The sequence below is a fragment of the Lynx rufus genome, unplaced genomic scaffold (assembly GCF_022079265.1).
Source record: "Lynx rufus isolate CCGP_SWC_20201006 ecotype Redwood Valley unplaced genomic scaffold, mLynRuf1.p SCAF_2, whole genome shotgun sequence".
Lineage (NCBI taxonomy): Eukaryota > Metazoa > Chordata > Mammalia > Carnivora > Felidae > Lynx > Lynx rufus.
In genome coordinates, this window is record NW_025814834.1 from 181,573,365 (window position 1) to 182,726,797 (window position 1,153,433).

Consider the following 1,153,433-nt stretch of genomic DNA (forward strand, 5'->3'; position numbering starts at 1 on the left):
CTATAGTCAAAAGGATGCTGAGGGTGGGGTCACCTAGTACAGTCATGGACACCTAATCCCTACAGCAAGAGTTGAAGCTGGGGGGATGGTGATTTCAAAGAAAGGGCAAAGGTCTTGGCAGTCACGTAGAAATACATTTACTATATCTGCATTTCTTCTCATTTGAGCAGGGGAATTTTTCATCTCCCTTTCCAGGTACGTCCCCCCTGCAGCATTAGAACAGGAGAAACTAGAACAGTACAATCCAAGTCTTCTTCATTTCCCAACCCCTGCAGAACTCCTGCCCTCCTCACCTTCCCAAATGCACAGAAGGGATAGTCCTGGAAGTTCTTACCTGAGGCAAAGGAGAATTACAAAATGAAAGGAGCACCTCCTTCAGTCTTTGTGATGGAGGACAGTGACTGACTTTCTGGAAATTCAACAGGAGCTGATTCTTCTCTGTGTTTGAGTGTCCCTTTCTTCTCAGGGTCCCAGCAGCAGGTTTTTGCAGAAGATTCTGAAAACCTGACATTGTTTGTTACATAATTCAAACTTCCCATCCAAGACACTATTTTAACCTTCTGAAAAATAAAAAATTGCAAAATTTCTCTCAAAAGTTGTTGAATAAAGAAAAAAGGATTATTATCCTTCTTTAAAAATATTCAAAATATAAAATTAATGCTGCAGTTCTCTAACAAATGTTCCTTTCTTTTATTAATGTAGACACACACCTCTCATGAAGACCAGCTACGGAAGTTTCAATTATGCCAAAAAGCATAAGACTAAATAAATCAAAAGGTTAAAAAAACATATGGAATTTTTAAATAGCTAAATCCTTTTTGGACAAATCACAGTGCTTTCATCTACATCCTTTGTTTCCTTCCCACTGCTGAGGAAGATCGACAGTTTCCTTGATTAAAAGAACAGTCTGAAGTGCTTTTCAAAGAATACTTTTAAGATTTTTTTCTGTTATTTTCAACATTCTTAAAAGTTTTAGAGTCTTCCTCTCTTTAATATGGCAAAATAAAGAACAATTTTTGACCTGTCTTAAAAATAGACTTAATAATGTTTACATCTAATTAAACTCTAAAATTTTATTAAAATGAAAATAATACCCAAATCCTAACTCAACAAGTATTTTCCTTGTCTTCCTATTCCCTCCAAATTTTTATATGCTGTGTTTGTAGAAGGATAATCCTGAGGAATATAAAAAGTGTACTTTTTCCCCTTGATAGCAACCTCAACAAAATAGTGCTTTCTTTTGAGAAGTATATTTGCCTGTGCACAATCATTATAAATATTATTTCTATGTCTCTTAGGTATTGCAATCATGTCTCATATTCTTTCATCTGGAAGCACTTTGGTGTGTATTATTTGATGTGTATTAATTGAGTATTATTTTAACAAACATTCATTTGTTCATTATTATTTATATTTACCTGAATGAAGACTTCATCTACATCCCACCAGAGTCATGCCAAGTCAACCCAATGAGCATCTAAAAAATAAATACATTTCCAGTTCCAACCAACAAGCACTTTACATAATACTGCTTTTGCTTTAATAAATGAATACTGCAATTTCTCTTTAAAAAATAATGCCTTAGGAAATAAATATTTTACCAAAAACATATTAACACATTAAATGAAAACTCTTAGGAAAGAAGAAGTAAAGATACAATTAAATTGTATCTTAATGGTGGTTGGGGAGAGGGAATAATTGTATTTAAAGGAAGTTCTAAGCCAAAAATTGGATGTACTAAAAATTACCCTTTAAAATGCTAAATTAGGAGGGGCCAAGATGGCGGAACAGCATGGAAGTTTTTTTGCATCTCTTGTCCCTGAAATACAGCCAGATCAACACTAAACCATCCTGCATACAAAAAAAAAAAAAAAAACAAAAAAAAAAACTGATTTGAGGATTAACACAACAATCTGCACAACCTGAACCACAGAACTCCACAGGTACATGGTGCGGAGAGGTGAACTGGGGAAGACAGAAATCGCAAAAGGCAGGGAGCTGTTTTTGCTTGCAGAGAGAGGATGGAGATGGAGGTGGGGAGAGTACGGGAAAGCTTCCCCCCACCCCTGACACCTGAAAGCAGCTGATGAGAAAAGAAAGAGTATGCAAGGGACTGAACAAAAAAAGAGAAAGGAGAAAGGAGAGGATTTAAATTCCATTCCAGATATCAAGCTGTGGAGTTTCAGACTCTGAAGACTCTATAAATAGGGGGAGCACAGAGTCTGAAACTCTACAGCTCGATACCTGGCAGTCCTCTGGTGGGAAGGGCGAATTCCTAGGAATAGTTAGCAAGGTCCAAGGGGTCCTCAGGCCACATGGGGAGAGGCAGTTCCCTTGCTGGGAGGACATTTGGTAGAGGCTGTGTGGCCACCCACAGACAAAGGTTCCAGCAGACCCTGGAGAACAACCACATTCACTGGTGCTGGAACAAGGACATTAAGTGAAAAGCCTGGTGCCAGATATGTGTTGTGGCTTCCATAATCCCTGAAACGCTGTTGCTACAGAATCACGTGAACTTTTCCTGGAGCAGGCTGGCACCCAGCCGCAGTCTCTGGGGATCGGCAACAGCACAGTCTCGCAAACGTTCCTGGGAGCAGGCAGGCACCTGTACATTGCTTGGTGAGACTCTCCCTCAGAGGGTTAGAATGGGTGAAAGCTGCAGTCCCTCAGAAGTGAGGAGTTAAAACACAGCCACATCTGAGATAAAACCCAGGAGGGAGGTGCTGCCTCGCAACGTGATGGCTTGGTCACTGACAGTGTAAAAGCGAGGAGTGGACAAAAGCTGGAGACAAAGGATGGGTGTGCAATTGCTGATCAGGGAGAACAGAGTTCCCATACTATAGACACGGTAGCTGGGTGACGCTATTTTCACCCCTCCCACACATGCGCACACACCCCTACAAGTGCCACAACAATCTACCCCAGTAAGCCAAGCAGCGCCATCTAGTGGGGAATAGAGCCATTACACTAAGCCCCGCCCAACTGGGCCCACCTCGATCTTCAGGAAGTCTCTGCATGCTTAGTTTATGGACTATAAAGTGCTTCACAGTTTGAGGGGGAACCGATGTAATTTCAATCGTACTTCAGCTGTTTGCTGGTCCAATTCTTTTTCTTTTTTCTTTTTCTTTTCTTTTCTTATTCTTGAATACAGAAAGAAAATTTTGTTATTTTTGATTTTTATTAAAAATATTTTTCTTTAGTTTTTTCCACTATATTTTTAAATTTTCTGTAAATTTTCAAAATTCTATTTTACTTCCATCATTTCATTTTATTCTATTTCATTGTATTCATTTTTTCAAATTTTCAAACATATTCCTTTTTTCCCCTCTTTTCTCTCTCTCTTTTTTTCTTATCTTTCCTTTTTTTCTCTAATCTATCAAGCTCCTTTCAACAACCAGACGAAAACACAACTAGGATATAGCATCATTTATTTGATTTGTGTGTGTGTGTTGTTTTCAATTTTTAAATTTTAATGTTTTTTACCTTATTAATTCCTTTTCTTCCTTCAAAGTGGCAAAATGAAGGAATTCACCCCCAAAAAAGAACAGGAACAAATGACAGCCAGGGACTTAATCAACACAGATACAAGCAAGATGTCTGAAGCAGAATTTAGAATCACGATAATAAGAATACTAGCTAGGGTTGAAAATAGATTAGAATCACTTCTGTGGATGCATAGGGGCACTTGTACCCCAATGTTCATAGCAGCACTCTCAACAATAGCCAAATTATGGAAAGAGCCTAAATGTCCATCAACTGATGAATGGATAAAGAAATTGTGGTTTATATACACAATGGAATACTACGTGGCAATGAGAAAAAATGAAATATGGCCTTTTGTAGCAACGTGGATGGAACTGGAGAGTGTGATGCTAAGTGAAATAAGCCATACAGAGAAAGACAGATACCATATGGTTTCACTCTTATGTGGATCCTGAGAAACTTAACAGGAACCCATGGGGGAGGGGAAGGAAAAAAAAAAAAAAAAAAAGGACGTTAGAGTGGGAGAGAGCCAAAGCATAAGAGACTGTTAAAAACTGAGAACAAACTGAGGGTTGATGGGGGGTGGGAGGGAGGGGCGGGTGGGTGATGGGTATTGAGGAGGGCACCTTTTGGGATGAGCACTGGGTGTTGTATGGAAACCAATTTGTCAATAAACTTCATATAAAAAAAAAAATCACTTCTGTGGAGATAAAAGAAGTAAAGCTAGTCAGGATGAAATAAAAAATGCTATAACTCAGCTGCAATCTCTAATCGATGGCATGGTGGCAAGGATGGATGAGGCAGAGCAGCAAATCAGCGATATAGAAGACAAACTTATGGAGAAAAATGAAGCAGAAAAAAAGAGGGACACTAAGTTAAAAGAGCACGATTTAAGAATTAGAGAAATCAGTGACTCATTAAAAAGGAACAACATTACAATCATAGGGGTCCCAGAAGAGGAAGAGAGAGAAAGAGGGGTAGAAGGGTTATGTGAGCAAATCATAGCAGAAAACTTGCCTGACCTGGGGAAAGACACAGACATCAAAATCCAGGAAGTACAGAGGACTCCCATTCGATTCAACAAAAACTGACCATTAACAAGACATATCATAGTCAAATTCACAAAATACCTAGGCAAGGAGAGAATCATGAAAGCAGCAAGGGAAAAAAAGTCCCTAACCTACAAGGGAAGACACATCAGGTTTGCAGCAGACCTAGCCACGGAAACTTGGCAGGCCAGAAAGGAGTGGCAGGATATATTCAATGTGCTGAATCAGAAAAATATGCAGTCAAGGATTCTTTATCCAGCAAGGCTGTCATTCAAAATAGAAGGAGAAAGAGAAAGTTTCCCAGAAAAACAAAAATTAAAGGAATTCGTGACCACTAAGACATTTTAAGGGCCCTGTTTGAGTGGAGAGAAGACAAGAAAAAAAAAGAGACCAAAAGGAACAGGGACTAGAAAGGACCAGAGAATACCACCAGAAACTCCAACTCTACAGGCAACATAATGGCAATAAAGTCATATCTTTCAGTGTTCACTGTAAACATCAATGGACTAAATGTTCCAATCTAAAGACATAGGGTAACAGAATGGATAAAAAAACAAGACCCATCTATATGCTGTTTACAAGAGACCAATTTTAGACCTAAAGACACCTTCAGATTGGAAGTAAGGGGATGGAGAACCATCTATCATGCTGATGGTTGCCAAAAGAAAGCTGGAGTAGGCATACTTACATCAGACAATCTAGACTTTAAAATAAGGACTATAACAAGAGATGAAAAAAGGCATTATATCATAATCAAGGGGTCTATCCACCAAGAAGACCTAACAGTTGTAAACATTTATGCTCCAAATGTGGGAGAACCCAAATATATATTAGTTGGGAGAACCCAACTAATCACAAACATAAAGAAAGTCATTGATAATAATACTACAATAGTAGGGAACTTCAACACCCCACTTACAACAATGGACAGATCATCTAAACAGAAAATAAACAAGGAAACAATGGTTCTGAATGACACACTGGACTGGATGGACTTAACAGATAGAACATTTCATCCCAAAGCAGCGGAATATACATTCTTCTCCAGTGCACATGGAACGTTCTCCAGAAGAGATCACATACAGGGACCAAAAAAAGCCCTCAACAAGTACAAAAAGATTGAGATCATAACGTGCATATTTTCAGACCACACACTATGAAACTCGAAATCAACCACCCGAAAAAAATGTGGACCAATAACAAACACTTGGAGACTAAAGAACATCCTACTAAAGAATGAATGGGCTAACCAAGAAGTTAAAGAGGAAATTGAAAAGTACATTGCAGCCAATAAAAGTGATAATACTACAGCCCCAAACCTCTGGGATGCAGCAAAGGCAGTCATAAGAGGGAAGTATATAGCAATCTAGGCCTTCCTAAGGAAGAAAGGTCTCAGATACACAACCTAACCTTACACCTTAAGGAGCTGTGAAAAGAACAGCAAATAAAACCCAAAACCAGCAGAATACAGGAAATAATAAAGATTAGAGCAGAAATCAATGCTATCAAAACCAAAAAAAAAAAACAAAAACAAAAACAAAAAACCAACCAGTGGAACAGATCAATGAAACCAGAAGCTGGTTCTTTGAAAGAATTAACAAAATTGGTAAATCCCTAGCCAGTTTGATTAAAAAGAAAAAGGAAAGGACCCAAATAAATAAAATCAAGAATGAAAGAGGAGAAACCACAAACAACAGAGTAGAAGCACAAACAATAACCAGAGAATATTATGAGCAATTATACATCAATAAAATGGGCAATCTGACAGAAATGGACAAATTCCTAAAAACATATAAATACCAAAACTGAAATAGGAAGAAATAGACAATTTGAACAGACCCATAACCAGTAAAGAAATTGAATTAGTAATCAAAAATCTGCCAAAAGACAAGAGTCCAGGGCCAGATGGCTTTCCAGGAGAATTCTACCAAACATTTAAAGAAGAGTTAATACCTATTCTCTTGAAGCTGTTCCAAAAAACAGAAATGGCAGGAAAACTTCAAAATGCTTGCTATGAAGCCAGCATTACCTTGATTCCAAAACCAAAGAACCCACTAAAAAGGGAATGATAGACCAATTTCCCTGATGCACATGGATGCAAAAATACTCAACAAGAACCAGCTAACCAGATCCAACAATACATTAATAAAATAATTCACCACAACCAAGTGGGATTTATACCTGGGATGCAGGGCTGGTTCAATATCCACAAATCAATGTGATTCATCACATCAATAAAAGAAAGGACAAGAACCATATGATCATATCAATAGATGCAGAGAAAGCATTTGACAGACTACAGCATCCTTTCTTGATAAAAACCCTCCAGAAAGTAGGGATAGAAGGATCATACATTGAGATCATAAAAGCCATATATGACAGACCCAATTTTAATATCATCCTCAATGGGTAAAACTGACAGCTTTCTCCCCAAGGTCAGGAACAAGACAGGATGCTCACTCTTGCCACTGTTTTTCAACATAGAATTGGAAGTCTGAGCCTCTGCAATCAGACAACACAAAGAAATAAAAGACATCCAACTTGGTCAGGAGGAGATCAAACATTCATTCTTTGCAGATGACATGATACTCTATGTGGAAAACCCAAAGTTTTCACCAAAAAACCCTGCTATAACTGATCCATGAATTCCACAAAGTTGCAGGATATTAAATCAATGCACAGAAATTGGTTGCCTTCCTATACACCAATAATGAAGCAACAGAAAGAGCAATCAAGGAATCGATTCCATTTACAATTGCACCAAAACCCATAAAATACCCAGGAAATCCTAACCAAAGGGGTGAAAAATCTATACACTGAAAAGTATAGAACACTTATGAAAGAAATTGAAGACACACACACAAAAAAATGGAAAAAATATTCCACGCTCCTGGATAGGAAGAACAAATATTGTTAAAATGTCAATACTACCCAAAGCAATCTACATATTCAATGCAATCTCTATGAAAATAACACCAGCATTCTTCACAGAGCTAGAACAAACAATCCTAAAATTTGTATGGAACCACAAAAGACTCCAAATAGCCAAAGCAATCTTGAAAAAGAAAACCAAAGCAGGAGGCATCACAATCCCGGACTTCAAGCTGTATTACAAAGCTATAATCATCAAGACAGTGTGGTACTGCCACAAAAACAGACACTCAGATCAATGGAACAGAATAGAGAACCCAGAAATGGACCCACAAACGTATGGCCAACTAATCTTTGACAAAGAAGGAAATACTATCCAATGGAATAAAGACAGTCTCTTCAACAAATGGTGCTGGGAAAACTGGACAGTGACATGCAGAAGAATGAACCTGGGTCACTTTCTTACACCATACACAACAATAAACTCAAAATGGATTAAAGACCTAAATGTAAGACAAGAAGCCATCAAAATCCTCAAGGAGAAAGCAGGCAAAAACCTCTTTGACCTTAGCCGCAGCAACTTCTTACTCAACACGTCTCTGGAGGCAAGGGAAACAAAAGCAAAAATGAACTACTGGGACCTCATCAAAGTAAAAATCTCTGCACAGTGAAAGAACAATCAACAAAGCTAAAAGGCAACTGACGGAATGTGAGAAGATATATGCAAATGACATATCAGATAAAGGGTTAGTATCCAAAATCTATAAAGAACTTATTAAACTCAACACCCAAAAAACAAATAATCCAGTGAAGAAATGGGCAAAAGTCATGAATAGACACTTCTCCAAGGAAGACATCCAGATGGCCAACCAACACATGAAAAAATGCTCATCACTCATCATTAGGGACATACAAATCAAAACCATAATGAGATACCACTTCACACCTGTCAGAATGGTTAACATTAAAAACTCAGGCAACAACAGACGCTGGCAAGGATGTGGAGAAAGAGGATCTCTTTTGCACTGCTGTTGGGAATGCAAACTGGTGCAGCTACTCTGGAAAACAGTATGGAAGTTCCTCAAAAAATTAAAAGTAGAACTACCCTACGACCCAGAAATTGCACTACTAGGTATTTATCCAAGGGATACAGGTATGCTGTTTCAAAGGGACACGTGCACCCCCATGTTTGTAGCAGCACTATCAACAATAGCCAAAGTATGGAAAGAGCCTAAATGTTCACCGATGGATGAATGGATAAAGAAGATGTGGTATATCTATACAATGGAGTATTACTCAACAATCAAAAAGAATGAAATCTTGCCGTTTGCAACTACGTGGATGGAACTGGAGGGTATTATGCTAAGCGAAATTTGTCAGTCAGAGAAAGACAAATATATGACTTCACTCATATGAGGACTTTAAGACACAAAACAGACAAACATCAGGGAAGGGAAGCAAAAATAATATAAAAACAGGGAGGGGGACAAAACATTAGAGACCCTTAAATACAGAGAACAAACTGGGGTTGCTGGAGGGGTTATGTGTGGGGGTATGGGCTAAATGGGTAAGGGGCATTAAGGAATCTACTCCTGAAATCATTGTTGCACTATATGCCAACTAACATGGATGTAAATTTTAAAATAAATAAATTATTAATAAAATAAAATGCTAAATTAAAGGGTGCCTGGGTGGCTCTGTTGGTTGAGCATCCAACTTCACTTCAGGTCATGAGCTGGCAGTTCGTGAGTTCCAGACCTACATCAGGCTCAGTGCTTTCAGTGCAGATCCCACTTCAGATCCTCTGTCCTTCTCTCTCTCTGTCCCTCCCCTGCTCATGCTCTCTCTATCTCTCTCTCTCAAAAATAAATAAATATTTAAAATGCTAAATCAGAGAGGAGGGAGGCCATAATGGCTGAGTATGAGGAACCTAAACTCACCTTGTCCCATGGATACAACTAGATAGCACTCACGTCAGTGGAAATAGCCCAGAAAATAACCTGAAGACTGGCAGAACAAACTCCACAACTAAAGAGAGTGAAGAGGCTACATCAAAGAGGGTAAGAAGGGCAGAAACTCAGTCAGTAATGAAATGGATGGAGAGCAAAATGGACCCACAGTTGGCAGGGAGCTGTAAACATGGAGAAGGAAGAGAAACACATTATCACACTGAGAAGAGGGGAAGACAGACCCCCAAAGCATTTGGCTTTGAAAAGTAGAGGGGTCTAATTCCATAAGCTCTTACAACCAGGGAGTGTTAAAGCCTGGAATTTTAAAAATCAGAGGGCTTGGCTCTAGGATAACCCAGAGAGTGATAGGAAGCCAAGTCTCTGCTCTTAAAGAGATAGTATGACATATAGCCCTTGGAGATACAACATAGAAACAGATACAACACATGGTGTACGTGGAAGGGAGAGTTATTGACACATCTCAGAGCTCAGCTTGAGGAGCAGGGCTCCAGAGGGACTTCCTCAGGAACAGGCACCATATCCCTTCTCCAGCCCCCAGCATAAACACACAGCCACCTGCAGAGACCAGCAAAATGCCAACATTCACTACCTAACTTGCTTACAACAAACTCCCACCTGCCCCTCCATGCTGTGGTGGACTGCCCTTCCCAGTCACATTTGTTTCAGGTGCTACAGGTCACCTCCCCCAGAAGATTGGAAGAAACCTTGCTAAAGCTGTGGTTCCCAGGTCGGTGGGCCCTGTGGAAGACTAAGGAATACCTTTGTAAAATTGTGTGCCCTGCCCACACTGTCCTGATCCCATGGGCTGCAGAAAGTCTCATTTCAAAAGCAGACCTGAGTGCACCATGTTAAAATGGCACACTCCTCCCCAGCTGGGCACCAAACACTTCCCACAACCGGCAAAGAGAGCCTCTGCAGATGAATGGCCTGAAGGAAAAAGTGGCCAAGACTCAACAGCAGGGCACATGGAACACACATAGAAAACACCCTGAAGAGCCAGGTTATGGTGAACAGGGAACACTGCACTGCAGGGTGCTACAGGACCTCTTCTTCATAAGACCATTACTTTCAACAGCAGGAGATGCACCTGACTTTCCTAACACACAGAAACAGACACAAGAGTTAGACAAAATGAGGAGACAGAGGAATATGTCCCAAGTAAATGCAATTTTTTTCTTTTTAGATTTCACATATAAATAATACCACATAGTATTTGTCTTTCTCTTTTTGGCTTATCTCACTTAGCATAATGCCTTTCAGGTTCATCCATGTTGTCACAAATGGCAGGGTTTCTTTTTTGTGGCTGAATGACATTCCATTGCGTGTGTGTGTGCGTGTATTATTTTCTTTATCCACTCATTCATTGATGGATATTTAGGTTGTTCCCATATCTTAGCTATTGTAAATAATGCTGCAAGGAACACAGGGGTATAGATACCTCTTCAAGATACTGAAGATACTATTTCCTTCAGATATATATCCAGAAGTAGAATTGCTGGACAGTATGGTAGTTCTGTTCATCTTTTAAGGAAACTCCATAATATTTTCCATGATGGCTGTAATAATTTACATTCCCATCAACACCTTCACTGTTTTACTGCAGAGTTATATTATCTCCCTAACTCTGTCATAATCTAGTCTAAATGGGCCTTAATCTTCATTCAACACAAATGGACAGCACAGGACATTTATGATATCATGCTGACTGACAAGGTGAGCAAGAATTAGTAACTACCCTAGATAATTGGGTAAAATATATGCATGCCAGAGGGTGGAGATAAATTCCACAAAATTCCAGGGCCTGTTGCCTCAGTGAAATTACTAAGCATCCAGTGGTCTGGAGCATGTCCAGATATCCCTTCCAAGGTGAAAGACTAGTTGCTGCATCTGATACCTGCAACCCCTAAGAAAGAGGCACAATGCATAGTGGTCTCCTTTGAATATTGGAGGTAACATATACTCCATTCGGATGTGCTACTCTGACCCACTTATTGAGTAATATGACGGAGTCTATCGGATTTTCCATGTATAATATCATGTCATCTGCAAAAAGCGAAAGCTTGACTTCATCTTTGCCAATTTTGATGCCTTTGATTTCCTTTTGTTGTCTGATTGCTGATGCTAGAACTTCCAGCACTATGTTAAACAACAGCGGTGAGAGTGGGCATCCCTGTCGTGTTCCTGATCTCAGGGAAAAAGCTCTCAGTTTTTCCCCATTGAGGATGATGTTAGCTGTGGGCTTTTCATAAATGGCTTTTATGATGTGTAAGTATGTTCCTTCTATCCCGACTTTCTCAAGGGTTTTTATTAAGAAAGCGTGCTGGATTTTGTCAAAGGCCTTTTCTGCATCGATTGACAGGATCATATGGTTCTTCTCTTTTTTTTTATTAATGTGATGTATCACGTTGATTGATTTGCGAATGTTGAACCAGCCCTGCATCCCAGGAATGAATCCCACTTGATCATGGTGAATAATTCTTTTTATATGCTGTTGAATTCGATTTGCTAGTATCTTATTGAGAATTTTTGCATCCGTATTCATCAGGGATATTGGCCTGTAGTTCTCTTTTTTTACTGGGTCTCTGTCTGGTTTAGGAATCAAAGTAATACTGGCTTCATAGAATGAGTCTGGAAGTTTTCCTTCCCTTTCTATTTCTTGGAATAGCTTGAGAAGGATAGGTATCATCTCTGCTTTAAACGTCTGGTAGAACTCCCCTGGGAAGCCATCTGGTCCTGGACTCTTATTTGTTGGGAGATTTTTGATAACTGATTCAATTTCTTCGCTAGTTATGAGTCTGTTCAAGCTTTCTATTTCCTCCTGATTGAGTTTTGGAAGAGTGTGGGTGTTTAGGAATTTGTCCATTCCTTCCAGGTTGTCCAATTTGTTGCATATAATTTTTCATAGTATTCCCTGATAATTGTTTGTATCTCTGAGGGATTGGTTGTAATAATTCCATTTTCATTCATGATTTTATCTATTTGGGTCATCTCCCTTTTCTTTTTGGGAAGCCTGGCTAGAGGTTTGTCAATTTTGTTAATTTTTTCAAAAAACCAACTCTTGGTTTCGTTGATCTGCTCTACCATTTTTTTAGATTCTATATTGTTTATTTCTGCTCTGATCTTTATTATTTCTCTTCTTCTGCTGGGTTTAGGCTGCCTTTGCTGTTCTGCTTCTATTTCCTTTAGGTGTGCTGTTAGATTTTGTATTTGGGATTTTTCTTGTTTCTTGAGATAGGCCTGGATTGCGATGTATTTTCCTCTCAGGATTGCCTTCACTGCATCCCAAAGCGTCTGGATTGTTGTATTTTCATTTTCGTTTGTTTCCATATATTTTTTAATTTCTTCTCTAATTGCCTGGTTGACCCACTCATCTTATTGAGTAATATGAAAGAGATTCTAGTTTGGAGCGTGGAAGAATAGAAATCTCTGCGACAGATCCAGGCGGCTAAGTTAGTTGTTATGCCACTTGGGGTTTATGGCCCAGTAGATTCATGCTATGTGAAGTGTTTGTAGCAGAGATACTCTATGGAGACTTTAGCAGGCAACTCTAGGTTAATGAGAGTCTGTAGGATTCTAAAGAAAGCTATGTTATCACCTGCCAATAATTATTCTTTTGGAAGTATCCTCTGGCTTACTATTAGATGTAGGGACTTAACATGTGACACCAATTTACCTTTGAGTTGGTCTGTTCACCATGAACTGGTGTTTTATGATTTGCTAAGACATAAAGTTAGGCATGTAGATCTGCACTCAATTACAAATGGCATTAGGACGTATAAAACTGGATGTGAGCAGATTCTGAAGACACAAAGAAATTGCATGAGGAGATGGTTAAGATGCCCATGGCTCTTATACCTGCTACCTGGTCTTCTCTCTCTCACCACATAACCTATTGTATCAAGTAGAGTTCCTTATCATCAGTTCACTGAGAAAGAAGATACTTGATCCTGATTTATCAAACAGTGCTGCATGATATGCTAGCATTATCTCAAAGTTCACAGCTGGAATACCAGAGTACCACTTATGTATGGCCTTGGTGAAAATTTCAGTAGGCATAACTGAGCAGTGACCTAGTTGTATAGCCTCTAAAGATAAACTTTCAGAGTTATATATTTGTACTGATTTACTGGAAGTGGGTACTTAATGGTTTGGCTGAATGGTTGGGGACTTGTAAAGAGTACCTTTGGAAAATTAGTGATAAGGAGTCTAAGAAAAATAGATGTCAGTAAGTTTCTCTGAATGGACACAGAATAGGAATATAAATGAGTCTCAAGTAATTGCTCCCCAAAGAGCAATATCAGAAGAAATGTTAATAATTAAATGGACAAAATGATCCATTTCATGGATGTCAGCCTCTTTTAAAAGCCACCCTTGCTATTGCTATGAATAATAAACTGTCCTTCGTCACTGACCCATGAGACATGAAATTATTGAAGGCTAACTTGTCAGAGGGCATGAATGGTGAAATCTCAGATCTTCACAATTCTTGAAAATATTATTTTAGACCATTGTAATTTCATATGTACTGTTCATTAGTCTTTTCAAAGAGAAAAATGTATATACCTATGATATAGAATAACATTTTAATCAACATGTAAATGTGTTAGGTTTTGAGAAACAAAATTCAATCTATTCTATCATAATATAACAATTACTGTATATGCATACATATAGTTATTTTTCACTTATAATGACAGGAATTTGGTTAGGATGCTTTGGTCATAGTAACAGAAACAAAGCTCTTTCTGCTTTATGCAAAAACAATAATTTATTATAAAATTACAAGGTACTTTGCCAAAGCCCAGAACAATAGTTAAAAACAGGACACTAATAAATGTCAGATCTTGCTAGCTTAAGAAAATAGGTTAATTTATTATTAGGATAACGTGTGCCATACCAAGCCAAGGGCAGGCTTCATGAAGAGCTGGAACAAGGAAATGGAGGACTGTTAGAAAGCCAGGAATTACATTCTCCTGACCTCTCATGTCTGCTTTTCACTTTGCAAGTGCTTCACTACTCTCTCACAGCAGATTTACTGTTTTTTTCTTCCCAAACCACAAGGTAGGACATGGCAGCCCACAGCTCCCCAGTTTGTTTCCTCTATTCCAAAGACTAATGAGATCAAAGCTAGAATCTCTTATCTCCAACCCCAAATTCGTAGGAAAGTTATAGCATCTCACCAAAATTAGAGATGACTTTTCTGGGATAGGCAGTAAGATATGAGTTGGTAGGACACCAAGGGACAGAGAACAATTTATATATATGCTATTCCTTACAGACATTGAGCTGAAATAGCTTATTTAGATGTAGGGGTGGATATTAGATAGATGTTCTCACAACCGATAACTTGTAGAAATGACAAGGTGCTTTAGAAGACAGAGGTGTTTTAATCCTTTTTACTATTTCCCCTGGGACAGAAAGGGGTAATGGGACAGCCTGAGTAATGCTACTATCTTAACTGAGACAAGTTTATTTTCATTTAATAGGTATGATTTATCTCTTGGGAAGATATGCACAAGTGTCAGTATGAGTAAATTAAGCACAAAAGCTAATATTATATTTAGCAATTTTTCCCCAAAGAAAGAAAAAGGGGACTAAGTACATGGACAGTATTTAGGATAAAGAGGAAAAAAAAGATTAATTACAGAGTGGGTGCCAGAAATCCCTCAGGACCAAACACAGAACTCTGACCAAGGGTCTCTGATTAGAGAGGACCTCTGATTCATCTAGCTTGAATCAGAGGCTTAAGAACATAGATGCCCACATTTTCATCACAGTGGGGTAAGGATTAGGAAACCATTCTGAGAAGCAGACATAGGAGAGGGCAAAGAAAAATTATATTCTGGATTCTTCACAGTGTTCCAGGCTCCCCTAGAAGAGCAACAGATATTGAGTATATTGTTTACCAAAATCGTGACAAAATAAAAATTGAATTGTAGGTGATTGATGCATTTAAAATTCAGAAAAGCTGATGAAAGTATTCTGCCCAGCCCTACCCACATTGAAATAAAATTAAAAATGTCAAAAGTATAAGGAATGTTGTGAATGTTTTATTCAAAACTCTATTTGTGCTGAAGATTTCTTATTTTCCTGCATGTTGAAATACATTTGTATTATTTGTTATATCTTTTGATGAGATACAAGGAGTTAAGCTTAATGTTCATGATGTCACTCTAATTCTTCCTGTAATTATTTCTAGAAATAAGAATCAGCAAGGGAAGTAGGACCACTATATGGCAAGGAATAAGAAAAGTCATATTAGTATGGACATTTTAAGAGACTCAGAAGCTGGTAATTTGGTTTTAACTTTCCATGATTTCAGTGTACACAAAGTTTCAAAAGAAAAAAGTCATTCAATATTATGTTGAAATTTTTGTATTTCAACTTCTGCATTTCTTCGTGAAAATATTTCCTTAATGCTGTCATCTTTCTGATCATCATAAAGTGTCATATTCAGTACATTTTCAGTACATTCTTCTAATGAAATTGTTGACAGGTATGAAAATACTTTTTCCATTTGAGGTTCTCTGAGAAAAGGCATTGGAGAGCTCTTTTTTGCTAGAGTATCGTCAGAAAACCAGTCATCACCTGCGTCTATACTTTGGCTGTAATGAGAATCAGATTGTAGTGTCGATAAGCTTAAAGTAACACTGCTGGGAGGCGTTGTCGAGCTAGTCTCTGAAGGGTCACAAATGACCTTTTTTGTTGCAAGGCAGAATTCATCTTTAGAGTGATCTCTATTTGCTGTAAAAGAAAAATTAGACTTACTATTAATATTACATAATTCATGAGCCAAATCTTACTTATAAAGACAATGTTTCTTTTTAAAATTCAGACTCTTTTAAGGGTTATAATGGACAGTAGGATGAAATAGTGAAATTCTAAGTTGCTATCACCATCTGTACAATGTTGAATATGTAATTAGGAATTAACAATTTCATGATAATCAAGAATAGAAAAGGCTATTCTAGATAAAATCAACCTGTTTTCACAGGAGAAGATTCTAAACAGGCTAGAAAGCTCAGTTCTGGAATGTCCCTTAAATCAGAAAATGTAGATAGTTTCTTCAGTATTTATAGCCAAGTAAGGCCTGATTTTTTAAAATAAATTTTAAAAATGCATGCTTCTGGGGGTGCCTGGGTGGTTCAGTTCGTTAAGCACCTGACTTTGGCTCAGGTCATGATCTCATGGTCCGTGAGTTCATGCCCGACATCCAGCTCTGCCTGACAGTTCAGAGTTGGAGCCTGCTTCTTCAGATTCTGTGTCTCCCTCTCTCTCTCTCTCCCTCCCCCGCTCATGCTCTGCCTCTCCCAAAAATAAATAAACATTAAAAAATAAAACAGTAAAAAAACATGCTTCTGTAAGATAACAAAATGTTTGGTCCACAGTGGGAAGGGCCTATGGGCTGGTTTTACACCAATTAAAGTAACATCTAACATTCCTAGAGTGCCTTACAATGTGCAAAGCGATTTGATGTACTTACATATCTCATTTATCAATAATTTCTCAAGGTAGTTACTATTAGCACCACTTCACAAAGGAAAAGACATGTTTAGAGACTGAAGACTTACCACAAATCTAGACTTCATCTGGACTTCTACTACTCTAAGACTAATGCTTCTCCCATTACATTATTTATGCTGCACAGTTGGTATTTTAAAATTTAAGTTTTAGAAAATATCATATGATATAATATCCTAAGCATATGTTATAATATTTTTACATATTGGCTTTTGATATTAATGTACAACATTAATTATTTATTTTTTAAATTTTTTAAATGTTTATTTATTTTGAGAGAGACAGTGTGTGAGCAGGGGTGAGGCAGAGAGAGAGAGGGACACAGAATCTGAGGCAGTCTCCAGGCTCTGAGCTGCCTGCACAGAGCCCGGTGCAGGGCTGGAACTCACAAGCCATGAGATCATGACCTGAGCAGAAGTCGGGCGCTTAACTGACTGAGCCACCCAGGCACCCCTATAACATTAATTTTTAAAGCTGTTTTGGATACTTTATTACATTTTGTATATCCAACTTTTCTTTTATTTTCCTTTTTTTTTTTAAAAGTAGGCTTCATGCTCAGTGTGGAGCCCAAGGCAGGGCTTGAACTCACCACCCTGAGATCAAGACTTGAGCTGAAACCAAGAGTTGGACACTTAACTGACTGATCCACCCAGGCGCCCTTATTTCCAACATTTCTTAAATTACATAGGAGGATAACATTTTGAGGTACTAGGGACTATGCAATACGCATAATCTAAAGGATTATAAAACACTCATGTCTTTTGATCCTCCAGGATTACTATATGACACTAGCTATGATACCTTTAGATATAAATAAGGAACAAAAATTTAAATTACACATTTTAATTTAAGATATGACATTGCAAGTTTCGTTTTCTAAGAAATATATGCCTACTCACATACTAATCCATTAACATTTCCCTTGAATTTCCATGGTTTTAAAAACAATATTTAGGTATCATTTAGGTCAGCTTCTTGATTCTTTAAGATGTGAATTGTTTTAAGTTGGTTATGATTTCTTTTAATAAATTGTTGAGAAAAATTACCTTTTATACATGCTGTTTCCTTTTTTCTTTGTTCCTCCTGCAAAAAAAAAGTTATTTGTATTTAAAAAACTGAATGGTTTCTATGTGATTTTTAAAATATATTTAACATATATTTATATAAGAATAATATATTTTAATTTCATAATTAATGTACTATGGAATGTTCTTTTTCTATGATATGAATTTATTTCATCAAAAATATGTTGTCAGAAAAGAAAAAGTGTTGGGGTATCATCTGGAAAGAATATGAATTGGTTCAAGAAGGCAGTCTCAGGATAGGGAATGAAAGGGTGAAATAGAGTTCATCAGGATTATTTCTCTCCCTCCTCACTAACTCAGAGTCACTTGGTTAGAACTAGAGAGGGCTAAAAAAGTAATTAGAATTCCTAGACTTACTCATTTCACTAACCAACAACAACAAAAAAATGAATTTTATAAAAATGTGTCTATTGTTTTGAAGCAAATAAAACAGTTACTCAAACAATACATTCCAGATGTGTTCTGCGAAGTGTCATGGGATAGTAGTTGTTGAACTCCAGGGCATCAGAATCACTTGTTGTGCTTATTAAAATGCTAATACTTGGGCATAATATCAGACCCTACTAAAACATTCTCTGGGAGGTGTTTGGGAGTATGCATTCTAACACGTTCTGCAAGTGGTTCTGATTCAAGTTTTCCTTAGACCACAAGACAAATAATCGGCTAGTACATAGGGTGTTTGGAATTGGCTGGAGAGATAATAACACTGTTTCTTGTGTTTTGGGGGAACTGTGTTAGTACTCTGTTCTGATCTGCATTGTCCTGTCCCCCAAAATGGTTTGCTTAGGATACACCGTACATATATATACGATATGTGTGTGTGTATGTGTGTGTGTATATATATAAGTCTTATACATATATATAGGATAACATTAAGCCCTTTTTTCACAATCTTTTACTTATTTGTCACTTTTACCTTTTATTAGTCACTTTTTTTATTTGTCACTTTACTTATTTGTCACTTTTACCTTTTATTAAGATAAATGCCAGTATAGGCTCCTGATTTACCTTGCCGGATTTAAGACCAATTCAATTTGTGACTCCTGTATACATTATATTAGAATGCTGCTTCTCAGAGTTTTATGTGCCTATGTCTTACCTGGGAGTTTGTTCAAATGCAGATTATGATCCAGTAGGTCTGGGGCCAGGAGGGGGGTGGTCTGAGATTCTGCAATTCTAATAGACACTCCCAGGTAATGACGATATTGCTGGTCTGGGGACCACAGAATAAGGCCCTAGAATGATTGAAATTCCACCCAAACTAAGGGAATAACAAAATGAACATTCTTACATATTGCTGACTATAATTAGGTAGAATTTTTATGGAGGGCAATATAACAAATCTACTTTTAGAAATGTATTTTTTCCAAGTTAATAATTTTGGATTTGTATAAATATACAGTTAGCAGAATGTTCTTTACAATACTGTTAAGCATTTTTAAAACTCTAAATTTCTAAAAGTAAAGAAATACTTAAATGTATTATGATAACCAGACAGACAGCCAGTAAAAAAAAGAGAACTACAGGCCAATATCCCTGATGAATATGGATGCAAAAATTCTCAACAAGATACTAGCAAATCGAATTCAACAGCACATAAAAAGAATTATTCACCATGATCAAGTGGGATTCATTCCTGGGATGCAGGGCTGGTTCAACATTCACCAATGTGATATGTCATATTAATAAAAGAAAAGATAAGAACCATATGATCCTATCAATTGATGCAGAAAAAGCATTTGACAAAATTCAGCATCCTTTCTTAATAAAAACCCTTGAGAAAGTCGGGGTAGGAGGAACATACTTACACATCATAAAAGCCATTTATGAAAAGCCCACAGCTAACATCATCCTCAATGGGGAAAAACTGACAGCTTTCCCCCCGAGATCAGGAACACGACAGGGATGTCCACTCTCACTGCTGTTGTTTAACATAGTGTTGGAAGTTCTAGCATCAGCAATCAGACAACAAAAGGAAATCAAAGGCATCAAAATTGGCAAAGATGAAGTCAAGCTTTCACTTTTTGCAAATGACATGATATTACACATGGAAAATCTGATAGACTCCACGAAAAATCTGCTAGAACTGATACATAAATTCAGCAGAGTTGCAGGATACAAAATCAATGTACAGAAATCAGTTGCATCCTTATACACTAATAGTGAAGCAACAGAAAGACAAATAAAGAAACTGATCCCATTTACAATTGCACCAAGAAGCATAAAATACCTAGGAATAAATCTAACCAAAGATGTAAAAGATCTGTATGCTGAAAACTATAGAAAGCTTATGAAGGAAATTGAAGAAGATATAAAGAAATGGAAAAACATTCCGTGCTCATGGGTTGGAAGAATAAATATTGTCAAAATGTCAATACTACCCAAAGCTATCTACACATTCAATGCCATCCCAATCAAAATTGCACCAGCATTCTTCTCAAATCTAGAACAAGCAATCCTAAAATTCATATGGAACCACAAAAGGCCCTGAATAACCAAAGTAATTTTGAAGAAGAAGACCAAAGCAGGAGGCATCACAATCCCAGACTTTAGCCTCTACTACAAAGCTGTAATCATCAAGACAGTATGGTATTGGCACAAAAACAGACACATAGACCAATGGAATAGAATAGAAACCCCAGAACTAGACCCACAAACGTATGGCCAACTAACCTTTGACAAAGCAGGAAAGAATATCCAATGGAAAAAAGACTGTCTCTTTAACAAATGGTGCTGGGAGAACTGGACCGCAACATGCAGAAGAATGAAACTAGACCACTTTCTTACACCATTCACAAAAATTAACTCAAAAATGGATAAAGGACTTGAATGTGAGACAGGAAACCATCAAAACCTTAGAGGAGAAAGCAGGAAAAGACCTCTCTGACCTCAGCCGTAGCAATTTCTTACTTGACACATCCCCAAAGGCAAGGGAATTAAAAGCAAAAATGAACTATTGGGACCTCGTGAAGATAAAAAGCTTCTGCACAGAAAAGGAAACAATCAACAAAACTAAAAGGCAACCAACAGAATGGGAAAAGATATTTGCAAATGACATATTGGACAAAGGGCTAGTATTCAAAATCTATAAAGAGCTCACCAAACTCCACACCCAAAAAAACAAATAATCCAGTGAAGAAATGGGCAGAAAACATGAATAGACACTTCTCTAAACAAGACATCCGGATGGCCAACAGGCACATGAAAAAATGCTCAACGTCGCTCCTCATCAGGGAAATACAAATCAAAACCACACTCAGATGTCACCTCACGCCAGTCAGAGTGGCTAAAATGAACAAATCAGGAGACTATAGATGCTGGAGAGGATGTGGAGAAACAGGAACCCTCTTGCACTGTTGGTGGGAATGCAAACTGGTGCAGCCGCTCTGGAAAACAGTGTGGAGGTTCCTCAAAAAATTAAAAATAGATCTACCCTATGACCCAGCAGTAGCACTGCTAGGAATTTACCCAAGGGATACAGGAGTGCTGATGCATAGGGGCACTTGTACCCCAATGTTTATAGCAGCACTCTCAACAATAGCCAAATGATGGAAAGAGCCTAAATGTCCATCAACTGATGAATGGATAAAGAAATTGTGGTTTATATACACAATGGAGTACTACGTGGCAATGAGAAAGAATGAAATATGGCCTTTTGTAGCAACGTGGATGGAACTGGAGAGTGTTATGTTAAGTGAAATAAGCCATACAGAGAAAGACAGACACCATATGTTTTCACTCTTATGTGGATCCTGAGAAACTTAACAGAAACCCATGGGGGAGGGGAAGGAAAAAAAAAGAAAAAAAAAAAGATGTTAGAGTGGGAGAGAGCCAAAGCATAAGAGACTGTTAAAAACTGAGAACAAACTGAGGGTTTATGGGGGGTGGGAGGGAGGGTAGGGTAGGTGATGGGCATTGAAGAGGGCATATTTTGGGATGAGCACTGGGTGTTGTATGGAAACTAATTTGACAATAAATTTCATATAATAAAAAATAAAAATAAAATAAAATAAAAATAAATGTATTATGATACATAAATATTAATACAATGGATATTCTTCCAACTATTAAAAATGATGCTATAGTATCAGAAGTAAGGAATCAAAAAATGATGAGGACATATCAAAAAAAACAGAGAAACAACCTTGAAGGGGTTCCCACTGGCCAAATTTTGAAAAATCTGACAATCAAAATAATTATAGTAATGGATTATCATCTGCTGAATAACACAGAAACCTATTAGTCTATACAGATAATAAATAAATACATAAAGTAATAAAGACGGGGACCTTTTTTCTTACAGTAGAAAGACACATGACAAATATAGATGGAAGTGGTAGAATTAGAAAAACATCATTTTGCTACAGTTTTGTAAAGATTGGCTCAGGCAAGAATAATTTATATAGCTAGTAAGTAGAGTTTGATGAAGGATATTTACATGATTACAAAATGTCATCACACAAATTATTTAATTGCTAGGGCAAAAACTGGAATATTACAGTAGGTGAAGAACAGACGCCATCCTGATTGTGTGATCAACTAAAATCACTAGTGAAAAGTAGACAAATATTGTATGTCTTCAGAGCTGATAAAATGAATCTGATCATAAGGAAAGTCAAACTGAATCTATGATCTATAAAATAACTGGCTTGTATTCTTCAAAATGTCAATATCAGGAAAGACAATGAAAGGGCATTCTAAAATATATTTAACTGAATAATGATGAAAAGAAAACATAAAAATTTGTGGGATGCAGCAAAAGGAGTGCTTAGAGGAAAATATAAACATTAAATGTTTATATTATAAAGGGAGGGAAGTCTAAGAATAATAAAATTGAAACTTCTAGCAAGACTGATTTAGAAAAGAGAAATATAATCAGGAATAAAAAGAGTGCCACCACTAAAGATTCTACAGATATTAGAAGGATAATAAATGGATACTATTAAAAACTTTATGCCAATAAATAACAACTTATATAAAATGGACAAATTCATTGAAAAAACATAAATTTCTAAAGCATACAAAATAGAACATTTAAATAGCCCCATATCTATTAGTTACTACATTTATAGGCAAAACTCTCTTGAAGAAAACTCCAGATGGTAAATTCTAGAAAAACTTTGAGAAAGCAGTATTTTTCAAAAAGTAGAAGAGCAGGAAACATTTCACAATTGTTTTATGACCAGAATAACTGTGATATTAAAATCTAACAAAGATATTACAAGAATAATACCTCTTATGAACATAGATGCCAAAATGATTTAAAATATATTAGTAAATCAAATCCAGGGGGGTTTATTCTAGGAATACAAGGTTGGTGTAATATTTGGAATTAAATGTAATTCACATTAACAAAAGAGAAAATCCATGTGAATTATGTCAAAAGACACAGAAAAACTATTTGGCAAAATTCAGCAAACTTCATGACTAAAAAAAAAAAAAAAAAAAAAAAAAAAAAGCAACTCTCAGTAGACTAAGAATAGAAGGGAATTTCCTTGACCTGACAATATGCATCTGTAAATTCCATAACTAACCTCCCACTTACTGGTGAAGAGTTGAATGTATTATGCATTCTAAGATCAGGAATATAAAAATAATAACTGTTCTCACTTCTATTCATCATTATACTGGGGGCCTTACCCAGTACAATAAGATGAGAAAATAAAATAAAAGCATAAAGATTGGAAAAGAAGTAAAATTGATGTTTTTCACAAATGATGTGACTGTATTGAAGAAAACCCTATGGATTCTACAACAAACATTACTCGAAGTAATAAATAAATATATTTACAAATGTCACAGAGCACAGGTGAATATAAATATCAATTGTAGTAAAGATGCCAATTTACTATAGACTAATTTGTAAACTAAATGCAATTCCCATCACAACAATCTTAACAAGATATTTTGTAGCTAGAGATAAGTTTATCTTAAAATTTTATAAACGGGCAAAAGCTTTAAAAAAGTTGAAAAGAAGAATGAAATTGGAGGAACCAAACTGCTCAATTTTATGACTTACTACGTAGCTAGAGTGTGGTATTGGTAGCAATAGACAGGTGAATAGTACAGATAGAGAATCCAGAAATAGACCCACACATACATGCCCAATAGATTTTTGACAAAAGTTGCAAAAGCAACAGTGTAGAAAGGATACCTTTCCAATAAATAGACATCAGTAGCCCCAAAATGCGCATTGATCTAAACCTCACACCTTATTAAAAAATTAAAAGCAGATCAAAGATAGAAATATAGAATGTAAAATTTCATACCAAAAAAAATCTTGAAAAAGAAGAACAAAGTTGGAAAACTTCCTGATATTAAAACTTACTTCAAAGCTATAATAATTAAATGTGGTACTGATAGGGGTGCCTGGGTGGCTCAGTTGGTTAAGCCTTCGACTTTGGCTCAGGTCACGATTTCATGGTTTGTGAGTTCGAGTCCCACATTAAGCTCTGTGCTGACAGTTCCAGAGCCTGGAGCCCGCTTCAGATTCTGTGTCTCCCTCTCCCTTTGCCCCTCCTCCACTTGCATGCTGGCTCTGTCTGTCTCTCTCTCAAAAATAAATAAACATTAAAAAAAAATTTTTTTAACGTGGTACTGATGTAAGGGATAAATATATAGATCAATGGAATACAATTGAGATTCCAGAAATAAATGCTCACATTTGTAGTCAACTAACTGACTTTCAACAAGTGTGCCAAGACAATCAATGGGAAAATAATAGTCTTTTCAACAAATGGTGTTGGGACAACCAGATATCTACATGCAAATGAGTGAAATTGGGCCCATACCTCAAACCACATTTGAAAACTCACTCAAAATAGATCCAACACTTAAATACAAAAGCTAAGACTACTAAAACTCTTAGAAGAAAACATACGCATAAATCTTTACCACCTTCAGTTGGAGAAAAGTTTTAGATATGACACTAAAGCTTTTATCTTGATGAGGTCCCAATAGTTAATTTTTGCTTTTGTTTCCCTTGTCTCTGGGCTACAGCCGATGTTAAAGAGGTTGCTGCCTGTGTTCTAGGATTTTGCTGGTTTCCTGTCTTACATTTGTCTTTCATCTATTTTGAATCTATTTTTGTGTATGGTGTAAGAAAGTGTTTCAGTTTCATTCTTTTGCATATTGTTGTCCAGTTTTCCCAACACCATTTGTTGAAGAGACTGTCTTTTTCCCCATTGGATATTCTCTCCTGCTTTGTCAAAGATTAGTTGACCATATTGCTGTGGGACCATTTCCATGTTTTCTATTCTGTTCCATTGATCTGTGTATCTGTTTTTGTGCCAGTACCAGACTGTTTTGATTACTACGGCTTTATAGTTTATCTTGAAATCTGGGATTGTGATAACTCCAGTTTTGTTCTTCTTTCTCAAGATTGCTTTGGCTATTCAAGGTCTTTTAATTTTAGAATTATTTTCAAAACTTAAAATTTGATCTATTCATAAAATGGAATACTGTATAACAGCCCATAATGAGCTATGAGTATATGCACCAACCTGGATGAATCTCAGAAACATAATGTTGCATAAAAAGGTAAGAATGTATTAGACATGAAGTCTAAAAACATATAAAATTTAACAGCAGATTGCTCAAGGATCTATAGTATTTGTGGTAAAACCATAAAGAAAAGCAAATAAATGGTTAACTGCAATTACAGGATAATGGGTCCACAGGAGGGTGAGGATTAGACTGTAAGAGATAAATGAAGACTCAGGACACCTCAAAGTTACTGGTAATATTCTATTTCTTATTCTGGGTGATAGGCATAAATAATTACACTTACTAGTCTTTAAATTGTTTGTGGGTACTCTTTTGTATATATGCTGTATTTCACAATAAAAGCTTTTTTTAAATAAACCAAGCTCTAGTTCTATATATTAAGCCATATCTTTTGTTATAACTTTCATCCTCCTGCCTGCCTGTCTCTAGTAGGTGAGGAAGGGGCCAATACACAGGTAGAAATTGAGATGAGAAAAAGAGGTACAATAAGAAAAAGAATCCTTTTGTACTGAAAGTGATTATGGCTGAGGTCAGCACTACCTTATTCTTTTCATACCATGTTTTTATTCTATGTTTTATACTACTTTTCTTCTAAATTAGGTTCCTATCACTGACTATCAAGAGTCCAGAATAATATTTTATATTTACTTGTGCATTATTTATCTCTCCCACTAGGCTATAAATGTCAGGGGAGCAGGGACTCTTATCTTCCTTGTTCACTACCAAATTTCCAGTTGCCTAGAACAGTGCCTGGCACATAAGCCTTTATTAGATATTTGTTGAATGAACAATAAACAGTTAAAATTCGGGGCTACTATATATGTATTTCTTCCATTATAACACTCAAGATATTTTTGTAACTGTCTGTCTGTATCCATCATTAGGTATGAAGACATCATTATACCAATAGAACCTAGCAAAATGCCTAGCATGTGATGGGTACTGAGTAAATTCAATTAATATTAAATGTATACATAGAAACATTTTTTTTCTCTGCAATGCAATCTCAGTTTCAAACAATCTTTCATTTGAAAGTCAGAGCTATTAATCTTTAGAATTAACTTGATCATTAAACCCACCTGCTTAAAACCCTCCAGTAATCATAATGGTATACTTATATGTTGCTCACTATGTGGCCAGGCATGATTCTGAGTGCTTTTTACATACCGATTCATTTACTTCCCATAACAATTCTATGGAGATGAAATCATCCTCATTTTGCAGAAGAGGAAACAGACACACAGAAGTTAAGTAATTTGCCTAAGATTACACAGCTAGTAGTGGAAGAGCCAGGATTCCAAACTGCATCAACTGGCTCTACAGTCTATGCCCTTGACCATAATCCCATAATGCCTCCAGTGGATCTGTGAAGCCTATGGGGCAAAATCCAAAATGCTTAGACTGCAAATGATCCTCACAGCCTCGTCTCCAGGATCTTTTCCTACCACTTCCTCCTATTAACCCTAGGCTCTAAACATTATAGCATTTTTACCGAACATGTTACTTACTTTCATACCTGTAAGCCTTTAAACATAGAATATCTTTTGTTCTCTTTCCGTCTGGCTAATTATTTCTCCAAATCCAGCTAAAAATTTCTTCTCTGTGAAGCCTTCCTCAATTTATGCTCCTTTGCCTGCATTTCGTCAATTTTGTGGCTCTTACCATGTTATGTTGTAATAATTTTAGTTTATATGATTTTCTTTGCTACTAACTTGGGGCTACTAACTAGGTCTGAACTCATATCTTATTTGTTTATGTAGCCTCAGTGCCAAAACTACTGTTGTCAAAAAATATTTGTTAAACAAATGAAAACTGAGTTTAACTTGAGTTCAATATTCAATATGTAAAATGAAACTGATATCCTACCAATTTGTCGCTATTTATTTATTGCTATAATAATAATGTTATCAACCACTAACACTTATTTTGTTTAGTTATATCATAGATTTAAATTTCTACTGGTATCTCCCTTGTTTTACTTTGAGCATATAACACTGTTTTTGATATCACATAACAGAAAGTTAACTATGTGTGTTTTTCCCACTTGTACTACACTAGCATCTCTAAGGTAAGATTCATATCTTAACCATCCTTAATAGGGGGCTCCCAGAGCTTAGAATACAATGAAGTCTTTTAAAATTTTTTTCAACATTTATTCATTTTTGAAAGTAAGAGAGACAGAGCATGGTGGGGGAGGGACAGAGAGAGTGGGAGACACAGAATCAAAAGCAGGCTCCAGGTTCTGAGTGGTCAGCACAGAGCCCCACATGGGGCTTGAACTCACAGACCATAAGATTATGACCTGAGCTGAAGTCGGATGCTTCCCAGGTGCCCCAGAGTACAATGAAGTCTTAATAGATTCTTGTTAATTGTACTTAATTTCAATTAGTTAGTTTTGTTAGATTATTTGGTTACCCAAGTATCCTCTTATTTCTAAATCGCTTTCTTCTGACAGGCCTGGCAATTTTGCTTTTTCTTATTCCATGTATCCTCAATAACAATCCCACTATGAGGAGTATAGGCTCTCAGGTTAGAAATACAGAGAAGCTGGGTGCCTGGGTGGCTCAGTTCATTAAGCATCCAACATCTGCTCAGGTCATGATCTCACAGTTGGTGAGTTCCAGCGACGGGCTCTGTGCTGATGGCTCAGAGCCTGGGGTCTGCTTCAGATTTTGTGTGTCTCCCTTTCTCTCTGTCCCTCCCCGCTTGCACTCTGTTTCTCTCTCTCAAAAATAAATAAGCTTCAAAAAAATTAAAAAAAAAAAGAAATATAGAGAAGCAACTATAAAAGCAGACATTTTCGTTTAGTTTTCAATTTCTCATAAAAACTAACCAGTTTGGATAATTTAAATTAAGGTCCATGTTATTGTCTCTCAAATTTAAAAATAACAATGGATACTCTTTCAAATTTAAAGACAACAATGCTAATGACATGGTAGCAAATAAATTATTTGAAAATATTTATATAAAATATTATACATTACCTGTAATTGGTATCCTCCAGTATGAAAGTTTCGAGAAATAAAAACACACTGAGAATGAGATTTAATCTTTGCCTTTGATGATCTTTGCCTGCATCTCTCATCAGTTGCTTTAAATTTGGAATTTTGAAATATTTCTCTGAAAAATATTTTATAGAAAATATTATTAAACATATGTTCCATTATAAACCAATTAAATTGTTTCCAATAGTTATACATAAAGGTTTAAAAATCAGAACATATTATTATATATTAATTTTTAAAACACAAATCAATATATATAGTTTCTTCTCATCTATTACTGATTTCATTACACCTATTTTATTTGTAGTATGTAAATTAAGCTACTTGTTATGCAGGGTTAATATTTCCAGTTTGAAATTAACCATGATTTTTTTTATATCCTTCTTTCTGGTTGTGAGATAATCAATCTACTTTAATATTAGTCTTTTCATAAATTTGCTTTCAATGGCAAATGAAATGAAATTAAATGAAACTCATTCATCAGCTTTATATTTAATAATATACCTGGCAAAAGTAAGAGGAAGGAAACTGAATTGAAACTCATACTTACAATGCAAGAGTAGTTGTGGTCTTTATCCATGCAACACAAATAATTTTGAGAGACTGTTAAAAATAATCAATCAGCAAGTAAAACTCCAACTGATCAAAGATAGTTAAGTATGAGGAAATGTAGTTTCCTCATTCCAGTCATTCTAAAGTAACAATTTAAAAAATAATGCTGATTTCCATTTGTTCTTACAGAGGTACTAGAAAATTCCTAAATTAATTCAAGAGATTGCATTATGTTACTTAATGAGGTATAGGCAATTAGGATTCATTCATTCATTGAATTCAATTCCCTTAAATATTTATTGAATACTTACTATATGTCAGGCATTATGCTGGGTGTTGTAGCAAGGGAAAAAAAAAGCACAGCCACTAGCTTCATAGAACTGTTATTGCTCTTATGGAGCTTAAATACTATTAAGGAAGACAGACATTAATAAAATACTGATAAGAAAATGAAAAATTACAACTTTGGAAAGTGTTATCAAGGAAAGGTACCTGGTGTACCATGTAAATACATAACAAAGGGAATTTAATCTGATTAGAGAGGTCAGGGAAGGCTTTTCTGAGGGAGAGATGATTGAATTGGGTATCTGAAGAAATAGTAAGATATTAGGTAGGTGTGATGGAGGAAGAAAGATGTAGAAGAAAGAATAGCCTAAGAAAAAAGAAGAGTCTTTTTTCAGAAAGAAAAGCAAGTATAAAGACCTAGGGACCAGATTAGGACACTGTATCAGAAGCAGTGAAAGCAAGAGGGAAAGTGGGAGACAAACTGGGGGAGTATGCATGGGCAAACTATGTAGGGTCTTAAATGTTGTGTTGTTTGTCTTTATCCCAAAAGCAATGGGAAGTCTTTTATAATATAGTGGGTATGGGATGGAATGGTTGGGTGACTTGATTAGATATGTATTTGGAAAATGTCTGGCTGAAGCATGGAGAAGAGATTTAATGGGGATAATACTGAAGGTAGTGGGTCAGTCATAACTCCTACTGCAGTAATCTCTGTGATGGGTGAGGGATAAGGATTACTTAAATAAAAAGTTGGCAGTGGTAATTGAAAGAAATAAACAGATTTTAGTGATTTATGAGGTAAAATAAATAGAACCTGGTGATGGTTCAAATTTGGGGGAGGTGTGAAAAAGAGGAAGATACCAAGCATATTTTCAATCTTCAGAGAGAGAAAAAACAACCCTTCCCTCACCTCACATTCTCTTCCAGCTACTGGCCCATTTATCAACTCCCTCCTCACCAAAAACACAAAACAAACAAAACAAAACAAAACAAAAACCTTCCTTAAAGAGAGGTCCATGCTTGTTTCAATTTTCTTACCTCCTGTGTCTTATTCAAACATAAGCTTCTGAACCCATCCCTCCACAAAATTGTTAAAGGTCATCAATAACTTACATGTTGCCAAATCCAAAAATTAGTTCTCTATCCTCATCTTTCTCAACTTCATAAGCAATATCTTCTCAATATCATCATCTCCTCCTTCCTGAAACATTTTCTAATTTTTTCTTCTATTTCTTTCTTTAATTTTAAATCCCAGTATATTTAATATAGTGTTATCTTAGTTTCAGATATAAATACAGTGATTCAACAATTCCATACATCACCCAGTGCTCATCACAACAAGTTCACTGCTTAATCCACATGATTTATTTTACCATCCCCCCCTTACTTCCTTTCTGGTAACCATCAGTTTGCTTTCTATGGTTAAGAGTCTATTTCTTGGTTTCCCTCTCTCTCTCTTTTTCCCCTTTGCTCATTTTTTTGATTGTTCCCTAATTCCACATATGAGTGACATAATATGACATTTGTCTTTCTCTGACTGACTTATTGCAGTTAGCATTATACTCCTAGCTCCATCCATATCATTACAAGTGGCAAAATTTTATTCTTTTTCTTGGCCAAATAATATTCCATTGTGTATATATACCACATCTTTTTTTTAAGTTTATTTATTTATCTTGAGAGAAAGACAGCATGAGCAGGGCACAGGAGAGAGAGAGAGGTTGAGAGGTTGAGAGAGGGAGAATCTCAAGCAGGCTCCACACTGTCAACACAGTTTCCAAATACATATCTAATCAATGCAGGGCTACAACTCACAAACTGAGAGATCATGACCTGAGCTGAAACCAAGAGTCAGATGCTTAACTGACTGAGCCACCCAGGTTCCCCAGTATACCACATCTTCTTTATCCATTCATTGATTGATGGATAGGTGGGCTGCTTCCATAATTTGGCTACTGTAAATAATACTGCAATAAACATAGGGGTGATATATCCCTCTGAACTAGCGTTTTTGTCTCTTGGGAGTAAATACCCAGTAGTGCAATTACTGGATCATAGAGTAGTTCTATTTTTAACTTTTTGAGGAACTGCCATACTGTTTTCCACAGTGGTTGCACAAGTTTGCATTCCCACAAACAGTGCAAGAGGGTTCCTTTTTCTTCACATCCTTGCCAACACCTTTTGTTTCTTGTGTTTTTTATTTTAGCCATTCTGACAGGTGTGAAATGATATATCATTGTGGTTTTGATTTGTATTTCCTTGATGATGAGTGGTGTTGAGGATCCTTCCATGTGTCTCTTGGCCATCTGGATGTCTTCTTTGGAGAAATGTCTGTTCGTGTCTTCTGCCCATTTTTAATTGGATTATTTGGTTTTGGGGTGTCTAGTTGTATAAATTCTCTATATATTTTGGATACTAACCCTTTATCAGATATGTCATTTGCAATATCATCTCCCATTTGGTAGGTTGCCATTTAGTTTTGTTGATTATTTCCTTTGCTGTGCAGAAGCTCTTCATTTTGAGGTAGTCCCAATACCTTATTTTTTCTTTTATTTTCCTTGCCTCAGGAGACATATCTAGAAAAATGTTGCTATGGCCAATGTCAGAGAAATTACTGTTTGTCCTCTCTCCTAGGATTTTTATGGCTTAAAGTCTCACATTTATGTCTTTAATCCATTTTGAATTTATTTTGGTGTATGGTATCACAAAGTGGTCTAGTTTCATTCTTTTTCATGTGGCTGTCCAGTTTTCCCAACACTATTTTTTTTAATGGTTTTTTTTAACGTTTATTTATTTTTGAGACAGAGAGAGACAGAGTATGAACGGGGGAGGGTCAAAGAGAGGGAGACAGAATCCGAAACAGGCTCCAGGCTCTGAGCTGTCAGCACAGAGCCCGACGCGAGGCTCAAACTCACGGACCGTGAGATCATGACCTGAGTGAAGTCGGCCGCTCAACCAACTGAGCCATCCAGGCGCCCCCCAACACAATTTATTGAACAGACTGTCTTGTTCCCATTGGATATTCTTTACTGCTTTGTCGGAGATTAATTGACCACAAAATTGTAGGTTTATTTCTGTGTTTTCTATTCTGTTCCATTAATCTATGTGTCTATTTTTGTGCTAATACCATACCATTTTGATTACTGCATTTTGGTAATATAAGTTGAATTCTAGAATTGTGATACCTCCAGCTTTGCTTTTCTTTTTCTAAAATTTTTTTTCAACATTTATTATTTATTTTTGGGACAGAGAGAGACAGAGCATGAACGGGGGAGGGGCAGAGAGAGAGGGAGACACAGAATCGGAAACAGGCTCCAGGCTCTGAGCCATCAGCCCAGAGCCTGACGCGGGGCTCGAACTCACGGACCGCGAGATCGTGACCTGGCTGAAGTCGGACGCTTAACCGACTGTGCCACCCAGGCCTCCCTGCTTTTCTTTTTCAAAATTGCTTTGGCTATTCAGGGTCTTTCATGGTTCCATATAAATTTTATGATTTTTTGTTCTAGTTCTGTGAAAAATGTTGTTGGTATTTTGATAGGAATTGAATTAAGTCTGTAGATTGCTTTGGGTAGTATTGGCATTTTAACAATTGTTCTTCCAATCGATGAGCATGGAATGTCTTTCCATTTTTGTGTCATCTTTAATTTTTTTTTATTTTTCTAAATGTTTATTTTTAAGAGATAGACAGAATGCTAGCGGGGGAGGGACAGGAAGAGAGGGAGACACAGAATCCAAAGTAGGCTCTAGGCTCCACGCTGTCAGCACAGAGCCTGATGCAGGGCTCAAACTCAGGAACCATGAGATCACGACCTGAGCTGGAGTTAGACACTTAATTTACTGAGCCACCCAAGTACCCCTTTGTCATCTTTAATTTAATCTTTAATTCCATCAATGATTTATAGTTTTCAGAGTACAAGTGTTTCATTTCCTTGGTTAAGTTTATTCCTAGGTATCTTTTTTTAATGTTTATTTATTTTTGAGAGAGGGACAGAGTACGAGTGGGGAGAGAAGAGGGAGACACAGAATCCAAAGTAGGCTCAAGGCTCCGAGCTGTTAGCACAGAGCCTGATGCGGGCTCAAACTCACGAACTGTGAGATCATGACCTGTGCCAAAGTTGGACACTTAACTAACTGAGCCACCCAGGCACCCCTAGGTATCTTATGATTTTTGATGTAATGATAAACGGGATTGTTTTCTTAATTTGACTTTCTGCTGCTTCATTCCTAGTGTATAAAAATGCAACAGGGGCGCCTGGATGGCTCAATTGGTTAAGCATCCAACTTCGGCTCAGGTCATGATCTCATAGTTCATGAGTTCAACCCCGCATTGGGCTCTCTGCTGTTAGTGCAGAGCCCACTTCAGATCCTCTGTCCCCCTGTCTCTCAGCCTCTCCCCCACTTGCGCGTTCTGTCTCCCAAAAATAAACATTTAAAAAATGCAACAGATTTCTGTACATTGATTTTGTATCCTGTGACTTTACTAAATTCATTTATCAGTTTTTGTAGTTGTTTTTTGCAAAGTCTTTAGGGTTTTCTATATATAGTATCATGTCATCTGAAAATACTTACAGTTTTACTTCTTTCTTACCAATCTGGATGCCTTTTATTTCTTTTTGTTGTCTAATTACCAAGGCGAGGACTTCCAATACCATGTTGAATAAAAGAGATGAGAATGGAATCCTTATCTTGTTCCTGATCTTAGAAGGAAAGCTCTGTTTTCCCCCATTGAGGATGATGTTAGCTGTGTATTTTTCATATATGGTCTTTATTAGGTTGAGGTATGTTCCCTCTAAACATATTTTTTTGAGGGTTTTTATCATGTTGTTTGTCAAGTGCTTTTTCTGTGTCTATTGAGATGATCACACAGTTTTTATCCTTTCTTTTGTTGATGGGATGTATCGTGTTGATTATTTTGCAAATAGTGAACAACATTTGCATCCCAGGAATAAATCCCACTTGGTCGTGGTGTGAATGACTGTTTTAATGTATTGTTGGATTCTGTTTGTTGAGGATTTTTACATTTATGTTCATTAAGGAGATTGGCCTGTAGTTCTCCTTTTTTTTTTTTTTTTTTTTTTTTTTTGGTGGTGTCTTTATTTGGTTTTGGTATTAGGATAATGCTGGCTTCATAGAATGAATGTGGAAGTTTTCTTTCTTCTATGTTTTAGAATAGTTTGAGTAGAACAGGTTATTAACTCTTCTTTCAGTGTTTGGTAGAATTCACCTGTGAACTAGTCTGGTCCTGGACTATTGTGTTTGGGAGTTTTTTGATTACTGATTCAATCACCTTACTGGTAATAGATCTGTTCAAATTTTCTGTTTCTTTGTGCTTCAGTTTTGGTGGGTTATGTTTCTAGGAATTTATCCATTTCTTCTAGGTTGTCTAATTTGTTGGCATATGGTTTTTCATAATATTCTCAGAATTTTTAAAATTTTTAAATGTATATTTTATTTTTGAGAGAGAGAGAGAGAGAGAGAGAGAGAGACAGAGCGTGAGTAGGGGAGGGGTAGAGAGAGAGGGACACACAGAATCCAAAGTAGGTTTCAGGCTCTGAGCTGTCAGCACAGAGCCCAATGCAGAGCTCAAACCCACAAACTGCAAGATCATGACCTGAGCCAAAGTAAGACACTTAACCAACTGAGCCACCCAGGTGCCCCAATACTCTCTTAAAATTATTTGTGTTTCTGGGGTGTTGGTTATTATTTCTCCTCTTTCATTGGTGATTTTGAGTCCTTTCTTTCTTTTATTTCTTTATATTTTAGATGAGTCTCACTAAGGGTTCATCAATTTTATTGAACTTTTCAAAGAACCAGCTCCTCGTTTCATTGATCTGTTCTATTGTTCTGTTTTGTTTTTTTGTTTGTTTTTGTTTCTATACCATTTACCTTTGTTCTAATCTTTATTATTATTTCCTTCCTTCTATTGGTTTTAGTTTTGTTTGTTGTTCTTTTTCTAGCCTTTTACGTGTGGGCTAGGTTGTTTATTTGGGATTTTTCTTGCCTCATAATGTAGGCCTATATTGCTCTAAACTTCCCTCTTACAATCACTTTTGCTGCATCCCAAAGATCTAGGAATTCTGTGTTTTCATTTTCATTTGTTTCTGTGTACTTTTTATTTCTTTGATTTGTTGACCCATTCATTGTTTAGTAGCATGTTATTTAATCTCCATGTATTTGTGGTCTTTCCAGACTTTTTTTCTTTGTGGTTTATTTCTAATTTCATGGTGTTGTGGTCAGAAAAGATGCATGGTGTGACTTCAATCTTTTTGAATTTGTTGAGGCTTGTTTTATGTCTTAATATGTGATCTATTCTAGAGAATGTTCCATGTGCACTTAAAAAGAATGTTTATTCTGCTGTTTTAGGATGGAATGTTCTGAATATACCTGTTAAATCCAACTGGTCCAGTGTATCATTCTGTCAGTTTCCTTATTGATTTTCTGTTTGGATGATCTGTCCATTGATGAAAGTCATGTGTCAAAGTCTCCTAATATTATTATATTACTATTGATCATTTCCTTTATGTTTGTTATTAACTGTTTTATGTATTTGGATGTTTCCATGTTGGGTGCGTAAATATTTACAATTGTTCTACCTTCTTGTTGGATTTTCCCTCTCTTAGTATATAGTGTCTTTCTTTGTTTCTTATTACAGACTTTGTTTTAAAGTCATTTTGTCTAATATAAGTATTGCTACTCTGGCTTTCTTTTGACATCCATTTGCATGATGACTGTTTCTCCATCCCCTCACTTTCAACCTTCAGGTGTCTTTCAGTCTGAAATGAGTCTTGGTAGGCAGCCTATAGATGGGTCTTGTTTTTTTATCCATTCTTTCACCATATGTATTTTGATTGGAAGTTTTATATTCAAAGTAATCACTTATAGATATGTATTTATTGCCATTTTGTTACTTGTTTTGTGGTTGTTTTGTAGTTTTTATCTGATCCTTTCTTTTTTTCTCTCCTTCATGGTTTGCTGGGCTTTTTTTAGTGATATACTTAGGTTCCTTACTCTTCATTTATTGTGTTTCTATTACTGTTTTTTGACTTTTGGTTACCATTAGATTTATATATAACATCTTTTGCATATAGCAGTCCATATTTAGCTGATTTTCACTTATTTTTTAACTCATTCTTTACTCCTCTCCCCTCCATGCTTCAGATATTTGGTATCATTTTTACACCCTTTTATTTTGTGATTCCTATGTTTCTTATTCTTACTTATGCTTTTCGCTTTTCCATTCTTTTAACATTTCTTGTAGGGCTGGTATAGTGATCATGAGTTCTTTTGACTTTTGTTTGTCTGGGAAACTATCTCTCCTATTCTGAGTGATAGCCATGCTGGATAGAGTATTCTTGGCTGCAAATTTTTCCCTTTGAGCACTTTGAATACATCATGTCAATCCCTTCTGGCCTGCAAAGTTTCTGCTGAAAAATCAGCTTATAGCTTAATGGGGTTTCCTTTGTAAGTAGCTATCTTCTTTTCTCTTGCAACTTTAACATTCTTTATCACTTTTTTTTTTGACATTTTAATTACTATGTGTCTTGGTGTGGACCTTCTTGGGTTGAATTTGTTAGGGGATCTCTGTGCCTCCTGTATTTGGATCTCTGTTTCCCTCCCCAGATTTAGGAAGTTTTCAGATATTATTTCTTCAAATACATTTTTTGTCCCCCCCCCCCTCCCCTTTCTCTTTCTTCTTCTGGGATCCTTCTAATATGAATGTAATTATGCTTGATGGAGCCACTGAGTTATATAAGTCTGTTCTTCACTTTATCTTAGCCCAAAGGCTGGGAGGCAATGTCTATTCTCATCATGCACTATTTGTCTCTCACCTGTTCAGCTTGATTACTTTCCTTTATTCTATCCTCCACATCACTGATATGTTCCTCTGCTTCCTGTAGCCTACTATTTATTCCATCTATTGTATTTTTAGTTTCATTTATTCTGTTCTTCATCTCTGATATATTATTTTTTATCCTTTTTTCAAGGTTTTCACTGGTGTCTTCACCATTTTCTGAAGTCCAGTGACTATCTTAAGTTCATTACTTTAAATTTTGTATCAGGCATATGATTTATTTCTCTTTCACTTAAACTTCCTGCTGTGATTTTGTTTTGTTTTTTCATTTGAGACATATTTCTCTGTCTCCTCATTTTGTCTAACCTTCTGTGTCTGTTTCTTATGTGTTAGGAGTCATCTGTGTCTTCTGCTCTTGAAAGTAGTGGCTTTATGAAGAAGAGGTCCTGTAGTGTCCCACAGTGCAGTATTCCCTGTTCACCAGAACCTGGCTCTTCAGAGGAGTCTCCTATGTGTGTTGCCTGCATCCTGCTATTGTGTCTGAGTCACTTTTCATTTCAGTCCAGATGTCTGCCCTGACTTTTTGCCTATTGTGGGCTGTGCTTGCTCTCTGCAATGTTAGTGAGGTCCAGGTAGGCCAGCTCTGGGGGTGTGACAGCAGAAGGACGCGAGGCAGGGCAGTGGTGTTAGCAAAATTTGTACCCAACCCTTAGTCCTAGGCTGAACCTCACACAGCCTAGTGGGAAGGTGTAGTGGTGGCAGCCAAAGCGAGGGTGGGGAGTGCTTGGCAGCTGGGTGGGGCACATATGATGTTAGCAAAATTTGCACTGAGCTACTGGTCCTAAGTTGGACCCTCCAAAGTGTGGTGGCTGCAGGAGCACAGCATGTACAGGCAGTGGGTGGGTGCAGTGTGCATAGCATTAACAAAAGCTGCACTGGGTCCAGAGCTGAGACAGCAAGCTTGGAGTTGGTGAGTCCTCAGAAGAACTTGGGCAGGGCACAGTACTAGCAGGTTAGGTAGCAAGTGCCTGTGCAGTGCCACCCCTCCCAGATGGCTCTGTGTTTATGTTTGGGGGCAGGGGAGGAAAATGGCACCTGCCAACTCCTTTGTTCCCAGAGAAATCCCCCAATAAGCTCTGAAATCAGTAGAAACAGATCTCCCTCCCATTCTTCAAGCTGTTGCTTCTATGTTGCCTCTCCTCAGGCTGTTGTTGCTTTGAGGGCAGACACCCAGCTATCACTTGCCCTCTGACGTTGAAAACTCCAGGCTCCAAGTTGTGCTGGTTATACAATCTCACAGAATTCAGCCCTGTTGGTTTTCAAAGCCAGACTTATGGGGATTTGCTTTCCCTGTGTGGGCTTCCTGGTATTTTCCCCTCTCCATGACCACAGCTCTCTCCCTCCTGTGGGCAACTCTTGACCACAGTTTCTGCATTTCCTAGTTTCTCTCATACAGCTTCTCCACATTTAGTTGGGGAGGTTGTTCTGCCAGTCTTTGGATCTCTTTCTGGTTTATTGACTTAGATATGAGTGATATCTAGCTGTAAATATGGGATGGGGGTATGCTTAGAATCTTCCTACTCTGCCATCTTCCCAGCACCCTTGAAACATTTCCTAATTTTGACTTCCTTGACAGTGTACCTTTCTGTTTTTTCTGGTTAAATATTGATTCTTCTATTGTTTTGCTAGATTTCTAAATGTTGGTGGGCTGAAGGGCACAGTCCAAAGTTCTTCTCTTCCCTTCCAGCAATCACTCCCTGGTTAGTCTCACCCAGTTCTATAAACTTAGATACCCTCTATTGATACCCTATATATTCAGGCTTGACTTCTCTCCTAAAGTTCCTACATGTATATCTGAGGATTTGACATTTCTAATGGATGTCCAATAGACTTTCAAACTTATATCCAAGATGTAATTCCTAGTTTATCACTATTCCCTCATCCTGCTCCTCTTTCTAATCATCTTTTCATTTCAGTAAATGACATGATCAACTACTCAGTTCCTCATGGTAAAAATGTAGATGTTAGCATTAATTCTGTCATTTCACTTATCTTTCCTTACCTCATCCAACCTATCAGCAAGCCCTGCTAACTTTACCTGCAAAACACATCCCCAATCCAACCCCTTCTTTCCATATCCTTTACTTCCATATTAGTCCAAGACACTATCATCTCTGACCTGAACTATGAAATAGCCTCCTAAAGCTCTCTGCTTTCACTCTTGCTCAATTAAAATTTAGGCTTCACAGAGAAGTAAGAAAAATCTTTTAAAAATATGAATCAGAACTCTCATACATTGCTGGTTGGAGTAAGTACCCACTTTGGAAAACTCTTTAGCAATTTGCTATAAAGTTAACTATATGATCCAGCAATTCCACTCTTAGGTATTTACCCAAGAGAAGTGAAAACACATGTACAAAAATATTTATACAAGAATGTTCATAGCAGCCTTATTCCTAATAACTAAAAACTGGAAATGACCCAAATGTCCATTAACAGAATAAGTAAACTGAGGTATATTTATACACTCAAATACTACTCATTAGTAAAAAGAATGGAATACACATAAATACAACAACATGCATGAATCTCAAAAATATGTTAAATGAAAAAAAAGTAGACATAAAAAAGTCCATATGATTCTATGATTCTATTTGAATGAAATTCAAGACTAGACAAAATTAATCTATGGTAATAAAAATCAGGATAATGATTGCTTTTGGGTGGGAGGTGGGGAGTGATGCCTGGAAAGGAGCATGAGGGAAATTTACAGGGTGATGGAAATTTGTATATTTTGACTGAGGCTGTGAATACATGGGAATATATTTGCTGAAATTCATCATCATACATTTAAAATCTATGTACTTTATTTTATGTAAATTATATCTAAAATTTTAAAGAGTGTTACAAAAATGTAAATCATCTATAGGTGACATTATAGTGTCCTTAAAAGGGGGATGATATTACTGCTACCTCATGGAGTGGTTATGAAGTCTAAATGAGATCACATACAAAGCACTTAGAACAGTGCCTAGTATGTAGTAAGCACTCAGTGTTAGCCATTATTATGCTGATAATATTATCCCCCTGCTTAAAAGCTTATGATGGCACAATAAATAAAATCAAACTCCATTTCTAGCCTACAACATCCTATTTGATCTGACCCTTATCTACATCTTCAATCTCATCATTATTTCCCTCACTCAGTATAGTCTATTCACACTAGCCTTCTTTCCCTTTACTGAACAATACCAAGAACATTACCATTTGGGGTTTGTGTACTTGCTATCCCTTCAGCTTAGAAAGCTCTCTGACAAAGTCTTCAAATGTCTGGCTCTTTCTTTTGACTCAGATCTCAGATTAAATACCACTCACTTGAAGAGACATTCCTTGACCGCTTTATTTTTCATTATCTGTCTCCTCCCAATGGCACTGCTAGTCTATGAAACAGGAATCCTGTCTGACTTGTTCACAGTTGTATCCTCAGTCCCTAGAACAATGGCAGGCACCCAATAAATATTTGTTAAAAGAATGAATAAGTGAAGATTTTCTAGTTTTCTGACCTGTGCAAGTAAACAGATAATATGCATTAATTTTCTGAAATAGGGAATATTGGAAGAGTATGTGCAAGAACATGTTAAAATTTACATTTTTAAGCATCAAACAAAGCAAATACTGAACTAAATATTCAAAACCACCAAATTTTAGGGTTTTCTGTCTCTGGAAAAAGACTATATTTAGACTATACCAGGGCATTCTGTCAGCTCTTATCTTAAATATCTCCTAAAGAAAGAGAGTTTTTCCATGTTGATAATGTTTTTAACATTAGAAATGTTAAATGTTTCTAAATTAGAAATCAAAAAATTTTTTAGTGTCAAGCTTTATAATTTGAACCCATGTCTTCCAAAGAATAAAATATATCTCATTATTCCTTAAAATTTTAATGCATGAAGACTGCTATGATAGTACTTATACTATTATTCTAGTAGGACTTTTCTTTCCAGGCTATTTTAAACATGTAAAGATTTTCCTCCCCAATCAAAGAGTCTGTAACCAAACCTCAAATTATAGAATCTATACTATTATAGTTATTTAATACCATTTGAAAAAGTCTTTCATTGGATTTTTAAGGGGAAAGAAGTTAAATATTTTATAAACCTTACCTTCGTTTGCAAATCAGGAACCACAAAGCTGATGCCAAAGCAAAGAAACCAATTCCCAAAGTAACAGCACCAGCAGCCAGAAAATAGGTTAAGGGGTTTAAAAAACCTATACAAATAAATGATAAAAGATTATTTCATACATATATCTTCATTCTCCAGGTAAAATTATGTAACAAAGTATTTCAAAAGATATTACATAGCGTAGTATTAAGACATTAACCAGGAAGTTGGGAGACTTGAATTTTAGGGTCCTGTGCAATTCTAACAAATTTCAAGACTCTGAATTTGAGATTTACACAGGGCCTTATGATGATTAGGGTCAGGGCACATGTCTTTGACTCTGCTTGGATTTGATACCTAAATTTTGTTTGTTTTTGTACAGCCATCACCTCTTTTTTTTCTTATCTAGCTTTCTCCTTTCCCAGTCCAGTTGTGAATCTTTTGTTATCTTTTCAGTATCATCCTTTGCAGTCCTCTAAATAAGACACTTTTCATTTTTAAAATTTGTATTATCTGGGGCACCTGGGTGGCTCAGTAGGTTGAGCACCCAACTCTTGGATTCGGCTCAGGTCATGATCCCAGGGTTGTGGGATTAAGCCCTGTGTCAGGCTCCATTCTGAGCATGGAGACTGCTTGAGATTCTTTCTCTCTCTCCCTCTGCCCCTCCCCCCCTGCTCACACACACACACTCTCTCTCAAATAAAAAAATAAAATAAAATTTGTATTATCAATCACTACAAGAAAGTAGATGGGGGTAATAAAGAACAAATGTGAGAAACTTCAAATTATTTTAGAAATCTTTGTCTTATCTCCATTTTATCCTAGGAACAATAAAAGATGATGGCCAAAAGTTAAATAAAAGCAATATAAAATAATAGCAATGTAAATCAATATATAAAAAACAATATAAAATAATAATAATAAAATAACAAATAGGTTAAGGGGTTTAAAAAACCTATACAAATAAATTATAAAAGATTATTTCATGCCTATATCTTCATTCTCCACGTAAAATTAAATGACATAGTATTTCAAAAGATAGTACACAGTGTAGTGTTAAGACATTAATCAGGAGGTCAGGAGACAAACTTGCAAGTTTATAATTGGAAAACCCTATTGGAATTATATGGTATAACTCTCTCATTTTACAGATGATAAAATTGAGGTCCACGTAAGAGAAGGACCTGAATTGAGATTAGGCAGCAGATTAAAGCCAATCCTCTGTTTTTGTTTTTATTTTGTTTTTTTCCTATTATCCCTACTACCAATCATCTTGATACTGGTATATATTGAAAAGAATTAAAACTAAAGAATACAAGATGTAATTATAGTCAAGTTGGTCAAGTATTTATTAAGATTCTGGTATCTGATACCTAAAAATAAAGCAAGTTGTGGGAAACTTTCACAGAAAGCTGTATACAACATGAAGGGCCTTAAAACAATTTAAAAGTAAAGTTGACCCTTGAACTACATGAGGTTCAGGGGCACCAACCTCTGCATAGTCACAAATCCATATATAACTTTTGACTCCCTCAAAACTTAACTACTTACATATATAAATATATAAACAACAGCTTACTATTGACAGGAAGCCTTACCAATGTATAGTCAATTAACACATATTTTGTATGTTGTATGTATTACATACTGTAGTCTTACAATAAATAAGCTAGAGAAAAGAAAATAATAAGAAAATCATGAGGAGAAAATACACTGATAGTCCTATACTATATCAAAAATCATCAACTTATAAGTGGACCTGCACAGTTCAACCCATGTTGCTCAAAGGTTGACTGCATGTTACCTGGGAAAAAAGGCTTTAAAAATGTAAAACTATAGAATACAAACTGATGGTTACCAGAAGAGAGGTGAGTAAGGTGATGGGTTAAATAGGTGATGGGGATTAAGGAGTGCGCTTGTGATGAGCACTGGGTGTTGGATGAAAGTTTTGAATCACTAAATTATATGCCTGAAACTAATATTACACTGTATGTTAACTAACTGGAATTTAAATAAAAATTTTAAAAAGTAAAATAAAACTTATGAAGATCTTTATATGAGAACACATCATAAATTCCACTAAAAATATGACATGATAAAAACTTTGTTGTTCCCATACTTTTGTTATTTCCTAAGTAATTTCCAGTTTCCAAGATGGTGCCTCTCAAGTCTTAGTTTTCTTTGGGTTCAAAAAATGTCTAAATTTGGGAATTAATGGTACCAAAAAGTTATACCAAAAAGTGATACTTATAATACAAAAAAAAAACCCTTTTAGGTGCACATTAGGAAGTCACTTAAATATGTTATGATGATGTTACATATGAAAAATATCATATTCTTTAATTATTTAGTGCAGGGTTTCTCAACCTCAATACTAATTATCTTTTGGACCAGATAATGTGTTGTAAGGATTGTCCTGTGCATTGTACTAAAGATGTCTCCAGGCAAATGTATTCTGGGGGCAAAACTGCCCCCAGTTGAGAATCATTGACACAGTGGTATGAGGAAATATCAGATAGCATTCAATGATAAAAGCAAGACAGATAAAATGCATATTTTTTAAAAATTGAAAAAGAAATAGTTGTACTCAAATATAAGATAAAGATTTCTAGAGGTGCCTGGCTGGCTCAGTTGGAAGAGCATGCAACTCTTTATTTCAGGGTCATGAATTTGAGCCCTATGAGGGGTGTAGCGATTACTTAAAGAAATAAAACTTTGAAAAAAAAAGATAAAAATTTCTATAGACAAAAAAAAAAAGAAAGAAAAGCAACACAGAGACATAAGTAGAGGCTAAAACCACAAGCATGTGAAGCACTGAGATCTGGAAGCAAGAATTAGCTAGAAGAAACAGAAAATCATTGAGACAAGACCTAGATCAAACCATCCTTTGGTACTGTGAATGACCCTATAGTAACAAAATCTCTGTGGGAAGCACACATAAACCACCAATAAAAGACCTAAGAAGGGGGTGCCTGGGTGGCTCAGTCGGTTAAGCTTCTGACTTTGGCTTAGGTCATGATCTGGCGATTCATGAGTTGGAGCTCACATTGGGCTCTGAGCTGACAGCATGGAACCTGGAGCCTGCTTTGGATTCTGTGTCTCCCTCTCTCTCTGCCCCTAACCCCTCGAGCACGCTTGCTCCCTCTCTCTCAGAAATAAATAAACATTAAAAAATTTTTTAAAAGACCAAGAAGGAATCTTGGAAAATGAAAAATTAAAAAATCTCATGATAAAGTCTTCTTTGAACACAATTAATGAAATGAAAGATAAGACTGAGAAACTTGCCAAGTTACATAAAGAAACGAAAAATATAAAGAAATTATGAGACTTGGAAAAGATTAGGAGTGTATATTTAAAAGTAATATGGGTTCCAAAAAAAAAAAAAAAAGACTAGAAGAGTAGCAGAGAAGAGGTATCTGGAGCAACAACCTAAGAAGGATTTTACTTTAAAAATTTTTTTTTAATTTATTGGTGTGTATGTGTAGTTCCCATACGTTTTGACAAATACAAAGAGTGTTTAATCACATCACCATAACCAAGTTACATGACACTTTCATCACCTCCCCAAATTTCCTCATACTGCCTCTTAGTGGTCAAGCACCCATTGCTGGCAACCATTGTTTATTTTCAATCCCCATTCTCTATTCTTATACTTTTGCCTTTTCCAGAATTTCATATAAATGGAATCATACAGCATGTGGCCTTTTGAGTCTGGCTTTTTTCACTTAGCATAATGCATCTGAGATTCACCCACGTTGCTGCATGTATCAATAGTTCATTTCTTTTTATTGCTGAGTAACATCCCATTTTACGGATGTACCAGGTTTGTTTATTCCCCAGCTGAGAGACAGTTGGTTGTTTCCAGTTTGGGGTTGTTAGATTAAAGCTACTATACATTTGCATAAAAGTGTTTGTTTGAACATAAGTTTTTATTTCAGTAGGGTCATGTAGCATGTATATATTTAAATGTATTGGGGTCCCTTGAGGGGCTCAGTCGGTTAAGTGTCCAACTTCCAATTAGGTCACGATGTCACAGTTTGTGAGTTTGAGCCCAGTGTCAGGTTCTATGCTGACAGCTTGGAGTCTGGAGGCTGCTTCAGATTCTGTCTCCCTCTCTCTGCCCCTACCCTGCTCACACTCTGTCTGCCTGTCTCTCTTTCTCAAAAATAACATTTAAAAAATATATATAAATCCATATATTTAAATGTATAAAAAACTGCCAAACTGCTGTCCAAAGTGTCGGTACCATCTTGCTTCCCCAACAGCATTATATGACAGTTCTACTTGCTCTGATTCATTGCCACCACTTGGTGTTAGTTTTATTTCAAGTATTCTAATAGATGTACAGTGGTATCTCCCTGTGGTTTTAATTTGCATTTCCTTAGTGAATAATGATGTTGAGCATCTTTGCACACATTTATTTGTCATCCATATATCTTCCTTAGTGAATAATTGACTCAAATCTTTGCTGATTTTTTACAATTCTTCAAGTCCTTGGTCAGCTATGTGATTTGGAAATATTTTCTCCAAGTCTATGGCTTATCTTTTCAATTATTTTAAGAGTCTCTTTCTCAGAGCAAAACTTTTACATTTTGGTGATGTCTAATTTATTAACTTTTTGCTTGTGTGGCTTATACTATGGGTCCTATCTAAGAGCTCTTTGCCTAAGAGGCCACAAAGATTTTCTCCTATATTTTCCTATAAAGGAGTTATAGTTTTATGTTTTACATTTAATTTATTCTTCATTTTGAATTACTTTTTGCATAAAGTATATGTCAATTTCTTCCCCCCCCCCCTTTGGATATGTTTACTGAAAAGACTATCCTTTTTTCACTGAGTTGTCTTTGTACCATTGTCAAAAATCAAATAGCTATATTAGTGTCAATTTGCAGACTCTCTATTCTCTCCCCTTGATGTATGTTGTCTATCCTTTTGTCAATAACAACAACAATAGTAATATCTAATATTCATATAGTAAATACTACATGCCAGGCATTGTTCAATGTATTATATATTTAAATTCATTTAATTCTCACAAACAACTCTGAATTAAGTATAGTTATTTCTTCGTTTTATAGATGAGGAAGCAGATGAGGCACAATAAGGTTAAGGGACTTGCTTAAATGCACACAACCGCTAAGCAAGGGAACAATAGTAATTTAAAAATTGCTAAGGTCCTTTATTATCTAGATCAGGTGGAGAAGAGACATGGAATATCTTTAGATTTTGTCAGAAAAAAACCCCAGTTAAGTATGGATGCTAATATTCTATAACAGTGGGAAAGAAAAAACTACAACTATGCACAACAAAGTAGATAAATTTCATAAATAATATTGGGCAAAAGAAGACCAACATAAAATTCAAACACAGTTATCTGAGGAGTTCAAGAATGCTGATAATATTCTGTTTCTTGAGCTAGGTGCTGGTCATATAGGTGTGTTCAATGAAAATTCATCAAGGCTAACACTTATAACTTTGAATAGATATATAGGTATCAGCATGAATAGAACTGAAAAACATAATGTTCAATGAAAAAGCAATTTCCATAAATTTGGATTCAATTATTCCAGTTATGTACTGATTCCATGTACACACATTAAAAGAAAACATAAAATAATGCTATTTTTAAAGCACATTAATATAAGTATTAAAATACATTAAATTCATGATATTTACTGTTTCTGGAGAGGGAATGAGGGGAATGGGACTGTGGATCGAACATAGACTTTATCTGTAATGTTTTATTTCTTTAAAACATGAAATATCTGAAGCTTATATGACCAAAAAAATATGCATTGAGTAGATTACATGGGTGCTTGTCATCCCTTGTCCTTTTCCTTTTTCTTTTCACTTTCCTGGTGTGTGTGTGTGTGTGTGTATAATTATAATTAATTATATATTTATAATTATATATATATATATAATACACATACATATATGTAGTCTCAATTTTGTAAAAAAAAAAAAAAAAAAAGGAAAACAATCAACATTGGTTATCCCTGGAGTAAGGGCTTATAGTTACAATTTTCCACTCTAGACCTGTGTGTGTATATTTTCTACCATGAGTATCTTAGAAAAATCAGGAAAAATAATTTGAAGCTTCCTATGTAATTCTTGACACCTATGTAATTCCTGATATTACACATCTCCTTGTAGAACCTTCTCTATTGTTATCACTGTGATGATAGCCCAACTGTCAGAGGAGATAGTTAACTGTCTTCTCTTGCAGATCTCTGCCCTCTTCTTTACTCCACCCCCCCACCCCAAATCTCCATTAGGGAAGAAAATAGGTGTGATTGGTACACCATCATACTCCCTAATTTAAACAGGTCATTTACATCTCAGGGAAATCCTAATGAGGTATAAAGAATCCAAAAGTTTCCAAGCCACTTTACCAAGAGAAAGACACATTACATATTTGTTAATACTTTCAACAAGTCACACTTTCTCTCTAAATCCATCCGTAAAACAAAAATCCTGGACTCTGTGATCGTTAAGATCTCCTTCTCACTTTAAAGTTTTAATCAATATATATTTTAAAGAAACATTATATACAAACATAGTATTTTTACTTTCTTGATTCTGCTCTTAAGTATCCTGTCTAAAGTAAGGAATCCTCACTTTAAGCAGTTACTGTATCGCATCACCTTGTTTGTCTTTAATAATAACTATTATAAATAATTTTCTTTACTTACTGGTTTATCGTCTATTGTCTCTCTTCCTCTACCAGAAGATAAGTCTTTCTTACTATGGTATTCTTAGAGTTTAGGATAATGACTGGTTACTCAGAAATGATTGAATATTCAATGAATGAATGAAAGTCACCGTGCTAAATGCTAGTATTACAAAAATGGATAAAATAAGTATGTTGTTTAGTAGGAAGACCATACATGTGAAAAGGAATACTTGCAATTAAAAACTATCTAGGTATTGTAATGGAAGAAATAAGTACAAAATGTGGATGCAGGTAGATTTATAAAAAAGTAGGGTAAATTTTAAAAAGCTCTGTAGTTTAGTTAAACATTACTTGAGAACTTTCTATTGCCAAACCTTTGCCAAGAATTGGTGATTCAAAGATAAATAACACATGATAATGGAGTTTATAATCTGGAGAAGACAAGACGTTTAAATGGGTATGTTCATTAAAATATTCCCAGTGCTATGATAATGACGTTTTGGCAGTGCTAAGACAACAGAAGCAGTTTGACCAAGTGCAGAAACTGTTCTAGAGATAACACCTGAGCTGAATCTTACAGAACAAGTAAGAGATAGCTAGGCAAGAACATTAAGTCTTAAATCAGGTTATGATTCTTCTATCTTAAAATAAATAAAACTCTCTCCCAGCAGACCCTCCAGCATACAATTGATCCTTTCCTTACCATTTGCAGCCTAAACTCTTAAAATGAGAATTTCTACTTCTTCACATCTATTTCCAAGGCATTAATAACTCCATTAACACAAAAAATCAAAAGGCCACTAGTGGCCATTTTCTCCCTTTTGCCTTGGCATCAGTAAAGTAAATCCACTTGGTTTTCCTCCCCTTTATGTGTCTAAACCTTTATTTCCTTTATAGGTCTCTCTTCTTTAGCCCATCTATCCTTTAACATATCTGTCTATATCTAAATACATCTAAATATATTGATATAAAGGATATATCTTTATATATCTATAAATCTGCATATATAGGTATATATATGTATATCCTTTAACTGCATATATATATGTGCATATATATATATATATATATATCCTTTAACATATCTATTTAGATTTAGATTCTGTCTTGAGGTATTTAAGGGATATAGATAGATATAGATGTTACCTATATATACTTATATCTATATCTTTTCCCAAAACTACTAGGTATTTGTACCAAGAGTGTTTTCAGATTACTTTTTGCAATCATTCCAGAACTAAAAATGCTGTTTTATTTTTTGAGTTATTCCCAAATTACCTGTTTATTATACTCTTTTAGGGTTTTGCCAGCTTTCAGTCTCTTTTGAACACCATTTATATGTAGAATACTGTTTCATACACCAAGTGAGGGATAAAAAGTCATTTAAATAAGAATGAATCCTTGCCCTGAAATTTTAAAAATCTATAATAAGATATAAGCAAGGCTCATATGCAACCAGTATAAAAAACTGACCATACTGACTTTTTTAGTTGGTGTCTGCTCTGAGTGGTTAGAAAACTAACCAGACCTGTCTGTGAATATGGAAAAATTACTCATTTTGCTGATTGGCTTTTAATGTTCTTATCTGAAAAATGGGAGTCATACTATCTATCTCACATGATTAGAATTAGAAGTAAATGAGATAATGTTGCAAGGAATTAATAACATAAAAAACAGGAAGACATCTCAAGCTTCACATGCATACACCAGGCCATGAAGCAAGACTCAACAAGTTTTATAGAATCATTATTACATATACCACATTCTCTGAAAATAATGCAATTAATTTTGAAATTAATAACCTAATATATACCCTGAGAAAAGCTCCCATACTTCTGGAAACTTAAAATCACACTGTAAATAACTCATGCATTAAAAAAAAATCAGTGGAAGTTTGAAAATAAATACAAATAACCAATAATGATATGTACAAATACTTGTAGCAACAAAGCTAGAACCAAATTCAAGGGAAATGTATGGCCCTAAATGCATATATTAGAAAAGAAAGCTGAAAAATAATGAGCTTATTCCTCAAATTACAAGTTGAAAAAGACCAGCAAAATAAGCCCAAATAACACAGAGGAAGGAAATAAATAAAGAACAAAAATTAATGAAATAAAAATTAAGATTTTTGGTAAAGATTAATAAGATTAATGAATCTCTAGCTAGATTAATAACCAAATAAAAGGGCATAAGTAAACAATATTTAAAATGAAGAAAGAACATAATTATAAGTATAGCTGAGATTAAAATAAGAAAATACTTTCAACAAATTATTTTTAAACTTATAAAAATTATATATACCTAAAAGTGACTTACAAAAAGTGACTCAAGAAGTAATAGAAAACCTAAATGAACATGTATCCATTAAACCGAATCAGCAGTTACAAAATTTCCCCCAAAGAAAACAGCAGGCCCCAATAACTTTACAATTTCTACTGTATACCCATGATTCAAGTATTTCTTATCTTATACAAGCTCTTCCAGAAAATAGAAAGAGATTGCTTGTTGTTTGTCCAAATACATTTTCCTCTTTTTCCCAGGCAAAAAGCTAGACTATGTGTCCTAGCTTCCCATACCATTAGGTGAAGCCATATGATGGAGTTCTAACCAATGGAATTTGAATGGAAGTGATGTCATAAAAACCTCTCAAGCACCTTTCTCCATGCTCCTTCTCCTTTTAGGCTTGACTGGGATGGAGCTTATCCCCAGGGAACTTTGGAGCCATGTGTTACCATGGATCTAATTAACATTTATAGGACACTCAACACAAATAAAATCAAAACACAACATATCAGGATTTGGGGGATGCCATGAAAAAAGCACTTAGGGAAAAATTTACACCAAAAAACTGCAATATTAAAAAAAATGTGTGAAAAAACTCAAAAACTAAAGTAGAGTTGATTAAGCCTAATGTGAATAGAAGAAAAAATATTAAAAACTAAAGTGAAAACCAATGAAATAGAAAACAGAAAACAATACAGATGGTAACCCAAAATCAAAAGCTAGTAATAGATATGCAAAAGAGAGAGAGAGAGAGAGAGAGAAGGAGGGGGAGAGAGAGAGAAAGGAATCCAAGCATATCACTAAAGAAAGCCAACAAAACATGGAAGATAGCAAGAGAAGAAAAGATAAATGTATAGAAACAATCATAAAACAAAAAACAAAATGGCAATAAATACATATCTACCAAAAATTTAAATGGTCCAATCAAAAGACATAGGGTGAAAGAGTGTATAAAAAAAAACAAGACCCATCTACAGGCTGCGTACAAGACTCATTTCAGACAGGAAGACACCTGAAAATTGAAAGTGAGGGGGTGGAGAAACAGTCATCATGCAAATGGATGTCAAAAGAAAGCCAGAGTAGCAATACTTATATTGGACAAAATAGACCTTAAAACAAAGAATATAACAAGAGACAAAGAAAGACACTATATAATAATAAATGGAACAACCCAACAAGAAGATATAACAATTACAAATATTTACCCATCCAACATGAAAACACCCAAATACATAAAAACAGTTAATAACAAACATAAAGGAAATAATTTATAGTAATACAGTAATGGTAGGGGGCTTTACTACCCCACTTACATAGATGGACAGATTATCCAACAGAGAATAAACAAGGAAACAGTGGCTTTGAATGACACACTAGATCAGATTTAACAGATATTTTCAGAACATTCCATCCTACAGCAACAGAATACACATGAACTTTTCAAGTTCACATGGAACATTCTCCAGAATAGATCACTTATTAAGACACAAAACGTCTCAAAATTCAAAAAATCAAACTTATACCATGCATCTTTTCTGACCACAATGCTATGAAACCAAAAATCAACCACAAGAAAAATCTGGAAAGACCACAAATACATGGATGTTAAATAACATGCTACTAAATAATGAATGGGCCAACCATAAAATAAAAGAAGAAATAAAAAGTTACATGGAAACAAATGAAAGTGAAAACACAACAATCCAAAATCTTTTTGGGATGCAGCAAAAGCTGTTCTAAGAGGGACGTTTAGAGCAACACAGGTCTACCTCAAGAGGAAAGAAAAATATCAAATAAACAACCTAACCTTATACCTAAAGGAGCTAGAAAAAGAAGAATAAACAAAACCCAAACACAGCAAAAGGAAAGACATAATATTACAGCAAAAATAAATGATATAGTAACTAAAACATCAATAGAACAGATCAATGAAATCAATAACTGGCTCTTTGAGAAGATCAACAAAATCAATAAACCTTTAGCCAGACTCATAAAAGAGAGAGAGAGAGAGAGAGAGAGAGAGAAGGAAAGAACTCAAATAAAATCACTAATGAAAGAGGAGAAATAACCACCAAAACCACAGAAAGACAAACAATTGTAACAGAATATTATGAAAACCCGTATGCCAACAAATTGAACTTAGATGAAATGGATAAATTCCTAGAAACATATAACCTACCAAAACTAAAATATGAAGAAACAGAAAATTTGAACAGATCAATGAAATTAAATCAGTAATCAAAAAATTCCCAAAAGATAAAGGTCCAGGATCAGACAGCTTCACAGGTGAATTCTACCAAACATTTAAAGAGGAGCTAATACCTATTCTCAAACTATTCCAAAAAATAAAAGAGGAAGGAAAACTTACAAATTCTTTCTATGAGACCAGCACTATCCTGATACCAAAACCAGAAAAAGACACTCCAAAAAAAGGAAAAAAGAGAGAGAGAGAGGACTACAGGCTAATATCTCTGACATACATGAAAAAAAATATCAACAAAATGAGCAAACTGAATCCAATAATGCATTAAAAAAATCATTCTGTGGAATGATCAAGTGGAATTCATTCTGGAGATGCAAGGATGGTTCAATATTGACAAAACAATGTGATATGTCACATGAATAAGAGAAAGGATAAAAACATAGGGTCATTTCTTTTTTTTTAAGTTTTTATTTATATTTATTTTATTTATATTAGTTAACATACAGTGTAAAATTAGTTTCAGGTGTAAAATATAGTGATTCAGCACTTCCATACAACACACGACCTCATCACAACAAATTCACTCTTTAATCCCCATCACCCATTTAAACCATCCCTCCACCCACCCTCCATTCTGGTAACCATCACTTTGTTCTTTATGGCTACACTCTTTTTCTTGGTTTGCTGCTCTTTCTCTCTCTTTCTTTTTTCCCTTTGCTCATTTGCTTTGTTCCTTAAATTCCACATATATGTGAAATCATATTGTATTTGTCTTTCTCTAATTGCCTTATTTCACTTAGTATAATACTCTTTAGCTCCATCCATGTTGTCGCAAATGGCAAGATTTCATTCTTTTTTATGACTAAGTATTATTCCATCACACACACACACACACACACACACCACATCTTCTGTATCCATTCATTAGTTTATGGGCACTTGGGCTCTTTCCATAATTTGGCTATTGTAGATAATGCTGCTATAAATATTGAGGTGCATGTATACTTTTGAACACATTTAATGCAATCCCTATCAAAATACCAATAGCATTTTTCACACGGCTAGAATAAACAGTCCTAAATTTGTATGGAGCCACAGAAAATCTCAAATAGCCAAAGCATTTTTGAAAAAGAAAAGCAAAGCTCGGATGCATGGGTGGCTCATTCAGTTAAGTGTCCAACTCTTGGTTTCGACTCAAGTCATGGTCTCATGGTTTGTGAGATCAAGCCCAGTGTCAGACTCCATGCTGACAGCATAGGGCCTGCTTGGGATTCTCTCTCTTCCTCTCTGTCTCTCTCTCTGCCCCTCCCCACTTACATACATGCTCTCTCTGTCCCTCAAAATAAATAAATAAATTTTAAAAAATAATTAAAGCTGGAGGCATCACAATTCTGGACTTCCAGTTATATTATAAAGCTATAGTGATAAAAACAGTATGGTACTGGCATAAAAACAGACACATGGATCAATAGAACAGACCGGAAAACCCAGAAATAAGTTCACAACTTTATGGTCAATTAATCTTCAACAAAGAAGGAATGAGTATACAGTGGGTTAAAGACAGTCTTTTAAAAAAATGATGTTGGGGAAACTAGATAGCCACTTGCAAAAGAATGAAACTAGACCACTTTCTTTCACCATACACAAAAATAAATTCAAAATGGATTAAAGACCCAAATGTGAGACCTGAAACCATAAAATTTCTAGGAGAGAGAACAGGCAGCAATCTCTCTGACATTGGCCATAGCAACATTGTTCTGTATATGTCTCCTGAGGCAAGGGAAATAGAAGCAAAAATAAACTATTGGGATTATACAAAAATAAAAAACTTTTTCTTTTGATTGCAAAGGAAGCAATCAACAAAACTAAAAGGCAACCTACTGAATAGAAGATATTTGCAAATGATAAAGGGTAAGTATCTAAAGTATATAACATACTTATACAACTCAACACCTCAAACCCAAATAACCTGATTAAAAATGGGCAGAAGACATGAACAGACATTTCTTCAAAGAAGACACCCAGATAGCCAAGAGATACATGAAAAGATCCTCAACACCACTCATCAGGGAAATGAGATATCACCTCACACTTGTCATAATGGCTAAAATCAAAAATACAAGAAACAACAAGTGTTTGTGAGGATGTGGAGAAAAAAGAACCCTCTTGCACTGTTGATGGGAATGCAAACTGGTGCAACCACTGTGGAAAACAGTGTGGCAGTTCCTCAAAAAGGTAAAAATAGAACTACCCTATGATCCAGTAATTGCACTACTGGGTATTTACTCCTAAAAGACAAAAACACTAATTCAGAGGGATATATCACCTATATGTTTATTGCAACATTATTTACAGTAGCCAAACTATGGAAACAGCCCATGTTTTCATCAATAGATGCATGGATGAAGAAGATTTGGTATACCAATAGACACATGAAAAAATGCTTAACGTCACTCATCATCAGGGAAATGCATCTGATGCATCTGATGCATCTGATTCTAACAGGTGTGAGGTGGTATCTCATTATAGTTTTGATACTATCAAAACTATAATGAGATACCACCTCACACCTGTTAGAATGGCTAAAATCAAGAAGACAAGAAATGAATGCTGGCAAGCATGTGGAGAAAAAGGGACCCTTGTGCACTGTTGGTGGGAATGTCTCACCCATCAACTCACCCACCCACCCACTCACCCACCCACCAACTCACCCACCCACTCTCTCTCAACAATAAATAAACATTAAAAAAAAACTTTTGCTCTTCGAAAGACACTACTCAGAAAATGAAAAAGCAAGTCACAGACTGGGAGAAAATATTAATAAAGCACATGTCTGATTAAGGACTTGCATCCAGAATATATGCAGAGCTCTCAGACTCACCAATAAGAAAACAAACTGCCCAATTAAAAGTGAGCAAATGATATGAACAGATCCTTCACCAAACAAGAGAAACAAATGGCAAATAAGCATATGAAAAGATTCTCCACATCATTATGCATTAGAGAAAGACAAATTAAAATCATATTGAAAAACCACTTCACATCCACTAGGAAGGCTAAAATGAGATTAAACATACCAAAGATTGGCAAGAATGGGGAAGAACTGGAATTCTTTTACTATGCTGGTGGGAATGTACAATGTTACAATCACTTTGGAAATAGTTTGATAGTTTCATGAAACATTAAACATATACCCACCATGTGATTCAGCCATTCTATTCCTATGTATTTATCCAATAAAAAAGAAAATATATGTCTATAAAATTTTTATAGCAGCTTATCTGTTTTTTTTTATGTTTATTTATTTATCCTGAGAGAGCATGAGCAGGGGAGGGGCAGGGAGAGAGGTAAAGAGAGAATCCCAAGCAGGCTCTGCACCATCAGCACAGAGCCTGATGCAGGGCTCAATCCCACCAACAATGAGATCATGACCTGAGCTGAAATCAAGAGTCAGACGCTTAACCCACTGAACCACCCAGGTACTCTTACAGCAGCTTATTTGTAATAGTCAAAAACTGGGTGGTAGGCAGAGTTCTAAGATCGCCCTCAGACTCCCAGCCTCTAGTATACATACACCTTTTCCCAGTTATTCATGAAGCACTAATCTACATACTACTATAAACGGATTTTTCAGGTGTTATTAAGGCCCCAAAGTAATTGAGTTTAAGATAGAGAGATGATCTCAGTAGGCCTGGCATAATCACATGAGGCCTTTAAATCTGGGTCTAGAGGTCCTCAAAAAGTTCAAAATAGAAGTGCCCTGCCATCCAGCAATTGCACTACTAGGTATTTATCCAAAGGATAAAAAAAAAAAATGGATTCGAAGGGGCACATGAACCCTGATGTTTATAGCAGCATTATCAACAATAGCCAAACTACAGAAAAAGCCCAAATATCCACTGACTGATGAATAAAGAAAAATGTGGTGTATATATCTATACACATACATATATATATGCATGTGTATATATATATAATGGAATGTTACTCAGCCCTCAAAAGAATGAAATCTTGCCATTTGCAATGATGTGGATGGAGTTAGAATGTATTATACTAAGTGAAATAAGTCAGTCAGAGAAAGACAAATACCATACGATTTCACCCATGTGTGGAATTTAACAAACAAAACAGATGGGGCACCTGGGTGGCTGAGTTGGTTAAGAGTCTGACTTCATCTCAGGTCATGATCTCATGGTTTGTGAATTCAAGCCCCACGTTAGGCTCTGCACTGGTGCTGCAGAACCTGCTTGGGATTCTCTCCCCCCACGCCTTTCTCTCCCTGCCCCTTCACCACTTGCACTCTCTCTCTCTCAAAATAAATAACCTTAAAAAAAAAAGAAACAAAACAGATGAACATAGGGGAAAGAAAAGAGAGAGAGAGAGAGAGAGAGAGAGAGAGAGGGAAACCATAAACAACTCTTAAGTATAAAGAACAAATTGAGGGTTGGGGTGCCTGGGTGGCTGAGTCTGACTCTTGGTTTCAACTCAGATCATGATCTCACAGTTTGTGAGTTCTAGCCCTGCGTCAGGCTCCTCACTGACAGGGCAGAACCTGCTCAGGATTTTTCTCTCCTTCTCTCTCTCTGCCCCTCCCCAGCTTGCTCTCTCTCTCTCTCCCTCTCAAAAAATAAATAAAAAAACAGAATATTAAAAAAAAAAAAAACAGAACAAACTGAGTGCTGCTGAACAGGAGGTGGGTGCGGGGATGGGGTAAATGGGTGATGGGTATTAAGGAGGGCACTTGTTGCGATGAGCACTGGGTGTTAAATGTAAATGATGAATCACTAAATCCTACTTCTGAAACCAATACTACACTATATGTTAACTAACTAGAATTTAAATAAAAACTTGAAACATGAAAACAAATAAAATAAATAAATGAATAAATAAATAATAAATGCTTGAAACATGAGAAAAATCTGGGCCTAGAGCTCAGACACTGGGAAAGTCAGAGATTTGAAGCTTCAGGGGGATTTGTATATGGTAAGTTCTCTATTATTAGCTTGAACATAGAGGGAGCCATTTGGCAAGGAATGAGGGTATCCTCTAGCAGCTGAGAGAAGCCCAGCAAGAAAATGAGAACCTCAGCCCTACAGCTACAAGGAACAAAATTCATTTAACAACCTGAATGAACTCGGAAGCAGATTTTTCCCTCCAGAACCACCAAGAAGGAATACAGCCTGGTTGATGCCTTGACTTCAAGCCTTATAATACCAGAAGCAGAGAAATCTGGCCATACTGTACCTAGACTTCTGTTCTACATAACTAAAAACCAACACATGGGTGTTATTCTATGTAGCTACTACAAAAGATTGTAATTTGTTAATCAGCAAGAGAAAACTACTACAAACTGGAAAGAACTCAAGTGCCCATCAACAGATAAACAGATAAACAAATTGTAGTCTATTCATACTCTTCGCAATAAAGAGAAATAAACTATTGCCATACACAACAATAGGGATTAATTTTAAAATAATTCTGCTGAGTGAAAGAAGCCAAAAAATATAGACTATATATAATATGATCTCATTTATATAAAACTCTAGAATATGCAAACTAATCTACAGTGACAGAAAGCAAACTAATGGTTGCTTAGAGATGAGAGACAGGGAAGGATGGGAAGGAGGAATTACAAAAGGGTATACAAAACCTTTTGGGGAATGGGGTGCCTGGAGCTCAGTTAGTTGAACTTCTGACTTCAGCTCAGGCCATGATCTCGCAGTCCGTGGGTTCTAGCCCCACATCAGACTCTGTGCTGACAGCTCAGAGCCTGGAGCATACTTCAGATTCTGTGTCTCCCTCTCTCTCTGCCCTTACCCTGCTCATGCTCTCTCTCTCTCTCTCTCTCTCTCTCTCTCTCTCTCTCAAAAATAAATAAACATTAAAAAAAAACCTTTTGGGGGTAATAAATAATACATTATCTTGAGTATGGTGATGTATATGCGTGCGCATGTCAAAACTTTGTTCAAAATGTCATAAAGGTGTATTCAATTATTCTTCAATAAAGCAGTTTTTCAAAGTAAAAAATTTTTAATTATAATATTTTAAAAGAAGACATGGAAAAGAAAAATTTGAACACAATGAAAATGAAATTAAACACTATATATTAAAAAATAAATAAATTCTATAAAAGAGTCTGGGAGATTTTTTTTTGTTTTCAGAATCATTTAAATCTTGCAATGAAAGATGGATCTGAAACCTTGCTAAAGTAATTTTGGTTGATCCTCATTATTTGTGGATTCCATATTTGTGAATTCATTTACTCAGTGAAATGTATTTGTAACCTCAAAATCAATACTCACAGTGTTTTTATAGTTATTTACAGACATATGTATGGGCAGAGTGGTAAAAAATTTTAGTCAATGTACATGTTTTTTTTTCTTTTTTCTTTTTTTTAACTTTCTTTTTTATTTTTAAAAATTTACATCCAAATTAGTTAGCATATAGTGCAACAATGATTTCAGGAGTAGATTCCTTAGTGCCCCTTACCCATTTGGCCCATCCCCCCTCCCACAACCCTTGCAGGAACCCTCAGTTTGTTCTCCGTATTTATGAGTCTCTTCTGTTTTGTCCCCCTCCCTATTTTTGTATTATTTTTGTTTCCCTTCCCTTATGTTTATCTGTTTTGTCTCTTAAAGTCCTCATATGAGTGAAGTCATATGATTTTTGTCTTTCTCTGACTAATTTCACTTAACATAATACCTTCCAGTTCCAGCCACGTAGTTGCAAATGGCAAGATTTCATTCTTTTTGATTGCCGAGTAATATTCCGTTGTGTATATATATATATATATATATATATATATATATATATACCACATCTTCTTTATCCGTTCATTCATCGATGGACATTTGGGCTCTTTCCATACTTTAGCTATTGTTTAGTGCTGCTATAAACATAGGGGTGCATGTGTCCCTTCAAAACAGCACACCTGTATCCCGTGGATAAATGCCTAGTAGTGCAATTTCTGGGTCGTAGGGTAGTTCTATTTTGAGTTTTTGAGGAACCTCCATACTGTTTTCCAGAGTGGCTGCACCAGCTTGCATTCCCATCCATGTACATGTTTTTAGCTGAAGTCAAACAAGGCGACATTCTGTCTTCTTATTGTAGATCTCATACTGTAGACAATTATCCTTTTCTAAGTTTTTTAAAAAATGTTTTATTTATTTTTGAAAAAAAGAGGGCCAGTGGGGGGGGGACAGAGAGACAGGGACAGAAGATCTGAAGTGGGCTATGTGTTGAGAGTAGCAAGCCCAAAGTGGGGCTCGAACTCACCAACCAAAAGATCATGACCTGAGCCAAAGTGGGACACTCAACCAACTGGGCCACCCAGGTGCCCCAATAATTATCCTTTTTGTGATCTATTTAGTGTTATGGTTTTTGCAGCTTTGTACTTTTTGTTGGTGATTACACTGTTTAAAATGGCCCCCAAACATAATGTAAAACACCATCTAGTGTTCCTAAGTGCAAGAAGGCTGTGATGTGCCTTACAGAGAAAAAGTGTGTGGTAGATAAGCTTCACTCAGCTTTGAGTTATAGTGCTGCTGTCAACTGAGTTCAATGTTAATGAATCAACTAACTATACCATATAAAGTGTCTTTACATAAAAGCACACATAAAACACAACTATATTGACTGGTTAACAAAAATGTTGTAATGAGAAGTTGCAGGGATCTAACCCTATATTTTTCCTTAAGAGGAATAGTTGAGTATTTGTTAATTCAGTGTTCAAAGCAACTTTATAGAACATAACTACCATTAATAATATATATTTTTATTCTCAACGATAAATAAAAATAATGGAGGTTCTACAATCAAATAGCTTATGTGAGTAGTCAGAGGCTTCAGAAACAATTATTTCTCTCATGACTTCTGCTTCACCTATTTGTTATTGAAGTAAATTAAATCAATGAATTATGTAGATTTTTAGTTGTTTATTCTCCACTGAAGATATTCTGATCTTTCTCAATTTTGCTCAGCTTTTCAACTCCATTTACCACTATCCTCAATTTCAGATGACCTCTGTCCATTTGATATTTTAAGTCTCACTTCCAGTCAGAATGGCTCACTTCCAATCAGAATGCCTGTTCTTTTTTTTTAATGTTCATTTATTCATTTAGAGAGAGAGAGATAGTGCATGCAGGGAAGGGACAGAGAGAGAGAGAGGGAGAGAGAGAGAATCCCAAGCAGGCTCCACGCCACTAGCACAGAGCCCAACACAGGGATTAATCACATGAACCGTGAGATCATGACCTGAGCTAAGAGTCAGACGCTTAACCAACTGAGCCACCCAGGTGCCCCTGAGATGCCAATTCTTAAGCTCCTTTCCTTTTTCTTTAAGGAGCTCCCATTGCTTGGAAATCATCTCTTCCACTAGATTGTAAACTCTTTTAGAGCTAGGTGCAGAATGTCCTTTCTTCACTCCCTATTTGCTGCACTCAAGGAAAAATAATAAAACCCCACAAGAATCAGAAAGAAGCAACTGGGCATGGCACCTGCAAAGGCAAAGTTAACAGAACAAGGCTTTAAAACATATTTTAAGGTCAGTAGAGACAGATGCTCTTTTACCATAAAAATATCTAAAAATTATGCTAGTAAGAATATGAATATGATTGCTTTCCCCTGGTATACATGTCCTGCATAATCCTCTCTCCTTGAATGCAGAAAAGAAAGATCTTTATGGGATATTTTTTCAAAAGTAGAAGGAAGGTCCAAGAGAAGCAATGTTGCTCCAGATACATACTTTGTGGAAGGGAAGCTGGATTTAGGGATACCATGCTCAACTTTTCATTTTTCACATGTATATTCTGTGTGATTTGAATTTTATCATTGTAAAACTGGAGCACAGAACTAATTGAACCTTATTTGGGCTTCCTTATATGTTCAATCAGAAGAAAGGGGAGCATTTTCATTCCCTTTTCCAATTAGTGTAAGGCCCCTTTAGAGTAGGTGACAGGGAAAAAAAGAAAATCTCTCCTGTAACTCATCTGGTCTGCTAAACAGAACTACTTAATCTTCCATTCTGTCAAATGTACACGGGTAAGGAGGGGATTGTCAGCTTATTTGTGGTGGGAACTATATTATGCTTAGTGTAATGAAAGAGAAATGGTCATAAGCATTTCAAAATTATTTCAAATATTTTTTCAAGAGAGAAATAATTTGTTGCTAGAAAGAAGTCTTGTTACAACTTCACTACAATATACCCTTAAACTCTGTGTAACCCAGTTGGGGCACCTAGGTGGCTCAGTCAGTTGAGCATCTAACTTTTGGTTTCGGCTCAGGTCATGATCCCAGGGTCATGGGAGGAAGCCCCCACGCTCACTGCCGAGCCCACCTGGGATTCTCTCTTTCTCTCCCTCTGTCCCTCTCCCCAACTTGCATCTTTCTCTCTAAATAAAAAAATAATTTAAAAAATAATAAAGAGGTCCCTGTTATGTGCAGTACCATCACACATAAAATTGACAGAAGTTTTGGGGATAGAGGAAAAGTACTATGATCCTTCATTTCTCACTCAAGATATGTATGGAAGTCTAAGGTGTCCATATTCCTTATGACAATTCTTTTATATTACTGCCAGAGAAATTGTGTCTTCAGAAACTTTTCTCTAACAACCTGGGGTATATTTCAATGCAATGACATAAGCCTAAATAATGAAAATTGTAGAACTGCTTAACTGTCAAAAGTATAGCCTATGAAATTTCTGGACAAATATATAGCCTATAGACTACTTGTTCAAACCTTAGAATATTAATAAATAACATAATAAAATACTAACAACATCATGATCTAAAGCTTACCAACAGTTATTGTGACAGTTTCATCATCTGTGGAGCACTTCTTCCTTTTACTTAAGGTGCTCGAAGGACCATGCTTATAAAAGCTCAATTGTGGGGCACCTGGGTGGCTCAGTTGGTTAAATGTCAGACTCTTGGTTTTGGCTCAGGTCATGATCTCACGGTTCATGAGTTTGAGCCCCACTTCAGGTTTTACGCTGACAGCATGGAGCCTGCTTGGGATTCTCTCTCTCTCCCTCTCTCTCTGCCCCTCCCCTGCCTGCTTTCTTTGTCTCTCACAAAGTAAATAAATAAACTTAAAAAAAAATTTTGAGTATATAAAATTCATTCCATTCATTAAAGAGTATATAAAATTACTAGTTTTCTCATCTTGTTCATCTGGTATGACTCTTTGGCTTTCAAGTTTTAAATCCATCAGAATAAAACTTTACATTTGTGAAAAATGTTCCTGTGCTTCCCTCTGATGCTTCATTTCTGTAGTTAAAAAAAAGAAGATATTTATAAGAAGACTATAGTTTTTCTAGCTTTTAATAATATATTCAATTTGTTAGGAGACTGTCATGAATTTTCCAATAAATGTAGTGGTTACTCTTTTTGATATATTTGCATTATTTGACTATGATTTATAACTCAAATGTGATGATGACTATAGATCACATTTCTATATTTATATTTTGCTTCTTCTTCAAAATACTTTTTACTTTAGATACCTGTCTCTTTTGTGATTCATTTCTGCCACTTACTAATTTAAATACATCATATACAACTTTTGATTCTTTTGTGACATCTTCCATTTGGCCTTAGAAACTTATTATTTTGAAAATCTGAGTGAAATTTTTTCAAGATGTTCTGAAAGATCATATTTAAATATCGTATTTTTTGCAATTTAAATGAACATAGGAATTTCAGCTTTTCTTGAATAAATTCTAAAGCTGCTATTCTATTTTTGTTTTTTAAAATAAATTCAATAACTATCCCAAATCTGTTATTCACTATATCCCAAAACTTTCTTGAGTTACCTTTTGAATGCTTATTCTATTACAGTCAAACATACATTTTCTGTACTTGGTGACTCTTTTGAACTTTAGTTGATTTTTGTTTTATAGAGGTTAGGAAGGATCAAGGACTTTTACTTTCCCTTTTGAGCAAATTTTGGTAAATGATTTTTCTGAGAACACTTGCCAAGTGTTTCTACCATTTACTAAACTACTTAAAAATTATAATCCTCCATGACATGCTTTAAATAAAACACTGTGGTTCTTTTTTTTCTTTATTTTTCTGTTTAACACATAAACATTTAAAAAATGCATTGATTTAAACAAACCATATGGTTTCTATGTTCTGAAACTCTGATAAATTAACTTTGAGTTAAGAGATGTTAGCAATGTACTAAAAACATAATATCTGTTTCAATTTTAGTTTGAAATGATTGTTTTTGTCACCCGGAAGTGCATTGGTTAAATTGAATACTGAGAAACTTACTAAGTCTTTTTTATTCCCATGTGTTCTGCTCAATGTATGTACCAATCATGTGTCAGATCATATTGTTAAGATTTATGAAAGTATGTCAAATTAGTATTCTTTTCAATTGCCTTCTTTCTTAAAGTTATTTAAAATTCCTTTATAATATGTAACCTTATACCTTTGTGTTTCTACAAATTTACAATATTGTTTTTGCTGTTTAAGTAGAGCTGAGTTTCTTTTTTCTTGTTTATCTTTTTAAAATAGATGTTTTTATGATTTCACTAATATGCTTTTTGTTTACTTTATAAAATGATTCTTAAAATATTTCCAGATAAAAGGTTTTGCAAATTCTTGCCTTTATTTAAAATCATTTTTTCCCCAACACTTTAATAAATTAAATTCTTTGAAATATGGCCTGCTCTGAATTAAAGGTGGTAGTTGCCTAATATAAGTAGTTTTGTTCAGCACTAATATTGATTCTCTTTTATTTGATCTGAAAAGCATAATAAAATATAATCACAACATAATAAAGTAGATGTTTTAAATCACTTTGTTATTCAATATTAAATCATTAATTACTATGATTAAAGTTATTTCATAAAATTCTAAGAATTAGTCAAAAATGCCATTGGAAAAAAATCTGCTAAAGAATGTAGTAAGAGAAAAAATAAGTAGGGGGTGTCACAATTCCAGATTTCAAGTTATATTACAAATGGTAGTAATTAAAACAGTATGGTACTGGCATAAAAATAGATACATTGATCAATGGAATAGAAAAAAAAACAGAAATAGACCCACAATTACTTGGTAAATTAATCTTCAACAAAGGACAAATGAATCTACAGTGGGAAAAAGTCTTTAAAAAAATGGTGGGAAAACAGGACGGCCACATGCAAAAGAATGAAGCTGGACTACTTTCCTTCACCATACACAAAAATAAACTCAAAAGATTAAAGACCTAAATGTGAGACCTGAAACCATAAAAATCCTAGAAAGAGTACAAGCAGTAATTTCTCTGACACTGGCTGTAGCAACATTTTTCTAGATATGTGTCCCAAGGCAAGGGAAATTAAACAAAACAAAACAAAACAAAAAACTATTGAGACTACATCAAAATAAAAAGCTTCTGCACAGCAAAGGAAATAATCAACAAAACTAAATGGCAACCTACTGAATAGGAGAAGATATTTGCAAATGACATATCTGATAAAGGGTTAGTATCCAAAATATATAGAGAATTCATACAATTCAACACCTCAAAACCAAATAATACAATTAAAAATGGGCAGAAGACACGAACAGACACTTCTCCAAAGAAGACATCCAGATGGCCAAGAGACACATGAAAGGATCCTCAACACCACTCATCATCAAAGAAATACAAATCAAAATCACAATGAGATATCACCTCACACCTGTCAGAATGGCTAAAATAAAAAACACAAGAAACAAAAGGTGTTGGCAAGGATGTGAAGAAAAAGGAACCCTCTTGCACTGTTGATGGGAATGCAAACTTGTGCAACCACTGTGGAAAACAGTATGGCAGTTCCTCAAAAAGTTAAAAATAGAACTACCCTATGATCCAGTAATTGCACTACTGGGTATTTACTCCTAAAAGACAAAAACACTAATTCAGAGGGATGCATCACCCCTATGTTTATTGCAGTATTATTTACAGTAGCCAAAGTGTGGAAGCAGCCCAAATGTCCACGGACTGATAAATGGATAAAGAGGTGGTGTACGTACGCATACACACACACACACACACACACACACACACACACACAGAGGAATATTATACAGCCACAAAAAAGAATGAAATCTTGCCATTTGCAACAAAGTGGATAGAGATAGAGAGTATAATGCTAAACAAAATCAGTCAGAGAATGACAAATACCATGTGATCTCATTCATATATAGATTTTAAGAAATAAAACAAACAAGGAAAGGAAGAAAAGAGAGAGACCAAACAAGAAACAGATTCTTAACTACAGAGAATAAACTAATGGTTACCAGAGAGAAGGTGGGGGGAAGAATGTAGTAAGAAAATTAACCATAAAATGAAGCTGCCTTATGAAAATCTGATTCCATTAGTTTAATTTAGGAAAGTAACAGCCAAAACCACTAGCAAATGTGAATACTGATAGTATCTACCTTATTAAGGATTGTGAGGATTAAATGACATAATGCATATAAAGTGCTTAGTATAGTATCTAGTACTCTAAAAGCTTAAAAAATACTAGCCATAATCACTCTCCCCTACTTTTCATGCCCTCTCCTACCCTGACCCCACCTCAGTCCCAATCTGCTTCAACTCTAAAATTTTAACTCCTATATTCTTTTCTTTACCATAATATGCTTTTCTCTGATCATTATTCCAGCTTTATTACCTTAATTCTACCATAATTTTAATTTTACCTCCTTGATGTTTCTAAACCCTTGACCCTCCTATTTCCCCCCAATTTATTATTACTCTCTGGCTTTACTTCCAGCCCTACTTTTTTTCCTATCCATCACAAAACCTCATAGTCCACAAATTTAATTTTACTCCCTTGGGTTTGTTAAAGTTGTGTCAGTCATAGGATCTGAAGCCAGAAAAACTCTGGGTTCAAATTCTGGCTGTTACTTACTAGCTGTGAGAAATGAGCAAGATATTTATCTTTTTAAATACACACACACACACACACACACACACACACACACATATATATACACACAGAGAGAGAGAGAGAGAATGATGATTGTTAGAATTAAATGCAATAGTGTATACCAAGCTTTTACCATACAAGCTATTATATGTTAGACTTTAAGTAAATCTTAGTTTCTTTGTCTTCCTCTCATTCCCTTCAGCAACTATTACAAAATTTCATCTTTTTAAATTTAATACATATATTTTTAATTTACCTCCAACTTAGTTAGCATATAGTGTGCAACAATGATTTCAGGAGTAGATTCCTTAATGCCCCTTACCCATTTAGCCCATCCTCCCCTCCCACAAACCCTCAAGTAACCCTTTGTTTGTTCTCCATATTTAAGAGTCTTTTATGTTTTTTCCCCTCCCCGCGTTTATATTATTTTGCTTCCTTTCCCTTATGTTCATTTATTTTGTGTCTTAAATTCCTCAATGAGTGAAGTCATATGATATTTGTCTTTCTCTGACTAATTTTGCTCAGCATAATGCACTTTAGTTCCATCCACGTAATTGCAAATGGCAAGATTTCATTCTTTTTTGATTGCTGAGTAATACTCCACTGTGTATATATACCACAACTTCCTTAACCATTCATCCATCAATGGACATTTGGGCTCTTTCCATACTTTGGCTATTGTTGATACTGCTGCTATAAACATTGGGGTGCATGTGTACCTTTGAAACAGCGTACCTGTATCTCTTGGATAAATACCTAGTAGTGCAATTGCTGGGTTGTAAGCTAGTTCTATTTTTAATTTTTTGAGGAAACTCCATACTGTTTTCCAGAATGGCTGCACCAGTTTTCATTCCCAACAGCAGTGCAAAAAAGATCCTTATCTCCACCTCCTCCACAACATCTGTTATTGCCTGTGTTAGCCATTCTGACAGGTGTGAGGTGGTATCTCATTGTGGTTGTGATTTGTATATCCCTGATGAGGAGTGATGTTGAGCATTTTTAATGTGTTGATTGGCCATCTGGATCACTTCTTTGGAGAAGTGTCTATTCATGTCTTTTGTCCATTTCTTCACTGGATTATTTGTTTTTTGGGTGTTGAGTTTGATAAGTTTTCTATAGATTTTGGATACTAACCTTTTATCTGATATGTCGTTTACAAATATCTTCTCTCATTCCGTCAGTTGCCTTTCAGTTTTATTGATTATTTCCTTCGCTGTGCAGAACATTTTTATTTTGATGAGGTCCCAACAGTTCATTTTTGCTTTTGTTTCCCTTGCCTCCAGAGACATGTTGAGTAAGAAGTTGCTGCGGCCAAGGTCAAAGAGATTCTTGCCTGCTTTCTCCTTGAGGATTTTGATAGCTTCCTGTCTTAACTTGGGTCTTTCATCCATTTTGCTTATTTTTGTGTATGGTGTAAGAAAGTGGTCTAGGTTCATTTTTCTGCATGTCACTGTCCAGTTTTCCCAGCACCACTTGCTGAAGAGACTGTCTTTATTCCATTGGATATTCTTTCCTGCTTTGTCAGAGACTAGTTGGCCATACGTTTGTGGGTCCATTTCTGGGTTCTCTATTCTGTTCCATTGATCTGAGTGTCTGCTTTTGTGCCAGTACCATACTGTCTTGATGATTACAGCATTGTAAAATCTTCAAGTCTAGGATTGTGACGCCTCCAGCTTTGGTTTTCTTTTTCAAGATTGCTTTAGCTATTCAGGGTCTTTTCTGGTTCCATACAAATTTTAGGATTGTTCGTTCTAACTCTGTGAAGAATGCTGGTGTTATTTTGATAGGGATTGCATTGAATATGTAGATTGCTTTGGGTAGTATTGACATTTTAACACTATTTGTTCTTCCTACCCAGGAGCATGGAATCTTTTTCCATTTTTTTGTGTCTTCTTCAATTTCTTTCATAAGCTTCCTATAGTTTTCAGTGTACAGATTTTTCACCTCTTTGGATAGATTTATTCCTAGGTATTGTATGGCTTTTGGTGCAATTGTGAATGGGATCGATTCCCTGATTGCTCTTTCTGTTGCTTCATTATTGGTGTATAGGAATGCAACTGATTTCTGTGCATTGATTTTATATCCTGAAACTTTGCTGAATTCACGGATCAGTTCTAGCAGTTTTTGGTGGAATCTTTTGGTTTTTCCACATAGAGTAACATGTCATCTGCAAAGAGTGAAAGTTTGACCTCCTCCTGGCCGATTTGGATACCTTTTACTTCTTTGTGTTGTCTGATTGCAGCTGCTAAGACTTCCAATACTATGTTGAATAACAGTGGCAAGAGTGGACATCCCTGTCTTGTTCCTCACCTTAGGGGAAAAGCTCTCAGTTTTTCCCCATTGAGGATAATGTTAACATTGGGTCTTTCATATATGGGTTTTATGATCTCAAGGTATGATCCTTCTATCCCTACTTTCTTGAGGGTTTTTATCAAGAAAGATGCTGTATTTTGTCAAATGCTTTCCACATCTGTTGAGAGGATCATGTGGTTCTTGTCCTTTTTTTCATTGATGTGATGAATCACAGTGATTATTTTGTAGACATTGAACCAGCCCTGCATCCCAGGTATAAATCCCACCTGGTCCTGGTGAATAATTTTTTTAATGTATTGTTGGATCTGGTTGGCTAATACCTTGTTGAGGATTTTTGCATCCCAGTTCATCAGGGAAATTGGTCTATAGTTCTCCTTTTTAGTGGGGTCTCTGGTTTTGGAATCAAGGTAATGCTGGCTTCATAGAAAGAGTTTGGAAGTTTTCCTTCCATTTCTATTTTTTGGAACAGCTTCAAGAGAATAGGTGTTAACTCTTCTTTAAATGTTTGGTAGAATTCCCCCTGGAAAGCCATCTGGCCCTGGATTCTTGTTTTGGGGGAGATTTTTGATTACTAATTCAATTTCTTTACTGGTTATGGGTCTGTTCAAATTTTCTATTTCTTCCTGTTTCAGTTTTGGTAGTTTATATGTTTGCAGGAATCTGTCCATGTCTTCCAGGTTGCCTATTTTATTGGTGTATAATTGCTCATAATATTCCCTTACTGTTTTCATTTCTGCTGTGTTGGTTGTGATCTCTCCTCTTTCGTTCTTGATTTTATTTGGGTCTTTTCTTTTTTCTTTTTGATTAAAATGGCTAGTGGTTTATCAATTTTGTTAATTCTTTCAAAGAATCAGCTTCTGGTTTCATTGATCTGTTCTACTGTTTTTTGTTTGTTTGGTTGGTTGGGTTTTGTTTTTTGTTTTTTGTTTTTTTGGTGTTTTTTTTTTTTTTTGGCTTCAATAGCATTGATTTCTGCTCTAATCTTTATTATTTCCTGTCCTCTGCTGGTTTTGGGTTTTATTTGCTGTTCTTTTTCCAGTCCCTTAAGGTGTAAGGGTATGTTGTGTATCTGAGATCTTTCTTCCTTCTTTAGGAAGGCCTGGATTGCTATATACTTTCCTCTTATGACCACCTTTCCCGCGTCCCAGAGATTTGGGGTTGTGGTGTTATCATTTTCATTGGCTTCCATGTACTTTTTAATTTCCTCTTTAACTTCTTGCTTAGCCCATTCATTCTTTAGAATGTTAGTTAGTCTCCAAGTATTTGTTACTTTCCAAATTTTTTCTTGTGGTTGATTTTGAGTTTCCTAGCATTGTGGTCTCAAAATGTGCACAGTATGATATTGATCTTTTCATGCTTGTTGAGGGCTGATTTGTGTCTCTGTATGTGGTCTATTCTGGAGAATGTTCCATGTGCACTGGAGAAGAATGTATATTTTGCTGCTTTAGGATGAAATGTTCTGAATATATCTGTTAAGTCCATCTGGTCCAGTGTGTCATTCAAAGACATTGTTTCCTTGTTTTTCTTTCTGTTTAGATGATCTGTCCACTGCTGTAAGTGGGATGTTGAAGCCCCCTACTATTATGGTATTACTACCGATGAGTTTCTTTATGTTTGTGATTAATTGATTTATATATTTGGGTGCTCACACATTTGGCGCATAAATGTTTACAATTGTTAGGTTTTCTTGGTGGATAGACCCCTTAATTATGATATAATGCCCTTCTTCATCTCTTGATACAGTCTCTATTTTAAAGTCTAGATTGTATGATATAAGTATGGCTACTCTGGCTTTCTTTTGTTGACCATTAGCATGATAGATGGTTCTCCATCCCCTTATTTTCAGTCTGAAGGTGGTTTAGGTCTAAAGTGGGTCTCTTGTAAACAGCATATAGATGGATCTTGTTTTCTTATCCATTCTGTTACCCTATGTCTTTTGATTGGAGCATTGAGTCCATTGACGTTTAGAGTGAGTACTGAAAGATGAATTGATTGCCATTATGTTGCTTGTAGAGTTGGAGTTTCTGGTGGTGTTCTATGGTCCTTTCTAGTCTTTGTTGCTTTTAGTCTTTATTTATTTGTGGTTTTTTTTCATCTGGTCTCCCCTCAGAGAGTTCCCCCTTAACATTTCTTGCAGGGCTGGTTTAGTGGTTACACTCCTTTAATTTTTGTTTGTCTGGGAAACTTTTAATCTCTCCTTCTATTTTGAATGACAGCCTTGCTGGATAAAGAATTCTTGGCTGCATATTTTTCTGAAGAATCTCCTTTCTGCCTAAGGCTTAATGTTACACTTGAGCTCAGAAACCATTATCACTTCTCTCTTCCTTCTGTACTATTTATTCCTCCTCTCTCCCTATTGACCTTTTCCCTTCACATTTAAACATTCAAAAGCCTCTTCTTTCCTCAAGACAAATAAACCCTTTATTATTCCTCATGGTCAAGCCTCTTGGAACAGTTGTTTACTCTCACTATCTCTACTTTCTCACCTCCTTTTCACTTTTCAACTCACTCTAATATTCCTTTTGCCCATATTCTTCCAAAGCTGCTCTCACTAAGATCCCATATTACTAAGATCGCACATTGATCTCCATATTATCATGGCCAATGGACACTTTTCTATGGTAATGACACAGTTGATCCCTCCTTCATTCTTGTAATTCTTTTCTTCCTTGCCCACTATGCCATAAGTTTCTCCAGGTTTCCATTTCTTGCTTTAGACTTCTTATCAGGCTCATCATCTAATGCCCATTCCCAATGTCATAGTTCCCTCAGACTCTATTTTAAATCTTTGGGTTTTTTTTTCCCTTACAGAAGTTGGTTGATCCATCTAAATATATGTCTTTAATTACAACACCTATATGCTGATGACTCATTAAACTTTATTTCCAGTATAGATCTCCAGTATAAGCTCCATAATCCTTTATTCAACTAGCTATCCCATCTCTCCTCCTATATGTCCCATAAATACCTCAAATTCAATATACTGAGAACTAAACTCAAATTTGCTTCTACACATATAGGACATGTTTTAGCCAACAATAAACAACCATCTTCCACAGAATTACCAAGGCCTTTCTCAATCCAGGACCTATATTTGAACACAAAAAAATCATTATTACTCAATTTTTCCAAGAATCAGTGGACAATACTATTCCAGATACATACGAAAATAATCCATTACATATAATAGATGCTTTAGGGCACTAGGGTTTAATTATTTTGCAGAACTCAGTTGATACATGTGCTCATTTACCTTCTATATCTATGCGCCAAGTTAGTAGCTTTTGCCTCTTGTCTCTGGTATCCTCCATGCCTCCCTCCTTCAGCTTTTCTGGCTAATGCTCTCGTGCTTTTGTCTTGCCTACTGTAATAGCCTACAGAATTGAGTTGGCCCAAATTCAACTCTCTAATTTGATTTCATGACACTTGTCTTTAAGCTTATTATGGATCAGCCATACTATGCTACATGTACCTTCCTGAATATAATGCATTCTTCTGAGCTAAAGTGTCTGTGCCTTTGCTGTTTCCTCTCTTTGGTATCCCTTCAACCTCTTCATTACACTTTTTTTTCTTTATACAAGGAAGTGATAAGTACACATTCTTTTTAAAGGATTCACACAACAGAGTAAAAAGTTAACTATTCCTTTATCCAATCTCTCTCTGCCAAATGTCAACATATACACACATACACTTTTCTCTCCACAGATAACTGCTATTAACAGTCTGGTTTGTATCCTTCCAGACTAAATTCTGGAGTTAACTCCTCACATTTGCTGCTATAAAACTTTTGATTTACCATTATCAGAGTATCATAATATATTTTAGTTGTTTAAGTTTTGGTTTATATCCAGCCTAAACTGGAAAATCCTGAGAATGGAGCTTTCTTTTTTAATATTTATGATCCCCCCATTTGTCACAATGCTTCATACATTTTTTTGTTGAAGGATAAATTACACTGTATTTGTTCTCATTATGGTCTAGTGGGGAGACATAAATAATTCTAGGGGAAGGAGCAGGGTATTAAAGAATCAGGTTTAGGAACTCTTCTAGATAATGTGACAGCTAAGTACCCAAATAAGTGAATATAAATAGATTAGAGGAAACAGAAATGTGTTCTACAAACAAAGTGGAACCACAATTAAATATCAATGTATCCTAAAAATTGTTTAAAGAGAACTGGTGGGTGGCTGAGTGAGGGGTGAGGGATGAGCAAAATGGGTGAAGGGGAGTGAGAGGTACAGGATTCCATTTATGGAATGAATAAGTCATGGGGATGAAAGGTACAGCAAGGGAATATACTCAATGGTATTGTAATAGCATTGTATGGTTATAAATGGTAGCTACACTTGTGAACATAGCATAATGTATAGAGTTATAGAATCACTATATTGTACACCTGAAGCTAATGTAACATAGTATGTCAACTACACTTCAATTAAAAAAAAAGAGGTTCTTAACTATTTTTATACAACATTATTACATATATGAGGATTTTTTTTAGTTTTTTTATGGGCTAGGAACTTAATATCACTCTAGCTATAATCTCTAATTATTATCTCCAGCTTACAGAGAAATAAGCTAAGGCTTAATTGAATGTATCAGACATCCTCAGTGGCATGCCCATATCCCCCTGGCCCACCATGGAGGCTACCTCCAGCTTCAATGGCAATTCCCATTAATGATATGCCAATGGCTTCCTATCTCAACCATCTGTCTTTCTGCCTGAAGGTTTTCTCTAGCAATAGGAGCATGCTACTTAAGGGAAGTACCAGAGAGTTAACACTCCCAAGAATAACCCTTAACCACTGAGGGAGGGGAATTAGTAGATAAATGTCTCAGTTTTCTTGTCCCTCAGTGAAACAATTCTGGGTTTTATTCTATAGTCTCTCAGAGGATCACCAGTAGAATTGAATTCCAATTTCCCTCAGTGGTAACCTGCTCATTTACACACTTTATTGGCTTTCCTTTCTTCTTTGTGTCACTTCCTCATCAGGCTTCTGAAAGTTCTTTGAATCCCAATCCTTGTCTCAGAGTCTTGTTGTGGGGAAACCCAATTTAAGATAGAAGTTGCTTAAACGGGCACCTGGGTGGCTCCGTCTGTTAAGCATTTGATTCTTGATTTCCATTCAGGTCTTGATCTCACAGTTGGTGTGACTGATCTCCATGCCTGTCAGCACAGAGCCTGCTTGGGATTTTCTCTCTCCCTCTGCCCCTTCCCTGCTCTCACACATGCTCACCTCCCCCCACCCCCATATAAACATACATTAAAAAAAAAAGAAGTTGTTTAAAGTCATAAATAGCTAATAAATAGTGAGCTTAGGTCCATCTGATTTTACATAACCTACATTCTATATTTATACCAACTTCTAACTTGTTTTTAACTTTCTTTTTCCCATTCACTAGGCACATTAGGTAGGCCTACAATTAAATGTATGTGTGGCATAAACTTAGAGAGAAGTGGGAACATAAAGGTTCAAGAGTCAAGTACGAACTTTGAGTACACATTCTTGACAGTGAGGAAAATAAATTGCATTTGGAAAAACATATTTGATGGACTATAATAATGGAAAATATATTCAAGTATAAATGGTTACTTTTTCATGTTCTATACTTTATTTGTTCATAAGGTTTAGCAAATCTTAATTATTGAACAAGTTAGCCATAGATACTACTGTGTACAGTGAAAGTGCTTACACTTTGTTAGCATTACAGCCCCTGCAAAAGTAAGCTCATACATGAAGGAGAAGCTCTTGAATTTTACCTTAATTTGCATGTGGTAGGAAAGTTGGTTTCTTTCCAGAAAGTATTCAGATGTAAGGAAGGGTAAACCGAGTTATCTCATTATTCCAAAGATCATTGTGGAAGGGCCAGAATAGGGCAACATTTTTAGTTTAGATTTTGCACTTGCATCATCCTTTTAAGAAGATTCAGACCTTTCCCTTACAAACAGGGCAAAGGGCTCCTCATGGCAAGCCAGAGGATTTAACTAAAATAGGGTCTTCCAGGAACTCTAGGTCAGGAAATGGTCATCAACTCCAAAACTCCAAAACTCCAAAGCCCAGTGGGTGCCAAAGAAATGGAGCAAAAGAAACTTGAGGGCTAAAATGGGTGCCACTTCTCAGGTCTGCAGTAGAGACTCCACTGAAGCCAATCTTCACAGGAGTGAGAGGAGCAGAGGCATTTTTTCAGCGGTTTTGAAGCTTGTTGGGGTCAGCTAGGGAGAGTAACAAGATAAGGCTGAGCAAGTGAGAAGCAGCACGACCAAGACCAACTGCCACTTAGGTCGCTGCTCTTCCTACATCCTGGAGGCAAGGTGCCCACTCAGCCTTTTCTGGACTGGAAGGTGCCTTTCGAGGAAGCTGGAGTCCCGCCACGAGAAGCTGGAACCTCACAGGCAGAAGTGTGGTGTGAAGCTAAACCCTGGAGGGTGGTAAACCTGGGGCAGGGGGTCCAGAAGCTGTAGCCTCACTCTGAATGGTTGGCTGAAGTTAGCTCCAACTCCTGAGTTGATGTAATCTGAGGAAAGAGGAGCAAGCCTTCCAGTGTGCTCCCAGTGGGCTCTTTCGAATCAATTCTCGCAGTCCCCATTTTGTCCTCTGGTTCTTTTGAGGTAACCCGCTAATGCAGTCCACCCAGTGGTGTGCCAAGCCCTTCCACGTCCCTGTCCCCGGGAGCTTCTCCTTTGCTCTGCCCCCTCTCCTGGTGATGAGAATGAAGAGCCTTAAGCTGGGTCTCCCCAAGGCTCACGGTATATTCTAGTCACTTGCTATCAGGTTTAATTCAGCAGCGAATAGTAGATTTATTTGTGCATCAAAGTCCTGAGAGAAATTAAATGTTAAAAGTCTGATTTGGGTTTTTACCAACTTTAGTATATTGATTTCAGTAATTTTTTCAACCAACACGTGGCACTGAGCATTTGTGTGTCAAATCCTGTGGAAATGAAATACTTTTTGCTATCAAGGAGCATCCAAGATAGGTAAAAATACTTAATTCAAGCATTTCAATACTTCTTCATTATATTAAATTCAATGAGAATTTATTAAACATTTTTGTAGATTAAGCTCTGTGCTAGGTATTGGTCATAGCAAGTTGAATCAGCTTTGGCCTACAGATCTGAGCTCACCGTCTTGTTGGAGGGAAGGGACAGAACACCAAACAATTGTATTTAAAGGTGTAAGATGAACCCTGGTAAATGCTACCACAAAAGATTCAGGACAAGGGAATAGAAGGAATAGAGAGAATAGAAAAGTCTTTGTAGAGGAACAACATGTGTAGTAAGCCCTGGAAGAAGAGAGGTTATGTTTACAAGTAGAGTTCTGACTTAAGGTTTGTATTTTCCAACAGAACTAACTTGAGGTTTCTCTGTTTTTCTCTAATTTTCTCTTGCTTTCTAGTCCATTTTGCCTCCCACCCACCCACAACCCAGTTCTGTTTTCTTGGAAGTAGCCTTGGCCAGGGTATATCACTTACAAATGATAATTACCTCTTATTAAAATACTTATTTCTGCACAAACAGTACTTGTAAAGAAAGAATTTTCATTTTTTTTAGAATTTGTTTTAGCCAAGTTAACAAAGCACAGTTCCTGTGGCCCATCTGCTAGAACACAAAAATAGCCTCAGTATGTAAAAAACAGATGTTTAAAATGGTATTCATTAAAATGAGATTCCACCTGTAATAGAAAACAGAAAGTGGATGCAAAAGGAATGTTGTAAGCTGGCAGTGCTTGCTACTGCCTTCCATTCCCTTCAAAATGTATATTTGTGGGTAAAATCTTGCTAATAGGAATATGCTTCTGGTTTTAATCTCTAGTGATATGGGTTAATAGTAATATTGAAACACAATCACCCTAGACTCACTTGGAAGGTAGCAGTCATTAAAAAACAAAACAAAACAAAAAAATCCTCCAAGGTAGATGCCTTCTTACTAGTGAACAAAATTGTTTTGGGCAGAAAATTAATGACTATCCTATATTAGCAACAGAAATGAACATTTACTGGTTACCTTCTGTGTCAGGTGCTTTAGCGTATATTTTTACAAGAACCCTATGAAGGAGATATTATCTTCACTCTATAGATGAGAAAATTGAATTATATATTAAATAACTGCCCAAAGCCACAACTACATTGGAATCTAAGACTCTTAGATTCTGAAGCCAATATACTTTTTCTACTATTTCATACTGTCTTTGCAACAATGAAGGCATGTAGAGGTTAAAAACCCTACACTATCAGATGTAGTGTCTGGGATGTAAATCCAGGTTTATCTGAGTCCAAAGCCTATGCCTGTGTACTTCTACATATTTTTGGCCTTTGCCTCCAAGTTCATTTAGCCGCATCTATGGAGTGGAGGAAAAGAAGAGAGCATCTAGTGAGATAGGCAGAGCTCTAAGTGATCATTAAGCAAACCCAGACTAGCATTTAGTAACTGTGAGCAATTCAGGAAAACATTAGGCTCGTAAAAATACATTAATCATTTTTTAATGTATGTAAAATGTAGATTACCTTTATTACTTCTTAAACCATATTCTTTCATTCATTAATCCAACAGGTATTTGTTGATCTCTTACCTGTGTGAAACAGGCTTAATCAGACAAAAGTCCCTGTCTTCAAGGACTTACATTCTGGTTGGAGATTAAGACAGTAAACAAGATAAATATAAATCAGTGAAATATGTTGCACATTTGAATGATAAACGTTGAACAGAAAGGTAAATCAAAGATTGGGGATAGGAAGTGTGTGGAGGTGATTTTTGCAGTTTTAAGCAGGATGGCCAAGGAGGACTTTACCTGAAGGAAAAAAGAGAAAAGAGCCAAGTCAATATCTGTGGAGAGTGCATTCCAATAGATGGAATATTAAATGCAGAGGCCCTGAGGCCAGTGTGATAGGAAAAGAATATAGAAAAGATAGATAGTAAGATGAGGTCAGAGTGATAAAGAGAGGGAATTCAGATCATGTAGGGTCTTATGGGTCATAATAAAGACTTTGATTTTTATTCTGAATAAGATGGAAATTGTTGAAGGATACTGAACCAATGAATAACCTGATCCACATTTTTTTAATTATGATGAAACACACATAATATAAAATTTATTATCTTAACCATTTTTAAGTATACAGTTCATTAGTATTAAATACATTCACATTGCTGTGCAGCTATCACCATGATCCATCTCCATAACTGTTTTCATCTTATAGAACTGAAACTCTATGGCTATTAAACACTGACTCCCCATTCTCCCCTCCCCCAAGGCCCTGGAAACCACCATTATACTTTCTATCTTTATAATTTTGATTAATTACCTTATATAAGTGGAATCATACAATATTTCTCTTTTTGTGACTGGCTTATTTCACTTACTATAATGTCTCCAAGGTTCATCCATGTTACAACATATTACAGAAATTCCTTCCTTTTTAAGGCTGAATAATAGTCTATTGTATGTATATACCACATTTTCCTTATTCATTTGTTGGTAGACATTTAGGTTGTTTCTAAATCTTGGCTATTGTGAATAATGCTGCCATGAACAAGAGTGTATAGTTATCTCTTTGAGATGCTGATTTTATTTCATCTTAGGTTATCCGAATTTTTGTCATTTATACATAATACTCTCATTTCTGTAAAATCAGTAATCCCTCACTTTAATTTCAGATTTTAGTAATTCGAGTTGTCTCTCTTTTTTCATAGTCTATCTACCTGAAGGTTTTCAACTTTGTTGATTTTTTTGAAGAACCAACTTTTGGTTTCTTTGATTTTTCTATTGCTTTTCTATTCTCTATTTTGTTTCACTCTGTTGGCATCTTTACAATTTCCTTCTGCTAGCTTTGAGTTTAGTTTGTTCTTATTCTAATTTCTTTCTTTTTTTTAAGTCTTACAGTTTATTTATTTATTTAGAGACAGCACAAATAATATAAAAACAGGGAGGGAGACAAACCATAAGAGACTCTTAAATACAAAGAAGAAACTGAGGATTGCTGGAGGGTTTTGGGGGAGGGGGATAGGCTAAATGGGCAAGGGGCATTAAGGAGGACACTTGTTGGAATGAGCACTGGGTGTTATGTGTAAGTGATGAATCACTAAATTCTATTCCTGAAACCATTATTACACTATATGTTAACTAACTTGGAAGTGAATTAAAAATAATAATAATAAAATAATAAATAAATAAATAAATAAATAAATAAATAAATAAAGTGTATTTAGTCTGATATTAGTATAGCCACTTCTTCTTTCTTAGGTTAGTATTTTTTTCTATACTTTCACTTTCAACCAGTTTGTGTCTTGAGATATCAAGCGAGTCTCTTGAAAATAGCATATAATTAGGTCATGTGTTTTGTTTTGTTTTTATTTTATTTATTTTTGAGAAGGAGAGAGAGAAAGAGTGGGGAGAAGCACAAAGAGAAGGAGAGAGGGAATCCCAAATAGGCTCTACACTTAGCATGGAGCCCAATGCAGGGTTCCATCTCAGGATCATGAGATCATGACCTGAATGGAAATCAAGAGTCGGGAGCAGCTTAGCTGATTGAGCCACCCAGTGCCCCAAGGTCCTATGTTTTTAATACATTTTGACAATCTCTGTCTTTTGATTGGGAGTTTAACCATTTACATTTAAACTAACTGCTGATAAGGAGGGATTTGCTTCTGTCATTGCATTCTTTTTTTCTACATGCCTATAGTGTCTTTGTCCCTCATTTCCTGCATTCCTGTCTTCTTTTTTTGTGTAGTTGACTTTTTGCAATGTAGAGTTAAAATTCTTAATTTCTTTTTGTATATAATCTATGGCTATTTGTGGTTACCATGGGGATTATATTTAACATTCTAAAGTTATAACAGTTTAAATTAATTTATAGCTGCTTAACTTAAATAACAAACAAAAACTCTGCTCCTTTACATTTCCATTTCCGTCCCTTTTGGTTATTGTGTCACAAAATTTCATCTTTATACATTGTGTGCCTAAAACATAAACAATTTTTTAATGCATTGGTCTTCTTAATTATATAGAAAACTAGATTAGAGATACAAACCAAATTTACAGTAATAGTAGCTTTTACATGAATAGTTTTAATTTTTTTAATTTTTTTTAATGTTTATTTTTGACAGAGAGACAGAGCATGAGTGGGGAGGGGCAGAGAGAGAGGGAGACAGAATCCAAAGCAGGCTCCAGGCTCTGAGCTGTCAGCACAGAGCCCGATGCAGGGCTTGAACTCACAGACTGTGAGATCATGACCTGAGCCAAAGTCGGACGCTTAACTGACAGCCACCCAGGCGCCCCAATTTTTTTTTAATTTTTAAAGTTTATTTATTTTGAGAGAGAGCGAGCAAGCAGGGGAGGGGCAGAGAGAGGGGGAGAGAGAGAGAATCCAAGCAGGCTCCGCACTGTCAGCACAGAGCCTGATGCAGGGCTCAAACTCAAGAACCATGAGATCATGACCTGAGCCAAAACCAAGAGTCAGTTGCTTAACTAACTGAGCCACCCAGGCACCCTTCCGTGAATATTTTTTTTAATCTTTAAATGCATTAGTCTCTTAAATTATGTAGAAAACAAAAAGTTATATGCCATTGTTACAATAACAGTAGATTTTATACTTATCCATGTGTTTACCTTTATTGAGATCTTTATTTCTCCTTAGAGCTTCAAGTTACTGACTAGTGTCCTTTCATTTTACCTTGCAGGATTACCTTGAGCATTTCTTGCAAGGCAGGTCTAGTGGTTATGAACTCTCTCAACTTTTATCTGGGAGTGTCTTGATTTCTCCCTCACTTTTGAAGGACAGTTTTGTCAGATATAGGATTATTGGTTGACTTTTTTTCCTTTTAGCACTTTGCTTCTTTTTTCAAAGAATTTATTTATTTATTTTGAATGAGAGAATGGGGGGGGGCAGAGAGAGAGAGAGAGAGAGAGAGAGAGAATCCCAAGTAGGATCCCCACTGTCAGCACAGAGCCAGATTTGGGACTCAATCTCACAAATCATGAGATCACAACCTGAGCCAAAATCAAGAGTTGGCTACTTAACTAACTAAGAAACCCAGGCACCCCTAGCACTTTGAATGTATTGGTCCACTGCCTTCTGGTCTCAAAAGTTTCTAATGAGAAATTTGCTAATAATTTCATTGAGGATCCCTTGTATGTGATGATTTGCCTATCTCTTGCTGCTTTCAAGTTTCACTCTTTGGGTTTGGCTTTTGAAAGTTTGATTATAATGTGTAATGGGTTCCTTTGAGTTCATCTTGGAGTTTGTTGAGATTCTTGACTATTTATATTCATGTCTTTCCTCAAATTTGGGAAGTTTTCAGCCATTATTTATTTCAATATTCTCTCTGCCCCTTTGTCTCTGTCTTATCCTTCCGGACTTCCACAATGAGTATCAGTGTTCCACAGGTTCCCTGAGGCTCTGTTCATTTATTTTCAATCTTTTTTCTTTCTGTTCCTCAGCCTTGATAATTTCTATTGTCCTGTTTTCAAGTTCACTGATTGTTTCTTCTGTCTGCTCAATCAAATCTGCCTTTGAATCCCTCTAGTGAACTTTTCATTTCAATTACTGGTCTTTCAGCTTTGTAATTTTAGTTTCATTTCAGTTTTTTAATCTCGTTACTGATATTTCCATTTTGTTCATCCATCACTTTTTTGACTCTACACATGTTCCTTTAGTTCTTTAAGCATCTTTAAGATAAGAGTTTTCACATCTTTGTCTAATATATTTGCTATTTAGTCTTTCAGGGACAGATTCTGTTAATTTACCTTTTTCCCTTTAATAGGCCATACTTTTCTATTTCTTTGTACACCTTGTGGGGTTTTTTAATTGTTATTGAACATTGGACATTGAACTGAATAATGTGGTAATTCTGGCAATCAGATTCTCTCCTTTCCCCAGGGTTTGCTGTTTTTTATTATTTTAAAAATAATATTTCTACTTTTTTGATTATTTTTGTCTGTGCTGTTTCTGTGCTGAAGATCAGCCTGATAACAAAGTAAGCTTAATGTCTTCTTGAGTTTTTTCGGGGCATGCACAGTCGCTTTGTGATTTTTCTCCATATATTCAATTATTTTTGGATGTACTTGTCTTTAATGTCTGGCTACTGAAAGGAGAAAAGGAAAACATGAGGGTGGGAAAAAAGGGCACTAGCCCTAATTTAATCTCCTGCAAGTCACTTCAGCTGGAGGGGGAGGGGTTTTCAACTCTTGGAGGAGATGTAACAACAATGGCTGCCAGGCTCTTTGTACGGTTGTGATCAGATGCAGCAATCAATACTCAGAGCACAAATCACCAATATTTGGAGGACAGCGTCCTTTTTACCCACCCTAGCTCCCACAAGCTGCGCAAGCTGCTCCAGGAACACGTATACAGCTGCCTGCCATGTGTCTGGGGGTTGGGGGAAGATAGCTGCTACTGTGCTAAGAGCTGAAATTGACTAAAATTAACTACAATTTACCTGTCCAGACCTTATACTGCAAGTTGGAAACCTTCAACAGACTCCAGAGTTTCAAAATTAGTTACATCAGACAGATTCTGACGGTGCAATTGTTGTCTATGTGGGGAGACAGATTCATGGTGCTTCCTACTCTGCCATCTTCCCCAAATTCTCTATTATGTTTTAACAGGATCATTTTGGCTGCTGTGCTGAGGATATACTGAAGGAGAGCAAGGGAGGAAGCATTGAACAGTTTATGAAGTTGTTTCAATAAGTAATCTAGGTGAAATATTCCCCAACAGGAGATTGGAAGGAAGAATAAGACAAAGGTCAGGGTAATTATTCCCCTGTAAGGTGATTACTTCCTTCAAGGTCACTTGGCTGTATCTGTTGCCTAATAGCTATTGTTCTTTTTAAGATACCTAATTCAGTGCCACTCTTTCCTTCGAAATTATAACTTCCTTTTTCTCTTTGGGGTAGTGATAGCCTGGCTACTATTAAATTCAGGGTTAATGAACTATCCCTCATGGTTTCCTTGTACCTATATCTTACAAATATTCCTTTGTAAATAAACCTTCACTGAATTATCCTTTTTCAAATGTGCCATGTATTTACTGTTGAGACCCTAACTGGTACATGAATTCTTCAGTTTGAGATTCAATGTCTTTAGTTCTAATTAATCAAGCTTGTGAATTAATGTTCACATATTCTATATTACTATTTTTTGAAAATCTATATGATATATCAGTTACTGAAAGATGTATGTTAAAATCTGTCATTATTACTGTCATACTCTATGTCTTTGAAAGCCAAGATTCTCAGTATGGAAGAGGGGAAATAAAGTAATATAGAAGACAGAAGAGATCATATGCTAACACTGTAGTATTAAATTTGAATTGGGAGTGTTAGTATGAATGTGTGAGGTATCATACAGATGTGTGTATGCGTGTGTACATGTACATATATATGTGTATGCGTAGTGTGTCCACTAAAAAAGAATAGAAAAATGACTAACCCAGCAATCTTAGCACTTATATTCCCAGATTGTAGTCTAGAATGAACATTTTCCATTAGAGCTTCTTAGAAAAATGGTTTAGTCCAGGAAATATGCAAGATGAGCCTAGAACATCTTGTCATACTATATAGCAAGGAAGCTATCAAAGACTGCTAGGATCAAATCAAAAGGACACATTATTAAACTTGAAGAAGTTCCCACTGGCCACATATGGAACAAATTGAATTTCAAGAAGGATAATAATTATAATAGATTGAAACTCATAGAATCCATGAGTTCAAAGTGACAAAAAAAAATTGATCACATTCAGAAATTGATAAGAAACAAATTTGTTACTTGAAGTCTGACGAAGGAAAGTGTCAAGAATTTATCCTGTCTTTTCTACATGACTATGTCATTCGGTACTCAAATAATAGACAAAGAGAAATATCACTTTAATGAAGTATTTCATCTAATAAAAAATAAAGCTCAGCATTAGAATATCAGCATTTTGGAAGTCTCAGTAAATTAATAGCTGTAAGCATTTGACAGCAATGGTTGTTAAATCACAACTAGACATGATATGCCTCTTAACAAACAACCACAACATTTCCTATGGTCTTGCAAATGTGAATGAACCCGAATCTGTTCTAGCCACTGGATCTGACTATCAACTTGTAGGAAATAACAGGAATCAGAGGAACACAATGAATTGTTCCCAGTTTCAAGAATATTCACTTTATAGTTTATAAACTATATGTTCATATATTACTCTTTTTAAAAAATGTTTATTTTGAGAAAGAGAGAGTACGCATGCACACACACACACACACACACACACACGTGGTGGAGGGCTGGCAGAGAGAGAGAGAGGGAGAGAGAGAATCTCAAGTAGGTTCCATGCTGCCAGCACAGCGCTAGATGTGGGGCTTAATTCCATGAACTGTGAGATCATGACCTGAGCTGAAATCAATGGTAGAACACTTAACCAACTGAGCCACCCAGGCGCTCCTCATGTATTACTCTTAATCAGTGTTTTATTTTACAATAAAAAAAGAATAAAAACCTCCCACCAAGCTTGGGAATTGCTTATTTTTTTTGTAGTTCTATTTTTGTCATGTATAAATGCATGCCATATATATATAAATGGTGAGAAATTATATTTATATGTATGACAGTTCATATATGAATTTATATGTATGACAGTTTTTTAGGTACATGCAACAATTATTTAGAATTATTAAACTTTTAACTTTTGGTAAATTATGCTGTTATCCTTTATGTTGTTAATATTCTTTTCCTTGAGGGGCACCTGGGTGGCTCAGTAGGTTAAGCATCCAACTCTTGATTTCAGCTCAGGTTGTGATCAGTTTGTGAGATTGAGCCCTGTGTTGAGGTCCATGCTGTCAGCTTGGGATTCTCTCTCCTCTCTCTCAGCTTCTCTCCCCACTTTCCTCTCTTTCTCTCTTTCAAAATAAATAACCTTTAAAAAATATATTTTCCTTTGAATCCTATATTTATATTAGTATAATGATACTAACTTTCTTGTGGTTCATATTTTCCTGGTATATCTTTGACCATCTATTTAGTTTTTAATTTTACTCTATTCTTTGGTTTTACATTTGTCTCTAGTAAACCAGATATTGCTAGATTTTTTTTCACCCAGTGTATCAGTGTTTGTCTTCTACCTGAGCTTTTATATACCTTAATGTACTCCAATTATTGATATACTTGGATTTATATTATTATCTTACTTTATGTTATCTCTTATTCCGTTTTTTCTTTTTTCTGTTTTCTTTGCAACTTCTGAATTTTTTTCATTTTACTTTTTTACCCACTACTATTTCAGAAAGTCTCTCTAATGTATTAGTAGTTACCTTTTATATTTTTATGTTTATACTTAACATCAAAGATGAAAATTAGGAACTCCTGGGTGGCTCAGTTGGTTAAGCATTGAACACTTGATTTTGGCTCAGGTCATGATCTCACATTTTCTGAGATCGAGCCTTGCATGGAGCTCTGTGCTGACAGCATGGAGCCTGACTGAGATTCTCTCTCTCTCTCTGCCCCTTCTCTGCTCATGCTCTCTTTCTCTCTCTCAAAATAAATAAATAAACTTTAAAAAAAGATGAAAATGATTTAATATGTTTATCCTTTTCCAAATAACATAGTCTGAATACTTCAATTAATTAATTATTTTTGCTGTTATCATTATTTAATCTAAATATTTGAGTGAAAGACATTTGATTTTATTCCATTAGTAATACAAACATAAAGACAAAATACAAACAAGCTTTTTTGGAACAACTGAGTCAGTACAATAATTTAGATCAAACCTTCCTGACTTAATGTTATTTTTTCATGTACTTCTGCTTTTTTAAACCCTCATGATATTGTTATTATTGTTAAAAATGTTTGCCAACACCATTTGTCAAAGAGACTGTCTTTTTTTTCATTAAGTTTTCTTTCCTGCTTTGTTGAAGATTAATTGCCCATATACTTGTGGGTTCATTTCTGTTTTCTAATTTGTTTCATTGATCCATGTATCTGTTTTTGTGCCAGTATCATGCTGTCTTGATCACCACAGCTTTGTAATATAACTGAACAGCAGCATGCAAAAAAATGAAATTGGACCACTTTCTTACACCATATACAAAAATAAATTCACAATGGATTAACAACCTAAATGTGAGACAGGAAACTATTAAAATCCAGGAGGAGAACACAGGCAGTAACCTCTTTGACATCAGCCATAGCAACTTCCTACTAGAGATGTCTCCTGAGGCAAGGGAAACAAAAGCAAAAATAAACTATTGGGACTTCATCAAGATAAAATGCATTTGTACAGCAAAAGAAACAATCAACAAAACTAAAAGGCAACCTTTGGAATGAGAGAAGAAATTTGGAATAACATATCTGATAAAGGGTTAGTATCCAAAATATACAAATAACTTAAAACTCAATACCCAAAAAACAAACAATCCTGTTAAAAAATGGGCAGAAGACATGAACAAACATTTGTCCAAAGAAGATATCCACATGGCCAACAAACACATGAAAAGATGCTCAGCGCCACTCATTATCAGGGAAATATAAATCAAAACTACAATGAGATATTACCTCACACCTGTCAGAATGGCTAAAATTAACAACACAGGAAATGACAGGATTGGCAAGGATACAGAAGAAGGGGAACCCTCTTATACTGTTGGTGGAAATGCAAACTGGTACAGCCACTCTGGAAAACAGTTAAAAATAGAACTACCTTATGACCCAGCAATTACACTGCTAGGTATTTACCCAAAGGATACAAAAATACTAATTCGAAGGGATAGTGCACCCCAATGTTTGTAGCAGCATTTTCAACAATAGTTAAATTATGGAAAAAGTCCAAATGTCCATCGACTGATGAGTGGATAAAGAAGATGTGGTATATAATCCCCAAACGCAAGGGAATTAAAAGCAAAAGTGAATGACTGGGACCTTATGAAGATAAAAAGCTTCTGCACAGCAAAGGAAACAACCAACAAAACTAAAAGGCAACCAACGGAATGGGAAAAGATATTTGCAAATGACATATGAGACAAAGGGCTAGTATCTAAAATCTATAAAGAGCTCACCAAACTCCACACCCGAAAAACAAATAACCCAGTGAAGAAATGGGCAGAAAACATGAATAGACACTTCTCTAAAGAAGACATCCAGATGGCCAACAGGCACATGAAAAGATGTTCAGCGTCGCTCCTTATCAGGGAAATACAAATCAAAGCCACACTCAGATATCACCTGACGCCAGTCAGAGTGGCCAAAATGAACAAATCAGGAGACTATAGATGCTGGAGAGGATGTGGAGAAACGGGAACCCTCTTGCACTGTTGGTGGGAATGCAAATTGGTGCAGCCGCTCTGGAAAGCAGTGTGGAGGTTCCTCAGAAAATTAAAAATAGACCTACCCTATGACCCAGCAATAGCACTGCTAGGAATTTACCCAAGGGATACAGGAGTACGGATGCATAGGGGCACTTGTACCCCAATGTTCATAGCAGCACTCTCAACAATAGCCAAATTATGGAAAGAGCCTAAATGTCCATCAACTGATGAATGGATAAAGAAATTGTGGTTTATATACACAATGGAATACTACGTAGCAATGAGAAAAAATGAAATATGGCCTTTTGTAGCAACGTGGATGGAACTGGAGAGTGTAATGCTAAGTGAAATAAGCCACACAGAGAAAGACAGATACCATATGGTTTCACTCTTATGTGGATCCTGAGAAACTCAACAGAAACCCATGGGGGAGGGGAAGGAAATAAAAAAAAAAAAAAAAGAGGTTAGAGTGGGAGAGAGCCAAAGCATAAGAGACTGTTAAAAACTGAGAACAAACTGAGGGTTGATGGGGGGTGGGAGGGAGGGGAGGGTGGGTGATGGGTATTGAGGAGGGCACCTTTTGGGATGAGCACTGGGTGTTGTATGGAAACCAATTTGTCAATAAATTTCATATATATATATAAAAAAAAAAGAAGATGTGGTATATAAATACAATGGAATATTACTCAGCCATCAAAAAGAATGAAATCTTGCCATTTGCAGTGACATGGTTGGAGTTGGAGAATATTATGCAAAGCAAAATAAGTTATTCAAACAAAGACAAATACCATGATTTCACTCCTGGAATTTAAGAAACAAAACAAATGGACATAGTGGGGGGAAAGAGAGCAAAACCAAGAAATAGACTCTTAACTATAGAGAACACACTGAGGGTTACTGGAGGGGAGGCAGGTGGGAGAGGGGGATGGGTTAAATAGGTGATGGGTATTAAGGAGGACCCTTGTGATGAGCACTGGGTGTTAATATGTAAGTGATGAGTTACTAAATTCTACACCTGAAACTAACATTACATTGCATGTTAACTAAAAACTTGGAAAGAATAAAAAATCAATATTTGGCTAGAATTACCTTTTTGGATAAGAATTGCTTATTGTTCTTTTTAGGTTTAGGATTATTTATCCCTTGCATATTCATCTCACATTTCACAGAACTTCTATCTGTGATTACTTCCTACTTGAAAATTTTCTTTCAGAATTTTTTTTTACTGGAGATTTGTTTGTAACAAATTCTTTCAATTATTGTATGTTTAAAATTATCTTTAGTTCAGATTTGTTCTTAAGTGATATTTTCAACAAAATGGCAATTTTGGTTGAAGCTTACTCTCTGTATTCTCATTCAGCTTTTATTGCTAGCGTTAATAAGTCAGCTATCAGTCTAATAGCATTCTTTTCATAGGCATATGTTTTTTCTCTCTGGCTAATTTTTAAGATTTTCTTGGTCTTATATTCTATTTCACTATAAGATATGAAAGTAAAGATTTTCTATTGATAGTACTTGGTGTGTGTTGGGATTCCTGAACTTGTAGGTTCGTGTCTTTTATAAGTTCTGAATAATTCTAAGGCATTATTTTTTAAAATATTGCTGCTTCTCCACTCACTCTATCCTCTCCTTCTAACACTAATTAGTCCTTTTCTAATCTATCCTCCATGTGTCTTAATCACTATCATTTTTTCCTGTAGTAAGTGTAAAATAATTCCCTGAAATTCATCTTTCTAATCTTCATTTTGAGTATAACATTTCCATTTCTATGAATTCAGGTTTTTTTCCATATTATGTTTGTTGTTTTAAAAAAATAATCTCTTGGGGCGCCTGGGTGGCTCAGTCGGATGGGCGTCTGACTTCAGCTCAGGTCACGATCTCACGGTCCGTGGGTTCGAGCCCCACGTCGGGCTCTGGGCTGATGATGGCCCAGAGCCTGGAGCCTGCTTCGGATTCTGTGTCTCCCTCTCTCTCTGACCCTCCCCCATTCATGCTCTTTCTCTCTCTGTCTCAAAAATAAATACATGTTAAAAAAAATTTAAAAAAATCTCTTTCTCAACTATCTTCTTGATTCCTTCTTTTTAAAAAATATATTGAGCATGGATGTTTTATGTTATGTTTGTAATGATTCTGAAGTCTGTGGATCTGATTCTGCTACCTGTTTTTATGCTGCCTCTTATAAATGATATTTTGTTTCCTTGGGTGTTTTATGTTTCTTTGTTTTTTTATGATAAGGTTATATATTTTTGAATTTTATCCATAAGAATTCTTTGAGGGCATTCCAAGGAATGTGTATTTACTTTGGTGAGACATGCAGCAGTAGTAACAGATGGGAATGCCTTATTTATTTAACTTATTCTTGTATTTTGCTTTGAAATAATATTAACTTACAAAAAGACTGCAAGCACAGTACAAAGAACTCCTAGAAATCCCACTAAAGCTTTACTGACTGTCCCAGTAATGTCTTTTATAGCAAAAGGATTCTTGAGGTCAGATTTCTTTTATTCTCTTTCAATATAGAAGAGTTCCTTAGTCCTTCTTTACTTTCAGGATCTCAACAGTTTTGAACATTGCAGGAGACTTATTTTGTAGAATGTCTTTTTACATGTTCCTGATGTTTCTTTATAATTAGATTTCTTTATAATTAGATTCGGGTTATGCATTTTTGGCAGGAACATAAAAAAATCATTCTTGGATTTTTAAATTACCTCCCATTAGGTAGTACACAATGCTGATTTGTTCCATTATTGGCGATGGTAACTAATATCATTTGAATTAGGGATCATGTTTTTCACCATTATGATTAATAAGTAGTTTGTTCAGAGATATTTTGAGTACCTTTCAGCTTCAGGTCCACATTTCATTACCTGCTCTGTAAGATGGAACTTGAGCCTGTAAACATTTCTCTTTTGCCTGATGATACAATGTTAATCTTTGTCAGGACAGGGTGCTGGAGGACACTAAAGAAAAAAAATACTGGTTTTTCTTCCTGGTTTTAGTATGCTTTCCTCAGCAGTCTTCTGTAGTAAGTAGCTTCTGCAGTGTGTGGTAGCCACTGCATATAGTGACCATCAGCATTTGATATCTTACCATTAATGGCTTCCCTTGGCCCCCTAGAAGGCAACTTTCTGCACAGTGTGAGTTCTACCACTGAGGCACTTTCCTAAATGACTCCCCCTGGTACCTCAGTGGGCCACAGCACCACTGCACCCTTTCCAATGAGGGCTAGATCAGAGCATGGATGGAGAGCTTTTTCAGATTTGCTCCTTCTGCTTAGTCCTGGAGGTAGTTCTGCTCCCTGTATCTACTATTCTAGTAATCCTTAGAGTTCTGTTTTGCTTTTGTTAATTAATTCCTTGTTAGGAGGAGCCAAGATGGTGGAACAGCATGGAAGCTTTTTGTGTGTCTCATGTCCATGAAATACAGCCAGACCAACACTAAACCATCCTACACACCTAGAAAACTGATTGGAGGATTAACACAACAATCTGCACAACCTGAACCACAGAATTCAGCAAGTACGCGGCTCAGAGAGGTGAATTTGGGGAGTGAGAAGCTGCAAAAGGTAGGGAACCACTTTTGAGGGTGGAGAGAGGATGGAGACTGGGGAGGGGAGGAGAATATGGGAAAAGCACCCCTCCCCAAAAGCAGCTGGAGGGAAAGTGGAAAATTGGAAACAGTCACAGGGACTAAACTAAAAAGGGAGAAATGAGAAAGGGAAGGTTTAAATTCCATTAAGACTGTCAACAAAGGGAGCGCAAAGGCTGCAACTCCTCAGCTCAATACCTGGCAGTGCTCTGGTGGGAAGGGCAAATCCCTAGGAACAGAGTGGGGTCCGGGAGGCTCTTGGGCCACATGGGGAAAAAAAGTTCCACTGCTTGAAGGACATTTGGTAGAGACTGTTGAAGCCACCTGGTCCCAGCAGACCCCAGAAGGTGGCCACAATTGCTGGTGCAGGCAAGGTCATTAAGGGTGAAGCCGGGTGCCAGAGGTGTGTTGTGATTTTCCATAACCCCTGAAACGGTGCTGCTACACTGTCTCACGAACTTTTTCTGGGGCGGGCTGGCACCACGCCACAGTCTCCGGGCACCAGGAGCAGCAGGGTCCAGCGGACGTTCCTGGGTACAGCCAACATTTGGCCATTGCTCATTCATCCATAGCTCAGTGAGACCCTCCCGCAGAGGCACAGAACGGGTCAAAGCCGCACTCCTTCGGAAGTAAGGGGCCAGGCAAAACAGCTGCATCTGAGACAAAACTTGCGAGAGAGGTACTGCCTGGGGCCTGGTCACAGAGAGTGAAAAAGCAGGGAGTGGACGAGAGCTGAAGACAGAGGACGGGTGCGCGGTTGCTGATCCTGGAGAACAAACTGGGTAGCTGGGTGGGACCATTTAAATGCTCCTGCATAAGCGCATATGCACCTACGAGCGCCACAACAATCCACCCCAGTAGGCTAGTAGCGCCATCTAGTGGAGACCGAGGCTGTTGCACTGAGCCCCACCCAACTGGACCAACTTCATTCTTCAAGAACACAAGTCTCACCACCGGTTAATTTATGGACTATAAAGAGCTATATAGACTGACTTCTAGGGGAAAACGAAGCAATTTCAGTCCTACTTCAATCAGTTAGCAGGTTCATCTATTCAATTTTCTTCTTTTTTTTCTTTTTTGTTTTTCTCTTTTACAATTCTTCCTTTTTCTTGAATATAGAAAGAGAAAAAAATTCATTTTTATTTTAAATTTTTATTAAAAATGTTTTTCTTTAATTTTTATTACTATATTTTTTACTTTTGTGTAAATTTTTTCAAATTCTACTTACTTCCATCATTTTATTTTAGTCTTCAGTGTATTCACCTTTTCAAATTTTCAAACAATTTCCTTTCTTTTCTCTTTTTCATTTCTTTTCTTTTTCTTGAATGCAGAAAGAGAAAAACTTCATTTTTACTTTCAATTTCTATTAAAAATATTTTTATTTAATTTTTAATTACTATATTTTTTCTTTTATGTAAATTTTTTTCATTCTATTTTACTTCCATCATTTTATTTTAGTCTACTATAGTGTATTCACTTTTTCAAATTTTCAAACGATTTCTTTTTCCTTTTTTATCGTTTTTCTCTTTTCCTTTCTTTCCTTTTTTCTTAAATACAGAAAAAGGAAAAAATCGTATTTATTTTTAATTTTCATTAAAAATATTTTCCTTTAATTTTTTTCTACTATATTATTTACTTTTGGGTATATTTTTTCAAATTCTATTTTACCCCCATCATCTCATTTTAGTCTACTTCACTATATTCATTTTTCATGTTCTCAAATGATTTCCTTTTTTTCCCTCCCTTCCCCTTTTTGTCCCTATAATCTGTCAAACCGCTTTCAACACCCAGACCAAAACACACCTAGGATTTGGCATCACTATTAGATTTGTGTGTGTGTGTCTGTGTGTTTTTAATTTTTAATTTTAATATTTCTTTTAATTTTAAGTTTTTTAACTTTAATTTTTCTACTTCATTAATTCCTTTTCTCCCTTCAAAATAACAAAACGAAGGAATTCACCCCAAAAGAAAAAGCACAAAGAAATGACAGCCAGGGATTTAACTAACACAGATACAAGCAAGATGTTTGAACCAGAATTTAGAATCATGATAATAAGAATACTAGCTGGAGTTGAAAATAGATTAGAATCCCTTTCTGCAGAGATAAAAGAAGTAAAAAATAGCCAGAATGAAATTAAAAATGCTATAACTGAGATGCAATCACGGATTGATGCAGCGGTGCAAGGATGGATGAGGCAGAACAGAGAATCAGCAATATAGAGGACAAACTTATAGAGAATAATGAAGCAGAAAAAAAGAGGGAGATTAAGGCAAAAGAGCACAATTTAAGAATTAGAGAAATCAATGACTCATTAAAAAGGAACAACATCAGAATCATAGGGGTCCCAGAAGAGGAAGAGAGAGAAATAGGGGTACAAGGGTTACATGAGCAAATTATAGCGGGAAACTTTCCTAACCTGGGGAAAGACACAGACATCAAAATCCAGGAAGCACAGAGGACCCCCATAGATTCAACAAAAACCGACTATCAACAAGGCATATCATAGTCAAATTCACAAACTACTCAGGCAAGGAGAGAATCATGAAAGCAGCAAGGGAAAAAAAGTCCTTAACCTACAAGGGAAGACAGATCAGGTTTGCAGCAGACCTATCCACAGAAACTTGGCAGGCCAGAAAGGAGTGGCGGGATATATTCAATGTGCTGAATCAGAAAAACATGCAGCCAAGAATTCTTTATCCAGCAAGGCTGTCATTCAAAATGGAAGGAGAGATTAAAAGATTCCCAGACAAACCAAAATTAAAGGAGTTTGTGACCACTAAACCAGCTCTGCATGAAATTTTAAGGGGGACTCTCTGAGGAGAGAAAAGATGAAAAATATATACAAAATAAATGAATACCAACAGCAACAAGGATTAGAAAGAACCAGAGAATACCACCAGAAACTCCAACTCAATAACCATCATAATGGCCATTAATTCATATCTTTCAAGACTCACTCTAAACGTCAATGGACTCAATGCTCCAATCAAAAGACATAGGGTAACAGAATGGATAAGAAAACAAGATCCATCTATATGCTGTTTACAAGACACCCACTTTAGACCTAAAGACACCTTCATATTGAAAGTAAGGGGATGGAGAACCACCTATCATGCTAATGGTCAATGAAAGAAAGCCGGAGTAGCTGTACTTATATCAGACAATCCAGACTTTAAAATAAAGACTGTATCAGGACATGCAGAAGGGCATTATATCATAATCAAGGGGTCTATAGACCAAGAAGACCTAACAATTGTAAACATTTATGTGTCAAATGTGGCAGCACCCAAATATATAAATCAATTAATCACAAACATAAAGAAACTCATTGATAGTAATACCATGATAGTAGGAGACTTCAACACCCCACTCACAGCAATGGACAGATCATCTAATCAAAAAATCAAAACAAGGAAACAAGGAAACAATGGCTTTGAATGACACATTGGACCAGATGGACTTAACAGATATATTCAGAACATTTCATCCTAAAGCAGCAGAATATACATTCTTCTCCAGTGCACATGGAACGTTCTCCAGAATAGACCATATACTGGGACACAAATCACCCCTAAGTAAGTACAAAAAGATCAAGATCATATCGTGCATATTTTCAGACCACAATGCTATGAAGCTCGAAATCAACCACAAGAAAAAAATTGGATAGGTAACAAATACTTGGAGACTGAAGAATATCCTACTAAAGAATGAATGGGCTAGGGGCGCCTGGGTGGCTCAGTCGGTTAAGCGGCCAACTTCGGCTCAGGTCATGATCTCACAGTCCGTGAGTTCGAGCCCCGCGTCGGGCTCTGTGCTGACAGCTCAGAGCCTGGAGCCTCTTTCAGATTCTGTGTCTTCCTCTCTCTCTCTGACCCTCCCCCATTCATGTTCTGTCTCTCCCTGTCTCAAAAATAAATAAAACGTTAAAAAAAATTAAAAAAAAAAAGAATGAATGGGCTAACCAAGCAGTTAAAGAGGACATTAAAAAGTATATGGAAGCCAATGAAAATGATAACACCACAACCCAAAACCTCTAGGACGCAGCAAATGCGGTCATAAGAGGAAAGTATATAGCAATCCAGGCCTTCCTAAAGAAGGAAGAAAGATCTCAGATACACAACCTAAACTTATGCCCTAAGGAGCTGGAAAAAGAACAAATAAAACCCAAGACCAGCAGAAGACAGGAAATAATAAAGATTAGAGCAGAAATTAATGCTATCGAAACCAAAAACACAGTAGAACAGATCAATGAAACCAGAAGCTGGTTCTTCGAAAGAATTAACAAAATTGATAAACCCCTAGACAGTTTCATCAAGAAGAAAAAGGAAAGGACCCAAATAAATAAAAGCAAGAATCAAAGAGGAGAGCTCACAACCAACACAACAAAAAATAAAAACAATAATAAGAGAATATTATGAGCAATTATATGCCAATAAAATGAGTAAACTGAAAGAAATGGACAAATTCCTAGAAACATACATACTACAAAAACTGAAACAGGAAGAAATAGAAAATTTGAACAGACTAATAACCAGTAAGGAAATTGAATTAGTAATCAAAACTCTGCCAAAAAACAAGAGCCCAGGGCCAGATGGCTTTCCAGGAGAATTCTACCAAACATTTAAAGAAGAGTTAACACCTACTCTCTTGAAACTGTTCCAAAAAATAGAAATGGAAGGAAAACTTCCAAACTATTTCTATGAAGCCAGCATTACCTTGATCCCAAAACCAGACAGAGACTCCACTAAAAGGGGAACCATAGACCAATTTCCCTGATGAACAGGGATGCAAAAATCCTCAACAAGGTATTAACCAACCAGATCCAACAATACATTAAAAAATTATTCACATGACCAAGTGGGATTTATACCTGGGATGCAGGGCTGGTTCAATATCTGCAAAACAATTAACATGATTAATCACGTCAATAAAAGAAAGGACAAGGACCATATGATCATATCAATAGATGCAGAGAAAGCATTTGACAGACTACAGCATCCTTTCTTGATAAAAACCCTCAAGAAAGTAGGGATAGAAGGAGCATACCTCGAGATCATATAAGCCATATATGAATGAGTCAACGCTAATATCATCCACAATGGAGAAAAACTGAGAGCTTTCCCTCTGAGGTGAGGAACAAGACAGGGATGTCCACTCTCGCCACTGTTATTCCACATAGTATTGGAGGGCTTAGCCTCTGCAATCAGACAACACAAAGAAGTAAAAGGCATCCAAATTGGCCAGGAGGAGGTCAAACTTTCACTCTTCGCAGATATGATCCTCTATATGGAAAACCCAAAGATTCCACCAAAAAACTGCTAGAACTGATCCATGAATTCTGCAAAGTTGCAGGATATAAAATCAATGCACAGAAATCGGTTGCATTCCTATACACAAACAATGAAGCAACAGAAAGAGAAATCAAGGAATCGATCCCATTCACAATTGCACCAAAAACCATAAAGTACCTGGGAATACATTTAACCAAAGAGGTGAAAAATCTATACACTGAAAACTATAGGAAGCTTATGAAAAAAACTGAAGAAGTCACAAAAAAATGGAAGAAGATTCCATGCACCTGGATAGGAAGAACAAATAGTGTTAAAATGTCGATACTACCCAAAACAATCTACACATTCAATGCAATCCCTATCAAAGCAACACCAGCATTCTTCACAGAGCTAGAACAAATAATCCTAAACTTTGTATGGAACCAGAAAAGACCCCAAATAGCCAAAGCAATCTTGAAAAAGAAAACCAAAGCAGGAGGCATCACAATCCCAGACTTCAAGCTATACTACAAAGCTATAATCATCAAGACAGTATGGTACCGGCACAAGAACAGACACTCAGATCAATGGAACAGAATAGAGAACCCAGAAATGGACCCACAAATGTATGGCCAACTAATCTTTGACAAAGCAGGAAAGAATATCCAATGGAATAAAGACAGTCTTTTCAGCAAGTGGTGCTGGGAAAACTGGACAGCGACATGCAGAAGAATGAACCTGGATCACTTTCTTACACCATACACAAAAATAAGCTCAAAATGGATGAAATACCTAATGTAAGACAAGAAGCCGTCAAAATCCTCAAGGAGAAAGCAGGCAAAAACCTCTTTGATCTTGCCCACAGCAGCTTCTTATTCAACATGTCTCCAGAGGCAAGGGAAACAAAAGCAAAAATGAACTACTGGGACCTCATCAAAATAAAAAGCTTTTGCACAGTGAAGGAAACAATCAACAAAACTAAAAGGCAACTGACAGAATGGGAGAAGATATTTGCAAATGACATATCAGATAAAGGGTTACTATCCAAAATCTATAAAGAACTTAGCAAACTCCGCCCCCAAAAAACAAATAATCCAGTGAAGGAATGGGCAAAAGACATGAATAGACACTTTTCCAAGGAAGACATCCAGATGGCCAACCTACACATGAAAAAATGCTCAACATCACTCATCATCAGGGAAATACAAATCAAAACCACAATGAGATACCACCTCACACCTGTCAGAATGGCTAACATTAACAACTCAGGCAACAAAGATGTTGGCGAGGATGCAGAGAAAGAGGATATCTTTTGCATTGTTGGTGGGAATGCAAGCTGGTGTAGCCACTCTGGAAAACAGTACAGAGGTTCCTCAAAAAACTCAAAATAGAACTACCCTACCACCCAGAAATTGCACTACTAGGCATTTATCCAAAAGATACAGGTGTGCTGTTTCGAAGGGACACATGTACCCCCATGTTTATAGCAGCGCTATCAACAATAACCAAACTATGGAAAGAGCCCAAATGTCCATCGATGGATGAATGGATAAAGATGTGGTATATATATATATATATATATATATATATATATATACACACACACACACAATGGAGTATTACTCGGCAACCAAAAAGAATGAAATCTTGCCATTTACAACTATGTGGATGGAACTGGAGGGTATTATGCTAAGCGAAATTAGTCAGTCAGAGAAAAATAAATATATGACTTCACTCATATGAGGACTTTAACACACAGAACAAATGAATATAAGGGAAGGGAAGCAAAAATAATATAAAAACAGGGAGTGAAACAAAACATAAGAAACTCTTAAATATGGGGAGCAAACAGAGGGTTACTAGAGGGTTTGTGGGAGGGGGGATGGGTTAAATGGGTAAGGGGTACTAAGAAATCTACTCCTGAAATCATTGTTGCACTATATGCTAACTAAATTGGATGTAAGTGTTAAAAAATAAAAAATTAAATTAAAAAATAATAATAATTCCTTGTTACAATTTGTGATCCTTTATACTTAACTTCCTCTGTTCAAATTATTGTGTAGTTTATTTCTGCTAAGTGGACCCCAATTAATCCAGATTTAGTACAGGGAGTGGTCCCAAAAGATAGACCAGAAAAGACTGAATTTGGGACTTTGTTTAATCATGCCCTTGGGCTTGAATGCAGTGCTGAGATCCTTGCCAATAGGAAGTGGGATGCTAGTAGCTCATGTCATGAAATATCACCACAAATAATCATGCTATTACCTGCAGATAATTGTCAACAAGTAACAACTGAAACGACTCACTTGTGAGCCCAAGTGACTACTGCATTTGAACATTATGACAATGATGACTAAAAGAATTAGTATGGAATGTATTCTACTGAGTGAATTGAGTATTTACAGAAAGTAAATGACAAGTTCAAATCTTTTTCTCTCAGCTAAAGTCATGAGCTAAGAACGAAAGTGTGACCTTGACAATCATAATGTCTTATGTCTTATGGTCACAGAACTGATAGTGCTAGAAAGAAAATATAAAATTTAATTGCATATATTGTTGAATTCCACTGTCAGTTGAATTCATAGTTCCACCAAGTTCCTGAGGAAAACTTAGAAAATTGATTCATATATTAGTCTGTTCAGGCTGCTATAACAAAATATCACAGACTGAGTAGTTTATAAAAAAAAAAAAAACAGAAATTTTAAGATTGTTTGTTCTATCTCTGTGAAGAATGCAGGTATTAATTTGATAAGGATTGCATTGAATGTATACATTGCTTTGGGTAGTATCGTAATTTTTTTAAAGTTTTTTAAATGTTTATTTTTGAGACAGAGCACGAGCAGGGGAGGGGCAGAGAAAGAGACACACAGAATCTGAAGCAGGCTTCAGGCTCTGAGACATCAGCACAGAGCCCAACGTGGGGCTCGAACTCATGAAGCAAGAGATCATGACCTGAGCTGAAGCTGGACGCTTAACTGACTGAGCCACACAGGCGCCCAGGTAGTATCGACATTTCAACAATATTTGCTCTTCCAGTCAATGAGTATGGAACGTTTTTCCATTTCTTTGTGTTCTTCAATTCATTTCTTTAGCTTTCTCTAGTTTTCAATGTACAGATCTTTGACCTCTTTGGTTAGGTTTATTTCTAGGGATTTTGTAGGTTTTGGTGCAATTATAAATGGGATCGATTCCTTGATTTCTCTTCATTATTGAATGAATGCTGCTTCGTTATTGATATATAGAAATGTAACTGATTTCTGTACATTGATTTTATATCCTGCAACTTTGCTGAATTCACATATCAGTTCTAGCAGTTTTTTGGTAGTCTTTTGGGTTTTCCATGTAGAGTATCATGTCGTCTGCAAAGAGTGAAAGACTTCTTCCTTGCCAATTTGGATGCCTTTTATTTCCTTTTGTTGTCTGATTGCTGAGGTTAGGACTTCCAGTACTATGTTGAACAACAATGGTGAGAGTGGACATCCCTGTTGTGTTCCTGACCTTAGGGGGAAAGCTCTCAGTTTTTCCCCATTGAGGATGATATAACTGTGGACCTTCCATATATGGCCTTTATGATAAGGTATGTTCTTTCTATCCCTACTTTCTTGAGTGTTTTTATCAAGAAAAGGTGCTTAAAAATAGACACATAGATCAATGGAATAGAATAGAGAACCCAGAAATGGACCCACAAATATTGGCCAACTAATCTTCGACAAAGCAGGAAAACAGTATCCAGTGGAAAAAAGACAGTCTCTTCAGCAAATGGTCCTGGAAGAACTAGAGAGTGACATGCAGAAAAATGAAACTGGACCAGTTTCTTACACCATACACAAAAATAAGTTCAAAATGGATGAAAGACCTAAATGTGAGACAGGAAACCATCAAAATCCTAGAGGAGTAAACAGGCAGCAACCTCTTTAGCCTCGGTCAAAGCAACTTCTTACTAGACATGTCTCTGAAGGCAAGGGAAATAAAAACAAAAATAAACTATTAGGACCTCATCAAGATAAAAATCTGCACAGAGAAGGAAACAATCAACAAAACTAAAAGGCAACTGATGGAATGGGAGAAGATATTTGCAAATGACATATCAGATAAAGGGTTACTATCCAAAATCTATAAAGAACTTAGCAAACTCCACACCCAAAAAACAAATAATCCAGTGAAGAAATGGGCAGAAGACATGAATAGACACTTTTCCAAAGAAGACATCCAGATGGCCAACAGACACATGAAAAGATGCTCAACATCACTGATTGTCAGGTAAATACAAATCAAAACCACAATAAGATATCACCTCACACTGGTCAGAGTGACTAAAATGAACAACTCAGGAAACAACAGATGTCAGTGATGATGTGGAGAAAGGGGAATCCTCTTGCACTGCTGGTGGGAATGCAAACTGGTGCAGCCACTCTGGAGAACAGTATGGAGGTTCCTCAAAAAATGAAAAATAGGGCTACCCTACGAGCCAGCAATTGCACTACTAGGAATTTATCCAAAGGATACAAAAATGCTGATTTGAAGGGGCACATGCACCCTAATGTTTATAGAGGCATTATCAACAATAGCTAAATTATGAAAAGAGCCCAAATGTCCATCAACTAATGAATGGATTAAGATTTGGTATATATATATGAATATTATTCAGCAATCACAAAGAATGAAATCTTGCAAGTTGCAACAACATGGATGGAACTGGAGGGTATTATGCTAAGTGAAATAAGTCACTCAGAGAAAGACTGATATACGATTTCATCCATATGTGGAATTTGAGAAACTTAACAGATGAACATAGGGGAAGGGAAGGAAAAATAAGAGAAACAAAGAGGGAGGCAAACCGTAAGAGACTGTTAAATACAGAGAACAAACTGAGAGTTGATGAGGTTTGGGAGTTCAAGGGGTGGGTGAAATGGGTGATGGGCATTAAACAGGGCACTTTTCGGGATGAGCACTGGGTGTCATATGTAAGAGATGCATCACTGAGTTCTATTCCTGAAGCCAAGACTACACTGTATGTTAACTAACTTGGGAATAATAATAATAATAATAATAATAATAATGAAAAAGAAAGGATGCTGTATTTTGCCAGATGCTTTTTCTGTATCTACTAAGAGGATCATGTGGTTATTATCCTTTGTTTCATTAATGTGATGTATCATGTTGATTGATTTGCAGATATTAAACCACCCCTGCAGCCCAGGAATAAATCCCATTTTACTGTTGTAAATAATTCTTTTACGTATTGTTCAATTTGATTTGCTAGTATCTTGTTGAGAATTTTTGCATTCACGTTTATCAGCGATATTGGTCTGTAATTCTTCTTTCTAGTGGGTTCTTTGCCTGGTTTTGGAATCAAGGTAATGCTGGCCTAAAAGAAGAGTTTGGAAAATTTCCTTCCATTTCTGTTTTTACAAGCAATTTCAAAAGAATAGGTATTAACTCTTCTTTAAAGCTTTGGTAGAATTCCCCTGGGAAGACATCTGGCCCTGGTCTCCTGTTTGTTGGGATATTTTTGATTACTGATTCAATTTCTTTACTGGTTATGGGCCTGTTCAAATTTTCTATTTCTTTCTGTTTCAGTTTTGGTAGTTTATATTTATAGGAATTTATTCATTTCTTTCAGATTGCCCAATTTTTTGGCATATAATTACTCATAATATTCTCTTATTATTATTTATATTTCTGCAGTGTTGGTTGTGATCTATCCTCTTTCATTTGTGATTTTATTTATTTGTGTCCTTTCCTTTTTCTTTTTGATAAATCTGGCTAAGGGTTTATCAATTTTGCTAATTATTTCAAAACCCAGCTCCAAGTTTCATTGATCTGTTCTACTGTTTTTTTGATATTGATATCATTGATTTCTGCTCTAATCTTTATTATTCCCCTTCTTCTTCTGGCTTTGGGCTTTATTTGCTATTCTTTTTCCAACTCCATCAGGTGTAAGGTTAGGTTATGTATTTTGAAATATTTCTCCCTTCTTTAGGAAGGCTTGGATTGCTACATACTTCCCTCTTACGACTGCATTTCCTGCATCCCAAAGTTTTTGGACTGTTCACTCTAAGATTAAGAACAAGGCAAGGATACTCATTTTCATTACTTCTGTTAAGCATTTCACTGGAAGTTTTATTCAATTCAATATGATACTTAAGACAAATTGAAAAAAGGCATACGTATTGGAAAGGAAAAATTTAAACTATTTTTTAAACTATTTTTATTTATAGACAAAGTTATTATCTATGAAGAAGATTCCAAAGGATCTACAAAAAGTGACTAAACTAATAATAGTGACTCTGGTAAGGTCACAGGACACAAGATAAATATATAAAACCAAATTGCATTTCTATATATCATCAATGAAAAATTATAAATTGAAATTTTAAAAACACTATAATACCATAAAAATAAATACTTAGGGATAGATATAGCAAAAATATGTACAATATTTGTAAGCTAAAAAGTGCAAAATATTGATAATAGATAATTTAAAAGACCTAAATAAATTGAGAAAGATGCCATTTTAATGAATATAAGACTCAATATTGTTAAAATTCCAGTTTCTCTCAAATTGCAGTATAGATTCAAAGTAATCTCAACCAAAATTTCAGTAGGCCTGTAAAAAAAAGTTACTGACATGCTCATTCTAAAATTTGTATGGACGAGAAATGAAAACATGTATTTAAATAGAGATCTATATGTGAGTATATACAACAGCTTCGTTCATTATAGTTAAAAGTTGGAAACAACCCCAATGTCCATCAACTAGTGAAGAGATACATTATAGCATATCATGGAATACTACCCACATATAAATAGGAACAGACCACTAAATTTGTAACAATATAGATGAATCTCTAAAACATCATGCTAAGTAAAGTAAGAGAAAGAATCCAGATATTAAAGTTTACATACTGTATGATTTTAAAAAAGAAGAACAAAGTGGAGGACTCACAGTCTCTGATTTCAGGCCTTACTATAAAGCTATAGTAATTAAAACAGTTTAGTATTAACCTAAGAATATACATGTAGATCAATGAAACAGAATGAATATTCTATTTCTATTTGTAACATGTTTGGTTAATTATCATCAATAAAAGTGCCAAGTTAATTCAATGGGGGGGAGGGGAGAAGATAATCTCTTCAATAAGTGTCATTGGCACAATTGAACATCAGTGTGCAAAGGCATTAATTTCAACCTTTAACTCATTCTATATACAAAAATTTACTTGAATTATAGACTGAAATGTAAGCACTAAAACTATTAAAAATTCTAGAAGGAGACTTTTGTGAATTTAGATTAGGCAAATATTTCTTTTTTTTATTTTTCTTTTAGCATTTATTTATTTTTGAGACAGAGAGAGACAGAGCATGAACGGAGGAGGGTCAGAGAGAGGGAGAATCTGAAACAGGCTCCAGGCTCTGAGCTGTCAGCACAGAGCCTGACGTGGGGCTTGAGCTCACAGACCACGAAATCATGACCTGAGTGGAAGTTGGATGCTTAACTGACTGAGCAACCCAGGCGCCCCAAGATTAGGCAAATATTTCTTAGGAAACAAAAAACATGAACCATTAAAAAAAGAGATGAATCTGACTCCTTCAAAATTAAAAGCTTTTGCTCATTGAAAAATAATATTAAGAAAATGAAAAAACAAACCATAAATAGTGAGAAAAATATTTGCAAAATAATTCTGGTATATGACTCATGTCTAGGGGCGCCTGGGTGGCTCAGTCGGTGAAGCGTCTGACTTCGGCTCAGGTCATGATCTCACCGTCTGTGAGTTCGAGCCCCGCATCGGGCTCTGTGCTGACAGCTCAGAGCCTGGAGCCTGCTTCCGATTCTGTGTCTCCCTCTCTCTCTGACCCTCCGCTGTTCATGCTCTGTCTCTCTCTGTCTCAAAAATAAATAAACATTAAAAAAATTTTTTTAAATGACTCATGTCTAGAATATTAATAACTCTTTCAATTCAATAAGGTACAAAATTCAATTTTCAAATATGGGCAAAATGTTTACACAGATATTACAGAGGATATGTACATGGCAAATGAGCATATAGAATTTTTGAAATCATTAGGGAAATGCAAATTGAAGTCTCAATGAGATACCCCTGTCTACCTACAATAAAATTGTTAAATATTAAAAAGAAATGCAACTAAATTAAAAACACTAAGTAATGGCAAAGACACAGAATTCTACTTTCCAATGGCAAGAGAATAGTACATAAACTTTGGAAAATAATTTGACAGTTTCTTACAGAGTTAAGCATATGCTTATTAGCAACCCTGCTCATAGGCGTTTACTTAAGAGAAACACATATATAGATCTACCCAAATACCTGTCCATGTGGCAGTTTTACTCATTATAGTGAAACCTAAAAACAACCTAATGTCCATCAATGGTGAATATATAATCAAATCATGCTGCATCCATATTCTGGAATTCTGTCCTGCGATAAAAAGGAATGAATGACTAATTTATGCAACAATATGGATGAATCTCTAAAACATCATGTTAACAGAAAGAATCCAGATGTAAAGGCTACATACTGTATGATTTTATGTGTATGACATTCTGGAAAGGGATGTAACCAATCTCCCATTCTTGCTGCTCTCCTCTGTGATGACCCTTCTTCATTCCACTCAGGTTCCAACATCCTGAGTCGAGCTTCCATACAAATGCCTTTCTCACCTCACTCAGGATCTAACTTCAATCTTAGAGCTATCTTTCTGCAGGGATACCCTTGTCACCCTGCTTGGACTCTAACATCCTGTTGGGGTCACCTCTCTGCAGAGATTCTCCTCTCACTATGCTCGGACTCATACCTCACACTGGTCCCCTCTCCCTCATGAAAGTCCTCATCCTGACTTCCTTGCCAGGCTGTCCTTCTGTCTTCCTTGTTATCCTGCTCAAGTTCTGACATTCTACATATAACACACCTCCTACAATAATACCCTCCTCACCCCACATTGTCCCACTTTAATTTTTTTTTTAATGTTTGTTTATTTTTGAGAAAGAGAGAGACAGAGTGCGAGCGGGGAAGGGGCAGAGAGAGAGGAAGATACAGAATCAGAAGCAGGCTCCAAGCTTTGAGCTGTCAGCACAGAGTCCAATACGGGGCTCAAACCCACAAACCATTGAGATCATGACCTGAGCTGAAGTCAGACACTTAACAAACTGTACGACCCAGATGCCCTCAACATTGTCCCACTTTAGGATCCTCCCCCCACATGTTCACCAGAATTTTCTTCTCTTTGGAATATAAAAAACAAGTATCATTGTAGAACTACAACAAACAGGTAACTTATCCAAGATATCACAAGGCAAAATCAATAACCCTGATTTTTTGAGTCTGATCATCTTTCTGAAAGTTGTTTCAAGTATCAGATATGGTAGGAATTTATACTAAGGATATACAGGAAAATAAGGAAGCATTTTCAGCAGCCATAGAGAAAGGGCTTGTGAGAACTGGAAAAATGTTCAGCAATCCTGATATCTCAACTGGGATATGTTTGTGGAATACAGTGGGATGGAGATAAGACTACAGAAATAGGTTGCAGCCTTTATACACCCTATAAGCAGGTGGAGCCATTGAAAATTTTGAAGAGAAGTGACATAATCTCATTATTTAAACATATAACTGATCGCAGGGGTGCCTGGGTGGCTCAGTTGGTTGTGACCAGCTCTTGATTTCAGCTCAGGTCATGATCACACGGTTTGTGGGTTCTAGCCCCGTATCAGGCTGTGCTCTGCCTATGCAGAGCCTGCTTGGGATTCTCTGTCTCCCTCTCTCTCTGACCCTCCCATAGGCTCTCTTGCTCTCTCTCTCTCTCTCAAAAATAAATAAATAAAACTTTTAAAAAAGATAAAACTGATGGCAAAATTGAGGATATTGAATTAAAGTAATGACAGAAAAATCAGTTAAGAAGCTCTTGTAATTGGTGAAACTAAAATGAGCACCAAAACTAAAGGTGGTAGCAGTGGTGCAACAGAAGTGTCAGATTTGAGAGAAATTTTTGAGTTAGTATTCATATATATTGAGTTCAGTAGTTTTGAGGTACCTGGAGGATTTTCAGGATGCACTGTCCATGAGTCGGGTGTATTTATTTTGGTATTTATTACGGGCAATCATCAGGTCATGGTTGAAGCCACTGGTATGGATGATATTACCCAGGGGGAGAAGACTGACAATAGAACTGTATTAGTTTCTTATTGCTGCTGTAACAAATTACCACAAAACTTAGTGGCTTATAAAAGGAAAAAGAGAGACAGACAGACATACCAAGAAACAGACTCTTAACTATAGAGAACAAACGGTTACCATGTTGTGGGGGGATGGGTGAAACAGGTAAAGGGGATTAAGGAAAGTAATTGTGATAAACACTGGGTGATGTATGGAAGTGTTGAATCACTATATTGTATACCTGAAACTAATATAATGCTGTATGTTAACTATACTGGAATTAAAATAAAAATTTAACCAAAGGAAATTACTATTAATTTTTCCTGACACCTAGGTCTCTTTTTTAATTGTTTTTTTTTTTTTTATTTTTCAGAGAGAGAGAGAGAGCACAAGTGAGTGAGGGGCAGGGAGAGAGGGAGAGAGTGCGGAGTGCAGAGCCCAGAGTGGGGCTAGAGCTCACCTGATGTGAGGATCAAACTCACAAACCGTGAGATTATGACCTGAGCTGAAGTTGGAGGCTTAACCGACTGAGCCACAGGCACCCCCCCCTGTTTTTTTAAATTTACATCCAAGTTAGTTAGCATATACTGCAATAATGATTTCAGGGGTAGAATCCAGTGATTCATCTGCTACATATAACACCCAGTGCTCATCCCAACAAGTGTCCTCCCTAATGCCCCTTACCCATTTAGCCCATCCCTCCATCCACAACCCCTCCAGCAACCCTCAGTTTGTTCTCTGTATTTAATAGTCTCTTATGGTTTGTCCCTCTCCTTGTTTTTGTATTATTTGTGCTTCCCTTCCCTTGTGTTCATCTGTTTTGTACCTTAAATTCCACCTATGAGGGAAGTCATGATATTTGTCTTTCTCAGACTCATTGTGCTTAGCATAATACACTCTAGTTCCATCCCATTGTTGCAAATGGTATTTTTTGTTTTTTTAAGGTAAGATTTCTGATACAAGGAAGTAAATAATCCAGAATGATACATTATTTACAATAACATATATTTTATATGTTTTATATTAAATTAACAATTCACATGTAAATTTCCTTATTCTATATTATGTTAGCTGGGAGTTTTGTTTTGCTTTGTTTTGTTTTTGGTTGTTTTGCTTTACTGGGTAGTGTTGTGTCTTGGGTTTACTCTCTAAAAAGCTTTTCACCATAAATGTAGATCAAGATTTAGACTTAAGTGAGCCTATTTTACATCATGCATTTTTTTTAAATAAAAAGAAAATGACTAATAAAAAAAACTTTAGTGATTTGTAGTAATATAAATTTATTATTTTATAGTTCAAGAGGTCAGATGCTGTAAAGTGAACGCCGGTGAGGCTGTGGTTACTTTTATTTCATTTATTTATTTATTTATTTATTTATTTATTTATTTATTGTTTAATATGAAATTTATTCTCAAATTGGTTTCCATACAACACCCAGTGCTCATCCCAAAAGGTGCCCTCCTCAATACCCATCACCCACCCTCCCCTTCCTCCCACCCCCCATCAACCCTCAGTTTGTTCTCAGTTTTTAAGAGTCTCTTATGCTTTGGCTCCCTCCTTAACTTTTTTTTTTCCCCTTCCCCTACCCCATGGTCTTCTGTTAAGTTTCTCAGGATCCACATAAGAGTGAAAACATATGGTATCTGTCTTTCTCTCTATGACTTATTTCACTTAGCATAACACTCTCCAGTTCCATCCACGTTGCTACAAAACGCCATATTTCATTCTTTCTCATTGCCACGTAGTACTCCATTGTGTATATAAACCACAATTTCTTTATCCATTCATCAGTTGATGAACATTTAGGCTCTTTCCATCATTTGGCTATTGTTGAGAGTGCTGCTATAAACATTGGGGTACAAGTTCCCCTGTGCATCAGTACTCCTGTATCCCTTGGGTAAATTCTTAGCAGTGCTACTGCTGGGTCATAGGGTAGATCTATTTTTAATTTTTTGAGGAACTTCCACACTATTTTCCAGAGCGGCTGCACCAGTTTGCATTCCCACCAACAGTGCAAGAGGGTTCCCGTTTCTCCACATCCTTGCCAGCATCTATAGTCTCCTGATTTGTTCATTTTGGCCACTCTGACTGGCGTGAGGTGGTATCTGAGTGTGGTTTTGATTTGTATTTCCCTGATGAGGAGCGATGTTGAACATCTTTTCATGTGCCTGTTGGCCATCTGGATGACTTCTTTCGAGAAGTGTTTATTCAAGTTTTCTGCCCATATCTTCACTGGATTCTTTGTTTTTCGGGTGTGAAGTTTGGTGAGTTCCTTATAGATTTTGGATACTAGCCCTTTGTCCAAAACGTCATTTGCAAATATCTTTTCCCATTCTGTTGGTTGCCTTTTAGTTTTGTTGACTGTTTCCTTTGCAGTGCAGAAGCTTTTTATCTTCATGAGGTCCTAATAGTTCACTTTTGCTTTTCATTCCCTTGCCTTTGGGGATGTGTCAGGTAAGAAATTGCTAAGGCTGAGGTCAGAGAGGTTTTTCCCTGCTTTCTCCTCTAAGGTTTTGATGGTTTCCTGTCTCACATTCAGGTCCTTTATCCATTTTGAGTTTTTCTTTTTCTCTCTTTCTTTCTTTCTTTTTTTTTTGTGAATGGTGTAAGAAAGCAGTCTAGTTTCATTTTTCTGCGTGCATCTGTCCAGTTCTCCCAGCACCAATTGTTAAAGAGACTGTCTTTTTTCCCATTGATATTCTTTCCTACTTTGTCAAAGATGAGTTGGCCATACTTTTGTGGGTCTAATTCTGGAGTCTCTATTCTATTCCATTGGTCTATGTGTCTGTTTTTGTGCCAATACCATGCTGTCTTGATGATTATAGCTTTGTAGTATAGCTTGAAGTCTGGGATTGTGATGCCTCCCGCTTTGGTCTTCTTCTTCAAAATTACTTTGGCTCTTCAGAGTCTTTTGTGGTTCCATACAAATTTTAGGATTGCTTGTTCTAGCTTCGAGAAGAATGCTGGTGCAATTTTGATTGGGATTGCTTTGAATGTGTAGATAGCTTTGGGTAGTATTGACATTTTAACAGTATTTATTCTTCCAATCCATGAGCATGGAATGTTTTTCCATTTTTTTATATCTTCTTCAATTTCCTTCATAAGCTTTCTATAGTTTTCAGCATACAGATCTTTTACACCTTTGGTTAGATTTATCCCTAGGTATTTATGCTTCTTGGTGAAATTGTGAATGGGATCAGTTTCTTCATTTGTCTTTCTGTTGCTTCATTATTAGTGTATAAGAATGCAATTAATTTCTGTACATTGATTTTGTACCTACGACCTTGCTGAATTCATGTATCAGTTCTAGTAGATTTTGTTGGAGTCTATCGGGTTTTCCATGTATAATATCATGTCATCTGAAAAAGTGAAAGCTTGACTTCATCTTTGCCAGTCTTGGTGTCTTTGATTTCTTTGGCTGTCTGATTGCTGACGCTAGCACTTCCAACACTATGTTAAACAACAGCAGTGAGAGTGGACATCCCTGTTGTCTTCCTGATCTCAGGGGGAAAGCTGTCAGTTTTTCCCCATTGAGGATGATGTTAGCTGTGGGCTTTTCATAAACGGCTTTTATGATGTTTAAGTATGTTCCTTCTATCCCGACTTTCTTGAGGGTTTTTATTAAGAAAGGACACTGAATTTTGTGAAATGCTTTTTCTGCATCGATTGACAGGATCATATGGTTCTTATCTTTTCTTTTATTAATGTGATATATCACATTGATTGATTTGCGAATGTTGAACCAGCCCTGCAGCCCAGGAATGAATCTGTGGTTACTTTTAGACTCTAGAAAAGAATTTGTTTCCTTGCTTCCAGAAGCTTTTAGTTTCCAAGGGCTACCATTATTGTTTGGCTCCTGGACTTGCATTACATAGCCTTGTGTCCCTCTGCTTTTGTCATCTCATTGTAATTTCTCTGACCTTTCCCTCTTGCTTCACTCTTATACAGGCTTTTGTGGTTACATTGGGCCCACCTAGATAATCCAGCATAATGTCTCCATTGCAATATCCCTAACTTAATCATGTTTTCAAAGTCCCTTTGCCATCCAAGGTCAATAACATATTAATAGGTTCTAGGGGTTAGCACATTAACATTTGGGGGGGGCAATTTCCCTGTATATCATAAGAACTCTGAGGAAAACTTAAAGGAACGCACAAAAGCTTCTTTGTGTTAATTCTACCAATTAGCTAGATATAAATCTTAATAATTTTTTACTCTATTCTTCACCTTATCTTCTACTTCTAGTTCATTCAGTTTTTTTTTCATTATTTCTTAGTGATGTATTTGGAGTCCACTCCTTTTGCATTCTAAATGTCACTATGCTTACTTGTTCAGATCCTCAGCACCTTATGTCTAAAATACTGTGAAGTGTTATTGTTCTATGTGTGTTTTTTCTTTTCCCCCTTTTGATTCATTCTAACCACCAATATCAGATTAATTTTCATGAAATACTTCTTTGGCAATTTAACCTTAAAAATATTCCATAATAGGGGTGCTTGGGTGGCTCAGTCAGTTAAGTGTCCAACTTCAGCTCAGGTCATGATCTCATGGTTTGTGAATTTTAGCCCTGTGTCAGGCTCTGTGCTGATGTCAGAGTCTGGAGCCTGCTTCAGATTCTGTGTCTCCCTCTCTCTGCCCCTCCCCCACTTGTGTGCATGCTCTCTCTCTCCCCCTCTCTCTCAAAACTAAATAAACATTAAAAAATATTCCATAATATTCAAAGCCCTCTGTTGTCTGGCCTCTACAAACATTCCACTTGACTTCAGTTAAATTTGTCTCCCAACACATGATGTGCATATACACATCCCATCTTGATTTTCCTATTTATACTCTTGTCTATCTCTTCCTTGCTTTTTAAATTTACCTTTAAAACTGAGCTGTTTTCCCTCATAATCACAATCCATCATTATGCAGCTGTCTTCTGAACTTCTGTACCATTTAGAATATACATGCCACTACTTGACACTTAGTATACACATTATATTATAAACTTGATTTCTATGTATTTTACTTGGTAGTATGAGATGCCATTTTTCTGAATTAACTTTGCCCAAACTATGTTTCCCTCCCACCTTTAACTTGGGAGCTGGAGATTATGTTGTTTGAAAATTGCTGAACCACTCAAGTAGTTGAGATCTTGATTGTCCCACAGCCTGGTGAAGCTAAGAAGTGGAGAAAGGACCAAGAGAAGGATGGTGGATCTGAAAAAGAACATCAGGGTAGTCTGCACCACACTATTTAGTATGATAAAGAAATGCAATTTTCATGTATGTTGAATGTATCTGTAGATAGCTGAGGCTTCAATCACTCTGCTGAAACCCCCTTCCTTGAGGGCTACCCATTGAATAGGAGTACTCTAGTCTCAAGAGGTTTCAGGTTGGAGTGCTGATAATGGAGCCTATGGGTATAAAAAGAAATGGATAATACATAAATTAACTGAGGACACTATGCTACTATTGAGGAAAATTCTAAGAAACGATATTGTGGTCATAGCTCCTATTTAGAAGTGAAGAAAGTTGTGTGTCTTAGGGCCTTTGACACCAAAAAGAGGAAGCACCTAGGATGTTAATTTGGTTTTGACAAGGAGACTCCAAACTAAAAGACCTGTAAAAATGTAATCATATTTGGCCTATTCATTTTTTAAAAAATATTTATTTATTTTTGGGAGAGCACAAGTGGGGGAGGGGAGCAGAGAAGGGGACAGAGGATTTGAAGAGGGCTCTGCACTGACAGTCTGACAGCAGTAAGCCTGATGTGGGGTTCAAACTCACAAACCGTGAGTTCATGACCTGAGCCAAAGTAGGACACTCAACCGATTGAACCACCCAAGTGTCCCATTGCCTATTCATTTTTAAAATTTTTATTTTTTAAAAAAATTTTTGATGTTTATTTACTTCTTTTTGAGAGAAAGAGACAGAGGTGTGAGCGAGGGAAGGGCAGAGAGAGGGAGACACAGAATCTGAAGCAAGCTCCAGGCTCTGAGCTGTCAGCACAGAGCCCAAAGTGGGGCTCGAACCCACAGACTGCGAGATTATGACCTGAGCTGAAGTCCAACATTTAACTGACTGAGCCACCCAGGCACCCCTATTTTTAAATTTTTTGAAGTTTTTAATTGAAGTAAGGTTGACATATAATATTATTTTAGTTTCAAGTGTACAACATAGTGATTTGACAATTACAAACATTATGAAATGCTCATCATGAGAAGTGTATCGCTTTTTCTTTTCTATACATTTTCTGTTATTGTTGTTAGAGTTGTTGGTAATTACACTGAACTAATCATTGTCAGTAGAGTCTTAGTATTCGTCACTCATTTAGAAATGAAGATGTCATATTTGCCACATGATGTATCATGAGAAGAATCAGACAATCTAAGGAGTCTATAAAGTTAGTCTTTATTTAGCTTGAGATTAAAAATTGGGAGACAATAGTGCTACTGGTCAATGGAGCTCTTTTTGGTATTTGCCTGCTACTCTGATGAATATGTCAGAAGGAAAAAAAAATACCACACATTTGTGACCACATGGGACAAATAACTACATGGGATAAGTGATAAAATTTCTGGATGGTCTTATAATAAGACTATTTTGATGTGAAACAAGTAGGTTTCAAAATTTTTAATTACATAAAATACAAGGTCATAATATTGTGAGATTTAGGAAGTGAAATGGAGGTAAGTCTGTGCAGCTAGTGGCCTGTAGATATGGGTCTGCTTACACAGTTCAAATCCATTCAAATACTAGCTGTAGTGCTGGCAGTTGTTTACTTCGGCTGAAACATTGACAGAAATGATTCTGGGTTTTGTGTTAAGTTGGGACTTCTGGAGAGCTGCAGTGATTTCAGGAATCTCCTTTGTAGTAGCACCCAATTTGTTGGCTGATCTAGGGAGACAGGGACTGGGGGAATATGGAGCTATGGGGGTCCACTCTCTGCCCTACTGATCTCTTTGATGATGTTGAATGTTGTTTCCTTGTATGACTTCTGCCTTTTTCTGTATTCCTTTCTTCTTTCTCCCCCACCACCCCTCCCACACATACACAAAGATAAGAACTTCAGCTCATCCATGTTTGAGAAAGTGGCTGTGTTAAGACCAGAGCCAACTGCCAGTTGTGTTATATTCAAATTCACCTTATTGTGGGGCTCATTATCATTGGACTTTACTGTATTTGAAACTAGGTTTCCAAGAAAAGAACTGAAATTCTATAAAAATGAACAATTATTGAACTGGTAGTTCTAAAATGTTTTGCCTGAAAATCTAACACTTTCTTTGCAAACGTTCGAATTCTGGAAAGTGATGTGATATAGTGGAAAGACTACCAATCTATAAGTCAGAAGATCTACTGCTATTCCCAGTTCAACAAGTGTTTACTGAGTATTTATGATAAGCCACACACTGTATTAAATATTGGCCTGCTACTCACAACTAAGATATCTGACCTTAGGTTCACGCATGAATGTGGATTTCATTCATATGTGATTTCACTCCTTGTGGAATAAAAGAAACACAACAGATGAACATAGGGGAAGAGAAGGAAAAACAAGATAAAAAAGAAAGGGAGGCAAACCATAGGAAACTCTTAAATACAAAGAACAAACTGAGGGTTGATGGGGATGTGGGTTAAATGGATGACAGGCACTTTTCAGGATGAGCATTAGGTGTCATACGTAAGAGATGAATCACTGGGTTCTACTCCTAAAGCCAAGACTACACAATATGTTAATTAACTAGGGAATTAAAAAAATTTTTTAAGCAGGTAGATCTTAAGTGTTCTTAGCATAATAATTTTAAAAGATTTATAAAGAATTTTAAGCTATAGTATGTAATAAAAGAAAATAATGGTTAAAAGGATATTGATGCTTAAGAGTTACCATTAAGAAAATTTGCTCTTGATTCATTAGGGGAAGATGGCGGTGTAGGAGGACACTGGGCTCACCGCGTCCTGCTGATCACTTAGATTCCACCTACACCTGCCTAAATAACCCAGAAAACCGCCAGAAGACTAGCAGAACAGATTCTCTGGAGCCAAGTGCAGATGAGAGGCCCACGGAAGAGGGTAGGAAGGGCAGAGAGGCAGTGTGCGCTACACGGACTGGTGGGAGGGAGCTGGAGCGGAGGGACAGCCCACCGGCCAAGCAGAGACCCTGAGTCTGGCTTGCAAAAGCAGAGGGGCTGGAAAGAGTGTGTTCTGAAAGCAAGCGGGACTTAACATCTGGAAGGTTATAAGTTAACAGCCCTGCTCAGAGAGCGGAAGGCTGGAGGACAACAGGAGCGAGAGTTGTTGAGCCCTGGACGACAGAGCTCAGTTTGGCGGGGAACAAAGGCGCTCACCAGCACCATCTCCCCCGCCCATCCCCAACCAAAATCCCAAAGGGAACCAATTCCTGCCAGGGAACTTGCTTGTACTGCACAAACACCCAACACCGTGCTTCTGCGGATCCATCCCTCCGGCGGTGGGTCTGACTCCCTCCCGCTGCCACAGGGCCCCTCCCAAAGCGGATCACTGAAGGATAAGCAATCTGAGCCTGCTGCTCCCACCCCTGTGCACCTTGCTGATCCACCCCAGCTAATACACCAGATCCCCAGCACCACAAGCCTGGCAGTGTGCACGTAGCCCAGACGGGCCACACTACCCCACAGCGAATCCCGCCCCTTGAAGAGGGGAACAGAAGGTACACACCAGTCTGACTGTGGCCCCACCGGTGGGCTGGGGACAGACATCAGGTCTGACTGCAGCCCCACCCACCAATGCAAGTTATTCAAGACAACACAGGGGAAGTGCCCTGCAGTTCCGCACCACTGCAGGGACTATCCAAAATGACGAAATGGAAGAATTCCCCTCAAAAGAATCTCGAGGAAAAAACAACAGCTAATGAACTGATCAAAAAGGATTTAAACAATATAACAGAAAGTGAATTTAGAATAATAGTCATAAAATTAATCGCTGGGCTTGAAAACAGTATAGAGGACAACAGAGAATCTATTGCTACAGAGATCAAGGGACTAAGGAACAGTCAAGAGGAGCTAAAAATGCTATAAACGAGCTGCAAAATAAAATGGAAATGACCACGGCTCGGATTGAAGAGGCAGAGGAGAGAATAGGTGAACTAGAAGATAAAATTATGGAAAAAGAGGAAATTGAGAAAAAGAGAGATAAAAAAAATCCAGGAATATGACGGGAAAATTAGAGAACTAAGTGATGCACTAAAGAGAAATAATCTACGCATAATTGGTATTCCAGAGGAGGAAGAGAGAGGGAAAGGTGCTGAAGGTGTACTTGAAGAAATAATAGCTGAGAACTTCCCTAATCTGGGGAAGGAAAAAGGCACTGAAATCCAAGAGGCACAGAGAACTCCCTTCAGACGTAACTTGAATCGATCTTCTGCATGACATATCATAGTGAAACTGGCAAAATACAAGGATAAAGAGAAAATTCTGAAAGCAGCTAGGGATAAACGTGCTCTAACATATAAAGGGAGACCTATAAGACTCGTGACCGGTCTCTCTACTGAAACTTGGCAGGCCAGAAAGGAATGGCAGGAAATCTTCCATGTGATGAACAGAAAAAATTTGCAGCCAAGAATCCTTTATCCAGCAAGTCTGTCATTTAGAATAGAAGGAGAGATAAAGGTCTTCCCAAACAAACAAAAGCTGAAGGAATTCGTCACCACTAAACCAGCCCTACAAGAGATCCTAAGAGGGATCCTGTGAGACAAAGTACCAGAGACATCGCTACAAGCATGAAACCTACAGATATCACAATGACTCTAAACACATATCTTTCTATAATAACACTGAATGTAAATGGACTAAATGCGCCAACAAAAAGACACAGGGTATCAGAATGGATAAAAAAATAAGACCCATCTATTTGCTGTCTACAAGAGACTCATTTTAGACCTGAGGACACCTTCAGATTGAGAGTGAGGGGATGGAGAACTATTTATCATGCTACTGGAAGTCAAAAGAAAGCTGGGGTAGCCATGCTTATATCAGACAAACTAGACTTCAAATTAAAATCTGTAACAAGTGATGAAGAAGGGCATTATATAATCATTACACAGTCTATCCATCAGGAAGAGCTAACAATTATAAATGTCTATGTGCCGAATACGGGAGCCCCCAAATATATAAAACAATTACTCACAAACATAAGCAACCTTATTGGTAAGAATGTGGTAATTGCAGGGGACTTTAACACTCCACTTACAGAAATGGATAGATCATCTAGACACATGGTCAATAAAGAAACAAGGGCCCTGAATGATACATCGGATCAGATGGACTTGACAGATATATTTAGAACTCTCCATCCCAAAGCAACAGAATATACTTTCTTCTCGAGTGCACATGGAACATCTTCCAAGATAGATCACATACTGGGTCACAAAACAGCCCTTCATAAGTATACAAGAATTGAGATCATACCATGCATACTTTCAGACCACAATGCTATGAAGCTTGAAATCAACCACAGGAAAAAGTCTGAAAAACCTCCAAAAGCATGGAGGTTAAAGAACACCCTACTAAAGAATGAATGGGTCAACCAGGCAATTAGAGAAGAAATTAAAAAATATATGGAAACAAACGAAAATGAAAATACAACAATCCAAACGCTTTGGGACGCAGCGAAGGCAGTTCTGAGAGGAAAATACATTGCAATCCAGGCCTATCTCAAGAAACAAGAAAAATCCCAAATGCAAAATCTAACAGCACACCCAAAGGAAATAGAAGCAGAACAGCAAAGACAGCCTAAACCCAGCAGAAGAAGAGAAATAATAAAGATCAGAGCAGAAATAAACAATATAGAATCTAAAAAAACTGTAGAGCAGGTCAATGAAACCAAGAGTTGGTTTTTTGAAAAAAATAAACAAAATTGATAAACCTCTAGCCAGGCTTCTCAAAAAGAAAAGGGAGATGACCCAAATAAAATCGTGAATGAAAATGGAATTATTACAACCAATCCCTCAGAAATACAAGCAATGATTAGGGAATACTATGTAAAATTATATGCCAACAACCTGGACAACCTGGAAGAAATGGACAAATTCCTAAACACCCACATGCTTCCAAAATTCAATCAGGAGGAAATAGAAAGCTTGAACAGACCCATAACTAGCGAAGACATTGAATCAGTTATCAAAAATCTCCCAACAAATAAGAGTCCAGGACCAGATGGCTTCCCAGGGGAGTTCTACCAGACATTTAAAGTAGAGATAATACCTATCCTTCTCAAGCTATTCCAAAAAATAGAAAGGGAAGGAAAACTTCCAGACTCATTCTATGAAGCCAGCATTACTTTGATTCCTAAACCAGACAAGACCCAGTAAAAAAAGAGAACTACAGGCCAATATCCCTGATGAATATGGATGCAAAAATTCTCAATAAGATACTAGCAAATCGAATTCAACAGCATATAAAAAGAATTATTCACCATGATCAAGTGGGATTCATTCCTGGGATGCAGGGCTGGTTCAACATTCACAAATCAATCAACGTGATACATCACATTAATAACAGAAAAGATAAGAAACATATGATCCTGTCAATTGATGCAGAAAAGGCATTTGACAAAATACAGCAAACTTTCTTAATAAAAACCTTCAAGAGAGTCGGGATAGAAGGAACATACTTAAACATCATAAAAGCCATTTATGAAAAGCCCACAGCTAACATCATCCTCAATGGGGAAAAACTGAGAGCTTTTTCCCTAAGATCAGGAACACGACAGGGATGTCCACTCTCACCGCTGTTGTTTAACATAGTGTTGGAAGTGCTAGCATCAGTAATCAGACAACAAAAGGAAATCAAAGGCATCGAAATCGGCAAAGATGAAGTTAAGCTTTCACTTTTTGCAGATGACATGATATTATACATGGAAAACCCGATAGACTCCACCAAAAGTCTGCTAGAACTGATACATGAATTAAGCAAAGTTGCAGGATACAAAATCAAAGTAAAGAAATCAGTTGCATTCTTATACACTAATAATGAAACAACAGAAAGAGAAATAAAGAAACTGATCCCATTCACAATTTCACCAAGAAGCATAAAATACCTAGGGATAAATCTAACCAAAGGTGTAAAAGATCTGTATGCTGAAAACTATAGAAAGCTTATGAAGGAAATTGAAGAAGATATAAAGAAATGGAAAAACATTCCATGCTTATGGATTGGAAGAATAAATATTGTCAGAATGTCAATACTACCCAAAGCTATCTACACATTCAATACAATCCCAATCAAAATTGCACCAGCATTCTTCTCGAAGCTAGAACAAGCAATCCTAAAATTTGTATGGAACCACAAAAGGCCCCGAATAGCCAAAGTAATTTTGAAGAAGAAGACCAAAGCAGGAGGCATCACAATCCCAGACTTTAGCCTCTACTACAAAGCTGTCATCATCAAGACAGCATGGTATTGGCACAAAAACAGACACATAGACCAATGGAATAGAATAGAAACCCCAGAACTAGACCCACAAACGTATGGCCAACTCATCTTTGACAAAGCAGGAAAGAACATCCAATGGAAAAAAGACAGTCTCTTTAACAAATGGTGCTGGGAGAACTGGACAGCAACATGCAGAAGACTGAAACTATACCACTTTCTCACACCATTCACAAAAATAAACTCAAAATGGATAAAGGACCTGAATGTGAGACAGGAAACCATCAAAACCCTAGAGGAGAAAGCAGGGAAAAACCTCTCTGACCTCAGCCGGAGCAATTTCTTACTGGACACATCCACAAAGGCAAGGGAATGAAAAGCAAAAATGAACTACTGGGGCCTTATGAAGATAAAAAGCTTCTGCACAGCAAAGGAAACAATCAACAAAATAAAAGGCAACCAACAGAATGGGAAAAGATACTTGCAAATGACATATCAGACAAAGGGCTAGTATCCAAAATCTATAAAGAGCTCACCAAACTCCATACCCAAAAAACAAATAACCCAGTGAAGAAATGGGCAGAAAACATGAATAGACACTTCTCTAAAGAAGACATCCGGATGGCCAACAGGCACATGAAAAGATGCTCAACGTCGCTCCTCATCAGGGAAATACAAATCAAAACCACACTCAGATGTCACCTCACGCCAGTCAGAGTGGCCAAAATGAACAAATCAGGAGACTATAGATGCTGGCAAGGATGTGGAGAAACAGGAACCCTCTTGCACTGTTGGTGGGAATGCAAACTGGTGCAGCCATTCTGGAAAACAGTGTGGAGGTTCCTCAAAAAATTAAAAATAGATCTACCCTATGACCCAGCAGTAGCACTGCTAGGAATTTACCCAAGGGATACAGGAGTGCTGATGCATAGGGGCACTTATACCCCAATGTTTATAGCAGCACTCTCAACAATAGCCAAAGAGCCTAAATGTCCATCAACTGACGAATGGATAAAGAAATTGTGGTTTATATACACAATGGAGTACTACGTGGCAATGAGAAAGAATGAAATATGGCGTTTTGTAGCAACGTGGATGGAACTGGAGAGTGTTATGCTAAGTGAAATAAGTCATAGAGAGAAAGACAGATACCATATGTTTTCACTCTTATGTGGATCCTGAGAAACTTAACAGAAGACCATGGGGTAGGGGAAGGGGAAAAAAAAAGTTAGGGAGGGAGCCAAAGCATAAGAGACTCTTAAAAACTGAGAACAAACTGAGGGTTGATGGGGGGTGGGAGGGAGGGGAGGGTGGGTGATGGGTATTGAGGAGGGCACCTTTTGGGATGAGCACTGGGTGTTGTATGGAAACCAATTTGACAATAAATTTCATATATTGAAAAAAAACAAAAAAAAATAAATAAAAGCAAGTGTCAGATGAAAAAAAAACTGAGAACAAGCTGGGGGTTGATGGGGGGGTGGGAGGGAGGGGAAGGTGGGTGATGGGTATTAAGGAGGGCACCTTTTGGGATGAGCACTGGGTGTTGTATGGAAACCAATTTGACAATAAATTTCATATATTGGAAAAAATAAAATAAAATAAAGCTATGCTATTGATTTAAAAAAAATTTTTGCTCTCAGGGTGCCTGGCTAGCTCAATCAGTGGAACATGTGACTCCTGATCTCGGGGTTGTGGGTTCGAGTCCCATGTTAGGTGTAGAGATTACTTAAAAATAAAATCTTAATCGCTTCTTGGCCTTTTGGCTAAGATCAAATGTAAAAATAAAATCTTAAAAAAAAGAAAATTTGCTATTTATGTTTTATTCTTATTTATAGCTATCTAGAATGTTATAATAATATAACTGGCATTCCTATACTTTCATAGTGTGGTATTATTGGAAGAGTTTTGTCTCAAAATGCAATAATATTAGGTTTCATACATTTAAACTTTTGCATATGAAAAATTAAACAACTTTAATTTGGCATAAATATAGGACTTTGAGTAAATATCTTTTTAAATTCTATTTTAATTTGGACTAAAATCTCTGATATCTTTCTGAACTTCTAAGGAAGCAGTGTTGTGTTGTGACAAGAACTTGGGCTTTGAAGACTTAAGTTATAATTATGACTGCTTACTAGATATATGACCTTGATGAGTTATATAACTATTCAGAGTCTCAATTTTCCTCAACTGAAAAATAGAGATAATTATACCAACTCAAAAGGTTTTTGGAAGGATTGTATTGGATAATGTATCTAAATGCTTGACATATAGTAGGGTTTACAAGAGAGGCTATTCTATTTTGTGTAAATATAGTAATGAAAAGTTTTAAATGTGATTGTAAACCCTAAATTCTGAAACTTTACAATGAAATTGTTACAGAAAACCACTTTCAACAATTTTTTTTGGAAAATCACATCAGTTACACCAATGATTTTTCCACATACTCTGTGATGAAGTCATCAAAATGTTACGTGGTTAATACTTTTCTAAGTAAAATATTTTTAGTATACTTCCCTATCATAGTCAATACATATTTAAATCCTTCACATTAAAATAATATATAGTTTTGATGTCAGAATTTGATGTGTTTTGGTAAATCTTTAATATTTGCTAATTGTCAGTATGTTTCATACTACCTCATAAAATTAGATTCAAAATAGTAGTTCATAAGTGATTAAACTTTAATTTTGTAAACATTTTTTTCCTTTTTAAAAACATTTTTAAAAAATTTATTTGAGGGGCGCCTGGGTGGCGCAGTCGGTTAAGCGTCCGACTTCAGCCAGGTCACGATCTCGCGGTCCGTGAGTTCGAGCCCCGCGTCGGGCTCTGGGCTGATGGCTCAGAGCCTGGAGCCTGTTTCCGATTCTGTGTCTCCCTCTCTCTCTGCCCCTCCCCCGCTCATGCTCTGTGTCTCTCTGTCCCAAAAATAAATAAAAAACGTTGAAAAAAAAATTTAAAAAAAAAATTTATTTGAGAGAGAGCATTAGCAGGGGACGGGGGCAGAGGGAGAGAGAGAGAGAAAGAGAGAAAAAAAAGAGAGAGAGAATCCCAAGCAGGTTCCACGCTTAGTGCAGAGTCCAATGCAGGATTCAATCCCACCATCCTGGGATCATGAACTAAGCTGAAATTAAGAGTCAGAGGCTCAGCTGACAGCTCACCCAAGCACCCCAAACATTTTTCCTTTTTTTAAACCTATTCTATCAATTCCCATCTTTTAACATAACCTAAAACTAGATCAGCATAAAATTACAGTAGCATACACACACACACACACACACACACACACACACACACACACGCACTTTTTTTTAACTTTATCAAGTAATCTCTATACCCAATGTGGGGCTTGAACTCACAACTCCAGAATGAGTACATGCCCCTCTAACTTGAGCCAGCTAGGTCCCCCTATATTTATATATGTAAACAAATGTATACATACACCATAAACACTAAAGCACAATCTATATCATGTATTCAGAAGCAATTGGCCAGTTTGAAACTCAATATAAGCAGTTAGTGTAGAAAATGCCTTAAAAAGAAAAAATAACCACGCTGGAGTTGGTACAAGAGTTCACTTTTATATTAAAGCCCTTTGAAAGAAAAGAGACTGAGGAAATGCCAACATTTTACTTTACTAACTTAAACTTTGTTTTAAAACTTCCTATTTTTTCTTTTTAGATGCGCTCATTTTCAGTGTTTCCATTTAAATGTTTGCACAGCTATTTGATAAAATATCCACAAGATGGTGCCATGGTTAACATGTTAACATGGGAATCTGAGAACTAGAAAGAAGTGTTTGACATGCCATTGTATATGACAAAATTACCGTCAAATTTTCATTCGTTATAATACTAATTGTGCACTTCAAGTGTTCAAATTATTACATTTTAGTATCAAGTTTTTTATTTTTTGTAAACATATATTTTCAAAGAGAATATTCAATAATGAAATGATATTCAAAGTTGGTAACAGGGACATTAATTTGATCTTTTATACGTTACAACTTAATGGATATGTTTTTTAATGATCTCTTCCTCCATCTTTACTGCCAGGATTAAGAATAACATCCTAGTGGCATCCCATTAACTAGCATAAGTTAAACTTATATAAAGGCCAGGTTTTTTGCTATGAACTGAATTGTGTCCACCCCCCCTCCAATTCATATGTTAAAAATCTTAGTTCCAGTGTGAAGGTATTTAGAGATGGTGCCTTTGGAGGGTAATTAATTTAGATGATACCATGATATGGGGCCCTCATGATGGGAGGGGGCAGAAACATCAGAGAGCTTGCTCTTTATCTCTCTACCATGTAAGGACACAGCCAGATGGTTTTCTGCACTCCAGGAAGAGTTTTCCACTAACATCCTGATTTTGGACTTCCAGGCTTTAGAATTTTGGGAAAAGAAGTGTCTGTTGTTTAACCCACTTGTATCTGGTACTTTGTTATAGCAGCCTGAACAAATTGTGATAGTCTTTAACGTAAAGAAAATGACCAAAATTGCAGGAAAAAATTATTAAAAAATAAGCCTTTTGCATGGTAGATGGAAATTGGTATAGTTAATAATAATTATTATTTATAGTTAACTATATATGATCGTTAATAATATTTAAGGCTGTTGCAATTTGAGTTCACCATAGCTGTAGTAATAATGGTTACACTGATGAAACATCTAATATAATCAAATTAAAGGAGTATTCTAAAGGAAAAATTTAGAAGAAAATTTGATGAGTGGGTGGGGAGAATTTCCAAAAACAGCCAAAGATGTACAGCAGGAATGTATTGAAATTTAAGAAAGCAGACAGAGGGGTACCTGAGTGGCTCAATTGGCTGAGCTTCCGACTTCAGCTTTGGTCGTGATCTCACGGTTTGTGAGTTCGAGCTCCTCATCCGGCTCTGTGCTGACAGCTCAGAGCCTGGAGCTGTTTCGGATTCTGCGTCTGCCTCTCTCTCTGCCCCTCCCCCGCTCGTGCTCTGTCCCTGTCTCTGTCTCTCAAAAATAAATAAACATTTTTAAAAAGCGGCTGCAGAAGGAAGCCAGAAATGGGTAAAAGTGAAGTGAAAACCTAGCTGTGGAAAAGAGGAACTGTGAAATGTCTCTGATTGGTTTTCCTAAAAACATCTAAAGTCATTTTTTTCTTTTTTAAAAATATTTATTTATCGCTTCTTGGCCTTTTGGCTAAGACCAAGTGTAAAATATATTTATTTAAGTTCAAGTTAATTAGGGACGCCTGGGTGGCTCAGTCAGTTAAGTATCCAACTTCCACTCAGGTCATGATCTCACAGTTGGTGGGTTTGAGCCCACGTGCGGCTCTGTGCTGACAGCTCAGAGCCTGGAGCCTGCTTCAGATTCTGTGTCTCCCTCTCTCTCTGCCCCTCCCCTGCTCATTCTCTGTTGCTCTTTGTCTCTCAAAAATAAAAAAAATTTTTTTTTAATTTAAATTCAAGTTAATTAACATACAGTGTAGTACTGGTTTCAGGAGTAGAACCCTGTGATTCATCACTAACATATAACACCCAGTGCTCATCCCAACAAGTACCCTCCTTAATGTCCAGGACCTGGTTAGCCCATCTTCCCACCCAAATACCCTCAGCAACCCTCAATTTATTCTCTGTATTTAAGAGTCTCTTACGATTTGCCTCCCTTTCTGTTTTTATCTTATTTTTCCTTCCCTTCCCCTATGTTCATCTGTTGTGTTTCTTAAATTCCACATATGAGTGAAATCATATGATATTTTTCTTTCTCTGACTTAATTCACTTAATATAATACAGTTGGGTCCATCCACATTGCTGCAAATGGCAACATTTCATTCTTTTTGATTGCCAAGTAGTATTCCATTGTATATATATACCACATCTTCTTAATCCATTCATCAGTTGATGAACATTTGGGGTCTTTTCATAATTGAGCTATTGTCAATAATGCCTCTATAAACATTAGGGTGCATGTGCCCCTTCAAATCAGCATTTTTGTATCCTTTGGATAAATTCCTAGTAGTGCAATTGCTGGCTCGTAGGGTAGCTCTGTTTTTAATTTTTTGAGGAATCTCCATACTGTTCTCCAGAGTGGCTGCATCAGTTTGCATTCCTACCAACAGTGCAAAAGTCTTCTCCTTTCTCCACATCCTTGCCAACATCTGTTGTTTCCTGAGTTGTTAATGTTAGCCATTCTGACAAGTGTGAAGTGGTATCTCCTTGTGGTTTTGATTTGTATTTCTCTGATGATGAATGATGTTGAGCTTCCTTTCGTGAGTCTGTTAGCCATCTGGATGTCTTCTTTGGAAAAGGGTCTATTCATGTTTCCTGCCCATTACTTCACTGGATTATTTGCTTTTTGTGTGTTGAGTGTGATAAGTTCTTTATAGATTTTGGATACTAATCCTTTATCTGATGTCATTTGCAAATATCTTCTCCCATTCCGTCAGTTGCATAGTAGCAGATAAAAAAGCAGAAGCTTTTTATCGTGATGAGTTCCCAATAGTTCATTTTTGCTTTTATTTCCCTTGCCTCTGGAGACATGGCTAATAAGAAGCTGCTGTGGTCAAGGTCAAAGAACTTGCTGCTTGTTTTCTCCTGTAGGATTTTGATGGTTTCCAGACTTACCTTTAGGTCTTCTATCCATTTTGAGTTTATTTTTGTGTATGGTGTAAGAAAGTGGTCCAGGTTCATTCTTCTGCATGTCACTGTCCAGTTTTCCCAGCACCACTTGAAGAGATTATTTTTATACCATTGGATATTCTTTCCTGCTTTGTCAAAGATTAGTTTGCCATACGTTTGTGGGTCCATTTCTGGGTTCTCTATTTTGTTCCATTGATCTATGTGTCTGTTTTTTTGTGCTAATACCATACTATTTTGATGTTTACAGCTTTGTAATATGGATTAAAGTCCAGAATTGCAATCGTTCCAGCTTTGGTTTTCTTTTTCAACATTACTTTGGCTATTTGGGGTCTTTTGTGGTTCCATAAAAATTTTAGGATTGTTTGTTCTAGCTCTGTGAAGCATGCTGGTGTTGTTTTGATAGGGATTGCACTGAATGTGTAGATTGCTTTGGGTAGTATTGACATTTTAACAATATTTGTTCTTCCAATCCATGAGCATGGAACGTTTTTCCATTTCTTTGTGTCTTCAATTTCTTTCATAAGCTCTCTATAGATCTTTGATATCTTTAGTTAGGTTTATTCCTAGGTATTTTATGGTTTTTGGTGTACTTGTAGATGGGGTGGATTCCTTGATTTCTCTTTCTGCTGCTTCATTATTGTTGTATAGAAATGCAACTGATTTCTGTATGTTGATTTTATATCCTGCAACTTTGCTGAATCCATGTATCAGCTTTGGCAGTTTTTTGGTGGAGTCTTTTGTGTTTTCCACGTATAGTATCATGTCATCTGCGAAGAGTGAAAGTTTGACTTCTTTACCAATTTGGATGCCTTTTTTTTTTTTTATCATTGTCTTATCGCTGAGGCTAGGCCTTCTAGTACTATGGTGGACAACAGTGGTGAGAGTGGATGTATCTGTAGTGTTCCTGACCTTAGGGGGAAAGCTCTCAGTTTTTCCCCATTGAGGATGATATTAGCTGGGGGCCTTTCATATATGGCTTTTATGGTGTTGAAGTATGTTCCTTCTATCCCTACTTTCTTGAGGGTTTTTATCAAGAAAGGATGCTGTATTTTGTCAGATGCTTTATCTGCATCTATTACAAGGCTCATATGGTTCTTATCCTTTAAGGTTTTTTTTCTAATGTTTATTCATCTTTGAGAGAGAAAGAGATAGAGTGGGAGCAGGTGAGGGGCAGAGAGAGAGGGAAACACAGAATCTGAAGCAGGCTCCAGGCTCTGAGCTGTCAGCACAGAGTGTGATGCAAGACTCAAACTCATGAACCGTGAGATCATGACCTAAGCCAAAGTCGGACACTTAACCAACTGAGCCACCCAAGTATCTCTATCCTTTTTTTAATTATTATTAATGTGGTATATATGTTGATTGATTTGTGGATATTAAACCAGCCCTGTAGCCCAGGAATAAATACCACTTGATCATGGTGAATAATTCCTTTAATGTACTGTTGGATTTTATTTACTAGTATCTTGTTGAGAATTTTTGCATCCATGTTCATCAAAGACATTGGCCTGTAATTCTCCTTTTTTAGTGGGGTTTTTGTCTGGTTTGGGAATCAAGGTAATGCTGGTTTCATAGAATAAGTTTGGAAGCTTTCTTTTCTTTTCTATTTTTTGGAACAGTTTGAGAAGAATATATATTAACTATCCTTTAAATATCTGATAGAATTCACCTGAGAAGCCATCTGGCCCAAGACTCTTATTTGTTGGGAGAGGTTTGATAACAGATTTAATTTCTTTGCTGGTTATGGACCGTTCAAATTTTCTATTTCTTCCTGTTTGAGTTTTAGTAGTGTGTGAGTGTCTAAGAATTTGTCCATTTCTTCCAGACTGTCCAGTTTGTTGGTATTTAATATTTCATAGTATTCCGTTATAATTGTTTGTATTTCTGTGGTGTTGGTTGTGATCTCTACTCATTCGCTTGTCATTTTATCTATTTGGGTCCTGGCTAGGGGGTCATCAATTTTGTTTATTTTTTCAAAAAACCATCTATAGTTTCATTGATTGTTTTACTGGGTTTGTTTGTTTGTTTGTTTCTGTATCATTGATTTCTGCTCTAATCTGTATTATTTCCCTTCTTCTGGATTCTATTATGCTACTTGCATATTGATATGGTTTTTTTAAATCAAATTTGGAAAGATTTTGGCCATTATTTCTTCAAATAGTCTTTCTGACCTTTCTCTCCCCTTTCTTCTGGGACTCACCTTATGCATGTGTCAATATGTTTGAAAGTGTTTCACAGGTTTTGGAGACCATGTTCATTTTTGCTTATTCTTTTTTTCTTTCTGTTCTCAGACTGGATAATCTCAAATATGCATTCTCATATGCAGAATTTTATGCACACATAATGCATAATCTTAGCAGACTCTTAACTGTAGAAAACAAACTGATGGTTACCAGAAAGCAGGTGGGTGGGGGATGGGTTAAATAGGTGATGAGAATTATGACAGTGCACTTGTGATGAGAACAGGGTGATGTATGGAAGTGTTGAATCACTATATTGTACACCTGAAAATAATATTACCCTGTATGTTAACTGGAATTTAAATAAAAACTTTAAAATATAGAAGCTGCTGCCACAACAGTCTTTTACACCAAAGATAGCAAATGAGTATCTAACACAGCAAACAGGAGATTGCAAAGCATGAATTCAGATGAAGAAGCAGTGCCATGACCATTGTTTCTTTACTCACAGGAAACTGAGACTATTTCAGCTTCTTTGGCAACAGCTCCTTGTATCAAACTGTCTTAATAGGCATCAGTTTCCAAATATGATTGCAATAAACAAAGAATGTGGCTGGTTATCCTTACCTTTGGACAGTTGAATACCTTTGCAGAAAGCTGCATGTTTACAAAACTTGCTTGCTAGCAGCAATAGACCATAACTACAGCTGAACACCATCCAACTCATTTTCACCTTCTAAATCTCACTTGTGTGTATTCTGTTGGTAGAACCTGATTCTTATCCAGAACCCTAGCTGCAAAGATCTAGAAAGATATATTTTTTTAAGTTTTGCAAACTCTTTAAATATTTGGAGAAATGGAGATTGAGAAAACTATCCAAAATATCTACTATAGCCCATTAACATGACTAATTTCAATGTTTCTTCACATTACTATGCTAAATCCCATTTGATCATGTTGCAATTTTTAAGTACACTGTTGGATTCAATTAGATAATATTCAGGATTTTTACATGTATTTTCATAAGTGGAATTGGTTTGTAATTTTCTTGTATTATCTTTGTGTGGATGCTCTGTTAAGATTATTCTTGTCTCATAAATAGAATTAGTGCTACTTCTTTTTCTATGTTCTATGAAAATTTCTTAGAACTCTACTGCTTGACACTAGCATTTGGAAAGGAGAAATAGGGAAGGGAAGAGGTAATTGATCCCCATTTTATCTTCTTTAATGTTGTTTCTTTCTGAAAGTCTACTGGATGTTGTGTTATTTTCTCCGTTTAAAACAATCTTTCCAGGAATTTGTCTATGTACCTAAGTTTTCAGATATTTTGGCATATAGTTTTTCATCATTTCTTACATTAGTTTGAAATCTTGGATATATCTGTGATTGTTCTCTGATTTTAATTCTATATTTTTCTCTCTCCCTTTGTTTCTCTCTCTCTCTCCCTCCCTCTTCCTCTCTCCCTCCCTCTCCCTCTCTCCCTCCCCCCACCCCTATTTTATTGATCTCTCTTTTTTCTCTTGATCAGCTCTCCCTGGGTGTGCTATTTTATTTGTGTTTTCATTGTAGTAAAGCAATAGGAGTCACCATACAGTATAAAACCAATCTTCCCAACTTAGATCACACTTTTGTTATTGTTATCAGACTTGTATGATGCAATATAGTAAAGAGAAAAGAGCGCAATTAGAAATCTCTCTCCATCTGTGGTCCCTAACACTCTCTGGGTCCAGGACACTCTTTATCCTAAACTTTGTCCCAGAAACCCTCAATCTCCCTAAAGTTTTATCACAGTTCTTGAATTAGTTGATGAGAATGGATCTGAGATCTGAACTTCCCCTTCCTGTGGTATCTCCAGTAAAGCATTCAGTGGAGGGAGCCAGTGGATCAGAGTCTGTCATGGAGCAGCAACCATACTAATTATGTGTATATAAAGAATTTGATATAAACATTTTTACCTAGATAACTGAAAGGGTAAACAGAGAACTGGAAGGTACCCCAGAAATAGCAACTGCAGAAAGCAGCTAAAATCCCTATGGCTGAGAAGAGGTGAAGATATTGGAATTACTAAAATTTGGAAACTTAAGGGATGACAGAGATGAAACTCAGACATTTCAGTAGGCTGTGTTGCTCAACTGTTACTGGTGGCACTAAGTTTGAATAGAGGTTGTGGGCCTGGGCCTGGGACTAACTCATTAGGAGCAGGTACCCAAGCTGAAGCTAGTACCTTTGGAGGGAACAGGGAACAATGAAGCTGGGAACAAGTATTGGAATAACTGCATGCTGGATTTAGTTGAAGTGATAGGAAGGAACTCTTGCCATGGTGAAGAATTGTTGGGAGGCCACTTATAGGAACTGCAAATAGATAGGAAGCCGACACAAGCCCAAATGGAACAAACAGAAAAGAGCAAGTTTCTTCTTTCTTCTCAAGCCTTGTAGTGTCTCTCAATTGCCACCTTTTGGCAAAGCCATTTTCAATCTCCTAGAAATTTTCCCACAGCCTCTCTCTGTGCTAGTTGCTGAGAATTGTCCTGAAATATATCAGCTACCCAAAGTTTGCAGGGTCCAAGCAATAGCTTCACAAAGCAGAGTATAGAATGGTGGATTTGGAGCTCAGGAACAGCAACATAATTAACTGAGACAGCCAGTAACTACTGCTAGTTCACCAACCTGTATGAAATCACTAATCCAGAGTTTGAATGTAATGTTAATACCATTGTTATGAGTCAATACAAAGAAGGATAATACTAAAAGAATGAGAATATTTCAATTCCTTTGGCAACAGCTCCTTCTATAAATCTGTCTTAATAGGCATGGCTTTGCAAATATGATAGAAATAAATAATGTGGCCACCTACCCTTACCCTTGGACATTGCTTAGATGGGCATTGCTAATATTTGTGCTTTCATTTATCCTTTTCTATGCTCTTGGATGAACAACCCCCTTTTCTAATTTTCTTCTTTTGGGTTAATACATTTAAAAAGTAGTGTCTGGGGCTGGCTGATTTTATAGGCTTTATTTTATAGTACTGGCTCTATCTGTTGAATAGAAACTTTAGAATCTGCAGAAGTGTTTCCAGACTCTCTATACAGGTAGAGATCCTGGACAGCAAACTAGTCAAGAGCAGCACTTTTCAAATTCCCTCTAGGGAATGATCAGGGGTTTTTGTTTTTTGGTTTTTTTTTTTAATTCCAAGCTATCCAATAATAATACTTTTGAAAAAATAAAAATGCATCACTTTAAAACATGAAATAGTTTTTTAAAGACATACAAGCAAGTCAGATTTCTTATTTTAGATTCAACAGACATAAAATCGTATTTCAATAAATGTGATCAGTATAAACATTAACTAGGAATAAGGAAATAAATTGTAAATCTTTAGACCTTTAATTTTTTTCTTGTCATATTGCACTGGCTAGAATTTGGTGTAAATGTTAAATAGAAAGTGGTGAGAGAGGACTTCTTTGACTTGATCCTGATATTAGGAGAAAATATTTCGTCTTGTACCATTAAAATATGATTTTATGGGGCGCCTGGGTGGCGCAGTCGGTTAAGCGTCCGACTTCAGCCAGGTCACGATCTCGCGGTCCGTGAGTTCGAGCCCCGCGTAGGGCTCTGGGCTGATGGCTCGGAGCCTGGAGCCTGTTTCCGATTCTGTGTCTCCCTCTCTCTCTGCCCCTACCCCGTTCATGCTCTGTCTCTCTCTGTCCCAAAAAAAATAAATAAACGTTGAAAAAAAAATTTTTTTTTAAAAATATGATTTTATATGTGTAAGCCTTTTTAAAATTTTTTTAAAAACTTTTATTTCAATTCCAATATAATTAACACACAGTGTTTTATTAGTTTCAGGTGTACAATATAGTGATTCAACAGTTCTATACATTACCCAGTGCTTACCACATCAAGTATACTCATTAATCCCCATCACCTATTTAACCCATCCCCCCCACACACCTGCCCTCTGGTAACCATCATGTTGTCCTCTGTAGTTAAGACTGTTTCTTGGTTTGTCTCTCTCTCTCTTTTTCCTATGCTCATTTGTTTTGTTTCTTAAATTCCACACATGAGTTAAATTGTATGAAATTTGTCTCTAACTTAAATAAATAAAGTACCATTAGATTATAACTCAAAGTCTAAAATAAATATCCATAAGCCAGCCCATACTAATATAATAATAATAATAATAACAAATGATTAAATAAATGAATTCATAGGAGAGAATAGACAAGTATTGCATGCAGAATTCCAAATAACTTACATAGTTAATATACTGTTAAAGAGACGAATCATAGGGGTGCCTGGGTGGCTCAGTTGGTTAAGTGTCCAACTTTTGATTTCGTCTCAGGTCATGATCTCATGGTTCATGAGTTCAAACCCCACATTGAGCTTTGCACTGACAGTGCGGAGCCTGCTTGGGGTTCTTTGTCTTCTTTCTCTCTGTTCCTCCCCTGTTCATCTCTCTCTCTCTCTCTCTCTCTCTCTCTGTCCAAATAAATAAATAAATAAACAATAAAATAAATAAATAAATAAAGCATAAACCCTCACTTCACAAGTGTGAATTGCGCATAGTGACTTTCTTTCAAAAAATAGATTATGGAAAGAGTTTTTTTTTTTTAAGGTTTTTAGTCAAGAGAGAGAAAGAGTTGGAGAGGAGCAGAGGTGGAGAGAGAGAGATGGAGAGAAGAGAATCAAGTAGACTCAACACCGTCAGAGCAGAGCCTCACATGGCACTCGAACCCACGAACTGTGAGACTGTAACCTGAGCTGAGATCAAGTCAGATGCTCAACCAACTGAGCCACCCAGGTGCCCCAAAAGAGAATTAAAAAAAAAAAAAGAATGTGATTTTATAGTGGAGAATCCTGCAAACACTCTCTCAAGCCAGGTGACCAAGGCTAGCATCAGCAGTCATAAATCATCTCAATAGTATTGATAGCAGTCATATTGATAAGATTTGATGAGAACAGTATTTTACCTCTGTGGTCTTCCTCCCCCAAACCCATAACCTCAGTCTGTTCATGAGAAAAACAGTGGGTAAATTTCACAAGAATGCCTGGCCAGTATTCTTCAAAACTATCAAGGTCATAAAAAACAAGCAATGTCTGAGAAGCTGTCATGGCCAAGAGCAGCCTAAGGAGATGTGAGTACTAAATATAATGTAGTTTCCTGGATGAGATCCTGAAACAGAAAGAGTACGTCAGGGGGAAATTGGGGAAAACTTAATAAACTATGGACTTTACTTAATAGTAATGTAACAATATTGTTTCATTAATTTTGACAATATACCATGCTAACAATGTAAGATGTTAATAATAGGAAAACTGGGTATGTGATATATGTCTGTATACTATCTTTGTAATAACTCCATACCTCTCCAACTGTTACAAAGTAAACAGTTAATTTAATAAATAAATTATTTTATTTTTGAAAGAGAGATAGAGAACGTAAGTGGAGGAGGGGCGGAGAGGGAGGGAGACGGAGAATCCCAAGCAGACTCCACACTGTCAGCACAGAGCTGGATTCCAGGTTCAATCTCATGAAACAAACTGAGATCATGACCTGAGCCGAAATCAAGTCTGAAGCTCAACTGACCGAGCCACCCAGATGCCCTTAATAAATACATTAAAAAATTTTTTAATGTTTATTTATTTTTGAGAGAGAGAGAAAATACATTAAAAAAATTTTTTAATGTTTATTTATTTTTGAGAGAGAGAGAGAGAGAGAGCGTGAGCGCTCCAGCGGGGGAGGGGCTGAGGGAGAGGGAGAGGGAGAGGGAGACACAGAATCCTAAACAGGGCTCCAGGCTCTAAGCTCTCAGCACAGAACTCGGTAACCACGAGATCATGACCTGAGCCAAACTTTTTAAAAGTTAGTAGTAGGGCTTTGTTTCTTTCATGTTTGGTATTTAAATGACTACCTTGGATAAATATTGACAGTGTCCCAATCAAGTTTGATGGTGCAAAACGAGAGGTGATGCTAATTTGTTAAATAAGACTACTGGGATTTTAAAAGATCTCAATAGACTGGAATGATAGGCTGATATACACTAAGATTCAATTTCATAAGGTTAAATTTGAATTTATGTTCAAAAATCAATTGCATGAGTACATTATGTTTGCTAGCTGCAACATATGTATGTAAAAATCTTAGAGGCTTTTATGATAAACTTGATGCAAGTCTGTAAGTTTTTGCTGTCTAAAAATATCAAGAGGTGCCTGGGTGACTCAGTTGGTTAAGCCTCTGACTCTTCATCTCAGCTCAGGTCTTGATCTCAGGGTTGAGAGTTCAAGCCCCATGTTGGGCTCCATATTGGGCTTCCCGCTGGGCATGAAACTTACTTAAAAAAATTTTTTTATGTTTATTTATTTTTGAGAGAGAGGGAGAGACAGAGCATGAGCAGGGGAGGGGCAGAGAGGGAGAGAGACACAGAATCCGAAGCAGGCTCCAGGCTCTGAGCTGTCAGCACAGCGCTGGACGCCAGGCTGGAACTCACAAACTGCAACATCATGACCTGAGCCAAAGTCGGATGCTCCGCCGACTGAGCCACCCAGGTGCCCTGAAACTTACTTTTAAAAAAAGCGAATATTCATCTACATCAATAGTATTTAGAACGAATGGTAATGTTGCTACTCTATTATAGTCAAAATACTCCTCGAATATGGAATTCAGTTTAGGACTGGTACACTTTAAAAGATACATGACAGATTGGAGCAGATCCAGAGGAGAAAAAGTAGAAATGAGGAACACATTTTAGAACACAGTCTGTTTCTTCACATATTTGAAGAGCAGTAGTACAAGAACAATAAGGTTAATTTTATGTGACTTTAGAAGATAAGATAGAAGGTAAAAGCTTGAAGGAAGCAGAGTTCAGGAAAAAAATTAATTTATGAAAATAAAATTGTCTACCTCAATATGAGTTCCCTCTCATTGGAGGTGTTCATGTAAAATCTCTATGGTACGTTGTTGAAGATCTTCTCAAGGAATTCAAATGTTTATGGGGAGTTTTAGTAGAATGAAATGCCCTTAGCTTTTATATTCTTTGACATTTTGTTCAATTAAAAAGTTTCAAAATACATTATTATTTCCTGTGTCAAAAGCCAAACTCTGCATACTGAATAAAGCAAAGCAGAAAGATGAGTTCATTGCAAGCCTGGAACTCAATGATACAGAAGCAATGAATTCAAAGTTGCTCATAGACTAAGGGATTTTTTTATGAGATAAATGCAGAACTTATTTGGCTTTTTCAGTTGATTGGCTGCCTAGTGGTTTTCTTACTTGGATCAGGCTAGCTGAGTCAGGGGAACTAGGAAGTCCAGAGATGGCATAAACAGATTTGGAGTTAGGTATTGACTGGTATCCTCTGCTGATCTCCAAGAGGAGCTATAAATTCCTATAAAGTTAGGTTCTTTCCTTTATGCACCTGCATTGACCCTTTCCATTTTGCCCTTGATATAACTGACTCCATTTAGTTTAGTTCTATACCTGATACTAGTTAATCTTCTGAAGACGAAATAGTAGGCTTTGGAGAAGCAGCACAGCATATAGTGAATAAAATCATAGTCTTTGGAGCGATTGTCTAGGTTCAAGTCCAGTCATGCCACTTATTAACTTTGTGACCTTGGGCAAGTTACTTAACTTCAATGTGTTGTAGGTTTTATCCAGGCAAAAGCAATTTATTTCCTCATTTGTAAAATGAGAATAGTAGTACCTACCTCATGAGTTTATTATAAGGATTTAATGATTTCATATTTATAAAATGCTTAGAACAGTAACTGATATTTTGTAAGCATTATAAATGCTAAAAAATAATTAAGATTTTTAGTAAGTTTTAAGGGGATCTAAGGTTAAGGCTGAACTCTGTATTTCATATGGTGCATTTAAATGTTTAAATATATAATTTTTCTTCTAGTTTACAACTTTTGGTGCTGTTTTGTTACATTTTTGTTTTTGTTTTTTAATATTTACTTATTTTGAGGGAGAGAGAGAGAGAGAGAGTAATGGTGGAGGGGCAGAAAAGGAGGGAGAGAGAATCCCAAGCAGGCTCTGCATTGTCAACACAGAACCTGATGCAGGGCTCAAACTCACAAACCATGAGATGATGACTTGAGCCAAAATCAAGAGTAGAACGCTTAACCAACAGAGCCACTCAGCGCCTGTGTTTTGTTATGTTTTTAAATAAAAGGGAATCTGTTCACAATTATAAAATCATCTAGTGATAACAGTAAATTAATGATCCTCTGCTATGTAGATAATACATTCAATTCTTAATTACTTTATTTTCCCCCACATTTTACTCTATATCAAGTGTAAATTCCAAAGTATTTATCCCCCAAATTATTTTAAGGCCTGTCTTTCATCACTTTTTTTTGCTCACCCAAATGCAACAATACCCTTGCTTAATCAACTTATGTATCTGGAATTGCAGCATAAATGTCCCAAAACAGCACTTGAGAAACTATGATTTATACTTAATGTGTGACAGGTGGCTTCTTAGGAGAAATACTTATTTCTTGTGTCATTAAAATGATAAATTTCTAAATCCTCAAGTTGCATTTCTGTTAAAAGTTTACTGAAGTTGATTTACTTCCAAATTTGGTTTTGCATACACATTCCCAAATAACACTTTTGACCTTATGTTTACAAAAGCAAAATTACCATTAAAATCCTAGTATAAGTAGATGATATTAACAAATTCAGCAACAGGATTTCCTGCTATTAAAACATCATAAGTTATTTATACTAAACTGTACTAGATTTTAGAATATGTTCAAGTCTGGTAATAAATAAATAAATAAATAAATAATTACATCAGATACATTGTATTGTCAAAACCAATACAATGGTGTGTGGGGGGGAGATGGGTTAAATAGGTGATGGGGATTAAGGAGTGCACTTGTGATGAGCACAGGGTGATATATGGAAGCACTAAATTACTATATTGTACACCTGAAACTAATATAACACTGTATGTTAACTAACTGGAATTAAAACAAGAACTTAAATAAAACAGTAAGAATGTAATGGATGAGGCAATCTCAAATATAATTTACACCAAAATAAGCAACTCTATATATTTTAACATTTGATCAGTTACATTGATTTTTAAGAGGCTTTAACTTCAATTTCCAATTAAAAAAACTTATAATGAAATAAGTGCAATAATTATGTCTTGAAAACACATTTGACTATACCTTTGCTAAGTTAATGTTTTACAAATCTACCTTAAAAATAATATAATAACCAAACACATGGTTTTAATAAGCTTTGATGTGATACTGCAAGCATTTTTTTGTTGGTTTAAAGATAAAGAGTGTATTATACTACAGTAATAAAGATAGGCTGAATTTGAGGTACACCTGCACAGATTGTCAATCAAATGCCCATCATTTTGGCACAAGATAATTAACCCTATATACTCTGTATGTAATATTTTAGGAAAATATTTGTAACTATATTTGTATCTGTTTGTAACTATTTTTCCCCTTCCCTTCCCCCATGGTCTTCTGTTAAATTTCTTAAGTTCCACACATGAGTGAAAACATATGATATCTGCCTTTCTCTGACTGACTTATTTCACTTAGCACAATACCCTCCAGTTCCATCCACGTTGCTGCAAATGGCAGGATTTCATTCTTTCTCATTGCCAAGTAGTATTCCATTGTATACATAAATCATACCTTCTTTATCCATTCATCAGTTGATGGACATGTAGGCTCTTTCCATAATTTGGCTATTGTTGAGAGTTATGGTATAAACATTGGGGTACATGTGCCCCTGTGAATCAGCACTCATGTATCCTTTGGATAAATTCCTAGTAGTGCTATTGCTGGGTCAATAGGGTTGTTCTATTTTTAATTTTTTGAGGAGCTTCCATACTGTTTTCCAGAGCGGCTGCACCGATTTGCATTCTCACCAACAGTGCAAGAGGGTTCCCATTTCTTCACATCCTCACTGATATCTGCTGTTTCCTGAGTTGTTCATTTTAGCCACTCTGACTAGTGTGAGGTGGTATCTCAGTGTGGTTTTGATTTGTATTTCCCTGATGATGAGTAATGTTGAACACCTTTTCATGTGTCTGTTGGCCATCTGGATGTCTTCTCTGGAAAAGTGTCTATTCATGTCTTCTGCCCATTTCTTCACTGGATTATTTATTTTTTGGGTGTTGAGTTTGGTAAGTTCTTTATAGATTTTGGATACTAACCCTTTATCTGATATGTCATTTGCAAATATCTTTTCCCATTCCGTTGTTTGCCTTTTAGTTTTGGTGATTGTTTCCTTTGCAATGCAGAAGCTTTTTATCTTGATAAGGTCCCAATAGTTTATTTTTGCTTTTAGTTCCCTTTCCTTTGGAGATGTGTTGAGCAAGAAATTGCTGCGGCTGAGGTCAAAGAGATTGTTGCCAGTTTCCTCCTCTAAGGTTTTAAAGGTTTCCTGTCTCACATTTAGGTCTTTCATCCATTTTGAGTTTATTTTTGTGAATGGTGTAAGAAAGCGGTCTAGTTTCATTCTTCTGCATGTTGCTGTCCAGTTCTCCTAGCACCATTTGCTAAGGAGACTGTTTTCCATTGGATACTCTTTTCTTGCTTTGTCAAAGATTAGTTGGCCATACATATATATGAATAATATTATATATATATATATATATATATATATATATATATATATATGCCATATCTTCTTTATCCATTCATCTGTCAATGGACACTTGGGCTGTTTCCATATAATGGCTATTGAAAATAATGCTGCAATAAACATAGGAGTGCATGTATCCCTTTGAATTAGTATGTTTATGTTCTTTGGGTATATGTATTTTTTGAATTTCTGTTTTTGTTTTCTTTGGGTGAATACCTAGTAGTGGAATTACTGGATCATATGGAAGTTCTATTTTTAATTTTTTAAAGTCTCCATACTGTTTTCGACAGTGGCTGCACTAATTTCCATTCTAATAGTGCACGAACCTTCCCTTTTCTCCACATCATCACCAACTCTTGTTATTTCTGTCTTTGATTCTAGCCATTCTAACAGGTGTGAGGTGATATCTCATAGTTTTGATTTTCATGTCCCTGATAATGAGTGATGTTGAGCATCTTTTTATAAGTCTGTTGCCCATTTGTATGTCTTCTTTGGAAAAATATCTATTCAGGTCTTCTGCCAATTTTATTAGGATTATCTTTTTGTGTTGAGTTGTGCAAGTTATTTATATATTTTGGATATTAACACTTTATTAGATATATCATTTGCAAATATCTTCACCTATTCAGTAGATTCCCTTGTCATTTTGTTGATGATTTCCTTCACTGTGCAAAAGCTTTTTATTGTGATGTCCCAATAGTTTATTTTTGTTTTTGTTTCCCTCTCCTGAGGAGGCATATCTAGAAACATGTTTCTATGGCTAATGTCAAAGAAATTATTATGTTTTCTTCTAGGAGTTTTATGGTTTCAAGTCTCACATTACGTCCAGTTTGAATTTATTTTTGTGTATGGTATAAGAAAGTGGCCCAGTTTTATTCTTTGGCCTATAGCTGTACCATTTTCCCAGCATCATTTGTTGAAGATACTGTCTTTTCCCTCTTGTATATTCTTGCCTCTTTTGTCATAGATCAATTGACGATATAACTGTGGGTTTACCTCACGGTCTCTATTTTGTTCTGTTGATCTTTCTGTCTGTTCTTGTGCTAGGACCATACCATTTTAATTACTACAGTTTTGTAGTATATCTTGAAATTTGGGATTGTTATATCTCCAGCTTTGTTCTTTCCAAAAATTGCTTTGGCTATTTGGATTCTTTTGTGGTTCCATACAAATTTTAGTATTATTTGTTATGGTTCTATTAAAAATGTTGTTAGTTGGGGTGCTTGGGTGGCTCAGTCGGCTAGGCATCTGACTTCGGCTCAGGTCATGATCTCTCGGTCCGTGAGTTCAAGCCCCGCATCGGGCTCTGTGCTGACTGCTCAGAGCCTGGAGCCTGTTTCGGATTCTGTGTCTCCCTCTCTCTCTGACCATCCCCCATTCATGCTCTGTCTCTCTCTGTCTCAAAAATAAATAAACGTTAAAAAAAATTTAAGAAAAAATGTTGTTAGCATTCTGATAGGGATTGCACCAAATTTGTATGTTGCTTTGGGTAGTATGGACATTTTAACAATATTGGTTCTTCCAATCCATGATTATGGACTATTTTTCCATTTCTTTGTGTCAATTTATTTCATCAGTGATTTATAGTTTTCAGAGTATAGATCTTTTACCTCCTTATTTAAGTTTATTCCTAGATATTGTATTCTTTTGGTGCAACTGTAAATGGGATTGTTTTCTTAATTTCTCTTTCTGCTACTTTATTATCAGTGTATAGAAATGCAACAGATTTCTGTATATTAATTTTGTATGCTGCGACTTTACTGAATTCTTTTATCAGTTCTAGTAGTCTTTTTGATAGAATCCTTAGGGTTTTAACATATAAACACCTTTTTAACTATCACCCAGATTGAGATATACAACATTTCCCACACTCCAGATTTTCTCATATCCCTTCCCTATCTATAACCACCCATAACCCAGGTAACCACTATTCTAACTTATATTACCATGGATTAGTTTTGTCTGTTCTTGTACTTTTTTAAGACTCTTTTCTTTCATGCAACACAAGATTTGTGAGATTCACCCACATTAATGCATGGAGTAGTAGTATATTTTTTATTTTTTTGTTATTTCAAATTTTAATTAAATGTATTAGTTAACATACAGAATATTGGTTTCAGAAGTAGAATTTAGTAATTCATCACTTGCATATAACACCCAGTGCTCATCACAAGCTTAATACCCATCACCCATCCCACACCCATTTCCACTCTATCAACCCTCAGTTGTTCTCTATACTTAAGAGACTTTTATGGTTTGTTTCCCTCTCTTTCTTTTTTACCCCTTCTCCTATGTTCATCTGTTATGTTGTTTTAAATTCCACATATGAGTAAAATCATATGGTATTTGTCTTTCTCTGACTGACTTATTTTGCTTAACATAATACACTCTAGCTCCATCCATGTCATTGCAAATGGCAAGATTTCATTCTTTTTGATGGCTGATTAATATTCCATTGCATATATATATTGCATGTGTATATACATATATGTATATACACACACTACATCTTTATCCATTCATCTGAAAATGGGCATTTGATTTGGGCTCTTTCAATAATTTGGCTATTGTGGGGTGGGGTGCCTGGGTGGTTCAGTCAATTGAGCATCCAACTTCAGCTCAGGTCATGATCTCACAGTTCGTGGGTTCAAGTCCCTCTAAGGGCTTTGTGCTGACAGCTCAGAACCTGGAGCCTGCTTCAGATTCTGTGTCTCCCTCTCTCTCTGTGTCTCCCCTCTCATGCTCATGCTCCATCTCTCAAAAATAAATACACGTTAAAAAATACATTAAGAAATAATTTGGCTATTGCTGATAATGTCCCTACAAACATAAGGGTGCATGTGTGCCTTCAAATCAGTATTTTTGTATCCTTTGGGTAAATACCTAATAGTGCTATTGCTGGGCCATAGGGTAGTTCTATTTTTAACTTTTTGAGGAACCTCCATACTGTTTCCCAGAGTGACTGCACGAGTTTGCATTCCTAGCACTGTGCGATGGTTTCCCTTTCTCTACCTTCTCGCCAACATCTGTTTTTCTGTGTTGTTAAATTTAGCCATTCTGTCAGGAGTGAGATGGTATCTCATTGTGGTTGTATTTCCCTGACGATGAGTGGTGCTGAGTATCTTTTCATGTGTCTGTTGGCCATCTGGATGTCTTCTTTGGGAAAATGTGTATTCATGTCTTCTGCTCATTTCTTGACTGGATTGTTTTTTGGGTGTTGAGTTTGAGAAGTTCTTTATAGATTTTGTATACTAACCCTTTATCCAATATGTCATTTGACAGGAAACCATGAAAATCCTAGAGAATCCAGAATCCTACAGGCAGCAATCTCTTTGACCTCGCCCTAGCAACTTCTTACTAGGCACATGTCCAGAGGCATGGGAAACAAAAGTAAAAATGAACTATTGGGACTTCATCAAGATAGTGGTTTTTTTCTTATTGCTATGCAGTCTCTCATATGATTTTATCACAACTGTGTATCCATTCTACTGTTAACTAATATTACATCGTTTCTAATTTTTTGTTACAATAAAACTATAAACATTCTTCAGATATGTTGATATGTTGTTTGCATTCTTTGTCAGATCTGTTGGGTGGATTCTCTTTGAGTGAAATTGCATGTATAGGTTTAATAGTTACTGCCAAAAAGTTTTATAAACTGGTTATGCCAATTTACACCCTAACCAGCAATGTATAAGAATTTTATTTGATCCATATCTTCATCAATATTTGACAGTTTTGTTTTCATTACTAGATATTCTGGTGGCAGCAAACTGGTATTTCATTGTAATTTTAAATTGTGTTTCCCTGATGATAGTGATGTTGATTTTTATTGGTCATTTGTACATCTTCTTTCAGAAGTACTTGTTAAATTATTTTGTTATTTTGTAAATTATTTTTTTTCCTATATTATTTGTAGGAAATCTTTGTAAACTCAGGATACAAGTCCTGTGTTAGATGTCTGTATTGTGAATATATTCTCTGGACTACAGCCTTCCTTTGTACTGCTTTACTGGTATTTTTGGTGAACCGAAGTTCTTAATTAAGTTTAATTTATTGATTTTTATTTTAGAGTTAGTGTTTGTGTCCTGTTTAAATCCTTGCCTACCACAAGATCATAAAAATGGTCTCCTATGTTTGCCTCTCTAAACTTAATTGTTTTAGCCTTCACATTTAGCATCATGATTCATCTCAACTAATTCTTAACAGATGGTATGAATAGGGGTTAAGTTTCATTGTTTCTCAAACAGGTGTCCACTTTATCTAGTGCTATTTAAAAAAAAAATCCTGGGGCGCCTGGGTAACTGGGTGATATTTCCGACTTTGGTTTAGGTCATGATCTTATGATTCATGGGTTCCAGCCTTGCATGGGGCTCTGTGCTGACAGCCCAGAGCCTGGAGCATGCTTCAGATTCTGTTCCCCTCTCTTTCTGCTCTTTCCCCACTCACGCTTTGTCTCTGTCTCTCTCAAAAATAAACATTAAAAACAAAATATTTTTTAAAAAGGTCCTTCCCCCACTTAATTGAAGTTTCAGCTTCATTGTAAGTCAAATGACTATATATGTGTGAATCTATTTCTGAACTCTATTCTGTACCAGTATTGGTCTATATCTATTGTCTTAGTTCAAACTGCTATAACAAATTACCATAGACTGGTTGGTGTAAACAACAAACATTTGTTTCCCACAGTTCTGGAGGCTGTGAAGTCCGAGATTAAGATGCCTACAGATCCAGCTTTTGGTGAGAGCCTGCCTCCTGGTTTGCAGATGGCCATCTTCTTGTATCCTTACATGGTAAAGAGCAGAAAAATAGATAGGAGCAATAGACAGGAGCAAGCTATCCTGTCTCTTCTTATAAGGGCACAAATCCCATTTATGTTGGCTCCATTCAAGACCTAATTATATTCTAAAGGCCCTACCTCCTAATATTATCATATTGGAAGTTAGAATTTTAACATATGAATGGGGGGAGGACACAAATGTCTATTCTTTTGCCAATACCACAGTCTATTATCTGTACCTTTATAGTAAATCTTCAAAACTTGTTTTTATTCAAGATTATGTTCGCTATCCTAAGTCCTTTGCATTTCCATATAAACTTTATTTTATTTCATTTGTTTATTTGTTAAGTAGGCTCCACTCCCAGTGTGGAGCCCGACATGGGCCTCGAACTTACAACCCTGAGATCAGGACTGAGCTGAGATGAAGAGTTGGATGCTGGGGCGCCTGGGTGGCTCAGTCAGTTGAGCGACCAATTTTGGCTCAGGTCATGATCTCACGGTTTGTGAGTTCAAGCCCCGCGTCGGGCTCTGTGCTGACTGTTCAAAGCCTGGAGCCTGCTTCTGACTCTGTGTGTGACTCTCTCTGCCCCTCCCTCACTCATGCTCTTTCTCTCTCTGTCTCAGAAACATTAAAAAAAAAAAAAAAAAAGTTGGATGCTCAACTGACTGAGCCACCCAGGCACCCCTCCATATAAATTTTAGAATCAGCTTGTCAATTACCACAAAACTCAAACCTTCTGGGATTTTGATTGGAACTGTATTTGATATATAAATAAAATTGCGAGGAATTGACATCTTAATGACATTGAAGGTTTTTTCTCTGTGAACATGAATTATCTGTCTATATGAAGGGCTTTAATTTCTCTAAGCAATGTTTTATAATTATCAGCGTAGAGGTCTTTCACATCTTTTGTTAGATATATTCCTAGGTACCTGTACTTACTTTGTTCATGTTATTGTCAATGGTGTAGCTTTATAAATTTTACTTTCCACTATTTGTACCTAACATATAGAAATACAATTAATTATTATATAATAACTTTGCATCTATCTACCTTGCCCAAATCACTATTTTTTTGTAGATTGTCTTGGGTTTGCTATATACTTAATCATATTATCTGTAAATACAACTTTTACTTTCTTTCCAATCTTCAAACGTTGCAAACTTTTTCCTCACTGCACTGCCTAAGATCTCTAGTGTAATGCTGAATAAATGGTAGTAAACATTGATGTCATCTTCCCAAATTTAGAGGAGATAACCTAGGTGTAGGTTTTGTGTAGATAACTTTTATTAGATTTTAAAGTTCTTTTTCTTCCTTTTTATCATGAATTCATGTTGAACTTCATTAAATATTTTTGCTATAGCTATTGAAATGATTATTTCCTTCTTATTCAGTTATGTGGTAAATTAATTGATCTTTCTTTTTAAAAATGTTTACTTATTTATTTTGAGAGAAAGAGCGTCTACAAGTGGGGGAGGGTCATAGAGAGAGGGAGAGAGGGAGAAAGAAAATCCCGGGGCGCCTGGGTGGCTCAGTCGGTTGAGTGTCCGACTTCGGCTCAGGTCATGATCTCACGGTCTGTGAGTTCGAGCCCCACGTCGGGCTCTGTGCCGACAGCTCAGAGCCTGGAGCCTGCTTCGGATTCTGTGTCTCCCTCTCTCTCTGACCCTCCCCCATTCATGCTCTGTCTCTCTCTGTCTCAAAAATAAATAAACATTAAAAAAAATTAAAAAAATAAAATAAAATAAAATAAAATAAAATAAAATAAAATAAAAAAAAAAAAAGAAAATCCCAAGCAGTCTCCACACTGTGCAGTGCAGAGCCTGATACAGGGCTCGATTTCATGAACCATGGAGATCATGACCTGAGCAAAAATCAAGAGTCAGACACAACCAACTGAACCACCCAGGCACTCCTGGGTGTTGAACTTTATAAGTTCTTTACATATTTTGGATACCAACCCTTTATTAGATATGTCATTTGCAATATTTTCTCCCATTCTGCAGGTTGCCTTTTAGTTTTGCTAATTGTTTCCCTCAGTGTACAGAAGTTTTTATTTTGATGAAGTCCCAATAGTTTATTTTTGCTTTTGTTTCCCTTGCCTTAGGAGACATAATTAGTAAGAAGTTGCTATGGCCAATGTCAAAGAGGCTACTGCCTGTGTTCTTCTCTAGGATTTTTATGGATTCATGTCTCACATTTAGGTCTTTCATTCATTTTGAATTTATTTTTGTGTATGGTATAAGAAAATGGTCCAGTTTCAGTCTTTTGCATGTTGCTCTTCAGTTTTCCCAACACTATTTGTTGAAGAGACTACCTTTTTTCCATTGGATATTCTTTTCTGCTTTGTTGAAGATTAGTTGACCATATAGTTGTGGGTTCATTTCTGGGTTTTCTATTTTGTTTCATTGATCCAAGAACATGCAACTCTTAATCTTGGAGTTGTAAATTTGAGTCCCACATTGGGCGTAGAGTTTACTTAAAAATACAATCTGTATATTTTTTATTTGAGAGAGTCAACATGCAAGCAGGGGAGAGGGGCAGAGGGAGAGAGAGAGAATCCCAAGCAGTACCCACACTCAGCCCAGAGCCTGACTCAGAGCTTGATCCCACAACCCTGGGATCATGACCTGAGCTGAAATCAAGAATCAACCAACTGAGCCACCCAGGTGTCCCCAAAATAAAAACTTAAAAATAAAATAAAATAAAATAAAATAAAATAAAATAAAATAAAATAAAATAAAAATCTTCTTAAGTTTTAAAACCATATTTGATAATAGGGATTTTAAAGTCCTTGTCTGCTATTTCCAACATATGTATCATCTGTGGCTCTGTTTTTTATCTTGATTATTGGTGTCATTTTTCCTCTTTATGTGTATTGTAATTTTTAATTATATGCAGACATTGTGTATGATATGACCACAGAGAGTATTGGTGATGTTATTTTCCCCCACAGTTTACACTTTTCTCTGTTAAATAAATGAAATAAGGTAAAGATCACCTCAGTACAATCTGGAATCTGAACTAGTCCAAAGTTGAATTACAGTTTTAGTGAGACTCAGTCCACCTCTGATTTGTCCCTGTTCCTTAGAAGTAGCCCTTCCAAGCTTTTAATTGGAATTTTGGTAAGTCTACAGTACTGACCTACTGTGGGAGAAGACTAAAACATTATTGGACATTCATTCACATGTTTGAACACTATGAAACCACAAGAGATTTCATTCTAATTTTTCAGTCCAGCCCCATCCTTCAGTGTGACTATCCCAGGTTTTTGATTGAAAGCTTGATGAGTCTCTTGTCTCCTCAGCTCTGAAATTTCTTTGAAAACTTTTAAGTTTTAAACTTAATTCTTTTGCATCTCTTCTCATGCAGATATAACATCTGGCGAATTTACTGGGAGGGAGACCTGCTGTGTGTTTTTTACAGGCTCATTTACTTTAGCAAGATTCTTTGTCTCCTAAGCACTATGCAATTTCACTCTACCTCCCTGACCCAGGCCCTCCAGCTTCCTGCGCCACTCAGTCAGAAAATGTCCCATGTGATTAAGTGGCTGCTTATTGGGGGTACCTCTAAATTCCAACCCATTATGCCAGGCAATTTGGCTGTCAAATGCTTTTTTGTTTCCTTTTTCTCCCAACGAAGTCCCTCTGACTAGGCCAGCTCAATTCCTCAGTGCCTAGAATTAGCAAATATAATGAGGAAAGGAAACTGTTGACTGTTGTCAACTTACCTGGAGAGGGCTTTTCTCATTGAAAGTTTAATTCATCTAAATGAACACTGATGTGTTTATTTATTTTAAAACATTTTTTTAATGTTTATTTATTTTTGAGAGAGACACAGAGTGTGAGTGGGGAAGGGTCAGAGAGAGAGGGAGACACAGAATTGGAAGCAGGCTCCAAGCTCTGAACTGCCAGCACAGAGCCCAGCGTGGGGCTCGGACTCACCAAAGGTGAGATCAGACCTGAGCCGAAGTCAGATGCTCAACCAACTGAGCCACCCAGGCGCCCCAACACTGATGTATTTAAAAATATTTTTGGAATTTATCCATTTATCTATTTGTTACAGTAGAACATTGTATCTGTATCCTATCCACAAATGGAATTATCATGATTTAAAAAGAATTTTCCAGATTACTAATTAAGATGAGATGTTTTCATGTATTTATGGGCATTGGATTTTCCTTTTTGTGAAATTTATGTTGCATCTTTTGCCTCTTTTTTTCTACTGAGTTGTCTACTTTTTCATGATTTAAAAGATATTTTTACATATTCTTCTAGAATGAGTCCTTTGTAAGTTTTATGTATTGCAAATATATTCTCCCCTTCTGTGACCTTTTTTTCAGTTTTCTGTGGATATGTAATATATCATAATAAAAAAGGTTTGAACATATTTTAGATATTTTGAGACTGAAATGCCTGTAGACAAACCAAGTGGGAATATGTAAGCCATAGTTACAGATTTGGGATATATTTGACATTTTCTATGCATTGCCTCAGTTTTTCCACTAGTTTTCCTGGACCTCAGCCGCTTGCTCAAGCCCAGCTACTGCCTCCTTGGCCAATTATACAGACTGCAATGGATCCAAGTTGTTTCACAACTGAATTTTGAAGTCTCAGGCTCTACCCACAAATTCCAGGCTCAAGTGAAGGATCATGCCATAGAGTGTGATTTTGCTTATCCAGAAAGTATAGCAGAGGCCAAATGACTGGAAAGTATAGGGTAATTAACTCTGTAAGGGGCAAACTTTGACAATGGGGAGAGGGCACAGGAGTGGCCAACCAATAGATTATCTTTTCATTCTTCTCAAATAGACTTTACTGGGTCTGGTGTTTCTGTATAACCTGCCTGGAGATGTCCTGTTTGGTATATTTCTGGTTGTCTAACTTTGAGAAATAATGGCCAGTTTAGCAATCCATCACATTGCATTTGCACTGCCCTTCTTCCTCACTCTTACATTAATACTTCAGCTTTGCTTCAGGATTTGTTTTCCAGAAAACTCAGGATAATATGACTTGTTAGTTACTAGTCTTTTCTTCTCACCTTTAAATTCTATCCACTCTGAAGTATCCAATGTTATTTTGAAGTCCAACTCAAATGCTGCTGCTTCCATTTTACTTCCTGGGTTCTTTTTTTCACTCAATTCTCAAAGAATTTTTCTTCTTTTCCTATGTTACTTATTATGTTCTAATTTATAGTTATAGCCTCTTTACTAACAACCTGGACCTGGCCTGCTACCAGAAAGTTACTTTATTACTTTCCAGTGATTCCTTCAAGACTGCTCTCAACTTTTCATTTTCCATCCTTGGATGATGTCTAAGGAGGTTCCATAGATTTGTGGGTTACTCTTAGTAATTTTTTTAATGTTTATTTTTGAGAGAGAGAGAGAGAGAGAGCCCACACACAAGTGGGGGAGGGGCAGGGAGAGAGGGAGACAGAGAATCTGAACCAGGGTACAGGCTCCAACCTGTCAGCACAGAGCCTGATGTGGGGCTCGAGCTCATGAGCTGTGAGATCATGACCTGAGCTGAAGTCAGATGTGTAACCGACAGAGCCACCCAGGCACCCCTACTTTTAGTAATTTTTAAAAAATCCTCCTAGTCAAGGGCGCCTGGGTGGCTCAGTCAGTTAAGTGTCTGACTTTGGCTCAGGTCATGACCTCACAGTTCACGAGTTCGAGCCCTGCGTCAGGCTCTGTGCTGGCAAGCTCAGAGCCTGGGGCCTGCTTCAGATTCTATGTCTCCCTCTCTCTCTGCCCCTCCCCCACTCATGCTCTCTCTGTGTCTCTCTCAAAAATAAATAAAAATTTTAAAAAATTTTTAAAAAATCCCCCCAGTCAAATAAATAAAGTCTTTTATTTGAGACTAAAAAACGTCTAGTCCAAAGTCTCCTATGTGTGGCAGATGTAAAACCCTGTGTTGGGGAGAGTAATATAATTAACTTCTGTTCTACTTTACCACCTTGTTCTTTCACTCCTCCTTCCCCATTCATCAGGGTGTATCTGGATTGGAACAAGGGAGAGGGAGGAGAGATAAGAGGCAGAAAAATCTCACTTAACTGATACAGATATAATTTCCCTGAAGGGTCTTCTTTATGGCAGTGGCACAATTAGTGACTCTTTTTTCATAGAGTACTTTTGTGGGCTTTTTCAAAGACCATTTTTTTCAATTCCTAGGGAATCTTACTGCAGTACCCAATGACTCTCCCAGCTTATTGATTACAACTCCCCTCAAACTTAGTTTCTGGAAGTTCACCCATTTATCGAGGTCACCTCACCCTCCAAGCAGTCTTGTATATAGAGTCCTCCTCAAGAAAACCCAATCAGGATCACTGACATTCTTCAGAACAGTGGTAGGGATTGAAGCCAGACTTTAGTGAGTTGACCACAAGATTTTCTTACACTTATTCTGAGTTCAGTGCTTTGACATTCAATAATTGTTAAATTTTGTTATTCAGAGACCTCTGAATACTTTAATACCTCTACCAGAATTTAATGTGTGGCACAAAACTCTCAGCTTTTGGCAAGATTTTTTCTTTTTTGCAATATTCACTACTTTACCACAAACATCTTTCTTTGGATGATGAAACAATCTGGTGATGCTATTTGTCCCTGTTTATATCAATTGCTACAAAGAACCTAGATCTCATAAGTCATCTCTCATACCTGAGACTGTAATTTCCATTGGACCATGTATATTTCATCACCTGACTCCTTTTCCAACCTACCTTTGCCACTTACTACTATAACAGCACTCTAGATCTTGTCTTACCTGTAACTACAAACTTCCTATCATTTCAATTTCAAGTGTCCTATTCTCCAACCATCATTTAACTTTCCACTCACTCCCTCTAAGATTCTAACTCTATTAAGTCTCAAATTCCCCTGAGACTTATAACCTATTAGTCCTATGGCCTTTTAATTGTCCTTCATCCCACTTATGACCTCATACTTTTCTTATCAAATTTAAACTCCATGGCCAATGATTATAATTTTTCCCTTCCACAACCCATTTGCTTCTCTCTCACTTTGTCATATTCCTATGGCAAAACTTGTTAAATTGAACTGTCTTCATACCTTTTCATTACTCTCATAAGGCTAAATGTGACTAGAGAAAAATACACAATTATACTGACTATTCTTATTTTAAATTCTAACTATTGGGGCACCTGGGTGGCTCAGTCATTTGAGCGTCTGACTTCAGCTCAGGTCATGATCTCATGGTCTGTGAGTTCGAGCCCCGCATCAGGCTCTGTGCTGACAGCTTGGAGCCTGGAGTCTGCTTCATATTCTGTGTCTCCCTCTCTCTGACCCTCCCCTGTTCATGCTCTGTCTCTCTCTGTCTCAAAAATAAATAAACGTTAAAAAAATTATATAAAATTCTAACTATTATTTTAAATTCACAATCAGAAATCAATAACCTTAATGGTACTCAGAAATCATGCTGTATTGCCCTACAGTTTTTACTCTTCCACTCTCCTAGAAAACGATTTGTACCTTCTGCTTCCTTAGATCTCATACTCCTCCTCCTGCTTCAACACTTTCAGTTAATAACTTTACTTCCTATTTTACTTTAACAATTGAAGCAATCAGAAGAGAACTTCTATAGCTCCCTCCACAGTCTCCTGGTTTCTCTGTGGCAATATCTTCTCAGTCCCCTTTGTTGGTTTCTCTTCACTGCTCTGACCTGTAAATATTGGAAAGTCCCAAGGCTCAAACCTTTTACTTCTTCTTTTTTTCCATCTAACCTTACACTTTCAGATCTCATTCAGTCTAGTGGCCTTAAAAATAATCTATGTGCTGATAATTTCCAAATTTATATGTCCAGCTAAGTTAAGTTGTCTTCTCTAAACTCCAAAATTCTGTATATTCAACTGCCTACTCATCATTTCCATTTGGATATACAATAGACCTCTCATATTTGATGTCTATCCCCCCAACCAATCTCCTACAGTTTTTCCAATCTCAGTTCTATTTATTCAAACTTAAAACCTTGGAGGCAACTCCTACTGAATCTTTCTTTTAAACATATTCAGGAGGGAGGAGCCAAGATGGCGGAACAGCATGGAAGTTTCTTGTGTGTCTCGAGACCATGAAATACAGCCAGACCAACACTAAACCATCCTGCACACCTAGAAAACTGATTAGAGGATTAACACAACAATCTGCACAACATGAAGCAAAGAATTCATCAGGTACACGGTGTGGAGACGTGAACTTGGGGAGTGAGAAGGGAGGTGCTTTTGCGGGCAGAGAGAGGATGGAGACAGGGGGGAGAATATGGGAAAAGAAGCACCTCTCCCCAAAAACAGCTGGAAAGAAAGTAGAAAATTGGAAACAGCCACAGGGACTAAACTAAAAAGGGAGAAATGAGAAAGGAGAAAGGAGAGGGTTTAAATTCCATTAAGACTGTACACAAGGGGAGGGCAAAGTCTGCAACTCCACAGATCGATATCTGGTGGTGCTCTGGTGAGAAGGGCGAATCCCCAGGAGCAGAGTGGGGTCCAGGAGGTTCTTGGGCCACATGGGGAAAAGCAGTTCCACTGCTGGAAGGATATTTGGTAGAGACTGTTGAAACTACCTGGTCCCAGCAGACCCCAGAAGGTGGCCACATTCGCTGGTGCTAAGACAAGGTCATTAGGGGTGAAGCCTGGTGCCAGATATGTGTTGTGATTTTCCATAATCCCTGAAAAGCTGCTGCTACACTATCTTGCAAACTTTTTCTGGGGTGGACTGGCACCTGGCCGCAGTCTCGGGGCACTGGCAACAGCAGGGTCCAGCAAGCATTCCTGGATGCAGCCGACATTCAGCCATTGCTCAGTGAGACCCTCCCACAGAGGGGTGGAACGAGTCAAAGCCACAGTCCTTCGGAAGTAAGGGGCCGGAGAAAACAGCCGTATCTGAGACAAAACTAGGGAGAGAGGTACTGCCTGGGGCTTGGTCAAGGACAGTGAAAAAGCAGCGAGTGGATGAAAACTGAAGGCAGAGGATGGATGCATGATTGCTGATCGGGTACAACAGAGTTCCCATATTAGAGACTGGGTACCTGAGTGACACCATTTTCACCGCTCCCACGCATGCATATACGCGACTACGAGCACCACAACACTCCACCCCAGTAAGCTAGCAGCGCCATCTAGTGGAGAATGGGCCATTACACTGAGCCCTGCCCAACTGGGCCAACCTTGCTCTTCAAGAACACAAGTCTAACCGCCTGCTTAGTTTATGGACTATAAAGCGCTTCATAGTCGGACTTCTAGGGGAAAACGTAATTTCAGTCCTATTTCAATCTGTTAGAAGATCCATCTATTCAATTTTCTTTCTTTTTTTTCCTCTTTTTCACTTCTTTTCTTTTTCTTGAACGCAGAAAGAGAAAAACTTCATTTTTACTTTCAATTTATGTTAAAAATATTTTTCTTTAATTCTTTTTTACTACGTTTTTCACATTTATGTAAATTGTTTCAAATTCTATTTTACTTCCATCATTTTATTTTAGACTACTACAGTGTATTCACTTTTTCAAATCTTCAAGCAATTTCCTCCCCCCCCCCTTTTTTCCTCCAATCTGTCAAACCGCTTTCAACACCCAGACCAAAATACACCTAGGATCTAGCATCATCTATTTGATTTGTGGGTCTGTGTGGTTAATTTTTTTAATTTCAATATTTTCTTAATTTTAGTTTATTTTAATTTTAATTTTTCTACTTCATTAATTCCTTTTCTCCCTTCAAAATGACAAAAGAAGGAACTCACCCCAAAAGAAAGAACACAAAGAAACAACAGCCAGGGATTTAACCAACACAGATACAAGCAAGATGTCTGAACCAGAATTTAGAAGCATGATAATAAGAATACTAGCTGGAGTCGAAAATAGATTAGAATGCCTTTCTATAGAGATAAAAGAAGTAAAAACCAGTCAGAATGAAATAAAAAATGCTATAACTGAGCTGCAATCACGGATGGATGCAGCGGCGACAAGGATGGATGAGGCAGAACAGAGAATCAGTGATATAGAGGACAAACTTATAGAGAATAATGAAGCAGAAAAAAAGAGGGAGATTAAGGCAAAATACCACGATTTAGAAATTAGAGAAATCAGTAACTCATTAAAAAGGAACAACATTAGAATCATAGGGGTCCCAGAAGAGGAAGAGAGAGAAATAGGGGTAGAAGGGTTATGTGAGCAAATCATAGCGGAAAACTTTCCTAACCTGGGGAAAGGCAGAGACATCAAAATCCAGGAAGCACAGAGGACCGCCAGTAGATTCAACACAAACCGACCATCAACAAGGCATATCATAGTCAAATTCACAAACTACTCAGGCAAGGAGAGAATCATGAAAGCAGCAAAGGAAAAAAGGCCCTAACATACAAGGGAAGAGAGATCAGGTTTGTAGCAGACCTATCCACAGAAATTTGGCAGGCCAGAAAGGAGGGGTAAGACATATTCAAGGTACTGAATCAGAAAAATACGCAGCCAAGAATTCTTTATCCAGCAAGGCTGTCATTCAAAATGGAAGGAGAGATTAAAAGCTTCCCAGACAAACAAAAATTAAAGGAGTTTGTAACCACTAAACATCCCTGCATGATTTTAAGGGGGACTCTCTGAGGGGAGAAAAGAATAAAAAATGTATACAAAATAAATGAGTACCAACAGCAACAAGGATTAGAAGGGACCAGAGAACACCACCAGAAACTCCACCTCGACAAGCATCATAATGGCAATCAGTTCATATCTTTCAGTACTCACTCTAAATGTCAATGGACTCAATGCTCCAATCAAAAGACATAGGGTAACAGAATGGATAAGAAAACAAGATTCATCTATATGCTGTTTACAAGACACCCACTTTAGACCTAAAGACACCTTCATATTGAAAGTAAGTGGATGGAGAACCATCTATCATGCTAATGGTCAACAAAAGAAGCCAGAGTAGCCATACTTATATCAGACAATCCAGACTTTATTTATTTTTTTTTTATTAATTTTTTTTTCAATGTTTATTTATTTTCGGGACAGAGAGAGACAGAGCATGAACGGGGGAGGGGCAGAGAGAGAGGGAGACACAGAATCGGAAACAGGCTCCAGGCTCTGAGCCATCAGCCCAGAGCCCGACGCGGGGCTCGAACTCACGGACCGCGAGATCGTGACCTGGCTGAAGTCGGACGCTTAACCGACTGCGCCACCCAGGCGCCCCCAGACAATCCAGACTTTAAAATAAAGACTGTATCGAGAGATGCAGAAGGGCATTATATCATAATCAAAGGGTCTATAGACCAAGAAGACCTAACAATTGTAAACATTTATGCGCCAAATGTAGCAACACCCAAATATATAAATCAATTAATCACAAACATAAAGAAACTCATTGATAGTAATACCATAATAGTAAGAGACTTCAACACCTCACTCACAGCAATGGACAGATCATCTAATCAAAACATCAACAAGGAAACAATGGCTTTGAACGACACACTGGACCAGATGGACTTAACAGATATATTCAGAACATTTCAGCCTAAAGCAGCAGAATATACATTCTTCTCCAGTGCACATGGAACGTTCTCCACAAGAGACCATATACTGGGACACAAATCGGCCCTCAGCAAGTACAAAAAGATCAAGATCATATCCTGCATATTTTCAGACCACAACACTATGACACTCGAAATCAACCACAAGAAAAAAATTGGAAAGGTAACAAATACTTGGAGACTGAAGAACATCCTACTAAAGAATGAATGGGCTAACCAAGCAGTTAAAGAGGACATTAAAAAGTATATGGAAGCCAATGAAAATGATAACACCACAACCCAAAACCTCTGGGTCGCAGCAAATGCGGTCATAAGAGGAAAGTATATAGCAATCCAGGCCTTCCTAAAGAAGGAAGAAAGATCTCAGATACACAACCTAAACTGACGCCTTAAGGAGCTGGAAAAAGAACAGCAAATAAAACCCAAAACCAGCAGAAGACAGGAAATAATAAAGATGAGAGCAGAAATTAATGCTATCAAAACCAAAAACACAGTAGAACAGATCAATAAAACCAGAAGCTGGTTCTTTGAAAGAATTAACAAAATTGATAAACCACTAGTGAGTTTGATCAAAAAGAAAAAGGAAAGGACCCAAATAAATAAAATCAAGAATGAAAGAGGAGAGATCACAAACACAACAGAAATAAAAACAATAATAAGAGAATACTATGAACAATTATATGCCAATAAAATGGGTAATCTGAAAGAAATGGACAAATTCCTAGAAACATACACACTACAAAAACTGACACAGGAAGAAATAGAAAATTTGAACATACCAACAACCAGTAAGGAAAATGAATTAGTAATCAAAAATCTGCCAAAAAACAAGATCCCAGGGCCAGATGGCTTTCCAGGGGAATTTACCAAACATTTAAGGAAGAGTTAACACCTATTCTCTTGAAGGTGTTCCAAAAATAGAAATGGAAGGAACACTTCCAAATTCTTTCTATGAAGCCAGCATTACCCTGATTCCAAAATCAGACAGAGACCCCAATAAAAAGGGGAACTATAGACCAATTTCCCTGAATGAACGTGGATGCAAAAATCCTCAACAAGGTATTAGGCAACCGGCTCCAACAATACATTAAAAAAATTATTCACCACGTCCAAGTGGGATTTATACCTGGGATGCAGGTCTGGTTCAATATCTGCAAAACAATTAACATGATTCAGCACGTCAATAAAAGAAAGGACAAGAACCACATGATCCTCTCAATAGATGCAGAGAAAGCATTTGACAAAATACAGCATCCTTTCTTGATAAAAACCCTCAAGAAGTAGGGATAGAAGGAGCATACCTTGAGATCATAAAAGCCATATATGAATGAGCCAACGCTAATATCATCCACAATGGGGAAAAACTGAGAGCTTTCCCCCTAAGGTCAGGAAGAAGACAAGGATGTCCACTCTCACCACTGTTATTCAACATAATATTGGAGGACTTAGCCTCTGCAATCAGACAACACAAAGAAGTAAAAGGCATCCAAATTGGCCAGGTGGAGGTCAACATTTCACTCTTCGCAGATATGACCCTCTATATGGAAAACCCAAAGATTCCACCAAAAAACTGCTAGAACTGATCCATGAATTCTGCAAAGTTGCAGGATATAAAATCAATGCACAGAAATCGGTTGCATTCCTATACACCAACAATGAAGCAACAGAAAGAGAAATCAAGGAATCGATCCCACTTACAGTTGCACAAAAAACCATAAAATACCTAGGAATACATCTAACCAAAGAGGTGAAAAATCTATACACTGAAAACTATAGGAAGCTTATGAAAGAAATTGAAGAAGACACAAAAAAATGGAAAAAGATTCATGCACCTGGGTAGGAAGAACAAATAGTGTTAAAATGTCGATATTACCCAAAGCAATCTACATATTTAATGCAATCCCTATCAAAGCAACACCAGCATTTTTCACAGAGCTAGAACAAATAATCCTAAACTTTGTATGGAACCAGAAAAGACCCCAAATAGCCAAAGCAATCTTGAAAAAGAAAACCAAAGCAGGAGGCATCACAATCCCAGACTTCAAGCTATACTACAAAGCTATAATCATCAAGACAGTATGGTACCGGCACAAGAACAGACACTCAGATCAATGGAACAGAATAGAGAATCCAGAAATGGACCCACAAACGTATGGCCAACTAATCTTTGACAAAGCAGGAAAGAATATCCAATGGAATAAAGACAGTCTCTTCAGCAAGTGGTGCTGGGAAAACTGGACAGCGACATGCAGAAGAATGAACCTGGATCACTTTCTTACACCATACACAAAAATAAGCTCAAAATGGATGAAAGACCTCAATGTAAGACAAGAAGCCATCAAAATCCTCAAGGAGAAAGCAGGAAAAAACCTCTTTGATCTTGGCTGCAGCAACTTCTTACTTAACATGTCTCTGAAGGCAAGGGAAACAAAAGCAAAAATGAACTACTGGGACCTCATCAAACTAAAAAGCTTCTGCACAGCGAAGGAAACAATCAGCAAAACTAAAAGGCAACTTTTAGCAAACTAAAACTAAAAGGGAGAAGATATTTGCAAATGACATAGCAGATAAAGGGTTACTATCCAAAATCTATAGAGAACTTATTAAACTCAACACCCAAAATCCAGTGAAGAAATCGGCAAAAGTCATGAATAGACACTTCTCCAAGGAAGACATCCAGATGGCCAACCGACACATGAAAAAATGCTCAACTTCACTCATCATCAGAGAAATACAAATCAAAACCACAATGAGATACCACTTCAAACCTGCCAGAATGACTAACATTAACAACTCAGGGAACAACAGATGTTGGCGAGGATGTGGAGAAAGTGGATCTCTTTTGCATTGACGGTGGGAATGCAAGCTGGTGCAGCCACTCTGGAAAACAGTACGGAGGTTCTTAAAAAACTAAAAATAGAACCACCCTACGACCCAGCAATTGCATTACTAGGCATTTATCCAAGGGATAACGGTGTGCTGTTTCAAAGCGACACATGCACCCCCATGTTTATAGCAGCACTATCAACAATAGCTAAAGTATGGAAAGAGCCCAAATGTCCATCAATGGATGAATACACACACACACACACACACACACACACACACACACAATGGAGTGTTACTCAGCCATCAAAAAAGAATGAGATCTTGCCATTTGCAACTACATAGATGGAACTGGAGGGTATTATGCTAAGTGAAATTAGTCAGTCAGAGAAAGACAAATATCATATGACTTCACTCACAGGAGGACTTTAAGAGACAAAACAGATGATCATAAGGGAAGGGAAACAAAAATAATATAAAACAGGGAGGGGGACAAAGCATAAGAGACTCATAAATATGGAAGACAAAATGAGGGTTACTGGAGGGGTTGTGGTAGGGGGGTGGGCTACATGGGTAAGGGGCACTAAGGAATCTACTCCTGAAATCATTGTTGCTCTATATGCTAACTAATTTGGATGCAAATTTAAAAAAAATAAATAAAATTAAAAAAAACATATTCAGAATCAAACTGTTTATCACTATCCTCACTGCTACCAGTCTGGTTGAAGTTATCTTAATCTCCTGCCCAGATTATTGCAACAGCATCCAAACCGGTCCCTCTGTTTCTATCTTTGTCTTTGCCCTACTTCTCAACGTAACAACCACTATCATAGCATTAAAATGGAATTCAGAGCATAGTATTTCCCTGCTTGAAAGCCTTAATAACTTCTTCTCATTTCATGCAGGGTAAAAGTAAGGGTCCTGACAGTAGTTTCCGAGATCATACATCATCTGCCTCACTATCACCAGGTACTTTGATGTCATCTCTTTCTATTTTCCTTTTCACTCACTCTACTAATTCTACAATATTGGGTTCATTGTTGTTCTTTGAATGTGCTAATGACAGGCATGCTCCTGCCTGAGGGTCTTTCCACTTATTTTTCCCTCTGCCTAGACACTCTTAACCCAGATAGCAATATGGCTCATACCTTTTAGATGTTTTCTCAAATTTTACCTCTTTTATGCCTTCCATGATCATTCTATTTAAAATTTCAACTCCTTCAATTCTTTCTTTTTCCTTTGCTATTTTCCTCATAGCATTTAGCATCTTCTAGCATAGCACAGATTTCATTTGTATATTTTGGTTTCTCCCTCATAGAATGTAAGATCCATGAGGGTACAATTTTTGTGTGGTGTGTCCTTTACTATACCCCTGGAGTCTGGAAAAGTGCTCGATAAATAATAGGCACTAAGTACATATTTGTTGACTACCCACAGGATTCCAGACTTACTGTAAACAGACATCATCCTTGCTCTCATGGAGCTTATAGTCTAACTCATAAAAACAACCTTAAACATAAAATTATACAAATAAATACTCAACTACAGTTAAAACACCCACTGAGGAAAAGTATTGGTTAATAAGAGCATTAAGCAAGGGAACATCCAACCTGCTTTATGGAGTCAGGGAAGGTTTTCCTTATAACGTGCTACTTAAGTTGATACCTAATTGATGAGGTGGGGAAATGCACAAAAAGTAGAAGGAATAGCATATACAAAAACCCTGAGGCAAGAAAGAGCTTGCCGTTTTCACAGAATTACAAAATCCCTAATGTTATTGGAATATAGTGGTTGAGTATATTTTCAATTTGTATTTCTCTGAAAGCAGAGTCATAGACATGGTCTTGGATGCAGGCAGTTTATTTAGGAGGCAGGTAGTTTATTTAGGAGGTCATCCCAGGAACCAGCAGGGAGGGAGTGAGTAAAGTGAAATAGCAAAAGAGGAAATCAAATATAAAGACATGCTATTGCGTTTTTTTTAATCCATTTTAAAGAGGCTGGAGCATTTATCGACAAACCCTACATCTTATCAACTGCAAGTTGCAGAAGAAGTTAAATCCCTCAATCATCTGGGCTGTGCTGGCCACATGGACTGAGCAAGCTCTAAAGATGTCAGAAGGCCCTAGGGCAGAATACAGACTAATTTGAGTAAGACAAGGGCAATGTGAAGTGAATTGGAATGACCTAACAGATAGGGCTAAAATCAGAGATGGGCTGTGGGTATGTGATGTGGGTGGTGCTAGAGATATCTGCTACAGAAGGGGAGAGTGCCATTGTTATAATTATTTTTTTTCTAATTAAGAATGGTGTCAAAAAAAAAAAAAAAAAAAGAATAGTGTTGCCTCAGAACATGAACATCTAAATTTTGAATAATTACAGGGCACCTGGGTGGCTCAGTCGGTTAAGCATCCACTTCGGCTCAGGCCACGATCTCATAATTTTTGGGTTTGAGTCATACGTCGGGCTCTGTGCTAACAGCTCAGAGCCTGGAGCCTGCTTTGGATTCTGTGTCTCCCTCCCTCTCTGCCTCTCCCTTGTTCGTGCTCTGTCTGTATCTCTCAAAAATAAATAAATGTTAAGATAAATAAAAATAAATAAATAAACAAACAAACAACTTTTGAATAATTACATTTCAGTGTCTAACTTTTTTCTATCTCAAAGTCAAATTCAGTTTTTGGTCTAGTTAGGATGCAGTGAGAATATTTTTTACATTGATATTTATTTATTGATTTCCTATTCCATGAACTGCTATCATGGAATGTAGTCTATTTGGAGAGACAAGGCAATTTGTAATTTTTTTAGATATACAAACTGGTGAATGATTCAGTAAAATATGAAAACTAAAGTGCCATATATAGAGACATGGAGTATTCAGGAAAGAAGAATATTCTTAATCTCATTCTTAAAATATTAACTTATTATTACTATAGGCAGTTCTTAGTGTATTTGACAAAAGAATTGGGTCATTTTATTAACACATTCCTCCTCTACATGACAAAAGTATTTTTAGTAAAAATCAGAAAATGAAATGAATAATCATAATAGCCAGAAAATAAAAATAGACAGTAAAAACCTTTTATTATTGAAATATAGTTCACATATAACATTAGTTTCATGTGTACAATGATTTTATATTTGTATATATTACAAAATGATTACTGCAAGAGTATAATTAGCATCCATCACCACACAGTTATAATTTTTTTTCTTGTGATGAGAACTTTTAAGATCTACTCTCTTAGCAACTTTCAAATATACAATGAAGTATTGTGAACTATAGTCACCATGCTGCATATCACATCCCCAGGACTTATTTATTTTGTAACTGAAAAGTTTATATCTTTTGACCACCTACACCCATTTTCCCCACCCCCACGTCTGGCAACCACCAGTCTGTTCTCTGTATCTATGAGCTTGGTTTTTGTTTATTTGTTTATTTAGATTACACATATGAGTGAGATTGTATGGTACTTGTCTTTGTCTGATTTATTTCAATTACCAAAATGTCCTAAATTTTCATCCATATTGTTTTAAGTGGAAAATTTCCCTTTTTATGGCTGAATAATATTCCATTTTGTATATATACCACATTTTCTTTATCCACTAATCATCGATGGACACTAGGGTTGTTTCCATATCTTGGCTATTGTAAATAATGCTGCAGTGAACATGGGGGTGCATATGTCTTTTCAAGTTAGTGTTTTCATTTCCTTTGGATAAATACCCAGAAGTGGAATTGCTGGATCATATGGTAATTCTCTTTTAAATTTTTTTGAAGAACCTCTATATTGTTTTACATAGTGGCTGCCCTGACTTTGCATTCCCACCAATAGTACACAGAGTTTCCTTTTCTCCACATCTGCAAGCACTTGCCATATTTTGTCTTTTTGATAGTAGTCTTTCTAAGAGGAGTGCTTGGGTGGCTCAGTTGGTTGAGTGTCCAACTCTTGACTTGGGCTCAGGTCACGATCCCAGGGTCGTGGGATCAAGCGCACACTCATGCTCTGTGCTGAGCATGGAGCCTGCTTAAGATTCTCTGTCTCTCTCTCTCTCTCTCTCTCTCTCTCTCTCCCCCTCTGTACCCCTCCCCTGCTCACATGCTCTAAAATTTTTAAAAAATGAGATAAACAAATAATCATTCTAACAGCTGTGAGGTGATATCTCATTGTGGTTTTGATTTGCATTTCCTTGATGATTAGTGATCTTGAGCACATTTTCAAGTATGTTTGGCCATCTGTATGTCTTTGCTGTAAAAATGTCTGCTCAGATCCTCTGCCCATTTTTAAATCACATCTTTTTTGTTATTGTTAGTGAGTTGTATGAATTCCTTATGTATTTTGGATATTAATACCTTATCAGATATATTAATAGCAAATATTCTCTCACCTTTGGTAGGTTGCCTTTTAATTTTGTTGATGGTTTCCTTCACTGTGCAGAAGCTTTCTGGTTTGATGTCATTTCACTTGTTTTGTTTTTGTTTTTTGCTTTTGTTGCCTTTGCTTTTGGTGTCAGATCCAAAAAATCATTGCCAAGAACAATGTCAAGGAATTTACTAACTATGCTTTCTCTAGGAGTTTTATGGCTTTGATTCTTACATTCAAATCTCTACTCCATTTTGAGTTGATTTTTGTGTATGGTGTAGTGGTCCAGTTTCATTATTTTGCACATGGCTGTCCAGTTTCTCAACACCATTTACTGAAGAGATTCTCCTTTACCCATTGTGTGTGCTTGGCTCCTTTGTCATAAATTAATTGACAATATATGCATGGGTTGAAAATCTTTTGTTGATAACAACAAAAAATTGTAAATTAAAAAAAAATCAAGAACCATATGATCATTTCCATATAGAAAAGGCATTGACAAAGTACAACATCCATTCATGATATAAAAAAAAATCAACAAAGTAGGTTTAGAGGGAACCCAACATAATAAAGGCCATATATGAAAAACCCACAGGTAATAGCATCCTCAATGGGAAAAACTGTGAGCTTTTCCTCTATGGCCAGGAACAAGACAAGGATGTCCAATCTCACTACTGTTATTTAACATAGTATTGGAACACCAAGCCACAGCAATCAGACAACAAAAAGAAATAAAAGGCATCCAAATTAGCAAGGAAGAAGTAAAATTTTCACTATTTGCAGATGACATGATACCCTGTGTTGAAAACCCGAAGACTCCTCCAAAAAAAGTGCTACAACTGATACACGAGTTCCATAAAGTCACAGGATACAAAATCAATGTACAGAAATCTGTTGCAGGGGCACATGGGTGGCTCAATTGGTTAAGTATCTGACTTTGGCTCAGGTCATGATCTCATGGTTTATGAGTTTGAGTCCCACATTAGGCCTCTCTGCTGTCTGAGGCACAGAGTGTGCTTCAGATCCTCTGTCCCCATCACTTTCTGCCCCTTACCCACTTGTTCTCTCTCTTTCACAAATAAACATTAAAAAAATTAGAAGAAATCTGTTGCATTTTATACACCAATAATTAAGCAGCATAAAGGGAAATTAAGGAATCAATACAATTTACAATTGTACCAAAAACAATAAGATACCTAGAAATAAACCTAATCAAAGAGGTGAAAGACCTGTACTCTGAAAACTATAAAACACTGATTAAAGAAACTGAAGATAACACAAAGAAATGGAAAGATATTCCATGCTCATGGATTGGAAGAAAAACTATTATTAAAATGTCTGTACTACCCATAACAATCCACACATTTAATGCAATCCCTATCAAAATAACATAAGCATTTTTTCACAGAGCTAGAACAAACTATCCTATATATACAATGGAATACTACTCAGAGATTAAAAAGAATGAAATCCAGGGGCACCTGGGTGGCTCAATCGGTTAAGTGTCTGTCTTCAGCTCAGGTCATGATCTCACGGTTCATGGGTTTGGGCCCCACGTCAGGCTCTGTGCTAACAGCTCAGAGTCTGGAGCCTGCTTCAGATTTTGTGTCTCCCTCTCTTTCTGCCCTCCTCCACTTACACTCTGTGTGTGTGTCTCTCTCTCTCAAAAATAAACATTAAAAAATTTTTCTTAAAAAGAATGAAATCTTGCCATTTGCAACAATGTGGATGGAGCTAGAATGTATTATGCTAAATGAAATAAATCAGAGAAACACAAATATATGATTTAACTCATTTGTGGAATTTAAGAAATACAACAAATGAACACAGTGGAAGGGAAGGAAAAATAAGATAAAAACACAGAGGGAGGCAAACCATAAGAGACACTTAAATACAGAGAACAAACTGAGGGTTGCTGGAGGAGAGGGTAACTGGGTGATGGGCATTAAGGAGGGTACTTTTGGGGATGAGCACTGGGTGCTCATGAATCATTGAGTTCTATTACTAAAGCCAAGACCACACTGTACAGTAACTGACTTCAATTTTAAAAAGAAAAAAGAAATAAAAGAAAGGAAAAGAAAAGAAAAGCTGAAGTCATCACAATTCCGGACTTCAAGTTATATTGCAAAACCCTAGTAATTAAAACAATATGACATTGACACAAAAACATGCACAGATCAAAACCCACAACTACATGGTCAACTAATCTTTGATAAAGCAGAAAGAATATCCAACAGGAAAAAGATACTCTCTTCAACAAATGGTGTGGGGAAACCGGGCAGCAACATGCAAAGGAATAAAAGTGGACCACAATACAAAATGGATGGAAGACGCAAATGTGAGATGTAAAAACATAAATATCTTAGAGAACACAGGCAGTGATATTGGCCATAGCAAATTCTTTCTATATGTCTCCTGAGGCAAGAGAAACTTGCCTGGGTGGCTCAGTTGGTTAAGTGTCCAACTTCGGCTCAGGTCATGATCTCACAGTTTGTGAGTTCGAGCCCGCATCAGGCTCTGCGCTGACAGTTCAGAGCCTGGAGCCTGTTTTGGATTCTGTGTCTCCCTCTCTCTCTGCCCCTCCCCTGCTTGTGCTTTCTCTCTCAAAATAAATAAACATAAAAAAAAAAAAACCTCAAGAAAGTAGGGATAGAAGGAGCATACCTCAAGATCATAAAAGCCATAGATGAATGACCCAACACTAATATCATCCACAATGGGGAAAAACTGAGAGCTTTCCCTCTAAGGTCAGGAACAAGACAGGGATGTCCACTCTCGCCACTGTTATTCAACATAGTATTGGAGGGCTTATCCTCTGCAATCAAACAGAAAGTAATAAAAGGCATCCAAATCGGCCACGAGGAGGTCAAACTTTCACTTTTCGCAGATGACATGATAGTCTATATGGAAAAACCAAAAGACTCCACCAAAAAAGTGCCAGAACTGATCCATGAATTCTGCAAAGTTGCAGGATATAAAATCAATGCACAGAAATCGGTTGCATTCCTATACACCAACAATGAAGCAACAGAAAGAGAAATCAAAGAATCGATCCCATTTATAGTTGCACAAAACCCATAAAGTACCTGGGAATACATCTAACCCATCTAACCTGGGAATACATCTAACTTGAAAAATCTGTACACTGAAAACTACAGGAAGCTTATGAAAGAAATTGAAGAACACACAAAAAAATGGAAAAAGATTCCATGCACCTGGATAGGAAGAACAAATAGTGTTAAAATGTTGATACTACCCAAAGCAATCTACATACTCAATGCAATCCCTATCAAAGTAACACCAGCACTCTTCACAGAGCTAGAACAAATAATCCTAAACTTTGTATGGAACCAGAAATACCCCGAATAGCCAAAGCAATCTTGAAAAAGAAAACCAAAGCAGGAGGCATCACAATCCCGGATTTTAAGCTGTACTACAAAGCTATAATCATCAAGACAGTATGGTACCGGCACAAGAACAGACACTCAGATCAATGGAACAGAATAGAGAATCCAGAAATGGACCCACAAACGTATGGCCAACTAATCTTTGACAAAGCAGGAAAGAATATCCAATGGAATAAAGACAGTCTCTTCAGCAAGTAGTGCTGGGAAAACTGGACAGTGACATGCAGAAGAATGAACCTGGATCACTTTCTTACACCATACACAAAAATAAGCTCAAAATGGATGAAAGACCTCAATGTAAGACAAGAAGCCATCAAAATCCTCAAGGAGAAAGCAGGAAAAAACCTCTTTGATCTTGGCTGCAGCAACTTCTTACTCAACACGTCTCTGGAGGCAAGGGAAACAAAAGCAAAAATGAATTACTAGGACCTCCTCAAAATAAAAAGTCTGCAAAGCAAAGGAAACAATCAGCAGAACTAAAAGGCAACTGACAGAATGGGAGAAGATATTTGCAAATGACATAGCAGATAAAGGGTTACTATCCAAAATCTATAGAGAACTTATTAAACTCAACACCCAAAAAACAAATAATCCAGTGAAGAAATGGGCAAAAGTCATGAATAGACACTTCTCCAAGGAAGACATCTAGATGGCCAACTGACACATGAAAAAATGCTCAACATCACTCATCATCAGGGAAATACAAATCAAAACCTCACACCTGCCAGAATGGTTAACATTAACAACTCAGGGAACAACAGATGTTGGCAAGGATGTGGAAAAAGAGGATCTCTTTTGCATTGATGGTGGGAATGCAAGCTGGTGAAGCCATTCTGGAAAACAGTATGGAGGTTCTTAAAAAACTAAAAATAGAACCACCCTACGACCCAGGAATTGCACTACTAGGTATTTATCCAAGGGATTACAGGTATGCTGTTTCGAAGGGGCACATGCACCCCAATGTTTAAAACTAGCAGCACTATCAACAATAACCAAAGTATGGAAAGAGCCCAAATGTCCATCCACAGATGAACGGATAAAGAATATGTGGTATATATACACAATGGAGTATTACTCAACAATCAAAAAGAATGAAATCTTGCCATTTACAACTACGTGGATGGAACTAGAGGGTATTATGCTATGCAAAATTAGTCAGAGAAAGACAAATATCCTATGACTTCACCCATATGATGACTTTAAGACACAGAACAGATGAACATAAGGGAAGAGAAGCAAAAATAATATAAAAACAGGAAGGGAGACAAAACATAAGCGACTCTTAAATATGGAGAGCAAACAGAGAGTTACTGGAGGGTTTGTGGGAGGGGGGATGGGCTAAATGGGTAAGGGCCACTGGGGAATCTACTCCTGAAATCATTGTTGCACTATATGCTAACTAATTTGGATGTAAATTAAAAGAAAATGGGCTGAACACATGAATAGACATTTTTCCAAAGATGACATACAGACACATGAAAAGATGTTCAACATCACTGATCATTAGGGAAATGCAAATCAAAACCACAATGAGACATCATCTCACACCTGTCAGAATGGCCAAAATCAACAACACAAGTAACAACAGGTGTTCGTGAGGATGTGGAGAAAGGGGAACCCTCTTGCACTGTTGGTAGGAATGCAAACTGGTGCAGCCACTCTGAAAAACAGTATGGAGGTTCCTCAAAAAGTTAAAAACAGAAGTATTCTATGATCCAGCAATTGCACTACTAGGTATTTACCCAAAGAATACGAAATTACTAATTCCAAGGGATATATGCCCCCCAATGTTTATAACAGCATTATCTACAATAGTAAAATTACAGAAATAGGCCAAGTGTCCACCAACTGATGAATGGATAAAGAAGATGTGGTATATATACACAATGGAATATTACTCAGCCATCAAAAAGAATGAAATCTTGCCATTTGCAACAACTGTGGATGGAGCTAGAGAGTATTATCCTAAGTTGAATAAATCAGAGAAAGATAAATGACTTATGATTTCACCCATATGTGAAATTTAAGAAACAAAGCAAATGAGCAAAGGGAAAAAAGAGAGACACACACCAAGAAACAGATTCTTAACTATAGAGAACAACCGATGGTTACCAGAGGGGAGGTGGATGGAGGGCTGGGTCAAATAGGTGATGGGGATTAAGGAGTGCACTTGTTGTGATGAGTACCAGGTGTTGTATGGAAGTGTTGAATGACTATATTGTACACCTGAAACTAATATTATACTATATATTAACTAACTGGAATTTAAATAAAAACTTAAAAAATAATTAAAAATAAAACCAAAGTGTTATACACCTAAAACTTACAAATATTTTGTCAATTATATCTTGATAAAAATTAAAAATAGCAAAAAAATTAAATAATAATTACAGTACAGAAAAATTAAAAAACAAAGGATTAATAAATGTTTAATGTTTACTTATTTATTTTGAGAGAGAGGGAGAGCAGGGGAGGGGCAAAGAGAGAGAGAGAGAGAGAGAGAGAATCCCAAGCAAGCTCCATGTTGTCTGTGTATAACTTCACGTGGGGCTCAATCTCACAAACCGTGAGATCATGACCTGAGCCAAAACCAAGAGTTGGACTCTTAACCAACTGAACCACCCAGGCACCCCTTAATAATTTTTAATTAATTTGGGGCACCTGGGTGGGTCAGTTGGTTAAGCACCTGACTTTGGCTCAGGTCATGATTTCACGGTTTTTGAGTTTGAGCCCCGTGTCGGGCTCTGTGCTGACAGCTCAGAGCCTGGAGCCTGCTTCAAATTCTGTGTCTCCCTCTCTCTCTGCTCTTCCCCCACGCATGCTCTGTCTCTCTCTGTCTCAAAAATAAATAAACATTTAAAAAATAATAATTTTTAAATAATTGATTTTTTAAAAGGGAAAGAAACATTTATAAATTGTTGTGGTAATGAGTACCATTTTGCTTTTGAGCCTTACCTTTTGCATATTTGTCAATGACTTCACCAAAACCTGCCTTCTTCATATATTCATATTTAATAGAGAATATAGCAGGATTTGTCAATCTCTTTACTCATTGTTGATTGAAAAACTCTTTATTGACTTTAATTTTGAAAAGTTTCTTTCAAATGAAGCAACATATCTACAAATAGGAAAAGTCTTAAGCAAAAAGGAAAAGTTTGGCAGAGATTCACAAAATCCCATTTCACAATAAATTTTAAAAATTACATGTCTTTGTTTCTTTAGTATTGATTTTAACCACTTTCAAATGTCTACATTTTAAATTCAAAATTTTAAACACAAATAAGAACTCCATATAGTTATGTAAAATGACAGAATTAAAGGAACTGCAGTTTTGTTTCTTCATCTTTACAATCTCTGTGTCATCATTTTTGTATCAAATTTACTCTTTAAATGCAGAAATATATAATATCACAGGGGCTGAAGACAAGAACAGCATCTGTAGTGAACGCAAGCAATTCTGAACCATTATGAACTTACTCTACAACAAATATGTAGCCGAGTTTGAGTGTGTTGGATGCTGATTCCAAATTGATGTCCAGGTAGCATACAATGTTTCAGTGATAAAAAATAAATAAATAAATGACAAATGATTTTTTTTAAAACATTTATTTATTATTGAGAGACACGGAGCATGAGCAGGGGAGGGGGAGAGAGAGGGGAAGACACAGAATCCGAAGCAGGCTCCAGGCTCCGAGCTGTCAGCACAGAGCCCGACGCGGGACCTGAACTCACAAACTGCGAGATCATGACCTGAGCCGAAGTCGGTCGCCTAACCGACTGAGCCACCCAGGCGCCCGACAAATGATTTTTTTAAAGTAGTCTCCACCCCCAGCACGGAGCCCAATACAGGGCTTGAACTCATGACCCTGAGATCAAGACCTGAGCTGAGATCAAGAGTTGGATGCTTAACTGACCAACCCACCCAGGTGCCCCAATGATACATGATTTTTAAGATGATTAAAAATATGCTAAGTGAGGTATGTACATATTAATATTTTGTTATTTGTTATTGCTTATTATGTTAATTTTAGGTTCACAGCAAAATTGAGAGGAAAGTACAGAGATTTCCCATATACTCCCTATCCCCCACATGCATGGTCTCATTATCCCATTATCAATATCTCCCACCCAATTGGTACATTTGTTACAATTGTTGAACCTAAACTGACACACCATAATCACTCCCAAATCCATACTTTACCTTAGAGTTAACTCTTGGTCTTGTACATTCCATGGATTTGGGCAAATATATAATGGTATGTATCCCTCATTATAGTGTCATACAGAGTATTTCCCTGGCCTAAAAATTTTCTGGGCCTATTCATCCCTCCAAATGCTCAACCTCTGGTAACCACTGATGTTTTTACTCTTTCCAGAGTTTTGCCTTTTCCATGTCATACAGTTGGAATCATACAATATGTAGCTTTTTCAGACTGGCTTCTTTTACTTAGTTACATACATTTAAGGTTCCTCTATGTCTTTTCATGGCTTTATCACTTTGTTTTAGCGCTAAATAATATTCCCTTGTCTGGATGTACCACAGTTTATCCATTCACCTACTGAAGGGTATCTTGGTTGCTTCTAAGCTCCAGCAATTATGAATAGAGGTGCTACAAATATCTGTGTGAAGGTTTTTCAGTAAACATTACTTTTCAGCTCCTTTGTGTAAATACCAAGGGATGCAGTCACTGGATTAAATGGTAAGAGCATGTTTAGTTTTGTAAGAAACTGCCAAACTTCTAAGGTGGCTGTACCATTTTGCATTCACACCAGCAATGAATGAGAGTCCCTGTTGACCTACATTATTAAGCAAATTTGATATTGTCAATGATCTAGAGTTTAGCCATTTGAATAGGTGTGTAATGGTATGAATTACTGGTTTTTTGGAGGAAGATTATAAAGGTAAAGTGCCATTTTCATCATATGATATCAAGGTTACATACCACCAACATGACATAGGACTGTTGATGTTGATCTCCTGACTGAAGTAGTATTCATAGTATACTATGAAGTAGTATTCATAGTATACTATGAAGATTTTCCTCACCCACAACTTTCCGTATTGTACTTTTAGGAAGGAAGGCAGCCTACATTTAAGGAGTAGAAACTTATGCTCCCCTTCTTTTAGGTTTGAGTATCTATATACTGTATTTGGAAATTTTATGCATAGGAAATTTGCCTATTCTCACCCATTAATTAATTAATTTAGTCATTTATTTATACCATTATAGACTCATGGATATTTATTTTATATTTTTGGTTACAATTTGATGCTTCTTTCTTTCTTTCTTTCTTTCTTTCTATATTTATTTATTTTGGGGAGAGCACAAGAGGGGGAGGGACAGACAGAGGTGGACAGAGGCCCCAAAGTGGGCTCTGCACTGACAGGCTGATAGCAGCAAGCCTGATGTGGGGTTCAAACTCAAGAGCCACGAGATCATGACCTGAGCCGAAGTTGGACGCTCAACCGACTGAGCCACCCAGGTCCCCTGATGCCACTTTTATTGTGTTGCTCAACTTATTCCATTTTTGGAATTGAGAGTTCTTTCAGCTGGCTCTTATGCCTCTCTGACATAGCCCCCCAGTGTGTGTGTGTGTGTGTGTGTGTGTGTATGTGTTGAACAATCCCTTACTTTCTGACACCACAAGATGATCCAGGTTCATTTTGTAAATGCCTGCCCAAGTCCAGAATCAGCCATTTTCCAAGGAACCCTGGTTCTGTTTCATGGATAATGGTATTAGAAGCCAAGATCTAGGCCCTAAGTGTGTTTATTATGTTTGGGGTGTCATTTCTTCTAAGCTGAGTGGACAGAATGAAGAAGTATGTGTGCACATACTAACCCATCTGTATACACATATCTATAAATATTTCTATATTTAACCATCTGTACCTATGAATTAAATGTGAATTCTTTTTTTTTAAGTTTATTTTTGAGAGAGACAGATTGTGAGTGGGGGAGGGAGATAGAGAATCTGAAGCAGGCTCCAGTCTGTGAGCTGTCAGCACAGAGCCTGACATGAGGCTCAAACCCACAAACCAGAGAATCATGACCTGAGCTAAAGGTGAATGCTTAACTGACTGAGCCACCCAGGTGGCTAAACACGCATTCTTACTGATGTCTCCAACTTTAATACATTACCACATTTTTTATTCTGTCTATCCTGTTCCCCTGGCTTGTCTGTAACCTCCCACTCATGAGAAGAATTATATATACGTGATATTAGTTAATCCTGTGAGCTAGGAATTAGTATGTCATTTAATAGTGGAGGAAACTGAGGCTCAGAGATAATACATTTTTTCAAAGACACAGTGATTAAGAGGTGGAAACCAAACTTCTTCTGGGAGAAAAAGAATATTTAAGGCAAAAAAATTAAAAGGTATGTGGTTTGTGTAGTAGACCATTCTGATGAATTGGTAAAATGCATTTAAGCTATGTTGATATGGTCCAGAATTAAACACAGATGAATTTGACATTATACCAGTTGTTTCAATGTTGTGTGCACATCTTTGAGGACCAAACTATTACAATGAAGATCTGTTGTTAATTGTACATCACCCTGTGAGTCAACTGTAAAACTTCAAATTTGTTTTATATCTTCTAAAAGAGGCATAACTTGTTCTTAAATCATAAAGATCATTTTATGTTGTATATTTTAAGTCAATTGATTGAAGAATAATAAATAGTAATGGATTAGATAGGGAAATTGCACCTCTAGTCATATTTTTCCTGACCCACTTAAAAAACCCAAAACAGCAGGGTGCCTGGGTGGCTCAGTTGGTTAAGTGTCTGACTTCAGTTCAGGTCATGATCTCACGGTTCATGAGTTCTAGCCCCGTGTCAGGATCTGTGCTGACAGCTCAGAGCCTGGAATCTGCTTCGGATTCTGTCTCTCCCTCACCCTCTACCCCTCCCCTGCTCACACTCTGTCTCTCTTTCTTTCTCAAAAATAAATAATTTAAAAAAATCCAAAACAACAACCATGCCCCCCAATTATGGCCTATTTTGAAATATTAATTTTGACTTGTTCTTGAAAATGGAACTCTGTGATAAAAGAGTGTGGGAAACACTGCATCTATCGATCCCCTTTTGTAAATTCACACTTGCCTATTAAGGCAGTTGAGAACACCTGCAACAAAAAATCAGTTCAACTTTTGAATCACTGTTTCCCTTTGTCTATAGAATGCTGTTTTCATGTAAAGGCTATTAACATCCCATATATCTATATCTATATCTATATCTATATCTATATCTATATCTATATCTCCCTTATATTTGGAACACAATTGCTTCTTCATTTCACAAGCGAGGGGACTTGGTTTACTTCTTCTATTTTCAAAATCTGAAACAGGGCTTGGCACATAGTAGTTACTCAATATTTGTCAAATGAATGAACAAATATTTATTGAGCATCTACTGTATGTCAGTCACAAGGAATATTATGAAAAAACAAACATGCTCTCTAGGCAACTTACACTCTAATGGAAAAGATTATAAATAAGCAAGCAAAAAGTAAAATTTTTGATAAGAGTTAGGGAAACAAACACAATATTGAGATGAAGCATAAAAGAGGTGATGGCAATGGTACTTTTGAAGATAAGTAGCTAGATACTAAAATACTTTTTTTTTTAATTTAAGAGAGAGAGAGAGCACAGGGGAGGGGCAGAGGGAGAGAGAGACTCTTAAGCAGGATCCATGCTCAGGATGGAACCCAACATGGGGCTCGATCTCGAATGAGCCACCCAAGTGCTCCCAAACAGTTAGCTCTTTAAAGCATTTACCCAAACAAGTCAATAGTTAACCAGAACTTGAATATTTCTTTTTTAAAGATTTTATTTATTTATTTATTTATTTATTTATTTATTTAGAGAGCAGAGGAGGGGCAGACAAAGAGAGGGAGACAGAGGATCCCAAGCAAGCTCCGCACTGTCAGCGCAGAGCCCTATGTGGGGCTTGAACCCATAAAGTGTGAGATCAGGACCTGAGCTGAAATCAAGGGTTGGCCGCTTAACCGACTGAGCCACCCAGGCACCCCTGAATATTTCTAACATCAGCTTTCAGTCAGAATGCATGTTGAAATAGGTTATATTAATTTAAGTACTTGCATTAAATGGATAGCATGCTCAAAAGAACTTAAATTAAAAGAATTTCATAAAGGAACTATCTACAGAAATACGGACAAGTTTAAAGGAAGAAACAAGGAAAGAAGAGGATCTCAAGAACCAAAGACAGCCAGAAGTCATTAGCACCTTTAGACCTGAAAAACAAGGAAGTTAGTGGGAGCAAGGATTTGGGGGTTGACTGAAAAAAAATTATATTAAGCATCTAGGTCATATGCAAGTAATACAAACATCATCTATATAAATAGGCCAAAACTGTGATTCCATTTAGACAAAAATCAAATTTGTCTTCTTGACTGCCTCAGTACTTAATCACAATCCTCACATGCAATGGCACTCAAACGTGTATTGAACATACAGATTGCATCCAGCTCAGTCTTTCACACATGGTTTCCTATGAACCATCAAATAGTTATATAGATTAGTAGCTACCAGCAGCAGGGATGCACTGCAAAAGTACTTATCTGTCTGCCCAAGTACTAAAAGTATCAAGTAAGCATGAGCTGGGGAAGGCAAAGCCAACAGTTGAAAATACTGGTAAACAATGTCCTCTTTTACTAATTTTCTCACTGTTATTAACCCTCAAATACTGCCTCATCCCTTGTTGGTTTCCTTAAATTCTGCTTATGCCTTTGTAAATATATTCCCTTTATTAAATTCTACCCCCCCACACAAAAATTGCACCTAACAGATGCAAATTTCTTGAATAGCGATAATCATATGAGTTAATGATTGTTTTGAAAATTTGAATACAAAGTAGTAACTGCAGCTAAAAAGCCAGGGTACCTTTTATAAGAGTCATAACATTCCAAATTTAAAACTATGTTCTATTTGGCAATTATATGCTTCAAATGAAGAAAATTATTTTCTTGTGGGTCCAGTGAAGAAACCAGAGAAATCAGCAATAAGCTGAACAGAGGTTTAAAAGGGTCCTGGCCCAAAGGTGCAAAACAGGTTTTCTTTCATGTTTACTTTTAAGTGTGTGAGCAGTGAATTAAAGAGCACCTTAGAAAACTATGTTTTCCATAGAGAAGAATTTGCCATGAATTTTCATATTTATTCCATTCTATGTGGAAAAAGATTAAACATTGACCTTTTTAAAAGAACAAAATGGCTCTAGGTAATTTTAAATATCTGTTTAAAAACAGGATTTTGGGGGGTGTCTGGGTGGCTCAGTCAGTTAAGCATCTGACTTCGGCTCAGGTCATAATCTAGCAATTCATGAGTTCGAGCCCCGTGTGAGGCTCTGAGTGGACAGTGTGGAGCCTGCTTGGGATTCTCTCTCTCTCCTCTCTCTCTGCCCCTCCTCTGCTCATGCTTTCTCTCTAAATAAATAAACACCCCAAAAGAAGAAGCACTTTATTTTTTTATTAAATTTTTTAATGTTTATTTATTATTGAGAGACAGAGAGACACAGAACGTGAGCAGGGGAGGGGCACAGAGAGGGGGAGACACAGAATCTGAAGCAGGGTCCAGGGTCTAAGCTGTCAGCAGAGAGCCCGATGAGGGGCTTGAACTCAAAAACTGCGAGATAATGACCCAAGCCAAAGTTGGATGCTTAACCGACTGAGCCACCCAGGCGCCCCAAAAGAAGAAGCACTTTAAAAACGAAAGGATTTGTTTAGGTCATGTGAGTTAATTAACATTCAAAAACATGCTACTGAAAATATAATGGATTATAAGCACTAAATTCGGTATTTATTTTTCTTTTCTTTTTTCCTACTTAATCTACTATATATGTATAGAATTATGTGATGTTTATAACAGAGAACATAAGCAATTAAATGACCATGTTGCAACATTAGAACCAAAATTGCCTTTTTTGCCAGAATCCATTTATGCAAGTGCTTAGGTGGGACTGGCTCAATACTCTCAGAGACAGGTAAACTTAGGTTTGGCCAGACAAAGCCACAGTGATTACTTCAGAAACTGGTTACTTAGAACCAATGGGGCTCAATGACAAAGAAGGTAAGAAGTCATCAGATTCATAACATATTTTGATGATGCAGTCAGCAGGATTTGCAAATAGTTTAGATGGTATAAAAGAAAGAGAAGAGTCAAGACTGATTAACTTGAGCATTTGGGTGATGGTAGCCACATACTGAGATGGGAAACACAGGAGAAAAAAGTTTTAATAGAATAAAAATTAAAGGTTTGGTTCTGGACATAATAAATTTGAGATGTCTTATTAGACATACATGGGTATAAGACATGCCCAGCAAACAGTTGCACAGGTGAATTTAAGATAAATTTAGAATTCCTTAGGGTAGATTCCTAGCAGTAGAGTTGTTGTATCAAAGGTTATGTGCGTTTTTACTGAGTTGTGCTGGAGCTAGCTTCTGCTGGCTCATAAGAGTTGATTGTTAAATTTTCAAGAATTTTTTGAGCCAATTGTTAGAGATATCCATTTAAAAAATTAAATTACATAACCTTACAATTAAATACATTATTTTTAAAAAGAAGGAAAATGGGGGAGGGGGAGGTTGGTCAGAGGAGGTCTAGTGGAGAGCTAGGATATTCACCACTGCCCAGCAATAATGGGCATAAATGAGGCACTCCTGTCTTTCCCAGGCAGAATGGTATCATTTGAAGCACTAGTGGGGAGTCAGAAATTCCATTCCTGCACAGCAGTAATGAATAACCCCCACCTTGCATGTAAACAGAGTCCAAACTGGAAATCTAGACTTGTACCCTGACTTCTACCCCAACTTGTCAGTGATGAGGTGGTGGGCATTTCCTTTCCCCTGCCATATAAATGTCAGGGAAAGCTAGCTAAAACAGGAGATTTAAATCATATGCATAGTCTTATAACACAAAACCCCCAAATATCAAAATTTCAATAAAAAATCATACACCCCACCTGGAACCAGGAAAATCTCAAACTAAATTACAACCTGAGATGATAGAGATATTAGATCTATCCGACAAAGTTTAAAGTAGACATCATAAAAAAAATACTTCTAGCAAATGTAAAACGAGCAAATGTAAAACCATGTTTGAATCATAGAAAAATAAAAATTCTTGGCAAAAAAATAGAAAATGTAAAGATGGACTAAATGAGAATTTTAGATATGAAAAATATAATAACCAAAATAAAAACTCAGTGGATGGGCTCAACAGCAGAACAGAGGGATCAGAGGAAAGAACTAATGAACTGCAAGATAGAACAATAGAAATTACTCTATCTGAACAACAAAGAGAAAATAGACCAAAAAGGAAAAAAAAAAAGAAAAAAAGAACAGAGCCTTAGGAATCTGTGGAATCATAACAAAAGATCTAATGTTTATGTCAGCAGAATCCAAGAAGAAGAGAAAGAGGGAGTGGTTAAAAAAGTATTTGAAGAAATAATGGCTGAAAACTTTCTAAACATGGGAAAAGACACATACCTACATATTCAATAATCTGAGTGAACCACAGACAGGATAAACCCAAAGACATCTAAACCAAAACATAGAGTTAAACTTTTGGAAACTAAAGACAAATTAAAAATCTTGAAAACAGGGGGAGAGAAACAGTACCTTGCCTATCAGAGAAAAACAATTCAAATGACAATGGATTTCTCATTGAAAGTCATGGGAGTCAGAAAGTAGTGACACACCACTTTTAAAATACTAAAAGAAACAAACTCTGAACCCAGAATTATATATCTGGTAAAAACACCCTTTAGGAATGAAGGGAAAATCAAGACATCCTCAGATACAGGAAAACTAAGAAGTTGTCACCAACTGTAAGAATGGTTAAAAGAGTTCTCTAAACAGAAAGGAAGGGACTAAAAAAAGCAAGGTTGGAGCATTAAAAAGGATGAAGAAATATGGTAAAGAAAAATAAAATTAATTAGCTTTTCTTCTTTTTTTGAGGTTTCTAAAACATGCTTGACAACTGAAGCAAAATGTTTAACAGTGACGTGGTTATACATGTATGTACAAGAAATATTTAAGACATTATAAAGGGGGGAGTGTAAAGGAAAACAAAGGACAATATGGTTTCTATACTCCCTTCAAACTAATAAATTGACATCAGTAGACTGTGATAAGTTATGTATGTATGATGTAATACTTTGAACAATCCCTAAAAAAACTACACAAAGAGATGCATGATAAATAAATAAAAATGGAATTCTAAAAATATTCAAGCAATCCATAGGAAGGCAGGAAAGGAAAATACAAAGACAAAAAACAGGACAAACAGAAAATAAAAAATAAAACGACAACTTACACTCTAAAATATCAATAATTACCTTAAATGTAAATGGTCTAAATACAAATCAATAGACAGAAATGGTCACAGGCACCTGGGTGGCTCAGTCAGTTAAACGTCCATCTTCAGCTCAGGTCATGATCTCACAGTTTGTGAGTTTGAGCCCTATACAGGACTCTGTGTTATCAGCTCAGAGCCTGGAACCTGCCTGGGATCCTGGGTCTCCCTTTCTCTCTGTGCCCCTCCCACGCTCGTGCTCTGTCTCTGTGTCTCTCAAAAATGAATAAACATTAAAATTTTTTTTAATAGATATAAATGGTCAGAGTGAATTAAAAACACAACCCAACTATTTTATAAGAAACTCACTTCAAATATAATGATATAGTCAGGTTGACAGTAAAAGAACAGGGGAAAAAGACATCATACAAACATCAATTAAAAGTAGTAAGTAGTAGGGTTCCCAGCCACTACAGTGACCACAGTGACTTGCTCACACCAGTGCCACCTATAGTTTGCTGAGCTCCAGCCTAAGAGGGGTAAGTAAGGAGGTTTCTACACCATGACTCCTACAAAGCCAACTGCAAATCCACTAGTGGTAAAGTACCGAGGAAGCAACTGGATACAAAAGCTGCTCTCAAGAGTGGACCCTCTACTGGAGAAGTGAAGAAACCTGTTACAGGCCTGGTACTGTGGCACTCTGTGAAATTAGCCATTATCAGAAGTCTACTGAACACTTCTGATAACCAAACTTCCTTTCCAGCGGTTAGTACAAGAAATTGCTCAGGACTTCAAAACAGATACGTGTTTCCAGAATGCAGCTATTGGTGCATTTCAGGAAGCAAGTGACGCCTATCTGGTGGGCCGTTTTGAAGAAACCACCATTTGTACTATCCATGCCAAACAAGTAACAATCATACCACAATAAATCCAGCTAGCACATAGCATAAGTGGAGCACATGCTTAAGAATCCACTATGATAGAGAGGAAGAGCCAAGATGGCGGAACAGCATGGAAGTTTCTCGTGTGTCTCGAGACCATGAAATACAGCCAGACCAACATAAAACCATCCTACACACCTAGAACACTGATTGGAGGATTAACACAACAATCTGCACAACCTGAACCACAGAATTCAGCAGGTACGCGCCGCAGAGAGGTGAATTTGGGGAGCAAGAAGCCGTGAAAAGTAGGGAACCGCTTTTGAGGGTGGAGAGAGGATGGAGACGGGGGACAGGGGGAGCATACTGCATACACCCCTCCCCAAAAGGGGTGCTTTTCCTGTATGCTCCCCCACTCCCCAAAAGCAGCTGGCGAGAAAGTAGAAAACTGGAAACAGCCACAGGGACTAAACTAAAAAGGGAGAAAATAGAAAGGAGAAAGGAGAGGGTTTAAATTCCATTAAGACTGTAAACAAAGAGAGCACAAAGGCTGCAACTCCGCAGCCCGATACTTGGTGGTGCTCTGGTGGGAAAGGCGAATCCTCAGGAACAGAGTGGGGTCCGGGAGGTTCTTGGGCCACACAGGGAAATGAGGTTCCACTGATGGAAGGACATTTGGTAGAGACTGTTGAAGCCACCTGGTCCCAGCAGACCCTGGAAGGCGGCCACATTTGCTGGTGCTGGGGCAAGTTCGTTGAGGGTGAAGCCTGGTGCCAGATGTGTGTTGTGATTTTCCATAATCCCTGAAACGCTGCTGCTACACTACCTCGCGATCTTTTTCTGGGGCGGGCTGGCACCTAGCCATAGTCTCGGGACACCGCCAGCAGCAGGGTCCAGAGGACATTCCTGGATGCAGCCGACATTTGGCCATTGCTCATTCGGCCATTGCCCGGTGAGACCCTTGGTGAGATCCGTTTGCAGAACGGATCAAAGCCGCAGTCCTTCCAAAGTAAGGGGCCAGGGAAAACAGCCGCATCTGAGACAAAACTTGCGAGGGAGGTACTGCCTGGGGCCTGGTCACGGAGAGTGAAAAAGCAGGGAGTGGATGAGAGCTGAAGACCGGATGGGGGCACGGTTGCTGATCCTGGAGAACAAACTGGGTAGCTGGGTGGGGCCATGTAAATGCTCCCGCGCATGCGCATATGCACCTACATGCACTGCAACAATCCACCCCAGTAGGCCAGCAGCACCATCTAGTGGACAGCAGAGCTGTTACACTGAGCCCTGCCCAACTGGGCCAACTTAGCTCTTAAGAACACAAGTCTCACCACCGCTTAATTTATGGAGTATAAAGAGCTACATAGACTGACTTCCAGGGGAAAATGAAGCAATTTCAGTCCAACTTTAATCTGTTAGCAGGTTCATCTATACAATTCTCCTTCTTGATTTTTCTTTTCTTTCTTTTTCTTTTATCTTTTTCTCTTTTACAATTCTCTTTTTCTTGAATTCAGAAAGAGAAAAAAATCATTTTTATTTTAAATTTTTACTAAAAATATTTTTCTTTAATTTTTATTACTATATTTTTTACTTTTGTGTAATTTTTTTCAAATTCTACTTTACTTCCATCATTTTATTTGTCTACTTCAGTGTATTCAACGTTTCAAATTTTCAAACAATTTCCTTTTTCTTTCTTTTTCTTTTACTCTTTTTTGTTTCTTTTCTTTTTCTTGAATGCAGAAAGAGAAAAACTTATTTTTACTTTCAATTTCTATTAAGAATATTTTAATTTAATTTTATTACTATTTTTTATTTTTATATAAATTTTTTCAAATTCTATTTTACTTCCATCATTTTATTTTAGTCTACTACAGTGTATTCACTTTCTCAAATTTTTGAACGATTTCTTTTTTTTCCACTTTTATCTTTTTCTCCTTTTCGTTTATTTTCTTTTTTCTTAATACAGAAAAAGAAAAAAATCATATTCTTTTTAATTATTAAAGATATTTTTATTTAATTTTTTCTTACTATATTCTTTACTTTTGTGTATATTTTTTCAAATTCTATTTTACCCCTATCATCTCACACTAGTCTACTTCAGTGTATTCATTTTTTCAAATTCACAAACGATTTCCTTTTTTTTTTTCTCACGCCCCCCCCCCTTTATTTCTTCTCTAATCTTTCAAACCACTTTCAACACCCAGACCAAAATACACCTAGGATCTAGCATCATCTATTTGATTTGTGTGTGTGTGTGTGTGTGTGTGTGTGTTTAATTTTTAATTTTAATATTTTTCAATTTTAATTTTTTTAATTTCAATTTTTCTACTTCATTAATTCATTTTCTCCATTCAAAATGACAAAATGAAGGAATTCACCCCAAAAGAAAGAGCACAAAGAAACGACAGCCAGGGATTTAATCAACACAGATACAAGCAAGATGTCTGAACCAGAATTTAGAAGCATGATAATAAGAATACCAGCTGGAGTCGAAAATAGATTAGAATTCCTCTCTGCAGAGATAAAAGAAGTAAAAACTAGTCAGAATGAAATAAAAAATGCTATAACTGAGCTGCAATCACGGATGGATGCAGCAGCGACAAGGATAGATGAGGCAGAACAGAGAATCAGTGATATAGAGGACAAACTTATAGAGAATAATGAAGCAGAAAAAAAGAGGGAGATTAAGGTAAAAGAGCATGACTTAAGAATTAGAGAAATCAGTGACTCATTAAAAAGGAACAACATCAGAATCATAGGGATCCCAAGGGGGAAGAGAGAGAAATAGGGGTAGAAGGGTTATGTGAGCAAATCATAGCAGAAAACGTTCCTAACCTGGGAAAGACAGAGACATCAAAATCCAGGAAGCACAGAGGACTGCCAGTGGATTCAACACAAAGTGACCATCAACAAGGCATATCATAGTCAAATTCACAAACTACTCAGGCAAGGAGAGAATCATGAAAACAGCAAGGGAAAAAAAGGCCCTAACATACAAGGGAAGAGAGATCAGGTTTGTAGCAGAACTATTCACAGAAACTTGGCAAGCCAGAAAGGAGTGGTGGGATATATTCAATGTGCTGAATCAGAAAAATAAGCAGCCAAGAATTCTTTATCCAGCAAGGCTGTCATTCAAAATGGAAGGAGAGATTAAAAGGTTCCCAGACAAACCAAAATTAAAGGAGTTTGTGACCACTAAACCAGCCCTGCAAGAAATTTTAAGAGGGACTCTCCGAGGGGAGAAAAGATGGAAATATATATATAAAATAAATGAATACTAAAAGCAACAAAGATTAGAAAGGACCAGAGAACACCACCAGAAACTCCAATTTGACAAGCGTCATAATGGCCATCAATTCGTATCTTTCAGTACTCACTCTAAATGTCAATGGACTCAATGCTCCAATCAAAAGACATAGAGTAACAGAATGGATAAGAAAACAAGATCCATCTATATGCTGTTTACAAGACACCCACTTTAGACCTAAAGACACCTTCATATTGAAAGTAAGGGGATGGAGAACCATCTATCATGCTAATGGTCAACAAAAGAAGCCAGAGTAGCCATACTTATATCAGACAATCTAGACGTTAAAATAAAGACTGTATCACGACATGCAGAAGGGCATTATATCATAATCAAGGGGTCTATACCAAGAAAACATAACAATTGTAAACATTTATGCGCCAATTGTGGCAGCACCCAAATATATAAATCAATTAATCACAAACATAAAGAAACTCATCGGGGGCGCCGGGGTGGCTCAGTCGATTAAGCGTCTGACTTTAGCTCAGGTCACAGTCTCGCGGTCCGTGGGTTTGAGCCCCACGTCGGGCTCTGGGCTGATGGCTCAGAACCTGGAACCTGCTTCCGATTCTGTGTCGCCCTCTCTCTCTGTCCCTCCCCTGTTCATGCTCTGTCTCTCTCTGTCTCAAAAATAAATAAACGTTAAAAAATTAAAAAAAAAAGAAACTTATCGATAGTAATACCATAATAGTAAGAGACTTCAACACCTCACTCACAGCAATGGACAGATCATCTAATCAAAACATCAACAAGGAAACAATGGCTTTGAATGACACATTGGACCAGATATATTCAGAACATTTCAGCCTAAAGCAGCAGAATATACATTCTTCTCCAGTGCACATGGAACATTCTCCAGAAGAGACCATATACTGGGACACAAATCGGCCCTCAGCAAGTACAAAAAGATCAAGATCATATCCTGCATATTTTCAGACCACAACACTATGACACTCGAAATCAACCACAAGAAAAAAATTGGAAAGGTAACAAATACTTGGAGATTGAAGAACATCCTACTAAAGAATGAATGGACTAACCAAGCAGTTAAAGAGGACATTAAAAAGTATATGGAAGCCAATGAAAATGATAACACCACAACCCAAAACCTCTGGGACGCAGCAAATGCGGTCATAAGAGGAAAGTATATAGCAATCCAGGCCTTCCTAAAGAAGGAAGAAAGATCTCAGATACACAACCTAAACTGACGCCTTAAGGAGCTGGAAAAAGAACAGCAAATAAAACCCAAAACCAGCAGAAGACAGGAAATAATAAAGATGAGAGCAGAAATTAATGCTATCGAAACCAAAAACACAGTAGAACAGATCAATAAAACCAGAAACTGGTTCTTTGAAAGAATTAACAAAATTGATAAACCACTAGTGAGTTTGATCAAAAAGAAAAAGGAAAGGACCCAAATAAATAAAATCAAGAATGAAAGAGGAGAGATCACAAACAACACAACAGAAATAAAAACAATAATAAGAGAATACTATGAACAATTATATGCCAATAAAATGGGTAATCTGAAAGAAATGGACAAATTCCTAGAAACATACACACTACAAAAACTGACACAGGAAGAAATAGAAAATTTGAACAGACCAACAACCAGTAAGGAAAATGAATTAGTAATCAAAACTCTGCCAAAAAACAAGAGCCCAGGGCCAGATGGCTTTCCAGGGGAATTCTATCCAAACATTTAAAGAAGAGTTAACACCTATTCTCTTGAAACTGTTCCAAAAAATAGAAATGGAAGGAAAACTTCCAAACTCTTTCTATGAAGCCAGCATTACCTTGATTCCAAAACCAGACAGAGACCCCACTAAAAAGGAGAACTATAGACCAATTTCCCTGAATGAACGTGGATGCAAAAATCCTCAACAAGGTATTAGGCAACCAGATCCAACAATACATTAAAAAAATTATTCACCACGTCCAAGTGGGATTTATACCTGGGATGCAGGTCTGGTTCAATATCTGCAAAACAATTAACATGATTCAGCACGTCAATAAAAGAAAGGACAAGAACCACATGATCCTCTCAATAGATGCAGAGAAAGCATTTGACAAAATACAGCATCCTTTCTTGATAAAAACCCTCAAGAAAGTAGGGATAGAAGGAGCATACCTCAAGATCATATAAGCCATATATGAATGAGCCAACGCTAATATCATCCACAATGGGGAAAAACTGAGAGCTTTCCCCCTAAGGTCAGGAAGAAGACAGGGATGTCCACTCTCACCACTGTTATTCAACACAATATTTGAAGTCTTAGCCTCTGCAATCAGACAACACAAAGAAATAAACAGCATCCAAATCAGCCACGAGGCGGTCAAACTTTCACTTTTTGCAGATACGATACTCTATACGAAAGACCCAAAGATTCCACCAAAAAACTGCTAGAACTGATCCATGAATTCTACAAAGTTGCAGGATATAAAATTAATGCACAGAAATCGGTTGCCTTCCTATACACCAACAATGAAGCAACAGAAAGAGAAATCAAGGAATCGATCCCACTTACAGTTGCACAAAAAACCATAAAATACCTAGGAATACATCTAACCAAAAAGGTGAAAAATCTATGCACTGAAAACTATAGAAAGCTTATGAAAGAAATTGAAGAAGACACAAAAAATGGAAAAAGATTCCATGCACCTGGATAGGAAGAACAAATAGTGTTAAAATGTCGATACTACCCAAAGCAATCTACATATTCAATGCAATCCCTATCAAAGCAACACCAGCATTCTTCACAGAGCTAGAACAAATAATCCTAAACTTTGTATGGGACCAGAAAAGACCCCAAATAGCCAAAGCAATCTTGAAAAAGAAAACCAAAGCAGGAGGCATCACAATCCCAGACTTCAAGCTATACTACAAAGCTGTAATCACCAAGACAGTATGGTACTGGCACAAGAACAGACACTCAGATCAATGGAACAGAATAGAGAATCCAGAAATGGACCCACAAACATATGGCCAACTAATCTTTGACAAAGCAGGAAAGAATATCCAATGGAATAAAAACAGTCTCTTCAGCAAGTAGTGCTGGGAAAACTGGACAGTGACATGCAGAAGAATGAACCTGGATCACTTTCTTACACCATACACAAAAATAAGCTGAAAATGGATGAAAGACCTCAATGTAAGATAGGAAGTCATCAAAATCCTCGAGGAGAAAGCAGGTAAAAACCTCTTTGATCTTGCCCGCAGCAACTTCTTACTCAACAAGTCTCCAGAGGCAAGGGAAACAAAAGCAAAAATGAACTATTGGGACCTCATTAAAATGAAAAGCTTCTGCACACCAGAGGAAATAATCAGCAAAACTAAAAGGCAACTGACAGAATGGGAGAAGATATTTGCAAATGACATATCAGATAAAGGGTTAGTATCCAAAATCTATAAAGAACTTATTAAACTCAACACCCAAAAAACAAATAATCCAGTGAAGAAATGGGCAAAAGACATGAATAGACACTTCTCCAAGGAAGACATCCAGATGGCCAACCAACACATGAAAAAATGCTCAACATCACTCATCATCAGGGAAATACAAATCAAAACCACAATGAGATACCACCTTCACCTATTAGAATGGCTAACATTAACAACTCAGGGAACAACAGATGTTGGCGAGGATGTGGAGAAAGAGGATCTCTTTTGCACTGTTGGTGGCAATACAAGCTGGTGCAGCCACTTTGGAAAACAGTATGGTGGTTCCTCAAAAGACTCAAAATAGAACTACCCTATGACCCAGCAATTACAGTACTAGGCATTTATCCATGGGATACAGGTGTGCTGTTTCGAAGGGACACACGCACCCCCATGTTTATAGCAGCACTATCAACAATAGCCAAAGTATGGAAAGAGCCCAAATGTCCACTGATGGATGAATGGATAAAGAAGATGTAGTATATACATATATACCATATATATATAATGGAGTATTACTCGACAGTCAAAAAGAATGAAATCTTGTCATTTACAACTACGTGGGTGGAACTGGAGAGTATTATACTAAGTGAAATTAGTCAGTCAGAGAAAGACAAAAATCATATGATTTCACTCCTATGAAGACTTTAAGAGACAAAACAGATGAACATAGGGAAGGGAAACAAAAATAATATAAAAACAGGGAGGGGGACAAAACAGAAGAGACTCATAAATATGGAGAACAAACTGAGGGTTACTGGAAGGGTTGTGGGGGGGGGATGGGCTAAATGGGTAAGGGGCATTAAGGAATCTACTCCTGAAATCATTGTTGCACTATATGCTAACTAAATTGGATGTAAATTTTAAAAAATTAAACATAAAATTTAAAAAATGAATAAAAAAGAAACAAAAAGAAAAATTAACAGAACCCCCCCGTAAAAAAAAAAGAATCCACTATGATGGGGTCGCCTGAATGGCTCAGCCAGTTGAGTGTGGGACTCTTAATTTTGGCTCAGGTCATGATCCCACAGTTGTGGAATCGAGCTCTGCATAGGGCTCTGTGCTGAGCATGGAACCTGTTTAAGATTCTCTTTCTCCCTCTCTCTGTCCCTCCCTTGCTTTTCTTCTCTCTCTCTCAAAATAAACATTTTTTTAAAAAGAGTCTTTCTCTCTCTCTCTCCCTCTGCCCCTCTCCCCCACCCATCCTCGCTCTTTGTCTAAAATAACAAAAGTAAAAAATATTTTGAAAAAAATAAAAAAGAATCCACCATAATGGGAAACATTTCATTCTTTAAAAAAAATTCTCTGGTCAACTAATATTCAAAGCAGAAAAGAATATCTAATGGAAAAAGACAGTCTCTTCAACAAATGGTGTTGAGAAAACTGGATGGCAACATGCAAAAGAATGAAACTGGACCACTTTCTTAAACCATACACAAAAATAAATTCAAAATGGATGAAAGCCCTAAATGTGAGAAAAGAAACCATAAAAATCCTAGAGGAGAATACAGGCAACAACTTCTTTGACCTAAGCCTGAGGAATTTCTTAATTAAACGTGTTGCTAAAGGCAAGGGAAACAAAAGCAAACATGAACTATTGAGACCTCATCAAAATAAAAAGCTTCTGCACAGCAAGGAAACAATTAACAAAACTAAAAGGCAGCCTATGGAATGGGAGAAGATATTTGCAAATGACATATCTAATAAAGGGTTAGTATCCAAAATCGATAAAGAATTTATAAAACACAACATCCCCCAAAACCATTAAACCCAGTTAAGATAAGGGCAGAAGACATGAATAGACATGTTCCAACGAAGACATCCAGATGGCTAACAGACACATGAAAAGATACTCAACATCACTCATCATCAGGGAAATACAAATCAAAACCATGAGGAGATACCACCTCACACCTGTCAGAATGGCTACATTTAAAACCCAAGAAACAACAGGTGTTGGCAAGGATGTGGAGAAAGGGGAACCTTCTTGCACTGTTGGTGGGAATGCAAACTGGTGCAACTACTCTGGAGAACAGTGTGGAAGTTCCCTCAAAGAACTAAAAATAGAACTACCCTACCATCCAGCAATTGCAGTATTAGGTATTTACCCAAAGGATACAAAAATACAGATTCAAAGGGGTATATGCACCTCAATGTTTATAGCAGCATTATCAACAATAGCCAAACTATAAAGAGAGCCTGGGGTGCCTGGGTGTCTGTCAGTTAAGTGTCTGACTTTAGCTCAGGTCATGATCTCATAGTTCATGAGTTTGAGCCCGCATCAGGCTCTCTACTGTCAACATGGAGCCCACTTTGGATCCTCTGTCCCCCATCTCCCTCTGCCTCTCCCCTGCTAGTTCTCTCTCTCTCTCAAAAATAAACATTTAAAAAACCCCACAAATGTCCATCAATGGATGAATGGCAAGAAGAACTCATGGTTTGTAAGTTTGAGCCCTGCATTGGGCTTGCTGCTGTCAATGCAGAGCCCACTTTGGATCCTCTGTCTCCCTGTCTGTCCGCCCCTCCCCACTCACACCCTCTCTCTCAAAAATAAATATTTTTTTAAAAAAGATAATGAAATCTTTCCATTTACAATGATGCAGCAGAGCTAGAATGTATTATACTAAGTGAAATAAGTCAATCAGAGAAAAACAAATACCACATGATTTCACTCACATGTGGAATTTAAAAAACAAAACAGATGAATAGAAGGGAAGGTGGGTAGAAAAGAAAGGTAAACAAACCACAAGAGACTCTTAACAATAGAGAACAAACTGAAGGTTAATGAGATGGGCTAGATGGGTGATGGGAGCTAAGGAGAATACTTGTGATGAGCACTAGGTGCATGTAAGTGTTGAATCACTGAATTCTACTCCTAAAACCAATATTGATATGTTAACTGACTAAAATTAAAATTAAAAGAAAAATTAAAAAAAATTCTCTTCTTACTGTTATTGGTAGTTCTGAACATTAGGTTTATTTTTCAATAGCGTCAAAAGGTACCTAAGTATATGACTGCAAGTGGAAAAATAGGGGACAGAAATCAGGTACTGGCAGTTTTTTCATTTTCATTTGTATGTGAATTTTTAATATAAATGTGAAGACATTAATGTAAGTCAAAATGAATCAGTGAACAAGTTTCAATATTTCAACTCTGTAACAATTATAAATAAGCCTGTTAAATTTTTTTTATAAAAGTAAATAGTAATGGCTATTTACTTTTTAAAGTATACCTCAGAGCAAAGAAAATAACCAGAAACAGAGGAATACATTATATAATGAGTGATGAATCCACCAAGAAGATATAGCAATCCTAAATACATATGCACCAAACAATAGGTCTGCAAAACATGTGAAGTAAAAACTGATAGAACTGAAAGAATAAATAGACAAATCCACTATTGTAGTTGGAGGCTTAAATACCCATCTGTCAACAACTGATAGGTTGGGTAACAGATCTAAATATAAAAGTTAAAGCTATTAGAAGAAAAAATAAAGAATATCTTCATGATCGGGAATTAGGCAGAGTTTTTGCAGACAAGACCCAGAAAACCCAGAAGGAAAGACTGACAAAATGGGCTTCATAAAAATTTAAGAGACTGATGTGCTACTGACTGCACTAACAAGGCACCTGGGCTTCATCAAAATTTAAAACATGCTTAGTGTATGGATATACCACATTTTGTTTATTCATTTATCATTTAATGGAAATTTGAGTTGTATTCACTTTTTTTGGCTATTATGAATAATGCTAATATGAACATTTGTGTGCAATTTTTATGGAATATGTTTTCATTTTTCTTTGATATATACACTGAGAATTCTGGACCATATGGTAACTTTGTATAACGATTTGAGGAATTCCACACTGTTTTCTGAGGTGGCTGTACTATTTAGTATTCTCACTGGCAGTGAATGAGGATTTCAATTTCTCCACATCCTTGTCAACACTTACTATATATAGTCTTTTAGATTACAGCTATACTACTGGGTCTCAGTGGTATCTCCTTCTGGGTTTGATTTGCTAATGATATTGAGCATCTTTTCATATGCTTATTAACCATCAGTATATCTCCTTTAGAGAAATATCTATTCAAATTTTACACTCATTTTTAAATTGGGTTGTCTTTAATTTTTTTTTTGTAATGATTTTTTTAAATTCCAGTATAATTAACATACAGTGTTATATTCATTTCAAATGTACAATATAGTGATTCAACAACAATTCTATACATTACTCATTGCTCATCATGATAAGTGTACTCTTAATCCCCTTCACGTATTTCACCCATCCACCCAGCCACCTTCCCTCTGGCAACCACCTGTTTGTTCCCTATATTTGAGTCTATTTTTTTGTTTCACTCTTTTTACCTTTGTTCATTTGTTTTGTTTCTTAACTTACACAAATGAGTGAAATCATATGGCATTTGTCTTTGTCTAACTTATTTTACTTAGCATTATGCCCTCTAGGTCCATCCACGTTGTTGTAAATGACAAGATTTCATCCTTTTTTATGGCTGAGTAATATTTCATAATATGAATAAATATGCCACATCTTCTTTATCAGTTCATCTATCAATGGTCACTTGTGTTGCTTCCATATCTTGGCTATTGTAAATAATGCTGCAATAAACATAGGGGTGCATACATCTTTTCAAATTAGTGTTTTGGTTTTTGGGGGTAAATACCCAGTGTTGGAATTACTGGATCAAATGGCAATTCAATTTTTAACTTTCTGAGGAAACTTTGTACTGTTTTGTACTGTTTCCTTCAGTGGATGTAGCAATTTGTATTCCCACCAACAGTGCACAAGAGTTCCAAAAGCTGTAGTAATCAAAACAGTATGGTACTGGCACAAAAACAGACACATAGATTAATGAAACAGAATGGAGTCCAGAAATAAACTCATGCTTTTACGATCAATTAATCTATGACAAAGGAGGCAAGGATATACCATGGGGAAAAGATTCTCTCTTTAACAAATGGTATTGGGGAAACAGGACAGCTCCATGCAAAAGAATGAAACTGGACCACTGGACACAAAAATTAATTCAAAATGAATTAAAGATCTAAATGTGAAACCTGAAAAAACTAAAACTCCTAGAAGAAAACATAGGCAGTAATTTCTTTGACATCAGCCATAGAAACATTTTTCTAGATATGTCTCCTCTGGCTATGGAAAAAAAACCAAAATTAAGTTATTACATTTATTAAAATAAAACTATTGGAACCAAAATAAAAAGCCTCTGGGGTACCTGGGTGACTCAGTCAGTTGAGCGTCAGACTCTTCATTTCAGCTCAGGTCATGATCTCATAGTTGTGGAATCAAGCCCTGTTTTGGGCTCTGCACTGATTCTCTGCACTTAAGATTCTCTCTCTTTCTCGCTGTCTCTCCCTCTGCCCCTCCTCCACTTGCATGCTCTATCAAAAAAATTTATTAATTAACTTTTAAAAATAATAAACAATTAAAAAGCTCTGCAGAGCAAATCAGCAAGACCAAAAGACAGCCTACTGAATGAGAGGAAATATATGCAAGTGATATATCTGATATGCGGTTAATATCCAAAATATATAAAGAATTATACAACTCAACACAAAAAAACAAACAATCCTACTAAAAATGGACAGAGGACCTGAATAGACATTTTTCCAAAGAAGACATACAGATGGTCAAGAAACAATCCATCACTAGTTATCAGGGAAATGCAAATTAAAACCACAATTAGATACCACTCTGCTTTTTTTTCTTCGATAATATTGATTTTCTTTAGATATTTATTTTGAGGGAGAGAGCGCATGTGAGCTGAAGAGGGGCAGAGAGGGGGAGAGAGAGAATTCCAAGCAGGCTCCACCCTGTGAGTGCAGAGCCCAACATGGGGCTCAATCTCATGAACTGTGAGATCATGACCTGAGCTGAATGAAATCAAGAGTCAGTTGCTTAACCAACTGAGCCATCCAGGTGCCGCGATTAATACTCATATTTTTAAACAACCTAGACAGTTGTCTCATAGATGTCTCACCATTTTTGTCTGATTGCCTCTTCAAAATTAGATTCAGGTTAAATAATCTTGGTAAGAAATTTCATATATAGTGTTGTGTGCTCCCATCTGTATCACATCAGGAAGTACATAATGTCAGTTAATTCCCTTATGGTCATGCTAAGTTTGATAACTTGATTAAAGTGGTGTCCAAAACATCTCTCCATTGTAACAATACCTTTCCCTTTGTGATTAAATAATCTTAGGGGTTGATACTTTGAGATCATGTAAATATCTTCCTACCTATCAAACTTTCATACAATAATTTCTAAGTATTGCACTGGTAATTACAAGATAGGATTTCTTAACTCTATAATTCATTCTACTTTTCTTTTTTTAAGATTTTAACAAAACATTTATTTATTTATTTTGAGGCAGAGAGAGAGAGAGAGAGAGAGAGCGAGCAGGAGAGGGGCAGAGAAAGAGGGAGGGAGAATCCCAAACAAGCTCTGAGCTGTGAGTACACATGAGCCTGACAAGAGACTTGATCTTACGAACCATGAGATATTGACCTGAACTGAAATCAAGAGTTGGATACTTAACCTACTGAGCCACCCAGGTGCCCCTCTACTTTTCTTTTTCAATCAACACTTATTTACTGGGTGTCAATCATATGCCAGATAACATGCTAGAAAGAATAAGTCCTACTTTTAGAGGTCATCATCTTTGTATTGAGCAGGGCAATAGACACAAGTCTGGGTTTTTTTGTTGTTTTTGCCTCTCTCTTCCTCTTTAAACAAACCTGATAGATAATTTACACACTACAAAATTTACTCTTTCAATAAGGTGTACAATTCAGTGATTTTTTTTTAGTATCTTTACAAAATCATGCAGTGATCACCACTTTCTAGTTCCAGAACATTTTTATCACCCCTAAAAGGAACTTTGTACCCATTAGCAGTCATTCCCTATTTCCACCCTCCAGGAACCCCTTGCAACACTTAATCTACTTTCTGTCTCTGCAGCCTATTCTGGACATTTTATATAAATGGAATTATACAATATGTAGTCTTTTGTGTCAGGCTTATTTCACTTAGTATAATTTTCACCCATGTGGTACCATTTATTAGTACTTCATTCCTTTTTATGACTAAAAATATTCCATAGTATGAATATATTTTTGTTTATCCATTCATCACTCTGTATCAGTTTATACAGCTCTTCCTACATTATTTTATATTTATTTTGTTAATTTTTTAAGTGTTTATTTTTATTTTTGAGAGAGAGAGAGAGAGAGTGGGAGACAGAGTGTGAGTGGGGGAGGGGCAGAGAGAGAGGGAGACACAGGATCCCAAGCAGGCTCCAGGCTAGGAGCTGTCAGCACAGAGCCCGGAACCGCAAGATCATGACCTGAGCCAAAGTCAGACTCTTACCTGACTGAGCCACCCAGACACCCCTATTTTTATTTTTTTAAGAAGATTTTTAAGAAAAAAAATTTTTAATGTGTATTTATTCTTGAGAGGCGGCAGGGGGAGGGGTGCAGAGAGAGAGGAGGATACAAAATCTGAAACAGGCTCCAGGCTCTCAGCTATCAGCACAGAGCCCAATGCGGGGCTCGAATTTGGGAATGGCGAGATCATGACCTAGGCTGAAGTCAGACACTTAACCGACTGAGCCACCCAGGCGTCCCTCTTCCTAACTTCTTAAATGGCTGCATAGTTTTTCACTGTGTAAATATGTCACAGTTTATTATAATCAGTCCCTGTAGTTGGATAGTTAGGATATTTACAGTATTTTACTATTACAAATCATGTTTATTTGTAATGCTATTTCAAATACACAAAATGAAATACTTGTGCATGTATTTTTTCCTATTTTGAAAGTGTATTTTCAGGTTAAATTCCTAAAATTAAAATTGTAGGGTTAAAACATGAATGCATACGTAATTTTGTTATGTGTTGCCAAATTCACTTCAAAGAGGCTGTACCATTATTTTATTCCTGCCAACGATGAATTGAGTGCCTGTTTCAGAGTCCACACCACATTTTTAAAAATTTAAATCCAAGTTAGTTAACACATAGTGTAATAATGATTTCAGGAATAGAATTTAGTGATTCATCACTTACATATTACACCCAGTGCTCATCCCAACAAGTGCCCTTCTTAATGCCCATCTCCCATTTAGCCCATCCCCCCACCCAATAATCCGCCAGCAACCCTAAGTTTGTTCTCTGTATTTAAGCGTCTCTTATGGTTTGTCTCCCTGTCTGTTTTTATCTTATTTTTGCTTCCCTTCGCTATATTAATCTGTTGTGTTCCCAAAATTCCACATGAGTGAAATCATATATTTGTCTTTCTCTGACTGACTTATTTCGCTTAGCATAATATACTCCATCCAGTTCCATCCATGTTGTTGCAAATAGCAAGATTTCATTCTTTTTGATCACCGAATAATATTCCTGTGTGTGTGTGTGTGTGTGTGTGTGTGTGTGTGTGTGTGTGTCTGTGTGTGTGTGTGTGTGTGTGTGTGTGCATACTAAATCTGCTTTATCCATTTATCAGTCAATGGATGTTTGGGCTCTTCCCATACTTCAACTATTGTCGATATGCACTGTACATTTTTTACTAAATTTTAATTTTTTTAACCCAATTTATCAGTGAGAATTATATTTTTTACTTTGAAGTTATCTAATTTTGAATCAAGTTGAGCATTCTTTGAAATATTTAAAGATCATCCTAGAGTATCCAGCATCATCTGAACTGACCCAGATGAGAACCCTCTAGCTAACCCACAGAACCATATTGAATAATAAATCTTGTTGCTTTAAGCCACTAAGTTTTGAGGTGGTTGGTTATACAGCTAAATCAAATAGTCCCATTTGCCAACACAAATCATATGACTGAGCTTAAATACAAGGGGCCGTGAAGTACAATCTCCTATGCCTCTTATGGGAGGAACAGCAAGTTGACCTGGTAAAGAATATAGATAGGGAACAGTGAGTAATTGGTCCTATAATTCAATCTACCACAGTATTTTTCTTTTTTCCTATCTTCATCAAAATTAACATTTGAAAGTTTTCCTTCTTTTATGATGCTCTACAATAATTTAAGTAGCACTGGAATCATTTGTATATGAGAGGTTGTATGATTCACCTGTCAAAACATCTGACCTGATCCTTTTTTGAGAGATATTTCTTTGATAATTTTCTCTATTTCTTCTATGCAAATTGGTCCTTTTAAGCTTTCTATATACATTGGGGTTAATGTGAGTAAATTTTATTTTACTAGAAGTTATGCTTTTTTTTGAGAGAGAGAGCGTGCATGTGCAGGGGCAAGGGGCAGAGGAAAAGAGACAGAATCTTAAGCAGGTTCCATGCTCAGTGCAGAGCCTGACATGGGGCTTAGTCCCATGACCCTGGGATCATGACCTGAGCTGAATTCAGGAGTTGGGAGCTTAAGCAACTCAGCCAGCCAGGCACCACAGAAAGTACGCATTTTTACTATAAATGTGTTTTCATAGAGTTGTGCAAAGTAGTCTCCAATAATTCAATATTCTCTATATCAGTATTTATTTCTCATTTGTCGTTTCTTTTTTTTTAATTTTTAACTTTTTTTAAAATTTTCTTTTTTGAGAGACAGAGACAGAGTGTGAGCAGAGGAGGGGCAGAGAGAGAAGACACAGAATCCAAAGCAGGCTCCAGGCTCTGAATTGTCAGCACAGAGCCCGACGCAGAGCTTGAACCCACAAACCCAAGATCACGACCTGAGCCGAAGTCAGGTGTTCAACCAACTGAGCCACCCAGGCACCCTTCCCATTTGTCATTTCTTATTTTGTATATGTGTGCTTTCTTCCACTTCACCAAGCTAGTGGTTTTCTATTTTACTGACTTTCTCCAAAGAAACAGAAATTTTCTTTTTAAAATTTTTTTAATGTTTATTTTTGAGTAAGAGAGAGAGATGGGGCGTGAGTGGGGGGATGGGCACAGAGCGAAAGGGAGGCACAAAATCTGAAGCAGACTCCAGGCTCTGAGCTGTCACACAGAGCCCGAAAAGGGGCTCAAACTCACCAACCTCACCAACAGTGAGATGATGACCTAGGCTGAAGTCTTGACACTTAACCGACTGAGCCACCCAGGTGCTCTAAGGAACAGAAATTTTAATTACTAGTTATATAATTTCTCTGCATTATACCTCAATAGCATCTGCTTTAATATGTATCATGCCTTTCCTCTGCTTTCATTTATTTTCTTTTTCTAGCTACTTGAATTGTAAAATTAATTCATATTTTTAATAGGTTCTCCTCTCATTATTTTATTTTTTAATATCACTACACTGAATGTGGGTCTCGAAGTCACAACCCAGAGATCAAGAGTTCTATGTTCCACCCACTGAGCCAGCCAGGTGCCCCTGATCACTACTTTAATTGTGTCACTTAGATTCTGACATCCAGACATTACTGTTATTTTTTTTAGAAATTCTGGACTTTTCATTTGTTTTTCTCTTTTCAGCCAAGAGTTATTTGCTAGAGAGTGTTTTAATTTGTAGCTGGGAGAAAATTTTTTAAAAAACTGTTACTCTTAAAATAAAAAGTAAAATTAAGATTCACATATTATACATTAAGAATCACATATTATACATTCATACAATTTGTGTATTTCTATTTCTCCTCATACCTCTCTCTTTTTTTTTTTTTTTAAGTAAGCTCTAGGCCCAACATGGGGCTGGAACTCCCCATGACCCCAAGATCAGGGTTGCATGCTCCACTGACTGAGCCAGCAGCCACCCTTCTCCTTGTGCCTCATATAGGTACTAATTCAAAAAGGTGTATTATTTATGAAGTTGCTGTGTGATTTGGTTTATATAATTCTAACTTTTATATCATCATTGTGAATTGTAATTTTTTTAATTTTATTTTTTATTTTTTAAAATTTACATCCAAATTAGTTAGCATATAGTGCAACAATGATTTCAGGAGTAGATTCCTTAATGCCCCTTACCCATTTAGCCCACCCCCCTTCCACAAACCCTCCAGCAACCCTGTTTGTTCTCTATATTTATGAGTCTCTTCTGTTTTGTTCCCCTCCCTGTTTTTATATTATTTTTGCTTCCCTTCCCTTATGTTCATCTGTTTTGTCTCTTAAAGTCCTCTTATAAGTGAAGTTATATGATTTTTGTCTTTCTCTGACTAATTTCACCTAGCATAATACCCTCCAGTTCCATCCATGGAGTTGCAAATGGCAAGATTTCATTCTTTTTGATTGCTGAGTAACACTCCATTGTATATATATACCACATCTTCTTTATCCATTCATCCATCAATGGACATTTGGGCTCTTTCCAGGAATTGTAATTTTTAGTAATATAAAGTATCCTTCTTTGTTTCACTTAATGCTTTTTTTGGCATGAATTCTACCTTATCTGATATTGGGATCATAAGCCTTGCTTTTTTAATTTTTTGTATTTACCTGGTATATCTTTTTTTATTCCATTTTTTTTGGATTTGTGGTTCACTTAACTTTAGGTATGTCTCTTAAGTAAAGCATAGGTTGACTTTTGTTTTCTCCTGAAATGTGAATCTTTTTAATAGGTGAATCAAATCCATTTACATTTGTTGATATGACCTATGTATTTGATCTCAACTGAAATAATACAAAGTATATTTTTGTGACCACAGACAGCAGAAATAGTCCAGGAAGTAACAAGGGAAGTTAGAAATATTTTTAATTGACTGAAAATGAAAACATAACATATCAAAATTTGTGGGATGCAGGAATATTTGAGGGACTATTTCTTTTAGAAAACAATAAATGTCTTGAATCAGTAATCTAAGCTTTCACTTTAAGAAAAAAAAGGAGCTAATTAAACTGAAAGCAAGCAAGCAGAAAGAAATAATAAAGGTAAGAACAGAAACCAGTGAAAACAGAGAAAAAATAGACAAAATCAGTGAAGCCAAAAGATGGTTCCTTGGAAAGTTCAATACAATTTATATATTCAACTGATCAAAATAAATAAATAAGAGAGAGAGAAGATATTAATTGCCAATATTAAGAATGTAAAGGAGACATAACTACATATACTACAGACATTTAAAAAATAAGGCAACATTATGACAAACTTATTTTCAAAAAATTTGACTATAAAAATAAAATGGACAAATTCCTTGAGAGACACAAACTACCAAAGTTTACTAAATAAAATAGATTGCCTGAATAACCCTATATACATTTTAAAATTTGAATGTGTAGATAAAAACTTTGCCATGTAGAAGACTCCAATTCCAGAGGGCTTCACTGGTGAATTCCACCAAACACTTAAGGAAGTTATAATATCGGGGTGCCCAAGTGGCTCAGTTGATTAAGCATCTGACTTCACTCAGGTCATGATCTCGGTCTATGAGTTCGAGCTCCACATCAGGTTCTGTGCTGACAGTTCAGAGCCTGGAGTCTGCTTTGGATTCTGTCTGTCCCTCCCCCACTCATGCTCTGTCTCTCTGTGTTTCAAAAATGAATAAACATTAAAAATTTTTAAAAAAAGAAGTTATAACATCAATTCTATATAAACTCTTTCTGAAAATAGAAGAAAAGAGAGCACTTCCCAATTCATGAGGTCAGCATTACTCTAGTACCAAAAAAACAAGAAAAAGATGTGTTTTATTCCATTTGGGCTGCTTTAACAAAGTACCATAGACTGGGTGACTTATAAACAACAGAAATTTACTTCTCACAGTTCTGGAAGCTGAGAAGTCCAAGATCAAGGCTCTGACAGATTCAGTGTCTGGTAAAGGCCTGCTTTCTTGTTCACAGGTGGAAGGGGCTAGGGAACTCTGTGGGATCTTTTTTATAAGAACACTAATCCCATTCAAGAGGGTTCCACCCTCATGACCTAAGTAGCTCCCACATCTACTCATTCCATCACATTGAGCATTAAGTTTCAACATAATAATTTTAAGGAGATACAAATATTCCATCTATAGCAAGATATTAATATGAAAGAAAGCTATAAATCAATACCACTCATGAACATACTCATAAAAATCTTTAACAACATATTAGCATATCAAATCCAGCAATGTATAAGAAGTATGATACATCAAAACAAAGTGAGGTTTCTCCTGGGAACACAAAGGTAATTCAATATTTGAAAATCAACATAACCCTCTTAACAGGCTAAAAAAAACAACAACAAATAATCACCTCAATAGAAGCAGAAAAAAAAATTAAGAAATTCCACATCCATTTATGATTTTAAAATAAAAAATGTAAGCATACTAGGAATAGAAACTTCCTTAACCTAATAAAGGGCATCTATGAAAAATCTAGAGCTAACATGGTGAAAGATTAAATGCTTTACCCCTAACATCAGAAATAAAGCAAGGATGTCCACTCTTATCACTTCTATTAAACATTGTATTGCAGGCGATAGCCAGTGCAGTAAGGCAAGAAAAAGAAATAAAAGGCATACAAATTGGAAAGAAAAAAAAAAAACCAACTGTCTTTACTTATAGACAATATGGCTGTCCATGAAAATCTCCAAACAAACAAACAAACAAACAAAAAACAAAAAAAAACCCACACCAAATCTAGAATAATTAGTAAGTTTAGTAAGGTTGCAGGATATAAGGCCCGTATATAAAAGTCACTGTCAGGGTGCCTGGGTGGCTCAGTTGGTTAAGCGTCTGACTTTGGCTCAGGTCATGATCTCACAGTTTGTGGGTTGGAGCCCCGTGTCGGGCTCTGTGCTGACAGCTCAGAGCCTGGAGCCTGTTTTGGATTCTGTGTCTCCCTCTCTCTCTGCCCTTCCCCTGCTCACACTCTGTCTCTGTCTCAAAAATAAATAAACATTAAAAAAAATTAAAAGTCACTGTATTTATCCCTACTATCCAGTAATTGTACCACTGGGTATTTACCCAAAGAATAAAAAATACTAATTCAAAGGGATACATTCACCGCTATGTTTATAGCAGCATTATTTACAATAGGCAAATTATAGAAGCAGCCCAAGTGTCCATCCATGGATGAATGGATAAAGAAGATGTGGTATAATAGACAATGGAATATTATTCAGCCATAAAAAAAGAATGCAATTGCCATTTGCAATAACATGAATGGAGCTTGAGAGTATAATGCCAAGTGAAATAAGTCAGTCAGAGAAAGACAAACACCATAAGGTTTCACTCATATGTGGAATTTAAGATATAAAACAAATGAACAAAGCAAAAAACAAAAAACAAAAAAAAAAGGAAAGAGACAAACCAAGAAAGAGACTCTTTAAACTATAGAGAAATTGATGGTTATCCAGCGGAGGTGGGTGGGGTATGGTGAAATAGGTGATGGCAATTAAGGAGTGTACTTGTCATGATGAGCACTGGGTGGTGTACAGAATTGTTGAATCACTGTATTGTATACCTGTAAGGAAAGTAACACTGTATGTTAACTATACGGAATTTTAAAAGTCACTGTATTTCTGTATACTGGCAATGAACTGCAAATTAAAATGAAAACAGCTTAAAATATGAAATGTTTAGGAGCAAGTTTGACAGATTTTATGCAAGATCTGTATATTGAAAGTGGCAAAATATTAATGAAAGAAAAAGAAAATTTTAAACCTGAATAAGTAGAGAGACATTCATGGTTAAAAGACTCAAAGTTGTTGACATGTCAGTTCTCCCCAAATTGATTTATACATTCAACATAATTTCAGCCATTTTTTGAGAATATTACATGCTAATTCTAAAATCTGAAAATGTATACAGAAATCAAAGGACCTGGAATATCAAAATTAAATTTAAATAAATACAGTTGGATTGGTTTCAAGGCTACTTGATTTCAAGATTTATTATAAAGGTATGGCAATCAAGACAGTGTTACATCTGCATAATGATAAACATGTAGATCAATGGTACAGAAAGTCATAATTAAACCTACATATATGTGGTCAATTGATTTTTCCACAAAGATGTCAAGATAATTCAATGGTTAAGGATAGTGTTTTCAATAAATGATCCTAGAACAACATAGGTACCTATGCATAGGTACACATATGCAATGAAAAAAAGCCTTCAACCCTTACCCCACACTATATATAAAAAATTATTTGAAATGTATCATAGATCTAAAATTAAATTATAAAACTATGAAGTTTCTAGGAGAAAAACTTTTTCCCCTGGCTTAGGCAAAGATTTCTTGGATAACACAAAGCATGAACCAGAAAATTTTAAAAATGATAAATTGTACTTCAGTAAATTAAATCTTCTCTTCAAAAGACAAGATTAAATGAAAAGACAAACCACAGACTGAGACAATATTTACAAACACATACTGATAAAGATCTTGTATCCAGAATACACAAAGGACTCTCAAAACTCAATAAGAAAATAAACAAACAAGAAACAATAAAAATGGGCAAAATATTTGTATAGACAGTTTAACTTTTCCTTGAGCATAAGCATATTATCATTTGGGGTGGGGGTTCTAGCTTTATAAAGGGGCTTTCTGTCAGTCTTCCTATTTCATGATTGCCCTAACCATTGTATTTTATCCTCTCCTTGAGCCTCTTTAAAATCAAAACTTTAGGTTACCAGGTGTTATGGGCTGAATGGGTCTCTCCCAAAAGATACTTAAGTTCTAACCCCCAGCACCTGTGAATATTATCTTATTTGGCAATAGTCTGAGCAGATGATCAAGATGAGGTTATTAGGGTGGGCCCTAATTCATCACGACTGGTGTTCTTATAAATAGGGGGAAATTGGACACACATAGAAGGACAACAGTGCCAGACCCAGGGAGAACACCATCTATGAGTCAAGAAATGCCTGAAGTTCCCAGAAGCTAGGAGAAAGGAATAGAAAAGATTCTTCTTCAGCCCCCAGAAGGAATCAATGTGATTTTAGACTTATAGCCTTTAGAAATATTAGACAATATATTTCTGTTGTTTTAGCCACCCAGTTAGTGGTACTTTGTTATGGCAGCCTCAGGAAACTAACTATTAGAGATTAGTGAATGCCCCCCAGAGCAGCTGGCATCAGGACACACTTTCCCTCATTTTTTGTCTCTGTAGATTTCCCTTACTTTCTTGCCAGTGCACTCTGCATTCCAAAATATGTTTTAAAAAATATTTTATCCAGCAATTTATTTGTTTTGTTTTGGGATCTTTATTTTTAGAAAATCTAGTCTTCATTTTGTTGGAAATGAAAGTCTACTTGACTCTTCTAGAGTAACTTTCTGAAAATGGAGTTTGGTTTCTCTCAGGTACTTTATTACTTTCCAAGTTTAATTTATTATTTCTTTTAGATTTCATTATGCCTAATATCCTATTATACTCTGTATATGGTATTTGTTTTTCTCACTAAATTGCTACTCACCTTTGTATACTCAGCATATAGAAAAATAGCTCACATATAATAGGTATTAATAAGTGGTTACTGGGGTGCCTGGCTGGCTCAGTCTGAAGAGCATGTGACTCGGTCTTGGGGTCATGAGTTCAAGTCCCACTTTGGGGGCAGAGATTACTTACATAAAAAAATTAAAAAATAACTGGTTATTAAACGGAACATATGTGCATATTGATCACAAGCATAGATGTGTATAGTTGCTTGGAACAAGGACTTCAAGTCTTAATTCAAAGTTTTTATTCTTAGTCCACAAATACCTGCAATATTTGAGGTTATGGTCACCTAAGAGGGATTTTCTTTTCATTTTGATTAATATAACTAAATATAAGTCTCAGGAAGTCTGCTGGTTTATGTCAAAGCAAGTTTCCTATATTAGACTACAAAATGACTTATTAATAAATATTATTCTTAATTGTTACAACACTGTAATGTAAATAAAATTATACCATTTTACAAATGTGGATGTGAGAATCAGAAAGGATCACTGCCCATTCCACGATGAGATACATATCATGTACCAGAGTTATAAATAAAGTTTATTTGGCTCTAAAACCATTCACTCACTAGCCTACACTGACCACTTATTATATAATGATCATGAAACTCCTAGGTATCTTTCTATTCCCATTTGAATCAGAGTATCATAGTCACTTAGTCCAAAGTAATGAAAGATACCTTTCAAAATACCTACTTATTTATGCTTTTAATAATACATTTTATGTCTTTGCAGTTGCTTTCTGTTATTCACCTGATGTATTTGTTAGATGTAGACACCCTCAGAGAGTGCAAAATGGGACAACAGTCAATTATTTTGAGGTGGCTTTCCCTTTTTCTTCTCAATAAGGGAAGTTGCCCACTATAGGATATTTAAATCTATATCATAAGTCTTCTAATAAGATTTGCCCTAATAAAACTGCTTTTTGTGTGTGAAATCTACACCACATACTCCCATGCACTTACTTAGACCTTGTTTGCTTTCCAGTTGTTACATGTATGCCATATGTATACTTTATGTACCCAAATAGCTTTTAAGTCCCCCAAGGTCAATTTTCTGTTGCTTTGTATTCCTCATAATGATAATTGCCATTTATTAAAGGCTTACTGAGTACCAGGAGATTTACACACATTCCATTTATTATTTATAATAACATGGCAAATTAGGTATTATTACCCCCATTTTACAGATGTGAGAAGCCTCTGATATAATTAGTCCCAAGGTCGTAAATCTATTAAATGACTATAATGATGAGTACTTAATATGTGGTTGTTGAATCGACTGATATGTGGTAATTCTCCTGAAAGATCTTTCATCTGGCCATAATGAAGTTATGTATCATTATGCTATAAATTACTAGCCTATGATTATGGGCAAGTTACTCAGCATCACTAAATCTGAGTTTCCTAATTTGTAAAATGTGAGAATAAAGCCCAATCTATGAGGAGGGTTATGAATATTAAATTAGGTAATACAGATACAAAATAATAAATATTGATTTATTATCTTGCTTGATTTTGTTCCTTCTCCCTCTCCTTTTACTGAAATGTAAATTGAATTAGTATATGTATAAATTAAGAAGTTCCAAAAAGAAAAGACATTTATTAAACTATCTCCTATTTTCTTTGTATACATACAATAGCTTACTAAATGACAAAATTCAATATAATTCAGTACTTTTATATGCTAATATATTCATTACTACATTAAAATAACTTCAGAGAACACTCTCAGATCAATTACTATTACACTTCCTAAGCAGAGAGGCATTTGTTTTTTAGGATGCTCATATTTCTTTTATAAATATTTAGGATTTTAGTCCCTACAATATTGGATAAGAAGGCAGCAATCTTTTAATCTAATGAAAAGGGATTTAAATGTTTTTTACATTCCTTTCTCCAAATTAACAGATTATCATGAGACAATTTCTGTCTTAGTTGGTTTAATATCATTGTTGTTCTGTAACTTGAATTTTATGTCTGAATTTTATATTTTGATCTGATTTCTCTTTATTCTGTTGCTGAACAAAAAAATCTCACAATGGCCATACAGAGTCCTACTGTTTAAGTTCTACATATTTAAACTTAAAACAATGATATAAAATATTACTTTGTTCTAGAAATGTCAAATTAATCTTACATTGATCGTAAGTATAATATGGGGTTTTTTTTGTATAAGACAAAATGTGCTACTAAAAATTCCCATATCATCCTAACAACTCAGGACAACATTTTCCTTAGAAAGTACTGTTATTTAAAACTATTTTACATTGATAAGCCACAAAATTTACTTCCTGATCTTAGGGATAGTGCATGATATTTCAATAGGATCTGATGAACTCAAAGGTACTTCGGAGTCCTTTTTTGTGGAAATTTTAAAAATTAGAATATCAATAAGCTTGTGTTGTGTATTTTATAGATAGTAGTTATATGTTTGAAGAACATTTTAAATCTTTAAAAGATAAGCCTTTTTTAAGAAACTGAAACCAATCATTTATCTTTAGCTGATATTACTATGTACAGTTTTCTTTTATGTTGCTACATTAATATCTTCCCTGTGACGTCTGTGATGTCCTTCTGGATGCAAAATCTATATATTCCTTCCTTTAAGTGCTTTATATAAAGTTATTTGCTTTCCCAATAGGTATATTGTGTATTTAAGCAACTATAGACAATGTAACCCAGCTCAGAGCCATTTTGATTACTCTTAAGCAAATTAGGCAGCATTCAGTCAATTCAATGCTCTCTCGCATGTGGCTCTACTCGGGCTTCACATTAAACAGTCCCTCCGTCTAGTCCAGATGTCCAACTGCATCCACTTGCCCTTTTAGAATGGTGCTGAACTTGCTCTTTTGGAACAGAATATGTGACTGTCATATTTAAGTAAAACATAATATATATATATATATCTCTAATTCTAAAATACAACCATAAATAGCAAGTGGTAACTTCTAGCTAATATGTTTTAAGAGCATTATCCAAGTGAGATGATAGAAAACTTACTAGAAACTGTAAAATTATCCATACCACTTGTTTCTGTTTCCTATGGTGGTATAATGAAAAAAAATTTTTTTTGGTCTTGTTTGCCCTGCTTTTGAATTCCTGGGCAGATACATCTTTTACTGGTCTTGTTTTATCCTTGCTTTTGGATTATTTAGCAAATTGCCCATCATATAATTGAAATTAAATTAACCTACAACCATAGCCATCTAAAACATTTTAAATGTCCGTTCTTCCTCTTGTCACAATTGTATTTCTATTATTTCAAATTTGATTATATTGATTGTGGATGTTAAGTTCCTTTCATACATGTATATTTGCCTCATGACAAGAATTTGAAACAGTAAGTTAGGTAGAACTAGGACCTGCATCAGTGTTTTCAGTTCTCAGATTTTAATTTATATCATCTGGATCATTAATGAAAATGATCTCACCTATATCTAAAAAATTATCAGCTTACATTTCCATAGCAGGTCATGATTTTACATCTTAAAAATAGTAATATGAAGTGAATTGATGGTATTTGTTCAAAATATCTACTTGCTCAGTAGTGAACTTCAGTAAAAAATACCTAAACATGCACACATGTACATAAAAATACCAATATAGGACAGGGCCACGAAGTGTAATTTTGAATACCTGCATGAGAACAACTACATGCTTTTAGATAAACATAGAAAACTCTGATCCATGTGCCAAGTGCAAAATTTAACTGTAAAATAATAATCACTATAAATAAAATGTACAATTTACCAGTAAGAATAATTTATTTTAAAAGGTCATTGCATTAGATTTGATATCATAGTCCTCCCTTCATATTTTTCTGTATCAACATTTTAACTTTTTATTAGTTAAAACAATTGGCCTTATCTTAATACGGCAAATTAAAATATATTAAATTATTTTTTGAACACTAGAAATTCAAGATTTTTTAGATCTTGATCCTACACTAAAAGTCTTAGCATGTGTCAAAATATTAAATAGGTTTTAAGACTCCAGCAAATTTACATTCAAAACATAAATATACACTTGCTACAACCTAATGTCTACACTTTTTTTTTGCTAACTTTATTTTAAATAAAATACAGATTGATAGGCCTATTATTAATTTAAATTAATGGGAATAAGAGTTACTTTTTAGTACCACAATATATGATTTTTAAAGTTGAAGTAATGTTTGTGAGTAGAGGAATAGATGGCTGAGGAAACAGGAATAAAGGAGAACTGGAAACCTCTTTCTACATGCTACTGTTTTCATCACCTAAAACGTGGAGGCACAAAAATACAAAAAGTAAAAAAAAAAGAAAAAAAGGGGGGGCAGCCAAAAAATAGGTGATGATGGAAAAGAGACTTTGGAGCAATCAATTACTTCTATATCTAATGATTATTATATATTATTTTCTTCACAGTTAAAAATCATACCAGAATACACATTATTGCTTATTTGAATACTGAGATAGGGGATACTGTACTATTAATCATCATCAAATGCTGCTTAATTTAATAATTTGATCCCACTTATTCTTCTAATAAATGAAGTTTTAAAAATTTCATCTTGAATCATCACCACACTATGGTGATGGATTTGCAAATTAGTTATTCTAGGATTTTCAAATGTTAACATTCATTCATATCTGTTCTAAACTTTGACATAAGAAGAAATGCATGTTCCTTTTAAAATGGTCTGTATAGGTTTGGTCTGAAGTTTTTGGTTAGCAGAATGGACATCAGAATGCTGCTGCATCATTGAGGACACTTTTTAGTAAAAATATCTGAAGAAGAAAACTATGGAACAAGAATTATTTGGGCCATAATGGCTTTTACAATAGTTCCAAAATGTAAGACAAGGAGATGCTGTTACATTAGCTGTGCACAGAATAGCTAAATTATTGAATAGTTATTTTTAAAGACCAGTGAGCTATTTTTTATTTTAGGAAATCATGTTTCCAAGGTATAGATTTTAAAGTCAGGGCAGACTTCTTCACCAGCAAGTTGTGCACATTGCACACTTAGAAGAAATAGGGGAGAAGAGTGTATTTTAATGTGATTGTGATAATTTAGTTGCATTTCCAAGTTAAAAATTTAGCATTAAAAGATGTCACTTTTGCTTTATATGTGAACTTTCACTGTATATAACTAATCTGAGAAACTAAGGCATATAAAATAAAATTAGTCAGCATGATACTGCTTTATATGGTCAAGATAAAGGATCTATTTTTTTCTAAGTAACTACTGTAATGATTAAATATAAAGAAGAGCAGAAGCTTACGTCTCCAAACATGTTGGTGGAGATTTTTTTAAGCTTTTCACTTATCAAGTGCAGAAACTGTCTCATTATTTTATGTTAAGACCATTAATATCACTTTATACCAGTTAAGCGCGTTTAAGGTCCTAGTAAATTATTTCTTCTTTCATAGTATTGGTTATATGTAGGATTTCTTCTTAGTACTCAAAAGAAATAACGGGTAGTTTGGATAAGGATTGGTGGTTTTTTTACTTCCTCCGCAAAAGAGCTGAGGTTTTTGGCCGACTTTTGTGTGGAGGGGGGAGGCTGAGAGCAGAGAAAAAGGCTGTATATAGAATTATAGAATAGGCCTACACTAAAATTGTCCCTTGACCAAAGAGGATGGGGGCTGGGAGAAAGAGAGGTGAGGTGGATTAATTGAAGGGTAATAATGTCTGTGTAGTTTTTTTTTTTTTTTTGTAGTGTACAAACCCTTTTCTCGTCCCCCCCCCCCCCGGCCCGTCCCCCTCCTTGTATGTGCTGGTACCTCTGGACCGTTCAGAAGCCATTTTAGAACTCAGGAAGCAAAATATGAGTTTCCACTTGTGCTTTTGCAGGTGTTGTGGTGGCAAGGATAACCTTTGCTCACTTGCCGGTGTGTTACCGTCCTGTTACTTAATGTCTTTGAGAATTAAAGACAGTACAGAAAATTCCAAACCCACATCCTAACACCTGAAGCTTGCACAATGTTTCTATGAGCAGATGGCAAAACATTTCACTGGAACCTTAATTTACCAAGTCAATATCCAGATCTGGAGAGTTTTTATTCTTTTGAGACACCGCTGAAGATCCATAATCGATTTTTTAAAAATCTATTCCGGGTAAAAACAAAGCAAAACAAAACAGAAGACCCCTTCTAGGTGCTTCTGCACGCCGCGGTCCCACCCAAAGGGCCGGCGGGCCTGCAATCTTTGTATTTCACGCCGAGGGTCTTTCCAATTGAACGTGCGTTTTCAGTCCCGGACTACTAGCAGTTTATAGGGGGAAGGTAACACCATAGGGCAACTTCCCGAATAGTCTAAGGGGCTGAGAAGCCTGAGGTGCATTCGCCTCCTCGCAGTTGGACGCGAGGCTCTGAGCCCGGCTGTCCTCAGCTGTCACGGGGGGAGGAGGGAGTGCTGGCATTGGCATTGGGCGTGGAGCTGCTCCAGCCGCCGCGCCGCGTCCCGCTGCCAGCTCACCTCTGCGGAGAGCTAGGCACTCACCGGCCAGCTTGCCCCTGCTCCCACGTCGCCCTCCGGCCCCAGTCCTCAGGCATAGGTCGCTGGAACCATCCAGTGGGATGGCCGCCTCCTCCGCGGGGACCGCTGCCTGAAGGCCAGGGCCGGGGACCCTAGCCGTCCCGGTAGCCCGCAGCTCCCGGGGCGCTGTGGCAGCGGCCGGCAGGCGCTGGAGCCCGCTCCCCCTCCCCTCCCCCAGCTCCCGCCTCCAGCCCGCTGCGCGGTGCGCCCGCTCGCCCCAGCCGGCTGGCGCAGCAACGCACACACTCACTCCGAGGGCGCCTCCAAGGTTACCCGCGGGGTGGGGGCTGGGGCAGGCTCCGGCCACTGGCCTCCTCCGCTGCTTTCCTATTCCTGCGGCCCTTCCGCCGCTTCAGGGCGACCGGGATCCAAATCCCGAAGCAGAAAAGGCTCCAAAGTCCGGGGAGGGAAGTCGAGCTGGGAGGTAGACAGGCGTCCGGGTGGGGGGCGGCCTTAGTTGGCTGTGGGTGCCCAAAGAGCCGGGTCAAACGAGGTCGCGGCAAGAGGGGGCTGTGGCTCCGGCGGGCGCGCTCTGGGCCACGCAGCCTGGGCCGGGGGCAGCGCGCAGGGGGTTGAGGCAGCACCGAGGCGCCTGAGACGCCCCGGGCCCGCCGGGGGGCAGAGACAAGAGGGCGGCCAAACCTGCCGAGGAAACTAACTAAATAAAAGGAGACTGTTATTTAAGGCGCGGAAATTTGAAATATTTGGACAGGAAGAGAAAAGAAAAGAAACCTTAGCGAGGGAGGGGAAAAAAAAAAAACAACGCGAGCTAACGGTTTTGAAACTCCCCCACCCCCACGCCGGGCTTTTCTGCGCGCCCTGAGGGAGCTCTGGGCTCCAGCTTCCTCACTGGGGAGCCGGGAGCTGCCGTTTGGAGTCTGGAGAGTTTGTAAAGGACAGAAAGGATGTCTTCGCAGCCACTGCATAGACGGCTTGGGTTAGGTTGGCAATGGGCATAGCTTTACCCTGGGTCTCAGGCTGGAAGATTGTCTCCTGCCTCTCGGTAGGACCCTCCGTGGATCTGCTTTTTTTTTTTTTTTTTTGGCGGGTGGGGCGGGGGGGATCTGCCGTGTAAAATCAAAACAGTCTCGAGATAGCAAGACCGGAGCTTTACCCCCCCCCCCCAGCCTCCCACCCCCGGAGCCTTTTGATGAAGGTAGCTTAGGGCAGTGTGGAAGGCTGCGAGTACGACCCTTTCTCTCTCCAGCACTGATCTTCCAGCGCTTCTGGACTCTTAACTTCTGCCCCCGGCAAAAGCCGAAAGCACCTTTTTGGGAACTGAGATTTCGAAACCAGTCCTGGGCTACGGATTCCACAGCGTTCGTTTGATCAACAGGATAGGAAATTTTGTAATATTACCAATTGAATTGTTTTCCCGGGATGGAATACTTTTGTCTATTATTAGTCAACCAGTGTAATGCGTGTGCAGGAGGAGCTCATCACACCATTGTGAAATGCGCAATGTTGATCAGAAAAGTATTGATTCTCTACCGAAATATGGCAAAATGCAGTTTGCTCAGTGGCTCAAGGACTAGAACGTGGCCTGAGATCTGGCTAGTGTCCCCTCTTCTCCCAGGTGTAAGCCTGAATTCAGCTTTTCTGAGCAAAGGCTGAGCCCAAGTTTCCAAAAGTGGATGCGGGCACAGTGAAGAACTGAATCTGAGGGCGCATCCCTGCTCAAGTACCCTCCATCCTTTATATTGCGTTGTCTCTTGGGGGTCTGATCATCCTATCAATTTGCGCTTGTCTCTCCACTCCGCATATGAATTAAGTTCAGACCCTTCTCCACCTCAGCTCGATGTAAATTAGGTCCCATTAAACTCAGCAGCACCTTTTCTTCCCATCCTATACAATTCGCATGTCCAAAGTCTTGCTGACTATTGTCGACGTTTTTGAGAGATTGAATAATGGTTTTTCATATTTCCTAGAGAGGACCACAAAACTCATTTCTAAAATACTTAGATTAGTAAAGCTACTTCCTGCGAAGAGCCAGAGAGATATGGTGATGTTTTAATGCTTAGTAAATTTAGGCTAATGAAGAGAGAGAGGACGCTCCCGCTCCCCTTACTGTGCTCCAACCACCTAAGAACAAAGCAACTGTAGAAGTACTTCTGTTTAGCTTAATAGACACCCTATGCCTTTATATTTGAAATTTCTAAAGAGCGATTTTAGTGCTGGGTCTTGCAAGTTTACGAAACTCCACTTTAAATTCAGAAACGTCCATCTTTACAGTTGAAACTTATAAGAAGTGTTTTTATTTTTTTTAGGAATAGCCTTTTGTTTTGAAAGTATTCAGCTTTCCCAAGCAGTGTATTTTGTATGCTGATTCTGGTTTTAAAATCCAAAACACAACACTTTTTTCTTCAAAACATCTCAATTTCTACTTTAAAAAAAACTTTAAAATAAGTGTTTGAAGTTTAATATCATGTTGGTGTCAAAAATATATTCATTCAGTAATTTGTGGTTAGAGGGGGCAGAAGTTGAAGTCTTACTGCACTTAAGAAAGGTGAACTTCAGTGCTAAAGGGATTAAACATTTTCTTTTATATTCTTTTATATCATAGAAAATAAATTATTGAAAACCACTTGCCTGCGACCATTCCAATCCTTGTTAGGGCAGGCATCAGAAACATGTCCTTCAATAAACCTTGAAGTATTTTGTTCTTTTTGGACCCAGGGCAGGGAGCTTATAAAGCAGAGGGGGGAGCTTTCACATAAAACATCTTTGTTCATGTCGGAGATGATGAATAATGTATTTATAAATTTATAAATGGTAACTGCATTGAAATCCTTTGGCGAAATCTTTAATTAAAATTAGAGTAAGTAGTAGATACTGAACAATTATCTTTGAAATTTTATATTTCTATTTCATTCAAAATTTTTAATTTTTAGCTAAATGTATTCTTAAAAAGATTTTATGAGCCTTTACTAAAAAATTTTGTGCGAATCAAGTACCATATATAGAAGTGGCCTATTTACTTATTGTAAAAGTTTCTATGTTTATTATACTGCAGTTAAGACCCTTACATGTATACATAATTAGTTATGACCCTTACATAATTTATATATTTTTTTCTTGTTGTATTTTTTATCCCCTAAAAATTTGTATTTGCATTATATTTTAGGACTTCACATTTTGTAATTTTACGTTTCTGACATTCAGGGAGAAAAAGCTTGACAGTATACTTATAGTATAAATTTTGAGAAATATATTATTTAGCCAATTGTTTGACTTCGTGATTTTAAAAAATCAAACTAGTGGAAAGCACTTTCAGGGTGGCATTTTCTTTTAAAAAAGACTTTAAAAGTTAACATATATTTGTTTTCAGATCGCTACCTCTGAAACCTGTTTTTCAACTATTTAACTTGACTTTGAGAAAAGAGGAAGACTGAACATTAGGATAAATTCATAATGAAATAACTTCAGGTATGGTCTTCAAAAATGTTGTCCTTATTTTGTTGTATAGCAGAAATACTAGTCACCAAGTAAAATCTTTGGAGGGGAGGCATGAAGAAAGAAAGAAAAGAATAACTGAATCATCAATGGAATACGTCTAGTTTTTCAATTGGTCTATTTTCTCCAATGTCAGGATTTAATGCATCGTGATCTTTCAGTACACTTCTCCTTAGCGAGTGGCAAACTGTGTGGGAGTAATAGAGGAAATAACAGAAAAACATTGTCCTGTTTTGAAAAAGTGTTTAATTAGGCAAAAGAAGAGTCAGGACAAACCATTTTAAAAACAAAGTCTCTTAAGTTGGGTTTTGAGACTGGCAAAGGGAGAAGCAAGGAAAAAGTCAAGGAAAGATAGCATATTCAGGAGAAAACCAAAGCTATTTGCAATTACATGTTAGAACTCAGGATTTTGCAGGTGAAAAAGATGTTGCTTAAATATATTCATAAACCTGTAATAAGATTTCCACTTAGCAGTTTGAGAAGATTTAACTAGTTGCTTAAAGTATGACAAAACTGAATTTTAACAAGTGATAGTAAAATAGGACAGCCAACCAGTTAACTGACAAAATAGAAGGCACTGTGGGAGAGCCCTCCCCATATTCATTGCAAATTCGAAGCTCCCTCTGCCTGGTTTCCCTCCATCAGGCTAACGACCTCGTTCCTCCGGTAGAGCCTGGCCAAGTCACAGGCGGTGTCCCCCTTATGGTTCCGATGCCCCACTTTGGTGGCCGTGTGCTTCACAAGGAACTCCACCACAGGGAGGTGGCCTTCTTTGGCAGCCAAGTGCAAGGGCAGGTTCCCTTCATTATCCTCGATGTTAACATCAGCTTGAAACTCCAGCAAAGTCTGTAAAGTGTCCAGGAAACCTGCTCTGGCTGCATCGTGAATGACAGCGAAACCAGTTCGGTCTTTCAAATCGGGATTAGCACCTCTAAGTAGTAGTCTCCTGGCAATCTCGGGATTTCCAAGTTTCATAACCTAGGAGAGAAGAGAAAATGGGAGAATCCTTCAAGTGCTCCTACAGGAATATTTTAAAATAGCCATCTCTCTTTCTATTTATGTAAGCATTTATTTTAGGTGAAAGAGTGCTTGGGGAAGACCCACATGATGGGGTTTGAAGGGCTCAATTGCAGGAAAGAAGGTACTAGTAGGTAAAAGTAAAAGAGGGCTTCTAAAAATTGAGCTTCTATGATGTAATATCTTAAACAGGTCCAAAAATAGGATAAATTGATCAATAAAATAGAACCAGTCCATCTTGTGTAAAATTCACCCACAACTCAGTTTTCTATCTCCCATAAAGAACTGTGTAATTCCATGAATTTATGAAAAGAAAAGAAATGGAATTTGGGAGTCTTCTGTTTGCTTGCTTATGCTCATAAAATACAAAACCTGGGGTATTAGTTATGAAAAATCAAATGTAGGTAAAATTTATTTTCTAAATAGCTACCCAAAAGAAATGAGAGTGAGATTCTTAAAATCCCCACAGAAGTGTTTCTACACACTAGACTCTATAACCCAGTATAAAAATGATCTATTAAAATACCAGATCTGATATTTTCTTAAATTATTAATTTTCACAAGTTCTCTCCAAATAGATATAGCTCAAATTTCCAAGTGTTTTTTTTTTAATTTTTTTCTTTGCAAGTTATTTCATATTGGCTAGTAGGTGTATTCAGTGCTTAGAATCCTTCACTCAAAATTTTCAAATGTTCCTGATTATTAAGGTGTTAAATAAGCAACGGTTTTCTACATTGCTGGTGATGCTGATTTATCTAAAACTAAGTTCATGATACACCATGCATTAGATAGGAGATGACTATATGGCAACTGTTCTTAAAAAGAATACAACGGTCATCCTACTACATTACTTACTTTTTCTTAAAGTTCTGACTAGTGATTTTCAAGTGAGCAAGAAAGGAGAAAATAAGATATTTAATGTGTATTTTGGGACAGACAATTTTGTCTTGGGTTTGGGTGCATTTAATAATCAACTGGTGATGCCATCTTATTTCCTTTTGCAGTGATTATCAGATATTTAGGAGTAGCTATTTGTAAACTGCCAACATTTTAAAAGTCAGAATGTGGTATTAAAATTTGCTATCAACATACAAATAATTCACATGATAAAGACTTATCTACTATTGTTTGAATACATTTCACCCTAATAGGGATCTCTGTTAGGCTCTCATAATTATAAAATGTCTTGTAGAGCAGCATGCAATTATACAACACATATAATTTAGTTGTGAAAAAAAGTGTAGTCTCATTAACATGCCAGAAAATAGTTCAGCATTTTAACTGGTTTCATTTATATTTAGGTATATTCATAATAATCTAATTTATAATAAATAGATACATAGTAGACACTGAAATGTTTGTGAAATTAAATATAATACACCGGGAGATACATACAAAGATGATCCACCTCTTTAAATTGTGTGTTTGAAAAATAATTACAAATTAAGTAATAAAATATATTTAGAATGAATAATATTTTATAAATGCAAGCTATATAGATGGCCAAGATATTAAACTTCCCTGTTGATAAAACCCTGCTGACTTAGCCCTTCCTTTGGGGTAATGGTAAAAATTATACATAATTTTTTTTGAGAATTAAAAAAATATATACTTTTGGTTAAATATTAGCACAATCTAATTTTTGCCACAACTACCTCTAAAGATTTAGTCACATTTAAGGACCTGCACTGGGAAGAATAAGGGCAGATACCTTGGATCTTTGTAAAGCAAATGTGCGATTAAGGCCTTTGATATTACCCTGATTGAAAAGCTTACACCCTTGGGGGGGGGGAAGCTTTTGCAATGGAGTTAAGTGAACATAACTGTAGAAGAAAATTTGCCATCTTTTACAGAAAATAATAGTAACATTGGAAATTGTTTTGAAAGAAAGTCCTTTCTTGAGTTATGACACAACTTCAGAGTCAGGATTATACATACTGAAAATAAACCTTGAGACTCCTGTTTGTGTGTGTTTCATTATATGTACTAGGATTAAGCCACAATAAGTGGGTGTTGGTATCTTGATAAGTGTACTTAATATAAACAAGATTGCAAAGTTGTATTAAAAATGTCAAAACTTTTTTTTGTCAGTATTAATCTCTCAGCCTTCCTGTTCGTCAAAAGTCCTGTAAGATCTTATTCTGAACATGGGTTAAGTTGCTCATTCCTTGTGAGATTTATAAAATCTTGGATTTTTCAATAGGAAACTTTTCAATATATTAAATTCGTAGCATTGCTGTCATCATCAAACCTATTAAAAACTACTAGGTGGACAAAGAAAAAAAATCCTTATCTCACAGAATCTACCTGAAATAACAAGATAAATAATTTAGTATCTATGCATAAGCCTCTTTAATACTGACATTTTTGCAAGGTCAGTATATTCTGATTTAAAATGTACAGACTGAACTTCGTCTGTTAATAGTGTATCTCCTGCCACTTAAATTTCTAATTCTTGTAACTAAAACAAAGCACTCTAAAACCTTCTCCCCAAAGGATTTTCAAAAACAGCTTCAAATGTTGCATTTCCAAACAAGCATAGTTCAGAAGAGTACCATCAGGAGTCTGATAAAGCAACTATTTAAGACTACTTTGCCATTTTTCTGTTTCTAACCATTCCAACTAAGTTACATGATAACTAACATACATAGGAGGAAAAAATTATCAGGTACAATACTTGGTAGCTGGACATATTTCATTTCTTGCTTGTAATCTAATTAACTGAAAATTAGAACATACCACCGCATGACCGCAGAGACAAAAATACTACAAACTGAGCTCTGATTAGAAAATTCAACTTTTTATTCCTCCTTAATCCTGAATGGGTGGATGGTATTACATTAACTATGAAATGTACATCCTGTCCCCGTGTCCAGGCCACCTAGTCCAAACGAGGAAAGGTCGTTTGTCAAAACTTGAAGCATTTGAAGGAAAAACACCCTCACCAGTAGTCAAGAAAATTAACGTTAAAGTCAATTATTGGAGCAAAGTACGGAAACCACTAATAGCAGTGTATTTACTTCAAATAATAATCATAATAGTGTGTTTACAGAGCTGTCTTACACACACACACACACACACACACACACACACACACACACACACCCCTCGGCGCTTCTGGGACTCCTTTTAAATCCTTACCGTCACAAAAACATTCCAAAAATTAAGACCAAACCTAGAACCCACTTGATATCGAGGATGTTATTGAATTTGACGAGTTCGTTCAAAGTACGTCATTTTGGAGAGTTGGATCCACTTAAAGATATAAAATATGGCAACCAACTAGGCTTAAAAACAGTGAAATTTTGTACCCCCGAAAGCTTTAAAGCCGTTATTCCAGAAACCCGGGTCACGTAGGCAACATTGTTGACCTGTTTTCCCCACCTCTCTTGATACCAACCTGCAGCGCAGTCCTTCCAAATCCATTTTGTGCATTGACGTTTACATTATTTTGCAACAAACTAGTAAGTTGCTCTAGGTCCCCCCTGGCAGCTGCGGACGCCAACTCGTTCCCCCAAGGCTCGGCCATTCTTTAGGGTCCTGACGATCGGGAAAAGATGAATTAGTTGTTTTTCTTTTTTCCCCTTTCCTTTGCTCCTAACCAGGCTGCATGATGGCATCGGAGACTGACAGAAGGACTGGGATGGTTAATCTGGAGTAGAGCTTGGTAGTAAATACTAGTAAGATCTGCCTGCCAAAAGCCCGCCCCTCGATTCACACGTGATTATTCAGCAAAACTGAGCCATTGGAGAGGGGCTCCGCTCCTTGCTTTTTAGCTTAACCCCTGTGAAGAATTCTGGTGACTCAACAGAAAGACACACAGACACACATATATTCCTGGCAAATTACTCTGGACGTAAAATGTAAGCAGATCTGTCACGTACCTACACTAAAGATCTCTGGGAGAAATGTGTGCGGAGACTTAAGGGACTAGATCAGGGCAAAAAACACCGCGGAAGAAAAGACATTTCGGGGGAAAGAAAAGGCACTAACCCACCCTTGTTCACGGTGGTGACTTGAGCCGCGCGAGCCAGAACCGCTGGGGCAAGTCCTCGGAGGGGCTCGGTCTCCATCCGTCTCACGCAAGGGGTAGTCCTGAGTCCTCCTCTGCAGGGAGAGCGCCGCGGCGGCTGGATGCTGACGTGCTCCGGAGGGTTAAAGACGATCGCCAAAGGCAAACGGGAGTAGCAGTTCCGTGGCCCTCAAGTTACAGGTCGTAATGACTCGTCAGTGGCCACGGCTTCTCAGGAGGATTCCTTATTCGCGTTCGCGCCGAACTGCAAGCTAACGCCGTGTGGGAATGCTTCGTAGCCCGCCCGCCGAGCTGCCGCAGCCCCGCGGAGCCTCAGAGGCCGTGGGAGCCAGGCTCGGAGCGCGTCTCCGGAGGCGGCCGGGCGCGCGGCGGGCCCCGGGCAAGTCGGTCATGCCGGCCCCACCAGGTCCTGGGACTCCCAGCAGCGTGAGGAAGGGAGCTAGCGTTGCGGGAAGCTTCTATGGGGCTCGGGCTGCTAGGGCAGCGCGCTGCAGCATCGCGACTGCACAGGGCAGCCCACCGGTAACTTCCCGCCTACGACCGAACCAGTTCAGACTTCCCACTGTAGAGGCTCATTGAGCTGCCGCCGTCGTCTTTTTCTTCCTTTCCCAGTTTTCTGGGGGGGTCTCCGGAGATTGGGAGCGTCCAGGGAAGCGCAGGCCAAGGTCTGAGTATGGGGAGTCGCCACAATGCTAGAGGACAGCCAGTCTTGCCGCCGTGTCGGCGAGAGCCCAGCGGCTCCGACACCCGGTGCCACTTCGCCAACCTCTCGCGGTCCCCTGGCCTGTGCCCCCAGCCCGTGCCGCCGACAGGGCAGCAGCCGCCAGCTAGCTGTGCCCTGGAGCCGAGCCGGGGAGCTCTGCTTCCTCCTGAGCCGCAGCGCTCCCAGTGACAGTTTCTTTTGTAGCTGGTCCCCCCCAAATCGCCGGTCCCTGCTCTCTTCACCCCTAGAGACACTTGAGCGTTGTCCCCCTTTCAGCTCTTTTCCTTTCCTCCCTCCCTGGCTTCTTTTTTCGCTCAAACAATTGCTGCTTCTGTTGCCGCTGCAGAGACGGTGCCGGTTTCTTCTCTCTTTTTTCCGATCTCATCAGCTTTTTTTGAAAAGAAAAAAATTGAGCGCTTTTTGAGTTGAAAAACCCGCCCCCATTTTAACGGCAGAGTTTTAAGGAGGCTCCGCGGAGTTGCCGCGCCGCGGGAGCGGGAAGGCCGGGCACCGCCCACTCCCCGCCCACTGCCCAGGAGGCGCTCGCGCTAGCAGCTCGCCTGGCTCCGCCCCCAACCCGCGCCCTTCCTCCAGCCGCCTTGCTCCCCACCTCCCTCCCAGCGTCTCCTGCGCTGGTTCCCACCCGCCAGCCCCGCGGCCAGTCCCCAGCTGGAAAGGAGTTCTGCTTGGTGTAGCCGGGTTTGGCCTCCTCCCGCTGGCGGGCGGGATGGAGTCTGCGACACTAAACCTCGGACTCCCGGGGCCCGGCGGGGGCGGCTGAGGGGGGAGAGGCTTGTTAATTAAGACGGCTGCAGAGAGCCGCAGGGCCTTAGAGGCTCGGCGGTGCTGGCTGCTGGAAGGCGGAGAGCGAGCTGGCGCGAACCAAGTCTTTCCCGGCCCTGGCGGGGCAGGCCGGCTCGCCTTCGTGCTCCCCCGCTAGGCTCTCGAAGTTCGGGCGGCCAGGCCCAGGGCTGCCGCCGCCTCCTCTGGGGCGCGCACGGTGTAAACTCCGCAGCCTTCTCAGTACCGGGCCTTGGTCTCGCACCTGCCAGACCGACTCCCGTGGTCCTGGTGGGCAGAGGTGTCCGTGGAGGGGTGGAGGAAGAGACCCAGACTGACAGCGAGAACAGTGTTCAGAAAAACCAAAAGCCTTCACACACTGATTTTTACGAAAACTGAAGACATGGTGTAAGGAGGAAATCATGACGAACTCGGAGGACTTAATGTTCCAAGGGAAGAGAACCAATGAAATATTGCGTTTCTTCGGGGAAAGGGAGAAAAACAATTAACTTTAAAGGCAAATTTACACTAATTCTTGGGAAGGGTTTTCTATCAAGGCCATTTCTTTATTGCCTAGGTTCTCTTTTACTACTTAGATGGGGGCTTGGGGTTTTTTTGGGGGGTGGTTAGGGTGTCTGAATGTAAAGGAGTAAATAGTCTCTTCCCCAATGGTTTATTTCAGTCATGTGAGACACCAGTTGTCTGTACTTTTAACTTCCTCTTTAAGCTATGTAAGATGAATTTACTACTGGTTTCTATATATATTTTTTGCCCTTAAAAACATGCAACACGGTTACATGGTGCACCCAGTGGTCAAAATGAAACCAAGCAAAAAATGACAAGTGGTCTAATTACAGCCGGCCTCTAGCAAGCATATCCTCAAGCAACATCTGTACCCAGTTCCTTGAAGAATAATGAGAGTATTAGCAACAAAACACACCAGAAACATCTATGTGATCTCTAGCAAGAGACTGGCTAGGACGTAGATTAGCAGTCTTTTCTTTAACAGAATTGTTGAGAAAAAAAATAACTACAGCTCTTTTCTTAGGCAACTAAACTTGAATTGTGGGTCAAGTATGTACTACAACACCAGAAATTAACTCCTCTCATTTCTTACGTACATTTAGATATTTCAAATTTATAGTTGCTTTTTAGTATTTATTTTGGTTTCTTGCTAAGAAAAGATATTGCAATGAGGAAGAATCTTAAAGTGCACTCATTATGTATAGATATATATGTGTTATTTCTGTGAAATACTTTTGGCTAAATAACAGTAAATAAAATTTATGATAATTTAAGATGCATACAGAGTTGGATTAAGATTTTTGGGGGTCGTAAGCACTGGAAAGATTTTGATGTCCCATCCCACCCCACCTCATATGTAAATAAAAACAAAGCCAAAAAATAAGAGTAAAGAAGTCCAATAAAATTCTGATTTTTCCCCTGATGACTATTTCAGTGCTTTTGCTGAAATACTAAATTCTTTAAGGAAGTCTTTGTTATTTTTTTACTCTGGCTTTGCTGGTGTCCTAAAGCATATACTCAGTCTGCTTATTGTATAAACCACAACTGGCATCACAGAGGTTCCAGCCTTAGTTCAGAGAGCATAGGTAAGCACTACAAAGTAACTCCAATGAGAATCTAGTTTTTATTAAGTGCTAGTTCATTGAAGTATATAGAAAGGTGAGTATCTCTGCCTTTAATAATTTGACATTCTAACATGGTATATGAGAAAGATCCACAGTTAAGCATCTATTATATTGAAACCAGTGGTTTCACTTTTAGCATAATAATGACATGTCTTTCAAATACTGGAAAAGAGCCTTTATAGTTGGATATTAAATACTAACAGTTATGGAAATCTTTTTTCCCAGCAGTTCATACTCATTTTAAAGAGCTTATAGAAATATAATTTATCAAATTATTTTGTTCTTTTCCTCATTGACTCAATTATGTGGTTTCTGAATGATTAGCTTATGGAAATGTGTATGTGGTATCTATAATTTCTTTACTAGTATCAAAGTCTTTGTTGTGTTCATAGACCCAACAGAGGTGGAAAACAGACTGCTACCCTCAGGGATCTTTTTATCATTTCATAATTGGGACTTTGCCATTTTATTTCTGAGTTTCAGTAGGCTTTCTTATATGGGTACTCCAACCCACTTATGAAAGTCAATTTGTAAAGTAAGAAAATAAATGCCCAGTAAGAAACTCAAAAGCTTAAATATAATAGCAATAATTAATATATGTATATTGTTTCATGGTTATGATACATGATGCACAGATTATTTAATCTTCACAACTCTTAATTAAATATGGTAATTATCCCCATTTTTTTCTGAGTTAAATATGGTAATTATCCCCATTTTGCAGGTGAAGGAATTGAGGCTTGTTAGAGTTTGTGACTTAAAGCCAGTAAGTAGTGGGATATAGGATTTGGACTCAGATCTTGAGCCCAAATCTTATGCCTTTCCTGTTAGTTAAGAGTCCAGGATCAGACACTAGCCTCCTAAAGAACATCAAATCATTAGATGAAATATATTTTTGATTACTCAACTGTGGATCTAACTCTGTAGTAATCTTCTTGTGAATTACATTAGAAGTGAGTAGTATGGTTAAAAAGCTTGATTAACTTAGCCAAAGGGTTAAGGTTAACACCACCAGTAATAAGTTATGTTGATATCATGTGCCCTGATAATACTTGATGAGGGCATATCACTTCTGTGGTATTCTTCCTCCCAAATCCATAAACAGTATAATTCTGACAAAATTTTAGACAAACCCAATTTGTGGGATTCTAAAATTCCTGACCACTACTCTTCAAAAGTCAAGATTGAGAAACTATCAGATTGGAAGTGGCTAAAGAAACTTAGGAAATAAATTTAATATGGAAATAAATGGCTATATATAATGTATTCTGGATTGGACCCTGAAACAGAAAAAGGACATTAATGTAAAAATCCAAAGAGCCTCTAGAATTTGATTAATAGTATTATACCAATGTTAATTTCTTAGTTTTGATAGCTGTACCATGATTATGTAAGGTGGTAACATTAGAGGAAGCTGGTAATAAGGTAAGGAAGGTAAATAAATATAAATCTAAAATTATTTCAAATGAAAATTCAGCAAAATAACTACAAATAACCTTTATCACATATATTTGAAAGGAAGATAAAATAAAAATTCCTTTTAAAAAAGTAATGGTAAGATCAAAGAACATGGAGATTCTAGAAAAAGATCTATGTTTGAATTAGGCCGCTCCATGAGTTAATGCAGTAGATCAACTATGAGAATGGATAGATTAAAATTATTTTCCTTTGCTCATGCTTACATACAATCACTATATATTTTTATTGTCTCAGTTTGTGACAGTGAAATGAAATTGTTTCTAAGAAAAGAATTCTGGAGAAATGAAAAATGAACTATTTTTAATTCAATATTTTTCTTTCATTTTGTTTTCTGCAGTGGACCATTACTCTGGATGCTATGTACCAAATCATGAATAGGTAGGTCATAGGGAAATGTACAAACTTTGCTACATGGAGGGTGAATTGCAGGGATGTAACCAGGTTAAGTGGAAAGAGCACTAGTTTTGACCTAGCCTTGAATACTAAGTATGTCACTTTGTAGCATGACTTTGGGCAAATTCTTAACTTCTCAGAGCAGTTTTTTACTCTGTAAGATGGTTGTTGTGAGAATTAAATGAGATAAGATGTGTAAAATATGTGTACATACTAGATATTCAATTCAAAAGTATTGGTTGTTATTATGTACTCAATACTTTGCTATATATGAATTATGGTAGATATAAAAACACACTGGATGAAATGGCTTGTAATCTCAAGGAACTTTCAGCCTCTGGGGAGAGATTAAAACATTAATATATGAAACAATTAGAGAAAAAAGTTACAGAATTTACCAGACCATTATATTCTGTTGTAAAGACAGTAAAAGCAGTGATTAGAAAGCAGAATTCTTGTTGGCCTGTTTTATGAAAGAGGTGGGCTTCAGAAAAACATTTAGGAATTGGTATACAGAGTAATAGCATCTAATATGTTTGGAGAGCTTTACAATTTCTGAAAAGTTTTCACAAGCATTATATCACTCAATATCCACAATTACTCTATAAGTTTTATAAGCCTCATTTTAGACATAAAGACATGGAGACTTGGAGAATTTTTTTTTTTTTTTTTTGTTAAGGGGAAGAATTAGATCTGAAGCCTAGTAATGCTGTGAAATCTATGCTCATTTTGTAAAAATATTTTCCATTCATTCTCATGATTGTTTTCTTATCCCATGCAACAGTCATGTCAGAAAATTAAGTCAGAGAGTCTAAGTGACCCATCCAAGTTCTCCCAGCTAATTAGCTGGGAAGGCAGTACTAGAACCCATATACCTGCATGTGTAGGGTATTCTTTCCATCTTTCTACATTACCACATCATTTTAATTCCCAGATGGAGAAAAGGGAGGGAGAAAGGGACGAGCACTGGATTTGAATGGGTTCTGCAGTATATACACATGCCATCACAGAGGAAAAACCTCCAACTTTTCAGGGCTGCATTATTCTTGGCCATGTAACTAGAGACAATTATTTACCTACCCTGTGCTGAGAATGAGGTATATGAATGGGACAACTGAATTGCCACACTTAAATTGCTGGTTCTGTGTTTCACCTCATGATTCACATTTGTGCTTTATTTTGAAATTACTTCCAATGGGATGGCAATTAAACAAGATGTTTCAATTCATGTGACTATGGAGGGTTCTATTCCTTATCTAGCTAATTCTGGTCTAAATACAGATTATTGCATGAGAGTTGTAGGCCAGACTATTTTCACTTAAGGGAAACACAGGATAAACCTAGATCTTTAGAACACCATAGTGCTCTTCTTTGTGTTCAGGGAATACAAAGAGCTAGGCCTTGTTCTAAATGGTGATTTCACTAGTATCTACTTTACAGCACAAAATCAGCAATCTTACTTCACTCTTTCAGGGCTTTATGCACTTTCCAAGGCAAGTCATGCTCTACCATAGTCTAGAAGATGATACTTATTCAAATCAAATATATCCCACTGTCACTTTTCCTACAGCCATGATGACAATTACAAATGGTCACACTTCATTACATAGCCTTTGAGTATTCTTGTCTCAAAGCCTGTCAACTTCTGACCATAAACTGAAACTTTTAGTAATTGGTAAGTATTTTAATATAATTTCTTCACTTACGGAATTATTTTAAATGGACTATTCAAAGCTGGACTCAAGGTTTCCCCATTTGTAAGATGTTGCTTCAGGTCCAAAAAATAAATGTTATGCTGTAGGAATAGAAAAGTTTTTATTTCTCATAACTAACAAAAATGCTCATCTTTTTCTTGGGGTCGATAGTCTCACCTTTCTCAGCTTCCATGTTTCCCCCATATCTATCTTGGGAGTCTGGTTACCTCTGTGTTACTGAGAATCTGAGGATGCAGGTGTCAGGGGACTTGGGTTTGAGTGTGACAGTGTGTAAGCAGGTTTTGACAGTGAGGTTGAGCCTAAAAGACTGTATATGAAATTGTATTTTGGTGAGACTTTGTTAGAGAAAATGAAATTTATGAAATGCTGTTTGTAAAACGGGTTGTGAGAGTGTCGAATTGGTTTGTGGGGCTTGATGTGTATTTATGTAACTATGTAACCTCGTAAGGCTCAGAATCTCATCCCCGCCCCAGCCAGCGGGGGGCAGTATCCCGAGGCCTTTGCTTAATTCCAAACCGGAATAACCTGTTGCGGGACTTCAATCTCCCGCAGTTGCTAGTTGGCGTCGCCGCCTGCGGCGCGCGGATCCCCGTCTGGTAGTCGCGCGCCCAGAGCTTGACAGGAAAGCAGTCACGTGGCAGCCGCAAAGCAGTGCTTTGCGACCTCGATGACAGGCAAAATGTGCGACAGCTGTGGCGCCGGCCAACCAGGGGCGGAGGCGGCGGCCAGGGAGGAAGCGGAGGAGGTGGAGGCGGCCGTGGGGTTCGCCCGCCTGCTCGTTCGCGTGGTTTCCCCGCCCCCGCCGGTTTCACGGCCGCTGAAGAGAGCCGGGTGCGCGCTGTCGTAACCTGTCCTCATCCTGGCCAGCGACAGGAAGACCAGACCGGCATCTAGACCAGCCTCCCTGTCAGGACAACTGCGGCGCGGGCTCCAAGGGGCTCAGGCAGGCGGCCCGGGCGCCTGAAGGTTACTGAGTGCATGAGCGCCTAGCCTCCCGCGCTGCCCCGCCCGCCGGCCCGCCGGCCCGCCCGCCGGCTCGCCTGCCAGCCCCTCGGCGCCCGGCGGCGGCGGCGGCGGCGGCGGCGACGGCCGCAGGAGGCGCCGTTTCCCTGCCAGGTGCGCGCTTCGCTCCCGGAGCCGCGGAACTCGGCGGCCGCCATGGCGTCCAACATGGACCGGGAGATGATCCTGGCGGATTTTCAGGTGAAGTATCTGGCCCTGTTCCTCTTCCACCTCCAACTTCGTGGGTTCCTGGTGCCAGAAGGGTTGCCTCTTCTCAGGGTTTGTTTGAGCACTGCAGTGGTGTGTGGTTTGGGCTTTTGTATGGTACGTGGCGCGCGCGCGCGTGTGGGGTGTGTGTGTGTATGTGTGTGTGTGTGTGTGTGTGTGTGTGTGTGTGTGTGTGTGGTACCATCCGGGAACGTGTCGGGGGTGGGGGGAGGTGAACCATCCGGGAACGTGCAATTCATATGCTGGGTTGGGTGTTATATACGGATTTGTAGGGTGAGGGGTGTTAATAATAGTTTAGAGTATGTGTGTGGACTGTGTGTAATGTTTTCTGTATTATGTAGAGAACAGGTAGAATTTGGGAGTATTCAGTGTGGGGCTTTTAAGTATGGGGTATTTTGGGTCAGGAGTTTTGGGTTGTTACTTGAGAGTGTGCTGTATGGAGTGTGGGTGTGGAGAGCGTGGTGGTGTGGGTGTGGTGTATTGAGGAGAGTAAGAAAAAGGAGAAGGGGGTGGTGGTGAAGGTAATGGTGAGGGTATGGTCTTTTTCAAGGAGAAATAAAAATTTGAGACTTTGATGCCATGTTGGAATCTTTGGAGGGTATGAAGATAAGGAGGAGGCAAATAGCATATACCATAGTATCTTTGCAGTGAATTCATAAGCTTAATAAATTACCAATTCATATTTGCGGATTCCCCTCTCCTCCAGATTTGAATTGTTTGGTTGGTGTCTTAATTCCAGGAATAATTTAAAGGATAAGCAAAGGTTATTCCTTTACTTAGCCCAACTGTAGTTACACTAATATATAAGTATCTTAGGGAGGCCCTTTGAAAGTAGAGTTGTACCTCATGAAAGACCTGGAGTTAGAGCTAATATCCTGTGAACTCCATCTTTGCCTTTTGATGTATGATGAAAAAATTATTGTAGTGAGATATTTTTAACCAATCATTTTGGGATTAATTTAGAAACTACTGTTATGTATAGATAGACTTTTCATTCTATAATACTGTCATCGCACACCATGGTTTAACACTAGCACAGCAGGTGGCATTTTTTCTTAATGAGATTTTGTTGGGTTTCTCTTCTCCCTCTTTCTCTGATTTTTTAAAATTTCCTTATTTTTACAACTTAATATTGTGATAGTCATTTCCAGAGTTTGTTCTTTATCTTACCCGGTTACCAGATTTATTGGGAATATGGATGTATCTGTATTTGATTATACTGTAACTTCCAAACTCAGACAGAAAGAAGTGTTCTGAAAATAAAAGTTGACCACAAGATTTTGGTGTTTTGTATGATTAGCATGGCCTAGGATTTTTTTTTTTTGCCTAAGTCTTTTATTTTCTTAATTCTTTTTTTCATTCTCTAGTCTTTTATCTAATGTGGAATATGGTTGTATGAAAAAGGACTCTATTTCTAGGAGTAGTTTATCTTGTTATAAAATTGTTATGTTCTGGGGTGCCTTGGTGGCCCAGTGGATTAGGCATCCGACTCTTGATTTCGGCTCAGGTCATGATCTTATGCTTCATAAGATCAACCCCCGTGTGGCCTCTGTGTTGACAGCTTGGAGCCTGCTTGGGATTCTCTGTCTCCCTCTCTCTCTGCCCCTCTGCTGGCTGCTCTCGTCCCCTCTCCCTGCCCCCTGCCTCAGAATAAATAAATAAACATTAAAAAAATAAAATTGGCATATTCTGGTAAGAATGGATTTAGACAATTTAGAGTAGTGTACCTCATTAAAAGCTTTAAGGTAAGTGTAACTTTGTTGAGATTTCACCGAACTTTTTATACTTCCTGTGACAACTTGTAACTGCTTGTTCTCATTATTTATGACAGTTATTGTGCTTACTATGAACCTTATATTGGCCCAAAATAGGAAATTTAGGATTCTTGTACTCAGAGTAAGATTTTCTGACAAGCATTTGGGGTTTAATTTTGATCACATTAGTATATTCTACTAAGTTTTTCTCTTCAAACCAGTGGCACTGATGTGAACAGCTGTTTACAAAATGTGAAAAAGCTATGGCATTCTCATGTTTGCCAAATGATGAAGGTTTCTTTTATATTGTCAAGTAGGTAGGAATATTATTGGTAGAATAAAAAATTACTTAGAAACTATATACATATTGAGCACATTCGCCTTTTGTGTTTTTAGGAACCTCATATCCTTCTCACAAATGATGATTCCAGATCAGTTTGCTCTTGTGGACTTAGCTTTAAGATCAATTATTCTTCCTTTTTTTTTATATTACATAAACTTTTCATAGGATTAACTTTAAAAAATTAGCATTGATCCAGTTATCAGAAACTGGGTAATTTTATTTTATATTTTTAATTTTTTTTTCAACGTTTATTTATTTTATTTTTTTTGGGACAGAGAGAGACAGAGCATGAACGGGGTAGGGGCAGAGAGAGAGGGAGACACAGAATCGGAAACAGGCTCCAGGCTCCGAGCCATCAGCCCAGAGCCCGACGCGGGGCTCGAACTCACGGACCGCGAGATCGTGACCTGGCTGAAGTCGGACGCTTAACCGACTGCGCCACCCAGGCGCCCCTAAAAACTGGGTAATTTTAAAGATTGCAGTTCAAGTCTTGGAGTGTAGACATTTGGAAGATGCTGGATTCTTCTGTAACTGTGCAAATCAATTTCTCCACCCAAAAGTGAACATATGACCATGAAATTAATAGTAACTTAGCTCAGTGCTGCCTTTGTAGAAAGGGACGTGATTTTTTAAAAAAAAGTTTGTTTATTTAGAGAGCAGCACATGTACCTGAGTGTCTGGGACATGAGAGAGAGGGAGAGAAAGAATATCAAGCAGTCTCTAATGCTGTCAGCGCAGAGCCCAACATGGCTCGATCCTAGAACCATTAGCTCCAAAATCAAGAGTTGGGCACTTAATGGACTGAGCCACCCAGGTGCCCCCTCAGGTGTACTCCTTAATCCCCATTACCTATTTAACCCATCCTCCTTACTGGCAACCATCAGCCTGTTTTCTATAGTTCAATGTCTTCTAATTGGTTTGCCCCCCTTTTTCTCCTTTTTTGAGAAAGGTACAGGATTTTCATTTACTTTTTAACTTTTATTTATTTATTTTATTTTAGAGAGAGCAGGGGAGAGGGGCAGAGGGAGAGAGAGAGAGAGAATCTCAAGTAGGGGGAGGCTCGATCCCATGACCGTGGGATCATGATCTCAGCTGAGACCAAGAGTTGGACGCTCAACCAACTGAGCCACCCAGGTACCCCTCAATTAAAAATTTTTAAAAATTGTGGTGAAATACACATAACATAAAATTTGCCATCTTAATTTGCCACTTTAAGTGTCCAGTTCAGTGGCATCAAATATATTCACATTGTTGTGCAACCATCACCACCATCCATCTCCAGAAATCTTTTTATCTTGCAAAACTGTGACATTAACCATTAAACAGTAACTTCCCATTTTTTTTGAACTCCATCCCCTGGCAACCACCATTCTATTTTCTGTCTATGAATGTGAGTTTTCTAGGTACCTAATAAGTGGAATCTTGCAGTATTTATCCTTTTGCAGCTGGCTTATTTTACTTAGCATGAGGTTTCCAGTGTTCATTCAGTTAGTAGTAAGTGCCAGAATTCCCTTCATTTTTAAAAAGGCTGACTACTGTTCCACTGTATGTGTATACAATAGTCCTCCATCATCTGTGGTTTTGCTTTCCATGGTTTCACTTACCCTTGGTCAGCTGTTGTCTGGAAGTAGATGATCCTCCTGATGTATAATCAGAAGGTCAGTAGTAGCCTAATACTACACACAATGCCTGGGTCATTTACCTCACTTTATCTCATCATGTAGGCATTTTTCATATCACATCATCAAGAAGGGTGAGTACAGTAAGATTTTGAGAGACCACATTCAGATAACTTTCATTACAGTATACAGTATTGCTAAGATTATTCTGTTATAGTTATTAATCTTTTACTGTGCTGAATTTATAAATTAAGCTTTCTCATAGGTATGTATGTATAGGAAAAAACATATAGGGTTTAGTACTGTCTTTGGTTTCATGCATCCATTGGGAGTCCTTGGGACATAACCCTTGTGGATTATGGGGGACTGCTGAACCATATTTTGTTTACCCATTTATTTGTCAATGGACACTTTTTCCCCCGTGTTTTGACTATTGTGAATCATTAGTGCTGTTGTGAACATGGGTGTACAATTATTTGTTTGACTCCTTCCTTTCGATTCCTATAGGTATATATCCAGAAGTAGAATTACTGGATCATATGGCATTTCTATTTCTAATTTTTTTTGAGGAACTGCCATACTGTTATCCATAGTGACTCACCACCAAAAGCTTGAATGGAGAGAATGGCAGTATCATGTTTAATGAATTATTTGTAAATTCAACTCTGGGCAAGTGAGTTTAGAATTTGGAATAGTCCAAAAAAAAAAAAATCAATTTTAAATGTAAATAGTGTTAGCATGGTATGATACTGGTAAAGGAATGAATAGAGTAGTACACCTACAGTTTTGGCTGGCTAGAGCTAGGAGGAGATGTAGAGGAATTTCCTGGGTTTAAAAACAGGCAGGCATTAATAAATGAGGACAGTTTTCTTTTCTTCCTTAATGTCTTTTTTATAACAAAGAGATGCATTCAGGTGAAAATTCCAGATCTTGTTCTTTTTGTAATTGTAGAATTCTTTGCCTTTTTTTTTTTAAAGGTTGAGGTGTAGAGCAAATATCATTTGCTCAAACAAACTTTTGAGATATATTTGGTTTACTTGCAGATGTGAAAAGAGCTATCCAAATAGAATTGCTGTTGCTATCAAATAATTTTAGTAATGTTAGTTATGTTTTATTTTAGGTCTATCTGAACAAAAAAAATTTTCCCTTTCCCACTTAACCTTTTAATTAATGCAATGCTAGTTTCTTTTTCCTCTAAGATACATTTTTATAACAATTTTGGGGGGGGGGGAACAAAATGGGTGCTATAGCTACTTAGGTTAGTGTCACATGTTGATTTCATATATTTTTCTACTTATATTTTTCTGTTACTGTCTAATATAGAGATGTAGATTATAGCTTCACTCAAGTCAAGGAAAAAAAAAGGAACAACTTTCATAATAGTAATATATTTTTTTAAGGAAACAAATCTTATCAGGATGCCTGGGTGGCTTAGTCCATTAAGTGTCTGATTCTTGATTTCTGCTCAGGTCATGATCTCACAGTTTGTGAGATTGGGTCCCACATGGGGCTCTGCGCTGATGGCATAGAGCCTGCTTGGGATTCTCCTCCCTTCCCCCCCTCCCCCCACTCATGCATGCTGATGCTCCCACTTAAAATAAATAAACATAAAAAAGAAAGCAAAACCTTATCTGCCATGCTAAGAAAATATGTTTTCTGAACCTAGTTCCAGTGGTCACAGAGTGAGTCTGTTTCTTCTCTAATTTGGCTTTGATTTTGATGTTACTTTCAGTTGTTTCCTGGATGACATAGTTGTGCTTTTATTTTCCTCTCCTGGTCTTTCAAACTAGTGAAACCTTTGCTGCCTAAATTGCTTTATGCATTTTCATACTGGACTGTCACTATGGACTTTTACATTTTTATTTGTCTGTCAGCTTCTCTTGGTAGCATGAACTCTTCCATGACACTATCAGTAAGTCACTTGAAATTAGTTTCTGCCCCTTCATAACATTTTTTCCTTTTAAATGAAGCTGTGAATCTTCTACAAAAGGAGATGCCAGACTGTGCAAGTAGAAATGGTATTAATCCACATGGATAGGTGTCCTTTGTGATGTTGTGGATTAGGGACCAAACTATGTATCGGTGGAACATCATATGTATTTCCTGGGAGGTTGCCTTAGGCAGGAGACTGAGTACTGTGGCAGAAAGTAGTCTTGTTATTGTCCTTTCTTTCTTTTCTCCACTATCCTCTTTATTCATTAGAGAGACAAAGCATGTTGTGTTTGTGTTTGGATTGTTGGTCATTGGGAAAATAAGGTTTTGGCATGTAGAATAAAGTTTAGTAGTTAAGAGCATGGACTCTGAGGTCAGATTGTTTGGATTTGAATCACAGCTCTGCAACTCACTTATCTTGTGATCTTTGACTAATCACTTCACACTTCTGCCTCAGTTTCCTCATATGAAAACTGAGTTAATGCTTGTAAAGTGATTAGAATAGATGTCTAGTGTAGAAAGAGTTCATTAAGTTTTAGTTGTTACTTTCATTTTATTTTTAAATTTTTATTTATTTATTTTGAGAGAGAGAGAAGAAAGAGCATGCATGGCGGAGGAGCAGAGAGAGGGGAGAGAGAATCTCAGGCAGGCTCCACGGGCATTGAGTCCAATGCAGGGCTTGATCTCACAACTGTGAGATCGTGACCTGAGCCAAAATCAAGAGTCAGATGCTTAACTGACTGAGACACCCAAGTGCCTTGTTATTTTCTTTTTTGACAATTTTAAAGTATATGCTTGTTCTCTGCAGGAGACTTCAGAGATCATCTATTTCCAGCTTCTCATTTTTCCTTTTGTGGAAATTGAGATCAGAAAAAGGAAGTGACTTGTCCAAGTTCATGGGTTGGTTTGAAATAAAGGTTTTGTCCAGGTGCACATTAGAGTGTTTATTTTCTAGCTTAATGTGTCACATGGCTTGGAGTTCTAGAGGAAAACAAGACCCACCATTCAGAAATTTCTCCAAATGATAAAATTTACATACAAAATGAATTAATAGTATCTGGCATATAATAGACATGCCAGAAGGGCGGAAGTGAGGGTGGGTCTGGCACTTTGGTTGTTCCTAGACTAGCACTCATTCCAGTCTAGTGCCATGCCTCTAAGTTTACAGGTGGTCAGAAGCCATGGAATAAAAAGCCTTTAGATTTGTTGAGCGGGGTTGGGTTGATGCCTGTTGTTTTCCAGACTGGGTTTATGAACTTTGTAGATCAGGGGTCAGGAAACTATAGCCTGTAAGTTGGCTGCCTGTTTTTATACATAAAGATTTATTGGAATACAGCCATAGCTATTCACTTATTGTGTGTGACTGCTTTCTTGCTGCAGTGACAGAGGTGACTAGTTGAGTCAGACATTATGGCCCACAGGCCTAAAATATTTACTATTCGGACCTTTAAGATAAAGTTATTTCACTCCCCTCCTCCCACCGTGAAACCAATACTATTCTTGCCAGGTTTTAGTAACTGCAAAGTGCTAGAATATTTGAATGCTTCACAAACAGCATTATATGGTTATATACCTCTGTAGGAAGCATTTGTTAGAACATTGCACTTAGGCAGACTAGAGCTCTAGTTTATTGCTGTTTATTTTGTTGTTGTTGTTGTCGTTTGTTGTTGTTTGGGCTCTGATTCTCTGAGCAAGTCATTTATCCTTTCTCGGTTTGAGTTACTCAGTCTATGAAATGAAGATTTGTCTAGAGCAATATCTACCTGAAAACAGGACTGGACTAGATTAGGTATTCATATAGAGTCAGGACAATCAGTTGCCAGCAGCTGGGGTTGAAGACATTCAGTTATAATTTAGGTAATTGATCTGGATTAGGGATCAGCAAACTACATCCTGAGTGCCAAACTACCACCTGATTTTTGTCAGTAAAGTTTTATTGAAAGGCTGTCATGCATATCTGTGTACGTACTGTCTCTGGCCACTTTTGCCCTCAATAGCAAAGTTGAATAGTTGATTGCTTGGCCTGCAAAGCCTAAAATATTAACCCTGCCCCTTACAGGAAAGTTTGCTGATCCTTATCTAGATTAGTGGTGTTCAGTTGTGGATAATTTCCCCACAGGGGACACTAGGCTATGTCTAGAGACATTTCTGATTGTCACATCTAGGGGGTGCTCCTGGCATTTAGTGGGTAGAGACCAGGAATGCTGCTAATCATTCTGCACAAGACATCCCTTCACAATGAAGAATTATCCACCTTAAAATGTCTTTAGTGCTGAAAAACCCTGATCTAAACTATTGATTCTCAGACTTTGAATTTGCATAAGAATAACCTGGAAGGCTTGTTAAACCTTAGGTTGTTGGATCCCACCCCAAGTTTCTGATTGAGTGCATTCTAGGTAGGGCTTGAAAATTTGTGTTTCAGTCAGGTTCGCAGGTTATGTTGATGATCCAAGATCTACACTTGGGAACAACTGATCTAGATGACTTTAGAAGTTACATCCATTCTTGGGACTTTTTTGATTTTGTTGTCTTAAGTACTGTTGCATTTTTATGGCATAGGAAAATTGAGTATTTTATATATATTTGATGCTCACAGTAGAATGTGTTTTATGGCTTCATATCCTCCCCACCCACCCCCCGCAAGAGAGCTCTACATCCACTGTGGGGATGATCTCATGACCCTGAGATTAAGAGTTGCATGCTCCACCAACTGAGCCAGGTGCCCCAAAGCTCCGTGCCTTTATACCCTTATTTTTTGTGGCCCTTTGGAAAACTTCTATTTATCTCTTAAAACCTATTGGCTGCCTTGTGCTTATAACATCAGTACCCTCTACCCAGTTTTAGGGTTAATCATTTTGTCTTACATATGTTGTATATCTTTTGTATGTTTCTCTTCTTTTGAGTCTTATGCCAGATTGTTGGTAATCACTTGTTTTTTTCTGCTACTGTCAGCTCTTTGAACAACTGCCTTGGTCTTAACCGTCTTTTCCTTCAATATCTATAAGAGGCACTCAGTGAATATATTTTGAAGGAATATTATGAATGTTAGCTGTTATGGTACAAATAGAGTAGAATTGTAAGTTTGTATGTATAGTTGACCCTTGAACAATGCAGGGGTTTGGGGCACCAACCTGCCATGCAGTTGAAAATCCACATGTAATTTTGACTCCCCCCAAATTTAATTGCTAATAGCCTTTAAACTGGAAGCCTTATTGATAATATAAACGGTTAACACATTTTATATGTTCTATGTATTATATGTTGTATTTTTACGATAAAGCAAGCTAGAGAAGATGTTATTAGGAAAATCATAAGGAAGAGAAAATACACAGTACTGTACTGGATTGAAAAAAAAAATCCAGGTATAAGTGGACCCATATAGTTAAAACACGTGGTTTTCAAGGGTCAGCTGTATTTTTAAGTATCTACCATGTATTGACATGATTTTGAATAATAAAAATTTGTCATTGAGAGAATGAAAATCAGCCTATTTTATCGAATTGAGGATTATAACTTTAAAGTGACCCATTTATAGAGAAATACAAAGCATCTCCCTTCTGGTGCTTTCTCCTTTTTATAGAGGGCTCAGTAAGGTAATGTGGCAAAATATAGGGCTTGAGGTCAATAACTTCTGGAAATTTGAATGCTGTTATTGAACTATGTGTCAGTCACTCTTTTTTTTTTTAAAGATTGTTTTTTTCTTTTTAAGTGATTTCTATACCCAGTGTGGGGCTTGAACTCATGGCCTGGAGATCAAGAGTTGCATGCTCCACCGACTGAGCCAGCCAGGTGCCCCAATCACTCTTCTTCATTATGGTTTCACTTTCAAACTGTTTTTTAAGGCAGAGATTTAAATTTCAAACCAAAATTGTTGGCCCTTTTAAATCATTAGTCATTGGCTTTAAGGTGAGTTTGAGGTAATTTCAAGAAGCAGTTTGGTGACATTAACAGAATAATTGTAGCTGTCTTATTTGTGGTTATAGAGGAATAATTGAGGTAGGAAGGATGAGATGTCAAGTTGTGGTAAAGAAAAGCAGAAATTTTTTTTCAGGTTTTGTGCACCTTAATGGTTTTAGAGTTAGGTTTCAGCCACCTGTTTTTTTTCCGCCTGTAGTTACCCTGGTTCCCTGGACTCTTTAATGATTGAGCTGTAGTAGTAGTATAATGTTAATGAGAGGAAAGCTTTGTTTCTTGTGCCCTTCTGGCTCCCTGCCTTCTTTCTCCCAAGGGAAAAGTAGTGGTTGAACTTATGTTGTTTTTTTTTTTTTTATTTTTTATTAGTTTTTAAAAATTTTAAATGTTTATTTATTTTTGAGAGAGCATGAATGGGGGAGGGGCAGAGAGAGAGGGAGACACAGAATCCAAAGCAGGTTCCAGGCTCTGAGCTGTCAGCACAGACCCCAATGAGGGGCTTGAACTCAGCAACTGTGAGATCATGACTTAAGTTGAAGTCAGATGCTTAGCCAGCTGAGCCATCCACCCAGGCGCCCTGAACTTGTGTTTTTAAATATAATTTTAGGAGGAGGCCTGACTGGATTGGTCAGTAGAGCACGTGACTCTTGACCTCAGGAGTTTGAGCCCCATGTTGGGTGTGGAGCATACTTAAAAAAAATTATTTTTAATTTAGTTTATTTTATTATAAATTTGTAATTTACATATATACACACACATATATATATACACGTACATATATATATATATATATATATACACACATATGTATATAGATAAAATCTTAGTTATATCCTTTGGCATGTAATAAAAGTGAGGTGGAGACACAATTGAACATTCTTATTTTAGGTTTAATGGGGGAGGAATAAGAACATTAGTATCTAGCTGTTTGTTGCTTTGTATGTACCAGATACTGTGCTAGGCTCTTAATAGCTAAACTCTGCGGTGGCCTTTTTGGGATCCACTGATACAATTCTCCATGATTTCTGTATGTCTTGTGATCAGAGACATTGACTGCTTTTGTTTCTGCTCTTTTGTTTCTGCTGTTTTCTTTGTATAGTGAGCTACCTTGGAAGATAGAGATAGTGTCTCCCTCTGGAGTAAAGGGTAGGCATGTATACCCTTTGCATTTTGAAAGGTTTGGGTTGTCTAGGCTCTGAGTTCCTCCTCTAGTGCAATCTATTGCGTGTGCAGGTATGACTTGGCCTACTTTGTGTTGCACTGTGGAAAATGGGCCTGGGACTGCCTAAGAAAATGGTGATATTCTGGCTATGAATATTGTCATGAGTCATAAAGTTCATTGTCTCCAACCCAGGAGTCTAGGTCTTCTGCCCGCATCAATGAAATTGTCAGGGTAACTTGTTAGCTTGCAAGTAGGGTAAAAAATACCAGATCTTTCACTGTTCTGACAGTTTTGGCAACCAGGATGGTATATCAACAGACACATGGCTTTCTGGAAGAGGAAGGGTGAGGGCCTCATGGGCTGGTTAACAGAATTTGAGAGAAGTCTATGGGAATTGTTGTTGAACATGTTGTCCAAATTGTTAAGTGGTTCTCTACTTTATTGCCTGTTAATGAGGAAGAATTGGGGAGGTGGTTGCAGGCTGAGCACCAGGAAGTAGGATCAAAGACAGCTGTCTGAACATTCTGGTTGTTGTTAACTCTTAACCACCCTCAGGTATCTTCTTTGGTGGAGGGAATTTTTTTCACTAGTCTATTAGATTCAGAGTCAGACTCCCCCCACTCCCCACAATGTAACCACTAGTACTAAGATTTGTCCTGGCTGGGCAGAAGTTTCTGCCTCCTTTTAGACAACATTTATAGACCTGTGTACACCTATACTGGAATGTGAAAGGAGACAAATTTGCAACTTCTATGGGCACAAAGCAAAGTTGTTAGAATTTTCACTGGTTTGTTTGAGAGATGAGAGGATGGGGGTGCATAATGTCTTATGGCTCAGCCTTTCCTTTGGAGGAATCTTTATTCCCCACTTCACTGGCTAAGGCAAAGCCACCGCCTCATTGGGGTCCTCAATTCATAGAGGTTTCCTTAAACCTAGGCCTAGTTTACCAGTGGTTCAGCCAAGCTGAAACTCGTTGTGTCTGCTTGTTTCCTGGGGCTGTTCAGCCTCTGTACCAGCTATGCAGATTGATAGTGGATGTGATTGTTCAGTGGATAGAGCTCAAGGCTGTTCTTTTTTTTAATTTTAATTTTTTAATTTTAGAGAAAGAGCGTGAGTTGGGGAGAGGGACACACACACACACACACACACACACACACACACAGAGAGAGAGAGAGAGAGAGAGAGAGAGAGAGAGAGAGAGAGAGAGAGAAAATCTTAAGCAGGCTCCATGCTCAGTGTGGAGTCTGATGCGGGGATCATAACCTGAGCGAAACCAAGATGCTCAACTGATTGAGCCACCCAGGTGCCCCAAGGCTGTTTTTATAGCTCTGGCCAGTACTTTCCTTCATGAAACTTGTATTTCTCCTGCCCCTTTGGCCTATTGCCAATGGTCTAGCTATTTGGTCTGCCACTTGGAAACTATAGACTGGCAGATTAAAGACAGCTCTCTTTGAAGCTGTGAACTATGGAAACAAATTATAGCTGCTGATTAAACTGTCTGGATCACTCATGTAGATGCCCACAATAAGGGCCTGTTCTCTAATGAAGCCCACTGGAATCAAACTTCTGATTGAGACTGCACTGCCCAGAGCCATCATTGTTGTCTGGATCCACCCATCATATTAGATGTGATAACGCATCAGCTATCATAAACTGGGTGTAGGCTTAAGGACTGTGTATTTCTGATGCAGAGAGTAGCATTGCATACTATACTTGTGTCTTCTGCCAAAAATTGACCTACTTGTCACATAATAAAAGAAGCCACATTTCATGGAATGTGGCTCCTGCTTGTTTTTGGCAGATTTAATACATTGGAACTTTGACCTCCCACTCAGAAGTATCAGTGCTGCTTCACTGCTGTTGATACTTTTTCTGGTTATGGTGTTGTTGTTCTAGTCCAATTGGCTGACTGGCCACACAATTTTGGCTTGTGAAACTAATCTGTGTTATGCTTTTGGGCTTTCTGGGCCATTTGCAGTTGACAGTGGTGTACTTTTTATCTCAGAAACCCCTCAACAGTGAGCTTGATAGTCAAGATATTTGAGGGACCTTTCATGCTCCCTACCATCTACAGGCATCTGGTATGTGGATAAATGTTGAAGACTGAAACATCTTTTTACTTACTAAGTCAGTTAGGCCAGTGAATACAGCTATGCCCAGAAAGGGATCATCTCAACTTGGGTCACTTCATGGGTAATGATCGGGGTGGAAGGGGTGAGAGGTTATATAGTCCTGTTTTGAAAATTCACATTCTATCCTATTTCTGGGCAAGGAGCTTTTTTTCTCCTAGCTGCAGTGCAGTGCCAGCTTGTCGTTATACCTTTTATATGGCAGCTTGCCAAAAGGTGGTGTCCTGAGGGATTCAAACTTAATTCTTGTTCACCACCTGGATTTTCATGTTGGGTTGACATGGAACCCATGCAACCCATGCTGGTTGACATGGTCCTAGATCATAAGGATAATGACTACTGGTTGAGTACCCTGCTTGCTGAGTTCCCCTACAGTGGTCCATGTGGGTCAGTAGAGACCGTAAATGGGTTTCTGTAGGTTTAATAAAAATTCCCTTGACTGTTTCATACCTGACATTTCTAGGGGGAAGGCCTGAGTATGAGTAGGAGATGATTGGAAAAATGAAATTATAGCTACTGGAGTGGAACATACTGATTTTGTGGCAGTGGAGGGAAAACAACAATCTTGACACCCAGGGAAGGAACACCTTAGACTCCAGAAGCTTTGGGGAAGGGAGACACCTTCAGAACCACACTTAAAGCTTTCCTTATGAAGGAAAATGTCCTGGTGCAGCTTTTCCAAACTTTTGCAGGCACATTAAATTTAATTGACTGCTGAGTGTTGTGCCATCCTCCATTAGACTGCTCAGCTCTGATCACCATTTGATGGCCATTCTCTTTAATCTTACTGAGAAATCTATTGGAAAAAGCAAGGGTTGCCCCAGCTCCTATACCTTCCATGCACAACACCTGTCAGTACCACCTCATGTCTACCCACTCCCATTCCATAGCCTTCTCTCAGAGATTCTATGGGGCAGATTACTGGTGGCCTGGATAATTGGGACAGTTTGGATTGACTGCTCTCATTCAGTCCTTTCAAAAACAAGGACTAGACTCAGTTGTTCAAACTGAATTTGGGAACTCTAGGCCTGACACCTGGCTGGGAGGCCATGTTGGGACACAGGTTGACTGTGTCTCTCAGACTAATGTAGGTCCCATTTGGAAGGACCCAATAATTGTAAACAACCCACGTTTTCTAGGTATACTATATCTGCCCTCAGGATCTTATTTCTTGTGTGGAAGCCAGGCATTAACATACCTCCCTCCTAAAAATATGGACTCTTGCACCTTTGAGTGTTTAACAGAATACCACCAGTAGATCTTATAGCCTTCAGTTAACTATGGAGATCTCTCTAAAATGACACTATCCTTATTTTCTTGGGGAAGCTTCCCAGAGTCATAACCAGTTTGTTATTTATGCACATCCTGTAGACAGTTATCTCTATGAGGGAATTTATTTAATTAGAATTGGTGGTTCAGAATTTGTTCCTGACTTTTTAGCTAACATAATCAGTGACATACCCTGGCCCTGGAAAGCATTCAGATTAGCCTCAACTCACCAGCATTGTTATGGATGATAAAATTGCCCTAGACTTCTTCCTTGTAGGCTGAAGCAGAGTCTGTATAATTGTTAATACATTCTCTTGTTCCTGGATTAATGCCTTGGGCCAAGTGGAAAAGTTCATACAGAACTTTGGGGACAGAACTGCCAGACTTTCTGAGGTAGACCCTGATGTTTTATGGGATTTCTTCAACTTAATTCTCAGAGTCCTTATTTAGGACTCGGAGAAACATGGTTGAAATCAATTCTGAAGGTTAATCTTACCCTGCTGCCTGTTGATAGCTACTTTAATTAAATGCTGTATGAAACAGATTGAATGGATTTAGTCCCAGCCCTTTGTCAGTCAGAATAATCAGAGTAGTGGTTAGAATCATATACTCATGAGAAACTTTGTCAGCAGCCAAGATAGTTAGAAGTGAGAGAGACAAGTCTCTGTGCCTCATATTTCGGCACATCTTATGAATAGAGACAGATTGTTCCAAACTGTCTTTCAGGGGTATTGTATTGTGACCAGCTTAGATAATGTCTCCTTCTGGACCAAAGGGCAGGTTTGCTTACAGCTTGGGAGATAAAGATACTTTCTCCCTCCAAAGCAAAGGTGTCCATGCTCACTGTCTATTATAAAAGATTCCCTAAGCTCAGGGTTCCTCTCCTCTACTGCATGTGCAGCTGTCACCTGGCCCACTCTGTATCACCATGTGAGAAATGGGTCTTGGGAACCCATGTAAGAAAATGCTGATACTCTGGCTACTGTTATTATTGTGAGTAATAAAGTACTTTATTCTTGATCTAGGAGTCTTGTGTCTTCCTCTAGCGTCTTTGAAATTGTAACATGCTAAATTGTTGGTTTGCAAGTGAGTAAAATAATAGATCCTTCACAGTTCTTACCACCCTGTAAACTAGGCAGTCCTTCATTGTACAGATTGATTTTTAGAGATGGTAATTATAATAACTACTACTAACGTTTACTCAGCATTACTTTGGCCGATGTGATAAGTGTTTTATCTGCATTATCCAATCTAATTGGTATATACCTTTCAATTTGTGATAGCCGTCATTACTATTCCCATTTTAAAGATGAGAAAGTGGAGGCGTAAAGAAGTTAAGTAATTATCTAATGACAGGTAGTCATAACAAGGCTGTGTTTGGGACTCAGGTTTGTTCTACTCCAAAGTCAAGTCTGTGATTCGTATATGCACATTTCTCAAATGGGTATGCTAGGAAGTACTCAAAGCTACAGAATAAATATCAATGTCTTCTTCTAGGACCGATTTACTAGAATAATTTATAAATATGTGTTTTTTAAAAATTAAAAACAGTTACTATGAAGTAAATATGAAATTTACTATGAAGTAAATATGAAATTTGCACGAATTTTAAATTGAAAATGAAATTTCAAAGAAATTGTAAGGATGTGACTTGTTTTTCTTTGGGTTGTCTCCTCCTCTCCCGTGTTTCCTTTCCTCTATCATTGTGACTACAACAGTGGAAAAAATTAGTAAGTGCTGCACTTTACAAGCTTGCCTTTAAAAAAAAACAAACAAAGCTGCATCCAGTTATTTTTTGATTCCTTCATCCTTTTGTAGCTTTGTGAAACACAAAAAGAAAATGAAGTTTTTCTGCTGTCCCTGGATTTACTGAGACTAATAGAGTGATCAAAAGATGAAAAACTGGGTTTAATTTAATTGACTTCTATTTTGAAGCTGTATGTGGCAGTAGTTGCTATTAGGATTATTTAGGTACTATTAGGATTGCTGTTAGGTTGCTGTTATGATTACTTTAGCAAGAGATTATCCTTTTTCTGCTTTTTTTCTTGTAAACTTCACTTTTACATTTACCAGTGTCTGTATTGTGTTGGTATGTGTCTGTATTTGTGCTGTCTGTATATAAAATGCATAGTATACATAATAAAAATGTAAAAATATATTTTGGCTTCACTTTTCTGGGAGTACTATCAGTTATGGGTATTTCCTAAGGTTCCAGTAGTGGGACTTGAAACAAAGATAATGATGTTGAGGCAAAAATAATAGAATTGATTCCAGCCAGGGCAGGCTGGCTCCAGGTTGAAACACAAGAACTTTGTTTTATCTTTTTATTTTATTATTTTTTATTTTAAATTCCAGTATACATAATCAAGAACTTTGTTTTATACTACATTTTTGTTGACTAACTTGGACTTCAATAAACAAACAAAAAATAAAGTACATTGTATTTTAGAAGAGGAAAGCATTATTTAGTGATTACTTTGGAATAAAGTAGTAAATATTCTGCCAAAACTGAGTGGAACAGAGAAATACTGCCTGGGTTATTAGTCTTTCCACTTACACACGCATGAAGAGTATGTAAAGTTACAATGTGGATTATGCCAAAGTGAAGTATGTTCTTATTGTTAAGATTACAGATTTAAAAAAAAATTTATTTTTGAGAGAGAGAGAGAGAGAGAAAGAACAAGCGGGGGAGGGGCAGAGAGACAGGGAAACAGAATCTGAAAGCAGGCCCCAGGCTCTGAGCTGTCAGCACAGAGCCCATTGTGGGGCTCCAACCCATGAACTGTGAGATCGTAACTTGAGCCAAGTCAGATGCTTAGAAGTTGGATGCTTAACTGACTGAGCCACCCAGGTGCCCCAAGATTAGAGATTTTTTTATATCATAAATCCTAACGAATAATCTGGGAGTAATTTAATATGCCAAGATAAAAGTATTGATATACCAGGAAACAGCCACATGGTTTCATGCATGCGAGTGGGAGAGAGACAGAAGGAGACAGAGGATCCAAAGTGGGCGAGTTCATGACCTAAGCCAAAGTTGGACGCTTAACCGACTGAGCCACTCAAGTGCCCCTCTCTGTTGGCTTTTTAACTATAGTTCTTCTATTTATTAGTGGTTGTTCTACAAATTATAATATGCATCTATAACTTCTTAGTCTACCTTGAGTTAATATTATTACTACATTCTATATAAGAGCCTTATAAGAAAGTCCATTTACTTATTTTCTTTCACTACTGTTGTCATATATTTTACTTCTACATGAAATATAAAACTCCACAGTATATTTTTGTGCTAGTAGAATGTTCTTTAAGAAATAATAAAAAGGCGGGGCACCTGGGTGGCTTAGTTCGTTGAGTGTTCGACTTCAGCTTGGGTCATGATCCTGCTGCTCGTGGGTTTGAGCCCCTCATCGGACTCTGTGCTGACAGCTCGCAGCTCAGAGCCTGGAGCGTGCTTCAGATTCTGTCTCTGTCTCTCTGACCCTCCCCCACTCAAGCTCTGTCTCTCTCTCTCTCTCTCTCTCTCTCAAATATAAATGAGAACATTAAAAATTAATAAAAAGGCAAGCATAGTTGTTTATGTTTATTCGCATATATATTCCATATGCAGTGCTCTTCACTTCTTCCATAGATCCATATTTCTGTCTGGTGTCACTTTTCTTCAGCCTAAAGAACTGCCATTAGCATTTCTTTTTTAAATTTTTTTTTCAACGTTTATTTATTTTTGGGACAGAGAGAGAGCATGAACGGGGGAGGAGCAGAGAGAGAGGGAGACACAGAATCGGAAACAGGCTCCAGGCTCTGAGCCATCAGCCCAGAGCCTGACGCGGGGCTCGAACTCCCGGACCGCGAGATCGTGACCTGGCTGAAGTCGGACGCTTAACCGACTGCGCCACCCAGGCGCCCCAGCATTTCTTATAATGTGCAGGTCTGTTGGCAACAAACTCTCTCATGTTTTCTTTTCTGAAAATGTCTTCATTCTCACTTTTGAAGGATAATTTTGCTACGTATAAAATTCTAGTTTGATAATTTTTCTTTCAGCACTGAAAGATATTATTCCGTTGTCCCCTGTATTTATTCCATTTTTCCTAATGGGAAGTTAATTACCATTCTTGTCATTGTTCTCTTCATGGGATGTGTTTTAAGACTTTTCTTTTTATCTTTGGTTTTCAGCAATGTGACTACTACGGTGTGCCTTTGTATGGCTTCCTTAGTATTAATCCTCTTTGGTGTCCCACAGAGCTTCTTGAATCTGTAAATTTATGTCTCATACCTGCAAAGGTACTGAAAAATCTTGCCAATGATATCCACACAAACAACAGGACATCTTTGGGGACATTTTTTGTTTAATAGAAGGAATGCTAGGAGCACTTCAAAAGAGGAAAAAAGATAGAAACATTAAGACAATTACCATTATTACCTTGCCATCAATTCATGCCAAATTTTAAAACAAATCCTGAAGAGTTGCTGCTGCCTTATAAATCCTTAGAAAGGAGCGTATGGTCATTATAATAAATGATGCCCAAAGATTTTTTTTAATAATTTGACATACATGTCAGTAATTTAAAATATATCCCTAAATCTGGATTTCAATAAGGCAACTGACAAAACTTTTTCTTATTTATTCTTAAAGATAACATACAGAAATAAAGATGAATGCTACTAGTCATATAGTATCTTGCAGCATGAATGCCCTCATCTAATTTCAGTTTAATTTGCTTCAGTTCAATAAACACTGGTAACCTGATATTTGGCAGACAGTTAGATACTAGCAATACAGAGATGAATATGACATAATTCCAAGCCTTGGGACACTCAGGGTTAATGGAATGATGTTCCTTTACATATGCAAATGACACAAAGCTAAAACAACTAGTATTCTGATGACAAAATCAGGATCCAAAAACTCAATCATATCCTTTTCATGTTCATCTTATTTCAGTAGTTTACTATTCAGTGAGAACACACTATGTGCCAGAATGTGTGCTAGGCACTAGGAATACTAAAATGAATAAGATCTAGTTCCTGGCTGTAAGGAACTCACACATTACTAAGGAAGACAAGTAAATATTTACATAGTAAGGTGATAGCTGCAATAACAGATGCATGCATAAGAATGAAAAATATAGAGGGAATAGGTACTGTTAGAGAAGCCTTCACAGGAAATAATGCCTGTAAATAGTAAATATGCCTGTAAAATATGCCTGTAGTAAAAAAAAAAAAAAACAAAAAAAAAACAAAAAAACAGTAAAAATGCCTGTAAAGGTAAATAGAAGACTGAGGGGTAGGCATTGGGAGAACTGCAAAGGCAAAGAGACATGAAATAAATTCAAGAAAATTGCATGCATCAAAGTGTCACTACAGAACAAGGCAATGGGAAAAGTATAGTCTACAAAAGGACAAAAAACAAAGAGCTTTGTTAGCATGCCAATGAACTTGACCTTCATCCTATATAAGCAAATGACTATGGAGTTCAAGAGAAGTTAGGAGTGAGGCTTGAGAAATGCAAATGATTAAATTTAGGATGAGGGAGATATGTCTTACCTATTCATGTAGCATTTTAAATTTCTAGCCATTAAAAATGTATCAAAGCTGTAAGGTGACTGCATTAATAGTAATGTAATATACAAATTAAGGGAGAGGCCATTCTGCTCTACTCCTACTCCTTTTTGGAATATTGTATTCACCCCCAAGCTTCTCCATTGAAGTGTGCCATTAATAAATAAAAACATCCAGAGGAAAGCAAGCAAGTGATAAAAAGTAGTGGAAAGAACTAGAAAATTAGGACCCAGATAGTAGGAGTTAATGATAACATAGTTGCCTTTATGTGACAGGAAAAGAAATTTTGTACAGGTCTAGAGTAAATAAATAAGCTATAAAGAGATAAACTTTTATTAGCTATTTTAACTGACTTAAGTAGCAATCACTAATATAATTACCTAGTATAATGCCAATTACCTAGTATAATGCCTGGCACAGAGCAGGTATTCAGTAAATTTTTGTCAAGTGAGTGAAAATATGAATCAAAGAAAAAAGAAAACATGAATCAAGACAGCGTCAGGTAATACATATTTCTCTTTCTAACATCCTCACATCACAATACATGTGGAATCATTCAAGTATGTGTTGAACAAATGAGTGTCTGGTATACCCTCAGTAACATGCTTACAGATTTACAGCACTAAGAATTAAAGATGCTGTTCATTTATCAAGCACTATCACTAACACCACCCAAATTCATGATATTCCCATCTCTTTTATCTTAATCTTGACTACAACAGCAACCGGAAGAGAGGTATTTCTGAGTAAATGCCTTGTCGAACAAATCCAGAGCATCCTATTTGGGATTACTAAAGCAATGATAGAAAACCAATCAAGATCCATGACTACAATTTCAGACTTGCCCCATGGGTAACATGCAGCATCTGCAACTGTGAGATGTGTCCTAGCCAGCAGGGAATTCCTTGCAGCTATCTTCATGAAGGTCTCCCAAAAACTCAGGAGGAATGCATGTAGAACTGAGTCCCAGGGCCAACTATGTATGTCACTATTGCCCTTTCATCAAAGGATGACTCTATCCATGTCAACATACTTTCAGAATCCATCCCCTGGAAATGCCAAGGCTCTGCTATAATCTCTCTCTCTCTCTCTCTCTCTCTCTCTCTCTCTCACACACACACACACACACACACACACACACACACACAGACACACAGTACCTGAGGGCCGCCTGGGTGGCTCAGTTGATTGAGTGACTGACTTCGGCTTGGGTCGTGATCTCACGGTTCTGTTGGTTTGAGTCCTGCATTGGGCTTGCTGCTGTCAGCATGCTCTATCTATCTCAAAAATAAACATTAAAAAAAAAGCACCAATAGAGGAGATAAAATAGAATACTAAAAAGCAGGTTCAACCTTAAAGAATGTAGGTAAAAACAATTGGGACAGATGACAAAAAAAAATGGTAGACAAACTCGTCATATTAATGATTATGTTAAATGTAAACAGACTAAGCAGTAATCAGAAGGTAGAGACTGTTACTAGCAAAGGTTCCGGAACCCACCCCCACCTCACCCACTGATATTTTCTTTTTTTAAACTTTATTTTTTTTTTCCAACGTTTATTTATTTTTGGGACAGAGAGAGACAGAGCATGAACGGGGGAGGGGCAGAGAGAGAGGGAGACACAGAATCTGAAACAGGCTCCAGGCTCTGAGCCATCAGCCCAGAGCCTGAAGCGGGGCTCAAACTCACGGACCGCGAGATCGTGACCTGGCTGAAGTCGGACGCCCAACCAACTGCGCCACCCAGGCGCCCCACCCACTGATATTTTCAAGAGTGTGGCATGAACTCAGTTGCCACTTTCTAGAAGCCAGCCTGTACTCTCTTTACCTGCCTCCCTTACCCCTTTCACCCTCCCTCCCATTTGTAATTAAAATTGTTTAAGGAAAGGCAAAAAAAAAAAAAAAAAAGTGGAGACAGATTGGATAAGAAAGAAAAACTGATCTATATTGTTTACAAGAGGGGCATTTGAAGCATAAAGATCCAGTTAGGTTGGAAATGTTAAGGTGAGAAAACCTATACCATGCAGGTACTAATCATAACAAAGCTATTGTGATTAACAACATCAGGCCAAGTAAACTTTAAGGAGTATTACTAGAAATAAAGAAGTTCTGGCTTACTAGTTTTCTACTTTCTAATCCTGGGTAAATCATGTGGCCTTGTTCTGTTTTCTCATCTATAAATTGCAGTTAATATTTGAACTCTTATGTTAGTTATTTTACCTGTGTAATTATCAATCCTTGTAATAGCCTTGTAAGATGATTACTGTTCTTCCTAAAGTTGCAGGGCTAATAGTTGGCAAAGCTCAGATTTGAAGCCAGTTCAGCTTTAATTCAGACTTTTTTTTTTTTTTAACTACACATTGTTTTCTGTCAACATGCCTTCCTGTGAAGGAATATCCCCAATACTTTGCTTCTATAAAGATTTATGTCTATAAAGATAATACTAATCAGCAGAGCTCTCCTCAGGTCACCTATCTATTCATCATGCCCTTTTGAAATCCATTCTTCTTTAAATCATATAAAAATGGCTTTATTCAAATGTTATTAATAGGCTGTTATTGAGAATTTTCAGTGTTGGCATTATGATTTTATTGTTCATCAGTGCATTTAAAAAAAAATGTTTATTCAGTTTTGAGACAGAGCGTGAGTGCAGGAGGGCAGAGAGAGGAGGGGACAGAGGATATGAAGCAGGCTCTGTGCTGACAGCAGTGAGCCCGATTCGGGGCTCAAACTCACAAACCATGAGATCATGACCTCAGCTGAAGTCAGACGATCAACTAATTGAGTCACCCAGTGCCCCAGTAGGTTTTATTTTTAAGTAATCTCTACACCCAACATGGGGCACAAACCTACAACCCTGAGATTAAGAGTTGCATGCTCTACCTACTGAGCCAGCCAGGTGCCCTCATTGTACATTTTGTTTATTTGTTCATTTGGTTATTTTTTAAAAAAATTTTTAACGTTTATTTTTGAGAGAGAGCACGCGTGCGTGCAAGCAGGCTCTAGGCTCTGAGCTCTGACCTGTCAGCATGGAGCCCAACATGGGGCTCAAATCCACAAACTGCGAGATCATGACCTGAGCTGCAGTTGGATACTTAAATGACTGAGCTACCCAGGCGCCCGTCATTGTACATTTTAAAGATGCCCCTCTCCTAAAATGCTTTGTTAAAACTACGGCCTCAAATTACCCTAAATCAGTGTTAGCTTACTTATATTTTGATTAAGCTAAATGCAAAAAGATGAAGTGGCTTAGATTATTGGAGTCCATTCAGAAAAAGATACTGGTATTGTAGAGCCTACTGTGAACTCTTTATATAATAAACTGACTGCAATAATGCATGTTATTTGCCTCTTAGAGTTGTAGAATATAAATTAGTGATATTTGTGTAGTCTTTTTCCATCATATTTGTAGTTTCTAGTTAGACTGAATACTTACAAATTACAGTTTATAGTAATGCTATAAAAAGCCAAGTATTATTCACGTTTATTAAAGAATCGTACAAAACTCTAGATGTACTTTGTTGTGTGAAGTAGTATGAAGCCTGGGAACAGGAGCTATATTACCCACAGTATTTCCAGACACTATTTAGCCCATGTAAACAGTCAAATACTTTTTGGTAGTTGTTTTTTTCCAATTATTGTCTCCTAAAAGTCATGTAAAAATTAGTATGTAATGAAATTCCCATAAAGATGTGTTAGATGTTTGCTCCCTCTTGTGGCTATAAAGGAGAATGTAAGCTCTTACAATGAATCTATTCTCTAGTTTTTTTGTTTTTTGTTTTTTTTTATTTAAAGATGTACTGTAAATAGGGTATAAAATTTATCAATATTTTTGTCTTTTTGGAGAGATAGTAATCCATATACCTTTGTCAGCCCATAAAGTTTTTTAGTGCACGTACACTCATAAACATGCAGAATTCATGCTCAAGAAGTATAATGTTTTAATGTCCAGGATAAAGTTTATATATTGTTAAGTCAGAACTTAAGAGCACTTTTTGAGCATACCCTTTCTGCTTTCCCTCATATAAATTACATGAATGATGAAATAACTTTTTTCTGTTTTAGTTCTAAAACTCTATTAGTTTTAGTTATGTATGAGGGTACTACTGACAGTATTATTTCCTAATCGTGTTAAACATTCCTTGTTTTGATCAAAGTAAAAACAAAAGCCTAATTTTGTTTTGTCTTCACAGATTTTATTTTATTTTATTTTATTTTATTTTATTTTATTTCATTTCATTTCATTTCATTTCATTTCATTTCATTTCATTTCATTTCATTTCATTTCGGAGAGTGTGAGCAGGGAAGACAGGCAGAGGGAGAGAGAGAGAGAATCCCAAGCAGGCTGCATGTTCAGTGAGAAACTTGATGTAGGGCTTGATACCAGACCCTGGGATCATGACCTGATCTAAAATGAAGAGTCAGACACTCAACTGAGTCACCTAGGCACCCCGCCTTCACAGCTTTTAAATTCAGAACATCTGTCTAGTTTTTTTTTTTTTTTTAATTTATTTATTTTTGAGAAACAGAGTGAGACAAAGCGTGAATGGGGGAGGGGCAGAGAGAGTAGGAGACACAGAATCCAAAGCAGGCTCCAGGCTCTGAGCAAGCGGTCAGCACAGAGCCTGATGCGGGGCTCGAACCCACGAACTGTGAGATCATGACCTGAGTCGAAGTCGGACACTCAACTGACTGAGCCACCTAGGCGCCCCTAGTTTTTTTTTTTTTTTAAGTCATAATATTTTTATTCTAAATAATTAATGCAACTGAGACTATGAGCAGTTGGGCCTTATGAATGCTTTAGTGTGTAGAAAAATCTTTTTAACACACATGTATATATATCCTTCATGTTCTTTTCTCTGTATGCTTAGAGAGCTTCAAATTATTTTGTTAGACCTCTTCATTTTCTGTATACTTCTGTCATTAATAGAAGTTGACTTTCATTTTGAGACTAGTTTTGGAATAGAAACAATATTTTCACCATTGCAGAAGAATTATACTTTATGTGTCAAAGACAAATAGCATGCAATAAATGTGCACTGTAATGTGGATGTTGGACTCTCAGTAGGGCTCGCTTACTAGACAGGTGACTTGCTCCTGAAACCAGTCTAGCTGTAAGCATGATCCAGATCCTCACCTCACCAAAATCACAATGTGTCTGTCATTAATTAAAGCAAGCAAACAAATAACAAAATGTTGTGGTATAATATTCATAGAGCAAAGAACACAAATCATAAAAGTTCATGAACTTGCACATAATGAATACACCCATTAAACCAACACTCAGGTTAAGAAAACAATATAACTTCAGTAGCCTTCTTCTAGTTATTATCTCCTCATGCTCTAGGATAACCCAGTACTTTGAATCTAACCTATATTTTTGCCTGTTTTTAAACATTACGTGCAGGAAACCATACAGTAGGCTTAAAAAAAAATGTTTATTTTTGAGAGAGTGTGTACATGTGTGGGGGAGGGGTAGAGAGAGAGGGAGACAGAGGATCCAAAGCTGGCTCTGCTCAGTGAGCAGCCCAACATGGGCTTGAGCCCAGAACTGTGATATGACCTGAGCTGAAGTTGGATGCTTAACCAACTGAGCCACCCAGGTGCCCTTGGTAGGCTTTCAAAAAAAATTGTGGTTAAATATATATAACATAAGATTTATTTTTTTTTAGTCATTTGTAAGTGTAGAATTCAGTGGCATTAAGTACATTCACATTGTGCACCATCACTGCCATCTATCTCTAGAATTTTTTCATTTTCTTGAACTAAAACTCCCTACCAATTAAACATTAACTCTTCATACCCCTCTTCCTCCAGTCCTTGGCAACCATCATTCTACTTTCTATCTCTGTGGATTTGACTGTTCTAGCTACCTCATATAAGTATAATCCTATAATAGTCCCTTTGTGTCTGGTTTATATTAGCATAATGACTTCAAGGTTTATCCATGTTACAGTGTGTGTCAGAATTTCCTGCCTTCTTAAGACTGAATAAATTGTTGTTTGCATATACCATCTTCTGTTTATTTATCCGTCAGTGGACATTTGGGTTGTTTCCACCTTTTGGCTGTTGTGAATGGTGTAGCTGTGAACATGAATATACAAATGTCTGTTCAAGTTCCTGCTTTCAGTTCTTTTGGGTATACATCCAAAAGTACAATTGCTGGATCAAATAGCAATTTTATTTTTAATTTTTTGAGGATGTGGTAGGCTTTTGTCATATGTATTTTGTGACCTTATAAATTTCCTTACCACTGTAGGAGGTTTTTCTTTTTAAAGAATGGAGAGGATCTTCTATATACGGTCATTTGTCTGTGATAAAAGATATCTTACCTACTAACTTAGGACTTTTTTCTTGCTTTCTCACATTGGCTAGGATCTCCCATGCAGTGTTGAATAGAACTGGTGATGATAAACATTTTTGCTTTGTTCTCAATCTTAGGAAGAAAGTACTTGCTCTTTCACTATTAAGTGTAGTGTTAGTGTAGGTTTTTTAAATAGATTTCTTTCATCAAATTATGGAATTTTCTTTTTTCCTAGTGTGGTAAAATTTTGTTTTGTCACAGGTGTTAAATATTGTCAGCTACTTTTTTTTTTTTTTAACGTTTTATTTTTATTTTTGAGACAGAGCATGAACGGGGGAGGGTCAGAGAGAGAGAGGGAGATACAGAATCCGAAACAGGCTCCAGGCTCTGAGCAGTCAGCACAGAGCCCCACGCGGGGCTGGAACCCACGGACCGCGAGATCGTGACCTGAGCCGAAGTTGGACGCCCAACCGATTGAGCCACCCAGGCGCCCCTGTCAGCTACTTTTTTTTAAATGTTTATTTATTTTGAGAGAGAGTGTGCATGAGTGACTGGGTGAGGGGCATAGAGAGAGAGGGAGGAAGAGAATCCCAAGGAGGCTCTGTACTGTCAACGCAGAGTCCAACGTGAACAGATCTCACGAACTGTGAGATTGTGACCTGAGCTGAGATCAAGAGTCGGCTGCTTAACTGATTGAGCCACCAAGGTGCCTCAGATACTTTGTTTTGAAGTTTGTTTGTTTGTTTGTTTATTTATTTAGTAATGTCTACAACAAATGTGGGGCTTGAACTTAGAATCCTGAGATCAAGAGTTCTATGCTTTTCCAACTGAGCCAGCCAGGCACCCCATCAGATATGTTTTTTATTTAAGTGAGATGATCATATAGATTCTCTCCATTATTTTGTTGTTATGGTAAATTACACTGATTTCTTGATGTTAAATCACCATTGCTGGAAAAAACCTCACTTGGTCATGATGTGTTATCTTTTTTATAATATGTATATATGTGTATATATATGTGTATACATACACACATACAAACACACATGCACATATATACATATATTCCTGGACTTGATTTTGTTAAGGACTTTTGCATCCATATTTATGAGGAAAATTAGTTCAGATCTGGAGAAATTGTGGACCTATCTTTTCCATGTCAGTGAGGTGAGTCAGCAGATCAGTGACAATGTATATGAGCTACAATAGCACCTTGTGCCATACTTAGACTTTTTGAGGGCAATAATGCCTGCTGCTTTTCATCTGCCTTCTTTTTTTTCTTATGGCCACTCTTGACCTGAAACCCTTCAGGGAAGAAATTTTCAGAAATGTAGTTTCAGCTTAGGTAAATCTGAGTCATCTTGGCCATACTTTCTATATTCTTTTTTTCTTGTTGTTCTAGGGATTATAATATATTTGGCTTACTTAGCGCAGTCTGTCTTGAATTCTACCACTTTATGTATAGTAGTGTAAAAACTTTATAAGGTATTTCCATTTATTCTGTCCTAGTCTTTGTTTTATTCTTGTCACGTATTTTACTTCTACATGTTATAAACCTCACAATTCATTGCTCTTGTTTTAGTTAGCTTTAAAGAATTAATTGTTTTTTAAAGAACATAAGAAACAAGAAGTGTCTTGTATTTACCCACATACTTACTATTTTTGGCACTCTATACATTAAAGGTTCTATCTGGTATCACTTCCCTTCAGCATGAAAAACTTTTTACTGTTAACAGTAAATTTGATTCTTCTTTTCCCTACATTTGGTGTACCCTTCTGTTAGAAATTTAAGTTATACTAATGTGATTAGCTTGATTGATACTTATCTTTTGCTGCTGATAGTTTACTCTTTTTTTAAAAAAAATATTTATTTTGAGAGGAGGAGAGAGCTCACTCGGGTGGGGGTGGGAGGGGAGTGGCAGAGAGAAAGATTCCCAAGCAGGCTCTTGGGCTGAGCTCTAAGCCAACATGGGGCAGGCTTGATCTCACCAACCATGATATCGTGACCTGACCTGAATTCAAGAGTTCAAGCCCCACGTTTGGCATGGAGTCTACTTAAAAACAAAAAACAAAAAAACCAGAAAACAAACTGGGTTGATGATTGATAGTATTTCCCAATAGCAAACTGCTGTTTGGCAAAATGTGTACACATCTGCACTGTGGGACTGTTTGGCATTTATTTGCATTTACCAACTTGTGAGTAGATTACATCAGTACAGAATTATAGGCAGCTTATTTTGGGAAATGGTAGAGACATGCTTTATTTTTCTTAGTACACACATATTGTCAATAAAAGCGTCTATGTAGGTTGTTAGAATAGACTAATGATGTTAAGAAGAACAATAACACAGCAACCAGGCTTAGTAAAATTTAAAATAGTATATAATTCAGTAGCCCTGATTTTTGTTTTTATTTATTTGTGTGTGTATGTGTATATGTAAGTAAGTAAGCAATCCTCTATGCCCAATGTGGGGCTTAAACTCACAACCCTGAGATCAAGAAGTGCATGCTCTATCAACTGAGCCAGCCAGGTGCCCCAGTAGTTCTTTCTAACAACAGTAAAACTTTTGCAGAATTAAAGTGGTTTACCTGAAAATATCCAGCAGGGAGTTAGGAGGTGGGCAAAGCTCTCTTACCATTGTATTGGTGGTTCTGAATACACTTTAGTAAGTGTAAGAATCACCTGGGATTGTTGGTAAACTAGAGCCCTACTTCCAGAAAGTTTGATTCAGTAGTATGAGGCAGGATCTAAAAACCTGTATCTTTAAATTTCTTTTTTAATGTTTATTTGAGAGAGAGAGCGGGCGAGAGAGAGTGTGCAAGCAGGGGAGGGGTAGAGAGAGGGAGACACAGATTCTGAAGCAGGCTACAGAAAGCCTGATGGAGGGCTCAAACTCATGAGCCACGAGATCATGACCTGAGCCGAAGTCACACACTTAACCGACTGAGCCATCCAGGCGCCCCTAAAAACCTGTATTTCTAATAAGCATCCCAAGTAAACCTGATGCAGGAAGAATAAGGGCCATACTGTAAACAACTGTTTAGTCTACCATGCTGCCTCCTATGCTCTCTGTGATAGTGACTTGTCATGTTGCTGCTCAAGCCCTTCTCTTTTCTTTCTGAAGAGACCTTCTGGAAATGATAGATACTGTCTTACATTTGTAGTACTGACAATAATAGTCTATTCTGTGTTGTGCTCTAGTCCTCTAACCATTCTGCTTTTGAGTATCCCTTGGATATTTCTGAATTTTCTCATAGTATGGAAGATGACTCATGTATTACTCTTTTCTTTCATTTTTGACAATTCTTAATTTAAAATTTTTTCTCTGACATATATGTATGTTTTAATAAAAATGAATTATATTTAGTTTCCTAACGTGACTGCTCTTTTGTCTTTATCTTTTCTTTCCACGTTTTCTTCTCTACCTATTCCTTCCTCCCATCACCCCTATTATGTTTCTTTTACCAAACTATGAGCTTCTTAAGCCTAGAATAGAATCGGTGCCCAATAAATGTAATGAATAAGTGAATAATGAGTCTTGTATTTTCTAAATATTATTAGTCATATGTAAGTTTCATGGCCATTGTACCCATTCATGGAAAGACATTTTTCTTAAAAACAAGATAATAATAAGGCAAAATTCAGGGTAAGAGTCAACTTAGTGGAAAAAGGAAGGTAATTAGGAAGTAGCCCTCTGAAAGCCTCAAAGATACTAATAATGATGTAATTTTCTAGTTGGTTGGTGGGTATATTATTATCAGTAGGTGTTTGGAAACTGGCTGTTCATCTTTGCTCAAATAGGGAAAAGTGAAATATAAACTACTAGGACTATTTGTAATGTAAGTGGGATGGCCTCTGAACTTGGTTGGGATGATAGACTCTACAATGAAATCCACTAGATTTGAAAATTTGACTTAATGGAGATTGGTAGGAAATCTCAACACAACTAAGCATTACAAAGAGCTTAATTAAATGAGTTTTTTCACATGTTTATTTATTTTGGGGGGGAGGGGCAGAGAGAGAGGGAGAAAGAAAATCCCAAGCAGGCTCTGTGCTAACAGTACAATGGGGCTCAATCCCACAAACTGTGAGATCATGACTTGAGCCTAAATCAAGAGTTGGATGCTTAACTGACCGAGCCACCCAGGTGCCCCTTAACTAAGTAAGTTTTTAAAAGTTGTAATAAAATATACATACCATTAAATTTTTCATTTCACCACGTTTAGATTTACAATGCTGTGGCATTAAGTACATTGACATTGCTGTGTAACCATCATACCATTCATCTCCAGAACTTTTTAATCTTCCCAAACTGAAACCCTATACCTATTAAATAATAGCTCCTCACTCCCTCATTTCCCCAGCCTCTGGTAATAACCATTCTACTTTTTGTCTCTATGAATTTGACTACTCTAGGTACCTCTTATAAATGGAATCATACAATATTTTTCCTTTTGTGTCTGACTTATTTTACTTAGCATAATGTCTTGAGTTCATCCATGTTGTAGCATGTGGTACAGTTTCCAACTCTTCCAGGGCTGAATATGTTCTGTTATATGTATATACTCCATTTGTTCATCTGTCAGTGGATACTTAAGTTACTTCCATGTCTTGGTTATTGTGAATAATGGTGGTATAGAAATGAATGTATGAAGATCTGTTTGAGTTTCTGCTTTCAGTCCTTTGGGTATACACCCAGAATTAGAATTGCAGGATCAAATGGTAAGTCTGTGTCTGATTTTTTGAGGACTGCCATACTTAAACAGAAATTTTACACAGTTTTGTATAAAACATGTATAAAACATAATTTATACAACTAATTTTGTGAGGTTCCAGGGGAGAAAGTTGCAGGAAATAGCCTATATCTACAGTTTTTTAAGAGAGCAAGCTGGAAGCCAAGCCAGACTATATAGAATGGAGTGGAGACTATTCCTTTGTCTTTCTTTGTTCTAGAAAGCCAGGGAGACTTAAACTCTGTAGTAGTTATTATCTGTTGCTGCTACTGGATTTATCAGTGGAGATATATTACCACATAACTAACATGGTTGTTTGACAAATGGAGTCCTTCCTATTCTATCCCCTCCTCCCTTTAAATGCTCTGTTACACCTACAGTTCTCTACTTATTGCAATTTCTTTTTTCTTTTAAAAACTTTTAGTATTTATTTGTTTTTTGAGACAGAGAGAGCATGAGTATGGGAGTGGTAGAGAGAGAGAGGGGGGAAGACACAGAATCCGAAACAGGTTCCAGGCTCCGAGCTGTCAGCCAGCACAGAGCCCGACGTGGGTTCAAACTCAGTAACTGTGAGATCATGACCTGAGCTGAAGTCAAGAGCTTAACAGACTGAGCCACCCAGACACCCCTGCAATTTTTTATTTATTTGTTTGTTTGTTTATTGTAATTTCTATTGGGTATCCAAATATTCCAACAATTTTTTCTTACAAGACCAGAATTTTTGCTAGTGCATGCACAGTGATACAATTCCTGAATATGCAAAAGATGTGTTATTTAATTCCTTTGAAGGGCATTTATTATGACGAATTATACTAGAGTTAGTTACAGGGACTAGAGCTACAAAAATGAGCAAATGTTTACTCATATCTTTGAGAAGACAATATATAAGCAAATGATTAGGATATAGTATGCTAATTATTATATATGTATATATATCTCAGGAATTTTGAGATACGCATACAGTTCTAAGAAAACATAAGTAATTTTTTTAGGGGTTAAGGCTAAGGATGGTTAGGGAAGGGAAAGCTTTACAGAATGAGGTGTCTTGAGTAATAGAAAAGATGTGAAAGGCACTTTAAACATAGGAACTAACTTGAATAAAAGGTGGGAGTAGTTAGAAAATGCATTAGATATGAGCAAATATTATTTGGCTGTGTGCTTGGGCTAAAAAGATGTCTAAGACATGGTTCCTATATTTCAGAAATCTAGTAGGATAGAAGAGAGATTTATAAACAAATGATTATATAATCATTCTATATAGTCTAATAAATGCCCAGATTTCATTGGAAAGTAGAGAGAAAAGGACCTAAAGTATCAGAAATAATTGCCAAAGTTTAGTTTACTTGGATACCTGAGTTGACTGGATCTCTGTGTCACATATTTTGTTTGATTTTTAAATTTGTTTCATCAGACAAGAGGATAAATCCAGTCACTGTTACTCAATCTTTGAGAATCCTTTAAACATCTTTTGTCATTGTAGTTAAATAATAATGTAAGATATTTACATGGTTACACTGAAATCTATGCATCAAAGTATATTCAAAGCATTCTAGCTTATTTTCTTTTCCCTTTTGTCTTTCTCTCCCTTTTTTTAAACATTAAAAAAGTCCTCTATTTTTCCATTGAAAAAATAAAAGTGAATATGTTTATATTTTTATATTATGAGGCTTTTTTTTAATTAAAAAACTTTTTTTAAAATTTATTTTTGAGAGCATGTGAGCAGGGGAGGGGCAGAAAGAGAGGGACAGAAGATTTAAAACTGGCTTTGTGCTGACAGCAGTGAGCCCAGTGTGGGGCTTGAACTCACCAACTGCAAGATCATGACCTAAGCCAAAGTTGGACACTCAACCGACAGCCACCTGAGTGTCCCTGTATTCTTTTCAGTCTTAAGTGATAGTGTAGTCTTAATTATACAGTGTAGTCTTGGCTTCAGGAGTAGAATCCAGTGATTCATCACTTACATATAACACCCAGAGCTCATTCCAACAAGTGTCCCCCTTTTTTTTAATTAAAAAAATTTTTTTAATGTTTATTTTTGAGAGAGAGAGCACGAGGGAGGGGCAGAGAGAGAGAGGGAGACACAGAATCTGAAGCGGGCTCCAGACTCTGAGCTGTCAGCACAGAGCCCATGTGGGGCTCGAACTTACAAACCACGAGATCATGACCTGAGCTGAAGTCGGATGGTTAATTGACTGAGCCACCTAGGCACCCCCAACAGGTACCCTTCTTAATGCCCATTTTCTCCACCCCCATCAACTCTCAGTTTGTTCTCTGTATTTAAGAGTCTTTTATGGTTTGCCCCCTTCTCTGTTTTTATCTTATTTTTCCTACCCTTCCCCTATGATCATCTCTTAAGTTCCTCAGATTACACATATGAATGAAATCATGTGATATTTATCTTTCTCTGACTGACTTAATTTTGCTTAGCTTAATACCCTCCAGTTCCATGACGTTATTGCAAATGGCAGGATTTCATTCTTTTTGATCACCAAGTAATATTCCATTGTATATATATGCCATACCTTCTTAATCCATTCATCAGTTGATGGACATTTGGACTCTTTCCATAATTTGGCTATTGTTGATAGCGTTGTTATAAACATTGGGGCGCATGTACCCCTTTGAATCAGCATTTTTGTATCCTTTGGATAAATTGAAAGTAGTGCAGTTGCTGGGTCCTAGGGTAGTTCTGTTTTTAATTTTTTGAGGAACCTCCACATTGTTTTCCATAGCGGCTGCACCAGTTTGCATTCCCACCAACAGTGCAAGAGGGTTCTCCTTTCTCCACATCCTTGCCAACATTTCTTGTTGCCTGAGTTGTTAATTTTAGCCTTTCTGACAGGTGTAAGGTGGGTATCTCATTGTGGTTTTGATATGTATTTCCCTGATGATGAGCAGTGTTGAACGTTTTTTCATGTGTCTGTTAGCTGTCTGAATATCTCATTTGAGAAAGTGTTTATTCATGTCTTCTGCCCATTTCTTCACTAGATTATCTGTTTTTTGGAAGTTGAGCTTAGTAAGTTTTTTTATTTTTTTATTTTTTATAGATTTTGGATACTAACCCTTTATTAGACATGTCATTTGTAAATATCTTTTCCCTTTCCATCAGTTACCTTTTAGTTTTGCTGTTTCCTTCAATGTACAGAAGCTTTTTATCTTGATGAGGTCCCAGTAGTTCATTTTTGCTTTTATTTCCCTTGCTGCTGGAGACATGTCTAGTAAGAAGTTGCTGTAGCCGAGGTCAAAGAGGTTTCTGCCTGCATTCTCCTGTAGGATTTTCATGGTTTCCTGTCTCATATTTAGGTCTTTCCTCCATTTTGAGTTTATTTTTGTTATGGTGTAAGAAGGTGGTCCAGGTTCATTCTTCTGCATGTTGCTGTCCAGTTCTCCCAGCACCATTTGCTAAAGAGACCTTTTTTTCTACTGGATGCTCTTTCCTGCTTTGTCAAAGATTAGTTGGCCATATATTTGTGGGTCCATTTCTGGATTCTCTATACTATTCCATTGATCTGTGTGTCTGTTTTTGTGCCAAGACTGTACCGTTTCGATGATTACAGCTTTGTAATACGGGCAAAAGTCTGGGATTGTGATGCCTCCAACTTTGGTTTTCTTTTTCAACATTCCTTTGGCTATTTGGGGTCTTTTGTGGTTCCATACAAATTTTAGGATTGTTCTAGCTCTGTGAAGAATGCTGGTGTTATTTTTATTGGGATTTCCTTGAACATGTAGATTGCTTTGGGTAGAATTGACATTTTCAACATTTATTTATTTTTGGGACAGAGAGAGACAGAGCATGAACGGGGGAGGGTCAGAGAGAGAGGGAGACACAGAATCGGAAACAGGCTCCAGGCTCTGAGCCATCAGCCCAGAGCCTGACGCGGGGCTCGAACTCACAGACCGCGAGATCGTGACCTGGCTGAAGTCGGACGCTTAACCGACTGCGCCACCCAGGCGCCCCTAGAATTGACATTTTAATAATATTTGTTCTTTTGATCTATGAGCATGGAATGTTTTTCTATTTCTTTGTATGTTGTTCAGTGTCTTTCTTAAGGTTTCTATAATTTTCAGCATACAGATATTTTACATCTTTGGCTAGGTTTATTCCTAGATATTTTATGTTTTTTGATGCAATTGTAAATGGGATCGATTCCTTGATATTGTTTTCTGTTGTTTCATGATTGGTGTATAGAAATGCGACTGATTTCTGTACATTGATTTTATTTATTTATTTATTTATTTTTATATATATATGAAATTTATTGACAAATTGGTTTCCATACAACACCCAGTGCTCATCCCAAAAGGTGCCCTCCTCAATACCCATCACCCGCCCTCCCCTCCCTCCCACCCCCCATCAACCCTCAGTTTGTTCTCAGTTTTTAACGGCGGAGGGGAAGGAAAAAAAAAAAAAAAAAGAAAAGAGGTTAGAGTGGGAGAGAGCCAAAACATAAGAGACTGTACATTGATTTTATATCCTCCTACTTTGCTGAGTTCATGTATCAGCAGTGGCAGTCTTTTGGTGGAGGCTTTGGAGTTTTCCATGTAGAGTATCATGTCATCTGCAAAGAGTGTAAGTTTGACTTCTTTGCCAGTTTGGATGCCTTTTTTTTTTTGTCATTATTGTCTTATTGCTGAGACTAGGACTTCTAGTACTATGTTGAACAACAGTGGTGAGAGTGGACATCCGTGTTGTGTTCCTGATCTCAGTGGGTAAAGCTCTCAGTTTTTTCTCTAATAAAGTTAATTTGAGCATGAATTCCATGTGCATATGAGAGTGGAAAAATTGAAAAAAGAAGAAACCTTAAATATTGAGGTAAGCTTATCAGTTTCATTTTTCGCATATGCTTTCCTCTCTCTTCTCTCCCCAATTGTTTTATATTATCTGCAATTTTCTCTCCCTAGATTTTATTTCTCAGTGCTTTTTATTTTATTTATCCTATAATTCTCCTTTTTAGTGGGGTCTTTGTCTGGTTTTAGAATCAAGGTAATGCTGGCTTCATAGAATGTTCCTAACGTTTCATATCCCCCTTCCCTGCTTTAGTCCTTAATTTATCACAGTCTTTATTTTTTTTTTTTTTAATTTTTTTTTTTCAACGTTTATTTATTTTTGGGACAGAGAGAGACAGAGCATGAACGGGCGAAGGGCAGAGAGAGAGGGAGACACAGAATCAGAAACAGGCTCCAGGCTCTGAGCCATCAGCCCAGAGCCCGACGCGGAGCTCGAACTCACGGACCGCGAGATCGTGACCTGGCTGAAGTCGGACGCTTAACCGACTGCGCCACCCAGGCGCCCCGTATCACAGTCTTTAAATATGTGTATTTAAAATACTTACCTTGTTTGTTGTTTGTATTGCCCTTTTACAATGCGTGTGTAATGAGAGCAGAGTTTTCCGTATTTTTATTCACTGTGTCTCTTGGATCAAGAACACAGTTGATGCTCAATAAATATTTGTTGAATGAATAAATGGAGGCATGAAGTGAAATAAGGTTGGGGAGACCAGTCACTCGTTAATGTTTTTACATACCTGTTTTTGTTGTTGTTGAGGTATACTTTTTATAAAATAAAATGCACAGATTTTAAGAGTACAGTTTTAAAAATTTCAACAAAAGTATATTCATGAAATCATAACTCCAATTAAGATAGAGAACATTCCTGGGGCACCTGGGTGGCTCAGTTGGTTGAGTGTCCAACTCTTAATTTTGGCTCAGGTCATGATCCCAGGGTCGTGGGATTAAGCCCAAGAGAGAGATTCTCTCTCTCTCGCTCTCTCTCTCTCTCTCTCTCTCTCTCTTCCCCTGCCTCTGTCCCCTGCTTGCTCACTCTCTCTCTCTCTCTCTCTCTCTAAGAAGAAAAAAGATACAGAACATTCCTATCACCCTAAAATTTTCCTCATGTCTTTTCCTGTCATTTCCCCAACCTCTAGAGAAGCAACTGCTGTTTTCATTTCTGTCACCATAGATTAGTTTTTTCTGCTTTTGAATATCATGTATATGGAATCATATAGCATATATTTTCTTATTTCCTTTTTGTACTCAACATAGCGTTTAAGAGATTTATCCATGTTGATGCATGAATCAGAAATGCATTCCTTTTTACTACTGAGGTAGTATTCTGTTGTACAAATATATCACAATTCATTTATTCATTTGTTGCTGGATATTTGGGTTGGTTACTTTTTGACTCTTGTGGATAAAGCTGATATTAACATTCTTATATAAATCTGTGGATATTTCATTTTATGAAAATTTTTACTTCTCTTGAATAAATATTTAGGAGTGGCATTGCTAGGGGGCGCCTGGGTGGCTCAGTCAGGTTAAGTATCCAACTTCGGCTCAGGTCATGATCTTGCAGTTTGTGAGTTCGAGCTCCGTGTCGGGCTCTGTGCTGACAGCTTGGAGCCTGGAGCCTGCTTCAGATTCTATGTCTCCCTCTCTCTCTGTTCCTACCCCACTTGCACTCAATGTCTCTCTCTCTCAAAAATAAATAAAGATTAAAAAAAAAAGTGGCATTTCTAGGTCATAAGGTAACATATTACCTATTTAGGAAAGTTCCCAGTGGTTATTCAAAGTGGTTTACCATTTTAAAATTCCCCCCAATAGTGTATGAAACTTACTAGTTATAAAGTGTTTTGTTTTATTTTATTTTTTTGTTTGTTTGAAAGTTTGTTGACTTGTAAGTGTTCTTTCTAAGAGGCACTGTGGTAGGGAGAAAGAATGAGGAATTAGGTCAAGGTTGGAAAAATGTTCTAAGTGTTAAAGCAATCTTGTTCTCTGACAACCATTCTCCGAACTAGGGATGGGGGGAATATGTATATATCTTCTCAATATCTTGGATAGAACTATAGATGGAGTTTTTCCCTCTGTGCAATATTTATCTACTTCATGAAGATTAGAATTGGTATGTAGTTTGCCAGTGAGACGGTGTCATAGGAAGCTCAAATCATCTATTCTCATGGACACACCAAATCTACAGCCACATATGGAAAAATTTCCTTTGAAAGAAATCCATAAATGAGCTGAGTGACTCCTACTCATTCGGCAAATGAGATAAAATTCATCAAAAAGGTTAGGAGAGCCTGAGACACAATCTAACCATAAAACCTGCCGTTGGTTAGCAACACACCTGGGGGGGGCGGGGACGAAGAAGTCCCAGCTTTTCCCTGACAAGAAAAGGGTTTTGGAGCCCATATCTGGTGCCTCAGTTTTTAAGACTTCCACCTGAGGGATGTGCCCCTAAAACATACTGCTTTGAGAAAATGGGTTTGTGTCCATGAGACCCACAAGGCTATAGTGAACTCAGAGACAGTTTTTGAAGGGCTTTTGTTGACTCACTGTGGCTAACCCCCCAGGGCCAAAAACACAGGTAGCAGACTGAAACATACTCAGGCCTTCCACGAAAGAGCCCTATTTCCTTATCTTAGAAGCTTCAGTCTGAGGGGTAGGTTTCTAATTTAAGACCTATCTAGGGACTAACTGCCTCCCTAGGGGTCTCTCCAGAGACCACAGAGGCTAGCAGGCACCATCTTCCTGCTCTTCCTCTGCCCCACTCCAGGTCCTTGGTGTTTTAGAAAGGAGCTCATGCACACATCTGGCACCATGGTTTTTGCAGCTGCAAATCAGGGGATGCCCCTTGATTGCCTGGCTCTCGTAGCCAGCATGGCTTGCATTCATGAGTCACATCAGACAGTAACAAACAAAAACAGTTTTCAGCCAGCATTCCTCCAGGTCACAGTGCTGAGGCAGCAGATAGAAATGCCTAGACTTTCTGTGAAGGAGACCTATTTGCTTATCATACATAATACTACAGCCTGAGGGGCAGGCTTTTATTTTAACACACATCAAGGAGCCAGCTGCATTACTCTTTAGAGAATAGGGAAGCCAGTGAGTGCCATCTTCATGCTTACCCCTCTGCCTTGTACCAGATCACTGGTGGATCCATGCAAGGAGCTTGTGTGCTCATCTGGCACCCAGCTTTTGTGGCTGTTGTCCAGAGACACCTATGATGATAGCCTGGCTCTTGTGGCCAGCAGAGCTTGTGTTCATGGGTCACGTGGGATGGTAGCAAAGAAACAGTTCTTAACTGGGTATCACCCCAGTGCAGACACATATACCTATCCTCTAGTCTTTTCCTAAAAGAGATATATTTACTGGGTATATTTATATATCCTGAAGGGGATATATTTAACAGCTGCTGCCTGAGGATCTGGTTTCTAATCAGCCTCCATGTGGCTGCTGAGATCCTCCCCTTTGGGATACTGACAGTTCTTCACACACCTTCAGCTACTGGGAGCCACTAAGAACAAAGAAGTCTCCTTAGATGATCCTAAAGGTTTGAGAGACAACCAAGAGCTAGGGCAGGATTGAAACATAAAGCTTATCTTCTATGTGAGACCACTATGTCAAGACTGGAAAGGGTGACTGTTTCATTAAATGCACAGAAACCAATCCAGAGAGGCAAGGAAAATGAACCAAAGAGTATATTCCAAGTGAAAGAAAAGGATATAACCTCAGGAACAGATCTTAATGAAACAAAGATAAGTGCTTTACCTGATAAGGAATTCAAAATAATGGTCATAGAGATGCTTACTGAGGTCAGGAAAACAACACATGACAAAGGGGGGATTTCAACAAAGAGAAAATAAAAGGAAGTACCAAAGAGAAATCAAAGAGCTGAAGAATACAACAATGGAATGAAAAATTCGATAGAGGGATTCAGAAATACATGAAGTGGAAGAAAGCAAGCAGCAAATTTGAAGACACGGTGGTGGATTCATCCAGTCAGGGGGTCAAAAAGAATAAAGAATGAAAAAGAGTGATGATAACTTAAGAAACTTAAGGGACAACATAAAATCAATATTTACATTATGAGGGTCTCAGAAAGAGAAGAGAGGGAGACAAAGAAGCAGAAAACTTATGGGAAAGCAATCAGGCATCCAGATGCAGTAATCCCAGAGAGTTTTAAGTAAGATCATCCAAAGAGACACCAAGACACATAATAATTTAACACAAAGTTAAAGGTAAGGAGAGAAAAGTAAAAGGAGAAAAACAACTTGTTATATACATTCCCCATTGGACTGTAAGCAGATTTTTCAGCACTTTTTAGTCCAAAAGGGAGTGGCATGATGTAGTCAAAGTGGTGAAAGAAAAACTGCCAACTAGTAAAACACTCCCTGGCACAGCCGTTCTTCAGAATTGTAGAGATAAAAGAGTTTCTCAGATCACAAGAGTTGGAGGAATTCTTCAGCAGTAGATAGGCCTTTCAAGAAATGTTAAAGGAACTTCTTTAAGTGAAAAGACAGCCAGTTAGTAACAGGAAAACATATTAAAGTATAAATCTCACTGGTGAAGGTAAATAGATGGTTAAATTCAGGCTAATGTAATGGTGGAGGGTTAATCATTTATAAATCTTGCATGAAGATTAAAAGACAAAAATAGTAAAAAGGAACTATACCTACAGTAGTTTTTTAATGGAAATACAAGATGAAAAGATATAAATTGTGACATTAGAAACATAAAATGTGGGAGGGGGAAAGAGTAAGAATGTAGAGCTTTATAATGCATTCAGACTTAAGTTATCAACTTAAAATAGACTGTTACAAATATGTTTTATGAAAGCCTCCTGGTAAACAGAAAGCAAAAACCTGAAGTAGTTACAAAGAAATAGGTATCTAAGCATACCACTTGAGAAGATAGTCAAATCATAAAGGAAGAGAGCAATAGAAGAAGAAAGAAACAAAAGAATTACAAAATAGCCAGAAAACAACAAAATGGCAGTAAGTCTGTACCTGAATAATTACTTTAAATGTAAATAGACTAAATTCTCCAGTCAAAAGACATAGAGTCACTGAATGGATGCAAAAACAAGATCCAACTATATGCTGCCTACAGGAGACTTATTCAGCTTTAGGGACACATACTAAAAGTGAAGGGATAGGAAAAGATATTGCATGCAAGTGGAGACAGAAAGCCAGGGTTGCTATACTTAGATAAGGTAGACTCTAAGGCAAAGACTTTAATAAGACACAAAGAAGGTCATTAATATAACGATAAAAGCATCAGTCCAATAGGAACAAAGATATAAGTATAAATATGTAAATATAAAAATATAAATATAAAGACATAAAGCAAAGATTAACAGATTTAACAGGAGAAATAGCAATACAGTAATAGTAGGGGATTTTAATATTCTACTTCATCAGTGGATGGACTAGACAAAATCAATTAAGAAACATTGGCCTTAATATGTTAGACTAGATGGACCTAAGAGACAAGTACAGAACATTCCATCCAAAAGCAACAAAATATACATTCTTTTCAAGTGGACCGTGGAACATTTTCTAGGATAAATTACTTGGTTACAAATGTGTAATAATTTTTTTTTTTTTTTGGTCTTCGACACTCATCAGTAGTAGGAAAAACCAAAAAGAGCTCCATTCACAAGTGGCAGGCACCATTATTTCCTAATTCTAAATCACTAGGTAAATAAAGACTAACTTTATAGGCTTCTCTCCTTGTCACATTCTTTCTACAGCACATCATGTGGCAAATGTAATAGCCTCATTTCTGTATGACTGAGAAATATTAGTTTTTGACTAATATTGACTATTAAATATTAGATTTTGACCTACTTTTACTTGTTCCAAACATACCATAATTTCATGCATCATTGTCTTTGGCCATGTTGCTTTCTCTGTACAGAATATTCGCCACCATTTTTTTCTGCCTGGAAACTTCATCTTTCAAAAGCCTGTTCAAGGACTACTTTCTGTGGAAAGTAGTTCTTTAATTCTCTCTGAATCACTCTTTTTTGAAAATTCTTTTATCTATCCTGCATTATAGCACATATCCTGTTACAGTTTTTTTTTTTAACATTTTTATTTAAATTCCAGTTGGTTAACATACAGTGTACTGTTAGTTTCAGATATACAATATAGTGATTCAACACTTCTATACAACACTAGTGCTCATCACAATAAGTGCACTCTTTAATCCCCTATTTAACTTGTCCTCTCAACTACCTCCCTTCTGGTTCTTGGTTTGTCTCTCTTTTTTCCCTTTGCTCATTTGTTTTGTTTCCTAAATTCCACATATGAGTAAAATCATATGGTATTTGTCTTTCTCTGATGGACTTATTTTGCTTAGTATTGTACTGTCTAGCTCCATCTGTGTCATTGCAAATGGCTTAGATTTCATTTTTTTTTAATGGCTGGGTAATACTCCATTGTATATATATGCCACATCTTCTGTATCCATTCTTCAGTTGATGGACACTTGGGGCTGTTTCCATAGTTTGGCTATTGTAGATATTGCTGCTATAAACACTGAAGTGCATGTATCCCTTTGAATTAGTATTTTTGTATTCTTCGGGTAAATACCTAGTAGAGTGATTGTTGGATTGTATATCATGTTATAGTTCTGTTTGCTTACATATGTATTTGCCCTGCCAGACATTGGGCTTCTTCACAGCAGTGGTTGGGGCATTCTCATTTGTGTAAAAAAGTCATACAAAACAAAAGAAAAACATTTGCTTTTGAGAGGAAAAGAAGTAGTGGTAGTGATAGTTAAAGGGAGATTTGGGTGAATGATTTTACCAAAACTAGGGTCTGAAAGACTGCTCTACTACTGTACTTAATATCTTGGTTTTCATACAACTATCACTCAATGGAGGTCATTTGAAAAGGAAGACCATTTTGTATCAATCAGAAGCAGCACTGTTGACAATAGCCAAAGTAAGAAAAGAGCTCAGACGTCTGTCGATTGATGAATGGATAAAGAAGATGTGGTATATATATACACAGTGAAGTATTACTTGGTGTTCAAAAAGAACGAAATCTTGCCATTTGCAACAATGTGGATGGAACTGGACTGTATTATGCTAAGTGAAATAAGCCAGTCTGAGAAAGACACTTATATGATTTCACTCATATGTGGAATTTAAGAAATATAACAGATGAACATAGGAGAAGGGAAGGAAAAATAAGATTAAAAACAGGGAGGCAAACCATAAGGGACTCTTAAATACAGAGAACAAACTAAGGTTTGCTGGCAGGATGTTAGGTGGGGGGCGGGGATGGACTAAATGGGTGATGGGCGTTAAGAAGGGCGCTTGTTGGGGTGGGCACTGGGTGTTATATGTAAGTGATGAATCACTAAATTCTATTCATGAGATCATTATTACACTATATGTTCACTAACTTGGATTTAAATAAGTAAAAAATAAAAATAAAAATATGGTTTAGAAGAACTGTCTGATCAGTTTTATCAAAATAAAATAAAAATAAAATTCCTAAATTTAAAAAAATGGCAACAATGTTAAAAAAAACCCCAAAGATAATAGACCTTTAGACATTTTAACCTGGAAGGGGTTTCATACAGAGAATTAGATGCTAATGAAATCTTTGGCTGGATTAGAGAAGGAAGGCCTTTGCTTTCAGGAAGTAAGTGATTGTAGGTATAGCTTACAACCTCTGCCTGTGATCTTAACTATTTGCAGTTCTGAAGTCAGTGATTTGTAAGAGCTCACTTGGAGGCCATGGCAAACTTCATGTCTTCAGTCTGCTCAAGGTTTTATCTTTTGCTGCAAAAAAGGATTGATTTTATTTTATTTTTTTGGTCCTTACCTAGAATTAACTGTGAATCTAGAGGATTTTTTTCATGACAACCCATGTGACTGCCTTTCTCTAAAGAGGACTTACTTTAATCTCAAAAATATTTTTTTTTAATGCTTATTTATTTTTGAGAGAAGAGAGTGTGAGTGGGGCAGAGAGAGAAGGGGACAGAGGATCCGAAGCGGGCTCTGTGCTGATAGCAGAGAGCTTGATGTGGGACTTCAAACTCAAGAATTGTGAGATCATGACCTGATCCAAAGTCAGACACTTAACTGTCTGAGCCTCCTGGGTGCCCCTATCATTTTTTGTTTAAAGCCGTGGTTAATGCTAACCAGGGATGGGTGCTGTTGTTAAAGAAGTTGGTTGAGTGGGAGATAATGAATTAAATAAACAGAAATATGTGTACATGACAGTGTATACTTTATGTGTTTATATATGTTGTTCACTTTGACATCTTGTTAAACTTCTGCTGTTTAGTTACTTCTAAAAAATGTACAGAGTTGTTTATATTCCTGTTACTTGTGTTCTTGGCAAATAGTGCTTATTAAATATTGGTTTGAATTTTTACCTCTTTGTGGTATTTGCAACATTGTTGGAAAATCAGGGAGTCTAGGTTTCACATTTTGAATTTCTCTGAAGAATCCCTACCATATTTAAATAGTATTTCCTTGTAAACTAAAGTTTTGAGTTAGGAATTCTAACTTTGTGTGACCTTCTATAGATAGCTCAGTCTTGCTCAATATTTGTCTAACTATATGCCTACTGTATTAGATCCTATTGCTGCTGTAACAAATTGCCATAAATTTAATGACTTAAAACAACAGATTTTTTTTCTCTCATTGTTTCTGATACCTGAAGTCCAAATTATGATGTCACTAGGGCCATACTCTCTCTGTCAGCATTTCTTGGTTTATAGGCACATAACTCTCTAATCTCTGCATTGGTATTCATATCTTCTTTTGTGAGTGTGTTTATCTCAAAAACTCCTTCTGCCTCTGTCTTGTAAGAATCACATATTGGGTCCACTTAGATAGTCCAGGATAAACTTCTCTCAAGACCCTTAATTTAATCACATCTTTTGCTCTATAAAGTAATATCTATAGATTTGAGGCCATTTTTTTTCAGCCTGCCATACCTATAGTTTAGTCAACATTCTTTACCACAGTGCTAAAGTGTGCTTCTGAAAGCTTGCATGTAGTGGTGGTGCTTGTCCTTGAGAGTGGGCACTCATTGCTTTGTAAATAATACCTAGCTATAGGCTCCAAGTCTTGAAGGGCTTGAGATAGTTGTTACACTCACTTTTTGGCTGATTTCATGGCCAAGTTGGTGACTTTGTTAGCTATTAGGTATTATTTTTCCATGGCCTTGATGATCCTATAGTTATTGTTTGCCTCATGTCGTGCACAGCAAAGTGACTAAGGGACAGGTACTTTGAGAAGCTTTCCATCTGAGTCCCTGGACTTCAAAGCTTTTTTTTTTTTTCTTAATTTTTAAAAAAAATGTTTATTTTTGAGAGAGAGAGACTCGAGAGAGAGAGAGAGAGCGAGAGTGAGAGCATGAGCAGGGGAGGGGCAGAGAGAGGGAGACACAGAATCCGAGGCAGGCACCAGGCTCTGAGCTGTCAGCACAGAGCCTGAAGTGGGGCTCGAACTCACAAGCCACAGGATCACCACCTGCGCCAAAGTCAGACGCTCACCCAACTGAACCACCCAGGTGCCCCTGGACTTCAAAGCTTTAAGTTGTCTTCAGCCTTCGTGCCTGAACTGCAGTTAGTTGTCTTCTATAACTCAGCAAACTTGTAGGTGATATGGGCCATATGGCAGTACTGGTGACTAGCTGGTTGGGATTTGACAGGAGTGTTGAGAGTGATTATCTGAGAGACAAAGCTACTCGCCTCTGAAAGCAGGCTGTTCTTTTTGCCTGTTGTCTCACCTGATGTCCTTCACTGACATGTTTTTCATATTGATGCCCATGCTGTAGTTGGGCAGGGCCTTGTGTTGCATGCATCTCTAGAGACTTGACCTGTGTGGTGATGTCGTAGGGGGCAAAGGTCACTACTAATCTATGCCTGACAAAGGCTTATTCCACTCAGCCCATGGGCTTGGGGCTGATGCCCCCAATCTTGTAGATGACCTTGAAGGGCTTGTTGGTAGGGCAGGCTTGAGGGGTAGAAGGAAGAGGTAATGGAATCCAGCACATCTAGCAGTGTCATGCTTGCCACATTCCCTTTTTTTCTAGTGGTCTTGCAGTCTTTGAACCCATGTGTCTTGCTGTTGCTGGTCAGCATATTGTCCCTGTGCCAGCCTGAGATGGTCACAAAGACCATAGTCTCAGAATCATAATCTTCTTGATGTAAGCCATCACCTCCTTTGTGAGCTCCTCAAAGCACTCATATGAACAAGGTAATTAAAACTATAATTTTAATATAAAATACATTAAGATGAGAGAAAGATATGGGGAGAGAGTTGTTTCAATATCTTTTTTTAAAATTTTTTTTTTCAACGTTTATTTTTGGGACAGAGAGGAGTTGTTTCAATATCTTAACGCAGTCTGTTTCAATATGTTGTGTTAGGAATTTATCTCTAGCTGGTTGCTAAGAAAACTTTTGACCTTCGTTTGACATTATTTCTTCACAAGAAAAATTAACCCTTGAGATTAAATAGAAATATATCTTAGTTAATAATGTTTAAAATCTCTCCATAGCACTTTTTTTTAATTGACTTTAATTTTCTGAAAGCTTAGAGCTATATAAAATTTGAAGATTTTCCTCTCACCCAGTCACTTAATGGAGAGACAGGAAAGCAATTGAAAGGCAGTAGGGCAAGTGCATTTGCAAACTTAGAATTTTAAAAACTAAAAAAATCAATATTTCAAAATTTAAAATGCAAGGGTGTACTCATTTTATACGTGTATTTTCTGAAATAGACCTCGTGTGTCAAATCAGACCTAAAGTAGTGGTATAGTTATAATGACAGTACATGCACTGAAAAGATATATGAAACCAAAAAGGTGATATTTCATGTAGCCATACAGTAGTCAGGTTTTCTTCTCTTCATTAATTTATTCATTTATTTAACATCTATGTGCTAGGCACCATGTGGACCAGTTGAGGTTACATTCTCATTGAAATCTGATAGACATATAAATTAATATGAAGATTTGGAAGAAAAATCTGATAAATCAGGAAAAATTGAAGATGTGAATATCTTATAAACTCATTAAGCCATATATTCAAAATGTGTACCAGAAAACATACTATTGGTTTTATAAAATGTACTAAAGAATTGATTCAGATTGGTAAGATTTATCTAAGACCTTAAAAACACAAAACGATATTCTTTTATGTCTGAATTCGTATGTGTAATGTAAAAATATAAAACATGCTGCTGTAACTCTCAGATTCTTCAGGAGGGAAGAAGGAAAGGATATCAAATAGAGAAGGATTAGGGACTTAAACTCTCTGTAAATTTTTCTCACATAAAAAATGGATTTGAAATACATGACAAATAATAAAATTGTTAAATAAGGGTGGGAGTTATACCAGGGTATGTTTAAGAAATTTTATTATAAAAAGGAAAGAAAAATAGTGGATGATAGATTTTCAATGTGTGGAAGACTGGGCTAAAGACCCTCTGTTAATGCTAAATAAAATCAGCCAACAAAATAAAACAGTAACAACAAAAAAATTAAATGTTTTCAAACTAGAAATCAAGAAAGGAGAGTTCTCAGATGCTAGAACTCAAAAAGGAAATCACTGCTATTGGAATGGCCAGTTGCTGAAGGCAAAAATGCCCTTTTAAACTGCATATAGATATAATGTTGCTAGACACTGATCTTATGCCTGGGGATGAAGGATAAGACATTAGGCCTGTATAAGCAAGGAGCTCTAAAAGCCTGGTGCCTATCTCCAAAATAATACCTGGTAAAATTCTACCCATTAGTTCAGGGCCATGGTACACAAAGTGAGCATTCACATAGGAATATAGGTAGAAAAGGCATTATCCTCAAAAAACTGTAACTACAAGATTGTATCAAAAGATTGAGACTCTGAATTTAAATAAGAAATCAGAATAAGATGAATAAGAACTGGTCCAGAAGTATTGAAATGCCTGACGTTTCAGCCAAGGTAAATGTAAGAAACACTTTATAAGGACACAGCTGAACCCAAAGTGTGAAAATCATGCTGAAGATGAACTTAATGTCAGAAGTTATATGCCACAGAGAAGCCACAGTTATAGTCAGCAGATGCTAAAACTGAAGAACTAACAACTTGAGAATTGATGACAATCTCAAATTTTAAAATACATATGTTTAAAATGTGTAAAGCAACAGAGAATAGAACTAAGACGGGAACACATTATAGTGACAAATAGCATAGAATGGATTTTAAAAAGAATCTGAAAGAAAGTCATTAAAAAAAATGAATGGATGAGTAAATTAGAAAGCTACATAGTTAAAAAAATGAAATAGATAATGGGAGCATATCATCACAATACAGAGAGAGCATTGAAAATGTGACATAGAGGCTAGAATGAGATGCAGCTACATGACAAATAGGAAAAAAAGCGGAGCATAGATTATGTGGGAAAGATAACATTCATAAGTGGGGGATGTCCCAGACTTCTAAAAATACCCCCGGACAGTCAAACATATGCCTGAATAGCAAAGTCAAAAATAACTACTAAAAGCTACCAGACTGGAGCAATTAGAAAACAAATAGGAAGGTAGTAGACTTAAGCCCAGTCATATTTTATTAAACATAAATGTTTTAAATACACCATTTAAAAGGCCAGTGATTGTCAGACTGTGAAAAAAATGTTTTAAATACACCATTTAAAAGGCCAGAGATTGTCAGACTGTGAAAAAGGCCACACTAGGCTAAGAGAAATGCACTGTCTAAATAAACATTTATGTTAAAAGTGCGGTAAAAACTATGTTATGAAATTATCATTGAAAAGCTTAAGTGGCTGTTTGAATATCAAACTAGACATTGGGACAAGGGATATTACCAAAGATAAAAGGAACATATTACAATGATAAGAGAATCAATTCTTCCAGAAGATAATACTCCAAATTTGTGTACATTAAAAATAAGCAAAAATGAGCAGAACTGAAGGCAGAAATAGACAAATTCAAAATTATAACTGGAGATTTCTACAGTCTTCTCTTAATGATTAATAGAACAAATAGGATCAGTGAAGATAGAAAAGATTTGAAGAAAACTATCAACAACTAGACATAATTGGTTTAATTGAGAACTGATAATAATCTCAATTTGTTATAAATTCATGAAGTACTCCACAACAATGGAAGAGTACAGGTTTTATTTTAGTGCATATGAAACATTTAGCAATAATATACACCATTGGCTGGGTTATTAAAGAAGTTTTGATTGTATGATGTTTTGATTGTATGATGACTGATATACAGAAATGATCAGTAATGGGATAATTGTTCATCTTCATGAATAATTCTTTTATTCTCCAACAAGAATGAAGGAGAGGTAATTACTATAGATCCTCCAGACTTAAAAGCACATTAGGAGAGAATTATGAATAGCTTTTGCTACATTCAATAACTAGGAAGATACATACTACCAATATTAAGAAATACACTTGGGGCGCCTGGGTGGCGCAGTCGGTTAAGCGTCCGACTTCAGCCAGGTCACGATCTCGCGGTCCGGGAGTTCGAGCCCCGCGTCAGGCTCTGGGCTGACAGCTCAGAGCCTGGAGCCTGTTTCAGATTCTGTGTCTCCCTCTCTCTCTGCTCCTCCCCCGTTCATGCTCTGTCTCTCTCTGTCCCAAAAATAAATAAATGTTGAAAAAAAAAATTAAAAAAAAAAAAAAAAGAAATACACTTGAATATTTTATAACAACTAAAAGGTTTTTTTTTTAAGTATTTATTTTGAGAGAGAGAGAGAGAGAGTGAGTGGGGAAGGGGAAAAAAGAGATGTGGGGAGAGAGAATCCCAAGCAGGCTCTGCACTGAAGCATAGAGCCCTTTGCGGGGCTCAATCCCTTGAACCGTGAGATCATGACCTGAGTCAAAATCAAGAGTCAGAAGCTTAACCGACTGAGCCACCCAGGTGCCCTTACAACAATTTTTAAAAGTAAATTGATGATTAAAAACTTTCCTTGAGAAAACTTTAGGCACAAATCACTGGTGGATTTTGTCAAACAGTTTAAGGATGAAAAAATACCATTTTTTTTTAGTTTTGTTTATTTATTTTGAGAAAGAAAAAGAGCATAAACAGGGAGGGGCAGAGAGCGGGAGAGAAAGAATCCCAAGAAGGTTCTGTGCTGTCAGCATGGAACCTGATGTGCATCTCAAACTTATGAACTGTGAGATCATGACCTGAGCCGAAATCAAGAGTCAGTCACTTAACCAACTAAGCCACCCAGGTGCTCTGAAAAAATACCAATTCTATTTCAGAAAGTAGATGAGAACAGTGTTACCCTTGTACTCAAATCAAAGACATAGGAAAAGAACATTATAGACCAAAATCCTCATGAACATAGAGGTGACAATCTTTAAAATATTAGCTGTTGAATCCAGGGACATAGAAAGAAGATAATATATCCTGACTGAATGGGGCTTATCTGAAAAATATAAGATTGATTTATCATTTTAAAGTCCGTCAGTGGAATTCACCATATTAATAGGTTTAAGGCAGAAATTCATATGATCACCTCAATAAATACAGGAAGATATTTGGCAAAATACAGCACCGAGTAATGGTAAAAATTCTTAGGAAACTGTGAATAGAAGGGAATCTCAACCTGATGAAGAGTATATGTAAAATCAACAGCTAATATCATAGTTAGATTGAATGCTTTCTCCCAAGACAAGGGCAAGAATGTTTGCTCTAATCATGTTTAGTTAGCATTTTACTGGAAATTCTGTCCAGTGCAATAAGTCAAAGAAAAGAAGTGAAAGACTTCAAGTTTTAAACTGAAAAGGAAGAAGTATCTTTATTATATGACATGGTTTCGTGCAGTTAAAATAAGAAATCTACAGGAAAAACTAAAGTAAATCAATACATGCTTTATAAAAGAATTTTTAAAAAATTAAAAACACCACTTAGAGTAGCACTAAAAAAACATTAGAAATAAATTAAGACATGTATGAGGTAAGTAGTTCTGAGAAAATAAAACCTAAATTAAATGGATAGATGTGGGGTACCTGGGTGGCTCAATCGGCTCAGGTCATGATCTCATGGTTTGTGGGATTGAGCCCTAAATTGGGCTGTGTGCTGACAATGTGGATCCTGCTTGGGATTCTCCCTCTCCTTCTCACTGCCCCCTACTGTGCATGTTCTCTCTCTCTCAAAATAAATACATAAACTTTAAAATTTTTTTTAAATGGATAGATTTTTATGCATCAGAAGTCTCTGTATTGTTAAGATACCTGGTCTCCTCAAATTAATTATAGAGTCTCTGCAATCCTAGTCAAAATCCTACATGACTATTTGGGCAGCAATTGACAAACTGATCCTAAATTTATATGGAGAAGAAGAGCCCTAAAATAGTCAAAAAAAAACAAAACAAAAAAACTGAACCAAAAAAACAGCAAAGGTGAAGTACTTATACTATCCTTTTTAAAGATTTAATGTAAATATAGTATCCTTATTGGCAGAAGAGTAGACATTTAGATGAATATAACACAATAGAGTCCATAAATGGATTCACACATGTAATTGAGTTGCAATAAAGTTATTAAAGTAATTCAAGGAGGAAAGAGCTTTATCTTTTTTCTTTCTCTTTTTTTAAATTGTGGCAAATTATACATTACATAAAATTTACCACTTTAGCTAATCTTGAATGTACAATTCAGGGGGCATTTAGTGCATTCACAGTATTGGCCATCACCAGTATTTAATTCTAGAATTTTTGTTATCATTGCAAACAGAAATACTGTACCCATTAAACAACCATGTCTACTTTTCTCCCCCTAGTCCCTAGAAATGTCTGTTCTATTTCCTGGCTCTGTGAATTTACCTATTCTGACTACCTCATACAAGTGGAATCATACAGTATATTTCCCTTTGTGTCTGGCTGATCCTCACGTAATATTTTCCTGGTTTATGTATGTTGTAGCATGTGTTATTCCTTTTTTTTTTGTAATTTAGCTTAATTTTTTATTTTTTAAAATTTACATTTAAATTAGTATATAGTGAAGCAATGATTTCAGGAGTAGATTCCTTAATGCCCCTTACCCAATTAGCCCATCCCCCCTCCCACAAAACCTCCAGCAACCCTCAGTTTGTTCTCTATATTTATGAGTGTCTTCTGTTTTGTCCTCCTCTCTGTTTTTATATTATTTTTGTTTCCCTTCCCATATGTTCATCTGTTTTCTCTCTTAAAGTCCTCATATGAGTGAAATCATATGATGTTTGTCTCTCTGACTAATTTCACTTAGCATAATACCCTCCAGTTCCATCCACATAGTTGCAAATGGCAAGATTTCATTCTTTTTGATTGCCGAGTAAGACTTCATTATATATATATACCACATCTTTTTTATCCATTCATCCATCGATGGACATTTGGGCTCTTTCCATACTTAGAAACAGCACACCTGTATCCCTTGGATAAATGCCTAGTAGTGCAATTGTGGGTCATAGGGTAGTTCTATTTTTAGTTTTTTAAGGAACCTCCATACTGTTTTCCAGAGTGGCTGCACCATTGCATTGCCACCAACAATGCAAAAGAGATCCTCTTTCTCTGGATCCTTGCCAACATCTGTTGTTGCCTGAGTTGTTAATGTTAGCCATTCTGACAGGTGTAAGGTGGTATCTCATTGCGGTTTTGATGTGTATTTCTCTGATGATGAGTGATGTTGACCATTTTTTCATGTGTCGGTTGGCCATCTGTATGTCCTTCCTTGGAAAAGTGTCTATTCATGTCTTTTGCCCATTTCTTCACTGGATTATTTGTTTTTTGAGTGTTGAGTGTGATAAGTTCTTTATAGATTTTGGATACTAACCCTTTATCTGATATGTCATTTGCAAATATCTTCTCCCATTCTGTCAGTTGCCCTTTAGTTTTGTTGATTGTTTCCTTTGCTGTGCAGAAGCTTTTTAGTTTGAGGAGGTTCCAGAGTTCATATTTGCTTTTGTTTCCCTTGCCTCCGGAGACTTGTTGAGTAAGAAGTTGCTGCGGCCAACATCAAAGAGGTCTTTGCCTGCTTTCTCCTCGAGGGTTTTGATGGCTTCCTGTATTACATTGAGGTCTTTCATCCGTTTTGAGTTTATTTTTGTGTATGGTGTAAGAAAGTGATCCAGGTTCATTTTTCTGCATATCACTGTCCTGTTTTCCCAGCACCACTTGCTGAAGAGACTGTCTTTATTCCATTGGATATTCTTTCCTGCTTTGTCAAAGATTAGTTGGCCATACGTTTGTGGGTCCATTTCTGGGTTCTCTATTCTGTTCCACTGATTTGAATGTCTGTTCTTGTGCCAGTGCCATACTGTCTTGATGATTACAGCTTTGTAGTATAGCTTGAAGTCTGGAATTGTGATGCCTCCTGCTTTGGTTTTCTTTTTCAAGATTGCTTTGGCTATTCGGGGTATTTCTGGTTCCATACAAAGTTTAGGATTATTTGTTCTAGCTCTGTGAAGAATGCTGGTGTTACTTTGATAGGGATTGCATTGAATGTGTAGATTGCTTTGGGTAGTATCGACATTTTAACACTATTTGTTCTTCCTATCCAGGTGCATGGAATCTTTTTCCATTTTTTTGTGACTTCTTCAATTTCTTTCATAAGCTTCCTATAGTTTTCAGTGCATAGATTTTTCACCTCTTTGGTTAGATGTATTCCTAGGTATTTTATGGTTTTTTGTGCAACTGTAAGTGGGATCGATTCCTTGATTTCTCTTTCTGTTGCTTCATTTTCATTGTTGGTGTATAGGAATGCAACCAATTTCTGTGCATTGATTTTATATCCTGCAACTTTGCAGAATTCATGAATCAGTTCTAGCAGTTTTTTGGTGGAATCTTTTGGGTTTTCCATATCGAGTATCATGTCATCTGCGAAGAATGAAAGTTTGCCCTTCTTGTGGCCGATTTGGATGCCTTTTATTTCTTTGTGTTGTTTGATTGCACAGGCTAAGACCTCCAATACTATGTTGAATAACATTGGTGAGGGTGGGCATCCCTGCCTTGTTCCTGACCTTAGGGGGAAGGCTCTCAGTTTTTCCCCATTGAGGATGATATTAGCATTGGGTCGTTTATATATGGCTTTTATGATCTCAAGGTATGCTCCTTCTATCCCTACTTTCTTGAGGGTTTTTATCAAGAAAGGATGCTGTATTTTGTCAAATGCTTTTTCTGCATCTATTGAGAGGATCATATGGTTCTTGTCCTTTCTTTTATTGATGTGATGAATCACGTTAATTGTTTTGCAGATATTGAACGAGCCCTGCATCCCAGGTATAAACCCCACTTGCTCGTGGTGAATAATTTTTTTAATGTATTGTTGGAGCCAGTTGGCTAATACCTTGTTGAGGATTTTTGCATCCCTGTTCATCAGGGAAATTGGTCTGTAGTTCTCCTTTTTAGTGGAGTCTCTGTCTGGTTTTGGAATCAAGGTAATGCTGGCTTCATAGAAAGAGTTTGGAAGTTTTCCTTCCATTTCTATTTTTTGGAACAGTTTCAAGAGAATAGGTGTTAACTCTTCTTTAAATGTTTGGATAGAATTCCCCTGGAAAGCCATCTGGACCTGGACTCTGGTTTTTTGGCAAATTTTTTATTGCTAATTGGATTTCCTTACTGGTTGTTGGTCTGTTCAAATTTTCTATTTCCTCCTGTGTCAGTTTTGTAGTATGTATATTTCTAGGAGTTTGTCCTTTTCTTTCAGATTACCTGTTTCATTGACATATCGTTGTTCATAGTATTCTCTTATTATTGTTTTTATTTCTGTTGTGTTGTTTTTGATCTCCTCTTTCATTCTTGATTTTATTTATTTAGGTCCTTTCCTTTTTCTTTTTGATCACACTGGCTAGGGGTTTATCAATTTTGTTAATTCTTTCAAAGAACCAGCTTCTGGTTTAATTGATCTGTTCTACTGTGTTTTTGGTTTCGATAGCATTAATTGCTGCTCTCATCTTTATTATTTCCTGTCTTCTTCCGGTTTTGGGTTTTATTTGCTGTTCTTTTTCCAGCTCCTTAAGGCATAAGGTTAGGTTGTATCTGAGATCTTTCTTCCTTCTTTAGGAAGGCCTAGATTGCTATATACTTTCCTCTTATGACCTCCTTTGCTGCGTCCCAGAGGTTTTGGGTTGTGGTGTTAACATTTTCATTGGCTTCCATATACTTTTTAATGTCCTCTTTAACTGCTTGGTTAGCCTATTTATTCTTTAGTAGGATGTTCTTCAGTCTCCAAGTATTTGTTACCTTTCCAATTTTTTTCTTGTGGTTGATTTCGAGTTTCATAGTGTTGTGGTCTGAAAATATGCAGGATATGATCTTGATCTTTTTGTACTTGCTGAGGGCCGATTTGTGTCCCAGTACATGGTCTCTTCTGGAGAACGTTCCATGTGCACTGGAGAAGAATGTATATTCTGCTGCTTTAGGCTGAAATGTTCTGAATATATCTGTTAAGTCCATCTGGTCCAGTGTGTCGTTCAAAGCCATTGTTTCCTTGTTGATGTTTTGATTAGATGATCTGTCCATTGCTGTGAGTGGGGTGTTGAAGTCTCCTACTATCATGGTATTACTGTCGATGAGTTTCTTTATGTTTGTGATTAATTGATTTATATATTTGGGTGTTGCCACATTTGGCGCATAAATGTTTACAATTGTTAGGTCTTCTTGGTCTATAGATCCCTTGATTATGATATAATGCCCTTCTGCATCTCTCGATACAGTCTTTATTTTAAAGTCTGGATTGTCTGATATAAGTATGGCTACTCTGGCTTCTTTTGTTGACCATTAGCATGATAGGTGGTTCTCCATCCCCTTACTTTCAATATGAAGGTGTCTTTAGGTCTAAAGTGGGTGTCTTGTAAACAGCATATAGATGGATCTTGTTTTCTTATCCATTCTGTTACCCTATGTCTTTTGATTGGAGCATTGAGTCCATTGACGTTTAGAGTGAGTACTGAAAGATATGAATTGATTGCCATTATGATCCTTGTCGAGTTGGAGTTTCTGGTGGTGTTGTCTGGTCCTTTCTAATTCTTGTTGCTGTTGGTATTCATTTATTTTGTATATATTTTTTATTCTTTTCTCCCCTCAGAGAGTCCCCCTTAAAATTTCATGCAGGGATGTTTAGTGGTTACAAACTCCTTTAATTTTGGTTTGTCTGGGAACCTTTTAATCTCTCCTTCCATTTTGAATGACAGCCTTGCTGGATAAAGAATTCTTGGCTGCATATTTTTCTGATTCAGCACACTGAATATATCCCGCCACTCCTTTCTGGCCTGCCAAGTTTCTGTGGATAGTTCTGCTGCAAACCTGATCTGTCTTCCCTTGTATGTTAGGGCCTTTTTTTCCCTTGCTGTTTTCATGATTCTCTCCTTGCCTGAGTATTTTGTGAATTTGATTATGATATGCCTTGTTGATGGTTGGTTTTTGTTGAATCTATGGGGGTCCTCTGTGCTTCCTGGATTTTGATGTCTCTGTTTTTCCCCAGGTTAAGAAAGTTTTCTGCTATGATTTGCTCACATAACCCTTCTACCCCAATTTCTCTCTCTTCCTCCTCTGGGACCTCTATGATTCTGATGTTGTTCCTTTTTAATGAGTCACTGATGTCTCTAATTCTTAAATCATGCTCTTTTGCCTTAATCTCCCTCTTTTTTTCTGCTTTGTTATTCTCTATAAGTTTGTCCTCTATATCGCTGATTCTCTGTTCTGCCTCATCCATCCTTGCCGCCGCTGCATCCATCCATGATTGCAGCTCAGTTATAGCATTTTGTATTTCATTCTGACTAGTTTTTACTTCTTTTATCTCTGTAGAAAGGCATTCTAATCTATTTTTGACTCCAGCTAGTATTCTTATTATCATGCTTCTAAATTCTGGTTCAGACATCTTGCTTCTATCTGTGTTGATTAAGTCCCTGGCTGTCATTTATTCATGCGTTTTCTTTTGGGGTGAATTCCTTCGTTTTGTCATTTTGAAGGGAGAAAAGGAACTAATGAGGTAGAAAAATTGAAATTAAAAAAAGAATTAAAATTAAAAATTAAAAAGATACACACACAAAAATCGAATAGATGATGCTAGGTCCTAGGTGTGTTTTGGTCTGGGTGTTGAAAGTGGTTTGACAAATTAGAGAAAAAAAAGTGGGGGGAGAGGAAAAAAAGGAAATCGTTTGTGAATTTGAAAAAATGAATACACTGAAGTAGACTAGTGTGAGATGATGGGGGTAAAATAGAATTTGAAAATAGAATTTAAAAATATATTCACAAAAGTAAAGAATATAGTAGAAAAAAATTAAAGAAAAATATTTTGAATAAAAATTAAAAAGATAAACATGAATTTTTTCATTTTCTATATAAGAAACGGAAAAGGAATGAAAAAGAGAAAAAAGATTAAAAAACGAAAAAAAAATCGTTTGATAATTTGAGAAACTGAGTATACTGTAATAGACTAGAATAAAATGATGGAGGTAAAATAGATTTTGAAAAAATTTACATAGAAGCAAAAAATATAGTAAAAAAACTTAAATAAAAATATTTTCTATAGAAGTTGAAAGTAAAAATGAAGTTTTTCTCTTTCTGCATTTGAGAAAAAGGAAAGAAACAAGAAAGAAAAAGAAAAGAAAATGAGAAATTGTTTGAAAATTTGAGAAGGTGAGTACACTGAAGTAGACTAAAACAATGATGGAAGTAAAGTAGAATTTGAAAAAATTTACACAAAAGTAAAAAATATAGTAATAAAAATAGAGAAAGTTAGTTTTAATAAAAATTTTTAAAAAATGAATTTTTTTGTTTCTATATTCAAGAAAAAGAATTGTAAAAGAGAAAAAGGAAAATGAAAGAAAAAAGAAAGAAAATTGAATAGATGAACCCGCTAACAGATTGAAGTAGGACGGAAATTGTCTCGTTTTCCCCTAGAAGTCAGTCTGTGTAGCTCTTTATATTCCATAAATTAAGCCAGTGGTGAGACTTGTGTTCTTGAAGAGCGTGGTTGGCCCAGTTGGGCGGGGCTCAGTGCAACAGCTCCACTCTCCACTAGATGGAGCTGCTAGCCTACTGGGTGGAATGTTGTGGTGCTTGTAGGTGTGTATGCGCATGTGCAGGAGCGGTGAAAATGGTCCACCCAGCTACCCAGTCTGTTCTCCTGGATCAGCAATCGCGCACCCATCCTGTCTTTAGCTCTTGTCCACTCCCTGCTTTTTCACTCTCTGTGACCAGGCCCCAGGCAGTACGTCTCTCCTGAGTTTTGTCTCTGATGGGGCTGTTTTCCCTGGCCCCTTACTTCTGTAGGGCTGTGGCTTTGATACGTTCCGCCCCTCTGCGGGAGGGTCTCACCAAGCAATGGCTGAATGAGGAATGGCCGAGTGTCGGCTGCACCCAGGAATACCCACTGGACCCTGCTGTTACTGGTGCCCTGAGACTGCGGCCAGGTGCCAGCCCACCCCAGAAAAAGTTCACGAGACAGCGTAGCAGCAGCGTTTCAGGGATTATGGAAAATCACAACACACATCTGGCACCAGGCTTTGCCCTGAATGACCTTGTCCCAGCACCAGTGAATGTGGCCGCCTTCTGGGGTCTACTGGGACCAGGTGGCTTCAACAGTCTCTACCAAATGTCCTTCCAGCAGTGGAACCTCTTTTCCCTGTGTGGCCCGAGAACCTCCCGGACCCCACTCTGTTCCTGAGGATTCGCCTTTCCCACCAGAGCACCACCAGGTATCGATCTGAGGAGTTGCAGCCTTTGCGCTCCCCTTGTTGACAGTCTTAATGGAATTTAAGCCCTCTCCTTTCTCATTTCTCCCTTTGTAGTTTAGTCCCTGTGGCTATTTCCAATTTTCCACTTTCTCTTCAACTGCTTTTGGTGAGGGGGGGAGCATACTGGAAAAGCACCCTCCCCAAAAGGGGTGCTTTTCCAGTATGCTCCCCCCCAGTCTCCATCCTCTCTCCACCTTCAAAAGTGGTTCCCTACTTTTCGCGGCTTCTTGCACCCCAAATTCACCTCTCCACCCCACGTACTTGCTGAATTCTGTGGTTCAGGTTTTGCAGATTGTTGTGTTAATCCTCCAATCAGTTTTTTAGGTGTGTAGAATGGTTTAGTGTTGGTGGCTGTATTTCATGGATGCGAGACACACAAAAAGCTTCCATGCTGTTCCGCCATCTTGGCTCCTCCTTTGTTTAAGTTTCTAAGGAGCCACCAAACTCTTCTCTGCAGCAGAACCATTTTACTGTGTCATTAGCAGTGTGTGAGGCATCCAGTTTCTCCATGTCTTTCCAAACATTTGTTATTTTCTGTTTTTAAAATTTTATTTATTTATTTATTTTAATTTTTGTAACATTTATTTATTCCTGAGAGAGAGAGAGACACACACAGAGCATGAGTGGGGGAGGGGCAGAGCGAGGGATGAACACAGAATCCGAAGCAGGCTCCAGGCTCTTAGCTGTCAGCACAGAGCCTGATGTCGGGCTTGAACTCATGAGCCTTTGTGCTGTGAGGTCATGTCCAGAGCCAAAGTTCAACGCTTAACTGATTGAGCCACCCAGGTGCCCCTATATTTATTTATTTTTAATTACAACCATGTTGGGAGGTGTGAAGTGGTGCTCATTGCGCTTTTGATTTCAATTTCCCTAATGGTTGGTGATATTGAGCATCTTTTTTTGTGCTTGTTGGTTATCTGTGTACCTTTGGAGAAATATGTTAAGTTCTTAGCCCATTTTAAGATCAAATTGTGTTCATGTGTTTGAGTTTTTAAGTGTTCTTTATATAATCTGGATAACTAAACCCTTATTAGACCTACGATTTGCAGATATTCCCTCCCATTATGTAGATTGCTGTTTTTTTTTTCTCAGCAATGCCCTTTGATGCACACATATTTTTAATTTTGATGAAATGCAGTATATGCGTTTTCTCTTGTTGCTCATGCTTTTGATGTCACATTTAAGAATCCATTACCAAACACAAGGTCATGGATATTTACCCTTACAGTTTTTTCTAAGACTTAAAATTTAACTCTTCTATTTTGAGTAATTTAATCAATTTTGAGTTCATTGTTGTACATATGGTGTGAAGCAGAGGTCCAAATTTATTATTTTGCATGTGGGTATCCAGTTGTCTCAGCACTGTTTTTTGTTTTTTGGAAGAAACATATATTTTTTTTAATTTTAGAGAGAAAGCATGAGTGGGGGAGAGGGTCAGATAGAGAAAGAGAGAGAAAGAGAGAGAGAGGAAGAATCTTAAGCAGGCTCCATGTTCAGTGCAGAGCCCAATGTGAAGCTTGATCCCACGACCCTGAGATTACTATCTGAGCCAAAGTCAAGAGTTGGATGCTCAACCAGTTGAGCCACCCAGGCATCCTGTCTCAGCACTGTTTGATGAATGGAGTGTTCTTTTCCTATTGAATTGTTTGGCACCCTTTTCAAAAATCAGGTGGCTATAGGGGTGCCTGGGTGGCTCAGTCAGTTAAATGTCCAGCTTCAGCCTAGGTCATGATCTCACGTTCATGAGTTGAAGCCCCGCGTCGGGGTCTGTGCTGACAGCTCAGAGCCTGGAACTTGCTTCAGATTCTGTGTGTCCCTCTCTCACTCTGCCCCTTCCTTGCTTGTACTCTCTCTTTCTCAAAAATAAATAAACATTAAAAAAAGTCAATTGGCTATATATGTATATAGGTTTATTTCTGGACTCTCAGTTACATTATATTGTTCTGTATGCCTGTCTTATATCAGTATCACAATGGATACTGTAGCTTTATAGTAAGCTTTGAAATCAGGAATTGTCTTTTGACTTTGATTCCCCCCTCCCTTCCCCCAAGATTTTTTTCACTCTTATTGGTCCCTTGCAGTTCTCTTTGAAATTGAGGATCAGCTTTTCCGTTTTACAAAAAAGGCTGTTGGAATTTTGATAGAGATTGCATTGAATCTGTACATTTCTTTGGGTAGTATGGTCCTCTTAATGATAGTAAGTCTTCCAATCCATGAATATTGGATGTCTTTTCACTGATTTAGGTATTTTAAAATTTCTTTGAGCAGTTGTCAGTGTTTCCTTCGTTAAATTTATTTCTATATATTTTATTCATTTAGTCTATATCACAAATGGAATTATTTTCTTAATATTCTTTCCCAATTATTCATTGCTAGTGTATAGAAATACAACTAAATTTTGTGTGTTGATTTTTTATCCTACAACTTTGTGTGTGTGTGTGTGTGTGTGTGAAGCCCTGAGGATTTTCTATGTTTAAGATCATATTATTTGGGAATAGGGATAGTTTTACTTCTTCTGTTCCAGTTCTGATGTGTTTTATTATTTTTCTTGCCTAATCTGGCTAGGATTTCAAATATAATGTTACATAGAAGTGGCAAAAGTGGGCTTTCTTATCCTGTTCTTAATCTTAGGGTAAAGGTTTTTAGTGTTTCATCGAGTATGCTGTTAGTTTTGGGTTCTGCATAAATATATTTTATGTTGAAGAAGTTCCCCTCAAGAGGTGCTTGGGTGGCTCATTCGGTTAAGCGTTCAACTTTGGCTCAGGTCCTGATCTTACGCCTCTGGGTTCGAGTCCTGTGTCAGGCTGTGCGTTGATAGCTTACAGCCTGGAGCCTGCTTCAGATTCTATGTCGCGCGCTCTCTCTCTCAAAAAATAAATAAACTTAAAAAAAAAAGTTTCCCAAAAGTTCATAATTTATGTGTTTTTATCATGAAAAGGTTGTTGGATTTTTCAAATACTTTTCCTGCATCATTTGAGCTGATATTTTTGTTTTGTTTTGTTTTGCTCTTCCTTCAGTCTGTATATGTGGTATAATGATTCCTCTGTGTTGAATCACTTTTGCAATCCTGGGATAAATCCTCTCTTAATATGTAGCTGGTTCTGGTTTGCTGTTATTTTGTTGAGAATTTTTTTCATTTATATCCACAATGGATGTTGGTCTGTGTTTTTCTTTTTTAGTGCTCTGTTTATCTGACGTCATTATTAGGATGCTTCTGACCTCACAGAATGACTTAGGAAGTGTCCCCTCTTTGGTTTTTGGGGGATGATTTAAAAAAAATGTTTTTTTTAACATTTACTCATTTTGGGGAGACAGAGAGCAGAAGTGAGGGAGGGGCAGAGAGAGAGGGAGACACAGAATCTGAAGCGGGCTCCAGGCTCCGAGCTGTCAGCACAGAGCCCGACGTGGGGCTGGAACTCACAAACTGCGAGATCATGACCTAAGCTAAAGTCGGACGCCCAACCGACTGAGCCACCCAGGTGCCCCTTTGGGGATGATTTATAGGATTGGTGTTAATTCTTTTTTTATATAATTGGTAGAATCTAGCAGTGAAGCCATCAGGTCCTTGGCTTTTCTTTATAGGAGACTTTTGATTACTGATACAATCTCTTTATTTGTTATAAGTCCATTTGAATTCTGTTTTTTCTTGAGTCGAGTTTTGGTAGATAGTATGTTTCTAGGAATTTCTTTCATTTCATGTAGGTTATCTAATTTGGTGACATATAATTATTCATAGTATTATTTTCATACTTTTACTTTTGTAAGGTCAGTAGTAACATCCCTGCTTTCACTTCTGGTTTTAGTAATTTGAGTCTTCTCTCTTTTTTTTCTTGGCCAGTCTAAACATTTGTCAATTTTGTTAATCTTTTTGAACAGTCTTTGATTTTGTTGATTTTCCTTATTGTTTTTTCTGCTATTAGTCTCATATTTTTATTACTTTCTTCCTTTTAGTGGCTTTGGGTTTAGTTCTTTTTCTGTTCCTTAAGGTGTGATGTTAAGTTATTTATTTTAATCTTCTTTTTAATAAGATATTTACAGGTGTAAGTTCCCTTTTGGTCATAGAAAGATACTTTTTATGGTTTCTATCTTCCAGAATTCATTGAAACTTGTTTTTATATATTCTTTCCTAGAGAATGTTCCATTTGCACTTAAGAAAATATGTATTTGTGTTGTTTTGGGTAGAGTGTCCTATAAATGTTAAATCTAGTCACTTAATAACTATATTTCAATTCCTCTATTTCCTTATTGATGTTCTGTTTATTTCTGTCCTTTATTGAAAGTATGGTATTGATATCTCCAAGTGTTTCTGTAGAATTGCATTTCTCCTTTCAATTTTGTCAATTTTTTCTTCATGTATTTTGGAGACTCTGTTATTAGGTATGTATGTATTTCTTATTTTTATATCTTCTTGATGTATTGTTCTTTTATCAGTTCTTTCTCTTATGAAAATTTTTGACTTAAAGTCTGCTTTATCTGATATTAATATCGTGAGCCAGCCTTTCTTTTGGTTACTAATTGCACATATATTTTTCTGTCCTTTCACTTTTCACCTTTTTATATCTTTGGATTTTGAAGTGAGTCTTTTATAGATAGCCTATAGTTGGATCATGTCTTTTTTATCCATTCTGCCTATCTCTGACTTCTAATTGGAGAGTTTAATCAATAATTACTGATAAGGGTGCATTTAGTTTGGCTAGTTTGCTGTTTGTTTTCTGTGTGTCATTCTTTTTTTCTCAGTTTCCTGAATTCCTTCATTATTGTCTCCTTTTTGGTTACTTGACTTTTTGGTACTGTACTGTTTTGTTTCCTTTCTCATCCCTTTTTCTGTGTGTTTTTTAGTTATTTTCTTAGTGGCTACTCTAGGGATTATAAATAGCCTCTCCATATTATAACAATCTGTTTTGAATTAATACCAGCTTAACTTCAGTAGCATACAAAAACTCTGCTCCTATACAGCTCCATCGCTCCCTCTTCATGTTGTTATTCCACCTTACATCTTTATACATTCTGTGCTCATTAGTGTCAATTTATACATTTTGTGTTCATTAATGTCAATTTATAATCTTGTTTTATGCATTTGTTTCTTAAGTAATGTAGAAAAAAGTTATAAACCAAACATATAATAATACTGGCTTTTGCCTATATAATTACATTTATTATTTATTTATTTATATTAAATTTTTTAAATGTTCATTTTTGAGAGAGAGAGACAGGAGCATAAGTGGGGGAGGCACAGAGAGCGAGGGAGACACAGAATCCAAATTAGGCTCCAGGCTCTGAGCTGTTAGCACAGAGCCCGATGTGGAGTTGTAACTCACGAACTGTGAAATCATGACCTGAGCTGAAGTCGTCCTCTTAACTGACTGAGCCACACTAGGTGCCCCTTTCGTTTAATGTTAAAGGATGGTTTTTTCTTGTTTTTGTTTTTGTTTTGCTTTAAATAAGTCATCCTACTGCTTTTTGGCATTTATAATTTCTGTTGAGAAATTAGCTGTTGATCTTATTGGGGGTCCCTTGTAGATGAAGTTCTCTCTCCTTTCATGATTCTTTTTGAGTTGTTTTTTTTTTTAATTTTTTTAATGTTTATTTTTGAGACAGAGGGAGACAGAGTGCGAGTGGGGGAGGGGCAGAGAGCGAGGCATACACAGAGTCTGAAACAGGCTCCAGCCTCTGAGCTGTCAGCACAGAGCCTGGTGCGGGGCTTGAACCCACGAACCATGAGATCATGATCTGAGCCGAAGTCAGATGCTCAACCGACTAAGCCACCCAGGTACCCCTCTTTTTGAGTTTTGATAGCTTGATTGTAATGTGTTTTGGTATGGATGTCTTTGCGTTTATCCTTTTAGGAATCTCTGGAACATTTTGAATGTGTAGTTTATTAAGTCTTTTACCAAATTTTTTTTTTTATTTAAAAAAAAATTTTTTTTAACGTTTATTTATTTTTGAGACAGAGAGAGACACAGCATGAACAGGGGAGGGGCAGAGAGAGAGGGAGACACAGAATCGGAAGCAGGCTCCAGGCTCTGAGCCATCAGCCCAGAGCCCGACATGGGGCTCGAACTCACGGACCGCGAATTTGTGACCTGAGCTGAAGTCGGACGCTTAACCGACTGAGCCACCCAGGCGCCCCAAGTCTTTTACCAAATTTAATTAAGTTTTTAGCCATTATTAAAATATTCTTTCTGCCTCTTTATTTCTTCTCCTTCTGGAACTTCCTGTTATGCATGTGTTCGTGTATTTGGTGGGTCTCACTTATCTCTTCAGCTCTGTTCATTTTTCTTCGTGCTTCCCAGATTGGATAATTGCATTTGAACTACCTTCCAGTTCTCTATTCTTTCTTCTGCCTCCTCAAGAGTTGCTATCAAAACCCTGTAGTTAACTTTTCGTTTCAGTTATTGTACTTTTCAGCCCAAGATTTTTTTTCCTTGGGTTCTTTTAAAGTGATTTGTATGTCTTTATTGATAGTCTCTGTTTGTTGACACATTGTCATTTTGGTTCCCATTAGCTCTTTGTTTATGGATTCTTTGAGCTCTTTGAGGATGTTTAATATGATGATTGAAAATCTTTGTACAGTAAATCTGATGTCTCTTTTCCCTCACAGACCATTTCTGTTAGTTTCTCCTTTGAATGGGTCATACTTTCCTGTTGCTCTGTATAAATCGCAATTTCTTTTTTCACAAGTGATTATTTTAAATATATAATGTGATAACTCTGGAATTCAAGTTTTTACCTCTCCTTATGGTTCATTTCTGTTGCTTTCTGTGGGTTATTTGTTCACTGACTTTTCTAAACAATTTTTATAATTTTTTTTGGTGATGAGTTGTCTCTGTCTTAATCTGCTTGGGCTCCAGTGACAAAATACCATAGAACAGAGATATTTTTTCATAGTTCTGAAGACTGAAAGTCTCAGATCAGTGGTGCCAGTGTGGTTAGTTTTTGGTGAGAACTCTTCCTGACTTGCAGATGGCCACTTTCTCTCTTGGTTCTCATGTGGCAGGGACACACACACACACACACACACACACAGCACTCTCTGGTGTGTCTTCTTATAAGAGACGTTAATTCCATTATGAGTGCCCCACCTTCATGATCTCATCTAAACCTGATAATTTCCCGTGTGCCCCCATTACTGAGTGCCATCACAGTGGCGCTTAGGACTTCAACATCTGAATTTGGTGGGCAGTGGGAGTGGGGTACAAACATATGGTATATAACAGTCTCTGAAATCTTTTCTTTAGTTGTGATCTGCTAATGGTATGAGAGAGATTTTTTTTTTTAATTTTTTTTTTCAACGTTTTTATTTATTTTTGGGACAGAGAGAGACAGAGCATGAACGGGGGAGGGGCAGAGAGAGAGGGAGACACAGAATCGGAAACAGGCTCCAGGCTCTGAGCCATCAGCCCAGAGCCCGACGCGGGGCTCGAACTCACGGACCGCGAGATCGTGACCTGGCTGAAGTCGGACGCTTAACCGACTGCGCCACCCAGGCGCCCCGAGAGAGATTTTTTTAAATATCTGTAGTAAAAAAGAAAATAAAAAGAAAAGAGAAAAAAAAAGAAGAAAGAATGCAGGCTGTCTCTGTACTGGAGCACTCTAACACTTAGGCTGTTTACTACTCTCTCTTTTTTTGTGCTGAGCCTAGAGATGAGTCGGTAGTTTTTTCAGGTTTTCTCTGAGTAGGTGTCTTGCCTTGGACATGTGCATGGCTTTCTAAACTCCCAGTATTTTTTAGTGCCATACTTTCCCAAAGAAATTGTCTTGCCATCTTTTTCTTGCAGGTTTTTGGCTTGCCTGTTATTTGCCTCCATTGGAATATTTTGTCCCAAGTGGCAGTGAGTTTTTCATTTGCCTTAAAATTTTTATGAAGAATGTCCTCTTCAGAGTATAGCTGCTCTTTCTGTACTAGGAGAATTTTGAGTTGGTAAAACAAAGGCGAGAGCCTTGAGTCAGTCCTTCACGTAGCCTTGCACAGGTCACAGCAGACAAATTCTTTGAGAACAGTGTCTGCTCTGCTCTCTAGAACCAGGGACTAGGGTTCAACTGTAGGAATGTGGGTTAGTATATTCAAGACTTTCACAGAGCCAAGAGTGGAGAAAGGGAAATAAAAACATTGCAAAGCTTTCACACTGTTTTGAAGTCACCTTTTTCATGTTTCAGCATTTGTTTGGTTTGTACAAACCTTTGACCAATTTCCAGAGTTCTGAGAAATTTGATTCTGACGGTTTTTGTTCAATTTTTTGTGTTTCTGTGGAGGGATTGGCTCTTGGAACTACCACCTACATGTTTTTCTGAGGGAAAAAAGGATGATGTCTTTGAGGAAATGTATTTTGCTTGTGCTTTCCGATGTTTGTTGCTGTTGGGCTCACTATGTACCTCTTACAGTTTTTCTCTCCACTTCTTCCTGTGCAGCTTCTGCCCTATCTTAACTGCTCTTAGCTGCTTTTGTTACTATTTTGGAGCCTTTGGATTATCCCTGGTGTTTCATTCAGCTTAAAGTGAAGATTGCCTTTTTTACTTGTTTCCTTTGTTACATTTTTATGGTGTCCAGGAATCAAATTATTCCCTTACTCCCCAAATTTCCCTCTTAAAAATTTTTTTTTCATTTTATTTATTTTCATTTTTTTTTAAACATTTATTCATTTTTGAGAGTGAGAGAGAGTATGAGTAGGGGAGGGGCAGAGAGAGTGAGAGACACAGACTCAGAAGCAGGCTCCAGACTCTGAGCTGTCAGCACAGGGCCCTATGTGGTGCTTGAACTCACAGACCGTGAGTTCATGACCTGAGCTGAAGCCAGATGCTTAACCAACTGAGCCACCCAGATACCCCCCCAATTTTTTTTAATGTTTATTTATTTTTGAGAGAGAGAGGGAGGGAGGGAGAATCTGAAGCAGGCTCTAGGCTCTGAGCTGTCAGCACAGAGCTCTGTGTGGGGCTCGAACCTACAAACTGTGAGATCATGACCTGAGCCAACTGGAGTGCTTAACCGACTGAGTCACCCAGGTGTTCCCTGCAAATTTCCCCTTTGGTCCTTGTAGTCAACCCTTCTTCCTATCCTAAGCCTCTGATAATTAATATGTTTTCTGTTCTTATAACTTTGCATTTTCTAAAATGTTATGTAATTGGAATTATACAGTATGTAAGCTTTTGAGCCTGGCTCAAAACACATTGCATAGTAATGTACAATAGCACATTGTACAATGTACAGTTGTACATTGTACATATGTACAATAGCATAATACATTTGAAGATTTATTGCCGTTGTTTTGAGTCATCAGTAATGTGTTCATTTTTGTTGCTGTGTAATTTTCTATTGCATGAATGTACAGTTGAAGGAAATTTGGGATGTCTTCTGTTTTTAGTGATGATGAATAAAGCTGTTATAAACATTCATGTATAATTTTCATGTGAACATAAATTTTAATTTCTTAGATAAATAATACCTAAGAAGTGGGATTACTATATCATAACTTTCTAAGAAAATTGCTAACTAACTTTGCAAAGTGGCCATATAATTTTGAGATTCTTATGTAATACATATATCAGTGTATGAGAGTTGTGGTTCTTCTGGTTCTTCTGCATCCTTACCATCACTTGATGTTAGTGTTTTGGATTTTAGACACTCTAATGTATCGAAGTGACATCTCTGTTTGTTTTACATATTCCTATTAACTAATGCTGTTGAACATTTTTTCATGTGTATTTATTTGTGTATCTTCTTTGGGGAAGTTTCTGTTGAAATCTTTTGCCATCCATCCATCCATCCATCCATCCATCCATCCATCCATTTGTTTATTAATTATGTTCATTTATTTGGAGAGAGAGAGACAGAGCATGAGCAGGAGAGGGGCAGACAGAGAGGGAGAGACCATCCCAAGCTGGCTCTGCAGTGTCAGCACAGAGCCCAGTGTGGGGCTTGAACCCCCGAACCCTAAAATCATGACCTGAACTGAAATCAAGAGTCGGTTGCTCAGCCGACTGAGCCACCAGGTGCCTCTTTATTATTTATTTTAATTGAGTTTTGAGACTTCTTCTTATATTTTGGTTATTAATCTTTTATTAGGTGTGTTTTGCCGATATTTTCTCCCAGTGTGTGGCCTGGCTTTTCATAACCTTAACAGTGTCTTTCAAAGTGCAGTCATTCTTAATTTTAATGAAGTCCATTTTATCAGTATTTTTGGGCTTTACTTTAGCTGTTGTGTCTAAAGCTCCTGAAGATTTCTTAGATTCTTCATATGTTTTCAGCACTAAAATTAGAATGGAATTAATAAATGTAACTAGAAAGGTTTTAGTATCCTTTCTTTAGTATTAAGAAAGTAAAATGGGGCACCTGGTTGGCTCAATTGGTTAAGTGTCTTACTCTTGATTTTGGTTCAAGTCATGCTCTCGTGGTTCATGAGTTCAAGCTCCACATTGGGCTCTGTGCTGACCTTGTGGAGCCTGTTTGGGATTCTCTGTCTCCTTCTCTGCTCCATGCTGTGCAAGCTCTCTCCCAAATAAATAAACCTAAAAAAATTATGTTTTAATTAAGCCAGTATGTTCAAAATGGTCATCTCAACACACATTTAATAGAAACATTATTATTTTTAAAGGTTTTGATTTTAAGTAGTCTCTCTACACCCACTGTGGGGCTCGAACTTACAACCCTGAGATGAAGAGTTGCATGCTTTACCAACTGAGCCAGCCAAGCGCTCTGAAAAATTATTATTAATTCTTTTAATAATTTTTTTAAAAGCTTCTTTATTTTTTAGAGATAAAGTGAGGGCCTGTGGTGCAGTTGGGGAGGAATAGAGAGGGAGAGAGAGAATCCCAAGTAGGCTCTGCACTGTCAGTGTAGAACCTGATGTGGGCCTAGTGGGCCTTGAACTCATGAACTGTGAAATTACAGCCTGAGCCAAAGTTGGGCCCTTAACTGACTGAGCCACCCAGGCGCCCCTTAAAAATAAAGAAGTTACGTTTTAATTTTTGTTCTAACTCCCACCCTCACGTGTATTTCACACAGCATATCTTAACTCAGTTGAGGCACATTTCAGGGACTCCCTATCCATGTATGTCTAGTAGCTACGATATCAGAAAGCACAGATCTAGAAGTTTTAATAGTTTTAGGTTTTACTTTAAATCTGTTATTTATTTTGAGTTACATTTTGTATAGGTATGGGTTGAAGTTCTTTTTACATGGTTGTCATCAGAAATGTTTTAATAAAAGCTCTGGGCAGTTAGAAATCTAGAGATTATTCTAGGCTCTAAAGCTCAAGATTTAAACATAACTTTCTGTTACTGCTTCATTGTCTTTTATTTCAGTGCAGTGTAAATTTACTTTGTAATTAATTTTCAAACCATATTTGTAAAATGCTAAGATGTGTTAGGCATTTAGTGTCTTGGCTTTATTCACATACGTTTTCAAACTTAAATTACACATTATGCTCTTTACCTTTTTAAGATTAACCTCTCCATTCGCAAACTCATATCTAAAATTCTTACTTTGTTTCCAGGCATGTACTGGCATTGAAAACATTGATGAAGCTATTACATTGCTTGAACAAAATAATTGGGACTTAGTGGTAAGTACTTCTTTTTTTTTCTTTTTTGCAGCTTTGTTGAGATATAATTGGCATATAGCATATAAATTTAAGGTGTATAACCTGATGATTTGATATACATATATATTGACATGATCAACACAATAAGGTTAGTCTGTCATCTCACAGTTACTTTTCTGTGTGTGATAAAAACTTTTAAGATTTACTCTTTTAGCAATTTTGAAGTATACAGTGTGGTTTTGTTAACTCTAATTGCCTTGCTGTACATTAGATACCCATTTATTCATTTTATACCTGGAAATTTGTATTTTTTGACCACCTTCATTCTGCCCTACCCCTGATAACCACCAATCTAATCTGTTTCTGTGAATTCCATTTTCTTTTAGATTCCACATAAAAGTGAGATCATACAGTATTTGTTTCCTCAGAATTATTTCAAGAATTTTTTCTTTCCCTGACCAGTAATCAAATTTTATTAATTTTTCAGTGTCCTTAACATTCCTTATAGATGATTCAGCATACCATAGCCATTAATAATTTTAATCTCAGTGCACAAAATCTAAATGTCTTATCTTTAATATGAAGTTCATATTTAGTTCAGTATTAAATTACTAAATTATTATGAATTCTTAGATAATTATATGGTTCTTAAAGTTGTTCTCTTCTCACTGTGTATTAAGGTTCCTCTTCCCCTGTAATATTTTGATTGAGATGCTTGGTAGGAGAGAAAAGTCAGACATGTCTAAATGTCAGAATAATTCTATTTGATGTTTCCTCCTCACTTCCTGGAGCTCTCACTGTTGATCACCCCTTTCTAAAGCTATTAAAGAAGTGACATTCTTGTGTGGTTAAAAAAATTTTTTTTAGTGAACTTCAGACAGTTTATTATAGAAGTGGTTTAATGTTTTGAATGGTGGGAGGCAGTAACTCATAAATCAAGTCCGGACACAGCACTACAGAATTGTAATTTATTTACAATTGAGAAGCAAACTATACATGAGTTGTTTAAAAAAAATTTTTTTTAACGTTGATTTTTGAGAGACCGAGACAGAGCATGAGTGGGGGAGGGGCAAAGAGAGAGGGAGACCCAGAATCCAAAGCAGGCTCCAGGCTCTGAGCTGTCAGCACAGAGCCCGATGTGGGACTTGAACCCATCAACTGTGAGATTATGACCTGAGCCGAAGTCAGATGCTTAACCAATTGAACCACCCAAGTGCCTCATAAACATGAATTGTTTAACAGTATTGGAATAATACTGGTTGTGTTGGGATGACACAGGTGTCCCTCAGTGCCTTTGAAATCCTAAAAAAGTCCAAATTACAATTTTGAAGAAGTGTTAATTTTCAGAGGTAAAAACTTGAGATGTGGGCTTAGAGAGCTGAGATTAGATATCCAGCTATGTTCAAGTCCATGCATGCATTTATATAATCAACCATTAATTATCTATGTGTTTTGTGAAGATTTACTACTTTTAATTTTTATACTCAAAATATGAAAAATCTTTATTTTCAGCTTGTACAACTAATTGTTTAACATTTTCTAGTATATTATGCAAGGGTGTTTTCTTTTAATTGTGTGATTAAATTTTTCTAAATACAGATGAGTTAGTTCTAGTCCTCCTGTTTTGTAATCTGCATTTTTCACAACAGCGTATCACGAATGTCTTTATCTAAATAAATGTGACTGCTTATTCTTTTTAATGTTCTTCTAATGTTTGCATGGTATTTCAAGGGATGGTTGTAGCATAATTTTACCAATCAGTCCTATGCTGTTAGACATTTAGGATTTTTGCAGTGTTTTGCTAATATACACATTACTGTAGAGAATATTGTTGAACATCGTGGTGTCTGTAACCTATTATTTTCCTAGAAGATACTGAATAAATTCAAATCATAAGTGAATTTCTGGGTCAAATTATATATATATTTAAGTTTTTGGATATTTATAGTCAGTTGCCTTCCAGGATGGTTGCATTAATATGTACATTTTTGAGATTGTCTATTTCATTAAACCAGAGCTTCCTTATTTTTCATATAAGAAAAATGTTCAAAGAACACCTTTGGTACTTGTCAAAGTTTACAAATGCTTGAAATTATGGTCTGACTTGAAATCCATGCTTTTACAATGATACAATCTTCTTTTAAACGTATTTTTATTCTTTCCTTCTTTTTTTCTTTTAAGTTTTTCTGTTAATCACCCTCTGCTCATCATGACACATGCACTCCTTAATCTCCATCACATATTTCACACTTCCTCCCTGCTCACTTCCCTTCTGATGACCCTTATTAGTTTGTTCTCTATGATTAAGAATCTGTTTCTTGGTGTGTGTCTTTTTTTCCCCCCCTTTGCTTATTTGTTTTGTTTCTTAAATTCCACATATGAGTGAAATCATATGGTATTTGTTTTTTTTCTGACTTAATTACTCTTGGCATTATACTCTGTAGCTCCATCCATGTCATTGCAAATGGTAAGATTTTATTCTTTTTTATGGCTGAATAATATTTCATTGTATATATATATACACCATGTCTGCTTTATCCATTCATCAGTCAATGGACAGTTAGGCTGCTTCCATAATTTGGCTATTGTAAGCAATGCTGCTGTAAATATTGGAGTGTATATATCCCTTTGAATTAGTGTTTTTGTATCCTTTGGTTAAACAGTTGTGCCATTGCTAGATTGATTATAGGTAGTTCTATTTTTAACTTAAAAATTTTTTTAATGTTTAATTTATTTTGAAAGAGAGAGCAAGCTTGAGTGGGGGAGGGGCAGAGAGGGAGAGAGAGAGAAAGAGAGAGAGAGAGAGACTCAGAATCCAAAGCAAGCACCAGGCTCTGAGCTGTCAGCAAAGAGCCCCATGTGGGGCTCAAACTCACAAGCCGCAAGCAAGATCAAGACCTGAGCCGAAATCTGACAGTCAACGACTGAGCCACCCAGGTGCCCCTCTACTTTTAACTTGTTGAGAAATCTCCATGCTGTTTTCCAGAGTGGCTGTACCAGTTTGCATTCCTACCATGAATGCAAGAGGGTTCCCTTTCTTGGCATCCTTGCCAACACCTGTTGTTTCCTGTTTTGTTAATTTTAGCCATTATTACAGGCATGAGGTGATATCTGGTTGTAGTTTTGATTTGCATTTCCCTGAATTGAGTGATGTTGTGCATCTTTTCATGTGTCTGTTGACCATCTGGATGTCTTCTCTGGAGAAATGTTTGTTCATGTTTTCTGCCCATTTTTAGATTGGATTATTTGTTTCTTGGGCATGGAATTGTATCAATTTTTTATGTATTATGGATACTAACTCTTATCAGATATGTCATTTGCAAATATATTCTCCCATTCCATAGGTTGCCTGTAGTTATATCAATTGTTTCCTTTGCTGTGCAGAGGCTTTTTATTTTGATGAAGGCCCAGTAGTTTAATTCTGCTTTTGTTTCCCTTTGCCTCAAGGAATCTGTCTAGAAAAAAATCGGTCTGGCTGATGTGAGACAGATTATTGCTTGTACTCTCTTCTATGATTTTTATAGTTTCAGGTCTTACATTTAGGGCTTTAATCCATTTTGAATTTATTTTTGTGTATGGTGAAAGAAAGTGGTCCAGTTTTATGCTTTTTGCATGTAGCTGTCCAGTTTTCTCAACATAATTTGTTGAAGAGACTTTTTCCCATTGGATATTCTCTTCTGCTTTGTCAAAAATTAATTGACCATATAATTGTGGGTTTATTTCTGGACTTTTATTCTGTTCCATTGATCTACGTTTCTATTTTTGTGTCAGTACCATACTGTTTTGATTACTACAGCTTTGTAATATAAGTTGAAGTCTGGAACTGGGATGCAGCTAGCCTTTTGTTTTCAGAATTGCTCTATTTGGGGTATTTTGTTACCCCAAATTAATATTAATATTAAGTATTAGTATTAAAATATTAATATTAAAATATTAAAATTAATATTAATTTTAGGATTGTTTGTTGCAGTTCTGTGAAAAGTGCTTATAGTATTTTGATAAGGATTGCACTAAATATGTAGATTGCTTTGGGTGTAGACATTTTAACAGTATTAGTTCTTCTAGCCCGTGAACATGGAATGCCTTTCCCTTTGTTTATGTCATATTCAGTTTCTTTCATCAGTGTTTTATAGTTTTCAGAGTACAGGTCTTTTACCTCTTTGGTTAGGTTTATTCCTAGTTATCTTATTATTTTTGGTGCAATTGTAAGTGGGATTGTTTTCTTAATTTCTCTTTCTGCTGCTTCATTATTGTTGTATGGAAATGCAACAGATTTCTGTAGATTGATTTTGTATCCCGGTGACTTCACTGAATGAGTGTATCAGTTCTAGCGGTTTTTTTTGGTGGAATCTTGAGGGTTTTCTGTGTACAGTATCATGTCATCTGCAAATAATGAGAGTTTTACTTCTTCCTTACCTATTTGAATACCTTTTATTTCTTTTTGTTGTGAGATTGCTGTGGCTAGGACTTCCAGTACTATATTGAATGAAAGTGGTGAGAGTGGACATCCTTGTGTTGCTCCTGACCTGAAGGGAAAGGCTCTCAGTTTTTCTCCATTAAGGATGATGTTAACTGTGGGTTTGTCATATATGGCCTTTATTATGTTGATGTATGTTCCCTCTAAACCTACTTTGTTAAGGGTTTTTATCATAAATGGATGTTGTACTTTGTCAAATGCTTTTTCTGCATCTATTGAGATGATCATAGTTTTTATTTTTTCTCTTACTAACACGATGTATCACATTGATTGTTGAGCCATTGAACCATCCTTGCATCCCAGGAGTAAATCCCACTTGATTATGGTGAATGATATTTTTAATGTATTGTAGGATTCTATTTGCTAATATTTTGTTGAGGATTTTTGCATCTGTGTTTTTCAGAGATAATGGCCTCTAGGTCTCTTTTCTTGTGGTGTCTTTGGTTTTGGTATCAGTAATACTGGCCTCATAGAATGAATGAAGTTTTCCTTCCTTTTCTATCTTTTGGAATAGTTTGCGAAGAATAGGCATTAATTCTTCTTTAAATGTTTGGTAGAATTTGCCTGTGAAGCCATTTGGTCTTAACCTTTGTTTTTTGGGAGTTTAAAAAATTTTTTTAATGTTTTTATTTATTTTTTTATTCTAGAGAGAGAGGGAGAGAGAGAGAGCATGCATGCGAGAGCAGGGGAGAGAGGGGCAAAGGGAGAGAAAGAATCTTAAGCAGGCTCCATGCTCAGTGTAGAGCTTGATGTGGGGCTTGATCCCACAACCCTAGATCATGACATGAGCCAAAATTAAGAGTTGGATGCTCCACTAATTGAGCTACCCAGGCAGCCCTGTTGGGAGTTTTTTGATTTCTGATTCGGTGTTTTTGCTGGTAATTAGTCTGTTCAAATTTCTATGTATTTTTGTTTCCATTTTGTTTCTGTTTATTCATTTCTTCTAGGTTGTCCAATTTGTTGGTATATTGTTTTTCATAATGTTCTCTTATAATTGTATTTCTGTGATATCTATTGTTATTTGTCCTCTCTTATTTGTGATTTTATTTATTTGGGTCCTTTCCTTTTTTTTCTTGTTAAATCTGGCTAGAGGTCTATCAATTTTATTGATTTTTTTTTCAAAGAACCAACTCCTAGTTTCATTGATTTATTATATTTTAAGTTTCTACATCATTTATTTCTGCTCTAATCTTTATTATTTCCTGCCTTTTGCTCGTTTTAGGTTTTGTTCTTTTTTTGGCTTCTTTAGGTGCATCATTAGGTTATTTATTTGAGATTTTTCTTGGTTCTTGAGGTAAGCCTGTATTGTTATAAACTTCTCTCTTAGAACCACATTTGCTGCCTCCCAAGGTTTTGAATTGTGTTTTCATTTGTTTCCATGTACTTTTTAATTTCTTCTTTTATTTATTTGTTGACCCATTCACTATTAAGTAGCATGTTATGTAACCTCTCTGTATTTCTGCTCTTTCCAGATTTTTTTCTTGTGGTTGGTTTCTAGTTTCATAGCTTTGTGGTCAGAAAAGATGCATGGTATGACTTCACTCTTTGTAAGTTTGATGAGGCCTGTTTTGCGGCCTAATATGTGATGTATTTTGGAGAATGTTCCTTGTGTACTTGAAAAGAATGTGTATTTGTTTTTAGGATTGAATGTTCTGAATATATCTGTTAAATCCATCTGGCCCAGTGTTTCATTCAAAGCCGTTGTTTCTTTGTTGATTTTCTGTTTAAATGACCTATTTGATGTTGGTGGGATATTAATGTCCCCTACTACTATTGTTATTATTATTATTATTATTATTATTATTTATCAATTATGTTTGTTATTAACTGTTTTATGTATTTGGGTGCTTTCATGTTGGGTACATAAATATTTACAATTATAATATCTTGTTGGATTGTCCCCTTTCTTATTATATATTGTCCTTCTTTGTCTTTTTATAGACTTTGTTTTGTTTTTAAACTTTACTTATTTATGCTTATTACTTTCATTTTTTATTTTTAGCCAAACTTTTTAAAGTTTATTTATTTAGTTTGAGAGAGACAGAAACAGCATGAATGGGGGAGGGGCAGAGACAGAGGGAGAAAGAGAATCCCAAGCAGGCTCTGGACTGTCAGCACAGAGCCTGACATGGGGCCTGGTCTCATAAACTGTGAGATCATGACCTGAGCTGAAATCAAGAGTTATATGCTTAACCTACGGAGCCACCCAGGTACCCCCAGACTTTGTTTTAGTCTATTTTGTCTGATATAAGTATTGCTACTCTGGCTTTCTTTTGGCATCTTCATTCTCTCACTTTTTATCTGCAGGTGTCTCTAGGTCTAAAATGAGTCTTGTAGGCAACCTACACATGGGCCATTGTTTGTTTAATCCATTCTGTCACCTCATGTCTTTTGATCGGAGCATTTAGTCCATTTATATTCAAAGTAGGTATTGATAGAAATGTATTTATTGCCTTTTTATCGCTTGTATTGTGGTTGTTTCTGAAAATTTTCCCTGATCCTTTCTTGTCTTTCTTTCATGAGTTCCTTGTTTTCTTTAGTCATACATTTGGATTTCTTTGTTTTTATTCTTTGTATGTGTATTAGTAGTTTTTGATTTGTTGTTACCATTAGGTTTGTATATAATATCTTCTGCATATAGCAATCCATATTAAATTCATGGTTGTTTAAGTTTGAACTCATTCTTTACTCCTTTCCTCCCCCTATTTTAGGTATATGGTATCATATGCTACGTACTTTTATATTGTAATTTCCTTGACTGATTTTTTTTTTTTTACAAGAATACTCACTTTGACTACTTTTGTGTTTCCTACCTTTATACTGTCTTTTTTTTTTTTTCTCTTTCCTTTCCACTCAGAGTCCCTTTTGATATTTCTTGCAGGACTGGTTTAGTGATCATAAACTCCTTTAGTTATTGTTTGGGAAATTATTTATCTCTCTTTCTATTGTGAATGATAGCCTTGCTATATAGAGTATTCTTGGCTGCAGGTTTTTCCCCTTAAGCACTCTGAATATATCATGCCACTCCTTTCTGGCTTGGAAGGTTCTGCTGAGAAATCTGCTGATAGCTTTATGCGGTTTCCTTTGTATGTACCTTTTTTTATCTGACTGCTTTTAGTATTTTCTTTATTGGTATATTTTGTCATTTTAATTACAGTATGTCTTGTGGGTCTTTTTTTGATTTTGATGGGGGTTCTCCATGCCTCCTGGATCTGGATGTCTGTTTCCTTCCCCAGATTAGGGAAGTTTTTAGCTATTTCATCAAATAAATTCTCTTCCCCCCTTTTCTCTCTTCTTTCTAGGCTCCTATAAAATGAACATCATTATGTTTGATGGAGTCACTGAATTTCTTAAGTCTATTCCAGTATTGCATAATTCTGTTTCCTCTTTTGTTCAGCTAGATAACTATACATTATTCTGTCTTCTAGGTCAGTAATTCATTTCTCTGCTTCTTTCATCCTGTTGTTCATTATATCAAGTGTATTTTTCATTTTGATTATTTAGCTCTTTATCTCTGCTATGTTATACCTTATCTGGGTTAATTGTCTCACTGATGTCTACCACTTTTTTCTCAATTTCAGTAAGTAGCTTTAAATTCTCCATCAACCATGTTACTTATATCTGTTTCACTTAGATCTGCAGCTGTGGTCTGATTCTATTCTTTCATTTGGGACAAATTCCTGTCTTCTTATTTTTCCTAAGTCTCTGTTCCCTTTTCTCTGTGTTAGGAAAGTCATCAACATTTCCTTTTCTTGAGGGTAATGGTTTTATGAAGAAGTGTCCTGCAGTGTAGTGTATCCTATTTGCCTAGGGCCTGGCGCTTTCAGAAATGTCCCCATGAGCGCTGCATGTGCTCTGTTGTTTTGTCCTGATCACTTTATCCTTCAGGCCAGTTGTCTGCAGAGGCTCTCTTTGCCTGGGTTGGGCAGTGTTTGGTCCTTGGCCTGAAGGTGGTATTTTTTTTTTCTTTTAACATTTATTTATTTTTGAGAGACAGAGCACAAGCGGAGAAGGGGCAGAGAGAGGGGAGACACAGAATCTGAAGCAGGCTCCAGGCTCTGAGCTGTCAGTACAGAGCCCGACATGGGGCTCGAACTCATGAACCATGAGATCATGACCTGAGCTGAAGTCAGATGCTTAACTGACTGAGCCACCTGGGTACCCCTGAATATGGCATGTTTTAACTAGGTATGCTCTGGTCTGCTAATGAAATGAGACCTGTAGATGCCACCACTGGAAGAAAGGCCTTGCAAAACTCCTGGGTGGGCGTCATGGTGTTGGCAGGGGTTTTGGGTGGGTCTTCTTGGGGAGAGGCCACCCCACTGGGACTGAGGCAATTGTGATTGGGAAGATGGTTCTTCTGAAATATGGGGAGGTGGGGCTTGGTTTAAGCAAGTTAGGTAGCAAGTGTCGGCACTGTGCTTGTTCCTGCTGGTGGCCCTGTGCTTATGCTGAGGGGTGGGTGGGGGGAAGTGGTATCTGCCAGTTCCATTGTTTCCAGCAGGGTCTCTCTGTGAATGCTGCCTCTCTGGGACATGTTCCAAGATGAGCAAATAATCTCCCCACTGCCTCAGGTTCTCTTCAGAACAGTTTCCATGCTGTATGTCCATAGGCTGTTTGTCCTGCTTTCTCTTCAAGAGCAGCCACAGTGTCCTTTGAGCGCTCTCAGAGCAAAGAATGTTGACCTTTAATACTCTAGGCTTAAACCCCTGCTGGTTGCAAGAACTCCTGAAATTTGGGCCCTGACACTTTCCAAGCCAATTGCTGTGGGGATTCGTTTTTCCATGTGTTCTCCTGTATCCTGTTCTCTCACCCTTGTCTGCAACTGGGGCTCTCCCCACCACAGCTGCCATGATCTGTTTGTCTCTCAAATTGCATCTCTGCATTTTGTACCTTCTTCGAGGTGGCCTCTTTTCTTCCTTTAGTTGTGGAGTTTGTTCTGCCAGTCTTCAGATAAATTTCTGGTGCATTTTGGTTGATTTGATAGTTATCTAGTTGTATTTGTGGGATGAGGCAAGCCTAGGGTCCTCCTCTGCCACCATATCTTCCCAATCTGTTGTGCTATATTTTTATCAAAGCACTGTATAGATGACATGTCCATGATTTCTATGGAGATGGAAAGTGTCAGGAACTTAATGTCTGCAGGTTTCTTGTCTTGAAGTTTTTTTTTTTGCAATCTCACGTGCATTATTTAGTTTGTGTATTTTTAGGGTGTCTTTTGGAGAGGTTGATATAAATTGTTGTTTGAGATTAAAAATCCCACCAAGCTAATCTTGTGTGGTATTGATGAAAGGAATATGGGATGGAGTTAAGTGAGGTTGTGGGCTTAGAGTAATGGAGTACAAGTCTTTCATATGAAAATTACCAGTTGTGGTGCCAAGGGGAGGGGGCAGGAAATGAATGTAAACTCTTTCCTAATGTTCTTTCTGTTGGTCCATGTTCTTTAGCTTTGATGGGTAAAACATTAATTGATTCTGCCTTTTTCTCAGTCCATTCTATCTAGAATATTGTAAAGGACAATTTTCCTAGGTAGTGTTAAATAATTGCGTGGCACAAGTACTCTTCTTCAACTATTTCTCAGTTATTTGATTTTGGAAAATATTGTAATAGCACTTGGCTTAAAAACACTGGTGTTAAATTTCTGCAGAAATGTAATTTCACACTTTTTCGGGCCCACACAAAAGCATCAGGATCTCTCTCATAACCTTAATCTTTGGGTTTCTTTTGAAATATATGTCCTAACTGGCTTTTCTCTGCAAATAATCCACTTGTATCCACAGTAAAAATTTGCTGTGCTGTGTAACTATATTCTATACATTCTCTCATTGTCCTATTTTTATACAAGGTTTATGCTTTTAAAAAATGAAACTTGAACATTTTGAATAACTTACTACTAGTTCAAACTTTTCATTGGTATCATGGCACTTTTTATATGGTGTTTTATGTATTTTGCCTGTGCAGTGTATTTTATCTTTCTAAATTATGATTATCACTGCTCTATATTTTATGGGCCTTATGGAACAGTTTGCATAATTTGAGTTTTAAACCTTGGACATATCTATATTTAAGATTTCCTGTATATACCAGTTCAACTTCTCCCGTGTTTTTGTGCCCATTTTGCTAGAGAAGGGTAGAGAAATGTGAGTTAGGTACCACAGTTTGGGATTATGATGATTTTAAGAAAGCCCATTACATCAGTACTGAGTGTTTACAGTTTATCCAGATTTATGCTAGATGGAGTAGGATCTTAAATAAAGTAACAATATATGGTAGCTGACTTTGATAAGTGTACTGAAAATTTGATAAGACATCTGGTTTCTTATACATGTATATTATACTCAAATGGGAATAACTTCTTGAAAAATGATTGCAATTATTTTTGTTATTTTATAGATGTAGACACAAATTACATATTCTGTATGAAAATATCACTGAGTCCCAGGAATTTTAGTTATTAGTCACTTACCCCGATCTTGTACATTATTTTCATTATATTGCTATTCACAAACTAGTGCTTCCAAACCCTTTTCTAAGTACTCCCCAGTTGACTCTATTTTGGGGTAACTGTAGGTTATATATGCAAAAATTCTGAAAACAAAATAACATGAAGTTTAATTCTTCTTTTTTTAACCTTTATTTATTATTGAGAGACAGAGCATGAGCATGGGAGGGGCAGAGAGAGGAGCAGACACAGAATCTGAAGCAGGCTCCAGGCTCTGAGCTGTTAGCACAGAATCCGACAGGGGCTCGATTCCACAAACCATGAGATTATGACCTGAGCCAAAGTCAGACATTTAACCAACTGAGCCACCCAGGCACCACCCCACATGAACTTTAATTCTGTTAGGCAGTATTTCGAGCTACTGTTTTACTTGAAATGAAGACTGTAGTTTTACTCTGCCTGCCTCCATCTACCTCAGACTGAGTTTTCACCTTGTTTTCACTTACATTTAAGAGATTAACGTTGTTATGGTTGATTTCCTTCCTTGCAGATGAGTATTTTCTCAGTTTATATCCAGAAAGATGAGCACATAAGGAAGAATTACTGCCAATGAATTAGAATCTCTTACAAAGATTGCATGGAAGCATGCTATGTAATCACTATAAATTTTAATGTAGGCTCCAGATTTGACCCAGTGTTCATTTTTTGTTTTCAGTACAGAAGAATTTGTGCCAGTGGAGAATAGAAATCTATATAGTTTGTGTTAATTGTGAGTAACCAAAATGTGAGACAGTTAACTATAGTGAAAACCCATTGTATTCATCTTGAATCAGGAGGCTGGCTTTTCAAATCTCTTGTCATTCTTTTATTGAGTATGGTCTAAGCTGAGTTACTTCTTTCTGAACTTTTTTTTACATATAATAAGGAGTTTGGGTTAAATTACATTCAAGATCCCTTGATACATGAAATGTTTATGAAAAATTGATTTATGTTCTAATTCCCGTTAAGATTCTGTAAAAATCAAATATGAATAGTAATATAAGCAAAAATTTTAGTAGAACTTCATCAGTGTTTGGAATACTTGTATACATACCATTTTGTTTAATCTTTTTAACAACTTTGTAATGTAGATAATGGCAGGACAAGATGCTATGCCAGTTGTTTCACAGGTCTGTATATATGAAACTCCTTCAATAAAATAAAATTTCTAATAAGCTCAAGGAGATCTAGGGAAAGATATTTGACATATACTTGATAACCCAGTGCCACATGAAAAGTAAAAGTAAAAAAAAAGTAAAAGTAAACCTGGCCATACTACATATTAAGTACTCTATGCTCTTAGGGAATGATTTTTGAACTTTGCACAATAGTTCTGCTCTAGTTTTCTGCCTGTGCTGACAAAGCTGTTTTGCTGAAGAAAGACTCTATTCAGAGTGCTTGTATTTATCTTTACATGTTTCAAATTAATGCGAAAATGAAACAAATCTTCCTATTTATTTTTGGATCATTATTACTAGTCTTCATTGGTAGATTTGTATTAATAGAAGCTTGTATGTAGTGGTAAACACTGAAGAGTCAAACGTAAGGAAAATTATCATGCACATAATTTGTCTCATCTTCAGATTCATTGAGGTGCTTTGAGATCTTTCTATTACACCAATTTTCACTTTTGAAGAAATGTATCTTAATGATTACCCTAAAATTCCTTAGGAAAATTTCTTTTGCTACCCTACTCAGGATGTGGCTGTAGAGTTCCTTGAGTGTGTACTGCTTTTCTACTTTATACAAGTGTTTTGAACACCTGCAGTTTTATGAATGAACTAGTTTAGCCAGTGATATAATGAGTCTCTGTTGTCATCAGAAAGCAGCCAAGCATTGAGTGCTGCCCTTCATCAATGGCCATTAGACACTGGCTTATACTTGCACAGATCCTTGCTATGACAAAAGAGAAGTTATTGTGAAGGAATATCTCATATTAATTTCTCCTCTGCTATAGCCTTCTTTGTTTTCCTTCTTTTTGAGGGACCATAAGCCCATTGTTCTACAGAAGTTTTCACTTTTTCAGTTTGTAATTTGACTATCATTCCATCTCTATCATCTTCCCTTTTATTGAGGGTGTACTTTGTGCTAGGTATTACGTCAAGTGGTTTACCTACATTATTTCATTTAATCTTCAGAGCAGTCCAAAAGGTGGATAGGTAGGTATTAGGTTTTTTTTTATAGATGAGAAACTGAGGCCCAAGAAAGTAAACTGTACATGCTTGTGCATCTGATAAGAAGTAAAGCTGTGATTCTGAACTCTTGTCTGTCAATCCATAAAAATGTTCATGCCTTTAAAGTCATGGTATTAAATTTTCCATAGCAGTGTGTGTGTATCTATCTCCTCTTTACTGCTATATTTTCCTTTCCAGCATTCACAACTAATTTCATATTGTCAAGTGAAAGAACTTTTGCTTTGGTTACCTAGTGGTACTTTAAATATATTTATGCATTTTTTTCAAATAGATTCTAAGATTCTGGAAGAAAGTGCTTGAATTTTTTTTTTTTAATGTTTATTTTTGAGAGAGAGAGAGGGAAAGCACATGCATGTGAGTGGGGAATGGGCAGAGGTGGGGGGAGGGGCAGAGAGAGAAGGTACAGAGGATCTGAAATAGGCTCTGCGCTGACAGCAGAGAGCCTGATGTGGAGCTCAAACTTAAGAACCATGAGATCATGACCTGAGCTGAATTTGGACACTTAACCAAGAGCCACCAGGTGCCCCAGGATTGTGTTTCTTATTAATTTTGTCTTGGCACATGATATTTGTTTAATAAATGCTTATTTGACTGCTTTTCTTACTAGCACACTTTAATTTTTTTTTTAATTTTTTAAATGTTTATTTTTCTTTTTTTTTTATTCTTTTTTCTTTCTTTTTTTTATAGGATTTAAAAATTTTTTTTTTCAATGTTTATTTATTTTTGGGACAGAGAGAGACAGAGCATGAACGGGGGAGGGGCAGAGAGAGAGGGAGACACAGAATCGGAAACAGGTTCCAAGCTCTGAGCCATCAGCCCAGAGCCTGACGCGGGGCTCGAACTCACGGACCGCGAGATCGTGACCTGGCTGAAGTCGGATGCTTAATCGACTGCGCCACCCGGGCACCTCTGTTTATTTATTTTTGAGACAGAGAGAGTGAGAGAGGCAGAGTGTGAGCAGGGGAAGGGCCGAGAAAGAGGGGGACACAGAATCTGAAGTAGGCTAGAGACTCCAAGCTGTCAGAGCCTGATGTGGGGCTTGAACTCACGAACCATGAGATCATGACCTGAGCCAAAGTTGAATGCTAAACCGACTGAGCCACCCAGGTGCCCCCACACTTTAATTTTTAAGTCTATTTTCCATCCCCATCTTTTGCATATTTGACAAGTACTTGCTGTTAAAAGACTTATTGCTAGTACTCTTCCTTACCTGGCAAATATAAAGTTTGAAGAAAGAGGGAGGATAACTCAGATACCAAGGAATATGATTGGGCTGATTTAATTATCTCTCTAATAACATTTAGATGGTCTTCTGTTGCAGCTTTTTAAGTAATATGTCTGAAAACAAATCCTTTCTGTCCTTTTCTCCTTCTGTTTATTTCTGGTTGTGCTAATCTGGTTGTGCTACCATAAAGAAAGCTCTTCACATGACCCAACCTGTCTGAAGTTTTTCATCAGTTCTCCATCTCAGGAGACAGCCTAAGTACAGTGAAGGACTACTGCTATTTAAAGTGTGATTAAGTGGATGTGAAAGAATTCTGCCTTTTAGAAGAATACTTAAATTTCTACAAACATGAAATTGTCAGTTTACTAACCTCAGCAGTGGTTCACATGATCAAAACATAACTGTTTGATGTCTACGTTTTTACCCCTGACTGCAACTTGACTTTCTGCTTATCTTTTCATTAGATTTTGCTCCATGTTGTACTACTTTTGTTTTAAATATAATCTCATTCTAGAGTTACTTCCTTGCATGACCCAAACATCTCTTTTGTAAAACCTATGTTAGGTAAAAGTTTAGAGACTTTAAGACCTAGTAAAAAAGTGGTGTGTTAATTTATGGTTAGTTAATAATGTGCCCATATTTTGTTGTGTGAATGAACATTTTGTTGTGTGAATATTTTGTTGAATGAAATTTGAAACTCTGGCTAATATTTATTGTTTTTTGATTTCTAGTATACTTGTTTAACCTATGTTTTAGAACATGCAGTTAAACTAATTGAAATCATGAGGAGTCAGCTCACTGCTGTGAAACTAAGCTAAAAGCTTTATGCTAGTTATGAAAGAAGTAGTATATGCTACTTAATTAAGGCTTGAACATTTAAAAGAAAATAAAAATTTAAATGGTTTTGTTTTTAAAATTGTTCAGTTCTGTCGGATGCATTTTGATTTTGATGGTTTTTTAAAAAAATTTTTATTTACTTTTGAGAGAGAGAGACAGACAGACAGACAGACAGAATGCAAGTAGGGGAGGGGCAGATAGAGGAGGAGTCACAGAAGCTGAAGCACGCTCCAGGCTCCAAGATGTCAGCACAGAGCCTGCCCCGGGGCTCGAACCCATGAACTGTGAGATCATGACCTGAGCCGAAGTCAGATGCTTAACTTGACTGAGCTGCCCAGGTGCCCCTGATCTTGATATTTTATAAAGCTTGCTAACCTACAGGTTAGCTTGATTTTAAAAAATGGGTATATTTTCCACATATTCTTATATGGTACTTAACTAATTTATTTCTGTTACTTGAATTGTTTTAAACAAAATATAATTGCAGCAGTGTCTTTGGTTAGCACACCTGTAAGTGTGATGACTTGCAGTTCCTCTTGCTGGTTTCTAGGATCAGCTGACATAAATCAGTGTGTGCTTAGGAAAGAAAAATAATGGCACTTAGAATTCCTGTTTTCATATTTATACTGACAGTTTTTAAAAATTTTGCTACTTAGCAATAATATAACTTCTTAAAAATTTTAGTTATACTTCTGTATTTAAGGAAGAGGCAGTTAAAATAATATGTTCACATAAAAATTTATATTTCCTTTTATAGCCCCATAGCTTCTCATTTTCTTCATTCTCATTAATTTATTAAAAAAATTTTTTTGCAATAAGAATGCTTAAGACCTACTTTCAGCAACTTAATTTTCTTTTAATAATCCATTTTTGGATTTTTTTTGTTTGGTTTGTATTTTGTTTAGCTTGATGTTTTGGTAATTTTGGTGTAATCATCTAATACTTCTTTCTCTCTTTTGCATGGGTTTCTGTACAAAACATACTTGCTCTATGTCTTAAAAACATAGTTCCATAGTTCTTCAGATACCAAGGTATTCTAAGGTAAACTATGTTTTGTCTATATCTAGTTTAGTTACAGGAAACTGAACAGTGGAGTTGTTCTTTGAATACCTCTGTCACAGAATTTGGGTGATCTTTTGTAGCTTAATGTTGAGAGCCCTCTTCCATTTAACCCTCCCTATTCATTATGATGAGCTTCCATAATAAGTCTAGAGCATGTATGACTTTATACAGCCAAATTAGCCTATAATCTCCAACATGCCTTAAGCATTCCTTTTGCTAAGCTTATGCTTTTCCTTTTCCTTATTGATCATTCAGATTTTATCTTCCCTTTTTCTTAAAAGAAATAAATTTATTTATTTATTTATTTATTTATTTATTTATTTATTTGAGAGAGGGACGCACACAGAGTGAGCAGGGGAGGGGCAGAAAGAGGGAGAGAGAGAATTCCAAGCAAGCTCTGCACTGTCAGCACAGAACATGATGTGGGTCTCAAACTCATGAACCATGAGATTGTGACTTGAGCTGAAACCAAGAGTTGAATACTTAACCGACTGAGCCACCCAGGCATACCCCTTATCCTTCCTTTGAGGCTCACTTGAGGTCTGATCCTTTGTATTATCTAGAAGCCTCTTCTCTTAGGACACTTGTCTCTGAAGCTTTGTATCTGTTATTGTGCCTTTACTACATTGTTCCTCTTCCCTTTACCCAAACAGTGTGCATATACATGTACAGGTTTAAAGAGAATGGGTAATATTGTTGAAAGAATTAGGATGACTTTCACCTAGAGTGTGCAAGGATATACTTTATGGCTAAGTGTACATGTTGATTCATGGATATAGCTTGGAAAATCATTATGCTATACCTTTAATCTATGGCTAACAGCTATGTAGAAGAAATCTTTGAAGATAATTGAGTAGTCCTAATGTATTACCACATTATTGCTAACATGTTGGCTTTTTTTTTTTAAACCAGGAAGTTTATTATCTTTTTCTGAATGTCAAAATTGAGGTATATTTCTAAAGGTCAGGTCAGTAGTCTTTATAGGCAGAGGTCTGTATTTTAGGGATATGGCAAGTCTAATAGCACTCTCATAAGTACCTGGCTTGAATTTGTGATTTATTATTTTTTTTCTTAGTGGTTGATCTAATGCATAGAGGATGAATATTTTTAAAACATATAATGACTGATAACAGTATGTGTAGAACGTGAGGATATTTTAATATGTTAAGAAATTATAGAAGAGTTGCAGAATACTTCAGGGTTCTTGATACCCTTTATCCAACTTCTGTTCACATTGACATCTTACAGTATAGTTGGTAACACAGCACAGTATAGTTGGTGTGGTAACAATTAGTACAACTGGTACAGTACTATTGGTAATTTTAGTACCATACTATCACAATAGTACTATTTTACTGTTGGTACAATATTATTAATTGAACTATAGACCTTATTTGAATATCACTAGATATTTTACTAGTGTACTTATTTTGGTTCAAGATTCAAGCTAGAATCCACAGTGCATTTAGTTTTTGTGTTTTTGTAGCCTTCTCTAATCTGTGATAATTCCTTAGTTCTTTGTTTCATGACCATGACACCTTTGGAGAGTATTGATCAGGTATTTCATAGCATATTCCTGAGTTTGGAGCTGTCTGGTGTTTTCTCATAATAGACTGAACATATGCGTTCTTGGTAAGAATATAACAGATGTGATTTTGTGCCTTTCTCATTGTACCAGGAGACGTCTAATGTCAGTATGTCTTATTACTGGTGATGTTAACTTTGACACTTGGTTAAGATGATGTCTCCCAGGTTTCTTCACTGTAAAGTTACTGTTTTCCTCTTGGTAATTTGTAAATGTCTTATGTGCAGATATTCTGAGACTATATAAATATCCTGTTAAAATTTTGCCCACTGATTTTCTGTCTTCTATTAATTTGTCATTATTCTTATAAACATTATTCTTAAAAACTATTTTTAGTAGTTTTCCTAGTTTTGCAAAATAATCTTTAAACAATCAGAATCTACATTTAAATAGTAACATACTGCTTCATGTGTGGTGTGATGGCCATATAACACTTTGTTTCTAATTCTTCTCTCCCATCTTTTTGTATTTTTGTTCTCTTGTTGTTTTAGTTTTGCATGTGCTATAAATACAATATGTTGTGACAGGTTTTGCTTCAAACAGTTTTCTTTTAGAACAATAAAATGTATGGAGAAAATAATTTTATTTTACTTAACATTTGTGTCCTTTCTTTGTGTAGATTTAAGCTTTTGTCTGGTATCATATTCCTTCTGCCTGAACCCCTCCCTCCCTTCCTTCCTTCCTTCCTTCCTTCCTTCCTTCCTTCCTTCCTTCCTTCCTTCATGTATGTATTTATGTATGTATGTTTATTTTGAGAGAGTGCAAGAGCAGGGGAAGGGTGGAGAAAGAGGGAGAGAGAGAGAATCCCAAACAGATTCTACATTGCCAGTGCAGAGCCCAACATGGAGCTTGAACCCACGAACCACAAGATCATGACCTGAGCTGAAATTAAAAGTTAGATGCCTAACCACCTGAGCCACCCAGGTGCCCCCTTCCTTTAATATTTCTTGTAGAGTAGATTTGGTGGCAATAAATTGTCACAGTTTTTTGTTTTTCTGAGAAAGTTTTATTCTTCATTTTTGAAAGATGCTTTCAATGGGTATGGAATTCTGGGCTGAAAGGTTTTTTTCTTTTCCCTTTAGCACTTAAAAGTTCTGTGTCACTCTATTACCTTCTAGCTGGCATGGTTTCTGGAGAGAAGTCTGTTGATTTTCTTATATTTGTTCCTCTATAATATCTTTTTCCTCCCCTCTGGCAGTACTCAAGATTTTCTTTTTTTTGAATATGATCTGTCTGAGGCTCTGTGTGTGTGTGTGTGTGTGTGTGTGTGTGTGTGTGTGTGTAGCTTCTGTAGTTATGGTTGGTGTACTTGGATCTGTGGTTTTAAATAGTCCTTTTTCTTTTTTTATTGAGGCTAAATTAATATTACATATAGTTTGACCATATTAATGTGCAGGTGTTTGAGTTGATCTCATTTTGTGTTGTGTTGGATTTGAGATTTATTTCTCCTTTGGCTTTGCTCAGTACATCAAAGCCTTCAAATTCCTTCTGTGATACCTTGTGTTTAGGGTGTTGACTGGTTTGCTGGAGTTTCTTTGTTTTTTTGTTGTTTTAATGTTCACTGCACCCTCAGCTTTTGGTTTTTCCTTTGAGCTGTGCTTCAGAGAGGGTGTCTCTTGCAAGTTACTTATAGTAACAATCTACAGTCTGTAGTAACAGTCTGCTAGCTAGACGGGTCATGGAGACCGGATGGCATTCTCTGTTGTTCTGACAATACTTCAGTCTTCTATAGGCATTATATCCCTGTGTCTTGGGTTTGTGGCCTTCTCCAAGCTTCTGTCTCTTTCCAGCTATAATTCTGAGCCCAGCATGTTTTCCTGTCCCTCTTCTTGAGGTAGAGGGTTTTCCTCTTGTTTTCTCTTCTGGTCACCATGGACATGAGCTGTGCCCTAAGGTGACAACGTTTGTTGCCCTGTCCTCTCAAACTAAGGCTTTTGTTTTGTTTTACAAAGGAGATGGAAGGGTCCTGAAAGAATTTTGTGCCCCTCACACAGTGTCTGCTGCTATTCTCTTTGTTTTGTACCTTAGTAGACTCTTGATTCTCAGGATTCTACCTTTTTTTTTTTTTTTTTCCTGTGAGCACTTGGTGGGTGGTGGTCATGGAGAAAAGAGCCTGTAAGAACTTGCAAACCCCCTGTATTGGCCTTAACTTCTCTCACCAGTACACTGTTAGTCTTTACCAATTTGTCGGTCATTCTTGGGTAACTCTTACCCTACCTAGTAAGCCAGTGCTGACACCTTGTCTCTCTCTGCATGTTCCTTTCTTAGATTTTAGGCCAGTTGTTTGCCCTGTGAATGGGTTCCAGAAAAGTTATGAACTCGGGGGCTCTCTCCTTCTATTATAAGGTTGGAAGTAATACTCTTTTCTAGTTCTCTAATGATCCAATGCCATTATTTTGAAAAACCACTGTTTTGAGTTTTTCTTTCTCTAATAAATGTTTGGTAGGTGGTTTTTAAATTTCTGGATGTAAGGTCCTTCCTGGTTTTTTTGTTTTTGTTAGGTCTAATTCCATTGTATTGGATTTAGAGAGTGTTGTTCTTAAACATTTCTACTTCATGAAAATTATGTGTCTTTATAACCTATGATTGATTTTTGTGTTTGTCATTGGCTCTTGAGAGAAGGTATGTTCTTTACTATCAGAATGTAGAATTTAATATATATCCATAAAATCTTCTACATCCTTTCTTATGTTTTGTCCACTTGATCTGTCTTGTATTGAGAGTGCTATAGTCTCCTATTATTAGTGTATTTCTGTCTTTTTAAATATCTTTTAGTTTTTCTTTCATGAAGTTGGCTGCTATGTTATTTCACACATGCATATTCCTAAGAGTAATATCTTCATTGTGAATTGTGGCTTTTAGCATTATAAAGTGACCTTTGTAAAGAAAAGTGACCTTGTCATATTTACTATATATATACTACTCTTTTTGTCTTCATTAGCTTGATTTTTAAATTTTATTTTTAGTCATTTTGAGTTACTGTATCTTGGATGAATGTCTTATGTATAACATATAGTTGAGACCTCTTTCATGGGCCAAATTGAAAATGTTTTTTTAAACAGTTATGTCAGTTCATATTCACTAATATGATTGATGTGTTTCGTCTCAGTAATGTCGTAATATTTTATAATTATACATACTTTGTTGTACTTGCTTTGCTTTCTATGAGGTGTATTTTCATTCCTTTTATTTACAGTTACTTTTCTTAAATTATTGGTATTTAAGAAGGCTTATATGTTTGTTCTTGTGTTTACTTTTTTACTTGAACTTTTTTTTTTTAATGTTTGTTTATTTTGAGAGATAAAGACTATGTGTGCAAGCAGGGGAGAGGCAGAAAGCGAGGGGGACAGAGGACCCAAAGCAGGCTTTGTACTGACAGCAGAAAGCGCAATGCGGTGCTCGAACTCAGAACTGCAACATCATGACCTGAGCTGAAGTAGGATGTTTAACTGACTGAGCCAACTAGGCAACCCAATACTTGAACTTTTTTTAATGCTCTTAGTCTCATGTTTTCTCTTCAGTCTGTTACTATGTGATTTATCAATTTTTAAGTATTACTTAAGTTTACCTCTTGCTATGGGCTTATTCTCTTTTCCTTCTTATATTTAAAAAATTATGTTATTTGTACTTTTTCAGAACACTTACATTTGTCCATTTGTCTTTTACTTTGTGTCCCATCTTTGTTTTAGTGGTGTTTGTTTGTTTGTTTGTTTGTTTATTTATTTATTTATTTATTTATTTATTTATTTATTTTTGTTTATTTTTATTATGAAATTCATTGTCAAATTGGTTTCCTTACAACACCCAGTGCTCATCCCAACAGGTTCCATGCTAAGTACCCATCACCCAACCACACCTCCTGCCCACCCCCTGTAAACCCTCAGTTTGTTCTCAGTTTTTAAGAATCTCTTATGTTTTGGCTCCTTCCCTCTCTAACCATTATTTTTTTCTTCCCCTCCCCCATGGTCTTCTGTTAAGTTTCTCAGGATCCACATAGGAGTGAAAACATATGGAATCTGTCCTTCTCTGTATGACTTATTTCACTTAGCATAACACTCTCCAGTACCATCCATGTTGCTACAAAAGGCCATCTTTCATTCTTTCTCATTGCCACGTAGTATTTCATTGTGTATATAAACCACAATTTCTTTTTTATTTTTTATTTTAATATATGAAATTTATTGTCAAATTGGTTTCCATACAACACCCAGTGCTCATCCCAAAAGGTGCCCTCCTCAATACCCATCACCCACCCTCCCCTCCCTCCCACCCCCCATCAACCCTCAGTTTGTTCTCAGTTTTTAACAGTCTCTTATGTTTTGGCTCTCTCCCACTCTAACCTCTTTTTTTTTTTTTTTTTTTTCCCTTCCCTTCCCCCATGGGTTTCTGTTAAGTTTCTCAGGATCCACATAAGAGTGAAACCATATGGTATCTGTCTTTCTCTGTATGGCTTATTTCACTTAGCATCACACTCTCCAGTTCCATCCACGTTGCTACAAAGGGCCATATTTCATTCTTTCTCATTGCCACGTAGTACTCCATTGTGTATATAAACCACAATTTCTTTATCCATTCGTCAGTTGATGGACATTTAGGCTCTTTCCATCATTTGGCTATTGTTGAGAGTGCTGCTATAAACATTGGGGTACAAGTGCCCCTATGCATCAGTACTCCTGTGTCCCTTAGGTAAATTCCTAGCAGTACTACTGCTGGGTCATAGGGTAGGTCTATTTTTAATTTTTTGAGGAACCTCCACACTGCTTTCCAGAGCGGCTGCACCAATTTGCATTCCCACCAACAGTGCAAGAGGGTTCCCGTTTCTCCACATCCTCTCCAGCATCTATAGTCTCCTGATTTGTTCATTTTGGCCACTCTGACTGGCGTGAGGTGATATCTGAGTGTGGTTTTGATTTGTATTTCCCTGATGAGGAGCGACATTGAACATCTTTTCATGTGCCTGTTGGCCATCCAGATGTCTTCTTTAGAGAAGTGTCTATTCATGTTTTCTGCCCATTTCTTCACTGGGTTATTTGTTTTTCGGGTGTGGAGTTTGGTGAGCTCTTCATAGATTTTGGATACTAGCCCTTTGTCCGATATGTCATTTGCAAATATCTTTTCCCATTCCGTTGGTTGCCTTTTAGTTTTGTTGATTGTTTCCTTTGCTGTGCAGAAGCTTTTTATCTTCATAAGGTCCCAGTAATTCACTTTTGCTTTTAATTCCCTTGCCTTTGGGGATGTGTCGAGTAAGAGATTGCTCCGGCTGAGGTCAGAGAGGTCTTTTCTTGCTTTCTCCTCTAAGGTTTTGATGGTTTCCTGTCTCACATTCAGGTCCTTTATCCATTTTGAGTTTATTTTTGTGAATGGTGTGAGAATGTGGTCGAGTTTCATCCTTCTGCATGTTGCTGTCCAGTTCTCCCAGCACCATTTGTTAAAGAGACTCTTTTTTCCATTGGATGTTCTTTCCTGCTTTGTCAAAGATGAGTTGGCCATACGTTTGTGGGTCTAGTTCTGGGTTTCTATTCTCTTCCATTGGTCTATGTGTCTGTTTTTGTGCCAATACCATGCTGTCTTGATGATGACAGCTTTGTAGTAGAGGCTAAAGTCTGGGATTGTGATGCCTCCCGCTTTGGTCTTCTTCTTCAAAATTCCTTTGGCTATTCGGGGCCTTTTGTGGTTCCATATGAATTTTAGGATTGCTTGTTCTAGCTTCGAGAAGAATGCTGGTGCAATTTTGATTGGGATTGCATTGAATGTGTAGATACCTTTGGGTACTATTGACATTTTAACAATATTTATTCTTCCAATCCATGAGCAGGGAATGTCTTTCCATTTCTTTATATCTTCTTCAATTACCTTCATAAGCTTTCTATAGTTTTCAGCATACAGATCTTTTACATCTTTGGTTAGATTTATTCCTAGGTATTTTATGCTTCTTGGTGCAATTATGAATGGGATCAGTTTCATTATTTGTCTTTCTGTTGCTTCATTGTTAGTGTATAAGAATGCAACTGATTTCTGTACATTGATTTTGTATCCTGCGACTTTGCTGAATTCATGTATCAGTTCTAGCAGACTTTTGGTGGAGTCTATCGGATTTTCCATGTATAATATCATGTCATCTGCAAAAAGCGAAAGCTTGACTTCATCTTTGCCAATTTTGATGCCTTTGATTTCCTTTTGTTGCTGAAACCACAATTTCTTTATCCATTCGTCAGTTGATGGACATTTAAGCTCTTTCCATCATTTGGCTATTGTTGAGAGTGCTGCTATAAACATTGGGGTACAAGTACCCCTATGCATCAGCACTCCTGTATCCTTGGGTAAATTCCTAGCAATACTACTGGGACATAGGGTAGGTCTATTTTTAATTTTTTGAGGAACCTCCACACTGTTTTCCAGAGCGGCTGCATCAGTTTGCATTCCCATCAAAAGTGCAAGAGGGTTCCTGTTTCTCCACATCCTCTCCAGCATTTCCTGTTTTGTTCATTTTGGCCACTCTGACTGGCGTGAGGTGATATCTGAGTGTGGTTTTGATTTGTATTTCCCTGATGAGGAGCGACATTGAGCATCTTTTCATGTGCCTGTTGGCCATCCGGATGTCTTCTTTAGAGAAGTGTCTATTCATGTTTTCTGCCCATTTCTTCACTGGGTTATTTGTTTTTCGGGTGTGGAGTTTGGTGAGCTCTTCATAGATTTTGGATACTAGCCCTTTGTCCGATATGTCATTTGCAAATATCTTTTCCCATTCCGTTGGTTGCCTTTTAGTTTTGTTGATTGTTTCCTTTGCTGTGCAGAAGCTTTTTATCTTCATGAGGTTCCAGTAGTTCATTTTTGCTTTTAATTCCCTTGCCTTTAGGGATGTGTCAAGTAAGAAATTGCTGCGGCTGAGGTCAGAGAGGTTTTTCCCTGCTTTCTTCTCTAGGATTTTGATGGTTTCCTGTCTCACATTCAGGTCCTTTATCCATTTTGAGTTTATTTTTGTGAATGGTGTAAGAAAGTGGTCGAGTTTCATCCTTCTGCATGTTGCTGTCCAGTTCTCCCAGCACCATTTGTTAAAGAGACTGTCTTTTTTCAATTGGATGTTCTTTCCTGCTTTGTCAAAGATGAGTTGGCCATACGTTTGTGGGTCTAGTTCTGGGGTTTCTATTCTATTCCATAGGTCTATGTGTCTGTTTTTGTGCCAATACCATGCTGTCTTGATGATGACAGCTTTGTAGTAGAGGCTAAAGTCTGGGATTGTGATGCCTCCTGCTTTGGTCTTCTTCTTCAAAACTACTTTGGCTATTTGGGGCCTTTTGTGGTTCCATACAAATTTTAGGATTGATTGTTCTAGCTTCGAGAAGAATGCTGGTGCAATTTTGATTGGGATTGCATTGAATGTGTAGATAGCTTTGGGTACTATTGACATTTTAGCAATATTTATTCTTCTATTCCATGAGCATAGAATGTTTTTCCATTTCTTTGTATCTTCTTCAATTTCCTTCATGAGCTGTCTATAGATTTCAGCATACAGATCTTTTACATCTTTGGTCAGGTTTATTCCTAGGTATTTTATGCTTCTTGGTACAATTGTGAATGGGATCAGTTTCTTTATATGCCTTTCTGTTGCTTTACTATTAGTGTATAAGAATGCAACTGATTTCTGTACATTGATTTTGTATCCTGCGACTTTGTTGAATTCATGTATCAGTTCTAGCAGACTTTTGGTGGAGTCTGTCGGGTTTTTCATGTATAATATGTCATCTGTGAAAAGTGAAAGCTTAACTTCATCTTTGCCATTTTGATGACTTTGTTTTCCTTTTGTTGTCTGATTGCTGATGCTAGAACCTCCAACACTATGTTAAACAACAGCGGTGAGAGTGGACATCCCTGTCGTGTTCTTGATCTCGGGGAAAGCTGTCAGTTTTTCCCCATTGAGGATGATATTAGCTGTGGGCTTTTCATAAATGGCTTTTATGATGTTTAAGTATGTTCCTTCTATCCCGACTTTCTCGAGGGTTTTATTAATAAAGTTTGCTGAATTTTGTCAAGTGCTTTTTCTGCATCGCTTGACAGGATCATGTGGTTCTTATCTTTTCTGTTATTAATGTGATGTATCACGTTGATTGATTTGCGAATGTTGAACCAGCCCTGCAGCCCAGGAATGAATCCCACTTGATCATGGTGAATAATTCTTTTTATATGCTGTTGAATTCGATTTGCTAGTATCTTATTGAGAATTTTTGCATCCATATTCATCAGGGATATTGGCCTGTAGTTCTCTTTTTTTACTGGGTCTCTGTCTGGTTTAGGAATCAAAGTAATGCTGGCTTCATAGAATGAGTCTGGAAGTATTCCTTCCCTTTCAATTTTTTGGAATAGCTTGAGAAGGATAGGTATTATCTCTACTTTAAATGTCTGGTAGAATTTCCCTGGGAAGCCATATGGTCCTGGACTCTTATATGTTGGGAGATTTTTAATAACTGATTCAGTTTCTTCGCTGGTTATGGGTCTGTTCAAGCTTTTTATTTCTTCCTGTTTGAGTTTTGGAAGTGTGTGGGTGCTTAGGAATTTGTCCATTTCTTCCAGGTTGTCCAGTTCTTTGGCATATAATTTTTCATAGTATTCCCTGATAATTGCTTGTATTTCTGAGGGATTGGTTGGTTGTAATAATTCCATTTTCATTCATGATTTTATCTATTTGGGTCATCTCCCTTTTCTTTTTGAGAAGCCTGGCTAGAGGTTTATCAATTTTGTCTATTTTTTTAAAAAATGAACTCTTGGTTTCATTGATCTGCTCTGCAGTTTTTTTAGATTCTATGTTGTTTATTTCTGCTCTGATCTTTGTTTCTCTTCTTCCGCTGGATATGGGGTGTCTTTCCTGTTCTGCTTCTATTTCCTTTGGGTGTGCTGTTAGATTTTGTATTTGGGATTTTTCTTGTTTCTTGAGATAAACCTGGATTGCAATGTGTTTTCCTCTCAGGACTGCCTTTGCTGCATCCCAAAGCATTTGGATTGTTGTATTTTCATTTTCATTTATTTCCATATAGTTTTTAATGTTTTCTCTAATTGCCTGGTTGACCCATTCATTCTTTAGTAGGGTGTTCTTTAACCTCCATGCTTTTGGTGGTTTTCCAGACTTTTTCTTGTGGTTGATTTGAAGTTTCATCGCATTGTGGTCTGAAAGTATGCATGGTATGATCTCAATTCTTGTATACTTATGAAGGGCTGTTTTGTGACCCAGTATGTGATCTATCTTGGAAGATGTTTCATGTGCAGTCGAGAAGAGAGTATATTCTGTTGCTTTGGGATGCAGAGTTCTAAATATATCTGTCAAGTCCATCTGATCCGATGTATCATTCAGGGCCCTTGTTTCTTTATTGATCCTATGTCTGGATGATCTGTCCAATGTTGAAAGTGGAGTATTAAAGTACCCCACAATTACCACATTCTTATCAATAAGGTTGCTTATGTTTGTAATTGTTTTATATATTTGGGAGCGCCTGTATTTGGTGCATAGACATTTATAACTGTTAGCTCTTCTTGAGGATAGACCCTGTAATGATTATATAATGCCCTTCTCCATCCCTTGTTACAGATTTTAATTTGAAGTCTAGTTTGTCTGATATAAGTATGGCTACTCCAGCTTTCTTTTGACTTCCAGTAGCATGATAAATAGTTCTCCATCCCCTCACTTTCAATCTGAAGGTGTCCTCAGGTCTAAAATGAGTCTCTTGTAGACAGCAAATAGATGGGTCTTGTTTTTTTTTTTATCCATTCTGATACCCTATGTCTTTTGGTTGGAGCATTTAGTCCATTTACATTCAGTGTTATCATAGAAAGATAGGGGTTTACAGTCATTGTGATGTCTGTAGGTTTCATGCTTGCAGTGATGTCTCTGGTTCTTTGTCTCACAGGATCCCCCTTAGGATCTCTTGTAGGGCTGGTTTAGTGATGATGAATTCCTTCAGTTTTTGTTTTGTTTGGGAAGACCTTTATCTCCCCTTCTATTCTAAATGACAGACTTGCTGGATAAAGGATTCTCGGCTGCATATTTTTTCTGTTCATCACATTGAAGATTTCCTGCCATTCCTTTCTGGCCTGCCAAGTTTCAGTAGACAGATCCGTCACTAGTCTTATCGGTCTCCCTTTATATGTTAGAGCATGTTTATCCCTAGCTGCTTTAGAATTCTCTCTTTATCCTTATATTTTGCCAGTTTTACTGTGATATGTCGTGCAGAAGATTGATTCAAGTTACGTCTGAAGGGAGTTCTCTGTGCCTCTTGGATTTCAGTGCCTTTTTCCTTCCCCAGTTTAGGGAAGTTCTCAGCTATGATTTCTTCCAGTACACCTTCAGCAGCTTTCCCTCTCTCCTCCTCCTCTGGAATCCCAATTATGTACAATTATCCAATTATGTACATTATTTCGTTTAATTATGTCACTTAGTTCTCTAAGTCTCCCCTCATCCTCCTGGATTTTTTTATGTCTCTTTTTCTCAGCTTCTTCTTTTTCCATAATTTTACCTTCTAATTCACCTATTCTCTCCTCTGCCTCTTCAATCCGAGCTGTGGTCGCCTCCATTTTATTTTGCAGCTCATTTATAGCATTTTTTAGCTCCTCCTGACTGTTTCTTAGTCCCTTGATCTCTGTAGTAATAGATCCTCTGCTGTCCTCTATACTTTTTTCAAGCCCAGCGATTAATTTTCTGACTATTAGTTTAAATTCATTTTCTGCTATATTGCTTAAATCGTTTTTGATCAGATCGTTAGCTGTCGCTACTTCCTGGAGTTTCTTTTTCTTTTTTTTTTTTTTAATGATTTTGTGGGCGTTTCAACGTTTATTTATTTTGGGACAGAGAGAGACAGAGCATGAACGGGGTAGGGGCAGAGAGAGAGGGAGACACAGAATCGGAAACAGGCTCCAGGCTCTGAGCCATCAGCCCAGAGCCTGACGCGGGGCTCGAACTCACGGACCGCGAGATCGTGACCTGGCTGAAGTCGGATGCTTAACCGACTGCGCCACCCAGGCGCCCCTACTGGAGTTCCTTTTGAGGAGAATTCCTCCGTTTCGTCATTTTGGATAGTCCCTGGAGTGGCGGGGAACTGCAGGGCTCTTCCTCTGTGCTGTCTGGAGTAACTTGCGTTGGTGGGCGGGGCCGCAGTCAGACCTGATGTCTGCCCCCAGCCCGCTGCTGGGGCCACAGTCAGACTGGTGTGTACCTTATCTTCCCCTCTCCCAGGGGCAGGACTCACTGTGGAGTGGTATGCCCTCTGTCTGGGCTGCTCGCACACTGTCAGGCTTGTGGTGCTGCTTCAGTGGGATCTGGCATATTAGCCGGGGTGGATCTGCAAGGTGCCCAGGGGCGGGAGGGCCAGGCTAAGCTGGCTTTGCCTTCAGTGGTCCGCTTTGGGAGGGGCCCTGCGGCACTGGGATGGAGGCTGACCCGTTGGAGGCGTGGATCCACAGAAGCACAGCGTTTTGCGTTTGCTCGGTGCAAACAAGTTCCGTGAGGGGAAGTGACTCTCTTTGGGATTTTGGCTGGGGGATGGGTGAGGGAGATGGCGCTTCCCATCGCCTTTGTTTCCCGCCAAGCTGAGCTCTGTCCTCTGGGGCTCAACAAGTCTCCCTCCCGCTCTCCGAGTAGAGCTGTTGACTTAAAACATTCCAGATGTTAAGTCCCACTGGCTGTCAGAACATGCTCTGTCTGGTCCCTCCGCTTTTGCAAGCCAGACTCGGGGACTCTGCCTTGCCGGGTGGGCTGGCTGCCCCTCCACCCCCGGCTCCCTCCCGCCAGTCCGTGTAGCGGTCACCACCTCTTCGCCCTTCCTACCCTCCTCCGTGGGTTTCTCCTCCAAGCTTGGCTCCAGAGAGTCTGTCCTGCTAGTCTTCTGGTGGTTATCAGGGTAAATTAGGCAGATGTGGGTGGAATCTAAGGATCAGCAGGATGTGGTAAAGCCTAGCGTCCTCCTGTGCCGCCATCTTCCCGATTTCATTTCCGATACAGTGTGTAGTGGTGTATATTTATATATATATTTTTAAAAATGTTTATTTTTGAGAGAGAGCGCCAGCAGGGAGGGATAGAAAAAGAGACAGAGGATCTGAAGCAGGCTGCGCACTGATAGCAGAGAGCCTGATGTAGAACTTGAACTCAGAAACCACAAAATCATGACTGGAGCCGAAATCGGACACTTAACCAACTGAGCCACCCAGGTGCCCTATTATATTTATATATTCTTAAAATATTTATCATTGATCCTTGCACCAAATTTTTCTTAGTCGTCAGTTGGTTGCATGAAGATCTTTGTCTAGTATATTTCTCAAGAAGGGCTAAATACTGCAGAATTCCCTAAATTCTTATATGTTGAATTTTTTGTTTTTTCTGTTATCCTGATATTTGAAGTTTGGCTGCGTATAAAATCTTTGGTTCATATGTTCTTTGCATTTATAAAAACCTGCTGCTTCACTGTCTTGCTTTATATATTGGTTTTGAAACTGATGGCAGTCTTACTCTTTTGCCTTTGTAAGTTATTGATACTTGCCTGGAGGCTGTGAGGATTTTTCTTTATATTTGAAATTTAGTAGTTTTAGTAAGATATGTCTCCGAGTTGGTCATTCTGAATTAGTGTTCCCCAGGTCTCCAGTGAACTTATTCAGCATATACACAGTCATGTCTTTTTGTATTTCTAGAAAAGTTTCTTAGATTATAGTTTTAAATTTTAGTTCTGTTCCATTGTTTTCTGTTATAGGAACTAGACAATATGACTATTATTACTTTATCTCTCTTCTACTTTCACTATTTTCTCTCTGATCTCTCTTTTTTTTTTTTTCATTATGTTATTTTCATTCTCTTAGTTGTTTTCCTGCCTTTCTTCAATGCCCGTCATTAAATTTTGTTAGCATCTATTTTCCTCTGGGTACCTTGTGACTTATTCTTCATTTGTGAGAATATCTGTTGTTGTTTTTTTTTTTTTTCTTTTCCTTTTCCTGAGTACCATGAACTTTCCTTTCTCCCTGATCTTGGTGTTGTTGTTCATAGTTTTTAAATTTTTCTGATTCAAGGTGGTTTTTCCCCAAATGCTTATTTAAGTACATTTAAATATATTGTTTGGAGTATTGATTTACAGCTTTTTCCTGCTTAATGGTTGTTTTTTGTAAGGGAGTTCCCTCAGTAGATATGTATGAAATTTCTTTTCCTGATGTTTTTTGCAATAGCTCTTAAATATTTGTTGATTTGTCTGTGTATATTCATGTTCATTTTTATGGTAATGGTGTGGATCACAATATTTTTATTTAATGGCACCCTCTTCTGTCAATTTAGCAAAATTCAGATACCTTAAGCCAGTTTTTTTTGTTTTTTTTTTTTTTTTGGTTGGTCTGTTTTCAATGTGTGGGGGGAGTTGAAGGGTGGTAAATAGTAATGAGTGCTTTGATTTTATGGCTCTCTTTTGTCTTGTAAAACACGAAATTTTCCCATTTTGCTTCTTTTCCCCTTTACCACTTGACTGTCAAAGGGAGCCTTTCACTTTCCTTTTGCTTTTTCTCCACAGTAGCTATGTGTTTCTTAGACTGCCTTGTAATCATGCCTGCCCTTATAAATTGTACCTTTGTAAGTTCCTTTCTTGTAATCTTTGTGCTTATCTGTTTGTACCTTTTTAATGTTTTCAGACAGAACTTATGGTCTTAGGCAATAGTTTAAGAGCAGTTTGTAGTCTACTTCTCTAGCTTCCCTCTTCTGTATTCCCCTCAGTTTTGGGAGACTGTGTTGTGGGGGAACAGCGGGACCAGGAATATGAGAGACCATGCTCTGGGAATTGGTAATTTTCCTCTTTTTATTCAGTTATCTTGAAGTTTCAGTATTCTCTTTCTGGAAGTCATGATGAAGTCATGATTTTTGTTTTGCTTTAGATCCCCTTTGTTGTTTAGTATTGTTTTGGATGGTGCAACAGTTTAGCTTCAATCAGGATACAGAAAACCCCACAGTGGGTTAAAGAAGTCACATTTAATGCAGTGAATTATTAACTGTGATAAAGGAGTAAGTATAAAATATGAGAAAAATCTATACTGTACCCTAGGGCTAATAGAGAGTACCTAAGAAAGGACAAACTTAGGACTTATTCATACCTTTTTGGAGAAGCAGTTCAGCTCGTTGAACTGGAGAGAAGTTCACTGTCTGGCTAGACCTGAACTGGTTTGTAGTCATTGGGTAAGTAATTGGCACCCTCTGGTGGCAGATGGGGGAGTAAATCAACAATCAGTAGTGTGGGTGTGCAGTGTGCTTGCTCAGAGTTGGGAATCCTCTGGGCACAGGCAAGCTGAGTGTAGAGGATGGGGGACTTGTAGAAGGAGCAGCAACGTGGTGTGAACCCTCTGGCCACAGGTGGCTGTGCAGAGCGGCTTGCAAGAAGGAGTCAGGGCACTAGTTAGAGGGCAGAAAACCTTTGGAGAGTTTTCCCATGGAGAAGACCATGAAAAGATTATCACTAACCCAAGACCGCATAGTTGTAGATGGACTATGTTCTGGGCCCATGACTGAGGTAGAACTCCACTGAGTGTCCTCACTTCCCACCCACATTGCCAGCATCTGTGCTGCAGCTGGAACCTACGGGAGAGAGACTTTTTCCTCTGCAGTGTCCTTCCAGTATCCTCTCTACTGAGAAGACATTGTGCTCACTTTAAAGAGAGACGTTAAAGAATTCTTTTTTTTTTTTTCTAGGACATAATTAAAGTGTGCATTCAGACCTGAGAGTCAATAAGTTGATAAATGACACAGATGGAAATATTGGATGGCAGATAGTTAGGCACCCACTGTTGACTGGACCCAATACTCCTATTTGGGGGACAAGACTTGATACACTTACATAAAGTATAACAAGATCTTTTGGTCAGTAAATAAAATGAAGTCCAGAATTCCATCAAATTTTATATAACTGTACCTTTTTTTCTTATTAAATTCTTCATTTGGAATGCCATCCCTTGGCATTTCAAATCTTTCCTTCCAGCCTGTTAAACATTTATCTGCCTCAGGCACCCTCTGTTAAAATCTTGATCTTAGCCTTTTTTCTTTTCTTCTTCTCTTTTTCTTTCTTTCTTTCTTTCTTTCTTTCTTTCTTTCTTTCTTTCTTTCTTTCTTTCTCTTTTAGAGAGTGAGAGAGCTGGGGAGAGGGGAAGGGAGGGGAGAGGGAGAGAGAGAGAATGAGAATGAGAATCTTAAGCAGGCTCCACGCTCATCATGGCTTGAGCCAAAATCAAGAGTCAGGTACTCAACCAACTGAGCCACCCAGGTGCCTGACCTTAGCCTTTTCATTACCAGTCACTGCCACCTCTCTCATAATCTTACTTTCAAGTATTCCTCTTCCTATCCTTTAACAACTTGACTTGCACAATCCTTCAAGCACATAGGATCTATAAATTCATGGGTCCTGCCACCTTTACTCTGGCTTTCAGATCCTTTGTATCCACTTACCCTAATTTCTTTGTTGTTGTTGGTGTTGTTGTTATTGTTGTTTTTCCATCATTACATTGACAATACTGCGGGGCCAAAACTTGAAGTCCAGGCCTCCTGACTCTAGATTCATATTCCACTATATTAAAGATGGCACACTGTTTTAAGATGTAAGCCAACTTTTTTTTTTCACTGTGTGCAAAGGCAATTGATAATGTATACCTCAAAAAGTGTGTTAATGTTGATAGGATCATGTTTAGATTTAGCAGAAAAAAGTGATATAATTGCTTCTGAATATCTACAATAGACATATATGTCTCATTGTAACCAAATTTATTTCAGTGTGTCTTTAAAATGAGTTGTGAGCTAACATCATCCTCTTTTTTTTAAATTTTTTTTATTTTTTATTTTTTTTATTTTTTTTCAATATATGAAGTTTATTGTCATATTGGTTTCCATACAACACCCAGTGCTCATCCCAAAAGGTGCCCTCCTCAATACCCATCATCCACCCTCCCCTCCCTCCCAACCCCCATCAACCCTCAGTTTGTTCTCAGTTTTTAAGAGTCTCTTATGCTTTGGCTCTCTCCCACTCTAACCTCTTTTTTTTTTTTTTTTCCTTCCCCTCCCCCATGGGTTTCTGTTAAGTTTCTCAGGATCCACATAAGAGTGAAACCATATGGTATCTGTCTTTCTCTGTATGGCTTATTTCACTTAGCATCACACTATCCAGCTCCATCCACGTTGCTACAAAGGGCCATATTTCATTCTTTCTCATTGCCATGTAGTACTCCATTGTGTATATAAACCACAATGTCTTTATCCATTCATCAGTTGATGGACATTTAGGCTCTTTCCATCATTTGGCTATTGTTGAGAGTGCTGCTATAAACATTGGGGTACAAGTACCCCTATGCATCAGTACTCCTGTGTCCCTTAGGTAAATTCCTAGCAGTACTACTGCTGGGTCATAGGGTAGGTCTATTTTTAATTTTTTGAGGAACCTCCACACTGTTTTCCAGAGCGGCTGCACCAATTTGCATTCCCACCAACAGTGCAAGAGGGTTCCCGTTTCTCCACATCCTCTCCAGCATCTATAGTCTCCTGATTTGTTCATTTTGGCCACTCTGACTGGCATCAGGTGATATCTGAATGTGGCTTTGATTTGTATTTCCCTGATGAGGAGCGACGCTGAATATCTTTTCATGTGCCTGTTGGCCATCCGGATGTCTTCTTTAGAGAAGTGTCTATTCATGTTTTCTGCCCATTTCTTCACTGGGTTATTTGTTTTTCGGGTGTGGAGTTTGGTGAGCTCTTCATAGATTTTGGATACTAGCCCTTTGTCCGATATGTCATTTGCAAATATCTTTTCCCATTCCGTTGGTTGCCTTTTAGTTTTGTTGATTGTTTCCTTTGCTGTGCAGAAGCTTTTTATCTTCATAAGGTCCCAGTAGTTCATTTTTGCTTTTAATTCCTTTGCCTTTGTGGATGTGTCAAGTAAGAAATTGCTCCGGCTGAGGTCAGAGAGGTCTTTTCCTGCTTTCTCCTCTAGGGTTTTGATAACATCATCCTCAATGGGGAAAAACTGAGAGCTTTTTCCCTGAGATCAGGAACACAACAGGGATGTCCACTCTCACCGCTGTTGTTTAACATAGTGTTGGAAGTTCTAGCCTCAGCAATCAGAAAACAAAAGGAAATCAAAGTCATCAAAATTGGCAAAGATGAAGTTAAGCTTTCACTTTTTGCAGATGATATGATATTATACATGGAACACCCGGTAGACTCCACCAAAAGTCTGCTAGAACTGATACATGAATTCAACAAAGTCGCAGGATACAAAATCAATGTACAGAAATCAGTTGCATTCTTATACACTAATAATGAAGCAACAGAAAGACATATAAAGAAACTGATCCCATTCACAATTGCACCAAGAAGCATAAAATACATAGGGATAAATCTAACCAAAGATGTAAAAGATCTGTATGCTGAAAACTATAGAAAGCTTATGAAGGAAATTGAAGAAGATATAAAGAAATGGAAAGACATTCTCTGCTCATGGATTGGAAGAATAAATATTGTCAAAATGTCAATAGTACCCAAAGCTATCTACACATTCAGTGCAATCCCAATCAAAATTGCACCAGCATTCTTCTCGAAACTCGAACAAGCAATCCTAAAATTCATATGGAACCACAAAAGGCCCCGAATAGCCAAAGTAGTTTTGAAGAAGAAGACCAAAGCAGGAGGCATCACAATCCCAGACTTTAGCCTCTACTACAAAGCTGTCATCATCAAGACAGCATGGTATTGGCACAAAAACAGACACATAGACCAATGGAATAGAATAGAAACCCCAGAACTAGACCCACAAACGTATGGCCAACTCATCTTTGACAAAGCAGGAAAGAACATCCAATTGAAAAAAGACAGTCTCTTTAACAAATGGTGCTGGGAGAACTGGACAGCAACATGCAGAAGGATGAAACTCGACCACTTTCTTACACCATTCACAAAAACAAACTCAAAATGGATAAAGGACCTGAATGCGAGATAGGAAACCATCAAAACCCTAGAGGAGAAAGCAGGAAAAGACCTCTCTGACCTCAGCCGGAGCAATTTCTTACTTGACACATCCACAAAGGCAAAGGAATTAAAAGCAAAAATGAACTACTGGGACCTTATGAAGATAAAAAGCTTCTGCACAGCAAAGGAAACAATCAACAAAACTAAAAGGCAACCAACGGAATGGGAAAAGATATTTGCAAATGACATATCGGACAAAGGGCTAGTATCCAAAATCTATGAAGAGCTCACCAAACTCCACACCCGAAAAACAAATAACCCAGTGAAGAAATGGGCAGAAAACATGAATAGACACTTCTCTAAAGAAGACATCCGGATGGCCAACAGGCACATGAAAAGATATTCAGCGTCGCTCCTTATCAGGGAAATACAAATCAAAGCCACACTCAGATATCACCTGACGCCAGTCAGAGTGGCCAAAATGAACAAATCAGGAGACTATAGATGCTGGAGAGGATGTGGAGAAACGGGAACCCTCTTGCACTGTTGGTGGGAATGCAAATTGGTGCAGCCGCTCTGGAAAGCAGTGTGGAGGTTCCTCAAAAAATTAAAAATAGACCTACCCAATGACCCAGCAGTAGTACTGCTAGGAATTTACCTAAGGGACACAGGAGTACTGATGCATAGGGGCACTTGTACCCCAATGTTTATAGCAGCACTCTCAACAATAGCCAAATGATGGAAAGAGCCTAAATGTCCATCAACTGATGAATGGATAAAGACATTGTGGTTTATATACACAATGGAGGCAATGAGAAAGAATGAAATATGGCCTTTTGTAGCAACGTGGATGGAGCTGGATAGTGTGATGCTAAGTGAAATAAGCCATACAGAGAAAGACAGATACCATATGGTTTCACTCTTATGTGGATCCTGAGAAACTTAACAGAAACCCATGGGGGAGGGGAAGGAAAAAAGAAACAAAAAAAAAGAGGTTAGAGTGGGAGAGAGCCAAAGCATAAGAGACTCTTAAAAACTGAGAACAAACTGAGGGTTGATGGGGGTTGGGAGGGAGGGGAGGGTGGATGATGGGTATTGAGGAGGGCATCTTTTGGGATGGCACTGGGTGTTGCATGGAAATCAATTTGACAATAAATTTCATATATTGAAAAAATAAAGTATAATTTGTATTAAAAAATAAAATGAGTTGTGATCACTAGTATGTTTAAGTAGCAAATATAGATTTTTGTTTTTAGACAGAGATAACTGGCAGTGGTAACATCTCTGTTTCCACCACTTGCCATAGTATTCTATAATGCTAATATATAATTCCAAAATGAATGTATCTCCTTCACTTATTAATTCGAATGAGGAGCCAACCGGGAAAGATTTGAGGAAAAAGCATAGAGACAGAGAAGAGAGCAAGTGTGAAGGCCCTGAGGTGAGGGTCAACATGTGTTTGAAGAAAAGAAACAAAGTCTGATGTGGCCAGAGTACAGTGAGCAAAAGAGAGAGAATGCTATAAGTCAGATCAAGGGATAAGGACCTGATTTTATAGGACCCTGTGAGTGAGTATTTTGGGTGTATTAAGAACATTTCACTTTGGTAACTCAAAATCCAAAAATGATTTTCTCAGTGCATGAAACATTTAAATACATGCTTAAGAGTGATATAAAATTATATTGGTTTGGGTTACAAAGTAGTGTTCTCTTACAGTAGACCTCTAATGACAAGCTCTGTAAAAGTTCATTGCTGTTCTGAAGAAATCATTACCCAGACCTTCAGTTCTTTTTGTGTCTTTCACCATTTGGACTGTCTTGATCTAGGAGCTCAAAATCTAGAGTTTTACATCAGAATGAGATTATTGGTTCTTGTCAGTGGGAAGGAGTTAAATACTCTGAATGAGTATAATGAGGTTTTTGCAGTTAGTGTGTCCGGACTCAGTACTAGTATCTAAGGGACAAGACTTGATACACTTACATCAAGTATAACAGGATCTTTTGGTCAATAAATAAAATGAAGTCCAAAATTCCAAGTAAGTTAGAAAGTGTAATGAGGCCTTTGCATTCCCAGTCAGTCAGGAAGTAAAACAGAGTCCAAATCTCTTACTTAGTCTGGAAATGTAATGATCCAGCATTCTAGTTAGTCAGAAAGTATAGTAGTCCATAACTTAGATATTGCTTAACAATTGGTATGAAAGTTTGATGGAATGCAGGAAACAAATTAATGGCCAAAATGTTTTGAAATCATTAATTCATTCAACCCACACTTAAAAAAAATTTTTTTTTAAATCTTTTTATTTATCTTTGAGAGACAGAGACAGAGCATGAGCAGAGGAGGGGCAGAGAGAGAGGGAGACACAGAATCCAAAGCAGGCTCCAGGCTCCGAGCTGTCAGCACAGAGCCCGATGTGGGGCTCGAACTCAAGAAACATGCCTGAGCAAACCGACTGAGACACCCAGGCGTCCCTCAACCCACACTTTTGATTGATCTCCTTAAAATGTTATGTTGTATAGCTGGGTTTTTCTTTTGACCTTAATAACTTCTTTTTAAAAAATATTTTACTGGGGCGCCTGCGTGGCGCAGTCGGTTAAGCGTCCGACTTCAGCCAGGTCACGATCTCGCGGTCCGGGAGTTCGAGCCCCGCGTCGGGCTCTGGGCTGATGGCTCAGAGCCTGGAGCCTGTTTCCGATTCTGTGTCTCCCTCTCTTTCTGCCCCTCCCCCATTCATGCTCTGTCTCTCTCTGTCCCAAAAATAAATAAACGTTGAAAAAAAAATTAAAAAAAATAAAAAAATATATTTTACTATCTGACATTCTCTCCAACTATTTCTGTCTCTTATCATATTGATTGGCTAATTCAAAATGCTGCTTTTCCATTAACTTCGTATCTTTTTCTCTTTCTTTGTTAGTCAAAGACCTAGAGTACTTATCTTACATTTTACTAAAACCTTAAAGACAAATATAAAACATAGCTAGGTTTAGCCTGTTTCTTGTGATTAATTTTATTTTAAAAATATAATTATGTTTTTTTTTTTTAAATTTTTTTTTTCAATGTTTTTATTTATTTTTGGGACAGAGAGAGACAGAGCATGAACGGGGGAGGTGCAGAGAGAGAGGGAGACACAGAATCGGAAACAGGCTCCAGGCTCCGAGCCATCAGCCCCAAGCCTGACGCGGGGCTCGAACTCACGGACCGCGAGATCGTGACCTGGCTGAAGTCGGACGCTTAACCGACTGCGCCACCCAGGCGCCCCAAAAATATAATTATGTTTTGATTCATGAACAGTACATTGATATTATTGAAAAAATTGAAAACTACATAAAAGCATGTTACAAGGGAGAAGGTCACTTATAATCTTACACTACAACTTTTGTTGATATTTTCGTATATTTTTGTGTTGTCTTTTTTTTTCCTTTCTTCTATGCTTATGTATAAGCACGTGTGCATATATATAATTTTTTAAAGCTATTTTGCATCACAAATGCCTTCAAGTCTTTTGAAATCTATAGATGAGAGAAAAATGCATAAAAGTTAAAGATAATATTTTACATATATTTTCAGGGGGATTCTGGATTCAGTCTTTTATCACAGGTCTTTGTCATTTATTATCATGTGTTGTTTTGAGGCTTATTCTTTTAGATCTGCAGTGGAGCCATTGCTGCCTCAGATCTTTGGGCTATGCTAATGTTGTAGTTTAGATGTAAGGTTATAGTTATCACTCTCATAGTTCATATTCACAATTATTTTTGTCAAAGTATGACTTCCCATACACCAAGGGGCTGGGTCTGGAGGGATTTTTAGTTTCAGTAATACATAGTATCAGTACCAATTTACATCAATAGCCCGTGTTATAATTTCTTAAAAAAATTTTTTTAAAAACATTTATTCATTTTTGAGAGACAGAGACAGAGTGCGAGGGTGGGGGGATGGGCAGAGAGAAAGGGAGACAGAATCCGCAGCAGGCTCCAGGCTCTGAGTTGTCAGCACAGAGCCCAACGTGGGGCTCGAACTCATGAACCTCGAGATCATGACCCGAGCCAAAGCTGGATGCTTAACTGACTGAGCCACCCAGGCACCCCTGTTATAATTTCTTATTGACTGAGTAGTATTACATTATAGGATGTACCATAATTTGATTAATTCTCTATTGGTATACACTTAGGCCTTTCTTAATTTTTCTTTGTTGTAAACAAAATAGCGATGCAGTAAATACCTTTCTATTTACTGTCTGACAGTTTGCTTGGAAAATATTCCTATAAGTAAAATTGCTCAAATTTGATATGAATTGCCTGGTTGCACTTGAGAAATGTATCAATTTAGAGATAACAAAGTTTATCTTTGCTAACACTAGGTAATATGGAATATCTTTATTAGCTATAATTTTTATAAAGTGAAATGTACAGATCTTAACCAGATAGTCCGAAGAATTTTGGCATTTCTATACACCTATATAACTAATACCTGCCTCAGTATATAGAATATTCCCATTATCACAAAAAGATTCCTTTTTAATCTTCTTTATGTGTTTATAGGCCATTTATTTATATTCTTCAATGATATATCTATTCAGGTCTTTTGTGTTATATTTGGATTGATTATTTTACTGAATTTTGAGTTCTTTATGTATTCATTACATGTATAAATATACTAGTCCTTTGTCAGATACATTTACTGTAGATATTTTCTTCCAGTGTATTGCTCACCATTTCATATTCTTAATGGTGTCTTTTGAAAAACAGAGGACTTTAATTTTGATGTTCAGTTTATGAATTATTGTTCATGCTCTTATGTCCTGTCTAGGAAATTCTTGCCTTACACAGATCACATAGATTTTTCTTCTGTGTTTTAGCTTTTATGTTAACATTTTGAGGAAATTTTGGTGTATGGTGTGAGTTTAGATTTGAAATTCTTTTTATTTTTTTTTGCCAAGTGGATATCCAGTTCTTCCATTATCATTTTTGAAAAGATTATTCCTTCCTCATTAAATTACCTTATCACTCTTATTGAAAATGAATTAAACTTACAGAAGTGTTCTATTCTGGCTTTGAAGAATGGGTTTGTTCATAGTGCTGAAGTATAGGGAATCAGGATCTAGGCTTTTTATGTCTTCAGGTAGATTAATTTTGACATGATAAGCTTTCATTTAAAAATTACTTTTTTTTTTTGCCTGTTTTCAATATGTTGGGATGGCTGTCATAGAATCTGATTTATAATGTACTTGTTTTCAGCAGAACATGTTCGGATACCCCCCAGCACCCTCTTTTTAAAACTGCTGGTTTTGTCAAATTATCTACTGGTATTGAGGAATAAACAGGTTAGTAGCCATCTGGAAGTAGTTGTTAGAAGGACTTGACAGGTAATTAGCATCCTTAGGACACCCCGCTCTTCCTTTCTGTGAAAGCATAAGATGCTGGGATTATCAAAATCAGATCAACGATATTTAGGCCATTTCTCCATTGCTTATACGTATTTGCTGACCTCTTTTAGTGATAAAGGCCTTATAAAATTCTGGTTGAATAAAACACCTGGAGACAAAGTAATTTATATAAATATGAAACAAGACTCAAGTCTATAAATACCAGACGTCCTGTATACCATAAAGTTTTGTGTATATTGAATGTTTGCGAGTATGTGAACTTGGAGTATGTGGCTGGCTGTCCTGTAGTGGCCATTTGCTTGGTGTTGGTTTCACCAATATAAACTAATGTAAGCTAATGTGTTTTATGAATACACAGCCACTTGATTTTTATTGTTTTTGTTTATAAAATAATAATAGAAATTTAGGTACCACAGAAATGAACTCCCTTCTTCCTGTTTTTCTTGCATAGTGCCAACAAAAATTGTGCAGTCAGTGAGCAAGGGACAGGCTAATAAATGTATATTCCATTTTGTGAACAAACAAACCTTTCAGCTCCTTGCTATAGAGAGTTCTTTGTGCTCTGAACACATCAAGAAAGGAACTGAGGTCTTAGGAGTACCTATTAGTAGAGCTAAGTTAAATATATTCCCCCTAGTATTTTAATAATGAACATTTATTTCGGTGGTTTATACCTTAATGGTGAATACTGAGAACTTATCTTCAGCTTCCAACTTTACTATCTGAAAGATTGGTTTGTGTTTTAAGTTTGATTTGGGTACTTTTATTGTTATGACTTTGAAAATTATTATTAAGTAACAGTAATAGTGATATATTATTTATAGTTATCACATTTAAGGAATTTTCAAAATGAAATGAAATCCTTTGTATATATCACTCTGAGAGAAAATTATGATTTTCAGAATGTTTATATTTGCAAAACCGGTAGCATTTATGGTAGCAATTGATTGTCACATATATTTTTTGGAGATATTCCAAAATAATTTTTATTTCTAGTTACCACCCTACACATGCCAATTTACACGTTTATACTATAGCTTTCTGTGGTTACATGGGCTTTTCAGGATAAAATTTTCTTACCAATTGAGAGCTTTGAAAGATATCAGTTGTTGAATGTTAGTTACAGATTTTTCACTTCTTTTTGGAAAAAAAAAAAAAGGAAACATCTCCCATCTGATGCTATTTGCATGGTTTAGCCCTGTGGTTCAGTCTGTAAAATCATCCTGTTGTACTACACCAAAGAATGTTTGCAGGAGGAAAAAAAAAAGAGTGTTTGCAGAGTTGAGCATGTTATAATTTGATTTTTTGGGTGTGGTGGTGGGAGGTACTTTATGGTTTTATTTATTATAAAATTTTTTTTAAATGTTATTTATTTTCTTAGAGACACAGGCAATATGAACAGGGGAGGGGCAGTGAGACAGGGAGAAGAGAGAGAATCCCAAATAGGCTCTGCCCTGTCAGCACAGAGCCTGATGTGGGGCTAAACCCACAAAACCATGAGATCATATCCTGAGCCAAAACCGAGAGTCAGACACTTAACTGAGCCACCCAGGGGCCCATAAAAAAATCTTTTTTTAAGTTTATTTATTTATTTTGAGAGAGAGACAGTGCGAGTTGATTGAGAGAGGAGAGAGAATCCCAAGCGCAGAGCCCCATTGTGGGGCTCAAACCCACGAAGCCGTGAGATGATGACCTGACCCAAAACCAAGAGTCGGTTGCTTAAGCGACTGAGCCTTTATGGTTTTAAAGGGCATTTAGTATAAAGAAAACTGTGTTTTCTACTATTTTCATAAAGATGATGGTTGAATTGAGTTTATGGATTGGGTATGTATTAGAGACGAATTGTTATTGATAAGTGTTGGATCATAGAATTATGCTTCAGATGTTGTCTTTGAACTTACATAATGGAAGTTATGTGAGTAGTTTTTTAGAACACATAGGTTCCACATTAAAATCAGTACATGTAATATGTTATAAATTTCATAAAGAAAAGCATCACCTTTGTAGTATTCTTGCCAAAATATTTAAATGAGCCTAATCATGAGGAAATAATCAGACAAATACAATGGTGTGTTATTGTATAAAATACCTGGTTTAGCATTTTTAATGACATATAAAACAACACACACACACAAACACACACACACACACACACACACACACACACACACACACACGAAGGAGAAAAGGAAAAAAGTTAGGGAACCTGTTGTAGATTAAAGGAGACCAAGCAACAGATAGTTAAATGCAGTGTATGACTCTTATCTGGGTCTTGATCCAAAACAAAAACAACAACCAGAACAACACACAAGTATAAAGGAATAGCTTAGATAGTTGGAGAAATTAAAATATGCACTGTATCCTAGATGCAATATAATGTCAGTTAAAATTTTTTTTTAATGTTTATTTATTTTTGAGAGAGAGAGCTCAAGCAGGGGAGGGGCAGAGAGAGAGAGGGAGACACAGAATCAGAGGCAGGCTCCAGGCTCTGAGCTGTCAGCACAGAGCCCTGTGCGGGGCTTGAACTCACAAACCGTGAGATATGACCTGAGCTGAACGAAATTGGACGCTTAACTGACTGAGCCACTCAGATGCCCCTAATGTCAGTATTAAAAATTTTTAATGTCATAATAATATTATGGTTGCGTAAGAGAATGTACTTGTTCTTCAGATTAAATGCTGTGGTAGAGTTTCATAATGTCTACCGTTTACTTTCAGATGTTTCAAAAAGAAAAGGTATGTGCGTATTGCCAGAGAGAATGAAATTAATTTGATAAGTGTTAAAAATTATTGAATCTATGCGAAAGGTGTATTGGTGTTCATTGTGTTTTCTTTCAGCTTTTCTCTACTTTGAAAACTTTGAAAACAAAAATGCTGGGGACAAAATCTCCACACAGAGTAAACTTTAACATTAGGATGGTATTTACTTTATTTTGGTTTGATTTTTATCTCTAATTCTGTCTTTTGCAAGAGGTTTTTGAATATGTTATATGCTCAATAATTATTTATTAATTGGGTTTTTCATTTTAATAATGCCATACCATGATTTTAGACTGTTTTATGGTTTAAAGAACACATAAAGAGTATTATATACATTCTGTTCCCATTTTGTAAAATAGATGAGATAGGTGGCGTTTTTTTCATTTTAGAAATGAACAATGTGGAGTTTTGAGAAACACACACAAGGTCATAGCCAACTACCATTGTGCCCAGACTTTTCTCCTAAACGTTGCAGTCCTCTATCTAATCATTCATTACACACTTCCATCCAGATGTCCCACAGGTATCTTAACTGCAGTTTTTATATTCTGTGGTTAATGATGCCTCAGTAGATAGACCAGTCAAGCACTGAGTTATCGTCCTACAGTTCCTTTATTTATTTTTTTCTTCATCCTACAATTCCTGTCCTCCTATCTAGTTAGCTCAAGGGGGCAAAGAAATGGGGAAGGATAACATATTTTCCATGTACTTATTCAATACCTTGTATATGTTTGCTAATATTCTTTGAACAACCACTGTGTTTAGATGGTGTCTTCATTTTCAGAGTTTCAGTTTAATAGTAGAGACTGGGAAATAGGTTCAAAGAAGTTAAATGATTTGACCTAAGTTATAGAGCTTGTAAGGAGTGAATTTAGGTTTTCTGGTTTCTAAAGTTTGCATTCTTTCCAGTGATCCTAAGGAAATTTCTCTTAAATCTTTTTCTTGTGGTTTATGACACTCCCATTGCTTAATCTCAGCTTGGATTATTGCAAGAGTAGTTAATCTGTCTTTCTGCTCTCTACTTCATTTCCTTTAGAACCTCCATGCTGTTGACAGAGTGAATTTTCTAAAAAGCAAATCTAGCCATATTTCTTTTCATTGGTTAGGATGAAAACAGTAAAGCATTTTGTATGATCTAGACCCTACCTTTTTCTCTTTCCTCATCTTTACGTGTCTCCTCACATCTATGCTACTGTCCAATGACACTGAAAAACTGAATTGCAGTTGCTATAGTCTGTCATGGTTGCATGCCCTCATATTTGTTATTATTCTAGCTCTTTCACCCTTTGCCACATTGTCTGTTATACTTGTTATTCAAGATTTGAAAGTATAAGTTCCTGCTGGAAGTCTTCTTAACACCTTTACTGGCTGAATTAGGTGTTTTTTCTTTGCCCTATACATATTTATGTTATAAATCTACATTTTAATTGTTTTCATGCCTTTTACTATAAAATTGTGAACTCCTTGAGGGTCATAGCTCACACATATTAGATGTTCAGTGAATGTTAATGAACTTTCATCTAATCCTAACACTATGAAAATACTTTTCCTTAGGAAAGCTGGCATAGAGTTTTTGCGACTTTATTTATTTATTTATTTATTTATTTATTTATTTATTTATTTAATCCCCAGTATTGGAATGGTAATTGGGGAACCTGATTCCTAGTTTTGGCTCTGCCCCTTATTTGGTATACTCTCAGTTAATTCAGTGTAACTTTCTAGGCTCAGTTATTTTATCCAGTTAATGACAAGTTGAATGAAGTGTTTTCTGACACTCACCCATCTTTCCTAATGACTTTGATTTTATGATTTCATCTGAGAAGTTTTTGAGCAAAGATGTGACACATTGACAGCAGTGTTACAAGAGTTCCACTTTGACAGAATGTGTAGGTTGGATTGGAAGGGTATAGACTGGATGGGTACAGAAAAACCAGTTAAAAGATTGATGTGGTTTGATGAGCATTTCATACAGGATCAGTATTTGGGAAAGGAGAAATAATTATGAGGGTAAGCTTTACAATTTGAAATGGTGAGGGAAGAGTGGGTTGTCTTCTGCTCAGTCCTTCCCCTCAAATGGATTCCAAGATTCAAAGCTTGTATTGACTTCTATAAGGAACTAGATTTTCTATTTTGAGAGAAATGAAACTACAGGAGTAAATAGCTTAAATTTCTCACTAATTCCTACCTTAACTTGAAAAGAGAATGAAAGATGGAACCACATAACCAGAGACATAGCTATTTCCAGATTTACATAGAAAATGTGTTATTTTTCCATTCGAGGAAACCACTCACAAAAAACATAGAAAGAAGGTTATCATTCAGAAGAAGCATGAAGTCAGGAAAAAGAGGTTGGAAAACCATGGTTTGAAAAAAACAACCAGGAAAAAAAAAAAAACCCTCAGATATCTAAACATGCTTATCAAGTTCATAGGCTGTGAAGTTTTGGTTTTGAGATTTTCCTCCCTGGAACATCCACTGTGGAGAAGGTCTCCTTGTTAGTATTATTGCAGTTGCACACTTAAATTTAGCATTGTTAAATTTGTTGAACTTTCGAACTTGTTCAGCAGAAAGTTTTAGAAAATATCTCTACTGTAAGGATGCTATGGGTGCTTATTACCCCAGATAGTCAAGAAATACAGAAAACTCTGGTATCAAAATTGATACTAGTCTGAGAAGTGCCATGGATGATCACTTTTGTTCCTTGTCACTACAACTGTATTCTCTGCTAGTATAGGACAATAGAACAACTGTTGAGGCAGCTGTTGGTAATGCCACTACCACTCTAAAAGCTTTAAATAATGCTTCCACTGGATTTGCAACTATGTTGTGAGGAAATGTTGGTTTTCCCCATTTTGCCCTTCGTATTTTCCCGGCCACACTGCACATTCATCTTTCTAAAAGCAAGTGTTTTAGCTTCCTAGGGCTGTTGTAAAAATTTACCAGAAACTTGGTGTTTTAAAACAAGAGAAGTTTATTCTCTTACAATTCTCGAGGCCAGAAATCCAAAATTAAGGTGTTGGCAGGGCCACATTCCCTCTGAAGGATCTAGGGAAGAATCCTTTCTTTCTTGGCTATTGTAGCTTCTGATGGCTTCTTGTGGTCTTTGGTTTGTGTAAGCATAACTTCAATCTCTGCCTTCAGTTTCACATGGCCTTCTTTTCTGTGTATACTTTTTGTCTCTGATAAGGATACACTCATTGAATTTACGGCTCACCTTTTTCCAGTATTATATCAGTCCTTACCTTATATCTACGAGGACTCTATTTCCAAATAAGTCACATTTTAAAGTTATAGGTTGACATGAATTTTATTGGCATGCTATTCAACCCACTGCAGAAAAGTGCTGACAATTTGAGATAACTCTTACCGGTGGAGACCTTGTTTTCTTCTGATCATATTCATTCATTTGCTCAATAAACATTTAGTAAGCCCACGTAATACCAGGGATAAGTTTAAAGAAAGATGAATCAGATTATTTACTCTTAAGAGGAGACCCCAATGTAGTTGGAAGGCAGATACAAACCTTGGTGTCTACAATATAGTATGATAAGCGGGGTAATAGAGACTTACATTCAGTGCTGAATACGCCTATATACTCATCTTGTATTTGTTGTGGAGGGACCCAGGAGGGATAAGAAAAGAGTCAGGAAAGACTTAACAAAAGAGTTGACATTTGAATTCTGAAGGAAGATTCTAAGACAAAGGGAGTATTAGGTGTAAAGGTACTATGGATTGAAAGAGAGTGGCTTAGGAAACTGCAGGTTCTAAAGTGCTACTGCATCATAGAATGTATATGGAGGAATGAGAATGAATAACAAGCTTCTGTTATCTTACAACATTGACATCCTGAACCTGGATTTCAGTAATCTTATGAACACTGTGGCAAAGACAATACTATAATAAATTTCCAAATCCCTTTCATATTATTCCTTCCTGGGCAAACAGAAAAGTTGATTTTTCTAGCCCTTCTGAAGTTAGATGGGGACATTCCTTCTTCCTTCCTTCCCTTTTTCCCTCCTTCCCTATCTCCTTCCCTCCTCCCTTTCCCGTATGCTGTGGACAATGATGGAAACTGTGTTTTTAAGGTAGAGTTATACTATTGGAGTGGCCACATGGAAGACAGCTCTCCTGGAGAGTTGCCCGTATGTTCAGCAGGTTTTGTATGAGTGAGAAATAAACTTTCTGATTTGTTAAACCACCAGAATTGGGGATTAGTTGTTACTGCAGCATAGCTTATCTTATCCAGACATATAATTTTTTAAAACTCCTTTTAAATATCCCTCTAAATTAAAAATAAAAATTTACAGGGGCACCTGGGTGGCTCAGTCAGTTGAGTGTCTGACTTCGGCTCAGGTCATGATCTCACGATTCGTAGGTTTGAGCCCCGCATTGGGCTCTGTGCTGACAGCTTGGGGCCTGGAGCCTGCTTCAGATTCTGTGTCTCCCTTTCTCTCTGTGCCTCCCCTGCTCACACTCTGTCTCTCTCTCAAAAATAAGTAAAGATTAAAAAATAAATAAAAATTTACATTTTAAATTGAAAATATATTTCAGATGTAATTAATATTTCAAACTTAACCTCCCCATTTTTTATAATGATATTAGTCCTATGAATTCATTTTATAAAAATTATAATAGTATAGAGCAGCTATCTCTCCATCTGGTTGTAAATAAATACTGTTAATAACTTGGCTTAAAAAGGCTCTCCCCCAAATTATTCTTTTATAAATTATTGTTGTTTTTTAAATGTCGTTAAATATTTTTACAAAGCATGAGTTTGGCCTCACCATATCGTATTATGGACTGTAGTACTTAACCAGCCTCTAGTTATTCATTTGGCTCTAATTTTTTATGATATAAACACCACAGAGAAATCCTTGTAGAAAAATCATGTAAAAAAATCCCTTTATTATTTCCGTAGACCACATACCTAAGGATAGAGTTGTTGGTTTAAAGCAATCTCTCTTCTTGACTTAAAAAAAAATTTTTTTTAATGTTTATTTATTTTTGAGAGAGAGAGGCAGACTGCAAACAGAGGGAGGGGCAGAGAGAGGAAGACACAGAATCAGAAGCAGGCTCCAGGCTCTGAGTTGTCAGCACAGAGACTGACGCGGGGCTTGAACCCACAAACCGTGAGATCATGACTTGAGCCGAAGTCGGTCGCTTACCGACTGAGCCACCTAGGCGCCCCCCTTTTTTAATGTTTTTGACATCAAATTAACCTCCAGAAAGGCTGTTATCTGCTTGCAAATATGAGAAAGCATTTTCATTGATTCTTAGCAACACTAGATATTTTTCTGTACATGCATGTGAGCATTTGGCAGCCTGATAAGTAAGTGTGTTATTTTGTTTTAATTTTTATTTCTTTGGTTGATATTTTGTCCCCCCATATGTTGCGTTGGTCATTTGTATTATTTCCTGTGTATCCATTGTCCATTTTTTCAAGTACTAAAACTTTTTTTAGTTCTATAATCCCGTCTGTTCAAAATATGGAGGGTTTTTGTTTTTTGATAAATGATCATTACATGCACCCATGGTGGGTTTTTTTCCCCCTATTTTGTCATTTGTCATTTAAATTTACATGTGCATTCTTGAATGTCACAATTTTTATTTTCATATGGCCAAATCCATCAACTTCTTTTTTTTCCTTCGTTTGTATGCTTATGTAGGACTTTTACACTACAAGATCAGATTAAACATACACATATATTTCTCCTAGCACTGTTTGTTTTTTTCATTTTTTTAACTTTTAACTCTTTAATTCACATAGGATCTGTTATTGTGTAAATAGCAATCTTTTTTCAGCTAATCATTTATTAATTTCAGTTAATGAGTATTATACATATATATATATATATATATATTTACAACTGTGTTTTCTTTGACTTGAAATTTCTTTTTTAGCTTATGTTGAATTTTTCTGTATACTAGGTTTCTTTTGGTCCATTTGATTTTTGAAGTCTGTTCTTGAACTAGCTTCAAGTGGTTTTCCTTAAGGTAACTTTATAATACATACTTATTGCATATGACAGACAAGTATTTTTTCATTACACACTTCTTTTACAAAAATGTTTTGCCTTGTTTCAACTGTCTTTCTTCTAGGTGGATTTTAAAATTATTTTGTTTAGGTTACAAAAACAAAATGTTGATATTACTGTTATAATTTCTTTTTTTTTTTTTTTTTTCAACGTTTATTTATTTTTGGGACAGAGAGAGACAGAGCATGAACGGGGGAGGGGCAGAGAGAGAGGGAGACACAGAATCGGAAACAGGCTCCAGGCTCTGAGCCATCAGCCCAGAGCCCGACGCGGGGCTCGAACTCACGGACCGCGAGATCGTGACCTGGCTGAAGTCGGTCGCTTAACCGACTGCGCCACCCAGGCGCCCCCTGTTATAATTTCTTTATTCTTATAAGGTAATGTAGGAGGAATTGGCATCATTCCAATAATCTTTCCATTCAGGGATGACTTCCCATTTCTTCATATTTTCTTTTAATTTTCTTTAGTAAAGATTTAGATGCTTTTTTTTTTTTTTAAGTGAGATGAGAAGCCATTGGAGTTGATAAATAAGACTGAGCCTGAGAGGAAGCTACAGTACAGAATAGCTTATCTATGTGATAAACTAGTAACAAATTTTGTTCAGATTATAAAATGTAGGTTGGTAAAACTTGGAAATGTTTTATACAAGATGTACTGGTTGCTGAAGTGTTAAATCTGAATTGATCTAGTGGTCAGTCTGAATTGATCTAATGATTACCACAGAAAATTTATAAGAACAACCAGATGTCTCTGTGTCTTAAATGACACCTTCAGGATCATGAGGAGAGGGTTAAACAGTCTGTGTTTGGTCTAAATTTCTGTGCTGTGGATGCAGATACCTTCCGTCAACCTACCTGACCTTAAAAGGGACATAGTAAGGTGCCAAGGTTTTGGTAGTGCATGCATGCCAAATTCTAATGACCAAACTATTATTACTTATATAACCTCGCAATTCTTTTCAAGCTACTAATAATGCTTTTTTATTTAAAATGAAATATTTTTAAATTTTACTCACTTGAAAGAGCAGTTTGGGTCATGAGGTTTAAACAACTGAAATGCTGGGCTTTGGTTTGTCAATAATTGGCAGCTCAGTTATGGGATGCAGTGTAGCTGCCCAGATTTAGAAGAAACAAGTGGAATAGGAAAAAGAAGGGTGTGTGGGTAGTTTCTTGGTTTCCTGATGTTTCCACTCAGTAGTACAAAATACTCTGAAAGAGGAATGGACTTTTGGGAAGGGGTGTTACCTTTAAGTGCCCTTAATCCTGAGCAGCAGTCTCAGTTTCCTACTGACCCTGGCACATATGCCTGTTTTCCTCTTATGGAATGTGTTGGGGAACACATCAAGTGGGTGTCAGCACTGTTGAGGTTAGGCTGCAATGAGAGGTCGCTTATTTGAGGGTGAATCAGTTTATAGTTTACAGCAAACAATGTTAGTATTTCACAGTGGGTTACACTGTGAAAGCCAAATTGTGAGACTTTACTGAATAAGTAGTTAAAGGATAGTAGTACCTTTTTGTGTATTCTGTCCCACTAAACAGCAGACCTCTCTGACTAGTCTGGTTCCACTTTTCGCCTTCATGTTAGAGTACAGCTCCATGCAATAATGCACCTCGCTACTCCACCCCTCTTCCACATTATGACTGCCTGTATCACACTACCTCTTTCACAGAAGTGATTACACGATTTATATTACTGTGGACAGAGTATGAGAGTTTCAGTTGCTCTACATCCTTGTCAGTACTTGATATTGTCAACTTTTTATTTTATCCTTTCTCTTAAACAGGTAGAGGCATTTCATTGTGGTTTTAATTTGTACTTCCCTGATTGCTAATGGTCATTTGGGTATGCTCCCTTCTGAGTATCCATTTAAATCTCTTGTTTATTTTTTTATTGGGATATGTTTTTTTTTTTTTTTTTCCTGTTGGTTTGTAGGAGTTCTAGATGTTTTCTGACTGGGAGCTCTTTGTTATATGTGTTGTAAAGATCTTCTGTTCTGTTGCTTGCCTTGTGTTCTTTTAATGGGGTCCTTAATGAGGAGGAAAGACTAATTTTTTTATTATAAAATTTATTGTCAAATTGGTTTCTGTACAACACCCAGTGCTCATCCCAACAGGTGCCCTCAATACCCATCACCCACCACCCCCACCCCCCCACCCCCCATAAACCCTCAGTTTGTTTTCAGTTTTTAAGAGTCTCTTATGCTTTGGCTCCCTCCGTCTCTAACCATTTTTTTTCTTCCCCTCCCCCATGGTCTTCTGTTAAGTTTCTCAGGTTCCAAATAGGAATGAAAACATATGGAATCTGTCCTTCTCTGTATGACTTATTTCACTTAGCATAACACTCTCCAGTTCCATCCATGTTGCTACAAAAGGCGATCTTTCATTCTTTCTCATTGCCACATAGTATTCCATTGTGTATATAAAACACAATGTCTTTATCCATTCATCAGTTGATGGACATTTAGGCTCTTTCCATCATTTGGCTATTGTTGAGAGTGCTGCTATAAACATTGGGGTACAAGTGCTCCTATGCATCAGTATTCCTATATCCCTTGGGTAAATTCCTAGCAGTGCTACTGCTGGGTCATAGGGTAGGTCTATTTTTAATTTTTTGAGGAACCTCCACACTGTTTTCCAGAGCGGCTGCACCAATTTGCATTCCCACCAACAGTGCAAGAGGGTTCCCGTTTCTCCACATCCTCTCCAGCATCTATAGTCTCCTGATTTGTTCATTTTGGCCACTCTGACTGGCGTCAGGTGATATCTGCATGTGGTTTTGATTTGTATTTCCCTGATGAGGAGCGACGTTGAGCATCTTTTCATGTGCCTGTTGGCCATCCGGATGTCTTCTTTAGAGAAGTGTCTATTCATGTTTTCTGCCCATTTCTTCACTGGGTTATTTGTTTTTCGGGTGTGGAGTTTGGTGAGCTCTTCATAGATTTTGGATACTAGCCCTTTGTCCGATATGTCATTTGCAAATATCTTTTCCCATTCCGTTGGTTGCCTTTTAGTTTTGTTGATTGTTTCCTTTGCTGTGCAGAAGCTTTTTATCTTCATGAGGTCCCAGTAGTTCATTTTTGCTTTTAATTCCCTTGCCTTTAGGGATGTGTCAAGTAAGAAATTGCTGCAGCTGAGGTCAGAGAGGTTTTTCCCTGCTTTCTCCTCTAGGATTTTGATGATTTCCTGTCTCACATTCAGGTCCTTTATCCATTTTGAGTTTGTTTTTGTGAATGGTGTAAGAAAGTGGTCGAGTTTCATCCTTCTGCATGTTGCTGTCCAGTTCTCCCAGCACCATTTGTTAAAGAGACTGTCTTTTTTCAATTGGATGTTCTTTCCTGCTTTGTCAAAGATGAGTTGGCCATACGTTTGTGGGTCTAGTTCTGGGGTTTCTATTCTATTCCATTGGTCTATGTGTCTGTTTTTGTGCCAATACCATGCTGTCTTGATGATGACAGCTTTGTAGTAGAGGCTAAAGTCTGGGATTGTGATGCCTCCTGCTTTGGTCTTCTTCTTCAAAATTACTTTGGCTATTTGGGGCCTTTTGTGGTTCCATACAAATTTTAGGATTGCTTATTCTAGCTTTGAGAAGAATGCTGGTGCAATTTTGATTGGGATTGCATTGAATGTGTAGATTGCTTTGGGTACTATTGACATTTTGACAATATTTATTCTTCCAATCCATGAGCATAGAATGTTTTTCCATTTCTTTATATCTTCTTCAATTTCCTTCATAAGCTTTCTATAGTTTTCAGCATACAGATCTTTTACATCTTTGCTCAGGTTTATTCCTAGGTATTTTATGCTTCTTGGTACAATTGTGAATGGGATCAGTTTCTTTATTTGCCTTTCTGTTGCTTTACTATTAGTGTATAAGAATGCAACTGATTTCTGTACATTGATTTTGTATCCTGCAACTTTGCTGAATTCATGTATCAGTTCTAGCAGACTTTTGGTGGAGTCTATCGGGTTTTCCATGTATAATATCATGTCATCTGTAAAAAGTGAAAGCTTAACTTCATCTTTGCCAGTTTCAATGCCTTTGATTTCCTTTTGTTGTCTGATTGCTGATGCTAGAACCTCCAACACTATGTTAAACAACAGCGGTGAGAGTGGACATCCCTGTCGTGTTCCTGATCTCAGGGAAAAAGCTCTCAGTTTTTCCCCATTGATCCTCCCCATCATTGAAGATGATGTTAGCTGTGGGCTTTTCATAAATGGCTTTTATGATGTTTAAGTATGTTCCTTCTATCCCGACTTTCTCGAGGGTTTTTATTAAGAAAGGATGCTGAATTTTGTCAAATGCTTTTTCTCCATCGCTTGACAGGATCATATGGTTCTTATCTTTTCTTTTATTAATGTGATGTATCACATTGATTTATTTGCGAATGTTGAACCATCCCTGCATCCCAGGAATGAATCCCACTTGATCATGGTGAATAATTCTTTTTATATGCTGTTGAATTCGATTTGCTAGTATCTTATTGAGAATTTTTGCATCCATATTCATCAGGGATATTGGCCTGTAGGTCTCTTTTTTTACTGGGTCTCTGTCTGGTTTAGGAATCAAAGCAATGCTGGCTTCATAGAATGAGTCTGGAAGTGTTCCTTCCCTTTCAATTTTTTGGAAAAGCTTGAGAAGGATAGGTATTATCTTTGTTTGGGGAGACCTTTACTCTCCTTCTATTCTAAATGACAGACTTGCTGGATAAAGGATTCTCGGCTGCATATTTTTTCTGTTCATCACATTGAAGATTTCCTGCCATTCCTTTCTGGCCTGCCAAGTTTCAGTAGACAGATCCGTCACTAGTCTTATCGGTCTCCCTTTATATGTTAGAGCATGTTTATCCCTAGCTGCTTTAGAATTCTCTCTTTATCCTTATATTTTGCCAGTTTTACTGTGATATGTCGTGCAGAAGATTGATTCAAGTTACGTCTGAAGGGAGTTCTCTGTGCCTCTTGGATTTCAGTGCCTTTTTCCTTCCCCAGTTTAGGGAAGTTCTCAGCTATGATTTCTTCCAGTACACCTTCAGCAGCTTTCCCTCTCTCCTCCTCCTCTGGAATCCCAATTATGTACAATTATCCAATTATGTACATTATTTCGTTTAATTATGTCACTTAGTTCTCTAAGTCTCCCCTCATCCTCCTGGATTTTTTTATGTCTCTTTTTCTCAGCTTCTTCTTTTTCCATAATTTTACCTTCTAATTCACCTATTCTCTCCTCTGCCTCTTCAATCCGAGCTGTGGTCGCCTCCATTTTATTTTGCAGCTCATTTATAGCATTTTTTAGCTCCTCCTGACTGTTTCTTAGTCCCTTGATCTCTGTAGTAATAGATCCTCTGCTGTCCTCTATACTTTTTTCAAGCCCAGCGATTAATTTTCTGACTATTAGTTTAAATTCATTTTCTGCTATATTGCTTAAATCGTTTTTGATCAGATCGTTAGCTGTCGCTACTTCCTGGAGTTTCTTTTTCTTTTTTTTTTTTTTAATGATTTTGTGGGCGTTTCAACGTTTATTTATTTTGGGACAGAGAGAGACAGAGCATGAACGGGGTAGGGGCAGAGAGAGAGGGAGACACAGAATCGGAAACAGGCTCCAGGCTCTGAGCCATCAGCCCAGAGCCTGACGCGGGGCTCGAACTCACGGACCGCGAGATCGTGACCTGGCTGAAGTCGGATGCTTAACCGACTGCGCCACCCAGGCGCCCCTACTGGAGTTCCTTTTGAGGAGAATTCCTCCGTTTCGTCATTTTGGATAGTCCCTGGAGTGGCGGGGAACTGCAGGGCTCTTCCTCTGTGCTGTCTGGAGTAACTTGCGTTGGTGGGCGGGGCCGCAGTCAGACCTGATGTCTGCCCCCAGCCCGCTGCTGGGGCCACAGTCAGACTGGTGTGTACCTTATCTTCCCCTCTCCCAGGGGCAGGACTCACTGTGGAGTGGTATGCCCTCTGTCTGGGCTGCTCGCACACTGTCAGGCTTGTGGTGCTGCTTCAGTGGGATCTGGCATATTAGCCGGGGTGGATCTGCAAGGTGCCCAGGGGCGGGAGGGCCAGGCTAAGCTGGCTTTGCCTTCAGTGGTCCGCTTTGGGAGGGGCCCTGCGGCACTGGGATGGAGGCTGACCCGTTGGAGGCGTGGATCCACAGAAGCACAGCGTTTTGCGTTTGCTCGGTGCAAACAAGTTCCGTGAGGGGAAGTGACTCTCTTTGGGATTTTGGCTGGGGGATGGGTGAGGGAGATGGCGCTTCCCATCGCCTTTGTTTCCCGCCAAGCTGAGCTCTGTCCTCTGGGGCTCAACAAGTCTCCCTCCCGCTCTCCGAGTAGAGCTGTTGACTTAAAACATTCCAGATGTTAAGTCCCACTGGCTGTCAGAACATGCTCTGTCTGGTCCCTCCGCTTTTGCAAGCCAGACTCGGGGACTCTGCCTTGCCGGGTGGGCTGGCTGCCCCTCCACCCCCGGCTCCCTCCCGCCAGTCCGTGTAGCGGTCACCACCTCTCTGCCCTTCCTACCCTCTTCTGTGGTCCTCTCGTCTACACTTGGTTCCAGAGAGTCCTCCTGCTAGTCTTCTGGTGGTTATCAGGGTAAATTAGGCAGATGTGGGTGGAATCTAAGGATCAGCAGGATGTGGTAAAGCCTAGCGTCCTCCTATGCCGCCATCTTCCCGATTTCATTTCCGATACAGTGTGTAGTGGTGTATATATATATTTTTTTTAAAAAAAATGTTTATTTTTGAGAGAGAGATGGCGCTTCCCATTGCCTTTGTTTCCCGCCAAGCTGAGCTCTGTCCTCTGGGGCTCAACAAGTCTCCCTCCCGCTCTCCGAGTAGAGCTGTTGACTTAAAACATTCCAGATGTTAAGTCCCACTGGCTGTCAGAACATGCTCTGTCTGGTCCCTCCGCTTTTGCAAGCCAGACTCGGGGACTCTGCCTTGCCGGGTGGGCTGGCTGCCCCTCCACCCCCGGCTCCCTCCCGCCAGTCCGTGTAGCGGTCACCACCTCTCTGCCCTTCCTACCCTCTTCTGTGGTCCTCTCGTCTACACTTGGCTCCAGAGAGTCCTCCTGCTAGTCTTCTGGTTGTTATCGGGGTAAATTAGGCAGATGTGGGTGGAATCTAAGCGATCAGCAGGACGTGGTGAGCCCAGCGTCCTTCTTAGCCGCCATCTTCTAGAATCAAGCAGGAAAGACTAATTTTAATGTAGCTTCATTTATTAACCTTTTCCTTTATTGAATTTGCTTTTATAGTTCCTGTGTTTAAAGAAATCTCTGCCTGCTCCAAGATCATGAAGATGTTGTTCTTTTAGATGTTTTCCTTAGAAGCTTTACTGTTTTTGCCTTTTACGTTTAGAGTTGTAATTTATTTGGAGTTGACTTTTGTTTTTACGTGTATGAGAATAGGTCAAGTTTTTTTGTTTTTTGTTTTTCTCACAGATATCGATTTGACTTACTATCATTTACTGAAAAGACCATTCTTTCCCTACTTCTCTACAGTGCCATACTTATCATAAACCAAGTATTCATATATGTGTGGACCCATTTCTCAGTTTTTAAAGTTCTATTGCTCTATTTGTCTTTCCTTGCTTTGGTACTACCCTGTTTTATTGACTGTCAGATTTTTTAAAAATCTTGATAATTTGGTGGGGTGAGGATTTTTTTTTCAGTTTATTATTTTGAGAGCAGCAGAGACAGCACGAGCAGGGGAGGGGCAGAGAGACACAGAGAGAGACACAAGGAGAGAGAGAGAATCCCAAGCAGGCTCTGTGTAACAGTTCAGAGCCCCACGCGGGGCTTGAACCCACAAACCGTGAGATTATGACCTGAGCCCAAACCAAGATTCAAACGCTTAACTGACTGAGCCATCCAGGCGCCCCGAGATGGGGTGTAGATTTTTAAGCTCTGTTTTTTCCAAGATTGTCTTGATGATTCTTGATCTTTGCATATTCATATATATTTATAATCCAGTTATCACTTCCTATAAAATAATCTGCCAGAATTGTAATTGAGATTATACTGAGTTTGAGGATGAATTTGAAAGAGAATGAACATATTTATAGCATAGTCTTCAAATCCTTGAACATAGAGTATCACTCCATTTTTTTTTTTTTTAACTTGTCTTTATTGTCTCTTAGTACTCTTTTCTGGTTGTCTTTGTTGTAGTCTTGTACTTTTTTCATTGGATATTCTCTAGGTACTTAAACTTTGTGAACTGTTTGTGCTTTTAAGTTTTCATTAATGTTTTAAAATATTTTGAATTTCTTTTTCTGGCTTATTTCCTGGTTCATACCTTGTGTACAGCATTCAAAGGAGTGGTACTAGTGGGCATCCTTGAATTATTCCAGACAGAGATTTCAATGTTGAAGCCAAAAGTGATGTTACTTGTAGGTTTTTTGTAGCAACCCTTTATCAAGTTAAGGAGATTTTTTCATACTATTTTTTTTCTTATTATCTTTTAGCAATTATAATTGATACTGAGGTTTAGTAAGTATTTTCCTTGCATACTTTGAAATGGCCATAGAAAATTTCTTCTTAGCACTGGTTGATATTTTAATGGTTTGCATTAGTATTTTTCATTTAATTCTGGATGTACTTTTAGTAATTTTTTATTTAGGAATTTTGCCTTTGTGTTTGTGAGAGAAACTGGCATAGGATATTTTTTCCCCGTAATGTTAATGTATTTTAGTACTGGCTTCATAAAGTGTTGCTAGGTTTAGCATATAAAAATCTCATGCAGGCTTATACTAAAAATATTTGTTTGTTTGTTTGTTTATTTCAGCATCCTGTATTTTATCTGGCAATGTCACTAATAGGTCAAGTTCAGAAATGTTATATCCCTTTTTTTCTGGAAGAGTTTATGTAAGATTTGTGTTTTCTTCCTTAAATATTTGGTAGAATTCATCAATGAAGCTGTCTGTTCCTGGAATTTTTTAGATTTAGACCTAAATATTTAATTTTGGGGGTTCTCATGTAAATGATACTGTGTTGTTTTTTTTTTTTTCAAATTCAAATTGTTCATTGCTGGTATATATGAAAGTGAGGAACTTCAATGTCTTAACATTTTATCCTACAAGGATATATAATCTTTGTTTATTATATATTCTATCATTCTTGATGTGATTATGATAGAGGTTAAACACATACCCTTGATTTTTTAAAGGCTAATATAAACGAAGGGTTTTACTACTTTTCAGACAAAGCAAGGACATTCAAAGAACACTGAACCTCCATTTATTTTTTGTTTCAGGTATTTTGTTCTGTTTTAATTCTGCATACATTTTAAGTCCTATAAGACATCATTATTGTTTTATACTGTCAATATGCATTTAGATTTAATTCTGTTTACTCTGTCTGTTGCTTTTTATTCCTTTCTGCATTTCCTTCCATCTCATGCCGTTTTTCTTCTCCTTGAAGAACATATTCTGGTTTTTGCTTTATTGTGAGTGTATTAACAAAAAATCTCACCTTATTTTTTTTTTCTAACTTCATTTTTGAAGAGTATTTTTTTTTTACTGGAAATAGAATTTTATTTATTAAAAAATTTTTTAATGTTTATTTTTGAGAGAGAGGGAGAGACAGAGTGTGAGTGGGGGAGGGCAGAGAGAGAAGGAGACACAGAATCTGAAGTAGGCTCCAGGCTCTGAGCTGTTTGCACAGAGCCCGATGTAGGGCTTGAACTCACGAACCATGAGATCATGACCTGAGCCGAAGTCAGATGCTTAAATGACTGAGCCACCCAGGTGCCCCTGGAAATAGAATTTTAAATGAAGAAAGTTTATTATTTTCATTACTTTGAAGACAGTTTATTTTCTTTTGACTTCCGTTGTTTCTGGGAAGAAAGCAGCTATTGAATTTAATTTTGCTCCTAGGCTTCTAGACAGTAAACCTTTTCCTCTTTGGTTGCTCTCTCCTTCTCTCTTTCTCTCTCTCTCTCCCCAGACATATTTTTTTAGCAATTTAATATGTATCAAGGTGTGGCTTTCTTTTTATTTATCTTTCCTGGAGTTCTTAGGATTTCTTTACTATGCCTCTTGATGTCCAACAATTTTAGGAAATATTAGTATTGTCTCTTTTATAAAGCTTCTATTTTATCTAAGTCTAGAATTTAATTACGTATGTGTAATATCTTTCACTGTGTACCTCATATGTATTTTAGTCATTATTTAATTCCATTCTTCTGTCTTTCCATGTTTCACTTGGATAATTTTCCTCTGATTGATCTTCTATTTATTTATTATTCCTTTATTTAAGTCTAATCTGATGTTAAATCCATCTACAAAGCTCTTGATTTCACTTATCCTCTTTTTTTTTTTTTTCATAATTTCACAGGGTAGGAGGTAAGAGAGATGAGAGAGAGTGTAGATTAGGTCCTGTCAGAGAGCCCTGGTGAACACTCTATCAGATAATTTCATTTGGGACCTTGAAGGAATACTAAGGAATAAGGGTAAACTGAAAATATAGACCAGTCCTCAGAATAAATGAGGCTCAATTTTGAATCATCTCCATCCTTGACTACAATAAGATGATTCATCTTTTTGCCTAGATGTCTTCCAGGGACAAAACCCAGTTGAACTTTAAATAGATCTCTCAGTGTATTTTACCTGATCTACTCAATGAAAATTAAGGCTTACCTTAAGTAAAAATTTTACTGAAAACTTAGAGAAACAGACAATAGAAACAGATCCATAGGAGATCAGATATTTCAGTTATCAGTCAAGAAGTTTTTAGAAATATGTTGTTATATGCCACAATGGAGAGTGTAATCAGAGGAATGGAAGCAATCAAATTCAAGTGGATTTATTTTGAATTTGTGTGGATATATTTGTTTAGAATTCAAAAGGGTATATTTAGAAGTATATGTATAAAATTTCAAATGTGATTGTTTAAAAAGTAGTCATTGTTAATGTTTTTTATTGCCATAATTACAGCAGTATGTGAGGGTACGCTTAAAAAAATTTGTTTAATTCAGTGTAGGTAACATGCAGTGTTATGTTAATTTGGCGGAGTACACTTTGTATCATTTCAGTCCTTTGCAGTTTATTGGTATTTTCTGTGACAGACTGACTCTAAGATGGCTCATACAGATCTTCCTTGACTTAAGGTGGAGTTATGTCCCCAAAAACTCACCATAAGTTGAAAATGCATTTAATAAACCTAATCTGCCAAACAGCTTAGTTTAGCCTAGTCTACCTTGAACACTCTCAGAAACTTACATTAGCCTTCAGTTGGGCAAAATCATTTAACACAAGCCTATTTTATGCTAAAATGTTGAACATCTCATGTAATTTATTGAATACTGTGCTGTAGAAAAACAGAATGGGGGCACCTGGGTGGCTCAGTCAGTTAAACATCTGACTTAGCCCAGGTCATGATCTCACCGTTCTGGAGTTCAAGCCCCGCGTCGGGCTCTGTGCTGACAGCTCAGAGCCTGGAGCCTGATTCAGATTCTGTGTCTCCCTCTCTCTCTCTGCCCCTCCCCTATTCACGCTCTGTCTCTCTCTCTTTCAAAAATAAATAAACATTAAAAAAGCCCAGAATGGTTGTATGTGTACAGAATGGTTGTAAGTGTAATCACAATATTGTGGTTGTATAGATGACTGAGAACTGTGGTTGTTGCTGCTGCCTAGCTTCACACTAGTGTTTTACTGCATATCACTAACTCAGAAAAAGATCAACATTCAAAATTTGACATATGATTTTTACTGAATGTGTATTGTTTCTGCATCATCATGAAATCAAAGCAACTTAAGTTGAATCATCTTAAGTTGGGGACTGTCTGTATAACAAAGTGATATCATTTCTGTGATTAAGTTACATAGGATTTAACTTGCTAGAGATTAACTAGATTTAACTTGCTAGAGATTCTCTCCTGTTGGCTTTGATGAAGCAAGTTACCATGTTGGTGAGGAATAGTGGCAAGGAACTCCCAATAGCCCAAAAGGAATGGAAACATGCCCCAAACCATATAAATGAGCTTGGAAATGGGGAAATCCTTACCCCGTTGAGCCTATACATGAGATCCTAACTCTGGCAGGCAGACACACCAGTTGCAGCCCTGTGAGAGACCCTGAAGCAGAGATTCCAGCTAAGGCATGCACACATACCTAGGGTGCTAACCTGAGATAATCAGTATTTATTGTTTTAAACTGCTTAGTTTATGGTAATTTGTTACACAGCAGATAACTAATACTTAATACCCTATTTATGATCCAATTTGTTTACTGTTTTCTATGTTTTTAGAAATATGTTTGTAGTTGCTGGGAATAATATTTTTTATATATGTCCATTGGATCAAATTTTTTTTTTTTCAACGTTTATTTATTTTTGGGACAGAGAGAGACAGAGCACGAACGAGGGAGGGGCAGAGGGAGAGGGAGACACAGAATCGGAAACAGGCTCCAGGCTCTGAGCCATCAGCCCAGAGCCCGACGCAGGGCTCGAACTCATGGACCGCGAGATCGTGACCTGGCTGAAGTCGGACGCTTAACCGACTGTGCCACCCAGGCGCCCCTGGATCAAATATTTTAAGTTCAGATCTTCTAAATCTTTACTTAATTTTGTTTGCTTGTTCTGTAAATTACTAAACATGGTATATTAAAATCTCCTGCAGTGATTGTTGATTTGTTGATTTTTATGGGTAATGCTGTTCATTCTAGGCTATATTATTAGATACATGCAAATATAGAATTATTATTTTTTAAAAGTTTATTTATTTATTTTAATAGAGAGGGAGATAGAGCACACATGCAAGCAGGAGTGGCGCAGAGAGAGGGGGGAGAGAGAATCCAAACAGGCTCTGTGCTGCCAGCACGGAGTCCAACATGAGGCTCAATCTCACAAATCATGAGACCATGACCTTAGCTGAAATCAAGAGTCAGATGCTCAACTGACTGAGCCATCCAGGCACCCCACACATACAGAATCATTATAACTTCTTAGCAGGCTGAAATTTTGTCTTATTAAGTTATTCTCTTTAGGAACACTTTTGGCTTTGCATTCTGTTTCGTTTAATATTAATACAGGTACACCAGTTTTCTTCTGGGTAGTGTTTTCTTGGTATATCTCTTTTTACTCTTTATTGTTCACCTTTCTGTGTCATTATATTGTTAATGTGTCCATGATAACATACAGCTGGTTGATGAGTCATCTTTAACCCATTTAATCTTTGCTTTTCAATTTTATCATTTTCTACATCCAGATTTATTTTTTAATTTTTCCCCCAATCTTTATTACTTACTTTTTAAAATTTTTTAATGTTTATTTTTGAGAGAGAGACAGAGCACGTGTGCGTGTGAGTTGGGGAGGGGCAGAGAGAGAGGGGGAGACACAGAAACTGAAGCAGGCTCCAACCTCTGAGCTGTTGGCACAGAGCCTGATGTGGGGCTTGAACTCATGAACTGTGAGATCATGACCTGAGCTGAAGTTGGAGGCTTAACCGACTGAGCCACCCAGGCACCCCTTTATTACATACATACATATATACATACATACAGACATACAGACATACATACATTTATTTAATTTATTGTCAGATTGGCTTACATACAACACCCAGTGCTCATCCCAACAAGTGCCCTCCTCAATGCCCATCACCCATTTTCCCCTCTCTCCCACTACCCGCCCCCACCCTCAGTTTGCTCTCTGTATTTAAGAATCTCTTGCGGTTTGCCTCCCTCCCTCTCTGTAATTATTTTTTCCCATTCCCTCCCCCCATGAACTTCTGTTAAGTTTCTCAAGATCCACATATGAATGAAAACATATGATACTTGTCCTTCTCTGACTGATTTATTTCACTCAGCATAATACCTTCCAGTTCCATCCATGTTGCTGCAAATGGTATTTCATTCTTTCTCACTGCCAGGTAGTATTCCATTGTATATATAAACTATATCTTCTTTATCCATTCATCAGTTGATGGACATTTAGGCTCTTTCCATAATTTGGCTATTGTTGAAAGTGCTGCTATAAACATTGGGGTACATGTGCCCCTATGCATCAGCACTCCTGTATCCCTTGGGTAAATTCCTAGTAGTTCTATTGCTGGGTCATAGGGTAGTTCTACTTTGAATTTTTTGAGGAGCCTCCACACTGTTTTCCAGAGCAGCTGGATCAGTTTGCAGTCTCACCAACAGTGCAAGAAGGTTCCTGTTTCTCTATATCCTCGCCAGCATTTGTTGTTTCCTGATTTGTTCATTTTAGCCACTCTGACCGGTGTGAGGTGGTATCTCAGTGTGGCTTTGATTTGTATTTCCCTGATGATGAGGGACATTCAACATCCAGATTTAATGTAATTACTCACATATTTGGGGTGAAATCTATGATACTATGTGTGTTGTAGTCATTCCACCTGTTAACTGTTCTGTTTTCCCTCTTCTGTTACATTATTATTTTTTATTTCAAGTTTTTATTTAAATTTTGGTTAGTTAAAATGTGGTAAAAATTGTTTCAAGAATTTTTCAAGAATTTAGTGATTCATCACTTACATATAATACCCAGTGCTCATCACAACAAGTGCCTTCCCTAGCACCCATTACCCATTTAGCCCATTCCCTGCCCATCTTCCTCCTTCAACCCTTCAGTTTGTTCTCTAGAGGTAAGAGTCTCTTATGGTTTGCTTCCCTCTCTCTCTCTGTCTTTCCCTTCCCCTATGTTCATCTGTTTTGCTTTTTAAATTTACTTATGAGTGAAAGCATACGTTGTCTTTGTCTGACTTACTTTACTTAGCATAATACACTGTAGCGCCATCCACATCATTGCAAATGGCAAGGTTTCATTCTTTTTGATGGCTGAGTAATATTCTCTTGTAGCCACTCATCAGTCGATGGACATTTGGGCTCTTCCATAGTTTGGTTATTGTTGATAATGCTGGTATAAATATTGGGGTGCATGTGCCCCTTCAAATCCGTATTTTTGTATCTTTTGGGTAAATACCTAATAGTGCAGTCGTTTAATTTTTACCTTTTTGAGGAACCTCCGTACTATTTTCCAGAGTGGTTGCACCAGTTTGCATTCTCACCGAGAGTATAAGAGGATTCCCCTTTCTCTTCATCCTCACCAACATCTTTTGTTTCCTGTGTTGATAATTTTAGCTATTCTGACAGGTGTGAAGTGGAATCTCATTGTGGTTTTTATTTGTAGTTCCTGATCATCAGTGATGTTGAGCAAACATTGATTATTTTGTTACTCTGTCATGTCCCCTTCCTCTTCCCATTTGTTAATTATATACTCTTTAAAAATCTTCTGGCAAATTTCCTTGGAAACCAGACAATGGATATTTGACTTCTCAAATTCTAATGTTAATACATTATAAGGATCTTAGAACTGTTTATTTTCCATTTCCATTCCTCTCAACTTATACACTATTATTTCACTAGGTACTGTAGTTTTGTGGAAAATTTTTAAACCTCACAAATTACACAGTCGGTGTTCATTTAGATTTACCTGCAGTTACCCCCATTTTCTTTGCTCTTTTTTGCATCTTTGCCTTCAGTTTGGGATCATTTTCCTTCTGCTGTATTATATACTTTAGAGTTTGCATTAGTGCAGATCTGATGGGGGCAAACTCTTCTAGGTTTAGTTTGTCTGACACATCTATTTTTCCCTTTTCCTTTATTCTTGACAAATATTTTCCCTGGATATAGAATTATAGGTTGATTGTTATTTTCTTTCATTACGTCAGTTGAAGATATCATTCCATTATCTTTCTGTTATCTTCTGGACTTTTTTGTTCCTGATGGGAAGTTACTTGCCATTCTCACTGTCATTTCTGTGATTATAATCTGCCCTTTTCTCTGGCTTGTTTTATAATTAAAATTTTTTTTAAATGTTTATAATTAAAAAATTTCGAATATACTAATTTACATACAGTGATATGCACACTTCAAGAGTTCAGTTCAACCAACTGCGATGCATGTGTTTTATTGATGGCTTTTTCTAAATGGGGGACATTTCAATGACAAACTCTAGGTGTTTGAGCCATACTAATCTTCAAGGGGTCTTGGCCCAGTATGTCTAAGGATTTGCAGAAACTCAAATACTGGTCATAAATCTAGCTAATATCTTTAGACATTGACCATTTCACTTTTAACTTTGGTTGGAAGGAAGTTTTTCTCCTGTCACTGTTTTTCTCTCTTTAGTTTCTCAAATGCACTAATTTTTTCCTACCTTTACAACATTTGCACATGTAGTTTCCTCTACCTCAAATGTTCCTTCCCTGGTTTTTAAAATAACTGACTTCTGCTCATCTTGTTAGATCTTAACAAATATTTTACCTCCTCAGAGGGTTTTTCTTGATCACACGTATTTCTGTCATAGCACTATGTTCTTTTCCTCTGTATTGCTTAGTTTGGTGTACTTTCATGCTCATCATTTGCCAATTTCCCAACTGTCTCCTGCTATGTTCTGAGTTATAGGGCTGATCCACTTAAGCTACATTACCCAAGCTCCCTTGCCATCTGGCTTTTAGCCATCATCTTATTACAGGCAGTGTGAAGACATTGCAGAGGGAGATACTAGGCCATTGCTACTCTTCTCTTCCTGCTTCTGTGGAGTGTCCTATAGTGATCCCATTTCTTATATGTCTCTAGTTCCTTCCAGAGTTCCATCTCTCTCTGGACAGCCTGTCCTCCATGATTCCCATTACTACTGGGTAGTCTTGGTTTATGGACTCTATTAATACACTTTCTTCCTTTGTATCCACACCCTTGTTGGGGTAGTAGGGATTTCCTGTTGTTGCTTATTGCTAGGTTGCCTCACATAGACTTTTTTTTTTAAATTGAAGTGAAATGCACATAATATATGTTGAACCATATAAAAGCGTACAATTCAGGGGTGCCTGGGTGGCTCAGTTGGTTAAGTGGCCAACTTCGGCTCAGGTCATGATCTCGCGGTCCGTGAGTTCGAGCCCCACGTCGGGCTCTGTGCTGACAGCTCAGAGCCTGGAGCCTGTTTCAGATTCTGTGTCTCCCTCTCTCTGACCCTCCCCTGTTCATGCTCTGTCCCTGTCTCAAAAATAAATAAAACGTTAAAAAAAAATTAAAAAAAAAAAAACACGTACAATTCAGTGGCCTTTAATGTATTCCCAGTGTGGTACAACCACCAGCTTGCTCTAGTTTCAAAACTTTTTCATCATCCCATAAAAATACCCAGACTCGTGAAGTAATTCTTCCTCATTCCCTTTTACCCCCTTTCCCTACTCACTGGTAACCTTTAATCTATTTTCAGTCTCTCTGGATTTTCCTGTTGTGGATATATTATATAAAAGGAATTATAGGGGCGCCTGGGTGGCGCAGTCGGTTAAGCGTCCGACTTCAGCCAGGTCATGATCTCACGGTCCGTGAGTTTGAGCCCCGCGTCAGGCTCTGGGCTGATGGCTCAGAGCCTGGAGCCTGTTTCTGATTCTGTGTTTCCCTCTCTGTCTGCCCCTCCCCCGTTCATGCTCTGTCTCTCTCTGTCCCCAAAATAAATAAACGTTGAAAAAAAAAATTAAAAAAAAAATAAAAGGAATTATATAATATGTAACTTTTTGTGTCAGTCTTCTTTCACTTAGCATAATGCGTTTTCAACCCTCTTAATTCTTCCATTACTCTTAAAAGTAGTTTTCCTTATTGAGGTCCCTGTATTGATCTATCTGGTGTAGGTTCCTTTTCCTTGTTGGAAACTAATGAAATATTTACTTATATGTTTATTGCTTATTACCTATAACATTTCATATATTCTAAGCTTCATGAGGACAGAAACCAGGTCTGATGTTTGTTTGGTATGAGAGAAATTTTAATAGAGTACTAAGGAATATTAGAGATCACGAAGGATTATTAGACTTTATTCAAACTGAAGATTGATTGAACCTTTATAGTAAATTGATCTATCATGTATACATTACTAATTGTTTTTACCTGCTTTTGACAACGACCCTGTGGTAACAAATGTAGACTGTCAATTAATTAATATAAGAATCTGCTAATATAAGTGTTTTTAAAATTTATATATTGTTGACATTTCAGGGAGGAAGCTACTCTCAGAGAATATTTATTTTAATCCTCCTTCACTTTTTTTCTTTCTTTCTTGGCAGAAATTGGTTTTTTTACTTTTTACTTTTTTTTTTTTTTTTTTGAGAGAGAGAGAAAGGCTCAAGTGAACGAGGGACAGAGAGAGAATCTCAGGAGATGGGGGGGGGGGGTGGGAAGAAGGGTGGCGAGAGAGAAGCGGGGCTCATGTTTTACCCGAAGCTTGAGCTCATCCAGGGTGGGGTTCGAGCTCACCTGAAGCCTGACTTGTGCTCATCTGAAGCGGGGGTTGAGCTCACCCAGTGTGGTGTGGTACTCAAGCTCACCCGATGTGGGACTTGAACTCAAGAACTGTGAGATCATGACCTGGGCTGAAGTCAGATGCTTAAGGACTGAGCCACCCAGGCACCCAGAAATCTTTTTTTTTTGTTAATGCATTTTGTTTTATTGTGGTAAAACACATGTGACATAAGATTTATCATCTTAACCCATTTTTCAGTGTATAGTTCAACAGTGTTAAATATATTCACATTGTTGTGAAACACATCTCCAGCAATTTTTCATCTTGCAAAAGTGGAACTTTGTACTGATTAAACAACAATTACCTCACCCTCCACCACCTCTACCACCCTGACCCTGCCTGGTAACCACCATTCTTTCTGTTTCTATGAATTTGACTACTTTAGATACCTCATATAAGTGGAATAATATGGTATTTGTTTTTTTGTGTGTGTGATTTATTTATGTCACTTAGCATAATATTCTCCAGGTTATATTCATGTTGTAACATGTAACAGTATTTTTTTTTCCTTTCTGAGACTGAATAATATTCTGTTTATTCATTCATTTCATCTGTGGTCGTTTGGGTTGACTCTATCTCTTGGACATGAGTGTGCAAATATTTTTTTGGGACCCTGCTTTAAACCCTTTTGGATATATACCCAGAATTGGAATTACTGGATCAAATTTTGAATTTTTGAGGACCCTCCTTATTGTTTCTCATAGTGGTTATATCATTTTATAATCCCATCAACAGTGCATAAGGGGCATAAGGGCTCCAAACTCCAAATCCTTGCAAACACTTTTTAAGGGTTAAATTTTTGAGGTAGCCATCCTAATGGCAGTTTTGATTTGCATTTCTCTGATGATTAGTGATGTTGAGTGTCTGTTCAAGTCCGTTGCCCATTTTTAAATTGATTTATTTGATCATTTTTACTGAGTTGTAGCATCAGAAGTACGATTTGAAAATGTTTTCTCCCATTTTATCGATTGTCTTTTTACTCTGTTGATTGTGGTACTTTGATACACAGAAATTTTAGTTTCACGTATCTTCCCCCCAACATTGTTGCCCATGTTTTTGGTATGATAGCTAAAAAGTCATTGCTAGATCCAATTTCCTGAAGCTTTTTCTCTGTGTTTTCCCCTAGAAGTTTTAATTAAAAAAAAAATTTTTTTTTAATGTTTATTTATTTCTGAGACAGAGAGAGACAGAGCATGAGTGAGGGAGGGACAGAGAGAGAGGGAGACACAGAACCAGAAGCAGGCTCCAGGCTCTGAGCTGTCAGCACAGAGCCCGATGCGGGGCTGGAACTCACAAACCATGAGATCATGACCTGAGCCAAAGTCAGTCTCTCAATCAACTGAGCCACCCAGGCACCCCTAGAAGTTTTAATTTTTAAGAAATTTTTAAAAAATGTTAAAGGTTTTATATTTATTTTTTGAGAGAGAGAATGTGTGAGTGGGGAAGGACAGAGAGAGAGAGAGAGAGAGGAAGACAGAGGATCTGAAGCAAGCTCCGTGCTGACAGAGTGACAGCAGCAAGCCCAGTGCGGGGCTTGAACTTATGAACCGTGAGATCATGACCTGAGCCGAATTTGGCCGAGCCACCCAGGCTCCCCTCCATAGGAGGTTTATAGTTCTGGTGACCATGACTCTTTTTTGTTCATTCTTTCATTTCTAATACCCTGACCCGTTCCCTGATACAGTGAATTTTGAGTAAAGCAAATTGCCCTCCAAATGTGGGTGGAGTTGAAGGCCAGTAAGTTGAAGGCCTAATAGAACAAAAGATTGACCTTTCCTGAGCAAGGGGGAATTCTGTAGTAGATGGCCTTCATATCTGAACTGCAACATTGGCTTTTCCCTTGGTTTTCAGCCTGCTTGCCCACCGTGTAGATTTTGGATTTAACCTGCCTCCATAATTAGATGAGCCAATTCCTTAAAATAAATCCCTTACTCCCTCTCCTTGTCCCTGACCCTCTCCCTCTTCAGTTACACATATACATATCCTGTTCTGTTCCTCTGAAGAATGTTGAATAATGCAAAATTATTTAACCCAGTGCCTTTATTTTTACAGATTTGGTAACATAAAGGCTCAAAGAGAAGAAGAACTGGCCAAGGTCAAAGAACAAGTTACTGAGAAAGCCAGGGCATGAACCCAAGTCGCCTGACTTCCAATCTAACACTCTTATTACCTGAAATTGCTTTGCCCAAAACATCAAAACCAAATGGAGAAGCTCACCCTCTCCTACTTCAAAGAAGAAATAAGCATATTGGCTACTTTCCATATATTAGATCTTATCCTAAGTAGTTTGTATCCATTTTTCTTATTAATTCTCACAGCTGCCCTAGGAAATAAGTATTATTATCACTTTCCACTTCTAAAAAAATTTTTTAATGCTTACTTATTTTGAGAGAGAATGTGAGTGGGGGCGGGGCAGAGAGAGAGGGAGAGAGAGAATCCCAAGCAGGCTTCACGCTGTCAGTGCAGAGCTGGATGTGGGGCTCTAACCCACGAAACATGAGATCATGACCTGAGCTGAAACCAACAGTTGGACGCTTAATTGGCTGAGCCACCCAGGTGCCCCTATCACATTCCACTTTTATATGGACTTGCCTAAAATGACACATTTTATCAATGATAGACCTTGTCTGAACTTAGATGTCTAACTCTAGAACTGGAATTATTGATTACAATACTGCATTCTCTGTATATATTTCTTTTATTCCTGTCCCCTGATGATACTAAGCAGTAAAGAAAAGATTTGTTTACCCAGCTTTTCTTTATTTTAATGTTTGTTTGTTTGTTTGTTTGTTTATTTATTTTGGAGTGAGAGAGCACCAAGTGAGAGTGCTCAAAATATTTATTTACTTTGGAGTGAGAGAGAGCACTTGCGCGACCAAGCGAGTGAGCATGCACAAGCAGGGGAGGGGCAAAGAGAGAAAAGGAGACACAGAACCTGAAGCAGTCTCCAGGCTCTGATAGCTCAGAGCCTGACGCAGCCTCGAACCCACGAACTCTGAGATCATGACCTGAACCCCAGTCAGACGCTTAACTGACTGATCTTCCCAGGTGCCCCGCGTTTACCCAACTTTTGATTCTCATCAGCCAGAGTCTTTTCCCTTCATTGGTTTGGCAGGATGATAAATGATTCATACTGCTTACTTTTAGGTCTTAATTATTTGTGATTCCTTGTCTTCTGTTATTTGTGATTCTTTTCTGAGTGGAAAGGTCTGTGCTATTACCAGATTATTAGTACCCAAGACATTTCCAAAGTGGACACTGATTAATTTACCATGAAATTGTGTGCCCTGGACACATGTATATCCTCTGCTTCCAATTACTATTACTGTCTCTCCCTCATCTTCCTCTCTGCTGCCTTTCATACCTTCCTGTGGTAGCTGTGGGAGGAGCGGGGGAGGGTGTTGGTAGTGGTATGGGGAAAGTGTTAAGAGTTTTTAAACAGTGTGCAAATCAGATGGTAATCAGTCAGTAGAGCATTAACAATTCAGAATTGGAAAGAACCTGGATTATAGTAGTGCTAACCTTGTACAAATTGCTCGGATTTACTGAGCCTGAGGTAATTGTCCTGCAAATGTATTGTATAGTAGATTGAAGGCATTTGTTTTGTTGCTCCTTAGTATATTTGGAGTATCAGATCCATAGCTTTCCTTCTGTCTTCTAGAAAGCACTTAGCTCTGAGTGGTATGGTGAATGCAAAGAAGTATGGTGCTTGCCTTCATGAGCTTAGACTCTATTTGAGGACAAAAAACACATAGGTGGGAAAAGAAGCATAAACATAGGACATAATATGTGTAAATTTAAATGTCTTCAAATAGGATTAAGCAGTAAAAATTGAGAGAGTGTGAGAATGATTGAGAATGCTCAGGGGATGGAGGAGAGACTTTAATTGGGCCTTGTGACTACTGGCTGTAGTAGATGAGTCTAGCTGCTTTTAAAATAAATGTAAGAATTTGTTGTACATGTACATGTCTGAATATAAGGTGATTCTTATTTTCTCAATGACAAGATAATGAAAATATTTTGGTCAGCCTGAATATATAAACTTTTTTAAGCTTGTAGAAGAAATAGCCATTAAGTTCAGCTTAATAAGTTATGCATACAGATTTAAAATTGTATAATATAAAATACTGCCTTATTACCTTTTTTATATTTGTTTCATGAAGAACATTATTCAGACCCTTCACATGCATTTTAAACGTTAGTTTCTTCCTCATTACCAGAGTTAGTTTCTCAGTTTTTCAGAGCACATAATCTTAATTTTTGTTTAAGTGGCTTGAGATAGAGTTATTTTTAAAAAATTGGATATGGTACTTTCCTGGGAATTTTAATCTCAAGTCACAAGAACTCATTTGCTATTCGTGAGCTTTACAATGAAACCTTTTCAAACCCAATCTTTAACAGGTGTATTTTATTTTATTTATTTTTTTAAGTTTATATATTTATTTATTTTGAGAGAGTGGGAGAGAACTTACACGCGAGAGAAGGAGGGGGAAGAGGTGCAGAGAGAGAGAGAGAGAGAGAGAAAGGGAGAGAGAAAGAGAATCCCAAGCAGGCTCTGTGCTATCTCGGAACTTGACACAGGGCTCCATCTCACAAACCATGAGATCATGACCTGAGCCAAGAGATCAAGAGTCAGATGCTTAACTGACTGAGCTACCCAGGCGCCTCTAACAGGCTTATTTATAGTGGCATCTAAAGTTTTAATTGTGAAATTATTACTCCCCCCTCCCAATTAGGAAATCTGTGTTGAACTTCTTTCTCTTCTTTTTTCTTTTTTAAATTTTTTATTTGGGGCGTGTGTGTATGTGTGAGTGGGGAGAGGGGCAAAGGGAGAGAGAGAGAATCTTAAGCAGACTTCATGCTCAGTGTGGAGCCCTATGCAAGGCTCGATCCCATGACCCTGGGATCATGACCTGAGCCAGTATCAAGAGTCAGATGCTCACCTGACTGAGCCACCCAGTTCTTTGCCATCTCTTTAAACTGATTCCATCAGGGAACCTGTGTTTAGTATCCAAAACTAGTATTGCCTGAAGTTGTTTTAGACCCTATGTCTTTTTTAAATATTTTTTTCTTCAAAAATAAAATATTTGTAAGGACTCAACTATAGAGTAATTTCCTTTTTCCTTTGGGATGATTTTGAGAGAAGAACTTTGCCCTGTATGCGGTGTCATCATCTAAAATGAATCAAAGTGTTATAAGTGAAATAGTGAGTGATGTGAAGAAGAAAGCTGAAGTAGAATGGAGAGTTCAGAACAGTGCCATCCAATATAGATGCAACTACTCTTATGTAGGTATTTGAATTTAAATTAAATGATTAATTTAATAATTGTTAATAATTATAATTCAATTTGTTGGTTACACTGGCTATATCTTAAATGATCAGTGGGACTGGTGGCTAGGGTATTATACAGTGCAGATATAAAACATTTCCATCATTGCAGAAAGTTCTGTTGGGTAGTTGTAGTCTGGAAGGCTGGAAGGTGTTCTGTAGCCTCAGGAATTTAATGTAGTTCATTTCTAGGAATGATCATATTTATGGTAGTAGTCAAACCTCTCCCCTCAACCACAACCCCTCACCTGAGCCAACACATTTCCTTCACCCATACAGTCATAGATCAGAGATGCATTGATTTCTCAGTTTCTAAAATAGAGTTAGTGATCCAAGAATATGAGGATTTTAGTAAATATTAGTATTGTTGGTATAGTTCAGAGATTTATACTGTGTTCATTTGAAACACAAAGTGCACTCTTTCCTCTTTGTTGTTGTCAAGGAACAGACCTCTCAAATTGCTTTGTGGTGAAAAGATCAGGATTTCTGGGAGTCAGAGGGGCCTGAATTTGAGTGGTATATTCTGTATGATCTTGGGTAAACCATTTAATCTCTCAGAATGTTATTTTCCTCATCTATAACATGCTTGCTTTGTACAGTGAGGATTAAATGAGACATGTAATAATGTGTAATTACTTTACATAGTGTCTTGCACATGACAGATGTTCCTTCTCCCTTTATTCCTCTAAGTCCAAAAAGACATCTAATGAAGATTAATTCACTTAACACTTCCATTCATAAATTTGTCAGAGGGCATTTATTCAGCATTTACTATATGCAAAGCTTTCTTTTCAGTGGTGGATATATAGCAGTGAACCAAAACAAGTAAGACTGTCATCGTGGCACTTACATTTTCATAGGAGGAGACAGACAATAAGTGATACAAGTAAGTTATGTAATGTGTCAGAAAGTGATCATTTCTAAGGAAAAAAATAAAACAGGGAAGAAAGATATAAATAAAGTAGGTGGGGGGGGGTCTGCAGTTTTCTGAAAAAAGTGGGCAGGTGACAATTGAATAAAGACCTGGAGGAATGGAATTAGTGAATGAGCCATGTATCTGGGGGCAAGAACATCTCAGGAAGGGGGAGTAGTAACCACAAATACCCTTAAGTGGAAAATCAGGCCTCCATTTTCTAGGAACATCAAGAAGATAATGTGGCTCAAGAAAGGAGGAGGAGGTGAAGTTAGAGATTACAGGAGTGAGGGAGAAATAAGCCATATTAGGGATGTTTTTATCTCTGAGTAAAAGTCAGTGGAAGATTTTGAGTAGAGGGTTGACATGGTCTGACATACATTTTAATAGCTTCACTGTGGCCACTCTGATAGTACAATGTAGATGAGCCAGGGGGAAGCAAGGAAATCAGTTAGGATGCTGTTGCAATAATAGAGGAGGGAGAATATGGAGGCTTAGATCAGAGTGGTAGCAGTGCAATGTGATCAAATTCTGAACGTGTTTTAACATTTCAGCTATCAGAATTTGCCAGTGAATGGGAACGAGGGAGTCAAGGGTACACCAAGGTTTTTGAGTGGACCAACTGTCACTTATTGAGATAGAGACACTTTTATATTCTGCTTTATGTATTCTTATTTTTCCTCCTGGCTTCCCAAGGTTTCGGGCTGTCTTGTCCATGTGTTATCCATAATACCTAGTGCAGTTCTTTTTGTTTGGTTGTTTTAACCTAGTGCAGAGTAATTGCAACCTACTTTCCTAAATTAAATTTATTTTGGATGTTCATCAACCTCAAAATGGAGACAACTATATTTAGGGCTGCTAAATACCAACGAAGAGTGTTTTCCTTATGTTGTTGCTTATAACATAAAGTACATCTGGCTTGTTGGCTTTGCTCAACCATCCAAAGCCTTCCCTTTAATCCTGTAGGATGTCTGCCTTCATAAATTCTTTAAACTGCTAATCTTCAGACATTTCTCTTTTCCATGTTTTTAGCTTAAAATCTGAATCTTAGAAAAGGCAGATTAGTTGACATTCTCCCCCTTCTCTTTTTACATTCATTGAATAAAGCAGAAGGCAGCTGGGGTGTCTGGGTGGCTCAGTCGGTTAAGCGTTTGACTTTTGCTCATGTCATGATCTCATGGTCTGTGGGTTCGAGCCCCTCATCAGGCTCTGTGCTGACAGCTCAGAGCCTGGAGCCTGCTTTGGATTCTTGTCTCCCTTTTACTTCTCAAAAGCAAGTAAACATTAAAAACTTTTTTTTTTTTTAAACAGAAGGCAGTTATTTTCTTTTTTTTCTTTCAATATATGAAGTTAATTGTCAAATTGGTTTCCATACAACACCCAGTGCTCATCCCAAAAGGTACCCTCCTCAATACCCATCACCCACCCCCCATCAACCCTCAGTTTGTTCTCAGTTTTTAAGAGTCTCTTATGCTTTGGCTCTCTTCCACTCTAACCTCTTTTTTTTTTTTTCCCCTTCCCCTCCCGCATAGGTTTCTGTTAAGTTTCTCAGGATCCACGTAAGAGTGAAACCATATGGTATCTGTCTTTCTCTGTATGGCTTATTTCACTTAGCATCACACTCTCCAGTTCCATCCACGTTGCTACAAAAGGCCATATTTCATTTTTTCTCATTGCCACGTAGTACTCCATTGTGTATATAAACCACAATTTCTTTATCCATTCATCAGTTGATGGACATTTAGGCTCTTTCCATAATTTGGCTATTGTTGAGAGTGCAGACAACTGCTATAAACATTGGGGTACAAGTGCCCCTATGCATCAGTACTCCTGTATCCCTTGGGTAAATTCCTAGCAGTGCTACTGCTGGGTCATAGGGTAGGTCTATTTTTAATTTTTTGAGGAACCTCCACACTGTTTTCCAGAGCGGCTGCACCAATTTGCATTCCCACCAACAGTGCAAGAGGGTTCCCGTTTCTCCACATCCTCTCCAGCATCTGTAGTCTCCTGATTTGTTCATTTTAGCCACTCTGACTGGTGTGAGGTGATATCTGCATGTGGTTTTGATTTGTATTTCCCTGATGAGGAGCGACGTTGAGCATCTTTTCATGTGCCTGTTGGCCATCCGGATGTAGAAGGCAGTTATTTTATACTAAGCAGAAGAGAGAGGGGTGACTAGGTCTTTATGTGATGCTGACCAAAGTCTAAGTACCATGAAGTTTCCTCAGGAGAGGCAAAGAACCTGGGGAAGGGAAGTGACTGTCACTGAAACCACCTTTCCTAATTTTTGCTTTTAGTAAATGAGATCTTGGTTGCCAGTTCCTTTTGATCCCAGCTATATGGTTTTCCCAATTTGCTATTTGGTTTTTCATCCTTAGATATTTATTTGACAAGGGTGAGTCTCTCAGGTACCATTATTAATCTTAGGATCTGTCTTGTATTTCTTTGACTTTAATTTGGTCTACACCATTGCTGATGCTGCATGTTGAGCTATTTTGATAGTGATACCTACTTGGAAGGATTCAGTGAACATTTTTTGTATTTGACTAAAAACAGATTGTGGAATGGTTACATTTCCTAAATTGTTCTGCTTTCTGGTTTCTTTCCCTAAAGGAAAAAAAAAATCAAATTAGACCTTATTAAAATGAAATATTTGGCTGTTAGGAGCTGTTTTAGGGTTGCCAATTGTAATTCTTTTTTAGTACAAAGGTAAACAGCAATAGATTGGTAAAAAAATTACAAAAACCAACACATTAAATAAATTTAAATTTAGACTTGTGGGGCTGTTAAACTATTCACTTTTCTTCAACTATGGTTTCATCATCTTATTTGTAAGTGATAGAGTATTTAGATGATGTAACCATTATTTAAGTAGTGAAGAGAGGAAAAATCTCCAGAAGTTGTCTGCAATAGGTAAATGTTGAAAATCTTCTTTTTTTTTAATAGTGTCCATTCCTTGCTTTCAACATTTTGTGATGAATAACTATTTGTGATTTTAAACAGGAATAAATCTTGGTATGGCACACATGGATGGATCTAGAGGATATAATGCTAAGTGAAATAAGTCAGTCAGAGAAAGAGAAACACCCATATGATTTCACTTATTATGGAATTTAAGAAACAAAAAGAAAGAAAAAGACAAAAAAGCATACTCTTAAATATAGAGAAATAAACTGGTAGTTACCAGAGGGAGGGGTAGGGGGATTAAGATTACACTTACTGTGATGAGCACTGAATAATGTATAGAATTGTTGAATCACCATATTGTACACTTGGAATGAATATAACACTGTGCATTAATTATACTGGAATTTAAAACAAAGGAAAAAAAATCTTGGTATGTCAAATGTTACAATAAAAGCAGCTCATCTTTACTGAGTATTTTACTATTTATCAAATACCATTTAAGCATTTAGTATGTGTTAATAAGTTTCATCAAATTCCAGTGAACAAGTACTGTTATCACTCTCATTTTACTGATGAGAGAACTGAGACAATGTAAGTAACTTTCTTAAAATTACATAACTAGTAAATGATGGAGCTAGGAAACACTGGCATTCTGGTGTAAGAGCCTTCACTCCTCACTTTGAGCATATTTAATAATATACTCATTCTACATATGAGCTTCTGAAGGATCTATGCTTTTAGACATTAAGTAACTTCGAAAATAATAAATGGTTTAGGGGGAATTAATAGATTGTATATGTAATGTCAGAATAAAGGATTTTATATAGGTCTCTAAAATTTATGCTGTAAACAATCTGTACTTGTTCCCAAACTTGGCCGTGCATAAGAATCTCTGGAGGAGTTTGTGAGGGGAAAAAACAAATTTCTGGGCCCCATTCCATACTACCTGAATTTGAATCACGGGGATCAGGACTTCAGTATATCTGTATTTTTAGCCCAGCATGAGGCAGACATTTATGCACCAGTGGTATATAGCATATAGCAAAATAGACTAAAACAAAAAACATATAAGGATGAATAATTACAGTGGCTAACATTTATAGGGTACTTTCTTGTATTATCTCATTTAATCCTTATAACAACCTTGTGAATTAAGTTGGTATTATTACTCCATTTTGTAGATAAGGAAACTAAATCTTTTGGCCAATTTAACATGGCCAAAGTCAAACAGGTAATAAACACATGATAGAACAAGGATTTGAAAACAGATCTGTCAGACTACAGAACATAGAACATCCTACAATTGATTCCATCCTATAATAGTGGATTATAGACCAGAGAAATATTGAATACAAATTATTACTGTAGTTTTTTTTTGTTTGTTTAAAAAAGAAAATATAAAAAAGTATAAAAATTACTGTTTGTATGCCATCTCTTTTTTATCCATTTTCTATTAATGACAGTAGGTCATCATATTTGGTAAATTCCCTGGGGCCAATTGCACCATTAAAAATTTGGTTAATGCATATATGTAACTGTAACTGAGATTTATGTTGAGGCTCAGATGAGCATATATGTATCTCCTCCTACTTCTCTGATAACTTCTTTTTAATATATTCTCTGATTTTGTTTTTCGTACATACTCCTTAAATACTGACATTCCATAGATTCCATCATGAGCCATTTCTTTGTTCACATTATCCTTAATTTTGGATAAACTTAATACATTCGTAAGACTTTTGCAAAGACTTTTTAAAAAGTTGGTTTTATAACATAAAACATAAAGTGTACCATCTTATTCTTTTTTGAGTAAATTAATAGTGTTAAGTATATTCACATTGTTGTGAAACAGATCTCCAGAATGTTTTCATCTCGCTAAACTGAAACTCTGTACCTATTAATCTACAACTTTACCTTTTTCCCTCCTCCCATTCTACTTTCTGTTTCTATGAATTTCACTATGCTAAGTATTTCGTATGAATAGAATCATATAGTATTTGTCATTTTTTGACATTTGACATTTTTTGGCTTATTTCACTTAACATAATGCACTCAAGGTTTATCCATGTTATTGTCTGTGACAGTATTTCCTTTTTTTAAAGCTGAATAGTATTCCATTGTATGAGTATACCACATATTCTCTTATATATAATATATATATATTTATTTATATATATAATTTTTAATTATGTATACATTATATATATAATAACCTTGACCTTGAGGTTAAGACCTGAACTGAGATCAAGAGTCAGATGCTTAACTGACTGAGCTACCCAGGTGTCCCTGTTTTCTTTATTCATTACTATTAATGGGCATTTGGGTTGCTTCCACCTCTTGGCTGTTGTGAATAGTGCTGCTGTGAACATCAGTATACAAGTATCTCTTTGAGACCCTGCTTCCAATTAATTCAGATATATCCCCAGAAGTGAGATTGCTGGATCATTTGGTAGTTCTATTTTTTCCAAATACTTTTCAAGTAGATGACCCATGACTCCAAAGTCAGAATATTGAACTCACACATTTTACATTCTTGATCTCTTGGATATGTCTTTTAAAAAAATTTTTTTTTAATGTTTATTTTTGAGAGAGAGAGAGAGACAGACAGACAGGGTGTGAGCAGGGGAGGAGCAGAGAGAGAGGGAGTCACAGACCTGAAGCAGGCTCCAGGCTCTGAGCTGTCAGCACAGAGCCCAATACGGGGCTCAACCTCACAAACTGTGAGATCATGACCTGAGCCTAAGTCGGACGCTCAACCAACTGAGCCACCCAGGCGCCCCAAGACATTTCTATATGAATGTTCCAAGTGTACTTCAAAATCAATATGCCTAAAACCGAAGGCCTCAAATCTCCCTATCCTCACCAGCCTGTCACTTTGCTCATGTTCTTGGGTTCATGAATACATATTCATTCATGTATTCAGCATATGTTAACTCACAACACCTAGGGACCAGGCATTGTTGTTGGTGTTGAGGACACATCAGTGAACAAAATAAGGTCATTTGGATCTCACAATAAGGATGAGGTTAGACAGATAACACAAAAAGACAAACAATTTGTTAGGTAGAGTGTTATGGCTAAGAGGTTCTCTTTTAGATAGAATGGTTAGGGAAAGTCTTTCTGAGACGACCTTTGAGTAGAAACCTTACTGAAGTGAGGGAGTGAGATATGTGGATATCTAAAGAGCATTGTAGGCAGAAGGAAAAATAAATATAAGGGGTTTGATGTGGGAGCATATTTCACTTGTTCAAGAAATTGTAAGGAAATCAGAGCAACTAGAGTAAGTGAACCTCAGAGATATTGTAAGAAGATGATGTCAGTGAAGGAGCTGGAGCCAGCTAATACAGTCTTCTTACAAGGTCAGAATACAGTCATTGAGTTTTACTCTGCTGGTATGGGAAGGCATTAGAGTATGGAAAGGGTTTTATTTGACTTGACAATTATAAGCATCATGGTGGCTTCTGTGTGAACAAGCAGTAAGCAAGTGAGGCAAAGACAGAAGCAGGGAGACCAGTTTGGAAACTACTGAAATCCAGAGGAAAGATGATGGTTTAGATAGGGTGGTAATCGAGGAGATTCTACATTTTGCAAGTAGAATTTCTCATAGGTCAGATGTGGAATGTGAGAGAAAGGAATGAGGATGACTATATATTTTTGACTTGAGTGACGGAATCTTTAGAATTGCTTGCCAGTTGTGATGATTGGGAGGACTGGAGCAGGAACAGTCTACTCACTTACCCAAGCCAGAAGCCTGGGCATCATTCTCAACAATTTTCTCTTTTCAATTCGTGTTTCACAGTGCTGACCAAATGATGTTCCTGAAGGGCAAATTTCAGTTGCAGCAGTTGCCTGCCCATTATCTTCAGGTTAAGTAAAACTTTTAATGCTTGTATTTATACTGCTTCTCATAATCTACCTCTTGCTTACCTTTCCAACTGGCTCCTCACTGCTTCCTCACCCAAACCTTTGCTGAAGCCACACAAAACTAGTTTCCACTTCTTGAATGGACTTACAGAAAAAAAAGATTTTTTTTTCCCCTGAATGCTCTTACTCAGCTTTTCCCCCTAGAAGAGCTCTGCTTTAACATTTGGTTCACACATCACCCCTTCTTCCCAGCTTTTTCCTGGCATTCAAATTACTTCCACTGTTTTGCCTTTGCCTTCATTTAGTATCTTATATATTCCTCTATTGAAGTTTATAATCAGTGGAAGGAAGAGTTATCAATAGAGTACTTGAAGAAGGGTTATCATAGTGATGAACATGTTTGGAAAGTAGGAATTTGAAAGAACATTTAGAAGAGTATAAATATAGTAGATTGTTGGAAACAGTCTGTTACAGATATTTACAGAAAATTAAATAATCATTTGTGGAAAAAACTTTCCTTTCTGCCCAGAAAGAAAGAGGGAGAAAATGGTGTGAGCATCTTTTTTGAGGCCTCATTGGTTTCCCACCATTATCTCATATTCTTTCTCTAGAACTCTACAATTTAGTGTGGACATTTATATCTACTTTTGTTTCTTTGGCCTGTCACTTTTGTAGCTGGGAAAGTTTTCATCCTAAAATGGATCCTTTTCTTATAGCTCCTTTGATTAACAGAATACTAATAAGGTCTGTGAAATAATAGAAAAAAATATATTGGTCTCTGTCCCTCAGTTTCTGACACAGAGCTTCTAAAACCCTTATAATTTCTTAATAATAAGAATAATACTAGTGGCATCTTTTGTTCTACTATTTCATTTTTGACCCTAGTTTGTTTGTTTTTTTTTTAACATTTATTTATTTTTGAGAGAGAAAGAGACAGAGCATGAGCAGGGGTAGGGGCAGAGAGAGAGAGGGAGACACAGAACCCGAAGAGGCTCCAGGCTCTGAGCTGTCAGCATGGAGCCCGACGTGGGGCTAGAGCTCATGAACCGTGACATCATGACCTGAGCTGAAGTTGGACGCTTAACCAACTGAGCCACCCAGACGCCCCTTTGATCCTAGTTCTTGACCATAGAGCTCCTAAATCCCTTGGAATTTCCTGGGTGATACGAGTGTCTTTTGTTCTAACGAGGAGACTTTTGGGCTCCTGGATAGTTTCAGGATGGGGGCTGGTCACCAGAAAGACCAAACCATGATTAGAAGCTTCAATCAGTCCTACTCTATCCTCCAGGAAGGGGAGAAGGACTGGAAATTGAATTAGTGATTGATCATGCTTACGTAATTGAAGCTTCCATAAAAATCCCAATAATGCAGATTGGGAAGCTTCCAGGTTGGGGAGTAGTATATGTGGAGGGAGAGTGTGCCTAGAGAAAGCATGGAAGCTCCGCATGCCTTCCCACATACCTTTCTGTAGGCATCTCTTCCACCTGGTTTTTCCTGAATTGTATCCTTTTATAATAAGTCAGTAAATTAAGAAGTAAAATGTTTTCCTGAATTCTTTGAGCCGCTCTAGCAAATTAATTGAAGAGAGGGTTGTGGGAATCTCTGATGTATGGCAGGTGGGTCAGAAGCACAGGTAACAGTCTGGACTTTGTGATGAGCATCTGAAGAGGGGGAGGTGGGGAGTAGTTTTATGGTCTTGAGCCCTTAACTGGTGGGATCTGATACTGGTAGACAGTGTCAGAATTGAGTTAAATTGTAGAACACTTAGCTGGTGTTGCAGAATTGCTTGATGTATAGAAAACCCACACATCTGGTGTCAGGTGAAGTAGTATTGTTTGTAGTGGAGTATTGAGAGTAGAGGAGACACACAGTGTCCCTCCATCTCCCCCCAATACAAGATTAAAGGTGAAAATTCCACAATTCATAGCTGTAGAATGATGGGCTCTTACAATACTTCTGATTGGCTCTACTCAGGGTGAAATCATGAGAGGAGGATGATTTTATCAATTTAGTGTGGACACTGATATCTTCTTTTGTTTTCTCAATACTCAGAATAGTTCCAGATGATTAATTAAATATTTGTGGGATGAGTGATGTTGGAATGAGTGAATGAAATATCAAATGAATGAATAAGATGCATGAGTGCTATGTAAGTACAACACAGTGGAAGAATCATTGAGACTTTTAAGGCAAACCAAGAAACAGACTTCAACTATAGAGAACAAACTGATGGTTACCAGAGGAGAGGTGGGTGGGAGGATGGGTTAAATAGGTGATGGGGATTAAGGAGTGCCCTTGTGATGAGCACCGGTGTTGAATCACTTAATTGTACACCTAAAGCTAATATGACCCTGTATGTTAGCTAGAATTTAAGTAAAAACTTAAAAAAAAAAAATAAAGGAAGAAAAATCATTGAGAAAAAGGTAGTGTGAGTCAGTTAAATTTTCTTGAAAAAAATGATTCACATCTGGGTCTTCAACTCCATTAGGCAACAATAGGCATTCCTTCCTTCATGATCCCATATTGCCTTTCACATTGCTTTACAATTAGTTGTTTCTATAACTGCCTGTCCTGGGAGGAACGTGTCTCATCATTTTTATATTTTCTCCAGCACTGTGCTCAGTGAATAAAAGAATGAAGGAATTTGAACTGGTGGAAAAGAGGATATTCTGTAAAGGATCAGTATGATTGGAGGAGAGAAAGTCCGTATTTGTTTGAAGAATTCACTTGATGGCACGATCAGAGTTGTGAATGCTAAAATACTAGTACTGTACTTTGTGGACCCAATGTTTATTTTTTAGTTATTTTGAAAATATTTTGAATCTGACATACCATAGAGTAGTAATTTCAAATTGAACAAAAGTATACTAATTTTAGAAAGTATTTTTCTATATATTAAGTATGTTCAGGAGATGGAAAAATGGATAATGGACACAACAAAGCCAGTGTTAACAATAATAATTATTATTCTAGTTCACAGGCTTTCCAAAGATGTGGAATATGTAGAGTTGCCTATATTCTTAATTCTGTCAACTAATAATATATACGATTATATATATGTATATGTATAATGAAAATGTGTTTATTATTTCTGTTATCATAAACTTTTAAATTTTTTTCTATTTATAAATTCTTGTAACTTAAATGTATTAAATATTTATTTTTACTTATCTGCAATCAGTAATTTGGAGATTAACCAGCTGAGGAGGCTGCTGATAAGAATAGAGCTGATGATAATGCTATGATGATGTAATCATTGAAGCCTGGAAAAATGGTGGTTTGTTAGTAACTAATGTGTATATACTGAGAATAATGAGTATTATACTGATAATCCTATTTTTATACTTTAAACACTGTTTCAAGAGTTATACTTTATTTCCCATGTATTTTTTAGCCTTTTATAAGCTAATTTTTACTGAAACTTAAAAAATACGTTTAATAATCTCTTCTTAGGCCTCATAATATTAGACTATTTTCACATTTTTCAGTTTTGTCTAATCCTTCCCTACAGTACCTTCTTTGCTCCCTCTGTGACATATTCATGGTTTTTGCCCTTATATCTAACCCTTCTGTATTAATTTTTGTCATTAGATTTCTCTCATCTTTTTCTTACATGTATGAATTCCCCAATACTCTATCTCTCTTCTTTTCACCAAAGAAGAAAGCTTATAGGGAGGGAGAATTAAAATATTTTTAGGGCTTCTTTTATTTGCCTTTAAACATATATAGCTTTAATTAATCTACCTCTGAATTTTTAAATTACTTTTGTCTCCATTTGGATATTACCTGAACTGCTTATAGTAAAATTAATTATTGAATATATTTTTGTCCCTGCTAGAATGCAAGCTATGTTATATTTATTAGTATATCTCCATTGCTTAGCACAGAGCTTGGTATGTAGTTGGCAATTAATAACATACTTGTTAACTAAACAAATGATATCCTACTGTCACTTCAAAGTTAACATGTTCAAAATTGAACTCTTCTGAAATTTTCCTTTGCTTCTGTATCCACTCATTATTCAGTGTCCAGATCAAATGCCATCTCTTTTCTGAAACTTTTCTTAATCCTCATAAAAATCTCTTTCCCTATTCTATATTCCTTTAGCAAATTATACTTTTATTGTACCTTCATTCTGGATTGCATTTTACATATTTATGTACAGAATTTATTATGTACATAAGGTTGAGGTCAGAAACTAACTTCCTATCCAAAATGAAATACATTATTTAAAACGATCTAAGATCTAGGAAAAAGAAAGCGGAGGTATGTCACTGTTCCTGGACAGTGTTGTGTCCTACCCCTTCTTGCTAGTTTTCACTTATCCTTCAGTCTTGGTTGAGACATTATTTCATCTAGGAAGCTTTTTGAGCTTTGGTCACTTGGCTGTGTGACTTGTTTTGTTTTGTTTTGTTTTTCATTTTTGTACTCCCTATCATCCTTAATTTAACAAATAAGTATTGAGTGCTGTTTAGTTCCTGCACTGTGCTAGGCAATGGGGATAAAGTAGTGAACAAAATTGTTATTGTCTTGTCTGTCACAGAGCTTACACCCTATTGAGAAAGACAGACATAAAACAACCACCAAATAAGTAATTATTAATTACTATGAAGGAAAAGCACAGGGTTCTATGTGAGCATAAACCTATATAGATGGGGGTTGACCAAAGAAGTATTATTTGAAAAAGTGTATCTAACAGAAATTTTGGTTATCATTAAGATTTAGCCAGACAAGAAATGAGGAAAGGGCATTTCAAACAGACATAATATCTTCAAAAGACCTAAGAACTAGAGGAACTTGATGCTGTTGAGGAACAAAAAGGCCCAGTTTGGCTGAGGGTATAGTTCATTATAGAGATGAGGAAACAGGCTGAAAGAGGTTCAGTGATTATAGAACATATTAATATCATAAAATTAATAAGTGGGAAAGTCTAGATTCAAATTTTGGACTTTATAAATCCTTAATATTCTTTCCATTACACCTTGGCATTCCTGAGTGAAAATTTGAACACAGTCTTTCCAAACTCTGGTATTTTGTTTCTTTTCCAACAGCACAGAAAATTCTCTTACTGTTTTCCTAATTTTTAGCAAAGAAGATATTTGTATGTGGAACCATTGCTGTCAAGAGAAAAGAGATAATTGACCTGGCTGTAGATAGAGATGCTTCCATTGCATTTGTGGCTTTGAAAACCCATGTTAGCGTGTTTGGCTCAAAGGATTTATGAGCCTCCAGAGTTGTCAGGGTTCTATGGAATCCACTCTCTGTATTAATCTGTGAATCAATCTTTCTTTCTTTCTTTCTTTCTTTCTTTCTTTCTTTCTTTCTTTCTTTCTTTTTCTTTCTTTCCTTCCTTCCTTCCTTCCTTCCTTCCTTCCTTCCTTCCTTCCTTCCTTCCTTCTTTCCTTCTTCTTTCTTTTTTCCCAGTGGAGCATTACAACTCTCAAAATTTATAGGAAGTACCTTACACTCTACTCTGTTTCCATTCTACAGAATAACATTGTAAACTTGACCCACTTCTGGCAAATATTTAGATTAATGTTTCACCAAATACACAAACTCCTTTTGGGAGATGATTTTCAGGCAGCTGATAAAGCATTGAAGTGTTAGGTTTTTTGTTTGTTTGTTTTTTCATTTTGATGTGGACTTGGATGGGCATGGAGAGGGAAGAAGTTGTTATGATGCAGAGGCAGAGTTGGAAATGCAAAGTTTTTCCTCCAGTGAATCTTCTCTATTACCTGTAGTGACAGTCCAGAATGTAGCAGCCTGTTTGCTTAGTAGTCTGCAAAAACGTCCATATCCTGTCACCTCTGTGCTATGTTCTGAGTAATTGGTGACTTGTTAGGATAGAGACCAACTTCAGGAATGTTTTATGGAAACTTCCCAGTGATGCTCCTGCCTCCTTTTGTAACCTGGTACAATTGTGGTATTGTGTTTATCAAAGAATTTATGCCTCTACGTTTTTTCCTTCTAGATGGTCTTTTTATGAAGATTTATAATTATAACATGAAAGAGTGAATTTAATTTCTGAGCTAATTCTAAAATTCTTATTGGAATTTTTCATTTGTGATTTTATATCTTAATCTGAAGAAGGAAATACTGTTAAAAATATTACTTTACGGTACTGATTTTACTTGTTCTGACATTCTTAAACATTGGTTTTTGTGGGTGTTTTGCTTGAATGAAGACTGGAACTAAGCTTTTTATGACTCAAGATTTGGGTATATTATATGCCAAATGCATTTTTTTCTTAAAATACGGTTTTATTATAGCAAGTAGAGAAACATTTTAGAGAATATTTTGTATTACTAGGGAAACATTTAGTATTTGTTTACAGTTTATTTTCCAAAATTACACTTATTTTCCTGTACAGTCTTCTCCACCCCACCCCATCTCTGAGCATTTTTCTGTTTTTGTTTTTGTTTTTTGTTTTTCTGTTTTTTTGTTTTTGTTCTTTTGTTTTTTTGTTTTTTTTTTTTTTTTTTTTGTTAAATGGGCTTCTCTGTTTTTTGTTTGCAGGCAGCTATCAATGGTGTAATACCCCAGGAAAATGGCATTCTACAAAGGTATGTTATAAGGTGCTTAATGATAGGATGAGAATTTAGCAAAGCAAAAAGAGACAATTGTTAATCTTTTTGTTTCGCTTTTTGATAGAGCATTTGATACAGCATTCTTTGGTGTAGAAGCTCATTAATATTGTTACTGTTCTTACAGACATTTTTATTATATCAATTTCCTAAAGTCTCTAGCTTTTAACTGTATTATGTTATTTCAGAATGGGTGGTACTATTTTTAAAGCTGGTTTTATTTTATTTTTAGGAAAGCTTTTCGGGTGCCTGGGTGGCTCATTCGGTTGAGTGTCTGACTATTGATTTCAGCTCAGGTCATGATCCCAAGGTTGTGGGATCGAGCCACGTGTCAAGTTCTGCACTGAGTGTGGAGCCTGCTTGAGATCCTCTCACTCTTTCCCTCTGCACCTCTCCCCTGCTTGCCTGCACACTGTTTGTCTTTTTCTGTCTCTAAAATAAAAAAGAAAGGAAGAAAGAAAGCTTTTCAAGGTCATATTCTAATTTATAAAGTGGAAAGAACTGAATCTCAGCAGCTCTAAAACATGGTTATCATCTACCAATTCAGCCTTTGTCTCCAACCAGTTTACTACATTCTTTTTCCCACTCACTTTTGTTTTCTAAATTAAGTATATGATAACTTGCAACAATTTCAGTAAGTTCTTAATTGATGAAACTTCCTAGAACATTGAACTATTTCATCTGAAGAATCCATTGTTAACATGTGGAATGGTCTTCATGGTTTTGTGTCATTGCCGGAAGGTAAAATTGGAAGATGATGCCAAGAGAACTCTAAGTTACAAAATAATAATTCCTTAAATTAGAAGTCACTTTTCTTAAGTTTTCTTTCCTTAAAATTGGAGACTCTGGTTTGGATTAAAAGAGGACACTTACAAAGTCATAGGAGGTAAAACCATTCTCCCTTCCAAGTGTAGTTTAATTACTTGATTTCCCCCCCATCCCCCATTCAAACTTTGGCTTGAATTTTGGTGGCTGGGATTTCTAAGTCACTGAAGCATGATCTGCTAAGTGCAGATGAGGCAAACAGAAACAGCAGACTAGGAATGAGGTTGTTTTGAAGAGAAAGAAAAGTGCTGTTGCAAAACTGTCAAAAAATTCACCATGAATTGCAAAATGTGCTGTACTTTATAGGAAATTGTCTATATTTAGAAAGGAAGCAAATTTTGTTTGGTACCAATACTATCCTTAGTGATTAACAGACCTGTTCCCTAAAAGAAACAAAAACAAAAACACAAAACTGTGAGAAAGACTTTCCATCCAGAGTAAATGTGGCTGATTTCCAGAGTCTGTACCAAAATTTTTTTGTTTACTCTTTTCTTCTTTTTTTTTCTTTTTTCCTTTTTTTCTTTTTTGGTTCAAAAGCATTTAGTTTTATTGAAACCCTTGTCTAGAAAGCAAACCAGGTGATTACAGGAACTTCCTTCATGATCTTTTTTTTTCCCCCGCCTTGGTTTAAAAAGGTTTAGACTGCTAAATATGGCTCCAGTTTTATTCTTGAGTAAATGTTATTCCACTTTTTGTGCCAAAATTTTTGCTTGCTAAACCCTTGTGGATTCAGCTGCTGGGTTCTGAGTACATATTGGATATATCTTAACATTAACAGTATTATGCTATGGGTGAACTGTAGAAATTCTTTCATCCCTGGAAACATTCCACCTCTCCTGTCAAAGATGATAGTTTTTGCTTAATATCAGTAGAGATACAGCACTAAATTGACTTCTAATGAGGTTACTGTAATATTTGAGGTTTAACTTTTATCAGAGTGGGTTTTATTTTGTTTGCTTGTTAAAGCAATGACTTATGTGCACAGAAGAAAATCAGTTGTATCTAGTAATAGTCTTCAACTCTTTCCCTTCCTAACCTTTTTCTTCAGCTTTGAAATCAGTGTGGACTTGACATAACTGAAAATTCCTTTTGTAGATCTATTGACCAAAGGAAAAGAAAATGTTAGTTTCTCATTTACTTAACACTGAAAGTGGAAGACACAGTAGTAAGAATGGTATATGTAGGTAGTTAAAAGGATTTTTGTTTATTTGACTTTTGTAGTAAAATTGAATATAGTCTGTGAATACAGCTGACTCTTAACTTGTCAGTTCATACCTCAACAGAGGAAAGAGCTACCAAAAACATTTTTTTAATATGAATTACTTTTGGAAGGAGAACAGCCCAATCCCTGTGCTTTATAGCTTTTCTTGAAATCAGATATTTGTATGAATTCAAAAGTGGGAATATGGTTTTTAATGTACCCATAAAGTTCAAAGCAAAGAAATTAACATTTTCCCAATGCTTAAGGCACTGTGTCAGGTAATTGACATATATTTCATCATTTAATACTTATTATAACCCTCAAGAGGTAAGTGTTCATATTTCATAGATGAGGAAACTGAAGGGTAGAGAGTTGACATAAATTTACTCAGGTAAATTTACTCAGTAAACTAGACAATGTCACACCTTTGTTTTAAGATTTTTTCCTTTGGGTAAAAAAGTTGGAATTTATATACGTGTGTAAGGTCTTTATCCCACAGCTTTGTTTTTACAGTTACTATTTTAGTTGTAAGCAAGCAAAGGCAATTACGACTATTTTAGTTGTAAGCAAAGCAAAGATGTTACTATCCCTCATTTTATAGGTAGGATAAGGCATGAAATGACTTGGCCCAGATGATATAGCATGATGTTGATAGAGTCAGGAATATAAGCAAGTCTTCTGCCTCATCCTCCAAGGCTTATTTCACTAGACAATATACTACTAATACCATATGTTTATAAACTGTGTAACTTATGCTGTCATAAATGTAAACAATTTAATCATAAAACATCAAATGTGTGCATGTTTATTTACTACATCTTGGTATAATATTTATTTAGCATATTGTCCAGAACCTTTTTAAACATTATTTTTGCAGGCAGTTATTGTTAGAAGGAAGAGCTAATGAATTACTCATGTTAGTAGACAGCACATGCTATGTCTTCTAAAAATTAAAAAAAAGTTTTTTTTAATGTTTATTTATTTTTGAGAGAGAGGGAGACAGAGGATGACCAGGGGAGGGGCAGAGAGAGAGGGAGAAACAGAATCTGAAGCAGGCCTCAGGCTCTGAGCTGTCAACACAGAGGTGGACATGGGGCTCAAACTCACAGACTGCAAGATCATAACCTGAGCTGAAGTCGGATGCTTAACCAACTGAGCCACCCAGGCGCCCCTGTTTCCTAAAAATTTTATGAACCAGTAGTGTAATTTTCCTCATTGACTAAGGATGGTGTTTATCAACTCATATTTATTTTTTGACCAAGGCAGATATATTGTATGTTTCTTTGTCTATTATTTAACTCATTGAGGGAACCTAGAGAAGACCAGAAAATAGTCCATTGTAGAGCAGCAATCCAGTTTGGTAATCAGGACCTTTCACCTCACTTAGTATCCCTTCATTTGCTAGTTGATTCAATAGTCTGAGGAGTACAGAACTGCCAAGTGGCATTCTCAGGTTCTAATTCTGTGAAAGTATTGTGGAAACATTACATTTTTTGGGAACTGTGATCTCTGAACCACCAGAGCCTAAAGTAGCAGGAAACAAAAATTCTCTTAAGTTGTTAGGCATAATAAAAGGAACCACTACCACTGCTTAATTCTCATACCCATGTTTTCTGGTAGTATGAGAAACATCATAGTTTTGGTCACTGATATAAAGCATACACTATATCCTTTAATGTGGAGCCTCAAGCTTTGAGTATGTTGTCTCCCAACCTGTGCCATAACTGTCTTCAGCAGGACATTCCACTGTTTTGACAAGCTAGGTGCTTCAGGGTAACAGGATATATGAATGATACCAGCACTATACCTCTTTTGCTGTGAAATGAGTTCCTTGTTTAGAACAAGGGGAAGCCATAGATCAATAAGCATTTCCTCAATACATGAATGTTGCTACTGGCAGAATCATTACATCAGGGAAGTCAATTTCATATCCAGAAAAGTGTCTTTTTAAGTGAGAACAGATTGTTTCCTCCTCCATGATAGAAATGATCCATTACCAGATCCCTAAGGAATGATGCCATATTAGGGGCTCAGTATTAGTCTCTGTTGGTAGCAGTTTAGACACTCAGTAGTTTCCGTAGCCAGATTCAGACTTGGTAAGGGGAAGTTGATATTGTGCTCTAACCTCCCTCCTTTTGGCATGACTACATTATACATTAATGCATTGAACAGTCCTAGGGTAGTAAGGGAAAAAGCTGACTCACAACAATAGAACATTGTTATCTTATGCCACACTGAGAGCCTTTTTTCCCCAGCGGATAGCCTATAGGCAACATTCCCCTAAAACATATATTCACATTCTGTCCATTCTAAAAGATCCATTTTCATAAATTCCGCCCAGACTTCCTTGTTACCTAATTTTGTTTTATTCTTTCCAAGTCCTGATCAGCTGGCCAACCTATAAGCTATTGCTTGTGATTCAGTATAGATTTGTACCTCAGGCAATCTCTCTTTCTAAATGAAAAGGTCAACTTGTGGTACAGTATCAAGTTCTCCCCACTGGGAGGCTTTTCTTTCACTGCTATCTTTTTGGGGTATCTTTGTTTGGAGGCTGTTATGCTTCAGCAGTTTGTTTTTGGTTGGTGTGAGCATGTATACACAACCATCTTTTCTTTTCCCAGTCTAAATCTTTCCTTACTCTGTTAACTTAGTTATCTCTTATTATTGATGGGAAGTGCAAGATACAGCAACTGCCTTTTACCCTGACTTGTTTATGGCCACTGAACCCCAGAAACTTCACCAAGGTGGTGAGATCCTGCATTTTTGAGGCATGTATCTTCTAATTTGATAAGACAAAGCATCTCAGTGCTTGCTACTATTGTTCTTCAGGATCAGTTCACATTGTTATCAACGTAATGTTGTTTTGTGGAATGCTTGGTGATCAAGATCTCTCTAGACTAGATTATTATGCTAGAGAGAGTTTACATAATCTTTTAGAAAAGGCAGTGAAGGTATATTGTTTACCCTTCTGGGTAAAAATAAAATGCTTGTCTTGGTAATTGCAAATTAATATAGAGAAAAAGATCAGTTTCTTCCTGTTATCCCTTCCTATGTAGTAACCCTGACTCCATGGATCAGGAAGCCAATATGGGATGTCTGCCAGTTACTGAAGGTGTCTCTTTCAATTATACATTCAGAATCTGGAGAAGAAATTGCATGATAGGTTGACAGATTGTTTGAATATAGTATGAGTGGACTTGGGCCAAAACTTGATTTACCATCATAATCTTCCACTTTTATATCCCTAGGAATTAGTATCAGTTTAGAGTTAGCATCTAGTAATCCCCTAAAGATTTAGATATTTTCCTTTTATTGGTACACAGGCACTCTAGTTAAAGGCTGCAGGTCTCTTAGGTGAAGTCTTAGAGGAAAATTTACAATATATATGTGTGGTCCTGTTGCATTGTCTTTGTGGGGATCAGGGGCTTTGTGAAACAACTTGTGTTTGGAAACTGAGAGTGACTATGACTCTCCTTTGTGGTTATGGACCTCAGGTTTTAGGCTACCAGGTCTAGGGTTTCTCATGTTTTTAGATCAAGTAATATTTTAGTTGGCTGACTTTTAATTTTGTTCCTTAGATATAATCATGTTCAGTTAAATACTTCTAAAGATGTCTGGAGGTTGAAATCTTCTGATTGCTGCATTTTGTCTCTGTTGTCTGTTAACATAATTGTTCCCACCTTCTTCTTACTAAATTCTGCCATTTGACCTCAACAGTCTGGCATCTCATCGTGCCCATTAGGGAGGCTTATTCAGTGGTTTCATCTCCCCATGTCATTCCCAATCCACAGAAGACAGCCTCTACAGTTTTTTTTAAGAAGGCAGACACTTTTACAAATAAATGTATTTCTGAATGCTTTAGTGCAATGTCCTCTGGGACCTCATGGGTGATGTACTAGGAAGATATATGTATGTTCAGACTGTACATGGTAATCCACTTAAGCTTTATTTTTCTAAGCATCTGAATTTCTTCTACATTTTGCCAGGAAAGTTTGGGCATTTCATCCTTATTAAATGTAGACTCCTTTGGGACTTAAGTTTCAGTCAACAAGCAAACTATTAGAGGTACTTAGAGCTGCTTAAGCAAACATGTTATATTTGGCCCTACCCAAACTCTTTTGGTCAAATTCGCTTCAAATTGATTTCCTTGCCTGTTCCCTAGGTTTTTACTGATATAATTTATCAAAATTTTATAATTATTTTTGGATTTAAGCCCTCGCTCAGTTAAAACATTGTACTTACTTTCTTGGAGCCTACCTCAATTTGATTTTAGAGGCAAGAAGGAATGGTGGGGGTAGGTTTTGAGAATAGGCATCCCTTTTCAAGGCAATGGTCTCAAGTAAGATCATTACTAGTTTTCAACAAGAGGAGGCTAACTTTAGTCATGTCTCTGCTTACAAAAGAGGTTCAGAAGGACACCATGGATTCAAGATTGTAACCTTCATCTGAACCCATTTGGGTATCCCCATTCCATATTTTAGGATCCCACTCCTTTGAAAACTGTGCTGTAATTTTCACAGAAGAGATTTAGGAAGTATATATATTCAACTTTCACTATAATTATGCAAGCTGCAAAATTAAATTTTGTGTGTGATTCTCAGCAGGATCATACCTGTGGTTATAGGAAATAAGAAAGTGCTACTTCAGAAGTTCTATAGCTTTCTTCTCATGGCTTGAACTGAAAGTTAATAACCCTAAGTGTGTCATTTTCTTCTGTTAAGCTTTCCATTAGATTCAGAAGCAGCCAGCTCCTAGTCTTTATTGTCATTACTATCATAATGGCCAAGTGCAATAGCCATTTGGTCCCCTTAGGCACTTGTTTTAATAGGCATGTGATCATAATGAACTGTAAGTGATAATGTAATTAATCATTATGCCAGTGCATGACTTGGATCACTAGCATCTCATTTTCCATTGGCAAGGAGCTCAGCAGTGTATTGAAGGTCAAGGACATAATCAAGCCAATTCCTGAATTTTGTTTCCTGTGATGCCTCCATTATCAAAAAAGAAATGGGTATTTCAACAAAGGGAATTTAATGTAGGATTGGTTACACAGGTGTGGAACAGTAAAAAAGTAAACTGAAAAAACTTTGATATAATAACTGCTTCAGGAAGTCAGCACTCTTAGGTCTAGGTCAAAGGGATTAACAGAACTTTGAAGCTCAGAGGAGCCCCTTGGATCCGAGTGAGGATTAGGCCACTGTGGAATGCATACTGTTTAGCTGCTACTGGTATCTGAGGAGATGTCAAGAAACTGGTTATATGAATGCTGAAAAAAGCAGGAGACTGAAAGCTACAGGATGGTACTGATAGAAATATATGCAAACAGGAAGAAGGAAGTCTTTCCTTCTCTCCTCACAAATAATCCCTAGCTAGTATCCCCTATATGCAGAATCTATTAGGGAAACATATGCCGAAATAAATAGAATTTTGGAGAATGCTAGCACCAGCATCACAGTATAGACTATAGAAGAATGAATTTGGGGGTGCCTGGGTAGCTCAATCAGCTTCCTGACTCTTGGTTTCAGCTCAGATAGTGATCTCATGGTTTGTGGGTTTGAGCTCCATGTTGGGGTTTGCACTGACAGCGTGGAGCCTGCTTTGAATTCTTTGTCTCCCTCTGTCTCTGTCCCTCCCCTGCTCGCACTCTCTTTCTCTGTCAAAAATAAACATTAAAAAAAATATTTAAAAGAAGAATGAATTTGGAGTTAAGCAAACAGTAAGTCAGTGACCAGCCTATTAACTTCAGCTATTTTTCCGAGGTTCTGAGAAGTTGTGACAAAATTTAGAGATACTAAGTAACCTTACACAACATTCTGTTCATAGATATTTAGGAGCTCAATTTGAATTCCAGCAGTTATAGTCTTTGCTGCTTTGGTCATTTTCTTTTCCATGTCTTCCTTCTAAGATTACTTTCCTTGAGCTTAACAGCTGGGAGTTTTGGGTTTTGTATTTGCATCAGTACTAGAGTATCTTAACTCTGAGATCTAAGCTAGTCATTTTCACACTTTTTTGGCTAGGACCTACAATGAGGAATGCTTGGAATCTAAAACACACATATGCAAATATGTATCAGAATCAAAAAGTTTAGGAACCAATACTTGGTCCTAACTATTAAGTGCCACATGCTGATAATTTGTTTCCTATCCTGTTCTTTAAAAGACTGATCACACAATTCACTAAATCAATTTTGTAATATAAATTTGGTTAACACTAATCAAAGCAATAGTGTGAAGTAAATGTAATTTTTTTTTTCCTGACTTGAATGAATACTGCTTATTTGTGTGTTTTTAGTCATTCTTGGTCCTGTTCAGGTTGCCAGTCCATTGTTTTTCCTCAAATTTAGGGTGAGAAAAAAGATGTTTTAGAATAGAGCTGTGAGCTTGTAGTTTTAGTGGTGGAACATATATACAATAGTGTATCAATGGAAGCATTCCTTATATTCCCTTCTTTCCTATTCCTCCCAGCAATGGGGGAAAAAGTGGCTATATATGATAAATTAAGTGAGAGAAAAACCAAATCATTTAATAATTATTTCTTTACTTATTTGTTAAATATTTAAATACCTTCTCTGTGAATTCTTGAGCTCTAGGCAGAAAATATGGCCATTAAAAACACAAATGGGAACTTTGCCCTTGTGGAACTTATATTCTACGGGGGTCTTAAATGTCAAATGATTAATACCAATTATAATTGTTGGTGGTGAGGAATTAGAACCAGTCTAAGGTAGTGAAACATGCTCTGAGTTGAAAAATGTTCAATCTGAGATATGTATGAATATAATTAACTAGAAGAAAGATGGAATATAAGGATGAGATGGGAAGAATATTCTTAGAAGGAATAGTGCAGGTCCTGGTCCTTCCCCCATGAAATGGGAAGGATCAAGGTAAGATGGAAGAAATGAAAGGCTGTTGTGGCTATTAGCGTAGAGAGATGGAGATAGCATAGCAAGCTTAAGGATGGGAAGGTAGATAGGATATGGATCATACAGGGACTTATATGCCTCTTTAGCTCTGTATAAAGACCAGAGGGGAGTATCGAAGAAAAATGATATTAAGACATTTCTGTCTTTAATTTCAAATTAGTGGTGATCTGGAATGACATGCAGGGGAGCAAGGGGTACATAGACATTAGGCTTTTGCATCAAACCATACATGAGGTGCTTGTGACTTGCCCCAGGGCGTCAGCTTCAGAGGGGAAAGGTGGATGACTTATGACTTAAGATGGTGTCAAGGATAATGCCAGGAGTTTCTGGTTGGGTGGCTAATGTGAGGAATAATGGAAGGAGGATCAGGCTTGGGGAGACATTAAGGAGTTAAACTTTGGATATATGGAGTTTGAGGTTTGAGATCTTACTAGACACCAGGCATTGTGCTAAGCTTTTCATATGTTTACCTGATTTAATCCCTGCAAATATAATTAATTTTCCCATTTTACAAATGAGATAACTATTAAGTGGGCAGAGCAAAGATTTTATTTTTAAGACTTGAACATGTTTAAATGTTATTGAGAAGAATCCAGAAGAGAAGGAGATGTTGAAGATACTAGAAAGGAAAAGCATAATCCATAATGCAAAACTATTAGAAGATGGTTTTAGATTTTGTATAGATAGAATGATGTCTCCTCTGTTTTATAGAAAAAAAAGAGTACATATGATGGGTAGTTTGTGGATTTGATATCAGAACGGTAAAGGAATTTCCTCTTGATGGCATGCATCCGTTTTCTCTGCACAGTAGGAAAAAAATCATCTTTTAAGATTGAGGAGTGCAGGGCACCTGGGTGCCTCAGTTCATTAAATGTCTGTCTCTTGGTTTTGGCTTAGGTCCTGATCTCACGGTTTTGTGAGTTTGAACCCTGGGTCGGGCTCTGCTCTGGCAGCACAGAGCCTGCCTGGGTTTCTCTTTCTCCTTCTCTGTCACTGCCTTCCCAACTCGTGCTGTCTCTCTCTCAAAATAAATAAATAAACTTAAAAAAAAGTTTAAAAAGACTGAGGAGTGTGATAGGGAGAATGGAAGTTTAAGGATGGTAAAGTTATGAAATAGTTTTGTGGAAAGTAGAGTTAATGAATTAAATAATGTGCTTCAGTGAGTAAATGAAAGTGAATGAAGACACTGTTCTTAATTCATAGAAACTAAAATAATGTTTTACTAACATTATTAACAATGAGGCAAAAACCTGATTAAATGCTAAATGATATGTATGATACTGTTAATAGACATAGAAAGTCAAGGATGGGAGGGAGAATAATGTGGCCTTCAGTCACTAGGAAAGATTTTATGGAGGAAGTACAACATAAGATAGGAAGATCAACACTAGCCAGGAATGGAAATGGATCCTTAGTGGTAATTTGTAATGATTTGGTTGATGATAATCCTTTTTATGTCAATATTTCAGTGATTATGGAGGTGAGACCATACCAGGACCTGCATTTGATCCAACAAGTCACCCAGCTTCAGCTCCCACTCCCTCTTCTTCTTCAGCATTTCGACCTGTAATGCCATCTAGGCAAATTGTAGAAAGGCAGCCTCGGATGCTGGACTTCAGGGTTGAATACAGAGACAGAAATGTTGATGTGGTACTTGAAGACAGCTGTACTGTTGGTAAGGTTTTTCCTAACATAAAGCCTTCATAAATAATTTCTTAGGTAAATATTTCATTTATATCCTTTTCCTTTGAGTTGACTGCCAATAAGAAGGGAGAGAGAGCAAATTGAAGCTGATATTTTCCATACAGATAATTATGCTGCATTTTTAAAACACTGTGTTGATATTGAGGCAAGTTTGAGAATAATTTTTTTGTTCCACTTATATGAAATAGTGTAAGATGTTCTTTTAGGGCAGATGCAAATCGAACTTTAAGTATATTGTGTATTGGACTTTATAGCTGAAATCCATTCATTTTTCATGTTATGGTTAATGAGAAATCAGAAATAAGACATAATACCCTTCTCCCTGCCAGCTTTTCAAAGGAAACTTAAAGTGTATGTGTGCCATTGTTGGACAGATTTTGCCAAATTTCTACAGAGAAACTGTGTTGAATTCACGTTTGATTCAGATTATTTGACCCATTACTGTAGTTTTGCCTAAAATCTAAATTCCAAATCTTTCTGAAATTTTGCCTTTGTTCTTTTTTAGGGAGATCTTTCCTAATTGTATTTAATTTTATTAATTGAAGTACACTACAGAGAAAAAGCTAAACTGTTAAAAGATTGATCATTCTCAAACACTAATCAGATTGTTATTCCCTTACTTAAAGCCATTTAGAGACTTCCCATTGGTTTAGGATAAAATTAAAGTCTTTTTACCATGGCCTGTTAAGTCTCTGCTTGATCAGGCCCCTGTTCCATTTCTAGTTTTCATCTGTTACCACTTTTGTCCTTGCTCACCATGCCTAAGTTCTTATGGACTTGTTTCAGTTCCTTGAATAAGTTATTAGATCCTTTGTACACATACCTTCTTCTGCCCAGATTTCTTTCCTAGTCCATCTATTTCTTCCCGTACTCATTCCCATGCCCCCAGTATTCTCCTATAGATTCCTTCCCCTGCTCCCAAATTGTGGTAAAGGAAAGTGCATAATATATCTATCCTCTTAAATTTTTAAATGTACAATATAGTTTTGTTAACTATATGTACATTGTTGTACAGCATATCTTGAGAAAGCAGAACTTTTTCATCTTGTATAATTGAAACTTTGTATCCATTGACTAGCAACTCCCCATTTTCCCCTTCTACCAGCCCCTGGCAACCATCATTCAACTTTCTGCTTAGATTACTTAGAATACTTTAAATCTATTCTAGAAGTGGAATCATACAGTATTTGTCTTTCTGTGTCTGGCTCATTTCACTTAGTATGATATCCTCAAGTTTCGTCTATATTGTAGCAAATTACAGGATTTTCTTCTTTTTTTAATGATGAAGAATATTCCATTGTATGTATATTCCACATTTTCTTTATCCATTTGCCCATCTGTGGACATTTAGGTTGTTTTCGCCTCTTGGATATTGTGAATAATGCTACAAGAGATTGCAAATATCTCTCAAGATTTTGCTTTTAATTCTTTTGGGTAAATACCCAAAAGTGGGATTGCTGGATCATGTGTGGTTCTATTTTTAATTTTCTGAGGAATGTTCATACTTTTATCATAATGGCTCCACCATTGTTACTTTTTTCATAATGGCCACACCATTTTACACTCCCATAATGAACAAGGGTTCCAATTTCTCCATATCCTTGCCAACACTTGCTATTTTCTGCTTTGTTTTTGTTTTATAATGGCCATCTTAACAGGTATGAAGTGATATCTCATTGTGGTTTGGGTTTGGATTTCCATGGTGATTAGTGATGTTGAACATCTTCTCATATACCTGTTGGTAATGAGATACCTATTCAAGGCCTTTGCCCATCTTTAAATCAGGTTATTACTTTTTTGCTGTTGGATTGTAGGATTTCGTTATATATTTTGAATATTAACCCCTTATCAGATATATGCTTTAGAAATATTTTCTCCAATTTTGTAGGTTGCCTTTATATTTATACTCATTGTTTCCTTTGCTGCACAGTTTTTTGTTTAATCTAGTCCCACTTGTCTATTTTTACTTTTGTTGTCTATGCTTCTGTGTTATATCCATGAAATCATTGCCAAGACCAATGTTAATGAAGCTTTTGCTTTATATTTTCTTCTATGAGTCTTATAGTTTCAGATCTTATGTTTAAGTCTATGGTTTTTTTTTTTTTTCAAAATTTTATTTAAATTCTAGTTAGTTAACATCTAGTGTAATATTGGTTTCAGGAGTAGAATTTAGTGGTTCATCATTTACATATAATAGCAAATGCTCAACACAACGTGTGCCCTCCTTAATACTCCTTACCCACTAGCCCATGCCTGCCTACCTCCCCATTTTGAGTTAGTTTTTGTGCATGGAATAAGATAAAGATCCAATTTCACTCTTTCACACATGGATATCCAGTTTTCCCTACACTGTTTGTTAAAGAGACTATCCTTCCCGATTGTATAGACTTGGCACTCTTGTCAAATCATTTGACATATATGTATAGATTAATTTCTGGGGTTGCTACCTGTTCCATTGGTCAATATGTTTTTCTCTAGGCCAGTACCATACTGTCTTGATTACTTTGTAAAATGTTTTGAAGTCAGGAAATATAAGGCCCCCAGCTTTATTCTTCTTTCTCAAGATTGTTTTGGCTACATAGGGTCCTTTGTGGTTCCGTATGAATTTTAACATTGTTTTCTGCAGAAATGTCTGCAAAAATGCCATTGGGATTTTGTTAGGGATCACAATGAATCTGTAGGTTGCTATGAGTAGTATGGTTATTTTAACAATATTAATAAGTCTTTCAATCCATGAACATGTGATGTCTTTTCATTTGTTTCGTCTTTACTTTCTTTTAGCATTGTTTTGTAGTTTTCATTGTGCAAGTCTTTTGTCTCTTTGGCTAAATTTATTCCTGTGTATGTTATTCCTTTTGATGCTACTGTAAATGAGATAGTTTTATTAGTTTCCTTATTAGATTATTTGTTGTTAGTGTATGAAATATAACTAGTTTTTGTATGTAAATTTTGTATTCCTGCAACATTGCCAAATTTGTTTATTAGGTCTAGCAGGTTTTTTTTTTTTAATAGGATCTTTAGGGTGTTCTACATATAATATCATCTGGAAGCATAGATAATTCTATTTCTTGCTTTCTGATTTGGATCCCTTTTATTTCTTTTTATTGTCTAATCATTCTGGCTAGGACTTCAGATACTGTGTGGTATAGAAGTGGCAACAGTAGGCATTCTTGAATTGTTCATGATCTTTAGAGGAAAAGTTTTTAGTTTTCACCATTCAGTATGATATTAGCTGTGGATGTTTCATATATGGCCTTTATTATGTTGCAATAATTTTCTTCTGTTTCTAGTTTGAGTATTTTTATCATGAAATGTTGGAGAATTTTGTCAAGTGCTTTTTCTGCATATTTTAAGATGATTGTGTAATATTTTTCTCTTCATTTCATTAATATGGTATATATCACATTGATTTCCATATGTCGAACCATCCTTGTATCACATGCATAAATTTCATTTGGTTATGGTGTATGATCTTTCTAATGTGCTGTTGAATTTGGTTTTCTAATATTTTGTAGAGGATTTTTGCATCTATATTCATCAGGGATATTGGGTAATAGTTTTTGTTCTTGTTTTTGTAGTGTCTTTGTTTGGCTTTGGCATCAGGGTAATGTTGGCTTCATAAAATGAATTCAGAAGCGTTCTCTCTGCATTAATTTTTGGGATGAGTTTGAAAAGAGTGAGGTTAATTTTTCTTCAGATGTTTGGTAGAATTCTCCAATGAAACCATCTGGTGCTGAATTTTTCTTTGTTGGTTTTTGATTACTGATTTTGATTAATTTTTTTCTTTTAATGTTTATTTTTGAGAGAGAGAGAGAGCAAGCAGGAGAGGGGCAAAGAGAGGGAGAGAGGGAGGGAGGGAGGGAGGGAGGGAGGGAGGGAGGGAGAGAGAGAGAGAGAGAGAGAGAGAGAGAGAGATTAGGGGAGGGGCAGAGAGAGACAGAGACACAGAATCTGAAGCAGGCTCCAGGCTCTGAGCTGTCAGCACAGAGTCCAACGTGGAGCTTGAACCCCCAAGCTGTGGATCATGACCTGAGCCGAAGTAGGACACTTAACTGACTGAACCACCCAGGTGCCCTGATTTTGATTTTTTTTTTTTTGATTACTCTTTACTAGTTACTGATTTTTTAAATTACTGATTACTCTTTACTACTTATAGATTTGTTTGGATTTTCTATTTCTTTGTGATTCAGTCTTTGTAGTTTATATGTTTCTATGAATTTACCCATTTTACTAGGCTATCCCATTTGTTGGCATATAATTATTTATAGTAGTCTCTGTATTTATCTCTGCAGCATCAGTTGTAATGTCTACTTTTTCCTTTCTGGTTTTACTTGAGTCTTTGTTTTTTTTCTTAGTTTAGGGTAAAAGTTTGTCCATTTTTTTCTTGATCTTTTCAAGCCTCAACTCTTAGTTTTGCTGATTTTTTAAAATTGTTTTTCTATTCTCTTTTCATTTTTGCTCTAATCTTTATTATTTCCTCCCTTCTTCTAACTTTGGGCTTAGCTTGTTTCTGTTTTTATAGTTACTTGAGGTGTAAAATTAAGTTGTGTATTAGATCTTTGTTCTTTTTTAATGTAGGCATTTCCTGCATCCCTAAAGTTTTGGTATGTCGTGTTTTTGTTTTCATTTGTCTCAAGATATTTTCTAATTTCTCTTATGATTTTTTTCTTTGCTCTTTTGGTTGTTCAGGCCTAAGTTATTTCTATACATCTGTGAATTTTCCAGGATAGATACGCTGTTAGGTCACAAACAAGTCTTAACAGATATAAGAAGATTGAAATCGTACCGAGAATGTTTTCCTATCACAGTATAACGAAACTAAAAATCAATAGCAGTTTTCCTTCTGCTTTTTTCTTCTTACATTTATTAAGATTCATTTATAACCTGACATGTCACCTACCCTGAAGAATGCTCCACGCGTGCTTGGAATTTTGCTGCTGTTCAGTGTAATGTTTTGTATACGTCTGTTAGGTCCATTTGGTCTAGTGTTGAAGCCCTGTGTTTCCTTATTGACCTTGTGTGTAGAAATTGTATCCATTATTGAAATCCCCTACTATTATTGTGGTTGTGTATTTCTCCCCTCAGCTCTGTCATTGTTTGTTTCGTATATATCGGGTGCTTTGATGTTGAGAGCATATGTGTATAATTGTTACATCTTACTGTATGTGAATTGACTCTTTTATCATTATATAATGTCTTATCTCTCTTGTGACAGTTTTTGACTTAAAGTCTATTTAGTCTGATATAAGTGTGGTCACAATGCTCTTTTTTGGTTACCATTTGCATAGAATTTTTTTCCATCCTTTCACGCTCATTCTCTGTGTCCATGAATCTCAAGTGAGTCTCTTATAGATACCATGTAGTTGAATTTTGTTTTTTTAATCCAACTAGCCTATGTCTTTTGGTTGTTTACATTTAAGCTAATTACTGATAGGGGAGGACTTAACTGTTGCCATTTTGTTGATTATATCCTTTCTGTCTTGTAGCTTTTGTTCTGTCTTTCTCTCTCTTGCTGTCTTCCTTTTTGTTTGTTGATTTTTTTTTAATGTTTATTTATTTTTGAGACAGAGCATGAACGGGGGAGGACGAGAGAGAGAGAGGGAGACACAGAATCTGAAACAGGCTTCAGGCTCTGAGCTGTCAGCACAGAGCCCGATGCGGGGCTCGAACTCACAGACCGCTAGATCATGACCTGAGCCGAAGTCGGACGCTTAACCGACTGGGCCACCCAGGCACCCCGATTTTTTTTTTTGTAGTATCATGCTTTGATCCTGTCCCCATTTTCTTTTGTGTATCTTCTGTAGCTGTTTTCTTTGCATCTTCTGTAGTTGTTTTCTTTGTAGTTATCATGGAGCTTACATAAGACATCTTCTATTTTTGATAATCTATTTTAACCTGGTAATTTAAGTCATACATAAACCTACTCTTTATTCCCTCCCTTTGTTATCGATGTCACAAATTATATCTTTGCATGTACCATTAACATTTTATAGTTATATTTTGTATACTTTTTCTTTTAACTTCTATACCAGAATAAGTTATTAATCACCATTATTACAATATTCTGTACTTGTGTAGAGTGTTTTGTAGTGTCTATATATTTACCATTAACAGTGAGCTTTATACTCCTGTGTTGCTATCTGGTATACTTTTGTTACAACTGGAGTACTCTCTTTAGCATTTCTTATAAGGCAGGTCTACTGTTGAACTTTCTCAGCTTTTAGCTGGGAAAAGTCATTATTTCTCTTTAATATATGAAGAACGGTTTTACTGGAAATACGGTATTCTTTTTTGGCAGTTTTTTTCTTTTTTTTTTTTCTTTTTTTTTTTTTCAACGTTTATTTATTTTTGGGACAGAGAGAGACAGAGCATGAACGGGGGAGGGGCAGAGAGAGAGGGAGACACAGAATCGGAAACAGGCTCCAGGCTCTGAGCCATCAGCCCAGAGCCTGACGCGAGGCTCGAACCCACGGACCGCGAGATCGTGACCTGGCTGAAGTCGGACGCTTAACCGACTGAGCCACCCAGGCGCCCCAGTTTTTTTCTTTCAACACTTTTAATATATTATTCTCTTCCCTTCTGTCCTGCAAAGTTTCAGTTGAGAAATCTGCTGATACTGGGGGCAGCTCCCTTTATGTGATGAGCTTTTTTCACTTGCTGCCTTCAGATTCCTTTTTGTCCTTTAATTTGACAATTTGATTTTAATGTTTTTGGTATGAACTTTTTAGGATTTATTATTTTTTGGATCCTTTGTGCTTCATGAATCTGCAAGTCCGTTTCCTTCCCCAGATTTGGGAATTGTTCAGCAATTATTTCTTCAAATAAGCCTTCTGACCCTTTGTCTTATTTTCTACAACTCCCATAAATGCCTGTGTTGCTCCTTTAATGGTTTCCCATAAGTTGTCTAGGCTTTTTTCATTCTTTCTCTTTTCATTTTTCTTGTTTCTCTTCTGACTGGATACTTTCAAATGACTTGTCTTCAAGTTCACATATTTTTTTTTTCTGGTTGATCAAGTCTATTGTGCCCTTTTAATGACTTTTTCAATTCAATTATTATATTCTTCAGCTCCAAAATATGTTTTTTAAAAAGCTTATTTATTTATTTTGAGAGAGTTTGTGCGCATATGCATGCACGAGCAGGGAGTGGGACAGAGAGAGAGGAAGAAAGAGAATCTGACATGGGACTTGATCTCACGACTGTGAGATCATGACCTGAACTGAAACTAAGAGTCAGATGTTCAATTACTGAGCTACCCAGGTGTCTGTTTGGTTCTTTTTTTTTTTTTAAGTAAGTTTCTAGGTTTTTGATATTTAAAATGAATTTGTAGTTTTAAAATGCCAAAGGCCCATTTATTGATATTTGCAAAATAGTTTTATTTATTTTTACAATAGAAATTTGTCAGAATTGACCCTCCTTATTGTTCCTATAGATTTGCAGTAATATTGGTAAGGTATCCATGGTGTATTAGTAGGAAACTCCTTATGTAGGGTTTTTTACTAGGCTTTTACTTTCTTAGTTTAGTGATGAATGTATTTATTATAGGGGAAAGAACTCAGTACCATATCACACTTTTACTTAAAATTATCTGTGTTTTATCTGTTAAAAAAACTGTAAAGAAGTCCTTTATTAAATAAATTTTAACTGCTATTATGTAGCATGTGGCTGAGTAGTTAACACTCTCATTTGAAAATGACCTGATTTTTTTTGGTTGATGGAATATTTGGTATATGTTGGAAGTAAAAGGATATTTTGATCACTTGAACCACCCTTTTCATTGGTTCTCTCAGTGGGAGTGATATCCCTACTTATTTCAAAGATGGTGATCAGAAATGCTGGCTTGTCTGGATCTTGTCTGGATATGTTAATGTTACACTTTAATTCTATCTTAATTTGGAGAATAATCTATGAAACTGTGTTAAAGTTTTGTTACAAAAACATATGATAGAATTTCCAGAGATCACATTTGTTGAAACTGTTGGCTTTATAATTCACTTTTAAAAACGGACTTGTGACCAAGTATGGTAGAGTGGAAACGGTCAAGTAATCATTCTATTTAAACAGAAATACAATTAAGATAGTTACAAATATATTGTAAATAAAATATGACTCAAAATAAATTATATATCACATATTGTTATTGTGCAATACACACCTCCTGCTTCTCCTAACTATTCCAGTTTTTTAAATTTGTTTTGGATTATGGTTATTCTTTTATTATGAATTGCATGCCAGTCAAAGAATCATGTCGCACCATCTTCTCTGTGTTCATTAAGTTTGTTGATGTGCATCACTGTGGAAGTTGTATGCAGGGATGTTTGGAACTTGATGGAAGATTTTTTTCTTCTTTCACTGCATTTGACTGATTAAGTTGTATTAGTTTTACAGTGATATCACTTGAATCCTTCCTTTATTTTTATCATCTCTGTTACCTTTATTCCTCTAGTCTATATTTTACATAGTTGCCCTATAATGATTTTTCTAGAATATAAATCTTCTTATACATCTTTCAGTGGTTTCTTATTTCCTATATTCTGTTTGATTTGTCCTTCCTTGTTTTAGTTTTTCTAGGAAACTCATACTTATCTTTTAATATTCCATGTAAATATCTCTTCTTTATGAAGCCTTTCCTAATTTGCGTGGACATAGTAGTTGATTCATCTTGTATGATACGATAAAATATATATACTTGCAAAATGGATTTTAAAATATCTTATTCTTTCCAAGTTTCCCTTGTGACTATTAACTTCTCAAACTATTCAGAGACTAGGTCTTATTCTTCTCTAAATTCTCCAAGCACAGTGGTTAGCACAGAGTAGTCTGTTGAAAAAATAAATGGCTCAATATATGAGCATATGTATGTATTTGTATGTATATTAAAATACCACAGGAAAACTTAAAAATATGGACCAACTTACTGTTATTAAGGAATTGTATAAATCCTAATTTTCTGTGTATGCATAAATGTTAAAATGCAAAGAAATGGTAAATAAGATGCAGTTTTCCAGGTTATATTACCAGGAAGACTCAACAATGTATAAAAGCAAGCCTAAAGGCAGCTGACAACTTTATATCAGAGTGACACCTAGTGGTAATTGTATCAGTTTGTTAATATTTTTTAGTGTGTTATTTATTTATTTGTTTCTACAGTTTTGTTTTGTTACAAAATCTTTCTGGGTTTTCTTATTTTGAATAAATTTAAAGAATTATTTTAAAGCATTGGTTCTTCTGTAAAATACTATCTAGTGTGAAATGGTGTGATCTTGAGGGTGGGAATTATTGTCTCGTTTTACGTATAGCAGATTAGTACAGGATTTAACCTAACATACAGGTATTTGTTCAATAAAGTTTGTTGAATCAGTGCTCCCAGAAAATTTACTTTTGCTGGGCCTATTCAGCAGAGCCTTAGTTTCATTTCTGGAATGGAAAATAGAAAAATAGGTCTGTAATTAGTTTAACCATTTGCCTCATTTTCTTTTCTGTTTTTAATCTACTTTCCTGAAACTACTTTTATTATGTTGGATAGCATTTGAGTTGAAATGAATAAGATTGAGTATGTAAAGAGTTAAAACATTTAGCAAGTGCATTTTGAGCTTGAAAAAGTAGTTTAGGATATTTCAAACCAGTTTTTTTCTTGAATCTGTGAATTTAGTTTCCAGTCTTGACTCTGTAACTCAGATTAACCATGTAATTTTTGGCATATGCCTTTACCCTGTGTGCTCAGCCACTCTTTATGAATAATAAACACTGTATAAGTGGTTATTTTTTATTGTTATTAATGCATGTGGAAAGAAAGTAGCAATCATATTTGTCTTACACAAATGTGAGCATGAAATGATGAGGACTAATCATAGCTTGTACTTTGGGGGAGGGAGGTGTCTGCAAATTTCGTACATTAATCTCACTGTTCTTTGGTCTCTTCAAACTGATATTTGTTGCCTCTGTGCCAACAATTGTACACTCCCCAAATTATAAAATTATTTTAATATATAAATAAGCAGCATCTCAGACTGGGCCATCATGTACATAGTTTATTTTCATTTATGCATTAGAAATGTTTCTTTTACCTAGTTTCACATTTCTAAAACTTCTATTCAGTAAAAAAAATATTTTAATAGAGAAGTATATAAAAAAGAAACGAATATTTTTCCTCTCTCTCATTCTTATGTCCCTGCTGTTAGCAGTTTTGTATAGAGTTTAAAGTTGCCATTTTATAAAGCGTCTTTAAGCTTTATTTAAAATTATTTTTCCCTCAACTACTTTTATCACTCATGTCATATTTTGTTCAAAGCAAAGCAATGAAGATAAGAAGCATAGACTTATGTTTTCTAGCATCTTATTTTGTGCCATTTATCTTTCAGTCTCTTCTCCCTCTGATAATTCTGTATCATCTTCCTTTGAAAGACTCTAAGATGACTTTTTTTCCTGTTTAAAGGAATAAAACACACAGTAATGGCTGTAATAGTAAATAGCACTTTACTTTCTCAAGGTCTCATATTTAGCAATTAGTGCTGAATATTAGGACATGAATTCCAAAAGATTTTTGTTTAATCAGAATGGATCATTTTATTATAAATGTTTGTTGATTACTTTGGGCTTACTTAATGTTATGCTGTTTTCAGACTGTGCATAAAATAAGGGAGTTATTATCCCAGAGGACTCCATGTTATATATCTATAAAGAGGGGGAAGTAGACATGGAAATAAAGGGCATCTATCCATTCATTCACTCATTCATTTATTCACACACACACACACACGTACATATGCTCACATTACCTATTGTACAACAGCCACTATGCTTAGTGTACTTGGTTCCTATACAACAGTTGAACAATACTGTGAAGCAGTCATTGTTATCCCTGTTTCAAAGATGAATAAACTGAAGATCAGAGAATTCCTAAGTCACGAATTCAATCTTAGACTGAATCTAGAACTCATGATCTTCCCAATAAAGTAATTTCTATTATGAATGTAGATTGTGCTATGAGGATATTGAAAAGGAATATTCAGTTTTAGCTGGTGTCTTGGAGGTATGGGAAGAGAATAGATAGGGTTGTGAGGGTGGTCAGGAAAGATTTCAGAGAAGGACCGAATTAAGAAATATGAATCAAAATTTGTTATGTGGACACATTAGGCGGGGGAAGTAAGTTTATTCTAGGCAAGGAAAGTACAGAAGCAGGAATGATAATGTATATGGAGGAATAATGAGGAATATGCGGTCTTTAGCGGTCTTTAGCATAGAGTTGGGGTTGTGGTCTTCAGTTAGTTGAACAGTTCACTTCAGGAGAACCTCGCTCCCTTTCCACCAGTGACAGATTTATGCTGCCCTTCCCTCCCCTGATCCCACCTTAGTCCCTGCCTCTGTCCTTTTATACTCCTTGACTTACTTATTTTCACATTACCTTGAGACATCCAGAACCTGTATCCCCTATTTTATAGATGTGAGAACTGAGAAAAGAGAATAAGCAACTTACTGGTTTATGGAGATTAATGAGTGTGGAGGGATCTGTAAAAATTGTCTAGTCTGTATGGCCACAAATTAAGCAGTCTTTTCCACATTTTTGTCTTAGGGTCACCTACTGTGTGTTTAAATACTTTTAGCAATGGAAATGCTTGTTAATTTTAAGGCATTAATTCATTTGTTCAGTAACTCTGTCTAAAGTTTTATAAATATAAACATTTTATATACCAACCACATGCAAAAAAAGAGGTATCAGTTGCATGTGTTTCTTTTTCCTTATTTTGAGTTGCCACCTATAAGCTGCATTCCTTTTTTCTTTTTTCTCTTTACTTATCTTTTCAAAATTTAATTATTTTTAATATTTATTTATTCTTGAGAGATAGAGAGAGAGACAGAGAGATCATGAGCAGGGGAGGGGCAGAGAGAAAGGGAGACTCCCAAGCTGGCTCTGCAGTATTAGCAAAGATGCTGATGCGGTCCTTGAATTTACCAACTGTGAGATCATGACCTGAGCCAAAATCAAGCATCACACCCTTAACCAACTGAGCCACCCAGGTGCACCCCCACTACAAGATTTTATTTAAATTTAAGTTAGTTAATATATAATGTAGTGTTGCTTTCAGAAACATTCCTTTGACCTCACTTTCCTTTTATAGATGGAGCTTACAAGGTAAATGTATTTTCTCCCTTAATAATTCTTCAACTATTAAAAACAGTACTGTTTTTACTCCATTTTTTCAGGCTAAACATCTTTAGTTCATTTAACCATTGCACAAAGTTGTATGGAAATTAAAATACATACTGTATGGGGATAATGTGTAAAGTATGGGGACTATAGTTAACAATGCTGTATTTATATTTGAAATTTGCCAAGAGAGTAGCTCTTAAAAAGTTGTCATCACAAGAAAAAGACTAACTATGTGAGGTAAGTGATGTTAATTAAACTTATTGTGCTAATCATTTTGCAGTATACATAATAGCAAATCATTATGTTACATACCTTCAACTAATGTATCAATTATATCATAATAAAACTGAAAAATGCATACTATAGATGATAGTTGTTGTTAGTCGTATTTTCTGAAGCCTCACTTTCAGATACTTTTCCATTTTAGAAGCATGGTTAATTTTAGGAGGTCATTTTGCTTGTACAATGTGACACTCAAATTAGTGTCCACTTTGGGTTGAGAGATCACAGTTGATCTTTCCTCTTCCTTGATTGAGCCATGTCATTCCTATTAGTGTAATCTGTATTAATTTCTGGAACCACTTTTTAATGATGTTTCATCAGAGTCTCACAGTGAGGTGTTGATTGGTATTACTTCCTACCCTCTGCTTATTCTCTCTATTTTTGTAAACCAGTTATTTCACAGTTTCTCAACAGGTCTGTCTTTCTGTTAAACTGTGAGTTCTTTAATGACAGGCATGATTTCTTCTTGTTTTTATATTGTACTTGCTGTTTGGCAATAGTAAGCATTAATTAAATATTTGTTGAATGTGGAATAAGGGGATGAGCACTGGCCTAATACTAAAACTTTTAGGTTAAAAATATCTTGCCCTGTCCCTCTTCTTTTCTTTTAGTTGCAGTATTTTCTTGCAAAAAACTTTCTTTTCTACAGTCCCAGTTCCTATACAGCTTGAATTTCTGATTAGTTCAGACCATTTCTAAGGCCAACTTGTTTGCCATCTTAGTAGTCTGAAGTCTAGAGAAGAGAAAGCAATAGGAAGATTTATGGCATTGCTAGTTATTACCTCTCTGTCAACCAACTAATCTCTTGTAAAAACTTAGTGCATTTTGGTATTTTAGGATTTTTGTACTTTTGAGCTCATCCTCTTCCCTCTACTGCTCTCCCAACCCTCCCTCCCCTTTAGTCATTTATGCCATTAGAGGATATTAGACTATCCTATTAACAGGTTTGGTTTGGAAAGTCCTTTATACACTTGGTAAATAGGTTCTAGTTTGGTGAGGTCCAAAGAGACAGCCATAGTTTATTTAACTCTTTGTCCACAAATACAAAGATTTAGGTTAATCCAAGGATATGTGATAACCCTAGAAAAACGGAGCAAATTGCGTAGCTTTCATTTCTTGGCTTGGTCATTACAATAATTCAAACCCTATATAGACTAGCATCAACAAGAAATTCTCCAGGATTCTTAGGCATGTAGAAAACTTGAAAGTTTTGTCTGTTTGTTTTTCCTAATTGGAAAATTCCTAATCTTTTGCCCCTTAAGTGTTCTGTTGTGGAAATACCAACCCTCAATCGGATAGCCTCCTAATAATTATTTTCTCTTCCTCTAGTCTTTTTCAATTTTAGCTGATTCTTCATAGTTCTTCTTGTTCTATTTGCATTTGTTTCCACATTTGTTTATTCCCTCAGTAAATATTTTCTACTCTAATTCAGGCACTGTATTCAAGCCTAGATATAGAATGGAGAAGAAAACAAGCATGGTATTTGTCTTCATAGAACTTACAGTCTAGGGGTGCCTGGCTGACCCTCAGATTGGGTCATGATCTCACAGTTGTGGGATTGAGCCCCACGTCAGGTTCTGTGCTAACACAGAATTCTCTCTCTGTCTTCCTCTGCTCCTCTTCTACTTGTACTTGCTATCTCTCTCTCTCTCTTTCTCTCTCTCAACAGCAACAAAAGCACTTACAGTCTAGTAATCTATATAGATGTAACTAATTTATAAGGAATAATTTGCAACTTAATGATGAGTGATCTCTCAAAAAATGTATAAATACAATCATGCCACTCCTGTGATGGAAAAAAATTTCGGGGTGCCTGGGTGGCTAAGTTGGTTAAGCATCCAGCTTTGGCTTAGGTCATGATCTTTGTGAGTTTGAGCCCCACATTGGGCTGTGTGCAGACAGCTCAGAGCCTGGAGCCTGCTTTAGATTCTGTGTCTCCTTCTCTCTCTGCCCCTCCCTCCCTCGTGCTCTCTCTCTTTCTCTCTCTCTCAAAAATAAATAAGTATAAAAAAAAGAAAAAATTTCATAAAAACCCATATGATCATATCAACAGATACAGAAAAAACATTTAACAAAATTCAATGTCCATTTGAAAAAAAAAAAACTCCAAAATTAGAAATAAAAGTAGACTCCTCAACCTGATAAAGGACATTTATTTAAATCCTACACCTAACATACCTAATGATGACAGATTGAATCTTTTCACCCTAAAGTTGAGAATAAGGCAGGGATGTTCACTCGTACCACTTCTGTTCAACATTGTCATTCAAAGCCTCATTGTCATTCAAAAATGACATGATAATCAAGTAGCCCCCAAGAATCTACAAAAAAAGCTACTAGAAATAATAATTGAATTTAGCATAGTCACATGACACAAAGATACATGATACATATGTGTTGATACACATATACAAAAATCAATTTACATTTCTTTACACTGCAGTGAACAATTTGGAAAGTAAAATTTTTAAAAGTATTTTTTACAATACCATTTTTAAAAAGGGATAAATTTAGCAAAATATACTCAAGGCCTTACACTGAAAAGCATAAAATATTGCTGAGAAAAAGAACTAAATAAATGGAGAGATATATCATGTTCACGAATTATAAATATCATATTCATGAATTATAAGACTCAAATTGTTAAAATGTCATTTTCCTCACATTGATTGTAAAATCTGTGTAATTACAATAAAAATTCCAGTTTTTTTTATAAAAAAGATATTGATGAGTTAATTCTAATATTTATATTAAAATGCAAATGGTGTAAATGGTTAAAAGAATTTTGAAAAAGAAGAAACTTGGATGGCTCCATGCCACATCATTTTAAGACTGATTTTAAGATAGTAAATGTGACAATGTAGTATCAGCAAAGAAAGACAAATAGGTCATCGGGATAGAATAGAGAGTCCAGAAATAGACCTCACGTTTACCTGCTCAGTATTTTACAACTTGACAAGTTAATTCAACTCTGTAAATCTTCTCAACAAATGCAGTTGGCACTGTTGGATATCCGAAATGCCAAAACAACAACAACAACAACAACAACAGGAGGAGGAAGCAACAGTAAAACAGCAGCAACTTAGCCCTTACACCACCTACTAAAATTAGCCCCAAATAATTCACAAACCTAAGTGTAAGAGCTGAAACTATAGAATTTGAAAAAGAAAATTTTGAGTTTGGGTTAGGCAGAGTTTGTCCATTTCTTCCCCAAATAGGAAACAAAAAGTACAGACTTTATAAAAGAAAATTTGAAATATGAGTGGATAAACAACTGTGGTACAACCATGTAATGAAATACTTCCTAGCCACCAAGAACCATAAAATACCTAGGAATAAACCCAACCAAAGATGTAAAAGATGTGTATGCTGAAAACTATAGAAAACTTATGAAGGAAATTGAAGAAGACACAAAGAAATGGAAAAACATTACATGCTCATGGGTTGAAAGAATAAATATTGTTAAAATGTCAATACTACCCAAAGCAATCTACACATTCAGTGCAGTCCCAATCAAAATTGCACTGGCATTCTTCTCAAAGCTAGAACAAACAATCCTAAAATTTGTATGGAACTACAAAAGACCCTGAATAGCCAAAGTAATATTGAAAAAGAAAACAAAAGTGGGAGGCCTCACAATCCCAGACTTTAGCCTCTACTACAAAGCTGTAATCATCAAGACAGTATGGTACTGGCACAACAACAGACACATAGACCAATGGAATAGAATAGAGAACACAGAATTGGACCCACAAATGTATGGCCAACTAATCTTTGACAAAGCAGGAAAGAATATCCAATGGAAAAAAGACCGTCTCTTTAGCAAATGGTGCTGGGAGAACTGGACAGCAACATGCAGAAGGATGAAACTAGACCACTTTCCTATACCATACACAAAAATAAACTCAAAATGGATGAAAGCTTAATGTGAGACAGGAAACCATCAAAACCCTAGAGGAGAAAGCAGGCAACAGCCTCTTTGACCTCAGCCGCAGCAGTTTCTTGCTCGACACATCCCCAAAGACAAGGGAATTAGAAGCAAAAATGATCTATTGGGACCTAATCAAGATAAAAAGCTTCTCCACTGCAAAGGAAACAGTCAACAAAACTGAAAGGCAACTGATGGAATGGGAAAAGATATTTGCAAATGACATATCTGATAAAGGGTTAGTATCCAAAATCTGTAATGAACTTACCAAACTCAACACCCAAGAAACAAATAATCCAGTGAAGAAATGGGCAGAAGACATGAATAGACATTTTTCCAAAGAAGACATCCAGATGGCCAACAGACACATGAAAAGATGCTCAACATCATCATCAGAGAAATACAAATCAAAATCACACAGATACCACCTCACACCGGTCAGAGTGGCTAAAATGAACAAATCAGGAAACAACAGATGCTGGCAAGGATGTAGAGAAACAGGAACCCCTTTGCACTGTTGGTGGGAATGTAAACTGGTACAGCCACTTTGGAAAACTGTGGAGGTTCATCAAAGAACTAAAAATGGAACTATCCTAGGACTCAGCAATAACACTACTAGGAATTTATCCAAAGGATACAGGAGTGCTGATTCATAGGGGCACTTGCACCCCAATGTTTATAGCAGCACTTTCAACAGTAGCCAAATTATGGAAAGAGCCTAAATGTCCATCAACTGATGAATGGATAAAGAAGATACGATTTATATATACAATGGAATACTACTTGGCAATGAGAAAGAATGAAATCCTGCCATTGGCAGCAATGTGGATGGAACTGGAAGGTATTATGCTAAGTGAAATAAGTCAGAGAAAGACAGGTATCATGTTTTCACTCATATGTGGAACTTGAGAAACTTAACAGAAGACAATGGGGGACGGAAGGAGAAAAAAATAGTTACAAAAGAGAGGGAGGGAGGCAAACCATGAAAGACTCTGAAATACAGAGAACAAACTGAGGGTTGATTGGGGGAGGGCGGGAGAGAGGGGGAAAATGGGTAATGGCATTGAGGAGGACACTTGTTGGGATGAGCACTGGGTGTTGTATGTAAGTAATGAATCACAGGAATCTACCCCCAAAACCAAGAGCACACTGTACACACTGTATGTTAGCCAATTTGACAATAAATTATATTTAAAAAAAAAAAAGAAATACTTCTAGCAATAACAAGTGACAAACTACCAATGCAGGTAACAGTGAATGAATCTCAAAATATTATGCTAAGTGAAAAGAACCAGGCCAAAAGGAATCTATATAATTTCATTTATATAATGTCCTGGAAAGGCAAAACTAGTGAATGAAATCAGATCAGTGGTTGCCAGGAGTTAGGAATAGGGGAGGTAATGACCACAAATGGGGGAAATATGGGTGAACTTTCATGGTCATGGAAAAGTTCTTTATTTTGATTGAAGTGGTTGTTTCACAAGAGTATACATTTGCCAAATCTCATTTCTTCAAACTGCACCCTTTTAGGATAAGTTCAAGCTCATTGGTTTAGCATAAATGTACACCCTTTTCTCTCTGATCTTATCCTACCTCTCTAGCCCTACAGCTTTCTTTTCCTTAAAGCACCCATTTCTCATTTCATTGGTTGCCTACTATGTATGTGCCAGGTGCTCTTCTAGTCTCTTAAGGATAGGTGTGGAATTAAAATGTTTTAAGCTCTTAATGTAAGCAGCTTCAGAGATTAATAAAATACAGTCTCAAGAGGACAAATTAAGCAGTTGGGTAGTATGACAGAAAGGTACCTTTAGGCAAAAGTCTTTGTTAAGTTAAACTAGAATGAAGTATCCATGTTGTTTGCCACAAAACATGGAGAGCCCATAGCAACATGGAGCTGGTTACCAACATGCTTGAAAACTAAGCCATTTCTTCTATTCCTCCATCCCTCTCATTCTCAGACTCTACAAGTTGCTGAACTTCAAAGGAGTCTTTCTAATTTTGTGTACATAAAAGTCACCTACAGAGTGAGTTGGGGGGCTAATTAAATGTAAGTCCTGGGCTGAATCCCATAGATATAGATTATAATTCTGTAATGGAGTAGAGACTGCAAATCTGCATTTTAAAAAAACAAACAACATAAGTGATTCTGATGAAATTGATTCAAGAACTACATCTTGAAAAACAGAGTCTATTTCACAGATTACTGTCTTATGCATCACCTTTTCCATTTTCAGCATAGGCAGTGTATACTTTCATTTACTATTTCTTGTCTTGTTATTTTAATATCCTGTGCCAGTAGGTTTTCATCTTTTCTGTTTGCCATTCAATTCTTTGCTAGATTTTCTTGCTTAAAATCTGTAACAAGTTCCCCTTGGCATTCAATATACATGGTTACTTACCATCTTGGTACTTAGAAGAAAGCCTTTCAATAGATATTAATTGCTTTGTTTACCCTTTCTTTCTTTTTTAAATTTACTGATTATTTATTTTTAGGAGAGAGAGAGAGTAGGGAAGAGGCCGAGAGGGGGACAGGGAGAGGGAGAGGGAGAGGGAGAGAAAGAGAAAGACAAAGAGAAAGAGAAAGAGAAAGAGAAAGAGAAAGAGAAAGAGAAAGAGAAAGAGAGACAGTGTATCTGAAGTAAGTTCTGTGCTGTCAGCAGAGAGCCTAATGCAGGGCTCAAACTCACGAACTGTCAGATCATGCCCTGAACTGAAGGTTCAGTTACTGAACTTAACCAACTCAGCCCTCCAGGTGCCTCCACACTTTCTTTCTTGAGTCCTGGCATAGAAATTGCCTCCCTCTGTTTATAAATCTCTCATGTCCAGTCCATTCCTGTTCCAGTATTCACTGTAGAAAATATATGAAATAGACAAAATATGAAAAAAGTAAAATGGTCAGCTGTTCTACTTTTAACTGCAGTTAACATTTTGCTGCATTTATTTCCATTTTCATTCTACATCTGTTGTATAAATTTATATTTTGCAGACTTGAGATAGACTCTAATGCTTTATAATTTGCTTTCTTACTTAAAAAAAATATTTTCTGTGAGAGCACAAGCAGGGGAGGGGCAGAGAGATGGGGGCAGGGGATCCAAAGCGGGCTGTGTGCTGACAGGGTGACAGCAGCGAGCCGGATGTGGGGCTCGAGATCATGACCTGAGCTGAAGTTGGACCTCAACCAACCATGCCACTCAGGTACCCCATAATCTGTTTTTTTCACTTGTATTATATCATGATCATTTTCTGTATTTTAAAATATTTGGGGCACCTAGGTGACTCAGTCAGTTAAGCGTCTGACTCTTGATTTTGACTCAGGTTATGATCTCATGGTCCTGGGATTGAGCCCCCATGTCAGGCTCTATGCCGGGCATGGAGCCTGCTTAAGATTCTCTCCCTCTCTCCCTCTCCCCTGATTGTGCACATTCACTCTCTCAAAAAGAAAATACTCTTGAAGTACATAGTTTTTAAAATCCATACTATGATTTAGTGGATCATTTCCCTTTTGCTGGTTATTTTGAGCTCCCCTCCCTTCTTGATCTTTCACTATAATATTCTGCAGTGAACTTTGTTGAACCTCAATGATTATTTTTCTTAATATAGATGCCTAGTGGTGTAATTCTGCATGAGAGGGCACACCCATTTTTTTAGTTTTTGGCATATTCTACCAAATTACTCTTCAGTGAAGTCTTATTAGTTTAAATTGCCATCAATAGTATTCTAATTTATACTCTTGCCAACAGTTTGTGATATTTAAAAAAACAAAAACCAGAAAAACCTCAAAGACCTAAACATAAGAGCTCAAACTTGAAAAATCTTATGACAAAATATAAGGGAAAAGCTTCATGTCATTGAGTTTGGCAGTGATTTCTTGTATATGGTACCAAAAGCATAGGAACAAAAGAAAAAAGTAAGTGAACTGGACTTCATCAAAATTAAAAACTTTTGTGCATCAAAGATTCTATTCACAGAATAAAAAGGCAACCTACAGACTGGTAGAAAATAACCTGCAAATCATATATCTGATAAGGGATTAGTATCCAGAATATATAAAAAACTCCTGCAACTTCCCCACAAAAAAAAAAATCCAAAGAATCCAATTAAAATTGTTCCCGCCACAAAAAAGAAATAATTGTGACGTGATAGAGTTGTTACAACGATAATCAAATTGCAATATATAAGTGTGTTAAATCAACATATATACATACACCTTAAAATTATACAATGTTATATATCAATTATATCTCAATAAAAAATAAGTTGTTTAAAAATTGGGCAGAGGACATGAGTAGATATTTATCCCAAGAAAATATATAGATGGCCAAGCACATGAAAATATGATGAACATCATGAATTATGAGGAAAATGCAAATCAAATCCAAAATGAGATACCACTTCACACCCATCAAGATTACTATCATCTAAACAACAGGAAGTGTTAAGATTTGGTGAGGATCTGGAGAAATTGGAACACTTGTTCATTGCTGGTAGGGGTATAAAATTGTGCAGCTACTGGGGAAACAATGTGGTGCTCCTTGAAAAATTAAACCTAGAATTATCATGTAATCCACCAATCCTACTTCTTGAGTATATACCCAAAAGTATTGAAAGTAAGTACATTTACAGAAAAATAGAACAAAAAGTAGAAACATTCCAAGAAGCTATCAGCTGAAAATGGATAAGCAAAATGTGGTGTATACATATATATATGTATATATACACACAATAGAATATTATTCAGCCTGAAAAAGGAATGAAATTCTGCAGTATGCTACAACATGGATGACAGTTGAAGACATTATGCTAAATGAAATAAGCCAGACACAAAAGGACAAATATGTATTATTCCCCTTATAGAAGGTACTAATGATAGTCAAATTGTAGCATGTAGATTAGTGGTTACCAGGAGCTGGGGGAGGTGGGAATAAGGAGGTATTGTTTAATGGGTACAGAGTTACAGTGTGGGGTGATGAGTAAGTTCTGGAGATGGATAGGAATGATGGTTACACAATGTGAAAGTACTTAATGCCATTGAACTGCACACCTTAAAATGGTTAGAGTGGTGCATTTTATGGTATGAATATATTTCCACAATAAAAAAAAGAAAGTGCTTTGCCAGTTTGGCAATAGATGATATCTTTTGTTTTCAATTCACTTTTCTTTCACTCTAACTAATGAGTTAATACTTCACTAGGTTTAGTGGTTCTCTTATATGTGAGATTATGTTTCTATTGACTTAAAAACTTTATAAGAACTTTTTATATAAACGAGATTATCCTTTTATTCATTATCTGTTTTGAAGATATTTTCCCAATTTACATTTTTATTTTGTGCTTTTGGGGATAAGGAAGATTTTTATTTTGACAATATGTATTGGACTTTTTTCATAGTTTTTCCCTTTATGTTTGTAATTGGGAAGCCCTTTCCATCCTGACTTAATATTCAGTTTTTGTATTTTTCAGAGTGCTAAACTTAATGCTTTACACAGAGTAGATGTGACATTGATATGAGATTTTAGATCTTAAAACAATTTTGTTATATGAATGGCAAGCACAGAGTGTTTTTATTTGGGCAAAGGACGACCTACGATACGAGAAGCAAAGAGGTAAATAGAAAATAGCCACTAATGAAAATTATTTGATAATCTTTATTGACCAGTATGCTTCATAAATGACCCGAACCTTTGCTCCCTAAAAAGTTATTTTGTTTATTTTTTTAAATGTTACTCATTTTTGAGAGCGAGAGTGAGCGAGAGAGAGAGAGAGAGAGAGCATGAGCAGGGGAGGGGCAAAGAGAGATGGGGATAGAAGATCTGCAGTGGGCTCTGCGCTGACAGCAGCAAGCTTGATGCAGGGCTCGAACTCATGAACCATGAGATTGTGACCTGAGCTCAAGTTGGATGTTCCACCAACTGAGCCACCCAAGCGCTCCCCCCTAAAAAGTTATTTTCAATACTTTTTTACCTATTAAATATAATCTTTAGGTTTCTTTCAACTTTCAGGGGAACATTGATGTTTGGGGAAAAAAATGACTTAAGACTTTTAATTTCACAGACACAAATATTAGCTTTTAGAGTAGTCTGATAGAGTGTATGTATGCATTGTTGGGTGTAATCTCAAGTTCTTGTAGGACCCAGTGACATACTGTAAATAACCATGTAAAAATGAGTAGTATTTTCTGGAATCCTTTTGTCTCAGAACCTCTAAATATCCATATATTTATGATTCTTTTGATAACTATAGGTGTTATGTTAGTGATCTTTTTGTTTAAATTTATATGTTTGAACAGCAGGTTATGCAAGAGCTGCACCTTTGAACCTGTGAGGTCAGAATCTGTGGTGTAGAGGGAGAAACAATGCAGCATTGCCTTGTAGTCTTTGCTGTTAAAGTCTTACTTGTTCTTGGATAAGTCATACTTCAGAGTGGTTTTACACAGCCTCTGAGATGGGTTCTTTCCAACCTTAAAAGTCTAATATACTTCTTCTGATACAGAATCTTAATCTGGTTTTTCTCAGAAGAATAGCTGTCATAGTTAAAACAAGTATTTGTAGGGACTGGTAGGTTATAATGTTCGAAATAAGGAAATGATTGGGAGCACTAAAGTATTTCTGACTTGCAAAAATGTTAATGGGACAAAGGGGGGAAAATTCAGTTTTGAGGATTGTACTTGGGGGAAAAATCCATGCGATACTTATTGTACATTTTGTTTCTTCTAGATTATAGGTTTGATTTCCTTATTGTTTCTACTGAGATAGGCTATCATTTTTCTTTTGGGGGCAGTTTTAACTTTTTGGCACCAACTTGTGCTGGCATTTTTTAAATTAAAAAATGGCAGCAGCTGGCATTACAGGCATCATTAATATGAAATGTATTCATAGGTTTTTTAAAATTAATGTGGAATTTGAGACCCAGAGAGGGCTTATAATTTGCCTTAATGATAGTTACCCAGTGACAGAACTGGGGTAATGCTTTTCATCCTAGTGATTATAACATTGCAACAATGTGCCTAATTCCATGTGGAAGTTATTAATACAGTCCCAGTATCCAACTTTCACTACACATTTTCCTCTGTGAAAGGAAATAATTGGAATGTATTAATAGTCATTTGTTTTATATTGATAGAATCCTTTTTCTTCTCCTCGTATTTAGTTGCCTTTACAAATATAAAGGTTTAATACTACATATTCCTTCCAAATGAACTTGAAAGAAGGTAATAAATTCTATACACAGTGTATTTGTTAAAACTTGGGAATCTGAAGGAAGATAAAAACTGTATAAAATGTCTGTTAGGCATTTAAGTGGCAGATAAAGAAAGTGTTTATAAATCTGTTTTCAGTATATTGTAGTGTATCAGTCTAAAGGAGCTTTCTGTTTAGAGTAATTGCTGATGAAGGTTTGAAGTAGTCTTTTTTTCTTTCCTTTTTCTTTTTAGCTTTTTTGTCATTAAAAATTGGAAAGTTCTAAAGAAATGTTGCTGTCGGGGCGCCTGGATGGCTCGGTCGGTTAAGCATCCGACTTCAGCTCAGGTCATGATCTCACGGTCTGTGAGTTCGAGCCCCGCGTCGGGCGTTGTGCTGATGGCTCAGAGCCTGGAGCCTGTTTCAGATTCTGTGTCTCCCTCTCTCTCTGCCCCTTCCCTGTTCACGCTCTGTCTCTCTCTGTCTCAAAAATAAATAAACGTTAAAAAAGAAATTTTAAAAAAATAAAGAAATGTTGCTGTTAAAACAAAACAAAAAAAGCAAAGGCAGTTATACTCAGAGCAATGTTTGTAATATCCTTATTAATGCATAGAATAAATTGTTAGATGAACTAATTTATGGTTCATGTTAATATAAAACCACATAAATATAAAACATCATAATTTACAATGTAAAGGTAGGCATTATCATGTAAAATAGAATCAGTGTGTCTAACAATAGCTGACTATACTTTCATGAGCTACATCTCTGATGGTTAGTTTTTCTTTTTTTGTTGATTTACTTTTTTTTAAGTTTATTTATTTAGTGAGAGAGAGCACAAGCAGGGGAGGAGCAGAGAGAGAGGGAGAATCCCTAGGAGGCTCCACACTGTCAGTGTGGAGCCCTGTATGGGGTTTGATCCTATGAACCATGAGATCATGATATGACGCGAGCTCAGATCAAGAGTCGGACACTTAACCAACTGAGCCACCCAGGTGCCCCTGATTGGTTAGTTTTTCTGAAACTGTTTCAAACTTCGGAAAACATTGGGATTTTTGTTGGCAATAACTTCAAGAAATAAAAATTACAAGAATTTCTATTTTTGCCCCTAGAGGAATAATTGGTGTGGGCCTGCTGAAAGCACCTATAAAACTGGACAAAACATATGAAATAACTGTCTTTAGGTATTGGACAACAGGCAACGTAATAGGTCTATGATCACTGAGAAAAGGGAAACAAATAAGGTGAGCTCTATAGTTCCCTCTGATTTCTGCCTTGGAGAAGTTTCCTAGACCATTATTTACAGAAAGGGAACCCAAGCAGAACCTGACAGTCTTGTTGACATGAAAAGAAGAGCTGGGAGATCCATGGTGCTGAGATGACTGGAATGTTTTGGGCAGAATACTAGAGAAAAGAGAGCTATGTAGAGAAAACTCCAGAAATCTGGATTGTGCTGCCCTCAAATCTTTGGCTGAATAGTAATCTGAATATCACAGGCTGAGTTGAACAATTCCTGGGGTTAGGAGACTATTAAATTCCTTCCTGCCAGAGGAAAGAGACTCTGTTGAACATACAGTTAGTAGAGTCTCCAGAGGAATATTTTCTATATTAGTATAGACATTTTAACAATGTTTGTTCTTCCAATCCATGAGAATGGAATGCTTTTCCATTTCTTTGTGTCCTCTTCAATTTCTTTCATAAGTGTTCTATACTTTTCAGAGTACAGATCTTTTATCTCTTTAGTTATATTTATTTGTAGGTATCTTACTGTTTTTGGTGCAATTGCAAATGGGATAATTTCTTTCTCTGCTACTTCGTTATGGGTGTATAGAAATAAAACAGATTTCTGCACAATGATTTTATATCCTATGACTTTGAACTCCTGTATTAGTTCTGGCAATTTTTTGTGGAGTCTTTCAGGTTTTCTACACATGGTATCATGCCATTTGCAAATAAAGTTTGACTTCTTCCTTGCTAATTTATATACCCTTTATTTATTTTGTTGTCTGATTGCTGAGCCTAGGACTTTCAGATTGTGTTGAACACCAGGGGTGAGAGCGGACATCCTTGTCTTGTTCCAGAATGTAGGGGAAAGGTTCTCAGTTTTTCCCCATTGGGGATGATAATTAGCTATGGGTCTTTCATATATTGCCTTTGTGATGTTGAAGTATATTCCATCTATCCCTACTTTGTTGAGGGTTTTTATCAAAAATGGATGCTGTGTTTTGTCAAATGCTTTTTCTGCATCTGTGGACAGGATCATATGGTTCTTATCCTTTCTTTTATTAATGTGTATCACATTGAATGATTTGTGAGTATTGAACCAGCTCTACATCCCAGGAATAAATCCCATTTGATCATGATGGATAGTTCTTTTAATGTACTGTTGAATTCAGTTTGCTAGTATTTTGTTGAATTAAATTTGCTAGTATTTTATTGAGAATATTTGCATCTATGTTCATTAGGGATGTTGGTTTGTAATTCTCCTTTTTAGTGGGGTCTTTGCCTGATATTGGAATCAGGGTAATGCTGGCTTTGTAGAATGAGTTTTGAAGTTTTCCTTCTGTTTCTATTTTTTGGAACAGTTGGGAAGAATAGGTATTAACTCTTTAAATGTCTGGTAGAATTCCCCTGGTAGAAACCGTCTGGCCCAGGACTCTTGTTTGCTGGGTGATTTTTGATTACTGATTCAATTTCTTTGCCGGTTATGGACCTGTTTAAATTTTCTATTTCTTCCTGTTTCAGTTTTGGTAGTGTGTGAGTTTCTAGGAATTTGTCCATTTCTTCCAAATTGCCCAGTTTGTTGGCATATAATTTTTCATAGTACTGTCTTACAATTGTATTTCTCTGGTATTGGTTGTGATCTCTTTATGATAAGGGTGACTAGGGGTTTGTTAATTCTTTGAAAGAACCAGCTATTAGTTTTGTTTCTAAATTGTTTATATCTGCTCTATAATTTCCCTTTTTCTGCTGGCTTTAGGGTTTATTTGCTGTTACTTTATTAGCTCCTTTAGTATAAGGTTAGATTGAGTATTTGGGACCTTTCTTGCTTCTTGAAATAGGCCTGAATTGCAATATACTTCCTTCTCAGCACTGCCTTTGCTGCACCCCAAAGGTCTGGACTATTGTGTTTTCATTTTCATTTGCTTCCATTTATTTTTTAATTTCTTCTTTAATTTCCTGCTTAATCCATTCATTCTTTAGTAGGCTATTCTTTGACCTCCATGTATTTGAGGGCTTTCCAAATTTTTTCTTGTGGTTGACTTGAAGTTTTATAGCATTGTGATCTGAAAACATGCATGGTATGATAATTGATCTTTTAGTACTAGCTGAGGACTGATTTGTGACCCAGTAGATGATCTATTCTGGAGAATGTTCTATGTGCACTTGAAAAGAATGTGTATTCTGCTGCTTTAGAATTGAATGTTCTGAATATATGTTAAATCTATCCAGTCCAGTGTGTCATTCAACACCATTGTTTCCTGGTTGAGGGTTTTCTGCTTAGATGATCTGTCCATTGTTGTAAGTGGGGTGTTAAAGTCCCCTCCTATTATGATATTATCAATGAGTTTCTTTATGTTTGTTATTAATTCATTTATACATTTGGGTTCTTCCACGTTGGGGCCAAAATATTCATAATTGTTAGAATCGTTTTGATTCTAACACCTTAATTGTGATATAATGTCTGTATTCATCTTTTGTTACAGTCTTTGTTTTAAAATCTAGTTTGTCTAAGTATGGCTACTCTGGTTTTCTTTTGATGTCCATTCAATCTGCAGCTGTCTTTAGGTCTAAAATGAGTCTCTCCTAGACAGCTTATAGATGGATCTTGTTATTTTTTTTTAAATTTTTTTTAACGTTTATTTATTTTTGAGACAGAGAGAGACAGAGCATGAATGGGGGAGGGGCAGAGAGAGAGGGAGACACAGAATCTGAAACAGGCTCCAGGCTCCGAGCCATCAGCCCAGAGCCCGACGCGGGGCTCGAACCCACGGACCGCGAGATTGTGACCTGAGCTGAAGTCGGACGCTTAACCAACTGAGCCACCCAGGCGCCCCTCTTGTTATTTTTTTTTAAATCCATTCTGATACCCTACATCTTTTGATTGGAGCACTTAGTTCATTTATATTCAGAGTGATTATTGGAAGTTATGAATTTAGTGCCATTGTGTTACATATAGAGTTGGTGTTTCTGGTGATGCTCTCTGGTCCTTTCTAGTTTTTCTGCTTTTGGTCATGGTTTTTGTTTTCTTGTTTTTTTGTTTTTGTTTTTTTTTTCCACTCAAAGCGTCCCCCTTAAAATTTCTTGCAGGGCTGGGTTAGTAGTCACAGACTGCTTTAGTTTTTGTTTTTCTGTGAAACTCTTTGTCCTTCTATTCTGAATGACAGCGTTGTTGGATAGACTATTCTTGGCTGCATATTTTTCCAATTTAACATGGTGAATATATCCTGCCACTCATTTCTGGCCTGCCAATTTTCTATGGACAAATCTGCTGCAAACCTGATTTGTCTTCCCTTATAGTAAGGAGTTTTTTTCCTTAGTTCTTTCAAGATTCTTTCCTTGTTGGTGTATTTTGTGAATTTGACAATGGTGTGTCTTGGCAATGGCCAGCTTTTGTTGAATTTAATGAGAGTTCTCTCTGCTTTTTGGATTTTGATCTCTGTGTCTTTCCTCATATTAGGGAAGTTTTCAGCTATAATTTGTTCACATAAGCTTTCTGCCCCCTTTTCTGTTTCTTCATCTTCTGGGGATTCCTATCATACAAATGTTATAACATTTTAATAAGTTGCTGAGGTCCCTGAATTTACCTTTGTGATCTATTTTATTTCCCTCTTCTTTTCAGCTTCATTATTTTCTATAATTTTATCTTTTATGTCCCTAATTTGCTCCTCTGCCTCATCCATATTGGATGAGGTTTTTCCTCATCCATTGGAGGTTTTTGTGACCTCCATTTGGGTTTGCATCTCACTTACAGCTTTTTTTATTTCGGCCTGACTAGATTTTAGTTCTTTTATCTTTGCAGAAAAGAATTCTCTGGTGTCTTCTATGCTTTTTTTTTTAAGCCCAGTTAGTATCCTTATAATCATTGTTTTAAATTCCAGTTCAGACTCTTAGTTATATCTGTATTGATTAAATCCCTAGCCATCATTTCTTCCTGGTTTGTTTGTTTCTTTCTTTCTTTTCTTTCTTTCTTTCTTTCTTTCTTTCTTTCTTTGTTTCTTTCTTTCTTTTTTGAGGTGAATTCATCCATCGTGTCATTTTGGAGGAAGGAAAAATGTAATAAAATGAAATAAAAGTTTAAAAAATTAGAAAAAATCAAATAAAGGAAGCTAGATCCTAGGTGTGTTTTGGTCTGCTTGTTAAGGGTAGCTTGATAGATAAAACAGTAAGAGAAAAGAAAAAAAAATTTAAGTAAATAAATAAGTAAATAAGTTCTCTTTCTGTATCCAAGAAAAAAACAAGCAAAATAGAAGAAAAAAAAAAAAAACCAAAGAACGAATGAACATACAAAAAAAAACACAAAACCCTAAATGAATCAGGTTTTCCCTAGAGCTGAAACTTGCAGCACTTTATGATCAGTAGACTAAGTGCCTGGAAGGGATTTGTACTGGTCTTCTGGGGGAGGTCTTCTGCTCTGATTCTCAGGTTTACTTGCCCTAGTGGAGTGCTAGGAGCAGGGCTTAGTGTAACTGCTCCATTCTCCACTTGGTGGCTCTGGTTAGCTCACTGGGGTTGATCAGTGTTGTGCTAATGGTGAAAGTGGCTTCACCCTGTTCTCTTAGTCTCCCCAATAGGGAAGTTTCTGGACTCATAGACTAGTGATCATTCACCCCTCCTGTGTCTCTAGTTCCATCAGCTCCCTGCCTTCCCCCATCCATGTTCGAGCTGTCTGCCTGCCAGGCAGCACCTCTCTCCAGAGTTTTATCTCCAGAGGCAACTGTGTTTCACAACCCAACACTTCAGAGACCCCTATGGCTCAGCCTGTGGTGATCCTCTGGGGAAGGGTCTCGCTTTGCTGTGGCTGGTACTGGCTTGTCCCAGAAAATGTTTGCATGACCATGTAGCAGCAGTGGCTCAGAATTTAAGGTAAATCCCAACACACAGCCAGCGCCTTTGTTTCTATTATAGGTGAGTGGGTAGTTCTATGGCACCTACCGGGTCTTGCCTGTGGAGATCTGTATTGCCTCTACCATATGCGCTCCAAGCAGGGTAACCACTTCTCCCTGCCGGACCCAGGGGATCCTTAGTCTGTGCTGCCCACTCCCGGGCCTCCTCCCTGCTTTCTTGCCAGAGTGCTACTAGGCGCTAGCCTCAGAAACCAGACTCTTTGTTCTGCTGTTTATAAAAAACTGGCAGTATTGAAACCCTCTGCTTCTCCCCACCTCCATTAGTTATTTTCGGGAACAGTTTTCTTGTGCAGTCCCCTGCACATGTTTTCACTCTTTTTCTCTAGGTACTTTGAGGGAGAGTGTTTTGTTGTGCGAATGGAGGCTCTGCTCAGTCTCCCCCTCTTTCTCTTCTTTGAAAAAATGGATCCCTCCTCTCTTTCATTCTATGGCTCTTCTCTCCCCCAGTTCACCTCTGCAGACAGGTGTACCTGCCGCATTCTCTCCCTCAAATTATGCAGATTGTTCTGTTAATCCTCAGATCAATTTCCTAGTTGTTCAAAATGGTTTGATGTTGATCTAGCTGTGTTTCAGGTACAAGACAAGCCTAGGATCCCCTTACTACTCTGCCATCTTAACTCTTCCCTATATTCTTATAGTTTTATTTGATATTCTCATTTGATACTACAACCAAAACTGGTAAATGATCATTTCTTAAAGGCTAGTTGCAATGTAAAATCTGAAATCACATCAGCAAAATTGTGGTATTCTGTTATATGAAAATTCACTGGAATATCTTTACTTTCACTGCATGATTTTCTAATACCATGAAATAGTCATTTGGAAAATATTGGTTCACTTAGTTATATAGATAAATGAAATATTGACAAATTGCATTATATGATATCAGTAAATCACTTTTTTTTTTAAAGTTTATTTATTTTGGGAGAGAAAGTGAGTATGCACGAGAGGGGCACAGAGAGAGAGAGAGAGAGGGAGAGAATCTCAAGCAGGCTCCATCCACACTGTCAGCATGGAGCCTGGTGCGGGGTTAGAACTCACAAACTGAGATTATGACCTGAGATGAGTAAGAGTTGGTTGCTTAACCAACTGAGCAACCCAGGTGCCCCAATAATTTGTTAATACCATCACTAATCTCACAGAAAAGTATTTTAAGTATGGGGAAGTTATCAAGCTCATAATAACATATACAAAGTTTTTAAAAATTTGGGATTTGGTTTGAAGCCTCAAATTTTATCATTGACCAAAAAATGTCAGATTTTTCCCTTGGGTTGACAGGCTTACTTTGTTCCTTTTTAAGAAAATGTCAAGTCTGAATAACATAAAGTAATATCATTTATTCAAGTAAAAATAGTGTTCTGTGAGAAACACAGTTCATCTCACATTATAAACAAGTCCTTTTCCTCAGAACAATGATTGTACTTTAATATGTAACAGAAGTGCTTTATGGGTACTTCCAGTTTCATCACACATAATATTAAATGCACTGAGATTTAATAAAGGTAACCATTTTTGTTACTTCATGGCTTTTTTTTTTAATGCAAGTATTTGGCGGTTAAGGATATAAGGACTAGTAGTTCAGCTTAACACCACTACTTCGATTTGTGATAAAGTAGCAGGAATATTACTTAGCATTACTTTTGTACAATCAGTCTCAAGCAGTCCTAGGCATCTGTGAACTATACTTTTGAGAATCGCTGCTTTAGATCCACCCTAAAAAGTGTTGTGAAGGAGTCTAAAGAGGATCAGTCTGATAATGCATGAAAATTAAGGGCCTGTCAGAATAAACTTCCACGCTCTTTAAAGGCAAACCAGTAAATGTAGATACTCATTAATGTAATTTTCATAATGAATGGCATTTAGTCAAAAATAGTAGACATGGGAAGTATCCAAGTATGACTCATAACTTGGAGAAAAATTTGAAAATAAAAATCCTTAAATGGCAAAAATAATAGAATTAACAGATGAATATTTTAAAACAGCTGTTTTAACTATTCTTAAGAGTTTAAAGGAAATCAAGAACGCAATGAGGAAAGAAATGAAAAATACTGAAAATTGACTAAAAGGAGACTCTAAAGTATAAGATCTACTAAGAAAGAATTTACTCAAAAGAATTAAGAGGTAGATGCTGTTGAAGAAAAGATCAATTAATTTGAAGACATAACAATAAAAGCAATGCAAAATGAAGTACACACAGCAAAACTACAGGAGTGAGGTGGTAGAATGCAGCCTGAGTGGGGACAAATTGAGTGGTCTAATGTATGTATGATTAGAGTTCCTGAACTAGAGGGACTAGTAGAAAGGGAAAAATGTTAAAAGAATAATAACACAAAACTACTCAAATTTAATGAAAAATGTAAACTTACAGACAGGTGTAAGAAACTTAGTAACTCCAAGTAGGAGTAACTCACAGGAAGCCATATCAAGACAGATCATAATAAAATTGCTGAAAATCAGTAGTACAAGAAGTTCATCCAGCAACAGTCAGACTGGTCTGTCAAAATTAAGTGCAACTGGTGGAAACCTAGAGGCATTGACAATAGGGGTGCACAAGATTCAAGGGCTAGTCTTGATGCCCTGCGATGGTTACGAGAGCAACAAGAAAACAAAGCACATGCTGCCCAGCAGCTTCTGGAAATTCCTAATCCACAACGTCAAGGAGCTTGAAGTGCTGCTGATGTGCAACAAATCTTACTGTGCAGAGATTGCTCATAATGTCTCCTCCAAGAACTGCAAAGCCATTTTGGGAAGAGTAGCCCAGCTGTCTATCAGAGTCACCAATCCCAATGCCAGGCTGCACAGTGAAGAAAATGAATAGGCGGCTTTTGTGCACATCATATTTGTGTTAATAAAAGCATAAAACTGCAAAAAATATTAATCAGAGGTGAGGAAAAAAAGACACATTGTATATAGGAAAGAGATTTAAAAATAATGACTACAGACGTATTATCAGAAGCAATGCAAGCCAGGAGACAATCAGAGATATTTTTAAGTGTTGAAGGAATAAAATGTTAACTTAGAATACTACATCCAACAAAAATATCTTTCTAAAATGAAGACAAAATAAATATATTTTTCACAAACAAAAACTGCAAGAAATGTTAATGGAAGTTCCTTAGGCTGAAAGAAAATTATAACAGAAAATTAGATTAATACAAATAAATGAAGAACACCAGAAATTGTAAATATGTGGGTACATACAAAAATTTTTTAATTTTTAATTTTTTTAAATGATTAAAAATATATTGTGGGGTTTATGAATTATGTAGAAGTAAAGGTATGTGGAAATATAAGTGTACTGTTATAAGACAAGTCCTATGTTATTTGAAGGCAGACTGTATTAAATTAAAAATGCATATTATAAACCCTAGAGCAATCACTAAAACAATGAAATACAGATAATAGTTATCAAGCCAAGGGTTAAAATAGAATGGAATATCTAAAAATAATAAATTCAAATGAAGATAGAAATAGATGATAAAAAATAGGATGAATAGAAAACAAGACTGTATAGTAATTACAATTAATATAAATTAGCTTACATTCTTATTAGAAGGTAGAGATTGTGAGACTGGATAAAAAAGGAAAACCAATGATATATGTACAAGTAAACCACTTCATATATTTTTTAAAGTTTTTATTCATTTATTTTGAAAGGGAGAGATAGAGAATCCCAAGCATGCTCCAGGTTCAGCTTGGAGCCTGATGCAGGGCTCTGTCTCATGACTGCAAAATCAGTACTTGAGCTGAAATCAAAAGTCAGATGCTTAACTGATTGAGCCACCTGCACACCCCAAAACCCACTTTAAATATAAAGCATAATATTGAAATATATATATGAAAACAGTATAAATATGAATATAAATATGAAATATAAATATATGAAAACTATATATATGAAAACAATATATATATGTAAAAACAGTAATCAGTATTATGTTATTAATAACATTGTTACTAAATTAATATTAAATGAAGTAGACTTCTGGACAAGAAATATTATGAGGGCCAAATGGAGACATTTCATGATGAAAATGGGAACTCATCACAAAGACCAAAATATCATAAATGTGGACATGTCTAATAACAGAGTTTGAAAGCATATGAAACAAAACCTGATAGAACTGAAATGAGAAGTGGACAAATCCACATTCATAGTTGGAGATGATAGCAGTCCTTTCTCATACTAATGTTCAGAACAACAGACAGCAAATATGAACAACATATCAACCAGTTTGACCTATTTGAAGTGTGTAAATTCCTCATAATTATAGCAGAATACATATTCTTTCATGTGCAGTTGGTACATTCATTAAGGCAGAAAATATACTTAGCCATAAAACAAATCACTGAAAGTTTAAAGACCATGTGAACTGTGTTTCCGAAAACAGTGGAATGAAAATAGAAATCAAAAGTCTAGAAAATCCTGATATATTTGGAAGTTAAACAACATATTTTTAAATCATGGGTCAAAGAAAGAATCACAAAGGAAATTAGAAAATATTTTGAACTAAATTAATATGGAAAACTGGCGTGTCAACAATTGTTAGATGCTGACACAGTGGTATTGAGAGGGAAACTTATGGTTCAATTGCTTAATTACAAAAGAGTTCTAAAAACAATGACCAATTTCAACTAAGAAATAGTGTTCCACTAGTTCCATTTGCACCAAGAAGTGTTCTCTCCCCTCCTTCTACTTACAGAAACAGGATTTACATTCACTCCTAAAACAGCTAAATAAACCACCCAAAAGGCCTAGAAGGAGTACTATCAGGAATAGTGTCTGCTCACAAGCTATATTGGAAAATCTTATAATTTACGAGGCTTGGATAGAGTATTCAAGGCTTCAAGGTTTTTGCCTCAGTAATGGGGAATAATTAGCTTTAGATTATATACTGTTCACATGAAACCTACTGACATCTTAATATCAAGACCCAAGAGCTGTTTCTAAGTAACTTATCTGCATCCTAGACAAAGCCTAAGAATATTTATAGGAACAAAAAATATTCAGCACCCATTAAGGTAAAATCCACAAAATTCAAAATTGTCAGCAGGCCTGTGATTGCAGCATCAAGCCTGTGGCAGCGTTCAATAAACTGGGGCTAATGCAAGATGACATAATATATGGGAATGATGATATGAAAGAGACCATAAGAAGGCTTCCTGAGAACTTTTACAACAACAGGATGTTTCACATTAAGAGAGCATTGGACCTGACCATGAAGCAGCAGATTGTGCCTAAAGAGCATTGGACAAAATGTGAAGAGTATAAATTCTACCTTGAATCGTATCTGAAATGAGTTATTTGGGAAAGAAAAGAGAGAGAAGAATGGGCAAGGAAATAATCATGGAGTTGATATCTGTGGTTGTAACTGTCTTCCAAATATAATTTTTTAATGTTTGTTTATTTTTGAGAGAGATACAGAGCATTAGTTGGGGGCGGGGACGGGGAGGAGTGGGGGCAGAGAGAGATGAAGACACAGAATCCAATGCAGGCTCCAGGCTCTGAGTTGTCAGCACAGACACTGACACAGGGCTCGAACCCGTGAACCATGAGATCATGACCTGAACCGAAGTCACACGCTCACCCAACTAAGCCACCTGACTAATATTTGTCTTACAAATATTTTTTAAGAAGTTGGATAAACATGAAGCATACAATTAGAACCATTTGAGCTACAAATGTATTACTTTAAATGTCTATTGTAATTATAAAAATAAAAAGATACAAAAGATTTCAAATCATAAGTCATTGGAAATGTTAAAAATGATCCAAATTGAGTATCTGGAGATGAAGACCATGATGTCTGAGATGAAAAATTTACCAGATGGGATTAACAGATTAGACATTGAAGAAGAAAAGATTAATAAATTTGAGGGTATCATATTACAAACCAATTTGGAAAGGAGTTTGGCAGTTTCCTACAAACTTAAAAATATACTGACCATTCTTCATTTAGGTATTTACCCAAGAGAAAAAAAAGCATATGTCCTTCAAGACATGTACATTATTGTTCATGGCAATTTATTTCTAAAAGCACCAAACTGTAGAAAACCTCATATGCTCGTAAGCCAGTGGATGGGTAAACATTGTGGTATACCTATGCTTAGTAATAAAAGAAATGCACTATTGTTACACAACAATGTGAGAGAAGCTCAGACTACTTTGACTGAAAGAAGCCAGATTTCAAAAGTATATATTCTGCAATTTCATTTATGTAAAATTCTAGATAATTCTCAATAAACCATTGTTACAGAAATCAAAATCCTCAATTCTCTGGGGATGAAGTTAGGATAGTGTAGACGAATTACCAAGTGGCATAAGAAAACTTTGTAGGGGTGATGGATAAATTTACAATCTTGATTATGATGGTAGTTTTACTTTTTGAATATATTTGTCAAAACTTGTGAGATTTTAGATTTTAAATACATGCAGTTTATTTTATGTCAATCATAATAAAGCTGTTAAAGTTTTTTTTTAAAGAGCAAATAAAATCCAAAGTAAGTATAGAAGGAAGCAAATTATATATGTGGATACACACACACAGGAATTAACAAAGCAGAAAATAGAAGAAGAATGAACAAAAAATAAAACTTCAAGCTGTTTTTTGAGCGATGAATAAAATTGATAATTTACTTGATACTGCGAATAAGAACAAAAGACCCACAAAGTTATTCATATTGGAAATGAAAGGAACCTGTAGACATTAAATAGGTTGTAAGGCAACATGAAGAACAAATTTATACCAGTAAATTAATGTTTGGCAGACTTTAAGAAGCTATAAAAATTATATTAAAGGTACAAATTATAGCTGACAGAAGAATATTATAAAATCTGAATAGATGTACATCAGTTATTTAAATTGAATTGACAATCAGAATCTTCCCACAAAGAAAATCCGGTATTAGATGGCTTCACTGGTAAAGTCTATCTAATATTTAAGGAAGAAATACTAGCAATCATTCATAAATCAAGGATGAAATATTTTCTAATTCATTTTGTGAAATCAGCATTATTCTAATACCAAAACCAGACAAAGGCATTATTGTAAAAGAAAGCTACAGACCAATATTTCTCACAATTATAGAGGGAGAAATCCTTTACAAAGTATTTGCAAGTTGAATTCAGTAAAATGTAATAAAATATACACATATGTATATAATATACCTCATGGTCAAGTAAGTTTATCCAGGAAAGCAAATCTTATTTAACAGCTTACAATTTATTCTTGTAATCCACCATATTAGAACAATAAATGAGAAAATTTATCTGATCATTACAGTAGGTGGAGGAAAAAGCATTTAATACCTATTCATGTTGTTAAAAAAACAAAACAACTAAACTCACAACTAGTAAGAATAGAAAGAAACTTTGTCAACCTCGTAAAGCACATTGATGAAGAACATATAACTAATGTAATACTTCATAATTAAAGGCTAAATTCTTGACTCCTAAGATCAAGAACAATGCAAGGTCCACTCATAAAACATCTATTCAGCGCTTTGTAGAAGACATGCAAATAGCCAGTAAGCACACAAAAAGGTGTTCAGTTTTGTTAGTTATTATTAATCTTCAGGGAATATAAATTAAAGCCACAGTTCAAAACCACGCCCACTGGAAAGGCTAAAATACAAAAAGAAAGTTCTTATTCATAGTGATATGTGGCAACGGGAACTTTGGTGGAGTGCATGATGGTATAATCACTTTGGAAAAGTTTGGCAGTTTTTTATAAAGTTGATCATACAATCTAACAATTCCATTCTTAGGTATTTATTCAAGAAAAATCAACACATATTTACAAAAGAGTTTTCACAATAAGTTCATAGTAGCTTTTTTTTGCAGTAGGGAAAAAAACAGAAACAACCCAGATGGTCATCAGCTGGTGAATGTATAAACATTGTGCTCTGTCCATATGTATTTTCTTTGCTGCTGTGTAACAAAGGCTGCAATTAGTATGTTACCTCAAGGCTCAATTAGGGAAGTGTATACACTTTTGAGATTACTAATGTGGTTGCTGACAGGATTTATTTCCGTGTGGGCTGTTGAACTGAGAGACTCAGCTCTTCACTCAATCTTGGTTGGAGGCTTCTCTCCCTTCCTTATTATGTTTGTCTCTCCATATACCAATTCAAAACAAGACAGTTGGTTTCATCAGAGTGAACGAGTAAAGGTCAAGAGAGAGTGTGCTAAGAAGATGGAAACTGTAGTCTTGTAACCTATCTCAGAAGTCCACATCCCATCACCAATATTATATTGTCTTCATTAGAAGTAACTTGGTACAGCCCATGCTCACAGGGAGGGAATTACAAAGGACATGAATACCATGAGGTGGAGAGCATTGAAAGCCATTTCAGAAGCTGCCTATCTTACAATATAATAGAATACTACTAAACAATGAAAAAGAACTTTATTGGTACACACAGAAATATAGGTGAAGATCAAAAACATTATGCAGAGCAAAAGAACCCAGACATAAAAGATAACAGACAAAACTCATCTTTAGAGTAAGAAGGAAGAAGATCCATGGTTGGGTAGGGTTCGGTTTTTGTTTCAAAGAGGTATGAGTACCTTTTTGTGATATAGGAAATGTTCTTTATCTTAATTGTGGCAGTGGTTGCATTGGTGTATATATTTATCAAAACTCATGAGTGAGTTTTATATGTAAATCATAATCTAAGTTGGGGTTTTGAAAAGTATGCTATTGAATTCAATGGCTTTTTTTAAAAAAAACTTTTTCTAGTTTTATTGAGATATAATTGATAAGCAACACTGTATAAGTTTAAGGTGTACATCATAATGACTTACATATATTGCAAAATGATTACCATTATGAGTTTAGTTAACATCCATCATCTCATGTAAATACAAAAAAAAAAAGCTTTTTCTCTCTGTGATAGTAATTCGTAGGATTTACTCTCTTAACAACTTTAAAATGTAGCGTACAGTAATGTTAACTATAGTCATCATGTTATATATTACATCCCTGGTACTTATTTGTATAATAACTGGAAGTTCTACCATTGACCACCTTTGTCCCATTCCCCAACTCCCTACTTCTGGTTACTATAATCTGGTCTTTTTCCTTTGAGTTTCTTTTCTTTTCTTTTTCTTTTTTTTTTTTTGGATTCCCCATGTCGTTGAGTTATACAGTATTATTAGTCTTTCTATGTCTGACTTCTTTGACTTAGCATAATGCCTTCAAGTTCCCATGTTGTCAAAAATGGCAGAATTTCCTTCCTTTTTTTAATGATTGAATAATATTGAAATGTATATATGCATAACAACCTCTTTATCCATTGATCCGTCAGTGGACACTTAGGTTGCTTCCATATTTTGGAAGATACTGGATATTCCATATGGAAGATATTCCATATTTTGGAAGCATTGTAGATAATGCTGCTATGAACATAAGGGTGCAGATATTTCTTTGACATAGTGTTTTTATTTCCTTTGGATATATTGTTGGATCATATGATAGTTCTATTTTTAATTTTTTGAGGACCCTCCATGCTGTTTTCTATAGTGGTTGTACTAATTTATAGTCCCACCAACAGTGTCCTTTTCTCCACATTTTTGCTGGCATTTGATAACAGCCATTCTAATAGACATGAGGTGATATCTCACTGTGGTTTTGACTTGTGTTTCCCTAATAATTTGTGATCTTGAGCACCTTTTTGTGTACCTATAGACCATTTGTATATCTTTTTTAGAAAACTATCTATTCAGGACCTTGGCCCATTTTTAATTGTGTGTGTTGCTGTTGTATTGTGAGCTCTTTATATATTTTGGGTAGTAACTCCTATCAGTTTGCAAATTCAGTGGACTGTTCTTGATGACATCTATATTATCTTCACATTTTTCAGGTAACATACCAGGGTGCTATAGTGTCAGTGCTATGTTGTGTTAAGATCTTTGGTATCAGATATGGATAGACCCATATATATGGATAGACCCATATATGGATAGACCCATATATGAATACTGCCTCTGAAACTTGCTGCATTGTAGTGCTTCATTGACCTGAATTATTTCAGATATCCCTGAAACAATAACTACTGTCTATTGACAACCTATACTGGCCAGGCACTATGCTAAACATTTATGTGTGTATTACCTTAGTTAATACAATCAAAATAACTAACATTTTTATAGTCCCTTGTGTATATTGGGTACATACTGATACAAAACATTTCCCATGCCTTTACGTGATTTGACCCCAATGAAGGGTTGATAGTATAATTATCCCCATGTCACAGAAGAAATTGAGACCAACAGAGAATAAATTTTTAAAATATGAGGAACTCAAGTTTGTTGTCAAGATTCTGGTTTTGTTTTCTGTTCCTTTCTACCAGGAATTATTTATATGTTACCTAAGCTTGCTGCAAAGAGTAACTGGGTCTTCAACTTAAAATCTTTTTGTTTTTCCTTTAAGAAACTTCTTTTAGGCTATGAATGCTAAGAGTGTCTCCAAGAGTCTAAGTGGAAGGTGTCAGGTGAAGATCGGTTTCTAAGAGGAAAGCACTGGGCAGACTTATAAGAGCACAAGCCCAGTTCCAGACAAGTACTGTTCTAGAAATACCAACCTTAACCACAAGCGAAAATACAATGTTTATATGTATTTGATATAAAAAGTATGGCTCATTTTTCTACTATTTCCATAAACAGAACAATATTTTGTCAGCAGTGATGTTTTTGAAGGCCAAGGTTGATAAAGTTTGTGCTTGTAAAATATATTGTGATGTTTAATCACTAATCAAAAGTGCCCAGATAGGAATTTTCTTTGGGGAAGTAAAACCATGTCACGAAGGCCATGAAGTTTTTGATTGTAGCATTGCTTACTTTGGCAACTGTGTTTCTATAGTACTTGGGTAGCATAAGCTTCCTCTCCCCACCCCCCACCGGCCACCATTTTTTCCTTTATCAGCATGGAATTATTTTTCCTCTTTTAATATATGACATAATCAGTTCTTTCAGTATTCATTCACTTATTACAAATGGGATTGAACCTAAAAGTATAGACTAGCACCAACCTAATAAAAGTTAAATACATGTAGTCTTTGTACATTCTGATTCAACAATCTATAGTTCCAGAAATTAGCTGATTGATTTACATGTAGACTTGATTCCTGAAAAATGATTTGTGGGCCACTGGGAAAACTTTGATTCCTCACTGTTTTTCATTAGCATCATGTTCATTTTTGCTTTTTATCTTTAAGTCTTTTGTCTTCACTGAATAGAGTAACCTTTGGTTTGGCTCTCTTTCATAAGCCAACTCTCCTTCAGGCTGAGTTTAAGTTTTCTCTCATTAAAGCCTTCTCTGACTATTTATCCAACATACATTTTTTTTCTTTTTTGAAATTCTGTTGCCTTTCTCTTTAAAACAATTTAAGTTTTCTTCTAGATTATGTACATTAGCTTTACTTTTTCAGTTGCTTTTGTGGATGTTATCTCTTTTTATCTTTGGGCCCTGGAAATAGTTAAGAATAGCAATATTATTCCCCATTTTATGATGCAAAACCTAAGAATGGATATTTTATTTTTTCCAAGAAAAGACTTTAATCCAAATCTTCATTCCAAAATCTGCTTTCCTTCTATAATACCTCAAGTTTTATACTTTACCTGCTATTCCTACCACATGCTGAGCATTTAGTGGTATTGTCAATTGATTGGTTTAAAACAGATTATTTACCCCCAATCACTGATAACTATTTCTTTTAAAAAAATATGCAGTTAATTAACTAGTTAATTAATTGTAGAGTCTTTTATCAGAATTAATCTTGAAGCCTAAGTTCTTCAAAGGAACATTTTATTTGATCAAGATTTGAAGTTTGGACTATGGAAATTTTTCTTATTTATTCATCAGAGAAATGTCACTGACTGTGCACCATATGCTTAATATTAAAGCTAGCCCTGGATATAGACAAGTGATGATTGCATTATTTTGTTAGTAATATTCAGTCTTTTCTTATTTATACAGGAGAGATTAAACAGATTCTAGAAAATGAACTTCAGATACCTGTGTCTAAAATGCTGTTAAAAGGCTGGAAGACCGGAGATGTGGAAGACAGTGTGAGTTTCTTAATTGCCTAAAATAAAAGAATATGAAGTTATACAATTGACTAAATGATGTATTAAAAATGGTTTTTATTAGTTTTTATTACATATGACAGAAGTAGATTTTGGTAAAATAGTAACTTAGTTTAAAGAATCAGCAAACAGTGTTTTTCAAGTGAAAACATTTTCATGATAAACTAGCAGTAGTTTTGAATGAGTTAGGTATGTAATTGAAAACAGTATATGGCATATTTTTCATATTTCTAACTGTTATATAGGAGTTAGTTTGGCATTCTTTTTGAGAGCCTTTACTTTTTTCTCAAACCTCATGGGGTGTCATTAAGTACCCTGGAACAATAATGTACTAAATAATTACTTATTGACCTGAAGGAAGTCACATACAATGTACATATATATGCCAAATATTGATAATAGAACAGAGATAATAATAGCAAATTTTTTAAATTTGGAAAATTTAAATGGTGAGAATCGTTGTTTACTTGGATAGTGGGAAGTGCATGGAATGAATTGTATTTTAAGAATTTTCATAAAGTGTTGCCATTATAAGGCAGTAGTTGCTATTCTTAAGGACCCAGCAGCAGCCTCAGGTATTAAATATTTCATACACTTTTTCTTTGACAGAGAAAGTGGGGACAGATGGAAAGGAAATGAATTAACTCTAAAGTTTTAGATGTTTGAGGTAGAAATAATTATCAAATCTTTTCATACTAGTTATTAACTTGGTATTTCAGTATCTAGGCAGAAACATAGAATCTTCAATTTTTGGTTCAGTTCTTTGTCAGTGACTTCTGGTAGACATTGTGCTTGTAAATATCTATATGTGAGTTCGTTTGGTATACGGAGATGTTCTGAGTATTTAAATAAGATATTTACATGAATTTCACATTAGCAAGGTATTTATAGATTTAGGTTTAAGTTAGTGATGTACTGTTTTAGGGGTCAGCAGCCTTTTTCTATACAGAAACAGGTTGTAAATCTTTTAGGCTTTGTGGGCAATATAGTCTCCCTTGCAGCTACTCAATTCTGTGTCATAGTGTGAAAGGAGCCACAGGCCATATGTGAAAATGTGAAGCGCTACTGTGTTCGATAAATCTTTATGGATGCAGAAATTTTAATTTTATATAATTTCACATACTACGAAATACTTTTTTAAAATTTTCAACCATTTAAAAATGTAAAAATTATTCTTAACTTACAGGCCATATACAAAGAGGCAATGACCTAGATTTGTCCCATAGGCATAGTTTGCTGACCCCTGGTGGGTGCTATATGGCTGTTGTAATTGAAACATAGGTTAAAAAAATAAAAAGAAGTGCTGCCTGAGTAAATCAACAACCTTGGCAGAAATAAAACACGAAAATGCATTAGTTTATATAGCTGTATCATTTATCTGTTCATTTACTGGGAAGCCTATGGATATGAATCAGTTGTACATTGCATTTTCAGTAGTTTATGAAGAGAAAGACAATTATTTTGAAAATGTTCTTAAAGCTATCTGTTCTAATATTTGAACATAGTCTTTTGTTACCAACAATATTTTCAGTTTCTGTATACTCTTTTCCCAAGATGATTTCTGATATTCCTATGCCATTAATTTTCTGATTGCTCCCGAATGTATATTTCCAGGTTATACTGTTGTGAATTCATTTATCCAAATTGGTAATTCACTTTTGTACTTGCATACCTTATTAGCATCTTTAAGTTAACATGTTTAAAATGGGGCTCTTGGTTTTTCTTCCCATTCCACTTCTCTATCAGTTTCCCTCCAATAAATGGCAGCACTGTATAGCCACTAATGAATACAAAAATATGGGCATCCAGTCTTTTCCCATTTCAAATAACACCTAATCCTTTGGTAAGTGCTATGACATCTGTCTCCAAAATATACCTCAACTGTGGTCACATTTCAGTATTTTTATTCCACTGCCTAATCCAAGCCATTAGCATCTCATGCCTGGATCAATGCAGTAGCTTCATCATTGTTTTCCCAGCATTTTTCTTGAGTTCTTCCTTACATTCTCCACATAGCAGCCAGAATGATCTTTTAAAAACATAAATTGAATTATATAACTCTGCTGTTAAAACATAGTTTTTTGTTGCACTTTAAATAAAACTCACCGTGGTTCAAAAGGCATTGTATTATTTACCCACTGTTCACCTCTACAACCTTTAGCCTTCCTTACCCTCACTTTACATGATGCAGCCATAGAAACCTCCTTTTAATTCTTCTAATAGGCCCAAGCCCTCTATGTCTTTACCTGTCCCTTTAACTGCTTGGAATGCTTTATCCCCAAATCTTCATATGGGTACCTCTATTTCATCCTTCAAGTCTCAGTTTAAACATTACTTTCTCTAACAGGCCTCTGTATAAAACTAGGTTCCCATCCCAGCATTCTCCATCATAGTACCTTGAGCAAATGTTTGTGGAATGAATGAAGGAATGAATGAATAAAAGTATCCATTTATTTAATTATGCCATGTGTGGTTTGAGAGGGAAGATTCAGTGGAAAATCTATGGATGATAGCATAGCAAAAGGTAGTAGTTACCATCCAAATGGTAAGAGTATTTACAGTAATCCACCAAGTAAAAAAATGAAAGATGAAAAGGTAAAAATAACTTTCCTGTGTATGCATGTGTTTTGCTTGCATGTTAGCTCTGTAAAGGTCACACATCAATTTCAAAAGGGCTTACACATATTTTAAAGATTCAGAACATAAAGGTTTCTGTACAGATTGTAAACTTATGAGTAATTGCCTAATATAGTATTTTTGCAGACCATGCATTACAAACCATTAATGGGTTGTAAAGTGACATGAGTGGGTTATAGCCCACATTAAAAAACCAAATAGAATAGAAGATGTCAGAGTATTTTGCAAACAGTAAGGGTAAGTATTTTTATTTATTTAACAGATAGCTAATATGAGTCAACAGTAAATCCCAGTGTCCTTGTATACTTATAGTAAGATGGACCTTCTTGGAGTGGGATCAAGAATGAATTCTATGCTTGGGTAAGATCAGCCTCCCTATGTGTCTCTACTTTCATCTGTAGGATTAAGAGAGATTCCTAGACATCGCACTCCACCTTGCTTTCCAACACTTTCAGCCTGGACATTATTATTTGATTGTACCACAACTAATTTCATTACATCTCTTCCTGCTGTTTATGCTGGTCACTACAAGGAGTTTAAGATTCTCATATCATCCCTCACTAAAATTTCCATAGCTCCATCTGTCTCTAGCCTTTTCCTCTACAATGCCTGGGACCCTGTGTTATTCCCTGTGGAACTAATTTTATTATTAGCAAAATTCCTTCTGTTGTCAACCTCTTCCCTGCACACTCCCTCCACCATCTTCCTCTGACTGAAATCTGCCTTCCTGAGGACATTGTTTCTTTGTAGCCTTCTCCGTGTTCATTGCTTTTCCTTAGCAGCCATCATAACAGTGGACTAACTGGTAAAATATGTGTCCTTATTGCTCCTCACTTCCACTTCCGGACCTTTATCAGTCCTTCTCTAAAAATCTTCAGCTTTGAATTTGATGTCAAAAGATCATCACCTACTTATTGAGGTGTTTCCCCTCATTTCCTGATAATTTTTAGTTATTGGTCTAGAATTGCTCTCTGTCTTCTTTTTTTTTTAATGTCATGCAGTATGTATGTATTTTTTTTAATTTACATCCAAGTTAGTTAGCATGTAGTGCAATAATAAGAGTAGAATCCTGTGATTTATCCCCTACATATAACACCTAGTGCTCATCCCAACAAGTATCTTCCTTAATGCCCCTTACCCACTTAGCCCTTCCCCCCACCCACAACCCCTCCAGCAACCCTCAGTTCATTCTCTATATTTGAGTCTCTTATGTTTTGTCCCCCTCCTTGTTTTTATATTATTTTTCTTCCCTTCCCTTATGTTCATCTGTTTTGTATCTTAAATTCCACACGAGTGAAATTATATGATATTTGTCTTTCTCTGACTAATTTTGTTTAGCATAATGCACTCTACTTCCATCCACGTTGTTGCACATGGCAGGATTTCATTCTTTTTGATTGTCAAGTGATACGCCATTTTGTGTATATACATACACACACTCACACACACACACACACACAACACACAATGGGCTCTTTCCCACTTGTTCTCTTAGCCAACAATGGCCATTATTGATAGCGCTGCTATAAACATTGGGGTGGATGTGACCCTTCGAAACAGCACACCTGTATCCTTTGAATAAATACCTAGTAGTGCAGTTGTTGGGATGTAGGGTAGTTCTATTTTTAATTTTTTGAGGAACTTCATACCGTTTTCCACAGTGGCTATACCAGTTCGCATTCCCACTAGCAGTGCAAAAGAGATCTTCTTTCTCTACATCCTTGCCAACATCTGTCATTGCCTGCATTGTTAATTTTAGTCATTCTGACAGGTGTGAGGTGGTATCTTATTGTGGTTTTGATTTGTATTTCCCCCCCCCCTTTTTTTTAATTACATTTCCTTGATGATGAGTGGTGTTCGGCATTTTTTCATGTGTCTGATAGCCATCTGGATGTCTTCTTTGGAAAAGTGCCTATTCATGTCTTTTGCCCATTTCTTCACTAGATTATTTGTTTTTTGAGTATTGAGTTTGATAAATTCTTTATAGATTTTGGATACCAACCCTTTATCCGATATGTCATTTGGAAATATCTTCTCCCATTCTTTTGGTTGCCTTTTAGTTTTGCTGATTGTTTCCTTCATCATGCAGAAGCTTTTTATTTTTATGAGTTCCCAATAGTTTATTTTTGCTTTTATTTCCCTTGCTTCTGGAGATGTGTTGAGTAAGAAGTTGCTGCAGCCAAGGTCAAAGAGGTTTTTGCCTGCTTTCTCCTTGAGCATTTTGATGGCTTCCTGTCTTATGTTTAGGTCTTTCATCCATTTTGAGTTTGTTTTTGTGTGTGGTGTAAGAAAGTGGTCCAGGTTCATTCTTCTCGTTGCTGTCCAGTCTTCCCAGCATCATGTGCTGAAGAGACTGTCTTTATTCCATTGGATATTTGTTCCTGCTTGTCAAAGATTAGTTGGTCATACATTTGTGGGTCCATTTCTGGGTTCTCTATTCTGTTTGACTGGCCTAAGTGTCTGTTTTTGAGCCAGTACTATACTGTCTTGATGATTACAGCTTTGTAATACATCCGGAATTGTGATGCCTCCAGCTTTGGTTTTCTTTTTCAGGATTGTTTTGGCTCCTCAGGGTCTTTTCTGGTTCCATACAAATTTTAGGATTGTTTGTTCCAGCTCTGAAGAATGCTGGTGTTTTTTTGATAGGGATTGCATTGAATATGTGTATTGCTTTGGGTAGTATCGACATTTTAACAATATTTGTTCTTCCAATCCATAAGCATGGAATATTTTTTCATTTTTTTTGTGTCTTCTTCAATTTCTCTCATAAGCTTTCTACAGTTTTCAGTGTATAGATTTTTCACTTCTTTGGTTAGGTTTATTCCCAAATGTTTTATGGTTTTGGGTGCAATTGTACATGGGATTTTTCCCTTAATTTCTCTTTCTGTTGTTTCATTATTGGTGGATAGAAATGCAACCGATTTCTTTGCATTGATTTTATATCTTGCAACTTTGCTGATTTCATGGGTCAGTTCTGGCAAGTTTTTGGTGGAATCTTTTGGGTTTTCCACATAGAATATCATATGGTCTGTGAAGAGTGAAAGTGTGACACTCTCCTTGCCAATCTGGATGCCTTTTATTTCCTTTTGTTGTCTGATGCTGAGGCTAAGACTTCCAATAGTATGTTGAATAACAGTGGTGAGAGTGTACTTCCCTGTCATGTTCCTGACCTTAGAGAGAAAGCTCTCAGTTTTATCCCCATGGAGGATGAGATTAGCGTTGGGTCGTTCAAATATGGCTTTTATGATCTTGAGGTATGATCCTTGTATCCCTACTTTCTTGAGGGTTTTTATCAAGAAAGGATGCTGTATTTTGTCAAATGCTTTCTCTGCATCTAATGAAAGAATCATGTGGTTCTTATTCTTTTCTTTTGTTAAGGTGATGTGTCACATTGATTGATTTGCAGATATTGAACCAGCCCTGCATCCCAGGTATAAATGCCACTTGATCACAATGAATAATCCTTTTAATGTATTGTTGACTCCAGTTGGCTAGTATCTTGTTGAGGATTTTTGCATCTATGTTCATCAAGGAAATTAGTCCATTGTTCTCCTTTTTAATGGGGTCTTTGGTTTCTGAATCAAGGTGATGCTGGCCTTGTAGCATGAGTTTGGAAGTTTTCCTTCCATTTCTGTTTTTGGAACAGCTTCAAAAGAATAAGTGTTAACTCTTCTTTAAATGTTTGGTGGAATTCACCTGCAAAGCCATCTGGCCCTGGACTCTTGTTTTGGGGGAGGTTTTTTATTACTAATTAAATTTCTTTACTGGTTATGGATCTGTTCAAACTTTCTATTTCTTCCTGTTTCAGTTTAGGTAATTTATATGTTTCTAGGAATTTGTCCATTACTTACAGATTGCCCAATTTATTGGTATATAATTGATCATAATATTCTCTTATTGTTTGTATTTCTGCTGTGTTGGTTATGATTTCTCCTCTTTCATTCTTGATTTGATTTACTTGGGTCCTTTTTGATCAAACTGGCTAGGGATTTATAATTTTAATTCTTTCAAAGAACCAACTCCTGGTTTCATTGATCTTTTCTACTTTATTTATTTATTTATTTATTTATTTTTAATTAATTTTTTTTTTTCGGATAGCATTGATTTCTGCTCTGATCTTTATTATTTCCCATCTTCTGCTGGTTTTGAGTTCTTTTTGCTGTTCTTTTTTTCAGCTCTTTAAGGTTTAAGGTTAGGTTGTATATCTGAGACCTTTTTTCCTTCTTTAGGAAGGCCTGGATTACTATATACTTCCCTATTGTGACCACCTTTGCTACATGCCAGTGGTTTTGATCAGTCGTGTTATCATTTTCATTTGCTTCAATGTACTTTTTAAACTCCCCTTTAACTTCTTGGTTAACCTGTTCATTATTTAATAGAATGTTCTTTAATCTCCAAGTATTCATGGTCTTTCCAAATTTTTTCCTGTAGTTGATTTCAAGTTTCATAGTGTTGTGGTCTGAAAATATGCATGGTATGATCTTGATTTTTTTGTACTTGTTGAGGGCTGATTTGTGTCCCAGTATATGATCTATTCTGGAGAATGTTCCATGTGTACTTGAGAAGAATGCATATTCCACTGCTTTAGAATGAAATGTTCTGAATATCTGTTAAGTCCATCTGGTCCAAGATGTCATTCAAAGCCATTGTTTCCTTGTTGATTTTCTGCCTAGATGATCTGTCCATTGTTGTAAGTGGAGTGTTGAATTCCCCTACTATAATAGCATTATTATCAATGAGTTTCTTCATGTTTGTGATTAATTGGTTTATATATTTGGGTGTTTCACATTGGGGCATAACTGTTTACAATTGTTAGGTCTTGATGGATAGACCCCTTAATTATGATATAATGCCCTTCTTCATCTCTTGTTACATTCTTTAAAAAAAATTTTTTTTAACGTTTATTTATTTTTGAGAGAGAGAGAGAGAGAGAGAGAACGAACACGAGCAGGAGAGGGCCAGAGAAAGATGGAGACGCAGAATCTGAAGCACCTCCAGGCTCTGAGCTGTCAGTACAGAGCCCAACTGGGGCTTGAACCCACAAGCTGTGAGATCATGACCTGAGCCAAAGTTGGACACTTAACTGACTGAGCTACCCAGGTGCCCCTACATTCTTTATTTTAAAATCTACATTGTCTGATATAAGTGTGGCTACTCTGGCTTTCTTTTGGTGACCATTAGCATGATAGATGGTTCTCCATCCCCTTACTTTCAATATGAAGATGTCCTTAGAGATAAAATGGGTCTTGTAAACAGCATATAGAAGGATCTTTTTTTTCTTATCCATGCGATACCCTGTGTCTTTTGATTGGAGCCTTTAGCCCATTGACATTAGAGTGAGTACTGAAAGATATGAATTTATTGCCATTTTGTTGCCTGTAGAATTGAAGTTTCTGATGGTGTTCTCTGGTCCTTTGTTGTCTTTGTTGCCTTTGGTCTATTTTTGTTTTTGTTTTTTGTTTTGTTTTGTTTTTTCATCTTTTCTCCCCTCAAAGAGTCCCCCTTAAATTTCTTGCAGGACTGGTTTAGTGGTCATGAATTCCTTTAGTTTTTGTTTGGGAAACTCGTTATCTCTCCTTTTATTTTGAATGGCAGCCTTGCTGGGTAACGAATTCTTGGCTGCATATTTTTATGGTTAATCACACTTAATATATCCTGCCACTCCTTTCTGGCCTGCCAAGTTTCTGTGTATAGGTCTGCTGTGAACCTGATCTCTCTTCCCTTATAGGTTAAGGATTTTTTTTCCCTTGCTACTTTCATATTTCTTTCCTTGTCTGTGTATTTTGTGCATTTGACTATGATATGCCTTGTTGATGGTCGTTTTTTGTTGAATCTAATGGGAGTTCTCTGTACTTGTTGGATTTTGATGTCTGTGTCTTTTCCACAGTTTAGGAAAGTTTTCTGCTATGATTTGCTCACATAAACCTCCCACCCCTTCTGTCTTTCTCTTCATCTTCTGGGACTCCTTTGTTTCAGATGCCTTTCTTTTTTAATGAGTCACTGAGTTCTCTATGTCTTGTATCGTGCTTTTTTGCCTACTTTCCCTCTTTTTCCTGCATCATTATTCTCCATAATTTTGTCTTCTATATCACTGATTCGCTGCTCTGATTCATCCACCCTTGCTGCTGTGGCATCCATTTGAGATTGCATGTCAGATATAGCTTTTTTAATTTTTTCCTGACTAGATTTTACTTCTTTTATCTCTGCAGAAAGGGATTCTATGCTTTTTTCAACCCCAGCTAATATTCTTATTATCATGATTCTAAATTTTAGTTCAGACATCTTGCTTATATCTGTGTTGATTAAGTCCCTGGCTATCCTTTCTTTCTGTACTTTCTTTTGAGGTGAATTCCTTCATTTTGTCATTTTGGAGGAAGGAAAAGTATTAGTGAAATAAAAAAATAAAAGTTTCAAAATTAAAACCAACAGAAAAAAATCAAATAAAGGGAGCTAGATGCTAGGTGTGCTCTGGTCTGGTTTTTGAAAGAAGCTGATAGAATAGAGAAAAAAGGGGAAGAAAAGAAAAAAAAAGGTGAAACATTTAAAATAAAAAATTATACAATAAAATAGAATAGAATGAAATGAAGAAAGTAAAATAGAATAAAAAAATTTACAAGAGAATATAGTAAAAAAATTTTGTAAAAATGGGAAATAAAAATAAATTCTTTCTGTATCCAAGAATAAGAGAAAAAGAAAAGGGGGAAAAAAAACACCAAATAGATGGACCAGGAAACAGGAGAAAATCTGAATGAAATTACATCCGGTTTCCCCTAGAAGTCTAAATGTGAAGCACTTTATAGTCCTTACACTAAGCAGAGAGAGAGACTTGTGTTGGTCTTCTAGGGCCTGAGCTTGGTTGGCGCAGTTGGTTGGAGCCTGGTGCAAGGGCTCTCTTCTCCACTAATTGGTACTGTTTAGCTTACTGGGGTGGATTGGTTGGCAGGCATGCATGTCTATGCGAATGCATGGGAGAGGTGAAAATGGGGTCACCCAGCTTCCCAGTCTCTGGCTCTGGAACTCTGTGCTCTCACAGACCAGCAGTCAAGCACCCCACCTTTGTCTTTGGCTTCTATCCACTCCCTACTTCTACACTGTCTGTGTCCATGCTGTCAGCCTGTCAGGCGGAAGCTCCCTCCTGAATTATATCTCATATGGGGCTGTGTTTCCAAATCCCTCACTTTTGAGAAACCTGTGGTTTGGACCCCCTCTGACCCTATGGGGGAGGGTCTCGCTGGGCAATGGCCAGGTGCCCGCTTGCCCCTTGGGAACATGCATGCGGCTATGCTGTTGCAGAAGTTCAGAGATTGTAGACAGGTGCCTGCCTGCCGCAGAAAAAGTTTGGGTAATTGCATAGCAGCAGAGGTTCAGGGCTTATGGCAGAACACAACATACAGCCAGTGCCAGGTTTCATCACACCATGGTGTCTTTGTTCCAATATGAGTGAATGTGGCTGTTCTCCAGGGTCTGTTGGGACCTTTGCCTGTGGGGAGACTGTGCAGCCTCTACCAAATGCTCTCGTAGGAGGAGAACCACTTCTCCTCCTATGGCCCCCAGACCTCTCAGACCTCGTGTTCCAGGGGATTCACCTTTCTCTATCCTAATTCTTGGTAATTTAAATATCTTTGTAAATGGTTCTTCCAGTACCTCGGACTCTTAGTTTCTTGAATTTCTTTCCTACAGAGGTCTTTTTTTCTCCAGCCTGTATCAGCTATATCTCCCATTCTCCTATCATTTAATTATAATTCTCAAATCTTAATTTGAGGCTTTGATTTTCTGCTTACCATATCTCATCTTTCTAGCTCATTTCCTTTGGTGTCCTAACTCCAGCAGTCCTTCAATACTACTTAGGCCTCTAATCCATTGTTTCTACCATCTGCTCAAGATGATTACCTCTTTCATGTTTTTTCTTCCTTCCTTACAGTGGGTTAAATCCCACGGTTAATCATTATAATCACTTTCTTGTGTATAATCCCAACTCTTCCTTTAAAGATCCTGCATGACAAAAATCCTTACTTTTGATAAATCCAACTCCATCTATTCTGTGCCTTTACAGCTAAAAGTGGCTGCAGACAAATAAAATCATGGTGTTGGTGTACCTTTAAATTCATGACCATGGTCTTTAGAGAGCCCCTTAATGTTGCTAGGCAGTTACAGTATATTTACCTGGTTTATCTACACTCCTAAATGGTTATTTTGTACTTGTCCTCTCCTCAGGCCTTTAAAGCACCTTTCCCTTATTCTCACTCTCAACTGATGCCTTTCTTTCCTGTTTTGTTTCACTGACAAAATAAAGGCAATATAAACAAAATTCTACAAATTCCCAGCTTGGTCTCTGTTTACTTACCTGCATTTTACAAAAGTATTCTCCTTTTGTTACTCTCGATGGCTTGTCCAGTCTCCTATCGAAGACCAAGCCTCCATGTTTGCTTTGGATTGCATTCTTTATCCCCTCTGGCCTATTCAGGGATTTGACCTAATACTTCCCTGTGTTTCCTGCATCATTGGTATTTTTCTCTAATAGACCATTACCTCTAGTAGAGCATAACCACAAACATAATGTTATGTCTTCTATTTTTCTTCCCCTTCTAATAATCACTGCATTCCTCTAGTCCCCTTGATAACAAAACTTTCCCCAGAGAGTTGTTTATATTTCTTGTCTCTAATTTATTTATCCCCATTTCTCCTTAGCCCAATCTAAGCAAAGAATTGCTAGTGCTTCTGTCAAAGTCACCAGTGAAGTGACCACGTGACTAAATTCAGTGGTAATCTTGTCCAGTGTAATGACTTTTAAGTGCATCTATATGCACAGTTTTATATCTTTAGTTTATATTTCCACTCCAGACCTGTTCTCGGCTTTCCAGATTGATATATCCACTTGCTTATCTTCTCCATTTAAATGCTTGATACACATTTCAAACTTACCTGCCCAAAATGGAAGTCTTCATCTTCAGTCTTGCCTTTGAATTGATACCAACTTCATCTTTCCAGTTACTCAGTCTAAAATCTTTAGGATCATTACTGACTCCTTTCTGTCAGAAACTGTATCCAATATGTCGGGAAATCTCTTTGATACTATTTTCAAAATATATCTAGAATCCAGCTATTTTACATCACTTCTATCACACTGGTATAAACCATTATCATCCTTATCTTAGTATATTCCATTAGTCTCTTCTGTGCTTCTGTCCTCCTCTGCCAACCCCTTCCCAGGTGTTTTCAACACAGCTAACAAATTTATGTATGTATGTATTATTTAAATGATTCATTTTAACGTGAATCATTTAAGTAATCTTGTCACTTCAGTAGTTTCCTATTTCATTCAGAGTAAAAGTCAAAGCCCTTACATTAGCCTAAATACCTCAACATATTTCCTGTCCTTACCATCACTGTTCTTTCTGTGACCCATCTCAGTCAGTGCTCATTTGACTTCAGTTACATCAGACTCCTTGTTGTTCATTAAGTATTTCATGCTGGTTGTTTTCTTTGCCTGAAATATTCTTTTTCTGTATATTCTCATGGTTTACTCCCTACCCCTTTAAGTCTTTGCTCAAAAGCCGTATTCCCCACGTGAGAACCACCCTCACCACCCAGTGTAAAATTACATAATTCACACCCCCATATTCTTCATCCTCCCTTCCCTGATTTATGTTTATTCCAAAGAATTATCAAGTTTTAATATTCAACTATATAGGTTGCTAACTTTATTTGTTCCTACTAAACTGTAAACCTCTATACCATCAGGGGATTTAGACTGTTCTGTTCACCACTATACCCTCAGTGTTTACAATTGTCCTGTCACAGAGTAGGTAGCTCAGTAAGTATCTGTTTAATAAATATGTATGCCCTGGGTTATGATGTAAAGATGTAAAATGTGTTTCTTAATATGTTTTTCTGTCAAAAAAAAAAAGTTTGAAGTATGTTAGTAAGTTTTTACCATCAAGTTAGGAGTGCAAAATGTATGTAGGGTTTTTATGGCAAAAAATTGTACTAAAGTTTTGTGTGGCTTTCAAGATATAGTTCAGATGTATCACAAGAGTAGTTTATTCACCCTAGATGGAATATTTTAACAAAAAAATTCTCTGGAGTAAGAGTTAAGGTACCCAGGTAACACTTACTAGAGCCCTTACCCAAGTCAGTTTACTTCTTGGGCTGCAGTTCCTTATCTTTAAAGTCTTTGGGTTGAGGTGCTTGCTTATAATCTTTTCTAGGTCTTGTGATCTCTGAAAACCTACAGTATGCTAATTTTTGTTATAATGATCCTTGAAGAAGTGCGTATTAGTTTCAAGGATATACTTCTTTAATGAAGAAATTAATGATTCTCAGCTGTGTTCTTATCTAGTTATATTTCATCATGAGCTAAAGAATTTGCGTTTTATCTTTAATGTTCATACTTATATGCTCACTTGTATATGGGAGAAACAAATTATTTGGATTCAGTCGTTCTGCATTATCATATTTAGGAAATTATCAAAAGATGAAAAGGTAAGCTATAATATTGAAAAATTTTCAAGAACTTTAGGGAAAAAATGAATAATGTACAATCAACAGTCATTTTTTTTGTTTTGTTTTTAATTTTTCTTTTCCAGACGGTCTTAAAATCGCTACATTTGCCAAAAAACAACAGTCTTTATGTCCTTACACCAGACTTGCCACCACCTTCATCTTCTAGTCATGCTGGGTAAGGTGTTTACTTTTCCTGGGAGTCTGAAATGGAAAGCTTGATTGTTACATTGCTTTAAGCTGTATGTAAATATCAAAATGAAATCGAATCAAAATCTTGTTGAAGCATAAACTTACCACCAACTATTAACTATATAAAATTTCAAACTATTTTGTTCTGGATGGTTTGTTTGATTTTAGTGGTGGAGTTTTTTTCCAAAGAAAATCTTTAGCAAAACTCCATTATGGAAAAATAGTCAAAAATGGTACTGCTCTGGGGTGTCTGGGTGGCTCACTTGGTTAAACGTCTGACTCAATTTGGCTGAGGTCATGATCTCAGAGTCCTGAGATTGAGCCCCATGTCAGGCTCTGTGCTGAGCACTGAACCTCATTAACATTTTCACTCTCTGACCCTCCCCAGCTTGTTCCATCTCCTTCTCTAAAATTAAAAAAAAAAAAGTGCTGCTCTGTTTGAAGGGGAGGGACTAGTATTAGAAGGAAGAGATTGAGTAAATGGAACTCTAGCTTTCCCCATGGCTAAAGAAGGCATACTTTTGAGGGAAGTTCATCAGGTCCTGCAGAATAGGGTTTGAAAAGCACTGATACATTTTTGTTAAGCTTTTCTATTTGAAATAAAGAATCTTATCCTTTTTTCATTATTCTTGAAACTCAAGACATTTATAGAATGATTAAAATATTTTAATATTAAATTATATATTACATTGTTAATGCTAGATAAAGCAAACTGATCCAAAGTAAGTGATTATGCCAGTAATAGAGTAATAATGTTTGTGAGTACAGTATCACTCCAGAACTACATTTGTTTTTAGATTTTCACAATTTTTATACATGTTTCTTTCTTTCTTAATACAATTTGGTGATTTTGTGTGGTAGAGACCTGTGTGCTTAAACTATGAATATTGTCAACCTTTTCCCCTCCCACCTATGAAATATCTTTATTATTATGTATTAGAAGGAAAAAATTACTCTTTTTCTCTCATACACTACTCACAGAATACTTCTGGCTATGAAATGTGTGTTCTTTCCCTTCCACACCAGGCAATTTTTCAATACCAGTTCTACAATTTTAATTTAATTCTGATATTATCTACCTGAAGACAGCATAAAATCCCATAGGTTCAGGGCTTAGTCCTCTAAAATTGTCCCCACATTAGACACAAGTTCAATATTTGGAAATATTCCTTCCTTTTCTATTTTTTGGAATAGTTTGAGAACAATAGGTAATAATTCTTCTTTAAATATTTGGTAGGCTTCACCTATGAAGCCATCGGGTCCTGGACTTTTGTTTTTGGGAGTGTTTTGATTACTGATTCAATTTCTTTGCTGGTAATTGGTCTGTTCAAACATTCTATTCATGTTTCAGTTTGGGTAGGTTATGTTTCTAGAAACTTACCTATTTCTTCTGGGTTGTCCAATTTGTTGGCACATAGTCTTTCATAATATTCTCTTATAATTGTGCTCCTGTGGTGTTTGTTGTTACTTCTCCTCTTTCCTTTGTGATTTTATTTGGGTCCCTTTTTTTTTTTTTTTTCTTGATAAATCTGGCTAGAGGATTATCAATTTTACTGATTTTTTTTTTTCAAAGAACCAGATCCTGGTTTCATTGATATGTTCTATTGTTTTTTAAGTTTCTTTATCATTTATTTATTCTCTAATCTTTATTATTCCCTTCCTTTGACTGGTTTTAGGTTTTGTTTGTTCTTTTTGTAGCTTTAGGTATAAGGTTAGGTTGTTTATTTGACATTTTCTTGCTTTTGAGGTAAGCCTGTTTTGCTGTAAACTTCCCTCTTAGAACCATTTTTGCTGCATCCCAAATGTTTTGAACCATTGTATTTTCATTTTCATTTGTTTCCATGTACCTTTTAATTTCTTCTTTTATTTCTTTGTTGATCCATTCATTGTTTCATAGCATGTTATGTAATCTCTATGTATTTCTGCGCTTTCCAGACTTTTTTTTTCATGTGATTGGTTTCTAGTTTCATAGCTTTCTGGTCAGAAAACATGCATGGTATGACTTTGATCATTGTAAATTTGACAAGACCTGTTTTGTGGATCTCTTCTGGAGAATGTTCCATGGGAACTTGAGAAGAATATGTATTCTGCTATTTTAGGATAAGATGTTCTGAATATATCTGGTAAATCTCTCTGGTCTTTTGTGTCATTCAAAGCCATTGTTTCTTTGTTGATATTCTGTTTAGATTATCTATCCATTGATGTAAGTGGGGTGTTAAAGTCTCTTCCTAGTATTGTATTTTCCTTGATTAGTTCCTTTATGTTTGTTAGTAAACAAACATAGTAAACACACATTTCATAGCCAGAAGTATTCTGTGAGTAGTGTATGAGAGAAAAAGAGTAATTTTTTCCTTCTAATACATAATAATAGGTCTATCTAGTAACTATTTTAGGTCTATCTAGTAACTATTTGGGTCTATCCATTATGGGTGTATAAAATTTATAATTGTTATATTTTGTTGGATTGTCCTTTTTATTATATATATAGTCTCTTCCTTTGTCTTTTGTTATAGTCTTTGTTTTAAACTTTATTTTGTCTGATAAAAGTATTACTAATATGGCTTTCTTTTGACAATTTGCATGATAAATATTTCTCCATCACCTCACTTTCAATGTGCTGGTGTCTTTAGGTTGGATTATTTTGTCCATCTATGTATTGTTATTTTATTATTTGTTTTGTGTTTGTTTCTGAAGATTTTCTCAGATCCTTTCCTGTCTTTCTATCTTTCATGGTTTGCTGGTTTTCTTTAGTGATATATTTGTATTTCTTTCTCTTTATTCTTTGCATATGTATTAGTAGTTTTTGATTTGTGGTTACCATTAGGTTTGTATATGACACCTTCTGCATATAGCAGTCTATATTAAGTTGATGGCCTTTCAAGTTTGAACCAATTGTTTATTCCTCTTCTCCCAGGTTTGAGAAATATGATGTCATGTATTACATCTTTTTACATTGTGACTTCCTTGGCTGGTTGTTACAGATATATTTATTTTTGCTATTTTTGTGTTTCCTACCTTTATCATGTCACTTTTGCCTCTCCACTCAAAGAGTCTCTCAATATTTCTTGCAGGGCTGGTTTAGTGGTCATGAACTTCTTTAGTTTTTGTTTGTTTGGGAAACTCTTTATCTGTCCTTTTATTTTGAATGATAGCCTTCCTGGATAGAGTCTCCTTGGCTGCACATTTTTCCCATTTAGCATTAGAACTTATCATGCCATTCCTTTCTGGTTTAGAAAGTTTCAGCTGAAGTATCCCCTGCCAGCCCTTTTGGTTTTCCCATATAAATGACTGTCTTCTTTTTCTTGCTGCTTTTAATTTTTTTTCTTTATCGTTGTATTTGGCATTTTAATTATAATATGTGTTGTTGTGAATCTGCTTTTGTTGATTTTGATGGGGTTCTTTGTGCCTATCCTGGCTCTGAATATCTGTTTCCTTCCTCAGCTTTGGGAAGTTTTCAGCTATTATTTCTTCAAATAAATTCTCTTACCCCCTTTCCTTCTTTTTCTTCTGGGACTCCTATAATGCTAATGTTACTATGTTTGATGGAGTCACTGAATTCCGTCAGTCTTCTCATTTTGAATAATTCTTTTTTCTCTCTTTTGTTCAGCTTGATTATTTTCCATTACTCTGTCTTCTAGGTCATTAATTCATTCCTTTGCTTCTTCCAGCCTGCTGTTCATTCCATCAAGTATGTTTATTTCATTTATCAAGCTCTTTATCTTTGCTGTTATTCCTTATCTCTGTGTTAAGGGTCTCATTCATGCCTTCTACTCTTTTCTCAAGTGCAGTGAGTAATTCTCATGATCATTACTTAAATTTTCTATCAGGCATGTTACTTATATCTGTTTCACCTAGAACTCTGGTTATGGCCTTGTCCTGTTCTTTCATTTTTGATAAGTTTTTCTATCTTTTCATTCTGTCTTAATTTCTCTCCCTATTTCTGTGTGGTAGGTCAGCTATGTATCCTGTTCTTGAGTATAATAGCATTCTGAAGAAGAGATCCTATAGTGCCCTGTTGTGTATTATTCCTTCTCCCCCAGGGTCTGGTGATTCCAGGAGTGTCTACAGTGTGTTTTATGTGCACTCTGTTGTTTTGTTCTGGCTGCTTTATCCCCAGGTCAGTCATCTGTAGAGGTTCTCTTTGCCTGTTGTGGGCAGTGTTTGGCCCTTTGCCTGAATGTGACACCTTTTAACTAGGTGTGCTCTGGTGTATTTTTGAAATGAGACCTGTTGCTACCACTGTGGAACTTGAAGCTCCACAAAACTCCCGTGTTTGGAGATAAGGTGTGAGCACAGGTTTGGGCTGATCTTTTGGAGCCAGAGGCTGTCACACTGAACTCTTATACAAGCATGACTGGGAAGGGTGGTTCTTTTGGAGCATGGGGGTGGGGCTTGGTGTAAGCAAGTTAGGTCATGAGTGTCCGTGCTGCATTGGTCCCTGCAGGTGGTCCGTGACCCTGCTCATGCTGAGGGGAAGTGAGTGAAATGGTGTTGGTCTGTTCCTTTGTTCCTATAGTGGTGTCTCTGTGAATGCTGCCTCTCTGGGATGTGCTCTGAAATGAGCAAATAGCCTGCCTACTGTGTGCCCCAGGTGGTCTTCAGATCACTGTTTCCATTCTATGTGTCCCTGGATTATTTGACTGCCTTCTCTCCAAGAGCATTACAATGCCCTTTGGGCTCTATTCCCCCAAGCTGGATGACCTTTAAAACTTCAGGCTTGGGTTGCCTGGGTGGCTCAGTCAGTTAAGCATCCAACTCAATCTTAGCTCATGTCTTGATCTCACGGTTGTGAGTTCAAGCTCCGTGTTGGGCTTCATGCTGGGCATGAAGCCTACTTAAACAAACAAACAAACAAACAAACAAAACTTCCAGGCCTTAAGATCTACTAATTGTAGGAAATCTGGCCCTTTTTGCTTTCCTAGCCAATTGCTATGGGAATTCGTTTTCCCCATGTGCTCCCCTTTGTGCTGGTCTGTCTCTCACCTTTATCCGAGACCAGGGATCCCTTCTCACCACGGCAGCCACAAATCCAGTTTTCTCCCAAACCGTGTCTCCACATGTCTTACCTTCTTTGATTGGCCTCTTCTCTGCCTTTCATTGTGAAGTCTGTTCTGCCAGTCTTTAGGTGGATTTCTAGGGTATTTAGGATGATTTGATAATTATCTAGCTGTATTCCTGGGACAAGGCAAACTTCAGGTTCTCATACTCTGCTGCCATCTTCCAACTTGGCTTTATGGATTTTTACCAAGTTATACTGATGCTGTTTCCTTTGTTGGAACAGTAAGACAGAAGAATTCAAAGCCAAACAGAAGATACAGAAGCACAAACTATCTGGGGGGAGGAAGGACATGTAGAGGCTCCTTGTAATGAAAAATCATATCAATGCATATTTTATTAAAGTCTAACTAAAATCCAAGTTGTTTTTCTCTTAGTGTGTTAATCTAATGTATCTTTCAGTAAAACTAGAGATTATTTTCCCCTTTTTTTGGTGATGTATATCTGAATTTTGATTTCATGGGAGACCATTAAAAAAATTCATTTAGAACCTTAAAAGCTAATGGTTATAATTATTTTTAACTTGTGATTTTAATTTTTTATTCTACCAAATAAAAATAAGTTTTCAGGGGCACCTGGGTGGCCCAGTTGGTTGAGTGTCCAGCTTCGGCTCTGTTGAAGATCTCATGGTTCATGAGTTTGAGTCTCACATGGAGCTCACTGCTGTCAGCATGGAGCCTGCTTCCAATCTTTTGTTTCCCTCTCTCTCTGCCCCTCTCCTGCTCATGCTTTCTCTCTGTCTCAAAAATAAATAAAACATTAAAAATATGTTTTCAACATTGTAACTATATAGTAGACTCTAAAAACAAATTTCCTATTGAGTTATATAACATATCATATTATCTAATCTGGTAGATAAAGTTTGTAATTTGTTACCTAATTTATAATCTAAACAGGATAAAATAAGGGGTAATTCTGATTCTTAATGTTATTTGAGAATTGGCAAGTGAATAGAAGAACTCTGGAATTGGTTGTTGTAAATAGGAGAATTTATATATATATATATATATATATATATATATATATATATATATATATATATATATAATGTCCCCATTCCTTTCTTCATCTCAGATTTGGGAATTTTGAAAAAAAAATAGTTTATTTTATTTAGGTGGTTCATTTGATGTTTAATTGGTTTTATTATTATTTTTTTCTCTGAGATGAGTCAATGTATATTAGAAGATGGAGAAGAGTTGGATAGTAACCTGCTTGTTAATTGCAGTGGAGGACTATGATGAGGTCCTGCTGCTAGATTTTACCATTGAAGTTCCAGTGAAATGGCAAACTTTAGGTTCATTCTTTATAAAGTATCAGTCTTCTATAATCAGACCAGGCAATATGGTATTATAGTGTCACTCCTAGACAAAGTTTATTATAACCAAGTCAGGAAAGTATTATGATTGTAATCTATTTCTCCAGACAAAGGACACTAAGGTATAATGAGAAAAATCCTAGATTACTCTCCCAGTTTAGCTGCGGCCCTAGATTTTTCATTTATAAAATGGGAAGCATTGTTTTTAGTTATCAGTGTGGTTGTAAAAATTCATTAAGCAGGAGTGGTACATTATATGTAAATGCATAAATTACAAAGCACAGTAAATAAAATGATTTATTTATGCTGATAAATACCATTAGTAATTAGTAATTACCATTAGTAATTTATTAAATATTAAAATAACCCTGTTAGTATGCAGCGTGATTTTGATTCATCTATTTTATAAATGAGGAAATTGAGGTATTTAGAAGACTTTTGGATTGTTCAAGGTCAATAGTAAATACTTCTCACTCTGAAGTCTCTGTGACTCTCCATCTAATATGGCTTTCGGATTCTTGACACAAATGTATAAGACTTTAAAGATGTCTTCTCTTGGGGTACCTGGATGGCTCAGTCAGTTAAACATCCAACTCTGAAGTTTGACTCAGGTCATGATCTCATGGTCGGTCGTGAGATTGAGCCCTGCGTCGGACTCTGTGCTGAGTGTGGGGCCTGCTTGGGATTCTCTCTATCCCCCTCTTTTTCTCCCTGTCCCTCACTTGTGCTTGTACTCTCTCTCAAAATAAATAAATATTAAAAAAGTAAATACGCCTTTTCTTTTGGAGGCAGTTGTTTAGATTGAGATTTTTTTTCCTTGTAATTGTTATATACTCTTTGAAGGGCATTACATTAGTTCACTCATTGTAGTTCTTCTCAGGAATATTCATGAAATTTCAGTGTGTAATTCCCTTTTTTTTTCCAATGTATCCTTAATTTATTAAAATGTAGATATAAAATAACATGCTCTTAAATTATTTACTTATAAACCATTTTATTTTCAAGGTTTGATGAGAACTGTAGATAAAAATTGTTTTAATGTTTGTTTATTTTTGAGAGAGAGAGACAGAGACAGATGATGAGTGGGGAAGAGACAGAGAGAAAGACACAGAACTTGAAGTGGGCTCCAGGCTCTGCCTGGTCAGCACAGAGCCCAACGTGGGGCTTGAACTCAAGAATGGCAAGATTGTGACCTGAACCGAAATCGGATGCTCAACCAACTGAGCCATCCAGGCACCCCAAGAACTGTACATATAGAGAACAGTACATTTTAAACCGTGTCGTATAAGAATTTTTTTCTTGATTTTACTACCACTAGGGGGTGCCTGGTAATTGAGTCTTTTATGTATTTACAATTTCTGAAAAAAGAAAACATTAAGAGCAGAAAATTATATATAGATCTATAATTACATTTAGAATTATATTTGAATGTAAATTATATTTTTCAGGAAATAGAATATCAAGCTTTCTGAAAATTTAAGAGCAAACTCTTTAATCATAACCTTTATAACAGTTGAAAATCATTTAAAAACACTTTAATAAGTCAGATTTCACTAATTAATAGGTGAAATAGTACCTCAATGGCAAAACTTCAGACTATACTATCAGTGATAGTAAAATTAGCAAGGGGGAAAAAAACCGGTTAATTATACAGGTTTCATATTATTATAGGAAAAATTTTAGTCTATCCAAGATTTACTGGTTACCTAGTGAATAAAAATAAGTTCTGTTTTCCTTTTTTTTAAATTTTTTTTAATATATGAAATTTATTGTCAAATTGGTTTCCATACAACACCCAGTGCTCATCCCAAAAGATGCCCTCTTCAATGCCAATCACCTACCCTCCCCTCCCTCCTACCCCTCATCAACCCTCAGTTTGTTCTCAGTTTTTAAGAGTCTCTTATGCTTTGGCTCTCTCCCACTCTAACCTCTTTTTTAAAAATAAGTTCTGTTTTCAATGAGCTTATATACTCTTCATTAAAAGTATTAGGCTTGTTTTTTAATTCATCTCTTTACAGAAACTTTGCTTAGATATGACTCACTCTTAGTGTTCTGTCTGCCACTCAGGTTGATTCATTCAGTAAGCTTCTCTTTCCATCTACTCTAAAGGTTGGTGTTCCTGGGAGTTCTGTTCTCAGCAGTTCCTCCTACTGTAACGTCTCCCTGATACCTACTCTCAGTCCTTCACTTTCCAAATATGTATAGATGACACACAAATACCTATTTATAAACCCACATGTCCTAGTTGCCAATGGAGCTTTTCACTGGTGTGTGTCCATATGCAATTCAAAGTCATGTTTAGAACTGAGAAATGTGTACTACTATATATTTTTTTTATCTTAAAATACAATGGTTCAAAATACTGCAGTGTAGTCCTATTAGGATGATAATGATTTAACAGGTCATTGAGTTTGGCATATAAGTAATTGATGACTTTTTTGAGATTATTTCTGATAGAAAAAACGAGAACCAGATTATAGTAGATTTTAAGAGATAAGAGAGAAGTGAGGAATTGGAGTTACTGTTATTTCAGAAAAGTCAACTATGCAGAGAAGAAGTTGGAGGATGAGTAGCATCAAGAGACTAGAGAATTAGAAGAGGAGAAAGACACAGCAGATAAGAAAAATTTGAAAATATAAAACCAAAATTAGGGCTGTTGCCAAAGAGGGCATGGGAGTGGCTTAGCTCCCATGAGCTAAGTTCCCATGATCGAGAGAGAGAAAACACAGATAGCAGGTATGTGTGACTGAGCAAGGATGTTTTGGTCTCTCTTCCTCTTCTTATAAAGACACCAATTCTATCGGATTAGGGCCCCACTCTTAAGACCTCATTTAATCTTGATTACCGCTTAAAGACTGTCTCCAAATAGTCATATTGGGGGTTAGGGATTCAACATAAGAATTCTGGTTGGGGAGAGGGGAAATGCATTTTAGTCCATAGCAGGGATGCAGAGTGGAGTACAGGGTTTAAGTATGGAAATGAAGTTAGCTAACAGGTTTAGTGACAGTAGGAAAGATAGGAGAATAATAGATTGAAGCAAATGGAGAATGTTTCTGGGTTCTGGCTTTTTGGAGCTATTATAGTAAAAGTTAGTGACAAAGTACAAATTATAGATAATGACTGAGATAGAAGATAAGTAATAGTTACAAGAATAAAAATGTTAAGTATGAAGTTAAAGTGCTTGGTAGGTGACAGTGACACAACATTTACTCCCCAGGTTTTTTTTGCCAAGTCTTTTATATATATATATATATATATATATATATATATATATATATATATATATTGTGTGTATATATATATATATATTGTGTATATATATATGTATATATTGTGTGTGTGTGTATATATATATATATACATATGACATATATATATGATATTAAATCTTCACAATAAATCAGAAATATTATTAACCAAATTTTGTAGATGGGGAAACTGAGTTAGGGGTAGTGGTGAGGTGGTGAGAAAGAGTGATTATTGGGAGTTCATTTAGGTTCTTGTTTGAAGAAGGCTAGATAGCCTAATTAACTTTAGTCTGTATTAGAAAAAACATACACCTAGGTATAAATGTTATAATTAAATGGGATAATGTTAAAGAAGAATAACCTGCATACTTCTAGAATAAGAAAGAGAATGGTAAAACTTAGTGCATCAGCAAACAATAATATGAAAAAAGGAGCACAGGAAACAAGGAAAGTAGACAGAAGAAAAACAAAATATGGTAGCAAAAAAAAAGAAATCAAGTATATTGAAATATCAGTAAAATATTAAACTCTGCTATTAAAAGCTCTCATGTAGGAGTTTTAAAAATAGTCCACTATATGTTCTTTACCAGAGAAACATTTTTTGAAGAAATGGCATAGAAAAGGGAAAATAAAGGGACAGAAAATGATATTCTAGCCAATATTAATTAAAAGAATGTATAGCATTCTTTTCACAACGCAAGTTGTGAACTTGTGTGTACAAATCAGCAAAATTGACAAAATCACCGGAAGAAATAGATTAACCACAATCATATACAAACATCTTTCAAAAACTAATGAATTAAACAATTGTATTCTTGCCAGCTGTAGAAGATTTGAATAGCTGAATTAAACACAAGTGCAATACTAATGAAAATTGGCCATGTACTAGAACACAAAGCTAGTATCAAAAAATTGCTATCATACTGACTTCATTCTCTGGCCATCATGCAAGAAAATTACAAGTGAAGTTATAATAAAAGATATTTCTGAGATCCTCCATACTTTTGGATACTACAGATAATTTATTTCAAAATTATAGGTTAAAATGAAATCATAGTAGCAATCACTGGATATTTAGAAATGAACATAACTGAGAGTGCTAGATACTAAAACTTAGAATATAACCAAAGTGGTACTTAGAGGGAAATACGTAATCTTAAGTCCACTAATTAAAAGACAAGAAAGATAGAAAACACTTGCATTGTATGTTCAACTTAAAAAAATAGAGAAATAACAACAGAGTTAACCAAAAGTAAATAAAAGAAAAGAAAGATTAAAAAGCAGAAGTTATTGATAGAGGTAATCAACATCAAATTAACTCTGTTTGGAAAGTCAAGACAGGAAAAAGTAAGAGGCAAGCACAAATAAAAATATCAGAAATGAAAAAGGGAACTTAACTACAGATTCATAAAAGTTTTCATAATAAGGTAACTATTAAATAATACTAAAGCAAGTAAGAAATTAGTAAATTTTAAAACAAAATTATACATAAATAATAACAGAAGATCTTAAAAGTGTCCCATAAATGTAATGAGCTAGGCAGCCTTCACTTCTTGGCATGAAGTTAACCTTTATTTTTGTCTACTGTTCCTTATGGTTTTCCCCATCAAAATATGTAGTAATGGAAGGAGCTCTGGCTTTATAGAACACATAGACTGTTCAGTCCTGTGTTTGCCTGACACTGGCCTTTTGGCCTAAGGCAACATTTATCCTCTATAAGTCTTAGTTTCCTTAGTATTATTTCATGCACGGCTGTCTTCTCCAATCAGATCCCGAGCTTTGAAAAGCAAGGGGCACCTGGGTGGCTCAGTCAGTTGAGCGTCCAACTTCAGCTTAGGTCATGATCTCGCAGTCCATGAGTTTGAGCCCTGTGTCAGGCTCTGTGCTGACAGCTCAGAGCCTGGAGCCTGCTTCCGATTCTGTCTCCCCCTCTCTCTGTCCCTCCCCTGCTTGTGCACTCTCTCTCTGTCTCTCAAAAAATGAATAAATGTTAAAAAAAAAAAACTTAAAAAAAAAAAAGAAAAGCAAGAACATTCTTAATGAGCATATTCCTCAACTTATGAAAGTGTCATGTATGTAAAAGGCCCTTAATAACAAACATTTGTTGTAATGAATGTGGGAAGTTTCATGACTAATTGAAGAATGTCACTTTTGGTTCTTGCATCCGTACTCTCTCCATTGGCTGTTTTGCTAGTTGTCAAATTCATCATAAGGTGTTTTTCAGATAAGTTGAGAGTCCTATCTATCATGTTATTTATGCAGGATGTCAATTTTTCACTCATTTACCAGATATAGATTGAGTGCCATCTTATAATATGTTAAGTTATTGTTCTAGGTGCTAGAGATATAATGAGAAACAAGCTGACAAGGTGCTTGCTTTCATGCAGTTTACAGTATAGTACGTGTAGAGGTGGGGGGACAGGCAAGAAACTATAAAAAAAACAATAGATGGTAGTAAGTGCTTTCTAGAAAACCAAAATAGAGTGACATGATAAGAATTGGGTGGCTACTATAGGTTGTATGCTCAGGAAAGGCCTCTCCAAAGATGTACTGTTTAAGTTGAGACATGAATGGTGGAGGAGCCATTAAAGTGAAGAGCAGAAGAAAAAGTATTTTAGGTGTGGGGAATAGTGCTGAAGCTTTCAGGTCATATGTAAATATTAGTTGGAGGTTGAACATTTTGGATTGGGTATTACTAATGATAACTTGCTAGAAAAGGACTGAGAGGATGTCTCGGTAGAGTCTTGGGCAGTCTTTTCACCTTGCTTTGGCCTTGTTTTAATAGGTGATGAAAATGTCCAGTTCCATTTTAGTTATATAGGTTTTTTTCATTTTATGGAAAGGTGACAGAAAATAAGGTATCCCTGTGTAGTTGTCCCTTTTATAAGTAGTAACTGAGTCTTTGAACTTGGCCTTCTTATACTCGGAGGATGGTTCCAGTTAATATTTTAATGACTTCCATGAGTTTGTTTTTGAGCTCTGTCACGCAGTCAAGCATATGGTCCTCTTGTGTGGCCTCTGAATTGTGAAGTTGCTGTTAACTATGACTTTGAGTTCATTGCTATTGTATAAGCAGGGTTAAATTCAGGGTGCTAATTGGGACTCTTGTGATAGTTGCGTAAACCACTAGTGTTAAAATATATGACTTTTTTTTTTTGGTCCTTGGAAAACCATTGCTGTGGGAAAGCAGGTGACAGTAGTCTTGAATTAAGCAAGAGTAGGGTGTTATATTTTCCAATGGGTGCTGTGGAAGGAATCGAGGAGTAATGAGTCAAAGGTATCTTAGGTGTAACCCCAGCTCTGCCACAAAATCATTGTGTGACAAACTATTTTAATGGCTAAACAAGCACCCAATGGAGTATGTGGTTTAGACTTGAATCCTAAGTGGAGTCTTTTACCTCTTATTCCAGATCTAAATCTTAGGACCCACATACTCAGGTAGCCTAATAGAAAGAGTTATGACTGGGTCTTTAGAGCCTGATGGGCTGTTGCAATAGCCCTGCTTCACCAACCTAGTCACAGTAGGAAAGACAGCTTAGGGAGTTCAGGGCAAGCTTTGTCCAGGTGTATCTACCACAGAGGGTAAGAAGTGGGAGAGAATTCATTGTACTAGGGCATAGGAAGTGAAAGAGGAAGCTGCTGGTTTAGTCCTTGCCTTCTGTGACTCCTAACCTAGTACAATGCGACCTTGTGAATAATTGCAATAGTCTCTTCTTTTCTTCCTCTGGGAGAAACAGGTCTAGAGTGGGGAAAAATACTCTTAAGTGTTCTCATTAAAACTTCCTTTGTGGGGAGAAGCAGCATGGGCAGAAATAGTATACTCCCTATGAGCAGAGGCAGAAGTGAAGAAAAGCAGATGAAACACCATTCTTCTCAGGATCCTTGAGGTCTCTAACTCTCCACGTTTCATATGTGTTTCACTATACCCATTAAGCATGGTATATATAAAAAGGGAAAGACTGAAGTATTCCTCCTCTGTCCTTAGCTTCTTATAACTATCCAGCAGTTGTGGTAGTAAGTATCCACCTGTGCTCCTAGCCTTGGTTCTAGCTGAGGTGTATTGATACTCATATAAACGTAGTATGCCTTTTTCTTTTTCTTTCTCATTCTTGTCTCTTCCACCCTGTACTGAAACTCTACTTGACTCTCATCTTTCTTCCTAACCCCAACGAAGAAAGATAACTGAGAAGCACCATGTAATTTTGTGGGATTCAGTTATTTGAAGGACATTCTGAAGATGCCTCCAGACTCTGTCCTTCTTCTATTTCCCCAACACCTCACAATCTCTGCACAAATGTTTATTTGTGCAATATTGTAATATTGTAATTTGTGCAATCTTGTAATATTTTTCACTCTTTTGTGTGTTTCCTGCTAAGGTATACTTCCTTATGCAAGAAGAGTCACACCCACAGCGTTCTGACTTAGAATGAGAAGAAAGCTCTCATTCTAAGGGTATCGTCTTTGGAAGGAGTTAAAGCAACCATCTAATCTAGTCCTATTTTATGACTGGAAGAACTAAGGTACAGAAAGGAGAAGTTAGTCTGTTAGGCCTTAGCTTTTTCATCCAGAGTGATCAGGTTGATAATTTCTGCCTCCTGGGACTTTGGGGAGGGGCATTGTGATTAAATAAGATAGCTCATGTGAGCACTGTGCAGGTCACAGAGCTAGTTAATGGATGAGCGAGGACTTGGCTGTCAGGGAACTCTTAACTAACTCTAAACCACTCATTATAGTGCCTCTGAGCATGCTCAAAAAGTCAGAGTGAATATGGTCCTCAATATAACGTCTCACTTCAGCCTGCTTCATGTGTAAAGTAGATGCTCATAATATCCTTTAAATGAAGATGGACAAAGTGATGCAGCTCCTTTAGGAAGAGGTGAACAGCTTCCAATGGGGGGCTTTTTTTGTCTAAGTATTTTTATTTTCAAACCCGAAAAAAAAAACCCACACAGTAGGTTTTAATGTCTAAATAATTTTCTGACATGTTATTTGAAATGGTTGTTCTATGAGTGTGTCTTCTTCATGATGACTTTTTATTGATCAATATTTGTGAGATGTTGGCAGCATAGAAGAGAGATCTTAACTGGCCTATACATGACAATTTTGTGAAAAAACTGTATATGGAAGTAAATACTCTGAAAGGATCAAGTAACTTTTTTTCCAAAATGCTTTACAAAATAACTTTTTGTTGTTTTTACAAAGGATAGTCACCTTTGGGAATACTTTACCAGTGTCATAATCATTATGATATTTGATAACACTTTGATATATCATTTTTAAAGTAGGTCATTATTTCTCAAGAATTAGTGGATATAAGCGGTGCTTCAGGTACATTATTGTGACTGCTGTTCAACTTAAATTTAATTCTAGTGAGTATTAGAATTTGTAAAAGTGACATTAGAAAGTATTGGGTTAGTAAATGTTTCAAAATTTAATAAGGGGGTTACTAAAAAGTAGCTTATTTTAATAAAAGGACATTTCCCTGAAGTTACGCATTCTGGATGAAAGAAGAAACTTTTCTCCAATTAAAGCATTGATGGAGTTCGCAACACATCTAATTGGATTGATGTACCAAACCCATTTATTCAGTTTACTGCCTATTGATAGGTCAGTGACCACAGATATTAGCTTGTTAACATCACACTTTGAAAAAGAATTGCAGGTATTCTCTATAGTTGATTTAATGAACAGTCAGAAACTTGGTCATAATTCATGAAACAAAAATCACTATATCTGTAAATGTAATTTTTTTTTGTTTTCTTCACATTTTGTCTACATGGATGGAATTATTTTTTGACAGTTTTGCTATAAACTACTTGATGGATCACAATATATCACTATCACCACTAATTACCACATTTTGATTCATCTTACGTACTTTGGTTAATACATTTTGCTGAATCCAATATATCACTATATTGATAAACAGTAATTATAAAGACACCTGAACTTGAAATTATCATGAAAAATGTTATTAAGAATTATGTGAAACCAAATGTTTGTTTATCTAGACATATTTAATTGCCAGCAAAGAAAGCAATTAAAAGTAGCTGCAGGGTAAGAGGCCAACCTTCGTTAAACGTGGTTTTAAGATTGTTACAGAACTTGTGGTGATGATAACATGGTGTCTTGGAGGATGTTAACAACTGTAGCAGAGTGTTAATTAAGAATGATGTAATCTGCAGCTCAGAATTATTAGTATCATATGTTAGTTTAGCTGGACAGGAGCAAAACCTAGTTTCAGTTATGATAAGGGCTCAAGTTGTATTTATAGTGGAAAGATTAACATTTTATTTTTATGCTCTTCCTGAGACAATTTAAAAATCCTGAATAAAATACAGTCAAATGTAAACATCAAGTCCCTAGCTCATTTACATATGTGCCAGATTTTCAAACTGATTGCTATTTGAACCTAATCTGTCATTGCTGGCTGCATTAGCTACAACAAACATTACATTTACATATTGATTTCTTATTTTGTTTTAGTGTAAATAATCCATAATTATAGTAAATTTGGTCTTTTGTTGACAAGAGCTCATATGACTCTGTAAGTTTAGAATGGAAATTTAAATTGCCATGTGTGATGCTTTTTAATTTAAAATCTTGATGTATCTGAAAGGATAAAAAGATCACTGTAGATCATAAAACATTCCCAGAAACAAAAAAGAGAACATTTTGTAGGGCCTTTTGGGAAGATATAAATTATGAAGTATTAATGAAAAATTCAGTAGCACATTTGAAGTATATTATCTACATTTTTTCTAATAAAGTAATTTGAAAAAAATTACTGTTTTTGCTTCAGATTCAGGTCATATTTAAAAAGTAAAATCTACCTCTAAGTCTGTACTTTATACTGATAGTTTTGTTTAAAATATCCACTACAAGAAAATAAACAGCATATACACACGGCAGGAATGAAACAGGAAATATTTTAATCTTTATATTGGTGTTAATACTTTACTTATTGTAACTACATATACAGCATTATTTTGAGAAGTATGATTTCACTGTCAACAAACCATATGTGTCAGTGAACATGATGTGTCAACAAATCCATGGTTTCCATTTACATTGATTAAAAGGTCTGTTGTATTTGTGAAGATAAAAATAAGGGGCCCATCCAATTGCAAAATGGTAGCTATCAGATTGTTCAAGAGTTTATTTATATGGTTTACATTTTTCTATAGAGATCAAATTTACATACAATAACATACAATTGTTTTTTGCAAATTTATTTACAATTAAAATTTTTTGAGTGTAGTTGACACACAATATTACATTAGTTTCAAGTGTACAACATAGTGATTCCACAAGTTTATACGTTATGCTGTGTTCACCACAAGTGTAGCTGTGATCTGTCACCATACAATGCTATTGCAATATCATTGACTATATTCCTTATATTGTGCTTTTTATTTCTGTGACTTATTCATTCCATGACTGGAAGCCTTTATCTCCTACTCCCTTTCACCCATTTTGCCCATACCTCAGCCAAAAATGTACAATTCTTAAGTTTCTCCCAGTTATAGGAGTTTTGACAAAAGCATATTGTTTTCTACCATGGATTTCAATGAGTGAGGTTTTAATTTGGAGGTGTATATATTTATATATTTATACATTTAGAAGCTTGTGTTCAACTGATAGCAGCTGTTTACATGGTGCTGTGAATACAAAAGCTCTAAAAGCCCTTATTACATTAGTTAACTCAGGATGCTATCATAAAATACCATAGAGTGGGTGGCTTACACAACAGACATTTATTTCTCACAGTTCTGAAGGCTGGGAAGTTCAAGATCAAGGAAGGTACTGGTAGATTTGGTTCCTGGTGAAAGCCCTCTTCTTGGCTTGCAAATGGTTGCCTTCTTGCTGTGTCCTCACGTGGCAGAGGGAGAAAAAGCTCTGGTCTCTCTTCCTCTTCTGTTAAGGACACTAATCCCATAATGGGCGCCGCCTTCATGATTTAGCTAAATTTAACCTTCTAAAGGCCCTACCTCCAAATACCATCACATTGGGGATTAGGCGTTCAGCTTGTGAATTCCAAAGGGACGCAAACATTCAGCCCATAAGAGCCCTGAAACCTAAATCTGAATTTGTTGTGTTTCCTAGTTTGGTTGTTTAATCTTGATGGATTTATACTTTATAACAATGTTTCTCTTAGAACTGTTAACTATTTTAATAGGAAGGCTAGGGTATAGGCTGCCCAAATCTGCCCACTGAAGACTTTAAGAGGGAATTCTTGATTTAAGAAATTGCTGGAAAGGAAATTCTTAAATTACTGTCATATTCTGGATGCAAGATACCCTGCCTGCTACTGTGCTACCCTATAAAATAGGCCTGCTGCTATTTGGCAGGAAGAAAGCCATACCTCTTCTTCTATTTAAATGTTTATTTATTTATTTTGTGAGAGAGAGTGTGTGCACAAGCCGGGGAGGGCAGAGAGAGAGAGAGAGAGAGAGGGAGACAGAGAATCCCAGGTAGTGACAGTGCAGATCTCCCATGCAGTTCTCAAACCCACAAGAACCATGAGATCATGACCCGAGCAGAAATCAAGAGTTGACGCTTGACCTACTGAACTACCCAGGCACCCCAGCCATTCCTCTTCTTATTAATCAGGAATTAACAACAGGTATATAGCTACATGATGATCAAATGATTGTTTCGCTACCATAATGCAGCATTAAGCTAACCTTGAAAAATCACTGCATTATACATATTAAATAGCCATGTGCTTTCTGCAGAAAGAGGATCTCTAAAGTGCTCTTTCAGTGTGAAATGAACTCAGTCAAGACAGTAGACTGTTAACATTTATTTCTTTTTTAAAAAAATTTCTTTTAATGTTTATTTTTGAGAGAGAGAGAGAGACAGTGAGTGAGGGAGGGGTAGAGAGAGAGGGAGACACAGAATCCGAAGCAGGCTCCAGGCTCTGTGCTGTGAGCACACAGCCCGACATGGGGCTCAAACTCATGAGCCATGAGATCATGACCCGAGCCGAAGTCAGACGCATAACCAACTGAGCCACCTAGGCACCTGTTACATTTATTTCTTAATGCTGTTGCTTTTATCAGTACTTGATCCATAGAGGCTAATAATTGATGGTTTTTTATGCCCACATGTATAAAAATGTATGTAGTTTCAAATTTACTTACTGGGGCTTTTGTGTTAAGATTTGCTATACATTATTTTCTCCTTATTAAAAAACTGGAGAGGGTGCCCGGGTGGCTCAGTCAGTTAAGCGTCTGACTCTTGATTTCAGCTCAGGTCATGATCTTGGGGTTTGTGGTTTGAGCCCCTGGCTTGGGGTCTGCACTGAAAGCATGGAGCCTGCTTGGGATTATTCTCTGTCCTCTCTGCCCTTCCCCCTGCTCGCACGTGCACCCTCTCTCTCTCAAAAAATAAACAAACTTAAAACTGGAGGGCAATACAAAATGTATTAAATTAAGCCAGTGAATTAAAGGGAAATTGGTACTTACTAGAAGGCAGATATTTTATAGATGGCCTCTTGATTTCTGATAAATGTTCATAGTTAAATTGGAATAGGATCTCCCCAGGCAGAGGTGGACATTCTACTAATGAAATGGCACTATAAGTGTAAAACTTGTGGACAAAAAAGAAAGCAGAGCAGGATGTTCTACTGGAACTATTGCTGGAATTGTGTTGATGGCTTCAATATTGATGCTTAGCTATAACATTGAGAATTTTTTTTTTTTAATTTTTTTTTCAACGTTTATTTATTTTTGGGACAGAGAGAGACAGAGCATGAACGGGCGAGGGGCAGAGAGAGAGGGAGACACAGAATCGGAAACAGGCTCCAGGCTCTGAGCCATCAGCCCAGAGCCCGACGCGGGGCTCGAACTCATGGACCGCGAGATCGTGACCTGGCTGAAGTCGGACGCTTAACCGACTGCGCCACCCAGGCGCCCCTAACATTGAGAATTTTAAGGGAGTAGTTTGTTTCCTTCCTTCCTTCCTTCCTTCCTTCCTTCCTTCCTTCCTTCCTTCTGTTCCCTCTCTTGTATCATTCCCCCCTCTATTTTATTTTATTTTATTTTATTTTATTTTATTTTATTTTATTTTATTTTATTTTATTTTATTTTTTAATGTTTATTTTTGAGAGAGAGAGAGAGAGAGAGAGGGAGTGGCAAGTAGGGAAGGGACAGAGAGAGAGACATGTACAGAATCCGAAGCAGGCTCCAGGCCCTGAGCTGTCAGCACAGAGCCTGACACGGGGCTCCACGAACTATGAGATCATGACCTGAGCTGAAGTTGGCTGCTTAACCAACTGAGCCACCCAGGTGCCACCCCCTGCTCCCCCAATTTTAAAATGAAGAAACTAGCTAGGAGAATTATGAGATGGTATATATGAAAATATCTAGCACTTGGTCTATTAATTGCTTAAAAATGTGAATGTTCATTGTATTATATTGTAGTGTATTGTATTTTTTACAAATAGTCACTAGCTTAAAGCTTGGGAATAATCTATGTGATTCTTAATACAATTTAAACATTAATTTCACTCTCTGAGGGTAGAGCAGTGGCAAGTTTTAACAGCTCTTATCTTTTGTAGAAACAAAATCTTCTTGTTGGTAAATGCAAATATTCTAACTGAAAGGAAAATCATGATGAAGAATCAAAAATTAAATACCTTACAGTGAGAATAGCATATATATTCTATCGAAACCATTTCTTGCTTTGGGTTAAAATTGAAGGTTGTACATTTGCTTATACGTTTCCTTCTCCCTCTAATTGAAGTGAAAACATGCCATTAAAAAAATCATTTCATGTTATTTCTCACCCACCCACTTTGGTTGGCAGTAGTCCTTAGAGTTATTATAAAGGTTAAAAGTTACATAGCATGAATGACTGCATTTTGAAGGTAAAAGACTGCCTGAAGGTAGATTAACTGAGGCTAGCTATCCTAATCAACCATTAGAAGACACTGTTAAAAAATTGCTCCTAGATGCAATAGTTATGAGGACTCATATCATTCTGCTAAGTAGCAGCTAGAATCTGTGTCTAGATAATATTGTAGCAATAAAGTCTTTGCCAATTATACCAGTCACCACAGTAAATTCTTTACAGCTTTCACCCCCATTTCAATTCACCCCCGCCCCCCCCAAAAAAAACCTCAGAAAACCAAGAAACAAAATTTACTCAGTTCACATGCCAGATTCTGTGGAAAGCCTCTGTGGTTAAATTTAGGTATTCTTCCTCCTTATTTCCATAGCACCTTAGGAGAAGTGGTATTAGCATTCTTAGCAAACAGTACCATATGTGAATTCTAAGTTTACTTATCTTCCCATCTCTCAATAAACTCAGTGAAGGTAGACCTGTGATCTTACTGGGTTCCCTTTCTCAGTACCTGGAGAACAAATCCTAAGGGTTAGACCTGGGTGGCTGCTTCTTATTTTGTGTGTGTCTTTAAGCAAGTAACTTAACATCAGTTTTGTCATCTGTGAAATGGAAAATGATAATCATAACGTCATAAAGTTGACATGAATTTATTGATGCCTGATGCATAGTAGCACTCATTAAAGGCTAGCTATCATTGTTAATGGCTAAGTGAATGAGTGAGGCTGGAGTCCGAGGTCACAAATAATATCTTTAGCTTACTCCTCCAGACAAACCATTCTCACAAGGAATATGAATGTGGTATATCAACACCAAACAAGACCTGTGTAAAAAAAAAAACACTGTGAGGGAGTCTAGATAACATTAGGCCTAGTATAAAATTACATTCAATGCATCAAAAAAAGTTTTATCCTCTATGAACTCCTGCAGAGGAATGGAACTAAAACATGCTACTAAAAAACACCATAGATCCTTTTATTAATGTTTCACTGTCATTGTAAGATTTCAGAGTATGAATACCCCTCAAAAGTGTTCTGTTTTCAGGATGCCTGGGTGGCTCAGTTGGTTAAGGGGCCAACTGTTAGTTTTGCCTCAGGTCATGATCTCACAGTTCCTGAGATCAAGCCCCGCATTGGGTTCTGTGCTGACAGCTTGGAGCCTGCTTGGGCTTCTCTCTCTCCCTCTTTCTCTGTCCCTCCCCTGCTACTTCCCTCCCGTGAATCTGCTTACTCTCTCAAAATAAAAATAAAACAGCTAAAAAAAAAAGTGGTCTGATTTCACTAAGTTATATAACAGGGCACCTTAAAACTTATATGCAATAAAAATTTCCACTTGGCTTTCTAAAATTTAGTATTCACAGTTCTATGAAGGATTATTCTCCTTTTCCTGAAGAGGAAACAGAATTTACAGAGTAATTAAGTGCCTAAAATAGGGCCTTGTATGTGGTGGACATTCAGCAAATACGTTGAAAGAATGTATGATTGACATTTCAAAGTCAAACAACTAGCAAGTAGTGGAGCCAAGGATTCAAATCTAGCTCTGTGACTCTTGAGCAGTTTAAACCTATAAATATTTTTTCTTGCCTAGTTACCTTGCCCCGGGACTATCCAGGAATTGTAGAACTACACTAAAGTGATGTTCTTCTAAAGTAGTCTGAGTCAGTGCTGGTCCTAACAAACCTTTTGCAAAATTACTGCACAGGTCTGCCAGTCAAGATCAAGAGACATATCTAAAGAATTGCATAAAGGCAAGCACTAAAAGTATTAGACATGTGTAGATCCATATGTAAAGATAAAGGAGGATCTATACAATAATCAAGACTTCTGGAATTCTGAGCTCCTTAGCCTGGCATTTGAAACCTCCATAATGGTCGTGTTTAATTTTTTGAAGTTTTCTTTTTCACAAACCCTTCATCACGTCCCCTTATACTTCTTCCTTATTGCTTTCTGCACTTTTCCTTATATTCTCCAATCTACATCTCTGCTCAAACTAGCCTATAGTCACCCTCCATATCTATGTGTCCAATTACTATCCATTCTTCTTCGTATTACTTCAAAGTACTGTTTCCTTTTTTCACAATCCTCGCATCTGTTTTAAATTCTATGAGTAGTCTATCTTGACTATAACCAATAATAAGGGGACAAGTGGGTGGCTCAGTCAGTTGAGCTTCCAGCTCTTGATTTCCACTCAGGATATGGTCTCACAGTGGTGAGATTGAACCCCATACCAGGCTCCATGCTTAGTGTGGAGCCCACTTAAGATTCTCTCTCTCTCTCTCTCTCTCTCTCTCTCTCTCTCTCTCTTTCCCTTTCCCCTACCCTCCCTCCCTCTCCCTCCCTCCCTCCTCACTCACACTCTCTCTGAATGAATAAATGAAAATAATAGGAATCAAATAATTATAGAAGGAATGAATGAATTGTGAACGCCTAGCAGTCAGGAGTCTTAATCATCTTTGTATCCCCAAAGCAGCCTAGCCATTTGGGAGATAGGATACTGATGTGTAAAGGACATAGAATTAAATATAATTTAGAAACTGGGTTTCATCTTTTTGTGGCTACATGATCTTGGGCAATTACTTGACCTTTTTGAACCACAATTTTGTGAATAAAATGGCACTTCATAGATAGTGAATGACAATCTGTGAATGACTATCTGAGTGAATGTCTCAAAAAAAAATGACAGTTAGTAGTTCTTTATATGCAGTTCAGAATATGCAGAACTAACTACTCCTTAAATGTTTATAGGATTCAGTTGAATCACTTTTTATTATGCTAGTTGCCAAGGGAAATACTGATGAGTAATAAGATACCTACCTTTAAAAGACTTGTAGTTTTGAATTGAGGACTTCCACACATGAAACAAATCAAAGTGTACAAAATATGCTATAATTATTAAATACAGTATATGATAAAGGAATTGGGAGAAAAGGAGGTCAATAATAAATAAAAATGGTACGTCATAAGGTGGTCTGAAAGCTGCAGTATTGGTAGGGTGGTTGTGAAGGAGGATGAGAATAACATGAACAGAGATTGAATTGAGTATGGTGTGATGTTTCTGACATGAGAAGTTAGCTAATCTCTAGAGCAAAAGCCAAATTTTGAAGAATAGTTGTGAAGTCAGTCTACCTATGAAAGGCCTTGAACTCCAAATAGGCTTTTCATTACTTGCCACTTTTGACCCCAAATTCATTTAGCATGCAGATAATTGAACAATTAACCCAACCTCTGTTTGAGCCACATTGCATGCCTTTCACACACCCTTCGCTGTGGTCATAATGAGCTTTTTCCTGAATGTTGTCCTGTTTCTGACCTTATTGTACTTAACATCTCAGCATCAGTTGATGTAATTGCTCATGCCCTTCCTAACTGAAACACTTTTTTTGACTCCCTTATACTAGACTTTCTTGGTCTTTCTCTTATCTCACTGACCACTTATCAATCTCCTTTACTCTGACTCCTCCTATGCTTGATTTCAAATGATTGGAATGCCTGATGCTCCATCCTGGCCTCTCTCCTTTTCTAAGCAAACTATTTCTCTAGATTATTTCTTTTGCCCACAAAATCTAAATACTGTCTATACGCTGTCAACTGTCCTGCTCTGAGCTGTCTTCCTTGACCTTCACCTCTGTATAGCTGTACATGGTATCTCTTTTTGGATGTCTAATAGGCATCTTAACATGTCCAAAACTTCATTCTCAATTTCCCCAACCAGTATGTTCCCACCCCAGTTTTCCTTGTTAAATCCAATTCTGTCCTTCCATTTGCTTAGGCCAGAAATTTGAGGTTATGTTTTTCTCTCATTCCATCAGTAATTTGTCTGGCTTCTACCTCTGAAAGATATCTGAACCTGACAACTTTTTACCATCTTTGCCTCTACTGCCCTAGTCCAAGTCACCACTACTTCTTACCAGGGCTAGCCTCCTAACTCTTCTAGCTCTCCCTGCCTTACTGTTTCCTCACTGTAGCCTGAACAGCCAGAATAATATTGTATACATGTAAATGTAAGTCAGCTGTTAACTATTTCCCTGTTTAAAACCTCCAGTGGTTTTCCCGTGCAATTACTATAAATATCAAGTTCTTTACTATGGTCTGCAAGGACCTACATGATCAGACTACTGCTATCTCTTTCTTATCATAACAGCTTCAACTTAAATGGCACTTCCTCAGAGATGCCTTCCCCAACTGTTCTGTTGAAAATAATTCCCTTCACGCTGTCCCTCTGTTACCTTTTTAATTGTAATCCTATTTTATTACTTCATGGCACTTAGTATTCTCTAAAATTGCTTACTCATTTATTTATTGTTTGTATCCTTTACTGGAATGTAAGTCTCATGAAAGCAGGGATCATGTTTGTTTGTTTTTTTGTTCACTGCTGAACCCCTAGCATCTAGAACAATGTCATAAACATAGGTAGGTACTCAATAAATATTTGTTAACTGAGTGAATGAACTTACTACGTTCTGCCACTTATTATTTCCTTGTCTAAAAAATGCCACCCTTCTCTCTTTCCCAGATGAAGCAAAAATTTCTTGTCTTCCAAATGATAAACACAGAGGTCCTACTTATCCAGCATATTTCAACTTATATTTTTCTTCTCCTCTAAAGCTTTCCTTAACCATTTCCCTCTTTCACAGAGACAGAATTGAGCACTTCCTTCCATGTTTTCATTATCCTTTTTTCAATTTCTCAGTTGTACCTATTGCATTATACTCTGGCTGTTTATATATTTGTCTACCTTCTTAGATTGTGAAGTCTTTTATGTATCAGGACCTGTGTATTATTTGGGTTGATATTCTTAGCACATGGAATAATGTAAGGCATTGAGTTAATGTTGATAAATTAATCAAAATCTTAATACCTATATTAGTTTTCCACAAAGCAACATTGCTTTGTGAGATACAAAGATGAATAAGACTCTTGCCTTCTGGAAATTCACCATTTATTCATTATTTAATACATATTTATAGTGTGACAGGCATTATGCTTAAGTGCTAAGGATACAGTGACAAAGGTTCCTGCCTAAAGAAACTCTATTTTAGTTAGGTATTATTTCCTTTGATTTTGATCAGTAATATTTTATGCTATATATTGGTGTTTCCTAGGTATTTTTAGTCTGTAATTAACCTGGGAACTCTATGGGAGACAGTGGGACAGAGATTAACTGCCTAATCCTAATCTTCTGTTGAATGTATGTTTATCATATAGTTACAGATTAGCAAAGAAAGAATAATAAAGGCCAGAACTGTGTAGCACACCCATATTGTCTTCCCACCTCCACCAGTCTGGCACAGTTATACCTGAGGCTGCCAGTATAGATTATTCATACATAATGGTGACAGATTTTTATTTTCTGGAGTGTTAACAGTGCTTCTTAAAATTGTCGTAAACAAATAGAACCATGACTTATATTTCTTGTCTTAGGTGGTTAATTTCATTTACTCTTCATAGTTCTGATACATTTCTAACATTTTGGTTAATGTTGCTCTGAATTCTCCCAGTGTCTAAATTCTGTATATTTCTGAGTCCTAAGTGAAATCACAGATATTTTGAAGGAATCTGGGGATAACAATTAAAATTCTGTAGTTTTCAGTCAGTATCTTCTGAATTTTGACTGAAACCATATTTCTATTCTTACACAACATTCATGAGTATAAACAGTATTTTATATTTCTGTTCTTCTAAAACAGCTGTTTCACTTGGATTTGAACCAGAGCATTTGAGTATACATTTTAGTATTATATTTGGAATTTGATATAATTGAAAAATTTGGTTCTCTTGGAGGAAATACATATGTAGACAATAGCCTATGACTTCTAGAAAATTCTTATGTATGCAAAGTGTTTAGAATTGAAGTTTAAAAACACCTTGGTAGAGAAGGAGTTAACAGGTTAGCTCCCCTTGGTTGTTCTCAGCATGCTCTCTTGCCTTTAGGAGCTGAAGAGATGATAACATTGGGCCCGGACATGCCTGTGTGGAGGTTATGGTACTCCTGGGGTTTTTGCAGCTAGCTGTAAAGCAAGCTAGAACATGTTCATCTCAGAGTTCCTTGTTTTTCTTTCAACCCTTTCAGTGCCCTGCAGGAGTCATTAAATCAAAACTTCATGCTGATCATCACCCACCGAGAAGTCCAGCGGGAGTACAACCTGAACTTCTCAGGAAGCAGTACTATTCAAGAGGTGAGTTATGTCTCACAGCTAAGGAATAAAGGTAGCTCATTATAGCTAATGTTGACCCTGTTAAAGAGGGCTTATCTGTTCTAGTTGGAAACTCTCTTTATGTTTCATTATTGGGTTCTTAATTTTAATTAACTGGAGCATCAATGATTACTGTAGATATATTAAATGACTTGACCTAGAAAGATAGATGTTATAAATGAGAGCTCTTGATAACTCTTAAAATAGTCAACTTAAAACCTTGCTTAGAAATAACTCATTGTTATTACATAATGCATTTTATGGTTTTATAGTAATGATTTAAAATATTAATTTGGAAATTGTGGACAACATGCATTTTCAAACATGCTTATACTTTATTTGAAAGGTTGCTTTCAAATACATTATTTACAACATGGCTTTTTCCAAAAGGAATTTGAGAAAGCTTTGCTTAAGTAGCTCAATCCCAACGTTAGACAGTATTCGTGAAATGCTGTTGGAGACTGTCAGTCATTTAGCTCAGAATATCTGAGAAGAGTCTATTTATAGTGTTAATATTTTCTTCAATGTGGCCAACCAGGGCTACTGTTTCAAAAAAGAACCGCCCCCAAGAGAGAAAAGGTACCTTCTTGCCTGTGGCCCCACCCACTTAAAAGCCAGTAATTTATCTCCATGGGGGGAAAAATATTCAAGGGTTTGACAGGACTTGTGTTTAGAAACATTGAAATGACAGTTATAACACATTACCTCTTGTTAGTTGTTAAGACAACAATCATTTGTCTACTAATATTTTTATAAAGAGAATTATGTTTAATCTTGGATTATTTCATAATTTTTTTCTTGGACTACATTGGTTAAAATAATTACTAATGTCATAATGAAAGAATGAGTTGTTTTCACCTAGTCATTTTTCAGACATATAGGAATTGTTTTAGCAATGGTTAGACTATTAATGGTTTCCTTTTTTGATGTTTTGTCAATGAATTTCAACTTCTGAATTTGCCATAAATAAATCACTGTTTGAAGTTTATTTTCTTTATCACTTGAATAGTTGGTTGACTAGTAAATTTTTCTCCGCCCGTACTTTGAATCATAAGCTTGAATTTGATTTTTTCCCCAGGGTTTAAACATATTAATTGCCATTTCATTCTTAACGTCTACAATGGGTGTTCTAGTTTCTAAATTCAAAGTTTTAATTCCTTGGAGAATCGTTGTTGCTTTTACATTAAAAATAATGTTTAACTATGGCTATATTGCAGAATTTATTCTGGTAACTTTATGGTGGTAAAATTTAAGTTATATATTGGATGTAATTAAATAAGGAAATTTAGTTTCCAACAAGTAACTCCACTTTAATCAAGAAAAGCAAAAATAATATGAAGTAAATTTCATTCTGATTTACTTTTTTAAATTGAAGACTAGTATAATGCATGATGGATAAATATACACTTCTTTATTTTCCTTTCTGACTGAAATTTTTATAGCCAAATTTTAACTTTTTTTTTTAAACATTTTCAGTTTCTATAGTTTGAGTGTGTTTCAATTTTCTCCCACAAGAGGGCAGAAAGGACTATTAAACTGATAGTCTAAAAATGCCATTCAGTGTTTTCAAATTAGCTTCTCTTATATTAACAAAAAGGAGCATAATGGCCAAGTTATTGTTTGATTTACAGATAATTGGCATATTGCAAGGAGGAGACTTAATTTCACCCTTTTAAATTAAACAGGGAGATTTAAAAAGACATAAAATATTCATTAATGTTCGGTGATTATAAAGTAGTGGCATATATTTATTTTGCCTTTATTACTGTTTCGATGGGAAAATACTGCAAATATTTCCGAAATCGAGTTGGCCATACTGACAAGTTGAAATGTTTAAGCAGCGTTAATGCAATCTGCTCACACCTGATATCCTATGCAGAATGATTCAAAATGACTACATCAATTATTAAAAGAAATATTTAAAATTCTGTAAATGTGCCATTGTGCGCCACAGTTGGCTGAAACTGTTCTCCATTGCCTGCAATTTAGATTATCAAATATATTTTAAGCCTCAAGGACTTGAAAACAGTAAACCTTTTCATACCATTTTCTAAATGAAAAATGTCCTAGAAATATTTTTGCAAAGACAGATATTCTTAACGTATTTCTTTGTAAGAGTTTGGTTTCCTCTTTTTCTTTTTTCTTTTTTTAAGTTTATTTAAAATAAGATTTTGAAATGCTAGGTGCCAGGACAAAATAAATGAAGTTTCTAATATCAGTTGCCTTTTATGAGTAGACAGGTACATGTAGGCTCTTTTATTCTGTACAACTTAGAAAATGAATATGGATAACACTCTCTAGGCCTGGGATCACACTCTGTAGGTCTAGTCCTAAGACTTTTCTTCTTCAACTTGTGGAATACTTGGGGGGCAGGGAGGTAGTTGGGAAAGAATAGATGCTTTTATGCTACAGCCATGCAACCAGAGTGACACTTAAATATGTGGCTTTTTTTGTTGTATGATTAAAAGTCAGTTTGCAACACAATAAAAATATAATGTCAGTATGATTTTGTAGTACTAGAAATGTTAGAATTTTTGTAGTACTAGAAATGTTAGAATTTTTGCTATGAATGTAGAAGCTTAGTGATGCCATACATCCTAAATTATAAATTAATTTCTGTCATCAGTTTCTTTTCAGTGTTGTTTAATACTTCCTAGAATGAATTTTGACCAATATGTGAGGGAAAGGAAGAAAAAAACCATCTGATTTTTTTTCCAGTGTAGGAGTATTTTATTTTTGCTATAGGTGGGGGAAAAAAAGCCCATTTTTTTGATATTTTTAAATTTTGAAAGCCTTGCATATACAAGAGAAAGCTTTTGTAATATTTTTGTCCCAGAGAGAAATTTCTATTAAATGAAATAGGGTTGAAAAGGTCCTATGAATTCAACTTTTAATTAGACAAAATACATTTTTTAAAATACTGAATTAGAAAATAGAACTTAGATGTAGTTTGAATTTCAAATAAACTCTTCAGTGACCATATGTTCATGCAACTTAGTGGTGATAAACCGATAGTTGTGCAAGTGTTTGTTCATTCTGGCTCTGTGTTCTCTTGCTTCACAATGCATGACTTATGTCCTTCGGGTGCTCTAGATTTTAATTTAGGCTAGTTAGATATTGGATTTTTTTTTTAAATCTCTTTACAAATCATTCCATTTACATTATCCTTCTATTTGAGGAAAAGACATTGATAGCATAAAACGGTCAGACTGGAAAGTTGGAAGTAGTTGTAAGCCTAAAAATCCTTTCTCTTTTTTCCATTTAACAAATTATCAGATAATATGACAGTAACTTTGTGACAGTCTTTCTTTCCACCTTTTTGGGTCCTGAAGTAGCTACTTGTCACACTTTAAAACAGTGAATTTCTTTGAAGATTCAAACAAGCTTACCTAATTTTAATGCATTTTCTTCACTGAGAATTCAGATTTTTAAAGAGTTCATTATATTGATTGTAGTAATACTACTTTCTAATACTGTTAAAATCTGTGATTACAAATGCACTTGGGATTGGTTAAATTAAAGGAAAAAAGATCAATTTGCCTACTGCAAATCCTAAACCCAGGTGTGGAAAAGGATATGAAGTCCCTGAAATCAAGCCAACTTTTCTTGGAAACTAATTCTTTGTTGTCCATATTACTATTGCAAAAGCTTCTATTAGGCAAAATATCCACTTTTCTTTGCAGATGTCATACAAACTTAAGGAATACACACATGACCCAGAATAACAATGATAAGAAACCTAAGTATTTTTGGTATGGAATCATGGAGTATTATCTGTTATAGCAAGAAGCATGATGAATAGCTTTTAGAATTATTTAAATCCTCTTCCAAGTTTCACTTTACCCTAGAATTCTCACTGTTCTTATTAATGTTGATTTAGTTCTTAAGGGAAATGAAATGGAAAAATTGACAACCTATAAAGATATATCTTGCATAGAAGAGTAAAACATTTCACTACTAATACTAGTGATTGTCAAATGAAGCCAGTGGTTTGAATTAGCAATGAGAAGTGAACTAAATACATAAATCATACTAGTCCTTAAAAATAATCTTGACTAAATAATTGTGAAATCATGAGGCTAGTCTGATTCTGCAAATTTGAAACGTGTTGGGTTTTATGTCTATTTTCCTACTTGCTACTTTCTCAACTTGCTTGACTAACGTATATTTCAAACTAGTCTCCTCTGATGCTGGAGATCATTAACAACAATTAAACATGTAGTTTTTTACAGATTGTACTAATAAGCAATTTTCTGGTATTGGGTTGACTATAACTGTTTAACTAACATGCCCTTTCTCTAAATGTTTTAAGTATAGGTGTTTTTGTTTGTTTGTTTTTTTGTTTGTTTGTTTTCTAGTGTGGAGAGGGCGGGGGTGCTGGCACAGAACTGAAGAATAGAGTAGCTGAGAATGTGCATATGCAAGAGAGTAAATTAAATTGTGTGCTTGTTTAATTAAAAGTTTAAGTGATTTATAAATTTACTTCAAAATAAATGGCATATATAAACTCAATTAGAATGAACCCATTTTAATTAGCATATATCATAGTTTGATTTTTTTAAATTTGAAATCACAAGTGACATCTTAGCAAGAATGAAAGACATAATTTCTTAAGCAACTGGGCAATGAATTCAAGCCTTTATTCAGCTTTCAGAAAAGGAGATTATGAGTTTCTTTTAAATATGCATGTATATTATTAGTTTCAAGTTGCATGTTATAATCTGTTGAAGTCATACCACTTAAAGCGAACAAATTGCTAATAATCATTTTATAAATATTGAGGTTACCTGTGATTCTTAATGAATCATCCCCGTAGGAAATAAGTTTAAGTAAAATTTACAATGCGGCCTTTTGAAACTGACAAGTCTTTTTCTCTCTTCTCTCTCCAAAAACATTTTAGAATAATCTCTATGGGAAATTAAGTATTTAAGTATTCCTTCACCTACTTTCAAGAGGATAGAAACAATGAAATTTTGTTAAGATTTAAGGACAATGCTTTAGTCCTTTGTTACTTAAGATATGTGTATCCTAACATCTTCTTAGCTGACCATGTTTCATAATCTCTGATTTGTGTGTTGGTAGTTTCGAAATGTCTGGGTTGGGAGAAATTATGTTCAGTTATCAGAAACTAATAAACATAAGACATTTTTATATGCAAGAAAAGGCAGAGAGTAAATAATTGCACTGGTGACCAATACTGTAATAATCCTGTTTTACAATATGCACTTGACAGGTTGTAATAGTGCTAATTGAAGAGACTAATTCACACTTGCTTCATTCTATTCAAAGGCAAAATCAGCAGCTTGTTTTGCTTTTGACCAGATGGTCCTCATGAACACCTACTGTGCACTTTAAGTGCTTTACTAGAATTACAAAGGCTGGGGGCTGCGTTCGACTCCAAATGATTTGAGAAGAGAGAGAGAGACGGAGAGAGAGAGAGAGAGGGGGAAAAAAAACCCTCTGTGCTCAATGGATTTGGTGCAAGTAAATTAATTCTAGTGGACCCATTACACACTGAGCCCCCTTTTCAAAGCTCTGAGCCTCCTCGCTTGCTCTGTAGCAATGAGAAAGAGAAAGAGAAAGGCAGATTACTGCAAACAGAAATAAAAAAAAGGGCTATGAAAGGGAGAAAAGAGGCCTTGAAGCCTTTCATATCATTTGAGTTTTTCAAGTGCGTTATTTTTGGGGAGGGTGGATATATGAAAAGCCAATTGGAGTTTTTTTTGTTTTAAAGTGCGCTATTTAAGCACCATGAATATAGGCGCAAGAGCAACAGTTGACTGAGTTTACTGTGGTGAAGCTTTGTGTCCAAGGATGAATCAAATTCATTATATTCAACTCTTTGTGTTTTAACATGAATGTAGGGTTAGTTTCACAAGACTGTGTCTGTTTAGGATAATTATAATTTAATATTTTCCTTTCATAAAGTTATCACTGTAGATGTCTAAAATTTTAATCAAAGCAGATTTCGTACATTGACTTTGAAGCACCCTGACAGTTTAAAATTCAAAGGAAAGCTTTTTTAGTTTTCAAAAGAAAAGAAAGGCTCATTCTAATGGCATTGAAGCAGAGATTATTATAACTAATTAGAAGTCACACATCTGTTAGCTTTTGGTTTGTGACTTACTTATGTATTTTTTGAGTAAAATATATACTTCAAAAATATATTGCGGTTATTGAGTGAACCCAAAGGGATAAATTGCACTTAATAGAGAACGTTTATTTGAGCCAACCGTTTTTGCAAGTTTTTACATGGTCCCGTAAAAATATGTAGTATATTAAAGTCCATTAAATGTGAATTGGAATTGTAGAATTAATTATCATAAATTGGAATGCAGTTCCAAACATATTTTCACGTGGTTCTTCTTAGCATAATACGAATAATTAGCCAAAGTTATTATGACATAACAAGAGGATATAGCAAGCCCAGTTTGTGCAAATTTATAGTTATTCTTATCCTTAAAGCTATTTGTGTACAATACTTGTAATTTGGAATATTGACACTGTAAAGTAATGAATTCTTCTAAGTTATGTGTGTGAAGATACAGGAGATCACATCTAGGACATGTCAATTATTTTGTATGTTTTTATACTTTTAAGTTTAATTCTCTTGTGATATATTGTCACATGTTCTACTTTTATTTGATGGCATACTGACATTATAATTCAAGTTCATTTTAATTATAGTTATTAGCAAAGAATACAACAAAATCATGCCAGTAATATGTAACTTAATGATAATTGTAAATAATTCATAGAGAAGATTATTTCTTAAGTTTGGCCTGTCTCTTTAAATGAATGTTTAGCATTTATACTTTAAAAGGCATAAGGCACCAATAACGCTTTATATATCAATATGTCTTAATTACATTCTTAGGAAATAAAATGTAGAAATGTAAAAACAACCACAAAAACATTTTAATTTTTATTTTTCAAAGACTTTTAATAGAGGGTAACATGCTTTCTTTGATATTTAAAATAAAATTTGATTTATTTCCTATTAATGTCATTACTTTGGGACTTTGTTCATTGAAATATAAGTTTTGAGATGGGGAAGAATATAAGGGGAGTCCTCAAACCTTCAACCAACAAAACATAATGAAATTTATAAGCAATGAGGTGTAAATAAATTGATATCCTTAGGGAGATAAGGATTTCTAGAAAAAATATGAATGACTGGGAAACGCTTACTGAAAAAAAATTTTTTTTTTTTTTCAGTTTAAATTGAAGGTAAGACTACTAGATTCTCTTTCTTGTAGGTACCATACAAAGCTATCTTTAAATCTAGGACTTCAGTTAGCAGATGTGGATTGACCATGCAATCACTTACTTTAGGTGGGGCTGATTCTTTGGTTTCATAGGCATAGTAGTTTGAGCCTTTCTCTTCATGAAGAAGAGTTTATTTCAGCATTAAAATATTAACCCCTAGATTCCTGATGCCAGAGACAAGCTTCTGTCCTATAAGGGAAGGGAAAAAGAGAAAGAAACCTTTTTCTAAGGTCTGGAAGAGGCTGCAATTTTTAACAGACCTTGGTAGGTACTGGGTTACTTAAGCTGAGAAATATTTTAACATTTAAGTATCCTCCAGCCATTAAATAAGAATAATAACTTCCTCATTCTTCTCCCTACCCAACCCAGCAAAAAAAAAAAAAAAAGAGAGAGAGAGAGAGACAGAAGTAAATCATAGGTTGGGTAAGTGAATGTAAAGTGCTCATAAACATAACCTAGATCAAGTCAAGGTATATTAAGGCCTACATGTTGAAAATTATTTACATGTTTATCCTTATATACCAAAGATTATTTGGCCATAAACCCCTTACAACATCTGTTTATGATCATTTTTCTTTTGTCTAATGTGTCTTGTATATGACTTAATACTACCTAGTCAAGGAGTTCTTCTTCAGACATATTTAGTATGGAAAATAAAACTTAAACAAAAATCCTATAGCTCAGTTTAGAGCTATATTAACCTTATTATAACCCTCAATATGTTCCTTTTTTAAGCATATTTTTAAAAGAAAAAAGACTTTAAAAGCTTGTAGCAAACATTTTTTATAAATGACAAAATGTATTCCCTGCTTTGTGGTCATTGCGTGACCAGACAGTAGAGTACTGGATTGTTTTAAGGTTTTTACAGCTGCAAGGCAAAAGCATCTGCTCATTGCAAAGCCGGCATTGTTTAATTTTGACACTGACTTTTCCATGCGTCTTTACCAAGCACTGGATTAGATGCCACTAAGATGAAATTTGTTTTAAGTTGCTCCCAAAGTGCAGCTGTCCCCATATACGGCCTAGTAGCTTAACCAAAACAGACAGACATAGGATCAATCAGAATCTTTGTACAGGGTCACCTTACTAGGCTAGAAAGGCTCAGAGAAAGAATGTTAATGATATTTATTGTGAAGAACTGCAAAATTAGTTTCCAAGCTGATTTAGTGTATGTAGAAGTATACCCTTCCTCATTTTAGGGCAATAGGACCATTATTAAATATTTAGATCTTAAGGTGGGCTATAATGGTCCAATATTAAGGTGCCTATATAACAGCAGGCATTATTCTTCCACAATGGATTGCAAGAAAAATGATCAGTTTATTGGTCACTAAAGTAGTAATTGACTGAAAATAAAACTCAATCTAAAATGGCTCTGCTAAAATCTTGAGAAGTGGACATTTTTATAGAATGATAATTTTTCTTTAATGTTTCAAGTGAATGAAAAATGAAAGAGCACCTCACTTCCCGGGTTTCCTGGGATTGTGTGAATTTCTACCCAGCTGGTCCAAATTGATTGATACAGGGCCAAATATTTGTCTGCCTACATTTCAAAGTCTATAATTTGCTAATGAATTGTGGTAATAATCTTTCATCATACATGAAAGATTTAGCCAAACAATTTGCTAAGTATGTATTTTGATCATAAAATTTTTGGACTTACACCAAGCTTTACATCTATTTTACAGCTTATGCATGGGGGGTGGAGGGAGAGCAGGGGGAGAAATAATACTGAACATGAATACTTGATGGAAAGGGATGAAGGAAATAAGGGAAGAAGGTACTTTGGAAAACAGTAATGCTGGGAAAGTCCTATGCGTAACAGTGGAAAACAAATTGGATTTGCACTTAAGAGTACAAAATAGGATTTTTAAAATGCCACCAGTTTCAGCCTGTGGTCTCCAGAGGTATGGTATCCATGCAGATGAAGTCAAGGAAGGAATCTTTTCCTTTTTGGCTATAGCTATTCCACACATTGATTATGGATAATTTCCTAAAACCTTTATGTTAGAAAAGCCAAATCCCCACAAATTGAGTGTAATTGAAGGCATAAGAATAAAAGCCAGAGGTTTGTTGGGGTTGATTTAGAGACTTAAAAAAACAAAACAAAAAAAAAAAACAGTGAAGAAATAAATGTGATTTGGCCAATTCCAGAAGGTGAGAGAGGAACCTCCCAGGTTAAGCTTTAGAAATGACAATGGGTGTCCAAGAAAATATTTTTTCCCTCTAAAACAAAGACTGTACAAAAGACAGTGATGCTCATATTTGTGTGGGGGGCACATATTTAGGATTAAATAACCCCCATTTGGTAAAGTATAAGTCTTATTGATATATTTTTGGAGAACATCATAAGGTACACTCCAGAGAGAGTCCAGGATTAGCCAATGGAGTGAGAGAACAAGAAAAGGTTCTAAATAAGACTCTATCATGTATATGTAATTTCTCTTTCATTGTTAGAGATCAAGGTACCATGACTTATTTGATTGATACAGACTGAATTGTTTTCAAGTTGTCCATGAAGACAAAATTTAATAATATTGATAAAGTTTTCCTTGCTTTGCAAGTAGGTAGTTAAAATTTAAAAAGCAGATAGCTAGAAAGAGAGAAACCATATTGTAAGAGACTGAACCTTCCATTTTACAGATTTTAAAGATAAGCAGCTCTAGAGTTTTTACATACCTGCTGGACCTCTCTCGAATATGTCATCTTTCTGGAGCATTAATTTCTATCCATTTATGTAATCTTCTTTTCTCTGATAGAGCTAAATCTGTTCTAAATGTTAGTACAGTGAAGATCTATCCAAAGTGGAAATTCCTAATGTATGTAGGAAAGTTAAAGATTTATATATCAAGCTACAGCTTTATTTCAGAGTAATTGAAATCAGTTGACTTTCTCAGCCTCTTTCCTTCTGTTTTGCGATTTTTTCCTATTTCATTGATTTAATACTTGTCATAATTCTTTTGTAAGTATATTGTTACCATGTTATGGTAGTGACGTTAATGTTGAAGAGATCCTATAATCATTACAAATGATAAAAACAAATCATATTTAAATAAACTCAGTTATAAGTGAGATAGTGACATTCCTGATTCTCTTGTTAATAATTTTATAAAAATTACATTTCAAAAACATTTAAGTTATAGATTATATATGTTAAGTTCAAAATATGCTGTTGCCATTTGTTTCTAGTGCTTTTGGTATTCTGTTATCAAAAGCAGTATACATTTATTTACACGCCTGCCTTTGCCTGATGAAAATGTGAAGTATTTCCTGCTAAGAGGTATATTTGTAATGTCTAATAATTATTATTATTATTATAATAGAATATCAGTTTGGGGTGCCTGGGTAGCTCAGTCGATTAAGCATCCGATTCTTGATTTCAGCTCAGGTCATGGTCTCACAGTTTCTGGGTTTGAGCCCATATCAGACTCTGTGCTGATAGTGTGGAGCCTGCTTGAGATTCTTTACCTCTCTCTTTGCCCCTTCCCTGTGCCCTGTGCACACGCTCTCTCCCAAATTAATAAGTTAAAAAACAAAAGAATATTAGTTCATTTCTGTTGAATTGGGAAATACTTCCTCTACCCTTCTCATTGTAAAGAAGGGAATTTTAATAAGGTATTTTTAAAGCAAGGCTGCTGTTTTTTTATGGATAAAATTTTTGTTGCTGATAACAGGTATGTACATGGATCACTTTGCTTGGAATTGGAAATTTCAGAAATATAATAAAATGTCTTACAAGTTGTAATTTCTATTGGTAATTGGAATTTCAAATATTGTAGCCAGTTTTTGTATATAATGACTGGAGCAACATGTAAAGCATGACTCTAAAAGTGATTGATACATTAACGTGCATACATTTCATCAATTTAAATGAATGTTGATGCCTTCAAATTAAACATCTGTGTTATTGATATACATATCCTCTGTTGCTCAAAAGTTTTTTTAGATTTCCAGGAACTAGTTTAAGAGACTATGATGTGTTGTTTTTTTTTTTACTTTTCTTTTTGAATGGCCTCACTTATGGCCAGTCTTTCTTCTATGATGGGGAGAAATTGATTTGTTGCAACTGCCAAAAGTAATTGGAAACAAAATGTTGTGAGGCAGGTGGTATTCAATCTGGGTGGTCAAATTTTTGGTTATTCTCTCTTTCCTGAGCTTCTTGTCTCCTTGTGAATATATATTCTGTTTTAGCATTTATCACACTCGTTTGCAGTTATCTATTATTTTTCCCCGTTAGACTAAGAACAGGAAAACTATCAAATTCATCTCTTTATTTGTGGACCTTCCACTGAATTTGTTACAGAGTCTGTATGCTTAATGAATGACTGAATTTAAAGAGAGCAATCTGTAACTCAGTGAGCTTGTTTGCACCTGCAGGCATTTGCAAAAGTGAAGTCATTCAAGTAATGTTTCTGGTATTTCAAGCATTTCTTTTTTTTTTTAATTTTTTTAAACGTTTATTTATTTTTGAGACAGAGAGAGACAGAGCATGAACAGGGGAGGGGCAGAGAGAGAGGGAGACACAGAATCTGAAACAGGCTCCAGGCTCAGCTGTCAGCAGAGAGCCCTACGTGGGGCTCGAATTCACGGACTGTGAGATCATGACCTGAGCCGAAGACTCTTAACCTACCGAGCCACCCAGGCACCCCTCAAGCATTTCAAAAATTAATCTTGACATACATAGGTGCTTCCTTAAGAGGGTTATTATGAGAGGATCTCTGATTTGGCTATATAAATTCTCACTTACTTGTTAAAAATGAGACCGAGAATAGATAGTTTGCACAAAAAGTGCAAAATAAAATTCTAACAATAACATAGATTTATATCATCCTTAATTTGTAATACCTGCCAGGTCATTTCTTGGTGCTTTCTTTGTAAATGAGGTTATAGCTGGTTTTTAAAAACTTTTCTGAGTCTAGGGAATGCAGTGAAACAGATTTTAATAAAACTAACAGTATTTCTCAATTGGCAATTAAGTAGTTTGTGACAGTGGAAAGATCATTACACTAAGGTATAGGGAAATCTGAGTTCTAATCTTCCTGCTACTAACCAGCTGCGTGCTCATCTAGCCCTGAGTAGCTTGGTATTTATTTTTCCTTTGTTTGACTTTTTCATAATATAGAGCAGCAGAAACTCAAAGTTTTTGCTAGTGAAAATATAAAATGTCTTGGAACTTTAGGCATAAAGTCCCTTTGTCCCATTGAACCTGGTGTATACTTGTATTGCAGCACTTCTATCCTTTTGTTTTGTGTTTTTCCTTCTCATGGTAGGCTTCTTGAAGGTAGGATCTCAGTCATTTAATCTTCATATTTATAGTACTAAATGTAGTATCTAGCACCTTATAAATGATTATTGAATGAGCACACATTTACATGAGTCACCATTCAGTGGTTGAAAAGAAATTGGGAAACCTGGATTCTAATATCTGATATTTTGCATTGTAGATGTATGAATTTAGGCAAGCCATTTAACTACTGCTGTGAATCTGAGTCATTTATGAAAATTAGGAAATGGTTTCAAAGGAGTTTCCTGCTTCTAAAATTTGGTCATGATGTGTGAATTTAGAGACTTCATATATGCTTCAACTGAACCTTGTGTGTGAGGTGGGGATGGAGGAGAGAGAAAACTGGTCAATAGGTAGTCACTGTGTGTATAAACATGCATATTTGTCACTGTGGAATGTAAATATCCCTTTAATCCTTAAGGTGTTATTTAAGAGATTCAAGGTCGAAATAGAGGCCTCTGTTGCCATGGTGTTTGAAGTTCTATAATTGAGAATTCTTTCTTTCTTTCTTTCTTTTTTTTTTCAATGTTTATTTATTTTTGGGTCAGAGAGAGACAGAGCATGAACGGGGGAGGGGCAGAGAGAGAGGGAGACACAGAATCGGAAACAGGCTCCAGGCTCTGAGCCATCAGCCCAGAGCCTGACGCGGGGCTCGAACTCACGGACCGCGAGATCGTGACCTGGTTGAAGTCGGACACTTAACCGACTGCGCCACCCAGGCGCCCCAGAGAATTCTTTCTGAATAATAAAGAATTGTATTTTTATCTTAAAGTACAGTTTAACCTTTTTTTTTTTTTTAATGTTTATTTTGAGAGACAGAGAGACAGAGAGAAAGAGTGGGGGAGGAGCAGAGAGAGAAGAAGACAGAGAATCCTAAGTAGTCTCTGTGTTGTCAGTGCAGAACGCGATGCGGGGCTTGATCTCAAGAACCATGAGATCATGACCTGACCCCAAATCAAGAGGTGGACGCTTAACCAACTGAGCCACCCAGGTGCCCCTATCCTTGAATACATATGATGTGATGAGACTTTAAAGGTGAATTGCATAAACATAACAAGTTTTTCTAATATATAAGAAGAATTTTTAATAATTGAGATGCATAAAAGTAAATGGTTTTTAATTTAACATCTTCAGTTTCACCTGTGGTAAGTGAATTAAAATTCTGTGAGAATATCCAGACTATAAGGATACACCTATAGATCAGTGGAATAGAATTAGAAGTCAGGAAATAAATCCCTTAACACTCAAGGTCAATTAATTTTCAGCAAGTTTGCCATGACAAACATGGAAAGAATAATGTTTTCAACATGTACTGGGATAACTGGATATCTACATGCAAACAAATTAAATTGGACTACTCTTTCACATCATATGTAAAAATCATTTGAATCGAAGACCTAAATATAAAAGCTAAAACTATAAAACTTTTAGAAGAAAATATAGGAATAAGTCTTTGTGACCTTGGGTTAGATGATGGTTTCTCTAGATATGACATCAAAAAGACAAGGAACAAAAGGAAAAATAGGTAATTGGACTTAATCAAAATTAAAAACTCTTCTGTCTCTCAAAGAGCACGATCAGTGAAGTTAAAAGAATACTAACACAGTGGAGGAACATACTTACAAATCATGTATTGGTAAGAAACCTGTATAAAGAACTCTTATAATTCAACAATAAAAAGACAACCTAATTTAAAAATGGATAAAAGATTTGAATGGATATTTCTCAAGAGAAGATACGCAGTCAGTATGTACATGAAAAGTTGTTCAACATCTTTAGTCATTAGGGAATTGTAGACCAAAACCAGAATGAGATACCATTTCATACCACTAGGAATGGCTAGAATAAAAAAGATGACAATAACAAGTGTTGATAAGATGTTGAGAAATCAGATATTGCTGATGCAGTAGCTTTGGAAGACAGTTTGGCAGTTCCTCAAAAAGTTAAATGAGGGTGGCCTGGGTGGCGCAGTCGGTTAAGCGTCCGACTTCAGCCAGGTCACGAGCTCGCGGTCTGTGAGTTCGAGCCCCGCGTCGGGCTCTGGGCTGATGGCTCAGAGCCTGGAGCCTGTTTCCGATTCTGTGTCTCCCTCTCTCTCTGCCCCTCGCCCGTTCATGCTCTGTCTCTCTCTGTCCCAAAAATAAATAAACGTTGAAAAAAAAAATTAAAAAAAAAAAAAAAAGTTAAATGAAGAGTTACCATATGACCCAGTAATTCCACTCCTAGACATATACCAAAAGTATTGGGAACATGTCCACACAAAAACGTGTGCATGAATATTGACTGCAGCATTATTCTTAATAGCCAAAACATAGAAACAGTCCAAATGTCCATCAACATATTTGATGTATGAATAAATAAAATATTGTATGTCCATAAGTGGAATATTATTCAGTCATATGAAAGGAATGCAGTACTGATATGCTGCAACACAGGTGAATCTTTAAAAAAAAAAAAATTATGCTAAGTGAAAGAAGCCTGACACGAAAGGCCACACATTATATGATTCCATTTATATGAAATGCCTAGAATGGGCAATTTATATAGGCAAAAGGTAGATTAGTAGGGCAGTGAAACTACTCTGCACCATAATGGTGGATACATGTCTTTATAAATTTATCCAAACATACAGAATGTACAACACCAAGAGTGAACCCTAATGTAAAGTACAGACTTTGGGTGATAATGGTGTGTCAATCAATGTAGATCCATCATTGGTAACAAATATACTTCTTTGGTGGGGGACGTTGCTGATGGGGAAGGCATGCATTTGTTGGGGCAGGGGATATGTGAGAAATCTCTGAACCTTCTGCTGAATTTTACTATGAACCTAAAACTACTCTAAAAAAAAAAGTCTCTTTAAAAAATTAAAAAGTAGGTTAGTGTTTGCCAGGAACACATGGCTGAGACAGAAAGGGGAATGAGTAGTAGCTGCTGATGAGTACAGGGTTATATTTGTTGTTTTGCTTTGTTTTTTTGTTTTGTTTTTTTACATTTCATTAATAATAACCCACCAGTTACACAACACAAATGCATTTAAAATATTAAATATCTTTAAATAATTGTTTATTTACATATTTTATAAATAAAGTTGTACCTAATGAGAAATATAATGTAATTTAAACACAGTGATCTTCACATGTGGATTCAGAGTTTAGTAATTAGGAAAGTCCATTTAAATCTTCATGTTTATGTGTGTACAAATTTGTTTTTGTGCACATCTCTCCCCACTTAAACTCATTTTCAGAATTCTTTTTTTAAATTTTTTTAAAGTTTATTTGTTTATTTTGAGAGAGAGGGGGGGGGAGGAAGGGAGGGGCAGGCGGGAGGGGCAGAGAGAGAATCCTAACTATACAACTAATACAACTAATTCAATCATAATTTTGCAAGGTAACACCACTTACGAACTGTGAGATCATGACCTGAGCTGAAACCAAGAGTCCAACACAACTGACTGACCCACCCAGGCACCCCTCATTTTTAGAATTCTAAGATAATATAACTAAGAGCATACTTGGCTTTGCAATAAATATCTGAATTTGCCACAGGTATGATTTTTCTGTGTTTTTCATTGTAAAATTTACATAACATAAAATTGACCCTTGTGACCATTTTTGAGTGTACAGTTTAGTGGAATCAGATATATTCACAGTGTTGTATAACCATCACCACTATTCATTCCCAGAATTTTTTTCATCTTCCCAAATTGTGACTCCATACCCATTAGACAATAACTCCCCAATTCCTCTCTCCCCTCTAGCCCTGGCAACTACCATTTTACTTTCTGTCTCTATGAATTTGACTAGTCATATAAGTGGATTAGTATTTGTCCTTTTGTAACTGGCCTATTTCACTAAGCATAATGTTTTCAAGGTTCACTCATGTCATAACATTTTTCAGAATTTACTTTTTAAGGCTGAATAATATTTCATTGTATGTATATACCATATTTTGTTTATGCATTCATGATAGGACATTTGGGTTGCTTACACCTTTTGGCTATTTTGAATATTGAACAGAAGTGTACAATCACCTTATCAAGCCCATGCTTTCAATTCTTTTCAAATTATACCCACAAGTAAAGCTGGATCATATGGTAATCCTGTGTTTAAGTTTTTGAGGAACCATCATACTGGTTTCCACAGTGGCTGCAACATTTCACTTTCCCACCAGCAGTGTGTAAGGATTTCAGTTTCTCCACATCCTCACCAACATTTGTTTTTTTCTGTCATTTTGATAATATCCATTTGGATGTGAAATGGTATTTCATTGTGGTTTTAGTTTGCATTTTCCTAATTGCTAGTATTGTTTGTTGAGGAAGCATCATTTCATGTGCTTATTGGTCATTGTATATCTTTATAGAAATATCCACTCAAGTCCTGTGCCCATTTAGGAGGATATTATTTATGGAGTGATGAAAACATTCTGGAATTTGTTAGTGATGATGGTTGCACAAGTTTGTAAATGTGCTAAAAACCACTGAATCATACACTTAAAAGGAATAAAAAAATAAACAAAACCAAAAAGTGGATATGGAGAACTGAGAGCTTATAAGAGAACTACAACTACAAGTTGAATAATTGTACCAAAAAGGAAAATTAAAGAATCAGGGATGATGCTACAAGGATAAATTATATAAAAACACCCAGTTTCAATTTACCAATGTTTACCAAGAATTTAAAGAACTCTTTTTGAGATAGTAACTAAATCTCTCTCTATTTAAGTTAAGCCAAGAGAAAATGGACCTTGTAATGTTGGGGGTATTTTTGGGGGGTTTGATGTTATTAAGCTTTGGAGAGTTTTATGAAGTCAAATTTTATAAGCATTTCTGTTAAATATTTTTTTTTGTATGTGTCTACTTGTACTCTTTTTTTTCCTATAATTCATTTATTTTTTATAATTTACATCTAAGTTAGCACATGGTGCAACAATGATTTCAAGAGTAGATTCCTTAAGCCCCTTACCCATTTAGCCTCCACAATCCCTCCAGCAACCCTCTGCCTGCTCTCTATATTTAAGAGTATCTTATGTTTTGTCCCTCTCCCTGTTTTTATATTATTTTTGCTTCCCTTCCCTTATGTTCATCTGTTTTTTATCTTGAAGTCCTTATATGAGTGAAGTCATACGATATTTGTCTTTCTCTGCCTAATTTCGCTTAGCATAATATCCTCTAGTTCCATCCATATAGTTGCAAATGGCAAGATTTAATTCTTTTTGATTGCTGAGTCTTCCTTATCCATTCATCCATCGATGGACATTTGGGCTCTTTCCATACTTTGGCTATTGTTGATAGTGCTGCTATAAACATTGGGGTACATGTGTCCCTTCAAAACAGCACAGCTGTATCCCTTGGATAAATACCTAGTAGTGCAATTGCTGGTTCCTAGGGTAGTTCTATTTTTTATTTCTTGAGGAACCTCCATACTGTCTTCCAGAGTGACTGCACCAGTTTGCATTCCCACCAGCAGTGCAAAAGAAATCCTCTTTCTCCACATCCTCGCCAACATCTGTTGTTGCCTGAGTTGTTAATGTTAGCCATTCTGACAGGTGTAAGGTGCTATCTCAGTGTGGTTTTGATTTGTATTTCCCTGATGATGGGTGATGTTGAGTATATTTTCATGTGATGGTTGGCCATCTGGCTGTCTTCTTTGGAGAAGTGCCTATTCATGCCTTTTGCCCATTTCTTCACTGGATTATTTGTTTTTTGGGTGTTGAGTGTGATAAGTTCTTTATAGATTTTGGATACTAACACTTTATCTGATATGTTGTTTACACATATCTTCTCCCATTCTGTCAGTTGCCTTTTAGTTTTGCTGATTCTTTCACAGCTTCACTCTGCAGAAGCTTTTTATTTTGATGAAGTCCCAATAGTTAATTTTTGCTTTGGTTTCCCTTGCTTCTGAAGATGTGTTGAGTAAGAAGTTGCTGTGGACAAGATCAAAGAGGTTTTTACCTGCTTTCTCCTCGAGGATTTTGATGGCTTCCTGTCTTACATTTAGGTCTTTCATCCATTTTGAGCTTATTTTTGTGTATGGTATAAGAAAGTGGTCCAGGTTCATTTTTCTGCATGTTGCTGTACGTTTGCTGAAGAGACTGTCTTTATTCCATTGGTTATTCTTTCCTGCATTGTCAAAGATTAGTTGGCCATATGTTTGTGGGTCCATTTCTGGATTCACAGTTCTGTTCCATTAATCTGAGTGTCTGTTTTTGTGCCAATATTTAGTTATTTTTAAGTGTTTGTTTATTATTTTTGAGAAAGAGAGAGTGCAAACACGAGAGGGGCAAAGAGAGAGGGAGATAGAGGATCCCAAGTGGGCTCTGTGCTGACAGCAGAGACTCCAGTGCGGGGCTTGAACTCATCAACCCTGAGATTATGACCTGAGCCAAAGTCAGACACTTAACTGACTTGAACCACCCAGGCACCCCTTTGTTAAATATTTAAAAGGGGACAGATCCTTACTTTGCTTTTGACTAATTGATTGTAAGTCTATTGCACAAGTAGCATAACATCCCAAATGGATTAATACCAACTTTTCTGCACAGTGATAACATGGACACAAGTACTGTTAAAGGGTACTGATTATATCATACAGAGTTTCTTTGACTAGTGCTTTTTTGCAGAGTGCTTCCATTAGTTTGTTCTGTTAATGTGAATGTAGTAGAAGAATATTTGAGCATGGAATAAATATTTTGTATGGAGAATAAAGATATTAATTAGTGTGTTAGGAAAACATGTTCTCTGTGAGGAAATTATCATCTACCTATAATTTAGTGGGGACCCACTAAATTATAAGAAGGAGTGATTTTTTATTTCAGAGTAATTTGAATGAATTTCTATGGAGATTCTTCCAGTCAGTAATATTCTAGTTGTTGATGACTACATTGAGGGGAAATGAGGAGGAAGCTTCACATTATGTTAGTGTTTTATACTTTACAACTTCCTCTCCCCTACCTTAATGCATTTGATTCTTATAGCATCTGCTGGTGTCAGACTTGCTGCATATGGCTGTGCAAGTCGAAAATGGCACCTTCTGAAATTCTGAAATACAGTGGTCTTGGTGAGGTTGTGAATGTAAGACTCAATGAATGTAGTCACCTTTACTGCTATACAAATAGAGATATTGGGGCCCCTGGCTGGCTTAGTTGATGGAACATGTCACTCTTGACCTTGGGGTTGTGGGTTCGAGCCCCCATTGGGTGTAAAGATTACTTAAAAAAATAAAATCTTTTAAAAATAGGTAGGTAGGTAGGTAGATAGATAGATAGATAGATAGATAGATAGAAGTACTGATGAAGATTATAGGTAAGTGGTATAAGAGTCCCCAATGAAGACATTGTTTTTTCCCATTGTATGATTTGTAGTGCCTTCATTTATATCATTTACTAAACCTTTAATCCGTTAACATGGTCTATACTGAGAGGCCTCGCCCTACCTCCTCCTCCTCCTATCTCACTATATAGACTCTTTGCTTATCTGTAAAATTAGCAGTGGTAATATTACTTGACACAGGTATTATTTAATTATGAGAATAAAAGTGAGATGGTATAGGTGAATATAACTTTATTAACTCTAAAATACTTTTTATAGGAGTTACTCTTTTTTCCATGTATCTCAGATTTTACTAAATGATATTACTTGTCTCTAAACATGCCTCACTGTTTTTAAAAGAGTTTCTTTAACTCTTCGCCTTCTGCTTGACCCCTTCTCCTCACACTGTTCAAAGATCCCTCCCCACTAAATATTTCAGGAAGACCATCCTCAGCTGATACATCCTTTAGGAAGTCTTCTGTAATCTTCTGTCCAGTTATAAATGTAGGCTCTCCTTACTTCTTGATTTTGCCCTTATATGCCACAATGTAATATTGTGCTTCATGCACAATTTATATTCTTGTCATTGATCATTGTTCAGGTCTTTGAGGAGAGGGGAGCTATGTCCTACTGATCTTTATGTTCTCTACAGAACTGAATAGAATGCTTTAAGATTAGTTGGGGGGGGGTAGAGAATATAGAAGAAGAAAAAGCATATGTTGAAATGGAATTCCATTCCACTGTTCTAATCACACTTAACATATGTATCTGTTTTAGCACTTAACTGGTGTTACCTTGCAAAAATATGATTGAAGTCATTAGTTGTATAATGCTGTAGCTAACTCCCGTCAGTGCAAAAAAGCTGATTGCTAGATACCCTGGAATTTTGTGAACCTGATAAACTGTTGATAGTTTGAAATTGGCCAGAGTTGAGAGTATTTACACCATGTAAATTGGCTAACTCTACAAATTGTGGCTTTTTGTTTGGGAGAACCATTTTACCAGCCATTGCTAGTTGTGTGTCTCTAGCCCAGAGTAGATGATGAATTCCTTCAGTTTCATTTCTGCTTCAGTGCCTAGCCTATGATAGGAATACTCTTTGTAGAATTAATGCATAAATAAGTGACTGCCTTTATCAGCTGCCTTATTCCTCTACTGTCTAATTTCCTGCTGGCAGAGACTGAATTTCAGAGTCAAGTGTATTTTTTGAGACCAAGATGAAAAATGGCCCATTGTCATGGGCTGCAGTTTTCTTTCTCCTTCAGAGTTTGACCCATAAAAAAAGTCTATTGGAAATCAAGACTATTAAACACAGATGTTTCAATAGCACAGTAAGGATGGCATTTCTGTCCATTATCACCTTGTTAAACTACTCCTGCTATGACTTTGCTGCCTACTAAGTTTTTGGCATCCTTGTTTAACTGACTGACTCACCTTTCAGTTTCCAAGTTGGAAGCCAATAGTGTGAACCATCTCAAATTAGCTGAAAGATTTCCTTTCACATTATAAGAGGTAACTAACTGATTAATTCTCTCTAGTCATAGATGATACAAATACCGACAAATTAAAATATAATGTCTTAGACTTAAAATATTACTAAAATTGCTATATTTAAACAACTTGCATTATTTTTTCTATTAAAATTGTCAGTTTTATAAAAAATGACATTTATATAAAATGGTATTTAAAGATGTTAAGAGTCATTTGGATTTTTTTATTTTTTCTAAAACATTTTCCATAACCATGATACATGTAAGTTTCAAAAAAAAATGCTGTGCTTTCTGACCATTCCGTATGCCATCTATTGCCATCTAAGCTCAAAACCATTTTTAATTTCTTTAAAATTTTGAAGTAAACACTATATTCAGATCTCAACCTTAAGTATTAAAAGAATAGAAATAGCATCTTTCTGAAGTTGTCAGTTTATGTTCTATCAATCATATTTATGTTACTTACAATACTTTAAATCCCTTTCAAAAAGGCTGAGATGAGGGCACCTGGCTGTCTCAGTCAGTAGAGTATGCGACTCTTGATCTTGGAGTCGTGAGTTCAGGCCCCACATTGGACACAGAGTTTACTTTGAAAAAGAAAAAAAGAAGGGTGAGATGTACCAGTATGTATTGAATAAGTAGCATGTTCTTTTTTGTAACCAAGGAGGTAAATAAATCACCAACACAAATTTTTCATTTTTGAAGTTCTGTTCTCACTTTACACAATAGGTTAATTTTGTTGGTAAAATCAAGACAGACAGAAAATGACATTACACAACATGCATATTTGTTGGTTCTATTGAAAGTGCGAAAAATTTCAGACAGTTTTAATTAGGTGCAAGTGCACTCTGTCTCTAGAGGTACATCTTTCAGGATCAGCTACTCAGTTGCATGTTGGAATTCCATCCTGTATGGAATTAGTGCACTGCAGATACTGAAGATGTTTGATTCAAGAATAATGATAATGGAGTGGTGACATTTTATACAACCTTGCTTATTCTATGGAAAAGTTAAGAGATAGAAGCAATTCAGAAAAATGGGAGATTCCTGTTTGGGTTAAAGATTTGTAGAATGCTAGTATTTGTTTTCCATTTGTGTGTGTGTGTGTGTGTGTGTGTGTGTGTGTGTGTGTGTGTGTGTGTGTTCGAGAATACTAATGGATCATTTACAGGGACTAATAGGCATTTGAAATTTACAGTAAATCACAACATAAAATAAATAACTACTTTTATTTTTCAGACGTTAAGGTCATCACAAATTATGGTAGAAATGAAGCGTGCAACTAAGTTTTCTTCTTTCCGGTATTTTATAAAAATGATTAGAATTCTGAATATAGTGTCTGTGATCTATATTATATTATAATAAACTGTTTATATTTGTAGAAGCAACTGTTCAGGTTACAATACAGAATAGCTTTCAGTGGACTCTGCAGATAATTGGTTCATAAAAATTCTGTGCTTAAGTGTTCTAACTATAAGAATGGTCAAATCACAAGTACTTTTTAAGTTGATCTGAGCATCTTGGAGAGTGATAGAAATTCTCTCAAAATTCTGATTCTTGTTATGGAGAATACTGCATTGAGTAGTTGTCTTGATCAGATGATCCCATAGGTTACTTTTGCCTCTAAAGTTTTAGAATCTGTGATAGATTTTCAAAGTGTTTCCTTAATAATACAATAGAGCATTATAACTTCTGTATGAAGATATCCTTTTATAAAATGAATTTTATCTAAAGAATAAGAAGAAACAAACTTTAAAAAATTATAATTAATATTTAGTGGTAAAACCAATTGTCAGTGACACTCGAACGCTAGTTTTACAAAACATTAATTAGATGTTGCTGTTAATCAGTCTGCTACACACTATCAGAGCTTAACATTTATTCAGCTTGGAAAACATTATTTTAATCTTTTAATTAAGATCACCTAATTCTGAATCATAATTAAAAATATGAAACAAAAATGACTTATTTTGGTGAACACCTACTATATCTACTAGATATAGCATAGTGAAAGTGGTTTTGCTAAAAAGCTGGATTTTATCTCAAGGCAAAATACTACTTATTGTGAAGCAAAGGTATAAATTTTAGGCTCCGGGATTTATTCATGGTTAGGTCATTATCCAGAAATGGAATATATTGTCAATCTGTATGGTGTTGTTATTAGATGTGTTAATGGCCAAGATGTGTGATTCAGACTCTACAAAAATACATGTATAGAAACTTTTATTTTTTAGTGTTTGCATTTAGAATATCTGTGACATACAAATACATGTGGAAATACATAGCACTTACCAATATTTTATTTTTGTTTACCTACTACGTGCTTAACATTTTAACTACACAGTGTTATGATTTTATTAATCAGTAAAAATGTGTTTTTAATAATACTAAATTGAAATGCAACTGATAGAAATAAGAAAGAATTTACTGAGAAATTATTCACTAAGAATTGAGAATTACTGCCTCCTTTACATATGTGTATAAGGGTCTTGCCTACCTCTTAGCCTTCTATCTGGAACATCTTTTGCATAATTGGCTCCTCATTCTTCAGGTCTCAGTTTATTTTTTTAATGTTTATTTATTTTTGAGAGAGAGAGAGAGAGAGACAGAGAGAGACAGAGAGAGAGACAGAGCATGAACAGGGGAGGGGCAGAGAGAGAGGGAGACAGAATTGGAAGCAGGCTCCAGACTCCGAGCCATCAGCCCAGAGCCCGACGCGGGGCTCGAACTCACGGACAGCGAGATCGTGACCTGAGCTGAAGTGAGACGCTTAACCGACTGAGCCACCCAGGCGCCCCATTCAGGTCTCAGTTTAAATATCATCCTAGAAAGACCTTCTCTGCCACCATCTTCCTATATAACTAGGTCTCCACTACTTTGTGAGTTTCCATCATTAAACTCCATTTATTTGCTTCATGGACTGATCACAAGTTGTAATTACGTGTTTGGTTACTTGTCTTTCCCATTAGACTATATGTTTTATGGAAGTAAACCATGTCTGTCTTATTCCCTGGCATAACCCAAGCACCTAGTTCAACAACTACAAAAAATTTTTGCTGCCTCTAAGAAACTTATCTACTCAAACTCACTTTCTTCATCTTTTGAAGAGGCACTTTATGCTAGATCCACCACTTACTAAATCTGACCTTGGCAAGTTATTTAGCTTCTCTATGCCTTAATTCCTTCGTCTCTGTGAAGATGACATCCCTTAGGGTTTTGTTATGAAGATTAACTTTATTACTGCATTTAAAGCTCTTAACACAATGTTTAATACTTAATAAGCATTGAATATAGGTTTTTAATATTTTTTAATATTTATTATGGTCTAGATTGCATGAAAATAGTTTATCATTGTGTCCATTGCTCTCTTTTTTGTTGTAAGCTTCAGGAGGAGAGTAGTAGGTGTATGTTTTACTTATTTGTCCGTATTAATGTATATCATACAGTGTTCTGTAGCAAATTAAGGTCTATTTTAATACTCATTAGATATTTAATTCTATATCCTAAGTATCTACAGAATAATAAAAATTGCTCTCTTCATGTCTGAGTGTTGCTATGAACTAAAAACAAATAACCTCATTTTATTCCCCCTGGTTACCAGAAGCTCCAACCACTCAGAGCTGCTCTGAATTCTTAGACACACACGCCTTAGCTTTTTGTACTTTTCTTTGTTCATTTTCTCTTCTCCTCTGACTGCTTTTACCTTCCATGTCCATATCCAGAAAGTTTTTAAGTTCTGTGCTCAAAGATGCCACCTTTGTAAAGATTTCTTTAATCTTTCATGGAGATAAAATGACTTTTTTTGCTGAGTTCTTTGTTTATGACTTTTCAGATACCTTGTAATGTAATATCTTACATTTGAGTCATTTGTATGAAGATCTGCCTATGTAAAAGAAATGTGGACTTCTACACATAACAAATATTTGTGATGCTGTTACCATTTGCAAAGCACCATGCTAATAGCCTACTGCACAAGGATAATTTGTTTGTGGACTTCTAAGGAGATAAACCCATACCTATTAAAGATGATTTAGTAAGTGCTGTAACAGAAGGTATTGGGATTAACTTTACTTATGGGGGCTGAAGGAGGCCTTCTCAGGAGGTAATATTTGAGGTGGCTGTGTAAAAATGGGTAAGAAATTTCCAAGTGGACAAGAGGAAAAGCACAGAAGCATGAAAGTAACTGAGTTTTAAGAAACATCATTTTTCTGATACATCTAGAAAAAAAGTTTCTTGTATTTTCAAGTCCTGTCAAGGTCTATCCAGTATAGTACTTGACATATAGTAAGTTTTTAATGTTTCAATAATGAATAAGCACAAGTGTTGTGTCTAGCACAAGCCAGCATAAACTACTCTCTGTGTCCATCTTTTGCTTCCACTTTCTTTTGAACTATCTTTATTTTCAGTCAGTATCTTCCCAAGTGCTGATACCAGGGCTACTATATAAAGCCCTGAGTTTATTCTGCCAGTTTTGTAACTTTAGTGAAATTTGCCTCTCTCACAGTTAACAGCAGAATTCCTGATACTCAGCTTGGGTCACATTATTTAAACAAATAACTTGTTAGCTGAGAGGTTAATAGTTAGTTCTTAATTTGGAAAAGTAAGTGAGACCAAGTCATTCTAAGTGCAATGGGATGCTTTTAGAAGTTTTAAAGAGAAAAATTACATGATCTAGTTATGTTTTTTAAAATACTGTTTTTGCTGCTTTGTGTAGAATGGATTGCAGAAGGCAAAAGTGAAAACACTTACAATTTTGAGGTAGTTCTTGTACTAGTCCAGCTGAGAGACAGTGGCAGTCTTGTTTTGGTTGTGGATTAAAAGGAATGAATGGTGAGAATTAGGGGAAAATGAAAGATGATTCCTAAATTTTTGAGTTGAGTAACTGAATGGTAGTGCCATTTATTAAAATAGGACTAGATATGAGGATAATTTAGTTTTGGCTATGTTACATTCTCATTGTTAAACATCTGCATAGAGAAGCAAGTATATCAGTTGGGCAAATTGTTAGGTGTCATTTGTCTCTGTAAAGTGGAAATAATGCCATCTATTTAGTAGGGATACTGAGGGATATGTTCAGGGATATAACCAGTAGCCTGGGTTGAAGGCTACATTCATTTTATTTTGATAGATATTGCCAAATTGTCCCCACTCAAAAAAAGCTTTGCTTTCTTCTTTACCTACCAGCTATGTGAGCATGCATGTTACATCAACAATGGATTATGTCAATATTTTTAGTTGTTACCCATTTGAAAGGTGTGAATGGTATTTCTTAATTTGCATTTTCTTAATTACTAGTGAAATTAAGCATTTTTCTGTATGTATTAGTTTATCTTGGTGATATTAGTTTCTTTTTTTCTTTTCTTTTAATTAAAAAAAAATTTTTTAACGTTTATTTATTTTTGAGACAGAAAGAGACAAAGCATGAATGGGGGGAGGGTCAGAGAGAGAGGGAGACACAGAATCCGAAGCAGGCTCCAGGCTCTGAGCTGTCAGCACAGAGCCTGATGCAGGGCTCGAACTCACAGACTGTGAGATCACGACCTGAACCAAAGTCGGACGCTCAACTGACTGAGCCACCCAGGCGCCCCTACAGTTTCCAAACCAAATTACTTTGGTATTTATTGAATTACAGAGTGATTAATGTGCATATAGTAATGGTTGAACTTTAACAACGCTGAAACACTTGATTCACATTGTTAGTTTTACTATAGAAAAAGTATAGGGGCGCCTGGGTGGCGCAGTCGGTTAAGCGTCCGACTTCAGCCAGGTCACGATCTCGCGGTCCGTGAGTTCGAGCCCCACGTCGGGCTCTGGGCTGATGGCTCAGAGCCTGGAGCCTGTTTCCGATTCTGTGTCTCCCTCTCTCTCTGCCCCTCCCCCGTTCATGCTCTGTCTCTCTCTGTCCCCAAAATAAAAATAAACGTTGAAAAAAAAAATTTAAAAAAATAAAAAAAGAAAAAGTATATATTGTAGTGTATAATTTATTGTCTTATCATGTATGTTACAATTGGATTAAAATAGAGGGAGGCATTTATTATTATTATATGAACTTGGTTAAGTTACATATCTTCTCTGTGCCTCAGATGCCTCATCTCCAGATGAATGGATAAAGATAAAATGATTTATACACACAACGGAATATTGTTCAGCCTTAAAAAAACTGAAATCTTGCCATTTGCAACAACATGGATAAAGCTAGAAGACATTATGCTAAGTCTTCTTTATGTACTCCTAATGCTTTATTGATATCTTTATCGTAATAGTTATCATATTGTACCATGAATGTTTGTTTCTGAGTGTAACCCTCACAGGGCTGTGACTTCCCTTAAGGCAAGAATATTGTGTCTTTATCTACCCTGTATCTCTCTTGCAGAGGTTGCAAACTGGCAACTGCAATGACTGTTTTGTTTGGCTACGAGTTTTGGTTCAAGAGTGTTTTATATTTGAACTGGTTGCCAACACTTAAAAGTTTGGACACATCACATGTAAAACAACAACAACAACAACAACAACAAAATAAAACAGAATTCCTGGCTTCTGGCTTCTGTCAACGAATGAGAAAATTCTGGCAACATCGAATCCCAGATTTTCCATAGCAGCAATCAGCTGTTATAGAGTAGTAGGTGCCTCAGTAGATGCTCTCCAGTTTACTGTAGTCCCCAGCACCCCAATTTTGCTTCCTCAAAACTAAAACTAAATGCCATTTGCCCATCACATTTCACCCATTTATGTTACGTCTCTAGCTGCTCTGTACACTTGCATTTGAGAAGGCTACTCTAATGCCTGTCAGAGACAGAACTTCAGAAGTGCCCAACAAATGTTCGTTGAATACATGAATTAAAGAGCCATAAACATATACAAAGTATAGAAAGTTTACCAGATTTACTTTTAAATGTACAAGGTAATAGGGGTCTAGCTGTGCTTTAGCAACAGCTATTCCTGTCCTCTTTTTCGATTTAGAGCATGAAGAAGGTGTGGTAATATTGGGGTGTCAGAGAATGTTGCTCTCAAATAACTGGCTTTCCTTGGATGTGATTGCCAGGCTGCCACAATTTTCAAGAGTAGATACCCTCAAATTTATTCAGTACTGGCATAATGCAGTGAAACATGACAAAAGATAAAATATGATCAAATGCACTTGCCATTTATTTTGGAATACATGACAATATCTATTCACTTGAGCTAAAACATACAAACAACACCCAGCTGTGTTTGAAGACAGGGTATCTTTGATCAGAATCTCTGAAATATCCCTTTGAGTTAGCTATTAGTATAATAAACTTTATTAATTTGTAGCTGACAGTAATTTGGGATTTATGATTATTTAGTCTAGTTGAACTAATGCATGACCCAATCTATGAATGAAGAGTTAGGCAAGTAAGTGATCAGCATGGGTAACATTTTTTGGCAATATAGAGGGGGCAGTAATAATCTACTGAAAACACACAAACTTTTCTTTTTTGAAGTTTTTTTAAACGTTTACTTATTTTTGAGAGAGAGAGAGAAACAAAGTGTAAGTGGGGGAGGGACAGAGAGAGAGGGAGACACAGAATCTGAAGCAGGCTCCAGGCTCTGACCTGTCAGCACAAAGCCCGACATGGGGCCCTGAACCCACAAACCGCAAGACCATGACCTGAGCCAAAGTCAGATGCATAACCGACTGAGCCACTCAGGCTCTCGAAGAACAGACTTTTGTAGTTTGAGTTTTGGAGGAAGTATCATAGTGAGGTGAAAAAGAGAAAGTGCCTCAGAGTCCCATAGATTCCTTTTTGAATCCTGTTTCTGCTTACTTGGAGAGTTTGAGTCTTCAGATGCTTTTTCTGTTAAAATAAATAAATAAAAGCTAGGTGAAACTTTATAGCAAGAATTAGAGAGTATATACATGTATATAAAGCACCTGTCAGTACCTTTGCATTTCATGTTTCTCTGTCTGGAACACTCTGGGATAAGTACCTTCTCATTCAGGATTCAACTCACCTAAAGTAGAGAATGACTGGTAGGAATCTAGTATCACCCTTCATAGAATTTACCTAACCTGAAATTATCTTGTTATGTATTTACTTATTTTCTGTCTCCTTCCTTACCGCCCACCCCCACCTGCCATACACATACTTTAGAATGAATTTAAATTCCATGAAGGCAGAGACTTTGTCTCTTAGTAACTACTACAAAATAGTACCATCCTCATTGTAGCCACTCAGATATTTTTTGACTGGCTGGACAACCATATGAATGCTCATGAGTTATTAGCACTTAATGAACGTACTTGTTAAACTTAGAACAGGTTTATCTGTTGCTTATGAAATCCAGTGAGAAATTCTCCTAGTGCTTTATTAGTAGTGCATTATGTACTTTCCTTGAAAGTATTTTTATAATGTCACCCTAATTTTTAGCATTAATAAAAAATGATCTACTTTTTAAAGGAGGAGAAATGTTTTATATTTAATTCTTAACTCTTTTCTCTGGTCCCATCTGCATTTTTTTCTATTCATTCAGTCATTTTATTTACCTTAAAAAAAACCTGTAACAAGTATATTTGTACTGTAAATAAGCTATTCTCACATATTTTCTTACTAAACAGATGTAGTTCCTTAAGGGAGTATAGACGTCTGAATCTTGTTCACCCAGCACTTTCTTTGCTGTATTGTAATCACTGACGTAAGAACTTACTGAATCAATAGGGAACTGGGTTTAAGGCTGGTAGTAGTTACAGCATCCATTATATGTCTCTTTCCAGCTGTTTTTTTTTTAATTCTTCAGTTTATTTATTTTGAGAGAGAAAAAGCATGTGTGCACAGAGGGAGGGGGCAGAAAGAGAATCCCAAGCAGGCTCCGCACTGTCAAGAGCAGGGCTCTGTCTCACAAACCTCAAGATCATGATCTGAGCTGAAATCAAGAGTCGGATGCCTAACCAACTGAGCCACCCAGATGCCCCTTCCCAGCTCTGCTTCTATGAATGCTTTAGGAATCTTGGCCCAAAAAGAAGGAATTAATTTTGAATCATCACTCTCTTAAATGAGATGCTGCTGCCAGGTGTACAGTTAACATGATTTGTTGTAGTAGCATCTGAATCATTGTAATTGTTCCCAGGTAACCATTTTGTGAATGAATGAATGAATGAATGAACTGATGAACAATTAGACCTACATAATGTGGCAGCTATGTAAATCAAACGTAACATTTTTAAATAAAGAATATTTGACTCTCTTGGATATTTAATGATTATATTATAGCCCATTATTGCTCTTTTTTTTCAAGTAAGGTTTCATTTATGTGTATGCTATCACAGTTCCTTCAATTTCAGAATACTAAAGCATATAATTCTTATTTATACTTATTAGGCTACTTTAAAATAACATCAAGAACAACAAAAGTATACATGTGAAAAATTAATTTAGCACAATATTTCTACCTTTGTGTATTGACTATAAAGAAATAAGAATGAGATGAAGTATGTAAGTGTATAGTTTTATCAGTGGTATGTTTTTATGTTGCTCTGTATTCTTCACTTTCTTAAGTAATCTTAATAGACTGTTCAGTAGGATAGGTACTATTCGCATGTGGCAATTTAAGTTTAAATTATGTTCCTTACTCAACTACACTAGCTAGCTAGGTTTTAATGCTTAGCAGTCGCATTGGGACTAGTGGCCACCTTATTGGACAACACAGATATAGAACATATCTGACATCACCGTATCACTGTTAGCACTGATAGACCGTCATACACGTGACTCCTTACTCTTTATTTTGCCACATTGTACATTAGATTTTTTTGTTTCTAATTTGAAAATGAAGTTTAATATTTTCTAGAAACATTACGTTGCTAATTTCTTGAAATCTCTTTTCCCCAAAATGATTGTTTTATCAACTATATATTTAAATCAGCATGTTCTTTTTTCATTTGTTTTTCCATTTATTAAGATAGTCAACACCTGACATTTTCATCGTTATTTAAAACTCTGAGTTCTGTGATAAATACAGTTGAAGTAATGCCTGTAGGTAATATTAACTTGTAAAACAACATAGCATATGACAGTGTCTCCATGCGCCTCTTTTACCATATACAATGAAAAAAATACTTATTAAATGGTGATTTTTCCCCCTTTATCTTATTAAGTAAATTATATGGTCCTTTTATATGGAAGCCTCCATAGTTAGAGATGTAAAACAGCAATTTCTTGGTTCTATAGCATGACATAGTTCAGAGCTGAGATTAGAGAAACCCCGTAGAGTTGTTAATACTTGAGGGCATCCCCAACTAGAAAAGTATGTGAATTTAGGCATGGGAGGAAGGAAGGATCTGCTTTAAATTTAGTGTAGGGTCACTGAATCTTAATGATAGATTAAACAAGGGAGGTAGAATAATGAATAGGGGTATGCAGTGTGTAGCACTAATACCAGAAGTCCATGGTTTGTGGCGGTTTTTTAATGTCCTTTCCCATATGGTTTTGAATAGAGTAGGTTATGGCAGGGATGAGCTAAGGAATAGCTTTGTTAATGAATAAATAGGAGTAATTTTTTTTTTTAACAGGAGACTTCAGACAGTTTATTTAGAATGACTGCTTATTTAATGAATCGTGATTTAAAAAAGAAATTCTCTGATCTTAGTTATACATTAAGTGGAATGCTAGGGTATTCCTGTTATTTTCTTTCTAAAATAACTATATTTACATTTCAGAGCCAGCCCTAAGAGCGAAATCCTTGGGATCGGATTGTAACTGCCTTAATTAAAAGCCAGTTGTATGGAGCTTCTGAGTATTGGCAGTATCAGTCCTTAGTTTGGATTTGGTGTGCAGTATTAGACTTTAGTTCATAGTGTCAATTCACTTTGATAAGCTTTAATTAAATTGTCCCTTGGAATCAGCATCTAACTCTATCTCATTCACCTAAAATTAACTAGGTATGCGATTTTGGTGCCTATTGTCTTAATACAACCTTGCTCTTAGCCATGGCAGCTACTTTCCTTACTATATCCTCCCTGCCTTCCCACCCACATATCTCTTGGAGAGAGTAATACTGAAAGCTGATCTTGGAAACTAGCAAGTAAAAAATCAGAAAACCTAACCAGGTATACTTCAATATCTCTCAGCGTTGTTCTTTGGAAGAGATTACTTAGTATGTCCGAAAGGAGAGGTTAAATAGGTTGTCTCTGGTGCCTTGGTTAAGCAGAGTGAAGGGAAGTGTAACTCTCCTGACTCCAGGGCCCCAAATGCAAACACTGGCCTAGTTGTTCCCAAACTTTCTCCGTGATGTGGATGACTTGAATGGTTTATTTTCACTTGATGAGCCACACCCCCAGGCCACTTTAGTATTCAGACCCCAACACTAAGTCCCTTTGTTGTCTTTGTTTTTTGCATTTTTTTGTTAACAAGAAAAGATAAAATTATAAGAGACCTGATTATAGACTGAGCTTCCATTGCTGATGGTTCCCACCACTTTTTTCAGCATCTCAGAGAAAGGCAAAGGCCTGGATGGGCAACAGAAAGCAGCAAAGCAAACATAAACATCATGTCTGAGCATCAGTGTAGTGCTACCAGAATGGGAAAGGGTACGCAGTTTTCATCAAAATATAAAGACGATCTTTGCCCCAAACAGTAGGATTGGCAGCACTTTTAAAAACTTGAAGTTGCTAGAGAGGCAATGGTCTTTTCTTATTTAAAAAAAAAAAAAAAATTAACAGGAAAGAAGAAATGGATTAAGAATTTTAAAAATCTGCATTATCATCCAGACCTAGATGTTAACTAACTGAATGACATTTGGGCAAGTAGTTTAATTTCTGTATTTGTGTGTATAAAAAATTTAAAAGGAAATGCAATTCTATAAGAAAACAAATTGGTAGGGTAGATCAATGCCAATGCCCCACAATTTTACATTAGAACATGTAGAGGTTGCAAATAAAACAAATGCTTGACCAGAGTTTCACTTGGCCAAATCAAAAGCATAGAAGAGGGATTGGTTAAGAGTGCCCAACCGTTGAGAGAAGGAAAACTAGAATAATGAGGTAGGGCATAATTGATTTACTGTATTTTGGCAAAGTAGAATATCAGCAGGCCCAAAGTATAAATGTCTTCATATTCTTTTATTCCAGCCAAAACTCTTACATTAGCATGGGTTGGAAAATCAAGGCTTTGGGCAAAAGCTTATATGAGAAAGAGTTTTTGCTACCCCTCACTTTATGAAGTTTACTGTTTTAACTGTTCTCCTCTTGCCTTGATTTATTTTCCTTGAAAATTTTTTATCTTGCTATTTCTTTCCCAGCTGTGTGTGACACCAGGAACTGCCCTCTTACTGTGAAGGCCGCATTCAATTGTTGAAACAATAACAAGTTTCTATTTGATCTGGCAGTTGTCATTCCTCTATAGCACTTAAAAGTACAAAAATGTGTAGCCTGTAACTTGCTCTTTATTGCCTATTACAGCACAACAGGTCTGAAAAGGCTCTCTTGGTCTCATGACAGAGGTTTTATTCATAGTTGGTCACTCTTACTTGTTACCACTTAATGCCTATCATTTAGAGTAAGTGTAAAAGGTCTCATAGAAAATTCTTACACACTACAATTATAAAAGTGTCAGGTAGAAAAGAATTTTAAAGATAATTTATTTTAACCCTTTATTTTACAGAAGAGGAAATTTAGGCTAAGAGAAGATACGCTATAGTGGTGAAAGAATCTAGACTTCAGAACCTCAGAAAACTAAATTAAACCCTAATCTCACCATTTATTAACTGGAATAACTTATTTGTTGTCTCTGAGCTTCAGTTTGCTCATTTGTAAAATGAAGATAGTAGTATATGTAAAGGTTATTGTGAAAATGATATGTTAAAACCAAGTTCCTGGTTTGTAGAAGATACTGAACAAATGTTCATTTGTGTCTCTTTCCTTCCCCTTTCCTTTGTTCAGGGTTAGTTATAATTAGTAGCATAGCTGAAATGAAAACCAGGTTGTTCTGTCTCCAAGGGCATGTCTTTACTCTGAATAAAAACAAACAAAACAAAATTCTTGTTACAGAAGTAATAGAAACTTCAAAAAGATAAAAATGAAATGAAATTAACTCATAATCCCATGATACTGAGAGAACAAATTTTACCTTTATTATGTATCTTTTTTTCTGTGCATTTATTATGTATCTTATTTTCTGTGCATATAGTATGCATATATATATATATAATAAGCAGAAATGTACATAATTTTATAGCCTCGTTTTTCTAATATGTAACAACTTTTAATGTTAGTAAATATTCTTCTACATCAGGGTCAGCAAACTTCTTCTGTAAAGGGCTAAATAGTAAATATTTTAGGCTTTGCAGGCCATATAGCCTCTGTTACATCTACTCAGCTCTGCCATCATGGTAATTCAGAAGCAGCCGCAGACAATATATAAATAAATGGAAGTGGTGGTATTCCAGTACAACTTTATTTACAAATATAGCAGACCAAATTTGGCCTCTGGGCTGTACTTGACTGACCCTGGTTCTACATCACCATTTTAGTGGATGCATGATATTTTACTTATTTATTTAATTATCCTATTTTTGGATATTAAGAATGGTGCCAGTTTTGCATGTGTCTGATGATATACTAGGTGCATTGAATATCCCTATAGCTATAGGAATAAATTGGTTTATAAATTTGGTTTTATACATAATTATATCCTTAAGATTAACATGTACACTGCATCTGACATTATATCAAATTGTCTGCTAAAATTCAGACTTAAAAATCAAAACATTTTGGATATACAAGTATTTCTTGGTTTACATAATCAATCTTTGAAGTAGTGCATAAAATTGAACTTTATAAAATGGTTTTAAGTTAAAGTAAAACTTCTAAAAATGTTCTTATAATTGCTCTAGTTATTTCTAGGATTGACTTTTGACTTAATTGGTGTTTTCCATTGTGGAAGGAGTTATAAATTGATTGACTCATTTACTTTTTTTTACTCATTACTTTTTTTTTAATTTATTAATTTTGAGAGAGAAAGAGACTGTGCAGTCAGGGGAGGGGCAGAGAGAGAGAATCCCAAGCAGACTCCACACTGCCACCTGTGGAGCCTAACACAGGGCTCGAACTCAAACCGTGAGATCATGACCTGAGCCAAAACCAGGCGTTGGTTGCTTAACTGACTGAGCCACCCAGGTGCCTTAATTTACCTGATTTTAAAAGGGGGAGATCAAGAGTCGATTCTCTACTGACTGAGCTTGCCAGAGGCACCAACAAAGTTAGCTTTAAAAGTTATGATAGTTTGGGGTGCCTGGCCGACTCAGTCAGTAGAGCATATTACTCTTGATCTCGGGGTCATGAGTTCAAGCCCCATGTTGGGTGTAGAGTTTACTTAAAAATAAAATGAAAATTAAAAGAAATGTTTGATGTGTGCTGGCTAATACAAAAATAATCTTTTTATAAATTCTTTCAAAAAAATAATAAAGGGAAATTTTAAGAGCATTTATTGAATGACTGATACATTCATTGCAGGCATTAAAAAAGTATTTGTTTCTATTGGGCCATTAAATAGTTGGAAAAACTGCACTCTCTTACTGTTTCCATAAAGTATAGAGAGGAGATATTGCCCTGTAAGACAAGGTCTTGACTGACTCATAGGAGGTTAACCTTCTGTTATTTTTCCTTTGGGTCTTGTTTCAGCTAGTCTATGAGGGAGACAAAAAACAAACAAACTTTTCATTTGCTTCTAACATAGTTTCCTTTATTTTTTTAATGTTTATGTATTAAATTTTTTTTAATGTTTATTTACTTTTAAGAGAGAGAGAGAGACAAAGTACAAGTAGGGGAGGGGCAGAGAGAAAGGGAAACAGAATCTGAAGCAGGCTCCAGGCTCTGAGCTGTCAGCACAGAGCCTGACATGGGGCTCAAACTCAGGAACTGTGACATCATGACCTGAGCCAAAGTCAGATGCCTAACTGACTGAACCACCCAGGCATCCCAAATGTTTATGTATTTTTAAGAGAGAGAGCACAAGCAGGGGAGCAGCAGGGAGAGGGGGATAGAGGATCCAAAGTGGGTTCCAGGCTGACAGCAGTGAGTCCGATGTGGGGATCAATCTCAACTGTGAGATCATGACCTGAACCGAAGTCAGATGTTCAACCGACTGAGCCATCCAGGTGCCCCCAAATATAGTTTTCTGATGTTTAGGAACATTTCTTAATTCAGCTGATGTATACAGGTGTCTTCCAAGTTTATTTAGTGTGACCAGTAGATCATTTATTGTGGATTTGCAGTTTTACTACAATGTCCAAATACATATTATAGCCAGAAAGCAATCACTTAGTTTAAGGTAGAAAAACTGAAGAAAAGCACAGATTCTCAATGGTGAAGACATTATCAATTATTTCAGTGCTATAAAGTCTGTGGTAAAGAGGTAGTAGGGTGTCATTAGTTTCTTAGACTAACAATGATCGCTTTATCATTCAAATAAAATTATAGCCTGTCTAGAATTTTTGCAACAAATCATTGTTAACCATAATTGTTCTCAAAAAGGATTGGCTACATTAGGCACAAATTCAGAGGGACTTTAGAATGAGTATACTAGAGAGGTATGGTTATCTGGGAAAGCCTATAACTCATACATCTTAAAACAGTGCTTCTTAAACTTGGCTTAGTAAGAATTACCTTGAGGGCTGATTAAAACACAGAGTTTTAATTTATACAGAGTTGTATTTATTGTATTTATTGTTTATGATTTCAACTTCTGCAACTTCACAATTTCTCTAAACCTTTTGTTTTTCCAGAAAACTCTTAAAAGTTAGCATCTTTCCTATTTGAGAAACATTCTCAGCCTTGCTCATCTTAGTACCTTAGGAATTCTCTTTTAAAATTCAGGTTTAACCTTTAGCTTAAGATACGAACTTATTTCAAACTATTTTTTTTAATGTATTTATTTAGAGAGAGAGAAAGAGAGCACCTGCGTGCCAGCAAGCAGGGGAGGGGCAGAGAGAGAGGGAAAAAGAGAATCTCAAGCAGGCTTTTTGCCTGCTTTTTGCAGGGGCTCAAACTCACAAACTGTGAGATCATGACCTGAGCTGAGATGGAGAGTCAGACGCTTAACTGACTGAGCCACCTGGGTGCCCCACAAATTTATTTTAATAAACTTATTATCATTAGTTCAGTCACTTTATTTTTTTAATTTTTTTATTTTTTTTAATTAAGTTTATTTATTTTGAGAGAGAGTGAGTAGGGAGGGACAGAGAGAGAGGGAGAGAGAATCCCAAGCAGGCTAGTTCAGTCACTTTAAATAGGGCCTAACAAAATACAAATCAAAACCATACTCAGATATCACCTCACGCCAGTCAGAGTGGCTAAAATGAACAAATCAGGAGACTATAGATGCTGGAGAGGATGTGGAGAAACAGGAACCCTCTTGCACTGTTGGTGGGAATGCAAACTGGTGCAGCCACTCTTGGAAAACAGTGTGGAGGTTCCTCAAAAAATTAAAAATAGACCTACCCTATGACCCAGCAGTAGCACTGCTAGGAATTTACCCAAGGGCTACAGGAGTGCTGATGCATAGGGGCACTTGTACCCCAATGTTTATAGCAGCACTCTCAACAATAGCCAAATGATAGAAAAAGCCTAAATGTCCATCAACTGATGAATGGATAAAGAAATTGTGGTTTATATACACAATGGAGTACTACGTGGCAATGAGAAAGAATGAAATATGGCCCTTTGTAGCAACGTGGGTGGAACTGGAGAGTGTGATGCTAAGTGAAATAAGCCATACAGAGAAAGACAGATACCATATGTGTTCACTCTTATGTGGATCTTGAGAAACTTAACAGAAACCCATGGGGGAGGGGAAGGGAAAAAAAAAAAAAGGTTAGAGTGGGAGAGAGCCAAAGCATAAGAGACTCTTAAAAACTGAGAACAAACTGAGGGTTGATGGGGGGTGGGAGGGAGGGAAGGGTGGGTGCTGGGTATTGAGGGCACCTTTGGGGATGAGCACTGGGTGTTGTATGGAAACCAATTTGACAATAAATTTCATATATTGAAAAAAAATATGGCCTAACTTTGCAATTTTTACATCATTTTCACCCACACCAAAATTTTAGGAAAGGGAATTATGAATATAACCACTTTTCTAATGTAAGTGTTAAATGTTATCCTTAGTAATTTTGCAGGATGCTAAAATCCATTCCCGAGTAAATGCATTCAGATGCATTTCCATATTTGATTGGTTTGATTGTCATCATTCCCAGTAATCTTTTAAAATGCCAATTGTCAAACTTCCTTACTGACAGGTAAGAAGTGGAATAAGTTTTTAAGTATGGTATACAAAGCAAAACTTAGTTACAGTTGTTAGAACGAAGAATTCAGTTAGAGCCAAAAGATGTTTTAAAGAGCGGAATACAGTTAGTTCAAAGCCTAATTGAAAGCAACTTCAATTTTATAGTTTTCTTCAAACAACATCTTCATTGTTTTCTGGAAAGATGGTATTTGAGAAAAAGAAATGTCTCCAGTTACTGTTTTTATGAGGAGAGAATTGCTGAGTCTTTTAAATGGTTAATGAGAAGAAGTAATAGTTAAACACTTGGAGCATTGATTTCTGATTTGAATTCTCCAACACAGGCCAGCCCTGAGGGAAGGGGGAAAAAAGCTTGCTAATTAACATTTGATTACTGATGCCACCTTCTCATTCCCCTTGCACCATCCGGTTTCAAGTGTTTTTGTTCAGGAAGGGTTTTTAGGAGGGTTTTAACTTGCATCTTAGTAAAACAAATCCATCTGCAACTGGGATGAGTATATAATATGTTAAGAAAAGAAGAAGAAAAAGAAAAGTCCTTAGATATGAAGTATGTGTACAAAACCCAGTCTGGATCAGGAATGATTGGTTTTTTAAGTATAAGCCTTTCAGAGCACCAAAGACTGCTAGGAAACTGGAAGTAAGCCTAGTCTGTATGCTTTATTTTGATTTAAACACCCCCACACAAATTCTTATTTCTTCAGTGCAGTTATTATTTAGCAAACTCTTAACCAGAGCATCATTTGATAGTGTGAAATACTTGGAGTTCAAAGTTTGATATATTTAAAATTTGGATAAATTCACATTCTAATATGACCAAAGGCCTTCTAATATTGGTTAGAGAATGATTGTAGTTTCAGGGTGCCTTTTGGTAAGGGTTGTAATCTGCCCTAGTATTCTTAATTCAAAAAATGTGAGAACTAGAATGCTCATAAATTGGTAGCTGTTCTAATCCCATGGCAATTAAGTATTTTGTTTCTATTTTTATTAAAATGTTGGATATGTTAAGAATCTTGGGCCAGATTTCAAAATTTTAAAGATGTTGACATAAGTTAATAGCACTTTACAACTGTTTTAGTTAGTGGTAGTCTGGCAAATCCATAGCCTGAATGATAACATTTGGTTCATGGAGTAGTTATATGGGAAACCAACATGACAGGCTTAATTTTTAAATGAATCTCACGAGAGGAAAATGTTATGTGGCCTTTTAAAAAAATGTAGACTTTTTAGTGTGATAAAAGCAAAAGCTCAGACTTTTCTCATCTAAGGAAAAAAATTCACCTAATATGCTTATTATATATAATATTTGTGTTTTTTACCTGAAATTATCTACAGTTTTCCTTTTTGATCTATTGACTTTTTACTATTTTTCTTCCGTATTCTAGCATTGAATGATTTTAAACTTTCCCTCATTACTTGCTTGTCTTACATTATGTTTAGCTCTTCCTGTTCCTAGGATTAACTCCAATACTGTCACAAAATCAGAGGATTTTAGAACTTTGAAAATTAGAAGTGATCTTGTTTTATTCTCTTCTGATATTGAATGAACTAAGTCTCAGAAAGATTTCACCAACTTGCCCACAATAACAGCTGGGCAACATTAGGACTAGAAATCTAGTTCTCTCTTCTCATTATGCCATAATACCTCAAACCTTGTGACTTTTCTATCAGAATCTTCTTTCACTTGGATAATACCAGAATGACATTTAAAATTCTCTGAAATGTTTTTCAGTAGTTTGATCAACATTTAACATACAAAGAATGATTTTATTAAGGCTGACAAGTTATCTACTAAGTTTTTTATATTTCAATTTGAATACCTACAAACAGCTCATTTGAGGCTAATCTTAGAGACTCACAATTTAGCCTTTAAGCAGAATAATTTCCTAAGAATTCTTTTCTTAAAAATTCTGATAAAATTTAACTAAAAAATAAAATTGTTTGAAAATTTTTGGAACTCAAAAGAAAACTTTGTGGGAGATGATTATCATGTTTAATTTTATATTAAACACGTTCATAATAAAGTGATCTTTCCCCAGTGCTGTGTTTATCACTGAAATTTCCACATTGAGGAAATAGTGAAGTTTGAAGTCAAGATCACTGCTTAGCTTTTTACATTAATTATAGTATAATAAACAGATATTAATAATGAAAAGCAAGTAAACAAATCAGTAGTATATTCTGTACTATTTCAAATTTATCTGATCTTTTTTCTTAGTCACAACTATTTTATCTGAAGCAATGGGAAGAAATGAAACTATCTTTTTAGGAAATCTAGAAATCTCCAAACTCTGGAAAGTCTATTGTCAACCTAGAATACTTGATCCATATACAGTATAGTTTGCAACATAGCTTTAATGTTCGTCTGGTAATCAAAGCAATTATTAAATTTCTTCAGAACTAATTGAAACATTTGCATAGTTTAGCAGCCTGAAATCTCATAGATTTAGAGCTTAATGTATAACCAGAATTGAAAAGATTATGAAGGTTCAGCAAAATATTGAGCCAATGCTGATCAAAGAAAATGTGTAAGACAAAAAGGCCCTTAGGAAATGTTACCCTGTGAAGTGCCACTTGTCCTTAACTGGAATTTAACACAAATCTCTAAAGATGAAACTCCATCAGAAGTAGCACAATAATGGCAGCTGGGGATGCCAGCTACAGCAGCCTAACCTGTGTGTGTTCTTACTGCCTCTCTTGAGTGCTGTCCAATCTCTCAAATTAGTCACTCTCAATTTCTCTGTTCCTCCCTGTCCCTTTTCCACCTTCCCTATAGTCCTGCCTTTGTCCCCACAATCTCTTGTTCTCCTTCCTCTGTTTTTCTGTCCTCCTTCCCTCTCTGAGAGAACTCTGTGTTCTTCATTTGATTTCTGATGACCTTAAATTCATCTGCATCATTTTATACACAGCTATATTTTGTTATTCAGGTTTCCTAGAATACTAATCTCTTAAAAGAATAATTTTTAACTTTTGTGTACGTTTGGGATTTTTTCCTTCTCTGCAAGATTGTGGTGTAAAATTTTAATTCCATAAAACTATCAATGAAGATACTAGAATTTCAGTATCTACATTAGTAAAAGCATCACTCATTTTGTACTTTTGCTATCATATCACTTATCTTTCTTTCATACAATGGTAAAATCTGTCTATAGTTACAGCTTTGATAAAATACAGAATTATTTTTAGAAAACTAGTTTGTTTTCTCTTAAATTGTTGCTTAGTGGTTGTGGTTTAGTACATGATTCTTTTCACTAAATCTCAGAAACTGTCAATTTAGCTTTTTTATTGGAATAAACATTAGCCTAATATGCTTTATGTTGTACCATCTCAGCCAAGGTCTGTCTGCATTAACCAGTTTATTCTATGACAAGTTGCTTAACAGATGTCATTCTGGGAAGAACAATGAAGCCAAATACTTGTGCAATGTCTAACATTACTCTAACTTTGATCACTTTTGTTCAGCACATCAGTCTGGCGTTGTGCTTTATACCAACATAACACTATAGCCAGAACATGCTTTTCAGGCTTAGAATAGCAAAGGAATGTTATTCATTTCAGTGCAGTTACAGATGAGTTAATAGAAGAAGAAAAATACTGTTTATTTCATAATACCATATTGTTGTGATTTGGAATTAAGGTGGAATTTAAAGAATCCCACTCCAGAGTTATTTGTTTATATACTCAATCCGTAGTATTTGTGTATACTCTCCAAAGCTGGGGTAGACTTGCCACCTTTCCAACAGATGTAAATATTTGTCTTGCCTTTTCCCCCAAAAAATAGCTGATGAAACTTAGTGTATCTAGACAACATAATTCAAAAATAACTTTAAGAAAGGAATTTTGTGTTAAGGCATAAAGTTTCATACTCCCTCTTCTGTCCTTTCCCTCTCTCTTATTAATATAATAGATAATATAATAATAGGTATTTATGGAACACCTTTCTCCTTAAGCATGACAAAATAATCATAGCTAGTGGAAGTGGTCAGAAGTTTATCCAGTTGCATTTGGTTGTATTGTTGGGTTGATAATAACTAACGAAAATTTCCAAACTTAATGTGACTGACCATAAACAAAATACTGCATGGTAGAAAGGCCATTGCTAAGAACCTCTGAAGAAAGCTGTTTGTTTGAATTGAGTGGGGACCAAACCATGCCCCCAAGCTCCTCAGTTCTCACTTACATAGTTTTTTTCACAGGTGTACATTAGAGATAAAAATAGATTGAGTTCCATGTTTTTTGTTTTGCTTTTTTCTTTTCCTTGGTGAATATATATCTCTGTTTCACTGGAAGGATAACTTAGATGTGTTTGTGTATAATAAACAGTAATGTGATACAAGATGCTGTAATTAGACAACATGATACTTTAGGTTTCTGCATTTTTAAAACATGAACGAATGCTGCTTGTTTTTTATATTGAAGTGGTATTATTGAACAGATTATGTTCAATACTAGCTTCATTTGTTACAGTCGGGTAATCCCATAACTAACTTTGAAGAGTTAATTAAGATGGATGATCTCTCCATTCTTAGGATTTGTCATTTTTTTTAATTTGTACATTGAGAATAAAATAGAATTTCTGTAACCGGTTTAGAAGAAAAGCTGAAGACCAGTATGACAACTCTTAATTACTGGGTAACATAGAGTTTAACCTTCCAACACTTTATTCTGATAAGTTACTTACCTCCTGTCCTTTTAAAATGAAAAGGCATAATGTTGCATGTTGAGAAAAATAGTTTTTCATCTTTAACAGCATTTAAAAAGAATCATTACTCTATTTTCAGGAAGACCCTAAATAGTATGTTAATGGATGGCTCTCAGTTAATAAATATGCTGTTGAAGTAGTTTTTAATTTGGGGTGAGATCAAAGAAATAATCTGTCTTTTCATATCTTTTAAAAAAAATTTTAATGTTTGTTTTTGAGACAGAGACCAAAAGCACAAGCAGGGGGAGGGGCAGAGAGAAAGAGACATAGAATTTGAAGCGGGCTCCAGGCTCTGAGCTGTAAGCACAGAGCCCAACATAGGACTTGAACCCACAAACTGTGAGAGCATGACAAAGTCGTGACACTGAGCCGAAGTCAGACATTTAATCTACTGAGCCACCTAGGCACCCCCACCCCCCACCCCACTGTGTTTTTATATCTATGAAACTTCTATCAAACAGTAAAAACCTTCAGGTTTTTCTTCCTGGCCTCTCCAAAAAACAAAACAAACAAAAACTACTATCTTCTTTCTCCCACATAGAAACTTAAAGTATATCTTTTTTTTATTACACATCATGAGTCATTTAAAAATTTAATATATTATTAACATTTATAATTATGGTCCATGAGAGGTGAAAACTGTGTACCTGAAGCTTCTTGACTGAATAGAAACTTGAAGCCATTCAGGAATATAAAAACAACTGGCAGAGGGAGATGTTTCTTGAACTACTATTTCATCTAGCTTTCATTGAGGATCTACTTTTAAATTTGGTTTAGATTATTTTTACAAAATTTTTCTGACTCTTGTTTTCCTAGTTTCAAATTCTGTTTCAAATCCAGAAGAAAAAGGAAATACAATGTATATCATGTAAGTGGCAACAATCATAAGTAGTATGGAAACCTTATTTTAATTGTGATGTCTCTTTCTTTATATAGGTAAAGAGAAATGTGTATGACCTTACGAGTATCCCCGTTCGCCATCAGTTATGGGAGGGCTGGCCAGCTTCTGCCACAGATGACTCAGTAAGTGACCATTGAGTTGTCATTTTTTTATTCTCTTCTCTTTTGCCATTTTCAATCTAATTGGCTGTGATTATCACAAAGCAGAATCAAATGCTTTGAATATTCCACTGAAAGAACTTTAGAAATCAAATAATGTGAAAATGAGTTCTAATAATTTGAGGTCACTTGCAGAACACATATCATAAACCAAGTAACATCAACATTCTTTTGGTAATGTTACAGTATCAGTATCAGGAATTTGATGCTGCTTGATTTGACTTAATTTTTTCCTTGATAAAAAGAATGTATTTAGACATTCCTAATGAAATATACCAAACACAAAATAGTTTTTCCTAAATTACAGATGTCTCAAAATCAACCTAATCATATTTAGTTTTAAAACTACATTTCCCATAGTAGATTGATACTTTTTTAAAAAGTTAATTTGTATAGTAATATTGATGGCACTCTATTCTTAAACATACCCATAATTTTCACCAGCATAACAAGCTAGAGGAAAAGATTTAGTTTATTATTTTTACCTATTATTATATCCATTTACAATGATTATCCTATTGTTAATTTTGAAACCTTTCTTATCTATACTGTTTGCAGTGATCATTCTTTTCCAAGAGAGTAAATTTTATTGTCTAAGGAGGCCAATTGTAATTACATTTTGGCCACTTTTTCCCATGTTCTTGGCTGTTCTAACCAGACACACTTTAAAAAAAAACAGTGAAAAATGAGAATGTTTCAAGAATTTTGACGTTAACTCTAACGTGTATAATAAATCAGACTGCAAAGAAATTGAGACCTTGTAAACATCTTACAATAATAAATACCCAAATAATAATATTGTATTATCTAGTAAATATTACATTTCCATCTGGATAATAATTACTCCTTCTTTCTCAGCACCAACATCATACATTTTGTGGAAGATAGAAATATTTTTAAATAATTTATGTAGATGCCACTTGAGTCTAAATTATTCCATAGTTTAAACACTATGCCTTTGGAAAATGCTTTATAGATTATGAAACTTTAAAAATAATCAGAAAATAGGGGCACCTGGGTGGCTCAGTTGGTTAGGCATCCGAGTTCAGCTCAGGTCATGATCTCACAGTTTGTGGGTTTGAGCCTCACGTCGGGCTCTGTGCTGACATCTCAGAGCCTGGAGCCTGCTTCAGATTCTGTGTCTCCCTCTCTCTCTGCCCCTCTCCCTCTCACAGTGTGTGTCTCTCTCAAAAATAAGTATTAAAAAAATATTTTAAGTAATCGGAAAATAGAGCAAAAAATTTGTAAGTGAATCCTTCCAGAAAAAAATTGTTTACATATAGGCACATTTCTTTCCTTTTTTTTTTTAAAGAATTTTTTTTATGTTTATTTAGTTTTGAGAGAAAGAGAGAGACAAAGTGTGAGTAGGGGAGAGGCAGAGAGAGGGAGACACAGAATCTGAAGCAGGCTCCAGACTCTCAGCTGTCAGCACAGAGCCCGACGCAGGACTTGAACTCACAAAACGTGAGATCATGACCTGAGCCAAAGTCCGCTGCTTAACCGACTAGGCCACCCAGGTGCCCCTAGGCACATTTATTTCTAAGCAACTGATTTTAATGTTGATATAGTAAATCATTAGAATTATTGGCTGGTTTTCCATGGCTAAGGGGTAGGGATGTGGTTGCTGGTTTTAGTTTGGATTGTTTTTTTCCCTGTTGGTGAAAATTTGACACATCTGACAGAAAATGTGCCATGTTTATTTTTAACAAAAATAAGAGAGTAATGTTCATAAAAGATAGCCTTCTGTTTACCTGAGGAGACATGGAGAAACCAGAATTGTTCTCAGCATTGTTTTATAACCTGCCACGAGAAATCATAACATTAATAGAAGAAAATAATTAAGATCTGAGCATGTCACTTAAATTCTTTGAGCTTTAGTTGCCTCACTAATTTGCAGTTTTATTATAAGAAGGATTAGTGATAATATATATACAGTACCTGGCTCAAAGTAGACACTCAATAAATGAGTCACTATTACAATTAATATTAACATATAATATTAACTCAGAAAAGTATCACATGCAAGAATTTGCTGGGTTATATAAATGAAATGGTATTTGAGATTTGCTTCAAAATAACTTGTGGGGTTGGGAGAGTAAGTGGAGATATAGGTAAATCTAAATTAGCTACCCATAGATCATTGTTGAAGCTGGATGATGTGTATATTCAGTTTATCATACTGTTTTCTCAACTTTTATATACATTTGGAAATTTCTGTAATATAAAATTTAAAGTAAAAATAATTGTCTGATTGAAGAGCAAGAACACAAAGTAATAAAGTCCAGAAATGTGGGACTTCATAGGATTTGAAAAGCCAACTGCCCTGAGATGCCATTTTTGTGGAAACCAGACTGAAATAGACTTTTCAGATGCAAGTTCTAAGAGTGATAGGCAAATTTAGTGAAAAATTTAGTGAAAAATTGTTAGTATTATAGTAGTGAATTGCTCTATAGCATCATGCCTTATACATCTTAGGTGTTAAATAATTGAAGAAAATTGACACAGTCTTTTATGAGGCCCATGTTTTAATGATTGTTATAACATTTAATTTTTTACCAAAGAGTTCTAATACAATTTCATTCCTATAGGAGAATATAGAAAGCAGCTTAAACTCATCGTTCAAGACTATAATACTACCTCATGCTGTATCTAAGTCACAGCTAACACAAGAGGGAATCTCCATTAAGAGACTTGATTTTTTTTTTGCCTCATTATTCATATTTGCACCTTGTCCCAGAACCTGTGAAGTGATGCCTGCCCACACCTCCCCAGAGCAAATGTTGCCACATTGGCAGGATGTTGCCTTGAGCTGTATGATTTGATACAACAAAGATGTTCAGGGCCAGGCTGCTTTTAACTGGTGCCATAGCAGATCCACTAGCTCCAGTACTTAAATTTTGGCAAAAATAGCTTATAACTGTAGTCTTCTAAGGAGATTCTAGGCAAATAAATGTTGTGAAACCTTTCTTTCATTAAGATTATGAAAACTCATAAAGCTGGTGCTTGTAATCTATATTGTTGCAGGTGATGGTGTTTTTATACTTATTTAAATCACTCAAGTGGAGGCATCTGCTACAAAACAAGATCGTCCTCACAGCTTAGGGCATGAATTGGGTACAGCTGAGAAATGTCAGCTGTGTAAACAGCCTGAAATGTGTTACCAACAAAAATATAATTAATTTCTTTCCAACACAGTGTGCCATAACTTAATACTTAGAATGGTTTAACTTTCAGAGAAAGCACCTGAACATTTTCTTCCCAGTGCCAGAGTAGAGGATTGATTATAAAGGTCATTAAAAGTGAGGTTAGTTTGCGCTTTTCCTGCTCAATTGCAGATATTTGTGTGGCTTTGAATATATAGTAGCTTTAGATAAACAGTGGCTTCCATGAATTTATGGAAACATCTTAGATCAAGAAGTGAATGGGTTTGAGATGATGCAAATGTTCTAAAATTAGATCATGACCAAGTTGCACAACTCTATAAATTTACTAAAAATCATTTAATTGAACATTTAAAAATGAGTAAATTTTATAGCATGTAAATTATACCTCACAAGCTATTTTTTATAAAAGTTAATGGAGAACTAGATTAAAATACTTTTTTCATTTACATTTTTATGTTGTATGAGAAATTTTTTGCAATAACACAGAAGATGTTTTCTTTAGCGTACTTCTCATTAACCTTTGACTTAGCAAACAGGACAAAGAAATAGACTCCTTATAATTAGATTCTTGTATAATCTTAAGTCTCTTACCAATCTGATAGACTACACTTTTTTGACATTTTCAATGCTACTCAGTGAAGTCAACAATCATTTAAAACATTGTTGTTCCATCTCCCTTCAGAGTTAAAATATTTTCTTTGCTTGTAGTTGTACTCTAATGGGGTATGGGATACTGTATGAATTGTCAATAACTCTTTCAGTTCCTTTTGCACTCTTTCACCAGGGAAATAGGTATCTAAAGCTGCACCAGTAGGGGAATGTTTTCATGCTGTGACAGTTCAGCTGTGAGAACAAGGAGTTGCAAGTAGGCGAAATCTCATTTTACACTTTAACAAGGACGCTCTTGGATTCCAGAGAGTAGAAATAATTTTAACACTCTGAATTATGTCTAGACACCTTATTTATTATAATGCAGATAATTTGAATATACATAGTTTTAAAAATTCCAAGTTTTAATAATGCTTGTACAAAGAAAGAAAAATCCTTCAGGTTTATTTTATTAAAAACAATTTTTTATAGTTTAATGTATTTTAATAGGAAACTTACAAGAACAGCACAGAAGACAGACAACATTAAAAACATGTACTTGCATGTAGGACAACTCAGAAAAGTATAGTGAATGGTTAGAATCTACTGTATGATAAAAATGCTACAAACACCATTTAGTTGCCGTCAGTAAGAAATTTACTTGTTTTTAAAATTTTTTTTGAATGTTTATTTATTTTTGAGAGAGACAGAGACAGAATGCGAGTGGGTTAGGGGCAGAGAGAGAGGGAGACACAGAATCCAAAGCAGACTCCAGGCTCTGAGCCGTCAGCACAGAGCCCAATGTGGGGCTCGAACTCATGAGCTGTGAGATCATGACCTGAGCCGAAGTCAGATGCTCAGCTGACTGAGCCACCCAGGTGCCCCAAGAAATTTGCTTGTTTTTTAAAAATCCAAATGCTGGCATTGTCCTGAAAAATTTAACAGGTTTATTTACTATTGTTATAAAGTTGAACTGCAAAACTTGTCCACTGAAACATTTTGACTCGCATTAATGCTTTATGTCCCCATATTTATATTAAAAATTGGCACACAAATGAAAGTGGAAAAACTGTCAGTACCTAATTTCTGTCCCCTATTTTTTTCACTTATAATCATATACTTATATGTATTTTGACCCTCTGGGAAAAAAAAAGTTCAGAACTACAAATAAGTTGTAGAGGAGAATTTCTTTTTAAAGAATGAAATGTTTTCCATCATAGTGGATTCTTTTTTTTTAATTTTTTTTAATGTTTATTTATTTTTGAGACAGAGAGAGACAGAGCATGAGCAGGGAAGGGGCAGAGAGAGAGGGAGACACAGAATGTGAAGCAGGCTCCAGGCTCCGAGCTGTCAGCACAGAGCCTGATGCAGGGCTCGAACTCACGAACTGTGAGATCATGACCTGAGCCGAAGTCGGACGCTTAACTGACTGAGACACCCAGGCACCTCCATAGTGGATTCTTAAGTATGTCCTCCATGTATGTGGCATGCTAGCTGGATGTCTTTTGGCATAAATGTTACACGTTTAGCATGGATAGCACACACACACTGGTTCTTCAAAAAGGCCTACCAGATAGGCCTCGCTTGCCTCCTGCAAAGCACCAATAGCTGCACTCTGGAAGCACAAATATATTTTTATATCCTGAGCAATTTCTTGCACCAGCCATTGGAAAGAAGTTTGAGAATCAAAAGGTCAGTGGACTTCTGATGACATCTAATTTCAGAGTGCCACAGTACCAGGCCTATAACAATGAGGTTTCTTCACCCTTCCAGTAGGGGGTGCACTCTTGTCAGCAGCTGTTGTATCAGGTTGCTTCCTCTGTGCTTTAGAAGTGTTGGATTTGCTGGCAGTCTGCTTTTTAGGAGCCATGGTGTAGAGAACTCTTACTTACCCCCCTTCTCCTTTGGCTGGAGCTGGGCAAGTTAGAGGCTGTGCAGCAGCACTGCAAGCACAATATAATTCTTCTGTTTTTAGTACTTTTTTATTGTGTGCCTTTTTTTTTTCTTTTGAGATTACTAATGGTCTGCCAGGGTTCCATCATTGGCTAGAGGATTGTGAACTCAGAATTTGAGAAATTAGGAATTTTTGATTCAGGTCTTTAGGCATGTGTTAGGAATTAGAAACTGCTTATTATATATTTTCACATTGAAAATGAGATCATTTACAAGTAGAATCATTACACAGTGACTTTTCTATAAAATAAAAATAAAACAAAAACCACACACATCCCTCCTGCCTTTTTGTATTTTTAAATAAAAAGAATTTGTGAACATAGGAATGTTATCTACTTTGATCCTTCTAATGGGGACCATTTTCTTCTGTAACTTCTCTCTGATGCATGTGTTTGTCAGGTGTCAAATTATGGACATTCCCTTGCCACTGGTTCCCTGCCCTCCACTTTATAGGAGCTGCTGTCTGAAGAGACTGTCACAATTACCACATACTTAGAAAACAGTAGTTCTCTATTAAGTAAACTCATAAGCCTCTACTGTAGTCATTCCATCCATTGTTGCAAGGTTAATATTTCTGAGGTGCAGAATGAATTACATTCATCCTTGCTTACTTATCTTCAATGGCAACCCAGCACTTGTTGATTTATGTACAGATCTTTATGCTGGCACTCAAAACCCTTCATTCTTTGGTCTGAAATGTCTCTTGTAGGTTTATTTTCCCATAGGCCCAGAATAAATCATCAATAAATGTTTCTTGAATAAATGGTTCAATATGATAACATATATATCTCAGCTTAGGTAACTACTCATTTTGCCATTCCTCAAATATACCTGGTGCTCCCTTCTGCTCTGTGTCAGTTAATCATACTATTCCTTCTGCCTGGAATACCTACAGCAATTATTTCCTTCCTCAAGACCCTTCTTTAAGAAACTTTACCTTTATCCCTCTTCCCATGCCACCTTTACCAGCTCTCTTAGAAATTAGTTTATATTTCTGTTCCATTTAAACTTTTAAAATTATTTATTTTGTTCTTTCCTTCCTTAGTTCCTCTCACCTGGCTCCATTACTTACCATCTCAATAACCACAAACAATGAACCTTTCTGGGTGTCAGTCTTTATAACTATAGAACAGAGATAATTACTCCTAGAGGTATTATGAAGACTGAAAGAGTCAGTATTTATAAATACAGTTACCCCTGAGTTTATTTCAAAGACTAAAGTAGTGCTAGATAGTGTCTAATGCAGTTAACCTTTGGCTATTACCGTTTTTAATCCATCTATCTGTTCATTCACTAGACATCTGTAGAACAACTCTTACAGGCCAGTAACCATGCTTGCCCTTAAAGTTGCAAGGATAAGGTTTGTTCTTCAGGTCCAGTTCCTTAGGGATTGCAAGTATAGTGTGAGACAGATACATAAACAATGATAATTGCAGTCTACGTAAATGCAGAGAGATCACAGAAGAGGGAGCAACCAATTTTGCTGACAAATGGGAGTGGTAAGAAAATGACTTCCCAAGAAAGCGACATTTGATTACATTTTAATTCATATTTTTGTGTTCCTCTCTTTTGTAAGTTTAAAACTTAGGAGTAAACACTGTCTTCCTCATCTTTGTATGTTCCGTAAGGATCAAACATAGTGTTTTATACATTCACTCATTTGAATTGTTCAAAGTTTTGCTAAATTGACATCTATGATAATAAACAACTAAACAATGAATTTGTATGATTTTAGTAACTTGATAAACTGAGATTCAAGTTTCTAATAAAAATTAAATTATGTTTCTAATACAAATTTCTTTCCAATAAAAATTAAATTATCAAAACTCAGTATTTCTTTTTTTTTTTTTTAATTTTTTTTCAACGTTTTTTATTTATTTTTGGGACAGAGAGAGACAGAGCATGAACGGGTGAGGGGCAGAGAGAGAGGGAGACACAGAATCGGAAACAGGCTCCAGGCTCCGAGCCATCAGCCCAGAGCCCGACGCGGGGCTCGAACTCACAGACCGCGAGATCGTGACCTGGCTGAAGTCGGACGCTTAACCGACTGCGCCACCCAGGCGCCCCAAAACTCAGTATTTCTTTAGTGGCAAGTAGAACAACATAGTTGTGGGGGAGCAGGGCAACACCACGCTGATTTGTACGTTTGTGTGTTTGTGAGAGAGCAGGGCAATCCAAGTTCATTGAATCCCAATATTGCTATTATTTGGATAAGTTAGTTATGGTATGAATTTCAGTTTCCTCATCTGCAAAGTGAGGATGATATTGACACCTTTGAAAGTCTATTGTGAAGATTAAATGGATTAACATAATAGGTTGAAACATGAAATTACCACTTTTTATGGACACAGTGGTTGAATATTAACAACTTCATATGGTTTTACCAAGTAGATAATACACATAATATAATGCAGGGTTTGGCAATTGTAACTGTCAGCCCAAATCCCACTCAACATTTATTTTTGTAAATAATGTTTTATTGGAACACCGTCACACCCATTTGTATATGTATTGTAAACAGCTTCTTTTACAGTATAACTAACAACAGGGATGTGTGGTTGCAACAAACGACATGCCCACAAAGCCTAAAATATCCGCTGTTTGAACCTTTACAAAAAAAAGTTTGCCAACCCCTGGGGTAACTAACATCTGGCATTTAGTAGGCCATTCAACAAACATTAGCTCCTTTTCCCTTGAGTGAGCACCTTCTGTATATCACATACACATGCAGAATCAGAAGCATTCTTTGAGTAACTTCAGGGTCATCCTATGCTATTTAAATTACTTTGTTGGCCCATCCTAGGTCAGACAAATTTAGGTAATCTTTGGATGTCTTCACTGGCTCTTTCTTTATTTGGCAAGGTTATAGATAATGTTGCTTCTGATGGTGGTGAGACTCCATTGCTTCAGAGCGTCCATTGCCCTTGTCAACATATAGAGTCTTTTACAAATAACACAGGCAAAGACTAAACAGAAAGAACAGCTTTGAAAGCAGAGGAAAGTTTTATTTTTAAAGGAATGAAAAGTTGTGAAATGGACTGTACCCTGAACAGAGAGAGAAATTTGGGAGGGTGGATGAAGCATTCAAGGGACATATTTACTCAGTAAATATGAGGGCAAACACATGGAAGCAAGGCAGCCCCCCAGATGAAATTTACAAGCATTTTGATCTAATGCTGTGAATATTGATTTTACAAGGGGTTTATTAAAATCCTAAGCCTGTAGACTACTGTTTCTGTCTATGAATAGTTAACTGCTATGGAAATTTTCTTCCCTCTATAAACAAGTGGAAGACTGGATAAAATATGTGAAATAACTATTTTCAGATATTAGACAACAGATAATGTAGGACTCTGAAGGAGACATACGAGCCCTATGGTAGTTTTACATTCTGCCTGGAGGAATTTCTGGATTCCAGAGTACAGAGAGGAAACCAAAGCAGGAACTGATTATTTTATTGAGTTTGAAAAGAAAGTGTTTAGGGAAGTCAAGGCAGCTAGACTTTGGAAGGTAAAGTACTAGCAGAGGAAAACCTCTAGAAATCTACATAGTGTTCCCCTGGTGTTTAGTTGAATACCAATCTGTGCATGCAGATGGTGAAATTCCAGGAGGCTGGGTAAAGAACAACTGCCAGGAGAAAGAACAATTAACTAGGATCTGTAAGGCAAACAATTCTCAGAGCTCACATAGAACTGGGAATAGTTTGAGTTCCCACTGGCCATTGTGGAGACACCTCAGTGACTATATGGGGCATTCAAAGGATATCCACCAGAAGAGTCACATCTTACTGGAGAGAGTAAGCAAGGCTTAGGGTGAAGCTACTCTAGGACTGCCCTTTTACACGCTTAAAAACAATCTTCAAAAGGAACAAGCTGATTAACAAATAACTGCCTCTAGAAAACAGAGTCCAGCATCCAGTCAAAATTGCTATACATACGAACAGCAGAGAAACCTAACTCACAATCAGGAGAGAAATTAGTCAAAAGAAATACACATAGAAATTACTTAGATTGGGGTGCCTGGTTGGCTCAGTTGGTTAAGCATCTGACTTCAGCTAAGGTCATGACCTCGCAGTTCTTGAGTTTGGGCCCTGCAGAGGGTTCTGCTGACAGCTCAGAGCTCGGAGCCTGCTTCAGATTCTTTGTGTTCCTCTCTCTCTGTGCCTCCGCTGCTCACGCTCTGTCTCTCTTTCAAAAAAAAAAAAAAAATTGTTTTTTTAAAAGTGACTTAGATAATTAAATTAGCACATAGGGATTTGAGCTTTATAAATATTATGAACATGTTCAAGTATTTAAAAACATGTAGTTAATGAGGGGAGACTAGAATATATAAAATGGAATAATGTATCATTCTAGAGATAAACAATATTATATCTGAAATGACTATTTTACTGGATGGCTTAATAGCAGATTAGAAAGTGCCAAAGAAAAGACCAGTGAACTTTAATATGTAGCAATAGAAACTATCTAAATTGAAGCACAGAGAGAAAAAAAGACAAGAATAAATGAACAAAGTGTCAATGACCCCTAGGACAAAATCAAGCAGTCTAACATACATGTAATTGGATCCTAAAGGGAGAGAAAAGGTAGGGGAAGGAGGTCAAGACAAAAAATATTTGAAGAGATAATCTCTGAAATTTTTACATATTTGATAAAAACCATAACACTTACAGATCCAAGAAACTCAATGAACTCCATGAAAGGTAAACACAAAGATTTCTACACTGAGGAGTATCATTATCAAAGGTGAAAACAAGTGATAAAGAGAAGAAATTTCAAAGCAGAAAGAGTTAAAAAACAACAACACTGATTACATAGGGGAACAAATGTAGATTCTTTAGATTTCTCATCAGAAACAATGCAGCTAAAAAGCAGTAGAATGCCATTTTTAAAGTACTAAAAGTTAAAAAAAAATGACAACCTAGAATTCTATATCAGATGAAAATGTTCTTTCAAAACTGAATGAAAAATACTTCTCTAAACAAAAATTGAATTTGGTGTCAGCAAACCTGCAGTGCAAGAAATGATAAAGAAATTTCTTTAAGCCAAAGGAAAATAACACTACATGAAGTAGTATAATATTAATTGAAGATAATCTGTTATATTAAAGATGCATATTGTAAACCTTAGAGCAACCACTAAAAAAAAAAAAAAGACAAAAAACATAGCTAATAAGCTGTTAAGAAGGATAAAATGGAATTATTATAAAAATTATCCAGAATAAGGCAGGAAAAAAGAAAAATTGGGATATGTACAAAACAAATAGCAAGATGAAAGATTTAAATCCAACTACATTATAATTACAGTAAATGTAAATGGTCTATTAAAGGGCAAAGATTGTCAAAATGAATTTTAAAAAACAAGACTCAGCTATATGCTGCCTATCAGAAACTTACTTTAAGTATAATGACTATAAGAAAGCTATAATGACTATGTTAACATCAAAGTACAAAACAAAGAATATTAAAAGGAGACATTTCATATGATTGAAAGGACAGTTCATCAAGGAGACATAACAGTCTCAAATACATAAAATACATAAAATACATAAAATAAAACCTGACAAGACCAAAAGAATAGACAAGTTTACAATAAGAACTACTGATTTCATTCCTGTATCAGCAGTTGCCAGAAAATAACAGATAAGGATATAGAAGACTTGAGCAACACTCTTAACTAACTTGACCTAATTGAAATTTATAGACACTTTACTCAGCAATAGCAGAGTACACTTTCTTTTCGAGTGTAACAATGGTCCATTCACCAAAATAGACCACAGCCTGGACCATAAATAAAGTTTTAGTACATTTTAGAGGACTGCAAAAAAGTCAATATCTGACCAAAACAAAATTAAATTACAAATTTTTGTAATTTATGTAATTTGTAATTTACATGTTATCTTTATTCTTATACACTTTGTTTAGTAGTTTGCATGTCCAATATAATCAAAGGAAAAACTACTAAAAGTGACAAGTGAAATTAACACAGGCACAAGCTGCAAGATTAATACAGCAAAAAAATAAAAGTTACTATATAGCATCAAAGAAAATTTTGAAAATGGAGGTTTTTTTTCCATATAGGAAATTTATTGTCAAATTGGTTTCCATACAACACCCAGTGCTCATCCCAAAAGATGCCCTCTTCAATACCCATCACCCAACCTCCCCTCCCTTCCACCCCCCATCAGCCCTCAGTTTGTTCTCAGTTTTTAAGAGTCTCTTATGCTTTGGCTCTCTCCCTCTCTAACCTCTCTCTCTCTTTTTTTTTTTCCTTCCCCTCCCCCATGGGTTCCTGTTAAGTTTCTCAGGATCCACATAAGAGTGAACACATATGGTATCTGTCTTTCTCTGTATGGCTTATTTCACTTAGCATCACACTCTCCAGTTCCATCCACGTTGCTACAAAGGGCCATATTTCATTCTTTCTCATTGCCACGTAGTACTCCATTGTGTATATAAACCACAATTTCTTTATCCATTCATCAGTTGATGGACATTTAGGCTCGTTCCACAATTTGGCTATTGTTGAGAGTGCTGCTATAAACATTGGGGTACAAGTGCCCCTATGCATCAGCACTCCTGTATCCCTTGGATAAATTCCTAGCAGTTCTACTGCTGGGTCATAGGGTAGGTCTATTTTTAATTTTTTGAGGAACCTCCACACTGTTTTCCAGAGCGGCTGCACCAGTTTGCATTCCCACCAACAGTGCAAGAGGGTTCCCGTTTCTCCACATCCTCTCCAGCATCTATAGTCTCCTGATTTGTTCATTTTGGCCACTCTGACTGGCGTGAGGTGATATCTGAGTGTGGTTTTGATTTGTATTTCCCTGATGAGGAGCGACGTTGAGCATCTTTTCATGTGCCTGTTGGCCATCTCGATGTCTTCTTTAGAGAAGTGTCTATTCATGTTTGCTGCCCATTTCTTCACTGGGTTATTTGTTTTTCGGGTGTGGAGTTTGGTGAGCTCTTTATAGATTTTGGATACTAGCCCTTTGTCCAATATGTCATTTGCAAATATCTTTTCCCATTCCGTTGGTTGCCTTTTAGTTTTGTTGATTGTTTCCTTTGCTGTGCAGAAGCTTTTTATCTTCATGAGGTCCCAGTAGTTCATTTTTGCTTTTCATTCCCTTGCCTTTGGGGATGTGTCAAGTAAGAAATTGCTGTGGCTGAGGTCAGAGAGGTCTTTTCCTGCTTTCTCCTCTAGTGTTTTGATGGTTTCCTGTCTCACATTCAGGTTCTTTATCCATTTTGAGTTTATTTTTGTGAATGGTGTAAGAAAGTGGTCGAGTTTCATCCTTCTGCATGTTGCTGTCCAGTTCTCCCAGCACCATTTGTTAAAGGGACTGTCTTTTTTCCATTGGATATTCTTTCCTGCTTTGTCAAAGATTAGTTGGCCATACTTTTGTGAGTCTAGTTCTGGGGTTTCTATTCTATTCCATTGGTCTATGTGTCTGTGTTTGTGCCAATATCATGCTGTCTTGATGATTACAGCTTTGTAGTAGAGGCTAAAGTCTGGGATTGTGATGCCTCCTGCTTTGGTCTTCTTCAAAATTACTTTGGCTATTCGGGGCCTTTTGTGGTTCCATATGAATTTTAGGATTGCTTGTTCTAGCTTCAAGAAGAATGCTGGTGCAATTTTGATTGGGATTGCATTGAATGTGTAGATAGCTTTGGGTAGTATTGACATTTTGACAATATTTATTCTTCCAACCCATGAACACGGAATGTTTTTCCATTTCTTTATACCTTCTTCAATTTCCTTCGTAAGCTTTCTATAGTTTTCAGCATACAGATCTTGTACATCTTTGGTTAGATTTATTCCTAGGTATTTTATGCTTCTTGGTGCAGTTGTGAATGGGATCAGTTTCTTTATTTGTCTTTCTGTTGCTTCATTATTAGTGTATAAGAATGCAACTGTACATTGATTTTGTATCCTGCGACTTTGCTGAATTCATGTATCAGTTCTAGCAGACTTTTGGTGGACTCTGTCGGATTTTCCATGTATAGTATCATGTCATCTGCAAAAAGTGAAAGCTTGACTTCATCTTTGCCAATTTTGATACCTCTGATTTCCTTTTGTTGTCTGATTGCTGATGCTAGCACATCCAACACTATGTTAAACAACAGCGGTGAGAGTGGACATCCCTGTCGTGTTCCTGATCTCAGGGGGAAAGCTCTCAGTTTTTCCCCATTGAGAATGATATTAGCTGTGGGCTTTTCATAAATGGCTTTTATGATGTTTGAGTATGTTCCTTGTATCCCGACTTTCTCGAGAGTTTTTATTAAGAAAGGATGCTGAATTTTGTCAAATGCTTTTTCTGCATCAACTGACAGGATCATATGGTTCTTATCTTTTCTTTTATTAATGTGTATCACGTTGATTGATTTGCGAATGTTGAACTAGCCCTGCAGCCCAGGAATGAATCCCACTTGATCATGGTGAATAATTCTTTTTATATGCTGTTGAATTCGATTTGCTAGTGTCTTATTGAGAATTTTTGCATCCATGTTCATCAGGGATATTGGCCTGTAGTTCTCTTTTTTTACTGGGTCTCTGTCTGGTTTAGGAATCAAAGTAATGAGTCTGGAAGTTTTCCTTCCCTTTCTATTTTTTGGAATAGCTTGAGAAGGATAGGTATTATCTCTGCTGTAAATGTCTGGTAGAATTCCCCAGGGAAGCCATCTGGTCCTGTACTCTTATTTGTTGGGAGATTTTTGATAACTGATTCAATTTCTTTGCTGGTTATGGGTCTGTTCAAGCTTTCTATTTCCTCCTGTTTGAGTTTTAGAAGTGTGCAGGTGTTTAGGAATTTGTTCATTTCTTCCAGGTTGTTCAGTTTGTTGGCATATAATTTTTCATAGTATTCCCTGATAATTGCTTATATTTCTGAGGGATTGGTTGTAATAATTCCAGAAAATGGAGTTTTTGAAATAATATACTATTCACGATTCACCCAAAAACATGAAATATTTAAGGATAAATCTAACAAAATATGTGTAAGATCTGTACACTGAAAACCACAAATTATTGCATAAAGAAATATGGGCATACCTCGGAGATATCAAAGATTTGCTTCCAGACCACTGCAATAAAGCAAATACCACAATAAAGCGAGTCAAACAAATACTTTTCTCCTAGTGCGTATGAAAGTTATGTTTACATTATACTGTAGTCTGTGAAGTGTGCAACAGCATTATGTCTAAAAAGAACAATGTACATACCTTAATTTAAAAACACTTTATTGCTCAATATGCAAACTGTCATCTAAGCTTTTAGTGACTTGTAATCTTTTGCTGGTGGAGGGTCTTATCTTGATGTTGATGACAGCTGACTAATCAGGATGGTGGCTGCAGAAGTTTGGGGTAGCTGTGGCAATTTCTTAAAATAGGAAAAAAGTAAAATCTGCTGTACTGATTGACTCTTCCTTTCATGGACAATTTCTCTGTAGCACGTGATGTTGTTTGATAGCATTTTACCCACAGTAGAACTTCTTTCAAAACTGGAGTCACTTCTCTCAAATCTTGCTGCTGCTTTATCCACTAAGTTTATGTAGTATTCTAAATCTTCTGTTGTCATTTCAACAGTCTTCATAGTATCTTCACCAGGAGTTGATTCCATCTAAAGATGCCATTTTCTTTGTTCATCTGTAAAAAGCTCATCATCTGTTCACATTTTATCACGAGATTGCAGTCATTCATTCACACCTTCAAACTCCACTTTTAATTCTAGTTCTCCTGCTCTTTCTACCCCATCTGCAGTTACTTCCTTAACTGAAGTGTTGAACTCCTCAAAGTCATCCATGAGAGTTGGAATCAACTTTTCCCAAACTGCTGTTCATGCTGATATTTTGGCTTCTTCCCATGAATCAAGAAATGTTCTTAATGGCATCTAGAAGGGTGAATCCTTTCCAGAACGTTTCAATCCATTTGGTCTAGGTCCATCAGGTCCATCAGATGAATCACTATCTATGACAGCAATAGCCTTACAAAATGGATTTCTTAAATGATCAGACTTGAAAGTCAAAATGACTTCTTGATCCATGGGCTGCAGAATGGATGCTGTGTTAGCAGGCATGAAAACAACATTCATTTCTTTGTACATTTCCATCAGAGCTCTTGGGTGGCCAGGAACATTGTCAATAAGCAGTAGTATTTTGAAAGGAGTCTTTTTTTCTGAGCAGGTCTCAACAATGGGCTTAAAATATTTGGTAAACCATGCTGTAAACGGATTTGCTGTCATCTAAGCTTTGTTTGATTTAAAGAGCACAGGAAGAGTTGGGGCACATGGGGAGTCATGACCTGATTTCGGCTCAGGTCATGATCCCAGAGTTGTGAGATTGAGCCCCATGTTGAGCTTGAGATTCTCTCTTCTTCTGCCCTTCTCCCCCACTTGCTGTCTGAATGAATGAATGAATGAATGAATGACACAGGCAGAGTAGATTTAGTGTAATTCCTAAGGGCCCTAGGATTTTCAGAATGGTAAAGAAGCATGGGCTTCAACTTAAAGCCACCAGCTGCATTAGTCCCTTACAAGAGTCAGCCTGTCCTTTGAAGCTTTAAAGCCAGGCATTAACTTCTCTCTAGCAATGAAAGTCTTAAATGGCATCCTTTTCCATATAAGGCTGTTCTGTCCACATTGAGATTCTGTTGTTTAGTGTAGCCACCTTCATTAATTATCTTAGCTGGAGCTTCCAGATAACCTGCTGCAGCTTCTACATCAGCACCTGCTGCTTCACCTTGTAGTTTCATCTTATAGAGATGGCTTCTTTCCTTAAATCCTGTGAACACGCCCCTGCTAGCTTCATACTTTTCTTCTGCAGCTTCCTCCCCTCTCTCAGCCATCACAGAATTGAAGAGCATTAGGGCCTTGCTCTGGATTAGGTTTTGGCTTAAGTGAATGTTGTGGCTAGTTTGATCTTCCATCCAGACCACTCAGACTTTATCCATATCAACAGTATAGCTATTTCGCTTTCTTATTCATATATTCACTGGAGTAGCACTTTTAGTTTCCTTCAAGAACTGTCCCTTTGCCTTCATGACTTGGCTAACTAGTGCAAGAGGCCTAGCTCTCAGTCTTTCTACATGTCTTCCTCAGTAAGCTTGATCATTTGTAGCTTTTAATATAAAGTGAGAGACCTGCAACTCTTCTTTTTTTAATGTTTATTGATTTTTGAGAGACTGAGAGAGACAGAGCATGAGCAGAGGAGGGGCAGAGAGAGAGGGAGACATAGAAACTGAAGTAGGGCTCCAGGCTCTGAGCTGTCAGCACAGAGCCCAATGTGGGGCTCAAACCCACAAACCATGAGATCATGACCTGAGCTGAAGTTAGATGCTCAACCAACTGAGCCACCCAGGCACCCGACGCCTGCGACTCTTCATTTCACTTAAACACTCAGGGGCCATTGTAGGATTATTAACTGGTGTAATTTCAATAATGTTGTGTCTCAGAGAATAGGGAGGCCTGAGGAGAGAGAGAGTGATGGGGAAAAGCTGGTTTTAGAGCAATCAGAACATACATAACATTTATTGATTAAGTTTGCTGCCTTATATGGGTGTGGTTCATGGTCTCCTAAAACAATTACAATAGTAACTTCAAAGATCACTGATCGTATATAACTGTAACAAATATAATAATAATGGAAAAGTTGGAAATACTTTAAGGGGGGTGGGAGGGAGGGGAGGGTGGGTGATGGGTATTGAGGAGGGCACCTTTTGGGATGAGCACTGGGTATTGTATGGAAACCAATTTGTCAATAAATTTCATATATATAAAAAAATTAAAAAAAATAAAAAAAATAAAAAAGAATTACCCAAATGCAGCACAAAGACAAAAAGTGAGAAAATACTGTTGGAAAAATTGGCACTGATAGACTTGTTCCATAAAGAATTACCATAAACCTTCAATTCATAAAACAAAACAAAACAAAGTAAAAAACCACACAGTATCTGTTAAAGTGCAACAAAGTGAAGCACGATAAAATGAGGTGTACCTATAAAGTCCTTAAAAGTGGAGAGGTATAGGGGCATCTGGGTGGCTCAGTTGGTTAAGCATCTGGCTTCACCTCAGGTCATGATCTCACAGCTCATGATTCAAGCCCTGCGTCAGGCTCTGTGTTGATAGCTCAGAGCCTGGAGGCTGCTTCTGTCTCTCTTTGCCCCTCCCCAACTCACACTGTGTACATATCTATCTATCTCTCTTTCAAATATAAACATTAAAAAAAACTTTTTTAATGGAGAGGTATATCATGGTCATGGATTGGAACTTCAATATTTTCAAGGTTTTATTTCTCCCCACACTAATCTGTGGATTTACCGCATTCCCAATCGAAATCTCAATAGCTTATTTGGGGTAGAAATTGATAAGTTACTTCTAAAATTTATATAGAAATATAAAGGATGTAGAATTCCCAAAGCAGTTTTGAAAAAGAACAAAGTTGGTGGACTATACTGCCTGATTTCAAAAAAGAATACAGTATTCAAGCCAATGTGATATGTGTAAAGACAGGCATATAGATCAATGGATAAAATACAGCATTCAGAAATAGATTGTGTGTGTGTGTATACACATATAAACATACATTAACTATATATATTATATATTATATATATATATATATATGTAAATTGGTTTTGTACAAAGATATCAAAATAGTTCAATGGAGAAAGGATGGTCCTTTTTTTTTTTTTTTAACAAATAGTGATGTCAGTAAGGACAACTTGAACCTTTATGTCATACACAAGAATTATCTTGAAATGGATCATAGACCTAAATGCAAAAGCTACAGCTGTAAAACTGGTAGAAGAAAATATAGGAGAAAATCTTCTAAGACTTGAGAGTAGAAAAAAATTTCTTAGGACACTAAAAGCCCTCACCATAAAAGAAAAAAAAAATACGTTTGGCTTCATCACAGATTGTAACTTTTGCTCTTCAGTAGACACCATTCAGGGAAAAAAGGAAGGGCAACCACAGACTTGGATGAAATATGTGGAAAACATATATTTGGCAGAGACCTTATATCCAGATTATATAAAGAAGTCTTGGGGTGCCTGGGTGGTTCAGTCGGTTAAGTGTCTGACTTCAGCTGAGGTCATGATCTCGTGGTTTGTGGGTTCGAGTCCCGCATCAGGCTCTGTGCTGACAGCTCAGAGCCTGGAGCCTGCTTCAGATTCTGCGTCTCCCTCTCTCTCTGCCCCTCCCCGCTCATGCTGTCTTTCTCTCTCAAAAATGCATAAACATTAAAAAAAAAAAAAAAAGTCTTAACTAAATAATACTAGGAAATTGGAGGGGGGGTGATAGAAATTTTTGATATTTTGATTGTGGCGGTGGTGGTTACAAATATATATATATATCAAAACTCCTTAAACTGTACACTTTAAAATGGGTGCATTTTGGGGTGCCTGGGTGGCTCAGTCGGTTGAGTGTCTGATTCTTTGTTTTGGGGTCATGATCTCGTGGTTTGTGGGTTCAAGCCCCAAGTGGGGCTCCATGCTGTCAGTGCAGAATTCCCTCTCTGCCCCTCCCCCACTCACACTTACACTCTCTCTCAAAATAAACTTTAAAAAATACTTTAAAAAATGGGTGCATTTTATTATAGGTGACTGGGCCTCATTAAGTTTTATTTTTAATAGTAGATTATGATGAGGGGTGCCTGGGTGGCTCAGTTGGTTAAGCGTCTGACTTTGGCTTAGGTCATGATCTCACAGTTTGTGAGTTTGAGCCCACGTCGGGCTCTGTGCTGACAGCTCAGAGCCTGGAGCCTGGTTTGGATTCTGTGTCTCCCTCTCTCTCTGCGCCTCCCCCGCACATGCTCTGCCTCTCTTTGTCTCAAAAATAAATAAAACATTTAAAAACTTAAAAAAATAGATGATGATGAATATGTTGATTTAAAACCATAATTGATAGATGAGAAGGCAAAATGCAGAATCAGTATTCAACTCCAAATCTGCTCCCTCCCTGATGCCATGTACCTTCTTTTGTACCATGCTATTTCTTCCGTGTTCCATGTTTCTCCAGATAATTTCAATTTTTAAATATCCAGTCAGATTTTTTCCAGAATTGTACTCATACTGGTTTGAAGCTTAACACTTATTCCATAAAAAGCAGAAACAGAGAAAATTTGTCTTCATTTTCCTTTATTTGGGTAGCATTTATGTGTTTTTGAAAGTAAGTGAATTTTAGATTTTCATTGTAGCACTTTGGTTTGCATATATGTGTGTTCTTGAATAGTAGCCATATGCTGGTAGTTGAGGACATTAAGAGACATTCATATAGTGATTTTTAGTTTACAAACATTTCATATATATGATCTCATTTGAGCCAAGTAGCAGATTATAAGTAAATAATTTTTGATAAAAATAGTACACAATGGAATACAGTTGATATTATTGTAAATTTTCCTCAGTGCTATTTCAAACCACTTCTTTCTTCTAACTAGCTCTTATAAAGAGTAGTTGTAATAACTTATTTGTTTACGTATACTTTTCTCTCTATAAGACTATGAACTCTTTGAGGAGAAGAGGCCGATCTTATTCATCTCTGTGTCTTAAGTACCTAGTAGAGTCCCTAGCACAAAATAAACAGTAAATGTTTCTTGTATTTATATTAAATGTAACTCTGAAAAGTCAAGTGATTGGCTCTAAATCGCAATAAATAACTGATAGCCAAGTACTCCAGTACATATTACTGCTTTCTTCAGAGGCTCCACTGCTCTTTTTCAAGAAACCAAGCTCTTTTCCTCTGTAACTGAGAAAGGTCTTATTAGAACTCTTGTACCTGACCCCATTCTATAACTGAGAAACGAAGGTTGTTTAGAATACATATGTGCACTACTTAATCTCCGGCATTTGTGTTTGCAAGTTAACATGCTGTCTATTGTATTTGAACAGCTGTAACATATGTGATAAGATTTCTTAATAAGTCATTTTCTTGAGCAATGGAAATATGAATCTGAAGAATAGTGTTCCCAGTTTGTTAAGTTGTGCCTTTAGACTCTTGGGTTTTAGATGTAATCAATTGCCTATAATTCTCTGTTTGAGAAAAGTGGTGAGGATAGCGTTGTAACCTGTTTTGGAGCTAACAGATTCCGTGTCATTTTTTGATGTGTAAAGAAAAGGGATGTTTGCAACTGTGTTCAATTGGCTACATTCTTATAAATTTTCCAACGGAAAGAGAAGGCTTAAAATGAAAATTTCTGCATGGTAAGTAGCTTTTTGAGCTCAAGGTGACTTAATCAATAGTCCTATCAATTGCTATTCCACATCATGACATTGTTTACTATTCTACATGTATAGTATGTAAGGGTTTTTTTTGGTAATCATCTACAAGAGATTGTTGGTAGTGATTGTTCCCATAGCCAATGAGTCTTTTTGTTCTTTTGTTGTATGTTTGTTGACAGCTGTGATCAACACGGAATGAACTGCTTTACAGTTTATTACTTTCAAAGTACAAATTTGAATGCTGTGGATTCAGATGTATAAAAGAGATAAAATTACAGACAGCTTTGAGTGGCAGTTACATATCAAACCTCACGGGGGTTTGACAGGCAACGAATATCGTTATTAGACGCTTTTTCCATAATTGCTGACATTTATCCAGTGTTTCACAGTATTTGCTAATGTATTAATGCAGTCAATCTCTGAGAGGCTGCACATGCCTTTTTAGCCCTGGCTTTTATGGGATTCTGAAATTCATAGACCCACAGATACTTATTCCCTGCTGGTTGCCGTAGTGACAGAGCTCAGAGATAAGCCAAGACAGAGCCCTTTTGTGATTGCTTTTCAGGTGACATTCAGCGGCAGCTTGAGTAGAGTGTCCTTTTATAGTTCCTGTAATTCAGAAAATGATAACAGCTTTCTGCTGCTTAGAAGAGAAGTCTGTGGACTGCTCCCGGTGGGATTTCAGTTTGCTGTGCCACTTCATACCAACACCAGCCTGATAAAGTTCTTATTATTGTGGAGATTTCAAAGTGCAAGAGGACTGAATTAATTATGACAGGTTAGAAAATACAGGACTGATACTACAAATAAAACTTAAAAAAAACAATACATGTTCTCCAAGTTTATGTAACAAATTAATTTGGATATTTTAAGCTATTAGTGATTATATAGTTAGACATTTGCTTAATAAGTAAATGCACCTGACTTGTAAATTGCTGGTGAACCATGCTAGCTGTTCCATCTCAAAATTCAGAAGTTATCTTTTATTTGTGTATCATTTTCTCATTTGAAACCATTACTTCAACATCTTGCTGTTTAAAGGCAAATAGCTGTATTTGAACACTTTCTTAGGGTTATTTTAATTTCTTTTCAGTATTCTCAGCAGTGGAATAATTAAAAATGAATGTTTTATAAATACCAGCTTATATAAAGTGCTTCAAATTCATAAGAAAACACTGATAGTAGAGCATTGTGGTATGGGAGAAGGATGGGCAGTTCAAGAAATAACTGGAGAAAATAGAATCTTATCTGGAGAAAGCATAGGCATCCTAAGAAGCCATCTTTTTCCCCTACACTCCAGAAGCTAGGAGAGTTAGTAGTCTTAATTCTGGAAGAACTCCTGTAACAGTGGGTAAGTATGAAGAACCGTGAGAGCTGGAAACCACCATCTGTGTAGTTGATACTACTGAAAAGAGGCAAAAACAAACAAAAAACACCAAGAAGAAGCAAGAACAGTAACCCAAATTAAACCATGCAAATCTGAAGGAAAGTATGAAGTACTTAAATATCTTACCCCTAAAATTTAAATGTAATTTCACAGTTAAACAGGAAGCAAGCAGAATGAGCTGAATAGAGAGGTAACTGGAGAATCTGAAGAGATGAAAAAGAACAGATGTATTCCCTGATTTGTAAAATGCTAGTGAATCATTCTAGGTGAACAAGCATATGGATAACACATGAATGAAGACTCAGAAGAGAAATTTGACCTAAATCATCTCATTGGTTATCTTGGATTAGTTGTGCAATTGAAAAGCTGCAGATCTGATTTGTGTTACTTGTTTCTAACCTTTCAGTCTCATTTAGAGCAGATGTAAACTCATCTGTCATAAAATTCAAATATTTGTAATTCAGACAAAAAGGGGTAACCTTCAGACTAGTGACAAATAAATATGACATTTTCAAATGATATTTAATAGACCTTTATTAACAGTGTGTTACCCCATGGTGTTCATTGCATTTCTTACTTCTACAGTTATCTTAATCATCTGCTTCAGTAAATTAAGTAAAAGAAGAGAGATTTGTAAGAGTTGTATTATTTATGATACGCTTTTCTTTTTTTATAAGTTTATTTATTTTGAGAGAGAGAGAAAGCACACGTGCAAGCAGGGGAAGGACAGAGAAAGGGGGAGAGAAAGAATCGCAAGCAGGCTCCACTCTGTCAGCATGGAGCCCCATGTAGGGCTTGAATGCACAAACTATGAGACCATGACCTAGGTTGAAACCAAGAGATGGACACTCAACCAACTGAGCCACCCCAGTGCTATCATAAACTTTTCTGTTCTGTGGTTATCCATTTAGGAATCTCTCTCAAAATTTAGTTATCCACTGTTTTAGAACTGATAAATATCAGCTGATAATTGTTACTAAAAGAAAAACCAAAACAAACCAGAAAAATGAAACCTTTAGGATAGGGGGAAAGTGTGTAACAGTCTCTTGAAAAATGTAAAGATTCCATGTTTAAAAATGATTATTCAGGGAATTGTTTCTTTTTACTAACAGGATCACTTGTTCCCTGAATTCAGAAACAAAAATTTCATTATGATGTTTATGTATTTTCAGATGATTATAAACTCAAAAATAATTTAATGAAAATTAGCCTTTTGCAGTGTGACATCAGTTTTTCAGTGAGAACTAAATTAACTTTCAAAAATTGATGTTTAGTTATTTTGATACAAGATATGTTACAATTGAGGCACCTGGCTGGCTCGGTTGGTAGAGCATGTGACTCATGATCTTGGAGTTTTGAGTTCGAGCCCTACGTTGGGCATAGGGGTTACTTAATTTAATGTTTATTTATTTTTGAGAGAGACAGAGACAGAATGCAAGTGGGTTGGAGCAGAGAGAGAGAGAGAGGGAGGCACAGAATCCGAAGCAGGCTTCAGGCTCCGAGCTGTCAGCACAGAGCCTGACGTGGGGCTGACCTGAGCCAAAGTCGGCCGTTCAACCAACTGAGCCATCCAGGTGCCCTGTGGGGGGGTTACTTAATTAAAAAAAAAAAGTTATAGCTAAAAATAGAATACATTTATGACATGACCCCAGGAAGTAAAAAAAAGAAAGAAAAGTCTAGATGAAATATAACCATTTCTCTTCACCTCTCTAATTATTATTCTTGTTGTTATTAATAAAAATAGTAACAACTGGAACAATATTCATCTATCCTACTTTCTTCTAAGCATTTTGCTGGGGCTTTATGTGTTTTATCCCTAAAATGCCCATTAATCAATCCTTAAAGGTAGATGTTATTATTCCTTTATTTACACAGCTCCTTCCATGAAGGAACTGAGGCTCAGAGTGGTTTAGGAACTTGTGCAACAACACACAGAAGAACTGGTAGAAAGGGGATCCTGGTCCAGGTTTGACTCTACAACCTCTTTCCACTATACCATAAGGGATTCCCTAAATCTCAAGTTCTTATTTTTCCTTCCCTACATAGTAGTTCTCCAACCTCACCTGTTATAAGCATTCAGATATTTTCCTTAAAGAATCTGTTTTGTCCCCATAAGATTAGTCCCTTTGCCTTCAGCTCATCTTAGACCTGTCTTTCTGGGAATAATGATAACATTAGATAGTACTTTAAAAGTACTATACACAAGATATTAGTGTTAGTAATATATATAATAATATAGTTCAATCTTTCTAACAATCCAATGGGGTAATTATTGTTTACCCCATTTTACACATGAGCAAACTGAGACATACTCATTTGATCTCATAAGTAGTCAGTGGCAGTGGTATTTGAGCCCAAGTAGAATAGAATAGAGTTCATGGCCTTACCACATTGTATACCTCTCGTAATAGCACAGGTGGATGAAATACAGGACATCTGTAAAAGCCTATCTGTCATTTATGTTCTTCACCATGATACAATGTTCACTGTGTAGCAGCTCATGGATGAGCATGCTACATTCATTGTGGCAATAATTCTACTTCTATGGAATGTGAGGTGGAATGGAAACTAGGTCTTTCTATAATTTACTGTGAAACGTGACCACCGTGTGTATCATATCTGCCAATTCTTTTTCATGTAGATTCGTTGATTTATAGATAATTGGCAACTTTACCCACAAGCTTTTAACATTCAAGGAGAAGGTATCCTCATTCTAGCCTTTTGCATCTTTTAACACTACTAGCTGAGGATTTACCAATTCATCCATAAAACTCCAGAAGTGATATTAAATGTTCACGTTCTCATTTTTAACATGAAAGATACTATGGGTAGTTATTTAAAAACTTGTCCAAGTCCACAGAGACAGGATTAAAACCTGGAAGCTCCTTTACAACTGAACATTAGAATATTGCCACTAGCTTAATCCCACACTTTCAAATCTGGTAACTGTATAGAAAAAGAGCACTGGGTTTGGAAGTCAGAAAACCTTGTTTCTAGTCCAAGCTGAGTATAAGATCATCTCTTTACCTGTGCTCTGTTCCCCATTCCCATCTGTCTTCTCACAACTATACATTATCAATGATCTCTTTAGTATTTTAATGAATCACATTGTGCTGGATATTCTATCCACGTTTAAGCACAAAAAGCCTCTCATCAAACACACATATACACACCATAAAACAAATCCATGTAAACATACAAAAACAAATTCTCTCAGACTTTACTACTTTCCTAGTCTTTGTGGCTAAAATTCAAAGAGTTATCTGTAATTATCATCTATATTTTTTTCTCTTCTACTGATTTCTCACCTCACTCTACTCTGGCTTTCAACCCATCTCTCCCCTGGAATAGCTTTCCTCAAGGTACCATTGACTGCCATATTGTCAAACCAAGTAGGCCTCCAAATTCTCATTGTAGCTATACTTGACTTCTTAAGAGTATTGGAGAAAAAAACCTCTGAATTGAAATACATTCATTCAGAAAGGTGTATAAATGATAAATGTACAGCTTGATGAATTTTCATAAAGTACCTTCACATAAGCAGGAAGAGAACATTTGCAGTATTCCAGAAGGCCCTCTCAGGTCCCCTTCATCCAAAAATAAGACCCCAAATCAGTTTTGTCTGGTTTTCAACATATATAAATGGAATCATATAGTATATACTGTTTGTCTCCTTTATTCATTCCTTGCTTTCCCCTTTCTTTTTTTTCAACCATATGTTTATGAGATTGATCCATATTCTTTTTGTTTTTTTTTTTTTAATTTACCTCCAAATTAGTTAGCATATAGTGAAACAATGATTTCAGGAGTAGATTCCTTAATGCCCCTTATCCATTTAGCCCATCCCCCCTCCCACAACCCCTCTAGTAACCCTCAGTTTGTTCTCCATATTTATGAGTCTCTTCTTTTTGCTCCCCCTCCCGTTTTTATATTATTTTTATTTCCCTTCCCTCATGTTCATCGGTTTTGTCTCTTAAAGTCCTCATATGAGTGAAGTCATATGATATTTGTCTTTCTCTGACTGATTTCACTTAGCATAATACCCTCCAGTTCTATCCACATAGTTGCAAATGGCAAGATCTCATTCTTTTTGATGGCCGAGTAATACTCCATTGTATATATGTATACCACATTTTCTTTATCCATTCATCCATCGATGGACATTTGAGCTCTTTCCATACTTTGGCTGTTGTTGATAGTGCTGCTATAAACATGGGGGTGCATGTGTCCCTTCAAAACAGCACACCTGTATCCCGTGGATAAATGCCTAGTAGTGCAATTGCTGGGTCGTACGGTAGTTCTATTTTGAGTTTTTTGAGGAACCTCCATACTGTTTTCCAGAGTGGCTGCACCAGCTTGCATTGCCACCAACAATGCAAAAGAGATCCTCTTTCTCTGCATCCTTGCCAACATCTGTTGTGCCTGAGTTGTTAATGTTAGCCATTCTGACAGGTGTAAGGTGGTATCTCATTGTGGTTTTGATTTGTATTTCCCTGATGATGAGTGATGTTGAGCATTTTTTCATGTGTCAGTTGGCCATCTGGATGTCATCTTTGGAGAAGTGTCTATTCATGTCTTTTGCCCATTTCTTCACTGGATTATTTGTTTTTTGAGTGTTGAGTTTAGTAAGTTCTTTATAGATTTTGGATACTAACCCTTTATCTGATACGTCATTTGCAAATATCTTCTCCCATTCTGTCGGTTGCCTGATCTGTATTCTTATATGTAGCTATACTTGATTCATTTTCATTGGTTTATAATATCCCATTATGTGGATGTTCCACATTATTCATCTGTTTTAATATTGATGGAACAAGCATTTGGGTAATTTCCACTGCTGAGCTATTTTCAATGCTACTTCTCAGCAGCATTAGATTCTACTGAAAACTCCTCCTTCCTGTAATACTCATCCTCTGCCTCCCAGGATACCATACTCCTGGCTTTTCCCTGTCTCTGCTCCTTCATTTAATGTCGCCTTTGGATGTTCATCCTCTCTACCCAATTACTAAATATTTGAGGTCATTAGGGCATAGTTCTGTGTACTCATTCTGTCTCATAAGTTCTCCCTAGGCATTCTTATCATACCTGTAGATTAAATTGTCATTCATGTGATGATGGTCAACAAATTTATATTTCTAGCCCAGTCCTCCCATGTCAGTTCCAGAAAAGCCTTCTTAACATCTCCACTTAGAGGTCCCATATACTTTAAATTCATTGTATCCAAAATTGAATTTTTATTTTTTCCTGACCATACTTGGTCCCCTTCTAAAGTTCCCTGATTCCATAAATGGCATCACTGTCTATCCAGTTTCACAAATCAGATAGAAGTTATTCTTGATACCTCTGTCTACCTTGCTGACTTTATCCATATATTCAATTCCTGTCAATTTTAGCACCTATATATCTCTTACTCATTCACTTCTATCCATTTCCACTGCCACCACCCTGTTACAAGATACCAACTTCTTGAATCTGGACTATTGCACAAGGCTACAGACTGGGCCCTCATATCCACTCTCGCTTCCCTTCAGTCTGCACTTCATACTACATCAGGATAATTTCTTTTTAAAAAGTATATATGTCTGCTCAAATAATCTCTCTGTTTAATCTTCCCAAATAAAGACCATCATCATTACGTAACCCACCAGGCCCTGCATATTCTGATATCTGCTTACTACTTTAGTGTTGTGTTATTTTATAATACCTCTTGTTTTTTAGCTACATTGGTCTTGTTTGAGTTCTTCTAATGTATCATCTTTGAGCCTTTGGGTGAAGTCTGCTTAGGAAAGGAGGATAATGAAAGCATCCTCTTGTTTTGCCAACCCAGGAGGCATTCACTAAAGCTGGTTCCTAGCGGCTGGCTTGAGAACCAGTAGGCTGCCATTTAGGACACATAAAGACATCCAAGGGGCAAGTGACAGTGATCAATAATTTAATAATTATTAAATTTTGCTGTGATACTGGAATTATGTAAACAAATGGCAAGAATTATTGTGGTTTTAGTTTTCATTCTTTTGTTCTGTTGATCTGTCCCCCCTGTCATTCTAACATTCCTGCCATAGTTTATTTAAGGCTCTTATCATTTTTTCCTGGTTTCTCTATTTCAGTTCTCCTTTTCTTGCATCCCCTAGTCTGTCTTTCCTTCTGTAGTATAATTTTTTTTGTTAAATGCATTTGCCTCATATTATTCCCTTGCTTCAAATCTCTCTGTGGTTTCCCATTGCCTATAGGATAATGTCTAATGGGAGCTTATATGGGGCATATATAACCCTTCATGGTCTGACTTATTCATTCCCCCTTCTACCTGTATCTCTGACTATTTTGTACCTTACCTGTCCTCCAATAACATTAAGTTACTTGTTTCTTAAATGTGTTGCCTTCTTTCTTGCCATTTTCCATTGTTTATATCATTTCCTTTCTTCTTCTAAGGTGCTTGCATTCCTTGTGGCCTAGTCCGTAATCAAATTATCCTTTTAAGATTCAACAGCACTTCTTTGTGACATTTTCCCTTGAAGTCTTCAGACAAAGTTAGGCATTTCCTCCTCTTATTCTCCTATGAAGAGACTTAACCATTTTGGTATTGAAATTAGTTACTTACACTTACGTGTAAATGCATTTAACTATTTGTTTGTGGATCCCTCAAAAGCAGCAATACTCTTCTCTTTATCTATCTATAGATACATACTTGATATTTAGTGACAAGGTAACTAAAGAAGAGTGACTAGGAGAAATGAGGAATGGTCAGACTTTAAAGTAAAAAGATGTGTGGGGTCAAATCCATGCTGTGTAGTGGATTCCTTCTATTATTGTTGTTAAGACTAAGGCCAGCTCTAGGATCTTGGTGCTGTGTACAGGGATGAGTTACAATGCATTTGACTTTGACTAATTAGGGTTCTTATTGTATCATCAACATCAGCTTAATAGTCAGATTTTTTATTACATATCTGCTTACTGTATGGCACTTGAGTTTTACTTTGAGATCCTATAAGGGAATCAAGGTGAATACATATGAAAAGTTAAAGTTGAAATAATGCTGAGTCAGATGGTGCATAGAATGAGCCTAGTAAATGTCAAAGGAATAAACCATTCATCTGTTTTTTGGTTTTAAAGTCATTTCACATAGCCTAACTCATTTTTCTTTCATAATCTTTTAATCAGGCAAGAGTTACTGTTTTTCTCTTACAAATAAAGAAACTGAGATTCAGAGAGGTAAATGACTTTGTCAAGAACACTTGAAAGTGATAAAGTTGTAGAGTTTGGACTAGAATCCCATTCTGCTGACTTGTCTACCAGAATGCCTCCCATGGAACCACATGGCCTTTCTGTTTGGCCATTTATCTTCCTATCTGTGAGAAGTTTTTCAACCTGGGCCAAAATTTCTGAAAATTTCCCAAATACAGTCAAAATGGAACATTTTCCGTCAAATACTACAATAAAAATAAAAGAATATAATTTAGCAGAGTCTTCAACTGCTCTTTACTTCGTAGGGGTTGGTTCAGACTTCGTGTATCTATTGAGCTAGTTGAGGCTTTAGGCTCTGAAGGAATTAACGCAATATAGACTCAGTGTAGTTGGGAGGTGGTAAGAGCAGTACGGTCATGATGTGGGAGAAGATGATATTAATGAGCTTAAGGTGTAGAGTAGGGTACAATATGGAGTTACCGAGTCTAAGATGATGAGGTCCTAGAAGAGGATTTGGGGGGAAAGGATAGAGTCTACAAGAAAATTGAGGCTGCCTCCCATTTGGGCCCAAATGTGACTACCACTCCTTCCAGATATACGTAGCTATACTATCAAAGGTTGCCCAGAGGAGCCATATTCTCTTCTTACAGTATCCCCAAGGGCATCCCACCCTGGTAGAGAATTAATCACTGTCACTTACTCCTTAGCTGTCTTTATGTGTCCTAAATGGCAGCCTACTGGTTCTCAAGCCCCTAAGAACCAACCTTAGGCAATGCTTCCCAGGTTAGCAAAACAAGAGGATGCTTTCATTATCCTCCTTTCCTAAGTGGACTTTACCCAGGACTGGCTATAGCCGAAGCCTATAGCCTTTCTCCCAAGGAATAAGTAAGTAAAAGTTTTAGTGTTAGGAAATTGTAAAAAGTTAAGTTTGAATGATGTTATTTTTATTCTGTCAAATAAGTTTCAATGTCATTTTAGCTGGGGAACATTTCATATGACATAATTTAGGAAGCTCTTGGATTAGGTGGTGATGAAATGTGGGAGTATCTTGAATGACAAAGTATGAAAAGAAGAATATGATATATTGAAGGGCATGGGCCCAGCTCATAGTCTCTGCTCTGAACTTGCCACCAGTTTAACTTTGGGCAAGTCACATAAGTCCTCTGGACTTTGGTTTACTTAGCAGACAAATGAGTTATATTAGAAAATATACATATGACCATGTAATTAGAAGATTTTGAAGTAGCTTTCGACAGATTTACTAATTTTACGAAGTCTGTGTTTCCTCATCTGCTATGTGGGAATATTAGCAGCTTTAGGATAGAATGAGTTAGTGAATATGGGTTGCCTGGCTAAATAGAAGTTAGTTTTTTTATATGGGTGAACAGATATATGTTCTAGAATCAGAACAACTTGAATTAGAATGAAATCTCATTCCCACCAGGAGCAAATAGTCTGTCAGGACTTCTGTTTTCTGAAACAGGGTAATAGTACCTACCTCATAGAACCCTATGTTAGGGGCGCCTGTGTGGCTTAGTCCATTGAGCATCTGACTCTTGATTTTTCAGCTCAGGTCATGATCCCAGGGTCGTGGCATCGAGCCCCATGTCTGGCTCCACGCTGAGTGTGGAACCTGCTTAAGATTCTCTCTCTTTATATCCCTCTGCTCCTCTCCCCCACTTGGCTTCTCTCTCTCTCTCTCTAAATAAAGAATTTTTTAAAAAGAACCCTATGTTAATGGAAAGTTGGGGGAGGAATTTAAAGTGATGCACAGTAGATGCCTTACAAATATTGGAATCCTCTCCCTTTCTCTCCATCATCTTTCCCACCCCCAACTCTCAAATTATTTGATTCTATACAATTCTGATGCGTAAGTCTTTAGCAAATGAAATGGATCAACTAAAAATAGGTAAATTTCAAATAATATACAACTTCTGAATGTCAACCTTACTAGTGTCCTTCAAAAAATAAAGCTTTCCTTATTTCTTGCTCCCACTTTGCTGAGAGATCTCTAGAAATTTTGTTTTGCTTTGAAGGAATATTTTTGACATTACTATATGTTGATTAAAATAATGTATAAAATGATCTATTCCTAGCTTCTGGGAAAAAAAAATTCACTAAAAAGTTTTGCTATACTGACATTAATGGTTCTTTCTTTCTTTCTTTTGTTTTTTCTTTACTGGAATACTTTTCAGTAAATTTATTCAGCTCAAAGTTACAGGTTGATTAATTTTTGGAAAATAAGACTTAAAATTAGCACACAAAAATGATTACTTCTTACAGAGTTAACACTTTAGCATAGCTTTCATTTTATACTGGTTTTTGGCATTAACATAAATAAGTGCTGCAGGTATGAATTTGCCCACAAAAACATGCTTGACTTAGGAATAAGGCATTATTTTATCATGTGTCAAAATGTTTTTGAAAGATTATTGGATTTGAGGATTTTCCCATTTAATACAAAAGATTATTCTTTGGTGTATACAAGAACCCAGTGAACCAGTAATTAAATATATGCACATATATCTAGAGAGATCTAGAGAACTTACTGGTTCTTGTGTTTATCAGAGTGTGAGTCCTTTTTAAAAACTATGATAGTAAAATAATGCTGATGTATTTTTATTCCTATGTGAGATGTAATTTACAGTGTAATAGAGTATCTTTATATATGGTATACATTACTAGATAGGTTTTATACCAATCTGAAAACATTCTTACTAGCTACATTATGCATCCTCATAAATTTGAGTCATCGTATTTTACAAATTGGGAGTGCAAATGACATTTGAATACTCTAATTCCATGAAATCCACAGAGATGAAATGTATTAGAATGCAAAAATAATTACACAGAAACATTAAATATGAAAGAAACTAGTATATTTTATCAAAAAATTTAAAAAGTTTATGGGGCGCCTGGGTGGCGCAGTTGGTTAAGCGTCCGACTTCAGCTCAGGTCACGATCTCGCGGTCCGTGAGTTCGAGCCCCGCGTTGGGCTCTGGGCTGGTGGCTCAGAGCCTGGAGCCTGCTTCCGATTCTGTGTCTCCCTCTCTCTCTGCCCCTCCCCCATTCATGCTTTGTCTCTCTCTGTCTCAAAAATAAATAAAACGTTAAAAAAAATTAAAAAAAAATAAAAAAGTTTAAATTCAAATTATGTTGATGTTGAATTTGAGTGATCTATATTTTGCTTATTTTGACTGGTGGTTTTAGGTTATCAGTTACTACTGAATCAAATTTAACCTGCTATCTTAGGTCAGAATCCTTTTGGGCCTTATACTTTTCACTCAGACCCAGAGGTCAATCGGCACTCTGATGATAGTGTTTAGTATTTCTTATCTCACTTTGGAGTGGTTCCCAGGCATTTTTTTTCCCCTAGGCAGATTTTGTATTTCTCTAAAAATTACAACGATCTTTCATATTTTACCTTGGCAAGGAAAGTAGGCAAAGTACTCATTTAAATTAAAGTAATAGACATTTATTACATGACTGACCTATCAAAGAAACCTTCTAAGCCCTGTGGAGGCTAAAACTGAGAATATAAGATTCAGGCTGAATCCTTAAGGGCCTTAGGATCAAATACCTAAACAGAGACATAGGTAAAGTTGAAAGAATCACAAACCAAGAATTCTCCAAGTTCACAATAAGGGCATGGGAGTTGAGCAGAAGAAGAATCACATGGCTGGAATAGGCCAAGCATGGATTAACCAGCAAGGTGAAATTCTCTCCCCCTCTCTCTCTCTTTTTTTTTTTTTTTTTTTTTTTTTCTGGTTTCTAGGTAGCATTTATGGTGCTGTGCCTAACTTCATATAGTTAATTTAGACACTATTTTTCCCAGGAGGAAAAGCCACGACAAGATGCACAGCAGCACTATGTCCAAAGCTGTTAGCATAACTGCCTGAGTTTTGCCAAGGAATTAGATGCTGCTGGAAAAATATCCACAGCTCCTATGTTTGCTATCCAAAGAGTTCCACAGTGTTGTGGGGTAAATGGCATCCCACTATTGACTAGACATGTGCCAAATGGCTTCTTGGTACTCTTTATGCATACAAAGCAGGCCTGAGATGTATCCCTGCATATCTGAAGATTCTGTCATTATAATGAGCTGAAGTCACCACTGATTAATACTGTAGCTCTCGAAAATAATGAGGTTTTTCCACCAGCAGAACCTCTTTATCAAATTTAAAATGAGGAGCCAGCTTGAAGTAAAAGCTCCTTCTAACCAAAGATTTTATCTTGATTCTCTGTGAATATGTTGTGATTATAAAGTAAAGGATTATCATCAATATTTCGTGTTGACTTTATATGCCTTTGTTAATAAATAACTTTCTAAATGTTAGAGAAGATGAAGAAAAGTATCTTGAGGGTTTTTGTTTTTTCATAAGTTACCCCTTCTGTATTTTGGCTTGAGAAAAATTTTGCATTTCAACGTTTTTTTGTTTTTTTTTTTTATTTATTTTTGGGACAGAGAGAGACAGAGCATGAACGGGGGAGGGGCAGAGAGAGAGGGAGACACAGAATCGGAAACAGGCTCCAGGCTCCGAGCCATCAGCCCAGAGCCTGACGCGGGGCTCGAACTCACGGACCGCGAGATCGTGACCTGGCTGAAGTCGGACGCTCGACCGACTGCGCCACCCAGGCGCCCCAAAATTTTGCATTTCTAATGCACTATCCATGTGTATGATGGTTTTAAATTTTTGTGGAACTATTAAGATACTGAAATTGTGTTGCCATGCCAAAATTCCAAAGGATTCTTCAATGGATGTGATTTCCAATAAACAAGCAATTAACTTTCTCCTGCTGAATTCCTGCTCAGAGTCATTATTTTGTCCTTTGCTTTTCATGAGTGTTTAATACTTCTAGATTCTGTTTCAAAGCTAGTTTCCACAGGCTCTGGCTTATATCTTTCAGCCAGGTTGTTGGTGTGTATGTGTGTTTGTGTTTGTGAAACAACATTGAACTTTTAACTTTGACCAGGTAATGGACACTGGGCAAGTTGAGCATGTTGTGGCAAATATAGATCCATTCATTTTTGTTTTGTTAGTGTATATCAGCATTGATTATGGTGTGGACATATTTATTTCCTGGACTTTGTAGATCTTTATCTAAATAACAGCAGCAAATAATGAAGTATTCAGAGTTTAGCCATCATCATTCAGTGTTTCCTTGAATACAAACTGAAGTAAAAATGGAGGAAAAGCTCATTTTATTTATTTTTTAAATCCCCTATTAAGAGAGAGTAATTAACTCAAGATCCACAATTAGCCTCACAGCAGTCCATATAAACCACCGCCAACCATCCCAGGTCTTTCAGAGGTGGCATAATTCTGAGATTATTTTGCACTTGAAACAGAGAGGCTTATAATAACTAGCTTAAAACACACTTAAGAATGAGGTTTTTCCTTTTTCTTTTTTTGTTTTTTGTTAATGTCTGCCCTCTAGTTATAATTTTCTGCTTTATAAATGGGGAAAAAAAACAAATATTAGGAGAGAAGAATACCTCCTTCCTACCTGGTTATAAAGCTTTGTCTTTCCTTTGGTAAATCTGGAAGTAGCTGCTTTGCTTTAGCTGGAAATTTCATTATCGAATTCGTTATATGACAAAACAATTAACAAAATGAATCACATATTCAAGCTTGGGAGAGAACTATGAAGAAAATTTAGAGAGGCCTACTGTTAAAGTGTAATTGCTGGCTCTTCCTTGTTTACCTTTTTTGGTTTTGTTTTGTTTTAAAGGGAAATGTTCAGTTGCAGAGCATTCCTGAGTAATTCAGATATAGCACAAAGCTCGACCCTGGGAACCTTTTCTTCAGCTTTCTGAATGTTCTTTATGCAACCTGCTTTTACAGGTTTAGATTACATTCTGTGACACTGTTTTTGTGGTTGAATTAGAAACTTTTTTTTTTTTTTTTTTTAGTTAAACCTGTGATAAGTAATTGTCACAGTTAGTGCCCTGGTACAATGCTAATTTGAAGTGACATGTCCATACTGGCCCTCCGTAACATGAAGAAGCCTAACAGGTGTGAGGGGTGTGGCTTCCCATGGGCTCTGTTGAACTTCTAACCAGAGAAAAATAGCAGAAGAAGTGAAATGAACCTTGAATAAAGCTGTCAGCAGTAATTATCTCAGCAACACTTTGTGGGGAGATAAAATAAGCACTTGTGCTTTTATAACCTGAACACACTGCACCCAAGATAGATTTTTTTTCTTACCCATTTAACATAAACTGTTAAATACCTTTCAGGAGATCTTTTCATAAGCCTAATTATTCAATAACAACAATTATCACAAAATATAAATTGTTGGAAGACATGCATTTGTTTTTATTTTAACATGTTGTTTCTTTTTGGTATTTAAGTAGTTTTGGTAACAAAAGTTTTTTTCATGCTTTTTGTTTCAGTAAAGCCATTATAGTGTGAAATCTCAAATATTGTATAGAGAATTACATTATCTTCTGGGAAAAGATACTTTGACAGTTAGAAAAATGTTTGAAAGTTTGGTTTTCAGTTACTTTAAAAAATGTTCAGAGTATTGGACTGGCCCGTATGAAGCAAGACAACATGTGAAGGACCTGAGTGAACTGCAGGTCACCATAGCCACAGTGCTATATGCATGTCCTTGGAGAGGTGCAAATGTCCTGTATTTCTTGAGTGAGAGATTTGATAAGCATTTTTTCCAGTCTGTTCTCCAAGCACCAACCATTTTCTTTAACAGTAGTATTTTTTTTTAAGTATACTTTAACTTATTTACAAAATAATTCAAATGACCTAATGATTATGTTTGCCTAACCTGGGAAGTATAGAAGATTTCAGGTGTAATTTTTCTCTACAAATGTCCAGGCTATAGAAACTAGCCATGCAAAAAACAGATGAAATATTACAATATATACTGCTCTCTTTATTTCTTTCATTGCCTTTCTACACCTTGAAATATATTAAATATAGTTATGATTTCAGGTAATCTAATGGCATCTAGAGACTTTGGAAATTTTTTCATAATTTAACTTTACCATGTTCCCACACCCAATAAATTAGAAGTTTAACAAGCTAGCCAGGTTAGTTCACGTTTACAGTGGAGGTGATGTCATTTAAAAAAAAAAGCTAAGAATGAACATCTTAGTCCTGACTCTGCTGTTATTTATTAGGTTTGTGAACTTGAGTGAAAAATAAGAACCTTTTTTTTTTTCTGAATAGGACTTGGTAAACTATGCCAGGTACATTCACTAAGGCAGTAACAAAGATTAGATATAGCAGGATAAAATACAGCTAACATGGTGCATACTTTATTCACAAACCAGTGATTATTAACTTCATCAAAACGGAAACTGTTCACCATTGGCTGTATCCCTAGCACTCAGCTGATTTCCTCATGGATGCTCACATTAGTTAAGTGAATGAATAATGTCATATTGTGCACTCTACTTAAGACAAATTTAGTATTATCTGTTTGCTACTCCCCAGAGGTATATAGCAAAATCCCTACCATATGTATATATGGACACACACACACACACACCCCACTCTTTAATCCTCACAACAGCCTTATAAGTTAGAAACTTTACAGAGGAGGGAATTGAGGAACTGAGAAGATGGGGGAGTTGTCTAAAGTCATACAGCTATTAGCCAGCAAACATAGGATTTCAAACACTGGCAGTGTGACTTTGGAGTCCAAGTTCATACTCTGCTTTTATACTTCTCCAAGGAAGCATAATAACAATGACTACCAAAGAAATTATCTTACAGTGATACAGGTTTCCTCAGAAACTTCCCTGTCACAGGTGTAAATGATTTAGGAGACTTGGGAATACATTTGGGGGGGGGGCGGAATTCCTTTTTTATTCATTGAGACACTTCCTCTCCCTTTTGCCTCCTAGAACAGCAGGCTCACCAATCCATTGCATCCATTGAAGTGGTGTTGATAACTTTCTTAGGGCTACCTCTTCCCCAATACAGAAATGTCTTACAGGGCTAAGGCCTGGACAGACTTCCATAAATGTAGGATAACAGAGTTTTGATTCCTAGATATTTGGCCCTTCCTTCAGTCAGGTCCAATTCCTGGGCCAAGCTTTCACCTCTTTAATCCAGACCCTGACCTACCCATGTGAGACCTCTGTTGCTAAAATCCCCACTGCCTCCTCCTACTCAGCTCTCACCTGGGATTGTACTCCTCCCCTCAGGAACTAGCTGACTAAAAATGTTTATTTCTGGAAGAGTTGTCAAAGTTTTACTAGGTATGATTGATTACCAAAAGATACCAGGTGTTTTATGGGGCACCTGGCTGGCTCATTCAGTGGAGTTTATGCCTTTTAATCTTGACGTCTTGGGTTCAAGTCCCATGTTGGGCGTAGAGCTTACTTTAAAAAAAATTTTTTTTTAGAGATACCAGGTGTTTTAGAGAACAGAAAAGTTTGAAATTAGGAGGTTATAGTAGGGGCTTTCAGGAGGAGATTGAACTGAGAGTTGACAAAGTGCTTTCACTTACTTTTTCTCTTATGATCCAAGCATACCTATGAGACAGGTAGAAGAGAATGGGGATGGAAACCCAGGCAAAAGTCATGGCATGAGCAAAATCTAGGAGTAGGCAAGTGCAAGGCATATTTTTGGTTCAGTGAGCAAATATGTATACAGTATAAAAAAAGAATGGGGATAATAGCGTGAAAAATGGGCCAGAAATGGCCTTGAAAATTTTGTTCAGAGTGAGCTAAAGGAACTTAGAAATCACCTAGTCCATGTTTTTTCGTTTTACAGGTGATAAAACTGAGAGAAGAGAGTTGATCAAAGTCACAATAAAGTCACAGAGTTGGGATTTTAATCCACATCCTTTTATCTATATACAGTGTTCTTTCAATGTATTAGCCCTCCAATATTTTTATACGCGTGGAATCCTATCATAGGCAGCATTGATGGGAGAAAGTCATAAAAGAGCACCATGCAGCCTTAAGACATAAAAGAACAATAGTACTTGATTTGCTTTAATGGTGGTGATAGAAGAGAAGTAGCTTACAGGCTGGTTAAATGTATTTAAGCTGAGTCCTTAGTAGGCTTAGTCTCCTAAAGTCACTGCAGCAGATAGCAACACTTCTTTCCTCTCCCCCTCCACCATCCTCCCGCAGGCTGTTTTCCTCTCCTTCAGTCTTGGTTCAGTTCATCTTATAGGAATTAAATGGGAAACCTGAAGTGAGTTTCCACTTTTGGACATCACTTGTAAAATATCCTCATAAAAATTTCCATCATAAGCAGGTAGTGAATGTCAGAGATGGGCTCTTAGATGTACTCAGAGCTAAAATATATCTAAACAAACATACTCTTCACTGGGCGATACTTAGAAGAATGACATACTAGCTGTTGAGAATAGATAAGAAACCCCTAAATAAGCTTGGTTTGTTTACCTAGGAAGAAAGTATTTTATTTTATTAAATATTGGTCAACATCTTCTGAATACCTTTGGTATGGAAAAGTTTAATACATTAGGTTGTTCTGTGTATGTTCAGAACACATATCAATTAAGTTAAATGTAGTTGACATAAGGTGTTATTAAACTATCTGATACCAATACTGTCATCTAGTCTTAAATTTTTAAAGACAGAAATAATTGGGCATTGCATCTGAAAACACCTATTAGATAATCCTTTTTTCTGACAAAGAGCCAAAGATCAAATGTGTGTGCTTTTTGTTTTTGTTTTAGTTGCAAAATTAAGTCTACTAGGCTTGGCACTTTTTCACTTATCATCTTTTTAATGTTGTCAACAAAGATATTATTCCCATTACTCAGATTAGAAAAGTGGGTTTTTATGAGATCAAGCAACTTTCCTGGGAAATGGTATAAAATATCAAAGCCAGGATCCAAGGCCAGGTTATCTGTATCTTAGTACCTGACATAATGGGAACTTCATAAATGTTTATCGAATAATTAAGTTATAGACTCTGGGTAACTATATGGTTCATATAACTTACTCAATAACTAGTTCTAAATTTTGAAATAATTATGGGGAAGAAGGGCAAGTTCAAGAGAATTCTGCATGTTTCAGATTATTCGCCCCCCCCCCCACCATCCCGTGGGTTAGAAGCAATGTTTTTTAATAGGTTCTTTTCTCTCTTCTGCCCTCCACCAGAGGGTGCTCATAAGCAATTAAATGACCAAGCGTAGAAATAGAAACTAAGAAACTAGTGCCATTTTCATTCACAGCATGGATTATTGCCCCTGTGCAAAATAGGTGACTTTCTTAAAACAGAAGTCTTGATTCAACTGAAATAGCTTCTTTTGCTTAAAGTTGCCTTGCAAATAGTAACTTGTCTGTCTGTGTGAGCTAGTATCTTTATTTATAGAGGTAAACGTGACCATTCTTAACTAAATAGGTATGAGAGAAATTATGTACTAGGCTACATTAGGCTGGTCTAATAGGCTACATTCTTATGCAACCTAATGCTCTTCAGAAGTACTCTAGTATTCTGAAGTACTTCAGAAGCTCTTCTAATGTACTCACTAGAATCAAATAATAAAATGCAAGAATGTTATTATTTAGTTTATAAAAGTCCATCTTTTTGGAAATTTTGCTAATTCTATTACAATGGTCAAATCTTTATCTCCTTATGGTGCAGTCTGGTTTTAGGAGATGGGATGCAATAGAAGACTTAAAAACTAAAGCTTTTATGTCAAGCAACCTCTCTTTGATAGAACTCTGGATAATGTGGAGCCAGTTCAGGGAAGCGTGAAGGTGGGCAATTATAATGTGAAAAAGTAGCATCAGTTGATTCTGTTTTCAAGAATCCCAACATGCTTTTTAAATATTTTCAAAAATTTTAATAAATTTATTCTTTATTAAAAAGACAGTTTAAATTAAGTGTGTCATGTGGAATTTACAACTTGTCAAATCTACAGTTCACATCTTGGGAATAGTTACGTGTAATTTATGACACTAACTATGGGTTAAATGGAACCAAAATAAAAAAATATTGTAATGCAATTTTAATTGAAAATTGTCCTCTGCAGATGTTCACTGAGGACCCAAGAAGATGGCCAGCTTATACAGCTTATAGTTTAGAGTGTGGTTATCGAAGAATGCCACAAATTAGTAGCTTCACTAAGGCATTTCTGCATATTAATGCATTAGGAAATGCATAAATGCATTAGGAAATGCTATTTATTTTGACAGTCATTTCCTCAAAGATCAGTCTCAAGTCATTATTGATTTGAAATCCCTTCTTTCTCTTTTTTGTTTTTTTTTTTAATTTTTAATTGAAATATAGTTGACATTTAATATTATATTAGTTTCAGGTGTAAAACATAGTGATTTGACAATTATATACATTACAAAATGCCCACCATGATAAGTATAGTTACTGTCTGTCACCATACAAAGTTATTACAGTATTGACTGTTTCCTATGCGGTACTTTTCATCCCTATGATTTACTTATTTCATAACTGTAGATTTGTACTGTTTAATCCCCTTCACCTATTTTAGCCATCTCCCTATTCCCTTCCCCACTGGCAACCACTAGTTTGTTCTCTGTGAGTCTGTTATTCTTTGTTGTTGTTTTTTTTGTTTTTCAGATTTCCACATATAAGTGAAATCATATGGTATTTGATGGTATTTATCTTTCTCTGATTTATTTCACTTAGTATAATACCCTCTAGGTCCATTCATGTTGTCACGAATGGCAAGGTTTCATTCTATTTTATGACTAATATTCCATTGTATGTATATTTACTGCACCTCCTTTATCCATTCATCTATCTATGGACACTTGGGTTGTTTCTATATCTTGGCTATTGTAAATATTGCTGCAGTAAACATTGGGTACATATATCTTTTCAAATTAGTGTTTTCATTTTTTTCAAGTAAATACCCAGAAATGGAATTAATGAATCATATGGTATTTCTGTTTTTAGGGTTGCTTTTGTTTTTGAGGAAACTGCATTGTTTTCCACAGTAACTATACCAATTTACATTCCCACCAACAGTGCCCTTTTCTCCACTTCCTTGTCAATACTTGTTATTTTTTTTTTTTTTGTCTTTTTGATACTAACCTTTCTGACTGGTGTGAGATGACATCTCATTATGGTTTTGATTTGCATTTCTCTGATGATTAATCATGTTAAACATCTTTTCAGTGTCTGGTAGATTAAAAGAAATAAACAGAAAAACAAGTCAGGAACAGTTTATTTATATATATTTCCTAAACTTTTGTCTTTTTTTAGAAATTTGGGATAATTAAACCAAAACATAGTATTTGGCAACTGGCTATAACATCTTTGAAGAACAGGTTAAGAGTCCAGAGAACATGCTTGTGCTATCATTAAGCAGCTGTTTGACTTGGTAAAACATTACCTCTCTACATCTCAGTTTCTCCCCTTAAATAGTACTATTTGACTAGATCCTCTTGTGAGAAGGAACTACTTTTCATTTGGAGTCTACTGGGGATGATGGGGCTACTGATAGAAGATGCTTAAGAGTGGCTGCTGATAAACTCTCAGGAGAGTCACATTACTAGCTTTGAATGGAGCAAGGGATGCTTGATGGGGATAGTATGGCAGCAGCACTGAACTCAGCTGAGACTTAAAGATCTGTGGTCTCCTTGTTGGGATATCAGCAGTTGATGAATTCAAAGACCCTTCCAACTTGAATCTTCTGAGTCTAAAATGAAGCCATATCTATAACAGCCATCCTTGTTTCTTCCAACTCTACTTGCTTGCAAGATAACATTCGTGTTTTTGTACATAACAGAAAGCCTCAGAATTTGTTACTGTTGGTGTTTATTTCATGAAACCTTACCAACCTTGCCAAATCAATTGAGGACTATAATACAGCAAGGCCAGGAAAAGAACACAGTTTTTGAGCTCTTTACACAGGAGTTTTGTAGGTAATTGATCTTGACCTGCACATCTCTTATAAGATTCCATTGGTTCCAGATTGTTATTAGTCACTTCCTTTTTAACAGTGTGCTTTTTTTTTTTTATGAGGTGACTAAACTGCTATTTAACCCTGCTACAAGAATGTGGCAGTGGGCTAGTCCAGACAAGTGGATGTGCACTTGGTAACTAACATTCTTAATAAGCTTGCTTCAACCTGCCACAAATTAAAGCTCTGTGACTTTTCTAGCACATAAGTGATTTAAAAAAAAAAAAAAAAAGCTCAGATTGTGAATAAATAAGCTTTTTTGATTTGCACTCTGGTTGGCAGTAAATGAAACTTCAGCCTCATGATTCAGTTTGGCTTATAACTGTCTTAATCTGTCTAGCTGAACAGTGAGTATCTGAAAGTTTTAAAGGGGTGATCCAGCAGTCATCTTCAGGGATTCTTATTCGTAAAAAGCTTTGGATTGGTCAGATAGGTGATGTAGTTGAAAACTCCATGGCTTTTGGAATAAAATCTGGTTTGCCACTTAGTAGTTCAGTGATCTTAGACAAGTTATTCTACCCCTCTGAGGCCATTTTGTGATCTGTGCAATCATGTTTGTCTTTAATTTGCAGGATTGTCATATATGGTAGACATATATTATGTTCAGCATTTAAAATATCGTACCTGACAAATTGATGATATCCAGGAGCAGCTGTTTGCTTAAGTCAAAGAAAGTAATTATTGTTTATCAGTCCATCAGACAACATATGGTAGGGCCTTAATTGTTTTGTTTTGTTTTGTTTTGTTTTGTTTTGTTTTATTTTATTTTATTTTATTTTATTTTATTTTATTTTATTTTATTTTATTTTATTTTATTTTAGGGAGGGAGCAAGCATGCGCATGCTTTTGCAGGAGGGACAGATGGAGAGGAAGAGAGAAACTTAAGCAGGCCCCATACCCAGCAAGGAGCCCAGAGAGGATCCCAGCTCGGGGTTGGATCTCACAACTGTGAGATCATGACCTGAGCTGAAATCAAGAATCAGTTGCTTAACTGACTGAGCCACTCAAGCATACCCCCCTACCCACCATTTTTGTTTTTGTTTTTGTTTTTGTTTTTGTTTTTGTTTTTGTTTTTGTTTTTTGAGAGAGAGAGAGAGAGAGAGAGAGAGAGAGAAAGGAAGCAGGGGAGAGGGGCAGAGGGAGAGAGAGAGAGGATTGAATTATTTCTAAATGCTTCTGAGATAAAACTTCCTGAGTTTGAGTTTTGGCTCACTACTTAGTAGCTCTGTGACCTTGGGCAAGCTCCTTAATCTATGTAAGGTTCAGTATCCTTCTCTTTAAAATGGGGATTACAGGGGCGCCTGGGTGGCGCAGTCGGTTAAGCGTCCGACTTCAACCAGGTCACGATCTCGCGGTCCGGGAGTTCGAGCCCCGCGTCAGGCTCTGGGCTGATGGCTCAGAGCCTGGAGCCTGTTTCTGATTCTGTGTCTCCCTCTCTCTCTGCCCCTCCCCCGTTCATGCTCTGTCTCTCTCTGTCCCAAAAATAAATAAACGTTGAAAAAAAAAAAAATTTAAAATGGGGGTTACAATAATACTTACCAAGCAGAGTTATTGTGACAGTTAAGTGGAGTAATGCATATAAAGCACACACATAATACCAATATATATTAAGCTCTCAATAATAGCAATTATTACTAAAATATTTTTAAAACTACTGAGTAATTTCATGGGTATTTGTATATATATTTCAAACCTTATCAAATTATGTATTTTAAAACCTGTATGGTTTATTGTAGGTCACTTATACCTCAATAAAGCAATACTCAATGATGTGTGTGTATATCTTCTTTGTACTACAATGATTGTATTCTATGCTGCTGCCTTGTCAGGATGGTGGCTCAGTCAGTTAAGCATCCAACTCTTGATTTCGGCTCAGGTCATGATCTCATGGGTTTGTGAGATCAAGCCCCAAGTTGGGCTCTATGCTGACAGCGTGGAACCTGCTTGGGATTCTTCTCTCTCCCTTTCTCTGCCCCTCACCTGCTTGTATGCACATGCTCACTCACTCGCTCTCTCAAAATAAATAAATATTTAATAATAAAACCTAAGTATTGTAAAACTATAGCTTTACTATTTGTATCTTTTAAAAATTAGTTTGTAAAATACAATGCTCTTGTGTTTAAAATTTTTTTCTTTTATTAATATTTTTTAAATACAAGAGCATTGTATTTTACAAACTAATTTTTAAAAGATATAAATAGTAAAGCTATAGTTTTATAGTACTTAGGTTTTATTATTAAGTGTGTCACATTCAGGACAAGGATCCTTCAGGTGATTGAACTGAATGTTCTTAGTGATGTATTAAGATGACAGTTCATAAGAGCTGGAAAGGGTCTGAGAGGTCTTTCATGTGGGTTGCTCTCATATTTTACAAAAGAGAATATTAAGGCCCCTGATGACTAGCCCTAAGTCCCATAACTTGGTCTCCAATTCAGAACTCTTAAAATGTCTTAGTCTCAGTGATTTAACAGTGAGGAAAAAAGACAAGCTGCAATGTGGGGGAGAGGGCTAAAAGTTAGCTACAGAATAAAAAATACTTTGAAGAACTAATTCATATTTTTAAAGAAAGTGTTATTTAAGAAGGGCCCTATAAACATTCTGACAACTAAGCTTAAAATAATAGTACTGTGTCAATGGCTTGTTAGAGGTGGCCTGTGATCAATTATGATGGTTTATATGAGTTGTCATTTGCACATTGCCCTAATATTTCATTTTAATTTGTTTATGAGGAAACACTATATGCTTTCTTAATTATGTAAGGGGAAACATTGAGAAGATTCTAAAACTTCACAAAAGAAAGCACTTTGAGAGTTTCTCAGTTGTTTCAAATAATTGCCATTATTTATGAAAATTAGTTTTATCTGTATACCTTGCATAATTTACAACCTTTTAGTCTCAGGATCCTTCTGTACTCGTTAAAAATCATCAAAGACCCCAAAGAGCTTTTGTCTACAAGGATTATATCTAATAACATTTGCCATATTCAAAATTAATATTGAGAAAAATTAAGTTTTTTTTTTTTTTTGCTTATTTATAAGTTTATTTTGAGAGAGAGAGAGAGAGAGGTGGGGAGGGGCAGAGAGAAGGGGAGAGAGAATCCCAAGGAGGCTCCCTCTGTGCTGTCAGCACAGAGCCCGAGGTGGGGCCTGAACTCAAGAATCACGAGATCATGACCTGAGCTGAAACCAAGAGTCGGACACTTAACCGACTGAGCCACCCAAGTGTCCCAAGAAAAAATTAAATGTTTACTTAAGATAATAATAAGTCCATTACACGTTGATATCAATAACACCTTTTAATTAAAAGTAATTGTATTTTACAAAAAATAAAATTAGTGAGTGATGTGTTACGCTTTTACAAATCTCCTTAATGTCTGGCTTAATAGAAGACAAGTAGTTTCTCGTATCTTTTGCATTCACCTGTTGTGAATATATCATTTTGGTGGAAGTATAGGAAGAAAATCCAAGCCTACATCCTGGCTCCTCCTGGAGAAAGAAGGAGTATTTTAATAGTCTTTTCAGATAATTGTGAATATTCTTCTCTGATACTAGATCGGAACTCAATAAGTGATAGCTAAATGTTAGTTTTAAAAGATTATTTTTAATGTTTATTTTTGACAGAGAAGGCGAGAGCATGAGCAGGAGAGGGGGCAGAGAGAAAGGGAGACAGATGATCAGAAGCAGGCTCTACACTGACAGCAGAGAGCTTGATGTGGGGTTCAAACTCACAAACTGAGAGATCATGACCTGAGCTGAAGTCAGACACTTAACCGACTGAGACACCCAGGTGCCCCTCTAAATGTTAGTTTTGATAAGGAATCTACAGCTATTTAAATATACATTTTGTAACTTTGTTACAGTAAGATCCATTGATCTGTCTTGCACTTTAAATAGATCCTTTTCCAGTGCATAATTTTATAATATCATGCATTCATTGTTCATCCAGAGAGTATCGGTCCTCTGAGTTATGCAGATTTTCTAATGTTGACATATTCCATTATTTGATATAAAAAAAAATGATCACCTGTTAATATCACTACCAATCTCATTGGAAAAGTCTTTAAGGGAGCACATGGCTGGCCCGGTCGGTGGATCATGCGACTCTTAATCTCAAGGTTGTGAGTTTGAGCCCCACTGTGGGTGTCGAGATTACTTAAAAATAAAATCTTATTTTAAAAAAAGAAAGAAAGAAAAGAAAGTTTTTAAGCTTTAGGAAGCTGTTGAGCTCATGGTGGCTAATACGTTTTTCAAAATTTTAATTTTTATTTGAAAACTCAAATTTTTTCATGGGTAACTGATAACTCTCAGACCTGTTCCTTGAAGTAACAGGCTTGCTTCATTCGTTTTTGAAGAAAATTCTGTCAGACACCTAAATCCAAATAGCCATTGTTTGTGTGCCAGTCATTTAAGTAATAACAGTGTTCCATTGAAAAAATTGTTGGTTCAGCACACAAGGCAAACAATTACACAAGTGCTTTTTCCTCAGCAAAACCATCATACTTTGCCATATGCAGCAGGAGTGCTTTTTGCAGACTTCCCATTTGTTCACACAGAGAGTTTTAAAAGAGGTGTATGTACTCAAGAGTCATGTTTAATAAAAGTAGTATTTTTTACTGATTCAGCAGGGACATTCTTTACTGGACATTTTTATAGTGAGTACATGGCACTGGAGACTTTCACACAGTTTGGTGTCACTCCCTTGATTTGTGCTAAGGTACCGGCAGTTTTGCCCACCATTGTTTTTTCATTGTCAGTGTAAAAACACATTGGAAGAGTCAAATACCATCTAAGTGTTATTATGAAAATTATTTTGATGTTGTGGACCCCCTAAAAGGATCTCAAGAACCCTGTCTATAAACTGCATTTTGAGAATCATTGGCATAGTTAATATGTTCCTAAGAAAATACTAAATCTTAAGAGTATTCACTAACTGATGGAATACCTACTATGTGGCAAATCTATTTTCCTTTAAACCATCTTACAGAAAGCCTGTTAGGAAAGGTAATATTATCCATTGTTGTAGAAGAAACTGAGGTTTGAGATATGAAATATTGATTGGAGTAAATAATAGAATAATAACTACCAGACGTGAATTTGAACTCCAGACACTCAGACTTTAGAAGTCTTGCTTTCAAGAAAATCAGAAAATAAGCCACAAACTGGTAGAAAGTATCTACAAAAGTTACGTCTAATAAAGGGTTTTTATCTAAAATACAAGAAACTCTTAAAACTCAACAAGAAAATGAACAACCCAATTAAAAAGTGAGCCAAAGACCTTAATAGACATCTTACCAAAGAAGATATACAGATGGCAAATAAGCATATGAAAAGATGCTCCACATCATATGTCATCAGAGAAATGCAAATTAAAAAACACCTATTAAATGACCAAAATCCAGACCACTGACAACAGCAAATGCTGGTGAGGATGTGAAGCAATAGGAACTCTCATTCGCTGTTGTTAGGGATGCAAAATGTTACAGCCACTTTGGAATATGGTTTAGCAGTTTCTTAGAAAACTAAACATACTCTTACCATGTGATCTAGCAACTGAGTTTCTTGGCATTTACCTAGAGGGGTTGAAAACTTAGCTTCACACAAAAACCTACTCACAGATGTTGATAGCAGCTTTATTCATAATTGCCATAATCTGGAAGCAGCCAAGACATCTTTTAGTAGGTGAATGGCTAAACAAACTGGTTCACCCAGACAATAGAATATCATTCAATACTAAAAGGAAATGAGATTTTAAACCATGAAAAGACATGGATGAACTTTAAAATGCATATTACTAATTGAAAGAGACCAATTTGGAATGACATTCTGGAAAAGGCAAAACTATGGTGACAGGAAAAAGATTGGTGGTTGCCAGGTGTGGTGAGGGGAAATAGAGATGAATAGTCAGAGCACAGAGGATTTTTAAGGTAGTGAAAATACTGTGTATGATATTATAATGATGCATAAATACCATTATATCTTTTTCCAAACATATAAAATGTACAACACAAAGAGTGAACCCTAATGCAAACTCTGGACTTAGAGTAATTACGATGTGTCAGTATAGGTTTATCGTTGGTAAAAAAAAAACCCATTCTGGTAAATGATGTTGATGATGGGAGAGACTATGCCTATTGGGGGCATATGGTAGGGGGTATTGGAGAAACCTCTGTACTTTCTTCTCAATTTTGTTGTAAACCTACAATTACTCTTTAAAAAAAATAAAGTCTTTATATGTAAATAAATATACATATAACTCTCATGCCATTCAACAAATAACCCATTTTATGTATATAATAGTTTGATTTAATTAAATCCATGACCCATTTAATGTATATAATAGCCAGTGAGATTTTTAGGCATGAAATTCTTTTACCCCAACCTATCCCTAAGCATTCAGAAGATTATACCCTCAGATGTGTTGTATTTATTTAAAGGTATAGAATTAAATAATAAAGGGATTTTGACTTGATTTCTTTTTGAATTTGTGAGCTTATTTTGAATCTCTGAATCTGTGATGATGGGAAGTCAGAGAATTACAGTCTAACATGGCCAGAAAAAAAAAAAAAAACCTGAATAAAGCCTTGAAATAGATTTTGCAAATGAGTCACAGTCCTTCATTATATTAGGGTAAAGCAGTCTTGTGATTGAGAGATTACCATTTTTTATAGGTTAATTAACTAATATGATGTATGCAAATCTAAATTTTTTAAGGCAACCCTCTGCAACTATAAAATCAAGCAAACCTGCAGTCCTAATCCTTTTTTCCAATTTTTTGCAAAATAAATGCCCCAACGATAATAGTATCGATCCTTTATAATTATATAACCATTTGGTTTCACATACATTATCTCATTGGATCTTCATATCAACTCTGTGAGGGAGAACAGATTGTATTACCCTATTTTTGTATTTAAGGACAGGTTTATTAACCCATTCTCTTTCTAAGAAAACTGAAATACAGAAATTCTAAATGATTTTCCCATAGTCATTGGGCAGTTGAATGATTTAGCCAGTCGAGAATCTCAGCCTTCTGACTACACATCTTTTATATAAATTTAGGTTATGAGTCCCAGCAAACATTTACTTTAGCCCTAAATTTTTGAAATCACTCTCTGAGTAACCATTGTCCCTTCCAAGGGGTTGCTAGCCCTACAGAAACTGCCTGGAGGAGATATAGCCCCATCTTTACTCACTTTTATTTCCTTTTTTTTGTGCCTATTCTTATATGCATCTTTTGTCTCTCCACCTGGTATATATGTTCCCTTAGGACAGACTTACACTGGGCACATAGTAACTCAGAAATTCCTGACCCTGTAATTTCCTCAGTGGATTGTGATTGGTGTCTGAAATAAGAGTGATGCAGAGGCCCACTTGGTCAGCTGTAGGCTAAGGAGAAAGTGCTGGCCACTCCTCTTCAGGAATTACTAGTAGCTATGGGAAAGGTTAATGTTAATAACTATAGACACCAGCCCATTGAGGAGCCAGCCCATTTGTAGTACTATGTACTTTTAACGAGTACTTTCCTCCAACTTCTAAAATATGTCCTCTTATAACTTACACATGATTAGGCTGCTATGCAAAGGTAGTCACAGTAGTATCTAATCACCATTTCTCTCTCCAGGTCCTAAAAATAATGATCATTGGACTGATAATAGGTCTTCTGCCTAGTCCATATACTTTCAAAATCAGCTTTTACTTACCTTAATTTAACCCTTTCAAAAGTCCATTGACGTAGTTAAGTCAGGGATTACTTACCTCAATAAATGGAAAACTCTGGCTTAGAATAGAGACTTTCACAAGTTCAGGAGGCTGGGAAGTACTTGACTCAAGATTTTTCTGGCTCCTGGTCCAAATTTCTTTCCATTATGCTACACTGCTTCTAATTGTCAGTGACATTTACCATCATTATTGTTTCATTACCAGAGGATTTCAGGATGGGGGAGGAGAACTTTTTTTAAATGAAAACTATTGTGAAAGTTAATGTGACTTAAATTTAGCCTGTGCTTCTTATCCAAATTAGCTTTGCTTTTCTTGGTACTGAAATAAAATAAATTGAGTTAATTATGATAAATGATGAATAGAATGACAGGAAGGATGCAGTTTGCTTTCTGTAATTATTATTAATCAGGTTTTCTAGCATTTGTAAGGTACAGGGCCAGAATATATAAATGCCAAAACAAACTAACAAAAATCTCTAACCATGGGGCACCTGGCTGCCTCAGTTGGGAGAGCATGGGATTCTTGATTGTAAAGTCGTGAGTTCGAGACCCACGTTGGCCATAGAGTTACTTTAAAAATAAGTAAAATGAAATGGCTAAAGTGGCAAAGGTTAGGTGTACTTTACTCCAATAAAAAAAAATAATTTAAAAAAACCTCTAACCAGACTAAAGGAAAAATAATAATCAAATACAAATGATTTTTATCAGTATAATATATATGACAGCACATACCTCACATGATTGAAAATACCTGTATAGTTATGTGACATTTGTAGTTTTCATTCCAGTACTTGTCTTCAGATAATTAGCTTATTTGTAACACATGTTTGAATTGTACTCATGACCAACCCACTATTGTGTCTTTGGTTGGTTTTTATGAATTTACAGATATTTAGGTTTCCTCAGATACCAGTTTAATTCACACCTCCCAAAAAGTTACCAATGGATGTTTTCAGTGTGCTAATGGAGACCCTATGTTATTTCTAATAATAATGAAAGAAACTTTTTATCATCATTATATTAAATACACCAATGTGTCATTTCATGAACATTAGAGAAAACACCCTCTTTTGGCTATTTAATATTGTTTTAATTCTATGTAGACAAAAATGACATGTACTCATATTTGCTCACATTTTCCCAAATTTAATTTAAACCTCAAATTAATTATTTAATATCTGACCCACTAAAAACTTCAATAGAAGTAAATATATGTGGCTTTAATTATGTTGGCTAAACTAGGCAGATTCTTTGGGTAACATCTTGGATCATAATGGTAATAAAAATTAACTGAATGTTTGTGTGCCAGGTACTGTGCTAGGTGCTTTACATATATTATAGATTCATAAGCTATAATAATTTGATATTGTGGATTAATATGATTAAATAATAAATGACATTGTTACTGTCTGTGGAAATTTTTCTTTTTAGTGCCTTCAACAAACACTATTCCAAGTACCCTCCAAAAAAGATTTATAGAGCACTCCCCTGGGAATTAGTAAACTGAAGTATTATTCTATTTGGAAAAGTAACAGACATACTAGTACTGGGTGGTGATGTGGAGGTTATATATGATTAGCTTTATTTTAGACTTATTACAGTTTCCTGGAGCACCAGTCTATTGTCTTATGAAAAATAGCCTTGACTAAAAATAAACTATTGGTACTGCATCAAAATAAAAAGCTTCTGCACAGCAAAGGAAATAATCCACAAAATTAAGAGGCAACATATTGACTGGGAGAAGATATTTGCAAATGACATATCTGATAAAGCATTACTATACAAAATATATAAAGAACTTAATACAACTCACACCCCCAAAACAAATAATCCAATAAAAAAATGGGTAAAAGACATGAACAGACATTTCTCCAAAGAAGACATACAGATGGCCAACAGACACATGAAAAGATGCTCAAAAGATCACTCATCATCAGACAAATACAAATGGAAACCACAATGAGATACCACCTCACACCTGTCAGAATGGCTAAAATCAAAAACACAAGAAACAACAAGTGTTGGCAAGGATGTAGAGAAAAGGGAACTCCCTTGCATTGTTCGTGGACATGCAAACTGGTACAGCCACTGTGGAAAACAGTATAGAGATTCCTCAAAAAGTTAAAAATAGAACTACCCTATGATCCGGCAATCACACTACTGGGTATTTACCCAAAGAATACAGAAGTACTAATTCAAATGGATACATGCACCCCCAATGTTTACAGGAGTATTATTTACAATAGCCAAGTTATGGAAGCAGCCTGTGTCCATCTGTCAATGAATGGATAAAGAAGAGGTGAGATATATTTTATATATATATAATGTATATATTATATATACACGTGTACATATATATAGTATGTATATTATGCATACGATGTGTATATATATTATATACATTGTATATAGATTATATATATGCACATTGTATATAGATCATATATACATTGTATATAGATTATATATATATATATACACACTCACATATATATGTGTGTATATAGACATATATATAAATATTATTCAGCCCTATAAAAGAATGAAACCTATTAACATTTGCAGCAATGTGAATGGATCTACAGAGTATAATGCTAAGCAAAATAGTCAGAGAAAGACAAATACCATATGATTCACTCATATGTGGAATTTAAACAAAACAAATGAGCAAAGGGAAAAAAGAGAGCAACAAACCAAGAAACATACTCCTAACTATAAAGAACAAACTGATGGTTACCAAAGGGAAGGTATATGGGCAAATGGGTGAAATACATGATGAGGATTAAAGAGTGATCACATTTACACTTTACACTTTACACTTTACACTTTACACTTACTGTGATGAGCACTGGGTGATGTGTGGAATTGTTGAATCAATATATTTACACCTGAAACTAATGTAACACTGTATATGTTAACTCTGCTGGAATTAAAATAAAAACTTAAGGCTGCCAATACCATTGGCAACTGAGTCGGTGCTGCATCTTTTGTACTGATTGCTCCCTGGGCATTGAGAACAGCCAGGCATCATGTCACCTTGTGGGTGGTGTGGAGGAGAAAACCAAGGTATATGTTGGTAGTCTGGGAACCAGTGTCAGCAGAGGAGAGTTAGAAAGGGCTTTTGGTTATTACAGTATCTTAAGAACTGTGTGGATTATGAGAAATCCTCCAAGATTTACCTTTGTGGAATTTGAAGATCCTAGATATGCAGAAGATGCAATGCGAGGCCTGGGCAGGGAGGTGATTTGTGGTTCCCAAGTGAGAGTTGAATTATCAACAAATATGCCTCAGAGCTCTGATTTTGATAGACCAACCACCTGGGATTCCTTTGATCCCAATGATAGATGCTATGAATGTGGCAAAAAGGGACATTATGCTTATGAATGTCATCTTGACAGCTGGTGGAGGAGAAGCAGGTCACAGTCTAGATCACATTTAATTAGATCCAGAGGTAGATGATACTCTTGTTCACATAGCAGGAGCAGGGAAAGGAGGTCAAGATCACCATCTCCTCAGCGATCAAGATCTGTGTTTCTCTGTAGATCGAGATCAGCTTCACACAGAGGTCTACGTCTGGTTCCATAAAAACATCAAGGTCAAGATCAAGAATCAGTTCTGGGGGCACCTGGGTGGCGCAGTCAGTTAAGCGTCCGACTTCAGCCAGGTCACGATCTCACGGTCCGTGAGTTCGAGCCCTGCGTCAGGCTCTGGGCTGACGGCTCAGAGCCTGGAGCCTGTTTCCGATTCTGTGTCTCCCTCTCTCTCTGCCCCTCCCCCGTTCATGCTCTGTCTCTCTCTGTCCCAAAAATAAATAAACGTTGAAAAAAAAAATTAAAAAAAAAAAAAAAAAGAATCAGTTCTGTTTCACTATCAAGAATCAGCCAAAGTCCAGATCTCCATTTCCAAAAGAAGCCACTCCCCATCAGGAAGTACACAAAGAAGTGCAAGTCCTGAAAAGGTGGACTGAAGTTCTCAAGTTCACCTTTTAGGGAAGGGTCATTTTGTTTACATTATTATAAGGGATTTGTGATGTCTATAAAGCGTAACCTAGGAAGGGTATTTCAGTTATCTGATCAAAATGGATTTGGGTTATTACTCTATAAATTCACAGCAGTAGGATAATATAAATTTTTGTTGAATGTATTAACATCCTGTGGTCTGAAAATATGGGTTTTAATCTGGTACATTTTAATTTTTTTTTTCAACGTTTATTTATTTTTGGGACAGTGAGAGACAGAGCATGAACGGGGGAGGGGCAGAGAGAGAGGGAGACACAGAATCGGAAACAGGCTCCAGGCTCTGAGCCATCAGCCCAGAGCCTGACGTGGGGCTCGAACTCACGGACCGCGAGATCGTGACCTGGCTGAAGTCGGACGCTTAACCGACTGCGCCACCCAGGCGCCCCAATCTGGTACATTTTAATAAAATGTTTCTAACTAGAAAAAATAAAAAGAAAATATAATAAAAGAAAAAAAATAAATAGAGTAAAGGAAAAAAAAGAAACCAACCCTGCCAACCAACATCTTGATCTCAGACTTTCAACCTCCAGGACTGTGAGAAAATAGATTTATGTTGTTTAAGCCAACAAAAAAGAGGCCTGGACTATTGTAACATCCCATATATGGAAAAATTTCAAATTTTCAAAGCCTTCCTGGTAATATAATGCATGGGCTACTAGAGTGAGCTTTCTAGTCTAACTTCAAAAATAATAGAAAATATCAAAAGTAAAGTCCTTTTGTGAAACATGGCCTCATTTTGTTTACAAATGATGGATTCTTCTTTTTACAGATGTGTCTTGCTGAATCAGGGCTATCTTATCCCTGCCATCGACTTACAGTGGGGAGAAGATCTTCACCTGCGCAGACCCGGGAGCAGTCCGAAGAGGTAAGCCTGTTTGCCAGCTTTTCAGTGAATAGGAGGCCTGTCTTTCACCTACCTGCCCACTTCCTATTCTTTTTTATCTGCCACACAAATGAATAGATAAAGTTAATGTAGCGTGAATAAAGTCTCAGTAAATTCTTGAAGACAGAAACTTTTCATGCGAGTTTATTGCTAATGTGCTCCTTCTTGGTGTATAAGTTTCATGTTTCAACAGACAGAATTCAGGTGAATTGGTTGAAATGAATTTTACTTAGAATTGACAGGTTGACTAAAGGATTTTCTTTGCTGCTAACTATATAGTAGAATACAGTTATTAGGACTGATCCTGAAGGTCCTTTAACTCCTGGAGTTGGAGCACTTTCTATGAGCCAGATGTTGTGCTTAATACTAGGTAACAAAGGTGAATAACACTGTTTCTATACCAAGGTGCTCAGAGTGAAACATGGTAAATTAGCAAATTAATAATAATGGCATAATGTAATAAAAGCAGTGATAGCATATAGGGTGTTATAAAAAGAGAAGAGGGGCAGATAAGATTCAGCGTGTTTGTGTATGGGATGTGTGTCTTTATGGGTCTGAACAGTGTTAAAAGGCAATATCTTTTCCATGGTTACAAATAGCACTTTGTGTCCAGCTATGACTTTGGATACAAGGGAATGGGGAAAGATAGATTGTACATGACAGTTTGGCTGTTTAAAAAGTTTTTATTGAGCTCCCACTATGTGCTAAGAAAAATCATCACCATGACTTAAAAAAGTGTATTGATAGAGGTCATAGCTAAATAATACAAAAAAAATGTTACTTATTTCAGTGTTTCAGGCTAACATATGATCCAAGTATTCAACAGATGGACTAGTCCAGTCAAACCTTTTTCCATTTACATTCTATACAAAATATAGTTGCAAATTTTTATTTAAACTGACTATATATTTTGAATACTTATTGTGGAAGCTCCCACAGGACCTTTCCAGCCATCTTCTGAATATGTATTTATATCACTTAAATATGTGAAAGAGAAATTATATTCTAGTCCCTGCTCATCCTGTGAAAATGATAATTTGCCGCTCTGGTTTTTAACATTTTTTAGAAATCCACAAGAAAGAAAGGGTTTTCCTCTGCTACAAATACTACTGCACTGTTTTCTTGGGCCTCTAAAAATGTTAATTTCCTTTAAAGAGCCCACACTATTTTATTCAGCATTTTATCTCCCTAATCCTCATGAAAGAAAACATAATATTGAGTTTCACTGTTTGGCAGAAATTGCCAGAAATAATTTATTGAAATATTTCTTTCTTGAGGTGCCTGGGTGATTCAGTCAGTTAAGCGTCCAACTCTTGATTTCAGCTCAGTTTGTGCATTCAAGCCCCACATCAGGCTCTGTGCTGACAGTGTGTAGCCTGCTTGGGATTCTCTGTCTGCCCCTCTTCCTCTTGTGCTTTCTGTCTCTCTTTCAAAAATAAATAAATAAACATTTTTAAAAAAGAAATATTTCTTTCTAGTGCTTGAGTATGTTTTTAGTGCTAAAGCAGGTTATGCTCCAACTCTTTAATGAATAAATCCACTACATTAAAATGTGACCAATTAGCTCCACCCCATTATTCTGTGCTCTGAAAGGTGACAGATAACCTGTTTCACTTCATTTTATTTCCTTCTCTCACTCTCACAAATATGTGTTATTTGGCCAGACCCTTCAGCAAAAAAGAAGTCAGTGCCATATAGTAAAAGGAGTGTTGATGAGGCTGGCACACTCTAGGTTAGAGAAGAAGTAGAGTGGAGTTAGGAGGCTTTGCTAAACTAAAGAGTCACAGTCTTGGGAGTATCTAAAAATGTGATGATTTGGGATGAAACTATTACTTTTCCTTCTCTGGCTAATTGTAAATATCACCCTTTCAGGTGGCTGGTGAGAAACGGACGGACAAATGTGACTTGGGCTTTTATGCTGTCCTAGAATTATACAACTGAAAGGGATTTTTTAATTTGATTTCCAGTCTTCTCTCCATTCATCCCTCATTCATTTAAACATTTATTTAATGTCTTCTAGGTGCTAAACATTAGGACCATAGTCTGTATGCTGAAAGAGCTCACTCAGAATATACCTTCAAAATATACCTGTGTTTTATCTCCAGTAACAAAATTCTGTTTCATGAGGCAAACCAGTTCCATTGTTGAGCAACTCTGTCTGTTGATATCTTCCTTATATTAAACTGGAACCTGTGTCCCTGCAGCCTCCATCCAGTGGTTCTGCTTCTTTTTTTTTATGGTTTTAACCCTTTTCCTAAATGATTTCATGTTTCAGGACAATTACCATTTTTCTATTGACTGTCTTAAGCCTGGAGTTAGGAAGCAGATACTTGAGATCAGTAGTTAAATTTAAGTTTTGAATATTATGGATTATAGTTATTTGTCCTCTAGCTGGGGGAATTTTGTTTCTCATATCCTCCTTCTGGTCCTATACCTATATTTTTTTATGATTATTCACCATTTTAATTTCCTTCCCAGCCTTCCCTGCCCCTGACCACCTTTTAATGATCTTTCCATACCTCTGGGTACCTAGCTAAATATCTTCCTCTCCATGGGGCGCCTGGGTGGCGCAGTCGGTTAAGCGTCCGACTTCAGCCAGGTCACGATCTCGCGGTCCGGCAGTTCGAGCCCCGCGTCAGGCTCTGGGCTGATGGCTCAGAGCCTGGAGCCTGTTTCCGATTCTGTGTCTCCCTCTCTCTCTGCCCCTTCCCCGTTCATGCTCTGTCTCTCTCTGTCCCAAAAATAAATAAACGTTGAAAAAAAAAATTTAAAAAAAAAAAAAATATCTTCCTCTCCTTTTCCCAGGTGCTTAGGTGAGACAGGGTAGAGACCCATGGACCCAGTCTTCTGGAGAATTACCCAATTCTCAGTTGATAGAGAGGGAGGGGTACCCCAAGAATAAAAAAATAAACTTCAAATGTAGTTGACCAGTTAATTAGTTAATAACTTCAGTTAGGGAAACATCTATTGAATGCTCACTATGAGCTAGTCAGATGAATATAACCTGGTAATTTCATGTTATATAATTAACGAGAAAATTGAGGCAAGCACAAGATACTAGGGGAGCACAAATATGGGGGTGGGAGGCACAATGTTCAAGAATATTTGCAAGCAAAAGCTGTGTCTGCTTTATTCACCTCTGTAGCCCTAACACCTAGTGTGATACCTGGCCTGTACCAGCCACAAAATAAATATTGGTGAGTGAATATTTTTTTTAAAAGGAGAGAGGGGGGCGCCTGGGTGGCGCAGTCGGTTAAGCATCCGACTTCAGCCAGGTCACGATCTCGCGGTCCGTGAGTTCGAGCCCCGCGTTGGGCTCTGGGCTGATGGCTCAGAGCCTGGAGCCTGTTTCCGATTCTGTGTCTCCCTCTCTCTCTGCCCCTCCCCCGTTCATGCTCTGTCTCTCTCTGTCCCAAAAATAAATAAACGTTGAAAAAAAATTTTTTTAAAAATAAAAAATAAAAAAAAAATAAAAGGAGAGAGGGAGGGGTAGGAGGAAGAGGAAAAGGAATAAGTTGGGAGGGGAGGAGGAGGAGGAAGAAAGACTAGAAGAATTTATATCCAAATCAAATTATAAAGAATAAAGAACAGTCACCCAAATGAAGAAACATAGAAATAGAATTTCATTCAAAGGAAACAACATGGTCTGATGCAGTATATGCACAGAGATGAGTGCAGTTTGGTGTCTGTGCAAAATAAAGTGGAAGACAAAGATAAGAGATGAGGTGAAGGTGAATAGGACTTATAGGTCAAGTTGGGAACTTGAAATCTAGGCAGCCATAGAAGACTTTTAAGTATTTTTTAACATACACATTTTAGAGAAGAGCACTTTGGCTGCTGTGCAGAAGCTAGATGTAAGGGAAGCAGGACTGGAGGCAGAGAAATAAGTATGAATCTATTTTACTAGCACAGTTAAAGGATAATGAGATCCCAAACTAGAATATCATTGGTAAAAATAGAGAAGGATATGGATTCAGGAAGTGTTTTGGAGGGAAAATCAGTAGGACTGGTGACTGATAGGATCTGTGGGAGAAGAGAAAAGGAAGAGATAAGAATATACCTAGGTTTTTTGGTTTAAGTGATGGAAAAGATTCATTCAGTATTCATCCAATAAATTCTGGTTACATGCCTCTTTATGCCTGGTACTGGTCTAAGTGCCAGGAATATAGCATTGAACAAAGCAAAGTCTTTCCATTAAGGAGCTTATACCTAACAAAATGAAATTGAACACAGATAATTGCCAAAAATCTGTATTTCAGTTTTTAAAACTTGGTGAGACAAGTATTTAGCTTGTCTGCCTGTGGTGCAATGCCACATACTGCTAGGGTCAATGCCATGTATTGCTGGAGGAGTCAAGAGTATGTGGCATTGCACCACAGGCAGACAAGCTAAATAGTAGTCTGGTTCCTTCTGAACATTTCCATCTGAGTGCCCACTGCAGATTCACTCTGTACGAAATTGAACTTACCATATCTCCCCAGAAACCTATCTTCTCACCCATATTAATAATCATTGTCAACCCCAGCCAAAAACTGTTCATTCCAGTCACTGAGAGACCTGCTATTCTTTGAAACTGCACCAAATGAACTGATACCTCATGATTTTTATGACCCTTTCCTTTTGACTATTCAAATAGGGATATTTTTATGTCAGCATCAAATTTATTACCGTAATTTATTAGTTGAGAAATTTCTTGCTATCAGAGTTTATGTTCTACCCATTATCTTGATTTTACCCTTACTACCCTTTCCCACAACAAGGGAGGAGCAAGGGGTCTCTATTTCATTTTTATCCTCTCCCTCTATTGGTTCCTTCTCTTTATCCTAAAAACATGTTCAGGTCTTCCCTAAAAAAAAAAAAAAACTATTCCTTCAGGCTTTAATCTACACTGGATGACTATTTCTTCACCTTCTATTCACTTAACTGACTACAGTTTGGGCTTTTTTCTACCAGGTGATTTAAATTGAATTTATGAGTCAGATACTCATTTTTATAAGATGCTATGCCATCTCTTTTCATTTTCACAGCAGCCTTTCTGGGTCAGTATTAGTCACATTCTATAGTGGGGGTACAAAGACACTTGCCCAGTGTCATACAGAAAATAGTAGAGCCAGGTCTTTCAGTTATAAATTCAGGTTTCTTTCATGTGGTTTTTTGTCATAATACCTAACTAATAACTACCTAATAACTCTCTCTTTCTTGATTTTCATCATACTGAACCTGTTTATAGTTCTTGTCTGCACTGAAATTTTCTCAGACCTTGCTTCTAAGATTTCTCTCTCACTTTCTATATTTTTTAATATAAAATTTATTGTCAAATTGGTTTCCATACAACACCCAGTGCTCATCCCAACAGGTGCCCTCCTCAATACCCATCACCCACACTCCCCTCCCTCCCACCCCCCCATCAACCCTCAGTTTGTTCTCAGTTTTTAGGTCTCTTATGTTTTGGCTCCCTCCTTCTCTAACCTTTTTTTTTTTTTCTTCCCCTCCCCCATGATCTTCTGTTAAGTTTCTCAGGATCCACATAAGAGTGAAAACATATGGTATCTGTCTCTCTCTGTATGACTTATTTCACTTAGCATAACACTCTCCAGTTCCATCCACGTTGCTACAAAAGGCCATATTTCATTCTTTCTCATTGCCACGTAGTATTCCATTGTGTATATAAACCACAATTTCTTTATCCATTCATCAGTTGTTGGACATTTAGGCTCTTTCCATAATTTGGCTATTATCTAACTTTCTGATTTTTGACAGCTAATCTCTTCATCTCTTGTACTGTTTTTCCTTCTTCGCCAATTGAAATAAGTATATATATGTTTACATATTTATATATCATAATTTTATATATATCTATAAATATACATATATATTTAATTTTTTAATGTTTTATTTATTTTAGAGAGAGAGGGAGACAGAGTGCAAGTAGGGGAGGGGCAGAGAAAGAGGGAGACTCAGAATCTGAAGCAGGTTCCAAGCTCGAACTGTCAGCACAGTTCCCACTGCTACTGCTCAAGTATAGGCTCTCAAGTCCCCTCACTTGGAACTTTGAAATAAGTTTTTCTTCTCACATCTCCAAATCAAAGCTGCCATATGCCAACATACTGCCCTAAACACACGTGCACACACACACAGAGCCATCAGAGGTGTTCCCTTGAGCAGTCCTCTGCCTAAAAACCTTTTGTAGTTCTTCTGTTGCCATCAAGTAAGTCCAAATACCAATGCCAGTTTAAGGACTGCTGCAACGTAGTTCCATTGAAAATTTTTGCCCTTAGTGCTAGTCCATATTCTTCTCCCATATGTGGGGTTGATGATTCAGTTTGCTTTCCTGATTTCTTTATTGATTTTCTAAATATCCAATTCCTTGCTTGAATTTTTTCTCTGCCTAGAGTACAACTTCCTCCCTACCAGTTTTCCATTACATACTCTGTACAACATTGGTATCTCTTTTAAAAGTATGGGTTAATCCTGAGAAACTTAACAGAAACCCATGGGGGAGGGGAAGGAAAAAAAAAAGAGGTTAGAGTGGAAGAGAGCCAAAGCATAAGAGACTCTTAAAAACTGAGAACAAACTGAGGGTTGATGGGGGGTGGGAGGGAGGGGAGGTTGGGTGATGGGTATTGAGGAGGGCACCTTTGGGGATGAGCACTGGGTGTTGTATGGAAACCAATTTGACAATAAACTTCATATATTGAAAAAAAAATAAAAGTATGGGTTAAAATTACCACTTGTGTGAAGCCTTGCACAGTCTTCTTCACTGGTGCTAGAGTAACTCTTTTATTAGCCCACAGCCTTTGCTTGTACTTTTATTATATCTCTTATCACACTGAAAAGGACACATCTGCAACTAAATTATATCTTTGTACAAGTAGTTGCTGAAAGGAACATCTACTTCAGTTATAAGCTTGCCCTAGTGCCAAGTATATATAAGTCTAAATTTTGTCTCAAAGTTTGGTTCTTTCTCCTCTAGGAAGTTTGCTCTGATTTTTCTCATTACCAGTGTATTAAATGCTCTCCTCTGAACTTTACCTGTCATAACGCTTATCATTAGATATTATAATTATCTGTATATATTATATAGTGTTCCATAAGAGAATATAGACTACCTTGCATACAGGTTCAGGCAGTGTGGCATTTACTAGGGCTTTGTAAATGTTTTTAAATAATAATGGGAATAAATGAATGCCAATAAACAGCCAAAATAGAATCACAAATTTTTTTTAGCTGCTTTTCAAATTCTGAATAAATAACTTCTCTGGATTCAAAGAATTTTAAGGCTGCCATGACTGAACCAAGAGATTATGTATTCTCATCAGCAAACATTAATGAAAAAAAGATTGTTTATCTCATTTTTAGAAAAAGCTTTTCCTAACCTGTTAGATGACTGATAAGAAAATGTGAAGAGATTGGGAGTTCCTTATACATAATTAAGTAGCTCATTCTTGCACATACTTCAATAATTCATATTTGAAATATACTTTTTTTCAACAAAATTGGCTTTTTAGATAACTCCCTTTGAAGATGTTGTCGTTGTAGGATTTTGCTTTCTGGGTCTTAAGAGATTTGGGAATTCTACACTTTATGAAGACAAAATGAATAATGGGTTAGTTACATAGGCACAAAATTAAAATCACTATCTTAGTATGATGTAAAGTCCTGTTGTTAGGGAAAGGGGCTATTATTTGAAAACTGGAATAGGAGAAGAAGTTTAGATGTAGGGGAGTGAGTAAGGTAAAAGGAGTAAGGAAAAAAATGGTATGTAGAACAATCCTTTTCTTTTTACTCTCTGTGTCCTGCAACCCTTCTTCTTAACCTGATGCCTCTTAAAAGGAAAGATGAATGTTAGGCAAGACTAAGTGAAAGCTAAGGTGAGAGCTTAGCTGATAGAGAATGTGTGGTTTGTCATACTAGACCTTTGTTTCTTTCCACTAGTCTATCCTGATGGAACTGTAGTGTACCTTTTAGATCCTGAGCCTTTACTTGTTTAAGACTGAGCCTCAAAGTTCAGGGAACTTCGTGCTCCAGATATTTGCCAGACTGAAACATAGCGGGGAATTCAGACACAGTAATGGTCCTAGTAAATGTGTTGTTTTGTAAAGGATGCTCTCTCACCACTTTGAAATGAGAAGGGGTTTTTGAATTTTGAGGCTATTGAATTGCTGAAATCCGGAGGAGATCTTGGCCCTACAAAGCAAAACACTCAAGTAGGATTAGAATCCTAAGTAGAACCAAGGTGTCTGTGAGAAATAGTAATTTGGTCAAAATAGCAGATAGACTGCTTAGGATAAGGACCATTCATTTTTACTCATGCAGTAAGTATTTGTTCATTATCTTCTCTATTCAGGCCATTGGGAAGTCTGTCGCTCAGATAAGAGGGAAAAATGTTACAATTCTGGGCATCAATGCTTGGTTATGCCCAAAAAGGAAATGCTAAGCTGAGTCAAATGTAAATATCTTGGCTTTCTTATTTGGAGCTGTTAGACTTGCTGGATCAGTTATTTTAAAAAATTGTTTCATAGTGTTCTGAGATCCTTTGGAGGTACCCCAGCTATCAAAGGGATATGAGAAAGAAAAGGCCAACGCCAGGAGCCTTAGGCTCCCCCATTGCCTTCTCCCCTGCATCAGCCAGAGTGGCCTTACTTTTGTATATGGTATGCATTGTAATTTTACATAATATTTTACCATGGGGCCAGGGGAAAGAGGTAAAACATTGATAAGAAAGATCTTTAAAATCCCTTCTAGCTTTAAAATCTATGATTGTATAACTGTCTAAACTCTAACATCCCTCTAGCCAAGTTTTATGAGTCTTTGATTCTTAGTTTCCCTTGATGCTTTCCTGGCAAATATTTATCTCTAAGTTAGGCTCTTCTGCATAGACCAGAATCAACTAGTTTCCCCATTTTCATAGTTTAAGTGCATAGTACCGTATTTTAAAAAGATAGAAATTTCATTTATTAAATAGTCTTTATAGATTCTATTTACTGAACCTAGTATAGACAGGCATTTAGCCAGATACCTTGCTGGGACCCTCTTCTCATTCAAGGCATAAATATTTGTCAGTATTCACAGTTTGGGTGTTTTAGATCTCAGTATTTTTGAAATTCTGTTCTTACCTAGAGATTAGCAGCCTAGTGCATTTTTTTGAAGCTGATGTTTTTAATTGTAATACTTTAAATCTCAACGGATGTTGCTGAAAACAAAATAGCATATTTATCAGTGCCCAACATGTAGTAAATGAACATTTACTGAATCATACATCTCATATTTAATAGCCTATACTTTACAAAAAGCTTTCATATATAGTGTTATTTCATGTTATCTCTAATAACACTGAGGAAAGTGTACCATTTTTCACTAATGAGAAATTTGAGAACCACTGCAGTAAGGAAGTGGCAGTTTGAAATAGAGATTACTGTGAGCTTTTTAAAAGACTCATATAGCTTGCTTTGTGTCTGACCTCTCTGTACCCATCTCCTCATTTATTGAGCAAATATTTATTGAGCACTTACTTGTGTACTATGTGCTGGGGATAAAACAGACAAAAATCCCTGTCTTCATTCAGTTTGTAAGCATCCTTCATTTTCCCTCAGGTTCCAACCTTTAGTATAGGGGTATCACAGCAAGTTTAGAAATATGTAAGCCTTAAAATGAAAAATATTAAGATTTCCTCTAGCAAATGGCTTCTTATTTAATAAAACTATTATAATACTAATGTTCTATTGTAGTTATATAACTTATGTTTTGGAATTTTATTTCCTAAAGTCAATTTAAAGCTAATCAGGACTTTTCTCAAATAGCAAAGCACCGATGTTCATATGGTTAGTGATAGTGATGGAGATGACTTTGAAGATGCTTCCGAATTTGGGGTGGATGATGGAGAAGTATTCGGCATGGCATCATCTGCCCTGAGAAAATCTCCAATGAGTGAGTATTAATAGCTCTTTGGGTCCAACGTTATAATTCTACTGTCTACTGCAGAAACTTAGGAAGAACAATGAACTTAAAAATCTCTTACTGACTTTCCAGGTTTACAGGGAGAAAATTTAGCAAGTAGGCACATTATTCATTAGAACCAGAGCCTCTTGAATTTTTATTTTATTAACCTCAACATTTCCCAATGCTTCAGTAAAATTCATTAAAAATGTAAAGGACTGTATAGATTTGTTTCATGTGTATAATTAGTTATGAGTCTGTCTCTTTACTTTAAATCTAGAGCCTGATAAACAAATAGCTATACTTCTGTGACTTGACTTGTTTCCCCACATCTTATTGGAGGTATCAGTTTTAAGAGTAGTATTGCTTTTCCATTCACCGGTATCACCTTTCTAAGGAAAGAAAAGTAAACTAAATGGGACATCTCCTTTTCTTTCACTCTACAGAATATATACTATAGAATCACAAGTGATACTATATGCAAAATTACCATTAAAATAAATCCTTAAATGGCTCATTTACTCAGTGAAATTAGGTAACTCCCTTGAGCAGAAATAGATGTGGTCAATTTACTTAAAATTGACCATCTTCCTTATAAATAAGATTTTTAAGAAACTCGAGATCCTTTTTACATAATTTAATTACAAGATACCATTTTAAGACAACATTAAAATCCTAATGATGACTGGCACATATTTGAAATACTTAAGATCGTGTCAGTTGGTTTTCCAAAATTTATGAGCTTGGAATTTTTTTAAGGTTTGATGAAATGTCCAGTTAAAATGTCTCCTCAGATATATCACAAAAGCTAAAATTTAATTATATTTCCTCTTTATTGATTAAATATATTTCTTATATGTGGGATTAGATGTTATGTGGTTTGTTTTTTGTGTCTATTTGTTTTGTTTTTTGGTTTTTGTTTTTTCTTTTGTTTGTTTTTTAGTGCCAGAAAACGCAGAAAATGAAGGAGATGCCTTATTACAATTTACAGCAGAGTTTTCTTCAAGGTAGGGTTAGGACATTAAATATATAAAATTGATGTTTTTTTAATGCTACTGTGATTTTTCTGGAGCAATTTTAATCACAGATTGACTTTAATTTTTCTGTGAAGTATTCAAAGTATGTGTTTCACTAGTAAACCACTTATGCCACTTCAGAGATGCATTCATGTTATCTCTATATAGAAGCAAAATAAGTGGATTACAAAATGTGGATCAAATTAATATATTGACTATATTCCCAAAAGGACTATGTTATAGAATACTAATTTTTAGTATATCATAGGATAAACAAAAATATCCTTTAAAATAGTATTAAATTTAAAAATAATTTTAAAATTTTAAATATAAGTGAATTTTTCTTTTAATTTTTGTTTTGGAACTGTTTAACATTTCTTCTTTTAAGAGTCTACTATAAAATGTTTTATATGCATTTGAGATTCTTGTAAGGTGTTTAAGTAAAGAAGATTTGAATATTTAACCCTAACTTTTGTTTAAATGATGTTTCTCTCTAGTTCTGTTTTCCAATGTAATATAATTTGGAAAATTTGCAAGATACAATTTTTTTCCCTCTCTGTTGGACTTCCGGAATAAGTTAACTAAAATGGAAAGTTAAGGCTTCTGTAAGGGAAATCTTATGAAAGTGGATAACCAAGAATCACTACTTATAAATGCCATGGTTTTGTAGCATTTATTAAATCCATTTGCTAGATGTAGTTAAAATTCCAGTATTCTGATATAATCAGTATAGGCCAAAAAAATTTCTAAGAACTAGTGAAGCCTTTAAAGAAATGTTTTAATGTTTGATCTGTATTTAAGAGATACTAGTCCCAACATTTACTTAGAAGATGCTGATTAGACTTGTGAAACTTTGAGGTAAATTTGAAATGTATTTTAATTAATAGACATAATTTTTCCTGTAGATATGGTGACTGCCATCCTGTATTTTTTATTGGCTCATTAGAAGCTGCTTTTCAAGAGGCCTTCTATGTGAAAGCCCGAGATGTAAGTGCAATCTTAAACGTTTTCTGATTAAAAAGTGCATCTCCTATAGGTTTACCACCAGGCCTCAGGCAATGCTTAATGTTTTCTGTGTTTTTCAGATTGAAGACTTGATTTTGTTTGTGGTTCATCTACCATCCTAGTCATCACCAAGATCCCCATTTCAGAGGGGCAATAGTATAATAGGGTATTGCTGCCTCATGTAGATGGCTTTGTCAAGCTCTGAAACAGGAGGTTTTTTGGTGGGGGGGGAGGGGCAGGGGGCGGTGGACATGCTTAGAAGGGACCAGGCTACCTGTGTATGTTCTTTTCAGTTACATGATTGACAGGTTCTTGCTAAAAGAGGTTTCTTTCAGTCATTTCCCAAAATGACCATCTAATAAAACATATCTAATAACTGCAATATTTTTTTCTCAAAAGTCACTTTAGACACAAAAATATAGAAATGGGCTTTGTGATGTTGAAATCAGGTAGACTGACATTTATGACAAGAATTCAGAAAGTACAGTGCAGCAAGAATATTCTATACACTCTATATGTTGATACAGCAGTGAAGACCTCAGTAATCTGGCTCCTACCTATCTGCACGGCTTCAACTCTTCCTGTTCCCTGCCTTACAATTAATAAATTTAGTGATAATGTTCCATTTGTGTTTCTCCATAATCTTGCTCTTTGTTCATGCTTCTCTGCTGTAAGGAATGCCTTCATTCTGCCTTTACCTGGTTGACTCCTACTCTTCCTCTAAGACTTAGTTCCTGACTCTTCCACTGTTGTCACTATTCCACCTCCTCCTTTAGTACTTTGTAAGGAAACCCTCTGCTCCTTTTATTGTTACATTTAACACATTGCTTACAATTATTCTCTGTATATGTCTTCTCAAAAGACTTGATTTTCTTTTTGGCAGTGACTGTGTACCTACATCCCTATACATAGTAAATACTTTATATATTTACTGAATGAAGGAAAAAAAGAGAATGGAAGGAAGAAATAGTGTAGAGTGGAGGAAAAGTTACTAGAATTAAAGAGGGCAAGAAGTGTTGAGACTAGAGTGTAAGAATTCCTACGAAATTCCTGAAATTCCTGTTCTGACCTAAGGAAAATTTCATCTTAAACAAATTTTTTAAATGGACAATAATTAGTGATCAAACTTAGAGCAATCAATGATAGTTGAATGAAGTGGATTAAGAAACAGAAACTGTTCTTTACCTAAACTAAGAATAGTGGACTAGCCCATTATAAAGGCTTTTTTAAACATCTATTTTTTAACCATTACATTTATATTAAATGGATGTTATTTTGAAGAAATAAATATTTACAATAAAATATATTTGTAATAATAATTACAGTAGTATTAATATATTTGTAATATTTACGTGTTTATTGTTTCCATAAATACAGATTTATGGAAAATACTGAAAAGCAAAAAGGAAATATTCTAACATAGATTAACAGTTTTACGATTCATATTCTTTCCATTTTTTAATATATTTTAATGAGTCATTTTGCGTGTATTTAATATTATTGCGTCATGTTATAATCCTGTTAAAATAGCTTGTTTTCACCTTTTAACAACATGATCATTTGCTTAATTATTTTATAGTATTTTAGCTCATTATTAAAATAATTCTTAATACAGAAAAAGTAAAAAGAATAGTACAATAAACATCCAAATTTCTCATACTTAGATTTAATAATTAACAAATGTTGCCATATTTGCTTCTTCCATATATAGACATCCCAAAGTTTCAATGCAGATATAAGCCTTAGTAAACTTCATTCTTTTTTTAATGTTTATCTTTGAGAGAGATAGAGAGACAAAGAGAGACAGAGTGCGAGCAGGGGAGGGGCAGAGAGAGAGGGAGACACAGAATCTGAAGCAGGCTCCAGGCTGTAAGCTGTCAGCACAGAGCCTGACTCAGGGCTCAGACCCACGAACAGTGAGATCATGACCTGAGCCAAAGTTGGATGCTCAACCAACTGAGCCACCCAGGCGCCCCAGCCTTAATAACTTCAAAAGTTTAACTGCCAAACATTTATAAAAGAGCAGCATTTGAAATGTAATCATTCACATTTTTATACTTGTTTAGTTTTGTGATTTTGATAAATTTTTATGATAAATTTTTGTTTCAGTTCTTCTCTGAAAATGGCAAGCATTGATTAGAACAGAAAATAAATGTAAAATTTATTATTAAAAATATACAAAAACAAACAAATATAAAGAACTTGAACTTTCATATGATTTTTTTAAGTTTGTGGCAGTTAAATTTTTGAAATAATTAAAACTTAAACTGCGTGATACCCTTGTATATTCATTATTTTTGGTTAAACCATTTTAAAGTACATTACAGATATCATATCTTATGCCTAAAAAATCTATATATATTTTCCAAAAAATAATTATATTCTCCTATATAATCACAATACCATTATCACATATAACAATTAACAGTAATTTCCTAATATCATCTAATATCCAGTGAACATTCAGACTTCACTAGCTGTTCCCAAAATGTCTTTTTAACTTTTTTTTTTTATCACAATCTACTCAAGGATCACAAAATATATTTAGTTGTTGCATTTCTTAAATTCCTTTTAAACAAGCACCCTCTCCTCCCCAGTCCTGTTTCCTCCCCCTCCCTCCCCTCAATAACATTTGCTTTGTGAAGAAATCATGCTAGATGACTTACAGACTGTTCCAAATTCTGGATTTGTATAATTGCTTCCTTGTGATATTATTTAACTTGTTCCTCTATCCCTGTATTTCCTGAGAAATGGATATCAGGTCTAAAAGCTTTGTCAGATTCAGATCAAACTTTTCTTGCAAGAATGCTTTGTAAGTAATGCTGAATACTTTATTAAAACAGGAATCTAATAGGTTATAGAGTCTCTCATTGTATGGCCATGTTATTGTATTTAAACAATCACTTATTATTGGACCTAAATATGGTTGAAAGTAGTTGAAGTAACTGGAAAGTGTTAGGGCCTTTTGTAACTTAAACTATAGCTCCCCAAATAGCCATAAATATACAGTACAAAATAGACAAAAGAACTTGTTCTAAATGTCTTATATAATAAACTGGTATTTGGATTTATTCAGACTGATTATCCAGGGGAACACAACTCTTGCTTATTAACTTCTGGATATGTCTAATGAAACTATTGATTGTTTGCTTTTGACTAGTGTTGGTGTTTTAACAAATGAAAATCATTGGGATGATTTCACATTCGTGAAATTAAATGTTTTGCCTCATATTAGATTCATACCAAAATCCACTGACCTCTTTGGACTCCTAAACTGTCTTTATCTTTTCCCCCTCATCCAACACTTTCTGTCCTCATTTCTCTTTTACAAGTTAAAGAACAACTGTTTACACATTGTTATTACATTACTGTAAACTTACGTAAAATTTATCCACATAATGGATAATTTATTCAGAATTAAATCTAAGCAGATACATTTATTATGATCATCAGCCAAATTATATATATCTACTTTTAATTAAAGAGAACAGGGTCCACATAGAAATAATACTGTTACTACAGATTTATATGGTGCTGTATGATTTATAGAACATCTTTCCTGTACGTATCTCATTTGAACCCCACAACAAACCAGTGAGATAGGGGCATATAATGTCAACATTCCCATTGTAAAGATGAGCAGGCTCAGAAACACAATACAGTTTAACCAAAGCCCATCAGTAGTAAGTACTGGAGGCCAAATAAGAGCTCAGGTTCCAACACAGGTAAGTGTGATTTACACCATACCACTATATTTCAAAGTTCATCTCTCCTTTTCAGATTTCACATTTGAGACTTAAAACAAATCTTTTTCAATATTATTTTATAAAACTTGTGAATGAAACATTTTTAAGAAAACAGTTGGCCGATGTTCACATATTTTAAAAGCAAGTGTGACAGATACTGTGGCATTCTTACTAAATTTCTTTCATCTTAAATATCACATGTTTAATTTAAACTGTGGGAGGCACATTAATTTTACCAGGGCAACAGATGAGCCTCAAGCACCAGCATTCTTTACTTGAAGTGAGAAATTGAGTTCCAAGAGTAAATAAAAACAAGATTGAAGGTTTAAATCCTCTGCTAGGCTTTTTGAACTTATATACTCATTAAATGTTTATTGGAGTGGTGGGATTACAAAGGATTTGGGGAGCTTCATCAACTGGTATATAGTTAATCACTAAGTAAAACACTACATTTGATAAAGTGTTTCTCACGATGCCACATTCAATCCATCTTAATGAAAACTGCTCAAACTGATTTCATTTGAGAGTACTTGATGAAGAAAGTGCCCATGGTTCTTTCTGCCTTTTTCATGAGAAATTTAAAACACCATCCAAAGCAGAGCTCCAACTTTAGTAAAATAGGTATTGTAAGTTCTTGTGTTTAAGTATGTTGTGACTGAGACAGACTTCTGGCAACAGGTTCATCAGTTTTATGACCTCCTCCTATGCCCTTAACTGTTAGAGATGTTCATGCACTTGAGGGCCATAAATATTTATCACATGCCTACTAAGGACCTGGACTATAGAGCTTTCCTGCCCTTGAGATGCTCGCAGTTTAATGGGGAGGATAATATAAACATCCATATAGTATAATATGCTATAGAAGCAAAGAGGAGAGGTATTTCATCTACCTTAGAAAGTTTAGGGAGATTTCTTGAGGTACATCTGACCTGAATCTTATAAGATAAGCAATACTTAGCCAAATAACAAAATTCTAAACAGAATAAAAGGTCAAAAGCAAAGGCAAGAAGATTAAAATTAGAGAATTACAACCAAAAAATTAAGACCAGGAGAAAAAAATGCAAGACAGTTGGATTACAGGGCATGAGGCTGGGAAGATCAGCAGGGGCCATGGCATGGAAGGGGCTGTGATTCCTTGTTATTACCTGGTATTTAAAAGATATTTTAATAAAGCTTATATTATCTTTAGATAAGTGAGAGCCAATGGTTAATCACCTTAATTAAGGTTGCAGAAGAGTTACCACTGGCCACACCACAATTTCCTAGGAGTTTTTTTCTTTTCTTTAATATTTATCTTTTTTTTTATTTTTACAAAGCCTTCACAAAAGCTGTCGTATCAAGAATTGTAATAGCAGCATCAGTTGTGTGTCAGCTGCTTAAGATTTTTTTTTCTATTAATGAAGATTTTTTTTTAATACGAAATTTATTGTCAAATTGGTTTCCCTATAACACCCAGTGCTCATCCCAACAAGTGCCCTCCTCAATACCCATCACCCACCCTCCCCTCCCTCCCACCCCCCATCAACCCTCAGTTTGTTCTCAGTTTTTAAGGGTCTCTTATGTTTTGCCTCCCTCCCTCTCTAACCTTTTTTTTTTCTTCCCCTCCCTAATGGTCTTCTATTAAGTTTCTCAGGATCCACGTAAGAGTGAAACCATATGGTATCTGTCTTTCTCTGTATGACTTAGTTCACTTAGCATAACACTCTCCAGTTCCATCCACGTTGCTACAAAAGGCCACTTTCAACAATACCCAAATTATGGAAAGAGCCTAAATGTCCATCAACTGATGAATGGAGAAACTGTGGTTTATATACACAATGTTTATCTTTTTTTGAGAGAGAGAGACAGAGAGACAGAGAGACAGAGCGCAAGCAGGGAAGGGGCAGAGAGAGAGGGAGACACAGAATCCGAAGCAGGCTCCAAGCTCTAAGCTGTCAGCACAGAGCACAACAAAGGGCTCGAACTCTTGAACCAGGAGATCATACCCTGATCCAAAATCAAGAGTCAGATGCTTAACTGACTGAGCCACCCAGGCGCCCCTCCCTAGGAGTTTCCTAAAGATGGTTCTTTTTCTCCTTATTGCCTCCCTACCTCTTATTCCTGCTACCTCTGAATTCTGTACAAAAAAAAAAGTGCCCTAGAGAGTGATTAAACATTTGTAATAACTAAAAACCAACAGCAATAAAAATCTCAGTGCCACGGTTTATCTCCCACATGAAGGGTTGTTCATTTCCTAGCATCCCCTTGGGAGACTGGGCTTTGCTATCAGTAATCCTGTTACACCTCCTTAGATCTTGACTTCAGACCCAGTGCTGTTTCCAAATATTACACATAATTTAAGGAAACCAATGCTCAATTCTTAATTTCCCACTTAGTAATTCTGTGGCCCTAAACAAGTAATCAGCTTGTTTCTTATCTGGGGAAGAAAACCAAAAGGGAGATGATGATACAGTTTTTTTGAGGATTAAATAGGATGCTATCCTTAAATGCACCCAGCACTATGGCTAAAGTGGTGTGAAGCAATTTGGGACAAATTTGAAATGTTTGTAAAATAACAAAACTGATTTATTCATACAATTTATGAACTAATTCTAAGAATAATTCCAGAAAGGAATTTTGAGAACCCCTATATAAGTGTTTACAGCACTAAAATAACTGCTTTGCTTTAACAATGTTTGTTATCAAGATTTATTACTTTACTTTAAAAAAATCAGCCTATTTTAAAGTAATGCTGTTTCCACTTCATGTTTAAAAATGTAAATACCATCACTGATCAATATTTTTCAAGAAAAATAATTTCTTCACAAATCTGAAGCTGCAGCCGTAGTTGGTGAGTTTCTATCCCTCCATTATCCAGAAAAAATAGGCAAACAAACTTATTTGTGGTTTAGAAAATATGCTCAGTCTCTTCATTTTGTCTTTGTTTTCTTTTCAATTTAAATTCCTTAAAGTCAGGCATTGTCTTTAGAGTAATTTTCTATGACAGCTATGACAGCATCCTGCACACGTGTGAGATAAGAACTATGATGCTAATATAACTTTGCTACGTATGTTTTCATTGTTGTAAAGAAAAAAAAGAAAGAAAATAATACAGGTACATTTAAAGTAGAAAACAAGTAACCACATAATTCCAAACCTGAAAATAATTACTATTAAATGTTATTTTACTATTAAATGTGTGGTTGTTGGTTTTTTGTTTTTCTTTTTTTTTTTTGAAAGAGAGAACAAAAGCTGGGGAGAGGGGCAGAGGGAGAGGGAGAGGGAGAGAATCTTAAGCAGTCTCCACACTTAGTGAGTAGCCTGAGTCAGGGCTTGATCCCACAACCCTGGGATCATGACCTGAGCTGAAACCAAGAGTCAGATGTTCAACCAATTCAGCCAACCTGGCGCCCCTTAAATGTGATTTTTTTTAAATCTCCAAATATGTATATCAGAAAACATGTTGATATGTTTTACATAAATGAAACCATACTAAATACGCTGTTCTGTAATTAGATGTTTCCACTAAATATCTTCCATAATATAAGAAATACAGATTAAAACTACACTAATACATCATTTTCACATATCATAATAGCAAAATTTTTTCTGCATATATACCTAAGCATAGAGAAATAAGATAAATACAAGGATATTACAGCATTGTTTATAATAGCAAATAATTCGAAATATCTTAAATTTCATTCATACAGTGGAATACTATGTGACCATTAAAAACAGTGAAGTCACTTTATATATATTGATGTGGAATGATGTTCAAGATACTTTGTAAAGGGGAAAAAGTGAGATGCATAACTGTATAGTATATCTCCTTTTGTGCTATAAAGATTATGTGTGTACATAGATAGACTATTAAAACACACACACATACACACCAACCCCCTACTCTGACTTTAACCATCCTGGGTCTCAAATATATGTAATATGGCACACCTGGCATTTCAGATAGATGTACATTTCAGTACTACAAATCCCAGTAGGCTATCCTCTCTGGGTTAAATAGACTGGACTACAAGCTAATAGTGAAGGCTCTCCGTGACCTTTGCATGAAGGCTAGACTAACAACCTCCATGTCTTCTTTTGCCTTCATGCCTACTTGGCCTTCTGAAAACAGGGTCCTCTCCTCTCTTCTCACTAAACAGGTGTACAAGATGGAGCTTTCTAAAGGACCAGTTAGGTCATTCACATTAGGCCAGTGTTAGTTACAGTCCCTTAAAGTATAATTCAGGGCCCACTGGAGTCTGTGAGAGTCTTTCTGATGGGCCACAAACTAATCCATAAATGGATATCTTTTCTTTAGATCAGTGTGGAGCCTGCTTGGGATTTTCTGTCACCCTCTCTGCCCCTCCCCCCACTCACACGTTCACTCTCTGGCTCTCTCTCTCTCTCACACACAAATCAAATTTAAAAAAAAAGAATTACCATATGCTTACTTTAGCTTATTTTTATAATTTACATTGTTCTACTGTGAAATCTGCCAGATAGTACTTGACAGTAGTAAAAAGTTACTGAACATGTTTACTCACAAATCATTAGAATTCCTGTGATTTTTCAGCAAGAATGCATTGTTATCAATATACTTTAAAAAGTACTATTAATTTATCTTTAATTCTTTATTGCTGTGGTTCCCCCACCCCCTGGAATGTGGAAATGATGTGATGGATAAGCTATGGGTTCTTCTTCTCAGTGGTCTAAAAGTGGGAAAAGAAGTATTTGTGTACCATTGCCTTTCAAACTGTGTACTTCACATTCACATTCGTATTATTCTGCCTGCTTAACAGACCACAGATTAACTAGGGGTAGTGTTATTCCTCTCAGAAGAGAAGATGATAAAATCCTGCCTGCACTTTTATGAGGCTGCTTTTCCAGTCGTTGGTACTGCTTCTAGGTGTTCACCTGGAAAACCAGTGAGATGAGATCTTTGCTCTGGCCTGCAACTGCCTACTTTTCTTGCCTCCATACTCCCTCTCACAACCTCCCGAAAGAACTCACCTGCCTCTCTACAGTTTGTGATAATAGCCAATCACTTGAGCTTCTAATTTCCTTATTTGTAAAAACTTTAGTCACATGGTGGCCTTCCTCAAAAATACTTTATGACTTGAATATTACACTCTGAACAATGAAAACTGATAAAGCTTTGTCCCAGTTAATGTTGGTCAGCTTTTTTATGAAGAGAGTTTGATTTTACTTTAGGCTTTTTTCTTGGTTTAACTGTGACTTTCATATGAGAATTCTCCCTGCATGAGGCTCAAATACATTTATGTTCTCAAGATTTCAGAGTGCTATCCCAACATCTGCTTCAGGAAGTGAGAGTAAAAAGATACCATCTTGGCATCACCTCACCTTCAATATCTGGCTGTTTCCTTTTGGAACCTCTCCAATTGGTTGCTGATTGTTGGTCCCCGAACTCAGCTTTGGGAACCAAAAATACAAAGTGTCATGACTTTTTCCACAAATCAATCTACACTGATTCTTCACACTTTAAAAGTTATTAGCTTGGAGTTCTTTGAACATATCAGGCTACTAACATTACTGGGCCTTTTACCAAACTTTTCTCTTTGCTTTTTCTTCTTTTTCTTCTTATTTTCCTTACTACCACCCAAATTTCAAATTTAGCTCAGGTATTCCCTTGATAACGAAGTAGCCAATCAAAGTTTATGCTTAAACCCTAGGACTGCCTCTGTTATAGGACTCATAGTACCACTCCCATCTAGACAGAGTGTTGAACTTCTGACCTCCAGAGCTATATGGCACCCAAAGCACAAAAAAGTGACGTAGCTTTCCCAAGGTCACATAACCGGGAGGTGACAAAGCAGGAATTTGAACCAAATGGCATGGCTTCATGCTGTCCGGCCTCTGTTCTCACCTGTACTTATCTTGAGTTTCAGTTGGATGCTGGGCTGGATCTACGAACATTCATATACAGGGATAGGATTATAGAAGTAGGCAGTGACTGGAACAATCCTAATTGGAGCCTAGATTTAAAACAGTAAATAAAACAGCTACAAAGGACATTTTGAGGTTGTCGGGGAAATTTGAATATGGACACTATATACTCGATGAAATTGTAACAATATTAAATGTCTAGAGTGTGATACAAATATGGTCATGTAAGGGAATGACCTGGTTTCTCAGGAGACAGACACTGAAGTATTTAGGGTGGATGTGTCAAGATGTGTGTAGCTAAACAGTATAGTTTACTAAACAGCAACTTTGAATGTTTCAGGGAAGGAAGCATACAATGAATGATAGAGCAAATATGGCAAAATGTTAATAATTGATAAATCTAAGTGAAGGATTGGTGTTTATTGTTGTGTCAGGTCTTTGTATCAATAAACCATTCCCAGACTTAAAACCAAAAAAAGTAACAGTGATGGTGATTCTTAATGGTGATGAAAATCATGATAGAAAAGAAGGAAACAAAGTCAGGTCCCAATATACATAAAGGAAATTATTTTATTTTTAATGTGTTTTAATTCTTACACTGAAAAATCTATGAACTACCATTTATAAAAATTATAGCAACTTTAAAATTACTAAATACACAGACTGGACTTTCTGGTACTCAAAAAGAAACTAGAAAACTTCCCTTTGAGTCCATCAGCAAATATTTTCTGAGTGTCTGCTCAATGCCTGGCTTATTTTGAAACATAGCCAGTTCATTTCTTCCAGGTCTAATGTTCTATGGTTCTGTAATGCTAAGTGTCTAAATACAATAGTTCCTGTAACTCAAGGCCACATCACATTGGTTGCTGTCAGCCTGGCATTTTCCTAAGCATCAACTTAGTACCTTAGCTCTTGGATTTTACTTTATTTTATTTTTTTAAACGTTTATTCATTTTTGAGAGACAGAGAGTGAGTGGGGGAGGAGCAGAGAGAGGGAGAGAGACACACACAGAATCTGAAACAGCCCCAGGCTCTGAGCTGTCAGCACAGAGCCTGATGTGGGGTTCGAACCCACAGACTGCGAGATCATGACCTGAGCTGAAGTTGGCCGCTTAACTGACTGAGCCACCCAGGCACCCCAGCTCTTGGATTTTAATGTGAAGATTAGTGAGGCCCTGAAGGCAGGGACACAATTTAGCATATAAACACTATTGCTAGTAGGAGAAATAGAGGAGCTTCATAATCTTTAATACATTTTCTTGGCTATCATTTCTTTTGAAATTGCTTTCAAATCCTTTATTTTACTTGGATAATTCTGGAATCTTCATCTTAACAACTACATTTCATTCAGCACTTACTTTGGGCCAGATGTTGTGAATAGGTACTATACCCACTTTATCCACAGTCCTTGGAATAAACACCCATCTTGCTCCATGGTCACACAGATGGTAACTGCAAAATTGGATTTAGCACAGAGCTTTTTTACTTTTACACTATGTTACCAAAACCTAGATCACAAAGATGGAGTCTGAGGAGAGTGTAGCTGGTCTGCTTGCCTTTGTCGCCCAGACTTACACCCTCTGTGCCAAATTAGAAATACAAATAAAATGTAGTTTCTTTAATGTCCCATTCTTATCACTTATCTTATGGTACTGCAATTAAATTTTTGCTTCCCTATACACTGACAACCCCCCCCAACTCTTTGAAGACAAGGGAACTTTGTTTTATTCATCTTTATATTCTCAATGCCTAACACATAGGCACTCCGTAAATGTTATTGAACTGAATTATTAATGGACCAAAGGGAAAAATGGTTATAGTTATGGAAAACAAAACATTTTCTCATGCTTTTTCAATGTACTAGATGCCCTTTCTTCACAAAAGCAGTTTTCTGATATGCTGAACCCAGTTCTCACTGTTTGGACCTGTGTTTAATTGAGCTCAATAAAATAATCAGAAATCTGTGTCTGGGACTTATTTAGCTGTGCCTATAATTTAATCAAAGATTTATGTAGTCCATATTCAGTAGCATTTGCATATTATTAAGAGTTTTCTATTTTACTAAGTATTTCTGTCAAAATAGCAGAAGAAAAAATTTTTGTTGAAAGCATATTATGTTAGAAAGATCATTTTAAGATTATTCAGTTTCCCTTTTCAAAGCTACTATGGGCGTTCCACCCCCCCCCCCACCCCCAGCCTGAAGATTCTCTTCTGATTACTCTTTTTATCATCTCGTTTCTCACAGTTTAGAGCTTAAAGTGAGAATTTTTTTTTAAGTGTGTTTTCCTGGCATCTCATGTTTAACAGTGTCAGGGGTTTGTGTCCCTGGAACGAAAACTGTTTCTCCAGAGCCTTTTTTCTCTCAGCTTCCAGTGAAAAGAGGGGCGAGGCGAGCCAGTCGCTTACCACAAAGCAATGCCACCACAAAGGAAAGATTAAGGGTTTAGAGAGAGGTCAATGTGGGTTTTTCTCTAACTAAACACTTTCCTAAAGTTTCCTTGTGGAAAAATAATGAAGTCATCTCAGAGTTTTTAAAGAATTTTTATTTCTTTTTCACCGTCTGCATTCGCTTGTCTTCTCAGCATGGATGTTTAATCTTCCTAGGCTTTGTGAATTGGCCCAAATGAATAAGTAGTGAGCTGTCTCTCTAGGAGCTAGAGGCTTATTCTAAGGGCCTAATCACTGAGTAAACACATCTTTGCCCTCCCTCTCACAACTGCGATATAATAGTCGAGATTCTAGCACAGTAACCTGGATATTGCAGGGACCAATGCTTTGAAATGCAGAGTGGTTGATCCTCCAAAACAGACAGTGCCTGATCTTCGCCTGCCTCTTTCTTCTTTTTTAAATTAAATATTGCCAAAGAGATGCTGTTTTATTGCTTGATATTGTGCATTAGTGCCCTGGATTTCCAAGTTTAGTTTCAGTCAACACTGTCGGCTGCACTTATAGGGAACTCTGCATGTTGGGTTTCTTAGTAGCCTCTTCGGCACATGTGTGTTTGGTTTGGAAGAGCATTTAAATTAAATCAGTGAGATAGCAATGTAAATCGCTAATCTCTTTCTCAAAGTCTAAATGTTCCATTGCAGCATTCTTGAGAGAAATGGGCGTTTTAAAGATTTAGCCATTGCCATTGTTTGGTTAGAAATATGCTGATTTAAAAGTGGACAGCTCTCTTGTTCCCAGTGTCTCATTAAATGTAGTTGCTGAGATACGATCAAGCAGAATTAGAGGTTGACATCCCTCTGTCTATTCAGCTAGAGAGCTCCTAAGAAGAGGAGTTCTGAATTTGTTAGTGCTGCCAGGTTCATGTTCCTTTTCCTAAAGCAGATTTCTAGATTCTTTTGCTGAAAGTGGTTTGGCATTGCTGCTGCCATTTGGTATCTTTTTTTGCCAGCGGTTTGATAATCAGCATTCAAGTTTCTTTCATCAAACATGCTGAGACCCATGCTAGCTGTAGGGATGCAAAGACTGAAAGAGACCCAGTCCTCACCCTTGAGAGACTTTGTCTAGAGGGGAAACCGGTAAACAATGATAATACCAATGGGAAGAGATAGAGGCCCAGAAAAGGAAGCTGTTAGCTCTGCCTGAGGGAATCAGGGAAGGTTTCATAGAGGCATTTGCTTTGAGCCTTAAAGGATGAGTAGGAATTTACCAGATAAGTATCTCTCCCAACTGTGAATCTGATTACAAACTTCCTAGAAACCAGCTACTGTTACCTGCAGACACCAACATGGATGAAGAAACCCAGAGTCTGTCTTGTTGACCATTTTATCACCACTGCTTCCTACTAGTCCTGACACAGTATTTCAACAAATGTTTGTTGAGTGAATGATTAAATGAGTTGACCCATGGAAACAGCTACTATTGGAGTAACTGAGCTACTTATACTCAGGAATTCTGTCCTTATTCCCATTACACGTTGTCTCTGAGGCCCAGGAGGCACTGATGTATGAGCAGGGGCCAATCTGGCATCTTCATATTCTATGAGCACTCCAAGCCTTGACTACAGTGTGGTTGATTTTCCTGCTACTGCTGTCGTGCCAAAGAAAGAATACTAGGCTTAGAGTCCATCAATTTGGCTTCCAGTCCCAGATGTACTACTTACTTACTAGTTGTGGTAGAATTTAGGACAAGTCTTCTTTCTAAACCTCAGTTTTCTTATCTGCTAATAAACTTAAGAATACTATTTTACAGGCATATTCTGGGGATTAAAGTAGGTAAAGGGTGTGTAACTAATAGTGCCTCCTATTCATAGTAGATGCTTTTGGAATCTTAATCTACCTATGTACCTCTGGTTACCCTCATCTAGTACAAAATTTACCTTTGGAGGAAATATTTTAATACATTATTATTATTATTGTTATTATTATCATCATCATTTGGATTATTGAATAGGATAATTCCAAGCTTCAAATATCAATATCCTTTCATCAATATGAGCCTCACATTTCTCTGTAAATGTCCTCCCTTTTTTTTGGAATCCCACACAGCAAGTTTTTCTTTTTTATCATCACATCCTTATTTAATATGAAGGGAGAAGACCCTAAGCTTCCTTAAAATTTTCCTTTGCCAGAATTTCACAGATTGGTTTGCATATTGTGTTTACCATAATTTTTTTTTTCCATATCATGGCAAGTGACTGTTTTTAAACTCAGCTCTTCTACAATGTAGCACCAAGAATTAGTCAATAACAATTTAGGCTCTTTAATCATCATAGCAGGGGGATGTTGTTAAAGCTGACATGTTGCAAATTATGTTGCTCAATTTCAGTTTTTAGTTTCAGTTATTTTATTAACTATCCATCTATGACAGAGGACGCTTTTAAGAGAACAAATGTCATTTCTTGATAGCAAGTTTTATCAAGCAAAGGGGAAAGAATAATTCACCATATGAGAAACCACAGCGGACATTTTCTGAAATATAGACTAGAGAGAATTCATGTGAACTACTTTCTACCATCTTTCCAGGGGCAATTAGATGTTACATGCTCTTACATAAAGACTTTAATATGAGAACACATTAAGGGCTTTGAAATTACTTGTGGAAGTAAAACATAACTTCATTTCAGACCTTTTCCCTTCAAGTAGAAGAGACTTCTCAGAGTTAAGATTAAAAACAAAAAAATACGTAAGAGACTTTGGGAATCAATCTTAATCCATATTTTTTCTCTGTACATAGTTGGATAGTTCAAAATTAATTTTCCTTTTATAAAGCATGTTTTAATATGAAGAATTGTAAATCCGTTTTATTTAAAGAAAATGCAATTCTATTGCATATTCTGCTACAAATAGGCTTGCACATGTTAACAGGGGTCTGTGACAGTCTATAAAACAATATAATCATCCTAGCCTCTTTAGAGTATAAGGAAGCAAAATTTATTCATATTAGTGAATGCTTTAGGAACTCTTAAGTGTCAGGTGCTCTTTTAGGTAGTAGCATTTAATTTTTGTCTTTGCTGTTTATATTGACAGATTATGCCTTTCCAAAATTCAAGAAATCTTACGTTAGTGAATATTTTAATTCATCTGTCTTTTATCCTCTTTTCAGAGAAAGCTTCTTGCTATCTACCTCCACCATGATGAAAGTGTATTAACCAACGTGTTCTGCTCACAAATGCTTTGTGCTGAATCTATTGTCTCTTATCTGAGTCAAAACTTTATAACCTGGGCTTGGGATCTGACAAAGGACGCCAACAGAGCAAGGTAATACTGTTGTTACAAGTGGGGCTTCAATTTTTTAAAAAAGTTACTGTATTTGGTTTCTTATCATAAACATTTTCATCCTCAGCATTAAATTCTCTACCATTACATTTAATTAGATAAAAGGTATTTGTTGTAGCTAATGTATGCAGTTATTTACAATTGTGAAAATATACCTCAATTTATAAAAGGTTTCTAAATCCAAGAGTAACCTGAAAACCAAAACCAAAATACCAAATTGTTTTTCATCTTTTTGCAGTAAAACTGGTACAGTACATTTCCACCTACTGGATATTCTTAGGTTCTCATATGTTGTTGAATATTTAGAGAAAATCTATTTTTAATAATGTTCAGAAAAAGCAGAGCAAGTCTAACATAAAATCTTAGTAGTAAGTTTATTTTTTAATAATTCCAGTGAAGAAGGCAAGACATTCTGGGCTAGTCCATGGAGTTGGTAATAGCTTAACTCTAGCATATACTAATTGATGTAATCGCTTTATTGCACACATTCTTTTGCACACATCCATATTCTCAGTAGGAAAAAAAATCCCTTTCCTAGCTGTCAGGATAAATTTACTTAATTTGTTAATCATAATATCTATAAATGATGAATAATTCTTCATATTTTGCCTGTTTGAGTTTCCCATCTGAAATACATTTCATCATGTTTAATTACACATGTGGCCATAACAGTCAGTGATGCTACTTTGGGTGTGTTTAACACAATCATAATCACAGGGTATTGGTTTATGAACAGGGAGATTAAGTTCATTTCAAGGCAAGCCTACTGTAGTTACCTAATTTAAATGATTATAGAACAATTAGAAATCATCTGATTTGTTTTTTTATTATTTTATAGCTCACTGAATTTTTGCTCATCATTTAGACTTTGTTTTATGTAATCTAAACCTGAAAAGAAGGAAGAATGATTCTTCCCTGAAATGTGAAGCAAAAGAATGTTGAAGCAATTTCTTCATCTAATACTTCATTTCTTTAAGCAAATGGTTAGGAAATTTCACAGGATGACTTCGTTCTGCATTGGAAATGTTCCCTGTTATACATAAATAAAGAACCTTTAGCACCTGTATTTGTTTAAATTAAATCAGGTTATTATTCACACTCAGTTAAAGGTGATGAAAAGCAGTGCCAAAAACAGATAAAAATGCAGCATCGAAGGTCTTTCATGAGGCAAAATACATAGACTGGAGACTTGGCTAAATCTTTTGCCATTCACTGGCAGTAAGGAATCTCCTCCTTTCCTTTTATCCACAACTTGATGGAGAAGGAAACACTATTTCTAAACCATCTGTAATGGCTAAGTTCAGCAGGCTACCTGCTGTTATTTTGTTCTATCCTCCATTTAATTCCTTAGTTCCTTTTATTTTACAATGACAAAAAATTGCAGTGTAGTTTCTTTTGAAAAACAGTGTTTGAGGGTTTTTTTTTTATGACTGGCAATCAACAGCCATGTAATTGCTTTGTTATGTTTTACCAAAGAAGTCTGTTAAGTAGCACAACTTTGATACACTAGTAATAAGAGTTTGCAGGTTACAGAGACACCTGTGGTGACCAAAGCGACAGAAGCTGCTTATTAGAAAGAGCCAGTACAGCTGTGTCCTATTAACTCCTTATGACACTTTTTTTAAAACACAAAATAAAGGCCTTGTTTAAGGCTTTAGAGCTATTTCTCAATGAATTGCAGGACCAACTGTGAGGTATGATAAGATATTTCAATCTACATTTTTAAAAATATGGCATCTCATTATTATTATTACATTCATGAAAATGAAAAGAAGTGATATTAAAGACTGAAAATAGAAACAGCTAGGAATTTGCTTTAGTAAATATTTATACAAACAAGAAACAGGGCCAATGGGGCAAAAGAGAATTAACCATTTCTGGAATTTAAGATACTTGGCATCCTTACTCAAAATCAAATTCTATCCATATTACAAGTTAAAAAGTATTTTAAATTAAGGTATTATATTTCTCTCTATAAAGCAACAGAATCATGTAGATGCTTTTCATGTACATCTCCACATTATTATTGTCAAGGCAAATGGAAAATACATATTTTACATACCCAGGACGAAATTTCATTGGAATGACATATTCCTAAAATGGAGTAAAAGTAGATTTCCCTTGATATATTGAACTGCAAAAATATTTTAATTAATTAGACTTATTTATTATCACAGAAAAAGATTAGCTTAGCAACAATTTTCTTACCAGCCATCATCTAAATAAAATTGTCTAGTTGCATTTCCATCTCTATGATCTTACTTGTATTTTTAGTACCACATTTTGTCCAGAGGTGTTTGTCATAAACATTTATTGAATTATCCATTTGACACTATTAACACTGAATAACAAAACCTCTAAGTTTCACACTCAGTTCAGTAGAAGACCACTGAACTAATATTTATTGATCAGTGAGCTGTATTTCAAAAGTTGCTGTGCCATCATTTGCATATTACCAGAAAGCTAAAATATGACAGATTAATATGTGAAAATGTAGAAGAGATTTCTACGCATCACAAACAAGATTGCTGTGATTTTCGTATGACAGATGTAAAAAGTGTGGAAATAAATTCCTGGTGGATGGCTTGTTTCATCCCATATCTGGCTTTCCTAGTTCAAACTGATCACACAAATTTTTTAAATCCTGAGCCTATATGCTATTTAGTCTGGGTGACTCCTTAGTAGTTTTCTGGGACTGCCCCCTGACGTGATAGCTGGAGACATTGGTGCCTAAGATGGGGTTGGACTTGCCAAGCAAATTTACTTTTGCTTAAGAAATAATGGGGCGCCTGGGTGGCTCAGTCCGTTAAGCATCTGACCTTGGCTCAGGTCATGATCTCGCAGTTTGTGAGTTCGAGCCCCATGTGGGGCTCTGTGCTGACAGCTCAAAGCCTGGAGCCTGCTTCAGATTCTGTTGCCCTCTTTCTCCCCCGCGCCCCCCATAAACAAACATTAAAAAGAAAAAGAAAAGAAATACTCTGCTAAGGGGCACCTGGCTGGCCTAGTCAGTAGAGCATGCGGCTCTTGATCTCGGGGTTGTGAGTTCAAGCCCCATGTTGGGTATAGAGATTACTTAAAAAAAATTAAATCTTTAAAAAAAATAATAATGGAAGAAATACTCTGCTAAACCTACAGAAACATTAGTCAGTTTACATGAATCTCTCATGTGTAGAAAAGAAGAATACTGTACCAAGTGAATGATTTGGTTAAGTTACCAGAATATGAATATCACTTGAGGTTATAAGTTAAATTTCTTAATTTCACTAACAAATTAGAATAAAAAAGAAACAGATATCTATAGAATGTCACTATTATACACCCCTGTGATGTTGATGATTTGGATTTCCCACCTCCAAAATGATTCTAATAACTTTCTTTCTAAGTTGAATACTTAATTTGACCAACCTATACCTGTATAAAATAGATTAGAATAATTTCTGGATTGATCTTGGAACATTCCAAATATGAATTGAGACATCAGACTTTAGCAGTAATGGTAATATATCTATCTTCTCCCTCACTAGATTGTGATCTCCCAGAAAGTCTTATTCATTTTATTTGTCTCATTAAACAAAGCACATTTATGTATGTATGTATGTATGTATGTATGTATGTATTTATTTATTTATTTATTTATTTATTTATTTATTTATTTATTTATTTATTTTGAGAGAGGGAGATAGAGAGCAAGCATGAGAAGGAGCAGAGAGAGGAAGACAGAGAATACCAAGCAGGCTGCACACTGTCAGTGCAAAGCCCAATGCGAGGCTCGAACTCCCGAACAGTGAGGTCATGACCTGAGCTGAAACCAAGAGTCAGTCATTTAACCAAGCAACCTAGATGCCCTGTAAACAAGGTACTTTAAATTTACAAAACTGTAGGAGAAAGAAATTCAGTAAGCATTTGGCCAATGAATGTATGCATCCATTTCTACCTAAGAATGTGCTTATAATTTCAGTATTATATATCTAAATGGAGGTTTCTTTCCTGGAAAATTCTGTACAGTCTTGGCTGCATTGTCTAGTTGCAATTCAGGGCCATTCTTTCTTAAAGCAGTAGGCAATAAGCCCTTGTTAGTCTTAAGAAGTTCTGGAGGGTATAATTTCCTAAATATCCATCTAAACAATAATCCTGAAAGAAAGAGTAGGATATACCTGTAACTGAAAGAGCTGAAGAAACAGGTAACAGTAAATAAGGAGATCCTGCAGATCATTTCTGAAAGTAGCTAAAAGATATCTTAAGAAAGGTATATTTTCTTCATGTTTATTCATTGAGTAAACATTTACTGCATATTTAATAGGAACCAGGAATGGTACTTTGCACTGAGGATGAGAAGGTGAAAAAGATACAGTGTATAATGCTCAAAATTCCTACTCTTTAGTAGGAAGACAGAGAGCTAATATGTAGTATGAAGTATGCCCAAGGTGCTTTGGGAGTATAGATGAACTTCATAGAGAGGTACTCTACCTGAGTGGGCCAAGGAAGAACTTCAAAGAAATGACACATGGAAAAATGAAATTAGGATTTTACTTTTTATATTAGCAGCATTCCTAGTTTATTAGGTTGGAGATATTTGCTATTTTTATAAAGGAATATTAGTATTTTAAACCTCATAATTAAGTATCAGAAACGAAGAATCAGTGGTTTATATAATTGTGGAGGAGAGAAAAAATAGAAGGACCTGCCCAGCTAGTGTAATCATATATGGTCTGAACGAGATTAAGGTTTAAGGTCAACTAGCAGGATGGACAGATCCCAAGAAGTTGTTTTATTAATGATTCACCCCAATATTGGCATATGCTTACAGGCAGACAGTGGGGCAGAGATCAGAGATACTCTTTTGGATGTGGAAACATGTAGAAAATCATCATGGATTTAACTACTACAATAAAATATATTTAAGGACAATATATTGTTAGTGAACAAATGCTTGTGCTGTAAAAGAATAATTTCTTAAAATTCAGGACAGTTATCACCTTTAGGAAGCCTTGCCATTGTCCATCCTCTCTTGCCTCTCAGTCTAAAATGCACATTCTTGGGGCGCCTGGGTGGCGCAGTCGGTTAAGCGTCCGACTTCAGCCAGGTCACGATCTCGCGGTCCGTGAGTTCGAGCCCCGCGTCGGGCTCTGGGCTGATGGCTCAGAGCCTGGAGCCTGTTTCCGATTCTGTGTCTCCCTCTCTCTCTGCCCCTCCCCCGTTCATGCTCTGTCTCTCTCTGTCCCAAAAAGTAAATAAACGTTGAAAAAAAAAAAATTTTAAATGCACATTCTTTATGCTCCCGTAATATCCATATACTAACCTGTAATGATGGAATTCATGAACATTGTATGGTTATTGTCTGTCTCCCTATTATGTTATCACCCCCCCCAAGAGAGCTATATCTATAGTCTCAATGTGTTACACAGTGCCTTTGAAAAAGTCAGTGTTATATTGATAAATAATCTCTAATAGTCTTATTGAATAATAAGTGGCAGTGGAAAGAGTATTGGAAATGCTGTTATACTACTCTAATTGTGTGATCTTCCACCATAGCCATTAGTAGGTCTAATAAAGCAAAAACCTTCATTTTCCTTGCTGAATTAATTACAAATGTCCAGACCAGGTACCTTGTCTTCTGCTGGCCCTGTAGCACTTTAGAATATTGCTGTCTGTCTTCTGTGCACCAGGCACCCGCATACCCTCTGGAAAGAGACTTGAATTCCAGCCCAGATGAGTTCATCCTGTGGTTCCAGAGTTTCTTCCCCAGACTCACCAAGTCTGATAGCCCTGAAACAACTGGCCCCCTCAGATTGGGCCATTTGGGGATGGTACTCTGAGCCTTCTGCAATGGTGATGGCATTGATTAAAGTAAACATGTTCATAGGACCAGAGTGCTAAACTGGCTACATGATGAGGTATGCCAAGGAGTCAAGCAAGTTCCATTTGGGCATCATTTGAATTAAATATAGATAGTAGTATATAAAGCACTAGCACAATAAGCATTAATTTGCTTCCCTCTATTAGAGTTATTTGGACATCTATTAGTTGCATGGGAACATTGGCACAGGAATGCCCTTGATGTTAAGCTATGAGTTTTTGGCTGTAGTTGCTTCATCAAGGAAAGTTACATAACCTATGTGGCACAGTAAACCACCAATATTAACCAGTAGTAAATGGATTAATGGGTATCTCTTGTTCTGACCAGGAGGGCCCACAAGGCAAATGTCTCAGTCTATCTAGTATAAGTACTGGTTTAGATTATTTAATTCTAGAAAACTTGAATTTGACTAGGATAATGCCAACTGGGTAATCAGCCAGCTATGAGGTGTTTATATGTAAGTTCCTGAGGTGGAAATATTTAGCACATCAGTGTACATGCTACGAAGTGTTAAATCAGCCATTGTGCACTATTTCTAAGCGGTGTTCATAGTAGCTGCAAATAGTTACCTAGGAATTGCTGACAGTGCCTGAATTACACAGGTTGTATGAAATATATATACATAATGTTGCATTAAATTTTGCCTGCACAGTTAGTACCAGTATTCACAGAATTCTGTTGCCTGTTAATATTAGCTTTTGAACTTAATGCCCTTGAGTGCAGTTATTTCAGATCACTGGAAACTTCTGCTGCTATGCTGACAGGTACTTTTTAGCCTTAATATTCAAGTGATGGTTTTCCACATTACTTAATCTTTGGCAAGAGTTAATTGACTTAAAGCTCTTATTATCAGTAGGCTGTCTTCACCTGCACTTTCCATTTGAGCAATTAGCAATATTCACAGTGGCATACCCTTAATTCCAAATTACTCCATGCTTCATGCCTGGCTGAAGCCTAGATGACCATGTTACTCTAACCCTCCACCTCCATTTGATCCGGCAAATATTGCCCAGGTGTGAGGTCTGCATGGGAGACACAAGGAGTGTTAATTCCCAGCTGCTACCCTAGGAGGAGATATGGATTCTGCAGAAGTAGCTGATAAAACAGATGGACATGTTGTGGTCAGGGAACCAAGACTTCCAGAGAGCCTTCATGCCAGATTTCCATATAATTTTCCCCAAACTTCTTTATTTCCTTTGTGCTACGCTGTCCTTCCAGTACTTTTAAAGGAAATGTATTGCCATCCTAAACATCCCAGGTCAAGGGCTTAATTAATGCTTTAAAATAAAGGTTCCAAAACACCAGGAGAGTTTGTCATTTTCTCCCTGGTTTGTTTTGTGAAGAGGGAGGAGAGAAGGTGAGGAGGAACCCCTCCTGTTCCATGATTACATCCTACCCACTCATTTTCTCCTTTTCTCCTCTGCTTTTGATTTTTAGTGGCGGTCTTAACAGAATGTCAAGATCAATTTGCAGCATGGTTTAACTCAAGGTTTGCGTTCTGCCAGCAGCAATTGTCCCTGCAAACAATGCCGTGTGTTCTTGTAACTTCAGAAGCTTTTAGAAGGATCATGGCAAGGGCAGCATCTAATGACTTTATTAGTGTAGGGTTTCAAAATGGGCTCAGTAATTGTTCATATCTCTTTGTCAGCAAGTCATAATTACTGCTCAGCATTGTCCAAGGGTGCAGTTGTGAATAGTTTACTAATAGTACTGAAAGGAAGGAAAAGAGGGACAGGATAAAAGATGATGGCCTCTTATGATTGAGAACAAGCCAGTCTGTATATAGATGATGGCTAAACTGTTTATAATTCTTTACTCTTTTTAAAATAGAAGATTATCCTTTTAAAAATGTTCTTTTAGGTAATTTTAAATTACTGGTTTACAAGCCTTTTTACTGTGATTTGGATACTTTCTACACTACTACCTAGTACTGCAATCATAACTGCCTGCTGGTGCATGCATTATATCTGAATCAAGCTATATATTTTTCCCTTGATATTCATCTAATTAATGCTATTTAGAAAACAGGCATTTAACTCAGATACAGTTTTCTATGTGTTTTCACAGTCTATATGAAGACTATTTTAGAAAAGAACAATCAAAGGTGAGAACTGTTGACAATACAGTCCAAAAGAACATTATATGTTTTTAGCAAATCTTATTTTTCTCATGCACTAGACCTTTCTTGTTACTCTGTTGGTGTTCTTGGTCTTTCTGCTAAACCCTTTGTATTTTGAATATTCTAAGTACTTGATTTGTAAGAGTTACAGAATAAAAAGAATCATTATATCTTTTCAAGATACACAGAGTTTCAGCTAAATGCCAAGCTTTTGCCCTTCTGTGCTCTGTAGCCAGATTCTTTCCTGTTTTGTGACTTTCTAAATTTGTGTGCAGTTGTATGTAAATATTCCCTCCCAATAGCTAGTTATCCTAGTATTTTAGAATATACAAATTCAGATAAATATGACTGCCAGAGGTACTTGATTCAGTGTTTATATAGAATACAAAACATGAGTTATCTAATGAAACAAATTCTAAAAATTAGACATCTCCAAAATGAAATATCTTTTTTAAAGTAATATACCCCATCATGTCTTTTGCTTTTCTCCTTGCCTGAAATTGAAAAGATCTCAAGAGATTTATTTACTTTATGAACTGCTTTGTTAGTGTTAATAATTTTTATATTCATGGTTGTTTCTGAAGAACTTGTACTGATCATGTATCAACTATGCCACTTAAATCAGTAGCACAGTTCTCTTCTTCCATAAATACTGATAGTAAAACACTCAGAAAACTTATAAAGGGAATGTGTTCATTCAGTCACCACCTATTGGAAACTGGTTCCTCTGACATTTTTCTAGTATTTGCCTCTCAATTTAGATGGATACTCAAAAAGGTTTTAGTGCCCAATTACCTTAGTGATCTAATCTGCTAAATATACCACCAAAAACTGTCAGTCTGGAATTGTAGAGTCAGGTGGAATCCTGTTTCTTAACATATTTGGATAATTCATTAGGAAGTAGATTTTGTGTCCTTTCCTCAAGCATATGTTTGTGTCTTTGAACTTGACTGCATTACAGTAATAGAAAAAAGTGACAAAATATTTTTATATTATTAATGAATTAAAAGTTAACTGTAGGGATTTTTGTAGTTTATCTGCTGTTGGCTGACTCAGTCTGTAGGCACAGCAACAATTTAAGATATGTATGTATCTTTCTGTATGTATGTATCTTTCTTTTCCTCAATGCATGATCAGCACCAAGAAAGTCCTCTTTAACATACCTTTCTACACACCTCAACTAAGGAAAGAATGAAGCAAGTTAACATGAACAATAAAGAAGCTTTGATTACTATATCTCAATCTGAAAAATTATGTTGCCAACCCAGTATCAAATAAGGTATTGGAGGCTCTGAGTAGCTCCCAAATAAGTTAGTCAGTACCACAGCAACAAAAATTTATTTGGTCATTATGAAAGCTATGTAAGTATTAACTTTTTATTAGTTCTTAAAGCAAAATCTATGCACATTTAAATATGTCAGTTGCTGTTCTTAAAAGACTATGATAAACTATTTTCCCACTGTTTATGCAGATGTCATTCATAAAATGTAGAGCAGTTAGGAAGTTGGACTCAGTTGGTCTGGGAGTATGAAGAACAAGGAAATATTAGGCAAATGGTATAACATTTCCAGATCTTTTTTTTTTCATCTATGAAAATTGGGGAAGAGGGTGCTGACAGCTGACCCACTTGACCTGAGACCTTTGACCTTTATCTCTAAAATTCTCTTTCTGATGACTTGGACATAACTATTTTCAATAGAAAAATGAGAAGTAAGCAAGATTTCATTTTCAAAATAAATGTTAGTAAAGTTTTAAGTAGATTACTGCCCTTACCAGTTTGTGATAACTTGGAGTGACCTTAGTGGAGTGTAGCTAAGGACGCCACAATCATTTTCTGCCTCTTTCACCAATAAAGACAGCTTCTTTACCCTTAGAATTGTTCTCCAAGCTCATGTCATTTATGACAGGGGCTTCTACTGAGAGTTTCAATAGCTAAGAATAAGACTATCATTACTGCTTTAAAAAAAAACCAAAACACATAATAACTGCAACCATTAAAGCACCTACTACGTGCCATACTAATTATAGATACAGATATAGATATAAATAGATGTATGAGTTTATTTAATTCTCACTGTGTATATATTAGGTCATTTAACTACAATTCTGCAAGGTAAATAGCCAAGGTCCAATGTCACATATGTGGAAATTATTTTTGGCTCAGAGAGGTTCTATAATTTACCCAAGGTCATGCAAATGGTTGTACCAGATATAAATTCCAAATCAACCTGTGCTTTCCTGCTTCATAATGCTTCTTGTCCCATGACCTTGTCGGGCTGGATTATTCAACAACAAAAATGTACTGAATAACTATGCAAAGCCTTATGAAGGTTGTAAGGGGAATATAAGACCTAGACCTTTTGCTCAAGGAACAAATAAATATGGGATTCACCAAATCTTAGAGTTGGAGATTAGAGGTGTTCTCAACATCTAATTTGCAGCCATGCAGGTATGTTTCCCCATAATGTGCTTAACTGTTGTTACTACAGTTGCTACCTGGATACTGCTAGGGACAGAGAAATTAAAGCTTCAGAAGGTAGTACATTTTTGAGCTACTCTAAAAGCTAGAAAAGGTGTTTGCTACAGTGCTTCTTCATAGGGCTTCTGCAACTTTCTCCCTTTTGGTTCTAGTTTGGAATTAATAAGCCTAACTTGGGAATTAATAAGCCTGACTTTAGTTCTGCCTTACAGTCAGTTTAACTAGAGCTATCTTGTTTGCCCTAATTTTCTTGCCTTTTTTTTTTTTTACAAAGTATATTTATTTCCATTGCTCCTTATATGCTAGGGTGTCTAGATCCAGCCCATTCTAAAGGTGCCCAAAATCAAGCATAGTGCTCTAGAGCAGGTTTATCTCACTCTGTGCTCAGTTCTATTCTGGAATTATATTGTTGGCTCCTGTTGAACTGAGGTAGTCAACTAAATCCCCCTACCAGTTTTTCAAATATGGGGCTACCCTGATGGGCTGGTCCTGGGTTGTTACTATTTGTTTAAATAATTTTGGGGGTCTGGGTTGTTATTAAACTAGATCTTTGCCATTCTCTACTAATGCAGTTGACTGACAAGATCTTTTGAAGTTCAGATTCTGTTAACTCTCCCAAGAGTTATCATTCATAAATGATATTGTAACTCCTATCATTTCTATTGCTGTCATTCTTGATAATCCTTTCCATGCCTAGCTATACCTAACTCCAGAATTTTTTTTTCTTCTCCTTATTTACCACACTTAGACGTAGCCATCAAGAGAAGCTTTATCACCTCATATATTTTGATTTCAAGCACTTGGCTCTGACCAACACTTCCTATCCCTATCTTACTTGCTCAAGTGCTAAAGTTTTTTATCTCATTATGCCCTCCAATCTATTGACCCCACCACTTTACTTCATCTGCCCTTTTGTGTCTCTAATCTTCATTTCCCTTTTTGTCCTATTTAGATTTCAAGGCCCATCATTATGACTTCCTTGTAATATCTTAAATTCCCTTACCAGTGTCTCCATCCATTGCACTCAATTTGCTGAACCCAGCTATTCTCCTTCTTTATATCTGTGCCCTTGCACTTAAACACTGCTAGAGATAGTCACACTAATTTTTTTTCTAAACAAACACAAACTGCAAGCAAGTACACAATAATGCTGACCAAGCCTACTGTGATTCTCTAGTTAGCTTTCGTTCCCTTGGTAAGATGTCTGTTTCATACTACTCCTCATTCATTAAACATCTCCTGTCCCTCTCTGCTCCCTTTCCCAGCTGCCCTCACAAGTTGACTGAGAAAACAGAAGTCATCAGATAGAAATGACTTTTAATTTTCTTTCTTCAGGTCTCACTGTAAATGTCTCCTCTTGAAAAAGACCTGTTGAACCTTTTTAGAGAAAGCTTCTTTGCCATCATTCTTTTTCATAGTACTCTCTTAAAACTTTTCATAATAAGCCATTGCTTTTGTTTATTAAAATTTTGTTTTCTAATTCTTCCACTAGAATGTAAGATTCCTAAGGGCAAGAATTACATCAGTCTTCTTCACTTGTGTTTCTTACTTGAATACTCAATAATTACTTGTTGGATGATATAAAAATGCAGAACAGCATAATGGTTGAGTATAAATTAATTTAGATTTAATCACACTAGGATTGGAATTCTAGCTGTGCCAGTAGGTCACTATAGGGACCTTGAGCAAGTGGCTTAACCCCTCTAAGTTGCAGTTTCTGTATTGAAAAATGGAGATTAAAAACTACATCCCTTAGAGTTGTTATTGGACTTAACTGGGATAATTGATTTTTGAAAAAGTCTGGCACAGAGTAAATGCGCAGTGCATTGTATCTGTAAGGTATATTTGGTTTATGTCAGACATTTATAAAAATGTTGACAGAACAAAACCAAGTGGTAAGCTATTTGAGACCACTTTCAGTTTGGTAACACTCTGCAGGTTCAATTTCTCAGTGACAAGAAATTTATCCAACTTAGCCTGCATTTCTGAATCTTATCCTGAAGGATATTTCGAGATACCTCATCACTTCTTACTGAACTCCAGATACTCAAAGCTCATGGAATGCTCATGAGTTCTCAGCCTAGTAATTCAGCCTAGTTAGGCTTATTGTATTCTTAATAACCCATGTTGTCTCCTAGTCATCACTATTGTATTCTAAGTGTTCAGAAGCCATTTGTCTAAGTGACTTTTCTAGCTTTTGTAGAGGACTGAGATCCAGTTTACTGATCTGTACTTTTTGAAACTCATAGTATTAACTTGTTTTTAGAAATTCAGATGATAGTCATTTTTATCATCATTTATTCTAGCTTTTTACTGTCCCATTTATTCTACTATCGAGGCATTTCTTTGTCCAGTAAAGTATCCATTAAACATTTATAAACACTTGGATTGACTCAAGTTTTGCACATAAACACTGAATTTAGCTCTGTAATTCTGGCAGCTTAGGAGAAACAGAAAATGTTTCTCATTCATTCATCTATCCATCTAATATATATTTTTTGAGTTTCTAGTATGTGCCCGGTACTATGCCCTAGAGTTTACAGTTTATCATTTATAGATCTCATTGACTAATAAAAAAAATTTAACAGTTCATCTCAAGATTTCCTGGCACTGAATTCAAGAGAGAATTTTTTTGCATGATCATCTATTCAAGAGTCATTAAGAAATAAAGTAGACAGTTATTTTCTACTGTTTTGCATATGACAGATTTTAAATTAAAATAGATGTTTCTTATATCAACCTTCTGTAAAAGAAGAGGCCTTTGTATTAAATATTTTGTAGTAATGGTAATTTTTTTAGGGATCTTAGGTGATATGGTCCTTAAGTATTCCTTTTTGATGATCTAATTCATAACTGGTATAGAGCATAAAGGAAAAGCCTGTAGAGTCAACCTGTCCATTCAGTGCTCTTTGTCAAACAGCAACTGTCTCAAGTGAGCATTTGTCAAGTGCTTTACATGAAAACTTTAATGAGAGACTAAGATGCTAATATACTGAACTGTTGCTTTTATCTTTTGAAGATTTTCCTCCTATGTAGGAGATTTCTGCTGATGCTCTCCCACATTTTCTTATCCATTAGAATGGAGGTAGGTGGAGAGATGGATAAATAGGTAATGGGGATTAAGGAGTGTACTTGGTGGGGTGCCTGAGTGGCTCAGTTGGTTGAGCATCCAACTCTTGATGTCAGCTCAGCTATGATCCTAGGGTCATGGGATTGAGCCCACATCAGGCTTTGCACTGAGCATGGAGCCTGTTTGGGATATTCTCTCTCTCTCTCTCTCTGTCTCTCTCTGTCTCTCTCTTTTTCTCTCTCCCCCCATCTACCCTTCTCCCCCATTAGTACTCTCTCTTAAAATTAAATTAAAGTAAATTAAAGTAAAATGAAAATAAAATGAGTGCATTTGTGATGAGCAACAGGTGTTGTATGGAAGTGCTGAATCACTACATTGTACACCTGAAATTCATATTACACTGTATGTTAACTAACTGGAATTTAAATAAAAACTTTTTAAAAAGTCAAATATGTAAATAAATTACATATAAATGTCAGCATTCCAGCAGAAGCCAACCAACTCTGAAATAAATGATGCTAAAAATTTTTAATATAATAATAAAATCACATCTCCAAATTTTGCAGATAGGAAAAAATCAGGGAGCATGACAGTATGAAAGAATATATATCTTTACTTCAAATCTGTACCTTAGAATAGTACATGATCTTATGCTACAATGATAATGAGGTACACTGTAGAAGTTATACAGCAGTATAATATAGTGCCAAGCATGGTGCTAATCATAACACCTTGTTATGTGACTGATGTGAGTCTGATATTGCTGTTAAAATTTATTTTAGGAAACATTTTGCCTTATCCTTAATGGGGGGCGGGGTGGATAAAGGAAAAACTAATTTTGACTCTGAAGCACATAAAAGGGAGAAAATAAAGTAATATTAATTAATCTGCTGACCAGTTCGAAAGGTATCATTATCTTCATTTTATATGTGAGAAAGCTAACTAACGCTCAGAACAATTAAGTTATCTAAAGAAACAACCAGTAAGTGACAAAATCACGTTTATTTGACTCCTAAGTGTGTTCTTCCCTACAGTATTATGCTGCTTGCAATAATTCCTACTTTCTTTAATATGTTAATATTTGAGTATTTTACACCTCTTCTAAATCACATTTTCAGTCAGTGGGTGGTGACAGGATGAAATTATGTAAAAACTGCAGTATGCTAAAAATGATGAGGGAAGCTTAGAATCATGAACTTGTGGACCAATACATGCTTATTTTGAGGGTCCAAATGACTTATGATGGTAGAAGCACATTGAAAGAGGCATTGGAGACCATTATAATTCATGCCAACTGTCTTTTTTTTTAGTTTATTTATTTTTGAGACAGGGAGAAACAGAGCATGAGCAGGGGAGGGGCAGAGAGAGAGGAAGACAGAATCCAAAGCAGGCTCCAGGCTCCGCACTGTCAGCACAGAGCCTGATGCAGGACTTAAACTCACTAACTGTGAGATCATGACCCGAGCCCAAGTCAGAGGCTTAACCGACTGAACCACCCAGGCGCCCCCCAACTGTCTCTATTAAACTGATTTCAGAAGTAGTTGGAAGAGGAAAAGAAAAGTTGTATGGTCAACATTATCGTAGTGGAGATAAGGTTACTGAAGCATAAATTGGCTTATTCATGCAACAAATATAATTAGTCACTAGGTGCTAGGAATGCAGAGGTGAATAAGAGATGATTTCTCCTAATAGCTGTCCAAGAGTACCATTATGGAACACAAAGTTCTCCCTGACTTCTGGGCCCCCATTCCCTTCTCTCATTCTCTCCAGTACTTAATCTGAACCACTAAAATTCAGACCCCAGTTAAATGCCAGATTATGTTTCCTGTATAGGGGCCTTGATTTATCAAAGCCAAAATATCCTTATTAAGGACACAAACCATGTCTTACCTTGTCATATGTTTAGTAGGTCCTCCTAAATATTGACTGATTGATAAAAGACAGAACATAAAAGAAATATTTTTTTTTTATTTAACATACATTTGTTCTCTTATTTGGCCCCTGATAATGAATCTTCTCTTTACATTTCTAGAGAAGGAATTTTTGCATTTGATAAGAAATTGGATTAGATATTCTGTTATTCCTCCCAACTAAGATTTGTACGAGGTACTTAAAATAAATGTTTATTTCTTACTAGTGGTGAGAATAAGATAGCCAATTATCTATTTATGATTATTGCCCATCCCAAAAAAATGTGTGAATAATGACTCTATAGTCATTAAACTGTCAGTGCCTCAATGCCTTTTCACTGAGTGATTTATGGGTAACAATAAGGAGATAAATTAAGTTACTTGGTTTTGGGGTACCTGGGTGGCTCAGTCGGTTAAGCATCAGACTCTTGATTTCAGCTCAGGTCATGATCTCACAGTTCATGAGTTTGGGCCCTGCATCAGGCTCTGCACTGATAGCTCAGTGCTTGGGATTCTCTCTCTCCCCTTTCTCTATGCTCCCCCCCACCCCCCACTTGTACTCTCTCTCTCCCTCTCTCTCTCTCTCTGTCTCTCTAGCTCTCAAATAAATAAATAAACTTTAAAAAAAAGTTATTTCATTTTTTTAAACTCTGACTCCTGGGGCACCTGGGTGGCTCAGTCGGTTAAGCATCCAACTTTGGCTCAGGTCATGATCTTACAGTTCGTGGGTTTAAGCCCTGAGTCAGGTTCTATGCTGACAGCTTGGAACTTGGAGCCTGCAACCTGCTTCCGATTCTGTGTCTCCCTCTCTCTCTGTCCTTCCCCTGCTCACACTCTCTCTCGCTCTCTCAAAAATAGAATAAATTCTGACTCCTTATCTATTGAGACATTTAACAGTTTACTGTTACTAAGAAGTCTAATAAGCTTCAAACAGACCAAGGATTTTTTTAGATTAAATCTTCCCAAAATCTCACCTGTGTTTTTTTTTTTTAATTGGCCTTTAGTTTGGCTGTGTACTAACATGCATATAGTATTGCATTTTCATGGAGAAACATTATACCATACTTTTAGAAAACAATTGGTATAGGGGCTCCTGGATGGCTCAGTTGGTTAAGTGTCAACTCCTGATTTCAGCTCAGGTCATGATCTCAATTTATGAAATCAAGCCCCATGTAGAGCTTCACACTGACAGCACAGAGCCTGCTTGGGATTCTCTCTCTGCCCTTCCCCCATGCTCTTTCTTGCTCTCTCTCTCAAAATAATTTTTAAAAAGTGACTGATACATATTAATAATATGGATCAGTAGTCATTAAATGATTCTATCCTTTTACCCTATGTTTTCACTTCACAGACTTTCACTTCACTTCATAGGAAATACTTCAGGTTATTTATCCCAGTATTATTCATAATAATAAAAACTAGAAAGAAAAATCTAGCTATAGGTGAATATTTATGAATATGACAATATATACATCTACTCAATGGAATATTATTCAAACACTTAAGTAACATGCCAGTTCATTACTATGGCATAGAAGACTTAAAAATTGTATTCACTCATATAGTGATTACCACAAAAAGGAAAAGATATATTTGAACGAAACACTGATAAGAAGTAGACAAATGTTATTAGCATTGTGTTAAAAGTTTATGGAATTTATATTACATGTAATTTTTCTTTATTTTTGTAATGGACTTACTGTCTTTCAAATTTGATATTTATTTCATGATTGGCTAATATATTGACATTAAGCAAAATTCAAAAGGCAAAAAAAAGGTATGAAATGAAAAGTCCCATACTTACCCCTGTTAGTTACCCTCCCCAGAGGCACTGTTGTAAGTTTCTCATTTATCCATCCAGAGACTGTTTTATGTAAAACAAGCCAAAGCTAATATGTACTTACTTTTCATCTGTTTTATACCATGGTGGAACGGGTAAACACCATTCAACACCTTGCTTTTTCCACTAACATTATATGTTTTTTTTTTCCAATATATGAAGTTTATTGTCAAATTGGTTTCCATACAACACCCAGTGCTCATCCCAAAAGGTGCCCTCCTCAATACCCATCACCCACCCTCCCCTCCCTCCCACCCCCTATCAACCTTCAGTTTGTTCTCAGTTTTTAAGAGTCTCTTATGCTTTGGCTCTCTTCCACTCTAACCTCTTTTTTTTTTTTCCTTCCCCTCCCCCATGGGTTTCTGTTAAGTTTCTCAGGATCCACATAAGAGTGAAACCATATGGTATCTTTCTCTGTAGGACTTATTTCACTCAGCATAACACTCTCCAGTTCCATCCATGTTGCTACAAAGGGCCATATTTCATTCTTTCTCATTGCCACGTAGTACTCCATTGTGTATATACCACAATTTTTTTATCCAGTTGATGGACATTTAGGCTTGTTCCATCATTTGGCTATTGTTGAGAGTGCTGCTATAAACATTGGGGTACAAGTGCCCCTATGCATCAGTACTCCTGTATCCCTTGGGTAAATTCCTAGCAGTGCTATTGCTGGGTCATAGGGTAGATCTATTTTTAATTTTTTGAGGAACCTCCACACTGTTTTCCAGAGTGGCTGCACCAGTTTGCATTCCCACCAACAGTGCAAGAGGGTTCCTGTTTCTCCACATCCTCTCCAGCATCTATAGTCTCCTAATTTGTTCATTTTAGCCACTCTGACTGGTGTGAGGTGATATCTGAGTGTGGTTTTGATTTGTATTTCCCTGATGAGGAGTGATGTTGGGTATCTTTTCATGTGCCTGTTGGCCATCCGGATGTCTTCTTTAGAGAAGTGTCTATTCATGTTTTCTTCACTGGGTTATTTGTTTTTCGGGTGTGGAGTTTGGTGAGCTCTTTATAGATTTTGGATACTAGCCCTTTGTCCGATATGTCATTTGCAAATATCTTTTCCCATTCTGTTGGTTGCCTTTTAGTTTTGTTGGTTGTTTCCTTTGTTGTGCGGAAGCTTTTTATCTTCATAAGGTCCCAGTAGTTCATTTTTGCTTTTCATTCCCTTGCCTTTGGGGATGTGTCAAGTAAGAAATTGCTGTGGCTGAGGTCAGAGAGTTCTTTTCCTGCTTTCTCCTCTAGGGTTTTGATGATTTCCTGTCTCACATTCAGGTCCTTTATCCATTTTGAGTTTATTTTTGTGAATGGTGTGAGAAAGTGGTCTAGTTTCATTCTTCTGCATGTTGCTGTCCAGTTCTCCCAGCACCATTTGTTAAAGACACTGTCTTTTTTCCATTGGATATTCTTTCCTGCTTTGTCAAAGATTAGTTGGCCATACTTTTGTGGGTCTAGTTCTGGGGTTTCTATTCTCTTCCATTGGTCTATGTGTCTGTTTTTGTGCCAATACCATGCTGTCTTGATGATTACAGCTTTGTAGTAGAGGCTAAAGTCTGGGATTGTGATGCCTCCTGCTTTGGTCTTCTTCTTCAAAATTCCTTTGGCTATTCGGGGCCTTTTGTGGTTCCATATGAATTTTAGGATTGCTTGTTCTAGCTTCGAGAAGAATGCTGGTGCAATTTTGATTGGGATTGCATTGAATGTGTAGATAGCTTTGGGTAGTATTGACATTTTGACAATATTTATTCTTCCCATCCATGAACACAGAATGTTTTTCCATTTCTTTATACCTTCTTCAATTTCCTTTATAAGCTTTCTATAGTTTTCAGCATACAGATCTTTTACATCTTTGGTTAGGTTTATTCCTAGGTATTTTATGCTTCTTGGTGCAATTGTGAATGGGATCAGTTTCTTTATTTGTCTTTCTGTTGCTTCATTATTAGTGTATAAGAATGCAACTGATTTCTGTACATTGATTTTGTATCCTGCAACTTTGCTAAATTCATGTATCAGTTCTAGCAGACTTCTGGTGGAGTCTGTCGGATTTTCCATGTATAATATCATGTCATCTGCAAAAAGTGAAAGCTTAACTTCATCTTTGTCAATTTTGATGCCTTTGATTTCCTTTTGTTGTCTGATTGCTGATGCTAGAACTTCCAACACTGTGTTAAACAACAGCGGTGAGAGTGGACATCCCTGTCGTGTTCCTGATCTCAGGGAAAAAGCTCTCAGTTTTTCCCCATTGATCCTCCCCATCAATGAGGATGATGTTAGCTGTGGGCTTTTCATAAATGGCTTTTATGATCTTTAAGTATGTTCCTTCTATCCTGACTTTCTCGAGGGTTTTTATTAAGAAAGTTGCTGAATTTTGTCAAAGGCCTTTTCTGCATCGATTGACAGGATCATATGGTTCTTATCTTTTCTTTTATTAATGTGATGTATCACATTGATTGATTTGCGAATGTTGAACCAGCCCTGCATCGCAGGAATGAATCCACTTGATTATGGTGAATAATTCTTTTTATATGCTGTTGAATTCGATTTTCTAGTATTATTATTGAGAATTTTTGCATCCATATTCATCAGGGATATTGGTCTGTAGTTCTCTTTTTTTACTGGGTCTCTGTCTGGTTTAGGAATCAAAGTAATACTGGCTTCATAGTAATACTCATTCATAGAATGAGTCTGGAAGTTTTCCTTCCCTTTCTATTTTTTGGAATAGCTTGAGAAGGATAGGTATTATCTCTGCTTTAAACATCTGGTAGAACTCCCCTGGGAAGCCATCTGGTCCTGGACTCTTATTTGTTGGGAGATTTTTGATGACTGATTCAATTTCTTCGCTGGTTATGGGTCTGTTCAAGCTTTCTATTTCCTCCTGATTGAGTTTTGGAAGCGTGTGGGTGTTTAGGAATTTGTCCATTTCTCCAGGTTGTCCAGTTTGTTGGCATATAATTTTTCATAGTATTCCCTGATAATTGCTTGTATCTCTGAGGGATTGGTTGTAATAATTCCATTTTCATTCATGATTTTATCTATTTGGGTCATCTCCCTTTTGTTTTTGAGAAGCCTGGCTAGAGGTTTATCAATTTGGTTTATTTTTTCAAAAAACCAACTCTTGGTTTCGTTGATCTGCTCTAAACTTTTTTTAGATTCTATATTGTTTATTTCTGCTCTGATCTTTATTATTTCTCTTCTTCTGCTGGATTTAGGCTGTCTTTGTGTTCTGCTTCTATTTCCTTTAGGTGTGCTGTTAGATTTTGTATTTGGGACTTTTCTTGTTTCTTGAGATAGGCCTGGATTGCAATGTATTTTCCTCTCAGGACTGCCTTCGCTGCATCCCAAAGTGTTTGGATTGTTGTATTTTCATTTTCGTTTGTTTCCATATATTTTTTAATTTCTTTTCTAATTGCCTGGTTGACCCATTCATTCTTTAGTAGGGTGTTCTTTAACCTCCATGCTTTTGGAGGTTTTCCAGACTTTTTCCTGTGGTTGATTTTAAGCTTCATAGTATTGTGGTCTGAAAGTATGCATGGTATGATTTCAATTCTTGCATACTTATGAAGCACTGCTTTGTGACCCAGTATGTGATCTATCTTGGAGAATGTTCCATGTGCACTCGAGAAGAAAGTATATTCTGTTGCTTTGGGATGCAGAATTCTAAATATATCTGTCAAGTCCATCAGATCCAATATATCATTCAGGGCCCTTGTTTCTTTATTGACCGTGTGTCTAGATGATCTGTCCATTTCTGTAAGTGGAGTGTTAAAGTCCCCTGCAATTACCACATTCTTATCTATAAGGTTGCTTATGTTTGTAATTGTTTTATATATTTGGGGGCTCCCATATTCGGCGCATAGACATTTATAATTGTTAGTTCTTCCTGATGGATAGACCCTGTGATTATTATATAATGCCCTTCTTCATCTCTTGTTACAGCCTTTAATTTAAAGTCTAGTTTGTCTGATATAAGTGGCTACTCCAGCTTTCTTTTGACTTCCAGTGGCATGATAAATAGTTCTCCATCCCCTCACTCTCAATCTGAAGGTGTCCTCAGGTCTAAAATGAGTCTCTTGTAGACAGCAAATAGATGGGTCTTTTTTTTAATCCATTCTGATACCCTATGTCTTTTGGTTGGAGCATTTAGTCCATTTACATTCAGTGTTATTATAAAAAGATATGGGTTTAGAGTCATTGTGATGTTTGTAGGTTTCGTGCTTGTAGCGATGTCTCTGGTACTTTATCTCACAGGATCCCCCTTAGGATCTCTTGTAGGGCTGGTTTAGTGGTGACGAATTCCTTCAGTTTTTGTTTGTTTGGGAAGACCTTTATCTCTCCTTCTATTCTAAATGACAGACTTGCTGGATAAAGGATTCTCGGCTGCAAATTTTTTCTGTTCATCACATGGAAGATTTCCTGCCATTCCTTTCTGGCCTGCCAAGTTTCAGTAGAGAGACCGGTCACGAGTCTTATAGGTCTCCCTTTATATATTAGAGCACATTTATCCCTAGCTGCTTTCAGAATTTTCTCTTTATCCTTGTATTTTGCCAGTTTCACTATGATACGTCGTGCAGAAGATCGATTCAAGTTACGTCTGAAGGGAGTTCTCTGTGCCTCATGGATGTCAATGCCTTTTTCCTTCCCCAGATCTGGGAAGTTCTCAGCTATTATTTCTTCAAGTACACCTTCAGCACCTTTCCCTCTCTCTTCCTCCTCTGGAATACCAATTATGCGTAGATTATTTCTCTTTAGTGCATCATTTAGTTCTCTAATTTTCCCCTCATACTCCTGGATTTTTTTTATCTTTTTCTCAGCTTCCTCTTTTTCCATAACTTTATCTTCTAGTTCACCTATTCTCTCCTCTGCCTCTTCAATCCAAGCTGTAGTTGTCTCCATTTTATTTTGCAGCCTGTTGATAGTATTTTTTAGCTCCTCCTGGCTGTTCCTTAGTCCCTTGATCTCTGTAGCAAGAGATTCTCTGCTGTCCTTTATACTGTTTTAAAGCCCAGCAATTAATTTTATGACTATTATTCTAAATTTACTTTCTGTTATATTGTTTAAATCACTTTTGATCAGTTCGTTAGCTGTTGTTATTTCCTGGACATTTTTCTGAGGGGAATTCTTCTGTTTCGTCATTTTGGATAGTCCCTGGAGTGGTGCAGGACTGCGGGGCACTTCCCCTGTGCTGTCTGGAATAACTTGCGTTGGTGGGCGGGGCCGCAGTCAGACCTGATGTCTGCCCCCAGCCCACCGCTGGGGCCACAGTCAGACTGGTGTGTGCCTTCTCTTCCCCTCTCCTAGCGGTGGGATTCACTGTGGGGTGGCGTGGCCCGTCTGGGCTACCTGCACACTGCCAGGCTTGTGGTGCTGGGGATCTGGTGTATTAGCTGGGGTGGATCAGCAAGGTGCACAGGGGCGGGAGGGGCAGGCTCAGCTCGCTTTTCCTTCGGAGATCCGCTTCGGGAGGGGCACCAGGAGGGAGTCAGACCTGCCAGAGGGATGGATCCGCAGAAGCACAGCGTTGGGGGTTTGCGCGGTGCAAGCAAGTTCCCTGGCAGGAACTGGTTCCCTTTGGGATTTTGGCTGGCGGATGGGCGAGGGAGATGGCACTGGTGAGCAACTTTGTTCCCCGCCAAGCTGAGCTCTGTCGTCAGGGGCTCAACAACTCTCCCTCCTGTTGTCCTCCAGCCTTCCCGTTCTCCGAGCAGAGCTGTTAGCTTATAACCTTCCAGATGTCAAGTCCCACTTGCTGTCGGAACACACTCCGTCCTGCCCCTCCGCTTTTGGAAGCCAGATTTGAGGGCTCTGCTTGGCCGGCGGGCCACCCCTCCGCCCCGGCTCCCTCCCGCCAGTCTGTGTAGCGCTCACCGCCTCGCCACCCTTCCTACCCTCTTCCGTGGGCCTCTCGTCTGCGCTTGGCTCCGGAGACTCCGTTGTGCTAGTCTTCTGGCGGTTTTCTGGGTTATTTAGGCAGGTGTAGGTGGAATCTAAGTGATCAGCAGGACGCGCGGTGAGCCCAGCGTCCTCCTATGCCATCATCTTCCCAGGATTCTCTCTAACATTATATGCTAAAGATATTCCATATCAGTTCGTAAAGAACTCTTTCTGCTTTATGGATAAATATCCCTTTTAATTTCCAAAGTTACTATAATTTATTTAATGAGATCCTACTGATGGGCATCCAATATTACAGTTCTGCAGTAAGAGTACACATAAGTGATTTCCTACATAAAAACATATCTAAACTAAATTCCCAAATGTAGGAGTGCTAGGTTAAGAGTATGTGTGTATTTTTTAACAGATGAACATAGGGGAAAAGAGAGGCAAACCATAAAACAGACTTTTAACTATAGAGAACACTGAGGGTTGCTGCAGGGGAGGTGGGCGGGGGAGATGGGTTAAATAGGTGATGGGGATTAAGCAGAGCACATGTGATGAGCACTGGGTGTTGTATGTAAGTGATGACTCACTAAATCCTACACCTGAAAATAATATTACACTGTATGTTAACTAACTGGAATTTAAATTAAAACTTGGAAGAAAAAAAAGAGTATGTGTGCATTTTTAATTTTCATAGATACTGGCAAATTGCCCACAAGGGAGTTGGCACAAATTTCACTCCGTCTAACAGTGTACAATACTTGCTTTATTAAGCTGACAGATGAAAAATAGTTTCTTAGTGTAGCTTTATTTTTTTAAGTTTATTTATTTATTTAAGTAATCTCCACAACCAACATGGGGCTCAAACTCATGATCCCTAGATCAAGAGTCACATGCTCCACCCACTGAGCCAGCCAGGCACCCCTCTTAGTGTAGCTTTAATTAGAAGTTAACTCATTATGAGTTATTTTGTGTGCCTTTTCACATGTTTATGAGCCACTGCTATTTCCATTTATGGGAGCTGTCTTTATATATTGTTTGTTGATCTTTTCCTTATTGTTTTTTAAGAGTTCTGTATATTAGGGAACTTTGCCCTTTTTCTGTGGTTTGAAATTCAGAATTTTTTCCCCTGTTCATCATTTATCTTTTGGCCTTGTTAAGCTATTTTTTACCATATAGAAATAGTCAAAACTATCAGTTTTGTTTTTTATGCTTCACTCTGCTCCAGCTATACTAACCTTATTTTTACCTTTACAATATGCTATCGAGGTGTTGGTATTTGCTGTTCTTTCTGCCTGAAATTCTCTTCCCAGAGATACGTGTTTCACTTCCTCCTTCACCTCTTTTGAGTCTTTGACCAAATACCAACTTTTCAATGAGACTATTTTGTATTGCAGGCTCCCTTTCCCTGCTTTGTTTTTCCTCTATCACCTGTAGCTCACAGGCTTTAGGAGTATTTTTAGTTGTCTCATAGAGACATTGCAGCTCACCTACACAAACAAGTGAGAATTAACATCTTCAACATGGTCATCACCTCAGGAGACTAGACACATGGTCCACTGAAGCTGCCATTGTCCAAAACATTTTGGGGACAACTTCTTTAAGAACTTCATTCAGAGACAGCTTAAAGCTTTACAAGGAAAGCAGTCCTGTGCCCTGAAAACGTGTTTCTCAGTGTAGTCCATTAACCCCTAATGTAAAAATCACCTGGTGTGGGTTGGCAGTTTATTAAAATAGGCAGTTTCCTGGGCCTTTCCCCAGATCTACTGAATCAGAATCTCTGGGGAATGGGGCTGAGGAACCTGCCTTTTAAAATGGGGCTAAAAAAAAAAAAAAAAAAAAAAAAAAGAGGTTAGAGTGGGAGAGAGCCAAAGCATAAGAGACTGTTAAAAACTGAGAACAAACTGAGGGTTGATGGGGGGTGGGAGGGAGGGGAGGGGAGGGTGGGTGATGGGTATTGAGGAGGGCACCTTTGGGGATGAGCACTGGGTGTTGTATGGAAACCAATTTGACAATAAATTTCATATATTGAAAAATAAAATAAAATAAAATAAAATGGGGCTCAGTCAGTTGAGCATCTGGCTCGATTTCGGCCCAGGTCATGATCCCAAGGTTGTGGGATCAAGCCCCACGTCAGGGCTTAAGATTCTCTCGCTGCCTGTCACTCTCTCTCCAAGATAAACAAACTCCCTAGGTGATTCCTAAGCCATTAAAGCTTAAAGATCACGGCCTGTATAATCATTGTCCCCCAGCTTAGTCACATACCTTTTCCTCAGTTTGAATCATACTTAAGACTATTTCCAAAAATCAAAACTACCCTCAAAGGACGAAGAGTGTTACCAGAGGTGCTGAAGATCATTCCCAATACAAACTCCAGAACTGAGCTAAACAATGGGATAGGCATGCAGACGTGGAAATGGTGTTGCAGTAGGAAACAAAACTCTTTGGCCTGATTTTGGTATGCTTGGCAGTGCTAGTAACTTGATAAGTCTCACTTCACACATTAAAGGACCTTGGCTTTAATTTTCTTATTAAAGGGAAAAGCAGAAGAAAGAATGGCTAGATAGGTAGATGATCTCAAGGGTTCTTTCTTTTATGTTCTGGTTTTTCTACTGATATACATAAATGTGGTTAAACAAACCCACATGTATGCACATGTGTGAGTAATGAGGATTATTACTCTAGCAAAAACAGCTTGTTTGGTCTGTTTTAAAGGGAAGAGACTTTGGAGTGCCTGGGTGACTCAGTTTGCTAAGTGTCCAACTCATGATTTCAGCTCAGGTCATGATCTCATGGTTTGTGAGTTTGAGCCCCACATTGGGCTCTCTGCTATCAGCATGGAGCCTGCTTCAGGTCCTCTGTTCCTGTCTTTCTCTGCCTCTCTCTCTCTCAAAAATAAATAAGCATTAAAATTTTTTTAATAAATAAAGGGAAGAACCTTAAACCAAAGTAACTTAAGAAGTAGTATAAAATTAGCAGCTATAGCTAAGGAAATGTATACATAGATTCTGCCTTAAACTATTTGGTAATATTGGAGAAGTCCCATAGCACTGTTGAACATGAATATCTTCTGCTTAGTAACCTCTCATTTTGAAGAAATGGTTCACACTTTATCAGAAAGACAATTAATGTTTAATGGCTCAAGGGTAAGCAGCCAGAAATTTTAATACTGATTCTTGCTTTTAAATCAGTTAACACTGCTAAACATAAATACATTAAAAAAAATTTTTTTTAATCTTTATTTTGAGAGACAGTGTGAGCACGGGAGGAGCTGAGGGATGGGAGACACAGAATCAGAAGCAGGCTCCAGGCCCTGAGCTGTCAGCACAGAGCCTGACACGGGGCTCGAACTCACGAACCGTGAGATCACGACCTGAGCCAAAATCGGATGCTTAACTGACTGAGCCACCCAGGCGCCCCAGTAAATACATTTTTTAATAGTGATTTTAGTTCTGTTTCCTTTTTGTTTTACTTCATTTTTTTTTTATTAGAGATGAGTAAGTTTGGGAAAACAGACTCTGATTGCATTTAGCTACATAATTGTGTTGTGCCTATCATATCCACTTTTAAATGTGTAAGGTTTTGTAGTATTACACAGCTGTAGCATCATGTCTTTTCTTATTTTCCAAATATTAATACTTCCCCTTTCATTCTCTAAATGAAAATAAAACCAGTGACTATTTTGGGTTTTAGTCAACAATTCTTACTATGCAAAAAATCTTTCTGGGGCGCCCGGGTGGCTCAGTCGGTTGAACATCTGACTTCAGCTCAGGTCATGATCTCGTGGTCCGTGAGTTCAAGCCCCGCGTTGGGCTCTGTGCTGACAGCTCGGAGCCTGGAGCCTGTTTCCGATTCTGTGTCTCCCTCTCTCTCTGACCCTCCCCCATTCATGCTCTGTCTCTCTCTGTCTCAAAAATAAATAAACGTTTAAAAATATATATATTTTTTATGGGGCGCCTGGGTGGCGCAGTCGGTTAAGCGTCCGACTTCAGCCAGGTCACGATCTCGCGGTCCATGAGTTCGAGCCCCGCGTCGGGCTCTGGGCTGATGGCTCAGAGCCTGGAGCCTGTTTCCGATTCTGTGTCTCCCTCTCTCTCTGCCCCTCCCCCGTTCATGCTCTGTCTCTCTCTGTCCCAAAAATAAATAAACGTTGAAAAAAATATATATATATATGTATATATATATATATTTTTTTTTTAAATCTTTCAGTGTTAGCCCCTAGGTATAAGCTATCGTTTGATTCTTTTTTGTTTTTTGATTCTTCTTTAAATTTTTAAATGTTTACTTACTTTGAGCGACAGAGAGAGACAGACAGAGACAGAGCACAAGCGGGGGAAGGAAAGAAAAAGAGAGGATGACACCGAATCTGAAGCAGGCTCCAGGCTCCAAGCTGTCAGCACAGAGCCCAACACAGGGCTCAAACTCACAAACCATGAGATCATGACCTGAACTAAAGTCAGTTGCTTAGCCAACTGAGCCACCCAGGCACCCCAAAAGCTTTTATTTTAATTCTGAAAGTATAGTTATGATAAAAATGTTAAATATCATTATGCAATTAGTAATAAAATAGCTACCAATTTGAAGGGATACCATATTTTGAACATAATTCTGATGCTTTTTGTATCTTACAAGAATATAAATGTTTTAAATGTAAGTATTACTCCCATTTTACATCTGAGGTTCCTTGGGAACCTCAATATTACATATTGAAATGTAATAATCAGGAAGCCTCACAGAGTCATTAGCAGTTTTTAGCCTCCATTTTTTATCAGATGTGCATCCTTTTGTATTATCTGGTATGCAGTAGATAGTAAATGTTTGTGGAATCTCACCATTCCTAAATTGCTGTGTTTCTTCTGTTATGTATCTTATGCTGGAGTACAACTTAGTAAAAGTCAGTGACTCATTTAATTATGAATTTGATTGAGAGAAACTAAACTATATCCTGTTTTGAATTAAAATGAGATTACTTTTTCCCATATCTGATTTATTAGTAATCCTGGTTTCCATTAGCAAGATAGAAAAGTACTATGCTTCAGAGACTGAAAATTTTACTAATGATTAATATATGCTAGCCATTAGATGTTCTGCTTTTTTTCTTCCCAAACTTTAGATTAAAAGATAAGATTGTATCTAATTTTAGATTTCTAAGAGCAAGAACTGGTGAATATGAGCTACTAATTATATTTTGTTTCATCAGCAAGGCCAAAGTTTGAGACTTCTCACTCACTTCCCCCACCACTACCATCACCCAGCCCCCACCAATGAATTGCTTTATTATACTTGATTTGTGATTAACTGTTTTCTCTTCATTCATTTTCTCAACCTTTCCTTCTTCTTCCCCTTCCTCCTTACCTCCCTTCCTCCCACCTTCATTCTTTGTCTTTTAAATTTGTCACTTTAGCTTTTTGTTTTGGGGGGGTTGATTCCTCTTAATTAGATATATGAGGAGTAAATTGTTTCATTTATTTAAAGCTTTTATAATTAAAAAACAAAGCCATTTCTCCTTGCCAGGGAACAGTTGCCATTGCTTCCCCTTCTGGGTTTGAGATTGTAGGAATCCAATTGTTGTGGAAACCATTTATCCCTTTGTGACACCTGACTCTCTTGAACACCGTATGCAGTTAGGCTGACAAGTTTGGTGCTGCCATTAGATGCACTGGCACACTTTTAGCTCTTTAAAAGGGAAGAAAATGCCACACAATTCTGAAAACCACATTTTTTTTCTTGAAACAATTTGTTTTTCCCTTGTCTGTTTTTGTGCTAACGTTCTGAAACGGATTTTTGCTGTTGGTAGTATGCTATGAATGGTAACTTTGTGTTGTGAATAGATGTTGAGAGGAAGAAGTGGAGTCTCCTAGCCATGAGAAGGATGTGATATCTGTGTGGTGAAGTTCTTGTAAATTGTAATAGAAGGAACTGAGAAGCAGGAATTTTGTAATTTGGGACTTGGCTGTCCATTGGCCCTATATGCTCTCATTGATTGTAATTTGAAAATCTCAAAGTAAACATGATTCAGATCTTAGGAAGATTAATTAGATTAATTAAAAATTTAACAAAGTCTCTCTTTGATTAGAACAAATTGTTAGTTAAGGCCACTAGAAAGCATCAACTGGCTGCGGGATTCCTGTGTATTTCTCCACGACTTCCAAAACATTAGAATGATTTGCCAATACCTGCTAGAAAACTGATCACTTTGTTGTTTTTTATAGTTAATTGAACAGCTAATGTGCCTTTGAAGGCTGTATTTCTCTTGAATACACTTTGTGAAGTTTTGAAATGTGTGTTGTGTATTAATTTAAACTCAACAAGTTACCTCTATTTTCATAATTATTTTCCCTTCTAGCTCGTTTTCATAAAATGACAATTTGGGAAGTACACAATTTCCAGGCAAATTGTCTTGAAATTGAATACTTTAAACCACTAAGCTAACCAGCGTGTCTGCCTGCTTTCTCTCTTTTCTCCTTCCTTCCTTCCTGGCTTCTTTCTTCCCTTCCTTTTTTGGGGGTATCCTGTTTAGGTAGTATTTAATATCACTTGTGAGGCTAGTGCTATGATGGGCATCTACTGTGATATCCACTTAATCCATTGGTGTGAAAGCAACAAGGACTTATTTTCTCCCTTTTGTAGGGAATGACATTCCAGATGTTTTTTGACATTTTTAAATTCAGAGGTTGCCAATGATCAAATCAGGGTCAAGATTGACCTCAAATATTTTAGTAACAGCAGAAAGAAAAATGACATCCTAACGTTCTAGTGTCTTGATCTACACATCTCCATTGATGAATTAAAACTATATGAGTGTGAAATTTTGTACTGGAGGCTTCGGCTGCTTGAGCACCTTTTATTGTATAATAGTTCTGGAATGTGAAGATCTGAATTTTCATGGGAGCACTGATATTTCATGGCCAACAATTGATTTCTTAGGGCCTTGTCATTTCAAATTGCCATGAGATCTGGTTATTGCTGCTCTAAATATATATATGAAACTGCCTCCCAGTGAACTTATTGCTGTGGTGCTAACTTGCCTTGACACTCTTGCTGACAGCTCTCGTGGCCCTTAACATGGTCTACTTCCTGTAGTCACAGCACAGGTTTTATGGAGGATTCAGCCTAAATTTCTGGAATGAATTTCTATAGACAAGAGATATATGGGCTTTAAAAATTAAGAGGTTTGATTCTGTTTTGAATTTGGATATCAAATGAATCTGAGCACATGACATTTTAATGCCGTTTGTCTTTTCAAATAGATTTACCTTCTAATGCATGTGACAACAGGATTTTGCTCATCAGCTAGAACATACATTTCAGAGGAGTTGTTACCTAAAATATTATCATAAGGCATAAGAAAACACACGATTTAAGTTGCCTTTCATGAACATAATTAAGAATTAATAAGCCAGTACCAGTGGCTAGTCCCCAGAATTTCCACTGTTTTGCCTTTTGTGACCTGTGTTATTAAAAGTCCATTATTTTTACAGACTTTATTAAATTGGATCTTATTAAAGCATTCTATATTTGCATTTGGTCTTTCATAATTCATTATTATTATGACATTTACTTTTTACCATCAGATCTGAAAACATATCATAAGCTACCCTTTTCTCTTGAAAGAAATGCTAATTTCAAACAGTCCTCTAATAGAAGAGAAAAGCTTTATCAGTTTTTTCATTTATTCCAGATCGTGTTAAGAATACTAATGCTAGACTTCAGTATGCTAATATCTCTGAGCTTTTTTGGTCAAAAGCTTAGAATTATTATTTTTATCTCATGGTAAGTATGAAACTAGAAGGCCCACTACTACTGGAAAAAAACACAATTCTAAAGTACAATTCTTGATTCTAAAGACTTGTGAAAATGTTGCTAAATCCTGTTTAGTCTAGGATGCTGCCAGTCAATTTAACTTTGTACCACACGGTATTTGTCCTATTTAAGAAATTCTTTCCTCTTAAAATTCATTTTGTTTGTTTTTCTCATTGTTTAGGGCAGTATAGCTTGCAATGTTTAAGACTAAGAATTCTATTCTCTCAGCCTCCAGCCAGCATTTAGGGCTTGCTGCCTGCTTTCCTGTATGATAATTATTTCTGTATCATTTAAAATATTGTTGAAAACTCAGTATAGCAGGACTGTATGTACTGATAACAGACAGGCTATTTGTAACATAATTAGTAAAACAGTGAGTTTTTTGTTGGGGAACTAGTAAGTTTATTAAACTCCGAAATGAAATTGACTTTGACTTTTGTCTCATTTTAGATTTCTGACAATGTGCAATAGACATTTTGGCAGTGTTGTGGCACAAACCATTCGGACTCAAAAAACAGATCAGTTTCCACTTTTTCTGATTATTATGGGAAAACGTTCATCTAATGAAGTGTTAAATGTGATACAAGGTAAAGTACCTGTCACAAAGGGAGTAGAGTGACTTCTTGTGTATGAGATAAACCTTATAATATTTACCATCAAAGTTGAAAGTAATTCTCTATATTGGTGAACATCTTTGTATTTTAAAACATAGAATATCCTAAAAAAGAACATCTTCAAAAAGTACAGGTTCTATGAAGAATGAAATACACTGCATTAAATTCCAACAGAAATTTCTTTTTTTTTATTTAAAAACATTTTTTTAATGTTTATTTATTTTTGAGAGAGACAGAGTGCAAGCAGGGGAGGGGGAGAGAGAGAGGGAGACACAGAATCTGAAGCAGGCTCCACGCTCCGAGCTGTCAGCACAGAGCCCAACGTGGGGCTCAAACTCATGAACTGTGAGATCGTGACCTGAGCTGAAGTCAGACACTGAACCAACTGAGCCACCCAGGCGCCCCACCAACAGAAATTTCTTAATAAAATTGCCCAACCCTTGGGACATAGCATAATCATGTTAATTGTTCAGAACTGCTAAATTCTCCAACAATTAAGTCATAATCACTTGTCAAACATGACATTTTTTTATACATATATTGATTTCTTGCTGTAATGTTGATTAATTGAAAGAAATGCTGATCTTTAGTTATCTAGAAAAGCCAGTGACTCGGTATTATAAATCAATTGTTCACACAGTGGTTGCTGGTACCCCTTATTTGTGTGAATCCGTGTTAGGATACAGTGCTAAGGTATGAAGCTATAGGATGCCTGTAAGTTTAATCACATAGCATACTCTTTACAAACAAAAACAGTGATTTTTTATAAAACTGTTACTGATATACCCCAAGGATTATTATAAAATTATTATTTAGAACATAGCTTAAATTGAAAACAGTATATCTTTCCTATGCCATAGTGAAAAGATGTTTCTCATGCCCCAAGCTAAAGCTTGTGTCTGAGATACTTTCTTTCTTTTTTTTTTTTTTTAAGTTTATTTTGAGAGGGAGAGAGCACTAGTGGAGGAGAGACAGAGAGAGTGGGAGAGAGAGAATCTCAGGCAGGCTCTGGGCTGTCAGTGCAGAGTCCAATGTAGGGCTCGAACTCACTAACCATGAGGTTATGACCTGAGCTGAAACCAAGAGTCGGTCACTTAACTGACAGAGCCACCCAGGTGGCCCTGAGATACTTTATTTCTACCTGTATTTCAGTTAAAAGTTCTGTAGTGGATAATATGATGTCGGGGCATGGTGTAAATTCTAGTGCCTTTAAAACTCAAAATAAAACCTCTGGTATTTTATGTTTGCTCTGTAACTAAAGCATTGAGTTTCATAAACAATGCTAAAGAAGATCTTCTAGGGGAATGAATTACATAGGGTAAATGGATAATGAAGATAATACTTCATTCCTGTTTTCCCTGTCAAAGGCAGTATTATAATAGTCAGTGGTTCTTAAAATGTATTCCATGGATCCTGGAGGTCCTCTGGACCCTTTCATTGGATCCGTGACATCAAATTGTTTTCATGATAGTGATAAGACTTTTCTTTTTTGCCTCTTTTTTTTTTTTTTATTACTGTGCTAGCATTTGCATTGGTGGCACAAAATCAAATTTGTGTAAAACTACGGGCACCTTCACACAAATCAAGGTCATGACCAAAACTATACCAGTAGCATATTCTTTACCTCTATTATGTGCAATTTTAAAATTATTTTATTAAATTCCACCCTTTTTATAGTTTGTGTGACACACGAGAGGTATGGATAACACATTTCTGCTGCATTTCAGAGTACAAAGGTAGTCTCAAAGAAAAGCACTTGTATGGTTGCTTGAGCTGAACGAGTCATTTTTTTCTTACAGAACATCATTTTTACTTGAAAATACTGAGAGACAAACTATACTTAAATAGCCTAGGTATTACTGATAGTACTTGTTGCCACTGATAAAACTTGAGCTTTTAAGCAAAACATTGTCATCCACCATAAAATTGACAGCTTAAATAATTTTCTGATGACATCAGTTGTAAAGATTAACAAATGTGATTTTTTGATATCATATAATTAGGTATGTCAATATTGAGGAGAAATGCATAAGTCAGTGAACCAATATTTTCAACATGACCAATGCATGATATTATAAAATCATGCATAGGTAAAAGATCCATTCAAAGACCAAGATAGGTCAGTGGATCTTAATATTACAAAATACAAACAGTTCATCAATGGTTTCAAGTTCTTCACATACTTGGAGAAACTTCTACTTGTCAGTTTAGGTGTATCAAAGGATATTTACAATTATCTATTAAAATACTCCTCTCTTTTTCACCTACATATCTATGTGAGACCGGATTTGCTTCATAAATTTTAACTAAGACATAAAACAACATATTGTAACTGGTTTAATATACAAGTAAATGTGAGAATCCAGTTATGGTCTATTAAGCCGGACATTAACGACATTTGCAAAATGTTAAAACAATACCATTCTTCTTGCTAAACTTTTTCATTTGGAACATAGAGCCATTTTTCATAAAAATGTGGTATTTATATTAACATGTAATGGGTTTATTATTGTTACTTTTAAGCGAATTGATAAATATGCTTTAAGTATTTCAACTTTAATTTCTAACACAATAAATGTTGATAACAGTAACCCACATAAAAATTATTTGGGGATCTCAAAAATTGTTAAGGGTGTAAATGAGTTCTGAAAACAAAAGTTTTTTTTTTTTTTTAATTTTTTTCAACGTTTTTTATTTATTTTTTTGGGGACAGAGAGAAACAGAGCATGAACGGGGGAGGGGCAGAGAGAGAGGGAGACACAGAACCGGAAGTAGGCTCCAGGCTCCGAGCCATCAGCCCAGAGCCTGACGCGGGGCTCGAACTCACAGACCGCAAGATCGTGACCTGGCTGAAGTCGGACGCTTAACCGACTGCGCCACCCAGGCGCCCCCTGAAAACAAAAGTTTTAAAACTACCGCAATAGGCTATAAAGAAAAAACTTGTCCAGAACTGCATTAATTGGTCCCTTTTCTCTGTCTTGTCCAGTTTGGCAGTGAATCCTTACAGTTATGTTTGAAGCATAGTTGATAAGCAGGCTTATGCCTGAAAATGAATGGCCAGTACCCTCCATAAAGAAGTCCTGTTCCTAGGCACCTGGGTGGCTTAGTCAGTTAAGTGTCTGATTCTTGATTTCAACTCAGGTCACACACAGTTTGTGGGATTGAGCCTGCATCACGCTTTGCACTGACATCACGGAACCTGCTTGGGGTATTCTCTCTCCCTCTCTCATTCAAAATAAATAAACAAACAACATAAGAATTCATATCCCATGCATTGAGTCTTAGTCACTACAGTTTGCAAATAAGAAAGGGAAACTCAAAGATTTGCCCAGTATCAAAATTGAAGTTTCTCCAAAACTCTTTCCATTTGTCATACCAATTAATAACTACCAGTGATTGTGTATTCTGTGATAAGGAAATTGATCCTTAGAGAGCTATAGTCAGTCACTCATTCACTTAGTTATTCACTTACTAAGTGAATAGTTAATTAAGCTCTTGTCATGTGCTAGGCAGTTTCTAGGCACTAGAACATATAGTTTTTAAGTTGTGGAGTTAGGTTAGAACTGTGGCTATAAAACCAACTCTGCTTTCTCACTACCATGGTATCACACCAAGATAATATTTGTTCTCTAGCTCATTTGTTCAGAGACTAGTGCTGATGTGACTGATTTATTTAGATTGTTTCTTTTACTAAGGACCACAGATGCTCCCTAACCTGCTGCCAGTGGTCATAAGGAAAATAGAGAAAAGGACCATTGAAAGGTCATGTTAGTCCAGCCCTACTCTAGAATAACACCAGCAAGGATGCTTGCTATTTGTTGTCCCGTTTCATCAATGGGACAAGAAGACCTCCTCTCAGGCCCCGGAGAAAGATGGGCACTTTTGCATGTAGTTTTGAAAGAAAAGAAGAATTGCCAAATCTTTATGTATCCTTATGGATTTCTCTCTTGTAGATGTATCCAAAGCAAGTAACAGGACAATGCATTCAAGAAATGGTGTATATGTGCTTTATGTGCTATACTTTTGTCATGGCATTGGACAGAGAATAAAATAGCATTAAGGAAAATCAAGCATTTATTTGTTTTGTTTTTTTATTTTTTTTACTATTTATTTTTGAGAGAGAGAGTGCGCAAGCAGAGTTGGGGCAGAGAGGGAGACAGAGAATCTGAAGCAGGCTGTGTGCTATCAGCACAAAGCCTGACATGGGGCTCAAACCCATGAACCGTGAGATCCTGACCTGAGCCAAAGTCTGACGCTCAACTGACTGAGCAACCCAAGCACCCCAAAAGGAAATCAAATATTTAAAAACTCTCTTATAAAACTAATATAACACTGTATATTAACTAACTGGAATTAAAATTAAAACTTTAAAAGATTAAAATAAAATAAAATAAAATAAAATAAAATAAAATAAATAAGTACTCTCATAAAGTTTATAGTATAGTCATTTAAAAGCAGCTGAAAGGGGGCGCCTGGGTGGCGCAGTCGGTTAAGCGTCCGACTTCAGCCAGGTCACGATCTCGCAGTCCGGGAGTTCGAGCCCCGCGTCAGGCTCTGGGGTGATGGCTCAGAGCCTGGAGCCTGTTTCCGATTCTGTGTCTCCCTCTCTCTCTGCTCCTCCCCCGTTCATGCTCTGTCTCTCTCTGTCCCAAAAATAAATAAACATTGAAAAAAAAAAACCTAAAAAAAAATTAAAAAAAAAAAAAAGCAGCTGAAAGGGAAAAATATCAGTTGGGCAAAAAAATAACTCTTTTTTTTTTTCCCAGAAAATGAATTGCTGTTTGCGTCACCAGAGTTTTTAGTGATAAGAGATAATTCTAAATAGTGTACTGAGATGGCAAAGAGAACAGGCTTTTTGAGTTAGACTCATTTGATTTCAAACCCTGGCCCCACCACTTAATCAGCTTGATCTTGATTGCACAGGTTACTTGAGCTCTCAAAGTCAAAATCATAATGATACTTTCAAAGCATTGTTGTACAGGTTAAATGAGATTATATATATAATCTAAATCCAAATTCTATAGCTATAAATAAATATATACTATATACTATACTATATAATGTATATAAATAATATATCTATAATATATTTGTATATAATAATAAATATATAAAATGTACCATACTATATATAATATATAAATACATATAATAATATATAAAATATAAATATATTATTTATATATAAATATATAATATAAAATATATTATAATAATAAATATATAACATATACTCTACTGTAAATAAATATATAATCTAAATACTATATATATATTTATATTTTTGCCCAACTGATATATATATATATATATATATAGTATTTAGCCTAATTATTGGCATATAAACAATTGGTAGTTGTTGCTAGTATCTTTAAGTACCTGCATTTTTCTAACTTGAAAGAACTTCTGATCCTCATAACTTAACCATTCTTCTTCATAGTGCTGAAAAATCTTTCTTATTGAGAGATGGTTCCCTCAAATCTACTGTATTTGAAATTTCAACTGCCTGTATACTGCTTTACTCTTTCACATTGAACATATGAAACTTTTCAATGAAAATGTGAAAGTGTTTTAACTAGATATTAGCATAGTAGTCTGCAATTTTTATTAGACTTTAGTTACTCCTTACTGATTAATTCTAGAATGGCTTTCCATTTTATTATAACTTTAATAATGTGAAATTTGGCAATCTCCGTGTGTTGCTAGGTAACACAACAGTGGATGAGCTAATGATGAGACTCATGGCTGCAATGGAGATCTTCACAGCCCAACAACAGGAAGATATAAAGGATGAGGTAAGATGAAAGGTTAAGTAGACTTTTAATAGGATTTTGATGGGATAATTTGTCAAATGGAGATGCTTGCCTATGTCATGATTGATAAGTAAGGATAATGAAGATGCATTTCCAGATGAACCAAGGACTTTTATACCATTGAGTTTACCTTTCAGTCCTTTCTTTTCATGACCCTAAGACCCAACAATTTGTTTAACTTTATGGACATTTATACTTTGCTAGATTTGGAGTGGTGACAGGAGGTCAATTTGCAAGAAATGAATTCCGAAGCATATTTACAAAAGAAACGAGAGTCCAGGAAATCCTGTGTACTATGTGGTTTTTTCACTCACTTTCAAGATCCTTCTACTCTTTTTAAATATTGAGATTGATTAGGAGTGAACAGATTTTACATTTGAACATATTTTTGAAACACTGGGAGGCTTAGTAAAAGATCTCCAGAATTCTGAATTTCTCAGTCTCTTTAGTATATTCAGTTGGTATAGATGGCATGAGCATGGAACCTCAAATAAAATAATAATAACAGCAATATTGATAATGACAGTAGTAGTCAACATTTACTGAATATTTATAATGTGCTAAGCACTGAGCTAAGAAGTGATCTCAAAACAACCCCATGAGGTTGTATATGAGTCACAGAAACTCTGCCACAGAGTTCTGGCAGAAAACACATGGCACTTTCAAACTTGGTTATTTGAGAACAGTTTAATAAAAGAACTGTTTATAAAGGTAAGGTCAGGGTTTATGGAAATCAGCAATAGTTAGTACAAACTCTAGGGCAAAGAGGAGCCGTTAACCACCCCTAGGCCTAAATGCGTTGGAGAAGGTGGTATATCGAGAGGGCTGTATCTAGTAGAGGGATACCTGGTAGAGAGGAAACCCAGAAATAGCTTTACTTTCCTTCCAAGCTCTGATCTCCTACTAGTACCTCCTACTGACCTAACCCAACCAGAAGCTGAAAATCAAGAGAACCACCCTGGGCAAAAAGCTAGGTGAAGTGTGGATACTGAGGACCAAATGAGAGATAATCTAATACAGATTGGTACTATTATCTTCACTTCTCAGATGAGAATGCTGAAGATCGAAAGGGTTAAGTTCATTTGCCCAAGATCACATGGCTAGTAGGACCTATAATAATCTCAAGTAATCATTATTGCTATATCAGTCAAAAAATTTCTGGGTTTGGAAAACAGCCTAAAAATTATGAAACACATGCTAGCATTTGTTCGTTTGAGATGCTTATTTCACAGGTACTTATTAAATTATCCCTCCTAATATTTTTAATTGAAAAAATTTTTTTCATAGACAAATAGAGAAAGTTTGATTTCTGAGTAATGATGAAAAGTTTCCAGCTATAGGGAGTACTTTCAATACAATACCCATTAGCTATTACAAATGGAAAACATGTAGACATATTTTTTACTTTATTTGCTTGTCTCTTTCTTCTATTAGACTGAGTTTAAGAACAAGAGTTGGGTCATATTCACATTTATAACTGTATCCCCTAACGGTATACCCAGGATGAAGTAAGCACTCAACAAATGTTTGCTAAATGATTGACTAAATGAATACTTGGCAGAATTCACATGAAATAATGTTAGTTGATGGGGCACCTGGGTGGCTCAGTTGATTAAGTATTCAACCAGCTCAGGTCATGATCTCACAGTTCATGAGTTCAAGCCCCACATCGGGCTCTGTGCTGACAACTTGGAGCCTGGAGCCTGCTTCTGACTCTCTCTCCCTCTCTCTGTGTCCCTCCCCTGCTTGCTCGCTCTCTCTCTCTCTCTCTCTCTCAAAACTAAACATTAAAAATAAAAGAAAGAATGTTAGTTGAAAAAAAGAATTCTTGATTATAGTGGTATAAAATCTGATTAACAAGTTAGCACTAATTAACAAATACGAAAATTTGGAGTGCTGTAACTAGTTTAGAGTTTTAATACACATTAGGTTTCTTTCATTGCTGAAAAAATGATGTTTGTAATTTTCCTTAATAGCCAATGTTTCATTTACTCTAAAGAAAAGGTAATCAGGTATATGGTGGAAAGATATTTATCTGTTACTCTATAAATTGACAATGACATTTTGAAATAATGAAGTACTGTACTTACTTAGGAATTTGTAATAATAGGTGTGTTGCCGTTCATGATTACATTTATCCTGGAATAGAGGCATTGATTGACAATAATTCACTAAACACATTCTTCAGCCATTTAAATCTTGAGTCTCATTAGTACTAGATTTACAGATTATGCTGTATAATAATATGAATGCACTATATTTGCATGCATATTCCCAGTTCATTCTTTCGTCTTAATTTGTGTTCTTCATAATTCATTGGTAAAGAAATTGACTTTAATTCCTTTAATACTGAGCACAAATTTTAATATCAGGGTTACAGGAAAAATCCAAGGCTCCATATAATTGAAATTTTTATTGAAATTTAACTGTAAGAGGTAAGGATTTCTCTTTGTTTTTAGTGTCTTCATGGAAGTTATTATTCAGTTCATAAGTAGAGTTCCTAAGACAAGCTTTTCTAGGTTCAACGACTTGTTTTGGACTATGCATAGATCATAAATGATTTGGTATCTGCTGTGTACGTGACAAGAAACACTGTCCCTTATAATGGCGAATTTGCTTGTACTCTTCAAAAAATTTCAAGTAAGGCTTTATCTTAAGCTTGCAATTATAATCAAATTCATAGACAGGGTTGGGGCACAGCTTCCTAGGCCTGAATTTATGTAAACTTAACTTTGGTTCAGTTGTATCCATTACTTCCCTGATTCCATTGTATTCGTGCAACCAGAGATGCCTATACTATACAAAGCTTTTATTAAATAAAACCAAGCCCAAACATATTCATTCTCTGAATTATTCTTTAATGGCCCAGAATGCACTAACCTTTGTATCACTAATTGTTCTATTTTCTTTTCTTTTTCTTCCAAGATTTTAGTTAAATTTAAGTTAGTTATTAATATATAGTGTAGTATTGGTTTCAAGAGTAGAATTTAGTGATTCATCACTTACATACAACACCCAGTACTCACCACAACAAGTGACCTCCTAATGCCCATTACCCATTTAGCCCATCCCCCCACTGACCTCCCTTCCAGCAACCCTCAGTCTGTTCTCTATATTTAAGAGTCTTTTATGGTTTGCCTCCCTCTCTGTTTATATTTTATTTTTTCTTCCCTTCTCCTATATTCATCTGTTTTCTTTCTTAAATTCCATATATGAGTGAAATCATATGATATTATCTTTCTCTGACTGACTTATTTTGCTTAGATACCAGAAGATACTCTAGCTCCACCCACGTTGTCACAAATGGCAAGATTTTGTTCTTTTTGATGGCTGAGGAATATTCCATTGTATATAATCAAGAAGCATACATTATATAAGCCTCTTGTTTTGGTAGAACGGCCTATAGTTTTATTCAGAGACACTTTCAGTAATGATTTAGTTTGGTTTTTTAAGTGTTTACTGAGCATCTATCAAGTATATAGCTCCGGGCTCAGTCCTGGGGACAGAGAGGTACTTTGCTGCAATGTAGGCTTATTGACAATGAAGGGATGAGGAGAGTAAATATCACTACATGATAGTAGCCACATCTAAAATCTGTTTTTACTTACAGCCTGGTTCCAAACAATAGATACTTTCTAACATGTAAATAGATTCAATTATTTTCATATGCCCTATTTTCTTTAGCCAGTAGTAATCCAGAAAACTCTGATTATAAAGAGTTTATGATACTTAGTTCCTGGTCTGTTTATTATTTCATCCGTTTCTTTGTTCATCCATTCAACAATGTATTTAGAATCCTCAGTGTCATAGGTGCAGGGAATACTTCTTTCCAGATTTTTCTATTTCTTCCTGATTCAGTGTTGGTAGGTTGTATGTTGAAAGGAATATTTTTTTTAGTTTATTTATTTTGAGAGAGAGAGAGAAAGAGAGGAGGGGGAGGGACAGAAAGAAAGGGAGAGAGAATCCCAAGCAGGCTCTGTGCTATCAGCACAGAGCCCAGTGCTATCAGCACAGAGCCCAGTGCAGGGCTCAATCCTGCAAACTGTGAGATCATGACCTGAGCTGAAACCAAGAGTTGGACGACACTTACCTGATGGAACCACCCAGGCACCCTGCAAGGAATTTATCCATTTCTTCTAAATGATCTAATTTATTTGTATACTGGAATGTAATTGTTCATAGTAGTCTCTTATGATCCTTTTTGTAATATTGTGCTATCAATTGTAACATCTCCTCTTTCATTTCTGATCTTATTTATTTGAGCCCTCTGTTTTTCTTGGTGAGTCTGTCTAAAGGCTTGTCAATTTTGTTTATCTTTTCAAAAACTCAGCTCTTAGTTTCACTGAACTCTTATTTATTATTGAAATTTAATTGACATAAAATGGTATATTTTATTTATTATTGAAATTTAATTGATATAAAATGGTTTCAGGTATACAACATATTAATTCAATAATTCTATACATTATTCAGTGCTCACCATGATAAATATAGTTACACTGATCTTTTCTATTGTCTTTTAGTCTCTATTTCTTTCTCCTCTGATCCTTTTACCATTTTTTCCCCTCTGCTAACTTTGGGCTTTGTCCTTCTTTTTCTAGTTCCTTGAGAGTAGTAAAGTTAGATTGTTTATTTGAGATTTTTCTTGTTTCTTGATATAGGCATTTATCACCATGAGCTTATCTCTTATAACTGCATTTGCAGTGTCCCATAAGTTTTGATAGGTTGTATTTCCATCTACATTTGTCTCAAGGTATTTTTTTATTTTTTCTTTGATTTCTTCATTGACTCACTGGTTGTTCAGCATGTTGTTTAAGCTCCACATATTTGTGAATATTCCAGTTTTCTTCTTGTAATTGATTTCTAGTTTCATACCATTTCAGTTGGAAAACATGCTTGATATGATTTCAGTTTTTATTAAGATTTTTTGTGTGCCCTAACATATGATTTATCCTGCACAGTATTCCATGTGTGCTTGAGACGAATGTGTATTCTGATCCCTTTGGGATAAAATGTTCTGTATATGTTTCTTAAGTCCATCTTATCTAACCTGTCATTTTATTCCAGTATTTCCTTATTGACTTTCTGTCTGGATGATATATCCATTGATGAAATTGGGGTATTAAAGTCCCCTACTATTATTGTATTGCTGCCTCTTTCTCCCTTTTAGGTCTGTTAATATTTGTTTTCTATATTTAGGTACTTCTATGTTGGGTGCATAAATATTTTAAAAAGGATTCTTTATCCAATGTTTTTTCTCCATAGTTAATCCCAGATCACAGAAGATAATAATTTCTTTCATCTTGATTTGTATATTCATTTCATAAATATTTATTGATCTTTTCCTATGTACTAGACACTATGTAAAGCACCAGTACCACAGCTGTGAGCAAGATAGGGCCACTGGGCTTACAACTGAGGAAGTAATCAGGAAGATAGAGCCCTGGGAGCACCTAGCCAGAGTGAGCTAGACATGCTGTGTAGGCAACTTGACATGGAGGACAGAGAAGGGCTCTTGCATTCTCCATGTAAGCTATGAGGCAGGTATAACAGGTGAGAATGAAGATAAATAATAATAGCTACTCTTCAGGTTCCTGCTACATGCCAGCCATAGGTATTTCTCAGTGTAATTCCTAGACTACCAGAATGCTTAGCTATCCACCAAGGATTCAAGGCAGTTTGGTATGGATAAGCAATGTAATCAATTTTGTTAACATGTATTTCACATTTTGAAATGTAAAATAAATCGCATTTCATTCATCGTATCTGTTTTATAGGCTGCTCATATACAACAAGGAGTGCATTGGTTGTTTTATTGAGACAAATTCATTTAACTGGGGCAGTTTACTTTGGCTTCTGAACTATTATGTCATTCATATGTTATTGTTAAACTTATATTCATTTTTCCTTGCTTAAATCAGTTATATTATCTTCTTAATTCCCCAAAATTGATCGTGGCTAAACTACCCTACAATGCAGTAATTGTACTATGAGATATTTACCCAAAGGATACAAAAATTCAAAAGGATAGGTGCCCCCTGATGTTTATAACAGCAGTACCTACAACCGCCAAACTATGGAAACAGCCCACATGTCCATCGATTGATGAATGGGTAAAGAAGATGTGATGTGTATATACGCACACACACACACACACACACGTACAATAAAATATTCCTCATCCATCAAAAAAATGAAATCTTGTCATTTGCAAAATGTGGATGGAGCTAGAGAGTATTATGCTAAGCAAAATAACTCAGAGAAAAACAAATACCATAGGATTTCACTCATGCGGAATTTAAGAAATGAAACAAAGGAGCAAAGGGGTAAAAAAAGAGAGGCAGACCAAGAAACAGACTCTAAACTATAGAGAACAAACTGATGGTTACCCGAGGGGAGGTGGGCAGGGATATGGGTTAAATAGGTGATGGGTGATGGATATTAAGGAGTACATGTGTTGTGATGAGCACCAGGTATTATATGAAAGTGTTGCATCACCATATTGTACACCTGAAACTAATATTACACTGTAAGTTAACTAAGTGGAATTTAAATGAAAACTTTTTTTAAAAATCTGTGCATGGTTTATAGCAACATTATTCATAATAGCCAAGAGGTAGAAACAACACGAGTGTCCATAAAGGGACAAGGGTAAAAAATAACAACAACAAAAAAGTGGCATATGCATACAATGGAATACTATTCAGCCTTAAAAATGAATTCTGGTAGAGGCTACAATATCAGATAAATCTTGAAAACATTATGCCAATTCTCAAAAAGAAAAGGGAGGTGACCCAAATAGATAAAATCATGAATGAAAATGGAATTATTACAACCAGTCCCTCAGAAATACAAGCAGTTATCAGGGAATACTATAAAAAATTATATGCCACCAAACTGGACAACCTGGAAAAAATGGACAAATTCCTAAGCACCCACACACTTCCAAAACTCAAACAGGAAGAAATAGAAAACTTGAACAGACCCATAACCAGCAAAGAAATTGAATCAGTTATCAAAAATCTCCCAAAAAAATAAGAGTCTAGGACCAGATGGCCTCCTTGGGGAATTCTGCCAGACATTTAGAGCAGAGATAATACCTATCCTTCTCAAGCTTTTCCAAAAAATTGAAAGGGAAGGAAAACTTTTTTTTTTTTTTTAATTTTTTTTTTCAACGTTTATTTATTTTTGGGACAGAGAGAGACAGAGCATGAACGGGGGAGGGGCAGAGAGAGAGGGAGACACAGAATCGGAAACAGGCTCCAGGCTCTGAGCCATCAGCCCAGAGCCCGACGCGGGGCTCGAACTCACGCACCGCGAGATCGTGACCTGGCTGAAGTCGGACGCTTAACCGACTGCGCCACCCAGGCGCCCCGGGAAGGAAAACTTTCAAAGTAATGAAGCCAGCATTACTTTGATTCCTAAACCAGACAGAGACCCAGCAAAAAAGAACTACAGGCCAATTTCCCTGAGAAATATGGATGCAAAAATTCTCAATAAGATACTAGCCAATCGAATTCAACAGCATATAAAAAGAATTATTCACCATGATCAAGTGGGATTCATTCCTGGGCTGCAGGGCTGGTTCAACATTCACAAATCAATCAATGTGATACATCACATTAATAAAAGAAAAGATAAGAACCATATGATCCTGTCAATCGATGCAGAAAAAGCATTTGACAAAATTCAGCATCCTTTCTTAATAAAAACCCTCGAGAAAGTTGGGATAGAAGGAACATACTTAAACATCATAAAAGCCATTTATGAAAAGCCCACAGCTAACATCATCCTCAGTGGGGAAAGACTGAGAGCTTTCCCCCTGGGACCGGGAACACGACAGGGATGTCCATTCTCACGGCTGTTGTTTAACATAGTGTTGGAGGCTCTAGCATCAGCAATCAGACAACCAAAGGAAATCAGAGGCATCAAAATTGGCAAAGATGAAGTCAAGCTTTCACTTTTTGCAGATGACATGATATTATACATGGAAAACCCGACAGACTCCACCAAAAGTCTGCTATAACTGATACATGAATTCAGCAAAGTCACAGGATACAAAATCAATGTACAGAAATTGGTTGCGTTCTTATACACTAATAATGAAGCAACAGAAAGACAAATAAAGAAACTGATCCCATTCACAATTGCACCAAGAATCATAAAATACCTAGGAATAAACCTAACCAAAGATGTAAAAGATCTGTATGCTGAAAACTATAGAAAGCTTATGAAGGAAATTGAAGAAGGTATAAAGAAATGGAAAAACACTCTGTATTCATGGATTGGAAGAATAAATATTGTTGAAATGTCAATACTGCCCAAAGCCATCTACACATTCAATGCAATCCCAATCAAAATTGCACCAGCATTCTTCTCAAAGCTGGAACAAGCAATCCTAAAACTTGTACGGAACCACAAAAGACTCCAAATAGCCAAAGTAATTTTGAAGAAGAAGACCAAAGCGGGAGGCATCACAATCCCAGACTTCAAGCTATACTACAAAGCTGTAATCATTAAGACAGCATGGTATTGGCACAAGAACAGATACATAGACCAACGGAATAGAATAGAGACTCCAGAATTAGACCCACAAAAGGATGGCCAACTCATCTTTGACAAAGCAGGAAAGAACATCTAATGGAAAAAAGTCTCTTTAACAAATGGTGCTGGGAGAACTGGACAGCAACATGCAGAAGAATGAAACTAGACCACTTTCTTACACCATTCAAAAAAAAAAAAAAAAACCACCTCAAAATGGATAAAGGACCTGAATGTGAGACAGGAAACCATCAAAACCCTAGAGGAGAAAGGAAAAAACCTCTCTGGCCTCAGCCGCAGCAATTTCTTACTTGACACATCCCCAAAAGCAAGGGAATTAAAAACAAAAATGAACTATTGGGACTGCGTGAAGATAAAAAGTTTCTGCACTGCAAAGGAAACAATCAACAAAACTAAAAGGCAACCAAGGGAATGGGAAAAGATATTTGCAAATGACATATCGGACAAAGGGCTAGTATTCAAAACCTATAAAGAACTCACCAAACTACACACCCAAAAAACAAAGAATCCAGTGAAGAAATGGGCAGAAAACTTGAATAGACACTTCTCTAAAGAAGACATACAGATGGCCAACAGGCACATGAAAAGATGCTCACATCACTCCTCATCAGGGAAATACAGATCAAAACCACGCTCAGATACCACCTCACACCAGTCAGAGTGGCTAAAATGAACAAATCAGGAGACTATAGATGCTGGTGAGGATGTGGAGAAACAGGAACCCTCTTGCACTGTTGGTGGGAATGCAAACTGGTGCAGCCGCTCTGGAAAACAGTGTGGAGGTTCCTCAAAAAATTAAAAATAGATCTACCCCATGACCCAGCCAATAGCACTGCTAGGAATTTACCCAAGGGATACAGGAGTGCTGATGCATAGGGGCACTTGTACCCTAATGTTTATAGCAGCACTCTCAACAATAGCCAAATGATGGAAAGAGCCTAAATGTCCATCAACTGATGAATGGATAAAGAAATTGTGGTTTATATACACAATGTCATACTACGTGGCAATGAGAAAGAATGAAATATGGCCTTTTGTAGCAACGTGGATGGAAGTGGAGAGTTGTTACGCTGAGTGAAATAAGTCTACAGAGAAAGACAGATATCATATGTTTTCACTCTTATATGGATCTTGAGAAACTTAACAGAAGACCATGGGGGAGGGGAAGGAAAAAAAAAAAGAGGTCGGAGATGGAGGGAGCCAAACCATAAGAGACTCTTAAAAACTGAGAACAGGGGCGCCTGGGTGGCGCAGTCGGTTAAGCGTCCGACTTCAGCCAGGTCACGATCTCGCGGTCCGTGAGTTCGAGCCCCGCGTCAGGCTCTGGGCTGATGGCTCGGAGCCTGGAGCCTGTTTCCGATTCTGTGTCTCCCTCTCTCTCTGCCCCTCCCCCGTTCATGCTCTGTCTCTCTCTGTCCCAAAAAAATAAATAAACGTTGAAAAAAAAATTAAAAAAAAAAAAAACTGAGAACAATCTGAGGGTTGATGGGGGTGGGAGGGAGAGGTGGGTGGTGATGGGTATTGAGGAGGGCGCCTGCTGGGATGAGCACTGGGTATTGTATGGAAACCAATTTGATAATAAATTTCATATTAAAAAAAAAGAAAAGAAAACATTATGCCAAGTGAAATAAGTCACACAAAAAAAAAAACACAATTGGGCAAGAAAAATAAAAGGCATCCACATTGGAAAGGAAGAAGTAAAATTATCTCTATTCAAAAATAATATGATCTTATATTTTGAAAACCCTAAAGATTCCACACAAATAGACTGTTAGAGCATATTTGGCAAAGTTACAGGATACCAAATTTAAAAATCAGTTGTATTTATATACACTAGCCATGAAAAATTTGGAAAGGAAATTTAGAAAACAAATTTCATTTACAACTGCATCAAGAATAATAAAATACTTAGAAATAAATTAACCAAGGAGACCCAAACCTTGTATACTGAAAACTACAAAATACTGCTGAAAGAAATTAGGAAGACCCGAATAAATGGAAATACCTCCCCTGTTCACAGGATTGGAAGACTTAATAATGTTTAGATGACAACATTATCTAAAGCTATCCGTAATGCGGGGCGCCTGGGTGGCGCAGTCGGTTAAGCGTCCGACTTCAGCCAGGTCACGATCTCGCGGTGCGTGAGTTCGAGCCCCGCGTCGGGCTCTGGGCTGATGGCTCAGAGCCTGGAGCCTGTTTCCAATTCTGTGTCTCCCTCTCTCTCTGCCCCTCCCCCGTTCATGCTCTGTCTCTCTCTGTCCCAAAAATAAATAAACGCTGAAAAAAAAAATTTTTTTTAATAAAAAATAAAAAAATAAAGCTATCCATAACGCAATGCAGTCTTAGGCAAAATCCCAGAGACAGTTTTTTGCAGAAATAGAAAAACCCATCTTAAAATTCATGTGGAACCCTGAATAGCCAAAACAATCTTGAAAAAGAAGAACAAAGTTGGAGGAATCACATTTCACAGTTTCAAAACTTATCAAAAACCTACAGTTTCAAAACAGTGTGGTACTAGCATAAAAGATAGACATAAAGACCGATGGAATAGAAAAGAGAGCCCAGAAATGTACTCATAGGTATGGTCGGTTGGTTTTCAACAAAGGCCCCAAGACTATTCATGAGGAAGGAACAGTCTCTTCAATAAATGGTTTGGGAAAACTAGATACCCAGGTAGGAAAGAGTGAAGTTGAACCCATATCTAGCACCATATACAAACATTAACTCAAAATGGATCGAAGACCTAAAACTATAAAACTCTTAGAACATACTACAGATAAAAATCTTCATGATTTTGTCTTAAATATGACACCAAAAGCACAGATAACATAAGGAAAAAACAGGTAAGTTGGGCTTCATAAAAATTAAAAACTTACTGCTGTATAGAAATGCAACAAACGTTTCTGTACACTGATTTTGTATTCTGTGACTTTACTGAACACGTGTGTCAGTCCTAGCAGCTTTTTGGTGGAGTCCTTCAGGTTTTCTGTGTAGAGTATCATGTCGTCAGCAAATAGTGTATGTTTCACTTATTCCTTGCCAATTTGGATACTTTTTGTTGTCTGATTACTGTGGCTAGGACTTCCAGCACTATGCTAAACGGAAGTGGTGAGAGTGGACATCCCTGTCTTGTTCCTGATCATAGAGGTAAAGCTCTCAATTGAGGATGATATTAGCTATGGGTTTTTCCTATATGCCCTTTATTATGTTGAGGTATGTTCCCTCTAACCGTACTTTGTTGAAGGTTTTTATCATGAATGGATGTTGTACTTTGTCAAATGTGGGGGGGTTTTTTGCATCTTTTGAGAGGATCATATGATTCTTATCCTTTCTTTTGTTAATGTGGTATATCTTGTTGATTAATTTGTGAATAGTGAACCACCACTCTTGAAGCCCAGGAATAAATCCCACTTGATCATGGTGGGATTATTTTAATGTACTGTGGATTCAGTTTGCTAGTATTTTATTGAGAATTTTTGCATCCATGTTCATTGAGACTATTGGCCTGTAGTTGTCTTTTGTAGTGGAGTCTTTGTCTCCAAAGACTTTTGGTATCACAGTAATGCTGGCCTCAGAAAATGAATTTGGAAGTTTTCCTTCCATTTCTATATTTTGGAATAGTTTGAGAAGAGTAGGTATTAACTCTTCTTTAAATGTTTGGTAGAATTCCCCTGTGAAGCTATCTGGCCCTGGACTTTTGTTTGTTGGGAGATTTTTGATTACAGATTTAATTTCTTTGCTGGTTATCAGTCTATCAAACTTTCTGTTTCTTCCGATTTCAGTTTTGGTAGTTTATGTTTCTAGGAATTTATCCATTTTTTTCTAGGTTATCCAATTTCTTGCCATATAATTTTTCATAATATTGTCCTTTAATTGTATCTGTGGTGTTGGTTGTTATTTCTCTTCTGTTATTTTCAATAATAGCCAAATTATGGAAAGATCCCAAATGTCCATTGACTGATGAATGGCTAAAGATGTGGTATATAGTTACAATGGAATATTATTCAGTCATAAAAATGAATGAAATCTTAATAGTTGCGGTAACATGGGTGGAGCTAGAGAGTATTATGCTAAGGTAAGTAAGTCAGAGAAAGACAAATACCATATAATTTAACCATACGTTTTACAAAACAAGTGAACATAGGGGCAAAAAAAAAAAAAGAGAGAGAGAGAGAGAAAGGGAGGGAGAGAGGCAGACCATGAAACAGACTCTTAATTATAGAGAACAAACTGATGGGTTACTGGAGGGGAGATGGGTTAAATAGATGATGGGTCTTAAGGTGGGCACTTGGGATGAGCACCAAGTGTTGTAAGTGATGAATCACTAAATTCTACACCTGAAACTAATATTGCACTGTTTGTTAACTGGCTGGAATTTAAATAAACACTTTTAGGAAAAAATTAAAAACTTTTATGCTTCAAAGGACACTATTGAGAGTGAAAACCCACAGAATGGAAGAAAATACTTGCAAATCATATATAAAAAGGGATTAATATCCAGAATATATAATGAACACCCACAACTGAACAACAGAAGTCAAGCAACACAATTCAAAATTGGGCAAAGATTGAATAGACATTTCTCTGAAGAAGATTCTCAAATGGCTAACAAGCACAAGAAAAGGTGCTCAACATCATCAGTCATTAAGGAAATACAAATCAAAACCACAAGGAGATGCCACTTCATATCCAGTAGAATGGCTAAAATCAAAAAGAATAGAAATTAACAGAATTTGGAGAAAGTAAAAGCCTTGTACATTGCTGATTGGAATGTAAAGTGGTGCATGTGCTGTGGAAAACAGTTTGGAAGTTCCTCAAAAAGTTAAATATAGAATTACTGCATTACTTGCTAATCCACTTTCAGGTATGAATACCCAAAAGAATTAAAAACGAGAACTCAGATACTTACTTGTTCATAAATGTTCATTGCAGCATTATTTACAATAACCAAAAAGTGGAAACAGTCCAAATGTCCATCAGCAGATGAATGGATTAAAAACTGTGTTATATCCATACCAAGAATGTTATTCAACTATAATACAGGTTGAGGTACTGATACACGCTGCAACATGGATGAGCCTTGAAGACCCTGAAATGAAAGATGCCAGATGCAAAAGGCCAAATATTGTATCATTCTACTTGTATATCTTGAACAGACAAATTTATAAGAACAGCAAGTAGAGTAGAGCTTACTCCAGACTAGAGGTATGAGGCAGGTTGGGGAGTTACTGCTTAATGGGTATAGAGTTTCTGTTTGATGTGATGAAAATGTTATGGAAATAGTGTAATGGTTTGCACAACACTGTGAATGTAGTTAATGCCACTAAATCGTCCACTTAAAATAGTAAATTTTATATTATGTGTATTTTAGCATAATAAAAAAATAACCCACTAACAAAATCCACGTTCAGTGGTTTTGAGTTCTGAGAAGTGAGAGATTGCTGTGGACTGGCAACATGAGAAGTTCTTGATTGTTGAGGTCAGTACTTGCTGGAAACTACTGGGAACTGACATAGAATGGAAAAGATTCCAGCCCTGCTTTCATAGGCTTTAATCCTGAGCAGTTTATTAGTCTGTATTAAATTCCAAACTTTTATACCTTAGGGAAGCAAGGGTGTCAGTTGAAGTACCTTAAAAAAGAAAGTAAATGTGTTGAATATCTGCTAGTGCTGAGCACTGTTAGACTTTTCCTGAAAATAATCACTTCTAGTTTTCATCATAACCTTGTGAAATAGTTATTATCCCCATTTTATTGAAGAGAAAGCAGACACATATAATACTTATAAAAGTTTGCCCAAAGTCACACAACTGTGTCAAAACCGGAATACATACTTCTGTCCTTTTGTATATCATGATCCCCTGTAAAGCTGAGTTACATTTACATTAAAGATTTGAAGGATGAACTGAAAGCAATGTTCTTATCAAGATTAGGTAGAATCAGAGTGGGCTGACCTGAAAGGTAGGTCAGACATTCCTAGATTCCCAAATACCATATTCACTTGAGTAGAATAAGAAAATTTGTCATACTGTCTACTCTTATGCATGGAATAATGCTCACTGTTAAAAAGTTATATCCATGCCCTGTTTATTTACATTTGTTGCTCTTAAAGTGCCTGCTGATGGATCCGTCCAGCCATGCTTGACACCTCAGAGTGAAGTTAATATTTGTTATATATGAAACTAATGTAAAGGGATTTATGACTCAATATTGGCATTACAATTCAACACACCTGTTGAGCCAGCCCTTCACATTTTTTCCTTCCTTTGCCTGAGGTGTAGAGGCTTCTTCATGGATTACAGTAACACTTTTTGACAAGCTTAGACTGGGTGGAGCTGCCTTGTAATGACAGAACACAATTGATGATATCTCAGTAATGCATTCTTTTTTGATTTGGGCTGTCAACATTTATTACTGTAGAAGCAATCATTGTTAAACAACTTGCCCAACCTGTCCACTTTTTGTTTTTAGTAAAAGTACAGTCTAACAAAATATGTTTATTATCTTAATTATGCTATATTACCTAGCTTGGGGTGGGTAATATATCTAGTTATTATATTTTATTTTGTGTACCATTGTTTTAAAAGTAGCTCCAAATAAAAATTAAAACCTACTTCTTCTAAAGTGTTCTCAAGTGGCTGTTGAGACCTTCCCAATGTAATCCAATGTAATAAACCTGACAGGCATCCAAAGAAAATGTTAACTGAAACTCTCTTAAGGCAAATCCTTTAAAAAGAGGCAGAAGAAACTTTTCGTGTCTTAAATATGACACTACCTAAATCCTTATCTTTAGAGACAAATACTCTTTGTGAATATTTCTCTCCCACTAGGCAGTATATCTAATTAGCTATCATGCCAGCAAACAGGTAATTGTAATATAGTATGAAAACATAGCAGTGGCAATAAATACAAGGAACAGAGATGACCCAAAGAAGACTTCTTAGAGGAGGAAACATTTAAGTCTTAAAGGATGATATATAGATGTTTACCAGGTAAACCACCATTAATTCATTTCTTTGACCCCTAAACCAACACATTTTTATTAAGGACTTGCTATATGCCCACATTGTGCTAAGCACTAATGTACAAGATGATACAGTCCTTAGATGTTAAGTGACATGCAAACAAAGGATTCCAGTATAATGATATAATTCCCATGATAGAGACATATGTAGGGTGTTAAATCTGCCTATCAGAGTTAGAAAGAAAGACCTCACCAGGGAGAATTCTATTAAGCTAAAAAAAAAAAAAAGGCAACATTGTAGTAGGTAGACGTGTGAAGAAGTGTCTTCTAGAAAAAACAGAGATACTTTTCTAATAGATAGCTAGATTGGAAGACTGAAAGACCCATTTTATAATTAAGTGGGGACTACCTCATTAATTAGCAGAAAGATTCTAATTTCAGATTAGATATTTCAGTTCAACAATAAGTATATATACACCGCATTTCCTATTAATACTTATCTTTACAGACCATTTTTACCATAAAGCATACCAAAGTTAGTCAAAGCAAAAAAAAAAAAAAAATGATTCCCTACACTCCACACTTCTAAAGTTTTGTTACTGTTAGAGGTGTATGTATGTGTGTTTATGTTTGTGTGTTTTAATGTCTGGACATATATAGGAAAATATCCTAGAGAAAATTTTGGCAGACTATAGAAACTATTTTAATAGAGGATTTGCTTTTGGAATTCTTGGCTGCATGGCATTGTTTTATTGAAGTAATTCACTGCTTATATACTAAAATATTCATCACAGCTTTGCACACCTTTGGAGTCTTGGACTAGGAATGTTTATTACCCTTGAATTAGAAGAGAGAACACTAATATGCCTGGTGGAGAACAACTTGAACTCTTACTCATTTGCTCATGGGAATACACAATGTTTCAGCCACTCAGAAAAAGCTTGACCTTTCCTCAGAAAGTTTGACCGTACGCTTAACATACAGCCTAGATATTAACTCTAAAAATGTGAAAACTAATGTTCACACCAAAACCTGTACATGAATGTTCATAAAAGCTCTGTTCATAATTTCCAAAGCTGGAAACAATTCAAATGTCCTTCATTATCTTTCAGTTCACCTTCAGTGGATAAATGGATAAATTATACCATGTTCTATCCATACAATGGAATACTACTCTGCAATAAAAAGGAACAAACTATTGATATTTACAACAACTTGGATATATTAAAAAGGCATTTGCTTAGTAGAAGTCAGTCTTTAAAGGTTACATACTATATAGTTCCATTATATGGTAGTTTTGAAAAGATAAAACTATAGGCATGGGGAACCAATCAGTGGTTGTTAGGAGTTAGGACTCAGGAGAGAATATGACTACAAAGGAATTGCACCAGGGATTTTTGGGGGGGACAGTGGAAGTTTTCTGTATCATATTTTGGTGATGGTTACATGAATCTATACGTGTGTTGAAACTTATAGAACTATATACCAAAAATAATCCATGTTGTAGTATGTTTGCTTAAAAAATAAGATCAAAAGCAAAGAAAATTAACAGCCCATAGAAGTAACTATAAAATGGGCTTCAGCAAAAATTTACAGTTCTTTTATTGTTCTTTTTTATTGTATTACTAATGTTATTTGTTGCCTGTGATAATAACAACATTTATTGAGTCCCTACTCTTAGGGACCAGGCCATTTGCATTCCTCCTATAAATTCTTCAAGATAGGTATTATTATACCCATGGTACAGAAAAGGAAACTGGCACAGAACATTAAATGACTTTCCCAAGCCAGATACAAATTGGGGGTCGGGGGAATCTTATTTTATACACAGCAGTTGGGATTGCACTAACTTTACCAGTATAGACTGCATCTATTGGAGTAGCAGTTCCCAAAAGTATGGTACAGTGGCTGCTAACATCACTATTACCGGAGGAGTCTGTTAAAATGCATGTTTCTGGTTTTCAGTCTCTTCTTGTATAAAATGGGATGATAATTATACTTACCCTGATGTGCAGGTTTGGAAGATTAAATAAGATAATATGTGTAAAATAGGTACTAGTACCTAGTATTTACTAAAAGGTATATAAATAAATATCTATTGCTGTTATTTTTATTCTAGGCTGAGCTGAAAGGAACTTTAGATATCATTTAATCTTAATTTAATACTACAGTTGAGGAATTGAGAGTTATACAAGTTGTTTGCCCAAAATCACTTACAGAATCAGGCCTTTTGTTGTTATTTTTTCTCCTTTTAATGTTATTTTCTCTTAATTGAAATTAAATATTTCTCTTATAATAAGAAATCCAGTAGGTGTATAGGAGTTGGGAGAAAGATTTTCAGATGCTTTCAAATTACAACCTTTTGTCTTTAAGTAACATTTTCCTTTTTTTTAAGTTGAGGTATAATTGACATACAACATTATATTACTTTTAGTTGTAGAACATAACGATCCAATATATGTATATGTTGTGAAATGATCAGCACAATAAGTCTTCTTAACATCCTTCACCATACGTGGTAATAGAATTTTTTGTGAGTAATGATAACTTTTAGGATTTTTGTAAGTTTCTTTTTTTTTATTTTTTTTTAACGTTTATTTATTTTTGAGACAGAGAGAGACAGAGCATGAATGGGGGAGGGGCAGAGAGAGAGGGAGACACAGAATCGGAAGCAGGCTCCAGGCTCTGAGCCATCAGCCCAGAGCCCGACATGGGGCTCGAACTCACAGACCGTGAGATTGTGACCTGAGCTGAAGTCGGACCCTTAACCGACTGAGCCACCCAGGCGCCCCATGGATTTTTGTAAGTTTCAAAAATGCAGTACAGTATTATTAACTATAGTTGCTGTTCTGTATGGTACATCTCCATGGCTTATCTATCTTATAACTGGTAATTTGTGTCTTTTGACCACCTTTATCCATTTCGGCCAACCCCACCTCTGGCAACCACCAGTCTTTTCGTTGTTATGTATGAGCTTGGTTTTTTGGTTTGCTTGTTTGGATTCCACATATAAGTGAGATCACACACAGTATTTGTCTTTTTCTGTCTGACTTATTTCACTTAGCATATTGCCCGCAAGGTCCATCCATGTTGTCACAAATGGCAAGATTTCGTTCTTTTTTATGGCTGAGTAGTGTTCCGTTGCATATTTATACTCCAGTTTCTTTATCTATTCATCCATTGGTAGATATTTGGGTTGTTTCTATATCTTGGCTATTGTAAATAATGCTGCAGTGAACATGAGGGTACATACGTGTTTTTGAGTTAGTATTTTTGTTTTCTTCAGATGAATACCCAGAAGTGGAATTGCTGGATCATATGGTAGTTCTACTTTAATTTTGGGGGGGAACCTCCATACTGTTTTCCATAGTAGCTGCACCAATTTACACATTTGTCTTTTTAAATAGATTTATCCTAGAAAAAATAATTCCTTAAATTCTTTTTCATAAAGCTCTTATAAACATTTGTATATATTTGATTATACTACCTTAACAGTTGTAAAAAGGTTTTATCCTTAGGAAAATATGAACTAGAATAACTATGTAAAATGCAAAGAATAGAGCCTATGGAATCTATTCACTGCGTATATTCCAGATGTAACTGAGACAAAGAACATGTTCTTTGTAGTCCTGAACTAGTTTATTCATGCAAAGCAATAGAAAAATTCAGCTTTGCAAGTAACCTAAAGCGTTTGTGAACATCTCTTATCTGGGAAGGGGGTGAAAGTTTCTATACAACTTTTTAATCCAAATATCAATTTAAATATATAGCTATAGCTATCTAATTACTATTTACTAGGAGACTGAACTACAGAATTTCTCTTTGAAAGTCAGAACCAGTCAACCATGGAGAACAGTCTTTATATGCCTAAGAGCCCTTTCATATTTGCTCCTCAAAATGACAGCCTTCTGTCAAAAAAGTAACTAACACATACCTACCCCCTTGCTCCCTCATTCCAAGCTGGAGGAACTACCCATTCCCTATTCATATACTTTCTCTTTAATCACTGAACATAGGTTAGCTGGTAAAATACTTGCTCTGCATTTTAGTACAACAAAAATTCTTTCAGTACCTGCCATGTACCAAGATGCACTGGGAGACACAGTTTCTACCGTCAGAGAGCTTGCCACTTATCTCTAAAAAGGAATCCTCAGTACATGAAGCAATTAGAGAATAATTAGGTTCAAAACAGGGAGACACACAAGTGGAATGGAAAGAAGTTGTTTGGAAGATTAAGAGAAAAGAATAAATTAAAGGAATCTGAAGAGAGATGTGGTTTGAATTAGGCCCTCAGTAACTAGAAGAAAGTCCTTGCCTGAGAATAGCTCACTGTCTCATGAGAGGCAACTATAAATTAGTCATGAAGAGTTTATGGTGCCATAGTGCCTGAATTCAAATCCTAATTCTGCCACTTAGCAGCTACATAACCTTGAGAATAATCTCTTAATCTCTCTGTGCCTCAGTTTCCTCAGTTAGTAGTTATTTGATAGGATTAAACCCATTGATATCTGTAAAGTGCTTAGATTAGTACCTGGCATCTACTAAGTACTTATGAAATACTTTCTGTATAATATAAACTGAGTTTGGAATAATGAGTAGGAAGTAATCATTTGGACTAAGGAAGAACATTTAAAAATAAGGAAATGTGATACAACTTGTAGGTGTGATATACGGGACATGTGGAAAATGAGAAGTAATTTAATAAAGCAAGAAGGAGGGGTTGGTAGACGGAAGGGAGGAGATAAGAGTCTGAAAATGGCCATTAGGGCCACATGTTGAAGGCACTCTGCTATAGAATTTGGATCTTAAACTGGGCACTGGAGTATTTGTCATTTCTTTTAAGCAGGAAGTTGACATAATTAGATTTGTAATTTAGGAAACTAATTCTGATGACCGTGCTATTTGCTCATCACTTTGTTGGTATCTTTATGATAGTACTTATCTTGATTTTATAATTTATCTGTTATTTTGTTTTCTTTTTGAAAGAAAACCTTCTTTTTGAGGTATAGTGCTTTTCAAAGTGTGGTCTATTGAGTAGATATTTGTTACAACTAGATTTTTGAGCATCTATGCTATACCTACTGAATCAGAATCTCTGCAGATGGGCCAGAGAATCTGTGTTTTCACAAGTTTCCTAAAATGGCAAGTGACTCTTGTATATCTTAAAACTTGAGAACCCTTGGTTTAGTGAAAAGAACACAGCCTTTAGAACAGATAGACCTAAGTATAAAGCCTGATTGAATCTCTTACAAACTCTATACCATCGGCAGATTATGTAGCCAGTTTGAGTCTCAGTTTCCCCATATGTTAAGTGTAAATAATAATACCCCATTGTTGGGGTGAAAAGAAACACCATATGTAAAATGACTAACTCACAATAGGCCCCCATGTATACTGCCTTCCTTTCCAAGTTTATACTTCTATCTTCTGCATCTAGTAAGAGAAAAAAAACTGTCTTACTCATCTGCTTGTTTCCAGTTCCTAACACAAAACCCGGCATATAGAAGGTATGCATAAATGTTTTATAAATGTGTAAGTGGATGAATGAGTGATGAATTTTATAGGGAGAAACTAGAAGTTGGGAGACCTATAAAGAGACTAATGCCATAGTGTAAGCAAGAGATGACAGGGTTCTGAACTGAGACATCATGCTTGAAAAATGTGCAGATTTCATCCTAGATTACCAAGCAGATATGTAGATTCTCTCTGGACTGGTTTAGCCTTAACATATAAACTCTCACAAGTTAGCCCACTTCCTCCAAAACAGACATTGAGACGGCAGTCAAGGCAGTCCATCGTTTGAAATCCTGCCACTAAAGAAATTAGCAAACCAGTCTTAAATCCAGCTTTTCAACTCACTCCCACATACCACTTCTATCCAGATGAAAAAGAATCTTTTCTAAACATCTCCACCGGAAATTCCAGAGACTTATATTCTACCAAAGCAAGACCGTCTCAGTTAGGGCTTGGAAGTTACTTGCTACTTATGAATTCATCTCTCTGTTTTCATGGTCTTACAATGGACTATCTTAAGATTTCTCTGCTTAAAACTTTGGAGAATTAAAGTTTAGAAAATAACTTGTTAGTCTAACATTTAGACTCAGTCTTTTATATAATAGGTACCAAACATTCTTTCAAGTATGTAAGCTGAAAGAATGTTGAGTATCAGGTTTGCCATAATCCTTATTTCACTCTTTTTGAGCACTAGCAGTTCATTAATGATTTTATAGGCAAATCAGTTTAACAAACAAACTTATAATACAGATGTCTGTAGAGCCAAATGTTCATTTCATTGTTCAACTTTTAAGGATCTATGAAGTCCCAGGCACTGTTTGTGACTAGGGATACAGAAATAAACAAGGAAAAGTCTCTTCAATTTGCTTAGGATCTGAAGAGAAAAATAGACATGTGAGTAGATGATGACAACTCTGCAGCATAATATAAGGCTGGAGGTATATATCCATTTCTTACTCTCTTGCTCGTCTCTGTAGAATCCATTGATAATAAAATAAATTAAACCTGTATTTTTTTTTCCTATTATTCAGTTCATTCAGCAAGGGTAAACAGTTTATTCCCAGGAAAATCATTCCATGACTATCTCCTACACTGATTGAAGGACTATATTTACAATATTTGGAAGGAAGAAAATTTAGAGAGGAGAAACACATTAAGCATATAGGTTGAAGAGAAATGAAATGGCAGAAAGAGCTAAAGATGAGGTACCAGATGGCCTGCATTCTAATAAGCTGTGTGACCCTGGGAAAATCACTTAAACTTTCTTAGTCTCTGTTTCCTCATCTCTAAATGGGAATATATATAAAAGCTCCTTCCTGGCTAACCTAATTATTGGGAGTACCACATGTGAAAGTGCTTTTTAAACTTTGGAATATAAGACTTTAAAGGATTAAAAGTTGTAGGTAAAAATATTGGTGGGAGATATTCATTAATACTACATTTTCCTTTGCAAATAATTAAGGGTAGCTTTGATTTGAACAAGGAAATGAGAGGTTTTTACAGAATGGAAACCACAGTGATAGATTAGGCCTAGAACCAAGGAATTAATTAATTCGTTTGTTCTTTCTTTCCTTCTTTCCTTCTTTTTTCTTTCTTTTTTTTTTTTTTTTAAGGAATTCATTCTTATCATGGAGTGGATCAGGCCTTCTTAAGTCATTCCTGATTCCATTAACAAAATGATAATCCCTTTCAGTCTGGAATCTTTGTACATTTCAGAACGATGCCTCACCATGTGTTCCTCTGTTTAATACTCAAAACCTGGGTCACCCAAAAACAGCAAATTTAGGGGCTTACCATGGGCCCTTAGGTTAAAGAGCCTCCCTCCACTATCAGCCCCTACAACCTTTAACTTAGAATGTCAATACCTAAAGGCAGACTAAGCACTTACGGAATAAGCAGAGAAGGTTCACCAAATAAACAGAAAAAAAAAACAGAGAGAGAGCTACCTTTTTGAAATTTGGCATTTCAGAAAAATCAGAATTTTGTCAAATTTGTTAAACTTATTTTACAGTTTAGTATAAGCTTGTTTCCTAAATTACATATGGTGTATCAGTTATGCTTAGGACCACTAATGTTCATATTTTTGGCACTGGGATACTTATCACAGCCCTGGTACCTAGGCAGTGACTTGGATGAGGTATAGCAGTCAGCCAGGGAAGAATGGAAAAATGCTTCAGAGACCCGAGGATTGTGTTCGTATAATTGTTCATGAACCTTTCCCTGCTTTCCCTCCTCTACCATTGCCAATCTACCCATAAAAAATGATGCTGTTAATGAATGGTGATTTGCCCCCAGGTCCTCCCCAGGCAGTCCTTAAAAGAAAGTGGAGAAATTCAACTGTTTGGGCTGAGATAACACACCTAGTTATTAGAAGGAAAGGGATTGATATTATTAGGGAGATGATGGTGATGATGATGATTAAGATAACATTTATCAAATGCCTATTGTAGTTCCAGATACTATACTGGGTGATATGTATTCATCATTTCATTTCATCCTTTCAGTAATCTAGCCAGGAGGTATTTCTCCCATTTTGGAGATATAATTGATCAGTGTTGAAGGAGATCAAGGAACTCACCCAAGGACACCAAAACCTAGAATTCAAACCAAGTCTGTGTATTAAGCCTATGACATTTTCCTTGTACTGTTCTGACATCAGAATGGAATGAGGACTATAATCCAAGTTATTTGGTTGGAAAGTGAATGTTTTGGCTGCAGTACACCATGAAGCCAGTGCTACTTGGCAGCGCTTCTTTGGAATGCCAATTTAACGCATCTTTTCAAGCAGTGCTTTCATCATTTATACTGCAAGTGCAGAAAAAATAAAAATATTCCTCTCTCTTTAGAGGAACTTTGTTGTTAGAGAGCTTTGTTGTTAAGAGAGCTTTGTTGTTATTTAGTTCTTGGCTCTGTAGCTATCAAGACAGCAGCTCATATTACTTCCCTCTGTAATTTTGATACTGGGTGAGTGGTTAGGCAAAATTCACATAACATAAAATTAACATTTCAAAGTGTACAATTCAGTGGCATTTTTTACATTCACAATGTTGTGCAACTATTACCTCTATCTAGGTCCAAAACATTTTCATTACTCCCATATCCATTAAGCAGTCACTCCTACAACCCCTTTGCCCTTCCTCCAAAAGCCCCTGGCAACCACCATTTTACTTTCTGTCTCTGTGATTTGCCTATTCTAGATTCTTTATACAAGTGGAATTATATAGTATGTGATTTTTTTTGTCTGGCTTCTTTCCCTTAGGTTCCTCCACACTGTAGCATATGTCAGTACTTCAGGTTTTTTTTAATGGCTGAATAATGTTTCATTGTAGGGACATACCACATTTTATTTATCCATTCATCTGTTGATGAACATTTGGATTTTTTTCCACCTTTTGGCTGTTGTGAATAATAATAGTGTGCAAGTATCTGTATGAGTCCTTGTTTCCAGTTTTGGGAATATATACTTAGAAGTGAATTGGTGAATCTTGTGGTAATTCTGTTTAGTTTTTCAAGGAACCACCAAGCTGTTCCCACAGTTGTCTGCATTATTTACATTCCAACCAGCAATGTGCAAGGGTTTCTAATTGCCAACGCTTGTCCCCCCACCCCATATTTTAAACATTAGCCATCCTAGTGGATATGAGGTGGTATCTCACTGTGGTTTGATTTACATTTCCCTAATGACTAATGATGTTGAGCATCTTTTCATATGCTTCTGGCCAGTTGTATATATTCTTCGGGGAAATGTCTAATTCTGATACTTTAAAAATAAATACTGTTTTAATATCTTGTTTTGTAAACAAAATTATTAGAATATCCTATGGCCTAAGAAATTTTCAGAAATAAGATCTTAAATATCTAAGCTCCAGCTCTATTCCAATTAGATCATAAAATGGAGATTTAAAAACAAAAACAAAAACAAGGCTTTCATCTCCCAAACATTGAAGAAGAAATTAAGGCACAGTCTTACATTTTTTCTGGTGCCTAATCAATTAGTCCCCTTACAAATAATTTAATTACTAAATTCTGCTTCCTTTGTTCTCATACCAACCAGGTACTTACTTAGAAAATAAAATGATCACTGGCTTTGGAGGCAGGTTATGGCTTTAAAACTTGGCTTTAAATTATTATATACTTGAATTATCTTACTTTTTTCTTTTTGAGATCACTGACTCTACAAAATTGCCAGGGACTAGCTTGTCTATTTTAGTGACTCAGAAGGAGTCGGTTAATTGTCTATCCAGTTCAATTCAGTCCACACTTGTTGAATAACTCCTCTGTGCCAAACATTGTGCCCAGTAATCAGCATGAAGAGTCCCCTGAAAAGAAACTTGTCGTTCATACAGAATATGTCACAGAGAGTAGTCCTGGAATAATCTAGCAATCTACACAAAAGGATTATTTCCTCAGTAGAGCTGTTTTCTTAACACCCATCCCTACCTATTATCATTTCTCCGAAGGCTTCTAGCCATCTTTTAAGTCTCAGAATCCAAGATAGAAGTAATAGCAGTAATGGTAAAAAGAGGAAAGTAAAAGAAGAGCATTTAGCTTGGAAAGGCTGTTCACACTTCTGGGATCCATAATAGTTTCTAGAGCAGGTACCTTAGCGCCCTTTCCCTTTCTTTCTTGTATACATAATCACCTCTTTTCTTTCCTCCTTCCCTCAATATACATGAAGATTAAATCAAATCATAATACACAAACTAATCAGAAAAGTGCCTGGCATATAGTAAGCATTCACTAAACATTAACTACTGTTATGTTAAGTTGGCACTTAGTGATGTTAAGGTATGCTGGAAATTCAGAGATTAATAAAACAGTATCCTTGCCCTCTAAATGCATAGTCTAGTAGGAGAGACAAATAAGTAAATATATAACTATAACACTACAATGTGAATAGAACATAGAAGTGAAGCCATTCTACCAGAAGAGTACTTGTGAATACATGTACACTTAAGGTGGGCCTAAAAGACAAGTGTGATTTTGCCCAAAGGAGAAGAGTATTCCAGGCCAAGGATAAAGGATGTATAAAGGCAGGGAGGCATGCAAAAGCTTGGTCTGTCCAGGGCTGTATATGCCTACATAGGATATGTGGACAGGGGAAGTGGCCAATGAAGCTGATTGAGGATGTGAAGGCAGCTGTGTTAAGATTTAGACTTTATCCTGAAGGTGTGGGGAAATCACTGGCAGAAGAGTGTTGTAATGTGATTTTTATTGTAGAAAGGTAATTCTTTTACTGACACTATATTTTCAACAATAGAAATTTGATAACAGCAATATATAACTACAAAATCTCCATAAAAATAAAAACAAAAATCCTTTGTCCCTTTCTCCTAGATGAAATTAAAAACAGTCTTTAACATAAGGACTAGTGTACCTGGTTCTTTCTCTTTCCCACAGTATCTGGCTCAGTGTATTATTTATAGTAGGTGTTCAACAGAGTCATTGCCTGAAACTAAGCCAAGATACCAAGTGAAAAACAAAAAAATTCTATACCTAAGCCTCCAAGACAGGTGATTTGTTCAAATGTGTCTAGAGTTAGAAAGTATTCTTTGGGGGTTCCTGGGTGACTTAGTCAGTTAAATGTCCAACTCTTGATTTCGGCTCTCCTCATGATCTCACAGTTCATGGGATCAAGCCCCATGTCAGGCTTTGTGCTGACATCACGGAGCCTGACATCATGGAGAGATTCTCTCTTTCTCTCCCTCTCTCTCTCCCTCTCTCTCTCTCTCTCTCTCTCTCTCTCTCTCTCTCTGCCTCTCCCCTGCTCACTCTCTCTCAATATAAATAAAATTTTAAAAAAAAGTATTCTTCCACGTCTTCTAGTAACCTAAGTATATAATTCTCTTGCATGCTTATGCCTAATCGAATTATTTTTATCTGTAGTTCGAAATCACTTTCAAGACCTTCTATTATTAGCCTATGAAAATTTTGAAATGTGTGGCTACGAGACCTTTGACTTTAAATATTTTTTAATGTTTATTTTTGAGAGAGAGAGAGAGCACACGCATACACAAGCAGGGGAGGAGCAGAGAGAGAGAGGGAGACAGAGGATCTGAAGTGGGCTCTGTGCTGACAGCAGAGAGCCCGATGTAGGGTTCGAACTCATGGACCTGAGATCATGCATGACCTGAACCAAAATCAAGAGTTGGATGCTTAACTGACTGAGCCACCCAGGCGCTCCTTGATTTTAAATCTTTAACACTAATGTCAGAGCTAGGTTATGGCTTCTGGTTTTTTGTACTGAACAAATTAGTTACTCTTTCCATCTGACCTTTCCTTTTCCTGAAGTACTCCCTAGATTCCCATGAACTCATTAGAGTTTTATTCCCTGCTTACTAAAAGTTAAAAAGGCTGTAATCAGCATTTATAATGATTTAAAAGGGTCAGCAAACTTTCTCTGTGATGGGTCAGGTAGTAAATATTTTTAACTTTGGGGGCCATATTCTCTCTGTCACAGCTACTCAGCTGTGCTGTTGTAGCACAAAAGGAGTCATACATAATATGTGAACAAATGATCATGACTATGCTCCAGTAAAACTTGTTTTCAAAACCAGGCCACAGGCCAGCCTTGGCCCTAAAACCATAGTTTCCTCACCTATGATGGAAAACAAGCTTTCTCTTCCTGTCTTATTTATTTACTTTCAGGAAGGAATCCCAACTAGAGAAGTGGCAACCAAATGTAGATGTTATCAGAGACCATTACATCATTTCTGTTACACACACACACACACACACACACACACACACACACACCAAAATCTCCAGAGCATTTAACTGGACTTTCCATGTAATAGGGCTGCCATATGGGAGAGGAAATATAACTGTCTTTCTCTTAACTTTCTCAGAGTGTATGCTCTCAATGGACATGTTCCTATACGAGCAGTCTGCGTGACCGCTGCTTTGGATTCTGTGTCTCCCTCTTTCTACACCTCCCCTATTCATGCACTCGCTCGCTCGCTCTCTCTCTCTGTCTCAAACATGAATAAACATTAAACACACACACACGCACATGCACACACACACACACACACAATAGCACAGGTCTTGTCTCCCAAACTGCTGCCTCTACACTAACAGATTAAGTCCTCATCCAATAGTATTGAACCATTCTTCTGTACCAGTGTGTACCAGTGTGTATGAATTTCCCCCATTTATAACTTTACTGCAAGCAAAAACCATCCCAAGCACTTGTAATTAAGCAATATAGGTATATTACTTCTGAGCAAAGAAATTCTAGCTTTCTGTAAGATTCTCTGCTCAGACTTATACAGTCTTCTTAAATAGTGCTTTTCAAAATTAAATGTGCATAGGAATCACCTGGAAATCTTATTAAAATTTATGTTCTGCTTTCATCAATCTGGGATGGGGCCCAAGATTCTGCATTTCTGATGAGCTTCCAATTGTTTTCAGTGTTGCTTGTTGAATTACTTTGATTGGCAAGGTTTTAACTACTACTTTTATTACTACAGCCCAGTCATTCAAGGTCTTATCATTAGATTAGCAGAATTGAGAATCAGAACTGGTGTTCTTCATGTGAGGTGGCATTCAAAGCTCTACTCCTTGACTATGGTGACTTCAACCAATTGATACGTTTATGCAGTTCAGTAGTTTCTATAGAACTAGAGGTTACCATTTGAAATGATCCTTACTCACTTATTATCTCATGCTAGAAAATTCAAAACAATTATCTCTTTGAGTATTGTTCTTTTCTAGAATTCCTAGCAGATATATATTAGATACTCTTGATTATATCCTCCATGTCTCTTAACTCCTCTATCATATTTTATTTCTCTATATCTCTCTGTGTTGCAGTTTAGGTGATTTTCTCACATTACTTCTACTTCATTAATTCTCTTTTTTTTTTCATTAGTTCTCTTTTCACCTGTGTCCAAGCTGCTGCTTAATCCATCCATTAATTTTTAGTACTATTAATCATTTATTTTTTAATTTATTTTATTTTTTTTTTCAATATATGAAATTTATTGTCAGATTGGTTACCATACAACACCCAGTGCTCATCCGAAAAGGTGCCCTCCTCAATACGCATCACCCACCCTCCCCTCCCACCCACCCCCCATCAACCCTCAGTTTGTTCTCAGTTTTTAAGAGTCTCTTATGCTTTAATCATTTATTTTCTAAAGCTATATTGAAGTATAATTGATCCACAATAAACCTAACCTATAAAAAGTATACAACTTGAAATTTTTTTTTAATGTTTATTGCTTTTTGAGAGAGAGAGTGTGAGCTGTGGGGGGCAGAGAGAGAAGGGAAACAGAGGATCTGAAGTAGGCTGTGCAGGGCTTGAACTCATGAACCATGAGATCATGACCTGAGCAGAAGTCAGAGGCTTAACCAACTGAACCACCCAGGCACTGCGCAATTTGAAAATTTCTGACATACATATATGTCATGAAACTCTGACTACAATCAAAATAGTGAGCATATTCATGTCCATCACTCTCAAACGCTTCCTCATAGACCTTTATAATTCCTTCCTCCTGCATCTGCATGCCAACCTTCCAGGTCCCATGCCCCAAATGATCTTCCATCTTCTCAAGTTTTATTTTAAAAAATTACATCATACAGTATATATTCTTTAGTGTGGCTTCTTTCACTCAGCATAATTATTTGAGATTCATCTATGTTGTTGCCTGTGTCAGTAATTCATTCCATTTAATTATTTAGTAGTGTTCCACTATATACAGAAATTTTACTATTTTTTTAGTTCTAATAATTTTTTAATAGAGGTGGAATTAACATAACATTCAGGTAATCACTGTAACATGTGTCATTCAGTGGCATTCTGTATATTCACAATGTTGTACAACCACCATCTAACAATATTAATGATACCTTTAAGAATAATTTAACAGTTGCATCTAAAATTTTGCGTAAATGCCTTTTTTAAGGGAAGCTTTTAAATAGCAAAATAGCTCAAATTACACTGTATTTTTCTTTCTGATTAGCTCCTCTCTCTCTCTCTCTCTCTCTCTCTCTCTCTCACACACACACACACACATACACACACACACACACACACACACACACACACACACACACACAGTATTCCAGCAGATCCAAATGCTTCATTCATTGTTAGCTATTCTGGATCCTAAAATAGGCTACTAATATATAGGATAAGTCTTCCCTCCAGTAGCCACTGAACAATATGATAGCTATTTTGTACTTATAAGGTAACTGCCTGAGCTTAGTTCCTGTCAGTATCTGAAACAAACACTGCAAATTTTACTTGATTTACTCTAAACACTAATGTGCCCCTAGTCCCCAGTGGAAAGACTGTCAGCCTCCACTTTGATTCAACCTTCTACATGACCACTATACCATCGTCATCATTTTCATTTAGTAAAATAGGTAGACAAAGCTGAGAATGGGTATTTCAGTGCTCACTGAATCTGTTTCCTCTGTTTTTACTGTTTTGAGAAGGAAGCTGAGCAGTCTCATTTAACCTTGCATTTCAGTGCTGTATTCCTGAGAGGAATCCACTTTGTGCTGGCTGCCCTCAGTAAACTGACCTTAAGTCACTCAGTTCTAAGCGTACCTCTTCTTTTGAGTTTCTGAGATTTGGTCTCTATTACAGAACTCATTTCTCCAGACTAGTCATGATTGGCTTAAAATTGGCAGAAAAGCCACTGATAATTGGCTTACCACTCTCACTCTGAAATCCTATGAAGGGGAATTGTTACAGTATGACAGAGGTTCCAATACCTGTCTGCCCTGAACAAGCAATGGTTTGAGGAAAGCACCTACTGCTGCTTTCAAAACTGTATTTTCTCATATTTTTTGTCCATTGACCTGTTGACATACATTTGGATTATTTCCTAGTTTGGGACTATTACAAATAAAGCTACTATGAACAGTTGTATACAAGTTTTTTATATTTTCTCATTGGTCTTAGGTAACTATCTAGGTCTAGAATGACTAGATTATATAGTAGGTATATATGTGCTCAGTTTTTTAAGAAAGTGCCAAAATGTTTTCCAGAGTAGTTGCACCATTTTCCATTCCCATCAGGAGTGCATGAGAGTTCTAGTGGCTCTACCTCCTTGTTAACCCTAGGTGAGGTTAATCTTTTTAAATTACAGACATACTAACAAGTATATAGTGGTGCCTCATTGTGGCTTTAATTTTCCTAACGACTAATGAGATTGAGCTTCTTTTCATGTGCTTTCTTGATGTCCATATGTCTTTTGATGGTCTGCAAATTTTTGCCCACTTTTTAAATTGGATTCTTTTTTATTTTTGCATTTTGAGTTCTTTATATGTTCTAGATACACGTTCTTTATTTGATAAGTAATTTGCACAGATTTTTCTCCTAGTTTGTGGCCTAATATCATTTTCAATTCTCCTTAGGAGAACAGAAGAAGTTTTTAATTTTGATGAAGTCCAATTTATATTTCCTTTTATGTGTCATGCTTTTGGGTCATATCTAAGAAATATTTGCCTAACTCCAGGTCACTATTTTTTCCTCTATTTCTTCTGAAGGTATTATAACTATAACTAGGTTTTATACTGAGGTCCGTGATCCATTTGAGTTAAGTTTTATATGTAGTATGAAGTATGGATTGAAGTTCTTTTGGGGGAGGGAGAGTAGGGAGGGAGAGTGGAGAGGGAGACATGGATACCCAGTAGTTCCTGCACTATTTGTTCCAAACACTGTCCTTTGCATTGAACTTTGCATCTTTGTTGATATATATGTGCAGATCTCTATCTGAACTCCATTCTGTTCCAGTGGTTTTTTTGCCCATCTTAATACAAATATCACACACAATTACTTTAGCTTTATAATAAGTCTTGAAATCAAGTAGTGTGGAGGAGATACGAAAGATGGCGGCATAGGAGGATGCTGGGCTCACCTCGTCCTGGTGATCACTTAGATTCCACCCACATCTGCCTAAATAACGTAGAAAACCGCCAGAAGACTAGCAGAACAGATTCTCCAGAGGCAAGCGTAGACAAGAGGCCCACGGAAGAGGTAGGAAGGGCAGAGAGGCAGTGTGTGCTACACGAACTGGCGGGAGGGAGCCGGGGCGGTGGAGGGGCAGCCGCCCGGCAAGGCAGAACCCCCGAGTCTGAGTTGCAAAAGCAGAGGGGCCGGACTGCGTGAGTTCTGACAGCCAGCGGGACTTAAAATCTGGAATGTTATAAGTCAACAGCTCTGCTGGAAGAGCGGGAGGGCGAGAGGACACCGGGAGGGAGAGGTGTTGAGCCTCGGAAGACAGAGCTCAGCTCAGCAGGGAACAAAGGCTCTGGCCAGTGCCATCTCCCTCTCCCATCCCCCAGCCGAAATCCCAAAGGGAAGCAGTTCCTGTCACCAAACTTGATTGCACTGCGCAAACACCCAACAATGTGCTTCTATGGATCCATTCCTCCCACGGATCTGCCTCCCTCCCAGTGCTGCAGGACCCCTCCCACAGGCAACCACCAACTGCAAAGCTAGCTAAGCCTGCCCCTCCCGCCCCTGTGCACCTGTGGATCCACCCCGGCTAATACGCCAGATCCCATTGAAGCAGCACCACAAGCCTGGCAGTGTGAATGTAGCCCAGAAAGGGGCCACACCACTCCACAATGAGTCCTGCCCCTGGGAGAGGGGAAGATAAGGTACACACCAGTCTGACTGTGGCCCCAGCGGTGGGCTGGGGACAGATATCAGGTCTGACTGTGGCACTGCCAACCAACACAAGTTACTCCCTACAGCACAGGGGAAGTGCCCTGCAGTTTGGAGCCACCCCAGGGACTACCCAAAATGGCGAAATGGAAGAACTCTCCGCAGAAGAAACTCCAGGAAGTAGTGACAGCTAACGAATTGATCAAAAACGATTTAAGCAATATAACGGACCATGAATTTAGAATAGTAGTCATAAAATTAATCACTGGGCTTCAAAAAGGCATAGAGGACAGAAGAGAATCTATTGCTACAGAGATAAAGGGACTAAGAAATAGGCATGAGGAGCTAAAAAATGCTATAAATGAGGTGCAAAATAAAATGGAGGTGGCCATAGCATGGATTGAAGAGGCAGAGGAGAGAATGGAAAAAAAGGAAGCTGAGAAAAAGAGAGATTAAAAAAACCAGGAGTATGAGGGGAGAATTAGAGAACTAAGTGATGCAATCAAATGAAACAATATCCGTATAACAGGAATTCCAGAAGAGGAAGAGAGAGAGAAAGGGGCTAAGGTGTACTTGAACAAATCATAGCTGAGAACTTCCCTGATCTGGGGAAGGAAAAAGGCATTGAAATCCAAGAGGCACAGAGAACTCCCTTCAGACGTAACTTGAATTGATCTTCTGCACGACATATCATAGTAAACTGGCAAAATACAAGGATAAAGAGAAAATTCTGAAAGCAGCTAGGGATAAACAGGCTCTAACTTATAAAGGAAGACCCATAAGACTAGTGGCAGACCTATCTACTGAAACTTGGCAGGCCAGAAAGGAATAGCAGGAAATCTTCAATGTGATGAACATAAAAAATATGCAGTGGAGAATACTTTATCCAGCAAGTCTGTTATTCAGAATAGAAGGAGAGATAAAGGTCTTCCCAAACAAACAAAAACTGAAGGAATTCATCACCACTAAACCAGCCCTAAAGAGATCCTAAGGGGGATTCTGTGAGTGAAGTGTTGCAAGGACCACAAAGTACCAGAGACATCACTACAAGCATGAAACCTACAGACCTCACAATGGCTGTAAACCCGTATCTTTCTATAATAACACTGAATGTAAATGGACTAAATGCTCCAACCAAAAGACATAGGGTATCAGAATGGATAAAAAAACAAAACCTGTCTATTTGCTGTCTACAAGAGACTCATTTTAGACCTGAGGACACCTTCTGATTGAAAGTGAGGGGATAGAGAACTATCTATCATGCTATTGGAAGCCAAAAGAAAGTTGGAGTAGCCATACTTATATCAGACAAACTAGACTTTAAATTAAAGGCTGTAACAAGAGATGAAGAAGGGCATTATATAATAATTACAGGGTCTATCCATCAGGAAGAACTAGCAATTATAAATGTCTATGCACCAAATACAGGGGCCCCCAAATATATAAAACAATTACTCACAAACATAAGCAACCGTATTGATAAGAATGTGGTAATTGCAGGGGGCTTTAATACTCCACTTACAACAATGGATAGATCATCTAGACACAGAATCAATAAACAAGGGCCCTGAATGATACATTGGATCAGATGGACTTGACAGATATATTTAGAACTCTGTATCCCAAAGCAACAGAATATGCTTTCTTCTCAAGTGCACATGGAACATTCTCCAAAATAGATCGTATACTGGGTCATAAAACAGCCCTTAATAAGTATACAAGAATTGAGATCATACCATGCACACTTTCAGACCACAATGCTATGAAACTTGAAATCAACCACAGGAAAAAGTCTGGAAAACCTCCAATAGTATGGAGGTTAAAGAACACCCTACTAAAGAATAAATGGGTCAACCAGGCAATTCGAGAAAAAATTTAAAAATATATAAAACAAATGAAAATGAAAATACAACAATCCAAATGCTTTGGGATGCAGCCAAGGCAGTCCTGAGAGGAAAATACATTGCAATCCAGGCCTATCTCAAGAAACAAGAAAAATCCCAAATACAAAATCTAACAGCATACCTAAAGGAAATAGAAGCAGAACAGCAAAGACACCCCAAGCCCAGCAGAAGAGGAGAAATAATAAAGATCAGAGCAGAAATAAACAATATAGAATCTAAAAAAACAAAACAAAAAAACAAACAGTAGACCAGATCAATGAAACCAAGAGTTCGTTTTTTGAAAAAATAAACAAAATTGGTAAACCTCTACCAGGCTTCTCAAAAAGCAAAGGGAGAGGACCCAAATAGATAAAATCATGAATGAAAATGGAATTATTACAACCAGTCCCTCAGAAATACAAGCAGTTATCAGGGAATACTATAAAAAATTATATGCCACCAAACTGGACAACCTGGAAGAAATGGACAAATTCCTAAGCACCCACACACTTCCAAAACTCAAACAGGAAGAAATAGAAAACTTGAACAGACCCATAACCAGCAAAGAAATTGAATCAGTTATCAAAAATCTCCCAAAAAATAAGAGTCCAGGACCAGATGGCTTCCCTGGGGAATTCTGCCAGACATTTAGAGCAGAGATAATACCTATCCTTCTCATGCTTTTCCAAAAAATTGAAAGGAAAGGAAAACTTTCAAAGTAATGAAGCCAGCATTACTTTGATTCCTAAACCAGACAGAGACCCAGCAAAAAAAGAGAACTACAGGCCAATTTCCCTGAGAAATATGGATGCAAAAATTCTCAATAAGATACTAGCCAATTGAATTCAACAGCATATAAAAAGAATTATTCACCATGATCAAGTGGGATTCATTCCTGGGCTGCAGGGCTGGTTCAACATTCACAAATCAATCAATGTGATACATCACATTAATAAAAGAAAAGAAAAGAACCTATGATCCTGTCAATCGATGCAGAAAAAGCATTTGACAAAATTCAGCATCCTTAATAAAAACCCTCGAGAAAGTTGGGATAGAAGGAACATACTTAAACATCATAAAAGCCATTTATGAAAAGCCCAGAGCTAATATCATCCTCAGTGGGGAAAAACTGAGAGCTTTCCCCCTGGGACCGGGAACACGACAGGGATGTCCATTCTCACGGCTGTTGTTTAACATAGTGTTGGAGGCTCTAATATCAGCAATCAGAAAACCAAAGGAAATCAGAGGCATCAAAATTGGCAAAGATGAAGTCAAGCTTTCACTTTTTGCAGATGACATGATATTATACATGGAAAACCCGATAGACTCCACCAAAAGTCTGCTAGAACTGATACATGAATTCAGCAAAGTCGCAGGATACAAAATCAATGTACAGAAATTGGTTGCGTTTTTTTAAATTTTTGTTTTAACGTTTACTTATTTTTGAGACAGAGAGAGACAGAGCGTGAACAGGGGAGGGGCAGAGAGAGAGGGAGACACAGAATCGGGAACAGGCTCCAGGCTCTGAGCTGTCAGCACAGAGCCCGATGTGAGGCTCGAACCCACAGACTGTGAGATCATGACCTGAGCCGAAGTCGGCCACTCAAGCGACTGAGCCACCCAGGCGCCCCAGTTGCATTCTTATACACTAATAATGAAGCAACAGAAAGACAAATAAAGAAACTGATCCCATTCACAATTGCACCAAGAATCATAAAATACCTAGGAATAAACCTAACCAAAGATGTAAAAGATCTGTATGCTGAAAACTATAGAAAGCTTATGAAGGAAATTGAAGAAGGTATAAAGAAATGGAAAAACATTCTGTGTTCACAGATGGGAAGAATAAATATTGCTAAAATGTCAATACTACCCAAAGCTATCTACACATTCAATGCAATCCCAGTCAAAATTGCACCAGCATTCTTCTCGAAGCTAGAACAAGCAATCCTAAAATTTGTACGGAACCACAAAAGACTCCAAATAGCCAAAGTAATTTTGAAGAAGAAGACCAAAGCGGGAGGCATCACAATCCCAGACTTCAAGCTATACTACAAAGCTGTAATCATTAAGACAGCATGGTATTGGCACAAGAACAGACACATAGACCAATGGAATAGAATAGAGACTCCAGAATTAGACCCACAAACGTATGGCCAACTCATCTTTGACAAAGCAGGAAAGAATATCCAATGGAAAAAAGACAGTGTCTTTAACAAATGGTGCTGGGAGAACTGGACAGCAACATGCAGAAGAATGAAACTAGACCACTTTCTTACACCATTCAAAAAAAAAAAAAAAACCCACCTCAAAATGGATAAAGGACCTGAATGTGAGACAGGAAACCATCAAAACCCTAGAGGAGAAAGCAGGAAAAAACCTCTCTGACCTCAGCCGCAGCAGTTTCTTACTTGACACATCCCCAAAGGCAAGGGAATTAAAAGCAAAAATGAACTATTGGGACCTCATGAACATAAAAAGTTTCTGCACTGCAAAGGAAAAAATCAAAACTAAAAGGCAACCAACGGAATGGGAAAAGATATTTGCAAATGACATATCGGACAAAGGGCTAGTATCCAAAACCTATAAAGAACTCACCAAACTCGACACGCGAAAAACAAAGAATCCAGTGAAGAAATGGGCAGAAAACTTGAATAGACACTTCTCTAAAGAAGACATCCAGATGGCCAAGAGGCACATGAAAAGATGCTCAACATCACTCCTCATCAGGGAAATACAAATCAAAACCACACTGAGACACCACCTCACGCCAGTCAGAGTGGCTAAAATGAACAAATCAGGAGGCTCTAGATACTGGTGAGGATGTGGAGAAACAGGAACCCTCTTGCACTGTTGGTGGGAATGCAAACTGGTGCAGCCGCTCTGGAAAACAGTGTGGAGGTTCCTCAAAAAATTAAAAATAGATCTACCCCATGATCCAGCCAATAGCACTGCTAGGAATTTACCCAGGGGATACAGGAGTGCTGATGCATAGGGGCACTTGTACCCCAATGTTTATAGCAGCACTCTCAACAATAGCCAAATGATGGAAAGAGCCTAAATGTCCATCAACTGATGAATGGATAAAGAAATTGTGGTTTATATACACAATGTAATACTACGTGGCAATGGGAAAGAATGAAATATGGCCTTTTGTAGCAACGTGGATGGAAGTGGAAAGTTGTTATGCTGAGTGAAATAAGCCATACAGAGAAAGACAGATACCATATGTTTTCACTCTTATGTGGATCTTGAGAAACTTAACAGAAGACCATGGGGGAGGGGAAGGAAAAAGGAAAAAGTTAGAGAGGGAGGGAGCCAAACTATGAGATTGTTAAAATCTGAGAACAAACTGAGGGTTGATGGGGAGCGGGAGGGAGGGGAAGGTGGGTGATGGGTATTGAGGAGGGTACCTGTTGGGATGAGCACTGGGTGTTGTATGGAAACCAATTTGACAATAAATTTCATATTAAAAAAAAAAAGAAATCAAGTAGTGGAAGTCTTCTCTCTTCATAATTGTGTTGGCTTACTCTAGGTCCTTTGCATTGCTGTATGAATTTTATAATAGGTTTGTCAATTTCTACAAAACGAAATGCTGCCAATATTTTTATTAGAATTGTATTGAATATGTACATCATTTGAAGAGAATTGTCATATAAAAATATTGACTCTTCTAATCCATGAAAATGTTGTATTTCTCCATTTATTTAGGTCTTTAATTTCAGCAGTATTTTGTAGTTTTCAGTGTACATCTTTCTGTCAGATTTATCCCTAAGTATTTCACATATTTTATGCTGTTATAAGTGGTATTTTTTAAATTATAGGTTCTAATTGTTTGTTGCTATTGAATAGAAATGCAGTTGCTAGTTGTGTATCAGTTTTATATCTCACAACCTTACAAAATCCCTTATTAGTTCAAATAGCTTTTTGGTAGAATCCATATAATTTTCCATATCTCTGATAATTTTATGTGTGATAAAGAGTTGTACCTACCTTTTCACTCTAGATGTTTTTTATTTCCTTTTGTTGCCTTAAATTTGAAAATCAATCCGTGTGATTCACCATATGATTATCTCAATGGATGTAGAAAATGCATTAGGCAAAAGCTAATGCATTCCTGATAGAAACTTTCAGTAAAGGAGGAACAGAGTAGAACCTGAAAAGACATCTATTTAAAAAAACCTATGAGCTAACATTTTACTGAGTGGTGAAAGATTGAATGTTTTTGTTTTTGTTTTTGTTTTTTTGATCAGGAAAAAGGCTGGGATGTCTGTTCATATCACTTTGTTAACCATTGAATTAGAGATCTAGCCAGACTAATAAGCAGTAACTCTCCATTCTTCCTTCCCTCAGTCCCTGGTTATCTCTGATTTATTTTCTAGTTCTATGACTCTACTTACTCTAGGTACCTCATGTAAGTGGAAATATACAATATCTGTCCTTTTCTTTCAGGCTTCTTTTACTTAGTATAGTGTCTTTAAGGTTTATCCATGTTGTAGTATGTATCAGAGTTTCCTTCCTTTTATGGCTGAATAATATTCTGTTGTATCTGTATACCACATTTTGTGTATCCATTCATCTGTTGATAAACATTTGCATTGTTTCCACCTTATGGCTATTGTGAATAGTGCTGCTATGAACATGTACTTACTTATTGACCATTTATATATCTTTAGAGAATTGTCTTTTCAAGTCCTTTGCCCGTGTTTTAATTGGATTGTTCATTTTTATTGTCATTGACTTATTGTAGTTCTGGATATTAAATTCTTACCAGATATATGTTTGCAAGTATTTTTCTTCCATTCTGTGGATTGTCTTTTCACTCTCAATAGTGTCTTTTGATGCACAAAAGTTTTTAATTTTGCTGGTGCCTAACTTATCTATTTTTTTTTCTTTTTAATGCCTATGCTTTGTCATACTGAACAAATCACTGCCTAATCCAAGGTCATGAAAATTTTCACCCATATATTTTTTAATTAATTTATTTATTTATTTTATATATGTTTTTAAATTTATATCCAAGTTAGCATATAGTGCAACAATAATTTCAGGAGTAGATTCCTTAATGCCCCTTACCCATTTAGCCCATCCCCCCCACCCACAACCCCTCCGGCAACCCTCTGTTTGTTCTCTATATTTAAGAATCTCTTGGGGCGCCTGGGTGGCGCAGTCGGTTAAGCATCTGACTTCAGCCAGGTCACGATCTCGTGGTCCGTGAGTTCGAGCCCCGCGTCAGGCTCTGGGCTGGTGGCTCGGAGCCTGGAGCCTGTTTCCGATTCCGTGTCTCCCTCTCTCTCTGCCCCTCCCCCGTTCATGCTCTGTCTCTCTCTGTCCCAAAAATAAATAAATGTTGGAAAAAAAAAAAGAATCTCTTATGTTTTGTCTCCCTCCCTGTTTTTATCTTGTTTTTGCTTCCTTTCCCTTATGTTCATCTGTTTTGTATCTTAAATTCCTCATATGAGTGAAGTCATATGATACTTGTCTTTTTCTGACTAATTTTGCTTACCATAATACCCTCTAGTTCCATCCATGCAGTTGCAAATGGCAATATTTCATTCTGTTTTATTTTTTTTTAATTTAAAAAAAAATTTTTTTTTGATTTTTGAGACAGAGAATGAGCAGGGGAGGGGCAGAGAGAGAGGGAGACACAGAATCTGAAGCAGGCTCCAGGCTCTGAGCTGTCAGCACAGAGCCCAACGTGGGGCTCAAACTCACGGACTGCGAGATCATGACCTGAGCTGAAGTTGTTCCGTTAACTGACTGAGCCACCCAGGCGCCCCAAGATTTCATTCTTTTTGATTGCTGAGTAATACTCCATGGTATATACCGCATCTTCTTTATCCATTCATCCATCGATGGGCTCTTTCCATACTTTGGCTATTGTTGATAGCACTGCTTATAAACTTTGGGGTGCATGTGCCCCTTGGAAACAGCACCTGTATCCCTTGAATAAATACCTAGTAGTGCAATTGCTGGTTCCTAGGGTAGTTCTATTTTTAATTTTTTGAGAAACCTCCACACTGTTTTCCAGAGTGGCTGCACCAGCTTGCATTCCCACCAGCAGTGCAAAAGAGATCCTCTTTCTCCACATCCTCGCCAACATCTATTGTTGCCTAAGTTGTTAATGTTAGCCATTCTGACAGGTGTGAGGTGGTATCTCATTGTGGTTTTGATTCGTATTTCCCTGGTGATGAGTGATGTTGAGCATTTTTTCATGTGTTGGTTGGCCATCTGGATGTCTTCTTTGGAGAAGTGTGTATTCATTTCTTTTGCCCATTTCTTCACTGGATTATTTGTTTTTTGGGTGTTGAGTTTGATAAGTTCTTTATAGATACTGTACCCTAACCCTTTATCTAATATGTCATTTGCACATATCTTATCCCATTCTGTTGGTTGCCTTTTAGTTTTGCTGATTGTTTCCTTTGCTGTGCAGAAGGTTTTATTTTGATGAGGTCCCAATAGTTCATTTTTGCTTTTGTTTCCCCTTGACTCTGGAGACGTGTTGAGTAAGAAGTTGCTGCGGCCGAGGTCAAAGAGATTTTTGCCTGCTTTCTCCTCGAGGATTTTGATGGCTTCCTTTCTTACGTCTAGGTCTTTCATACATTTTGAGTTTATTTTTGTGTATGGTATAAGAAAGTGGTCCAGGTTCATTTTTCTGCATGTCGCTATCCAGTTTTCCCAGCACCATTTGCTGAAGAGACTGTCTTTATTCCAATGGATATTCTTTTCTGCATTGTCAAAGATTAGTTGGCCAAACTTTTGTGGCTCCATTTCTGGGTTCTCTGTTCTGTTCCATTGATCTGAATATCTGTTTTTGTGCTAGTACCATACTGTCTTGATGATTACAGCTTTGTAGTACAGCTTGAATTCCAGGATTGTGATGCCTCCAGCTTTCGTTTTCTTTTTCAAGATTACTTTGGCTATTCAGTGTCTTATCTGGTTCCATACAAATTTTAGGATTGTTTGTTCTAGCTCTGTGAAGAATGCTGGTGTTGTTTTGATAGGGATTGCTCATCTATATTTTCTTACAAAATTTCATAGCTTTAATTCTTTAGTTTTAGGTCTTTGATCCATTTTGAGTTGATTTTTTATATAGTATAAAGTGAGAGCCCAACTTCATTCTTTTGTACCTTTCCCAGCACCATTCATTGAAAAGACTGTCCTTTCTCCTTTGGATGATCTTGACACTCTTGTCAAAAATCAATTTATCTTATATGTGAGAGTTTATTTCTGAGCTCTCTACTGTGTTGCATGGGTCCAGATATGTATCCTCTGCTAGTACTACAGTGGTTTTTATTTTATCATCATCATCATCATCATCATCATCATCATTATTTGAAGTATAATTAGCATGCAGTGTTATATTAGTTTCAGGTATACAATATAATGATTCATTAATTCTATACATTACTCCGTGTTCATCACAGTAAGTATTACTCTTAATCCCCTTTATCTATTTCAGCCATCTCCCCTAGCAACCACCAATTTGTTCTCTGTAAATAAGTCTGTTTTTTGGTCTTCCTTTGTTGGTTTGTTTTGTTCCTTAGATTCCACATATGAATGAAACCATATGGTATTTGTCCTTTCTCTAACTTATTTCACTTAGCATTATACCATCTAGGTCCATCCATATTGAAGTAGATGGCAAGGTAACATTCTTTTGTATGGCTGAGTAATATTCCATTGTTTATAAGAATAGGTAAAGTACTACAGTGTTTTGATTACTATAGCTTTGTAGTAAGTTTGGAAATCAGGAAATGTCAGTCCTCTGACTTTGTTATTTTTCAAGATTGCTTTGGCTGCTGTTTTGGCTATTTGGGGTCCTTTGAGTTTCCATATGAATTTTAGAATGGATTGTTCTGTTTCTTTAAAAAATGTCATTGGTATGCATTCAGTTGTTTCTTAAAGAGATTTAAACAATAAGAAAAAAATGTCTGTTAATTTACCCACGGAGCTCCCATTTCCAGTTCTCCTTTGTGTAGATCCAGATTTCCATCTGGTTGGTACTATGGGTACTTCTCCCTAAAGGACTTCCTTTAGCTTTTCCTCGATACACATGCTGGTGATTAATTCTTTCACCCTTTGTATATCTGAAAAAGTCTTTATTTCATCTCCAATTGAAAGGTAATTTTACCTTTGATAAAACTTTTGGTTGACATGTTGTTTTCTTTCAGTGCTTTAAAAGATGTTGCTTCACTATCTTATCACTTGCACTGTTTCTGAGACAACTGCTTTCATTCTTAATTTGTTCCCCAGTACATATTATGTCTTTGATTTCTTTTAAGATTTTTCTTTTTATTATTAATTTTGTGCAATTTGGTTATGATGTGCCTGGGTGTAGCTTTCTTTGTGTTTTCATGTAGATTCTTGGATCTGTGGCTTTATAGTCTTTATCAAATTCAGAAAACTTTTGGCCATCATTTCCTAAAATAAGCTTTCTCCCCCCACCCCTGCACCCTGCTCCCAGACTCAAATTATACTTACACCATACTGCCAAAAGTTATCCCATAGATGACTTTCCATTTCCCTACCTCACTTGGGTCCAAAATAAAATCTTCTGGGACTCTAGGTTACCAAAATGGATAATCTAACTTGTCAGGTTCCATGCTACCTCATCATTGACGGCTCTAATTTTTCAGTTTTTTATTTCTGGTACCCAGGTATTTCTCTTTCTTTGTTTCTTTCTTTCTCACATGCTGAGTAATACTTTTTAAAAATTTTGTTACATTTTCTCTATCGTCTTTAAGTATTTATATTGAGAGAATTTCAAGGTATCTTGGTCCATATCTCTTCAGGGATACATACCAGAGCCATCTCCCTGTTTACAAGGTTTTACTCAACAGAGCAAAGAGCAAGGTATATGTTCTGACCTGGGCATTCAGAAGAAGAGATAAATACCATATATGTATGTACATATTTGTGTATGTTTTGGTAAGTATTTGAAACAAGCCTAACCACTATAGCCTACTTCAATTTGATAATTCAGAACTTTGCATTAGCCTTTGGGTATTAACTGATGATTACCAATTTTAAACACTACAGAGGAGTAACAAGTTACATCTAAATTCCATTTCAGGGGCGCCTGGGTGGCGCAGTCGGCTAAGCGTCCGACTTCAGCCAGGTCACGATCTCGCGGTCCGTGAGTTCGAGCCCCGCGTCAGGCTCTGGGCTGATGGCTCGGAGCCTGGAGCCTGTTTCCGATTCTGTGTCTCCCTCTCTCTCTGCCCCTCCCCCGTTCATGCTCTGTCTCTCTCTGTCCCAAAAATAAATAAACGTTGAAAAAAAAAAAAAATTTAAAAAAAAATTCCATTTCAGGTTAAGTAGCTCATTTAGGAACCATTTGACAGCTCAGAATGTTTTCATTATTTTTAATGGTTTATAGGGAAGTCTGACTCAATGGCTACTGTCTCAGAGAACTATACCAAGCCACCTAGTCTGACACAGTGGGAAAAAAACAAAGGCTTTGGGGTGAGAAAGGTTTTTAAATCTTTTAAACATAGGTTTAAATTCTAACTCTTGTACTTCTTAACAAGTCACCCTATTACTCAGAATAAAAAAAATACATGTAAATAAAAATTACTAGTTTGAAGAATACTTAGAGACTCCAGAACTTGAGGTGTATAACTGTTTGAGCACTGGTAATTCCATTCATTCATCTAACAAATGTGTATTTAATGCTTGCCATATGTAAGATAGTATGCTAGATGCCATAGGAAATACAAAGACATATCAAATGGAGTCTTTTCCCTCTGGGAGCTTAACAGCTGAGGTAGGAAACAGTAAAAAAACATACAAATGAGTGTAGCACAAAGCAGTATGAGAGCACTGACAAGTATGCTGTAGATGAAAGGCTTCAGTGGAGGCTATCACTTAGTTCTGAGCAATCCCACTTCACATTTTGGTGTGATAAAGAGTATTTTAATACCCAGTAGCCCAAGCTCTAGCCCAAGCAGCACCTGAAACCAGTTCCTGAACCAGCTGTTCTACTTCCACACAATATACATGTATTTCTCGTCACTTTGTGCAATGTGCCCACTCAGATTTAGTACAGGGAGTCTCCACAAGGACTATATTTGTAGGGTAGAGGAGAAGTTCCAGGAGGCGCATGTATAGATATGAGAACAAATTAGTGCATGAAATGTTAATCACACCTGGAATTTTCCTTTAAAAAATCTAATCATATAGAATAATATGGGGGAGATGCCTAAGCAGTGTTCTTTAAACCTCCAAATTGGAGATGATAGTGAACAGGGCAGTTAGAGAAGCAAGTATAAGATCCATAAGACAGAAAAGAAGAAATGATAGCTATTCACAAGCAACTACCAAACACGTAAGAAGTTCTGACCATGATAAGTTTAGAAAAATTCATGCTGAGCCACATGCCTGATCTGGCCTTTCTGTCTGATAGTCCAGGAGGGCTGTGAGCAAGGAAAAGAGCATTGGTTTGTAACAGACAGGAGAGAAAAAGCTGTCAGGAGACCTGGATTCAAGTCTAAGTTCTGCCACTGACTTAATGGGTAGTCTTGTATGAATCCTCTATCCTCATGTGATTTTAGTTTCTCCATCTATATAGTGGCTCTTTTGTATATGTTGTTCTCTTACATTTCTTTTTTTTTTTTTTGGTAATTTTTTTAATGTTTATTCATTTTAAAGAAACAGAGAAAGACAGAGCACAAGCAGGGGAGGGGGCACAGAGAGAAAGGGAAACACAGGATCCAAAGCAGGTTGCAGGCTCTGAGCTGTCAGCACAAAGCCTGATGCGGGGCTCAAACTCACAAACCATAAGATCATGATCTGAGCTGAAGTCAGACACTTAACCAACTGAGCCCCCAGGCGCCCTCTTATATTTCTATAAAAAGCTGGTAGGATTTTTAATGATAGAGCTAATGGAGCAGAACTATTCCAGGTAGAAAGAGAGTGACATTATTTAAGGAATAAAAGTAAAATAATGCAAAACTTGAACACCGAACTCTTCACAAAAAAATGATGAAGGTGATCCAAGCAAGCAAGATTATCTGTGTCTTCCCCTATTAAACTATGGCCTGCATCTGCATCCTCAGTGCTGATGTGATGCCTAATATGAAAAGGAGGGTACAGGGAAGAGAAGGAAGCAAGTTAGCTGGTGCAGGAAGTCCTCTCATAACAGGTGCCACATTTTGTGGCAGAGATCCCTATATTTAATGGCCTTTCATATCTGCAACAGTCTGTTTTAAAACAGAGCTGTTGGGGCGCCTGGGTGGCGCAGTCGGTTAAGCGTCCGACTTCAGCCAGGTCACGATCTCGCGGTCCGGGAGTTCGAGCCCCGCGTCGGGCTCTGGGCTGATGGCTCAGAGCCTGGAGCCTGTTTCCGATTCTGTGTCTCCCTCTCTCTCTGCCCCTCCCCCGTTCATGCTCTGTCTCTCTCTGTCTCAAAAAAAATAAATAAATAAAAAAAAAAAACAGAGCTGTTTACTTAGAATGCTTTTATTACCAACTATATTTGTGCTCAAAGGGCTTCCAGCTGTGGTAGCTTTTAGAAGGTCCCTTTGTTGTCTGTACATAGTGTCATAATAGGTCATTTCTGCCCAGCTAGTTGATTTCATTGAGTCAGGTAGGGTTGCATTTTTGTTAAGCTATTCTCTTCCTCCTTAATTTTTACTGCAGACAATAAATATTTTGTGCCTGGAAAGATAGTTTATTTATTCAACAGATGCTTATTAAACACCTCCCAAAAACTACACAATGTGTGAAACCCTTGGAATATAGAGGTGTGTAATATAGATAAGGACCCTGCCTTTATGATGCTTACAGTGCCATGGGGGGATCTCACATTAAGGAAATGATTATATGATAATTAATTGTCATTGTGATAAAGGTTTTAAAGGGACAGTACAGAATGTTACAAGAGAAACCTAAACTAGAGGAGTGGGATCAAGAAAGTAATGTAAAATTAAAAATTTAAATATCTTAAGTATTTCCCCATTTGAAATATAGAAAGATAAGTTACTCCCGTAGGTTATATTAAGTATATTGGGGATTTCTGAAAGGTAGACTTGTCCACAGAGGCATAAAAGCCTTAGAAATTCAATCTTTTAATATAATAAATAACGGGAAAGAGAGACAGAAGCAAAAACACATAGCTTGCTACTGGCCAGGATTGGATTTGAATACAGATCTGCTAATCTTCCCATTACCTCTCCTCAGTGACTTATAAAATAAAGACATTATGTATCAAATATAGATCAGCCTTGGCTAAATGAACTATTAAGTGGCCACTGTGTACAAACTTGGATATGGAGTGGAGGAGGAGTTCACAGAGTAATGAATTAGGGAAATGCTGATATAAACAGAAATGCGCAAAATATAATTATCGGGCTGATTGTATCTGGTCATAGTAAAACCTAGTATATATACCAAAGTGGGAAATACCCAGCTGGAATTAGTGAAAATATATTTAAAGATGTATGCTGTTTCTCTAAAATATGAATACTAATTGCTTAGTACAAGTCTCCAAGTGGAAGTGTTTAAAACCCATTTTTATTCATGTGTAATATTATATGACATGTAAATTATCCCTGAATGCTTCACAGCCTGAGTGATCTCTCAGGTTAAATATTGTTCCTGATATAAATCACCTAGCATACCCTTTCATCATAGATAGTATAGCAATTAGCTTTAGCCAGCAACTTATAATTATTTCAAATTTTTTATTTAAAAGATTGGGAATCAGTGAAATGTTACTATTTATATCAGAGATTTTGGAATTAGCTGAATCATTGAAACTAAAAGGAGATTGAGGCTTCAGAGAGAAGGCCAGTCTTAAATGGGTATCGGTGAGAGCACCTAAGTATATATTGAATTGGGAAGACAAAACATTAGAAAGTATTAAGTTCAACCATATGAGATTTCCATTTTTAGAGGTCAAAAACATTCAATATTGGTGACTTTATATGATTCATTCAGCTATGACACAGAATGGCCAAAAAGGGAACCTATATTCTAATGTCAACAGGTGTGGGTATTTATTAAATTTAAGTACATGTAGAAATTCTGGTAGTTGAATTAACTTTTAATTTCATATGAAGTAATTTAAATGTAGGCAGATGCACAATCACTTCAGAAGCTAAAAATGTTTTAAAGGAGCTTCAACTTGGATAACTGCTTAAGTCATCCACACTTGATGAGTGTGAATGTTGTTGGAAGCACTGAGTTCGATAACCAAGCTTTAGTGGTGTAGTGTGGACTGTAGTTAACCAGGGTATTTTGCTTTCAGCTTCTTCTCATGCTGACCAGAGGATTACTTTCTAGTCCTTTATTCTCTCCCAGTCCTTAGCCTCAGTGGTGACAACGCCAAGTTTATCTTTAAAAAATCAGGAGAAAAGGGGAAGGGAACTAATCATTGTGAAAATGAAATGTCAAGTGCTTTGCAAGACCGTTTGTATGTTATTATATTTGAGTCTCGCAACAACCCTATGAAACAAATGCTATTTCTATTTTATAATTGAAGAAACTGAGATCCAGAGAGGTTAGATAACTTGCTCAAGGTCACACAGTTTATAAGTGGTAGAGCTAGGCCTAATCATTCTTATTTCACCATCTACTGTGCTATTCTTCTTGTTTGCTTATTTCTATCCTATACACTTTAAAGTGCCTTATTTAATTCTAATAAATTTACACAGGACTAAGACAAGATGATCATCATTGTTTTCTTCTATAAAAAAAAGTAATATGGTAAAAGACATTTGAATCTTTTCCTTTCTTTTAAGGATGAACGTGAAGCCAGAGAAAATGTGAAAAGAGAGCAAGATGAGGCCTATCGCCTTTCACTTGAGGCTGACAGAGCCAAGGTAGGTTTGGTCAAGGGGCTTCTGAGACAAAGAATTCAATCCTAAATAGTCTTTTATTATTTATTTAAGTGCCAGCCCTTTTATCATCTTAATCCATAAGAATGTTAGATTTGCAATGGAGAAAGCTAGATTCAGTTAACAGAATATAATTCTACCCGTGGCTTTTGAAGCATGATTCATTTTGACAACACAAAGTTTTTTAACACTCATGAAAAATGAAAACAAAAATAGGCCTAATATTTATTTTACTTGTTTTTTAACCAGTCTGTAGTAAAAACTCAGCAATGTTTAAACCACTGATTTATTTAATACTTCTTGAGTACCTGCTTCTGTACTGAGTTTGAAGGAGGGAAAAGAAAATAAGCCACAATTTCTACCCTCAAAAGACTCACAATGTGGTGTAGAATAGATTAACTCAAGAACATAGTTAGCTATAATACTTAGCAAGGATCATAAAAGTCATAAGGGAAGCACTGAGTTCTGTGAGAGATTAGGGAACAAGAGTTTCAGTGGAAAGTTTTTTTCTAGCTTTTTTTAGAGAGCTAATAAGTGGAAATCTGCTTAGGGAGAGTTTCATGGAAGGGGTTAAAAATGTGAACTGAATAGAGAAAAAGGGTAGGAGACAAGAGGTGGTATATGCTAGCAGCAAGGAGCCAGAAAGCATGGGTGCGTGATAGAAGCTAATGCAGATAGAGTCTGATATTTGGGTATAGGAGAGATAGCAGAAAAGACCAGAAAAGAAGACCAGAGAAAGGTCTTCCGAAGAATCTTGAATGCCACACTCCCAGAGCTGAACAGGTGTTTATATGGGTACTCAACATGATCAGAGAACTATACTTTATTGTTCCTTCCATTTCCACTCTTGTTCCAGAGAGAAACATTTCTATTATGACGGTGCTAGGCGTGAGCTCTCTTCCCCCTCCATCCCCCGCCTTTTTAAGTAAACCAGTGTTTATTGAGTGCTGGCTCCCTTTCTCTTTTATTGACAGAGGGAAGCTCATGAGAGAGAGATGGCAGAACAGTTTCGTTTGGAGCAGATTCGCAAAGAACAAGAAGAGGAACGTGAGGTAGGGGATAATTTCAAGTAAAGTTATTCAAAAGCTAGGTTTATTTTCACTGCATTTGATATTGAAGATATTAATATTTCTTATAACGTCTTTCCACTTTCCCCAGACCCATTTCAGTATGGAAGACCTAACCTTTCCTTGAAAGAATCATTCCTGCTCTATTGTATGGAACTCTTAGAAAACTTGACCTTATACTAGTTTCATGCTTTTCTGTTCTTTTCAAGAAATTCCTTTTCCTTTTTTTACATGACAAATGCTCCCATCCTTCCTGGATATTGTCTCACCCCAAGAATACAAAACTGTATTTTCGGCCCCCTTCCCAGTCTTCACTTTCCCCACCAAAAGACACTGTGAGTTACTTCTGTGATATCTTCATTGGGCCCCTAAATATGGGAAATCCATTTAGCATGGCTTATTCCCCTCTTCCCAAGTTCCTGTCATATTCATAACAATATAGAGAATTTTTCACTTACTCGTCTTGCAAATATTTTTTGAATACTTAGTACATGCCCAAAATCTGATCAGGACTAGGGATAGAGACATGGGTCATCCCCACCAGGAGCTCATAGTCTTGTAAAAATAGAATTACAAAACTATGTGTAAAAGCTATAATAGAGATGTGCCTACAGTGCAGTGGGAACAAAGAGAAGGAAGGGATATCAAATGATTTCCTAGGATGGGTTCACAAAGAAGGACTTTTGAAACTTTTTCTAGACATGGGATTAACAGCAAGATTTACTTATAAAAAGAAGTCATCTAACAAGTGATGGAAAGGCCTGGAAGGCTCTAACTTGGGCTAAGGAAAACTCCATTAGTCATCGTTCCTGGTCAGAGGATGTCACTTCATACTTATTCAATAAATGTTTTTTGAACAAGAATTATGCTAAGCACTGAAAGAGAAACAAAAGATAATAAAACAGTTTCTACAAGAAATTGCATCTGGTAGGGAAGATACGACATGTCTACAAGGAACAGCAAATCAAGGGAAAACCATGCTAAATAACATAGAAGTATACTTAGAGAGTTCATTAGCAAAGTAAAATCTTTCACAGCTTTGAGAATCAGACTACACTATAGAAGAAGTGATATTCAAGCCACGTCTTAAAAGATGTGTAATCTTTCACTGTTTGGAAATCAAAGTTTATTCATATTCAAACACATTATTGAGTGCCTATCACATACATGCAAAATACGATGTCTGCCAAACCCTAGTCTCTGTACACTGAAAACTCTCAATAATGGAAGGTAGATTTATTGAGCATCTTCCGTGTATCAAATACTTTTCTAGCGGCCTTACATATGCTTACTCATTGACCATTAAAATAAGCTACAAGCTTAGAGATTTTTCTTTACAAATGAGAAAACTAAAGCTCTTTGAGAAGTCACACAAAGAAATGGAAAAGCTGCAATGCCTGGGTGGCTCAGTCAGTTAAACGTCTGACTCTTGATTTCAGCTTAGGTCATGATCTCATGGTTCAGAAGTTCAAGCCCTGCACCAGGCTCTGTGCTGACAGAGCAAAGCCTGCTTGGGATTCTCTCTCTCCCTCTCTCTCTGCCCCTTTCCTGTTCGTGCATTAAAAAAAAAAGAAATTGAAATATAGCTGAGATTCTCACCAAGTCTTTATGACTCCAAAGCTCATGATGTTTCACTTACTTCATTCCAATACAAAGTCATACATCATTGCATGTGTCTATAGGAATCATGTTTGCAGTGTTTCACAGAAGTTAAGAAACAGATTTGTCACTATGCTTTTAGGCTATTTCAAGAAACATAGTTTGAAAATTTAGGACTCTCATTTTTGATGCTCTTTCACAGTGCACACACTCTCACAATAGTATATCTTAAAACCATATACTTGCTAAAGGTCAGGTGTACACAATTAACCACATGTTCTGGATCTAGAGCTTAGTAGTACATGTACTTTCTTCGGATGATTTATCTTATTTACCCCACGCTAAAATCTGTTCTCTCTCCCAATGTAGATAAAGCCTGTCCTCTCACAGAAGACCCCATAAACATCCTTTACATACTTCAATATCTATGTTCTGGCTACAAGTATGTGAGAGGGTGGAACACTCTCTTTTGCAACTAGTCATTATTGCACTTATCCATGAGTGTACTCCCAAAAAACACAAGTTCAGGTAATACTCCATACTTTACCCACCCTCCCCCAGAGAGTCACAGTTAAAGGCTCTTATAAACCCCACCATTAAGGAACTCTTTATCTTCTGTGTATCTGAATTTACTTAAGTCTTATCCAAATTTATTTGACCCTTTTTTTTCATGGAGCACCAATTAACATATTTCAGCACACTCATGTACAGCAAACAACTCGTTGGGAAAGGTGGTTTTATTGTGCAACCTCTAAAGAAACTGAGACCCAGGAAGATTATACAGTTTCCCTATGGTCACCAAACTGGTTGGACACATAATCTGGACTAGAAGCCCAGTCACCTGACTTTTTACAGTAATACTGCCTCTCCTTCTAACCAGAAATCCTAACCTGTATAATTGTATTGAGAAACAAGAATGGTTTTATTATTTTAATTATCTCTAGTATTTCAAAATCTTTTGGAAAGATGAAGTATTAAATAGTCAAATCACCTTGGTTACAGTGAAATTCCTTAGTAGTTGGTCTCATTTTGCTGTGTGGTAACTGTTGTAGTGAAATCAGCAAAATCTAGGAAGACATTCTTATCTGGTCTTTGACCATGATAAGGAGAAAGGCTCTAAAGCTATTCTCAAAGGACAAAAAAAACCTCCCATATTTTACCAATTTATATATTTTACGTGTTCCTTCCAAAATGAGTTTCAAGTATTTTACATAAGTATGTGCAATTCAAATGGATTAAGGAAGAAAGAAAAGATACAATAATCAGGACAAAGGAAAATAAAGCCAAAAGTAAGATTAACATTTTGACAACAGACAATCCAGCATACCCACCTGCTCAGGATGAACCACAAAATTTGTTCGGTGCTTTTCTTGGGCTAAAATGATTGTTTACAAGTTTCACTTAATCTATTACATCAGATAAAGACCAGTTTATCAAAAGATGCCCAGATTTTTCAAGCACTAAGACCTTAGAACAATGCTTCTTATGATTTCCTTCAAGAGGAAACTGTGCAGGGACACCTGGGTGGCTCTGTCAGTTAAGCATCCAACTCTTGATTTTGGCTCAGGTCATGGTCTCACGGTTCGTGGGATTGAGCCCCACATTTGGCTGTGTGCTGATAGCACAGAGCCTGCTTCGGATTCTCTCCCCATCTCTCCCTGCCCCTCCCCCCACCTCAAAAATAAATAAACTTAAAAAAATGTTTTAAAAAAAAAGAAGAGGGGCGCCTGGGTGGTTCAGTCATTAAGCATCTGACCGGCTCAGGTCATGATCTCACCATTCATGGTTCAAGTCCCACATCGGGTGAGCTCCAGTCCTGCTTCAGGTGAGCTCCAACCTCACTTTGGGTGAGCTCAAGCCCCACTTTGGGTGAGCTCAAGCCCTGCATTGGGTGAGCTCAAGTCCTGCATCAGGTGAGCACGAGCCCCACTTCGGGTAAACACAAGCCCCACTTCGGATAAGCTCTGCTTTTCTCTCCCTCTCTCTTTCTGTGCCTTTCTCCCCCTCTGCCACTCACTTGCTTGTACCCTGTCTCACTCTCTCAAAAAAGAAAAAAAGGGGGGAAGGGGGGAACTGCAATATGGTGAATACTATAGCTACAGCTATAATAGCAAAAGCAAGTTCTATATAACAGCTTCTTACAGCTTTATATAATTTGAAAGCATAAGGCCAAAGCACAGTTTACTAAGAGCATCTCTGCAGGACCCAAATAATATATTTTTTGGTGGTCCAGCTTAAAGGACAGATTTTATAGTTACTAGAGAAATGTATGAGCTACATATTCTTTAAGAAATCTTTTCTAAGTATTGAATTTTGCCACCAAGTTTTTGGTTAGTAGAAAAGGTTTCAGCTAAGATTTTTGACTCTCAGGTCTTTTAATCAGTCAGTATTCAGCAAATATTTGTTAATCTCCTTTGTGCAAATCACTAAATCGGGTGCTGCGGCATGTATGAGACCTAGCCCCTGCCCTCAGGGAGCTCACTAATACAGGAGGGTAGATGAATACAAAATAATTATAGGAAAAGATACTATACATTATAAAAATCATTAAAATAGCACAGAGTATTAAAAATATTTAGAAGAGGATGATTTCTGACTAGGAAAGCAATAAAAAAGATTTCACAGAGGGAACATGGCTTTATGGTTAAAGATGAAGTGGAGGAGCTTTTTGGATGGAGTCATGAATAGGTGGATGGTGAATGTATGGGAAAGGGTAGGGCATGGGCTAGGTAATATGAATAAAGAGAGAAAGACACAGGGCTTCTTCAGGGAACAGTAAATGGACAAATTTAGAACACTGTCTAATAATTAGATAAGGTTAAAAGAGCCAAGTTTTGGAGAATCATGGGTGAGAGAGAATAGGCACAAAGCTATTCCCTTTTGCTGCTGGTTAAGTTTTGCCTATCTCCCCAAAGTTGTTTTCTGGTGTTGGTGGGGTTTTTTGTTTTGTTTTGTTTTGTTTTTGAGTTTATTTAAGTAATCTCTGTACCCAACGTGGAGTTTGAACTCACAACTCTAAGATCAGGAGTTTCATGCTCTACTGACTGAGTCAGCCAGGCGCCCCCAAAGTTGTTTTCTTTTACATCTTGGTGCCTACTCTAATCTTAAAAGACCATTAAATGAGAGAACAGAAGAACATGGAATTAGAAGCCTTGGTACTTCCCTTTAGTTTTCTGATCTGCTCTTTATAACCATCCTACAAAACTCACTTGAGTATCATTACCATCTTACAGATGAAGAAATCAGATCATAGCAGGATTTAAAAGCCCATTTTATTTACTTATTTATTTGTATTTCAGAAAGAGAGATCATGAGCAGGGGAGAGGGGCAGGGTGGGGGGTAAGAGAGAATGAGAATCTTAGGCAGGCTCCACACTCAGCACAGATCCCAACACAGGGCTCGATCCCATGAACCATGAGATCATGACCTGAGCTGATCAAGAGTCAGATGCTCAACCAACTGAGCCACCCAGACACCCCTAAAAAGCCTATTTTAAAATTCTTAGCAAACATTTGCCTGGTAAAAGCAGAACCAGAGCTCCTACTGGTATACTTGCTACCTGTTATACTACATTGGAAGAATGAAAGTGGGAACATGAGTAGACTATTAAAGTCAAACTGTTCCTTATAATTTGTATTTTTATCTTATGTAAGTTGCTTCTTGTCCCACAAAAATAACACCACTACATGAGCCACAAAGGTAATCATCCCTACTATCATCATCATCAGTAGCTATTAAGCAATTAATAAGTGCTAAACCCTGTGCTTAGCACTTTACAGACATGATCTTATTGAATCTCTGTTAACAACTTAATAAGGTAGGTGCCAATACATGAATTCACCTTATTATAACTATAGAGACCACAATTTATTAGTTTCAATTTGAAGTATTCTGCCATTGTCTTCATGAACCATTAAAATAGACTAGAAATTCTAGTTTCACAGTATCCAATTACCAACCTACAGACTGTTCCTCATATCCCAAAAGCAGCCCAAAATTCATATATCTCAATTTTGGTCATGACTGTTTGCCTCGATTTACTTTATCCAGCAGTAAGACTATATTTGTTATAAGCAGTCGATATTCTCTAGATGGATGATTGGTTGCCAGAACAGAGAATGGTTGCAGAATTGGGTCAGACCAATTGTTCTCATATAGGATCCGTTCTGTTCCTTTGATCACATCAGTATCATGACTTTAAATACTGTCTGTACACTTGGCATCCAAATTTAAATCTCCAGGTCCTCCCTTTCCCTGAACTCCAGACTTGAATATCTAATTACTAGCCCATCATCTCCACATAGATGTCTAATAACATTACAAACTTAATATGTCTTAAGTGGAACAACTGATCTTATCCTCCCCACCCAAACTTACTCCTCCTGCAGTCTTCCCTATCTTAATAAGTGGAAAATCTTCTAGTTGTTTGAACCAAAAACCTTAGAATTATCCTTGACTTGTCTCTTTCATGCCATATTTAATGAGCAAATCCTTTTGGCTTTACCTTCAAAATATATGCACAACTCCAATGCTACGTACCTATACCACCACTACCATTCTCATGCAAGCCACCATTATCTGTTACCTGGGTTACTTTAGTAACCTTCCAACTTGACTTGATGCCTCCATTTTTGCCTTCCCTATATGTCTTTTAATAAGTCCTTTTAAACACAATTGGTACATCATGTCACTTCAAGACCCAGATGGCTTCATATTTCAAAATACAAGTTAAATCTTTACAGTGATTCTAAGCGTATGCAGGATTTTTAAAAAAGAAATTGATGAAGTGATTCTAAAATTTCTATGAAAAGGCAATCGAACTGGAAAAGCCAAAACAATTTTGAAAAAGAAGAACAAAGTTGGAAGATTGACTCTACCAGAGTTCAAGACAGCATATTTAAGACATTGTGGGAACTGGCAGAAGGATAGACCCACAGTTCAGTGAAACAGAATAGTCCAGAAATAGATTTACACATATGATCAATTGATTTTGACAAAGGTGCAAAGACAATTCAATGAAAAAAATAATAATCTGTTCAACAAATAATGCTGTGACAGTTGAGTATGCATATGCAAAAAAATGTAAAAACACCAAACAATAAAAAAAAAAAACCTCCCAGTCCATTTCTTGCATCATACACAAAAAACAAGTCATAGACCTAACACTGTTAAAGTCCTCAAAGAAAACATTGGAGAAAAATCTCATGATCTTGAGTTAAGCCAAGATTTCTTAGATCTGACACCAAAGGCACAATCCGTAAAATAACAAGTATCTAAATTATACCAAATCAAAATTAAGAACCCCTGCTGATCACAGGGCACCTTGGTGGCCCACTTGATTAAGCATGTGACTCTTGATTGCGGCTCAGGTTGTGGTCTCCTGGTTCATGGGATTCTCTCTCTGCCCCCCCACCCCCGCCATCACCCTGCACTCACTCTCTTCCTCTCTCCCTCAAAATAAATAAGCAAACATTAATTAAAAAAAAAAAACTTATACCGTTCAAAAGACACTGAAAAGACAAGCCACAGACTAAAAGAAAATCATATATCTACTGTCCAGAATGCATAATGAATTCTCAACATTCAATAATAAAATGGACAAAATATTTAAAGAGATACTTAACCTGGTGCCTGGGTGGCTCAGTCGGTTGAGCCTCCGACTTCAGCTCAGGTCATGATCTCATGGTCCATGAGTTCGAGCCCTGTGTCGGGCCCTGTGCTGACAGCTCAGAGCCTGGAGCCTGCTTCGGATTCTGTGTCTCCCTCTCTCTCTCTCTGCCCCTCCCCCGCTTATGCTCTGTCTCTGTCTCAAAAATAAATAAACATTAAAATAAAATAAAGTTAAAGATACACATACCATGTGACCCAACAGTCAGACGCCTAGGTATTTACACAGGTAAAATACAAGTAACAGTAAAATTTATGTTCACAGAAAAATCTGTAGTTAATGTTTATAGTAGCTGTATTTTAGTCACCAAAAACTGGAAGTTAACTAAGTGTCAACCAACTGAAGAAGGAGTAATCACACTGGTATATTCGATGGAATACCACTCAACAATAAAAGAATGAACTACAATATAGTCAACAACATGAATGAATTTCAAATGCATTACACTGAATGAAGAAAGCCATTTATATGATATTTATGACTATATTTATGTAACATTCTAGAAAAGACAAAACTGGAGACAAAATAGAAGTTGCCAGGGACTAGGAATGGGGGAACTGTGTTGGGGGGGGGGTGATAGAACTGTTCTTTATCTTGATTGATGATGATGGTTATATAAATATATGCATTTACCAAAACTCACAAAATTATACACTTAGAAGGACAGGTTTTTACTGTATATCAGTTATACCCCAATTTTAAAATTAGGAAAAAAATTATTACATGGGCTACTCAAAGCCATGTATGACTTACTCACCCTTCTCCTTTGATTCCTCTCTAATCAACTGCATCCCCTTCTCCCCCTGATCTTTCTGCTCCTGCCACATTGGCTGCCTTGCTATTCTGCAGTCAGGCCAGGCGCCAGGGCTTGACAGTTACTGTGATTACTGCCTGCGATGCTTCTCTCTGACCTAAATGTCCATGTGACTCCCTCTCTCTTTTAGGCCTTTGCTTACTGGCCTACAGTTTTTACTTATTGAGGCTTACAGAGTTTAAAGTTGTACCCCTCCCTCCTACCAGCCTCCCTGTACTCTCTCCATAGCATTCATCACTTTGTGACAAACTATACATTTTCTTATGTGTGTATTTGTTGTCTTTCTTCCACCCTACTAAAATATAGTTTCCACATAAGCAGAATTTTTTTCATCTATTTTGTTCACTGCTATTTTCCTATCATTTAGAACAATGGCTGGCATATAGAAAGTGCTCAGTAAGAATTTACGGAATTAATGACTGTTAGCTTTAGCCTATTTCAAATTCTTTCAACTAGCTATAAACTGTTGTATATGTGAGTATGACGGGTACTCAGAAGCCCAGAAGATAATGTGCATATGCATGTATTTATGTATGCATGTTGTGTATGTAAATTAAGTCAGTCTTTGATTCCTACTGTAAGAGATTGGTGTAAGAATATATTATTTTTCCTGTTTAAAAAAATGTAAGTGCATAGAAACTGTCTTTTCTGGGTATCTATCTATAGTTCCTAATTTCACTTCAAAGAAGTCCCCATTTCTCATCCTTCAAATGTGAATGCTTTGAGTATTCATATTTTTTAGTCAAACAAAAAGTCCAAGATCAATTTATATTTCCAACTTATACTAGGTTTCCTTGTTTTGTTACAAACCTAAAATAATGCAAATAAAAAATTATATTTGTTGAGCAAATCAAATTGAAGTTTAACAATGGTGTTTACTATGACTGCTATTCAAGTGTAGGTGTCCTTTATGTCATTGTTTTACAACAGTGTTTACTTATATGAGGCCTTTGTTTTTAGCCAGTATATTTGAAACTTAGCTACTGATGTATGTTTGTTCTTTTTTGCCAGTAAAACTTGGGTATTCACATCCCAAGGTTGCCAACTTACCTAATATCTCTTCATTGTTTTCCACATTGGGACCACTGGTGTGGGATATCTGAGGTCTGTTTTCATTCTGGGGAAAAGCCCTGGAGACTAGGTGCATTGAGGAAGCAGATATTGTCTGCACAATGAGTGGGGTAATGAGCTACTGTTGTTTATTCTTCTGTAGTATAATTGGTTGAGTTCAGACAATAATGTAGCATCTGTTGTTATAGTGTGCAGGGAAATGTCAAAATAGAAGGCAAGCATACAGGTGGATTAAAGGGAAGAACAGGAGGAGAAACCAGGAAATATCACGTTAAGTTCTGATTTAAAGTAGGTGCAGAGGGATTATAATAACGATAATGATAACAACAACAACAACTGTCATCTGTTGAGCACCGTATTACAGCGTGAGGTTCAATGCTAGGCACTTATTGAGTGCTGGCCATGTGTCAGCACTTGCTAGATGTTTTACAAACATTACTACATGTTATACAAAAAAAATTGTGAGGAAGGTATTATTGGCCCTATTTATTATATGGGGTAACTGAAGTTCATAAAGACTGTTATATGCCTATGAGTCAAGATTTGAACCTCTGTCATACCCAAAGCCTGTTTCCTACCATACATAGCATTTAATTGTTAAAGTTTTTTAAACTGCAGTGTTAGCAGTCAGGATAGTGATTAACTTTGAGAAAGATAATTTTCAGGAAGGGGCAAAAGGACTTTTGATGGCCAGTTATATGGGTATGTTCACTTTTTGAAAATTTATCAAGTTGTATACTATTGCACACTGTCTATATACATTGTACCTTTTCATAGCATATTTCAATAAAAAACTTTAAAATGACAGAACATATGGCTTTGAACAAAACATAAAGTTTTATACAGTATATCACTGATTAAAATTTTGTTTAAAAAAAGATTTAAATATATATTTATATAAAACTATGCATGGAAAATTGATGGAGAGTGGAATGATGGAAAAGTTTTAGAAATAAATGGTGGTGATGGTAATACAACACGTAAATATACTTAATGCCACTAAATTATACACTTAAAAAATGGTTTAAAAAATTAATGGTTTAAAAAATCAAATGGTAGCAGTGGCTATCTCTGGATGGTGAATCTGGAAATTAATTGTAACATTTTTCTTTTTCCAAAGGTTATATATTACTTTTATAATCAGGAAAAATATTTTTTTAACTCAAAGACATAGTTTTAAGTTTTTATTTTAATTCCAATTAACACACAGTGTTATATTATTTTCAGATATACAATATAGTCATTCAATTCCATGCATCACCTGGTGCTCATCACAAGTGTACTCCTTAATCCCCATCACCTGTTCAGCCCATCGCCCCACCCACCTCCCCTCTGGTAACCATCAGTTTGTTCTCTGTAATTAAGAGTCTGTTTCTTGGTTTGTCTCTTTCTCCCTCTCATTTTTTTCCATTCGCTCATTTGTTTCTTAAATTCCACATATGTGTGAAATCATATGGTATTTGTCTTTCTCTGACTGACTTATTCCACTTAGCATTATGCCATCTAGCTCCATCCATGTCATTGCAAATGGCAGGATTTAATTCTTTTTATGGCTGAATAATATTCCATTGTATATATATGCCAGATCTTCCTTATACATTCATCAATTGATGGACATGTATGCTGCTTCCGTATCTTGGCTATTGTAAATAATGCTCCTGTATAAACATAGGGGTGTATGTATCCCTTTGAATTAGTGTTGTTGTATTCTTTGGGTAAATACCCAACAGTGCAATTGCTGGATTATAGGGTAGTGCTATTTTTAACTTTTTAGGAACCTCCATATTGTTTTGCAGGTGGCCACACCAGTTTGCATTCCCACTAACAGTGAAAGAGGGTTCCTTTTTTTCCACATCCTCGCCAACACCTGTTGTTTCTTGTACTGTTGATTTTAGCCATTCTTGACCAGTGTGAGGTGATATCTCATTGTAGTTTTGATTTGCATTTCCCTGATGGCAAGTGGTGATGAACATCGGCCATAAAAGACATAGTTTTAAAGAATCACAGTGTTAGAAATAGTCAAATGATCCCATTTAACAGTTTAGAAAATATATATAACTCTAATCCACAGAGGTGGTTTATTCCTACAAGCAACTTTTGGGTAGCCCTTAAGGAACATGTATGTTGAAAATTAGTCTGGAAGTTGATGCTGGAGGGAGTCATACCTCAGAGAAAGGAGTGATGAGTTCTTGGTTACTAGGAGTAGAGCCCCTGAGATTCAGATTCTTTTAGCATTTATTTAGCACATGCTGTGTACTTATCACCATACTAAGTACTTTCGCATGTATCATTTCAGTTAACATGTTAGTTTATTCCTTCTCTTATCAAATACATATTGAGCATATATTTTGTGCTATATGCTACTCTTGCAATAAGCAGTAAGACATTTTCCATACTCTTAAGGAACTTGTAAGCTAGTGAGAAAGCCAGACATTAAACAAATAACTATGGTACAGTATGGAGAATGCTGTAATAGACATAGTACAACTGGAATTTAATTTTGATATACACAGGTTTATCTATTCATTGGGTTATTAATAAATGACAATATTACTAAAATAACTTAATATTTGAAAATGTTCAGCTGAAACTGGTTGCTGATCAGAACACCAATATTAAGTAAATTCCCTCATGCTAGCCAAAGAAAAAAAGAAAGGAAAGGAGAAAAGGCAAGAGTAACTGGTTTAACTTCCTATTATTCTGATTTTTGAATTATATTTCTTATGTCTCCATTTCTGGGTTATCAGTTCCCCCATATAAAAAACAAGAATATAAGACTATTTAACCAGTGCAACCCAAGCAACCATTCACTAAAGCCTACTATGTATCCAACACCACACTAGGAACTTCACATATATCGTGTTTGTAATTCCCATCTTTTATTATCCCCTTTAAGGTAGATGGTATTATCCAATGCCTCAAGAAAGAAAATGACTTCAGAGTCATAGAGAAAAACAGCTTTCACTATACACTACAGAAATTCTTTTTTTTTTTTAATGTTTATTTATTTTTGACAGAGAGAGAGAGAGAGGGAGAGACAGAGACAGAGCATGAGTGGGGGAGGGAAAGAGAGAGAGGGAGACCCAGAATTCAAAGCATACTCCAGGCTCTGAGCTGTCAGCATAGAGCCCGACTCGGGGCCTGAACTCACAGACTGCGAGATCATGACCTGAGCTGAAGTCAGACGCTCAACCAACTGAGCCACCCAGGCGCCCCTACGCTACAGAAATTCTTAATGGTTTTTTTGAAAACCAGTATTAGAACCAACCAAATTATCCTGAATGACACAAAATTAGTTTCTTATCTATATTGGTGTCTGAACAAACTTTGTTTCTTTGCTGGTTATTTTAAACACATTTTTTCTTCTACCGTTTTCCCCACCCTCTATAGGTTAACATTTTTATGCGTTTCTTTTTATTTGTAGAAGCTTATTGATTTTCTCCAAAGAACCAGCTTATTTATTGGTTAACTATATATTTTTTTCTAATGCATTCCTGTATGCTTTAGCTTTATTATTATTTTCTTCTAAGCTTTTTTCCCACTTACTTTATTGGCTTTTTCCCCCTTGAACTTATAAACCCCAAGATCAAGGGTTGCATGCCCTGCCAACTGAGCTTATTTTTGTTCTTTCTTTTCTGATAATAGAAGAATTTTAAGGCTATGAATTTCCTCTGAGCACTGCCTTGGATGAGTCCCATTAATTCCAACATGATGGATTTCAACAATCATTGTTTTCTGGATATTCTGTATCTTTTATTTATAGTTCCCCTTTATTATTTATAGTTCAGTTCTGTGCTGACAGTGTGGAGCCTGCTTAGGATTCTGTCTCTCTCCCCCTCTCTCTCTGCCCCTCCCCAGCTTGTGCTCACTCTCTCTTTCCCTCTATCAAATAAACTTTTATAAAAAAATGAAAATTGCTGTTGAGGATTTAGAGAATATAAATTCCAATTTCTCTCATTCATGTTACTTGGTTATAATAGTCACAGAGAAATTGAAGGAATATTTTGTTTTTCTATTGATGGCAAATTGGGAACATGGAAATGTCAAAGTAACCAGGCAAGAATATAAATATAAGGCTGAGCATACTAATGGCAGGCTTACTTATAAGATGCCTCCCGAGTACCAGAGACAAAAAGGTTTTGGTGAATTTCTGCCATAGATTCCTATATCAGAGACCTTCTAATTTCCTTCCAATGGAGTATCATGAATATGAAACAATGCAATACTGTACGTTGTGAACCTGGAAGCCTAGGTTCAGCCCAACTCTAGCCATCAGATCTCAACAGTTTACTCCAACTGTTTAAGTCTGTATTTTTACCTGTGAAGTAAAGAATTTTGGCCATCTCTAGGTCCAGAAATTGGAACTTGGCCAAGTCCCACAGCAAGTTAGTGACAAGGCTGAAAATAGGTCTACGGTCTTCTGCCTCCAATAAAGCTAACATTTGAATTTCTTTTCATTCCATTCCACTTTGTTTTTATTGTAATAAAATATATACAACAGAAATTTGCCTTTGTAACCATTTCTAAGTGTACAATTCAGTGGCATTAATTATATTCACAATGTTGTGCAGCCATCACCACTATTTCCAAAGTTGTTCATCACCTCAAGCGATTCTTTCCAGTCCATTTTCATGTTCATATAATATCTAGTATTCTACAAACTCTTCAGTCATTTTGACTTGGAAAATGTATGCTTTTCAAATATATTATTTACTCGTATGTCTTTTGTAAATGCTTCTAATAGCCTTAATTCATAACCTACAAAGGAGGCAATTTGGGTATTTGATACCCATGAGCCCTTCAGTAAAAAACAAATTACATTTCTTTTCTATGTGGTTACCTATCAATTTACTAATATGTCATTAAAGTGGGATTTCTTTTAATTAATTGCTTATTGGGCTAATATTAAGAAAATGAAAAATACATGATTCTATTGTTCAAGCATCAGGCTTGGTTAATAAAGGACAATAACTTTTTGATGAGTTTCTAGAAAGCAGCAGCTTCTTTCTAGTCTCTCCCTGCCCCACTCTCCACAGTCCTTTCTGTTACACACTTTGACACCTGATTTTTTTCCCTCTTTAGGCCATTCGACTCTCCTTAGAGCAGGCCCTGCCTCCAGAGCCAAAGGAAGAAAATGCTGAACCTGTGAGCAAACTGCGGATCCGGACCCCCAGTGGCGAGTTCCTTGAGCGGCGGTTCCTGGCCAGCAATAAGCTCCAGATTGTCTTTGATTTTGTAGCTTCCAAAGGATTTCCATGGGACGAGTTCAAGTTACTGAGTACCTTTCCAAGGAGAGACGTAAGTTCACATGCCTATTTTAGGAAATATGTCCAGTGGGAGATATCCCATCATTAGGGTTGGACAAAGTAGTCCAAGAAAAGTCCAATGGTACAGCCTACTACAAGACCACATGCCTAGGAGTACTTTATTGCACACACCATTCTCTTCTCAGCCTTTGGAGGAGGTATGTCTTCCCAAGCCAACAGACATGTCCCAGGAGCCTATGTGAGAAATTAGGTACTAAATCTTTCTTCCTTCCTAGCTATTTCCCCTATTCAAGCATCTGTATACAGACTCAAGATCTTTCCCAAGATCTCATCTCTATAGACCTCAGAGTAGATCTGAGAATTGTGTGCTTATCAGCTTAACAGTTTGATCAGGGTCAACGATTATAGGCTCACTAGAACAAGTCATGCTAAACCAAGAGTTTTTTGTGATTTGACAGTTTTTGCTATCCTGGAAAGTCACAGAGAATGACTTATACTCATTATGTATCTGTATTTCAACAAAGTATTTGATAGTCTCTAATGTATTCTGGGGCAAAATACAGATGTAATTCTATACTTAGGTAGTCTCATTGCTGACTAAATGGTGGTGTCCAGAAAGTGACACCTAGGGTAGACCAGGAAGTTCTATATTCAATCCTTTATTACTCACCATGCTTTTAAGACTTTATCAGATTTATAGATAATGAAAAACAAGATTTAAAAAAAACCTTAAAATACTAAAACAATAGACAAAAATAAACCTATAGAAATTTTACAGAAATATTTAGAGATAGATTCCCACATTAGATTTAGAAAATTAATTACTCATGTTTGGGCTGGAAAGACCATGCCTTAGCAGAAGTTATTGTTGAATTGAGCTGAATAAGCATTAATGTGTTGTGGCTGCTAACAAAATGCTAGATGCATTTTTAGAGGTATAATCCCAACAAGAAGATAATTTAATGGTCCTGTTCAGCTGTGTACAAAATAAACTCCCCCTCAAACAGTCCTTAGACTCCATGCTGAAGCCTGAAGAAAAAAGAGCATGTCTAGAGCAGAGCTGATCGGAAGATGAGGGAACTGGAAATCCTGTCATTTGAGGAACATTTCCTCTGGAGATGGAAAGGCTATGGGAGACATGATTGTTGTCTTCAGTTACTTGAAGGGCTGCCATGAAAAAGAGAGATCTTACTTTGTAAGGCTCCAAAGACGGAACTGGGACCAGTGATTTCAAAGTTACAGGAGATGAATTTGGCCCCATATAGGGAAGTATTTTCTAAGAAGGGAATATCTTGGGTCATGAGGTAGTGATTTTCCTGTCATTGGAGATAACCATGCACTACTGAATGATCCCTTTCCAGCATTACTGGACATACATGGGGAAGGATTCATTCCTGATGTTCCTACTTTAACTGGGATAGGGCTTAGACTAGCTTACCCCTAGGATACATAGTAAATCTTAATATTCTTTGATTCCATTTTGATCCAATAATGTAAACTCTAATAACTTAGACTTCATCTAAAACACAAAAGCAAGAATTTAATTAAGGTTCATCTTAGTCCCTCACAGTGGCTGTCAGATTTGCAGAGTAGAGACAGAAACCAGTGGTATATGTTTAGCTGTACCACTCAGCCACAAAATCCCTAGGTGGGATGAGGATCCTACTACTTATATCTCAGCCAAGGACACTGGAATGGACTCCAGGTGCTAGCCATTGGTTCCTCTCTCACTAGCCCCACCTACTGCTCCGATCTCTTCCTCTTTGTTATACATAACACACACAAACATGTCCCAGGGAACACATGCATGTACGTGCTCTGTGGACTGCATGGCCAAGTAAAAAACTACTTGAGTTCTGACACTGAAGTTAAATTCTAAGTGTGTGAACACTTAGGAAAGAACCCCTGTCAAGGGGTTCAAGATCAGCCTGGTTCTCATACTTATGTTCTGTGATGAACATCTCTCTTAAAGAAGTTACAAAACTTAGGAACTAACTTAGTCCCTCCCAGCTCTTGTTTGTTTGTTTGCTTGTTTAAATTTAAGTATAATTAACATATAACCTTATATCAGTTTCAAGTGTACAATATAATGATTCAATATTTGTGAACATTGCGAAATGATAGCCACAGTAGGTTTAGCTAATATCCATCATCACACATAGTTACAATTTTTTTTTCCCTTGTGATGAGGACTTCTAAAATCCCAACCCTTGGTTTTAAGGCACTCCTCTTCTGGGCCTTTCATCTGAAAGTGAAAGTACTAAAAGAGAGAAAGTCTAAGGAGCTGCTGGCTTTTAAAATTAAACTTTTTTTTTTCAAATTAATTTTTAAACCCAATTACTGGGAGTAGCGTGGGGGGAACAAGCTCTAAAAAAATTTTTTTTAATTTTTTAATTTATTTTGAGAGAGACAGACAGACAGACATAGGAGCAGGGGAGGGGCAGAGAGAGAGGGAGACACAGAATCCGAAGCAGGCTCCAGGCTCTGAGCTGTCACCACAGAGCCCAACGCGAGGCTCAAACCCACAAACCATGAGATCATGACCTGAGCCGAAGTTGGACGCTTAACCAACTGAGCCACCCAGGCACCCCTTTTTATTTTAATGGGTTTTTTTTAGTTATTTTTGAGAGAGAGAGAGAGGAACAATCTCTAAAAAGGCTGAGTTTTATGGTTAGTATTAATGACTATATGGTAGAAAAGTAGACTGTACAAAGTTGCTGTTGTAAATAAGCAAGGGAACTGTGAAGTGAAATGCAGAGGTTTTTGGGCCTGCTATCTGCCCACCTTGAGCTCTACTGACTGAACACTCAGCCTTTTCAGTACAGACTATGTTAACTATGGATTTGCCCTAAATCGAGGGTCAGTCACCTAGTTTTAGAGAAAATTTACTCTTTTTTTAATGTTTATTTATTTATTTTGAGAGAGAGGGGGAGAGTGCAAAGGGTAGGGACAGAGAGAGAGGGAGAGAGAGAATCCCAAGCAGGTTCCATGCCCAGTGCAGAGCTCGACTCAACACAGGGCTCGATCTCACAACTGTGAGATCATGACCTGAGCCAAAATTAAGAGTCAGATGCTCAACCGACTGAGCCACCCAAGCTCCCCAAGAAAATTTGCTCTTCATTTAGATCTCAAGCATTCACTCTTTACACTGCTGAAGAATGCTATTCAATCTCGTTAACAGGCTCTTCTAATGTTCCTTTCATACCTAACCCCATTTCTATCTCAAACCCTATCCCAAGGCCAGTTTAGATCAAGTTGGGCCCAGCTCCCCAGAGGAAAAGTTTAACCAGAGGCTTGCTTCTGTAAGAGGATTTTTCTAAAAACCTATTCTGATCATTCCCTTTCTTGTTTAAAACAAACAAACAAACAAACAAACAAACAGAAAACCTCATTAATAGCTCCTTATGGACCTAGGATAAGGATAGACCCATTAGAATGTTTTCAAAAACTCTCCATAATCTGACCCATACCTACCATTCCCACCTTAAGCTTTGCCTTTCATTACTTATTTCCATCACCAGCAGATGAAATTGCTCACTATTCACAAAAGACACGAGACTCTCTTGCCTCTTTGCTTCTGTATACTCTGTTCTCTTTTCCTTGAATATCCACTCTCCCCACTTTTCCTGGCTTGTTTGATGTCATCTTTTAATGCCCAGCTCAAATGTCATCGATGCTCTCTCAGAAGCCCTCCCCTTCTCCCAGGCTCCTCAGCTCTGTACCCATTGCAGTTTGTACATCCCTCTCTCATATCACTTTTCCTGTTGTTCTATGATTTCTTACAAAGGCTGTCCATATCATGTTCATGTCTATCTCCCCTGAAGTTCCCAGAATGGTACCTCACACATAACCATTTACTTGCTGTTGTGAAATGTTAATGATCTCGGTCTGTTCCTAAATCTCTGATTCCAGAGTGAACTAGAGAAGCTGTTCCAAATAAGAACAGATGCCATAGGCCCACCCAGATTCCAGACCCAGACCTAAACCCAGAAAGCCCACCCAGGACTCACTAGACCTCCTAGAGCCAGGGGTAGGGTGAGAGTTAATAGCCCTTCATCCTTTTCTAAATGCTCTTTCAAGTCAAATGACTAGTGTTTTTGCAAGGCTATTCTGTAACAGCCATCTGTGTCTGCAAGGATTAGGATCTAATTTGTAAAAGTCATCTTAAATTACAACCAAACTAAAGACTGTTAAAAAGCACATCTTAAGACCTCACCTCTTTAATAACAAATAACATAAGACTTAACTCCAGGAGTCTTATTGTGTCTTCAACCTTTTCTCCACAAAGCAGAGACTGATTTCTCACCATAGGATGGTAAACGTTCTTCTGTGCCCCCACCCTCCAATCAAAACAATACTTCATGTTAAGATTTCCCAGCTGTCCAACTATTTACTAAATGTCTGGTGGGTATGCCACTGAATTAAGCACTGTGGGACAAGCAAAATAGCAGCAGACACAGGCCTTTCCCAGCAAAGCTGATTGTCAAGGTGCTGGGAACATTGAGTTATTTGATTTTTGTTGTTGTTTTGCTTTCTGTTTTGCTCATAACAGTTACCAAGAGAAGTAGTATTCACTACCAGAGCTTTAGTCATTAAGCCATACCTCTTGGATGTGTTAGAGCCATGTGAACATCAGTGGCCCATTTGCTTACTTGGGCATTGCAAGGTAGTTGGTAGTGACGTAGTTGAGTCCTAAAGTTAAGGAATGATCCTAATCCCTACTACTTACTACTCCCCCTGCCTCAGAGTCAGTAAGGGGCCCCTGCCCCTTCTCAGTTCCCCTCTGGACCTACTGGGTACTGGCCCAGTGCCACTCAGTGTGAGGTTGTCAATATCCCCCAACCTTCCTCTTTCCTTTTCTCTCCTTCTTTCCCACCCCTCCTGTTCTTTCCAATCCCATTTTACTCTTTTTATTCTCCTCCCTTCTTTCCACTCTTCCCGCCTCCTTTTCTTTTTATACCATAACTCTTTCCCATTACTGTCTCCTCTGTTTTCCTTCTTTTGCCAACTCAGAGAAGCTCCAGCTGCAACTGGAAAGTGTGGTCTTTATTATAATATGACTGGAGAATACTAGGAAAGGAGGATGGTAATGGCAGATTGGCTTCAGGACTGGTGCCCTGTGTTCCTTGTCACTTATGTAATCACACAGCCCTCATTCTTGCTCTGAGAGCATTTCTTCCTCCAGACCTATAGATATGAACTCCCCAAACAGACAAACATGGATACATTCAGAAATACAGTATCAGACATTTTATATTCTAAAACAAAGTAATGAACGTATTTGTATTTTTCTCCTGCTTTCTACTTTTTCCCCATCCATAAGTATAACTTATAATTTTTTTTCTTTCTCTTTCTAATGTTTAAAGGAACAAGACAGTGAATATAAACAAGCTTCTAGCAGAGTAGGCCCTTAGTTAGTAAAGGTTTGTTTAAATTAACTTTGTGGGGGGAACACCTTACAAATTTAGGGTATGCAGATTCCTTCCTCTGTTACCCATCCACCTTTATTACATTAAGCATTAAGCTCAGTGCTGGAAACACAGGACTGGAAAATAATGACATAATTCTTGCCCTTGTAGAACTTACAGTCTGTATCCACAAACTACTGCTGGATGATGTTTGACTTTATCGATAACACAAGGATATCCTTTTTGCCAACATAAGGAAATAGAAGTAGTTTAATTTGTATTTCATTCATGTATTTGTTCTTCCATATGACAAAACATTTGCTGAGCAGCTACTCTGCCAACCTCCATACCAGACGCTAATGATACAGAAATAAAAAATTGTTACTGACCTTGAAGAGTTCATATTCTAGTGAAAACACACATAAAGCAAATTGCATTACAAATTATACCTACAGTTGGAAAGACAGGTAATTTCACCCTGCAGTGGTAAGGGAAGGCATTATAAAGGAAATAAATTTGAACTGAGTCTTGCAGAGAGAGATGTTGGCTGAGTAGAAACAGAGCATAGTTGGGGCGCCTGGGTGGCGCAGTCAGTTAAGTGTCCGACTTCAGCCAGGTCACGATCTCGCGGTCCGTGAGTTCGAGCCCCGTGTCAGGCTCTGGGCTGATGGCTCAGAGCCTGGAGCCTGTTTCCGATTCTGTGTCTCCCTCTCTCTCTCTGCCCCTCCCCCGTTCATGCTCTGTCTCTCTCTGTCCCAAAAATAAATAAACGTTGAAAAAAAAATTTTTTTTTAAATAAAAAAAAAAAAAAAAAAAAAAAAGAAACAGAGCATAGTTAAAAATAAAAGTTTTGGTTGCAGTTCGACCTGTATCTGAATCCCACTCCATCAGATACCTGCTGTGTGACACTGAGCAACTTACTTGACCATGCTGAATGTTTATTTCTTCACCTTTCTTTCTTTGAAAGAAAAATAATAACATCTATCTCAGAGAGTTGTGGAAAGAAATAAGAGAATGTAAACTGTCCCTACCACATAGTAAATAGTATCTGCTGTAATTACCTTAAGTGGAGAGAGGCAGAAGAGGTAGGAAAGTCTTACAGCTAAAGAAAGCATGGTAGCAATGAATTCTTTCTTTAGAGCAATGATGGATACTTATGTTAAAAATACCCAAATGCTCTAAACCAGACAAAATAATATATCATTACATTACATTGGAATCGTTACTATATTTGAAAAGGATCTCAGAGATATCAAAGCAATGCTGTCATGTTACAGATGGAAGAATCAAAGCATAATAAAATGATGCACTTTACTTATGTCACATGATCAATTATAAAAGCAGAGCCAACACTAAAACCCAAGCTTTCTTATGGCCATTGCTTTTTAAGATCACTGGCTTCTTGGAGCACCTGGGTGGCTCAGGTGGTTGAGCTTCCAACTTCGGCTCAGGTCATGATCTTATGGTACATGAGTTCAAGCCCCACATCAAGCTCTGTGCTGACAGCTCAGAGCCTGCAGCCTGCTTCAGATTCTGTGTCTCCCTCTCTCTCTGCCCCTCCCCTTCTTTTTTTTTTTTAATTTTATTTTTTATTTTTTTAAGTTTACATCCAAATTAGTTAGCATATAGTGCAACAATGATTTCAGGAGTAGATTCCTTAGTGCCCCTTACCCATTTATCCCATCGCTCCTCCCACAACCCCTCCCGTAACCCTCAGTTTGTTCTCCATATTTATGAGTCTTCTGTTTTGTCCCCCTCCCTGTTTTTATATTATTTTTGTTTCCTTTCCCTTATGTTCATCTGTTTTGTCTCTTAAAGTCCTCATATGAGTGAAGTCATAGATTTTTGTCTTTCTCTGACTAATTTCACTTAGCATAATACCCTCCAGTTCCATCCACGTAGTTGCAAATGGCAAGATTTCATTCTTTTTGATTGCCGAGTAAAACTCCATTGTATATATATACCACATCTTCTTTATCCATTCATCCATCAATGGACATTTGGGCTCTTTCCATACTTTGGCTATTGTTGATAGTGCTGCTGTAAACATGGGGGTGCATGTGTCCCTTCGAAACAGCACACCTGTATCCCGTGGATAAATGCCTAGTAGTGCAATTGCTGGGTCATAGGGTAGTTCTATTTTGAGTTTTTTGAGGAACCTCCATACTGTTTTCCAGAGTGGTTGTACCAGCTTGCATTGCCACCAACAATGCAAAAGAGATCCTCTTTCTCCGCATCCTTGCCAACATCTGTTGTGCCTGAGTTGTTAGTGTTAGCCATTATGACAGGTGTAAGGTGGTATCTCATTGTGGTTTTAATGTGTATTTCCCTGATGATGAGTGACGTTGAGCATTTTTTCATGTGTCGGTTGGCCATCTGGATGTCTTCTTCATGTCTTTTGACATGAAGTGTCAAAAGTGAATAGAAGTGTCTATTCATGTCTTTTGCCCATTTCTTCACTGGATTATTTGTTTTTTGGGTGTTGAGTTTGATAAGTTCTTTATAGATTTTGGATACTAACCCTTTATCTGGTATGTCATTTGCAAATATCTTCTCCCATTCTGTCAGTTGCCTTTTAGTTTTGCTGATTGTTTCCTTTGCTGTGCAGAAGCTTTTTATGTTGAGGAGGTCCCAGTAGTTCATTTTTGCTTTTGTTGCCCTTGCCTCCGGAGATGTGTTGAGTAAGAAGTTGCTGCAGCCAAGGTCAAAGAGGTTTTTGCCTGCTTTCTCCTCAAGGATTTTGATGGCTTCCTGTCTTACATTTAGGTCTTTCATCCATTTTGAGGTTTTTTTTGTGTATGGTGTAAGAAAGTGGTCCAGGTTCATTCTTCTGCATGTCGCTGTCCAGTTTTCCCAGCACCACTTGCTGAAGAGACTGTCTTTATTCCACTGGATATTCTTTCCTGCTTTGTCAAAGATTAGTTGGCCATACGTTTGTGGGTCCATTTCTGGGTTCTCTATCTGTTCCATTGATCTGAGTGTCTGTTCTTGTGCCAGTACCATACTGTCTTGATGATTACAGCTTTGTAGTACAGCTTGAGGTCCAGGATTGTGATGCCTCCTGCTTTGGTTTTCTTTTTCAAAACCGCTTTGGCTACTCAGGGTCTTTTCTGTTTCCATACAAATTTTAGGATTATTTGTTCTAGCTCTGTGAAGAATGCTGGTGTTATTTTGATAGGGATTGCATTGAATATGTAGATTGCTTTGGGTAGTATCGACATTTTAACTATTTGTTCTTCCTATCCAGGAGCATGGAATCTTTTTCCATTTTTTTGTGTCTTCTTCAGTTTCTTTCATAAGCTTGCTATAGTTTTCAGTGTATAGATTTTTCACCTCTTTGATTAGATTTATTCGTAGGTATTTTATGTTTTTTTGTGCACTGCCCCTCCCCTTTTTGAGCCTTATCTGTCTATCTCTCTCAAAAATAAATAAACATTAAAAAAAAAATTTTTTAACCCTCCAGTGGTTTTAATGGCCTACCAGAGAAAGTCCAAACTCCTTACCGAAGCATACACAATCTCACACCATCTCCTCTTCCTGCTCAGTTCTTCTCCCCTGCTCCCCACCTCCCATGCAGTTACTTCCCTACCACATTCATCTCATCCTTAAGCCACAAAAAACTGCTTGCCTGAGAGAAACCAACAGGTGTCACTCAGGTGCAAAATGCACTCACAGAGCTACCTTATCCCTTTTCTCGTCAGCTTTGGGAGGCAGCAAGACAGTCATTGTTAGTGCCAGTTAGAGAAAGTGGGGGCCTCAGGTACAATGGCTTGCTTGAGAGAATACATCCAGTTCATGACCACTGAGGACTAGAGACAAGGCCTCTCAATTGCTTTATTTCCAAAAGTGATGTTGTAAAGAAAGATGCTTGTGGCATATTTTGACCACAGGACGCTTGAATTTATAGGTTGAAGTCATCTGCTAAACTGTTCATATAATATTTACAGAAAAAAACTAAATAACAAAACATTTAAAAGAATAATATAGTTACTTCTAAATAGGTCTATATGTGAAACTAATCTGGTATATTAGCAGTCTAATTAAAGGGAGAAAATACTATTTCTAGCAAGAGTGGTTTATATTTCTTCAGGTTAGTCATTTTGTTTAAGAAATGTATTATTTTCTTTTTTTTTTGAAATGTATTATTTTCTAAATTATAAGTTTTGTTTTTAAGTAATGAGATGAAGCATCCTATGCCTTAACAATGCCTTACACACTGACTCAGTCTGAAAACTCATAGTTCTTAGGTGTCTGTGCTTGATTGTTGTAATGATTAAGGAGATGGAATAGAGAAAGGCAATGATATAGAGGAAGGAACATTGGGCTTGGAATCAAAAGATCATTTATTAGCTGTACAACCTTGAACAAGGCACACCCCCTTTCTAAATCTAAGTTGTCTTGAAACAGAAGCAATAAATTCTGCTTCTCCCAGGACCATATCATGGCTCAAATAAGGCAATGTATATAAAAGTGTTTTATAAACTGTGAGATATGAAATATTAAAAATGATAATGATCATGATGATTATCCAATAGCCAAATGTTCAGCATAAATTTTTTTAAATAATACTATTTATTGAGGTTTTACTATACTAGGCACTAATCTAAGTACCCTACATGCATTATCTCATTTAATCCTAAAAACTATTCTGAAGGTAAACATTCATCCTGTCCTCACTGAGATGGGGAAATTCAGGCACAAAAGAGGTTAAGTAACTTGCCCAATGTCATAGTAAATATCAGAACCAGAAACAAACCTAAGTGTGTGACTCTAGAGTCTGCTCCTAATCCCTATGCTATCATGCCTCCTGATTTATTCCAAGGAAGTAGTTTGTCATGTAAAAAAGTACTTTAAATGTGTAAATGAAACTCAGTTTTACACATTTGAAAAGATTTCGTCATCTCTGATTTTTCATATTGTCTTTGTAATTCCTATTCCAAAGTCACAGCCAGATGTAGGTAAAGTATATACTTAGTTGTATTTCACACTCTGTTTACCAGAAAACTTTGATTTTTCTAGACACTGTTAAGTGCCAAGGAATAAGGCATGGTCCTTGCCTTTGAGAATACCTGGGTTTCTCATACAAAAATAATCCCCATAATGCAGTTCATGCAGTGAGTTCATTCTAAGAGTAGTTAGACAAAAAGGGCAACAGAAGTCAAAGTTGACCAAGATGCATGCTGACCTGGGTGATCAGGAAAGGCTTTGTATAGCAGATAAGCAAAACTTTTGAGATGGATAGGGTTTTTGGTGAACTGGTAAGAGGAGAACATTCTCCAGCAGCCAGGACAGCTTGAAGAAAGAAGCTAATGTTGGAAAGCACAAGGCATGGCTAGATAGTGGCGTGCAAACTAGATTAGTTGAAAAATGGGGTTTGTATATAGTCAAGTTCTAGGAAAAGGCTAAAGGGGAATTGTATTAAACCCAGAATACCAGGCAAGAGAACTTGGCTTTATTTCATGTAAATTTGTTGAGCAAGGTAGTGACATGGTCATCATGGTATCATCAAAGTAAGAATAATTACCTGTACATTACTCCATAATTTGTAAATTCACATTGCCTGGCACATTGTAGGTACTCAATAAATGTCAGTCCTCTAATCTCTTCTCTATCTGCCCTCATTATCTAGGTGATCTCAGTCTTGTAGCTTTAAATGTCATATATACAGTTACAACTCCAAAGGTATATTATCTCCAGCCCAGGCTCTCTCCTGAACTCCAGATATTTATACATACAACTGCCTACTCAGCACCTCCACTTCATGTCTGGTTGACATTTCAAATTAAACATAGTCAAAACTAAACTCCTGATCCCTCCCCTCACCCAAATCTGCTCCTGTCATAGTCTTCCTCGTCTCATTAAATGGCAACTTCATTCCCCCCTTTTTTTTTCAGGCCAGAAACCTTGGAGTCCTGTTTGACTCTTCTTTCTCTCATTTCTCCATCCAACTCACAAGCAAATTCTGTTGGTTTTATCTTTAAAATATATCAGAATCTACTTCTCATTGACTCTACAACTAACCCTAGGCCAAGCCACTATAATCCCTTGTCCATATTATTGCAGTAATGTCTTGACTGGCTGCTCTGCCTCAACCCATGCACCACCCACCCTACCCCTTCACTTTCTTTTTCTGAAAAACCAAGAGACTTTTTAAAAAATATATAAGGCAAACCATATCACTTCTTTTCTCCAATCCTGTAATAGTTCCCCATCTAGTTCTGAATTTTTGAAAGGCCCTCCCTGATGTGACTCCCTGGTATATTTCTCTGACCCCACTCAATTTTTTCAAGTCATCTTGGCATCCTTACTATTTGTGAAACACAACAAAACATTTTCTCACTTTAGGGCCTTGCACTTACACTTTCTTCCTCTAGAAATATATATTGCTCATGCCCTTACGTCCTTCAAGTCCCTACTCAAATGATGCCTTTTCATTGAGGCCCTTTCTGACCAACCCATATAAAACAACAGACTTCCTTCCCTCCTTTCAGCAACCCCTCTCTTTCTAAATGACAACCGTTAGGCTATCTACCAGTTATTGAGTTCCCACTGTGTATTAGTAACTGTGCTATGCACTTTACAGGTATCCTCTAATTGAATCCTTACAACCAGCTTATGAAATTGGTATTAACTTTATAGTTGAAAAAATTAAAGGCACAAAAAGATTTCAAACCCATGTCCGAAATCTATTATACCAAGCAAATATTCCCATTTACAGATACAGGAACTGAAACTTGTAAGTTAAGTGTTTCGACCAAGATCACATAGCCAGGAAGTAGAAATTAAATATCAAGGTACTGATTCTTTCCATTCTATCTCACTGGAAGCCTGGAAAAATGAATTGACATAAAGAAAGACTAAAGCCAGAAGAATAGTCAAGGGATGCTGCAGTACTTAAAATGAGATTGATAAAAATGCAGCCAAGCAGGGGGAGATTAGAGAGATGCTTAAACATAGTCTACTAACACCTGGACTAAGTATTTTGATAAATGGTTCGATAGCTTCTCCTATGTCATCTTTACTTGGGGTCAGAGAGATGTTGGTTCTAATGCTGGCGCTTCCATCTATTTGCTGAGGTACATTAAGTACATTATTTCTCTTTGCTATATTTCAGTTACTTCATCTTTCAAGTGAGGATAATGTCATGTGTCCTCACTAATATATTGTGATAATAAGATCAAAAGTGATAATGAAAACACCTGGTAAAGGGCAGAGGTCCATGCTGCTTGATTTGGTAATGCTGAGTTCCTTTTATCCATTTCCAGCAAGTCACTGCTTTTGCCCTGTCTCTAACCTTTAAAAAATAAGTTTTTACACACATTCCTCATTCCTAATATGAGGGTGACCTGCATCTTGTGACTTGTCTCTTCCTTGGAAGGAAGTCCATTATTTATTACAGCCCCTCTAGTGCAGGAAAAAATGTGTTCTGAGCATTGACAATCATGACAGGGAGACAGCATGATGATATAAAGAACCAGTTATTAGGTAGACCTTGGGCGAGGCACATAGCCTCTCTAAACTTGTTTCGTCACCTGTAAAAGACAGACAATGATAGCCACATATGAGGTGATGTAGAATTAAGAGAGGTGATTTGAAGGCAAGGACATAACACATGGTAGGTACTCAGGACATATGATCCTTTAAGATGTATAGACCTTGTGATCGCAAGAAATAACACCACTCACCAGCTGGACATGACCTGGGCAAGGCACTGTGTGCAGGATGAAACCACACCATCTCGCTTTCAGCATGCTTTCCTTTAAGTGAGCATATTCTCTCTTCCTTCCTTCATGTTACTGTTGCCAGAAAGCAGAATCGTCCTGAGATTACTTGGAAACATAACTAAACACCAAAGAGGTTTGCAGTGAAAGGTACTGGCACAATTTCCTGCTTACCTTCAAGAGGAATTGGGTCTGAGCCTTCCAAAAGTGGGTGAATCTCTGATGTGAAAGTTTTCTTTGAAATTTTTGTGGCTGATTTGGTGACCTCTTCAGTTCTTACAGCCTTTTCTACCTCTCAGTCAGACAGGGGAATTAATAATTATTAATATCCTACTCTGTGCCATAACCTGTGCCAGACACTTCAGAAAGTATTCTCTCATTTAATCTTTATACAAACCCTAAGGCATAGATAGTAGCCCCATTTTACAAATAGGACAGCTGTGGCTAAGAGATGTTAAGTAATATTTCCAAGATCACATACATAGTAACTGACATAATTGTGAATGAAACATCCAAAGTGTATGCTTTTTCATACAATGTGTCAGGGGTTCCCAAGACCACCTCTAGGTCTGATGATTTCCTAAGAGGACTCACAAGACTAAGCATGTAGTCATACTCATGGCTGTGATACAAACCAAAATCAACAAAGAGGAAAGGCACATGGGGAGAAGTCCAGGGGAAACCAGGCACAAGTTTCCAAGGGTCCTTTCCCAGGACAGTCATACAGAATGAGCTTAATTCCTCCAGCAGTGATTTGAGACAACACATGTGAAGTGTTGTCAGGCAAAGAAGCTTATTAGGGACTTTGTACCCAAGGTTTTTTTTTTTTTTTTTTTTTTTTTTCAACGTTTATTTATTTTTGGGACAGAGAGAGACAGAGCATGAACGGGCGAGGGGCAGAGAGAGAGGGAGACACAGAATCAGAAACAGGCTCCAGGCTCCGAGCCATCAGCCCAGAGCCCGACGCGGGGCTCGAACTCACGGACCGCGAGATCGTGACCTGGCTGAAGTCGGACGCTTAACCGACTGCGCCACCCAGGCGCCCCTGTACCCAAGGTTTTTAATTGAGACCTGATCACAAAGGCAGGTACCCTCCACTGAGGTACGAGAATTCCAGAAGAAAAGTAGGTATTCAACACAAGCTATGTAGTTTGCACAGTGTAGACTTATTGAACCACACCAGTTCTGGGAATGTTGGGAACCCTCCTGAAAACCAAGTTCCTGGACACCAGCCAAAGGCCAACCTTAAAAGCAAGGCTTTCAAAGAATATCAGTCTTTTCTACGTATATCACCCCCTTTACTCTTGACCAAGACATTTTTACAGAAAAGTAAGAGCAACTTGCAGTATGGGTCCCAGTTATGCTTTTTAGAGGTCCTGGAATCCATCAGTTAAAACAAATCCGGGGCACCTGGGGGGCTCAGTCAGTTAAGCGTCTGACTTCGGCTCAGGTCATGATCTCACAGTTCATGAGTTTGAGCACCGCATGGGGCTCTGTGCCAACAGCTCAGAGCCTGGAGCCTTGTTTGGATTCTGTGTCTCCCTCTCTCTCTCTGCCCCTCACCCACTCACACTCTGTCTCTGTCTCTCAAAACTAAATAAATGTTTAAAAAAATAACATTGAATTAAAAAAACAAATCCTATTAATCATTAAAGTCCATCTTAGAAAGTAAGGTGGCTTCCTCCTTAAGTTTCTATATTAACCTTTTTTTTTTTAAACCTGGCCCAAGGCATCAATTCAGGAATAGCACAATTCTAAGTTGAAGCTGACCTGAACACCTTCCAGGGCTGAAGCAGTGTCTTAATATCAGGGTACACACAAAAAGTACAATCCCAGAGAGCATTCATGATACCCCTGGAAACAAAATCTATAATTAATTGTTAGAACACCCCCAGCAGGACATGCATTAGGCCCAGTGTGGTACCTGCCCCCCACCTGGGTTCTCAGTCAGTCCAAACAATTTAGTTCGGTCCTTGGTTTCAGAGGGACTGCCTAAAGCAGGCAGTCTCAAATAAATTTGCTTCTCCATGATACCAGTTTATCTGCCTCATGAGTGTACATGACTTCTGAAGGTGTCTTGTGTGAAAGTGATGGCGGTGGGGCTACTGCCTTCTGTCTCTTAGTCACCACTGTCATTTATGATTGTAGACTCAACATTGAGTTTGAATTCAAAGCACTTGCAACAGCCTGGAAAGCCAGCATGGGGAGTTTTCCTTCAGGAAAGGAAGAGAGGAAAGTTTCCAGGAATAGTTTTGAAAAGCAAACATTTTAATGCCTTCCTCCCTCCCCTACACCTCCCCAGGTGCCAGGGTTTTGTTTTCTGTTTTCTCCTTTGTTACAAAATCAGTATATCCTATATTTAGCAATCATAATTTTATTTATTTTATATTTTTAATGTTTATTTATTTTTGAGAGAGACAGAGTACGAGCATGGGAGGGGCAGAGAAAGGGAGACACAGAATCTGAAGCAGGCTCCAGGCTCTGAGCTGTCAGCACAGAGCCTGATGTGGGGCTCAAACTCACAAGCCACAAGATCATGACTTGAGCTGAAGTAGGACACTTAATCACCTGAGCCACCCAGGCGCCCCTATAGAAAATCATTTTTATACAACTTCACCAGAAAGACCCATCATGTTTAGGAATTGGTCAGGTCAAAATCCTGAATTACAAAAAATTTTCTAAATGAGTTTACATAATCTCCCACCCCTTTTGTCCTGTTCATTTATCTGGTGAGCAGCCTAGAAAAAATCAATCCCTTTTTGAGCACAGCAGCATTTAAAAATCCAGATTGTCTTTCTAAGGTATGCACCAGAGGAAAGGTTAAAAAATAGAGTTAAACTATTTATTAGTCTGTTGTTGCAAACTGCAACTAATCTGGGAAGTTGAACACAAGTCAACCATAGTAAGACATCCCCCAAAGGAAGTCGAGTCTGGTCTGTCAGGAATGGGCAGAGGAGTCACACTCCTCGTGGTGTGCCCTACCCCAACTTGCAGCTTTTGTCAGGAATCACAAATTAGGAATGCAGTCATTCTCTATACCAAATATAAGCCAATCAGCAGCTTGATTTTAGATGGTCCTATCAAAAAACAAACCCTTTCCTATGGGCATTTGTATGTGACCCAGATGATACAGATAATACTCATGATATTTTCAAAATTTCAGTTCCCTAAAAGGGGTATCCTAAATTTACAACAGTCACAGAGTCAAAGTCCTGTTCATTGAGCCTCTGCTTGCTTTCATTTCACCACTGCACATTCTGATGCCAAAACAGCTCACAACAGACAGTGTCAGGTTTTTATTTAAAGTCAAGTGTAGACAATTAGAATCTGTGGAGATAGGAGTCCCAAAAGAAGCCAGCAACTTTTCTTCAGCAGCAGCAAAGACAAGATGCTGCAGGACCAGGCAGCAGTGTTCTAAGTTCAAGTAACAAGCAAGGCTTTCCTAAGCCCTTTTGGTATTGTCCAAATTTACCTACTCAAAAATATGCACACCACACTGGAAAATCACCAGCCTCCAAAGATCAAAGATCTAATTGTATACAAGCTCATTAGCAAACTAAAAATGGTTTTTTTTAAAAATTCTTTTCAATATTTATTTTTGAGAGAGCGTGTGAGCAGGGGAGGGGCAGAAAGGGAGACACAGAAACTGAAGCAGGCTCCAGGCTCTGAGCTGTCAGCACAGAGCCTGATGTGGGGCTCAAACCCACGGACTGTGAGATCATGACCTGAGCTGAAGTCTGGCACTTAACCAACTGGGCACCCAGGGGCTCCAAAAATGTTTTTTTTTAATTCCCAAGGTGTATCTCTATCTGGAAATTGCTTTTCTTTCCAATGTTATCTCCCTTTTTCTAGAGGCTTCAATAAGCAAAAATCCTTAGTTCTGGAGATTTGTTCTGTTTCAGTACTCAGAGTTTAAATGCTAACCCACTCGCCAGTGGCAAAATCAAGGAAGTAGTTAGTGTTCTACTAACAATTTGCAGCTTTCATTGGGATGATACCTCTAGCATTTATGAAGTTAGAAGCATGTAATGTTTTATATCCATTTTTTACCATATATCCAAATACAGTAGCCACAAAACCATTTTTTTTAATCCTCCTCTTCCCCCTTCCTCCCCCCACCTCTTTCTCATAGAAAATTTATTCACCCAGCAGTATATTTAGCATTTACAGGGTTAATATTAAGCTGCTGGGGAAGACCCCTGCTGGAATGCAAGGGAAGTGGGGAAGAGAGCAGTTCTTGGCTGTTGCAGCAACTGACCTAACAGCAGCTAAGCTGCAGAAATGGCTGGAGTGTTTTTCTCCCTTTTCCCCCTCAGGTTTATCTAAAATTATGCTCCAGCCCCGAGAACCAATTTAACTCTTTTCTTCCTCCCACCTGAAGGAGAGAACAATAAAAACTTTGCATTTCTGGCCTATGCAAGGCTCACTTTTGGAAATTTTGTTATCCTTTCTCTTGTCACCTAAAAGAGAGAGCAAAGCCAAAGGCCTTACAAGGTTGCACCTTTTTCCTTCACTTTAGTTAGCATAACCAAAACTAGTTAAGGGAACCATGAAGCCAACTCTCCTAGATTAGATCTATCATTTTAAAATACCATAGGTAACTTTTACCTCTCACAACAGATAGCACATGTTTCATACCATGGATGAATGACTTCATATCCACTCAGGCACCAAAGGTTGACCATTCCTTATCCCTTCCAACTTTCTTTATCCAAACAATGCTTTCACCGTATTTCACCAAAATCCCACTTCTGACACCAGCTGACACTGTGACTATTCCAAGGTTTGATAATTCCTTAGCAGAACTCATAGGACTGAGCATCCAGTCATATTTATGGCTATGATTTATGACAGCAAAAAGATACAAAGCAAAATCAGCAAAGAGAAAAGGCACATGGGGCAAAGTCCAACAGAAACCAGGCACAAGCTTCCAAGGGTCCACCTGCAGTAGAGTCACATAGGACATATTTAATTTCCCAAGCAAGGAAGCTTATTAGGGACTCAGTACCCAGGATTTTTAGTTGAGGACTGATCATGTATGTACCCTCTGCAGTGGCATGTCCCAAAATTCCAGAATCCCAGAAGGAAAGCAGGTGTTCAGCAAAAATTATATTGTTTCCACAAACAGTTTGGGCATAGTGAGACACTCTTACCAGTTCTGGGAATAGTGGGAAGCTTCTCCAAACCCAAGTTCCTAAATGCCAGCCAACGGCCAACATCGTAAGCAAAACTTCCAAAAGAATAGCTGTCAGGTCTGCTATGTTAACCCTTCTCTGCACATAATTTTATAATTTTTTTTATAATTTTATTTTTTAATATATTCACATCTCAAATTCATTTCTGGGGATTACTAGTGGATATGTAGGTAGAACTCTGTAAACTGGGAAACTTCTAAGCATTTGACTTTGCCTCTTACCTTCACTTGTAACAGAACTTAGTCCTGTAGTGAAGGGTCAAAGTAGCCTCCAAAGAATACAGTTGATCCTTGAACACCATGGGTGTGTTAGGGGTGCCAACCCCCTGTGCAGTCAGAAATCCACGTATAACTTTTGACTCCCCAAAAACTTATGTACTAATAGCCTACTGTTGACAGGAAGCCTTACCAATAACATCAACAGTAATTTAACACATATTTTGTATGTTATATGTAATATATGTTGTATTCTTGCAATTTAAGTAAGCTAGAGAAAAGAAAAGGTTATTAAGGAGAAAATACATTAATAGTACAGTGCTATATTTATCAAAAAAAAATCTACATATAAGTGAACCTGCTCAGTTCAAACCATGTTGTTCAAGGATCAACTGTAGTAATAAGCACCAGTTAACCCTGTATTGTCAAAGGAGATGTTCAACAGAACCTGAGAAAAGCACAATCCCTGGAGATTGGCATCTCCTAATTCTAGAGTGCCAACATACTCAATATAAACTTGCCCCAAAATCTGCAGTAGTCTGCTAAGAGCCTCTGCAGTTGTCTTTCAGGGTTCAGCCACTTTCCCTCCCAGAGAGAATACTTTCTTCAAACTGGCTACTTAAAATAAAGGAGAAGTTGTTGGTATTTATTTTTCCTTGCTTGTTTTATAAGCAAATATAAATCAACACTGTAAAGATGATTTATTCAACACTACCTCTTCTTTTCAATCACATTTCAGAGGCATTGTATCCTGAAACAAGAGCATACACAGGCTGTGGAGTCAAATGGACCTGGCCTTGAATTCTGGATCAGCTTTCCATTGAGTGATCTTAGGTTACTTAGTCTCTTAGTAAAAATGGGAGTATCAATACCTACTTTAAAGGATTGTTGTGAGCATTAAAAGGAAGACAAATGTAAAATATTTAATACATACAGCATTTGCCATATAGTTAGACTCTAATAATAGTAACTGGTATGGTGGTAATGGTTATTATTTCTCTGCCCACCTCTTCTTTCCTATCCTTATTTTTTCTTTTATATTTTGGTTTCAAGAGGACAGGATCTCGGTCCAATATTAACTGTTTGGAAACTACCAGCTTTCAAGTAAAGATATCAAACAGTGTGCCTTACAGGCCTAATAATAAAAGTTTAAGAGTGGTGTTCAACTAGGAATATCTAGAGTTTAATATCTGCCTTCTGTTTTACCAAACCAGCAGATTTCTTTCATAGTTGGAAACATTTCTAAATTAGTTTATGGTGTTTTTCCTAGGGTAAGAGACAGGCTTATTTCCTCCTGGAGATTTTTACCTAATTTATGTCAGAGTTCTCCAGGGTCTGCTCTGTGTAAGTTCACTTGGGCAGTATCTGTACTGCATCTTATTTGCCTTTGCACCTCCATTTTCTGGCACTGAGCTTGCACAGGCCTACCACAGAGTAAGGACCCACCAAGATCTGACTATAGGATGGACAGAAGGATGTATGGATGGCACACTATGGTGGGTGTGATGATGATTATGACATGGTCTTGACCTATAAGGCCAAGTCTGGTAGAGGACATAAGGCAGGAAATCACCATAGCAGGCATGGGACACATCTTGCCAAGCTAGGCACAACATGAAGAAGAATACATTGCTTTGGCTGAACAGAAAGGTCTTTGTCAGTAGTACAGATTGTGGTGAGCAATGTATCTGAGGTTAAGAAATTACTGTATTCTTATTTCATTCTGTGGGCTATAGGGAGCTGTTGGTTTTAGAACTGAGAAGTACAGTTTTCATTTTTCACAGTAGTTATGTTGTATAAAGTTGCCACAAACACTGAGTTACCAAATACTCAACATTGTTCCTAAGGTAAATACAGGGTTAAGTTCCTATGAGCCTCTGGTTATAAGTTTTCATCAACCAATCAGTATGTAACTTTGTTTTTGTGTGTTTCTGTTCAAAGACATCTTATTTAATATATAGTGTTTTTAACAATGAATCATGGCCAGCAATACTATAGCCCATGCCTGAAGTTTATCTGGCACACACATTTTCTCCATAAAGCATATCACAGTCTTCTTAAACTTAGGAATACTAGACTGCACTTCAGCAGTATGCTTGGGGGCCATTTGAAACTGCAAAATCACCCCAGAAAGCACAAAAATAAAAAAAGCCATGTGACTAAATCTACCACAAGAAGGACATTTGTTTACACTATCAGAGCTGAGACAATAAAACAGAGTATTCCCTGTTTGACCTTGGTTGGGAACATGTGTATCAGGCAACTCAAACTTTTCACCACTCTGCATGTGTTCTCAAATGACTATGAAAGTACTGCACATGTTGATTTTGGAGTTACAAATAAATGTTAACAAGTAGATTAATTTACAAATTGTAGGATCTGGAATAATGAAGACCAACTATAATATGAGCTGTGTAGCCTTTTAGGAACACTTGCATACTATTTTCAAAAATACTTCTACCCGGGGGCGCCTAGGTCGCTCAGTCCAACTTCAGCTCAGGTCATGATCTCACAGTTTGTGGGTTCAAGCCCTGCCTCAGGCTCTGTGCTGACTGCTTGCTCAGAGCCTGGAGCCTGCTTCAAATTCTGTGTCTTCTTCTCTCTCTGCCCCTTCCCCGCTCATGCTTTGTCTCCCTCTGTTTCTCAAAAATAAATAAGTGTAAAAAAAAATTTTTTTTTTAAAAATACTTCTACCCATAACTTAAAGTTAGTCTACATTCATTAATTTGATAAACATTTAACACGTGCCTAGTTTTACCAAGTACTCGCTAGGTACTAAAGATACAAAGATGTGACCAAAAGGCCTTATAGATGAATGACCAAATAAAGATATTCAAGGGTCAAAAATGTTGTGATAGTCTATACTGGCTATAGTGGGAACCCAAGGAACAGTAGAGGGTTTAGTTCTACTTGAAGGTCAGTAGAGCTTCACAGAAGAAACAGGATTTGAACAAGTGTTTTTAAAAAGGAACAGCAATAAAAAGAGTATACTCTTGATACGTGAAACAACTTGGATGGATCTCAAGGGCGTTATGCTGAGTAGAAAAAGGTAATCTCAAAAGGGTGTACATACTGTATGACTCCATTTATATAACATTCTCGAATTGACAAAATTATAAGGATGGGAAACAAATTAGTGATTGCCAGGGAATAAGGATAGAGGGTGTGGTTGTAGGGGATAGGTGTGACTATAAATTTCATAGTTTAATTCTGTATCTTAATCATAGTGGTGGTTACCCGTATCTGCACATGAGATGAAATTGTACATAACCATTCACATACACACCCTCAGATGAATACACATAAGAACTGATAAAATGTGGGGGCGCCTGGGTGGCTCAGTCAGTTGAGCCTCCGACTTCAGCTCAGGTCATGATCTCATACTCTGTGAGTTTGAGCCCCGCATCAGGCTCTGTGCTGACAGCTCAGAGCCTGGAGCCTGCTTCAGATTCTGTATCTCCCCCTCTCTCTGCCCCTCCCCTGCTCATGCTCTGTCTCTCTCTGTCTCAAAAATAAATAAAAACATTAAAAAAAACTGATAAAATGTGAATAAGGCCTATAGTCTAGTTAATAGCATGATACCAGTGTCAGTTTCCTGTTTTTTATCACACTATAGTTATATAATATGGTACCATTGGGTGAAGGCTGAGTCAAGGGTACAAAGGACTCTACTATTTTTTTGACATCCTGTGAGTTTATAAGTTTTTCAAAATAAAAAGTTAAAATAAATGGACATTTGCCAAGCAGAAGCATGAACAAAAACCATAGGAATATAAGCCAGTATATGTAGGGGAACTGCACACAGTTTTCTGTGATAGAATTTAGGATATGAAGTTGGGCACAGAAAGAATTGAGATAAGAGATGGAAAAATACTGAAGAGTCTTCTATGTATTAATCTAGCAAATATTATTTGAGTACCTCTTATGCACAAGACATTAGAGATATGATAGTGAATAGGCTAGACAATGTTCTTGCCCTCACAAAAAACAACTCCACTGGAAATTTGAACTAGTTAAGGTAGGTGTTAACCCTTGTAATAAAGATGAAATATTTAGGCTTACAGCTCCCATGTGGCTAACACAAATTGACATAGCTAGTAAGTTGCAGAGCAGTGGCTCCACTTAGGTCTTTTGATTCCATATTTTTGCCTTTTTCTTGTCGTCTAAAGCTTGTGGATGTTTATTAAGAGGAATTAGAGTAGGGAGAGCCTGGAAAAATGAGACCAGATAGAACTATTGCAGTAGACAAGACAATAAGCTGTGGAAGTATGAACTAAGAGGGCATCAACAGGGATGAAGAACGGGGCACCTGCGTGGCTCAGTCAGTTAAGCAACCAACTCTTGATCTCAGCTGATGTCTTGTTCTCAGAGTCATGAGTTCAAGCTCTGCATTGGGCTCCATGCTGGGCATGAAGTCTACTTTAAAAAAAAATAGAGATGAAGAAATGGCAGAATCAGGAGAAAGGAATAATCAATGGGATTTGGTGATTGTCAAACTAGTCAGTGGTTGGGGGTGGGTAGAAAGGAGTTGTGAATGATGAGAAAGATGGTTTCTACCGTGTACAGAAATCAAAGAAGACTGCTAAGGAGGCAAATTTCACTTGAGACAGATTTGTTGAGTCTGGGGTACCAGGAGAAAATCTAGGTGGTGCTTTCTATCAGAGGATTTAAACTATGACACTGGCTCTAAACCAGAAAATGCCCCTGGCAGTGACTAGAGTGAATTTGAAGGAGATGAGTGATGGAGAGACAGTACAGGGTGGTGGTTAAAAGATCAGAGTCTAACATCCCAGGCTGAATCTCAACTCTGCCATTTCCTAGCTCTTTGATCTTGGGCAAATTACTTAACCTCTATATAGCTCAGTTTCCTCACCTATACAATAAGGATGATAGTACCTACCTCACAGGGTTGTTGTAAAAATGAAATGAACTGATACTTCTAAAGCACCAGCATGTAGTAAGTCTATATCTAAGCTATTATGATGAAGCTGGTGGCAAGAAAAGGCAAGGCTTTTGCTAACCCACAGAGGTATTGAGAGGACCAGTGATATTTATAAGAAAACCCATCACTTATGTTCCTGACCAGATTAAAGGAAAACACAGAGGAGTTTTAAATAATGTTTGAGGCAATTATAGCCATTTCATGGAAGCTGAATGGAATTCAGAGCCTTCACAAACTGTCTCTGCCCTTTCTACTCATTTACAAAGGACTTGGAATGGTAGGGAATGAGGACAATGAATGAAAGCCATTTATTTTTGTGCCATTATATGCATAATCAAGTATATTAGTTCTGTGAAAGATAGATATTATTCCCATTTTACAGATGAGGACATGGAAGCTTAGAGTTCTTAAATTTTTTAAGGTTGCACAATAAATGTCAATACCAGTATTTAATTTCCAAAATTCAGGCCCCTTCCCCATACCATGCAAACATAAAATGGAGTGACTGTTACTGATTATGTATAGGTATGTTGATGTATTTAAACCTTTACAAAATTATTTACTTTGTCCCAGAAGTTAATTTTATAAGGGGTTTATAAAGCATTATACCTTTCAAAATTGCTATATCAGAAATCAAATAAACTTTTAAAGGCTTTACATACAATCCAATCTGACTCCTTCTGGCCATAAATAAAAAATCATTAGTTCTGTGCTCAATATTCCAGGTGCTTCTGCAGACATGCTTTACTCACTTAAAGTCTGTATAATAACCCCATTGTAAATACAAACAACTGCAAACGTGTATATGCGCAGATTAACCTTTTCTAGACACTCCTTGTAATTTTCAAAGCCAGTGCTGGAGTTCCAGAGTGCATTAGCACTTGCATCAACATGCCAAATCCCCCCCCCCCCAAGAGGCCTCACTGCATTGCCAGCTCCAGCTCCAGCTCCAGCCCCAGCCCCAGGCCCAGACCCAGACCCAGACCCAGCCCAGTCCCAGCCTACTGCACCCTGACCACACCCTGCTCTTTACCTGGAAACAGGACCTCAAGGCTTCAGGTTTAATGTCTATGGCTGAATCCCAAACCTGAAGATTCTTTTGACATTTCCAAATTTATTTCACTTTCCTTCCTCTAGTTGGCTTTCATGTAAGAGCCTTGTGTGAACAGGCCTTCCTCATGCATGTATTTTAGACCTTGAGAACTAGAAAAGACCCCTATTTTATAGATGAAACAACCAAGATACAGAGAAGGAAAGTAACTTGATCAAGGCCTAGGAAAACCAAAAGATACCAAAAGCAGAAATGCTTGGCCCTGGTTTACACAGTCACAAAATGAAGGTTAAGATGTATGTTTTTTAAACAAAAAAAGAATTACACACATCAAGTTATTTGGGATTATGTCTAATTTATCTGAATATTCCCTAGTACTGTGCTTGGCACATAGTAGTTAATACTGATTCATTGTATATGAAAGTATAAGTCAGAAAAATGGTTCATTCGCTTGGAGGAAACAGGTGTGCATATTAGAATGCATCAAGGAGGAAAGAGAAATAAACTGACACCCTAGGACTGAGGTTTACCTTCCTCGTGCTCCCCTGCTGAGCCTCTTCCCTGTCATAGCCCTTTACTGTTCTGAATTGTAGTGGGCCAATTTCTTGTCTGCATCCTGTCCTAGATTCTACATTCCCTGAGGACAGAAATAGTGTCTTGTTCACTGTTGTATCCCAGTGCCTAGCGTGGATTCTGACATTGTAGTAAACATTCAGGAAATATTTGTTTAGTAAATAAATGAAAAGAAATAAAGTATTCCTGCCCATTCACGCATCCACTGTTTTTATTTGGTTTTTGCTTTAGTATTTTCCATCTTCACCAGGCAGAAACTCAGGATATCCTCGCAGCTTGAGGATAAGCAAGAGAGGACCACAATATAGTCACATTCACCCTCACTTAATTAGGGTTTCCCTCCTTCCCTTCCTCATTCCATGTCTCTCCCCCCTCCCCCTGCATAGTCATGGAAGAGAACTCCAAAGTGTTTGGGGGGAAACCATGGAGACTCTAGAATTTAAGCTCTAGAAGTCACCCCTCTGGTTAAAATTTTCAGGTGTTTTTTTAACAGCCAGTTGTCAGCCTCTCATTTTGACAGTATGTTCTCAGAAGAGTATGATAGACTAGGAAGGGAACTAAGCTGGGAGCCAGATGTCCGGGACAGAATTTTAGTTCTTTCAGCCATTTGTTGTGATTTCAAGCAAGGTATGTACTTCTCTGGGTCTTACTTTCTTCATCTGAAATATGAAGAGATTAAGTGCTTTCTTAATCTTTCAGCTCTGATACTATGTGATTCTCTGATTAAATGACCCAGATATAGATAATACCTGCCCTGTTGACAACTCTATTCTAAAAACTAGAACAAAACCATTGGCTTTCTGATCATATTAGCTTTATTTAAGATCATCTTCTCTCCTTTTATATGAGAATGTCTCTGTCCCAGGCAGTTTATGGGGACTTAAGCTTTTATTTACTGTAGCTGGAGGGTTCTATAAGCTGGAGCTTTGACAATATTTCACATTTATTTATCTGAGCCAGAGCTTAGGATCAGGTGGCAGCTAAGTCACTTAAGGTTATTCAGATGCACTGAAAATGTTGCTTAATAATTCAGAACCAGTTTTCTCTGTTTAGAGTATTAAGATTTTTTAAATCCTTCTAATTAGCCAATTCCAACAGCATTTTAAATAGACAAGGAAAAATCTATCCCTTCCGAAAGGGCAACTGATGCAAACTTACTGTCAGTCTCTATGTCTGTGCAGCAGGACTAAAGCAAGGGCCAGAGAGAGTCCACAGCCAGGGGCCTGCTAGGATGATCTGTTAATGGTATTACTGACAAGCTTTGCCTGCTGTCAGAGTGAGGCTAGGAGGAAGGTACAGAAGGGACCTGGGAATACAGCTCCTCTTGACTCCCTTTCTTTGGATTGGTGGAGACTCCAGGGAAGAGTGGGGAGCCTCTATTCAGTCATTCAATAGGTCAGTCTTTCAACAAACATTTATTGAACTCACACTGTTTCCAGCAATACACTAGGCCCTGAGGTAGACAGCCAGTGAGACCTCATTTAAGCCCTCAGAATTCAACCCAACTGGAGAGATAGACTCCTAGACAAACCTGAGAGGCACAAAGACAGATAACTCAGTGTGAGACTGTAGCTGATCCTTTGAGCTAGAGCCTCCTCCATAAATGGGTAGCTTTGCCTGGTCAAAGGCTGGTTTAGCAAAGGACAAGGTTGGCATTGCCAGTGTCTACATTTCAGTTTAAACACTCCCCTTAAGTCTGCCAACAGACATTGGCAACCACCTTGTCTGAGGAGCATGAGCTGAAACAGAGGTATTAGTGTAGCAAACGTGGGCTACATGTGCAGAATAGGTACTTGAGGGAGAGACCACAATGAACATATGTGGTCCCTGTGTTCCAGAAGCCATGGCCCAGTGAATGGGAGAAGATGCCACTTATGATTACCTCTGTTACAAGGAACTAGAGAATGAGATTAAGTTAGGCTCTGTCACTAGGGCCTGGTTTTATAGATAAAGTAGCATTTAAGATGAACCTTGAAGGATGTATATAAGTTTTCAACAGATGGAACTGGGGAGGAAGGACATTCCAGTAGAGGAAATAACATAGAGGAAACAACACAAGCAAAGGTTCAGAGTGGAGAACCAGATATATTTAGCACCAGATATATTTAGGGAATAACAAACTGCTCTAATTGGCTAAAGCATAAGGTCTGTGAGAGGACAGTATTTAGAGAAAGAATGTTGAGGCCAGGCCACCACCACCCTTTCATAACATTTAAGCCCAGATACCACTTATTTGATGCATTTTTTTTTTCAAAATAAAATAGAATAAACATCTATTTTGCCACTTAACTTTACAAATGTTGTTAATAAAGGCTTGCTATCTGTGTTTTTCAGTGTTCCATGATGTACCTCTTTGGTTTGATCATTTATTGAGAACAAATAATATACCAGGTTCCTTGCAGGAAGCTGGAAATACAGAAAACAGAAACACACAGTTCCTGTCTTTAAGTTGCTCAATCTTATCCAGGAGACATTTGTGTAAAGTACAGTGGAAAACAAGCTGTGTAGATGCTCACAGCAGGTGTAGAAGTGGTGCATCAGATGCAACATCCTTATTTAACAGAAGGAAACTCAGAGGAGGAACAGTGACTTGCCCAAGATCACACAGGTAGTTAGAAGCAGTGTACTAGAGTTAGGAGCCAGGTTTGCAGTCTCTCAAAGCATGCTTGGTACCTTCTGTTCTCCTCTACTCTGAACCCTGACCTTCTGTGGACATACGGACTGAACTGACAGGAAATGAGCATGAAGAAAACCAGACTAGGTAAAATGCATATCTGCAGCCACCTTCAAGTACTATTTCCTTAGCATCTTCTTTCCTAAATACTTTTGTTACCCATCATGGTACTTTTCCTTAAGTCCAGGAGAGAGTTTGGGAGTTTCTGGTATAAGTTTGGTATTGTACAGGCGCCTGCTGGACCAACCTTCAAAGAAAACACCTGTTCTGTTCATGATTCTTGCCTTCCAGTTTCATAAGCTTTTGGGCAGATGAAATGTAATATCAAAATAGCTCAGAGAGAGCCTTGGTAACATTTAAGATATTGAACGTGCTGCATCTGGTAACTAGAAAATTTAATGATCTCCTGCTGTTTTGGTAATTGGATAAGTAAATACATCAGAATAAATCACACCGGCAAGTCTTTTGTATGTCGTTAGGGACTCAACTCTTTTAACTCCTGTTCAAAGCTCCAGCTCTTGAGCAGTGTTTGCGTGCAGACTTACGCACACACCAGCTCGCGTGGCCCTGCTTGAGTACTAAAATGCATTCAAAATGTTCACTTTCTCCCTAGCCACTCTGCCTGAAGAGCACATCGAGCATGCCCCTCCAGATCCCTCTGAAGCCAGGGAGAAAAGTTTTTTTCAAAAGTTTAAACCTAATAAGACATTCAAACCCTTCATGATCTATCTCCAAACTGTCTTTCCAATCATATCTCTTCCATTATGGATATGCTATGAGCCTTGCCAGAAACACCATCCATTGGGAAATTGGGAAAATGTGGCCAAAGCAAAAGGGGACTATCCTGTTGTAGTAAGGAATCATGTAAGAAATTTAAGAAGAGAGGCAGGATCAGACATTTTGTTCAACTCTCTCAAGTGACAGTGTGAAATAAAGACACGGAGGGAAATAGTCTGTTAGAACCTATTAGGTATTGAGTGATGTTGTCACCAGCTCACAGATGAGAAATTTGGGTCTTCTGGAGGTTCAATGACTTGGTCAAGAGCATACATGCAGAACTAGAATTCTTACTGCCTCCCTAATTAGCACTTAGTCCATGCCTAGTGGTGAAACTATAGGGCAGATAATAATCAGGGTTTCTCAGGTTTTTAAGCTGAGGTAACAGTTCTGAACCTGTCCAGTTAACAGGTTTCTCTACAAGCATAGTGGTTGCTTTGTAGACCAATCTTTTATCAGAGGCCTCCTAGGAACCTTTTATATAAGGACCTGGCTGCCTTCCATGATATCAGCCTCTGAAAGTGAGGCATGTCCCCTAGACCAGTGCTTCTAGCCTTTTACAAATCATTGCACACATTGAAAACGTTTGTATGCCTCTTTGGGGTAACCACACTAAGTTGCTCAGGGTTAGAGGCAACCCAGCCCTGAGGATTCTGGTTGCCCTAAGGGATGAGAAGGCTAGTATCCTGGCACACCTATAACCTGCCACAGCACTGGAGCTGATCTGCACTTTATTTCTCTTGCCACACTATAGAATCCTCATTTGTGAATTTACCTATGCCCTATTTATTAGGCTTTCAGGGACAGTGAGCTTGCAAACCATTCTATAAAGTAGGTCTTCTTTTATTTACTTGAAATCATGTCTTCTAGAGCCCAAGAGGGACTAATCTTGGGAACCCCTTCCCAGAATGAGGACACATGCCTGTTCTCATTCTCTTTATGTTCTCTACTATTTTATTATTTTTTTGCTTTTTATGTTCACTCTGTACACTAGGATCTTCTGTTTCTAGACTAAAGAGGCTTTCCTTCCCACCCCCACCCTACCCATCTTGATAGAAGCCCCTCTATTCCCTCTGGGCTTTCCCCACTAGATGATATTAAACTAACATCATTGTTTAATAATATAGTGACCAGAGCCACCACCAGGGATACCAGTGCAAGGAGAGGGTCACATCTTTCATTTGGTGTTCAGGGTCTCCCTGACAATGCGCCAAGTTTGAGGCCATTTTGACATTAGCAACACTTTAGAGCCTGTGTCCTCATTAACAGCCTGTCTAAAAGCACAGAGTGGGAATGAAGAATCTAGATTTGGTCCCACATCTGCCATGAATGCTAAGTAATCTAGGGTAAATTCTTTTCCCTCACTGGACTTGTCTGTCCTCATCTGTTACAGAGATAAAAACACCCTCCAGGTGTGCCTGGGTGGCTCAGTCGGTGGAGCATCCGACTTTGGCTAAGGTCATGACCTCACAGCTTGTGAGTTTGAGCCCCATGTCGGGCTCTGTGCTGACAGCTCAGAGCCTGGAGCCTGCTTCTGCTTCTGTGTCTCCCTCTCTCTCTGCTCCTACCCACTTGCATTCTGTCTCTGTCTCTCTCAAAAATAAATAAACATTTAAAAAAAAATTTTTTTTAAACTTCCAGGGGCACCTGGGTGGCTCAGTCAGTTAAGTGTCCGACTCCTGATTTCAGCTTAGGTCATGATCTCACAGTTCATGAGATTGAACCCCACATCGGTCTTTGCACTGACAGCATAGAACCTATTTAGGATTCTCTGTCTGTCTGTCTGTCTGTCTGTCTCTGTCTCTCTCAGTAAATAAATAAACTTAAGAATCCCTTCCAGATCTAACAATCACTGGGTTTGTGATAATTGAGGAGCTAGATAGTGATATTTTCCCATTGCCTGACATAGTAGTACACTCTGTTTTGGGGAGATACGTGCTTCAGTTACATGAAAAGGATGGTCCTTCTAAGTACAAGACTTAGAAATAAATAGTCTAGTGTATGACTGCAATACTAATACTATCTGGTGTGATGGTTAAGAACACAGACTTTGGAGCCAGACCTAGTTTTAGATCCTTATTCTGCCTCTTCCTGCCTGTTCAGTCTTAGGCAGGTTATATAATTGTCTGAGCTTCTATTTCTCATTTTTAAAGTGGAAGTAATAGCACCTCCCTCACAGGGTTGTATAGTGTAAACCATTTAGAACAGTTAGCACCTAGTAAGCTCCCAATAAATGGTTAACTGTTACCATTATTATAATGTGATAAAACAAAGAACAGATAGGGCAGCCTATAAGATACAATTTTTATCCCTTTGCCACTTTAGTCTTCTCTCCCTTTGTTCTTCCTTTACCTTTTCTTTCATTCTCCCTTCTTCCCATCTTAAAAAAAAAAAAGTCAAGGAAATAAAATGTCTTGTAGGACCCTATTCTTTGCAGCTGCAGAAGCCCACCCAACCTCACTCTGTAGCACACCAGTTATTCTACCACAGTTTAATAATGGAAAGAGGAGATCTGTCATTGTTTTCTGGAAAGTCTTGTCCCAGTGCTACTTCTTACCTGTGATGCAAGAAGATGACATGTTGGTCTAGAAACTACACAGGAAGCTGGGATGGAAATAAGCTATAGAGTAGTCCCGTAGTGGCACCCTTCCAGACTGAATTTTCCTTTTAGGGTTGCATTACCACCTTCAGCAAATATAGAAGAGAAGTTGCTATGAGTGAAAACTGGCATTGTCCTGCTTGGTGATGATGATGATGATGGGTTTGCATCAGACTTTACAAAAAGTCTTATGTTTGCAAAAGACTTTACAGTTACCAAAGTCTTTTCACACCCTGATCAGCATATGACCAGTAGATCGATCAGGTCTTAAGTTCTCCCTCTGATACTTTGTGGGTATAACTGGCCTTTCTTTTTAGGGATTCCCAACTCATCAGAAGGTAGTTAAAGAAAATGGACAATTAGCTATTAAGACCACATTGACAGTAACAAAAAACAGCCTGTGTTCCTGTGGGGAAGAACAAAGCTCATACCACAACAGGAAAAACGGGCTGTGATGAAGTTGCAGAGGCCTGCTTTCTTTATGCTCAAAGGAAAGCCAGTTAGTCACATTACCTGTTCCCTGTTTAGAAGTAGGATAAGACATGATGAAGGGGGATGCATCTGATATAAGCTGGAAGTTCACAAAACTGGGTGCAAATTCTAGCCTTATCTTTTCTACCTGTGTAATCCTGGGCAAATCCCCTAACCATTTTTGACCTCAAAGAATTCATCTATAAAATGGGAATAATAGGAGTACTTACCTCTTAGGATTATTATGACAATTTAATTAGATAATATATAAAGCAACTAGTATAGCATGTGGCACTTATAAAATGCCAAATAAATGGTAACTATTAATGATGATGTTAGTAATTATTTTTTAAACTTGTAGTATTTAATGTGCGTTTTTTTAATGGAGTAACTAACAGAATGGATTACTTATACCAAAAGATTAGTTGTTCTCTCATGTTCAAAGTAAATGCTAATTTTGAACAGAACCAAAAGCAGATATATATATATATATTCAGCTTCACTTTAATTTGGAAACTTACGTAAGCAGTCTTTGTGCTGCCTCCTAGAGCAGAAAGAGCTCAGGATTTGAAGTGTGTTATGTACACATTCTTCAGAAGGAAGTTTGTCAGCACATTCATTTTGTGTTCAGATAACTTGTTTTTTTTTTTAATTTTCTTTAATGTTTATTTATTTTTGAGAGAGAGAGAGAGAGAGAGAGTGAGCAGGTAAGGAGCAGAGAGAGGGAGACACAGAATCTGAAGCAGGCTCCAGACTCTGAGCTGAGCTGTCAGCACAGAGCCTGACACGGGGCTCGAACTCACAGACCGCGAGATCATGACCTGAGCTGAAGTCAGACGCTTAACCAACTGAGCCACCCAAGCACCCCTCAGATAACTTGTTTTAAGAAGCATGTCTTTGGGGCACCTGGCTCAGTCAATTAAGTGTCCAACTCTTGATTTCAGCTCAGGTCATGATTTCATAGTTCATGAGATAGAGCCCCAAACCCCATGTCAGACTCCGTGCTGACAGCTCAAAGTCTGCTTGGATTCTCTCTCTGCCCCTCCCCAACTTGTGGGGGTGCTCTCTCTCTCAAAATAATAAATAAACTTTTTTTTTAATTTTTTTTTCAACGTTTTTATTTATTTTTGGGACAGAGACAGAGCATGAACGGGGGAGGGGCAGAGAGAGAGGGAGACACAGAATCGGAAACAGGCTCCAGGCTCCGAGCCATCAGCCCAGAGCCCGACGCGGGGCTCAAACTCACAGACCGTGAGATCGTGACCTGGCTGAAGTCGGACGCTTAACCGACTGCGCCACCCAGGCACCCCATAAATAAACTTTTAATAAAAAAAAAAAAAGCATGTCTTTAAGAATAGGCTTTTTTTTTGTGGCAATTTAGAATTGATTAATGCCCTGACTAGGTTGCTCTCATCTTCTAACCAAAGCAGAATAGACTTTGAGAAAAAAAGAGTTATGACCCTTACATCAAGTTACATCAATCATAACTGTTAAGCCCCTGTTCAGTGTTGTGGGGGCATTTGGGGTTTTAAGTGCCATTTAAATAATATCCCTTCACTTCACTTGTCCAAGACTAATTGAAAGACATAAGACCAACAGAAAGAGTAGGACTCGGGGGGAATACAAATATCACCTTTGTTACTGAACATGTTGATCAGAGATTGTGGCTTGGGATCTGCAGCCAGGGGTCTTACTGATACATTCTTTGTCCCTAAATGAGACAGACTTGCCCACACAGTCCTGGGTATACAACTGGTCAGTGCAGGCCCCTTGTAACAGGAGAGCAGGTTTGGCTCCAGAAAAGGGAAAGGAAGGGGCTGAGTTTAGATTCTTCTCCCATCTTCACCAAACAGGTAGATCTCCTCTCACCCTGTGTGAGAAATGGGGAGAGCATCCCAGAGTCCCTCTGTGTGGAAGCAGGAGTATGAAATAAATGCTTCATGATTATAAGCTTCATCTTATAATCTTCACAACAATGCTGGGTGGCAAAAATGTCTCACTATTATAAATAAACAATGAACCAGAAAATTAAGTAACTTATTGATGGTCATCAGAGAGGAGGTTTTAGCAAAGGAATCCAACCCAAGTCTCCCTCCCTAGATCATTGGGGAGTTCGCACCACACAAATGACATCTACTAAGATATAAAAAAGATATTAAATTATAGTTGCTTCCATGTGTGAGGCTCTATGATAGTTATTTTAATCCCTACAACAATGCTTTCACCCAATAGAGAAGGAAACTGGATCTCTAAGCATCTTAGAGCATGGCCAAGAGCTGGAATTTGAACCCACATGTTTGTTTCCAAAGCTCAACTGCAGCCCAGTTGACCTCAATGAATCATTACACTGCCCCCCCCACATTTTTTTTTAAATGCAAAAATTAAAACTTAGAGAAGAAAAGTGATTTGTCCAAAGTCCCACCACTAGAGCCAGAACTGGAACCTGTACATCCTGGCCCATTACATCCTGACACCATTATAAATATACAGCCATGGCGGTCAGTACAGAGGAATGTGGAGGAGAGAGAGCTTGCTGAGGGCTGAAAGGTGAGTGAGTGCTTGCAGAGGCTGTGTGGTCATGTGTCTGTCTGTCTTTCTAATGTAGAGGATGGGACCTGGTTGTCTTTCACATCTGTGGGAGGGAGGAGAAGGAAGAAGGGGTATGGATGAGATTCTACTGTTTGCTGTCTGTGTGGGCTACAGAAAGATTGTGAACTTTCTGCCAGTGTAGCAAAGGGACTGCTCCTGGGGATCAGGCTGTGCAAGGCTCCTCTGCACACAGTGCTGCCAGCACACAGTCTAGAAAATGGTGGTATTGGTCTCCCAGAGGAGAGCAGCCAAATACTACAGAAAATATGAGAACAGAGCTTTTCTCCCCTTGAAGATGCCGGAAGTTTCAGAAATGCAAATTTTACTCTAAAAGCAAGAATAAATTATAGAAACCACTGGTGGTTTATTGTTTCCCCATTCCACACACTGAACCATAAGGCTGTAACTCACAGAGTGAGAACACAGTTATACCACATGAAGGAGGTGGGAGAATAGTTATAATGGAAATTATAAGGAAACAAACAGGTCAGAAGGCTTGGGTTCTGGTTCTGCCTCTACCATTTATACTGTGCGATCATAGGCAAACACAATGTCTGGATCTCATTTCCTAATCTACAGAATGTGGCTAATTCCCAATGCATGGTTTTCAAGTACTACTGCAGTGCATTTCCCTCATAAGCTATTAAAATACATTGGGAACATTCAAAAAAATGCAACCTAGCATGTTTTTTTAAGACTTTATATTTTAGAGCAGTTTTATGTTCACAACAAAACTGAGCAGAAAGTACAGAGAGTTCCCATATACCCCCTTACATGTATATCCTCCCCCATTATCCATTATCAACATTCTCTGTTATCAACATCCCCTACCAGAGTAGTACATTTGTTACAACTGATGAGGCTACATTAACACATCATTATCACTCAGAGGTATATAGTTTATATAGAGTTTACTGTTGGTGTTATACATTCTATTGGTTTGGACAAATGTATAATGACATATAACCATCATTATAGCATCATACAGAGTATTTTTACTGTCCTAAAAATCCTCTGTGCTCTGCCTATTCATCCCCTCTACCCATCCCAACCTCTGGCAACTAGTGATCTTTCTACTGTCTCCATAGTTTTGCTTCTTCCAGAATGTCATATAGTTGGAATCATACAGTATGTAGCCTTTTTGATTGGCTTCTTTGATTTAGCATTTAAGATTTCCTCCATGTCTATTCATGGCTTAATAGCTCATTTTTCTAGTGTTGAATAATATTCCATTGTCTGGATGTATCACAATTTATTTATCTGTTCACCTACTGAAGGATATCTTAGATGCTTCCAAGGTTTTGGCAATTGTGAATAAAGGTGCTATAAACATCTGTGTACAGACTTTTGTAGATTGTCGTGTGGACATGTTTTCAGCTCCTTTTGGGTAAATACCAAGGAGTACAATTACTGGATTATATAGTAAGAATATGGTCAGTTTTGTAAGAAACCACATGTCTCCCAAAGTGCTATGCCATTTTCCATTCCCACCAGCAATGAATGAGAGTTCCTGTTGCTTCACATCCTCACCAGCATTTAGTGTTGTCAATATTCTGGATTTTGGCGATTCTAATAGGCATGTAGTGGTACCTCATTTTTATCTTAATTTGAATTTCTCTGATAACGTATGATGTGGTGGAGCATCTTTTCATATTTGCCATCTGTAGTAGATCTTCTTTGATGAGGTGCCTTTAAGCTCTTTGGCCCATTTTTTAATTGGGTTGTTCATCTTATTGTTGAGTTTTAAAAATTCTTTGTATATTTTGGATAATCATTCTTTATCAGATGTGTCTTTTGCAAATATTTTTCCTCAGTCTATGGTTTGTCTTCTTATTCTCTTGACAGTGTGTTTCACGGAAGTTTTTAATTTTAATGAAGTCCAGCTTATCAATTATTTCTTTTGTGGATTGTGCCTTTGGTGATGTATCTCAAAAATCAAAGCCATTGCCAAGGTCATCTAGGTTTTGTCCTATGTTATCTTCTAGGAATATCTTCTAGTGTTGTGTTTTACCTTTAAGTCTATAATCCATTTTGAGTTAATTTTTTGGGAAAGATGTAAGGTTTGCATCTAGATCCAGTCTTTTTGCCTGTCAGTGTTAAGTTGTTCCAGCCACATTTGTTGAAGCTAGCATTTTTTCCTAAATGTGAAAATATTAGATTCAAATTTATCTTCATTCAAGTTTCAAAATAAAAGCATTAATTTTGTTAACAAAATTAAGTAAAATAACAAGAACTGATAATAATATCTATCTTATATGATTGTGAGTCAATGTTTGTGTAAATATGTTGTAAACTATAAAGTACTATGCATATATTGCCACTATTATTATTTTATTATCACTCAGCTCCTGCTCTGAGGTAGCCCCCAATGTAGTAGTAGTAGTATATTTATGCTCGGTTTTTTTTTTAAGTGAGAGGCAGAATGTTGTGGCTAGAAAGAACCCCAAAACAGAAGTCAGAAATTCTAGGGTAGAGTACTACTTCTGCTTCTTATCAACTGTGTGACCTGGGCCAAGTCACTTGACCTCTCTGAGCTTCAGGTGGGCAACCTGTGGAAAATAAAGGGGTTGGACTTTTGGCACTTAAGGAACTTTCTCCCCCTAACATTCTGGGACTCACTTGGTGTGGCCTGGATGAGATTCTATCACATTGATTCACATTTTTCTCAATAGCAATGTTAGACTTTTTTTAAAAAGGAACTGAGGCCCAGGGAAGTAATAGAAATAAGATGTATATGAAAGTTCAAACTGCTGAGAAAATTGATCTAGGAAAGAATAGCTTTGTTCCATTTTTGCTAACATAAGTTTCACAAAGATGAATTGCTAAAATATTAATTTAATAAGAATATATATTATTCACTTTTCCTAAGTATAATGAATAAAATGTCAAAATGACTGACTTTCCTTTTCTAACAGACAAAGTCAGGCCATATCTCTTATCTGAGAATGCGCCTCTTCTCCCAAGGAGTCCCAAAGGGTGGGTTTCTCTGTTGATTTAGAGAGTCAATAATTCAGTAAAGTCCCAAGTAAATGGCAGAACACAAGCTCAGTTTGGGTTTTTGTATTCGTATTTTATAAACATTTCAGGGTTTTTTTTTTTCCTGACCCTTGATCTTTTGCCATTCTTAAAGTGAAGATCTTCTCTCTTGGAAGCTTGGTTAGAAACAACCTCAGGGCCATCTCATCCAACTTTTTTGTCTGGGTGGATCCTACTCGTAGCCACACCTCGGGCTGAATATTCTAGTGGTTCTACATATGGATTCCAAAGCTAGATTCACATTCTGGCTCTTTCCTGAATAGCGTTGAGACTTTGGGTGAGTTACTTAATGTGTTCCATGGATCAGTTTTCTCATCTGTATAATGGGAATAATAATTATACCTACTTCAGAAGATTAGTATGAGAATTAAGTTATCTTATAAATGTAAAATGCTTGGAATATACCCGTTACAAAATGAATGCTTAATAAATGTTAGCCATTATTATTATCTTCATGATCTTCTCAAATATACCCTTATTTGAATGCTTTGAGGGTCAACAGAGAATGTACTCATTCTCCCCTCCCCTCCCTACTTCTCCACTTCCACAAGGCAGCCTATTGACATGTTAGTCAGAAGCATTCTGGTTTTGAGCTTTGGAGTCAGACAGACTTGAGTGTGAGATCTTATTCTGTCTGTACCTTGAGCAGGATAACCCATGGTATCTTCAACTATAAAATGGCAATAATAATACCTACTTCATTTGACTTTTTGAGGAATGGTTAAGGTACTCTATATAAAGCACTTAGCACGGTTCTAGCTACATTGTAGGTACTCAGTAAATGCTAGTTGCTGCTATGACGATGGTTATGAAGAACAAGAAGAAAACAACAGAAGGAGGAAGAAGAAAGTAGCACAGTAGCACACCAGCAGCTGCTGCTCTGTTAAAAAGTTCTTTCTGGGGCGCCTGGGTGGCGCAGTCGGTTAAGCGTCCGACTTCAGCCAGGTCACGATCTCACGGTCCGTGGGTTCGAGCCCCGCGTCGGGCTCTGGGCTGATGGCTCAGAGCCTGGAGCCTGTTTCCGATTCTGTGTCTCCCTCTCTCTCTGCCCCTCCCCCGTTCATGCTCTGTCTCTCTCTGTCCCAAAAATAAATAAACGTTGAAAAAAAAAAAAAAAAAAAAAAAAAATTTTAAAAAAAAAGTTCTTTCTGACCACCTGAATTCTGCTTCCCCTGCGATTTTAGCCCACCAGTCCAAGCTCTGCCCATTGGCACAGTGAATAACACGAATAACACATCTGATCTACTTGGTAGCCCTTCCCCTGTAGCAGCAACCACCACCACCACGTCTCAGTTCCTCTCTCTCCCACTCTTCAGCCATTTCTCAGAGAATGTGGTTTTTAGGCTCTTCCCTGCCTGGAGATCCCTTCTGGCATGCTCTACATTCTTCTTCTTCTTCTTCTTCTTCTTCTTCTTCTTCTTCTTCTTCTTCTTCTTCTTCTCCTCCTTCTCCTTCTCCTTCCCTTTCCCCTTCCCCTTCTCCTCCTTCTCCTCCTTCTCCTCCTTCTCCCCCTTCTCCTCCTTCTCCTTCTTCTTTTAATGTTTTCTTTTTTTGTGAGAGAGAGTGCAAGAGGGGGGAGGGGCAGAGAGTGGGAGACAAAGGATCTGAAGCAGGGTCTGCACTGACAGCAGTGAGCCCGATGTGGAGCTCCAACTCAAGAATCATGAGATCATGACCTGAGCCGAAGTCGGGGACACTCAACAACTGACCCAGCCAGGTGCCCCCACATCCTTCTTAAGTGGGACCCAGAACACTGGACCATCTATCTTGCAGGGGAAAACCTCATCCCCCTAGGTTCCCCACAGTCTTTTTGTCCAAGACAGTCAAATAAAAATGGAAGCAGAGGTTGTCCTTGTTCATTTTGAAAATTCCTGTCTAAAATGATCTTCAAAGAAAAAAATAGTGCTTCTGATCTGGGGTACCAGAAGGAGCAGCCCCCAAATAGCCATGTTTGCTGTGAAGTAGTTCAGCACAGCCCCACTGAGGCTATCAAAGGGGGTCTCCAGATACTGAGGCATTACCTAAGGGCAGCAGGGCAGAAATAAGAAGGCAGCCTGGTGCAGACTGGGCCCCAAGAGGCCTCAGGGGAAAGCTCCAGCTCTGAGGTTAGACCAGGACCCCTCCCCAAGGCAACATTCCAGCCAGTAATGGCTACCACCAACTGAGCAAGTACTGACTTGGGCAGTGTACCAGACACTTTACTAATATTCCATTTAACCATCACACCAACCTATGAATGCGAAACTGATTATTCTCATCTTAAAGATGGGAAAACCTAGGCTCTCTGGTTCTATAATTTCTTCAAGGTCTATAGCTAGTAGAGTGACAGCAAGGATTTGAATCTAAGTTTGCTTCAGCCTTTTTAACCATTATGCTGTATAGACAGACCCTTACCATGTGGCCTTAAACAAGTGGCTACAACTTTGAGTCTCAGTTTTGTCATCTCTACCCACCTTGCATGGTTGTTACAGGAATTAAATGAGATAATATAAAGTCCCTGGCATGTAACAGGATTTGAGAAACTTTATTTTCCTCCTTTTCAAGCCCCAGCCATCTCACCCCAAAAAACAGAGAAAATCCCTTAACTTTTCTTGGACACTGAGTCTAAGAAAACTGGGTATGTTTTCTGAACCTCTGACCTTGCATGTTGACAACTTAAGCAGGGTGCAAGGAGGGAGCAGGGAGCAGGCAGCCTCCCAGCCTGTTTTGCTTTATAGCATAATTTTTCTGCCAGTCTGCATAGTTCTGGCACTATTATAATTATGGTTTCTCCCAACAAACATCATATTTACAAACTACAAATAACAAAGTAGAAGATGCCGGAAGAGCTCTGGCATGTTAATTAAGAACAATAGACAAAGCAGCTGGGCAAAAAATACCAACGAGTCTGAAGCAGAGGCTCTGTTGACAAAAGACAGCACAATATTGTATGTTAATTGGGGAAGTGGGTAAACATTTGCCAGCAGCTTGCCCCCCGTGCATTGGAAGACAGACAGCAGGCTGGGCCCTCCCCACTGTCTTGCCTGCCCATCTGCCCAGAACCCAAGAGATACCAGTAGAGCCCCTTTGCTCTGGGGTCTGTATAAGCAGAGAGGATTCTGGAGGTGGTTGTGTCTCCTTAATGACCCTCCTGGGCATACCAGGTTTCCATCTGGATACAGTCAAAGATCGTGTTCCTCCTTCAGCTCGCCAGCCTGCTTGTGACACCAAGCCTCTCAGGGACCCCATCCCCCTCGGCTAGGAGAAAACAAGCAGAGCCATCTCATTAGGTGTGGCTTGAGTTGAGCAGAGGACAAGATTGCTGGCTTCAAATGCTGTACACTCTGCAGACTGCTGGCCCAGAGCCCCTGTCTCTCACATAGCAGACTACCTGGCCTCCCATCACACACACTCAGAACTATCCATTGATCTGTCTGTCCATCCTTACGGTTACTCACATACACAGGAGCCTTCACTGAACACCTACTCTGTGCCAGACACTGTGCTAATTATATATTTTTTTTTCTCATTTAATCCACACATCAGTCATGCAAGGTTCATATTAACTTCAAAGCCACAAAGCTAATAGCCAACACAGCTGTGATCGAAACCAGAATCTTTCTGGTTCCAGAGCCCCACTGTCCCTTCCACTACACTACTATTTCTTAACTTTTTAAAATTTATATTCCCTTCTGATAAATAAGAAAACTTTGTTTCTTTCTCTCACTCTCAGATTCATAAATCCTCCACCCTGCCCTGGCCTAAGGGGTCATAAACCTAATATAGGGTTCCTGTATGATTAGCCTATCCCAACTGAGCCAAGATTTTGTCTAGCTTTACTCCCAACAGTTCATATTATAAAATAATGATTTTTTTTTATTTCTAAAATATAAAGTCTTATTGTGGCATCGACTCATTTTTTCAAACTAAAAATCCTCCCACCCCACCAAGGAGATTGTTGATATCCCTTCCTAGGGAGAGTGTCCTCAGTGGAGGATATTGATCTTTGGGTATGGCAGAATACACATTGTCCAGTTTACTACAGGAAGGTTTAGCCATATCAGCCCCAAAGGCTTAGCTCTTTTCCCACCAAGCAGAAAAGTCCTTCCATGCTGTGGGGAGTTAATCAAGCAGAAGTTCCCAGGAGTGCCAACCAGCTGTTCAGCCAACACCCTTTCCTTAGGGGCTCCTGTCAGTCAAGCTGAGCTATGTAGGAGGCAAAGGACCTTCCACTTGCCCAGGAAGAGGTCCAGTCTCCTGAAGCTATGCCTGCCCTGTGGTCAAATGCTAGTTTTTCCACTCAACTATGAGATTCGACCTCTATGAGCCTGGTTTCCTCTGTTATAAGATGGTAATAACTCCACCTACGTCATAGGTTTATTGTGAGGATCAAATAAGAGAACAGGTTTGGAAATGTTCATGCCGCTGCTTAGCAGACTGAGAGTCAGGGTGCACAGACAAGATCTGAATGCCATGTGGAGAAAACAGTGCTTGTGCCAGTCTTTTGAATATATTTTCTTTCTTTTTAGGTAACCCAGCTGGACCCAAATAAATCACTATTGGAGGTAAAGTTGTTCCCTCAAGAAACCCTTTTCCTTGAAGCAAAAGAGTAAACACAGCCCAGCAGTGGAACCAGCCATTCCTTGACAAGCCAGAGGCCTGCGTCAAGAGAAGGGCTCCTCGCCAACCCACCTACACGCTCGTCTCACTCAATTCAGTGTCACACTCTGCCTCTTGCAAGATTGCTGGAAAAAAGTAATAATAAACATAGCTACTTAAAAGTTCCCATCCATGAGTATATGTTCCCACCCCTCATAGAGAATTACAACTCTACCACCCTCCCTTATCCCCTTCACCTCGCCCTTGTTCAATGACTAATGCACCATTCAAGTGTGAGTGATCACGAAGTAGAATTTTTACCTCTCGAGTGCCCATCTTTTCCCCACACTGTCTAGGACAGTTCTGTCTGCCCTGTGACACCAGGATGCTATGTATTTGATATGTCTCATTGAGCCAGGGCTCATCCACCTCTGCCTTTTTATTTTCATGACTGGATTTCTACTCTGTCACCTAATTTTAAAAGGCATGGGGGAAATAAGTTAAATGGGACTTCTCAGCATGGAGATTAAACATTGTTGTAGGAAAAAAAGCATATCATCTTTGTTGGTACTTTCTGACTTCTTTACTAAGATGTAAGGTGTGTTTGAGGACTGCATTCGACCTGTATGCAAGATACTTATTTACTGCTGCTCCCTCGGGTCTCCAGGTTCCACCTAGGAGGTATTTGCTGTTCCCATGCAACATGGGAAACTGTTTAAGCACATTATGTGAATATAGAGATAGTGTGAAGAGGACCAGTACCAGGACTTTGGTATCTCGCCCAGCTGTGGGGAACTGCTGTTAGGTTTGCATTTGGGCAGATACCAGCTCCCATGTTGCTGATCCTTCAGTGTACACTGAACACAGTTCTCTCCTGCTTTTCCCTCCCTCCACTCCACCGTGCGTTTGGACCCTGTTATCTCTTGTTTTAAGCACCTTGTCTATCACCAAACTCTGATCAGCCACCCCATGGACTCTGAGCCTCTATAAAACCTTGCTCCACTATTTCACTCTTTTAATGTTTTAGTATTAGATATTGGGTCCCCTTCTCAAATGAAAGGGATGCCATCCTATGGCTGAAAATTCTGACTACATGTATTTAACAGAGCAAACTTGGGGGCTCAGCTCAGAAGACCTGTGTTGCCTGAATCTACATATAATAATTTGGGGACAGTTTAGTAACTGTGGGTTTTTGTTAATCTGTGGATTTGGGGTTTGAAGTTTAGTTCACGGAAGCACTATTTATGCCTTCACAGCCAGTGATTTCTTTTTGGTCTTGGAATGTTTCTCCACATCTGTTTTTATGTCACCTGTGGTCTCTATCCCAGGGATTAGGATTCTGATTTTGACATTCTCTATTTGTCCAAAGTATAGTCTAAGTGCTGGTTTTTACCGCTGGCCCAAGTCAAGGGTTCCTTAGAACACTCCAACTGAAGCCTAAGATATGTTTAGTCATTTTCCCTTTGCCTGGAAGTGGATATTGGCCAGGAAAATTCCACCTTGTGTCTTTTCTCTGATGCTCCAAACAGGGACCTCCCCTGAACACTTTCTTACAAGAAAGAGATGTGTTCCTAACAGACCAGTGCTCCATCTACTTAGGTGCAGGCCTTCTCTGGCCCCAGAGGTCTCCCAGGGAGACTGAAAGGAAAAGAGACCCACTGTGGGGGGAGCACTTCCTCTCCGGCTCCACTCCTACCTCCCTTTTTTTGGGGGGTGGGGGCGGTCCACACCTACCTTCCTACCTGGTGGTCCCACAAGATAGTCATCTCCAATGCTACAGATGCACTAGGGCACCAGGTCTTCTTCTTCCAGGGAGACCTTGTTCTGTAGCTGCCATGCAGAAGCTATAGCCCTGAATGCAGACCATACTTAGGAACAGCAGCAAGAGTGTGGGTGGGGGTGGAGAGACAGGACTCTGAATTCACTTTCATGTTTAACCTGTTCTGTCGGATTTAGGTTTGACTTCATCATATTGTTCTGCCCTGTCATCTTCACTTCTGTATTCCAGTGGTACAGACTTTATTCTGAAACTGATTTCATAGAAGTTATTAAGTGCTTCCTTTTTCGACCCTGACTTGAGAGATTCTCCTTACTCAGGTCTCATGAAATCCTATCCTATAGGCCCTCATTGCCCCGAAAGGCCTCAGCTAATTGTCACTGTTGACTGATGCCATTCTGTTCTGTCGAACTCCAGAACAGGAGACCAAAGCAGTTTTAGGCTTTTTCCAACAAGTACAACATTAAAACAATTTGCATAAAGTTAGGTTCTAAGAAAAACATTAAGCAACTTGCTATCACAAGAGGAGCTATTAAGTCATTTCTGCTATCACAGAAATAGCGATGTCTTTTGGCAATTCTTCCTCATACCTTTAAACTCCCTTGCGCTTTGCATCCCAGCCTCCAGATGCAGTGAGTCAGTCAGAACAAGTGCTCAGTGTTCTTATGCCCAGCTGTTAATAGTGAAGTTCCAGGGCTCCTTGTCATCCTCACTCCTGTTCCAGTTCATTCTTAGTGTTTCTCAGATTATCAGCTGTATGTTTGAAGCATTAGTTTGAAGTTTTAAGCAAGTATTGACAATATTCCACAGTCTCTAAGAAGGTGCAGTTTGGGGAGGTTTCTGATTTGCAATGTTGCCATGCTCTGGCACCACTAGTTTTATGGGACACACAGGTGTTCATCTCTGAATTGTAAGCATCCAAAGTCTTGAGTTGGATGAGACTTTTATGGAATCTTTCTTTTTTAATGTAGGAGAATAGGATTTGGGCTTTTATAAGTTTTATTTGGTGACATTATAAACATAAAATAAGTTTGTGGTTGTATTAAAATCGCTACTCCCAAAGCTACACATGCTGACCTGAGTATGCTGGTCAGTGGGTTTAAAGATGTTGCACAGCTCTGGCAGATTTTCCCAAAAGCACAGAAGTTGTTCATTTGGATAGGGGGAGAGCGTCTTAATTGTCCCCATGAGCAGGATCACTGGCACATTTCTACCATCCCTCTCAGCAGTCCCAGTCCCAGATCCCATAGGTAGCTGGAACATGGAATCCTAAATTCAGTCCATGAGTAATCACTTAAACATCACACTTCACAACCTATGTGACCCTTTCATATGCATTATCTCATTTGATCCTTTTAAAAATTCTTAGAGGGAGCTATCTCTCTCTCTCTCTCTCTCTCTCTCTCTCTCTCTCTCTCTCTCTCTGTCTTTTGCTCTCCCACCTCCTCTCCCTCTCTCCTCACTCTCTGTCTCTCTCTGTCTCTCTCTCTCTCTCTCTGTCTTTTGCTCTCCCACCTCCTCTCCCTCTCTTCTCACTCTCTGTCTCTGTCTCTCTCTCTCTCTCTCTCTCTCTCTCTCACACACACACACACACACACATATGAGATTTTAGGGTCTTCCAGTTTGAACCTTAGTCTTGCCACTTAATAACTGTGTGACCTTAAGGTGAGTAACCTCTCTGAACCTCCATGTCCTGATGCATTCAGATAGCATTTTGCAGTTTCCCACCCCTTCTACACACATCACCATGGCCCACTGCAGTGAGAGAAGCAGGGCAGAGATGATTATTCCATTTTTGCATGTGGGGCTCAAAGGGCAGCGCTTGCCTGAAGTCACACAGGATGTCAATACAAGAGTCCACACTCGAGCCCGAGGTTCTGATTTTCAGTTTCACAGCTCTTTATAACAAATGTCTAAATTTTATGTCCAAGAATGGAGCTTGGCATCCCCTAAATTGTGTATAAAAAGTTAAATGTGTAGTTTTCTGGAAGAGGAAATCTGCATTCATCAGATTCTCACTGGGTAATATTGATGCCAGAAAATTCAGAACCACCATTTATGCAGATACCATCAGACTATTTGGGAAGTTCATTTCTTTTCATCAAGCCACACTTTCATCTAAAAGAAAGCTACACCCCCCAAAGGGGGTGAGATACAACAGTTGGGCTTTCTTGACTTGAACCTCCCTCTGCATTTAGTGCTTCTCTTGTCTCAAATAATCTGCTTTGGAAGGTGACCTCTAACAACCCCAACTGGCCTTACAGCTCCTCCCTGCTGTATTTTGAAAGCGTGGTCTGAAAGGAAATACCAATAAAAGAGACTTGCTCTCCAGTCTTCATTCTGTTAACTCTCAATTTGCACATTATTAGTTGTTCTCAGTTGTGAGAGGTGATACAACGTGTGGCTAAGAGCATAGCCTCTAGAGCCATATTGCCTGGATCCAAGCCACTCCTGCACTTACTAGTAGTGTGCCCTTTGGAAGTCACTTCACCTTCTTGTGCCTCACTTTTTAGCTAAAAAAAAAAAAAAAGGTAACAACAGTACCTAGTTGATAAGATTCTGAAGATTAAATGAACTAACATTTAGCAATTAGTTAACATGTAGAGCAGTTAGCTATTATCTGGTCTACAAACTCACATGGTGAGGGGGAGGGGTGGATTAAGGAAAAGAGAGGGAATGATGATAGCAGTGACAAGTGGCCATTTATGGGGGAGGACACAGAAAATACGAGAAGCAGAAGAATTCCAAGAGAACTGCTCTGTGGCCCTACAGGGAAGAGTAAAGACCCCTGCACAAAGTGTCACTGTTACTGGTGTCCAGAGGCTAATCCTGGGGCATCATGGGAAGGAGGGAAGAGGAGACTAACTTGCTGAGCATTTAGGATGTACTCAGTAATGTGCTCAGAGCAGTACATACATTACCTCATGTAACCCCACAACAACCCTGTTGACTGGGTGATCTTGACCTTATTTTGAAGAAGAAACAAGCTCTGAGAGGTAAAGTCTAACTAGCCTGAGTTCCACAGCTTATAAAAGAGCAGAACAGAGTTTGGGACCCAGACCTTTGACTCCAAAGCTCCTACTGTGTTTATGGCAATGCAGTGCCACGTTCAAGGAAAGTATGACATATTACCAAGCGTTTCACATAGTCACAATCATAACATTTTTTAAATGTTGATGGATACAAAAATGGGTATAGCCTTACTTCTATAGAAAATTTAACTCTCCAAAATGACTCCTTCCCCAGTGTGTCAGGGCCAAGTTTTAAGCAATGCCTTTGTTTTTAAGTACATGCAGTGATTTAAGAAGCATCCTGTAGCTTCTACATCTTTGACATCTCCGAAGTCCATCCCCTGCTCCTTTGTCTGTTCTCCCATGGGCATTTCTTCCCTAGACCTTTGTTGTCTCCCACCTTCGTTATAAAACCACATCCTAGTTGAGCTCCCTTTCTCCAGTCCCTCTCTTCTAGACCAGTCACCACACAGCTGCCAGAAAGAGCTTTCTAAAACCCCTGCCTCACCATGCCACACCCCTGTTTTCATACCCTCAGAGACTTCCCATTGCCCTCCAGATAAAATCCAGACTCTTGGCTTGGATTTAAAACTCCTCTCATCTGGCCCCCACCTCCCTTCCCATCTACCTCCAGCCATGCCCTCAACACACTTCCTGAGTCACCTGCAGTTTCCTGAAAGCATCAGCTCCATATCACCTCTGGCCTTGGACACTGTCCCCTCTGTCCTGAGTGCTCTCCCATCACCACCAGACTCCTACCACCCCTCTATCCTTCGCTTTCAGTTTAGACTTCATTTCCTCCAAAATTGTTTCATTGACCATTGCTACACCTTCTGCACACCCTCCAAGTTAGGTGCCTGTGCTGTGAATCTTTGGCTCTGTGCTACCCTTCTCGTAGCGTGGATCACTCTGAATTGTTACTCTCAGCTCACATGTCCTTCCTGCCCCCACCTGACTCCTGAGCCCTCCAAAAGGTCTGAGTCACTTCTTATCCTCAAGGCCTGGCAAAATGACTAGTACCTAGTAAGCACACAGTAAATTCTGACTCAGTAACTGAGTTTCAACAAAGAAATGATGTCTGTGTACAGGTGGTCGCTTCCATCTCTAACACCTTGCTCATCTGGGAACATTGTAAGGGCAGAGAGCAGGTCATAATCATCTATTTCCAGAGCCAGCCCAGGGTCTGGCACATAGCAGTCATGCACCCAGTGGTTACTGAAGCAGTTAATTAATTGCAGCTGGAACAAAACCAACTGGAGCTGCTGGGAAGAAACAAAGGGTAAAGGAGTTGGTGTTGAATACCCAGGTAAGCCCTGCACAGTGTCACCCCATGCCATCTTCAGAAGTATCTGCCAAGTCACTCTTACTAGTATCCTTATTTTACAGTTAGGGGAACTGAGGCTCAGAGAAATTATGTCACTGTCCAGAGACATACAGCTAGTAGAGAGGAGCTGAAATTCCACTCTGGATCTGAGCCCAAAGCCCATACCTGCTCTGTTTCCCCTCATCAGTAAGCCCCCCCACCCCATCCTTGAGCTGCTTTAGTAGCTGTAACTTCTAAGCCACAGGTGATAGAATATAAAAATTCCCACACACACTTTCCCCCTTGCCTTCTAGGATACTGCCTGCCACTAGTTTCCTCCAACCCCTCTGTCTCCTGTGCAGAGTTTTTCTGCTCTGCTTGCCTGTGAAATTCCTTCCTCTGCCCTTTGCTCTTTGCAAACTCTCCTTAGATAGGAGGCAATTTGTACTTTGAAACTCAGCTCAGATTTTGCCTAAGGTATAAATTCCACAAGGGTAAGGTCTGTGTCAGTCTGATCTGTTGTTTTATCACTCCACACAGAGCTGGCACTGTATAGATGCTTGGTAAATAGCTGTTGATAATATATTGAACATTGATATGTTTATTGAATGTCAGGCACTAAATGCTTCACTCACAACAACCCTATGAAGTAGGAGCTATTAATATCCCCACTTTATTGGTGAGCAAACTGAGGAACAAAACATTAGGTAATTTGTTCAAGGTCATACAGCTAGTAAACCAAGGAGCCAGGATTCAAACACAGGTGGTTTGGTTCCAGAGTTCAGGCTATTACTCCATTCTACTCCTTTTCCTCCAGAAAGCCTCATGGAATCAGCAGGACAAGTTAGGAGCCTCTCTAATCCCTGTGTTTGCCCCTAGCAGAGCACTTATCATATTATTATGATTATTTGCACAGAAGTCTCCCTTATAGACCATGACTGGTCTGCCCCACTGGACCTGGCACAGGGCACAGACAGTAAATGTTATATGAATGAATGAACTACAAAACTACCCTGTGAGATGGATCATACTATCCCTGTTTCAAACATTGATAAACTGAAGCTTAGGTTAAATCATTTGCCCAAAGTCTCATAACTACTATATAACATAAACCTGTCTATCACCAAAGCAAATCTTTTTTTTTCCATCATGCATTTTCATTAGACCTGCATTTAATTGAAGTATTACTTAAGTGCTCTTTGCCTTATGGAGATGGGGTCAGTTTTCACTCATCTATTCATCATTTAGGTTTTTTGGTAAACACTGGATTCTCAGCCTCTACCCTCAGCTCAGAATTTCCAGGCTGGGATGAGGCCACAAATTTCAGGGCAGTGTGGCCAATGCTAGAGAAGTTCCAGGAACCATGGGAACCCAGAGGAGGCTCCCTGATTGGATAGTTGTTCTGGGAGAGATGAACCCCACCTAGGAGCTGTGGCCAGTCCATTCTGTAATAAATGGCACTGCCCTAGCCTGACAATCTGAGATCCCAGAGTTACAAAATGTAGGCATCCTACAGGATCAAAATGGAGACTGCTCCTCTGGGCTCAGGAGTCCAGGCCCCTGGAAATGTTATCTGCCTTACTTGGGCACACATTGGTAACATTTGCATGATATTTTTCTGAAGAGTTGGCAACAAGGAGAGTCTTACTGAAACTTTTCTCTGTGTTTTGAGGAGTCTAGTGGAAACACAAGTAAAGAAAATCAGGTGTGGAGGCCAGGAACTTCGCTATATTTCTAAAGGAGAGTGCCAAGGTCTCAGCTGGATGGAGCATCCCACATAGCAATCATCATCTTCCTGCCTGGGTCTGCATAGTCCTTTTCTCATTTCAGAGCATTTCCATCTACAGCAGGTCTACCTTTCCTTATTCTGCAGATGGAGAAACTAAGACCCAGAATAGTGAAATGAGCAAGACTCCATTCTGGCATGCCTTCAACCACATCAAGCATCAGTGAGGAACTAGCTTGTGCAGTATCACCTACATGCCTCAGGTTCTTGATATAAAAACCGAGGTGCATTTTATGAATTTTTTACATGCTATGGGAGGTCATGGACACAAAGGGAAAGACCATGTTCTCTGGCATAAAAGTGGTACTGTGCCATGGGGAAAAGAACCCAGCCCCTGCCTTTGCAGAGCCCCACAAGAAACCAGCAGGGCTATGTTGTGCCCAAAATAGTGGAGGCCCTGAGAAGAGACAGATGGGGCTGCTTCCAGAGGCTGGGGGTGGGCTCTGGGCTGTGCCGCTCCTTTCTTACTGGTGCAGTATCACTTTGTGCTTTATAGCAAACATGTTCTGGTTACTGGAGCCCCTGGAGAGAGTGGTGGGTAGGGGAGATGAGGTGACCTAGGGAAGGAGATGGCCCAGAGTCCCTCTGGGACCTTGAGCACCCCAGGCCTGCCAGAAGGTCTCTAATCCATGACACTCCATCAGAATTCTGATTCTGGAGGGAGTTTTCAGATTATGGTTCAAGAGCAGAAGTCACCTGTCATCAGCTCCCAGCTCCCCAGTCCTTTTTCTAATGGAAGCAAAAGGGTACTGAGAAGGGAACAGTTTTCCCCTCTGGAGCGAAGGCAAAGAAAAGAATCGTTCATTCAGCAACTGACTAACAAATAACAATACCCAATATACCCTGAGTGTTTTCTACATGTCAGACACCGAGAAGGACTTTCCATGAATTGTGTCATTGAATCCTCACAGTGACCCATGAAAGCTTCCATCTTACACAGGAGGGAATGTGCCATACTGGCACCCATGTTCAGCCAGGCTATGCCCAAAGGTGTTAAGGTGCTGCCAGACTCTTCACCAGAAATGAAAGCAGAGTGTGGTCAGTCCTGAGGGGTGAGAGGGGGTGTACATGCTCCAAAGGGAGTGAAGAAAACCCCAAGAAAACAGGCACCCAACACCAAAGGAAGGGGTGCCTTCATCCACCCCTCCTACACCTATTCCTAGGGGGTCAGTTCTGAGAACTGGGCGGGGTGGGGGTTGAGGGGAAGTGGCCTCAACTCTACCTCCTAGACTCACCAGTCTCTTCCACAGATGCAAAGAACAGTTCTCATCCCTCCCCCACCGAGCTGTATCACTCTGGGAAGTTACTTCCTCTTGATGCCTCAGTTTCCTCTGACATGAATTGGGGATGAAGATGGGTAGCTGTGAGGCTTCAGAGAGGGCAAAATGCAGAGGCACTAAGCTTGCAGGGTTGGTCTGTGTCTACTGTGCCTCTAACAAGAGACAGTGGGGCAACCTGAGTGCTGGGTCCTAAACAGTGAACAGAAGTGTTCCAGGTAACTGTGTGGCCTGGGCCTGAGCACCTGGAGAAGGCATCTGTGCATCCGTGTCACTGCAAGCCTGGAGTCTCAACCCATTCTGGGGGGGGGGGCAGGAAGCCACCTACTTGTCAGCCAACTTCCCCACCCTGACACAGGGCCCCGCCAGGAAAGAGAGTTAACATGTTGGGCTCTGGCCCAACCAGTATCGGGCCCTGAGCCAGTCATGCAGCTTGGAACTCACCCACCATACACAGTCTGGAAGGAGACTGCGCAGTCCCAGCAGGAAATGGGACGGGGTGGGGGGTGGGGGTAGGAGGGCGAGGGGAGGGTGGAAGTCTGAGTAGAACTCTTTGAGGGAAAGATGCCAAAGGTGCGTGGGTTAGTGTATGTGTGAGTGTGTGTGGCCCGGGCAGATGGATTAGGTCTCTCCCTTCTAGCCCCCTCCCCCTCCCCCATATGTTCATTTTGGTCAGTGACCTGAGGGTTACAGGCTGCGAGTATGCGGCTGCAGACACCCACGCACTTCCGAGGAGCCATCGGCACTCAAACCCCGGCTGATCCAGCCCAAGAGCCTAGAGCCCTGATGCCCTTCATCTTCGCATTCTTCTCTCCCCACATGCGATGGCCTGGAGGCTGCTGTTCTCCAAACAATCCGATTCCAGCAGGGAGGCGACTCGCCCACAGTCACACAGGGCTGATACCTGGAATTGCTGTTTCCAAAGGCTCTCTTGCAAGAAGGAGACCACGAGAAGGAAGGTCCAAAAAAGACCACCCTGTGGGTGCACTCCGTGCACAAATCACTGGCCCTTCTCACCGTTTCCTCTGTGTAGAATCGCCCTTCCCTCCCTCAGCTTAGTCAGTTCCAGGTCCTTCCAAACTCAGCGCCGGGAAACTGTGAGAACTCATTTAAAGTGGGTCAGCAAGGAGGCCGGTCTCTAAATATACTATGATCCGTAACTCTCTTATGCTCCTGTCATAACCAGTTAGACATTGCAATAGGTGAAACAATGTGTTCACGATAGATACATAAAATACTAAAGAATGTGCTTAAAAAACAACTCAAGGAACAAAACGACAAAATTTACAAGGGGACATAAAAGTTGTGAATAAGAAAGTCACACTGTGTCCGAGATGGAAATATCCCATATTGTGAAGATGTATAGGATAAATCTCCCTGAAATTAAGTTCTAAAGGCAGTTAAATAAAATTTCCAAAGGTTTTTAAAATTTTACTTTCACTTTGGAGCCAGCTTTAAAAATTCTAAAATATTTATTCAGGTGACTATCTTTCCAAAATTGGCAAGAGTATTTGAAAAAGAAGAATCAGGAATCAGAAAGATGCTTGCCCTCCCAAACATTACAGAACTACAATAATTTTTTAGTGAGGCTGGTGCAAAAGTAAATAGCTCCATAGAGAGAAAAGTGCTGAAATGACCTAAGGCCATCTGAGAATTCAGTATATAATATATGATCAGTGCAGAGGGGGAAAGGGTGGACCATTAGATACAAGCTGTGATAACTGGCTAACATTGGAGGGGGGGAATTAAGTTACAAACCTACTTCACAGCTTCTACCAAATTTAATTTCAAATGAACTAAAGATATAAATGTAAATCATTTATATGAAAAGGGGCTAATACAAAATATAGGTGAATGCTTTCAGAAAGTTGGATTTGAAAAATTCTTGCTTAAGCATCTATAAAGAAAGAAGAATCTATAAAGAAAAAATGACAGATTTGGCTACATAAAAAAAATTAAACTTCAGTGTAACAGCAAAACTGGATAAAACAACAAAAAGGGAGAAATGCAGCATATGTTACAGATAAGAGGATGCTACTGTCTTTAATATATAAACAGCCATTACAAATTAAGGAAAGGAGAAACTCAGTGAGAGAAAAATAAGCAAAGAATATACACAGTTTAAAAAAAAAAACACGAGTGACTAACACATAAAGGAAAACTAAGAAATAACTAAGGAAATGCAAATTACAATGACAAAAGATTCTTTTTTTCCTGCCTGAATTGGCAAAGATTTAAAAGATCAGCAAGATACATTACTGTTGAGTGTGTTCGTTGACACAACCTTTCCTGGGGGCTATTTGACAAGTAGCTATCAAAAGCCTTAAAAAAAAAAAAAAAAAAAGCCTCTGGCCAATCAATCTTATTTCTAAGAATTTATCCTAAGGAAATAATTAGGCAAATTCACAAAGAATGTTCATTGTAGTAATGTTTATTGTAGCAAAAATTGGAAACAAACAAAATACCTCAAGAGGAAATTGGCTAAATTAAAGTACATCCACACACTGAAATATTAAGCAATTTTTAAGGTTATGTAGATATATTAATATGAAAAAATGTTTATCACATTTGTATATAAAACAAGTAACAAAAAGTATATTTTTGTAACGGTAAATAGACAAGGAATTCCAAATTTAATTAATTGTCTAAAATGTTTTGTAATGTTTTATCAGAACAAACAATAATAATGTTTCGATTTGGGAAATTGAACGTTTCACTTCAGGGATCCCTTTCTTCAGGAAGTCTCCCTTAACCCTCCTTTCCCCACTCCCACCTCAACCCTGTCTCTCATCGTGAGGTCACTGATGGGTGACTGTGTCCCTAGTTGGTCCATGAACACTTTAAGGGTCCATCACAACTGATTTATCCTCGAGCCCCAAGGCATTTACTAGGTACTCAAAATGAATGAAATTAAAGACCCGTTCTCTCGATTTTCTGTGAATCATCTCTCAACTGAATGGAATCGAACCGAACGAAAGCCCCTAGGTCTGACCCTGTCCAACTGGAACTGAAGGTAAGAAGAAAAGAACCTGAGTGGGAATGGGATCTAGGTTCCCATCTTCCTCGACGCTCAGCCGCACTGTGACCCCGGGGCAAGTTGAATTCCGGGCCTTGCTGAACATCGGCGGTCTTGTCTCTAAAACGTGGAACGTCACACCTCCCCCCAAGGACTGGGTACCAAGCAACACAGCGCAACATCAAGAGTTTATCAGGGTAGCGGTACACATTAGGCGCTCAAAAATACAAGCAAATAGTTGGGCAATGAACAGTACTCTCCGAGCGTTTGTCCCAGGCTCAGCTGCGCCCAGCCAGAAAGCTGTGGAGACAGGAAGCCTGGCGACACTGGGCGGCCGCCGCTTCCGCACGCACCCTGCAGACGCCCGGGCTTGATCCAAAGAAGGGCTGCGGCCGGCTGGGCTCAGGGGCTCTGCGCTGGGGATTCTCGCCGCGCTCTCAACTCGGTGCCACCGCTGCTTCGCCCTCAGGTGGCTCCCTGGCCCGCTCCTCTGCTGAAGGGGGTCGAAGGCCCGGGGAGACGCGGAGCACCAAAGGGTCCCGCGGGCCCCAGAGGGCGAGGTGCGGAGAGGGGCCTCGGGCCAGAATTCCATCTGCCGCGCCCAGCCTGACGCCGTGCCTGGAACCGTGCACAACTTGGGCCTTGGGTAGGGGTCTCCTCTGGTCTCCTGAGTTCGAATTATTTTCTGTCCCGTACTGCTTCTGAGATGGGGGCCCAGTCACCTCACCTCCCTGGGTCTGTGCTCTCACCTGTCAAGTGGAATAATAGAACTTGCCTCGCAGACTCTGGCGGGACTTAAGGGCCTGGAGGGGAATCGCGAGGCGCAGGGCCCCTCACAGGAAGAGCGCCCGAGAAGTCAAGGGCCACGATGAAAGAGGTTCTTTCTGGTTGCAGAACTGTGCCTGGGTCCCTGGCCCCGGTTTAGGCCGGATCCGTGGCTTTGACCCCGTAAAAGGACCATTGTAGCGGGCTCGGGGGCGGGGACAGCAAACCAGGCTGCGCTTCTCTGTCCACGCAGGGGTGCACGCGGCTGAGACTCTTAATTAACATGGCGAGAGTTGATCCGGAGGAAAATGTTGTCGTGGTCTGTGTGTGTACAGATGTGAGTGCATCCACACGCGTGTTCGTGCGTCTGTAGTTGTGCGGGAAAACAGCGTGTATGGGGCAGCCCGCGTAGATTCCTTCTCCCAAAGGTACCTTCCTTCCCCCCTTTTCTCCGCGCCCCTTTCCCGGTAAAGAGTTTCAGCCAAACTAACGGAATCTGGAGCGGCCAGGGGAGGGCTGGGGACGGGAGGGGCGATTCCGTCCCGGAGCCACCGGTTTGGGGATAATTACTTTTAATGTCAGAAAGATTTAGTTTAATATCATCTCTATTAGGCTGCCGGGAGGGTAATTAAACGGGACGTGCCGCAGCCGGCAAACAGATGGCGTCTGCTTGCTCCGAGGCCGCGGGCAAACAGCGCAAAAGTCAATGCCTCCCGGGTCCCCCATCAGCGCCCCCGGCCCTGCTCCTACTCAGCGCCACCACGCCGCACCTCCAGCCCCCTCCACACCCTCAACCCCAACTCCAGCCTCACCCTGGGTCGCCACTAGGGCCATCCCTTTGAACCCCACCCCTTTGCGGGCGGGGTCCTGGGGGATGGGGCCAGCAGCGAACACGGGTGGAGGTGGATTTTCCTGGCTAGGAGAACTCACCCGGGAACCCCAGACGCCGGCGCAGCAAATGATTCTGAACTAAGAGGAGGTGCTTGAGGGAGTGTGTTTGTGCCTGATTGTGTGAGGATGAGCTTTCTGCCCTGAGCCGCCTCATTCGTCCCAGTGGTCTGGCTTTCTCCGTGCAGGGTCCAACTTCAGGGCCCTGGAACAGGGTTGGGTCCATGGACTAGCAAGGGCACATGTCTGTGAGCATATGCTTCTATCTAGGTGTTTAGTCACTGACCAGGGAGTCTTTGGGCATCTGGGTATGAGGTCAAGTACGAAGTGGATATCCTAGGATGAAGGCACGATTATGATCGCTGTGAATTCAATCAGACTTTCTGAAGGGGTCCTCTGGGTGAGAAGGCAGCTTCAGAGGTGAGTGCACCCTGTGGGCGGTCACTGCAAGCAGATGTGAGGGTGTATCCAAGACTTTCACAGAATGAGGTTCCACGTGCAGGATGTATGTCCAGGTGTGAAGCCACCCTCTGGTGTGTGTAGAAGGTAGTCCCTGCTGCCTCAATTTGGGCACCACTGGTGGCTAGCACAGCCACAGCCCTCAGGGCTGCTCCCTTGGGGATCAGTCCAAATCAGGACTAACCCCAGGATGGCCTGTAGAGGTATGAGTGCAATGACCTCTGCCTAAGATGACTCTGCCTCCCTCCATTCATGACACATTCACTCACATGAGCACCCCAATCTCAGGTGTATCAGAAGAAAGGCTGTAGGTCCCAGACCTGTTGAGTGATGAAGGCAAGGAAAGAGGAGCCTGCTCTAGGGGTGAGCAGATTCCCTCTGGTTAGGCGGGGTTCCAGGATGTGGACTCTGCCTCCTAAGGAAATGGGGTTCCTCACACTCTAGTGGGAGAGCGTGGGGTTCCCAAGTCCTTGTGGCTGGACCCTTGGCTCCCCCAGGTTCACTGAACTGAAGTTGAGGACACAGTGGCCTGGCCTCAAGCAAAAAGAGGAGTATCTGGGCCACCGCTCTCCAAAAGCTAGGCTTACTCCTATAGTTCAATTCATTTAGGGTTTAAAATAATTTCTGAAAAACTTTGTCCAAGGTAGCTCTGGGAGAAGACACCAGACACCCTGGTGCAGGATTCAGTCGCAGTCCTCCCCCTCTCCCACATGTCCTCCTGCCAGAGTGCAGCTAACAGAGAGATTTCCTTAACCTTGTAATGTCAAGGTGTTCTAAGGTGGGGTCTGGGTCTTCCACTCCTGCAGGACATAGTATCCCAGATTCATTCCCTTACGTGACTCCATGCAGGAAACGAGGTGGAGCTGACCCCTTGCTCTCTCCCAAACATATTCTCAGGCTCCAGCTAGTGGAATTTGTTAGGAGCAAAGGGTCTGGTTTATGTTACCATCACAGACTCTGTCAGGGTGGGAGGGCACTTGCCCGAGGGCCTGGTCAGCTTTCTGGAAGCTCTCTGCCCGGCTCTTCCGCACACCACCTTCTTCCCTCTCCCTCTCCTTCCCTCAGCCTGGCCATCCCGGACAGCATCCTAGGAACCTCCCTTTGAGACTGGGTGAAATGGGGTGGGGCCCCACTTTTCTTGCCTTCCTCCCCCAGTCGCAAGCGCCTCGCGTCAGAGAGGTTGGGCTGGCGGGTCGCAGCCCACGAGTTGTGCCAGGTGGAAAGGGGTGCGTTCCTAGGCCAGGGGCAGGACACTGAGTCTACGCGCCCAGGACCTCCGCGACCCAGGCTGCGCGGGCTGAACCTCATGGCCCTGGAAGTTCTAAAGAACATCACAGAAACGCATGATCGGGAGTGGAGGGAGAACAACGTGAAAGCTCGTTTTTTCTATTAATTAAACAAATTTTCTTTACTCTGAAGGAAAGAGAAAAGTGGAGTAAAAATGAGAGAGAACACTGGACCGAGGAAAAGACAGAAAGAAAGGGCACAGAGAATCACAGAGTAACCCAAGGTGATCCTGCCCGAAAACCGCGGTATTAATTCCAGATGTTGCCATTCAAAAGGGAAACAAAATCCAAAACCTGTTACCTCCTCTGCAGATCGAGCTGTTCCTCAGGGCCGTGACGTCAGTACGGGAGTGGAAGGTGAAAGTTAAAACTACTCCTGGGGGTCCGTGGCGACCTTGTCTCAGGCCGGGAAGGACAGACTGACCGATGCGCGTCCTGCGTTCAAGAGGATCTAGGGAGACAGAGAGGGCACGTTTTACTTTCGTTTAAAAAAAGGAAATTAAACTTTTTGTTAATTTGAAACAACAGTGACAAAAAGAATCCCACCACCACCTAAAGGAAATCAAGATGCTGCAGAAGTGAGGAAAGGAAAGAACAAGAGGAGGAAGAGGAATGGAATTAAGGGTTGGGAAAGGAAGCGCAAGGGAACTGGAAGGCTCCGACGGGAAGCGTCATCTCAATTCTCTCCCGTCTCCTCTTTAACAACAGAAATCCTCATAAACCATACTTACCCTTTTTTGATGCCTATCGTACCAGGAATTTTAAAATAAAGGATCTGTGTTTTAAAGGCGGCAAGTGAAAAATACAAAACAGCTCCCAACTACCCCAAACGCAATGGACTTGGTAGAACAGAGCCGGAAGGAGGCAGGAAAAATCGTCTTGGCATTTATGCTATATGCCCTCTCCTTTCCCCACCCCTGCGTCCCCGTTCCACCCCACCCCGACCGCGGTAATTGAATTGTCACCTGCCCCTATCCCGCCCCCGGCCACCAGGGCCACTTGGGAAACTCGGCCTTGCCAAGCGCCCGGGGCCTCTGAGAGCCGCGCAGCGGAGCCCGCGTCCTAGAAGCCGAGGGGTTACACACGGCTACGTAGAGGCGCACCGGACACGGTAATTAGGCGCAATTCACACGCTCTCGGGCGCACGGAAACTACTTGTCACGATATTTTCAACGCTCCTCCTAGCCTACTTTTTTCCACTCCTTCCCCGGCGCGCCCCTCCCCTCCCGGAGGCACTCTGTGGAGCTTTTGGAGTTTCGAATCTTTCGGACACAGTAGAATGCGGGGCTCCCCGGGCGCGGGCCCGGCCAATCAGAGCGCTGTCTGCCTCCTCTGGCCAATGGCAGGCGCCACATTGTTGTCCAATTCTGTCTAATGGAGCCCTAAGGAGCAACAATAGAGCGGGCGAGCGGCTCATTGAGAGTCTGGCAGCGCCGGGCAACTGGGGCGCGGCTGTGCGCAGCGTCCCGCGCGCTCCGCGAGGGGACGCCGCGCGGCGAGGGCCGGGTCGCGGGTTCCAGCCAGCCGGTCCCTAACCAGTCCCCCGGCTCGGATTTCCGACGGAAGCGTTGGACTGCGCAGCGTTCCGAGGGGGTCCGGAAGTTCGGACATGGTGACCGAAGGAGGGTGACGTGGTCAGATAAGGGACCAGGGGGCAAGGGGAAGAGGCCAAGAGCGCCTGCATCGCGAGCGGAGCTGGGAGGTGCGAGAAGCGCCAGCGGAGGAGGAGGATCCCCGAGCCCAAGGCAGGTAGTTGAGGGGCGCAGGGAGGGCAGGTGGAGGCGGCCTGGTCTACCGTCCCTGTTGACAAGGCCCGGGCCACGCCGGCCTTAGGGACTTAGCGGCCCCAGGGGCCTGAGGGAAGAGGCCGCTCAGCTAGGGAAGGGATCTAGGATACTGGGGCGGGAACAGGAGGATTCGGTTCCGGGCTCTGGCGGGGACCCGGGAATACGGGGACCCAGAAGAGACAGGGCAGAAGCTCGGGGCTGGGCCTGCTTAGGCCTTCTAGGTCCGCAGCTCAGGTGAGACTCCGTTGTTAGCCTATAGCCAGTTCCAGAGGCGACTCCTCTGCCTCGGTGCTGTCTCCTGGGCTATCCAAGTCACAGGATCCCGATTCTGAGACCAGAGCTCGAGAATCTGCACTCGAGTAAGGTCCCGCAGAGATCCCAGGATGGGGAGCATGTGTCTGACGATTCTGTCCCTAAACTGGAGGAGAGGATCTTGAAGGCAGTGTGAGATGGTCAGAGAAAAGATCACCCTCCTGTAATACCTAACTTTTCGCAAGATACTTTTTCCTTCTCGACTACTCTCCCAGGCTACAAGACTAAAAATTGTGCCACAGGTTTTACTCCACCCCCACCCACAACTTTTACCTGAAGGGTTTGTTTGTTTTTCCCTCTCTTGCACACCTTTCTCTCCTGAGTGAACCCTGGGACCCAGACACCCGTATCAGCTGTTGTTTTGGTGTTGTTTTCCTCACCCCTCAAGCTAACCTTGAGGCTGGGTTTGCTTTTCCAAAGTTTCTTCGGCTTAATTTCCTCTTTAACCCACCCCCCCCCACGCCTCCCAAATTCATTTCCACACTCATTTTTCTCTCCCACTCCCTGGAGGCCCCGCTTCATGAAACTTGTAGCCCCCACATTTCCACGGGTCCCTGCCCCTCCCCCCGCGCCTAACTTTGCTTTTAAAATATTTGTTTTGCTAGCCTTCACTCTATTTCCTCGAGCCGTTCTTTCTGTTCTTGATTTTTCTAACTCTCCTGCTCTCACCAAAACCTTCAGACCCAGCCAGCTGAACTCCATGCTTTGTATGCTCTGATAGCTCTCTCTTTTTCACCTTTCCACAAAACTGCATTTCGCCTCGGTTTTCCTGTTTTGCTCTTGGTATCGGTCTAACTGTTGGATCAAAATTTTTCTCTCTAGTCCGAGTCCCATCAAACAAATATTTCTCTCTACCTGTCTCACTCCAATTAAGCTAAACTTTGGGAAATAATATTTTACTTTTCATACCCTCGTTATATCCACCTGAACCAATAACTTTTCAAACTTTGTGTCTTTTTATTTTTATTTTCCAGCGGAACCACTGAGTCAAACGAAATCTTAGACCCAGCGCATAAATCAGATATAAGAAGAGCCTTGGTGGGGGTGGGGTGGGGGAACTCAGCCTTACAAGGGGGATCAGAAGGCACCTCCTCCCGGCAATTTGGCACCACTAGCCAAACTTCCGCGACCGAAATTTCCCTCCCTAAGCCTGATTTCTTCGTGGGTACGCTGTACCTTAGCACACCGTGCGCTCCTCACCACAAGTCTCTTCCTTCTTCCCACGGTCTTCTACGCCAGGTCCTGCCATGGAGCTGCGCTCTGAGCTGCCTAGCGTGCCCGGCGCAGCGACGGCGGCGGCGACAGCGACGGGGCCGCCCGTGGCGTCGGTGGCGTCGGTGGCAGCGGCGGCGGCTGCGGCCGCGTCGCTACCGGTGAGCGTGGCGGGCGGCTTGCTACGAGCGCCGCCGCTGTTGTTGCGGGCGGCGGAGAAGTACCCGCGGACCCCCAAGTGCGCGCGCTGCCGCAACCACGGCGTGGTGTCGGCGCTCAAGGGCCACAAGCGCTACTGCCGCTGGAAGGACTGCCTGTGCGCCAAGTGCACGCTCATCGCGGAGCGCCAGCGCGTCATGGCGGCGCAGGTGGCGCTGCGCAGGCAACAGGCGCAGGAGGAGAACGAGGCGCGCGAGCTACAGCTGCTCTACGGCACTGCCGAGGGCCTAGCGCTGGCCGCCGCCAACGGCATTATCCCGCCGCGACCTGCCTACGAGGTCTTCGGCTCCGTGTGCGCCGCCGACGGCGCGGGGCCGGGAGCAGGAGCGCCCACAGGGACCGGAGGCGGCACTGCGGGCTCGGGGAGCTCAGGTGAGCGCGCGGCAGGGTGGGGAGGATGGGAAGCAGGGACCGGGCCCCAGGGGACGTGGCCCAGAGACTTACTTGTCTTGGTACTGAAAGAGTGGAATCCCCTTTTCTAAATGCCCGACTGCTAGAGTTCACCGCGCACCCAGGCCCTTTTTTCACTGCGGGGCCAAATTTAGACCCTGTAATCTTATCTCCTCTACCCCAATGCAGCCAGGTCCCAGTTTCCTTGCTCACTTTGCTCGGAAATCCGCGCGGAAATCCGCGCGTCTCATATTTAACCTTGGTTCTGCTCTTCACGCGCCGCGGTTCCTCTGCTCCTTCCCAACTTTCTTCAGAAATCTGGCCCTCTCCCAGTCTTCCTTCGTCTCCCCGCACGGCTTTCTCTAGGTATTGAAGACACCCCCTTCCTTTTCCCCCTCTGATTCCTTTTCTCAAGTTCCTAATGCTCCCCGGACAACCGCATGCTGCGCCTGCTCCTTCTTTCTAGCTTCTTTCCCCACCTGTCCTGGTTTCCTTCGAGCAGGAACTCTCTCGCTTCCCTGGATCCCCACTCTTCCCCCCCCCCCCACTACTCCCAGTCTGGCCCCACCCTCTTCTTCAAGAACATCTCGCCTTTTTCTAGGGAGGGAGGAATTAAGTCTGGGGCCATTGGGGGGCCTTCTGAGACCCCAGCTTGGCAGTGAAGAAGTTCTTAGGTTTTAATTTTGGAAAGGGTGGATTAGAAATAGGGGCTCTATTTTTACCTGTAGAAAGGCTTGAGATCTCTTAGATACCCAAGGTGCCTTCCATTACAAGCTATGTTGCCCAAGGCCAGAGGGCACCCAGGGCAGAGTTTGCTCTTGGAACGATGGATGTGGAGTGGGGTCTCTATAGGTGGAAGTTATATTGTCTCCTGGGCCAGGCCACTTCTCCAGGTCAAGGCAAAGATAGGAAGGAGAATAAAGGTGGAAGTGTTGGGGCACAGATGTGGAAAGGGGAACTGGACATTGAATTTACAGGGCCCAAGTGGTTAGGGTCCTGGGTACATACAAAAGAGTGCACCCTAGGGGTAGGGGAAGTGAGACAAAACTGTAGGGGCTCAGAGATTAAGGAATACTGGAGAAAAAAGAAAGAGGCACTGGAGCCCAGTGAATGAAGGTCGTCGGGTTCAGAGAGAGAGGAAACTGGGTCCAAAGGGATAATGTACTGAGGGTGCCGTCGCCTCCCGGCTCCTAATCACTCCTCATATACCCTTTTCTCCCTTCCTAGAGGCCAAGTTGCAGAAGTTTGACCTGTTCCCCAAGACGCTGCTTCAGACCGGCCGCCCAGGCAGCCCGCAGCCGCCACCGGGGAAGCCCTTATCACCCGACGGCGCAGACTCGGGTCCCGGGACTTCTTCTCCGGAGGTGCGGCCGGGCTCGGGCTCTGAGAACGGCGACGGGGAGTCCTTTTCCGGGTCGCCCCTGGCCCGGGCCTCCAAGGAGGCAGGTGGGAGCTGCCCGGGCAGCGCAGGCCCGGGAGGCGGTGGCGAGGAGGACAGCCCGGGCTCCGCCAGCCCTTTGGGCTCCGAATCTGGTTCCGAGGCCGACAAAGAAGAGGCAGAGGCCGCTCCCGCCCCAGGGCTGGGCGGGGGCCCGGGTCCACGGCAGCGGACGCCGCTGGACATCTTGACGCGCGTCTTCCCGGGCCACCGGCGAGGCGTCCTGGAGCTGGTGTTGCAGGGTTGCGGCGGCGACGTGGTGCAGGCCATCGAGCAGGTGCTGAACCACCACCGCGGGGGTCTGGCGGCCGGCCTTGGCCCCGCCGCGCCTCCTGATAAGGCCGCGGTGGGTGCGGTAGCAGCTGCGGAAGACGCGTGGCCGGGCCGCGTTGATGCCGCCGCTGCCGGGGGGCCGGGGCTGCCCGCGCCGCTGCAGGCCGGCCCCGCTGCCCCTCCGCACCATAGACCTTTGCTGGCCGGCGCCATGGCGCCTGGGGCGCTGGGCTCGCTGAGCAGCCGCTCGGCCTTCTCGCCACTGCAGCCCAACGCTAGTCACTTCGGCGCCGACGCCGGCGCCTACCCACTGGGCGCGCCGCTCGGCCTCAGCCCCCTGCGCCTGGCCTATTCGGCGGCAGCGGCGCACAGCCGTGGCCTGGCCTTCATGGCTCCCTACTCGACCGCGGGTCTAGTACCCACACTCGGCTTCCGCCCGCCCATGGACTACGCCTTCAGCGACCTCATGCGCGACCGCTCGGCCGCCGCCGCTGCGGTGCACAAGGAACCCACCTACGGCGGCGGCCTGTACGGGCCTATGGTCAACGGCGCCCCAGAGAAGCAGTAGGCCGGGGGTCCGGCATCCGGGCGGCCCCCAAACGGGGACCCCAGCCTTGATCCCGCGGGCCGCGGGTCCCTCTTCACCCGTTGCGCCTTCTGCGCCCCGGCTCGGGTCCTCTCGCTCAAAGGTGATTTTCAGTTTTGTTTTGGAAGGGTGGAGAGCTGAGCAAAAGGGAGCAACTACAGATACAGGTGTTCTTCGAGGGGGTGCGTGGCCCTGACCCTCGTCCTCTAAACCCCTTCTCAAGGCTCTATCAGCTCTTCGAAAGGCGGGGAATTCTTGAGAATTCAGAGGCTGAGGCCGCCACACACGCTCCTGCCTCTCCTTTTGCTGTGCTCGTCCCGCCCGCCCGCTCTCCAGTGGATGGCAGGATAGTCCGAGAGTCTGTCTTCTGTGTCTCCCTCTCCTTATTAAATTTTTAAAAAATTATTCGCTCTAACAAATATAAATTTAGGATGTATAAATCTCTTGGCACTGAGTCGAGTCTTTGGGACACACATATATATATCGATATCAATTGTAAAAAAAAAAAAGGAAACAAGTTCTAAGGTGCACTTTCCTCGTTGCGGTATTTGTCGCTCTCTTTGTTGCTTATGCCGATAAGCATGGGTTTCCTTGGTGCAGTGTGAGTTTTTATATATGTATAAATCTATATATAATCTATACATATATATATACAAGCCAGTGTATAATGTTATAAAATGGAATTCTAAGTTATTAATTGTAATCTGTAGGTGACCTCGGTATTAACGTGAAAAATATTCAGAAACAAGCAAAAAAAGGACAAAATGGAAAGAAGTAGACTATGCGCGCATTGTACTTATCAGGTTTTATAGATTAAATATATTGTGAACTCGGGACAAATCCTGCCCACCCGCCCCTCTTGCTTGCGGCCGATCTCTCCCTAAGGAGTGGTCAAGGTGCGCACTGAAGCAGGAACAGAGCGACTAGTGACTGAGCCAGAACCGCCCGCCCGAGGGCGCATCCCCGCCTCCCGGGACTCGCCAAAAGCCCGACCGAAGGGACAGCAGCGGGAAACGCTGCTGCAGAGAATGGCTCACTTTGTGCTTTCCTTTGCATAGACATGAGCTAGAAATAAATGTTATTTTCTAAGAAAACAGCACCGAATCCCGTCCCGCTCCTCGGGCGGCCACATTGAAAAGGTCTTGATTTCCCGCTCGGGCCCCGCGGTGCCAGCTTGACTTAAGGCTGGCTGGTGTCCGCCCCCGGGGGGTGCGGAGCCGGAAAACTTTCCGTGGCGCAGGGAAAGGCCCCGCCGACGGGAGTGACGCGCGACTCGGAACCCCGCGAGGAGCGGCGCCCGCTACGCGTCGGGGACCCTGCGTCCTTCCCACTCCTGTTTTGGGCGCGCGGGAGCGGCGGGTCGTCTTGCCAGTGCCCTGGATCCTCGGATCGCTGGCAAAGCCTCCTACGGAATTCTGAGAGGCTGGAGGCCGGGTTCCGGTTCTCCCGGGCCGCAGATTTGGGCACAGCACGGGTCGCACACCGCGCGCTTCCCTTCTCAAAGAGGTTTGGAACCAAGGCAACGGAGGCGGCGGCTGGGGGAAGGAGGGCTGCGACCATTCTTCCACAGAGGCTCGTGGCCCGGGAGTTATTCTGGGGTGATGGAGGTCGGAGGGGGGGAGGCGCTGCCCTCGTCCGCGGCAGTGTAATCCGAAAGGGACTTTGAGGACGAGCCTTCCGGCCAGATCTCTCTTAGCACCCCAGTGGCTTTCCCTCCTGCAGCGGGGCTGAGCACAATAGTGGCTCCCCCGCCGACCCCCTCCTCCCACCTGCTCGGCTCCCTGCAGGATGACTCCCTCTCTCCGGGAAACAGGGTGCTCCCTCCCCTAGTCTGGGCCCGGCGTCATCCCAAGGTAAACTTCTGGGGCCGGCTCGAGTTCCGCCAGGCGGTGAAACTTAATAGCAGGACAAGAAAAACGGTTTAATAAAGAAGGGCTTTAATAGGGAACTAATTTGATTGAGTTGCCTAATTCCACTTTAATTGGAAAGGGGTTTGGCTGTTTGGTTATAAAGTGCGAGGGTGACGATGAGCTGAAAGTGGTGCAAGAAGGAGCGAGAGAAGAAAGATGGGGGGCAACAGAGAGAACGAGAAAGGGAAGGAAGATAGGAAGGAAAGAAGAGGGAGAGAGGAGAAAGAGGAGGGAAGAGTTACTAGAAAAAGAGAGGAAAGCTAGAGAAAGCGCGCACTTTTAGAAGGGTGAACTTTCTTGCCCTTCATGCTGCTCCCTCAAGCCTTCTCACCCTCCTTTTCCAGTTTTTTGGAGGCCTCCGGTCCTCTTCCAGCATAGATTCCAGCTGCCCCTTCCTGGCCTCTGCCTTCATCCCCATTCAAGGTGAACTTAAGATCGCTCTGGGTCTCTTGGACCCAGGAGAGACCTACATGGAGTCTCCAGGAGCTCCTTGGTTCCTGCGGGTGCTCAAGCCAGACCCCAAAGGCTGGCCCGGCAACCAGCATTCCCACTCTGAGGAACAACCGGAGCGGAGCTTCGTGGATTTCAAGATTAGGATTTTAGTTCATCCTCACAGCAAACTCGGAATAATCCAGTGAGTTGTTTATTATTGGCTTCGTTTTACAAGGGAAGAAAGAAACTGAGGTCCGGAGTGGTTTGTAGACTTGTCCACCATCCCAGGACTCTGGACCTCCTTTCCTCTGCACTGCCCCAGTGGACCTTCTCCTTCTTCTCCTCTCCTGAAGCAGTCTCTCCTGGCCAATGGTGGGGGCTCTGAGGAACTGCCCCTCATGTGTACCCCTGCTGCTCAGAGAAGGGAAACAGTTTGCCTCAGCTCCCGGCTGCCAGCAGTTTGGGTTGAGCTTAGAATGATTCATGAGCGGTGAAACTTTGAGAGGGTGGGATAGTGAGGTTCCCAGGCTCCTTTCCTCCCTGGCCCTGCGAGTCTTGGTGGCCCAGATGCAGTGATGGAAACCCGGGGTAGGCAGTCACAGCCTTGACACTTGGGCGAATTCCAACTGCAGAGTCAGGAGCACTGAGGCTCAGAGACTGACAGTGACCTGCCTAGGGCTGCACATTCAGGTTCTAGGGAGTCAGAATCAGAAACCAGGATGCTCAAGCCAGTTTGTTAGGTGGCAGTGGTGGGAGTGGGGGCTGAGGCAGTACCTGCCTTGGTTTGGAGGATCTTCTGCAGCAGGTGGGAGGGAGCTGGGGCCTGAGCGCTGCTGAGATCTCCTGGGAGATCTTGTGGAAGGCTTTAGAATCACCTCTTCTTTGTGGGGACAGGAAGGTGGCATGGGAGTTTCCTTCTTGACCTCTACCATCCATATTATTTCCAAACTTTCCCCTAAGTCTGCTGCAGCTGCCCCTGGCATGGGAGGACCGAGGATCTGGGTCTGGATTACCATGGGAGAGCTCAGATTGTTGTAGTGGTCATTTCAACATTATCTCCCCTGCCCCCTGCCCCGGGTTCTCTTCTTCATAACAACAGCAGCTAGCTACACACTATTGAGTGTCTACTGTGTACCAGGTCTCCTGAGTAGAAGTCATGTAGGATGATAGCACCAAAAAATGGCCAGAGGAAGCAGGGACAGGGAGAGAAAAGGTTGACTTCAAGAACTATCAGGAACCAGGGGCGCCTGGGTGGCTCAGTCAGTTGAGCGTCCAACTTCAGCTCAGGTCATGATCTCGTGGTCTGTGAGTTGGAGCCCCACATCGGGTTCTGTGCTGACAGCTCAGAGCCTGGAGCCTGTTTCAGATTCTGTGTCTCCCTCTTTCTCTGCCCCTCCCCCTCTCATGCTCTCATTCGCTCGCGCGTGCTCTCTCTCTCTCTCTGTCAAAAATAAATAAACACAAAAAAAATTTTTTTAAAGAACTATCAGGAACCAGACTCACCACTCATGATCCAGTGGGGGTGGGAGTGAGGGGAGTAAGCCAAGAGGAGAGCTCACAGATAATTCCCAGGTGTCTGGACCACTTGACCGTTTGCAGGGTGGTGGGCCCCTGGAGCAGAGACAAGATTGGAAGATGAGGAAAATATTTCAATATTCAACATACAGAATTTGCAGAACTTATGGGGCCTCTAGGTATGGACACCAAATGGTCAAGAGTCAGCATGTGGGTGGTAGCAGGGCCTTGGGAGGGATGAAGTGGCCCAGCCCTTTATCCCATTGGACAAAGGACTCCTTTAGCGGAAGCCATGGGCCTGGGTGGAGGATGTTGAGAACCCAGGCATTGGAATTCTGTCTTTCATCTTTTCTGTTCATTCCAAGAAGGTTGGCCTCTGAAAATCATTCTCTTAAAATTTTGCACCCTGTGAAGGTTATTGTCCCAGAGCAGGACCCTGGGGAGCCTATGCCTGGTTTTGTTGTGACACCAATGAAGCTTAAATGTCAGGTCTCCCCACCTGTACAGATCCTTTTCAAACTTTCCCTGCTCTGTACTCCCTGAGACTTTAGCTTTAGTGGGTTTTTGCCCTTTCCCCACATGTCCATCCCACCTCCCTATATCTTGCACTCTGGCCACACTGAGCTCCTCAGAGTCACCTAACAGACCATGAACTTTCCTGAATCTCTGCCCATGCAAGTCCCTCTGCCTGGAAAGCCCTTTCTTATTCTTCTACTTTGAGGACTGTCCTCACTTTCGCCAAGTCCCAGTGACACTGATGGAATTTAAAGTTCAAGATCCTCACTTGGAGGAGAAGACGGTGGTGGAGGAGGAGGACCCTAGGCTCACCTCATCCCATGAATACAAGATAACTATCCTACATACCCAGAAATCTTCCTGAAGACTGGCAGAACAAACTCCACAACTAAAGGTGGAGAAGAGCCCACATCAAATAAGGTAGGAAATGAGGAGACACAGCTGGGGAGAGAAAGGGATCATGGCCGCTTCCATGAGGAGGGAGCTGTGGTCACAAGGAAGAGTGAGAGACAAATTAGCACACAGGGGAGCACAGGGAGAAAACAAATCCCCATAGCAATTGGCTTGGAAAGCAACAGGGCCTGAATTTCATGAGTTCCTGCAACCAGCAGGGCTTAAAGCCTGGAGTTTTAAAGGTCAGTGTGCTTGGCTCTGGGAAAGCTTGGAAGACATTGGGGCTGCTCTTGGAGAAAAAGCAGGGCAAACAGCCCTTGGACATACAGCTTGGAAATAGTGATCTCAAGAGTGCCTGGGGCACACAGTGGGGAGGTGAGTTGCTCATCTCAGAGCATGTCCCAAAGAGGCAGCATTCACAGAGAGACCCTTCTTGGAACAATGAACTAACTGGTGCCATTTCTTTCCTCTGCCCATCAGCATAAACACAGAGCAGTGCCAACACTCCCTACCTAACTTGCTTACACCAAGCTCCACACTCTGTGCTCCAGAAGAACCACCTTTCCCAGTCACACTTGCCTCAGTCCTAGCATGGCAGGCCCCCCTCACCCAGAAGACTGGCCTAAACCCCTACCAACACCAGGTCTCTTGACCTCAGAGTTTTGTGAGGCCTCCATTCTGGTGGTGGTGGCAACAGGTCTCATTTCACAAGCAGACCAGAACACACTAGTGAAAACGTGCCACATCCAGGCCAGCAACCAAACATTGTGCACAACAGGCAAAGAGAGCCTCAGCACACCACTGGCCTGAAGTATAAAGTGGCTAGGACACAACAGCAGAGTGCAGCACACAACACATATTGGAGGCCCTATGGAACAGGGGGACACTACACTGCAGGGCACTACAGGACCTCTTCTTCCCATAAGGACACTAACCTCAAGAACAAGAGATGTAGCTGACTTTCCTAACACAGAGAAGCAGGTGCAGAGACTTAGACAAAATTAGAAGACAGAGGAATTTGCCCCAAATGAAAGAATAGGACAAGGCCACACCTGGAGAACTAAGCAAAACAAATATAAGTAACATACCTGATGAGGATTTCTTTTTTTTTTATTTATTTTTTTTAAGGTTTTATTTTTAAATAATCTCTAGCCCAACAGGGGCTTGAATTTACAACCCTGAGATCAAGAGTCACATGCTCCATTGCCTGAGTCAACCAGGTGCTCTCCTGATGGAGAATTTAAAGCAATGGTTGTAAGGATACTCACTGGACTTGAGAAAAGAGTGGAGGACATCAGTGAGACCATTAACACAGAAATAAGGGATAACATAGCAGAGATAAAGGCTCAGTAAACAAAATGAGAAACACCCTTGATGAAATAAACAGCAGCCTGAAAGAAGCAGAGGACTGAATTAATGACCTAGAAGACAGAGTAATGGAAAGTAATCAAGTTGAAGAAAAGAGAGAAAGAAATCATGCAAACTGAGAGTAGACTTAGGAAACCCAGTGACTCCATCAAACATAATAATATTTGTATTATAGGAGTTCCAGAAGAAGAAGATGAGGGAAAGGGGGGGGGTAGATAATTTATTTGAAGAAATAATAGCTGAAAACTTCCCTAGTCTGAGGAAGGAAACAGATATCCAGATCTAGGAGGCATGGAGAACTACCAACAAAATCAACAAAAACGGATCCATGCCAGGACATATTGTAATTAAAATAGAAAATATAGTGACACAGAAAAAATATTAAATGCACCAAAACAAAAGAAGACAGTTGCATACAAAGGAAACCCCATAAAGTTATCAGCAGATTTTTCTTTTTTTTTTTTATTTATTTTTTTAAAAATTTTTTTTTTTTAACGTTTATTTATTTTTGGGACAGAGAGAGACAGAGCATGAACGGGGGAGGGGCAGAGAGAGAAGGAGACACAGAATCGGAAACAGGCTCCAGGCTCTGAGCCATCAGCCCAGAGCCTGACGCGGGGCTCGAACTCACAGACCGCGAGATCGTGACCTGGCTGAAGTCGGACGCTTAACCGACTGCGCCACCCAGGCGCCCCAGCAGATTTTTCATCAGAAACTTTCCAAACCAGTAAGGAGAGTCATAATATATTTGAAGTGTTGAATGAGAAAAACCTGCAGCTAAGAATATTCTATCCAGCAATACTATCATTCAGAGTAGGACAAAGAGTTTCCCAAACTAAAACTAAAGGAGTTCCTGAGCACTAAACCAGCCCTACAAGAAATATTAAAGAGGACTCTTTGAGTGGAAAGAAGAGACCAAAAATGACAGTATGAAAGTAAGAAACACAAAAGCAGTAAAAATGAATATTTCTGAAAAATTCAAAGAACTCACAAAATAAAAGGATCAGAGAAAATCTTCAAAAATAACCACTAAACAAGTAACAAAGTGACAATAAATAAATATCTATCAATAATTACTTTGAATGCAAATGGACTAAACACTCCAATCAAAAGACAGGGTGACAGAATGGGTTAAAAAAAAAAAAGACCCATCTATATGCTGCTTATAAGAAACTCATTTTAGACCTAAAGACACCAGCAGATTGTATGGGAGGGAATGAGAAACACTTATCATGCAAATGGATGTCAAAAGAAAGCTGGAGTAGTAATACATATATCAGACAAAATAACCTTGAAAACAAACACTGTAATGGGAGATAAAGGAGGACACTATATAATAATAAAGGAGACAATATGAAAAAAATATAACAACTATAAATATTTATGTACTCAAATACATAAAACAGTTAATAGCAAACATAAAGGAACTAATCGATAAAAATGCAATAATAGTAGGGGACTTTAACACCCCACTTACATCAGTGGATGGATCATCTAAACAGAATATCAACAAGGAAACAATGGCTTTGAATGACATATTGGACCAGAGGGATTTAACAGATATATTCAGAACATTTCATCCTAAAATAGCAGATACATTCTTTTCAAGTGCACATGGAATATTCTCCAGCATAGGTTATATATTAGGCCATGAAACAGGCTTCAAAAAATGGAGAAAGATTGAAGTTATACCATACATCTTTCCTGACCACAACACTATGAAACTAGGAATCAACCACAAGAAAAAATCAGGGAAGACCACGAATACATGGAGGTTAAATAACATGCTACTAAACAATGAAAGGGTCAACCAGGAAATAAAAGGAGACATAAAAAAGTACGTGAAAACATAATGGTTCACAACCTTTAGGATGCAGCAAAAGTGGCTCATCAATACAGGCCTATCTCAAGAAGCAAGAAAAATATCAAATAAACAACCTAATCTTACACCTGAAGGAGCTAAAAAAGAACAACAAACAAAGCCTAAAACAGCAGAAGGAAGGAAATACTAAAGATTAAAGCAGAAATGAATGATATCAAAACTAAAAAAACAACAGAAGAGATCAACGGATCTAGGAGCTGATTCTTAGAAAAATTTGATAAAATTGTTAGACCTTTAGCCAGATTCATCAAGAAAAAAAGAGAAATACCCAATAAATAAAATCACAAATGAGAGTGGAGAAATAATGAAATACCACAGAAATATAAATAATAAAAGATTTTTAAAAACTATATGCCAACAAATTGGACAACCTAGAAAAAATGGATACATTCCTAGAAACATGTAAACCACCAAAACTAAAACAGGAAGAAATAGAAAATGAACAGGCTGATTACCAGCAAAGAAATTGAATCAATAATCAAAAATCTCCTAACAAACAGAAGTCCAGGACAGATGGCTTCACAGGCAAATTTCACGAAACACCTAAAAAGAGTTAATACCTATTCTTCTTAAATTATTAAAAAAAATAGAAAAGGAAGGAAAACTTCCAAATTAATTCCATGAGGCTAGCATTACCTTGATACCAAAAGCAGTTAAAGACACCATTAAAAAAGAGAACTATAGGCCAATATTTCCAATGAAGATAAATGCAGGAGTCCTCAACAGAATATTAGCACACCAAATCAAACAATACATTAAAAACTCATTCACTGCAATCAAGTGGGATTTATTTCTGGGATACAAGGGTGGTTCCATATTTGCAAATCAATCAGCGTGATACACCACATCAGTAAGAGAAAGGCTAAGAACCATATGATTATTTCAATAGACACAGTATCCCTGATGAACCTGGATGCAAAAATTTTCAGCAAGATACTAGCAAATCAAATTCAACAGTATATTAAAAGAATTATTCACCATGATCAAATGGGATTTATTCCTGGGCTGCAGGGCTGGTTCAATATTCACAAATAAATCAATGTGATACACTACATTAATAAAAGAAAGGATAAGAACCATATGATCCTTTCAATAGATGCTGAAAAAGCATTTGACAAAATAAGGCATCGTTTCTTAATAAAAACCCTCAAGAAAGTTGAGATAGAAAGAACATACCTTAATGTCATAAAAGCCATATATGAAAGGTCCACAGCCAATATCATCCTCAATGGGGAAAAACTGAGAGCTTTCCCCCTGAGGTCAAGAACATGACAGATACATCCACTCTCACCATTGTTGTTCAACATAGTACTGGAAGTCCTAGCATCAGCAATAAGAACAACAACAACAACAACAACAACAACAAAAATAAAAGGCATCCAAATTGGCAAAGAAGAAGTCAAACTTTCACTCTTTGCAGATGACATGATACTCTACATGGAAAACCTGAAAGACTCCACCAAAAAACTGCTAGAGCTGATACAGGAATTAGACAAAGTCACAGGATGTAAAACCAATGTACAAAAATCAGTTGCATTTCTATACACCAATAATGAAGCAACAGAAAGAGAAATCAAGGAATTGATTCCATTTACAATTGCACCAAAAATGATAAAATACCTAGGAATAAACTGAACTAAAGAGGTAAAAGATCTGTATGCTGAAACCTATAGAGAGCTTATGAAATAAATTGAAGAAGACACAAAGAAATGGAAAAACATTCCATGCGCATAGATTGGAAGAACAAATATCGTTAAAATGTCGATATTACCCAACTAAAAGGAAAGAGTATCCAATGGAAAAAGTATCTAATGGAAAAAAGACATTACCTTGTTCTAGATGGCTGGAAATCTAGGCTTAACAGGATCACTGACTGGAGACCTATCTGTAGTCCTTCAGTCATGGTGGCCTAAGGGTAGCTGACTCTTGCATGTTAACTCAAGGCTCCAAGAGCAGATGTTCCAGTGAACAAAGTGAAAGGTTACATGGCCCTTTATGACCTTGCCCCATAGGTCAAGACTGTGACAAGATTCTTCTATTTGCAAGTGACTGACACTGAAGTCACTTTGATTTAAAAAGAGGGAAGTCTCTCTGCAGAGACTTCTGTAGAGAATAAGGCCTGCCTGCTGGAAAACCAAACTTTCAGCATAGCTGAATGTTTGCCCATTGCAGCCCTAAATAGTCTTTGTTTTAGCATTTTAAGGTAGAAGCTTTATTTATAAAGCATGTTACTTGCTTTTCCATTTTCTTTTCCAAGGGACACTGAGATGCACCAAGCTTTTTTTGATTTAAAATCTTCTCAGGAGGTACAGGATAGGGCTGTGGGATCTTACTGGATTAAAAGTTCACTGACTCTAGCACTAAAAATTCAATATATCTGGGATTTTTTTATGAATTTTAAAAATTTTGAAGACCATTTATTATGAACAATTTCAAGCATATAAGAAAGTAGAGAGATGAGTTTAATAAATTCTCATATTTATCACATAACACTAATAATTCACATTTTTCTTTGAAGAATTAAAAGTAAATTACAGACATTGTGAAATATTTCAGTATGCATCTCTAAAATATGAGACATGTTTTTACAAAACCTCCACATATACTCTCAATATTAAAAATAATTCCTTTAGAGGCACCTGGGTGGCTTAGTTGGTTAAGCATCCAACTTTGGCTTAGGTCATGATCTCATGGTTCATGGGTTTGAGCCCCATGTCAGCTCTGTGCTGACAGCCCAGGGCCTGGAACCTGCTTTGGATTCTGTGTCTCCCTCTCTCTCTGCCCCTCCCTCTCTCTCTTTCTCGCTCTCAAATAAATAAACATTAAAAATTAAAAATAATTCCTTTATATCATCTAATACCCAATACATATTAAGATTTACCCAGTTGCCCCCATTTGGGGACTGACTGACTTATTTACACACACACACACACACACACACACACACACACACACACAGTTGATTTGTTCATACCAGAATTTGGTCATCTCTAGCAGACACTGGCAGAGCTCCTAATTTCCTAATTTCCTAATTTCCTAATTTCCTAATTTCAGGATCCATTTCTCTATGTCTAAGGGTTTTTATACCAGAACCACAGAAGAGAGAGGAATACCAGAGTTGGGGTGGTGGGAGCCACCCTTTTCTGAGGAAGCAATGAGAGGATGCATTGTTGGCAGAGAATTTAAAACAATAATAATACTGACTACAAGTTGGTTGGATTTTTAAATGATCACCATAGCCTAGCAATTCTAAATAATCTCAGAGATAAAATATTACTCACCTCAAAGACTTTCATTGGTGGTCAAAGTTCTGAACAATCCACAGTGATTGTTGAGTTTACATTATGTGTGCATGTGCAGTGTGTGTGCAGATATGCACACACATATATAAAATATATTTAGACATACTTATATATCACAGATGTTTACTTTATAATTTTTTATGTTTATATATAGTAAAATTGACTTTTCCATAGTAGATCTCTAAAAGTTGGAACACATGTATAGATTTGTTAATTGCCATCATAATCAAGATTCAGAACATTTCTATCACCCCAGAAAACTTCCTTGTGTTGCTCTTTTATAATCAGTTTTCTTCCCAACTCTTAACCCCTGGCAACCACTGATCTGCTGTCTTTAATTTCTTCTTTTCCAGAAGGCTACATAAATGGAATCCTATAGTATGTAGCCTTTTACAACTGGCTTCTTTCCTCAGCATGCCTTTGAGATTCATTCAAGCTGTTGCATGTGTCAATAGTTCATTCTTATTTATTGCTGCATAGTATTCAACTGTACAGAGGCACCACAGTTTGTTAATCCATTCACTATTGAAAGACATTGGGTTGTTTTTGTTTTTGGTGATTATGAATGGGGCTGCTATCAACATCCATGAATAGGCTTTTGTGTGATCATAAGTTTTCATTTATCCAGGGTAAAATACACAGGGGTATGATTGCCAAGTCATATGGTAATTGTATGTTCAATTTTAGAAGGTATTGCTTATTGGGATACCTGGGTGGCTCAGTGGGTCGAGTGGCCGACTTCTGTTGAGGCCATGATCTTGCAGTTTCTAAGTTCAAGCCCTGCTTTGGCCTCACTGCTGTCAGGGGGGAGCCTGCTTTGGATCCTCTGTCCCTTTTGGCCCCTTCCCCAGTCACTCTCTCTCAAAAATAAAAATAAACATTAAAAAAAAGAGAAGACATTGCCTATCTGTTTTCCAGGGGGTCTATACCATTTTTCATTCTCACCAGCCACATATGAGAGTTGCCACATCAGCACACTGGTTGTCTAGCTCTTTCTTTTTAAAAGTCATTTTAATACTAATGGTGTGGTGTCTTGTTGTGGTTTTGATTTGCATTTCCCTAATGACTAATGATCTTAAGCATCTTTTCATGTATCTGTTTTCCATCCATATATCTTTGCTGAAGTGTTGGTTCAAATATTTTGAAAAATTGGGTTGTTGGTTTTCCTACAGTTGAGGATTTTCAAATAATAGCTTTACTGAGATATAATTCATATACCATATAATTCACATATCTCAATTGTACATTTCTGTGGATTTTAGTGTATTCCCACAGTTGCATAACCATCACCATAATCAATTTTAGAACATTTTCATCACCTCCAAAAGAAATTCTGTGCCCATTAGCAGTCACTACTCATTTGCCCTAAACTCCCCAAGCCGACATAGCCACTGATTTATTTTCTCTGTCTCTAAATTTGTCTGTCTTGCAAAATTCATATAAACAAAATCATATAACATGTGGTTTTTTGTGTCTGGCTTTTTTCACTTAGCATGCTATTTTCAAGGTTCATCCATGTTGTAGCATGGATCAGTGCTTCATTCTTTTTTATTGCTAAATAATATTCCAGTGAATAGACACACCACATTTTCTTTATCCACTCATCTGTTGGCAAATATTTGAATTATTTCCATTTTGTAACTATTGTGAAAAATGTTGCTATGAATATCTGTGTATAAGTTTTTGTGTGCATATACATTTCCTTTGAGTATACACCTAGCAGTGACATTGCTGGATCACATTACATCTCTATGTTTAACCTTTTGAGGAACTGCCAAACTCTTTTCCACAGCAGCTGCACCATTTTACAATCCTACCAACAGTGTAACAGGCTTGCCAACACTTGTTGTTATCTTTTTGATTCCAGCCATCCTAGTGGTGGTAAAGTGATATATCAATGTGGATTTGATTTGCATATCCCTGATAGTTAATGATATTGAGCATTGTTTCATGTGCTTTTTGCTCATTTGTAGGTCTTCTTTGTACAAATGTCTATTCAAGTCCCTTGCCCACTGAAAAAACTAGATTGTCTTTTTGCTATTGAGGTTTTTTTTTTAAGTTTTTATTCATTTAAGTAATCTCTGCACCCAAAATGGGGCTCAAACTCACAACCCTAAGATCAAGAATTGCACCCTCCTCTGACTGAACCAACCAGGCATCCTTGCTATTCAGTTGTAAAAATTCTTTCTATATTCTTGATACAAGCTCCTTGTTAGCTTGATGATTTGCAAGTATTTTTTCCCATTCTAGGGTTGTCTTGTCCATTTCTTGGTGGTGTCTTTTGCTGCACAAGTTTTTAGTTTTAATGAAATACAATTTATCTGTTTTTTCCTTTGATGTTTGTATCTTTAGTATTACATTTAAGAACCACTGCCTAAACTAAGGTCATGAAGATTTCCACTTATATTTTCTTCAAAGAGATTTTTTTTTTTTGAGAAAGAGAGAAAGAGAGAGAGGGTACAAGTGAGTGAGAGGCAGAGAGAGAGAGAGAGAGAGAAAAGCGGGGCTCATGCTCACGCAAAGTGGGGCTTATGCTCACTCAATGTGGAACTTGAGCTCATCGGATGAGGGACTTGAACTCACAAACCATGAGATTATGATCTGATCTGAAATCAGATGCTTAACCGACTGTGCCACCCAGGAGCCCTTTTTCAAGGAGTTTTATAGTTTTAGCTCTTATATTGAGTGTTTGATCCATTTTGAATTAATTTTTGTATATGTGTGAAGTAATGGTCCTAATTCATTCTTTTGCATGTGGATATCCAATTGTCCCAGAATGATTTGTTGAAAAGACTATTCTTTCTTATTGAATTGTCTTAGCATCCTTGTCAAAACTCAACCATAAATGTGAAGGCTTATTTCTGGACTCTCAGTTCTATTTTATTGATCCATGCTAGTATCACTCTGTCTTGATTAGTGTAGCTTTGTAGTAAGTTTTTTATAAAAACTATTTTTTAATGTTTTTTAAAATTTACTTTTTTTATTAAAAAAATTTTTTTAAATGTTTATTTATTTTTGAGACAGAGAGAGACAGAGCATGAACAGGGGAGGGTCAGAGAGAGGAAGACACAGAATCTGAAACAGGCTCCAGGCTCTGAGCTGTCAGCACAGAGACCGACACAGGGCTGGAACTCACAAACCGCAAGATCATGACCTGAGCCAAAGTCGGCTGCTTAATTGACTGAGCCACACAGGCGCCCCTTTGCTTTGAAATAGCAAAGTGTGAGTCTTTCAACTTGGTTTATCTTTTTCAAGATTGTTTTGACTGTGCTCCTTGAATTTCCATACGAATTTTAGGATTATCTTGTCAATTTCTGTAGCGATGTCAGTTAGAAAATTGATGTAGGCTTGTGTTGAATCCATAGATTAATTTGCAAAGTATTCCCATCATAACAATATTAAATCTTCTGATCCATGAACAAGGGATGTCTTTCTATTGCTTTGGGTCTTCTTTAATTTCTTTCAGCAATGTTTTGTAGTTTCCTGAGTATAAATTTTGTACTTGATAAATTCATTGCCGAGTATTTTATTCTTATTGATGTTATTGTAAATGGAATTTTTTAAAATTTCGTTTTGAATTGTTCTTTGTAAGTATATAGAAACACAGTTAATTTGTGTGTATTGATTTTATATCTTGCACCCTTGCTGAACCCATGTATTAGTTATTAGTTTTAGTAGTTTTCTTACTGGGTCTCTTAGTGTATGTTGTACAAGATTTTGTCATCTGTAAACAGAGACATTTCTTTTTTTAAAATTTACACCCAAGTTAGTTAGCATATAGTGCAACAATAATTTCAAAAGTAGATTCCTTAATGCCCCTTACCTATTTAGTCCATCCCGCCTCCCACAACCCCTCCAGTAACCCTCTGTTTGTTCTCCATATTTAAGAGTCTCTTATGTTTTGTCCCCCTCCCTGTTTCTATAGTGTTTTTGCTTCCCTTCCCTTGTGTTCATCTGTTCTGTGTCTTAAAGTCCTTAGATGAGTGAAGTCATATGATATTTGTCTTTCTCTCACTGATTAATTTCGCTTAGCATAATACCCTCTAGTTCCATCCACGTAGTTGCAAATGGCAAGATTCCATTCTTTTTGATTGCCGAGTAATACTCTATTATATATATATGTATATATACCACATCTTCTTTATCCATTCATCCATCGTAGGCATTTGAGCTCTGAGCTCTTTCCATACTTTGGCTATTGTTGATAGTGCTGCTATAAACATGGGGGTGCTTGTGCCCCTTTGAAACAGCATACCTGTATGTATCCTTTGGATAAATACCTAGTAGTGCAATTGCTGGGTTGTAGGGTAGTTCTATTTTTAATTTTTTGAGGAAACTCCATACTGTTTTCCAGAGTGGCTGCACCAGTTTGCATTCCCACCAGCAATGCGAAAAAGATCCTCTTTCTCCACATCCTCGCCAACATCTGTTGTTGCCTGAGTTGTTCATGTTAGCCATTCTGACAGGTGTGAGGTGGTATCTCATTGTGGTTCTGATTTGTATTTCCCTGATGATGAGTGATGTTGAACATTTTTTCATGTGTTGTTTAGCCATCCGGATGTCTTCTTTGGAGAAGTGTCTATTCATGTCTTTTGCCCATTTCTTCACTGGATTATTTGTTTTTTGGGTGTTGAGTTTGATAAGTTCTTTGTAGATTTTGGATAGTAACCCTTTATCTGATATGTCATTTGCAAATATCTTCTCCCATTCCATCGGTTGCCTTTTAGTTTTGCTAATTGTTTCCTTTGCTGTGCAGAAGCTTTTTATCTTGATGAGGTCCCAATATTTCTTCATTTCTAATCTGGATGCCTTTTATTTCACTTTGTTGCTTCATTTCCGTGGCTAGAATCTCCAACAAAATGTTGAATGGAATGGCAAGACAAGGCATCTTTTTTTAAAGTTTATTTATTTATTTATTTATTTATTTAGAGAGCAGGAGATGGGCAGTGCAGAGCCTGACACGGGGCTCGATCCCACAAACCATGAGATCATGATCTGAGCTAAAATCAAGAGTAGATGCTTAATGGACTGAGCTACTCAGGCACCCCATGAAATTAGGTGGGCAGAGAAAGACATATATCATATGATACCATTTATAGGACATATCTAGAATATGCAAATTCATAGAGACAGAAAGGAGAGATTACCAAGGGTTAAAGGCAGAGGGGAAGGTGGAGTTATGTCTTCATGGGTACAGAGGTTATTTTCAATCTAGTGAGTTTGGGGTGTAAATCATAGCAATGGGTACAAAGAATTGTGACTGTAATTAATGCCACTGAGTTATGCTTACAAATTATTAGAAGGATAAATATTTTATTCTTTAAATATTTTATCCATAAATATTTTAAATGTTATGTATATTTCATTACAATAAAAAAGTAAAAAAATCCACTAGACTACATGATGAATACAGAAGCCACATATATGAAGACATGAAAGCTGAAATGGTCCTTTAATATGTGAAGAAGTGGGCATTTACACTGGGCAAGACCCATTATGAGACTCTGTCATTGAAACATGGCATGCATTTAATGTTTTCCTTTCTTTAGATTGATTATTTCACACTGATTTGATCCCCTTAGCTAAAAAGCCAAAGGCTTTTGCTCATTTCCTTCCTGCTTCTCTCCTTTTCCTTCCTTCATCCACGCCTTAAGGAGGTTGGCCCAGCAGTGGCTCAGTTCTGGCTTGTTAACCAATCACACCCATGCATTGTAGTTCCATGTCCACATTAAGCAAAGCTCTCTGAGGAATTCCTGACAGTTACTCTGTGTCCCCCACCTCCCCCAGAAGGCCTGTTTGAGGACCTTTCCAGTGACAGGACAAAGAAAGGAGCCCCATCTCTCCCCAAGCTAAGCTCACCTTTCTCTCTTTGAGGTAGAAATGTTGCTGCTTGCTTTCTTTTGTTTTCAATCGTATGTAGATAGGAAAATCTGACAATGTATATTAGTGATGGTATATGCCATTTCCTTGATTAGGGGAATGTTAAGTACATTACCAGCTGACAGCTGATGCAAATGGGTAATAAAAATGACAACATAGGGGGTGTCTGGGTGGCTCAGTTGGTTAAGTGTGCTACTCTTGATTTCAGCTCAGGTCATGATCTTATGGTCATGAGATCAAGCCCCACTTTGTGTTCAACACTGAGCGTGCAGCCTGCTTAAAATTCTCTCTCTCTCTTTCTCTCTCTCTCTTTCCCTCTGGCCCTCACCTACTTGCATGCTCTCTTTCTCAAAAAAAAAAAAATATATATATATAGCATCAGCTACAACATGTATGGTAGTGAGCATTTTCATTAACAGAAAATTTTCCTCTGTGAGGAAGAATTTTGTATTTGCTGATCAGAATGGACTTAAGAAATCTTCCATGCAAAGCCTAAGCCTTTTTCATAGATGTCCTCTTTAATTTGACTCAACCACTGTATCCATCTGGCTTTCTGAAGTCATCAAGAAAACAATGTATAGGATGGTGTGATCCTCATAGTGTTTTATTTTCTCTAATCATAAGTGGATGCTGGAGGAAATGAAAACTGTACGTATTCTAGATTCAGTCCTTTTTTGAGGCAAAATCTAAGTGATTAAGAAGGTGGGCCTTCCTTGACTGCTTTGGAGAGTCACTCTGATTCCAGGTTCCTGCTGGGATTGGGGGTTAGGGGTGTAGTGTCAGAAATTGTCCTGTGAGTAACTATGACCATGTTTTACAGACTGTGGAAGCAAGTAGGGCATTTAGGTGGTGTGGTTTGTGTGTGAAAGAATTGGAGGGTGTCTATGTGTGAGTCTATGTGTTGTGATTGTGAATGTGAATATGTGTGGGTTTATGTATTTCTTCAGGAGCTATTTCCCATTTAAATAGCAGAATGTGGCTCAGCTGGGTGGCTCAGTCAGTTAAGCGTCAGACTTTAGCTCAGGTCATGATCTCACAGCTCATGAGTTAAAGGCCTGCATCAGTCCCTTTGCTGACAGCTCAGAGCCTGGGGACTGCTTTGGTTTCTGTGTCTCCCTCTCTCTCTGCCCCATTGGCTCATACTCTGTCTCCCTCTCTCAAAAATAAATAAACATTAAAAAGATAAACAGCCCAATGCAAGTGTCAGAGTTCTTAAAAAAAAAAAGACACACACTGCACACTTTGCCTACATTAACTCATTCCTCCTTCACTACAGTTGTATCTGGAGAATTCTTCAATATTCCCTTTCCTCAACAGAGATGGAGCAGAGATGAATGGCCCAAGCTCTTGACCTCCTATGTGGAAAAGTCACAGTGTGAACCCAGGCCTGTGTCCTGATAATGTTCTGGGCTACTGACCTGACTTACCACTCAGCCACAGGATCATTAGAGAACAAGGGAGTTACCAACATCAATTTGCATGACTGGAAGTACCAGAGTTACAGAGGTCCTACACACTGCCCAACATTATAAGGTGGCCTCAGTGGTCATGTAAAGCAGCAGCTATAGGTGCATTTAAGAGCCAATTTGGGGGGTGCCTGGGAGGCTCAGTCGGTTAAGCGTCTGACTTTGGCTCAGGTCATGATCTTGCGGTCTGTGAGTTTGAGCCCCGCGTCGGGCTCTGTGACAGCTCAGAGCCTGGAGCATGTTTCAAATTCTGTGTCTCCCTCTCTCTGCCCCTCCCCTGTTCATGCTCTGTCTCTCTCTGTCTCAAAAATAGATAAACGTTAAAAAAAAAAGAGCCAATTTGGACATATCATTGGTGTGAAATGTGCCCACATGCTCCAGGTCAGCCCACAGATTCTGAGAGGTGTGGGGCCCCATGTAAGACAGTACAGGTAACATATGTCAGTGCTGGGGTCATTGCTTGTAAATGACTAAAGCAGGTAAGAATCAGCAATATATTTTAGTGTATTTGAAAATATTATCATAAGCCTTAGAAGTGCTCAAATTCTGTAAGCACACACCCAAGGGACAGTGAAAAACAGAAACTCAATGTAAAACTTAGTTGTTAGCTTGGTGCCCAACACCCTTGTTGCAAATATCTTGTATGGCTGGGTTAGAGAGTGTCAGCGCTCACTCCATGCCTCCTCTCCATAATGAACTTCCCACTTTTTGGATGGCCTGTGCCAGTATAAGCAGCCACTGACTCGGACACACTCAACACTACATAGGAAAGGAAGACTGGAAAGAAAGTACCACATGATGGACAGTTTTCAAATGGTAGGATGTCAGTATTTTAAATCTTCTATATTTAATTTTCTGTGTAATGATTGATTAGTGAATAAATACAATAGGATATTTGCCTAAGATTGATTTCAGTCTTCCAATAAAGTACAAAATCTTGTAGAAGATGCAATCACTGCAGTAGCAGCCTATGGGCATCCTGGGGAAGAGCTGGTTTTCTAAGATGATAGTAGCAATTTGGCTGAATCTCAAACAAGCAGGAGAGGTCATGGGACTCTATCATTACAACATCCCACGCACTTTAGGGTTTACCCTTTTTTAGGTCGACTCTTTCACATTGAATATGCTCCCCTTAGCTAGAAAGCCAAAGGCTTTGTTTCTCATTTCTTTCCTACTCCTCTACTCTGCCTTCCTTTGTCCACCAAGGAGGATGGCCCAGCAGCAGCTCAGTCCATACTTACTAACCACCCACATGCACACTCCCACATCGTGTCCACATCTAGCAAAGCTCACTGACAAGTTGCTGAGCAACCCCACCAGCGCCCTGAGAGTTGCTATGTATCCTCCTAGTTCCCACTGAGGGTCTATTGGAAGATCTTCCCAGTTTGAAGGCAGAGGAAGAAGCCCCAAACCTCTCCAAGGTAAACATGTTTGTCTAAGACAGAACCAAGTTTTTTCTTTTTCAATAGACTTACGGTATGAAATTCTGAACACGGACATCCCAGATGATATATACAATTATCTCAGTGCAGTTTCAAGTAAGAGTGTATCACCAACTGATACATATAAAAGGGTATTTTAAAAATGACAATAGCAGTTACGAACTGTATGCTAGTGAGTATTTTCCTCAGCAGAAATTTTCATACTTGAAAGTGAATTTTGTACTTGCTGGTCGAAAAGGACTTGTGAGATCTTGCATGAAAAGCTCCAGATTTTTCCATGTCCTCTATGTTTTGTTCTGGGGCCATTCACTCAACCACTGATTCCCATTTGGTTTCCACTGGGACCTGAAACCGCCAGGGAGATGTCAGAACATAACAGGCCCTTGTAGATACCTTGCTTGAATCTATGGTGATGCTCAGGACAAAGGTTAGGAGCTTTGGATCCTGCCAACTATGCCAAGTAATGTTGACCAAGAAGAAAAGGCTGTGATACGAATGTCAAAGGAGGTGATGTCCAGGGTCCCTCTAAGCACGCTCTTGCTCACTGTATCACCCCAGCACTGATCATGGGACCAGAAGAGCCACAACCCACTGAGTAGACCCATGGAAACTTCTGCTGCCCAGCCAGTGAATCAGAGTGAGAGGGTACATGGGTGGGGAGGGAGGCAAACCATAAGAGACTCTTAAAGACGGAATAAACTGAGGGTTGATGGGGGGTGGGAGGGAGGGGAAAGTGGGTGATAGGCATTGAGGAAGGCGCCTGTTGGGATGAGCACTGGGTGTTGTATGGAAACCAATTTGACAATAAATTTCATATTAAAAAAATAAAATAAAATTTAAAACAGGGCACCTGGGTGGCTCTGTCGGTTAAGCGTCTGACTTCGGCTCAGGTCATGATCTCACGGTCCGTGAGTTCGAGCCCCGCATGGGGCTCTGTGCTGACAGCTCAGAGCCTGGAGCCTGTTTCAGATCCTGTGTCTCCCTCTCTCTCTGCCCCTCCCCTGTTCATGCTCTGTCTCTCTCTGTCTCAAAAATAAATAAACGTTAAAAAAAAATTAAAAAATTTTAAACAGTAAAACAAAGTGTGAAATTTGAGGCACAATATTTTTGTTTGGTAAGCATGGCGAGTTCAAGTAAAAAATCAGATATATAATCCCCATGTGGGGCTCAATCCCACTACTGTGTGATCATGACCCCAGCTGAAATCAAGAGGCGGACACCCAACCAACTGAGCCACCCAGGTGTCCCTTGTTTATTTAAAGTTAAAAATTGGTGGGGCACCTGGATAGCTCAGTTGGTTAAGCATCTGACTCCAGCTTAGGTCATGATCTTATGGTTTGTGAGTTTGAGCCCCACATAGGGCCCTGTGCTGACAGCTCAGAGCCTAGAGCCTGCTTCGGATTCTGTGTCTCCCTCAATCTTTGCCCTCTCCTGTTCACTCTCTGTCTGCCTCTCTCTCTCAAAAATAAATAAACATTAAAAAAATTTTTTTTTAATTTAGGGGCGCCTGGGTGGCTTGGTTGGTTAAGCATCCAACTTCAGCTCAGGTCCTGATCTCACAGTTTGTGGTTTTGAGCCCCAGGTTGGGCTTTGTGCTGACAGCTCAGAGCCTGGAGCCTGCTTCAGAGTCTGTGTCTGTCTCTCTCTACCCCTCCCCCACTTGTGCTCTCTCTTTCAAAAATAAATAAGCATTAAAAATATTTTTTTAATTTAAAGTTAAAAAACTTAATGGCATGATTATACATACAAATTTCAACAAAAGAAAATTCTCATTGTATTTCTTTTCTATTCATGATTATTTTCCATTTTATTTCATACTAATTATTGAAAATATTTTTTTTCGGGGCGCCTGGGTGGCGCAGTCAGTTAAGCCTCCAGCTTTGGCTCAGGTCATGATCTTGCAGTTTGTGAGTTTGAGCCCCACGCTGGGAGCTGTGCTGACAGTGCAGAGCCTGCTTGGGACGCTCTCTCCAGCTCTCTGCCCCTCCCCCCCCTTGTGCTCTCTCTCTCTCTCTCTCTCTCTCTCTCAAAATAATAAAAATAGATAAACTTTAAAAAATGAATATTTTTTTTCATATAGAGAAAGGGGCTGTTAAACTGTGATCCACTGCAGTGTCAAATATATTAGGTATACCATGGGTAAAAGTCTGCTTTACCTGCTGGCCACATGCCAAAAGTGCCAGGGAATTAACACTCCCAGGGACCAGTCCTCTACAAATGATTTTGAGAATTGGTGTATAACCATTCCAGCTGTTTTGCTCTTCAGGTGTGATAATTCTGAGTCTTGTGTTTTATGCCATTTCCCAGAGTTTCCTCGTGAGACTGAGGTCCAGTTACCCACTGCAGTACTGGTGTAACAAAACACCCTGCATTAGCTCCTTTCCTTCCCTGTATTGCTTCATTGCTGCCCTATGGGTTCTTCAGGGCTTCCCACAGAAACTCAAATCCATGTTTCAGAGTCTGTTTCTGGGGAAACCTTATCATTTAACATAGAACAGCCCTTCATTTTTTTTTTTTTAATGCCAGTGGTTTACTAAAGAAACCAAGGCAATTGTCCTCTAGAATTACCCATCTTAAGAATCTGATTGCTTCTTCAAGGTGTCATTTAACTTTTTTCCTCTACCCCCTGTATTTCTGGTAAACTGGAAGCTAGACCCAAAAGGTTGCTTAAAGTCATGTAAAACATTCTTGTTAAGAATTTTCAGTTGGTAATTCTGTTTATTTCATATTACATAACACAAGAATGTAGACCATCCACCAATAATGATGTTAAAAATTGATCAGTGGGTTCAGGTGGTGACAATCTGACTCCTTTATTGTTAAGGTGTATTTTCCCCCTTATGACCTCTAAATAACCTGTGAGTTGATAATTTGATACCTGGCAAATATCTAGTTCTCCATTGTAGTGGGCAAGTTAGTGCTCTTCCCCTAAAGATGTCTGTGTCCTAAACTCTAGAAATTGTGAATATGTTATATTACACGGCAAGAGGGAATAAAGGTTGTAGATGGAATTAGGGTAATCAGATGACCTTAAAATAAAGAGATAATCTTGGATTATCCAGGTGGGCCCAATGTAATCACAAGGATCGTTTAAAGTAGAAGAAGGAGGCGTAGGGGAGTTCAGAGTCAGAAAGAGATTTGGAGATGTTACTCTGCTGGCTTTGAAAAGTGAGAAAGAGACAACTAGCCAAGGAATGCAGGCAGCCTCTAGAACCCAGGGTAGCTAGGAACTGGATTCTTTCCTGGTGAACAAGGAACACAGGAACACAGTCCTCATGACATCCCTGTTTTTAGCCCATTGGGATTCATTTTGGACTTCTGACCTCTAGAACTGTAAGGTAATAAATTTATGTTGTTTTAAGTCACTATATTTGTAGTAACTTGTTACAGTAGCTATAGAAAATGAATATACATATTAAACTTTTATCAAATGTGATTTGCATCCATTGTTCATCAGTTAGAACATTATTCCATGAGGGGCTGCAAAAAAGTGTTTTATTCTAGTTTCATTATTCCATCAACATTTTCTAGTTGAAATTCTTTCGTAAAACACACACACACACACACACACACACACACACACACACAAAACAAAGACAAAACCAAAACCCTCTTCCTTATCAACCAAGCTTGTTTGGTTACATGCAATTTGCCATACAGTTTGAATAGGAAAGGCAGGGAAAATGCTTAATTATTTTCATTAATTGTCAATACTCACAGTTAGGGATTGGTACAATGTTATCTCTAATAGTGATAAATGAATTGTTACAAAATATTATATGTGTTGATCTCAGTCAAGATACATAATTTCTCTAAGCCTTATTTTCCTCATCTGAGTAAAGGGAATAATAATGGTCTTACCTCATAGTGTGCTGTGAGGATTAAATGATGATAAATATATTTATGTACCTAATAACACATCCTCAAAATATATGTAGCAAAATTGACAGGATATTAGAGTGAAACAGTTCTGCAGTAGTAACTGGAAACTATAATACTTAACTTTCAACGATAGATAGAACAACTAGATAGAAAATAAGAAAGCCTTAAGTAGAAATGAAGTTCTGATATATGCTACAACATGAATGAATCTTAGAAACATTATACTAAGTGAAATAAGCCAGATACAAAAGGATAAACATTGCATGATTCCACTGATATGAGGTACCTAGAATGGTCAAATTCATAGAGACATAAAGTAGAACAGTGGTTATCAGGAGCTCAGGGGAGTGAGGAATGGGGAGTTAGGGAGTTAGTGTTTAATGGGTGCAGAATTTCAGTATGGGATGATGAAAATTTCTGGAGATGGATAGTGGTGATATTTGCACAACAATGTGAATGTACTTAATGCCACTGAACTTAGTATCCACTTAATGAACTTAATGCCACTTGAAATAATCAAAATAGTAAAATTTATGTATACCTTACTGTAATAAAAACTATACTAATACTAATATAGACTTATTGTGTTCTAGGCATTGTTCTAAGAACTTTCATGATATAAACACACTTACTTAGTATATAATAAGACACTTAGCATAAAGCTTGGCACATAGAAAGTGCTTAATAAGTCATAGCTAATAATAATAATTACTGTTTGTTGATGATGGCAATCCCCATTTAAAAAATTGGAGACTGAGGCTTGGGGACTCTAATGGGCTTGCCCAAGACCATTCATTATGAAAGTAATGGTTCAGCGTCTCCATTTGGCTGCCAAACTCCAAAACCCTCAGTTTCCCACTTTTCTGCTTCCCATGAATTATTGAATTTTACCGCCAGCAACTTATAATGATAGAAAAGATGGAAACAAATCCATCAATACAGATAGTTGTTAACAGCCAAGATTTCAGTGCAAGAGAAAATTATAAAATCAGAAGATCTGTACATGAAAAGATGCTCAATTGTACTATCATTAGGGAAATGCAAATGAAATCTACAATGGGATGCCAATATCCACCACTAGAATGACTAAAGCAAAACAGAGTGATAACATTAAGTACTGGCAAACTTGTGGAGTAATTAGAGTTTTCATTGTTGGTGGTAATGAAAATAGTTCAACTACTTCTTAGATACAGTTTGGCAGTATCTAATAAAGTCAAACACACATGCATCATATTTCCCTGAATCCTACTCTTAGGTATTTATTCAAGAGAAATAAAAGCATATGTCCACATAAAGACTTCTACTGAAGGGGTGCCTGGGTGGCTCAGTTGGTTAAGCATCTGACTTCAGCTCAGGTCATGATCTCGGTTCGTGAGCCCGAGCTTGCTCCGCATCGGGCTCTGTGCTAACATCGCAGAGCCCAGAGCCTGTTTCGGATTCTGTGTCTCCCTCCCTCTCTCTCTCTCTCTCTGCCCCTCCCTTGCTTACATTCTGTCTCTTTCTCTCTAGAAAATAAACGTTAAAAAATTTTTAAAAAGACTTCTACTGAAATGTTTATAGCAGCTTCATTCATAATAGCCAAAAGTTGAAAAAAATAAAAACAAAACAAATGTCCATCAACTGGTGAAGGGATAAACAGATAGCGGTATATCCATATGTTGTAATACTAATTCAGTAACAAAAATGAATGTCATACTAATATTGCAAAAATATGGATGTATCTCAAAAATATGCTAAGAGGTCAAACACAAAAGACTATATGTCATATGATATATAAAATTCTAGAAAAAGCAAAACTGAAGTAACAGAAAGCAGGTTAGTAGTTGTTGGGGGTTGAAGGTCAGGAGAGGGATCAACTATAAAGGGGCATGAGGGAATATGGGTGCTGGATGTTACACAATTGTGTCCCCAAATGCGTTAATTTTATTGTATGTAAGTTATGCATCCATAATTAAGAAATCAAATGAGTTAAGTAAAACTCCAATGGTAATTTAAATTTGAAATGTTAGTATAAACTCATGAATTTAAAAAAAAATTCAAATTTATTCATTCTGTCCAATGAAAAGACCTAGAGCCAATGAATGACCATCTGGAGCAAAGAGCACTCCTATCATCCAAAATTTGGTCTCTAAATATTATTTCTTCACTTCATGGTACTGTGTAGAACTATGGCTCTTCAGGAAAATGGCTAGTTCCAGATCATAGGCTGGGAATGTAGTTGAGCCTGGGACACTTTCTTGTACTGTAAAGTAGGCCATCTAAAAAAGTAATCGAGGCTATGTCAAAAAAAACAAAAGTTAGCAGGGGCTTCTCCTGGCCAAGAAAAGAAATAATGTGTGCATAAAAATTAATATTGACTATAATTAATTAAAGCACTGATATGGCTCTGCCCTCATGGTGGGTATTATCTGGTAGGGAGAAATACAATAACCATGCAAATAGGCATACTGAATTAGGCAGACTAGGCCCAGCTATAACTTGGTAATACCCCCACATTGGCTTAGCATTATAAAGAAAAGAACAAGATACTATGAAATAGAAAGAAGCAGTCTTGAAAAAAAGCCAGATAGAATTTAGAGAAATGAAAACCATATCATTGAAATTAAAATCTCAATAAGCAGACCAAATATCAGATTAGACACAGTTGAAGAGAGAATTGGTGAACTGGTAGATAGACCCAAGTAAATTGGATACAAACATAGACACAGAAATGGAAAATATGAAAGACAGGTTAAGAAACATGGAGGATAAAAGAGTTCAACATTCATCTAATAAAAGTTTCAGATGATGAAAATAGAGAGAATGAAGACAGAGATAATCTGTAAAGCAATTTTGAATAAGAATTATCCAGAATTTATCAAAGACAGAAGTCTTCAGGTATAGGAAACCTAAATATCTCAAGCAGGATAAATGAAAATAAATCTATGCATAAACATTGAAATGAAACCGAGGAACCCTAAAATCAAAGATAACATCTTAAAAATAACAGAATAAAGAGATTAACCACAGAGGGTGACAATTAGAATAATTTTAGACTTATCAACAGCAACAAGAGAAGATGGTGGACAGTGGTATGCTGTCAAAGTGCCTAGAGAAAATAAATATCTACTGAAATTTTATCCATAGGTAAGCCAGCATTCAAGAGTAAGGGCAAGATAAGATATTTTCAGAAAAAAACTGAAATACTTACCAGTAACTGACCTTTGTTGAAAGAACAACTAGAGGATGTACTTCTAGAAGAAAGAAATCTAACTCAGGAGTGAATGTACAACACAATAATAATAATAATATAAATATGTGGATTTGCTGAATAACATTTGATTATATGAGGTGATAATAAAAGTTAATTTTCAGCAGTCTAATAGAAGGTGGAACAAAATACTATAAAATGATAACAGAGAGGGGGTGATTAGAGATAAAGTTCTAAGTCATTGTTTTATATAAACACGGGTAAAGATATTCTTTAACTGAAAAAAAAGTATTCTTTAACTTTAGACCTTGTTATGTCAAATATATGTATTAAAATTGTGAAAGTAACTCTAAGTATGGAAATAAATTGTATAATTTGAAACAATTAGAGAAGAAGGAATAAAAAACTAGTCAATCTATTAGAAGGCAACAGAGAAAACAGAAGCATTAATAAAGCAATAAATATAGGAAGTTCTAAATTAAGATGTTAAAAATAAATTCAAACATACCAGAAATCACAAAAATGTAATGGACTAAACCCATTAGTTAAAGGTAGAAATTATCAGATTGGATTGAAAGACTATGGTCATATGCTCTTTAGAAGGGATGCTTTTAAAGTTTTTTTTAAGCTTATTTATTTTTTTTTGAGAGAGAGAGAGCAAGCAAGGAAGGGGCGGAGAGAGGGAGACAGAGGACCTGAAGCAGGCTCTAGGCTGAAAGTACAGATCTTGATGCAGGGCTCAAGCTCACAAACCGTGAGATCATGATCTGAGCCAAAGTCAGATGCTTAACCAACTGAACTACCCAGGCGCCCCCACCATGTTGAGGATTTAAAGTGCATTCAGAAACTGGAAGATTTTAAGCACTAGAAAGAGATATTAGGAGTTGTATATTCAAAGAAAGTTCTTATTACTTGAATTGCGAATGGATGCAGAATGCAAGAATGGAAGCAGGCTGACCAGGTAGAAGGGTAGTACCAGGTGAGGCACGTACAGAATTTGCTACAATTTCCCTTTGCACTGCTAAGACCCGACCTGTCACCACATTAAGTCCACTTTGATTCCCCAACGTACAGTCATTCATGATCCCTAAAAAAAAGATTTACAATAGGAGGATCAGTGGGACAAACTACAGTGCTCACTACTGTAGGTGAATCTGAAGCTGTAATTATAATTTATTGCCTTTCATCCATTCAGGATTTCCCTTATGCTCAGCCTCATCTAGAACTTCTGCCAGTCTAGATTGCTTGCCCAGGGGGATGACCCAGACTTTCAAGGATCTAAGCTCCTAGTTACCTTGTTCTTGTAAGTCCATGATTGCTGCAATTGCCTTTGTTGTTGTTGTTGTTGTTATTATCATCTATCATGGAAGCACCAAATTCCAGACAAACTCCTTCCTGCCCCCATTATACAGCAGCACTTCCATTTCCTTATGATAATCAGGGTTAGTTACTCCTGCCAATATGATTCCTTTCTTTGCTTGGAGAATGAAGGATCCAAAATGACCAAAAGACAGTCCTAGCTTTAGGTTCACTGGAACACTTTATGGTGTCCCTTAGTAAAAACATTTCATCCCTGAACCTCAGAACTTCTAACGTAAAGACACTAAAGTTCTGAGGGCAGAAGTACAGAATTCTCAAGTGAGTCCTAACATTGGTGGTAAAGGAACCAATTTTACTTTCAGCACTTGGCTCCTGGGCCAATGTATTGTGACTTGTGGGATACAGTACCTGTAGAAATTCAAAATTTCTATTCAAGAGTGGTCACAGCTAGAGCAGCCTTGGTAAGATAGAGCCCATGACATTGAGCCATGTATAGTATCCATCTTTGCCACTCTGACAAGATTGTTAATGGGCCTATTGTATGATCACTGGGTTGGCCAAAGATAGAGTTTGACTAACATCCATTAAGTGAGTCATTCTATTGACCTAGTTATTCAATGCCTCCTCTGGTGGATCTCTGAGGAGCATTGCATGTGACATAAATACCTTTATACTTCATGCTCACTCCTGTGGGTTGATCTAAATGACTCTTTGTCAAGCCTCTTTGTTTCTGACCTTCCAATTTTCTTTCCTCCAGGACCCTGACTATGCATACAAACCTTTTACCACTTCCCAGGAATCTATATACATCCTTACCTTTGTCCTTACCACACAAAATCGATGACTACATGTACTGCTTGAAGTTCTCCCTGATGGTGGAGGAGATCCCATGTCTTGGAGTCACCCACAAACAAGTTGTAGTGTAGAAGTCCATTTTCTACTTGTACAAACATATTGAGTCTACTCATCCATGAACTAGTCCCAGGTTTTTCTCCTTCCTATCAGCCACTTGTTGCAAATCTCCTAAGAAGCCATAAGTGAAAATGTGGCGCCTGGGTGGCTCAGTAGGTTAAGCATCCAACTCTTGATTTCAGTTCAGGTCATGATCTCACAGTTTGTAAGATCAAGCCCTCCATTGGACTCTTCTCTGACAGCATGAAGTCTGCTTGGGATTCTCTCTCTGCCCCTCCTTCACTCATGGTCTCTCTCTCTCTCTCTCACAAAATTAAAAAAATAAACTTAAAAAAAAAAACAAAAACAAAGCCCTAGGTGAAACTTATGGAGAGACTGCAATGCAATGGACGTAGGAGACATTGAATTTGGGTTCCCTGTTTGGACCTTCTGGACCTTCTCAACCCTAGTACCAAATGTACCATTTATATTGTATGATAGAATTGTTTTGTGGTTGTGATAATATCCAGCTCTTGATAAGCATCTCTGGTTTCATAGTCATTTAATGTTTTAGGTCAGGTTCTCAGTCTCTCCTAAGGCCCAATAGCACACCAGCAGCCTGTCTTTGAATGGCAAAAGCTTCTCTGCTGCAGAAATATGAATAGCATTCCTCCAGAATCCTAGAAGTCTATACTGAAACTCTGATTTGGGTGCTTGTCAGAAATTTCTCACTGCCTCCTATCTACCATGGATACCTCTAACACCACTGAATTTATTGGTCAGCTTCTACAGCAACCTAAACCAGCTGTAGAGCCCTCTCAAAATAGGTAAACTTCCCAGTCACCCCAAAATTGGATTATAACAGTATAAGTAAATGTGGGCTGTATTTAAAACCCAAAGGGCCTATCAAGGGCTGTGACTTTTTCTTAGTTATAGTAAATAAAAGGTGCAATAATTTAGCCTTTACTTTGGGGCAATGGGATGTCCTAGGATGCCCTATGCCATTAGAGTACCAGAAGTTGTTATGGATGTGGCAGACCCCTTAATATTTGTAGGATTAATCTCCTACTTTCTAGTACACATGTTTCTTTCCAAGGTATACAGAGTACTTCTGCTCATGAGATCTGATTAACATGATGTCTTTAGTATACTGGACCAGTATGATGATGTTCTGGGGAAATGTCAAAATGACCAATGTTCCTTTGGTTACATGGAGACAGCAAGGAGGATAATCATAGCCCCGGGGGCAACAAGGTCAACGTGTTTGCTACTCATCCTAGGGGAATGTGAAATGAGAACTCTGAATTGCTTTTGATCTTCTTTTTTGATGGGGATTGAAAATATGTTTGCTGCACCAATAGCTCTATGCCAAGTGTTGACTGATTCTAGTGGAGATACATTTCTGGCATAACAGCTGTGACTGGATCTGTCACTTGGTTAAGTTTCTGGTAGTCCACTATTGTCCACAATGATCTTTTTTTTTTCTTTTTCTTTTCAGGGAATATAATGGTAAACTAGAGAGGGATATGCTAAAAATCACCACCCCTGCATTCTTTAATTCATTGATGCTGGCGCTAATTTCTGCCATTCTACTTATGCTGTAGCACTGCTTCTGATTCCAATTCTTGTCCTGTGCAGGGGGCAGTTTTAGGAGCTCTCACTAAGACCTTTTCTCACAGGATGGATTCCATGTGAGATGGACTTGGGCCAAGACTCCATATATCTTCTGCCCTTTATATAACCACAATCCAACAAGGGAGCTATGATGGCATGTTGAGTTTCCTGGCTAGAAGTTTAGAAGTTTTATTCAATAGCTGTGGGTGTTCCCCTTTCTTCAGTATGGATTGTCTGGTAACTGGTTATAGGGCTTTTGGGGACAGGGGTAATATGTATTGTATATGTTTGCTATGGGATTTCTTGGTCTTTCCTCAAGGGGACCTGGCTTCTCCTTCAATTAATGGACTCTGGATCTGAGAACTGGTTCAACTCTAGAAACTAGGCAAAGGATCATGATTTTCCATTGTGGCAACTGATTATCAGTTTTCTGCTTCCATGCTCTTTATATTTTTTTGGTTTATAAGTAAGTCAACACTCTAGATGGCTGCCCATATGTCTCCTCTGGAAACACTATTAGCCTTCACCACATAACCCTGTGGGTCAGGGTCTTTGGTTACCATTCCAGTTTTGTTGCCCATTTAACACCCACCTTGTTTCTGATGTTTAAGTGCCACTATCTGACTTTTGATAGTCCAGAATTCCTTCTTCCCATTGACACCAGGTAGCCCAGTTCCATAGCCACATCTTTACCATCAACTTGGCTTATAGAGGAAAGCCAACACTGAGTTTTTAATAGTGCATTCCCTGTTGCTCCATAGTGCATAGTAAAGGGAGTGCTCTCTAGCCCTCTTACAGAACTTCGTCGGTGGCTGTCTGGTCTTGCATCATAAATCCATTTGAGCGTGCCCACTTCTCTGAACTTTCCGACTTCTTCCATAATACTCTGCCAAGGCAGTTATGGTATTTCTGCTTCATTTACTGTAGGCCTATGCCATCTCCAAGCTTCAAGAAACCACCCTAGCAATGTGTTATGACTGGCTTTGAACATCCTTGCCAGGATGTGAAGTCCTGAGTGAGAGGAGCACCTACTTCGATAAACTACTTCCTATCCAGCTTAATATTCTTCCTCTACCATGGCCCAGCACCCTCAAGATATGCTTTCATATATAGTCTTCTAGTTTCTCCTGGTATATATTAGTTGGTTCCTGCAGCTCTGATGGTGAATAATCTATTACCTGCCATGTAAGGGACAGTACTTCTCCATCAAACCATGCTGAGATCAGACCTAGATTTTGGCCTACATGTCATGGGTGGTGGGGTGGGGTGGGAGGAGGCAGGAAAACAATTATTACCTTGGAAGACAATTGCCTTTAGGAGGACTTCGCATGGTCTCCTGGCAATGAGAGGCTACTCCCCTCTATGCGGGGAGAGGAAGCATTTGTGCCAACCTACAGGGCTCAGGAAGATGTGGGGCCTAAGGTTCTCAAGTCAAAATACTAAGTCTTAGCGTCCTACTTCTGCCGCTCTACTGGGACTTGGACTTTGTCTCAGGACTTACTAGAGCTGTGGATTCGGTCTCTTTTGTAACTTAGTCATGGTTCCAATCAAGTCTTGGGCTGATTTTCAGCACAGTCTGCTCTCCTGCTGCAGGAGATGAATGTCTCTTTAAATTGTGCCATGGAGACCTTTTAGTTTTCAAATGTGCCCTGAGTCGATGGTGGACTTAACAGCCTGACAGATCATCTTTCTTCAAGGTAACACAACCTAATCAACTCCACAATCCTTATAATTACCATTACTTCCGTTGCTTTCAAGGGCTGGAGCTATGGCATGGTTGTTGGTTTTCTTTCCACTTCTATATCTGCCCAGTCTATCACAGGCTAGAGTCAGTCAGTCATTGTGCTGCTACAAAAGCATCTCACTTCCCAGCAGAAACAGGATTTTTTTTCTTTTTTTTTTTGGCCATCTAGCTGCCTAGTAATTTAATTCTAGAATCTCCTCCTGAGGCCTGCTTTCTAGGATCATTTCTGTTGCCACCTGTTTGGTTTGGGTTTCCCCAAGAGTAGATCTTGAGACATGAATTTGGGTATAAGTAGTTTATTTTGGAGGTGGTCCTATGAGGCATAGTGAGAGAGTACAGTAGTGAGATAGGAAATGGAGAAAAGCTAATAAAAGATATACTAATGAGTGGGTTACCTCTGGCATCACCTGGAGCTCAATCCAACTGGGGACCCTCTGAGAGGCAGTGAACTGTCCCACAGTGGGCAGTGTCACTGAACATGTTACCACAGGAAGTGGAAGGTCTTATCCACTGATTCCCAACCCTTCTTGGGAGAGGGTTGCCCCTGGAGAATTAACTCCTTTGCATTTCTGGCCTGCCTTGCACGTGATTCTCTCCAATACTAGAGAAAGCTCTCTGGCAGAAAGACATAGGAAACTATCGGTATGCCTGGAAACCATGCAGGTGACCTCTTCTGACCACAGCAACCTCCTCACTGGCATCTCCCAAAGCTCCAGGCTGACCATGCCACTGTGTGGTTTTAAATCCTGCAGTGACTTCCTAGGATTCATTCTCAGGATAAAGTAGCTACTATTCCCTGAGGGCCAGTGAAATGCCAGGTGTTGTATAAATGCCAGATCTTCTCTTGCATTAATAGATTTTATCTTTACAAGAGCCTCAACATTTTCATTCTACTGAGGAGAAAACTGAGTCCTAATGAGGTGTGAATGCCTGAGACTAGCACAGGAGCAACTTCATATTCCTGCCCCTGCCTGTTCCTCCTTTCTGAGCCCTCTCCTTTGTCCCACCCACATCAAGCCTCGTTCCCCATCTTCACACCTCCCTACCTTTCTTTTTTTTTTTTTTATATGAAGTTTATTGACAAATTGGTTTCCATACAACACCCAGTGCTCATCCCAAAAGGTGCCCTCCTCAATACCCATCACCCACCCGCCCCTCCCTCCCACCCCCCATCAACCCTCAGTTTGTTCTCAGTTTTTAACAGTCTCTTATGCTTTGGCTCTCTCCCACTCTAACGTCTTTTTTTTTTTTTTTCCTTCCCCTCCCCCATGGGTTCCTGTTAAGTTTCTCAGGATCCACATAAGAGTGAAACCATATGGTATCTGTCTTTCTCTGTATGGCTTATTTCACTTAGCATCACACTCTCCAGTTCCATCCACGTTGCTACAAAAGGCCCTATTTCATTTTTTCTCATTGCCACGTAGTATTCCATTGTGTATATAAACCACAATTTCTTTATCCATTCATCAGTTGATGGACATTTAGGCTCTTTCCATAATTTGGCTATTGTTGAGAGTGCTGCTATGAACATTGGGGTACAAGTGCCCCTATGCATCAGTACTCCTGTATCCCTTGGGTAGATTCCTAGCAGTGCTATTGCTGGGTCATAGGGTAGGTCTATTTTTAATTTTCTGAGGAACCTCCACACTGCTTTCCAGAGCGGCTGCACCAATTTGCATTCCCACCAACAGTGCAAGAGGGTTCCCGTTTCTCCACATCCTCTCCAGCATCTATAGTCTCCTGATTTGTTCATTTAGGCCACTCTGACTGGCGTGAGGTGATACCTGAGTGTGGTTTTGATTTGTATTTCCCTGATAAGGAGCGACGCTGAACATCTTTTCATGTGCCTGTTGGCCATCTGGATGTCTTCTTTAGAGAAGTGTCTATTCATGTTTTCTGCCCATTTCTTCACTGGGTTATTTGTTTTTCGGGTGTGGAGTTTGGTGAGCTCTTTATAGATTTTAGATACTAGCCCTTTGTCCGATATGTCATTTGCAAATATCTTTTCCCATTCCGTTGGTTGCCTTTTAGTTTTGTTGGTTGTTTCCTTTGCTGTGCAGAAGCTTTTTATCTTCATAAGGTCCCAGTAATTCAGTTTTGCTTTTAATTCCCTTGCCTTTGGGGATGTGTCGAGTAAGAGATTGCTACGGCTGAGGTCAGAGAGGTCTTTTCCTGCTTTCTCCTCTAAGGTTCTGATGGTTTCCTGTCTCACATTTAGGTCCTTTATCCATTTTGAGTTTATTTTTGTAAATGGTGTGAGAAAGTGGTCTAGTTTCAACCTTCTGCATGTTGCTGTCCAGTTCTCCCAGCACCATTTGTTAAAGAGGCTGTCTTTTTTCCATTGGATGTTCTTTCCTGCTTTGTCAAAGATGAGTTGGCCATATGTTTGTGGGTCTAGTTCTGGGGTTTCTATTCTATTCCATTGGTCTGTGTGTCTGTTTTTGTGCCAATACCATGCTGTCTTGATGATGACAGCTTTGTAGTAGAGGCTGAAGTCTGGGATTGTGATGCCTCCTGCTTTGGTCTTCTTCTTCAAAATTCCTTTGGCTATTCGGGGCCTTTTGTGGTTCCATATGAATTTTAGGATTGCTTGTTCTAGTTTCGAGAAGAATGCTGGTGCAATTTTGATTGGGATTGCATTGAATGTGTAGATAGCTTTGGGTAGTATTGACATTTTGACAATATTTATTTTTCCAATCCATGAGCAGGGAATGTCTTTCCATTTCTTTAAATCTTCTTCAATTACCTTCATAAGCTTTCTATAGTTTTCAGCATACAGATCCTTTACATCTTTGGTTAGATTTATTCCTAGGTATTTTATGCTTCTTGGTGCAATTGTGAATGGGATCAGTTTCTTTATTTGTCTTTCTGTTGCTTCGTTGTTAGTGTATAAGAATGCAACTGATTTCTGTACATTGATTTTGTATCCTGCAACTTTGCTGAATTCATGTATCAGTTCTAGCAGACTTTTGGTGGAGTCTATCGGATTTTCCATGTATAATATCATGTCATCTGCAAAAAGCGAAAGCTTGACTTCATCTTTGCCAATTTTGATGCCTTTGATTTCCTTTTGTTGTCTGATTGCTGATGCTAGCACTTCCAGCACTATGTTAAACAACAACGGTGAGAGTGGGCATCCCTGTCGTGTTCCTGATCTCAGGGAAAAAGCTCTCAGTTTTTCCCCGTTGAGGATGATGTTAGCTGTGGGCTTTTCATAAATGGCTTTTATGATCTTTAAGTATGTTCCTTCTATCCCGACTTTCTCAAGGGTTTTTATTAAGAAAGGGTGCTGGATTTTGTCAAAGGCCTTTTCTGCATCGATTGACAGGATCATATGGTTCTTCTCTTTTTTTTTGTTAATGTGATGTATCACGTTGATTGATTTGCGAATGTTGAACCAGCCCTGCATCCCAGGAATGAATCCCACTTGATCATGGTGAATAATTCTTTTTATATGCTGTTGAATTCGATTTGCTAGTATCTTATTGAGAATTTTGGCATCCATATTCATCAGGGATATTGGCCTGTAGTTCTCTTTTTTTACTGGGTCTCTGTCTGGTTTAGGAATCAAAGTAATACTGGCTTCATAGAATGAGTCTGGAAGTTTTCCTTCCCTTTCTATTTCTTGGAATAGCTTGAGAAGGATAGGTATTATCTCTGCTTTAAACGTCTGGTAGAACTCCCCTGGGAAGCCATCTGGTCCTGGACTCTTATTTGTTGGGAGATTTTTGATAACCGATTCAATTTCTTCGCTGGTTATGGGTCTGTTCAAGCTTTCTATTTCCTCCTGATTGAGTTTTGGAAGAGTGTGGGTGTTCAGGAATTTGTCCATTTCTTCCAGGTTGTCCAATTTGTTGGCATATGATTTTTCATAGTATTCCCTGATAATTGTTTGTATCTCTGAGGGATTGGTTGTAATCATTCCATTTTCATTCATGATTTTATCTATTTGGGTCATCTCCCTTTTCTTTTTGAGAAGCCTGGCTAGAGGTTTGTCAATTTTGTTTATTTTTTCAAGAAACCAACTCTTGGTGTCATTGATTTGCTGTACAGTTTTTTTTAGATCCTATATTGTTATTTCTGCTCTGATCTTTATTATTTCTCTTCTTCTGCTGGGTTTAGGCTGCCTTTGCTGTTCTGCTTCTATTTCCTTTAGGTGTGCTGTTAGATTTTGTATTTGGGATTTTTCTTGTTTCTTGAGATAGGCCTGGATTGCAATGTATTTTCCTCTCAGGACTGCCTTCGCTGCGTCCCAAAGCGTTTGGATTGTTGTATTTTCATTTTCGTTTGTTTCCATATATTTTTTGATTTCTTCTCTAATTGCCTGGTTGACCCACTCATTCGTTAGTAGGGTGTTCTTTAACCTCCATGCTTTTGGAGGTTTTCCAGACTTTTTCCTGTGGTTGATTTCAAGCTTCATAGCATTGTGGTCTGAAAGTATGCATGGTATCATTTCAATTCTTGTAAACTTATGAAGGGCTGTTTTGTGACCCAGTATATGATCTATCTTGGAGAATGTTCCATGTGCACTCGAGAAGAAAGTATATTCTGTTGCTTTGGGATGCAGAGTTCTAAATATATCTGTCAAGTCCATCTGATCCAGTGTCTCATTCAGGGCCCTTGTTTCTTTATTGACCGTGTGTCTAGATGATCTATCCATTTCTGTAAGTGGGGTGTTAAAGTCCCCAGCAATTACCACATTCTTATCAATAAGGTTGCTTCTGTTTATGAGTAATTGTTTTATATATTTGGGGGCTCCGGTATTCGGCGCATAGACATTTATAATTGTTAGCTCTTCCTGATGGATAGACCCTGTAACTATTATATAATGTCCTTCTTCATCTCTTGTTACAGCCTTTAATTTAAAGTCTAGTTTGTCTGATATAAGTATGGCTACTCCAGCTTTCTTCTGGCTTCCAGTAGCATGATAAATAGTTCTCCATCCCCTCACTCTGAATCTAAAGGTGTCCTCAGGTCTAAAATGAGTCTCTTGTAGACAGCAAATAGATGGGTCTTGTTTTTTTATCCATTCTGATACCCTATGTCTTTTGGTTGGCGCATTTAATCCATTTACATTCAGTGTTATTATAGAAAGATACGGGTTTAGAGTCATTGTGATGTCTATATGTTTTATGCTTGTAGTGATGTCTCTGGTACTTTGTCTCACAGGGTCCCCCTTAGGATCTCTTGTAGGGCTGGTTTAGTGGTGACAAATTCCTTCAGTTTTTGTTTGTTTGGGAAGACCTTTATCTCTCCTTCTATTCTAAATGACAGACTTGCTGGATAAAGGATTCTCGGCTGCATATTTTTGCTGTCTAGCACCCTGAAAATCTCGTGCCAATTCTTTCTGGCCTGCCAAGTTTCAAAAGAGAGATCAGTCACGAGTCTTATAGGTCTCCCTTTATATGTGAGGGCACGTTTACCCCTTGCTGCTTTCAGAATTTTCTCTTTATCCTTGTATTTTGCCAGTTTCACTATGATATGTCGTGCAGAAGATCGATTCAAGTTACGTCTGAAGGGAGTTCTCTGTGCCTCTTGGATTTCAATGCCTTTTCCCTTCCCCAGTTCAGGGAAGTTCTCAGCTATTATTTCTTCAAGTACCCCTTCAGCACCTTTCCCTCTCTCTTCCTCCTCTGGGATACCAATTATGCGTATATTATTTCTTTTTAGTGTATCACTTAGTTCTCTAATTTTCCCCTCATACTCCTGGATTTTTTTATCTCTCTTTTTCTCAGCTTCCTCTTTTTCCATAACTTTATCTTCTAGTTCACCTATTCTCTCCTCTGCCTCTTCCATCCGAGCCGTGGTGGTTTGCATTTTGTTTTGCATTTCCTTTAAAGCGTTTTTCAGCTCCTCGTGACTGTTCCTTAGTCCCCTGATGTCTGTAGCAAGAGATTCTCTGCTGTCCTGTATGCTGTTTTCCAGCCCAGCGATTAATTTTATGACTATTATTCTAAATTCACTTTCTGTTATATTATTTAAATCCTTTTTGATCAGCTCATTAGCTGTTGTTATTTCCTGGAGATTCTTCTGAGGGGAATTCTTCCGCTTGGTCATTTTGGATAGTCCCTGGTGTGGTGAGGGCCTGCAGGGCACTTCCCCTGTGCTGTGGTGTATAACTGGAGTTGGTGGGCGGGGCCGCAGTCAGTCCTGATGTCTGCCTCCAGCCCACCGCTGGGGCCACAGTCAGACTGGTGTGTGCCTTCTCTTCCCCTCTCCTAGGGGCGGGATTCACTGTGGGGTGGCGTGGCCCGTCTGGGCTACTTGCACACTGCCAGGCTTGTGATGCTGGGGATCTGGCGTATTAGCTGGGGTGGGAAGGCAAGGTGCACGGCGGCAGGGGGGGCAGGCTTAGCTCGCTTCTCCTTAGGTGATCCACTTCAGGAGGGGCCCTGTGCAGCCGGAGGGAGTCAGATCGCTGCCGGAGGTTTGGCTCCGCAGAAGCACAGAGTTGGGTGTTCGCGCGGAACGAGCAATTTCCCTGGCCGGAGCCGGTTCCCTTTGGGATTTTGGCTGGGGGATGGGCGGGGGAGATGGCGCTGGCGAGCGCCTTTGTTCCCCGCCAAACTGAGCTCTGTCGTCCGGGGGCTCCGCAGCTCACCCTCCCTTTGTCCTCCAGCCTTCCCGCTTTCCGAGCAGAGCTGTTAACTTATGACCTCCCAGACGCTAAGTCGCGCTTGCTGTCGGAACACAGTCCGTCAGGCCCCTCCGCTTTTGCAAGCCGGACTCGGGGGGTCTGCTTGGCCGGCGAGCCGCCCCTCCGCCCCGGCTCCCTCCCACCAGTCCGTGGAGCGCGCACCGCCTCGCCGCCCTTCCTACCCTCTTCCGTGGGCCTCTCGTCTGCACTTGGGTCCAGTGACTCTGTTCTGCTAATCCTCTGGCGGTTTTCTGGGTTATTTAGGCAGGTGTAGGTGGAATCTAAGTGATCAGCAGGACGCGCGGTGAGCCCAGCGTCCTCCTACGCCGCCATCTTCCCAGAATCCCCCACACCTCCCTACCTTTCTACATGCAGTTTCTTTGTGTAGAATGCTCTTTCCTTTCCAGATTTTGCAAAAGCCTTCCTATACTTCAAAATTCAGCTCAAGTGACACCTCCTCCAGGGAGTCCTCCTGGACCTGCTAGGCTGAGTTAGTCCTTCCTTGGTGCTGCCATAGTCTCTGTTTGACCTCTTGGTGTTCTTTCTGGCTGTTGACATGTTTGTACCCCTGCCTTCAGGAGAGCCTGAAGAAATGCTCAGTGGATTTTTGCCTAGTGAATGAAAGATCACCCCACTCATTTTGCCAGCTTGTGCTGTTCTCACTCTGCCAGCTTGTGCTGTTTCCACTTTTTTACAATCTTAAGTTTTTAAGGGCCAAGCTGTAGGCTTCTAGGAGGGCAGAAATCTCTGTTTCCTTAAAGGTCAGTCTTCCCTGGAGCCACCTGGGTGGCTCAGATGGTTAAATGTTTGACTTCAGCTCAGGTCCCGATCTCATGGTTCGTGAGTTTGATCCCTACATCAGGCTCTGTACTGACTGAACAGAGCCTGCTTGGGTTCTCTGTCTCCCTTGCTCTCTGCCCCACCCCAGCTTGCATGTACTCTCTCTCTCTCCCTCTCAAAAATAAATAAACATTAAAAACAAAGTCAGTCTTCCCTGGACTGGAAGCTTTAGGAGGACAGGAAACACAGTGGATCCTCTCATCATTGTATCCCAGCACCTAACCCAGGCCAGGCCTAGAGTGGAGCTAGATTACATACTGCAGAATAAATGAATGAATAATAAGTACTCTTTATGATATACTCATCCACTGTGCTCTGTGCTGTGGATGGAAAGACAAACAAGGCAAGCAGGCCATGTCTCTGTTCTCAAACCTAGGTTCCTCCAGGAGCCCATCCTAACACTGTTGCTCTTGTGCAAACACTTTATCTGACAGGTGACCCCATAAAGCACTTCCCAGGAGAGATGGGAAGTGAGACAGGCAGGCAGTGGGCCACCTGAGGGAGTGTCACTGAACATGTTACCACAGTGAGCGGCTGGAGCTTTATTGTACAGCCATCTGGGAACTTCAGTGGGGAACATGAGCTTTAGAGTCATCCTGCCCACAGGGTGAGGGAGCTGGGGTGTTCACACCCCCACTTCTGTTGGCCAGTGTTTGAAGGCTGGCACGTGTGTCTGGGGAGGGGGCACTGCGGAGTGAGAAATGGGCTCCAGTAGCCAGAGGAGGCCCTTAGGTAAAGCAGTGCATGTGCTGGTAGTTGAAGGTGGGCAGGAATGGTAAGAACGAGGGCTGTGGGTATGGAGAGTGACTGCTGCACCCAGTGAGTGACAGTCACATAAGCATGGCATTACTATCTAGCCAGCCTCCAGATGAAAATCTTGACCAGGACCAGGTAGGCAATGCGACTGAGAGAAATACTTGGGTTGAGAGCAGTTGCCTCTTTAAAAGTTGCACACACACCACTTTGCTGCTTCCTCTCTTCCTCTGACAGAAGGTTGCCACTAGTTTTAAGGAAGATGAGTGTGTTGGCTGTCTTTAATTTTGGTGTGCTCCTGCAGTCGTCTGACGCCTTCAGAAGAGACTGCGGTAGTGCTCCCCACCTCTCAGCTCCAGCCACTCATCACCATGGGGGGATCTGGGGTACAGGGTGATGTGGGGTCACATCTGGTTTTCTTAAAAGAGAAGTGGTGAGGTGCCTGGGTGGTTCAGTTAGTTAAGCGCCCAACTCACAGTTAATGAGATCGAGCCCTACCTCATGCTGTGTGCCACCACAGTCGACAGCATGGAGCCTGCTTGGGATTCCCTCTCTCCTTCTCTCTGCCCCTCCCCACTCTCAAAATAAATAAATAAACTTAAAGAAAAAAGGAAAAGAGAAGTGGTGATTTAGATATTTATGTGAAATCTCCTGAGTTTAAATGTACTGGGTTGCATATTATCCTCCTCAAATTCATGTTTATCAGGAACCTCAAAATGTGACCTTATTTGGAAATATGGGAGGAAGGAAGACTGTGGGAGGGCAGCCTGCTGGTGTGAGGGGCAAGTTCACGTGCTGGTGGGAAGGGGCCAGGAGGGAGAGGAGCTGACAGATGAGGAGGTGCATGGCTGGGGGGGTGGAGGTGGTTTGGGGCAGGAGGAAGGATCCTGCTTTTTAGAGGGACAGAAGGGCAAAGGCAAGGATGGTGGAGGATGTTGGCAACTGGTAAAAGGGGAAGCTGGGGGTCACAGTGGACTGATGCAGAGTCTGGGGCCACCTGCTGAGAGTGAGGCAAAGGGGTGAGGGTGGTACACAGGTGGTGCACATTCACTATCAGTGGGCACAGCAGGGGCTGACCAGGAGGCCCCAAAGCTCACTTTCCTACAAAGGCGTCACTGTCACATTCTTCTTGAGGTGCGTGGTTGGGGGTGGGAGGGGCTTTGTCCCCAAGTTATTGTTGCCTGAAAGACCAGCTGTATCAGGGTGTGTGTGTCCCCCTTCAACTCTACAAAGCCTGGCAGTAGATTTAAGTCTCATTTCCTGAGTATCAGCTGTGTTGGAGGCACTGGAACATGGCTCATTTCTTTTACTCTTTGAAGTAATTCTGTGAGAGCATTATCATTCCTCTTTTAGAAATAATAACAGAGCTCCTTGCTTGGAACATCCTGTGTGCCAGGCTGGTCCTGTGCACTGGTCACCTCATTTCATCCTCCTACCCCCTCCTCCCCACCTCATTGAGGAAGAAAGGATTGCTGTTACCCTCATTTTGCAGATGAAGAGGGTAGGAAGGAGAGGGAGGTTAAGTATCTCATCCAGGGGGACTCAGGAGTAATCGGAGACCAGGCTTTCAAAGACTAGGTACAGCCCCTTTCCCATGCCAATGTGTGCCTCTCCCATGCCATCCGTTTGGTGTGCTCTTTGTCCAGATGTTTGTCACTGAAGGCTGGAAACTGTGGGTATGTGAAGGCTGGAAACTGTGGGTATGTGAGCGGAACCAGGATCTCTTCTCTTTGTCCCTGACAGGAACAGCGAGCATGTCCAACAGAACTCCCACCCCTGTCCAGCTCTGGTCAGTCATTCCCTCAGTGAGCTGCTTGGCCATGAAAACATGCTGCTGACCCCCGGCTGCCTCTCCAGCCCAGGGCCTGGCAGCAGGCTGTGCTCAGTGGGAAAGGGCCGAACCAAACTTCAGCAACTTGGGCTGAGCACGCACTTTCTGCCCCCTGCTGAGGCAGCTGGCATGGTAGAAGAAAGGGACAAGCGACCTGATTTTGCATTTTGGCTCTGCTATACCCTGGCTGTAGACCTGGATGCTAAGTCATGCAATCTTTCCCAGCCTGTTTCCCCAACTCTAACATGGGGGGAGTAGTTCTCAGCAGCACTCCGCAAACCTGGAATCCAAGGGCGCCTCTCCATGTTGTGAGGATTCAACAACAAATATAAATAATAACCCTTGGCATTTGTTGAGTGTTTACTATGTGCCGAGAGCTAGCCTAGCGCTTTGCCTGTCGTCTCATTTAACCCTTATAACAACCCTGTGAGGCAGGGAAGGAAAACAAGGCACAGAGAAGTTAAATCCCCCAGCCAGTAAACGATCTAGGGCCAATTCTGTGACTTCGCTGACCGTGTAATTTGTCATCCTGAGTTTCTTCATCTCTGAAATGGGTTCATTATACTTACATCGCAAGGTGAGCCAGCGGCACGCTGCACAAGTGAGGAATTCTCTCACTGTGAGCAGTGCTTCCTTCCTTTATAGTTCTGGGGCCTCCAGGCTCTCCCTGAGTGCCGGGCTGTCAGTTTCCTCGCCCCTCTCTCCATTTTTCTGCCACCTCTTTTTTGTGTACTTTGTATCCCTCTCTAGGTCTTTCTCCCAGTCTCCTACCCTCTCCCACCCCCATCCCCAAGTCCCTCTCGGTTTTCTCCGCCTGTCCTCTGCTGCCCCTGTGTGGCTAGAGCTGGAAAGGCCGCTCCTCGCGGCGCCACCCCTTCCAGGCCGCGGCGCAGCTGAGGACGCAGCTGGAGGTGAGCGCGGGTGCATCCAGATGCGGTGCTCGCGCTGGGGACTCGCTCTCTGCATCCGACTGGCAGAGGGTCTGGGTTTGGCACCGAGCCTTAGACTTGACTCACCCCTGGATCTATCCTGACTTCGTGTTGGTGCGGGGGACAGATGCCTGGTTCTAACCTAGGATCTAAGCGAGCCCCTCCGGGAGTAGCCTCTTTCAAATCTTCAGCCCCAAGGAGGGCCTTGGCCGTCGTGCTGTGCGCGTACCTGCCGCCTCTAGGATTTGGTGAAATTTGAGCTCCAGAACTATCATAGTCTTTTGCTAGCTTTTTTCGCCCTGCGGACCCTTCCAATACACACCAGGTGCTCTCCATCTTTAATAGTTGCTGTTGGAAGGTTAAAAACGCGTTCGGAGAGGAATGCTTTCGCCTTCATGGCACATTGCCAATGAGCAGCATCTCCTATTATTTTTCTTACACCGCCCAGCTCCTTCTCAGAGCTTAGTTATCTTCCCGTCAGAAACCTGATGAATATCCCATTCTTAAATTGTTTTACATGGTTTCACAACATTTAACTCTTTCATGTGCTTAAATATATTTTAAAATTGCACAAGAAATATATGGTCATTGTAGAAAGATTAGAGAACATAACAAAGGACTTCCAATTAAAGATGACAGGTTGGATACACATGCTCTTTCCTGAAACTCCAGGAAAAATGACAGCGGATGGTTTTATTAAAATATTTAAAGCCACAAGGACAAAGGGAACAGGAGACAAGATGACAGCAGCTTTTGGAAGCTGGGAGTGGAGCTCAGACATTTAGCTCGACAGACTTGGAAAGGTGCATCTTAAACCGCAGTGGGTTTGCTAGATTTACAAGCACCCAGATTCTACCTTGGGAACTCCGAAAAGGCTCAGGCACCTCTAGAAGTAGGTGTGGCTGAAAGCCGAGAGCAGTTAGACCCCCTGGTTTCTTCCCCCTGAGCCCAGACTACCCCCTCCCCCAACCTGGGCAGAGGACTGGAGGTTTATTCTTTGGAGAGGGTCTCTGGCCTGGGAGGAGGGGACTTGAGGGTGGGAAAACAGGAGATTAAGTGAATGTTGAGTCCCCAGCACAACACCACTTTCCCTGCCCCATTCAACTCCTGGCACCTGGCAACCAGGCAGACACCTCTCGGCAGGAGAGTGGAAGATGAAACTGGGAAGAGGGGTGGCGCCTAATGAAGTGGCCCCAGCAGGCCCCCTCCCCCAGGCCCATTGTCCACACCCCCGACCTATGCGCACACAGCTCCCAGTCAGCTTTAGAATTTTTCTTAACTGTGTGGAGTGGTTTTTTTTTTTTTTTTGGCCTAATTTCAGACTTAGAGAAAAATTGCAAGAATTCCTGTCTACTCTTCACCAAATTCCCCTAATATCAACATATTATTTTTTCACTGAACATGATGCCCCTTTGCCCCTGAATAATTCAGTGTGTTTCTCAAAACTGAGGACATTCTTTTTAACATTGAAATTAACATTGATTCAGGGCTATTATATCTACAGACCTTATTCAGATTTAGCCAACTGTGCCAATAATGTCCTTTAGAGCAGAAAATCCCAGATCATGTGCTGCATTTAGTTGTCATGTCTCTTTAGGCTCCTTTAATCTGAAGCAATTCCTCAGTCTTTCTTTGCCACATTGACATTTTTTCAAGAGTACAGGACAGGTATTTTGCAGAATGTCCTTTAGTTTCAGTTTGTCTGATGTTTCCTCCTGAGGGAACCGTTGACAGCAATATCACACAAATGATGTTGTGTTAGTTCACATGTCAGGAGGCACATGACGCCCATTTATCCCTTTGCCAGTGATGTTAACTTTAATCACCTGCTTAAACGAGGTGTCTGCCAAATATCTTCAGTGTAAAGTTATTGCTTTTTCCTTTGTAATTAATAAATATTCATTATCCACCAGTTTTCAAATCATCGATTATTCTTGCCTGAATCAATTATTATACGGATGTTATCTGGAGATAATTTTCTAATGCCACCATTGCCTTTTATATTTATTAGTTATTTTCCTGGTACAAGGAAGAGCTTTCCCTCTCTTGCTATTTATTTATTTATTTATTTATTTATTTATTTATTTATTTATGAAGTTGTATTAATGTCATCTCATGGATTTTATTTCGATCAATGAGTTATATATAGTCTTACTATATATATGTATATTATGAAATATTATGCTCAATATATTATGCTGTATGTGCATATTATGCTCAGTTCATTCTAGATTTATCCACCGGGAGCCCCTTTCTGCTGCCCCTTATGTCCATCGTAAGATGGACTTTCTGGCACTTTCTTGCATAAGGGGATATTCTCGACTCATCTACTACTTTCTCTGCCCTAGTTTGGGAATCAGCCATTTCATCAAGGAGGCTTGTTCTTTTACTAATGCCTCACGTAGAGACAGCAAAGACCCTCAGAGAGCCAAGGAGAGCATCTACTAGAAAAGACAGAGACAAAACAAAACAAATGAACAAACAAAAAGATAAAAGCTATGTGGCAGAAAGAGACTAGGTGGGGAGGTAAACACTCTAAAAAAAAAATCCAACACTCTATCATGAATATTTTCAGAGAATCAAGAGGAGTTATTGAATCCACTAGAGAAGAGAATGCCATAAAAAGAATGATCAGGAAGAAAAAAGTCTTGGATGTTAAATATCGGAGAGCATAAATGAAAAAAATCAGTTGAGGAGGTATGAGACAAATCTGATGAGATACTTTGAAAGGTGAGGCAAAAAGACAGAGATGGAAAACAAGAGCAAATATATACCAAGGTCCAAACTCTGAAAGGTGGGAGTCTTAGAAAAAGGTCCATGGTAAGAGTGGGTGGGTGTTGGTAGATGTTGGCAATCTCTGCCTTTTTAGAACTAGGGATATAGCTGTTGCTTTGGGTATGTGAAGGCTGTTGAGCAGCAGTATGCTGGCAAATTTTTAACAACCAGCTCTCCAAAAATGTGTGCATATGCCTGCATCCATAAGTTCATTATACATTTTACTAATATGAGTAACAAAATTTATGGTGATGACATATACAATATTCTTTTTTTAGGTTATTCATTTATGTATTTATGTATTTATTGTTTTTTAATATATGAAATTTATTATCAAATTGGTTTCCATACAACACCCAGTGCTCATCCCAAAAGATGCCCTCTTCAATACCCATCACCCACCCTCCTCTCCCTCCCACCCCCCATCAACCCTCAGTTTGTTCTCAGTTTTTAAGAGTCTCTTATGATTTGGCTCTCTCCCACTCTAACCTCTTTTTTTTTTCCTTCCCCTCCCCCATGGGTTTCTGTTAAGTTTCTACAATATTCTTTATCATAAATTCTATCTAGCTAATTGATTCTCGTAGAATACTTCCACTGACTTTTGCCAAACTCTTATATCTGTAACTGATAGTTGTGATTCAACCATAATTTGACAAATGGAGTTGCATTCCAATGTGCTTTTTTTCATATAAGTTTATTGTCATTAGATCTGATACATGTTCTTCTGTAAAACTGTTTCTCAAACCTCATATAAATTATAGTCATTAAGTTTAAACCTCTTCAGCTTCACCACTACATATTTTGAAATTTCACCTCTTTTTTTAAATTTCAAATTTTTATTTAAATTCTATTTAGTTAAACATGTGGTATAATATTAGTTTCAGGAGTAGAATTTAGTGATTAATCACTTACATACAACACCCACTGCTCATCACAACATGTGCCCTTCTTTTTACATTTTTTTTAACGTTTATTTACTTTTGAGACAGAGAGAGACAGAGGATGAACGGGGGAGGGTCAGAGAGAGAGAGGGAGACACAGAATCTGAAACAGGCTCCAGGCTCTGAGCTGTCAGCACAGAGCCCAACGCGGGGCTCAAACTCACCAGCCGTGAGATCATGACCTGAGCCGAAGTCGGACGCTTAACCGACTGAGACACCCAGGCGCCCCAACATGTGCCCTTCTTAATACCATTAACCCATAATACTATTAACCCATAATACTATTTAACCCATTCCTGCCCACCTCTCCTCCAGTAACCTTCAGTTTGTTCTCTATTGTTAAGAGTCTATTTCATGATTTGCCCCTCTCTTTTCCCCTATGTTCATCTGTTTCTTAAATTCCACATATGAGTGAAATCATATAGTATTTGTCTTTATCTGACTGACTTGTTTCACTTAGCATAATACACTCTAGCTCCATCCATGTTACTGCAAATGGCAAGATTTCATTCTTTTTGATGGCTGAGTAATATTCCAGTGTGTGTGTGTGTGTGTGTGTGTGTGTGTGTGTGTACCATATCTTCTTTATCCATTCATCAATTGATGTACATTTGAGCTCCTTCCATAATTTGGCTATTGTTGATAGTGCTGCTATAGACATTGGGGTGCATGTGCCCCTCTGAATCTGTATTTTTGTATCTTTTGGATAAATACCTAGTAGTGCAATCGCTGGGTTGTAGGGTAGTTCTATTTTTAACTTTTGGAGGAAACTCCATACTGTTTTCCAGAGTGGCTGCACCAGTTTGTATGGAATTTCACCTCTTTGTCAATGATGTGAATGACTTTTTTTGCTGCATTAGATAATAGTTTTCAAGTGCTGGAAAAATATTCCCTCAATAATCTGTATGATTTATAATGTGGTAGCAGCTATAGATCTGACATGTTTATAATCTGCATTATTAACATTTTCCCCACACGTTCTTATGTCTAGACCAGAGATCAGCCAACTCCTTCTGGAAAGGGCCAGATAGTAAATGTTTTAGGCTTTGTGAGACTCATATGGTCTCTGTTGCATATTCTCCTTTGTTATATCTTTTTCAACATTTTTAAAATGTAAAAATCATTCTTAAGTCACCATACAAAAATAGCATATTGGCTGTGGTTTGCTGATTCCTGGTCTAGACAATTAACAAAACAATAATTCAAGCCTGATGCTGTAATGTTTGCTAATTTCTGTGGTGTAAATACTCTCAGCATGGCTAATTTCAAGCTATCCCTGAATATGCTGGGGACTTGGGGAGTGATGTGAATTTGCATGCCATTATGTAGCATTTGTGCCATGCAGACACTGTAGATTTAAATCACCTCAAGAGTATAGCCAGCAGCAGAATGTAATAAAATAATTAGGAAGTAATACATTTTGAGTATGTATCATCTTTGTTTTTCTTTACAGCTTATTTAATTGTGAATGGATATAATTTAATTTCTAGTAATGGTGGTGTTTAGCAACTGGGGAGCAGGCGAGGGGGTGGCAGAAGTCTGGTAGGGTGTTAGGGTGGGTTTAGTCTCTAATCAAGGTCAGAATTCAGTCTGTGACCTTCATCATAGCTCAGTCTTTTGAGGGGCTCTGTCTGGGGTTAATTTGGGGGCTCAGTATTTGCCTGAGAAAAGTTGAGTATCTCTCCTGGTGAAGCAGACTGACCCCTGCAAAACTGCAGTTTCAAACCCAGACCTTTACATTTACAAGTCAGGGAACCATGTCACAAATCCCAAGGCTAAGAAGAGGCTCAGAGTTAATGTGGCTCCCCACCCCCACGCGCCACTTCTGGGTGAAACTTCTCCTCCTGTTATCTCTGCATCTCCCACTAGAGGGCAGCAGAGACCTGACTAAAAAGGAAAATGTGTCCCGGAACCTTCACCCAGGACTCCCCACCATCTGAGGGCGGGGAGGTTTCCCTCTTTACTTGCACCACCACCTAGGTTCCTGGCTCAGCTTCTAGGATCATGGAGCCAGACTCTGGAAACCCGGCTGACCCTGACCGTTAACCCTTTGCTCTCCTCAGCCCTGTCCCTGTCTCTGTGGCTAAATCATACACTCTGGGAGGTTGAAGTGGGATTGATTACGTTTGTACTCCCAGTGCCTGACATAGAGCCCAGCACTGAATGAGTGCTTAGGAAATGTTTATTGAATCAGTACTTAGAGGGTGGGGCAATGCAGTATATGGAAAAGAACCTGGTTTTAGACATGATTTAAAGTCTAGCTCTAGCTGTGTGACCTTAAGCAAATCAAGTAACCTGTCTGAGCCTTTGATTCACTATTTGTAAGAGGGAACACTGGTATCTAACTTGAAGTTCTGTTGTGAGGATTGAATGAAATGACAAGGGGGTAGAGCCAGTATACACTAGATGCTTAATAAGTGGAGAAATTATTATGATGTAGTTTTGAGGAATGGTAAGTAATCAGATGTGGATAAAAGAATAGATGGGAGATGGAAGATGTGATTGCCAGAGGAGGCTGAAGGTCATGAAAAAGCCTGAATGTCATGTTGAGGACATAGGGTTTTCTGTCTACAACGGAGAGCGCCTGAGGTATTCTTCAATCTACTTGGTGAGATGAAACCAAGACACAGCAAACCTCTTGTCTCAGCTCCTTGGCACTCTTACTTATTGCAAACACACACACACACACGCACACACACGCATGTGCACACACACACACACACACACACAGCCATACACACGTACTTCATTTGGAAATTACTTCAAATTATGGAAGAGTTGCAAATATAGTAGGAAGGCTACTATATATACTTCTTATCCAGAAGTACCTATTGTAAATTGTCAACTTGCTTTATCATTTCCCCCCTCCCTCTCTTTGTATATTGTTATTTCCGTTCCATATGAGAGTAAGTTGCATACACCGTGACCCTTCGCCTCTAAATACTTGAGTGTAGACTCTGCGTGTTCTTTCTCGCTGCTGTGGCCACTCCAGTTCCTTCTCACCAGACATGCCAGTTGTCGAGCTGGACACGAACTTGCCCAAAACAGCGGCGTGCCCACAGGACTGGTAGAGCGACTCGGCACAGCCAGTGCAGCCATCCTGGGCCAACCTGAAGACTATGTGAGCATGATGGTGTGACCAGGTCTGGCCTTGGTGGTGAACAGCTCCACTGAGCCCTGCGTGCAACTGCTCATCTCTTCCATCCCGTGTGGAGGACACTGCAGAGGAGAACTGCAGTCACAAAGCCCAATTCTTCAAGTCCCTCACCAAGGAGCTGGACCTGGGCCAGGATCCGATAATTATCTGCTTTCCCCCCCCCCCCCCGGAACCCTGGCAGATTGGCAAGAAAGGGACAGTCATGACTTTTCTATGATTGGCACGGAGGGCATCTGTGAGCTGCCTGCCCCTTGCAGAGAGTCCTCCTGGTAGAGGAAGGGCCTGGTGGATACCAGCTTCTGAAACCCTTCATGCAGATGTGCCAGTGACATTACAGTCCTCCTCTTCTCACCCGCATGTCAAATAAATGAAGAAAGCTTTGTTTTTCATAAACAAATAAATACTTCAGTGTATACTTTTGAAGGGTAAGAATATTTTCTTACATAAGCACAGGACAGTTAACAACTTTAGTAATTTTGTCATTGGTAAGATGCTTGTATCAATTATGACTATGTCAGCAGGAATAATGGCCCCCCCAAAGATGTCCACATCCTAAATAAATTTGGGTTGTTTTAAGCCATTAAATTTGTGATTATTTGTTACAGCAGCAATAGAAAATTAACACTAATAGTTTCATCAGTTCTGACTGTATTCCCATTTTGTCAATTGACCCAGTAATATTCTTTTTTTTAATTTATTTTTTAAAATTTACATCCAAGTTAGTTAGCATATAGTGAAACAATGATTTCAGGAGTAGATTCCTTACCCCCTTACCCATTTAGCCCATCCTCCCTCCCACAATCCCTCCAGCAACCTTCTGTTCTCTTTATTTAAGATTCTCTTATGTTTTTGTCTCCCTCCATGTTTTTATATTATTTTTGCTTCCCTTCCCTTATGTTCATCTGTTTTGTATCTTAAAGTCCTCATATAAGTGAAGTCGTATGATATTTATCTTTCTCTGACTGACTAATTTTGCTTAGCATAATACCCTCTAGTTCCATCCACGTAGTTGCAAATGGCAAGATTTCATTCTTTTGGATTGCCGAGTAACACTCCATTGTATATATATACCACATCTTTATCCACACATTCATCGATGGACAATTGGGCTCTTTCCATACGTTGGCTATTGTTGATAGTGCTGCTATAAACATTGGGTGCATGTGTCCTTCGAAACAGCACACCTGTATCCCTTGGATAAATACCTAGTAGTGCAATTACTGGGTTGTAGGGTAGTTCTATTTTTAATTTTTTGAGGAAACTTCATACTGTTTTCCAGAGTGGCTACACCAGTTTGCATTCCCACCAGCAGTGCAAAAGAGATCCTCTTTCTCCACATCCTCGCCAACATCTGTTGTTGCCTGAGTTGTTCATGTTAGCCATTCTGACAGGTGTGAGGTGGTATCTCATTGTGGTTCTGATTTGTATTTCCCTGATGATGAGTGATCTTGAGCATTTTTTCATGTGTCGGTTGGCCATCTGGATGTCTTCTTTGGAGAAGTGTCTATTCATGCCTTTTGCCCATTTCTTCACTGGATTATTTGTTTTTTGAGTGTTGAGTTTGATAAGTTCTTTATAGATTTTGGATACTAACCCTTTATCTGATATGCCATTTGCAAATATCTTCTCCCATTCTGTCGGTTGCCTTTTAGTTTTGCTGATTGTTTCCTTCTCTGTGCAGAAGCTTTTTATGTTGAGGAGGTCCCAGTAGTTCATTTTTGCTTTTGTTTCCCTTGCCTCCGGAGACGTGTTGAGTAAGAAGTTGCTGTGGCCAAGGTCAAAGAGATTTTTGCCTGCTTTCTCCTCGAGGATTTTGATGGCTTCCTGTCTTACATTTAGGTCTTTCATCCATTTTGAGCTTATTTCTGTATATGGTGTAAGATAGGTCCAGATTCATTCTTCTGCATGTGGCGGTCCAGTTTTCCCAGCACCACTTGCTGAAGAGACTGTCTTTATTCCAGTGGATATTATTTCCTGCTTTGTCAAAGATTAGTTGGCCATACATTTGTGGGTCCATTTCTGGGTTCTCTATCTGTTCCATTGATCTGAGTGTCTGTTCTTGTGCCAGTACCATACTGTCTTGATGATTACAGCTTTGTAGTACAGCTTGAGGTCCAGGATTGTGATGCCTCCTGCTTTGGTTTTCTTTTTTGAGATTGCTTTGGCTATTTGGGATCTTTTTTGTTTCCATACAAATTTTAGGATTATTTGTTCTAGCTCTGTGAAGAACGTTGGTGTTACTTTGACAGGAATTGCATTGAATATATAGATTGCTTTGGGTAGTATCGACATTTTAACAATATTTGTTCTTCCTATCCAGGAACATAGAATATTCTTCCATTTTTTTGTGTCTTCTTCAATTTCTTTCATAAGCTTTCTATAGTTTTCAGTGTATAGATTTTTCACCTCTTTGGTTAGATTTATTCCTAGGTATTTTATGGGTTTTAGTGCAATTATAAATGGAATTGATTCCTTGATTTCTCTTTCTGTTGCTTCATTGTTGGTGTATAGGAATGCAACCAATTTCTGTGCATTGATTTTATATCCTGCAACTTTGCTGAATTCATGGATCAGTTCTAGCAGTTTTTTGGTGGAATCTTTGGGTCTTCCGTATAGAGGATCATATCTGGGAAGAGTGAAAGATTGACCTCCTCCTGGCCGATTGGGATGCCTTTTATTTCTTTGTGTTGTCTGATTGCAGAGGTTAAGCCCTCCAATATTATGTTGAATAACAGTGGTGAGAGTGGACATCCTTGTTTTCTTCCTGACCTTATGGGGAACGCTCTCAGTTTTTCCCCATTGAGGATGATATCAGTGTTGGCTCATTCATATATGGCTTATATGATCTCGAGGTATGCTCCTTCTATCCCTACTTTCTCGAGGGTTTTTATCAAGAAAGGATGCTGTATTTTGTCAAATGCTTTCTCTGCAACTATTGAGAGGATCATGTGGTTCTTGTCCTTTCTTTTATTGACATGATGAATCATGTTAATTGTTTTGTGGATATTGAACCAGCCCTACATCCCAGGTATAAATCCCACTTGGACATGGTGAATAATTTTTTTAATGTATTGTTGGATTCAGTTGGCTAATATCTTGTTGAGGATTTTTGCATCCATGTTCATCAGGGAAATTGGTCTATAGTTCCCCTTTTAGTGGGGTCTCTGTCTGGTTTTGGAATCAAGGTAATGCCGGCTTCACAGAAAGAGTTTGGAAGCTTTCCTTCCATTTCTATTTTTTGGAACTGTTTCAAGAGAAGAGGTGTTAACTTTTCCTTAAATGTTTGGTAGCATTCCCCCTGGAAAGCCATCTGGCCCTGGACTCTTGTTTTTGGCAGATTTTTGATTACTAATTCGATTTCCTTACCGGTTATGGGTCTGTTCAAATTTTCTATTTCTTTCTGTTTCAGTTTTGGTAGTGTATATGTTTCTAGGAGTTTTTCCATTTCTTTCAGATTACCCATTTATTGGCATATAATTGCTCAGAGTATTCTCTTATTATTGTTTTTATTTCTGTTGTGTTGGCTGTGATCTCTCCTCTTTGATTCTTGATTTTATTTATTTGGGTCCTTTCCTTTTTCTTTTTGATCAAACTGGCTAGGGGTTTACCAATTTTGTTAATTCTTTCAAAGAACCAGCTTCTGGTTTCATTGATCTGTTCTACTGTTTTTTTGGTTTCGATAGCATTAATTTCTGCTCTCATCTTTATTATTTCCTGTCTTCTGCTGGTTTTGGGTTTTATTTGCTGTTCTTTTTCCAGATCCTTAAGGCATAAGGTTAGGTTGTGTATCTGAGATCTTTCTTCCTTCTTTAGGAAGGCCTGGATTGCTATATACTTTCCTCTTATGACCGCCTTTGCTGCATCCCAGAGTTTTTGGGTTGTGGTGTTATCATTTTCATTGGCTTCCATATACTTTTTAATTTCCTCTTTAACTGCTTGGTTAGTCCATTCATTCTTTAGTAGGATGTTCTTCAGTCTCCAAGTATTTGTTACCTTTCCAAATTTTTTTCTTGTGGTTGATTTCGAGTTTTATAGCATTGTGGTCTGAAAATATGCACGGTATGATCTCGATCTTTTTGTACTTACTTAGGGCTGATTTGTATCCCAGTATATGGTCTATTCTGGAGAACGTTCCATGTGCACTGGAGAAGAATGTATATTCTGCTGCTTTAGGCTGAAATGTTCTGAATATATCTGTTAAGTCCATCTGGTCCAGTGTGTCTTTCAAAGCCATTGCTTCCTTGTTGATTTTTTGATTAGATGATCTGTCCATTGCTGTGAGTGGGGTGTTGAAGTCTCCTATCATTATGGTATTACTATCGATGAGTTTCTTTATGTTCGTGATTAATTGATTTATATATTTGGGTGCTCACACATTTGGCGCATAAATGTTTACAATTGTTAGGTCTTCTTGGTGGATAGACCCCTTAATTATGTTATAATGCCCTTCTGCATCTCTTGATACAGTCTTTATTTTAAAGTCTAAATTGTCTGATATAAGTATGGGTACTCTGGCTTTCTTTTGTTGACCATTAGCATGATAGATGGTTCTCCACACCTTACTTTCAATCTGAAGGTGTCTTTAGGTCTAAAGTGGGTCTCTTGTAAACAGCATATAGATGGATCTTGTTTTCTTATCCATTCTGTTACCCTATGTCTTTTGATTGGAGTGTTTAGTCCATTGATGTTTAGAGTGAGTACTGAAAGATATGAATTGATTGCCATTATGATGCTATCGAGTTGGAGTTTCTGGTGGTGTTCTCTGGTCCTTTCTAATCTTTTGTTGCTTTTGGTATGTGTGTATATATATATATATATATATATATATATATATATATATATTTTTTTTTTTTTTTTTTCATCTTTTCTCCCCTGAGAAAGTCCCCCTTAAAATTTCTAGCGGGGCTGGTTTATGGTCACAAACTCCTTTAATTTTTGTTTGTCTGGGAAACTTCTTATCTCTCCTTCTATTTTGAACGACAGCCTTGCTGGATAAAGAATTCTTGGCTACATATTTTTCTGATTCAGCACACTGAATATATCCCACACTCCTTTCTGGCCTGCCACGTTTCTGTGGATAGGTCTTCTGCAAACCTGATCTGTCTTCCCTTGTAGGTTAAGGACTTTTTTTCCCTTGCTGCTTTCATGATTCTCTTCTTGCCTGAGTATTTTGTGAATTTGACTATGATATGCCTTGTTGGTGGTCAGTTTTTGTTGAATCTAATGGGGGTCCTCTGTGCTTCCTGGATTTTGATGTCTCTGTTTTTCCCCAGGTTAAGAAAGTTTTCCACTATGATTTGCTCACATAACCCTTCTACCCCTATTTCTCTCTCTTCCTCTTCTGGGACACCTATGATTATGATGTTGTTCCTTTTTAATGAGTCACTGATTTCTCTAATTCTTAAATTGTGCTCTTTTGCCTTAATCTCCCTCTTTTTTTCTGCTTCATTATTCTCTACAAGTTTGTCCTCTATATTGCTGATTCTCTGTTCTGCTTCGTCCATCCTTGCCTCTGCTATATCCATCCATGATTGCAGCTCAGTTATAGCATTTTTAATTACATTCTGGCTATTTTTTACTTCTTGTATCTCTGCAGAAAGGGATTCTAATGTATTTTTGACTCTAGCTAGTATTCTTATTATTGTGATTCTAAATACTGGTTCAGACATCTTGCTTGTATCTGTGTTGATTAAGTCCCTGGCTATTGTTTCTTCCTGCTCTTTCTTTTGGGGTGAATTCCTTCATTTAGTCATTTTGAAGGAAGAAAAGGAATTAATAAGGTAAAAAAATTAAAATTAAAAAATTAAAAACAACACACACACACACACACACACAAATCAAATAAATGATGTTAGATCCTAGGTGTGTTTTGATCTGGTTGTTGAAAGGAGCTTGATAGATTAAAGAAACAAGGGGGGAAAAAGGAAAATGTTTGAAAATTTGAAAAAATGAATACACTGAAGTGGAATAAAATGAAATGATGGAAGTAAAATGGAATTTTAAAAACTTACAAAAAATAAAAAATATAGTATAAAAATGAAAGAAAATATTTTTAATAAAAATTGAAAATACAATAATTTTTTTCTCTTTCTGTATTCAAGAAAAAGAAACAAAAAAGAAGAAAATAAATTGAATAGATGGACCAGTGAACAGACTGAAATATGATTGAAATTACATTGTTTTCTCCTAGAAGTCAATGTATGAAGCTCTTTATAGTCAGTAAACTAAGCAGGCAGAGACTTGTGTTCCTAAAGAGCAAGGTTGGCCCAGTTGGGCGGGGCTTAGTGTAATGGCTCTGTTCCCCACTAGATGGCGCTGCTTAGCCTACTGGGGTAGATTGCTGTGGAGCTTGCAGGTGTGTATGCGTATGCGCATGCGGAGGGTGGGGCGGAGGATGAAAATGGCGTCACCGATCTACCCAGACTCTAGTATTCGGGCGCTGTTCTGATCAGCAACTGCATGCCTATCCTTTGTCTCCAGCTTCCGTCCACTCCCTGCTTTTATGCTGTCTGTGACCAAGCTGTCAGGTTGCCAGGTTGTACCTCCCTTCTGAGTTTTATCGCGGATTGGCTGTGTTTACCGACCCCTCGCTTCTGAGGGCCTGCAGCTTTGACTCGTTCTGCCGCTCTTTGGGAGGGTCTCACCGAACAATGGCCAGGTGCCGGCTGCACCCAGGAACGTTTGTGGGACCTTGCTGCTGCCGATGCCCGAGACTGCGGCTGCGTGCTAGCCCGCTCCAGAAAAAGTTCACGCAATCATGTAGCCACAGCGTTTCAGGGATCATGGAAAATCACAACATACCTCTGGCACAAGGCTTAGCCCTTAACGACCTTGTTCCAGCACCCGTGAATGTGATTGTTCTCTGAAGTCTGCTGGGACCGGGTGGCCGCACAGCCTGAACCCAGTGTCCTTCCAGCAGGGGAACCACCTCTCTCCATGTAGCCCAAAAACTCCCTGGACTTGACTCTGCTCCTGGGGATTCGCCCTTCCCACCAGAGCACCACCAGGTATCGAGCTGTGGAGTTGCAGACTCTGCACTCCCCTTGTTTACAGTCTTAATGGAATTTAAACCCTCTCCTTTCTCCCTTTTTAGTTCAGTCCCTGTGGCTGTTTCCACTTTTCCACTTTCTCTCCAGCTGCTTTTGGGGGGTGCTTTTCCCATACTCCCCTCCCCAACACCCTGACTCCATCCTCTCTCCTCAAGCAAAAACAGCTCCCTGCTCTCTGTGGCTTCTTTCTCCCCCAGCTCACCTCTCTGTACCCCATACCTGCTGAGTTCTGTGGTTCAGGTTGTGCAGATTGTTGTGTTAATCCTCAAATCAGTTTTCTAGGTGTGTAGAATGGTTAGTGTTGGTCTGGCTGTATTTCATGGATGCAAGATGCAAAAAAACCTACCATGCTGTTCTGCCATTTTGGCTTTTCCCCCCCGACCAGTAATATTCTTTATGGCATTTTGTCTCTCCAGTAGATGATCACGCATTCTATTTAATTGTCATATCTCTTTAGTCTTCTTTTTTTTTAATGTTTATTTATATATTTTGAGATAGAGAGGGGTGAGGAAGGGGCAGAGAGAGATGGAGACTGAGAATCCCAAGCAGGCTACTCACTGTCAGTACAGAGCCTGATGCAGGGCTTCATCCCATGAACCATGAGATCTTGACCTGAGCTGAAATCAAGAGTTGAGCACTCAACCTACCACCCAAATGCCCCATCTCTTTGGTCTTCTATAACCTGGAATAGTTTCTCAGAGTTTATCTTTTATGAAAATGGCATTTTTGAAGACACAGTCTGCCCCTGCCCCCTGCTCCCTGCTCTTTCTTTAGTAGAATGCTTCTCATTTTGGGTTTGTCTGATGTTCCTTTGTAATTAGATTCAGCTGCTGCACCAGTGGCTATAACACTGCATAAATGATGTTGTGTCCTTCTCGGGGACACATCAGGAAGCACTTGATGTCTGTCTACCTGTCACTGGTGATGTTCATTTTGATCCCCCAGTCGAGGTGTTTTTGATACTGGGTGCCACCAAGAAGGGTTCTGTGTGGTGAGAACTGGTGTAGTTTGCATCAAGGTTGTCATTGCTCTGTTGGGAACTGGGCACCAGGAGGTAAGTGATACCTCATATGTGGTATGCAGCCCACATAGCCTCCCAGGAAGCTCCCAGGCTAGTGGGAAGCCAAACAAGGTGACTCACTCATGCATGCATGCATTTCACAAGTATTGATTGAGCACCTATGTGGGCGGGGCTAGGATACAAGGGTGAGCAAGAGAGAGCTGGTGTTTACTTTCATGTGGCTCACAGTCTAGTGGAGAGGATGGACACTGCAAAAATAAATAAACAAATAAATAGAAAAGAAAAGATTGCTGTGTCCTCAGTGTCTAGACCCTTGCCTGTCACACAGAGCTGCTCACAGGAGAAGAAAGTGTGGCTCAGAGAGGGAAGACAGCTCCCTCTGGCCCACCCAGCTGGCTTTGGGGGTTGTAAGTCCTGCCTCTCCCCAGCAGAGTGAGCCAGCAAGTTGGAGTTTCCAATCCGTGGGCAACTAGGGGTTGGTTCATCTCGGAAGGAGCTGTTTCCTCTGTCTTCATGCTGCACTGCCTCCTCTCCCTATCCTGCTCTGGGGCTTGGGGGCCCCTGATTGGGCCTGTTGTTATTTAGTCAGCAATAATATTGGATTTACTTTCATCTCTGAATTGCATCAAATGTCGCCAGTGACATTTCGTTGACACACAAGGAGGAGGCTGGCATTTTTAGATTGTCAGCGTGTTATAGATGTAGAAGCGGATTGTGTTGGGGTGTCTAGTTTATTGTTAATTAGATGGAACAGGCAAGGCCTCCTCAGTGAGCGTGGGGATAAGCCCTTCCCCAACACCTGCTTCAGACTGACTTCAAACCCCCTCCCAGAAATTAATGAGGCCACCAATTTTCCCATTGTGGTGGGGAATTCATTTCAGAAGTTTGGGGGGCAAACAACAAAGTGAGTTGTTCTCTATCTGTGGGTCTCTTTAATATTTCAATTATGTCCCGAAAGCTTTCCATCTTCTTCCTTTATAAGTGAGAGAGAAAATGAAGACAGTTTGTTGTGGACAGTGTTTCACACTAGTTCAGTACTTCCACATCAACAGATACTTATTGAATGCGCACTAGCTGCCTGGCCCCAGGTGTATTCCTTTACCTCTCTGCCTTGGTTTTCTCATCTGTTAATTGGGGATAATAATAGTCTTAACTCAAGGGTGTTGTGAGAGGCAAATGAATTTAAATATCCAGAGTGCTTAGAACAGCACCTGGCGCATCACAGGCACCATGTCCCTTTCTTCCACCACTGCTAGCGCTATGATTATCACAGCCAGTGTCGTGGGTGCTGAGGAAGTACTTTGTCCCTCTGGTAACTTATAATCTGATAGGGGAAATGGACATATCTACAACCAACTCCTCAGATCTAGGAGCTTCCATGATTATTTCAAAGCTTCCATGATTGTGGATCTTGCAAGTTCTATGACTTCATACTTATAAGATTCTCTGAATTCATGGTCCTAACACCCAACGGGGCTATGATTGTAAGGTTCTGCGACGCTAAGTGCAGAGAGGTGATCTGAGGTGACAAACACTGGCTTGTTGTTCACCAGGCCTGTTTTCCTCTCCTCCTGGGCACACAGACTGTTTTTGCAGCCTGCCTGTTTTTAGGTGTGGCCACGGGGCCAAGTTCCGGCTGAGGGAGGTGGGTGGAAGTGACGTGGGCCCTGCCAGGTCTGGCTGTGAAACCTCCCACGGAATACCCCACGTCTTCTTTCTCCCAGTCCTGACCCAATGGACACAATGCCACAGCCTACTGCCAACCGTGGGCAGAGCCACCATGTGGAAGGAGCCCAAGTCCCTGAATGAACACGTGAAAGGTGGTCCAATCAGGAGTATGAGCAGGAACACATCTCCTATCATGTAAGCCACTGAGCTAATCAGCTTTTATCTAACTTGGCAGCTGGCAGTTTGGGGCAGATGAGGAGGCAGGTGAGAACCTTCCTGATGGAACCTTCTTCCCATCCTTTCCTTCTTATCTGCTGTCTGCATCAGTTCTTTTTCACCGCCTTCTCCAGCCCTACCCCTGGGTCACAGTGTCCGCAGCATGCAGGTCCAAGACTGCCCATCAGCAGCCCCAATTCAGATGTTAGCAGGAAGGGCACAAGACTGTATGCTGTGGTGATCACACCCCTGTTGTCCCGGCCCCTCCTTGCCCTGCAGCAAGCATGGGAACCCCGGCTGGGGCTGGTGTCATTGCTCTGAATGGGGCTGAGGAACCCATCCTATGGGCAGGCCCAGGCCTCTCGGGCCAGCCCCACCTCCTTTCTCTGTTGCAATGAGCAGGGCCCAGCTCTTTCCCTGGGCGGGCAGGAAGTGGGTCTTTGCTTATGCTCTCACCTCTGTCCTCACTTGTCCACACCTATGCCACCCTCTCCCTTTCCTCTCAGTGTGCTGCCAGGTGGGGCAGGCTGCCTCTCCCTGTCCAATAACATGGCCCCCAGCTCAGCCAGAATGTGGCCTGTTGACCCCGGCCACCCTCAGGAGAGGGCAGATTTTGCTTCAGTAGAATTAGGAGCATAGTCTGTTCCTTGTCAAAGGCAACTTTCTGTAATTTATACTTACATTTCACTGTGAGAGATTGTACGTTCAGCTTGTGCTAGCTTAAATACATGGGCACATAGTTAAGAGCCTTTGCTTGTGGGGTGCCTGGGTGGCTCAGTTGGTTGGGTGGCTGACTTCGGCTCAGGTCATGATCTCACGGTCTGTGAGTCTGTGAGTTCAAGCCTTGCATCAGGCTCTGTGCTGACAGCTCGGAGCCTGGAGCCTGTTTTGAGTTCTGTGTCTCCCCCTTTCTCTGCAAAAATAAATAAACATTAAAAAAAAAAAAAGAGCCTTTGCTTCTGCCAAGGTTTGGCTCACAATCCGGGATCTGAATTTTAAAAACCTCCTAACTTCAGCTGCTAGGCTACAAAGGTAGTGGCGGTCAGGGGAGAGGGGCACATGGAAGACCTACTGCTTCTCTATCTGGAAAGCTGGAGCTCCCAAGCCATCTACTCCAGGCTGCCTGCCTTCATTCTTCCATACAGAGTTAGCTCGTCCTTCTTCTAGGCCCATTTTCTTATCTGTAAAAGGCAGATGCCTTTTCTTGGGGTACACTAAAGTTTGAATGAGATGCTACATATAACATGAGCAGACCGGGGCCTGGTCCTAGTGAGCACCCAGTTCTATTAGCTGGGTGTAATGTTGGGGTGGGTGTAGGTGTTGGTGTTAGGATGGCTCACGGAGATTCCAGTCTTCATGGTGATGCACTGACATGCTGGGAAAAAGACCAGTGAAGAAAACTAGCTTCAGGAGACCAATATTAGGACTTGAAAAAGGGGGGACAAATGCTGCTGCTGGACTCTGGGAAGGGTGTCCATGAGGAGCAGTACCTGGGCTCAGTCATCTGTCTTCAGTGGAGGGAAGTACTTCTGAGCAGGGATCTGAAATAGTCTTCTAGTCTTCTGACCTAGCCCTCCAGCAAACACTCATCCTGGGTTCCTAAAGAGAATGGCACTTGTGCTTGGTAGAAACCCATAAATGAGAACTAGGGCAGTTTGGAGGCCAGTTTACACCTAAAGAAATTCAAGTTCAGGGAGTGTAAGTTACTTCTCCAAGGTCACACAGCCATCAACTGGCAGAGCCAGGATTGGAATTGCAGTCTCCAGGTCTTTTCCTTGGTCTCGTCCAGGGCCCACATGAGTGAGGGCAGCAGCTATATGGATGGAGGGCCCCAGAGCAGCCTCGCAGTTAGCACAGCTGGTGTGGGCAGCTGGAAAGCTCTGGATGCCACTGAACAGAAATCATGAGCCTCCCTAGGGGCCAAGAGAAGAGGCTGGGGTCTTTTGGATTCATCATTCCCTGTCCCTGGGACAGCCTTCTCCTCCAGCTGGCATGAAAGGGAAGCCAGCAACATCACACGGATACCTGCTCCCTGCGGATAAGTGCTTGTTTGCAAGGGCCATGTACGCTGCACATTTGCTTTATGTAAATAACAAAATAAAAAGGCAAGCTCTGCCACCATGCAGTTCTGCTGTCCTTTGGAGCAGGAGGCTTCCCACTGAAAGATGTTTAGGTACTAATGGATTCTACCTGAGTTGTTATCTAAACAGCAAACATCTTTGCAGCTGCATAAAATCTTTCCTGTTTCAGGTGGGTGGCCCGGGAGGTGCTGCGAGCTGGGCGGAGGGGGGGGCTTTATGTGCTGTTATTTTTAGAACATGAAGGAAGGCCTTAGAGATCTGAGTGGATGTGGATGTTATAGAGAGGTTTTTTTTTAGGTTGATACAATCTCAAAAAATGGAAAGAGGTTGAAAGAGGGTGATTCTTTAATGGCAGAGCCCAAGATAAAAAGCTTATATATTGATGTCACCTTTTTAACCTGAATTTTATAGGGATGAAATTTAGCATCTATCTTCCACTATATGTTGTCAACCTTATGGCTGTACCTGGAGTCTTACTGGGTCCCTGATGAGCATGTCTGTGGCAATTTTCTCCAACACCTGTGTATTAGAGGCAGTCTAAGTGACACAAAGCTTTGAATAGAGCTTTTGTTTTTTTCTTTTCTTGTGGATGCTGCAAAGTCAGAAGATATGTGGGCAGTTGATCTCTGATTAATGGTGAGCTCATGAATAAGCTTGGGACAGGAATGTGTCCTGAGAACAAGGAAGGAAAGTCAGGGAGCCTCTGAGTCAACCCAAGTGATGGGAGATTATGGGATGGCCTCTGGTCACCTGATTGGAGGCATCCCTGTGGAGAGAAAGTCACACGTTGTTCCCTGAGACACAACTGGGCTTCCATGTCAGATTTGCCACTGGTGACTGTGAGACTGGGAAAGTCATTTCACTGCTCTGAGCATCAGATTTTTTATTGGGGAGTAAATAATAGTCCCTGCCTTAAAGGAATGATATGAAATAAGGAATGTAAAGTTCCAACAACCAATGAGTGCTCCATAAATGCTGGTTTTACCCCCTCTGGTGACAGCTGGGTTTAATCTTAGGTGTACCGTATTTCTGTATTTTCTTTCTGTCTCTCTGTGCCCACTGACTTAGAAGTTGGGCTAAGTAGAACGAAGACTCTGGGGGCAAGGATATTGTGCGTCCTGTTTCCTACTGAACATCTGACTTTAGGTTTGGAATGTTGTGGTACAGACTGTTCCCTGACATAAGTAATACTTCAGCTATAGATTAAGATGTAAAAGACTCAGTCCTTGATCCTTGGCTCACAGTAGGCTCTTAGTAATCATCTGTGCTGGAATGTTAGCTGATGAATCATCAACCAGTGCCTGTCCTCCAGAGCCCTCCTATTTAAGCTCCACACAGGAAACACGTAGGGACCACCTGCCCCTGAAAGGGGCTGAGCAGTTGTTGAAAACCTGTTGGACTCCGTCCTTCCATTTCTTCAAGCACCGCATGCTGGGGCTACACTGAGCCAAGAGGACTGAATGGTCTGAGGAGTCAGGAAGCCTTTACAGAGGAAGTGACATTTGAACTGGTCTTGAAGATGCAAAAGAGTTCTCCCAAAGGAGAAAGAAAAGAGTGAGGTGGGAAAGTAGCACCTGTAAAGCCCAGAGGTGTGCAAGTTGAGTGGCAATTATAACCCAAGTGAAACCCAGCAGCTCTGCAATCCCAGGGGCAGCTAATGCTGCAGGTAAGACAGAGTCCTGCCGCCACCGAGTGGCAGTGGGGGATGGTGCTCATCGTAATATTAGCATTTATTAAGCACTTCATGTTTGCCTGGCACTATAGGTGTTCTACACATATTAACTTCTTTAATCTCTGTCAAGATTATGAGGTAGCAGCTATCTATCTAACCCCACTTTAGAGATGAGGAAACTGATGCCCACAGAGGCTTAATAACTTACTGAGGGTCACATAGCTAACAACTTTAGAACAAGTACCCTGTATTTCCCTTTGCTTCATTTCAGTGCACTGCCTTATTTGAGGTCTCCCATGAGAGAAGTGTACAGACCACAGATCTATTACATGAAAAGGCCAGAATGAGCCACTAGTGTGGAAATCATTGTTCAGCTGGGGATGAGGAGGGGAGGGAAGAAGAAATTGCATGTGATGACAAGATGAAAAATTAGAGGTGACTAAAACTAAGTACTGTTACTAAGTACTGTTACTCACACACTTGGGCCCACTCCCACACCTGTTTTTCTTCCTGTTTCTTCCTTTTTCCTCCCTGCTGGTTTTTAGGGCTCGTCACAGGTCGCTGGTGATAAGGGAATGACAGTATCCAGAGTGGCTTGCCTACCGGCACTGATCTGGAAGACAGCACCAACTCCCTGGTGTAGGAGTTACTTTAATTTCTGCCTTCCTCCTTTGTTTTTCTCTTCTGAGCCTCAACTTTAAATTACATCCCTCCCTGTTGATGGGGGGTGGATGGGAGGGGAGGGTGGGTGATGGGTATTGAGGAGGGCACCTTTTGGGATGAGCACTGGGTGTTGTATGGAAACCAATTTGACAATAAACTTCATATATTGAAAAAAAATTAAAAAAAATAAATATCTCTTCAAGAAAAAAAAATTACATCCCTCCCCCCACCCCAACTTGTTGAAGACACTGCAGATCAGGAAGTTTGTCAATAGAGGTGGTGGGTTGGGGTGGCTGTGGGATGGAAGGGGGGAGAGGGGAGAGGTAAGGATGGAATGTGAGGGGGGAGAGGGGAAGAAGAAGGGAGGGGAAAGGAGGAGGAGGAACTTGGAGGTGGAATGAGGGTGTCAGATGGATGGTGCTCTGGAGACTCTCTTCTCCATGCCTCTCTGTATGCCTCTGGGGGTTTAGTAGATAGGGATTTTCCTTCAGGTCCACAAAAGTGCCAGGAAAAGGCCTGGGGATGGACACTAGGAATCCACTCATGTGGGTCTGAGCAGTAACAACAATGCAGTTGTCACTGCATTGAAGTGAACTGAATGGACACTTATTGGAAGGGGCTGGGGTGTGGTCAGTGACTGTGGGTGAGGCTCAGCCCCTAGACTGTAGAGAAGGCATGGCTCCAGGGAGGGGTGGGTGGTGCCTGATTTTAGACTCCAGCTGACCTGTATTCAGATCCCAGCTTCTGCCACTCATGAGCAGTGTTACCTGGACAAATTACAAGTATCTCCAGGCCTCAGCTTCCCTTAGAAGAGCTGTTGTGAGGTTTGCATGATATAAATTGTACAAAGTACCTGGCAAAGTACAAGTTCCTTTCTTTTTCTCTACTGAGTATTAACTACTTGTGTGACTCTGGGCATATCATACCATTTCTCCAAACTTCAGTTTCTTGATAAAATGGGAGAACTGCCTCTTGTGCCTACCTCACAAGGTCAAGGTGAGGACTAAATGACACGAGGAGTATTTAAAGAACTGAACTAATGGGAGAAGTAGTTGAGGTATTAGTTGTGTTGCTTCCATCTGAAATCATTGTTCTGAGTGCTCAGGTTATAGAATCATAGAATCATCTACTCTTGCTTGACTGTGTCCCTGAAAACCTAAGTATTTGAAGAACAGGGGAATTTCTCTGTGGTAAGGGAGGCTTTTGGGTGTTTTCATGTTCTACATTTTGATCTCAGAGCTGGTTACACAGAGGCTTTGTGAAAATTCATCAAGGTGTACACTTAGGATTAGTGCACTTTCTATATGTCTGTTATACATCAGTAAAAAAGTTTAGTTAAAAATATTTGTGTGTGCTGATTACATTTTTAATGATACTAATAAATTGTTAAATCTGTAAGATAGGTTAAGGGCATTTGTTTAAAATAGAGAAAGAATTCTTATTTTTTAGCTACATGTTGAAATATTTAGGGATGAAATGAAAAGAATTTTATTAAAAAACACCAAGGTTTGGGGAGAGGGTGAATGGGTAGGAATGTAGATGAATCTAGACTGGCCAGAGGTTAATAACTGATGAAGCTGGGAGACAGGTACATGCAGTTTCACTATACTCCTTACTTTTGTATATTTACATTTTTTTCATAATAAAAATGTTTTAAATATATTGAGAATTTTGTATACACCATGACCAGGTGGGATTTATTCCAGGTATGCAAGGCTGGTTCAACATTCAAAAAATCAATTAATGAATCCATAATAACACATCAAAGTATAAAAATCAAATGGTCATATCAACAGATGTAGAAAAAGAATGTGACAAGATTCAACACTCATTCATGACAAAAACTCTCAGCAAACTAGGACTAGATGGAAACTTCTTCAACTCAGTAAAGGATATCTACAAAAGCCTACAGCTAACAACACACTTAATGGTGAGACTAGAAGCTTTTCTGGTAAGATCAGGAAAAAGGCAACGATATCCCCTCTTACCACTCCTTTTCAACATCACAGTGGAAGTCTTAGCTAATGCAATAAGACAAGAAAGGAAATAAAAGTATACATACTTACAAGGAAGACATAAAAACAGATGACATGATCATCGATGTAGAAAATCTGAAAGAATCTACAAAAAGCTCCTGGAACTAATAAGAAATTATAGCAAGGTTGCAGGATACAAGGTTAAATATACAAAAGTCAATCACTTTCCTATATACCAGTAGCCAACAAGTGATGTTTGAAATAAAAAACACATTATCATTTACATTAGCAACCCCCTCATGAAATACTTACATATAAATCTAAAAATATGTATAAGATCTAGATGAGGAAAACTCTAAACCTCTGATGAAAGAGATCAAAGAAGAGCTAAATAAATGGAGAGATAGTCCATGCTTATGAATAGGAAGACTCAATATTTCAATTATTCCTAACTTGATCTATAGATTCAACACAATCCCCCCCAAAATACAAGTTATTTTGCATATGTCAACAAACTGATTGTAACTTTTATATGGAAAGGCAGAAGATCCAGAATATCCAACAAAATATTGAAGGAGAAGTACCAAGTCGGGTGACTGACACTACCCAAATTCAACACTTACTATAAAGCTACAGTATCTAATGATGTACTGACAAATGAATAGATCAATGGAACAGAATATAAAGCCAAGAAATAGATCCACTTAAATATGGTCAATTGGTCTTTCACAAAAGAGCAAAGGCAGTATAGTGGAGAAAAGATCATCTCTTCAATAAATCGTGCTGGAACAACTTAATATCCACATTAAAAAAATGATCTAGACACAGACCTTAAATCTTTCACAAAAATTAACTCAAAATGGATAATAGACCTAAATGTGAAATACAAAGCTATAAAACCCTTAGAAGGAACCAAAGGAGAAAATCTAGTTGATTTTGGGTATGGTGATGACTTTTTAGATAAAACCCCAAAGGCACAATCCATGAAATAAATAATTGATAAACTGGACTTCGTTAAAATTAAAAGCTTCTGTCAGTAATGACACCTTCAAGAGAATGAGAAGACAAGTCACAGACTGAGAGAAAATATCTGCAAAAGTCACAGCTGATAAAGGACTGTTACCCAAAATATACAAAGGACTCTTTTTTTTTTTTTTTTTTAAATTTTTTTTTCAACGTTTATTTATTTTTGGGACAGAGAGAGACAGAGCATGAACGGGGGAGGGGCAGAGAGAGAAGGAAACACAGAATCGGAAACAGGCTCCAGGCTCCGAGCCATCAGCCCAGAGCCTGACGCGGGGCTCGAACTCACGGACCGCGAGATCGTGACCTGGCTGAAGTCGGACGCTTAACCAACTGCGCCACCCAGGCGCCCCAAAGGACTCTTAACAATAGGAAAAATGAACAACCCAATTTAAAAATGGGCAAAAGACCTGAACAAATACCCCACTGAAGAAGATATACAGATGCCAAATAAATATATGAAAAGATGCTAAATCTCATATATTATTAGAGAATCACAAATTACAATACAACTGATAACACAGAAATACTAAAGATTATAAGAAACTATACACTAACAAATTAGGTCACCTATGAGAAGTGGATAAATTCCTAGAAACATTCAACCTACCAAGACTCAATTATGAATAAATGGAAAATCTGAACAGATCAATTACTAGTAAGAAGACTGAATGAGTAATCAAAAATAGCCCAAAAAAGAAAAATTCAGAACCGGATAGCTTCACTGGCGATATCTAGCAAGAAAGAAGAATATGTACCAATCCTTTTCAAATTTGCCAAAAGAAAGAACAGGAGAGAACATGTCCAAACTCATTTTGTGGGACCAGAATTACCCTGATTCCAAAGAGAGGACACTACCAGAAAAGAAAATTAGAGGCCAGTATCTTTGATTAACACAGAGGCAAAAATCTCCAATGAAATGTTAATGAACTGAATTTGACAGTACGTTAAAAGGATCATACACCATAATCAGGTGGGATATATTCCAGGGATTCAAGGATGGGTTGACATATGGAAATCAATAAATGTGATATACCACATTAACAAAATGAAAGATAAAATCATATGGTCATCTGATAAAAACTCTCAACAAATTAGATATAGGTGGAATGTACCTTAACATAATAAAAACCATATTTGGCAAGCCCACAGCTAACAACATACTCAATGGTGAAAAGCTGAAGGCGTTTTCTCTAAGAGCAGGAACAAGACAAGGATGTGCTCCCTTGACACTTTTATTCAACATAATACTAGAAGTCCTGGCCAGAACATTTAGTTAGGAAAAAAAAAAAAAGTCATCCAAATCAGAAAGGAAGAAACATTATCTCTGTTTACAGATGACATGACACTATATACCGAAACTGCACCAAAAAACTGTTAAAACTAATAAATTCAGTAAAGTTCCAGGATACAAAATTAACACCAAAAAATTGTTGTGTTTCTATACACTAAAAATGAACCTTCAGAAAGAGCAGTTAAGAAAACAATCCAGGGGCGCCTGGGTGGCGCAGTCGGTTAAGCTTCCGACTTCAGCCAGGTCACGATCTCGCAGTCCGGGAGTTCGAGCCCCGCGTCGGGCTTTGGGCTGATGGCTCAGAGCCTGGAGCCTGTTTCCGATTCTGTGTCTCCCTCTCTCTCTGCCCCTCCCCCATTCATGCTCTGTCTCTCTCTGTCCCAAAAATAAATAAACGTTGAAAAAAAAAATTAAAAAAAAAAAAAAGAAAATCCAATTTACAATAGCATCAAAAAGAATGAAAAACTTACGAATAAATTTAACCAAGGAAGTGAAAGATGTATATACTGAAAAATATAAAACATTGATCAAAGAAATTGAAGAAGACACAATAAAGGGAAAGATATTTTGTGTTCATGGATAGGAAGAATTAATATTTTTAAAATGTCCACACTACTCAAAGTGATCTATAGATTTAATGCAATCCCTATCAAAATTCCAATGCCATTTTTCCCCAGAAATAGAAAATAATGCTAAAATTCATATGCAACCACAAAAAAAACCCCTAAATAGCCAAAGCCATCTTGAGAAAGAACAAAGCTGAAGGCATCCCACTTCCTGATTTCAAACTAAATTACAAGGCTATAGTAATCAAAACAATATGGTATCAGCATGGAAACAGACACATAAATCAATGGAACAGAATGTCTCTTAGAGATAATGAACTTTCATCCTTTATGGATATATACCCAGAAGTAGAATTGCTGGATCATATGGAAGTTCTGTTATTAATTTCTTGAGGAATCTTGTTTTCTTGTTTTCCATAGTGGCTGTACCAGTTTATATTCCCACCAAGAGTGTACAAGGGTTCCCTTTTCTCATCTTCACCAGAATTTATCTCTTGTCTTTTTTAAAAAATATATTTATTTATTTTTGAGAGAGAGAGAGAGAGTGAGAGCACAATCAGGGGAAGGACAGAGAGAGGGAGAGAGAATCCCAAGCAGGTTTCTTGCTGTCAGCACAGAGCCCGTGGGGTTTGAACCCCTAAATGGTGAGATCATGACCTGAGCCAAAATTAGGAGTCAGAGGCTCAACTGACTGAGGCACCCAGGTGCCCCCATCTCTTGTCTTTTTGATGATAACCATCCTGATGGGTGTAAAGTGATATCTCATTGTGTTTTCACTACCATCCCACCACCAAAAGGTAAACATATGAGTATGAGTTAATTAACTTAGAGTTAATCCTTTCATAATGTACATGCATATCAAATCATCACATTGTACACATTAAATATATTACAATTTTATTTTTCAACTATACCTTAACGCTAAAAAAAACCTTCAAAAGATTGAGAAAAAACATATAGTACATGTGAATTACCCAGAACTGTTCTTGGCTCAAAAACATTAGTTAAAAGAGGCATACCGTGTAGTGGTTGAAAGCTTAATGTCCATAGCTGGAGTTCCTGGGGTCAGTCCTGGCTTTGTCATTTATAACTGTAACATTGGGCAAGATACTGACTCTCTCTGGATGCCTCAGGTTAACCTGAAATGGCTGGGGAGGACAAGCCTTAGGATGTGCAAGCTATCCCCTGTGGACTGGGCTTCTCTGCTTCACTATTTGTATCATCCCTGGCCAAAGGAGAGAGGCAAGAAAAGCAGGGTGAAGAGGGGAAGGAAAAAGCTAACATTTATTAAGATCTGCTGTGTTTAGTATGCATTCATTTACTCAACAGGAATTTAACTGAGTACCTATCATGTGCTAGGAGGCAGTCTAATTGCAAATAAGACAGAAGAGGGTCCTTAGGAGTTTACATTCTTATGGGAAAGACAGACAACAGGCAAGTGAACAGATAAGTAGGGTGATTTCAGACTGTGGTTTCACCTTGGAAGGGACTGGAACACCATCCCTAGGTTGGGTGGTCAGGGAAGGCCACCCTGAGGAGGTTGCATCTGAGATATGAAGGGTAATAAGGAGAAGACAGCCCTGTGAAGGTCTGGGGGAAGATCATTCCAGGTCCTTGGCTTAGGACTTGGTTATATTATTTCATGTAATCCTCACAATAGCCTCAGATATAATTATCCCCTTCCGTAGATGAGCATAGTTGACACTAAGAGGTCACTTGCTTGAGTAAGTAGTAGAGACAAATTGAACCCTGGTCATCAGACACAAAGTGCCCTCTGGGTAGTGTTTTCATGAGGAAAATAAAAGTAAAAGCCTGGCATTTTAGCTTATAGAAATAAAGGATTCAATTGGCAATGCTTCTGAATGATGCAGCCTCAAAAACAATTCTCCCCTAAGAAGGTGTTTAAGGCAGATTTCCCCCTTCCACACTTTTGCCTGGGCCAGCTTCTCAGTCTGGAATGTCTTTCCTGCTTCTCTGTGCCCATCCATACCCTCCCGTCCCTCAGAGCCTAGGTCCAGCTCCACTCTTCATGAAACCTGCCCGGAGGACTCCAAGCCCTGGCATAGCCAGGACATGCCTTCCAGAGAGTGAAAGAGCTTTGTCCAGGTCACTCAGCCGCTAAGGAGTGTCAGAACCAGAAGGACAGACAGTGAACAAGCCTGAGGAGCATGCAGTGTGCTCTGACATCAGGATCCCAGGCCAGAGAGTGGCCCAGACCCAAATGCCACCATTAACCTGGGGCTGACAGAGAAAAGTGCTAAGTAGAGATTCCAATCCAGTCTTCCTTGTGACCCTCTGGTCTCTCCCTTATGGGCACCCGAGGTGCCCTGGCCTGACTCAGCCCAGGGCCTCGTAGGTAGTGCTTTCTGCAGGCCAAGGTTCCTGCTCCTCTCTCTCCCAGTTACTCAGATTTCCTTCCGGGAAGAAAGCGATTTTTTTCCCCCAGAGATGACTCTATTCTCATGGCCATAGATTACTCCTGACACCTAATTACTGTATATCATCGTGCCATAAAATGATGATTGGAGGTGTCACTGTCCCAAATTTGTGCTCATAAAATACGTGTTCTTTTTGTTTTCCTCCTCTGCATTTGTCTCGGAGAAAAGACAGGCAAATTTATTCTAACTTTTCAGAAGAACTTTAAAGCACAGGAACAGAGGAGTTTAGAGGTGGGTGGTTTTAAAAATACCCTGCAGAGGCGGGATGCTCCAGCCATGCTGATTTTGTGTGGCCTGTGGAGAAAACGAAGACCTTGCTGAAGACATTGACTGCTCACCTGCATTTCTCTGCCTTTTCTGGCCTGGCAAAAATCCTTCCTCCAGCCTTTCTTCCCTTCCGGTGCCCTGCCATCCTTATTGCCACACCCTCCCTCCCACTTGGGTCTCTCTAAGGAAGCACTGGAATGTGGTGGGCAAGATTCCCCTTCCAATGTCACCCTGACTTAGCTTCAAAACTCACCTCTGCTGTTGGTCAGCCCTGTGACCGTGGGTATGTTATGCCATCTCTGGAGTCTTGGCTCCATCACATATGAAATGGGGAATAACAAATACTACCTTTACCTGGCAAAGCTGCTCTGAGGATTAAAAGTAGAACAACCCTAGAGGTAAAGCACCTGCTAAGGTCTGACACAAACGAGGGGCTCAACAAATGTTGCTCCTTTTCCTTCCCTTGAAAGTTCTCCCGCCTGTTCTCCCTAAAAGGGCCCCAAAGTCCTAGAATCACTCCTAACCTGATTAAAATTCCCCTTCCACAAGCTCTGGCTGCAATCAGGAGCCAGTAAGAAAGCATTCTGACTAAACTGGTTGGCAACAGGGGAAAGTGGTATCCATTTAGCTCTCCACGAGGCATCAACAAGGACATTCTGAAAGAGCAATCTGCTCAGTGGGAGGAAGCAGAAAAGATGGCCTGTCCCACCACTCTCCCTGCACGGGGAACGCTGGCTGAGCTCCCTGCAACCTCTGAAGCAGTTCGGTCCTCTGCCTCCTGAGGTAGCCCACTTAGAATTCACCTCCCTGAGGCCTCACACCAGAACCCCAGTTCTCACAGAGCAAATATTTCCTCTGGGCTGTGGGAGTGTACTTTAAACCAAGATGACTTGTCTTGTGAATCAAAACCAACCTTCAGGTGATTCCTGGACTTAGATGGGAGACTTGAGGACTTGCAGGCAGGTATGCAGGCCCCAGCTGCCATAGGGGAACCCTTGCCCCATCTCACCTGTGCCTGGCAAATAACTCACCTCTCAGGCTCAGCCCAACTGCCTTCCTCAGCTTGAGGTATTTGTTTCCTGTTCTGGGATCTCTGTGTACTGGACTCTTGCCTGCCGTTTAGCACTTTTCTCTGTCAGCTCCAGGTGAGTGGCTGTGTTTGGGTTTGGGCCACCCTCTGGCCTGGGATCCTGACTCTCAGTACCCTCCTGTTCCATTGAACGGGCTTGTTCAATGTCTTTGCCCCCATTCTGGCAGCTTTACGAGGGCAGTGGCTGGGTCAGCCTACTCACTGCTGTAGCCAACATATCTAGTACTGTGCCTGGCACATAGTAGGTGCTCAGTGAACAATCATGTTAACAATGACCTGGGCTTACTATGTGCCAGGCACCATTCTGAGTACTTTGCATATATCAGCTCATAAAATTCTCACAATGATACTATAATGTGGGTACTGTTATCATCCCAGTGTAGTATGGCAATTAAGAGCAATGATTCCAAAGCTAGATTACCTGGATTTTTGTCCTAACTCCATCACTTATTTTCTGTATGATCTTGGTTAAGTTACTTAACCTTTCTGTGCTTCATTGTGAAATGGGGATAACTGTACCTATCTCATAATAGGGTTCCAATATGAGTTCACATACATAAAGTGTCTATATATTAGGTATGATCCCCATTTTGGTGGCAAAAATTGAAACACAGAGTTTTGGTAACATATCCAAGGTCACACAGCTGAGAAGAGACAAAGGTATGACTTAAACCAAACTCTGGAGTCCTGGCTCCCTCTGGAAGCACAGTAGAGGTCTCTCCTCATCTGAAACCCGAAACTCCGAAGGGTATTTAGGCCTCTTATGCGGATCCGGCCTCCGTCTGAGCCTGTTTTCACGGTGTGAGCTGTGAGCGCAGCGCAAGGCGCTCCTTGGGGCTGATACTGCACGCTGGGCAGGAGGGGCTCACCCAGGCCCAACCGGCGCGGCCAGTGTGGGGTCGCGGTCGGTCCCGGCGCAGCGACTCTTCCTTCGGCCAGCAGGGGTCAGCCGCAGCCGCTGTTGGCGCCTCCAGTGAGCCGCTGAGAAGCGCGGAACGCAGCCCCAGATTTGGCGCCCGAAGGACCCTTGGAGGTCATACGCCCTGAAGCCCGACCCAGGCCCCGGGGTGGGGAGGAGGTCCCGCCCAAGGTTGCCGAGGGGTCCGTGCTAGCGGGGCGGGACCCGAATTCTCTTTGTCCCTGGCTCTTTCCCAAAGTCCAAGAGGCCAGTTTGAGGGGCTCTAAAAACCAGGTTTGGGCCCTAGAAGGTTCCACAGGAGGTCTGGGTGCCTGTCCCGGTTGTACCAGACGTGCTGTGTGACCTTGGGTAAGTCTTCACCTTCTCTAGCCCTAACGTCCGTCCAAGGAGGAGGCCCAGGAGACCGGCGCGTCCTGTGATTTTAGAGAGGGTCCCTCTGTTATTACAGTGCTGCCCGGCCATAGGCTGTACAGAGTCGGCCAGCCCCGGGGTCTGAATAAGTCCTGAGAGCCACGCGGGCGAGGTCCCAACCCTTCCCAGAGGACGGCGTGGGGGTGGGGGGGAGCAGGCCGAAGCATAGCACCCAGTGGCCAGCAGGGGGCGCTGCTGCACCGCGCGCGGTTTCCGCGCGTGTCCTCCCAAGGACAGTGTGGACACGGCGACGGGTGGTACAGAGGCTGTGGCTGGCTGAGTCCGCCAGCGCCCACATTACCGTTGCGTGGCCGTGTTCAGAGACACGATCTTCGGCTGCGGGGGTGGGTACGAGTCATTGGCACCCTGCTGGCCTTTAGCGAGTTTCTGGTGCACCGTGTGTGAATGGGGACTGGGCTGGGGGGTGGGGGGGCGTTTCAGTGAGGCGCGTTGGGAGGTCAGGCCTCGCTGTGCGACCTTGAGAGGTCACTGCCTCTGTCTGGGCCTCGGTTTCCTGTCTCTGCAAGAGAGTTTCTCGAAGAAGCCGAAAATGCTTTATAAAATCTGAGGCCCAGGCTAGCCTCAAATTGAAAGCTTTTATTGAAAAATAGCCATACCATGCTTACTTAATTCATCTCCCAGCTCTGCACCCTGGTAGCAACCAGTTTAGCTTTTTTAACTTGTGTTTTCTGCTGTTTATCTGCATAATTAAAAGTAATATGCTTATACTGCTATTTCTTAATTTACCAACTTCAGACATCTATTGTCTTCCTGTTGGAATAAAGGAATTAGCTGTGTTCTGGTCCCATCCTCCTGCCCAGCATATCTGGAGCACTATTTTTAGGTAACTCAGTAATCAGCATTCCTATTAAGAAAATGTGACTCTTTATTTCCCCAAAATCTCTATCAGAACTGCCATCCACCTCTCTTCCCCACTAAAGTTCTGTCACGTTCTGCATTCTGTTTTGGGCTTCCTTTTCCCAGGGGTGTTCCCTCCCATACTGTATTGCTCAGTTGTTTGCAGGAACTCTTCTCCAGGGTTTTCTCCCATGTCCCTGTTTTTTGGTTCTCTGTCTTTGTTAGCTTACTCTCTGCCTTTGGAAACTCCAGTTGCTTCCTAAGAAATTGGGCAGAGGTGAGAAATTTTCATATATGTGGACTTAATCTATATTCTACCCTTGTATTTGGTCAATAATTCAGCTACGCATAGAGTTATGGGTTGGAAATCATTTTCCTTTAGAATGTCCATGCTCTGCCCAACTACAGTTACTGTTCAGAAGCTTCATGCCTTGTGATTTCTGTTTATATGTAACTGCTCTCTCTCTTTTGGTATTTTAGGATTTTCTCTTTATCCTTGGAATTCGGGAATTTCACAATCCATGTGACCTGTTGGTGACTTTTGTCATTCATTGTGCTGGGCCCTTCAAAGTGGAGACTTGTGTCCTTCAGGGCCATGAAATTAAAAATTTTTTTCTTTAATAATCTGTTTCTCTCTGTGTTCTCTCTGGAACTCCTATGATTTGGATCCCCAACCTCCAGGATTGATCTTCCAGATCTCTTTTCTCTTTTTCCCTTGTTCTTTATCTTTCTATTCTACTCTCTAGATTATTTCCTTGAATTTATGTCTCCATTCTCCTATGAAATTTTCTATTTCAGATATCATATTTTTTAATTTCTAAGAGTTCTTATTTGTTCTCTGTCTTCCCCTCACCCCATCCCAACATAGATACAGCCTCTTTATCTCTCTGAGGATATTACTTAGTGATTTTTCCCTCCTGTGTCCTCACTTATCTCTGTCTCCTCCAGTTTCTCTGTTTGGCTAGTTTTTTGTGGTCTGTCTTTGGCTCTGTATCCTTTCTCACTGCCAAGGTTTCTCTGATGTTGAGGTCCTAGGCTTTGTCCATAGTTAAGAACAAGGATCCAAGAAGTTGACTGGCATTGGGTGTGCTGTGGAGGCAGGTGGGCCAGTTTCTTTTTAGGTGGGCTAGGCAGGGCCTGGTCTTTTGGTTGGGGGGCACATAATTATTAACAAGGGGAGTTCTCTGGCACTGCCCTGTTTCTGCAGTAAGATAGGAAGGATGTGGTTAGGAGGGTGGATATGGTTAAGAGGGTGGATTTTGGAGCCATACTACCTGGCTTTGAATGCTACCTGGATTTGAATACTACCTGGGTTTGAATCCCAGCTCTGCCCTTAGTAACTGTATGACCTTGGACAAGTCACTTAATCTCTCTGTGCCTCAGTTTCCTATATGTAAATTAGACCTATAAGAATATTACCCTATGTGTTGTTCAGTTCATATACCTAAAGCTCTTAGCCTGGAACATAGTGATGGGTCTGGGGTCACTATCTATAGCCACATTCTCTATGGAGTAGGGAAGAGATCTGTGGAGTCTACCTGTTCCCTAGGCAGATTTTCAGGGCAGATTAGTGAGGGCAGATTTTCAGCCTTTTCCAGCCTCAAAATCTCACCTCCTACCACCCCTACCCCATCTTCCCATGTCATTGGTACACCTTCTGCAGGTCTTATCTAGGTCAGTAGAAAATAGTGCAACTTTAGTTTGTTGAAAAAATTATTTCAAGCCAGAAATAATTAAAAAATGAAACCTGTTGTAAACATTTTATTTTAACTTAAAATCTATAGATGCCTACTCCCTTTTCTTTGAGTGTGGGTCTGTTAACTGGAATTCTGTAAGGTCTTTGTTGCATAAACCTCAGTGCATAAAGCATTGTCTATCGTTTCCTGGTTCAGCTTCTTTATAATGCAGCTAGCACTTAAAGGAACTTATGGAATGATCTGAATACAAATTCCTTCTAGATTTATATCATTTCCTCCCAATCTGTTACAACTGCTTGTCTGTAACTCATCTGAACATTTTTTTAATAGCAGTCTGCCTTCACTGAGTATTTGAAGGCATTCAACTTAGTTTTCATAAAACAACTCCCTTTTTGCAATCATATTTTATTGGTTTATTAATATTAAATTGAATCACATAATTATAAAAGCAAGTATAACTGGCATAAACAGGTTTGGGAGTAAGCAATTGTTTCTGGGAAAGCAGACAGATTAACTAGAGGGGATATACATGGGCATTTGCGGGAACATCCTACCAGACACGGGTATCCAGCCCATAAAGCTTGTACAGAGAATGGTGAGTGTGGCTGTTCTATTTTTTTTTTCAATTTTTTTAAACATTTATTTATTTTTGAGACAGCATGAACAGGGGAGGGTCAGAGAAAGAGGGAGACACAGAATCTGAAACAGGCTCCAGGCTCTGAGCTGTCAGCACAGGGCCCGACGCGGGGCTCGAACCCACAGACCGCGAGATCATGACCTGAGCCGAAGTCGGACGCTTATCCGACTGAGCCACCCAGGCGCCCCGAGTGTGGCTGTTCTGAGTGTCCTCACTGGGTGGTGGTGGAGCACAAGAGCTTAGGTTGTGTTGTGGGCTCCAGCATTCTTCCAAGTAAGTACCACTCACTCCTCCTTCCCCTTTCCATCTTAAAGAGATTTGTTGAAACTTCTCATCCATTAATGACTCTTCTTCCTTTCTTCCTGTTCTCTGTGTTTATATCTTCTCTTTTCCTTACTGTCATTTTCAGGGGAGAAGGTATAGAGAGGGAGAAAAGATAAGCATTAAAGTTCAAACTGCCATTTTTATCCAGACAGTTCTCTTATTTAAGAATCTCAACCTCCAGGGAGCAGCAGAGCCTATTATTATCTCCACAAAGGTTACAACTGACAGAAGCAACTGACAGAAGCAAGTTTCAAACTCAGGTCTGTTAGAGGCTGTAGTGGATACTGTGGTGCTGTGCACAGATCCCATCTCTTTGGCTGACACACAATCCCCTTGCTGCTGGGAATATTGGTTGCTAGTGGCTCACTAGAAATTGCCCTTGGCTGTAGAAACTGCCTCATTCTAGTGTATGCTTCATCTTGGTGATTGCTCTGGCCAATGACTGGCTGATGGAGGGATATAAAAGTTCAACCTGCTTTCCTCAGTTTGGAAAATTCTGAGGGGCCATCCCAGCTTCAAAGCTGTCTGTGGGATCAGTTGCAATTCATTGTGGGTCAGCTTGTCCCTCTGCCCTGTTACAGGTGTGGCACCAGGGAGCACTCCCCAGTAAGCCTTCTGCACACAACTTCTCACTTCAGAGCCTATTTCTGGAAGCCCAATGTAAGGCAGATGCTATGGTTCTTGATCTTCTAGGTAGTGGGAGACCCAGAGCTCCCAGGCTATCTTGGGGCATGATTCATCAGCACATGGAAAACAGGGCTGAGGATGGTTGTTGCAGAACTCAGGAACCAGGGGGGCTGATGTTCCTACAGGAAGGGCAGGAATGGTGCATCCCCTGATGTGGTTGGAGGGCAGAGGGGTGTGTGGTGGGTAAGGAGACTGAGCAGGTCCTGGAGGGATTTGCAGTCAGTGGGGAGTCATAAGAGGGTTTTACACAAGGAGTGATGGCCAGATCTGGGACTGAGTAAGATGAACTTGACTCCAGGATGGATAGGAGGGGGTGGGGTGAGGGCATGGAGGGCAGTGAGGAGGCTGCTATAGTGATCCAGGAGAGAGAAGATAAAGGCCTGGACCAGGACAGTGAGGATGCAGAGATGGTACTTAGTGACTGACCGCTTCCCACCCAGCACCCTAAATCCTACTACCTGCTCTTTCTCTGTACTTCCTAATGTGCCACATCATTAACTTACTTGTGATGGTTATTGTTGGTCTCCCTCCACTGCAATGTAAGCTCCACAAGGGGGCAGGGGTTTTCGTCTGTTTTGTTCACCGACATGTTTTCAACAATAGAAGAGTGCCTGGCACATGGCAGGTGCTCAGTAAATAATGGGTGGATCCTTTTGAGGTGTAGAGGATTGGGACATGGCATCAGGTCAGGTGCCTGGAGAGATGGTAGGGGCTTCCCGATATGAGGTCAGGAGGAGGGGCTCCATTTTGTAGGTGCTGAGGGGCAGGGATGGAAGGTAGAGAGTTGCATGTGCTGATCTCCAGCAGGTCTGAATCCCCATAGACTTGTATTATTCAGTATTTCTAGGAGCTACAGATTTTCCATAGAGTGACCAGAGGGTTTGTGGTGAAAAAGGGCTTCAGTGGGTTCCTAGTTTAAAATGCTACTTATCTTTTGATTCCTTGGCCCAGTCCCTCTCAGCTGAGAACCTTCAGCCCCGAGCTCTGCTGGTGGCTATACCGTGAATGAGCTCTGTGCATGGTGGGCTATGTCGGCTCTCTGAGCTCAGTTTTCCCTGTCAGGTGAGGGGAATTGTGTACTCTGAGAAGCCCTCCTGGTCCCTCTGCCAAGGTCTCCTCCCTTCTCTGATGGTGTTCGAGTTACCAAATGCTGTGTCACGTTTGAGTCGCGATGAGACTAGGGAAGCTGTCACAGATATGGAACTGACTTACAGCCAGAAAGCACAGGGAAAACATGCTTTCCTGGATAGGAAGAACAAAGGATGGAGCTCTCCATGGCAGTGCTGGAACTTGTTTGCTTAGTTTCGAGGTTTTTCCTAAGTGATCCAGTGATGTTTTTTCCAAGATGCACTGATTTTGGATGGATGTTTAAATGAGGAAGTACGGCATCTCAAAGTCAAGTGTGCAAAATTCGACTCAACACTGTTCCTCCCAAACTGTTTCTCATATTCTCTTAATGGTATCCCTATCCTGCACCTGAATGATTGTGACCACCTCCTGCTTCTTCATTATCTTTCTCTTGTTGCTGCTTGGAAAGATCTTTATTTTGCCTTTGCTTTTTGCAAGAAGTTTTATTATAGTAAATTCAAACTCACACAAAAGTAGAATAATATATGTGAGAATAATGAACTCCCATGTACCTATCACCCAGCTTCAAAGGTTATCAACCCATGGCCTATCTTGTTTCATCTACTCCTGCCCACTCTCTCCACCCTGTCATGCCCCTGTATTGTTTTAAAGCAAAGCCTAGACAGCATGTCACCATGTGTATAAATTTAAGGATGCATTAAAATACATAACTATAGAAATAAGCCAGTCACAAAAACTACTGTATGATTCCATTGCTATGAGATACTTAGTCAAAATCATAGAGACAGAAAGTAGAATGGTGGGTTTCCAGGGGCTGGAGGGAGAGGAGAATGGGGAATTAATTGTTTAATAGGTAGGGAGTTTCAGTATTACAAGATAGAAGGAGTTATGGAGATGGATGGTGGTGATGGTCGCTCAACATTATTTATTTAAAATTTGTTTATTTATTTTGAGAGAGACTGCACATGAGTGGGGTAGGGACTGAGAGAAAGGCAAAATCTTAAGCAGACTCTGTGCTGCAAGTGCAGAGCCCAATTGGGGGCTTGAACTCATGAAACTATGAGATCATGACCTGAGCCAAAATCAAGAGTCGGATGGCCAACCAATGGAGCCACCCAGGCACCCCATTATGAATGTATTTAATACCACTATGTTAAAAATAGTTAAGATAGGGGGCACCTGGGTGATTCAGTCAGTTGAGCATCTGACTCTTGATTTCAGCTCAGGTCATGATCCCAGGGTCGTGGGATCAAGCCCCACGTTGGGCTCTGTGCTGAGTGTGGAGCCTACTTAAGATTCTGTCTCTCTTTCCTTCCACCCCTCTCCCTTGCTCATGCTCTAACATAAAAAAAAAAAAAAAGGTTAAGTTGGTAAATTTTATGTCATGTGTATATCACAACGATAAAAAATTGAAAGAAAATACGTAACTACAATGTCATTACCATACCTAAAAATACAACAAAAATTCCTTAATATCACCAAATACAGTGTTTAAATTTCCTAGGTTATTCATAATGTAATTTCTTTTACACTTTGACCCCAAATCTAAACAAATTCCATATGCTGCAATCAGCTGATAGTGTCTTTTAAATCTCTTTTGATCTGTAGGATAGCCCCTCCTCTTATTTTTCCCCAGCTGTATATTTGTTGAAGAAAGTGGTTGTTCATCCTATAACCCACATCTGGACTTTGCTGCTTGCATCCTAGTGATATTTGATATGTTCGTCTGGCTCTTGTGTTTCCTGGATATCAGTTTCCTCATCAGCTTTTATTTGTGAGTGAGAACACCTCAGAGGTGGTGGGATGAACTTTTACCATGAGGCACAAAAGTGTCTAATCATCGTGTCTCTTTTTGTTGTTAGCAGCCATTCAGCATCATTGCCTAGATCAACTACTTCTTCAGAGTGTGCACAATAGTGGTATTCTAGTTCCATCACGTTTTATTTGCTCTTTAGCTGAACTTCTATATAGCGTAACATCCTCTCATTAACTCTTTGGATATGCCAAGATACAATTCATACAGCAAAAGCAAGCTAAGAACTTGATTCTTTCTGTTTATATTTAGCTTTTTAAATAATGTTAGTTCCTCAGCATTACCCAAAGGTGACCAGTGAGATGATTTTGTATCATTATGAACTCATGAGTCTAAATAAGTGTGACCTGTTTCAACCCATTTCAGTTTTTATCTTTACTGATGCTCAAATGATCCCATCCCATCTTTGGTTAATGGGAACCTCTTCAACTTGGCTCCTGAGTCCTTTTGATTGTGACCTCAGTAGTTTCTGCCACCTTCCTTGCTTTCTCAGATAACAAGGTGTTCCATTTCTTACGTTTCCTGTCCCAGACCTACAATCAGCCATTTCTTCAAGAGCTTGGAGTGAAAGGGGGTTTCAGTAGGTTCCTAGTTTAAAATGCAACTTGTCTATTGCCTCCCTTTCTTTCTAATGGGAAATGGTATCTGGAGGGACAGTCTGAGTACTAGGGGTTACACTGTCTTTAATGTTACATTTGATACATATAAAGAGTGTGTACCATATATATATTTATGAAGTACTATAACAAAATGGCTACCCATCAGCCACCACCCAACTTAAGAATTAGAATATAATCAACAACAGTTCATCTTGTATGTGTCCCTCCTTTATCTCAGCCCTCAGCCTCTGTCTAAGGGGGTGGATTGTGTATTTATCATTCTCTTGCTTAAAAAGAAGTTTTATCACATATGCATGTGTCCTTAAATATGTGTTTATAGTTTGTTTTTGAGCTTTATAAGAGTGATGTCATAAAGTATGTTGTTCTGTGACTTGCCTTGATTTTACTAAATATAAATAAAAATAAATCTTAGAAATATCCTTTAAAATTTTTTTTAAAAATGTTTATTTATTTTTGAGAGAGAAAGAGAGACAGAGCATGAGCAGGGGAGGGGCAGAGAGAGAGGGAGACACAGAATCCAAAGCAGGCTCCAGGCTCTGAGCTGTTAGCCTGACGCGGGGCTCAAACTCACAAACCGTCAGATCGTGACCTGAGCCGAAGTTGGATGTTTAACCGACTAAGCCACTCAGGCGTCCCTTTATCCTCTGTTTTTTAAGGTTATAATTCATTTATTTCCAATGATATGTAATATTGCATTGTGTGACTATATCATAATTTATTGTACCCATTCTCCTGTTTGTGGACATTTGAGTTCCTCCAGTTTTTGCTATTACAGATATTCTGCTAAGATAATCATGTCCCTGGTGCATGTGTGCAAAAGTTTGTCTAGGGCAGTGGTTATCAAACATTTTAGTTTCAAGATTCCGAAGAACTTTTGTTTATGTGAGTTATAGCTATAGATATTTACTATATTAAAATTTTTTTAAATAACCATTTTATATATTAATTCATTTTCAAATGCCATAACAAACTCATTATATCTTAAATCATATCGTTTAAATGAAAAATAACTGTATTTTCTGGGACATATTAAGTGAGAAGAAGGATATGGTTTATTTAAAAAACTTTTTTTTAAATGTCAATTTATTTTTGAGAGAGAGACAGAGACAGAGATAGACAAAGAGGAAACAGGGGAGGGGCAGAGAAAGAGGGAGCCACAGAATCTGAAGCAGGCTCTAGGCTCTGAGCTGTTAGCACAGAGCCTGATGCAGGGCTTAAACCCACGAACTGTGAGATCCTGACCTGAGCCAAAGTCGGATACTCAACTACTGAGCCCCTCAGGCGCCCCAGAATGATATGGTTTACATTTTTGCAAATCTCTTTAATGTCTGGCCTCAAAGAAGGCACCTAAGTTCTCATACCTGCTTCTGGGTTCAGTCTGTTACGATATCTCACATCATGTGCTCTGAAAAACTCCACTGCGTACTTGTGAGATGAGAGTGAAAAAATCATATAAAGCCTTTCAAATATATTACAAAAATAGTTTTGACCTCATGGATTCCGTGAAAGTCTCAGGGTCCCTGGACTACACACTGAGACTTGGGTTTGGTCATAGTCTGAAATAATCAGTGGCCTGCTTCAGTTCTGACTAGGGGGTTCCAGCTCATGCAGCTGAAGGACCGCTCCCCATGGCCCAGCCTAGTTCTCAGCATTGGGTTTGGGGCCTTAGCCGCATTTAAAAATCAGTGTAACTGAGTCATTCTTTTTTATTTTATTTTATTTTTTTTATTTTTGAAAGACAGAGAGAGACAGAGCACAAGTAGGGGAGGGGCAGAGAGAAGGAGACACAGAATCCGAAGCAGGCTCCAGGCTCTGAGCTGTCAGCACAGAGCCTGACACAGGGCTTGAACCCACAAACTGTGAGATCATGACCTGAGCCGAAGTCAGATGCTTAACTGACTGAGCCACCCAGGCACCCCACTGAGTCATTCTTTTTAATTATTGTTTGCATTCTTTCTTCTCTCAGGGACTTGAAGAAGAGAGGTAAGGGCAGGACAGGGTTTGGGCACAATAATACTCAGTGGCGCTTGGATTCACCCTAATATCAGTAGTGTTCCCTGACCCATCAGGATAAACATGCCCAATGCTTATCCAAGTGGGCCTTTAATCTCACTGGGTTCTTGGTCCCATTCTGCTGAGGAGAGATTTTATATCATCACCACCAGCATCACCATTATCATCATCGTCAAACAGCTTCTGTTTACTGAGCATACCATGTGGACCAGGTCTTGTGTCCTGGGTTAGGTACTTCATATGCAATAGTTTATTGGATCCTTGAATGACTTTACAGATCAGGTGTTATTATCTGTGGAGACAGACGAGTGAGGAAATGGAGGCTCAGAGAGGGAAAGTGACTTTCCCAAAGTCACATACCTGCTGATCTGTGGAGTGGAAGAGAGAGCCCAGTGCTCACACATCTTGGTGCAGGACTGTGAGTAGCCAGAGCAGGGGGTCAGCATCCCATGGCTAATGTGGTCTTGGGCTTTGTGAGAGAAGTTGAGGTCAAGTGTAGATTCAGTTCCCAGGGCCAAAGTCTTCAGACTTAGCTGGCTCATCTAAACTCTAGGCCACCACAAAAGCCACTTGCCCTCCCCTCAGGGAACTATTTGCTTCCTCTAGTAGTAGGCTTTTGGAGCCTGCTGGGTATGGAAGCAGGAAGGAGGCTGGAGGGGTCTGTGTGGTCCAGAGTTCACAGGCTTAGGTGACACCTAGGCTTCCTAAGCCTCAGTTTCTTCTTCTGTAAACTAATACCAGGACCATCTCTGCTGCTTTCCCAGAACTTCTGTGAGGAAGAAACAGTGCTAAATAACAACCTTCATCCATTTAATGCCTATATGTCATGTCCTACACCAGTCTTTGTACCGTATCTCATTTAATCTTCACGACAACCATCTGCATGAGGTATTTTATTATCTCCATTTTGCAGATGAGAAAACCGAGGCTTGGAGAAGCTGTGTGACTTGCCCAAGATCTCTGAGCTGGGGAGTAGTAGAGCTGGAGTTTGAACCCAGGTCTTTTTGGGCTGCTAAGAATTTTGTAATGGTAATGATGGCAGCGTGTGATGGTGTGTGTTGTGGTTTCATGTGAATATGGGCTCTGGGCAATGCTGGTTTGCAAATGAGCCAAGCCATTTGCAAGGAGACAGGGCAGGGTGGGTCAGACCAGCTGGTGATATTACATTTGCCAAAAGAAGTGACAGAGAAGAGAAATACAGGGTGGTAGGATGGTGGGTATTGGCAGAGGCAGCACACAGCAGACAGCTATTGGGCACCTGCTCTGTGCTCTGAAGTCTGGCAATGGAGCTGACCTGATCTCACCCTCAGGGTGCTCAATCAAGGGGCACAGACATCCTACCAGACACCAGTCGTGTGCTATGTTCTATTAGGATGCAGAAGTTGCATTCCTAAAAAAATCTTGTGTTATAAGAAATGGAATTATGGAGACAATTGCTTCAACGGGGCAAAAGAGGTTAAGGGCTGGATAGTTTCAGACTAGCCATAACAAAGTTATTTTTCCTTCAGGAATGGCAATAATAAAGGTGCTTTTATAGCTCTAAGTGTATGGCTGTAAAACCTGAACATCACAGAGCAAATCCAGCCTTAGACATCCCCACACTTTTGCTCAAGAGGAACATCTTTTCTTTTTCTGTCCCCCCTAGCACTGTCACTAGGGCAGACTTCTCTCACCTTCCATTCATCTTGACCATACACTGCTGGAGAACCAAGGGCCAAGCCCTGCTAAAGCATCCTAAAGACATCAGACACTGCCAACTCCAGTCCCCACCATCCCCTTCACTAGTTCCCCTGTAGCAGACTCTCTCTCTCCAATCTGATCTGCCCAGTGCAAATTGCACTCTCTAATTAAAAGATCACATCATATTGAATTTACACTTAAAAAGCTTACCATAGGAGAAATTCTTACCTGGTATAAGGACAGAAATGAGAGCATGTGGAGGCAGTGTTGTGGCACAATTAAGAGTGAGGACTCTGGAGCCAGTCTTTGTGGGTTGAAATTCTAACTTTGCCACTTTGTGTGGCCTTGGGCAAGTCACTTAGCCTTCTGTGTTTCATCCATGGCTGTAAGTTTCAAAGAGGTAGTGATTGTAAAGTCTTACACAGAGCCTGGCACATAGTGAATACTCAGTAAATGTTAGCTCTCTAACAGTGCAGAGGGAGGAGAGATCCACTGAGTCTGGGGTGTGGGACACGGGGAACAAAGAAAGTCACTGGGGAGGAGGGGAAACTGGAGCTGGACTGAAGGGTGAATGGGATTGGACAGGAGGATGAGTCAGAGGCTCTTTTGAGACTCCCAAACAAGTCAGGTGGAGGGATTTAGGAGGGAGAGGAGGAGAGGTTAGGTGTAAAAGACCAGTTAGGGCTGTTGCAGGGATCTAGACAAGAGTTCATGAGGCCAGCACTTAGCCACGGTCATGAGGATGGGGAGGAGGGGTGGCTTCCCCATGAGAAGACACCTGTATTCCATGATCCTGGTGCCCAGTGCCCTGGAGCATGTATAGGAAATGAACCATGTCTAATCTGTTGGGAGTATACACTGTATTTACAGACATGAGACTGACAAAGGTAACTTTCAATTGTCAAAACTTGGGAGTGAGCTGGCCTGGGTTATCCTAGAGTAGCCTTCTGTGGACTTGAACACTGTCATCTATGTCATCCCATCTCTGCTCGCTGTCACTCTCAGTCTGTTCTTCCATGCCATGTTTCATCTTTGCTTCCCACTGTATTTGACTGCAGTCTCTCAGGCAGGTTGGCCCCACTAGGCTAGAATTATAGCTGAAGCCAGGTCAGGCTTATATTCACACATTCCAGCAACAAAGAGGTATCAATGTCTGACAATGGCTTAGAGCAGTGGTTGTCACACTTTAGTGTACTCAGAATCACCTTGTGGGCTTGTTAGAACATGACTGCTGGGTCCCCAACTTTCTGATTTAGTAGGTGTATTAGCTTGCAAGGGCTGCATAACAAAGTACTACAGACTGGGGTGGCTTAGACACAGAAATTTATTTTCTTATACTTCTAGAGACCAGAAGTCTGAGATCAAGGTATTTGTAGGGTTGGTAGGTTTCTTCTAAGGGCCTCTCTCCTTGGATTATAGATGAATATCTTCTGGTAGCTTAACATGGTCTTTGCTCTGTGTGTGTCTGTATCCTAATCTTTTCTTCTTCTAAGGACACTAGTCATATTAGATTAGGGCCTACTTCAATGACCTCAGTTAAGCTTAATCACCTCTTTAAAGACCCTGTTTCTGAATATAGTCACATTTTGAGTACTGGGAGTTAGGACTTCAACATATGAATTTGAGGGGGACACAATTCAACCCATAACTGTAGGTCTGGGGTGGAGCCTTAGAATGTGCATTTTTTAATAAGTTCCCAGGTGATGCTTGTTCAGGGACCAACCACACCTAGAAAACCACTGGCTTAGAGTGGTTATCTCTCTCCCTGGTATGGATGCACTTGAACAGAAGCAGACTTGTGCTCCAAGAATTATAGTGTCAATTGAAGGGAATGCCATTCACTTATAACTGGCAAGTGGGGGAGGAATAGAGCTGAGGAACTTTTTGGCATTTCCCAAATTACATGATGCTGGTATTATGGCTTTTCAGCAGCATGTGGAAGAAGAAGGGCTCAGATTTTCACATTGGAGACATCATGAATCCAATCCTGGCTTTTTCCTTTCTAAGCCAATTTTGAGCAAACCACATAAGAACTCTGGGTTTCAAGTTGCTCATCCATAAAATGGGAGTGAAAATAATACCTGCAGGGTAGTTGGAGTTAAATGTAATCATTTATGTAAAGGAACTGGCACTTAATATATGACAGCTATTGGGGCGCCTGGGTGGCGCAGTCGGTTGAGCGTCCGACTTCAGCTCAGGTCATGATCTCACAGTTTGTGGGTTCGAGCCCCGCGTCGGACTCTGTGCTGACAGCTCGGAGCCTGTAGCCTACTTCGGATTCTGTGTCTCCCTCTGTCTCTACCCCTCCCCTGCTCATACTCTGTCTCTCTCTCTCTGAAAAATGAATAAACTTTAAAAAAATTAAAAAAAATATGACAGCTATTATTGGTGGTGGTGGCATTTAAAAAATTTTTTTTGATGTTTATTTATTTTTGAGAGAGAGAAAAAACAGGGGAGGGACAGAGAGAGAGGGAGACACAGAATCTGAAGCAGGCTCCAGTCTCCAAGCTGTCAGCACAGAGCCCGATGCAGGGCTTAAACTCAGTAACTGTGAGATCATGACCTGAGCCAAAGTTGGACCCTTAATCGACTGAGCCAGCCACCCACACCTGTTATTGTTTTTTAAATGTTAATTTATTTATTTTGAGAGAGAGAGAGAGAGAGAGAGAGCGAGCAGGTGAGGGGAAGAGGGGGTGGTAGAGAGAATCCCAAAAAGGCTCTACATTGTCAGTGCAGAGCCCAATGTGGGGCTCAAGCTCACAAACTATGAGATCTTGACCTGAGCTGAATTCGAGAGTCTGACGCTTACTGAGCCACTCAGGTGCCTTGGTTGTTATTTTATTTCAAAAAATATGTGACATAGGAGTCAGAATACATGGGGTCTAGTCCCTCACCCTGGAACCTAGCTGTGTGTCCTTGGGCCCCCTCTTAACCTGTTTGAGAAGGTCTCTCTCCTATTGCCCCCAATCATGGTTATTCTGAGGATCAAACAACATAACGTGAAGATGAACAATTGACTAAACTATGCTGTACAGTGGAAAGGACTCATATAATTTTTTTGGCAATAGACACCAGTAGGAGTAAGTACCGGACTCATAACAATTCCTTCTGCTCAAGGAATAGTGTCAGTGCTATGTCACTCCACCCGCCTGACCAGAGGTGCACCCCTAACTCAGCTGGGCCAGTCAGAGGGCTTCCTGGGGATTTTTCAAAGGAAAATCCTAGATCCTGTCTGATACTGGGAGTTATGGGATGTGAGGTTTGGGAGGAGGAGGTCATCACATTTCATGCCATATGGGGGAAAGCCAGGTTTTTGTTGGATGGAATGATGCTGATATGCAGAGAGACGCCAGTGGCATTTGAGCCCATGGCTCCTGTGGTTCCCAAGGCCCAGCTGTGCCTCAGACATGAGAGATACCCTAGTGTCCTTACCTGGGCAAGTTTCAACTGGGTTTCTTACACCTGTAACCTTGACAAATACATTATCATTTAACGAGTATTTATTGAACATCTATGCTGTGCTAGCCACTGAGCTAGATGCTAGCCAAATGTTGTAACAGATTGCAAAGGCTGTTTTCAATACCCCAGGCCTGTCCTGCCTGCCTCGTCTTCACTCCTTAGCAGGAAACTGCAGAATCCACCACCATCCCTTGCTTTGCCAGACCTCAGGGCAAAATCTCAGTGTCATAGAATCTCAATCTCTTGGAGTTAGTGACCCAGATGAAGATTAAATCTGAATTCTCACCAACTTTAGCAAAAACCCTGTGTGACAGATATGAAGCCCTCTCAGCTCATACTGTGGTGGTGACTTTTCCACACTCCTCACTGGGCCTTGGGATAGAGATCAAAGAACATTTCAAGGAAGTCCTCTCATTTTTAGCCACCACTGCAAATTGGAAGCAGTTTGGCATTTATTTTAAAACTGATTCCTTGGCCCTGCCCAAACCATCCAAATCAGAATCTTTAGGGACAGGATCTGGGGATCAGTATTTTTAAGCTTCAGAAGTGTATGTCATACAGCCTGTCTCTAGGCCTCTGTGAGGGAGGCCCCTGTGTCCCTCTCCTCCTCTGAAAGCTAGAGGAGCTGGACAAGGAGGGGCCAAGGGACATGACTCAGAGTAGTAAGAACTAGAAGGCCTCAGGTCAGGGACAGACTGACCTGGGAAAATTGCATCCCCTCTTTGAGCCTTGTTTCCTCATCTGACAATCAGGGTTGATGATAACTTCTGCCTCATGGAGTGGTTATGAAGAAGAATTCAATTTTGTCTCCCATGGTTAGGCTTCCTCCCACGGAGGAAGTGAAGCCCCCAGGAGGGCAGGGATTTTTTGTATTCCCCACAGGGTTGGGGATGCAGATGGTGTCCTGTGGATGCCTGCTGATGGGGCATCCCCTCCTCTCCATCTCCACAGCCATCAGGTGAGGCTTCATCCTCTGCCACCTGGGCTGTAGCCCCAGCCTCCTTCTGGGTCTTGCCAGTTCCTCTCATAGGTCATGCAGGGAGGAAGACTGGCCCTTAAAATGGCTCCTTCTCAAAACTCCACAATGTTCCATGGGCACTCTCTCTGGGCGCCCCCACCCCCTCTTTGTACCTGGCATGTTGTACCTTTGTACTCTGTTGCCCAGGCATTCTGGGTCAGTTGCCACTGGGGATTCCTTCTGGCTTGGTTTCTTCCAGCTGTTAATATCTGTCCTCCAAAAGGGCTAGTGTTGGATGATACAGATCCTGGCCTAGACCTCAACTCCAGAGCTTACTGAAGCCTGCTTTGAAACAGAGTGAGCCAAGAAGAAACAGTTGGAATCTTGGGGTAAAATTCCTAAGGAGGTGGTCTGAAGCAAATTGCCTGTCCTTTTTGGGAGCCTCAGTCTCCTTGGGTGCCAAAAGCAAGGATGCTAGGACTTGTAGGATTTTGTGAAGGTTAGAAATACTATAGATGCAATGCTTGGAAAAGAGAAGTTGTTCAATGAATGGTAGCACATATTATTACTTGGGTATGTAGACCTGCCTTCCTCACTGTGCTGGGAGATCTCTGAGGGGAGGACTATGCTTTTGTGTAATATAATAGTTATGTATACTGAGCAATTTTTACGAACTGAGCAGAACTTCCATAGGATAAACAATTATATTTATTTCATAGGGTTGTATGTGGATTAAATGAAGAGGTTTGTCCCTACTTTCCAGATGAGGAAACTGAGGCTCAATTAGGTTAATGTTCTTTATACCTTTGTATTTCTCTGTCCCTGCACAGGGCCTCACACAGGACAGACACTTGAATGACTAAAATTGTATTACGTGGCATGGTGGTGACTTGGCCCTGTTCACAGGGCATGTGGGAGAGACTCAGGCTTCCCAGCCCCTTCCCTTCTCCTTCCTGGCCTCCCTGGCAGAAAAGGAGGGTGTGAATCCATTGTTGGGCTGGCAGTGAGGGCCTCCAAAGCCCATCAGAAGCCCCACCCACAGTGGGGGGGACATTCCAAGGAGCCAAAGAGTGATATATGAAGATTGGAGTCAGATTAAAGTGGAAGGTGGAATGGGGAATGGTAATGACAATGTGCAAATCCTGCCTCTGCTCTGATTAACAGAGTTTTCTGTTGATGGCCTCAGTGGGCAGAGTGGCTCTGTGCTCCCTTGCCTTCTTCTGGTTGTTCCTCTTATTGTCCTATTTTTCCATAGATCTCTCCAATGGTGGAGCTACACTTGTTTCATTTTACACAGGGGGCCACTGAGGCCCACAGAGAGATAAGACCCACTCAAGGGCACACAGCCTGTGCATGAGGAGAGCCAGGCATAATAGATCTAGTGCTGTACTTGAGGTCAGACTGTGATCCCTTCTACCATTGGCAGCACCATGACCTTGGACAAGTTACTTTAGCCTCCCTCAGCCTCAATTTGCTTATTTAAAAAATGGGAATATTAATTGTCTCTACCCCGTTAGGGTTGATGTGGGGATTAAATGAGGAAATGAATGCACCTCATCTAGCACAGTGCCCGGCAAGGATAGATGTTTCAAAACGTGGGTTCATTTGCTTCTTTAATCTTTGTCTCTTCTCTTTTTTTTTTCAACTGTTCCAACTCCCTTTAAGCTCACCTTTTCTTGTTCTTCAAGCTTTTTATATGATGGTATCAGCATGTGGCTCTGCTACATAGTTCTTGTTTTCAAAAGCAAGTAAGTAGAAGGGGAATTCAGTGGGCAGCTCAGAACCTCAGTAATCACACCACAAAAATTCATCTCAAAGGAGACAGCTAATTGACCCACAGGGACCTGCTGGTTTCTGACTTCATTTAGCGTGTGCAAGAGCTGAGGGAAGAAAACTGAATGCAGAGCTGGGAGACGGAGGTTTGAGATCCAGCTCTGCCACTATGTGGCTGTGTGATTCTGGGCCAGTCCTTTCCCCTCCCTGGGCCTTGGCTTTGGAAGCAGTCCATGGGAAATTCTGATACTCTGAATTTCTAATTTTATTCTAATTACATGTCTCAGGGAGGAGCAACTAGGCCCTGGATGGGATGTGATGAATGAATGTTCTTAACGAGAAGCGGAAATCATTTGTGGTTGGGATCTGTACCTCAGATCAGAGTGACAGGGTACATGGCCAGGCCATATTTTCCAGCAGATTAAGGTAAAAGCTGTGGCCCAAGACTCTGAAATATGAAGAAAAAAGGAGAAGATGACAGGATATTTTTTCAAAGAAATATTTTCCAGCCAAACGATGTAGCAGATGATTTCCAGGAATTTGTTCTTGTTCTCGATCAAAGGTGAAGAGTTCAGAGCCTTCAGGGAAACAAGAAGCTGTAGGATGGACTGAGGGAGTCTGGCTCAGGTGGTTTTGGGCCATTTGCTGAATCCCACTGAGCCCCAGTTTCTTCATCTCTAAAATGGTGCTGATCTTTCCACCTACAATGGTCATTGCAGGGATTAAGTGAAATTTGGAGTGTGACAGCATAGCTGTCTCATAGTTCATGATCCCTAACTAGGAAAATCTGGGTTCTGGTTCTGGTCCTTATAGGATGTGGCTGTCCAGGGGGGTCAAAGAGGTAATTTGGGGGATTGCCAGTTTCACGGCGGGGAGTTATGATTGCCATTTTAGACCAAGGGTGTGGCCAAAATGATAACCATTTTGTTTCTTTACATTTATTTATTGAGTTAGTATTTACTGAACACACGTCATGTACCTAGCATTTTGCTGGTTACTGGGGTGGACAACAGCCCCTTCTACAATGTGGAAAAGCACCTCCATATCCACAGGCTCCTCTCCACCCTTGGCCAGCCCCGTGCAGTAGCTGCCAAGTGGAGAATGGGTGCAGCATTCTTCTCCCTCCCCCTGCATCCAGACAAGCACCACATCTGGTCCATCTGTTCTCCTGCTATCACCCACACTGACCCTCCTCCTGCTGTACTGTTTGAGACCATCACCCTATGTCAGGGAGTTGACATCAGTCTCCTTCCTACATTTCCAAAGCAGGTTCCACATACCATCTGAGCAATCCTTCTAAGATGCAAATCATGCCACTGTCCTGCTCAAGACTCTTCAGTGGCTTCCTTCTGCCCTCAGCAGAAAGGACACAGCCCTTTGTGTGGCTTAGCAGAGACTCCGTGTCCTGCTCTGCCCACTTCAGCTTCATCACGCATGACTCCTTCAGATCCTGGCAGTTCAGGATGGGCTGTTTCAAGCCTCTTTGACATTGCTGGGCATCCTCCCTATGCTGGATTTCGTGTCTCCTGCCAGCATCTACTCAATTTTGGCCATCACCTTCTCTACAAGGACATTCCTGAGTTTCTCTCAGCAGACCTGACTCCTTTTATCAGCTGTAGAAATAGTCTTGGAGAAAGGAAGTGACCACCCAAGGTCACAAATGAAATGTGACACAGACCCTCTATATTAGTCTGTAGGAGCTGCCACAAAATACAAAGAGTGGATGACTTAAACAACAGACATTTATTTTCTCACAGTTCTGGAGGCTGCAAGTGTTGGTTTCTGGTGAGGCCTCGTTTCCTGGCTTGCAGATGGCCTGCTTCTTGCTGTGTCCTCATGTGACCTTTTCTGTGTGCTTGAACACTCCTGGTATCTCTTCTTCTGTAAGGACACCCGTCCTTTTAGATTAAGGTCCCACCCTTAGGATCTCATTTAACCCAATTACCTCCTCAAAGGTCCTGTCTCCAAATACAGTCACACTGGGGCCTGGGGCTTCAGCATATTCATTGTAGAGGAACATAATTCAGTCTATAATACTCTTATTGCTGGAGATCCAAGGCTAACAGGCAGAAAATTGTTTAGTGGCAGGATGGTGCCATGTGTGTCCTGTGGAGGTGCAAGGAGGAGCTTGGTGGTTAGAGAAGTAGAGGCAGAAGATGGGAATAGTCAAGGGTGAGAAGGGGAGGGTTTTAGTGACCTACAGTGAAGGCTAGGCGGGTGGAGCCTCCCTTTTTGTTCGGAGGCTGCACTAAGTGTAAAACACAGGCTGGGCTATGGAGGGGGGTGGGTAAAGGGGAGGATGGTGAGCTCAGCCTGCCTTGACCTTGGAGTGGAGAGCAGGTCTCCCTGTTTGCAGAGTAGGTGGTCACTAAGGGCTGCCATCCATTCAGCTCAGCACCTTTCAGTCACCCTTCAACCCTTCCACATAGGGATGCACACCCCTAGTTCTGGGGAGTGGTAAAACCAGTTGCTTAATTTAATTGTCTGGTAAGTGGCAGAGTCAGGACTTGAACTCAAGGCTCCTGATCCTCAGTCTGTGGACTTTTCTCAGCAGTGAGGTGCCTAGGGTACAAAGTTGAGAGAGGCATGCTCACAATCCTGAGCATGAGTGCCTCCTTTCTTGTCTCACCCTTGCCCCAGCCAGTCTGACCACATCTGAGGGTGACTCCTCTCTTCTCTTTACCCTCCCCAGAAGCAGAGGCAGCAGGCTGCAAGAACCCGAAACCAGTCTTGGCTTTGCTCCTAACCAAGTGGGAGACATTAAGTTAATGGCCCTACAGGTGAAATCAATCCAGTTAAAATTACTGCCCTCTCCTTCACCTGCTCACTTTAGAAGCTAGCGGTGCGGCATTATCTGTTCTCATTCACCTCCTCGGATCATGCTCCCCTCAACCCACTGTCACCGATGGGGGTGATTGGCACAGAATTACAGAACTGGGGTGGGGCTGAGCCTCAGTCTTTGCTCTGTTCTATGGCTTGGGCCAGCTGTTGTTAGAAGACAGGGAAGGGCTTAGGACTCATAGCTGAACCCTGAGTTCAAATCCTAGCTCTGCCACCTCCTGACTGGGTGACCTGAGCAAGCATCTAGGCCTCTCTCAGTCTCCTCTGTGAAATGGGTAAAAATAATTTTTGCTCCCAACCCCCAAACACCATCCAGTCCACAATGAGAGTTGATGTGAAAATTCTTTAAAAGCTGAACAGGAGTGAGGCAAAATTGGAAAGAAGAGTTGCTAGCACTTAGAAGCTTGCCTAAGGGCATGCAGCTAATAAATAGTAGAGCCAAGTTCAAACCCTCACAATTCCCCTGTATATCTGTTCTCTTAACTACAAGGCTGTTTTTTCTTCTGGAACGTTTCCCACTTATTTTTGTAAAATTTTCTTTATTTGTTTTTGAGAGAGAAAGAGAGAACAAGTAAGAGAAGGGCAGAGAGAAGGAAAGACAGAATCCCAAACAGGTTCTGTACCATCAGTGCAGAGCTGAATGCAGGGCTCAAACTCACGAACTGTGAGATGATGACCTGAGCTGAGATCAAGAGTTAGACGCTTAACCAACTGTGCCCCCCAGGCACCCCATCCCCACTTATTTTTAAATGTTGATTAAGAAGGGTCAGTTGCTTACTAAATGCCAGGCACTTAACATATATTTTTTTTCATTTGATCTTCCTGAGATGATGGCAATTATTTACCCATTTTGCAGAGAAAATTGAGACTTGAAGAGGAGTACACAGCTAATGAATGAAGAGTCAGGGTTCAAACCTAGATATATTCTAAAATAACAATGGTAATGACAATATGACAATATTCATATTAGTAACTAGTTAGACACTGCTCTCAGGAACAAGATAACTTGAATCATCTTGGTGCTGCCTCTGATCTACATGTGATCTTTTTCAAGTGCCTCCCCTCTTGGGATTTCATGTTGCAGTTTCTGGTTCTAAGGTCCCCCCAGCCCTGGCAGATGGTGATTCACCGGGGATGGCAGTTGATTCCCTCATATAGAGGTATTTGCTATCTGTACATTGGAAATATTTATGTGTCTCAACCTAATTAGTGAACAAACATAATAATAATAATAAAGCCACTCTGGAAAGGGAATTGCTATTGGAAACAATTGTTTAGACAAAACACCATTTGTTCCCAGCTTTTGCTCCCTGCTGGAATGGCGGCCCACTTGTTTTGGTGACAGATGCCTTTTGACTGGGGTTTTGAAGCATGTGCAGCTGCTTGGGGTGGAGGTGGGAGATGGAGCTGGCCCATTCTCAGCTGGCTTCTGAGGAGATTCCCAAAGTCTCCTGGAGGTGGGGGACACTCAGCCTACCCTGCAATCATGGGGTCCTTGACCTCTCGGATAAGGCTAACCCCTAAGTTCTGATGCTACCTTGTAGATTTTGATGCACAACTATGGTCCTGAGATGCACAGTGACTTGCCCAAAGTCACTCAGCAAGATGGTGGCAGAGCCAGAGCTAGAATCTACATCTTCTAGTTCTTTCTATGGTGGCATGTGGTTTTCTGAACCAATGATGATGTCACCACATCTCACTTTAGTATCTGGTATCTGGCCTGCCTGCCCATGCACAAGTCTTGTCAGGAATTACTAACTTTTTGTGTCCTGCTAGTGACTCTAAGATTACTGTTACCCTCTGGTCTGGACAGATCCCAGGGGGGCTGATGCTGGTTATGGGACCCAGCAGAGCAAGTGTTCAGGGTCAAGCAGGTTAAGAGGGGCTTGAGTCAAGTATAATTGTTTTGGTCTTGGTCATGTGACTTCCTTGCTTGTGTGTGATTTGTGGGTACCTCCATTCACCAGTAGGTCTTGGTTTGATTCCTCACTTATAAAATGGAGCAATACTTTTTTTTCTCCATACCCCATTCACAAAGGCACTGTGGACAAATTACATGAAGAAATAAAAAGTGCTTGTAATCTGAAGAGTTATATAAACATATTATTAGTAATAATGGCCAGCATTTATCAAGCACTTTCTATGTGTGTGCTAGTTGAGGTATTAATGCTTGCTGCTGAAACACATGACCTTCAAATCTCAGTGGATTAAGCAACAAGAGTTTATTCTTACCTGCCATAATCAGAGGTTGGCCAGGTGGCTCTCAAGAGGAGCTCTTTCCTAAATTTATTTTCTTGGAGTGTTCCCTTTGGGCCTCACTGATAGGGGTGAGAGAAACCTGGAAGATGCATGGTGGATTTAGGGCCAAGGTTGAAGGTATATTCTTCTCTTTTATCCACATTCCATTGGTCAGAGTTCGGTCTCATGGTTCCTCATGGGAACTGGGAAATGAAGTCAAGCTCTGAGCACAGGAGGAAATAAACCTATTTGGTGGATACATGGCATTTTCTCAGCTACAGGGTACCATGCACCTTGTTAATCCTCATAACAGTCCTCTAAATTGTTTTATCACCCCCCCATTTTTTTTCTAGATGAAGAAATAGAGACTCAGAGAGGTCGGAGGACTTACAAGATAAAGATGCCAGATTGAAGGGAGGGTAGTGATCTGAATTCAGTCAGTATAGCTGCAAAGTTCCTGAAATTTAATTTTTTTTCCAGAGAAAACTCCTAGCTATGAATGGATCAGTTTAACTCATGTTATTTATTGAGGGTCCATTAAATGCTGAGCACTGTACTATCTCCTGTAAAATGTCATAACCATTCCTTTTCCTCTTCTGCATGCCTAGACTACCTTTATTTCCACAGAAATTCTAATTCTGTCTGGTCCTTAAAGTTCGGCTTCAGACTGTTCCCTTCAGGAAGTTTCCCCTGATTACCCCTGGAAGTCACTCTTTTCTGAACCTCTCTTGCACTGGCTTCAATTCCAGGAAATTATGTGCAGGAGAGCGTAAGGTGCAGAGTGGATCCTTTTTTTGGTCCAGGAATTGACAACTGAAATTCATGACTTAGAAAAAAAAATACCAAGTCCCCGCATTTTATTTTATTAAACATTTTTTAATGTTTACTTTTTTTTGAGAGAGAGAGAGAAAGACAGAATGTAAGTGGTGCAGGGGCAGAGAGAGAGGGAGACACAGAATCTGAAGCGGTCTCCAGGCTCTGAGCTGTCAGCACAGAGCCTGATGTGAGGCTCGAACTCGTGAAGCACAGGATCATGACCTGAGCTGAAGCTGGCTGCTTAACTGACTGAGCCATCCAGGTGCCCCTATTTTATTTTTAAATGTTTATTTATTTATTTTGAGAGAGCGAGAGAGAGAGAATATCCCAAGCAGGTTCTGCACCTGATGAGGGGCTTGATCCCACAAACCGTGAGATCATGACCTGAGCTGAAATCAAGAGTCAGACACTTAATTGACTGAGCCACCCAGGTGCCCCTAAGTCCCCACGTTTTACAGAGACTGATGGGGTGTCAGGGCCACTGCTGGCTGAGACTCCTGGTTTAGAAAACAAGCCCCACTCTGACCTCTTCCTCACTAGAAAAGGAGGAATGGGAAAGGGAAAAGCTGTTACCTCCCACCCCATTGCCCTGGAGGAGACAAAGGATTTCCCCTCCCTGAGACAAGACCCCAAGGAAAGAATAGACTGACATTTTGCTTCTCCACTTAACTAACTGGCCTGGCTCTGGTGTAGCAGTAGAAGAGCAGAGAAGAGCTAGGTGGTCGTTTGGCCAGGCATAAAAGGCAAGGACAAGCCCCCTACACCTTTCAGTTCTCGAATGTGTTCACAGGCCTCTGAGTAGAGGTCCACAGAGATTAGATGAGATTAGGGACCTCATCATTGAGAGGCATCAGGGGATTGAGTTGTGAGACCATGATAGGGTGTGTCAGCCAATGATGAGGCAAATCTCAGGGGGAACAGTGCATAGAAGAGCTTCTTGGGGAGGGCCTTCCTCTGCAGAGTTTAGGGGAGACTCCGCATCACCATAAGGATTGCACAGACCATAAACCAGGTCAGTGGCTACAGCTAAGGCACAATTAGGAGAGGACTACCTCACCATGAGCTGTCACATTAGGAATCCACTACCTCCTGCTTCCCTCCTTGCACCCCCATACCAGAGCAGTGGAAGAGGGAGGAGAATGTAGTGAGAGCATACTCCGCCTCTCATAACAAGAGCCAGATGCTTTAACTGGGTTAGAGGTGGTGGGGTATAAGGCAGGGAATGACAGTGGTGGGGTAGCAAGAGATTTGAATAAAATATAAGAATAAGGAAAAAATAAGTAAATAGGATTGAATCCTAAAGAACTCAAATGAGACTGTTCTAATAACTAAAAGTGACTCAAAAGTTATGGCTTCAGACTGAGAGTTTGTAGGGCAGCCTGCTACCCAGCAGGAAAAGAGAGGGTTCAACAGAGCACAGTTGGTAGCAGTTATTGGAAAAATAAAGCTATTCCAGGTTTATACCCCAATGAACTGAAACCCCACAGTAAATCAGTTTCATATTCATCCATTTAGCTACTATTTTCTGAGCTTCTAGTCTTTGCCAGACAATGCTCTTGGCACTAGTGAGTCCAAGGAGTTTACCCTGGTGAGGAAACAGACAAGTAAATGCTGTGAGATAGGATTTATGTGATAAGATGGTAGAGTACATTGGGGCATGGAGGAGAGAGGAACTCAGTTATGGTTCTGTGTGTCAGGGGATGGATTGGAATGATTTGGGGGGTCTTGAAGAATGAGTGGGAGTTGACTAGGTAGTTGAATTGGTGAAGGATATCTAACTACAAAGGCACAAAAACATGAAATACTGGGACACATTAGGGTAACTGTGAGGAGTGTGTTTGAACAATGCATGAGGGGTACTCGTTACTGCCATTTTGTCTCCTGCTTTCATTTTATCTCCTTTGCCCAACTGGATTGCACACTTCTTCAAGGAAGGGCAATGTCAAATATCCATTTTATCCCCTCCCTACAACTAGCATAGTTGTAAAAATATAATACTGAGCTGCTTTTAACTAGAGAGGATCCAGCAGAAGTTGCATGTTTCTTTTGGGGAATCCTGAAGTGGGAGGGAGGCAGATGGGTCAGTATATGGCTTAGGGCAATAGGCCCCTGTCTGGGCCTTAGTTTCCTCCTCTGTAGTAAGAAAGTTGACCAGATGATGTCCAGACTTAGCTTGGAGATAGCCTGAATTTAGAATTTGGGAGATAAGAGCAGTGGATTGGAAATCAGGAGACTTGGTCCCTAGTTCCATCTCTACCACTAGCTAGGTGTATGACCTGCCCTTTCTCCTCCAGACCTCAATCTTCGCTATTTGTAAAATGCAGGAGGAGTGGCACACTATATTTATAAAGGTCTCTTTTAGTTCTGATCTTCTGTGCCTTCCTCGCTAAATTCAGTTGACCTTGTCCTGGCCTGGTGTCCTTGCTCAGGAAGGCCTCACTTTCCTCAATATTCTTCAGACACATTTTCAAACTCTATGGGGTAAGGGAGGGAGATTAGGGCCAGGAGAGGGTATTTGAGTGAGGCAATGAATATTTATAACAGACGCTCCCACCAGAGGACACATTAAGTCTTGCAGCATAACAAAACTGAATTACCATGAAATAAACTTTCTTAATTAAACCAATTAAATTTCTTCCCAGTATGTAATTTAGAAACTCTGATAAACCCTGGTTGAAAAGGTTTGTTTTAGCCTTAAGCTGGCTGAGAAAGCGGGAACATCTGGTTGGTGGTGGAAAGGCCTGTTTAGGCTCCAGGCCATGGAGGCAGCACCACGGTGGAGCTATCCATGGTGCTGAAACAGCCTCTGCCTCACGGCCGCAATAAAGGACACAGGCAGGCCAGGGCCCAGTGGTGCTTAGGAAATACGCTATTTGAGGACAGCATCTTCCGTTCTAGGCAGGGTGCACCTTTCTATTCCTATGCTTGACAGCAGCCACTTAGAAGTTAACCATGTATTCTCCCCATCCCCACAGATCCACTAGAGTTTGAAAAGATGCCATGAATTTTCTTATATTTATGGAATCCTAAACTCTCATGGCTGGGAAGCATGGCCTAGTATGGCTTCTTCATTATAAATAAAGGAAATTGATCTTCAAAGTATTCAAATGGCTTGGCCCAAGGCTACACAAGAACAGAAATCAGACTTTTCAAGCCCAAGTCTCTGACTCTAAATTCAGTGCTCTTTTTGCTAAGATGTTCTTGTAGTCAGAGAAGCCTTTGAGGGCAGGGACTGGTCTTGTTTACCTTCGTTTTCTTCTGGAATCCATCTTATTGTCTGGAAAATTTTTTGAACAAATGAATACATGCATAATCTTTATATTCCTCCATAGTCAAATATATTCAATAGTAATCATATCATAATGCCAATTACACTAATGTAATCTTTTGCATTTATAGGATTTTATAGTTAACAGAGTGCTTTTTGTCTGTTATCTAACTTGAGTATCAAAATAATTCTGGAAGCATTAATGTTAGTACCATATTCTATCATAGGAAACTGAGGCTCAGGGGTCTAGTGGTTTGTCCAAGGTCACAAGGAGAGTCAGTGAAGAAGCTGGGAATAAGATCCAGCTCTCCTGATGCCTAGCCATGAGCCCATGGCTGCACTTAGCACATGAGGGGACAAAAACACAAGGGTATTAAGTTGCCCTTGCTCACAAACTGCAATCCTAATGTGTGGAAACAAGGTACAGGTACTTAGAAACATGTAATGGATGAGATAGCGTGGACTAAGGACAGGTGGGTGGCACAGATAGTGACTACTCTAGCATTTCAGGAGAGAAAGGAGTCCCAAAGGCTTGTGGGAGATTAGAGAAGTCCTGGTAGCCAAACTGGCACTGGAAGGTGTGATTTTGATAGGTAGAGAAAACAGCATTCTTATGAAATCAAAGCATTTTAATGCTGGAAGAAACTTAGAAGTGAACATCTCCTCCTTCATTTTATAAATTTTTAAAAATATGTATTTATTTTTGAGAGAGAGTATGAGCAGGGGAGGGGCAGAGAGAGATGGAGACACAGAATCTGAAGCAGGCTTCAGGCTCTGAGCTGTCAGCACAGAGCCTGACACCGGGCTTAAACTCACCAGCCATGAAATCATGACATGAGCTGCAGTCAGACGCTTAACTGACTGAGCCACCCAGGTGGCCCACTCCTTAATTTTATGGATAGTAAAACTGAAATGAAGAGAAATGAGGGATTTATTCAATATTATAAAGCCACTTGTGGCAGACTTTTATATGTAGTCACTGGGGACACAGGGCAGGTAGGACAGGGTCCCTGCCCTCAGAAATTTCCCAAACTAGTAGAAGGAGGAACATGGAAATGAGTAGGTGCATTCAAGTGTCACAGTGATAGAATTTATGTGGGGCCTCATGTAGTTGCAAAGGAGGTGCACTCATTTTATACAGTAACATATTCAAAGTTCAAAAGACTGCATTTGAAGTGGTCAAGATCAATCAAGGTCAGGCACCATATGTCAAAATTCTTTTCTCTAACTCTGAAACCAATGACTAGAAGAAAGGAGCTGTAACAATAGAGAGAAGCAGGCATGGACTCTGGAATCTGAAAGGCTGGGTTCCAGCTCTGGTTCTGTCTCTTTCTGGCTATGTGGCATTGACTTGCTATTCTCAGTGCAAGGGGCATCAGTTTCATTATAAAAAGGAGGGAGGGGCTACTTTGCCCTTTTTTAAGGTTGTGGGGGTGATTAGAAGAAACATCTAAGTATAAATGCTTAGTTAATTATAAAGTGATAAAGCAGTATATATTTTAATTGTTATTATTTCTCTAGTATAGAAGAAAAAGTCCGGGATTATAGTTGAGTCACCTCTCTGGGACCCTGCTTTCTTGTTTATGGAATGAGATGATACTGGTCTCATCTGTCTTACAGAAATGGTTTAAAGTAACAAAACAGACACATAAATCAATGGAACAGAATAGAGAACCTAGAAATGGACCCACAGATGTGTGTCCATCTAATCTTTGACAAAGCAGGAAAGAGTATCCAATGGAAAAAAGACAGTTTCTTTAGCAAATGGTTCTGGGAAAACTGGACAGCGACATGCAGAAGAATGAAACTGGACCACTTTCTTACACCATTAAAAATAAATTCAAAATGGATGAAAGACCTAATGTGAGACAGGAAACCATCAAAATCCTACAGGAGAAAAGAGGCAGCAACCTCTTTGACCTTTGCCACAGCAATGTCTTACCAGACAACTTCAGAGGCAAGGGAAATAAAAGCAAAAATGAACAATTGGACGTCATCAAGGTAAAAAGCTTCTGCACAGTGAAGGAAACAATCAACAAAACTAAAAGGCAGCCTTTGGAATGGGAGAAGATATTTGCAAATGACATATCAGATAAAGGGTTGGTATCCAAAACCTATAAAGAACTTATCAAATTCAACACCCAAAAATGAAATAATCTAGTGAAGAAATGGGCAGAAGACATGAATGGATATTTTTCCAAAGAAGACATCCAGATGGCTAGCAGACACATGAAAAGATGCTCAATCATCAGTGATGCTCAAACATCACTCATCATCAGAGAAATACAAATCAAAACCACAGAGATACCACCTCACGCCTGTCAGAATGGCTAAAATTAACAACTCAGGAAACAACAGATATTGGTGATGATGTGGAGAAAGGGGAACTCTTTTGCACTGTTGGTGGGAATGCAAACTGGTGTAGTCACTCTGGAAAATGGCATAGAAGTTCTTTAAAAAATTAAAAATAGAACTACCCTACGACCCAGCAATTGCACTACTAGGTATTTATCCAAAGGATACAAAAATTGTATAAACATGCACCTCAATGTTTATAGTAGCATATCAACAATAGCCCATTTGTGGAAAGAGTCCACATGTCCATCAAATCATGAAGGGATAAAGAAGATGCAGTACACACACACACACGCACACACACACAGTGGAATACTTGGTGATCAAAAAGAATGAATTCTTGGGGCGCCTGGGTGGCGCAGTCGGTTAAGCGTCCGACTTCAGCCAGGTCACGATCTCGCGGTCCGTGTGTTCGAGCCCCGCGTCAGGCTCTGGGCTGATGGCTCAGAGCCTGGAGCCTGTTTCCGATTCTGTGTCTCCCTCTCTCTCTGCCCCTTCCCTGTTCATGCTCTGTCTCTCTCTGTCCCAAAAAATAAATAAAAAACGTTGAAAAAAAATTAAAAAAAAAAAGAATGAATTCTTGCCACTTGCAACAACACGGATGGAACTAGAGTATGCTGTGCTAAGTGAAATAAGTCCATCAGAGAAAGACAAATGTATAATTCCGCTCATATGTGGAATTTAAGAAACACAACAACAGATGAACATAGGGGAAGGGAAGGAAAAATAAGATCAAAACAGAGAGGAAGGCAAACAATAAGAGACTCTTAAATACCGAGAACAAATTGAGGGTTGCTGGAGGGGTGTTGGGTGGGGGGATGGGCTAAATGGGTGATGGGCATTAAGAAGGGCACTTGGGATGAGCACTGGGTGTTATATGTAAGCAATGAATCCTTGGATTCTTCTCCTGAAACAAATACACGACTGTATATTAACTAGCTTGAATTTAAATAAATAAATTTAAAAAATGGAAATGGCATAAAGTGAATAATACCCATAATAATAAAATGATAGGTATAAACAAACAAAAAGTGTGACTGTATTCCTGGAGGGGAATCAGTGATTGAGTAGAAGGCAAACTGGGTATTGTTACTGTAAACTCACATTTGTACCTTGAATCCATTTACAAAGCACATTCACAGCTATTATCCCATCCAATTCCCTCAACAGCTCTGTGAGATGAGCCTATAGGGATGAGCCTATCACAGATGATTAGCCACATCTCACAGATGAGAAAACTGAGACTCCAGAAAGTGATGAGCTCAGAGGCTAAATCTCAGTATGGCCTCAGGGTCATCTCCCCTTCTTCCTTTCCAGCCATCGCCTAGTTTCCTAGTGCTCAGAACTCTGTCTTCATGCCAGTCAGTTTGGAAGACAGGCCAAAGTCATGCTCTCTTGGACTTCCCTCTTGCCTTGAGGAGCAGTACTGGTCTTTCCCCCCTGTTCATTCAGTACTTATCCCTGGGAGTGCTTGATAATATCTTTTCCCCGGAAATGTGTTGGAGGCCTCACCTGCATGGGATGCCCCTGCAAACTAATAAACAGAGCCATCTGTAAATTTTTCTTTGTTCAAAGGATGCCAGATGCAACACTGGAACAGCGGAACACTCCTTAGGATGCCTTCACTTGCTCAAGCTGTCTCAGCCAAGACATGCTTTCCTTTGTTCCTGATCTCAGTTGAGGACTGTCTTCCCCATTATGCAGGCAGGACCTTAGGAGTTATTGTCTCCTCTGCTCATGTCCCTCCTTTGCTGAAACCCTCCAGTGGCTGGATTACACCAGTCCCCATGCGTGTTCCCTTCCCCATAAAGATACTAAAGAAGAGAGAATAAGAAAATCACTCTATTTTGGGGTTTGAGGACATAATTGAATTGTGTTTTGTTAGAAAATTTACTGCAAAGAATCTCTTCCACACTGTGGCCATGGAAGTTTGGGAGACTGTTAAACTGGAGCCTTCCAGTGGGAGCTGAATATACAGAATCCAGGAAGTAGAGCTTGGCTGAATCTTCTCTCATCTGGGGCAGAATCTGGGTGTGAAGCATACAGATCCAATTAGGAGGGGAAGGGATTATCAGGACCAGAGTTGGTCCAGGCACAGGACATGCTAATGCCAGCCTCCTGGGGAACAATTATTGGCAGATGATTATCTTCCTTGGGCAGCTCAGGCACCCCTTATTCAGGATGCTTCCCTGATCTCCAGGCTGGGTTGTGGGGGGTGGGAGGGAAGGGCTCTTCTCTGGGCTTCCAGATCCCTGGGCTCTCTGTCTCAGCCTTTATCACACTGTGCTATTATTGTCTGTGTTAGTAATTACCTGCCACCACTAGATTGGGAGCTTCCCTAATGCTGGCTGTAACTCATCTTTGTATTCAGTTCCTAACACAAGGCTAGGCACACAGTGGGTTTAGCATTATAGTTAGGAGCATCAGCTCTGGAGCCAGACTGCCTGTATTTCATTCCCAGCTTGACCCCTCAGCGTGAAGACCCAGGGCCAGTCATTTAAGTTCTTTGGGTGTTTATTTCCTCAACTATGAAGTGGGAATAATAATGGTAAATACCTCAGAGAGTTGTTATAAGGGTTAAAAATATAAAGCATTTTAAATAGTGTCTAGCATAGAGTAAGTAGTGTATAAGAGTTGGATATTATTACTTAAATCTTGATTCTGCATTTTGGATCTCTTCTTATTAGGAAGTATGATTCCATGCCCTGTCCCCCACCCCCACCCTCCTTGCCACCAGTTTAGCTGTGGGAATGAGTTCCAAGTGACTGGGGCTGGAAGGCAGGGTAGGCTGAGGAAGATTGCACAAGAGAAGTTATTGCTGTTTTTGCAAAATTTGACCCCTAACGAAGCCCCTGTCTTCTGTGACATGAAATGCAATTAAACTGACTCCTCCTTTCTTTACACTTAATCTGCTCAAGTGATACCCATCACTTGGGTCCAGAAGATGCTGAAAATCATTAGTGTTCTGTATAGCAACAGGAAGGCCTTCTGAAGACTGATCCAAACTGGCCTTTGCTGGTCTGTGTTGGGTGACCTGGGTGGGAGGGGAGGTTGGAGGGCAGCCAGTGGAGAAGGGAAGCAGAAAGTACAAGAATGCTTCCTCCTGGGGAGGCTTTGGGTAGGATAGTCCTACTGTATATGTCTAAAAGACAGAGAATCTGGAATTACATAGGTCTTTGTAAAATAGAATAAAATAATACAACACAACACAATACAATACATCTCCAATGGAGGAGTCCTAGAACAGACTTTAGAGTCTGGAAGTCTTGGCTCTGCCAGTTACTGGTTCTATGATCTTTGGGAAATTCATTTGCTATTTAAACCTCAGCTTCCTCTTCTGGAAAAGTGAGAGGCTTAAAATCAATGTTCTTAAATAAAACTAAAATCAGCATTCTTAAACTAAAGCAGATTTCCACTTCAGAGACTTTAATTACTTGGGCCAGGAATGGGGCCTAGGAACCTGTGCTTCCAAAACAACCATGTGATTGTGACCATGTGAACAAAGTCTTCCTGGATTTAATATGTTATGGGCCTGTAATTTTCTCAAGGTTAAGTTACAAATCTGACCATATCAGGCCCTTGTTTAAAACTCGTCACTGACTCCCATTGTTTTTAGGATTAAGTCCTGCTTTCCCAGCCTGGCTTGAGTGCTGGCCCTAACTTTGCACTGCACTCATCTCACACCATTGTTCTCTTCCACTACATTCTCCAGTCATACAAGAACTGTTTGCAGCATATCTTTCCCACCTCCACTCTTTTTCTTTTTAATTTTTTTAAATGTTATTTATTTTTGAGAGAGAGAGGCAGGGGAGGGACAGAGAGAGAGAAGAAAACACAGAGTCTGAAGCAGGCTCCAGGCTCTTAGCTGTCAGCACAGAGCCTGATGTGGGGCTCGAACTCACAAACCATGAGATCATGACCTGAGCTGAAGCTGGATGTTCAACCGACAGAGCCACCCAGGCACCCCCAACCTCCACTCTTCTATTGCAGCCATCCTCCTTTTCTAATGGAGAACTTTCTCCCCTTTTCTTTCCGTTATTCTCTTTCTCAGTCTTACTTCTTCCTGGAAGTATTGCATAATTACTCCAGCCAGAGATTCTGTTTTCCTCTGAGCTACAGAAGCACTGACACTTGGTACCACTCACTCATCATGGACAGACTGCCAGGTATGGTTATTTATTTGTGTCTTAGCTTTATCCTGCTCCCCCCATTAGACTATATGTTCCTGGAAGGAAATGATTCATTCAAGTTTGCCCACCCCCTGCTTTCAGTTAGCAGAACACCGTAGACATTCAAAAAATATCTGAAGATATGGTCTGATATGATCAGACCTCCTTTAGAGTATTGGGTCCTAGACTTGCTAATTGGTTGTCCATCTTGGGGTGAATCAAGTGTATTGTTTCTGTCCTAGCTGGAAAATACACTGTAATAGCCAATTACAAAATAAAAGAAAATTTCATGACTAGCAATATTATTTTCACTTCTAAACCTATCCTGAAATTATCACCCATTAATGTGAACAAAAGACTTTTAAAATTTGTAAAAACTATAAACAATTTGTAGTTGTTATTTAATAATATTATAAAATATTATTATTATATAATTCAATAATTATAGTGATTATTATTTCCCTTAGCTATTTAAGGGAAAGTGTGCTTATTATGCTCATGCGTATCTGTTTAATAGACATAATTACACTGTTAAGGTGTGTCTGCAGGAGATGAGTCTATTGAGTACTTCTGGGCTCTGAAATCACCCAGGACTCCTTTGCCCTCTTCTTCTGCCTCCCCCAACCTAAGCCATATAGCTGTCATTCATTCTGCATGCTAACAGCTTTGTTACCTAAATATATTATTATGCTTTTCAATTAAGGAGCCCAGGACCGTATACAATTTGTCCAAGCTGACCCAGATACCAAGAGGCCCCACAGCCGCAAAAGGCTACAGAGGCAGCTGCCGTCTGTCCTTAGCTAGACCAGCCAGACCCATCCCAGTGTCAAAGGGCTCTCCAGAGACTGAAGCCTTGGACCCTTATTGACCACCACCTCCACTGCCAATCAGTGTGACTTGGAGAATGCCCCTCTGGCCTGGGAGTCAGATGCCTTGGTAGTAGTTCCATATTCATCTCTTGCCTATTAGAACAGTGCTCCTCAAACCTGAATGTGCCTATGAAGCACTTGGGGGTGTTGCTAATAAGCAGATTCTGTCTCATAAAGTCTGGGGTGGGGGTGGGGTGCCTGGGTGGCTCAGTTAGTTAAGTGTCCGACTTTGGCTCAGGTCATGATCTCATGGTTCATAGGTTTGGGACCCACATTGGGCTCTGTGCTGAGAGCTCAGAGCCTGGAGCTTGCTTCAGATTCTCTGTTTCCCTCTCTCTCTGCCCCTCCCCTGCTTGTGTGCATGCTTTCTCTCTCTCAAAAATAAATAAACATTAAAAAAAAAAAAAAGAAAGCCTGGGGTGGGGCCTGGGATTCTGCATTTTGAATGAACTCTCAGGTGACAGTAATGCTGTTGATTCATGGACCACACTTGGAGCAGCAAGGAGCTAAACTATAAACTTCCCCTCTGCGCCTCATCTTCTTTATCTTCAGGATGAAGATGCTAGATTTGGTGACCTCTGAGGACCTGTCCAACTCTGATTTTCTGTGATTCCATAATAAATGATAATGATGGCTTTTGTAGCTGATGTTTATAGCATATTTATTCTTTTTTAAAAAAGTTTATTTATTTTAAGAGAGAGCAAGCAGGGGAGGGGCAGAGAGAGAAGGAGGGAGAGAGAATCCCAAGCAGGCTCCATGGTGTTAGCACAGAGCCTGATGCGGGGTTTGAACTCACAAACCATGAGATCATGACCTGAGCCGAATCCAAGAGTCAGATGCTTAACTGACTGAACCACCCAGGCACTCTCCATCTTTATCCTTAATAGCCAAAGTATAGAGACAACCCAAACATCCATCAAACTAGTGAAAGAATGAGCAAATTGTGGTATACTCATATCATGGAAAACTACTCATTAATAAAAAGGACTGAACTATTGATATATTTGATAAATTTATCAAATACATTTGATGAATCTCAAATGTATTATGCTAAATGAAAAAAGACACAAAAGATGGCATAATATGTTATGCTATTGATATGAAATTATAGAAAAGAAAAACTATAAGGACAGAAATCAGATCGATGGTTGCTAGGGGCTATGAGTGGGAGGGGGTATTTATTGAAAGGGGGCTTGAGCAAAGTATTATGGAAAGGGTGATGGAAATTTTCTGTGCCATGATTGTGGTGATATGTGAGTGGATATATTTGTCAAAAAATCATTGAATTATACATGTAAAATTGGTGACATTTATGCTGTGTAAATTATACCTCAAGAAAGCTGACCAAAGGAAACTCTCAAAAACCAAACCCCATAGGTACTGTTCGTTGAGTCTTCACAATTTGCCAGGCATTTTACAGAGATTGCACCCCTTCTTTTTACTACTCCTTCAAGTTAGAATTATCCCCACATAGGGAAGGCTAAATTCAGAGAGGAAATGACAGCTTTCAAATAAGAGGTAGGGTTTGAATCCATGTCTGATGACTCCAGGACTTGGGCTACTTCTGGATGGCTGCATTGATTCTCAAATCCCTCAGTCCTTTCTTGTAGCCTAGTGAGAGCGAGCGAGCATGAGTGGGGGAGGGGCAGAGAGAGAGAGAGAGAGAGAGAGAGAGAGGGACAGAAGATCCAAAGCAGGCTCTGTACTGAGATATGGAAAGAACAACCCCAATGGCCTGTCACAATTTACCTGGGAGGCTGGGATTATTATCTTCTCCATTTTGCAGATTGAGAACCTGAGGTTTATAGGGGTTGGGCAGCCTCCTTGAGGGCACACAGCTTGTTAGTGGGTAGAGATCAAGCTTGAACTCTGTTCTTCTGGCTCTCAATGCCATGTCTTTTCCTTTTTCCCACAAGCAAAGAGAGGACAGAGTCCCACCCTTGAAAAGTTTACAGGGATACAGCAAATGGCTCATAGCCTTAAAAGAGCACTGAAGGGGTGCTTGGGTGGTGTAGTCAGTTAGGTGTCCAACTCTTGATCTCGGCTCAGGTCATGATCTCATGGTTCGTGAGTTTGAGCCCTACGTTGGGCTCTGGGCTGATAGCGAGGACCCTGTTTGGAATTGTCTCTCCTCTCTGCCCCTTCCCCAATCGTTCTCTCTCTCTCTCTCTCTGTCTCTTTCTCTCTCTCTCTCAAAATAAATAAATAAACTTAAAAAAAAAGAGCACTGAAAAACAGCTTATAGTCATGTAGACTCCAAGAGGTGGCTCAGAATAAAAGGAATTCAGAGCAGAACTGAGCCAGGAATGGCAGAAGCAGTCAGGAAAGATTTCCTGGAGGAGGTGAGGCTGGGTAGGTTAGACACAGAAGTTGGGTACAGTTGGGATAGGCAGAGGTGGGGGAGTTATATTTGTGTCTCCACTCCCAGCTCCCTAGGAAGACTATGATCTGAACTATGGGAAGAAGACTTGAACCATGGAGAGAACACTTGTGAGACATTAGGCTTGGACCTGGCTAGGATGGCTGGAAAAACTCGCTGCTGTTCTCCCTCTGATTCTGTCCAGAGGAACTCTTTGGGAAGGGGAGGCAGCAGGAAGGGCATTAGCCACAGATGAGCAGAAGGGAAGTGACCCTGTCTTCAGGACCTTCCAAATGGCCCACCCCTAAGCGTCGCCAAGATGGCTAGCAGATCTATCCATTCAGGCCAGGCATCGGATCCTGTTGCCCCAGGGGCTCCAGATGTGGCCTAGAAGCTGCGGGTATTACTCAGCCACCCTCCCCACCTCTGACCCTGTCCCCACCTCTGACCCCGGCCCCACCTGGGACCAGGCTACTCTTCTGGGCACTCAGGAGGCCTGTTGCCTCCAGCAGCTGGTGCAGGATTAATAATTGAGGCTCTCTCCTGAGCTTTGCGTCCATCAGGGACTAGTCCTCCTGCTGCCTGCTATTATTGTGCTCTGATCAATTAGTGGGGAAGAAACGAGGTCAGAGAGAGCAGGTGTGGGCTTGGCTTTGTTTCCGGGGAAGGGCTAGGCTGGGCTGTGGCTGGGGTGGGGTGGTGATGATGAAGAGACAATTCTCACAGCTTTAGGCCATGGGCAGTAGAAAGGAGAATGGACCACAGCAAATACAGGGCTTTTAGCTCAGAGGGCTTGGCCTCACTGTTGCCAAGAGATAAAAACAGCATTTGGAAAACATTTGTGCTCCAGGCTGCGCAGGGCACTGGGATGGGCCCATTAGCCACTTAATGTCCTGGATAATAACCCTCGGCTTCTGAGAATGTCAGCTGGAAATCCAGACTCTACCAACAGTGTGGAAACAGGCCAGCATCCTTGGCCTCATGTTCAAAGCCCTCTCCATTTAGCCAACCAATCCTACTCGCTTCATCTATAACCTTCTCTCATGTGGCTCTATGCTCCAGCAACCTGAGCGTGTCCTGGGCTCTCTTATTTCCTTTCCTTTGCTTAAAATGCTGCTCCCTTCTGCCCTACTGTGTTCCATCTCTGCCTGTTAAAATCCTCCTCATGTCATATACTAGCTTCTTCATGAAGTTTTTCTTATAGTCTCTATCAGCAGTTGTCTTTTGCCCCTGACCTACAGGATGCTAACAACATCTTACCTTATATTAAGGGAATTTGAACTTGTTCTCCTTTTCCTGTTCAAGAGCACTGGAATCACAGAAGACCATGACATGTCCAGTTCTGGACAGCTGGCCTTGACTTTCTAGCACACAGTAGGTCTGAGGAACTGTGTTAAATCTAATACCCATCTGTACACATGCAGTCTATTGCTCTATATCACTCTGAACACATGAATGAGCAACTTTTTTCACCCATCGATGCTTTTGCATTTGCTCTTCCCTTGGCTTAAGTACCCTTCCTTGCTTTTTTCTCTGGCAAGATCCAGCTCCACATCAGGTTAATCTGTGCTCTCTCTGTATCTTGAGCTCCTGTCTTTGATGTTATCATTCACACTGTGCTGTGAATAAGGCAGGCATTTTCCTCTCAAAAGACTTACAGCTTAGCAAGCAAGCAAACAGCTACAGCACAGTCTTCAAATCCAGGGTTGACTCTCAAGCTTCAGGCTTTGGTGTCATAAAAATTCAAATAGTATAAAAGGGTAGCTAACAAAAGGTTTATCTTCTCCAAAACCAGAGCTGCTGCTATACTGCACAACTCCAGGCAGGCCATTGCCACTGTCGTCTAGACACGTGGCTCCACCTGGGCTTGTATAGTGCACAGGCTTTACAACCATATCTGGCAGTCCTGCTCCAATCCCTCAGCTGAAGTTCCATTCCCCAGAGGTAGCACTGTTACATTTCTTGTGTATCATTTTAGATGCTTTACACATACCAAGCATTTGTGAGTGTGTATCCTTTCTTCACACACATCGGATTATGTTATACACAATCTTTTGCATCTTGTTTTCTTAATATATCTTGAAAATAACTTTATATCAGAACATCCGGGGATCTACTTCATTATTTTCAATACTAGCACACTATTCATATTATATGTGTGTACCATAATTTAATTACTCCCCCATTGATGAACATTTAGGTTGTTTCCAATTTATCTTAACACTCTAAACAGTACTGCCACAAACACCTTTATAGGTATATCTTTGAAAGCTTTTGGTGAGTTAGTTGTCTGTGGGATAAATTCCCAGAAGTTGAATTGGTGAGTCAAACAGAAACATGTGTTTCAAAGTTTGATGCACATGACCAAATTTCCCTTCAAAGACTGAGCTAAGCCTTCTAATATAAGTAGGAACTAGTAAGGTAAAGGCCTGAGCATAATGAGCAGCATGAGTAGAGGCATGACGGCTTGATAGAACACAGCCTGCTTGGAGAAAATGAATTGTACTGTGTGGCTGAACTATAAAGCAAAAATTGCATGGTGAGTGATGGGGCTAACCTCTCTGAGGCAGTGGCCAAGTCACTCAGGTATTGGTCTAAATCTCAGGGGTTGGCACCCTATGGCTTGCTGGCCAAATCTGACTCCCTGCCTATTTTTTAAAAAAAAAATTTTTTTTTCAACGTTTATTTATTTTTGGGACAGAGAGAGACAGAGCATGAACGGGGGAGGGGCAGAGAGAGAGGGAGACACAGAATCGGAAACAGGCTCCAGGCTCCGAGCCATCAGCCCAGAGCCTGACGCGGGGCTCGAACTCACGGACCGAGAGATCGTGACCTGGCTGAAGTCGGACGCTTAACCGACTGCGCCACCCAGGCGCCCCATCCTGCCTATTTTTATAAACAGAATTTTATTGAAACATTCCACACCCATTTGCTTACTTATTGTCAATGGTTGCTTTTGCTACAATGGCCCAGCTGAGTGGTCGCAACAGAGTATAGATATCCCACAAAGCCTAAAATATTTACTACCTGGCCCTTTATAGAAAACGTTTGCTGTTCTAACTAGTAATACCAGCCTGAGAACAGTGGCAGGCATTGGAGAGTTTCAAGGAGTAGAGGGACATGGGTCAGATTTGCATTTTGAAAAGACCACCATTGCTGTGTAGTGAGGATGGGGGTTGGGAGGTGTCTGAAGGTGCAGGAAGAAGGCTGGTGCAGGACTCAGGTGAAAGATTATGCCCCGGATTAAGGCAGAAGCATTGTGGATGAAGAAAGGAACATGGATTCAGTAGTGCTTGAAGAATAGCTGGGTTTCTGAGTGAGGAAGGTCCACTAGAGAAGTCAAGGATGTTTGGGAAGATGCTGTGTTCTGGTGTTGACATGTATGACAGACGAGTCAGGCACCCAAATCCACTGACTCCATTCTAGCTGCTTGTGCCAGTGCTTGGAGTGTGACTGCTCTGGACCAGGGTCTCTGGTCTCCCTTAGGTTGAAAGACCAATGTCTTCCAACCTTTAAGCCGGCATCGTCACAAGGAGACCCTTATAAGGGGTTTCTTATAAGGATATGCTCAATTTTTATCTTCTCTTAGAGCACCAATTCAGCTTTGATTTTTAAATGTAACTCTTCTTGATTTTCTGCCCATTTAGAAGGTCATCATTGAGATGACTCAAATGATGCATGAAGTGGTGAGGAACTTGAACTCATGGCATAGATTGGGCTGCTATTTTGCTTTTACCCAGTTCCATGAATGTAATCTTCTGGTCACTTCCAACAAGAGAATACTTTCCCCCCTCTTTGAGCCAGTGGGGGTATCCTATTCAAATCAGAACGGTTAAGTATAAAGAGGAGGTAAAGAACTGGGAATAATGATTCACTAGAATTTAAAAGGATAATGACAAAGGATATTTTTTTAAGTTTATTTATTTTGAGAGAGAGACAGTGTGAGTGGGCAAAGAGAGAGAATCCCAAGCGGACTCCACACTACCAGAGCAGAGCCCAATGCAGGGCTCAAATTCACAAAGCTGCAAGGTCATGACCTAAGCTGAAACCAAGAGTCAGACACTTAACTGACTGAACCACCCAGTCACCCCAGGATAATGACAAGGGATCTTAAGCGTGCATTGGAATCAGCCTCTTCAGAAGTCGGACTCAGAATCACTGTTGTCTGAGTCATAAGAATTATGTCCTAATGACAACATAAGACAGACCATGGTTGTCCAGGTAAAGGTGGAAAATAAAGAACAAGTATAATTCAGTGAGGCCTGTGGTAGTAATTGCTCTGCCTTTTAAAACAGCAGTCTGGGACATCCTCTGAAAGTATAAAGGTTGACCTGAACAGAGAAGAGAGAAGAAGGGAGAAGGAGGGACAGACAGCAAAGGACGGAGAGAATGAGAAGCAAGTGAGTAAGAATGGAGATGGAGAAGAGGAAACTGAATAAGTTCCTGTGCATAGGAGGTACAGGTGAGGTATTTATTGTGCCAGGAACTCCAAACTGATGACTAATTTATTCTGCATAATAACTCTGAAGTGTGGGTTGTATCATCATCACCTTATGCACAAGGAAGCTGAGGTTCACAAAGAACGAGTGGCAGAAGTGGGGCATTAACCCAGGACTGACTCCCAAATCTGTGCTCTTTCTTCCACCCTCCATAGGGCCAAGAGTGGGTAATGGGTAGACTAGGGTAGAGGGAAGATAATTTAGGAAGGCAACAGGGCTGGAGAAGTCTAACAAAATCCAAGCGCTTGCCAAGCCCGGCCACTCATGCCTGAGCAGCTGGCTGATTTTTCATAAAATAAAAGAAGTCCCTGAATTGAGAAATATGTGTGTCTCCTAGATTGGATTGTGCAGTGAACAGTAGCCAGAGCGAGCAGTAATCCATCACGGCCTGGCGTTGGCAGGTGCTGCCAGCCGGAGCCCTGGTGGAACTGTTGTGAAGGTGACCTTGGGAGAGAGCCAGGGTCCAACCTCTAGCTGCCTCCTGGGAGCCTGGGCATGGGATGGAAGGAAATGGGGTGACAAGTTCCCTCCTCCCTACTGCTGAGCTATTTTCCTCCATTTTCTTTTCAGCATTTTACATGTTGCACCAATGCTGGTCTGGCATCAGCTGGCCAGGTCTCAGGAGCTGAGGATGGGGCTGACCTGGAGAGATGGATTGAGCCAGCAAGACCCCAAATCCTACACATCCCACACTGAGACTCAATTTATCAGCCCTTGTGACCCCAGACCTAACTGTCCTCCCTTGTTGGCTGAATTCCTTGTGTGGAGCCAGTTGGCCTGAGATGAGCCCTGAAGGGCATCACTTCACTTAGGGAAGGCCAGTGGTTAAGGATTCTCTGCAGTCAGTCAGACCTGGCTTGGTTGCCTATTTACTATCTGTGTGGCTCAGACATGCTATTAACTTCCTAGCCTCAGTTTCTTCATCTGTAAAATAAGAATTAGTATACTTGAGAGAAAAAAATAAGATAATGTAGGTAAATAAAGCCATTAGTTAAATGCCTGATGCACAGTATCTTGACAAAATGGTAGTTATAATTATTTCCTTTATTCTTCAGGGTCACCATGGCAGATGGGGATTATCTATCTTATTTTACAGGGATCCAGAAATGTGCCCCTCTGTGCCTTTGAGGATTTAGAAAAGACAGAGAACAAAAGACTTGCTTTCTGGAACCCATATAAGCCTTGATATTTTATGTTCTGCAACCCTGTTGGGCTTTCTGGTCTCCTGCATTCTTGGCTACCATAAACTGAGTGCTCGCCATGTTCCAGGTACTGCATTAAACTCTTCTCAAACATTAGCACTAGCTGCTGTAACAAAAAACCCATGAAAGCATATGGTTCAAACACTATGAAAATTTATTTCATTCTCAGGTCAAGTCCAGGATGGGTGTTCCTGATTGATAGGAAGCTCTCCTCCAGCTGGTGAGTCAGAGACCCCGGCTCCTTACATATTGTGGGTCTGTCAGGTTCATCTCATCTATGCCCAGTGGCAGAAGGAGGAAAGAGCACAGAGGATGGAGGTTTTTGTGTACCAGGTCAGGAAGTGGCACACATCACTTCTACTCATGTTCCATTTGCTGGAATTCAGTCATGTGGTTTTTCCTAATGACAGAAGACTGGGAAGTTTAGTCTAGTGATGTGCCCAGGAGAAGAAGACATGGGTTTGGTAAAGAGCTAGGAAGTCTCTGTCATGTGTCATCATTCTGTTTTATTCTTACAACAATTGAGGGAGGGAGGGAGGGAGAGAGAGAGGGAGAGAGAGAAGAGAGATTGCTCCTTCTGTCTTAGCCAGCACTTTGCCATGAATTCCTTTTCAATCTTCCAATATCTGCCTGGCCCTTTAACCCTGATGATCTCAGTGGAACGCCTTTTCTTCTTTCCTTTCCCCACCAATTTCCCTTGTTCTAATTATTTCCTATAGGGTGCCAGATATTTGTATAATATTCAATGCATCTTGTAAAGGGTTTTCTGTTCTTTATCTTACAGTAGATGGTGAGAGTTATCTATAACAATAGGCAAAACTTACTGAGTGCTGATAATGTGTTTTTCCAAGCATTTTATACATATTAACTCATTTAATCTTCACAACCATTTATGAGGTAAGTTCTGTAAGAATCCGATTTTACAGATGAGAAAACTGAACTACAAAAAGGTTAAGTAACTTGTCCAAGGCCACTCAATGGTGTAGCCAGAACTGGAATCTAGTCAGTCTGGCTCCAGAAATCTCTGCTGTGGACTATATTATTATTGAGTAGTATTGTGTGTCGGACTCAGAGCTAAATGCTCCATATGGATTAGCTACAAACCTATGAGGAGTAGATAATTGTCATTGTCCTTACTTTACATATAAGGTGCTCCAGGCTCAGAGGTGTTAAACAACCTGTCCAAGGTCACACAGCTATTAAGTGACAGGTCTGAATGAGACCAAAGTCTAAACTCTAAGAACAGTGAGATGGTATTTTCATTCCCACGGGGAAGAAGAAGGATTCATTTTATTTTTTTATTATTTATTTATTTTTTTAAATGTTTTTTTTAAATTTATTTTTTTTAATTTTTTAAAATTTACATCCAAATTAGTTACTATATAGTGCAACAATGATTTCAGGGGTAGATTCCTTAGTGCCCCTTACCCATTTAGCTCATCCCGCCTCCCACAACCCCTCCAGTAACCCTTAGTTTGTTCTCCATATTTATGAGTCTCTTCTGTTTTGTCCCCCTCCCTGTTTTTATATTATTTTTGTTTCCCTTCTGTTATTTCATCTGTTTTGTCTCATAAAGTCCTCATATGAGTGAAGTCATATGATTTTTGTCTTTCTCTAAGTTCACTTAGCATAATACCCTCTAGTTCCATCCACGTAGGTGCAAACGGCAAGATTTCATTCTTTTTGATTGCCAAATAATACTCCATTGTATATATATACCACATCTTCTTTATCCATTCATCCATCGATGGACATTTGGGCTCTTTCCATACTTTGGCTATTGTTGACAGTGCTGCTATAAACATGGGGGTGCATGTGTCCCTTCAAAACAGCACATCTGTATCCCGTGGATAAATGCCTAGTAGTGCAATTGCTGGGTCATAGGGTAGTTCTATTTTTAGTTTTTCAAGGAACCTCCATACTTTTTCCCAAAGTGGCTGCACCAGCTTGCATTGTCACCAACAATGCAAAAGAGATACTCTTTCTACGCATCATCGCCAACATCTGTTGTTGCCTGAGTTGTTAATCTTAGCCATTCTGACAGGTGAAGGTGGTATCTCATTGTGGTTTTGATGTGTATTTCCCTGATGATGAGTGATGTTAAGCATTTTTTCATGTGTCGGTTGGCCATCTGGATGTCTTCCTTGGAGAAGTGTCTATTCATGTCTTTTGCCCATTTCTTCACTGAATTATTTGTTTTTTTGGGTGTTGAGTTTGATAAGTTCTTTATAGATTTTGGATACTAACCCTTTATCTGATATGTCGTTTGCAAATATCTTCTCCCATTCTGTCGGTTGCCTTTTAGTTTTGCTGATTGTTTCCTTCGCTGTGCAGAAGCTTTTTAGAGGTCCCAGTAGTTCATTTTTGCTTTGTTTCCCTTGCCTCCGGAGACGTGTTGAGTAAGAAGTTTCTGTGGGCAAGATCAAAGAGGGTTTTGCCTGCTTTCTCCTCAAGGATTTTAATGGCTTCCTGTCTTACATTTAGGTCTTTCATCCATTTTGAGTTTATTTTTGTGTATAGTATAAGAAAGTGGTCCAGGTTCATTTTTCTGCATGTTGCTGTCTAGTTTTCCCAGCACCACTTGCTGGAGAAACTGTCTTTATTCCATTGGATATTCTTTCCTGCTTTGTCAAAGATTAGTTGGCCATACGTTTGTGGGTCCATTTCTGGGTTCTCTATCTGTTCCATTGATCTGAGTGTCTGTTCTTGTGCCAGTACCATACTGTCTTGATGATTACAGCTTTGTAGTATAGCTTGAAGTCTGGGATTGTGATGCCTCCTGCTTGGTTTTCTTTTTCAAGATTGCTTTGGCTATTCGGGGTCTTTTTTGGTTCCATACAAACTTTAGGATTATTTGTTTTAGCTCTGTGAAGAATGCTGGTGTTATTTTGATAGGGATTGCATTGAATACGTAGATTGCTTTGGGTAGTATCGACATTTTAACAATATTTGTTCTTCCTATCCAGGAACATAAAATATTCTTCCATTTTTTTGTGTCATCTTTAATGTCTTCCGTAAGATTCCTATAGTTTTCAGTGTATAGATTTTTCACCTCTTTGGTTAGATTTATTCCTAGGTATTTTATGGGTTTTGGTGCAATTATAAATGGGATCGATTCCTTGATTTCTCTTTCTGTTGCTTCATTGTTGGTGTATAGGAATGCAACCAATTTCTGTGCATTGATTTTATATCCTGCAACTTTGCTGAATTCATGGATCAGTTCTAGCAGTTTTTTGGTGGAATCTTTGGGTTTTCCATATAGAGGATCATATCTGGGAAGAGTGAAAGGTTGACCTCCTCCTGGCTGATTGGGATGCCTTTTATTTCTTTATGTTGTCTGATTGCAGAGGCTAAGCCCTCCAATATTATGTTGAATAACAGTGGTGAGAGTGGACATCCTTGTCTTCTTCCTAACCTTAGGGGGAACACTCTCAGTTTTTCCCCATTGAGGATGATATTAGTGTTGGCTCATTCATATATGGCTTTTATGATCTCGAGGTATGCTCCTTCTATCCCTACTTTCTTGAGGGTTTTTTTTTTTATCAAGAAAGGATGGTGTATTTTGTCAAATGCTTTCTCTGCAACTATTGAGAGGATCATATGGTTCTTGTCCTTTCTTTTATTGATGTGATGAAGGAAGGACTCATTTTAAAGAATGGGAAGGCATATGGTTAGTGTGTCATTTCAGGTGGTTTGTGTATATTTTAGAGAGGGAGAGCAAGCACTGAGGAAATGGAAGGCCCTCCACTTTGCTGACTGTGACAAGGAATATTGAATCCTTCTGAGTCCCACTTGCATTCTTGCACTCAGGAGCCTATATCACCTTGCAGAAAACTTGTGCATGTTAGCATTTGAAATACTCATGTGTAAATCCCAGATTTGCCCTTGATCTTGAATGAGACTGAGTCTTATTTTCTTATTTCTAAAGTGGTGATACTACAGTCTGTCTGCATTTTAGGTAGGTGTGTGTGTGTGCGCACATGTGTGTGTGTTGTCCTTTAGAGAGTCTGGAACACAGTAGGTACGTAATAAATGGGTGCTCTTGTGTGACAGCTGAGGGGTTGGATAGCTGGCTTAATACCACAGAACAGAAGGTGGGTTGAGAACAGAAGAGCTATCCTCAGGTGAGGTGAAGAACAGTCCTCCTTTAAAGGTGAGGAAACAGTCTAGGGGGCAGGCGATTTACTTTCCCAAGGTCACACGGCCAGTTAGTGGTGGCAGCAGGACTCCTGGCCCAGAGATCTTTCCACAGCTCAGCCTCAAATAACAGCCTTTGGATTCTACACTTTTCAGCTCTTCTCTGATGGGTTGAATGATGATCCAGGGGCCCCTAAGAATTACTCTGGCCCACATCCTTTGTTGAAAGATAAATAGTGAGTGAACCTTCTGCAGTGAGTTGGAACTACTTCTCCCTTTCTTTTGCAAGGTCTGGGGGGTCACAATGGGTGACTCCAATAAATAGCAATGGTCTGGGAGCTGTACTGTGAGGACCCATCAGTAATTTTCTTATTTGTTGGCTAAATGCATGAAGATAAAACTCCTCACCTATCACATTCCCCTTGACTCTTAGATGTCTTCAAGGTTAAAGGTTGCCTTGTTCTAGAAGCTGAAATATTCCTGTTGGCCAAGTCTGGCCTTACGTGGCTGATGTTCTTCTGAGATAGTGCTGCCCACTCACATCCCCTGGCTTCCATACTCCATCTCACTGGTCATTCACCTCCCTGACCAGCCATCATCTTCCCTGACCTGAAGCCTGCTACAGCCTCTACTTGGCCTCACTGCCTCCCCCATTGGCTCTTTAGCCCACTATCTACACTGAAGCCAGAATTAGATTTCTTGCCATCACTTGCCTGTTTAAGAAACACTTTAAGGGACTGCCTGGGTGGCTCAGTTCGTTGATCATCCAACTTCAACCCAGGTCATGATCTCATGGTTCATGAGTCTGAGCCCTGTATTGGGCTGGCTGCTGTCAGAGCCCACTTTGGATCCTCTGTGCCCCTCTTTCTCTACCCCTCCCATGCTCATGCTCTCTCTCTCTCTCTCTCAAAATAAATAAACATTAATAAAATGAAGCCTCCTGGTCTCTCCTGCATCATTTCCTACATTCGTGCTGGCCCCAATCCCTCAACAGGCCCCACACATTTTCAGGTCCTTGTTCTCACTGCCTGCACTACTGGCTCCCTTCAGCTGCCTGGTCCAAACTCCAAGCCCTAAAAAAAAATACTTTCCCTTCCCGTAACTGCTCAGATCCTTCTGCATGGGACTCTTAGCATGCTTTGCTCTTGTCTCATTGGGTGGTAACTGATGTTGACCTCTTTGCTTGGCTTCTTAGTTCCCCACTGGGCACTAGATTCCTGGAAGACAAGGCATGGTGTGTCTAGGTGTAATGGCTGGGTTGTTTGTCAAACTGAGCCCAGCTGATTGCCAAAATATGGAAATATTTTTGTACTATTTGGCAATAGCTATCCTGGCCTTTCCCCCAGGACCCTTAGCCTTCCTGTGGTCCAGCAAGTAAAGACTTAATACTGGGCATAGCTGAGGGCTCCCACTTGGTCAACCTGGCTGTTACATTTCTAATTTCACTATGAAAAACCTTTCACAAGGAATGGGACCCATTTCGTTCTTCTCTACCAGATGAACACCCCAGGTTCCTCCAAGGTCTTGACTTTATGAAGAGTCTTGAGCAGTGGCTTGGGAGCCCCTGCTCTCTGGAAAGTAACAGAAACCTTCCCTTCAAGATGCCCAGGTCTGAGAGCATGGGAAAGTGTGGCCCTTCTCTGGTGGCCTAACATGGAGGCAGGTATTAACAGCTTGAGATTTTAGGACCAAAGGTTGTGGAGGGCTTGATAGTTCCACTCAGTTATGGAACCTATACTGCATGCCTGTCACCAAGTGAGGCACTGGGCCTCTAGAGCTACATCAGGGTAGACCTTTTGGAGTTCACAGCCTGGATGGGGAGACAGGCATGTAAACAAACAATGACAGCATGGGGTCATGATAGAGGTGGGTGTGCGATGGGGCCTTGAGAGGCCCAGAGTCAGGGAGGGCCACTTGGAGAATAGAGAAGGCCAGCTGGACCTGAGTTCTGAAGGACTGCACAGAGGAGTCTTTCCCTGAGCCCAGGGTCACCCCTTCCAGACCACTACCCTCCTAGAGCAGCAATGCCCAGTCATTGCTCTGTCTCTGTCATTGCTGGTCTTCTCCTGTCAAACCACAGTGTGAAAACAACAATAATCAAAACTTAGGGGTGCCTGAGTGGCTCAGTTGGTTAAGTGTCTGACTCTTGATCTCAGCTCAGGTCATGATCTCATGGTTGTGACATGGAGCCCTTCATTGGGCTCTGTGCTGACAGTGCAGAGACTGCTTAGCATTCTCTCTCCTCTCTCCCTCCCTGTTCCTCTCTTCTTCTCTCTCTCAAAATAAATATTTAAAAAGCTTAAATTGTGCTTACCATGTATAAGTGCTTTATATATAATAACCCATTTAATCCTCACAGTGATCCTATGAGGCAGCTGCAATAAATGTTCCTGTTTTATAGATGGGGAAACTGAGGCAAAGAATATTTTTGTAATTTGTCCGAAGTTGTGGAGGGAGAATGTGGCAGAGCAGCTAGGCAGCCTAGTTCTAGCATAGAGGTATTTTAGCCACCATACCACTCTACCTCAAACCATCTCCAAATATCACAGCTGGGGTCCTCATCTCTGTGGTGAGAACACGAGGTGGTCTTTTCCTCTGGAATGTATCATGTGGTTTGTAGTCCCCACAGTCTCAGGCACCTTTTGACACAAGCTCCTTGAGATCCCAGGTGCTACATGTATCTGTTGGAGCTCACAGTGAGGGTTTAGCCATGGGCAATCGCACCCCCCCCCCACTCCCACCCTTGAAGCCAGCATAACATCACAACCTACAAGAGCTCCAGGAGCCCAGGTCTAACAGAGGATTCCCAAACCTGCAAGAGTCATTATTGCCCAAGCTGGCCTCACCCTTTCTTGCATCTGTGTCCTTGCAATGCTCCCTCCTCTTCTTTCACAGGAGCCTGCATGGAGGAGGTGACATCTAAGTTGGATTGTGAAGGGTGAGGAGTTTTTCATGCAGAGGAGAGGAGCACAAACCTTTCAGGTAGAGAGAGCTTCCCAAGCACAGACTAGCACTGGGAGTGTGAAATAGTATGATGTGTTTGGGGAATGAGGAGAGTCAGGGTCAGTGATGAGGCTGGGAAGGTAAATAGAGGATATGACCTTTGCCTTCAGTCATTGGGCAATGGGGAGTCACTGAAGAATATGAAATAGTGGAATTGCATGGACGTATTGGTGTTTTAGACATACCATAGAGCATGGTTTCCTAGGAATGGACTGGCGGTGGGGCAGCCAGGAGGGAGGCTGTGCCATAGTTCTTATACAATAATAGCTTAAATTAACATGGTGAAAGAGAAGGGGGCAGCCAAGAAATGCTTCTAAGGACTTGAGACTGCTGATTGTGGGGTGAAGGCAGGAGGAGTTGGCCCCTGGCTCAGGCTCCTGGCTTGGATGACTTGGGGCTGGTGCCAGGAGAAGGGATACATTTGGGTATAAAGTAGTGAGATCTGTTTTGGACGGTGACTCAGGTGGGGCCCAGGTGCCAATGTGCCCTGGATTGTTATCTACACAGGTGAGCTCAAGAGTGGGCTTTGGTCTAGAAATAAAGATCCTAGAGTCCTCAGAGGAGGGAAGAATGTGAAGCCATGGGAGGGGATAAAATTCCCTAAAGAGAAGGTGCCAATGACACCATGAAGGAGAACCAGAGAGTGGACCCTGAGGGAAGCTAGCAGTTCAGGGGCAGGCCACATGGATGATATCTTCAAACTGTCAGGTATGAGTCATTCATTCAACAGACTGATCACTTCCTATCTGCCAGGCTCTGTTCTTTATGCTATGAATGCAGCAGGAAGTGAGAAAACCTCTGACCATGGAGGTACATTCTAGTGGAGAGAGGTGGACATAAACCAAAGTAAAATATGTAGCAGGACAGGTGGTGGTTAAGTGTTCTGGAGGCTAATTAAGCAAAGGATGGGGGGTGGCTAGGGAGGGTTGAAGTGGAGAGCTGCAATTGTAAATGTGGGGGCCTCATTGAGGTTATATTTGAACAAAGATTTGAAGGAGGCGAGTGAGGTGGATATCTGGGGGAAGACTGTTCTAGGAAGAGGAAACAGCAAGCGGTCCTAAAGTAGGCTGTGCATGGCACGTGGGAGGAATAGCTGGGAGGCCGTGCAGTTATCACCAATATTGTATAAGTATTATTGTTATATAGTTATTATATAAATTTTTAGTATCTACCCCTGCTCTGTACTGCAATGATTTTTGTAGAGGTGATCTTGGGCAAGTCCCTTAACCTCTCTGTACCTCAGTTTCCTCATCAGTAAAATGGGGATAATAATAGTATCCACTTGTTGGTTAGATCAGATGAGTTAGTATATGTAAAGTACTTTGCATAGCACCTGGTACAGAGTATTTGCTGCTACTACTAGTATCACTATTAATATTTTTATAATCATCATCTCCTTCTCTCTAGACTTCAAGCCCTTTGAGGACAATGGCTGTATGTGGTTCTTCCCTGCAGCCCAGAGCCAGCCCAGGGCAAGGCTTCACAGTGTAGGCTCTATAAGGGAGTTTTTGGATAGAACAAATAGAAAAACAAAAGGCAGGACATGGAAGGAGCCAGGTCTCTGGTGGCCCCCCCCCCCCCGCCCCCAGCTCCCCAGACCCCACAGAGCTGGCCAGGGCCTGGGCGGCTGGGGCTTGAAGCAGGCCCGAACTCCATGTGCATGTGGAGCCTCCAGGCCTGACAATCTATTTGTTATTAGGGTAATAAATAAACAAGTTGCTTGTCAGCACGGGGACTGGCACGAGCGCCTTAGAAGATAAATGCTGCCTCTGAAATAGACAAATATTTACCATACTCCAGACGAAGTTGTCAGCCCTGCTAAAGGCCTCCGGGGCTTAGAATTAAAGTGAACATTGAGATTTTTTTTCTACCCTAATGGAAATATATAGCATACTTCTTCATAACAAAGAATGTGTAGCTGCCTGTCCTTGAGCACCTACTGTGTTCTGGGGCTTTCCATCACACTCATCACAATCCTCTGGGGTAGGAATTGTGATCACCACATTACAGATGAGGAAATTGACACTTGAATGAGTGAAGTGACTTGCTAAAGGCCACACAGTGAAGGCTGAGATTTGAATCTGATCCCTAGCCCAGGCTCTGGGTTGGAATTTCCTGTAGCCAGTATGTCAAGATCTTTAGCTCAGTGGGAGGAGTGGTAGGCACAAAGACGAGCTCCTCTCCACCTTATTACTCTGGGCTCACTTCTACTATCATGGAACAGACAGATGAGGTTCTTAAAGGACTGTGTGCCTGAATGAGGTTGTCACAGGAGGATGGCAGATGTTGTTTGAGTTTTAAAACTACAGAGCATTAGAGCTGGGAGAGGCTTTATAGTTCCTTGTACAAATGGAGACCAAGGTCTAGCCCAGCCCTGATATGTTAACTTCTGCTGTGTGTTCAGGAATCATGTGACATGATCCCCACTTCACAGATCAGGAAATTAAGACTTAGAAGACTAGCAACTTGTCCAAGGTTACATTGCCATGAAATGGCAGCCCCAGGGTTCCAAAGTGGAGCATCTCCAGAGTGTGTAGGTAGAGTGAATGGGTCACCTACATGCCAGGCTGTCAAGATTCACTCCTGGTTCTGTCATTTATTAGCTGCATGACCTTGGGCAAGTTACTTAGCTCTTTGTGCCTCTATTTTCTTATCTGTAAAATAGACATACTAGCAACTTACCTTGCAGGGTTGTTGGGAGACTGAAAAAGTATGTATAAAGTACTTATACTCTGTCTGACATATAGCAAAAATATTAGTAATTATTATTTATTACAAATATTAGTTAATTATTATTATCATTATTGAGTTGTTTGTGTGTCATTCATTCAGCAAAATTTATAGGTGTCTGAAGCAGATGCTGTCAGTGCCCACACATATGCCCCCAGAATTTACCATTTCTGAGCATAACGGGCAGGCCAGAAGTACCAGGGTGTTAGCATACAGAGCAGCTTTCAGCCAATAAGTAATGGCAGCTGGTGGATACATACCCCAGCTCTCTCACCCCTCAGGTGGGATATCCTGAGACAGAAGTTCTACACTGGTTCCTGCAGTTACGTTTCACCAACTCGTAGAGGTAACTTGCTTAAAAATACACCCTCTATTGGTGCCTTCCTTTCCTTAGCTCACTTCCCAATATCCCTTCTAGAGTTTCCTGAAACCACTTTCCAAATACACTACCTGCAGTTTAATCCTTGTTTTAGAATCTGTTTCTGAGGAAACCCAAACTCAGGTAGTTTCTAATGTGTATCAGATCTTATGTTTGGGGCTGAGTAGGCAGGTGAAGTAGAGTTGGGAAAATGAGGAGAGAATTCCTGGCAGAGGGAACAGCATCTGCAAAGGCACAGAGATATGAATTGTGTTTGGTGAAGTGTGAGGAGAGGAGTATTGCTGGGCTAGTTTGACTTTTACTTTGGCTGTGATATGGACAGGTTTAGGAAAGATCCCTCAGATAGCCATAAGGAACACTCTGCCCAGACAGTAGTCTCAATTTAATATTTGAGGACCGTCTGCAAAAAGTGGGGTGTTCATCTGCATTTTTCCTGTAAGGTTCCAAAGGTGTTCATCAGCTTAAGGTTGGTTTTAAATAGTTGAATTTCATTAGAAAAACACTATAATTGCTGATGGACCTCATTATGAAAGGCTCAGCCTACAGACTGTGAGGGCATCTGAACATTCTTTGAACATTCTTTGGTACAGGCAAGAGGCTCAGCTCAGTCCTAGAAATGACCTCTGCCTCCCTCAAAGAGCAGGGACAGGGTCTGTCCTCTTCCTCTCTCTGAACCCCTGAACAAGGCTTTCTTTTCCTCATGTTCCTCCTCCAAGAAGCATCTCTTCTACATATAAATCACTGCTCTTCTCAAGTCCCTGAAGTTCCTTTTGGATGTGTACTCTCTTTCAGTTCAGCAAACAGTTCCTGAGTTGTACTTGAGTGGAACTCTTGAGCAGGCCCTGGAGACCCAAGGATGCCTCAGATGTGAGTCTGTGCCTCCAGGGAAAACTCTCACTCTGGAAGAAGAGATGGGCGTGTAAACTGACAGTGATTTATATGGTGAGGAAGATGTCACAACAGAAAGGCAGAGGGAGGGATTAATCAAATCTAGGGAACAGGTCATGGAAAGCATCTCAGAGCCAATGTAATCTAAACAGGGTTTTGAAGGATGCAGAAAAGTTGGGTACTGCTCTTCCTTGACTAGGTGTGTGCCTTCATAGAGAATGAGCATCAGACTCTGCCACACTTTCAACTTCTTCCCCTAATTCAGACTCCTCCAAAGCTAGATATGCTCAGGCTCTATCCCCATCCTCAGCCACACCTTGAGTCTCACCCCATTCTGGTGGGAAGAGAAAGTAGCTAAGAGCCTGGGACCAGCACTGCCCCACCCCCATCCCCACTTTGCTTTTGAATTCCTGAGCTGGAGCTCCTGTCCCAATTATATGAACTCTGGGTATTCTTTAGTTTCTCCCAGTGAAACTCTTGTATTTTATTATCAGATTTATTTTGTCCTCACAATATTAGATAGGCCCACAATATTGAATAGGTGGAGCAAAGGTCTCAGGGTCACACAGTCAGGTAATGTTTGAGCAGATCCTTGGACCTGGGACTGGCTGAGCCCATGGTGCCATTCTAATAAATCAATTTGTTAAAGCCTTGGAGATGCTAAAACATTTGGATAGAAGATTTTAAAGTTGCTGAATATCCCAACAATCAACCTGGCTTCAATCTTACCTTCTTTCTACTAACAAATTTTCACTTTGTGATAATTCAGAATTTGTGAGCTGGCCTGAAATTTACCTTTGCCTTTGCCATGAAAAGTCTCAGCAGAGGTACATATTTTTGAAGAAAAAAGCCCTGCTATTTGGATGTTTAATTGACACTAAATGTATCAACATTATGTGCCCATGGCAAAGATTTATATTCATTCATAAGAGTTAGCTATTCTAAGCATGGTTTTGATGGGCAGTAGAATATGCCACTTGTAGAGATGTGGGGGAAGAACATATTTCCTTGCTTTCATCCTGTAATTCACACTTTTATTTGTCAGAGGCTCTGAGCCTCTGCCCCACAGCCAGTCACACTAATTCTGATTATTTATTTTTCATGTACTTTTATAATGGGACAGTCCTCTGCCCATGCCAATTGCTGTGCCATTACTCATGTTGAAGATGAAGGCAAAGTGGTTAAAGAGAAGAGAATTGAAGTCCAATCATAGATTTCCCCCACTGACTTTATGTGTCCTTGCACAAATTTTTTAAACTTCTTGAATGTCATTCAAGTCTCTACTTTGGCTTAACTTCCTTTTATAGCTCCAGCTTCTGCTTATATTCCATAGATTACCTAAACCCTTCAGTCAAACATGCTTACTTCCCATTCCAGGAACATGCTCCATTCTTTCCTCCTTCCTCCTTCACTAGGAATGCTCTTTCTTTGCCTTAAAATCCCATGAAAAATGGGGCATCTGCATGGTGCAGTTGGTTAAGCATCTGACTCTTGATCTCAGTTCAGGTCATGATCTCATAGTATGTGAGTTTGAGCACTGCATCTGGCTTTGTGCTAATGGTGTGGAGACTGCTTGGGACTCTGTCTCTCCTTCTCTCTGCCCCTCTCCAGCTTGTGCTCTCTCTCTCTCAAAATAAATAAACTTTAAAAATTAAAAAAAATCCCATGTATCTTTCAAGACTCGGATGAGAGGCTATTTTCTCCATAAAGCTTTCTTCTCAGCTGGCTGTGAGCCTCCCCTATCATCTCTTTGAGAGATTTTTAGTCACATCCTACCTGGCATTAGAATTCTTGTAGACATGTCTTTTTCCTATTACTAGATTATAAGCTCCTTGAAGGCAAAGTCAATATTTTCTATATACTTATAAATCCACATTATAGACTTGGGTGTACAGATGTAAGTGGAGAAGTTGGAATTTATACTTGGGGGTTCTGACTGCAAAGCCCCTGCTTCTGTATCCTATGGAATGGATAAAATAACTTCAATTTCAAATGCTGATAGTATTTTGTACTTTGTGTTACCTGTAAAGATGAATCGTAAACTCTGAAGTTCTGTCATTCTCAGGAGATTATGGGATGACTCTGGCTTTCTTGGATGGCCAGGTGGGAAATTCAGCAGGAACTCAGTTGCAGATCTATGTCAGAGATTTCACCATGGAGCCCAAGTCTGGATTTGGAGGACATCCAGGCCTGAGACTGACCATCCCTTGTTCCTGGGATCTTCAGCTGGGTGGGATTCTGAGGCTGTGTGGGGATCTGTACTGGTTCCCAGTCACCCTTCTTATACCTCAACATCCACTCTTCCAATCTTTTCACCATCCAGTGTGACTCCTATATATCTTGCATTGAACTAGGTCCTGAAAATACAAAGATTAACCAGACACCATCTTTATCCTCTAGGGGGAGGCAGATATGTGAACAGATAATGAAAGCCTATGGAGATATATGTTATGGTAGAGGAAAACCTAGGTGTTGTGGTGGCCCAGAGCAGAGGGCCCAGGGGATCTGAGAGATCACACTTTCTGCCTCTTGCTCTTTCTGGACTGTGGAGTACATTGACTCATTGTGAGATCTTAGACATATCACATTTATTCTCTGACCTTGATTTTCATTCTCTGTACAGCAAGGTATCTGGGGTCAATGATCCCCCCAGATCTTATCCCACAATATTTAACTCTGTAAGTAAGTATTGATGCCTCTGTACTCATGCTGCTGGGCACAATGCCAGTCATCATAATACCCTCAATGTTTCTCAAGAGGGGCCTCCTCAGAGCTCCAGGTCTCATCAGGCAGAGAAGCTCTGGTATTAGGTTGTTGACTCAGGGACTTACAGAGAGGTTTCAGGTCATCTATTGGTGTCTGTCAGTGCTGGAATGGCCATGTCTGCTCTGAGCATTGCCTGCCTTCCTCCTATTTCACTGGGGAGGCTGCTCCCTGTAAACATCATGTCAGGACCCGGGGATGCAGTGTTAAGCAAAAATAGATGCAGTTTCTATTCTCATGGAGTTTACAGTCTAGTTGGGGAGTGAGCCTTAATAAAATGGTCAACAAATGAATGTATAATTACAGCCTAAGATAAGTGCTCAAAAACAAGAGGCATGGTTCTAGGAGAGCAGGTATAGTAAGGACTGAAAAATATCAATAGATTTAGCAGCATAAGGTCATTACTGAGGGCTGTTTTGTCAGAGTCATAGGTCCAAAAGCCACACAGGAGTGGGCTAAATTTAAATTGGAGGTAAAGAAGTGGCGATGGTCAATGTAGGTAACTCTCAATCAGTGAGCACTGAATGAGCTGGAAGGAACTTCAGAGTTCTTTCATGGAAGGCACTTTAAGAAAGGTCACAAACTGAGGCTCCTGAGTTGCTCAGTCCGTTGAGCATCTGACTCTTGATTTCAGCTCAGGTCATCATCTCAGGTTTGTGAGATCAAGCCCTGCATTGGACTCTGTGCTGACAGCATGGAGCCTGCTTGGGATTCTCTCTCTCCCCTCTCTCTCTGCTCCTCCTTCACTCATACTCTTTCTGTCTCTCTTTATCTCAAAATAAAAATAAATAAACATTTTTTAACAAGAGAAAGGTTACAAATAGATTCACAGACATCATCTTTGTAATCCTTAGAACAATCTTGTGACATGGGAAGGTCAAATTCACATTTGACAGATGAGAAAAATGGAGACCCAGCAAGGTTTTGTGTCTTGAGCAGAGTATTCACAGCACAGCCAGGACTGGAACTTAATTCCCCCAGAATCCCTGCCTTCCTTATGCTCTGCAAACACTGTTTGTTTAGAGGTTATCTGAATGAATGTGTATTGTTTTCACCATACTCAGGGTTTCTTTATTACTTCTTCCTTCTCTCCTCAGTACTGAAGGATTCAGGACCATGGCCAGCACCGAAGCAGCCTACAAATTCTGAAATAAGCTTAGAGTCTTAGCCAAAGAGATCAGCACTGCCTTTGTAAGTTGGTTTTCTCAACAACATAAACCAAACATCTATTAAGTATCAGGTGCTGTGAGAGATGCCAGAGACTCAGAACTGGAAAACTGACCTTAGGGAACCTACCATCTAGGATGGAGAAAACGTGGACACAGATAATCACAACAGAGTGTGAGATATGCACAAAGGTTGTGGGATCAAAGAAGGGTTCCTGGAGGAGGCCCAGCCTGAGCTGAATCTTGGAGAGACCAGATGGCAGTGAGGAGTTACTGGGTAGTTTTAAGCAGGGGCTTGAAAACATCACATGTGTGTTTTAGAAAGGTCCCTCTGGTGCATTGTGAGAATAAAGGAGGGGGTGAGAGAGAGGCAGGGGCTGACTCAGGAGACTGAGCAAGAGGAAGGAGTCCCCCCAAGCTCATTCTAAAAGGCACAGCCAGGTTTTCATCTCACTTGCAACAGTAGATGGAAATATCCTGGGTTTTACATGTTTCCTTTTGGCACTGAAAGATTTACCACCTTGCCAGCTGAAGCTGACACTGTGAGAGAACTGTGTTGCTGGTGGAAAGGAGGGAATTGAAATTTGGGGATAGAGAGAGGAAGGAGAATTTGATTTGCTGAACAGTCACTATGCATCAGCACCATGCTAGGTGCTTTTCACATATTCTCATTTAATTCTCCCAACAACTTGTGAAGTAATGAGGTCCCCAGTTTCCATAAAAAGAAACTTTATGGAAGAGGATCAGAGATGCCAATTAACTGTGGCCTATGGCCACACACAAAATAAAAGGGAGAGCCAGAATTTGAATTCAGATCTGCATGTCCCCAAACTCCTCACATTCCCTCTTCATGCACATGCTGTTTTGGTGGGGACCCAGCTGACAGAGGAGTAGAATAACGGCTTCTGGGCACCCACTGCTGCAGCCTCCTGTTCACACACAAAGGAATAATTATATTAAGTATTGTTTTCTCAGTTCCTAAATCCAGAAGACTTGGAAGGCCGCAAGTAGACATAGGATCTGTGACTCAGCCCCTCCTGGGCTGGGTGCATTTTGCTTGTTCCTTACCATACCATAGTACCCCGTCTTGCAGAAAAGAGTGCTTCTTTGTCCAGGAATGAGAAATTGAGGGGTTTCATATTGGTGCCAATTACCTGCTCTGACACCCCTCAGGTGCCCTTGGCCCCCAAGTTTTGGAGGCTGTGTCATTCTCTCTGGGCACTTTGCTGCGGCTGTGGTGATGTCTGCCGCAGAGCCTGAGGAAGCTTTATGGAGATGGTCACACTCCAGTGCCCAGCCTACTTGTTGGAACTTTCCAGAAATATTGCACTGCAGACATTTTCCACGCCGTTATGCTAATGGAATCAGGAAAAATCAATTGTCCTTAAGGAACAGGGGAATGAGACGTGCTGTAAATGCCACAGAATGAGTGATTGGTTGATTGCTTGCCGGCGATCGGAGCGCGTCTCATCCCTACATTATTCTGATGAATTTTTATGGCATGCCTCCTCTCTTGCTTGCTCCCTCCCCCCACCTCACCCCCCTAGCTGGGGAAGAAGGTTTATGGCTTGCAGCTTCTCAGTTGATTGAATGCAGCTGGCATTGTTGCAGCAGAGGACAAATAGGTACATTTGCTTTACAGGCTGGGAAAAGTGGGTTTGGAGAAATTGCACTGCCACGTCCCTCTGCAACAAAGGCGCCCTTAAAAATGCAGATATTTTTTATGAAATGACTTTACTCTCCTTCTTGGCTGTCCGTAATCTTCCTATCAGAGGAAAGGGCAAAAAAAAAAAAAAAAAAAGGTTGGGGGAAAGAAATATATGGCTTGCAATTCTGCGGAAATCCGATTTTTCATTCTCATCACAAAGGAAGCTAACGAAGGCATTTCATTAGTATTCATTTTAGGCCGATGTGATTTTCTCCTCTTTGCTAACACAAAAATAAATAAATAAACAGTCGAGCCATGTCTGGGAAACTGCCGACAAGGCGGCCTGGAGCAGAGGTCAGCATTTTCTGGAATGAGTGTATACCGCATTCAGCAAGGTGGCCAAAAAAATGGATCCAGCTCAAATAAGGACCATCTGGGGCAGAGAAGAGACAAGGTTTAGGTGGAGACAGGTCCCTTGGGTTTCAAAGCTGGTGTCCAGCTTGGCTGTGACAGTTTATGGACTGGGGAAAGCAAACAGGCTGTTACTATTGTTTTCCATGAGGAGTTTGTGTGATTCTGGCTGTTGGTCCTGAGGCAGGGGATGTTTCACATCTGGTCAGGGCACTAAGGAGCTCCTTCTATTGTTTATTCTTCCCTGTTTCTTTCTCAAGGACAGCTAAACTCTGTTGAGGGCTGAAATCATATTGTGAAAATCTGGGAGGTTTTGGCTGGGAAGTAGAGATTTTGGGACACAGCTGTTGTCTTCATCCATCCAAAGGGGCATTGTGGGCAGAGGAGCAGTCTTATTACATTGGGCACCAGAGGGCTAAACTAGGATCTGTGGGTGGAAGTGACAGTAGGCAGAGGAATCTACCAGATATGAGATCAAATTTCAGATCAAGCATTTTCTGGTGTGTCCATAGGCAAGTTATTAATGCCTCTGAGCCTCAGCATCTACATTTGTATAATTAGGTAAGTTAGAATAAAATCCAATCTTTTTATTATTTTCTAACTAGGATCAGGTATAGTAATGTGCAGTGCTGGGAAGCAGGTATTGGTGACTGCTTTGTAGAGAAGTTCCCCTTCTGAGGTTCAGAGAGGTGGTAAGTTGCACAACCTCTCGGAAGCAGTCTCCTGGTCTCTGAAGTCAAAACTTCTTACCTGCCCCCCAGCCCCAGGCCCTCTGGTTCAGTGGCTTCTTGGGCTACTGTGAGCAGGAAGTGAGACACAGAAGCAGATAGCTCTTTGTTCTTAGATAAAAATTACCCAGTTTGCCTCAAATACCAAGTCATTTTATACATTTCTGTCTCTCTCCTGGACTGTGCATTCCCAGAGGGCATTGTTCCTTTGTACCCTCTGTGCTCAGTTCCAATGGCTTAGCAATTCCTGACTTGTCTTAATGTGCCATATCCTTGGATGGTTACTAGCCCTGACCTGTGCTCTTGTGCCTTTGCAGAACCTTCTTCCCTGCCTTTCCCATTTGGCCAAGTCTTACTGATCCTTCAACTCAGATGCCACCACTTCTGGAAAACCTTCCTGGAGACCCACACAGGTCTTTATTCTCTCTGTGCTCTTGTGGGGCCATAGTGTACTTTTTGTAGAACTGTAACTGTAATAGTAACAAAAAAGCAGCAAGAATCAGGGAGTCAGGTTGACTTGGGTTCAGATCTTACCACTGATGTACAATCATGAATGAGTCTCATTTTCCTCCACGAGCCTCACTTTCCTCATTGGGCAGTGAGGATGGTGATATTACCTACCTCCAAAGACTGTTTGGAGGAGTCAGGGAGTACTATTTGCAAATTACTTTGCTCAGTGCCTAGGCACATAGGTGACAGTAAACAATTCAGAATGAATGAATGAATGAATGAATGAATGAATGAATGAATGAAGTTTCTGGTTGGTTAGAAATCTTGGTAAAGAAGACTGAAGACACATTTTCAAATCTTCAGTTTCCTCACTCCTGTCCATATTCCCAGAATAATAACTAACCGCATAATGTGCCAGGTAGTTAGTGGCAGGCCCAGAGGTAGCACTGGGTCTCTGAGGCTCTAGTTTAGGCATTTTTCATGTCTCCCCTCCCAGTCAGGACTTTAGCTCATCAAGGGCTCAGTCCCATCTTCTTCACCTGTCTCCCTACTGTGGGTAGCCCATGAGGTGTTGACTGGAGGGTGATAGGGCTCAGTTGGGGAGATCTGAAGTTCTCAGTTCAACCCTGCTTGCCTGCGATCCCATGGCTGTCAGCTTTCTCATCCATCATGGGGCAATAATATTTCTTTCCAGGCCTACTGCGCTGGGCTATACTGAAGAGGGAGAGGAAGAGGAAGAAGAGCAGGGTGCTTCATCAGTTCTTGTGCTTCTAGGAATTAAACTGATGGTTGTTGTTGCTGTTGTGGTTGTTGTCATTGTCTCTCAAAAGAGTCCCCACAGTCAGGGTCTTGGAGCCAGTCTCTTAGAGGAGATGGCTCTGCCCTTGAAAGCCACTCTCTCGGCCTGGCGTTTCCTGTGGGTAATTTGAAACTGGGGCTCAGAGAACTGAACTCCAGTTAATGGTTTTCAATAAAGAATTAAGTGCTGCTCGTCAGGCTGGCGCTGGGGCTGGTTTCCCGGAAGGGGGAGAGGGCTGAGGGAGGGGGCAGTTGCACGCGTTTAGGGATGCGTTTGCATTTTCCGGTCAGTTAGGCAGCCTGATGAAAAAGGGATAAGATCAGGCCACAGCAGCCAGAGGGTGGAGTGGAGGGGGGAGTAAGAGAGACCCAGACTTGCACTATGCAAGCTTCAGGGAGGGAGTAATGGTCACTGCCATGGAGCTAGATGAGTTGTTACCACAGAAAGTACTTTTGTCAGACACCTGGCTACTGGCCCCTGCCCTCTGGGCAGCCCCTGTAGCAAGGAATGCTGAAGCCTTTTCTGCTATGGCTGCCTCCCACATCATACATCACCTTATTACAACCATGGCTTTCACTGTGCTTTCTGCACAAAATAACTCCTTAAAGCTTCATCTACAACCCAAAGGGGTTGCTATTATTTTCATCACTCTTGCTTTGCAGATGAGGACACTGAAGTACAGAGAGGTTAATTAACTTGCCCAAGGTCACACAGCTTCGGAGTGGCAGATACGGGCTTCAGAGCTGTGTAGTCTGGTGCCAAAAGTTGTGCTATATAATCACTATGCTGTATAACCTGCTATTCTTTACGAGGGTCTCCAAATCATTTTATCTACAGCTCATGAGGTTAGTAGGGGAGGGTCATTAGCTCCACCTCACAGATAAGGAGGGACTGAGGGTGAGGGAGGTGCTGTGTTAGGGAAAGGGGGCTTGAAAGAGAGTTAAAGAAGGCATCCAGATATGGGGAATGAAGTAGAAAGATCCCATGAGAAAGTTATCTGCAGCAGATATCAAAAGCCTTAAAAATGTTCAAACCCTCTGACTTGGTATTTCTGTTTCTGGGAATCTGCCCTAAGGAAATAATACTGCTACAAAAAGGCAATTCTAATAAAAGAAAAGATTGATTATAATATCAAATGATTGGAAGCAATTTAAGTACCCAACTATGGGAAATGGTTAAATAAAATCTGGTGTTTACACCTGATTTGACAGTCTGAAGCCATCAAAAATAGTGGTTCTGAAGGTGACATAGTAGTCTGGAAAAATACTTATGTTACAGTGTTAAATAAGGAAAAAAGTAAGACAAAATTTCACGAATAATAAAACCTCAAGTATGTACCAAGTATATCGGAGCTATGTGAAAGAACAGCTGCTGTGTTAGGATGATAAAATTGTAAGCACTTTTTCTCTGTTTTTCCAACTTTCTATAATGCTATTTAATCTTACATATTTTTTTAAATGTTTATTTTTGAGAGAGAGAGCATGCACACGAGTGGGGGAGGGGGACAGAGGATCCAAAGCGGGCTCTGTGCCATAAGCAGAGGGCCCGATGCGGGGCTCAAACCCATGAACTGTGAGATCATGACCTGAGCCAAAGTTGGACTCTTAACAGACTGAGCCACCCAGATGCCCTAATGCTTTAATTATCGATAAGTTGGTGGACTTGGTCCAGGATATTATTTGATGGCCTAAGAAAGGTTAGGCCTTTCCATGCCTCAGTTTCCTAATCAGTAAAATGTCAATAAGACTCCCTTCTTTTCAGGACTGCTATATTTAATGAGATAGTAGGTATAATGTACCTTGCACAGTGCCTATACATCATAGGACTAAGTGATGTCAATTACTCCCCTGAGGTTTCTTCCATTTCTCACAGGTTATCTTCTGACTTATTGAGGTTTGCCACAGTGAGGGTGGGACAGCCACATCCAAACCTGTATTCCAGAGATGGAGTCTCCTTAGGTCAGGTGTAGACCCGTCAACCCTCCATTGCCTGATACAAGCCAAAAGAATGAAGGCTAGAGAGGGTCAACCGGACCCCAAGCCCCAAGGCAAACTCTGAAATTTACTCCCCGTGCTTCTACCACCACCACACCCCCACCCCCACCCCCAGCCTCCCTAAGCAACACATACTACCAAGCTAGTTTCCTGGATAGCATCTCCCCAGGACTTTTGGCATAGAGACTTGTGTGGCTCTGATGCTGCCTGCTGGGGGTCCACAGGCCACCAATTCCTTCATCCATTTGTTTGCTTATTACTCATTCATCTACTCACTCCTTGAATCATGTAGAGGGAGTCAGCTACAGTAGATCCTCACTGAGTGTTGACTTCATGTTTACTGGGGGTGGGGGTGGGGGTGTGCGTACTAGGGATTTTCACTTACCCTAGCTTATCGAATATTCACATGTGCGCTGCAGAAGAGGTTTGCTTAGCAGAACTTGGCAATTAAAAGAGCAAAATACAGATGAATGTTTCCTCCTATAGACAGTCAGTCCGTCTGGCCCCTGGCCCTGTCAATTCTGCCTCAGTACTGCCTTTTGGATCCAATCCTTCCACTCTAGCCCTCTGCTTCAGCCACTTGGTCTCTGCCAGAGTCACCTTTATAAAACTGAAACCTGACTAGGCGAGCATCCCAGCTTTTTGCTTGGCAAGTCTAGTTTCCCATGGTCTGACCAGGCAGCTCATCACACAGCCACCGTCTGCTTGAATGTGCCTTCATGACTTTATGCTTTATGTACCATTCCTGGTTCCTACAATTCCTTTTCCTGCATGGCAAATGCCTACCTATACTCTAAAGCCTAGCTCAAATCCCCTCACCCCTTTGGCTCCCATATAAGATTTGCTGTTCCTCCTCTGTACCCATCTTCCATCTCACTACACTATGATAAATTCCCAGTCTGTTCCCCTCTGGCTCCCTTTCCCCCAGGACTGTACATCTCTCTCAAGGGCAAGAACCATGTCTTTTTATTTCTGTGCCCCTGGAGCTTAGCTCAGAGCCTGGCACAGACAGGAGGCCCAGTGAGTGTTTGTTGACTGAATTATGGATGACAGTGTGATCTCAGGGCCTCCACTAGGGAGGAACAACAGGGCCTCTTGACCTCTTGGGAATGGGAAGTGTTCGCAGCTGAATTCTCCTGGCAGACGCTTTTCAGCATCACCAGCTGCTCACTCCCCAGAGGCCCTGTCTCTGCTCAGCTCCCTGATGGGTATAAGAACATTTGGCTATAAACCTACCTAGCTATGGGATTGCAGCCACCACTTCATAGGGAGCTGACTCTGACAAAGCCTTGACCTGTGCAGCTGGACATGCAGGGAGTCTCATGGTCTGACCCTGCTGCATCTCAGTCCCATGCCATGCCTCTCTGCACCCTCATGCTCTAGGCTACAGCCAGACTGAAAAGTTTTCTGAAGACATCCTGTGACTTCTCTTTTTAAAAACAATTTCTTCTGCCTGGAATATTCTCTACCTGCTCAGCCCTCCATCTTTGCCAGTGGATTCCTACTGGCTCTTCTGGTTAGGTCAGGTGTCACCTCTCCTCTGGGCCAAGAGCCTGTCCTGTATACCTCCCAGGCTCTGTGTCACCCCCATCGTTGCACTGTTCATACAACATTGCCATTACCTGTTTATTTTCTCAATAGGCCTGTGGGGTCCCTGAGGACAGGGAGTTGGTCTAATTCACTTTGGAGTCCCTATCACCTGGATCATGCTAGATGCTCACAAGTATGTGTTGGCTGGCTAGCTGGTATGATGGTTAGGGGGTATGTGGTGCTAGGACCCTTCCCTGTTGCTCAGTCTAACTGCAATGTGCATATTGTGTAAGGGTGAGGGTTACAGTCTATAAGAGGGCACACCCAACCCTCAGGCCTGCAGGGTAAGTAAAACACACTGTCAGTGAAAGGCGGCTGAGAGCATTCCCAGTACAGCCCTGGTTTGGAGAGAGACCTGGGCTTTAGGACCAGCCCTGCTTCACACTGACTCTGAGCTTTCTCCTCATCTGTCCAAACGTGCTTCCTGATCTCTAAAATGGGAACCACAACCCTTGCTCAGCTACTTTACAGAGTGATTGTGAGGACTTGTGTGACAGTGTCTCTGAAATTATTGCTTAAACTGTTAAGTGCTGAGCCTGTATTTTCGCTCTGGCGGGGGTGGGGGGGGGGGTGGGGAGGGCGGTGGAGGGAAGTGGTGCTCAGCACTGTGATGTGGCAATGCCCACTAGAGGGAGCAGCTGAGCAGCAGGACAGGCCCTCGTCAGAGCCCCGTGGCTGGTCCAGAAAGAGGGAACACGGAGTCTAAGACATCGCCATGAGGTCCCAGGCTCCCATTTCCTCACGTTTCCCTTCAAATTCAAGTGACATCTGGGCTATCGTTGACGTGCTAGAAAAGTAAGAAAGAAAAAAGCCCAGCAACCTCCTACATTATTCCTGGAAGTGGCTATGAGATGGGTGAAAGTATAGGACACCGGCGTTCTTTCCCTTGAGCACTGTTTGCTCTGTTTAGCTCAGAAGCCTGGATTCCAGGGCTCTGAGGCCATTATCTGTCCATTATAGGGGAAATCTACTCGGCTATGGAATGCCACCTTAGTGGGACAGGGCTGAGGTCTGCATGGACCTTCCTTCATGGATGCCTGAAACCTGCAGGCTTGGCCTCACAGTTGATTAGCTTCCTCTCTGCTGGGGCGAGTGGGACCAGACAACGAGGCCAGCTGGAGGAGAGCTCTGTAACCCAATTTGCTGTGTAGAGAAGCCAGTCTGTCTGGCAAGAGCTAATTGGAAAGCTGCTTCCTCTAAGCCTGGACCCAGGAGGGCGCTGGGACTGGCTGGGGGAGGGGGGGCTCAGCTTGGCCCACATCACTTAGTGCTTTGTGGGAGCCGCTCCCAGCAGGAGGGCACTTAGCCCTGGTAATTGGCCAGGCAGGCTCATCATTAATTCATGTCAAATTGTATTTCTTCTTTTGAGGGAGAGAGAGAGAGAGAAGAGGTGGGGGTAGATAGGAATAAATGAGTTTCTGAAGGGAGGAGTCTGTTTTAGGGTTGGGTTGAAGCAGCTTTGATTTGGGAAGAAGGAGGGTGGTGATTCATTTGCTAACTTGCTGTTGACCTGAGCAAGTTACTTTCCCAGAGGAGGTCTCAGTTTCCTAATCTGTTGTAGGAGACAATAACTGTGATCTATTTCAGAGATGGCTTTGAGGATTGAATCCAGCTATGAGAGATGAGTGCTCTTCATATGGTCATTTCAACAGGCCCAGGGAGGCAGGGAGCCATTTACATTTCATGTAATTATTGATGCAGAGTGGGGTAGGTTTACACCTATCATCTTTTGGATGGACAGCATTTTTTCATGGCTCTATTTCATCTCTTTTGTTGGCTTATTAACTCTTTGGTATGTATTGTAGTGGCTGCTTTAGGGTTTATAGTATATATCTTCAACATTGCATTACCTTCAAGTGAGATTGTAGCACTTTAGATAGAGTATGGGACTCTTAAAATAGTATATAGTTCCATTTCTTCTCTCCTGACATTTAGGCTGACTTTGTCATACATTTTACTTATAAATACCGCAATACATTGTTATTATTTTTGTTTAAACAATGATTTTTTAATTCTTATTGTAGTAAAATTTAGTTCTTATTGTAGTAAAATACACATAACCTAAAATTAGCCATCTTAACCATTATAAGTGTATAGTTCAGTGGCATTAAACACATTCATAATGCTGTGCAACCATCACCATCCTTCTCCATAACTCATTTCATCTTATAAAGCTAAAACTCTATACCCCCTAAAGTCAATTATTTTTTTAAAGGGATTTAAACAATAATTTAGAAATCTTGTACATTTACCCATGTAGTGGCCATTTCTCATATTTTTCATTCCATTTTGGAGATTTCTATTTCTATCTGGTTTCATTTTCTTTCCGACTAAAGTATTTCCTACAACATTTCTTATAGTGCTGTTTTGTTGGTGATGAATTCTTTCAGATTCTGTGTGTCTGAAAAAAATTTTCTTTTACTTTCTCCTTTGAAAGATATTTTCACTATGTATTCTTATAGGTTGACAGCTTGCTTTCTATACTTTAAAGATGATACTTCAGTGTCTTTTGGTTTGCATTGTTTCTGATGAGAAATCTGTTTTCACTTCATCTTTGTTCCTCTGTATATGATGTTTCCTTTGCCTATGATTGCTTTTAATATTTTCTTTTATTACTAGTTTTGAAAAATTTGATTATGATGTGTCTTGATATAGTTTTCTTCATTTTTCTTGTGTTTGGGGTTCATTGGGCTTCGTAGATCTGTGAGTTTACAGTCTTCATCAAATTTGGAAAAAGTTTCAGGCATTATTTCTTTAAATAATTTTTCTGTCTTCTCCCCTCCTTTATGGGCTCTAATTGTACATATTTAAGGTTGAACGAAGTTGCCCCACAGGTTATTGATGATCTTCTCATTTTAAAATTGCCTGTTATTTTTTCTGTGTTTCACCTTAAATAGCTTCTATTTCTAGTTCTTCAACTTCACTAACAGATTTTTCTGTAGGGTTTAATCTGCCTTCAACCCAATGTATTTTTTATCTCAGACCTCACAGTTTTCACCTTTAGAAGTTTAAAATTTGAGCCTTTTGTTTGTATCTTCCATGACTTTATTTAAACTTTTTAAACATAAGGAATATAATTGTGTGTCTGTTTTATGTCTTTGTTTCCTAATTCTAATATCTGTGTCAGTTCTGATTGATGTTTCTCCTCAGTGTGGGTCATATTCTCTTGCTTCTTTGCATGCCTGGTGATCTTTGACTGGGTTCTAGACACTGAATTTTACCTTGTTGGGGGCTGGATATTTTTTGCGTTTTGTAAAATATTCTTGAGCTTTGTTCTGGGATGCAGTTAAGATACTTGTAAACAGTTGATCCTTTTGGGTTTTGATTTGAAGGTTTTTAAGGCAGGACCAGAGCATCTTCTAGTCTAGAGCTAATTAATACCCATTATTGAGGTAAAACCCTTCTGAATGTTCTACCCATGCTCTGTGAATTATAATAATTTTTTTCTTCAAGTTTCTTGGGGAGAACAGGTACTATTTTTGATGCTGTGTGAATGGTGGGAACTAATGGATCTTTCCTGTGCCTCGTGTAGTTTCCTCACACATATGCACTCAATACTTGAGGTGAAACCTCTATAGATCTCTGTATTTCTCTCTGTGCAGTGCTCTCTCTCTCTCGAGTGCTCTGTCTTATGAACTCTCACTGTCTTGCTATCCTTGGACTGTCAGCTCTGACTTCCCAAATCAGGGAGTCCATCAGATTGTCCTTGGGTTCCCCCTCCTGTTCTGAAGCCTAGAATCTCTCTCAGTGAAGTAAGCTGGGGAAGTTGTAAGGTCTGCCTTGCTTGTGTCTTGTTCTCAGGGGGTCTTTGTCTTTTGTTGCTTGTCATGAACTGTCTTGAAAACCATTGTTTCATATCTTTGTCTGGATGTTGTTGTTGTTGTTTCAGGTAATAAGATAAACCCTATCCCTATTACTCCATCTTGCCTACAAGTGGAAGTTCCCAGGGAGGCAGTAAATAGGGACATTTTTAAGAAAATGTGTGTCTAGCTCCAGGCCTTGGGGTATGGAATTTGCAGGGTTGGTAGACAGAGTGGAGGACAGTGATGAAGAGGTCAGGATTCCTGGAATCTATCCCTGGCTCTTTTAACTCTCATAATCTTTAAAACAAAATCCAAAATTACTATCATAATGTTCCAGATCCTTCCTAATGTAGGCACCTCCAGAAGGGCTCCTTAAAGAAGAGAAAGGAGCCCAGGAAAGAAGAAGGTTAATAAGGGAACATTTAAAATTGTGTAGAATTCCATTTAATTTGGGGGAAGAGGGACTGATTTATTAAGGATTTCACCAAATGGGATCGAGTTTTGGTACAAGTATTTTGTGTATATTATTTGATTTAATGGCTTAATTGATTTGGACCCACTCACTAAACTCTGATCCCATACACAAACCTGAACCCTGTTATCAGACTGAGATGTCTCTGTGCAGATACTGAGCTCTAACTGTGATTTCAGGTTAAACTCTGATGCCAGGATGCACTGAGTCACATAAATAAGAGTAGAGCTCATTCAATACATCCTATTTCCACCATAGTAAACTCCTTTAAAAATTTTGTGACTAACAACTTTCTCTTTGTCTCAGTTCTCCTTTTTAAAAGCTGAGAGTCTTGGGGCATCTGGGTGGCTCATGACCAACTTCTGCTCAGGTCATGGTCTTGTGGTGCATGGTTTGGGCCCTGCATTGGACTCTGTGTTGATAGCTTGGAGCCTGGAACCTGCCTCCGATTCTGTGTCTCCCTCTCTCTTTGCCCTACCTCTACCCCCCTGCTTGCACTCTGTCTCTCTCTTTCTCAAAAATAAATACACATTTAAAAAATAAATAGAAGTTGAGCGTCTCAATGGCATCAACTGAAGACTATATATTCTTCTGAGATTTACTTGTGTAGGTGAACAATGGCTCCTCATTCTACCAATCCCTTGTAAAAAGCTCTGATCTCTATCCAGGTTGGCTCTGACATTTCAGTTCTCTCAGTGCCCACTGTGAGTTTGGACCTGGAAGGGGACAAGAAACACCAAGGGGAAGACATTTTGCCCAAGCCCTTATATATGAAATGCAATCATAATGCTTTTTTAATATTTTTTGTTGTTTGTCTATACCTTAGTAATTATTTAATCATTCAGCAGTTATTGATTGCCCAACTACTATGTGCCAGGCACTTTTCTAGTTACCAAGAATAAATCAGTGGACAGACAATAATCCTTGCCCTTGTGGGCCTTGTGGTGGAAGACAGACAATAAATAATAAGTATAATATGTAAGTAAGCCATAGAGTATGTTAGTATGTAATAAGAGGTATTGCCTCTGAAAGTCATCACCACAGTGCCTGATACATAGAAGGTATCCAAGAACTCTTTCTAAAAAGCTAATGTGGCATCTTCACCTTGGAAAGCCAATGGGAGCCAAGTATTGAAGAATGATGAGAAACTCACTAGGTATGTGAGAGAGGAGTATCTGGCATAGGGAAAAACAAAATTCGAAGTTGGAGATGGGGGACACACTTGGGGAAATAGTGCCTATGGGGAGAATGTGTCAGGCTTTTAGGGCTGGCAGATGTAAGTCATGTCAGTACCATGGAGAGCTACAAGGGAGGCCAACTTCTGGAAAGACCTCTTGAAGCATAAGAGAGCCCTGGCATATGACCAGCTGATTTTGCCTGGCCAATTCAACCCCCAAACAGAGTAACTGTTAAATTCAGGCCAGGCTGCTGTCTGAATCTGAGTGTCAGTCTCAGAATTGGAAGCTAGTGCACCCCTGCCTTACATCTCTTGCTATCGTAGTTGTTGGCAGAATCTGGTGACAATATCTCTAGAACTGTTATCCAAAGATCTGGGTTTGAATCATAGTTATACCAGAAGCCATCTGCACAGGTTTGGACAGGTTAGTTTTTCATATGTAAAGTGAAGACAATGAACTTATAGCGATGTTGTGAGAACTAAATAGGATGGAGTTAGCAAAGCATCTTGTGCAGTGCCTGCAACATAAAAAGCTAGATTGCAACACTTTGTTGAAGGGTAAGTGAAATCTCTAGCAATGTTAGGGCTTCTCTGGAGGTGAGGCATAGTATCTCACAGGCAGATAAAGGGAATATGTCATTTTAGACAGAAAAAACAGCAAGAGCAAAGGTAGAGAGGCATGAGAGTGGATGGCTGGCCCAGGAAATGGAGAGTAGTTTAATAAGATTGAAGCTATACAGCTGCCACTTTTATTCTGAGGTCTCCTAAACCACTATTTTCAGCACAGAGCACTCTGTTGAACCTCCAGACTTTATTTCCAGCTAGCCTATTGTGCATCTCAGTTGAAAGATCTACATGCACCTCTGACCCACCTTTCCAAAACAGAATTTACCACTTTCCTCCAATGTGCTCTTTTCAGGTGACATGTTAGAAGGAAGAAGTGTGTCTTATGAATGGTCTTAAACTGGGTAGAAGTTTTTGGAAAGGATGTGGTGACCTTATTCTCCTTTCCAAGTGAGAGCAGAAAATGAGAATGGCTTAACCTAAAGCATAAGATAATTGGATTAGAGAAGGAAGAACTTCACTATCATAGAAACTCAGGAGAGTTTCCTGTAAGAAACTCAGGAGAGGTGATCAAGAAAAGCCATGCAATTCTCTTTGCTGAAAGAGATATTATCATCTAGCTGGAATATTCTCCTTCTTCATCACTACTTAGTCACTATTATAATAATTGAATTATTAATATCCTTTTAACAGCAGTTTACATTTGTATAGAGCTTTACAGCTTGTAAAAGGTCTAATTTGATCTTAATCGCCACCCTGTGAGGTTATCAAGACAAGGATTATTAACTCATTCCCCCTCGCCCTCATTTTATACATGGAGAAACCGAAACTGCAAACCACAAAACTGACGCAATTGGCAAGAAATCAAGTAGTGCAGTCAGGAGAAAAGCTATGTCTCCTAGTTTCCACTGAGGACCCCCCCCCACTCCCATTTTATTTTCCAACACAGCACTCTGGATGTCAACTGAAAACAGCAAGAACAACAGTTGAATATATGACTAAAGATCCACTGAGTCCCTCTTCCTGGTGCTGATTTCAAGGAGTGGGAGAATGAAGGAGACCCTTGCTCAAGGAATTCAGGAGTTTCAGTTCAAAGTCCTAGAGCCAAGTTATTAGGCAGGAGGGGGTCTGATGCCACATTAGCTTTAACCAAGAGAATTGGCAGTAATCTATTTCTCACATGGTCTAGGACTTGACTGTTTACAAAGCATTTTTACACTCCCAATCTCATTTGACATGCTGCCCCCGCCCTGTGAGGGATGTGTCATTGTTATCTCCCATTTTCCAGACATGAATGAGGAACCTCAGAGGGGTGAATGGATGGGCCTGAAGCCCTTGGTCAGCAACTGAGATGGGATCTGAATTGCCATCTCTGGCCTCTTGGTTCAAACTCTTTCTCTCCCTCTTTCTGCCGCATCCCAGCTGCCTCTGGCCAGACCCGAAAAACAAATCCTGTAATTGAGTTGGAATGTGGGTGCTGGGGCCCAGGAGACAATGTTTCCTGCTTTTCAATCTGTTCTTAATTTATTAAAGTGATGAAATAAGGAAGAGGCCCAGAAGGGGTGGATGTTTTCCATCAGTGAGTCACGGGAACCTGCAGAGGCAGAAGGTCAGGAGGAAGGCGTTGTTGCTCGGGCAGCTCCCCTCCCCCTGGCAAAGCCCACTCAGTACTGGGGTGGGGGTCTACTCAGAGGTCGCCCTGGGAGTGAAATAAACTGAAAAAGAGCAGGATCCACAGAGGACTCTTTCCATTCCCATAATGTGACCACCTGAGTACCTTCCCTTTCAACTGACACACACTAAGAGTCCTAGGAGAGACATCCAGGGAAGACAGGAGAAGGCCTGGCCCAGCCTGCGGGGGACCAGAAAAGGCTTCCTAGAGGAGGTGACATGGAAGCTAAGAATTGACAGGTGAAGAGATGTTATCTGGGTAAAGGGGAGGTGAGGAGGAGAAGACATTTTCTGGGCAGAGAAGGCAGTGGGTGAAAGGCCTGGAGGGGAGGGAGAGAATGGGTGGAGCCAGCAGATTTGAGAAATGATGAGGGGAAGAGCAGGGGCTGGCAGTGCTCATATCCCACAGGGTCTTTGGGTCAGGCAGAGCAGTCAGATTTCCTTTTGCAGAAGTCTGGTTGTTAGCTCACTTTCTCTGGCTATGCATAGAGAATGGACTACAAGGATTGCTGGGAGCAGCAGCCTGAGGCAGGGAGAGTTGGTGGGGCCTGAGGCAGGGCAGTGGGATGGGGATAGAGGTGGCAGAGAGGGTAGAGGGATGGAACATAATCCTTCCTATTAGACAATAGGGCTCCTTTATGGATGATTATTGGATGGTGGGTGGGGGGAGGGAGAGGAAAAAGCTGGCTTGGCCCAGGCCTTGGTGGCTTGGCCCTGGTGGCCACTATTGACACTTGTCTGTGCACAGTGGATTTGAGGGCCTTATTCTCTAATCACTGTTCCTACTCAGGCTGCTTGCCATCCCATCCACTAGGCAAAAACTTTTCTGTGTCAGCCTTGGGGCTGGGCACTGGGTATGTAGTGACCACTCAGAAGCAGTCCTTTCCCTCCAAGTGAGAAGACAGGCATATAAATAGTGATGACCATATGGTGTAATGCAGCTGGATTAGAGGGGTTGCAGGACTCCAGAGAGGGCACCAGAAGGAAGTTGGCAATCAGGGGAGGCTTCCTGGAAAAGGAGACTGCAGAACCAGTTCTTGAAGCCTAGGTAGGAGTTAGCTGGCTGATTGAAGGAGAACAGATTATTATGAGGATGGAAAGGGGGTTGTGAAAGAGCATGATATGTGCAGGGAGGTCTGTGGGTGGAACTAGGGGAGAAGGAGACAGGCAGGGCTGGGCTTTTGTGGCCTGGCTCTTTATGCACTCTGCTCTTTCAACTGAAGACACTTTTCTTTTTGGTCCACTTTACTTTGAGGTCCATTTTAAATTCAAACTCTTGAAGTCTTCCTTGATCCTGTGGTCGGTCTCAAGTAATTTATTGAGCATGACTGATTTCTCTTCACATATTTATTTCATTTATTCATTACAACATCCCTGTGAAGTTAATAGTTCAGTTCAGTTCAACAAATATCCAGTCCTTACTATGTGCCATACTCTAAAAATACAGAGAGAAATCAGACATTGTTCCTGCCTTCAGATAGCTCACATTCTAGTGGGAAGACACACCTATTAACAGATACTTAAAAAAATGATATTGGAGACTATGTCTTTGCTTTGCAGATGAGGAACTAGACTTATATTTATTTATTAACTGACTTTACCCAGGTTCCTAAAAGGAACCCTGTTCTGGGTGGCATTGAAGTCAGTGTTTTGTCTCCTGCTCCAGTCAGCTCCCATGACACTTACCACTTATCTGTCTTGAGGATATATAAAAAAAGAAATGCTGGTAGATTTGACTTACTCCCATACCTTGTTTTTAGTTTATTGAAAGTAGAATCCAGTGTTGTGAAGGGGTCTTACAGAGAGAAATCTTGTGAAAAGATGGGAACTAGCATTTAGGAAGTACCTCCTGAGTGTCAGCCTAGTGTTCTGGTGCCAGACCCACTTTCTACACATGTGCCCCTTTCTCTGGGATCCTAAAACCCTCCCATCCACATCTACATTGGCTCTTCTTATCATGGTGAATGACTCTTGGTCACTACGCATTCATTTTTCTATCTCTGTCTTCCTTACTCAATCAGTTTAGAAAATTAGGTATAGCATGTGGGCTATTATCAGAGTTTGGTAATCCTGAATTGGATTGATTTGAATTTGCTTATTGATTTCCACATGCTTTCATAGAATTTGCATGTGTCTCAGTGAGTATTTGTGCATGTTGAGCCTGGGTTTTTGTAATGGCTAACCCATAGCTTCCATTATGTGTGTGTAGCTCCCAAGTGGGGCCTTGCATTGACTCTGTGTGTTTCCTACAAGGGTGTCCACAGCCCCTTCTAAACCCTATGTATGCCTTCTCACCTCATCAGCATCGTATTCTGACCCAAATGTCCCTTTCTTCTAGAAATACATTTCAGGGTAACTCTTGTCTCCTAGTCTTGTTTGAAATAGTTCAGCACTCTGGGGTTTGGAGACTGGCCTCTTGGTGCATATCAAGAGCCTGTATTTGCCAGCTGAGCTCCCCAGCTATGTGACTGCTGAAAATGTGAGAGGGCCTGTTGGTTCTGAAGGGAGATGGGTAGTAAATGATAAACTACACTCAGCCCCCTGTACTGCCTGCAGCTCTGAAAATGCTCCAACTGGTTTGTAGCTTCTCTAAGAGGCTGAACATTTGGGGAGAGGGGTAAAAAGGTAGGAATTTGGAAATTGTTGTCTTCAGACAGTTTGTGTTTCTGGGTAGATGAGAGAGACATCCCCCCTCCCCAGCTGATCATGGTGTTTTAATGACTCAAAATCATGAATATTAAACCGAGGGAAAGTTGACAGTATTTAAATGAGCATCATTAAGAGACACATAAATTAACAGGGTTTTTAGTTCTTGTGGAACTGCCGTTTCAATGTTAATTAAACAACCGGAGTGCTCGGGCGCTTTTGCAGCAAACTGTCCCCAAAGTGTGCTGCAGAATATCATTATGGGTGGCTGCCTCACTGTTTAATTATTTCCAAGTTGATTTTTTTTGTTGTTCATTGCTGCAGTAGTTTTATGCTTGTCTTGCATTTGGAAAAGGTGATGGAGCTGAACCTCCCAGGAAGCTGCGGTGTGATCTGCTGGCCCATAGCGAAGACCTGAGCTGAGCAGTACTTGTCCCTTAATGCTGGACTCTGTGAGGGAAGCCCCAACTGGGCCTTTGGGTTTCCTAATGGACTGGTCCATGGCTGAGTCTAGGAGGCACCTGGATACTTAGGTATAGATAATCTCACTCTTAGAAAGTTGAGGGCCTGAGTTTGGAGGGAGCCCTGAGTTGGGGAAGCAAAGGCAGGAGTGATGGTGAGGGAGGGGGTAACAGTGGCCTCCATGGATATGTTTGAGGCAGTGTAGAGTGAAGGACCAGCAGCCCTGAGATCTGCTTTGGACTCCAGGGGTCTGAACTAAATGACCTTGAGGCAATCCTTTCCCTTCTCTGGCATCAGTTTCTTCAACTGTGAAATGAAAAGGTTTCTCAAAGAGGGTGATATCGCCCACAAGAGGGTGAAAAGTGGTTCTTGGGGGGTGGAAAAAAGCTTACTTTTTAAAAAACGTAAAAAACACAGAAATAAACAGTATAAAAGCAAATACATAATATAACTGGTATTAAAATTTATGGGGGTGGTAATTAAGAGAAAAAAATGTTTAGAAAGATTTTGTAGGTGGGAAATAATGGAAAAAACATCAACAAATCCTTCATCTGTAAAGAAAAGAAAGTCCATTGTAAGGTGCCCAGATGGCCACATACCCTAGGATACAGAAATGGTCATCTAGAAGAGGGCCTAGCACATAGGAGACAATATTTATTGAACAGATAGATGGATGAAGTGGGCCTCCTTATAGCATTCCATGAAATGCTATGAAGTTTCATGAACATATTTATTTATTCATTCTATATCTCTCAGGGTAGAGTTTTTTTTTTTAACAGTGTAAGACAGTTTTCTTAATACATTATTAAATGGAAAAGTAACGGGGTGCCTGGGTGGCTCAGTCGGTTAAGCGTCTGACTTTGGCTCAGGTCATGATCTCGCAGTTTGTGAGTTCGAGCCCCACGTCAGACTCTGTGCAGACAGCTTGGAGCCTGGAGCCTGCTTCTGATTCTGTGTCTTCCTCTCTCTCTGCCCCTCCCCCACTCACACTCTGCCTCTCTCTCTCTCTCTCAAAAATAAAGATTAAAAAAAATTAAATAGAAAAGTAACTATATGGTCGACTAATCTTCAAAAAACAGGAAAGAATATGCAACAGAAAAAAGACAGTCTCTTCAACAAATGGTGTTGGGGAAACTGGACAGCAACATTCAGAAGAATCAGACTGGACCACTTTCTTATACCATACACAAAAATAAATTCAAAATGGATGAAAGACCTAAATGTGAGACACAAAACCATCAAAATCCTACAGGAGAAAACAGGCAGCAACCTCTTTGACATCAGCTGTAGCAGCTTCTTACTAGACACATTTCCGGAGACAAGGGAAACAAAAGCAAACATGAACTATTGGGGCTTCATCAAGATAAAAAGCTTCTGCACAGCAAAGGAAACAATCAACAAAACTAAAAGGCAACCAACAGAATGGGAGAAAATATTTGCAAATGACATATCTAATAGGGTATGTATCCAAAATCTATGGGTTAGATTTTGGGTTAGTATCCAAAATCTATGAAGAACTTATTGAACTCCAAAAAACAAATAATCCAGTGAAGAAATGGGCAGAAGACCTGAGCAGATATTTTGCTAAAGAAGACATCCAGATGGCTAATAGACACATGAAAAACTGTTCAACATCACTCATCATCTGGGAAATACAAATGAAAACCACGATGAGCTACCACCTCACACCTGTCAGAATGGCTAAAATTAACAACACAGGAAACAACAGATGTTGACAAGGATGAGGAGAAAGGGGAACCCTCTTGCACTATTGGTGGGAATGCAAACTGATGCAGTCACTCTGGAAAACTGTATGGAGTTTCCTCAAAAAGTTAAAAATAGGACTATCCTATGATCCAACAATTGCACTACTAGGTGTTTACCCAAAGGATACAAAAGTACTGATTCAATGGGGCACCTGCACCCTGATGTTTATAGCAGCGCTATCAACAATAGCCGAATTATGGAAAGAGCCCACATGTCCCTCGACTGATAAATGGATAAAGAAGATGTGTTTTCTGTATACAAAGGAATATTATTCAGCCATAAAAATGATGAAATCTTGCCATTTGCAATGACACGAATGGAGCTAGAATGTATTATGCTAAGTGAAACAAGTCAGTCAGGGAAAGACAAATATATGATTTCATTCATATGTGGAATTTAAGAAACAAAACAGATGAACATGGGGGAAGGGGGAAAAAAGGAGAGAGGGAGGCAAATTATAAGAAAGTATTAACTATAGAGAATAAACTGAGCATTGTTGGAGAGGAGGTGGGTGGGGGATGGGCTAAATGGGTTATGAGTATTAAGGAGGGCACTTGTGATAAGCACTGGGTGATATATGTAAGTGATGGATTACTAAATTCTACTCCTGAAACCAATATTATGCTATATCTTAACTAAAAATTTTTTAAGTGAAAACTTGAAACATTGTTAAGTGAAAAACAAAAGGAAAAGAGATACGAAACTATCATCTGTAGTTAGTGTAGGTATGTAGGTATGTATATATACACTTGAATGAAATCCAGTAAAATGCTTCTGAGGGATCCAGTTATCAGTCAGAGTGTGCATTAAAACACCTCTGAGAGGGGCCCAACAGGCGATCTGGTAATAGGGAGCTCAGTGGACATCAACTCTAGGCTGACTGAAGTAGGGCCTCTAATCTCCCTCTAATGGTTTCCACCTGGGGAGGTAACACAATGCTAAGGGAGGATAGCACCAGCCTCTTCCAGGATGGGCCAAGACCTGGGTCTGGAGATGAACAGGGATTTCCCCCCATTTTGGTCTTAGCCTTTTGGCTGGGCCCAGGTTTGCTCATTGGAGACCCAAGTTAAGAGGGCCTCCAGGCAGGGGTACAACTTCCTTCTTTCAAAAACCCATTTGGACAGGTGAATGTTAATTTGTGGATCATGGAAGGCTTTATTTTATTTTTTTTTTAATTTTTTTTTTCAACGTTTATTTATTTTTTTTGGGACAGAGAGAGACAGAGCATGAACGGGGGGAGGGGCAGAGAGAGAGGGAGACACAGAATTGGAAACAGGCTCCAGGCTCTGAGCCATCAGCCCAGAGCCCGACGCGGGGCTCGAACTCACGGACGGCGAGATCGTGACCTGAGCCAAAGTCGGACGCTTAACCGACTGCGCCACCCAGGCGCCCCTGGAAGGCTTTAAAAGTCAAGACTCCAAGAAGAAAAATCATAAAGAAAAAGATTAATAAAGCTATAAAACTTTTAGACATAATATTATGCAACTATTATAATTACTTGCTTAAGGTATTTTCCATAATGGGCTGTGAACTCCATGGGATCAAGTGCTGTGTATACCTTTTCCACTGTTTTTTTGACTAGTCTCTGGTGCATAGCAGGTACTCAAATAATGCAGGTATCCCCCAACTTTTCAAGAGTTTGCATTAGGCCACTTTGCTTTTATGAAAGACTTACATTAGTACCTGTTTTGGGTAAGCAGAAAATATCTGGAGAGGATTTTTGCTTTCATAAATAAAAGTGAAAATAGTTTTCAGCACTTGTGTTGCAGTGAGCCATTATAGAGGCAGCAGGCATGGAGCAGTCAGAGTGGCAATGCAGTCAGTTCCTTCCTGGGAACTCAGCAACTCGCTGCCATAGCTTTGAACTTTGTGAGCATCTGTGCTGTATCTCAATTTATTTTCTGCATCCTTGAGCAAGATATATTAAGGTGTCAGGCCAAAGAGAGGTTGTTTTTTTTGGGGTCTGAGAATGATAAAATTTTTCCATATAAATTAATGGTAATTGCTGCTTCACCTTGTATCATTTTGGCTTATAAAAGTTTTCATAGGACAGGTCTACTTTCGGATGTGGGGGAGATCTATAATAATAATACGTAATAATAAATAACTGGGAGTTCACCATGTGTTTAGTATATGTTATGGTTACAGGGAATAATTTAATTAACAAAAAAAACCAAAAACCTTGGAATGCTCATTCTTTCTTTCTTGCATATGCCAGGATTATAGAAAAAAAAGTAAGTTCATAAACCTTAGGGCAGATTGCAAAAATAGCCACAATACTTTGTAAATTCTCCCATCCAGACGTGGAGAGCACTTCAGGCTGGCTTGCATCTTGTTTTGGTCAGTAGAATAAGTAATATTGGGTAAGTTATAAGTCTAGGCTTCAGGAGGCCTTGGCAGCTTCCTCTCTTGGTATTCTTAAAACACTGAGACTACCACCAATGTGACCAAACCCAGGCGAGCCTGCTAGATGATGAAAAACATGTGGTTCAATTGACCCCATTAACCCTCAGCTGACAGCCATCTAACCCCCACAAACAGACCTTCCTAGCTCTTCCACAGCTATACACAGAAAAATGAATGAGCCCAGTCAAGACCAGCAGGAGAATCGCCCACCTGAGGATAGCCTAAATTGCCAACCTACAGGATCATGAACTAAATAAATGGTTGTGTTAAGACACTAGGTTTTGGATGGTTTGTTATGTAGCAATAGATAACTGGTAAAGACCTCTTCAGGGGGATATTGAAGACTAATTAGAAGGTGTTTCATCCTATACCCTGCCAATAGAAACACAATTAAAATAACCAAACAAATCTCATCAGGAGATAGATAGTATGTAATGACTCTCATGATGTAGGAGCAACATTTAAAAAAAAAATTTTTTTTTACATTTATTTATTTTTGAGAGACAGAGACAAAGCACAAGTTGGGGAGGGGCAGAGAGAGAAGGAGACACGGAATCTGAAGCAGGCTCCAGGTTCCGAGCTGTCAGCACAGAGCCCGATGTGGGGTTCAAACTCACAAACCGTGAGATCATGACCTGAGCTGAAGTTGGACACTTAACTGACTGAGCCATACAGGTGTCCCAGGAGCAACATTTTCAAGAAGAACCATACTAAGCAGATATTTCTGTAATGGATACCTGTCTAAGGGAGAGATTGCTGGAGCTTGGTGGTGGTGGTGGTGGTGGTGGTGGTGGTGGTGGTGGTGGTGGTGGTGGAGTGGTTGGGAGTTGGTGGTAATGATTATAAAAATCCAGAAGTTTCTCAATTTCTTAATTTATGGGTTCCCACAATTATTCTTCCTGGGACCCAGATAGGCTTTGCTCACTTATTCCTCTCATCTTAATGCTACCACAACTCTCTTGTCAGGGAAGTATTCAAATTCTCCCTATATTACTTGACCTTTAAGGATGTCCCCTTTCCCTTTCATGTCTCAACACCATACCACATACACTATGCCATCCAGACCAGCCCTGATGGTCTAAACACACTTCTCTTTCATGCTTATGTCTTCATATATGTTCCCTCTACCATGACCTCTTCTTCATCTGGCAAAACCCCACTTATCCTTCAGGGCAAAATTATACAAATTTACCTTTTGGGGGAAAACTTCCTCATTAGATGACAATTGGTCAAGCTGTCTCTGAGTCTCCAGATCTTAATTATAGCACCTTGTCTCATTATGAGCTAAACTTTTCTTTCTTTGTCTCATCTCTTCCCCTAAACTTGTCTCCTCCTTACCTGCCAAGTAGAGTCTCCATCTAATTCCTATTTGTGTAGGTTGATTTCTAGTGTAGCAACTAAAAAATATTCTTTGAATGAATGAACACTAATATTTGAACAGGGTTTTCCAGCTTGCAGAGAAACCATTGTCCCAGATACTCTCATTAGCCCCATTTTCTTTTTCTTTTAAAGTTTATTTATTTATTGTGTGTGAGAGAGTGTGAGTGCATGTGCATGTGTATGTACATGAATGGGGGAGGGGCAGAGAGAGAATCCCAAGGAGGCTCAGCTCTGCCAGCACAGAGGCTGTTGCAGGGTTGGTCCCAGGAACCATGAGATCATGACCTGAGACGAAATCAAGAGTCAGGTGCTTAACCAACTGAGCCACCCAGGCACCAGAGCCCCATTTTCTAAATGAAGAAACTGAGGCTTAGTGTGGTTAAATGACTTGTTGGAGATTTCTCAGTGAGTAAGCAGAGGAGAGGCTGTTGAATTCTAAAGCCCAGGCTGTGTAATGCCTGTATTATCATTTAATCATTTATTTATTCCACAAATATTTAATTTGTGATCACTCTCTGCCAAATCTCCTGCACATCTTCCCACCTTCTACTTATGCTGCAATTCCTATCAAGCTCACTTTTCTCCACTTTCACATTCATCCCCTGGGAAGTCTTCATTGAACACAGGCTGAGTTATGTATTTATTTCTGTTCCACAAACTCCTTAATTTTCTTGTCATATCACTGTCTTCCCTTTGGGCTACAAGGAGAGTAAGGGCTTCCCAGAACCCCATTATGATCCCCATACCCAGAAAGTTCTTGGGTGGGGTAGAGTAACGAGGCCATGTGAGTAATAAGCCTTAGGGATGGTCAGCAGAGGACAGATCACGAAGGAGCTTCTTAGTCATTTGGAGACTTGGACTTTATCCTGCAAGCAGTCAAGAGCCAGGGATGGGTTAAGCAAATGAAATGTTATCACTTAAGGAATAAAGAAAGTGGAGCTCTTATAGGAAAATGAGAAGAGATAGCCAGAGAGGCTGGGAAACCAATACACAGGCCTGGGGAAACCAACACAAATGGAAACCTTCTAGTATATAATGGTATTCTACCCCAGTCTCCTTCGATCCTCACCCCTCACTTCACGTGCTTTTAATAGCACCTGTAGCTTTTCTTCAGTGGGACTGCCCTCAGGCTATTAGACTAGAACTAGCCTACTATCACAGACAGCTAGATGTGTCTGGGAGTTGACCAATGACTGTTGGATTATTGGCAGGGAGAGAATGAAAGCCCAGCCCCACTCTTGAGTTGGGACGACTTACACTTAGGAGTTCCCCTGCAGGATCAGGCTAAAATCTACTCTCTGCAGGACTTTTACCTTGTTTATCTCCTTTCCTTATCCTCCTGCTTTTCCTACTCCATTACTGGTTTCTTCAGGAAGCATTTCCTTAATCACTTGTACATAAATGCCCATCACAGAGTCTGCTCTGAAGAAACCAATCTAAGACACATACATGGGTACATACATTCATATAAAATGGGCATGCAAATTGTGCTCATACCCCAAAGCAATAGCTCAGAAACACATATTATCCCCTCCCCACATACCTGGGTGATGAACAGATACAAGAAACCACGGATCCTACCTTTTAGGACCCTAGTGAGGATCAACCAATCCCATGAAGCTGAAATGAACTTCTGTTTCCTTCATTCATGAGAGATTTATTGTAATATTTACCATTTCCAGAATACTTTTAGAGCTGTTATTTTACTGGGTATCCAAAATGTCTTGCAATATGGGCAAAGCATGCTTCAGCCTCATTTAACAGACAAGGAAGCTCAGAGTGACTGGGTGATTTGCCTGAGGCCACCGAGCTTATCTGGTTTCCTAGATTTCACTGCCTGTCTTCACCATTCTGTTCCTCTGGGGCTACTGGATCTAGACCTAGGGAAAAGTTTCACACCTTTGTGCTACAAGATGGAGATGTATAGTACAAGGGAGTAAATGGATTCCTGCACAGTAATCCAGCGCATCAAACCAAACCAGAGAAGCAAAGGTGTCTGGGAGTTAGTGTCAGGGTCAGATAGAGCACCTGAATGGTGAACAGGAAATAATGGAAAGTACTGAAGTTGAAGAAAACTATGTGTTCTTCAGGACCTTGATGGCCAAAGGAAGAGTAAAAGTATCCCTCAAAACAAACATTGCATACAGCACAGAATGCTGGGGGAAATTGGGGAATGGCAAAGCAAATGAGGCCACATGTTGAAAACAATATTAAAAAAATACATTGAAATGAAGCTGCTCAGGTTCTCCTGGACACAGTTCAAGCATCACCTTCTCTAGAAGGTGTTCCCTGGGCCCCAGATGGGACAATCTGGTCCTTTCTTGTGTTCTTACTGTTTCATGTTACCTTCTGTTACAACTTTTAATAGTTGGTAGAGGAATTTCAGTTTACTTGTCTCCCAAACTAGACTATGAAATCCATGAGCAGAAACTGGGCCTAATCACTTACGAATCCAATTGCCATGTTACACACTGAGCCATGATCCTGACCACAATTTAGCCTGGCCCTGGCCAGAGACTAGTCCTGGAACTCAGGTCCCAATTGAGCCCTAATCTTGGCCACAGATTGAGCCCTAATCCTAGTTATAGTCTGAACCTTGATCTTGGTCACAACCTGAGCCCTGATGTTGGTCCCAGCCTGAGCTTGGATCTTGGCTGTATATTGAACCATAAACCTGGCTCCAGACTGAGTCCTGATCTTGGTCCTCAACTAGACCCTGTCTCCATCTAATATACCTGTCATTTCACAAGGGGCTCAGCCCAGCCAACCCTCTTGCTGTTTAAATGACTCCTTGCAGGCTACCTGGGTGGCTTAGTTGGTTAAACGTCTCACTCTGGATTTCAGCTCAGGTCATGATCTTGTGGTTTGTGAGTTTAAGCCCCACATCAGACTCCATGCTGTCAGTGTGGAGCCTGCTTGAGATTTTCTTTCTCTCTCTCTCTCTCTCTCTTTCTCTCTCTCTGTCTCTCTCTCTCTCTCAAATAAATAGAAACTTAAAAAACCCTCCTTGCATACATGTTTGTCCATCCTATTTCACCTATATCTCAGCCTTGTAACTCTATTAGATCTTGAGCACCCCTAGGGCGTGTCTGTCCCATAGGCTGGCACAGAGGAGGCCTCTAAAGGCTGCTAATGAGAATGGGTTCACTGAGTGACCATGCCTTGATAAAGATGCACTGTGGCTGCACCATGGGAGGAACAGGAACCAATATAGTCAGATCATAAAGGAACTCTACTTCTTGTACCCTGGCCATCTCTGTGATCAAAGGACATTTGAGAAAAGATATCTTTTTTTACATGCAGCACAATCCCAGGTAACAGAATCTGCTTTTCCTTAATCAAGCGTCTGTCAGAAGTGGGAGAACAGTCAGGAAGTTGAGGGCAAAGGAAGTGAGAAGGAGAACTTTTGCCTTCCCAGGCAGAAAATTAATTATAAATCAGATCGTGTTACCAGAATTGTTTATATCTGTGTTTTAAGAAATTTGCCATCTTCTGAATCTAATAGATGAAGCAGTCAGAGCTTGACTGCTACAACAGTTTTTAATTTGTTTAGAAATTAGTCCAAATGATGAAGAAATGCTTTTCAATACAACACAAAGGCAATACAATTGACACGTCTCCTTTTAAACAACAATGACAACACAGTTCTCAACATTGAATAATTAGAGAAATGCATACGTCAGACATAGGTTGTATACCCCTGGTTCTGAGAAATGCCACTCCTAAGGGGGATACTAACACCTACCAAGACCTCTTAGTTTAGCACTTTGGTGTCTGTATCATTTTACCCTTTGGAATAGAAGCAGGAGAGGGATAGGTAACCTCACCTTCCATTTCAGAGAGAGGAAATTCAGGCTTGAAGGAATGAACTAATTTGCCCAGGGCCACACAGCTGAGCTTGTGCTCTCTGCAACCTCCATGCTGCCTCTTTCTGAATGTGGTAAAGGCTCTGCCCTTACAAGGAACAGATAAATGGCTTTCCCCAGTAAATTGTGAGGTTTTTTTTTTTTAATGGGAAAATCACTCTGAAGTATTAAGTTGATTGATGATATAGACAAAGTCTACATTACAGCCTCGTAGCCCATTTTCATGTAGAATTGCATACCTGCTCCAGTTTTACCATCGTCAATCCACTGTGTGATCTTGTGCTTGTCACTTGTCTTTTCTGAGACTCTGTTTCCTCTTCAGCAAGTGGGGGAAATATCTACCTCACTGATTTGTATGAAAATGAAGGATGTTGTTAGCATATTATTAGTATGTTAATAAGAAGTTGTGAATTATTTTAATTAATGACTGTGAAGTTTTAAACACTGGTCAAGACCAAGATGTTGTTACAACACCTAGAACCATTCTTGGCACCCTGTAGGTCGCTGAGCTATGCCTTCTGAGGTGTTCCCATGCCCATTCTCGGGGTGAGATGTAGCAGTGAGCTTTCAGGAGCCAAAGAACAGCATTCCTCAGCAGATAAGTGAGCTTTGAGACATCTTGTCATAAAGTTTGAGAAAGCTTCTCAGATACTCCATTGAAGAAGGGAAGATCACTCCTTGGTTTCCTGCTCTTTCTTCCACTAGGAAATTTCAATGGATTTGGGGATGGTCTGATGGGGCAGCCTTGCCTGTTGGAGCTTTTAAAATTGGAATTGTATTGTATTTTTTTCTGGGTCCTGAGAGGTAGACCAGATTTCCAAAAGAAAACAGCCAAAGGAAGGGTTTGCTAGGAAGAATCAGCATTCTGAGCAAATGTGCAGAGGTGCAGGGAGGTGACAACCAGGGAAGGGGGGTGGGGGCCAGGTGGTCCTAAGGAAGCCAACTCCTCTGACAATTCAGAGCCATAGAAGAGTTTGGGGGAGAAGAGTGGCATTTATTGATTTTCTGTTAGGAGCTGTACATATGTCAGCCATTTAACCTTGTGAGGTAGGTATCATCATGTGCATTTTATAGATTAAAAAATTAAACTTCAGAAGTAACTTGCTGCAGTTGCATAGTTTGGAAAGGTGAGAGCCAGGATTTGAGAATTTAAGGTCAGTTCTAATCAATTCTAACACCCTTACTCTTTCCAGCACAACTTGCTGCACCCCTCCCACCCCTGCCAGTGCAAAATTATATATATATATATTCAAATGGCAAATTGTGAGGTCAAGTTCCTGGGGGTGGGAGCCATGAGAGACTGAGCAGAAGGGGAGACCACAACATCCAGCTTCTAATTTCCTCTGTTCCTCCCAACAGGGGGCTCAGAGGCCTTCCATACTAGGTGTGCAAGGCAGTCTGCTATTCTCCTTCCTTTCCCTCATCTACTCACACCTGATGTTCTACTGGCCTTCCTGCTCCAGCCAGTTATCTAGCCTTTTATTGCCCTCTAAGATGTCTGAAGATAGCCTCCTTCAGTGGTTGGGTCTCAGTCCTAATAAGTGATTTATATGCACAACACACAGATGAGAAATGGTGGAGCTGGGCTGGAATCTAGGAAGTTAGAGCTTTTTGTATTGTACTGTTTTCACAGTGCCTACCAAATAGTAAGTGCTCAATGAGTAGGAATCCTCTTTTCCCTTCCTGCAGCAACAAATGACCATTCCACTGGAGGTTCATTGGCCCCTGCTTTCCCTTTGGAGGTGGCTCTTGTCACTGGCCAGGGTTCAGCTTTTTCTGGAGGAGTAGGAGCGCCAGTGTCTGCAGCTTAGGCTGGGGGGCTGTGGTCCAAGGGTCTGGCCCCAGATAGAAAGAGGGTGGCTTGGGAAGGCTCTGGCTGCTTTGCATGCAGGATGAGGGCTCCTCTGGTCAATTTGCTTTCACTAATGTCAGGCCCCTGCGGCGCCGTTGTCGGTTGCGTAGCAACTGGCCGAGCAGTACGGCAGAGGTGGCCATGCATAAAAGATGACACATGATGGTGGGGCGCGGGGTGACGATTTGCAAATTTAGATACAGTCACAGCAGGAATATGAACTGGGCACTCGACAGGCATTGGGGGGTGGGTGGCTCTCTCTGTCTCCTCCCACTTCATTTAAAAAGCCAGGTTCCCAACATATTTACAGAGGTCTGGGGAAAGGGAGCATAAGGGGAAAAAGGTGGCTTGACTTCAGCTCCCAGAAAACCAGGGGCTGGGCAGGTGGGGGCTGAGAGGGGAAAAGGGAGGGAAAAAAGATGGGTAGCTATAGAGGCTCAGGACATCCTGTGGATCCTTTTCAGACAGTCAGGCTCCTGGAGACCATCTCTGCCCCAGGCCTTCCCCTGCTCAGGTGGAAGGATGGTGAAAACAGCTGTCTGGACACCCCTCTTCTCTCAGCAGCTCTCCTCTGTGCCACTTCTGGTCACTGCAGGGAGGTGGGGTGTGCTGGACTCTGCATACTCAGGTCTGGGTTCCAGTCCTAGCCCTGTTATTTCCTGATACTAGAAACCTCAGCAGGTGACTTTAAATCACACTCAATTCAATCTATCCAATAGCAACTGAGCACTTGCTATGAGCCTCATGCTGACCTAAGGCCTAGAGAAACAGTATTATAAAATAAAGTCCCTGCCCTTGAGGAGCTCTCAGTGTGGTGAGAGAACAGATGTTCAAATCAATAAATTATATCCTAGTGCATTGACTGCAAAAATAGACAGCGTTAGGGAGGAGGCGGCTTCTACTCTGAGTTTTAAAGGTAATATAGGGACTGGCCAGGAAAGCAAGGAATGGAGGGGAGCTCCCAGCCAAAGGAAGGTGTAATTTCAGCTGGAGGTGAAGGGAACTTGGAGGTGTTTGATGTGGCCAGGGAGTGAAACTTGGTGTTTCAGTCCCAGTGAAGACATGCCTGGTAAACTCCAAAGGTCATACTGGACTTGTGGGCTCATCTTCCTGCCCACCTCTGACTTCACCATACAGGGGAGAGTTCCACTCAATGAAGGAGTAACAAACCATACAATAATTGATGGCCACCTGGAAGGGCCTGGAAATCCATGTGACCTCAGCTCCTTAAATTAGAGAGGAGGAGTCAGGGCCAAAGAAGGAGTGAAATGACAGGGGACACCCTTGACCTAGGTGGGGCAGAGGAGAGAGGAGACCGGACAGCAGTGAGTAGGTGGGTACCTGTCAGTGAGGATCCGGAGGTTCTGACATGATAGGGAATGTGGTGGTTTCATAAACAGGAGACTCCTTCAGGAAGAGCTGGTCTGGAAAATAACTCCAGGGCAAAAATGTCACCTCCAAATATAAACTCTGAGAGGACAGGTCCTTTTTTTGTCCTGCTTGACAGTAACAGTGCCAGGCACAGGTAAGTACTTGCTGAGCAATTGTTGACGAGTTCTTCTTGCTTGTCCAGGGCTTTAAAGCCCACTATTTTATTTGACCCTCCCTAAATCTCTGATATAGGTATTGTATCTCTATTTTTCAGGTGAGGAATTTGCTCAGATTGTAGCAGGAACTTGTCCAAAGTCATACATAGTGTCAGATGTTGACCCCAAGTTTTCTGACAGCTCCACCATGCCCTCGGGCCTCCACACATAGGACTTTTGCTCTGGGGTGAATTGTGGGTAATTGCAACAATGGCAACAGATAGAATTACAATGTCAGGAATTCAGTCCAGAAGGATGGATTTGGGGTCATCACTGAGGAATTAAATTGCTTGGGAAAAAAGATGTATTTTGGCTAAAAACTTTGCATGGGCCTCCCTGAACAGGATCATGTATCAAAATGGAAGCTGGGCAAGGCAGCTCTTCTCATGCCTCATCACACTTTTTCATCACTCATGAGAACCAGGCAGGGGTTCAAATCCCAGCTCTGACACTTATTTACCAAGTGACCTAGGATAATTCATTTTGCCTCTATTTCTCAGTTTTCTTCTCTGTAAAATAAGGACAATAATAGCATCCACCTAATGGAATTGTTGTGAAGGACTAAATAAATATATGTGACATGCTTAACACAGTACCTGGCATGTGGTAAGTGCTTGATAAAATAATTATAATAATAATAAATAATTATAATTATTATAAATATATAGTATATAATTCTTATATTTATATTATTATAAATATATAATATATAATTATAATTATTATTATTATGAAGGAAGGCAATCCAGCTTGGGAAAAGAGTCAGAAGATGGAAGGTGGGGGAAGACCTCCAGAGGGATCTAATAACATGAGTTGAGTCTAGAAAGTTAGATCAAGTCTAGGAGTAAGATCAAGAAGAGGAGGGATTTTCAGACAGAGGGAAGAGTAGGTGGTAAACCGCAGAGGCTGTATCTAGCTCTCTGTTTAGCAGATGAAGACACAGAGCTGCAAAGAGAGTAACTTCTCTGTTGAGTGCTATGCAGCAAGCAGTAGCAGAGTGTGGCTGGCCTCCAGGCCCAAGGCTGAGGGGCGGGGAAAGCTCTAGGTATGCCAGGCATAGGGCCTGCCGAAGAAAATGGCCTCAGCCCTCTCTGCTGGGGCTGTTTCTGGAGGGCACAAGGCAGGGTAAAAGTGGAGAGGTGAGGTGGGCCTTCTCCAATATCTAAGGAGTTAGAGGGAAAGCCAGGTCCTGCTTGACCTTTGAGCTGCACCGTGGGGAGAGGGGAGTGGTGGCTCTCATGTGCTTGGAGCCTCTGACAGTTGAGGGGCTCACTGAACTGCCAAGTAAATGAGCCAAACATTGGCTCCTCATGAGGATGTGTGATCTGTATTACTTACAGATCTGGAATCTGGATGTGGGAGCAGGCACCTGGTCTGTTAAAGATCTGAGGAGTTACCAGAGGAGGCAGATGCTTCTAAATCCACAATCCCCTGTGTGGGGGCTATGCATTTTCAATTGCCTTTACAATCTTTATAGGGTCTGGTATCTGTGAGGAGCTGGACAGAGATTCTTACCTGGAGTGTCCCATGGTGAGTCCTTGACTGAGATGAGCCCAAGAATGTTGGTCTTGGTGATAGACTCTCTTATGGAGTGTTCTGTTTGCTCCTGGGGGGGTGAGTAGTGGTGGCTAAAGGGACTGGTAGCTCCTTAGGGACAAATGTTGCAGTCTAGAGAAATGCACCAAGGCTTCAAATCTCTACTCTGTCTCCTGGATATCTGAGCTTTGCCGAGTTATTTAACTTTCCTCCTTTTCCTCCTCCATAAAATAGGGTTAATAACAGCATCAACCTCGTGATTATTCAGAAGATTACATGAGGCTGTGCATGTATAACACTTGGCAAACAAATGAACTGACACAAAGGAAATGCTCAGCAATGTTAATTATCATAGTAGGGTCTCAGATTTAACTCATAGTCTAACTCAAATCTGCAGTAAGATTGCGTCATGTTTTCAATTGATGATCTAACCTCACTTTTGAGCCTCCCATCTCTCTCCCCACTGCTAAGGGGGAAAATATAGTTTTTAGTTCCAGCCAGGATAAAATTCTGTGTTTTTTTTTTTTAAGTGTCAGTATCTACATATTACCTCATCTTTCTCTTGGAATTCCTTCTGGAAGATTCTCAACTTCACATTAGTCAGACTGGGCAAGGCTCATGTACTTGGAGAAGCAAAAGTGTATAATGCATTAACAATTTCCAAAATATTGCCTCTGCTACCCTTTTATTATTATATGAATGATGTAGGGCTCCTGTCATCCACTCCAGGCTGTGGTTAGGATTGCAGCCGATCTTACACCCCCAGGCCAAACAAGGCATGGGCTGTCCAGGGTGGAAGGACTGCAGTGGGCCCCTTGAGGGCACCTGGCTGCAGTTGCAGAAGCAGCTGGTCACAGAAGCCCTCACCAGACGGCCCCTCATCTCTACACAGGCCTCATCTGCACCCACCGCTGCTCCCTGTGCCAAGGGAACCTGCTGCCCGCTCAGATCCAGCCACCTGATCTCCAACTGCAGCCCTGGTCTGGTTCTCAGAGCATTGTTCTGTTCAGAGATTTCTTTCAAAAGAAAAGCAGCAGCTCCAGTGGCGCTGGAAAAAAAATTCTTTATTAAATACAAAAAATAAAAATAAAAAATACCCCACTCTCTTCTTTCCTTCTGGAGAAGCTTCTCTGGATCAACATCCAACTCTCTGTCACCCACCAGCCATAGAACCCAGACTCAAAGTCAGATGGAGAGCACGGAGGCCCGATGGGGGCCACTTACAGATGTCACCACTGGCGGGGCTGAGCCGTGAGGAATTGGTCTGCAGCTACCTAAAACTTGTGTTTGAACAGCATCTCTTGCCGCATTCCTGCAGCTCTGGCCAGGACAGTGGCTGGAGAAGCTCTGCGATGCTCTGACTCACCAAAGTGCACATGACTTCAGATGATAGTAGGAGGTTTTTTTTTTTTTTAACGTTTATTTATTTTTGAGACAGGGAGATACAGAGCATGAACAGGGGAGGGTCAGAGAGAGGGAGACACAGAATCTGAAACAGGCTCCAGGCTCTGAGCTGTCAGCACAGAGCCCGACGTGGGGCTCAAACTCACGGACCGCGAGACCATGACCTGAGCCGAAGTCGGCCGCTTAACCGACTGAGCCACCCAGGCGCCCCGATAGTAAGATGTTTTGAGGTGACCATTAGCAAGTTACTGAACCTCTTCTGTGCCTCAGTTTCCTTTCTCTAAAATGGGAATAGTGCTGTACCACACAAGGTTATTATACAAATTAAATAGAGAAGGAGTTAATTTTCAATTTTTTTTGGAATGTTTATTATTTTTGAAGGAGAGAGAGAGACAGAGTGTGAGCAGGGGAGGAGCAGAGAGAAAGGGAGACACAGAATTCAAAGTGGGCTCCAGGCTCTGAGCTGTCAGCACAGAGCCTGACGTGGGGCTCGAACCCACAAACTGTGAAATCATGACCTGAGCAGAAGTCAGATGCTTAACTGACTGAGCCACCCAGGCCCCCAGGAGTTAATTTTTAAAAGAACTTTTAGAATGGGCTCTGACTCATAAGATATGCTATGTAAATGTTTGTTAAATAAACTGCAAAGGTCATCGCATTAAATAGCACTGGTTCATACAGTGAGAAAGTGGATTCCAAGAGGTGTGTACACCTTGACTTTGTACTAATATGTCTTGAGCATCTTTCTAAAACTTGCTTTTCCCCAAATGGGGTGAGGCTTCAGACTGAGAACCTTGGGCAGGCAAAGACCTCTCCAGAATTTAATACTTAAACTTTTGTTTTCAGTATAATTAATTTTACATTTATTTTCCCTTCCTGGTATGTAATGTTGGTTTTCCACTTATGATAGTGGTATAAAATTTATTTAAGATAAAAGTGAATAAATCTAAAGAAAAATAGAAAATGAATAATGGTATTGGTGACATGTGGACATGGCAAAAGTAATAATAATGGGAAGTAAATCCTGGAATACTAAGAAAATCTTAGAAGCAGTAAATGTCTGTCTATGATCTCTCTCTCTCTCTCTCTGATATATATATCATATACATGTCTCTCTCTCATCATCATCATCATCATCATCATCATTTATCTATCTAATCTATCATCTTTCTATCATCCCTAAAGAGAAGAGGGTGTGGGGTGTTGACTTTTAGGTCTGCTTTGAGGAGTGCCTTTCTCTACCTGAGTCCCAAATGCCGGCTCTACCAGTGCGTGTGGTCCAGCTCTCTAGACACACCCCAGGCTGGTGCTTCTTAAGGCTCTGCCCCTGCAGGTCTCCTCCCCTCTCTCTCTCTCTCTCTCACTCTCTTTTAATCTTCTTGCCTGGCAGAGTGGCTGTAAATTACCACATTAATTTCCAAATCAAGCCAAGTTCCATAGTAACAGAACAGCTTCCATCCAGACCTGAAAAGATTCATTAGGAAGTTGATTTGATAAGTGCCCTCAACTTACTCCTTCAAAAGAACAGCTGCATTTACCCAATTCTGATAGCACTCCAGGGGCTGGGGCACCAAGTAGCTGTGAGCCTGACACCCGGGCTGCCAGAGTGAGTCCTGCAGCCGGTGCAGCAGAAAAGCCAGGGATTCGGGAGCACTGGACTGTGGACCTCAGGAGGACATCAGAAATTTGGGTACATGAGTGAGGGGGGTGCTGATTTGCCTTCCCCCTTTGAGAACTCTTGGATGCCTCCAACTTCTAGTTGGTAAACTTGCTGGGAGAGGTGCTGGGGGAATGCTTTAGACTGAGAGTCGCAGGATGCTGAGATTGTGACTTAGAGGCAAAAGTGGGGACACAAGACACCCCAACCTCTATATGTCAGGGGGAAGGACTGAGTAGACAGGGCACATACTTCATGGCTTAAATGGATCGTAAAATGTTTATTTTCTGAGATTTGAGTCATTTTCAATGTAAATTGTCCCGATAAGTTATTGCTTGAAAGCCTCCATATTTTCATCTATAAAACGGGGACAATAATACCTTCTCACAAGGTTTCTGTGAGGCCCAAGTGTGATCACGTATGTGGAGCTCTTAGTACAATGCCTGGCATGAAATTACATCCACCTATGGCGATGCCGATGATGAACGTGATGGCTCACAGTCCACATTTCTGACCACAGCACCACTATCTACCCATCGCTATCTCCCTCAGCACTCTCTCACTCAGCGAGTGAAGGGATCCTGACCCGCCCTTCCCTAAGCATCTCTCCATTCTCAGCACACCCTGTTGAGATTCTTGTCACCTTTCATTTGCATATGCTACGACTGGCTTCCCAACCAATGTCCCTACCCCAGTTAAAGCTGAGAGAGGGGGGTGAAGCAATTCCTCCTCTTTCCTCCTGCCTCCCCTCTCAGCAGAGTGGCTCTGGAGTGGTTAAAGCCCTGGAGGAGACAGATGCGCAGTGTGATCGGGATGCCCCACTCACAGGAGGTGTGACTTTGGGCAAGGGACTTGACTTCCCTGAGCCTATGTAAAATTGTGTGATGCTTCTTCTTACTTTATAAAGTACTGTGCTGTTCAGTGAGATTGTGTTTGTGAATTGGTTAGCCCAGAGCCAGGCCCAGAGCAAATGCCTGATAGATGTTAGTTACTCTGTTCATTTTCCCAGACTAGCCCTTGTGCTTGGCCGTCCCTGGAGCCCAGAGCTGGGAAAGACTCAGGCGCTGCCCTTCAGGCCTTCACTTTCCAGTGGGGGAGATGGACACCTGCAGGAACAGCCAGAACTCAAGGTACCAGAGGGGATACTGTAGGGGCCTCTCCAAAGGCTTCCTAGAGAGATCCACACCTGGAGACGGGCAGGATTTGCCATGTGGCCTCACATGGTGAGAAGTGCATACATGAACAGAGATACTTAAGCCTGTTGCAAACACACCCTGATGAGAAGGGCCTGAACCGAAGTTTCCTGCAGGAGTCTGAAGAGAGAGAGACAGACAGAGACAGAGAGAAAGAACCGTCAGAGAGCACCTGGCTCAGCCAAAAATGCTGGGAGTGACTTCAGAGCCAGTTTCTTTTTAGTTGAGAAAATATTTTGAGGAGACATTGTGTCTATTGTTTCTGCATACTTTATGTGATTTTATTTAACTGTGAGAAAGACAGTAATAACAATAGCTGACAAATTATTGACGATCTACTATGTAGCCAAGCTCTGACTAAGTGCTTTTCGTGTATTATCTGATTTGATCCTCAGACAGTCCACTGGGGTTTATATGAGAGTTGTTTCCTTGTTTAACTGACAAAACAGAGGCTCAGAGAAGTTACACAACTCGGGACCACAGTTAGAACATTGCATCTGCCTGACTTTGGATTGTCAGCTCTTCATCATCATTCTGCTCTCTGGCACCAGGAGATCCAGTTTGCAGATGGGAAAACCAAGGATCAGAGGAGCAGTGATCATTTTGGAAGGGAGTTGCAGGGCAGTGGTGCCACGTGGAGGATGCAAGGACAGGTGCTGGGGAAAACAAGGGAGTGGCACGTTGCGGGGGCAGCCTTCCAGGAACAGAACCAAGTGCCCCCCTCCTGGCAGAGCTTCCCTGCTGACAGGGCCCAGTTTCAGGCCAGCAGTGTTCTGTTGGTACAAAAACAACATTGTGCAGGTTCCCTGGTTAAAGTCTTCCTAATAGCATTCATATTTGCATTACGTTCCTGTGGCCTGCGGTGGGGAGGGATCCCTTGTTTTAATTTGGCAGAAACTAATAAGTCTGAGTGGAGAGACATCACACATCAGGCTGAACATGGCATTGTCACCCCCTCTAATTTGTTAGACAATACAGCCCTGCTGCAGCTTCCAGTGTGGACGACGAAAAATAAACACATGTATATTAATGACTTTAAAAGATTTCCGTTTATCCAAGCGTGTCTTTTTCTTTTTATTCAGAATATCATCAGATCAATAATTAGTCCCCATACATTTTAATAACTGGAATTTTCACTTATGATTGTTTTTCATAATTTTGCATTTATGTTTGACAAGTTCAGGAACTTGTTTAGTTTGAAAAGGGAGAGAAAAAGTCAGGGTTGGTTTCTTCTTGTGTTGCGATGTCCAAAATCTTAAAAAGCAGTGGAGGTATGAGCTGAGAGGGGCTTGCTGAAATCCAGTAAGTCGCTTGGCCTGACTATGTTCTGGATGGTTGTAACCTTAGGGATGTGTGTGTTGGAGTGGGGGCAGGGATTGGATTCTTCATTATTCAGTGTTTTATGTTTTATTTTTTTAAGTTTATTTATTTTGAGAGAGAGAGAGAGAGAGAGAGGTGGCAGGGGAGGGGCAGAGAGAGAAAGGGAGAGAGAGAGAGAGAGAGAAAGAGAGAGAGAGAGAGAGAGAGAGAGAGAGAGAACCCAAGCAGGCTCGACACTGTCAGCACAGAGCCTAATGCAGGGCTCGAACTCACAAACCATGAGATCATGACCTGCGCCAAAGTCAAGAGTCAGATGCTTAACTGACTGAGCCACTCAGGCACCCCAGCCCAGGGTCTTATGTTTTATAATTAACAATAAGTCCTCCTCAGAAGGGAGACCCACTGGGGAATGTGGGGAAGCATTCCACATGCAGAAGCCAGCAAAGTGTCTTTAAGAGGTATCTTGGCCCCACACACTTCCAACTTTAATCTCCTTTCTCCTTCAGGAAAAGCCATTGTCACAGTAATGGTGGAAGGGACCTGATATCCACTGACACGTAATTCATGCCAAATCCTTTCTGTATCACCATCAAACCCACGACAACCTTGCCCAGCAAATATTATTACTCCTCTTACAGAAGAGGAAACTGAGTTTCATACAGGAAGCACGAGCTATCCTGGGCCACACAGCTGAGAGGGCTCTCAACTGCAATTGACCTGACTCCTTTGTTGTGTCTTCCCATCCTTCCCTTGCATGTCATACTTTCCACTTTGCCATTATGACTAGCACAGAACAGTATTCTTCCAGGGAGCATCCACTGTGGTTTCTACACCAGTGTGTTTCCCTTCATCATGGCACTGTTCTCTGCTGTGCGGATGTGTTGATGCCCCATATATGCACCTGTTTACATGATGTTTCCCACCTTAGAATCTGGACTTCTTAGGGTAAGGGCTATACCTATTTATATTCATTTAAAGGGTTGGAAAATAAATCTTTAAGGGAAAAAAGGGAAGGGAGGAAGGAAGGAGAAAGGTAGGGAGAAAAGGAATGAATTATACTAAAATAAATTATGCAGATTCTAAAGTTGCAGCCTGTCTCAATGCCCCATATTCATGCCGAGTGGAGAAGCCTCATTTCTATTTTCCCATCTTCTTCTTTTTATTTTTTATGAATGTGAAGGTTTATTTATTATTAAAAGCATATTATTATTTTTAAATGAACTAGGTGCTCTGAGTAAGGCAAAGAAAGCTATGACATGATCTTTACTATCCCAGACCTTATAATGGAGCTTGAGAGACACACATACAGGATCTGTTAAATAACTAAATAAGGGAGCTTATGATTCGGAAGGGGGAAGAGAGCAGGGATGCACATAAGCATCTGCAATGGGCCAGGAGCTGGGCTAGGTACTTTACACACATTATTTCACTCAATCCTCACACTTGTTCAGTGGGCATGACAGCCTCCCTCCCTTTTATAAACCAGGAGATCATGGGTTGGGTGGAGGGGCTAAGTGACTAACAGAACTACCTGGTAAAGAATGGGGACCCAGGTTTGTCAAATTTCCAAAGTTTATTCTCAGTCAGGCTCCCAAATGAAGAGAACAGACAACACAAAGTAGATAGGTTACTAGGGGTAGTGGAAGCAGGCAGAAGATATCCTGTTACCCTTGCATCTCCTGGCCTGTTCACCTGCCAGCCCCAAGGTTCTCTTGCATTACCCAAGTCCTGAGCAATCTTGATGTTGGTGGGATGGCTTTGGGGCTCAACCTCAAGAGTGGGTGGATTCTGGAATTAGGCCCAAAGCCCAAGCCTGGTATGTTGGATACCAGCTGGCAGCACTCTCCCACATCTTCCTTTGTTGGTGTTGGCCCAGTGGATGCTTGCCTCAGTTTCCCTGATAGACCTCCACTATCCAACAGAGTCCTCAGCCTTGACCTCAGTCTGTTTGGCAGACACACTGATCCTATAACTGGCTATTCCCTTTAATTGAAGGAGTAGAAAGCAATACTGTGTCAGCCAGTGTCTGGTTGAGAAGTAAACCCCGCTAGGTATTTCAAGCAAAGAGACTTTGTTATAAAGCTATTGGAGGGGTTGGAAAACAAAAGAGGAAACAAAGGGGGCGCTCCCCAGAAATCAGTACCAAAAGGAAGCCATCACTGCTCTTGGTCTAGAAAAGGAAAAGGGGGAGGAGTGGAGGCTTCACCCCCATGACATTCCTGGAACTGGTATCGGCACAGCTCCTACAACCCAAGAGTTCACACTCTTGTGGATAACAGAAGCCGAAAATGACATCAATTTCTTCTGGCCTTCTTATCACACACGTGTGCTTTCCAGTTGTAGAATCAGACTGGATCCCAGTGGGCACAGGAATCTTAGAAGTGTAGTTATAGGTTTCCCATTCTACAGGTGCCCAGAAGAGTTTAGAACAGCAGGTATAGAGCTGAAGACCAATGACAATATCCAGGACAGGATGGAAAGAGCAAGGGTTTGGGAATCAGATGGTTTTGGGTTCATATCCTGGCTCTGTGTTAATGGGTTCTTGGGCAATTTACCTAACTTCCCCTGACTTAGTTTCCTCATCTGTAAAGTGGGAATAATAGTAATTATACCTTCCTCATAGGGTTATTGTGAGGCTTAAATAAGATTTACATATATACAGCACTTAATACAGTCTCTGTCCATACTAAGTACTCTCTATAAATGTTAGTTGTTGTTGGCAGTAGGGTATTTCAGTTTACTTCTCTTTCATACACACACAATCCTGTGTTTCTTGAACTCCTTATCTTTACTTCCTTACCATTACAAATCAGTATCCACGTTCACCATCCATGAGTGCTTTTAAAAATGAGCCAGATCCTTGGAAGATATTGTACATTTGCAGAGAACCTTCCTGTCTATGCTGTACAAAAGTGGTACCCTACCCAAAACTGTGCTTTTCCTCACTCTCTTCACCCCAATTTCCCTGGTAATTTCAAGAAACTTAACAGGAATCAAGCAGGAGTAGAAAGTTTCACTATATGCCTGCATCTTTGATCTCCTTGATTCCCATGACAACCATTAAGATAGGGATTTTTGACTCTATTTCACAGAGGGGAAGACTGAGGCCCAGAGATATTACAGATTCAGGTACTGCACCTCCTGCTTCCCACCTACTCCTCTCTCCGAGGCCCCACGTAGGAATTGCAGGGCTGGACTGCTTGGTGATGCTCAGCTCCTTTGAGCAAGTGTTTCCTGGGCGCCCACGAGTGGTGGGCACACAGCCAGGCAGCCACTGCCAAGCCCATCCCATCTGGAGTCAACTCACGAGACTCACGCGGCTAGGAGGGGGTTGGCAGCAGGAAGAGGACGGTGTGAGAAAAGAACATCTCATGCTCCCTTTGCCCACGCATGAGCCTCTCCTAGAGAAGTTGGATCCAGCCACTTTATTCTGCTTTCTGGCACTTAAAATGCAATATTGGGCTGGTTCCAATTCAATCCCATCTCATATGGGTTTATTGAGCATCTACACAGATGGGTCACGCCCAGGGTCTGACCTAGGGAAGCTTATGGTTGGGGGAGGTAGATATGTAACAGTAAAGGCAACACTATGTGGTCAGTGCTATGTCAACGAAGCACAGGGCTTATGGGAACAGAGAACATGGGTTCCTAGTTCTGCCTGGGGAATAAGGGATGGCATCTCAGAAAGAGTGGCTATTGAGCTGAGCCTTGAAGGAGGCAGAGGAGCTGGTTTGACGAAGGAGTTGGGGGTGCTGGCCCAGGCAGAGGGAGCAGAAAATGCAAAGGCCATCTGGGGAGCTGAGAGAGGCTCATGTGGCTGACACATGGAGGGCGAAGGCCCTGGTGGCAAAGGCTGAGTCTATGAGAGGCCAGAAAGAGTTGAATCACAGAGGGCCTTATGTCTGTGAGCATGAACCTCATCCTGGGGACAATGGACAGCCACTGCTGGGTTTTAAGCAGGAAGTGACATGGCCAGATTCATGGTTCAGAAATAGCATTCTGTGGCCAGAGTGCAGTGAGGAATGACCTAAAGCAAGACAGGCCACTGAGGAGGAGGTTGTTGCTGTGTCTGTGGCCTAGACTGGGCAGTGGTACAAGGAATGGAGAGAGGGGCAGATTTGTTCAGGAGATACTTAGGAAACAGAAACAACCAACATAATAACAGTAACCATAGTAAGCAAACACATAGAACTGCTGCCATGTGCCAAGCACCAGTCTAAATGCTTGACATGTAACTGATTTAGTTTTCACAATAACCCAAAGAAACATAACTGAAAGGGTATGTATCATATTCAAGGATTAGAGATTATATACCTAGTAAGTAGTGGAGTCAGGATTCAGTCTTGGGCAGTCTGGCTCCAGAGTTCAAGCTCTCAATCCCACATTATACTGCTCTTGAGGTTCCTGTGCTCAGTGGCTGATTAAGCATAGGGTATGAAGGGCAGGGAAGACTCTCAGTTTTCACAGAAGCTCACACTCAGCAGAGCAAGGCAGAGCTGGAGGAAAGCACAGAAAGCATAGCCTGAATCCTCTGTGGCTCATGACCAGATCCCTTCTTTTTGGACCCAGCTTTTTGTCCTCACTTTTTACTATAGATTGAATGTTTATATCCTCATATGTTAAAAACTAACGACAGTGTGATGATATTTGGTGGTGGGGCCTTTGGGAGGGTTCTGCCCTCATGATGGGATTAGTGCCCTTTTTAAAGAGAGCACAGAGATGTCTCCACCCCTTTCCTCCATGCGAGGACACAGCAAAGAGACGGCTGTCTATGCACCAGGAAGCAGGTCTTTGCCAGACACCAAATCTGCTGGTGCCTGGATCTTGGGCTTACAGCCTCCAGAACTATGAGAAATAACTTTTGCTCAATTGTTTAAGCCATGCAGTGAATGGTATTTTGTTATAGCAGCCTGAGTGGACTAAGATACCCTTCCTGGAATCCTGTGGGAGTCTTGACATTGTTCAGGACCCTCAGCTCCTGATGAGCCCTGGGATTTCTAAGCCTTTCCTCCTAAAGGGGTCCTGAGGACACAGAGATACTTCAGACATGGTCCCTGTCATTGACAGTCTTGCCGGGAGCACTCCTGCTTCCAATCTCTCCCTGTCCCCAGCATACTCCATTCATTAGTATGTCCTCTAAACTACCTTGTGAAGGACCTTTTATTTTTCCATTTCCAATATGTTCTGGACCAATACTTTTGTAAAATACAATAAAAATGTCTCAGCAATGTCAAACTGCTCTAAAGGTTTCTAAGTCCTTGCTCTCACCTTTTCTTGATGTACTTCTCTCATTGTGGACTGGTAATAGTTCATGGATTAGCCCCAGTTCACAACCCATGCTTTGTTGAGCACTGCTCAAGTCTCTGACTCCAATTCCACTGCCACCATTCTAGACTAAGCTGCTTACCACTTGCCTAGACTTCTGCAGTAGTCTTCTAGATGGTTCACCCTTATCACATCCTGGTTGTCTCCAATCATTCTGCACCAAGTAGCTAGAGGAAGCATTGCAGCCCATAAATTGGGCTATGACACACCCTTGTAAACCCTGCTGGGGCTTCCCATTTTCTTTGGGGTGGTTTGTGATAGGCCCATTTCTACTTCTTGCTTTCTATTTAAACTCTCACTTTCCTACTCATTCACACACATTAGGCTCCACTTCATACCAAATTGGTATAGTTTTTAAAAATGAATGTACTCTATCATGCCTCAGGGCTTTTGCACACTTTGTTCTCTCTACATGGAATGTGTTTTATTAGAAATTCATTCATTCTTTGAAGCAATACTTCTGGGACACTCACTATAAGCTAAATATCATGCTAAGCACTGGCACTGCAAAGGTGAAGACAATACAGCCCCTGCCCTTAGGAGCCCATGATCATAGGGAGAGAGATAAGTTGACAAACACTGACCACATAGTGGAGCAAGGCAGTGACAAAAGAAAGCACAGGGCAGTGGGAGTTCAGAGAAGGGTTTCATAACCCAGACTGGGGTAGGCAAAGGCTGGAATAGGTAGCCCTTGGAAAAATCACCAACGAATCATTCAGAGCTCTCCCAGCAAGGGCAAAGGTCGGGATGAGGAAAGGTGATCTGGGCTGAGGAACAGCCTACGCAGAGGCTCAGAGGTGGCAGGCAGGGAAGGGGGGTGGAAGCACAGCAAAAGAAGTTTTCCTCATTGCTCAGCTGTCAGGCCTTTTCCCATGTCCTAAGGACACAGCACTGGTGCCAACTACCCCACACATAAATACACACCTATAGACTTAAATACACACAAATGTCAAAACATATATTGAAAGACTTAAAAATATTATCCTAAGTGAAAGGAGCAAGACACACAAGGTCACACATTGTATGATTCCCATTTACATGAAATATCCAAAAGAAGTAAATCCATAGAAACAGAAAGTAGATTAGTGGTTGCCAGGGACTGGAGGGAGAGGGAGTGTGGAGTGACTGCTTAATGGGTACAAGGTTTCCCTTTGGGGTGATGAAGATGTTTTGGAACTAGATGGATGTGGTAGTTGCACAACACTGTGAATATACTAAGTGCCACTGAACTGTACAGTTAAAATGGTTAATTTTATGTTATGTCAATTTTACCTCAATTTTTAAAAAATGTATGGAAACCCATAGACATATTCATTCCACAAACATTTACTGAATGCCTCCCATGTGCCAGGCACTGTACAAAGCACTAGAGATTCAGGGATAATTCCTGCCCTGAAGGACCCATACATGTAAATAGAAACACAGATATGAACCCATGCAGACAAAAATACATGCCTCATGAAGACATACAGACATATTCACTTAACATTCACTTAGCAAATATTTATTGAGTGCTTACCACGTGTCAGGCAATAGGCTAGATGCTGGGCCTACAGTGGGGAACAAATAGACATAATTACTGTCCCCATGGCTTAAGGACACGAACACATAATCATCTACAGAGGCACACCCAAACTGAAGTACAAAAACACACACACATACCTAAACAAGGACACATCGCAGCCACATATGTTTTGGGTGGAAGAAATGAGCAGTAACAGGCAGGCAGGCAAGCATAGCCCCCCATGCTCCCTGACGTGCACACACATCCCTCATGCAATCAACGGGAATTCCATTAAAAGGCAGATTAAAACTGGCTTGAGATTTCAGAGCCTTCTCAGGAGAGGGGAATAAACAGACCTCAGTAGAAGGGCCTGGAGCATTGAGGGGAAAAAAAAACCCAAGTCTCACTTAAGTGATTTTTGGCAGAAATCAAATTAACGGCGAGACTATGGACCGCTGACAAGGTGCTCCATCATGCTCTGCTGTGTGAATGTGTTTCTTAGACATGTTGTTTTCATTAGCACTTCATTTGATAATGATAAATGGCATTTTCATTTGAAAGGAAAATATTAAAAAGTTCTGATTTGCAAGAGCAAGTTAGAATAAATGATATTATTATGTTCTGTCACTTGTTTGGCTCAGAGAAAAATAATAATAATGATAACAAAAAACCCCAACAGCTTTCCCTGCTGAAGAAACACAAGCATTTTATTTCTCCAGTGAACCATTTGCTCACCATCAAATCTGTCCTTGGTGCAGAACCTGCCGAAAGGAGATGGTTTAGGATGGTGGTAGAGAAATGCTAGACATCAAAGGCCATTAGGGTGACCTTGGGAAGTCCTTGGGTCCTTGTGCGCTAGGAGGGGGAGGGATTGCTCACTGGCTGAGGCTCTGTTGGGACCTGGGATGCACTTTCTTGCTTTTGGGTTAGATTTCAGCTTTCTTTCCACCAATTTATAGAAGCCCAGCCTCCTCTGTACTTACTTCAAGCACCCCAGAGGCATGGTGGTTGACCAAGTCACTGCCCTGCTTACAACCCGTGAAGGGCTCCCCATCAACCTATAGGATAAAGTCCTAACTGCTTAGACTGGCATCCTAGGCCCTTGGCTACTTGCCCCTGCCCCCAGCATCAACTCACAAATTCCCCACACTCACTTTATGCTATAGTAACTCCATACCATCCCTTGCATATGCTTTCCTTTCTACCCACATGGCACACAGAGTCCCTGGACATCTCGAGTGAATTCCTACTCATTCTAGCATCTCCCTGTGAGATCTTGTCTGAACTGTCTTCCATGAAGGGGCCTCACTATTGCTTCCCAAGTCTTATTTTTATGTACCTTATCACTGGTGTGAATGCATGAAATGGCCTGGTACAGATGAAAAGCTGCGAGTTATTGGCATGGTGGTGCAGTTGGTGCGAGCAGGTGTGGTGAAAGGGAGTGCTGGGGTTGCAGCTGGCCCTAGCCTGTATAGGGCTGGGTGTCTTCAAAATCTCTATGGCCTTGCCTATCCCAAGCTAGTGAGTGCTCCCTACTCTGGCTCCCACAGAACTCTGGACTATCCTGCCCTGTGATCAATCACATCTTAATGTTGCAGCTTTCTGGGTCCATAGTTTTGCTCCTTTCTTGCCCCTGGATCGAGAGCTTCTTTAACACAGGGTCTGCTTTGTGTTCTCTTGGTGCTCCCAGGGTCTGGCTCAAGTTCTGCTCAAAGTGAGTATCTGTTAGGTAATCAAGTGAGGAGATGATGGCATGATGGCCTCTCTAAGAAGGGCCTGTCACCTAAACTTAAGTAGAAGTTGTGAAAGTTGAAGGCTGGGGAGAATTGTTGTTGTTTTGGTGACTTTGTTCCTGGTATTTTTTCATATCAATAATGTAACCTTTCTTTTCTCCAGAGGTGAATCAGAGTCAAATAAGCTTGTTTGAAAACCTAGCACAGCTCGGTGAGGGTCGATGGCATTAGCATGCATTGGGAGATTTCCAACGTCTGGGTCAGCCTAGGCAACGGATGACTTTCCCTCCTGTCTCCTTTGTTGTAGAGGGAGCTTGGCATGAGGGGAGAGGGCTGAGTCTGCTGCCTCTGGATGGAGTGAGAGCTTCTCAAGGTCAGTGACCACAATAACACAGGACTTTAAGGCTGTCTTTGGTCTTTCTTCCTAATCACTTGACTATTCACTGTCTCATTAGATGGCCTCCAAGAGCCCAGTTCAACTAACATGAGGTGAGCTCCCACAAAGTGCCAAATACCCTACTGGGTACTATTGGCAGGAGAGATAGTATACATCCTATTTTATAGATGAAGAGGCTGAGGTTCAAAGAAGGGAAGAGTCTTGTCTAAGGTCACACAACTGGATGGTGGATGAATCAGGACTAGACTCCAGGTCTGTCTTGCTCTTACCTAGGTTAAGGGTCTCCTTCTCCCATAGCATCCATAGGTATTGAGCCCTGGAATGGGTGCTGGGGGAGTTAAAGGGCTGAGTTAGTTGTGGATATTGGGACAGATAAGAGAATTTGTAGCCTGGCTGACACTGAAGGTCTCCATAGCCAAGCCCTACTTCTGTCTCCAAAAGTACTTCTGCCTCCTCCCTGCACATCCCACATCTTGACCTGTACTCCAGTCACAACTAGGAGTTCTCTAAGCTGACCCTGCCACCTTCTCCACCCCATGTCTTTGCTCAAGACGTCCCTCCCACTTGGCAAGCTCTTCTATCATCTTCACCTGTTAAGGTTCCTAGCATCCTTTAGGATCCAGCTCATATCTCATCTCCTCCAAGAAGCCTGCCAGCTGCATATGGTTTGGTATCCCCACAGCACTATAAGCCTTGTGGACGTGGATTTCTTGAACTATATCTGACACATAATAAGTGCTCAATAAATGTATATGTAATGACAATAACCGTAGTATGTTCACTATTAACATGGTAACACTTGGGTTCCTGGGTGGCTCAGTCAGTTGAGCGACCGACTTCGGCTCAGGTCATGATCTCATGGTTTGTGAGTTCAAGCCCCGCATCGGGCTCTGTGCTGACAGCTCGGAGCCTAGAGTCTGCTTCAGATTCTGTGTCTCCCTCTCTCTGACCCTCCCCCATTCATGCTCTGTCTCTCTCTGTCTCAGAAGTAAATAAACATTTAAAAAAATTTTAAAAAAACATGGTAACACTTGCAAAATTTGTCTAGAATGGTGCTTCCAACCAACTTTGGGTCACCTCCTTTGAGAATCTGTTGCTGGGAGTCACAGACCCTCCTGCCACAAAAGCACAGAGGAGTCACATCTTATGCAGAGGTTAAATTCTAAAGATGGTCTGTGAGGCAAAAATCACATGTAATGGAAATTATTCTTGAAAATCCTTTGAATTTCCCCTAAAGTCCGGAGCACATAGTCTACACAGCAGTTAGTTGGTTTACATTTGGAAGCCATGTAGTATAGAAAAGCTTTTCTTTATAAAATGGAATCACCATCCACACAGCAAGATGCTTACCTATAAAAAGGCATGGAGAAAGTCACATTTTTTGCAAGACCAGCATATTTGTGCCTTTACATACAAATTTTAGCATCATCTTTAAGGGGTTCATGGACCTCAAAGCTCAGGCATGAACCTCAAGTTAAGAACTTTTTATATAGAGCTTTAAAATGTGCAAGGCTCTTATCATGCAGTAGCTTCTTTTAACCCTCAAAGCCATCCTTTGAAATGGATTTCATTGATACTATTGCTACTTTATAGATGAGGAAATTGAGATTCAGAGAGGGAAAATGAATTTTAGTTCGAAGACCTGGTCTCTTGTCCAATGACTTTGCCCAAAGACTCCTCATTCAACTGCTTTGATGGCCACCTTGGAGGGTTGTACTGATCCTTCGTCCACTTGTCAATGGAAAAGGAGGATGTGTGACCTTAGACTAGTTACCTAACCACTCTAAAACTCAGAAGTTCTGTTTGCAAAATAAAGATAATAATATCCACTGAGTAGTGTCCTTGTAGGATTAAATGAGCCATTAGATATGAAATTGCCTGGCAGGGTGCCTAGGATGTTGCAAGGGCTTCCTAAGGGTTAGCCTTTCTTCTCCATCTCTGCTGGCACTCCTGGGAAATCAAACAGATAAAAGTCTTCCTCTGCACAGTGTCATCTCCCCTCCTGACCCGCAAAGGTCTTCAAAGAGTTAGAGTCCTGAGCAAAACTGCTTAAGAATATGCAAATTATTTTTCTGGTCTTTGAAATTTCTGGATTCTCAATGCCATTTATTGAGCACTGAGTGGAGAGCAGAAGAGCAGACACCAGAGGTCTATTCATCACATATTTTGTGTGACTTTGGTTAAGTGTTTTCAATTCAAGAAGTGCTTATGGAAAAACAAATGCCTCATTCAGGCTTTCAAGGTCCTTCATCCACCTCTGCTTGAACCCTCCAATGGCTTCCCATTTCACTTAGAGTAAAAGCTCAAGTCTTAACAAGGGCCTATGGAGCCTGGATTAGTCAGGGTCCAGCTGGCAAGACACAACTCACACCAGGTAATCTAGTAGAGATCATTTAATGCAGGGAGTTAGTTACAGAGGTATTAGAATAGCTAAAAGAGCAACCAAGGAGGTGAGGCAACTGTGAGATTAGCAAATGAAGGGGCTGCTACTTTCCCTAGGGATGCAGGAATAAAGGGAGGGGCCCAAGGACTGGAGCTGTTCCACCAGAGCCTGAACCTTGGTAGGCTTGTCTGGTGGGAGCTGGAGCCATGGGGGGCAGTAGCCCCTGCTAGATATACCACTTGAAATAGAGAGAGTGAGAGATATACTTAGCTTTTGTTCCCTCCCTCTCTAATCTGCTAGTGCCTCCCATTGGCCGAATGTAACCAGAAGCCAGAGGGCAAGGGAAAAGTACAGAGAATAATGATATGAGAGGAAACCAGCCATTGATGGCACAGGACCTTTACAATATGGTGCACTCCTCCTCAGTCTCCTATCATGTCTCTGGTCTCTGGAATCAAGTTGGAAATCTCACACTTTGCTCACTCTACTCCAGCCACATTGGCCTCCTCAGGATTCTTTGGATACTCCAGCCCTCTACATTTGCTATTCCTTCCATCTGGATTTTAACCACTAGATATCCACATGGCTCCCTTCCTTGCTTCTATCTCTTTCTTTTTTTTTTAATTTTTTTTTCAACGTTTTTATTTTATTTTTGGGACAGAGAGAGACAGAGCATGAACGGGGGAGGGGCAGAGAGAGAGGGAGGCACAGAATCAGAAACAGGCTCCAGGCTCTGAGCCATCAGCCCAGAGCCCGACGCGGGGCTCGAACTCACGGACCGCGAGATCGTGACCTGGCTGAAGTCGGACGCTTAACCGACTGCGCCACCCAGGCGCCCCATCTTCTATCTCTTTCTAAGAGGGGCCTTCTCTGACTATCCTAATTAAGTTTCCACTCTCCTCCCCCACTCCTTATCTCTTTGTTGCTGTATTCTTCTCTCTAGCTTTTATGACCATTTAACATGTATGTATGCATATAGTTTTAGTGTTCACCTCCTTTCTCTAGAATGTAAACTCCATGAGGGCAGAGATTTTTTTTCTGCTTTGTCTACTGCTGTATCCCCAGTCCCTAGAACAGTGTCTGGAAAATGGTAAATACTCAGTATTTGTTGAGTAAATGAATGGATGAAACAAGATCCAAATACTCCCTCATTTGTATTCATTTGTTCATTCAATAAATTCTCATGCAGTGGAGGGATTGAAGTAGGAAATGTAAGGAAGCAGTCTGAACAATTAGGATGCACTTCTGTTTCCCCATTCATAAGACACTGGGTTAGAGCAGGAAACCTCAAAGGACCCTTCCAGCCTCACCATTCTACAAATTTAAGAGTATTTCCCTGGCAGAAATACTTGGAAGATAAAATTAATCCTCTCCTTAATCAGCGGTTCCCACCTCTGCACGTGACTTGTCAGGGGAACTTTTCTCTGATGCTCACATGATGTGGGAACTTGTCACATCTTCCATCTCTGGGAACATCCTCACCTGAAATTGAAAGGTAAATATTTCAGTTGTGAGTCTCTCTGTCATGACTCAAATAATTTTAAAATTGCTTAGATGTCTTTGCCTAACAATGTTCAGATTGTTCTAATGCAGGGGAAAACGGTAGTTTTAGACACAGTAATATTGATAGCAGCTAGTAATTTCCATGTATTTCTCACAGTTATTGGCACTGGGAGGATTATCAAGGAGAACTTTTTAGTTATTAAAAAGATGTTCTATGTCAAGGAACTAGCATGGCACCTGGCAATAGAAGGTGCTCACTAGATAATGATGTTTTCAATCATTATTTTCATGGAGTTGGGCTGGAAAATGCTTATTTCCTGGATGCTATAATGTCATCAGGGATCCCAGCTCAAAGGTCCTCAGTAGACCACTTTAGAGCTTAGGGCAATTCACTGCAAAAGTGGCAGAATGTTTGTATAAATGAATTGAAGGTTTATGACTAGGGGTCAGAGGACAGACAGGTCAGTGTTGGCACAATCTTCCTCTCATTCATTCAGCAGATAGTCTCTAGTGCCTTTGTGAGAACAGAACTCCATCCCTGCCCTCAAGCAGCTCCTCATCTAGTCCAAAGGACAATATAATGCGCTGTTAACATCAGTTAGTGGGTCTCAGTGCAATGGTAGGGGAAGGTACAGGGTATTTCCATGAGTATTTAGAACATCAAAGGTGTTGGGGTACCTGGGTGGCTCAGTCGGTTAAGCATCCAACTTCAGCTCAGGTCATGATCTCATAGCTCGTGGGTTCAAGCCCCGCATCGGGCTCTGTGCTGACAGCTCAGAGCCTGGAGCCTGCTTGGGATTCTGTGTCTCCCTCTCTCTCTGCCCCTCCCCTCTGCCCACCATGATCTGTTTCTCTGTCGGTGTCTCAAAACTAAAATAACTTTTTAAAAAATTAAAAAAAAAAAAAGAACATCAAAGGTGTTTCCAAAACTACATTTTTATTTTTTTGAGAGAGAGAGAGAGAGATGAGGGGCAGAGAGAGGGGGAGAGAGAGAATCTTAAGCAGGCTCTGTGGAGCCTGACACAGGCCTTGATACCATGACCCTAGAGATCATGACCTGAGTCAAAACCCAGTCGGACACTTAACCGACTGACCCACCCAGGCACCCCCCAAAACTACACCTTGAATCAAGCACAGATTTTGTTTTGTCCCTTCCCTTACCAGTTCTAGCAAAAAGAGAAAAGGAACTAATATGGTAAGCAATTATCATAGCATTTAAAAGACTATATTGTTTATTTATGCGGTCATTTATTGTCTGTTCCATCCTTGAAGGCAGGGAATTTTACTTGTTCTGTTAACTGCTTTCTCCCCAGCTTCTAGAGCCAATTTAGATGCATAATAAGACCCTGATGTGTATTTATTGGTTGATAAACTAGACCAGTCAAGTTTAGGCCACTGTATAGGAAAAAGATATAAAACTGGGCCTTGGTCAAGGGAAAGAAGTTGAAAGAGCCCTGAGGTCCTTAAAGTCAATGGGGTCCATGGTCATTGAGAGCTGTGCATATGGGACAAGGTTGCAGAGATCAGAGGTGTGGCCAGATCATAGAAGTCTTGAATGCCAGTCAGGCCAAGCATCTTGACCTGTGTTCTAAGGCCCTAGAGAGACACAGAAATATTTTTAACTGGATTGAGGCCTTCTCAGTCTCCTGCTCCATGACCTTCTCTTTCTTTCCAAAGAGCTTTCCAAGTTTCTTTGGTGTCACTTGCTTTATTTGGACTGGCCCAGAGTTATTTGGGAGTTCTGTAACCAGCAAAAGTCCTTCAGCACGTGAAAGAAATCCAGTTTTCTGCTCCCCCTTCCCTAAATTCAACTGAACCTAACCCAAGCCCACATTCTTCCTGTAATTAAACCCAAACTCCAGCTAAATTAGGCAAATATTTTATTTTATTTTTATTTATTTATTTTTTAAAAAATTAATGTTTATTTGTTATTGAGAGACAGAGAGAGATAGAGCATGAGCATGGGAGGGGCAGAGAGACAGGGAGACACAGAATCCACAGCAGGCTCCAGGCTCCAAGCTGTCAGCACAGAGTCCGATGGGGACTCAAACTCACAAACTGCGAGATCATGACCCGAGCTGAAGTCGGATGCCTAACCGACTGAGCCACCCAGGAGTCCCTAGGCAAATATTTTAAAATGGTAACTCAAAAAAGGGTGTTTTAGTAATTGTGTGATGAAGATGTCAGATCTCTGTCATCTCATTGCAGCCTGAAGGATAGTTGAGAGGGAAGTCACTTTGAGAGATTTTAATAATGTGTCCAATTCTTAATGTGTATGAGGATGATGACAACTGGATGTCAGCTTCAGAGAGGAAGGGTCAAATCTGCTTTGGTATGTCTGTGCTACCTGCCTTGTATCTCAGGGTCTTAAAAAAAATTATTATTGACAAAACTCTATATTCATTGACAAACATTTCTTAAGCATTTACTAAGTTCCAGACATTGTCCTAGATGCTGGGACCAGGGAATCTGTGTTCATAAGAAGCCAAATCTTTGCCACAAGGACCTTTTCATCTAGTAGGGAAGATTTGACACAGGCCTTACGATCGTCACAAAGAGTTTTCTTTATTTATCAGGTGTGATTTACATATATTTTTTCCTTTAGCCCTCACAGAAACCCATTGAATTTGATACTTTTATTTACATTTTATTAGAAAAGGAAACTAACTGTTGTTAGATCAGTAAGTGGTACAGTGGGAATTTGAACTTTGGTCTGACCCCAAATCCATGTTCTTTCCACAGTGGCTGTGTCTTGCTTTAGAGATCTGGTGTGCGTATAGGGAGTAGAGCAGGAGAAGGGCAGTCACACGGCACATCAGAAATCATTAGGAATGATGAAGGTACAAATGGAAGCTGGCTCAAATTCCATAATCGTGACCAGGACCAACATGTACTAGACACTCACTATGTGCTCCCCCAAGTGCTAAATCATTGAATCCTTTCAACAGTCTGATAAGGTAACTATTCTTAAATTTCTACCTGTAGGGGCAAATGTGCCTTAGAGGTCCCCTCCCTCTGGCTGTGTCAGATGAGGCAAATATCCCTGGAGGAGGTAGTGAGACTTAGCGGAAAGAGTTTATAAGTTTTGGAGTCAGACAGACTGGACTAGAATCCCACTTTCCCTGCGGCCAAGCTGACGATGCTGGAAAATTGCATCTGACAATTCCGCACCTCTGATTTCTTACCTGTAAAATGGGAAAATACTGTGTGCTTCAAAGAGGTGTTAGGAGGATTACCGAGAATGTATTCAAGCCTCTGGCTCCTGGTCTGTACTCACAAAAAAGCAGCCATTTTTATTATCTCTGCTCTGAGCTCCCAGACCCCATCCCTGGGCCAGGCCTGGCCATATTAGCATGTGGAGTCTATTCTTTTCCCTGACCTGCTTCAGCTTCCCTTGAGCAGCCCTAGGCAACTGTCTGAAAGTGGAGGAGGAGGTGCTGCCTGTAGCCACCACCCTGCCCAGCTGGTGATGACCTGGAACGCCAGCCTGGCTCTCTTAAGTCACCAAGGCACATGGGACCAGTCAGCCTGATTCAGATGTCTTACTCCTTTTGTAATTCTTCTCAGGGGTGTCCTGACCTCAAGACAGCAGTGGCTACAGTTGCTTTCATTTTATATTTAGCTCTCCCTGAGCAGAGAGATGGGGTGTGGCAAGCCTTAGCAGAGGGAGAAGGAGGGGGAGAGTTAATGGCCAGGGCAGGAGTGGGGATACGCAAAGTGAGCCCTCACTTGAGGGCCTTGACAGGACAGAATTTCCATCTCCAGGTACTCTTCTGTCAGCAGGTCACTTCTCAACGGGTCTTCTCAAATGCCAGGAACTTGGCTGGAATCTTGGCTGGAAAGCCTCAGGCAACGCTAGGAGATACTTTTTAATTTATACCATAGCAAAACAGCCTGTGCTGATTTTAACCATATTTATCCTCTTTAAGTACAAACCATTCCTAGCTTTCCCTTTTGCTTAGTCCAAGTCTTTAACAATCTGGTTAAAATGCCCCGTAAGCTCTGGCAGTGACACCTCTGAAGGTCCCTGGCTAACCTCATGTGAATCTAAAGACAATGGTACAAGGTAAGCAGATCAGAAGTGGTTATCCCTAGATTATAGATGTGGAGTTCAGAGAGGGAGAGATAGTTGCTAGAGGTCACATAGTGTAAGCCTAGCAGAACAGGGAGACAGATCTTCAGGTCTTAACATTACTCCACATTTTTTATTTCGAAAGTTGACAAGACAAATGAACTCAGTGACCTTGGAATAAAATCCACATTCTTTTTTTTTTTTTTTTTGAGGACTTTATTTATTTAATATGAAATTTATTGTCAAATTGGTTTCCATATAACACTCAGTGCTCATCCCAACAGGTGCCCTCCTCAATGCCCATCACCCACCCTCCCAACCTTCCCACCCCCCATCAACCCTCAGTTTGTTCTTAGTTTTTAAGAGTCTCTTATGGTTTGGCTCCCTCCCTCTCTAACTTTTTTTTTCCCTTCCCCTCCCCCATGGTCTTCTGTTAAGTTTCTCAGGATCCACATAAGAGTAAAATCCACATTCCTAACTAAGGTCTGCAAAAGCCTGCATGATCTGGCCCTGCTTAGCAATCCAGAGTCTGCTGGCACCTCTGTTTCTTCCCTCACTGTTCTTCTGCCCCTTTTGTCGATTCGTTTCTTTCCTAGATCCCCTCAAACTCTCCCCACCTCCAGGCCTTTGCACTGATGTTCTTTGCTTGGCTCTTCCACAATGACTCCTTCTCATCCTTCAGGTTCCATTTCAAAGTCGTTTTCTGAGGGAGAAGACCTCTACCCTAAGTAGAACCCCTCTGTTATTTTCTCCCACAGCACCTTCCTTCTCAGCCTTTATCCAATCTGTAATTATTTATTAATGAGCATATGGATGAATAACTTGGTGCCCAAGACATTCATCGCTATTAATTTAATTATTCACTTATTTAGCAAATATTTATTGAGCACCTACTAAGTGCCATTCTTTCAGGAGCTGAGGTCATAGTAGTGAACAAAATAGGTACCAATCTCTACATGAAGGGGAATTTTCTAAAGGATAGAAGAAAAGCAAATGGAGTTAGTGTCACCCCAAGTGTTTTGGCTTGAACGACTGGTAGGATGGTGCTGCCATTTGCTGAAACGGTGAAGAGAGCAGGTTGGGTGGACAGGAGGGTAAAAAGCTATTCTTTTTTTGTTAAGTATAAGATGTCCTTAAGACAGTCAGGTGGAGGAGATGTCAACTTGGCAATTGTGTATTTGGCTCCAGAGTTCAGGGCAGAGATCTGGGCTGGAAATACACATGAGAATCATCTGAACATTAATTATACTAAAAGCCATGACCCTGGATGAGTGATCCTGGGGAGTGAATGTAGTTAGAGAAAAGGCCCAAGAAACCAGCCTTCAACATTTAGAGGTCAAAGAAATGAAGAAGAAACTGAGAGATGGCCAGAAAAGTAGGATAGGAAGCAGGGTCTTTGCTTGAGAATGAAGATGGGGGAGGGGGTATTGGAAATTTGAAAAGTGAGGAGAAAGCAGGAAAGCACCATCCAAGAGGGAGGGATAGAAAATGAATTAGAGAAACAGTGCTACTGCAAGTAGTCTCGGGGCCCCTGTGAGGCTAGTGGTCCCTAATTTAAAGGGAGACTGAGGGCATTAGCATGTATTTTCCTCTTGTCATGTGCAGCTGTGAAGGTGCAGGAGAAGAGTAGCTGGAGAGCTAGCAGGTGCAGTGGAATGAGGGCTGGCCAGGACATCATGAATGCATGCAAGGCAGGGTTAGATGTTTGATCTTGGAATTTACACTGGCTAGGAAGGGAATGAGGACAGTGGGGGTGGGGGAGGGGGAAAGGGACAGTACAAGGCAAATTGAAAGTCCCAGTGGGATTGAGTCAGTTTCCCAGAGGAAGTGGGAGAGGACGTAGGCACTGACACAGACACTTGAAACTAACATTAGGGTGTTCAGATCTGAGGTCTGAGCAGGAAGGGAGTAATGAGGTGGAAGGGGAAGCAAAGGCTGAGGAATTGAGAAGCCAGGATATTGGAGGCATCATCCATATGCGTATTGAAATCATTAAGGCTTATGATGAACTAGTTTCGGAGTCTTAGTGTGGTTTGGGGGGAGTGTGGGAGATGAGGTATGTGCCCAGCACACAGTGGGTTCTCAATCAATGTCATTTAGTCTTTTATTTGCTTAGTATTTGTTCGGGGCACTGAGGCTTCTCCCTCAGCTGCTTTCAAAGCAGAACTTCATGGAGGGTCGTGGCGTGGCTTGGTGGGTGGGGACCGAGGGTAGGAGACACCCTTGGGGCCCAAGCTGGCTCAAGGGAATGCGCGGGTCCCCGTGCTGAGGCTGCCCCACAGTTTAGGGTCCAGGCCCTCTGCCGGCTGCCGGCTGGACGCCCACCAGAGCTGCACGCCTCCGGCTCCGCGGCAGCAGCAGCAGCAGCAGATGGTGAGAAGTGGGTGGGCTGGGGGTATCTGCAACTGATCCCACAGTTGCTGGATTAATGAGGCCTCGTGCCCGCCTTCTTTTCTGCAGTGTGCCAGCCGACAGTAGCTTCCTTTGCTGGGGTGGGTTTGTTTGTGAGAAATTTTTTGGCAGTGAAAGCTCAGCACCTGATGAAAACTTCCTCTCCCCCTCATTTCTCCCCCTCCCCTTCTTCCTAGACTGGTTCTATGTATTCTTGGGCCTCGAGCCTTCCCCTGGGGTTCCTTCTAGTGTCAGCATGGTGTAGCTGAATTCACGTAGACCTGGTTCTGCATTTACAGATAGGGACACTGAGGCCTAGAGAATTTAATCATTTATTCTGTAGCAGGAGGCTCAGGACTCTACATATATTCCATACCCTTCCAGTGTCTAGCTACATCCCCGGGTTGACATAGACTTCATGAATGAGAACTTGGATGGTTCGTATTTAAGGCTCAGACATATATAAGAGTAACTGATGGGCACTGAGGTCATGGGGATAGGGGCGTTAGCAGCCAGATTACAATAAGAACAACAGGGTCCCAAGAGAAAACATCACTGTAAGTGAGGAAAGCATCTGGCACAGAGGTCCAGACTAGCAAACAGGCTCGAGGATGAAAGGGACTAGACGAAAGGCACTTCTTAGCCCACTCTGACCTACCTCCACCCCTGCATATCCAAAAAATGATTTTACTAAGTCACCAGGGGTCTAAGCAACTCAATGGTAGGACTGTTCCTTCCCTAGCCAAGTGGGATAAGAGAAAAGGAGGGTGCATCCCTAATGATGAGCAAGAGTGAGAGAATGAGCCAGAGAGAGAAAAATGAGCCCTGTAGATCTGGAGGTAAGAAAAGACACTGAGATCTTCCAGTTAGTGGGATGGCAGGAATTGAATCCCCAAGGAGCATCAGAGGTCAGAAATAGGTCAGTGCTGCCGAATGGGGAGTCCTTAGATGCATGGAAGACTGATGCAGGCAGCAATAAGGCAATGGAGATATGGAGGCAGGTGGGGATGGAACTCCTAGAGGTGGGGATAGCAGGCATTTGTAGGGGCATTGGACATCTGGGTGGGTCTGAAGACCAATGTGAGTCTCTTCAATGTGGTCAGACTGGGAGGCATAAGTAATGGCCAAGTGGGACAGGGTAATAATCAAACTTAAATCAGTGAGGCAAAGTTGTCTAACCTTTTTCACATAGTGTCATACATACAATAATATTTTTTTTTGTCCCAATAGGGTAGAGGGACAGGCTGTTTGGGGTCAGAAATAAATGGCCTGGGGACTCTGACAGCCCAGAGCATCACCCAGCTGCTCAGAATGTCAAGGAAATAGAATGAGAACATCAATAAGAATGTGTTCACTGGCTGGGAAACCCTGCAGTAAGGAATGATTTTTTTCTCATGTAATGAGAAGCACAGGGAAGACAATCCAGGCTGCTGTAGCAGCTAAGAGATGCTACTGAGGACCATGGTGCCTCATGTGTTTCAATTCTGTCATTCATGATTATTGGCTGTTGCCTTCATAGTTGCAACATGGCACCTGCAGCTCCAGATATCACATCAGCATTCCAGGGGGGAAGAAAGAAGAGGTGGGGAGGACAATGACAAAGGGAAAGTAGAATGTCAGCTGAGTTTGCTGTCTTTTAGATCATTCCTGGAAACCTCACCAGGAACTTGTTACATCTCATTGGCCATAGCTGTGTGATGTGGCCACCTCTAACTGTAAGGAAAACTGAAAAATGTTTTGAAGCTAGGCGTTTTATTGCCTTAATAAAATTAGGTTCTGTTAGAAAGGAAGAAGAGAATTAATATAGGCAGTTTTGAATGGTTTAATATAAACCATGAGGCAGGAAGAGGAGAGGATGAGGCTAGTTAAGCAGTCAGAGCCTAGATAATGCAGGGCCTTGAAGTCATGCTCAGACATCTGGACTGTCACCTGTTTGGGACTCTCCTCAGGGGATTTAGGCAGGGAAGGCATTTGGTCAGGTGGATATTTTAGGCAGCTCATTCTGACTGAGGGGATAGGAGGGGTACAGATGTTAAGGAAGGGAGGTCTCCTGTGAGGTTAGTGCCAGAATCCATGTACATAGAAGATGTCCAGTTGTCTCTGATGAGCAGATGAGACTTAAACTAGGATAGCAGCCATGAAGAGGGGGAGGAGGGGATGAATTTGGGAAATTTTCAGGAGGTAAAATTCACAGGATTTGGTAATTGATTGGATGGTTGAGGGAAAGGGGTAGAGTTTAAAAATATTCCTGGGTTTCCCACCATTGATTGGGACGTGGAACAGAAGAGAAAGAGCTTGTCTGGAATATAATATTTGTTCAAAATCACACAAGAAATTGGTGGTAGGGCTGGAAATTGAACCCAGGTCTCCTGAGCCAGTGTTCCTTCCATTACTGCACTTGATACTCTAGCCTCTATCCTCTGGAGCCTGGACAAACAGTGCACTCATCTCTTTGGACACACTGATTCTTTTCCCCCTTTCTCGGTCTACCAAGTTGAAAGACCAGGGATGAAGTTAAAATGGCAGTGGCATCTGCTTCTGGGGGGCCCAGTTTGATGAGGGTATTCTGACAGAGGGGGCAGAGGGACCACCATAAACATCACCCCAGCTCTCACTGATGTGATGCGGTCAGAGAGTGCTTGGTCTAAGCATTCGCCTCTCCCACAATTATTCTTTCTCTAATCCCTGCTTCATGTTTGGCTGGCACATTAATTTCCTTTTGCTGATGTAATAAATTACCACAAACGGAGTAACCTTAAAACGTCAGTTTATTCTCTTACAGTTCTGGAGGTCCTTACCTTTTTCAGCTTGTAAGAACCACCTGCATTCCTTGGCTCATGGGCCCAATCTTTTCCTTCTGTCATCACATCTCCTACTACTGATTGATCTCCCTGCTGCCTTCTTGCTGCCCTTATGATCATATTGGGCTCACCTAGATAATTCAGGATAATCTCCCCATCTCAGGATCCTTAACTTTTGCACACATTTGCAAAGTCACATTTATCACATAAGGTAACATTCTCAAGGTTCAAGGGTTAGGGTGTGAACATCTTGGGGGGCGTTATTCAGCCTACCACAATTGAGCACCTTCACTGACATTCTTTTTGTGCCCAATCTTGTACTGACAAGTAGGTCACCGTCCTTTCCCCTGATGAGCTTACAGTTTAGTGGTGAAGGCAGAGATGTAAACAGCAAATTACTCTGCAGGCTGAGAGACGGAAGCACAGGGACTTTGGGAGCCCAGGGGAGTGGTACATAATCTGACTGGGAAGTCAGGGAAGGAGCTCCCGAAGAGATGGCATCCATGCTGAATTTTGAGGAATGTGTGAGAATTAGCCAGATGAATAATGATGAGATGATGGTGATGATGTTGCTAATGATGATGATGGTGATAGCAAACATTTTTATTGTTATTGCTATTTTCCAGGTTGTGTTTTAAGCACTTAACACATATTAATTCATTTGATTCTTCCAGTACCATATAAAGTGGGTGCTTTATCATCCCTATTTTATATATGAGTTCATTGAGGCTGAGAGAAGATGATCCGTTGGCTGGAATGTGGGTCCTTCCCACTACTTTTAAGGTAAAGGTCAAAGTCCTCTCTGTGGCTTGCACGGTTATCAGGTCCCTGCTACCACTCCCAGCCCAGCCCCAGCCCCACCTCCACTGCTGAGTCACTATGCTCCTTCCCGCTGAGCCTCCTCTCCACCTCTGGCTCTTTGTCCATGCTCTTCCCCTCTGCCTAGGATGAGGGATGCCCATCTTGTCCTTCAGACCTCAGCTCAAATGCCACAGTAGCAGGGCATTCCTTGTCCTCTGATGGGCAGGTGTCCTTGTTACTTTCAGAGCAGCCTGTACTTGACTTTAACAGCATTCATCCCCAACTGTATACAAACATCTCTTTTGTCCCCTCATTGTATCCTCAGTACCATACAGTAAGTAATTAATAAATATTTGCTGAATCAATGAAAAACATAAGGGAAAATGAAAATCTAGGAGAAAGCAGGAGCAAGACCATCAGAGACCATCTAGTCCCTAACACCTTCCCTTAACTTCTGGGAAACTGAGGCCCAGTGAGGTACAGTGATATCACACAGTAAGTCAGGGGGCTGAGGATTCTGACTCCTGGTCCTGGGTCACTTCCATGGTTCCCATTGTGATGCTCCTGACCTTGCCCCAATGCCTGCCTGTCCAAGTCTCATTCATCCTCAAGGTAAAGCTGATTCCTACACATGTCTAAGGATGCCTTTCTTATTACACTTCAGTCTCACCCTTCCCTACCAAAGTTACACTTGACTGTTTTTTTTTCTCTGTGCTCCCCAAACAACCTCTGGTTTTGTTCTTGTTCTTCAGTGCTCTGCCTGCGTTTGAGCTCTTCCAAGGTAGGCACTGCATTTGATTCCTCCATCCGCAAGGAAGCATGCATACAGTGGTACAAATGTGGGGTGTCAAAGTGTGCTGTGAGACAGGAAAGGAGAGGGATATGGGATTGTCCAGGAATCCCTAACCCAGCCTGAGGGGTATGAAAGGTTCTCAGGAGGGACTGAATTGTGAGCTGAACATGTAGGATTAGTCATGTGGATGATGTGTGTGTGTGTGTGTGTGTGTGTGTGTGTGTGTGTGTGTGTTGAGTGAAATGGGGCCTGGTTGGGGGTGGAGCAGTGGTTCAGAAAGGGCATTCTAAGGAAAGGAATCCTAATGTTTGTAGGATGGGATAAGGAGCTAGTCACCTAGGGTAGGATTGGGCAACCCAAAGCCCTTTTTTCTCCCAAGGATTCAAATGAGGAGATTGAACTGACTTCCAAGGGCTTTCCATAGCTAACTAAGCAGGCAAAGACCAGGCTGACTGTGTGACAAGTGGGGGAGGGCTGCCCTTTACAAATAGTCTAATTGGATGTTTGTCATCTTGAGACAGAACATATGAGTCTTTCTTGTGCCTACAGCAAAGACAAGCAGGGCTTGGGGATATCAGTATTCCTCTGCTATCCTCCCACTGCTGTCTACCTATGTTCCTTAGCACCTATCGCTATCCCCTCACCAATCCCTGGAAGGCCTGTCTCCACTCCATCTTGCCCAGCTGCTTCCCACTGTACTGCACAGGCTGTCCAAGCTGCCTGTCCTGCCCCAAGCCCCTGCTCAGGGCAATTCCCCCAAGCCATTCTTTGCCAGCAGGCCATGTTGTGTAGCATGTGACTTCAGCTCTGGCTTCAGGACCAGGTTGGTCTATGAGAAAGGGAATTAATTGTGCCAGCAGCCTGTGAATGCCAATGAACCAAGGCATTCAGGTTCCTCTCTCTAGAATTTGAACAGTTTATTTAGAGAAAATTGGACTGCTGGTAAAGGGAACATCACTGAAGAGTCCCAGGGAGGAGGTGGAATGGCAGAATCACTGTAGTGGCCAGGCACCAGAGGAGGGACCGACAGGGTCTGTGGTCCCTGTTGTATTGTTGTATTTCAAAAGGAGCTCAAATTCTACAAGGCTGAGTGAAATTTCCAAGTGCTTGTTCTCATATGCATCCTACTATTTCCTCCCTCCTTGAGGCTTTTTCCTTGTTCTTTACATCCACAGGCACCCACCAAACCCCCTTCCCCTGCCAAATGGTCCGGCCCAAGCTCCTTGCCTCTGGGGATCTTTCTGGCTACTGTTTAATCCCTACCACTGTTGACCCTTGAACAACACAAGTTTGAACTGTGAGAATCCACTTACGTATGGATTTATTTTTACGGCACTGTAGATGTATTTTCTCTTCCTTATGTTTTTCTTAATAATGTTTTCTTTTCTCAGGGCACCTGGGTAGCGCAGTCAGTTAAGCATCTGACTTTGGTTCAGGTCATGATCTCATGGTTTGTGAGTTTAAGCCTCGTGTTGGGCTCTGGGCTGACAGCTCAGAGCCTGGAGCCTGCTTCAGATTCTGTGTCTCCCTCTTCCTGCCCCTCCTCCACTCATATTCTGTCTCTCTCTCTCTCAAAAATAAACATTAAAAAATTAGAAGAATAATATTTTCTTTTCTCAAGCTTATTGTAAGAATAGCATATATAACACATGTAACATACAAAATATGTGTTAATCAACTGTGTGTTATTGGTAAAGCTTCTGGTCAACAGCAGGCTATTAGTACTTAAGTTTTGGGGGAGTCAAAGTTATATATGGATTTTTGACTATGTGGAGGTCAGTGTCCCTAGGTCCAGTGTTGTTTAATAGTCAACTGTACTCTTCATCGAGTGCCAGGAACTTCACATATTTTATTTATAATCTGTCCTTCTCTGATCAGGACTCTCAGAGACATTAAACAATTTGCCCTGGGATCCAAACTTAGAACTTTCTTTCAATAGTGCTTGTCCTCCTTCTACCAGGCCATACTCTCTTTCCTCTCTGGGTACCAAAATACTGTTTCACTCCCCACAGATTTTTCAGAATTTCTTGTAATTCTCCTTCCAGCACAGAAGCTACCTGGCATGGCTAAATAATTGTTTCATATGGCTTTTCTTTATAACAAAACTCTAAAGTTCCTTTCTTTTCTTGTTTCCTGTCATAACCCATTGCACAGTGCCATGTACAAAATAGGTGGGAGAAAAAAAATGCTGAATATGTTTGTTTATTGCTGTGTGCCCTACCTCAGTGCCTGGCCTGTGGCAGATGTCCAGAGCAGAGGTTCTAATGTAGACAAGGCTTAGGTTGATTCTCCCACCCCCAGCCTACCTTACATCACAGGTAGGTGGGGGTGCAACAAGTGTGGTATCACACTGAAAGGCCCTCAGTGTGGTTTAGTGGAAAGACCTTGCCTTGAAGCCAGACAACGGGTGTAAATTCCAATTCTGCGACATGCTGTAAAACCTTGGGCAAGATGCACAACATCTCTGAGCCTCTTTTGTCAGGTGTAAAATAAGGATTATAGTGCCTCCTACGAATGTTCTGAGGATTTGGAGGCAATACAGATAGCAAAAGGAGCTCTCATCATGGTGATATTGTTCACATGATGACTTTCTCTCTGAGGGAGACTTGAAGGGTCAGCTCCAAGTGTGGCTGACTTAGCTTGTAAACATTTTTTATCCTATGGTCGGTCCTATCCTCAACCCCTTTCCATCTCATTGACTTTTGGTGGTTTAAATAGACTTGTGAATGAAATTTTCATTTTTAAACACTGTTGCTCATCAGTATTTAAAAACTCTCATTTTTAGTTTTTCCTTGTCAATTTGCTTGTAAATCAACGTTATTGGATCTGTTTTTCCATTAAAGAGTTGGGGATTACCCCAGGCACAATGCATTAATGTTATTTCCCTTGTTCCTTACATAACAGGACTCATCTCCACCTTTAATTGAAGTAAGGACCATTTGGTAATTGTTTTGGCTCTGATTATGACAGAATTGGCTCATAGCCAGGGTGGTATAACTGGGGGCTTTGAGGTCAGGCAGAGATAACAAATCTCTTCCGAATCTCTTTTTGCTCTATGTAAAAGGAGGATGATACTCCTGAGTTGGCAGAAGGACCAAATGCTAAATGTATAGTGCCTGGCATATTGGAAAGATAATAAACGCTTGTGCCCTTTCTAGAAATAATCTCTTAAACCTCACGGACTTTGGTGGAAACTGTTTAAAATAATTACATGGTATCCTGGAGTGGCATGTGAGTCTACTTTGCATTTGAACCACTAGTAGATTAAGCTGGACTTGCATAGGGAAACCTTCCTGTAATTAACCTGGGGTTGGGTGATTTTAAGCCAGTTTTCATTCTGCTGCAGAAACAAAAAAAAAAAAAAGAAAAAAAAAGAGGAGACTGAAGAAATGCTATTCCTTTAATTGAAGGAACACTTTTATGTTCTCAGGTCTATTTTAATCTTAAGTGCCGATTACGCATCATTCTCTCCTGTTAACAGACACTTCTGTAAGTGATCTGCACAGAGAGAAATATGATTCTTACATAAATACTGTACCATGAGAAATTATCTTATTACTTAATATGCCAAAAAGCTAATAAGATAAAGGAATGCTACGAGTCATTTTTGGACAATATTAAAACTTGATTGTAGCTCATGGAAATAAAATGTAATTTCCTTTTATTATTCTCTTTTCCAGGTAGAACAAAGGCAGTGAAGGGTGTAGGGATATTATACAGCTGTGCTCCATGAGCATGTGTTAAGGCTGTGGAATGGATCCTGGCAGGATGACCTCAAATTAAGATTTTAATGACTCTTCCATTTAGAAGACACACTCTTTCCATTAATGCTGCCTTGTCAGGTATGATTTTTGAATTTGCAAGTGAAAGTAAAACACCCCATTTCCTATTCAGTTGTACAAATGCTTGCCTCTGTGTATTTGCATGTATATGTCTGTTGAAGAACAAATGCATAGTACTTACAGAAAGTAAGGGCAAAACAATTGGAACTGAGTTTCCTGAATTGCCTATGGTGAAAGGTGATTAAGTGCCAAATTTTGACAAGGTTAAGGTAGTCAGACACAAATACTGACTGCACAGGAGCCCTATGAGACTTTGTGAGTTTCAAATGTACTTTTAAGTGTTGTTCTTTGGGACTTAAATGTTTCATTTATAAGTGAACAAATAATGACTGATCTCGATGAAAGAAATTTAAACAGGACCCAAGTTGATAAACTGTTCTGACTGTAACTAACATTTGGTCACTCTTTGATCCTTTTGGTCAGATGTAAGTAGTTTTGATGCTGGTGGTGATGATGTTGGGTGGTTACAGACACAAGCACATGTTTTTTGCACTCTTCCTATCAGTCTGAGAAAAATAACACTAAGTAAATGCCTTCAGCCTTCCCTGACATGCAATTTTTCATCCCAGTAAAACATAACGTACCTAGGACCTAAAAAAAAATGTAATAACCTCTGCTTTCTTGTGATTTGCTAAAACTTTCCCACAAACACCTACAAGAAACTATATAACGTTTGTCTGGAGATTTAAGGTACAGGCTTACACTCACAGCAAAATGAATTTTTTATTAGTTGTTAGGCAGACATGTTATGCTGATGTTGGGAAGTGCTACCAAGAGAGTGTATATAGAATGGCCTTCCATGGATATTATAAAGACCTATTTAAACACGTACAGCTCTTTGTGAAACTGTCAAGATAGGTCTGTTGCAGGCTGGGGAGTGAACTACATGAACTGGTAAAATTCCACCAACTTCCAATATTCCAAAATAATGTATCCATTCATTTAAAGTACACTAAAATGACACCTTTAAGGATCAGAGATGGTGATGATTGGTAATAACTATCTTAGGTTTAGCAGTAACATTTTTAGACCCTATACACATGTTTGTGAAGCCGTTTTCCCTGGGGGCAGCTATTTGTGCATTTTTCTTCAGAAAAGAAACTTAGGGACTTGTCTTTAAATAAAACTGAAATAAGAACCCTCAAGTTCATCTATGTAAAGTTCAGGCTGACTTCGTTTTAATATTTAGCTTGGTTAATTAAATCCCATTCTTTGCCCTGAATTTAATTATCCCAACTACTGTGGTAATTTAATATAATAATAAAAAAGGGGAAGGGTAATGAGAAATGGAAGAGAATCTGACTATTTCTTCATCTGGCTCACTTAGAGGCATTTCTTCTGCTAGTGTCAGTTTATGGATGGTGATGTTTTATGAGGTATTATGAATTTTCAATTAGTGAGAAAATGAAAACGAAAGACAGTAGATCATCAATGAGTGGTTGTATCGGGAAATCACTAAAAAGCTCATCTGTAAATTTAAGGGAACATTTTAATATGACTTCATGATACCCCCCTTGAGGTTGAGCTTAAAATCCATGTTTTTTATACACTGTATAAGTTAAGTCCTTGTTTAGGTTTCTATTGGAAGTAAGAAAGTCAAGTATTTGCTACTTCTAAGCAAAAATGAATGCTAACATAACAAGGTAACCTTTCTTGTTTTGCTACCACTTCCAATGTAAATGGTCTGTTTCCTAAAGACTGCTCCAGCTCTGCAGTCTCAACGCTGAGGTGCTGTGCAGTCGACTCAGACTTGGAGTCAAGCCCCAGCTGGAGACTTGCCAGCTGTTTCAAGTTACTTAATCTCATTGAGCCTCAGTCTTACCATCAGTGAAATGAGGACAGTGCTATCCACCTCTCCCAGATTGCTGGAGGACAAAGTGAGAGAATGTAGAGGACAGCACACAGCCTGACAGGAGATGCTCTGCAAGCAGTGACTTCCTTTCTTCTGAACAAGTCACAAATATGCTTATAAATGAATAACCGGCACTAAATGTATCACAATGCCAAACATAATGCCAAATGTACCAGCTTGTTATCAATCAGTGCAGTGTTCGTCACTTTAAAGTACCAGTGATTCACCTGGGGATCTGGTTAAATATAGATTTGCATTCAGCCCGAGATTCTGCATTTTAACAAGCTCCCAGATGATGTGGATACTGCCGGCAGGAGCCCACACTTTTACTTGTATGGAACTAGGGCAATGACTTTTGAATACCGAATTGACTTTGAGAGACTGGGCTAAGTTGCAAAACACAATTTTACTCTACCTTTTTTTTTTTTTTTTTTTGCGTTTGTTTAATGATAAAATTACTGGGGAAATTTGAAGATGCTACAAAAAAAGTTTGAATGAACACATTTAAAAATCTGGGAAGCTCAAATCCATTCTACACACTTTCATTTATTGTCTGGACAGATAAAGTACAAATAATTCAAACACAACAAGATTATGAAAAAAAAAACATTTACAATACTTTCCCTCAGAAATCATCTAAACTAGCAAGATTAACATGAAGTCATTCATTATAACTAAAGTATACAACTGCCTGGTCCTAAGATTTTTTTTCCTTTTTTTTTCCCCCAAGAGTGAACACATTATAGAGAAGAGATTTTTGGCACGCCTTTCCCACTAATGCTTAGCAAATGCATCAAAACTTTGCCAGCAAACTGCGTTCATTCATAGCAGGTGATGTAAAAAGTTTTCCCTGAATGTTGAACGAGTGTTCTCTGAACTGAAATCTGGTGTTTTTTTTTTTTTTTTTTTCAAAACCGAAAAGAGGAAAAAAAAACAGAAAAAAAATTTAAAGGAGGAGTCTATGATGCAGCCTTGGTTTGCGTTATCTGTCTACCACTACGACTACTACTACAGTTTGCCTCTTCAGTGTGAAAACAACAGTTCTGTCTACATGCACTTAGTGGGTTCAGCATGGGAAAAAACGCACAAAATAAGCACAAGTTATAAATAACCATAACGTTTTATTACCATTAAGACTAAACTTGTATTGAAAAGATTTTATATAACAAGACAAGAAAAGCAATAGCAAATTTAACTATCAACTAGATTATGCATAGCGAGTAACTGTTTCTATTACCCAGGGAAGAGCATGAACCCTTGTATTTTTTTGTTTTGTTTTTGTTTTAAATATATAACCGTACAAAGCACAAACATACTAAAATGATCAGTGCACTGGACGTGGGAGAATGCTCCCTCAGTCATTTTGTTCCCTTAGCTCTGTTTTTTTTTCCCCAATCTGAATTACATTAAAATAAAGACCCAGTTGTTTTTATTTTTCTACTGTGCAGTAAGAAAAAATATTCACAACAAACATGACAATATATCAAACAATAGTTCTACACAAGTTACCTTGATACCTCTTTAACTGTCACTTAAATATCATAAGAAAACATTTTAAGACATATACAAACAAAACTAGCCAAGTGTTACAACTTATAATAAATTAACCCAAAGAAAAAATAACTTTATATATATATATTTATATTGTATATACACATACACACACAACAGAATGACACAATAATATGCTTCTTCCCATAGTTTAAGTAAACAAATAAGTAGTCTAGCCAATCTAGCTATATTTGATCTCGGCCATAGGCATCATCACATCGGCGATTAAATAAATAAGTGTTTCAAGCAACATAAACAGTGTTTCAAATGTACCAACACAGCCCAATTCTACCAGCATGGGCTACAAAGTGAATTTGAAAATTCCTTAATGAATTTAAAGCAAATGTATCTTTTGTTTTCCTCTCCTAAACACATTACATTTAACTATGATACTAAGATATGTAAATAATTTCGTAGCACCTACTGCTCAAACTAAGGAAGTTTTAGATCAAAAGGAAAATTAATCTTTTTAATTTTTGTTCTGCTGACATCCCATACTGATGACTTAAAGAAAAACTGTCTTTCAACTCATCTCCTTGCTTTTGGGTTTTGACTGTGGGGAACTGTGGTACCCTGGGTAGAACGAACACTCCTTTCCCCTAGTAATTAATAATTTTTTTATTATTATTACATGCTATGAAAAGATATGAAGATCATCTGTTTATAGCCCATCCTTCAAAAAACAGTCTACGAATCCAGTTTAAAACACACATCTTGATCTCTAAAAAGTTACCAGTGCAGTATGAACGCGACAAAGTTGTCAATTTCCCCTAAATTAGCCAGTCAAAATATTTTTTTCTCAAATCCAGATTCTCTTGTAAAAATTCTTTATATTTTATAAAAATAGATTTTTCTTGAAACCCATTTTCAGCAAAGAGACCACCTCTTTGGCAACAATGTTAATGTTATTAAATTGTTAATGTCATCAGGTATCCCCCTTGCCCCCATCCCCTAACAGAAGACTGTTTTTAGTTCACATGATATAAAAGAAAAAAGGAAAAATAAAAAAATTTGCAAAAGTTTTTTTTTCATTTTTGCAATTTTTATTATTCCTCTTTAATTTGTGTGGGGGGTTTTTACCAATCTGATTGGATCAACTTTTTGACAAAAAAAAATCTTTTTTTTCTTTCTTTGAATCCCATTACTTTGTAAAAATTGTTTTATTTTTATTTTTTTTTTTGTTTTTTGTTTTTCTTCTTCAAATGAGCGAATGGTCATCTTAAAAAGACCCACCTTCAAGGAAGGTAGTAAAGTTAGCTGGCTGGGTTAAAATCCCTGCACATCGCTATCTATGTATATTATATTCAACAACGACAGCTATGAAAGAACATTCAATGCATCAAAGGTATTTTTTTGTTTTTTTTTCTTTTTTTTTTTCTAAGCATTATAAAATCCTTTCCTGGTACACCTCAGGATAATCCAATGTTTTAATACTTAGGCAACACTGGCTTATAAAGTCCATGGTTGAATATAAGCCTCGAAAAGTTTGTTTCTCTCTCTTTTGTGTGTGTGTGTGTATGTGTGTGTGTGTTGTTCGTATATATTTATATATATATTTTAATAAGTAAGGATGGGAAATTCAGGACTTGTGGGCTTTGTTGGTTTTAAAGGAAACTTGCAACACTCGGTCTCCTAGGCGGTACCCGTTGAGGCTGGCAATGGCCATGGCTGCCTCATCATAGTTGGTCATGGTGACAAAGCCGAATCCCTTGCACTTATTGGTGTTGAAGTCGCGGATGACCTTAACGTTGTTCACTGCGCCAAAGGGGCCGAAGAGCTGCCAGAGGACACTCTCGTCGGAATCAGGGGACAGGTTGTAGACAAAGATGCACCAGCCTGTTCCTGTGTGACCAGGGATGTTCATTCCCACAAGGCTTGTCATTCCGTCAATGGTGATTGGGGAGAACCTGGGGGGACAGGCAGAAGGGGGGACTGGTCCAGACATCAGTCTGACCACGGATAACACACAGATGCACAGACACAGACATGGGGCAGAGGGCTGAGTGAGTGTTTGCAGGAGAGTCTTCAAGGTTTAAAAACCAAAATGCAACAACTAATGTCTGTGGCATTTCTTCTGAATGGAATGGCTCAACTGGCTAAGGGACATAAATGCCAAGAGAAAAGCTAGGTCAATTCCTAATAACCATAAGAAACTCCTAGAGCAAGGCTCTACCATACTTGTACCACAGTATATGGTCATAGGGTATCCCACTCTGACCCTTATCCTCCCTCCCCACAATAGACAGCTCTTGGGGGAGGGGCTCTATTTCATTCATTCTGTTGCTCTACTTATTTATTCACTGAGGCACATGTGGGACTATCACAGACATAGTGACACATAGAAAATAATAAATACTTATTGACTGCATAAGTGAATAACACTGGTGGATATCAAAGCTTGGGAAATTTTTTTTTTAATTTTTAAGGCAGATTAGGGGATGGCCCGAGGAGTTTTCAAGTCTACCATCTTTGCAGTCCCCTGACTTATGGTTGTCAAAGATCTCTTGATATTTTGTGGACAGAGATGTGTGACAATGAACAGACATGCCTTGTTATTAACCACATGGGTGGCTGTTTCATTTAGCATTTATTTAAAAGAGTTCAAAAAAAAAAGCCCAACCAATAATATTAATGACAGATCACTCCTTGATGCTGTATTATCTGGAATTAATTTCTAAGCATCACAGGAGTAAGATTTCAAGTGGTTTGTGCATTTATATAACTTGAATTAGAAAAGCAGGAAACTGTTACTTGCCTATTATAACTTCTTTTGTATTAGCCTTTGAAATCTCAGTTTTCATGCTACTATCATGAAAAGAAAAACAACCCTTCAGATTTTATTCACCGTCTGATAAAATATATACCGTGTGATTCATAATGGATGCATCAGATTATGTTACCAGTGCCTACAGCAGAAAAATATTTGCTAACTTTTTGTTTTATACCAAACATATACAGGGATTTTGTCCATATCCACTGATTAGTGTCTTCGTTTTCATGTGGTTGGGTTTTTTTGGTTTTGTTTTTGTTTTCTGAAAAGGAGGATAGGAGGAGGAAAGGAAGCAAAAACTGGGGACAAGAATGGGGTAAAGTGTTACTTAGGATGTTTTAAAAATAAGCAAATGTTCTTGGAGATTGGAAAGTCCTATGGAAGAATAGTTCTGCATGTAACTAGAATTTAGGTAATCAAGTGGCTGCTGTAGATATGCTAAACATAACTCAATAGGTATTAATTTTGGCATTATTCACTAAGTCAATCTTCCCTCTTGCTAAAAAACAAATACCAAGGGGCACCTGGGTGGCTCAGTTAAGACTCTGACTCTTGATCTCATGGTTTGTGAATTTGAGCACCACATAGGTGCTGTGCTGGCAGCGTGCAGCCTGCTTGGGATTCTCTGTCTCCCTCTCTCTCTTCCCCTCCCCTGCTCTCTCTCTCTCAAAATAAATAAATAGACATTAAAAAAAAAACAAGTAACGAGACAAAACCAAAAATCATCACGGTAAGAATTCTTAGAAGGGCAAATGCATGTCTAACTATTATTTGCATTATTTCTGAAGACTGTCTTCTCAACCTTCTCTCCTCCAACTGAGTGAATTGACTCCTCTCAGTTTAAAGGTAGAGAACAGCTATAAGTAATTATTTTAAGGCCAAAGTCAGGAGCCAGCAAAGAGGTTTCAAGGAGAGTCTCAATTCTAGTTGGGAATGGCTACCTGGAGCACTTTGGTAGGGAGGAGCCTGGATCCAAACCTGGGCTTAGTAGGAAAGGAGAGTGCTCTTATCCACTAGTGACATGTGCTCTGAGTGGGGAAGCAGAGGGGGTGGCGGCATGCACGCTGCAACTGTGTGCCTTCCCTGGCCTGGTCCGTGCATGAGCATTCCTCTTTCTGTAACTGGTGCCGCCTCACTCGAGTCAGAGGGGAGCAAAGGGCAGAGTGGGAAAAATGCAAAAGTGAGAGTGGGAACAGGCAAGCAGTGTGCTGGACACGTGGAAGTAATTCAGTTATCCTCACTGGTGCCAGGACTGAGATTCAAGAGGCTGGCGCTCTTGAAGTGAAGTCTGCAGTCAAGTTATTCCCTTTACTGTGTGCAGTTTCCAGAGTCAGGGTACTTACCACGCATGGCCAAGTGGTGAAAGAGCTGCCTCATATGGGGGATGTGACTGGGACTACTAAAGACCACATTGCTTTCCCTGACTGTGGGAAGGGGAATTAAAGTGTGCAGCTCTACTGAGCAGGATGATGAAGATGCTATGTCCCTAGCAGCTCAGTGGAGCTTATCAAAAGCACATATGGGAATCTCATGGACACAGTGACATAACGCACTCAACTTCCTGAGATTCAGCTTTCAGACTAGGTCTGGATCACTCTTGTGACTGCATTCAGAGAGCCCCCACAAACCTCGATTCTATTTGAACCCCCAACCCCACAGAAAGGCTTTAAATGAAAGAAACTGCAAGTGTAAAACATATATACATGTATAAAACCAAGGGAGGATTTATAATAACTGTTAAAACCTGTAACAAAAGAAACTCCTGGTTGAGGTGCACACAGATACACTTCATTCTCAGGCTGTACCCTGAAATGCACACTGAGCTGGGGGTGGGAGTCAGCAGGTCCTCCACAAGTTTATACATGCTTTGGCCAAGGGCTGGTAGTCCAAAATCTAATTTTTCCACTGACAATCATAAGATTGTCAACCGTGATTAGCAAAGTGTTCTAATTTTGATTTGCTGGAATCTGCCCTCTTAACTGAATCTTGGCATTGCTAATGCAAAACAGTTGCTCTGCAAGTTTGCAAAGTCAGCTGGCAAAGACTAGGAGCCTTCTCCCTTGGGGGAGCCGTCTAGAGAACCAGATTATCAAGGGCTTGGTAGCTGTGGCACCTGAACCATAGGAGAAGCCCACCTGCAAATAAAAGAAAAAGTGAAACACACAAACACGCTTTGTGTGCCCTAAAAGAAACAAAACCAACTGAAGTCTGAAATTAAAATTAAGAATTTGACATGCTGGTGGAGGAAAAAGGAAGAATTAAAAAAAAAAAAAGTAAAGTTAGTGAATTAAAAAAAAAAATTTCTAGCCCCAGTCTGTGCCAACACGGACATCTGGCAATCTGTGGAGTTTTAATTACCTCTTTACGCCATAGGCCATATTAAGCAAATTGTCCAGCCTGCAAAGAGAAGGAGGGTCTCTGGGTTAATGCCTCACAGATGGCAAGATCGCTCAATGGAACTATTAATAAGAATGCTCCATTTTCAAAGAAGAAAAGCTCGACAACTTTCCCCAATGCTTAGAAGTCTATCCACTGGTCGTTTCCCCCTTTTCTGCCTCCAACTATGAGTAATCCACGTTCAGGTCAATGCTGGAGTTTAAAGCAAGTGTCTAATGAAGCTCCCTTTCTTTCAAGGTCTGAATTAATCCCACTCACCCCTCCTCTCAGAACATTTGTGTGGATTTCATTTTATATTGTGTGTGAGACCGTTAAAAGGGGGCAGCTTCTTAAGTTGTTCACCTTTTATTACAATTCACCTTTTACTGCAATTAAACTTGTGAATAAAAGGAATACACGTGCATGCACAAGGCATTATCAGAATAGATCTTTTCTCTTAATCTAGCTACATTAACTAAATCTTCTTACCACACACATTGTTTTGAGGGGGAAGGAGGAGTTTGGGGTTAAGATTTTTTACAATGAGCTGACTGTTTGCAACCTGAAAGCTCCTCCCAGCAAACTGCCATTATGTTGTAATCTCCGTCATGGTCAGTATTTTACTTGGGGACAAGCTATTCACACCATGGGGCAGTAGTAACCATAGTTTCCACCATTAGAAGCCTGCTGGAAAGGCTTTTTACATAAATACTGCATGTGCTCTCACACAAAATAAAAATTAGATGACTTGGACTCCTCATGAAATCATTAACCATTTCAAATTCCCAGGGCATGGGAGGACACTGCTAAGGCTGATTTTCTCCTCATCGTGGCCAGATGGAAGGGCCTACTATCTTCCCATGTGATGTGTGAAAAGGAGAAAAACCCTTTCATTAAAAGGAAGTTGGGGCATGGGTGGAATAAAATCATTATTTAGAATTATTACGAGTAGGTCAAGAATATTCTTAACTCTTGCACAATAAAGGCAGTCAAGGTAAGACTGCCTTCATGGAGTGAAACCTGCCTTTCAGAAATGTCCCAGGAGAAGGGAAGTGCCCCCATTGCACCGGGAGGGTTTGGTACCTGAAGGAAACACTAATAAGTCTTAGACAAAATCTTCCTTCTTGTCCCAGAATCTACTGACTTAACAGTCAGAGTGAAGTTAACACAAAAGAGAGTACCTGTCCCTTCCCCAACCCAACAGAGTTACCTGTAGAAGAAAGAGGGGGACAGGCCAAACAACCCATCATCTGTCTCCTGGCCTACACTTTTCTTTGACTTTGTTAAAAGCCACTCCCTCTGCCTTAACTCTAAGCTACTGAATGTGGTCACTTATTTGTGATTTAACTTGTTGAAACAGAACACCTTCTTGTTTGATGAAATGTAGACATTTTGTTTTAATCCAAGAATCTGAAGTTTAACCACAGCCACAGTCGTAAGTTGAAAGGGGGCTTGGTAGAGCATCTGGTCGGACCATCCCATTTAACAGTAGTGGAAACTGAGGTTCAGTAGGGAGCTTCACACAGTGATTCCTGGGGACAGAGGTTCTTATGCTTGTCCCATCTTTCTGGGATGTGGGTTTCCCTGGCCCCCACCCAGCTCTGTACATGTGGAGCAGCGTTCTTTCCCCCATGGGTGTGCCTACCTGAATCTCTGGGCCTGGTGGTGAAGCGGGCCAGGGTAGCGCCGATTGGGAGACTGGTAGAGCTGGGAGAGCAGGGCCTGGCTGGACTTCTGGCTGGGGTTGTTGGCAAACTTCACAGTAATCGGTTCTGTAGCACCGCTGGGCTTCTGGCCATTCAGCCCTTTGATGGCTTCTTCTGCCTCGATTCTCTTATCAAACCGAATGAATCCCACCCCTCTGGACACTCCTAGGGAAAGAGAAAGAGCCTTCATAAAGAGTGAACAAAGCACACTGGTAAATATCTCTGAGAAGAGATGGGCTGGGCCCCATGGACCTCCAGTGGGGAGTGGCCCCACTTGTGGGGCCAGGGCTGAGTATCCCAGAATCTCTCTCACCCATCAAAATGCATCTGCCTGCATTTCTTCCATCATGGCTCTGGGCAGGTGCTTCCCACCCACAGAACACAGGCACCTCTCACATCTGTCCATTCCAGCCTCTACACCAGATTGCTCAGTTCTCGTCTCCTTCTAGTTGCTCTAACCCATCACCCACTGTCCAGTTTCTAGTCCTGCAATGTGCCCTCTGCACCTAGCAACCATGTAATCTATTTGACAAGCAAACTCTGACCACATTACACCCCTTCAAAGCATCTTTTACACATTTTTTGTAACTTTTCAATTCTTTACTTTGTGCGTGGTACCTGTTCCTCACTGCCTCCCACTCCACATACAGAATAACAAACAAAACCCACAAAAAAATCCTCCCATGGCTCTATGTTGCATACAGATGAAGTCAGACTTTCTTAGCATGGCATTTAGTGCTCCTGATGATGTGGTCCCAAATCCCCTGTTGAGTCTCATGCCAGCCATACTGAACCACCACATATTCCTTGAACAGGCTGTGTTCTTCCTTGACTCCATGCCTTATGACATGTCCTATCCACCTATTCTAGTGGACACATCATGTCCACCTAGAATTTTCTGTCCCTCTTTGTGCCAGATAACCTCAATCCATCCTCCAAAACCCTGCTCAAATGTCACCTCCTTGATGTAGCCTTCACAGCAACCTCCCCCCGCCCAGGCACAGCACACCTTCTCCTGAGCCCCCGTGGTACACTGGACAGCCCCCAGCAAGTGCTCATCATAATGGAGTCCTGCAAGGACAGAACTGTGCCTCCTTCATCTCAGGCCCCCAGTGTCCCTCTGTACAGTGTCTGGGGCAGAGCTGGCTTCAGTAAGGGTCTATTGCAGGAGTCGAATGAGAAACACACGCTGAACTGCTCTCAGGGGGTGTTTTAAAATGGGATCAAATGGAGAGTAGGTGAAAACATTTTGTCAATAAAAATTCAACCCAGGTTACCTTACATTTCTTACTGAGAGGTGGTAGATGCCTTTCTTTATTATGGACAAAGTACCACAGTACCAGGTCTTGGGTTCATGTCCCTGCACTGCCACTAACTAGCTGGGCAGAAGTCAGATCCCCCACTTAAGACCTCTCTTTTTTCACATGTGAAATAAGGCAGCATGCGGTTCCCTCTAGCTCTATAATGATATCATTGGAGCCGGAGCTCTAACACAGGTTCTTTTCACATACAAAAGTAATGTTACTTGGTTAAGGGTTGAAAGAGACTTTGAAGGTCATTCAGTCCCACTCACAACCTGATGCCCGAATCCTCTTTATAGCCCTGCCAAGTAGTTTAGCTGCTGCTGGAACAGTTCCCATGATGGGAGATCTACCTCCTAAGATGGCCCATTTTAAATGTGGGCATTTGATTGATAAGAAATCTTTCTCTTATGTCAAAAATCTGTCTGCGCGTGATCCATACCCTTTACCCTAAGTAACCATTATCTCTCTGCTCCTATGGGTCACAGGGCACTGGCTGTGGCATTGAGACACAAGGAAAGAAATGACAAAGAAACACTTAACCTGTGACTTGATCAACCAGGATTCGAGAGGTGATGATACGGCCATATTGCGAGAAAAGCTGCTCCAGTTCCTTCTGGGTCATGGTTTTGGGAAGGCCGCTAACGTAGAGGTTAGCATCCCTGATTGAGGCAGAGCTCGGACGGGCATATGAGACCTAGGAAAAGGCAAGAGGAGCTAAATCCATTACAGGCAACACCCTCTGAGTAGAGACTGAGTCAACAACTGAGATGACAGCCCCTTGTCTATCATTCGAACTCATGGTGCCGTTTAAATATCTCAGTAGTTCAGATTCTTAGCTACTCTTGTAATCGTAATACGAATCCCGAGAATGGCAACAGAGGAACAAAAGGAGAGGTGACGATAACTTAAAACAAATGCACAGATAAGGGTCTCTAAGTGCAGAACAAAATAGCTACTGTATGGCAGCTGTTAAATGCAGAACGACCCACGCATGGAGCTCTGAAGATTTACCTCCTGGATGTGGGTGTATAGATGATTTACTGTATCTAACACATAATAATCTTTGAATAAACCAAAAAAAAAAAAAACCTCCATGAAATTCTGCTCTGCAGATTTCTCTCCTTGCCACCCTCCCCACCCCCAAGCCCTTCGTCTTCAACACATTAAAGCGATCAGGTTCTCTGCAAGATTTTTTATGTCCCATCCTCTGTGTTGTTCCAATCTGCTCCCACAAGGTCTGCTCTCGCTGAATGACAAAGTGCAATGAAATGGGGCTTCATGAACATCTGCTTGTGATACTGGATACATGACCTTGTCATAACATCTGCAAGAACCGGGTACCTTCTAACGTGGAGGAAGAGCAGACAAAACTACAATCAAGGAAAGGAGAGCAGAGGGGAAAGGAGGGAGGTAGAGAGGGCAGTGGAAGAAGGAAGCGAGCCTCACGGATGGTTATAATAAGTTCGACTTTGTAAATTTGTCCTCCCAGATCTCTCAACTGCTTTTTTTCCCCCAAAAAGCTAACACAGAAGTGTAAACAGATCTGAAATTCCATCTGCAAGAAGCCAAATCTGTAGCAGTACACATAAGCAAAGCAAACCCCAGCAGTCATTAATTTTAGACTTTCATTTACTTATTTATTTATTTTTTAAGAAAACAACATCAGACATTTGAAATATAATTTACAGCTAGTCTAACAAAAGCACTTTCCTGCTAAAGCTATTTCTGGGGCGGTGATGGCTCAGAATAGATGATGAAAACAGTCATTTCAGAGCACATCTGACAATGTTGGACAGGAAGGGACCTATATGCCTTAGCATTTTTCAGTTGGGAGTCTTATTTAATCCATATATCCAATTTAGAAGATCTGCTAAGACTCTGGGGGTGAGTGAGTGTGCATGTGCATGGATGTGTGCGTGTGTGTGTGGTACACACACAAAAGCATGCGTACAAAAGAAATTGTACATGTTAAACTGGACCCTTGGCATCAAGAACTAAAGCTCCAGCAGTGGAGGAGAACTTGCTTCTGAGAAAGGGTCTGGCAGTGTACCTAGCAAAGAGGAATGAAGGATGAGCAGACCCCCTCACCCTTGGCACTCTCTCCCTTTCCATGACAGAGATGCCGAGTCCCTTTATGGGTTCCACACCTAAAAATAGATGTTGACTCAACAGATAAAATGATGTGAGTGACTAATCTGCCTTGTTGGTCTCCTCCTGCTGATGGAGCAAGGCAGACTGTCTGCAGTATCTACCGCTTCTAGAAACTGAGGGGGTGGCCTCTGTAGGCTCTTCTCCAGCACAGGGCTGACAGGCAAAGGGACCTTTACATGGAGTCCCTGGGGAGTGGGAGCTGAAGGACCAAGAATCTCATGTGACTGGACAGAGCATCACTCCACACAAGGCTCTCCTACCCCCATTCTTTACAGAACAAAGTCCTTCAGATTATAATCTAGCAGAACTATGTTTTAGACATGAGGAGGGAGTGGTAGGGACAAGGAAAGAAAAACAAGTAGTGATATGTTCATGGTAATGAGAGTTACCCCTGTCTAACCTCTGCCAATTATTGACAAATTAATAACCTGTATGACATTGTGCTCCCCCAAAACATACCCTCCTACTTCTATGTCTTACAAGGAAAAATTTCCCACCTACTATTTCAGGCCCTGATCCTATTTTTCTTTAAGGCCCAGATCCAATACCATCTTCTCTAGACAGCTTTCCCTGATCTTACCTCCTCCTAAAAAGCCCCCTAGCAGTGTTCTTCAGTGAACCATACCCATGATACTTAACCCATTCTGACCTTGATTTACCATCCCTCTGTCTAGACTGCTGATCTCCTTGAGGTCATGGTTGTGTGTGTGTGTGTGTGTGTGTGTGTGTGTGTGTAGGGGTGGTGTATCTTATTCACCTTAGTGGCTCTAGCTCCCAGCACAGAGCTTTATACCTGCAGAATGCTAAGCATCTAGTGAAAGAATAAATGAATATATCCACAGAACAAAATGAATGATGTAGGAATTAATGACTCTGGAGTTAACTGCAGCTTGGATTCCTCTACTTAGGGGGATCACCAAGAGTTAAGCGTCCAGAAGCATAGCTGTGTTTCCCTACTAAGCTAAGAGCTAAGGGGAAGGTTTCTCATTTCCCAGTGTCTGAGGTTGGAAGGACTGAAAGAAGACTGTTCTAGAAGTAGACGCCACGTAGAGGCTTTCTCTTGGCAAACACTTCCCGAGGACCTACTATGAACCAGACACAGTGCTGTGTGCTGGGGATGCACAACAAGAAAGAACACGGAGTGGTCTCTTGCCCTAAAGGATTTCCAAGTCCAATGGGGACAATATACAACATACAGAAGGTACCCAATAAACATGAGTTGAATGGAAGAATGGTACACAATATGGACCAATTATCACAATGCTGTAAGATGTGTGCTATTCTAGGGTTGTATAGCTGGGACTAGAACACAGTGAAGGGGAGGGTTTAGTTAAGGGTTATAAGGGCCAGAAAGAAGACAGCTGAGATGGGTGTGTGGTGGGGTCAGGGCATGGCGGCCTAATGATAGCCCTCTGGTGTGAGGACAAATAAGACGATGAAGGTCAATGGCTTAGTGCAATGCCTGTTTGACACTCAATAAATGCACAATGGATAATAATGACCTTGATACCCAATGGTCTGGGCAGCCAGAGCTGGGGTAGAGAGGGGAGCAGGCTTAGGACATACCTGCTGGGGAAAAAGGGTGGACATTGGAAAGTATATGACAGAACCAAAACCATTTCCTCAAAGGATGATTCTGATGGAGGCAGAATCTTACCCAGGCAGAATTGCTGCCACAGAGCAGTAACAAGTGCCAAAGGTGAACAGCAGCACCTTGATAATTCACCAAACCTAATTCTTGCTTACTTTTTCTCCTCTATTTGAAAAACTTAAGTCTCTTGTTATCTTAGTCTTCCATCCAGGAAATCTGTAGAAGTAGGTATGGGCAAAAATGACAGAAAAAGGATCTCCCTACATTTAATATCCAAATGCTGATTCCTGGTATTTGTACTTTTCAAGTGTCCTCATACATTTATGAAATCCTAGCTGAGTGACTATAGGGGTCAGGTCCTTTGTTAGGCTGAAACATTTCTCAAAAATTATCCACTTCTAGCCCCTGCAGACAGCCAGCCATTGCTGGTGTGTTAACCCCACTAAACTAGTGGCCTAGAGCCCAGGGCTTCCAATGCTAAAGGCAGTGCCCTAGAGAATCCCATGCCTCAGTCCCTCAGGATCCTGCTCACTCCATTCATCCAGAACGTTTGAAGACAAGACTGGCATTTCTAGGCTGGCACTGATCTTGCTCTGGAGCTCAGAAAGAGCTGGGAATACAGAGGCCACTCCTCTAGCTCTGGGTTAGGATGGCCCAGAGGCAGGTGACTTTACAAATGACCTTGATAAAAGATTTGCAGTGCCTCCAAACTCCCCATCCCTGCAGGCTTACAGTAACCCTGACCCACTGCAAGAGTAACAGTACAGTGTGGAGTTTACAGCCCTGACTGTGAGCTGGCTCCCACACTCACTAGCTATTACTTGGGCAAGTAATTTGATCTTGATAAATCTCAGTTTCTCTACTGGTATAAAGGGGGACAATTTTCCTTTGATGGGTTATTATAAAGAAGTGAGATAATAGATTTAACAGGGGTAGCACATTCCTAGAATTTAGTAGATATTTAGTAAATGTTATTATATTATTACTACGCAGTGAGTACTACAGGCTTTTGTGGGCAGTGTGGGACTCTAGCACCCACTGGGACACACCTTTCAATTTTACCACACAAGCAAACATCTGGGATACCACCAGTGAGCACCTATAGAGGCACCACTTTCCTCCTGTCAGCCTGGTGGGGTCTGGGTGATCTGTTACCACTTCACTGCCATGAATTTCCTCTAGCACATTTCTACAGATTCCACTGTACTTTCCATATCCACAAAGTAAAGTACTTCCCAGTTTCCAATGTGACTTCACAAGTCTGCTGTCAGTGATTCTCATCAAGGTGGTGCAGCAGCATTATCATTCATCACAGATGGGGCAGCAGGACCCCGGCTGGGGGCTGCCCCTCCCACACAGCACTCTCCTCGCAGGTTCCTTCACCTGTTCACAGCCATGGGGGTTGGCCTGGGCAGGGATGGGGGAACAGCATGGCCTTGGGTAAAACGTTTCCTGAATCCTCTGGCAATACCTTGTCCCTTGTCTAACCTGCCGTGGTACAGAAAAGGGAGAGGACTTGGAAAACATGATAAAGGCGTGGTTTAGGGTGCTGGGAGTCTGGTAAGGTAAGAAAAGGCATCCTTCTCTGCTTTCGAAAGGTGCTCCTTTAATAAATACCGGCATTAGAAGATGTGAGTTCATTCGTTCCTCTCATTTCTGAACACTTCCTGTCTGCCGAGCTGTGCTGGGTGCCTGGTGCCTCAAGCACTCCGAGGTCCAGTGAGGAAGGGAGCAGATAAATGAAGAGTGCAGTTCAGAGGGCTGTTCCTGGCAAGGGGTTACTCATCTCCCACTTCCAGGGTTAGCTTCCATGTGGAGGGAGCCCCCTGGGGTAGCAGTCTAGGCTTCTTGGTACCCCCTCACCTCTCTTCTCCAGGGGAAGTACAGTGACCATTCTGAACAAGCTTCAATACTGGCAATAGGCACAGAAGCCTCAGCCACTGTGTACTTCTTCCCTTCTGGCAGCCAGATACCAGCTGGAAGCACACTTTCTGTTCCAGGATCTGTTCGATGAGAGCAGGAGGCCTGTGGGGTCCAAAGTCCCTGTAACATGGTATGTCAGTCTGTCAAAGTGTGGGGTTATGTGTTAGGAAGTCCACTGTGTTCAGGAAATCCATCCAGGACATAATCTGTATTAAAGGTGACCTTAGGATTCAATATGCTTTTCTCTTTTGTGTTATCTCTCACCTGATTTACAGTGGTTTTACAGGATATGGAAAACAAGAGCATCACTTGTTAGGTCCCTTCAAATCATAATAAGGATCTCTATCATTGATTGGATGTCTCCATGAGCTAGGCATTCTATTCACAAAACTGCTAATCTCTACAACTGTGGTTCATGGTAAGTGGAAATAAAGGTGACAGGTGCCATTGGTGATACCAGCAGCAAGCACTATCCTTGAAATCTGCTTCACAGAAACTTGGTGCTGGAAGTGGCCTGAAAAGTTCTGGCTGAGATCTCAGACAGCTGGCCAACCCACCTTATACATTACATAGGAAGCTCACTATTTCATGAGGTGCTCTGCCCCATCACTGGCCATCACTGACTATTGTAAGTTCATCCTTCAACTGTGTTCAAACCTGTCTCTTCTATAGTTTCCATCCTTCTCCTATTTCTATTCTAGCTCCACACACTAGGAACATCCTTCCTGTTCTCATTGCCTCTTATCCTGTGGGTTTCTCTCACTGATAGGTGCAAGTTAGAGCATCAGGAAACTTTATTTTGAGACAGGCCTTTGTTCCAAGGAAGTTCTTGTTTATGTTACTTTAACTGACACTGAGCATCTATTCTGGAATGGAAAAGAGAAAACGGTTAAGAGCAAGGGGCTTTGGGGCTAGAAAGATATGAATTTAAATCCTGACCACTTCCTAGTTGTGTAAGCTTGGGGCAAGTCACTTGAATAACATAGCTTAGAAGCTTTCTAACAGAGTTCTTGGAGCATTAAACAAGCTAATACATATAAGATTTCTAGGCACTATGCCTGGCACATAGGAACTGCTCAATAAACAGCTCTGATATAATTGCTATGGCCTTATGTGAAACACTGGTTGGTACAGAGATGAAAACAGCCATCCTTGACATGTAGGACTATTAGTCTAGCAGAGGAGACACACACAGAGACCAATCATTTCAAAAGATCAAGCTGCAGATTTTCCCCAATCTGTTGTAACACCCTACTCTCTGAGTGAGCATAAACTCCCCAGAGCACATAGATCCCTGGGGGATATTCATTCCAAAGAGACCAGGAGATGGCAGCTGAGAACAGTCTCTGGTGCTGCCAGGGCCTTCTAGGAGCAAACCCTTGCAGGTACCTCTGATTCCCACCTCCAGGAGCAGGGAGAGAAGAAAGAAGCCAGCTGGCTCCTAGAAACAACAGCTTTGATTGTGAGGATCAGCTTTCCCTGTATCTGTGGCTGCAGCCCTGCCCACAGGCAGAACAGGTGTCTGCTTATGTGGCCCCACTCCTCATACTTCCCCCACCTGTCACCTGATACATGATATTCTTTTATCAGGGGCAAGACCTGATGGTAATGTTTCTAATGAGCTCTGATTGTGCCACTTCTCCCTGCCCAAAGCCTTCAATGGTTCTCCAAAACCTTGTGATGGATGTTCAAATCCCTCATTTGAGCATTCAATGCCCTCTGCGATCTGGACCAACTTCTCAATTCCTGCTAACTCTCCATGTACTCTATGCCTCAGTTCAAATTTTAAAAAGGTCAGTTTTCAGAATATGTGCTTAAAGTTTCCACTTCCTTATCTTTGTTCTTGCTATCTGTTCATCATGATGTCAAAATGAACTCCTGCTCATCCCTACAGACCTGGTCTGAATGCCATCTCTTCTCTGAGGCCCAGGCACAAATGACTGCTATCTCCTTAAACTCCATAGATGATATACATTTCAACAGCAGCAGCTATCACTGTGTCTCCCATTGTGGAGTTTAAGAGTATCCAAGAATATCAAGAGAGTGTCTGGCATACAGTAGGCAGGATAAATATTTCTATGGTGTGGTGATATATTCATATGTCTACAACTTTAACAAAGTCCATTAAATTCCAAAGAAGCTTACTTAGTACAAGGATATTTCTGTCCATCTAGTGGCCTCCAGAAGGTAGAGATATGCTAACGGTTTCATGGCCTGGTTAGTGGAAGAGCTGGTCTCAGACCCAGAGCTGAAGACACTCAGTCTTCTCACTAAACTGCAAATCCCGATTCTTGCTATATGAAAGATTGATAAGATTACTGTAGCCACCTGGGAGCTCCATAATACTTCCTACGATACAAAGCCTCTATACGTGCTGCCTGAGGCTTAGTAAGGCTCAGACTCTTTATTTTTTTATGCATCTTTGAAGCATGTACATCTCTGAAACATGCAGATGGGAAAAAGTCTTCTCCTGTCATGTAACTTTCACCTTAGGGATAACCCTATTCACTTTTGTCATCATTCTGGGAAGCATTACTTGAGTACCTCACTATAAGCCATGATTACCCATGAGATATTATTCGTTCCATTTTCTAGATGACTAATTCTGGTTCAGTGAGATCAAGTACTTGTCCAAGGTCACATAGCCAAACTAAGACAAAGCTGGATATGACTCCAAGTTCTGGGATCTTTCCACTATACCAGGCTAACGTGGACAGTGAAATAAAAGCTGTGTGCTTGGCACAAACTGCTACTTTCTCTGGAAAGTTATCAAGCTGACAAGATCACACTATAATATTTTATTAGACTGTTGCAGCTGGAAGGAACCATTCTGCAGATGAGGAAATGCATCCAGGGAAGTAAAGTAAGTTGCCCAAGGTCATTCTGGGAGTTTTTGACAGAGCTGGGACTTGACCGACTCTTCATCTTAACTCAGAGCTCTTTTGAATGGACAACAAAAGGGAAGGGAAGAGGGATTGGCTCTATGATCTTTGACAGACCAGCTGATTTTCTCTGGGGCTTCATGATAGCCATAGAAAAGAGATTCCTTATTCCCCCCGGCCACTGATGTTCTAGGCCAGCGCGGTCTAATCAAACCTAGGATCATGAAAATGTGTTGCTTGATATGGTGGCCACTAACTACATGTGACTACAGAGCACTTCAAATGTACCTGGTATGACTGAGGAACTGAACTTTTCATTTGACTTAATTTTAATTAATTTAAACTCAAATTTAAATAGCCATGTGTGGCTACTATACTGGATAGAAGAGTTGAAGTCCAGGAACCACACAAAAATTCAGAATCTCAGAGCTCAAAGGGACCTTTAGATCAGACTCTAGTTTGGTATAGGAATCTTTTCTACATCATCCCTGATGACTCCATTTGAATGTCTCTAACAGAGAGTCACTACTATCCAAGACAAATGTTCTACCCTGATAGCTGCACAGGGTCTCTTCCTAGATTCTTGAAATATAGGATTGAGTTTCAGAATCACTGCAGACTTCTTTTCCCTTAGAGAACAAAAACCAACCACTGTGGGTGAATCTGAGTATGGCATCATCTTTGCCATCTTCCTCATTTGCCTCTGGACAACCCTTAGAATGTCAGGTCTCTTTAAAATGTGGGGCTGAGAAAGGGACACAGACACCAAGGACAGGTTGACCAGAGTGCACAAGAAAGCAGCATTACTTCCTGTGATCTGGAATCTACAATTCTCCTAACACAGCCAAGGTGCACTGGCTTTTTTTTAAAGCAGCTCACATCCTACTGTTGGCTCCTTTCACACTTGTAGACAACTAAAGCCCCCAAGTCCCATTCCACACACTTCTGAAACCAATATAAGGTAGCACTATAAGGTGTCATCTTAACCTGTACCTGTCTGATTTTCTTTTGCAATCCAGACCCAGGACACTGTGGACAACCTTCAAGAGATACTGGAATTGTAACAGCCTCACTGGGCAGAGAGAGCAGGGAAGCTCTCGTTCTCTCTCTCTCAAACTCCTACACCTGTATCTGAAATCATTCACTCAGAGGAAGTTAGCAGGGCACCGGGAAGCAGAGCAGGCAAACGGAAGCTCTCACCCGAGAGAAAGAGCAGCCTGGTACAACTGGGGTAAACGAGTCTCCAGTTTCCACTGCTGTGGCTATGTGCCCTCTCTTGGGTCCTTGGGGATTCAGTGATCCAGCCTCCCCTGCTGACCTTGGTGGGGGAAGTGCTCCCACACTGCTCTGACTATAGCTGTAATGGGGGAGGAGAGAAAAATGCCTTTTTTATTATTAATAAGACTGAGGGAGGCAGTCTATCATTTCTGGGTGGGGTGATACCCGTCAGCAAAAAATGATCTGCCAACTCTCTGGGAAGCATTAAGAGCAGTGATAGGAGAAATAATTGCTTATGCCGAGTGCAAAGAAAAGATGCTTCAGCGGAACGGAGGCCTCTAGCAAGGCAGGTGGATTGCAGGGCGAGGGAGGGAGGCCTAGCGCCCCAATGACCCCTGGCAAGAGGAAGAAGTGGGAGGGGCATACTGGAACCTGCAAAACTCAAGTGTGGAAAGATCCCCTGGAGGCACCGTTAGTGCTATTAGAAGAATAAAGCGAGAACAGAGAAATGGCTAAGCAGCATCATGGTACAGAGAGGCCTGAAGACAGGAGCTCAGTTTGTTTTCCTTCCCAGTGATGGGAAGTTTCTTCCTTCTGAAAAGCCCTTACTCAATGCACCTTCTCCTTCTCAGTCCTGCTCCCTCTGGAGCTGGGCTGCTGCCTTGTGATAAAGCTTCCTTCTTAACTCTCACAGCCCCTCTCCTGACTGAGTGCCAACCCTCCTGGGTTCACTCCGAGTGGCAGAAGCAGCCTTTTGTCCCCTCCTTCCTGCTCCAGTCCTGAAAGCACTCACACCTCCAGTTTGCACAAGAGCTGTGCTCTGGGAATGTTTTCTTTAAAGTCGTATTTTTTTAATATGAGTAATAGCTTAATGTAATTATTTGAAAAAGACAAGACACAAAATCATTTGTAAACCTGTAATGCAATGAGAAAAGGAAGGAAATATATAAAAACGTTAACAGTATTGAGTTGGGAATGGCTGATACTGCCACATTATATGATAATGTGTTTTCCAAATTATTTATAAATAAGCATGCCTTGCTTTTAAAATGAGTAAAAACAGCTCCTAAAGAGCTAATGAAAACCAGTGTCTAGGCTGACAAAAACCTACCACTACAGCTTGCAAGCCACTGGTTTCATCCGTCCAACACCGCAGGTGACACACCGTCGCCAGATGAGCCTTCTTGGAACTTTGCTTTGACCAAGTCCCTTTCCTGCTCAAACCTTGCATAGCTTCCGGGTTCCCACTCCTCCACCCCAAACCAACGGGCAGCCCTGCAGCCCCATAAGCGCCCCATCCGCGCCCCATCCCACTGCATTAGAGAAGATTCTCTGTATGTCTGTGCCCCCCATGAGACAGGAGCTTCTGGAGGCAGAGCAGTGAACACTTCTTTACTCCTCTGCTCCTCGAACTCAGGTTAAAAATCCAAACTGGTGTCCCACTATTCTGAAAGATTTACTGGGCATGATTCCAAACCCTCAAATTACACTCTGGATCACTTTTTACTGAAGGTTCTCAGTGTAACTTGAATATCAATCCAAACTTTTTGTAAAGATATCTCTTTTGAAGGTACTACAGACATCTAATTTTCTTTGTTACTAATTAATGCGACAAAGAGCTGGACCACTACAGCTGGATTCAATGAAGTGCTTCCTAGTAAGCAGCTGAAATTACAGTGTGAATTCAGAAGCTGCTGTTTTAGAACCCATGGAGAGAGGAGAGGGCCCAGGACTGGGACAGGCATCCACTGTGGAGTCAAGGAGTACCGGGAATCATTTTCCAGAACCCACAGTCATTTCACCCAATACGTCCCAAAGTCTAACGTGATCTCTGTTGGAGACAAGTGAGGAAAAAAGCTCAACAAAGAGCACTCTCAAAACTCTAAATGGGGCAAATCATCTCCACTGTGTTCAGAGTTGAAATCCTAAGAAAAGACCCACTTTCCCAAGTGGAGTGCCAGGCTGGTCTGGCAGGCTAGACATGTAAGCCCACGGTCCATGCTCTGTGCCTCTCTAACACATGTAGATGGGAGAAAGTCTAGGGCATTGCCATCTCTGGGTCACCTAAATCCCAGGACCTAGCACAGAGCCTGCTAAGCAGGGGTTCAAGAAGAAAAGACCTGAACTTAGGTCTGTACTCAGGTTGATGGCAGAAGTCCCAAACCACAAGTCTGTTTAATGAAGAACCTGGAAGAACCACACAATTTGTTTGCTTTTTATATCTCCTTCCCATGCCAGGGAGTATTATCTGTGTGTGCAGAGCCAAATACAGACCCAAACAATCTCATAGAATGCACGTGCTGCTGAGCAAACACACAGTGTGACCTTCCAATACTTACAGCCTACTGCTAGAGTTATTTTTAAAACACCTTTCTTTACTCCAAATCTCACATACCAACCATGTGATCCTGGGTAAGTCTCCTACCCTCTTTGGGCCTCAGTTTCCTCAACTGTACAAAGGAGAGAATAGCACCTTCTTACAGGGCTATCTTAAGAAGTAGAGTTCATGTGTGTAAAGCATCTAGCCCTAGGGATGTTTCAAGAATTCAATCCTCTCAAGCATGTAAAGGGGTTAGAATACTGTTGGTACACAGTAAATATTCAATATAAGGTAGCATTACTATTATTAGTAGTATAATTATAATAAATAATTATTATTATTTCAAGCATATGCTCACATATTAAGCATCTCCTCTTGTGGCAGAGTCCTTCACAGGCCCTTCAGATGCTAGTTCAGCTCAGCTGCTGGTCACTTGTGTGCCATTGGACAGGTCATTTCATCTCTGAGCCTGGCCACTTTCTCCCACTAAACAAGTTATAATCCAAAGAATAATTCCTCTGTAGTCACGTCTGCAAACATGTACTAGATGTTCCTAGGAGATCACTGTAACACGTTTCCAAAAAATATATTTGTTTGATCCAGATAGGCACGTTATCTGCAGTCATCCACACTACTCATAGGGGCTTAATTAATGAATCACGTTCTTTCTCTGCTTTGATGCTGTGTCTATGCCAAGACTGTATTCTCTTTGAGGACAGAGGCCTGGCCTTGCCCTCTATATGCCTTTGATATTGGCACATAGTCACATTACATCCACCTTACTAAAGCGACAATGAATAGTTGTTAACAGGGAACCATCATTTGGGGGCACCTTCCACTAGGAGGTGAATGAATCATTCACGTCCAATAAGCAAAACAGTGTTTTTGTACTTAAATTTGACTTCAGAGGCCACACACTGCTTGCCCACAGGTCAACTATTAAGTTTTGTTTGACCTGACTACCTATGGTTTAAAAATTTTAAGTTGGTTTCCAACCTTTAGAAATTGACAGATTTGGCATTAAAAATATCTAGATTTCAGTTTTTATTGAATAATTGGAAGACCTGGCAACAATCTGGGCTTAAACAATCTGTAGTAGCTGACGAGTACCTGCCATTTTTATTGCTCTCCACCTCACTATAGTCTCCACCCTTCCCTTAGGGCTTTCTAGAACTATCCCTGAATCTAGCAGTTAATCATTAAAACCTAGGAATTAAAATATAACAACAACAATTAACTCTTCGTTTTCCTGCAGCTATGTTGTACATTACATTTGAAATAGGGTGTTTTGGGGCACCTGGGTGGCTCAGCCAGTTAAGCATCTGACTCTTGGTTTTGGCGCAGGTCACGATCTCACAGTTTGTGAGTTCGAGCCCTGCATCAGGCTCTGTGCTGACACAGCAGAGCCCGCTTGGGGTTCTTTCTCTCCTCTTTCTGCCTCTCCCCTGCTCTCTGTCTCTCAAAATAAATAAATAAACTTAAACAAAAAAATTTTGAAAAGTATTGTGTTTTGCACAAAGCACTTCAAAAATGCTCCAGAAATGTGAGAAGGAGGGACAAACTTGACCATATCTTGCAAACATGTACTAGATAGTTCTGGGCAGATCTCTGTAAAGCATGCTTCCAGGAAGATATTTGTTTTTTCCAGATATGAAAGTTATCTATTCCTTCTTGGGAGTCAGAGCAAAGAGATAAATCTCATGTCACTTATCAAAGCAGACTGAAGCAGAAGTAAACAGTGGCCTGAAAGGCAGAAAAGCAATTTTAAAAAATTAATAAATGATGAGACTATTAACAGCACATGAAAAGGGTTTGCTTTTTTCCTCCCCTTTAATATGATTTTTACCTTAAACATTGTGTCCCTTTAGGAAAGGGAAGAAAAGTTAATAAAAGAACCTATCACTCAAACTTAATTTTTAGTATGGCAAATAAACTGCTTTAATGAAAGGGCTGAAATACCCAGGTTTGCACATTAAATTTTCATTCGTAGTAGAGGATGGAAATTATTGATTCAGCCATGGCATCATGCATTTTGAATCCTACAATGCCTCGGAAGCCCATGTTACTGCTGGGTGCAAATGTGTTGGCAGCGTTTTGATGCAGGGTGAGCACAGGGTGGGTGAGGGGGTGGGGCAACGGATGTAGAGAAGAGAAGGCAGATAGCCTTCCCACAGAAAGAAAATAATCGATGTTCCTTGTCTGTAAGATCTACTTAGACAAAGCACTACTTCTGATGGCATGATGGATCAGGGGGTGCATTCTGAGAGCAGAAAAGCCAGGTCCAATCAGTCTTTCAGGAAACCCAACAGCTTCATGGAATATTAAAAAAAAAAAAAAAGGTAAAATGGATGGCTGATGATTTGATCCTAAACTCTTGGGAAGGTTTGGGTTTCAAGAAAACTGTAAAGGAAAAAAAAAAGTACCTTTCTCAGTTCAAGGTCAGGGTGTCCATCAAGGGAAGAGTAAATGTCTGACATTCTAATGCTGAACTGGATAGCACAGAAAAATCAATCAAACCCACAAATACAGCTCTCAACCTGGTGTGGCCTCATCAAACAATCAGGGATGTGAGCATCCCACCTTCACGTAAAGCGTAAAAATAGGTATGTTTTTCCTTTGAAAGAAATTAATCCTCCTGCCTCTCAGAGGACTACCCCATAATTAAACAACTCTTAATTATTTCTCCATTAGATAGCTCAAAGGGATTGATTGTAAGATGAGACTGAGGCAGCCTGAATCAGGCTGATTTGGGGGCCTTTGTGTACTACAGACTGTATGAGATCATGAAAGCAATCACTTTTGGAAATAAGCTAAACTCAATTGCAAAAGTTAAGCTGCTTAAAATGAAGGAAGGAAGGAAGGAAGGAAGGAAGGAAGGAAGGAAGGAAGGAAGGAAGACAATCGGATAATAATATTCCAAAAAAAGAAGATTTTTGTTTTGGTTTTGCTTTGATTACCTCCTAGCTGAAATTATCTTATACCAACAGTCTCTCTCTGTCAGTCCTGATGTTGGAAAAGTGGCTCTGTTGAACTAAAAAGTTCTGCTTTTGTGTTTTCATACGCTGAGAGCTGGTGCCATCTATAGATTTCCATTCTGGGAGAGGTTCTCTTTTGTCCTACTTTGCGTCAGACCTGCTGTCGTGAGGATAAGAGCGCCCAGGAGACACCTCCCTGTGGTTTAATAGGCTATGAAGGATGGGACTCATTAATGGGCTGGCAGCTGCCCCCAAGCAGGATGCTGCCTGCAGGTGGGGGAAGAAGGGGAAGGGAGACTGAGGAGGAGGAGAAGGCTCCATCCAGGAGACCACCACTAGCTATCAAAGGGGGCCCTCAAAGCAAACAGCACCACCTCCTGAAGGATCTCCACAAGGGGAAATCTGAACCAAGAGAGTGACGGCATAGTCATAGAAACCTCTGGAGAAACAGGCTCTGGGTAACTGTTTCTCTTTTTCGACTTAAAACAACCCCACCTGAGATATTATCTACAGCTCTAATTATTTTCCAGTTGCTCGAATGTTACTTTTTCTGTCATTCCTTTACTGTGTTCCTAACAATTTGATAGTCCCCATCCCTATTATATTAGTGTTTATTTATAACAGATTTTTTTTCTTTTCCAGTCACAGTTAGGAGGGTCCTTGTCCCCTTTAGGTAAAGCCAAACTGTTACAGCCTGCCACATGAGGCTCCTGCCCACCTCCCATCCCAAATCAGACCATGCTATCCTATATGCTGTTCCCCACTCATAATGTTTACGTTCATTTTCACAGCTTCCCATGTGCTGTTCCCTCTGTGTGGAACAGCTTCTCTGGCTCAGCTTCTTCCCATGGCTTAGTTCTGGCCATCTTTGCAGGCTTGGGCTCACAGGCCTTCTTGGTGGGCCCTGACACCCCATCTGCCCTCCAGTCCCTTCCCTCTACTCAGCCTACATCTCATTCTTTGTAATGATCTGTGTCCTCCACTTAGCACTGTGGATGATAAATGTCCTTTGCATAAATAAAGAACACCACTTCCAGCTCCCTGATAGCCTGGATTTATGAGATCAAAGGAACAAAATTTAACCAGTGCCTCCCAATCAGGACAGCATATCACTTCTTACCTTTATGGTTTTGGTCTGGAGTCTGAGTCCATTTAAAGTATTGATGGCTTTCTCTGCATCCTTTGGATCAATATAGTTAACGAATCCATACCCTAAACTCTGTCCTGTGGAAACATTTTAAAAAAGAGAAAGAGAGAAAGAGAGAGCTCAGTTTCTTTATAGCAGTAATACTTCCCATTGCAGTGAGTCAAAACCCTCCTCTAGTATATGGTTTCTTTTACATCAGGGTTTACCCCAGGTGAAGTTTCCAATTCTTCCATCTCTCACTTTGGTCAGCCTATGAACTCCCAGCAGCTGCCCACGTTGGGAATGGGTAAGTGCCCCTGCACATCCACATACATACACAAGTGTCCACTTAATCGGACAGAGGTGAGAAGGTAGTTGAACGAGAGCAGGTGTGCTTTGTTAGATCTGAACTGGAGTCATGGGGCTTTTCCTATGGGCAGTGTGACTGTGGAGAGAAGTCACTGGATGTCCCAATTTTTTTCCCCCATGTGTCTTCTCTGGAGATAACAGCACTTGCCAGAGACAAGTTTGAAAGGGTTAATGAGACACTGTGTATAAAATGCCTACCAGGTACATTGCCTAGAATATAGTAGCTGCTCAACGAAAGACAGCTATGCTATGCTGAGTCCTGTAAAACTGGGGCGAGCGCTGAATGCGGTAGCTGTGTCTGCTGCCTCAGTCATGCCAGCCACGCCCACACTCAGAGGAATGTAGCAGGATCTGAGCAGCAAAGACTGAGACATTTATAGTGAAGGCATGACCAGAATTTAAAGCAGTTGCTACAAATCATTGGTTGCCCTCATCATCCTCCCCTCCCAGCCCGAGAACAATTTAAAAAAAAGAGGAGGTTCTATTAGAAAGAACTGGGGAGCTCCTAACACAAAGGGGAGAGTGCAAACACATTCTGCAAAGAGGATTTAGCTCCTTTAGGTGGAGATGGCATCAACTTGTCTGCAAAGAGAGGTAGCAAGTGACAGGGCTCCCCCCAAGTGAAATAAAAATAATGTGCTTGCGATCGTGCCACTGATTATAAATAGTCCATCAGCTCTGCCATGTGTCATCAGCCAGAAATATCATTAGGAAACTTTACATTTTTTGACATACCCTTTAAGAAATACAGAGCTTAGGGTGGCTGAAAAACCAGCTTGAACTTCCCAAGCAATGTTATTGATTTGTGGGCGGCAGTGGAGCCGAAAGGGAGGAAAATGACAGGACGTCACATGTCAGGGAAGACTGATTACATAAAGCTCTTTCTGGAGTACCCGGGCCAGGGCTGGGAGACAATACAGCAAAAAGCCTGCCATGTCCTGGTGACAGGAGCCCATTTCAGCAGCCAAAAAATCTTTCCAACAGCTTCTGTTTTGCTGGTAAATGTCTGTGTTTGTGTTGGTTGTAGGAGGGAACCTGGGAAAACAAGTTGGGTTCTGGATCAGAAAACGGGTGACTTTGTTATCCTTTATAGGACGCAAGCAAAGAGGATCATGAGTAATGGCTCAGTGCCCACTTTTGTCCCCAAAATGGAAAACCCAAAATGACAATACTTTCCATTAGAAAACTCCTCTGTGTTTTGGAATAACAGGAAAGACAGGAGCAAACTTGGCCAGATATACCCTTTATAGGCAGAATTAGTAACTGAAGGAGGAAGAGCAGAATGCTAAACACACTCTAGCTGCTGGGGCCCTTCTACATGTGTGTATATGTGTGTGTGCAGAAGAGTAAAAGTGTGTGTGAGAGAGAGGTGTGTGTGAATTACACGACCCTGCCACATGTTCTGAGAAACTTTTGCAAATCCTAAAATACAAGAGGCATTAGTTTAAAAATATCATTATCCTAAATTTGGCTCCACCTCATCAAGCCCAACTAAATTCACCTAATTAAATCCATTTTCATCATTCAAATTTATCAGTTCTATTTTCCTTGTAAATAAGAGAAGCCTTAAAAATTGCAGCACTAAAATATTCTTACAATTATTTATTTTAAACAGTTGTGCACCAAGTTGAGATGCTTTGAAGGACATTTTTAAAGCAATAATCTCAATGATAAACCTTAGCTAGTTCTAGGAAACAAGTCAGACAGTCAATCTATCCAGCTAAATTGAATTTTTATAAAATTAAAATGAAATATGAAAAAATACAGACAAAACATTCACCACTTAACTGCAAACACTGAACCTAAACCCAAATAGTTCATGATTCGTCATGCTGATGGAATGTATGTGGAGAAATTTATCATGCCTACCAGTGGGGCACATTCCCTGATACACTAGATCTTTCTTTCTAATTATCATATAGTTATGGTAATCTAAAATAAATACAGCGGCTATGTTTTTACATTCTATATTTTATCTTTGGTTTAGACCCTTGCTTCAGGTCCTAGGAAGGTTCTGAAGGTCAAGTGAAGGAAAGGACTCCTGTCCAGCAAGCTGTGTCATACCTCCCCACCTGCTTGTATCAGTCCCAAACCCACCATCACCTCAGGTTGACTGCAATTAGCACAACTGTGTTGTCATCATCTGCTCTAGGTTTAGAGAGAAACTGCACTTAACATCAGGAATGAAGGTGCTTTTGGGAAAAACTAAAAACCAGATGAACATCGTTTCAGAAAGGAAGAGGGGGGAAAGACTAGAGATTCTCCTTGATCTGAAATAACGAGGTACAAACTCTGAAACAGAACACTGCATTCAAGCAGAGGGGAATGGAGGTGAAGAACATTGCCTGGGAAATAAAAGACATGAGATAAACTGGCATCACAATGAAACTACCCGTGCTACCTTGTTCACAAATGGCTTCCTCACGTGCTTCTTGCCAACGTAGGAGGAGTCCAGCTAAGTCCAATAAAAAATACTTGATGGAACTAAGCAGTCTCTTTTTAAAAATGCTTATTTATTTATTTTGAGAGAGAGAGAGCACAAGCGAGTGCAAATGGGGGAAGGGGCAGAGGGAGAGAAGAGACAGAATCCCAAGCAGGTTCCCCGCTGACAGCACAGAGCCTGAAATGGGGCTTGATCTCACGAACCCTGAGATCCAAGCCCTGAGATCATGACCTGAGCCGAAATCAAGAGTTGGACTCTTAACTGACTGAGCCACTCAGGCACCCCCTAAGCAGACTAAGCAGTCTCTTTTAAAACACTCTAGAGAGGATTAAATCCCAAGGTAGAAAATATAAAAACCTAAGCCTCATTTCTTTAAAAAATTATTAGTAGGGGGGAGAGTAAAATGAGGAAGAATTCTATGTTTTAACTTGTATGTATGATGGACATACATTGTTTGATGAGTTTTGGGTTTGCAGTCCTATATTTAAATGCACATGGAAAAATGTGGATGAAACACATTCACAAAAAATACCAACACTATTTCCATGGGGACTAAGAGAGCCATCATGCTGGGAAGGCCCAGGGGACCCAGTCTGGAGCCTAGAGCCAAGTGTGTGTGTATCTGCATCCCAGAAACAGATAAGGTCCTCTTATTATTTTTTCCCAAATAACTACATTTTTCTTTATCAGCAATAGTAAGATTTCACCAGATAGGTATAGCAACAGTATTTTTAGAACAGAAAGTTTTTTAACTTTTGTTCTCAATTTAGGAGTTTATTTTGATAGCAAGTTGGTCAAATAAAACAATTAAATCATTGAAGTTATGTTTATTGAATCATCAATAAAAAAATCAATAAAGAACAGATGATATTATAAAATGAAGACTGCCTCCAAAATTTGTAAACTGTAGTGAGCACCTGACTCCTTGATGCTCAGGTGATCAACCACCCTGACATGTGTTACCACTCCTTAATAGTCCTGTCCAGCAGGCATAGATGAGGGATCCCCAGTGACCATGCATGGGCAGGAAATGCTTTCTTGGTAGTTTGGGATGGAAACTTAAAATTAGAATGTAGTTTCCAAAGGGAAACAGTTATACATAATGGCTACACTTTAAGGCACTTCAGTGTATTTTAGATTAAAGAGGTTCACAGGCTTTTCTTAAATCTGAACCTGAATATTTCTGTTTTTATAAACTGCACATATGTACATGCACACACACAAACACATGATGGGTCCTCCTACTCTGACATGGCAACATCTCTATTCTGTTGTAATAATTTGTATACCAACTTCTCCCCTTGTAAACCAAACATTTCTCCCTACAAGAACTAGCTTATAAAAGTTTGCTTCCTTGAACACAGTAGGTGCCCAACAAATATTTGAGGGACGAAAGAGTGGATACATATGTTTGTACCAATCCTCCATTTCTAGAAGAATGCTTTATGTTTGGGGGGAAGGTGGGATACCTGGGGAATTCTTTTTCCATTTGTGAGAAAGGGGGAACATGACAAGTGGACACCAAAGATTGGAAAAGAAAGCACAAAGGATGTCTGGGTAAGCTCTCCTCCAGCACAGATCAGGTGCTGCCTGTCTTCTGCATTTCCAAAGAGCTTTGCCACCCATTCTGTCACATTTGACTCTCACAACAACCCCATGGGAGAGATAATCATCATTTTATAGATGTGGAAACTGAAGATCAGAGAAAATAGTGCTGGATCTTAGTCTAGATCAGGGATTGGCAAACTTTTGTTATACAGGGTGAGATAGTAAGTAGCTTAGGATTGGTGGGTCCTCTGGTCTCTGTCATGACAACCTTGCCATTGTGGCATGAAAGCAGCCGTAGACAATATGTGTTCCAATAAAACACATTTAGGAAAACAGGCAGTGGGCTCAATTTGGCCTTTTGGCCATAGTTTGCTGACCCCTGGTTTAGATCTTTTGACTCCAAATCCAGTACCCTTTGCCATACTCACAGTTAACTCCATTTGAACTAAACTGTCCCTGACAACTATTCCAAAGCCCTGAAATACCTCTGAGGCTTTTTTGAATCATCTAAGAAAAACAAAATTATCTTCAATAGTTGTGCTAAGCATTTTTATTGCATTCAGACGCTAGGAATCACCCTTATAGCTGATTATAGTACCATTTTCTTGGTCATTCTGGATAGAAGTTGTTTTCCCTTGCCTTTGGGGTCCTGGGGGTTATGACAGCAGGACCCCAAATGTGACATCCTCATGGCTGACGGCAGCAACAGAGAAGCCATCCCTTTGCCAGGCTGGCTGGAAAGGGCCTCAGCATTTTGCACTGCCAACCTGCACACTTTGCTCTTTCTTTCTTCAAAAATCGTCATTCTCCAGAAACCTAACTGCTACTCCCCTCATCTGCAAAGTCCCTGAGGGGGCAGCCAGATGGGTAGCTGCTGTTGATAAAAACTTCTGAGTTGAGTAAGGATTCTTGTGAATGTTAGAACCCCGAGCTCAGGATGAAATTCTGTTCTCCAAGCACATGATAAAATCCCCAGTCACCTTAAGATCACCTGCATGGCAGTAATCCGCATGCTGGGTTAACTGCAGCCAACTCTGAATCCCAAGACTCCCTCCCTGCCAGTCCTGAGATGTCAGATGGCTCAAAATCTACCTGAACACACCCTAAAGAGGGTCAGAGAGACCTGAAGCTGTTATTACACACTTCAGCTGTTATTACACACTGAAGCTGTTATTACACACACACACACACACACACACACACACACACACACACACACTGTGTGTGTGTGTTTCAAAACTTATTTGCTGTATAACTTTGGTTAAGCCATTTAAGCTTCATCAGCATATTCCTTTATCTGGGAAAACAGGGATAATCCCTTATCCTCACAATCAGAGAATCACTGTGAGGGTTAACTATGTTAACACATAGACTAACAGCAGCTACCATTTATTCAGGGTCTGCCTTGTGTCAGGCACTGTGCTAAGTGGCCTACTGTTACCCAATTTAATCCTGTGTGAAATGGGTACTATCAGGCCCATTGTGCTGATAAGAACAATAGACTAAGACATGTTAAGTAACCTGCCCAAAGGTAACCGGTAAGTAGGGTCCACGGTTAGGATTTGAATAAGCCCAGATCTGTGTGACTTTTGGGCTCAAGCTTTTCTCTCCACAGGGCCTGGCTTCTGTGAAAAGGCACAGCAGAGTGTCCAGCATCAAGTAAGCACTCAAGGACATGCACACACTCTGTGCTGGGGTCTCTTCCCCTTCTTCACATTGACTGGGGATGCTTTGAGATTCTGGAGCATCCATGGCTCTGTTCCCACCCACCCCACCTCTGTGGGTTTTACATGGTGTTGGGCATTCTGGGTCTTCACTTTTCTTCTGCAGGCTCAGGGTTAGTAGAACCAACTAGTCAGAGAATTTCTTTTCTTTTGGTAGTTCACACAGTTGCTTCAAACTAAGTATGGTTTAAAGTTTTTGTACTCTAAGTGTGGTCCCTGTACCAGTATTGTTGGCATCATCTGGAGACTTGATACAGAAATGTAATGATGTAAGAAATGCAGCTTCAGCTTATTGCTGTGTGGCCTTAGCTAACCAAGTTCAAGTAATGTCCCTACACATTGGTTTCTGAGAAAACTATACATCTAATCCTTAGTAGCAGGGAAGGGAAGCACAGATGGGAAAAGTCCTCAGAATTTCTTTGTGTACATTATTTCTTTTCATCCCCCAATTCTGCATTCCCACTCTGTTACTTTCTGCTGCAGTAATTGTACCTGTAAAATGAACTTAAGATTACTTTTTCATGGAATTATTAGGGAGATTAAAAGTGATAATGCATGCAAAGTGCCTGGCATATAACGGATGCTCAGTGGATGCTGGTTCCTTGTCTTTCTTCTCTCATGCCCCATTAAATATTGCTTTCTATTATTGTCTATGAGACTGTTATCTTCTCATTGAGGTTCCAACCTTCTTAAAGGGAGAGAATGTTTTTGATGCTTTTCTTTTATATTGGAACACATAATATGCTATAGGCACACAGACTCCATGTATAACAGGCATCTACAACATGCCAGATATCATGAGTGGGCCCCAAAATGACCAAGATATTGTTCCTGACTTCAGGAGACTTAATACGCAGAAGGGAAAAATAGATATAAGAATTAATTATAGCTCAGCAAAAATAATAAATATACCAGAGATATTTCTTTTAAAACCATATACAAGAACAAGAACAATAACGAAAGTATACACATAACAGAGGAGATGAAGACTGATTCTGACTGAGCAGAGTACAGAAGGCTTCCTGGAGGTAGAGGCACATGAGCTCAGCTTTGAAGAAACAGTAAAATTTTGATAGGATTTTCCTACCAAGGGATGACCTTCCAACCTGAGGGCTGAATCCAAGCACTGCATGAATTTACCCCACAGGTATTTACTGAACACTTGTCATGTGCGAGACATAGTTCCATTTACTGAGACTAGAAGAGAACAAAAATACTTGGTTTCTGCCATCACTGAATCTATATTCTGATTGAGGGTGATGGAGCAAGACAAGAAACATAAATAAAATATAAAAGTTGTCAGATGATGGTGAGTACTGGGGAGGAAATAAAGCAGAGGAGGGAAAAGTATAGGGGATGGGGTTGCAATATTTTAATAGAATGGTCAAGTGAGGACTCGCTGCTAAGGTGACATGAGAGCAGAGACCTGAGGGAAAGGAGGCAGCCAGTCCCTTCTCTCTGAGGGCAGAGCATCCCAAACAGAAGAAATCTTTTTTTTTAAAGGTTTATTTATTTATTTTGAGAGAGAAAGACAGAGAAAGAGAGGGAGTAAGCAAGAGGGACAGAGAGAGGGAGACAAAGAATCCCAAGCAGGCTCTGTACTGTCAGCACAGAGCCTGATGTGGGGCTTAATCCCACAAACCATAACATGCTCCTGAGGCAGGAGCATGCCTGGAATGTCAGAGCAATGACACAAGTGAACGTGAGGGCAGCCCCCCACTGCACTTACTAAGTGACTAAACAGAGGAAAGGGGCACCCCTGGTTTCTTCAAACTGACTCTATAATGCTGCGGAATAAGACATATATGAAAACCATGCCAGCCCACTCCCCTCAGCCCTGCAGATCAGGGGAACGATCTCACTGACATATCCTTTCAAAACCATCTCTTAATGTATCCCTGTTCCTCACTAGGTGGGGAGCAACTTGGGGCCAAGATGCTATTTTATTCATCTCTGTATCCCCAGGACTTACCAAAGGATCCATAACATTGTTGGATAGTCAGTAAATACCTGTTGGGTGAACAGATGAATATGATCTATTCACATACATACTTACATCCTCTTAACCCACTCAATTTCCCATATACCAAACAGAAAGGGACCAGGAAGAGTTGCAAACTTTTTTACCAGGGCCTTACCCATGTCCAGAAGAATCAGTACCATGAGAGTCTGAAAGACCTGTAGTCTTTAGTCTGAAGGAGAGAAGACTCTAGAGGTGCTCAGAGCCAATTCTAATATTTGAAAGGCTGTCATGGGAAAGCAGGGGTAGGCTTGTCAAAAGGGAGAGAATAAAGATCTGGGAGAAGAAAGTTAGGGAGCAGATTTCTGCCTTGATAAAAGGAAGAACTTTCTAATAATGACTGATGAGAGTGTGGCTGCCTTGTGAGGTGGTAAGGGTGCCATGACTAGAAGTATGCAGAGACCAATGTTTGTTATCAGGGAAGGGGGCAGCAGTCAGCAAGACGGACTGATCCCTTGTAACGCTAAGATGAAAGGTTCTAAATTATATTTTATTTATTAATTTGAGGAACAAGGGCTAAGTTTTTTATTGTTCATTTCTTGCATTCCCAGTATTCCTTGGTGACATCCATGGCCTGAGGCTCTTTGCCACAGTCCTGAACCACCACACAACTGCAACCAACCACTTCATGGGATTTTCCTTCTCTGTCAGTTTTACAGAGGCCTACCCATTCCCCTAGTTTCTTGTTGTCATCAACCTTAATTTGGTTGATTTGGTGTTCAGCACAAAGGGCCTCTGCCAGCTTGACATACATAGGTTCATCCAGTTGGACGCAAGCACACAAAGATGGGCTTGGTGCTTGCTTGTCTAAGGCTTTGGCAGCTTCGTGAATTCCATGTGCTAGGTCATCGTGGAATGAGTCTTTCAACACTTCTTGTAAAGCAGTATTAATGTCCATTATACCTCCAGCTACAATGCCTTCCCTGGCCATGGTGGTGGGTTATGGGTGGAGCCAAATCTTGAGTGTACCCTAGCCTCCCCCTCTGCACTGCTGGGCGGCAGCAGGGAAAGAGCTAAATCGTATTTATTTTAGACCCAACACTCCCAACGTGTTTCAGTTTATCCTGATTTCTAACTGAGGAAATAAAAAGGATAGAGAATAATTACTAAGCACCTACAAGCAAAACACGTTACATATATCATTATTTAAATCTTCACAACTTCTGAAGCAGACATTTTTTTATGTAAGTACTATTTTTTTTTTTATTTAAATTCAAGTTAGCTTAAAAAAATTTTTGTTAAGTTTGAGAGACAGTGTGATTGGTGGGGGGTGGGTGCAGAGAGAGGGAGAGAGAGAATCCTAACTAGGCCCTGCGCTGTTAATGCAGAGCCCTATATGAGGCTCAAATCCATGAACCCATGAGATCATGACCTGAGCGGAAACCAAGAGTTGGTCCCTAAACCGACTGAGCCACCCAAGTGCCCCAAGTTAGTTTTTTTTTAATGTTTATTTATCTTTGAGAGAGAGAGAGAGAGAGAGAGAGAGACTCTGACAGGGCGCTAGTGGGGGAGGGGCAGAGAGAGAAGGGGACAGAGGATCTGAGAGTAGGGGAGGGGCAGAGAGAAGAGGGGAACAGAGGATCTGAAGCAGTCTCTGTGCTGACAGCAGTGAGCCCAACATGGGGCTTAAACTCACCAACTGTGAGATCATGACCTGAGCTAAAGTTAGAGGCTGAGCTGCCCAGGTGCCCCTTAAATTCAAGTTAGTTAACGTATAGTGTAGTACTGGTTTCAGGAGTAGAGTCCAGTGATTCATCACTTTGGGGCAGGCATTTCTATCCCCGTTTTACAGTAGGGGAATCTGAGGCCCAGGAAGTAGATGTAACATATCCAAGGTTATTTGGCTGCAGAATAGTAGCCAGACTCCTCTGATTCCAGAGCCTGTGCATTTTTTTTTTTTTTTTTTTTTTTTTTTTTTTTTTTTTGCTGTGCCCTGGTTTCTTGAATATGTGCTCATTTGTATGCTAAACACCTGCTGGACATGGCACAGTGTGTCTGAGACTTTGACAGAGCCTGAGTTTTCTAGTACTATCTCTAAGTCTTCATTCTTCTCATTTAATTTCAATATATACCACCCAAGTATCCCATTCCCACTTTCTAACTTGGTTGTGCCTGCCAAACTGGATCTAGTATATCACAGAATGACAGTCTTGGAAAGGACTTTAGTATCAATCATCTTCAAGTCTGTTCTCCAGATTCTGAAACTGAGGACTGAGGAAGAAGCAAGGAGTTCATGGAGAGTCAGACCTATGAATCAATAATGATAGTAGAGTATGGTTCAGTGTTATGACAGTAGGAGAGAGGGATTTCTGAGACTAATTCAAAAAGATTGATAGGAGACAGCCACACAATAGACGGAGAAGGGCATTCCAGCAGGAGGAGGAAGCATGAGCATCTATCCCTTGAGGAGACAGACCTGCCATTCGGTTCACAGCCACTACTTCCAGGAGGCTGCTGATTGTTGGTATCAACCTGAAATGTCAATACTGTTTCCAAGTTGAATCTGGGCTCAGATGTATATGTGACATCTCCCCATACCTCTGGCACAGATTCAAGAATCATTTAGGCATCTGAAATTCTGAGTGTGTCTGCTTTCTGCCAACAACAAACACTATTGAAAAAGACAGGACCTGGTCTCCCTTATTTCGAATTCTTGAAGTATTTAAAATTACATTGAACCAGTACTAGGTTATTTCCAGAGGCTACATTCTGGCTTCCTAAGTAGATGTAGTTTCCTTAGAAGCTGAGAACTCATCATGTAGCATCAAGATGGCAATGAGCAAAACACTTGTCCCACAGTGGGCATTCAATATGAGCTTGCTGAACTAAATGTATTTCCTAATGGACCCTAAATCCCTTAAGGGCAGGGACATGGATCTTATTAATCTTGGTATGACCAATGTCTGGCACATAGTAGGCTTCCAATAAATCTATGTTGAATGAATGAATGAGTGAATGAACTCAATAAGTGAATGAACTCAATGAATAAATAGGAACAAAAATAGTTATTTTTTGAGTGCTTACCATGTGTCAGTTATTGTACTGAGTGCTTTATTTTTTTTCTAGCTTTACTGAGATATAGTCAACAAATATGACTGTAAGATATTTAAAGTGCACATCATGATGATATGATACGATTTGATATGATGTGCAATGATAAAACACATTTATTTATTTACTTACTCATATTTTTGGTGAGAACATTTAAGTTCTAGCTAAGTACGTTATTTCTCTCATCTCATATGCTCCCTGAAACAATCCTACAAGGTAGGCATTATCACTGCCATTTACAATCAAGAAGACTGATGTCCAGAGACCTCAGATCCCAAGACCCAAGTCCATCTGGCTCCAAAGTCCAAACAGGCTTTTAACAGAGTTTCCTGATTTCAGAGGCAGTATCACCCAAACTGTTCAAGTAAATGTGAAACAAAGCCTGTATTACTGGGGTAAGGTTCATGGAAATGCAGAGTATACAAAATGATTTCCAGCAGTCCCCAGAGCAGGAAGGACTAGTTACAAAACTACAATATTCCACAAAGAAAGCCAACCGACAAATTCCCAAAGGAGGTTTTTTTTTTTTTTTAACCTCTTTTGGTTTGTCCTATAAAATAAGTTGCTCCAATGACAGATCTTCAAATATGTATTTCAATAATATACCTCAACAAATGACAAAATGAAACTAATCTGAACCCTATTTTTATTCTGTCTGTTCAGGGAAGAAAGGCGATTCATGAGATAAAAAGCTAGTATCAAGTACTTAGTTTAAAAAAAAAAGCTGAAAGAGAAAAAATAGGTAATGTACGAGGGATAATAGAAACCTCAGTGACAACCACCTCACCCTTCAGCATTTATCACACAAAAACAAGTGTTCAGACTGATGACCCTGGGGCAATGAAAGATTCTTAATCGAAACAACACTCAATTAAATTATGTTCAGAATATTCTTACAGACAGGAAAGAATAGTCAAACATTTAAACATATTTTTAACAAGGGTTGAAACAAAAAGAGGAGGATTTTGGCAAACTCCCAGCTAGTCAGAGAAATGAACCAGAATTCTTAATTCTTGGTTGGCTTACTCTCACATACAACAAAAGGTCTGCATGTCAGACAGACAAGACTTTCCACCCAAAATGGATGCAAAACCAACAAGTGATTCCAGAAACGCAGCTGACGTTAAAAGACGGTCTAACAACAACAAAGGAGGAAGGGGTAGAAAAAGTCATCAGGTTAGTAGTAATTGTATACACTGTAATTAGCCTTTGGGCAAAATGAGATTCTGTGGGTGAAATGTCTGTGGGTGAAAGGAAGTGCTGTGTGTAACACTAAGACAACGGCTTCCAAAACTCCCATCAGACACTGTGGAGAAGGCGTGTGTGGAGGCTTCCGATATCATGTTGGGATTTAGATTAAATGAGATAACTTATGTGAGAGGGCCTGGCACAAGGTAGATGCTTTATAAATATTAACTGAGTATAAATCTATTAAAACTGTCTTTATCCAAAGTAAAAGAAAATTCATGGCTCTCGATGAAGGAGGTGAGAAAAATAACTTGTCTGTGCAGAGCTGGAGAAGGACTTTGTCGGAGAATCTTTGTCAGTGTGTCATTTCTGAAATTAGGGCTTGGGGATCTCTGGCCTTGGATTCACCACTAACAGTGGTGTGAAATGCAGAGATGAGTACCCCATCCCTATCATCAAGGAGTTCACTGATAGTGAAGTACCAGACAGGAATCTCATGATCATGTTAGGATCTGACAAATGTTAAAATAGATATTTCCCAGATCCATGAAAAAAAAAAAAAAGAAACAAGAATCGAAGCACATTTTCCCTTTTCATCACCAGTCAGCTTGCAGATAAGAAATAAGACAAAATCAAGAAATAAAAACCCAAGAACAAAAGGACTCATGCAGAAATGGGTCTGTAGTGTAAGAAGCAAGGAGGGAAGCCATCTTCTTTGATTTTTTTTTTTTAAAGCTAAGGGCTTCTTGGGGAATGGCTATTCTGTGCAAGTGTGACCAGCATCATTATACTGAGTCAAGTACCTGGGAGAGGTGAAAATGAAGGAATGCCCAGGAATGTGTGTGAGAATTGCAAAACATAAATACCTTCTATGGCTCACCTCTTTTGGGCAATGGAAAATGAAATGTTACCCTGACAATCAGAAAACCAAAGGAACTCATGATTTAAATCATGCCCAGAACATGCTTAGTACTCGGTAATTTTTAACAAAAATGCCTGATGTTTGATGGGGCTGTGTTGGTGCAGAAGGGATGGATCCATCTGGCACCATATTCGGTTTCTCCTGAGAGCCATTAAGACTCTCCTAGGACACCAAGGCCTCTGCTTGCCCACTCATGTGTAGTAGAGAACCCCACCTCTTTCTTAACAAAAAACAGGAGGTCATCAGGTAGGAACTATCCCAAACTGCCTCCTTCCCTTCTACTACAAACTTATCCCTAATAGAGCTCCTCCTGGCTTAGAATGACAGTCCATAAAATGCTGGAGGAAAAAAAAGTTCCTAGGGCAATGTTATGTATTATACCATTCCTTTTAAGATTTGTAACACGCATTAGCACAGACTCAAAGAAGCAGTGATTAAAAAAAAAACAACCCTTTTTAATTTGGTTCACTTCAGTTTCCCAAACTCATTTGGTCACAGAACCTCTTTTAAAAAAACATATAACCTATTAAACACCTTTGGGAAAGACTTTTAGATGAGATTCCCAAATGAGCACTACTCTTTGAAACAGGACAGAATACTGCCTCAGGATATAATTACCCTAGCCTGGGGGTGTGGGCCCCAGCTCTGAGCTATAGTTCCTGAGATACCAGAGGGGCCCACAGGAAAAAGGAAATGAAGCCAGAGAACAGTTCTAAGGTCTCTTTTTACTGTAACAGTCTATGATTCTGTTTCTCAGAGGACATCGCATAGACTTGCTCTGGGATAATCTAGACACAGGACAGAGGTGCATAGTGGGGAGGGGGTCAGACGTCTGAAGACATATTTTCATCTTGTACAAATCTGGGTCTAGCTCACTATGTATCAGCATACAATAGCTCAAGGAGTTTCACTCAGAGAACCAAAGACCCAGGGGAGAAACAAAACATAATTGTGTGTGGCTGTATGGACACCAAAGCAGAAGTACACATGTAGAGGTGCACAGATACAGCCATACACTTGCACATTATCTATACTTAACTAACTAGGCACAATACCCTGGGAGCCACTTTAGTGATGCAGATAAAAACAGAGTCAAACAGGAGTGCCTGGGTGGCTCAGTCGGTTGAGGTCTGACTCCTGATTTCTGCTCAGGTCATGATCCTTGGGTTGTGGGATTGAGCCCCATGTCAGGCTCCACGCTGGATGTGGCCCCTGCTTGGGACTCTCTCTCTCTCTCTCTCTCTTTCTCCCTCTACCCCTCTCCCCCGCTCACGCGCTCTCTCTCTAAAGTAAATTTTTAAAAAATAGAGTCAAACAAACATGGGTTCAATTTTGTTCTGACACTTAGAAGTTGTGTGACCTTGAACAAGTTAGTTAACTTTTCTGAGCCAGTTTCCTTACCTGTAAAATAGGGCTAATAATACCTACACCTCACAGAACTGCTGTAAGAATTATATACTATTTACCAGATGCTGTTCTGCGTGTTTTATATGTTGATGCTCACAATAATCCTATCAATATCCCTATGTTACAAATGAGAAAACCGAGGCACAGAGAGGAGAAAAACTTGCCTGTTACACAGCTAGTAACTAATGAGGCTGGGATGCTAACACAAGCAGTCTATGTCTTAATCACAAAGCTATCCTGCCTAGCACAGGTCCAGATTATAGTAGGTCTATGATATTCCCCGGGAAGACACAGACACACATACACAAATATACAAATACCCTACACCTCCTCTTCCTCTCTCGGATTTAAAATGTGCTGTTTTTGTCATTAGTTTGTTACACGGGCAGTTCAAGTGGGCAGCATGCAGACACCAGCTTCCCAAACACAAGGATCCTACGTGGCTCTTCAAGGAACAGAAGAACAATTCAACATTATAAATGATGACTCACGACCGCTATTTTCACAAACAGCCTGCTAATTAAACTTTCTTATGAACCTTGCTAACCAATTTTTCCAATGCATGGAGGAAAAATCATTCATTATAGACCGGAATCCGAAATCTAATATTAACAGCACAAGTAGGATCTGTGGCATTGTAATTTGATCAGCTTGAGCATTAATAACAGTTAGACACTGATGTCTGAGGCAGTTAATCAGCTTTTGTTGAGATGTACATAGATAACTGAACAAAACATCTGGAAGACAGACGAGAAAGTAAAACTAGCTTATCATAAGGGGTTTAGTATTTACTTTATCCTTACAAATCCCCTCCTCACAATGTTCTATCTTCTAGGTGACCACAGTAATATCCTGAATTGGTATAGCACTTTAACGACTTACCAACACATTAGTAGCTCATTTCCCGTCAACACACAGTAAGGTGGAAAGTACCAGTGTCGTTTTCCCCATTTTATGTACAACAATCTGAGGCACAGAACAGTTTGATCCACTGAAAGTCCCATAGCTATAATGAGAACTTGGTGGAACCTTCCATTTTATCATGTTGCCACTCATAGAGGTGGCCTGGTTTTAAAAACAATCTCAGAAACCATCCTGGCATTTTCAAATACTGAACTGAAGGCTTTCATTTACAATCTTCCAGAACCACTAAAACTGCTATTCATTATTACCGTAGCTATTTCTGAGGTTTACTGGAATACATCCTACACAGCCACATGCAAGATTCAGGATGAAACAGCAAGAATGCGAGGAACCTTCTCTGTGAAAGTCTCTTGTTCCAACTGGCAGCAGCATGTGGTCAGACAGACATGGGTACACAGACAGCTCGGTCAGTCACTTCAAACAACGTGAGCTTTGGTTTCCTCATCTAAAGAATGGGGCTGCTATTACCTCTTGGGGTTGTGGTCAGGATTAAATGAGATAACAAATATAAAGCAACTGGCATCCAGCAGTTCTTAATAAATGTAAGGTCCCATTCCACTCTCCTGCCTTCTCATATGGCATTTCCTATTTCCTATTTGGAATTATATAACTGAGGACTGAACCAAGAACAAATAGATACCTACTTTTCCTTTCCTCTGTCTTTATCCATCTATTGGCCCAGGGGTAGGACACTTGGTGAGAAGAGGGAAGCAGTCAAGAGACAGAAGGGGCCCCTCCCATTTACAGGCTGCTTTAGTTTACAAGTGCCTCCACATGTGTCAGCTGTTTGAATTCCAAGTCCCATGCAAAGAAGGTAGGGTAAGGATCTATCTTCGTATTGTATGTCGAGAAAATGGGAGGTCCACAAGAAAAAGTGACTTATGCAAGGCCAGGCACATACCTATTATGTGTGTGTGTGAGAGGGGCTGGGGAGTAGTGCAAGATTTCATTGATATCTGTCTCACTTCTGGTTAGAGTTCACTGCACTGTGTCTGGTATTTCTGAGAAGGAAGCATTCGGTATGTGTGTGTATGTTGGGGAGGGTGGAGCACTCTGGGGTAGTGCTGTATTTCTTTTGTACTTAGACAGTGGTCTGTCTCATTGAAAAAGCTCCACTTACTGGCAAGGGGCACTGGGGAAGAGAAAAGGTGGCTGAGAACTAGTTCCAGTTTCCAGGGTCAGGGCCAGAAGGTGAGAGTAACATTTGATTTTCCTGTTTGCTGTCCAGCTCAGAGTCCTGGGCAATGCAGAACCTGCCAGAACTCATTGCAGGGACCCTTACCAGGAAGATGGTAGCAGAGTACTGAAGTACCTGTGTGCCCAGCCTCAGGGTTTGAGGGGAGAGGGGAAGACTGAAGACACCTGGAGACCAGTTAATACCTCAGTTCATGGCAGCAGGCAAGGAAGCTCACTTCAGAACACTTCCTTTGGCACATTGTTTACAAAAACAGTGAAAACAGGGACTCCAGTCAGGCAGCCTCTCTCTGTCACTGACTTCCTTGGCCAGAAAAAAACATGTCAATCAATCCAACATGGGCTCAAGCAAGAAAGATGAAGAAAGAAAAACTCTATGTATGTGATTTCAGGCTTCATATCCCATCCTGTATCATAGCTGGCAAGTGTCTCCACAGAGGTCTGTGGGCTAATGTGAGTGTCGGGGGGAAGGTGGGAGGGGGCTGGGATCCTGCTTACCATTTGAGAATGGGATCAAGGTTGTCACCATCCATTTTTCCTTCATGTAAAGAAAACTTAGGCTAGGTGGTTGGTTACTTCTCAGACAAGTCACCTAGCCACATGTAATTTAATTTTCCTTCTGGTTCTCCTTTTACCATTCATTCTATGCCCATTTTGCTCTACCTTGCTTTTTAAAAAACCCATAGCTATTTTAATTCTAGCTCTCTTTCATATTATCTTACAAAGCCAATTCAAATCCTCTTTTAATCAAATGGCACGTGAGTACATAAAAAGGCAAAAAGAGGAGACAGGACAGGCAGCAAGCAAAGAAAAGAAAAAAAAGAAGAAAGAGCAAGGAAAAGAAGAAGCCAAGTGCTCTTGACTCAAGTCTTCTTTGGGGGGCACTGGCCTCAATATGTTGGCTATTTTGATAGGGTCAGAGGAAGTACTGAATGTCAAAGCCTTTGAAAACAGACACAAAGGGAAATTTGGGGGATTATTAAGTATACGCTTTATGCTCATACCACCAATAAAATGATTAAATCTGAGTCAAGATGTTTGTGGTAAGAAATTCCATTATCAGCCATAGGAATTAGAGTAATTACCCGAACTATCTGTATCCACTTAATGGTAATGGGACCTCACATATCACCAGACATCCAACTACAAAACAAGGGCCAAGCAGAAAACCAAATTTGTAAGTCAGCAAGAAACTGAAGTAGGTGCAAGGAGAGTCACTGAGAGAACTTGTGCCTGACCTCAGCAAGATAAACAATGATCCTCAAATCACAGATACCATGGGGAGTCTGCAAATTGTCCACCTCCTTCTGTGTTAGGTTGGGTTATTTATTAGGAAAGTAGAAAAAAACACAGGCTTTGGAGTCTGACAAACTTGGGTTCAAATCTTAGCCCTACCCCTTATTAGCTATGACCTTGGATAAATTACTTAACCTTTCTGAGCTTCAGTTATTTCATCAACACAAAGGGGCCACTAATAACACTTTCCCACGGAATAGTCCTGACTGTTCCATTCACTATCCCTTGAAGATGTCTCTGAAGCCTTGCTCAACTGCTTCCCTCTTCATGGACTAGTCTCCCACAACCTACTCTCTACCAAGATCAAGGCTCATTTGACACTTGTTCTGAGAACCCCAGCCTACTGTCGTCTTTCTCTCTTTTGAACACCCATAGCTGATGTGTTCATATTCATTTAGCACAGCCAGAGTGACAAGGTAACAGATCAGAGACTTTGCAGTCAGACAAATCTAACCCCACTCTCCAGCTAACTGTTCTAAGTCTTGGCTTCCTTATCTATAAAATGGGGATAATACCACTGATCATACATAACTGACATAAAGCTTCAATGAGATAATATATATAATACGTAGCTGACACATAGCAGGCATTCCATCAAAACTCCGTCCTTCTGTGATGCGTCCTTCTGTGCTAATGAAACTACTAGCCAGGGTCAGGAAGGGTCAGTTTGGACCTTGGTGAAAAACAAAACAAACACCCCCCACCCTCACCCCCACTACCATCACACGCAAAACAGTAAAGGTGGACAGACATGTGTTCCAGCCCCTTCCAGACCTGCAGGCTGCCGTAGGACCCCATACTTTGTCCTGGCTTCCCCCATCACTGCCCTGCTGGCAGCAACGTGTGGGCACGAACTATGTCTTATCCTCTCTGGCTTCTTCACAGACCCTGATACAGAATTTAAGAGAAGAGAAGGAAAGGGAATAACATTTATTTGGTCTGAGAGAGCAGACACTAAATAAATATTGTTGGCTGAATGAAAATGTTTTACAAATGTAAAAGCCTTATCCAAATATATGGTCTCTATCTGAATTTTATCTTCTCTCCAAACTAGAAATATCTTCTCCCATCAAAGCTCAATTTGGGGACTGTAGAAAAAATAAAAAGGCAACTTAAAGATCTTTAGTTCTTACAAGGAATGAAGACAGATACAGAGTTCATCAGTTAAGAGCAGTAAGGGAGATGTGGAATGGGGCTGTTGTGGGGTGGGGGAGGCAGACTGAAAAGAGAAATCACCCTGCCACACCTCCCAGAAGACAAGAAAAAAAATGAATTTCCCATTAACACATTTCAGAAAGCACTTTCCTCCTACCCTGAAGCTGATGAATTACATTTTTAGATAATGTGTGGAAATTTCAGTTTGACATTACCTTCCTGCTTAGTTCCTAGTCTCAATCAACCAGGTCATTCTACAGAGAAGGGGGAGGGAGTGAGGGAAGGAGTGTGTGTGGGGGTGTGTGTGTATGTACTGGGGGAAGGAGGGGAGGCTGGGTGAACAGGGAATTGGTCCTACGAACCAAACAGTCAGCTAAAGCACAGAAATAGAAAATCCTTAAAATACCCAGGCCTGATTCACATCCCAGGTAAAAATCCTTTGAGACATTTCTCTTGGGACATGAGAATACTTTCCTACGGTTATCTGAGTTTGGAAGCGAGGCAGAACCATCTAATATGGAAGGGAAGATGAAGGGGAAGATAGCCAGGGGGCAAAAGGAAACCATACCTGCTCTATAATCCTGACTCCTGCCACCCTGGGAAAAGAATTATATCCAAAGGAGCAGAATGTACCTGTATAAGTTCTAATCCTCACTGATCCATTCAGTTGCCAACCCATCCTAATTAGAAAGTATGGGAGGTCTCTGCCCCATGGGTGTGTAAGAGGCACAATAATTACATGGTTTACTGTTTGCACTTAACATTCTGACATCTTCCAGTTCCCCTTAATAAGGGACACCCCTATTCTTCCATTTTGTAACCCTACTAGGCTGCCAAATCTTCTCCATAACTGAATATTTTCCATTCACCCCCAACAACAATCACTTTCCCTCCCCAAGTCCACAAGTCAAAATTCTTTCGTTCTTCTTTGTGGAATACAAGTAAGATGACTGCAGGGGGACGAGAAATAAAATGACAGATGCAAATCTGCCTGATTTTCCTTTGAATTCAAGAAACACGTTGCACTGTACCAAACACATTTTCAAAGTCAGCAGCAAAATGTGCTGATAAATGCTACTATTTCCTGTACCCTTCTCATCACTAGCCCTCTGATGTGCATGTAGAAAAGTTCATTTAGCTAATCAATATCTTGGGATTTTCTTGGATTATACATAATTGAGACTGGGTTTTAACTATGCTTACATTTAAGGCAGCATCCATTTTAATACAGTGCTTGCAAAATCAAGAAAAAGAAAACACAGTGAAGAGTATTTTGTGAAGAGACAAAACCTGAAGTTAAAAAACCACTCTGTTCTTCCTTGTTCAGGTAACTGGTGACCTGCTTAATCAAAAAACCACTGGTCCTTATTGTTATTTTTTTAATGTGTAGTATGCTCTTTTCCAAAACAAAAGATTTTGAACTCTAATTGTGTTTTCCCTGAACTGAAAGTTTTCATTCCCTGGGTAATATAAGCTGAGTTCATTTGTTAAGGGGAGAACTCAGTTGAGTATTTTTAGAGAAACTGCCAAAGATAAACTATAAATTGGACAACTCACAATTAGTCAGACAGTCCTGGGTTCAAGTCCCAGCTCCTCCACTTGGAAGCCAAGACACCTTGGGCTAATTACTCAGTTGTTCCTAAGTCCAAGTTTCTTCATCTGTAAAATAACTATCTTGAGGATTACATGAAATTCCATCAATTCATCTCAGCACAATGCTTAGCACACAGTGCACAATAAACACTGGCTATTATTGTGAGTCTCCAAGAAATCCCAATTTACTATTTAAATGAGCTACTCTATTTAAAGCATTGAATACCATGCCCAAAACACACAGAAGGCACACAGAAACATACAAAAACTTCTGCTATTAGATTTATTTGGCTGGGTGTTGTAAGAAAGTATGCCAATAAACTCACCTTAGGGCTGAATTCACATTTTAGGAATGAATTAAAAGCACTTTCATATTTTAGGATTTTTCAGGGCCTTTTATTGTTTATAAAGTTATCTCAGAAGTAAAACTCACTCAAATTTCCATAGTGCCCTAGAAGTACAGTTTCTTGAAAGTATATGAGGTAACATAAAGCAGTCCACAGCCCTCACTGTCCTTTCTCTTTTTAACCCAAGAGACCATACTCCATGCAATGCCTCCTGACCTTAGAGGGCCCTAACAATCCCCCCACCCCCGCTGCTGTACCCACATGTCACCTACTGAGAGGGACACACAGGATTAATAGCATTTTCACAAATCTGAGAAAGAATAGAAGTTACCCAGTGGCACGAAATCAAAACTGAGTTGGTTCCTTTAACTGGAGATGTGATTCCAGATACAAAGGTGGTGGCAAAGCATTCATCCTGATGTCCACAGCAGTGAAGGGTCTTTTTTGCCTTGTTCTGCCTTTTCCACTGAATAACATTAATTAAGCCAAAGCCAAGTGTTATAAAGAAAAAAATGAAAAAAAAATGGGCTAGAGGTGAGGTTTATGAAATGCTGTCTTTGTCAGGGTGCAACTCTAACCAGCTTCATTTTTTGGTATGCTTAACTTCATCTGGTGATGCTGCTTCATAATAGACTACTGTGTCCTAAGAGGCATACTCTAGCTCTACTTCCTGTGTCCAAAACACAAAGGAATAACAAAGGCTTTTGTTCTTAGACTGGAATTTTAGCTCTATACCTTTGCTTTTCTTCCCTCTACCTAAATCCTAACCTCATCTTTCAAACCTCTCCCAGCAGCTCCAGCTAACAAAAACCTCACCCTTTCTCAACCATCTATAGTCCTTACAGTCTGTTCCATGCCCTGGACACTCTATATATTCAGCTTTATAACAGATAATGTTCAGTTTGGACCACTCCGTCCTCAAAACCCTCCCTTCAGAGCTCTTACCTGCCTGAACTGGGATTTAAAAAAAACAAAAAAACAAACTACACTGTATGGGCACATGAAGAGTAATATCAAGTAAAAATTCTTTTTGATCGCTAGAATGCAAAAAATCACACGAGCTAGACAAGTAGATCAAAACTGTTTGTTTTACATGGATTCATTTCTGGGGATTTTTCTTTGTTACTTTTTTTCTCCTTTCTGTCTTCCTTTTGGAGAGCAGTGATAACGAGGTAGACAACTATTAAAATGTAATTTAGCATCCCAGTTCTGCTGGCTTTAAGACATACCCTGAGCGATCTAACTGCATCCTGCCTAAGCCATGTTTCCTCCCCTAAAATACTGAGCATCTCTAATGCAGTCTCAAAGCTTGAAAAAACAAAAGGGCAACAAAATTAAAAATGAGAAACTAATTCAATTCTTTGCAGTTCATGGGAATAATATAATTTCTACCAGGAGTTTGATGTTTTTTTGCCTGAGTTTTGAGGTTGTACAAAAGCTCGTGGGCCACACACCATGTCCCTTTCTCTCCAGCAGCAGAGTCTGCAAATGGATGAAAGAGAAAAATGAAGAACATGGCTTCCTGTGCCATCACGTGTCCACGGCTGCACACAAAAGCAAGTTGGGAGACATGTTTTCTCTCTCTGGTACCTAGATTATCCTGATAAGTGTCCTTTTAAAATTGGAAAAAGAAAATCTAATATCACTGAGAAGATAAGTAACAGAGATGTCCAAAAGCACTATAACAGAATCTTAAACCTGGCACTTTCAGTAAATTTGGTTCTACTCTGAAGGCTGAGTTGTATCCCCAGAGGATGATAAATATTGTTATCTTTGCCTCCTGTTATACACAGGAGTCTAGTTTAAAGCCATGGTGCATTAGGTAGAATCCCCAGAGGGTGGCCAGCAACTACTGCTCAGAAGATCAAAATGTTTCATTGGGTTATGGGGCCAGGGTTAGGCGGGGATCTTCGCTTAACACAGGCAGGGGCATCCTGCACATACTTCCCCATAAAATCATGCTTTTGGAATCTGGGGGTGAACCCCAGCTCCACCACCTGGCGATAATTGTTTTGCAGGGGGAAATTACTTGACCTCACAAGGTTTCAGTGTCCTCATCTAAGAAAATGGATGTTATTCTCAGGGTTAAATCAAATAAGGTATGTCTAGTGCTTAGCAAGTGCCTAGCATAAAGTATCTGATAAATGATAGCAATTACGTCCTCAGCACCAAACACTTAAGCCCATGCCCAAATTTCCTCTATGTGTTTTCAAATGGAGAATTCATTCACAACCCACAGTCAGGAGCCAACCCAGCCTACCTACAATGCTTTCAACAACAAGTCTCACTCTCTTTCTCTTCCTCTGAGTGTCTCTCTTTCTCTTTTTTTTTTTTTTAATTTTTTTTAACGTTTTATTTATTTTTGAGACAGGGAGAGACAGAGCATGAACAGGGGAGGGTCAGAGAGAGGGAGACACAGAATCCGAAACAGGCTCCAGGCTCCGAGCTGTCAGCACAGAGCCCAACACGGGGCTCGAACTCACAGACCGTGAGATCATGACCTGAGCCGAAGTCGGCCGCTTAACCTACTGAGCCACCCAGGCGCCCCTCTCTTTCTCTTAATTTGATAAGCTGGAACCTTCTAAGGGAATCCATTCGCTTAGGGAGTGGTTTGGGCTGGAAAATCTTAATCTTGAATTCTTATCTCTTCGCCACTTCCCACCCCCCAATCCTCCCACTAGATATTTAAACTCCTTGTAAACTTCACAGGATCGAGATGTATTGAGATCTGTAGGAGGTGTTGGAGGAAAAGGGGGGACTGGGATGTTAAAAATCAGGGCAACAAAAATACTTATGATGTCATTTACCCTGACTTCTGAACCACCGGCAGCAGCCTTTCAACTTGCCTGATGTTCCACCTCGCCTCTCCCAGCCTGTGTTATCACCTCCCACCAAATGTAGGCCTCAGAGGGTCTTCCATTAGAGTGATTCTCACTCCTTCCCCAACTCCCCACAGCCCTCTCTCCCTCCTTCTCTGACTTTTAGCGTAGTCAATTAAACCTGAACAACTGGTGGATGGAGGAAATATGCTGCATCTATGGAATGGTACAGCAGGGACCAGTTTCACTGTTAATTTAAAATGCTAGAATTAATTAGGTAGTGTAAATGAAGAATTTAATAAGCACTCTTTACAACCACAAGTTCTACTTTTATTAAACACTGCTACCAAATGAGGGCAAATATCTCTGTTCTCTTATATATTTCCTTGCCTCATTCCCAGAAGTTCCCTGCAAATAAAAAAAAATTTTTTTGCCTGAAATTTAAAAAGTGCATAATTATAAATTTATGCCTGAATTATATTTCTGCTTTCAACCCATAAGCTTCTTCTTTAAGCTCAGATGCTACTGTCTCTGCTTGTGCTGGAGAGGGTGCTAAACAAACCAAAGTTGACAATTTTGGTTTTGTATACCAAATTAAAGGCTGTCTTCGAAGCTGTCACTCCTATTCAAATCTACTCGGTGAACTACCAAATTAGCATTCTTTCAGTAAAGGAATCTGCTTGTTTAAACATGTGTCTTTAGAAAACAAGGAACAACACCATGAATCAGTACTTTTAAAAAATCTCACTACAGTTCTAAGGGAAATCTTTTGAAAAGGTGATTAATAATATTCACTAATATAGCTGGCAGAGTCCCTATTTAGAAGGTAAGGCTACACCAAAAATATATTTTCTATACAGGAGTGGGAGGAAGAATCATATGCTTAACTGGTTTTAATTTTGTGTGAATTATCATCCTATTATATAAAGATTATTCAGGAATCTAAACATTGGCTGTCTGAGAGGACAGGCAATTCTGTTAAAGGATGGATGATACGGTGTTCTCAGATAAGATCATCAAAGCTCCGGTCCTATTTGGAGACCTTGATAAAATTTCTCTGTTCAGCCACTTTCCTTGTAACATACTACATGCCTCTGTAATAACAACATCTCCCATTTACTAAGAGACCACTATGCAATAGGTGTTACACTATCCAGTCTCTCACTTAATTCTCAAAGTAAGCCCTTTGAGATAAATATTATTTTCCAATTTTATAGATGAGGAAATTAATTTTGGAGGGTTATGTGACTTTTATTTTCAACAGTTATTTTAGTTTTATGATCTTGCAAGGTACTTAATTTATATAGGAGACAAATTTACAAGTGAATTAGAAGAATTGGAGAACACATACAGCTATGTGCACACGTATACACTGGATTCTCTGACTTAAAACCAAGATGATGTATCTTCCTATTTTAATGACAGACTTTCCTTTTTCTTAATAGGCCAGTTGCTTGTCAATTAAACTGTCCAGAGAAAAGGAAACAAAAGCCAACACTCAAAAATGACAAATGCTCAGGTGGGCGGAATGATTTTAGGAATGGAGCATCAGAGATGAGCAGCTGCACTCTGTCATGACGTAGCCAGTAGATTTCTAAGAAAATATTCTCACTTCCAAAAAGATTACAGGGACACTTCACTCCAAAGAATTACAGTATCAGTGTCTGGCAAACATTAGGTCTTCAGCAAATGGCTGTTGATTAGAAAAACATCGGAAGCTAAAATGTTCAAGTATTGAAATTGTAAGGGTATTGTGTTACTATTAAGTAAAAGGTCTCCGACTTCTCAAAGAGTATCCTCAAAACAAAACAAAACAAAACAAACAAAATACCTCAAATACAGATCTTCATTAAGCTTCTCCCTCCTACTGCAGAGTAGTTTTATTCCAGAATAATCTGCTATCCTTACAGCCTATTTCTCCCAGAGACAATGGGCAGTTGTGATCTCCATCCACAATGGCTCCCCCGCCCCATTAAAACACTGTCTCAGACACTGGACACACACAAGCCAAATGCTTCAGAGGAAAGGAATAGATAAAAACTAGCATGGAGTACAGGGAGGGTGGAGGGCAGAGCTGAGAACTATAGAACAAAGGGAAAGGGTGGCTGATTGAGAATAAAAGGGGATCAAACCAAAGGGTTATTTCACAGAAAGTAAAGCTTGAGGAAGCTCCAAAATCTCATCTGCTTCCAAGTCCAAACCAATCTGCAGAATGGTTTTATGTAGTGTACACACTTGCAGGAGCTTACGACTGTGTTCCCACGCCATCCCTGAAGGCAGGATACACGATGCAGACACTCAGATGCATTAACCATTCACCGTGCGTATGTGTGTGTGTGTGTGTGTGTGTGTGCGCGCGCGCATTCCTGCTAAGGTCTGCACATTCAATGGAACAGATAGCTGCTGATCCTAAGCTTAGAATATTGAAGAAGACCATACCTGTAATTTTGTCTCTCACGAGTTTGCAGGATTCTATTTCACCAATGCTCCCAAAGAGACTCCTGAATTCCTCCTGGGTCATGTTCTGGGGTAAATAGTTGACTATGAGGTTGGTTTTGCTGTCATCTGTGGCTGCCCCTGTCTGCATGGGAGAAGGACAGTTTCTATTGTTGCTGGAGGGTCCATTGCTTGTATTGGATGTCGGGCCATTTGACACCTGTGGCTCCATGGTGCTAATTATCTAAATAAAAATAAAAATAATAAAAATAAACCTCCTGAAATCTCAAAGACACAAAGTCTCTTTCAAGATTTTATTTTATTTTATTTTGTACTTCGAAAAGAAAGGGAACAAGATAAAGCAAGATGGAGCAAAAGAGACTGGGTTGTGAACACATCCAATTTAGAAGCATGTTTTTAACCAAAATGTTAAACTCCCTTTGCTATTTTTAGGCCAGCCCATAGATTTTGAACACAGACTAGAATGCAATGGGAACGCTCCCATTATTTTGTTAATGAAAAGCTAATTCCTGTTTTCATTACACAATCACTCTCAGAAATGTATACTTAAGCCACACCAAATTATAATTAAAATGTAAAGTAATAATCATGATTAAAATTATAGTTCCATTAAAGCTGAAAAACTAAATATAGAGGTCTATGCTCACAAGATCAAACACAGTACCTGTTTATTAACTATCTTATAAAGTAAAATGACATTAAATTAAGTGGGGGCCATTCCATATCGGAAGGGTTTGGATTGTCACTGATGTTTAAGCACTGATCAAACTTCAGATTTCATCAACACACACCAAGGAGCTGCTAAGTCATCTGATGATTCTTCTCCCTAGCCACTCCATTACTGTTTCTCCTGGACCTCTAATAAAATAAAGAACATAAAGGAAAAGGTCTCTCTGGGTCTCCACCTTAGGTCCAGCACAGCCTGAGGCTATCCTCTCACACTTTATTCAAAAAGGACTTTCTGTGGATTTAAATACTTAAACAAAAATTTCCACAAATGTGTGAACTGTTCCAGGCAGCATGTATGGGAAAAAAGACAAATAAATCTTAGTCTCTAGCCTCAAGGAGATTACAGTCTATGGAGGACACAGACCGGCAAATGGCTCACAGTAGGACAATGGGCATGTAGTAGGGGAACAATTAGCCCTGCTTTATAGGATGTGATTGAGGAAAAGTACTGAGAAGATGAAGCAGGAATAAAGTTCTACGGGAAAAATGAATTTAAGCTCATGGAGCCTGGTTGTAAAGAGGCCCTATAAGGCATGACAAACATAGAGAATCATAAAACTGCAGAGCCAGAAGTCACTTAAGGAAATAAAATCTAGTAAAATCTAGTTCAAAACTCTCATGTTTGAGATGAATTCCAGAGACATCCAGTGAACTGTGTCATCGCAAACTGGGGCAGAGCCTGGGCCTACAGTTTTCCTGGCCCCGAATGCAGCCCACCAATCCCCCTTTTCCATTCTATCCTATCACCATCCCTTACTAGTCCTTCATGATAAGACTTCCATTGCCTCCGAAATTGATCAATTCTTTGGAAATGGAATCATCACTAGCTGTGTGACTTTGAGTAAGGGACTTCAATTCTAGGAGCCTTAGTTTTCCTCATTTGTTTTTTTTTTTGTTGTTGTTGTTTTTGTTTTAATTTAAAAAATTTTCTTTTACATTTATTTATTTTTGAGAGACAGAGACAGAGCACAAGTGGGGGAGGGGCAGAGAGAGAAGGAGACACAGAATCCGATGCGGGGCTCAAACCCACAAACCGTGAGATCATGACCTGAGCTGAAGTCAGACGCCCAAGTGACTGAGCCACCCAGGAACCCCTAGTTTTCCTCATTTGAAAATGGGAACACCTGCCTTGCGAGGTGGTGACATGATGTACAGAAACCACCTGAATAGTAGTGGGAATGTAATTCACATTCATTGATATTTATTTGTTTTTATTTTTTAAAAAGATTATATTTTTAAGTAATCTTCATACCCAATATTGGGCTCAAACTTACAACCCCGAAATCAAGAGTTGCATGCTCTACTGACTGAGCTAGCCAGATGCTCCCATCATTGATATTTATTAAAGTCACTCTACCAATTGTCTGACATCACTTGTCTCACTTCTCACAAGAAGGCAATGAGGCATATTCTCATATTCTCCACATCTTGTAGACAAGGAAAGCAAGGCTTAGCAGATATCTGATAACTAGCAGCTTCCATTATCATCACCATTTGGCTATTGAGAGAATTTCTGGGGGATAAGCACTTTTATATCATACACATGTAGTAAAGTGTGCAAGCCTTAAGGGTACAACTCAAAGAATGTTTACAAAGAGAGCACGATTCGTACCTGAGTAGTCACCTTTCAGATCATGATATAGAACATGACTAGCATTCCAGAAGTCTTTCCTGTGTCCCCACCTCCATCATTCACACCTCCCGAAGGTAACTGACTTCTAATCCAGAGATTTGTTTTATCTGTTTTTGAACTTTAAATACATGGAATCACACAATATGTACCCTTTCATACATTATGTCTGGGTGTCATCCATGTCGTTAGATATAGTGGTAGGTTCTTCTTCTCCACTGCTGTAGAGAATTCCACTGTATAAAAATATTGGGGGCAACTGGGTGGCTCAGTCAGTTAAACATCCCACTATGGTTCAGGTCATGATCTCACGGTTTGTGGGTTCAAGCCCTACAAAGGCTCTGTCAGTGCAGAGCCTGCTTGGGATCCACTGTCTCCCTCTCTCTCTGCCTCTCTCTCTCTCTAAAGTAAATAAACATTTAAAAAATTAGGGGCACCTGGGTGGCTCAGTTAACGGTCTGACTTTGGCTCAGGTCATGATCTCACAATTCGTGAGTTTGAGCCCCACGTCAGGCTCTGTGATGACAGCTCAGAGCCTGGAACCTACTTCAGATTCTGTGTCTGTCTCTCTCTGCCCCTCCCCCCCCCTCAAAAATAAACATTAAAAAAATTTTTTTAAATCACATTTTGGGGTGCCTTGGTGGCTTAGCTGTTTAAGTGTCAGGTTTTGTCTCAGGTCATGACCTCATGGTTTGTAGTTTTGAACTCCATATCGGGCTCTGTGCTGACAGCTCAGAGCCTGGAGCCTGCTTTGGATACTGTGTCTCCTTCTCTCTCTGCCCCTCCCCCACTCACACTCTGTCTCTCAAAAATAAATAAACATAAAAAAATTTTTTTAAATCACATTTTATTTATCTCTTCTACTGTTGATAAACATTTGGTTGTTTCTAGTTTTTAACTATTTTGATAACGCTGTTATGAGCATTATGTACTTGTCTTGTGATTTACACACACACACACATTTCTGTTGGGAGTATTCCTGGGAGTCTATTTTTGGGTCATAGAGTATACTTATGTTCTGCTGTAGTAGCCACTGTCAGTATCTTTTTTAAATGGCTGCACCAATTTACACTCCCACCAGCAGAGTATGAAAGTTCCAGTTGCTGCACACCCTTATCAATACTCGTTGAGACTTTCTTGGTTTGGTTTGATTTTTGCTTATTTTCTCATTGAAGCAGAGTGATAAAGTAAAAAAGGAATATGTTTTTAGTCAAGGCAACAGCTGATTTAAATTGTAGTTCCACCACCTGTTAGCTATGTGCTCTCAGGCAGGTTACATCAATACTCTGAGCCTCAGTTTCCTCTTTGTAAATTGGAATAAAGCCTCTTGTGTAGGTTTATTTTCGGAAAGAATGCCTGGAGGCATAATGACTAATATTCTGCATCATGCCCTATATAGGTGTTACTTTAATTCTTTCCTCTTCTGAATGATCATAAATTGGAAATGAAACCAAAAGAAAAAAAAAAGTCTCAAGAGGAGTCAGAGAAATAAGGCAGATGGAGGAAGGTGAGGAGCTTCTAAGATTCTTTATCATTATAAGTAACTTAAGTGGTTCCCCTTATCACATCATCAGAACTTTTTTCTTGGATTCAGGTCAACTGTGGGATTCTGGAAGGCTGGTTGAGACAGCAAGGAGAAAACAAAGAGTTTCTGAGAAGAATCTTATTATTTTAAATGTTTATTTATTTGACAGAGAAAGAGAAAGAATGGAGGAGGGGCAGACAGAGGGGGGCACAGAGGACCCAAAGCAGGCTCCAAGCGGCAGAGAGCCTGATGCAGGGCTTGAACTCACAAACCACGAGATCATGACCTGAGTCGCAATCAAGAGTTGGAATACTCAATCCACCAAGCCACCCAGGTGCCCCATCTGAAGAATCTTAAATCAAACTCTTCTCAGCACTGATAGAAACTGTACCAACACAGCCTAGTCAGCTGCTCTGTCCAGGAAACAATGAGGGAGATGCGCCCAAGGGATGTACATGCTAATGGAGATGATGTCGTAGAGCATCATCACAACTCCTGGCTGGGAGGCAGGTTTCTGCTCTGCCAAACTGTTGGGCCTCCTGGGCCTGAGCCGTGTCTCCATTTGCTGTGTCGTCTCACTGCCTCACTAAGTGTCCAGGCAACAGACACAAGGAGCACTGCCAACTTGATAAGGAACTTAAAAGCAGAATTTATCTGGTTCAGAAGGCTGGGTTGGCAGAACCACAGAGCTACCCAGCTGCTACATTTTGACTTAATGGCAAAAGTGCTAGTCCCATGATCTATAGAACACCTTCCCTGCTCTCCGTATTTGTCAAGCTACCCTTCTTTTTATTTCTTTTTATTTTTTTTAATGTGTATTTATTTTTGAGACAGAGAGAGACAGAGTCCGATTGGGGGAGGGGCAGAAAGAGAGGGAGACAGAATCTGAAGCAGGCTCCAGGCTCCTAGCTGTCAGCACAGAGCCCCGACATGGGGTTCGAATTCATGAACTGTGAGATCATGAACTGAGCCGACGTCAGACGCTTAACTGACTGAGCCACCCAGGTGCCCCTGTCAGGTTACTCTTCTTATGGCTCTCCCACAAACACCTAGAAAATATCCTGCACCGAGGCAGCCTTTTCGGCATGAATGATGGAGTATGAAGAAGAATGTAAATCATACCTAAGCATGCTGAGATTCTATGGGATCAAGACTGTTAAAGGTCACCTGACAGCCAGGTTCATCTTTTGTTCACTGGATGCTCGCCTCACAGACATGTGTGGTGAAAGCCAGCACTTGTCCATGTAAACATCTCACAGGTTTCCTTGCTCCAGAGAAGCCTAGGAAGCATCGAGTCTGCAGTAAAGCCATGTCAGTTCCCCAACCATCTTCCCCTATATCTTATGTGCATTTCCTAAATTATGCTGACTCCTGGACTGGAGCCCCATCTGTAGATCAGACAACCTTAACTGGGCTCAAACTTTTGAAAAGGATCGATGAGATGCAATATTTGGTACTGAGCTACTTCAACCGACCAAACCTATAAATTAGGTCAAGTCATTCTTGGCTTATGGAGATGGAGCTCTCTTTGCTCTGCACACAAACTACAATTATCCTTTTGTGTATTCAGAAAGAACTGATGAAAATACACACAATCACACAGAGTTTGCTCAATAAAAAAGTACAATGCTAAAGCTGAGAAACACTTGCAAATGTTTAACACACATCACATAGTAAGCCCCTCACTCATCTTAATGATGCATCCCAGGATACAAGACAGGCTTAAAAAAAGGAATCACAAATGTAAAATGTCAGAATCAAATCCAACACACAAGTGAACCAAGAGGATTTTAAAACATTACTTGGAAAATAAGAGAAATTGCCAAGGTCTAAAGATATGGAACCCAAGAATATTAAACTGTAATATTTTAAGGTTATATGACGTCTTTAACGAGAGGACACCTGTAATCTCAATTTGGGGAACAGACCAGAGGTAAACGTATGTTAGCAGGAAGTATATCCTCCAATAAGTGCAGAGGCTGGCTTCACAAGATCAGAAGACTTCCTTCCCCAGGCTAAAGCCTTTGATATTCTAACAGCACAATTTTCATTGCAAATAAATATATCAGTTACTCAAGTGTGACTATGTATTTTCATGAAACAGTCTGTGTGGGTCTCATGGCCAACTCTGCAGCTGACCAGGTTCCAAACCGTTTTTGCCCTCCTTCCCTCTTACGAATGGCAATTAAGAACAGAATTACAGTGAGCATCCAGGATAGAGCATTGAGGAGGTTCAGTTGACTTCAACTCTAATGGTTGTACAAAGCACTGCATTAAATCTTTTATGTTCCTGTGATATATTTTAAGAAACATTATACAGGCAGAAAATTTCAGGGATAAACTATTAGAGCAGTGCACAATAACATAGGCACTCAAATCCTGTCATTGTAAATGTCAATGATTTGAATGACTAATTATTCACACTCAACGCATTAACCTCACCCCTCCCACCACTTTTTTTTCAGAAAAATATACAACAAAAGCAAGAGGGAAGGCCTCAGACATGCAGCTGCTGGATCAGCACTCAGGGATATTTATCTCTGTGGAGGGACGTAAGAAGCAGAGGCCAGGCTCAGCCTCATTCTTAAGGTGCTCCTGAAAAAAACAGCCCATCGTAGTGTCTCCATCGCCACAGTCCTGGGTCCTTAGGCCCCATAGCCTTAATTACCTGCTCAATCCCTTCTTTTATTTTGTCCCCCCAAAGGTATCTGCTTCACTGTTTCCTGGACTTGTCAGGTCAGATGCACATAAAAAATGGGGTTTATTTCCATTATGGCTAGATCTTAGAATGCTAGATGAACAGAGATGGAGCCCCGGAGTGCCAGGCACTGTGCTGGGCCCTGAGGATACAGAGACAACAAAGACAAAGAGATAGCCCTCATTGAGTTCCTGATGGAGATGCATGAGATACCAGAGAACACGAAGGACCACAAAACCCAACCCCATAATGTTAACAATGAGGAAACCTAGGACCAGAAAGGGGAAATTACTTGCCCTGGGTGATACTGCTAGTTAGAGCAGGAAATGGGACTTAAGCCCAGGTCTACAGACTACCTCACTTGTGTACTCTTGTGACAATGCAGACATGGACATTTAGATGAGGGTTTATTTCTCCTTTTCTGGGAAGAGGGAGTAAGGTGGCCATATCATAAAAATGCCCTTGAACAGAGGTGTGGAGACATGTCTACCTCCATACTTTATTGAGTATAGCACTTTACAGTTTACAAAGAATGGTGACCTGAGCTCCATAGCTCAGAGAACACATCTGTTTTGTTTATTATAGCATCTCCTGCATGTAGAACAGCGCCTGATGATTCTAAGTTCTGGATAAAGGACTATTGAATGAATGAAAGTCCTTGCACGTTCGGTAGTTCACTAGATCCCTCAAACAACCCTGTAAAGTACAAGCCAAAAAGGTATTAATGTCATCCCATTCTTAAATATAACAAAAGAGGGCAGAACACTTACTGAGTACCCACTATATGCCAGGCATACATTTAGATATTATTTCATATACAGATTGTAAGAGGCATTTGTTCAAGCAGGAGGGCTGAATCTTTGGCTGACATGAGCCCCCTTGAGAACCTGTTGAATGCCTTTTTCCATTCTCCCCAGAAAAATGTACACACACACACACACACACACACACACACACACACACACACACACCATTTTACGTACACTAAAGGCAATCCTTTGTCTCCAGATTGAAATCCTCCAGCTGATTCTAAGAATAGCAATACAATCAAAGTGCAAAAACTTCCCTTCCTTCCCAAATCTTTCTTTTCATGTAACTTCTTGTTCTCAGAATTCATGAATTCATTAACCAAACAAATATTTATTGCCAAAGGGTCTACATGTCAGAGGAGAGAGCAAGCATGTCTTATGGCCAGAAGGTCCTTTAAGTATATTAAACCGGACTATTGTAAAATTCTAAAAATGTACTTAAAGTCTCCTTTAATATTTCTTCCATTAGCTCATGGACTCCTCACAGTTCCTTCTGTCCTTCACTCTTCACAAGGCTTTCATCTGCTCACATCTGGGGAAAGACTAGAGATATAGGGCTGGTCTTCCTCTTCACAACTAAGGACAGTTATTGTCCCGGGCACCAGAGAGCCACCTTGGAGGCTCTACCGCAGCCCCCTCACCAATCCTGTCTGCCATACTGTGGCCTTACTCCAATATTTTCCATAAAAATGCAGTCCCACAATAAACTGCTTGGTCTTGCATTTACATATCTTAACCCACTTTACACTCTCAGGATTTACTTCATGAGACACATAAAGGGTTACGACTTTATGTTACAGGAACCTGTGCTATGGTAAAACGCAAGACTGACATTCGTCATCCAAGAGCCCAGTGCAGGGCCCTTGTACTCCTATCACTGCAGTTCTCAACTTCTGGTTTTCCGGAGGAGGGGTGGCTTCAAGGGTCAATCTGGGCAAAAAGACCAAGAGAAAAGAAACTAAGAAGATCACAGGAATACGGTGCTTCTTTTCCAAATACTCTCCCCTTTACTTTTAATGCCCTCTAAATGTCAGCATTCCCAGAAACTAGAAAGATGGAGTGTACTGATTGCAAACATGTCTCAGGTGTGTACATCTGAGACACACGCACACACGTATTTTATTCAATATTTTAATGAGTATTGAAAGGTGTTTTCTTTTACCATGTTGGAAGGACTTTTGAAAATTTATGTATAAAGGCTAACCCTTATGTAATAGAACAAGCGCTCCCGAGAGCATGAAGAATAATGTTTACCAAGGGCAGTCACTGAATCGAACCATTAAAGAAATAGATTTAAATTATTCATGAGAACAAAAATAAAAGTCCTAATTCTCTTTGTAGGCATTTCCCACTTAACCCTTATAAAATCCTGACACGCAGTATGTTAGACTCTGGTGGTGCAGCCCAGACTACTGCATCTCACCCGCCTTTCAAAAGCCTGAAAAACAAATCCCCAAAGTTAGAAAATTACACAGCAGGCTCTGTGTTCCTGAAGACAGATATTATTTTTAGGAATAATTCCTCACTTCTCTTCTTGCTCCTTTAAAGATACTAAAAATGTCCTTACAACCCCCAATTTCATATTTTTTAAAAGTTTTATCCATCAGCTCATAAAATCCACACTCTCCCCTCCTTCTCTTCAAGAGGCTTTAATTCACTCAAGTCCCTTCAGATTAATATTTTTTTCTAAATGCAATGCTTTCCTGGTTATGATTCAACTGGGAGGGAGACACATGTTATTAATGGGTTCCAAGAGCAGGGGCTGAGATTGATGATCTGATCACTCTAAGAAAAGGGAACTTGGGAATATACTCACCCCGCACCCCCGCGCCCCCCACCAAATTACAAGTGATGACTCACAAAAGACCCCTGGAGCAGAAGAATCTGGCTGAAGACTGCACTCATGTCCCTCAAAAACATTTGTACCAAGTTTCCCTAATTCTGCTGGAAGGTAACTAGAAAACTCTAGAAAAAATATTTAATTCCAACTGGGGAAAACATGCTGACAGTTTAATAGTACCTTTGGGTAGATGCACAAATAACCTGAAAGACCTATTTACTCTAGGAAGTTATGTGGTAATAAATTCTCAGCATATCCTTAAAACAAGTGTGTTCAAGTCAACACAAGTTTATTGAATGCTATTATAGACCAAGGCATTGTTCTAGGAATACAGAAAACAAAACTAATTTGGTCCCTGCCTTTAGAGTGTTCAAGTTAGGAGGATGGAAAGGGAGGGCAGATAAACAAATAATTAACTAAAACCAGTTGTATATACCCCTTTCTTTAAGCAATTGCCTCCAGAGTTTCTCTAATGACTCTCCCTCCTTCCCAAAAAAGCACATACATGAGATATACACGGACAAGTTCTGATACTGTACTGACAGTCCTGTTTCCAGTCTAAATGCTTACGTCCTAAACAAATGACTGTTTGTAACAAGGAGGTAAGCTTAAGGCATTACTCCTTTGAAACAGCATCTTCTTCACTGGAGAGGAATACTAGGCATGCCAAAAGTATTCTCAGTGGGGGTAGTCAGGGTTTTTAAAAACTCAGCAGTCGCTGGAGAGAACAAGAGGCATTAATACTTAAAATAGCAGGGCCAGCGTGGATATGAAAAGCATAATCAAAATTTAATTTCTCTTAGGCATTATTCTCAAATTCACAGAAATCCAAGTTTTTAATCTTCCTCCCCAGATACAGCACACACATTTCTCCTCCTAAATAAATACTGGCCTCCTTTATATCTTACAGTGTTTCTTTAGGGCTTTAGTTTGGGCCTAAAATGATTTCCTGGTATGCCTGTCCTGGGGCAGTCCTAGTAAAACCCCTGGGTACTTGGTTTTAGCAGACTTTTACAGCTAACCTTTCAGAGCCAAGGGATGACCCGGCCATCCAGTTCATTATAAAGATGAGGAAACCTTTCTGTCACCACCCCTTGAACCCCCAATTCAGTGCTCTTTTCCAAAATAAAGATCATCTCAAACTTTCAATAAGCCTTCTTTGTTAAAGACATATTTGAAAAGCGCAAATGTTTTCATTTCAATATAAATACAATTTCGTGGCCAAGCTCTCGCTTTCTGCAAAAATATTAGATCTAATAAAAAAATCAACAGGAGGGGCACCTGGGTGGCTCAGTCGGTTAAGCGTCTGATGGCAGCTCGGGTTATGATCTCACAGTTTGTGAGCTCAAGCCCCGGGTCAGGCTCTGTGCTGACAGCTCAGAGCCTGGAGCCTGCTTCAGATTCTGTGTGTCCTTCTCTCTCTGCCCCTCCCCCCTTCTCATTTTCTCTCTCTCCCTCTCTTAAAAATAAACAAACACTAAAAAAAAACTTCAAAAAAAAACTTAAAAAAATCAATTGGAAAACAATTCCTTTCCCATTCTACCCCTTAAGCTTCTAAACTCTGAATATTTAATGTGGACAAAATAACCAAAATGCTTCATAATTAGCTATGGGTACCTGTTGGGGGAGGAACCAGTTGTGATGGTAGACACGTCATCTTCATACAAAGAACATCAATGGATAATTTGTAAAATTGCTTCCAGAATTATCAAGTTGAGCTTCTTTTTTTTAAGTTTATTTATTTATTTTGAGAGAAACAAAGAGAGCCTGACTGTGCATGCGCTCATGTGCCTGCGCGAGTGGGGGAGGGGCAGGGAGGAAGAGAGGCAGAATCCCAAGCAGGCTCCACACTGTCCACTGGAGCCCTATTTGGGGCTTGAACTCATAAACCAACCATGAGATCATGACCTGAGCCCACCAAGAGTCAGACTCTTAACTGACTGGACCACCCAGGCACCCCAAGTTAAGCTTATCTTCTGATTAAATGCATAATCAATAGCCAGTGGCATAAATATTGTATACTTATAAAGTGCCTGGCTGGTGGCTCAGAGTGTAAGCAAACTCACCGGGATTCAGCTGAACGAAGCAATGTGTTATTCTGCATCTGTATCATGATCTGCAGCATGGGGTCACTCCTCCGCATTTGTGTTAAAGCACACTCAGATTAAATTCTTCAGAAATACAAATAAAATTTTTTTTTATTAAAAAAATTTGTTTAATGTTTATTTATTTTTGAGACAGAGAGACAGAGCATGAACGGGGGAGGGGCAGAGAGAGAGGGAGACACAGAATCGGAAGCAGGCTCCAGGCTCTGAGCCATCAGCCCAGAGCCCAACGCGGGGCTCGAACTCACGGACTGCGAGATCGTGACCTGAGCTGAAGTCGGACGCTTAACCGACTGAGCCACCCAGGTGCCCCTAAAATGTTTTTTTTTTTTATTGTGAAAATTTGTATTTGTTTTCTTAACAAACCTGGGTGGGAATGGGGAGGATAGTGAAGGGAAGTAGAGGGAGTCAGTATCTAGAAAATTCTATACAGGGCAACCTTCTCTTTGTTAAGAATTGTATAATGCCAATGGTTCTTCCAATTGTGCAATTCAAAGGAGAAAAGATTATTTGGGGGCATACTGAAGCTAAAGATACTAAGTGAAATAAACAGTTCTCAGCACCTCAGTGTATGTGTAAGTGGCCATGGTAAATTAGACCTGTGGACAATTCACACAGCCTCATGTTATATCTACATGTTCATTACTGAAAAAATCTTGAACATCATTCTGATAGGGCAGTTTTAAATTTGAAAATTACTTTATCACATTTGAAATTTTATTTTTCATTTCTTCCTCTTCTGAATTTCTTTCTTTCTTCCCTTCCTTCTCTCTCCTTTTTTCTTCTTTTTTTTAATAAGAAGGATTCATTAGAAAAAAAAGACTTTTTGACCTGATAGGGGAACTTTTTTCCTTACACTACCTCAGAGAGTTATTTGGGACTACCATTCATCCTGGACACCCCCTGGGAAGGCAGATGGGTGTGAGTAAAATGGGACTCTAGCCTAACAGCGTTCCTAAGAATGCAGACCTAGGCTGGGAGAAGTGTATCTCTGAATTATTTGTGGACAGCTTGTTCACATAGAACATAGAAATTCAAGGTTTGCAACTGTCAAGCTTTAGGGTGCAGTGAAATAGTCTCATTCACATTGGTGGAAATGTAAACTGGCACAATCTTTCTGAACCTTATGTTCATATTCTTGGACCCAAGGATCCATTCTGAAGCTCAGAAAAGCATTGTAAAATTCTAAAGACCAAAAGTATGCATGATAAAGTATATTATGAAAAGTGTATCTTAGAAGAGTGAAAAAATAGAAACAACCTAAAGGGCCCAACAAGAGGGGATGACTAAGTAAGTTACTGTATAGTTTTATGACATAGTATTCTGCAGCTGTTAAAATTATGTTTATAATGGGTTTTATAACAGAAGAAAACATGTATGATAAATGTAGAAAAAAGTGAAATAAAAATTGATTATCTTGATTACATAAACATGTACAATGTAGGAGGGAAAAATAAAAATACTAACAATAAAGGGTGGGATTATAGGTGACTGTTACACTCGTCTCTATCTTTATTTTCCAAGTTTTTGTCTTACAATGAGAATACAGCACTTTTATAATCTGAAAGGAAGTTATTTTTAAAAATGAAAGAAAATGTCAAATCCTTCAAACCAGTTTGGAGTCACAGTATTAAAAATTATTCCATCTCCTTCCCAGAGCTGTCCTGCGGGATCTCTCCTTGGCCACACTCTGCTCCTACATTAGAGGACACATAGGAGCCCAAATGAATAAAAATCGCATTTCTTGAAACGGCCTGTGATTCAGTTTCTCCTTCACCTAAATCACTGTGTATTAGCAAGGTTACAATCTAAGTCTGCCTTATCGCCTGGCAGCAACCTTCAGGAGGACAGCAAGGAGAGAAGATGATTTATAAGAAAACCATTCCCTGGATCGGGGAGTGAAAAGTACTGATCCGTTCTAAAAGCTCCTGCTGACAAACTCTGATATTATGAACATTCTGCACTTGGACAAAAAGCTCCCACTTTTCTTAATTACATGGTCTGAGCAGGAGCCTGCTTTTAGGATCTGCCCAATCACACAACAGCCATTTATTTTCCCAACCGCAGCTGCCAAAATTTCCCTGATCTCTGTTCTGTGCTCCATCTTCAAGGACATCTTGTGAATGTATGACACTGTCAAGCAGCATTCCATGCCATGCTTTTTAAGCTTCTCTCTCTCTCTTTCCTGCATACAGAGATCTTCCTAATACATATGTATTAAAAATCTCACGAACAAAAAGCAAAGTGGAGAGGAAAAAAAAATCACAAATACCACGTATCAGAATGTTTGTCTACTTTAAGACAAATACTTTATTATGACAATGAACCACTAACACTCTTTGTCCTCTGTATGATTGGTTTCCTTTAGTTTTATGGACTCTGCATCTTGTAATTCATTGTGTCTCCTCTTTGTAATACTGCTAGAAAAATGAGGGGCAAATTTGTAGCCCTCTGTGTTTAAGGAAAGAACACAGAATCTCCCTGCAAACTTTTGATTCTTGTTTTTAATGTTTGTTTTATTTTTGAGAGAGAGAGCAAGGGGCAGAAAGAGAGAGAGACAGAGGATCTAAAGCGGGCTCTGTGCTGACAGCAGAGACCCTGATGCGGGGCTTGAACTCATGAACCATGAGATCATGACCTGAGCTGAAGTCAGCTGCTTAACTGACTGAGCCACTCAGGGGCCCCTTGATTCTTTTTCAACACAAACTTAACCTCTGAATTTATCTTGGTTTTTTTTTATTCTCTTAATTTTCCTTCACCTCAATTTCCTCATTGTTCTATTTTTTAAAAAAAGAAAAATAGATGTATTTTTACATATTTTTATGATGTTGCCTTATAACAACAGAGAATTTTGGATTTGAATAAAGAACAAGTTAATATTTTTATCTTCACAAATCATCTTTTGTCTTTCAAAATATGCTTCTGAAATCTCACTAATTCATATAATTGGACAAAAGTCAAACTGGCATTTTAAAAATTCAGAAATGGTAAGACTTTTTAAAACACAGGATAAAGTTTCAAAATTGTTACCTTTATACTAAAATTTAAACTGCATTATATATAATTCTCAGATAAGACCCTTGTAGAACTAATTTAATAAGTCCCTAAGAATAATTTGGATACATGTATATACACTAAGGTATTGAAGAGTTTACATCTTTGAGTCAGGTAACCATGTCCTTTGAAATCACAAAGTAAATTTGCTTGGCAAACTGCTCCAATTCTTGATATATTCTTTTTATCCCAGAAATTTATCTTAAAAAAAAACAAAACAATGAAAGGCTAACAATATTCAGAGTGAGCTGTTGTCAAATTAACAAATTTTAGGGCAAACTAAATTTTTTTTAATTATAGGCATACTTTAAAGCAAGTCAAAAGTTTAAAAAAATTTTTTTAATGTTTACTTATTTTTGAGAGAGAGAGAGAGACAGAGTGCAAGTCGAGGAGGGCAGAGAGAGAGGGACACAGAATCCGAAGCAGGCTCCAGGTTCTGAGTTGTCAGCACAGAGCCCGATGTGCGGCTGGAACTCACGAACAGTGAGATGACCTTAACCGAAGTTGGGACGCTTAACCAACTGAGCCACCCAGGCGCCCCAGCAAGTCACAATTTAATAATGACAATATTGAACTTCATTTGAACAGCTCTTCCCCACAACTGAAGTTAGTTCTTAAAAGAAGAGGAAAGGCAGCACAAAGGAACAAAAGTCAAGCTAATTCCTTAACATCAATGAGTTCCTTCAATGGGCCAGAAGCCATTATGATAAATGCCTGAGATACAGGAGAGAAAGGGGTTTCCTGCCTGCAAGGAAATAAATAAATCAGTAAATAAGTAATTACTCTATAATGTCATAAATGTGGTAATGGAGAAGTATATACAAAGTGCCCAGCAAAGTCCCTGCCTGGAGTATAGCAAAGGCCCAATAAATGGAGATCCTGTGATAACACTGATTAAAAAGTGCTTTGGGTTACACAGGAAAATGTTTAGGCAAGCAATTACCATGAACTTCTAATACTACCAACAGCGCATAATAAACAGTGATAGATGTAGTCAGGTAGGTTACTTCACTTAATTATCCCACAACTGTGCAAAGTAGGTAACTGTCGTTCCCCTACTTACAATTGGGGAAACCAAGGCTTGAAGAAGTGAAGTCACTCTACATAGGATGAAGGAGAAGTGAGGCCTGAGGCAGTATCTGCTCTCACTCAGCCAGAACCACAACTTGAACTCAAGTGTGAAACCAAACTCTGCCCCTTCTGAAACCTCCAAGTCAGAGGAAAGAGCTCCTATCACCATAAAATGCAACCCCAATGGTCGTGGGAGAAAGTAAATGATCGAATCCAATTAAAAACCTACTGGGCTATATATCTACCATTAGTCATTAAAACTGTCAAATAAATGGATGCTAGAGGAAAATCTTAGTTCAAAATTCCACATGGTGTACAGGCAAGAGCATGAAGTTTGGAGTTTGTATTTGAAAACTGGCTCCAGCCTTGACCGTGGTTTAGACACTTAAGACTCTGAATTGCAATTTAAATTTACTCATCTGAAAAATACACATAATTCTATCTGCCTTGCAGGGTGGTTGTGAAGATGAAAAATAACAAATTTAAGGCATCTGGCTCAGAACTTGGCACACAGTAAGGACACAATACATGTTCATTCCCCTTGTCAAAATTGTAACATTCTAAAAACATATCCCCATTAAAATGAGGCAGTAAAGTTGACTAGAGCTGGTAACATTTATCCTTGGAATTTAATTTCTGAAATGGAAAAAAATACTTAAGAATGTTAGTACTCATCACCTATGTCAATAGCTATTTCCTTCATCTTCAAAATGTTTCACAAACATTAACTAATAAATTCTCACAATAATACCAGTCAGGAACATACAGAGCAAAGGGAAAGGGATTAAGTGAACTTTAAAAAGTGAGTAATGAAATCACCATTTTTAACACTTACAAACATAATTTCTGGTACACTTTGCCTTTTTAAAACACCCTCTACTGTGAGTGGCTTAAAGTTAGATACTTCAAATGTAATAAGTGCAGTCACTCAGGTTTCTGATTTCCCAAGAGGAAAACCCTCTTGTTTTCATGGGAAATTTCAGGAAAATTGCCACAGTGCTCTCTGTGGAAGGATAGCAGAGGGCATTTCTGACTTTCCACATGGACCTGCTCAGGGTGGAAGCATAGAGGTTGTCTGTCCTTGGTGCACCCTCCACTTGGACTGCTCCTTCCTTCCTGTGGACCCCAAGGAGCAGCTACGTTGACCACATGCACTTCAGGAGAATTTTACAGGGCACTGTTGGAAAGGTGTGGTGGGAAGCGCAGAGATAACATAGAAAGTGTTATCTTCCTGCAGAAATGGAATGAAGCCTTACAAAGTCACTGGAAAGAATTCTTTAAATCACATGTTAGACTCAGGGGATTTTATAAGCACATTCACACCCAACACCCCATTTCATCTTCATGAAGACCCTGAGAGATGAGTGGGCTTTGCCCCCCTCCCCTATCATTTGTATTTTACAGGTGAGCAAACCAGGGGCTAAGCAGCAAACAGAAAGCAGAGTGACTAGCCCTGGTTCCCAAGGTACAGAGCTGGGATCCGACCCCGGGTCTTCCTGTCACTGACTCTCATCTTCCTCCTTTACCCACCACAACCTCCATAAACCCTGGAAATCACCCTCCCAGCAACATTTTCTCCAGCCTGCAAGGACAAACTAGAACATGCTGTGGTCTCTCCCGTGCCACACTCTCCGCAGGCACTCCTGTTGGCCTGGAAAGCTGTCCTCTCCCACCACCAGGCCTAACAGACCTTCCCCAACACCCCATCTTTCCCCAGCTCCCACCTCTATCCTTTGCACATACTTCCATCATGGACATTTACCACACAGCCTCGAGACTCTCCATCTTCCTGTCTTTATCGCTGGACTGCGAGCTCCTTGAGGACAGGGGCTGTGTTTGATTCATTTGTAACCCCAGGGACCAGTGCAGAGCTCCAGGTTTTGTTGGCAGAATAAATGAATAAACAGGCGGCTCTCCAGGTGCTCACCTGCTCTCCATAGCTAAATCTGCTTTCCTTGCTCTGTTCCCCACCATTCCTCTCTCATCATAAACCTCTCTTGTATCTTTCTCAGCTCTTCAAAATCAATTTAAAAATAACAGCGCTTTTGGGGCACCTGAGTGGCTTAGTGGGTTGAGCATCTGACTTTGGCTCAGGTCATGATCTCATGGTTCGTGAGTTCAAGCCCCACATCGGGCTCGCTGCTGTCAGCCCACAGCCCACTTCAGATCCTCTGTCCCCCTCTCTCTGCCCCTCCCTCTCTTGTGCTAACTTGAAAAAATAAATAAAAACATTAAAAAAAATAAGAGCACCTTTATCTTTTAAAGCTATATTGCACTTATCACGCTTGTCTTCCTCAACTTCTTTCAAACTGTCCCCAAAGACTGTATTTTTAAGGCCATTTTCTGGGGAAGGCCATCTTCATAGCCTCTTTTCCTTTACCATTCATTCATTCCAACTCAGACTGCCTCTGTTTCAGGCCTAAACTCATATTTTATTTTCACTTTGGGTCTAAATCTGGCTAAGGGCTACAGGTTAAGAGTCCCACAGAACACTTGCACCTAGGAGAGGTGCTACAAGTCACACAGGCAGAAGCCAAAGCCAATGGAGACTCAATACTTTGCTGTAACAACTATCAAAGCTAATGACTTGCGTGTTATTTTTTTAAAAAAACAAATGATTGAATAAACCATCATATAATTGCTTCTACTTCCATTCAATTCAAATCAATTTAAACACTTATCCAATATCTATCTATCTAATGGTTAGGAACACAGGCACCAGAGCCTGAATGCCTAAGTTCAGCTTTGTGATTTTGGGCATGTTACTTAACAATTCTGTGTCTTAAGTTTTTTCAGTGTTGACAGTGTTTATAGGAATGTGGCAAAGATTAAATGTATTATTATGATTAGATGACTGAGTTCCATGGCATTTGATCCCTGCCATTGAGGAATTTAGTCTTGTAAGGGGTGGGGGATGGCAGTGGTTAATGGACAGATCTGTGAATAGACAAAATTCCAAAATGCAACAAGGCAGGTACCATAGTCTGCCTTCTGTGGTATGTATGTCTTTTCCATGTCTTTACATGTGTGCTTCCTCTCCTCCCACTAAAATGCTTCTCCCACCACCATCTAAATAACTGGGCCATGTTGCAAAGTTCAGCTGAAGTCTGACTTCCTGACCCAGATGGCCTTGGCACCTCCTCTCTTTGCTTTGCTGTGGCATTCACACTCCACATTCGGTCACAGTCTACCTGCCTGTCTCCCCACTGACTGGGAGCTCCTGGAGAACAGGGCCTGAATTTTAGTTGACTTCTTGCTCCAGGCATGGAGTACACAGAAAGAATCTGACCAAAGCCTGCTGAATGAATCAGTGATCAGCGGCAGGTGCAGGGTGCCAGGAGGGTTTAGAGGGAGAGAACACGGGAACATTGCACGAGACTTCCTTTTTTCCCAACCCACCAGGCTCTGCAGTGTGCTGAGAAAACCATAAGAGAAACTTGTGGTTCTATATTTTTAAATCCTTTCCTAAAGCCTTTTCTTCATTCTTCCCGCGCTGTTTATTTTAGATGAGTACAGGCATGAAGATCAAAACAAATGTGAACTAGTGGCTAAGGGGGGGGCAAATAAATTTTGGGAGACTCACAATCGTAACATGCCACTAAACACAAGAAGAGGAAAATATTTAGGGCTTCACCCAGAGCTCTGCACAAAAGGTGCACTGCCAAATGTTCAGTTATTCTTCTACTCTTAAGAGTGTTTGATGCAGAATTTTGCTTTTTTTTTTTTAAGTAATTTAAATCTACACATTGCAAATGAAAACAAAAGAGCTTTGGCAACAGAATAAACGGTATCTCTCCTTTTTTAATCTTAAGATTTTAATCTAATTTTATGCAATAGTATACACAATGGAGAGAGGAGATAAAAATACATAAAATATACATATCTATATTTTAAAACTAATGCTTTCTGGTTGCTTTCATCATGTAGGTTTATTTACAATTCCAGTTAATGCAGTAGTCCTGGCCTGAATACTTTTGACCTATGAAAATACATATTCAAAAGTAAGCATTTCAACTTAAAAACCTGACAACAGACTCAAGAACTGAACTCAGGATCTCACGCTCCAGAGCTCTTTTACCAAGCTCTTTTTATCTTCTGCTGGCATCCACGAGCCTTTCTTGGATGATATATCCTCAGTTTTGAGGTTATCTGTTCTCCTCTTTGAAGGTTATGCAATGGGAAGTAGCTTGCATATTTTAGTCTAAATCTCTCCCTATGAGCCCTACAAAAAGTGACTAATATCTAAAATACACACCATAGCACCCTAGGTGGATTGAACTATTTTTTAAAATGTTCCTTTATTAAATGCCTACTGTGTGCCAGGACCTGAACCAGGCTCTTTACATATGCTAATAATCCTTTGAACAAGTCTTTGAGTTGTGCCTGGGTGGCTCAGCTGGTTCAGTGTCTGAATCTTGATTTCGGCTCAGGTCATAACCTCACAGATTGTGAGATCGAGCACTAAGTCAGGTTCTGCACTGACAGGGCAGAGTCTGCCTGGGATTTTCTCTCTTCCTCTCTCTCTGCCCCTTGTCCACTTGCATGCACTCACTCTCTCTCTCTCAAAATAAGTAATTAAACTTTAAAAATAAAAAAATAAACCAGTCTTTGAAGTAGGTATTATTAACTGTATTTTATAGACAATGAAACTGAGGCTAGAACAAATTAGTGGCCTTACCAAGACCCCCCCACAGTTAAGTGGGAAAGGAAGAATAAATCCTCAATTTCTCTGACTCCAAAGCCTATCCTCTTAACCACTAGATTACTTTTATGGAAATGAAGAATCTTATGATAATGACAATGATTATTGAACTTTTTGAATGATTGACCTAACCTTTTTTCTGACCTTCTTGGGATTTTTATCCCATTTCATAGTCTCAACTATAGGGAAATAGAGTGGAGCTTCTCCCTCACAGACTGAAGACCTCTGGTCTTTTTATGAGTTCTCTATGTTGGGTTTTCCTGAGGCCCAGAAACCTCAAACCAATCTTTTAATTTCCTGCTACTCCAGGGATGACCACCCCAAACTGAATGCAGGTAGGGTATGCCTGTCACCCCAAGAGTCAGCAGCTAGTCAGAACAGGACAATGACTGCTCCAGCTTACCAAGCAGAAGCAAGACGCTGGCTGAACTGTTGTGGCCTCATTACACGTTCACAAACAAATACTCATTAGTGCCACTCTCCAACCCATTTATCTGACTGTATTTTTTAACTTATTATATTAGAGAGAACATGTGTGCACAGCAGAGGAGAGGGGCAGAGAGTGAGAAAGAGAGTGAGAGAGACAGAGAGAGAGAGAGAGAGAGAGAAAATTTTAAGCAGGCTTTATGCTTATGACAGAGCCTGATGTGGGGCTCAATCCCATGGTCATGGGATCATGACCTGAGACGAATTCAAGAGTCAGATGCTCAAGACTGAGTCACCCAGGTGCCCCTCATTGTATGTTTTAAATAGCATTTCATCACATGGAATTATAAAACATCACACAATCTATCTACTAATTCTACTTACTTACTTATTCTGTTGCCTGTCTTCCCCCTCTAAAATGAAAGCCCCATGAGGGCAAGGACTTGTCTTAGTTACTGCTGTATCTCTAGTACCTTGAACAGTGTCTGGCATATAGCAGACATCCAACAAATCTTTGAAGAATAGGACCCAAATTAATTTCACATGACAATAATAATGATGCTTATCATTAGCACTTTATATGCTAAGCACTGTTTTACATTCTTTATTTTTATTGTTTTAAGTTCTTAAAGTACATTGGTCCATCAAATCCTCAAAATAACCCTAGTTTACAGATGAAGAAACTAAAGCATTGGGGGGTGGGGGGCGGGATTAGTGATTTGCTCAAAGTCATAATTGGTAAAGCCAGGATATGAACTCTGGCAATCTTCACTGAAGCCTCTATTAATAACCACTAGGCTAAATGTCTATCATCAGTCCCTTCCTTTTAAGGGAATAATATAAAATAGGAGATAGAACATGGGCTCTGGAATCAGACTAGGCTTGTAATTCCAGTCTTGTAATTCCCAGTCTGATACTTCTTAGACATGTAACCTTGTAGAAGTTACATAAACTATGTGGTGCTCTTTCTTAAAAATGGGAATAAAAATACCTGCTTCAGGAGCACCTGGATGGCTTAGTCAGTTAAGTGATGGACTCTCGATTTCAGCTCAGGTCATGATCCCAGGCTTGTGGGATGAGCCCTGTTTGAGATTTTCTCTCTCTCTCTCTCTCTCTCTCTCTCTCTCTCTGCCCCTCTCTCCAGCATGCATGCTCTCTCTCTAAAATAAAATAATAAAAAATTTTTTAAAAGAAAAAAAATACCTGCTTCCTAGAGTTATAAGGTCCAATGACATAACCTAAGTTTGTTCTGTTTGTAAAGCCTGACACATACACTATAAAAGGTCACTATTATTGTGATGTATCATTGTTAACCATGTGGTAGAGACCAAGGGACATAAAGAAGTCTGAAAGAAAGAAGAATTAATGAGGAAGTACAAGGTGAGTCATGGTAGTCAGGGAGTTTCACGTAAATAAGGCATCCTCAAGATCTTCAACCCAAAGTTACAGAACTACGGTTGGTGAGCAACAGCAGTGTCAAAATCAGTCTTCATGGCAGAGGGCTTTGGGTCCAACTTCCCTCTCACAGGCTAGAGGATAATGGCGCACCTGATGGCAACCCCTTTATGAACATATAACCAACATCCAACTCTATCATTCAGTTAACAATTCATTACCGAGCACTTACTAGGAAACAGGCACAGACATAAACTCAGTCCTGATTGTTGAGGTGGCAGTGAAACAGGAAACACAGTGAAACAGGAAAAACAGGAAACTTTCCTGATTATCCCTGATAATGCACTGGGGAATGCATTATCCCCTGATAATGCACTGGGGAAGACCAATGACAGAAGGATGCTGGCAGTGCTCATGAGTCCCAGCATGAGTCACCTTTCCTAGGTGAGAAGTCACCTATTTGTCTCTTGAAGACAGGTGAAGAAAAGTAGAAGGATGTTTGACACCAAGGGATCTGTTTGAGCATAGGTACAGAAGAGCATGGTGAAGTTCCACAGTGGAGAATGAATGGAAGGCCGAGAGCTGCAGGATGGGAGTCTGGAAAGGAGGGTGTGGACAGGCCACAGAGGGTCTCATGGGTGTTGTGAAGGCAGCTGGGCTTGATCCTGAGCCACAAATCTCTAATGTAGCCATCTTTGAGATCACATCTCAACTGTGTGCCTGTAGCAAATACACTGGTTCCCCACAAAATACAAACAAAACAGGGGCACCTGGGCAGCTCAGTCGGTTGAGCATCCGACTTCGGCTCAGATCATGATCTCACAGTTGTTGGGTTCGAACCCTGCATCGGCTCTGTGCTGACAGTACGGAGCCTGGAACCTGCTTAGGATTCTGTGTCTCCCTCTCTCTCTGCCCCTCCCCTGCTCATGTTCTGTCTCTCTCTGTCTCTCAAAAATAAATAAAAATGTTAAAAAATTTTTAAAAATACAAACAAAACAGCACTAAGAAAAAGAAAGAAAACACTATTTTTTTAGGTTCACTGCCATATTTTCTTCCTGAATAGATCATGGGCATTTTTAGCAGTAGGGGAATTTATCACCACCTCATGATACTGTTCCCCTTTAATACGTTGAAGTCACTTTAAACTCAACTCTGTTCAGCAAATGTTACTCTCCTTTCCCAGCACAGCACCTTGAGCAACTTGGTAAATATTTGCTGACCTGGGTTAGATTCATTGAGTGACAACTGTGTAAGGTAACCTTGCACCAATGGGTAAGCAGGGGCCAATGGGTAGTAGAAGATAAAAAGATGAATATTGGGGCGCCTGCGTGGCGCAGTTGGTTAAGCGTCCGACTTCAGCCAGGTCACGATCTCGCGGTCCGTGAGTTCGAGCCCCGCGTCAGGCTCTGGGCTGATGGCTCAGAGCCTGGAGCCTGTTTCCGATTCTGTGTCTCCCTCTCTCTCTGCCCCTCCCCCGTTCATGCTCTGTCTCTCTCTGTCCCAAAAATAAAAAATAAAAACGTTGAAAAAAAATTAAAAAAAAAAAAGATGAATATCTTACCCTTACCCTCAATGAACGGGAACCTCCAATGATGCAAAAGAGGCACATATGACAATAATATACACACCCCAAAGCAGAATGCAAGGGTGCATTCTTTCAGCAGTGGGCTTTGCAGGTGGTGGGGCTGAATCCCACTCTCATTGCACTTTTGCCAGATACTCAGGGGCTATGTCTCTATGCTAAATCCTCAGAGACCACTAAACAGTAAGTACTTAGCAAGGTTTTATTAAATGGATCTATTTAATCCTCACAACAACCCCAAGAAGTATAGATTATTTTACAAATGTGGAAACTGAGGCTCACAGAGGTAATGTGACTTGCTCAAGATATAAGGTTAGTATAGAAAGAATAACAATAACGACAATAATAGTTATTGTTTTTCATTCTAAGGAAGCCCGCCTTCTATTTTCATTCTCTAAATGTTTCTGCCAATGGTTTCTCTTTTCATACTAAGATAGAGAAGGTTCTCTCTGCCTGAATGAAACTTGAAGTTCATAATTTGAATTTTTTCTAAAAACATTTATTTACTTTTTGAGAGAGAGAAAGGGACAGAGAGAGAGAGAGAGAGAGAGAGAGAGAGAGAGAGAGAGAATCCCAAGCAGGCTCAGCATTGTCCACATAGAGCTTGACACAGGGCTCAATCCCACAACCATGAGATCATGACCTGAGCTAAAATCAATAGTCGGATGCTTAACTGCCTGAGCCACCCAGGTGCCCCCACAATTTGAATTCTTGAACTCCGGTTGGCTTTTCCCTGTTGCAAGTTTTAGGAGTTTCAAAGGGCATAGGTTGGTTTTAGGGCAGATGGATCTGCCACTTTCCAGGCAAGGACATTCTTGAGTACAAAGGTTCTCCAATACTCTCCCACTCCCTTCCCAATCACCAGCTATTAATCCAGTTTCAATTCAATTCAATAAATCTGGAATAATTACTATGTGGCAGGCACCTTTCTCAGTACTTCCAAAATTAAATACTTGGTACGGAAGTTTCTGTGGCTGCCCTCCTGTGATTAAATCACATCTCACCCACTTTCACGCACAGTAAAGCCTGAAGAGCAGAGAACAACTCGGGCTCCTGGCTGGCTCAGTCAGTTACGCATCCGACTTTGGCTCAGGTCACGATCTGGTGGTTTGTGGGTTTGAGCCCTGCGTAGGACTCTGTGCTGACAGCTAGGAGTTTGGCACCTGGAGCCTGCTTCAGATTCCGTGTCTCCCTCTCTCTCTGCCCCTCCCCTGCTTGCGCTCTGTTTCTCTCTCTCTCTCTTTCTCAAAAACAAATAAACATAAAAAAAAGAGCGGGGACCAACTGACCCACCAATATTTGTAAAGAAGTACAGTGCTACCACAGAGTAGGCATCTTAATACATTTTCATGGAACTGAATAAAATGTTTAAATTTCACTCTAGAATCAGACACACCTGAGTTCAAATCGAATCTGGCCCAATCAATTACTGCCTGTGTAACCTTAATTTACCTTTCAAAATCTCCGTTAGTTCATCCATAAAATAGGAAAATTAACATTTACCTTTTAAGGTTGTTCTAAGGATTAAAAGGGATGGTGTGTAAGGCACAGTGCCTGACTCATAGTAAGAGCTCAAGAAATGAAAGCTAATCTCATTATTTCTAGTCTCACCTTTAGATCACCTCCACTACTTACTACTATCATTAGTATTATTACTTTGAAGGTTCAGCTAGGTGGCATGACCAAGGAATAAGATTTGCTAGTTAATAAATACTTTGATTAATAGAGAGCCGTAGCATATACCATGCAGATAGCATGAATTTTCGAAGACTAAAGATACAGTTTCACATTAAATGTAAAATAATCAGATGCCATCCTTCCTTTAATAATTTGGAAGATACTAGAGATCTTGCATTGCATAGCTCTGAAAAAAAAAAAAAACGATGGATTTTGTTTGTTTGGAGAATGCGGAGCTCATGATCATCTAGAACAGTGTTTTTCAAGGGCCTGGGCGGTTCGGTCAGTTAAGTATCTGACTTTGGCTCAGGTCACGATCTCGCAGTCCATGAATTAGAGCTCTGCGTCAGGCTCTGTAATGACAGCTCAGAGCCTGGAGCCTGCTTTTAATTCTGTGTCTCCCTCTCTCTCTGCCCCTCCCCTACTCACGCTCTGTCTCTGTCTCTGTCTCTCTTAAAAATAAATAAACATTAGGGGCGCCTGGGTGGCTCAGTCGGTTGGGCGGCCGACTTCGGCTCAGGTCATGATCTCGCGGTCTGTGAGTTCGAGCCCCGCGTCGGGCTCTGTGCTGACAGCTCAGAGCCTGGTGCCTGTTTCGGATTCTGTGTCTCCCTCTCTCTGACCCTCCCCCGTTCACGCTCTGTCCCTCTCTCTATCTCAAAAATAAATAAACGTTAAAAAAAAAATAAAAAAAAAAAATAAATAAATAAACATTAAAAAAAATAAAAAAAAAAACAAAAACAGAACAGTGTTTTTCAAAATTTACCGACCGTAATCCAACAAAGCAAAAAAAGTAAGAAACATACTGAACACACATCAACTTCACATCACAACTCAAAACATAGGCAACTGAAACGAAAGATTCATGAAATAATACTTACCCTTCCTAAGCACTAGCTACTGATGTTTTCTTTTCTATTTCATTTATTATTTTACTTAAAAAAATTCTGGTCAAAAGACCCAGTAAAATAACTGGAGGCAAAACTAAACCTAGTAATTTACTAATACTGCTATTCTGTCTGTGAGGGTGTATCAAGGATATGGTTTAACTGATCCTCCCATCAAGATATGGATTCTATTTTACATATTAAGAAACTGAAGCTCTCAGCAAGATGAGGTGACTTGGACTAAGGTAGACTAAATGGCAGACCCAAGACTCACAAGTCTTCCAACTCTGTAGTTCAGGCTCTTTAAAAAAGGATAACTCAATTCAGTAAACATTTAAATTGAGTAGTTACTGTGTGCCCAACATCGAAATAAGAGAGCATCTGACATGATCTCTGCCCTCTAGGGCTCACAGACTACCAGGGAAGACAAGCATGCCTTGGTACATGCACTTGGAAGTCTGAAGCGGGTATATTCTATTCTGGGGGAAATAAGTTTTTTTCCCAAACTACCACTATCCTATCTCTGGCCACACATTTTCCCATGACATGAGCACTGGTACCTGCTGGTGAGAGAATGCAGCGTGCTCCTCTAACGGCACATTTCTTTACAATCTGAAATAAAGTTGGTATTTTTCCTCCTAGTGCTTTTTGGCACTGTAAGCCTAAAAGCAAGCCTCAACGTGACTTCACCAGTGAGCAGCATCATCATCATCATCATCATCATCATCATCACATCACATTCTGACCAGAAGAGTGCTTTAATGTCAATTCTCTCTGAATGACCAATATCTAATTAAGAAGCATCTTTAGGGTGACTTCAACTTCTGAGAAATCATGACCCAATAAAGGCAAGTCTTCCCTGCAAAACAATCAGGAAACTAACAATCCTTTGAACTAACACATTCCAGAGCTACTGATTCAAATAAAGTTAAAACCAAGTCAAAACACCTTAACCTTCCTAAATGATAGCTTTTAACTATTTCTTTAACTTTACACATCCTATGCTGCATTTACACCAGACTACTTATTCCTTAAGCAAGTGCCCATCTCCGTGCCTTTACTTACATTCTTCTTTACACACAGAATTCTCCCTTTCCCTAATTTCTCTGCCTATCCATCTTTCCTGGTTCCACCCAAATGACATTTCCTCCGTGAAGCCTGCCTCCTTTCTCCAACAACAACGAATGTCTCCTCTTCTGTATATTTTACCTTCTCTGCTGAGACATTCTTCACATTCTGCCTGTCACTGTCCTTACCCACTAGATTAGAATATGTTTTAAATACTATGACATTCCAGAAGGCACCTAGAATGTGATTTATATGCACAGACATGCCATTGTATTTGCTAATTCCACACTGAAAAACTTGATCTAGAAAAGGAACTGCTTCACTTGTTTTGTTTTTGTTTTTGATTTCCCCTAGAGAAGTAAACTTTGGCTAAGCTGGATGTATTCCTGAATACTTTGGAGCTAAGACTTCTGATATTCTTAAGCATGTATCCTAAGGCAGGCAGCTAAGCTTTATTTTCTATAAAAAGGGGTTAATAACACATGCCCCAACTACATTAAGGAGATCAACCTGACACCATAGAGCAAAAATTATACAATGTTAAGTGAATATAAGAAATGATCTCCCTAGTCACAGATCCATTACAGCAGAACTGTGCTGGGAACAGCTCAAGTTCTAGAAATACAAACTTGCTCCTCTGTTCTTAGAAAATTGACACAACGGTAGTTCGGGAAGAGTGCTGTTATGATTATAGCAACTGCAAGCCCTGTCTCCAAAATACACCAACTAGAGACCTGTTTAAGAGTTTTTATTAAAGCTCCTCTAAGCTAAAAGTCTTTTCTTCTTGCAGATAACCTTAAGCCAGTGGTGTAAAGCAAGAAGGAATTGAGACTCAAGTACTGGCTTAAATAGGGGTCAATTTTTAAATAATACAAACATTTAGCTAGCCAAGAGATCCTAAGAATATCCACCTGCCCCTCCCCTGTCTAGTCACCTGCTCAAATCATTCACCTGATCATCTCTTTTTGGTCCTTCATTAATAGGTGTGAGATTTTTCTAGGCTAAACTGTACAGAAACATCTTCTACCCTTCTCCATATTCAAGCCCCTTTCTTCTACTGGCGTATTTCTGCCCGAACACACACAATGTAAAAATCGACTAAATTCTTCCAGAGAGCTTGCATACCATATATGAGGCTGCTTACAAAATCCTTAGAAGAACTTGGTGAAGCCTTGAAATAGATACACATGGAAAGAGAAAAATTCTATTGTCTGTTTCACAGTAAAGGGTCTTTTTTTATAAAAGCATAAGTCCTGGAAAATAGTGCTTGGGGGATCAGATCAATTTATAATCCTTCCCCTGATTTTAAGGATTAAATTGAAGGAAAGAAAATTACTCCCTTTCACATCCTTCCCATGACAATATAAAGTGGAATCCAAAATCCATGACATTAAAATAGTGTTCTAAAGGTTATGTTTTCAGTTTAAGTCTCAAGCACCTTCAGGTACTACTTGTATTATTTCTTTGTCCTCACTTGTGACAGCAACAGGTCCCAATTTAAAGCAAGTTGTCAATTTTATTAAATGTGCCTGTTTATTCCCCCTTTCAGAGCCTTGGGAAAAAGGCACAAAGTTAGGCTCAGCTTAACAAGAGTCCTGACACCACTACCTTTCCCAAGTGTGTGTGACCAACAGTTACATCAAGGCCTTCCTCTTTTCTCTTTCTTTCCTACAAATGGGAAGGTAATAAATTGAGGGCCAGCATTCTGCTCACATCTCCCACACCTCTTCAGTCAATGCAATCGCTTCTAGAACTGTTTGCACTGCCAAAGCCATCCATCATCCTGCCTCACCAAGCAGGAGAAAGAAAACTGATGGCGAGTTAGAAAAATCTCATTAAGCCACTTTTTGCCTCAACCTCTTCACCACTCCTTGAAAATCAGAACTTCAAAATTCAGTCTTTTGGGGAAACAAAAAGGACAGAAAGAAAAAGGTGATGTGGTGAAGAGGGAAAACATAGCTCCAAAATAAGTTGGTTTGGGCCAAATTCAAATAAGTCACAGGTTATAATAACATATTTTAGCAGAGATGATATTGCATTAATGAGCTTCCCTTTTTTTTTTTTTTTGGTTTTTATCAGTTGACTTCTGAATTTCCTAACAGACTCATGAAATAATAATAATAAAAAGAACAGCACCAACTAAAATTAATTTTATGTTCACCTTTTTTCTCTTTTAACAACTAAATCCCAAGTTAATTCTAATTCCAAAGGAGACCGTGAATGTACCTTACAAAACCCTAGGAGAAACTTAATAAAGCCACACAATTCCAGGGAAGAACTGAGGGACTATCTGTGTTTAAAAATTACTGTGCCACCACCCCTGCCCCCTTCCTTGAGTTCTGGGGAGAGGATAGAGACTATGAGGGCATCATTCAATGTCACTTCTCCCCAGGACATCGGGCACGGGCAGACTGAAGGAGACCTAACATCCTCTAAGCACCTTTAATATTCAGGTGTATGACTGATGCCTTCACATACTGTTTCTCATTTGATCCTCACAAAAACCCTGTGAGTCAGGCATTATCATCTGCATCTTAAAGATGAGGAAACTGAAGCTCAGAGGCTGAAGGACTTCATCCAAGATCACCCTTTTACTAATAGGGAAAGTCAGGATTCTAATCCAAATCCACCTGACTTTAAAGTCCTTTGCCCTTCCCGGTTTCTTAAGACAAAGGGCAATATTTCCAGATGGTTGCTTGTACAGGCACACCATGAAAGTCCTGTAAATCCACAGGCAGACTTGTGGCTCCGTGGCTTCTGAGCTGGCCCTGCCAATAAAGACATGGAGACAGTGGTATCTAGTAGAAACAAATCTAATTTTTCTACATGTGTACAAATCGATGTGATATGTATTTAGCCTCATCTGCACACTGGCCCTCTGGGTCCTAATCACAATAACCAGGTTGATTTCAGGATTGGAACCTTTTCTACTACAGAGGCGATTAAAATATAATCAAGCTAGAAAGTTATCCTCCCCCAAAGCCACCTAAAACAGAACAACTCCAAAATAAAACCAATTTACATATTTTAGCCCAAATTAAAATGTAAAAGCTAAGGATTCCCTTTTAATATCCTGAATAATAAATGCACATTTATGTAAAGCTTCCTTTGGGGAATGGTTACTATGAGGACAACTTTCCCAATATTATTCATAAATATCACTTTTGTTTTGGTGTTACAGTAAGAATCTGGACTTGTGGGAATTGTACTGTCTGTACCCAGTGCATCAACAGAGATAATTAATATTGAAGACAAGTACAATATCCAGAATTTTAGATGTGTGGTTGGCTGCATTACAAAAAGTAACATAAGAAAGGATGAGTCAAATCTGGTCAAAATCACACATTACAGGGACTTAGTCGTTTACTCCATTTTAAGTGAGCACTCTCCTAATAAAAGTTTCATTAGTAAAGATTGCAAGTTCTCAGGCTTTCCATGACAGACTTTTAAATAGCACTTAGAGCTAAAGTTTATCATTAAAGCTGTATTTACTACTGCTGCATCTTCAAAGGGGGCACTTGAAAAAAAAGTTCAATTCAGCCTATTATTTTTCATGTACAAATTAGAAAGGAAAACTCTGAAGGTTTAGACTGGCAGCTTAGGAAAACATAGGCTACTTCAGAAGCCATTATTGGCACATCCAGAGCACACTGGGGGTCATGGCTGTCTATCTATACATACCCCGCCACACACACACACACACACACACACACACACACACACACACCATGCAGTATTTAGTGTGTGTCACAAAGTTACTCTATGATTTCTGCTCTATGTGCAGACTTACAGTTTGCACAGGTACATGCCAAGAGGGCCACTATCTTCTCAGGTCCTCCCCGGAGGGTGACATGGGGAAAGGTACTCAAAGAGTCATCTCTGTTGGAAGAAAGGCATTCGTATTTCTGTAAAATTAACAGGCTCTAGCCAAGCTCCACGGTAGCTGACAGAGAGATGAGTTCCTCCCAAATGCCTAAACTTTACTTTTCCTGAAAGCAAACATCTGCATATATGGAACCTTATAGACAAAAATGTCCAGAAGACCTTTTATTTCTTTTTAAAATTTTTTAACATTTATTTATTTTTGAGAGACAGAGAGAGACACAGCACAAGCAGGGGAGGAGCAGAGAGAGGGGGAGACAAAGAATCCAAAACAGGCTCCAGGCTCCGAGCTGCCAGCACAGAGCCTGACACGGGGCTCAAACTCACGGACCGCGAGATCATGACCTGAGCAGAAGTCAGCCACTCAAGCAACTGAGCCACCCAGGCACCCCCCCCCCCCGCTTTTATATCTATCTTTTGGAGTCACGCCTAGGCTCTTACAAATACAAAAAGAAAAACATTTGTGTACTTGAATGTTCAAACAGATCTCTTCTCATAACTTGACACAAACCTCATTATGTAACATCCAACTTTAAAATCCCTCACCACAACGTTAGCCCCAATCACAGGGACTTAGCCTCTTAGAAGTTTTTTGATCAGTGTCAGAAGAAAAAGAAAACGGTGAAGCTGAATTCCACCTTCCAAAGAAATACACATAGCAAGTCCTCAACAAACACATCTTCATCCAACAACAAATGATAGCTAACCTCTACTATGAACACAGTTGGGAAAACAACTTCAAGGGCTAGTTGCTACAAGACAGTAGATGACAGCAGGTAACTGATTCATACAACAAGCAGGAGTGGATTCAATGCCACAAAGTGCAGAGAGGGGGAAACCTCCACCCTGTAGTGTGTTTTTCAGAATTCGCCATCTTGGCTAGGATGGTTTCTCTGCTTCCTCGTATCCTGAAAATAGAACTAAACTTCTTATAGAAAAAATGTTTATGAATAACATTTTATAGCTTTAACATGAACAATTTAAAAATTAAACTGGAGTTTAAATGTTATTTTTCAAACCAGAGTCCAAGGTAAGTTTTTTAAGAGATACCTATGACTTGTAATCTTTTTCCATTTAAAAAAAATCACATATGCTAGTTTTGCACTTTACTTTTTTTGGTTAAAAATAAGGCTTTCCAAAAACAAAACAAAACAAAAAACAAAACCCAAGCACAACAATTACATTGACCTTATTTCTTCAACATTTTCACTGCTTCCTCAACAAAAATTATTTAAAGATTCCTTTATGGTGTTCAGCATTTCATGATCCTTATACAGAAAGATCCATATTGAGAAGAAAATATCTCTGGTATTAAATACAATGAGGAACTGAATAACGATCTTCCCCAAAGCAAAATGGTCAGTCCTAAAATGGTCAAGTAAAAGGCAAAAGCTTGGTGGTGGAGCGTGGGGAGGGAGAGAAAAGAGGTAGAGAGAGTGACAGGGTTTAGGGGAGCCACCAGCAAATTAGGACTCTAACACTGCATAATTTATTTCTTAATGAATGTACAAGGAACAGCATAAATATTACCATTAAGCAGAGTGAACAGCCAAAGCAAGCTAGCTGGCTGATTGCTTTCTTATTTTTTATTCTTTTGTAACAATTCCATTTCCAAAGTGCTTGATTCCTAACACTGATGCTCCATAGCTATTGTGAGCACACTGCCTGAATACTTAATGAAGTAAACAACAAACAAAATGGCTCATCTTTGGTGCCCCTAGCTAGCATCCCAAACTGGATATAATTAAAGGTGTGAACAAGCAAGCAAGGAAGTAATGAACCTGCAAAGTCAAGGTTCTGAGAAATTATCGGGCATCCCGCACTGCACCAGTTCAAATTTATCACTCATTATCTCTTATATCGGCAAGTGCGGATCCACATGTTGGTACCTCTCTCCACTCTTGTCCTCCGGCCTTTTTTTTCCCTTTCCATTTCTAGATGAGTAATTTATGACAATTACTGCTTGTGACAATTCCCACCCACCCCCAGATCACCTTTCTTTTTACCTTTAAAAAGCCACTGACCTATAATGGCCCTCTATCCTTAAAATACACTGAGATTTTAAAAATAAAAGGATGTTTCTAAAGCACACACATACACACACAAACTCACAAAACAATGCACAAACTGCTAACACAGCCACCCTACCTCCTACTTGTTTTTACCAATGGTTAAAGATTAGGTTCAAATGTTCCCAAAGAAAAAACAACTCTCCTTCCACAAACACATACATTTTAATTTGAACCCAACCCCTTGATTGAAAGAGCAGCTTCTAGCTCACAAACACTGTTAGGGATTTGCACATTTATAGTTTCTCAAGTGGCAACTAAAGAAAGGTGTTTGGTTACGAATGGAAGTCTGCAGGGTCCGGATATATCTTTTTTGATTGAGTTTTATATTTCTTCTAATAAGAAAACTCTTGGAGTCTGTGAGGAGGAGAAGCCACTTCCTATGGGAAGCCAGCCCAGTTTGGTTTTCTTTCCATTTTTAGATGCACATATACTTGCAAGTATGTATACACATTTGGTAATACCAAATAAGGAAAACCTAAGACAGGTGCAGGATTCCAGAAACACACACACATGCTTACACAGATACACACACACACACACATACACACACAGTCTCCCTCTGTCACATACACATAATTTCCACATATCTATCAAACGCATGGAAGAACGAACAGTGGGCAATAAAAGGTTGACTTCACTTTCAAAAAGAGAATTGGCCAATTCTGTGCAACATGGTCCATCTACTGGAAGATGGTAAGATAAAAGCTTGAGAATGTTTGTGTCCCTTCATACCCCCCAAATTCCCAATGACATTGGGAAAAAATACTGCATTGCAGCATTTGCCAGCGCACACTCATGTGTCTAGCATCCGCTGGCCAGCTCACCAACAAATGTACATATTAAGTGTCCAGACATATAAATTAAGTGCCTGGTGGCCACAGATCATTGGAACTGATGAAGAAATTTGTCAAGGCCAAAGTACTTCTGTTCACATACAATGACCTCTATCAAGACCGCCATTCCTTATTTGTGGTACACACAATTTGTTTCAGTTTTCTTTTTTCTTTTTTAAATTAAAATAAGGCATTAAGATGCCAAGGGCTAATTGAAGCAGCGTATATCCTCATCGAAGGAATAGTATTTGGTCTACATATAGGAAAAGATTCCACCCACAATAAGGAAATAAGTGCAAAGGGAAGAAATCAAACCAAAGAAAGGACTTGCCCTGAGGGAAACCCCTTCATTGTTCATGGTAATTCTTGAGAAAAACACCTTGATTTACCCACAAATTCTTCTAGAGACCCTGAATACACACACAAAGCACTATTCAGGCAATGATTTCTAGATTTGAAATGTCAAATAGATTATCCCCAACAGAAATGCTAAGTTTGGAATATCTGAAGTCTATCACGTCTCAGACCCTTTTTCAAGACTGAGTTAAGAACTAAAATGCAAACACGTAGCTCATTTTCTTTCTCTTTCTTTAAAAAAAATATTCGATCGTTATTAGCTCATAACAATCTGGCCTTCCCCTCACAACAAAATCCTTGAGTGTTCAAAGGACCAAGGAAGAGCTATCGGGAGAGAAAAAAGTTTGAAGGCTTTGGAAAACTATCAAACAGAAGCAAGCTCATCTATATCTGGCCAGGAGGACGACTTGAATGAATGGCTGTTAGAAATGAGCGGAACTGAGATTACAAAAATGAGTGCTCAAGTTGTCTGTTAGGCTTTTTTTCTGAGATATTAAAATTATCTTATAAGTCAATGATTCTCAAAGCAGTTTCTCAGCTACTTCCCTATCTATGCTCATTCTATCCTTTTAAAAATTTGAATATTAAACGATTTAGCCAATATGTTACAATGAAGTATACAGAAATTCTGACCATTAAGCCTGGGATGTAGTCAGGTATTTTTTGCAGAAATATATCCGATCAGATTTTCATTTCTCAATAAATGCACTCTTAGCCTAGTGCTTCCATAAAGGCACACCTCCTCGTGCAGGTAGTAGGCATTAATGTTTTTAAGACAAAGAAGCAAGAAAGGTCAGCAGTGGAACCACGTGTCTTTTTTACAACCCAAGACAAAGTGCTAGTTCTATGGAAATGGTTTTGCCCTAAGGAAAATATGCTAGAAATTCCTCAGAAAAAAATATGTTAGAGATAATAAAAAAAACCTATTCTAATTTTTAAGAGAGACATACGCTCAAGACAGAGAGCAAAGGTTCAAGTATATGACATATGACAAAAATAAGTTTATTTATTTTTACTTCAAGAGTCAAAACAAATAAAAAAAATCCCCCAATAAGAAGACAAAACAAAAAGAAGCATCTTGCAAGGTAAAAAGAATGGGCGGGGGGTGGGGGTGGGGGTGAGTGCAGAGATTTGCAATGGAGTAAAAATTAAGAGCACTTGCAGTAAAGCCAATTACATTTCCGAACCTTTTAACGTATTTCAGTATTTTTTAATCTCTCATTTTGGGCTTAATATTAGCTACCTGATCGTGTATCTAATTTGGAAGAAACCAGAACAGATCATGGTTTTTATGCAACCTCCTGTTTGCCTAAGCACTATACCTTTCAGTCCTTCTGGTACCCACCATCATGAGAAAAAGAGACTACTAGTAAAGCACACTCAGAGGAAAAGGGAGAGATGCCTGTCACCCAGGGCACGCACGGGTCCTAGACGTTCAGAGACTCTAAAAAAAAAATCAGCTTTTCGCTCAGTTTATGCCAAGACTAGACCCAGGACCAAATGCACTGCAGTGGTTGCAAGGGTACACCTGATGGACCTTGTAGTTGGAGGTATGGAGAGGTAAACGAAGCAAGAGGCTAGAATGCAGCTTTTCATTGATTATTTTTAAAAGTAATTTCTACTCGGGATATAAAATGAAAGATACAATGAACTCCCTGGAATTGTAGTATCAACATCTGATTTAGTAAAAACACCAATATCAGCTAGCACAAAATCATTGCTTTAGGGTAGATCTATACTACCTATATTTCTCCAATGGATATTTGCTGGAAATTTCTAAGAAATCATTTGCAGAACCTATCAGCTGTGGGAGTTCACTATTATGCTTCCGTCAACTTCATTCAATATAATTTACATTTTTTTCAAATGGCCTCACAGGATTCCTTGCGATTTTTCGCACGTACAATTTCACAGCAGGGGAAAGGGGTAAAGAGAGAGAGAGGGAAAAAAAAAAAAGCAAGATTCCCTTCCCTCCCTTCCCCCCTCTTCTTCTTCTTCTCTCTCCCTATTTTTTAAACCAAAAAAAAAAAAAAAAAACAGGAGAGACAGAACAGATGCTTAAAAATAGATTTCTAAAAATCACTGTAAACCAGAGTTAGAAATGTAATTAACACCTATTTATAAAGAATAATTAAAGTTGGGCCGGCCACAAAGAACAGCAAAGATAATCGAGGTCCTGTCCTCCCCCCCTTTTTTACACTGTTTGCAGTGTGTTCTCATGATAGCCACCTGCTCCCTACTCGGCTTTTCCTCTGTTCGTTTCCCCGGCAACCTTTCATTGGGTTTTCCTCCCAGCTATCGCTTTCAGTTGGGCTGCTCGGTCTAATCTTATTTGTTTTACACCCATCAAAACAAGCAGCCAGACAAAGGCAATCCTCTAAGAATGGGAAAAAGACCACAGCTTTGTTATAACATCTATGCAGAGCGAAAAGTCCTCCCCAGGCTTTTCTAGCAAAAAATAAGTGAGATAGATATGAATTTACAGCCTCCCCACATACCCGGCTTTGAAACCCTGTGAAAGCTATTGCTGGTGAAATTCAAAGTCAAAGTGGGCACTCGTGGCATTTGATTGTGCCATTTTGTGCCATATCTTCAGGGTCAACATCAGGCGACAGGAGCGGCACTCAAGGAGTTTCCCTGCTTCTTTTTTTCCCGAAAAAGATGATGCTAAAAATAGATTTACTACTTTGGCAGAATGGTTTTCCACTTCCCTTTCCACATCCAAAAGTCCTGCTTCACAATTGCATCTGCTGGTACTGAACCTCACCTCCTCCACCCCTCGTACCCAGCCTTCCCCATCACTCCTAGCAGGAGACTGAAAAAGAAATGTGCCTTTAACTTTAACAGTCATGTAATTCTGTTGAAAGCTCACAGAGGCGGTGGACACGCCAGCCAACAGCTACGGTGACATTGTGATTGTCAAAAAAGACACCAGCCTCGCTTGGCTAAATGTGTGTTCGATGGAAGAGGCAGTGTGTGTGCCTTGTGTGCATGCAGTGCCATTACACTTGGAGATGGATGCTGGGTTTCAGAAAAGAGAAATACTAATAAACACACACACAGACACACACACGATCTGCACAGTGATTTACGATGCACAGTCCATCATCCTTACACACACACACACACACACACACACGCACACACACACACACAAGGCTGGAATCTCCAAGCTGCCTTCCTCTGAATTTTCACTTACCATCTTCAAGCCATTCCACTCCATCTGTGATCAGAAGAAGATGGACCCTCACACAGTGTGTCAAAAGCGGAAAGGAACGTTATGTAAAAGCTGACATTCCTTCTTACAGAGCTGCTGCCCAGAGAAGGAAGCAACAACTCAACACGCCAGGCACCGCTACACATACAAGCCGCCTCCTCTTTTTTATGAGGTCATGACAGGAAACTCTTTGAAATACAAGATGCAGCATTTACTGAAGCCCAAATAAATCACTCTCTTTGCCGTTTTGACTGCGCAGTCCCCCGAAACACAACTGCCCATCTCAACGTTCAGTATCCAGGAACTGCCTCTCGAGCTTTAAATTTCCAGCACGGAAATGGAGATTCCTAACCCCGCTACATCCCCTCCAGCCCCACAAAACCCAGGCACATAGACAAACACCCTCTCCCTCACAAAAAAACACAGAACAAAACCCTTTTTTTTTTTTTTTTTGCCAGTATGGTCTCATGTAATATAATCTCTTTCAAAAAATCAGCAATTATTTCGGCCCACCTCCCCTCTACATCACCCCCCTCCTTTATGTTGAAGGGAAAATTGACAATGACCTGTTAAAAATGACAATCTATTTCCCCACTGCTTTTCAATAAAAGGACCTACCGGCACTCTCTACACAAAAGAGATAGTAAATGTAGGAACCAAACAGCAGCAGAGAACTAAACTCTTGTGCAAGCATAAGACTGGTCAAGGTGTAGATGTTTTTCTTCCCTCCAGCAACACAAACAACAGATTATAAATCTAGTCATACCTACCATAACCATTCTTATTGGCAAATATTGGGTCTCGCAGAGCTTCGACTCTTCTCTTAAAATTTGCAAAGGTTTCAGAATGTATTTTTTAAATGACTACTATTGTTATATATATTTAAAGATCCACAAAACACAGTGTGGATGATTGTAAAGTAAATCAATTATTTGGGGGGAGGGGATGGGGGGAGAGAAAGAAAAAAAAAAGAAAGAAAAGGAGCAGTGAGCTGAAACCCCCGATTCTAGGATGTAGATAAGAACAACTGAACAGAGCCTTGCTGAAATTGGCTCGAAGCTTCCCCTTTTTACATCCATTTATGGGACCATCTGTCAGCCGAAGCCAGGATCTGATTGGCTGGGGAAAGGAAGGGAGGCGTTGCAACATCAGGTGCTATTTAAATTAGCTACTGCCAGATTGACGATGTTAATGATTTGGTGACCTCTACAACAACAGAGACCAGATTTCTGAACTGCTTCTTGTGTCTGGTAATTAAGGCCAGGCAGAAGCAACAACAGCCATACTTGTATTTTTACCTTTTCTCTCCTCCCAGCTCAAAAGTACTGTAACAACTGCAGGTCACCCGCCGCTTGCAAACCTTAATAGTGGGAGTGTCCTCCCTTTCCCCTGTCCTGAGGGCTGCACCATCAAACCCCTTTGACAGAGGGCTTTTCCAGTATGGAATATTTTCAACCACCTTATCTTTCTGGACAGTTGCTTTCTAGCGAAATGCATATTTAATGATCTGCCTCTAGGCTTAAAGATACAACAAAAGCACTTTAATGTGCTAATACATCCACATTTTAACTTTATTATTTCCTAATATTGCTGATTTTCAGTAAGTAATGCTCCTTGTGCAGCTAACATGGCCAGGGTTTCAAGAGAAGGCAAGTTTGAGACTGTGCTTGTTCTGTGAACTGGGTTCATACAAGTTTGCTTCAGAAAACTACTTCCTAATAAAAAAAGAAAAAAAGCTGGGGGGGGGGAGGGGGAAAGCTGTCAGCCTCTACCTTTCTGCCTTCTGTCTGAGCTTTTCAAAACAGAGAATGATGAATGATTTATTTAAATGAATATATTTCTCAACTTGGATAGAGGCATGATCTGAATTTTTAAAAATCCACTAAAACACATCTTCTCTGCTTTCACTACTGCTATAGAGAATGGTAAAGCATGCTTTTGACAACAGCATCATTTCATAACCGGTGCAGAGGGCTCATCTTGCTTAACTGAACACGTGATTTTGCTTCTCTCCTTCAAAAGATGTCTTTTATCTTTGGCCCCTTGAAAGACTTGCAAAGAGCTATTTAGCAAGTGTGTGGTGATGTATACAGTTTGTCTGCCCATGTTACACATGTCATAACCTCTGCAACACCGGTCTTCCAACAGGACAGTAATTTGTTCTGGTTTGGGTTTTAAAGTGGCTTACCTGAAGAGTTTCTGCTTTACTTCTATCCAAAAGGCTAAATTACTGCTATTTATTTAATTCACAGTTTAGTCAATTTGTTCCTCAATGAATACACAGAGGTAACAAGTATTACTAAGGAAATAATTCAACATTATTTTAAATCTTTGGCTGTAGTTGACAGCAAGACGGGACTGGGCAGAATAGAAATAGAGGCCGAAAATCATGCTACACTCTGGGCTTCAAAGTCCAAGAAAAGACGGGCCCATGAAAAATTGTTAGAAAAGAAAATGACCTTTATATTAAAAAAAATTAAAACTGTTTTTTTCCCAGCTACTATTTCATGAACACATACACACACACACACAAATGTACATATTCACACTTTTAAAAATACAGATACACCACAAAACGGTATGTGCTGGGTACACTCTATGATACATTCAGCTGTTCGAAATAAAAATACATGAAAGAGAAAAGTAGAAATGTTAAAATGGTAACAATAGTTATGGTGAAACAATACTGGTCTAAGTAAACTTTTAAAATAATTTCTCCAGCAAATATACAGAGTCCCACAAGTCACAACAGTACTATAGTATCTGTTGAACTGTGTTCTAGGGACGAATTCATAGGTTAAGTGTTCTAAAGAGCTCAACATACAGACACAGGGAAGGTACAGGTGCCCCAAATCAACAACAGAAACTCTGAATGCAATCCTATCAATATCAAAATATTGTGAAAAGAAAACCATGAACACAATGCTGAAAAACACAAATGAAAACAGCTCTGCTCCAGAACAAAATCTTTACTTTGTATCTCTCTGGAGGTTATAAGAGTCAGAATGTCTTAAAAGCATTCTCTCCCTTCCTTACTAATCTCAGCACACTTAGGTATCAATCAACAGTAGGTATATCAAAAGATGTTCTGGCCACTTTTCTGAAACAGGAACTGTATATTACAGTATAAATAATTAGCTGGTTGTGCTAGGCTAAAAAAATCCATGCACTTTGTATATTGATTACTTCTCCAAAAAACCTCCACTCTAAAGTCTTTCAATGGAATCCTCAAACAAATGCACAAATGTCCTCAGAGGCCTTTTCTCTAAAGACAAAGGCAGAATCCTATTGTTGGGAAAAGTCAACCTTATTATTGCATTTCCAATAGTACCATTCATCTTTCAGAGTGAGGGGCTGACCGCTCCATCAGTGGTGTGACATTTGTAAAGCAACAGATTCTCAATATATTATCTCAAGAATCAGGCAGGCGAGTCTCCCAGTCATGCATGATTTTTTTTTCTGCCACAATCCTCCACCACCACAGAAAGAAACTTGTCTCACTCAGGCAGCTAAGGCAACCTAAAAATGATATCCCAGAGCTGTGGGGCTGCCAGTGCCGCTGTATCCCTCTTACCATAAATGAGCAGTTTCTTGACTCATTAATAACAATTTCCCTTAAAAGAAGTAATCTCATATCAGTCAGCCCCTTGCCACCATGCACACATCCCAAAGGTTGCAGATATGTCAGCATCAGTCGCCGGCAGCCAGCTTTCCCACACAGAGTCCAGATGGACTGTACCAGAAGCCAATTCAGCGTTAATAACTACCTACTCCGCGCAGTGGAGAAGCCTTACGTGGCACAATGGGCTAGGAAACAGCAGCCGGCTGAAACTGCAAATAAAAAAGACAAACCAAATTCTGCAAAAGCACCAAAAGGAAGGAACAGAAAGGGAAGCGTGAATTGTATTCCTTGACTTCCATGAGAAGAAAAAAAAAAAAAAAGAGAAAAAGAAAAAAGAGGAAAAAAAAAAAGAAAAAAGAATCCTTCATAAACATAGGGGGTTAAAAAATGAAGGGGGGGGGGAGGGAAACAGATGCTGCCCAGAAAAAAAGTGACAAAATATTACCTCATTATTTAACAAAGCAGCATTAAGCGTCCTGCTGATTTCAAACATCTTGCCACAGATTTTGTTTTAAGAGAAACAGATAGAATCCTTTGCAAAGCACTCCGTCTGCAAAGGGTTCTTCAATTTTCTTGCGCGCCACGGAACAGTCAATATATTATTTCTCTAGAGTTCGCACATTAAAACCTCTAGTCAGTGAGCTGAATTTTCCCCTTATCTCACACACAGTAGACTCCTGTTATATGTACTGCTCTCTTTGCAAGAGCAGCCTGCCCCAAACATGGCTGGTGTTTAAACTACTCTTTAAAGTAACAGTTCACTATATAACCACCAGGTGGGTAGAGTGCACAGATTCAAATGAACCATCTTAAAGGATCGTGGTGTTCCCCCCCACCCCCACCCCCGCCTTTTAGGTGTACAGTGTGACATGATAGGCATCGTGTCTTGTATCTCTCTGTATCTTGTCAAAATAAATAAAATTCCTTCTCCTGACTTATAGGGAGGAAACAAAACACCATCACCAATTCTAATAAGAACTGTGAAGAATGAAACACAAACACGCTTTGTTTCATTCAGCAAAGGATGAACAAGGAAAATGCAATCAACACAGAGCAGGGCCGTGGGGGAGGGACCAAAAACTCCCTGGAAATATTTTCCTTTAGCAAAAAGAGAAGAATATTGACTCACGTGATAAAAACCCATCAAAAGTGAGCATATGGATGAATCACATACAAGATGGAGGAAAGAGTTTAAGGGTTGTACAACTTTTCTTCTGAGTAAAGCATGAGGTTATTTGATAGGGTCTTTTATGATAGGAAATAACCAGAAGCTTAAACATAAAGACACTGGGAAAAAAAAACAGAAACAAAATCTTAAGCATCTCTTTTAAAAATACAATTATACCAATAGCTATAAATGACCACAAGAGCAAATGAATCATATCTCTCCTCAGTCCTATTCTTTTTCCCTAAGATCCACCTCAACGTGGAACATTTCTGTCCTGTGTTATTTTGGATGTATAGCTAACTTGGTGTCTCCTTTGTACAATTCTATTCCAATTAATTTGCTCCTCTGCCAGGAATAAATAGAATGTCCCAAGCTGAAAGCCCCAAGTGATGGAGGGTGGATGTTCAAAGATAAAGAATCACCTGGACATAAATAAATCTCATCCCTTATATTGTTATATGGCCTGATTTAAAGGAGGATATTATTAAAAAGCATGCATGCACTATTTTACGTTCTCTCGTATCTAAAAGAGAAACCAACACACACAGATACCTGGAATTTTGTTTTCTTGGCTGGATAAAATTAATGCCCTAGAACTTACACATCCTCTTGCAAACACAAATGTCGATAGTAGTATTTTTCCAGCCCATCCAGGCAATATTTAGCCACATACAATAGTGACTGTCTCCTTCATGTTTAAGTCTAGGCTGCCTCGCTTAATACCATTTAACCTCCTCGCATATATTAAGTTTCAAGTGACAATTTTTAACTGGGGAATGAGAAGGAGTTGCTCTCATCAAATTCTGGTTGTATGAAATAAGCTAATTTGTACACTCACCATATGTCTTAAACACTAATTAAAAAATGTCACTTTCTTCAAACATTAAAATGTAATCAGCCTAGTAAATAAAATATTCCCGAGTTTTCTTGCCTTGGTGATAATTTAAAGAGTGTTTATCTCAAGGTAACCTCTCTATTTTGATTACCAGGAAAGGCTTTTGATTTGAAAAAAGAAAAAGGGAGATATTGTGGGCTTGGGGAGTGAGAAGAGTAAACCACAACTGTACGTAGATACACAAAGGAAAATAAGATGAAGCGGGGTTTTAAGGACCATAGTCTTGTTACCCTAAGGCAAATCCAGCCAATCAATACCACCCATTGACGGTCTACCATCTGCCATGCTACCCAGCGATGTGGCTAAACAGACCTGTTCCATATGACCGTAGCCGGCTCATTTTCAGTCGATTAGGGCAGTTCCAGAGCACTCACGTGCAATAGCACAAAACTCCCAAGTCTGACTGAGCCTCTCTCTTCATACCAGTCCCTCCCAGCACAGCTGCAGACTTTTTTCCTCCTGTTCTGGGTATCTGGATTATCTCTTCTTGCACCTCAATTGAATTAGCAAAATAGGGTGGGAAGGTAGAACAAACAGACACACACACACACACACACACACACACACACACACAATTGCTGGCCCTTCTTCACTGTCATGCAGAAATCAGGAATTCCACGTGCTCTGTCCTAATATGATTATGGCACACCATTTAAATAGCATCATCAGTGACTATGACCTGACATTTTCCTGTAGTGCTTGCTATTTCTTGTTATCTTCTCCCTCTTCCCTTGAAAAATAGACCCAAAACTGTTGGCATTTCTTCCTTTGGAGAAAATACAATCAGTATGCCCAGACAATGGTATACTCTATTTAAGGGCTTTGGATAAAATTTAAAGCCTAATTTTCCTTTGATGAATTGTGGCACTGGTTTTGTCTTTCTTTTTCCTGTTAAAAACATTAAATCAAATTTTATAGGAAAATGGAAACATACCATAGAGGCAAGAAAAATGCACCAGACTGACATGGAGTCTTGGAATTCACTGTCGATGTTCTCTTAGAGATATATGACCTGACCGTATGATGCTTTTCTCTTTCCTAAGTAGTTTTGTCTACTATGGATTGCAGGAAAGAGCTACAAGAATGCTCCTGTGTAGGAAAATGTGACAAATGGATGTCTAGTCCACTTAAATTGCCTAGAGTTCACCTGTGCAGGTAAACCAACCTCTGGGTTGATTCACACTTGATCTTCCCATTTTCTTTCCATTCCTATGCCTTATGCTAGAATAGCAGCTGAAAGCAGAAGATTTCTTTTCAGAATTAAGGTACGCTTTTTCAAAAGTGCCTTTGACCATTCCCTTAAAGCACTAGGATGTCTTTCTGGGAAAGAAAATTTAAAGGACAGGAAAACTGCCTTACTTACAAAATTCTGAAAAAGGTAAATACACATTTATCAAAAAAAAATCTAATTTAGGTGGAGTCCCTGTCTGGACTTTTCACTGTTATATTCTTCATCACAGCCTAAGAAAACTCAACAGGGTCAATGTGCAAACACACAGAGATTTCTGAACATCCCTGCATTAAAGGATTTGGGGCCTTTCCATTCCAGCTCAGATGAGCTTCACTAAAAATAATAAAAAAAGAAACAAACAAAATACCCTCATGTAAATATAAATCTTTACAAATCAAAGGCCACTGAACAGATAAATATGGAATAGCCATACCATCAAAGGATTCAGTGTTTAACCAGATTAATACAGTTTAGAAAATAATTCAACACAAGAGTTTTTTCAAAAAAAATTCTGGACTCATAATTCTGCAACTACAAATAAAGAAAAAATGTATAGTATCGTAAAAAAGTATTGTAGAAGAAGGAGGAGGAGGAGAAGGAGAAGGAAGGGAAGATGAGAAGAGGAGAGGGAGGAGAAGAAGAAATAAAATAATAGGACTTATAAAGTACAAATAAAAACTGTTTTTTTACCAGCAGTCTATTGTATACTGAACACTACACTAGGCACTTGATATGCACAATTTCACACAACATCATAGGAATCACAACGGTTATACTAAGCATTCTTCTAGAAAGGTGTTTTCCTTATCTAAAAGTAAGACTTCCTCTCCATCACTTCATAGAAGAATATGCTTAATAAATATCTGTTGAATGAATGAGGAAGATGGGTACAGACTAGAAGAGAAAGAAAAAGATGTAATTTTTTCTCATCTAAAAGTGACCAAGAGATTTCTTTGTGAAGTGCTTCTAACTAAACATGTCCTCAAAATGTATCTAATTTAGCCTGTCATTATGACCAGGCTATAAATCTGAAGTGAGTGAGACAAAGGATTAAAGCTGGAAAGCAAAAAATTTTAGCAGGTAGGATGAGTACCTGATTCAGACCTAATTCTCTACTTCTTCCAAATCTGGCAAAATTCCTTACATACAGTAGCTGCTTAGCAAACATCGGTTGGATGAACTCTGATGTCCTGAGCCCCTTACAGGACAGAGCTAAAGCTGGAAAGCAAAAAATTTTAGCAGGTAGGATGAGTACCTGATTCAGACCTAATTCTTTACTTCTTCCAAATCTGGCAAAATTCCTTACATACAGTAGCTGCCCAGCAAACATCGGTTGGATGAACTCTGATGTCCTGAGCCCCTTACAGGAGGACAGAGCCAGGCTCCAGGCAACACTCAATTATGAGGAAGGAATAAAGATCAATGATTCCATTCAACATCATCTCAAAAACTATCCCAAGGCCTATTTCATGTGATTCAACTAGGAGGCACTAAACACCATCTTAGGGAAAAAGATATGCTAGGCTGCCTAAGCCTCAGTTTCCTCACCTGTAAAATGGGCACAATAATACTTCCCCTAAGGTTTGTTGCCAAGACTAAAACAGATAGGCTTGGTAAGGCAGCGCTCTATATGGTACTTGTTATTAATATGGAAAATAAGGAAAACTGTATGAATTAGTACCTAGCTATAAGATAATTCAATCTTGCTGAGGAAGATACAATTCAAAGACTCTCAAAAACATTTAGAGAATAATAAGACAATAATAACTAAGAAAGGCTGAATGGGCTGTTCCAGTTCTAACCAAAATGTCTGCTGCAGATTAGGACTTAGTCCAATAGGTAAAGTTCAGTGCTAAATTCTGAGTGTGAAGAATAAAAAGAAATACAAGTCATAATTCCCACCTTCAAGAAGCTTACAGTTTGGTTGGGAAAGAAACATTCATATTTATGCATGAATCTTGATAGTGTAAGGAATATAAAAAGAATAGTATCAAAATAAAATAACTGAAGGATAGTTGATGGTGAGGATGCCTTCTGCATTGATGAGGAAAGCCTTCAGAGGAGAAGCTGGAACTAATACTAGGCTTAAAGAATGAGAAAATCCTTGTCTAGGAAAATTCCAGATATTTTATATAATAACAAAGGTGGGGGAGTATGGAAGGAAGGGGATATTGGCAGCCAGCTCATTGTAGCTAGACCCCCTCTGAGGTTTCCTCTAAATCTATTCCAATCTCTTCCATATTTTTAAAGTTATAAAAAGAGGAATATTATGATATGACTGTGGGAGAGCAGGCCTTTTATTCAGTAAGTACTTTCATAAAAAGAATAGGAATTAATAGTTACGGCACATCTACTCTGTGTCCAACATTGCACTAGACACTTTGCCTATAAATCTCATTTAATCTCATAACTCTGAGATTTCCAATAGGGAAACTAAACATTAGGGAATTTTAAATGATTTGCTCAAGATCACACAGCTAGTAAGAGGCATATTTATACATATCCAATCTCAATCCACACTCTTCACTATAAATACTACCTTATATAGAAGAGTGTAGATCTAGAGAAATTTAAGTCTTATTCTCTATGTTATTATATATTCAGAAACTAACATTCAAAGTAATGTCATTGATATCTGCTGACAGTATAACAATAACAGTAAAAAACCAAACCAAACCCAAGAACAAAAAACCTAACCTATGCTGGCAATTTCAGTATTCTGCCACCAGGTGATGATAGAATCCTGGTCCTATGAGAATTACCAAGGTCATGTTTTTGCCTGCTATAATTTTGTGTGTGTGCTATTCCTTCCTCCATCTCTGGTAGTGGAGGAAAGAGTGCCTGATCCTCAGATGGACTTGTCTACTAAAGCCCCAAGACATTAATCTTTCCAAATATTTTCCAAATTTTATCAAAAATTCAACTCTGAGCATAATTCTAAATGTCAACAATTTTCAAACAATTTTATTACAGATTGTATTCAATGAATTATAGTTCTTTTTTATTTTCACACTCTACTGTGAGCTTGCAGGGTAGAAATTGCATGTTGTTTGCCTTATCATCCCAGCACGAAGAACGTCAGTACCTAGAACATAGTGGGCACTCGGTAAAAGAACAGAAATAATTGGTTCCAAATATTTTAGAAAAACTTTAAAACCAAATGCTTAGGACACAATTGTTTGGTACTTTATTCATTAATAAACAACTTTCTCTTTCAAGTCACCCTTAATGCAGGGTTATTATAAAAAGCCCTTTCCTGAGGTTGCTCATCAGCAGCTGCATTTCTCTCAGTGGTCAGGTACTTCCTTCTGCCTTAGGAACAGTCTACATTCATTATAAGCCCTGCCCTGCACAGCAGTCTTGTTTACCTTTTCACCCTTTTTATGCCCAAGAAAGTTGCTTCCATTCTCTGTGGGAGATGAAGAAAAACCATGAAAAACAAGAGAGGCATGCTATATACCTGTCAGAAAGAGGCAACTCTCCACTTGACCCTTTTTAGTTCTCTTCTCTGACTCTGAAGCTGGGGGAATGATTTAACTACTTTTAAGCAGAAGAGTAAAGTTGCACATTAGTGCTGAGTAGCTCATTTCCCTTAGCAACCCCTTAGCAACAGCAGCTTCAAGTTCAAAATACCTCCTTGAAAAGGATCACATCTTTAATGAAGATGAGTATTTTTTTTAATGTAAGGTTTTTGAACAGATGTTTTAACATTACAGCCCCCAAAGCCTTGTAGGCTACAAATATCTATTTCACGCTAACTTTTCTTTATGATATTATGTGGTAACCATAATGATGCTGGGCTCCTGTGAAATTTCAGTCTCTGGAAAAGCCCTGGTCTTACTCTGAAATTATTCACAAATACATAACTTTTATTTTATCAAGTCACCACTAATCCTAGGTTATTACAGAAATTATACTTAAGTTCTTTAAAAAGGGTTACTGATATTGACCTCACTATTCGGTTTGCTCCCTACTGAGAAGAGTGAACAACTTAAATCACAGTTTTTAAAACCTACATCAGGGTTTTACAAACTATATTTATTATATGTAACCTAAGATTCTATGGACAGTTTAAAGAAAAATATAAAAAGAAAATTCCAACTTTACAAACAGGTACTTACTGATTTTATTATTCAATACTTACTTTGTTTACTTCATTGTCTATAAACTGGATGATGGGATATCGAATAATCATCACATTTAATTGTTTTTACATTGTCAGTGAAATGAGAAGGCTTGCAAAAGGTTTTGCTAACCATCAAGAACCCTTAGGGATATAAAATGTTCATGTCATATATGTTATGCCTATCATTAAAACTTTTATCTTGTTCAAAAATTTTGAAGCTCTTTTGTCATCTTAAAGTTTTCATAATTCAAATAATATATAAACTTCTGCTTGAAATTTGTTTATTGTCTATTAGCACATGGGTCCCTCGGGGCACAAAATGCACAAGGGCTTAGAACAATGAACATCTTCACTATTGATCTGTGTGTGCCAATTCCATGATGTGGACAGAGAAAAGACATATTTTTACTTGGTATCAGTAGATAACAAAACCGTACCACTCACCTGACATGAAGTTTTATATGTTTCCACGTGTCAGGGTGTTACTGAAGGACGTGCCTAGAGCAATGACCTTTATACACAGTAGGTGCTTGATGTGTGTTCCTGAAAGTAAGATCCATTTTAAATCACTAGGGAATATACAAGAAGGAGCCAGAAGACCTCAAGGCCAGTTCCATCTCTACCACTAATAATTCTATGACCTTGGGCAAATCACTCTCCTCTTTGGACCAGAATCTTCTTGATTAAATAAGAACTGAAACTAGGCGATTTCTGAAGTCCCTGCCAGCTCTAATATGTCAGAGTCTATAAATAAATAGTTTTTAATTAGCAAACAAAATTTTTGGTAAGGTTAACTCAGATTTTCAACTGACATTAAAGTGTAAGAATGCTGGCTAAAGGGAAGTGAAGCTTTTGAGGATTTTAAAATCTGTCTCAAATGAAGAGCCAGGTTGGTATTATGTTCCTCCAATATCCAGTCTGGTGACCAAAGTTATTTTAATAAAATACAGAACTAGAGACAGTTGGTTAAAATCATTAAACTTGCAAGCTTTGACCAGGACCTTGATCAAGTTTAAAGATTCTCTTTGAGTTTTAGTGTCATCATGTTCAAAATGGGACAATAATAATGCCTAAGGTGTGAGGCTTAAGTGAAAAAATACACATAAAGCATGTATTATTATAGTGTATAGGAAATGCTGTTACATACTCAAAGATGCTAAATATTTTTAGTATTAGGTAGAAACACATGAAATTGTTTTTTTAGATTAAACAGAATCAAATACTGTCACTTCTATTTCACTCAAGCTATGTTTTTTTCTTCTCCTGCCTAAAACACCTTCCATGATCCTCACTGCTTATATCAAGTCCAATTATTCAGTATGGAATTCAAGGCTCTTTGCAATCTGGTCTTCATTTAAGCTTTCTGAGTCCTTTGGGACATTCCCTCCCATATATACAGCTCTAGACATGCCAGTCTATTCTCCCATGTTGCTTGGCCCTTCTACCTCATGCCTTTGTTCCTGCTATTTCTTCCATGTGAAATGCATTCTCTCCCTGGAAAATCACATTCATCCTTCAAGGCTTCAACCTCACAAAGCAAAATGAGCTGATTCATTATTTGAGCTTTTATAGCAGCTTATTCTTCCTGCCTCCACCATCACAGTTGTTTACAGGTCTGTTTCCCTGAGCTGCTTTCAAGATACTCCATGGTGGGGCACCTGGGTGGCTCAGTTAGCTAAGGTTCTGACTCTTGATTTCAGCTCATGTCATGACCTCACAGTTCCTGGAATTGAGCCCTGCATACGCCTTTGCGCTGTTAATGTGGAGCCTGTTTGGGATTCTCTCTCCCTTTCTCTCTGCCCCTCTCCTGCTCACACACAGGTACATGCACACTCTCTCAAAATAAATAAACTAAAAAAAGAAACAAAAAGATACTCCAGGGCAAGGGCTGTTCTTATGTGTCTTTGTTTCCCTCCAGTTGAGCGCATTGGCTGTCTTATAGTTTGTGCTCAGTAAATATCTGCTAAAGTAAAATGAACATAATCACATGGCAGGTTAAAATAGAGTTTCTCTTAGGGGCGCCTGGGTGGCTCAGTTGGTTAAGGGTTGGACTTTGGCTCGGGTCATGATCTCACGAGTTTGTGAGTTTGAGCCTTGCACAGGACTTTCTGCTATCAGCAGAGCCTGCTTCGGATCCTCTGTCCCCCTCTCTCTCTGCCCCTCCCCTGCTTGCATTCTCTCTCTCAAAAATAAACATTAAAAAAGAAATGGTTTGTCTTAGAAATAAGTCAGAGAATGATAAATATCATATGATTTCACTCATATGTGGAATTTAAGAAACAAAACAGATGAACATAGGGGAAGGGAAGGAAAAGTACGATAAAAACAGAGAGGGAGGCAAACCATTAAAGAGACTCTTAAATACAGAGAACAAACAGAGTTGCTGAAGGGGTGCTGGGTGGGGGGTAGGGCTGAGTGGGTGATGGGCATTAAGGAGGGCACTTGTTGGGATGAGCACTGGGTGTTATATGTAAGTGATGAACCACCAAATTCTATTCCTGAAATCATTATTACACTATATGTTAACTAGCCTGGATTTAAATAAAATTTAAAAAATGAAAAAAAAAATAGATGAGTACCAAAGAGGACTCCAAAAAAACCTTAACTTTTGGAATCCACCCCTCCAGAGAACCGTTTTTTTTATATGAGAAATCTCTACCAAAGTAAGGTCTTTATCCCTCTGGAAATCCTCAAATGACTACAATCAGAAACTCTAAAGTGGAAGTTATTCTTCAGGACAAATCCATCGAGCTGAAGCCACGAGCTTTCAACAAAGACCACTGTCTTACTACTAGAGATGGCAATGCTCTGTCTGCAACCTCATTTAATGGCTATAATATGAGAGTTTGCACACTGAATCTGTGCTTCCATAGCTGGAGAAGTACCAGTTGCAGAGAACTCCAATAAGTCTTGGATGATGTGAAAGGCATGGAAAAGAGGAGGATACTGCTGCAGCCTGGAGTGTGAATTCATCATTTGCCCACATTACCATGCTCTACACAATCAGGACTCTGGAAGAACTCTAGGATGTGCAAGTGCTTGAGAGAATTAATAACGTATTCTAAATATTCTTTAATGTTACTGCCTATATGAATAATAACAGTTAATATTTAATGTGTGTATGTATATGTATGCATGTATGAAATTACATCATTATGGATATGTATACATACATATATACAAATGTATATACATTTGTATATATGTATGTATATATATATAATTTATATATATAATATATATGTATAATTAGTTTAAAAGGAGAGTCAAGAGTCAACACTTCTGCACTATAGGAGTAGCAGGCTATTTAGCTGGTTTGTAACTCCAGAGGATTTACTTTCAAGGTTTTTTTCCCAGTAAGTGATTTTTATCTAAGTAAAAGCTTATTAGAATTCTTAATATATAAACAAACAAAACAGTACTGCTCTCCTGGTTGGGAAAAGAGTGGGTCCCACTAAACCAATATAGTCTAGTCTAAATCTAGTCTCGTCCAGTCTATAGTGCAGTAGGAAAAAAGTTAATTGGGAATCAAAAGACCTGGGTTCTAGCACCAATGAAACCACCCTTAGGCCCAAGCCTCCTCCTCTAGTACATCTAATTCAAAGCATTTGGTAATTGCTATCCAAGATTACAAGCATAATGCCTCAGTTTCTGGGGTTTCTCAAGCACACAGGATAAAAGTGCTTACTCCTCTCCTACTTTCTACCTACCTTAAATCTCCCCAATTAATCTGTTTCCCAATCATTCTTCAATTACACAAAGTTCAACAATGGTGTAACAATGGTGACAGTGAGGACACACAAGGTTAACAACACAGGTTTCACAAGTACCCAGAGAGGGCTTAGAAAATAGACCTGGTGTCTTGCTCTTGTCCTTCAAGATATCTCTCTCTAGTCAAGAAAAGTTATCTGTAAGCTTCTCAAGAGTCCTGAGAACCACTTAGTTGTGTAGATCTATCTCCTTAACTTTTCTTATACCCACTGCTATTTGCTTGATTCAAATCTCTGTATCTCTCTCCTAGATTTTTATCAACATATCCTTACCTCCAATTTTGACTGAACCCCATTAGCCAGACACACTGACCTTTCTAAAATTCCATTTTAACCACATTGCTTCCTTGATTAATATTAATCAAAGTCCATCCCTCTTCTGCTGAGATTTCCAGTGAAGGTGTGTCAGCAGACCTCTAACTGTGTATGTTGATAGGACATTGTTTCATAACACAAATGTATATAAGTTCAAAGTCTTCTCTTGCATGTCTGTTTCTCCTACTAAGCTTGAACTCCTTAAAGGGTGGGGAACATATATGATTCATAATAAATGATGGATGAATAGATTAACAAATGAAACTTCCCTAAACAAAGCTTCCAAATAGTTGCTTTTCTCCTTTTTAAGCTGCAGAGAGCTATAGGTAGCTTTCCTCCATTTGCAAAGTGGCTTTACATAACAACTACTATCTACTGAGCACTTACTATGTCAGGAATTAGTATTAGCTCTTTACATGTATTAACTCACTTAATATCACAATAATCCTATAAAGTAGGTACTGTGATTGTTAACCCTACATCGACAGATAAAGACAACTAATGAGGACAGAGAGAGGTTAAATAATATACATTGACTCATTATAACCATTCAACAAACATTCAGAGTGTTTACTGTGCTATTTTCACAATCATCTATTAGCAGGAAAGAATATGTACAATCATCACTTTAAAATAAAGGCAAAACCATGCCTTGTTCATCCTTAGGGGTCCCTAGAGTACCCAGAAGAGAATCACATTCAATAAATATCTGCTGAATAAGAACTGAATTAGTGCCTCTGAAATCTAGTAGTGGGCCCTTCTACATCAACTACTTTTCTTGACTGATGCTTAAGACAAAGGACCTCTCCTTCTTTTGGTTAAATTCAGACACTTTTTAGAGTGCAAGGAGGCTCTATTAATAATTACACCAAGACAACAGGCATAAACCAGCACTGTCCAAGGACAAGAAATCCCATTGATATCCATACTCTTCAAGAATCCCTTCTGGAATTATATTTAGGGAAATAACTTAGGTAAATAAAGATGCACACTTATGTATGTATCTTTGTATGAGCTATTCTCTGTCTGGAACACAATACCTCCCTTCTTCTTCTGCTTAGTGAACCCCTACTCATCCTGTAAAATAAAGTTAAAGAATTAATTCCCACTAATTCATTCAGCAAATATTTACTAAGCACCTACTATGTGCCAGACACTAAAGAATTAACATTAAAGAAGGCACACAAACCTCCTGCCTTGAGAGTTTACACTGAACTCAGGGCAGACAATAAAGCTTCCCAAATTTCCTCAGAAAGAATTAGTAGTTTCTTTTTTGACTTCTCATAGAACTTGTTCTCCAGATTACTCCATTCCTCATGGAATTGCAATGGCTGCCTTCCATTCAAGACTGTGAGCTCTTGGGGCCTCTAGGTGGCTCAGTCGGTTACTAAGTGTCCAATTTTGTAACCGACTTCATCCAACTCAGGTCATGATCTTGCAGTTGGTGGGTTTGAGTCCCACGTTGGGCTCTATGCTGACAGCTCAGAGCCTGGAGCCTGCTTCAGATCCTGGTTCTCCCTCTCTCTCTTCTCCTCTCCCGCTCGTGCTCTCTCTCTCTCTCACTCAAAAATGCATAAATGTTAAAAAAAAAAAATCAAAGAAAAAAAAGACTGTGAGCTCTTTGAGAAACAACCCGTCTTTGTCTATGTGCCCCAGGACTGACACAGTGCTGGATTACCCAACTGAACTGAAGTCCACATGCTTTCCTTCTCACGATGCCATAGCTACTAACATTCCCTTGAGCTCACTGCTTGATTGCTGAACATTTTAAAAACACCAAGCAATCTCTTGGCATCCACAAAATACTGTTCTTAGCAATGGGATGGCAATGTGGCAAGAATGTGATATGGTTCAGGATCTTTGAGCATTTATAATCAGACTTGGGAGGCCAGGTTTATTGATGACAACAGGGACAGAACAAGACAAGACGGTACATAATCAAGAACAAGACTGTACATAATCAAGGACTCGATTGTGTGGATCAGACTCAAAACATTCCCTAAGTTCTGAGAATTGAGATGTCAACAAGGGACCCAGAAACTAGGGTGAACACAAGTATAAGAGAACAATCAACCTTCACTTTAGCCCAGCAATGTGGCCAGACTGCCCGCTGGGGTTTACCACTTTCCAAAACCATCCCCAAATATGCCAGGATATCCTTACATGGATCACACACATTCTCTTAAGCTTCTATGCTTTTGCACAAGCTTGTGCCCTAACTGGGATGCCTCTATACCCCTTGTATATGTGATGGTCATTAAGATTCAGCTCAAATATGGCCCTCTTTGTGATACCATCCCTGAACTCCCTAGGAAAAACTGACCATGCTTTCACTGTGTCTAACCCTGCTCCTTCCCCACATATATACCCATTGTACTCTGTCTATACACTTAATTGTATCCATCATTTATTTATCTATAGGTCCATCTCCCTTACTAAGTTATGAATCTGTTGAAAGCAAAGACCTTCATTCATCTTTGTATCTCAATCACAATGCCTGGCATGGAGTTTGTGGATGGACAGATGGGATGAATGGATCAACATACAGATGGACTCAGTTATGAGTTTGTGTGTTGCCCCCCTCCCCGCAAAAGAGCATCAGCTTATATAACTTCATGTGGTCTAGTGAAAGAATTTGTAAGTGTAGAGATTTGGGTACCAATCCTGAAGTCCCTTAATCTTAAATGACGTCACTTAATCTCTCTGGACCTCAATTAGTTTTATCTGTTAAATTGGGATAAAGCATGAAATCCCTACCTCACGCAAAAATGACCGGGAGTTTTAAATGAGATGAAAGAAGTGAAAATGCTTACAATAAAATGTTGCTTCAATTTTGGTGGGGGGGGGGGGGAGCATCAGCCACATCATATTATCTGGAGATATTTTTTTTTTAAATTTTTTTTTCAACGTTTATTTATTTTTGGGACAGAGAGAGACAGAGCATGAACGGGGGAGGGGCAGAGAGAGAGGGAGACACAGAATCGGAAACAGGCTCCAGGCTCTGAGCCGTCAGCCCAGAGCCCGACGCGGGGCTCGAACTCACGGACCGCGAGATCGTGACCTGGCTGAAGTCGGACGCTTAACCGACTGCGCCACCCAGGCGCCCCATGAGATATTTTTAATTTAAGCCAATACGTCCTTCCTTCTAATCTGACATGTGGCTGTGCTTTTTCTAGGTCTGCTAACAGAACAAATAGGTGACAAACCTCTGTGCTAGGAGTCTCTGGGATGAGTTTCTTATTCTCTTGCTAGACAGGAGAATAAGAATTTGTCCTTTTTGTGGGTCTGGGGCTTCAACTCTCCAGGTCTAAACATTTTTGATGGCCTTGAACTAATTTCGGCCACCATCGACAGAATGGGAGTGGAAAAATCCCCACCACATCTGCCTTGTCAGGGGGTGGAGGAAAGAACTTTCTAAATAGCCTCATTATTGGTCCCAGCTGAATTCTGCTCCTGTTCCATGATGCCAGCAAAAGCATTTTAGTAAGATGCTGCCAGCATCAAAAGCAGATCCACTTACGGTTTCCTGTAAGCGTATCTGCAATGGCAGAAGGTGGCGGGTAGCCAGGTGTGAGTGTGCGTGCTAAAAATCTCCAATACGTCAAGCTGGAAGAACAATTTATGAAATGAAATTCAATGTTCTATTTCTAATCCAAGAACTCAGTTTAAGGCACCGGAAATTCGGCTGGGTAATTCGGCTTTAATTCTCTGCTGCTTTACTGAATTACAGGATCTCAGAACAGACAGAGAAATGTCCTCTGTATTCTTCTAGCTTGAACATGTCCCACCCCACCCCGCAGGACACTCCAAAAAAGGGTTCATCAAACTCTGCTTACATAGCTTCAGTGAAAGGGAGCTCACTACTACTACTACTGTTCTAATCATTTGCCCAACTTGGGGTTAGCTCTGACTATAGGGCAGGGACCACCATGTATCCATCCTGTTTCCTTTTCTGCCTGGCCACCCAGCTAGACTACAGTGTGGCTGAGTAACTGAGATCTGACCATTGGAATGTGGGTGGAAGTGATGTGCATCCTTCCAGGCCTGGTCCCCCAACAACTTCTGTATGGTGCTACTTCTTCTGTTTCCTCCCTTTACTAGAGTAGATGCAGAGGGTACAATGCTGAACTCTGAGGCTGAAAGGAGAGCAGAGCCACTAGACGGAGGGGGCCCAGGGCCATGAATGACCATGTAGAGCACGGCCTCCTGCAGACCCATCTGAACTGTGATATGAGATATGAGTGAGAAGTTCCTTAACTGCATTAAGCCACTGAGATTTGAAGGCTGTTTGCTACAATAATTCATAGTCTGACATAGAGACCTTTCATCCGGTTTTTTTAAGTGGCAACACCAGACTAAGTAAGTGTCTTAGTAGTTACTGTATCATCATCTCTCTTAGAAGCCTTAGTGATATTAGTATGATCTATACTTTGTATAGAACATATGTACTATAAGCTATGTACTATTAGCTCCTGAAAAGTGAAAAGGAGTAGTGCAGGAAGGCAGGGGAAGAGGATATGGGAAGGAAGGAGAGGTGGGGAAGGCCACATTCTCTCAAGAACCAGTCTCCTTATGCATGTAAACTTCATTTATCTCTTACAATAACCCTATGAAATGGAATCACCACCATTTTAAACAGGCAGAAACAGATACTCACGCAAGTTGATGTATATAACTCAACTATGCTTGGGCTCAGTCATTTCCCACTGATTTCAGCACCTGAACCTACCAACTGGCTTCTGTGAACAGACCTCACAACCTCCACCTGCCTCTCTGATCCTCAAACACCAACCTCAGAATCCCTGTTATTATGCTTGCCATGTTAGGACTCCAAATGCCAGGTGTTTTCATGACTCTTAAACAATTGAGTCCTTTGGACACTGGGTTTCCCCATCTGGCTGTTCTTCTGCAGGTGGCCTTAGCAAACTGCTATGTTCTCCTGCACCTGGCCTCATCCTTCCCATACCTGGTGGCATCTGCTGAGAAAATGTGCCCCTACAGCCCATTCTGACTACAGGAAGGGTGAAAAAGAAAGGTGTTTTTTAAAAGCTGACACCCATCAGGGAGCCTGGGTGGCTCTGTTGGTTAAACATCTGACTCTTGATTTCGGCTCAGGTCATGATCTCACAGTTGTGAGACTGAGCCCCGTGTCGGCCTCTATGCTGGTCATGGAACCTGCTTAAGATTCTCTCTCTTCCCTCTGCCCTTCCCCACTCATGCTCCCCCCCCCCAAAAAAAAGAAGAAAAAAAAGCCAACACCCAAACACCCGAGGGAATGTTGAAATTGAATCAAAGTTCCAAAAAGTTTGAAATTCTCAGCCTCTCATCTTCCCTACTGCAGAGCTGGTGCCCTTGTGCTGATAGATGAAGCTGATGTCAAAATTGGAAACAAATATTTAACAGCCCAACCCTGGACAAAGTCTAAGATCTAAAAATGTATGGGTGGCTCAGTCAGTCAAGCAACCAACTCTTGATTTCAGCTCGGGTCATGATCTCACAGTTTGTGGGTTTGAGCTCCATGTTGGGGTCTGTGCTGACAAAGCCTGCTTGGGATTCTCTCTCTCCCTCTCTGTCTGCCCCTCCCCTACTTGTGCTCTGTCTCTTTCCCTCTAAATAAATAAGTAAACATGAAAAAAAATTAAAAAAATGTATGGCCCTATGTCTACCAAAGTTCTTAAAATACTGGAAAGCCAATGTATATCAAAAGTCGTAATTTTTTTTAATCACATTAGAAGCTATGAAGATCATCTTAGAATCAAAAGGGAAACCTTCCAAAGTAACGATACCTTATCTTTTTAACTTAGGTTGACCACCTTTTAAGAATCTGCATTAGGTGTCCTCTGCCCTGCCTCATAGCCTCCTCTGCTTCCTTTCCAACACTGCAGTACTTTTCCCACTGTTATGACCAGTTTATGGATCTTTCTTTCCCATTACATTTAAGAGTTTTGCAAGGCCAGGCAGGGACCATAGCTGATACTCCTCTTTATTCCAGTGCCTGGCAGTGTGCCAGATAATCCTTGTGGAGCTGGTTAATTTTCAGTGTGGTTCGTAGTAGCAGTGCCGCTCAATTCCTTTGCTGTGGAGCCCTCAAGTCTTGCTCTAGATCAGCATCATCAGCTGTGAAATGGGGCTCTCGCTGCACCCAGCCTACTCTACAGAGTAACTGCCAACCCTGAGTCAGAACCAAACACAATCATTTGAATGGATCTAAAGTATCGCTGATGCTCACCAAGGTTTAACTGATTATTCTACCCTGTAACATTTGGAGAACAGGGTCTGTGGGAAGATGTAAGAGGTACTGGCTGGCTATGTGGGTGGGTGCCCTTTATTGTTTCCTGGTTTCTAGTGCCCTGAGTGATCTAAGGAGCCTGACCATCCCAACAGGTGGAGGACATTCAGTGGCTAACATTGTGTAAGTAGCATTACTACCCAGCTAAGACCTAAAGACCAGCAGGTGGCTTTCTTTTATTTTAAGAACTTTATGAGGCATAAGGCCATGCATTTTCAGATGTCATACTTTGTCCAAGGTTGCATTGTTAAATATTTGTTTTCAATTTTTACATCAGCTGAATCAAGGCAAGGGCACCAACTCTGCATTGGGGACGGTCAGAGGTTCAGAATTTTGCTACAGATGCTTGTGGAAGAGTTAGTCTACAGAGAAAAGGATGAGCTGGATGACCTCCTAAAACGATTCTATGATTCAGATGCTTTACGCAAATGTTAACGAATAACTCAGCATGGCAGGGAAAACAAAACCAGTGCAGTAGTGCTGTTTAGGTATTATGTGCGTTTGCCTTTAATTAAGTGATTTCAGGAGCCAAGAACTGAGTTCCCAGCCCAGCAAAGACCTCTGGCTGCAGTGACATCACAATGCTAATGCATACTTTATTCCTGGTTCAGCAGAAGACAGGCCAAGTTCCATCCACCAGTTCAATTTGTGAGCGAGGATATTTCCAGTCAACAAAAAGCTATTTCTTACAAGTAAAGCAAGTGTTCTGAAGTGCTTACAACCCAAACACACAAAAGGTATCCACGGTATCCTGGGTCTATTGGGTCTAGAAACCAGAATTTAATAAGGTGATAAAACTGTTCTATTAGTCAGCTTGTATTGCCACAACAAAATACCATGGACTGCATGGTTTAAACAACAGAAAATTTTTTTCTCACAGTTCTGGAGGCTGAAAGTCCAAGATCAGGGTGCCATAGGTTCTGAAGAGGATGCTCTTCCTGGCTTGCAGATGTGACTGCCTCATGTTGACTGTGTGCTCACATGGAAGAGAGAAAGATCTCTCTCTTATAAGGCCATCAATCCTATTGGATTAGGACCCCACTCTTATGAGCTCATTTTTTTTCTTATGAGCTCATTTAACCTTAATTGCTTCCTAAAAGTTCTATCTCCAAATAGTGTCACATTGGAGGGATAGAGCTTCAACATATAGATCTTAGAGGGACATAATTCTGGCCATAGCAACTTTCACATGCAAAGTTCAGTGTCTATTTCAGGTGGTTATAGTTTAAGTCGTATCACTAAGGTGAAATTCACAAAAATAAAAATATATTTATCCTCAATGGGTTATTTAAAAATTTTTTTTAATTAAGTAGTCTCTATGACCAACATGAGGCTTGAACTCACAACCCCGAGATCGAGAGTGGCATGTTCTACCAACTAAGCCAGCTAGATATTCCCTTGATGAATTATAGCTAAGATTAAAAAAAAAATACAATCCAGAAGATGTATGTTGTTTGCTATTCATAATCAAAGTTGTAAAATATGTTTCTCTGGAGATTGTAAGAAGAGAAACAATGGAAAGTACTGGAGTGGAAGGCATGAACATCAAACATCTTTATCCTGTAACTAACTAGCTGTGCCACCGTGGCTAAGTCCCCAGCCCTCTCTGTGCTTCTGTTTCCTTATTATACCAAGCTGGTTTAAATAATGAAACACATTAGGGCACCTGGGTGGCTCAGTTAAGCGTCGACTTCAGCTCAGGTCATGATCTCACGGTTCATGAGTTTGAGCCCCGTGTCGGGCTCTGTGCTGACAGCTCAGAGCCTGGAGCCTCTTTTGGATTCTGTGTCTCCTTCTTTTTCTGCCCCTCCCCTACTCATGCTCTGTCTTTCTCGGCCTCTCAAAAATAAACATTAAATTTTTTTTAAAATAAATAAGAAAACATTATTAATTTAAAATAAACTGTGTTTCAGAATGCCATTTCTGGGTGGTTGTTTTGAGGATCCAAATCAGTATAGTGATTAGGAAAAGAATCTCCTGCTCCAAAGGGGTCTACATAATGAAAATAGTGGACGGTAAAATAAATATCATTAATCCATTTAGTTTTCTCCTTTTGTTTACTTTTAAGCCCAAAAGATAATTGATTGCCCCTTTATACCCACCCTCCTCCTTGATACTAACATTCTCCCTTTGGAAAAAAAGATTAGAACAATCAGTAGCATTTGGGAATGTCTCCCTTTAGCTGAAGAACAGCCAAGGCCAAGAAGTGACTTGAGGGACCGAGAATGAAGCACTGGCCTTGGATCTGCAGAGACCCAGAGACAATGCACTCACACTTAAGCAGCCCCCATCCCTTTGGGAATATAATACACAACCTCCCCTCCCTGAGCAGCACACAACAAAGGAACACTGGCCACAATCCAATTATGGGGGGAGATGCACCACTCCCAGGACAGCCGGCAGGAGGGAGGGGTTGGGAAAGCTCATTGCAAGAAGAGCTCTGAAAATATATCTTATATAGAATGCAGGCTTCTGGCTTGAAAACATTAATTCCATTGCAGAGAGTCACCGAACAATTTCCCAAGGATTCCCAAGATCTCTTAAGCCATAAAAAGCATCCTTATTATATTAGTATGCTAAAGAGTTCCTCTGCGTACTATTCTAGGAGATAGAAGGGAGAGCATGAAAAAAAAAAAAAAGCTGAATGATTCCAAGGAAGCAAACAAAGAAACATCTTTAAAGCTTATATAGTTACACCTAATTTTGAAATCTATTTTTTCAAAGCCAAATTGGAAAAAAGTTCACGCCAATTTTCGGGAAGGTACTACAGAACCAGTTATTTACAACCCAAACAGCTTTGGTGTTCCTTTATACAATTAAAAAGCACCTTCAAACAAGATATGCTTATCAAACTGTAAAATAAGAAAAAATAACCCTTTATCCAAATCCTAGACTTTTCTAAGCTTAAAAGTAATTAACAAGGAAAAATATTGATAGGCTTGATTACATGTAAATTCAAAACGTCCATAAGTCTAAAACAATAAAAACTATAAAGAAGATGAGCTGAAAAAATATTTACCACAGGTATAAAAAAGGACTACTGCTTTTGAAAGCACTCACATAAATCACAGAAGTTATCAGTATAGACTCAGACAAAACACACAAACAGTTACTTAAAAGAGGACTTAAAACTGGTTAATAAATATGGAAAATATTTAACTTCACAACTAGTTGTAAAAAAAATGTTTACATTAAAACAACACTGATAAGGGGAGATCTCAGTATCTATCTCCCCCTTCACTGACCACCTAAGGAAGATGCTTGCAGGAGTAAATCCAGTCAGGTTCAAGAGCTTTTTATTGGATCACGATCTCAGAGGGTATAGTTTTAATCATGCCATGGATGAAATATTATCAATTTTTAAAGGCTTTGTTGAATTGGTATATTTGAATAAAAATGGTATCTCATCTGTCAAGGAAATGATATTGAAATGGCATGTGGACAGGTCTATACCAGCAACGATAGGGCAAATAGTCTTCCTTTGTTCTGAACAAGACTTTCCTCACCAATCCAATGCAGATGGGGAAAAGTGACAAGGGGCAACCCCATTTTTAGCCTCTGGCCACGTCTAGGCCCAGCAAAAGGAATTTTTCACAAGGTCCGGCCCAGATTACAAGGACTGAAGACAGAGCTCATCTGTGCATCTCTTGCTTGTTTTCTTCACTTACATTTCTGTGTGACCTCACAGGAAAAGGAGTCCAGAAAAGGATTTGAGTGTTCTTGGAACTCTGGCCCAATGCAACCTTATATCATCCCCTTATCAAGTGAAATTCCTCTATTCCTCTATTCCTTCAACAAAAATGTCCTGGGCACCTACAATGTGCAGGCATCATTTGAGCCACCTATTAAAATAGCTAAGGCTGTGTGTGCGTGTGTGTGTGTGTGTGTGTGTGTGTGTGTGGTCTATTTTTCTTCATTTATTTATTTTTAAACCACTTTATGGAGGTGATGGTTTCACAGATATATACTTAGCTAAGACTTTTAAAACTGATCACATTGGCAAAGGTAGAGTGAAAGAAGCACCCTCACACAGAGCTTGTAGTTATATACATTTTGGGCTGCTGGGATGAAATTTTTGCAGTAATATGAAGCAAGAGCCTTAAAAATGTTCCTACAGTTTGACCTCATAGGTGAACAACCATGAAACTACCAAAATAATAAAGAAAGCATATTATATATGAAAATGTCCAGTATAGAATCATGTGTAAGCCCACGCTAGGCTAGACGTAAAAAGGAGACATGAGGATACAGTAAAAAGGCAAATAAAACAAACTAATGGTAAGATGCAATAAGTGCTACGAAAGAAATCCACACGGGGCTAAGAATGAGAACAGGATCTACTTGAGACAGACATTAAGGGAAAGCCTCCACATTGAAGCTGGGGCCTGAGTGATGAGAAAAAAACTAATCATTTGAGAACCGAGACAAGAGAAGTTGAGCCAGGCCAGTGCAAAGGTCCCAAGGCAAGAGCATTCTTGGCCGGTTCCCGGAACCGACAGGAGGCCAGTGTGGCTGCAGTGTGACATGCAAGGTGGAAGGTGGTATGAGATGGAGTCAGATGCAAAGACAGAGCCAGATCCTATAAGGAAAATGCTTATGCCATTATGTTAAGTGAAAACGGGAGGGTCGCAAATTATGTTCACAGTATGATCTCAGCCATGAAAAAATATGCATAAAAAAAGACTTGGAAGAAACATACTAGAATGTTAACAGTGGTTATGTGGGAGAGGCACAAAAAGCGTACTGGCTTTGGAACTAGAAAAATTCATGTTATATCCAGGCTTCACTAACTTACCACTTAGGAGCATAGATATTTAACCTTTCTAAGCCTTAGTTACCAAATCTATAAAATTAGAATTAGGTCTCCTCACAACAGTGAGCTGACACATAGTAAGCATACCTTACTTAAAGAGCATTTTTTATTATTACTGCCACTGCTCTTGGAAAAGAAGATTATGGGTGATTTATCTTCTTTACACTGTTTTAGACTTTCCTAATTTTTAACATTCAAGCATGTTTCATAATCAGAAAAATACAAACTTTGTTTTTTAAAAGGTTCTGATAGCTAAACTATCACTGTGTATGAACTACACTGTGTTAAATCAAATGCCTTTCCACTGCAGCAAATGCATTTTCACTGGCATACAAGGCATTTAAGGCAGCTCCAAACATTGAGGGCAATGCAACATTTATAAGGGACCTTTAGCAATAAAGGTTCAGCTATGCAAACATGCAGAGACTCACAATTAACTCGAAATATCAAACAAGTTGTTATTGACCTTTTAGGAGTATCAACAATGCCGCAGGTTCTCTACAAAATACAAAATTAAGATACATGGATGGATGCCCAGTTTGGTCCTAAAACAACCTTCAGAAACCTTTAAAAAAATCACAGAAACCATTCTTTTTGCTTCAATCCAGCTGATCTAAAAATTTTTGATTTGCTAACTTTCTTGAAAATGGACTTTTCACCTAAAATTCTATGTTTAATGAGAACAAAACTGGTGGCTCTAGAAAAGTCTGATGAGCTCTTGTGCCCACCTGTGGGTAGCCAGAAATATATGTTCATCCAGAGAAAGGGAGCAGGGAGCTTTGGGGTCAGACACACCTGGATTCAAGTTATAGTTCAACCTCCAAGACTCTGGAAGACTTGAGTAGTTATATAATCTCTTTAAATTTCTGGCTTCCTCACCTGTGAGCTACTTTTCTGGATTAGTAACGATGTACCTAAAAAGACTTATAGAATACCTGGTACCTTGTAGGCACTCAGGAAATGATAGTTGGTATTATTCTCAGGGGAGGTTACCTCCTGGCCAGCACATCTCACCTTTCTGCATCAAGAATGCCAGAATCCTAGGGTAACCCCTGTCTCAAAAGGTTGGCTCCTTCTGTGGTTCATGTTGGTTTACCAAGCACAAAGCATAAAATGTAGGCTATTCCATAAATATTAGTAGGTAGGTACAAAGGTATGTAGGTAGGCAGGCAGACAGGCAGGTGGGTGGGTACAAAGAAAGAGAGGGAGGAGGAAAAGGAGAAATTTTGTTCCATAGAGATCAAATGCTAATTCTAACCAGCAATCCCATGTACAGAAATGAGGACCATGTCTTGCAAGCTGAAAATCAGGGCATGAGGTCTAAAAAGAGTGCTATCAAGGGACAATGGCTCAGAATATCTAAAATCATGACTGCTAGAGAAAGTTGCCTGGTAATGGAAAAGTGTGTAAATGACTCTATAAAACCCATCCCCACTGCAAGATGTGTGTGGGTCATATCCATTAAAATAACCCTAGGGTGCTTATTAAAATGTATATTCCTAGGCTCCAGCCCAGACCCATTGAACCAGAATCTGGATGAGAGGCTCAAAAATCAGTATTTTAACAGAGCTCATCAGGTGATTCTTGGGCATGACAAGAGCCATTAATCTAAGGGAAACAGAACTGAAAGTGTTCTTAATTGTGATTTCTTCAGTCTGTGAAGGCATGCAAGTGAAAAGTCATGTGCATCTAGCACTTCATCTGCCAGAGACCTCTCTTAACCACACGTGGCCTTTCTCTATGTGCTGTTCATAGCCTTCTTTTTGGATATTCTAATGTTCTTGATGGACCATCTGATTCATTAGAGGCAAACTGAATTCATTTTGGGGTATGACTTGCTATACTCTAATTCTTTAAAAATCTGTAATTATCTACAAGCGGCAGCTTGATTAAACAGAACAATGGACAATGCAGAATATACTACTCTCTCAACCTAGGGAACAAGGTTTATGTTTTTATCCATCATCTCTGGGCTCTTTCAGCACCTCCACAAGAGGGCAGTCAGGGGAAAGTTTTACTTCTGTCAGAAAGCCTCTCTTTAGAAGCTCTCCTAATCTTTGGGTCAGAAGGTGGTTCTTGTTTCTTCTTAAAACCAAAACCAAAATCAAGGATCAGATACATTAAGTTACACTTTTAGAGATATAACTGAATATTGACTCTACAGGACATAATTTTTTTTAATGTTTTATTTATTTTGAGAGAGAGAGAGAGAGAGAGAGAGAGATAGTGTGCAAAAGTGAGAGCAGGGGGTTGGAGGAGGGGCAGGGAAAGGCAGAGAGAGGGGGAGACAGAGAATTCCAAGCAGGCTCTGCATTGCACTGAGCCCAACCTGGGGCTTGCACTCAAGAACCATGAGATCATGCAAGAGTCAGACGCTCAACTGGCTGAGCCATCCAGGTGCCCCTCTACAGGACTTAAGTTTTAAGTAAAAGGGTTTTTGCATATTTCTTCTCCCATTCTCTCTCCACCGTGACCCTATCACCTCTTCAACAGGTTCATGAACTTATTTCCCTCCCATCCAGTGGCTCAGTGAGAGGAAAACCAGTACAGAGCACCAAGTGTCAATGTGACATTGTGGGGAAGCCAGGGAAGGCTGCCTGGTAGGGGCGACATTTGAACTGAGACCTGAAGGATGCATAGGCAATGAGAAGGCTCTCTGGGGAGAAGGGAAGGACATGCACAAAGACACAGCAGCATACAAGATTCTGACATATTCAGGGACTAAAAGAGCTTTGCTAAGACTTTAGATTTTATGGTGGAGATGTTGCATTTCAGCAGCAAAGTGACATGATGAAATGTGTGAGTTAGAAATATATACACACGTATGTTTGACAGAAATCATATGATGGAATTCACAGTGTAACTGCCTGAATACATCAGTGCTGTGTTTGTATGCATGTGAGTGTGAGTTTGTGTGTGCGTGTGTATGTGAAATGAACAATGTATTACACCTTTGAACTCACATACATAGTTCTTTCTATAAGCAGCTGGTCCCTGGAATTGACTCAGAGTTGCTCAATATTCTTGATCTCTGGAACATTCATCTTTCATGTTGATGGCTTTTGCTGTGTTGTTCTCATGTCTGAGCCCTACAAACTGACAGAACTGTGACAGAACTGACTCCAGGGTCAGTACAGAGTTGGGAATGCTAGGGCTGGCATTCAATTATGTTTAATTAACCTCACTGATAACAGGAATAGTTAATGTTAGCAATGTTTAAAAACTGCACTAGGACTTAGAATTTTTCTGAGCCTATATGGAATATAAAGTGTGAAGATAGATAGATAGTCAAGAAAGTGCTTCCAGCTGCTCTAACCATCCCGGATTAAGGTCAGAGGTCAGAACAGTCATTTTAGTGGAAAGGAAATCAAATCAAACCAATCCTAGAGGTTTTAAAATAGGATGGCATAAGCACTTTTAAGATGAGATTAATAACAAAAGAGAGAGGAGAAAGGGTGTCTTTGGGGAAGTGAGAGGAATAAAAACAAGGGTATATACCAACTTCATGGTTCTTACTGAGAACCTATTCAAAAAAATAGACTCAACTCGGTTTAAATTTTTTTCCTGATCCCCGAATATATTACTATTAATGTTAACAACAAAAATGCTATATCTGTCTAGCATTTCACAGCATGCTTTTACATGTATCAGATTTCTCCAGTAGAGGCTGGGGTGAGCTGCCCAGATCCTCCTTCACGACTGAAGAACTTAGTCCCTTAGCTAGTGCTCAGCTGACCGGAGACAGCTGTCTCTCCCAAAGTCATGCCCCTTTCTTGGGGCACCCCATATCTAGTGACTGGTTGACATAGGGTATGAAGACCTGGAACCCTTGCTCTGACTAAGTACACTTGGAAGGGCTATCTCAGCTTTCCATCCCTTCATAGGGTTGGCTGAGGCCTTCACTGAGACTGTAGCCCAGCCCCACTGGTCCCTCTGTCTGATCCTGCTTCTTCCCTTCCCCCCAACTTCCCTCTGCTCTCCTCCACTCCCTTTCCCTCCCTTTCTCTTTCCTTCCATGGTGATGATCCCCAAAGTACCCCCTAATAAATCTCCTGCAGGCTAGTCCACATCTCAAAAGTCTGCTTCCCAAGGAATACAACCTGTGGGAGTTATTATCCCAATTTTGAAGATGGAGAAACTGGACATCTTAGACAGTAAACTAATTGCCCAAGTTCACCACCTGATTAGAGATGACCAATGACCAGAACGTAGACCTATCAGATGTTACTCAATGGACACCAGTGTGGTAGGGAGGCAGGAAATAGAAAAATGAATAAGGCCCCAACCCTTCTAAGCTCACAAAGGAGTAACACAAACAAACATAGCCATAACCCCCAAGGCCACCAACAGAGGCTCCTGTGTTAGGCATGAGAATGGCATAGAGACAGTGATCAAGGTGTGGGATCTGCATAGGGAGCGCCCTTTGTTCAGTCCCTATTTCCTCTGGTACTTATTACCTGGGGAGTGAACTTTGCTTTTGACATCTATAAAATGGACCATCCTGCTAGCAGAATCACTAAGGGAACTCTGTAAAACACACATTACAGCAGCTTGGCATATGGCACATTGGGGTGTGGGGGGTCAACTCCTTGCATGATTTGTAAATTCCCCAATTTTAATGGCTTTAAGTGAAGAGGACACTTTCTAGTTCTCCACTCACCCTACCACTCCTTACTAACTTATTCTCCGCTGCTTCCTACACCCTGATGTTACCTGACTGGCCAATGAAGGCAAATAAGTTTGTCTGTGTGTGATCACTGTCACCCCACCACTGCAACACACATACATACACACATACATGCTACCTGTACATATATACGTACATAGCATATATTTACATATTAGGTGCCAAGCTCTGTTCTAAGCACTTTACAATTATCTCATTTCATAGAAGAGGAAATTGAGGCATAGAGAAGTTAATAACTTGCCCCTAAGGTTGTGCAGCCAGTGAAACAGCTGGCATTGAAACCATGGCAGGCTGGCTCCAGAGCCTGAGGTCCTCCTCACCATGTCACAGACAGTTTGTATGCAGTAACAATTATAGACATGGACCCCTCTGAGGGTAAAAGGAGAGAGAGAAGGTCATTGTGAGAATTAGATGAGATAAGGCAAGTAAAACAGGGCACTAACTGGCATGTGGGAAGCACTAGGTAAATGCATGGTATTATCATTAAGGAATAAATAAATACCTTTTCCCTTGAATAAATGGTGACACTCTTATGTTTGTACAGTATTTTTTTTAACTCTCATAACATTTCTACAACAAGCATGGGAATTGGGATGGTTACTTTATATGCCAACTTGACTGGGCCACAGGGTGCCCAGCTATTTGGTCAAATATTATTCTGGGGGTTTGTGAAGGTGTTGTGGATGAGATTAGCATTTGAATGAATGTACTGAGTAAAGCAGATTGCTCTCCCCACTGAGGGTGGGTTCATTTAATCAGTTGAAGGCCAGAATAGAACAAAAAGATTGGCCCTCCTGTGAGTAAAAGGCAACTTCTCCTGCTTGACTGCACTGAGCTGGGGCATCAGTTCTTTGCTGCCACCCAACTCTAATTGAAACATCAGCTCTGTCTGGGTCTTGAGTTTGCAAGCATTCAGACTGGAACTGCACCATCAGTTCTCCTGGCTCTCAGGCCTCTGGACCCGGAATGGAATGATACTGTTGTCTCTCCTGGGTCTCTGGCTTGCTGACTGCAGCTCTTGGGACTTGTGAGCCTTCATAACCACATGAGTCAACTCCTTCCAGTAAATCTCTCTATATGTACATACATCCTCTGGAAAACTCTTGACTAAGTAACCAATACAGGAAGTATTCTCACCTTTCCCCTCTTACAGATGAAGCTAGAGGTTGAATTCCTTTGCACAGTTTATAGCTTATTTCTTTATCCTTCATCACTGGAACTCTCTGGGTCCTGCTGATGGCACTTTCATTCATTTAGGGAACATCAAACAACTGTTATGAGCCAGGCATTGTACCCCTAAATAATTTTCAAGTCCACTCCATCCCTCTCTATTCCTAGTCCTCCTGGCTCTACACTGTATAGCATGCCTTAAAGCCATGACTAGCCAAAAACCAACTCATAGTCTTGTTCACATGGTCCACTGAAAATGTCCAGAAGCCAATGGGAGGCACAGGAGTCTTACATGGAAGTCCAGAGTCTGGCCCCATGTTAGATTTCTACTTTTCTAAGTGCTTAAGGCCTTTGGTACTTGTGGCCTGCCCAGTATAGTTATGGCTACCATTGTATTTCAGGCAAGACTCTTGGTATGTTCCTCATCTACAAAGCCACTAGATCTCAAACCCCAGAAGACAACCAAAAGTTAACATTGCATGTTAATGTTCATACATGTGTATGTATTCACTAAAAGGTAAGGAGTTGTTTTATCCTTAATTCATCTTTTCATAAATTTTTCAGGTATATTATTGATTTTGCATTGAAATAGTTTTGCAAAAGCATTTTAGCTAGAATCCTTATTTAGCATCTTGCAGACCACAACACCTAGTAATAATGATTTTTCACAAAAAGAGGGACATGGGTTTTTGTGACTTTGCTTTAAAAAAAATCAATAGAGCATTTGTGCCTGTATTAGAGATTAAAATAGCTTTTACCACACAATTAAGGTAGGCTTTTTTAAAAACAATATAAGAGACTGTGTCAAATGTCCTTGCCCCCACCCAGAAAATTTCTAAGTCTCTTAAAAGTTTAAAGATACAGAGGAAGGGGAATGACTAAATATGAAATTAAGGACACTGAGTTCATATCCCAACTTCGGTGCCTACAAAAAAGTATTGGGAGAATACTGCTTCCTGTGTAAAGATGGAGTAATAACCCCACCCTTTCCCCAGGTGCTATGAGGTTTGAGGAGATTGCCTGAGCAAAGAGCTGAGTAGAATGTGATGTGGGAAACAAAGGCAAAAGAAAAAAGTAAATTTCCTTACAACTTACAGCCCACTGACATGTCCTTAAAATAGGCAGAGTGATGTTCTTTCTGCCCTCAGGTTCTTCCCTGTGCTTTAATAAAACCACCTTCTTGCACCAAAGATGTCTCAAGAATTCTTTCTTCGCCCTCGGCTCCAAACGCCAACATTTTTACATCAGGATGCACAGATGTAGCCACTTTCTATCTTGAAGCTTGAGCTGTATGTAGACTAGGGCACCATCCACACAGAGGGAATTTTAAATTTTCATCTTAATAACCATTGACTGAGCTGGGCATTGGGGATGAATGGGGATTAAGGTGAGTAAGATCTATCTCTCCTCCCAAAGACTTCATAGTCTGGCAGAGATGACAGACTTTAGTGAATGACAACCCAACACAGGCACCAGAGTCAGATAACTTTGATTGACCTCCCAACTCCTCCTCTTTGTAGCTGGGGGACTTTGGAAACGTTATTTCCTATCTTGAAATTTCAGTTTCCCCACCTGAAAAAAATGAGACAATAGTACCTGTACCTTCTAGAGTTGTGGAAGGAATCAGATAAAGGATTGAGTACAATGTCTGACATTAGTAAGTAATCAATCTTTGTGTCAAGATTATTAGTCATGTTATTCCCGGAAGTTGCAAAGACCACAGATTTGAGGGACCTTCAAAGTTAAGTTGGAATCCTATTACCAGGAAGAGGAGGATCTATGTACCCTGCCTTGGTAAGTTAAAGGAAAAGATGACTTTTTTTCCAGGACTCTTGTCATTCACCAGTGATGGTGACAGTGAGTGGCTGATACCCAGTGAGTCTTGGCATCTGTCTCATAAAACAGTAGGAAGAACCAGTAGGGCTGTGTGGACAAGCATGCCCCAGTGTCTGTGAGGGAAGAAATATAGGGTGGTTCACATTCACGCAGGGGTACAAAAGGCATCTGTGAATTATCTAGGCTACAGTTTATTTCTCTTTATTCTGGTACTTTGCCCACAGTGCTCCCTTCACACGATGGACAGCAATTTGAGGGGGAAAGGAAATTGAAATTTGCCTGGGCTAAGTAAGATTAGGCTTGGACACTAGTCCATTTGCCTACTCATTTATTCATTCATTTCAGGATTTGCACTCATTTCTGTCTGATTCCAAAGTCCACATTCTTGCTATGCTCAAGGGCCCTCTCATGCTCACTAAATGCAAACCGGGAGTAGGAGACAATCCAACAGTTTGTTTAAAGTTTGTTGAAATTCAAAAAAAGCTAATCGTTAAGATATCCAAATCATTACAAGTGTTTCAGATAATTTCCAAGTGTTTTAATAATTTTAATACAAATACTAGGTGCCATTTGTTGAGTACTTACTGGGTGCCAAGCACTTTATATGCATTTATGTCAATTTATGTGAGTGCCACTTGATATAAATGATTACCACATACATTCCCTCAACAGTTTTACAACAACCCTTTTGGGGTAAGCAGTCCCTCCCTCATCTCCCTTCTCCAGTTATGAGACTCATTTTACAGACAAGGAATCTGAACTGCAGAGGAGGTCAAAGGACTTGAACAAAGTCACACCATCAGTAAGTATAAGGCCTTTAGAAATCTTTGCCTGTCCAGTTTGGTTCCAGCCCCATCATGTTCAGACAAAACTCTTTGGTGTTCTCTTCATATACCTGAATCCAGTTCTTTCCAACCTACCTCAGCTGCCTCTCTAAAAATCATCTGCCAGTGATAACCCTGAACCTAACAATTCCTAGTCACCTAATCCTTAGGAAGCTGTATCCATAGTGAACCTCAACTTGACCCTGACTCTCTTTAATCAAATTGTTCAATAAACTTTTATTGGTTACGTTAGTAAAAATAGAAAATGCATTACCCAGTAAAAAAGTTGCTACAAAGTTGAAATTAAGAAGTCTATCCATGCCACGAGGAATGGATAGTATCAGGCATATTTATCCCTGACAGGAAATACTGTTTGAATGCTTACCATGTGCCAGGCACCACTGGAGGGGCTGAGGAGATAAGGAAACAAGACAGACAAATACCCTGCCCTCATGGAGCTTCCATTCAAGTGAAGGGAGAACAAACAAGTAATAAAAAATAAAATAGGTTAAGATAGCAGTGAGTAGTATAGGGGAAATAATGCTGGATAAGGGAGATAGACAAAACAGGGAAGGAAGGAAAGTTCTTCTGGACTATGAATAGGAAGGCTGTCTGAGGAGAAGTAATTTGAGCAGAGGCCTGGGTCAAGCTAAGGAGGTAACCAGCCAGCTGCTTGAGGGTCTAGAGGTGTGGGTAGAGCAGGAAGGCAGTGAGGCAGGAGCCAGTTGGGCATCCTGGAACAAGACAAGAGGGTCAGTGAGGCTGGAATGGTGATCTGAGAAGGTTGTGAGAGGCAGGCTGAAATTATACAATACTGGATGTTGCAGGCCAAGGTTAGGAATTTGGATCTCATTTATTCTACCAACAATTCTTTGGAGTACATGGTATTTACAGAGGAAAACACTGAGTTCTAAAATGATTATACAACTTTCTCTGCCCCTATGAAATCTCACCATTCAGCTGTGGAAGTTTCATATTCTATATTCTTGCTATCAAATGAAAACACGGGTTAGTTAAGAGGAAAATGAAAATGATAGGGAAAAAGAGCCCATAGAAGAGCCCACAATCCTCCCACACCACCCTCCACCAGGAACCAGTCTTCAATAGTGCTAAATGAGTAGAAATCTCAATGAAGACTCAGGAAAATAAATGCAGTGTTCAATCCTCTCTGACCAATGCAGTTCTTTTGCACTCCCCAGAACTAGAAATACCATTCCCAAACTGCTATCCTCTCCATCCTAGTGACCATTATTTATATCACAGATATACTTCTATGTCCAACCACATTAACAATGCCAAGATAGCTTCAGAAAACAAGGAATCTTGTTGCTTGGCAAAGCCAGGGGCGGCAGATACATCAATTCCAGCTTAGGCTAGCTATTCCCTGTAATAATTCTGTACTTATACCAAATTCAGCTAAGAGGAAAAAGAAACTACAGAATTTCATAGAAAATATTAATAACAGCCCTGACACTAAAATAAAAAGGACTTAGAAATGTTTAAACTGGTTAGGCAATGCCTTCAATCGGCCTTCTCCAGAAATTCCTGATGACTGATCCCCTGTCAGTTACTGAGTGTAGAGAGGGGCTACAAAGGAAATAGTACCAAGGTTAGGAGGTTGGGCTCTGAAGACTACCTGGGTTGAGGGGGTGGTTGTAAGGGTTTAATAATGTAATTCATGTAAAGTAATTAGTGTAATGCCCAGCACATAGGAATAACTAAAAACCAAGCTGTTATTCTTATTACCATTATTGCACAAATAAACCCCAGACCCTTCCTGAAGGATGGTGAAGAACATCACTAAGAAGAATACTACTAAACAGAGATGCCAGGAACAAGGGTACAGGGGAACCAAGCCGACATATCTAAAACATATTTATTGAGCACCTACTCTGGGCTCAATACTTGTGGCTAGGAATATAAATGAAGTGGACAATATGACTTATGCCCTGGAGAAATTCACTACAACTTTCCTTTCACTAATGGATGGTTCTGAATCAAATAAGTAGTTCATAAGCATCCATGTCTAGTGTCACACAAAACATAAATGGAGTTCCTGCTTTAAAAAATAGCTCTTTGGAGGATGCTGGGTGGCTCAGTCAGTTAAGCGTCCGACTTCAGCTCAGGTCATGATCTCCACAGTTCGTGAGTTTGAGCCCCACATCAGGCTCTCTGCTGTCAGCGTGGAGCCTATTGGGATCCTCTGTCCTCCTCTCTCTCTGCCCCTCCCCTGCTCGTGTGTGCTCTCTGTCTCCCAAAAATAAATAAATATTGAGCTCTGGGGTTAGAACAGACAACCCATCTAGGGAGATAAGGTTCAACCAGAAGAAACAGTAGGAAAACAAGCTAAGCGTGAGAAGGTGTGAGGGCAGGGTATAAATGTTACAGAAACCAGAGACAAGAGAGAATAATGGGGGCCAGAGAGATCCAAGAGGGTTTCATTAAACAGGGGACAGAGAGTGAGGTGTCTTCCTTAGCACAGTGATTAGGTTGCCATCCAGAGCAGGCAGTCTTCTTAGCTGGTAAAATGATGCTGCTGTTAAAGAAATTGAAATATGACACAGAGGTACATAAACAGAACTTGCATGAAATGAAATCTGTTTCATATGAGACTGTAGGATGTAGTAGAAAGAGCATGGACTTAGAGCCACAAGGCCTCAGTGATTATTGTCTGTGAAATCCTGGGTAAATTATTCCTTCTGAAATACATAAATGTTTGTGAATAAGCAAAATAAATAGAAATTAAATTATTATACACTGTTTAAATCAGGTACAGCTCTATGGACAGCAAAACCAATCTCTGATCCTAGAAGAGAAAATGTCTGTGAAATGAAAAAGGGATTACTTTTAATTCATTTCATCCCGGGGAGCCAAAACAGAATAGGCCATCCTTTTTGGGAAAACTTATCTGTAGACTTCCATGTAAATCCATAGCCATCTCAAATGAATACTTGCAAGAAGATCCATGGGTTTCATACAACCACGTGTGTGATGTTCAGAAACGGAATTCAAAACTCAACTCTTGATCACCTACTATGTATTAGATTCTGGGATAGGCAACAGGTATATTTTGATGAAAAAGACACCATTCTTGTGCCCCTGCAGAGTTCACAGGCAGTTAACCATGCTGTTCTAACATGGTGCCAGAACTCCTTCTACTACCTACTACTAGACAGCATAGACTTTAACCCCTAAAACCTCCAGTCATTGGTTCCAGGTTAGTCTTAACTGCTCCCCCTTAAAAGCCTTTTCAAAATAAAAGATGGAGGTTCACCAACTCCCCTGAACCTGATTACCCCATCTCATCCACCCCAAAACCAGTCCAACTAGAATGCTCTTCCCCAAATACATTTCTTATTCTATGTCTAGTCATGTCTACTTTTTTATCTCAGAAACACCTTCAGGGTCACCTGGGTGGCTCAGCCAGTTAGGCGTCCAACTCTTGAGCTCAGCTCAGGTCTTAATCACTGGGTCATAAACTCAAGCCCCACATTGGGCTCTGCACTGGGCATGGAGCCTACTTAAAAAAAAAGGGGGTGGGGGGAAGACCTCCATTTCCCACCCTCATCTCTCCATAATCCTGACCACCTAAAACAACACCCCTAGGTCTCTCCCCCCTAACCTGTATTATTTTATTTAATAGTTTATTAGCTTGTTATTTATATGCCTGCCCTGCTAGAATGTAAGCCGTGTCCCCAGCACCTACCACAGTGCCTGGATGCAGTTGGTACTCACAGAACATACAAATTCTATATCACTTGATACCTTTCTGACAATATCTGTCCCTTTTGGCATGGTAATATTATATGTGTACTCATATGCATAAATATGTCTTCCCTACATGGTAGTAAATTCCTTGAGGGTTTGTCTGTTTCACCTCTGTATCCTCTAATACCCATGATAAAGTGTTTCCTTGATTAATGCTATTGAATAAATAATGTGGTCTCTTGCTTAAGACCTGTAGAATAAATAAATAATATGATCCCCTTCTCGTCAGACTTCTTAATCTTGACTTTGTCAAACCTCTGCCTCAATCCTCAGAAATATGAACATAATTTGAGTGGTAACATGGAAAAGTTAAGGACCTTTTAACCACATTTCTTCTGCTTATTTTTAAGAACTATACTTGACCACCAAGTTTAAAGGTTATTTTTTCCCCATCCAGCAAACCCTTACCTGGTACAGCTTTTGCAAACACCTATCAATTTCTTGGGGGTAAAAAGTGAATCAAACCTTTAAAAAACATGCACTCTTCTAGAGTGCACCAATCTCTGCTTGCTGTGGGTATAGCTATTTTTATCAGGTGATACTGTGATATTCCTTTTCAACACATGATATTCACTCTTTCAAGCTGTTCGACACTGTTCTATTTGGTTTTATGTTACATCAATGAGACAGTTTGAGGGAAAAGGAAAAATGGGACATGCTATATTTAGTAGCACCACTAAAACCCTAAATAAAAACTACGCAGTGTACATCCAGGACCCTACCTTCCAACCCAAGATTAAGGCCAAATAGGAAATGCCTTTATCCAGGAGATATTTTTCCTAAGAATGTTAATTACAGAAAGCCATTTGCAGTGTCTCTAAAACTTTAAGGAGTTAAAAGTCATACATAAAAGTCACAGAAAGGCCAAAATATTACTGTGTATGTATTTGTATTTTCATAGTATTTTCACTCTGGGAAGTATCAGCCTAATTAGATTTTAAAATGATAACACATCTGGTTACACATCTGGACAAGATGAGTTTGAGGCAGTCATGTGACAACTATGAAACACTGGTTAACAAGCACTAAGAAGAACAAAATTCAAGAAGATTTAGGCTGGAGTATCAATGTCTCTACATAAAGGGAGAAACTGAAATCCCATGAAAGTAAATAAAATGACCCTGGAAGAGTCAGGAGAGCAGTTGGCCGAGAAGGAAAGCTTACTGCCTAAGCATTAGCAACCAATGTATGCTGAAAGGGTAAGAAAAAGATTTCAATAGAAGTACATGCCTAAGATAGTATCTAGCACCTAGCAAAGGCTCAAAAATACCTAACTCACAGTCTCATTATAAGACTCAGTATTTATAGGCAAAAGGTCTTTGTAATCTACAAACCATGGTACAAATATTTGTTTTTATATTTCTAGAAGGAATGTAAAGGTAGTATGGTAGAGCAACTGTGAAACTAGCCACATCTTCACCCCTCCTTGTATCCATGCCCTTTGCAGTGTGACTTTGTAGATCTTACTATCAAGAGATGTAATCTTTTTTCCCCATGCCTGTATCTGGGCTGGTCTTGTGATGTGCTTTGGCCAACAGTATGCAGTAGAAATCCCAGTGTGTCAGTTCTTGCTTACTTTCATTCTTTCTTGGATTCATGCCTACCTGTCATGTGAACAAGCCCTGACTGTCCTTCCAGAGAAAGAAAGACTATGGAAAACATCCCAGTGAGCCCTGGGAAGACAATCCTGGAACAGCCTGTAGCCCACTGACCCTACACATGTGAGAGAGCCCAGCCAAGATCACAGAGCTACCTTCCTGTCCTAGACCTGACTGCAAATGTATGAATGAGCACAACTGACATCAAAAGAACTGTCCAGCTGATCTGTATACCCATGAGCAATTATAAACACTCACTGTTTTAAACCACTAAATTTTAGAGTGGTTAATTATATAGTAATAGGTAACTGATACAAGTAGCAATAAATAAAACAACCTATCAGGAGCCTTACTATGTGCCTAGCACTATGCTAATAAGCATCTTACAGGGGTTGTTTCATTTCTTTCTCACAGTAACTTTATGCAGTAAATATTACTATCCCCATTTTACAGATGACAAAATTGTGGTCCAGAGAGTTTAAGTTGACTTCCCCAATGTTGTATAGCTAGCAGAAAATGGGGACAAAATTCAAATCAGACAGTACAACTCTAGAGCAGCACTCAAGCCCAAAAAAAGGATCTTCTACTTAATACAACATAAATAAGTAACTTTTTTCCAGTCTTTTCTACAACAAATAATCTGCCCTAACCTTTCCCGGTCTTTCTAATTTTTCCAACACAAAGAGCTATTTCTATGAAGAATAACCTTAACAGCAGTGATTTAATTTGCTGATATATTATCTCATTTAATCCTTAAACAAACCTGTGAAGTTTCTATCATCAACTTTGTTTTAAAAAGAAGAGGAAAAAAAACGAAGGGGGGAGGAGCTCAGAGAAACTAATCCACCTCCCTAAGTCACACAGCCTGTGAGCAGCCTCATAGGGCTGTAACTCCAAGTCTGATAACTCCAGAGCGCAGGCCCATGCTGCCTGGCTGCTCTTCTGAACCACCTCTGGGTTCTCCAAGCAGTTCAATCTTTCCTGCAGTTCATTCGCCTGTGGCCCAATTGTTTCATTTAGCAAATATATACCAAACACTTCCTATCTGCACCAGCCATAAAAATGGCTCCTGAGGAGGCTTCAAAGCATTTAACTCCACGTTCTCTGCCTTCAAGGAACTCACAATCAGTTGGGGATTCAAGACTGAAATACACAAAAAGACTGAAATTTAAGAAGTATTAGTAACTGTCAAATGAATGGAATAAGCAGTCAGATTCCAGAGTTCAAAGGAAAGTAAGAGAAACATGGACGGACAAGGCTTCACATGGGAGGGACCATGACGGATGCACAGGATGGGAGTTTCCTGTTGGAGCACAGTGTTCCATTGCTGTAGGAATATGATTTTGTCGTAGGGTTGTCATGGTGATTGCTTCTTCAAGATATCCACATGGTGACTATTCAAATCTGGTTGGTTTGGACAAGAGTAATTCCTTGCAGGGGGGCAAAAAAGACTCATCTGAGAGGTGCCTGGCTGGCTTAGTCAGTAGAGCATGCGATTCTTTATCTTAGGGTTGTAAGTTCAAGCTCCACATTGGGTGTAGAGATTACTTAAAAATAAAATAGAATCTTAAAAAAAAGACTCATCTGAGAGTCCTAGCATATCCAAAACTTGGAAGGGTTAATAACTGGATTCTGGAAGCTTGAAGCAACTACCAGGTCATGACAATCAACAGATTCAGAAAACAGACAATAAGTCTAGACATTGTCTAGACCAGTCCCATTAGGTAGTAAAAAAGATGGAGAGAAGGACCAAGAAGAAATGCAAGGCATGCATAATGCATACAAAATGTCAGCAGCTTGTGTTTCAGCTTTTGAGAGTCAGGGAAAAATTAGCTACCAATAAAACACCTGCATTTGAGAAAACTCAACCTGTTTCATTTCCAGATTATTTTTTTCTGTTCTCAGAATCCAGGAGAGGCCCTTCTTGTTCTGACACAATTTAGCTTCCCAGGATTACCTCTTGCCATCTAAGCCCTTCCATGCTACAATGCACTGGCTACATTGCGATGCTTGCATTTTCTCAGCATACCTAGCTCTATCACACACCCATGCTGTTCCTGGTCTCTGGGGCTTTGCATAGAGCCATTCCTTCCACTGGATTTCTCATCTCCTTTATGCACCCTATGCATCCTTGGTTTAAACCTTCCAGGTTAAACAGAAGAAAAACAGAAATCCTGTGGGGGAAAAAACCACCATAAAGGAGGAAACAGGCTGGTACAGCAGGCCTAAAACCTCGATGGGATCAGTGGTTCCAGGTACAGTGGGAGGTTCTAACTGAAAGCCACATTCAACAGTGCAAGAAAAGATGTGTGATAATGAAATAATTCTGTCACTAGGAGCCCATGTCACAATATCATGGGATCCCTACAAAAGCAGGTAGACATAAAAAGAGGAAAATGCTTGGGGCACCTGGGTGGCTCAGTTGGTTAAGTGTCTGACTTTGGCTCAGGTCATGATCTTGCGGTTCGTGAGTTCAAGCCCCGCGTTGGGCTCTGTGCTGACAGCTCAGAGCCCGGAGCCTATTTCAGATTCTGTGTCTCCCTCTCTCTCTCTGACCCTCCCCCGTTCATGCTCTGTCTCTGTCTCAAAAATAAATAAATGTTAAAAAAGAGGAAAATGCTTGCACTACTGACAATAGCCAAAGTATGGGAAGAGCCCAAATGTCCATTGACAGATGAATGGATAAAGAAGATGTGGTATACATATACAATGGAGTATTACTCAGTAATCAAAAAGAATGAAATCTTGCCATTTGCAACAACGTGGATGGAACTAGAGGGTATTATGCTAAGCAAAATTAGTCAGAGAAAGACAAATGTCATTATGACTTCACTCATATGTAGAATTTAAAATCAAAACAGATGAACATAAGAGAAGGGAAGCAAAAATAAAAACTGGGAGGGGGACAAAACGTATGAGACTCTTAAATATAGAGAACAAACTGAGGGCTGCTAGAGGGGTTGTGGGTGGGAGGATGGGCTAAATGGGTAAGGGGCATTAAGGAAGACACTTGCTGGGATGAGCACTGGGTGTTATACATAGGGGATGAATCACTGGAATCTACTCCTGAAATCATGATTGCACTATATGCTAACTAACTTGGATGCAAATTAAAAAATAATAAATAAATAAATAAATAAATAAAAATAAATAAATAAATAAATAAATAAATAAAGGAAAATGCTTGACCAGTGACTGGAGAGAGGGGAGCATCTGAGATCTGGAGGTATGAAAAATGGCAACAAACTCAAACTGGCAGGAGAAAGAGCAGGTGCTCCAAGAGGTCTTGTGGGGAGAGCAGTGGTCAGCTGATGAGATGAATGCAGCAAGTCTTAGTACTAGATCATTCCAGATGCTGATAAAGGAACAGAAATCTAGAGACAGGGGCCACAGAGGAAGCTGAAAAACAAGCAGGTCACATGTAGGTGTTTCCAATAGTGGTGGTAGCACAGTGGAAAGGCAGCTTTATAGCAACAAACAGAACAGCATACAATGGCCAGGATATATGGTAAAAGGAGGCATCAAAGAAGAAGAAAAGTAGAAACGTAAGTAGGAGGAGGACATATTATATGATTATATTCGTAATAATGATAAAAATATTCAATTTGTGAAAGGTTTATTCAACTATAAAGCACATATCAATGATAGGCATTATTTCATTTGTAGGAAAAAAATAGCCTTTGAGTATGCCCATAGACATAAGAGAGGGACAGAACTGATAGCTTGCCATCTGGTACATGGAAGAATACAGACATACTGGACTCAGTGACAAAGATTTAAAATGACCTCATCTAAGATCTATGAACTGAAGGAGTCTAGGGGACATTCCGGTTGTATTTGTTTAGAACCCAATTGCCCTGCTAGAATGAAAACTCCTTGAGGTGAGAGACTGTGCTTCTCATTCACCACTATTACCAGTACCTAGCACTGTGCCTAACACACAAGGGACACTCCATAGATATGTGTTTACAGTCTTAATAAACAAATGCATGGATGGATGGATGGATGGATAAAAATATCAGCTTACCATATCTGTATCATAAACAAGATAGAAAGCATTTGTCCATGTTTGAACCCAAGTTTTAAAGAAGACAAAAACATCCCTGAATTCAGGCCTGCTGATGACAGTGAGAAAAAAAGTGAGATTCTCTCAAGAGAAAGGTATAATTCATTTGCCTCCTTACCATTCCCGTCCTGTGCATTCTCTTCTAACATCTCTTTTCTATTCACAGCTTGAAAGGGTCTAGGTTTGGGAGTTAACAGGCAAGCAAACAAATGATTCTCTTCATTCATTGATTCAACAAACACTTTTGTAGCTAGGCATGCCACTAGGCACTGGGCACATGGACAAGCAGGAGACAAGCAGTAAACATTAACTAAGGTGGTTGTAGTATGGTAAGACAGATGGTTCCTGAAAGAATACAGAACAATCAATGCCCAACTCAGTTTTAGGGGGGTCAGAGAATATGACAGGCATCCCAGATGGCATGGGGCAGGGGGATAAGAAGAGGAAGGGGATGTCCATACCAGGGGTAGAGGAAGTGAGAAATGACACAAATTAGATTCCTTTCCTTTAGACTCTCAGGCCCCTGCATTCATCTCATCATTGCACTGAGAGCAAAGATTGAAACCATCTGCTTATTTTCCTTGTTTTCTCCACTATATTATGGGTTTCTTGAGAGAGATAAGGGGCTATATAATTCATTTCTTTATTTCTAGAACCCAGCAGAGTTTCTGCCATACAAAGGATACTTAACTGGATAAGAACTTAAAAAATTTTTTAATGTTTATTTTTGAGAGACAGAGAGAGATAGAGAATGAGCAGGGGAAGAACAGAGAGAGGGGGGGACACAAAATCCGAAGCAGGCTCCAGGCTCTGAGCTGTCAGCACAGAGCCCAACGCAGGGCTCGAACCCACGAACCGTGAGATCATGACATGAGTCGAAGTCAGTTGCTCAACCGACTAAGCCACTCAGGCGCCCCAATTGGATAAGAACTTTAGAATGGAGAGGTAACATACCCTAATGGTTTAAGAACATGATTAAAGGCACTGAAACCAATTTAGCTATGAGACCTTGAGCCACCTCTCTATGCCTTGTCTTCCTTATCTGTAAACTAAGGATAATAATAGTACCTACCTGTATCAGTTGTGTCCTCCCAGAAGGAGACACTGAGATAGGGTCAGGGATGCAAGAGATTTATCAATTTATTGTGAGAATACAGGGAGAGGAAGTAGAATTGGAGAGAGAGAGCCTCACACCACAGTAAAGATCAGACAAAGGCTTGGCCAACCCAAAGGGGAGCTCTGGGACAAAGATTTTCAATAAGAGGAGTCCCACATTGGGCAGAAATGGTCAGGCTCTGGTATCTCCACCATTCTCAGTCATTGGCTGGGACTGTCCAGGAAAAGCATGCCCTTAAGGCACTGCAATTGGAGGCTGTTATCTGTGCTCCTTGCAGATAAAGTGAGTTGTCTCTTGAAGGGAGGTCTGAATAGCAGACCTCCATGGTGGCCACAGTACCTAATAGGGTGGTGATCTTCCATTAGTCAGTACAGATAAAACACTTAAAACAGTGCCCAGAAACTTAGTATGTACTATTAAAGTATTTCAGTCTTTTCTGGGAATTATAAACTCAGAACACCACAGGGGCTAGGCAGGAAACATAAATGTGTAAATTGGCCTGAGTAAAATAAAAGGGAGAAAGAGGGCCCATGGTCTCTGTAGTTTACCTGGAGAGTACATAATCTACTTAATGATATTAAGATTAAAAACAATATCAAAGAAAATAGCAACTATTAAAGCCTGGCTAAGATTCAAACTTTGAAAATTTAATTTGTATATAATTTTATTAATAAACAGAAGCTATTATGCAAAGATCTTGTCAATCATTTGTGGTCATTGACAGCTAAGCAGGGCATCACAGGCACTCTGTTTTTCACAATCCATGCTGGTGAACTTGGCCTCTTTGATATGTTAGGAGTGATACTACAATCTCAGAAGGCATCAAGGAATATTGGGGTTTCTTCTGTATTTGGTTATTCAAAGTTTTGATACTTTTTAATGTATGGAGATGCTCTGCTGGATTTGAAACATGTGTTTATTTAAATTTTTCTCCAACAAGAGAAAAAAAGAAAGATTACCTTGAATGAGGAATATAAATCATGCTTGAGTATTACAAGGCACTCAGGGTATCTGTCCCTTAAGAAGTAAGCAGACAGCTTTGTCCAGCCAGACTCCAAAAGACAGAGTAGGTGTGGCATGATCAGAGTTCTGGGCCTGTGAGGGCATGGAAACATGAGCTCACAGTGCCACTGGGTTCTGAGGGCTGTCTGAGACTTGGCAGATGACAGTGCTGCTACAAATGGGGTCATGCTGGTAGTAGTGTCACAGTTAGAAGAGGACCCAGTCTAGCATATCCTCAGCTACTGCCTGCCAAGGTTCTCCTCAACATGGTAATAGCAGGAGACTGCTTCACAAAGTCCTTGGTCATTGCTCTGGATCCACCTGGCCCAGGCAAATTGCAACTCTGCCATCAGTGCTTACTCAAGACTTAGCTGCAAAGGGCAATACCACTCATGAGTCCTGAGTCCCATACCACTCATGGGGCATACTGATGTACTCTGAGCTGCTGAGGGCAAAAGGAACATGGATACCCCAGTTATACCTGATTATGTATAATAAAGCTTCTACTGGAAGTCAAGCTTTTGACTTTAGAGGTCAGGTGCCTGTATAACCATCCTTGATGACACATGAAAAAGTCATACCAATCTATCTGAACTCTGAATTCTAAGATCTATAGAAAGAGATTTGACCATTTATTCTGTTTTTAACTGCACTGATAGTATATGATAGACAAACTTGAGGGCACAAAATAACCTTTATTTGAATTTTGCATCATAGTATAATATTTTTAAAAATAATTTATCAAGGTGAAATTTACATATTATGAAATTAACCATTTTAAAGTGAACAATCAGTGGCATTTAGTACATTCACAATGTTGTTCTCTCTAGTTCTACTTAGTTCTAAAACATTTCAATCACTCCGAAGTAAAACCCCCTTGCTCATTTAGCAGTTTCTCTCCATTCCCACTCCCATAACTAGTCCCTGGCAACCACCAATCTCCCTTCAAATTCTTTGGACTTTTCTATTCTGGATATTTCATATAAGCACAATCATGTGTCACCTTTTTTATCTGGCTTCTTTCACTTCTTTCAGTGTATTTTGGAGGTTCATCCATGCGGTAGCCTGTACCAGAACTTCATTCCTTCTCATAGCTAAAGAATATTTCATTATATGTATATACCATAATGTTTATCCAGTCATCCGTTGATGGACATTTGACTGTTTCCACCTGATGGCTATCATGAAGAGTGCGCTATAAACATGTGTGTACATGTACCTGAATAACTGTTTTCAATTCTTATGGGTAGCCATGTAGGAGTGGAACTGTGGAGGTCATATGGTAATTCTATATTTAACATTTTGATGAACCGACAAACTTTTCCACAGTTGCTGCATCACTTTATAATCCCACTGGCAATATATGAGGGTTCTAATTTGTCCACATCTTCACCAACACATTATTATTATTAATTTTTATTTTTATTATGGCCATGCTAGTGGATGTGAAGTTGTATCTCATCATGGTTTTGATCTGTATTTCACTAATGACTAATAATGTTAAACATTTTTTATGTGCTTTTTGGCTATTTTTTAACTTACATGACAATCAGGGATACAAATTTAAGTTATAATTCAATTGCATATGGGACTCCCAAATGCAAATAATGCAACTGAGGTGATGATTGAACAGATACCTACCATGAGCTTCACTAAGTTCGTCCATGTACAGGTCATGATAACCACACCACAACTCACTAAGTTTTAGTTTAGTTGTTTTCTTTTCAAACATTGATTGTAAAAATGGGTTTCCATTTCAGAAATCTTATCTTTAAATCAGAAATATATGATGCCTAAGAAGATGTAAGTTCCACAAGTGCAATAATTTTTATCTCTATCATTCTCTCTGAATAAGGTACATACTAAGCACTCAACTAATTAAAAAAATCAAATTGACTATCTGGCCTCAGAGACTGTAACTAAATGTAGATAGTAAAGTAGAAGGATGCATCTACAGTAACTCCTTAGCATTTTTCTGCTCAGGTTCACTGGGTAAATGATGATGCCATAAACTAGGATAATGAACACAAGAACAAGAACACTTATAATAAAGAAATTATCTCAGAAGTCTTACCATTGGTTCAGAGTTCCATTTTTACTTTTGTTCTTCAGTTTTAATGCTCCTTTTATACCACTCTTTTTTAAAGTTTATTTGAGAGAGAGAGAGAGAGAGAGAGAGAGAGAGTGTGTGCACGTGCACACACACAGGGGAGGGGCAGAGGGAGAAGAAGAGAGGGAATCCCACGCAGGCTCCACTCTGTCAGTGTAGAACCCAATGAGGGGCTCCATCTCATGAACCAAGAGATCATATAACCTGAGCTGAAATCAAGAGTCAGATGCTCAACTAACTGAGCCACCCTGGAGCCGTTATACCACTCTTTTTATGCAGAAAATGTAAGAGAAAAGTGACAGAATTCTCTACAAACATAAGGTAATAATACTGCTACTCACAAACATTTCTCACCTTAATTTTTTGTGGTTTGCTTTTTCCTCTTATAGGTCCTATCCTGTCCTCATCCATGCTGAATATCACTCCATCCCACATATGTCCAATTTTCCATAGGAAAAAAAAAGACTATTATGACAGTCTTTACAGTACAGGTTATCCCAATTTGGTTTGGCAACTTTATTACGTCTCTTCTGTCTTATGAATCAGAGAATGTCCCACTGAACAGAACTTACCTAGAAAAGCAGATAAGCAAAAAACTGATCTAGAACTTATCTAGAAAAGCAGAAAAGCAGGTCCATTGTGATGCCATATGACATTTTGTAACTAGAGGACAGATCACTGAATTTTTGTTCACTTCAATCACTTCTCCCTTGTAGAGTGTGATTCTTCCATTTCAAAAATCAGAAAAAATAATTCAAACTTACTTTAATTTGGTAAAAATGTTTGATACCACTTGTATTTTGAAATTATTTTAGTATAAAAATATTACAACCTTGCATAATATACACCTGAGAAGAATAGATCACATCTTCAGAGGAGAGAGAAATACTATTTCAACACACAGTAAAAGTGTCCCATGTATACTAAAATTTTTTCTTCTGCCCTATGTCTCCAAACAACATAGTAATTTGACTTCAAATTACAGTATAGTATTACAGTTAGTATCATTTTCCCCTCAACAAGTGATAGTATGAGTGGACAGGGAGAGTTTGTAGTACAAAACACTCACTTGTAATACAAACTTGGGATCTGACTTCTATTATTACAGTTATGCACCAGGCACTTTCAGGAACACTAGCTCCAATGACCTGAGTAAGATCCTCAAAACTGCTGCTTCCCAGATGACCCTTTGTTGAGAAATTCATGCTGTGAGAACTAAAAGATCTTTAATATCAGAGATGTAGGGAAAAGATGGCCAACTCATCTTCAGGGGGAAAAAATAAAAGAAAAATCCCTTCTATAATAGCAGCAGAGCAAGCTAATACAGGTCAACCACAGGTGTCTATACATTGAGTAAGAGGCCAGAGTTGTACAGAGTCCTACTCAGGCTTCTAGCAGCAAAAACATGACTCCATGGCATGGACTCCCTAATTAGAAGCTCTAGTTGATGACAACCCCGAATTTTTGTTTTTTATCTTTTCCTTGCTACCACCCTCACCCCATCTTTCTGACATTTTTTTTAAATTTTTATTCATTTTTGAGACACAAACAAAGCATGAATGGGAGAGGGTCAGAGAGAAGGAGATGCAGAATCCGAAACAGGCCCAGGCTCCGAGCTGTCAGCACGGAGCCTGATGCAGGGCTCGAACCCACGGACTGCAAGATCATGACCCGAGCTGAAGTCAGCCGCTCAACTGACTGAGCCACCCAGGCGCCCCAACATTTTAATTCAAATCAGTAAAAACAACTTCAAAACTTTTCTTTTTTTTTTTAAATTTTTTTTCAACGTTTTTTATTTATTTTTGGGACAGAGAGAGACAGAGCATGAACGGGGGAGGGGCAGAGAAAGAGGGAGACACAGAATCAGAAACAGGCTCCAGGCTCCGAGCCATCAGCCCAGAGCCTGATGCGGGGCTCGAACTCACGGACCGCGAGATCGTGACCTGGCTGAAGTCAGACGCTTAACCGACTGCGCCACCCAGGCGCCCCTCAAAACTTTTCTTATAGAGGTTTTGGTTGAAGGGCCTTATACTAAGTCATTTGCTCAATAAATATTTGTTGATTGTCCGCTAAGTAGAGGGTCCCAGAACTCAGTAAAGGGTCTACTAAGTAGAGGGCCCCAGAACTCAGGAGATAAGAGTGATGAATAAAATCCATTTCTGTCCTTGGGGTGCCTGGGTGGCTCAGTCAGTTAAGTGTCTGACTTCAGTTCAGGTCATGATCTCACAGTTTGTGGGTTCAAGCCCGTGTCGAGCTCTGTGTCTCCCTCTCTCTCTGCCCCTCCCGTTTGTGCTTTCTCTCTCTCTCTCTCTCTCTTTGAAAAATAAACATTAAAAATTTTTTTTAATCCATTTCTGTCCTCAAGGAGTTTGGCTTCTTTCCTCAAGTGTGGCAATTCTGCCTGCAGGGGCCACAACGTTTCACGTGATGATTTCCAACAGAACTCTGATGGGTAAGTGGTTCTCCTGACAGATACTGGGGCTCAGGGCAAGGGTAGTTGATTTTGTAGGCAGAGAGAACAAGAAATGCAAATAAGCAAAAGCAAATATGAAGCATGTTTGGTCAACTGCAAATGATTTAATATTGTAGCAAGTGGAGGATTTGAATTGGAGAAAATGAAGGGGCATGAGGTTAAATATAAAGGTAAGGATAGATGGAGAATGACAAACCAACAGCTTGGGCTTTATCCTGTGGAGAGTGGGGGACAGGGAAATGATCTCTAAGTTGAGATCTACAACTTAGAGACAATGTTTGGTGCTGGGGAACAGTTGGAGGGGAGGAGACAGGAAGGTAAGACAATGTGTAAAGAGGACTTCATCGTAGACCAGTAGAGAGATGAAAAAGGAAAATCACAGATTATTCACATTGTCCTTATTTTTCATCACCCTGAATAACCAAAAGCAAACAGTCTAATTGCTTCCTGATGTTGTCTCCATGCTTTTCTTATGAAGATATGATATGTTAAGGATTTTGTCTGGGGGCAAGAAAGTGAATAATATTTCTTTCTAAAGAGCCCTATTCTTTACAAAAGCCTTTCCACATTTAAGGAAATACCAATAAATAATATCCCATATAATATACTTTTAACCGGAGACCAAAGTAGAAAGGCTTTTCAATAGTATCCACCAGCTGGAATATATTCCTCTGTGGTATATCTAAAATTAATTGTGCCTCTGAGTCACAAAAATAGGATTCAAGTCCCTATTCCATCATTTACCAGATTTCTCTCATTGACAAGTCACCCAACTTCTCTAGGTTGTCATCTTTAAAGCTGTGCCTCAGTCAGGGTCCCAGACAGGAAATGGAGGGCACACTCAAAGCGTAAAATTAGGCAGGGTTTAATGAAGAGAATTCATCAAGGGAGATGAAGCACCCCAGGCTGGCAGAAGTGGAGACCCTTTGCCATCCCTTAGACCTTAGAAAATCCAGAGAGAAAGCTACAGTTGTAGGATGGTAGGGGTTGTGGCCTTCACACACCACTATTAACCAATAGCCTAGCACTGGAACTCAATTTCTTTCTGCCCTCAGATATCCTGCTAGTACACCACTGGCTGAATCCTTCCCAAAGCAAAAGGACAATGGACCTCACTGATGCAATCTATGAAAGGCAGCCTCCAAAGCCACAGAAAGGATGGGGAAAAGGGTAGAGAGTAGATCTAGAGAGCAAATGGAAGACACTCAGTCCAAAAATGTAATAATGGCTCTCCACCTTCACATAGATTTGTTGTGAGGGACAAATATGTAAAAAAATGCTTCATAAACTGTAAATAAAGTAAACAAATATAATTATGGGATCCATCCAATAAGAAGTAAACAAGAAAATGCTATGGTGTGGGAATCCTGAGGTTGACACATCTCAAGCTTTCCAATCAAAAGTATCCCCTACACTGGAATTTTTACTTTCTGCTTAAAATTTTAAGTCATGAGGACACAAACCAAATTGAAAAGGAATTTTTCAGTACCAAATGTTTAAGTCAAAGCGAAAAATTGATTCCCTAGTGAGGTCAGTGTGACAACAGTAAGGCAACACTCAGTCATCTGCACATCAACATCTCCATGTCAGTTTCCTGCCCTCCTCCTTTCCCAGCTCCAATTCTAACTTTTGCTGGCGCCAGAATCAGCAACAATTCTAGAAGTGATTCCATTTTTTATTGTGGTTCAGAACCAGTTCTTAAAAGCACCAATACATTTGTTAAAGAAACATTCAGGAAGCATTTGCAGAGCCCCTACAATGTGCGTAGTATATAGGTTAAACATCTACTTAGCAGTGTATGATGAACCATGACAAAATTTATTCAGCATACAAACATTATAATCCAATTTATAATCTTTTTTTCCTTCTTGTTCACTCCTCTCTAGCCTAGAGTGACTTTCTTGCTGTTCCTTGAAGCCTTCTAGGTACACTCCTGCCTTAGGGCCTCTGCTTGTTCTCCAGGGAGACATATGGCTAACTTCTTTACTGCCATCAAGTTTGTTCAGATATCACCTTCTCAATGAGGCCTGCTCTATTCAAGATTGCAATCCCCCACCCAAGCTCCTCATCTCCTTTATCCTACTGTACTTCCTCCAAGCCCAGAGCACTTATAACCTTCTAACATGCTATATAATGTACTTGCTTATTATGGCTACTTTTAATGTCTATCTCCCCTTGCACCCTTATTGACAGGGATATTTGAATTTTGTTCACTGCATTATCCCAAGCACCTACAACTGAGCCTTGTCCATACTGGACACTCAACAAACATTCACCGAATGGATGAGTCAGTCAATTATCCGATCAGTCATGTGAAATGAGGCTCAGTGATATTAGCAATTTTTTTCTTAATGGAAATTTTTAAAGTCAAAAAAAGAAAGTTTTGTTGGCATTGCATTCTAAGTCTAATAGCCTCACCTCAACTATGATTTGTTCCAAGTTTTTGCTTGTAGGTAAAAACTGATACAAGTGATGATTAATCCCCATTATAATTAAATATAAAAGCTGCAACATTTCTATTAAAAGAAATGTAAGATCAAGAATAAAGCTGGTACTATAAAAGATAATAAGTGTTTGTAATTAACACGCTGTGGATAACTGTAAACTCTATCATTATACAAATAAAATGTAAAAATTCTTAAAGCAACTGGGAACACTGCAGCAGCTGCAACATCAACACTAGCCACTTTGCCAGTTTGTTCAGAGGCTGTGCAAATTAGCGCAAACTGATAGTAACACACAGAATGCATTTGAGAGCCATTTTTGCACAACATAAGTTTAGTTTTTTTTCTTTAGATAAAATATCATATCCTGATGCGTGAACATGAACAGCCAAGATGAACCTCAAACTGGTAAGGGGAATAAACCATGAAGTGGGCAATTTAGGTACCTCTGAGTAAACTATCTCTAGGCTTTGATTTAAGGAACAAAGGTTGTTTGTGCAGTAAATTTGGGTCCATAAATTCATGGTTTGAATATGTACAAAATATGTATAAAGGTATTAGTATAATTATTTTGTTGGAGAGATACCTGGAAAGTCAAACAAGAGCTCAAAAGACAGTACTAAGTATAAAGGTATCAGAGGAGTAAGTGGTTTCTTTCCAGAGAGCCAAACCTTCTACCTCCGTTGTCCAAAGTGCTAAAAAGGCAGAAAGATTAGGACGCTGCTGTATAGCTATCTTTCCCAATCAATGAAGGACATGATTTTTAGTGGACCCATGCATGGAATACTCAGCTTAGACAATGACCCTAACTCTGCCTCAGTTGTAATTGGCCTTACATGTAAAAGGTGTGTGTGTATGTGATGGATATGTTTGGGTTTCTCACTGCAGTAGGGAACTACACCATTTAGATCAAAATTGAACTGTTCTAAAACAAGAATCAAAATCTGACTTGTTTCATATTCTATTGTTGAGTTATTTTGAAAGAACCAACACAGCTTTTTACTAGATACCATGTGTTGTGGGCTGACCTATAACCTCCCAGAATTAATATGTTAAAGTCCTAAACACCTACCACCTCAGAATATGATTATTTGGAGATAAAGCCTTTAAAGAGGTAGTAGTTAAGGTAAAATGAAGTCATACGAGTGAGCCCTAATTCAAATATGAGTAGTGTTTTTACAAGAAGATGTGATTAGGGCACATACACACACAAAGACCATGTTAAGATAAAAAGACAACCATCTTCTAGCCAAGGAGAGAGGCTTCAGGAAAACACCTGTTTTTCACATCTTTATAGTGAATTGACATTAAAATATACATAATGTTGATTTCTGACCTCCAAAAAAGATGAATATGAATCTATCAGTTTTAAATTTTTTTTTTTCAACGTTTATTTATTTTTGGGACAGAGAGAGACAGAGCATGAATGGGGGAGGGGCAGAGAGAGAGGGAGACACAGAATCGGAAACAGGCTCCAGGCTCTGAGCCATCAGCCCAGAGCCCGACGCGGGGCTCGAACTCACGGACTGCGAGATCGTGACCTGGCTGAAGTCGGACGCTTAACCGACTGCGCCACCCAGGCGCCCCTATCAGTTTTAATAATAACATCTAGCATATATTAGCATTTACTACATGCCTGGTGCTGTGCTAAAAACATGTTAGGTATCTCACTTAAGTATGAACAATACAAAGAATTTACTGAAAGCAAGAAAAGGGATAGAAAATGACTCTTGCCTTTCAGGAACTGTGCCTACTTGATGGATATATTATGCAAACAAGCACTACTGGATCAAATAAAACATTTTAATCTGATTTTAAAAAGCTATTTAGTAAAAACTAACGCTATATGTAAGTTTCAAATTAAGTAGCATCTCAGCACAAGCCACACAATCATTCTTCTCCATAGACCATCAGTCCTACAACAACCTGAAAAATGAGAATGCCTTCTATGACCCAACAAAAACTTATGAAGAACATATGCTCATATGCAGAGAGGCCTCTGGAAATGAATCACTAGATTAAGCAGAATTAGGTTGGTATGTCAGCTACCACCTCCATAAAGATATATACTTAACATATTGGGAGATTAATTTTCTTAATTAACTTTACTGAGATGTAATGCACATACAACCAAATGCACACAGATCTTAAGGGTTCAGTTTTGATGAGTTTTGACAAATGGATACACCCTTCTAATCAACACCCCAATCAAGATATAGGATATTTTAATCACCCCAGACAGTTCCCTCCTGCTCTTTGCAGTCAACCTCTCTATCCAACCATAGGTAGGTAGGTATTTTTAAGTAGATATAGTAATAGTGATGGTAATAGCTATTGCTTAATGATAGTGAACAATAGGAGTATTTGCTGGTGCCTAATGCCAGGCACAGTACTTATATAGTATTCTATTTAATTCCCTGTTGAAGGTTGGTATTATCCCCGTTGATCTACTTGGAATAAAAAGGGAGGGATGCTAGGACCAATAAATTAATTACGCAAGGTCAGATAACTACTGAGTGGTGAGATGAGACCTGAACCAAGAACATCTGAATTAGAATCTCTTATGTTAAACTATATTGCCTCTACACAAATGCTAAGGTGTTCTCTGTTAATTCAAAACACACACTACATAGTGGAATTAGTGAGGCCACCAGCTCTACATCACAGCCTCACCACATCCAAGTACCTCATCTTAACAAGCAAGCAAAGGCTTCAGGGTCTAATACTAATGATAACTAAAGAGGATTACTTGCAAATTCTTTAACTGAAAACCTGCTTGTAAATCCCTCACATATTTCTAAAGTAGTTGGGAGAGGGGGAAAATCCTCTATATAGGTGGGTGGGTCACAACTCCATCAGTCCCAAAGAATGGTTAGTGCTTTAGAAAATGAATGGAAGGAATCCAACCATCCACTTGTTCTTAGTCAACCACAGTGCCACAGCCCACTTTACCCAAGGACCACAAGGAAAGGCAGCGTGCAGCACTGCACTGTCATTTTTTTATGGATTCGTGGAGGCAAACATCTGGATTGAACCTTTTGATTCTTCATTACACTAATTTTATTCAGTTTAAAATTCTACCCACTCACATTTACAAAACACTTCACACAGACTACTTCCCTCATGAATGAAGTTCCATTCAAAACTTTAAAACATCAAACTTATTCTGAAATGACTGAGGTTAAAACTTATTCAGTGTCAATTTGCAAGTGTTATAAAATATAAAAAACTAGGCACACAAATGCAAGACAGAAAGGGAGGCAGCCTCTTTAAGGGGTACTACTAAAAAAAAGCAGCTAGGGGTGCCTGGGTGGCTCAGTCCAATGAGCATCTTGATGAGACTCTTGATTTTGGCTGAAGTCATGATCTTGAGGTTCAGGGGACTGAGCCCCCCCCCCCCCCCCCAGTCTCTACACTGACAGAGCTAAGCCTGCTTGGGCTTCTCTCTCTCTCAAAAAATAAATAAACATTTTAAAAAATAAAATAAAATAAAGCAGTTAGGTAAGGTGCACAGATAGGCTTTCAGGATCCCACAAGGCTCCTGCCAAACTGCGTTATGGAGGCAGTATTTGAATCCCCAAGAGGAAGATTTTATGAGAATTACCACCGTTGAATGATACCAGCTAACACCTTGGGAATCACTAAGACTCACTTTTCCCCAAACCTGGAGGTGTTTCCTAGAAGCCCTTACCCTTGGTTTCCCTGTAGTCTACCTAAATCCCTTAAGATATGTTGGGGGAGGGGAGGTTCTCTTCCTTTTAGAAACGAATTCCTCTCCCGTAAATTAAAGACTTCAGGACGTGTGTTTACTGAATCCCCAACGTTTGACAACCCCCAGCCCAAAGAGAAAACAACAATCAGAAAACACTGATAGCCCCTAGCCAACACCTGAGCCTTCTTTTTCCTCCGCTAAACGAGAGCAGTGCTTAGTGAAACAGAAGCGCCCTCTCAATCTCATCCAGAAATATCCCAAGCCCAGGTCCACAGCTGCCAGTAATGGGGGGAAACCATTGGAGAGTGCAGCTTCTCAACAATTAACGGGAGTCACACAGAGAGACAGGCCCCCGGAGGATCCATGCCCGCTCGCCCAGCACCCTGGGGCCTTGCTCGCTCGAAGCCGCCCGGACTTTTTGGCGCCACCAGCTAGTTCAGCAAAACCACTCCGAGGACAGCTCTCGAAAGGCGCAGAGGGGAGTGGCGCAGGGCGGCGGCTTCTCCGCGCGGGCACTGCCCGCAGTTGCGGGAGAGAAGGCGCGCGCCCACCCAACTTTCGGTTGTCTCCCCAGAGGCCAGGGGAGTCTCGGGAGGCCAGCGGGGGAGTGACCCGGAGCCCAGCGGGAACAGAGCTGCCAGATGGGCGAGGGAGGGGTCTCCAGGAGTCCTCCGACCAAAGGCGCGCGGCGCGATTCCCAACTGCAAGGGCTCCCACTCCCTCCGTGGGAATCGGGGCGGCCGGACTGGGCGCCGGGGGCAGCCGAGTCCCGGCCACGTGGCCGCGTGGCCGCCGGCTCCCGTGACAGCGGGTGGGCGGGGCGTCGGGGGCGCGGGGCCGATCAAAGGCGCGGCTACCTGATTCTTGAGGCGCATCTTCCTGGCGGTGCGGTCCGGCAGGAGGCGGCAGCTGCTGGGCGCGACACGGCGAGCGGGGCGCGGGGCGCGGCGCGCGGCGCATGGGGGTACGTCCGCGGAGTCGCACAGCGCTCGCTAGCTCGCTCGCTCGCCCGCCCAGCGCGGCGCGGCCGCTTCGCCACCCCCGCCGCCGTCGCTGCCGCCACCCCCACCGTCGCCTCCAGGGGGCGCCCCGCGCGAGAGACGGAGGACTGGCCCCTGTGAGGCAGGCTCCCTTTGTGGTCCTGGCGCTTGGCCTGGAATCTATGCTGGAAAAGGTGAATGAATAAAACTCCCTTTCCTCCAATACTGCTGCCTGTTCTTAAATTTTAAGCGTGGTAGCTGCTTTGCCGTTCATGTCTACCAACACCATTTGGACCAATGTTATTGGCAAAACGCTGTGCTGAGCCTTGAGAGTTTACAAACTTGCCCACTTTGGAATCCTTAGGATAAATCTTACCCTTTGTGGGAAGGCACACTAGGAACATGGCCTGTCTCCGGCAGGCAGTGTGGGCGCTCTAAGTTGGTCCCTCAAGCCATGTTTAGCTAGTTGACTCCTGTCCAAGTTATGTCCAAAGAGAAGTGAGAAATGGAGACAATGAATGACATCACTAAACCCCAAGCAAAATGGCCAACACTTTAGTGCTCTATAATTTAAAATAAATGTGTTAATGATAATTTAAGGTTAAACTGTTTGTTGGCCTGATTTGGGAGAACCCTTCAGTTTTACTGCCTGGCCTGCTAAACCACGCCAGAGGTTTGAATAATATACAAAGTTAGTTCCATGCTGGGTAATGTGATGATAATTAAAAATGTGTGTGGAGGGCACCTGGGTGGCTTAGTCGGTTGAGCTTCCGACTTGGGCTCAGGTCATGATCTCATGGTTCATGAATTCAAACCCCTCTTCAGGCTCTGTGCTGACAACTCAGAGCCTGGAGCCTGCTTCAGATTCTGTGTCTCCCTCGCTCTCTGCTCCTCCCCCACTCACACTCTGTCTCTCTCTCGAACATAAGTAATAAACTAAACATAAAAAAAAAAAAAGGTAGGTCAGGGACCCCTGGGTGGGCTCATTCGGTTAAGTGAGTGAGTCTTGATTTTGGCTTAGGTCATGATCTCACCCATTGCAAGATTGAACCCCACCCACATAGGGCTCTGCACTAACAGTGCAGAGCCTGCTTGGGATTTTCTCTCTCCCTCTCCCTGCCCATCCCTTGCATAGTCTCCCTCTCTCTCAAAATAAATAAATAAACATTAAAAAAATAAATACATAAAAATAAAAATGGGTAGGTGAAAAAAAAAAGGGCAAGTGGCTTCTTTGGCTCTCCTGATCTTTATAAAACTTCCATGTTCTGAATTCAGAAACTCACAGACCATAGGGTTGTAGAGAATGTCCATTATTGCCTACAGAAAATCTACCTTGATTCAAAATACAAGAAATACAAATATGAATATGAATTACTAAGTAAACTGCTAAGTTACTTAGTAATTACTTCGTAATGCTCAGGATTCCCAAATTTTTTCTTGTTTTAGGGCTTGATTCATTGAGACCTTCAAATAAACTAAAGAGGAGGCCTAGGTAATAAAAGGACTTGGGGGACACCTGGGTGGGTCAGTCGGTTAAGCATCCAACTTGGGTTCAAGTCATGATCTCACAGTTTGTGAGTTCAAGCCCTGCATCGGGCTCACTGCTGTCAGTGCAGAACCCACTTCAGATCCTCTGTCTCCCTCTCTCTTTGCCCCTCCCCTACTTGAGCTTGTTCTCGTGCGTGTGCACTCTCTTTCTCTCTCTCAAAAATAAACATTTTTTAACAAAGGATTTGGAATGACAAATGAAACAAATTTGATGTTTTTTCAATATAATAATAGCAATTAGTTATTGATCACTTATCATACTTACTTTCCATGGATTATATCATTTAATCCAAGTTTTAAATGATTTCATTCTTAGTGCCTCCTTAAAACTGAATAATCCCTGTTTGTAGTAAGAGCTGTTTTCCTACAATCTCATTTGACTATGTAATACAAAAGAGTTTTGTACCTGAGAAGATGGGATATACCAACTCAAAATTCTGCTAACTAGTATCCTTTGATCTGATATCTCCATTTCTATAAATTTATTTTAAGGAAGTAATCATTAATGTGTTCAAAGATGTAGCTCTATGATTGTTTACTGTAGCATTCTTTGGAATGTGGAAAGATTGGAAATCCTCTTTAAGGGTCAACAAATGGGACTGATCATACAATGTAATAGTCTACAGACATTAAGAATGATACAGTAGATAAATATTTATCAATGTGGAAAGATGTTCACAGTATATTTCAAAGGGAGAGAAAAAGCAGATCACAAAATTGTATGCTTAGAATGATTCTGTTTGTGAAAGAGTAACAGTGATTATTTTGGAAGGTGGGATCTTGAGTGATTTTTAGTTCTCCTTCTTTTGCTTACCTCTATTTTTTTATTAAGTTTCTGTAGTAAATTTTTATTATTTTGGAATTAAAACAAGTTTTGTTTTAATGAATCCATATCCCTGATTATTATCAAAGTACCTACAATGAGCAAGGCATTGTGGCAAAGGTGAGCAGATAAGAATTCAGTGCAGTTTAGCACAGTAAACTGTGGTAAGACTTAAGGCTAAGACTATGTTCTTTAGCCACTGTAGTTAGGGCATTAATTAGACCTAGCTTCCAAGTTATAGCTCTGCCCTCTTCAAGGTATGTCATCTTGAACAAGTTACTTGGTTTTTCTAAGCCTAAAACCAGTGATGATAATAATAGCTAACTTTCAAAGAGAATTTACTTTGTGCTAGGCAGTATGCTAAGCACTCTGTATATAATCTCATCCCCACATCAGCTGGTGAGGAAATTGGGGCTTAAATTAAGGGAAGTCAAATAACTTGCCCTAGTTTACATAATTAGATAAATACATCACAGTGTGGTTATGAGGATTAAATGCAAGGATATACTTAAAGCACTTAGCCTAACACACTGCCGTGTGTGTGTGTGTGTGTGTGTGTGTGTGTGTGTGTGTGTGTGTGTGTATACGTATACATATATGTATGCATATGTATGCATACTGTCATTTTCAGTAGGCACAACCCTTATAGCAAAGTCTGTTCTTTATAATCATTTTATTACTCAGATCACCTCTCTAGTGAGTCTAATTTGTCTGTTCAGTGGGGTGGGTAAGAGCATGGGCTGGATCTAAAGCCTGCCTTGGTTTGAATCCTAGCTCTACCACTTACTAGCTCAGTGATCTTGGGTAAGTTACTTAACCTCTTTGTTCCTCGGTTTTCTTGGCTGTAAAATGGGCATAATATTAGACTGACTTCATGGGGGTTGTTTTCAGTATTAAAGAGTTAACAGAGCAGTAAGAACAGTGCCTGGTATACTTAGAGTTCTTTAAATGATTATACATTTTATAAATTATAAGTTGTTTTTATACATTGATACAAAGATTTTAGTACATTGCTTATGTTGATATCTGAAGATAGTGTTATTTAACTGAAAAGGTTAATGCACAACCTGTCAGGATTCATAGGAGGAAGCTGTCCCCATTTAAAAGAAATCCATGTAGCATTACATGTGCTTGTATTTACTAAAACAGAATTCAAACCCAGACACGATATACACAAAAAAATACCAATTCTTTCAGTCTAACTTTTCCAAAATCAGTTCAGCCATGAATTCTTCAAAGAAAAGAATCTGGCATATTTAGAACTTCACTTTGTCATGCATTTTGTTTATTATATTCAAAGATTTGATCTATTCTCTGGATTTATGAGGTCTTTTGAAAGCAACTGAAAAATTCTACACATAAATAAAAAATAATACATCTTCAATTTTATACTCAGATATGTTAAGGTAATACTACTTATGAAAAATCTCATAAAAAAACAAATCATCATAGCATTAAGGATTATGGTACAGGAAAATAAAACAATTTTTCATCAACCGAAAATATCTTTCAGGCTGATACACACACACACATACTTCATTAAATGCAACATATTAAAATTTAATTTTATAAACCTAGTATTAACTATTTAAAACAAATGTTTTGGAATTACTTTAAATTCCCCAAAGTATAGTGTTAATTTACATTCCTTCCCAATACAAACCATAAATAGAATCTGTTATAATTTTACAATTACACGTCATATTGTGACTCTAGGATAGTCAACTTCATGTAACAAGCAATTAGTAAGAGCATGGAAACTTACGTTCTTCCTCTGAAAGGCAATTCCTGTATTAAGGACAATGTTATTTTTCTTTAAAAGTCTTGAATCTTCACACAAAGGCATCACAAGCTCATTGTGAACCTTAATTATAAGGGCACCTGTGTTTCTTTGTTTATCTGGTTGGTTGGACCTGAGGATTTGATTTGCCACACTCCTCCCCTGTCCCGCCCTATTTCTCTCTTAATGAGAACAACTTAACAATAGCATCTGTACAACCTCCGGGGCTCAAATAATGACTGGGGAGGAACACAGGTATTAGTTATGATGGGAGAGCATTTGCTGCTTACCCTTCAGGTAAAGGGCTAAAATTCAGGGTAGTAAGAGCTAACTTGTGGGATAGATTGCTTTTAAGACACAGGAGAGGTTTCAGAACATGAGGCCCCACCCCCATCTACCCAACCCCAGCACCACCCCACTCTTCTCCCTGGAGAGTCAGTGTGAAATTAGATGGAGTCAGGCTAATCCCACCTCTGTCCTTCAGGAGCTCTGTGATCTTTGGCAAATTCTATTATCCCTTTGAGCCTCAGTTTCTGTATAATGGAGATAATAATAGAGATAAACTTACCTCATAGGTTTTATGAAGATTATTTTTAATGTTAATGGAAAAAGTGTGTGCAGTAGCCATTAATACAAGTTGCTTCTTTTTCCCCTTTCTCCTCTGCAGGAGACACATTCAAAAAGGCTCCAGCTATGCCCATCCATAGAAGAAGAATAGGCATGTGTGAAGGTATGGATAATATTTGAGGGATTTGGAAATTTGACATAAGATAAAAAATGGATCTATTATTTTCATCATCAACATTTTCTGGGCATGCAGTAGATCTAGGCCTCCTGCTAACCACTGACAGTGGAGTTGTCTTCGGTCCTCCAGAAGATCACAGCCCGAGGGGACAGTAGACAAGGAAATGACAGGCAGTGATAATACGATGTAACACTGTTAACAAGTGCTAAAACAGAAGGGTCAGGGATCTTGAGAGTGCCATAGGGGCATCCAAAACAGCCTGGGGGAGAGTGGGTTAGATGGGAGAGGGACCTGGGAAGATTCGTGGAAAATAAATTATTCTAGAACTGAGTTTTGAAGAACAGGTAGGATTTAGAAGGTGAAAGACTAAACACTGAAGCTTGATAGAGGTGAGGTGCCTTTTAAAAAAAGACCTGCTTGAGGTGCCTGGGTGGCTCAGTCGGTTAAGCAGCCGACTTCGGCCCAGGTCATGATCTCGCGGTCTGTGAGTTCGAGCCCCGCATCGGGCTCTGTGCTAACAGCTCAGAGCCTGGAGCCTGTTTCAGATTCGTGTCTCCCTCTCTCTGACCCTCCCCCGTTCATGCTCTGTCTCTCTCTGTCTCAAAAATAAATAAACGCTAAAAAAAAAAAATTAAAAAAAAAAGACCTGCTCTACATAGCTGTGAAATAATTTGTATATTCCATTGTCAGACGAAGGCTACATTGTAATGTTATTATTATGGATATAACAGAATTTGTGCATTCTCTAATGTTTGATCACATGAGATTTCACTAGGAACAATGAATAAGCTTTATTTTCAAATAAGCCCATGAGCATATGTTTAGAAACATTTTATTAGAACCTTTGATGTAACAGTTTTAATTAACTATTCTTAGTTGCTCCTTAACTGTTGCAGTTTGCACTTAATAAATTAGATAATTAATTGCTTAGTAGTAGAAAATGGCTTGGCCCATCATGACATGCAGGAAATGATAAAAAGAGTACTCAGTCTTCATATAGGTTTTATTGATGTAAAGGACCTTAGAGATCACTGATATCATCCTCCTCATTTCATAGACAAGGAAAGGCAGGTCCAGAGAAGTTCAGTGATGTGCCTAAGTTCACACAACTGGTGAGAAGCAAATCCCAGTTCTCTTGGCTTTCCGCACATTGCTGTCACCAATGGCAATGGCTACCATTTACTGGATAATTCTGTGTGCTGACGTGATTAACTGGAATCTCTAAATATTATTTCATTTATTGACATTGCTAGTCTAATGCCTATGCCTTGAATCCTTTTAGAATGGAGCAAAGAATACTTTTTTTTTAATTTTTAATTTTTAAATTTATTTTATTTTTTTGAGTGAGAGAGAGAGAGCACAAACATGAGTGCATGGGCAAACGAGGGAGGAGCAGAGGAAGAGGGAGGGACAGAATCTTAGGCAGACTCCACGCTTAGTGTGGAACCCCACTCAGGGCTCCATCTCACAACGGTGAGATCATGACCCCAGCTGAAATCAAGTCGGCGGCTTAACTGACTGAGCCTCCCAGGTGCCCCATTGGAATAGGTACTTTTATTATTTTATTTATTTATTTTAATGTTTATTTATTTTTGAGATAGAGAGAGAGGGAGCATGCAAGCAAAGGAGGGAGGGCAGAGAGAGAGAGGGAGGGAAGAGAGAGAATCTGAAACAGGCTCCAGGCTCTGTGCTGTGAGCACAGAGCCCAATGTGGAGCTTGAACTCACAAACTGTGAGATCATGACCTGAGCCGTAGTCAGATGCTTAACCGACTGAGCCACCCAGACGCCCCTGGAACAGGTACTTTTAAAAAGTAAATGTTTATGGGTGCCCATTTGTGAGTGGCTCACATTTAAAAAGTAAATGTTTGTGAGTGGCTCAGTTGGTTATGTGGCCAACACTTGGTTTCAGCTCGGGTCACAATCCCAGGGTTGTGGGATTGAGCCCCACATTGGGCTGGGCATGGAGCCTGCTTAAGATTCTTTCTCTTCCTCTCCCTCTGCCCCTGCCCCCACTCTGTACATGCTCTCTCTCTCTCTCTCTCTCTCTCTCTCTCTCTCAAAAAAAATTAATTAAATTAAAATTTAAAAAATATATAAATTTTTTTAAGTAAATGTTTGTTATGTGGATATCAGTGAATAAAGAAAAGGTGTTCACATAGTTTGTTTCATTAGCTAGTTAATGTATTTCTTTCAAACCTAGCTTTAGTTTTATGTATATATTTCAAATTTTGTTTCTAAGATTCTCCTCTAGGAGTTTGAATTCAGTTCAGTTTGACAAATATTTATTGAGTCTTTGTGATAGCAAGGAAATCTTTCTTTTCTGTTGCATTTTCACTGGATGTCAGGCTTCATGAGAGGCTGTGTCATGCCAGGAAGGATCACAAGCTTGGGAGTCAAATCCCAGCTCCACAAGTAACCATCTTGGTCTTGGGGATCTTGGCAAATTACCTATTTTCCATATCTGTAAAATAAGGGTATGAATTAAATCTACCTTAAAAGGTTACTCTATGGATTAAAATGAATGGAATAAGGGAATCCACGTTGTTCGTGTCCATTTGTTCTGCAGATTACTCATATTCTTTAGGCTGAGCAGTATTGTTAAAGGTCATTTATTGTAACGTGTGGCAGATTGTATTTTCCAAATGTATCTACAACAGTATCTCCCAGCTCACCTGTTCTTCTGCAATGTGACCTTGCTGCTCCCTCACCAAAGGGGATTCTAATCCTCCTCCTCCTTGAGTCTTGGTCACTCTTAGTGACTCTAGGTCACATTATCTATTGTCCCTTCTTTCTTGCTGATAGGAATGCAGATGTCATGATAGGAGTTGAGATGCGAGTTGGCAGGACAACAAAACAGAAAGACTCTGGGATCTTGATGATTATTTATGTTGTCATAGCAGCCGTGGACTACAATAGCCAGACTTTTACATGACAGAGGAACAAACTCTTGTCTTGTTTTTAGTCCACTTATTTTGGACTTTTCTGTTGCAACAAACCAACCAATATTCTAATCAACACAATTAGAGATACTGTAATGAATCTAAGCTCCTGGCATAAAGCAAGTGCTCCATGGAAAGTAGGTAGCACATTTCAAATGCAAAAATTATCTACTGCCCTCCAGGACATAATCCTACCTTTCTAGGTGACTTTTACACCTGGTTCACTGACTTCTTCCACATAGCCTTCCTTCTATCTCTGCCCTCTGGGTCATCAACAGACAGTAATAATCTTTTTGATCACTTAATCCCACTAATCTTTCAATCTCTCATCTCTAATGACTCATTTTCCCTTCATTTCAGCCACTCAGCCTCACTGTTGACCCCAGGCTTCATTATGGCATTAAATGGCTCCACCTCTAAGTTCTAGAATTCTGCCATATTTTCTCTCCTAGCCCAGGCTGTTCCAAGTGGGCCTCTGTTGGTTTCCCAAAGCACCTGTACAGTCCTCTGTCACAGCTAGTGTCACTCTGCTTTGTCAATTTCAGTTCCTATATCTGTCTCCCTACTTTTTGAGGAGAGCGTTTTGAGCTTTTTGAGGTTGGAGATTGACTTATTCATCTATATAACTACAATTCCCATCAAAAATATGTCTACTAGTTGGAAGTTCTCAGTTTTTCCTGCCTCCATGCCTTTGCTTATGCCATTCCTCCCTAGGAATATTTACCCCCTACTGCATTGCTTGCTTTTAACATCAGACAAATCCTATAAGGTTTATCTCAGATGTCACCTCTAAGAAGATTTTCCTGAAAGGACACTTTCCTCCTTTGAAATTCCAAAGCATTTCAGTGTTATTTCTTTACAGGCACTTTGATTTTGCAGTCAATTCAATTATTGAGTACCTACTATTCACTCAGTACATGCTGCCCATTTCATTCATGGCTATCTTTTATGCCTTATAAATATCTGGTCATCCTGATTTTGCACAGAAGAAACTGAAACTCTGCAAGGTTAGGTGACTCTTCCCATAGTCACACAGCTAGAGAGTGGTGGGATCACAGTTCACTCCAAGGTCAGTGTTCTTGTGCTGAACTGTGTTGTTCCACTTATGCTTTGGATTTTTGTCCCTTGTGTAAATGTCTTGTACCTCTGTTTGAGTTTTTGTGGGCCAGGGCTCTGTTCCTTTGCCATCTAGCCCAATCATTTGCACATATTGAATGCAGCAAATTCATAGAAAATAAAATACTGATTTAGAGACTTTCAGAAAACATCTATAAGGCAGTACATAGACTCCTTCTTCCACTCTCATTTTCCTCTCACTGACTCAGGGGGCCTGGCTGCCAATGGACTCACACTCTACCCTTCTAGGAGCAGTTGCTAATTCAAACACCCTCATTAACAATCTGTGGGGCTCCCACAATAATTATGGTGGGGTTTTAACTATCTCCAGTTCCAACAATTCAACAGCATCTATCTTTAACCCATTTTAATGGTAGGATCTGAAGGAGAAGAAGTAGATAGGGATCTAATAGTCTTCTGTGCCACCCTATGTCCCTCTCAGTGTTCCAGAAGAAAAGAACCTGTCAAAAAGCAAGAAAATGTATTAAATCAGCTACATAAATTGTGATTTATGTCAAGAACAGTTTATCTGTTCCTTAGCTGTGTAAATGTTGCAATTTTTTAATCAAGGTAAGTCTAAAATCAAAGAACATTTACCAAGCTACAATTGACCTTGACAGAATAAGCACCCCTTCTCCAGCCATGTGGTTCCCATGATACATTAGTAATTTCAAACATTCCTTCCCTCCACAACATCACTCCTCTCCTAGGGAAGAAGGCCTAGGCCCCAGAAAGTTCAGTTTGATTTTGCTTAATGTCTATTTTTCCCATTTCACTTTGAACTTCTTGAAGCTGGAACTCTGTTAATTATATCTTGTGAACTTAGCTCTTAGCAAAATGCTTAGCACAAATTACACATAGTGAATGTTTGTTGAATGAATAAATAATCTAACTTAGTGTTATTGAAACTTTTTTAACTGGGCAAAGTAAATATAATTTATGCTCTACCCTGCCTCATTGTATGAAACAATACTTCCCTTTAGTAATTGCAACACACTCTGATGTTTGCTACCAATCCTACACCATCCTATTTCATTTCTTTTAAATGCTTATTATGACCCAATACATTGATTTATGACCCTAAGCAGTTCCAGACCAAATTTGAATCAGATTAGGTATAGGAGCTATGTTTTATTTTGTACATAGGTTATTTTATTTACCATCACCACATTAAAAAAAATTTCAAGTGTTAAGTGAGGACATAAATTTAAACATATGGGGAAAAATTCTTTGCGCAGAACAGACAATAGCTCTCCTCTGCAGGGTCTCATAGTTTTTAAAGTTTGCTTCTTGGGGCGCCTGGGTGGCTCAGTCACTTAAGCGTCTGACTTCTGCTCAGGTCATGATCTTGCCATTCCCGGGTTTGAGCCCCGTGTCGGGCTCTGTGTTGGCAGCTCAGAGCCTGGAGCCTGTTTCAGATTCTGTGTCTTCCTCTCTCTCTGTCCCTCCCCTGCTAGCACTCTGTGTCACTCTCTCTCAAAAATAAATAAACATTAAAAAAATTTAGAAAAAAAAAAAGTTTGCTTCTTGCCCTTGGAAACACCAAGAAAGCTTGGGGTGAGAATGAATCATTCTTGCCACTGAGTGTTTCCCAAAATGTATGTGTCCATTCTTCCTTGGGCCACCAAGTAATAATAACACCAAGTAATAACAACACCTAACGTTTACTGAGTACTTACTAAGTCCTAGGTAATGCCCTTCTTCTTGTTCTTCTTCTTCTTCTTGTTCTTCTTCTTCTTTTTAGTCCCATTTCTTTATTTTTGCTTTGGTTTCCCTTGCACTGGAGTCAGATTCCAAAAAATATCATTATGATCAATGTCAAGGAGCTTATTGCTTTTGTTTTGTTGTAAGAATTTTATGGTTTCAGGTCTTACATTCATTTTTAAAGTTTTTATATTTATATTCTAGTTAGTTAATATATAATGCATTAAGAAATGTTCTTTTAGTCACTTTATATGTGTATCCTCAATCCTCACACACACAAAAAAGCACTCTTAGGTAAAAACCATTATTATTCCTGTTTTATAGTTGAGAAAACTGAGTCACAGAAAGACTCACACTGCAGAGTCAGAATTTGAACCCAGGCATCCTTAAGAAGATGTGTATGTCATAGTTAGGCTGCTATATTCAAATCTTGTCTCTGCTTCTTAAAAATTGTGAGATCTGCAGCAAGTAACTTAACATCTCTGTGCATGTGTTTTCTCAACTATCAAATGAAGTTGGTGGTAATAATAATAGTTCCTACCCACAAGATTTGTTGGGAAGATTAAGGCAGTTTATATATAATACTTAGAAGAATGCCTGGCACATAGTAAGCACTTACCTGCATACTACACCACTGTACTAAACTGTCCTTATTGTTCATAGATGTTTCTTCCATGGTAAGAAAACATTTGCCCTGGGGCCCCTGGGTGGCTTAGTTGGTTGGGCCTTCGTCCGACTTTGGCTTTGGTCATGATCACACAGGCCCCACGTAGGGTTCTGTGCTGGTGGCTCAGAGCCTGGAGCCTGCTTTGGATTCTGTGTCTCCTTCTCTCTCTGCCCATCCCCAGCTTGCACTCTGGCTGTCTCTCTCTCTCTCTCAAAAAAAATAAACATTGAAAAAAAAAGAAAGAAAGAAAGAAAACATTTGCTCTGAAAGGGACCCTAGAGATCAGCTAATTCCACTTGGTCCTATTGCAGAAGGGAATGGTCTGAAGAGGAAAAGTAATTTATTTGTCAAAATAGATGTCGTAGAGCTGGGACTAGAAGTTGGGAATCTAGTTTCTCCATCAAGTGCCCTTTCCACCACCCTGCCTCTCTCTCCCTCATGTATTTAGTTTCTTAGTTGCTTGTGAACTCTACTGTTCTGTGCATTCCGTTTTCTCCATGTAATTATGTTGCTAGAAATAAATCTAAATGCTGGATGCTAGGGAAATTCTTTTACTCAACAGGTTATACCACAAGCATCCTGCTTTCTATGCCCATTCATTGCAGGTATTTAGTATTTTATTATAACATAGAAGGTTAGAAAACACAAACTTTGGAGGAAGATGGACCTGCCAATTCTGACTCTATGACTTGCTAATGACTCTGTGCCTAAATTTACTCTTCTGGGACCTGGCACATAGGAAGCTGCTGCTCAGCCTGCTGCCTTGGCCTCCTCAGCTCTTCCTTGTCCCTTTTCCTTCCCCTCCAGTCTCTTCTCACAGCTGCCTGGTGCCTTCCTAAAAATGTGATTATGTCCCTGCTTTGCTGGCGCCCCTCCTCAACACTTTCCAAAGGTTTTTCAGTATTTGTAGAGCAAGGACCAAAGTCCTTAAGATGGAATACAAGGCCCTGCTTGTCCTTGCTCCTGCCTGCTCTCTCAGGTACTGTCCCAGGAGCCCAAACCCTTTCACTCCCTTGAAAACACCATCGTGTGCTGCACCACAGGAGTTTTGCACATTCTGTCTCCTTTGTTGCCATTGCTCTTACTCAGGGTTTGGTTTAGTTAATGCCTACCTTTTCTTCAGCTCTTTCAGTGATTTCTTTTAGCTCAAACATTGCTGTCTTAGGGAAGCCTATCTTTTCTAAGTCACTTTGTAGAATGCATTATTTTGAAATTTTTACTTTTTGTTGTTGTTATTCCTTGACTAATCTCGATGTCTTACACTAGATTATAAACTCTGTGGGGATCAGAATAGTATTTTCTTTCTCTCTTTCTTTCTAATTCAGAGCCTGGTATGTATCAATTAGGCTTTTTGCTATGCATCTAGCCTACATTATATGAAATTGTCTTAAGAACTTAGGCCTAGTGGGTATTTTATAGATGAGGAAACTGAGATTCAGGGAAGTTAATTCATGAGAGGTCATATTGTTAGCAAGTGGTGAGGTTAGAATTTGATATCAGATCTTTCTAGTTCCAAAACTAGTTTTCTTTCCTTTATACCGTATTGTCTGTAACTCAGGAAAGTTTTAATCTTGGTTACCTTTTTGTTAAAAAACAAATTGCCTTAATAGATATGTTAGCCAAATGCTAAATTTCTTTCTAGATATGTGCATATTTTTAATAGGGAAGATGGCAAGAATTGTGTATCCACGTGACTGTCATTAGAAAAATGTTACTTAACTCTAGACAGCTTGCTTTAAAACAGATATTAATGGGGGCTCCTCAGTGGCTCAGTTGGTTGAGCATCCATCTGACTTTGGCTCAGGCCATGATCTCATGGTTCTTGAGCTCCACATCGGGCTCTATGCTGACAGCTCAGAGCCTGAAGCCTGCTTCAGATTCTGTGTCTCCCTCTCTCTGCCCCTCCCCTGCTCACACTGTCTCTCTCTCTCAATAATAAACATTAAAAATTTTAAAACAAATATTAATGACTTAGTTTTATCCATATAAATTCCTTGTGTCAGATTTCACTTTGTGTATTTGTATGTGTATGGTGTTTTTATTCTACCACAGAGACTAGTATTTGAGAAATGAAGTTTGCCCAAGAAAGAATGAATCAGAAGTTTGAGATTTAGATACTTTGGCTGGCCCACATTGCTGAGTTTAGGGAAATGCAATTGTTGTAAACCAAGTGACTTTTATTCATGACTTTCTCATGTTTTCTTTATTTCTACTCATTACAGCATCTTTATTATCAGTTTAAAACAGATTTTTCCTTTTGTAGCTTGTTAGTTTTATCTTCCTAGAATTTGTTGTAAGGAAGTAAATTGTAGATTTCACTTTGATTCTGATGCTTCCCTGAACTTCAAAGGTTATGTTCCCTCAGAGAGAAGCTTGGATTCTAAATTTTATCTCAGAAAATTATACAGGCAACATATTTGAAGTACCATAGTGGAAAAATCTAAAAGAAAAAAATGAATGCATGAGCTCTCCTTTTAAAGAAGGTGCAAATAAGAAAGTAGAATAAGGAAGGAAAAAACAGTGCTATATGAAGAGTACAGACCCCTTCAAGCTTTCAATGTCAAATCTGACAAGATTTTTTCTTTAAGGTAAAATTGTCTTGAAGGAAAAATGGGAACTGACTATGATTTTCAATGAAAGGAATAGAAAATTACTCTCACTGTAGTTTTTCTTCTAAAAAACAGTGAGCTCATACCAGCTCTTTGCAAATATATTTTAGCTCCAACATTCTCTACTGTAAGTGGCCAAGCTCTGTTCCATGGAAATGCTGCTTTTATTTGGTAAAAACAAAACAGAGAGGACTCCCATTCCTTAAGTGTGAGCTGCACATCATGACTTCCTCCAAAGAATATAGTACAGAAAAGGGATAAAGTGTAACTTTTTGGTGGAGAAGCCTGACAAACCCTACTTCAGCCAGATGATCAAAGTCAACATCAATGTCATAAATCATATTGATAGTATATACCCTTGATGTGATATGATGTAGATGGCACTTTACCTCTGTGGTTATCCTCCCCAAAATCCATAACTGCAGCCTAATCATAAGAAAAACATCAGATAATTTGCAATAAAGGGGCATCCATCAAAATACTTGAGTACCATTCTCCCAAATTGTCAAGGTCATTAAACACAAGGAAAGTCTGAGAACATGTCACAACCATGAGTAGTCTAAGGAAACATGTCAACTAAATGTAATGTGGCATTTTGCATGCTACCTTAGAAAAGAAAATGGACATTAGGAAAAATGAAGGAAATCTGAGTAACTCTGGACTTTAGTTAAGAATAGTGTATCAATATTGGTTCATTAATTGTAAAATATACCATATTAATATAAGATGTCAATAATAAAGGAAACTGGGTGTGGGGTATATGGTACTTTTTATACTATCTTGTCAATTTTTCTGTAAATCTAAAACTTCTAAAAAGTAAAATTGGTTAAAAAAAACCTGACAAATAAAAATGCTTATAGGGTCATCCAAAAAGCTTCCATGGAGATTGAGGAGAACACAACAAATGTTACATAATAAGCTCTAACATTTATACACTACTTTCTACCTTAGGAAATGACTTGATATATAGTATTTCATTTAATTTTTAAACCATCTAGTGAAGTAGATACAATAATTACTCCCATTTTGCAGTTAAAAAGAGTAGAGCTCAAAAAGATGAGGTGACTTTCTGGGAGTCAAACACTGATCTGACTCTAGTTTGAATGATCTTTCCGCCACATCCCAGTTACATATTTATCTAATGTTCCCAAATGTTAGCCACAATGTAGGCACGAATAGAGCTAGGGTTTTAATGGTTAATGAACATAAGCCAAGTGAATAATTCCTGAACTCTTTCCTATTTGACCTTAAAAGACATTTATCTAAGATCTTTATTTAAGTGTTGGTTAGTAGCATCTTACCAGGAAAAGTCAATGAATTGTGTTTGTCTCTCACAACAAGGATATGAAATGTGTTACCACTGAGAGTGGGCAGTAGTTTACTTCTCATCACAAAGCTTTCTTTTTCAGGTCTGCACGCTTTAGGAATATGACCTTTACTCAAGGCTACTTTTAAACATCTCATTTGGATTTTCAGAGTTTGCTGCTAATAGATGGTGTTCGTACTTTGAACTGGGGAAGTGTTCAAAGACCAACAATGGTTTGGGAATCGTTTACAAAGCATTCCAGCTGTGGTGGCCATATGCCACTCCATCTGCCTGTATTGTGTGGGTATTGTTCTGCAGTGTTCCATAGCATGCCCACTCTTGCTTTTGGATTACAAACTCCTTGGGGTATGGATGTGGTTTTTTGTTTGGACCATTTTACCTGCTGCAAAGCAATGTGTACTCTTTCTCCCTCCAAATACAGAGGACATGTAACTCCTAAACTGACATTTGTAGGAGCTGTGAAAATATACATGTATGAAATTGTGTCTTTTGCAATCAGTTTATTGTGGAAAGGTGTTGGGGGCGGGGATCTACTACCTGAAATGTCAGCTGAGACATGTATAGCAACAACAGTAATTTGGATATTCTTAAACACAGCGATGTGAGATGCACTTACTGTACAGAATCTGTCTCTAATCCTATCAGAGGCTGGCTTACGATTATGGATCTTGTTGGATGTCCTGAGGGTTAGTGGACCCAGGTCTCTACCAGATCTTAGTTGGAGAGTGGGTATGGGAGGGAGGTGGACAGGGCATACACAGAGAATTTTGAGGAAAAGGACTCCCCCAATAAATGTTTTTAACTTCTTGTATCACTGGAAACTCTACTGGAAAGAAAGTCTAGATTATTTTGATCACATTTGGGGGCATTTAGACAGACGATGTTTTTAGCACCTTTGGGGTTCAAATCATTTATATGACATCAGAGACTATACTCAACTCCTGACACCACACAGAAGCCTTTTTTCTCTTGTTCACCTCATTGTGGAGTCATCCCGGATTACCTGCATTTCCTGAGTATTCAAGCTGTGTTCTCTCTTACCCTCTACTCTTTACATCTCTTACTGGGTCCTTTACCTAGGATTCTTCCCTCTTCCCTACTTATCCTTCAAAACTCAGTTCACATTTTACCTGACTCTAGGAAATCTCCTTCAATTATTCCTCCATTTAAATTGCAAGTGTAGATTAGGTACACCTTCTTAGTGCACCCCAAAAACCTGTACACAGACCTATCATAGCTTTTGTTTGTTTATTCATTTATTAAGTCATTCATTCAAAACTACTTATTAAACATCCACTCTGTGTCAAAAGCTATTCTAGCTGCTGGAGATACAGCAGGGCACAAAGCAGGTCAGGTTCCTACTTCCATAGAGCTTACAGTGGGGAAGATAGTCAATCAATAATTAGGCAAATAATTAAATTAGGCAAATAATTAAATGATTTTAGATGGTGAAGAAAAAAAAAGCATAATGTAATAATGCATGATTGAAGGTGGGAGCTATTTTGATTGAGTGCTGAGGGAAGGTTTCTCTGAGAAGGTGACATTTGAAAAGAGACCTGAATGATTAGAGAGCAAATGATGTGAAAATATAGGGAAGAGAAGTCCAAGCAGAGAGAACAGGGAGCAGTGAAAGATGCAAGGGGAACAAGCTTGAGGTGTTTGAAGAACAGCAAGGAGCCTGTGGGACTAGAGCATTGGTGAATGAGGAAGAATATGGTAGGAGGAGAGTTTGGAAAGTCTGGCCCAGTAAAGTCATGTTGGACGTTAAAGGCCTAGGAGAGAACTGTATGGGTTGATGGAGCCAAGATTTGTAACTAGACTTGTCACACTCCAAAGCTTGTACCTATCATAGTATATTACCTATACATATCACATTCTATAATACAGTGATGGGAAGTGAAATGTCTAAGCTGTTCAAAATATCTAATAAAGATGTATTAATGTGTAATAAAAGTGTTTTGGAAAAAATTAATCATATGTATTAATTAGGAAAGAAATATACAGTTTTAGGCCTACTATTAGTGACTGACCTATTTTGATCATTTAAGTGAGGATATAGGTTTTTATCTGGCTAAACTATTTTGAAAACTGTTATGTTTATAAATCAGAGAACATCTCAATTCTAATTCCAGACTTATATCACTTATGATATTCAGCTTTCTTTTCACATATTATATTAAAAAGAATCATGGCCTAGTGTTTCATTACATAGGCGTAAATTTTCAGATAGTTCTGAGATTTATATATTTGCATACACAATTTTAGGGATACTGTGACTGTTTACTAGACATAGGTAACTTGCATATCAATCACTTCCTCTTAAAACTAATAGAAGAGATGTATATTAATTTGAGCACATCCTGAAATTTGCACTCCAACAAAAATTCTGGCTATTTAGGTTCATGGGTATAATCTGTGAATCTCTTCTGAAACTTTCACTCTATTTCTACCATGTGACTCTATGATTCTAAAATTTGTTACTCCTCTCAGTACTGGAGAATGAAGTTCTAGGACTCATGTTCTACCTAAATGTCTTCACTTCCTTGAACAAGTCAGCAACTTCTTTGTTTCATTTCCTAAAGTTTAAGGCTCAATGTGTTTAGGTGTTTGTCACATCAGTAAGAAAAACTAATCTTAATGATACTGGGTGACCTACCAAAATGGAGTCCTTTAGCTTAGAGTCATTTAGCTTTGAGTCTTTTATTTTATTTCTTTAATAAATTTAAACAAGTAATCTCATGTTATTAAAATAAACTAGGTTTCCACACCCTACTTCATCTTCCAAATACACCATAAATAAGTACCAGTTAAGGGCATGAGAATGAATAAAGTTGGAGGTCTTGATCTGTACCTCATTAAACTACAGAGAACTCAGCACAACTAGTTCATACCATTCACCCTTTCTCTGAAAGAGGCATGGAGTCTGGGGTGCACAACTCTTCTTTCCTGATGCAAATAAAGTATTGATAACAATTTTCCCCCTTTTTTGCAGGGGACCCATCTGTGACAAGTGTAATCAGCTTATCCATGTTTAAACCAAACTTCTCAAATTTCTTCTTGGCAGATGGTTAAGTTCTATCAGTTCACGTGTCCTGGCTAATTGGGTAAAACATTTTTTTCCCCATAAATATCACAGCCAGCATGTTGGCAAGTGTATCATGTGACAGGTACTCACATGCTCTGCCACTGGAAGCATAAAGGGGTGAGGTCTTTGGGGAGGACTGCTTTCAGTTTGTTTCAAGAGACTTGAAAAGTTCATCCCCTTTGACCCAGTGACCTGATGTCTAAAAATCCAAACAAGGAAGTGATCAGAGTTGATGATCAAAGATATATGTATAAGGATGTTCACTGTGGCATTATTTATAACAGAAAAAAAAAGTAGGACTTGATTGGCCCAAATATCCAAGAAGTGAATGGTTAAATTAGTGATGATGCATCCCTAAGATGGAGATTTTGCAACAACAGAAATAATGTTTTCAAAGAATACTTTCTGACATGAGAAATAATAGATTAACCTTAAGTGATGAAACTAAGGCATAAATGATACAAAGTTTAAGATCTCAATTTAAAAAAGTAAGTTTGCGGCACCTGTGTGGCTCAGTCGGTTGGGCAACTGCCTTCAGCTCAGGTCATGATCTCGCAGTTCATGAGTTTGAGCCTCCCGTCCGGCTCCATGCTGACAGCTCGGAAGGAGCCTGGAGCCTGCATCGGATTATGTGTTTCCCTTTCTCTCTGCCTGTCCCCCACTTGCTCTCTGTCTCTCTGTCTCTGTCTCTTTCTCTCTCAAAAATAAATAAACATTAAAAATTTTTTTAAAAAGTAAGTTTATATGTGGGTATAATACATTCTATCCTTCTCCACAGGAGTCACTGGGTACAGGGGATTGGTGAAGTCTGACCCTTCTTGAACTATCTGTATACAAAATTGCTTATGGAGGCAGCTCCTAGCAAGGAGTAGGAGAAATAGGGACTGGAACCCATCCATCTTCAGCAGTTCCTTGTATGGAAAACTGAAGCTTTCCAGACTTGGGCCTTCAAAAAGAGGGTGGCCTCTGTGGGAATTTCTAACCTTGGGACCTCTTTCCCTTCTCAATTTCCCTGAACTTTTTCCTCTTTAACCCCATCTTCTAACAAATCCCTGAGGTCCATGCTCTCATTCCCTCTTTTGGGAATTCTACTTCTCATTTCTGAAGGAAGATAATCTGCCCCTCTGACCTTTTGTGTGTTTCTGGTTTGGACCAGTTTTCCCTCAGCCCCTACTCTTCTCAGTCATTTCCTGTTCCTAAAAGAAAGATAATCACTGTTCATTTTCTCTTTAGTTCACCCAAGAAGTAATCATATCTCACCAAGGGGTGGGGTGTGTGTGTGTGTGTGTGTGTGTGTGTGTGTGTGTGATCTTCATATTTCTTGGAAACAATAAAGATTTACCAAGGGCAGCATTTCTCTTCTATTACCAAATATTTATCCATGCTCCTCTCAGAACAGTAGCCCCTGGCATTATTGTACTAAGAAACCATTGGTGCTCTCCTGAGCCTGATTTGTATTTCGAATCCACTGAAGCAGCTGTCAATGGCTCTCCCTCTTTGCTACCCAGAGTTGTGTTACTGCCAATTGCATACACTTTAATGACATGACTTAACCATAAATTTAGAGGTAGGAGCTAGTAAGAGGACAGATTTTTCAGTTTAAATTGCCATAATGTCTCTTACACTAGTGAGGTTTTCCTCAAGCCAATGCCAAGTCTGACTCATCCAGGTATCTCCTTACCCCTGCTGTCATTGTTACAATACTCTGTCAATCAAATTGAGCTGCCTTTATATTATCACTATGATTTGAAAGTTTGATATGGAAAAAGCTGGGAACTAATACAATGTATTAATGAAAAGCATGATCTTTGGAGTCATGCCTGGCTTCAAATCTTCCCTCTACCACTTAGTAGCTGTATTACAAGCAACTTATTGACCCTCTCTCTCTGTTTCCTGGTTAGTAAAGTGGAGATAAAACCTATATCATGTGCAGAGAAAGGGGAACCCTCTTATGCTGTTGCTGAGAATGCAAACTGGTTAGCCACTCTGGAAAACAGTATGGAGGTTACTCAAAAAGCTAATAATAGAACTACCCTATGATCCAGCCATTAAACTACTAGGTATTTACCCAAAAGATACAAAAACACTGATTTGAAGGGATACGTGCACCCTGATGTTTATAGCAGCATTATCAACAATAGCCAAATTATGGAAAGAGTCCAAATATCCATCTACTGATGAATGGATAAAGAAGATGTAGGAGCGCCTGGGTGGCTCAGTTGGTTGAGCGTCTGACTTCAGCTCAGGTCGTGATCTCACGGTTGGTGGGTTGGTGCCCTTTGTCAGGCTCTGTGCTGACACCTTTGCAGATTCTGTGTCTCCCTCTCTCTCTGCCCCTCCCCTGCTTGTGCTCTTTTTCTCTCTTTTCAAAAATAAATAAATAAACATTAAAAGAAAGAGCCTTTGCTTAAAAAAATAAAGATGTAATATATATATATAATGGAATATTACTCAACCACAAAAAAGATTGAAGTCTTGCCATTTGCAGTGACATGGATGGAGCTAGAGAGTATTATGCTAAGTGAAATATGTCAGTCAGAGAAAAACAAGTACTATATGATTTTACTCATATGTGGAATTTAAGAAATAAAACAGATGAACACAGGGGAAAAAAGAGAGTGACAAACCGAAAAACAGACTCTTAACTATAAAGAACAAACTGAGGGTTACTGGAGGGGAGGTAGGTTGGGGAGTAGGTTAAGGAGGGCATTTGTGATGAGCACTGGGTATTGTATGTAAGTGATGAATCACTGAATTCTATACCTGAAACTAATATTACACTGTATGCTAACCAACTGGAATTTAAATAAAAACTTGGAAAAAAAAAGTCAGTATTATCTGACTTATTGGATCGTTTTTCTTATTGTGTATGAGTCCCAAAAATTAAATAAAGAGACATAGACTTTGAGTTGTCCCTCAATATTTGTTTTGTTCCTCCTCTTCATTAGAGAACCCCAAGTTTTAGAGAACCCTGGGTCAGAATTAGTTTCATGAGCATGTGACCTGTGCAGTCACCCAGGATGCAGTGCTCAGCATGTCCCAAGATTAGTTTAATGTTTTGCTGTTGCCATCTTGAAATTCTTAATACTTCTATAACAAGGGGCCCAACATTTTCCTTTTGTACTGGGCCCTGTCAATTGTGTAGCTAATCTTGATCTGGGCACACAACTGTCCATGATAGAGACTCATTTCTCATTCTTTATTCAGCTAGGAGTGTTTCTGTTTGCAAATTCTGCTCAATGGGATGTAAGTAAAATTGTATGTGCAGCTCCTGGAATGTGCTCTTAAAAAGACATTCTTCCTTCTTGCCGGCAGAAATATAGTCTTCTTCTTTTTTTTGTTTTTATTTTTTTTTTTGAGAGAGAGTGAGAGAATGAGCAGGAGAGGGGCAGAGGGAGAGGGAGAGAGAGAAGCGGTGGTGGGGGGGAGCTAGAGACAGAGGAAATAGACAAAACTAAGAGCTCTGAATAGATCAATAAAATAGACATATCTCTAGTAATATCAATCAAGAAAAAAATTGAAATAAAATTCATAATAAAAAATAAAAATATAGTCACAAGAGAGATTTTAAAATAAAAAAATATGATAACTTAAAACATAAATGAAATTCATATATTTCTGAAAAATATAAAATGCCAAAATTGGCTGAAGAAAATACAAAATAACAGCCATTGAAGAATTTGAAATGGTATATAAAAATGTTCCTCTCCAAATTCTCTAGGCTCAGATGGTCCATTTTATTTTCTAACATAGACATAAACATTTTAAATAAATAGTTGACTGAATCCAACAATGCATTACAAAAACAAACTAAGATCAAGTAGTATTTATCCCAGCAATGCAAAGATGTTTTAAAATTAGAGTATCTATCAATTTGTTTAACCACATTAAAGGAGAAATATGATTATCATAGTGGATGCAAACAAAGTTTTTGTTTTAAAATTTAATACCTCTTTGTAATTTAAAAACTCTTTGTAAACTTCCTCAACATGTCTTAGACTTTATGTCAAAGTTTACATTTAATGGAAAAAATTTAGATGCAGTATTTTAATATCATGAAAATACAAGAATCCCAACTATAAACTACTTTTTAACACAATACTAGAGGCTCTGGCTAAAGCAATAATAAAGGAAAAATAAATATATTAAATAATGGGAAGGGAAAAGACAACTGCTATTTTGCTATTGATTGTTCTTATAGGTTAATATAAATCTGAAAGTCAAGAAACTATTAGACATAATATGAGCATTCACAGAATTTTACAATTATAGCATTAACTTACAGAATCAATAGCATTTGTCTACATGAGCAAAGCACATAGAAAACAATTATAGTACCTGAGATACCACTTGTAATACTATAAAAACTATGAAATGTCTAAGAAATGCATTTTATTTATTTATTTATTTATTTACTTATTTATTTATTTATTTTACAGGGAAGGATAATACATCCGTTTATTTTTATTTTTTTTAGTTATGAAATTTATTTTCAAATTGGTTTCCATACAACACCCAGTGCTCATCCCAAAAGGTGCCCTCCTCAATAGCCATCACCAACCCTCCCCTCCCTCCCACCCCCCATCAACCCTCAGTTTGTTCTCAGTTTTTAAGAGTCTCTTATAAGAAGTGCATTTTAAATAGTGTTGTCAGGGAAGACTTCTCCAATAATGTAACATTTGAGATGAGATCTGAACGAAATGAGAGTCAGTCAGGCAGATATTCCAAAAAAAGAGCATTCTGGGCCAAGGAAACTGCAAGGACAAATGACTTTACACCTTTGAATTTTCTCTTTCTTTCAACGTCAGAATATTTTCCTTTCTGTAAAGTTTAGTCACATTTTAACATTTAAATAGTTTATCCAGGTTAAGAAGAAATCCTCAAATAATTCTTTTATAGCCTTGGCACAGAGTAGTTGTTTTCTTAAACAAAACTTAGAAGATAAGAAAAGAATGATAACATTTCTAGAAAGACAAAACAGCAACAAACAGTAGAAATGCAAATGACAGGTTGAATTTAAAAATATTTTCATCTCTCTTCTTCCCACCCTGTAGTTCATTTAGCTGACCCCCTCATCCTTAATACTCAGCTCCAGGGTCATTTCCTCCAGAATACCTTCCATGATATCCACCAAGGGCATCCCTCTTTGATGTTTCTACACTTTTCTGAGCATACTTGTATCACTGCTCTTACTACATTGTTTGGAAATTGTAAATTGGATTTGTGTGTGTTCATCTTTTCTTTCCAATTAGTTTGTAAACATCAAAAGCATGGGATTTTTGATATGAAATTACTTGAGAGAACATAGCACCATTCCAGTCTTCCCTGGGGCTACTGCTATCTGACTGTGTGACTTAAACTCTCTGAATCTCAATTTCATCTTCTGTACAGGATGATGACATTAATACTAATTTTACAGTGTTACTTTGAGATTTAAATGAGTTGGCACATGTGAGAAATGTGATTATAATTTGAATATTTCTCTTTCCATACTGTATCTAACTCAGTGACAGGCACATGGAAGGCATCATTTTAATAAATGTTTACAGAGGGAGTGAGTGAATCCTATAGGGAATATTTTTTTAGAAGGAAGTCACCCTGGCTCTATGGTGGGTGGGTAGTGGCTGTCTGTGGAGATAAGAAACCCCAGGAAATCCCTAGGGAAGGCAGACTTCCTGGGTACACTCTGAATGATAGCATGGGAAAAACAGCTCCCAGGAGTCCATGAGGGGGGCATTTCTACCCCACTCCTCATGCTGAGGACTTCAGCAGGTGTGAAGCTTCCTGCCCAGCTTCCTGAGGAGGAGCTGACATACAGGAGAACTGAAACTGGTCTTTTTTTTTTTTTAAGTTTATTTATTTATTTGAGAGAGAGAGAGAGAGAGAGAGAGAGAGAGAGAGAGAGAGAGAGAGAATTCCAAGCAGGCTCCATGCTGTCAGCACAGAGCCTGACCTGGTGCTTGATCTCTTGAAATGTGAGATCATGCATGACTTGAGCTGAAATCAAGAGTTAGACACTTAACCAACTGAAACACCCAGGTACCCTGAACCTGGTCTTTTTAAGTCCTGAATTTTCCCAGGCATTTTATTTCTTCTGCCCAGTTGTAATTTGTCTTTCAATGCTGTGGGACAAAACTTTCTGCATGTTGTATATATATGCTGTCCAATATAGGGTGGCTACTGAGCACTTAAAATGTGGCTAGTCTGACTAAATAACTGATATTTAAATTTACTTAAAATTTAAATTGAACAGGGCAAGTGTATGTTGTACATAAAAGGGTCTCATCAAATGGTAATTTGAAATGTCAACAAACACATTTGTATAGAATTGCATTGTTCAAATCTTTTTTTTCCTGGCGCAAATCTATACTCTACACAGCAACCAGAGGAGCTGACCAGGTGTCTGACCTGCTTAAGTATTCCTCAGTGGGTTTTTATCACTGTCAGGATCAAGTCCCCCCATATATGAGTTCTCCAGAATCTGTCCTTACCTATTGATGCAGCCACTCCTGCCTTGCTGTCCATCCCAGACACACTGTCCTTTGCTTTGCCCATGCTATTCCTGTTGCCCCAGCTACCCTTTCCCCTTGTACCACTGTTTTCTTTGCCTAGCTTATTCCTACTTGCCCTTGAAGAGTTAAATCAGACACTCTCCTCCAGGAAGTTTCCCCTAAATATCCCTTAGCCTATCACCTCTACCCCAGGATGGGTTGTGTGCCTCCCTCTGGGCTCCCACAGCCTCCCATGCTTTCTTCTATCAGAACACTGATCATGCTGGGTTATAATTATGGATTAAATCTCCTTTCTCTTTTGGGTTGTGAGCTTCTAGAAACCACAGACAGTGCTATATTCATTTCTTTATTTTCGGTGTGAAAAGTAATAAAAGAAAAGCTCATTTAGAAAGGAGTCAGGAGGTGGGCAGAGGGAGCTCTCAAGTCCAGCACTCCTGGTCACTTGCAGACCCACTGGAAGTGAGGAACAATGAGAAACAGTCACAACACAGTCAATGAAAAACAGTCACGACATACTCAATGAAAAGCCAGTATACTTTAGACTCTTAGTTTACTCCAGTGGACTTTATACCAGCCTTTCTAACTTTCCCCCTTTTCTCTATGAGAGAGTGTATCTCTCGTTTGCTGGGGCCTTGCCTATGGTTTTGCCACAGTTTGCTTGTCTCAGACTGCAATTGTCTATTCCCAGATAAATGTGTTTTTATTGGTAAAACAGCTGGCAGTTTTATTTGTTTTTTCAGAAAATTTTTTAATGTTTATTTGTGTGTGTGTGTGTGTGTGTGAGAGAGAGAGAGAGAGAGAGATAGAGAGCGAGAGAGCAAGCATGAACAGGGGAGGAGCAGGGAGAGGGAGACACAGAATCTGAGGCAGGATCCAGGCTCTGAGCTGTCAGCACAGAGCTCAACACTACTTGAGGCTTGAGATCATGGCCTGAGCTGAAGTCAGAGGCTTAACCAATTGAGCCCCCCAGGCGCCTCTGGCAGTTTTATTTTTTAAGGTTAACACTAGCATCTGCACAAGACCTGGCTCAGAAATGGAATCAAGGTATGTTAACGTCAATTGTTCTAAAACATGCCAGGTTCTTTATTTACCATAATTATACTTATAAAATGCATTTTAACCTGTCTCATTATTTGTGACTTAGAGCACTCTTTGTGGTAGGCAGCACTGTTGTTTGGGTTTGTTGGGAAAGGAAACTGAGGCTCAACCCCTCTTTAAGTGATTTGTCCAAGAGTTTGAGTAGAACCTGGGTCCTCAAACTCCTTTTTTCCATCTTCTTATACTTAATGAAGCTCATTTGTCCTCTTCAGCACTCAGTGACCCTTCCCACACTGAAATTCCTACAGCCCTCACAGCCTTTACCAGTGATGTGTGAAAGCTTGTGTGTTTTCATCTTGATAGTTGTATTGACATGGCTTGTGAATTTTTAAACTACTCAAATATGGAGGGATATTTCTGATGAGTATTTTTATGTAACTTTTTGTAGAAGTTCTTGTGGTGCCCAAACCTTATTTCTGATTTCAGTATATTTCTATGCCTGTTGCTAGCTCAAATGCTTTCTGGTCCCTCTTGCTTTTCTGCCTCAAGGCTTTCTTTCAAATCCTAGAAGACTGCTTAGCCCTGGGCAAGCATAACCAGGAAATGTTAAAGAGTTCAAGCTGGGGTATTGAGATAACCCTCAAATAATGGAGATGGAAATTAAGAGGTGAATGACCCAGTCTCTTTGTTCTTTGGTGGTGCAATGCTGAGGCACCTTCTACATGGTTTTCAGAGGGTCTCCAGTGAGCTTAAGCCCAGTTGTCTACTAAAGCAATCAGCTCAATATCACACATTTTTCTTGGCTTTTCCGCTTTCCCCTCTTTCATTCTCTCCCCCTCACATCTGTTTCTGGAGCTTACTTCCCAAACAAATTACCAGCACCCAAAACCTGGCCTCAGACTCTGCTTTTGGGGAACCCAACTAAAGACGCTACTTACCTATACAGGAGTTTCTTTAGAGATAATGTTTTACCCTATGAGTTTTGTGCTCTAGCATACTGGACTTCTTATAGTTTCACTGCTGTTCCCTATGCCCTGCTTTGCTCAAGCTGCTCTCTCTGCTTGGCACAGTCTTCCTTACTTTGCCCGGCTGACAATTATTCATTCTTCAAGACTCACTCCTCTTTAGGATTTTCATTGTTTTACTCCTGCCACCTCCTAATTTAGAGTTATCTCTGTGATTCTGTAGCACTTCAAACACTAGTTAACCTCTACCAAAGCCATTTTTTCTTTCTTTTTGTTTCTCTGACTACATCCTTTTGTTAAGAATATGTATTGAGTGTCCACTATCTGGTGGGCTAACATCCTAGAATAAGTTGAAGTCCAGGCTGGAGGTGGTGTCTCTATGAGGTATGTAAAACCATTATCTCTTCCTTTCTCTGTGAGACTTTTGAAGAGAAGGGGTCTAGAATGGTAGTTGTTAAAAAATTAAGTGTTCAATAAAACTGGTAGGATGTGCCAGAGTGAACTTAGGATTCATTTTTCATTTCACAAATATTTACTTTTACTGAGCACTTACCTTGTGTCAAGCACTATACTGTGTTATGGAGTATAGCTAGATGAAAAGACGGACCCCTGGCATCAGGGAGCTCACCCTACCCTTAAGTGAGGAAGATAGAAGTAAATAATGCATAAAGCATTGTCAGCGTTAGCCCAGGTATACACAGCGGAGTGGGAGGACAAAGCAGCTCAGAAAAGGGTAATGTTTAGCTTGGTCTTAGAAGATAGTGGTGATTCACCACGGAGAGATGGGAAAAGGCATCCTAAGTATACTGAGAAATACAGCAGCAAAAGTCTGGGGTTAGGGGCTGGTGCGGTTGTAGAGGGGCAAGGAGCCCGACCTCTTTGGGCCTCTTCGAGTTTGGTGTGGGTGGGCACAGAATTATTGATTCTCGGTGCATTTCAGTTGAAGACATAAGTTACCCAGCACCTCGACCAGGGCCAGGCACGCCAGGAGGAGATGCGTTGGGAAATCAAGAAATCTGTGTCTCAAGTCCCAAACTGAGCTTCAAACACAGAAAAGCCAGTCCATCCACGTCTGTGGTCAGCAGGAAGAACCCCTCAGCGGCAGAAGAGCGCCATCCCAGGCGACCGGGTCCTGGCTCCCCAGAGGCGGCTGAGCATGCTCAGTTGCCAGAACGCGGTGGCTCAGTGGGAAACCGAGAACCGCCGCGGACTCCCAGCCCCGCCGGCGCCTGGACCGGAGAGGGCTGGAGCCACGGGGGCGGGGCCTCGGACGCACGCTCCCTCCCTCCCAGCCCGCCTTCCCGCCCCCCCGCCACGCGCCGGTCGCCGGCACGCGGGCCGCCCGTTGCCCTAGCAACCGTCGTGCCGCGTCTTCCTGAGGGAGCTCTGTCAGCCCGAGGATCCGGTCGCCCGCTCCCCACTGCCCCGCGATTTTCGCGTGGGCTTAGAGGCGGAGGGACAACAAAAAATGGCGGAGCGGAGCCAGACGGCGCCTGAGGCAGGTCTGTGGGGGCGGTCGTTCTGGGGGAAGCGCTGAGGCAGCACCGCGGTCCTGGGTCTGAGGGGAGAGGGGACTTGGGCATGGCCCTACTCTTGAGGAGGCACCCCTGTGTGCGCGGTGGGGCTGTGACCTCGGGGTCAGGGGTCAAGGGAGGTGCACACCGCTCTGAATGGCGGGCAGGGACCTCGGAGTCCCGGAGGAGGCGCAGGAATGTATGCGGGAGTGTGCACACTCCTGAGTGAGCATGGGCCCAGAAGGGGCTGGGGCTCCAGGGAAGATATAGGACTCCAATCCTGAGGGGCGCGTGTGATGGGGCTGATCATGGGAGTAGGGCTGAGTCATGGACGGGGGTACATAGTCTTGTGGGAACATGGGAGGGCTCCCTAAACGGGCATGGTTTGATGGAGTCTCTTATTCTGAGGAGGCAGGTATATGGGAGAGGAGTGTTACTGTAATATCAGGCAGTGCCATGGAAAGGGGGTATACACTGAATATTTGTGTTTGGGGGAAGTACAGTGCCTTAGGGTCACCCCTGGCCATCGAGAAAGTATGCAAATCCTTTCGTAGGTTCTGATAAAGACAAGAGGCTTGCGGGGGCACTCAGAGCCCCAGTCTTTCAGAACCTTACCAAAGAATGCTGGAGCCTGAGTTTGAGTATATGTGGGATCAGTGATCTTGAAGGTCATTTAGAATCACAAAGGTGTGCATGTCCATATATTTGTGGGGAGAAGATAGTCTTTAAGGTGCAGGAGACTGCTGGGAAGGGGAGACCCAGGTGTCTATCCCTGAGGGGACCCCAGTTGTGGGTTTGACTGGTCTTGGAGAGTAGTGACCTAAGTGTCTCACACGGTCATAGGAAAGAGCAAGGGTTTTCAGTCTTGTGTGTATGGGAAGGAGTTTGCACCTGAAAGGAGCTGGGGACCGAAGAACTGAGGCTTTAAGACAAGTGATACCTGTGTGTGTAGTAAAGCAGTGGCTTTAGGGATAAGTGTGGTGAGTGATGGAAGTGGTATACAAATCTTGTATATGTGTCCTGATTAGGTATTTTGGTTTCAAGAGTGACCCACTTAAATTATCCAGCCCTTGGCACTGGGGAAGGGTATGGATAGTGGTTATACTAAGACCTTGTAGTAACTGAACTGGAAGCTGAATGAAGCCATTGAGAGTGAATGGTTCAAGAGACTATTCTCTCTCAAGTCCTGCATGGTTTCTCTTTGCTTCGTCCATCAAGTAGTTCCTCTATTCTTTTTACAGTTTAAGCTTCCTTGTGACTTGAACATGCTCATTCCTTTATTCATTCATCTGCTCAACAAATATTTATTGAGTGCCAACTATATGTTAGATACCAACTTAGGCACTGGAAACTCTCTGCTTGTGATTCTCTTACCTTGTTCTTTTTTTTTTCTTCCCAAGCAGGCTCTGCACCTCACACCCCCCCCCCCGATTTACTAGCTTTACATATATTATATAGTCTACATATTACTTTTATTAGTTATTGCCTGTTTTCTTCCACTAGAATGTAGTCTCCATGAAGGCAAAGGTTTTGTTATGTTTAACAATCCCACATGTCTAGAGCCATACATGTTGTAGAGTAGGTTATTCTTAAATATTTGTTGAATAAATAACAATGATCTGATAAAGTCTAGTGGTTCAAGAAACTTTCTCTGAGGAAGTGATATTTTTAGATGAGATACAATAAGGATTGATTAAGTGAAGAGAAGGTTGTTCTTAAATATTTGTTGAATAAATAACAATGATCTGATAAAGTCTAGTGGTTCAAGAAACTTTCTCTGAGGAAGTGATATTTTTAGATGAGATACAATAAGGATTGATTAAGCAAAGAGAAGGACAAGGAGTGGTCCAGGCAGAGGGAAACAATGTGCAAAGATCCTAAGGTAGCAGGAAACATAATGTATTGTGTTTAAGGAACTGAAAAAAGACAAATATGGCTGCATATAGGGCAATAGGAGGGGGAAAGAAGCTGAAACAGATCTTGCAGTTCTTGAATACTATGATATGTATTTTCACCAAATAGTAGGAAGCCACTGAGGGCTCTTAAGAAGGAGCATGACATGATTATAATCATGAAAAATATAACTGGCTACAGTATGGGAAGTACAGAAGATACAAGAATGGGTATAGGTAGACCTGTTAGAAGATAGCAGTGGAGATGGAGAGAAGGAATTGAGAAATATTTAAGAGGTAAAATTAATAGGATTTAGTGAAAGATGGGGATGAAGGAAAAGGAGGTATCAGGTTATGCTTCTAATTTTCTAACTTGTGAATCTGGATAGTTGGTGGTGCCATTATGGAGATAAGGAACACTGGAAGGGGTCTTGGCTGTGTTTGAGAGGGAAGATCATGAGTTTGGTTTTGGACATATGGAGTCGGAGTTATCTTTTATCTTTGAGCCATCCAGAGAAGTGAGAGATTGACAAGGCAGTTGAATGTGTAAGAAAAGTCGGAGCTAACATGAAAGATAATTAGTGAAGTCAAAAGTGTGGATGAAATTGCATAGAGGCGACAGTGGGGTGAGGGGAGTAGAGGCTTGGGATTAAGTGTTGAATAGCTGCAATATTTCAGTGCTTTCCAAAGAGAATGAGGAGAATGGTCTTGAACAGATCAAATGCTGCCAAATGATATATAAATGAAGACTGAAAAACTAGATTTAGCAACAGATTTAGCATTGTTGATAACATTAGTGAGAGAAAATTGATGAAGTTAGGAGCCAAACCATTTAAGTTCTGAATTACTATTAATGGGCTTAGTCTTTATTTCTTAATTCAGATTCCCAAGAGAGAGAAACTAATTGGAATACATCATATTTTCACCAGATCATGTCATAGATTTCAAGCCAGTGTAGGATTGATTGTTTTTGGATTAGGTGTCCAGCTATTGCTGACTGGAGTCACCTGGTTCAAAACATGTCCGTCTGATGATTTTTCATCTCAATAGCAATAGCTAACATTTCTAGAGTGTTTATTATGTGCCAGATACTGTGCTAAGAGCATTATATATTTTAATCTATGTCAGCATCATAACCACTTTCTAAGGTATTAACTCTACTGTTTGAAGAAATTTTGGCACAGAGAAGTTAAGCAACTTGCTCAAGATCTGCAAATAAGTGTAAGATTATAGGTGTTTGGGGCTTTTTTTTTTTTTTTTTTAAATTTTTTTTTTCAACGTTTATTTATTTTTGGGACAGAGAGAGACAGAGCATGAACGGGGGAGGGGCAGAGAGAGAGGAAGACACAGAATCGGAAACAGGCTCCAGGCTCTGAGCCGTCAGCCCAGAGCCCGACGCGGGGCTCGAACTCACGGACCGCGAGATCGTGACCTGGCTGAAGTCGGACGCTCAACCGACTGCGCCACCCAGGCGCCCCTGGGGCTTTTTTTTTAAAGTTTACTTATTTTGAGAGAGAGAGCACACATGTGGAGAAGGAACAGAGAGAGAGAGAGAGAGAGAGGGAGAGAGAGAGAGGGAGGGAGAGAGAAAGAGAGAGAGAGAGAATCCCAAGCAGGCTCTGCACCACCAGTGCGGATCCCTGTGTGGGGCATGAACCCAAGAACCAGGGGACCATGACCTGAACCAAAGTCAGATGCTTAACCAACTGAGCCAACCAGGCACCCCTGTTTGGGGATTATTTTAACATTATACAGATTCATTATTTGGCTTTCTCTTTGTATTACAATATTCTACATAGTGAAGCAATAATAGCCATCATGAAAATTCCTGCCCTACAAGAAATGTCATTCTAAGGTAAGCATATGTTAGCAAGGTGACATGGAAAGAACTGGAATTCAGATCTTTGTTTAAAGTCTGTTTCTGTAATCTATTAGATGAGGACCATGGACTCAAATTTTCTGATCTAAAGTTCCCTCATCATAAAATGGGATGATATTTGTAGGATAGTTGTGAATTCTAGAGATAATATATCTGAAGTGCACAATAAATGAAATTTTCTTAGTTCCCCTGACGCTTGAATGTAAAAAATTAAGCAAGATTTAAACACACAGTGATGAATTTAAGACATTCTTTTTTTCCTCCATTTTTTTCCCATTGGTGTAATTTATTTACCGTTAGAAGAAAGACAGACACCAAGTTTAGGTGAATGTGGAATTGTTATTTGTACTAAAATGACATGGAATAGGTCTCTATATGAGGTGGGTTTTGAGGGATTTCTTGGAGTGAAGGGATAAGTTTTTTTCCAAGCATACAGATAGCTCTGTTAGAAGGTCAGATTTGCAAAAGGAAGTTTCTTTAAAATATTGTATTGTATTGTATGTATGTATGTATGTATGTATGTATGTATGTTTATTCTTGAGAGGAGAGAGAGAGAGGAAAAGAACAAGCGGGGAAGGGGCAGAGAAAGAGGGGGACAGAGGATCTGAAGCAGGCTCTGTACTGATAACGGACTGCCAGATGTGGGGCTTGAACTCACAAACCATGAGACCGTGACCTGAGCTGAAGTCAGAAGCTTAACTGACTGAGCCACCCTGGTGTCCCTAAAACATTGTACTTTAAAATGAGGACAAGAATGTTTGAATTTTTCTTCTTTTCCAACAATTTGACTATTAACAATAATAAAAAAGAAACCATGTGGGAGTATTAGGCTAGATTGCACTTGCTTCAATTTCTCAGATTCTTCTTCCTTTCCAACTATCATAAAAGAAAGCTTTGTGTGAATTACCTGGTATAATTTTTTTCCTGTATTGCCAAGTGTGTTACTTTTGTGGAAGCCCATACCGACCAGAAATTTTAGAATGATGCAGTCTGTTAAAAACGGCCTGTACTTTGGGGTGCCTGGGTGACTCAGTTGGTTAAGCATATGACTCTTGGTTTTGGATCAGGTCATGATCTCATGGTTTTGTGAGTTCAAGCCCCCATCTGGCTCTGTCCTGGCAGCATGTAGCCTGCTTGGGATTCTCTCTCTCTCTCTCTCTCTCTCTCTCTCTCTCTCTGCCCCTCCCCTGCTCATTCTGCTTCTCTCTCTCTCTCTCTCTCTCCCTCTCTCTCTCTCTCTCTCTCTCTCAAAAATGGCCTGTACCTTGATCAATTTGTGAAATAAATGAATATTTTTAAAAAAAGTAATTTTATGGTACCTGAAATCATCTATAGACAGAATCTTGAAATTTTAAAAAGCATTAGAAATGAGAATAGTGTTTTCCATCTTTTGTTAGTACTTGGGCAAAATAGTTAAGTCTGTTTGCAAATTGGGGACAGTAACACCTACTTTTCAGGTGAGACTTAGAGATAGATTTGGAAAGTGCATAATGTGTTATACCCTACCCTCAAAGAAATGGTAGGTTATTTAGTATCTGCCTCTGTGTGTGTGTGTGTGTGTGTGTGTGTGTGTGTGTGTGTGCATGCGCATGGGTGTGTGTCTTTTCCTAAAGCTTACTAGTAAAATTGTCTTTTAAAGAAGAGGAAATCTAGGGACGCCTGGGTGGCTCAGTCGGTTAAGCGTCCGACTTCGGCTCAGGTCATGATCTCGCGGTCCGTGAGTTCGAGCCCCGCGTCGGGCTCTGTGCTGACAGCTCAGAGCCTGGAGCCTGTTTCAGATCCTGTGTCTCCCTCTTTCTCTGACCCTCCCCTGTTCATGCTCTCTCTCTTTCTCAAAAATAAATAAATGTTAAAAAAAATTAAAAAAAAAAGAAGAGGAAATCTAGATCTATAGTCCCTTATTTGGAGCTTTGGATGCAAATATATTTCAGAATTCAGATTTTTTTGGATTATGGAAAAGTAATACAGCATATGTACTGTTAATTATATGACATCCCCATGGGTATGGGAGAGTACCTTGTAATCAAACACATTAATATCACATTCACACTAAATGAATAAATTATAAATAGCTTCATGTCAATTTAGGTTAAATTTTGTTGACAAATTAGTTTTGGCACCAAATTTATGGAAAAAATTGCCATTTTTAGAGATTTATGGATTTTGAAATTGTGGAAAAGGGAATGTGGATTTACATAGTTTTATCCCTTTTTAGAAATATTTTTAAAGCTTTGAATTATTTTTTGTTACCTGTATATTTTTCTGTAACATCAGCAAGTATATAGCTTTATTAAAGATCCTAAAAGTATAGTATTGGGATGGAAAACACATTTGGTTTCCGTGATGCTTATTTCTTCTAAGAAACTGATAATGTTGGAGATCTCTTGATGTTGCATTTGGCTTTAGTTTCAGTATCATTGCGCAATGTCACTTTCAATTAGAGATACTAGAAACCTATATGCATTAAGAAGGACAGAAGGATGTCTATATTTTGCATACGTATTTTTAATAGTCACAGCTTTGTCCTTGAGTCAAAGAATAATACGATCGTAATTGAGTTTCAGAATGTTTTTATTAATTGTTAAATTTCAGCACTGGAGTAAGTGTTAATTTTAGTATTAAGAAAAATTTTCATCCTTAGCTGGAATTGATTTTTCTGATTATAAAACATTATTCTAAGTGTGAAAGTTTGCAATAATTCATTGATGTTATTCACCATATGGAAATATGATAATTTTTACTTTTTATATTTCACATTTATTTAATGGGATTCCTAAAATAAATTTTTTTTCAAACTCTAAAGAAAATAGTTTTTATTTGTCATATGTATTTGAGAACTATTGATTGTGAACATTTGAGTCTCTAACCAGGCTTTCAAAATAATGTATTTGCATGTCAACTGAAGGAAAACAAAACAAGCAAACACGGAAAACTCCTAGAATTTAATATACGATTAAAAACCTTTATATGGGATTGGAAATTCCTAAATAAAGAACTTTCAACAATGTTATGGAAAAAAAATCTCTGAGTTTTGGTGGAAGAAATGGGAAAAAAACAATCTGCCATCATTTATAGTTTGCTGCATTTTATCAGGAGTTTTAGAAGTCACTAATTTAGTATATTAATCTCTGTGTCATAGAGTTGTGGAAGAAATCACTATGTTGTGGACTGTGTTATTCATTTTTAGAATTATTCTTATAAAAATATATATTTAATACCTACTGTATGTCAGGCATTGTGGCAAACTTTGGAAATTCAGTGATGTATTTATACATAGTCCCTGCCTTCAAGGAGCTCCCATAATAGTAGAAGAAGAATAGAGCTAGAAAATTAGCATCCGGGCAATGGTAGAAGTTGTACACAGAATTCTGAGGCTAGATAATAGTTCTCTGACAGCTTGGAGATGGTGGTAGGAGTAGTTTAGTAACGCTTCTTGGAGGAAGAACACATGAATTGAGTCTTGGATGACAAGAAGGAATTAGCCCAGTGAACGTTGTAGGCAGAGGGACTGGGAGTAGAGAGGAGGAAAGGAGGGCAGAGAGAGCAACATATGCCCAGGAAAGTTATGTGGTGGGAGAATGAAACTCATTCAGAATATTGCTGGTATTGCTCATCTATTAACAGAGCTAAAGACTGTATTTCTTTTTATTTTTTTATTTTTTGCTTCTATTGGCCCTTAAACATTTCTGGTGTGATAGATACCTCTTGATATGTTATGAAAAGATAATGAATTCTTTCTCATGAAAATGCATGCTGTGTGCAGACACATGAAAATTTGAAAATAATTTCAAGAGATAATGTCCATCCCAGAAACCCAGGTTAAGAAATCTTCTATTTGTTAGTAATAGAGGATTACATTTCAGTTAGTAATAGAGGTTGCAGTTAAGAATCTGAAATCTTCAAAGTAGGAATACTTTGGTGAAAGGGGTTGATTTAATGACATCTGTGCTAGGCAAAGCAAATGCTGGTTCCTAAATTATTTGGTCATCAGTTTATCTCATATTTTTAGCTCCTTATACTTTACTTCCTCATTTTGCCTCACAGTAGACCTGAAGAAAGACTCCAAGGTTACATAGATGTATTCATGACAGAGTAAGTGATTAGTTCAGGCTTATGTGGCTAGAGAGCAGGTCTGATTCCAAAGCCAAGATTCTTTCCATTTTTGCTCTCCTATGTAGAAAAAACATGTATAAGATTAGAGCTTACAGTGAGGGAAGTGTTAGTTTTTACCTTTATATTGAATGTTAGAGGTTAGGTGACTTAACCAGGGTCCCACAACCAGCAAGAAGAGGAGCCAGAACTATAACTTAAATTTCCTGATTTCCATTCAGCAAATAAGAATATACTGCCCTAAAATGAAGAGAGATAAATAACCAGGTATTGTAGTAATGGGCTTTAAAACAAAGTTAGTTATTTCAGTAAGCCAATCTTTGGCATTTGCAGAGTACCTCCTTTGGTTTAGGCACTTTATGTATATCTTGTTTAATTCTCCCAAAATTCCTGCAAGGGGGTATAATTATCTCAGTTTTATATATGAGAAAATTGGGGTTCAGAAATACTAAGTGGTGAAGCTGAGGTTCTACAACCCATAAGTAGTAGAACTGGAACTGCGATCCAAGTCTGTCTGGCTCTGTGTCCATACTGATGGGACTACTCCACCCTGCCTCCTAGTAAGTTAAAATAACTTAAATTTTCTTTTGTTATTGAGTTATTGAGGAAGAGGTAATGCATATCTCAATTTTCAGACAAATGTATGAAACAAAAGTGCACATTTATTTCTAATTACTGTAGAAATATGGGGTTAATGAGGTTTCTCATCTTGGGCATCTCTATGCGCTCATTGAGTAAATTAGTGTTGAAGAGTAGGGACTAAAATAGCAATTAGTATATGCTTGCTACCTAGAAGGCATTCAGTAAATATTTGTAGACCAAATGAGTGGAAACATTTTTTTATCCATAAATTTTAGGTTTAAATATTAGAACTTAGGCTATTGGAAGTTGAGGATGTTAACACAAATGAAGGGGAAAATGAAGAAACTTGACATTTTACAACCAAGATGTCCTAGTTGAATAGGGCTTAAACACAGTTGATATACTGTGGATGGAACAAGCTCATTAAAACCTCATTTGGGAAATTTCTGGGGAAGGTGACAGAGTAGGAGGATCTTAAGCTTACCTTGTCCCATTGATACAAGTAGACAACATGCACATGGGTGTAAATAACCCAGAAAACAACCTGAAGTCTGACAGAACAGACTCCTTGGAGCTAAGTGTAGAGAAGAGGCCATATCAAAGAAGATAGGAAAGGCAGAGACGTGATTGGGAGCTAAATGGATCTACAGGAGGAAAGAAGGGAAGGATGCTACAGGTGCAGAGAGGAGAAAGAAACAGATTCTCATATCATATCCCTGGGGTGGAGAACCTACATGAGGAAGATGAATCCCCATAACATTTGGCTTTGAAAATCAGAGAGGCCGAATTCATGAGTTCTTACAATCAGTGGGGCTTAACACCTTGAACTTTAAAAATCAGTGGGCTCAGCTTTGGGAGAGCCAGGAGAGCTAGAGGAAACTGAATCCCTGCCCTTAAAATATATAAAAATAAACAGCTCCTTACAGATACAGCATAGAAGCAGCATTTTGAAAAAAATGCCTAGGGTATATAGGAGAGAGATTTGTTTAATAATCTCAGAGTGTGTGCTGAGGGGGCAGGGATTCCTGGGAGACTTCTCCAGGAACAAAGGAGCTGGTGGGTGCCATTTCTATCTCTGTCTCCCAGACTAGACACAGGGACCCTTCAGGAACCAGCATGGCACCATCACTCACTACCTAACTTGCTAATGGCATGCCCTGCCTGAGTTCTCCTGTGGTCACGCCTCCTCAAGGCAGGCCTTGGTTTCAGGTCTTCTCCCATAGAAGACCCGTGCAAACATTGCAAACACCATGTATACCACCACCTCCAACCTTGCCTTGGTCCCTGGTAGCTGGAGGTTCCCTCTCACAGTGGACTGTGGTACAGACCTTGCTAGCACAGGGTGCCCCACTGTTGTGTTCTCCTGCAGGCCTGCTCCCTCCAATACACTCTTGGCTGGAGCCCATCCAGAATGGTGCCACAAGCCTGGCAGTGTGCAAGAGCCTTGACAGTGACTCTTTCCCTGGGGAGAGGAGAAGATAACCACACACACCAATCTGACTGTGGCCCCGGCAGTGGGCTGGGGACAGATGTTTGGTCTGAGTGCAGATCCTACCCATCAATGAAAGGTCCTCAGGGGACAACACAGGGAAAGTGACCTATAGTTTGGTTCTATTACATCTCTGGCAAATGCCTGGTCTGATTCAACTCAAGCCTAAGATGGCCCCAGATTGGCTCACTAACACAAGGACCAAACACTGCCTACAAAAGTCAAAGAAAGCCATGCAGATGACTGGACTGAAGGCAAATGCAGCTCAGCCACAATAGCCGGGCACATGCAGTAGACATAGGAGACAACCTTGAGCACCAGATTCTAGTGAACAGGGGATATTGGATTTCAGGGCACTGTAATGCCTTTCATAAGGCCAGTACTTTCAGGAACAGGAGACATAACTTAACTTTTCTAACACATAGAAACAGACATAGAGAGTTAGACAAAATGAAGAGACAGAACAATGTGTCCCAAATGAAAGAATAGGACAAAATCACAGCAAGAGACCTAAACCAAATGGAGATAAGTAATATGCCTGATATAGAATTTAAACTAATGGTCATAAAGATACTACTGGATTTGAGAAGAGTGGAGGAGTTAAGTGAGACCCTTAACAAAGAGATAGAAAACATAGAAAAAAATCAATTAGAGATGCAGGGCTCAATAACCAAAATTAACAGTAACACTAGATGGAGTAAATAGTAGACTAGAGAAGGCAGAAGAATGGGTCAGCAACCTGGATGACAGGGTTTTGGAAAGCAGCAGTCAAGCTCAACAAGAGAGAGAAAAAAATAACAAAAATGAAAATAGACTCCAGAAACTCAGTAACACCATCAAGTGTAATTAATACGTGCATTATAGGGATTCCAAAAAGAGAAGAGAGATGGGGAAGAACATTTATTTGAAGAAATAATAACTGAAAAAGTCCCAAATCTGGGTAAGGAAACAAATTCAGATCCAGGAGGCACGGAGGGCTACCAACAAAATCAGCCCAAGGATGTCCATGTTGAGACACATAGTAATTAAAACAGGAAAAAATATTGATAAATAGAGAATTTTAAAAGCATTAAGAGAAAAGAAAAGTGTTACATACAAGAAAATCCCATAAGGCTATCAGCTGATTTTTTGGCAGAAACCTTGCAGGCCAGGAGGGAGTGGCATGACATTGCAAGTGCTAAAAGAAAAAACCTGTAACCAAGAATACTCTCTCCATCAAGGTTATAATTCTGAATAGGAGAGATAAAGAGTTTCCTAGACAAACAAAACTTAAAAGAAATTCATCACCACTAAACCACCTCTACAAAAAAAGTTAAAGAGGACTCTTTGAGTGGAAAGGAAAGAAAGACCAGGGGTAAGCAAAGGAAAGGAATGGAAAGTAGGAGTAAGAAAAGTAGGAAGCTCAAAGGCAGTAAAAATAAGTTTAGCTATAAAAATCAGTCAAGGGATTCACAAAATAAAAAGATGTAAAGTATCTGACACCATATACCTAAAACATGAGGGGGAAAGGAGTAAAGAATGTGTTCAAATGTAAGCGACTATCAACTTAATGTAGATTGCTATATGCAGAAGATGTCATATGCAAATATAATGGTAACCACAAATC

The 1,153,433-nt window shown here is 38.8% G+C and overlaps 6 protein-coding genes, 1 long non-coding RNA gene and 3 pseudogenes across 11 annotated transcripts; 5 read left to right on the forward strand and 5 right to left on the reverse strand.

Moving 5' to 3' along the window:
* Positions 1–340: 340 nt before the first annotated feature.
* LOC124514620 (uncharacterized) lies at positions 341–3,079 on the reverse strand. Its single transcript, XR_006962635.1, has 3 exons — positions 2,993–3,079; positions 1,419–1,477; positions 341–560 (listed from the first exon to the last, which is right to left on the reverse strand). It is a non-coding gene; the product is annotated as an uncharacterized LOC124514620 (long non-coding RNA).
* A 12,444-nt stretch (positions 3,080–15,523) lies between these two features.
* Positions 15,524–75,254, reverse strand: CUNH1orf185 (chromosome unknown C1orf185 homolog). The gene is made up of 6 exons (XM_047082353.1): positions 75,136–75,254; positions 71,732–71,754; positions 41,283–41,388; positions 28,470–28,605; positions 17,941–17,977; positions 15,524–16,117 (listed from the first exon to the last, which is right to left on the reverse strand). Exons 1-6 carry the CDS (start codon positions 75,252–75,254, stop codon positions 15,723–15,725), a joined length of 816 nt encoding a protein of 271 aa, XP_046938309.1. The 3' UTR covers positions 15,524–15,722.
* A 33-nt stretch (positions 75,255–75,287) lies between these two features.
* On the forward strand, positions 75,288–177,935 carry LOC124514357 (histone H3.3A-like; annotated as a pseudogene).
* Positions 177,936–211,202: 33,267 nt separating this feature from the next.
* CDKN2C (cyclin dependent kinase inhibitor 2C) lies at positions 211,203–217,173 on the reverse strand. 2 transcript variants are annotated; one of them, XM_047085470.1, is made up of 3 exons: positions 215,986–217,173; positions 215,389–215,528; positions 211,203–211,949 (listed from the first exon to the last, which is right to left on the reverse strand). In XM_047085470.1, the coding sequence occupies exons 2-3, from the start codon at positions 215,515–215,517 to the stop codon at positions 211,572–211,574; spliced, it is 507 nt and encodes a 168-aa protein (XP_046941426.1). In that variant the 5' UTR covers positions 215,518–215,528; positions 215,986–217,173; the 3' UTR covers positions 211,203–211,571. The 2 variants fall into 2 exon arrangements, with proteins under 2 accessions (XP_046941426.1, XP_046941427.1); XM_047085471.1 differs by having other exon boundaries at positions 215,982–217,173.
* Positions 217,174–223,837: 6,664 nt separating this feature from the next.
* Positions 223,838–743,944, forward strand: FAF1 (Fas associated factor 1). Of its 3 annotated transcripts, XM_047085886.1 has the most exons (20): positions 281,043–281,084; positions 293,674–293,742; positions 374,943–375,009; positions 381,524–381,570; positions 392,012–392,217; positions 433,886–433,977; positions 447,219–447,310; positions 473,860–473,965; positions 518,226–518,312; positions 573,239–573,334; positions 583,153–583,279; positions 584,232–584,295; positions 585,210–585,291; positions 600,492–600,646; positions 632,076–632,212; positions 637,946–638,034; positions 686,348–686,428; positions 687,418–687,495; positions 701,745–701,960; positions 743,689–743,944. In XM_047085886.1, the coding sequence occupies exons 3-20, from the start codon at positions 374,953–374,955 to the stop codon at positions 743,770–743,772; spliced, it is 1,896 nt and encodes a 631-aa protein (XP_046941842.1). In that variant the 5' UTR covers positions 281,043–281,084; positions 293,674–293,742; positions 374,943–374,952; the 3' UTR covers positions 743,773–743,944. The 3 variants fall into 3 exon arrangements, with proteins under 3 accessions (XP_046941841.1, XP_046941842.1, XP_046941843.1); XM_047085885.1 differs by lacking the exons at positions 281,043–281,084; positions 374,943–375,009 and adding an exon at positions 223,838–223,943; XM_047085887.1 differs by lacking the exons at positions 374,943–375,009; positions 381,524–381,570.
* Positions 427,013–427,207, forward strand: LOC124516526 (cytochrome b-c1 complex subunit 7-like). Its single transcript, XM_047085888.1, has one exon. The coding sequence runs from the start codon at positions 427,013–427,015 to the stop codon at positions 427,205–427,207; it is 195 nt and encodes a 64-aa protein (XP_046941844.1).
* An 18,728-nt stretch (positions 743,945–762,672) lies between the features above and the next one.
* On the forward strand, positions 762,673–765,525 carry DMRTA2 (DMRT like family A2). Its single transcript, XM_047082959.1, has 2 exons — positions 762,673–763,228; positions 764,474–765,525. Exons 1-2 carry the CDS (start codon positions 762,673–762,675, stop codon positions 765,523–765,525), a joined length of 1,608 nt encoding a protein of 535 aa, XP_046938915.1.
* Positions 765,526–816,004: 50,479 nt separating this feature from the next.
* LOC124514546 (D-dopachrome decarboxylase-like) lies at positions 816,005–816,370 on the forward strand (annotated as a pseudogene).
* A 152,336-nt stretch (positions 816,371–968,706) lies between these two features.
* On the reverse strand, positions 968,707–1,059,176 carry ELAVL4 (ELAV like RNA binding protein 4). 2 transcript variants are annotated; one of them, XM_047084589.1, is made up of 7 exons: positions 1,059,060–1,059,176; positions 1,017,909–1,018,149; positions 991,464–991,567; positions 975,824–975,977; positions 973,919–974,144; positions 972,256–972,294; positions 968,707–969,034 (listed from the first exon to the last, which is right to left on the reverse strand). In XM_047084589.1, the coding sequence occupies exons 1-7, from the start codon at positions 1,059,174–1,059,176 to the stop codon at positions 968,707–968,709; spliced, it is 1,209 nt and encodes a 402-aa protein (XP_046940545.1). The 2 variants fall into 2 exon arrangements, with proteins under 2 accessions (XP_046940545.1, XP_046940546.1); XM_047084590.1 differs by lacking the exon at positions 1,059,060–1,059,176 and having other exon boundaries at positions 968,707–969,076; positions 1,017,909–1,018,143.
* On the reverse strand, positions 1,000,106–1,000,504 carry LOC124515607 (40S ribosomal protein S12-like; annotated as a pseudogene).
* Positions 1,059,177–1,153,433: the final 94,257 nt, after the last annotated feature.

Coding starts and splice junctions, on each gene's coding strand:
- CUNH1orf185 (XM_047082353.1), bottom strand. CDS start 75,254: ATGGGGACTGCGAGAATTGATTCGAAAGAGCCCACTGGGAGCACACTG. Junction 71,755..75,135: donor ACTTCAGCCAACCATTCAGA/GTGAGGCTACAG, acceptor GTTCAAATATAG/GTCCTGGATTGAGAAAGGCC. Junction 16,118..17,940: donor GGAAACAGCATGTATAAAAG/GTAATTTTTCTC, acceptor TTTCTTTTACAG/CAAATAGAGATCACTCTAAA.
- CDKN2C (XM_047085470.1), bottom strand. CDS start 215,517: ATGGCCGAGCCTTGGGGGAACGAGTTGGCGTCCGCAGCTGCCAGGGGG. Junction 211,950..215,388: donor TTGGAAGGACTGCGCTGCAG/GTTGGTATCAAG, acceptor CTTCTCTCCTAG/GTTATGAAACTTGGAAATCC.
- FAF1 (XM_047085885.1), top strand. CDS start 223,899: ATGGCGTCCAACATGGACCGGGAGATGATCCTGGCGGATTTTCAG. Junction 381,571..392,011: donor GAAAATGGCATTCTACAAAG/GTATGTTATAAG, acceptor TCAATATTTCAG/TGATTATGGAGGTGAGACCA. Junction 585,292..600,491: donor TCTATGTGAAAGCCCGAGAT/GTAAGTGCAATC, acceptor TCCTCTTTTCAG/AGAAAGCTTCTTGCTATCTA.
- LOC124516526 (XM_047085888.1), top strand. CDS start 427,013: ATGCAAGATGACATAATATATGGGAATGATGATATGAAAGAGACCATA.
- DMRTA2 (XM_047082959.1), top strand. CDS start 762,673: ATGGAGCTGCGCTCTGAGCTGCCTAGCGTGCCCGGCGCAGCGACGGCG. Junction 763,229..764,473: donor TGCGGGCTCGGGGAGCTCAG/GTGAGCGCGCGG, acceptor CTCCCTTCCTAG/AGGCCAAGTTGCAGAAGTTT.
- ELAVL4 (XM_047084589.1), bottom strand. CDS start 1,059,176: ATGCTGACATATCTGCAACCTTTGGGATGTGTGCATGGTGGCAAGGGG. Junction 1,018,150..1,059,059: donor CAAGAAACTGCTCATTTATG/GTAAGAGGGATA, acceptor ATTTTTATTTAG/ATAATTAGCACCATGGAGCC. Junction 991,568..1,017,908: donor CGTGAGAGACAAAATTACAG/GTATGGTCTTCT, acceptor ATGTTTCCACAG/GACAGAGTTTAGGGTATGGA.